The 1,153,433-nt window shown below is 36.9% G+C and overlaps 37 protein-coding genes, 2 long non-coding RNA genes and 2 pseudogenes across 86 annotated transcripts in view; 22 read left to right on the forward strand and 19 right to left on the reverse strand.

Moving 5' to 3' along the window:
- Window positions 1-643: 643 nt before the first annotated feature.
- Window positions 644-53,306, forward strand: LOC6041293. The gene is given in 13 exon segments (XM_038259492.1): window positions 644-932; window positions 1,006-1,485; window positions 6,490-8,592; window positions 8,594-9,214; window positions 37,873-37,945; window positions 38,697-38,763; window positions 42,256-42,369; window positions 42,432-42,522; window positions 42,598-42,768; window positions 42,828-42,997; window positions 43,063-43,176; window positions 43,234-43,424; window positions 52,066-53,306. Coding segments are annotated over 13 exon segments (4,344 nt in total). The 5' UTR covers window positions 644-908; the 3' UTR covers window positions 52,191-53,306.
- An 11,919-nt stretch (window positions 53,307-65,225) lies between these two features.
- Window positions 65,226-77,557, forward strand: LOC6041275 (insulin-like growth factor-binding protein complex acid labile subunit). Of its 2 annotated transcripts, none has more exons than XM_001850509.2 (3): window positions 65,226-65,577; window positions 71,154-71,958; window positions 76,713-77,557. In XM_001850509.2, exons 1-3 carry the CDS (start codon window positions 65,560-65,562, stop codon window positions 77,417-77,419), a joined length of 1,530 nt encoding a protein of 509 aa, XP_001850561.2. In that variant the 5' UTR covers window positions 65,226-65,559; the 3' UTR covers window positions 77,420-77,557. The 2 variants fall into 2 exon arrangements, with proteins under 2 accessions (XP_001850561.2, XP_038104486.1); XM_038248558.1 differs by lacking the exon at window positions 65,226-65,577 and adding an exon at window positions 70,930-71,070.
- A 3,745-nt stretch (window positions 77,558-81,302) lies between these two features.
- On the forward strand, window positions 81,303-94,311 carry LOC6041274 (splicing factor 3B subunit 1). Of its 3 annotated transcripts, XM_038255427.1 has the most exons (5): window positions 81,303-81,351; window positions 81,595-81,899; window positions 81,958-82,084; window positions 83,071-83,150; window positions 90,768-94,311. In XM_038255427.1, exons 1-5 carry the CDS (start codon window positions 81,324-81,326, stop codon window positions 94,221-94,223), a joined length of 3,996 nt encoding a protein of 1,331 aa, XP_038111355.1. In that variant the 5' UTR covers window positions 81,303-81,323; the 3' UTR covers window positions 94,224-94,311. The 3 variants fall into 3 exon arrangements, with proteins under 3 accessions (XP_038111355.1, XP_038111366.1, XP_038111360.1); XM_038255438.1 differs by lacking the exons at window positions 81,303-81,351; window positions 81,595-81,899; window positions 81,958-82,084 and adding an exon at window positions 82,091-82,850; XM_038255432.1 differs by lacking the exons at window positions 81,303-81,351; window positions 81,595-81,899; window positions 81,958-82,084 and adding an exon at window positions 82,091-82,594 and having other exon boundaries at window positions 82,658-83,150.
- A 2,850-nt stretch (window positions 94,312-97,161) lies between these two features.
- On the reverse strand, window positions 97,162-108,037 carry LOC6041276 (amidophosphoribosyltransferase). 3 transcript variants are annotated; one of them, XM_038254157.1, is made up of 4 exons: window positions 107,601-108,037; window positions 98,351-99,165; window positions 97,874-98,229; window positions 97,162-97,814 (listed from the first exon to the last, which is right to left on the reverse strand). In XM_038254157.1, exons 2-4 carry the CDS (start codon window positions 99,162-99,164, stop codon window positions 97,320-97,322), a joined length of 1,665 nt encoding a protein of 554 aa, XP_038110085.1. In that variant the 5' UTR covers window position 99,165; window positions 107,601-108,037; the 3' UTR covers window positions 97,162-97,319. The 3 variants fall into 3 exon arrangements, with proteins under 3 accessions (XP_038110085.1, XP_038110074.1, XP_038110067.1); XM_038254146.1 differs by lacking the exon at window positions 107,601-108,037 and adding an exon at window positions 106,910-107,212; XM_038254139.1 differs by lacking the exon at window positions 107,601-108,037 and adding an exon at window positions 106,899-107,212.
- A 4,920-nt stretch (window positions 108,038-112,957) lies between these two features.
- Window positions 112,958-131,752, forward strand: LOC6041277 (multifunctional protein ADE2). The gene is made up of 3 exons (XM_001850512.2): window positions 112,958-113,182; window positions 113,254-113,715; window positions 130,891-131,752. Exons 1-3 carry the CDS (start codon window positions 113,161-113,163, stop codon window positions 131,694-131,696), a joined length of 1,290 nt encoding a protein of 429 aa, XP_001850564.2. The 5' UTR covers window positions 112,958-113,160; the 3' UTR covers window positions 131,697-131,752.
- A 6,719-nt stretch (window positions 131,753-138,471) lies between these two features.
- LOC6041278 (putative sulfiredoxin) lies at window positions 138,472-144,770 on the forward strand. Of its 2 annotated transcripts, XM_038248622.1 has the most exons (4): window positions 138,507-138,623; window positions 138,731-138,737; window positions 139,347-139,505; window positions 144,439-144,770. In XM_038248622.1, exons 1-4 carry the CDS (start codon window positions 138,571-138,573, stop codon window positions 144,649-144,651), a joined length of 432 nt encoding a protein of 143 aa, XP_038104550.1. In that variant the 5' UTR covers window positions 138,507-138,570; the 3' UTR covers window positions 144,652-144,770. The 2 variants fall into 2 exon arrangements, with proteins under 2 accessions (XP_038104551.1, XP_038104550.1); XM_038248623.1 differs by lacking the exon at window positions 138,731-138,737 and having other exon boundaries at window positions 138,472-138,622; window positions 139,348-139,505.
- LOC6041279 (xaa-Pro aminopeptidase 3) lies at window positions 144,740-146,493 on the reverse strand. Its single transcript, XM_001850514.2, has 2 exons — window positions 146,341-146,493; window positions 144,740-146,284 (listed from the first exon to the last, which is right to left on the reverse strand). Exons 1-2 carry the CDS (start codon window positions 146,411-146,413, stop codon window positions 144,819-144,821), a joined length of 1,539 nt encoding a protein of 512 aa, XP_001850566.2. The 5' UTR covers window positions 146,414-146,493; the 3' UTR covers window positions 144,740-144,818.
- A 2,902-nt stretch (window positions 146,494-149,395) lies between these two features.
- Window positions 149,396-181,767, forward strand: LOC6041281 (probable ATP-dependent DNA helicase HFM1). Its single transcript, XM_038266475.1, has 8 exons — window positions 149,396-149,511; window positions 149,582-150,224; window positions 150,283-150,865; window positions 165,039-165,267; window positions 165,325-165,503; window positions 169,584-170,320; window positions 175,623-176,582; window positions 181,641-181,767. The coding sequence occupies exons 1-8, from the start codon at window positions 149,403-149,405 to the stop codon at window positions 181,765-181,767; spliced, it is 3,567 nt and encodes a 1,188-aa protein (XP_038122403.1). The 5' UTR covers window positions 149,396-149,402.
- LOC119765541 (pro-resilin-like) lies at window positions 150,871-157,287 on the reverse strand. Its single transcript, XM_038249623.1, has 3 exons — window positions 157,106-157,287; window positions 156,949-157,029; window positions 150,871-151,206 (listed from the first exon to the last, which is right to left on the reverse strand). The coding sequence occupies exons 1-3, from the start codon at window positions 157,181-157,183 to the stop codon at window positions 151,078-151,080; spliced, it is 288 nt and encodes a 95-aa protein (XP_038105551.1). The 5' UTR covers window positions 157,184-157,287; the 3' UTR covers window positions 150,871-151,077.
- Window positions 181,768-181,811: 44 nt separating the features above from the next.
- On the reverse strand, window positions 181,812-265,811 carry LOC119771200. 2 transcript variants are annotated; one of them, XM_038266871.1, is made up of 8 exons: window positions 265,611-265,811; window positions 242,459-243,137; window positions 233,947-234,141; window positions 229,397-229,494; window positions 222,344-222,715; window positions 203,150-203,800; window positions 196,366-196,990; window positions 181,812-182,627 (listed from the first exon to the last, which is right to left on the reverse strand). In XM_038266871.1, the coding sequence occupies exons 2-8, from the start codon at window positions 242,915-242,917 to the stop codon at window positions 181,920-181,922; spliced, it is 3,108 nt and encodes a 1,035-aa protein (XP_038122799.1). In that variant the 5' UTR covers window positions 242,918-243,137; window positions 265,611-265,811; the 3' UTR covers window positions 181,812-181,919. The 2 variants fall into 2 exon arrangements, with proteins under 2 accessions (XP_038122799.1, XP_038122800.1); XM_038266872.1 differs by lacking the exons at window positions 242,459-243,137; window positions 265,611-265,811 and adding an exon at window positions 234,418-234,434.
- A 142-nt stretch (window positions 265,812-265,953) lies between these two features.
- Window positions 265,954-273,311, reverse strand: LOC119771083. Its single transcript, XM_038266476.1, has 2 exons — window positions 272,589-273,311; window positions 265,954-266,019 (listed from the first exon to the last, which is right to left on the reverse strand). The coding sequence occupies exons 1-2, from the start codon at window positions 273,309-273,311 to the stop codon at window positions 265,954-265,956; spliced, it is 789 nt and encodes a 262-aa protein (XP_038122404.1).
- A 3,299-nt stretch (window positions 273,312-276,610) lies between these two features.
- Window positions 276,611-279,073, reverse strand: LOC6041282 (probable 4-coumarate--CoA ligase 1). Its single transcript, XM_001850517.2, has 2 exons — window positions 277,965-279,073; window positions 276,611-277,145 (listed from the first exon to the last, which is right to left on the reverse strand). Exons 1-2 carry the CDS (start codon window positions 279,033-279,035, stop codon window positions 276,615-276,617), a joined length of 1,602 nt encoding a protein of 533 aa, XP_001850569.2. The 5' UTR covers window positions 279,036-279,073; the 3' UTR covers window positions 276,611-276,614.
- Window positions 279,074-286,329: 7,256 nt separating this feature from the next.
- On the forward strand, window positions 286,330-295,215 carry LOC6041283 (4-coumarate--CoA ligase-like 1). Its single transcript, XM_038249056.1, has 2 exons — window positions 286,330-287,403; window positions 294,623-295,215. Exons 1-2 carry the CDS (start codon window positions 286,330-286,332, stop codon window positions 295,148-295,150), a joined length of 1,602 nt encoding a protein of 533 aa, XP_038104984.1. The 3' UTR covers window positions 295,151-295,215.
- A 9,683-nt stretch (window positions 295,216-304,898) lies between these two features.
- On the reverse strand, window positions 304,899-368,198 carry LOC6041286 (stromal interaction molecule homolog). Of its 6 annotated transcripts, none has more exons than XM_038262981.1 (10): window positions 368,118-368,198; window positions 354,838-355,653; window positions 334,273-334,430; window positions 333,860-334,208; window positions 333,629-333,801; window positions 328,202-328,772; window positions 328,083-328,130; window positions 313,442-313,841; window positions 313,173-313,322; window positions 304,899-305,492 (listed from the first exon to the last, which is right to left on the reverse strand). In XM_038262981.1, the coding sequence occupies exons 2-10, from the start codon at window positions 355,247-355,249 to the stop codon at window positions 305,042-305,044; spliced, it is 2,712 nt and encodes a 903-aa protein (XP_038118909.1). In that variant the 5' UTR covers window positions 355,250-355,653; window positions 368,118-368,198; the 3' UTR covers window positions 304,899-305,041. The 6 variants fall into 6 exon arrangements, with proteins under 6 accessions (XP_038118909.1, XP_038118761.1, XP_038118813.1 ...); XM_038262833.1 differs by having other exon boundaries at window positions 368,009-368,194; XM_038262885.1 differs by having other exon boundaries at window positions 354,838-355,759; window positions 368,009-368,194.
- LOC119769710 lies at window positions 344,140-345,021 on the reverse strand (annotated as a pseudogene).
- A 1,060-nt stretch (window positions 368,199-369,258) lies between the features above and the next one.
- Window positions 369,259-371,927, reverse strand: LOC6041289 (F-box/LRR-repeat protein 4). Of its 3 annotated transcripts, none has more exons than XM_038249062.1 (5): window positions 371,694-371,927; window positions 371,233-371,600; window positions 370,448-371,172; window positions 370,312-370,386; window positions 369,259-370,254 (listed from the first exon to the last, which is right to left on the reverse strand). In XM_038249062.1, the coding sequence occupies exons 2-5, from the start codon at window positions 371,530-371,532 to the stop codon at window positions 369,462-369,464; spliced, it is 1,893 nt and encodes a 630-aa protein (XP_038104990.1). In that variant the 5' UTR covers window positions 371,533-371,600; window positions 371,694-371,927; the 3' UTR covers window positions 369,259-369,461. The 3 variants fall into 3 exon arrangements, with proteins under 3 accessions (XP_038104990.1, XP_038104991.1, XP_001850573.2); XM_038249063.1 differs by having other exon boundaries at window positions 371,682-371,927; XM_001850521.2 differs by having other exon boundaries at window positions 371,233-371,927.
- A 3,034-nt stretch (window positions 371,928-374,961) lies between these two features.
- LOC6041290 (serine/threonine-protein kinase tousled-like 2) lies at window positions 374,962-587,559 on the reverse strand. 8 transcript variants are annotated; one of them, XM_038248569.1, is made up of 10 exons: window positions 586,396-587,559; window positions 576,544-576,737; window positions 562,028-562,113; window positions 389,050-390,695; window positions 382,647-383,064; window positions 382,407-382,585; window positions 382,129-382,321; window positions 381,861-382,066; window positions 381,447-381,666; window positions 374,962-379,067 (listed from the first exon to the last, which is right to left on the reverse strand). In XM_038248569.1, exons 2-10 carry the CDS (start codon window positions 576,710-576,712, stop codon window positions 378,762-378,764), a joined length of 3,423 nt encoding a protein of 1,140 aa, XP_038104497.1. In that variant the 5' UTR covers window positions 576,713-576,737; window positions 586,396-587,559; the 3' UTR covers window positions 374,962-378,761. The 8 variants fall into 8 exon arrangements, with proteins under 8 accessions (XP_038104497.1, XP_038104499.1, XP_038104503.1 ...); XM_038248571.1 differs by lacking the exon at window positions 576,544-576,737 and having other exon boundaries at window positions 586,396-587,558; XM_038248575.1 differs by lacking the exons at window positions 562,028-562,113; window positions 576,544-576,737; window positions 586,396-587,559 and adding an exon at window positions 528,416-528,888.
- On the reverse strand, window positions 423,742-425,695 carry LOC119765191. 2 transcript variants are annotated; one of them, XR_005276559.1, is made up of 6 exons: window positions 425,367-425,695; window positions 424,891-425,299; window positions 424,699-424,832; window positions 424,439-424,633; window positions 423,982-424,365; window positions 423,742-423,907 (listed from the first exon to the last, which is right to left on the reverse strand). It is a non-coding gene; the product is annotated as an uncharacterized LOC119765191 (long non-coding RNA). The 2 variants fall into 2 exon arrangements; XR_005276558.1 differs by having other exon boundaries at window positions 424,891-425,695.
- A 995-nt stretch (window positions 587,560-588,554) lies between the features above and the next one.
- Window positions 588,555-588,996, forward strand: LOC119765218. Its single transcript, XR_005276578.1, has 3 exons — window positions 588,555-588,660; window positions 588,726-588,799; window positions 588,895-588,996. It is a non-coding gene; the product is annotated as an uncharacterized LOC119765218 (long non-coding RNA).
- A 10,006-nt stretch (window positions 588,997-599,002) lies between these two features.
- Window positions 599,003-605,002, reverse strand: LOC6041291. Its single transcript, XM_038249261.1, has 2 exons — window positions 604,830-605,002; window positions 599,003-600,194 (listed from the first exon to the last, which is right to left on the reverse strand). The coding sequence occupies exons 1-2, from the start codon at window positions 604,891-604,893 to the stop codon at window positions 599,059-599,061; spliced, it is 1,200 nt and encodes a 399-aa protein (XP_038105189.1). The 5' UTR covers window positions 604,894-605,002; the 3' UTR covers window positions 599,003-599,058.
- A 184-nt stretch (window positions 605,003-605,186) lies between these two features.
- Window positions 605,187-606,851, forward strand: LOC6041292 (UDP-N-acetylglucosamine transporter). The gene is made up of 2 exons (XM_001850524.2): window positions 605,187-605,475; window positions 605,531-606,851. Exons 1-2 carry the CDS (start codon window positions 605,466-605,468, stop codon window positions 606,583-606,585), a joined length of 1,065 nt encoding a protein of 354 aa, XP_001850576.1. The 5' UTR covers window positions 605,187-605,465; the 3' UTR covers window positions 606,586-606,851.
- Window positions 606,852-608,813: 1,962 nt separating this feature from the next.
- LOC6036989 lies at window positions 608,814-810,747 on the forward strand. 5 transcript variants are annotated; one of them, XM_038255340.1, is made up of 9 exons: window positions 608,814-608,919; window positions 625,538-626,219; window positions 664,906-665,162; window positions 698,612-698,660; window positions 707,604-707,773; window positions 707,835-708,131; window positions 777,175-777,480; window positions 782,305-783,962; window positions 809,368-810,747. In XM_038255340.1, the coding sequence occupies exons 3-9, from the start codon at window positions 664,995-664,997 to the stop codon at window positions 810,419-810,421; spliced, it is 3,702 nt and encodes a 1,233-aa protein (XP_038111268.1). In that variant the 5' UTR covers window positions 608,814-608,919; window positions 625,538-626,219; window positions 664,906-664,994; the 3' UTR covers window positions 810,422-810,747. The 5 variants fall into 5 exon arrangements, with proteins under 5 accessions (XP_038111268.1, XP_038111273.1, XP_038111275.1 ...); XM_038255345.1 differs by lacking the exon at window positions 608,814-608,919 and adding an exon at window positions 625,315-625,466; XM_038255347.1 differs by lacking the exon at window positions 608,814-608,919 and adding an exon at window positions 625,315-625,449.
- A 9,335-nt stretch (window positions 810,748-820,082) lies between these two features.
- LOC6036962 (SUMO-conjugating enzyme UBC9-B) lies at window positions 820,083-833,174 on the reverse strand. Its single transcript, XM_038248694.1, has 5 exons — window positions 832,919-833,174; window positions 832,574-832,754; window positions 821,009-821,092; window positions 820,681-820,943; window positions 820,083-820,622 (listed from the first exon to the last, which is right to left on the reverse strand). The coding sequence occupies exons 2-5, from the start codon at window positions 832,637-832,639 to the stop codon at window positions 820,556-820,558; spliced, it is 480 nt and encodes a 159-aa protein (XP_038104622.1). The 5' UTR covers window positions 832,640-832,754; window positions 832,919-833,174; the 3' UTR covers window positions 820,083-820,555.
- A 5,223-nt stretch (window positions 833,175-838,397) lies between these two features.
- Window positions 838,398-839,743, forward strand: LOC6036963. 2 transcript variants are annotated; one of them, XM_001846878.2, is made up of 3 exons: window positions 838,398-838,585; window positions 838,699-838,841; window positions 838,900-839,743. In XM_001846878.2, the coding sequence occupies exons 1-3, from the start codon at window positions 838,526-838,528 to the stop codon at window positions 839,336-839,338; spliced, it is 642 nt and encodes a 213-aa protein (XP_001846930.2). In that variant the 5' UTR covers window positions 838,398-838,525; the 3' UTR covers window positions 839,339-839,743. The 2 variants fall into 2 exon arrangements, with proteins under 2 accessions (XP_001846930.2, XP_038105062.1); XM_038249134.1 differs by having other exon boundaries at window positions 838,398-838,582.
- A 1,115-nt stretch (window positions 839,744-840,858) lies between these two features.
- On the reverse strand, window positions 840,859-842,158 carry LOC6036964. The gene is made up of 2 exons (XM_038249135.1): window positions 841,962-842,158; window positions 840,859-841,898 (listed from the first exon to the last, which is right to left on the reverse strand). The coding sequence occupies exon 2, from the start codon at window positions 841,753-841,755 to the stop codon at window positions 841,258-841,260; it is 498 nt and encodes a 165-aa protein (XP_038105063.1). The 5' UTR covers window positions 841,756-841,898; window positions 841,962-842,158; the 3' UTR covers window positions 840,859-841,257.
- A 5,734-nt stretch (window positions 842,159-847,892) lies between these two features.
- On the forward strand, window positions 847,893-863,897 carry LOC119771176 (zinc finger protein 62 homolog). Of its 2 annotated transcripts, XM_038266671.1 has the most exons (3): window positions 847,893-848,104; window positions 848,163-848,835; window positions 862,709-863,897. In XM_038266671.1, exons 1-3 carry the CDS (start codon window positions 848,003-848,005, stop codon window positions 862,717-862,719), a joined length of 786 nt encoding a protein of 261 aa, XP_038122599.1. In that variant the 5' UTR covers window positions 847,893-848,002; the 3' UTR covers window positions 862,720-863,897. The 2 variants fall into 2 exon arrangements, with proteins under 2 accessions (XP_038122599.1, XP_038122598.1); XM_038266670.1 differs by lacking the exon at window positions 862,709-863,897 and having other exon boundaries at window positions 848,163-849,344.
- Window positions 854,362-856,566, forward strand: LOC119771174 (zinc finger protein 624-like). Its single transcript, XM_038266668.1, has 2 exons — window positions 854,362-855,324; window positions 855,383-856,566. Exons 1-2 carry the CDS (start codon window positions 855,223-855,225, stop codon window positions 856,478-856,480), a joined length of 1,200 nt encoding a protein of 399 aa, XP_038122596.1. The 5' UTR covers window positions 854,362-855,222; the 3' UTR covers window positions 856,481-856,566.
- A 1,095-nt stretch (window positions 863,898-864,992) lies between the features above and the next one.
- On the forward strand, window positions 864,993-866,461 carry LOC119771175 (zinc finger protein 675-like). Its single transcript, XM_038266669.1, has 2 exons — window positions 864,993-865,241; window positions 865,300-866,461. Exons 1-2 carry the CDS (start codon window positions 865,140-865,142, stop codon window positions 866,395-866,397), a joined length of 1,200 nt encoding a protein of 399 aa, XP_038122597.1. The 5' UTR covers window positions 864,993-865,139; the 3' UTR covers window positions 866,398-866,461.
- Window positions 866,462-882,145: 15,684 nt separating this feature from the next.
- Window positions 882,146-882,625, forward strand: LOC119765351 (annotated as a pseudogene).
- A 4,842-nt stretch (window positions 882,626-887,467) lies between these two features.
- Window positions 887,468-896,084, forward strand: LOC6036966 (probable nuclear transport factor 2). 2 transcript variants are annotated; one of them, XM_038249140.1, is made up of 6 exons: window positions 887,468-887,621; window positions 887,697-887,882; window positions 894,731-894,802; window positions 894,874-894,972; window positions 895,200-895,307; window positions 895,874-896,084. In XM_038249140.1, the coding sequence occupies exons 2-6, from the start codon at window positions 887,775-887,777 to the stop codon at window positions 895,985-895,987; spliced, it is 501 nt and encodes a 166-aa protein (XP_038105068.1). In that variant the 5' UTR covers window positions 887,468-887,621; window positions 887,697-887,774; the 3' UTR covers window positions 895,988-896,084. The 2 variants fall into 2 exon arrangements, with proteins under 2 accessions (XP_038105068.1, XP_001846935.1); XM_001846883.2 differs by lacking the exon at window positions 895,200-895,307.
- Window positions 896,085-906,959: 10,875 nt separating this feature from the next.
- Window positions 906,960-921,711, reverse strand: LOC6036967. The gene is made up of 4 exons (XM_038266665.1): window positions 921,171-921,711; window positions 920,942-921,111; window positions 920,110-920,833; window positions 906,960-908,340 (listed from the first exon to the last, which is right to left on the reverse strand). The coding sequence occupies exons 1-4, from the start codon at window positions 921,378-921,380 to the stop codon at window positions 908,002-908,004; spliced, it is 1,443 nt and encodes a 480-aa protein (XP_038122593.1). The 5' UTR covers window positions 921,381-921,711; the 3' UTR covers window positions 906,960-908,001.
- LOC119771173 lies at window positions 914,556-919,827 on the forward strand. Of its 4 annotated transcripts, none has more exons than XR_005279063.1 (2): window positions 914,556-915,019; window positions 919,162-919,827. XR_005279063.1 is itself a non-coding variant. In XM_038266667.1 (2 exons), exons 1-2 carry the CDS (start codon window positions 915,974-915,976, stop codon window positions 919,194-919,196), a joined length of 294 nt encoding a protein of 97 aa, XP_038122595.1. In that variant the 5' UTR covers window positions 915,843-915,973; the 3' UTR covers window positions 919,197-919,478. The 4 variants fall into 4 exon arrangements, 2 of the variants coding, with proteins under 2 accessions (XP_038122595.1, XP_038122594.1); XR_005279064.1 differs by lacking the exon at window positions 919,162-919,827 and adding an exon at window positions 915,121-915,359; XM_038266667.1 differs by lacking the exon at window positions 914,556-915,019 and adding an exon at window positions 915,843-916,232 and having other exon boundaries at window positions 919,162-919,478.
- A 6,989-nt stretch (window positions 921,712-928,700) lies between the features above and the next one.
- Window positions 928,701-929,671, reverse strand: LOC6036968. 2 transcript variants are annotated; one of them, XM_001846885.2, is made up of 2 exons: window positions 929,241-929,671; window positions 928,701-929,189 (listed from the first exon to the last, which is right to left on the reverse strand). In XM_001846885.2, exon 2 carries the CDS (start codon window positions 929,185-929,187, stop codon window positions 928,864-928,866), a length of 324 nt encoding a protein of 107 aa, XP_001846937.1. In that variant the 5' UTR covers window positions 929,188-929,189; window positions 929,241-929,671; the 3' UTR covers window positions 928,701-928,863. The 2 variants fall into 2 exon arrangements, with proteins under 2 accessions (XP_001846937.1, XP_038105209.1); XM_038249281.1 differs by having other exon boundaries at window positions 929,257-929,668.
- Window positions 929,672-955,631: 25,960 nt separating this feature from the next.
- LOC6053762 (vesicle transport protein SEC20) lies at window positions 955,632-957,424 on the reverse strand. Its single transcript, XM_038249188.1, has 3 exons — window positions 957,136-957,424; window positions 956,886-957,058; window positions 955,632-956,558 (listed from the first exon to the last, which is right to left on the reverse strand). The coding sequence occupies exons 1-3, from the start codon at window positions 957,214-957,216 to the stop codon at window positions 956,099-956,101; spliced, it is 714 nt and encodes a 237-aa protein (XP_038105116.1). The 5' UTR covers window positions 957,217-957,424; the 3' UTR covers window positions 955,632-956,098.
- Window positions 957,425-961,617: 4,193 nt separating this feature from the next.
- On the forward strand, window positions 961,618-982,614 carry LOC6036970 (N-acetyl-D-glucosamine kinase). Of its 10 annotated transcripts, none has more exons than XM_038249873.1 (4): window positions 961,618-961,772; window positions 962,426-962,520; window positions 974,577-975,013; window positions 981,605-982,614. In XM_038249873.1, exons 2-4 carry the CDS (start codon window positions 962,486-962,488, stop codon window positions 982,294-982,296), a joined length of 1,164 nt encoding a protein of 387 aa, XP_038105801.1. In that variant the 5' UTR covers window positions 961,618-961,772; window positions 962,426-962,485; the 3' UTR covers window positions 982,297-982,614. The 10 variants fall into 10 exon arrangements, with proteins under 10 accessions (XP_038105801.1, XP_038105805.1, XP_038105802.1 ...); XM_038249877.1 differs by having other exon boundaries at window positions 961,625-961,766; XM_038249874.1 differs by having other exon boundaries at window positions 961,632-961,772; window positions 962,374-962,520.
- Window positions 982,467-989,657, reverse strand: LOC6053764 (serine protease HTRA2, mitochondrial). Its single transcript, XM_038249870.1, has 2 exons — window positions 988,386-989,657; window positions 982,467-982,815 (listed from the first exon to the last, which is right to left on the reverse strand). Exons 1-2 carry the CDS (start codon window positions 989,504-989,506, stop codon window positions 982,641-982,643), a joined length of 1,296 nt encoding a protein of 431 aa, XP_038105798.1. The 5' UTR covers window positions 989,507-989,657; the 3' UTR covers window positions 982,467-982,640.
- On the reverse strand, window positions 982,704-1,011,982 carry LOC6036974 (BTB/POZ domain-containing protein KCTD9). Of its 2 annotated transcripts, XM_038249881.1 has the most exons (4): window positions 1,010,932-1,011,982; window positions 1,010,780-1,010,879; window positions 1,010,600-1,010,719; window positions 982,704-982,815 (listed from the first exon to the last, which is right to left on the reverse strand). In XM_038249881.1, exons 1-3 carry the CDS (start codon window positions 1,011,768-1,011,770, stop codon window positions 1,010,603-1,010,605), a joined length of 1,056 nt encoding a protein of 351 aa, XP_038105809.1. In that variant the 5' UTR covers window positions 1,011,771-1,011,982; the 3' UTR covers window positions 982,704-982,815; window positions 1,010,600-1,010,602. The 2 variants fall into 2 exon arrangements, with proteins under 2 accessions (XP_038105809.1, XP_001846942.1); XM_001846890.2 differs by lacking the exon at window positions 982,704-982,815 and having other exon boundaries at window positions 1,010,254-1,010,719.
- Window positions 990,271-1,001,510, forward strand: LOC6053763 (DNA ligase 4). The gene is made up of 2 exons (XM_038249869.1): window positions 990,271-990,605; window positions 998,837-1,001,510. The coding sequence occupies exons 1-2, from the start codon at window positions 990,435-990,437 to the stop codon at window positions 1,001,456-1,001,458; spliced, it is 2,793 nt and encodes a 930-aa protein (XP_038105797.1). The 5' UTR covers window positions 990,271-990,434; the 3' UTR covers window positions 1,001,459-1,001,510.
- Window positions 1,011,983-1,015,968: 3,986 nt separating the features above from the next.
- Window positions 1,015,969-1,031,275, forward strand: LOC6036975 (methenyltetrahydrofolate synthase domain-containing protein). 2 transcript variants are annotated; one of them, XM_038258421.1, is made up of 5 exons: window positions 1,015,969-1,016,218; window positions 1,020,721-1,020,932; window positions 1,021,277-1,021,453; window positions 1,028,381-1,028,590; window positions 1,028,666-1,031,275. In XM_038258421.1, the coding sequence occupies exons 2-5, from the start codon at window positions 1,020,836-1,020,838 to the stop codon at window positions 1,029,820-1,029,822; spliced, it is 1,641 nt and encodes a 546-aa protein (XP_038114349.1). In that variant the 5' UTR covers window positions 1,015,969-1,016,218; window positions 1,020,721-1,020,835; the 3' UTR covers window positions 1,029,823-1,031,275. The 2 variants fall into 2 exon arrangements, with proteins under 2 accessions (XP_038114349.1, XP_038114357.1); XM_038258429.1 differs by having other exon boundaries at window positions 1,015,969-1,016,167.
- Window positions 1,031,276-1,048,708: 17,433 nt separating this feature from the next.
- Window positions 1,048,709-1,092,386, forward strand: LOC119765131 (paired box protein 6 homolog). Of its 4 annotated transcripts, none has more exons than XM_038248320.1 (3): window positions 1,048,709-1,049,680; window positions 1,089,844-1,089,969; window positions 1,090,193-1,092,386. In XM_038248320.1, exon 3 carries the CDS (start codon window positions 1,090,845-1,090,847, stop codon window positions 1,091,520-1,091,522), a length of 678 nt encoding a protein of 225 aa, XP_038104248.1. In that variant the 5' UTR covers window positions 1,048,709-1,049,680; window positions 1,089,844-1,089,969; window positions 1,090,193-1,090,844; the 3' UTR covers window positions 1,091,523-1,092,386. The 4 variants fall into 4 exon arrangements, with proteins under 4 accessions (XP_038104248.1, XP_038104244.1, XP_038104239.1 ...); XM_038248323.1 differs by having other exon boundaries at window positions 1,048,710-1,049,680; window positions 1,089,844-1,090,693; window positions 1,090,905-1,092,386; XM_038248316.1 differs by having other exon boundaries at window positions 1,089,841-1,092,386.
- Window positions 1,092,387-1,092,520: 134 nt separating this feature from the next.
- Window positions 1,092,521-1,153,433, forward strand: part of LOC6036976 — a 110,904-nt gene continuing 49,991 nt past the window's right edge. The window contains exons 1-2 of the mRNA XM_038248297.1: window positions 1,092,521-1,092,723; window positions 1,094,362-1,094,800. Coding sequence (XP_038104225.1) covers window positions 1,094,417-1,094,800 — 384 coding nt within the window. The 5' untranslated portion in view covers window positions 1,092,521-1,092,723; window positions 1,094,362-1,094,416. The remainder of the gene's footprint in view (window positions 1,092,724-1,094,361; window positions 1,094,801-1,153,433) is intronic.

A 1,153,433-nucleotide genomic window follows, 5' to 3' on the forward strand; every position in this document is an offset into this window, starting at 1 on the left:
TGTGTGTCGTGCGTCCGTTCGCGATCGTTTGCGATGTTGTTGTTGTTGTCTCTAGTGATGCATGTGACAACATTCCCAGAATTCAAACAACGCCGTGTCCCGTTTTCGCAACCTTGACCCGGTTGTAACAAGTCGCGTTACGTCTTCTGGAACGGAGGCAGTTTCACGCTGCGCTGGATGTAACGGCAAATCACCATTTGAGCTAGTTGGGAGTGACTTTCGCCTCAGAGAGGGCGAGATTTCGAGAGCGCGAATGAATCCGTCAATTTTGCACGAATCGTGATTCTCACGACGAAGTCGTGATGTCTGGGGGTGTGTGTGTGCGTCCATTCTTTCAAACTTTTCATCACTGGTATTTTTAGAAGAGATTTTGTACACCACCGTACAATCGCTACCGTCGTCGTTGACCAGACTCGTGCGGATACTTCTTAGGTTAGGTTTGTGGACGGTTTTGGATCGGCGGATGTGAGTGAGAGATCGTAGTGTTTGTCTGTATCCGTGTGAGCGTGTGTCTTAATCGTGCAGAATGAAAACAAGATTGCGATGTGATTGCGCGTTCAAGACACTATAGTGAATTCGGTTTGGGATCGGCTGTTTGAAGGATCCGCGATTGGGTTTTAACTACCGTTTTTTTTTTTCTCAAATAAGAAGAAGAATGCTGCAGTGAACAAAAGAGAAGGTCGGTGGTTTGAGCGAGTGTTTTCGATTTTCGGATTTTCGTCTCGGAACGCAGCATCAGCTCATTGAGAGAGGAAGAAAAGGAAAAGTTGGTGTAGTTCAGTGTTCGCCGCAGTTCCGTGATACAACCCGCGCGGGGATTCGGGGTCAAGTACAGTGAATATCTGCGTCTCGACCCGATCGGTGCCGCCCTACCACCACTCCCGGTTCCCAGACTCCCACAGTTGAAGATGTCCGCGACCGCGGTGAAGCTTGTAAATAGTGGTTCCCCCAAGCTGGTTCGGACGTCCCGCTAAATCTGTGTCGTTTTTCTCGTTCCGTCAGCAGAATGGATCCGAGCCGTCCAAGAAGTCGGTCAAGGTTGTCGAACCGGCCAAGGACAAGGCTCCGGCGTCCGCGACCGCTCCAACCCGTAAGCAAGGCACTCCGGTACGAAAAACGGCGGCGACCAACCACGACACCAACCACGCCAAACGGTCCCGTTCGCCCGAACCCAACACCTCTTCGTCGTCGTCGTCCTCCTCCTCCGAGGAAACCGCCAGTAGTAGCACCCCCGCGAGCAGTAACTCCACTCCGGCGGTTCCGGCGACCCCTCCTACCCCAACCACCACCAACCCCAAGGAGCTGCCCACGATCAAGGGCAGCGGCCCGAACGGGGAGTTGACCTTGAAGGACATCCCCATCTCGGGGATCTCGTTCCAGGAGGTGTACAACCCGGAACACGAGGGCCCCCCCACCACCAAGGTCATCATCTACAAGCCCAAGTCCGGCAAGGGCCAACCGACGGCGAAAGTCATTGTGACCAAGGTTCTTGCGCTTGAGTGTGTGTTTGTGTCTTCTGTCCAAGTCGTGTGGTGGTTGTTAGGAGAGAGAGAGATTGAGCGATTCTCAGTGTTAGGTGTTGTTGTTGGTGTTGTTACTTGTGTTGCGCGCCGGGGTCTCTTCTAACTGCTACTCTGAAAGTGTTGTTGTTGTTGTTGTTGCTGTTGGTGTTGCCGATGATGTTGTCAATGTTACGGTTCTTCCGTGGTACATGAATCGGGTAGGAATACACGGAAAGAATGTGGTGGCATTGAGTGCTAACACTGGTGTTTGCTCCCCTTTCTACGGCATGGTTCTTTGATTATTCTGTTCGAACGAGTTCGGATGACTTGTACTAATATCTTCAACTTATCAGGGACTAACTTCTTGAACTACATCAATATTCTAGACTTTGCTTTTCTGCTGAACTTCTCTGAACTTAATTAAGCTTGTTTCGATATTATGATCTAAGTATGTTGAAGGATTTAAAGGAGTTACAACAATCGGTCTGTAAAAGTTGACAGTGCTGCCAGATTGTCAATTGTTACTAATCTCGAGATTTGGAATCGTGACTCTGTTATAATTTTTGGAATTTCATTCGGTCATATCTTATTCGATGAATCGCAAGCAGTAAAAAAAATAAGTTAGAATACTGTGAATGTTAAGAATATATTTTCAAAGTACGGTCTCGAAAATAGTTTTTTTTTTCCTAAATTTACTGAATTTACAGATAAAAACAGATATTTTTCGAAAATCTGTTTTTTATTGTTTTTTTTTGCTGTCAAAAAATGTTTTTAGCTGCGTAGTAAAAAATGGGAAATCACAAAATCTGTGTAATTTTACCTCTAGAATATGTAAATTCATCGCTTTTCCGTTGTAATGCCACTTTTTCGGTCTAAATTGAGGTAATGTTACAGCATAATAGAGGTAATATTCAACCTTACAATTTTACACCTACCAAATATACGATTTTTTAAAGCTTGTGTTGCTTATTATGTCATTATGAAACAAACATGGTTATAATTTTTCAAGTTTCAATATTTTCTCCAAATGTTAAAAATCACGATTAAATTGATCATGTTTTTGGAGGAACTTTAGTTTTCTACACCTGCTTGTCTATTATATTTCTTATATAAAATAATGTGGTCAATTTCTCTTAATTTGTTAAACGTCAGTAAAGCTGCTACACTGAAAAAAAACATGGTAATATTACATTTGGGAAGGGGTACATCTTTTATGTCAGAAAAGAGGTGTAATTTTACCTCTGGAAATGTGTAATTTTACCACTTTTCGGGTGTAATGTCACTTTTTCAGTCTAAATTGAGGTAAAATTACATCATAAAAGAGGTAATATTCAACCTTCCAAAATTACAGCTTACAAATTTACATTATTTTTTTCTGTGTAGATATGCTATCAAATTTATTGCCTCTTCAAAGCAAACCCAGATTTTTTGTTAAACAAGATTTTTTTATTTTTTAAAATTAAATTGCACACCCAATTTCTGGTGTTAAATTACATTTTTGTTTACACTGAAACATTTTGGTTCCAAACTTTAACAATTGGCAGCCATGTCTTTCATCACTTTTTTGTTCTAGATGTTTACAATAGAAGGTCATTTTAAACAACTCTTCGAACAAAACTTTTTTGTGAAGATTAAAATGCATCTTTTTACGATTGTTTACATAAATGAGTGTGTTAAAAATAAAATCATTAATTAATGTAAATTTAAACATTTTGGGAAATTCCAGAAATAGCAAGTTTCAACTTAACTTTTTATCGCACAAAGGTGTCAAAACGACTTTACATTTCCTGACCTTAAGCTATGCTACGAAGTCAAAAGTGAATTAAAGATGGTTGAAAAAATTACTTCTTTTGGATATAATTTTACATCAAATTTGGCAAAATAAATAAAATTACACATAGAAATTTGTAAATTTACATATTTTTAGAAGCATAAATACTCAAATATTTTTCTGACACAAATTCTGTCAACATTCTGCGATGTAATTTTTTTTTTGCAGCCTGTCTTTCAACGGTTTTTTGTTCAAGAAGTTTACAATAGAAGGTCATTTTGAGCACCTTTTACTCTGCGAAAAAACTACTTAACATACTTTCGAAGGTGCCTCTTTTTACTAATTTTTACATTAAATTTTGTGTTAAAAATAAAATCACACAACAATCGTGAAAAAAATCACCTATCTGATTGAATTTTAATTGTTTTTTAATGTAAATTTAAACATTTAGTGAAATTCTACCAATAGCGAGTTTAAATTTATTTATTTTTATGAAATTTCATTTTTGATCACTTGAAATTGTGTCATTCTTCTTTAAAATTATGTTTCCGATGTGAAACTACACATTTCCCGACCTTTGTTTGATAAGGTTCCATCAGCTATGTAATTTCCTAAATATTAAAAAAATGTGAATTTAATAAATTTGAAAAAAATCCTCTTTTTAGATGTAATTTTACATCAGTAAAGGCAAAATAAGTAAATTTAGACATTTTTAGAGGTTATAAATAATTTTCTTTTCTGACACTGATTCTGTCAACATTCTCGGATGAAATATGTTTAAGATTAGGAAATATTTATGCATTAATTTAAAAAAAAATCCAATTAATATTTCTCGAGAATTGATTTGATGAAGAAGCTTGATTTTGAGTCGGAGCCTATACCTTTCTTTAGAAAGAAAGGCAAAAAATCATAAAGAACAAGTTAATTAGAGAGAAATGCCAAATTTCAAATCAAAAATGTATTTAAAAATAATCTCTGATGCATAGGAACGCACAATTCGGACTAGGATAAAATAAATATAAAAAGTATACGAAAGGATTGCTGCAAAATGGTTCCTTTCCAGGAACATCATTTTATAAAAACTGATTACATGAATTGTCATCAAATTTGTTTAAAATAAATTAGAAATGAAACTTTTTTGAATAGTTTTTCTTTATTAAATGACATATTCAAATTCATTAATTTTAGTAAGACATTACTGAAACTTATATGCAATTTTACAGTTCGTTTTTTTTTACAATATAGCTCTGTTTAGAATATCAAATATCCTAACATTCTGATCAATCATGCATTATCAAAATTTATAATTGCAACTTTATTTTATTTTGCGAAGGAATTTTTTTACTGGCATTTCCAAGCAAATAATGCAAAATTTTCTTAAATTTCTTGATATTTATCAAAAGGCATCAACTAAATTAAAAAAAAAGTTTTTTTTTTCAGTGGTTATTGTGAAACATTTGTTAAAAAAAAACATTTCAGTTAAGTGTTCATGTATCCCAACAGGGTTGCGAGGTATAGACTTTTATTTTTCATAGTTTTTTTTTTAAATCATATTTTGTTTCAAAATGAAAAAAAAAGTAAAAAAACGAAACTATTGGCACTACGCCCCCCGGGGCATGGCCTTCCTCTAACGTGGGATTTCTGCTCCAGCGCCTCTGACGAGACAGGAGAAACCGGGACCGACGTTTTACTTCACCATCCGATAGAAGCTCAGTGGATAAGGTGGGAATCGAACCCGCGTCTCATAGCATCATCGGGATCGGCAGCCGAAGCCGCTACCCCTGCGCCACGAGACCCACAAAAAAAAGTAATGTTTGCTAAATTACTCAACCTAAAAATAAATGACACGACATAGAAGTGTTGCCAAATTTTGAACATTTAAAATTCACTTGAATCGTTTTTTTTTCATATTTATGTTAAAATTCAGTAGTCTATTTTCAAAAGTGAAATACACTTCGATTAAGTGCCCACATGATCTAGCAGGGCTGCCAGATTATCAATTTTCATAGCTCGTTTGATTTAATTTTATTAGCTATCAAATATCTATATTTTTGAATTTATTCTTGCATAAATAATTCTACTTCTGGGCTCTCATCATGGCAGAGTTGCCATCATTTTAAAAAACGACTGAAAAAAATATTAATTTTTTTTTTAGATTTTGACATCGAACGATAAAATATTTATTTGAAAGTAATCTCATAACAAATGCTTAGGTAATCGTGTAACATAAGACAGTGCTGCCAGATCTTCAGCTTCTTTTTGAATATTTTTTTTTTTAATTTTTAAAGAGAAATAGGGTTATATGTATTGAAATTATTCAAAGAAATTAATAAAAAAGAAAATTACAAAATTATTCTTGCATAAGTGCTCGCAAATTTAGGAATGATAGTCAAGACGGTTTGATCAAGTTCAAGAAGTTATTTTTAAATTGCCTACATAAAACAAATTTGCGTAATTCAAGAATTGGTCATTAATACTTAACTTGTTCATTCAATTCATACTGCACAGAAAAAAATAATGTAAATTTGGAAGCTTTAATTTTGGAAGGTTGAATATTACCTCTTTTATGATGTAATTTTACCTCAATTTAGACTGAAAAAGTGACATTACACCAGAAAAGTGGTAAAATTACACATTTACAGAGGTAAAATTACATCTTTTTTCTGACATAAAAGATGTACCCCTTCCCAGATGTAATATTACCATGATTTTTTTTTCTGTGTGTCATCCAGTTTACAACGCCACATTCTCTCTGTGTGTTTGATCGTTTACCTCGGGTTCATCGAGCCAAAACCTTCCTTCTTCTTTTTCCTTCACTCTTTTCTATCGCCAACGATAGCCCATCAATTTCGATGTACTTAAAATAGTACCACGGTGAATTCTTCCCACCTAGAACACAGCACAAATATTCTTAGCTCGCGCGAATTCATTTGTAAGATCATCATCATCAACAGCAACAATCGAAGATCGGTCATCAGGGTGGTCATCATCGTCTTCGTCGTCGTCGCTAATAGCCCGCGGGACGTCTGCCCAGTCTGAATGTTTCTCTTCCTGTGGTCCGTGCTCGTTTCGTACTTTTGGGAAATAGTATGTCCTAGCTAGTCTGTTCGTTGCGTTTCTCATTTTGGTTTGTGGTTCCATCACTCACGTTGTTAGTGACTAATTGCAAGAAGGTGAAGATCGGTGAAGAACTTTTTCGTGTGTGATTATTTCTAGTCCAGCGATGATTGCGAAGCGAATAGCGGTCGTGCGGTCGCGATGAACAGTGAAAGTGGTTACTACGGTTTAAAAGGGCCCACGATGGCGTCCTTCCAGCAGCAGCAGCATCAACCTCAAATAGTGGCTAGTGAAAGTAATTATCATCAGCAGCATGGAGTTGGTGGCGGTGGCTACCCGCAGCCAATAATGCCACCGATAAGAAATTACGCCGCGGCCAGCGAAGCTGGCGAGATGGTGTACACAAATCTACTCGGAGGAAGTCATGTTAATTACAATGGCAGCACTTATTACAACGGCGTCGGCGGCGGTGAGTTAATTGATTTAAGTGCATCACAGTTGCATCAGCCGCAGCAGCAGCCTCAGTATCATCAGCAGACGAATCAACCGAGTCAGCAGCAGCAGCATAATGATATGTATAATGCCGATATCGATTTCATGAACAATTATTTAAAAAGCCTGCCCGAGTACGCGGCGGTGGCCTGTCCGAGTTCCTCGATGCCGGTTGCACCGGCGCAGACCTCAACGGCTGCAGCAGCTCCTCCTCATATAAAGAGTGAAAATTACCGCCACCATTACGTCAACGACCCCTACTTTCAATATTACGACAGTGCAACGGCAATGCAAGGCTACTACCCGATTGCCAAGTCCAGCTCGTACCACGCGACGGGGGGTCATCCCGGGTACTACAATCCGTACCAGCAGCCGCAGCAGGTTCAGGCGGTTCAGCCGACTCAGCAGTCGTTTGTCCAGCTACCTCCCCACCACCATCACCATAATCAGCATCATCATCACCACCACCACCACCATCATCAGCAGCAACCCCAGGTGGAGGTTCTACCGCGAAGTACGTCGCACTCGTTGATCCCGCGAGCCTCGGTCGAGAACAAGTTCAGTAAGAGTAGGGCAACGCCCGGTGATAGCGCTGAGGCGGCCGGAGTTCCTACGGTGCCGTACGCGCCCAAGCAGTCCAGCATGAGCAAGTTCTGGCAGGAGACGACCTCGAACAAGCCGGCCAGCGGGACCAAGTTCGGCTGGAACTACGACCGGATCATGGCCAAGACGAAAAAAGACGTCCAGAACAGCATCAACGAGTACAAGAAGAACGTGACCAGCTTGCACAACCTGTACAGCAGTGCGGACGGCAGCGAGAGTCACATCCCGGAGGCTAACACTCACTTCAAGCTGCGCAAGAACTACTCGTACTCGCACCTGGACAAGCACATCCGGGACCACCTCACCGAGGAGGAGTTCCAGCGGCTCGTCAACGAGAGCGAGTCCAAGCCCAACTTCTACGCCAACCACTCGTGCAACTACGTCAATCCGCTCTGCAAGAGCTACTCCAGCGGTACGATGAGCTTCGGCCAGCCGTTCCTCCCACCTCCTCGACCCCTTCCCCCAAGCCATCCTCCTCCGACGAGCCTTGCCAAAAGCATCTCCAACACCTCCATCCAGCGGAAACCCTCAATAACCCTACCCGACGTGGCGGCCTTCATCCCGGCCCTCAACCTTGCCAAAAGCTCGTCCTCCTCCTGCATCTACACCAAGGCCCTGAACCAACCCAACAGCAAAAAATACAACCTTTTCACCCCCTACAAAAGCATCATCCCCGAACCCCCCGGCCTATCCTCCCTCCCCCCGAACGACATCAGCGCCACCAACAAAATGATCTCCAAAAACAACGCCCTCATCAAGAAGAGCGCCTCCTTCCAACCCTTCACCAACACCAACACCCCGACCCGCCGGGGCACCTCCGACAACTTCTTCGTCAAGCAACACATCCCGCCCGCGAGCAAGGTCGTCGTAGACTACCCGCCCTTCACCAAAATCTCCTCTATCCAAATCCCCATCAACGGTCACCTCCCTCCCGCCTTCCCCCGCGACCTCAACAACAACCAACAGGACTGCATCATCAACATCGAAGACAACATCGAACAAAGCATAGCGGACATCTACAACGTCGGCTACGACCAACCTCCCCTTCCCCCACAACCCCCCATCCCCCTCGGCGTCTTCAAAAGCTACTCCCACTCCCGGCTCAACCCGGACGCCAAGAACTTCACCCCCAGCCGGTCACTCCACCCCCCAACCCCCACCACCAACCAACCCCCTCACCTCCCTAGCCCGCTCCAACTCCAACAGCTGCAACGTGGCCATCAGCGCCACCGGCCAAATCGAACCCCTCCCCCCCACCACCATCACCGTCTTCAACTCCACCGTCGAGGTAACGCCCACCTACGTCCCAGCCAAAAACATCACCCTCTCCAAGTCCGCCACCCAGATCGCGTCCTACGGCGACGACCCGGACGACGAGGACGACACCGTCGTCCCGTGCGCCTCCGACGACGAAGACGACGAGGAGGACGTCGACGACGACGAGTTCGATCTCAACTACCTGGACGACGACGACGACGAAGACCCGGAAAACCAGGACGCCGAAGGCGTCCTCTACGAGCACTGCCTCGACCAGTACTTCGTCCCGTCCAAGTCCGCCTCGGACCTCGGCGAGTGCTCCGGCGCCGTACACACCACCACACCGGCAGTCGCGAAGATCCCCGAGGTGTTCACCAGCAACGCGGACATCTTCCTCGAGGGGGGGAGCGAGGAGTTCCTGCTGGATGACGTAACGGAGGCGGAACTGTACGCGGCGGCCGATTCGGCCGACTCGTGCACGCCGGAACTGGAGGGAGTGGCAGCTGCGCTGCCCGCGGCAGATGGGATGGAGGTACCGCGCGCGCGCGCTTGAGAGCTTGGCCACGCTGCTTGAAGTGTCCCGCGTCCGCGAGCCGTGCTTTTCGCGAAGATCTATTGTGTTTGAGAGGGTGTGATTTGTTGCGGTAACAGCATGTGCTAGGTTTGTGTGTGTGTGTGTTTGCTGAAGTTTGTTGAGCAAAACTTGCATGCAAAGCAAGCGGGAACTTGCACGCGAAGCGTGTTCATTGCTTCACATTCCAAAATTTCAGGAAAGCATATCTTACTACATGTTGGTTGCCAACCAATTTCACAGTCGCAAAAATGCGTATTAAAATCAAATGTCAAGATCGACTCTTTCACATTCTTTTTGTACGAAACTTGTATGCAAAGCCAGCTCTTGACCAGTTTGGCTTTGCGTGCAATATGAGCTGGAACTTGCACGTAAGGCAAGTTTTGTGGGTAGCTATGCAAAAGCCTACAGAAATCACATTTGCATCTGCTTCAATTTCCCTATGCAAAACTTGCATGCAAAGCAAATTAGATGGGTCTTGCATTGCAAGCAAAGTTGCATGCAAGCATTATTTGTTGTTAACATTCCAAGGTGGTAAAAATACCTAGTTTATTAAATATTCTGATTTTTCTTTATTTCTGCAGAAGATTTTAGAAGGTAAACTAAATTTTGCTGAACTTTCCAAAAAAAGATTTAAAAATGTTGTCTTCTATACAATATTTTGACTTTGTATCGTTTGCAATAAAACTAAACTATAAATATTGCAGTTTTTTTCCTCAAACAAGCAAATTTTCTTTCTATCTATCTTACTCTTTCACTTTGTACAAAACTGATTGAGTGATTTTTTTGTCAGAATTAAGTTAATTTTCCACAATCCGTATTTTTTTTTCATTTTTAAATTGTTTTATTATTTATTTTAGTTATTTTTAGTTTTTTTACAAACCATATCAAATTTATTAATTAAAAAAAATCACAAAAACATCGTGTTTTTTTTTATTTTATAAGGGCACATCACTTTTGTAAACAAAAGTGTAACCCTCTCACACCTTATGTAAACAGTACATAACCTGTTTACACAAGTTATGTGACCTTTTGAAATGTTAGGCTCCACATATGCAAAGAGCCCTTTCAACCTTTTCAGCCTATTTTTTCATTTTTTTTTATTAATTGTGAGAAAATTATTCTCATGAAAAAAAAATACTCTTGTTTTCGAAATTAAGGTTTTAGGGTTAATGTAGGGACCCATCAAAATAATTAAAAATGAATCGCAGAATTTTATATTTTTTTTTCGTTTTTTTGGCTTTGAACATCATAAAATAAATTTCAATAAAAAATAATACTAAAATATCCTTATTGAACATAACTTTATTCTTAAAATTAAAATTTCTGAAAAACTTACTTTCGATTCAAATTATTCCTCTATTTCGAATTATGAATTACAAAAAAATAGGAAATAAAAGTTGCTTTCAAATGTATTATTTTCTTAAGATTAACTAAATCAAACCAAATTTACAATAAAAATAATTTGTTTTTTTTTTTTCAAAATTTACTTTCGCCCTTCGAAAAAGTACAAAAAAAAAGTTAAATTTTTAATTGAAAAAAAAAATACATAAATATCTATTCTATTTCGAATAATGAATAACAGAAAAAGGTAAACTGGAGCGTTTTCACGGTGTGTCCACGCATTTTTACCCCCCTGCAAATTCTGTGAAATGTGATGCGTTACAAGAATTCTCTCTGCGGAAAACACAACGCAGTAGGGCTGGCCGCTTTCAAGATATGTACTTTCTCAAGAACTTTTCCTCCTTTTGTTCCTATCATTATAGGAAACCTTTTGAAAATGTACCCTAGAAATATTTTGTATCATATAATATTAAAATTATTACACAACGGGAAGCTCTCAGAAAATTCATGGAAGTTAAAATTTGAACTTACTGTATTTTTTTATCATTGGAATTTCGCAACGTCGTAAAATGAAAAGGTTATTCCCGATAATGTTATCGCCTTGCGATAACGATTTACTCACAATTTCACGTGCACTTATTTAGAAAAAAAAAATACATTCAGACTAATTTTTGGATAATTTAGTAAATTTGAAAGCATAAGTAAAAAAAGACTAAAAAAAAATCACGAAATATAGATTTTTTCAAGTCCTCAAATTATATAATTTCTTTGTTCAAAACTTGCATGCATAGCATGTTAACCAGATTTCATATACAAATTGCATACATAACTTGTATGTTAGGACATTTTTATAAATGTTTCATTCCATTACCAGAAAGTTTCTTTGAAAACTACATTTCTAATATTTCAATACAATATACTCGTTTTTTCGACAACCAATAAATAAAATTTCGTTGGAAAGTCCGTGAAATCGGACTTTTATTGCCTATTAAAAACTTGCATGCAAGTCAAACGACTTTGTTTCAAATTCATTTTTTTTTATGAAACTTGTACGCAAGAAATTTTCTATAGGAGCGTAGTTATTTAGGCTTTATTTAATTGTTGTAAAATATCTAATACGATTTTTTCTTAATATTTAGGCAGTCAACAAACAAACAAAAAGTACTCTGAAGTTTTGTTGAAAAGCCATTGAATTCAAACGAGTTCGCTGCTCAAAACTTGCATGCAAAGCAGGTTTATAATTCAGCTTTTTTTATACAAAACTTGCTTGCCAACATATTTCTAGAAGGGTGCGAGTCTTAGCTACTTTGTCAATTTAGTCCTGATGATGAAATATCATCTATATTCTTCAAGATCTTCAATTTCAGCTACTCTGCTCAAAACTCTTGCATGCAAAGCAACTTGCAAGTCTGAGTTAACGGGAAAGTAGCCAAGGCGGAGACTAATCGCTGCCGCGATTAGAATTGCCCAAAAAGGTTTTCCACTTTGCGCTCTTCTAATTCTGCGGCCTTTCATTACTATAATATCTCTCGGTTGGCAGCTAATTGAAAGCCCGCAACTCACCGATAATTGCGTTGAATTTGGTGAGATTTCGGAAAAGAAGCGAGTTCGTTTCAACCCGTTTCGCCTCGCTTCCTGTGTGCACTTCCAATATCTTTGCCGGTTACAGCTAATTGTTGCAATTGCTCGACCATCAATGCTGGTCGGCGGAGGCCCGTTTTGGGCCCTACATTCCGACGACCACGACCAGAAAGGGGCCACCCCAATTACTTCGTGGCTGTCAACAACCAGTTGGCCAGGTTCCGTTTTCGGAACTCTTGGGTACGGTAAGCTATTGTTAGCCGTGACGAGCATCTCTCGTCGGCGTCGTAATCTTCGTCACTCTGGTGCTTTCGGGGTTGATCGATTTTATTAGATACACTGCATTTGTACCAAACAAACAAACATTGGCAGCGGAATGACGTGCGAGCGCGCTCGTTTTGAGGCGTAATCAGCTGCGGTGACCAGAGATAAGTGGATTCGCACGAAAAATGATGACTTTCCTTAAAGAGCAATATAGGGCTGCTCCAGGGCTGACTTAGGGCTAGTTCCGTTCATGTCCCTAGCGCTTGTGATAACTTTCAAAGCACCTCTTTCAATCTTGAACATTTTTAATAGAGTCGAATCCAAAGATCTGTGGCCACCTTGCGGCGGGCAATCGCAGATTGCGCTATTGTCGGCTCTGCTCAAAGTTCGCGCGTACTCTCCCTCGAGAGTGCGCTCTCGAGGATGAACGTTTCGAAAAAGGAAGCTAATTATCGCAGGCGATGCTATATTTGAACCCTTGACTATATGGCGCGAATCTCAATCCGCCATACTAATTGATACATCAGAAAATCAACGCACCCAGAAGCATGGTGTTGAATTTCCATAAAACGCACTCGTTTATGCACAAAAAAAAGAACTCTGCAAAACTGCGATTACGTCGGCGGTGGAATTCCGCTCCAACCTCGGGGGACCAACTTGTACACAAAGGGTGCTAGGCATTCCATAACCCACCGAAGTTGGACATGACTTGCTCATTGTGCAAATTTCATGCCTCGCGATTGGTGGCGGTTTTATGGGTTACCGGATCGGTAATGTCTCTATTTGCGATCGACGAAGGGATTCTTGAGCGTTTAAAAGTGATGGTATGCGGAACGCCATCTATTGGGCGCTAGTAGAAATAGCGAGCGGCGTTTGTTTTTGTTTTGTTGGTTTTGCCTGTCAAAACATTGCGCTTGTGCAAAGAGAGAGGACCTGCCGCGAAGAATCGCGGAATGGCGCGCGGCCTGCGGAAGCGGGTCGTCGAAATTGTCAATACGTGGCGTTTTGTGGTGTTAACCCTCAAGTAGACGGGTTAGTTAAAGTTTCTAAATATTCTAGATATTATAATTTCTCGTGGTTTGCAAATCTGGTAGTTTTTGAAGAAGTTTTATATTGAAATTTATAAGATTTTTTAACTCATTTAGATTTGCTGAAGTGCACATCTAGAGAATGTTTTCAGCCAAAATTCTTCTGAAATAAGGAGTTGTTTAAAAAATCAAATTTCAAAGATTTCCACTCATACTCATATTTACTGAGCATAAATAACGGTTGAAAGTGACTATCTCTATCTGTCACTTTTCTCAGGCAATTAATTTTTGTAACATAGATTTTGAAATGTAAATATTTTATGACATTTCACGACTTTTCCGAACCATTTGTGATCATAGACAAGGTTTTGTGGTGATTTTTTTTTTAAATAAATAGCTAAATAAAAAAAAAAATGAAAATATGATTTTTTTTTTATTACAAATTTCATTTTTCCATAAAAAGAATATTTTGGATTTTTTTTTGTTTTGTAGAATAAACCAAGAAGTGTTCACAAACCACGTAGTTGTATGAAAAGGTCTCAAAATATTCGTTGTATGCCCTTTTAAATTTGTTTGAGAGGTTTATTTTTTTATATGGATAAAACAATTTTACATGCGAACTTTGGTGTTGATAATCACAACATGAACCAATTTACATAAATTTTTCCTTAAAATTGAAAATTAAAATTAAATATCATGTCGCTTGAAAATTTATTTTCAATTTTTTCGAAAAATGAATTATAGAAAAAAATAGATTTCCATGGAATTTAAAATATATAGCTTTCCTAAGAATTCAAATATTTGCGTTTTTTCTGTAATTACACAGAAAAAAAGTTGAATTTTGGAATTTTGAAAATTTGGTAGGTTGAATATTACCTCTTTATTTGTGTAATATTACATAAAAATGTGTAAAAATGTGAACCTGATGAATATTTATCAAAAATTTATCATTTATTTTGCCACAAAATCTGTCACCATTTCCTGATGAATATTACCATGCTTTTTTAAAATTGTTAAAATAAAACAAAATACTTAAATTTAAATTTTACGCATTTTAAAATGATTTTGATATTATTATTATAACGAATTTAAAAAATATTAGTAAAAACGCAATTTCACAAATATTGATTGATTCGTTAAGTTAAATTTTTATAGTTTGTAATATGGATATCAAACTACGCGAAATTTTGCAAACATTCCCATTTCACAAGAGCTTTTTTTTACAAAAATACCGTTTTTTCAACTACTCAAATTTTCATAATTTGCAATATGGGTAACAAAGGACGCAACATTTTATATTGTTTTTTTTTTCTACACTGCTATCTTAGTGTAAAATACTTTAATATTAATAAAATACCGTGTTTATAACACTTAAATTTACATATTTTGTTATTTAGGTGTTACGCGACACAAAACTTTGTTTAGACTTTCACTGAGTTGACCTTTTTCAGTGCAAAATACTTAAACTTTTACAAAAAAAAAAAATATTTATATATTTGTGATATGAACATGAAATGGCTTCTTTTTTTGTAACTCAACTTTTGCATCAAAAATTTAAGCAAGGAATTGATAATTTTAGGAGTTTAACCATTTGGGATAAATTCTTCTCAGCAGTAGCTAAAACTTTGCCAAAGAACCAAACCGATAAAAAAACGATCAGATAATTTTCGGTTGACTTATGGAAGCTTATTAAAAAATAACTTTTGAAAAATTTGGTTGGTCGATCCGGAAAGAATTCAAAATATGCTGATTTAAAAAAAAAATCGGGTCCTTTCGAGCAACTTTATCTCTTTTTTGTTTGATATTTTTTTTATTGCTAGTATTCAGTCATTATCTTTGCCTATTTGCTGTATTTTCATAATTGTCTAGTAACTTATTTTTTTGTGTTTTTTATTTTCACATTTCGATACATACTTAAACCATACTTAAATCTTTAACACCTAAATTTCCCCCTTTTTCTCGAGCTTGGGAGTTTAGGTGTTAAAGTCGTAACCAAGTGCTTATGTTGAAACATAAATAGAAAAAAAACGTTTTTTCAAGAATTTGTGAAAATAATGTTTCTTTTTCCAAAAAATACTTTTTTTAGATCGAAGCCCGTCTAGAGGCGGGGTTCGGGTTTTTTTTTCGGCTTAAGTGCATTGAAATCAAGAAGCAATTTACAAACCATGTAAACGGCTTAAAAAGATTACCATATTACACTTGGGTATCGAAAAAGTGTAGTTTTACATCTAAAAATGTGTATATTTACCACTTTTTCTATTTAAATTAAAGTGGAAGGTAATATTAAACCTTTTAAATTGACACTTTTTTACTGTGTACATAATATGAAAAGCTCGAATGTTTTTTTTGAGGTGTAAGATTTAATCTTCTTCTAGTGTGAACTCCCTGAAGTAATTTAATCCAGTTTTGTTTAGGTACAATTAAAAATTGCTGCTGACACAAACTCTTGCATGTAAATCTTGTTTAAATATAGTGTAATTTTACGTCAGAAAGGCGGTATAATTACATCAGCGAGGTGAAATTTTCATCGTTTTCGGTGTAAGGCCGTTGCAAATATTTTTCAAAGTTTATGTCAACGTTTCAACTTTTCATTACTTTCTCATATTTTTTAATTGAAAAATTCTTTCATTGGAAAATTTCTTTCCAGTTGGACTTGAAAATAGATCTCTACTGTAATTTAATCCAGTTTTCGATGTAAAATTACATTTTTTTTTCAGATGGATTTCGTGTCGCAAGAAATGTGTAATTTTGCATCAGAAACGGGGTAAACTTACATCAGTGAGATTACCTTATTTTTCCATGTATTTTTTTTTTCACAAAACATCCCGTGCTTGAGTACAACTGAACGGTAACTTTTCCTGTAAAAAAGCTTATAAATTTTCATAGAAAAATATGTAAATCTCAAGTTGCTTGAAATTTTTCAATCACAAAATCTTAAAAATTTCCGAGACAGATTTCGCATCGGAAAAGAAGTAATTTTACATTGAAAACTGGGTAAAATTACCTGCGTGGGATTACATTTTCGGTTTTTTGTCTTTTCTTTTTTTTTAATACTTGACAGAAATCGTTGGACCTTAAAAAAATTGATTCATCGTTGCTCGTTAAGATTTTCGTGAAAAAACATCGTATTTTTCAACACATCCAAAAGCTAAAAAAAAATTCAAACTAAAATAAATTCTTCAACAAAGTAAATCATTCAAGGGTTAATCGCTGATCCCTACTGGTATTCCTTCACTTTTCCATTTTTTGTTTTGTTCCTCAATTTTCTTTCCATACCACGACGCTAGACGGTCGTCGCCATCGTTGTAGTCGTGTACTCACGTAAGCTAGTGAACTCGTGAAAAACCTGAAAACAAATTTGTTTAACCAAGAGAGAGAGAGCGAGAAAATAAACTTTGCGGCGGTGGTGGTCCGTCTCTTCACCCCCACGCCACCAGATGGCACTCTACCAACTATTTTTAGAACCTTTCCCTCGACGGTGGACGATCTCAAATGTCAACGTGGTTCACGCTGAGAGATGTAGATGTCGTCGCCCGCGCAGCGGGGGCAGTTGCCTAGATTCGGGCGCACTGGCCCATCACGCCGTTTTCGCGATCTTCACTTGAACTCTGGGCACACAACGCAGCTGATCTCGGATCTACGCAGGAGTTCTGCCGGTGGGGCGCATGCGCGCGGCCTTCGTGCGCAAATCACACTCGCACCAACGTCAGTCGCCGCGACTCCCGAATGTTCCTTGGACTGACCGCGATCGCGGTTCCGTTCGCTGTAGTTGTGAGTGTGGCGCTACCAGCAAACAACAACACAAATACACGGAGCTTCATAAGCTGGGGAGGCTGGCATTTTTTGCCTGCGACTTTCAAAAATTTTCACTTCCAATTTATAAATAGTTGCGTTTCGGCATTCTCGGTTGTACGCCGCGGTCGCCCTAGTGTCGTCGGTTTCGTCGGTCCTCCTGCGTGCGACCGAATGTTCCGGACGTCCTGCTGAAGTCCCGTTTGGACACGGCTTGTGATATATACTCCCGGAGGCTCGATATCCGAAGCTGCTGCCGAAATCCCCTACTTCGTTTTTTTAAGTGTTCTTTTTGTGTGAAAACCAAAAAAAAATCAAGAAATTTCAGTTCTAGTCAAATGCTGTCAATTAGCGCTGTGATAAAGCCGTAGATTTGTAAGAAGTTGTGTGTACGTAAAAAATCCGAAGATTCGCGAAACTTCAACCGTTTTGGTTGTGTTTAACTCCGCTGAAAAAGGAAAAATAACACTTGAAGTTCGCATAGTGCAATTATTATTGTTTAGTGCCATTTCGAGTGAGTGAGTGTTCTACTTTTCCCGTCGATGACGGATGCAGTGTACCGCTGCCTAGTGTGTAGGACGATCATCGTGATCCTCTTAAGGGATCTCGTCAAGAGAAGAAATTTGCTGGATCCGACGAGTAGAGCACGTCGTACACCCCCCCTTCTAACTGTTCTGATTGACGATCGCGATCATTAATTCAGCAAAAAAAACTTCTTCAAAAATTTAATATTCTTACCTCAACGGTAAGAGCGACAAAAAAAAACACACTTTCGAACTCTCAGAGTCGTTCCACACCGGTTGGTGGCGGTGACTCTCGGGGGCTAGAATTGCGAATTAAAAATAAAACCTACGTGCGGCGTCGTGAGTGACATAACGAGTTTTTCCCTCCCAGAAGCATCATCCTCATCGCTACTAGAGGCATGGGACACCAGCGCGCGGAATCTTCCGCAAAATAGAAAAGCAAAAAACAAAAATATAATGGTTCAAAACGGCTTTGACACTCGCATTTCTGCGCCATCTGCTGTTTGATGTGTGGTTTTTTTTTTCGAAGAAGAAGAAAAGTGTCTCAAAGAAGGTTTTTTTGGGTTGGAAAATTGTAAACAACCATTTTTTCCTCAAATGAAAAGTGCTTGGAAATTGTTGAATCTTAGCAGCTCCGGTACCTCAGAACAAAATATTTCTTTGAGATTGTCAACTTAATATTTTGGGATTTTTAGTATTTGTACCTAAATTAATGTGTAACCATATAATTTACATACAATAAGATGTAAATTTTATTTTGCTGTACACAGAAAAAAAAATGATGGTAATATTCATCAGGAAATGGTGACAGATTTTGTGGCAAAATAAATGATAAATTTTACCCCAAAAAATGATGAATTTTCATCAGTTTTTGATAAATATTCATCAGGTTCACATTTTTACATATTTTTTTATGTAATATTACACAAATAAAGAGGTAATATTCAACCTACCAAATTTTCAACATTCCAAAATTCAACTTTTTTTCTGTGTAGTTTCACTCAGTTTTTTATGTAAAATTACACAATTTTGTCCAGCATAAAACTGTTCAGAAAGCTTTCATGTCGGAAGGAATGTGTTATTTTACACCAGAAACTGAGTCAAATTAAATCAGCGAGATGCAGTTTTCAACTTTTTCTACGTAATTTATGTTAGTATCTTCAAAACTACGGGAACTATCGATATCATTTTTTATTCATCCCCTAAAGTAGTGTCTTCAAAATTATTTACAACAAAGTTTGACTATTTTAACAATCAGGTTGTTACAGGATCGGGTCTGTAAGTTTGACAAATGTTTAATAAGAAGACAGCAACTTCCTTGGTTGCTGTGCACCCTTAACGGCAAATGTCATGTAAATATTACATCTTGGGATTATAACACTGTAAGAAAAAAATGTGTAAATTTACATCTTTTTGAATGTAATTTTTCTAGTTCTACATCAATTGAGTTAAAATTTCATCGTAAAGATTATATTCTAACTTTCAGATTTAATCTCTATCTTCCAATTTTTTTTAATAAAAATTTGCTCGGTGCATTTTTTAAATAAAAAATTCGAATGGTGCGGAATTTTTACTTGATTTCCTGTTAAAAAAATAATTGTTTTCTACTTGATTTACTGTTAAAAAATTTAAATGTTTTACTTGTTTACATAATATTTCCAGTTCTTAAATACCATTTAACGGCATTTTTATTGTAAATGGGGTTTTACACAGTAAAAAAAAAGATGAACACCAGAAATAATGTGTAAATTTACATCTTTTTATGTGTAATTTTTCTTTTTCTACAACAAGTGAGGTAAATTTACATCGAAAGGGTTATATGTTAACATTTTTTAAACCTTTCAAATTCAAGCTTCTTTTTGCCTTAAGAATGAGCATAGTGCAGTATTTTTGCTTGATTTGCAGTCAAAGCCCTTTTTTAATAACTGCTATCAAACAAACTAACGTTCTTAGTTTTTTTCGTTTGTTTCAGTACTGGGTTTTTATGTGTAATTATTCGTAAATCCGGTGAAAACACAGGAAAAAAAGATGAATTTGTAAGGTCGGCAATTTTATGATTGAATATTACATCTTTTTTGTGTTATTTGACCTAAATTTATTCGGGAAAAAGTGAAATTGAACAGAAAATGTTCAAAATTTAACCAGTTTTAGATGTAAGATTACACTTTATTACAAAAAAAAAATCATTTATTCTTTCTCTTGAATCTCACTTTTTTACAACATTAATAAAGTTAAAACTAATCAATAAAGGATATTACCGTCTAACCATAAAATTTCCGACCTTCCAAAATTCATCTTTTGTTTCACTGTGTAAAAAGTGAGTTTGAGGCTGTAATAAAAAAGATAGTTTTAATTTAAAATTGATTTCTTGACAGTGAGCTAGAAATCAATACCAAAAATGAAACAAGAAAAACATAACACAACAGAAGTAATCTATGTTTTTCTTGTTTCATTTTTTATAGAACAAAAGTTACTCAAAATGACCTCCTAAAATTGAAAAATTAAATTGAAGAAACGCAAATTTCACTGAAGTGATATTAATTTAGGTAGTGTTGCAAGAATTTTCACATCTTTTGCATATCTTTCTTTAAGGGGTTACATACATGTAGAAAATCACAAAATTTCATTTTACAGAAAATTCACTTAATTCACTAGAAAGATGATTTTCAATCACTCCTGAAAGTTTCATGAAGATATTTCGTGACTGAACTGAGTAAGAGACGAATTAAGTTCAAAATTTTGCCATGCGCAAAGCGAACTGTCAAACTTTGTAAACGTTTTTCACTAAACACCGAGTTGATTTACGGGTGCCACGATATCTCGAGATGGGATGGACCAAATTGGATGAAATTTGGGGTGAAGACTCACAAGACGTGTGCATGACGAAGCCCGATTTTTTTAATTTTGCCGAGTTGATTTACGGGTGCCACGATATCTCGAGATGGGATGGACCAAATTGGATGAAATTTGGGGTGAAGACTCTCAAGACGTGTGCATGACGAAGCCCGATTTTTTAATTTTGCTTTTTAAAAAATACATAAATCAAAAACTGACGATTTTTTATATGAAAAACAAAAATATTTGTGGGTAATTCTTTACCAACTCACACGAAATCCTAAGGGGTAACTTTTGACTCTGATCACGAATCGGAGGTCCGTTTTTAGATATCTCGTGACGGAGGGGCTGTACGACCCCTTCCATTTTTGAACATGTGAAAAAAGAGTTGTTTTTTCAATAATTTGCAGCCTGAAACGGTGATGGGATAAAAATTTGGTGTCAATTTGATGGCGTACTCAGAATTCCGAAAAAACGTATTTTTCATCGAAAAAAACACTAAAAAAGATTTAAAAATTCTCCCATTTTCCGTTACTCGATTGTAAAAATTTTTGGAACATGCCATTTTATGGGAAATTTAATGTACTTTTCGAATCTACATTGACCCAGAAGGATCATTTTTTCATTTAGAACAAAATTTTTCATTTTAAAATTTCGTGTTTTTTCTAACTTTTCAGGGTTATTTTTTAGAGTGTAACAATGTTCTACAAAGTTGTAGAGCAGACAATTGCAAATATTTATTTTGTTATGCTCATGCTCTGCTCAATAGATGATAATGTATAAATATAATAAATGCCCTGCAAAAAGGTTTAAAAAATAGTTTAAATGTGTGCTCATACCAACCTCGGACATTTATGACGATTTACATGTATGTAACCCCTTAAATGTACAGCACGATCAGTTTCGTAGCAAAAGCACCCCTTTTTTGATCATATCATAGTAATTTTACATAACTGTTTAACTAAATTTAAATGGAAACCGGAATATTGTTAAGGCGAATCGGGACTCTTATCACTTTTTCAATTTATCTTTTTTCAATAGAGCAATTCTCTACCAAAACCGGAAATGGATTTTATTTGTATTTTTTGATTTGGCTCAAATTTTGTGGGGGCCTTCCCTGTGACCAAATAAGCTATTTTGTGTCATTGGTTCACCCATACAAGTCTCCATACAATTTTGGCTGCTGTCCATACAAAAATGGTATGTAAATATTCAAACAGCTGTAACTTTTGAGTGAATTTTCTGAACAATTTGGTGTCTTCCGCAAAGTTGTAGGTATTGTTGAGGACAATTGAGAAAAAAATAGGTACAAGGAAAAAAAAATTGCAGATTTTTTTATCAACTTTTTTTTCACTAAAACTCAATTTCCCAAAATACGTATTTTTTGATTTTCGAGATTTTTTGATATGTTTTAGGGGACTAAAATCCGCAACTTTTGAGCTATCGAGAAACATGGTCAAAAAATCTGCCGCCAAGTTATAAATTTTTGAAAAATAGTGATTTTTGTAAAAAAAACCCAAATTTCATGCAAAAACAAATTTGAAGTTATTTTTTAATGCAAAATTGAATTTGCAATCGAAAACTACTCTACAATTTTTTTGATAAAGGGCTTCGTTTTCAAGATATAGCCACCGAAAGTTTAATTTTAGCAAAATATGTGCAGTTTTTCGATTTTTAAAAATAGTGACCATGAGCGACCATTTCTAAAAATATTTAATGGTCCGATTTTCAATGTTAATACATGAAACATTCGTAAAATTTTCCGATCTTTTCGAAAAAAATATTTTGAAAATAAATAAATCAAGACTAACATTTTAAAAGGGCCAAACAATGAATATTACGCCCATTTAAAATGTCAGTCTTGATTTAATTTTTTTCAAAATATTTTTTTCGAAAAGATCGGAAAATTTCACGAATGTTTCATATTTTAACGTTGAAAATCGGACCATTAGTTGCTAAGATATCGTCATTAGAAAATGGTGGGTTGTTTTGGTGAGACTTAGAAAACTTCAATTTTCGTGTTTCTTTTTCTTAAAGCGGCTGTATCTCAGCAACCCGAGGTCCAATCTTCAATGTCTCTTAGACAATTTTATAGCAAATTTTCTGAACTTTAAAAAAAAAAAATTTAGAAATGGTCGCTCATGGTCACTATTTTTAAAAATCAAAAAACTGTAAATATTTTGCTAAAATCAAACTTTCGGTTACTATATCTTGAAAACAAAGCCCTTTATCAAAAAAATTGTAGAGTAGTTTTCGATTGCAAATTCAATTTTGCATTAAAAAATAACTTCAAATTTGTTTTTGCATGAAATTTGGGTTTTTTTTTTACAAAAATCACTATTTTTCAAAAATTTATAACTTGGCGGCAGATTTTTTGACCATGTTTCTCGATAGCTCAAAAGTTGCGGATTTTTGTCCCCTAAAACATATCAAAAAATCTCGAAAATCAAAAAATACGTATTTTGGGAAATTGAGTTTTAGTGAAAAAAAAGTTGATAAAAAAATCTGCAATTTTTTTTTCCGTGTACCTATTTTTTTCTCAATTCGTCGCCATCGTGCTAACTTGTCGTACGTGCATTTTGGGCCAAATTAAGTTAAGAACGCCATTTTGTGCAGCTCACAATGCCTCATCTTTTGACCTTCACAGATCCCCAAAATTCGATTTCAATCCTGAGATATTCAATGAAAACCAAAAAAGCTCCGAAAATTTTTGTCACTCTACATATAAAAGAAGTTTCAATCCTGTCATGCTATCTTGTCACTCTCTGAAAATTGATGTAAGTGCGACAAAAGGCAAAGGGATTTCAGGTCAGGATGCGTTTGACGCACGTACAAGTTAGACTATCGTAAACATTTTTAATTATAACTCGGTTCTCCAGCAACCAACTTCAACCAAACTTCGGGACAATGCACAGAATGGTCAGCCAAACAAAACGTGTTTGTTATTGTTTACATTGCGTGCTTTCGTTTTTGTTTATTCAAGGTCAAACATTAAAACGCGTTTTTCTCGGAACGTCAAAATGGCGGGTGCGACAAGATAGCACGACGACGTCGAATTGTCCTTAACAATACCTACAACTTTGCGGAAGACACCAAATTGATCAGAAAATTCACTCAAAAGTTACAGCTGTTTGAATATTTACATACCATTTTTGTATGGACAGCAGCCAAAATTGTATGGAGACTTGTATGGGTGAACCAATGACACAAAATAGCTTATTTGGTCATAGGGAAGGCCCCCACAAAGTTTGAGTCAAATAAAAAAATACAAAAAATAAAAATGGTCGAAATCGGCCGATTTCGTAGAGAGTTGCTCAATAATTTTTTTCAACTTTTTAAACATCGTGAAGTGTTGCAAATCATTCGCGTACAGAAACAGGATGATTTTTGAAAAAGTTTTTCAGAAATATAATTAAGGTGAAACGGGACACCTACCACTTTACCGGTTATTAATTAGCAATTCTGGAGTTTTTTTTTTTTTTTTTGAAAAGGTCCAATAAACCAAATTTTCAGTTTTTGCTTTTTGGGTGTTTTTTAATACCCCTGACTCAAGGCGGTCTCAAAAACACCCAAAAAGCAAAAACTGAAAATTTGGTTAATTGGACCTTTTCAAAAAAAAACTCCAGAATTTATCAATGCATAATTAGTTTTTTTAAAATTTTGTAGAAAATCGCGAAGGGATTATTAGCGACCATGAAAAAGGTTGATTTTTGAAGTGTTTTTGTGGGAATTAAATTAAGGTAAAACGGTAATGTTTTTAAGGGGACACGGGACACTTAACTCGAATTGTTTTGTTAACTCATTGTAACCAAACTGAATATAGCTCAAAAGTTCTGCAACACATGAGTCACTTTCAACACTGAACGCATCACTTCCCCAGAACTATGCATCCACCTTAATGCGTGGAAGTTTTAAGTGGCATTTTACACCGCAAAATTACTCCACGCTTCTCGGACACCCCACACAAAAAGAAAAGCCAACGCAAAGAAATTTACTTTTTCGACTCCACCTAGACGCAGTCACAAGTCACTCACGTCGATTCCGGTCGTTGGAGGAAAGAAGCAAAAAAAAACTAAACTAAACCTCTGCACCAGTAATAGGTCGAGGTTGGCCCATGTCAGGAATTTCGGAAGAAGCTCGCACGAACGTTGGTTTGTTTTTTTGGGACACGACCACCACCACTACCCGATCGTCAACATTAGAGGAAGTGAGGAAGTGCATCGTCGTCGACGTCGTCGTGACACTGGCCTTGAGATATTGTGTAGTGGCTTGATGCGTTCGCATCGCACACTTGGGAATCTCAAGTATGCACTTGGGAAAAGACGACTTGACGGATCGGAGCCAAGTTACAGCGCGATCGAGTGAGAGGATGAGGCGCGTCCTTTGTTTGGCCAGCATCTCACGGTTTATATTTGAACTGGTGAAAAAGCTTGCGGAGACACATTGTAGTGGGAGACTTCTCGAAGAGATCTCCACGAGTCAATGACTGCAAATCTCGGAGCTCTTGTCCGTGGTTCGATCGTCTTCCGTATTGATCTAGTTCAAGAAGAAGACGTGGTATTTTCAGCAAGTTAATCCAGGCATGATCAGAAGGCAAAACAAAATCAAAATAGTCACTGTGGAAAGTTTCCCTTATCCCCTTAAAATAGTGGAGATGGGAGATTCTCCAATTGTTTTATCCTTAATATCTTAAAATTAATTTACCTCAACATCTTAAAAGTGACTCACCAGTGTCGTAACAGTCCTCAGACTTCCGGCAATCGCTAGGGTCACTAAATCGCCACCTAAGGCACTAATTGCCGGCTGTGTAACCCCTTGGACATGTAACAAGCCAGTCGACCACACCCGCTTTTGACCCCATACCGAGCCTCCGGCTCTAATGAGGCTCACCTTTTGAACAGGTGTGTTGAGCAGCTCACTCCGAGCTGTGAGTGCTCTCCATTAACACTTTGGGGTGTTAAAATTAGCTACTTAGCGCGCGGTGTGGCGCGCGCGCTCGCGTCGTTTGACGTATTTAAATGGACGCGGCGGAATTTTCAAAGGGAAGAGTAAACTATAAAATAAATTATCGAATTAATCGGCTTTAAAGAGGGGGAAAATTGGATTACGCGATTCCGCGTTGGTGATTTCGGAATGCGAGCTTTGGGGAAATAAAGATAAGTATTGATTTTGAAGACTTTTGAAATGACCTAACCTAAATTTGAAAGTCTATGACCAAAGCTCTACCAGAAAGATTAAGAAAGGGATTGCGTTCTGCCTCTCGACCACCATCAAGCCATTGTGGTTCAGCGGTAAAGAGATGTCCTTTCAAACAAAGAGTTCCGGTTCGAATACCGGTGGAGGCGAACTTTTTTTTTGGGTCTGTCATTTTTTTTTATGTCGATACCGAAATCGTATTGGATTTCTGAGATTTTGTAAAAGTTGTCAGAGAATTTGAATTCTTCCTTATAGTTATTGGAATGGTCAAAATCCTCTTGAAAAATAAAGGCGTAGTCCCACGTCACACGACTTAAGCCCAGCAAGCCTGTTTCGCCTCAGACTCAACTCACTGTTTGTACTTTGCGCCCAGAAGTTGAGTAATCGACGACGTTGGTCTTTTCTCCGTGTTTTCTTTAAAACAAACTCGCCTGAGCTTGACGACCTTAGGGGGTAGTGGCACGAGTAGTTTGACTTCTTTTTTTTCTTGTGGTGAACCTCCACCATTGTCACTGTCACTGTCATGAACGTCACGTTTTGCCTCGGCACATGAAGGGATTTTTGGATTGATTTTCTCTTTCTTCGAAATTGAAGAAAGAAAAACTCGCCACAATTTCATCACTTTGGAAACAGTCCTTTTTCGAATTGCATGACGTTTTAAAAAACAAGCTGTCGGTACACGGGATTCAATTTGGCTCAACATTCAAAGCCGTATAATCGCACATCTCCAAGTATGGCAATTGTACTTCGAAGCCGGTTAGACAGGCCGAACGCCACCGACTGCGTCGAGGGGTCCCCCAATTAGTAATTTTAAATTTAAAAAAATCTTTTCAAAATCAAACTTATTTTGAAAATATCTGATAAAAAATCTAAAAAATAATTTAATCGAATGTCGCACCCCTCGTGCCGAGGGGTTCACCACCAGCCTCAGATATTCGACAGGTTCGAGTTTTTTTCCCCTCCTTCTCTTCAATTAATGTTTTGCTACGCTCATAAGACCTGTCTGTCTTATGTTGGTGCGGCTAGCCGCCCCGGGGTTCAGGATGTGAGTTTTCAAGAGTTTTTCAACAGTTTCGATTCGAAGTCGGAAGTGTTTTTTTTTTGTTTTGAGATGGAGGGGGTGCTCCGACTCTGACCTCTCGTGCTCGCGGAACGCGGGGATTGATGCTTTTATTTATAGTTTTTTAAGGTTGGGGTTTTCTCATGTTTTGATTTTTTATCTGCGCTAGATGTTCTGCCAAAAGGGTTGCCCGTCTTAGCCGCTTCGTCGAGAACGTTAATTTGATAATTTGCGCGGAAGTGGCCAGGTTGTTGATCTTGCTTTGGCTCGATGACCTTAGAGGAAATTCGGATTTAAAAAAATGTTATTGTTTATCAAAGCAAAACAAAAAATATCGTTTTTTTTTTATTTAAAATGCATTCAAAATTTGGTAACAATTTTTAAATATTTTCGAAAATTTAAACATATTTTTTTCCATGGAAATGGACAAAAAAAAGTATTTATTACTTCTTAGATGTACAACATTAAATTAATTCTAACTAATACACACAGTAAAAAACATGGTAATATTTCATATGGGAATGAGTTTTCTTTTATGCTCGAAAAAAAAGTGTAATTTAACTTTTTTGTAATGACATTTTTTTCACGCTGTTTTGTGGTAATATTACATCATTAATGTGCAAATTTATGCTAGTTCCTAGACAACTTCTGTTCAACTTAAATCAATTTCTGAACTCGACAGATTTTCGGTAACATTATTTGATTTTGTAAATTACTGTTTTTAAATGTTATTTACTTGAATTTACGTTGGAGTGTAATTACACATAAAAGGATGTAAATTTACATAATTCTAAGACACAATTTTGCGGCTGATAGGTCATTTTGAGAAGGTTTAAAATTACACTTTTTTTTACGTAATTTTACATCAATTTACGTGATAATTGCAACTACACATAAAAAGATGTAATGTTATATTTTTTCGAGTTAATTTTACACATATTTTCTTGGACAACATTTTGGAGATGGAGGGTCATTTTGGCAAGGTTTAAAATTTTATCTGTTTAATGCAATTTTACTTCGGTTTTTGTGAAAAAGTGCAATTACACTTAAAAAAATGTAAATTTACATTTTTGCTTAGACAAAATTTTGCGGGTTGAAGCTCGTTTTGGAAATGTTTAAAATACATTTGTTTCGTGTAATTTTACTTCAATTTACGACAAAAGTGAAATTACACATAAACAGATGTGATTTTTTTTCAAGGTAATTTTACACGTATCATGATTTTTTAAACTCTGGATTTTAAACCTTTTTTGTTATTTCGTTTTGGCCTCCGGAAAAGCCAAAATGTATTTTAAATAAACATGTTTTTTGATAATTTTTTTCCCATTTGAACTCTATTTAGAGAGTAAGAGTTACAGAGTAGTATGTATTTTGCTTCGAAAGACAATCTTTTAGCTTTATTTAATCGTGAAAATTGGTTGCACAATTGTGTAACCTTTAGAGAAAACAAAACCTTGCAACAATGCTAAATCATCACTAAAATCAACAATCAAAATATATTAATATGTCTATGCCTGATATTTGGTGCCTTAACATCAAAATATTGCATGCTTAGAATAATGTGCATGAAAAAGTCCATGACAGTTTCTTGTTTTGAATTATCAAATTATTTAATAATATATTTTAATTATTATTTTACAAAATGTTATTGAAAGGTTCACTTTTTTATGAAAAAGATAAAAAAATGATAGCACTTATTACGTCTTAAACAAGAACAGAAAATTGTACTGAAATCGCAAAAGAACATTAGTCATATTTTCATTTTTGTGTCTGTATAAGCCTTTAGCATTCATAGCAATTGAATCTTTCAACATTGTTCACATTGTTGTCGTTGAGGAAAAGAGAGATTAAAATAAATTTAAAAAAAACCTGAAAAATAAATCTTCAAGCTTGAAACTACCGATATCTCACACAAGAGAGAAGATAGAATCGCTCTCTTTTTCGATTTTCTCTCTCAGTGAGTGCTCAGGAAATCTCTTTTGTTGACTATTCCTCCACATTAGGACACCACAGAGAGCGGCGTCTGACGGTTTAATGTATTAGTGAGATCGAGGTGGAGTTTTCATTTCATCAATATCTCGCAAAAGAGAGAAGATAATTTAGCTCCATCTCTCTCGTTTTTTCTCTACTCAGTGAGCGCCCAGTGAAACTTTTGGTGAAGATTCTTTTAGTGGGAATGAAAATTTGAAATAGACGATTACTCAAAAATTAATGAGTGTTTTATCATTCAAAAACAAACAATGATTGAAATTTCACTAAAAATCCGTCAGAATCACCAAGCACGAGTTGAGACGTAATAAAAATAAAATAAAACTTTTCACACAACAAGAAAAAAAATCAAGCAAAAATCACTCTGCCTCACGATCTGCTGATGTTTTGCTCTGTTCTGAGGGCGTATCTTTTTTTAATCGAGTAAATTTCTCCTCTCGACGTCTTCGCCGTTCAACCTTGCGCGAGAAAATTGAAACGAAACAATAATAAAACACACACTAAAAGTCGTCGGTACACTGCATCCACATCGACAACAACAAGGAAGTGGATTTTCTTGGGCTGGTGAAAAAAAGAAAAAAATGAGAAAAAGTGAGATGTTTTATTTATTTGTAGTGATGTGTAACTGAAGAAAAAGAGCATTCGAATCCGTCCAATACGCTGTAGAGAGTAAGCTAATTAAGAAGAGAGCCAACCCAGAACCTTACGCACCCAAGAAGCGAAGTTGACGACCTGCGTCGTCGTCGTGAAACTCAGCTGTTTTCCCCGCACAAAATCGCGCCGATTCCGAAAGGGAAAATCCCGATCGATCACCGCCAAGAGCTTCGTGATCGCGCGTAGATTTATGAAGTCCGTGCGGCACCGACGACGACCGCGACTTTGTGTAAACTTGTGTGATTTCGTGTAACGATCACCACCACAATGGCTACCTCAACGTCGGATCTGAGCGCGGTGCCGACTCGGCGCCGCTACGTCCGCAGCAACACGTCCAGTGTCACGCAGATCCTGTCCGACAGCTGCAACAGCATCCTGCAGCGCTTCCGGCGCAACCCCAGCGAGAAGCCCGACAAGCAGCGGTCCCAGTATCGGTAATTACGTAAGGGGGCGGGCTTCTTGGGCGCCTGATCGAGTGTCCTGATCTACGGCAGTGCGTAACGGGTTAACTAGTGCAGTTCTGAACACGTCCATTGAGTAACACCGCAGGTGAAAGTGCACGATCGAGTATTTTTAGCGCGACTAATTTGGGCCAAACTGTGTCAACCGATCGCGATCGCGATCGCCGCGAATTCCTCGCAGGTCCTCCGTGCAGTAGTGTGGACGCGACACCTGGCGGCCGCTAGCGGCGATCGTCGCAGACGACGCGGGCTTTGTTTACATCGCGATCGCGATCGCGCGTTGGTTGAGAAATAGTGCATTTTTTCTCCTTGCTCTATTCTTAGATCGCCTGCGGCGATCATCATTTGTTTATTAAAAAACCTCTTCCTGTGTTGCATTGCTGCGGAGATGCAAACATTTCTGGGCAGTGTAACGAACTTGCGCCGTTGACCCCGTTCGCACTGCAGTAGTACGGCAGTGCTTGATCAGTCCGGATCGAGCCCAAGAAGTGATCGCGAAAGTCCTCGAAAAACTCACACCCCATGTTCGTGTACAGCTTCAACGATCTAGCGCCGTCGGCGTCCAGCAGTGCGGTGTTTGGCCGCGATCGGCACGGGTCTACGACGAGTACGTCCGACTATGGCAGCCTCGGCTCGTCCAGCGATTCGGTGCACCGGACGTCGTCCTACGCCAGCTTCAACAGTACTATGAGCTCGTACTACAAGCCACTGTTTCGTACGTTCGGCAAGCGCTTCGACAGTCCACCCAAAGTAAGCTACCTCCTCCACTCAATTTCCCTAACCTTCTAGTGACTTGACGATCACCTCTTCCTGCAGCGAGAAACCGAAGACAAAGACAAGACCCCGATCGTAGCGGGATCGCAAGCGTCAAGTTCTACAGCGGAGTCGTCCAACGGGAAGTCCTCGGCCGTGTCCCGGCTAGAGTCCAAGTACAGTGACATACTCGATCGCGTACACCGGCGGAAGGAGATCAAAGACGACAAGGAGAAGACTCTGGAACCCGAGCGGACTCCCACCAACTTCGGGTCATCGCGGGGCTTCAACGCCCTGGCCAAAAGTGCCACGACCTCCCACGTACGAGACGAACCGTTCTCGTTGGCGCACAAGGAGCGAACTCCGTACCGGTTGGCCACCCAGCGCAACCGCAACAAGTTCCTCGAATCGCTGGAGATGGACTACTACAAGAAGCGGGCGGAGCTCGCCCACAAAACCAACTCCGGCTCCTCAGTCTACGAGCGGAGCCACCGCGAGCTCAGCAGTTCCTCAAAGTACGTCCTCAAGCCGCGCAGCAAGGACAGCGGATATTACGACAGCAAGTCGACGCTGTCCTTGGCCGCGAGCTCGAGCGGCAGCGCCGCCGCCACCGGCAAGGAGAACATCTTCAAGTCCAAGTACGACCCCGACGAGATGCTGTCCGAGTTCAACGGAAGCTCGATCCTCGCCGCCAGCTCCTCCGCCGTCAAGCCGCGGCGTCACACGCGACCCTACAAGCGCAGTGACACCACCGCCCTAAGCTTCCTCCAGAACACCAACCCTACCGCCGAAGCGACGGACCGCAAGCGGGAGCACCGCCGCAGCGGCAACTTCCACCAACTGCAACGCTCAACCACTCAGGGCTTCTTCGACGCGGACGACATCTGCACAAGCCCTGGCGGCGGCACCGCCGCCACCGCCACCGACGACGACGACACCCCGTCCAACGATCCCAAGCAAATCGAGCGGAACCACCGCCGCAAGGAGATCGAAACCATCCTCGCCAAGTACGCCCCCAAAGAGGACAAACCGAAGCCGGAACCGTCCCCGGACGGACTGACCCGCATCAAATCCCCAACCACCGGCAGCCGGTTCCACCACCGCGAGAGTCGACTCGCCCAGTACGGGCCCAGCACCAGCGCAGCTGGTGGTGGTCTCCAGAAATCCCTCACCATGTCGAACGTCTCGTCGCACCTCAACGGAGGTGGCGGTTTGTACAACGGTAACGGGTCGATCCTGACCATCCACACCGGGGCGTCCTCCGCCATGTACAAGCAGCAGCAGGCGCTGCAGCATCAGCTGTTGATGCGCAGCTCGCGGTCGCGCATTCCGAAGGCACTGTCCACCTTTGTAAGCGGTTCTGAACGCAGAGTTGAAGCCCCGAGTGTTTGTGTGTGTCGCCTGCTTGACTAACGCTCGTTTTAAATTGTAATTGAAAACAGTCCTCCTCCTGTGACAAAGTGTGGGGTTCGTTGACATCGGCGCGAGCGTTATTGTGGCGAACAGAACACAGTTCCATTATCGTTCATTGCGAGCAGTAATGGGTATTTCTACGAATGAACGCTGAATTGAAGTCGTAAACGTGAATCTGATTGGTGGGGCTAATTGAGGACACTTGGGGTGTTCTGGATCGGGAAACAAGGGGATTGATTTATGTCTCATGAGTATTAATTGAAGTTGTGTTCAAACACTTGCAGAAAATCTGATTGAATTGCGAGTTAAATGATTAGTCCAGGTTAGTCGGCAACTAACCAGATATTGAAATGTGTCAAAAAACTGTTTAATTCTATATGATACCACAATATTTATTAGAGTTTGATTGAAGTATAACAAAATATTATGATTTTTTTTCGATTTCAACAAAATGTTTAAAAATGTGCAATTGGGCAAAGTGATGTTTAGTGGGCAAATAACCACTTCTGAAGATTACAAAAAAAAATCTTTTTTATTATATAGCAAAATCCAATAAGTTACCTTTATCAAATTGTTACCAATATCTTCCAAGATAACACAATTGCATCTTTTGTCAAGCTTAACTCTAGAGTTTTTTTAAAGGTCCAATAAGTAATTGTGTTTCATACGTCTATAGGACATTTTCAATACAAACTATAGAACTGTTCTAAAAATGTCTAAAGAGATTTCAGACAAGAGCAAGTTATTCAAGTTAGTCGGCAACTAGCCGGATGATATTTGCGAAAGCTACTTCAAAAAAAAAACTATTTTTTATATATTATTTTACATAATTCAAGCATTCGATACCTTTACTTACGGAAGTATTAGAATACGACAAACATAAAAACTAACTTTTTGACAGAGTGGCAGTTTGCCTGCATTTGTTTGCAGAAACGTCATTTGGCTTTGTTTGCGAATTTGGCAAACTGTCAAACACAAAAAAGTGTGCGAGTTTGTTTGTTTGCCATAGTCTAATACCTACTTTATTTTATTTTGTTTAATGAAACACAAAATGTATAAAAATGATTTTAAAATAAGGGTTATCAAAAATCATCGGTGCCTGTCCAATTAAAATTCACTTCTGTTATGCTATTTTTTTTAATTTTTTAATTGTTCTAATTTCTACAATTAATAAATTTCCTTCCATCTTAAGCAAAATCAAAGCATTCAAAACAGTTTTGAATGTGATTTATAAGAATATTGGTCAAATCAAAATTAAAAAAAAATCAGTAAATCAAATAAAAAAAATTGTGAACATTTCTACTGAAGTCTGGTCAAAATATACGATACTGGGCACCATTTTGACCATTTTTTGTTGAAATGGTAATGGCTGCAATCAAGGCGTTTGTCAAATGACACCAGAAAAATTAAAGTAATTTTATTTACTTTTCAATCGAATTCGGTATAATTGAACCGGCATTCCATATGATTTAAAAGGAAATTCGTCATAATTGAACTTGAATGCAGTTAAACTATTTTATGGTAAAATTTTGATATCTTTTAAGGAAGGTAATTTATAACGGATTCTTTTTAAATTCTTCTAAGCTTTTTTTCAAAAAAAAAAAAAATCGGATCATTTGTAAACAATTCTGTAACGAATTTTTGCCAATTGTTTTTACTCATTCAATTTTGAAGATAATTACAGTCCAGACTCGATTATCCGAAGCCTCGATTATCCGAAGGTTTGTATAGGACTTCGGATAATCGAATCACGAACAAAAAAAATTGTTCGTTCTTTTCTTGTTTTAAACATCAATTTCGAGTTCTACAACCCCATTTTAGTCAAATTTGAATAATTGATTGCCTATTAAACAATAAAATACATTTTTTTTCAATATTTCAACACCGCCATATTGGCCGCCATCTTGGATTTAAAAGTTTTAAATCACTTTAACGTAATTTAGGTGTCATACTTAAGCTCGACAATAAAAATTAGGCAATGAAAAAAAAAAACTTTTTGTTCGTGCTTCGATTATCCGAAGTGAAATTATTCCGAGGACTTCGGATAATCGAGTCTGGACTGTATTGATATTTTGGCCCTTTTGTAACGTAAGTTTAATTTTGAAAAAAAAAATGTATTTTAGTCAAAAAGATCTGTAAATTTCACTTTTTTTTTAAATTCAATATTGAAAATTGTGGTTTCCAAACCTTTACAAAAAATATTTTCAGAAACGGACAGTATTTTTTTTATCGATGATTGATGATTTTTGAAAGTTAAAATCATTTTTGGAAAGAACTTTTCGATTGCAAATTTAATTTTTTTTTTCAAGGAAATTTCTCTTTTTTCTATTTTTCAAAAAAAAAACACTATTTTTCAGAAAATTGCAACCCCGCAATATTGTTGTCCGAACTTCTCTATGGCTCAAAGGTTTCAGGTTTTTGTCCCTTAAAACATAAAAAAAATAAAATAAATACAGGTTTTCGGAAATGAATTTTTATGTGAAAAAAAGTTTATTTAAACTTCAGGAATTTTTTTTCGTGTAATATTTTTCTGAATAGTCCTCATCAATACCTACAACTTTGCCGAAGACACCAAATCGATTAGAAATTTCCTTCAAAAGGTACAGATGTTAGAATATTGATAGAAATCTGCCAACATTGGATGAACCAATGATACAAAACAGCTTCTTTGGACATATTTAAAGTTCGAGCCAAATAAAAAAAAAATGCTAAGAAAATGCATTACATGTTTCAATTGGCTTTGTTAACAAATACAACTTTTTGAACTTTTTTTGCTATTTTTTTTCTCGGTTGTGTGTGTGTGTGTGTGTGTGTGTGTGTGTGTGTGCAACCATCCAAACGGGACCACGCGGCCACTTCTTACAAATTGAGTTGTTTCCTTGTATTTAGATCTACACTCTATACATGCAAATAACTCGCATAGGCATTTGGAAGGTGTTAGCTCTGCCGAGCTTCGGTGACCCATTTCTACGCTGGCTAGCCGAGCGCGAGGTATCGACAAGCCCCGCCCTGAAGAACGTTTGCATCAATCGGATTCAAACGTTATTTAGAACTTCCGAACCCTTGTCAAATGGACAAGGACCCAGCGCGTATATAGTTGATAGTAACAGTATTCCTAATTCCAGTCATAGCTCACCAAGTGGTTAGCATTTTGTTTACCAATTCAAAGGACGGGGATCGAACCCCACCTCGAGCGACTTTGATTTTTCGTTCTTATTCATTATTTCAAGTATTTCTAAGTCTTAAACTTTCTCGTTGGGAGCAGATGGGAATCGAACCAAGAACCATTCGTTTACAAAGCGATCACCGTAACCAGTCAGCCACGGCTGCTCCTTAGTAAGATAGGCGTAGTTGTCTTAATTGAATTGTATGGATGTTAGAGTATATGAAAGAGTTATTTGATCAAAATTATGGAAAGCTCTCACCAAAAACACGAAATCTTCAACAGCTTGATTCCAATCTTCTCGACACGTTCTTCTTGAATCATCAGCAGGAAGAATCATCAGTAGAATTCCCAGGAGCGGACCTGGTACCGATACACGACTTTGAAGTAATCGAACGATGATCACCACCCACACCTTCTTCCTCGATATTTCAGCAACGCTTGAATTGACTTCAACTTCGCGATTGTTGTTCCTGTCTTTTTTGCTTCCGTTGATGTGGAAGTTGAATTTTTTATGTTCTTATCGCTTACAATTGTAACAAGACCTTCAAATTTTTACTAATTTCACAAATTTTAAAGAAAATTTTAAGACGACCAGAAAGTAAAAAATGACAGCAAACAAAAAAAACGCGTCCGATCCCAAGCACAGCTTGCTTCGATCTCTCTTTTGCTATTTTTTTCTCGGTTGCTCTAAAAATATATCGATTATCTTTAGATTGAAAAATAATAACAAAATTAAAGATTTTACCGAAAAACTGTCAACAATTATTAACTCAAATCAACACAAATCAATACAATGCTAAAAAGAACAAATTCCTTTCAGTTTAATTATTAAAATGACCGAAACTGGTTAGGTCTAAAGTCGGAAAAATTTAAATCGTTTAACCTTTTTTCTCCAAATGAACAACATTTTAAGTTTGAAATGAAACATAACATAGAACACCTAAATCATGTATTACTTAAAAATTAAGTGGCCAGCCCTACCACGATGTGTTTACCGCAGAGAGGATTCTGAGCACGGATTACTTTTCACAGAATCTACAGTGGTGGAATGATACGTGGACATACCGTACCAAACGCTCCAATTATTATGATTGCATGTGTGTCTCAGAACTTTTACCGATTTTTACTGGAATCTTTTAATTTTCAGTTGATTCAGCAATCACAATACAGCAATCAACGTGTGTAGTGTTTTAAAATCTGCATACAGCTTTTTCGAACTCTTTTTTGCTTTTGTCAGATGAATACCGAGATGTCTTCAAATGTTCATTTTTCACAAACAATTAAAAGCTTTTTTCACTAACGTAACGTCACCAAATTGCAGAAAATACCGTGAGCTCTAAACAAAAACATAAATTTAACACTTATCGTCATTGAAAAGTGACAAATTAGCATGTAGTGACGTTTGACGTTTCACCTGTAAGAGTATTGGTGAGATAGCCATTTTCAACCTGCAGAGGTTCGAAAATTCATTCGTTCATCGTTTATTATCATTTATCGCTATATCTTGCAGTAAAGCGTAAAGAGAGATGAGAGAAGTGTTCTCTTGTGATACTCTCCCTTATTAAGATGCTGGATTAAAATCTTTTTTTGTTGTGAATATTGCTTCATTTTTGTTGCTGCTGCATGTCATCATGCGTTTTTTTTCTGTGACTCTGTGTGTGCGTGACACTAATCCAACCTTTACCGTTACGTTTATAGGACACCATCGCCAGGTTAACACCATTACTAAAATTTGCTCACCAAAAAAAAAACAAACATGACCTTTTTCCTTCAACAACATCCGGAACAAATATCATAAACACACGCAGTAACCTGTGCGAAGCGTCAGGTAAATGTCAACTCTCATTGTAAATTAGTCAAATTAGTTCGAATTACCTTTAGACAAAAAAGAAGAAAGGGAAACGCAAGAGAAAGATTGTGCGTGTGAAAGCTTGAATGCGCGAGCGTGCCTGTGTGAGTGTGGGCAGCAAATGTCAACAATAATCATCACGGTTAGACAACAAAAACAATTAACCCTCAACTGCATGCTAAATTTTTTTGTCAGTGTGATCGTATTTTCTCTCTTGTTGAAAAATAATTCTGAAAACAAAAAATTGTTTTAATTTGCGTGCAAAAAAATGCTCTCCGCCTGATAACCACTAAGCCAATCAACCAAAAAAAAAAAGATGAACTATATTTGTATACCAAATTTTTTCTTATATTTTTTTCGAACTAATTATCTTATCGCAAATCGATACCGTATTTTTCTCGTGTCTCTTCTTCGATATGAACAATCACAAACAAACCAACTCCACTGGTCGAATTGTGTGTGTGTGTCGCCCCCCCACGTGTGCCCCAACGAAACGTGCGTGCGCGTGTGTGTGTGTGGAAACACCAAAACGCCGCCCTCAACCCCCGGCCCCGCCCCGCCCACCTACAACGATGATGATGATGATGATGACGATGGACAACCCCCGATGACGATCCGATCCGAACCATGAAATCGATGAAACTCGACGATGTCTCGATGACGATGATGATGAACTCGATGATGAACGATGATGGCCGGAACAACCACAGAAACAACCATCCGTGAGGGATGATGCTGATGGGCATTTGATTTACCACACTGGCGACATTCTTCATAACAGATGTTCGTGAAGCATTAATTTAAATTCTTTACATTTTTTTTTTTTTTACTTTTACCTCCCCTTCCAAGTCTCTATCTTGATCGCGCGACCCCCCTCGTCGAGCTTCCGGAGCTTCCGGAAGGGGGAACGTCCTCCGGGGAGCCGAGTACTTTCCGCGGCCACGGACGACCTTCCGCCAACACCGGAGCTCCCCGAACGGAAATTTCACCTGCAAACCACAATACTACACTTTTTCATCCAAGCAACCCTGGCGAGAGGGAAACCGCCATCAGCGCTGACACGACGCCGAAACGTCAAAGTCGACTCCGATGGTAGCTTTCCGCTTGCCAGAGTTAACCCTTGGATGAACAAGCGTTTTCAAAGCTAACCTCAAAACTCTCAATACTTTTCAATCTCAACAAAATCGCGCGCCCCCCGCCTCGTTCAGTTTTTAAGTTTTTCTTTTCGCGATCAAAATCGAAATCTCTTTCCCCTGCCGCGTGCCGCCGCCCCCCTCTCTCTAACTCTTACACTGATAAAAGTTCGAAATAGTTAGTTCAATAATCAAAGCAAGACAAAAAAAAGTACACTCAGAAAAAAGCAAACAACCAAATCTCTTAGCGAATATTACACACGATCAATTGTTTTTTCCCAAACGAATGGAGGTTCGAACTAATGGTTGCCGTTTTCCTTTTTTTTTCTTCTCTTCCCTTTTTTCTCTCTCCTTTTTTTCACATATGACGTTGCTGCTCCTTGGAATGAATCGGCGAGCAGATAAAATCCTGGCCACCCTAGGCGAGGGTACCTTCGGCAGGGTGGTGAAAGTCAAGGATATGGAGATGTGAGTATAAATTCGTTGATTAAATTATCATATAAATAGGAAGAAATAATCTCTGGTTCTCATGTTGGAAAACAAACAGCTGTCAAAATCTGATTAGGATGGTCGATTTAGGCTCGATCCGGTTGAAACTGGCCTGTTGCATGATTTTCTTCTATACACAGCTAAAACAATAGTAATCCAGCTGCGTGTAAAAAGCCTGGGTGTAAAATAAATTTTGCATTGTTTTATGAAATTTCATGTAATATTACACCCTGCAATATGTAGCCCATCAGTGTGGGAAACCTACTTGATCGAAATGTCAACCCCATATCTGGAGTTTTTTTGAAAAGGACCTAAAAACCAAATTTTAAATTTTTGCTTTTTGGGTGTTTTTGAATACCCCTGACTCAAGGCGGTTCTAAAAACATTCAAAAAGCAAAAATTTAAAATTTGGTATAGGACCTTTTCAAAAAAACTCCAGATATATATGCGTTTATCCTTTCCTTTTTCCATCGGTCTGATGGCCGAGCGGGCTAAGGCGCCAGTCCTTACTGTTGATGCTGGGACTGAATCCCCTCGGATGCTATTCTTTTGTGTTTACACAGTTTTTACATGCAATTTGTAATATTAGGTATCTTTTTTCATAAAGGTGATGTGCATGCTTTTGCATGCGATTTTACCATCGGATTTTCGCTGAATTTTCTTAGAAGCATTCTTAAAAATTTGCCTTTGATTTAAATCCCAAAAATTCAAGTTCATATGTTTGAGGTAAGACGATTCGAAGAATTTAAATTGTCACATTTTTATTTTTACGAAAATGGATAAATTTGACCAAAAATTATCAAATGAATTTTTAAAAAGGCATGAATTTGGTAAAGAAATGTTTAATTTTTTAACTCTATCAGGCCTGAATTTTCAAAAAAAAGGTGAAGATGGGAAAATGATACTGAGGACCACACGAAAATTATAGACTTTTTTTAAAAAAATATTCTCAAGAACACAGTAAAAAAAATCATGGTAATATTACATCCAGGAATATGTAACAAAAATTAAGCCTGAAAAAATGTGTAATTTTCCCTCTAAGAATGTGTAAATTTAGCAATATTTCGTAGTAATGTCCATTTTTCAGTCTAAATTAAAGTAATATTACATTTACATCATCGAAGAGATAACTCTAAACCATTTAATTATACACCTTCATGGAATACACTGTAAAGTGTATTACAGTACTATACAAATTTTGTCGTGCAGATAAAAAAAAATAAAAAAGGAAGAACTAAAATTAAAAAAGAATTATTTTAACTTCAAAAAATTTATTTAAGTAATTCTCAGCGAATCTGTATTTTTTTCAATGAAACTTTTTTTTTTATTTGAATGAAAAAAAAATTATCAAAAAATGTGTGAAGTTATTTTTGATTGCAAGTTGAACTTTACATCTAAAATAATTTTGAAATTTGTTTCACAATATTTTTGATTGACCTTATTCTTACCTTTTTCTTCCTAAAATTCAGGACTTAGGAACCAGATTTTGCACCATCCTAAACTTTAGCGCAAAAGATGCCTTTTATAGACCCCTAAAAGAGATAAATAAAAAATAAAATTCATAGATACCTTTTTTGGGAGATCAACTTTTAGATCATTTTTTTTAAATAAAGTATCGAGGATTTTTCTCCGTGTACCTAAACACCTATAACTTTGCTGAAGACAATCAGGAATGCACTCATCGAGATACAGATTTTCGTATATACTATGGAAAAACTAATGATGAAAAATGGAGTCTTTTAGTATAGGGAATGCCAATTTCGAAAAAAAGTTCTAGAGAATTACCCATTTGTCAATTTATAATATTTTTATAAAGGTTTTTTTTTGTAAAGTTTTTTAAAAAATCTCACAATTATTTAAAAAAAAATGTTTTCCATGACGCGATACAACTCTCTAATTGAAATAATTAAATTAAATCAACAGTAGTAATAATTGTAATGGAGTATAATTTCGAAAATGTCGAAACAGCTTAGTTAGATTATTTCTCTCAAAGTGTAATAAATTTAAAAAAATGAGTTTAAACATGAAAATTGGTTGCATTTTTAATGCGGTGATTTTGAAAAATTCTCAGAAGAACAAGTTTTATATTAAATAATAAATATAAAAAATAATAATTTATGCTTTAGAATCGTGTTTTCTTATAATGAATTTTAAGCAAAATTGTTACGTTTTACCTCAAAAACAGCAAAATTTTGTTTAAGTGTCCCAAAATTTGTCAGGAGGTTCCTTTTCGCAAATAATTAGACATGTATTTTTTATTAGGGCATAAAAGTGGTTCTAGCCATGTTAGAAAGACTCGAAAAATTTCAATCTTCAAAAAAAAAATACAAAAAACGTTTGTTTTAAAAACTTATAACTCTTCGTCGTTTCAATTGATTTGAGCTGTCAACTAATAACCTTACATTTGCGTCCAAAGGAGCTTAACTCGGTTAAAATGACAAGGTGTTACAATTTTTTTTAAACATTTTTTTTGTATTTTTTTAATTTTAATTTTTAGAGCCACCCTAACTTGGCTATTGGGGTTCATATGTTTACAGGACCTTTAAAAAAAACTCTAGAAATAAAATATATCCATCTAATTTTGGGGACAGGGAACCTCAATTTTATAATATTTTTATATTTTTTGAGTTGCTATTAAAAGTTTTTAAATTTAGTGAAACAAAAATGTTAACGTAATAGAACCTCATGATCTCTATGATTTATTGAACGTTACGAATTAAATTTTTAAATTGTGTAAGCTGTGGGAACCAGAAGACTTTTTATACTTTTAAATAATAGAAAATATACATTAGGGTGGTTCAAGTTTGACTTTTCACCTTTTATTGCTGGGCGTAACTGTATGAATAAGAAAATCGAGCATCTCAAGCCAAATTCATTTTCCGTTTTCCGTTAAATTTTTTAATTATGATTATTTTTGTAAGTTTTTAAGCCATTTTTTCGATTAATTTCAACATAGTATAAGTGCAGTCAGTCCGACTACAGCATGCTGGATAAGTATTAGGGTTAGATTACGCCCAAGCTCTTTTCTTGTCAACATTAATAATGGCAATTCATCTGAGAACACTCGGAAATGTGCTACAAAAATAAAAAGCGGCCAGCCCCACTGCGTTGTGTTTACCGCAGAGAGGACTCTTAGAACGGATCACACTTCACAGAATCTACAGGGGAGGAGGGATCCGTGGACATACCGTAGCAAACACTCCTCATAGAAGTGCAAACCAACTTTTTGCAATAAAGTTGGATTATTCAAAGTTGAATCGCAAAAATGGCTAATATGCTAAAAAATAATCGCAACTGAAACAGTGACTTGACCCCATACAAAGTCGTATGGAAAATGAATTTGGCTTGGGATGCTTGATTTTCCGCCCTGTTCTGGAAGGCGAAATGTCTTATTTGAACCACATTCAAACATTCAAGCTCAACATTTGACTAAACTTTCCGCTTCTTTTTTCCTCTAACTTCAATCCACAGGGATCACACGATGGCGCTCAAGGTGATCAAGAACGTGGAAAAGTATCGGGAAGCGGCCAAGCTGGAAATCAACGCACTGGAGAAGATTGCCGAAAAGGACCCAACGTTCCAACAGTGAGTTTGCACCTTTGTCTGGGCTTGTAGAAATACTTAATCTTATTTCATTTTTTTTCCAGTTTATGCGTCAAAATGCTGGATTGGTTTGACTACCACGGCCACATGTGCATCGCGTTCGAAATGCTCGGGCTGAGTGTTTTCGACTTTCTAGTAAGTCTACCTACCCCGTTTTTGAAGAAGGAGGTTTGATCTTGAACTAATTTTTTAACCTCTTTCCACCAACAGAGAGAAAACAACTACGAACCGTACCCGATGGACCACGTGCGGCACATGGCCTACCAGCTGTGCTACGCGGTCAAGTTCCTGCACGACAACAAGCTCACCCACACCGACCTCAAGCCGGAGAACATCCTGTTTGTGGACTCGGAGTTTACCACGTCGTTCAACAACCGGAAGGTGCGTTCTACACCCTCTTCCCAAGATTTTAGAGTTTAATTTATTTATTTCAATTTTAGAACCGCGAAGTGCGTCGCGTCAAGTGCACCGACATCCGCCTGATTGATTTTGGCAGCGCCACGTTCGACCACGAGCATCACAGCACGATCGTGTCCACCCGTCACTACCGAGCGCCGGAAGTAATCCTGGAACTGGGCTGGTCGCAACCGTGCGACGTCTGGTCGATAGGGTGAGTCCTCTTACTGCTTCGATTTGTAAATTGAAGTCTAATCACGACCTTCGATCTCCTTGCAGTTGTATAATGTTCGAGCTGTATCTAGGCATTACGCTATTCCAAACCCACGACAACCGAGAACACCTCGCAATGATGGAGCGTATACTGGGTACAATTCCGTACCGAATGGCCAGGTAAGATCATCTTAGCATCCTCAGAGAATCCCCATTTCAACTCTAAACGTTTTGTAGAAAAACCCGCACCAAATACTTCCACCACGGCAAGCTCGACTGGGACGAGAAGTCGAGCGCGGGCCGGTACGTGCGCGACCACTGCAAGCCGCTGCACCGGTACGTGCTGGCGGAGACGCCCGACCACCTGCAGCTGTTCGACATCATCCGGCGCATGCTGGAGTACGATCCCGCCAACAGAATCACGCTGAGTGAGTATTGATGCTAAGCTTAGAACGCCCGTTACGAGTGTTTTGACGCGTCGCATGAAAAATTGGACCATTCTTGAAAATTTTAGTTTGGACCGGATATCCGGATTGTCCGGAAGTGACCAAAGTGGTCAGGAGGTTGAAACTTAGTTTTGGACATCTTCCCCAATTATAGCTCACTTTTTACAAGTGTTTTTTGAAATGTCACTTGACACATTGGATCATTTTAGAAGGGTATCCCAGTTAGGACCGGAATTCCGGATTTACCGGATTTCGGATAATGCTGGCCAGAGCACCAACACTGATATTTTAAATTATTATTTCGCTCTTTAGAACACTCATTACGAGTGTTTTGAAATGTCGGTTGACAAAATGGACCATTTTGGCAAAGTACCCAGCTCGGACCAGAATTCCGGAATGACCAAAATAGTCAAGTGCCCGGAACTGATTTTTTGATATTTTCTCTCAATTTAGAACACTCATTACGAGTGTTTTGAAATGCCGCTTGACATATTGCACCGTTCAAAATAGATTCAAATAATCTTTTGACACCTTCCAGTTGTTGGTAGGATTAATTTATGTATTTTAGTCGTGATGTTTCTCCAAGTTGCCACTTTTCGGTTAGATATAATATTAGGCTTTTTTACAAATTTTGAAATCTAAAGCGTCCACTTTGGTTTTCACTTCGCTTGAAGACGGTGATTTTAGCGGATTGCAGACTGGACTTCGCCATGTATGAGTGATGATTTTCTGAAACAAGTTGCCTAGGTATTGATTAGGGTGGTCCAAATCCGGGCTAACTCGGGGCTACCCTAAAATCAAAGATTGACCCATAACTAGGCTAATTTCCAACTTTGAGTTCATTCTGACCTTTGAATCATCCCTCGAAGCCCTTGAAGTTTGTATCGTCAAAATGTATGGAGAAAAGCAACTATTTTACTTTTTTACTTGTGGAGGGCGCCATAGTTATCCATAGTCTCTAAGAAGACCGGATTTGGACCACCCTAGTAGTGATAGTTTTGAATATATAAAAATTTTGTATAATAATTTTCGAAAACGTCAAATTTGGTTTCAATTGATTTTAGGGGGCGTCTATTATTTACTCAGCGTGAATTTTTTTAAAAGGTTTTTTTTATACTGCGTTTTTTTAAGTGTTAATTAGTTGCTTGTTTAAAACGAATTTACGAATATTTTTTGTATGAAGCGAAAAGTATCAATCATATTTTCATTCAATCAGATTCTCAAAAGTACCTTGATAAACAATAATAAATTCGAAATGAAAAAGATAGCAAATCATGTGTAAGGCTATCCTTGGTCTTGAGCTGTTTAAAAATTATGCCTTTTTTTAGATCGTAAATAAGGGGCGAATTAAAAAAAATATTTTCATTTATTTAGATTATACTTTCCAATTAATTTCTGTTGTGTTCCATTTAATGGTATCCCTTAGATCTGTTTTGAGTACTAGAGGCCATTCATAAACCACGTAAATACTTCAAGTTAAGTTCAAGCCACGGGACACATTCCATTTATTTTTTTAAATTTTAAATGTTTTTGAAATGACAACATTTTTCGTGTTCTTTTATGGAATGAAGTAACACAATACGTCGCAATTATTTTAAAACTATACTTTTGTCTAATTTTGAATCTGTTGTTGATGCTGCTGTTTGGCTTCCTATAATGCCTCAAGACAGTGAGCAAGAGAGCAACGCTCTTGTGCATTCTCTCTTTCTCTTTGAGATTCTTCCCTTTTCTTCCTCACCTCGTGGTATCCTCATCACTGTCTTATCCCGGGTTGTTTTGGCATACAGTCCAGACTCGATTATGCGAAGCCTCAATTATCCGAAACCTCGATTATCCGAAGGTTTGTATGGGCCTCCGCTTGATCGAATCTCGAACAAAACACCCAATTTTAGTCAAATGTGAATGGTTAATTGCCTTCAAATGTACCAAATGCATTTTTCTCAATATTTTATCACCGCCATTTTGGCCGCCATCTTGGATTAAAAAATTCCAAATTGCAGGCCAAGGATTGATACCTAAGAGCATGCAATGGCACTGACCTTGTTGCGTGCTCTTCGGTTGACGTCCACGTAAGGAACATCCTGGAAGGAGCGTAACTAACTACATCCGTAGTTCTGTTAGATCATCCGAATTATCTTGATCAGAACAGTATAGCTCTGGTTCCTTGCGAGTGTCCTATTTTCTTACCTCCACGTTGGCTTGGTTTTCATGATGACCTAGCTGGTGGCCTGTGGAAACGGATCGTAAACCTTTGACCACCGCGGGTCAGAGTCGAGACGGCTAAAAGAAAGGGGCGCAACAATGTGGGAAAAGGAAGTAATTTGTGATTGTAGACGGTATTGTTTTGATTCGCAGTATGTTGAGTCAACTGCTGTGGATGTACCTGAAACATCGCACAACGGGTTTCTCTTCTCTTCATTCTCAGCTACCACCTATCTCCTATTTTTATTTTGCTCTTCTGATTCCCAATTCTTCACTGATTCTTCTATTTAATATCCAACATTTGATTATAATTTTACTAACTTTTGATTCTCTTATCTCTCAAAGCTTTTCCACTCTTTTCCAGGGTTGTTACGGACGGCGCGGATCGCGCGGATGGCGCGTTTCGCGCGGATAGCGCGGATTTGGCGCGGATTTGCTGACTAATTTTGCTCAGGCGCGGATTTCGCGCGGATGGCAATTTTGATGAATAAATAGATAGAATTACTTTCATGTAATTAGGAAAAATAATATCAAGAATAACGAGAATTTGTTTTTTTCTCCATTGAGTGCAATTTCAATTTCTTATAAATAGATTTTTTTTCTGAAAATGTTTGTTTGTATTTTCTTAATACGAACCGTCGAAAAATTAAGATGAAGATTATGTAGAGATGATTTTTTAAATGTATGGTTGAGATTTTCTTAAATAAAATTATTACTACACTTTACTCATTTCTTAATATATCCGGCTCTGAATATGTAATTTCTTTTGAGTTTTGAGTAATGTTTTTTTAACCTTATTTATTTTTAATTTTATAGTGGATATGTTCAATTTGCCTTTGAATTTTAGATGGGATTTACCCGTAGAAATATTTTTCTAAATTTAAACATTCTTGGCGAAAAATAAACAGATCAGAACATTCAAAAATTAATGCTCCATCATTCAAAATTCAAATTTCAAAAATTCGAAACTTTTTTTTATCATAGTTTGAAAAAAAAAAAATTAGATTAAAAAAATTTCGAATTTCGTAATTTAAAAATTCCGAAACTCCAAAAACCTAAAAAATCAAAAATTCAAAATTTAAAGAAAAATGCAAATTAAAAAAAATCGAAATTAAAAAAATCAAGATTTGCAAACAAAAAAAAAACGGTTATCTCAAAAATCTCAAATAAAATTTAAATTCTTAAATTCTAAAATCTTAAATTCTTAAACTTTAAATTCTTAAATTTTTAGAAGAAAATATTTCAAATATTGGAAATGCAATTTGTTTCGAAATGAAATTTTAGTGAGGAATTTGGAATACAATCTGTATTAAAATTCATAGATTTTGAATTTTTAGAATTTCGAAATCTAATATTTAATCATATTAAAATTTTAGATTTTGGTTTGTTTGAGCTTATATTTTTGAAGTTAAATTTCATTTATTAGATTTTTTAATTTTGTTTATATTGGTATATAATTTTCTATTTTATTTATATTGGTCAAAATTATTGTAGTGTCCCTCTGATTTGCAAAAAGGTTTTTTTTTGGTGACACTTTTCTTGATGTCTCTTGAGGTATTTTTAAAAGGATTTTTTGCTTTCATTCCTTCAAACATAAAACGAGTTTCATATTTTTAATAAAATACTTTCTGTATTAGTTTTTTTCTTTGGAAATAACATTTCTTAAATGTTGGTCCCAGTTTTTTTTATATGTCGCGGATTTCGCGCGGATTGAGGTTTCGGTCGGCGCGGATTTGGCGCGGATTTTTTTTCGACTTTCCCGTAACAACCCTGCTTTTCTATCAATTGATACTGCTGTAACAAACTTTGTTTTAAAAATATACTTTTCCTTAATGTACTAGTAATATCAAGTCTATTTATCATTCGCCTAATCTTTTTTGATTTTATTGCGAATTTATTTATTTGAATAATTCTTTATCTGTCCTATAAATTATCATTACTATAATCTAAGCTTGTTTTGTATCTCTATTTATTAACTATTGTCTTATTTTACATCTAATACATCTAGCTTCTCATTTTTATTCTTCAAAATACGCTCATCATTCTCTTACTATTGATACTTGATTTTTATAAAATAAATTCTCTTTTACTGTCTATTGTTTTCAATCTTCACCCCTTTTTTTCAAACAAGTGAGGTTTGAGCCCTTGCTCAATTTATGGAATTGTTAAAGGATTAACACAAATATTACTATTGTATTTTTTGGTAAACTTTTATAACATGCTTAGGACCAAAAATTGTAACAAAACACCGCGACAAAAGAAATAGCAACAAATAAACAGACTCAACAATAGGGAAGATTTCAGGAGAAAACAATACACAGTGAATAACAATAAGTTTTTGAATTGAAACTAAAAATAAAACAGTTTTTGCTTTAATGAAAGTTGATAGGCACACTATAAATGGTTAGGCGCTTATACTTACATCAAACCCTACGTAATGTACCACCCCCGGCCGAGTTAAAATGCGTAACCGGAAAAGAAGGTGTGCATGCCTGGCACGAACACTCAAAGCGTGTTCTAGCGTGCTGCTCGTACTGACTCAGAGCAAGGGTGAGATGTAGGTGTAAGGGCAGTGCGTGTTCGTCGGGAACCTAGTGCATAAGATCGGTCAAGGCCCGTTCTTACACTGAAAATTGCGAATTGCGAATTGCGAATTTTATCACCGCCATTTTGGCCGCCATCTTGGATTAAAAAATTCCAAATCACTTTAGAGTAATTTAGAGGTTAATTATATACTTTGGCTCGAGATTCAAAAATAAAACAAAGAAAAAATATGTTTTCGTGATTCAATTATTTGAAGTGAAATTTTTCTGAGACCTTCGATAATCGATGGAGGCCACTCAAAAACAACGAAAAAAAATAATTATAAAAAGCTTGGAATTTCAAATACTTGTTATTTATTCAGGGTGGCCACCAGATTTCGATTTTCAATTTCCCGGTTTTTTCCCGGTTTTCTCCCGAGACCAGAAGGAATTTTCCGGAATGTTTTTAAACCAAATTACAATGTTTTCATTTTTTTCATCATACTTTTTGAACGCATACATTTGGTTCAAAGTTTGAATTCCTCAAGAAAGCTTTCAAATCTTGAGTAAAAAGTAAGTAAGTAAACGAAGCCGTTTTTATCTGTTATCAATCAAACATCTAATTTTCAACTTATTGGGTTTTTTCATCAAAAATCGTTTTTATTTTTTAAAATGAGATAAATTATTAATAGAATTTATTAATTTTGTAAAATAGATTTACAAAAATACATTGTTATCAACATTGATGTAAATGCTCGTTAATTTTCTTTGAAAAAGGTTTTGTGAATTCAAAAAGAACAATTCTTCCAAGAATTATCAATTTCTGTGATTTTTTTTTTGGTAAAATTATGTGAGTACTTTCTTTTTAACCAAAAAAGTCTTTTTGCATCATTAGTCCAAACAAAAATGTATACACTTTGGCAGCAGTGCAGGAAAAGTGTCATACAAATGTAAAAAAATCGATAACTTGAAACTTTCTTTTTAGAATAATTTTAATGACAAAAAACTTTCTAAAAAACCCAAAACACATAATGGTAAAAACAATTAAAAAATTACCGTGCTGTGATTTTTTCAACAACACATAAGGCGGGTACAAATTTCATTCAAAGTTTTTGCTGCCCCGAAAAATCGGGACAAAAAATCATTATTATTTTTTTCAAAAAACATCAAAAATTTAATGGAATTTAAGTGAATTTTAAAATGCATTCCCTTGAGTCTAGAATCATTTTTAAGCATGTTTGGGTTGATTTAATAATCTTTTGAATTTTTGAAAATTTTCGATCTTAAGTTTTTTTTTCGTTAATTTTTTTGTTTTCGTCAAATCTTACATTTTTTGAAGACTAATGATTGCAAAACAACTGAACTAGCGTAAAATGCATTTTTAACACTTTTTGCATTCAAATGTTGAGACTATGGCTTGTTCTTTGAATTTTTATATTTTTTCAGATTTAAACATACTACACATACTTTTTTGCAATTCCGTCGTGAAACTACTTACTTTTCCTGTCATTCTTGAACGACGAAATAGCCTACTTTTCTGTACCAAAAATAACAGAATCGAATAGCAACACTTTTCAAAACAAATGCTGAAAAGTTCTACTTTTCAGCACTGAAATGGGTGCTGAAAAGTTGAACTTTTCAGCACTTGTTTCAAAAAGTAACACTTTTCATTTTTTTTTTTGATTTAAACGATTTATTGACAAAATACATGAAAATTCGACTTAAAATTTTACTCAATGGGTGTTTTTCGAAATTGCAAAAAATGTTGTATGGAACTCGTTGCAAAACTTGATTTTTTCAGCACTCGTCGTATTTATCCAACTCGGTGAACCTCGTTGGATAAATTTACGACTCGTGCTGAAAAAATCCTCTTTTTGCAACGTGTTGCATAAACTACTATTTTGAAGTTGTAGCTATTTTCAATTAAAAAACAATTCTATTTTATCTCTAAAAAAACAAATGGTTGAGAAAATTCTTTACTACATTCTTTTTTGAACATTTTTGATCCATTCTTTTGTTGCTGAGATACAGGCCAAGAAAAATATTTTAAAAGAGTGTATTTTGTGTGATAATTTGAAGGAAAAGTCTTGATCTTTAAATTTAGAGAGATATTTAGTGTAATGTTGTTTTCGTACCATGAGATCCATATTTTCCACTTACAAAAAATCCTAATTTTAATTTTATGCAAAACTATTATTTTAGCAAAGATGGGGTAAATGTCCACCATTACGGGGTTTGTCTTCCGGACCCCCTGAGACAGCTCCCCAGGTTGAGAACCGCTGATAGAGCAAACATTTTGCTTTATTAAAAAAACAAATTCGCCTTGTAAAAGTATCATATATAGGATACAACAGATAAAAAATCCATAACCAAGAAGCATGAGTCTATCACACAAATTCAAACATAGATTTTCTTCATTTTGAATAACAGGAATAATATTCTTATTGAGAAAAGAACATATTGAATACTTTAAAGAGGTTTTTGTCAAATTTTAACGAAACTTAAATTTTTTTTTCCCGGTTTGTCGGTCGAATTCCCGAGTTTTTCCCGGTTTTCTCCCGGTGGATAAAAATCCCGGTTTTTTCCCGAGGTGGCCACCCTGTATTTATTATTTAAAGTTTAACAAAATATTTAAATTTAGACAGTGAGCAAAAGAGCAACTCTCTTAATCTCTTTTTAAGATTCTTCCCGATTTCTCTCCTTTTACAATCTCAATTTGAATTTAGAAGCAATAATTTTTTTAGCGATTTTCAAAGCGTGATTTAAAAAAAAATATAACAGGCATTTTAGCGAATAAACAGTTATTTTCTGTAAAATTTATTAAATAAACATCAAGAAATGACATAATGCTAGTAGAAAAGCCATCGATAAAATTAAAAAAAAAACGTGAATTTTCGGAAAAAAAAAGTCTGTGGTCTGTTTTCGAACTCCGATCCCAAAAATAAAAAAATTGTAAAAATGCTAGAATTTTTACAATTTCATCGAAGCATGACAGTGAGCAAAGCAGCATATCTCTCTCTCTCTCTCTCTCTATCTCCGAGGATTTGTTCGCTTGCTCACTGTCTTGCCCAGAGGAAATGTGCTTAAATCACGAACGAACGGACAAGACACGGGGCTTATGTCAAAATCTTCGCGCCACGCGGGTTAAAACGTAAACAAAGCCAGCTGATGATGCAAACTCATGGGCATTTTTTGATATGGTCGTATGAATTTATATTGAAAATACCATTTAAATATTTTTTTCGGCAATTTCAGTATCCGTGATAAATTACATAGAATGATAAAGACAAACTTACTGCCAAAAAAATGTTTCTAGTACCATACTATGGCTAAATGTTTTAATTAATTATTGCATAAGACATTTTGAGAAATCATGCGTAATCGCGCGATGCTACTTCGACAACATGGATGTAGATGGCGCAAGTGATGGTTTGCTTCAGAAATTTAAAGAAAATTTGTTTTTGGTGTCATGTCCGTTCGTCCGTGCTTAAATATTAAATTTGTCAAAACGAAAGAAAAACAGAGATAAATTGAGTAGTATTTAAAAAAAATATATCCATACATCTATTTTCTAATACAGTTGACTATCTCTGTGTCAATATTGAAGGGACCGTCGAGAGCGGGAGTTATCAAATTATTGAACGAAAAAATCAAAGCATTCATTTGAAGGGACTGAAAATTTTGTTGACAGATGGAACAATATTTTTATCGAGAAGATCGACAGCCAGAGCGACTCCTCCGTATTCTGCATTCTGTATACTATATTCTTAAATGGTCCACAACATTGACTCAAAAAAGCGGCCAAACAAGGCCAATTCTTGACGCTTATCCTCGGAAGGCACGTCGTCGGCGTTTCAGTCATGATTTAACATGATTTTTTTTTTCGTTTTTCTTTCCAGGTGAAGCCCTCCGGCATCCGTTCTTCGCGAAGCTTCCCGCGGCGCAGCGCCTGCACGATAAGTGTAATGAAAATTCCGTCTCGGGCAGTAGTAGCCGGGAGCGGTCCCACAGTTTATCGAGATGAAATTCAGAACGATTTGATTATTATTAATTAATAATATTACACAGTTGTACCGAACAGCAACAACAACAACAACACTACCACCACCACAACAGTCGTCCCCTACGCGGATGCGGCGGAAACAGAAACAAAACAAAAACAAACATGATGAAACCGTGTGAAATTTTACAAACAAACAAACAATTGGCGCGTTGTGAAAGTGAGGAACGGAGCAAACACACAAACACAATCACACCAACACATCTCATTCAGACTAACACAAACACACAGTCTACCGAAGTGCACAAGAGGTGTGACAGCCTCAGATCAGGAATTTTTAAGGGAGAAAGTAACCGTAAAAGTGGGTTGTGTGTGTGTGTGGGTGTGCGGACGCGTGTTGAACGAACAAGAAGAAGAAGGGTTTGTAAATTTTATTTCGTTTGTTTACTTTTCGTTTAACAAACACACACACACGCACACGCACAAATTTGCGAGAACTTTGCCGAGCGTGTTTTCCAGTTGCGGTGGGAACATTCCACACTTTTTGTGTGTGTTCATGTTCACATAGTACACACAGTCCACTTTTATAGCGGCGCTGCATGGAAGGCACGCCGGCGGCTGCTCTCCCTCTCCCTAAGTAGTAAAGACAGCGTTCAGTGTATTTGTTAAGTTGCGCAATGATTTTGCGCGCAGAGATTTTAGAATTGTACCAGGCCCCTCGCCCCCCTTCTAAATTCAAGTAATTCGAGTTTATTGTCAAATAAATACAATTAAAAAAACAAAAGCTTCTCAATTTTGATTGGTTCCCCGGGTTGCGGTTGCGGTTGTGTGTTTGTTTTGTGGTGGATGTTTTATTCATTGTTCCCCCATTGGTTCAGTTCATCGCATTAGGGAAAATCAGGAATCAAAGAAGAAAATTGAAACGATCCTTCCAGGAGTGGGCCCTGTCGGCGGAAGGAAAGAGCGAGATAGAGGTAATATTATTAATTATTCCAATAATAATCAAATCGTGCGAAAGAGAAAAGAAGAAAAACAAAAACACGTCATTGAAGCAGTTCAGTGTTGTGTTGCGAGAGCGCGAGAGAAAGAGAGAGTGTAACTAAAACAACAAAACAAAACAAGTGTAGATCGTAAACTAAGTAAAACAATAACACACACAAACAAAACAAAACAAACTTAACACAAGAAAACGGCAAACAGAAATGCAGCAAGAAAGCAAAAGTTGTGTGTAATCAGAGTGTTGCGTGCGCGATTTAGGTCAAATGTGTCTATATTTTGTGCATGGTTTCCCACTTTTTTATACATAGCTAAACAAAAAAGTCGTAGAACGTTTAACGTATGTGTGTGAGTGTGTTGGCATTGTCATGCTGTGTCTAAGTGCGTGTGTGTGGGTGAGTACTTAACTGCTTTGTCATTATGTTTTTATTCATTTTTGTAACATTTTGTTCGACAAAACAACTCCCCTTTAGCAACCGGGCTCGGATGGCATCGTCGAACTTACCAAGGTTGTTAAGCAAAAAAATATTATCGTCAACAAAAAAAATTTTTTTTGCAAACATTTTATTACAATCATTTTTTTATATTTTTTTTTCAAACACAAGAAACCTTTATTTATTTATTATGATTCTCAATCAAATTTAGAATTTTCAAAAAATTAGGAACACAAATTAACAATTTTATGAAAATTAATAAAAAATCAACCTTAAATAACTTAACCTTAAACACTGCAAATTTCTGAAATTTAAAGATTTTGAAAATAAACCGAAAATTTATAATTTTGTATATTTAAACATAAGTTTTTTTATGGAAATTTGTGTGCTAAATCATTATATTTGTTATAATCCACAAAATAATGCAATCATTTGACACCCATATCGAAAATTTCAAAAAATTTTGTGTTTACACAAATTTAAAGAATTAAAAAAAACTTCTTTCTCTAAATGTGATCAGATTTCTGTAAATCTATACAATTTGTGTTACCGTTTGAGATCCATAGAACAAGTTCCGATCATGTGAGTATTTTACTAAAAAATATTTTATTTTATGAAAATCACATTTGTGCAAACCAGAAAAAATAAGAATTTTAAGAAAATAAAAATCTTCTTTCCATAAATATGATCAGATTTATGTTAATCTACACAATTTCTGTTTTTTTTGCCATCCCTACGAAAATTTGTGTATTTTACTCAAAAAATATAGTTTTTGAAAATAAAATTTGTGAAAAATCATTTAGTATTAAAAAAAAGATTCTGTAAAAAAGTCGATTTTTTTTAGTATTTTACTGAAAACTAATACTTTGCACAAAAATTATCACATTTGTGTAGATTTATAAACAAATGTTTTCGTTTGGCCTCCATACTGTAAACTACGAAAATTTAACTATTTAAATAAAAAAGAAATGATGTTTTATAAAAATAGGAGTGCTTTGCACAATAAATATCACCTTTGTGAAAATCTACGCAAAATTGTCATTCTTTGACATCCATATTGCATTTGATTGCTTTAAAAAAATAGTTAAAAATGTTGTGTAAATTCAAAAAAAATATTTTCTTCGTTTGATAGCAACATTGCAAATTTTGAAAATTTGAGTACTTAACTGAAAAATATTTTATTTCAATCAAATATATTTTGTCTTCGTTACAGCCATGTTTCAAATTAAAAAAAAAAATGAGCAAAAATCATCAGATTTGATAAAATTATTTAAAATATCGTATTTTATATAAACTTCTATTGCAAATTCATTAAATTTGAATATTTAACAAAAAAAAAATATTTTGTGAAAAGTGATTTCTAAAATTTAAAAAAAAATTGCCTTCGTTTGAAAAATTTGAGTTTTTTACAAAACACAAAAAAGTAGAGTAGAGTATTTTTCTGAAATCTATTATTTTTTGTAATAATTGTAAAATTTGAAAATTTGTGTATTTTTCACCAATCTTTTGTCCTTGTGACATCCATGTTGCAATTTAGACCACTCAAAAAAATGTGACAAATTCACACAAAAAAGTCACAGACAAAACTCCTTAGAAAATCCGTGTGATCGATATTGTGAGTAATTTGAAAAATCTCAGATTTTTGACAATTTTGAATTTTTTGCACAACAATTTTCTGATTTTTGTAAATTTAATTAATAATCTGTAATTGGTTCAAATTAGTTTGAGCGTTTTTAACACGACGCTGGCGCCCTTCCCCATATCCTTACAGCTCGAAAGGCATGTCGGCGTTGTTTGAAAAGTCATTTGTAACTAACCCTTCTGCCTGTAATTTGTTGCCCCCTTCCACTTTTCATCTCAGGAAAGCACTTTTCGACGTCAAACTTTTCAAATAGCGCTTTGCAATACTTTTTTGAATGTTTGTAGCGCCTTTTGAAATGTTGACGTCGATTTCTCTTTTTCTCTTTCTCTTTTTCTCTCCCTCTCTCTCCCTTTTCGCAGTTTACACAAACTATCGCCTTCGGCTTACCGAGTACTAACGCTCACACTTTTTTCCCCACACACTCACGCACACAGTCAAGTACGCGGCAGCCGTGGTTATCTCGAGCGTTAGCGTTAGCGCTAGCAAAAAGAAACTTCCCGGCAAACTGGCCCGCTCACAATCGCTGGCATTCAACTGTTTTTTCAAGTGAATGCTCACGCACACTACAACAGTACAACAGCAAAAACAACAACAACAACAATGGCTTGACAGTTCTTCTCGCTGACCTTGGTGTGATTTGTTACTTACTCTTAGCACTAGCGCGCTCAATTGTTGTAATTTACTTTCTTTTTTTTAATTTTAAGTCTTTATTTAAATACTTTCCTGCTATTGTTCTCTTCTCTTGGGAGTTTGGACACGCCACCTAGCTTACCAAATTCTCTCCCGCAATCCTATTCTCTCTTCTCTCTTTTTACTCACACATGCACAAACAGACACAGTAGAATGAGCGACGCACGCTGACTCTCACGCACACGCATACAAGTGAAAACTTTTGAGTGCAGCCAGGATGTAAAATATATATCGAAATAACTATGAAGTTTGATGCTGAGAGCGAAGTGAAAGAAAGAGATGATGGTAGAACAATTGCGCGTGTACGGAGAGAATAAGAAAAGGAGCAGCAACAGCACACACACAAAAAATGGGAGAAAGTGTGTGTGTGATTCTCTGAAACGTTTTAGTTTGACAGTGCGTTCACTTTATTATTATTATTTTTTTGATCGACAGGATGAACACAAGTTAGCAGATAAATAAAATTGATGAAAAGATATTAAATTTAATGATCTGAATTGGCGGTGTTTGCGATAAGCGTGTGATGTATCACATCCCCAGATTGGTGATTTGGTTGGAGATATCCGAGTAGGCCGGTGCTAGGGAAGAAGGACCATTTCAAACAGTTTGTGTCATTACGTCAATGAACTTCAGATACTACGGACGCGTTTAATCCAAACTCTTTCAAAAACCAAGTGATTTTGTTAGGGTCCCTAAGATAAACAAGAATTGCTGGCGACATCGGTCACAAGCAGTGAGGACTCTGGACCAGACTTTTGAATTATAAGGTATGTGGAATTTCGTACTAAAATTGCTTCGCAAATGACGTAATATGGGATAAACTGTCAAAAGGGGAGGGGCATACGTCTCCATTTCAAATCAACAAAAAACGGGTGAAGGGAAATCTCTGGTACCGTAATCTGGGGTGAATCGGGACTACAGTCTGAATAGGGACAGCAGTTTTTAGACCACTTAAAACTTTTAAATTTGGAAATGGATGTACACATTTTGTTGGCCTGAGTCTGTTCTAACCGAAACCAACCAGAAAAATCAAAATATTGTGCTCCAACATGGTTAAAACTGCTGTCCCAATTCGCCCCATGTGTCCCGATTGACCCCAGTTTACGGTAATATCACCCGGAACTGTAAATAAACTGACTTTTGTCGTCCCTTTTTGTTAGATGTGGTTTAAATTGGTCGTCTTGCTCCTACTCAATAAAGAGATATTCATAAAAAGAGCTTTCTGCAAAGTTCTTTGCCATATTGGTCACGTCTGTAACATAACAGTCTGCATCTTTGTCTCAATATTTTCAATAGTCTTACAATAAGGACAAATCTTCCTGAAATTTCGCAAAGGGTTTGATTTTTGTATTTTTTCATGAAACTTTGTACAGTCCAGTCTCGATTATCCGAAGTTTGTATGAGACTTCGGATAATCAAATCACGAACAAAAAAATCTTTTTTTTTATTTTACTTAAAAACTTTTAACATTAAACACGAGTTCTGCGACCTCATTTGTTGATTGCCTTTTAGCATACCAGATATTTTTTCTCAATATGACACCACAATTTTGGCCTAAAAATCAAACCATCCACATTAACGACCCCCGGGTCTTTTGTGGTCTCTATTGCAAGTTTCTGCTCGAACCTAGGAGTCCGAAGGCTTGAATGGGGAGAGCACCCAAACCTCTTTTACTCCAAGGAACCTTACACCCCAGTGTTTGAACTGACGACCTTTGGATTGTGAGTCCAACCGCCACCAGCGATTCCACCGGAGTAGGCTTGGTTTGGTGTGTTGTTTGTACTTATGGCATGGAGACGACTCCTACACTTGGAATGACTTAACGGCCTAACAACCAAGGCCGGGACCGACATTTTACTTTCTCATCCGATGGAAGGTTGGAGCAGATGGGAATCGAACCCAGAATCATCCGCTTACAAAGCGGACAGCGTAACCATTCGGCCACGCACTGCCACAATTTTGGCCGCCATCTTTGATTTTGAAATTCCAAATTACAGCGAAGAAAAACATTTTTTTTCGTGATTCGATTATCCAAAGTGAAATTTTTCCGAGGCCTTCGGAGAATCGAGTCAGGACTGTATATCAATTCCTTAGGTCCGAATAAGTCATTTTGTATCATTGGTTTCTCCAAACAAGTCTCCATACAGCTTGGGGACTGTCCATAGAAAAGTGCTACACAGTAAAAAAAAATCATGGTAACATGGTCTGGCAAGGGGTAGATCTTTTATGTCAGAATAAATGTGTAATTTTGCCTCTTAAAATGTGTAATTTTACCACTTTTCTGGTGTAATTTCACTTTTGAGGTTAAATTAAAACCTTTCAAAATTACACCTTCCAAGTTTACACAATTTTATACGGTGTATGCAAATATTCGAAAATCTGTATCTTAAAAGAAGGAATTTTCTGATTGATATTGCGTCTTCGGCAAAGTTTTTTAGGTTATAATTAGGACTATTGGGAAAAAATAGACACATTTTTTATTATCTTTTTATCACAAAAGACTTGATTTTGACAATCTTTACCCTAAACATCCAAAAAAACATTTTGTTGATTTGAAAACAAGATTTTTGTTGAATCAACGCCAGCTATGGAAGAATCTTTATCAAAAGAAAATCTTTTGACGCTCATCAAGAGAAACAATCGGAAGGGAATACGGCTCTTCTCTCTTGCGCACGAAAAATCGGTAAAAATAAACTCAAAAAATCATCATCTGGACTACCTATTCGGCGGATCATCGATGTCACAATTACACTTGTAGGCTTAAGATAATTTTGTTAATTATATTCAACTAAATGTTTCGTTGAATCAACCCTCGTACAGGCTGATCCTACAAAAAAAAATTCTGCTTGAAGGAATGTCTAAATTTTTAAATTATTTAAAACTCTTGATTTAATAATTTTTCTGCTATTTTTGTTTATCGCTTCTCAGGAGTGTCGTAAAATCCTACAAATGTCAGCAAGACCCATCATTAACCTTCCGTAGTATCAAAGTGCTGTTCACATAGAAATCATAGAATGAATGAACTCATAAGTGGGGGGGTTTGGTTTCCCCTCAACGAGCTAATGTTAGACCGTAACTAACCTTACCTCGAGGACCCCCGAGCTAGTGACCTCTGGAAAGGGCATCCACACCGCTGCTCGTCGTCAACATTATTTTACTTTAAGATAGAAATCATACTATGCGCCTCGAGCAACTTACTTATTCTCAGAGTGAGCTCAAACACTCTAACAGTGTCCACCTCTAATATTCTTGTTCGGGATATCGGATGGTAACGCGCAAACGACCGAACCCCTGAACCAAACAGAAACAAAGTTTCGAGAGTAATTCGATCGCGTCGTCCGGTTGGTTGATTCCGAACCAAGCACTGAAATTGAGAGAAAAACGTGATCACCTTGCGACGACAAAAACAATACGCGCCGATCGCAAGTGAGAGACTTCAACAGGTCCATGGGAACTCCAACCAACCAACCGACCATCAGTCAGTGTCGGGAATGGTACAAAAGAACCACCACCCTTGTTTTGGTTTTTTGGAGTTGGCGTGATCGGAAGCCTTGTTGCGTTCTGTTGAAGAGAGGGTGCGGGTGCTCCCATATCCAACACCAGAGTGTAACAGAAGCACTTGAAGTCATTAGTCCATAAGCAACACGTTCTCTCTTTTGTTTTTGAGGTGTTCGGTATGGATTTACCGTGAAATGGAATAAACGTACACCAAAAAAATCTACTAGCCACTTTTGAGCAAATTAGCCTTTTATGCGATTTATATCAACATTATAGGCGAATAGGCTAACGTATTACGATAAATTATGAATATATCATTGATATTTTGAGTTTACATGAGTTAAGATACTTCGGAGAATATAATCATGAACAATTTTTTTGTGTGTGTTTTTTTTATATTCTCACATATAACGTTAAATTCTAGTTCTGCGACCCCACGTACCTAAATTTTAGGGTCTCTGTTAAATTACCTAATGCATTTTTTACATTGGCCACGCCCATTTCCCTATTTTCAGCTTAGTTCTTTTTTCTTCCAGCGCTCTTTTGGATCTGCTTAGTGCTGACAAAATTCATTAAATTTTAAGCGAACACTCACGAAAAGTAGCATTTATAGAGAAAGTTTCCTGGCATCACTGGCTCACTCCAACAGGCGCTGCTGGTGGTGTTGGTGGCCACCCTTTGTTCTTTATTTGCCTTCGCTTCTCGATCGGTTTTCTTCAGCCTTCGATTGGAATGGGTCGTCAAAAGTCAAACGTCAAAAAACTTGGCGCGTTTGTTTTTTTGATGGCGCTTGCAAATTAGTCACATATTTCGGGATTATTTTTCAAGTGAGTGACCAACTGATGGTCAAAAGAACATGTTGCCGGTAGTTGGAAGCAATTTTATATCTTAAGCGCTTTGAAATCGTTAGCGCAAGTGAAAAGACATTGATGGCGACTTTCGTTCAGCAGCAAAGCTCTCATCTTGCGTGTGGATGTGTGTGCCACTAAAATGATGAGAAATGGTCTCGCAAAATAGAAATTATGATCAAAAGTGCATTAAATTTGATCTTTTTGGCCAGTAAGTGGCATAAATTTGCGTGCTTACTCGAAGCGGTGCTATTGCTGGTTAGTTTATAGCCTAAATAGTTTTTTATAAAGCTTTAATCGAGCATCAAACTCATCATATGACGAAGATAGGTGTTTGATTAGAAAGGGTATATTTCCCCTATCAGAAATGAAATTTTTCAGAGAATTTCGGATAATTGAGGTCTGTAAAAAAACTATTGAAAATAAGAAATCGAGCAAAATATTTTAGCTTTCAAAATTTCAATGGGTATACATACATACTTAAAGTAATTCCAAATACATTTTTCTGCGTTGATTTTTTTTTTTGCTGAAAAAATAGAAAATAGAAAAAAATGTGCTTAGTGCCGTGAAAAATTCTGTTATCGTAAAAACTTGAGGGCTTTTGTTAATTTGATTTGGTTAACCGCGGTGGATTTTGTTGAAATAATTCGAACTGTCAAAAATCCACCAAAGCATCTACCGGTGGATACTTTTCTACCACAGATTTTTGTGCGATCAATGTGATAGATGCTTTGGTGGATTTTTGACAGTTCGAATTATTTCAATTATTTGAATTACATGTAACAAACTTTATTCCATTTGATTTTTTTTTTTCATTTTTTTATGTGTTTTAGTAGACAAAATACGTCAACTTTTGGGTATACCCCAAAGGGCAATTCACTTCTGATATTGCACCAATATGAAGCCAATATTGGAGTCGATACGATATGCAGCCAAGGAATACTGCGCGAGTATTATGCGCGTATGATATTCACGCTGATGTTTGGGTAGATATGACCTCAAATACGACGAATATGGGGTCTATATCGTCAATACGTTATGCAGACAATGAGAATATTATGTGCGTATGATACGCGTATGCAGTGTACTCGAAGTGATTGACCCCTAGGTATACCCTGTATGACGGCCTTTTTGCCAAGTTATTATTTTTTGAATAAAATGTGTTTTGCACAAAAACAGATATCACTTTTAGATGTACGATTTAATTCTAAATCAAAAAACTTTTTTAATTTCATCGCATCGTTGTTGAATTAAAGCCAGTTTAGGTTAAATTATTCAACAAAATTGTCCTTTTTTTCAATTTCTAAAAATAGTGTCCATTTTTGAAAAAAAAAATATTCGAAGAGCTGAGAAAATTCTATACAATCTGAATTTTTGGACATTGTTGATCCGATATGGCCTTGCAAAGAATGAAAATTACCAAATATGGGGTTTCACAATTGACCATCAATTTTCAATCGATGATATCTTGGAAACCATTGCTCAGATTTTTTAATGTTAACAAAAGAAACCTTTGTGATTTTTTCTCAACTCCACGAATAAATATTTTCAGATTTTTGAAATATTGCACACTTTGCACCAAATTCTCCACCCTTACAAATCATAACTGCACACAAAATATTTGCACACTGAAAATCATACCCTTCTCCCCCCGCTCGCCTAGAGTGGTGCGTGTCTCGACTGAGCTTTGTTGCTTTCGACCACTTTAGATCAGTTTCAAACTAGGGTGTGTGTCTTAGATAGTTTTTTTCTGCTGTAGTTTGAGGTGTGCACTTTGTTGGAGAGCTTTTCACAACTTGCACGATTGTCTAAAAATCTCTGAAATCCGCAATAACGACTTACATTTTAATAGGGCCATATGATATGCCCTTTTAAGAGCGAGTCCACGAACAGGGCATACCCCTTTGTATGGGACGTCGTTTGGACCTCACCAATCTGCCTGAAATTTTCAGGGGTTGTTTGTACATATAAAACTAGCATCTGGCCAAAATATGAGCACTCTAGGTCAACGGGAAGTGGGGCAAATCGGGACACAAAGTTTGAAGGTTCAAAAACGTCAAAAATCGTAAAAAGGCTGTAACTTGGGCAAAATTCAATTTAATTTAAAAATTCAAAATGCATCTGAAAGGGCTTAAAAAATGCAACAAAATGCAGGATAGAGCACCCCGATTGGTTAAATCTAAAGGGAGTTATTGACATTTTAGTGAAAAAATAGCACAATTTTCAAACTCAAATAAAAAAGTGTTCCATCCAGATATCAACTCGGTTCGACCTGCAGCTTGTAGGGGACATCTGGGACTACCATCTGAGACTGAGAACCATTTTAACCCTTTAAAAAATGAAAGTTAAAAAAATTGAGATGCTGCTTTTTTTCTGGTGTCATCTAGTATCCTTGGAAACGAACTTGAATTTCAATAAATGTGAATCGAAGATTTTTTTTAACTTTCATTTTTTAAAGGGTTAAAATGGATGAAAATAAACATTTTTATGCATGTTTCTATTGTGAAATTGTCTCAGGAACACGAATATGATAAAATTATCATCAGAAAATGGGATCTAAGGGGTCCCCCGAGCAAAAATTTACAACCAAAAAATTCACTAAAAGTAAAAGTGTCTATTTAATATGTTGAACTGCCTTACCCAAAGCGTTCTCAGTCTCAGATGGTAGTCCCAGATGTCCCCTACAAGCTGCAGGTCGAACCGAGTTGATATCTGGATGGAACACTTTTTTATTTGAGTTTGAAAATTATGCTATTTTTTCACTAAAATGTCAATAACTCCCTTTAGATTTAACCAATCGGGGTGCTCTATCCTGCATTTTGTTGCATTTTTAAGCCCTTTCAGATGCATTTTGAATTTTTAAATTAAATTGAATTTTGCCCAAGTTACAGCCTTTTACGATTTTTGACGTTTTGAACCTTCAAACTTTGTGTCCCGATTTGCCCCACTTCCCGTTGACCTAGAGAGCTCATATTTTGGCCAGATGCTAGTTATATATGTACAAACAACCCCTGAAAATTTCAGGCAGATTGGTGAGGTCGATGCGAGATGGGTATGCTTTGCTCGTGGACTCGCTCTTAAAATGAAATGAAAAATCTGAAAATATTTTTTTCATTGAGTTGAGAAAATTTCACACAGGTTTCACTTTTAATTTGTCAAAATCGTGTTAAAAAGTTGTTTAAAAAATGAATGTTTTTTAAGGGTTTTCTGAATGGTCCTAATCATGACCTACAACTTTACAGATGCCACCAAATCGATCAGAAAATCCCTTCCAGAGATACACTGCCGTTCTACGCATAATTGTCCCATGTCATTTTTGGATGATTCTGACTTTTTATCATTTGCTTATCGTAAAATTAGTAAATGGCTAAATTTTGGTACAATAGGGCAGAAAATACTTTACTTTGACCCACAAATATCGAATTGGTCCGGACCATCAGGAAGATGAACAACTTTTTTTTAAAACCACAAAATCTGGGTTTCTTTTTAAATCTATTCATTTGTTTGAAAATGCTTCGAAATGTGTTAAAAACTACTTATTCTTTGCTGTAAGACCATATTTCTGAAGTATCAATTACAAATTCTAAAATTTCTGCATTTTTCAGGTTTCTTTGACTGGTTCATTCAAAACCCACAAACAATAATTTTCATGAAAAATGAGGAAAACAATAAAACTATCGGTCTAATAACAATGTTTTGTCTTGTTTATGAATAGTCGAAACGTTTAAAAACTTTTGTTTTGATAAAAAATAAGCTCTTTCTGTAATTTAGAAAATAGTGCTCCTGAATATTTAGTTGCTCATATGCCTAGGTGGTGCTCTGGTGCACCAAATGAAAAAGGTTGAAAAACACTTAAAACCGGTTTAAACTCACAATGTTATTCACAGAGGTTCTTGTCCAAGGTTCAAATGATAGAAAAACATTTTTTGTTTCATAAAATTTTGTGTTTGGTAATTTTTACGGGCTTTCGAAAACAGGTCTTATTTATTTCCCTAAAATTGGCCCATTTTTGTTTACATTTCACACTGTAACTTTGCTTGTGCTTAACCAAATTTGATGAAATTTGGGAAGATGTTAGTATACATTCTACATGAACACCTGCAACTTAAAGCGCCATGAAAAGTTGTGTCAGTTCCGAGATATTTGAGTTCAAAGTTTTGGTGCTCTGGAGTAACCATGGGCGGGAGAGGGTTAATTTTACGTATATTTTCAGAAAAACACAAAAAATCTGGTACTATGTTGAAAAAATCATTGAAAACAACACCAAGTCTGTTTGTCCCATCGTTAAACTTCTACGCATAATTGTCCCACCAGGTATTTTCTATCACGAAATCATGAGTTTTAAGAAGCTAAAAGTTTTAAGAAAAGTAAAAAATATAAAAATTTAAATTACAAGCTTAGGTTTCATTTTACACGCGCCCAGTTGCTTTCCAATCATTAGTTTGCAAAGTATCGAGGTATCGATGAATATATTTTTTTTTTCACGAAAAAAAACTTTGCGTCGGACTGTACATTGCTATTTTATGAAAATTTAAAATGTTTTCAAAGCAGCTCAATCATGCTAAATATGATTATAAACGCAGCAAAATGCATTCTAACTGGTTTTCAATTGATTAAACAATGATTTTCATAAAATTTTTGAAGATTTTCGAAAAAAATATTTTTTTCCCCTGATTATTCAGGCCAACTTTGAAAGAGGGGAGGGGGATAAACTTTGAAAAATATTTGCAACGGCCAGAAGCAGTGCTCAAGAATCAAGCAATATTTCTAATCCTGAACATACAAATTACCTTCATGAACAATTCCACCTCACCCAACTGTATAGGCTACTCACGCTTTACCATACCGTCGCCGATGCTCTCATGCTGCTAAACCGGCTATTACTACGCTCTGTATTGCGCAGATAGCGAGGGGTGGTCCCACCTTGTACTGAACAAGGAACCTTCTCACCACCACCCCAGCACGCTCTCTCACGGGGTTCGGTTCGGTTCAGTCGGCCAGATCAGTTCTCGTCTGGCGATTCTTCGATTAACAACGCAAGCAAATGTCTTGGACCGCGTAAAGTTCGGGATTGTTATCAGGTGAATCTTGAAAAGTTGTGCAGAACAATTTTAAAGTGTACACGTGTGAAGTGCTATAGTAGTGAGATGCTGGTACGAGTTGTGTCGTTTTGTTCAAGCTGTTGAAGCAGTTAATACCTTCATTGAACCTAGATTGTTCCGTTCGAAAATGACCCTGATGATAAGACTGTTGTTTGAAGCTGCTTCCACCACATCTGCTACGCGATGACGCAAGTTGTGAAGGTTTGTGAACTGTATTTTTTCAATAACATTAGGCGGATTGGGGGGAAAATAGTTCTAAGTTATGCACCCTCCAAGTTGGTAGTACTAACTATGAGTCACCTTAAGATAAAAAAAAAGTTCGCATAAACACACGTGGCTGGTTGGTGCACACTCCACAACTTTGCTAATTGAAACAATTTCTTCTTTGTGGTAGGTATAATATCGTATCGTATCGAAACATGTGCTGACTCGCGGATGCCTTATTTGTGCTTCCTGAATAATGTGCTGCGGAAGAATGTTCCGTTGTGTTTTATTCCAACGTGCGGAGTTGGGCGCAATTGTTTGTAAATATAAAGCTTGAAGCCGACAGGCTGGCACCAAATCAAAATGACTCATCTATCCCTCTCCCCTCAGCAAGCAGCTCATAACTATTAATCGACAGCATTCACAGCATCCAGTTGGTGTTGTTGTTGTTGAAAGGAAACAAAACAGCTTGAATCTTTGGCGGCTCCTAACGAACTTCGCATGGAATCATCCTTATTATTGCATAACATGATGAAATGAGTAATCAATTATGCTACTAGGTTAGGTATTTGGTTTCATTGAGTTTCCATTATTTAAAATAGATTTTTTTACTTCAATTAAAATCAGTTTTATTGCTTTTGATTATTTGCAAATTTTATCCCGAAAAAATGAAAAAAACAATCATTTTAGTAAAGTTTGTTTGTTAATGGTTCAGGCCGCAAATATTAGCAAATATTTTTCAAAGTTAGTGGCGTCCAATGGTCAGTGCATTCCCTTTGTCAACATTTGAATGCAATAAGTGTTTCAAAATGCATTTTACACTAGTTCAGTTGTTTTGGAATCAGTTTTCAAAAAATGTAAAAATTGACGAAAACAAAAATGTTTACGAAAAAAAAACTTTTTAAAGGTCGAAAATTTTTTAAAAATTCATAACATCAACCCAAACATGATAAAAATGATTCTTAACGCAGTGGAATGCATTTTAAATTGATTTCACCTGATGGCACTTAAATTTTCATTGAAACATTGAAGTTTTTTGAAAAAAAAAATATTTTTGCTACCTGTTTTTTTTTCGGGCCAACTTAAAGGAAAATGAAATGTTCTGGGGATAATTTGAAAACCCAAAGTCATTCAAATTTAAGGTTGAAAAACTTATAATTTTTCTTTTCGTTTCTTGTACCGAACAAGCACAGAGTGAAAAATTGACAAAGAGAGCGCGTGGTCGTAAAAAATATTCGGAGTGAAAAGAGATTTTTTTATGATTTTCAAAGCCCTTCCTATATCATGTTTATCGGAAGGCACGGCGTCGGGTGGATTGTGTTTAAATTTTTCGAAAAAGATTTTATTTTTTGTGGTGAAAAAGCCATTTCTATATAATGATCGAAAGGCGCACTGACAATTTGGATCGTTGATTTAATAGTGGAGCAAAATAACTGTGTGTGAGTGATTTTGTGTGTTAACCAGAAAAACCTTCCCATAGCATCGTTGCTCGGAAGGCTCGCCGACGGGTTTGTTATGAAAGTCCTCCCCATAGCATCGTAGCTCGGGAGGCATCGAAAAGCCAATACCTTATCCTACTAACCCAAAAAAAAAAAATCACGTGATGCTTGAAGGAGATGCTGTGGATTCAACGGTCTCAAGCGGTATCAACAAGTATATAGCGAAAAACTATGTGCTTGATGAGTCTGCAACTTCAACTATCGGACTAACATTCCTCCCTTTCGTTGAACTGCAGGCTTCTTGGGAGGGCGCCGGTATTGACTAATAAAGAAGGGATCTTCAGAGGTTAAATAGTGAACGGATGGTTGGCTCCCACTGATCATTTTTGATTCATTGTTTAACTTCAGCTGATCTGTCAATAACGGAGTAGCAGCTCATTGGCAGTCAACCATGCTCATGCTCATGCTCATGCTCGTTTCTTGTACCGAACAAGCACAAACATAACATAAACAACAGTTTCACAATGTTTATAAATCTGGCACAATGCTATAAATCTGGTTTTTTGACTAAAATTATTTTAAAATTATTCTAACCTTTTTCTTTGCTCGATTGGCACCATGTTCGCATAAATGTCCCATATGCAAAAACAGCAAACTGAGAAAAACGCAAGGCAAGTTTGTCCCACACATAAAACTACGTGTTAATTTTTCGTGAAAAAACTGAATTTTCTCCAGATTTCTAGAACAAAGTACTTTTACGAAAGAGCACACGATTTTGAACCAAACTGCATCAATAACTCAAAAGTGATGAAAATGCATATGAGCAACTCTCTACGAAATCGGCCGATTTCGACCATTTTTATTTTTTGTATTTTTTTATTTGACTTAAACTTTGTGGGGGTCTTCCATATGACCAAATGAGCTATTTTGCGTCGTTGGTTCACCCATACAAGTCTCCATACAATTTTGGCTGCTGTCCATTCCAAAATGTTATAGCTGTAACTTTTGAGTGAATTTTCTGATCAATTTGGTGTCTTCGGCAAAGTTGTAGGAATTGTTGAGGACTTTTGAGAAAAAATAGGTACACGGAAAAAAAATTGCAGATTTTTTTATCAACTTTTTTTTCACTAAAACTCAATTTCCCAAAATAAGTATTTTTTTGATTTTTGAGATTTTTTGATATGTTTTAGGGGACAAAATTCCGTAACGTTTGAGCCATAGAAAAACTAGGTCAAAACATTTGCCGCCGAGTTATGAATTTTTGAAAAAAGTGATTTTTGGAAAAAATCGAAGTTTCATGCAAAAACTAGTTTGACATTTTTTTAATGCAAAATTGAATTTGCAATAGAGAATTTGCAGCAAAGCTAAAAGACACGTGTCGCCACCTATGAACAAATAGCGTAAACCAATGATTTTTTTTGAAAAAATGTGTTTTTTCCTTCATAATCAACATTTTTATAAAACTTATGCCGGATTCGGATGAGAAAAAAATATTTCCAACAATTTGGTGTGTAACTTTCCAATATTTGTTTGATTTTTCTATGAGAAAACTGTAAATTTAGGAAAAGATAGTAATTTTGACTATTTGGCAAGAAAATCTGTCAAAAATTTATAAAAATTGTTGAATATACGTTAACACATCTGTTAACAACTATATAACTGTTTATTTCATTGATATATACGGGGAAACTCATTTTTTCGTGTTCCAAAACATGTTTTTTTTTAAAGAAAAAGGTCACAAATTTTTGCACGCCCAAAAATTGATGTTCATTATTTTAAAGCAAAAAAATTTTCTCGTCTTTTGCAACCAGTTTCATTAAGATTGATGCAGGGAATCATGAGAAATAAGCGATTTTGTTCTTCAATCCAGCAGAAAGGAATACGATTTTTGGCAAGTAACCTCATTTTGGCGCCACCTACATTTGAAACACAGGCGCGCTGCAAAACCTCAATCGAAAAGTACTGTACAGTCAAACAATGACTATTACGCCCATTTAAAACGCTAGTCTTGATTTAAAAAATTTCAAAATATTTTTTTCGAAAAGATCGGAAAATTTCACGAATTTTTCATGTATTAACATTGAAAATCGGACCATTATTTGCTGAGATATGGTCATTAGAAAATGGTGGGTTGTTTTGATGTGATTAAGAAAACTTCAATTTTCATGTTTCTTTTTCTTAAAGCGGCTCTATCTCAGCAACCCGAGGTCCAAACTTAAATGTCTCTTAGACAATTTTATAGCAAATTTTCTGAACTTCTCCAAAAAATATTTTTGGAAATGGTCACTCAGGGTCACTATTTTTAAAAATTGAAAAACTGCAAATATTTCGCTACAATCAAACTTTCGGTTGCTATATCTTGTACTTTTCGATTGCAAATTCAATTTTGTCAAACTTGTTTTTGCATGAAACTTCGATTTTTTTCCAAAAATCACTATTTTTTCAAAAATTCATAACTCGGCGGCACATTTTTTGACCAATTTTTTCTATGGCTCAAAAGTTGCGGATTTTTGTCCCCTAAAACATATCAAAAAATCTCGAAAATCAAAACCTTATCAAAAATTAGGAGTGTATGAAGTTAAATTTGAAGAACATTCGGGTATTGTAAAAAAATATTAACGTTAGGAAGGCACCAACCAGAACCTTCAAACACGCCGGCCACGGCCAGTGGTAAGATGAGTTTTGAGGGGCTAGTAAGATGGATTCACCATGGTAAGTGGTGCGACCATGAGCAATTTAAAAAAAAATGTTAGGCTTCGGAAAAATATAATGTTGTTTATCTAAAAATATGTTTTAATCGAACCCGTGCCAACCGAGCAGTAATGCTATGGGAAGAACTTGAATTATTGATAACGCGAGCTTATACAAAAAATATTACATAAAAGACCAGTCCCAACCCACCCCGTTGGTTGGCTCTACATTAAATTGGAATGCATGATTAGTTAATACAAAAACTGGAATACAATATTGATTTCAGCGAATTTGGAAGCAATCAAAATAAAAAGGAACAAACACAGAAGACACGCATGTAATGAAATAACATGTTATTTTGTAACACAATAACCTCGACGAACTCAACCGATGGCGTGCCTTCCAATCTACGATGGTTAAAGAAGGACTAATATTGTCATTGCTAGCGAGAAAACGGACGGCCAAAGAACACGATCGATCCGGCGAAGCAACCGCGCGGCTCGCTGCCCACAATCGACTTCACAAACAGCGACACAAAAGCAATAAAAATAAACATGAAAAATCAGGACTTCACGTCCATACAACCGCGCGTCTTCGCCTCTCACGCAAAACTGATGAACATCAATTTCAATTAGCACAATAAGCACCAAATGCACGCGAAACCGTATCACAATTAAAACAAAAGAAACACAAAAATTCAACTACGTGTCTTCGTTTCTCACGCAGAAATCGAAGGCACCAACCATCTTTAGGTAGATTAAGTAACTATTTTTTCTAGATACTGTAGGACAAATTAAAACAAAAATCGTTCATTTTTGGTTGTTTTATGACGATATAACCTAAATCGGCTAAATCCGAAATTGATGAAATTCTATACAATCATTCTTCTATAGAAGATATAATGAATTTCAGCAGTTTATGCACTCCTCCCATTGAATATTCTTCAATAAAATAATAAAAAATGGAATGGCATTCCCTCTGCTCGCTCTCAATGGTCCACATTTTTTTTTATCAGTCCTCCTATGGGTATGATAACGTGGCAGGGGTTGCAATATTAATGGAGGTAAACGAAGCGTAGTACAGAGATTGTGGCAAAGGTTTCCCCCTTCAAACTGCAAGGCTTGTCTCGGGAGGTTCCGTTGCCTGATAACTGATAACGCCGAATTCGCGATAACAGCGAAGCACACTCACAGTTTTAAGCATGTTAGCACCACCTGGGTATGGAAGCCCCCGCCACCAAATGCAAGTTCTTTGGTCAGTATTCGCTGTGTGCTGGCCCAAGTTGCTACTGTGATTTGTGATAAAACGTAACATGAACACATTTTAGTCACACTTTTCGATGATGTTTCATGGGTTTAAGGTGAGCGACTTAACTTGGTGTGAATCATTGTGGTTCTGGTGAAATCTAATGCGTCTTCTTTTCGTGTTCCGTTTCCGTTCCAGGTCGTCCTGCTGCTCTTCCTCGCGATTAGGCTGGGCCTCGCCCGCCGCGATGGCGAAGAGTTCGAACCGGTGGAGGACATTTGCGAGCGATGCGTTTGCGTAGTCCGGAACTCTCCCGGATTCTCGCTGCTGGATTGCTCCACCAAGAACCTGCGCCACATGCTGGCGGAATGGCCAGAACAGTTCGGTACCAATCAAACCGGTCAGGAGATCGTACTCTCTCTGTCCGGCAACAGCATCAACACGCTGCAGCAACTTCCGCCGACGGAGGCCGACCTGGTGTTCAGCTGCCGGCACTGCAACCTGACGGAGCTGGCCAGCGGGGCGTTTCTGGACACTCCGAACGTGATCCGGTTGGATTTGAGCTGGAACCGGCTGACGGCGGACGTGCTGCGGCCGGATGTGTTCCGGGGGAAGTACGACGATCGGGTGTACGAGTCGTTGGCGCTGGATGAGCTGGATCTGAGTTACAACTCGATTGAATTTCTCGACGCGACTTTGTTCGAGCATTTGACGCATTTGAGGAGATTGTCGTTGGCGCGGAATCCGCTGGGGGAGATTACCGAAGACACGGCCGCGGCGCTTGGCTCGATCGCGAAACTGGAACATCTGGATTTGTCGTACACCGGGTTGAGCGAGCTGCCCGGTGAGCTGTTCCAGAAGATTGAAAATCTGCGTGAGCTGCTGCTGCAGGGAAATGACTTTGCCGCCGTTCCGAGCGCTGTGGCGTTGTTGAAGCCTTCCCTCGTGGCGCTGTACATAGGGGAGAATCCGATTCAAATGTTGGACGATGAGAGTTTCTTTGGTAAGTATAATTTTTCGTGATAGCAATTTGGTACTAAAGCCCTACGTAAATTTTTATGCACAACGGTAAAAAAACACGATTAAAAACCACTGCTGATCACTTTTTTTTTTCATTTTAATGCAAAAAAATTGACAAGACAACATTTTTTCGATGGATCAACTATGGTCCCCTTGGAACGAGCTGTCAAGTAGGAGCTTTTCTGTCAAGAAGGCCCGCGAGGTTAATTTTTCAAAATTGATTTAAAAATCCATTTTAAAATCTGTGTGGTCCTACGAAGGGTCATTGTACTCAGAACAATAAGCTTGATCGCTGTAAACAATAATATCAGCAATCTAAGCTTCATTTTAGGACCCAATTGAAGAAAAAAAATATTGTTAACCAAAGATTTCAAAAAATCATCAAAAAAAACATTTAAAAAAATTAAGCATTCACAGAGTTTGTAAATAAATTCAAAACATTCAAAAACTAAGCATAAAATAATCATTTAAAAAAACTATAATCAAAAAAATCTAAGATTAATACAAATGAAGGTATTAAAAAAAAGTAAAAAAAAAAAAACAAAAATAGTCAGAAAGTTACCAATCAAAAGGTAAAAATTAATATAAAAAACCATAAAAAACAGAAACATGCAAGTGCACAGAGAAATAAGAGTTCCCAAAATCGTGAAAATAGGAACCTCGCACAAAGTGTTCAAATCCCATGGTACGATTTCGAAAAACGTACCATGAAATTTGAACTCTTTGTTCGTGGTTCCCTGGGATGGGATAAACAAAGAGAAAAAAACCTATTGTCAAACTAAACCACTTTCAACATGGCCGCTTCTGTCAACCTAAACCAGTCCTTTCTTATGAGGAGAAAATGAGAAGTATTGTAATTTGAATTGAAAAAAAAATAAAAAAAATAAATCAATTTCACAAATAATTGTAAATTGCATGAATAGATTAATTAAAATATTTTTAATTGAAAGGCATTTATTTCTATCGTACACCGAATGTTGACTTATCAGCATTTTCATTTTAAAAAACAATACATTTCATGAACTGACTATTCTTTTGCCCATTTAAAACTAATGTTATTTTTTTTGCGCGTTATATAGAAATGTCATCTAGATTGAACAATATTAAACCTGTGCTTCCTATGAAATTAAAATGTGGCGTGAAGAAACAACACCGTAGAACTGGATTTAAAAGCAAACAAAAATAATGGCCACAGTTTAGCCTATTTGATTTTTCGCACTTTTTATTTCAACACATTGCCACAAATTGAAAAACAAACTTTTTTGCTCTTTGAAGTGAATGAATTGGTACAAATTTGAATTTTTGCCAGCCATTTCTTTCGATTCTGACACCTTAGGGCGTGCGACCTATGGAATGTTAAATATCTTTAAAGTTGAGTAAAAATTGCCGTTGAATTCGACGTGCTCCTCTTTGGGGAACTGGGAATGGTTTATTTACTTCCTTTGCGTAACGGGACAACGACAGGAGCAGATCTAAGAAAAAATCTCCCCTCCCATTTAATGACTTGCAGGCTTTTTAGGATTTTATTTAGATTGAAGTAAGAAAACGCATTTAAATCGTATTGCATTTTTCACATCCAAATGAAAATAAAAAATCTTTCATATAAAAAACACAATAAAAATAGAAGAAGTGATCATTTTTTGACTCATCTTTGATTTGCCAACCATTTCAAGTAATTTGAATCAGGCAGCTCCTTATGAACTGATCCACCGTAAAACGATGGAACATAAACTCAGGATTCTCCACCCACGTCCAACCGCAAATTTTAACAGCCAAATCAAAAAAAATCTGCGAGGAAAAACTAAACAACTTTTCAACCAAAGAAAAAGTCATCCGCATGCTTGAGCACTGAGTTGAAAACCATCATCAAGAAAATTTCAATTGTCAAGCTATCTGAATCACAAATTGCTTGATATTTGTTTTCGAACACGAATTTTCTTGCAAAAAACAGAAGAAGAATACAAACGTAAACACTCAAAAAGAAGACTCTATCCAGCCGTCCCGTCCCAGAGAGAAATAAGAGTTCCCAAAATCGTGAAAATAGGAACCTCGCACAAAGTGTTCAAATCCCATGGTACGATTTCGAAAAACGTACCATGAAATTTGAACTCTTTGTTCGTGGTTCCCATTGTCATGAACGCTTGTTTACGATTTTGGGAACTCTTTTTTCTCCGTGTGCAAAAAATCTAAAAAAAAACAAAAATGTTAAATGCCAAAACAAACTTGAACATTCAAAACATATTTAAATTTTTAAATTCTAAAAAACAAAGCATTTAAAACTTTCTAAAGCTCACAGAATTTATAAAAAATTAAACATTTAAACAAAAAATCTTTACATCAAAAAATTTCGTAATAAAAAATTTATCAAAAAAAATAATAAAAATTTTAAAAATCAAAATAAAACCAAAAAACTGAACAAAACATTAAAAAGCTTTAAAAAAAATCTGTTCAAAAAACAAAACATTAAATACCATTACAATTTTTGAACCAATTTGAAAAGTTTACTGAATTTATAAAAAATAACATTCAAAAACTAAAAAAACGATAAAAAAATTTAAAAACTTAAAATCAAAAATCTAGTAGTAAACAAATAACCCAAAAATATAAAACATTAAACAATAAAATTCATAAAAATCAAGCAATGAAAATAAAAACACAAAAATAAAAAAAAATCAAAATTAAAAAAAACCTAATATAAATTCCGTTGAAGTTGACAAAAAAATCAATGTTATCCAATAATTAAAAAATATCAAAATACAAATACAGTAGGGTAGAGGACCCAGTTTTCGCCCACCTACTGGATTTAATCTGTATTTAGCAAACTCATACCGTTTTTTGGTTGAATTTATTATGCAGGTTTACATATTCATTCACTTCTAGTACTAATTGAACTTTCCTAATGAATTTCTAATGTTTATTAAGTTTTTATAAGCTGTTCAAAAAAAAAGCCTAACTGCAGCCGCCATATTTTTGTCAATTTAGACTACAGCGGGTAATAATGTTAATGAGGGGAATTCAACTCATTTTGTCCGAAAATAATGTGAATGAATAATTCATTAGTTCACTGTATGTCTGAATTTCATGAAAATCTAGTGATTCACCTGTTTTAAACGTTTACCAAAGGTTATTTCAATAAAATAAAATAAAGTGGGCGATGAAAAAACATTCGATCCAATTTTCGACCAGGGCGAAATCTAGTATTGTGTGTTTAAGATTTTATCTAGAACCAGTTTTCGTTTACCATAAAAACATTTCTAATCGCAGCGAAATGTGGTTGAAAATATATTTGGAACATTCTAGATTATTTTTAAAGGTTAAATAAACATTTTAATTACTTTCATTCATAAGGGGTTTTTGTTCAAATGTTGTAAAAGTTTACTGGTACATAGGAGAATTTTTGTCGTGGGCGAAAACTGGTTCCAAGGGTGGGCGAAAACTGGATTTAGGGGGGCGAAAATAGGCTCTTCAGAGCACTTTATTAAAACGCAAAATTTTGTCAAAAATGAACATGTAAATGATAAAAACCTTGTGGAAACTTAAAATCAAATAGTTTTTCAACGTTCTACAACAAATAGAACCAAAAACCATAAATTGTCATCAAATTCTCATCAAATTTCTTAGATTGCCACTGTAAAGTGGGCGATTTCTGGGTCCTCTACCCTAGTTGTTGCGTAACTGGGCTGCTTTTTAACTGGGCGCTCGATAACTGCGGGCCGTAGTCCAATTAAAAAGCAGACAAACGTCAAAAAACCAAAACAAACCGAAATGACCGAGGGGTTAATGGATGCAAAAATCATGTTCAATTAATGGAAAAACTTTTTTCAAACTTTTATTTAATTTCAAGTCACAATTAAAGGAATATGAAAAGTAAGCATTGTTAATAAATGCATTAACTTTTATTTTTATATTTCATCACCCCTCGTTATTTTTCGTTCAGCCCAGTTATCGAGCAGCATTCGGTGACTGAGCTATGTTCTCAGCCTTGTTACCGAACATGTACTGTATAAATGGAAAAACCAACAACTAAAAAAAATTAAAGAATTGTTTATTAATCAGTTCAAAATAATGGGGCAAAAAAAAAATAAATCATAAACCATAGTTTCAACATTTGTATTAATGAAAAAGGTGTTTTGAAATGCATTTCACACCACTACACTGCCGTTCTACGCATAATTGTCCCATGTTCAAAAAAGTGCAACTGAGAAAAACGCGATTGAAATTTTTCGACCGATTTCTGTGTTTCTACGCATAATTGTCCCGTGGGTTCCTATTCGCCCTATGTGTCCCTAATCGCCCCAGTTAGAAGTTTATCACCCTTATTTGTGATTCACTTGCTAAACAACAGGTAAACAAGACATAATGCTTAGTAAAACTAATGATTCCGTGTAAGAAAATACTTGGTGGGACAATTATGCGTAGAAGTTTAACGATGGGACAAACAGACTTGGTGTTGTTTTTAATGAGTTTCCGAACAAAGTACCAGATTTTATGTGTTTTTCTTAAAGTACACGTCAAACTAAACTTTAAAATGTCATAAAGTCAAAATCGTCAAAAAATGACATGGGACAATTATGCGTAGAACGGCAGTACAGTTGTTTTTCAATCATCAAAATTAGAATTTAAACTCGGGACATCGTATCGTTACACTTGAAGAAAAACTTTAAAGAAATTTCTATCATAAATTTCATAATTCACTCTCAATGCAATTCTGTATTTAAAAAAATGTTTTCCCCTCAGACCTCGACCACCTGACCCACCTCAACATCAGCGGAATGAACCTGCTGCACGAGGTCGCCGCCGGAACGTTCTCCGGACTTCACTCGCTGGAGGTGCTCGTCGCCAGCAACAACCCTGCCCTCACCGAGTTCGACATGAGTGACCTGGGCGGGCTGACCCGTTTGCGCGAGTTGGACATCTCCCGCTGCGGGCTCCAACACCTCTATCTCAACGAACCCATCCCGGACGGGCACGACGACTCCTCGGACATTGCCCACTTCGACGTGTTCCCCAAGCTACGATCCGTCAAACTGGAAGGCAACCCGTGGCACTGCGACTGCGAACTCTTCGAAGCCCTCGAATCCATCAAGCACATCCTGAACGACGAGTTCCAAGCTCCGCACAGTGCCTCGGAAGCACGCTGCGAGACTCCGTACGACCTGGCAGCGCTCCCCCTCACCGACCTAGCCGGGAAATCCCTCTGCTCGTCCCCACCGAAGAAGGTCCCAAAGATCCCGATCTACGAAGCGCCAGCCTTTCTCCGACCTCGCTCGCTCCTCATCTCCATCATGTCCGTCGGAGTCGTACTCCTCATCGGCTTCATCATCGGATTCGCCATCGTCTGCATCAAGCGAAAGCTCAAACAAAGTGACTTTGGGTTTACCTCGCCCGTTCGGTACACCTCGGTGAGAAACAGTACGACCTCGACGATTGTGCCACCGGCTTGAGGTAAATAAGCGTGGTTAAGATAAAATGCCGAATTTGTTTGTTCTAGTCTTCGCGTGTTTTTTTATCGCGATAAGTTAGGGGTTATAATATTTGAGATGAGATATAAATAAAAACATTCCTGTATGTAATTATAAACGCGAAGGTGGGCGACTTTATTGTTTTATGAAAGAAAGAAAAGCCCCGGTTCAAGGAAGCATAAAGTCGTGCCATGTCATGAAACTGTGGTATTTTTGCGATTATAGAAACACTATTATATTTACTTATTAATTATGTTGTACAGCCGTAATAGCCCCATTGGGGTCAAAAAAGTTGGAAATGCAACTTCACCGGCTCTTTGAACGCTTGGAAAAAAAAAGTTGCAAATGCCTTTTTCATTGCAACTAGGGCTGGTGATTTTTCGCGATTTCGCGGAAGCCGCGTAATCCGCGAATTTTGCTCCTGGCCGTGAAATTTGGTAAATACCGTGAAATGCCGCGCAATTAGAAATATTTAATTGACAAATTACTGCTTATTTATGCTTTAGTTTTTAAATTCAAACCCTTCTCAAGGTTAGAATTATTTGTTGATAAGAATATTTATAAGAATATTCATTCTACGAAATGCATAAAGTTGATAATATATTTCCAGCAAAATGTCTTTACTCCACAAAATTACTAAAAGGTTGTTTAAAAATATTATTCAACTCTACAATAAAAGACAACGTGAAAAGTATTAACTTTGAAATTTTAAAATCATTGAAAAATTTATTAAAATAACGATGAACAAGTTGCATTTAATGTGAATTTGATATCTTTTTTTTTATAATTTGATTATGAATTATGTAATTTTGAAATAAAATTAAAAAAAAATTACTACACCTTTTTTACTGATTCTACCTAGCATTCTTCTTTTCCCGAATGTGACGTTTAGGATGTGCTTTGTTCTTGAGATATTTTAGCAAATCTAATTTCTAAAATCTCATTAAAATTAAAATAGCTGAAACATGAACTTTTTTTTTAATCTGCGCAAATCAATCTTATATAATTATTTTCACATTTTTGCCAAGAAAAAACTGAAAAGTAACATATTTATTGTTTTTTTTCTAATTTAAGTGAAAAAAGTAAACTATTCATGCTCACTAGAATGAAGATAATGACAGCACGAATCATTCTCAAGTGGCAAATTCCTGCCAGATTTGGTGAAATGAACAATTTCGTTGAATTAAGTTCGGTAGTTCTAAAATAAGTACTAGACCTTAAATAGGGACAAATACCCTATTTGGTGTCAGGGGGTTTATTTTGCATCTTGAACTACTGCAAACTTTTAAGACACTTTTCTGTTCATAATTATGCTAAAAGAACACATAGATTTTTTTTGATATGAAAGACAATAGTTTATTGGTCCTTTTTTTTTAAAAAAAAAACATAGAGTTTTCTAAGCCCAATCTCACACACTAGCGCACCATTTGTTTTGCTTGCTGGTACAAAATTTAACCTCACTTTTTTTTCGTGTACGTACACGCAATACATGCGCACGTAGATAACTCTAGAGACTCTAGATTACTTTTTAAAATAACCAATAGAGTTTTCTACGTGCGCATGTATTGCGTGTACGTACACGAAAAAAAGTGAGGTCAAATTTTGTACCGGCCAGCAAAACAAATGGTGTGCTAGTGTGCTTGAGATCCGGCTTAGATAGCTCTAAAGAGTTATCTAAGCCCGATCTCACACACACTAGCTTACCCTTGAGCTTACCATTGTTTTTGCTAGCGGGTACAAATTTTAACCTAAAAACCCTTCGTGCACGTACGCAATACATGCGCACGTAGATAACTATTAGTTATTGTAAAAAGTAATCTAGACTTCAGATATTTTTGAGTGACAATTTTCCAACAGTTTTGTTCAAAAATTCCAATGAATAAGTTGAAATTACAGTCGACTCTCTGGCTGTCGATCTTCTCGATATCAATATTGCTCCATCTATCGATGAATTCTTCAGTCCCTTCAAACTGCATACTTCGATTGGCTTTATTCCTCGATATTTTCTCTTGCATGAAGGATCTCTTCCTCGACGGTCCCTTGGATTCTGTTTGCTTTAAAAATCTCTTCCGGTTGTCAATATTGTCACTATCTCATGGCTTGCATAGACATTTTTCTTTGCGAAACGAAGCTTTGAAGGGTGTTTGACATTAGTTTGTTTTTGTTTGCTGGACGTTGCCATGATCCTCTCCCATAGCTGGGTACCAAGAAAAACATATTTTCAATCGAGTCTTCATTTTACATCGTTCTGTAAACTGATGATTCTCTTCCTCGACGGTCCCTTGGATATTGACAATCAAAGAGTCGACTGTAATTCAAAGCATAATTGCATAATCCAAAATAAAGCAAAAAATATTATTCATAAGCATGCATTAGCATTTTTTAGCATCAAACATTTAAATTTGGTTAAGCCACAGCAAATATTTTTTGTAAGAAGTTTATATAGTATATATATAGGTCAAACCCAGTCACGAAATATTCTAGCAGAGCTGGTTCTGTCAGAATCCTGCTAGAACGGTAGAACATTTCTGCTAGAGTTCTATAAGAATATCCAGCTCTGTAAGAACTCTGCTAGAATCCTGCTAGAACGTCGTGACTGGGAAGCGGTCAAAGTCTGGTGGCTGAAGACATTCTGAATTTCACAAATATAATGAAAATGAAAAAATGGATGCAATTGCATAGATTTGTGTTTTAATTAAAATTTTAAAGTTATTGTAGGGTCCTAACACGGCTAGCTCACAATTTGGTGTTTCTAATTAACACAAGTTTCCCCACATTGTCAAGCTGCGCGGGCCAACTTCAAGGCCGGCTCTCCCTTTGTACGGAGAGAATACAACGAGCAGCGGCAGAAGCCGGATGCGTGCGTGATTGTGAAAAACGGGAACGGGGGTGCTTTCTAGAGTGCTTTGAACTTTGAAAGAATAAATAAGGGGTGATTTTATTTTAAAATAAAGTCACTAAGGTTAGTAATCCGAATGTCATGAGTTCGAATCCCAAGGTAGGAGGTTTCTAACTGCAAAATATGTTTGAGGCACAGTCCATAAATAATGGTGCATCAACAAGACACCCGAGGAACAGATTGATGTGATCGCTAACTTGGCGCGGGAAAATGATCCTCTAATCCAGTTACTTTTTTTTTCTTTTATTATTTCTGTACCATTGACCCTCGGTCTCGCCCTCGGTCCTAACCGGGTCGCAGCACCTAAAAGGACCTAATAAAAATAAGCTATGAAAAAAAATAATGGTGCATCATGACTATTATGCAGTACTTATATTTTTGACATCTTTCAGTAATCTATTTGAGTCAAATTTGAACGTTTTATAACCCATTTCCATAACCGTTTGAAGAAAATTTTGAGGAGATTTACTATTTGTGATTGAAAATCAAATTTGTGTCCCACTTTTTTGACCCCCTTGGTGTTTCGCGTAAGTTTTGACCCCGTTAGTGCTACAAGTGTTAAGTACAGATTGTCAAGGGAGACAGATTGGCCGATGCAAAATAAATCGGCACTGGCAACGTATGTTTTGCGCTTGCAACACTGCCAGTTTTGCTGGGCGTAAAGGGCGGTTGGTGTCCAGCGCGTTTGGATCTGTCAAACATTGGCCAATAGAGTTATCTAAGCCCGAACTCACGCACACTAGCACGCCATTTGTTTTGCTGGCGGGAACAAAATTTAACCTCAATCTTTTTCGTGTTCGTACACGCAATACATGCGCACGTAGATAACTCTATCTGTTTGCCTTGACAATCTGTAGTGTTAAGGACCCCATGGAACTGCTGTTGCAGACATTATCACCACATTGTACAAAACTTGATACAGATTTTTGAAGCGAGTTTCTGCTGGCAACACTGCCCTTCCGTCAGCTGTCAAAGTTCAGTGTGAAAATGGAGAACATACCACGAACGCATGAAGGTATGTATTTAATTCAATAATTTGTGTTAAATAAGCTTTAGTTCAGCGTTAACATAGTTTTATTCGCAAGTTTAGTGGGCGATGTATACGTTTAAGTTAAAATTTCTCGTGAAATCATGAAATCACAACGATTACAAGCGTTTGAAAATTTCGCAACTCCGCCGCATCGATGGCGTAGCCATATTTGTTTTAATGCCTGCTTGGATGGTTCAACACTAATTTTGTTGTTTTTTCCGCTTCCAGACATTGAGGCCCAAATCCGGGACATCCAGTCCAAAAAGAAGGAAATAAGCGCTGAGGCCGCAAAGGACAAGGGCGTCGGGTTGCTCGAGAGTGGCTACTACGATGCCGATTTGTACGACGGGGCTGCCGGGAAGGGCAAGTACGAGGGCTACGTCACGTCGATTGCCCCGAACGACGATGTGGACGACGACGAGGACGACGGAATGCCGATGGGACGGGGAGGAGACGGGGGAGCTGGTGGTGGCGGGAGGAATCGAGCGCCCGGGTACACCGCGCCGGCGGCGTTGTTGAACGATGTTGCGCAGGTGAGTAATCTTTATTGTTTTGATTAAATGAAGATTGATTGAATTTGTTTCGTTTTAGCCCGATGCAGATTTTGATCCGTTCGCGGACCGGCGCCGACCTACGGTCGGTGAGAAGGAGGACGAGTATCGCCAGAAACGACGCCGACTGGTCATCTCGCCGGAGCGTGCCGATCCGTTTGCCGATGGTAGGTTTCTAGTTGTGAATTGAACTCTAATCTTGTGTAGTTGAAACTTTGTAATAGCTTAAGATAGTTGACTTATCTGGTTGCGACGCCGGTCGATCTCCAAACGTTTGTTCCGAGACTTCCGGCGCACTTCAGGCAACGTTAGATTTTGGTCTGAGTGGGATTCTGAGTGAACGAGAATCTTTCAAGATTCATGGTGCGATTGAGTATGAAATTTCCCTTCTCCTTCCCTCATTCCTAGTTTTCCCAAACCCCACACGCCTAGTCCAGTATTTTGCCACTTTTTAATAACGAAAACCACTTACCACGCAGGTTCCGGTGGACATCCGGTGTCAGAGTGAGACCGCCGAAAGAAATCTCAGGTTAATATCGAGCCTCATTTTTGCGGGCGCTGCGCGCCCCTTCCCAGAACCGGTCCTGCGCTGGAATACCTTCAGTATTCTTGAGCAAGCTGGTTCCGGAAATGGTCGCGCGCACGCTCTCAACCGAGGTCGGTTTGTTGTGAGAATGGTGAATGAGCGTGTTAATTGTACTCAGAAACAGAAAATTATTAATCACAAAGATTTGTTTTAGGAACTTCCCCCCCCAACTCAATTTCTCTCAGTAAAAGCCAAAAACAGCCGTGAACATTTTTCTGACCCGCCACAATTTAACTCGTAACTCTTGCGTATAAAGTTTTTTTCAATTGCCTTTAAAGAATTAGTGTTCAAGCATTGAAATCGTGGCAGAAAAAATGTTTCGCGCACTGAGGATCTGGCTGGAGCACGTACGTATCACTGCCGGGACGAAACTTGAAATTAATCGAAACAAAACTTTTTTTCCGTTTCCCCCCTTAATCTTCAACAGAAAGCTAAAAAAAATGAACCTAATTTCAAGTTGTGTCTCGTTTGTATAAGTTAAATCGACCAGCAAAGCAAGTCGCTAGGAAAGGTTGAAAACTAATCAGCTCTATTTTCTCGTTCTGCTTGTTTTCGGATGTATTCCAGGCGGCAAGACTCCCGATGTCGGTTCCCGCTCGTACACGGAGATCATGCGCGAGCAGATGCTCAAGGGCGAGGAGGTTGAGGTGAGTTGTTGGCGGTCATGGCAGGGTGGCTACTCAAGTTGGGAAATTGGAGAAAAGTAGGAAATTAGTGATTTTTTGTCAAAAAGTCGGGAACCCAAGGCCCAAGTTGGATAATTTTGTACAATTTTCAATTTAATCTTTTAATTCAAAAATTCAATCTATTCTTTAATGGCCTTGAAAAAATGTCATTTCGGATAATCGAATCACATTTTTTTCGTTTTTTCTTGTTTTTGATTGTCAAGTTCAAGTACGACCCCCAAACTCTTTTTAAAGTGAATAAGAATTTTTAAATCCAAGATAGCGGCCAAAATGGCGGTGATGAAATATTGAAAAAAAAGTATTTTGTAATTTAAAAGGCAATGAATTCTTCAAATTTGACTAAAATCGGATCGCATAACTCAAATTTCATGTTAAAAGCAGGAAAAAAAAATACGAGACATGTTTTTTTGGTCATGATTCGATTATCCGAAGTCCCATGCAAACCTTCGGATAATCGAACTTCAGATAATCGAAACTTCGTATAATCGAGTCTGGACTGTGCCAAAAATTAAAAAAAAAAACATAATTCAAGCATTTTAAAATCCTTATCTTGAATTCTTAAATTCTAAAAAAAAATCTTCAAATCTCAAATTCTTATTTTTTTTTTTGGAAAATTGAGATTTCTGGATTATTTAATTTCTAAATCTGAATATTTTTTTCTGCAATTCAGAATTTTGGAATTTTCGGATTTTAATTGTTTAATTCCTACAACTGTTTTTTAATAAGTGAAATTTTAGAATTTTTTATTTTCAATTCATAAATTTAAAATTTCTGATTTTTTTGTTGCTTTACCAGAAAATGTTGCAAAAGAGCAATTCTCTACCAAAACCGGAAATGGATTTTATTTGTATTTTTTGATTTGGCTCAAACTTTGTGGGGGCCTTCCCTATACCCAAATATGCTATTTTGTGTCATTGGTTCACCCATACAAGTCTCCATACAATTTTGGCAGCTGTCCATACAAAAATGGTATGTAAATATTCAAACAGCTGTAACTTTTGAGTGAATTTTCTGATCAATGTCTGGTGTCTTCGGAAAAGTTGTAGGTATTGTTGAGGACTTTTGAGAAAAAATAGGTACACGGAAAAAAAATGAGGGTTTTTTTTATCAACTTTTTGCCTTCCTCATCTCACTGAGGCAAGGCTTATAGTCACTCGAAAAATGAACTTCTTAAATATGACTCCTAGATATACCTTCACGTATACCTATCGACTCAGAATCAAATTCTGAACAAATGTCTGTGGGGATGTGTGTAGGCATGATTTTTTTCCACACGATTATCTCAGAACTTGCTGTACCGATTTTGGCCGGATCCACCTTATTCTGTTCGTTTTGTGGTTCCCTAAGACCCTATTAAATTTTATTCTGTTTAGTGAAGTACTTTTAAAGTTATGCTAAGAAAAAGTTTTTTTGTAGCTACAAAAAAGGGTGTTTTTTGCATAACCTCAAAGGCCGGGTCTTTTTGCTTTTTGACTTTTTGACCACGCGGGGGATTGGTAGCCACACCCCCTTGCATGCGTATCGCCCGGTTGCCACATCGCTTAAGCAGTGTCTGCGTCTCTTCTGGAAAAAAATCTGTATTAATTATGTTGCTGCATCATTTTGTCTCGACAAAGATTTACACGAACTTTTTACTGAAATATATAACTCACGAGACTTTTCACCTTTACTTTGAAGAGTTGGTAAAAAAAAAGAATTGAAAATTTCAAGTAAAATCAATAATTTAAAAAAAAAACATTACTTTATCCACCTTAAGGTGGTTAGTGCCTTCCTCGCAATATAAGTGAATACACTACACAGCCTCAAAAAAGTGTATAAATATCTCTTATTTTTATCAAAATATCTGAGATCCGGCCTCAAAAACTGTGTATTAAAAACACTAGAGTACTTATAACTTTTGATAAGGTTTTCAGATCTTCAATCTTTTGGGCTTGTCTGAAAGGTCTTTTGATTACCTATCTAACGATGGGTCGCATGATAGATCCGGACAACTTTTTCATCAAAATATTTGAGATCCGCCCTCGAAAAAGTGTATAAATAACACTTAAGCGCTCATAACTTTTGATGGGGTTGTCAGATCTTCAATCTTTTCAACGCGTTGGAAAGGTCTTCCAAATACCTTTCCAAAAATGTATAGCATGACGGGTTCTCTTACAAAAACCACCCTTTTTACAATCTTCCGAAATTGAGCTAAAATAGTTTTTTCAGCATAACTTTTGAAGTACTTTTCTAAACTTCATGATATTAACTAGGGTCTTGTGGGACCCCAAGACGGATCGAATGAGACCAAAACGGTCCAAATCGGTTAAGCCAGTCCGGAGATAATCGAGTGCATATTTTTCGGTGCACGGACTCACATCCAGACACACGCACAGACATTTGTTCAGAATTTGATTCTGAATCGATAGGTATACGTGAAGGTGGGTCTACGAGGTCGAATAAAGAAGTTCATTTTTCGAGTGATTTTATAGCCTTTCCTCATTGATGTGAGGAAGGCAAAACACAAATGAAAAAAAAATTAAAAAAATTAAAAAAAACTCTTAAATTAATTTAAAAATACCACCTAAAATACAACATGAATGCGAGGAAGGCACCAACCACCTTAAGGTGGATTAAGTAACGTTTTTATACTAAAACTCAATTTCCCAAAATACGTATTTTTTGATTTTCGAGATTTTTTGATATGTTTTAGGGGACAAAAATCCGCAACTTTTGAGCCATAGAGAAACATGGTCAAAAAATCTGCCGCCGAGTTATGAATTTTTGAAAAAATAGTGATTTTTGGAAAAAAAATCGAAGTTTCATGCAAAAACAAGTTTGACATTATTTTTTAATGCAAAATTGAATTTGCTATCGAAAAGTACTTTACATATTTTTTGATAAAGGGCTCCGTTTTCTAGATATAGCCACCGAAAGTTTGATTTTAGGGAAATATTTGCAGTTTTTCAATTTTTAAAAATAGTGACCATGAGTGACCATTTCTAAAAATATTTTAAGTTCAGAAAATTTGCTATAAAATTGTCTAAGAGACATTGAAGATTGGACCTCTGGTTGCTGAGATACAGCGGCTTAAAGAAAAAGAAACACGAAAATTGAAGTTTTCTAAGTCTCACCCAAACAGCCCACCATTTTCTAATGACGATATCTCAGCAATTAATGGTCCGATTTTCAATGTTAATACATGAAACAATCGTGAAATTTTCCGATCTCTTCGAAAAAAATATTTTGAAAATTTTAAAATCAAGACTAACACTTTAAAAGGGCCAAACATTGAATATTACGCCCATTTAAAATGCAAATATTTCGCTAAAATCAAATTTTCGGTGGCTATATCTAGAAAACGGAGCCCTTTATCAAAAAATCTGTAAAGTACTTTTCGATTGTAAATTCAATTTTGCATTAAAAAATAATGTCAAACTTGTTTTTGCATGAAACTTCGATTTTTTCCAAAAATCACTATTTTTTCAAAAAATCATAACTCGGCGGCAGATTTTTTGACCATGTTTCTCTATGGCTCAAAAGTTGCGGATTTTTGTCCCCTAAAAAATATCAAAAAATCTCGAAAATCAAAAAATACGTATTTTGGGAATTTGAGTTTTAGTAAAAAAAAGTTGATAAAAAAATCTGCAAGTTTTTTTTCGTGTACCTATTTTTTTCTCAAAAGTCCTCAATAATACCTACAACTTTGCCGAAGACACCAAATTGATCAGAAAATTCACTCTAAAGTTACAGCTGTTTGAATATTTACATACCATTTTTGTATGGACGGCAGCCAAAATTGTATGGAGACTTGTATGGTTGAACCAATGACGCAAAATAGCTTATTTGGTCATAGGGAAGGCCCCCACAAAGTTTGAGTCAAATAAAAAAATACAAAAAAAATGGTCGAAATCGGCCGATTTCGTAGAGAGTTGCTCATTTTAGAATTTTTGATTTTTTTTTATTCCTGCGACTTGAAGATTTTTGAATTTTTAAATCCGTAAAACTTTGAATTCTTATATATTTGTATTTTTGAATTTCTTAATTTTTCAATCTATTAAAACATCGATTGAGAAAAAATATATGAAATATCAAAAATCCAAAAACTTTGATTCAAAAATACTAAATTAAATTCCAACATTTCAAATTCCGAAAAATTAAAAATCACACATTAAGAAATTAGAAAATTCAGAAATCAGAAAATTAAAAAAAAATATGTTTACTATTTCAAAATCCGAAATTCCAAAATTCAATATATCAAAAATTTTAAAATAGAAAATTCAGGAATCTTAAAATCTTCATTTTTTAAACTTTAAGTTTCTGGATTAGCAGGCCAAGAATTGATACCTAAGAGCATGCAATGGCACTGACCTTGTTGCGTGCTCTTCGGTTGACGTCCACGTAAGGAACATCCTGGAAGGAGCGTAACTAACTACATCCGTAGTTCTGTTAGATCATCCGAATTATCTTGATCAGAACAGTATAGCTCTGGTTCCTTGCGAGTGTCCTATTTTCTTACCTCCACGTTGGCTTGGTTTTCATGATGACCTAGCTGGTGGCCTGTGGAAACGGATCGTAAACCTTTGACCACCGCGGGTCAGAGTCGAGACGGCTAAAAGAAAGGGGCGCAACAATGTTGGAAAGGGAAGTAATTTGTGATTGTAGACGGTATTGTTTGGATTCGCAGTATGTTGAGTCAACTGCTGTGGATGTACCTGAAACATCGCACAACGGGGTTTCTCTTCTTTCCGTTTTTATCTACCATTAGAGAGCCTGGAGCTTGTTAGAGAACGGACATCTCAGGCCTGAAGTGCCAATCGAGGCGCGGAGGCTGTCAAGCGGAGGTGCCTATCGAGCAAAATCCTTTGTCTTTTGCTCGATTGGTACCTCCGTTTGAAAGTTCTCGTGCTTCGATTGGTGCTTTTAGTTTGAGATGTCCGTCCTCTAATAGGCTCCAGGCTCTCTATCTACCATCTATATTCTGTTTATTTTGTTTCACTGATTCTCTAACACGCCTTCTGTTTATTATCGTCCATTTGTTTTCGATTTTATTTTCTTGATTCTCTTATTTCTCAACGCTTTTCCACTCTATTTACTAATTGATGCTGCTGTAACAAACTGTCTGTTTTCCCTTAATTTGGTAGCGATGTGAATTTTGTTTATCTTTATTTAGCTATTTGAATATTTTTTCATCTGCCCTTTAAATTGCCCTTATACAATCTAAGCTTGTTTGTTGCCTCTATTTATTAACTATTGTTTATTTCTTTATCTACTTCATTAATTACTATCTTTCTTTTACTATTGATTCTTCAATAATATATTTCTTTCACTGACCATTGTTTTCAATCTTCACCCTTTTCTTTAAAACAAGTGAGGTTTGAGCCCTTACTCAATTTTTGGAATGATCAAAGAATCAACAGAAACATTACTATTGTACTTTTGAAAAACTTTTATAAAATGCTTAGGACCAAAAATTGTAACAAAACACCGCGACAAAAGAAATAGCAACATATAAACACGACTCAACACTAGGAATGATTTCAGGAGAAAACAATACACAGTAAAATAACAACTAGTTTTTGAATTCAAACTAAATATAAAACAGTGTTTGCTTTAATGAAAGTTGTTAGGCACACTTTAAACGGTTAGGCGCTTATACTTACATCAAACCCTACGTAATGTACCACCCCCGGCCGAGTTAAAATGCGTAACCGGAAAAGAAGGTGTGCATGCCTGGCACGAACACTCAAAGCGTGTTCTAGCGTGCTGCTCGTACTGACTCAGAGCAAGGGTGAGATGTAGGTGTAAGGGCAGTGCGTGTTCGTCGGGAACCTAGTGCATAAGATCGGTCAAGGCCCGTTCTTACACTGAAAATTGCGAATTGCGAATTTAAGTTTCTGGATTAGTTAAAATTCTAATTTTTTGAGTTGTAGAATTTTGAAATTTTCAGTTTTTTTGCATTCCTGCATCTTAATATAAATAGAATTTTAAAATGTTTTAAGGGAATGTTATTGTCGCTCGACTCTAACTTTGAAAAATATTTGCAACGGCCTTCTTTTTAATTGTCTAACTTTTAAATTTCTGATCATTTTTCGATTTTTATAAGATATGCTTTATTTTAAATGTAATGCCATTATTGAATGGCCCCAAGATGTTTTTTTCATTCAAATTAATTAAGGTCAAAGGTTATTAATGTTTGTGTAAAAAATAATTAATAGGTCGTACAAAAGGAGACCAAGAATATCAAATTAATTTGGTTGTTGCTAAAATCAGGAAAAAAAAAATGTTGCCAAATTCAGGTGTTGCTACTATTGGAGGTAGACAAAATCGGGTGTTGCATCCAAAAATGGCAGCGTATTCAAAGTTTATTTTTGAACTTCTAAATTTCTTAATTATTGAATTCCTGAATCCGTGAATTTAGAATTTAGAACTTTTTTTTTATTCCTGAGCTTTTTTTTTGTATTTAGGACTTTTGAATATTGAAAGGTATGTATTTTTAAATCCTTCAATTTTTGGTTTTATCCTTAAATATTTGAATTTATTTCTAAATCTAACTTTTTAAATGTTTCGAATTCAGAAATGATCACACGAATTCCTTAATGATAGGATTTTTCTTTTAATTTAAGACTTGTTAAAGCGTGTTTGTTTAAAAATGAAAGAAATATAACAAAATTATATTTAACATTTTGGCATTCCTTTATTTTCCAAACTGATGAAAAAAAAACTTTATGCTTGAAATTAAAAAATTACCCTTATGATTGCTTTGCCTAAAATTATTTTTTAAAATCTGAAGTTTTCTCTGTTTTGAAATTGTAAGTGCTTTATTTAAAATTATTTTTCCTTAAAATCTGTTGTTAAGTTGCTATTTTTTCGTACAATTTTCAAAAGTTTGATTTATTAAAAAATATGCATACAAATTAAAAAATGTTGTTAGATTTTTAGAAACTTTGGATTTTGATTTACAATCATTCTTTGAGTAAAAAATGTCTTTTGTTTGAGAAAATGGAAAAGTCGAAAAAAAAATGACATTCGAGTGGCCACCCTGTAGAGTAGGGTGCCCAGAATATGGGACTTTTCCTCAAAACCTCGCTCCACAAGCTGAATATTGTTTTTTGGGCTATTTTAGGACTCTGGGTCAAATATGGCCAAAATCGGTCAACATTTACCCATTGATACTCGAAGGTGAAGTTTGTATGGGAAAAATCGAAAAAATGTATGGAAAACCCATTTTTCTTACAGTTTGATCTGCACGGTGCGCTATTTCCATACAAATATTTCCAAACATGAGATTCTTATTGAAAATTTAATGCTCTACAACTTTGTAGAACACACAAAAACCGTAAAACTCGATCCTGACAAGTTATTAGCGAATTAAAAAAGTCATTTTTGTATGAAATTTTTTTTTTCACCAACTTTAGGCTCGGGTATCAATGGGTTAATCTCAACCAATTTCGCTCAAAATTTGCACAGATGCTTAAAATAACCCAAAAAACCAATTTTTGCTTGAGGAGTAGGGGGTCATTTTTTCTGGGCACCCTACTGTAGAGTCAAAATCGTCAATCCGGAGTTCAAACACTAACCCAAACTTTGTTTCCACAGCTCCGCAAAAAGATCCAGGAAAAGGCAAAGGACGGTTCCCTCGTGATCAACCGCGAGTCGAGCAACGGAGACGGCAGCAGCAGCAAGGCGGCTGCGGAATCGAAGAAGCGTGGCCGCTGGGACCAAACGGTGGAGGAGTCGTTCGTGCCGCCGAAGAAGTTGTCCACCGTGCCGGCGACGCCGACGTGGGGCGATGCGGAGAAAACCCCGGCCGACCACCGCTGGGACGAAACGCCCGGCCACAAGGGCAGCGAAACGCCGGGGGCGACCCCGAGCGCACGCATCTGGGACGCTACGCCGGCCCACTCGGGAGCCACTCCGGGGCGGGAAACCCCCGCGGAGAAGTCAACGCGTCGCAATCGTTGGGACGAGACGCCGAAGACGGAGCGTGAAACACCGGGCCATTCGTGGGCTGAGACTCCCCGTGCCGATCGCGGACCGAGTGATAGTGTGATGGACAGCACAACGCCTGCTTCGAAGCGACGTTCGCGTTGGGACGAAACGCCCTCGAACGCTACCCCGTCGGCCATGACTCCGTCGATCGCGATGACCCCAACCCCGCACGCAACACCCGGACATACGACGCCCCTGCTCACCCCAGGCGGTTCCACCCCTATCGGAAACAAAGCGATGGCCATGGCCACGCCCACCCCAGGCCATCTCGCGTCGATGACCCCGGAACAGCTGCAAGCGTACCGCTGGGAGAAGGAAATCGACGAACGCAACCGACCGTTCAGCGACGAAGAACTGGACGCCATGTTCCCGCCCGGGTACAAAGTGCTCCCACCCCCAGCCGGTTACATCCCAATCCGTACGCCAGCACGCAAGCTGACCGCCACGCCAACCCCGATGGCCGGAACCCCAGCCGGTTTCTTCATCCAGCAGGAGGACCGCAGCGCCAAGTTCATCGACAACCAACCCAAGGGCAATCTGCCCTTCATGAAGCCGGAAGATGCGCAATACTTTGACAAGCTGCTGCTGGACGTGGACGAAGAAGCGCTCAGTCCGGAGGAGCAGAAGGAGCGTAAAATTATGAAACTTCTCCTGAAGATCAAGAACGGAACGCCTCCGATGAGGAAGGCCGCCCTCCGTCAGATCACCGACAAGGCGCGTGAATTCGGCGCAGGACCACTCTTCAACCAAATTCTACCCCTGCTGATGAGTCCCACCCTGGAAGACCAAGAGCGTCATCTCCTCGTCAAGGTCATCGATCGCATCCTCTACAAACTGGACGACCTCGTGCGTCCGTACGTGCACAAGATCCTGGTCGTCATCGAACCGCTCCTGATCGACGAAGATTACTACGCCCGCGTGGAAGGTCGTGAAATCATCTCCAACTTGGCCAAGGCCGCCGGCCTCGCCACCATGATCTCAACCATGCGTCCCGACATTGACAACATTGACGAGTACGTGCGAAACACGACGGCCCGTGCCTTCGCGGTGGTCGCTTCCGCGCTCGGAATCCCCTCTCTCCTACCCTTCCTGAAGGCCGTCTGCAAGAGTAAGAAGTCGTGGCAGGCTCGCCACACCGGCATCAAAATCGTCCAGCAGATTGCCATCCTGATGGGTTGCGCCATCCTGCCCCACCTCAAGTCGCTGGTCGAAATTATCGAGCACGGGTTGGTGGACGAGCAGCAGAAGGTCCGCACGATTACGGCGTTGGCGTTGGCAGCGCTGGCCGAAGCCGCCACTCCGTACGGTATCGAGTCGTTCGATTCCGTGCTGAAGCCCCTCTGGAAGGGTATCCGGACGCATCGCGGCAAAGGTCTTGCGGCGTTCCTCAAAGCCATCGGTTATCTGATCCCGCTCATGGACGCCGAGTACGCCAACTACTACACCAGGGAAGTGATGTTGATTCTGATTCGTGAGTTCCAGTCGCCGGACGAGGAGATGAAGAAGATTGTGCTGAAGGTCGTGAAGCAGTGCTGCGCGACGGACGGTGTGGAGGCGCAGTACATCAAGGAGGAAATCCTGCCGCACTTTTTCAAACACTTTTGGAACCACCGAATGGCGCTGGATCGGCGAAACTACCGCCAGCTGGTGGACACCACGGTGGAGATTGCCAACAAGGTGGGCGCGTCCGAGATCATCAACCGCGTCGTGGACGATCTCAAGGACGAAAACGAGCAGTACCGCAAGATGGTGATGGAGACCATCGAGAAGATCATGGGCAATTTGGGCGCCGCCGACATCGATTCCCGGCTGGAGGAACAGCTCATCGACGGCATTCTGTACGCGTTCCAGGAACAGACCACCGAAGACGTGGTCATGCTGAACGGCTTCGGCACGATCGTCAACCAGCTGAGCAAGCGCGTCAAACCGTATCTCCCCCAGATTTGCGGTACCATCCTCTGGCGATTGAACAACAAGTCGGCCAAGGTCCGTCAACAAGCGGCGGATCTCATCTCCCGAATCGCCATCGTCATGAAGACATGCCAGGAGGAGAAGCTGATGGGTCATTTGGGCGTCGTCCTCTACGAATATCTCGGCGAAGAGTACCCCGAAGTGCTCGGATCCATTCTGGGCGCCCTCAAAGCCATCGTCAACGTAATAGGCATGACCAAAATGACACCCCCAATCAAGGACCTCCTGCCCCGTCTCACCCCCATCCTTAAGAATCGCCACGAAAAGGTCCAGGAAAACTGCATCGACCTGGTCGGTCGCATCGCCGATCGTGGCCCCGAGTACGTGTCCGCCCGCGAGTGGATGCGCATCTGCTTCGAGCTTCTCGAACTGCTCAAAGCCCACAAAAAAGCGATCCGACGAGCCACCGTCAACACGTTCGGTTACATCGCCAAGGCCATCGGCCCGCACGACGTGCTGGCCACGCTGCTAAACAACCTCAAAGTCCAAGAGCGCCAGAACCGTGTCTGTACGACCGTCGCCATCGCCATCGTGGCCGAAACGTGTCGTCCCTTCACCGTGCTCCCCGCCCTCATGAACGAGTACCGCGTGCCCGAACTCAACGTCCAGAACGGCGTCCTCAAATCGCTCTCCTTCCTGTTCGAGTACATCGGAGAAATGGGCAAGGACTACATCTACGCCGTGTGCCCCCTCCTCGAGGACGCCCTCATGGATCGGGACCTGGTCCACCGACAGACGGCGTGCGCCGCCATCAAGCACATGGCCCTCGGAGTGTACGGCTTTGGCTGCGAGGACGCGCTCATCCATCTGCTCAACTACGTTTGGCCCAACATCTTCGAGACGAGCCCCCACTTGGTGCAAGCATTCATGGACGCCGTCGAGGGCCTTCGGGTGGCGCTCGGACCGATCAAGATCCTGCAGTACACGCTGCAGGGGCTGTTCCATCCGGCGAGGAAGGTGCGCGACGTTTACTGGAAGATTTACAACTCGCTGTACATTGGCGCCCAGGACGCGCTGATCGTGGGCTATCCGCGCATTTCCAACGATCCCAAGAATCAGTACATTCGGTACGAGCTGGACTACAACATCTAAATATCATTCAATGCTTAACCATACGTTTTTTTGTCTTGTACGATTAAGAAATAAAGGAAAACATCTTTAGTGTGTTACAAGAAGATTAGTGGGAATGCTGTTTTTGCTCTTTTCGAAATTCCCTATTCGTGATTCAACAAAAAAAACTTTGGTGTAAATTGTGCATGTCTAAAAAATGCTTTCCCAACACCTAACCTGGTCTCTGACCCAAAAAAGACTTAATAGAAAAAAGCTAGTGAAAAAAGTGATTATTAGTTGTCTTGTTTTTCTGTCGATTTCAGATCCAGCGTCACAGTTGGTGTTTCAAGAGAGGACGCACCAACCCAGCCAATGAAAACTTCGACTTTGAAGGCATCTTTTCAAAAAGTCGTTGTATGAACGATTTTGCTGCGATGAACATGGCCTGAAGTTTCTACAACAAATGAGACTGTTGTTAAAGAAGTGAGACGATCAACTGCTGCGAGATCCTTGAAGGGAACCTGTGTCTTGCAACGGACACGGAAACAATTGAGAACAACGAAACCATAAACAATCTCTTATTTTAAAAAATTGAAATGAAGGTAAAACGATCTCAAATACGATTCAAACTGGCCGGGTACAAAAGTAGCTCGGTCAAACAAATAAAATGCCTTTAAGTTTGTATACAGCAATGCACAGGAGTTCAGAAAAATATCGTTTCAAATTTAAAGATTATTACATTATGAAAACAGCGAGAATATTTGTAAAGTTTGCATTTTTATTTACACGTTGTGATGACATGTTGTAACACCCCTGTGAGTTCTAGATCTATATCTCTCAGCCTCTCATGAGTGCCTGCTCGTCCTCTGCAGCACTCTGTACTAAAACTGTTGAAATGCATTTCACGCACTCTTGTCTAGACTACCAACGCAACAAGTTTAGTTTAAATTCAACCCCGAAACCTCGTTTCATCAGTCTATAGTTGATTATTGATACGATAGTAAACCTTTTGTGAATAAAACCGTGAAGTCCGTAATCGAGAAGACGAAAAGCAACATCTAATAGGATTATTTCGGTACGAATTCTGTCAGTTGTAGAAAATATGTAATTAACTTAGGCTGGTACAAATTTTAGGTAAAGTTTTTGTCAAAAAATATATTTTTTTTAAATTTGTCAAAAAACAGCTGAAATAAATTTAAAATGTATTTCACTGCGTTTAGGATTATTTTTAGCATGTTTGGGTTGATTTAAAAATCTAAAGAATTTAAAAAAAAATGATGTTTAGTAGCGCAAAAAGTTATTTTTTGCTAAAATTATTGTTTTTGTAAAATCATACATTTTTATTTGAATACTATTGATTGCACAACAACTGAACCAGTGAAAAATGCATTTTAAAACACTTTTTGCATTAAGATGTTGAGACTATGCATTGTTATTTCAATTTCAATATTTTTTTTTTTAGAAATTTAAACAAAATCATATTTAAAATTCAATCATAAAAAATGGCAATGACGAAAAAAATAAATCAAGCTACAATAAAAATATCCCCCCCCCTTTAAATTTGGTTAAAAATATCAGGGGACAAAAAAAAAATTGTTCCTAAAAACTTCAAAATTTTAATGGCTAAAGAAGTCTAATGAACTGAAAATAATTTGAAATGAATTTTCCTGCGTTTAAAATCTTATTTGGAATATTTGAGATCGATCAACAATATTTTATTTTATTTCTGTGAAATTCCGTTGTACAATACTGCAGAAAGTATTTTTTGCGACAAAACAAAAATATTTCTCCAATACTTAGATATTTTGAAAACTAATTATTGCAAAACATCTGGGCGGGTTAAAAGGATTTTGTAAACACTTTTATATTCAAATGTTAAAACCATGGCATGTAATTAAAATTTTAATGTTTTTTTTCATTTGTTTTCAATTTAGATATTTTTTGCACCGCTCGAAATTGGCCATAGTCGAGGGACATTAACCTCAAAAAATATTTGCAACGGCCTAGATCAAAAACAAAAATAAAAAATCTAGGGAATTTAAAAAAAAATTTTCGCACTCGATTACCCAAGTTCCTCGTCAAAATTTCACTCTCAAAATCTGGGTTTCTTACTGCATAAAAACTTAGAAATTTAATACTTTCAGAATTTAAGACTTTGGGAATTGAGAAACTTAATAATTTGATAATTTGGGGGTCCCAAATTATTGCGCAACATTTCGTTTTTCTCGACCGCGTTCCTGCCAAACTCCGTACATACTCAGCTATTTTGCAACGTTGTGAGGGGAACTTGCGGGAGAATATTCGAGCGATCGAACTTCGATTCGCAGTTTCACGACAACTTCCTGATTATTCAATCCCATCGTTTTGTTGATCGCCCAGTTTTGCGCCGATTGGTTTCGAATATTGTTTACTATTATTTGATAATCCTCTCACCGAAATACCTTGACTGTGTCTTGTTGGTTTTTCAAGAGGACGCAGCAACCCAATCGTAGGAAACTTTGATTTGAGGCATCATTTCAAAACGTCATTGCGTCAACACCACGGCGGGAAAACAAAGCGGAGATTCTGTAATACATGAGACGACTGGTTTGAGAAGATGTTGGACGATCGATTGCTGCTATATCCTTGAAGGAATCTGTGCATGGCAACGGAGAGAGAAGCCATTGAGAACATGACGTCAACGCGAACATGAAAACTCCCTTTTCAGAATATAAACGATGTTACAGCGATATCCAATGGGAAGGCCAAATACTGAAAGTTAACAAATGAATCTAGAGATCGTTACATTATGGAAAAGGGGGAGACCGACTCCGTCTTTCGTATATAGTGGAATGGTCAATACATTTTGAGGTCTTCAGTGAATAATACCCTGAAGTCCGTAATTGAGGAGACCAAAAGCAAAATATAATGGATTGATTTCAGTATGAATGTCAGTTGTATAGAATTCGAGAACAAATTTTCGGAAACATAAAAAACCTTCTTTTAAAGATTACTTAAAACTTTATTAAACTAGAACTCCATATATAGGCATGTATTTATGTCATTGATCTCAGATCGCACTTTATCTTCGTATCTCTCAAAATAAGCATGAACGTCTGCTTTGCACACTTGAGCTTCACAATTTAAGCATGGAAAAAATCACCATTCCAAATCTTCCGGCAGTCCGCCAGGATAATCCCCGGTCAGACAGGCCGTACAATGCCCGGCCTTATCCTCGCTGCTCTTGTCCATGTTCAGCTGGACGGCCTTCTTGAGCCCTTCCACGCTCAGGTAGGCCAAACTGTCCGCCCCCACGTACTTGGCCAGCTCCTCCGGGTTCAGCTTGTTGCCGATGAGTTCCTCCCGCGTCGGAATGTTGATGCCCATGTAGCACGGATAGAGAAGCGGCGGGCTGGCGATACGGATGTGCACCTCAACGGCACCGGCATCGCGCAGCAGCTTGATGATCGGCCCGATCGTGTTTCCTCGCACGATCGAATCGTCGATCAGGATGAGCCGCTTGCCGGACACGTTTTCCGACAGGGCGCCAAACTTCTTCGCCACGCCCAGCTGGCGGAGCCGGGTCGAGGGCTGGATGAAGGTACGGCCGACGTAACGGTTCTTGCAGAGCACCTCAGCGAAGTGGAGACCGGTCTGGAAGGGGGAGTGTCGTTAGAAGGTTGATCGTGCAGAATTGATCGCGCCAGTCTCACCTCTCGCGCGTAGCCGTGGGCAGCCGCCGTTCCCGACTCCGGCACCGAGCTGACAATGTCCGCGTCGACGAAGGCCTCGCGCGCCAGCTGCCGGCCGCACTGCAGCCGCACCGAGTACACCATCTGGCCCTCGAAGATGGAGTCGGACCGGGCAAAGTACACGTACTCGAAGATGCAGAACGCGTGCCGCCGGTTCTCGGGACACTCGACGACGTCGATGGTTTTGATGCCGTCGCGGGTCAGCTCGACGATCTCGCCGGGGAGAACCTCGCGCACGTAGCGGGCGCCGATCGAGAGGAAGCCGCAGCTCTCGCTGGAGATGACCCAGCCGTCGGCGGCCAGCTTTTCGACCTTTTCTGTGTTGGGAGAAAAAACATTCATTTTTAAGCAAACCTGCGTTTGACAGATGGCCACCTTTAGCATTGTGTACATTGCTCCATAAGGTAAGCAACCTGTCAAACGCGATTAAAAGCTTACCTTGCCGGTACGAGCCGATGCTAAGCGGGACGATTTTTCCAATACAGAGCGGCCTATTTCCGTACGGGTCCCGTACGCCGTAGATCTTATCCTTGAGCATGATGACCAGTGAGTACGAAAGCGGTGCGAGCTGCATGAGGTGCTTAATACGGGCGGGCCAGTCCGGTCCGTTGTCCTCGCCGTCCGGAGGATTCAGGCACAGCGCCTGTGTGATCAGTTCCGAGTCACTGTGGGTGGACAGACCGACTCCACGGGACAGCACGTCCCTCCGCAGGCTGTCGCAGTTGACCAGTTCACCGTTGTGAGCCACCGCCAGCACTCCGTGCGCCGTGTGCACCACAAACGGCTGACAGTTGACCTCCTCCGAGGCGGCCGACGTCGAGTATCTCGTGTGACCAATGCCCAGATTGCCCTTCAGCTTCTTCATCGATTCGTCCGTGAAGATGTTGTTGATCATACCCATGCCCTTGTGCACGTTAAAGTTCTTTGCGCAATTTCCCTCGCTCGTGACGATTCCGGCCGACTCTTGACCCCGGTGCTGCAAGGCCACCAGCCCCAGGCAGATAACCTGCGCGACGTCGACCTGCGTGGGCCATTCGCCCGTTGCAATCGCCCCAAACACGCCGCACTCGTGTGTCAGCCCAGACTGGACCACCCCCCGTCCGGCCCGTTTCCCCTTCAGCGCAAACTTGTCCCCGTCATCCCGCGCGACACGTGGCGTCGTAAAAGCTGACGTGCTGAGCATCTCCAGCGCATCACCGACCTCCTCCACGGCATGGTCCGGCTGCTGCTGCTGCGGTGACGGTTGATCCATCCTACGGGAAGTAAACAGATCTACGTCAGCGAAAAAAACATGGTGCAATCGGCATAACTCGGTGCATCATCATCAAAAGGGAACGCTGCTCAAAGTAAACAACGTCGACAGAAGGGCTCGTGAACCCGTTATCAGCGCAGCAGGCCATGTCGGCGCGCTGATAGTGTGTGATCGTAGTAGCCTATTTCGCTGGCGATTGGAATTGATAGTTACTAATCCTTAATCGCGCGTGCTATGACTGCTCGTAGTTCCATGGCAACGAACGCGGCTCTTGGTGGAGGAGATGTTTGAAAATAAGTCTGTATTTTTGCTCGAGTTTTGCACAAACAGTGCGGAGTGGAAATATATATTTTTTGATGTAACAACATGTTTGCACAATCGGACGACCATGCTCTACAAAACGGTTGACCGCGTGCGGTGAGAAAACTGTTACAAAATAGAAAAACTTCCAGTTGCTAAAACACAAAACGGATTTAAATCACGTGTTGCAAAAATGGTCTAGAAATCGAACGTTTTTCAACGCAACTCTTTCCCGGATTCACCTTCTTATCAATTTTCGGTAGTGGGCCAAATTCTGTTGCTCTGACCCTGGCCTCTCCTTTTTTGTCAATAAAATTAGTCTGGTATGACTAGACAAAACTTGACCACCATCACTGTTTCCTAACCACTGAACTCCTTACCATGGAGATTTTTATTTGGTTCTGGTCAAGGTCAAGTAGAATTAAAAAAGGGACTAAATTTCAAGTCTAGTTTTCAAGAAAAAAATGAAGCGTCAAAAATGAATAAAACATTTTTACAGTTATGCTACTGCTAAAGATGCAAATAGTTGCCCTTAAAAAAAAAAAAAAAAAAAACTACCTAACTAAAACTAACAGTAACTGGCCTCTCCAGCTACCTTCCAACACTGTAAGTGTTAAATAGTGATCTGTTGTCTCGGAAATTGCAAAATAGTATCAGCTGTCAAAATGCTTATGCACCCTTTTCAAATAATGTTCCAGAATTACTCTATAAATGAGAGGAAGGCACCAACCATCTAAAGGTGGATTAAGTAACGTTTTTAGTTTGTACCCCGTTGGTTGGTCAAAGTCAAACTAGAACTTGACGAACTGTCACTTTTTACACGGGACTCACATTTACTATCAAACAAAACGGTTGGTAGTAAGTGTGAGTTCTGATCCCGTTCGTTTGACAATAATAATAATTGGTGTCAAACCATCGGGGTTTCAGTGTACAACAGGAAATTTATTTTTAATCCAGTCTTCATTTTGCATCGTTCTGTGAACTGATCATTCTCTTTTTCGATGGTCCCTTGAATATCGACAAGCGGAGAGTTGACTGTAATCTTACTAAATTGCGTATATTTCTGTTAAAATTAAACGAATGCTGATATTTGTTGGGGCAACATTCTGCCAACTCTTTTCTACATTCCGATTTTATCAAAGAAGTCTAGAAATGCCAAAGTTTAATCGGGCAAGAGGATTTTTCTTCAAAATCTCATGGGCGTACACTCATCCCTCATATTCGGAACAGTTTACAGATCGGCCAATGTTCAACAAATCATAGCAAATCGATAATTGAACATAATGATTAGCTTTTACCTTCATTTGAAAGCTATCCTTGCGATCTTTCGAAAGGTGTATCGAACAACTGCAAATTTTAACTTTTCTATCAAGTTTTTGAAGAAAAACATTGACCCATGAAAACCACAAATTTGGAACACTTTTTTCTTACGGATGTAAACAAACTTTGGTTCTCTCTTGGAGTTCATATTTTTTACAAAATAATGACTTCACTCACTGAAATCAATGAAACTCAAGCTTAGTGATGTTTTATTAATGGTCTGATATTTTTTTGTGAAAATATCAGTTAAATTCAGGTGTTCCACAATTGGGTCCTAAAATGAAGCTTAGATTGCTGATATTATTGTTTACAGCGATAAAGCTTATTTTTCTGAGTACAATGACCCTTTGTACGAGCACAAAGAGTTTAAAATGGATTTTTAAATCAATTTTGAAAAATTAACCTCGCGGTCCTTCTTGACAGAAAAGCTCCTACTTGACAGCTCGTTCCAAGGGGACCATAGTTGATCCATCGGATGTTGTCTTGTCAAAAAAAAATTTTGCATTAAAATGAAAAAAGTGATCAGAAATGGTTTTTTATCGTGTTTTTTACCGTTGTACATAAAAATTGACATAGGGCTTTAGTACCCAATTGTGGGAGGCACAATAACATCCCACAATTATGGAACGAGCAAATTGGAGGCAGTGTTTTGCTGCTCTGAATAAAATAGTCTCGAAATGCAGTTTTTTGTCCAAATGAACAACAAAGTCCAAATAAAGGTCCTAAAAATAGCAGGGGCGACAGAAAAAATGCATTTGGCATGCTATTGATAAATTATCACAAAAGTTTTCCGAATTTGTGAGTGTTCCGAATATGTGGGATAACTGTAGTTTTTTAGTGAAATTTTAGGCTGAGAAAGGGTATAGTTCCCCTAAGTTTGAAAACTTCAAAGTCGTGTTCAAATATTGGCAAAAATTCTATTTAGATTCTTAAAATGTGTATTGATGAGAAAGTTGCAATAGGTCCCTCAAACGAATTAGGTTTTACGCCGACTCGATTTGGAGGTTAGAAGGAGTGCACTGTTTACATGGACTTAGCACAGTTCGATGCGGTCGTCGTTTTTGTTCGGGAAAATTCGTAGACAATCGACGAAGACCATGTAAACAGTGCACATGAGCTGTCAAATGACGTCACGGTGTAAAACCTAATTATATGTCAATTAAGTACTCCAAATGTCAATGTGACGAACTGTCACTTTTTACACGGCGCTCACGCACACTGTCAAAACAAACGTTTCGTAGTGTGTGTGAACTCCGTGTAAAAGGGGGGTCAAACTAAAAAGTGACCCCGTTCGTCTAACAACAATTGGTGTCAAACCATCGGGGTTTGAGTGTAGTTGGTTATACACTCAAACCCCAATGGTTTGACACCAACTGTTGTCAAACTAACGGGGTCACTTTTTAGTTTGACACCCCTTTTACACGGAGTTCACACGCACTACCAAACGTTTGTTTTGATAGTGTGCGTGAGCGCCGTGTAAAAAGTGACAGTTCGTCACTTTTTAGTTTGACTTTGACCAACCAACGGGGTACAAACTAAAAAAGTTTCAAACGAAAAAGTGACCTACCACCGGGGGTTGAGTGTACCGAAAATCGATTGTAAGGAGAACAAAAAATATTTGTTTTATATTTGACAACTTTTTAGGCACATTTTCGTTTAATTATTTTTACAATCAAATGTCATAAAGAGAGCCTTTGTGGAGGCCATGATCTTTAATTTTTGAAGCTACTGGACTCTCATAAAACCACAGTCGACTCTCTGGCTGTCGATCTTCTCGATATCAATATTGCTCCATGTACCGATGAATTCTTTATTCCCTTCAAACTGCATACTTTGATTGTCCTTGTTCGTCGATATTTTCTCTAGCTTGAAGAATCTCTTCCTCGTCGGTCCCTTGGATTATTTTTGCTTTAAAATTCTCTTCCGGTTGTCAATAACTTTACTTTCCCATGGCTAGCATAGACATTTTTCTTTGAGAAATGAAGCTTTGAAGGGTGTTTGACGATTGTTTGTTTTTGTTTGCTGTACGTTGCCATTATTCTCTCTCATAGCTGGTCATAAAGAAGAAAATAACAAATTTCAATCGAGTGTTCATTTTGCATCGTTTTGTAAACTGACGCTTCTCTTCCTCGACGGTCCCTTTGATATTGACAACCAGAGAGTTGACTGTAATAATAAAACGTTACTTAATCCACCATTAGGTGGTTGGTGCCTCCCTCACATTCATAAAGTGAAGACACTACACATCCTCAAAAAAGTGTATAAATAACACTTTTTTTTATAAAAATATCTGAGATCCGACCTCAAAAAAGTTTGTCAAAAACACTAAAGTACTTATAACTTTTGATAGGGTTGTCAGATCTTCAATCTTTTGTGCTTGATGGAAAGGTTTTTTGAATAGGGTAGGGTAGTCATCAATGAGACACTTTTGGTTTTTAACTTTCAAAGATTTTTCTAATTTTTTCATCAGCATGTTTTAATGAGCTTTTTGTTGCATTTTCTTTCTTTCAATGTGTTCTAACATTGACCAAAATATGAGATCGATCCGACATCTACAGCCAGAGTTATTGAACTGTCTCATTGTAGACGCACTTGGCAGGAACAATGAGACAGCTGGGGAACAATGAGACACACTACGAAGATCAAGATTTTTCTAGTAAAACACCATGTTTTTGTATTGTTCCATTGCAGGTAACTTGCCTTGAACATTTTAGAGCAATTTTGCCAACATGAAACTTTAATTAACAAAAGTTATACTAAAAAGTATTTAAATTTTGTAAAATCCGTATATTTATACCAAACAACTTTGTATTTTTGGTTAAATGAAGTTAAAACTCTATAAATATGCCAAAAATCACTTTTAATTCATGTTTTGAAAGATTTCCATCGATTTTGAAAAGTTTAATGAAGAAAAATCAAAGTGTCTCATTGTTACCCATGAGCTGAAATGAGTGGGGAACAATGAGACAGCCCTGGATTCTGGGTATATTCTAAATTTTGGCCAAACCTAATGAAAGGACATTGTAGCCCAACTCAATCCCTATGGAACGACGAAAGAAATTTGAAGAAATATTAGTTTTGGTGTTAATGGCAGCCTACGAGCGAAAAAGTAATTTTTGTCCATAATTTACTTTTACACCCCAGAATCAAACTTTTATGAATAACTTTTCAAGGGAGCGTCCATAACCAAAGCCACTATAATGGCAGACGTGTATCCAGTAAACACACCTTTCCCCCAAATATGAGCCTGATTGGTTGAAACTACGACTTGTGAGAGCCATTTTATCATTGTTCCCCGTGTCTCATTGATGACTACTCTACCCTACCTATCCAACGATGAGTCGCATGATAGATCCGGACAACTTTTCCATCAAAATATTTGAGATCCGGCTTCAAAAAATCTATTAATAACACTTAAGTGCACAGACATTTGTTCAGAATTTGATTCTGAGTCGATAAGTATATTTTATAGCAGGCCAAGGATTGATACCTAAGAGCATGCAATGGCACTGACCTTGTTGCGTGCTCTTCGGTTGACGTCCACGTAAGGAACATCCTGGAAGGAGCGTAACTAACTACATCCGTAGTTCTGTTAGATCATCCGAATTATCTTGATCAGAACAGTATAGCTCTGGTTCCTTGCGAGTGTCCTATTTTCTTACCTCCACGTTGGCTTGGTTTTTATGATGACCTAGCTGGTGGCCTGTGGAAACGGATCGTAAACCTTTGACCACCGCGGGTCAGAGTCGAGACGGCTAAAAGAAAGGGGCGCAACAATGTGGGAAAGGGAAGTAATTTGTGATTGTAGACGGTATTGTTTTGATTCGCAGTATGTTGAGTCAACTGCTGTGGATGTACCTGAAACATCGCACAATGGGGTTTCTCTTCTCTTCATTCTCAGCTACCACCTATCTCCTATTTTTATTTTGCTCTTCTGATTCCCAATTCTTCACTGATTCTTCTATTTAATATCCAACATTTGATTTTAATTTTACTAACTTTTGATTCTCTTATCTCTCAAAGCTTTTTCACTCTTTTCTATCAATTGATACTGCTGTAACAAACTTTGTTTTGAAAATATACTTTTCCTTAATGTACTAGTAATATCAAGTCTATTTATCATTCGCCTAATCTTTTTTGATTTTATTGCGAATTTATTTATTTGAATAATTCTATAAATTATCATTACTATAATCTAAGCTTGTTTTGTATCTCTATTTATTAACTATTGTCTAATTTTACATCTAATACATCTAGCTTCTCATTTTTATTCTTCAAAATACGCTCATCATTCTCTTACTATTGATACTTGATTTTTATAAAATAAATTCTCTTTTACTGTCTATTGTTTTCAATCTTCACCCTTTTTTCAAACAAGTGAGGTTTGAGCCCTTACTCAATTTATGGAATGGTTAAAGGATTAACACAAATATTACTATTGTACTTTTGGTAAACTTTTGAATAACATGCTTAGGTCCAAAACATTGTAACAAAACACCGCGACAGAAGAAATAGCAACAGATTAACACGATTAAACATTAGGGAAGATTTCAGGAGAAAACTGTACACAGTAGAATAACAACTAGTTTTTGAATTCAAACTAAAAATTAAACAGTTCTTGCTTAAATGAAAATTGATAGGTACACTATAAATGGTTAGGCGCTTATACTTACATCAAACCCTACGTAATGTACCACCCCCGGCCGAGTTAAAATGCGTAACCGGAAAAGAAGGTGTGCATGCCTGGCACGAACACTCAAAGCGTGTTCTAGCGTGCTGCTCGTACTGACTCAGAGCAAGGGTGAGATGTAGGTGTAAGGGCAGTGCGTGTTCGTCGGGAACCTAGTGCATAAGATCGGTCAAGGCCCGTTCTTACACTGAAAATTGCGAAATTGCGAGTCGATAAGTATATTTTATAGCCTTTTCTCATTGAGGTGAGAATGGCAAAATGCTTATGAAAATGCTAAATCCCAATTTTAGTAAATTTGTCAGGTTTTTCAGCCTAAATTTTCTATAGCTTAAAGTGCACAAAAAAATCATTTTGACAAGTTTCTTAAATTGGAAAATCTAGCTAAAAATACTTAGCCGATTTTAAAAAAAATCAGGTAGAAAAAATATTCTGTCAGTTTTGAAGACGGTCATTTCACTCAGCCTTTTGACTGATTTTGTTTGTACTTTCGTTATTCTTGCTAGGTTTTTTGGTTAATCCAGCTGATTTTTTTTCAACTGCAACAGGTTTTTTTTTAAATTTGTATCAGAAATTCCATTGCTGCCAGAGATGCAAGTTCTATTAACCATCCATCTTTTTTGTGATTATGGATCTGTCGAGATGTAAAATAGACAACTTCAACTAAATAGAATATCAAAATTCTTTAAAAAATTAAACATCCTGAAATACTTAAGAAAAGTCCTTATGCAGTTTTTTACATTTTTAGCTATTGTAAACGTGTCTAAAATTGATCTAAATTTTAATATTTAAATTTTAAGAAAGTGGCCTTTTGAAGTTTTTATGATTTTGAATTTTGGGTTATAAAGATATGTTTTATCCGAAGGCTTCGGAAAAATTTAACTTCAGATAATCGAAAATTCCGCGAATTCATCGGATAATCGAATCAATATTTTAAAACAACTATTGCGTGATGGGTTTCCTGTATGGCTTATAATTTCATGAAGAGTTTTCTGAGTAGAATTTCACTGTTCATTTATTTTCAGTTAATCTTGAGTTTCATCACTACAATGTATTTATCGTTGCACTAAATATCGATCATTCTCGATCAAGTTATGATTTATTGCATCCTTTCTTATCATTACATTGTGAAGTAAATGCAAATTAGGCCAATTTCCATATTATTCCTTCATCAAGTCTTAAAAAAGATTTTTTTCTTCGTCACAGAAGTGACCTTGGCCTGTCGCAATATCAATCAAAACGACGTGGGCTGAGCCGTTGAACCAGTTTGCACTTCCTGCTGGATGCCCTTCTTTCCAAGTAAAACATTCTTCTTCGCTCTTGTCTGTTGAAACCCTATCCCAACACAAAATAAGCTGATGCACTTTGTCCCCGAAAAAATATCATTTCAGCAGCATAATTTATGCTGACGACCTCACTTTGTTTACCTTAAATTTACCTCCAAAACGAACGAATCGAATCCACGTTTCACCTTGGTTGCGACACCGTTTCCAACTTCAGTCTCACGTAAGTTTGTTTTTTCCTCTAACAGAGATTACGTTATGCACTTTTCGCTCGAAACGAGCCCCCAAAAAACCCTAAAACTAGTTTTTACCTGCCCCCAAAAAAACAAAAAACAAAAAAATGCTTCGTCCACACGTCTCACAGAAAAATTCTCCAAATCTCACAAGCACTAGACCACAGTGATACGATCGCGCGAACCTCGCCTCTCCGAGCTTCGACGGACAATAACTGATTGGAAGGAAATTTCTCTTTTTCATATTTAACACACCGCGATCATCCCCGTCGAAGATCGGCCAGCCTTGCTCCACTACACACGCTACATTTGGGACCCTTTCGACTAGTACCACCTTAAGGTTGACTCTCTCTCGTGAGAGAGCCTCACTCTCGATCTCTTGATCATGTTCCAATACATGTAAAGGAAGTGATCGTGGCATTGATCGCGTGCGCAACAAGGATGGCAACACAACACTTGGTGCTGATCGAAGGTTCTATCCTTAGACTAGTTCTAATAGTTATCTTATCAGTTTGCTTCAGTGAAAGGACTTTGAAATTGACGTCAACGGTGATGATCACTCTCGTCAAACGATCGCGGATTGGTGACCAACTGTGTATTGACTTATACTTACTTGTTTGTTTTAAAATTTTTTGAACGGCTTATCAACAGCGATCCAAACTAAACTAGACAAACTCGCGCACAATCTGCAAACCTCAGCAAATTCGACGAAAAGATCAAGAATATCCAAGGACAGCGATCGGCGATCGTACAGCAAGTTCACGCTCACAAACACAATTAGTCGCAAAGTGCACGTGTCTCACACACTGATTTCACCGGTGATTACCACTAATTGACTTCAAACTTGCAAAGCAACACTATTCCATTTGAGTTGCTAATTTTGACCGCTGATTAGCACCATCTTCACGATCACCACTATTTCATACAATAGAATAGATCAAAACAAACCAGAGCCAGATCGAAAGCAATATCAAACGAAGGGAGATAAATCAAAAAGTGACGCGCGCGCGCGCTGGATTCAACACCGCATGGTTTTGCGATATAAGTGATTTGTGCTATGAACAAACATTAGGACTCGCTACAAAACCATGCGTCGGTATTAGTTTCGCACGAGCCGGCGGAGATGTGATGCAATTTGCCAACTATTAAACTGGAAGAGACTCGTAAAGATATACGTAGAAGTATTGTATTATGAAAAATAGTTCTGGAGTTTTTTTTTTGAAAAAGTCCAATAAACCAAATTTTCAGTTTTTGCTTTTTGGGTGTTTTTTTAATACCCCTGACTCAAGGCGGTTTCAAAAACACCCAAAAAGCAAAAACTGTAAATTTGGTTTATTGGACCTTTTTAAAAAAACTCCAGAGTTTTTGCAGCACCTTATGTGAAACAGCTAACTTTTCCTGTCATTCACGAATGACAAAACGACTTACTTTTTTTCATTAAAAATAAAACAGAAACGTAATACTTTCGGTACAAGGGCTGAAAAGTTCTACTTTTTGCAATTCCGTCTGAAACTACTTACATTTCCTGGCATTCTAGAGCGACGAAATGACATACTTTTCTCTATAAAAAATAACAGAATGGAAAATTAACACTGAAATGGGTGCTTTAAAGTTGAACTCTTCAGCACTAGTTTCAAAAAGTAAATTCCGTTCAAAAATCGTTTTTCAGAATTGCAAAAAAAAAATTAAGCAACTTGTTGCAAAACTTCATTTTTTCAGCAATCGTCATATTTATTCAACTCGGTAAACCTCGTAAGACTGCTGAAAAAACTTCTTTTTGCTGCTTGTTGCATAAACTACTACTTTTAAATCATTTTCAGTAAGATGCTCACAAAAACACGGAAAAAAATACTTGACATCTTTTTGATTTGTGTTTATGTGCTTCAGTGGTGACACATGACAAACATTTTTTTTGTTTGGTTCAATCGCAAAACTTAAAAAAAAGATGAATAAGGCATTTTCAGCTCGTAACAATGTTTTCATCTTTCAAAAATTCCCGATTTGCGGAAAAAAAACATTTCAATAAAAAATATTTATTTTTTTCAGAATCAAGAGAAATCTTATTATCATAAATTTCACAAAAGTTTTATTTTTCAACATTGAAAATCTAATCAAAAGTTTCCGAGATATCGCGAGTTGAAATGAAAAACGAAAAATAACACCTAGAAAAACTCATTTTTCACAAATTTATAACTTTTAAAAACTGTATCTAAGCAACCAGCAATCCGCTCAATAATGTAAAAAACAATAATTCTTTTTTCTTTAAGAAAATTTTTAGTCCCGGATAACTTTTGCTCAATGATTCAAAATTATAAAATATTAACCATGCATAAAAAATATATCTTAAAATGCCATTGAAACTATGCATTAAATAAAAAAACCAAAGTCATTTAACTCAGCATCTGAAAATGGGTTTTTAAATTATAACTTATTCACGGAAAAAAATCAATTCTCAAAATCGTGAATTAAATTCACGAATGCGAGAACCACGTTGTTCTCACATTCGTGAACTTAATTCACGATTACGGGAATTGTTTTTTTTTTCTGTGTTGTGACAACATTTTCTATTTTTACAATTTAGGCAGGTACAAATATTATTTAAAGTTTTTGTCACTCCCTTCATAATTGGCCCGAAATATCAGGAGGCGATGTTTAGTAGGTGTGTATGTGTGTGTATGCAACCAACCAAACGGAACCACGCGGCCGCTTCTTACAAATTGAGTTGTTTCCACTTATTTTTAACCCGTAAAGACCCAACATTCTATACATGCAAATAACTCGCGTAGGCATTTAAAAGGTGTTAGCTTTGCCAAGCTTCGTTGACCCATTTCTATGCTGGCTAGCCGAGCGCGAGGTACTTCAGCTTTATCGACAAGCCCCGCCCTGAAGAACGTTTTCATCAATCGGTATATAGTTGGTAGAAACAGTACTCCTAATTCCAGTTTTAGCTCACCAAGTCGCGACGGCCTAGTAGTTAGCATTTTTGCTTACCGATCCAAAGGACGGGATATCAAACCCCAACTCGAGCGACTTTTCGTTCATGTTCAGAGTTTCAAGATTAATATTTCCTATACTTTCACGTTGGGAGCAGATGGAAATCGAACCCAGAACCATTCGCTTACAAAGCGAACACCGTAACCAGTCAGCCACGGCCGCTCCCCAAGAGGCGATGTTTAGTAGGTATCACAACAAGTTTTTTATCGCAAAAATGTTTGTTTTTGTCAAATCGTACATTTTTTGAAAACTAATGATTTCAAAACAACTGAACTAGTGTAAAATGCATTTCAAAACATTTTTTGCACTCAAATGTTGAGACTATGGCTTGTTATTCGTATTTTTTTTGTATGGAGCAATTATAGAGCAATTAATTATGCAAAATAGCTTCTATTGACATAGTGACAAAGTTTCATCCAAATCAAAAAATACAAAATTAAAAATCTCGAAAAAATGCGGAATTCTCAAGAATAACTCTTTAAACAATTTTAAAGCAATGCTACCATCCAAATTTTTAAAAATATTCGCAGATTCATGAAATAAAATTTTTCTTGCCTTTTCTCTGTGTTCGATTTATTCAAAAGTGAAATTAATTTCCAATTTGATTAAAAATGGAAAAAAATAACTATTAATATTAGTTGGATGATTGATGATTTTTTCAGCATAAATAAGACGAGCGCTGAAAAATCGAATTATGCACCGTTATTGCAAACAACTTCCCAAGTAACCATCAAGCACTAAAACATGGTCACTGTTCAGCACTGAAAGCGCGTTTTTGAGATCAGCCTAACAGCTACGTCAGTGCTGAACAATGACCAAGTTTGGACTTTACTCGGCCGGTTTAGTGCTGGCCCCTACTGTAAAAAAAGTAAAAAATGGGAGACTAATTAGCAATGTAATGCCGATCTGTTTTTGATTTCTGACTTTTTGCTAGTGCTGGATGGTTACTAGGATGGCTCGAGAAAGTCGATTTTTCAGAACATATTTTTTTCGGCCCCTAAACAACTCCCCGAAATTTGGGAGCGATTGGTTGCGTCCACTTTTTGCGCATTGCATTTTAATTTTGTATTGGAATTAGTATGGGAAAACCTTCTTTTTTACATTTTGATTTTTATCATTTTTATTTTCCACCGAAGTTTTCAAACCAACAGAATAGCGTTGAAATTGAGAAAATTCTCTAAAACTTTCCTGAAGAAAGTATTATGCTATCTTGCTCCTGTCAAAAGTTACAGCGAGCTCAAAACTGGTCTAAAACGTAATTTCCGAGTCAAAAACACGTTTTAGACCAGTTTTAAGGACGCTGTATCTGAGTCAGATGGTTTTAAGCTGAGTGCTGAAAAGACAGAATGCGTAACGTGATTTTCGAATGCTCCCAACTGCTACTCACTACTACAAGTGCACTACTGCTGTAAACATAAACAAAGTAGAAAGCTTTGTTCAAGCTCAAACGTGACATATTTATTGCTGCTGAAGTGACTTGTTTTATAACACTTTGGAAACATTTTGGAAAGTTTTCGCTGAAAAATTGATTGCTTTGCGCATTTTTGTTCGTAGACTTAACGATGGGCGGCCAAAAGATGGTTTTTTTTATTTTCCACGTGACAAAAAATTACGTCCGAATTGGGTGGAATTTTGTGAACGAGAAGAACAACCGAATGAAAGTTCCAAGTTTATGTATCTTTGTATCTTAAGATTTGTTGACTTCGAATACCTCAAAAGCTCGAGTCATTTTTTAATGCTGACAAAATAAATTATAGATCGATTACAATACTTGCCACTTCTTGGTATCATTTTTATAACAGTAAATTGGTTCCGCTTTGACAGTTCTAAATTGAGGCCGCTTTGCGAACCACTATTCTGCACCCAGGTTTTAAGTAGGGTGAATGAATTTGCATGCTCGCAACTTACCGTCCCTGTTTTTCTAATCAAAACAAGCTAAAGAGAGCAAAAAAACTTTTTCCATAAAAAAAATCATGCTACCGTAATCTGGGGTGAATCGGGACTACAGTTTGAATAGGGACATCAGTTTAGAGCACTTAAAGCTTTTTAATTTAGAAATAGATGTACACTTTTTGTTGGCCTGAGTCTGTTCTAACCGAAACCAACCAGAAAAATCAAAATATTGTGCTCCAACATGGTTAAAACTGCTGTCCCAATTCGCCCCATGTATCCCAATTGACCCCAGGTTACGGAACTTTATTTACCATTCCGATACTTATACATGTCTAAAATCAGCCAATAAAACATTGTTTATTGATAGATAGTTTGTGTGCCAAAACATTATTTACTTCCCTTTTTTAAAAGAAAATTTAAAGCATTTTTTTTAATAGTTTGAAGATCTGAAGTTTGACATAAAGTGTTTTAAAATCAAACCATAACAATCATAGCCAAGACAAAATGAATTTTATCGATTCTGAAAACACTTTGCACCAATACAATAAAACCCCAAAAAATCTTTTTTGTGCTCTCTTTCTTTAGCTAGATAGGAATCCCACCAAGCTTAGTACAGAAGCTTTCATTGGATTAATTTATCCCACTTCATGACATCGCTGCTCGCATGGCACCTCGTTTCAGCACACGTCTTCAACTGGCCTCGTTACATTTACTCAGACCATTTGATCTCGCCAGTTCAATGGAAATTCTAATCTACGATTAATCACAACAAAATATCACCTAATTATGAGAAAGTCATGTAATATCCGCGAATACGATTTCGCACATCAGTCTATACCAATAAAAGGACCCTCTAGCAAATTCCCATTTGCTTTACTCTTTACACACATTTCTCACGTTCGTTCGCGCTCGCAGCTATTCCTTAACTATCACGATCATCACCACTACGACAACCCTTCCAAATCTCGCGTTCTCGCGACTCTCTTTCTCAAAATTCAACTTGTCGCGGATGCGCCATGTCTCGCGACTCACCAACACCACCGTCAGCTCTGTATAAATATCCGGAGTAGCTCGCGAGTCGAACTCAAAGCCGGCTTCTACATCGTCATACATACGCTGCTAGTGTGCCACTGGAACTGACCGACTACGGACACGAATCCCTTGAAGCTCGTATCAAGAAAAACACGTTGTGTGATAAAGTGTCTGTGTTCTAAACGACTGAGTGACATTAAGAGTTGATTAGAATTTATTGCTGTATCAGTAGATCGCCTCAACGAGATCTAGAAATGGCCGCCACCATTACCGAAGGTAAGTGCTTCCCGGAACTCCGAAGGTCACCATTTCGAGTTGACTGTAATGCGCGATCTACCCCCGTCTAGTTGGAGGAATCAAGCTGGGCAAGCTGCTGATCGAGGGCAAGACCAAGCAGGTGTACGACGTGCCCTCGCTGCCCGGCCACTCGATCCTGCTGAACAAGGACCGCATCACGGCCCACAATGGCGTCCGGTCGCACGACCTCGAGGGCAAGGCGCAAATCTCGAACCAAACCAACGCCAAGGTGTTTACCCTGCTGAACCGGGCCGGCCTCAAGACCGCCTTCGTGAAGGTCGTCGACGCGAACGCGTTCCTGGCGCGCAAGTGCGACATGGTGCCGATCGAGTGGGTGACGCGCCGGCTGGCGACCGGATCGTACCTGAAGCGCAACCCCGGCGTCAAGGAGGGCTTCCGGTTTGCGCCGCCCAAGCAGGAGACGTTCTACAAGGACGACGCCAACGACGATCCCCAGTGGAGCGAGGAGCAGATCGTGTCGGCCGGGTTCAAGGTCAACGGGGTGACGATCGGTAAGTTGGTCAGTAACGGCGCCAGGCCGGGACGGGTTGTAGATACCACTATCGGAAAAAAAATTGAACGTCAACCCAGTAGTAAACAACCGCGTCAGCTCTCTGATGTGATGATCGTGGCTTTGAACTCCGCCTTAGCAAATAATAAACATGTTGTGGGCCTACACTATCAATAGTCAATACGATGCTGACCCTCGGGGTCAGGGAAAGGCTGGTGCGATGCGCTGTGGATGAAGTATTCCCATGGTAACCGAAACCGAGTAGGCTGGGAGATTTCCTAATGGCAACAGAAGGAGGAACTGATAAGGGAGAAACTATGAAAAGATTTCAATAACAAAAAATTATCGACTGGGGGTAATGAGGAAAACTACAACGAACTCACCTACTTGTTTTGATTAGAATGTTTTCGTCGATTAATGGGGTTCGAAAGCCCTACGTCGATTTTTATGTACAACGGTAAAAAACACGATTAAAACCATTCCTGATCGCTTTTTATACATTTTAATGCAAAAAAAAAAAAAATTAACAAGACAACATTTTTTCGATGGATCAACTATGGTCCCCTTGGAATGAGCTGTCAAGTAGGACCTTTTCTGTCATTTTAAATCCTTTGCGTTCGTACAAAGGGAGGAAAAATAAGCTTTATTGTTGTGAACAATAATATCACAAATTTAAGCTTAATTTTAGGACCCAATTGGCTATAATTTTTATAAAAGTTTTTGTGCTTTGTTCATATTGAGGGTCTAGCCAAAAATATCAAAATATTAAGGCATGATAACAGATTTGCTGCCAAAAAATCGCAAAGTAACGGAGAAACATGAAAAAATCTTCTAAAAGTTAACCCAACATTTATTCAGTATACAATTAATTGTAGTTTTTAATAAAACTTATAATTTTACTTCTGATTTTCTGTTTTGTGGTTACTACTTTTTTCAATTTGAGAAGGTGAAAGCAAAATGTGATGGCCTACATTTTAGTTTTATTATTTATTATAGCTTACCATAAAAAAACACTAAACTATAAAAAACAACAACAATTTTTAAAAAGGTGCGAATATAAAAAAAACTATACATAAATTTAATTTTCTTTTAAAATGCATGTAAAAGAATGAAAAACAAAAATATAAAATATTACAAAATATTTAACCATTTCAATGAAAAGTTACAAAATAATGAAATTTAAATATACATGAGAGTGCGTGAAAGCTTTGAAAAGTCATGGCAAAATTGCATCATCAAAACAATATACAAAATATGACCACCTGTTTGTGCTAGTTTTGTGTAAAAAGGAATGTCATTATGACCTCATTTCGTTGGACAACAAGCGTTGTCAAAATAACAGTGTTTTAGTGTTCAATTGTGACGCACTTTTGAAAGACTAACAAACATGTTTGTTGATTTTAATTCAACCTGTTTGTTGTTTTGGCAGATACGAATGTTGGCGTCAGCACTTTTGTTTTTCAAATGTTTGGTTTTTCGATCAACTGAAATAAATTGAAATAAGTCGTAAATATTTGTCTTTGTCATGCTAAAATTTTAAATTTTAAATGATTGTTTTTAAATATTTTTTTTTAAATCGGGACAACACATATATATTTAAATTTCAAATTCAAATTTGTAATCGAACAGTTTTTTTTTGATAAAATGTACCGTTTGCAAGTTATAGCTATTTATAAGTATCCAGATTTTTAAGCAAAGCTGACGTTACAAATGGTGCACGAACGAAATGTCAAAATCACGCAGTGGTACCAACATTACAAAAGTGATAGGAAATTTTCCCAACATTAAAATATTTTTTCGTTGGTGCTTTTTCTAAAAGAAATATTCTTAAAATGCAAAAACAAAAATCGAAAATAAATACCCAAAAGTGGCCATAACTTGAGAATGGCACAATCTATCAAAAAAAATGTAAATTTTTGATTGCAAATTCAAACGCTTTTAAAATGTTTTTTTTTTTCAATATTTTTGGTACAGAATTTCGATATTTAAAAAAAAAGATTATTTAAATAAAAACATATCTTAACCCAGATTTTGCACCATCACACACTATGGCTCAGAAGATGTCTTTTTAATTTAGTCCCTTAGGCTGGTACAAATATTTTACAAAAGTTTTTGTCACCCCCCCTTCAAAATCGGCCAGAAAAATCAGGCGGAAATTCAAGTGCCGTAAGCTGAAATCAATTTAAAATGCATTCCCCTGCGTTTAGAATAATTTTTTAGGTTTATTCAAACATATTTTGATTTTTTTACAGTGTGTGTGTGTGTGTGTGTGCAACCAACCAAACGGGACCACGCGGTCGCTTCTTACAAATTGAGTTGTTTCCATGTATTTTTAGATCTACATTCTATATACATGCAAATAACTCGCATAGGCATTTGGAAGGTGTTAGCTCTGCCGAGCTTTGGTGACCCATTTCTACGCTGGCTAGCCGAGCGCGAGGTCCCTCAGCTTTTATCGACAAGCCCCGCCCTGAAGAACGTTTGCACCAATCGGGTTCAAACGTTATTTAGAACTTCCGAACCCTTGTCAAATGGACAAGGACCCAGCGCGTATATAGTTTGATAGTAACAGTATTCCTAATTCCAGACGTCGCTCACCAAGCCGTGATGGCCTAGTGGTTAGCATTTTTGCTTACCAACCCAAAGGACGGGGGATCGAACCCCGACTCGGGCGACTTTGATTTTTCGTTCATGTTCAGAGTTTCAAGATTAATATTTCCTACACTTTCTCGTTGGGAGCAGATGGGAATCGAACCCAGGACCATTCGCTTAGAAAGCGAACACCGTAACCAGTCAGCCACGGCCGCTCCTATATTTTGATTTTTTACAGTGCCGCAAAAAGTTTTTTTTTCGATTATTTTTTTGTTTTTTTCAAATCTTACATTTTTTGAAAACTAAAATGCATGTTGAGATTATGACATGTTATTTAATTTTTTATTATTTTTTCATGGTTAAAACATTTTAACGAAAAAAACTGTTTTAAAAAGCATTGTCCAGTCGTTTTGCAATCATTAATTTTCAAAACAACTTAAGGAGGTATTAGACTACGACAAACAACAAAACAAAATCGCCCTATTTGACAGTTTGCCTGCATTTGTTTGCAGAATCGTCGGCCTGCATACATTTTGTCTTGTTTGTTTGTCATAGTCTAATACCTCCATAAGTATTATTATTTATTTCGCCATTTGAGGTTAAGTTGAAAATCGCCCTTCAAAAAATCAAACCATCCACATTAACGACCCCCGGGTCTTTTGTGGTCTCTATTGCAAGTTTCTGCTCGAACCTAGGAGTCCGAAGGCTTGAATGGGGAGAGCACCCAAACCTCTTTTTACTCCAAGGAACCTTCCACCCCAGTGTTTGAACTGACGACCTTTGGATTGCGAGTCCAACCGCCGCCAGCGATTCCACCGGAGTAGGCTTGATTTGGTGTGTTGTTTGTACTTATGGCATGGAGACAACTCCTATACCTGGAATGACTTAACGGCCTAACAACCAAGGCCGGGACCGACATTTTACTTCCTCATCCGATGGAAGATTTGGAAATGGGAATCGAACCCAGAAGCATCCACTTACAAAGCGGAGCGAAAATCGCCCTAAACAAACTCTAAATTAACCCTTTCAGCCCTGATATAACCAAAATTCATAGTTTCCAAAACATGTCTATAGTTTTTGTATGGTCATAAAACCATCATAAACTCAAAAAAAAATCAAGCATGAAAGGGTTAAGCTTTACAATTTTCAAAACCAAGCTGTGAGACTCGAAACTGGACCGAGTGGACCACATCCAGAAAAAAATTTTTCAGCCACTGCTGAGAACATCAAGTGCATATTTTTCAAAGGGCGATAATCTTGAATCTTGAAAACGATTTACTTTATCAAAAAATCTGTAAAGTATTTTTTGATTGCAAATCTGGTTTTAATTATATTTTTTTTCAATAAATCATAACTAAGCGGCAATAATTTTGCCATGCTTTTTATGGCTCAAAAGTTGTGGTTTTGTTATCCCCTAAAGCATCCAATTTCCCGTCCCGGGAATTCCCGGGATTTCCCGGAAAAACATATTTCCCGTTTCCCGGGAAATTAGTAAATTTTCCCGGGAATTGGGTCCTAAAATGAAGCTTAGATTACTGATATTATTGTTTACAGCGATAAAGCTTATTTTTCTGAGTACAATGACCCTTTGTACGACCACAAAGAGTTTAAAATTGATTTTTAAATCAATTTTGAAAAATTATCCTCGCGGTCCTTCTTGACAGAAAAGCTCCTACTTGACAGCTCGTTTCAAGGGGACCATAGTTGATCCATCGAAAAAATGTTGTCTTGACAATATTTTTTTTTTGCATTAAAATGAACAAAAGTGATCAGAAATGGTTTTTAATCGTGTTTTTTACCGTTGTACATAAAAATTGACATAGGGCTTTAGTACCCAATTCCCGAAATACAAGCGGAAATATTCATGTTTTTAAGTGAAGATGGCGTTTGAATGGTGAACGTCCGAAAAAAGTGTGCCATGGCATGACAACCACATTTGTTTTCTAATGTTGGTGCTACTGCACGATTTTGACATTTCGGATGTTCGCCATTCGAACGCCATCTTCGCTTAAAAACCTGGATACATTTTTCTACCTTTTTAGCACCAATATTTTGAAATTATACAAAAAAAAATAATTAGAGAACCTGATTTGATTTTAATCGTTTGCTTATATGTTGTACAACAAAAATTACGCTATTATGGTATTAATATTACCTTTTTTATTTTTGACAGCTTATTTTAGCGAAACTTTTTGTCATATCATTTGAAAATAAGATATTTTACTCTTCCGACCAAGATCAAAATTGAGATTTGTTTAACGTTTTTGTTTACCTTAATTAATCGAAAATTGAATTGATATAATTATTTTTTTCAAAAAGGGTTGTGCGAGAAGAATTTGTTGAAAAGTATTCGAGAAATTACAGTTTGAAATTATAAATTTATGAAGCACTTGGGCATAAAAGGGTTAAATATAAAAAAAAATATCGTTTAATATCAACCACTGAATACCATTAACAGTAGTTTATGCAACAAGTTGCAAAAAGAAGATTTTTTCAGCACGTGTCGTACATTTATCCAACGCGGTTCACCGAGTTGGATAAGTACGACAAGTGCTGAAAAAATCAAGGTTTGCAACGAGTTCCATACAACATTTTTTGCATTTCTGAAAAACACCCATTGAGTGAAATTATAAGTCGAATGTTCATGTATTTTGTCAATAAATCGTTTGAATCAAAAAACGTTGAAAAGTATTACTTTTCAAAACTAGTGCTTAAAAGTTCAACTTTTCAGCATCCATTTCAGTGCTGAAAAGTAGAACTTTTCAGCATTTGTTTTGAAATGTGTTTCTATTCGATTCTGTTATTTTTAGTAGATAAAAGTAGGCTGTTTCGTCACGCGAGAATGACAGGAAAAGTAGGAAGTTTCAAGACGAAATTGCAAAAAGTTATTTTAATCTAATTAATTTATTAGTCCTTAGAACCATATAACTGAATTCATACCATAAATGAAACCATGAAAAATCGTTAAAAAACAACTTCGTATCATATGAAATTTACTCAAAGAATGCAACCATATTTCAAAGCTCGTTTCAAATATTTGATAACATTGAGTTGTGATTTCATGAACCAGTGTCTCAAGGTAAAAAGCGCTAGAAATTAGATTATCTATTTATTCACAAGTTAAAAATACTTGTTCTAGAAAAAGTTATTTGCCATGAAAAACATTATTTCTGGATGATTTTCATTTTTCATTTCAACTTTATGGTCACTTAGACAAATTTAGAAGCAATGTTATGGTTGTGGAGCATAGATTTTCTCTGTCACAAAAAAAATTATTAAAAAAATACTTCTCAACAAAAAATACCCATAATTTTTTTTTATTTGCTGCGATTTGAAAGACAGCATACAAAAATAGAAAATATATATATTTTCTCAAAGTTGCTTGATTTTTTACAAGCAGTAGAGGTGGGCAAAATCGCTCTTTTTTAGGAGCCGCTCATCGTCGTTCGCTCTTTAAAAAGAGCCGCTCTTTTGAACGGCTCTTTCGCTCTTTTTCAAAATATAGTTAAAAAAGGATATTTTTTAAGAATGATGTAATTTTTAAAGCTATTTCACATTAAATTTATATAATTTTTTTTAAAAATATAACTAAAAATGAAAAGATGCCCTTAACCCGTATAGGCCTGGGTGAAATTGGAATCACTAAAATGACCATAACTCAGCGAAAACTCAACCAATTTGCATACTTCTTTATTAGTTGGACTCGTTAGAATGTCTATTTTCCGAAAATGACCCGCAGAACCCGGAAATGTTCCGGTGGCCGGAGATATTCCGGTGGGTCACTGGGTCAAATGGGGTCAAAAATGGCAATTTTGGGACCCGTATAGATTTTCAAACAGAAATCTTGGAAAAAATACATTTTTTCTTGTTATGATCATTGTTCTACCCACAGACAATGCTAACCATCAATTTTGAACCACCGGAATTGTTCCGGATTGGACGGGTAGGTTCCATACCGCGGGGGAACCGGTCAGGGGGCGGCCAATAATACAAATATTTTTATCATGGCAATATGGGTGTCAAAGTTCACCATTTTCAAAATCTAGCTCATCTAGGATCCCCAAAACCATTTTTGGACCGATCTGGCCACTTTGGGACCGGTTCCCGGTACTCCGGCGAATCTCGGAATACGGCAAATTGCGGAATTATTTCAGAACAATTTTGGACCCAGCAATATGGGTGTCAAAGTACACCATTTTCAGAATCTAGCTCATCTAGGATCTCCAAAACCATTTTTGGAACGATCTGGCCACTTTGGGACCGGTTCCCGGTACTCCGGCGAATCCCGGAATACGGCAAATTGCGGAATTATTTCAGAACAATATTGGACCCAGCAATATGGGTGTCAAAGTTCACCATTTTCAGAATCTAGCTCATCTAGGATCTCCAAAACCATTTTGGACCGATCTGGCCACTTTGGGACCGGTTCCCGGTACTCTGGCGAAACCCGGAATACGGCAAATTGCGGAATTATTTCAGAACAATTTTCGACCCAGCAATGTGGGTGTCAATGTTCACAATTTTCTAAATACAGCTCATCTAGGATCACCAAAACCATTTTTGGACCGATCTGGCCACTTTGGGACCGGTTCCCGGTACTCCGGCGAAACCCGGAATACGGCAAATTGCGGAATTATTTCAGAACAATTTTGGACCCAGCAATATGGGTGTCAAAGTTCACCATTTTCAAAATCTAGCTCATCTAGGATCCCCAAAACCATTTTGGACCGATCTGGCCACTTTGTGACCGGTTCCCGGTACTCCGGCGAAACCCGGAATACGGCAAATTGCGGAATTATTTCAGACCAATGTTGGACCCAGCAATATGGGTGTCAAAGTTCACCATTTTCAGAATCTAGCTCATCTAGGATCCCCAAAACCATTTTTGGACCGATCTGGCCACTTTGGGACCGGTTCCCGGTACTCCGGCGAATCCCGGAATACGGCAAATTGCGGAATTATTTCAGAACAATTTTGGACCCAGCAATATGGGTGTCAAAGTTCACCATTTTCAGAATCTAGCTCATCTAGGATCTCCAAAACCATTTTTGGACCGATCTGGCCACTTTGGGACCGGTTCCCGGTACTCCGGCGAAACCCGGAATACGGCAAATTGCGGAATTATTTCAGAACAATATTGGACCCAGCAATATGGGTGTCAAAGTTCACCATTTTCAGAATCTAGCTCATCTAGGATCCCCAAAACCATTTTGGACCGATCTGGCCACTTTGGGACCGGTTCCCGGTACTCTGGCGAAACCCGGAATACGGCAAATTGCGGAATTATTTCAGAACAATTTTCGACCCAGCAATGTGGGTGTCAATGTTCACAATTTTCTAAATACAGCTCATCTAAGATCACCAAAACCATTTTTGGACCGATCTGGCCACTTTGGGACCGGTTCCCGGTACTCCGGCGAAACCCGGAATACGGCAAATTGCGGAATTCTTTCAGAACAATGTTGGACCCAGCAATATGGGTGTCAAAGTTCACCATTTTCAAAATCTAGCTCATCTAGGATCCCCAAAACCATTTTTGGACCGATCTGGCCACTTTGGGACCGGTTCCCGGTACTCCGGCGAATCCCGGAATACGGCAAATTGCGGAATTATTTCAGAACAATTTTGGACCCAGCAATATGGGTGTCAAAGTTCACCATTTTCAGAATCTAGCTCATCTAGGATCTCCAAAACCATTTTTGGACCGATCTGGCCACTTTGGGACCGGTTCCCGGTACTCCGGCGAAACCCGGAATACGGCAAATTGCGGAATTATTTCAGAACAATATTGGACCCAGCAATATGGGTGTCAAAGTTCACCATTTTCAGAATCTAGCTCATCTAGGATCCCCAAAACCATTTTTGGACCGATCTGGCCACTTTGGGACCGGTTCCCGGTACTCCGGCGAAACCCGGAATACGGCAAATTGCGGAATTATTTCAGAACAATTTTCGACCCAGCAATGTGGGTGTCAATGTTCACAATTTTCTAAATACAGCTCATCTAAGATCACCAAAACCATTTTTGGACCGATCTGGCCACTTTGGGACCGGTTCCCGGTACTCCGGCGAAACCCGGAATACGGCAAATTGCGGAATTCTTTCAGAACAATGTTGGACCCAGCAATATGGGTGTCAAAGTTCACCATTTTCAAAATCTAGCTCATCTAGGATCCCCAAAACCATTTTTGGACCGATCTGGCCACTTTGTGACCGGTTCCCGGTACTCCGGCGATTCCCGGAATACGGCAAATTGCGGAATTATTTCAGAACAATATTGGACCCAGCAATATGGGTGTCAAAGTTCACCATTTTCAAAATCTAGCTCATCTAGGATCCCCAAAACCATTTTTGGACCGATCTGGCCACTTTGGGACCGGTTCCCGGTACTCCGGCGAATCCCGGAATACGGCAAATTGCGGAATTATTTCAGAACAATTTTGGACCCAGCAATATGGGTGTCAAAGTTCACCATTTTCAGAATCTAGCTCATCTAGGATCTCCAAAACCATTTTGGACCGATCTGGCCACTTTGGGACCGGTTCCCGGTACTCCGGCGAAACCCGGAATACGGCAAATTGCGGAATTATTTCAGAACAATTTTCGACCCAGCAATGTGGGTGTCAATGTTCACAATTTTCTAAATACAGCTCATCTAAGATCACCAAAACCATTTTTGGACCGATCTGGCCACTTTGGGACCGGTTCCCGGTACTCCGGCGAAACCCGGAATACGGCAAATTGCGGAATTCTTTCAGAACAATGTTGGACCCAGCAATATGGGTGTCAAAGTTCACCATTTTCAAAATCTAGCTCATCTAGGATCCCCAAAACCATTTTTGGACCGATCTGGCCACTTTGTGACCGGTTCCCGGTACTCCGGCGATTCCCGGAATACGGCAAATTGCGGAATTATTTCAGAACAATATTGGACCCAGCAATATGGGTGTCAAAGTTCACCATTTTCAAAATCTAGCTCATCTAGGATCTCCAAAACCATTTTTGGACCGATCTGGCCACTTTGGGACCGGTTCCCGGTACTCCGGCGAAACCCGGAATACGGCAAATTGCGGAATTATTTCAGAACAATGTTGGACCCAGCAATATGGGTGTCAAAGTTCACCATTTTCAAAATCTAGCTCATCTAGGATCTCCAAAACCATTTTTGGACCGATCTGGCCACTTTGGGACCGGTTCCCGGTACTCCGGCGAAACCCGGAATACGGCAAATTGCGGAATTATTTCAGAACAATTTTCGACCCAGCAATGTGGGTGTCAATGTTCACAATTTTCTAAATACAGCTCATCTAAGATCACCAAAACCATTTTGGACCGATCTGGCCACTTTGGGACCGGTTCCCGGTACTCCGGCGAAACCCGGAATACGGCAAATTGCGGAATTCTTTCAGAACAATGTTGGACCCAGCAATATGGGTGTCAAAGTTCACCATTTTCAAAATCTAGCTCATCTAGGATCCCCAAAACCATTTTTGGACCGATCTGGCCACTTTGTGACCGGTTCCCGGTACTCCGGCGATTCCCGGAATACGGCAAATTGCGGAATTATTTCAGAACAATTTTGGACCCAGCAATGTGGGTGTCAATGTTCACCATTTTCAAAATGAACCTGTCAGTTCAATTGTTCAAAATTTGTGTTGAACTGACTTCATTGTTTGTTTACTTTTTTTATATTTATTTCATAAGGTTTTACGCCGTGCCTTTATTTGACAGCTCGCGTGCAATGTTTACATGTTCTTCGTTGTCGGTTTCGATGTAAAATGTGGAAAACTTTGTCTAAAAATGACAACGCTATCCTCGTACAAGCCATGTAGTTGCGCGAGCAGGAAACCTAGCTTATTTGGCGCGAACCTCCAAACCCAACCCAAAGCAAAATATAAACCTCTTATATGGTGCGAAAATTCTGTTGCGTTGATTGCATCGAACAAAATTGGGTGAGTTGTCGTTAGCGTGTACATTGTGTGGCGCATCAGCTTTTGACAGGTTGCGCTCGTCGCTTCCCAACCCTGCGGACCAGTATCAGTGTTACCAGAATTAAATCGAAAAAAAAATCTGACAAAACTATCTGGGAAAATCTGGCATGCCACTTTCTCATAATTATTGAGCAAAATTGTGTTCAAAAATTGTGCAATTTTACATTTTATTCATTATCGATTACAATATGGATTTTTTAGCAAAGCCTTTATCTTTATCTGGCAACCTGGCAACTGTTCCATTGACGTCTCTTTGGTAAACGCGTGGCAAGACAGAGAGCAAGAGAAAATTTCTCCTTCTTTCCGTTTTATGCTTTAGTTCGTTCTCGCTTGCTCTCGACTTGTTCCTTGGTGATGAGGTTTCATTCTAGATTGAGTTCTTGATTGCGTCTGATCAAAGCATTTTTTTTGACCGAGTGATGGATACAGAAAGTGAGAGTGAACTTGATGATTACAATGAATCTTCTGATGCAGCGACAGTTTCCGATCTACCAAGTGAAGATGATGAATCAAATCAATCTGCAAGGTAATTTTTGACTAAAAAGTTTTAAAAATGTGTGAATGAATGTGTGTGTTTTTGTTTTTTCACAGCAGTGGCACTTCCGAGAGCGACGAAGATTTCGTCGCGAGGAACGGAGTAAGATGGCGAAAAAAACCGGATAAGAAAGCTTTTCGCGGTGAATTCGACCAGTGTAATCATGGGTTGACTGATCATTCGAAGGATTTCAAAACGGCCCAGGACGCATTCGAATTGTTTATGTCAGTCGGTATGCTTGGTATAATGGTGAAATACACCAATATGCATGCGAGATCGAAGCGCCGAAAATGGAATGATGTTACGGTACCGGAAATGCGGGCATTCATTGCTGTCCTAATCGGAGCAGGTCGTCTTCATATGAACGACGTCAACACAAACATCCTTTGGAGTTCAGATGACGTTTGGGCACCAAGGTTCTTCAAGTTGGCTATGGCACGCGATCGGTTCAAGGACATCTTCAATTTTTGGCGATTTGATGACCGAAAACTCGGAAGAGACGTTTCCGAAAATCGAAGAACAAGTTGGAGCCGGTGAGATTGATTTACGACGATTTCGTGAAACGTTGCATCCGTAACTACAATCCTGGCAGCAACCTAACGATTGATGAGCGACTGTGCGTGTTTCGGGGTAAGTAAAAATTCAAAAATTTAAAAATTCAAAAATTCAAAATTCAAAAATTCAAAAATTCAACAATTCAAAAATTCAAAATTCAAAATTCAAAATTCAAAATTCAAAATTCAAAAATTCAAAAATTCAAAATTCAAAAATTCAAAATTCAAAATTCAAAAATTCAAAATTCAAAAATTCAAAATTCAAAATTCAAAATTCAAAAATTCAAAAATTCAAAATTCAAAATTCAAAATTCAAAATTCAAAATTCAAAATTCAAAATTCAAAATTCAAAATTCAAAAATTCAAAAATTCAAAATTCAAAATTCAAAATTCAAAATTCAAAATTCAAAAATTCAAAATTCAAAATTCAAAATTTAAAATTCAAAATTCAAAATTCAAAATTCAAAATTCAAAAATTCAAAATTCAAAATTCAAAATTCAAAAATTCAAAATTCAAAAATTCAAAATTCAAAATTTAAAATTCAAAAATTCAAAATTCAAAATTCAAAATTCAAAATTCAAAAATTCAAAATTCAAAAATCAAAAATTCAAAATTCAAAATTCAAAATTCAAAATTTCAAAATTCAAAATTCAAAAATTCAAAATTCAAAATTCAAAAATTCAAAATTCAAAATTCAAAATTCAAAAATTCAAAATTCAAAATTCAAAATTCAAAATTCAAAATTCAAAATTCAAAATTCAAAATTCAAAATTCAAAATTCAAAATTCAAAATTCAAAAATTCAAAATTTAAAATTCAAAATTCAAAAATTCAAAATTCAAAATTCAAAATTCAAAAATACAAAATTCAAAAATTCAAAATTCAAGAATTCAAAATTCAAAATTCAAAATTCAAAAATTCAAAATTCAAAATTCAAAATTCAAAAATTCAAAATTCAAAAATTCTAAAATTCTAAAATTCTAAAATTCAAAAATTCAAAAATTCAAAAATTCAAAAATTCAAAAATTCAAAAATTCAAAATTCAAAATTCAAAATTCAAAAATTCAAAATTCAAAATTCAAAAATTCAAAATTCAAAATTCAAAATTCAAAATTCAAAAATTCAAAATTCAAAATTCAAAATTAAAAATTCAAAAATTCAAAAATTCAAAAATTCAAAAATTCAAAAATTCAAAAATTCAAAAATTCAAAAATTCAAAAATTCAAAAATTCAAAAATTCAAAAATTCAAAAATTCTAAAATTCTAAAATTCAAAAATTCAAAAATTCAAAAATTCAAAAATTCAAAAATTCAAAAATTCAAAAATTCAAAAATTCAAAAATTCAAAAATTCAAAAATTCAAAAATTCAAAAATTCAAAAATTCAAAAATTCAAAAATTTAAAAATTTAAAAAAATGTTTTGTAAAATAGATTGTTTTGTTTCTCCCTCCAGGTAAATGCCCTTTCAGGGTTTACATGAAATCGAAACCAGGCAAATATGGCATGAAAGTTTGGTGCTGCTCTTGTGTCCATTGTCAGTACATATGCAACTTGCAGGTGTACACAGGAAAAGTCGACAAAAACCGGAGAAGGGACAGGGCAAGAGAGTGGTACTGGATCTGATGCAGCCATTTACGGGTCTTTGGAGAGAGGTGACTACAGATAATTTCTTCAGCTCTCTCCAACTCTCCGACGACCTGTTCAAGGACAACACCCTTTTCACGGGAACGGTTCGAACGAACAAACCAGATTTGCCGGATAGCTTCGCCAAGTCGGCCAGCCGGGCACCCAACTCGGTACTGGTCGGCTATAACGGCGTAAGCACCCTGACTTCTTTTATCGACGGACACAAAAAAAAGCCGGCCATTGTACTGACATCAACCCTTACCAAAACCACAATCTGCGGCAAAAACCACCAATCGTGCTTCACTACAACGGGACGAAGGGCGCTGTTGATGCAGGCGATTTCATCACTCGCAAGACGAACTGTGTCCGAAAGACCAGGGTATGGACGAAGAAACTGGTGATGGAACTCCTGAGCGTCGCCTGCTTGAATGCGAGTTGCCTGTACCGGTTGAAGTACCCGGAGCGGTGCAAGGGCAAAAGTTGGAGATCAAATTTTCTGCAACAACTGTGCGACCAGCTCATTCAGGAGAACGTACAGGAACGTGTAAAATCTCAAAGGCTGACAAAGGAGTTACGAGGGCAGCTGAACGCGTTTTCTTCTCGCCAAATGGAAGCGGGCGCAAAACTGTGCAACTGGTGTGGCAAGGAGTCTAGGCCAATCCGTACCTGTTGTATTTGCGCGGAAGCAGTCTGTAAGCAACACTACACTGAGATGGACCTAAAGTTTTGTAGAGAGTGTAAGAAGCAAGGCCTGAAACCAAAGACGACGAACACAAAGATAAGTCGAGTTCGGTGCGAGACGTGCAAAGTGGATCGGAAAACTGAAACGAAATGTGCTCATTGTGAGACTGCCATCTGTGGCGTATGCGGAAAGTCAGCCAAAGTAATGTTGTGCGAAAAATGTTCAAAAGCTTGAGAGAGAGAGAGAGAGAGAGAGAGAGAGAGAGAGAGAGAGAGAGAGAGAGAGAGAGAGAGAGATAGAGAGAGAGAGAGATAGAAAGAGAAAGAGAGTGCGAGCAAGAAAAAGAGTGTGGAAGAAAGAAAGAGAAGGACATAAACAGTGAAAGGGCAACAGAAAAACTGAAAGAATGAAAGAGAAAGAAAAAATAACAAACGAGCGAGCGAGATAGTAAAAGAACAGAACGAATGAGAGACAAAAAAGGAAAGTGAGAGAGAGAGAGAGGCCTGAATATCTTCAAACTCAAAAAAATATAAATACATTGGACTAATCATGAACTTTTGATTTCTTAGTAAGTAATCCCATAATTTGCCGTTTTCCGGGTTTCGCCGGAGTACCGGGAACCGGTCCCAAAGTGGCCAGATCGTTCCAAACATGGTTTTGGGGATCCTAGATGAGCTAGATTTTGAAAATGGTGAACTGTGACACCCATATTGCTGGGTCCAAAATTGTTCTGAAATAATTCCGCAATTTGCCGTATTCCGGGTTTCGCCGGAGTACCGGGAACCGGTCCCAAAGTGGCCAGATCGGTCCAAAAATGGTTTTGGGGATCCTAGATGAGCTAGATTTTGAAAATGGTGAACTTTGACACCCATATTGCTGGGTCAAAAATTGATCTGAAAGAATTCCGCAATTTGCCGTATTCCGGGATTCGCCGGAGTACCGGGAACCGGTCCCAAAGTGGCCAGATCGGTCCAAAAATGGTTTTGGTGATCCTAGATGAGCTGTATTTAGAAAATTGTGAACATTGACACCCACATTGCTGGGTCGAAAATTGTTCTGAAATAATTCCGCAATTTGCCGTATTCCGGGTTTCGCCGGAGTACCGGGAACCGGTCCCAAAGTGGCCAGATCGGTCCAAAAATGGTTTTGGTGATCCTAGATGAGCTGTATTTAGAAAATTGTGAACATTGACACCCACATTGCTGGGTCGAAAATTGTTCTGAAATAATTCCGCAATTTGCCGTATTCCGGGTTTCGCCGGAGTACCGGGAACCGGTCCCAAAGTGGCCAGATCGGTCCAAAAATGGTTTTGGAGATCCTAGATGAGCTAGATTCTGAAAATGGTGTACTTTGACACCCATATTGCTGGGTCCAAAATTGTTCTGAAATAATTCCGCAATTTGCCGTATTCCGGGATTCGCCGGAGTACCGGGAACCGGTCCCAAAGTGGCCAGATCGGTCCAAAAATGGTTTTGGGGATCCTAGATGAGCTAGATTTTGAAAATGGTGAACTTTGACACCCATATTGCCATGATAAAAATATTTGTATTATTGGCCGCCCCTGACCGGTTCCCCGCGGTATGGAACCTACCCGTCCAATCCGGAACAATTCCGGTGGTTCAAAATTGATGGTTAGCATTGTCTGTGGGTAGAACAATGATCATAACAAGAAAAAATGTATTTTTCCAAGATTTCTGTTTGAAAATCTATACGGGTCCCAAAATTGCCATTTTGACCCCATTTGACCCAGTGACCCACCGGAATATCTCCGGCCACCGGAACATTTCCGGGTTCTGCGGGTCATTTTCGGAAAATAGACATTCTAACGAGTCCAACTAATAAAGAAGTATGCAAATTGGTTGAGTTTTCGCTGAGTTATGGTCATTTTAGTGATTCCAATTTCACCCAGGCCTATACGGGTTAAAAAATCATAGGTGTTGGCGATCTCTATGTCAAAATTTCTACTTGAACCTTAACGTTTGAATTATTGAATTGCATTCAAACTTAAATCTAGGACTTTGAAGAAATTGCTATTAATTTTAAAATGGCGTTTATTTCTGCGAACATTAAACTTATGCTGATATTTTATTAAAAGAAAATATTCTGTTAACTCTTTTCTACATTCTGATTTGATCGATAATGCTTATAAACGCTGAAGTTTATTCGGGCAGGAGGAATTATTTTTTCCTAAATCTCTAAGCTATTTAGTAAGTTTTTGATAATAATTTACAAGTTAAGCAAATTAAAATGCTCAAATTTGTATTCGGGTAATACTTTGATGTACGATGAATAAAATTAAAAGTTTCTTCATATACTTTTGAAATTAAAAAAAATCAGCAGCAGGAAACTGAATATATATGCTTGAAAACTTTTTAGTGGTGTTCAAAGATTGACATCAATGCTATTGAGAGTCTTTCAATATATATTGATGAGGAAGTTGCTATAGACTCCCTAATGAAATATGACGATTCAGCTCTGAAAATAGCTCCTCATTAACATGCCGTTTTAATTTTAAAGTACTAGAAAAGTACTTTTTTACAATCATTGAAATATTTGAAATTGTATTTTCAATTCTCAAAAACAACTTTTACAAATACAAATTTGTTACAAATTCAATAAATTATATTTATAACAAGTTGATTTTAAAACTTGGACCATTTTGGAACGATTCTTTCAAATGACCGGAGTTTAAAAAAGAACCGCGGTTCTTTTTTTGTGAGCCATGGTTCGTTCGCTCTTTTTAATGAACCGGCTCTTTGAGCGGCTCGCTCTTTTTTTGCCCACCTCTAACAAGCAGTCAAGCTATTAATTGATCCTCTCACTCATTTTGACCATTAAAGTTTCTGTTCTATCCAATTTTGTTGAAAAATATTAAAACAGAATTTATAAGACTGTAATAGAATAATTTTCGTTAAATTTCAAATTTCCCGTTTCCCGGGAATTTTGTAACTCCGAGAAATTGGACGCTCTAGGTCTCCTAAAAAAAAAAAAAATAAAAAATGTGGCTTTCGAGAAATTGATTTTTTATGGAAAATATAGTTAAAAAATCGGCAAATTTGTTTTTACCGTGTACCATTGTTTTCTGAATAGTCCACAATTTTGCCGAAGACACCAAGCCGATCAGAAAATTGCTCACGTTGTTTCAAAATTTCGTAAATATTCTTTTTGAATTTTTCAATTGAATTTTTCCTTTCCAGGCCAAGACGAGGTGGACATCATGCGCCAGACGACCATCCTGGTGTTCGAGATCCTGGAGCGGGCCTGGGGAACGCGCAACTGCGCCCTGATCGACATGAAGATCGAGTTCGGTGTGGACGCCGAGGGTCAGCTGCTGGTGGCGGACGTCATCGATTCGGACTCGTGGCGCCTGTGGCCATCCGGCGACAAACGCCTCATGGTGGACAAACAGGTGTACCGCAACCTGGCCTCGGTGAGCGCCTCCGACCTGGACACCGTCAAGCGGAACTTCCTCTGGGTGAGCGAACAGTTGGACAACATTGCGCCGACGAACGACCACCTAGTTGTGGTGCTGATGGGAAGTCCCTCGGACAAGGAACACTGCGAGAAGATTGCCAAGCACTGCCGCGATCTCGGGCTGAACGTGGAACTGCGCGTGACCTCGGCCCACAAGGGAACCAAAACGACGCTGCACATCGTCAACGAGTACGAAAGTGTCCTCAGCAATCTGGTCTTCATCACCGTCGCGGGACGCTCCAACGGACTTGGTCCAGTTCTGTCCGGCAATACCAACTACCCGGTGATCAACTGTCCTCCGACCCGGCCCGACAACGTCCAGCTGGATGTGTGGTCCAGTTTGAATCTGCCCTCGGGACTGGGCTGTGCCACGGTGCTGTATCCGGAAGCGGCCGCGCTGAATGCGGCGCAAATTTTGGGGCTGGGAAATTTCCTGATTTGGAGCAAGTTGCGCGTCAAGCAGTTGAACAATTACGCCAGCTTGATCTACGCCGACAAGGGATTCCGTGGGGTGAAGAAGGCGGAATGAGGGACTGATGTGTGTTGTAGTGACTAGATTAAATACGATATGATGATAATGTAATGCAAACAGGAAAATATATCTCTATAATTTTTAACAAAAACGTGTGTTTTCATTTTTGCGAGGCATGTATCGTGCTTGTCGTAGAATTTTACAAAATAATCATGGAAACCCTCTGTACCAGAGTATTTTGGAAATTATAGAATATTAAATGTTTCACCCTTTTGAAATGTTAGTCTTGATTCCAAAATTTTCAAAATATTTTTTCGAAAAGATCACAAAATTTCACCTATGTTTCATTTTTTTTACATTGAAAATTGAACCATTAGTTGGTACGATATTGGCATTAGAAATTGTGGGAATCAAGGTTGTTAATCGATAAAATTATCGTCGATAATAATGTGCTTTCCATTTCATTAGGGCACAAAACTTTTGTAAACAAGAGTGTATCCCTCTCACACCTTATGCAAACTGTCATTCGAGTAAAAGGGATACACTATTATTTACAAAAGTTATGTGCCCTTTTGAAATGTTAAGCTCCATATAATCGTCTGACGATAGCGATAATCTAAATTATAACAAAATAATTCTATTGGCGATAACCTTATCGCCGATAATGAACGATAACTCATTTTTTTAAACTTTCTAAAATCGATTAATTCAACCATTAATTGTCAATGCTCTCACTAAGAATATATTTTTTGAAAGTGTAGTGAATTTCAAAATTATCATATGTACTCAAAATTGTTCACAAATTACCGTATTTTTCGAAAATACTCTAATTTTTCATAATTGGCAATATGGGTATCAAACTATAACAAAATACTGTATTTTTACGAAAGTACTCAAATTTTCAAAATGTGCAATGTGAAAATCAACGAATTGCAATTTCGTATGCTTTTTCAATGTTACGCGAGTTTTTTTTTAAATAATGAAATTTGCACCAAATACCTTATTTTTTTGAAAATTATACATTTTTTTAGAATATGCAATATAGGTATCAAATGAAGCAAAATTTTGTATGTATGAAACATTCAAATTGTGTAAGCTTCATATCTTACAAAATTTTGCGTCGTTTGATACCCATATTGCAATTTTTTTATGTAGTTTTTCGAAAAATACGGTATTTAGTGATTTTTTTTTGTATTTTCCAAAAAACTCTATTAATGTGAATAAGCAAACCAAATTTCGCTTCATTTGATAGGGACCATTCATAAACCCCGTGGACACTTTAGGGGGGGGGGGGGAGGATATGGCGATTGTCCACGATCCATACAAAAAAGTTTTGTTTTTGTATGGACAATTGTCCACCAGGGGGGGGGGGGTAACAGATTCCCAAAAAAGTGTCCACGTGGTTTATGGATGGTCCCATACCCATGTTGCAAATTATGAAAATTTGAGTAGTCTCGAGAAAATTCGGTATTTTGTGAACAATTTGTTTCCCGATAATTTTATCGTTAAAAACCTTGCTGTGAACCAATGACACAAAATGGCTTGTTTGGTTGTAGGCAAGGACCCCCCGAAGTTTGAACCGAATCAAAAAATATAAATAAATTTCTTTTGCGGTTTTTGGTGGAGAATTGTTCAAAAATTAATGTATAAATCATATATTCTAGGGGCCACAGTTAATAAATCGAATGTTGGTTGTGTTTGCTATTTTTAAGATATTTTGCTCAAAAAATCAAGTAAACAAATATATTCACAGACGATAAACATAATTTTGGAAGGTTCAAAAAATGATTTTTTTTATATAATAACAGAAAATCGTCCACAATTTGCTGATGATTAATACCATTTTTTTCTGTGTAAATTGTCACAACATTTTTTAACAGGTGATTTCTTACATTTTTACAAATTTTACCCAAACAAAATTTCATCAAACCAAATTTTCAACCTTCAAAATTGCAATGTTTTTCTCAATAGTTTAACAGTGCCATTCCGTTTTTGGCAACACTTAACACTGTCTCCCTCATATTAGGCCGTTGCAAATATTTTTCAAAGTTTAGGGGAGTTTGGGGTAATATGGACAGTGGGGGTAATTTGGACACCCCTTTAAAAATCACGTTTTCTTCGGATATAAAGTGAAAACGGCAATTTAAGTGATAAGGCTAGTACTAGTAATGGCCTAGGAGTATGGACAAACCAAAAAAGTTGGAATAGGTTAAGTAGTTTTGGTATAATGTGTAAAAGTTTCCAAAGGCCGGTTGGTACTGCCTTAAATTCTAATATTTGAAGGTTAGGAAATAAGGTTTTGCAGGGGTTATATGGCAAAAAAGTGGACATTTTTTGTTTAAGGGGGTTGCTTGGACGATGCCTGAGATATGTACGCATAAAAATTGTGCATTTTATCCATTTTTATCATCAAAAATCGCAATTTATGATAGAATATGCTATGGGGGTAATTTGGACATGGCTTGTGGGGTAATTTGGACATACCTGAAAGTCTACCTGTCAGGCAACAAAAAGTAACTTTCATGGTTGGATGAGTTTTTAAAGGGATTTAGATAAATTTAGTGGGATTTAATGTGTCAAAACAATCAAAAATGAATGTGAGCAATGAGAACTTTCACAAAACCCCTATTTTTTAATTTAGATAAATTTATTCCAATATTCGAATTGATGAAAATCTGATTACTGTACATTTGGCGTTCAACAAGATTCTAATGTTGATTGCTTTTAATTAACTTCTTTGACATTTCTAATTTCTATGCTGGTTTACAATAATATTTAAATTTGAAGGGCTACAGAATGTAAAAATTAAAAAATGATATTTTCAGGCTAATAAATTCTATATAAAGATTGATTTATATAAACATAAATGATACCTTAATCACTAAAAACAAGTATAGTGTGCCTGATCCAGCATCAATGTTTAAATCATTTCAGTATTAATGATTAAATTATGTATACTACACTGAACTATTTGTTATCTTCCTATTGAATTATAGTTCTATCACAAAATCATTATTTAAACCAATGATGAAATATTGTGAGCAACACTTCAAAATATAAAGCAATTACAAAACCAGGTTGAAGGATAAAAAACATGCTCAAAAAATCAAATGTTAAACTTATTCTTCAACATGTGTCCAAATTACCCCACAAAAGGTGTTCATATTACCCCACAAGGTATGTCCATATTACCCCACAAGGCATGTCCAAATTACCCCATAGGGGTGTTCATATTACCCCCACACAAAAATGTGGGGGTAATTTGGACACCTTTTAACTTTTGCGATAAAAATTGGGTTTTCATCAAAATTTATCGAAATGAATGACATTTTTCCATCAAATATGGTCTCTTTTATCCTCTGTTGTCATCCACATTCCTTTAAAATATCCATACAGCCCGTAACAGAGCAATTTCCTTAGGGTGTCCAAATTACCCCACACTCCCCTAATTCAATTTAATTCAAAATTGGTCCGAAAAATCAGGGGAAAATAATTTTTTTTTTTCAAAAAAAAATATCAAAATTTCAATGGAAATTGAACTGAGAACAATCTTAAATGCCTTTTTCTCATTGATAATCATATTTAACATGTTTGGACTCGTTTAAAAATATTTTGAACTTTTATAAAATTACAATGTACAGCACGGCAAAAACTTTTTTTCTCGCAAAAATAAAATTTTCGTCAGTATTTAGAAATTTTGGAAATCAATGATTGCAAAACAACTGGACAGGTGTATGATGTATTTTAAAACACTTTTTTCATTCAAATGTTGACAACGTGACAATTTATTAGTTTTTATGTAATTCATAATGTAACGTTACACAGAAAAAATATGTGAATTTAATTGACACGGAAAAAATGAATCACATGTAAACTCAGTTGATGTAAACTTGAGATTCGACGTAAACGGTTGAATCACACGTAAAATCATGTTTTTACGTATAATTTGTTGCAAATTTACATCAAATTACATTTAAATTTAAATGTTTAATGACGTGCAAAAGTGTTACATCATAAATGATGTAGCATTCAGAAATATTTTTAGTGTGTATGAGAAACTTTATTACCATTTTTCAATGTATTTTTTTTTAAATTTCTATATTATTTGATATTTTTTAGGCTACTCAAAAAGACATTAAGGACGGTAAAAAATCTGATATTGGAAATATGAGATTTTTGATACTTTTTTATAGGGGAGCTGGGGGTAAGACGGCCAGGCGGGGTAAGACGGCCACCCCACTGTTTTACTAAGTATACTAATGAATATTACTAAAATGTTAAGCAATACTGTTCCTCATGCTATATAATGCATATGGAGTCACCTTTGCCAAACCTATTGTTTGAAATAGTATAAAAATAGCTCAAAATAAACTAATATTTTTTCTACTTGAAACTGGATGTAATTTTTATGATTTACAACTTAAGCATTTTGATTAGGTAACAATATGTAATACTTTCTTTAAATATTGTTTCATGTTAAATTGAAGTTTTCCCATGATTATGTCCCTCAAAAAAGTTTTAAAAATGCGTTGAGGTATTTGCAAAAAATATTTTATAAAATAAGTAATTTGGGGGCAAGACCACCTCCACGGGGGGTAAGACGGCCACCCGTTATTTGTAAATTTGGTTTGATAAAGGTTGCATTTTTGAAGGATTTTTGACTGTTAAGGCATATTTAAGACATATTTGACATACTTTCGATAAAACTATCAATTTTTTTATCAAAATGCTGTTAACTGCCGGTTCGTCAATATTCCTTACTGTGATATAGCCAAATTCATTGAATAGTATGAAATCCATTCAAACTTTTAATAAAAGTCGCTAATTCAATATTGTTTACATAATTTTGATTTACTAATTCTAATCGAAATACACAATCCAGTTAATTTGCATTAAATGGGGTATATTTTCGTGTAAAAATTCATAGTTTTTCATGAAATGTGGTCGCAATAATATGAAATTCACATAGCCAAAATATAAAATTTGTTGAATAACATTTTTCTTCACATTTGAAACTTGTTATTTTCAACCAAAATAGTCATGATTTTCAGAGAAGTCTGTTCAACCAATCATGTAATTGGGTGGATTTAGCAAAGTTATCAAGTTAATTTATAGCACTGACCGTCTTACCCCGCGTGTTTCATATATATCCGATTTCAATAATTTTTTTTAAAATTGCTGAAAAGTATTGAAAATTGGTTTTTAGACCAACTAATTTATGTCATTTCTATAATGGACTATTAGTAGAACAGTATGTACCTGATTTGAGATCAAAATAATCTGTAGTGTTAATTTTATGAGACTTCTCCCTTAGGGTGGCCGTCTTACCCCCATCTCCCCTAGTGCACCGTTTTCAAGTTATAGGTATTTTAAGGATTTTTATCGAAAAAATCGTTTTTTTATTTATAAAAAATGTGACGGAAAAGCAAACTATTGGTTCGATTTTCAATTAATAAAAATGAAACCATTGTGATTTTGTTATTCTCTATTAAAAATAATTAATTCAAGATTAACCTTTTGAAAGGATTAAAACCACTTATTGTAGACATTTTCGAATGTTCACTAGATTTTGCAATGTTTATTTAGAATATTGAAAAACGAACCAATAATTTCACAAAATTTAAACTTTAAGAGGCTACATCTCAGCAGTCCGAACAATAAAGTCAAAAGTTAAAATTGCAGGAAATTTTCTCAGTTTTTCAAAAATATATTTCTGTAGGGATATTTAACATGACACAATTTCAAATTGCGCAAAACTGTTTATTTTCGAACAGATCGCTAAAATTGTTGAGGTGAGCCTCGAAATACGCAATTTTATTTAATTTTTATTTGCAAAGATGTCAGAAGAACATAGCTAAATGAAAAATATTTCATATTATGCTTATGGTTATTCGAAGGAAACTGTTCATTTGAAAAACTAATATTTTTGGGTTAAGGCTGCAGAGACTACAATTAAAATATGAATCATGTGATATCCTCAAAAATATACTTGTTTATCATTTGGAAAAATATTTAAAGCTTCATTAATTATGAAGCCTGAATAGGAACATAATGTTTAACATAATGGCAGTTAACAGGAAATGGATGTACACATTTTGTGCTCTGAATCTGGTCTAGCCGAATTCACTCCCAAATATCATAATATTAGGCTATAACATTGCTAACACTTTACCGCAGACATCAACTTTCTATGATTTTTATCAATAACAAGCCTTACCCGACAAACTTCGTTCTGCATTTTTTTCGTTTGTTGACATTTTTAACTTGTTTGCTTATTCAGCCTCCTGTGATCAAAATTTGATTAACTTTTCCCATACAATCTGCAGATTTTCCGGAATCGGTTCCAGAGTGGCCAAAGTTGTATCTTTTTCGCGTAAGAACCTTCCTTGGACTTATACGAACCCAACGCAACAAAGAGCACCTCGATTCGACGTTCTGTGTTGAATTGATTCGCGTTCGAACAAAACCGTCGAAATTTTTTTTTATATATAGAAGAAGATATTTATATAGATTTAGTAAAGATAAATGTTAGAAAGCTCACAAAATTGATTTAAAATTGAATTGCAGAATTTTTTTAAGTTCCATGTAAACAATTATTTACAGCATTTATAACAAAAAAAAACAAAAAGCGAGATACCTTGACGATATTCTTTCAAGAATTTAAATTTATCCCCCCTTCCCTTATTGCCACCCTCACACTTGTGAATAGCACACCGATTAGCGAGCTTAATACACACAGAAGTCGCAATATTTGCGTTGGCCGCCGATACCAATACACCATATGGTGTGCGTCGCTACTGCGCTAAGTCAATGAAATTAATATCATCACACTTTTGCATTATACCAGTCGCAAATATTGAGGTAAATCAACAAAATAAAGCCCACTTTACTATCTTGAACTCAGTGCCGTGCCAACCGTGGTGGAACGCGAATGTTGCTGCGGAGCCTGACGCTGCTGCAGACATTCACCTGTGCTCAACGTGGTAAGACTCGAATTCAAAGTAGCTGAGTCATTCTTTGTTGAGTGATTAGTGGATAGAGGATAATTTTGGCGCCTACTTCCTGATGTAATGGTTTCGATGTATTTTGAAATTGAACATTCTTAAATTTAAAAAATCTTTTTTTTTTAAATATATTTCTGGAGTTTTTTTTAAATGGTCCAAAAACCAAATTTCCAGTTTTTGCTTTTTGGGTGTTTTTGAAACCGCCTTGAGTCAGGGGTATTTAAAAACACCCAAAAAGCAAAAACTGAAAATTTGGTTTATTGGTCCTTTAAAAAAAAAAACTCCAGATTTTCACTTTTTAATAATGTTTACGACGCAACGTTTAACGTTTCATAACTATGTAAAAAAACCGGTGTGTACACGGCCTAAACGGTGGAGTTGAGCTTGTGAAAGTTTGGTTGTTGCACTTGCACTTTGAAGTGCACCCACTTGAATGCAAATCTGTGCAGAAAGCTGTTCAGTAAGTTTTCACCAGTCTTGGCAGGAACACCCCTTCAAAATATTAGGCTGTAAGAACCCGGATTTAAAATATTTAGGCTTTCGGATATTTTTTTAAAAATAATCATATTAAATTAACAACAAATCTGTTATCAAGCATTCGTGAGGATCAAAACAACCCCGATAAATCGTACGGGGTAAATCTTTGAGTATATGATAAGAAGGAACATTTATCATTCTATTTTTAATCGTCTTTGTGTTCTTAGTCGCAGCTTTATCAACCCAACCACCCCCATCGGCGATGACGAGCGTCCATTCGGCCGGTATTGCCGAGGTGCACGAGATGCCCATGTCGGCCATTGTGCGGCCCATTCCGTCCGAGCTGGACAACGCCAAGGTGGAGTCGCTGATGGCGACGATTCAGGTGAGTAAATCTGTTTGAAAAAAATCTAGTAATTCAAAACATTCTTGATGGTATATGCAGGGTGACCACTCAAATCTCATTTTCAAATTCCCGACTTTTCTGAATCTCAAATAATTTGCATTTCATATCAAAGAAAGATTTCAAACAAAAAAATTTAATAAAAAAGTCAATATCAAAATAAAACTATTGACAATTTTCGTTAAAAACACAAATTTAACAGCAAATTCCAAAAAAAAAACTATAAAAATTGACGAACTCATTATTTTGATTCAGATTACAAACATAAACAATTAGCCTTTAAAAAAACCGTAAGTTTAAAAATATTTATTATTTCAATGTTAATTTTTAAATTGGCGAATGTATAGTTTTTGTCTGGGTGCTGAATAGTCGTTCGCAAAGCGGCCTCAATTTAGAACTGTCAAAGCGGAACCAATTTACTGTTCGCAAAATGCTCCTAAGAAATAGCAAGTATTGTAATCGACCAATAATTTATTTTGTAAGGAACTAGGTCAGGAATAAAAAAAAGTTGATGGCATCGAACTTTTGAAGCATTCAAAAGTGCCATTTGGATGCTCTTATGATTCACTAAATTCCACCCACTTCTGACGCAATTTTTCGTCACGTGGAAAACAAAAAAAGGCCTCTTTTGGCCGCCCATCGTTTAGTCTATGAACAAAACACGCGCGAAGTACTTAATTTAGTCAGCGAAAAGTCTAACATCAACAAATCCAAAACGTTTCAAAACACTTCACTTCAGCAGCAAAAAATATGTCACGTTTGAGCTTGAACAAAGCCTTCTACTTTGTTTATGTTTACAGCCGTAGTGCAGTTGTATTAGTGAGGAGTAGTGGGGAGCATTCGAAAATCACGTTACGCATTCTGTCTTTTCAGCACCCAGGTTTTTGTTACTTCGTTTCAACTGGAAATGACAAAAAATAATTTTTTTTCTTTATTTTAAAACATAATTGCTGTTATTATTCTTTCAATGAATTCAGAACTAAATTCAGAAAATATCTAGGAATACGTAATAAATGTTTTTCTTTTAAATTGTGTTAATTTTATTTAATTAATTTTTCGAATAAATGTTAATTTATCTAGTTGTCAGTATTAATCTGCTTTAATTTTTTTCAATGAAAAAAAAAACGGTTTGATAAGATTCTATGTTTTACCACCTATTTTATGTAAAATGATTGAAAGAACAAATTCTTTAGACATATTTGGAATAACTTATACCAACATTTGTTGGATTTATTTTTATTTATTTATTTTTTTCATTTAGAACGAACAACGAATAGATTTTTTTCACTATTTATGTTTTTCGATAACTGAAAATCAAGCTTAATCTAGAGTACTTTATTACCCATACTCACAAAAAAGTTCAAGAGAATCATATGGAAAACATATTTGAAAGGACTTAATGCATTAAGTTTAACAATTAAAAATATTCCACAAAAAAAAACAAGTTGTAATCTTTTTTCAAATATTCAATCAATGTGATAAAATGAAACAGTATCATACGTTTATGCTAGCCATAAGCGTTAAAATTAGGCTAAATTTTTACATTAGTTTTTCATTAACATTGTTGTTGTTTTAAGTTAGAGTAAAAACGAAATGTAAAAAAATTGATTCATAAAAAATATTACAAAAATCTGTGACTAAATACATCCACTGTTAAGTAGGATTTGTAATGTCTTAAAAAAACCTTTTCATTCTCAAATCCAGGTTTTTAAGCGAAGATGGCGTTGGAATGGTGAACGTCCGAAATGTCAAAATCGCACAATAGCACCAACATTAGAAAAAAATGTGGCTGTCATGCCATGGCACACTTTTTTCGTGATGTTGGTACCACTGCGTGATTTTGACATTTCGAGCGTTCACCTTTCGAACGCCATTTCGCTTAAAAACCTGGATAGATTGAAATAGTGGAAGGAACCCTAAATTTAAAGTAAGTTACTAAAGAAGAATCTATTCAAGTAATTTTTTTTTTGAAAATTGTACAATATATTACAAAACTATTCAAGAATTAGATTTTTTTTTCAAGCAGGTTTGCTTGAGATTCCCGACTTTCTGACAAAAAATCACAAATTCCCGACTTTTTCCCGATTTTTGGCGGATTTTGGCCAATTCCCGACTTTTTTCCGACTTTCCCGATTTCCCGACTTGAGTGGCCACTCTGTGAATGTGAATGATGTTGTAAATTCAAGATATTTTCTATACACAAAATTTTGTAAAATTCTCAACAAAAAAAAAAAATTACCAAATAAAAAAACAAGAAGGTTACTCAAATGTGAATGTCGTTTGGAATAATCAAAAAATAAGACAGAAAACAATGAATGATTTATTTCCAAGGTTGACTTTAAATTGAGATGCAACAAAAAAAATCTTTTTTTGCGGGCATTTCGGGGTTTGTTCCGGTGGCCCAAATATTAGCTTGATTGGATGTAACAGGAGATGGCACTTTGCATTTAAATTTTATCTGGGATATTTAAATCTGATTTCTCAAGAAATGCCAAATTTTGAAGACCGGTATCAAGCTCCAGAGCTCTCAAAACTTCAATATTATGTAAACCAAAACGCGCAAGGATCTGTCCTATAAGCCACTGATGTTGAAAGCAAACGCATTAGTGGCCAAAGTACCTCAAAAATTGACATTTTTGAAAAAAATGCTCATTTTGTATATTCAAGATATTTTCTGAAAACTATTTTGTTTTGTAAAATTCACAATTTTTAATTAATTTTGATATATTTATAAAAAAAGGTTACTCAAACATTATTATCGATTTGATTTATCTAAAAGTAAAATAGAAAATGTAGTTTTAGGGTATATGTCCCCAATATGTCCCTATATTGGGTCTACCAAACTTAATTTAACGAAATTGTGCATTTCACCGAATCTGGCAGGGCTGGGGCTGAACCGTACGTCAAAAAAGTTTGCCACGTGCTTCGAGATTTCAACCAATCAAAAGGTGGGTCGTAAATAGGTACATTGAGAGTCGGATCCTAGGAGCAATAGACCCAAGAACAAAAAATGTTTTGGTGTTTCGGGCTTCTACAGCAATGTAAGGTATTTTGTTTATCAAAAAAGGGATTATGTACGAGCTTGAGCATTAAAAACCAGTTTATTTATATGATATAAGCTAGGCTGCCTATAGCAGCTTTTGAGAGTAGGCCCAAAATAGGCACACATACACAACATTATTCAAAAAAATTAACTATGGATGTTAAAAGTATTTCTAAAAAAAATAATCAAGGTTTAACACCAATTTATGATTTTTCCTTCAAATTTGATGTAATAAGTTTTTGAAGATTTCCTTAGGGCTGTTTGAGATCGAGGAGTAGACCATAATAATGTTTACTAGTTTATTTCAAACTAGGATTATTTTTTTGAGATAAATAGATAGTAAATATAGGTAGTAGTAACATTTCACAATTCTTTTTAAAGAATTTAAAAATAGGTCAAAATTTAATGTACTATCATTTCAAAAACATATAGGAATTTTTTTTTTTTTGAAATGTTGCTTCAACATTTTGTCGAAATTTGTAGTGTAATCAACTTAAATCAATTTAATATGCATTCCCCTTCGTTTATAAACATTTTTAACATGTTTAAGTTCTTTTAAAAATATTTTCAATTTTAGTGTATTTTTGTTGCTGAAGCTTGTTTTTGAAAAAAATGTTTTCGTCAAAAATTAGGTTAATTAAATCCAATGATTGCAAACCAACTGGACTAGAAAAAAAAGCATTTAACAACAACTTGGATATCAGAATGTTGAAATTCTGGGTTGGAATTTCAATTTATTTTTTATTTTTATGACCCAGCATCAGCCTAAACAATTTTTTTAGGCGGGAATGCACTGTATTTAGAATGAAAACATGTTGTGTTTAGGCCGAAGCAAATATTAAAAAATATAAAAGTCAGAATTTCAAAATTTCAATGCAATTTTTTTGGATAGTTGGTTTACAAAAAAAAAATCCAAAAAATGTTTTCATTAAAAATTTTCTAACATTCAAATGATTTTTGAACAAATAAAAACATTTTAAAAATGATTTTAAACGGAGAAAAATCTATATAAATTGATTTCCGATGATTGCACTAAATATTTAATAGAAATTTTGAGGTTTTACTGGAAAAAAATGCCTCCTGATTTTGAGCCGATTTTGAACTTTAAAAAAATATTTGCAACAGCCTTATTTTGCTTTGAAATTTACCATCAATAATCAGGGCTTGTGACCACACGAAATTCTCAATGAACTAAGCGCTTTGTTCGCATTAACATACTGCTCACACACGAAGAACGAATGATCGCAACGCAAAGTCACTCATACGACCTTTTGACTCTCATCTCCTCTCGACCGACATTTCAATCACCTTCCCCATGACTGCAATCAAATAAGCACCAATCAGCACCGAACAAGCAAGAAAGAGATAAAAATACAGAAAGAAAGAGAAAAGGCATCTGCCTTCGTGTCGTGCGCGACTGCTTAATTGCCAAGTTCAGGCATTCGATCGTTTCAACTTCGCGTGCGTTCACTGGCGGTCTCTTCGAAATCACGATCACGACAAATATGTGAAAAATTGTTGTTACGTGTTTTGGTTTGAGGAAATTTGCATTTCTTGCAAAAAATTTTGTCATCATTATTTTGACAAAGTACTTCGTCTTAAAATCCCAAACTCTCAAGCTCGGGAAGAATGAGAATATGTTCGTTAGATAGTTTCAAAAAAATAGTTTGAAGATATTTTCAAATACCTAAAAAAAAATTATTCTTAATTTTTCGGTCACTTTTATGAACAGCTTTCAATTGAAATTTAGGTTGTATTTTCAACGATTAAAGGCAGAGTCGTCAAGAAAAAAAGAAGATATTTTACCTTCTTACTTTAAAACAGTCGAAAAATGTTTCTAATACTCCAATATTTCTTCCATCCCTCCCTCAGGACCCCAAACAGGCCAATAATGTCCCCCCGATCGACGTGCTCTGGATCGAGGGCACCGAGGGCGGCAACTATTTCTACAGTTTCGGGGGCTGTCATCGGTTTGAGGCCAACCGCCGGCTCGGCCGCCCAACCATCACGGCCAAGCTGGTCAAGTCGTCGCTGGCGGACCTGCAGCACTATCTGGGCGGAAGTTGCCCCAAGTCGTTGAAGTGAATTTAAATTTATATTTTTCGTTGTCAGTAATTGTTAAGGAAATCGTTGAACTTGTTGGAACGCGCTTATTTATGAGTAAAAATATAAATGTATTTTTTTGTTTCTATATTTACAAAATATTTATGCGCTCTGAATTAAATTCAAATTTTGGAAGAAAACTTACCACTTCACCTACCGCTGACGAGCGCCTCAAGCTGTCGCAGGTCTTTGACGCAACTCTCAGTCAGCACTTCGATCTGCTTGTCCGGCAGAATGAGCACGTCGTCTTCGATTCGCAACCCGAGTCCGCGAAATTCCTCCGGAACGTCGCGACGATCTTTGCCGATGTAGATTCCCGGTTCCACGGTGCAAACCATGCCCGGCGTCAGTCCGATGCTCCTGGAAATTAGTGGCGTGTCGTGGACGTCCATTCCGAGGTAGTGCGACACGTGGTGAGGGCAGAACTTGTACGCAGCCCGTCCCAGCTCAACGCCCTGTGCACTCTTCGGAATCAGCCCAACTTCTTGAAGGTATTTGCCGAGTTTGAGGCACATCGTGTCGAAGAGCTGATCCAGGGTTTCGCCACCGGCGTGCTGAAGACATCCAAGCAGTTCCTTCTGTACCTGGGCGAGGACTTCGTACAGAATTCGCTGCGGCTCGCTGAACTCTCCGTTGATTGGCCAAGTTCGGGTGATGTCGCTGGTGTAACCGCCAAACTCACACCCAGCGTCCATCAGGACCATCTCCCCGTCGCGGACAATCTGGTTGTTGTTCACGTAGTGAATGACGGTGGCATTCGCTCCCCCTGCCACAACCGGCGGGTACGCCAGATAGCTTGCTCCTCCCATCCGGCAGAAGTAATCCACCTTGGCAAACAGCTGGTGCTCGCTCTGCTGAGGTCGACTCTCCTGCATCGTCCGATTGATGGCTTTTGAAGCAACCCTACAAGTTATCCTCATCAACTCCATCTCCACCTCAGATTTGATCAGTCTCAACTTGTGAATCAACCCCGCCGGAGATCGAACCCCCTCCAATTTCCCCACATCCCCGACAATCTTTCGCACATCACCCAAGTCGCAGCACTTCTCATCAAACCAAACCATCCCCGAAGGATGGCCAAACGAGTACTTCGTCAGATATCCCTTCAACTCCCCCACATTAACCGCCTCATCAACCCCAAAAACAACCGGCGCCAACTCCACCCCCGTCCGCGGCCCGTCCCACAGCTCCGCGTGCCTATCCTTGGGCCTCACAAACATCGTACACTTCTCATTCCCGTCCCCATCAACCTCCAACGTCAGCACGCTGTCCGGCTCCAAACATCCGCTCAAATACAGAAAATCCGTATTCTGCCGGAACACGTACGGAATCTTGTCGCTCATGTACTTCTTATTCGCCGACGGAACCACAATCAGGTGCTCCTTCGTGGCCGTATGGCTGCGGACCAGCGCGAGCAGCGCCTTCCGGCGGGCTTGAAATTCCGCCAGGCGAAATCCCGGCATCAGCTCAAACTCGCCGAGCAGGTGAGGATGCGTGACCGGCATCGGTTGGCCGAACGAGATGGGTGGTCGCGGGGAGCATTTCTTCTTGTCCTGGTTCTGGGTTGCGGTGGAAGGCGCGTTCGACGAGCAGGGACGGCGCGGAATTATGCAATCTGAAATCATATAAACTTGTAAAATGAGAACAACCTAGAAATTCCGAAGCACTCACCATAAGCGGACGGAATTTGGAGTAACCTGCTTCGAACTGTTCTGATTTGATTGTAAAATTTAACCAAATTCATGTTGTTGCTGTCTGGTGGGAAGGTATTTTGATCTTGATGAGTGTTTGTTTTTGCTCTCTTATCAGTTTGTCACAAATCAAAACACGCAACAAACAGCTGTTTGGCGTCGCGACGCTGCGTCAGTTCTGAGATGACGCAACGCCACCTTGATGTGGGAATGCTAACTAAATATAGGGTAAGATGGACAGAATTGACAATCGACATCGACAAATTAATTTTTAAATTAAGAAAATTAAGACCTTAAAAGAGCTTAAAATAGAGAACTAACCATTAATTGTGAAATCCATTGACCAACACCAACATAAGTCAAAGTAGTTATGGCATAGACTTAACCGGAACGGCGTATTCCTATCGAGAAATTAAAAGTGAGAATGTGTGCGTGCAACATGGAGTGAAACTTCCGAAGCGAGTTCCGAGGTGCCATGGTAAACTTCACAGCAACTGCACAAAAGTTCTACTTCATGTTGCTGATTTAACAGCTCGATACGTATACTTAAAGTTTTGATTAGTTAAAACAATGATTTCTATCTTTGCATTACACACTGTTCTGAAATGTTACTGAAAAATGCTTGGAAAAATTATAATGCTGATCGCGATTTTTACATGTAATTGATTTGCGAAATAAGTTAATGAATGGATGATGATTTTGAAGAAGTTGTTTTTAAAATTGTACTGTGTTTTGACCGTCTTTGATCTCAAGAAGATTAATGAATAACTCTTTGAGAAACAAACTGTGGCCCTTAAAAAAGGACTAATTGGTGTTGGATGGTGACGTTGGAAGCAAGGCATCAAGCTCGAACTTTGCGCCCGTATGCAACCGGGAGGTGTTTCGCCCAGATAGATGATGTGCTGCGATAAACGCTGCAAGTTCTGGCGATGTTGGGAAGTCCTCACCCCTTCTAAGAAATTCAAAAAAATTCAACGATTCTCAAACTCTTAAATTTTAAAATTGTGAAATTAAAATATTGTAGAATTTGACATTCTAAACTGCGTGATAAATAGAGAGAATGCGTAACGTGATTTTCGATTGACTTTGTTTACATCCACAAAGTAGGAGGCTGTTCAAGCACAAGCATGATTTTTTTCTTGCTGGTGAATGAGCTGTTTTAAAATCAGTATTATGTGTCGTCATTTGTCTAGTTTTTGACATTTTTGCTGGAAAATTGTCGCGTTTCGATCGGTTAGAAGATATTTTTTCTTTTTTTACGGATGACGAAGAACTGCGGCGAGAGTGTCATTCTGCGATGTCATAGATAAATTCCCTGGCTGATTTTGGAATCTTGCAGCTCTTTCTGGTCCAGCGAAAAACATCGCTAATTCTAGCGAAGCTGATCCTACATACAGAAAAGATTTTTACTAAACCAGGTTTTCAAACGGAATCAAACAGTAAAGACAGCTTTTGGATGGATACAATCGCATCGACTCTATAAACAACTTCCATTCATAATTATAAAAAAATGACGATCTCGCCTTCAACTTTCTTAAGATTTCTTGACTTCAACTCCAGGTCTTTAAAAGCCACAGATTATTCATTTTGCAAATAAAAAAAACAATTTTTAAAGATCGATAACAATACTCTCTACTTTTGGCGAACAGTGAAGTAAATTGGTTCCACTTTGACAGTTCAAAACTGAGGCCGTTTTGCGAACCACTATTCAGCACCCAGATTCTAAAACTCACAAATTATAAAATTAAAATAATCAAAATTCAAAAATTGTAAATCGCAAAACAAAAAAAATCGGAAAATAGAAATGAATAAATTTACAAATTTAAAAAATCCTTAAAAAAAACAAATTATTCAAGAGTTTTACAAAAAAATTAAATTCGTACAAACGACTCAAAAATTATGTAATTTATTTTTATTTAATAATTTGATTTTTAAATTGAATACACCCAGAACTGGGCATCGGCAAACGAGAGGATAAAGAGCACGATTCGGTAGTAAAATGGTACTGTGTGCGGACGGAGAGGATAAATCCCGAAATTAGCGAGAGTACTTTACTCATGGTTCATTTTCCAAAAAAAATCATCTATCAAAAAAAAGTACCGGTACCGAGACTCGAACCCAAGACCTTCGGCATATTGAATCGTGCCTTTGCCGTATGGGCCACCATGGTTTGGTGACTAAGTGGCGGTCGTTTGTCTACATAAGCCACACATAGGATGAACTGTTCCAATGAACGAATGAACACGCGAGAGGACTATACTCTCGCAATATAGCACTTTCCTCACGTTTCTTTTCGTGAGGACTATCCCCTCGTTCTTTAACTTTGGGTGTACTACAAACTTACTACACTGAAAACCCAACCATGGTAGTTGCTACCATATTGTAGGGTTAAATTGAGAACACGCGAGACGTATTTTTGCTAAAAACATTCCGTGCTTGAATTAACTGTTTAACGCAGTCAGTTTTACTATGTCGAGAGCGGTATGGTGATATCAACCCTCCAATATGGAAAAAATGATAATGAATTCGTAATTGCTACCATGCAATTTTGTGGAAGCATGGTACATTCTACCATTTTTGCGTTTACTTTCACCAAAAAGCCACAGTTATTTTAATAAGCAGCATTTTTAGCAAATGTTCTTAAAAATTTCCATGGTCGGGCTTTCAGTGTATATTTGGTTTGATTTTTTTATTTTGTGTTCATAAAAAGCTTAAAATTTCAAAATTCTGAAATTTAGAAATTCTAAATCTTAAAAATTAAATAAATGATCATGGATTCTAAAATAAAAAAAATAAAATTTAAAAAAATAATGACAATCTAAAAATTATTGCAACTCAACTTCAACTTAAATTTTTTGTTGAACTTTTCCCACTGTGCGTTAATTTTAAAAGCAGCACTGCGGCGCCATCTCTGTATGAAAATTTGAACCATTCGCCACACGCGTCTAACGGAGGACCACGTGACAGCAACATAAAATTCAAAATTCAAATCTGTAAACACGTGACTTCAAAGCTTCAAATCAATCGTGGAAATTTCAAACCATGGAATCGGAACTCCAACCTTCGGCACCGGCCCGCACCTGGACCAGCCATCCCCGTCCCACTATGTACTCCGGCAGAGTCGGAGATCTCCGTTCGGTGGACGAAATTGGTTCGTTTAAAAAAAAACGAATTTCTGCAACCAAATCCGAACCGAACCTTCCTGTCCTGTTTTCTTTCAGCTCCCGCGTTCCGCCACATTTTCTCGGAATTCACCCAGTTCAACGAGATCCAATCGCTCGTCATGGACGACCTACTGTACGCGGACAAATCGCTGGTGGTGAGCGCTCCGACCGGGTCGGGCAAGACGGTCATTTTCGAGCTGGCCATGGTTCGGCTGTTGATGAACCTGGAGGACGCGAGCTACGGCGGGGACTTTAAAATGATTTACATCGCTCCGATTAAGGCACTTTGCGCGGAAAAGTTCAACGGTTGGAGGGAGAAGTTTGAGCGGATCGGGGTGAAGAGTGCCGAGGTAACGGGGGATACTGACTTGCGGGACTTTTGGGATCTGCCGGACTGTAATTTGATACTGACCACGCCGGAAAAGTGGAACTCGGTGACGCGGCGGTGGAGGCAGAATGTGCAGTTTATGAGGCTTATTAAGCTGGTCATGATCGACGAGGTGCACATCTTGAACGATCCGAACCGGGGGCCGGTGCTGGAGGCGGTCGTGTCACGGATGAGGAATATTCACCGGTTTATTGGGGGCGAGAGCGAGGGGGGGATGGAACCGATGCGGATTATTGCGTTGTCGGCGACGGCGCCGAACGTGGCGGACTTGGCGGCGTGGGTTGGGCATGGGAATACGACGTGTTTCTACAAGTGAGTACTTCTTTACGATGACTGGCCGGAGCATTCTCTGAGCTATTCTTTCCCTTAGCATCGCCGAGTCCCGCCGCCCGATCAAGATCGACAAATACGTGCAGGGATATTACTGCGACACGAACACCTCCTCGTACCGTTTCGACCTCAACCTCAACTACAAGCTGTTCGACATCATCGTCAAGTATTCCGGAAACCGCCCCACGCTCGTTTTCTGCAGCACCCGGAAGGCCACGGAAACCGCCATCAATCACCTGGTGAACAACCACCCCCTTAGGCTCACTCCAGACCGGAACAATGCGTTGATGGAAATCGCCGAAAAGGTTCAAAACGTTGAGCTGAAGCGATGCCTTCCCACGGGATACGTGTTCTACCACGCGGGGATGAGCTTCGCCGATCGGAGCCTGGTGGAGGAATCGTTCCGAGCCGGCAACATTCCGGTCATGTGCTGCACGAGCGCACTGGCCATGGGTGTCAACCTACCCGCACATTTGGTCATCATTAAATCTACGCAGATGTACACCGACTACGGCATGGAAGAATATCCAGAGAGTAGCATCTTCCAGATGATCGGACGGGCAGGCCGCCCCCAGTTCGACACGTTCGGAGTGGCCGTCATCATGACCCAGCGGGAAAATGTGGTAAGTTTAAACAAAAAGAATCTTTATATTTTCAAACTAACTACTTAAAATCTGTACAAAATGTGTTCGCCATTTGCTAATCTCCCGTGTCACTCTCTCCACCTTATTTTAAAATAATTCGCTGAAAATCGCTCAAATACCCTTGTGCAACTCTTCTCCGCCCCCTCGCAGTTTGTGTCCAGTCGTGTGTGTGGTGATGATCCTGAATGGTGTTATCCCGATAGTGGGTTGGCGTTCTCTTGGAAGTCGACGTCGGAAACGAAGCCGCTTTCCTTGTCCACCGTGTACTTGACCGTCATGAGGCGACCGTCCGGAAGCCAGACGGAGTATTTGCCGGAGACCTGAAATGAATGTTATTTTAGTTTTAAGAATTTTCAAGGCAAAAAAAACGCGGGCAGATGGCTATGTTACAGGCATGACCAGAATGACGAAGAACTTTTAAGCCTCTAACGCCCATGGTAGCATCAGACCACCAATACTTCCAGAACTATTGAAAAGGATTTATAAACATATGATACACAGTTGCTTATAGAACCTTATTAAAAAAAACTCTAGACTTTGAGATCGAATTTTTCGGAGATGTGACAATATTTTCAACTGCTTCTTTTTGCACACGATTTCATCCATATTTATGAACAGCGATCTTTTCTACCGATAGACGCGGGGGCAATTTTTTTTCAAAAGAACTTTAAAATTTGTATGGAAATAATCGTCTAACAACTGAAAGCAATTTTTGAAATTGATTGCGTTAATAATTAGCATGTTTGGGAATGATCTTTTTTTGTAAAAAGTTTCTTTTCACGATTTTTTTCCCTCAAATCTACGAAATTTTGAAAACTAATGCTTTCAAAACCACTATAAACACTTTTTACATTCAATTATTAATACTATGGCCTGCAATTTCTATGTTTATTTTACTCATATCATGTTGTTCAATGTTTTCACTAAGAATATTTTTTGTTGAAAATGTAGTAAGTTTCCAAGCATGAATACAAAAAATACCAAAAACTGATTTATTCTTACTTACTTTACTATTTCACAAAATAGTTTATTTTTAGAAATTACTCAAATTTTAAGAATTTACAATCTAAGTAACAAAGGAAGCGAAATTGTGTATGTTTATTTCTCTTTTATTAGATTTCTTTGAAAAACACTCAAATTTTCACAACGTACCGTATTTTTTTCAAATATACTAAAAATTTCATACAATTTAATTTTGCATGCATTTTCATACAAGTGAAACCTATATTGTAAATTATGAATATTTGAGAATTTTCGAAAAACAAGGTATTTTGTGAAAGTTTTAGTAATTCATAGAAAAAGCTAAAGGCGAAAAAGCATACGAAATTTCGCTTCGTTTGACACCAATATTGCAAATTATAAAAATTTCAGTATTTTCGAAAAAATACGGTATTTTGGATTTTTCATTGAGATTATAAATTCAAGTACAAAAAAATTCATTCAAAAATTTCAAAAACTTTAACATATTCGAGAAATTTTAAAAATTCTAAAGATTTTAAAGATGCCAAAAGTTTAACAAACGTCTCCCCCCTCCCCCCCTTCAAAATTGGTCCCAAAATCTGGAGGCAATTTTTTTTTTCAAAAAACGTCAAAATTTCAATGGAAATAAAAGTCTAATCAACTGAGAACAATCTAAAATGCCTTTTTCGGCTCGTTTGAAAATATTTTGAACTTTTATGAAATTACAATATACAGCACCGCAAAAACTTTTTTTCTCGCAAAAATTAATTTTTCGTCAATGCTTAGAAATTTTGGAAATGAATGCTTTGCAAAACAACTGGACAGGTGCATTTTTTTCTGGATTTTTGAAATTAACATAGGTTTGTTAAGGCCGATGCAAATATTTAAAAAAGTTTTGTCCCTCGGCCCTGGCCGAGGTTAAGGGGGGGGGGAGGGGGGCAAAAAAATATAAAAATTTAAACAACAAGCCATAATCTTCACATTAAAATGAAAAAAGTGTTTTAAAATGCATTTTACACTAGTTCAGTTGTTTTGCAATCATTAGGTTTCAAAAAACTTTAAGATCTGACAAAAACAAAAATTGTATCGAAAAAAAAGATCTTGCATCGAAAATTTTCAAAAAATCTTAAGATTTTTTAATAAACCCAAACATGCTAAAAATAATTTTAAACGCAGGAGAATTTCAGCTGGTTGCACTTGAATTTTCATTGAAATTTTGAAATTTAATGTAAAAATATTTGTTTTGCCCCCTGATTTTTCGGGCCAATTTTGAAGGGGGGGGGGGGGGGGGTGACAAAAACTTTCAAAAATATTTGTACCAGCCTAATTTGCTCTTGACTTTTTAGAGTTACTAACTTTTTATTCAATTTTATTTAGAATTCCTTTAAAAAAATTAAAATAGAAAAAAAAACTAAGTTTTTTGTACCTTTTTCAATTTTTTTAAATTAAAAAAAGTGAAGGAAATTTTTTAAATTCAATTTCGAAAAAAAATATTTTTTTGAAATTCATAAAAAATAGAATTGTTTAAAAATTTTGGAATCAAAAATATTTTAATTTTTTAGAAATTTTAGACTTTTGAAATCATTGAAATCTTTAAAAAGTTTATTTTTTTTATTTTTAAAGTTTTTGAAACTTTTGAAACTTTTGAAATTTTTAAAATTTTAAAGAAAATAATTTAGATTTATTTTTAATTTCTGTTATTTTTTCGCTTTGAAAAAAAAAGAACTTAGTTTTTTTTTAAATATTCCGTTTAACGTAGGGGAGAGTGGGGAGACTTGATCCCAAGCCTGTATCTCGTCAGCATGTGGGTAAAACAATTAGCTTTGTTCTGGAAAGTTGTGCGAAATTTGCTAAAACTCATTGTAGAAAACAAAGAAAAAAAAAATAAAAAATGTTTAGATTAAGTTACACACATTTTTCTAAGAATTGCTGCAAAACACTTCCAAGAGATCTTTTTTATTTGTTTTGATAAGTGAAGAAAACACTCAAAAATTATTTAAAAAAATATTTTAATACATGAATTGTTTGATAAACATATCAACACCAAAACCCTTACGCATTTGACGTTAAATTTATCGTCATACTATTTTTACAATTAATTGTTTAAAAAGTGCGTTTAGGGAGACTTGATCCCTGCATTTTTACAGTCACTGGAATCAGCCTCAAGATTAAATAATTGGGCTGGGTTTTTGTACATAGTTTCCTTCAGTATAGTTGTACATAACTTACTGCAGTTTGAACCATTTTTCAAATTTTTTGTGAACAAAAATTACCAGCTTTTGTAAACATGCTCAATTTTGGTCTAAAAAAGATAATTTTAAGTTTTTAAATATTTTGCATGCTAAACTTGGGGTCTAGCTCATTTCCCCGAATGCCATTTCCCCGAATATCATTTCGCCTGATTGGCCACATCCCCGAATGCCATTTCCCCTAATCGGCCATTTCCCCGAAGTGACACTTACGCCAATTGCCGTTTATATAAATTTAAATTTTCCCGAATTTTCATATGACCTTATCATTATTTTCGCCTTTTTCCATGAATGACAGATATTTTCTTTCTTAATTTTACCGAACAAACAGCTTTTTCAGGTATGCTGTTGATTAAATGTTGTCAATTGGGTAGTAAAGCCCTTTGTCAATTTTTATGAACAACGGTAAGAAACATGATTAAAAACCATTTCAGATAACGTTTTATTCATTTTTATGCAAAAAAAAAGTTATTGACAAGACAACATTTTTTCTATGGATCCACTATGGTCCCCTTGGAACGAGCTGTCAAGTAGAAACTTTTGTGCCAAGAAGGGCCGTGAAGTGAATTTTAAAAAATTGAATTAAAAATCCATTTTAAATCCTTTGCGGTCGTTCAAAGGGTCATTGTACTTAGAAAAATAAGCCATATCGTTGTGAACAATAATATCACAAATTTAAGCTTAATTTAAGGACCCAATTACAGTCCAGACTCGAATATCTGAAGCCTCGATTATCCGAAGTTTGATTATTAGAAGGTTTGTATGGGACTTCGAATAATCGAATCACGAAAAAAAAATTTTTTTTTCGTTTTTTTCTTTTTCTTGTTTTAAACATCAAATTTGAGTACTGCAACCCCATTTAAGTCAAATTTGAATAGTTGATTGCCTATTAAATAATAAAATGCATTTTTTCAATATTTCAACACCGCCATATTGGCCTTGGATTTAAAAGTTCTTAATCACTTTAACGTAGTGTAGGGGACATACGCTCGACAATAAAAAAAAATAGGCATCATAAAAAAAAATTCGTGATTCGATTATCCGAAGTTTTGATTATCCGAAGTGAAATTTTTCCGAAGCCTTCGGATAATCAAGTCTGGACTGTACTATTTTTTTTTTGTTCAATTAACATTTGTATTCAACCGCATAATTAGATGTTATTTTTGAGAAATTTGCAAGGAAATTTGTCTTTTTTCGAATTTTGTTCAAGAACCCAAAAATCGAACAAATAGGTACATAAGGCTGGTACAAATTTTATTTAAAGTTTTTGTTGATTATACTTTTCGCCAAATCCCAAACCAATGATGAGTGTGTACGGGGTTCTGTACTACGAAAATCACACGGTATGTTTTTTGAATCATAAAAAATAACAAAACTTCTATTGCATTATTATTATCATGTCTATAAGAAAAAAGTATTTGTTTTGAGAATATATGTATAAAAAAAAGTCTGTAACAATATTCATTGTATTGGAATTTGTATTGAATCCCCCCTAAAATGCGACGTCTGTTCTGAATGAAGCCAAAAAGAAAGTTGATCATTCAAGGCCATTACGAACCTTTAAATATGTAGTTTGATGTGATAAAAATTGTCATCATTTTTTTTTCTTTTAAAATGCTATTTCCCGGGGCACCGGGCATTTCCGCTTGACCGCGTTTGGGGAAATGGCATTCAGGGAAATGACTATTCAGGGATATGACTAATCGGGTAAGTGGCATTCGGGATTGTGGCCCATTCGGGAAAATGGCATTCAGGGATGTGGACGATTTGGGGAAATGGGAAATTCGGCTGAATGGAATCTGGGGAAATGACAATTAGGGGAAGTGTCTTTTCGGGGAAGTGGCATTCGGGGAAATGTCCCTTCGGTAATATGAGTTTCGGGGAAATGCCATAGATTCTAAACTTGTTATATTTTGAACACAAACGTACAGGTTTAATGTGATTTTGCTGCAACTTATAGAAAATTAAAAGTTTAGATGAATTAGAAACATTTTGCTTAAGATTTCTTCAAAATGTTGAAAAGGGGATCAAATTACCCCCAACATTTTGAAAACGCCGGTTTCAAATATTATTTTAAAACGCTTGGCATGATTCGAAGAGTTTATCTGATACCCTTATCAGCCAAACATAGTTGAATGTTTAAGCTTTCAATTCATGCAAAAAGATCATAGTTTTGTGAGAAATTGACAGAGTTATGTGCGATACAAAAAAATGGGATCAAGTCTCCCCACTCTCCCCATACGTTAATATTATACCCAGTCTCTTAAAACTGTATAAAATTAAACAGAAAACATTTAAAGCGCTAGGCATTTTTCGGTTTGTAGAATATTTTTTTTACAATTTACTCTCTAAAGACAAATTAACGCTAGTATATGCCGAATACTAACTTTAATGCTTTAAAATTCATATCGATTACTATGTATTCAACTGTTTATCTATTTCTACAACCCAATTTCAATTTTCAGACCGAAATTTGTTTTTTTTTTTTAAATTTGGGAATTCCTGGGACAGTTTATAAAAAATCCCGAGATTTGGGAATTCCCGGTTTTGAAAAAATCCCGGGAATTTTGTCCTGGGAATTCCCGGGATGAACGCACCTATTTGAACTAATTTAAATGGAAATAAACATTACACTTTGAGGGTATCAAAATTATCTGTTTTATATTTTTCTTAACGATAATAAACTGACTATTAGAACTTTTTCAAAAGATCTAGATATACTTTTCTATTGACCTAAGTTTTTGTAGTTTTCATACTGCATAGAAATCTTTACCCTATCAATGTCACCCCAGCTTGCAAAGGGAATATTCTAAAAAAATAACCGTTGAAATGGTTTTAAAATGTTCAACTTACTTTGCCTCCGGCATCTCCCGCTTCATTTTTATCGAAGAACAGCTGCTTCTCCGGATCCTTCACTTCGTACTGGTACTCGTACTGCAACCAAAGAACAAAATATTTCCGTTACTTGTTTCAACTATCCACAATAACCACATAGATTTTTCTAAATTACCGCTTCATATTTCTCTGCCTGCGGCGCCGAGTACACAAAGTACATGAATGAGATCACAAGAAACAGTTGTTTGAACATTTTTGTAAAATGCTTGTTCTATTTGCTAAGAATTATCACACACTTGTATTTTTTCCCTAAAATCACTTCTGCATAACTGCTTCCCGTGTTCGATCCGGATTGACGTCGACGACTGAGCCAACCAACCGTCCCAAGTTCTGTATTTATACGCGGGGAGGCTCGCGCGCGCAGTTTCTTCCAGAAGGGAGAGTTTTCCGAGTTCTGAGATCGCAACGAACGCGAAACCGCTTTGAACTTTAGATCCGGGGCCGTGCAGCCGAGCCTTTTTCGCCAAAGATGTCACACACATTATGGCTGTTTGGTGGCTGCTGACGACGAGCCTTTCGAGGAGAAGTTTCCCGCGCTGGGTCGTCGTGTCTAGTAGGTTCTCAACTCCAGCTGCTCATCGTGGGGACGGACCCCATGAAGTGCATATTCATAATCAATCGCCAATCGCGATACGGATTTTTTTTTTTTGTTTCGTTTGTTTTTGGTTTGGTGTGGTTGTTGGGCCCCCTCCTTCGTTGGTGGTTCAGGAATGTCGTCTCAAACCCGTGACAAGGTCCTCACGAGAGGAATCTGGGATGGTGGATCTAGGTCTAAATTGTTTTCAATTTGCATAAATGCAAAAATGAGGTCTCATGAAAATAAATAAATTGATACTAAGTTTGTTGAAACAGTCATTATATGCCTTTTAATTTATTTAAAAATGTTTTTGTTATGTAAATTATAATGCGTATTTAATAGCATGTTTAAAACAAGTATTTAATGAAAACATCATTTTCATAGATCGAACTATTTCTATCATGCTAGCGAAAAAATATGAAAAAAAGAGTAAAAAGGAAAAACAATTTCTGATCGATTTGGTGTCTTCAGCAATGTTTTAGGTGTTGGTTTTTTTTTTCAAAAAACATTCTCAGAATCCTGTTTTTCATATGTTCAAGTGTACCAAAATGGCTTAACCCTCTATCGGTCATTTTTTTTTCTATTGTTGAGGAGATAATTTTGAGCAACTTTTGTTCTACGAAAAACTTTACATTTCTTGTTTTATATTTTTCTTGTACCTATCATTTTTAGTATTTTAATTTGCATTTATCTTGTTAAGTTTATGTTTGTTTTTGGCAGCATTTGGCCTATTATACCATCATTACATTTTGCCTATTTAACAGTTTTATGTTTTTACTGTGACTTTTTTTCTATTTCTTGCTTGTTTTTTCACATTTTCTGCTCTAGAATGGCACTGTTATCATTTAAATTGTAAAAAAAAGTTGAGCAAAGAATTTTTCAAGAATTTGTTGTACAATTTGCATGCTTGAACTTTTAACATCGGAAAAATAGTCTGTAAGATACAACTATCGGTTTGATCTTCAATGTGAAATTTTCCAATCATTCGAATCTAGGTAAAATTTCAAAATCACCATTATCTCAAAAAGGCTAAAAATTCTTTTTTTACCCTTTTGAAATGTTAAGCTTGCATTTCAAAATTCTGTAATATTTTTGATTTTAGAAGGTTTAAATTAATTTAAAAAATTTGATATCTCAGCAAAAAAAAATAGAATCCCAACAATTCTTCCAAGAATGAGGACAAAATAAAATTAGAAAAAGTAAATTTCTAATTACGAGCGTAATTTTTTAATTACAAAAAGTTTCACAATGTGCTTTTTACATTTCCCAAAAAAAAAATATTTCCCGTTTCCCGGGAAATTTGTAAATTTCCCGGGAATTCCCTAAATTCAAGCCGAAGTATACATTTTCTCAACTTTTTGGATTAATATTTTTGGAAATGCTCTGAAACAAATAATGAATGAAACTCAACATGATTTTGTTCAATCTTATTTAATATTTAATTCGTTTATAATTAATCAGGTGACCAGCAATTTTGATATCAAGATTTCTTTCTGATAATGAAGCAACTGGAAATAGAAATTGCTGAATGAAAATAAACTATTACAATTTAGGTAAGCTTTTTTAAAGCTTTTTAAAGAACAATTGGTGGTATTTCATATTAAAAAAATTTAAACCCCTTTACTGCCCTTACCATGATCAAATGGGGTAAAAATAGCATTGGTATCGTTGAATATTTCAGATCGGTTTGTGCAAAAATAATTACTTCAATTCGTTTAATACCTAGTATTCAAGAAATTACAATTTGAAGTGAAAGAAATAAGGAGCACTGGTGCAACAATGAGTGTTGCAGGATTAAAAAGGAAAAATTCAAGTCTCATTGTGAAATTATGGAGCAATTCTCTCATATTTCGGTCATTCGATTTTTTTTGTATTTTTTAATCCGACTGAAACTTTTTTGGTGCCTTCGGTATGCCCAAAGAAGCCATTTTGCATCATAAGTTTGTCCTTATAATTTTCCATACAAATTTGGCAGCTGTCCATACAAAAATGATATTTGAAAATTCAAAAATCTGTATCTTTTGAAGAAATTGTTTGATCGATTTGGTGTCTTGGGCAAAGTTGTAGGTATGGATACGGACTACACTGGAAAAAATGATGCACGGTAAAGAAAAATTGGTGATTTTTTTATTTAACTTATAATCACTAAAACTTGATTTGCAAAAAAACACTATTTTTATTATTATTATTTTTTTATATGTTTAAGAGGACATAAAATGCCGACTTTTCAGAAATTTCCAAGTTGTGCAAAAAATCTTTGACCGAGTTATGAATTTTTGAATCAATACTGATTTTTAAAAAAATCGAAATATTGGTCGCAAAAATTTTTCAACTTCATTTTTCGATGTAAAATCAAATTTGCAATCAAAAAGTACTTTAGTAAAATTTTGATAAAGTTTTCAAGTTAAATCCATTTTTAGGTGACTTTTTTGAAAAAAGTCGCAGTTTTTCATTTTTTTAAATTAGTGCACATGTTTGCCCCATCAAAAAATAAAAAAAAATTAAAAATAGTGTTTTTTTCTTGCAAATCAAGTTTTAGTGACAAAAAGTTAAATAAAAAGTCACCATTTTTTTTACCGTGTAACATTTTTTTTCAGTGTAGTCCATACCCACACCTACAACTTTGCCGAAGACACAAAATCGATCAAAAAATTCCTTCAAAAGATACAGATTTTTGAATTTTCATACATCATTTTTGTAAGGACAGCAGCCAAATTTGTATGGAAAATTATATGGACAAAATAATGATGCAAAATGGCTTCTTTGGGCATACCGTAGGCACCAAAAAAGTTTCAGCCGGTTTAAGAAATACAAAAAATAAAATTAAAGAAAAAAGACCGATTCCGTAGAGAACTGCTCTATGTTAATTTATCGTAAAATTAAAATCATGTTTTTGTGCTATGAAAACCGAAATCAATTATGAACCTGAAAATCATGTGGCATAATAAAGCCATAAAAATTATTGAAAAGTGCTTTGTATTGTTTAAGAGGTGTCCAAAAAATGCAAAATATTTTTGAAATTTACTCCAAATATTTGAAAACATTGAATTTTTTTGAAGTAAACCAAACACGAGAAGTTAGATTTTTAAGGAAAAACTAAACAGCTTTGCCATTTTGTTCAATAGCTGAAATCAGTATAATTTGTTTTAGGATAGTTATTTGTCATAAAAACACAATTTCTGCATGTATTTTTGTCATTTCAAATTTATGTGTCAAACCACACTCTTTAAAACTGGTCACAGAGGCAAGCTTAAATGATTTTTTGTGGAGTATGGATTCATCTCACTCACTATCCAAACACTTTGATAAACAAATACTTCTCATCAAAAAATACCTGAGATATTTTTTTTGATTTATTTTACGATTGAGCTTATAAAATTAGAAAAATATAAACATTTTCTTGAAGTTGTATGATTTTTTACATGCAGTCAACCTGTTAATTGATCTTCACACTTATTTTATCCATTGAAGTCGCTGTCCTATACATTTTCTATGCAAAATATTAATCAGAATCAAGATCAGAACAATTTTCAATAAATTAAAAATTTCCCGTTTCCCGGGAAATTGGACGCTCTAGTTAAAACTGCTGTCCCAATTCGCCCCATGTGTCCCGATTCGCCCCAATTGACGGTACTGTAAAAAGTTTTTATTCGACAAAAAATATTTCGTCGATACTTTGATATTTTAAAAACTAAATAATGCAAAACATCTGGACAGGTGTAAAATGCGTTTTAAAACACTTTTATCATTCACATTAGAGGTGGGCGAAAAAAGAGCGAGCCGCTCAAAGAGCCGGTTCACTGAAAAGAGCGAACGAACCGTGGCTCACAAAAAAAGAACCGCGGTTCTTTTTTAAACTCCTGTCTTCTGAAAGAACCGTTTCAAGATGGGATGATTTTTGTTATAAAAATAATTAACTGAATTTCCAAAAAAATAGTATTATTTTTTTTTTGTTTTTGACAATGGAGCACTTCCATTCGAGCAGTTTTTGCTTTTTTCTACAATGTATTTCTTATGGAGCGAACTGTCAAAAACTGCTCGACTGCGGGTACTCCAATGAAAATGCAATTTCAAATAATTCAATGCTTACAAAAATCAATCCACAAAGTAAATGATTTTCCAAACACTATGAAAAAAAAAAACTTTTCATCGAACAACTGATTGTACATGAAAGTATTACCGGAACACAAATTTGAACATTTCATATTGTAAAAAATAAATCCTTTTGTTTGATAAAGCATTTATAGACTTTATCGATAAATCCAGCATGTATAAAAGAGTACACAGAATATTTTCTCCAAATAAAATATCAGCATTAGTTCAATTATTGCAGAAATAATCGCAATTTTAAAATTAAGAAGCAATTTTTCCAGCATCCTAGATATAAGTTTGGACGCCATTCAATTACTCGAATATTTAGGTTCGAGTAGAACTCTAGACAAAGAGACCACCAAGACCATGGTTTTCAAGGTTATCTTCTAGTTTTCAGCTTTAATTTTTTAATTCCGCTATATAGTTTTAATATCTTGATAGAAAGGTATTTCGTCATCAGTGTTCATCAGTGTTCTGTTCCCGACTATTAAAAATATATATCGGAATTAAAAGGAACAACTCGTCTCTTTGTATGCATAGTAATGCATTCTGCTAAAACGCTCAACCAAACCACAATATATTTTTTATCGAATAATTTATTATGTGAAATAACTTATAAAATCACACGATTCTTAAAAAAAAACCTTTTCATCTAAATTTTGAAAAAGAGCGAATGAGCCGTTCAAAAGAGTGGCTCTTTTTAATGAGCGAACGAAAATGAGCGGCTCCTAAAAAAGAGCGGTTTTGCTCACCTCTAATTCACATGTTAAACCATGGCTTGTAATTTAAAATGTTATATTTTTTATTTGAAAAAGAGCGAGTTGTGGCGCTATAACCACGGCAAATGGTGTCCAGGGCATTTGTGGAAATACAATGTCCCATCCCAGAGGATCCCGGAGCACCAAAACTTCTTAGCATGGTGCTCCCAACGATAAATTACTCTAAAAACAGGAACGTGAGCGGGGGATCCCCACGTTTCTTCCTCCCCTGTTAATGAAACTTTACAATTTTGTTATGTTATGTAAAATTTCCTGAGAAATCCGACACAAAAATCAAATATCTTCAAAAGAACTGTATTGTTGTTTGAATATTCGTGTTCAAACTCAATCCAATTCAACGAATCATCTTTGCTGTTAACTTTACGCAGTTGGCCTGGCCGCTTTAACGTTTGTGATGTTTCAAAGCAATTTATTGCATTGGGGCACTGGAATTGTTAATAATGACAAGTGGATGCTAGGCGTTAATCAACCTAAGGCATTTTCCAGGATGCCCTCGAAAGACTGGCTGCGCTAGGGTTAGATTAGATTAGATTAGATTAGTTATATTTTTTTATTTGAAAAAAAAAGAAAAAAAAGATATCCAATCGAGCCCAAAATTGTTGCGAGGGTTCCTTTGACCATTAGGGTGATCTACGCCGTGTTAGGGTGGTCCAAAAAACCTAATTTTTCAAAAAATCGTAGCTCCGCGCCATTTTATTCGATTTTTGCCCTCATGGGCGCAAATGAAAGTTTTTTTTTTTTTAATTTATATTTATTCAAATTTCTTTTCCATGTACATTCATTCAGTTAAAATATTATTGAGTGTCCAATCACAAACGATGACTTTTCACCTCAATTTTTAATACTAGCAATTTTCATTTATTCATGAAATATTGTAGCTTTCGCTATTCAGTGATTTCAAATGTAGGAGGTCCTACATGTACAAAAGGGAAAAGGGATACCTTAAAACTAACTTATAAACTACATAAAGAGCGGATCATTGCAGCTGAAGACTGCAATGATTTTTGTCGAAATGCATCAATTATCTTATTGGACATAAGCGCAAATGAAAGGTGTTCAGACAGGTTTTTAAGGAAACAATAGTTCTAGCCTAACATTTGAAAAGGTGGTTTGAAAACATGAATTTTTGTTTTGAAGATATTTGATTTTTGTGTCGAATTCCTCAGGAAATTTTACATAACATAAAAAAATGATGAAGTTTCATTAAAAGTTTACTAGAACAAAAATTGGCAAAATATCAATGAATTTATGAAAATAATTGTTTTCTTAAGCTTTTACTGATGTGTGGTCCCATAGTTTAAAAAATATTAAAAGTCTTTATTTGATTGAAAATCCATTGGTAAACAAAGTCCTTTTTGCATCGGTATTCGACCTACTTACGATAAACCAATATCAAAAATGCTTGAGATTGTTCATCTACACGGCCTTCAAGTGCTCCAAACTAAAAATAAATGAAATTTTGTTTAATTTTGGAGAAAAACGAAAATTAGTGTCAGAGGTCACGGTAGCTCTTACGGCTTTTTGATAACTCACCCTAGATATAAGCGCTATACCATGTATTCCATCGATTTTACAAGTTTTATTTTTAATGCAAATTTCAATGTCAGTCAGTAATAATTTTGTTTGTCCCCCGATTGTTTGGGGTAATTTTAAAGCGAAAGGAAACATTTTTTAAATGCCTTGTTGCTCAAAAGATGGCTTTTTATCATCTAAATCATATAAAAAACCAAGAATTCCCGAAAAAATACTTTGCGTAATAGATTTGTACACAACTGCAACTATGATATTTGAACAATTATTTGATTCAAAATATTAAAATTAAAATATGTTCAATTATAGTAAAGTTTTATGTTTCTCAAGTTTCAACGCAATTTTTTTCGCTATTAATGTTATTTTCAATGTTTAAAAAAAATTGATACTATTTCATTTATAGAAAACACGTTTTATGCTCAAATAATTAAGTCAAGGGTATGTCAAGTGATAATCTAAACTTAGATATTCTGATAACTGATCGGAGATCCGAGTCTAATTAAATCAAACCACGTGACTGTTTACTACTTTGCAATTCCGATCGATGACTTTTTGTTGAACTTAACCTGTTTTAGTAGAAACTATACGCTAAAATTATGTTTGACGGTGTTTAAATTGAAAAAAAATATTGTTATAACAATCCAATTAAAATTTACGCTGACGCGAGAAAAAGAGTACCAAATAATTGTTAAAATTAACGATCATAATCGTTACACACTAAACACTGTAGTGTAGGAGTAAGATGGGTAGAACCTCATAGCTTAGCTACACGTGGTGCAATTAAAATGCATCCTCAACAGTAGCAGAAGCATCAGCAGAAAATAGTTGTGGCAGCGGGTGTCTCGTCACGATTTGACTTCGTGAAGGACGCGATCAATGTTCTGTTTTCTGTGCTCACAATTCTTCACATTCTTCTTCTTATTCTTCTTCTCGATCTGCCTTGTACAACTTAGTCAATCCCCTTTTTTAGCCCTTCCTTTGTGTGTAATGAATGTCATTCCCATCACCAAGTTTGCACTAACTAAAACTTAAAAGCTCAAACTAATGCCAACCTCTTGCTTCACTTTCAGCAAAAGTACGAACGCCTCGCGACCGGATCGATCCCGATCGAGTCGTACCTGCACGAGCACCTGGCCGAACACCTCAACTCGGAAATCGTCCTGCAAACCATCACCGATCTGGCCAGCGCCATGGTCTGGCTGCGGTCAACGTTTCTGTACGTGCGAGCCCTCGGCGCCCCCGTCCGGTATGGGTTGCCCGCGGCCAAGGACAAGGCCCAGATCGAGCGGAACCTGGAAGGTGACGAGACGACCTGTCAGAGTTGGACCATTAAAATTTTAACCCTCTTTTTTTTAGAACTTTGCCGCACCGTGCTGAATGCCCTGGAGAAATACTCTGCAATTGCGATCGTCGCGAAAGATCAAGGAGGCGGATCCGACGGAGGTGATGACGGACTGCGGCTGAGTTCCACCCTGTACGGACGGCTGATGGCGCACTATTGTATCAGCTTCCAGACGGTGAAGCTGCTGAGGAAGGTGAGTTGTGGAACAGTTTGGTTTGGACTATCACTATTCATTTACACCTGGGTCGAACTTTGCGATGGAAAGGTGATGAATTTTATTGAAGATTTTGCCCGTCGATTTCAATCGACGCAGGAAAATATATTTCGAACTGTGGCATTAAACCAGAAAAGTGTTACAATTACACAATTTTAAAAGGTAAAATTACATATTTTTTTGTTTTTTTTTCCGTTGTGTAATAGCTCCTTAACTATGAAACATACAAAGTAAAAAATAATGTAAATTTGAAAGCTGTAATTTTGGAAGGATTAATATTACCGCTTTTATGATGTAATTTTACCTCAATTTAGACTGAAAAAGTGACATTACACCAGAAAAGTGGTAAAATTACACATTTCCAGAGGTAAAATGACACCTTTTTTTCTGACATGAAAGATGTTTCTGTGTATGTATAACGGCATTATCATGACATTTTTTCTTTTATTTGCTGTTTTAAGCAAAAATATAAAATTGTATTTTCAAAATAACTTTTTAGAACATAGTAGGTCTTTCGTCTAGATCAGACACTAGAAATTTGTCCTCTCGGACAAACTTTCATGAAACTTTTTCCTCTGCAACTTTGTCGAAGACACCAAAGCCCTAAAACGTCATCCAACACAGTTAGTTTGGTTGACACTCTGAAAGGTTGTCACCTTGTATGTCAATAATATAAATAATAATAATGTAAATAATAGGCCGTGCTTGTTAATTTTGGTAAATTTGTAAAATTGGCACTTTTTTCTCACTAAAACTAAAATATCATTGCGTTGGAGTATCGAAATTACGTTTTCTCCTCTAGAAAAATGTTCGTAGTGAAATTTCCTACATGCTACATTCATTAGTTTTACTGTTAAAATGTCCACCCAATTGTAAATAAGCATCTAACAACAAAAAAAGTAAACAAAAACAATTTTTAGACATTAAATTGCCTGGCAGAACCCAAAACCTTAAATATTGGTCAATTATTGATAGTGCATCTTGATCCTTGGATAATAAACTATAATTTAAAAAGTGAGCACCTATATTGTTTGACAAAACCTCAAATTGGGGCAAGCTAATGCAACATTTTGGGCGCCCGAAATACGAACGGAGCGCTGCGCTCCCAGAATCAAAATAAGATTAAAAAAGATAGGAGGAACATACACCTTAGATTTATTGGTCCTTTATGTGAAATCGTCTCAGCTTTCGAATGGATTTGTCAGTTTTTCGATAAAGCGGGGCGCCGGCCTTCAAAAATGACTTTTAAAAATACATTGTTGTTTTATGGCTAAAAAATGTATGGAACGGTATTTTTCTGACAAGTGCATTCGAAAGCTCTGCTCATTTCCTTTCCAAAACACCCCTAAACATCAAGGGTTCGTTGAAGTTTGGCAAAGTTATTAGCAATTTTGTAGACGCGCCTAAGTAAAAAAATTACCAATTAAAAAAAATGTTTTAGCTTCGTGGCGCCGAGGTGAGGTCAAATTCAACCAACCAAACATGGTTTCTTTCATAACTTGGTGGGGGCTATTGGAAAAGTACATTGCTTTTGATTTTTGAGCACCTTGTGTAAATAGTGGTCCACTTTCAGCGAGAATTACTCCTATACTTATTTTTACCTAAAATATAATAAATGTTAGTAAAAAACACAGCCAAAGTTGACCCCTAAAAAAAAAAACATTGGCAAAATCACATAAAACATGTTTAACCTTAAAACCTAAAATTTTCTAAAGTTTTAAGAGTTCTTCTTTCCAATGCTTTTTAAAGTTCGGAAATTAATTGAAAAATGGATTTTTGGCGATATTTTAAATCGAAGCCCGTCTAGAGGCGGGGTTAGGATGTAGAGGGTTAAATTTAAGAAATCAAAGTTTTATGGAGCCAAAAAATAAAAAAACAAGCCATAGTCTCAACATTTGAATGAAAAAAGTGTTTTGAATGCATTTTACACAAGCTCAGTTGTTTTGCAATCATTTGTCTTCAAAAAGATGTAAGGTTTGACGAAAACAAAAAATTTCAACGAAAAAAAAACTCTTTTTCAAAAGATTTTTAAATCACCTCAAACATGCTTAAAATGATTCGAAACGCAAGAGAATGCATATTAAATTGATTTCAGCTAATTGCACTTAAAAAGGCAAACATTCATTCTTTTCAACTCCACAAAAGTATTTTGTTGTTTTGGAAAAAAGTCTTTTGTTGTTTTGACAAAAAAACTTGATTTTAAAACCAACAAAACGTTTCATAGATCCAAGTATGCCTTGTTTTTCTACGAATGCTGAAACTCGTTCATATTTTTGTTGTGAAGAAAAGATTCTAGATTCAGATTTTGTTTTAGAATTTGTGTGTAAAAAAACAAAGAAAATAATTTCAAAATTACGTAGAAAAAAAAAATGAATCGAGTGTGCTTGAGATTGTTATGAGAAAATATTACAATGAAATGATAGATTTCTTGTAATAGCTGATTACAAGTATGTAATTCTGAGTTGAACTAATGTAACAAACGAAGATGTAATTAGGGATTACGTAATCTTTTATTACAAATATTTGTAACACTGAATTACAAAACAGCACCAACTATAATGTTTGAAACATTAACAAAGAAGCTTGTGATTTTTCAAACTCGCTAAGTAACCTATTTCATAGTTCTGTCCGATGGAAATTTTCTGTGCAGTCGATACGGATCGGGACGATCTTTTCTTGGTGGGGGAGCAGTTACGGAAATTGCTTTCCGCAAAATTGAGTGTTGAGTTCTTGAGTAATATTTGCACAATTTGCAACAAATTTTTAAATTCCCGGGAAAATTGTACGCGCTAGACAAGACCTTTTAAGAATGAAGTCAGTATCAGTTTAATAGATTTTTGATCTAAAAACAATATTTATAAACATTGATTAATGAAATTAGAAATTTAATTAGGGGTTGTTCAAATATTACGTCCAAGGATTTTCTGGATTTCAGCAAGACGATTCCGGGATACAATATTTATCGAAGTTCATCATATTTAGCCCTGATAAATCATATAAATTTCACTTAACTACTTATAACTTTAGAAAGCTTTATGTCCGAATTGTTTTTTTTTCTTATTATTTATATTTGTCAAGATGTTTTCTTAAAAAGTATTTTTTAAGTCTTCCTAACCCTAGACAAACTAGTTTCTAAGTAAATTTTTAAATACTTTTCTGAAATTTTAAATAGAGCCTCATATTGGAACCTTAATCCATCTTAAAGTAAAAAAAATGTGGTGTGCAAAAAGGTGTTACAAAAATGTGCATCAGACAAATGCATTTTTCCCAAGTTTTTGTCCCCTACTAAATTTTTACTTTTCATTGAAAAAAAAACTGTTAAGATAAATTGTAAATTTTTCATTATACATTACAAAACACTTTTTTTAATATTTTTATTCAAATAGAGCATTTTGAGGCTCTTCGTAAATTTAATTTTTTGACCAAAGATAAGAAAAAGAATTTAAGAATTTTAAGATTTTTGTTATAAATTCAAAAATGTATATAATGCATTTTGTGGTACTTTTTCTGTACCGTCATCTGGGGTGACATTGGGTCTGGGGTGAGATTGGGTCATACAATAACGCTAAAATTTGTATGACTCAATCTCACCCCCAGACCCAGTGTCACTCCTGTTGACGTTACCAAAAATATTTTGTGATATTTTTTGATGAACAAAATTGAAAGCAGTTTTTAAATTTATTTTTATTGCCGCTCTTTTCGTAAAGAGTTGATGAAATAAGCAAAACTTTTCATTGATATTTTCTGTATTGCGCGTATTCCCGAAAAAGACACGCGGCAAATCAGCCTCGAAACGACGCGCCGCACTTTCGGCTAATGCGCGCTGTCAAATCCCATACTACACGTTTTGTTTTTGTTGATCTTCTTCTTCGAATCGCATGGCATTGTTGCCGGGTATGTTTTTTATTGCACCAAAAGTGTAGAAAATCGCTGGCAACAATGTCTGCGGCATATTCTGAAATGCCGCGCGGCGTGTACCTTTGAAAGACGGACAATACTTGTTGTGATTACAAATTTTCTTTAAAAACTCATACCATACTTTCCATTCCTTCCCCACAGATCAAGGGCACCGAACCGCTGCTGGAGATGTTCACGCTGCTCACGTACTGCCAGGAGTTCGCCGTCTTCAAGTGCCGCAACAGCGACAAACGCGTCCTCAACGAGCTGAACCGATCCACGACGGCAAGTTCCACGATCCGTTTCCCGTTGCGAGGCCGCATCCAAAACACCACCGCCATGGTGTCCTGCCTGATGCAGGCCGTGTTCGGGAACCTGCCCATCGAGCTTCCCTCGCTCCAGCAGGAAGCCACCCGAATGATTGCGATTGGACGACGACTGGTCAAGTGTATGGTGGAGTTCATTTCGCTTGGACCACGGGGATCCGGCGAGGACGGTGGCGTTTTTAATGCGCTTTTGAGTACGTTGGTGTTGAGGCAGTGTCTGGAGACGAAACTGTGGGAGAACAGTCCGTTTCTTTCGAAGCAGTTGCGCGGGATCGGGGTGGTGTACGCCGGGCAGTTGGCAGCGAGGGGGAAAATCTCCTTCCAGGAGCTGGCTGAGACAGACCCGCGGGAGTTGGAGGTGATTCTGAAGAAGGCACCGCCGTTTGGTAACAATCTGGTTGAAACGGTTCGAAAGTTGCCGATTTTTGAGATCGAGCTAGTTTTGAAGCAGGACTACGTCGTGGAAGTGACGGTCACGCAGCAGAACAAGGGCTACGATAGGCAAGTTTCGGTTAGGCTGACAGTCCTGGTCGGAGATACGAGCAACGAGGTGCTGTATTTCAAGGATAACGTGTAAGTAAACAATTGTTTAAAAACAAACTGAACGTTGCACGAATCCGCCATCTTTTTCCTAGTAAATATTTAAGTAAATTTCTACTGAATGAAATTTTACCTGTTCAACTATTTTTAAAAAACATAAACTTTGCGCTGCGAAAGCGGTATTGAAATTTTCACTTTTTGGAGGCGCTCTTTCTTCAGTCCAACCGCCAAAGGAGCTCATCCGAGCAGGACCTGAGCATGAGCATGAGCATGAGCATGGTTGACTGCCAATGAGCTGCTACTCCGTTATTGACAGATCAGCTGAAGTTAAACAATGAATCAAAAATGATCAGTGGGAGCCAACCATCCGTTCACTGTTTAACCCCTGAAGACCCCGACTTTATTAGTCAATACCGCACCCAAAGTTAAAGAACGAGGGGATAGTCCTCACGAAAAGAAACGTGAGGAAAGTGCTATATTGCGAGAGTATAGTCCTCTCGCGTGTTCATTCGTTCATTGGAACAGTTCATCCATTGAGTGGCTTATAAGGACAAATGACCGCCATTTAGTTACTGAACCATGGTGGCCCATACGGCAAAGGCACGGTTCAATATGCCGAAGGTCTTGGGTTCGAGTCTCGGTACCGGTACTTTTCTTTTGATAGATGAACTTTTTTGGAAAATGAACCATGAGTAAAGTACTCTCGGTAATTTCGGGATTTATCCTCTCCGTCCGCACACAGTACCATTTTACTACCGAATCGTGCTCTTTATCCTCTCGTTTGCCGATGCCCAGTTCTGGGTGCGGCGCCCTCCCAAGAAGCCTGCAGTTCAACGAAAGGGAGGAATGTTAGTCCGATAGTTGAAGTTGCAGACTCATCAAGCACACAGTTTTTCGCTATATACTTGTTGATACCGCTTGAGACCGTTGAATCCACAGCATCTCCTTCAAGCATCACGTGATTATTATTGTTTTGGGTTAGTAGGATAAGGTATTGGCTTTTCGATGCCTCCCGAGCTACGATGCTATGGGGAGGACTTTCATAACAGACCCGTCGGCGAGCCTTCCGAGCAACGATGCTATGGGAAGGTCTTTTTGGTTAACACACAAAGTCACTCACACACAATAATTTCACTCCACTATTAATTAATCCAAAATGTCAGTGCGTCTTTCGATTATTATATAGAAATGGCTTTTTCACCATGAAAAATAAAACCTTATTCAAAAAACTATACACAATTTACCCGACGCCGTGCCTTCCGATCAACGATGATATAGGAAGGGCTTTGAAAATCACAAAAGAAATCACTTTTCACTCCGCATATTTTTTACGACCACGCGCTCCCTTTGCCAATTATGCATTCTGCACTCGAACAGCGACACAAAAGAGACGGAAAATAACACGAAAAAACAGGACTGCGCGTCCCACAAGCACCGCACTACTCAGGAGCTCATCCGAGCAGGACCTATAAATAAAGCGGCAAAATTAGATACTTACTTGTAGACTGTAAGTGAGCCATCATTGAGTGTTTTGATGTGCTTTAAGTGTGTTTTATTTTATTTTAGCATCTTTTTAAAGGCTAATAACCAGATAACATTCAAAAATGTTTTAGAAAAAAAAACATGACCAGCCCGGTCTGCGTTGTGTTTACCGCAAAGAGGATTCGTGGAACGGATCACAATTCACAAAATCTACAGGGAAGGAAGGATGCGTGAACAAACCGTACATTTTCATAATCATTTCATAATCATTTTTTGAATTGAATTGTTGAGACTTTGGATTGTAGTTTTTTACGCTTGGAAATCCTATTTTTTCCAATTAGGACGGTGTAAATATTTTTCAAAGTTTTTGTCTTCTCTCCCCGAAAAATCCGAAAAATCAAGGGGCAAAAAAACCTATTTTTTTCATTTTTTTTCCATATGCCAATGTCATTATAATTTAATCAGCTGAAAACAATTTAAACTCTCCTAGCCATTTTTAATATGTTTGAATTCTTTCGAAAATATTTTGAGTATAAGTAAATTGTCGTTGTACAGTATCGCAAAATCCGAGCTCCCTTTTTCGATATATCATGACTAGGGCTAGTGATTATTTACGGCAAAAAAATCGAAATTTCGCGGCTTGCCAATTACAAAACGTTGGAATTTCACTGCAGTTTCACGGTACTCTAAAAACTGCTCAAAATAAATCTTAAAATGAGCTCTTTTAGCGTAATTATGAACAGAAAATTGTTTTAAAAGTTAATAGCAGATAGAATCTTTTGACACAAGTTATTATTTTGAATAAAAAATGTATTGGATTTATTTTGAATTTTTTTTTGGAGAATTTCCGTCAGTTTTTTTGTAGATAAGAAGTAGTAAAACAGTGTTATAAAACTAACAATATATAAAACATTACAGCCATGCCCCGGTTTTGCATGCCCCGGTTTTGATTCGTACAGCTGCCTCGGTTAAGCACGGCCCAGTGCTTAACTGAAGCACAGAGCTTATGGGATTTTGGCCATATGGGAGACATTAGCTTTAAACGTATGAAAAATCATGCAAACATCAAAAAATTATAGTGTTTTGGAATCGGGATGATGTCAGCTATCCATCAAAATTATAATTTCATGAAAATTTTCACAAAAATACGAATTTTTCCTGTATTTTGAAAATGCAATGTTTCTCGAAAAACTACTCAAAATTTTAGTTTTTTAAATATGGGTATCAAATAATCAGGATTTTTATCTACATTTTGAATGTAACAACAACGTTTTTTGAAAACACTAAAAATTTTTACAAAACTACGTATGTTCGAAAAAAATACTGAAATTTTCAGTTATTTACAATATGGGTATCAAACAGTCAGGACTTTTTCATACATTTCGAATGTAATAACAACATTTTTTGAAAATTCTCAAAAATTTCACAAAACTGCGAATTTTTGAAAAAATACTCAAAATTTATGTTTTTACAATATGGGTATCAAACAATCGGGATTCTTTCAAACATTTCGAATGTAATAACAATGTATTTTGAAAACACTCAAAATTTTCACAAAACTACGTATTTTTGAAAAAAAATACTCAAAATTTCAGTTTTCTACAATATGGGTATCAAACGATCAGGATTTTTTCATACATTTCGAATGTAATAACAATATTTTTCGAAAATACTCAAAATTTTCACAAAACTACGAACTTTCGAAAAATTACTCAAAATTTTTGTTTTTTGCAATATTGGTATCAAACGATCGGGATTTTTTCATACATTTGGAATGTAATAATAACTTTTTTTGGAAATACTTATTTTTTTACAAAACTACGTATTTTCGAAAAAATGCTCAAAATTTTAGTTTTTACAATGGGGGTATCAAACGATCGGGAATTTTTCATGCATTTCGAATGCATTAACAACATTTTTTTTAAATACTCAAAATTTTCATATTTTTTTTCAAAAATACGTAGTTTTGTGAAAATTTTGAGTGTTTAAAAAAAATGTTATTACATTCGAAATGTGTGAAAAAAAACCTGATCGTTTAATACCCATATTGTAAAAACAAAAATTTTGAGTAATTTTTCGAAAGTTCGTAGTTTTGTGAAAATTTTGAGTATTTTAAAAATAAATTGTTAATAAATCCAAATGTAAAATAAAAATCCTGATCATTTGATACCCATAAAGCAATAACAATAAATTTTTGGTTTCTTTAGAGAAAAAAATCCATTTTCAAAATTCAGGAAAAATACGTATTTTTGTGAAAGTTTTCAGGAAATTATAATTTTAATGGATAGTTGACACCCGATTCCAAAACAATATAATTTTTTGATGTTTGCATGATTTTTCATACGATTATAGCCAATGTCTCTCATATAGCAAGAATCTCATAAGCTCTGTGCCTCGGTTATGCACGCCTCGGTTTTGCATCCCCCATATGCGGTGCTTAACAGAGGCATGTCTGTATTTGTTTTCCTAAGTTCAACAATAGAGGAATTTCAGTATTTTAATAAATTTTAGGCAAAACTCAAAAAAGCAGTTGATAATTGCAGAAAAATAATAATACATTGCAAATGTTCAACAAATAACTTTTTTTTCGCGTTTTCGTCATTGTAGTGTTTAATAATGTTCTTTTATAATCTTTTTAGAATTTTGAGGAATAAATAAATTTTGCTGAAATGTAAAATCAATTTGTGCGTTTCATACAATATTTCAATGAACAATATCTTTGAAAAATAGTTCTAAATCTGACAAGCAATATTTGATTATTTTGGAAACTACATCCGAAATGATCGCTTAAATTCTTGTAAAGTGTTTGAAATAAAATAAATAATGATTAAATGAACTGAGAAGATGCAATATTTAAAATTTCGCGGCATTTCACGGTGCTTCCAAATTTCACGGCCAGGAGCAAATTTCACGGATTACGCGGCTTCCGCGAAATCGCGAAAAATCACTAGTCCTACTCATGACGAAGGGCCATCCATTTTTGAACATTTGAATAAAGGCGTGTTTTTCAATAATTTGAAAAATTGTGGAGGTTTGGGCATTTGGTGTCAGAGGGACTTTTGTGTAAAATTGGACGCCCAATTTGATGGTTTACTCAGAATTCCGAAAATAATATTCTTCATTGAAATCAAATCAAAAAATGTTTAAAAAATTGTGCCATTTTTCGTTATGCAACCAAACATTTTTAAGAACCTTTTTTCATTCATGACAAAAAATTTCATTTCAAAATTTTCTGTTTTTTCTAACTTAGCAGGGTATTTTTTTAGAGTGTAACAATATTCTACAAAATTGTAGAGCAGACAATAAAAAAAAAATGATATTTATAAACATAAGGGGTTTGCTTGCGAAAAAAAAGTTTTGAAGGAGTTGGTCGTCGTTGATCATAGCCGTTCAAGGTCACCCGCAAAAGACACGAACGACGAAACAAAAAAAAAACGAAGAAAGAACCTTTTTCAAAACTTTTTTTTTCGTAAAATCGCGATTAAAAAAACTTTAAAAGATTTATAAACTGTTAAAAACTTCAAAAATATCAATGAATTCATTGTAATATTTATTTTCCATAAATTACACGTCTTTTTTCTATAGATTGTGCAGTTTTTAAACGTTTTCACACGTGTTTTCAATGAAATTTTACATTTTGTAAATATGTGTTTTCACCACTGGATTTTTGTTTGAAAATTTGGACATCAAAACATGAAATAAAACTTGCCTGGTCTTATTCAAAAATCATAAATATTAAATTTATGAATTTTAGATTTTCAAATCGGAAAATCATCTATTTTCTTCAATAACTAATAACCTATGAAAAAAGATTTCGTATATTTCTACAAACAATATAAACATCTACTTTCAGTGAAATCCCCGCCGGCACCCAGTACATCCTGCAGGACTCGTTCAAACTGCAGGACGCGACCGTCGCCACCGCCACCGGCCACGTGGTTTGCCTCAACTGGGTAGGCCTTGACTGCTCGAAAGTGCTCGTCATCAACGAAGACGCCGCAGCAGCAGCAACGGCAAAGACTTCAACGACGGAGAAGCCACGAACCCGAAAAAGCGCGACGACCAACAACGGCAAAGGAGAGAACAAGAAGATTACGGAGTATTATCGGAAGCAGGTTCCGAAGGAGACTGAGAAGGTCATTGAGAGTTCAAAGGTTGTAGAAACCTTGCAGGAACCGACTGAAAATGCGACTTGCCAGATTGATGCTGCTCCGAAGAAGCGTTCCTTGGATCTGTTCCAATTCAGCCAGAAATCCAAGCTGGGCCGAAGCACCAGCTTCAACTCAACTGCAAGCAGTGACACTACGCTACTGGAAATATCCAACAAGCTCAACCGGAACGAACCCCAGCGAGAGGTTCCGAGGACTTGCGCTGAGCAAACGATGCCCAGCAAGGAGAACCTCACCGACAACGATTCCGGCATTTGGGACGTGGTTGAAATTCTGCCCAAGGAAAAGTCCCCCGTTCAAGAGCAACGCATCAACTACTTCTACAAAGCTCCCACTCTACAAGCTGCTAGACCAGTCAAATCAGTTTCAACCGGCGGGAACATCATCGAAATGTTGCGCAAAGAACCGCTGCTGCTGTTTGGCCGGGCGGAAGATTTTGGAGCACAGCGGCACAAGGACGGCCCCAAGCGACGCGTTTGTCTTTTTGGAGTGTTTAGTGAGGTGACCCGAGAGGTTCGCCGGAGTGGTGCGGCACCGGCGAAAAGCGCCGGCGTGATCAACGGAGGTGCTCAAAAGAAGAACGATCGAGTTTGTCCGCAAACTGGTTGGGATGGTGGACAAACGAGGAAGGAGTTGGATCTTGGGTAAGTAGGGGAAATATACCCTTTCGAATCAAACACCTATTTTCGTCATATGGAGAGTTTGATGCTCGATTAAAGCTCCAAAAACACTATTTAGGCCATAAACTTACCAGCAACAGCACCGCCTCGAGTAAGCACGCAAATGTGTGCCACTTACTGGCCAAAAAGACCAAATTTAATGCACGTTTGATCATAATTTCTACTTCTGCGAGACCATTTCTCATCATTTTGGTGGCACACACATCCACACGCAAGATGAGAGCTTAACTGCTTAACAAAAGTCGCAAATATCTTTCCACTTGCGCTAACAATTTCAAAGCGCTTAAGATATAAATTTGCTTCCAAGTACCGGCAATATGTTCTTTTGCACATTAGTTAGTCACTCACTTGAAAAATAATCCCGAAACGTGTAAATAATTAGCAAGCGCCATCTAAAAAACAAACGTGCCAAGTCTTTTGACGTTTGACTTTTGACGACCCATTAAAAATCGAAGGCTGAAGAAAACAGAGCGAGAAGCGAAGGCAAATGAAGAACAAAGGGTGGCCACTAACACCACCAGCAGCGCCTGTTGGAGTGAGCCAGTGATGCCAGGAAACTTTCTCTGACCGATTCTTAGCGAAGCCACACCAAAATGTCACTTTTTTCAATTTTCAATGTGATTTTTTAAATGGAAAATTTCATTGTAATTATGATCTAATAATTGCAATGTGCTTTAAATGCGTTTTCTTATCTGAAATGCCAAAAATATTGACCAAATAAGGTCTGCAAGTCATTGAATGGGAGAGGAGTTTTTTTTCAAAAATCTGCTCCTTTCGAGAAAGGAAAAAAGAAATGGCTGGCAAAAACTCAAATCTCAGCCATATCTTTCAGTTCAAGGAGCAAAAGATTCGTTTTTCAATTTGTGATAATGTGTAGAAGAGAAACGAAACTATTGGCACTACGCCCCCCGGGGCATGGCCTTCCTCTAACGTGGGATTTCTGCTCCAGCGCCTCTGACGAGACAGGAGAAACCGGGACCGACGTTTTACTTCACCATCCGATAGAAGCTCAGTGGATAAGGCGGGAATCGAACCCGCGTCTCATAGCATCATCGGGATCGGCAGCCGAAGCCGCTACCCCTGCGCCACGAGACCCACCTGTGTAGAAGAGCAAAAGTTTTAAAAAATCAATCTGGCAAAACTGTGTCGATTTTTGGTGTGCCTTTTAAAATTCCAGTTTTAGGATGTTGTCCCGTCACGCTACATTTTCATTTCAGGAGAAGCACAGGTATAATATTGTTCATTATGCATGTCATTTCTTTGTTGGAAAATCAATTATCTTTTTAAATATGTAATAACATTGGGGGGTTTCTTCTTTAATTGTGCCACTACAGCCAAAACGCTGAAAAAAACTTGGGAATTTTTTGAAAAGGAGCCGAAGAATCGGTCCTCTATAAATGCTACTTTTCGCGAGTGTTCGCTTAAAATTTCATCTCAAATGGCAGCACTAAATAGACACAAAAGAGCGCTGGAAGAAAAAAAAACTGAGCTGACAATAGAAAAATGGACATGGCCCAACACTCAAAAAACGTTCCACCACATAGTTGCATGAAAATTCCGGTAGCAGCCAATTTTTGGTCCCAAACACCGTTTCACATGAGTCATGCAACTAACACAGTACATTCACGTCAATCCTACTTGCTTCCAACGCAGCCTACACTAACACAACTAAATTTTACGTGAAATTCTTGCCTGAAAAATTGGAGGCGTGGCTTGCAAGTCACCTGATTTTGGTTTGCATGGAATTCATGTCACATTCGCAAGCAAAGTGGTATGGAAAATATCCACTTACCATTTCATGCAACATTGTGGTGAAAAGTGACGACGACGTGCAGAGTTGCATGATTTTCCTGTCTGAAAATTTTGAGCCAGCCAGCAAGTCTGAGGACAATCAGTCTGCTGGTGATTCTCAACAGCTGAACATGGTTTCAGTCGGGCACGGAATCAAGATTTTAGTTATTTGTCTTTCTTGGTTGATTTAAGAACCGGAGCAATTCAAGATTCATTTGTAAGTATTTTCTGCACCATTGTTGATAATTTTTGCATTAATTTTCTGTGTTCTTATTTTCCAGACATCCAAGCCAGAAAATTCAGCGCGATCATCGGTTTCCCACCGTGGCCAATTTTAATTTGAGGCCGAATGTGCGCAAGGTTCATTGGGACCGGTAATCAAGGTAGCCAAGGGAATCAACGCAGACCGAGGAGATGGAGACGAAGGCGCTGGCCCCGAATGGCGGACGTGAACGAAACTGTCCCACTAGACTACTCCCAAACCGAAGCGTGCCGGAATCGTGAACTATTCACCTGTGCTTCAGAAGTGGCTGATGTCGGAGGATTTATTGCAAAGAAAAAATACTGTGATAAATGATTGAAAGTTTTTTATCTGTGTTGTGATATGTGTTCATGAAAATCGATATATTTTGAAAATAAAAAAGTTAAAACTCAACTCCATGTGTTCATTGCTCAGAAATCACCAAAAGCAACAAAAAAAAAAATGAATGAAAACCCCCTCCCCCAAAACCCCCATAATCACCTCTAAAATCATGTGATGGTCACATTCTGAGAAGGTAGGTGCTGCGTGAATTGGTTGCAACTTTGACGTGAATTCTTGTGATGTTACATATGAATGTATTGGTTCGTTTGAAAATTGAAAAAACCAAGACTCCTGAGGTTCACGTAGATTTCGCATGAAAATCCACATGGAAAAAAATCACCTATATTTTCATGCAACATTGTGGTGAACACTATTTTGAGTGAATGCAATCTCGTCAGATAATTCTTGTAAAGGGAAAGTTGCTCTACTCGTTGGTGTACTAGGCAGCGAATGACAAATATTGTTAAAGCTGCCTGAAATAAATTAACCACCACCACCGTTGGTGTACTTGGTTTTAGTAAATTTCAAGGAACACTCCAGATTATCCAGCCGCTTATTAGGCTTAAAATGAGTATATTTCCCCTAGGACAGCGATACTCAACGGGGGTACCGGGCCTACTTGATTTACACGGCAGGGGGTACCAGCCTAGAAGAAGGTTGAGAATCGCTGCCCTAAGACCTTTAGAAAAAAACTCAAGATTTTATTATTTCTTGTTACTTTTGTATTCCAAAAGTGCATGGAGAGTTTTTTTTGCTAAATTACTTTTTTATTAACACTCAAATGCTCGGGCAGTAATTTGACCCCTATTTTTTTTCTTAAAAATCTCATAACTTTCGGTAGAATTTACCAATTTGGATGCTTCCAGTTGCAAAAGATCCAGATTTGTCAATATTTTTAACTGTCAGATGGGGGACACTAAGTTATATATTTTTGAATCAATACTGATATTTTCAAAAAGGGCCAAACATTCAATATTACGTCCTTTTGAAATGTTAGTCTTAATTATAAAAAAAAATAAAAAAAATATTGTTTTCGGAATGATCGGAAAATTTCACGAATGTTTCATTTTATAACATTGAGAATCGGATCATTAGCTGCTGACATATCGACGTTAGAAAATGGTGGGATGTTTTGGTGAGACTAGGAAAACATACATTTTCTAGGATCGTATCAACCAAGTTCAAAAAAGCAAAATAAAGAGAATTTTCTCAGCTTTTCAAAAATATATATTTTTTTAAAGTGGCAAACATGAGCACATATTTAAAAAACACAACTTGAAATATTGTGCACTTTATGAAAATTTCACTAAAGCACTTTTTGATTGCAAATTTGATTTGCACCGAAAAATGAAGTTGAAAAATTTTTGCGACCAATATTTCGATTTTTTGTAGTATTATTGATCAGTATTGATTCAAAAATTCATAACTCGGTCAAAGATTTTTTTGCACAACCTGGAAATTTCTGAAAAGTTGACATTTTATGTCCCCTTAAACATATCAAAAAAGTGTTGTTTTTTTTTGAAAAATCAAGTTTTAATGACAAAAAGTTAAAAATCACCATTCTTTTACCGTGTATCCTTTTTCAGTGCAGTCCTTATCCATACCTAAAACTTTGCCGAAGACACCAAATCGGTCGAAAAATTCCTTCAAAAGATAAAGATTTTTGAATTTTCTATCATCATTTTTGTATGGACAGCTGCCAAATTTGTATGGAAAATTATTTGAACGAACCAGGGATGGAATAATCGCGAACAAATCAATTTCGCTTGCGAACTTTCTTCACCCGCGAAAGAGAGAGGAGGCAAATCACGCAAAAGAAAATCGTTCCCGAAATTCTGCAAGAAAATCAATCTGCTGATGATTTTTGTGAATTTCCTTATCAGCACCACTCAAAGATATTTATTTCACTTTGTTTACACACATTGCTCATCTACAAAATGTGCCAGGTCATTTTCCGACGTGTGACGTTACACTTGCGAGTGTAGTAGTGAAAAAGATGTTCCGCCGAATAATCAAGATGATGATTTTTTTAGATTCTTTTTACCGATCTTTCGTGCGCGAGAGAGGAGAGCCATGCTCCCTTCGGATTTATTCTCTTGATGATCATCCAAAGATTTTCTTTTGATGATGATTATTCCATCGCTGGAACGAACTAATTATGCAAAATGGCTTCTTTGGGCATACCAAAAGCACCAAAAAAGTTTCAGCCGGATTGAAAAAAAAAACAAAAATTAAAATTAAAAAAATAAACCTATTTTGTAGAGAATTGCTCAAATGTATTTTGAAGGTTCGTCAGCTGGAATTATTTTAAAATGTTTTTTTTTTCGCTAATTTTTTTGGTTTTCTTCAAATCTTACTCTTTTTTGAAAACTAATGATTGCAAAACAACTGAATTAGTGTAAAATGCAATTTAAAACACTTTTTGAATTCAAATTTTGAGACGATGACTTGTTATTTCATTTTTCCCCCCTTCCTTGACGCCGGTCAGAACGGAGGGACAAAAACTTTGAAAAATAGTTGCATCGAATAAATTTGAATTCATTCCGATATTGGCCTAGCCTGCATTTGCATCGAATTCGACGGTTTTGGTGGAGGCACATGGTATTTTCTTTGCCATCTTAGCTAAATTAAAAAAAAAATCTTTCCAGCATCGACAAATTCCTCAACTCACCACCGCCGGTGACTGCCCATCGCAACGGACTCCTCCACCTTCAGGAAAGTGTCTCCATCCAACACATCGCCCCAGGCCAAACCACCATCATCGAGATCGATTAGGAACCTCCATCTTCAAACCAGGTGAGACGATTAAAACTCCCCAATTTTATCTTAAAAAACCACTTTATTCACTTGGCTACCAGAGTAGGGACGCGCGAATTAAAAACTAAATCTAAAACAAAAGTACGTACAGACACACACGCCTACTACAACTACAACTCTATACTATTCTTGTTCTCATTGATGCTGCTCGCGCCGCCACTGCTGCTGTCGGACCGCTTCGAAAGTTGCCGCTTCAGCTCCTTGTGCAGCTTGTCGTTGTTGACTTTGTCACTTTTGCACAGCACTCCGACGCCGCCGTTGTAATGATGATGGTGCTTCTTCCGCGGGATGAAATCGTCAAACGACAGCGACTTGCGGGACTTTTTGTTCCGCCCAAAGGTGGCAAAGAGGGCGCGGCTGTCCGACGCCTTGCGCAGCCTTTCGTCCGACGCGCTCATCTTGCTGGCGGTGGTGGCGTCCGAGCAGGTCGGCGACGGTTGTTGGCCTCCGCGGTCCACCAGCACGCGCATCTTGTTCTTGATCGAGCGCCGGTGGTGGCCAAACTTTTTGCTCAGCTCGCTAAAGGTCGTCGTTTTGGCGGCCTCTTCCTCCGGCTCCGTCTCGTCGGGCTCCTCTTCTTCGACCTCTTGGGTGGTGTATCTTTGGTTCTGTTGGCTGCTGTTTGGGAGAACGGGAGAAGGTCGCGGGTCTTCTTTGGACGGGGAGTTTCGCTTGATCAGCTGGTTAATGTTCATCTTTTTGAGGTTGCGCCACAGGTTGTTCATCTGGGAAGAGCCGCCTGAGGTGGTGGTGGCGCCGGCGGCGGGTTGAGGCAGGGGTGAGGCGGATGATGTTAGCGGGGTTTCCGGGATGTTGATCTGGAGGGAAGAGAAAGGGACATGTTAGATATGTGCAGAGTTCGATTTGAAATTATATTGATTAGAATGCGAAATAATGAGGGCCCACCCGTGTGGATCAATCCGTGCACTGGACACACAATCCAGAGGTCGCCGGATCGAATCCAGTGGCGGACGCAAAACAAAAATCTAACTGTAAATACAGGTATTTGGCGCCGTTGTCATACTCTCGTACACGTAAGAGCCCAGGTTCGTTCGCTCTTTTTAGTGAACCGTACCTTTGAGTGGCTCGCTCTTTTTTTGCCCACCTCTAGTACTAACAATAGTGGCAGACAGCTTTAAAGTTAAGGCTACTAACTCTTGCTGAGCAAAAATCCGTACACTTTGCCGATATGACAGCATTATATAACAAAAACTGTCAAGGAATTATTTATATAAATTAAATTAAATAAATTTTGGGATTAAAAATTTAAACCTGTGTCGTTTTTACAGCTAACAAATTTAACAAAACGCTATCAGAGTGCTTATGACTTGCACGTTTAAAAGTATTCATAAAATAAACCGTGATTTGAATCAAAACTAAAATGTACTACTTTCTGCGTAGACGTCAGATTTGGAATAAAGAGATGTGTTCAGCTTGTTGTCCAAAAAGGAAAGAGAGCGCGATACATGTTCGCTTCTTTATTTATACCTTTCTTACATGTGTTGGTATTGGTTACATTTGATCGTACTAACTTCAAATGACATTATGCGGAAAAACCGAGGGATAGGACAATTCCTTCACCCTTTAAGAGGAAAATACAATAAGTACAGTTAATAATTTTATCAATTTAAGATATACAACAAAATCAAAAGTTAATTAGATATGTTTGGAAGAACAAAACAGTCCTGAATGTTCACTAATGATTAAGAATAAACAATTCTGAGTTCTTCGAAAGAAGGTCACCAGCAAATAAGCCGCCGTACTGCTCCTTGATCGATTTCCATTCATCGACATCGACTTGTATCGGTTCGCCGAGACCACCCGTCGAAACCGATATTCCTGGCCACATCCAGCCTGACTCGACACCGTGTTGTATCCAATGCAACCACCCGAACGTTGCACCCGACCAGCCATGGCCAGTCGCATGCCCATCGACATTCCATGATTCACCACTCCAACGGTAACGCTTTTTGGTTGCAGTGTGCTCCATTTCTGTTGTAATGATAAGAAATAAGATTTAATAATAATGATCAAAATTCCAACATTAAATAACAAACATTGGATACTGAAACAATCAGAATTACAAGTGCATAGTCTATTAACTAAGCAGTTTGACAATCCGTCATTCATCACGATATCAGTTTTAAAGGTGTTTAAATTGTAATGTTGTTTATATGTGTAGCACATACTTATATTTTGTTTCATCAAACAAGCAAAAGAAACTTTTCTAATTCCAGTCTTGGTAATCACCCTTTTCACCACCCTTCGAAAAATTTGCCTTTGCAAGGAACAAAATATTTTTACTTTCAGCAACCAATGCCAGAAAATTTTCTCAAATATCAGGTTTTCTATCAAAATTTTGTTATTAAATATTATTTTGTTATTATACATTATTAGATGCCTTTGCAATTTTTGAAAACACAGCTTCGCTTTTGATAGTCCACCATCGTAAAAGTTAAAAGTATTTACAATATTTATCAACAAAAACAAATTATGGAATTCTCCATTCGTCAATTTAATCGGCTCTATGAAGAGAATTCTAAGCAGCCATGTTGAAAATACGATGACATTTGTGTTATTGCAGCCAAACAATTTCATGTTCAACATTTGTTGTTTCTTGATATAGTACCAAACATGAGTTTTCCAAAACAGTATCATTGATCTGGCATAGATGACTTGTAAGCATTTCCTATTCCCGCTTTGAAAATCCAGCGGTTCTACAACTTTGTCATTTAACAACCAGCAATCGTCCACAAATTTTAGATCATGCCGACCACAAAAAATGTTAACAAAGCGATTGTCTAAAATTTTAGCACATCCTTTACACAAAATCAAAATAGATTGCAATTTTGCAATGCTCGTCAAAAATGTTACCATCATTTTGTACTGAAACAACATGTTTTCCATCGCTTCAAAGCCAACTCGGCATAAAATCACAAAAATCATCAATAAAAATGTTGGAATTAAATCAATGTTTGGCATAGTGTACTCGTTTTCCAAATTTTGCCTACATAGCTTAAGTTCAATTAAACTCAAATTGTTGCTGTCAAATTGTCGTTCTGAATTCTCAGGAACCTTGTCAAATAAAATGTAATCTAAACTAACACACTTTAAAATTTCATCAATTGAATCCAAATTTGGAGTTAAAATTAAATCCTCATGATTATTATCAACATTTATCTCAATTGCACAATCAAAATCATTGCCAATCAACAAGTTTTCCTTAAAACTTTCATAACTGTCAAATTGAACATGTTTCATGTTTTTATAACATTCAAAAACAAACTCTAAAACAAGATTCTCATCATTCTCGCAATCCGAGGTATTTTTAAAATTAGCTTCAATTGTATCCTGTAATTTATCTTGTACAATCGAACTCACTGTATCATTCACTGCTAAATGTTGCTCCTTTTCCAAATCATCACGAATCAAAAATAATTCACCCAAATTAAAATCAAATTTTTCTTCCCAATCCGGGGCATGCACAATTTCGCCTTCCACCTTAGTTTCACTTAAATCTCTTAAACTATCAAACAGTTTATCATCCCAATCCAGGGCACTATCACAATTTACATCAATATCACAAAAAGTTTTATCAAACAAACAGTTTAAATCAAAAAACGAATCATCCTCCCAATTTGGGGTAAATAAACAATTTAGATCAATATCAACATCATGCAAGGAAAAAGTGCTGTCATTTAACAAGCAACTATCATCAATTTCCAATTCAACCATTTGGTCCTCTATTTGTGTTTCATCCAATTTAACATAAGTTTTGTTCAAAACAGTAAAAATTTTCATGCATTGATCGTTATTATCTTGAAGGTTTTCTATTTGGTTGAACATTTCCGCATTTGCGTACTCAATTTCAACACCTTCGTTGCAAGAATAATCATCTGCAGTACTCTCACCCATGAAATTCACAAATTGTCTGTTAAAGTAATCAAGTTTGAAGCAATTTTGCTTAGAATGACCCATTTTCCCACAAAAATCACACGAAATACTAGTCTGAGGATATCTCCTATCATAGCCCTTGTCATAATAGTTTTGTTGTTGTGTTTGGTTATTGAACCTTCGGTTAGAATTAGATTTGTAGTTTAAATGAGGCTGAAATCTTGAATTGTTTTGCCTTTCCGGATAATTTTGCCGTTGCAACCCATCATTTTGTCTGTAATTTCCGTACCATGAAGACCCTTGTCTTTGTGTTGTTGTCTTTTGAATGTAATGAATTTGTTCTGGTGTAAAGTAATTGTACTGTTCCAATTGAGATCCCCCTGATTGATTGTTTAATGCTTTAACGTTTTGTTTTGATATGTTCCATGTTGTGATGAACTTGTCCATCTTGTCCAAAGTCAAACCTTCCTCCTTCAGCAAATTCTCTTTGAGATTCCCGTCAAGAAGACCCGCCAGAACTCTGTCCATGATGGCCACGTTCTTAAACGGCCCGAATCCACAGAATTCCGCCTGCAGCTTGACCGACTGCACGAAATCCTCATTGGATTCGTCAGGTTGCTGGTTCCGTTGACTAAAACGAAAGCGCTGGACTAAGTCAGGCTCCGTTTTGTCCAATTTTTGTTTCAGTTTCAACACAATGTCAGCATAAGAGGCCTTATCCAGCTCATCTTTGCTGTAGTGCAATTTTAATTGAGAAAAAAGAAACGGACCACAGATCGTCATGAAATGCGATTTCTGACGATCATCCGGCACTTGATTTGCATGAAAGGTATAGGCTAGTCGGTCGGACCAGTCCGTGAACGACGTGCCTTTTCTGAACATCTCAATGGAAGTAGCAATCCCGTTCGAACCCATGTCTTAATAAAATCAAGAATAAAATCAAAATTTCCAATGAAAGCAAAATGGAGAGAAAAAAAAATCTCAATTACTCCAAAGTAGGGATCGAACAATTAAAAAGCTTTCTACTCACCGATCTCCGTCCCGGCCTTTGCCAGCAAGCAAAACAAACCCCCAGTAGATGACTCGTCCTTCGATCAGCGCACCAGCACCGAAAATCGTCAGTTCCCGGAACAGCAGAAGAAAACCCGCCGTGGCCAATAAGCCCCACTAATTAAATAAAAAGAAAAACTCTCTTAAAAATCAAATCAAATAATGAGACCTTTTGTTCTTATAAAACAAAAGAATCATACACACACTTACTGTCACAAGGCAAAATGTTAATTATTAGTACACCAAAATGTCGGAACAAAAATTTCCTCGGTGATACTGCCTAGGAAATTTCACTTTTTTTTTAAATAAAAAAAAGGCAAAAAGAGCTTGTTTGACCCCAATCGCCCTTACCTTGCGTTTCAGCTCCTCCAACAACAAAAGAAAATCAACGCTCGCCGCGTCGCGTCGCCGACCAGTCAGCGTCCAAAATGGCGTCCGATGATGAAATTCCACCGACTACCGCAGCCCCTTTTGTTCACCAATCGACGTGACACACCCGATGCCGGTTCCTGAACCGTGCGCAGATTTTCCCCGCTAGTAGCTCGCCTCCTGCCGGTTACGCCAAAAATGCACCGCACACACCGTCAGATCAATTTAGCACACGAATTCGCCGATAACGTGCCGGTTCCACACCAAAAACCACGCCGGGAATCGCCCACCGCGACCAGCAGAACAAACGACGTCAAAATTGCTCCCAAAACCACAGCACTCCGGTTCAATCACTGGCTTAACAACCTCTGCTCACTTGGCGTCGCTGCTCGCTGCTCGACTTAACAAAATGGTTGCCGCGGAGACGCTAGCAGTCCGGACACTCGTGAATTTGCAGCTTTTGTTTTCTCAGCGATTTTTCGCTAGCACAAATGTGAACGACTTAATCCCCCGTGAGGAAGATAGAACTTTTATTACCGTCCACACCGTCACTCCAACGAAAGAAAATCACCGATTTATCGCCGCGCAGTTCTTAAATTCCTCGTCGCTAATTAATATGTACTGCCCCGTAAAAAAAATCCGACAATTCGCATAACTTAGTCGGGTCTAGTCGGGTGGTTTCGGCCGATTCGTTGGCCAACGAATCGGCTGACCGGGCAACAGACTTCTTTGTAATCTTTACATAAGCGTCTGGTGGAAAATCGGTTGTCGAAATCGGCCGACGAAATCGGTTATAAAAACAACCGATTTTTTACCGATTTAGTCTGTGAAAAAAAGGAAATCTGACTCAACCCAATTTAGTCGGTCTATTCGTAGAGCAACTAAAAATCTTACTCCTGACGCATCCCGACTAAATCGGCAACTGGTTGGTTGATTTTGATTACCCGATTTTGTAGGGTTTTTCGTCAGGTCGAGAACTGTCAAATTTTTTACGGGGTGTATCTGCGTAGACGTCAGATTTGGAATAAAGAGATGTGTTCAGCTTGTTGTCCAAAAAGGAAAGAGAGCGCGATACATGTTCGCTTCTTTATTTATACCTTTCTTACATGTGTTGGTATTGGTTACATTTGATCGTACTAACTTCAAATGACATTATGCGGAAAAACCGAGGGATAGGACAAAAACATTATGTTCTTCATTTTTTTTTTTTTTGTTAAACGTATAAAGGTTTACGAAATGTCAAGTTTGGTTTTATGAATAATATCGTTCTCAGTGTTTTCACGAACACATTTCCAAAAAAAAATCATTGAAAAGGTCCTATAACATGTGAAACACAACATTTTATAGGACCTTTAAGGTGAAGCCGTTGATCATTTTCGAAGAAAATTGATCATCACTATAAAATATTCTGTATTAAATTCAATTTAACGAATTTCTTCACCAAAAGGAATCAGCATGTGCCGGTTGTTGCCTTCTTGAAGCCACTGAAAGAATTTTTGGTCTAAATAAAATGCGTTTGAAAATTTATATAATGTTGTGGTACAATCATTGACGTCCTAGTTGGCAATCATTGATTAATGACGATTTCCATAACTTTGCAAGGAATTGGATAATCGTTACCAAAAGGAATCAGCATGTGTAGGGCACTATTCTAAACAACTTGTAGAAGGAATTTTGTCAAAATATTGAAAGCTACGCAAAATTTATATCTTTGAACGAAAAATCATGGCAATGCTGGAAGCCTTCACGTTAAAAAAAACTCTAGATTTGTTAATTCAAATGTTCAAAGGTTTTCACAAGTTTTAGAAAATCTTTGGATCTTTTAATGGATAAATACGTTTAGTATGGAATTTGTAAAAGAACAATCCGAGATTTTTTTTTAAAAGGTCCTATCAACAAATCTGGAGTTTTTTTTAAAGGTCCAATAAACCAAATTTCCAATTAATGCTTTTTGGGTGTTGTTAAATATAAAAAAAACTACCAACCGATTCCCAAAAAGCAAACACTGAAAATTTGGTTTATTGGACCTTTAAAAAAACTCCAGATATAAAAGACAATAGTTTATAGGACCTTTTTTAAAAAAAAAACGCTAGAATTATTGATAATCAAGTTAGAATTGAGGAAAACTCGGAAAACTCTTCATTTTTAAATCAAATTCACAGTTAAATAAAAATGTCTTATTACAAAAGCTTTGACCAAATAAAAAAAAAAACAATTCTATGTTTCAAAAGTTGTTAAAATTCCGTACAAATCCGTATTATGCGAAAAAATCCCTACAAAAATCCGGCCTGTTAAGATTCCGCGAAGAGGGTCGAAAATCCGTATGGTAAGGAAAAAACCCGTACAGTTGGTAGCATTATTTAAAGTTTCGAGGGCCATTTGTAATAGTAATTGTAATTTACGTAAGTTGAACAAAAATTAGTTGATACGACTTTTTAACAGTTTATTTTGATGCACAGTAGCATAGAAATGGTATAGGTAAAATTATCACTCGTTCAAGGTTGTTAAGGGGTTACATACATGTAAATCGACAGAAAAGTCAGAGGCTGGTGTGAGCACAACCTAAATTTTATTTAAAATCTGTTTTCATGGAATTAAAATATACATTTTCATCTATTATCAAAACAATTTTGAAGACATTTGGTTGTATCATTGCCAAGATGTAGCTATTTGAAGTTAGCAGTTTCAAAAAACGGGTGCCACGATCTCTCAACCCTGCCTTGACCAAATTGACCAAATCGGCTTTTGGTGAAGACTCTTTAAACCGGTCTTGTGTGCATGACGAAGGCCGATTTTCAAAAAACTTATTTAAAAAAAAGATATAAATATTTTTATGTTTTTCATATAAAAAATCGTCAGTTTTTGATTTGATTGGTGCGCTGGAAGTGGGGACGCGAAGTCGTGATTATGCAGGTTAATTTTATTGTGTGCTTTTGTGTCGCTATTCGTATGGGGTGAGTGATTGTTATAATCGAATAATAGCATCATTGGTGCGCTGGAAGTGGGGACGCGAAGTCGTGATTATGCAGGTTAATTTTATTGTGTGCTTTTGTGTCGCTGTTCGTATGGGGTGAGTGATTGTTATAATCGAATAATAGCATCATTGGTGCGCTGGAAGTGGGGACGCGAAGTCGTGATTATGCAGGTTAATTTTATTGTGTGCTTTTGTGTCGCTGTTCGTATGGGGTGAGTGATTGTTATAATCGAATAATAGCATCATTGGTGCGCTGGAAGTGGGGACGCGAAGTCGTGATTATGCAGGTTAATTTTATTGTGTGCTTTTGTGTCGCTGTTTGTATGGGGTGAGTGATTGTTATAATCGAATAATAGCATCATTGGTGCGCTGGAAGTGGGGACGCGAAATCGTGATTATGCAGGTTAATTTTATTGTGTGCTTTTGTGTCGCTGTTCGTATGGGGTGAGTGATTGTGGTAATCGAATAATAGCATCATTGGTGCGCTGGAAGTGGGGACGCGAAATCGTGATTATGCAGGTTAATTTTATTGTGTGCTTTTGTGTCGCTGTTCGTATGGGGTGAGTGATTGTGGTAATCGAATAATAGCATCATTGGTGCGCTGGAAGTGGGGACGCGAAGTCGTGATTATGCAGGTTAATTTTATTGTGTGCTTTTGTGTCGCTGTTCGTATGGGGTGAGTGATTGTTATAATCGAATAATAGCATCATTGGTGCGCTGGAAGTGGGGACGCGAAGTCGTGATTATGCAGGTTAATTTTATTGTGTGCTTTTGTGTCGCTATTCGTATGGGGTGAGTGATTGTTATAATCGAATAATAGCATCATTGGTGCGCTGGAAGTGGGGACGCGAAGTCGTGATTATGCAGGTTAATTTTATTGTGTGCTTTTGTGTCGCTGTTCGTATGGGGTGAGTGATTGTTATAATCGAATAATAGCATCATTGGTGCGCTGGAAGTGGGGACGCGAAGTCGTGATTATGCAGGTTAATTTTATTGTGTGCTTTTGTGTCGCTATTCGTATGGGGTGAGTGATTGTTATAATCGAATAATAGCATCATTGGTGCGCTGGAAGTGGGGACGCGAAATCGTGATTATGCAGGTTAATTTTATTGTGTGCTTTTGTGTCGCTGTTCGTATGGGGTGAGTGATTGTGGTAATCGAATAATAGCATCATTGGTGCGCTGGAAGTGGGGACGCGAAGTCGTGATTATGCAGGTTAATTTTATTGTGTGCTTTTGTGTCGCTGTTTGTATGGGGTGAGTGATTGTGGTAATCGAATAATAGCATCATTGGTGCGCTGGAAGTGGGGACGCGAAATCGTGATTATGCAGGTTAATTTTATAGTGTGCTTTTGTGTCGCTGTTCGTATGGGGTGAGTGATTGTTATAATCGAATAATAGCATCATTGGTGCGCTGGAAGTGGGGACGCGAAATCGTGATTATGCAGGTTAATTTTATTGTGTGCTTTTGTGTCGCTGTTTGTATGGGGTGAGTGATTGTGGTAATCGAATAATAGCATCATTGGTGCGCTGGAAGTGGGGACGCGAAATCGTGATTATGCAGGTTAATTTTATAGTGTGCTTTTGTGTCGCTGTTCGTATGGGGTGAGTGATTGTTATAATCGAATAATAGCATCATTGGTGCGCTGGAAGTGGGGACGCGAAATCGTGATTATGCAGGTTAATTTTATTGTGTGCTTTTGTGTCGCTGTTTGTATGGGGTGAGTGATTGTTATAATCGAATAATAGCATCATTGGTGCGCTGGAAGTGGGGACGCGAAATCGTGATTATGCAGGTTAATTTTATTGTGTGCTTTTGTGTCGCTATTCGTATGGGGTGAGTGATTGTTATAATCGAATAATAGCATCATTGGTGCGCTGGAAGTGGGGACGCGAAGTCGTGATTATGCAGGTTAATTTTATTGTGTGCTTTTGTGTCGCTGTTCGTATGGGGTGAGTGATTGTTATAATCGAATAATAGCATCATTGGTGCGCTGGAAGTGGGGACGCGAAGTCGTGATTATGCAGGTTAATTTTATTGTGTGCTTTTGTGTCGCTATTCGTATGGGGTGAGTGATTGTTATAATCGAATAATAGCATCATTGGTGCGCTGGAAGTGGGGACGCGAAGTCGTGATTATGCAGGTTAATTTTATTGTGTGCTTTTGTGTCGCTGTTCGTATGGGGTGAGTGATTGTTATAATCGAATAATAGCATCATTGGTGCGCTGGAAGTGGGGACGCGAAGTCGTGATTATGCAGGTTAATTTTATTGTGTGCTTTTGTGTCGCTATTCGTATGGGGTGAGTGATTGTTATAATCGAATAATAGCATCATTGGTGCGCTGGAAGTGGGGACGCGAAATCGTGATTATGCAGGTTAATTTTATTGTGTGCTTTTGTGTCGCTGTTCGTATGGGGTGAGTGATTGTGGTAATCGAATAATAGCATCATTGGTGCGCTGGAAGTGGGGACGCGAAGTCGTGATTATGCAGGTTAATTTTATTGTGTGCTTTTGTGTCGCTGTTTGTATGGGGTGAGTGATTGTGGTAATCGAATAATAGCATCATTGGTGCGCTGGAAGTGGGGACGCGAAATCGTGATTATGCAGGTTAATTTTATAGTGTGCTTTTGTGTCGCTGTTCGTATGGGGTGAGTGATTGTTATAATCGAATAATAGCATCATTGGTGCGCTGGAAGTGGGGACGCGAAATCGTGATTATGCAGGTTAATTTTATTGTGTGCTTTTGTGTCGCTGTTTGTATGGGGTGAGTGATTGTGGTAATCGAATAATAGCATCATTGGTGCGCTGGAAGTGGGGACGCGAAATCGTGATTATGCAGGTTAATTTTATAGTGTGCTTTTGTGTCGCTGTTCGTATGGGGTGAGTGATTGTTATAATCGAATAATAGCATCATTGGTGCGCTGGAAGTGGGGACGCGAAATCGTGATTATGCAGGTTAATTTTATTGTGTGCTTTTGTGTCGCTGTTTGTATGGGGTGAGTGATTGTTATAATCGAATAATAGCATCATTGGTGCGCTGGAAGTGGGGACGCGAAATCGTGATTATGCAGGTTAATTTTATTGTGTGCTTTTGTGTCGCTATTCGTATGGGGTGAGTGATTGTTATAATCGAATAATAGCATCATTGGTGCGCTGGAAGTGGGGACGCGAAGTCGTGATTATGCAGGTTAATTTTATTGTGTGCTTTTGTGTCGCTGTTCGTATGGGGTGAGTGATTGTTATAATCGAATAATAGCATCATTGGTGCGCTGGAAGTGGGGACGCGAAGTCGTGATTATGCAGGTTAATTTTATTGTGTGCTTTTGTGTCGCTATTCGTATGGGGTGAGTGATTGTTATAATCGAATAATAGCATCATTGGTGCGCTGGAAGTGGGGACGCGAAGTCGTGATTATGCAGGTTAATTTTATTGTGTGCTTTTGTGACGCTATTCGTATGGGGTGAGTGATTGTGGTAATCGAATAATAGCATCATTGGTGCGCTGGAAGTGGGGACGCGAAGTCGTGATTATTCAGGTTAATTTTTTTGTGTGATTTGTGTTACTGTTCGTTAGGGGTGAGTGATTGTGGTAATTGAATAATAGCATGACCTATGGAATTATTTGTGTCTTGAGCGTAATTTTCGTTGAGTAATTGGTGTTTTTTGTGATTTTTTTTGTGATCTTAATTGTTTTGTGGTTTTCAAAGCCCTTCCTATATCATCGTTGATCGGAAGGCACGGCGTCGGGTAAATTGTATATAATTTTTTGAATAAGGTTTTATTTTTTATGGTGAAAAAGCCATTTCTATATAATGATTGAAAGACGCACTGACATTTTGGATTAATTAATAGTGGAGTGAAAAAATTATGTGTGAGTGACTTTGTGTGTTAATCAAAAAGACCTTCCCATAGCATCGTTGCTCGGAAGGCTCGCCGACGGGTCTGTTATGAAAGTCCTCCCCATAGCGTCGTAGCTCGGGAGGCATCGAAAAGCCAATACCTTATCCTACTAACCCAAAAAAAATAATAATCACGTGATGCTTGAAGGAGATGCTGTGGATTCAACGGTCTCAAGCGGTATCAACAAGTATATAGCGAAAAACTATGTGCTTGATGAGTCTGCAACTTCAACTATCGGACTAACATTCCTCCCTTTCGTTGAACTGCAGGCTTCTTGGGAGGGCGCCGGTATTGACTAATAAAGCAGGGATCTTCAGAGGTTAAACAGTGAACGGATGGTTGGCTCCCACTGATCATTTTTGATTCATTGTTTAACTTCAGCTGATCTGTCAATAACGGAGTAGCAGCTCATTGGCAGTCAACCATGCTCATGCTCATGCTCATGCATGCTCATGCTCAAATCGTCAGTTTTTGATTTCTGTATTTTTTTTTAAAGCAAAATTTCCATATCGGGCTTCGTCATGCACACGGAATAATTCTTGAGAGTCTTCACCCCGATTTTCAGCCAATTTGGTCCATCCCATCTCGAGATATAGTGGCCCCCGTAAATCAACTCGGTGTTTCGAGAAAAACGCTCAGAAAATTTGACAGTCCGCTTTGCGCACAGCAAAATGTTGAGCTGAAAATCGTCTCTAACTCAGTTAAATCATGTAATATCTTCATGAAAGTTTCAGAAGTGATTGAAAATCATCATTTTAGTGGATTCAATAAATTTTCTGTAATATGAAATCTTGTGATTTTCTGCATGTATGTAACCCCTTAATTCATAAAATTATCGTCGATAATATTATCGTCGGGCCATAAAATACTAAACAAAATCAAAAAGTGTCGTAATTTTTCGAAAATAGTCAAATTTTTTGAATTTGCGATATGGGTATCTAACGAAGCGACATTTTGTATGCTTTTTTACTTTATTAGAGTTGTTTGGAAAATACTGAAACTTTCAACTACTCAAATTTTCTAAATTTTCAATTTGGGATTCAATCGAAGCAAAAATTTTGTATGCCTTTTTACCTCATTGATGTTTTTTTTAATACTAAATTTGCAATATGAAAACTTCACAAATTTTGCTTCGTTTGATACCCTATTGCAAATTTAAAAATGTTTAGTATTTTCGAAAAATACGGTATTTTGTGAAAACAAAACTTAAATAAACTGGAAAAGCATAAACAAACTCGCTTCGATTGATACCAATATTAGAAATTTTGAAAATAGAAGTACAGTACTTGTTCGGTAACTGGGCCGAGAACGTAGCCCAGTCACCGAATGCTGCTCGCTAACTGGGCTGAACGAAAAATAACGAGGGGACCACCGATGCATAATATTTTCTTGATGAAATAAAAAAATAAAAGTTAATCAAATTTATTTACAATGCTTGCTTTTTATATTTCTTCAATTGTGACTGGAAATCAAATAAAAGTTTGAAAAAAGTTTATTAATTTATTTAACATGATTTTTGCATCCATTAACCCCTCGGTCATTTCAGTTTGTTTTGCTTTTTGTGACGTTTGCCTTCTTTTTAACAGCCCAGTTGAACAACGCCCAGTTACCGAACAACTACTGTACCGTCAGTGGGGGTGACTTTGGATCAAAAAACGATACACCACTCGTAATTTCTTAATAATAAACAAACAAACAAAAAACTCGCACTTTTTTACACTTGGCCTACTTTGTTTGTTTGCAGAAACCTCAGCCTGCATAGTCTAATTCCTCCTTAGGACACCAAATCGATCAGAAAATTGAATCTAGAGAAACATATTTTTAGTATATTCCCAAGCTAATTTTGTATGACAAGCGTTCCTTTGCTTTCTTTTTATTTGTATGAAACTTTGTCCATGCATTTTTAATCAAAAATCTGAGAAAATTTCCCATAATTTTACTTTTTTAGACTTCTGGTAATTTTTTTGTTGGTTGCTGAAGTAAAGCCTCTTAAAGTTTAAACTTTGTGGAAATTGTGCAAGTATGTTATGTTACACATGACCAACATGACAAATAAAAATTGCACGAAGCTCTTAAAATGTATTTTATTCTATTACATTTCAATCATTTCATTTGGGATTTCCAGGTTGTGGCCACTTCTTTCGAAATCCTTTTCGAAGCCAACAAACCGATCAGAAAATTTCATCTGATCATTTGTTCTTTTGATATAGGGAATGAATAAAAAAAAAGTTTCATAAAAATAAACAATATAAATTCCGAAATTCTCTAGCAGTGCTGTGCTGTTTCCGTAAACTTTGTTGAAGACACCAAATCGATAAAAATCTAAACAACAGGATTCATCAGCACACAAATCTTCAAAATCATCCTTACCGGCTCGTAAATATTCTCGGCATCGTTCGAGTTGTCCTGATCGTCTCCAAAATTGGCGAATCCCGCCAGCGCCAGCTCGTTCAACTCTTCGTAGTCGTTGTTACCAACTGAATAGCTTCCCCCAATCGGCACCACCACCAAATTCGCACTCTTGGACTTTTCCTTGAGCCGCCCCGTCTCACTGTCCCGCACCATGTCCACCTTGATCATCTGACCGTCGGGCTCGTCCTCGCCGCCACCGTTGCGCTGGTTCAACCGGCGTGCCTTTTTCGCACTCAAATCGACGACCGCGTAAATTGGTTCGCCGCTAATGGCCACCACCGGTTCGGCGATTTCCTCATACACTCCGCCACCAGCATTGCTCCGCTTGGACGGAACGGCGCGACCTTCAACGGTGGACGCCGCCGCAGCCGCCGCCGGTGACCGGTTCAGGTTGGTCCGGCTGGTGTGGAGTTGCTGAGGCTGACTAGAGGACAGATTGTTGTGGCTGTTGCTGCGGCTGCGACCTTTCGGTGGCTTTTCCGACGCCGACGAGGCCTTCCTGTACAGTGTGTCCGTTGATCCGGCACTCAGTTTGCCGGCCCCAGCAAGGTGGAACCCATTTGCCGTCAGCTCGATGGTGATGCTGGGAAAGAGGGGAGAACAAAGAAAACACGATTGAGATTGATTAAAGTTGCATCAATATGCGAATAATGAAAATGTCGACTGAAACGGGGCAAGAATTTTGCCATTAACGGTTGACAATGTCATATGTCTAACTCCAACTTTGCCGAAGACATCTAATTGATCGATCTACGCCCGCTCATTCGAACGTATTCGAATTAAAAAGCACTCAAGCGTCAAAACCAGTTGTCAAACTGATGGTGACGTTTCAACACCATTGTTCGACAATTTCAGTCGTTCTAATTAGCGAATTTGGATTCGCTCATTCGAATGCAGTTTCATTCGAATTAGCGAATCCACTCTGTATCAAACAAAGTATAAAACAAAGCGAAATTGCGTATGCATTTTAACTTTTTTTGTAAAATACAGTAGACTCTATCTCTGTCGATATTGAAGGGACCGTCGAGAGCGGGAGGTTTCAATTGTCAAATTTTTGATTGTCGTGCTTAGGTATGACACCTAAACTACGCTAAAATGATTTAAATTTTATAAATCCAAGATGGCGGCCAAAATAGCGGTGATGCGATATTGAAAAAATGCATTTTATTTTTTATATTTTTTATTTTATATTTTTTCAAATTTGACTTAAATGAGATCGAAAAACTCAAATTTTCTGTTAAAAACAAGAGCATGAGCATGAGCATGAGAGACCACCCATGGTTGTCCTTCTCCGTTGCTGAACAGGACCGTAATATCCCATCAGCACAACTGGTCACACGCTTCAACGATCAAATGATGTTTCCCTTATCAACAGCATGCATGAATGCGCTGAAAAGATAAAACATCACGATCATCAAAACTAGAGCCGGTGCGAATAGGAAACAGTCGTTGGCCACCAACGGCGCCCGCCATGTCAGTTTGTAGATCTCGAGGGGATGGGACGGGAATGTTAGTTAGCACAGGCTGCTACCAAGGGTGGGTTCTATACGATATCCACACCCCGCGTGTGCCGGAAAACTACTTCTACTTGGGATTTTGTTAGTGGGGAAGGGTAATGGCCAGGATTCATCATAGAGGATGATGATGTGGCCCAATAATCAATGAATTTTGTTGAATAGGGTGATGTATTATGTATTCTCAAGGCAAACAATCGGATGATGCGGATGAGACCGTTCCCGGTTATTTGGTGTTGAGTTTAACATAAATGATTCAATCTTAGACAGCCGGCTGTGGAAAGATAGAATCAAAATTATGTGTGATTAAAAGGTGAAATATTAAACTCAGCGTAACATATTTACGTAGAGTTGCCCTGAGACTATTTATACTTTTAAATTATTATAAGATGAGCGACCAATTAATGACTGAAGAGTTATGATGTTATCTGAAGAACTTGAACAATCGCGTTGAAACAATATTTGTCGCCGTGATTCGCGGGAAACGAATGGTCGAATTGAATGATAATTTATATTTTGCTGACGCAATTTAAAAAGAATCTTCCCGTGAAACAATTGCAAATCATAGAACAAAGAAATCCGACTGTGATGTGTATCAAATACATGACTAACGGGAAAAACACACCGACGACGATGGACGAAAACGGAACGCGAAAAAAATGCGTCCCGACGGACAGGCACCTCGAAACGAACTGGCTCAGCTCTGCTGTCATCATGACAACCAGAGCTAGCCGCGCCTTCACACACACACGCACGAACTCATCCGAAATACACACCGACGACGATCGACGAAAACGGAACGCGAAAATAAATGCGTCCCGACGGACAGGCTCCGCGAAACGAACTCTCAAATTTTCTGTTAAAAACAAGAAAAGAAAAACTACGAAAACATTTTTTTGTTTGTGATTTGATTATCCGTAGTCCCATACCTTCAGATAATTGAACTTCGGATAATCGAGTATGTACTGTATGCAATATTGATATTGAGAAGATCGACAGCCTGTAGAAAAAATCATATTATAGGGGAAATTCTCGTATGTTTGGCAGGTTAAGCACTCGCTCCTAACTCCATCCAATTTGCTGATTTTCACTATTTAAACAACTAGTTTTGCAAAACTTTTGATAGACACTTGCTTGCTAACTTCTAATTGAGCTATTTATCACTCGATTTCAGTTGAAAACGCTTTTAATGAGCTGTAATGGAACACCCGACGGGGGTGTTTCTTCAAATTGCCGCCAGGTTCGCTTTTGTTGTACTCTATATCCCTCTTCTGGTACATTTGATGAACTAAATTTTTACCAATAGATAGCACCACTGTGAAGTAAACAGTTACCGTACGGAGTAGTAATATCGGTTTTAAATAATTTTAATAAAAAACTATTTTTTCTCGCAGTTTTCTAACTAAACTATGTAAAAGTTAGCAGAACTATACAGCAGAAGGTGGGGGAAGGAACTTGCGCGATCCATACATTTTTTTGTAATTGTCCTTGAGGAGAGGGGAGGGGTTGTAGTGGGAGGGAATGTGAGATTTCAAAAAAGTGTCCATGTGGTTTATGGATGGTCCCGAATGTGTTCTCGATCCACTGTGAAATGTCCAGCTTAACTAGGATAAGCTGATCTTCCCCGTTGAGCATTCGCAGGCACGAAGCGTTTGATCCGTTTTGTGCACCTTCCGGACGTGCTCCTGGAGGGCACCAAGGGACTCGAACGTGATCACACAGCGCTCGCAAACTTGCAACCGATTGGTCAGATTCTTCGACGATTGTGGCTTGTTGGTGGTAGATCTTCAAATGCATATCCAAGTAATTTTTCTCGGTGAAGAACTCCGCATCGCAAACGCTCCGCCGTGTAGTTGGCGGAAATCGGATCGCAAACCGCCGCCTTGTGCTGCTCGAGCCGCTTCATCGAGTCATGGCAAATAGTCGCCGCCTGCAGTGTGGACACTTGATGCTCTTCTACTCGATCGGATGCACAACAGGTGACGAAACGTTCCTGCTGAATCATCACTCGCCAACGTTGTATTAGGACTTGTAGCGGAACTAGTCGAAAAATCTACCACTTCATCGTCGTATTCGTCAGGTTTCACCTCCGACGCCATCGGTTCCGGACGTTCAGCCTTTATCTTCATGGCAGCAGTGAATGCCACCAGGTTGGAAGGACCCATCAACCTGCAAAACAAACATTCCTTTGATTATTAATTGGATCCACTGGAAAGTGGATCTGGCACAAACCCCTTTGTGCTGCTTCTTCAGGTCCAGGAAGCCTTGCCTCGATTCTGCCCTCACTGGAGTTCTCCCACACCAAACGAACACACTCGCCCTTCCAAACGGCTTGTCCGGATCGTCCTGCGCCCACCACCTTCCCCGGTCGTGGTGGCTCCACCTCCACCTATTTTTTCCGGTTGCCACATCCGGACAGTTAGATTGATCGGTTCCGTAAAAGAAAAGGGTCACAGTTGCCCGAGAAACAGAGACAATTTTTTGTTTCAAGAAAAGCGTAAACAATTTTTGGCAGTTTGCTTTGACAGATCTAGATGTCAAAAGCGGGGAGAGAAAGAGAAAAAATGATGATGGCGGCTGCTGTCACGCTGGTAGTAAGCAGTTTGAATAATGTATGGTGGAAATCAATTTAAATTAAATATTTCCCAAATTAAACATCGGTTAGGGATAAAATTTGACCTGGTGAAAGCTATTTTTTTTGTAAATCAGCAGGTAAAATTTTGTCGCCCTGAGATATGTAGTTTTTGAAATATTCACAAAAAAAGTGAATTTCGTAGAACAAATTTAAATTTCTTACTACCAAACGAACAGCGCCATCTATGAGAAATTTTGGCCCGTCCGGTAATCCATTGAATGTCAAAGTGCTGATTTGGCAACATTAGAGGCACGCTGGAATTCAAATCAAACCTTGTATATTTTATTCTTTATTAGAGGTTTTTTTTTGTTTAATACTAAAGTTTTCACGGAGTACTGTATTTTTTCAAAAATATTGAAATTTTAATGAAAAATTCGATATTATAAAAATATGAATAATATGAAAAAATAGTGCTTTCAAAAACAGATAATTAAGTATTTTACACAAAAAAAACTCTTATAAAATAAAAATGCAAACAAAATTTCACATCATTTGATACCCAAGTTGCAAATTAAGAAAACTTTCAAAAAAAAACTATATTAATGCATCTCCAGCGTTGGGGGCAAACATCGAAGCAAATCAAATTTGAAATTGAAAAAAATATTAAGAAGATGCAACAAAAAAAAATGATTAAAGCAATTAAAAACATGAAAAAGAAAAACTAAAAATAAAAAACTTGTAAAAAATTAGAGCTTAAAATAATTTATAAAATTGAAGAAAATATTAAAAAAAATTAAATCTAGGCTTTTTTATTACGTCCTATGATCAAATATAAACATTTACTATATCATTTTACTTTTTACATTTACTGTATGCTTACTCCGATAGAAAGTGACATAAGGTGTGAGAGGGACACACTCAATGTTTACATTTGTGTATAGGACCTAATCAAAAGAAGTTTAGAAATCAATAAATTAAAAAAATAAAAAAAACAAGAAAATTTTTATCAAAAGAAACGAAAAAAAAAACTAATTTAAAAGGAGTCAGCATTAAAAATTAATCTTCAACAAATTAAAACAATTGAAAAATCTCAATTTGAACAAAACTTACTTGTAATTTTTTAATTGCATATTTGAAATTTTGAAATTCTTGGATTTTTGATTTTTGAATTTGTGAATTTTTAAATTTTTGAATTTGAGCAATTTTCTCAGATTTTGGTCCTTCGTTTTTTTTTTTGTATTTTTTAATCCGCCATTTTGCATCATTAGCTTTTCCATATAAATTTCCATACAAAAATGATGTATGAAAAAAATCTGTACCTTTTGAAGGCATTTTTTGATCGATTTGGTGTCTTCGGCAAAGTTGTAGGTATGGATAAGGGACCATCCACAAACCACGTGGACACTTTTTTTTTGGAAATCCCACCCCCTGTCCATTCAAAAAAATGTTTGGAGCGTGGACAATTGCCATACCCCCTAAAGTGTCCACGTGGTTTATGGATGGTCCCTAAGGACTACACTCAGAATAAATTATTAACGTTAAAAAATTTTTGGTAATTTTTAATTCACTTTTTGTCACTAAAACTTGATTTGCAAAAAAAAACACTATTTTTATTATTTTTTCATTTTTTGATATGTTTGAGGGAACATCAAATGCCAACTTTTCAAAAATGCAAAAAATCTTCGACCGAGTTATAATTTTTGAATTAACACTGATTTTTTTTTTCAAAAAATCGAAATATTGGTTCCAAAAACATTTTGATAATGTGCATCGTTTTGAAGTTAAAGCCATTTTTAGGTAATTTTTTTTTTTTGAAAATAGCCGCAGTTTTCATTTTTTTTTAAATAAGTGCACATGTTCGCTCAACAATATTTTGGAAAAGCCCCTCCTTTTGACTTTGGTCAGAGCCGAGGGGAAAAAAATAAAGCCATAGTTTTAGCATTTGCATGGAAAAAGTGTTTTAAAATGCTTTCTACACTATTTCAGTTGTTTTGCAATAGTTAATTTTAAAACAAAAAAAACCTAAACATCCAAATTTTTCGAAAATTTAAAAGATTTATAAATCAACCCAAACATGCTCAACCTTCGGGAAGTCGCGTGTTTTCGCCTTTCTTACAAGTGCCCTTACAAACTGTGTACAAAGTACACGTACGCGACCTCCGGTGGGTTAAAATGATTCTAAACGCAGGGAAATGCATGTCAATTTGATTTCAGCTGATTTTCTTTAAATTTGCATTGAAATTTGGAAGTTTTTTGAAAAAATATTTTTTTTTGCCCCCTGATTTTTCGGGCCAACTTTAAAGGGGGGGGGGGGGTTTGGGGCAATAACTTTAAATAAAATTTGTACCAGCATTATGACATTTTAAAAGTATTTACAATATATAGGCAAGTAGAAAAATATTTACACTAAAATAATAGAAAAAGAAAATATGTAATTCGTCAACTTTCAGGTCCAGTTCTCACTATTTTTGACACACATGTGTCATAATTTCATTTCATCTCTCATTCCAATGATCTTCTCTACTCACTGCCCTTCATTACACCGAAAATTGATTTCCCGCTCGATTAAATCGCACCTTAAACCACACATTTCCAGTTCATCACACACAAGTCCACCTCGCATTGCCCCACAACACACACACACGCAACTCACCTTTCCGCGCTCCACTTGGCCAGATTGTTGTGATTGATATCGGTAAGCGGTTTCGGCTCCAGCGTCGTCATCATCGCCTTCGCCTGCTTCGTTTTGGCGCTCAATTTTCGCAGATCTGTTACACTGCCACTGCCGACGGTGATTCCGCGATTATTGTTGCCGGCCACCGCACCACCGCCACCATCTGGCCCAATGGCCGCGCCGTTGATGGACCACAAATCGCCGGTGCTTGCGGCCAGGTTGAACCCATCGTTGACGCCGTTGGTCAACCCGAGGGCCGCATTCCGGAACCGTTTGGCCGCGGACAATTTTTTCAAGCCGCCGCCAAACATACTGTTGATCCGACACACCTCACTGGACTGATGCAGTTGCTCCAGATTCGTCGGATGCAGGCGGAAGTTGCTGTTGTTGTTGTTGTCCTCAGGCTTCTTCGTCTCTCCTCCCTTGGCCACGTGTTCGCTGCCAACGGCGGGCACCGTTTTGCTTTGCTCGTTGCCGTCTGGCTCGTCGTAGTTGGCTTTGGGTTTGTCCCCTCGAATGCCGTTACTGGTGATACTGCGAGCAGCGTTGCTACGCGATGCTTCTAGCGATGTTGTTGTTGTTGTTGTTGTTGTTGGTGCTGCAACTGTTGCTGGCTTTTCATCGTTTTCCCTGGTGTGATGAAAGTGGGGAGAAAAGAGAGAGAAGAGAAGAGATGATGAACAAACCCGAGATAAATATAGAATTTTTCCAGATTGTGGCTTTTCATTCGCAGGCGATTGAGGATGGTGATGGGAAGAAAGCCGCAAGAGTGTCTCATCTCACATTTTCATTGTATTTTGTTGAAAAATAATCTGCATTATATATCATCCTTAAAAAAGTTTTTTTCATTTGCGCCCTTTTAACAATTTAATAAAAATCAGAAGGTAGCGGAACAGCATTTAATTCCAGTATGCCTCTAATGTTGCCATATCAGCACTTCGACATTCAATTAAAGCTCATTAAAAGCGTTTTGAACTGAAATCGAGTGATAATTAGCTCAATGAGTAGTGAGCAGGCAAGTTGCTATCAAAGGTTTGTAAAATTAGCTGTTTTAATAGTGAAAATCAGCTAGTTGGATGGAGTTAGGAGCGAGTGCTTAATCTGCCAAACATACGAGAATTTCCCCTAAGAACATTATTCACTAAAAAACGTCCTAAAACTTGAAATTTTGATTGAAAACATTTATTTTTGCATTTGAAAATTTATCATTTTTCTATTTTTGAATTTAAATGTTTTATTCCGTATGTGGATTTTCGAAAATCTTCAAAAAGTGTATAGTAACATTCCGTTTTTGGCAACACGACATGATTTTTTAAAACTGGGATGTTGCCAAAATCGGGAAATCTTAAAAAAATGTATTTTTGAGGAAAAACACTAGTATTTGTGTGAGAACCATCAATAAACATCGGTAACCCTTCATAATGAGGGGTGTGATTTGAACGAATATTTATAAACCACGAAAGATTTTTTTTCACTAATTAACATGTGTTTTGAAAGTATTACGAGACCAAAAATATCACATTAAATTAAGGTGTTGCCAAAATCGGGAATATTTGAAGAAATTGTTTCCAAAATCGGGTATTGCCAAAAACGGAATGGCACCGTACACGATAAGAAAAATTTCAGATTTATCATTTAACTTGTTATTACTAAAAGTTGAATTCCCAAAATACGTACCTCTTAGGGTGGTGCTAATCAAGTAGCGAAACAAGATATGATTTTTGAAAAAAAAAATCGAATTCGAAAAAAATATATAATGAATTCGATAGCAAATATGATATGTTTGTTTGCAGTAGTGTAATGTCTACTTTACACGCGTTTAATTGGACCGAAAGGCAGATTTGCTACCAAAAATGACATCACAATTTTGTTTATTGCAATTTAAAAAAACGTTATGAACGAAAAGGAATACATTTTTTTTAAAGCTGAGAAAATTCACAACAATTTTCTTTTTTTTTTCTTTGTAAATCGGACTGCTGATTGCTGAGCAATCAGCAAATAAATGATCATTCAAACGGTCCATTTTTTTAAAGTCATTTTCAATTGCATTGCATTCATTTGGCATCTAAACAGGATTTTTTTTGAAATTTAATTGACAGTATTATCCATTTTTAATATCCACCATTTTTCCAAACATATCTTTCGCGGCCAACCTTTCGGTGGCTATATCTTGAAAATGGAGACCTTTATCAAAAAATCTGTAAAGTACTTTTCCATTGGAAATTCAATTTTACATTTAAAAATTACGTCAAATTTGTTTTTGCGTGAAATTTAAATTTTCCAAAAATCAAGATTTCAACTCGGCGACAAATTTTTTGACCATGTTTCTCTATGGCACAAAAGTTGCGGGTTTTTGCCCCCTAAAACATATCAAAAAATCTCAAATATAAAAAAAATATGTATTTTGGGAAATTGGGTTTTTGTGAAAAAAAAGTTGATTAAAAAATCTGCAATATTTTTTCCCGTGCACCTAATTTTTACTCAAAAGTCCTCAACAATACCTACAACTTTGCCGAAGACACCAAATTGATCAAAAAATTCACTCAAAAGTTACAGCTGTTTAAATATTTACGTACCATTTTTGTATGGACAGCTGCCAAAATTGTATGGAGACTTGTATGGGTAAACCAATGACACAAAATAGCTTATTTGGTCATAACGAAGGCCCCCACAAAGTTTGAGTCAAAACAAAAATACAAATAAAATCCATTTCCGGTTTTGGTAGAGAATTGTTCAGCACTTAAAATATTTTTTTAAATTATTTATTTGCTCTATCTCAATACAAATTTCAAGTTTTGAAAATTTGGTAGTTTTAAACACGTTTCAAACGTAAACAACAACTTCATTTTTTGTAAACGGAATGAGTAGTTGAGTAAGAATTTAGATCGGTGAACCATTATATAATTGAAAACCGGTTGTAAGATTACCAGTGATGAATTTCGTTGCCAAACTTTGGTTTTTAACTTTACTGTACTTCAAGTTAACAAATGATATAATTAGGCTTAGTGATTTTTCACGCTCGAAAATTGCCAATTTCACGGGGACCTCAATTTCAAAACACCAAATTTCACGCAAATTTCGCGGAACTGCAAAAATGTTAAAATAACTCTGAAAATCCTATGTTTAAACCACAGAAATTACTATTTATGCTTCATTATGTATTATTATGTAAAAAAATCTTCCAATTTTCTAAAAAAAATCCTCCTGGTTATTGGATGGGCTCTATATTTATTTTGAAACAAAATGTAGGGCACACGTATTGTCATTTACTGAACTGTTCCGTTAATATTCGACTAACAAAGCTCAAATGCTTTCGCTAATTTGCTTCTGTTATATTATTTTACATTTTATTGAATTTCATATCATAGCTAGATTTGTCCAGTCAAAATGAGTAAAATAAATTGAATTTTCTGCGTCATTTAGCCCATAAAATATATTTTTAAGGGTTTTAGCTCATTTTTTAAAAACTAAATTTATAAACATTTTGCAAAAATAATATAATTTTTAACAAAATCGAAATTTATTTTCTGAATGAGAAGAGAAAACAAAAAAGTAGTATTTTTTAACTTTCACGGCAATCCACCCAAATAAACAAATATCAATTTAACAGGCCCAAAAAAAATTGTTATGTTTTTAAAATAAGATTCCAAAGATAAAAAAATACTCTTAATTTTATTTTGAATAAAACAAAGCTAGATTCTTTTAATTTCTTTCAAAACTATACCTTTCAATTAAAATAAAATTCAAATAAAATTTTTAATACAACGAATGAAAATATTACTAATTTTTTTTAGTTACTGAAAAACTAAAAAATCTCAACATTTCTTCAAATGATTCATATCAACTTTTGACACACATATATAATCAAGCTTTTTAATTGAAAACTAATGAAATATCTTTTATTTTTGGATGAAATATTTATTAAGTTGTTAGGCTGGTACAAATTTTATTAAAAGATTTTGTCTCATCCCCCCTCCCCCTCCCTTCGAAGTTGGCCCGAAAAATCGGGGGACAAAATTTTTTTTTCGAAAAACTTAAAAATTTCAATGGATCAGCTGAAATAAATTTAAAATACATTCCCCTGCGTTTTTCATTCCATTTTTAGAATGTTTGGGATCATTTTAAGAATGTTTGGGTTGATTTAAAAATCTTTCGAATTTTTGAAAATTATCGATGTTTGTTATCGCAAAATGTTTTTTTTTTTGCTAAAATTTTTGTTTTCGTCAAATCTTACATTTTTGAAAACTAATGATTGCAAAACTACTGAACTTGTGTAAAATGCATTTTAAAACACCTTTTCCATGCAAATGTTGAAACTATGGCTTGTTATTTCAATATTTATATTTTTTATTTTTTTGCTCATTTTTGCATTTAATGATTCGAGAAAATTGATAAATTTCACGAATTTCACGCCGTCTACGAAACCGTCATCAATCATTAACCCTATATTAGTAATAAAACCAGGATATTCACTCGCTTGATTCTACAATAGTGCATAACATTATTTTTATTCCCTTTTGAGTTTAAGAAGTTATTTTATGAAAAATCGTTACATTTTCACACAAACATAAAATTTCACGGGATTTCGCGGAAAAAGCCAAATTTCGCGAATTTCACGCTGTCCGCGAAATCGTGAAATTTCACTAACCCTAGATATAATCAATCCATTTTATTTTTTTAATGTTAAAAAAATGACGCACAACTTGAACTTGGGTGCAAATGGGGTGAAGTGGGGTCATTCTCTACCAACTCACATAAAATCGATATAACTTTGTCCTAAGGGGTAATTTTTGTCCCTGATCACGAATCTGAGCTCCATTTTGCGATATCTCGTGACAGTGCACAGTGGTCCAGATCTCAAAATTAAATTTGATTTTCCGAAAAATGATGAAGTTTTGGAGCTTTGGTGTCATCAGAAGAGTTGTTGCAAATGGATAGGGGCAACTTTTGGTTTGGTTGAAAATAAGGTTGATTCACGATTAGGATGATTTTGAAAATCTAACTTTTCAGGAATATTTTTGGGAAGTTTTTGTCTTTTAGAATATTCTGCCCACCATAGGGGGATGGCGTCGCTATTTTTAGACCACATTTTCCACTTTTTCTCATCGAAACCGACTACTTTATCGACTTCATTATGCTGGGCGAGATAGGACGCCGTCTATTTTTAGACGATGACTCAGCACTTTTCCACTCTTGCACTTAAAAAAAACCAGAGGGCAGCACGATGTAACGCCACGTCCCTATTGAAAAAACGGCTAATATCCACTTTTGGCAAAAACGAGATATTAGCACCAGGTGGTAGAGGATGTTCCAACGCATCTTCTGGAACTTTGATTTTACTGAAATAGTGCTTAGACTTGGCTACCGATGCAAAAAACCAAACGGTCTTTCTTATGGGAAATTGCCTTGACGGAGATTTTGTCACAAACACTAAAACGCGTTTTTCTCGGAATACTTGATTTGGCAAAATAGCCGAATTTTCAATTATGGGCAGTATTGTTGGGCTTGCCAATCCAAGCAACATTGTCGAAGACACCTACATTTTATCTCGCAATATACGCCTTCTGCCATGATCGCGTTATTTACATGCAATTTTCGTTTCAAATCTGAAGAAAAATGAATTTTGAAAAAGTTGTCCATATTACCTCAAACTACAATTTTGGAAATTACAGATTTGATTTAGTGCAGCATGACTGCGAAAAAAATAATTTCCTTGACATAAGTCACTTTTGCGATCACTGCCTCACATTCTAGACACAGCACACAGTTTACTGGTTTTGTTTGCGTTCCCTTCCGAGTTTATCATAGATTTTCCATCCGTTCTAGACCACGTATGCGTATGTGTGAGAGTGTTTTGTCCATAAGCATATTGGGGCGAACCCATTTTGAGTGACTGCTTCCCCAGACCAGACCTTATTACCAGCGAACCGAGGTGAACCTTCCGCTTGTTGGGTCTGGTTTCAAAATTATAGAAAAAAATGTGTGTCGTCCCCCCGGTCCACTGATGCAGCAAGAACGCGCGATGGGACGGATGGATTTTTCGTTTCTTCTCCCTCCTCCCCCTCATTTTTTCATCGAACAAGAGAAGCATCGGCAGCAGCAGCATAATATTCCATTTGAAGTTTATACAGAGTGTCGTGTTTACTCTAATGGAAAACCGTTTAGTTGCTCAGCCGACATATTTACGATCTAGCACAATCGAGAGTGGCGCAAGACTTTGTACTACATAGGATAGGTGTTAAGATACTAAGAACATGCGGCTGGTCGAGCTGATGGTTTGGGTTTGGGATGAACAACCTCAGTACAAACATGAAGAGGATCAAATTCTTGGTTTAGATATGATTAGATTTGGTCGAGAACGTGAACGTGGCATTTGGCCCTTTTGAAATATAAGTCGTGATTTTGAAATTATAGAGATTGTAAAAACTCGAATAGATTAGAACATTTAAAAAAATAAAAATAAATTAAACATTGTATCAGTTAACAAGATAAAGTAGTTTTTTTAATAATTGTAAGGTTATGTCTCAGCAACCATGGGTCGGATATTTTTCTTAAGGTAGGTCAAAAACATAAAAAAAATAAATCTTCAATTTTCAGTTATACCCTCCACTGAATTTTGAAATGTTTTAAAATTTCCTTGTTCATTTATGTTTAAATATTTTTGAATAATTTTTTATCCTACCGAAATGTGTTAAACTATCAAGTGCAAATCGTCATTCTTATGTAAAATTGTCTGATCTGTACGATAAAAATATTTTCAGATTTGTAAAATCTGACCTAACATTTGAAAATGGCCAAAAATGCTTTCTTAGTGGAATTGGGGTTAAATTTACCCTAGATGATTTTTGCGGTGCATGTGGTTATTTTTACTAAATTCCTGGCACATTTTCACATAAGTTAAGTGCCTTTTGGATGGCCGCTTAAAGCCTCCGCTCTAAATACAGACAGATTTTCTAGAAAAAAATGTAAAAAATGGTCAATTGGGGTAAAATGGACCCTTTGCCGTTTCGTGCGGTGGATGAAACCATCAACAATCGATTTCCCGGATTTTTTTTACATAAAAAACACTATTTTTCATACCAGGGAACCAGCCGCGTTCAATTATGTCCGATTTTGGGTTCCATTTCGCCCACTGTGTAATGGTGAAAAATTGCTGATTCAAACTGAAGGAATCGATTTTTTTTTTGAACAGCTGTACCTGGGTGCAGAATAGTTGTCCGCAAAGCGGCCTCAATTTAGAACTGTCAAAGCGGAACCAATTTACTGTTTGAAAAATGATAGTAATCGATCTATGATTTATTTTTTCAGGAATAAAAAAGTCGAGGGCGTCGAGCTTTTGAGGTATTCGAAGTCAACACATTTTTAGAAGAGGGTTGGAATCGAGATTGGCATAATTTGTCGCTAACATTTAATAAGCGCTACACAGAAAAAAATATTCCTGTAAATTTACATTATTTATCATGTACCAAAAGGTATCATGATAAATGATGTATATTTACATTAGATTCATCGGAAATTTACATGATTTTCATTGTAAATGTTTCAAATCAAAATATTGAGAAATCGTGTAAATTTCCAATGAAACTAATGTAAATTTACCAAAGCCAAAAAAAATTTTTTTGCTCCGTTGAATCTAGAATCTGATGCATTTTCATGATTCTAGATACAACGGAGCTAATGATTACACCTTACAACACAAATTTACGACAAGCTTATAAAAAAATCCAAGAAGATTTGAAGGAATCTAATGATAATTTTTTTTGTTAACAAGTTTAAGATGTATGCAGAATTAGTTTAGAAAAAAAAATATATTTACTCTTTTACTTACGGGTTTATTAAGTCATCGGTTGACCAGAGTAGACGTTTCCATCGTCGCCAAGGGCTTCTTCATCAGACGGTACTGCCATGGCCGGAATGATTCCGGTGCCGTGAACGCTGAAAAAGTGCAGAAAAAACTCAAAACAAATAATTTGTAAACGGAGCAATAAAAACTCACCTATGAAGGCTTATTTTGGCCCGTGCGGTTAGTCAGTCAACTTTAGCTTGATCTTGTACGATGAACCCACTTCCGGACTTCCGGAGCTCTTAACGGTGCAGGAAAGTATAATGTGCTACAAAACCTGAACATCAGACTCACAATTTAAAACAAAACAAAGTCACGACATTTTTTGCAACTCCAGCTTATGCTGCCGGCCACCGGTGGACCGATTCCTAACGGTAATTGTATGGGAGCTGTCAACATGCTCCCGGATTGAGTAGGACAGTCCGTCCTCCAGCCTAAAAAAACATTCAAAATTGCACAAACATACCTGAGAAGCAATCCGAAAACTGAACTGTGCACCGAACTAACTCAACGAACGAAACAAACGAGAAAATTACAATCAAAACAAAACCAGCTGTTGCACACTCTAAAAGAATCATGCATAATTTAGCCAAAACGAGACAAATTCCCTTATCCAAGACACAAACCGTACTACTGAAGTGCACGTTTATGTCAAGATACCGAATTATTCAAGGGTTTTAGTTAAGTATATTAACCAACTTCTCTATAACGTGTACTATTTTGGGATTTTGTTTTGATTCGTGCATACTGACGTCATTGACTGAGGATCAAAACTGTCAGATATTCAATTTGATTGCCTCGCAGAGTTGTGTTTTGTGTGCGATTGTGTTAAAAAATAACTAAAAATGAAAGAGACTTTCTTTTAACTTGCTAAATTAAACCTGTCTTGAAGAGCTAACTTTAAAAGATGTGATCCGGACAATCCTGAAAAGGAAACCTTTAATTTCCCCTCGGAATAGATTAGACTGGAAGTGGAAGTCATCTCACTATTGCCGCCACGGACAGCAACTCTCACACACCGGCCAAGTTCAGCGCACCAAACTGTAGGTTTGTTACGGGAGATAAATCTGGTTCAGGGTCTGAGGCAAATCACAGAAAATGCCTGTGCGGGAGCGTATAAGCTTGCCCAAGCTCTTGCTCAGCCAGTTTCGGAACCAACCAGTCGTCAAATCTGCTTCGATTTTTCTTCCGATTTCAGTGGAATGTCCTGCTGTAAGACAAACTCTTGATGAGATTTCTTGGCGATCGCTACCGCTATCGCTATCGCTCGTCACCTAATTTTCCAAAAAGTGACTGCAATTTGAAAAATTGGTTAATTAAGATACTGTTTAGTAATTTAGAAACTTACATCACAGCATTGAAGATACTACCGCTAACCGGAAACTAGTCCAACTTCTCAAGAACCTCGCCAGGTTTGTACTGACTCTGCGCAAAAATCCCGCATGTTATACCGTGATCCTTGGAGCCCTTATCCACTTCCTTCCGATTGCCGTCATCCTTTTTCGGCGGGACCAAGCGTTTGCACCGTTCAATATTCTCCAGGGTGTCGCCGTTTGAGTCATCCACCTGGGAATCAGACCGCGACTGGAGGAAGATTTCGGCTCCGGTACTTTGAAGGGACTGGTTTCCTTTACCGGGTGGCAGCAGCAATCCAGTCAAATCCATTTCCGGCTCTGCGGATACTTGAAACTGGAGAAGATGCAAAAAATAAACAATGTGAATAATCACTTGAAATAAATCAAATTTACAAACCTCCAGCTTCAGAAAATCAACACACTCCGATTGTTTTGATATGAAACATTTAAGGAGCGGGCAATATTGCATAGTTGAAGCCGCAATCAACTGAACCCGCTTAGAAACGACCGCTTCCAAACAACAAAACATTCGAAATGTTTTATTCTAATTAGCTGTCACTCGGTGAACAGCGGTCGCAATTACATGCGTTTCTCATTTACATTGAATGATTTTTACATTATTTTCAGGATTTACATGATTCAGATTCAATAATGAAAGCCAAATTCGATTCCATTTACATGCAATTTATTATTTACATGCAATTTTATTTTACATGATCACTTTTTACATCTGATTTATCGTTTTACATACGATTTAGTTTTTACATTTTCCAAATTTACATTTAAAACATGGTTTACACGACATGAAAATTTACATATTTTTTTCTGTGTATGTCTCACGCAAAACCTATGTTTATGAGGTTTTTTGAAATGTTAGCGACGAATTATCAATAGCTATGAATGGCACCAGCTAAATAATATTGAATAAACTTTCTCCGATATTATCACTGCGCTTCAATGATACAAAATCACGGAACATCCATTCGGTTGCTCTTCACATAAATAAAATTCCACCCACTTCTAACGCAATTGTTCGTCACGTGGAAAACAAAGATTGACTGTTTTGGTCGCCCATAATTTAGTCTACGAACAAAAAAAGCGCAAAGCACTTAATTTTTCAGCGAAAACTTTAAAATCAACAGATCCAATATGTTTCAAAACAAGTCACTTCAGCAGCAAAAAATATGTCACGCTTGAGCTTGAACATAGCCTTCTACTTTGTTTATGTTTACAGCTGTAGTGCAGTTGTATTAGTGAAGAGCAGTAGGGATCATTCGGAAATCACGTTACTCATTCTGTCTTTTCAGCACCCAGAGCTGTACTGCCCATGTTCGCATAAATGTCCCATATGCAATAACAGCAAGCTGAGAAAAACGCATTTGAAGTTTGTCCCATACATAAGGCTACGTGTTAAGTTTTCGCGAAAAAGATGGGTTTCTTCCAGATTTCTAGAATAAAGTACTGGATTTTATAGGCTCTTTCGAAAGAGCATACGATTTTGAACCAAACTGCATCAATAACTCGAAATCGATGAAAATGCATATGGGACATTTATGCGATAATGGGCAGTGTACTGGTGTATAATACATTTATCAACTGTTTTTTATTGAAATGATAAAACCATTCCACTTTTTCTCCATCGAAACCGACTACTTTATCGACTTCATTTTGCTGGGCGAGATAGGACGCCGTCTATTTTTAGACGATGACTTAGCACTTTTCCACTCTTGCACTTAAAAAACCAGATGGCAGCACGATGTAACGCCACGTCCCTATGGTAAATAATTTCAATCTTCTATTCTTTTTAGTTTTTTTTTGTGTTTTCAATAATATTCATTGATTTGACTATGTAACGTAAGCGCCATTACGAAAAAGCTTTTCAAATTGGCCGCCTATTTTACAATATATTTTTTTTTCTTAATTTGGATGAAAAAGCCTTTTTTATGAAAAAATATTATTAATGTTAATACATTTGGTAATTTTTGAAATAAAAAAGGGATATTCAGCATTTTTTTTTTAAATTTGTGATTTTTTTGTAATAAAGGCGGGCAATTTAAAATGCTTTTCTTCGTAATGGCGCTTACGTCACATAGTCAAATCAATGAAAATTATTGATTATGCATGTAAATTGCTGTTATAAAACAATGCAAAAGGTTTGGAAACATAAAAATGCCAGCAGTAGCTAAAACGTTGATGTAAGTGATAAAGATGAGTTTTTATGAGGAATTTTGAAAATTCTCCATTTTTATTTTGCTAAAAGGACTATTTTGGCACTGAAGTGACAAAAAACTAATTATTTAAAAAAGTGAAATTGTTCATAAAGGAGTTGGCTACAAGATGATATTATTGGTTTTGGCGGCAACATTTTTTGGTTGGTTTTTAGAAAAAAAATCGTCAAAATTTCAGACAAAAAAATAGTTTTCTAATTTTAACATGTGGCTAATGAAAAATTACGATCTCTGGATCAATATAAATACAGAACATTGTTGGCGGTACCCTTAACTATGATTTGAAGTGAAATATGAGGCAATTTGAACGCATTTTTCAATGTTTTAGAACAGAATATGATATTTTTACGAAAACAGACCATTTTGCAGGAAATCGTAAATCGCGAGTTCTAGAAGATTTTTGGGATTTTTTCGTTGTATAAAAACATTGTTCCTGAGGCAAAAACCTATCGAAATCTGAATGATCTCGAAGGTTTCCGCAACATCACCTTTTTTGGGACACACTTCTGACCAATCTATATAACGTCATATAAACCACGTGCACACTGTAGAACACGTTTTAAACTGCTACTCTCATTACCGTACAGTTTAAGCCAAGTACAAAAGAGCACCCACCTTTTCAGTTCCATCGTAGTGGAAAATTGAGGTGTTCCGAGGAAAAACGTGATAAAAGCGAGTGAAAAAGTGTGCCGTTGAATTACGGGAAAGGGCGCACCCTATGGCTCTATCCCCTCATATGAGTTTATGCACTCGCCCTCAAAAGCACGGTAGAAGAACCTTTTGCATCGAAACTGTGAAACCTATCAACATCGTCACGAACTTTTTTTTGTTATGTAGAATAGTATATGATTGGATATTTAAAACAACCAATTTCTGTGAACCGTATAGTTGCTTGAAATAGAAATTATGGTGGGTCTCGTGGCGCAGGGGTAGCGGCTTCGGCTGCCGATCCCGATGATGCTATGAGACGCGGGTTCGATTCCCGCCTTATCCACTGAGCTTCTATCGGATGGTGAAGTAAAACGTCGGTCCCGGTTTCTCCTGTCTCGTCAGAGGCGCTGGAGCAGAAATCCCACGTTAGAGGAAGGCCATGCCCCGGGGGGCGTAGTGCCAATAGTTTCGTTTCGTTTTTCGACTCCCAAATTTTGTTTGATGACAAAATTTAAATTTGAAAAACGTTAAATCCACTCACCTTGAATGTTTTGCTAACTCGATTTTAAAAACAGCATGAGTAACCACGCCAAATCCCATAATCATGACTGATGATCGATCATGATTCACGTAGACTTGTATCAAAACACAAGAAACCAGCTGTTACAAGTCAAGTTTTCGCACCCGTCATCGAATGAAGTCATCAACTTTGTGGCCTAAATAGCGCACATTTTTTTTTTTTTTGCAAAACAATAACTTATACTCTGCTCACAGTACAAAAATGTAACACCCAGCGAATTACTCTTTACGTGAAACCGATTGCATTAAATAGCAAACTAAAAGTGCAATAAATAAATGAATAACTCCAATGTTCACTGAATCGGAAAAAGGCACACCAACAACCAACCAGTTTGAGGACGTTGTGTTCGGTGGTGGTTCCAGCCGAGACTGGCCCCAAACGGGCAAACGTGTGTCGTTTAAAATCATATTATGTCATACTCTGACAACAACAACAACATTCGACAGAGAGATAGAGACCGAGGTACAACATTGGATCATTGTGTACCTTTGTCGGGTCAAGTTTATCTAAATATTTTGGGTATGCATTAGATCAAGAAATGGGCGCGCGCTTGTTTTGTGTGCCGTTAACACGATGCACGTGTTGGCTTGAGAACAGGTGAAGAACATGAAGATAGTCTTTAACAGATCTCTTCATGCTTAATTTAAGACTGAGAAAACAACGTTAACATGTTCAATTATATTTGATTATGAAAATCAAAGTTTTTGACTGCAAAGTCTTTAAATTATAAGCTAGTTGTAATCATGTTTCGCCTTAACTTAAACATTGGCATTTCTCGTCTAAAAAAAGACCAATTTCTATTACATATCACTTCTAAGCTGCAACATGTTGACCTCTTACACAAAATAAGCTTCTGTATTGGAATTCATGAACCTTTATTTTCTTACTTAGTTCATGTCTTTTTTTTAATAATTTTGAATATGGGAGTCCCCTATAGGGGGCAATCATTGTCATTTCATTCCAATCATTTTTGAAAAAAACAACGATTTTGAATGATTTCATCTTTAAAAGTGCTTAAAAAGATAAAGTTGAAAAAACTGAATGTTTAGAAATAAATATCACATAATCAAATATGATTGCGGTACACTTCACCGAAATTATTATTGAAAAATTAAAAACTTCGCGAAATGTTTGCAGAATATGGGCATTTTTTTTAAAGGACGGGTCATGAAATATTTTTCCGAGCTTTTGCATTTTTATCAAACATTAGGCCAATGCATTTTTTTAACATTTCATTACCGTCAGTGGGGGTGAAATTGGGTCAAAGTGATTTTTTTTACGGATTTTACCATTTGTCAGGTTCTTCTCAATGAAAATGAATTCTGTTGAAAGGGTTGTATAGGGGACATCTTAAGATGACTTCGCTGAAAAAATCTCGTTCCTAGAACAAATCCTGTTATTTTGGCAGCTGTCTCAAGTTGGGGTACGTTTTTGTACAAAAATGACCTCTTGAAAAATCATTTTTCTAAAATTTTTGTTGGGATTGCTCAAAAACTACCCAAATGTTTGAAAATCTCCTCTTCAAACATTGTAGCATGTCAATACGATTCTCTCTAACAAGAAACACTGTTGGATGACTTGTTTTTACCATATCGTTGTATTTGAGCATCATTTTAGTTTCATTTGACCCAATGTCACCCCCTCTAAGGGGTGAGATCGGGTCAATTTTCAAACAATTGGAATTTAAGGTAGTGTTCATCAAAATCCACCATATTTTGGGAAAATGTTTGTAAACTATCTAAGAATAAATTTACGTTGAAAGATTTTCGATGTTTTTTAAATTGTTTTTGTAATTAAGAAAATACGAGAGGCGTATCGTTTTTTGACCCATAGTCACCCCCACTGACGGTAGTTTTTGTTTGGTCTTTGGTTTTTTTTCATAAATAAACAATTTTTTTAAAGGATACTTTCATTTCTGTAATTTTTTTTAGTTTATTTATTCGTTTGAACCCGAGCAGTGGGTCTCGTGGCGCAGGGGTAGCGGCTTCGGCTGCCGATCCCGATGATGCTATGAGACGCGGGTTCGATTCCCGCCTTATCCACTGAGCTTCTATCGGATGGTGAAGTAAAACGTCGGTCCCGGTTTCTCCTGTCTCGTCAGAGGCGCTGGAGCAGAAATCCCACGTTAGAGGAAGGCCATGCCCCGGGGGGCGTAGTGCCAATAGTTTCGTTTCGTTTCGTTTCGTTTTTTTTTTGTTTGTAATTTTTTGCACTTTTCGAAAACATTGAGAATTTCTGATATGGTTTGTCTGATTGTTTTTGTCCTTGTTTAAAAAAAAGCTTTGAGTATTATCATTGTTTTAAATAGAAACAGTTCTGTTTTATTTGTTTTTTTTTTTAGTTTCATAAAATATGCTTTGTGAGATTGTTTTTTTGATTATATATATTTTTTTAGTGAATTCAATTTTTTTCTTCAGATTGTTATATTTTGTAAACTATCCTGAATCAGAACAATTTCCATTAACTTACAATTTTACCGAGAATTTCAGAGGTTTTCCGGAAAATTTGTTAAATAATTCCCATGATCCGGGATTTTTCCTACACCGGAAAATTGGACGTTCTTTTTTGATCACAGATAAAATTGCAAAGTAGAAGAACAAAATTATACAAAAAAAAAAACGCCAAAAAAATTTAAAAATGTCATGAACGTTGCCCATTATTTTTCATGGACAGCCCCCTCACTCCTTCAAAATATCTTCAACTGCCTAAGTTTGCCGCACTTCTAAAGTATCTTAGGGAGCGTTCTTTTATTACGTAATGCAAACAATCGGTTTTTTAGACACCCCCCTACTGCGTTACGTAATAAAATAACGCTCCCTTATTACATATATGCACTAGCGTGCCCAGCTCATTGTGGAAGGTGGAGCAATAATATGAACGTTTTGAAGATTACGTCATTTGTGGACACCTCCTGTTCAAATTTAGAACAAATTTCTGAAGATGGTGGGGCAGTTGCCCCATGTTGCCCCAGCAAATGACGGCAAGGCCAATTTTGCCCCAATTACCCCCTTTTTAAGTGTTTTTCTTCAATATCTTTATTTTCTTTTTTTACTTTAAGATATTGAAGAAAATTAATCAAAATAGGGGTAAATGGGGCAAAATGGGCCCTTGCCGTCATTTGCGGCAAATAAGAGTATCCAATCGATTTCTCGAGATTTTTTACGTATAATAAGAAAATTTAGAAGTGCGGCAAACTTGGACAAACTTGAAGATTTTTGTGAAAAACACCCAAAAAAAAGGCTAAATAAGTCGATAAGAGTGTCACCAATCAATTCCTCGTTATATTTGACATTAACAATTGTGGTTTTGAAAGGCGGAGAATGACGGCATCAAATGATCTGTTTTTCGCCAGTTTTTGCCTACTGCGCTTAATTTTAATCAAAAAAGTATTTTTTGGACTATTTGCACAATTTAATTTTTGGATCACATTTATCCTCAGGATATTTCATAAAATCATTTAAATTTAGAATATTTTCGGAAGTAGCATAACTATGTATAATATTGTATCAAGCATTTTGTGATACGTTTTGCCTAACTTTTTTTTAAATAAAGGCTTGTTATTTGAATTAAGTTTTTTTTTATAATCGTTTTGCTCGATTTTCAAAGTTCCAGAGAGAAAGTAATGGGACATTTTCTTGTATTATTTTTTTCATAGGTGGTTTTTTTAAATATTTGTTTTTTAAACTCAAAAAACCTTTTAAAAATCCAAAAAATGTTTATATAAAACGCTATTACTTGAAATCAGTACATTTCATCAAACAAACATTGTAATGTACTTTTAGATCCAGATTTTCGATACTATCCAAAAAACATTATTATTTCAAAAATTTATATCACCTAAGCCAGATTTTGAAACATCACGCACTATGGCTGAAAAGATATCACTTTTAGTCACCTAAATTTCCCATGTTCGCATAAACGTCCCACATGTAAAAACAGCAAACTGAGAAAAACGCAAGGCAAGTTTGTCCCACACATAAACCTACGTGTTAAGTTTTCACGAAAAAAAAACTGGATTTCCTCCTGATTTCTTGAACAAAATACTGGATATTGCAGGCTTTTCTGAAAGATCCCGCGATTTTGAACAAAATTGCATCAATAACTCAAAAACGATGGGACATTTATGCGATCAGGGACAGTTAAAAAGAATTTAAAAAATCAAAAATTACACAATACGTTTTTTGAGAGTAAAACTTTGGTCATGGATGGATTTTTATATCTAAAACATTACTTAATCCACCTTTAGGTGGTTGGTGCCTTCCTCTCATTAATAGAGTGATTACAATCCCCTAAAGTGTCCACATGATTTATGGATCTCCCTTAACGCGATCGCAGCACCTATGAGGTCCTTATAAAAATAAGTGACGAGTAAAAAAAACAGACTTCCTACAGACTTTTTGTCAAGATTATACAGACACCGCCTTTCAGGAAAATGGCATCCCTCTACAAGGCTTTTTTCTTGGCGATCAGACGTGGCTATTTGAGGTTATGTAAATTCAGACCATTTTTAAACTGCTTGTAATTTTAGATAGGTAAGTCAGACCTTGAAAATTCTCAATCCACAAGAAAGGTCTTCTCATATGCTTTCTAAAAATATATAACATGTGAGGGTTTCATGAAAAAACCACCCTTTTTACCATAATTTTAATTTAATATGAAACAGCTTTTTTAACATAACTTTTTAAATACATGATAAAACTGCATGAATTAAAATAGCAACTTAGGGGACGTTAAGACGGATCGATTAAAACCATTCCGGCCAAAATTGGTTGAGCCTGTGACAAGATATTCCAGTGACATTGATTTGGTACTCATGTCTACATACAGCCAAACACACAGACATTTGCTCAGCTGGTGATTCTGAGTCGATATGTACAAATGAAGGTAGGTCTAGGAGGTCTAACTAAAAAGTTCGTTTTTCGAGTGATTTTATAGCCTTTCCTCAGTAAAGTGAGGAAGGCAAAAAAGATACCTTATTTTGAGCCTTAGTGCGTCATGTTGCAAAATCTGGTTTATGAGATATGAATATTTGAAGATATTGTTATTTTGATCGAAAATCTGGGCAAAAAAATTAACTAATTTTCAAAGCAAAATCGAATTTGCAATCGTACATTACAATTTGTCTGATAAGATGTACGATTTTCAGTTGTTTTGATGTTTGTTTGTAAAAACAGTATCTCATTTCAACATACTAACACTATTTTAAAACATGTTTGTTTTGTTAAGTGACTAGTTTGATCAACTTCATGGAAACTATGTTGGAAAGGTCCCTTAACTCAAATGGATGCTGAAAAATACTTTTTTGCAATTCCGTTGTGAAACTACTTACTTTTCCTGTCATTCTTGAACGACGAAATATCCTACTTTTCTGTAGCAAAAATAACAGAATCGATCAGCAACACTTTTCAAAATAAATGCTGAAAAGCTCTACTTTTCAGCACTCAAATGGGTGCTGAAAAGTTGAACTTTTCAGCACTTGTTTTGAAAAGTAACACTTTTCAACATTTTTTTGATTTAAACGATTTATTGACAAAATATATGCAAATTTGACATAAAATTTCACTCAGTGTGTGTTTTTTTGGAATTGCAAAAAATGTTGTATGGAACTCGTTGCAAAACTTAATTTTTTCAGCACTCTTCGTATTTATCCAACTCGGTGAACCTCGTTGGATAAATGTACGACTCGTGCTGAAAAAAACCTCTTTTTGCAACTTGTTGCATAAACTACTATTTTGCGTCGGAAAACTACTTACTTTTCCTGTTATTCTTGAACGACGAAACAGCCTACTTTTCTGTATCAAAAATAACAAAATGAAATAATAACCCTTTTCAATACAAATGCTGAGAGGTTTCCTTTCAGCACTGGAATGGATGCTGAAAAATTGAACTTCTCAGCACTTGTTTGGAAAAGTTGTACTTTTCAACATTTTTTGGATTACACGATTAATTGACTAATTCTGTTCAAAGGGTGTTTTTCAGAATTGCAAAAAAAAAAAAGTTGTATGGACCTCGTTGCAAACGTTGATTTTTTCATCAGTCGTATTTATCCCACTCGGTGAACTTCGTTGGATAAATGTACGACTCGTGCTGAAAAAATCCTCTTGTTGCATAAACTACTATTTCAGTACTGTTATTTTGATCGATGAAAATCAGGGCCGTTGGAGAATTACAGAAAAAGTTAGTTGTTTCATAATGGAATTGCAAACAGATGTTTTTATGAAGCAAATTTCTCCAACAAAATTTCGCAGCTTACGACCCAATGTGCGCGACAATCGAAAGTCACCCGCGGTCGCCCATCGATGTACAACTTGCAAATTAACCATAAACACGATGCACTCTTCATTTTACGACCCGCGCCAGCATTCCCCAGAAACATTACGTAAAAAGTGAAATTCGCCCGTCAACTCTTGCGAACTTTCTCTCGACTCAAGATGGTGAAGAATGTCAGGTGCTGATAAGAACACATGACGATAATAGCCGACACAAATTAAGACCACTTATTAGGGTTCTACTCACCCGTCGTCCTCGACCTCGTTGATGGTCAGTATCTTGAACTTCTTATCACCTCCTCCCGCTCCTACTCCGACGGGCAGCTGGACCAGTTTGCCAATTTTGACGTTGTTGCCGTTGCTGGCAAAGCCGTAGAACAGGTTCGGTGCGGAAAGCGAGGCCAGCTGGCGGTTGTCGACGAGGGGCCGGGAGTGCAGGTTCTGATGCTGCTGCTGCTGCAGGCGCCGGATCGACGTGATGGCCATCTTGGAGGGATCGTCCGTGGCGTAACAGGAAGCGGTCGAGGAAGCGGACGAGGACGAAGACGACAGCGAGGAGAGCGATCGGTGGCTCAGCTGGTGGTGCAGGTTGCCCCCGTAAAGGCCCTTGGAGAGGTGGCTTCGGGAGGAAGGAGAGAGGGAGAAAGCAGATGAGACAATTGGTTAAAACATTGAAACATTATCGTAATTGGTTCTTCCCGGGTGTGTGGTGACAGCTAGAGAATGCAAACGATGCAATTGGCAAAAGACAACACGCTGCGTAATTAATTGTCCAGATGAAATTGAGCATCTGCTAAATTGCTTTTCAAGCATATGCCACGGCTCTTAAAATTGTTTCAAGTTGAGACATTACATTGCACCGCCACGCAAAATTTATGCGCGCCCCTAAAACAATTCTGGAGTTTTTTTTAAAAAGGTCCAATAAACCAAATTTCCAGTTTCTGCTTTTTAGGTGTTTTTGAAACCGCCTTGGGTCAGGGGTATTAAAAAACACCCAAAAAGCAAAAACTGAAAATTTGGTTTATTGGACCTTTAAAAAAAAACTCCAGAATTGAATGATTTTTTTTTACAAAAGGATTTATAAACATTTTTTTTGCTTTTGCTTTGCTTGCCCCGACTCAAGGTGGTTTAAAAAAAGGCACTCAGACCTTAACCAAATAAGCTCAAATTTTCAGGCTAGCTTCTGGGGTCATAAAACTTTAAAATTTAAAACGAAAATGAACACTTTTGTCTTTATCATATATCCGTGAACCACGCTGCTGGCCACTCAAGTAGCAGGGTGGCCACTCAAGTCGGGAAATCGGGAAAAAGTCGGGAATTTATGATTTTATGTCAAAAAGTCGGGAAAAGTCGGGAATTCTGAGCTTTTTAAACTCTTGAATAAATTTTGTAATATTTTGTACAATTTTCAAATTGAATTCACTCATTTCTGCTTTAGTAACTGAGCAGTTCTCTAGGATTTCGGTCATTCGATTTTTTTTGTATTTTTTAATCCGACTGAAACTTTTTTGGTGCCTTCGGTATGCCCAAAGAAGCCATTTTGCATCATTAGTTTGTCCATATAATTTTCCATACAAATTCGGCAGCTGTCCATACAAAAATGATGTATGAAAATTCAAAAATCTGTATCTTTTGAAGGAATTTTTTGATCGATTTGGTGTCTTCGGCAAAGTTGTAGGTATGGATACGGACTACACTGGAAAAAAATAATACACGGTAAAATAAATTTGGTGATTTTTTTATTTAACTTTTTATCACTAAAACTTGATTTACAAAAAAAAAAAACTATTTTTAATTTTTTTTATTTTTTGATATGTTTTAGAAGGCATAAAATGCCAACTTTTCAGAAATTTCCAGGTTGTGCAAAAAATCACTGACCGAGTTATGAATTTTTTAATCAATACTGATTTTTCAAAAATCGAAATTTTGGTCGTAAAATTTTCAACTTCATTTTTCGATGTAAAATCAAATTTGCAATCAAAAAGTACTTTACTGAAATTTTGATAAAGTGCACCGTTTTCAAGTTATAGCCATATTTAAGTGACTTTTTTGAAAATAGTCGCAGTTTTCATTTTTAAATTAGTGCACATGTTTGCCCAGTTTTGAAAAAATATTTTTGAAAAGCTGAGAAAATTCTCTATATTTTGCTTATTTGGACTTTGTTGATACGACCTTTAGTTGCTGAGATATTGCAATGCAAAGGTTTAAAAACAGGAAAATTGATGTTTTCTAAGTTTCACCCAAACAACCCACCATTTTCTATCGTCAATATCTCAGCAACTAATGGTCCGCCAAACATTCAATATTAGGCCCTTTTAAAATGTTTGTCTTGATTTGAAAATTCCAAAAATATTTTTTTCGAAAAGATCGGAAAATTTCACAATTGTTTCATATATTAACATTGAAAATCGGACCATTAGTTGCTGAGATATTGACGATAGAAAATGGTGGGTTGTTTGGGTGAAACTTAGAAAACATCAATTTTCCTGTTTTTAAACCTTTGCATTGCAATATCTCAGCAACTAAAGGTCGTATCAACAAAGTCCAAATAAGCAAAATATAGAGAATTTTCTCAGCTTTTCAAAATATTTTTTCAAAACTGGGCAAACATGTGCACTAATTTAAAAAATGAAAACTGCGACTATTTTCAAAAAGTCACTTAAATATGGCTATAACTTGAAAACGGTGCACTTTATCAAAATTTTAGTAAAGTACTTTTTGATTGCAAATTTGATTTTACATCGAAAAATGAAGTTGAAAATTTTACGACCAAAATTTCGATTTTTGAAAAATCAGTATTGATTAAAATTCATAACTCGGTCAGTGATTTTTGCACAACCTGAAATTTCTGAAAAGTTGGCATTTTATGTCTTCTAAAACATATCAAAAATAAAAAAATTATAAATAGTGTTTTTGTAAATCAAGTTTTAGTGATAAAAAGTTAAATAAAATCACCAAATTTTTTACCGTGTATTATTTTTCCAGTGTAGTCCGTATCCATACCTACAACTTTGCCGAAGACTTCGATCAAAAATTCCTTCAAAAGATACAGATTTTGAATTTTCATACATCATTTTTGTATGGACAGCTGCCAATTTGCATGGAAAATTATATGGACAAACTAATGATGCAAAATGGCTTCTTTGGGCATACCGAAGGCACCAAAAAAGTTTCAGCCGGATTAAAAAATACAAAAATTAAAATTGAAGAAAAAAGACCGATTTCGTAGAGAATTGCTCAACTTACTTTAAATTTAAGGTTATTTTCACTATTTCAATATATTTGAGTATGGAAAAGCTGTCTTAACCTTTGAAATCTTTATGAATATTGGAGTCTTTGACACAGATTTTCATAATATTTTTTTATGAATCAAATGATCGCTTTTAATTTTTGTTCCATGATTCTATTCCATTTTGTCACATAATTGAATATTTGAAACAGGATTCGAACTTGAGTTTGGCAATAGTTTTTTTTGGGTAAATATTTGTAATTGTTTAACTAAATTCATTAGGTAATTTAAAATGTGTTTTTTTGTTTTTCCAAATATTGCCCTTGAACTTTTTTGGGTGAGTATGGGTAAATTATCTACCATCGATAAAGCTTGATTTTCAGTTTGCGGAAAACTTAAATATCGAATAAAATCCAAAATTGAAAAAGATTTTTACGTTTTGAAGAAAATATACAAATTGCAAAAAAAAATAAATATCAAAAATTACATAATTAAAAAGGGAACTTGGCAAAAACATTTTCTTTTATGAATTCCTTGACATTTTTCTAAATACTTTGAATGAAAAATAATAGCAGTTACGTTTTAATCATTCTTTGATTTAAAATGATGATGAAGTTAAAAAAAATATCAAAAACTATACGTTTGCCAATTTAAAAAATACCATGGAAGTTATAAGTATTGTTGAACTTTCGGTTATTTTTTCAAAGACTAATTGTTTGTGTTTCTACTCTGAATCATAATAATGAAATTTCATTTTTGAAGTTTTTTTATTTTTTTTTTTTTATTTTGTTATGTTTCTGTATTTTTAAAAAATGCCTATATTTGAATTTTTTTAATTCATTGAGATTTTTTTTTACTTTTCTTATAGAAAGTTTTTTGTTTGAAATCATTCTTTAAATAAGAAATGCCTATTATTTGAGCATTCTGGAAAAGTCTGGAAAAAGTCGGGAAAAAGTCGGGAATTTGAAAATGGAATTTGAGTGGTAACCCTGTAAGTAGAGAATTCCGAGCATACTTATTTGAACATTATTCTTTAAATCTTATATAATTTGGTAATATTTTGTACAATTTTCAAATTAACGGTGCATATCAACCAGAGCTTTTGCACCAAGATATTTGTTACAGAATTTTTAGTATGTCCAGAATTACAGGTGCTATCGATATAATTTTTCATTTATCCCCTTAATTACTGGTTACAAGCTAATTAACATGAAAGTTTGACTATTGATCACTTTTCGAAATACAGTCATGCCTCGGTTTTGCACGCCTCGGTTTTGCACCGTTCAGCTGCCTCGGTTAAGCACGGCCCAGTGCTTAACTTAATCACAGAGCTTATGGGATTTTGGCTATATGGGAGACATTGGCTTTAAACGTACGAAAAATCATGCAAACATCAAAATATTATAGTGTTTTGGAATCGGGATGATGTCAGCTATCCATTGAAATTATAATTTCATGAAAATTTTCACAAGATTACGTATTTTTCCTGTATTTTGAAAATACAATGTTTCTCGAAAAAATACTCAAAATTATGGTTATTGCAATATGGGTATCAAATGATTGGATTTTTTTCATACATTTCGAATGTAAAATATTTTTTTCAAAACACTCAAAATTTTCACAAAACTACGTATTTTTGAAAAAAATATACTCACAATTTCAGTGTTTACTATATGGGTATCAAACGATCAGGATTTTTTCATACATTTAGAATGTGATAACAACATATTTTGAAAACACTCAAAATTTTCACAAAACTACGATTTTTCGAAAAAAAAATCTCCAAATTTCTGTTTTTACAATATGGGTATCAAACGATCAGTATTTTTTCATACAATTCGAATGTAATAAAAATATGTTTTGAAAATACTCAAAATTTTCATTAAACTACGTATTTTTTTAAAAATGTCTCAAAATTTCAGTTTTTACAATGTGGGTATCAAACGATCATGATTTTTTCATACATTTCGAATGTAATAACAATATTTTTTGAAAATACTCAAAATTTTCACAAAACTACGTATTTTTGTAAAACATTTCAAAATTTCAGTTTTTACAATATAGGTATCAAATAATCAAATCATTTTTTTTTCAAAAATACGTAGTTATGTGAAATTTTTTAAATTTTTTTCATTTTTTTTCATAACTTTTGAAATGTTTGAAAAAATCCCGATTGCTTGATACCCACATTGTAAAAACGGAAATTTGGAGTATTTTTTTTTTTTTGAAAATACGTAGTTTTGTGAAAATTTCGAGTATTTTCAAAAAATATTGTTATTTGAAATGTATGAAAATCTCGATCGTTTAGTACCCACTTTGTAAAAACGGAAATTCTGAGTATTTTTTTTTCGAAAATACGTAGTTTTGTGAAAATTTTGAGTATTTTTTAAAAAAGGTTGTTATTACATTCGAAATGTATGAAAAAATCCCGATCGTTTGATACCTTTATTGCAATAACAATATATTTTCGGTTTCTTTAGAGAAAAAAATGCATTTTCGAAATACAGGAAAAATACGTATTTTTGTGAAAATTTTCATGAAATTATAATTTTAATGGATAGCTGACATCATCCGAAAAATTGAAAATGGGATTTGAGTAGTCATTCTGTTATTAATGACATTTCAAAAAATTTGTTTAAAGCAATGAAATTCATTCATCTTGAAAATGTAAAAAGTTTTAATGAGATTGAATGATGTATTTTTTATATGAAAAGATCTCTTAGTTAAATTTAAGCTAAGATATGGGTATCGCTACCAACTTTTTTTTATCTTGTGATTTATATCCTCAACTAGCTATCGTGCTAACATTTTGTGCAGCTCACAAAGCCTCACGATTTGAATCCTGAGATATTCAATAAAAACCGAAAAAAATCCGTGCATTTTTGTCACTTTTCATAAGAAATAAGGTTAAATCTTGTCGTGCTATCTTGACACACCCTGAACATTGATGTTAGTGCGACAATTGGCCAAAGGGATTTCAGGTCAGAACGCGTTTGACACAAGTACGAGCTCGTCTACCGTAAACATTGATTATTATAACTCGTGACTCCAGCAACCAAACTCAACCAAACTTCGGGACAATACTACAAAAATTCACTAATTTAGAACATAGGATCGCTTAATGTAAACAGCAGCTTATAAAATTAGCTAAAAATGACCAACGACAATTTTTCAACAAATTTCACAATTATTCTCTACACTCAAACCCCCCAGGCAAAACGTTAGAAGCAAACAGAGCAGATGTCAAATTGATCTGTTTCAGCTGTTGCCTAATTGCTCCAATGACCTTCCCCAGCAGCACAAGTTCGGGATCGCGTGCTCTCCAAACAAGAGCCGCGTGGAGCCAGATGGATGCTGGCAGGTCAGACATGCAATCGACAACGAAACCGGCCGGCAAAATCCACACAACAATGAAAAATGGAAGAAGTGAAGAAGATGAAAACTACACTTTTGCACGCACCTTTACTTTTTTGGCGTTTTTTTTCTTTTCTGTAGATTAGAAGGCGTCAATTCATAATTTTCAATCATTAAGCTGAGAAACAAAACAAAACGTGAAGAATTAATCGGTGAGTTTGGGTGTGTGTTGTTTGGTATTGAGTGGATTAGCTTTTTTTGGGTTTGGTTTGGTTGCGTAACTTTCCTGAAGTCTTCGTGTGCCTTTGACGGATGGAAATAAATTGATTTTTTTCTACCTTTCTGTACGCGTGTGAGCACGATTGATTTTGGTTACGTTTTGTCCTATTTTTTAGACTTTGTATCGTTTTTGGTTGGGTGGTGTAATGTGTTACTTTCAAAGTAGGAAATAGCTCAAAGTAAAAACTTGATCAATTCTCTTCCAAAAAGAGCAGTTACTCGATCCACCACAGTTGTGATCATCAAATTTAACCTTTTAATAGATAAAAGTACTTCCACGGTAAATGTTGACAAAACGATCAAAATTATGATGCAAAAACAACACCAACATAAAACTGCACACCTCAACCCCGATCCATACCGATCGTGAGTGAAATCAGTCAGCACAAAACAGTCACCCATGCTGAAATAAAGAAGAAGGAGAGGATGAAGACACACCTGTACTTTTTATCGCCGCTGCCACCGCCGCCGTCACCTTTGAGACTGTCGAGCAATGCAGTTATCCACTCGGAACAACTTTTATGATCATCGCAGCGCTGGAAGAAGAGGAAAAATTCAAGAGACACGATGCATGTTAAATTTGACTTTGCAAAACTAGGGTTTCGTGACTAATGTGAGAAGTTCTCTGGAGTGTGATTTTTATTTTTGTTTTTTTTTGTCATTTTTGACGTTTTTATCGTTTTTGTCGCTTTTATCGTTTTTATCGTTTTTAACGTTTTTTTTTCTTTGTTTGGTATTGAGTAGATGAGCCGTTTTTGTCGGTTTGTAATTTTGGTAATTTTCGTCATTTTTGTCGTTTTTGTCATTTTTGTCGTTTTTGTCGTTCTTGTCGTTTTTGTCGTTTTTGTAGTTTTTGTCGGTTTTGCCGTTTTTGTCGTTTTTGTCGTTTTCGTCGTTTTTGTAGTTTTTTTTCGTAATTTTGGTAATTTTCGTCATTTTTGTCATTTTTGTCATTTTTGTCATTTTTGTCATTTTTGTCATTTTTGTCATTTTTGTCATTTTTGTCGTTTTTGTCGTGTTTGTCGTTTTTATCGTTTTTAACGTTTTTTTTCGTTGTTTGGTATTGAGTAGATGAGCCGTTTTTGTCGGTTTGTGATTTTGGTAATTTTGGTAATTTTGGTAATTTTTGTCATTTTTGTCATTTTTGTCATTTTTGTCACTTTTGTCATTTTTGTCGTTTTTGTCGTATTTGTCGTTTTTATCGTTTTTAACGTTTTTTTTTCGTTGTTTGGTATTGAGTAGATGAGCCGTTTTTGTCGGTTTGTGATTTTGGTAATTTTGGTAATTTTGGTAATTTTGGTAATTTTTGTCATTTTTGTCATTTTTGTCATTTTTGTCATTTTTGTCATTTTTGTCATTTTTGTCATTTTTGTCATTTTTGTCATTTTTGTCGTTTTTGTCGTATTTGTCGTTTTTATCGTTTTTAACGTTTTTTTTCGTTGTTTGGTATTGAGTAGATGAGCCGTTTTTGTCGGTTTGTAATTTTGGTAATTTTCGTCATTTTTGTCGTTTTTGTCATTTTTGTCGTTTTTGTCGTTCTTGTCGTTTTTGTCGTTTTTGTAGTTTTTGTCGGTTTTGCCGTTTTTGTCGTTTTTGTCGTTTTCGTCGTTTTTGTAGTTTTTTTTCGTAATTTTGGTAATTTTCGTCATTTTTGTCATTTTTGTCATTTTTGTCATTTTTGTCATTTTTGTCATTTTTGTCATTTTTGTCATTTTTGTCGTTTTTGTCGTGTTTGTCGTTTTTATCGTTTTTAACGTTTTTTTTCGTTGTTTGGTATTGAGTAGATGAGCCGTTTTTGTCGGTTTGTGATTTTGGTAATTTTGGTAATTTTGGTAATTTTTGTCATTTTTGTCATTTTTGTCATTTTTGTCACTTTTGTCATTTTTGTCGTTTTTGTCGTATTTGTCGTTTTTATCGTTTTTAACGTTTTTTTTCGTTGTTTGGTATTGAGTAGATGAGCCGTTTTTGTCGGTTTGTGATTTTGGTAATTTTGGTAATTTTGGTAATTTTGGTAATTTTTGTCGTTTTTGTCGTTTTTGTCGTTTTTGTCGTTTTTGTCGCTTTTATCGTTTTTATCGTTTTTAAAGTTTTTCTTCGTTGTTTGGTATTGAGCCGTTTTTGTCGGTTTGTAATTTTGATAATTTTCGTCATTTTCGTCATTTTTGTCATTTTTGTCGTTTTTGTCGTTTTTGTCGTTTTTGCCGTTTTTTGTCGTTTTTGTCGTTTTTGTCGTTTTTGTCGTATTTGTCGTTTTTATCGTTTTTAACGTTTTTTTCGTTGTTTGGTATTGAGTAGATGAGCCGTTTTTGTCGGTTTGTAATTTTGGTAATTTTCGTCATTTTTGCCATTTTTGTCATTTTTGTCATTTTTGTCATTTTTGTCGTTTTTGTCATTTTTGTCGTTTTTGTCGTTCTTGTCGTTTTTGTCGTTTTTGTAGTTTTTGTCGGTTTTGCCGTTTTTGTCGTTTTTGTCGTTTTCGTCGTTTTTGTAGTTTTTTTCGTTTTTGTCGTTTTTGTCGTTTTCGTCGTTTTTGTCGCTTTTATCGTTTTTAACGTTTTTTTTTTTCGTTGTTTGGTATTGAGTAGATGAGCCGTTTTTGTCGGTTTGTAATTTTGGTAATTTTCGTCATTTTTGTCATTTTTGTCATTTTTGTCGTTTTTGTCGTATTTGTCGTTTTTATCGTTTTTAACGTTTTTTTTCGTTGTTTGGTATTGAGTAGATGACCCGTTTTTGTCGGTTTGTGATTTTGGTAATTTTGGTAATTTTGGTAATTTTGGTAATTTTTGTCATTTTTGTCATTTTTGTCATTTTTGTCATTTTTGTCATTTTTGTCATTTTTGTCATTTTTGTCATTTTTGTCATTTTTGTCGTTTTTGTCGTATTTGTCGTTTTTATCGTTTTTAACGTTTTTTTTCGTTGTTTGGTATTGAGTAGACGAGCCGGTTTTGTCGGTTTGTGATTTTGGTAATTTTGGTAATTTTGGTAATTTTGGTAATTTTGGTAATTTTTGTCATTTTTGTCGTTTTTGTCGTTTTTGTCGCTTTTATCGTTTTTATCGTTTTTAAAGTTTTTCTTCGTTGTTTGGTATTGAGCCGTTTTTGTCGGTTTGTAATTTTGATAATTTTCGTCATTTTTGTCATTTTTGTCGTTTTTGTCGTTTTTGCCGTTTTTTGTCGTTTTTGTCGTTTTTGTCGTTTTTGTCGTATTTGTCGTTTTTATCGTTTTTAACGTTTTTTTTCGTTGTTTGGTATTGAGTAGATGAGCCGTTTTTGTCGGTTTGTGATTTTGGTAATTTTGGTAATTTTGGTAATTTTGGTAATTTTGGTAATTTTTGTCATTTTTGTCATTTTTCATTTTTGTCATTTTGTCATTTTTGTCATTTTGTCATTTTTGTCATTTTGTCATTTTTGTCATTTTTGTCATTTTTGTCATTTTGTCATTTTGTCATCATTTTGTCATTTTGTCATTTTGTCATTTTTGTCATTTTGTCATTTTTGTCATTTTTGTCATTTTTCATTTTTGTCATTTTGTCATTTTTGTCATTTTTGTCATTTTTGCCATTTTTCATTTTTGTTTTGTCATTTTTGTCATTTTTGTCATTTTGTCATTTTGTCATTTTGTCATTTTGTCATTTTTGTCATTTTGTCATTTTTGTCATTTTGTCATTTTGTCATTTTTGTCATTTTGTCATTTTGTCATTTTTGTCATTTTGTCAATTTTGTCATTTTTGTCATTTTTGTCATTTTTGTCAATTTTGTCAATTTTGTCAATTTTGTCAATTTTGTCAATTTTGTAATTTTTGTAATTTTTGTAATTTTTGTAATTTTTGTAATTTTTGTAATTTTTGTAATTTTTGTAATTTTTGTAATTTTGTAATTTTGTAATTTTTGTAATTTTGTAATTTTTGTAATTTTGCAATTTTGCAATTTTGTAATTTTGTAATTTTGTAATTTTGTAATTTTTGTAATTTTGTAATTTTTGTCATTTTTGTAATTTTGTAATTTTGTAATTTTGTAATTTTTGTAATTTTGTAATTTTGTAATTTTGTAATTCTTGTAATTTTTGTAATTTTGTAATTTTGTATTTTTGTAATTTTGTAATTTTTGTAATTTTTGTAATTTTTGAAATTTTGTAATTTTTGTAATTTTGTAATTTTTGTCATTTTGTAATTTTTGTAATTTTGTAATTTTGTAATTTTGAAATTTTGTTATTTTGTAATTTTGTAATTTTGTCATTTTGTCATTTTGTAATTTTTGTAATTTTTGTAATTTTTGTAATTTTTGTAATTTTTGTAATTTTTGTAATTTTTGTAATTTTTGTAATTTTTGTAATTTTTGTAATTTTTGTCATTTTTGACGTTTTTGTAATTTTTGTCGCTTTTGTCGTTTTTGTCGTTTTTAGTTTTTCGTTTTTAGTTTTTAGTTTTTAGTTTTTAGTTTTTAGTTTTTAGTTTTTAGTTTTTAGTTTTTAGTTTTTAGTTTTTAGTTTTTAGTTTTTAGTTTTTAGTTTTTAGTTTTTAGTTTTTAGTTTTAGTTTTTAGTTTTTAGTTTTTAGTTTTTAGTTTTTAGTTTTTAGTTTTTAGTTTTAGTTTTTAGTTTTTAGTTTTTAGTTTTTAGTTTTTAGTTTAGTTTTAGTTTTTAGTTTTTAGTTTTTAGTTTTTAGTTTTTAGTTTTTAGTTTTAGTTTTTAGTTTTTAGTTTTAGTTTTTAGTTTTTAGTTTTTAGTTTTAGTTTTTAGTTTTTAGTTTTTAGTTTTTAGTTTTTAGTTTTAGTTTTTAGTTTTTAGTTTTTAGTTTTTAGTTTTTAGTTTTTAGTTTTTAGTTTTTAGTTTTTAGTTTTTAGTTTTTAGTTTTTAGTTTTTAGTTTTTAGTTTTTAGTTTTTAGTTTTTAGTTTTTACAATATTTTTCTTCAGAGAAATGCTCACATATGAAAAGGGCGCACCCAAATAAATAAACAAGAAGCAAAAATTGATTCAAACAGTCAACTTACAAACGTGTACAGCACTTTGGAGTTGGTCTCGATGGTGAACCGGGGCCCGGTGGTCGGAATGATGACCGTCCCCGGGACCAGGTTGATGATGTCCTTGAAGGGGGCGAGCTTCTTCTCGTAGTCGTCTTTCGATGAGTAGGAGAGCAGCAGTTGGTTCTGCAGGATGAAGTACATCTTCCGCCAGCCGCCCATCTTCTGCAGGGTTGCAGCGTAACCACCGGAACGCGTTCCGAGGCCATGCAGGGAAGGAGGAGAGATGTCAATGCCAGATCGTGACGATAATCGGGTGTCGGTTTCGGTGACGTAGATGAAGAAGAAGAAGACGACGACGGCGATGATGATGATGGCATCGCATATATGGTTGGTTAATTTGCGAAGAAGAACCGTGGCAGATTACATACAAAGAAGAAGAGAAGAGAAAAAAAACAACCATGAATAAAAACATTAAGGTATGAAATCATCATTAGCTACCGTCACCGGAACTGTGCTTTTTTGTGCTCATCTCTTCCGTTTGAATGAGGAGAAGCAAATTTTTTTTACGTCAAGCCTTTTGAGTTTAGTTTTAATTGAATCAGTCATTTTGACAATAGAATTTAACACTGTAAAACACGATATATTGATAATTTAGGTTAATAAATAGTTTAGATCCGATACCTGATTTTTCTGTAACAATCTTTTTGGAATTTCAAATCAACTGTAACGGGAAGTGCAGGCTCCATGTTCAGACTGGTGCTGACGAACTTACTTTAAAAAAAAGTAACTTGCGGAATATCAGAAGACTTCAATATATTTTGGATTTTTTAACAAAAATAAATTATGATGTTTTAAAATGTATGTATTCAACCTTGATTGTAAATATAGTATTGTTAATGTATAAAAAAGAACAAGCTAATGCAGAAGAACAAATAGTTACTTAAAAATGTTTAGTTTACATCTCCCTAAAGTGATTTGGAAATCCTAAGTCCAAATAGATGTTATGAAATATTGTTTAAATGCATTGCGTAATGTAACACGCTTTCAATCTCGTATATTTGACTAAAATGGGGGTGCAGAACTTGAATATGATGTTCTGCTAAGAGACAGAAATTTAAAAAAGAAAACATTTTTTTTGTCCGAAATTCCTAAGAATTCTTCGAGTCTGGACTTTGCCATTTTTTTAAGTACCTACATTATAATTTTCTCAGACTTTCAAAGCTGCACCTTTTTTTGATAATTTCAAATGAAACCCTTTAATTGATGATTTTTTTTTACAAAATACCATAATAATTCTAATGTAGTGATTCTAAATAAAATTTCGAGTCTTATATTGCAAATAATTCAAATTTGAGTATTTCCAAACAACTACGCTATTTTGTGAAAATTAAGTGTTTTACACAGAAAATTATAATCTAGTGAAAATCAGTTCAGAAATCCGCGTCGTTTAATACCCATGTTGTAAATCATATGAATTTGAGTATTTTAAATAAATTACGATATTTTGCATTGAACATTTCAAACTTCAATTCACGTTCGCATGGAGATGGTGATCTTAGCGGGTTGCAGACTGGATCTCGTCATGTATGTGTGATAATTGTCTAGCCCGGGTTGCTTAGAAATTGATTAGAGGGAATTAAAACCAATTTCTGTTCTCCTCAGGACATGACAGGAAACACAATTTTTAAGCAAAAAAATATTTTTTCCCAAAAAAATACACTTTTTTGGGGTACTGTACATTTACATTTTACAAAATTCAAGTTATTTTTTAACTATTTCTACCATGCTCAAAGTGATAATCATTGCTGGAAAACGCCTTTCAAATTGTTTCCAGTTGATTGAACGTCTAATTTCATTGAAATTTTTAAGTTTTTGAATACATTTTTTTTGCCCCCTGATTATTCGAACCCGGGGGGGGGGGGAATATATTTGCAACGGCCTAGCTTTCATATGGAACTCCTGCATAGCAAATTATAAAGATTTAAGTATTTCCAATATTTTGTACTTTACAGTAGTTGTTCGGTAACTGGGCTGAACAAAAAATAACGAGGGGACCACCGAAGCACAATATTTTCCAGATGAAATATGGGTCATTCCACCTGAAGTGTGCAAGAAAAAATGCAAATTTGAAAATTACCATCTCCGATTCTGCTCAAATTTGGCAGAGCTGTTGAGACTGTCAAAACATGTAAAAATCCCGAATTTCATCCAAATCGGACCACCCCCTCCATTTTTGTACCCTCCCAAAAAATCGACTTTTTGGCTATTTTTGAGCGAAACCCCTATCTTCGAAAGACGATAACTCAGGAACCACAAATCTTAGAGAGTCGGTCTTAGACTCAATTTTGAAGGAAATTGGACGTAGAATCCATTTCCGTGATCAAAATTTGGATAAAAATATTTTTTCTGCCTGTATTGCGCAATTGAAAACTTTGAATGGCCGTATCTCAAAACAGCCCTATTTATTTTTTAAATTTGACCTCACCATCGTATTCCCCGTCCAATTTTACATAAGAATCACTTATCGACAGAAAGGAATATGTTTCGTTCCAGAGATATCGAATTTTAAAGTTTTGAGTATTTGAGATTACCTAAATTAGCTACACTCGCCACATATGCTAGAAGGACTCGGGCGCGCTGATCAATAACTGCTACCTGTTTATTTATTGAAATACGATTTCATCCCAATTAATCATTAGCAAATTAGGCAAAAATTGTAGGAAAATGCTGTATTAATCTTAAATTTAAAAATAGTATGGGGTGAATTTATGTGCTAGCCCACAGGACAGAGCAAGAACGACACGCAATACAGAGCAGAATGGAATTCCCGCTGTGCTAGCAGGAAATTGAAATTGATGTTGTAAGTAACACTTAAGAAAAAGTGTACAATACATTATCGTATCAAAAATTATGAATTAACATGAATAATACTCTCGTGAAGCATGATTAAGCAAGAGGATTTCTGGAAAGTATAAAGCTGAAAAAAGTAAGAAATTTTTTTTTGTCAATCATTTCGAAATCTTGGAAAACGATACAGCTGCTGTCCACATGTATCAGAAGTATATGGTTTCGTTTTTGAAATTAAATGTACCAGAATTGAAAAAAAAATCATCAATTTTTCAGATGAAACTGGTTCACAATATAAAAATCAGTTTAATATGATCATGCTCAATCTTTCAAACCGTAAGGCAGATTTTGGGGTTTATTGCTGAATGACACTATTTTGCTACCGCACATGGCAAAAGCTCTAGAACCCATGGGAATTATTTCATCTACTACATCCAGCTCTACATTTGTTCTTGCTTCAAATAAAAGAAATAATTTGATAAAGTGGGAAGAAATGAGGAATTAGGAAAAATATGAAAACAATAGATTTTTTTTAATTGTGTTGTAAAAACGTTGTAGCATTTGCAAATAAATATTGAAAGTTCAAATTTTACCTAATATGGTTCAATGACACTGACATCAGGAAAAACAGTGCATTCAAAATTACCCAATAAATATTCCTTAAACAAAAATAGATTGTTCAAGGTATTGATTATCTCAAAATCGTATAAAATTATAAAAATAATTCATCTTACAGAACACCAGGTAGTAATTATTGATCAGCGCGCCCGAGTCCTTCTAGCATATGTGGCGAGTGTAGTTAATTTAGGTAATCTCAAATACTCAAAACTTTAAAATTCGATATCTCTGGAACGAAACATATTCCTTTCTGTCGATAAGTGATTCTTATGTAAAATTGGACGGGGAATACGATGTTGAGGTCAAATTTAAAAAATAAATAGGGCTGTTTTGAGATACGGCCATTCAAAGTTTTGAATTGCGCAATACAGGTAGAAAACATATTTTAATCCAAATTTTGATCACGGAAATGAATTCTACGTCCAATTTTCTTAAAAATTGAGTCTAAGACCGACTCTCTAAGATTTATGGTTCCTGAGTTATCTTCGTTTGAAGATAGGGGTTTTGCTCAAAAATAGCCAAAAAGTCGTTTTTGGGAGGGTACATAACTGGAGGGGGAGGTCCGATTTGGATGAAATTCGGGATTTTTGCATGTTTTGATAGTCTCAACAGCTCTGCCAAATTTGAGCAGAATCGGAGATGGTAATTTTCAAATGGTGTTCCGCTTCAGATGGAATGACCCATATAATAATAAAAGTTACTCAAATTTATTAACAATGCTTACTTTTCATATTTCTTTAATTGTAACTTGAAATTAAACAAAAGTTTGAAAAAAGTTTTTTTTATTAATTGAATATGATTTTTGCATCCATTAACCCCTCGATGCTTTTTTTAATTTTACATGTGGCGAAAAATTGCGTCAGAAGTGATTGGAATTTTGTGAACCAGAAGAACAGCCGAATGGAAGTTCCGAGATTATGTATATTTGTATCTTAAGATTTGTTGACTTCGAATATTTCAAAAGCTCGAGTCATTTTTTTAATCCTGATAAAATAAATTATAGATCGATTACAATACTTGCCACTTCTTGGTATCATTTTGCAAACAGTAAATTGGTTCCGCTTTGACAGTTCTAAATTGAGGCCGCTTTGCGAACCACTATTCTGTACCCAGATAAAAACAATGCAAAATCATGCGTCGTTCAATACCCTCAATGCAATTTATGAATATTTTAGTATTAAAAATGGTACTTTGTTAAAAAAAATACTATTTGATCTGACATTTTTATGAAAACAAAATTAATATAAAACATCGCATTGTAAGATACTCATATTCCAAATAATGAAAATTTCAGTACTTCCAATTTTTTGTGGAGTATATCAAAACACTATTGTGGTAAAAATCTATTCAAAATTTCTCATCATTTGATAGCCATTTTTTTAAAAAACCGAAAATAGTGTTTTCTCAGTTAAGGTGTCGAATTTTCCCGGGTTCAAAATTTCCCGGGAAACAGGAAATATTTAGTTTTCGTTTCCCGGGAATTTCCAGAATTTCGGGATATTTTTGAAATGGCCATAAAAATCAATTTTGATTACACTTGTAAAGTATGCAAGCTTATCTGTATTTGTAAGCTGTGCTGTCCTGATTTGCTTCAGATATCATATATATTAAGATATACAGATATATTAAGTAAAAATAGTGAATAATTTTTAAAAATAGTTCGAATTAAAAAAATATTCTTATACATAAATATAATACCCAATCTGTTACAAATAATAAAATTTACATAGAACATAATTGAAGAGCTGGGCATTTTCCAGAACTGTACACTAAAATTAAAAAAAAACTTTTTTAATCTAAATTTATGCTGGATTATTGAAATAATAATGTTTATAAGGCCGTTGCAAATATTTTTTGAAGTTTATGCTCCTCGACTCTAATCAAAATCGAGGGAGGGGCAAAAACATAAAAAATAATTTCAAAAATTGAAATTATAGGCCACGGTGTCACCATTTAAATGAAAAAAAAGTGTTTTAAAATGCATTATACACCTGTCCAGTTGTTTTGCTATCATTAATTTCCAAAATCTTAAGTATTGACGAAAATTTTATTTTTGCGAGAAAAAAAAGTTTTAAAAATAATTGCAACGGCCTAAAATCATATCGATTACTAAGTGTTTAACTGATACACTATTTTTACAGCCAAATTCTAGATTTTCAGCCCCAAACATGCATTTTTTTCAATTTGGGTAAAACCGGGACAAAACATAAAAATTTCCGTTAGTCGGGAATTCCCGGTTTTATGAAAATCACGGGAATATTGTCCCGGAAAATCCCGGGATGGACCCACTAATCTCCATTAACTCTGATGTTGTAGAAATCAGTACAAAATTTAGCACAAAAGAAGTTAAATTTGTCAAAAAACATGTTTTTTGTTGAAAAAAAAACTATTATTTATTCAATAAAAACTTTAAGAAAAAGAAAATCTTTTTTTATTCGCAATTGGGTCCTAAAATGATGCTTAGATTGCTGATATTAATTTTTACAGCGATAAAGCTTATTTTTCTGAGTACATTGACCCTTTGTATGACCACAAAGAGTTTAAAATGGATTTTTAAATCATTTTTGAAAAATTAACCTCGCGGTCCTTCTTGACAGAAAAGTTCATACTTGACAGCTCGTTCCAAGGGGACCATAGTTGATCCATCGAAAAAATGTTGTCTTGTCATTTTTTTTTGCATTAAAATGAAAAAAAGTGATCAGAAATGGTTTTTGATCGTGTTTTTTACCGTTAGCATAGCATAGCATAGCATTACGGGTCTGCACCACGCTGTAGGGGGTGCCACAATGGTCAATTCAATATTCTTAGACAATTTGATTGCTGCCCGGTACAACCAAAAATATCAAAGAACGGAAATTTCCACACTGTGCTCCAAGGCTACGCCCATACAGTCCCGTGGGGATTTGGGAGGGGATGTTTTTGTTGTTCACTAGTGGCAAAAGTGCAGGGAACCCATGCGACTTTTAAAAGTGAACGGAATATTTTTGGGAGGTTTGGAATGGGGGTTAGAGGAATTTCATCGGGCCGATGAAAATGGTTGAATGCGTAATGTATTACATGATTTGGATGTTTGTAAGTGTAAATGTTAGTCTGTAGTGTATTATCTAATAAGCATATAGTTTTGTAATAATAATAATAATAATAATAAATATTATAAATATGGTAAATAAAATAAATTTAAATATAATCAAGATGATTCCAGGAAGCTGTAAAAAATAGCAGTAAATTAAAATCTAAATGCTCCAGATGGTTCCCATGCTGTTTTAGAAAGATTCGTTAATTTAAGCAATTTGATGATATATGGTATGAGGAGATGGTATGTTACAGGAAAGGTATAGGATGAGGAATAATATGAACATGTAAATAAATAATCATTTAAAATACAAATGCTCCTGATGGTTCCCTTGCTGTTTTAGTAAGTGTCGTTAGTTTATGTAATTTGATCACATATGGTATGAGGAAATGAGGATATAAAGGAAAGCAATACGAAAAAAAAATAATTTGAACATTCAAATAAATTTACATATCAGCAGCTAAATTGAAATAAATTCCAGGGAGCTGTAAAAAATAGCAATAATTTTAAAACAAATGCTCCAGATCGATCCATTGCTATTTTTTAAAGCATCGTTAGTTCATGCAATTTAAATGTATATTTTATGGGAAAATAGTATGATAGAGGATTAGAAAAATATAAATAAATCATATAGTGAATAGATACATGTTAGCAGTTAATGTAAGGAAGCTGTGAAAAATATAAATATAAACATCCCGTGGAAACAACGACGCAGGCCAAACACGATCGAAGCAGGCCTTGCCTCGCAAAGAGCAACGGCGAGACTGGCCAGCTTCTTTCAAAATCACTTTTTCTTCCTTTTTCTCCCGTGCGAAACAACGACGCCGGCCAAACACGATCGAAGCAGGCCTTGCCTCGCAAAGAGCAACGGCGAGACTGGCCAGCTTCCCTCAAATACACTTTTTTCCTCTTCCTCTACCGCGCGAAACAACAACGCAGGCCAAACACGATCGAAGCAGGCTTTGCCTCGCAAAGAGCAACGGCGAGACTGGCCAGCTTCTTTCAAAATCACTTTTTCTTCCTTTTTCTCCCGTGCGAAACAACGACGCCGCTAAACACGATCGAAGCAGGCCTTGCCTCGCAAAGAGCAACGGCGAGACTGGCCAGCTTCTTTCAAAATCACTTTTTCTTCCTTTTTCTCCCGTGCGAAACAACGACGCCGGCCAAACACGATCGAAGCAGGCCTTGCCTCGCAAAGAGCAACGGCGAGACTGGCCAGCTTCCCTCAAATACACTTTTTTCCTCTTCCTCTTCCGCGCGAAACAACAACGCAGGCCAAACACGATCGAAGCAGGCTTTGCCTCGCAAAGAGCAACGGCGAGACTGCGTTTTTGATCGTGTTTTTTACCGTTGTACATAAAAATTGACTTATGGCTTTAGTACCCAATTAAGACTGAAATAAGAATATAGTTCTTTTCTACTGAAGATGTTCCGGATTTTCCCGACTGTCAAATTTATTTTTGAAATATATTTCAAAGTTAATGCTGTTTTAATAACTTTCATCAGCCAACCCATAAAACGAGAAAGGCTTTCATTTGATAATTTATCATATATATTTTTTAAATTTAACGTATTTTAATCTCACCGTGAAAGTGCACCAAATTTAGACACATTTCACTTTACGGTCGACCTCGCCGCCCATGATAACCAAATTACGTTTGTCACATTTTTCACCGACCCCGTTTGCCGAGTTGATGATTTACCTCCTAAATCTGGCACAGCACCGCTGCAGCAGTAGCGTGGAGAAAAGCAATAAAAGATAAAATCCGTCAACCTAACCTAAACACCGCGGTTTACAAGTTACACATTTTTGCCATCTTTCCAGCTTTAGCTCTTGAAGCGTCAAGATGAAGGTCGAACTTTGTTTTTATCAAGCATTTTTTGGTTTCAAAAGAAACTCATTTCTGTATTTTACCTGAATATAAAAGTCTCCAAAAATTATTGAATGAAACAAAAATCTAAGATAATAAAAATAACAATTGAGGGTTAGCAAAAACTTACATTTCTCTTCTTTTTAAGATAACCGCACATCTTGACTTGCGCGGCCGTCGAGGTCGAGGAGCTGCCACCGATCGCAGTTGGCTTGGGCTTGCTGACGGTAATAATTCCGCCGCCATGGTGATGGTTTGGCGGTGACGTCGGCTGTGGTGACCCAGGTGGAACTTCCAACAACTTTGTCGCCGTCGTCGTCGTCGTCGTTCCGCCGGAGATGGATCCACCTCCAGCCATCAGGTGCTGCTGCTTACTGGCGGGTGAATTCAATGTCATGACTGTGACCGCCAACGACGGCGTTGATGATGATGATGCCCCAACAATGACACTGACGGAAGTTTCTTTTTCTTCTTCACCAGTTTTGGTTTCGTGTTGCACTGACTCTTCTTCTTCGGTTTGTTCTTCTTCTTGCTGTTTGACTTGGTTTTCTTCTTTGGGTCGCGATTTGGTTGTGATGAATTTTTTCATCGCACTTTTAATTCACAAATTGCTGACTTTTTTTGGCTTCGCTGTTGACTCTTTTTCGGGGGAGCTTTTCTTTGTGACTTTTGATCTATTTTTGAGGCATCTTTTCATCTCCTTCAACAAAGAGTTCACTCACTTACAAGAGATCGATTCGTACTTGGGTCGCCATCTTCAATTTTGTGTTTGTCCATGATGATCACTTTACGGTTTTGCAATTTATGTGCTAAAAATGGAATCGAATCTTTAAAAATAAAATTCATTAGGGCCAATTTTGACTTTGAAAATATTTTCAACGGCCTTAATGAGTTTTCACTTAGTGGGACAAATTTTTGCCTTATATCTAAATCATATTAGGGGAAATAAACCCATTTTAATCAGTCCAAGCCGTTCGACCAATTCTCATCACTTTTGCCGTTTTGCGCTATTAAATCAACATTTTCAGATGTATCAACAATGTAGGGTTGCTTGCTCACTTTTGTTTAAGCTATTTATTACTTTGGAACAGTCAAAAACACTTTATGAAAGCTGTAATTCATGATCAAAGTGCTGATAGGCCGGTAATAGAAATAGGCTGAGAAATGGTATATTTCCCCTATTTGGATTATTTCATAATTAATCAAATATAACCAACATAAAACGTAAATTGCTATGTTTCAACAATTTGCAATTAGGTTGTAAAAAAAGTGAAAAAGTATCATTCCGATATTTAAAAAAGAACTTTTGATCATATTTGCATATTTTTTAAGAAAATAAAGACTTAAACGATGCATCTTTAACCTATATGTAAACTGTCTGACTGAATTTCAGAAATTCTCGGAAAATTTAGAAATAGTGGAATTTGTTTTAGGGGAGAGAAATTGGAATTTCACGCATATACTTTTTTATGATATGTTATGAGATGTTTGGGTTGGAATAATTATTGATTGTATACAATTATACTTAATTTTTTCTGTTAAATGCAAGAAAATATCATGCATCATTGCATCCTCGTTACTTAACAAAATTAAGGTTGATTCATATGAAAAAAAAAACAATTAAACATCAGCTTTCAGATAAACGCAGTAAGGCCGTTGCAAATATTGTTTGAAGTTTATGTCACCCCCCCTTCAAAATCGGTCAGAAAAATCAGGGGGCTAACAAATATTTTTTTTCATACAACTGTAAAATCATACTTAGCATATTTGAAATATTTTTAATTTTTTTGTGAAACTTCGTTGTACAGTACTGCGAAAAGTATTTTTTTCGACAAAAAAAATATTTCGCCGATACTTTGATATTTTGAAAACTAAAGATTGCAAAATATCTGGGCCTTGACTTTGGCGGCCAGAGTCGAGGGACATAAACTTCAAACAAATATTTACAACAGACTAAAAACGTTTTAAAATTTGGATGAAAGGTTTTGAATAGATAAGATTAAAATTCAAACAAAAAATATTTCTTTTTTCAAATTTCTTTGAATTCATTGAATTTTACTGTGGAAAATCCGGCAAAATATTTACAATCATAAAAAAAGTGTTGCAGTTTAGAAAAATATTGAGTTTTTTTTAAAAAAAGGTCCTATAAGCTATTATTTTTTATATGATTATGAGACCTATAAAAAAAACTCTAGAAATAATATATAAAAGATTTTTTTTATTTGCTCAAAACCAACAATAAACAAAAAAACAAAATAATGTTGAAACAGTCTCAAAAATTATAATACACTACTTGTTCGGCAAACTGGGCTGAGAACGTAGCCCAGTCACAGAATGCTGCTCGCTAACTGGGCTGAACGAAAAATAACGAGGGGATTACCGGTGCGTAATATTTTCCTGATGAAATATAAAAACAAAAGTTTATTTACATATTTATTAAAATTTATTTACAAAGCTTACTTTTGATATTTGTTGAATTGTGACTTGCAATTGAATAAAAGTTTCAAAATGTTTTTTTTTATCAAGCGCACATGATTTTGGCATCCACCAATCCCACGGCCATTCCGGTGGGTCTAGCTCATTTCCCCGAATGACATTTCCCCAAATGCCATTTCCCCGAAAATCATTTCCCCTAATTGGTCACATCCCCGAATACCACTTCCCCTAATCAGCCACATCCCCGAATGCCATTTCCCCGAATATCATTTCCCCTAATCGGCTATATCCCCGAATGCCATTTCCCCGATGTAACACTTACGCTAATTGCCGTTTATTTAAATTTAAATTTTCCCGAATTTTCATATTCCCTAATCTTTATTTTCGCTAATGCCTTTTTCCATGACTAACAGTTATTTTCTCTCTCAATTTTACCGAACAAACAGCTTTTTCGGGTATTCTGTTGATTAAATGTTGTAAATTGGGTAGTAAAGCCCTTTGTCAATTTTTTTAAAGAACGGTAAGAAACACGATTAAAAACCATTTCTGATGACGTTTTTTTATCTATGCAAAAAAAAGTTATTAACAAGACAACATTTTTTCGATGGATCAACTATGGTCCCCTTGGAACGATCTGTCAAGTAGGAGCTTTTCTGCCAAGAAGGGCCGGGAAGTGAATTTGTAAAAATTGAATTAAAAATCCATGTTAAATCCTTTGCGGTCGTTAAAAGGGTCATTGTACTTTAAAAATAAGCTTAATCATTGTGAACACTAATATCAGCTTAATTTTAGGACCCAATTACAGTCCAGACTCGATTATCCGAAGCCTCGATTATCCGAAGTTTCGATTATCCGAAGTTCGATTATCCGAAGTGAAATTTTTCCGAGGCCTTCGGATAATCGAGTTGTTGTGTGTTCAAGAACCCAAAAATCGAACATATAGGTTCAGGCGGGTACAAATTTTATTTAAAGTTTTTGTTGATTATATATTTCGCCAAATCCAAAACTAGCAATGTGAATAAAATGATCAGTGTGAACGGGGTTCTGTACTACGAAAATCGCACGGTTTGTTTTCTGAATCATAAAAAATAACAAAACTTCTATTGCATTATTATTATCATGTCTATAAGTAAAAAAGTATTTGGTTTGAGAATATATAACAAAAAGTCTGTAACAATATTCATTGTATATGAATGAATAGTACCAATCCTTTCAACACTCTCTCCCCCTAAAATGCTACGTCTGTTCTGAGTGAAAGTTGATCATTCAAGGTCAATACGAATTCGGGGAAATGGCATTCAGGGAAATGACTATTCAGGGATATGACTAATCGGGTAAGTGGCATTCGGGATTGTGGCCTATTCGGGAAAATGACTTTCGGGGACGTGGACGATTAGGGGAAATGGGAAATTCGGGTAAATGGAATTCGGGGAAATGACTATTAGGGGAAGTGTCTTTTCGGGGAAGTGGCATTCGGGGAAATGTCCCTTCGGTAATATGGGTTTCGGGGAAATGTCATATATTCCATTCCGGTTTGTTTTGGTTTTTTGACGTTTGTCTGCTTTTTAACCCTCTACAACCTAAACCCGCCTTTAGACGGGCTTCGATCTAAAAAATCGCCAAAAATCCATTTTGCAACCGATTTTTGACCTGTAAACAGCATTGGAAAGAAGAACTCTTAAAATTTTAGGAAATTTATGGGTTGGAAGTTTTACTTATTTTATGTGACTGTAGTGACCCAGACTATGCCTCAAAGCATTTTTTTTTTGCAATTTAAATTATGATGGTGCCATTCTATAGCAAAAAATGTGAAAAACATGCAAAAAATTGAAAAAGTGACTGTAAAAACGTGAAAAAAATAGATAGGCAAAATGTAATTATATTAGGTGGTAGAATAGGCCAAATACTACCGAAAACAAACATAAACTAAACAAGATAAATGAAAATTAAAATACTTAAAATAAAACAAGAAAAACATAAAACAAGAGAAGTAAAGTTTTTCGTAGAACAAAAGTTGCTTAAAAAAAACCTCCTAAACACGGGAAAAATAAATATTTTCGAAAAAAAAATTGGGCAGTAGAGAGTTAACTGGGCTATGGCCCAGTTAAAAAGCAACCCAGTTAAACAACGCCCAGTTACCGAACAACTACTGTACAACAAATTATACAATCTAAAAAGAAGGACTTATCCAAGGTATTCTACCCTAAATACGCGTGTCCTCGCCCCCAATTGGGTCCTAAAATGAAGCTTAGATTGCTGATATTATTGTTCACAGCGATAAAGCTTATTTTTCTGAGTACAATGACCCTTTGTACGACCATAAAGAGCTTAAAATGGATTTTTAAATCAATTTTGAAAAAATAACCTAGCGGTCCTTCTTGACAGAAAAACTCCTACTTGACAGGTCGTTCCAAGGGGACCATAGTTGATCCATCGAAAAAATGTTGTCTTGTCAAAAAAAAATGTTGCATTAAAATCTTAAGTTGGCACAACTTTCGCCACCTGTTGCATTGCGTGATAAGTTGTGACAGTGAAACTGCAAATAATAAATAAAAGAAACACTTACACACTCTCCAGGGTGATAACCGATGGACAGTTTTTTCTTTGCACCTTTCAAAGCAAAATGACCAATAATGGTGACTTAATCGTCTAGTTGGAGGTTTAAGTGAAAAATTAGCTGTCAAAAATATTATGAAAAAAGCTTTGTGAAAAATCAAAAATAAATTTCTCAAAAAAAAACTAGACTAAACAGAAAAATGCTCGAAAACCTCTAAACAAAAAAAAACTGTTTTCAAATTTCGCAAGAAAATGACCAGTAGAGGGTTAAAAGCTGCCATCATCCTTCACCAACGAGTCGTTGGACATCTAATTGAGCTGTGAGTGTCTCCACAACAAAATTGGGAAGTTGAACACGTTAAAAATAGATCCTATCGCGTTCAATTCGATGGCAACACTGGCCAAATGCACGCGATTATCGAACACGCGAATTGCAGGTGCGGATTATTATTTTTCCAATTTCAGACTCTCAACCGAAAACATTTACATAATAATGCAACAGAAATCAAACTTTTCCGTCGCGGTCGCATGGCTTAATTGGCTCATAAAAATAAGCTAATCGCACCTTCTTTTATTCGATTTTATTCCTCATGGCGAATCTGCGACTTAGACTTAGGCAGCAGCCAATCAAAATCTAACAAAAAGCCCAACTTCCGAAAATCACCAATAAAAACCCTGCCTAATAAGTATGAACAAAATTTCTGCCCGTGGCGGTTCCAAAGACAACGTTTATGATCGGTTGATTAGTGAAGCAATGAGCGAGCCCGCGCGGTTACGAAATGAAGTTTGGCTAATATAAACCTGCTGGGGTGCAGCGCGTGTTATTATAACCAACCTGTAGCTTACACATTTATACATTGAGTGACAGATTGATTCATGACAAAATAACAACCAAAATGGGTTTGGCTTTTGTTTCTGTGACCAAGGCTGTTTATTGACTTTGTCGGGGAGCAATCGAAGTGATTTTGATTTTTCCCTTTGAAGCAAAATTTGCTTACAAAACTTTTAATTGATCATCTTTTATGACTTCCATTTCGGTAAATTTGGACATCCTTGTTCTAAAACTTTGATTGGCATTACTATCCCAAAAAAATACAGCATCACGAAATATTCTAGAATCCTGCTAGAACGGTGGAACATTTCTGCAGAATGCTGTAAGAAAAGCTAGCTCTGTAAGAACTCCGCTAGAACGTCGTGACTGAGACATTGTTAAAAGATTTTTCAATAATTAAATACAAAGTGGATTCGTTATTAATTGGAACTGCATTCGAATCAGCGAATCAAAATTCGCTATTTGGAACAACTAACAGCTGTCAGTAGCATGAAAACACGTGCTCTGAAATCGTCGTACAATAGAGCTTTATGACGTTTCGCGTACACAAACTAGCGCACCATTTGATTTTGCTGGCCGGACAAAATTTAACCTCAATATTTTTCGTGTACATACACGCAATACATGCGCAAGTAGATAACTCTATGAGGTTGAATTGTCAACATCAGTTTGACAACTGGTTTTGATGGTTCTAAAACTAAGCTTAAATTGGTGATACTATTAATCACAACGATAAAGCTTATTTGTGTGCAATAGCCATTTGTAAAACTGTAAAGGAATTAAAATGAATTTGAAAAAATATGATAAACAGTAAAAAAAAAATTGGTGATTTTTTATTTAACTTTTTGTCACTTAAAATTGATTTGCAAAAATATCACTATATTTATTTTTTTTATTTTTTAATATGTTTTAGAGGATATCAAATGCCAATTTTCAGAAATGTACAGGATGTGCAAAAAATCTTTTACCGAGTTATGAATTTTTGAATGAATACTGATTTAAAAAAAAATCGAAATATTGGTTGCAAAAAAATTTCAACTTCATTTTTCGATGTAAAATCAATTTGCAATTAAAAAGTACCACAGTGAAATTTTGATAAAGTGTACCGTTTTCAAGTTATATCCATTTTTAGGTAACTTTTTTGAAAATAGTCGAAGTTTTTAATTTTTTATTTTTTTTTGAATTAGTGCATATATTCGTGAAATTTTCCGATCTTCTCGAAAAAAAATATTTTCAAAATTTTGAAACCAAGAATGATATTTTAAAAGGGCGTAATATTGAATATTTGGATATATTGAAATTTCACGAATGTTTTATATTTTAACATTGTAAATCGGACCATTAGTTGCTGAGATATCGACGTTAGAAAATGGTGTGTTGTTTGGGTGAGACTTGGAAAATATCAATTTTCCTGTTTTTAAACCTTTGCATGGCAATATCTCAGCAACTAAGGGTCGTATCAACAAAGTTGATAAATGCAAAATATAGAGAATTTTCTCATCTCTTCGAAAATATATTTTTTAAGTGAGCAAACATGTGCACTAATTTAAAAAATGAAAAACTGCGACTGTTTTCAAAAAAGTTACCTTAAAATTGATTTTACTTGAAAACGACGCACTTTATCAAAATTTCACAAAAGTCCTTTTTTTTATTGCAAATTTGATTTTACATCGAAAAATGAAGTTGAAATTTCTTTTGCGACCAATATTTCGATTTTTTGAAAAAATCAGTTTTGGTTTAAAAATTCATAACTCGGTCAAAGATCCAACTCCAAAACAAATCAAAAAATAAAAAAAATAAAAATAGTGTTTTTTTGCAAATCAAGTTTTAGTGACAAAAAGTTAAATCAAAAATCACCCATTTTTTTTACCGTGTATCGTTTTGCTCCAGTGTAGTCCGTACCCCTACCTACAACTTTGCCGAAGACACCAAATCGACCAAAAATGTCCTTCAAAAGATACAGATTTTTGAATTTCCATACATCATTTTTGTATGGACAGCTGCTAAATTTGTATGAAAAATTATATGGACAAACTAATGATGCAAAATGCCTTCTTTGGGCATACCGAAGGCACCAAAAAGTTTCAGCCGGATTAATAAATACAAAAACTAAAATTGAAGAAAAGAGACCGATTTCGTAGAGAATTGCTTTGCTTATTATAAAATCAACATTTCAATGAAAAAAGTGTTGTAATAATAGTTTTTGCAATCCCGCTGTGAAACTGTCAACTTTTCCTGTCCTTTTGGAGAAACGAAACGGCCTACTTTTCCCTACCAAAAATAACAGAATGAAAAATTTATACCTTTCAATACCAGTGCTGAAAAGTCCTACTTTTCAGCACTTAACTAGGACTTTTCAGCACTGAAATGGGTGCAGAAAAGTTGAACTTTTAGTATCAAAAAATAACACTTATAACTAACTCGGTAAACCTTGTTGCATAAATGTACGACTCGTGCTGAAAAAATCTGTTTTTTGGAACTTGTTGCATAAACATCTATTTTATGCAAAAGTTGCAAAAAATAAAGGTTTTTCAGTAGTCCCGGGCAGACGGTAATAACAAAATTCATGCCATTTCAATAACAAATTCTGTTAAAATAACAAAAAGTGTTATGGAATCTTCCTGAAAAATCCATTTCTGCATAATGGTTTAATAACGGTTTATGTTATCATAACAAAATTTGTTATTGGTCTGGTATTGGTTCAAAGCCAAAACAACTTTGGAATAACATTTTTTGTTATGGAAGAATAACTCCAACTGTTATTGGGATGATCGGATTAGTTGTTAAAATAACAAAAATTAATAACAAAGATTTGTTCGAAGAATAACTAAAATGTTATTAGTCTGTTATTACAATAACATTCCAATAACAAAAAAATCATAACGACGAATAACAAATCTTGTTATAAATAACGTAAAATGTTATTGGCCTAGTATTTTCAAATATCAAAAAATGTTATTCCCAAGTTATTTCCGTCTGCTCGGGGTGGTCGTACATTTAACCAACGAGGTTCACCGAGTTGGATAAAGACGACGAGTGTTGAAAACATCAAGTCATGCAACGAGTTCCATACAACATTTTTTGCAATTCCGAAAAACACGCTTTGAATGGAATTATAAGTCAAAGGTCCATGCATTTTGTCAATGCATCGATTAAATCAAAACAATTCACGCGTTCTTAGATTTTAATACAATCTTTTTTTGTAATGACATAGCTCTTGATGTTCCCGGGCAGATGGTTATAACAAAATTCATGCCATTTCAATAACAAATACTGTTAAAATATCAAAAAGTGTTACGGAATTCTTGCAAAATCCATTTTTGCATAACAGTTTAATAACAGTTTATGTTATCATAACAAAATTTGTTATTGGTCTGATATTGATTGAATGCCAAAACAACTTTGGAATAAATTTTTTTGTTATGGAAGAATACCGCCACCTGTTATTGGGATGATCGGATTAGTTTTTAAAATAACAAAAAAGAATAACAAAGATTTGTTCGAAGAATAACTCAAAATGTGATTAGTCTGTTATAACAATAACAATCCAATAACAAAAAAATTATAACGGCGAATAAGAAAACTTGTTATAACTAACATAAAATGTTATTGGCCTAGTATTTTCAAATATCAAAAAATGTTATTCCCACGTTATTTCCGTCCGCTCGGGTTTACAGATTACAAAATTTCTAATATTTATTCATATTTTTCCGAACGTTACAGCTATCTGGAAAACTTTTCTTATCTAAAAATCGACATTTTTCCCGTGTTAAAAACTCACTAATTTGTTATGACCTGAATGATGCGTTTCTGTCAAGGTACCATATGGTATGCTACATTTGAAATATAATTATTTTTAATTATTGTTTAAAATATGGCATTATAATGCGATGGACCTAATTTTGTCAATCTTTTTTTCAAAAATCCGACGAATCATAAGTTTTAAGAATATTAGACAGTTGACAAAAAAGCGGTCAAAAGAAAGTTGTAGGAAATCTGGAAAACACAATGAAATTAAAATACATGCTATTTCTATTACATTTTTCGAATGTCAAATTTAAAGGAGAGCTCACAATTATTATTCGCTCAATTGTTTTGTTTAAACTGCCTAGCATCATAGTATGTCTGTGCTAGCATACTGATGATACTGGTGAGGTGATGTCAGGGGTGCCAGGTTGCCAGATAAATCTGGCATTGCCAGATTTTTTGAGTGCCAATTTGAAAAAAATAATTTTCTATTTCTTCCACACATTGTTTTGTTGATGTAATTTGTTTATTTTGTTAATATATAATGTATAAAGAGTGAAAATACACTGTTTTTGAACACAAAATTGCTGATTACTTTGAGAAAAGTGGCTTGCCAATTTTTTTCCAGATTTTTTTCCAGATTTTTTCTGTTCTGATCTGGTAACCCTGGGTGATGTACGCAAAAAAAAATGCACGCAAACAAAATCAAAAATAGATGTTTTGCCCCTGGTGTAATGTTCACCATCCCGTATGGCCACCTGATTATTCCGTCCTCCAAAAATTATGCATTTCGAAAGCAAACAGAGTCATTACCGCTGCGTATGATCCGAATCCAATGGGCGTCAATCTAAGGTACAACAACGCGCAAAAAAAAAAAATGTTTCGGTTCATTTTCACCTTTGATGACGAAATTGGTCCCATTAAATCAATCGCCTTCAATTAAGACACCAAGGCGCTGTGATCATGAGTCAGCCCCCTAAAAAAAGGAGCAACACTCTGGGAAGCAAATGACCGAAACTGATGGGTGTTGATGATGGTGATGATATGTAAAGGAAATTGTGGTTGGGGCAAAATCGCCTTTTAGGGTAGCAATGTTCAGTTATCACCTTCGATTTCTTGCTAAATGAAGCGAATTTCCATGTTTCGTTACGATTATTTTGCGCTCTTTGTGGCAAAATTGAAAGTAACAAACTGTTTAGTTATTTAATGCAAATTTTATGACGTGTTTCATATTAGCAAAAGACTAATATTCTCACATCAATTAAAAATCAACCTTTTATGACCTCTCGTACGCGAGAACAAATATTGAATCCGGTCGAAAATTCTCACATAATATTAGCCAGCAAGTATTGATATACGATCGCATGGGAAAAAAGTTTGCTGACCACAGCCCAAAAGTGGGTCTCCCTCGGTGCCTTTGACGACGGTGCCGAGCTGGGCCGGAAAACCACCATTTCCACTTTCTGGCAGCAAAAACAGCCCATGTGTTTGATTCTCAGTTATAACCACGTGATCATCGCCGTATTTGCGGTGGTGTAACTGTAGTGATGATGAAATTGTTCAACATTGACATCAACAACAGTGGGTAAGGGTTTATCTAGTTTCAAACTATTTTTGAATATTTAACCTAAATAATTGGACACTTCTAAAAAAATTTGTAAAAAAAAACTTTAGCATCTTATAAATTTATGCCGAAATGAGTGTCATTTACCCTAAAACCCCAAAGTTCCGCCAATCCACCCAAATCAAGAGGTGTAAATCAGCTGGGAACAGGGGCAGATCGTTCTAGCTTAGTCATCATCGCAAAATCAACAACAACTGGCTGCCACACGGAGAAAAAAGAGTTCCCAAAATCGTGAACAAGCGTTCATGAAAATGGGAACCACGAACAAAGTGTTCAAATTTCATGGTACGTTTTTCAAAATCGTACCATGGAATTTGAACACTTTGTTCGAGGTTCCCATTTTCATGAACGCTTGTTCACGATTTTGGGAACTTTTTTTTCTCCGTGCAGGCAACTGGCTCAAAGTAGTGGAGGAGATGCACGTGGGTACGTGTTTTGTACCATTTAAAGGGCCCCGGATGATGGTCATATTTATGCTGAGAGCCACCTTGGGACCCCTACTTGGCCAATGACGGTGGGAAAATTGAATAAAACCATAAAAACCAAGGTGAGGCGGCGCAGAGACTTGCTTCGTGAAAGAAGAAATGCTAGCGGTGAAGTTTTTGAAGCACACCATTTCGAGGGCCCACTAATAATAATAAATTAGGGGAGCTGGGGGTAAGACGGCCACCCCACTGTTTTAATACGTATACTAATGAATATAACTAAAATGTTTAGCAATACTGTTCCTCATGCTAAATAATGCATATGGAGTCACCTTTGCCAGAAATATTGTTTGAAAAAGTATAAAAATGGCTCAAAATAAACAAATATTTTTTGAACTTGAAACTGGATGTAATTTTCTTGAATTACAACTTAGGCATTTTTGTTAAATAACAATATGTTTTCCTGTCTTCAAATATTTTTTCATGTTATATTGAAGTTTTCCCTAGATTATGTCCCTCGAAAAAGTTCAAAAAATGCGATGAACTGTTTACAAAAATATTTATATGGGGGCAAGACGGCCACCTCCTCCGGGGGTAAGACGGCCACCCGTAATTTGTAGATTTTATTTGATATGGGTTATATTTTTGACGGTTTTTAACTATTAAGACATATTTGTAGATAAAGGAAAAGCACTTTCAATAAAACTATCCATTTATAATCAAAACGCTGTTAACTACCGTTTCGACAACATTCTTTACTGTGATATAGCAAAACTCATTGAATAGTATGAAATCCTATCAAACTTTTCATAAAAATCGCTGATTTAATATTGTTTACATAATTTTGATTTACTTATTCTAATCGAAATACACAAACTAATTTTTTTGTGTCAAATTGTGTTTGTTTTGTAGTAAAAATTCATAGTTTTTCATAAAATGTGGTCGCAATAATATGAAATTCACTGAGCCAAAATATGAAATTTTTTTAACAGCATTTTTCTTCACAGTTGAAACCTGATTTTTTTCAACCAAAATAGTTATGATGTTCAGAGAAGTCTGTTGAACCAACCATGTAGGTGTTTGGGTGGATTTAGCAAAGTTATTAAGTTAATTTATAGCACTGGCCGTCTTACCCCCCATTCATATATAAACGATTTAAATTTTTCTTTAAATTGCTGAAAAGTATTGAGAATTGGTTTTTAGACCAACTAATTTATGTCATTTATATAATGGACTAGTAGTAGAACAATATGTACGTAATTTGAGATCAAAATAATCGGTTGTGGATATTTTATTAGACTTCTCCCTTAGGGTGGCCGTCTTACCCCCATCTCCCCTATAGAAAAAAGTTTGTTCGCCAAGTGCGGTAGCGATAAATAGTGAAGCCTAAACGGAATGTGGTTTTAGGAGAAATTGCTAAAATTGCATTTTATGAGTTTTCACTTAGTGGTGACAAGTTTTAAGATTGATACCGTCACCGGTGACATTGGATCTGGGAGGTGAGATTGAGTCGTACAAAAATGCTTAAAATTTGTGTGGCCCAATCTCACCCCCCAGACCCAATGTCACCCCTAATGACGGTATTTAAAATGTCAAAGAAAGATTGCTGCTAAATTTGAATATATTAAGAACTGAAATATATCTGAAAACAACAAAAATGTATCATCCAATAACTAGAATATTTTCATTCGTTGGAAATCAATAAAAATCTAACAAATTTCAAAAAATCAAGGGGAAGACTACATTTTCTGCAAATAGAAATGTGTATTGAAACAAACTGATCCAATTGATCCAAACTATCAGGAAACCGTTTCAAAAAGTGATTTCTCTAGAACTTCACAATTTGTTTTGAGACTTTCAATTTTGTTCTTTTTGATTTGGATAGAAGCCCAGTAAGAAAGGTACAGCCAAATCGACTCTATTTCTAGCAAAAGTGGCTCGATTTTCTCACTGGGTCGAACACATTTGCACTGGGCGACAGCTGTTCAAGCTTTGTTGATGCACAATATTTGGATATGTTTGATGGTTTCCGATAGAACAGACAAGGACAACAAGAATAGTGTATCGTTTTCTAAATTTCAGGCTTTTAAGTTCTTTAAAAACAGCTGTCTCTATTAAATTTTAGTGGGTTGAACTCATGAATAAATAGATAGGCATTGAATTTACCTTAAAAATCTGCTTTTTTATTGAAGTTTTCAAAATGCGAAGTTTTAAAATATGTTTGCCTTTTTCGGACATCTTGCATATAATACGAAGTAGTTTTTTAATGATTCAGCCCAATAAACGACTTCGGTTAAAAGAATTCTTCTTGCACAAACCTCTTTGAGACATTTAATAAAACCAATTCAGTTTTCATTCAATTTGGTCATGGTGAAAAAACGAAACACATTTTTTTTGGAACTTAATTTTGATTTCGGCGGAAAGAGCTACCTTTTTTCAACTGATATACCAACAATTTTCGTTTTAAAAGATTATCAAAATTATGATAGTTTATTTTCATTCCATAAAATCGTGATTTGTGATCGTGATCTATTCCCAGTTGTGCATGCTTCAGAAATTAATGTAATTTGAAATAAACCTTAACATGAAGTTTTTAGACGAACTGACAAAATTCAATAAGAGCATGAGCATGAGCATGAGAGATCACCCAGGGTTGCCCCTCCGTTGCTGAACAGAACCGTAATATCCTTTCAGCACTACTGATTATATGCTTCGACGATCTAGTGGTGATTCTCTTATCAACAGCATGTATGAATGCGCTGAAAAGATAAATCACCATGATTGCTAAAGCTAGATCAGTTGCGAATAGGTAACAGTCATTGGCCACCAACGGGGCCCGCCATGTCAGTTTGTAGATCTCGATTTTAAGGGACGGGAATGTTAGTTAGCGCAGGTTGCTACTAGGGCAGCTGATTTACTCTGTGCTTACACCCCACAAGCGCCAGGAACCTGAAAATTTGTTAGTAGGATAGGGTGTTTGGTCAGGATTCATCATAGAAGATGATGATGCGACCCAAAATCATAGTGTTTGTTGAAAGGTATTATGTTTTAATCTCAAGGCAAGCAATCGGATGCTGCGGATGAGTCATTTCCCGTTTATCGGCTGTTAACTTTTAATTGAAATGGATTTATCTTAGACAGCCGGCTGTGGAAAGATAGAACCAAAATTATTTGTAATTAAAGGAAGGATTTAACAGTCTGACTTTTTAATTGAGATGTTTTTACGAGTTTTACATAATTCATGTTTAGTGGGGTACTGATTAACGAAGCGAACGACGAGTTACGATGTTTATCGAGCTGAAATGGTATGATAAGGTTTTGTTGTTATTGCACACCGACGACGAATGCGAAAAAACCCTACGACCCGACCGAAAGGCATCGCAAATCAGACTGACTCAATTGTCATCGATGACAACCAGAGCCAGCCGCACCTTTACACACATACACGCACGCGAAAAAAAACGAAAAACACACCGACGAAGAGACAAAAATTATCACAAAAAACAGGACTGCGCGTCCACCGAAGCACCGCACTTTTGATGGCATTATTCAATTATTATGCCCAATCACCTCATGCACACAAAGAGCGACACAAAAGAGACGAAAAAACAGGACTGCGCGTCCACCGAAGCACCGCACTTTTTTCAAACTGACAAAGTTCAATAAGAACAGCAAATTGAATTTAATGAAAAAAATAGAGTTCTGTCATATTTTTTTTGTAAATTAAAAAACAATACCAAAAAGTTAAAAAATAATGTACACTTCCGCTTGCATTTCGGGAATTCCCGGGAAATTTACAAATTTCCCGGGAAACGGGAAATTGGACGCTCTAAGTTGAACCAATATATTTTTGTTTAGTTTTCCTCAGTGTTGCGATCCTCACGCGCTCACGCGCTCGTGAACGCTCATTTTTCGCTCATTCGTGAGGAGGAACCCTGCGCGAGCTAGCTCACGTTTGCCCGCGCTCACGTTTGCTCCGATTTTTCAGCTCGCGTTTGCCCCAAGCTCGCGCTCGTGCTCATTTTTCGCTCACGGAGCGCTCACTTTGGAAGTATCGCGAAACGAATCGCGATTTTTTCATTTTTGAGAAAGTTTTTGTTTTTCAACCCTAGTTAGATTTTTTACTTAAGGCGCAGCATGTCAGTGATAACATCACTTAGGAACATTTTTTATATATTAATTGGAATAGCTTATTTTCATTAACTATGTTTTTGAATAATAAATGGGATTTGCAAGGGTCAACTCATATTGGAGATCTACAGTCAGAGTTAAAAATATAAATATTTTCGAATTAATCGGCCTTACCTCAACAATAGTTACGGTAAGCAGAGACAATTGCTGGGGGAAGGGTATGAGCGCGTAAACAAAAATGACTGAAAACCTTATAAAAACTTACAAAACAATGTATAAATTCAAGAAGATTTACGCTGTGGTAAGTTCGATTCAATGTTATGTGATTGGTTGATTAAAATATAACATTAAACTGTTTTATGTACCTGTTTGTTGACTACCTTTCCAGCGTGCGGGTCAGAATTAGCAACCATTATAAAAAGTCATTCCGTTTAATGAATCGTTCAGTGCTTGGAAACGGCTGATCATTTTTTTTAAAGTTAATCTTTCGCTTTCTTATTCTAGAAAATAGGGTAAATTGTTGAAACAGTTCTTTTTTCACAAAAAAGAAACTCCAAATTTCTAGTGTTTGAAATAACCCATTTGAATGAAATAATATAAATTGTCATTGTTTTGTTTTACCACATAAAGGGTGGCTCATCTTCCCCCAATTATATTAAACACTTCCGCTTTTTCCTTTTTTGTGTTTTTTTTAAACCGCTTTGAGTCCGGATTCTAAAAACTTGAAATAAATACAATTTGTCAATTAATTATTTGTACATATCAGTGCTTCGCGTCAATGAATTTTTACATTAAGAATGAGTTAGCTCTTTGTTAGCTCACTCAAGAGAGAATCATTCAGGAGCGGTCGTGGCTGAATGGTTACGATGTTCGCTTTATAAGCGAATGGTTCTGGGTTCGATACCCATCTGCTCGCAACGAGAAAGTTCTGGACTCATTGAATTTGGAATTAATGAAAAAACTACAAGCTCACGGCGGGGTTCGATCCCCTTTCCTTAGGATTGGCAAGCAAAATGCTTTCCACTTAACCGTGGAGCATTGGTAGCTTGAGGAGGAATTAGACTGGTATAGTTGAATCCAAGAATCGGACTTAGAATCACATTGAATGCAAGTTGAACATCAGAACTCAAACAAGATTGCATGCAAGATTGTGCAAGCGCAGTTGAAATTGAATCTAAAAAATACCTCGCTATAAATAGCCTGGGCGACTGATAGAATTCATCCAATAAGAGATGAGAAGAATTGAAAGCATTCCCATTAGAAATGAGAACACACGAAGAATTCGAACAACAATGCCAAAGGTCGTTACCACTCGCCTAGGGTGGCTCCTCAGACCATTCACCTTCCCAAAAACCGTCCAACTCCAAGCGAAACTTACTTGAGGATACCGTGGAGATTTTCCCTTAATACTCTTAAAAAAGTGGAGCATCAACACTTCCCGTCTTCCCATTCCTTGTCCCTGGTGCGCGGTGGAGATGGGAGCGGCCGGCAATGGACGGCTGCCATGGTGGTGAGAATCTGGTTCAGGTGGAATTGGTTCTATTCCCAATTATCGATTCCTAGGCAACTTGGGCTCAGACAATCATCACATCACATGGCGAAAATCCAGTCTGCAATCCGCTAAAATCACCGTCTCCTAGCGAAGCGAAGCGAAGCGATTAAGAATGAGTTAGCTCTTTGTTAGCTCACTCGAGAGAGAATCATTCTGTCCCTTGAATAATTCTGAATTTAAAATAGAACGTATATTTCGGTTTGTCCATTTCATTGCTTACTTTTGTTTGTTTGACCACTTTCTTGTTTGTTTTTGCTGCCAGTGCTGAGATAGTTCTAGAAACTTCGTTTCAAACAGGCAGATGCTTCAACAGGGAAAAACAACTACCTACTTTGGCTCACCAGCTCACGTGAGCGCAAAACGCTCCGGTGAGCGTGAGCGAGCACGAGCTACCTGATAAAAACTCACGCTCCAGCTGGAGCGAGCACGTTTTCCGTGAGCGCTCGCTCATTCGCAACCCTGGTTTTCCTACTAGCGCCGCGTTAGGGTGGTCAGTATAATTGATTTGTTTTGCTAAGTTTCGCAAAAAAAAAAAACGCATTTTTTCTGAAACAAACTGATGTACAGAATGTCAAAATCAAGTCTAATTTTGAAGGGTTCAGGGTTAAAAAATTGTAATTAAAGGTCTTAAACTTTAAGGTCTTCTAATAGAAGAGCGCCCTTGTGAAACTGCTTAAAGTGAATTGTTTTCAGGTTAGAACACATTTTTTTTGTTTGGTTTCAAATTTGCATTAGCTTCTTTTTTTAATATTGTGCTGATAGTTATTGTGATTTGCACGGAAGATTGCGGAATTTGATTTATTTTTTGTTATTAAATTTAATTGTATAAAAAACTACTTAAAAGAGAGTATAAGTATAATGCGTTTTTTATCTAAAATATGCAAAATTTGCAAATATTTCTCTTTTCTAAAATAAATGTGATATAGTTTTAAATTATTTTTTACTGTTGTAATCAAACAGCGTTCATGCGAAGACTTGCTGGAAATTGTCAAAATTCTGCTGTGTAAACTTTGAACTTTAATGTTATTAATGTTGTGTTGCAAATTGTTTATGTTCCAGGGTTATTGATTTTGTAGGAAACTGCAATGTATTAGTTAACTTTTTGTAATAATTCTATAAATTACAGTTTTTAATTTAAAAAAAAATACAAAAAAAATAAACTTTTTTGAAAATGTAATGAACAGTTTTGATTACTTAATCATATGAAAAAAAAACAATTTAAAGTGCAATTTTTATGTATATCAGTTTCACAATGCCCAACAATCGGACGAAAAATGCTCCAATTTTCTTCCAAATTCTCCAAAAGTGCATTAATCGTCCTTCAAACTCGTGCACGTCAAGTGCAAAATTAATGCACTCATCAGTAGTGGCAAAAAAGCACGTGTTGCAATCAGCCAGAGGAATTGAAGATGGTGCGTCCGTTTTGGGCGGGCTTCGGCCATTACCTCTCAAAAATCGGCGCGGCTTAATTTGGCAAATTTAGCCGAGGATGGGCATTCGATCGTGTGAAATTTGCCACTTATGATGGATGGACTATTTTCGGGGGCTGCGGGTTTTTTTTTGCTGGAAGTGTAATTGAAACCGTTTAAAAAACGATGAGGAAGGGGGAGGGGTATTATATAACCTGTTAATAACCTCCCCTCGCAGAAGCATCGTTATGTTTGATGATGGCTAAACCCAGCCGCACACAAACACATACACACAGGTTAGTGAGTTTGTGATGATTAAACTTTATTTCCATACCGAACGGGTCGGGACGGTGAGGGCTGTAAATGTACCGCACTGTTGAGTTCTAGTTAGGGCACTTGAATGATCAACCTCTGAATTTCTGTGTGTGGGGTCAAATATGCGGGGTTTTTTTCTATAGCGGTGGATTGTAATGGCATCGGATTCGTGAAACTGAGCTGTTGAAACTTGCATTATGCGCGAATTGTTAATTAGGAAGAGTTCAGTCACATGGCGGTTGATGCGCAATATTTCGTCGTTTGAACTCTTTGGAAGTAGCTTTTACAGCGGTGGATGCTTACTGGATACTGGATATTGGTGATTTTTTTTTATTTAACTTTTTATCACTAAAACTTGATTTACAAAAAAAACACTATATTTTTATTTTTTGATATGTTTTAGAAGACATAAAATGCCAACTTTTCAGAAATTTCCAGGTTGTGCAAAAAATCATTGACCGAGTTATGAATTTTTTAATCAATAATGATTTTTTCAAAAAATCGAAATTTTGGTCGTATAAATTTTTTCGATTCGATTTTTCGATGTGAAATCAAATTTTCAATCAAAAAGTACTTTAATGAAATTTTGATAAAGTGCACAGTTTTCAAGTTATAGCCATATTTATGTGACTTTTTTGAAAATAGTCGCAGTTTTTCATTTTTTTAAATTCGTGCACATGTTTGCCCACCTTTGAAAAAAATATTTTTGAAAAGCTGAGAAAATTCTCTATATTTTGCTTCTTCGGACTTTGTTGATACGACCTTCAGTTGTTGAGATATTGCAATGCAAAGGTTTAAAAACAGGAAAATTGATGTTTTCTAAGTCTCACCCAAACAACCCACCATTTTCTTATGTCGATATCTCAGCAATTAATGGTCCGATTTACAATGTTAAAATATGAAACATTCGTAAAATTTTCCAATCTTTTCGAAAAAAATATTTAGAAAAAATTTAAATCAAGACTAACATATCAAAAGAGCGTAATGTTGAATGTTTGGTCTTTTTGAAATGTTAGTCTTGATTTGAAAATTTTGAAAATATTTTTTTCGAAAAGATCGGAAAATTTCACAAATGTTTCATATTTTAACATTGAAAATCTGATCATTAGTTGCTGAGATATCGAAATTGAAAAATGGTAGGTTGTTTGGGTGAGACTTAGAAAACATCAATTTTCCTATTTTTAAACCTTTGCATTGCAATATCTCAGCAACATAAGGTCGTATCAACAAAGTCCGAAGAAGCAAAATATAGAGAATTTTCTCAGCTTTTCAAAAATATTTTTTTTCAAAACTGGGCAAACATGTGCACTAATTTAAAAAAAATGAAAAACTGCGACTATTTTCAAAAAAGTCACTTAAATATGGCTATAACTTGAAAACGGTGCACTTTATCAAAATTTCACTAAAGTACTTTTTGATTGCAAATTTGATTTTACATCGAAAAATGTAGTTGAAAAATTTTTACGACCAAAATTTCGATTTTTTGAAAAAATCATTATTGATTAAAAAATTGAAAAAATCAGTATTGATTAAAAAATTCATAACTCGGTCAATGATTTTTTGTACAACCTGGAAATTTCTGAAAAGTTGGCATTTTATGTCCTCTAAAACATATCAAAAAAAAAAATTAAAAATAGTGTTTTTTTGTAAATCAAGTTTTAGTGATAAAAAGTTAAATAAAAATATTTTTTTTACCGCGTATTATTTTTTTCCAGTGTAGTCCATATCCATACCTACAACTTTGCCCAAGACACCAAATCGATCAAAAAATTCCTTCAAAAGATACAGATTTTTGAATTTTCATACATCATTTTTGAATGGACATCTGCCAAATTTGTATGGAAAATTATATGGACAAACTAATGATGCAAAATGGCTTCTTTGGGTAACCGAAGGCACCAAAAAAGTTTCAGTTGGATTAAAAAATACAAAAATTAAAATTGAAGAAAAAAGACCGATTTCGTAGAGAATTGCTCAGATGTGATCACCGAATATCAGATCAAAAGATTCCAAAGTACCTTTGGCTTATTGGGAAGCACGATTTTTTTTTTATTATTTTAATTCTATTAAAGGCCACATCTTAGTAAACAAAGGAGATGTAAAAAAAACAGATAATTGTAACGATATTTCTTAGCTGTTTGACAATAATTACCAGAAATGGCCGTACATTGGTCATTTCAGCAATTTTAAAATTTATTTAGAGAAAAACGCTCACAAAGTTTGACAGTTCGCTTTGCGCGTGGCAAAATTCTTATCTTAAATCGTCTCCAACACAGTTTAACGGTACACATCAACCAGAGCTTTTGCACCAAAATTTATGTTACAGACATTTTAGTATCTTCAAAACTACGGGAATTGTCGATAGAATTTTTTATTCATCCCCTATATTACTTTCTTCAGAGTTATTTTCAAAAAAAATGCTGTTTTACAATCACATTCTTACAGGATTGGGTCCGTAAGATTAAAAAATTTGAAATAATAAGACAACAACTTCCTTGGTTGCTGTGCACCCTTAATCATGAAATATCTTCTTCCATCTACATTTTTAGTGGATTCAATAAGTTTTCTGTAATATGAATGTAAACCCTTAACATCTAAAAAGATTTTTGACAAAAATAATTTTGGATATTTTTCCGAGTGTTTTTTTTTATCAAATCCATTTTTGTGAAAATTTAAGTATTTTATTCAAAAAAATCTCTAAAACAGTTATAATACATGCAACATTTTGAATCGTTTGATACCCATCTTGCAAATTATAGAAATATTTAGAAATTACAAAAAATACGGTATTTTGTGATTTTTCTTTGAAACTTACGGTATTATCAAAAAAAAAAAATTACTAAAAGGAAGCTTGAACATTCAACATAATTTGGTTGGTCTTAGTCAATTTTAAAAATATATACAAGTTATCGTCCGTTATCGTCGACAAAATTATCGCCGATAGAATTATCGTTATCGTTATCGAACCTCGAAAATTTTATCGTTGACAACCTTGTAAAATTATAATAGTAGTTTATGCAACAAGATGCAAAAAGAGGATTTTTTCAGCACGAGTCGTACATTTATCCAACGAGGTTCACCGAGTTGGATAAATACGACGAGTGCTGAAAAAAATCAAGTTTTGCAACGAGTTCCATACAACATTTTTTGCAATTCCGAAAAACACCCATTGAGTGAAATTTTAAGTCAAATTTTCATGTATTTTGTCAATAAATCGTTTAAATAAAAAAATGCTGAAAAGTGTTACTTTTCGAAACAAGTGCTGAAAAGTTCAACTTTTCAGCACCCATTTCAGTGCTGAGAAGTAGAACTTTTCAGCATTTATTTTGAAAAGTGTTGCTATTCGATTCTGTTTTTTTTTTGGTACAGAAAAGTAGGCTATTTCGTCGTTCAAGAATGACAGGAAAAGTAAGTAGTTTAACGACGGAATTGCAAAAAGAATTATTTTATGCAAAATTTGATAGATTTTCGAATTGGAAAAAATCAAAAACTGTCGAAATCATCACTATAAAAAGTAAAATTACTATAACTCGTGAATATTGTAACCCAATCCCTTTTGTTTCTATATTAAAAGTGTGTTTACGCCTACTCTTAAACATTATGTAAAACTCTAAACAAAATATCCTTAAAAACACATGCTGTCCAAACTCGATTCTCCGAAGCCTCGAGTATCCGAAGTTCGATTATCCAAAGGTCAATTACAACTAACTCGACAATTTTGAGGTTAATGATTCATCAAGGTATGCAAGAAAATGCCTGAGTAGAACTTATTACAAAAAAAGAGGGGTAGTACCGCCCTAACGTCACGAGATATCGAAAATTGGATTTCGAATTCGTGATTATGATCTAAATTAACCCTCAATGCAATTTTCCATGAAGATCAAAGAGATGTCACTGTCCTGTTTGTCTGAAGTGATTCGAAATTAAGTTAAATTGAATACTGACTCACTATTTGCTTTTCATTTTTTTAAACATTTATATTCAGTAAAGCCTCCACAATAACTCGAATCAGGAGTTGAATTTTGTAGTTCGAACTACAATCTCACATGATTTTTATCTGAAATAGTTGATGTTGGTTTGCACAAAGTAAGTGTAACTTTACTCTTCGTTTTTTAACTCATCACACTTCTTATGTCAGGTTTCTAATTCCAGAGATTTGCATGTTTTTCACTTGAAAATCACATTTCATAACAACCCCATAAGAGGTGATGTATCCACTTTCACCATTTCGGTCACGTTCTAAGGCCATACTAACATCACATCACGTTTCCATCAAATCCACGCACAGGTGTGTGGTTGCACAACGCGCGAATGCACTTTACATGACAATCACCAGAACACCCAACCAACCGGAAGTCGGGGGACTAGTCGTCGTCGCGAACCCACTAAACAAAGCGACGAACCCCGCGCTGCGACACGCCGCGACTTCAACGACAAAAACAGCGATCTTCTCCGCTCGAACATGTGTACAAAACTGAGCCAAGCTGGCGCACAAAAACAACGCAAAACGGCGAAATTTCGAAGCGCCCAGCAATTTTGCCATATCCAACAATACACCTTTTTGTTGAGTTGCGCGCGCTCTCTCTCTCGGGGGGAACTCAGCCGCCGAGCCACGGCCCTGTCCGGTTGGCTGAGTTTTGGGCCAACCCGCTCTCTGTCTCAACCTGCAAGAGCAGAGGGCTCAAGCTCAAGTAAGCTGTTTTGGGTTGGACATTGAGAAACGATTTGGGCTACTGAGATTGATTAATTTTGATCGGTTTAAAATCTCTTGACAGTTGGGTAACATTCAATTAAGTTGGTTCAAATATAGATTTGTTTTAGTTAACGCAACGCTTCAAATAATATTTTTTAGAATTTCAAAATGTTACGGCAACGTTTACATCACGTCTGTGTTTACGTCACATTGCGAGAAAATGTCATGTTTTTTCATGAAATGTTATAAACAGATATCGTTTTTGAACGATCAAATTAAAAATATCCAAAATATATGCCTTCCCGTTTGTAATCATAGTAGCCAATGTTTTATGCTAAAAACGCTAATATAATGAGAATTTTGAAAATTCGTCACTTTTTGTTCACTTAAATTAAAATATCTCGGCTTTGCGTAGACATAAATTGAATGTTAGAAAAGCAAAGTGACCTCCTTAAAATTTCCTATAAGCTGCATGCATAAGTTTTGGCTGCAACATTTTTTTTGCTCGTTTCGGGGAGTGATTTTTGATTTTTTTTAGCTAAAAACACATTTTTTTCATCTAAAGCGCCCTGCCATACCCAAACACAAGCTTTTATGGACTATGGCTGTACAGAAATTTGTTCAGGGGACATTAAACTATAACTTGAAGCCCAAGGCGACCACATCACTTCTATATTTTTAAAAATTTAAAGGTTTTCTAAATAAAAACTAACTTAATCCACCTATGTGGTTGGAGCCTTCCTCACAACAGTGGCTGTACACAAGTTTCATCTATTTTTCAGATCCGGCTTCCAAAAAGTACATCGATATCACTTAAGTGGCCATATCTCGAGACAGGGTTGCCAGATCTTCAATGTTTTGGACTCGTTGGAAAGGTCTTTTGATAACCTAACCAACAATAGGTCGGATGGTGGAGCCGGACATAGTTTACATACATTTAAGTGAGATCCGGCTTCAAAAAAGTACATCATTATCACTTAAGTGGCCATATCTCGAGACAGGGTTGCCAGATCTTCAATGTTTTAGACTCTTCGGAAAGGTCTTTTGATAACCTAACCAACAATAGGTAATATGGTGGAGCCGGACATAGTTTACATACATTTAAGTGAGATCCGGCTTCAAAAAAGTACATCAATATCACTTAAGTGGCCATATCTCGAGACAGGGTTGCTAGATCTTCAATGTTTTGGGATCGTTGGAAAGGTATTTTGATAACCTAAACAACGTTGGGTCGGATGATGGACCCGGACATAGTTTACATGCATTTAAGTGAGATCCGGCTTCAAAAAAGTACATCAATATCACTTAAGAGGCCATATCTCGAGACAGGGTTGCCAGATCTTCAATGTTTTGAGCTCGTTGGAAAGGTCTTTTGATAACCTAACCAACAATTGGTCGGATGGTGGACCCGGACATAGTTTACATACATTTAAGTGAGATCCGGCTTCAAAAAAGTATATCAATATCACTTAAGTGGCCATATCTCGAGACAGGGTTGCCAGATCTTCAATGTTTTGGACTCGTTGGAAAGGTCTTTTGATAACCTAACCAACGATGGGTCGGATGATGGATCCGGACATAGTTTACATACAGTTAAGTGAGATCCAAATATATTTGAAAACACATTTTTATAGATAACTTTTGAACTACTTATCGAAACTTCAATCTGTATAAAACTCGATCTATGGGACCCTAAACCAAGTCGAATGCAACAAGTTCGGGTCAAATCGGTTCAGCCAGTGCCGAGAAACATGAGCTAGTTTGTTTGTCACATACATACATACACACACACATACACACACACATACACACAGACATTTGTTCAGTTTTCGATTCTGAGTCGATATGTATACATGAAGGTGGGTCTACGACATTTTTATAGGAAGTTCATTTTTCGAGCAGGATTATAGCCTTACCTCAGAGAGGAAGGCAAAACTAGACCCAGATTGTTGGAGACTTTTTGAAAAGGGTGGGAGGGGTTATCTTTAAAAATATAAATAAATACGGTACAATTTTCTATACATAGGGGAAGGTGGGGCATGACGACCATATGGGGAAGAGGAACAATCGCTTGTACGGCCGTAATTTTTACAATTTTGATTATTTCCAGTATGAGGAATTGTTGCTAGCAATGCAATTAGCTGATTCTACTACCACATAACCGCCAAAACGACGTAAACGCCACGGGGCATAAGATTTAATGAAGTTTTTTCAAAACCTTTGTTTTCTTATAATATTTGGAAAGTACAAAATAAGGCTTATGACCTATCTACAATCACTTAGCTTAGAATAGTTAAGTAAAGTAAAACTTAGAAAATGTACACAACTTACGGCCGTCATCCACAATCAACTTAGAAAATTTGCTGGGCTGATATACGTTGCTATGCAGTTGTTTGTTTACCTTTGATATGGAAACGTCAACTTACCGTAGATTTTGAAATTTTCCAAACCATACGTCAAGTTTCTAATTTTATTCCTTTTCATTGTAGAAGATCAGATTCATTTCCATTGATTCAAACTCCTAAGCTAAGTGAAATTTTCTAAGTTAAGTGATTGTAGATAGGCCATTAGGGTTCGTTTTAAGGCTCATTTTATCAAAATGCTATTTTTCCTAGATCAGTAGTGTCCCTACCAATGACATGCACCTATTACAAAGTATGATTTAACTTTTGGTTATTTTTATAGAGAGCTTTTAAAAAATGTTGTTCAGGTGGGGTAAGTTTACCATATGGATTTTTAGTATGGAAAAAATTACGAATTGCTACAACAACATATTTTATTGGGAAATAAATACATGCAAGTACTTAAAAACTAATAAACAATCGTGAAAAAAAAATTCTGTGCAAAATATTGTGATATTATGAAAATTTACTATTTATCATCAAATTAATTTTTTTTTTTCGTAAAAACGATAATTTTTTTAGTAAAATTATATTATTTAATTTAAAAATTTAAGAAACGTTTCAAATACATTCTAATCTGATGTATCTAAGTGATAACAGTTCAATTGTTATCAAATTAACATGATGTTTCATGCATTGTTTCTCTTGCCCCAACGGGTTGTTCGTCTTGCCCCACTAGTTGAGTAGAACGTACGGAAAATCAAAAATTTTAAAATCAATTTTTAGCATAAAAAAACAGGATTTTTTAAAAACTTGTTCTAACAAAGTCTTAGTCTGACCTAGAATAAGATGATTATAATAAAATCCGACAGATTTTTAAACTTTTTAATGGGTTATAATGAGCATTTCCTTAGCTTGTTACACTTGCCCCACTTTCCCCTACAGCAATATTTTGTAGTCAGATTTTTCTAAAGATCGAAAACATGCAACAATATTTAAGAAGCAAGGCTTTCTAATTTTTCGGAACTGTTTATATTTGAAAGAATGGAAAAGTCTCTAAAATATTCCAACCATTATTTTTTTTATAAATAAGGCTGGCACAAATATTTTTAAAAGTTTTTGTCACCCCCCCCCCCCCCTTCAAAATTGACCCGTAAAATTAGGGGGCAAAAAAAATTTTTTACAATAAACTTCAAAATTTCAATGAAAATTGAAGTGCAACCAGCTGAAATCTAATTAAAATACATTTCTCTGCGTTTAAAATTATTTTTAGCATGTTTGGTTTTATTAAAAAATCTTAATTTTTTTTGAAAATTTTCGATGCAAAATCTTTTTTTTCGATACAATTTTTATTTTTGTCAGATCTTTGATTTTTTGAAAACTAGAGATTGCAAAACAACTGAACTAGTGTAAAATGCATTTTAAAACACTTTTTTCATTTAAATGTGAAGACTATGGCTTGTTATTTGAATTTTTATATTTTTTTATTTTTTGCCCCCCCCCCCCCTTGACCTCGGCCAGGGCCAAGGGACAAAAACTTTTTTAAATATTTGCATCGGCCTAAAACAAAAAAATGGGAATGGAAAACTTTTCAATAAATTGTTATTATTTTTATCTGAAAAAAAAGATTATTTCTAAAAAAACGAAAATATATTTTCAAGAATATTTAAGAAGTTTATAATTATTATTATTTGTTTCATTTGTTCAAATTCAACCGTTTGTCCTTTTGACGTTTTGTCCATTCGACCTTTTGTCCATTCGACCTTTTGTCCATTCGACCTATGTCTTTCAACCGGGAAATTTGTTGAAAATTTCCCGTTTCCCGGGAATTTTCTAACTCCGGGAAATTGGACGCTCTAGTTAGTCTTGATCCCAAAATCGTTCAAATATTTTTTTCAAAAGATCAATCAAAAGAAAAAAATTCGAATAATCATTAAAAAAAACTTTTTAAAATGTAATAACTAAAAAAACAGTTGTATGCAAATTGATATGAAAGAAAAACAGTAAATCTGTCTCCCAAACGTCACAAACGTTCAAACGCGCAAAAAAAAAAAAAACAACTTACGCGCCAGCAGATGATCCTGAAGCGCATAAGCGTGTTTCACGCGCAAGACGCGTCAGCCTATTTGCAGATTCATTTCGCGTATTTCTGTTACATGTGGGTACTTTAAATATTTTTTAACTGTATCCATTCGAGGGAAATCGCTGGGGCTGGTTTTGCGCATGCGTAACGAAAAAAACAAACTAAACAAAAATGTGATTTACTGCCTTTGGGACGCGTCCAGAGCCGTAACTTGGCTGTAACTATAGCAAAACGAGGAATGCTTAAAATGTTCAAAGGTAATTTAAAGATGGTTTACTGCGAAACGCAGGGTTTGCTCGTTAATTTTTTGCGAACAGTCCTTTGATTGTGTTGGTTAGTTAAACTTTGTTTTGATTTAAGATCTTCAAATCTTAGCGCTAAACAGTTGATCTCAGTCACACTTTACCGCAGGTAAGGTGACGACGCTGATTACGACCTAATGGAATTACGCTCGGCTAGCCCCTTCACATGACCCATCATCGCTGTATAAACAAAGAATTTTTAAAGGGGGAAAGTGGGGTCAGCCTAAAGTCAGTCTAACTTTCAAACTAGATTTTTTGGTGGTGTGATCTATTTCGTTGGAAATTGCAATTCTTACTCTGTTTGATTTTTTCCAAGATGACATTTTAACCCTTCTAGCCCCCTTAAGTGCAGTAAACCGTGGTCAAAGTAACATAATTTTGTACGCGCGGCCATCAAAATACAGTGACTCACAAGAGCTCTTGAACGCCCTGCTGAAGCATCAGCATCAAAGTAACCTTTGTGCAGGCACAGGTTACTAGACCTAACAAGGCAACCGTTGACGCGAAGGAAGGCCCAAACCCTGCTGCGTCGCAGTTGCAGCAATCCGCGGTCGTCGTCGTCAAACATGCGTATCGAAAACAAAGTCAGGCTGACGGATGGGTTCTCTATTTCGTCAGCCACGTGTGTGTGCGCCTACTAAGTTTAGGAACTCACACACAACACGTGGATGATCTGCGCGAGAGAGAGCGGTGAGCGAACTTGTTGGAGAGTGAGTGAGGTTAAGATCAGCGCGCGAAGAACTCTAACCTGCGCTCTCGGAACAGCTGAAGCAACACTGAAGTGAGGGATGCGAATATCTGCGTCAAAACAATTAAGACAGATGAGCGTCAGAATGGCTTCGCATGTCAGAGGGATCTCGTTTGGGTGTACGATTTGCTCGCGAAAGTTTATACACATGGCCACCGGCTCAGCACCGGTAGGCACAATTGTAGTTGGGGCGATTTGTTGTTACATCACCGGGTGTATTAACTTAATGATGTTAGGAACAAATCGACTTTTGGTCGGCTTTGGGGATGGTTTTGTAGAAAATGAGCCAAATTGTTGAAATGTAAGCTGCAGCGATGGATCATGGTTTGCTGTGTTTCTTGTTGTACTACACGTGTTGCTCAATGTTGCAAACATCGAGCGCGAGAGAAACAACCTCGCGTTGTAAACGATTTTTAAGCTTGTCGAACAATTGAGCAACAATGTTTTAAACCGTACTGCTTGTTTCGACGAGGTCCAGCAAATTAGCTGAACCATTCAATAGTGGCGTCAGGCCATGGAGGGAAAAAAAATGGCAAAAACTCAAAAATCGCGTCAAACGGGGCGCCGAAAAGTGCCAATCATGAAAAAGGTTCAACAAACCTGTATCATTTTGCGGGCATGCCAACGTTACATACACTCCGGCAGTCGGCAAATCGAATTATGCACTCCAACTTTCCGAATCGTCTTCGGTTAAGACATACCTAAGGTTGCAAATGACTTCAAAAAATGAGGAAAATAAGTATATCATAACGATGTAATTGCTGTCAGCTTATCAAATTCGAATCGAAGCATTTCGTATGAGGTGGTCCGTCTGCTTTCGTCAAAATAAAAGTTCGTCTGCATGAAGAAAAGCTTGATTTATTTATTACATTTGTGGGGACCGATTCGGGACTCGTGAATAAAAACGAACCGTCTCGTTCGAGGTTAGAAAACAGTGTGTTTTATTCATGTGGTTTTTCTCTCTTCGCGGGTGTGAGTGTATGCGTGTGCTATTTAACGGGGGGTGCATCAATGCGATTGATTGCACCACCACATAGTCCCCCCCAGTTACACCAGAAATCTTACTCTATGCCCAGATGGTGTAACTACAGTTTTTCCGTCGCTTCTGGGATGTTCGTCAATGGCTGGGTCGCAGGTGTAGGCCGGTTTGACGCGATCGATGGAAATTCGTTGTGTTTTCCCGTTAATTTCGACGTCCATGTGCTTCTTGTCACGAGCAACCACCTTGAACGGTCCCTCGTAAGGCTGCACCAACGGTCTCTTCACTGCATCAATTCTCACGAAGACGTGAGAGCACTTCTCGAGCCGGCGGTTGACGAAAACAGCTGGCTTGGCGTGGTGATCTGGATCAACCGGTTTCAGCTTACCCATCGCATTCCGGAGCTGCTTAGCGAACTCCGTCCGGTCTTCGTTGTTGGTTTGCTGCTCAAGAAACTCGCCAGGCAATCGTAGAGTTTGTCCGTAAACCAACTCCGCCGCAGAGCATCCAAAGTCCTCTCGGAGCGCGGCCCGCAAACCAAGCATGATCAACGGGAGCTTGTCGCACCAGTGCTTGGAGTCCACCGCCATTATGGACGATTTCAGATGCCGGTGGAAGCGCTCGATGATGCCGTTCGACTGTGGGTGGTAAGCTGTCGTCCTGATGTGCTTGCAACCGATGATCCTGGAGAGCTCCCGAAAGAGTTCTGACTCAAACTGCCTGCCTTGGTCCGTAGCGATGGTTTCCGGAACTCCAAACCGACAAATCCACATTTCGCACAGCGCACGTGCCACAGTTTCCGCCGTCATGTCGGGTAACGGCATTACTTCGGGCCAACGGGTATATCGATCAATAGCTGTTAGCAGATACCGATTACCATTGCACGGCGGCAACGGTCCAACAAGATCGATGTGGATGTGGCGGAACCGGCTGTTAGGGGAGCAAACTTTTCCAGCGGGGCCTTGGTATGCCGATGGATCTTGGATCGCTGACACTGCACACAGGATTGGACGTAGTGTTTGACGTCCTTGTTGATGTGGGTCCACACGAAGCGGTCCGTAACCATCCGCCGAGTCGATCGTATACCCGGATGCGCCAGGCCATGGATGTGCTGGAGCACCAGTTGGCGGTGTTGTGGTGGTATGTAGGGCCTGACCTTACCTTGTGAAGTGTCGCAGTAGAGTGGCTTCGGCGTTAATGGTGTTTGACGGAGCTCAATTTTCAGTCCTGTCGACGAGCTCAGTAGGCGCTGCAGTTCGCTGTCGTTTGTCTGATCTGCTACGATCTGTCCGTAATCAATCGGCGATGGAGCTGCTACGGCTTCGATCCGAGACAACGCGTCCGCGACGACATTGTGTTGGCCGCTGATATGCCGGATGTCGTTGGTGAACTCCGAGATGTACCGCAAGTAGCGATCTTCGTGGGGGAGCCTACTGTTTGGACTGGATGTCAGAGCAGTGGTCAGTGGTTTGTGGTCTGTGAAGATGACGAACCGCCTCCCCTCCAGCATGTGCCGGAAATATTGCACCGCCATTTTCATCGCCGTGAGCTCCCGTCCAAACGTTGAGTACCTCTGCTGGGATGGACTGAACTTCTCGGAGTAGAACCCTAAGGGATTCCATTGGCCGTCGGCGAACTGCTGTAGGACTGCTCCAGCTGCTGTATTCGACGCATCGATCAGCAGGCTCAGAGGCTTCGTCGAATCCGGATAGTGCAGAAGAGTCGCGGTGGCCAACGACTGTTTGCACTTTTCGAATGCTTCCCTAGCATTGTCGGTCCACTCCAGCTTCCGCGAATCGTTCTTCTTGTTGCCCGGTATCAAATCTCGCAGGTGAGACTGCGTGTCTGTCGCGTGCGGCAGGAACCTTTTGTAACAGTTAACCAGGGCCAGAAATCGACGAAGCTGCTTGACGGTTGACGGCAACTTGAACTCGGTAACAGCTTTAACTCGATCGGGCAGTGGAAGGATACCGTCACCGCTGACGGTGTAGCCCAAGAATTCCACGGTGCTTTGCGCGAAGTGGCTCTTCGGAACGTTGATGACCAACCCGTACATCTGCAATCGCTCGAACACTTTGCGCACGTGCATGTAGTGCTCGTCGGGAGAAGCCGAAGCAATGCAGATATCATCTACGAAGACTACGACGTACTCCATGTCCGCGAAGACCTTGTGCATAAACCTTTGGAAGGTCTGACTGGCGTTGCACAAGCCGAACTGCATTCGGGTGAACTCGAAGAGCCCAAATGGAGTAATCACCGCCGTTTTTGGAATGTCGTCCTCCTCAACCGGGATCTGATGATAAGCCCTTTCGAGATCGAGCGTGGTGAAGATCGACTTCCCCTGGAATGCGTTCAGTAGATCGTGAATATGCGGGACAGGGTAGCGATCAGGGACGGTCACCTGGTTCAGGCCGCGGTAGTCTCCAACAAATCTCCATTGGCCGTTCTTCTTCTGCACGCAGTGGAGAGGGCTCGCCCAGCTGCTGCTGGACGGACGACAAATCCCGAGTTCACTCATGACCTGAAACTCCTTCCTAGCGGCTTCCAGCTTATCTGGTGCTAAACGTCGACATTTGCTCGACACCGGAGGACCCTTCGTTTGAATGTGGTGCGTGACGTCGTGTTGCGCAGCAGATTTCATGGTCGTCGGAAGGGTGACGTCACGGAACTCGACGAGCAGGTCTCGAAACGGATGATCCGTGGCCACGACCGTTACGCTGTGGACGCTTGCGGTTGTTAGACCGCCGGTAGACGACAGTTTGGTGAGTCCGTCGATCAGACGGCGGTGTTTCAGGTCAACGACGATTCCGAAGGCCGCTAGGAAATCCGCGCCGATTATAGCCATTCCAACGTCAGCGACCAGGAAGAGCCAGTTGAACCTGCGTCGCAGTCCCAAATCGGTAGTCAGCACGCGCTTGTCGTACACCTTGATACGAGAGCCGTTGGCCGCGTGTAGATCGAATGCCGCTGCTCCTTTCATCCGGTCTCTGTTAGTGGCCGGAATCAAGGAGACGTCCGAGCCTGTGTCAATCAGGAATCGTGTGTTGCTTGTGCGATCATACAACAAAATTCGGCGGCTTTGAGTACTTCCGTCCACCTCCGCCGACTGTGGTGAACGCGGAACTAGTTTTTTTGATTCTGGAACTTGCAGGGGTCCCGACACCTCAGAGCACGGCCGCCGTACTTCCGGTGGAACCAGCAGATTTCGTCTCCGTCTCCATACGTGCTCCGGGAACTGGATCGCGCTGCTGAACGGCTGCGGGAGAAGCTTCTGCCGCGATCAGCTTTGAGGTTACGAATTTCTTCGGTGAGAGCAGCAATTTGGCAGCGCAGATCGGGGTCTTCGGGCTTCGTCGTGGGAGCGCTGGACGCGGCGGAAACGTGACGCGTTGAGGAATCCATCATTTTGTCCGCCATTTCTGCCAGCTTGCCGACCGTCGTCCCGTCGCTGATTGTGAGAATGTTCTTGACGTCCGGCGGGAGTCGCTGAAGGAACAGCATCTTGAGCAGGTCGTCGGAGATTTTCAGACCTGCCGAAAGTTCCATCATTTTCGCGAGCAGATGGGTCGGCCGCATGTCACCCAGATCGCAGGCATTCAGAAGGCGTTCCAATCTGCCCTGAGGCGAAACTTGGAACCGAGAAATCAGGCGCTCCTTTACCGCTGCGTATTTGTTAGCTTCCGGCGGGTTCGTAATAATGTCGGCGACGTGACAAATCACCGTCTGGTCAATCTTGGCCACAATGTGATTGAACTTGGTGTGGTCCCGCACTACGTTGGCCAACTCGAACTGCGCCTCCGCCTGTGCGAACCACATGCCCGGATCGTTCTTCCAGAAATCCGGAAGTCTTACGGCCACGCTGGCGGCCACTGCTGCGTTTTCGACGACGGTAGGATCGGGGTCGGGCATTGTCGAAACTTCCGCTTTTACGCGTCGGGGTCACCAATTGTGGGGACCGATTCGGGACTCGTGAATAAAAACGAACCGTCTCGTTCGAGGTTAGAAAACAGTGTGTTTTATTCATGTGGTTTTTCTCTCTTCGCGGGTGTGAGTGTATGCGTGTGCTATTTAACGGGGGGTGCATCAATGCGATTGATTGCACCACCACACATTCAATCCCTGAGCCCCGCCAACTTTTGTGCCAGCTTCCTACATTCCCGTCGACTCGCCTTCCCGTTGGCAGTCCGTGGTATCGAGTCCACAAAGAACACCCCACCACGAAGACGCTTGTAGTCCGGAACCTTGCCGTTCACAAAACTCAAAATCTGATCCTCCGTAACCTCCGTTCCACTTTGCGTCACCACCAGCGCCGTTGCCAGATCCACGTGCGGTGGTTCCGGATCCGGCAGCCCAACGACCGTCGCCTGCAAAACAGCCGGATGTTCCGCCAGAATGCCCTCCAGCTGAGCGGGCGCAATCTGGTAGCCCCGGTAGCGCAGCATCTCCTTCTTGCGATCGGTCACGAACAGGAATCCCCTCGCGTCCATGTAACCAATGTCGCCGGACTGGATGAACCCGTCGGAGGTGAGGAGCGCGCAGGTTTCCCGCTCGTTGCCGTAATATCCGGCGAACGGGTGGACGTACCGCAGCTGGATCTCTCCCTCTTCGTGCGGGCCAAGTAGTTTACCCTGGTCGTTGGCAATCTGGAGAAAAGGAAACTCAAATTTCACATCAAACTTGATTCGCGATCTCTTCCGTAAAGATCCGACAGCAATTCTGTGTTTACAACTCCATATTTGCCCATTTTCATTGTTTTGCTTGAAATACAGACCAAAAACGGCTTTGCCTACAATAGCTGTTGCGTCCTTTTGAAAACTCTGATTGTTTACATCCAAGGTAACGTCCTTTTGAAATGTTTGCTTTGAATTTTGATGTTTGACAGTTGCACTGTGTCGCAGTCGAGCAATCCCAAAACCAAAACAATCTGAGCAAGCGGGAGCGCGGGTGCAACTGGACAGGTCAGCTGCGAAAAGACACCGAATTTGGGAGTGAATGTGTAACATTGTGAATTTACTGTGTAAATTATTGATTTTCCCAGTTTTGCACCAAGTGGATAAGTGGATAATGGCTTCTTTTTTTTCATCACTCCGCTCACAGAACCGGTGCCCAATGCACGAAGTTGTTTGTTGACATTTCGACTCCCCAAGCAAACGCCAAACCATACAAAAGTGCTGCCGGATCCGATCAATTTTTTCGGCACCCAGCAAACGTCACATCAGTACAAATTGCTGCCGGATCTTTTTCCAGATCTCTTCCGGAAAAGATCCGGCAGCAATTTTGTATGGATTGACGTATACGGGGAGAGCCTAAAAATGTTAACAAACCACTTCACCAATGGTTGTGTCAATGCTTTCAATACAAAAAAAGGGCTAAAAAACATAAACAGAGAATACCGGCCTACTGAGATAACTTAAGGACTAGGTAGAAGAAGACTGAAAATCGCCGCTCTAGTTGACACTCACCCTGGCGCTCACGTTGGCCATCAGCAGCCCAGCCGAGTTGGGGATCCCCAACAGATCTACGCTTACGATGGCCCCGACTTCGCTCATCCCGTAACCGACAAACACGCGCCCTTGGGGCGCCAACAGAGCGTTTGCGCGCGTTCGAAGCGTTTCCGGCAGGGGACTCCCGCCGCAGCCCACGATCCGCAACGAGGGTAGCCGCAGCCGCCGGGCTTCGCAGTAGTGCAGCATGTCCGCAAGCATCGACGGTGGGGTGAAGACGTGCATCACTCGGTACTTGTTGATCAGCTCGCAGGCGTATTCCGGGCTGAACGGCTTCGTGGTTGTGATTCGGGTGCCACCGTTGAACAGGACCGTCATCAGCATCTGGACGGCCGAGATCCAGTACAGCGAGCTGAAGCTGAGCGCCGTTTCGCCGAGCAGGTTGCTCACCCGCGGGTACGGAGCGATCAGCTGGGCGTGGGTCAGGCAGATGGCCTTCGGGAAGCTGGTGGTTCCGGAAGAGCAAACAATCAGTGCCACGGTCTTGTCCGAATCTCCCAGGAACGGCGGTCGGTAGGAGGCTTCGTTGTCAACCGGAGCGAAGAGTACCTCGGTAGATGGGTCATTCAACAGGATAATCCGAGCCTCAAGCGAAGCTATTTTCAGCGAGCTTTCCACCCTCTTCACATTGTGAGCATTGCAGAACACCAACTTCGGCCTAGTGATACCCATCAAGTGGACCAGGTCACTCTCTTCAAACGACGCGTCAAGAGTGTGAACCGGAGCTCCAACCAGAAAGCATCCGAACAAAACCGGTGTCACGCAGGGACTGTTGTCGGCGACCATGCACACCATGTCACCCTTCACCAGTCCGAACTTTGAACTCAGATTCAACGCTGCCCGGATCATCCTGCTGCGCAGCTCATCGCGCGTGACCGACACTTCCGTGTCGGCGCTGATCTCGAAGATCTTGTCCGGTGTTCGCTCCAGAATGTTGACGATCACCTGGCCGACACTGGCGGCCGGATTGAAGATTGGAGGCTGCCGGGGACCGCTCCATGTTCGCGTCTCTGGATCGTACTGGGACATTTTCGAGGGGAAGTTTCACGGTAGACTAGCTCTCGGGAGCATCGGCCGGTGACTTTATAAGATCTTATAGAGCGTGAAAGTAGTTCCGGAGATAGCGCGCGCGCTCGTCTAGACTGGTTATCAGCTAATTTTATGATTTGCATTGTCTTATCGAACTACTCTAACTATTTCAAACAGGTACTTGACCAACAGAACACCTGGTCCAATCGGCGCAATTATGACACATAGTCACGTGTAACGAAGATAGTAAGATTTGAATTGCAAATATTTTTTTATGAGAAAAACGCCATTTTATCAAAGATTCAAGCGGCATTCTAGAAATCCGACAAATGAGTTCCCTCGCCATCAGCTACATATTCCACCTGTTGCTGTTGAACTTTTTTTTAGCTTTTTTTCTGGTTGGCATCGTTGGAATGAATTTTCCCTTCGCGCTTCGTTGAGTTTGATGCTGCTATTTTGCTAAATACGTAGTGTAGCGCACACACCCAAACACACACATTTGCCTATTGCAGATGGCAAACAAAAAATAACATCAAAAAATAACTTTAGCTTTTCGACGTGGTTGTGCTACCTTGCCGCACGTGCGTTTTGGACCAACCGTTCTTTTTAATTCTCATTTTTAGACTGGGATGACAAAAGAAATGCATCTTTTAAGCTATGGCTATCCAAAAAATTGGACAAGTTGATCAAAATCAATGGGCAGTGCTGCCAATTTTTCGAAAACCTCTTTTTTCAGAGGACAAGTTATTAACAAAAAATCAACAAGGCCGTTGCAAATATTTTTCAAAGATTATGAAAATTAAAGTTTAATCAACTGAAAACCAGTTAAAATGCATTTTCCCGCATTTATAATCATATTAAGCATGTTTGAACTACTTTGAAAACATTTTAAATTTTCATGAAATACAAATATTTTCAAAACTAATGATTGAAAAGCAACTGTGCGCCTGTAAAATGCATTTTAAAACACTTTTTCATCCAAATGTTGAAACTTAGGCTTGTAATTTAATTTGGAATTTAAAAAAAATGATTAAAAGTATCAAGAGTTTTTTTCTATTTTTCTATTTTTATTTTTTTGTTGTAAATGTCAAGTATTTTGCTTTGTGGGTATTTTTGAAATTTAGTAAAGTCACGGATATTTGAAAACATCAAAAAAGCAAAAATATAAAATTTAAAGAACTTAAAAAAAACTCATGAACGATATCGAACTTTATGAAAGTACTTTGCGATTGAAAATAAAATTATACAACTAAAAATAAAGACAAATTTTTATTTAATTTTATCTTTTTTTACGTTTCTAAACAATCTTGATTTTTTCGCAAAATTGGCAACACTTCCAAATGATTTTTGGCCACGTTTTTGACCCATAGCTCAAACGATGGCATTTTTTATTATCTAGAACATACTGTTAAGGGACCATCCAAAGAAAACGTGGACACAATGTCACACCGATATTAAAAGTACCTTTTCTAGCGAAACTAGTTTTTAAAGCGCCATTGAACAAAATTATATATATGAAAAATGTGTAACCCAACCACCAAGCCCAGTATATGTTGTAAAAATATAAAATATTAGACAAAATCTCAACGGTTGAACAATAGTAGGAAAATTAGTTGAAATCCTATCAATGTAACCTTCGGTGTCTAAAAAAGAAAATTTCAAAAATGGCTATTTTGCGCACTTTGTTTTTTGTCTGTTGAATTAAAAAGGGTGTTTTTTAGAGTGCAACTATTTTTTCTGTAAAGTTACGAGCAACTTTCTTTTTTTAACTGTTTTTTTTCTGAAAAATGTTAAGCAATACCTACAACTTTGCCGAAGACATCAAATCGATGCAAAATGCCTTGTTGATAGAAACAAGTACACACAAAATTTCATCCAATTAAAAAAACTAAAAAAAATGCTGATTTCCCAAGTAACATTTTCAAACCAACTTAGCCACCACCTAGTTTTATTAAGGTTTTATGGTAGAATTATGATTGCTCAAAAGTTTTATTTGGGCATTCCCCGCAACCAAAAAGCAAAAGCTAATTAGTAGGTTCTAACAGGGTTTTATGCCTCGGACATAAAACCTTGTGACAATAAAAGCTAAATGGCTTTCAATAAGGTTTTATGAAAGTTTTAAGAGAGTCTTGAAAACCCAATGGCAATGTCATGCCAAACGGTTTTATCGCATGCTTCTTTAAAACCAAGGGTGTTTTAGCTGTCAAGTGTCATTTGGCACGCGAAAAGCTCATGAAAAAGCTTTTAATGCGGCCAATTAGCAGTGCATTGTTCTGATTGAATGTGATTGACCGCCATCTTGGTTGAAAAAATGGAGAACTGAGAAATTTGATTTAAATTTGATGAGATCACTCATTTATGCTGAATTTCTTATATGATTAGTATTCCGATGGATGTTTAAGAATAATTTGAACCTTTTTTTTTTCAAAGAATTGCAATAAAACATTTTTTAACATTTAAAACTATGATTGCAAAATAATGATTTCTCATGAAGCCAGTTGATTTTTTGACTTTATCTCCCCTAGATTTATCAATAAAAATTCAACCCCAACTGAATTTGAGCCACCAATTGCGAGAAGCAACGAAAAAAAGGCTTTCAAATTATTTTGATTACCTCCAATATCTTTTATTTATCATCGCCATTTTTGCAAACCTGGGTTCAGAACAGTGGTCCGCAAAGCGGCCTCAATTTAAAACTGTCAAAGCGGAACCAATTTACTGTTTGAAAAATGATACCAAGAAGTGGCAAGTATTGTAATCGATCTATAATTTATTTGTCATGCTTTTGAGGTATTCGATGTCAACAAATCTTAAGAAGATGGTTGAAATCAAAATTGGCCCAAATCGTCACTAACATTTCAATAAGCGCTATGTCTCACCTATATTTGTTACGTTTGTTGAAATGTTTGCGACGAATTATCAATAACTGTGAATGGCACCAGCCAAATAATATTGAATAAACTTACTCCGATATTATCACTGCGCTTTATAGATACAAAATCTCGTAACATCCATTCGGTTGCTCTTCAGATTCATAAAACTCCACCCACTTCTGACGCAATTGTTCGTCACGTGAAAAACAAAGATGGATTTGGTCGCCCATCATTTAGGTTACGAACAAAAAAACCGCAAGCACTAATTTTTAAGCGAAAACATTAAAATAAACTGCTCCAAAATGTTTCAAAACAAATCACTTCAGCAGCAAAAATATGTCACGCTTGAGCTTGAACATAGCCTTCTACTTTGTTTATATTTACAGCTGTAACGTAGTTGTATTAGTGGGAATCACGTTACGCGTTCTGTCTTTTCAGCACCTAGTTGCAAACCATCTCAATTTTATCATTTGGCACGATAAAGACTTATTTTTTGCCAAAATAAAACCTATTTGGCATAAAACGTTTGAAGACGTATGAAATGTCATTTTTCCTTAACTTCTGACTAGGTTTTAACAAAGGTTTTATCAAGGCTTTGAGGATGTTGTTAGGACTCAGCTGTCAGCCTAGAACTCCTATGTAGGTTTTATAAATAGGGCGTGACAACCTTCTGCGGAGGCCCTTTTGGGTTTCAAGTGAGCTTTATCGGCGTTCTGGGGAGGCTGGTTTTTGGCTGATAGGTTTTATAGCGGTTGTGACAGCATTGATAAAGCCTAAAATGTTACTTGGGTTTTGAGAGAACTGCTCGCCAAAAACTCGATTTCAATAATGAGATAATCAACAGAACTAGTAGGGGAGTTTGGGGTAATATGGACAGTGGGGGTAATTTGAACACCCCTTTAAAAATCACGTTTTCTTCGAATATAAAGTGAAAAGAGCAATTTAAGTGATAAGGCTAGTACTAGTAATGGCCTAGGAGTATGGACAAACCAAAAAAGTTGGAATAGGTTAAGTAGTTTTGTAGTATAATATGTAAAAGTTTCCAAAGGCCGGTTGGCACTGCCTTAAATTCTAATATTTGAAGGTTAGGAAATAAGGTTTTGCAGGGGTTATATGGCAAAAAAGTGGACATTTTTTGTTTAAGGGGGTTGCTTGGACGATGCCTGAGATATGTACGCATAAAAATTGTGCATTTTATCCATTTTTATCATCAAAAATCGCAATTTATGATAGAATATGCTATGGGGGTAATTTGGACATGGCTTGTGGGGTAATTTGGACATACCTGAAAGTCTACCTGTCAGGCAACAAAAAGTAACTTTCATGGTTGGAGGATTTTTAAAGGGATTTAGATAAATTTAGTGGGATTTAATATGTCAAAACAATCAAAAATGAATGTGAACAATGAGAACTTTCACAAAACCCCTATTTTTTAATTTAGATAAATTTATTCCAATATTCGAATTGATGAAAATCTGATTACTGCACATTTGGCGTTCAACAAGATTCTAATGTTGATTGCTTTTAATTAACTTCTTTGACATTTCTAATTTCTATGCTGGTTTACAATAATATTTAAATTTGAAGGGCTACAGAATGTAAAAATTAAAAAAATGATATTTTCAGGCTAATAAATTCTATATAAAGATTGATTTATATAAACATAAATGATACCTTAATCACTAAAAACAAGTATAGTGTGCCTGATCCAGCATCAATGTTTAAATCATTTCAGTATTAATGATTAAATTATGTATACTACACTGAACTATTTGTTATCTTCCTATTGAATTATAGTTCTATCACAAAATCATTATTTAGCTCATTAATAAAGATAAATAATAATAATAATAATAATAAAATCATTATTTAAACCATTGACCATCAAACCATCAAATATGGTCTCTATTATCCTCTGTTGTCATCCACATTCCTTTAAAATATCCATACAGCCCGTAACAGAGCAATTTCCTTAGGGTGTCCAAATTACCCCACACTCCCCTAAACTTTCCGGGTAATACTGCCGCTCACCGCGCTAAAAGATGTTTTGTCTGATCAGATGTGCTGTTTTGGCAAATTCTGCAATTCCGAGCAGGTGGGAATAACGGAGTTAAAACCATTTTAACAACAAATCTGCTGAACACGTTATTGTCGAGTTAGGGGAAATATACCCATTTTAATCACACTAAGCCGTTCGACCAATTCTCATCACTTTTGCCATTTCTGCTATTAAATCAACATTTTCAGATGTTTCAACAATGGAGAGTTGCTTGCTCACTTTTATTTGAGCTATTTATTACTTTGGAACAGTCAAAAACACTTGATATAAACTGTAATTCATGATCAAAGTGCTGATAGGCCGATAATAGAAATAGGTTGAGAAAGGGTATAGTTCCCCTATTTGAGTTATTTCCACCTGCTCGAAATTATGACAAATTTCTATGGAATGCCCAGTCAGATGTTGATTGACACTCTGGCATGCATGTCTACTGTTTACATTTCCGGAGTTTTTTTTTTTTTTTCAAGGTCAAATAAACCAAATTACAGTGGACTCTCTGGCTGTCGATCTTCTCGATATCAATAATTCTCCAGCTGTCAATAAATTCTTCAGTCCCTTCAAATAGATTGCTTTGATTTTTTGTTCTATAATTTGATATCTCCCGTTCTCGACGGTCCCTTCAATATTGACAACGAGAGAGTCCACTGTAACTGTTTTTGCTTTTTGGATGTTTTTTAATACCCCTGACTCCGGCAACAAAATTCAACAAAATTTCAAAACAATGCACAGATCAGTAAGTCGAACGGAACTTGTTTTTGTTTTTGTTATTGTTTACAGTGTGTGATTTAGTTGTTGTTTGTTCAATTAAAAGCGCACTTTGTCAAAACGTCAAAATGCGACCAGATAGCACGATCGCATCGTTTTGATGGGTGCTGCAAGCGAGAGGCAGCACATATTTCATTGCGTTTTTGGTGGAAGCTACTCTACCCTCTGGATGGATGGAATCGCCTTTCCAAATGGTTGTTTGCAGTTTTTTTTTAACATTTCATTATTCATTTTGGCACTGCGCAGCTCATTTGTCTTGTTCTAGGAGAATTAACGGTTAGGAGTCTGAATAGAAAATTTTATTAATGACGTTAAAACTCAGTTTATTATGTAGATAACAAGACGACTTGGTACTGCAGGTATTCAAGTCCAGTCCAGTAAGGGCTTAGATTCCACTCGACGTGGTCCAGTCACTTACTAACCCATAAACAGTAGGGTGTTTCATCCAAAACCAAAAGTTCTCAGAATCAGGCAAACCGAGGTTCCCCTAGTAGAGGATACCCATAGGGACTCTCATGCCAAATATCAGCCCATTTGGTTGAGAATTGGCCTGTCCCCAGCGGTTTAAACTTTACATGGAAAATCCTATGGGATTTTTATGCTTTTCGTTCAATCGTTCCTATAGGTCTAGGGACAACATGGATTCACTCGGAATTAAGACAGGTGTGTAGGGGATGGTCCAATGAAGAAATTCCAGAAGGAATTAGGGTTCTTCATTCTGTCCCCAAGGTGCGCATTGGATCGACGTCTGGTGTCTCCAAAACCAACGATCATCATCGTATTTCCTTAGTATGCTATGACGGCTAGGTGAAAATTACGACGCCCCATGTCAGACGGTGTACACGTGGCAGAGCATACACTCAAGTTTTGGCTCAGAAACATTCTTTAAAGTTATAAAATTATAATTATTGATGTTTATGTAACAATTTGAACTATTCTAAATAACTTAACATGATGATTTTGTAATAATAATGCAATCGAAGCCTCTCCACGTGTTCATCGTCTGACATGGGGCGTCGTAATTTTCACCTAGCCGTCATAGCATACTAAGGAAATACGATGATGATCGTTGGTTTTGGAGACACCAGACGTCGATCCAATGCGCACCTTGGGGACAGAATGAAGAACCCTAATTCCTTCTGGAATTTCTTCATTGGACCATCCCCTACACACCTGTCATTATTCCGAGTGAATCCATGTTGTCCCTAGACCTATAGGAACGATTGAACGAAAAGCATAAAAATCCCATAGGAATTTCCATGTAAACTTTAAACCGCTGGGGACAGGCCAATTCTCAACCAAATGGGCTGATATTTGGCATGAGAGTCCCTATGGGTATCCTCTACTAGGGGAACCTCGGTTTGTCTGATTCTGAGAACTTTTTTGTTTGGTTGAAACACTCTAATAAACAGTGATAGTGGGCATTTCTCAGATCCACTATGAAACAACTGTTTCATTCGATTCCAACCGATAACAAAACACTCGAGACCAAGAGTACAAAGATTACTCTTACATAAAGCTATAAATTATCAAAAGCACTCCTTTTCAAGTTCAGTGTTTTCCCGTCGTTCAAACATTGTTCTACAACCCCGAAGAAATGTCCCACTTTGACGCGCTCACAAAGTGCTGGCACGGTCTCCGCCAGCCTCCGATCCTGAATCCGGCCGCCAGCCTCGGCCAGGTGATCATCAACCTGCTGGAGCGCACCCCGGACAAGGTGTTTGAGATTTGTGCCGACAGCGGAGCGGAGTTCACCTGTCGAGAGCTACGCCTTCGGATGATCCGGGCGGCGCTCAATCTGACCAAAAGGTATGGCCTCACGAAGGGAGACGTGGTCTGCATGGCCGTCGAGAATAGCCCACGGGTGACGGCGTCCTTGCTGGGATGTTTCTTGGTGGGAGCTCCTGCGCACGCATTACACGCCCACTTCGAGGAGTCCGACCTGATGCACCTGATGGGCATCACGAAGCCCAAGTTGGTGTTCTGCAACGGGCATAACTTGGCCACGGTGAAGCGGTCGCTCGATGGTATCGGGTTAAACGCGCAGATTCTGGTGTTGGACGCGCCGGAAACTGAGGAAACCCTGTTTTCACCCGTGGACAACGAAGACAAGTACCAACCACCTTACCTGGGCGATTCGGACAAAACCGTGGCCGCGATCGTATGCTCCTCCGGAACCACCAACCTCCCAAAAGCCGTCTGCGTCAGCCACGCCCAGTTGATCGCTCCGTACGTGCGCGTTACCGGCCTCGGAGTCGAAACCTTCCTCTGCTTCAGCTCGCTCTACTGGGGATCGGCCTTCCAAATGTTGATGCTTGCCCTGTTCAACGGTGGAACGCGTATCACCACCGCGAAATCATTCAGCCCAAGCTTCGCCGGAGAGCTGATCGCCAAGTACCGCGTCACGACCATCTTCACGCCACCGCCAATGCTGGCGGACCTGGTTGACCACTGGGAGGCGAACCAGCTGCGGTTTCCTTCGTTGCGCATCGTGGGCACCGGAGGATGTGCCCTGCCGGAGGCGTTGCGGAAGCGAGCGGATGCGCTGCTCAACCCGGAAGGGCGCGTGTTTTTGGGCTATTCCATGAGTGAGTTTGGCGGGATTATTGCGCTGGACATGGTGCCCAGGGCGGGGTCCGTAGGAATGCTGGCGACGAACGTGACGGCGAGGGTGAGTTTTTATTTATTATTTTCTATTGAGATTAAGTATTCATTCATTAAAGTGATTCAAATTTCCTGTCCTTTTCAGGGCTTAATTGGGTCAATTCAGCTCTGTAATGGTTGTTGAAACGTCAAATTTGAACCACTCTAGTATGTATGCTTTAAGGGCATCTCCACTCCTGGGGCAAATACGATGGAAAAACATACTAAATTTGCCTGTCTGAGTAATTCTACCGCGGTATTTGTCCCGTTTGTTAATTTGCTCACAATTGGGTCCTAAAATGAAGCTTAGATTGCTGATATTATTGTTTATAGCGATAAAGCTTATTTTTCTGAGTACAATGACCCTTTGTACGACCACAAAGAGTTTAGAATGGATTTTTAAATCAATTTTGAAAAATTAACCTCGCGGTCCTTCTTGACAGAAAAGCTCCTACTTGACAGCTCGTTCCAAGGGGCCATGGTTGATCCATCGAAAAAATGTTGTCTTGTCAAAAAAAAAATTTGCCATAAAATGAAAAAAAAGTGATTAGAAATGGTTTTTTAATCATTTTTGCCTTTCTTACTAAAGAAAGGTATAGGTTTTACTTTATGGCTGGACGTCATTTTCATCTTCGTAAATAAGACGATACGGCATGAATATTAATCGGAAAAATCGTCAAAAAATCACACTGCATCGATTTTCTACGCTTCGTCGCCAAGTCGCCAAGTTGTCAAGTTGAGCTTCGAATACTGGCGCGAGAATGCTGGCGCATATATGTTTTGGCTCGACTAATACTCGTTTGTAGTAGCTTGTCTACCGATGTTTTTCCTTCAACATGGAAGATATCGTAGCTTTTCGATTTCTTTTGCTCTGTCCGTTTTTTGCATAACTGTCCAATGTTTATGCAAAAACTTTTGTGACTTAGGACATTCATCCCGCTACAAACAATTTGTTTCCCATGTGCTCCTAAAATCGCCTTTAAGTAGGCTTCATTTTGTCGTGATTTCGTAAGTTTATTTAACAGAGTTCATTGGATTCCAATAGGAGCTTTTGAAACTTCTAAGCTTTATATCGTTTTCAAAGTTTTCAATGCTCGCGACGCCAATGGCTATCTACCTAAGGTATTGCGATTGAGTGTGTAGTGGTGCGGTTGTAAAAATAGTATCTCTGACTCTCTCACTTTCGTAGATGCTGAATGACAAGCTTCCCACTGTGCGGTTAACTTGTTCCTCAGTTTTGCTTTGCGCCTGCTTTGTTCGGTTTTTTTGGCTCGTACAGGGTTGTTACGGACGGCGCGGATCGCGCGGATGGCGCGGATGGCGCGTATCGCGCGGATCTGGCGCGGATTTGCTGTCTAATTTTGCTCAGGCGCGGATTTCGCGCGGATAGTAATTTTGATAAACAAAATAATTGAGAACGATAGAATTTCTTTCAAATTACAAAGGAAAATATTATTGGGAATTTAATAAATTCAATCTTATTCGTTGAGTGCGAAAACATCAATTTCTAAGAAGTTGTTAATGAAGAAAATTTTCTTCTAAAAATTATTGATTTTTTTTTTCTTAATACGAAACATTATTTTTAAAAAATCTGCTTAACAATTCAAATCAATACCAATTTTATTAAAATCAAAATAACAAAATTCGAAAAAAATTACAAAATTTAAAAATTTGAAGCATTGAAACTTTTTAGATTTTCTATGTTTTTTCAATATAAAAATTTAAATTTTTAAATTTTTGGTTTATTGAAAAAATTCTGTTGCCACTCTGATTCAGGTAGAATTGATTCTACTCCCAATTATTACAACATGACGAAATCCACTTAGAAATCTGCTAAAATCTCCGTCTAAAAGCGAAATGTAATGTTAAATTAAAAAAGAAATCTGGAACTCAACAATTTGAAATTTCAGAATTAAGATATCCAAATAATAATAATAAAAAATAGAATTCATTATTTGAAATTGTCAAAACTTACAGACTCAAAAACGTAAAAAGTACGAATTATTAAATTGAAAAATTACGAAAATATTACAATTGATTTTTTTTTGTTTATTTTTAATTTTTCAATAAAGTTCTTAAGTTATCAAATTATGAAATTATTTTATTTTTAAATTATTAGATATTTAAATTATGAAATTATTTAATTTTAAAATTATTAGATAATTAAATTATGAAATTATTTAATTTTAAAATTATTAGATAATTAAATTAATAAATTATTAAATTTTGAAATATTAGATTATTAAATTATAAGATTATTAAATCATTAAATAATTAAATTATTAAATTATTAAATTATTAAATTATTAAATTATTAAATTATTAAATTATTAAATTATTAAATTATTAAATTATTAAATTATTAAATTATTAAATTATTAAATTATTAAATTATTAAATTATTAAATTATTAAATTATTAAATTATTAAATTATTAAATTATTAAATTATTAAATTATTAAATTATTAAATTATTAAATTATTAAATTATTAAATTATTAAATTATTAAATTATTAAATTATTAAATTATTAAATTATTAAATTATTAAATTATTAAATTATTAAATTATTAAATTATTAAATTATTAAATTATTAAATTATTAAATTATTAAATTATTAAATTATTAAATTATTAAATTATTAAATTATTAAATTATTAAATTATTAAATTATTAAATTATGAAATTATGAAATTATGAAATTATGAAATTATGAAATTATGAAATTATGAAATTATTAAATTTTTAAATTATTAAATTATTAAATTATTAAATTATTAAATTATTAAATTATTAAATTATTAAATTATTAAATTTTTAAATTATTAAATTATTAAATTATTAAATTATTAAATTATTAAATTATTAAATTATTAAATTATTAAATTATTAAATTATTAAATTATTAAATTATTAAATTATTAAATTATTAAATTATTAAATTATTAAATTATTAAATTATTAAATTATTAAATTATTAAATTATTAAATTATTAAATTATTAAATTATTAAATTATTAAATTATTAAATTATTAAATTATTAAATTATTAAATTATTAAATTATTAAATTATTAAATTATTAAATTATTAAATTATTAAATTATTAAATTTTTAAATTTTTAAATTTTTAAATTATTAAATTATTAAATTATTAAATTTTTAAATTATTAAATAATTAAATAATTAAATTATTAAATTTTAATAATTATTTATTTATTTATTTATTTATTTATTTATTTGATTATTTCATTATTAAATTATTAAATTATTTAATTATTAAATTATTTAATTATTTAATTATTTAATTATTTAATTATAAAATTATTGAATTATTTAATTATTTAATTAGTGAATTATTTAATTATTTTATTATTTAATTATTTTATTATTTAATTATTTATTTATTTAATTATTTAATTATTTAATTATTTAATTATTTAATTATTTAATTATTTAATTATTTAATTATTTAATTATTTAATTATTTAATTATTTAATTATTTAATTATTTAATTATTCAATTATTTAATTATTTAATTATTTAATTATTTAATTATTTAATTATTTAATTATTTAATTATTTAATTATTTAATTATTTAATTATTTAATTATTTAATTATTTAATTATTTAATTATTTAATTATTTAATTATTTAATTCTTTAATAATTTAATTATTTAATTATTTAATTATTTAATTATATAATTATTGAATTATTTAATTATTTAATTATTTAATTATTTAATTATTTAATTATTTAATTATTTAATTATTTAATTATTTAATTATTTAATTATTTAATTATTTAATTATTTAATTATTTAATTATTTAATTATTTAATTATTTAATTATTTAATTATTTAATTATTTAATTATTTAATTATTTAATTATTTAATTATTTAATTATTTAATTATTTAATTATTTAATTATTTAATTATTTAATTATTTAATTATTTAATTATTTAATTATTTAATTATTTAATTATTTAATTATTTAATTATTTAATTATTTAATTATTTAATTATTTAATTATTTAATAATTTAATTATTTAATTATTTAATTATTTAATTATTTAATTATTTAATTATTTAATTATTAAATTATTTAATTATTTAATTATTTAATTATTTAATTATTTAATTATTTAATTATTTAATTATTTAATTATTTAATTATTTAATTATTTAATTATTTAATAATTAAATTATTTATTTATTTAATTATTTAATTATTTAATTATTTAATTATTTAATTATTTAATTATTTAATTATTTAATTGTTTAATTGTTTAATTATTTAATTATTTAATTATTTAATTATTGAATTTTTAAAAATATTAAATTATTTTTTGCCATTTTATTAGTTCGGATCATTTTCGGAGTCATATTTTAGTTTACAGAAATTTAGTGAAGAAAATAATAGAAATTTCGTAATTCGATTTTCCAGAGTAAAGTTTTGGCGAGAATTATCATGTACTAAATCCCTAGATTTTATTATTTGGTGATTCATTTATGGTTTGAAATTTTTTAAATTTTCTTATTTAATTTTTTTTTCTGAATTTGTTTTTAAAGCAACGATATTTAAAGTGTTGCAAAAAATGCTAATATTGTTTCAGAAATGGCAAAAAAGGTTCCATTTGGTACAGGAGGGATCCAAATGCCTTCTGTATTATTCTTTTTTCGTTTAAAGTTTCATTCATTATGTTACTCTCTATGTTTGCGCGATTTTTTTATATGGCGCGGATTTCGCGCGGATTGGGTTTTGGGGTCGGCGCGGATCTGGCGCGGATTTTTTCTCGACTTTTCCGTAACAACCCTGTCGTACCAAAACGAAAAAACCAAAACCGCGGTGTGCGTCGTCACTGGCGCATGGGAAGCTGGCCATGCTTGAGTTTGTACGATTAAAAATATTCTTTTGGTGAAAATTGCGTTTTCAATTTCTTTTAGAAAACACATCATTAATAATACCTTGCTTTCATCATAAGATTTTTTGTATCAAGTCGATGTTCTTCTAATACAACGTTGAAGGGAGATAAGAAATGGCTTTAGGGACCTTTCTTACATAGTTTCCATGAAGTTAGACCACTTTTATAAAAATAGTCACTTACCAAAACAAACATTTTTGAAAATAGTGTTAATATGTTGTATTAAGACACTATTTTTACAAATAAGCATCAAAACAACTAAAAAATCAACTAATGTTGCATTGAACGTGATTTGTGAAGCTATCAGGAGTGAAATAATCAATTTAGCTCAAATTTCATAACTTTTGATTGTTTTTATAAGGCAGGAAAAGGGTGGTCAATTCTGCCCCCAAGTGGATTTTAATTTAACACTTCTACCACCAAGCCTCTAAATGACTTGAAGGTTCCATAGTTGATTGTTTACCTTCGTAATAGCTCCTGGTAACATTCTAAACATTGAACACACTTTTTCAAACAATCTAACTTGTCAGAAAGCTTATTTAAGAACCTCGAAATAAACAATATTTGCGTTGTTTTGTCAATAAATTTACAGTTTTGCTCATAATTCGGAAAATACAATGAGTTCAAACGTCGTTTTCGGTGTGGTGATGTTATTTGACGTCATTTATAAGAGTTGGTCAAAATCCATTCAAATGCCCAAAACCAAGAGGTGGCCCCTTCTGCCCCCCTGGTCCATTCTGCCCCCTTCGCCCCTATGTGTGCTAAACAAATATCCGCTTTTTAAATTGGAATATTCATACAAATAAAATTATTGTAAAAAAACCAATTGGCATCTATTCAGCTATGGCACAAGTTGGTTAAAATTTATTTGACAGTGTTGGCAACATTTAGAAAAAAAAAATTTTTTGAAAAGCGTGGAAGACTTTTTTTGATTTATTTTTTATGAAAAATTAATCAAGCAATCAAAAAGTGCATAACATAAAAATTGATGTCGTTCTCCGTTTTCAAGTCATTTAAAATGCATTTTTTGCAAAAAAAAAACATGATTTTTTCTACCTGTAGAAATCAGGTCTTCATTAAATCACCCGAGTTCCATAATTCACCTTGTGGTGGTTGGAGCCTTCCTCACATCTGTTGTACAGAAAAAATCCTGGGCTTCAAATATTTTGAAAACCTGAGTGCTTTAAATTTTAGAAATGAGATTATTAAGATTTTCTAAACCCTTTAATCACAGTAACGGTCTTTTTGAGCTTCCTATAACAATTTAATACGATGGGCTATTTTCTTTTAAAATTAACTTCCACCCCACCCCAACTGCGTTACGTAATAAATGAATGCTCCCTAAGCAGGTCATATTGATAGTCAAGCATAAATCAATTCCATCAACTTTTTACCAACCACAAAAAACGAAATGCAAAAAAAATCAAATTATTCGCTCTACAGCATTGCCTTGGCGTTCTCGATTGCGAGATTTCTACTCAAAACTAGGTGTCCGAAGGGTTGTTTGTTGAGGTAATTGCAAACCTCTCCGGGATTCGAACTGTCGACCTTTGTTCAACTGCCTACCAGCGACTCCACCGAGGCAGGACCCAGGAAGAAGACTTCAACACCTGGACTGAGCTAACGACCTAACCCTTTAGGTTAGACCAGGGCCAACATTTCCTTCCCCGTCCGACGGAAGGCGTGATCAGACAAATCTCGTCTCGAAAAAAGTCACCGGGATCGAACCCAGGCCGACTGGGTGAGAGGCAACCACGTTTGCCCCTACACCACGGGTCCCAGCAAAAAAAGCAACTAAACTAAAACTAAAACCCAACTGTTAAAAATTTATACTAATCGTTCGAAAAATTTACCACTCAAGGTGGTATTCTATTGCGGGAAGCTTTGCCTCGATAGTTTGAAAACTAAGTTTCTTGCGGTAGAATATCACCTACCGAGAAGCGAAACCGGTTTTTTTTTTGTGTGGAAAAAATTGAAAAACTCAGTTTTCATAAGAGAGGATAACATTGAATTTGCTCCCGGGCAGTGGAGATGCTCTAAGTGTATGTTTGTATGTAATTCAGACAAGAATGATTCAGTCCACCTCTTAGCGATACAGCACGAGTGGCACGTCGACGAGAATTGAAATTTATGTTTCCCGAGTTAATTTGAGCTTTTCATTCAGATTTTATTCAGTTTAAAATATATCAATTGATAGTACAGTTGAGAATAAATAAAATGAGAATAACATTGCAATAAACAAACCTATTCGCTGATCGGAAGGCACACCGTCGATTAATTATCATACCAAACCTGTCTTCCTCTCTTTCCCGCAGATCGTCTCCGAAGACGGCACCCGCGTCCTCGGCCCCAACGAGGAGGGTGAAATCCAAGCATCGTACCCGCACCGCTTCATCGGATACTACGCCAACCCGGAGGAAACCGCTGCCTTCTTCACGCCGGACGGCTTCATCCAAACGGGCGACATTGGGCGCTTCGATGCCGATGGCTTCCTGTACATTACGGACCGCCGCAAGTCGATGATTCGCTACCGCAACTTCCAGATCGCTCCGGCCCAGCTGGAGGCGCTGATCGTCGAGCTGGCCGGGATTAGCCAAGCGGTGGTGGTCGGGCTGCCGGATCCGAAGGTGGCCAGCAATGACTTGGCGACGGCGCTGGTTGTGGTGCGGGGGGGCTCGGTTAGCGCGGAGGAGATTGTGGCGCACGTGGACGGGCGGGTCCCGGACTACAAGCGGCTGCGGGGAGGAGTTTTTATCGTGGAGTCGCTGCCGAGGACCGGCAACGACAAGATCGATCGACGACGGGCCACGAAGCTGGCACGAGGGCTTTCACAACTTTGTTGAGGGAGGGGTTTTGGCTTTTGTTTTTAGTTTACCCTTTTTATTTTTGACTTTTTTTGTTTGTCATGTTTTACAGATTGTTTTTTTGTGTAAGATTAATCAACAGTAGATTTCCTCCGATATTGCTTGCGCAAGTTCCTCTTTTCACTGCTCACTCTTACACTTTTGCAAACATAAAAACGTTTAAAAACATAATTAGTGCGATGCCTAAATAGTAGATGTAGTGCATCCAGAGAGATTACTATGCAAAAAATAAAATAAAATAAGCAAAAATATAAATATCTATCTATTTGTTTTTCTTTTCTACTTTTCTCCTAGAAAACTATAAATATAAGTGTAGATGTGTGTGTGTTATTCAGCAAACGCAGTTGTTATCAATTCGCACTCGAGAAAGGAAATATTTACACAGAAAAAAGAGGGTTGCGAGTCGCAACTGCTTTTAGCTCACTTGCTCTACCAATTCAGTGAAAAAAAAAATCATTGAAATATTTCTCGCACTCGCTCTTCGTTTTAAAAACAGGAAATTGACATTTGCTGCGCGTTATTTTCAATTATTTCTAATATATATTTCCCCTTACTTTTGTCTTACTCTTGTCAATAATGTTCATATCGCGTGTTTTGTTTGTTTTTATTTTTTAGGATTCTGTATATAATAATACCATCATTATCGGGTTTGCCCAAAGAAGGCAAACGGTTTTCATTATTATTACTACTACTATTACATAACTAACTTTTAGTTGTTCTATTTGTTACTAACTATGCTTCAACGTTACGTTTGTACACATTTCTGACTATTTAACTTTTTTTCTCGGTTGCAACACCAGTTCAGTACGCTTCAACTGTTGTGTGGTCTAGTTCCAAAGCGGGAGCAAAGAGCAATTCTCGGAGATGTTGAACTGTATTTACGGTTTGTATTTTTGTTTATTTTGCAGAAAAAATTGAGCGAACACAGAAAAGAAATGTAAAACATTGGGCGATTTGAAAATTTGATGGTGTAAATTTACAGCTATTTCTATGTAATTTGAAGTAAATTAATGAAATGTAAAATTACACAATTTTTTGTCACGAAGTTCATCTTGCAAGATGTAATGTCAAAAAAGTAAGTTATTTTATTTCAAAGTCTGGTGAAATTTGCTTCACTTTCTGTGTGACTTTACAGATTTACACAGTCATTTATGTAAAATTACATGAACAGGAATTATTCTACACCTGCAAATTTTTAATTTGCATTTTTTACTTTTTTTGCTGTGACTCTTGCATGTAGACCAAAATAGCCATTTTACGACTTTTTTTATCCATACTTAAAAGCTTTCAACATATTTTTAAAGTGATATTTCCAAAAATCTATAACATTTGGTGGCTTTGGCAAATTTATGTGTTTTGATAAAAATTACTCAGAAAAATATTCACAGATCAAACAAAAATAAATAAAGCATATTTTACACATTTAACATAGGTGTAAGATAAAAAGATTACATGTATAAATCACCAAAAAAATATTTTGAATCGTCTCACCTTAAAAAAATAATTTCAGAATATGTTACTGTTTAGTAAAAATTACGTTTATTTTTTTATTCTGTGAAATTTGCACTACACAAAAGTTTTTAGTGTAAATGACTAAAAAATCTGTAGTAAAAAAACACGACGTTATATTTTGTTAGGACTTTCACGAAATTATAGGTTTTTTTTTTTTTTTTTTTTTGAATTAAATATACTTTATTGAATCTTTCTTATAATAATTACATTTGGTTTACATAATAAGTGGTCAGCTGTGGCTCTTCAGCTTGAGTTTGCTTTTCGTGATTTAAACACTGTTCATTTTCTTAACTTTAAAAGTATATGATTTATCATTTTTGTAACACTAGGTACAATGAGGAAAAAAATTAAGAAAACATAACCTAACCTAAAACTAACTTAATCTTACCATAAACTAAACCAATCCTTGAATCAAGGGGTATTCAGATATAGCACATTTTTCCCTGAATTTCAAACATTTTTCTTGAATCTTCTGATCCAACATTTTTACTTCTGCTAATTCATGAACCTCACTTGATCTTGTCCAGCCAGGAACATTCAAAACCATTTTGAGTACCTTGTTTTGGACACGCTGGAGCTTCAATTTATGAGTTCTAGCGCAACACTCCCAAACAGGTACTGCATACTCAATAACGGGGTAAATTATTTGTTTGTAAACTGCTAGCTTATTTTTCAAAGATAGTTTTGATTTTCTGTTAATTAAAGGATACAAACACCTGATGAGAATGCTGCACTTGTTCAATATTTTATCTACATGCTGCCGAAACAATAGTTTCGAGTCAAGTATGAGACCTAAATAGACAACTTCCTTTGACCAAGGTATAGAAACATCAACGAAATTATAGGTTCTTGTGCAAAAAACTCACATTCTGACAAAAAAAAAAAAAAAAACATTTATTTTTAATTACCTAAATTTTTTCTTAGTTTTCAATATGGGTAAAAAACGTAACTCAAATTTGTAGAGATTTTGACCACATTAGAGAGTGCAGTGTAAGAAACCTTTTAAAAAATTACAAAATATCCTTTCTTTTTCAAATAAACATATTTTACTATATTAGAGTTCTTCAGTGAAAAGTAAGACATTGAAAAAAATCTAAACGTCCAGTGAAATTTTCAGTACTTTAGAGTTTTTAATGTGAATTACTCAAAATTCGATACTTTAAAAAAAACACGTTTTTTTTTAAATTTTGTGAGTTAGGTATTTAAACCACGTAAAATTTCGTGAGGATTTTCGTAAGAATGGCAAAATATTAAAAATATCACGAAATAACATATTTTTCAAAGCAAAGTAGTCCCAACATTTGTAGAGATCTTTACCACATTAGAGATTGTTGTGTAAAAAAATTGGAAAAATTACAAAATATTCCATATTTTGAAACACACAAATTTTCTATTGTTAGTACTCAAATTTTGGTATGGTATATTGGTATCAAACAAGACACAATTTTGTAGATTTTTCTTCATAAGAGTTAAATAAAATACTCAAAACTTGTTAACCTGATTTTCCCCAAATTTAAGTGCAATTTGTTGATCTATCCGTAAGCCGGCTAAGAAATTATTTGAAAGTAAAATCTTCAACATTACTAAACATAAAAATTATCACGTCAAATTACAATTTTTTTAATAAATTGATAGCCAGATTTAGTATTTAGAAATACAGTATTTAATAAAAAAAAATCACAAAAAAAAACAAATTTTTTAAAGCAAAGCAGTCCCAACATTTGTAGAGATCTTTACCACATTAGAGATTGTTGTGTAAAAAACTTTTGAAAAATTTACAAAACATTCCAAATTTTGAAACACACAAATTTTCTATTGATAGTACTAAAATGTTGGTATGGTATATTGGTATCAAACAAGACACAATTTTGTAAATTTCTTAAATAAAATACTCAAAACTTTTTAACTAAATTTCCCCAAATTTAAGTGCAATTTTCTGATCTATACGTAAGCCGGCTAAGAAACTATGTGAAAGTAAAATCTTCAACATTACTAAACATCAAAATTATCGCGTCAAATTACAATTTTTTTATTTGATTGCTAGCCAGATTTAGTATTTAGAAATACGGTATTCTATAAAAAGAAAAAATCACGAAATAACATATTTTTTAATGCAAAGTAGTCCCAACATTTGTAGAGATCTTAACCACATTAGAGATCTTTGTGTAAAAAACTTTTGAAAAAAATACAAAATATTCCATATTTTGAAACACACAAAGTATTTTGTTGGAAAAAGTTCATATTATCGAGGATTACACATTTTTATTAACCTTATAAAATGAACCTTCTTTCAAAAGAAATCCAATAAGCCCTAATCTTTAAATCTTCCACTAAAACCACATGTTTTTAAAATAAATGTAGATTATACTTTCCACAAGTTTCTTAGCCGACCTTTGGGCAGATCAGTAAATCTGTTTCAAAGCAACGCCTTGTTTAAAATATTAAATATCAAAGTAATTAGTTATCTTCAACTGACTATTGACCGTCAATAAGGTGACTTTTGAAAACCTCATTTAAAATGCTTGTTTTTTTTAAAAGATCTTTTAATACTTTCCCAAATGGTCATGACAAAGCATTATCATGACTTCTTCAAATAAAATGTTACATTTGTTTCGAAAGAAATGAATAAAACATCAAATATTGATTGTTTTAAATCACTGAAGTTTTTCTTGATGAAAATAATTATTTTCTGAAATCGTCAACACTGCTATGTGAATTCTGACCAAAATATCCAAAAACTCTGTTCAATTTATAAAAAAAAATGTTTTGATCAATTTTGTGCAATAAAATGTTAAATTAAAAGAAATATATATATATGTAACCTTAACGAATAAAGACACCAAATCGGTACCAATTGATTGATAAATTTCATGGCATTTTTGTATGGCTTCTCTCAAATTTATATAGTTGATTCTATGGAAAAATTCATAAAGAAAAAAGGCTTTTAGTTCACAGAAACCCAACATTTTTCAACAAAATAAAAAAAAACAAAAAAAAATTAACATTCTTAAGAGAATTGCTCGAAGACCTTCATTCATATACACGGAATCGACGTAACACCTTATAATGTGGCCCTCTTAAACCTTGCGGTTTCGTCAACGGATCCACAGGCGTGTATCGTTCTTTTTGCGACAAGACTCCGCCTCCCGGGTCTCCTAAGTGTGAAGGTATGGGCACGGGGAGAGGGCACCGAATACCTATATTTTACACTTAGAATTTTTTGCGTCCGCCCCGGGATTCATATACACTCTTCCTCTCTTAATAAGCATAAGTACGAAATTAACTTTTTTTTAATCAGATTCTCAAGCAACAGGATGATTCAAAACATGACTTGCGCGATTCAAGCCCGCTAACACTACTTAGGATCAAAAGGCCGTCGGGATAACTTTATATTTTTTTCTTTTCCTCGTTTATTAAAGATCTAAAACTCACACCAGATTCTCAAACGTTCTTCTCTACCTAGTTAATTTTGGAATGATGATGACCCCTCTCCCTGCGGAGGATCGAATCCCCTTGGGAGGGGCTGTTTGTTTTCGTTACCAGCTTGTTATTCATCTTGTTCAAATTTTACAAAGGTATCAACCTCTAATCAAACCATTAAAAAATGACTCGTAAAAGAAAAAAGTCTTTAGTGAAAGTATTGCGTATGCGGACGCAGGAAATAAAATAGGAAGCAAACAAAATTTATTTGTTAGATATGTTTCAGCATGAGATCAAAAACAAAATAGGTTGAAGGTTCAAATCTACGCTGGAAGACGCAGGTTCGTCTGTAAGTACACCGCTGTACCACACTCTTGGCTTTTGTGACAGATATTTGATCGATCGACCCTAACAGAGGGTTGTGAAGCTTCAAGAATTGCACATCAAAATAGGAAGAAAACAGAAGTAGGGCTAAGTAACGCTTAATTTGTGCTTAGTTTTTATTCTTTGCCTACAGACTAACGATTTTTTGTGTATGTGTAATTTTGTCTAAGTTCCATTAGTTGCGCGTTGAAAACACTACGGTTCTACCACATAAACATACAGAACGGCCGCAGCGGCGCTTTAAAAGTACACAATGCTAAAGAAAAATGTTCAGACTTTTTTGATGATCCGTGTTTTTATTTTCTTGTTCAAACTCTTTTGCGTTTAACGATATCTCAGTACACTCTCATTCATCTCATGGCGAGGGAAGGGTCTTTTGCAAAAAAAAAACGGGATAGGAACGAAAAGGGTTAGGAAATACCAATAGGCTGAACATCGGAAGGATTTTTAGTGCTTATTAAGAAAACCAAGTTGTAAAGAAGCTTTGAAAACAAATGTAGCTTTCAGCGAATAAGGTTGGAGCCAGATTTTTTTAAATAGTTAGTTTACAAAAATCTCATCTCTCAATGCATAATAAGACTAGTATGGATGCCATTTTCATCAAAAATGACAACATCCAGTCTTGAAAAGTTCCGTCAAATCATCACAAGTCTCAGTCACTTAGACAGGGATGCCTGATCTTGAAACTAACTGTCTCATCAGAGGAGGCATTTTAATAAAAAATAAATAAATAAATAAACAAACCAACTTTCAAAACAAGAACATCTAAACCTGGATATGTTTGGCAATTCCACTAAAGTGCAGATATATCATGGCAGGGTTGCCATACCTTGGATCTTTTTGACTCTTTAAAAACTTTCAATTTGACAAGTTATTTGTTAGTTATGGGGTAAAACGTACAAAATCGCAATGTCAACCTGGGCGATAATCAACGTTTCGACCAGTTATGCGGGCTTTTCAGGTATTTGATTTTTTTCGAAATGAAAATATCAAATTCAAATAACGAATTAAATAACATTTTTTTTCAGTTCCGTTTTGACAATACTTACTGAAGCAATTCTCCCAAAATGAGCAAGTTTATTGGGAATTTAATTTTTCTAATTTTTGATTTGAATGAAGCCTTGACTGTAACTTTTGTATGCCCAAAGAAGGCATTTTTTTATGTTTAGTTCGTCCATAAAAGTCTCAACACAATTTTGGCTGATGCATAAATCAAACAAAATTATATTTTTTTTCAACTTCGACTTTTCACACAACATAAAAATTTTTGAAAATTCTCGTTGGTATATTTTAAATGACAAAAGTTACATTACTTGCGCTATGACACAAATTGGTAAAAAAAATTAAACAGTGCTGCCAATTTTATCAAATAACTATACCTTTCGAAAACTGTAGAAAAGGCATTTTTTAAATTTCATTTATAGATGTAAAAATTAATTTGCAATCGAAAAGTATTTTACAGAAATTTCGATTTCGTACAATCACATCAAAAGTTATTTAGTTGTCGTTGCTAGATGAAAAATTTTAAAAGTACATTTCGATTGCAAATTTAAAAATTGCCATTAAAAAATGAAGCCAAAAAATGTTAGATTTTTTCCCACAGTTTTCAAAAATCATGATTTTTTCGAAAGTTTGGCAACACTGCCAACAGATTTCTAACCAAATTTTGTCATTGCTCGAAAAATGATAAATTTAAAAAATGATAACTTTGCGGAATAATTTTGTTTATTGTGTATTAAGCCGAATAAAAAAATCAAAACTTTTAGGAGTGTTACTATTGTTACCAAAAAGTCCTAAGCAATACCTACAACTTTGCCGAAGACATCAATCGATCAGAACATCAGTCCTGAAGATACAGATTTTTGAATATTTTAATGACATTTTTGGGTGGACAGCTGCCAAAATTGTAGGAAAATTTGTATGGACGAACTAAAGCAGGTATTAGACTATGACTAAGGCAAGTGATTATTCACGATTTCGCGGAAGCCGCGTAATCCACACAGAAAAAATAATGTAAATTTGGAAGCTGTAATTTTGGAAGGTTGAATATTACCTCTTTTATGGTGTAATTTTACCTCAATTTAGACTGAAAAAGTGACATTACACCAGAAAAGTGGAAAAATTACACATTTCCAGAGGTAAAATTACACCTTTTTTCTGACATAAAAGATGTACCCCTTCCCAGATGTAATATTATCATGATTTTTTTTTTCTGTGCATAAAATTTTCCCCTGGCCTTGAATTTTGCTAAAAACCGTGAAATGCTCAAATATAAATTCAAATACTTCACAAGATTTTTGACAAGCATTTTCCAAATAAAAAAAAATGCATGTCAGATTAAAAATTATTTTTTCAAGATCTGGTTCGTTAGACTATTCTTAATGTTAAAAAAACTGCTATAAATGAAGTTTATCCTAAACTTTTTTGAAATACTCAAATTTCCCTGTATTTTATATTTGTGAAAATAATAAAATTTGATTACACTTATTTTACTGATTCTACTTTCGATTAATATGTCGTTTAGTTGAATGAGCTTCGGTTTGAAGATATTTTAGTCAATGTAATTTCTAAAATCTTATTAGAAACAAATAGCTGAATCATAAATTCAACTGAACAAAAATACTTCAAAATTTCCCAAAATTAATACATACAACTTTTTCTATATAAATATTTTTGGTCACAAGGGTTTATTTTCTATCTTGAACCACAGCTAAATTTTACGAAAAAAAAAACTTTTCTGTTTATAAAAATGCTTAAAGAACACATTTTTACATTTTTTATTTGGCAGTTTTCAAAGCATCGTGAAATTGCCGTGAATCCTAATATTTTGTGGTTGACATACCGCGAAAATTCTTTTTTTTTTGCCGTGAAAAATCACTAGTCAAACTGGCACTTTTTTGTGTTTGACAGTTTGCTAAACTCGCAAAATGTATGCAGATTGACGTTTCCGCAAACAAATGCTGGCAAACTAACAAACAGACAAAATGACAAACTGAAAAAAAGTGCGAGTGTGTTTGTCATAGTCTAATACCATCTTAATTATAAAAATTGTCTTCGTTGGTCGTAGAAAAAGTACATACAAGTTTCATCCAAATCAGAAATCAGAAAATTACACAATGACGGAAAGGCTTACTTATCATCACCAAAAATAGCAGTGCTAAAAAGTCATTATAGCACTCAACGTTCAGCACTTGTATCGAAAAGTAAGTATTTTTTACACTGTTTGGGATTATGAGTTGGCTAAACACACGAACGCCAAACTAAAGGGGGGGAATGATGGTAATTTTAATGCGGAATTACTAAGAAAAATAAGTAAATTTTCAGGTGATATTCCACATTTCTCTGGTTAAGGCTTGAATGCGAAACGGTCACAGGACAAAGATTGAATGTTCACACATAGCGTCACCGAACGCACAGGCCGAGCTCAACTTGAGAGCAACCCAACCACCAGAAGACGCATGCTCTTTCTTTTTTTTCTCTCTTTCTCGCTTGTGCGAGACTACGAGGTGACAGTAATCATTTGAATGAAGTCATGGCAAAGGTGATCGAAATTCCGAAGCGCCTCAGTCTCCAATTATTTGACTGCAAATATTTCTCAAAGTTTATGTTCCACGACTCTAGCTCGAAGTCAAAAATGGACTTGCAAGCTATTGTTTTAGCTTCAAAGATTTTTTTTGCGAAAATAACTTTTTACTAATGTTCAAAAAATGTTGCAGGAACAAAATTGAGTTGAACTTTCATCATTATATATCGAAATTCAGAGAGATCTACATTTTGACATGGTGGGCGCCGGTAATGGCTCCTACCAGCAGAGACTTGTTCTTGCTTGGTGATTATTTTCACTAATGTTCAGCCTTTCGATGTTCAGTTCTTGGCAGATTTGAGCTACACTTTACACAATTGGAAGAGATTGATGTTTTTTTGTGCAGCTCCAGTTTTATAAATAAGTAGGTAAAACTCACAAACAGTAACAGTAATGGGTAGCTTTCTCCTTAAATTACCATCGAACAGGAAACGATGGAATCATGTTCTCACTCACGAATGTGTTCAACTCTCTCTCTCTTTCTCTCTCGATTGTATATTTCGTTTTCGTTCATGTTTTTGCCACAATAGTTATGCAGTCCTAGATGTCTGTATGTCACACAACACTTAAACGGTCATTCGAAATCAAATACGAATTAGTTTGCTACTTAAACCGAGTCTCATAAAAGAATCAACAATATAAAATAGTATAACGAGTGTTTTTTCCGTAAACGGTAAAAAGTTCCACACCTAAAACCAACAAGCCACAACACTTACCTCCTCCTCCTTCAACCATCCGTGCGCTTCCACATTCTAAAATCACATTTTACCTTTGCCTTTCGCCGGCGCCGCACCACGTTCCGGATGCTCCCGATGGTGGCGTTCCACCGCTGTCAGATGCTCCTCCGGCGCCCACTCCGAAACAGCTGCTCGTCGTCCTTGCTGTGGCGCCGGTACTGCTCCTCGTCCTCAATCTCCTGCCCTTCCCCCTCGCCCTCTTCCTCCTCCTTCAGTTCCGCTTCCACCGCCAGCTCATTGGGTTTTCTTGCTGGAGGATTTGCTAAACTTCTTTCCGAACGGAAAGTGCAACTTTCGTCGTCGCCGCTTGACGTCCTCGTCGACGGTGGACGAGTCGGTCGAGTAGGTGTCAAGCTCCGGTGGTCCCGCCGTGGCCGCGGCCGCCCCAACTCCTCCTCCATCTCCGGCAGGGGCTGCAGCAGTGCCGGCAGCGAGGCCGCCGTCCCGCGGTGCTGGCTGGGGAACAAACTTTCCAGGCTGGTGGTGGTGCTGAAGTGGCTGAAGTTCGCGGGGAACGAGCTGGCCATCAGCGAAGTGCTGGAGCTGTAGCGTTGAGCCGGGCGTTGATGATGAAATTGGGAGCGGCGCCGGCGGTGGATGGCCCGCAGCTGCCGCTGAAACAGATACCGCTGGGGATTCCAGGGACACCAGGTCCGAGTTCGAGGACCGGACCAGGGAGAAGAGGCTGTTGAAAGAAGGAGGAGACAATAAGGATTTAGAAATTGGAAACATTGAATTCTGTAGAATTGCGCAAGTTTTGCTCAAACTGAAGCTCGAAACTAAAAGAAAACTCTCAAAATATTAACTTGGCCAAATCAAGCAGAAGGTCATCACGTTATAGCGCTGAAAAACTCCATCTGATTCACGTTAAACTTTCTCATAATTTCGTAGCCGGCCTAGAATTTTTTGTAGACCTGGAGAGAATTACCCTAATTTTCCACACTAAAAAGGTTAGTTGAAATATTGAAATGAATTTGTAAATGGAGATTTTTTTAAGAATGACCTGAAAAAGTTTTGATTTTAGGCAAAAAAACGGGCAAAATCAACTAGAAAGCAGTAAAATTCAAACGTTACCACGAATCATCTCACTCACTCGTATCAGGGACTTTGAATTGCCGTTGAGAAGACATTTCTCCTTGGATTTCCGAAGCCTACCATAGCAATATTAACTATCGCTTAAACCTAACCTCTACATAAATACAACATAAATAACTGCTCAGCTTTGCTCGGTTTTGTAACTCTAAGCAGGAATACTATCTTCAAACATTTAACGACATCCGAGTCGTCGCGGTCTTCCTCTATCGCTTCAGTTAGAGAAAGGATCGGTGATATCACTTTTACTACTGCTATTGCTACTGTTCATGTCGTGCAGCTTCTGCTGCCTGGAATGTAACGAAATACAAACGGAAAAAAATATGTTTAAACAAAACAAGAGTTGGGATGAATTGGGTGAAATATGTAAGTGAACAGAACATATGTAATGGAGTGAGATGAAAATTGTGTATTTTTTTTTTATCCCTCAAGCCCGTTTCAAATATTTTTCAAAGTTTATGTCTTATTTCAAGTTCGTGTGGGAAATTTGCTCAATACGGTTGTACTTAATTATGCTAAGTGAGTTAGAAAATATCAATTACCCTTAATTTTGATGTTTTTTTAACTACACTCTTCTGTAAAATGGTATAATCTGGTAACCCGGATAAAAAATTACCATTTGATTACCATATTAGATCATACAATGACACTTTGAGAAATGGTAACTATTTGTGAAATCGTTTTTCAATTTCCCAAAATTAAAATTTAACTATATTAAACTATGTGTGAACTGTTTGATTTAAGGTTACTTTTTGCCAAATAGTACTTAAACCATTTATTTACCATACAACAAACAGTTTTTTGACAAAAATAGTACTGAGTTTTTTAAGGTTACCATTGCTAACCACCCTTATGCCAGATGGTTAAACCATTTGTGAGATAGTAAAAATTCATGCCAACCATATAAATACCATTTCTAAAATAGTAGTCAAACATTTTTGGAAATGGTAGTAACAATATAGTTTAAAGTTCAATTACCATATGAAAAAAAGTTTTTATATGGTACTTTTTTATGCGGGAACACTGTACAAAGATATCTTATAACAGGTAAATCCAATTGAAAATTACTTTCAGAATCAATTTTTCGGTGCATTTCCAGATTGTTATCTGAATAATCTTTTTTAATTTTCTATCCGACAACACTGCCCAGAGGTTTCAAATCAAATTTCAAAAAAATTATAACAAAAAATAAATTGGAAATGTTTATGATTTGAGTTTTGAATAATTCCCAAAACAACAAACCAAAAATTTGCGTATATTTATAAACCAAGTTAACTATACTTTTAATTGTGCCTTTTTTTTGAAGATACATTACAGCTACCTTTATTTATGTCCGTTTGACTTAAATAACTCAAAACAAGATTTTCCCACCCAACTTTTTTTTTGTAAAAAAACCTTTTTAAAAAAACAAAATTTAAAAAAAAAAATATTCAAATCTGCATGAACTTTGTACATGTTTTACAAACATATTTGTTAGCTGTAACGCATAAAATATTTAAAAAATAAATTCAAATCCATATTTGTCAATCGGTGTTGTATATGAGTGATAGAAAAAAAATCATTTGATGATTCTTGAACCGAATATTCATGTGGCAACCGTCAATATAGGCTTGTAAGTTTTCTTCTTATATCTCCTTCGCTTTGCTTCGTTCAAAATCACTCGCCGGAGATTCTTTTGTTTTCTCAGAATACCACAATGAAAGAACGCAAAAGGGGGATCGGAAAAAGACCAAGCACTACGTTAAACTGCGTTGTTAAATTTTGTTTAATGGCGGCTTTTATGGCTCCGAAGGGGAATCATTCTGAATGAGAGATTGAAATTTTGTATATGAACTCAAATTTTCACAAGATACCGTTTTTAATAAAATACTCAAATTTTCTAATGGTGAAATGTAATATGCATTTTTACTTTATGGATTACTTTTTGAAGAATACTGAATTCTTCACAAGATACCGTAATACTCGAATTTTTAAAATTTTCTAATATAGGTATAAACTCTCAAACAGTAAAAATGCATACAAAACCTATCAATACTATTTATTATTCTAAATTATGAAAAATTGAGTATTTTCATAAAATACAATTTTCTTTACAAGTTCTAGTATTAAAAACCCCAAAAAGTGAAAATTTATTTTTGAAAATTGCCTCGTTTGAACCCATATTGGGACCGTCTCGGATCGAACCCAGGCCGACTGGGCGAGAAGCAATTACGCTTACCCCTTACCACGGGTCCCGACGTCATACAAAAATGGTACGTAAATATTCGAACAGCTGTAACTTTTGAGTGAATTTTCTGATCAATTTGGTATCTTGGGCAAAGTTGTAGGTATTGTTGCGGACTATTGAGGGAAAAAATAGGTACACGGAAAAAATTGCCAATTCTTTTATTAACCTTTTTTTACAAAGACTCAATTTCCTAAAATACGTAATTTTTTATTTTCGAAATTTTTTGATATGTTTTAGGGAATCTATGACATTTCCCCGAAACCCATATTACCGAAGGGACATTTCCCCGAATGCCACTTCCCCGAAAAGACACTTCCCCTAATAGTCATTTACCCGAATTCCATTTACCCGAATTTCCCATTTCCCCTAATCGTCCACATCCCCGAATGCCATTTTCCCGAATGGGCCACAATCCCGAATGCCACTTACCCGATTAGTCATATCCCTGAATAGTCATTTCCCTGAATGCCATTTCCCCGAACGCGGTCAAGCGGAAATGCCCGGTGCCCCGGAGCGCGCGCTCCTGGGCACCGGGTATTTCCGCTTGACCGCGTTCGGGGAAATGGCATTTTAGAAGAAAAAAATTATGACAATTTTTATCACATCAAACTACATATTTAAAGGTTCGTAATGACCTTGAATGATCAACTTTCTTTTTGGCTTCATTCAGAACAGACGTAGCATTTTAGGGGGGATTCAAAACAAATTCCAATACAATGAATATTGTTACAGACTTTTTTTTATACATATATTCTCAAAACAAATACTTTTTTCTTATAGACATGATAATAATAATGCAATAGAAGTTTTGTTATTTTTTATGATTCAAAAAACATACCGTGCGATTTTCGTAGTACAGAACCCCGTACACACTCATCATTTTATTCACATTGCTGGTTTGGGATTTGGGGAAAAGTATAATCAACAAAAACTTTAAATAAAATTTGTACCAGCCTTATGTACCTATTTGTTCGATTTTTGTGTTCTTGAACAAAATTCGAAAAAAGACAAATTTCCTTGCAAATTTCTCAAAAACAACATCTAATTATGCGGTTGAATACAAATGTTAATTGAACAAAAAAAAAACGAGTACAGTCCAGACTTGATTATCCGAAGGCTTCGGAAAAATTTCACTTCGGATAATTGAATCACGATTTTTTTTATGATGCCTATTTTTTATTGTCGAGCGTATGTCCCTAAACTACGTTAAAGTGATTTAGAACTTTTAAATCCAAGGCCAATATGGCGGTGTTGAAATATTGAAAAAATGCATTTTATTATTTAATGATTGCATATTCAACTATTCAAATTTTACTAAAATGGGGTTGCAGTACTCAAATTTGATGTTTAAAACAAGAAAAAGAAAAAAACGAAAAAAATTGTTCTTGATTCGATTATTCGAAGTCCCATACAAACCTTCGGATAATCAAACTTCGGATAATCGAAACTTCGGATAATCGAGGCTTCAGATAATCGAGTCTGCACTATAATTGGGTCCCAAAATTAAGCTTAAATTTGTGATATTATTGTTCACAACGATATGGCTTATTTTTCTAAGTACAATGACCCATTGAACGACCGCAAAGGATTTAAAATGGATTTTAATTCAATTTTAAAAATTCACTTCACGGCCCTTCTTGGCAGAAAAGCTTCTACTTGACAGCTCGTTCCAAGGGGACCATAGTGGATCCATAGAAAAAATGTTGTCTTGTCAATAACTTTTTTTTTGCATAAAAATGAAAAAACGTTATCAGAAATGGTTTTTAATCATGTTTCTTACCGTTGTTCATAAACATTGATAATGGGCTTTACTAAGCAATTTACAACATTTAATCAACAGCATACCCGAAAAAGCTGTTTGTTCGGTAAAATTGAGAAAGAAAATATCTGTTTTTCATGGAAAAAGGCTTTAGCGAAAATGATGATTAGGGGATATGAAAATTCGGGAAAATTTAAATTTAAATAAACGGCAATTGGCGTAAGTGTCACTTCGGGGAAATGGCATTCGGGGAACTGGCCGATTAGGGGAAATGGCATTCGGGGATATAACCGATTAGGGGAAATAATATTCGGGGAAATGGCATTCGGGAATGGGGCTGATTAGGGGAAGTGATATTCGGGGATGTGGTCAATTAGGGGAAATGATTTTCGGGGAAATGGCATTCGGGGAAATGTCATTCGGGGAAATGAGCTAGACCCGTTTTAGGGGATAGTAACTTTTGAGCCCTAGAGAAGTATGGTCAAAAAATCTGCCGCCAAGTTAAATTTTTTGAAAAAATAGAGGTTTTTGAAAAAAAATCGAAATTTCATGCCAAAATAAATTTACCTTTTTTTTATGTAAAATTGAATTTGCAATCTAAAAGTGCCAGGCAGATTTCTTTATAAACGGCTCTGTTTTTAAGATATAGCCACCGAAAGTTTGATTTTAGCGAAATATTAGCAGTTTTTCGATTTATAAAAATAATGACCATGAGTGACCATTTCAAAAAATATTTGTTTTTGAAAGGTTCAGAAAATTTGCTATGAAATTGTCTAAGAGACATTGAAGATTGGACCTCGGGTTGCTGAGATACAGCAGCTTAAAGAAAAAGAAACAGGAAAATTTAAGTCTCACCCAAACAACGCACCATTTTCTTATGACGATATCTCAGCAACTAATGTTCCAATTTTCAGTGTTAAAACATGAAACATTTGTTAAATGTTTCGATCTCTTCGAAAACAATATTATGATTTTTTTTTTAAATCCAGAGAAACATTTGAATGAGCCAAACATTCAAATTACGAGTATAGATCGACAGCCAGAGAATCGATTGTATCAATAAAGTGACCCGTATTGCAAATTATGAAAATTCGTATTTCATGAAAATACGATATTTAGTGAAAATTTGAGCATTTTACTACAAAAGCTAGAAAATGTTTATAAAATTTCACGTCATTTAATTCCCATATTAAAAACCCGATTTAATCCCACCTGGGTGAGATAGAGCCTTTCTTACTAAAGAATAAAACAATGGTAGAACTTCTTTCAATTCATAACATCGACTTTGTTTATTTATAACGTCAGCACAAAAGAAAGTCTTATGATGAAAGCAAAGTATTATAAATGATATGTTTTCCAAAAGAAATATAAAACGCAATTTTCACCAAAAGAATATGTTTAACCGTACATATTCTTAATCAAACAAGCGTTTATGACAAACGCGAGCATAGCAAGCTTTCCATGCGCCAGTGACAACGTACACCGCGGATTCGGTTTTCTAGCTTCGGTACGAGCCCTTTTCTGTGTTAGTATTTTGGTTCATCTTACCATGGTACGAGGTACAAGTGAACAGCGTGTGCCGCACACGGTGCAGGGAAGATAGCCATTCAGCTTCTACGGAAGTGACAGAGTCAGAGATAACTATTTTTACAACCTCACCACTACACACTCAATCGCGAGTATCTTAGGTAGAAAGCCATTGGCGTCGCCAGTATTGAAAACTTTGAAAACGATATAAACGATGAAAAGCTTAGAAAGCTAAACTTACGAAAACACGAAAAAATGAAGTCTACTTTAAGGCGATTTTAGGAACACACGGGGAACAAATTGATTGTAGCCGGATGAATGTCCTATGTCGCAAAAGTTTTTGCCTAAACATTGGACAGTTATGCCAAAACGGACAGGGCAAAAGAAACCGAAAAGCTACGATAGCTTACATGTTGTAGGAAACATCGGTAGACAAGCTATTACAAACGAGCATATCTCGAGCCACAAAATATATGCGCCAGCATTCTCGCGCCAGTATTCGAAGCTCAACTTGACAACTTGTCGACTTGCCGACGAAGCGTTGAAAATCGATGTAGTGTGATTTCTATTTTGCTCACGTCAGTTGATGATTACATTAGAAACGGGGAGGATAAACTCTTTATTTACACTTCGACATGGGCTAAATTGGGTCCTAAAATTATTTTTAAATATATAATATTATTGTTCACAACTATAAAGCTTATTTTTTTAGTACAATGATCCTTTGAACTACAACAAAGGATTTAAAATGGGATTTTAATTCAATTTAAAAAAAAATAACTTCACGACCCTTCTTGACAGAAAAGGTCCTACTTGACAGGTCGTTCCAAGGCGACCATAGTTGATCCATCGAAAAAATGTTTTCTTGTCAATTTATTTTTTTGCATTAAAATGAAAAAAAAGTGATCAGAAATGGTTTTTAATCGTGTTTTTACCGCTGTACAAAAAAAACTACACAGGGCTTTAGTACCCAATTACAATTATAAAAATTCGAGTATTATCATGTCATTAGGTATTTCGTGAAAATTTGAGTTTTTTATTCCAAAAACCACAAGAAAATTTTGCATCATTCAGCACTGATAATGATGTGCTTTTTTGTAAAAAAAAATATATTTTTACAAAAAAAAATCTAGTTAGGCTAGTACAAATTTTATTTCCAGTTTTTGTCTTCCTTGTCCTTGTCTTTGGGTTGACTTAAAAATCTTTAGAATTTTTGAAAATTTTCGATGTTTATTTTCGCGAAAATTTTAGTTTTCGTCAAATCTTACATTTTTAGAAAACTAATGATTGCAAAACAACTAAACTAGTGTTAAATGCATTTTAAAACACTTTTGTTGAAACCATGGCATGTTATTTCATTATTTAAATTTTTTGATATATTTTTATATTTTTTTTAGATTTAGACATAAGTGCTGAAAAGTTAATCTTTCTAGCACTCAGATGGATGGTGAAAATACTTTTCAGTTATGATATTTTTCACACAGAAAATTAGGCAGTTTCTTCATTCATAGACAAGAAAAGTTCTTGCGGAATTACAAAAACAATTTTGATGATACAGAATAAGCTTTCTTCGATTTAGATGGATTTTAATTCTGTGTAAGATTTCGAATAGATGAATTCAACATATATTTTGAAGAGGTTTAAAAGATATGAACCATAGTAAAACATAATGTTCATGCAAAAATGAGGAATGTTTACAGTTTAAATACCGCCTAGGTTGCTGATAAAAAACTTAAAAAAAAACAACAAAAACAACTTACCTCTGCGACGACATGGTCTTCCGCGGGGGCGGCATCGGTGCCTTGCCCGGCTGTGCCGTGGGCAGCTTGGCAGGTGCCTTCTTCGAGCGGGGCGGCACGAACCGCTCGTTCGACGACGAAATCAACGTTTCGTCCTGCAAACTTTGCGAACTGTGTGTGTGTATTCGTGTGCGTGTCACAAGCAAGATTTGAGGAAAAAGAGAAGAAAAATCACACTTAGAGGTACAGAAGGGGAAAGAAGAAAACCCAGCGTGCAAAAAGTCTCTCACCTGTCGTTGATGTTGGCCGCCGCCTGGCCAAACGCCATTATCGGCGACGAAAGCGGCGAGGACGGCGTGGTCGAAGACACGGAACTGGAGTGGTTCAAGCTATTGCTGCTGCTGCTTCCGTGGTGGAACTGCTGCAGCGAAGGCGCCTGGTGATGGCCGTACTGCTGCTGTTGCTGCTGCTGAAGATGGCTGTTGGAAGACACGCTGGCCAGGATGGCCGAAGCCGTTGCCGGTGACACGAGCCCCGAGTTGAGCGGGTTCAACGCAGCGAGCTGCATGCTCGACGTGGTCGGACAACCACCGAGGATGAAGGTGACCGTTTCCCGGTCACCGGTCCGGTCTCCGTCGTCACTGGCCGACGAGTCGTCCCGGCCACTTCTGCAGATGCCGTCATACAAACCTTTTAAGTGTGTTGTTTTTTTTGGTTCCGGAGGGGTTCAAGTGTAGATTCAAGTCACAATAAATGCAATTCAAAAAACATGGAAGAGAAAAGAAATGAAACGAAAATTACATTACATTAAGAACCAAGGCGAGACCATCGTGGCGAATGGTACAATGGAAATTTTTAAATGAAGGGTAAAAAATGAAATAAATATTATGAAACAAAACCGTCCCATGGTGTGTCAAACCGTTAACGAACGGTGTGACACACCATAAAACGATGACCACCAACAAATGAGTGAAACACTTAAAATTATCCTTTGCTCTAAACCAAACTAAAAGTGAAGTTAGACTTAATAATACGAATACCTAATAGCCAACTCTTTATATGACCTATATTACAAAATGTACATTTTTCTGAATATAAAGAATTAGCTACAATTTCAAAGAGGTGCCGAAATCGAATATCAGTGCCGAAACTGTACAAAACAAATTGTATGGCAAATGGAACCTAATTTAAGCAGTCTAATCTGCTGGACTAAAAATATACTAATATTGCCCAAAAAGCCGACTAAAATTTAAAATTTAAAAATGATGCACGAAAAACATCATTGGTTTTGAAACTGACCGCAAAAAATTACATTTCTAAGGAATTGGTCATAACCATGGGTGGGCGGTGCCCTCATGGTTGTTCCGCTAGGGGGACTTTTGCCTAATCATACGAATTTGGGCAATATATAACACGATTTCTGACATAGTCCCTTAACATCGACTTTTCGACTCAGTTGGTCACAATTCTGATGTGTATAATTTTCTTGGCGCACTTTCGATGTATTGCCTTACAATGTCCTTTGTCAAACTGGTCATGTCTGTAACATAACCACCTTTACCGAATGTTGTTGCCAAATAATAAAAAAATATCACGGTGTCAACATTCCACAATTTGATTGAAAATGGATATCTTCCTTTGTTATTAGGATTATTTTTTAATGTCAACAAAAATTTCGTTCTCAGATATTTTTATTGTACCGGCTAACAACTTTTTATTTTTTTCTTGATTGAGGTTTTGCAGCGCGATTGTGTTTCAAATGTAGGTGGCGCCAAAATGAGGTTACTTGCCAAAAATCGTATTGCTTTCTGCAGAATTGAAGAACAAAATCGCTTATTTCTCATGATTTCCTACATTAATCTTAATGAAAGTTGTTGCAAAAGACGAGAAAATTTTTTTGCTTTAAAATAATGAACATCAATTTTTGGGCGCGCAAAAATTTGTGAACTTTTTCTTTAAAAAACATGTTTTGGAACACGAAAAAAATAGTTTCCCCGTATATATCAATGAAATAAACATTTATATAGTTGATAACAGATGTGATAACGTTTATTCAACAATTTTTATTGATTTTTGGCAGACTTTGTTGCCAAATCGTCCAAATTACTATCTTTTTCTAAATTTACAGTTTTCTCATAGAAAAATTAAACAAATATTGGAAAGTTGTACACCAAATTGTAGGAAATAATTTTTCTCATTAGAATCCGGCATAAAAATAATGATTATGAAGGAAAAAACACATTTTTTCAAAAAATCATAGGTTTACAATATTTGTTCATAAGTGGCGACATGTGTCTTTTAGCTTTGCTGCAAATTCTCTGTTTTTTTTATTTTTTTACTTTTTATTTTTTTTTATAAATTGTCTAAGAATATTGATTTAACCACTAAGGCGTGTCGTACAGACCCGTTATGCTATGCTATGCTAGTTTTTCCTCAAAGCCTTCAAAATTTCCCCTACAAAAAAAATTTCAAGCAAGAGCGTTGGCCAAAAATTGCAGCCAAATTATATTAAAAAAATATTATTTAAAAAATCAATAAATACAAGGTGGTCACTCAAGTCGGGAAATCGGGAAAGTCGGGAATTCGTCGAAATCCATGAAAAATTGGGAAAAAGTCGGGAGCTTCGGATTTTTTGACAGGAAAAGTCGGGAATCCCAAGCATATTTCCTAATTCTCGAATTATTTAGTAAAATTTTGTACAATTTTCAAATTAATTTCACTCAATTAGCCTTCCGCAACTTTGTTTTTAAATTTAAGGTTTCTTTCACTACTTTAGTCTATTTGAGTATTTCGATTGTGAATTATAATGCATTACGTCATTTGAAATAACATTACAATTTTTAGATTTCTTTAAACTTTTTTGTTTGTATGGGTAAATTACTATTGATGAAGCTTGATTTTTACTTGTCGAAAAAATTATATATCGAATGAAATCCAAATGTTTTATGTTGAATGAAACAATGGAAAAACATTTTTACGTTTTGAATTTATTAAAAAAGCATTGAAAATACAATAAGTTAAATTCAGGAAATTTTGATTTATTACAACTATGTCTCTTCAAACATTTTGTTTGGACTGGTACAAATTTTATTAAAAGTTTTTTTCTCCACCCCTTCAAAGTTGTCCCGAAAAATCAGGGGGCAGAAAAATATTTTTTTCAAAAAACTTAAAAAAATCTATGGAAGTGCAATCAGCTGAAATCAATTAGAAATACATTCCCCTGCGTTTCGAATCATTTTTAAGCATGCTTGAGTTGATTTAAAAAATTTTGAATTTATTAAATTTTCTATTTTTTTTATCGCAATAAGTTTTTTCTCGCAAAATTTTTTGTTTCGTCATATTCTACATTTTTTTAAAACGAATGATTGCATTTTAAAACACTTTATCCATGCAAATATTGAAAGCATGGCTTGTTATTTAATTTTTTTGCCCCTTTCTCGACCCAGAGGGACAAAAACTTTGAAAAATATTTGCATCAGCCTTACAATTAGTTGTAGAATATGAGACTCCATCCATGAAACAGGGTTTTTCATAAAAAAAGAAAAAAAAAATTTAAAAACTGACAAATCGCTAAATTAACATTGATTTAAAAAAAAACTTAAAAATTTAAAAGGAACTTAGCAGAACATGTTTTAAAACGAATTCCAAGATATTTTGCAATATAAAATAAAGAACATATAAAATTTAAAATTCAGTTATCTTTAACTGTTTACAATCGCCGTTTTCTGTTTGGCCATTTTATGAGTACAATTCCATTATTTATTTTTGAATTCCAGCTTATGATTATTTCTTAAAGATGTTTTGTTTTCTCTCTGAATCATTATTTGATGAATACATTTTGAAGTTTTTTTTAGAAATTTATTCTAAAGTTGAGTTATTGTTACTAAAATTGTCAATAGTTTGATTTTATATTTACTGCTTAATTTTGTTCGATGGTTTTTCTGACTTTTTTTTACAAAAAATATTTTGTTTTAAATCATTCTTTTGATAAGAAATGGCAATTGTTTGAGTTTCTAAAAAAGTCAGGAATTTGAAAATGGGTTTTGAGTGGTCACCCAGTACATTTTTTTTTTAAATACAGTGCGATTGATTGCTCTACAATTTTATTTAAAACAAAGCACAATTTTTGAGTTATAGCCAGTTTTAAGGTCAATTTTGAAAAAAATAATCAATTTTTCGATTTTTAAAATATTGCCCACGAGTACTCATTTAAGAAAATATTTGTGATGAGTGCTTAAAAAAATGTCCTTAAAAATCGTTAAAAAATACATTGTACATTAGACATTTCGTTCCTAAATTAAGAAACAATAAAATTTAAGCTTTTTAAATGTCACATAAACAGCACTCAATTTTAAAATGCCAATACAGAGCGGATTCGTTAATTTGAATGGCCGCTAATTCGAACGTATACGAACTTAAAAGAACTCAATCGTCAGAACCAGTTGTCAAAATTTTACTGTCGAAGTGTAATAATTATTCATGAAATTTTGAGTCTTTTCAAACTGAATATTAACAAAAATTAAAATCTCTTAAATATGTTAAGAGAGCTTCAAATTTGAAAATAGGTCTATAGGACTAACATGTCTTAAATTTACAACTTTCAAAATATTTTTTCGAATAAAATCGGAAAAAATCTGAGATATTTGTTCAAAAAATCATAACGCGGCATAACGGCGGCTAATCCACTCAAACAAATATAATGACAATATAATTTCAAAAATTTAAAAATTTCGACGAAAATAAAAATGTTTTTTCGCGATAAAAAAAAAACTGGGTTGATTATGCTAAAAAATATTAACGCCGGAGCAATTCCACCTCAAATCAGGAATTTTTCTGGTACTTTCGAGCCCGACCCTCTCCGATTTCAATGAAACTTTTTAGACATGTTATATTAGGCCTATATAAGCCATTTTTGTGTATATGGAGTCAAACCGCTGTATCATTACAAGGAATGGACATAGGACAATGGTCAATATGGAGACTTTTATGTAAAATTGTCTGGGGAATCGATTCCCACTGTCGGTTTTCGAAATTAAAAAAAAAAGTTTTAGTAAATGATTTTTGTATTTTTATTATGAGAGACATACCATCCTGCAATCTTCGTGAATCTTTTTGTCACATTTTGGGCTATTCACACAAAAAATTTGAACAAAAAAAAATCGTGACATCACCTTTAAATTTAACTTTTAAACTTAAAAATTTAAAAATCCCATAAAAGTGGCGTGTATTTTTCTTCCAGTGTATTTTTTTCAGAAAGCCCGTCCAATTTCCTACAAGTTTGGGGGAGGGGGGCGTACCTTCTCAAATGACATAGTTGATTACAATTGGCTCCATATACACAAAAATGGCTTATATAGGCCTAGGATAACATGTCTAAAATGTTTCATTGAAATCGGAGAGGGTCGGGCACAAAAGTTTGAATTTGAAGTTGTGTTTAGTTAATTAAACCTTTTTTCTTTGAAAAAGTAAAAACTTTTTGAAAAAAAAATCACACTATGATTTTTTGAGCCATCATTGCAGGAGGGGCTCTCTTAACAAAAACAAAATAGGGAATGTTTCATAAACTCATATCGACGCTGTCGTGCCATCTTGTCGCACCCGCCATTTCGACGTTCCGAGGAAAATGCGTTTTAATGTTTGACTTTGAATAAACAAAAACTAGAGCACGCAATGTAAACAATAGCAAACACGTTTTGTTTGGCTGACCAATCTGTCCCGAAGTTTGGTTGAAGTTGGTTGCTGGAGCCCCGAGTTATAATTACACACGGTAGTCTAATTTATATGTGTGTCAAACACGTTCCGACCTGAAATCCCTTTGGCCAGTTGTCGTACTTACATCAATTTTCAGGGAGCGACAAAATAGTACAACCAGATTGAAACTACTTACATATTTGAAGTGTCAAAAATATACGGAGTTTTTTCGGGTTTCGTTGAATATCTCAGGATTGAAATCGAATTTTGGAGATTTGTGAGGCATTGTGAGCTGCACAAAATGGCGTTCTTAACTTAATTTGGCCCAAAAGGCACGTACGACAAGTTAGCACGACGGCGACGATATGGAATAGAATGCCCCGATTTAGATTGGAAAAAGTAAAGTTACACAGAAGAAAAGTAATATCACACATTTTATTCTCACGTTGTCTTATGTCTTTTTACTCAAAAATGGGTTCAAATCTCTAACAATAATTTAAAATTAATCGCTATAAGATTTAAAAAATTTATGTCAGAAATATTATAACCTCTAAAAGTGTGAAAATTTACATCTTTTTATGTGTAATTTTACCTATTCCATATACATTGAGGTAAAATTACTACATCGAAATTTACTTTGTTTTTGTGGAACTTTGTATCAATTTATGTGGAATTACACTACACAGAAAAAAATATGTAAATTTACACAGCACGTAATTACTGTTTCTTATGTAAACTCACTCAATGTAATGTTGAAATATGATGTAAAGAGTAAAAAGTCATGGAAATTACTCCAATGTAAATCTAAATCTAATGTAAATCATGACTCTAATGGAAACGTTGAGCATGGAAACTCAAATCTGATGAATTTCTACCCGTGTTCAGCTTCCTGTAAATTCCTATTTAATGTAAATCATATATCCAATGTATTTCTGCCAAACGTTGACTTCAAAACTACCCGAACTAAAAATAGTAATATTTGGTTCTCTTTCTATCGCTCTCATACTTCGCTGGCCCACTGCCTGAGCCTCGACCTGAACAAGTTGATGCTTTAGCCGCTCGTTTATAAAATGCGAAGATGGCTCAGTCGGCAGCGGGTAGCAGCAGTAACACCGAACATTCTACCCGTCGTTCGTTCGATTCCAGTCCGGCGTTATTCAACTTGGCCTTCTACGAGAAAGCGTCCCCTACCTGTGAAACAACTTTTTTAAAATCCGAATTTCCTTTTGCTGCCCGCTTCAATCATTTTAAAATAGAACACAGGCCACACCCTTTTCCTACTGCAATCCAAGTCGAGCTTCTCATTCCCATTGGCCAATCAGTATTAGTGGATTTGAACTAATGTAAATTCCAAAAGTAATGTAAATTCCAAAACTAATGTAAATTTTCAAAACTGATGTAAATTTCCAATGAATGTAATGTGAATTTCCTATGAACCTAATGTAAATATACATCATTTATCATGATACCTTTTGGTACATGATAAATAATGTAAATTTACAGAAATATTTTTTTCTGTGTATTTTAAATTTACCGATTTTATTTCTGACACGATATGTTAACTGTCCCAGCACATAATTGTCTGTAATGTGACATTTTATGCTATTATTTCATTCACATGAGACAATTTGGATTGATCACAAGGCTGGAGTTTTTTTTTTTTTTTTTTTGTGGGGTCTAATAAATCAAATTTTCAGTTATTACTTTTTGAGTGTTTTTAAATACGCATTTTCTCATTTGGTTTTGTGTCTGTGTCTGTCTTGGAACTTGTTGTTAGAGTCAGAGTCAGGTCTTCTTTAATGAGTTGAAATCGGAGTCTTAAGAAAATATCTGAGATAATAATACTTATTGTCGTATAGCGTTTTCGAAGCCAAGATCTCTCATCAATTGAATTGTATCTTTTTATCCGAAACCACCAGCAACTAATTTGTGCCACTTTTTTTACTACTCTACGATATTAGTGCAACAATGAATATGAGTTGTGCAAATTTTAACAAATTGTGTATGATTTTGTTAAGTTAACCAAAATGCACGTGCACACACACCTCGATTTAGTAAGGCGGTTTCCGTTCTTTTTTTTTTTTTTTTTGAATGTCACGTGGGGGGAGCAAGACATCATACGGATTAGGAAGGGGGGAAAATGTCACAGCACCAAACAAGCAATAGGCAAGCGAAATTAACACGTAATAAAAAAAGGGGAACGAGCGATTAAAAACAACATTCTGGCTCAATCAAATCTGCGCGCGCAGCTCAAGCAACATCACCTGTTAATTGGTGTAACAGCGTTCAGCGTAAAAATAAATAATTATAAAGAACTTAAGTGACAAATTCTTACCTGTTCCCACTTCTCACTGATAATTCATTCTCTCTCTCTCTCTTTTGATATTTCTCTCTTCCTTCTCTCCCTCTCTTGGACTCGCTTCCCTGGATCACACACTTGAGTCCTGAGTCGCTTTCTTCTAGATCATGTAATCTTGATTTTGGTTTGTTGATTTTGGTTTGTTCGCAATGAATTTCGAATGACATATGTTTTGGTTTGGTTTGATACGAACGAGTGGAACGAGAGGGGGGGTTGCAATTGTTAGCAGACGAGAATCGATCAATTTAGATAAGTGTTAGATTTTGCATAGCGGTTATTATTTTTAGAAAATGGTTTCCACAAATACAAAACACAAAATTAATTGAAGAATTCAATCTAAGCCAATCAATGGGAGGGGGCAACCGAATGCAAAACAAAAGGATATTCGAAAAAATATGAGGAAAGGAAACTAAAAATAAAAACAAACAAGCGGTTTCTTGAACGTAGAAAAAATCGTTACTTTACTGTCAAATAAATAATAGCGAAAATATAAAAAAACACAAAACAGTACAGGTTTATCTTACTGATTTTAAGCCTTAGAATGTAACACTCTTTCTTATTATAGCTTAATAATGATTGTATTGTTTTTTTTACTGATTTCTTATCTCTTATTAGAACTTCACTTGAAGCAAAGCGAACTGGACTACATTTAGCGCGTTATCATCAGAGTATCGGAGTCTGTTCCTCTATAGTTAATAGCTTGCGTGGGATTTATGTATTTATTAAAACCTTCAATTCTCAAGCGATGAATAAAATAGACTTGATTATCGCCGGAAAGGCAGAATGCATTGAAAAGCAAATCATTCACTTTTTAAGAATAAGAAAACCAACAGTAATAAAAAGAAAAGTTATTGCATAACTAATTGAGCGAATTTAGTAGTCACTTTTCGAAGAGCCTTGTTTGAATAGAGCTCGAATACTATTTGCATTTGAATTTAAATGATAATCAATTTTCTAAGAGCAATTCCATGTCAAATTATTATTCTAAACATTTTATCTTGTTACAATATAGTTACGAAATTAATCATTTTCAATCATTTATTATTCGCAAATTTACATAGGGTGAATGTCCCTAAATCGGGCCTTGTATTCATTTCTATCCCATGCATCAAAATTGCATCATAAGTTGAACATTCTTTTATCGATATTTTTTAAATTTTCAGAATATTTAATTCTTACATTTTTCATTTTTTAGACTTTTGAGGATTTTTTTGAATTTACAATCATTGAATTTTCGATTATCGAAACCACATTTTCAAATTTAAATTTTCAAAGTCCTTGGGATTTTAGAAATCATTTTTTTAATATATGAACTTTTACAGCTAATTTAAAAAAAATATGGTTTATTAAAAATTAAACTGCTCAAAAAGATTTTTTTTTTGTATTTTTGATGATAATTTAAATTTTGCTATTTGTGATAAAATGTTAGATTGTTTTTAATTTTGTTTTGTGTTCTTACATTTTTAAATTTTATAGACTTTTGAGGATTTTTTTTAATTTACAATTATTGAATTTTCGATCATTGAAACCACATTTTCAAATTTAAATTTTTAAAGTCCTTGGGATTTTACAGATCATTTTTTTTAATATATGAACTTTTATAGCTAATTTAAAAAAAATATGGTCTATGAGCAATTCCAGCTCAAATCAGGAATTTTTCTGGTACTTTTGTACCCGACTCTCTCCGATTTCAATGAAACTATATAGACATGTTATACTAGGCCTATATAAGCCATTTTTGTGTATATGGAGCCAATAGTACTTAAATATTTTTGTATTTTGCAATTTAAAAATTACTGTATCTCGAAGCCGTTGCATCGTATCAAAAAGTGGTCAAAGACAAACTTGTATGAAATTGAACGGGCTTTCTTAAAAAAAAGATACACTGAAACAAAAATACACGCCACTTCTATGAGATTTTTCAGTTTTTAAGTTGAAAAGTTAAATTTGGTGGTGATGTCACGATTTTTTTTTCGCTCAAAATTTTTGAGGAAATAGCCTAAAATGTTACAAAAAAACTCACGAAAAATGCAGGATGGTATGTCTCTCCTAAAAAAATAAAGAATAACATTTACCACAACTGTTTTTTTTTTTTTTTTTGAAAAGTGGTCTAAACGTCAAAATTTTTCAGAATCGATAGTGGGAATCGATTCCCCAGACAATTTTACATAAAAGTCTCCATATTGACCATTGTCCTAAGTCCAATCCTTGGGAAGAAACAGCGGTTTTAAAAATAAAAAGGTTTAAAAAAATAGGTTTTTTGATGGATTTTGGCAATTTCTATATGACAGACTTGTTTTTTCTGTCTCGTAAATATTTTTACCGCAAAAAGCTCGTCCCATTTTCGTCCATTTTAGGCTATTTCCTCAAAATTTTGAGCGAAAAAAAATCGTGACATCATCATAAAATTTAACTTTTCAACTTAAAAACTGAAAAATCTCATAGAAGTGGCGTGTATTTTTTTTTCAGTGTATCTTTTTTTTAAGAAAGCCCGTTCAATTTCATACAAGTTTGTCTTTGACCACTTTTTGATTCGATGCAACGGCTTCGAGATACAGTAAATTTTAAATTGCAAAATACAAAAATATTTAAGTACTATTGGCTCCATATACACAAAAATGGCTTATATAGGCCTAGTATAACATGTCTACAAAGTTTCATTGAAATCGGAAAGAGTCGGGTACAAAAGAAAAATTCCTGATTTGAGCTGGAATTACTCTTATTCAAAATTAAAATCCTCAAAAATTCAAAAAAATACATTTTTTGTATTCTTGATGATAATTTAAATTTTGCTATTTGTGATAAAATGTTAGATTTTTTAAAATTTTGTCATTTTTGCTATAACATTTTTTTATTGTTAAATTTAAAATTTTCAAGTTTTAAAAATGTCTTATTTTGGAATATCCTTTATTTTAATACAATATTTTTGAATTTTTGATTATTTTTTTATTCATCATCTTTTTAAAATTATCAAAAAAAAATTAAGCTTACAAAAGTTTAAATTGTAAGACCTAGTTTTGTTTTATTTTTTACATATATTTTTCAGATTCCATAATTTTTTATTTTTGTGTTTTTGTTTGGTAAATATTTTAAAGTTTTTGTTCCTCAGCTCTGATTGAAGACGCGGGAGTCTCAAGACTTTCTAAATTTCAATTCTGAGTAATGCTTTAGCATTATTACATAATTACATACAGCATTGCTACGGTAAAAAAATGATTTTGTTTTTTTCTGATTTTTTAGTCTATTTTAAATTCATTGAGTGTAAAAAAATAAATTTATTTATTTAATGTTTCACAATATATTTATTGTAAAAAGCTTACAATTGATAACATAAGTTTTTTTAAGTTTAAAATAAAAGGTTTTACCGATATTTTTTGGATAATTTTGAAGGCGAGGATAAATTCATGTGATTAAAATTTTTAATCACAATTATTTGTTTTGTTTTTTTAAATTGCATTTTTAATACTAAATATTCAACTTTTAAAAATTTTATTTCTCTTTAGTAAGCTGCCGTTCTAAGCATAATTGTCCCATGTCATTTTTTGACGATTTTGACCTTTTGACATTTTTAAGTTTATTTTGTCGTATACTTTTCGAAAAACCCATAAAATCTAGTACTTTGTTCGGAAACTCATCAAAAACAACACCAAGTCTGTTTGTCCCATCGTTACACTTCTACGCATAATTGTCCCACCAAGTATTTTCTTTCACGGAATCATTAGTTATACGAATAATTGAGTCTTGTTCACATACTGTATAGCAATAGGATCATAAATAAGAGTGATAAACTACTAACTGGGGAGATTGGGGACACATAGGACGAAAGAACCCACGGGACAATTATGCGTAGAAACACAGAAATCGATCGAAAAATTTCAATCGAGTTTTTCTCAGTTGCACTTTTTTGAACATGGGACAATTATGCGTAGAACGGCAGTAAGGCCGTTGCAAATATTTTTCAAAGTTTATGTCAAACCCAAATGTTATATTTTTGTGTTTTTGAATAATGATATCGGTAAATTTTCAAATTCTTGATTTTGGAACATACATTTTCAAAATACCTTCAATTGAAAATTGATTATATATATTTGATTTAAAAATTCAAAAAAAATATATTTCAAAACTTCTTTCAAAAAATTTATAAAAGGAAATTGAAAAATATAAAATGCAAATAAATCTAAGGATTAAATTTAAAAAAAAATCTATTCTGAATTTATTTATATATTTTAGAATTATTCAATTTTAATCCTTCAATTTATTTACATTCTGATGTCATGTTTACAATTTTTTTAATTTTTCATTCTAATTTATAAATTTTTACCCCCTTTCAGGCACGACAGATCATATTGACTTAAAATTTAAAACTTTCTAAATCAGCTTATAATTTTCGTATGGTCTTAAACCGTTTCCCATCATAACCTTGACCTGAAAAAAGTGTAAACTAGCAAGTTGTGGTATCCAATAAATCGACAAAATTACAAATAAAATGATTTCTTTTTTCAAAATCTTGGCTTGTAAGAGTTGAGTTTTAAGAATGTTAAATTTTTGTTATGTTTTTATTTTTATATTTTTTTAGATTTTAAGCTTAAAAATTCATTAATCCTCTTTTTTATTTTAAAATTTTGAAAGAATTTTATTTTTATTTTTTTCGCATTTTTCGCAATTTTTATGAGTTTATTTTTTAAACATTAAATTTTTGTAATTTCTTTTGTTTTTAAATGCTTAACTTAAATTTTGAAATTTTATTTTTTTCAGATTTTTTTAGTTTAGAATATTACGCAATTTTATTGTTTAAGAATTTCGGAACACAGCGATTCTAATGTTAATTGCCTTGATTTCTTCTTTTTTTAACCTACTAAATTGTTTTGAAAATAAAAATTCTTAAGATTTTAAACAGGAAAGGCGGCACTTTTGAGGACCCGGAGTCGGAGTATTTTTTTCGGCCTATTTTCAACAACTTTTTATGTGTGTTGTTGTTAGGAGTTGCTCAATTTTCAAAATCCGGAATCGCTTGAAAAGCTCCGCAAATTATCAAAATTTCAAAATGTCAAAAATTACCAAATTTAAAAAAAAAACTTCGTCTATCATATTACAAAATTTATAAAATATTCCGTTGAAACATAGCGTTTTGATAAATAATTATTTTTTGCCTCTGATTTTTAAAGAAAATTTGAAAGAAGTAACAGCGATAACAGTGCTGAGAACGTAGCCTAGTCACCGAACGCTGCTCGCTAACTGGGCTGAACAAAAAATTACTAGGGGATCACCAATGCGTAGTATTTTCCTAATGAAATATGAAAAATTAAAATTACTCAAATTTATTTACAACAAAGCATATTTTTCATATTTCTTTAACTGTGACTTGAAATCAAAAAATAGTTTGGAAAAAGTTTTTTTTTATTTATTGAACATGATTTTTACATCCAGTAACCCCTCGGTCATTTCGAGTTTTTGACGTTTGTCTACTTTTTAACTGGGTCACGGCTTAGTTTTAAAGCGTCCAGTTACCGAACAAGTAGGGGTATTTTTTGACAGCTAAAACCCCCGCATTACCTCATCTAAACAAAATATATTGGTAACAGGCAATACGCTGACATTAATTTCAGTAAAATTTACAATCAGTACTTGGCTATCGTACTGAATGACAAGAGTCCTTAATTTGGGTGTAACTATTAAACGCCTTAGAGTGAAATCTACGATTTTTTTTAACGTAATTCTTCAGCATAGGGCAAAAGAGTTGACCGGGTCCAATATAGGGACACTTACCCTTCCAATGACATTTGCTAATATTATCTGAAGTTTGAATAACATGTATTTCCCAGCAGAGGTATCTTTTAAAAATTCAAAAAACACAACAGAAATTTTGTAAAATCATAGAAAATAATTCAAACTGTTGTTTTCAGATGCAGAAAAAGATTAAAAGTTTGGTTAAAGACAAATAATTTTGGCATGGAATTGGCGCTCAGGAAAATGTAATTTTGATCTTTCAAGTTCCACTTGAACAAAAACATTGAATTACAAACTATCCATTAGTTTTTTTTTAACACATAGATTTGAGGATTGATTGATAACACACTGAGTCTTACTGGGGGAAAGGAAACAGTTGGTAGTCAATTAAACATTCGATGTTTGACGAACAATGCTGTTAATATGTCGCTGCCTTATGCTTGTTTGTTACTTGCTAGTATTTATACGAATTTTGTTTTGTTTTTTTGTGTCATTGTCGTTTTCCAAAATTTAAGACAATTAAATATAGAGGTTATAGGAAAAGGATGGACTTAGTTTGTTTTAAAATACAAGAGATTGCACAACGGTCTTCCAATCTTAAGCACAATGTTACGTATGTGTGGTTCCTCTGAATAAGTTCCCCTTCTGGAGTATTTTTGGGGAGGGGTGGTTAGGATAACATTTTGTCAGGTCGTCAATCCGAGCGTCGTCGTCGACGTAAATATAAACACATGGAGTAAAAGAGAGATTTTGTGTGTGGATGTGCGTGGTTGTGCACGAGAAATAAGCACTACTTTGAATAAAAGGAGGTCTGCGCACTGTCACGACACTGCTGCTAACGTCCGCGCCTGGTTTCTACTACTCTAATTGATTGTGGTGCGCTCAACTTTGTGTAATTAAACTAATCTAGCTATGCTTGCTTGCACTGAAGGGGGGGCAGGGTCGAGACCTTCCACACACTTTACGGTGAAGGTTGATGGACTGATGCTTGAGAGAGGTGATGATCTCGAATCGAATTGAACAAAAAAGGAAACGTAACGTGTAATCAATAAGGAAACAGAGGAAACCGAAAAACGGGTTCAGAGAAAGTAATAAACTAGAGAGTTACTACTCCGATGAAAACACGGAAAAGTTGTCTAGACTGAGTAGCTTACCTTGCACGGAATCGTCATCTAGATCGTCCTGGCTGCTTGATAGACGCGCTGCAAAAGAGTACAAAGAAAGGGCGTTACAATCATCACAGCGACCTCCCAGCGATCCCAAAACCACTCACATCGATAGCTTTTACTGCCCGAGCCGCCGTTTCGGTTGTACAGCAGGTTCTCCAGATGGACCAGTCCGTTGTTGTTGACGACGCTGAAGCCGAGCAGCTGCTCGATCTGCTTCCACCGGTACATGCGTTCCTGCAGGTCGTTGGTGACGTCGTTCAGCGCGTGCCGTGCCTCCACGATGCTCCGGTCCACGTCGTCGATGCTTTTGCCGTGCGTCGACACGAACGCCCCGACCAGGCTCGAGCGCTTCTTCTTGAGCTTTTCGCACGCCTCGCGGGCCGACATCAGCTGCTTCTCCGCCTGGATGCGCTTCCGGATGTGGTGTTTGTTCTCCAGCTCGAAGGTGAGCTGCAGCCAGGCCTGCAAGCCCTGCGGCGGCGTCCAGCAGTGGTCGTTGATTTCGACCTCGGCGCGGGACAGTTCCGAGCGCAGCATTTCCACCTCCTGCTTGAGCTGCTGCAGCTCCAGGTCCGAGTTGGAGGAGGACAGCGTGGGGGCCTCGCGGAGCCGGCGCTCCAGGTCCATCTTTTCCTTGCCCACGTTCTCTTGCTCCTGGCGGGCGCGTTCGAGCTCCTGAAAGGGAAGATTGCAGTTTGTTATTACGGGAACATTCCCTTGGGAGGTTGGCCATCACGATACAGACCAAGCAAAAATGCGTCACGTGACCGTCAAAATCAAAAATCGATAGCCATTAGGTTTATCATCTTCATTAAAAACTATAATATTCTTTCAAGCTGAAATGGCAACACTTCAATGCCTTTCTTGTTCTAAGCTTGCTGGTTCTCCTACCTAGTTATCATAAGATAGCACAGAGGCATCGACTTACTGCTGCTGCATTCAGGATGGAAGTGCTACCAGAAGAGCCTGAATTAAAAGTTTTTACGGCGTTATCGTGGAAAAAAGACCTCATAACTCAATCATGTGTCATTCATTGAAATTAATAACTCAAAGAGTCCAATTTAACGAATCATCTCTGCGATAAACATTACGCAGTAGGCCTGACCGCTTCGCGTTTGTTTGACACTGTAATCATGTTTTTTTCTGTTTTCTCCTTAATTTGAAGAGCAGCGAATGACCAATAGGTTAAAATTGCAATTAATACAAACCCTTTTAATTTTATCAATCAGGTTTGAGGTCATCCACAATTTTTTTTACAAAAAAACGTCAAAATTTTCTAATAAGGTTTGAGTATAAACATCAGCTGAAAACAATTTAATATCAAAATTCCTGCTTTTTTAATCATTATTTATACGCATTTTAGTTCTTTTTCGATTTCCATAGATTTCCATTTTGTTATTTTGAAAGATTTGAAACTGATTTTTATAACATTTTTAATAAGACCAAGTACATCTGCCAACTTTTTGTTATGTTGTCCTCATTACTTAAACTTAAACTTTACCGAAGACAACAAATCAATCAGACAAATGACAAATTAAAGCAGGACAGTAAGCAAGAGAGCAACTCTCTTTTTTTCAGTCTGACCCCATTTACTTTGCTTTGTTTTGTTGATCACTTTCTCTTTTTTCCTCTCGTTCTCTCTCTCTTTTTCTCTACAGTACCGTCAGTGGGGGTGACTATGGGTCAAAAAACGATACACCTCTCGTATTTTCTTAATAACAAAAACAATTTAAATAACATCGAAAATCTTTCAACGGAGATTTGTTCTTAGATAGTTTACTAACATTTTCCCGAAATATGGTGGATTTTGATGAACACTACCTTAAATGCCAATTGTTTGAAAATTGACCCAATCTTACCCCTTAGAAGGGGTGACATTGGGTCAAATGAAACATGAATGATGCTCAAATACAACGATATGGTAAAAACAAGTCATCCAACAGTGTTTCTTGTTCGAGGGAATCGTATTGACACGCTACAATGTTTGAAGTGGAGATTTTCAAACATTTGGGTAGTTTTCGAGCAATTCTAACAATAATATTAGAAAAATGATTTTTCGAGAGGTAATTTTTGGCCAAAAACGTACCTTAACTTTAGACAGCTGCCAAAATAACAGGATTTGTTCTAGGAACGAGATTTTTTCAGCGAAGCCATCTTAAGATGTTCCCTACACAACCCTTTCAACAGAATTCATTTTCATTGAGAAGAACCTGAGAAATGGTAAAATCAGTCAAACATCACTTTGACCCAATCTCACCCCCCAGACCCAATGTCACCCCTACTGACGGTATTGTAGAAATCTATCTCGTGATTGCTTGCATGCAAGCACTCTCTTTCAATCACTCTTTCACATAAAATTCGCCGAAGATTCTTTTGCTTTATCAGAAAAGCATGATAATTGTAGTCGCTGAGCACTGAAAGTTTGATATTTTACAACCCTGGCTCTGTATTTTAGAAAAATTAATAGAGAGCGTTCTTTTATAACGTAACGCTGTAGGGGGTGAGGGTTCCGTTTTACGCATCATCAAAAATTTTGAACATTTGTATGGAAATTTTGTTACGGCATGGGTTCTAAAATCATTTTATTTTCGTTACGTAATAAAATAACGCTTCCACAGTGTACGTGTTTCTGAGGATCTCAAAGTTTATGCTTCCTCTCGAGTTGAGCTAGCGCTGTAATTTTTGTATGTTTTTGTAGGATAGTGTTATTTCTCTATCTTTAATTATCTTTCCCTCCTAATCTCTTTCTCGTTATCTCTCTCTCTCTTATTTTCTCTTTCTGATTATCTCACTTTTATTATCCTTTTTCTTTTTTACTCTCTTTCATTATATCTTTCTCTATCAGATTAGCTATCTCTCTTAATTTATCCCTTACGGTATTATCTAATCAAGAGAAACAATCGGAAGGGAACATGGCTCTCCTCTCCCGCGTATGAAAAATCGTTAAAAGGTAACTGAGCAATTCCAGCCCAAAACAAGAATTTTTTAGGTACTTTTTTCTCGACCCTCTCCGATTTCAATGAAACTTTGTAGACATTTTATCCTAGGCCTATAAAAGCTTGTGAAGATACAAACTTATAGGAAATTGGACGAGCTTTCCGGTAAAAATATTTTCGAGACTGAAAAATCAAGTCTGTCATATAGAAATTGCCAAAAACCATCAAAAACCCTATTTTTTCAACATTTTTATTTTTAAAACCGCTGTAACTTCACAAGGATTGGACTTAGGACAATGGTCAATATGGAGACTTTTATATAAAATTGTCTGCAGAATCGACTCTTGTGTTCGGTTTTTGAAAATTTTGATGTTTAGAGCACTTTTGAAAAAAAAAAAACAGTTTCAGTAAATGATTTTTGTATTTTTTTAGGTAAGTTGCTCCATCCTGCATTTTTCGTGAGTCTTTTTGTAACATCTTAGGCTATTTTCACAAAAAAATTGATCGAAAAAAAATCGTGGGCTCGCCTTCAAACTTGACTTTTAATCTTAAAAATAAAAAAATCTCATAAAAGTGGAGTGCTTTTTCTTTCAGTGTATTTTATTCGAAAAGCCCGTCAAATTTCCTACCAGTTTGTCTTTGACCACTTTTTGATACGATGCCACGGCTTCGAGATACAGCAAAATTTAAATTACGAAATACAAAAATATTTAAAACACTTACGCTCTTCTCACATGTCATTATCGAGTGTAACTGGCTCCATATACACAAAAATGGCTTTTATAGGCCTAGGATAACATGTCTACAAAGTTTCATTGAAATCGGAGAGGGTCGGGTACAACCAACTCCCTATTTGATATGGAATTGCTCAACTTAAAAAATCATCATCGGGATTATTCAGCGGAACTTCGATTCCACTACTACACTCTCTCTGTTACATTTATCTGTCTTTTTCCATTTCTCTCTCTCTCTCTCTCTCTCTCTCTCTCTCTCTCTCTCTCTCTCTCTCTCTCTCTCTCTCTCTCTCTCTCTCTCTCTCTCTCTCTCTCTTATTTATCTCTCCCTCTCTCTCTTTTATTTATCTCTCCCTCTCTCTCTTTCATTTATCTATCACTCTCTCTCTCTTTTATTTATTTCTCTCTCATTTATCTCTCTCTCTCTCTCTTTCATTTCTCTCTCTCTCTTTCATTTCTCTCTCTCTTTCACTCTTACATTTCTCTCTCTCTCTTTCATTTCTCTCTCTCTCTTTCATTTCTCTCTCTCTTTCACTCTTACATTTCTCTCTCTCTCTTTCATTTCTCTCTCTCTCTCTCTTTCATTTCACTCTTTCTCTCTCTCTCTCTCTCTCTCATTTATCTCTCTCTCTCTCTTTCGTGTATCTCTCTCTCTTTCATTTATATTTCTCTCTCTCTCTTTCATTTATCTCTATCTCTCTCTCTTTCATTTATCTCTCTCTCTCTTTCATTTATCTCTAACTCTCTTTCTTTCATTTATCTCTAACTCTCTCTCTTTCATTTATCTCTCTCTCTCTTTTATTTATCTCTCTCTCTCTTTCATTTATATCTCTCTCTCTTTCATTTATATCTCTCTCTCTTTTATTTATCTGTCTCTCTCTTTTATTTATCTCTCTCTCTTTCATTTATCTCTCTCTCTCTCTTTCATTTATCTCTCTCTCTCTCTCTCTCTTTCATTTATCTCTCTCTCTCTCTCTTTCATTTATCTCTCTCTCTCTCTCTCTTTCATTTATCGCTCTCTCCCTTTCCGTTTATCTGCCATTCTCTTTTGCCGTTTTCAAAAACGTGTTTCAATGTTTGACCTGGAGCGTGGTCCCGAAATTTGGTTGATTTAGGAGTCCCAAAATATAATTAATAATGTATTCAAAAGTCGGGCATTTACATGTGACAAAACGTCCTCTGCCTAAATTCTCTTTGGCCAGTTCTCGCACTTGCAGCGTGTGGCAAGATCAGATCGCCACAGTCCAGACTCGATTATCCGAAGGTCTCGCAATGAAAATCACTTCTGATAATCGAAATAGGATTTTTTTTTCGCTGTCCTTTTTTTTATTGTCGAGCTTAAGTATGACTTACTCTAAAATGATTTCTAAAGTCTTATGAACAACATTTTTAATTTTTGCTTTTGCGCCTAGGGTCAAAATTATTCAAAAACATCAAAAAAGTTGAAAATGAAAATTTTGTTTATTGGACATTTTCAACAAAAAAAAAACTCCAGAATTAGAATTTTTGACAGTAACAATTCAAATTTGACTAAAATAGGATCGAAGAACCTATTTTAGAAGAATTCAATTCGAAGAATTCGAATTCAATGTTAAGAAAATAAATGTTCATGATTTGTTTATCCGAAGTCTCATACAAACCTTCGGATAGTCAAGGCTTTGGATAATCGAGTCTGGACTGTACGGCTGTACTTCCTTATGAAGAGTGACAAAATTTCAAGGGGTTTTTGTTGAATATCTCGGGATTGAAATCGAATCTTAGGGATCTTTAAAGGTCAAAGGTGATTCATTGAATGCTGCATTCAACAGCGTTCTTAAATCAATACGAAGTTATAACCCCATCGCAATTTTCCTTTTCCTACCTTTTGCATGTCCTGCAGCGCCACCTCCGCCTTCAGCAGTCCCTCCACGTCCTTCGCCATCCGCTTGAGGTGTATCTTGGCGTTCTTGTTCTGCTGGTAGGCGTACCAACTGCCGATGATCGCCGTCAGCAGCAGTGTCACCAGCAGCAGGTCCTTCCACCGGGTGCCCGTTTCTATTGGAAAAAGAGGTTCAGGTTGAGAATGTTACAGATTCTGAAGTGTGAACCTCACCCCTCGGTGGCCCGAACAGCACCGCGTCCATCGCCTTCAGTGCAATCTTCTGCTTGTGGATCGGATCCTTGATGCCGAGCACGTTGCTCACGTAGTGCATGTTGTTGACGGCCATCCGCGGCAGCACCTTGCCGGTGACCTTATGCAGCCGGAACAGGTGCACGTACTGGGGCAGCTGGACGCTCTGGGCGAGCCACTCGGTCGTCTGGTCGACGGTCCAGTTGTGCACCTCGGAGCGCAGCCACGCCTCCCACAGTTCCTTCACCGAGATGTGCATGTCGTCGTTGAAGTGGAACGCCTTGTGGCGCTTCTCGTAGCCCGAGTCGTACTTGAGCTCCTCGCGCAGAAACTGGAATGGGAAAGGGGGAGGAGATCAGATCAAGTCATGGCTTCAAAGGACAAGTCCTACTCACATCATCCGACTCGGACAGGTCAATGTCCCCGTTGTCGTCGTCGTCGAGCTGCCGATGCAGCGACCGGATCGCCTCCATGCCGAGCTGGTCGTGGTGCGTGATGCACTCAAAGTCGTCCGCACTGCAGCCACCGTCGGCCGAGCCGCTGCCGTAGGTGCCTGAAATTAAAAACAAGAAATCTTAGGATTTAAATCAATCGTATTCGTAATTCGTGGGGCTGGACTGGGCGCTCGTGCGCCAACGGAATACAAACACACTCGGGGAAATTCGAAAGGTCGGAATTGTTTGATATCTGGAGGATGTTGATGACGGATTTGAATGGTGGTGGCTCGGTTCAGGGAGAGCTGGTAATTGGTAACACAAATCGAAAAGAAGGAACGAAGCAACCATGATTGGATGAAGCAGCTGGGAATGATCCGCCGGACGATTTGTTGGCCACTTCTTCAACCGTGCTTCCTGGAATCTCCGAACAAAGAATGTCCTCCTCGCCGAAACAAAAAAACAATCAGAACGTTACCATATACAACAATTATCGCTATCGCATAACCAAGAGTTTCAAGCCACAGAGTGCTTCCTCAAACAGCTTTGTAGTGTGTTAGGCATTAACAAAGTGCAACGAAACGACAATTGCTTTTGCTAACAGGCGGAACGATGTCTACCTGCTGAACGACCCTCCCTCATCCCAACTTATTAAAGTTTATCGCAAATAGCTGCAACACCATGGCACGAGCTGCTCGCTTTTATTACTTTAATTACCCTTTTGTTTTCCTTTCCTTCTGGAAGGCAAATTTTAATACGTTTAATCTTCGTGGGTGCGCGCGGCCAGACTAAATGCTAAAATCAACACCGACGACGGCGTTTAATGAAATTGGAAGGCGATAAGGGGAGGCGGCTTCCAGAATATGCTTAGCAATAACTAGGGGAACAGCATCTAATTCCAGCGTGCCTCTAATGTTGGCAGGTCAGAACTTTGACATTCAATTAAAGCTCATTAAAAGCGATTTCAACAGAAGTCGAGTGATAAATAGCTCAATAAGAAGTGAGCAAGCAAGTTTCTATCAAAAGTTTTGCAAAATTAGTTGTTTAAATAGTGAAAATCAGCAAATTGGATGGAGTTAGGAGCGAGTGCTTAACCTGCCAAAGATACGAGAATTTCCCCTACTTGGCGGAATTAGAAAGATCAAAAAACGTTGTATCTTCGGTATATTTTTGAAAAATAAAATACAAATACAAATCAAAATTGTTTGTTGTCGGAGAACAAAACACAATAGTTTATGAAACTAGACTCTGCCGAGATGGATACATACAACGAGTGCTGAAAAAATCATTCTTTAACCCTCTACAACCCAACCCCGCCTTTAGACGGGCTTCAATTTAAAAAATCGCCAAAAATCCATTTTTCAACCAATTGATGATCTTTAACACTGGGACGCCCAACGCATGTCTAAATTTTAGGAAAATTTTAGTGTTGGAAGTTTGACTTGTTTTATGTGATTTTGAAAATGTTTTTAAAAATGTATTTTTTAGAGGTTAACTTTGGCTGTGTTTTAACTAAAATTTCCTATATTTTAAGTAAAAAGAAGTATGCAGTAATTTTTGTAGTGTCCCAAACTATGCATCTACGCATTTTTTACAATTTAAATGATAGTGGTGCAATTTTTTTTATATAGACATCACACCGTCTTTTCAGACTGAATTTACTAGCTAACGGGACAAACACAGAACACCCAGAGGAGATGGCGGGAATCGAACCCGGGCCCCTTAGCACACATGAGGGATCGGCAGCCGAAGCCACTAACCACCGCGCCACGGGGTCCTCGGTTTTATAGCAGAAAATGTGAAAAACAAGAAAAAAATTAAAAAGTGACCGTAAAAACATAAAAAAATTAGATAGGCAAAATGTAATGATACGAGGTGGTAGAATACACACAAAAAAATATTTCTGAATGTTACATCATTTATGATGTAACACTTTTGCACGTCATTAAACATTTATATTTAAATGAAATTTGATGTAAATTTGCAACAAATTATACGTAAAAACATGATTTTACGTGTGATTCAACCGTTTACGTCGAATCTCAAGTTTACATCAACTGAGTTTACATGTGATTCATTTTTTCCGTGTCGAGTAAATTCACATATTTTTTTTCTGTGTAGGCCAAATACTACCAAAAACAAACATGAACTAAACAAGATAAATGCAAATTAAAATATTAAAAATGAAACATGAAAAACATAAAACAAGAGAAGTAAAGTTTTTCGTAGAACAAAAGTTGCTCAAAATGACCTTCTGAACACGGGAAAAATAAAAATCTTCGAAAAAATAAAATGTGGGCAGTAGAGGGTTAACAGAATATTCCAGTCATTTTTTTCGCATTATATGAGGTCTTAGACTATGACAAACGAACTAAACTGCACTTTTTCGTGTTTGAAAGTTGTTGTGTTCGGCAAAGTTGAAGGTATTGGTTAGGAGTCCTAACTTATGACAGTAAAAAAATAGGTACACTTTCAAAAAAACCCCATTTGTTACATCAAATTTGTATTGAGCAATTCTCTGAGATTTCGGTCATTCGATTTTTTGTATTTTTTAATCCGTCTGACCCTTTTTTTGTGCCTTCACTGCCGTTCTACGCATAATTGTCCCATGTTCAAAAAAGTGCAACTGAGAAAAACGCGATTGAAAATTTTCGACCGATTTCTGCGTTTCTACGCATAATTGTCCCGTGGGTTCTATTCGCCCTATGTGGCCCTAATCGCCCCAGTTAGCAGTTTATCACACTTATTTGTGATTCTCTTGCTATAAAACAGGTAAACAAGACATAATACTTAGTAAAACTAATGATTCCGTGTAAGAAAATACTTGGTGGGACAATTATGCGTAGAAGTTTAACGATGGGACAAACAGACTTGGTGTTGCTTTTCATGAGTTTCCGAACAAAGTACCAGATTTTATGTGTTTTTCTTAAAGTACACATCAAACTAAACTTATAAATGTCATAAAGTCAAAATCGCCCAAAACTGACATGGGACAATTATGCGTAGAACGGCAGTGAAGGTTACAGTTAATTTTTTTTTAAATAGTACGCGTATTTTACCAAAAAAATCAGTTTTTCTTACATGTAAAATTGAATTTCCAATTGAAAAATACATTTGTGAAATTTCGCTTATGTACACAATTTTTTAGTCATTTTTTTTTTTTGGAAATAGTGTCGATCCTCATTCGTCTTTGATTTTCCAACAAATCCAACAAAACATTTTTTTTCGGAACTTCATAATCAAGTCTAGCATTTCCAAAAACCTGGATTATAAATTTGAGGTGTTGAAATTCTGCACGTTGAAATTCTGAAAATATTTTTGAGATGGACGAGGATGGACCTACTGATGACAAAAAAACGTTGAAAATGTCGGAAAACCCTTAGTGACTCCTCTTGGCTCGATTTACTTGGCAAAAATCGATTATGGTTTAGAAGTCGCTGTCGAGCGTTGAAGTTTGTCGAAGAGTACAAGAAGATCCGAGTTGATCCTGATGAGTTATTAAGGAATTGAATTTCCTGCAACAATCTCAATTGGACATATTGGAGTTTTTTATTTGAAAATTAGCACATTTTCATAATTTGCAATATGGATATCAATCAAAGCTAAATTTTGTATTAGTAAACTTTCACAAGATACCGTATTTTGTGAATATTTTCAAATTCAAATCTTTTCAAAGTGTATAAATGTATTTTTCTTCGTTTTTGAAATAATGAGAATTTCACAATCCAAACTCGTTAGAAAGAAAGGAACATCTTAACAAAATATCACATCTTTTGGTACCAATATTTCAAATTACGAAAATTTTAGTTTTTTGGAAAAAAGATCCTTTATGAAAAAACGTTACTTAATCCACCTTTAGGTGGTTGGTGCCTTCCTCGCATTCATACACCACACAGCCTCAAAAAAGTGTATAAATAACAATTAATTTATCAAAATATCTGAGATACGGCCTCAAAAAAAGTGAATTAAAACACTAAAGTACTTATAACTTTTGATAGGGTTGTCAGATCTTCAATCTTTTGGGCTTGTTGGAAAGGTCTTTTGATTATCTATCCAACGATGGGTCGCATGATAGATCCGGACATTTTTTTTATTAAAATATTCGAGATCCGGCCTCAAATAAGTGTATAATTAACACTTAACTGCTCATAACTTTTGATAGGGTTGTCAGATCTTCAATCTTTTGGACGCGTTGAAAAGGTCTTTCAAATACCTTTCTAACAATATATAGCATGGTGGGTTTTCTTTCTTACAAAAACCACCCTTTTAAATATTTCAAACTTAAGCCAAATCGTTTTTTTAGCATAACTTTCGAAGTACTTTTCTAAACTTCATAATATTAACTAGGGTCTTGTGGGACCCCAAGACGGATCGATTGAGACTAAAACGGTCCAAATCGGTTCAGCCAGTTCGGAGATAATCGTGTGCATATTTTTCGGTGCACGGAATCATATCCTTACACACGCACAGACATTTGTTCAGAATTTGATTCTGAGTTTCATTGTTCAAAAAGATCAAAAAACTAAACCTTAAAAATGATTAAAATAGCATCTAATATTAAGGTATAAGTAAATTAGCAAATTTTTAACCGATTTGCAATTTAAAACATTTCCGTTTTTCGAAAATTTTCTAAATGAGTGTTTTCTCAAAGCTCAAAGTTACCCTTTTTCCTATAAAAAAAATATATAAAATATTTATCATTCAAAATCACTAGATAAAAATTTAAACAAATATTTCAAATATTTTTTGATTTTTTATGTAGTATTTTTTAATGATAAAATAAAAAAAGACAAATATTCGGGGTAGGAAGTCAAATCTCATTATAGAGTAACTATCATTTATTTATAAAAATCAGGGCCTAGTTCATACCATCACATTTAGACAGTAAAAAATATCTGGTGTAATTTTAACACTGAAAATATGTAATTTTACCTCTTTTATGGTGTAATGTAACTTTTTCAGTCAAAATCGAGCTAAAATTACATCATAAAAGAGGAAATAATCAACCTGCCAAATTTACACAATTTTTTACTGTGTATCCTCTATCTATTGGATCTAAAACGAAAAATGTTTTCAAACATATTTTGCCAGTATGTTTGAGTTTAAGTCGTAAGACCAAAAAAATTTTAAAAAAGAGTTTATCAATTTAAAAAATCGCTAGTTTTTAGCGGATTTTAAAAACATTTTATTATTTTTATGCAGATCTTGTGATTTTTTCAGTATATTTTTTTTCGCACTGTCCTAATCAGAGCTCACAACTTTACCGAAGACACCAAATCAATCAGGAATTTATTTCCCCTCTGCGACTTGACATTTCGGTAACTTCAAGTCCTTGTGGGCCGATTCAGATACTATTTGCAAAAAAAATGAGATTTGTATGAAAAAAAAAAAGAAATTAAAAAAAACAAACATCCTCAGGTGCATTACATCATCTTAACGATGAACCTGTCCAATCTTAAGCAACTACAAATTAAACACAACTCAAGACTCGACTTCGTCTTCCGACCCATCAGATGAGTGGAAAGCTCTCAAAATTTATTTCCGTCACGCCGCCACCAGAAGAATGTGGAATGTGCAATGTTTGCCGATTGTGAATCATTGTTTTTTTTCGCAACACAGTGTGATGATGTTCCATGTAGCCAAAACAGGAGGATTCACGCAGAAATGTATGTTTTTGTTTTTTTTTAGCAAAACGTGCCCTTTCAATGTTACAGGATGCAGTTTTTTTGTTAGGTGGTTTGTATGACTTTGTTCGGTGCACGCAGGTAGACCAAACAAGTTGTTGAATTCCTGGGTAAAAGTGTGATAATATGTCAGTTGGAAGAAATTTAAATGTTTTGGATGCAACAGGTGTCGACTTGGAATAGTTCCTGATACTGTTGCATGTGTTAAAAATTCATTCGTATGGCAATGGCACAATGCGAGATCCAGATGATCCCAGTTTTACGATCTCCAACGGATAAATCTCTGAACGGCATTTACGTCATAGAGCGACAATTTACTTTAATTATCTTTATTATCGGAAACCGGTTACAGTATACACAGATAACTTGAGCAAGCCGGTACTTTATGGTGGCGTCTCCTTGGGAGTCTCTCTAAATTAATAATTAACAGTAAATGAAAATTTATTTAATTGTGCACACTTTTCAGAACTTGCAAAATGTAATTACTGAGTCATACCAATTCCGTTAAACATAACCTAATAAAGCAATCTCTACTTCCCTTATCATTTCCAGAGAAAACACTCATCAAGAGCAGTGAAAATAAATTTGCACCATTCCCCAAATTTTCGCACGTTCCCAAATGACGCGACTTCTTTCACCATTTGGCCCAGCAACAATTAATATGTTTAATTGCAGAAACATATGGCAACAAACCAGCGCGAGAGTCACGGTCTTTGATCTGTTTTGTTAGCCGTGGCATTGCTTGCAGCAGATTTAGTATTATCTATCCGATGTTCGTTAGGGTGGTTCCATGTCAAGAACAAACTGTTTTTCGCCCTTCAAAGTTTGTAGAACAATTTCGTTCCTAATAATTTTTAATTGAAGTGAAAATTAATTTGAGAACAAATTTTGACAAATTTAGAACCACCCTAGTAGTAGCTACTCCTGCCGGGTCGCAATTCTCAGCTGCTCTGCGTCGACTAGCTGAAACAACCCCAAACACAAATACACGACGACGATCTGGACCGGCAAAAAGTGGCCGACGACCGAGATTTGAAAATAAATTGTGTTTGCAGATTTGTGCGCGCGCGACTTGTATCTCTCTTTCTCTAGCCACTGCCACCCACGCGACCGGTTTAGTGGTATCGCGGCTGAGACGAGGGACGGTTTGTTGATAGTGTAAACAGAGAGGCGGCAAGTTGTTGTCTTTGAGGCGGAGATATGTTAGTAAACGGATTAGGCGTTAAGAGTACACGGAACAAAATCCGGTTTGCGGAATCGCAAACTTTGCTTCCGATTTACTCTAAAAATCGCAAATCTTGGTTTGCACCCGTCAGCAGGAAGCATTGCTTCCAATATCGCAAACGATGATTTTCGATATCGCAAACGTAACGCAGTAACGCCTACCCCGCCAAAAGCACGCAGCACGCAGCCACCACAATATTTACTTTTTTGAATTGACCGTTGATTCCCGATTTTTTTGGTGGAAATAAGAAGAAGAAGAAGAGGTTTATTTTTGAATTTATTTATTCATAGTACAAAACCGAATCAGAGAAATTACGTGAGTTGCTTACTACGAAATTTTGATTATATCAGTTGTGTTTTGCTTTTGCTTGGTAAAAAACACACCATGCACTTGCTAAAGTCTTTGTGACCGGAACCGTCACCGCGACGGCGATGCTTCGGTGACGATTCTTCAGGTCCTTCTCGTGCTCGGTGACGTCGGCGGCTAGCCGATCCGGATGGAGGTGCTGAGACAGGTGCAGCGTGCACGGGTGGTTGATCTGGCACGTCCCTTGAGTGGATTCGCGTAGGTTTATGGCGGAGCCCGAGTGACTCTGGAGCATGTGGCGCCACACGAGGGCAACAAAGGCGCCAAAGGCACGATCACGATTCCAATTCCTTCCTACACCTCAAGGATCGGCTTGAGCAGAGTGTCCTCCGATTGAACAAGTCCTCAGAATCTTCACCAGAAGTCGGATCTGTGAAGGCGTTTGCCAAACTCACGCTGCAGTCGCGAGCCTGTGAAATATAACACAAAAATAAATTGCAATATTATTGTCTCTCGACTCAAATAAAATAATTGTCCAAAATTCAAAAAAAATTAAAATTCCCCATTTTTTTTTTAATTCTCTACAATTCTCTAAAATTTGAGAAGTTTTTCCAAAATTCTGTTAAATATTCCAAAACTCTTTGAAATTCTAAAAAAAAAACCAAAAATCTCTAAATTTACCTAAAAATCTTTAAAAAATTTCTAAACATTTCAAAAATTCTCTAAAAACTTCTGAAATTCAGTAAAATTCTTCAAAATTCTTAAAAATTCTCTAAAATTCTCTAAAATTCTCTTAATTTTTTTAAAATTCTCTAAAATTCCCGAAAATTCTCTAAAATTCTATAAAATTCTCTAAAATTCACTAAAATTCTCTAAAATTCTGTAAAATACTATAAAAATCTCTAAATTATCTAAAATTCTCCAAAAAACTTTAAAATTCTCTAAAGCTATCAAAAATTCTCTAAATTTCTCTAAAATTTTCTAAAATTCTCTAAAATTCTCTAAAATTCCCTAAAATTTCCTAAAATTCCCTAAAATTCTCTAAAATTCTCTAAAATTCTCTAAAATTCTAAAATTTTTTTTTGTATCTAAAATTTTTTTTTGTATTGTTGTATTTTGTATTTTGTATTTTTGTATTTTTGTATTTTTGTATTTTTGTATTTTTGTATTTTTGTATTTTTGTATTTTTGTATTTTTGTATTTTTGTATTTTTGTATTTTTGTATTTTTGTATTTTTGTATTTTTGTATTTTTGTATTTTTGTATTTTTGTATTTTTGTATTTTTGTATTTTTGTATTTTGTATTTTTGTATTTTTGTATTTTTGTATTTTTGTATTTTTGTATTTTTGTATTTTTGTATTTTGTATTTTTGTATTTTTGTATTTTTGTATTTTTGTATTTTTGTATTTTTGTATTTTTGTATTTTTGTATTTTGTATTTTGTATTTTTGTATTTTTGTATTTTTGTATTTTGTATTTTGTATTTTTGTATTTTTGTATTTTGTATTTTTGTATTTTTGTATTTTTGTATTTTTGTATTTTTGTATTTTTGTATTTTTGTATTTTTGTATTTTTGTATTTTTGTATTTTTGTATTTTTGTACTTTTGTATTTTTGTATTTTTGTATTTTTGTATTTTTGTATTTTTGTATTTTTGTATTTTTGTATTTTTGTATTTTTGTATTTTTGTATTTTTGTATTTTTGTATTTTTGTATTTTTGTATTTTTGTATTTTTGTATTTTTGTATTTTTGTATTTTTGTATTTTTGTATTTTTGTATTTTTGTATTTTTGTATTTTTGTATTTTTGTATTTTTGTATTTTTGTATTTTGTATTTTTGTATTTTTGTATTTTTGTATTTTTGTATTTTTGTATTTTTGTATTTTGTATTTTTGTATTTTTGTATTTTTGTATTTTTGTATTTTTGTATTTTTGTATTTTTGTATTTTTGTATTTTTGTATTTTTGTATTTTTGTATTTTTGTATTTTTGTATTTTTGTATTTTTGTATTTTTGTATTTTTGTATTTTTGTATTTTTGTATTTTTGTATTTTTGTATTTTTGTATTTTGTATTTTGTATTTTTGTATTTTTGTATTTTTGTATTTTGTATTTTTGTATTTTTGTATTTTTGTATTTTGTATTTTTGTATTTTTGTATTTTTGTATTTTTGTATTTTTGTATTTTTGTATTTTGTATTTTTGTATTTTGTTGTATTTTTGTACTTTTTATTTTTGTATTTTTGTATTTTTGTATTTTTGTATTTTTGTATTTTGTATTTTTGTATTTTGTATTTTTGTATTTTTGTATTTTTGTATTTTTGTATTTTTGTATTTTTGTATTTTTGTGTTTTGTATTTTTGTATTTTTGTATTTTTGTATTTTGTATTTTTGTATTTTTGTATTTTTGTATTTTTGTATTTTTGTATTTTTGTATTTTTGTATTTTTGTATTTTTGTATTTTTGTATTTTTGTATTTTTGTATTTTTGTATTTTTGTATTTTTTTTTGTATTTTTGTATTTTTAAATTTTTGTACTTTTGTACTTTTGTATTTTTGTATTTTTGTATTTGTGTGATTTTTTAATTTCCTTTTTTCTTTTGTATTTATGTTGTATAATTTTTTTCGTATGTTTGTGTTGTTGTTTTCTTTCTGGTTTCATTGGTGTTTTTAAACTTGGCTTTTTTCTGGCGAGCCTCTAGTATAGGTTGTCGTCGGTGCTGTAGCGTTGTAGTTGTTGAAGTCGTATGGCTGTGGACCTACACCAACGATGTTCCGGCCAAACTCTAATCACTTAGCGAGGCACATAGATACCGGACATCCGTGTCAATTATCGTCGGAAATATAAAGATGGGGTGGCAAATTCCGCCGGCTGGAATTAGAAAGAAGCTTTTGAAATTTGTTTGAAAGCTTTGCCAAAATTGGACACTAACCTTAGTCTGATTAGTTTTATCCGGACTGAACTATTCAGTCTTGAATCACTGTCAGCGTACAATGGCGGAAGAACCGCCGAAGAGATTGGTGTAGCTGGTGACCCGGATTTCTAGTTTCGCGACTCCAACGCAATCCTCGATACCGGCCATCTGGAGCAGCTTCTTCGGGACCGGGGCCGACACAATGCGAACCGGATTGAGGTGCACCAGGACGGTACCGCACTTGCCAAAGACCTTGCAGAGCACGGTGTGGGGCTTGCCGATCTTGTTACCCTAGTAACCACGGCGAACCGGTATGACCGACAGCTTGGCCAGGATAATGGCACCGTGGATGGCGGTGGCCACTTCCTTGCTGCACTTGACGCCGAGACAGATGAGGCCGTTGGAGTCACCGATGGCGACGAGCGCCTTGAAACGGGTACGCTGACCGGCACGAGTCTGCTTTTGGACGGGCATTTGAGCGGCTCAGGATCGGGAGCGAGTACAGGTAGATCTCCTCCAGGGTGCGGATCTTGCCATCGCGCACCAGACGACCAAGCTTGGTCACTGGAACCCATTCCTTGGAGTCTTCCTTGCCGCGACCACGGCCCCGTTCGCGTCTTCCGCGGCTCGCACCTCGCACCGGCACCACCGCGAGAACCAAATCCTTGAAGATTTGTCCGTTTCGGAACTGTTTCCGACGCAGAATCGTGGTTTTTTTATCCGGGAAAAGCAGCAGCAACTGGACCTGCTGCGACACTCAAGTTGACACTCAACGAAATAAACAAAATAAAAATAGGTTATGTTTGCTGTTAGTTTACTACTTGCGAAAGATGCGAACAGCTGATCCTGACAGTGTAACGCATTGGCTGCGGCGGACTGGGCAAAAAAATGCGCCGCAAACATGGTGTTTGCGATTTTGCAAACTTTTTGCTTCAATATCGAAAACATTTTTTCCAATATCGCAAACATTCCCGATGATTTCGGAAACTTCCAATGTTTTCGAATTCGTCGCAAATATTTTTCGGATCCAACGACCAGATTTTGTTCCGTGTAGATAAGTCTCCAGAGTAAACATGATAATTGCCACTGGAAGTTAAATTGAATTTTGGCTTTTTTGATTTTTTCATGACCACCTAAATTAAATTTTTAACAACACAGCAAAAACATAACCTTTGTGTAAAAAGATACTTAATATATACATTTTTTGTAAACACAAAAAAAAAATACAGCCGACGGGATTCAAACCCAGCACCAACAGTAAGGAATGGTGCATTAGCCCGCTCGGCCAATAGACCGACGAAGAATGGAAAGGATAAACGCATAGGGGAAATAAACCCATTTTAAGCCTAATAAGCGGTCTTGTATGAATGATGCTGGATAATCTGGAGTGATCATTGAAATTCAGTAAAACCAAGTACACCAACGAGTAGAGCAACATTTTGTGAACATTTCTGTTTATTTTCACTTTTATTAAAAGTTATGCTATTCCTTTTACAAGCATTTTAAAAAAATATTTCAAAAACGCATTCTAATCAGTCATGTGCATTGGGCCACGCCCATTTTTGTATTTTCAGCTTAGTGCTTTTTTTCTTCCAGCGCTCTTTTGGGTCTACTTCGTGCTGCCAAAATTGATGAAATTTTGAGCGAACACTCACGAAAAGTAGCATTTATAGAGAAAGTTTCCTGGCAACACCACAAGCGCTTCTCGCTCGGTTTCTTCAGCCTTCGATTGGTTCTTCGGGATGGTCAAAATTGAAACGGCAAAAGACTTAGCGCGTTTGTTTTTTTTATGGCGCTTGCTAATTATTTACATGTTTTGGGATTATTTTTCAAGTGAGTGACTAAGTAACGGTCAAAAGAACATGTAGCCGGTAGTTGGAAGAAATTTTATATCTTAAGCGCTTTGAAATCGTTAGCGCAAGTGAAAAGATATTGATGGCGACTTTCGTTAAGCCGTTAACCTCTGATCTTGCGTGTGGATGTGTGTGCCACCAAAATGATGAGAAATGGTCTCGCAAAATAGAAATTATTATCAAAAGTGCATTAAATTTGATCTTTTTGGCCAGTAAGTGGCATACATTTGCGTGCTTACTTGAGGCGGTGCTGTTGCTGGTAAGTTTACAGCCTAAATAGTATTTTTGGAGCTTTAATCGAGCATCAAACTCTCCATATGACAAAGATAGGTGTTTGATTAGAAAGGGTAAAAAAAAAAAAAAAACTTCATCATCCCGGTACGAGAATCGAACTCACGACCTCTGGATTGGAAATCCAGCACGCCGCTAGTCGAAACCCATCCCCTACCGGTCAGTATTCCCAGTGAGTAGAATAACTCTTTGAAGGGATCTGACTTTGCCGAGCCAGACAGGAATCGAACCCATCACCTTCCGTTTACAAGGCGAAACCCGTACCCTCACGGCCACGGTAGCTCGGTATATTTCCCCTCTATATGAGCTTGATATCTCGGTCAAGTAGGTTTCCCATACCGATGGCCTACATTTTTCAGGGTGTAATATTACATGATATTTCATAGAATAATGCAAAATTTATATTATATTCAGGCCTGGATCACTACTTTTTTGCAGTGAATTTAATCAAATTACTGTAAAATAAATTCAAGCAAATAACCGTAAACCGGGTTGACAGTGACAGTGATTTCAATTTATTTTTCAAATATTGATCAATCCGCAAGACTTGTCTCAAGATTTATACCGTAAACTGGGGTGACTTTGATAGCCCGGGGTGACATTGATAGAAATTTGATTTGGCCACTAATTTTGATACATCCAATATAACCAATATATTTTTGCATATATGTTCGATAATAAGCTATCCCTTAAAAATCACCTCGGGCTTTTAAAGTCACCTCAGTTTACGGTACTTTTAAAACATCTACTGGGGTAGGCCACACATTGTCCATGTACGATTTTTTAAAACGAGGTGACTTTGGTAGTCAGTGTGTTTCTCATCGATTTCCGTCTACAAGTTTGAAATTGAATTTATAACGTCAAAGTTGCCCACAGTAAGATTATTTTTAATGTTCCGTTTACAAAAAAAAAATACAATTAAATGTTTGTTGAACTAATTTTTATACTTTTAATAAAATGTGTTTAAATTTGAGTTTCAATGAATAAAAAGTTCCATGTTTGATTAAAAAAATATTTTTAGATATTAATTTTCCATGACAATAAAAATTCAAAATCCAAATCAATATTGAGCAATTCCAGCCCAAAACAGGAATTTTTTAGGTGCTTTTTTCTCGACCCTCTCCGATTTCAATGAAACGTTGTAGACATGTTATCCTAGGCATATATAAGCCATTTTTGTGTATATGGAGCCAGTTACACTCGATAATGACATTTGAGAAGGGCGTACGTGTTTTCAGTATTTTTGTATTTCGTAATTTAAATATTGCTGTATCTCGAAGCCGTTGCATCGTATCAAAAAGTGGTCAAAGACAAACTTGTAGGAAATTTGACGGGCTTTCCGAAAAAAATACACTGAAAGAAAAAAACACTCCACTTTTATGAGATTTTTAGATTTTTAAGTTTAAAAGTTAAATTTGAAGGTGAGCCCACGATTTTGTTTCGCTCAAATTTTTTGTGAAAATAGCCTAAGATGTTACAAAAAAAACTCATGAAAAATGCTGGATGGAGCAACTCACCTAAAAAAATACAAAAATCATTTACTGAAACTGTTTTTTTGAAAAGTGCTCTAAACGTCAAAATTTTCAAAAACCGAGCACGAGAGTCGATTTTTCAGACAATTTTACATAAAGGTCTCCATATTGACCATTGTCCTAAGTCCAATCCTTGTGAAGTTACAGCGGTTTTAAAAATTAAAATGTTTAAAAAATAGGTTATGAGCCATGTAATTAGCTTATATCTGTAAACCAATGCACAGTGTTCGGAATGGCAAAATTAAGTGGAATAAATTGATAACTCCTTTATTTGACGTCCTAGCCAAATTGTGTCTTGGGAAGAGTTGCTGTACTTGATAAGGGCTATCTTTTAAAGTTATTGACATACAGGGTGACGACCTTCCAGGGTGTCAACCAAAAACTAACTTTCTTGGATGACGTCAAATTTAAATCGAGATATCTAAAAATAGACACGGATAGACACGGAGATATTTTCAGGGAATGTAGTTGAAAGTGTGTAATTTCAGGTGCATCGTTCGGTTTTGCGCCAAAATGCGCCATTTTGAAAACATAGCAACTTGAAAATAGGCTCAAAATCACATAAAAATGGTTATAACTCTTCAATAAAGGCTCAAAACATTTTGCTGTCTTCGGCAAAGATGTGTAATTTTATGTCATAAACAACTCTTCAGAACATAGTAGGCCGCTAAAATGCTAACATTTTGAGTTATCATCAAAAAAGTGCTTTTTTGGACCATTTTTGCAAAAATGGCGTATATCTCGAGTAGATTAAGAGCTACAAATTTGGTGCCTTCGACAAACTTTCATGAAATTTTCTCCTCTACAACTTTGCCGAAGACACCAAAGCCCTACAACGTCATCCAAGAAAGTTAGTTTTTGGTTGACACCCTGGAAGGTCGTCACCCTGTATGTCAATAACTTTAAAAGATAGTCCTTATCAAGTACAACAACTCTTCCGAAGACTAGGACTTGGCTAGGACGTCGAATAAAGGAGTTATCAATTTATTCCACTTAATTTTGCCATTCCGAACACTGTGCAATGCATCCAATTGAAATGTGGTCTAAGACAAACTTATGGGAAATTGGACGAGCTTTCCAGTAAAAATATTTTCGAGACTGAAAAATCAAGTTTGTCATATAGAAATTGCCAAAAACCTTCAAAAAACCTATTTTTTCAACATTTTTATTTTTAAAACCGCTGTAACTTCACAAGGATTGTACTAAGGACAATGGTCAATATGGAGACTTTTATGTAAAATTGTCTGAAAAATCGACTCTCGTGCTCGGTTTTTGAAAATTTTGACGTTTAGAGCACTTTTCAAAAAAAACAGTTTCAGTAAATGATTTTTGTATTTTTTAGGTTAGTTGCTCCATCCAGATTTTTCATGAGTTTTTTTCTAACATCTTAGGCTATTTTAACAAAAATTTTGAGCGAAAAAAAAATCGTGGGCTCACCTTCAAATTTGACTTTTAAACATAAAAATCAAAAAATCTCATAAAAGTGGAGTGTATTTTTCTTTCAGTGTATTTTTTTCGGAAAGCCCTTCAAATTTCCTACAAGTTTGTCTTTGACCACTTTTTGATACGATGCCACGGCTTCGAGATACAGCAATTTTTAAATTACGAAATACAAAAATATTTAAAACACTTACGCCCTTCTCAAATGTCATTGTCGAGTGTAACTGGCTCCATATACACAAAAATGGCTTATATATGCCTAGGATAACATGTCTACAAAGTTTCATTGAAATCGGAGAGGGTCGGGTACAACCGATTCCCTATTTGACACGGAATTGCTCTATTATAGCAAGATTCATAAATTTTTCAAGTATACTAAGAAACTTGTTCTACTGAAAATGTCTCTAAATCTTAAAAAAATGAACTCTTTTTAAATAACACTTAAAGCTAGTAATTTAATAATTTATTTTACCTGTTTTTGTGTAAAATTGTCCACAGAACCCGATAATTCAGTTTGTTTTCCGATTTGAATTCATTTTCATTTAGAAAAACATGACCCTTTGAGAGTATTGAAATAGTTTTATTTAGCAATGTTTTTTTTATAATTATGGTTAAGGACGTTGCAAATATTTTTCAAAGTTTTTTTTTTCAAGGCAGTTTGACTACGATTAATCAAACTTTGCTTATTTTCAAAAGAATCTACCACGTCGAAACCCATTTGGTGTTTTGATAAACGATATAAAAAAAAACTATAATCAGCATAACTTGGCACTCAAATGAGAAATTTCAGATGATTTTTTTGTTTTTCAAAGTTTATGTTTACCCAAAAATGAAATTGAGAATCATTTTCAGCTCTTTGGACTTAGTTAAAAATATTTTTAATATTGGTGAAATTTTGATGTTCGTATAACGGATTTTTTACGATTAATGAGGGTTCCGTAAGCCGTATTTTTTTTTATTACCATATCGAATGTAAGAGTTGATATGGAAAGTTCGCAAAATTACACTTCTCTCTCTCTTAATTTTTTTCACTCTATTTTGGTAATGTATAGAAAACAATGCTGTTAATCGTTGAATTCAACGGCGTTTGTATTCTCGATTTCATTGGTAAGTTTTCAAACGAGCACATACAATGAACTCACTTTCATGAGCGATGAACTCCAATGCATGTAAAAAGTCACAAACAGGAATCAGGAAGTAGGAAATAGGACGCGAATGTCAAGAAAATGAAGGAATTCGACGATAAATGGGAGAGAATTGAGCGAAAAGAGACCGGAAATGGACATTTTTCTCTCAATTCTCTCTCGTTTTGCACAAACGATGAACGTTTTGACCGAACGATGATCATTTTGCTTCGTGCGTGTTTGAAAAGATCTCAGTGCAAAAGATAATATCATCGCTGTCGTTGATCGTTGGTTTAAACGTTATCGTAATCGCAGCCATCGTTGATTTAATCGTCAACGTCAACGGAGGTGTTGATCAAGGCGTTGATTACATTTTTCTCCTTATAAAAAAATATTTTTCAAAAATTGTAATTTCGCACAACTTTTTTTTTTTTGTGAGGTTGAGAAAAAAAACTGAATTTTTTTTTTTAGACTATAACTGTTTTATTCTGAAATTTTCTCAGACTGAGCAATTCTTTACCAAAACCGGAAATGGATTTTATTTGTATTTTTTTGATTAGGCTCAAACTTTGTGGGGGCCTTCCCTATGACCAAATAAGCTATTTTGCGTCATTGGTTCACCCATACAAGTATCCATACAATTTTGGCAGCTGTCCATACAAAAATGGTATGTAAATATTCAAACAGCTGTAACTTTTGAGTGAATTTTCTGATCAATTTGGTGTCTTCGGCAAAGTTGTAGGTATTGTTGAGGACTTTTGAGAAAAAAATAGGTACACGGAAAAAAAAATTTGCAGATTTTTTTATCAACTTTTTTTTACTAAAACAAAATTTCCCAAAATACGTATTTTTTGATTTTCGAGATTTTTTGATATGTTTTAGGGGACAAAAATCCGCAACTTTTGAGTCATAGAGAAACATGGTCAAAAAATCTGCCGCCGAGTTATGAATTTTTGAAAAAATAGTTATTTTTGGAAAAAAACGAAGTTTTATGCAAAAACAAGTTTGACACCACTTTTTAATGCAAAATTGAATTTGCAATCGAAAAGTACTTTACAGATTTTTTGATAAAGGGCTCTGTTTTCAAGATATAGCCACCGAAAGTTTGATTTTAGCGAAATATTTGCAGTTTTTCAATTTTTAAAAATAGTGACCATGAGTGACCATTTCTAAAAATATTTTTTTTTTTTTAAAAGTTCAGAAAATTTGCTATAAAATTGTCTGAGAGACATTGAAGATTGGACCTCTGGTTGCTGAGATACAGCGGCTTAAAGAAAAAGAAACACGAAAATTGAAGTTTTCTAAGTCTCACCCAATCAGCCCACCATTTTCTAATGACGATATCTCAGCAATTAATGGTCCGATTTTCAATGTTAATACATGAAACATTCGTGAAATTTTCCGATCTTTTCGAAAAAAATATTTTGAAAATTTTTAAATCAAGACTAGCATTTTAAATGGGCGTAATATTCAATATTTGGCCCTTTTAAAATGTTAGTTTTGATTTAAAAATCTTAAAAATATTTTTTTCGAAAAGATCGGAAAATTTCACGAATGTTTCATATATTAACATTAAAAATTGGACCATTAATTGCTGAGATATCGTCATTATAAAAAGGTGGGTTGTTTTGGTTTTAGAAAACTTCAATTTTCGTGTTTCTTTTTCTTAAAGCGGCTCTTTCTCAGCAACCCGAGGTCCAATCTTCAATGTCTCTTAGACAATTTTATAGCAAATTTTCTGAACTTTTCAAAAAAAATTGTTTAGAGATGGTCACTCATGGTCACTATTTTTAAAAATTGAAAAACTGCAAATATTTCGCTGTAATCAAACTTTCGGTGGCTATATCTTGAAAACGGAGCCCTTTATCATAAAATCTGTTAAGTACTTTTCGATTGCAAATTCAATTTTGCATTAAAAAGTAATGTCAAACTTGTTTTTGCATGAAACTTCATTTTTTTCCAAAAATAACTATTTTTTCAAAAATTCATAACTCGGCGGTAGATTTTTTTACCATGTTTCTCTATGGCTCAAAAGTTGCGGATTTTTGTCCCCTAAAACATATCAAAAAATCTCGAAAATCAAAAAATACGTATTTTGGGAAATTGAGTTTTAGTAAAAAAAATGTTGATAAAAAAATCTGCAATTTTTTTTCCGTGTACCGTAAAACGGGGTGACTTTGATAGGTTTGCGATTTTTCCGCAAAATGAAGAGTACAATTAAAATACGTAAGGAATGGTTCAGAAACATACTGACCATGGTAGAGAAGTGTTCAAGTGCCTCAAGAAGAACTTTTCATAAATTGTTGAAAAGTTTATAAAGTTAGTTAACTATAGTTAAGAAAATGTTGATGGAAGTCATTATTTTAAACTTCTCAAAAGTGTCATGATTTTCTCAATGAACATGATTTTTTATCTGAAAACGGAATGCATTTTCGGATTCTTTGGACAATTTTCCAATAGGAGAAGGTTAAATAAATTTGTAAATAATAAATAATATGTGTTTTTGAAACACAATTAAAAAAAATCTCCAAATTTATAGGCAATTTCAGTTGAACAAATTTCATGTAAAATTTGAAAACTTGTGATTCGTGCTTCGAATTCAGTATAAAATGCAATTTAAATCGATAATTGTATAAACAAAACTAGTTTTAACAAATTTTAGGCAAAATTCCGACTTTTTAGCAATTTTACCTACAATTTATATGTATTTTGCTAAAAAGCTTATAAACTTAGTTAACTTAACATATACATTGATTTTTTTCTTACAAACTATATCAGCTACTTTAGTGATGGTACATTTAACGTACAAATAAAGTTTGAACATCTTAAATATGATTTTAACAAGAAAAACTATGACTTTGATAGTCACCCCGGAATTAAAACCAAGAATTTTTAACGTAACTATTTTTCTAAACACTATTAAAAAAACTTTTTTCCAAAATAGTGCATGGACTTTGTGTGGCCTACCCCAGTACATGTTTTAAAAATAATAATCTTGAGAAAAACATTACCTGTTGGAAAATATTCCAAAAACAAATTGAAATCCTATCAAAGTCACCCCGGTTTACGGTACCTATTTTTTTCTTAAAAGTCCTCAACAATACCTACAACTTTGCCCAAGACACCAAATTGATCAGAAAATTCACTCAAAAGTTACAGCTGTTTGAATATTTACATACCATTTTTGTATGGACAGCAGCCAAAATTGTATGGAGACTTGTATGGGTGAACCAATGACGCAAAATAGCTTATTTGGTCATAGGGAAGGCCCCCACAAAGTTTGAGCCTAATCAAAAAAATACAAAAAATAAAAATGGTCGAAATCGGCCGATTTCGTAGAGAGTTGCCCAGACTTATCTTAGCCGAGGACACCAAATTAATCCGAAAATCCTTTCGTGATGTCAGATTTCTTCTTTGGTCACAACGTTTTACCCCATTAAAAAGAATACAAAATAAATAAATATCTGCAAAACGTTTGCTCATGTGTCACTTTTTACAGATTTTGTATTATAAATCAGAAAAGACGAAAAAAATACGATTTTTTCATAAACTCTTTGATATTTTACAATGTTTTTTCAAAATATTAAAAAAATTGAAAGCTGAAAACAGTTTATTTTTGTTCCTGATTAATGACTATTGATAATGATGACTTGCATAACTTTATAAGAAATTATTCATTAAGTTTTCTTAACCCCAGGGTTAGCCACAGACCTCAAAGGCCAATCCACCCGCTGCGCTGCAGAACAAAATAAATGACTAATTGTTCTTAATCGTGAGATACCGCAAATTCCAAGCCCCCCAACCTAAGAGTGCAGCAATCATTAATTCATTCATTCCAAAACACTCAATTTTGTGCAGCAGGTGCTAGGTGCTACTTGTTTGTGCTAGAGAGGTTTCGCATTACATCGCGCGCGACAACCTTGAACAACCCAACCCAACCCAAACGGTGATAACACCACGTGCGTAGAAACAGTGGTTGGACAGTGCCGAACGGGGTATGGTGAGCGGGGGGAAAATGTTTCTGAACTGCAAGCCAAACCAACAGCAAAACAACACAACACAGTTTGACAAAAAAAAAGTTTTTCTGTCGAACGGTGTAACGAAACGCAAACTGTAAAAGTGCAGAAGGTTGCAAATGCTTGCCCCTTCCCTTGGTACATACCGAATTCGTGGTGGACGGCCTGGGACATGGCCTGGCTCAGCACGGCGTACGAGTTGCGGCTCTCCAGACCGCGGTTGGACGATCCCGAACCGGCCGTGGTGCCGGCCTGTTGCGGCGTCGCAGACGCCTTCTGACCGGTTGCTTCACCTCCACCTCCACGATCATGCTGCTGCTGGTTCTGCTGGGCCGCTTTGTGGTGTTGTTGTTGTTGTTGCTGTTGATGAAGTTGTTGTTGTTGTTGGTGTTGTTGCTGCTGCTGCTGATGCTGTTGATGGGCCTGCCTCGAGCGGGACAGTATGTCATCGTCGCCACCGCTGGTTGACACCAGCACAATCGACGCCGCAAACAGACACACTGCCAGCAGCCATGCAGTCGTTGTCGTCGTCACGAGGCGCTGCCGTGGCGTGACCATATTGCTTTGTGTCTGTGGTGAGGCGTTGAACTAGTGCGCCAAAGGCTGGAAGAACTTGGCGTAGATTCGCTCTACTTGGAAGCAACGGGATTTCACTATCATCGGAGCAGTCGCATTCTGGCCGGCGGACACGTCCCTTCCGAAACCCAAAATTATCGCAGAACGTTGACTGCGATCGATGCGGTGTTGTTTACTGCTGTGGCATTGATCTTGAACAGGTTTCGACGCACAGCTTCCGCGATCGTTTCCAGAAACTATATTTCTTCCTCCACCCGGACGGCGACCTTCACCTTCTGCGCGTACCCTCTCTCGCTCTGAGTTGCTCTGTTCAGTCGTACTTCGTAATTCACAGTTTTCACACTAGCTCTTCACAACCACTCCAACAAACACTCGTCGTGTGTCACCTTTTCGGGAAGAAATGAGTGAATATTCAAGCAGTTCCAGGGAATTTTTCCGCTGTCACTTGCAGCAGCAGCACTACTTTTTTGCCCACTTCGCAGATGTGAGCGCCTTGCGACGACGTCGTTTTAATCAGTATTAAAAATCTGTTGCTCTTTGACTCTTCCTCCCCGACGGAGCGGCGGCCGGGCAGTTCTCTAGAAAGTCGCAATTTTTGTTCGAATTTATTATTTATTTCTTAGGCCGATGCAAATATTTAAAAAAGTTTTTGTCCCTCGGCCCTGGCCGATGTCAAGGGGGGGGGGGCAAAAAAATAAAAAATATAAAAATTTAAATAACAAGCCATAGTCTTCACATTTAAATGAAAAAAGTGTTTTAAAATGCATTTTACACTAGTTCAGTTGTTTTGCAATCATTAGTATTCAAAAAATGTAAGATCTGACAAAAACAAAAATTGTAACGAAAAAAAAGATTTTGCATCGAAAATTTTAAAAAAATCTTAAGATTTTTTAATAAACCCAAACATGTTAAAAATTATTTTAAACGCAGGAGAATGTATTTTAATTTGATTTCAGCAGGTTGCACTTGAATTTTCATTAAAATTTTGAAGTTTATTGTAAAAATATTTTTTTGCCCCCTGATTTTTCGGGCCAATTTTGAAGGGGGGGGGGGGGGTGACAAAAACTTTTAAAAATACTGATGTTTTTTTGTTTTTGTTATTTTTTTATTCAAGTCTTTTTTTTATTTTTTATTCGAAAAGAAAAATCACTGCTAATCACAGCTTTTAAAGGCCCAAGATATGAGAATTTTCACTATTTTTTCCTTATCACACTTACGATTAACGTGAACTGTCGCTGGAACAAAAAGGATAGACAGTTTGTTTACATGCACGGTTACGCCCTTTTGAAAAATTACTAGAAAAATATAAATTTCGTCAAACAATCTGTTTGATTTTGAAACAAACTGTGGCCCCAACTCGATGTAAGACAGTAAGCAAGAGAGCAGCTCTCTTTCTTCCAGCTTAACATTGTCTCTCTTTCTTGTCTCGCTATCTTCTTCTCTATTGTCTCTCTCTCTCTCTCTCTTTCTGTTTTCTCTCTATTACTTTTGTCTCTGTATTTTTCTTCCGTTTTCTTATCTCTCTCTTTATCCATTTTTCTTTTTCTCTTGTCTCTCTTTTTTTCTTTTATCTATCTCTTGTCTCTGTATTTCTTTCTCTCCACACACTTTCTCTCTCTCTCTCTCTCTCTCTCTCTCTCTCTCTCTCTCTCTCTCTCTCTCTCTCTCTGTATCTCTGTTTCTCTCTCTCTCTCTCTCTCTCTCTCTCTCTCTTGTATCTCTGTTTCTCTCTCTTTTCTCTCCATCTATTTTTTTGTCTCTCTATCTCTTTCAGTAGTCTCTTGCAGCAGTCTCTTTCAGTGGTCTCATTCAGTAGTCTCGTTTAGTAATCTTCATGACATGGCTTAGCTTTCTCTTCACTCTTATCATTCTCTTTTCCCTTTACCTGTATAATTCTTTTTTCTCTTTTTCTATCTTTCTTATCTTTCTTATCTGTCTTTTGTTTCTCTCTCTCTCTCTTATTTTCCTCTCTTTCTTATTTTCCTCTCCTTCTTATCTTTCTCTCTCTCTCTCTTATTTTCCTCTCTTTCTTATGTTTCTCTCTAACTCTCTTATCTTTTTCTTCACTCTTATCTTTCTCTCTCTCTCTCTCTCTGGTATCTTTTTCTACACTCTTATCTCTCTCTCTCTCTCTCTCTCTCTCTCTCTCTCTCTCTCTCTCTCTCTCTCTCTCTCTGTCTCTATCTATCTTTTTCTGTACTCTAATCTTTCTATCTGTCTCTATCTATCTTTTTCTGTACTCTAATCTTTCTATCTCTCTCTGCTATCTTTTTCTTCACTCTTATCTTTCCCTCTCTCTCTCTCTGCTATCTTTTAGATAAGAGTTTAGCTCTCTCTCTCTCTTTCTCTCTGCTATCTTTTTCTTCACTCTTATCTCTCTCTCTCTCTCTCTCTCTCTCTCTCTCTCTCTCTCTCTCGCTCTCTCTCTCTCGCTCTCTCTCTCGCTCTCGCTCTCTCTCTCTCTCTCTCTCTCTCTGTGTGTGTTATCTTTTCCTTCCCTCTTATCTGTCTTTCTCTCTACTATCTTTTTCTTCACTCTTATCTGTCTTTCTCTCTACTATCTTTTTCTTCACTCTTATCTGACTTTCTCTCTAATATCTTTTTCTTCACTCTTATCTTTCTCTTCCCATTAACTTTCTCTTCCTCTTATCTTTCTCTTCACTCTAATCTTACTCTTCACTCTTATCTTTCTCTTCTCTCTTATCTTTATCTTCCCTCAGCTCTTTTCTCTTGATGTTTCTCTCACTGCCTCTCTGCAATTCAATTCTCCATCGCTGCAAACGAGAACAAAGCAGAAAAACTGAGAGTTGCTCACGTGTTTACTGTCATGCTCTTAGGGGCTATACAGCATTTGCGTATTTTGAAAAGGTTTTTTTTCGACTTATTTTTAAATTATTAATCAATAAAACCCATTATTTAAGGGGTTACATACATGTAAATCGACAAAACAGTCAGAGGTTGGTGTCAGCACACACTTAGTTTTATTTATAATCTGTTTTCAGAGCATTAAAACATGCATTTTCATCTATTATCAAAACAAATAGGAAGACATTTGGCTGTTTCATTTCCGAGATAAAGCTATTTGAAGTTAGCAGTTTCAAAAAACGGGTGCCACGATATCTCAACACTGCCTTGACCAAATCGGCTCAAATTTTTGGTAAAGACTCGTTAAATCGGTACTGTGTGCATGACAAAGGCCGATTTTCAAAAAGATTATTTTAAAAAAAGATAAAAATATTTTTGTGTTTTTCATATAAAAAATCGTCAATTTTTGATTTTTGTATTTAAAAAAAAAAAGCAAAATTGTAAAATCGGGCTTCGTCATGCACACGGGATGTATCTTGAGAGTCTTCACCCTGTTTTTCAGCCAATTTGGTCCATCCCATCTCGAGATATCGTGGCACCCGTAAATCAACTCGGTTTTTCGAGAAAAACGCTCAGAAAGTTTGACAGTCCCCTTTGCATACGGCAAAATCGTCTCTTACTCTGTTTAATCATGAAATATCTTATGAAACTTTCAGGAGTGATTGAAAATCATCTTTTTAGTGGCTTCAATAAATTTTCTGTAATTTGAAATTTTGCGATTTTCTACATGTATGTAACCCCTTAATTTCGTTTGAAAGATAACAAAAAACAAATTCAATTTTTTCCAACTCTTTGATCACAACTTCTGTAAAATCTTGGCTCTGAATATTTTATTGATCAACTTGAAAAACTCTGACGAAATTGTTTGCACAAAGATAAAATTTGTAATTAATATTAAGGGGTTACATACATGTAAATCGACAAAAAAGTCAGAGGTTGGTGTGGGCACACACGCAATTTTTATTTAAAATCTGTTTTTAGGGCATTAAAATATTCATTTTCATCTACTATCAAAACAAATGTGAAGACATTTGGTTGTATCATTGCCGAGATATAGCTATTTGAAGTTAGCAGTTTCAAAAAACTTGTGCCACGATATCTCAACACTGCCTTGACCAAATTGGCTCAAAATTTTGGAGAAGACTCGTTAAACCGGTTCCATGTACATGACGAAGGCCGATTTTCAAAAAACTTATTTTGAAAAAAGATAAAAATAGCTAAAAATCGCACACAAAAAAAATCATGGTAATGGTAACATCTGGAAAGGGGTACATCTTTTATGTTAGAAAAAAATGTGTAATTTTACCTCTGAAAATGTGTAATTTTACCACTGTTCTGGTGTAATGTCGAATTTTTAGTCGAATCTAGTATTACACCTTCCAAATTTACATTTTTTTTTTGCTGTGTATCTAACTCAGTTGATTCATGTAATAGCTTCATGAAACTTTCAGGAGTGATTGAAAATCATCTTTTTAGTGGATTCCATGAATTTTCTGTAATATGAACTTTTGTGATTTTTTAGATGTATGTAACTCCTTTAATATTTTCAATCATAAATCAAGACTGGCTGTTGACGCATTGTTTAATAAATATTTATTTTATTTAAATTTATTTAAATTTTTTTTATATAACAAAAACTTCAATTTTTTTGTCTTCTCAATATTATTTTAAGCAAATTTGAAAATATGGTTGCATATGGCCGGAACTCTTTCATAGTAATTTGAGTATGAATCATGACGCATACCAAAACCATACAAAATTCCATGAACCTTATTTACAAAAAAAATGTATAAAAAACCTTGTGATTTTTTTTTACGGCTAATGCCATCCATATGGTTTGGATTATTAATATGTGGTTCCCAATCGCAAATAAATTGCAATTGCAACGAGTGCGTACAATTTTTTATTTTTTTTTTTGCAAAAATATTGATTTTTTTTTAATTAGATTTTTTGTCTGGAATTTTCATTTCGAAATGCTTACTTTTCGATACAATTGCTAAAAATTTTAAATTTTCAGCACTCAAATGAGTGTTTTAATGCACTTTTTGTCCCTGTTTTTTTGGTGATGATAAGCAGGGTATTCCGTCACCAAAGAATGTCAGAAAAATATTTTTTTCCAAAATTCAATTTATTCTTTGACAAATTATCTGTTACGAACAAAACCATCTAAGAATGTAAATGTCTACACTGTGCTCCAAGGCTACGCCCATGTAATGGTACCAGTGATTATGTCACTGACATGCCCAGAAAGACAAAGAATATTGAAGTATCAACATTGAAACATCCATTCATTAGTTCGGGAAAAGCGCACGTGTTTAGTGCGCAAACTGGGATGGCAACTACAGCGCAAACTATCGCAGCTATATTGCGCCTACATTGTACAAAAAAGAAAACATTTTTTTCGAAAGTTTTGTTTTAAATCGCGACTTTCTAGAGAACACTACTCAGCACCACTCTCGGTCCCTCCAATTCAATCGCTCTCCTTCTCTCTCACACACTGCTGTCGCGCGTGAATGTCGTCGACGACGACGACGGTGATGATGCGATGATACACAATACACAATAAAGAATGAAGCAGCAGCAGCAGCAGCATCAGCAGTGGCAGCTCAGCGGAAAAAAAGTGAATCGGAAAATGACACCCTAAAAATAAGACTTTTCCATCCTGCTGAACTCGCTGCTTGCTGCTGCTGTCACTGATCGCAAGACTCAATTCTTCACACCTCTTCGGTATCGATCACGAGTTCCGCACTTGATCACTTCACCACACACCACTCTCCAGAATTCTGTTGGCCACCTGCGAAGGTAGCTCCCACCGAAGAAGATCCCAGGCTAGCTACGGCACACGTCACGTCCTCCACGATCTCCAAAAATGGGCGAAAGAAGCAGTTGGAAGTTCGTCCGCTTCCAAAAAGCACCCGCGCCGCGACGACTACGACGATCTATTAGCGCTGACCATAGAGAGTGCAAAAGCTGGTTCTACCACGTATATTATCCGTCCGTCGGACGGCGACGAGGATCACACAATAAATATTTTTTTCTCACTCGTGTGGACGACGTCGTCGTCGTCGTCGTTGCCTTCAACTAAATACCCGCTCACACCTAATGGGTAAAAGAGCAGTCGAGTCGGTTCGGTTCTCGTATTGCTGCTGGCCCGTTCTAGCAAACAGTCGTGTAGGTACCAAGTTCAGCGATTCAGCGCGCACCCCCCTCAGTAAATACGTAAATATTCGTGCAAAACTGTCAAACGATCGCGGATTTGCGGCTCGATCCTCGGGCTATATGAAGTTGCTTTGCTTCTTATTTGTTGACGCGCGGGGTTGAGGTAGCCCTTGGGGTGCGATCGGGCAGTTTTTGGGCAGGTTGTGTGGTGGTCAACACGGCCGAAGCAGGTCGTCTGGAAAGGAAGGAAAAAAAGGAGAAGACGATTCGTTAGAGTGGATCACGTAGAGGTAGCAATTTAAGCGGTTGTGTCTTATTAGGTGGTAATTGATACTAGCTGATAGCTTAATTGAATAGAGAACCCCTGTGTACGAACGGGACGAGGATACTACGACATATATTCCTGTTCAATCAAAATATTTTTGAAGGTTCAAATCCATTCAAAGAGTTGGTTTAAAAAGCGATCGTAACGACCAAAGCAGCTAAAGACAAGCGTAAAGTGCGCGAATTGCCAAAGGAATTGCAGCGCTAGCTTTCGCGATGCTCTACACATTTCCCGAATTCCGCACGGAAAGAAGGTTTATCGTGAATCTTGCTAAATTTTGGTTAAAAATCCTAAAAAAAATTTGCTGTTTTTCAACCACCATTTTTTTTAGCTGGAAACCCTAAAAAAAATCCTGGATTTGACAGCTGGATCCAGGTCCTAAAAATGATAAATCTAGCTAAATTTTTAGTAAATTTTACTAATTTACAAGCTGGAAAAATGCTGTCAGTCTCAAAAGCTGTATGTTTTGAGAAGGTCTGTTAGCTATTTTAGCTAGATTTTATGGTATTTTAGGAAGTTTTAGAGTTAGCCCAGCGAGTTTTTAGGCTGTTTCAACTAGTTTTTTTGGAATCATTCTTAAAATTTTCCATTGATGGCTGCGAAGCCAGGTATTTTCACACATCTTTTTAGCTAGTTTAGCTAACTTTGCCACTATTCTTGGTAGGTGTTTTGGTTGGAATAGCTAATTTTTCCACTATTTCTACAAGTTTTCTTTCAAAAGCCTTCGTTGCTGCCTGCAAAGCACGCATCATTCATCCAGCCTTTTGGCTGATTGAGCTCGTTTCTTTTTTGTTCTTGCTTTGTTTTTCGGTAAGTCCAGCAAATTTTTCGACTGTTTTAACTGGTAATTTCGAAATCATTTTTAAAAATCCCTTGCTGCCTGTAAAGTTGTTTTTTATTTTCAAAAATACTTTTTGCTGGTGTAGCATGATTTTCCGCTATTCTATGTACGTTTTTTGGTAGTCCAGCAAGTTTTTTGGATGTTTCAATAATTTCCAGGCTTTTTAAACTATGTTATAGTTGATCATCCTAATTGTACGGCTATGTTGCGATATTCTATTGACAAATTAAAAAAAGTAAATACAGTAATACAAAAATACAAAAGTACAAAAATACAAAAATACAAAAATACAAAAATAAAAAAAATCCAAAAATTCAAATTAAAATTAACATAATTTAACTTAATTTATCTTATTTCAACTTAATTTAACTTAATTCAACTAAATTTAATTTAATTTAACTTACTTTAACTTAATTTATTTTTTTTTTATTATAGACATTTTACCACTTTTGTGGCACTTAATTTAAATTCATTCAACTTAATTTAACTTAATTTAACTTAATTTAACTTAATTTAACTTAATTCAACTTAATTTAACTTAATTTAACTTAATTTAATTTAACTTAATTAAGCTTAATTTAACTTAATTTAACTTAATTCAACTTAATTTAACTTAATTTTACCTAATTCAGCTAAATTTTACTTAATTCAACTTAATTTTACTAAATTTTACTAAACAACTTTTAACAACAATTGAACTAAATTCTACCAAATGTAACGAAATTTCAAAAAGATATACCCACATTTGACAAAATTCATTTCTTCTTTATTATGTTCAGTTTAATTAAACTAAACTTAACTTTACTTAATTAAACTTAATTCAACTTAATTCAACTTAATTTAACTTAATTTAACTTAATTTAACTTAATTTAACTTAATTTAACTTAATTCAACTTAATTTAACTTAATTTAACTTAATTAAACTTAATTAAACTTAATTTAACTTAATTTAACTTAATTTAACTTAATTCAACGTAATTTAACTTAATTTTACCTAATTCAGCTAAATTTTACTTAATTCAACTTAATTTTACTAAATTTTACTAACCAACTTTTAACAACAATTGAACTAAATTCTACCAAATGTAACGAAATTTCAAAAAATGTATCCTAGTTTAATTAAATTTAACTTTTTTTTTTAGATATACCCACATTTGACAATTTATTTCTTCTTTATTATGTTCAGTTTAATTATACTAAACTTAACTTTACTTAATTAAACTTGATTTTTAAATAATCATAATTTAACTAAATTTAATTAAATTTATCTAAATTTTACTGATTTTAACAAAATTTAATCAATTTAACTTAATTAAACTGAATTCTACTTTTTTCTAAATTCAACCAAATGTAATTCAAATTAACTTTCACTTAATTTAAAGTAATTTAACATTATTTAACTCTATTTTTTAATGTAATTCAAAGGCATAAAGTGCCCTGCTCGTTCGGATCTGTCAAACATTGGTCCCTTGAAATTTACTAAAACCGAGTAGACCAACTTTTTGTGAACATTTATGATTATTTGGACTATTACCAATTACCATTATCTATTCCTTTTACAAGCATTTTAAAAAAATATTTCCCAAGTGTATTCTAATCTGACGAGAATGCACTGGGCCACGCCCATTTCCTTATTTTCAGCTTAGTTCTTTTTTTCTTCCAGCGCTCTGTTGGGTCTGCTTAGTGCCGCCATTTGAGACGAAATATTAAGCGAACACTCACGAAAAGTAGCATTCGAAGAGAAAGTTTCCTGGCATCACTGGCTCACTCCAACAAGCGCTGCTGGTGGTGTTGGTGGCCACCCTTTGTTTTTTATTTGCCTTCGCTCGGTTTTCTTCAGCCTTCGATTGGAATGGGTCGTCAAAAGTCAAACGTCAAAAGACTTGGCGCGTTTGTTTTTTTGAAGGCGCTTGCTAATTATTAACACTTTTCGGGATTATTTTCCTAGTGAGTGACTAACTAATGCTCGAAAGAACGTGTTGCCGGTAGTTGGAAGCAATTTTATATCTTTAGCGCTTTGAAATCGTTAGCGCAAGTGAAAAGATATTGATGGCGACTTTCGTTAAGCAGTTCAGCTCTCATCTTGCGTGTGGATGTGTGTGCCAACAAAATGATGAGAAATGGTCTCGCAGAAGTAGAAATTATGATCAAAAGTGCATTACATTTGATCTTTTTGGCCAGTAAATGGCATAAATTTGCGTGCTTGCTTGAGGCGGTGCTGTTGCTGGTAAGTTTATTGCCTAAAAAGGTATTTTTGGAGCTTTAAGCGAGCATCAAACTCTTCATATGACGAAGATAGGTGTTTGATTAGAAAGGGTATATTTCCCTAAAATACAGGAAAATGAATTTCAAATTGTTTTCAGAACTTTTGACTTCGATTTCCATAAAAAAAATTGATGTCCTGAATTTTGAAACAAATATTTTATTTAAGGATGATGGGAAAATGATTTTGAGGATAGATTTAGATTATTCTACCACCCTGATGCTCCCTCCCCGACCCCAGTTTTGATACTAACTTAAGGGTTTTTACAGAGAAGTCGCCATATAAAAAAAAATCACAACAAAAATACATAATAATTTCATATTTTATGAAAAACAAAAAGAATTTTATGATTATTTTAATGTTTTTAAATTTTTGAATAAATTTTATTTCATATTTATATTTTTGCCAAATTATTGTAATTTGGCAAAAATATAAATATGAAATAAAATTTATTCAAAAATTTAAAAACATTAAAATAATCATAAAATTCGTAAATCAAGAGATTTTACAACTAAAATACAGTTCGCACTCGATGATACTCACCAAAAAGTCACTCCGAAAAATCGAAACATTAAATGTTTATTACCTAATTTCTCTAACCTAATTTATGACGTCCAAAAATGCTCTAAAGTACTCAGATTTTTTTTTAGAATTAAGTAATTTAAGTAGAAAAAAACCGTTATCAGAGGTGACATTGGGTCTGGGGGTGAGATTGGGTTATACAAAAAAGCTTAAATTTGTATGACCCAATCTCACCCCAGACCCAATTTCACCCTGATGACGGTAATTGAATAATTTTTAAATTTGTTTTTTTAGGTTTTTGTGTTTTTTATGTTTAAGTAAAATTATTTGATTCTAGTTTTTTTTATTTTTTTATTCTTGTATTTTCTGTTTTATTTTAATTAGATTAAGATTTTGAAAATAATTAAATTCTTTTTTTTCATAAAATTATTTTTATTAGGTCCTTTTTAAGTGTTTTTAAGTTTAAAATTATCTAATTCTCTTTTTTAATTCCTTGATCTTTTTTTTTATTTACAATATTGTTTTTGATCACCGGAAGTCGATCATAATTATTTGCTTGCACTCAACAAAATTTAGTTCCTCACAACGTTTTCTTTAAAATTTGAAACCTATTTTTATATTTCTGAATTATTTTATTTATCAAAATTGCCAGCCACCCCGTCCGTGACCACCCTGGGTCTTCCACTATCCACTTCCAGTCTCCACCATTACAGCATACCGTCCACTGTCCTGATGCTCCCTCCCCGATCTTCGGCTTTGATTCAAACTACTAACAAAAAGAAAAAATCATAGTTGAGAAAAGGTCAATGCGGATGGAGAGCAAATCGAGCTCAGCACCCCCTCACAAAGACTGGTAGTAAGTGTGGAAAAACAATGTCATGTTCACAGCCGGTCCAATCTGTCTTGCTTTTCTTTTCCAATTTGGTGGGGTTGTTGGTATCCAGGAGCCCAAGGCGGCGAAGTCCTTGTAGTCAAAAGGAAGACACTAGTGGTTGGTCCTTTTCACCGTTTCTAGGACTCTCGCAACTATGTCAATGTCATCGGCATACGCAAGTACTCGAATTGCCCTGTTGCAAATCCTTCGATACCCGCTGTTCGCACAACTCCCTCGAAGCCGATGTTAAACAACGCCTTGGATAAGCCGTCACCTTGTCGTAAAACTTGTTGCAAGGTAGCCTTGTTCAGCCGAGTCAGTTTGTCCGGGAAATCGTTCTCGTTTTCCATAGCTCATCAACATTATCTGACTGTTGTACTCAATATCAGCTAGTTTTTCCTCCACAAAGATCTTTGAAATCGCCAAGTGCTCTCCTCCATATTTGAAGAGCTCACCGGTTAACCAATCTTTGCCGGCAGCACTGTTCTTCTGTCGCGTCTTCAGCGACACTGGCCATGGCCGAGCGTTTGCTGCTCAAAAGAATCGCTTCCAGCTGCTGCACGTAGTGCTGAGCTACTGTCCGTCGTTGACAGTTCTGAGTGCATGCTTGCGCCAACTAGGTAGGAGTCCGAATCCGCACCTGCTGATACTCCGTAAGTCCAAGAATAATCGGTGACTTTAGGAGTTTCTTTCCGGGGAAAGATCGTGCTCCTCACCTCGTCGTTCGTGACGGTGTTTAGGCTATTTGGCCCAATCTGGGTCGAACGGACAGAATTTTCTGTCTCATTTTACACGATATCTAACGGTTTATCCATTCTGCTCTCACAACCGCAAGCTTATGGAGGTGGCTCCGATGACGATCTTCACGTCGAATATCTGCTCCAGCTTTGCGTAGAATGCTTCCTTCTCGGCATCGAATGATTCATCGTGTGGGCTGGACAATTTACATTGAAGATGTGACAATTGAAAAAAACGGCCTTTAATCCTCAATCTACACATCCGGTCATTGATCGGCTCCCAATCTACCACACGTCTCCGCATCTTGCCGCCCAACTCTATGAAGCCGGTCCTGTTTGTGGCTCCTATGTCTTCGTTCTCTCTTGCAGTGCTACAACATCGAAGTTCCGGTAGTAAAGCTTGTTCAACAGAGCATACTCGTACCCAACAAAACGTAGCAATGTGCAGTTACATGTTCCGAGTTTCGAATTGGTGTCTTTTTCGATCCTGATCCTTATTTCCAATCGTGCTAATCCTTCTAGTTGACTTAGTTTTGTTCCAATTAAGATTTCTGCCCTTCTTTAGTTCACACTGTACCAATTTTTCTGAACCTCACCGTCAACCCCCTTTCCCACCCCTCCCAGAATGCTGGCAACACTTCACCACAAACAAACACAGCGCTAGCTGTCAAAATAAATTACCTTTCTCTTTCCGCCTGCTGGAAACCGCCCAACAGATGTGCAAGCGAGAAGGCACAGGTCGACCCAAAACATTACACACTAACACCGACACCCACACACACACAAATTGCGAACAGACGACACAAACAGGCTCGTTCCTCTTCTTATTTTTTTCCTATTCTTCCTTGACGATGTCTCTTTTTGACATTGTGGTGGCGAACCGAAAATTCTTCCCCTCTTGTGCACCCACCTGGCCAGAGGGGGAGGCGGGCTGTTCACCTGTTTTGGTCAATTTCGCACTGGACAGCTACCTTGAGACCTTCTTTTAAAACCGATAGCGGGGCCAAGTTTTGGCAGACATTCCGACGAAAAGTGGTCAACTTTCAAGGTTATGCAAAAAAAAGTGTAATGTCAAAAGCACTGACAATGAATGCGAGAGAGGGAGAGAGCGATTGGAAAAACCTGAAATTTTAACACTAGAAAATTTTCATTACTCTTAAATCTTCCACCACAATCACTAACAAATTTATATTCTAGCTAGAGTTATTCTTCCGTAGAGGGGGCTCAGGAAAAGCAGAAAGAAAAGAAAAATATTTCACACACTACGCAAAGCAGCACACGACACGAAAAACGCACAATCAACCACACGGCACGGATGCAACCGAAAGACTGACTGAAAGAAAGAAAGAGCGAAAGAAAAGCTAGCGGTTTCCACTTTGCGCAAGAGGAAAAGAGACAGTGGGATAAAAACTGACGTGTAGTCGACTTTGTCGATTTTGATGCTGTCAATGTCACTGCGCTAAGTCGACAAAAACCGAAAATAATCTACATTTTATGATGAAGTGTCTCACGTAATGAAAAATGCAAGAAAAATCTCAAAACATTGTGCAATAAATGTTTCAGAAATTCTATTTTCATACTCACCCCGTGGAGACATTCCGATTCACCTCAGATAACGGCACTCAAACAGCTAATTAGCTGAAAAGATTTCATCCTGAGCAGCTCCTGCAAATCTCTCACTCCCCTCCAGTCGACCCAATCGTCCGAACCCTTTTTCGACCACATCGCGCGTGCTGCTGTCAGAGTTGTCAACCAGCAAAAGCAACAACGATTTGTAAAGCACGCGGTCATGCGAGTTTTCCAGCTTAGTTTTAGAGTAAACGCGCGTGTTTCTTCGGGATAAATCCGGCCATACTTGTCATTCTGCTCATTACACGGCACCAGTATCAATCGCCTAACGAGAGTCGCATCAACCGGAAAAACTTCAGTCCACTTACGCTGAGAGAGATTGAAGAAGCCGTGAGGTGCATGAAGTCTGGAAAAACGCCAAGGATAGATCGGAACTCCGCAGAAATGTTGAATGCTGTCACAAGTTGTGTGAATTTCGGGAAAAACTGCTGCAAAATGATGTTGTGCAGGATCAAATCGAAAATCTCAGACGACAGCAGGTGTTCCGTGGTGTGATCAAACGCAAATCCCACTTTCTTTTCTTCTGGCTTTCGTTGATTATGAAAATGAATCGTAAACCTCAACAAAACGCAGCACGAGGTTTTCGGTTTCTGTGTCGTGCACAACTAAGTTGTGCCTGACCCAATCCGGGTGGATCATCTCAACGACCTCGACTATGCGGATGACACTATTCTTCGGCGTCCCGTCTTAAAGTCAACGTCTCCAAAACTACATATATATGGCAGTAAACACGGAACGAAACGGCGTGAGCCAGGTAAATTAAAAACAGAAGAAGTTCTATTTTGTGATGTTTAAATATTTATTTCACGTCGTATAAATATACAGTCAGGTTTAAGAACGTACACTAATTCATATCGAGATCATGAGAATTGTAAACCTGAATATCATGCTAAGATCACCACACTTCACAGAAAACTCCTAAAATTATGACAACCTTCTATCAATCTGGAATGTATCGCTTCAAAAGCTAAGCCACTGCTAAAACTCGCCCCTCGGCGGCCCAAAATCAACAAAGCTCCTCTTGATCGCCACATCGAAGCACTCGCGCCACAGCATAATCTGCATATTGTCCAAGTTATCACAAAAGCTCAAATCCAGCAGCTTCAGCTTGCGGCAGCGCGTCAACAGCCGGTAGCACATCTCCGTCGAGATTCCCATACTGCCCATCAGGTCCAGCTGCTGCAACCCTGGGCAGTGCGTGGCAATTACGTCCAGATCACGATCCGTAAGCCCTCGGATGGCCGCCAGAAAGAGTTTCTTCAGCCGCGGACAGGACCGCACCAGCGCCCGGATCGCCTCTCCGGGGGACGCTTCCTCCCGAAGACACCACCCAAAGTCGACCTCCTCCAGCTTGGGACAGTGCGCGGCGAGCGCTTCGAGCCCGACCGAGGTCAACGAGTGGGACTTCCACATGTCGACCGAAACGAGCGCGCCGCGGTTGCACTTGGCGATTTGGAGCGCCACGTCGTCCATGCTGACGTCGAGGGGGAGGAACGCTAGGTTGAGGTGACGGAGGGCGGGGTTCCGGGCGAGTATGATGAGCAGGGATTGGGTGTCGATGCTGGTGCGGTTGAGGTTGAGGCGCTCGAGGTGGTGAAGGCTGGCGAGGGCGGTGAAGTCACGCGTCTGGGGCTGGTAGTTTTGCAGAGAGAGGTCGGTCAGGTTGTCCGGGCAGTAGCGACCGATGGTCTCGAGGCAGGAGCCGGTGGTCATGAACTTGCACGAGTCCAGCCGGAGGTGGGTCAGGTGGGGGCCGCACTTGGCGATGAAGCTGGGAAAGAAGAGTTGAGTTATAACTCTAAATTTCTACTCAAGATTTATTCCTTACTCTTTAAACTCGTTTACAGATATCTTGTTGAACAGTCCACACCAGGACAGGTTCAGCTTCTTTGTAAAGGCACACCTGGAAAAGTAATTCAAAACTGTAACGCGACTCCAAATCCCGCACCCAACCCAGTTCCAACCTCTTCTTCAGCGACTGCAGCAGCGCCGACGAGGCACACGCCCAGTACGGCTTCAAGTTCAGCTCCGCGTACAGCAGCGAATCCACGGCCACAATGTGGTGCAGCGTGCGACAAACCTGCCCGCAGCGGTACAACGATCGCAGGTCCAAATGTGCCATAATGTTGAACAGCACATCGTACGGCATCTGGTCCAGCGAGAGCCCGGATTCCGTCGGAGTTGTGCTCCGACTGCTCGATTGACTCGTGCATTCCAAGTCTGGCGAGTAGTTTTGCAGAATCACCTCTTGATTGACTGTTATTTTGGGGAGGATTTTCTGCTTCTTCGAGGGCACCACGTTCGAGACGAACTTTTGTCCCAACATCAAGATCGCGTCCAGCTGCGTTGAGTACTCCAGCTTGGCGTGGTTGAACTCGAACCTAATGAAGCGAGTTGGGCTGGGTACTGGGTTTAGTGGAGGACAGAATATCCGGGCGTGGTTCCGCTCAACCGGAGGTAGATTCTCGTTGCCCGATTCCACGTCCCACAGCAGAAACCACTGCTCCGCCTGAGTGTACGCCCATATGCGGACAATCGCACCCGGGTTGTACGTCTCGAAGACCTTGATCTGTTCGGGCAGAACCGGTTCCTCGAACCGAACCAGTATGTAATCGTCAACCGCGGGTTGCTCATCACCAAACTCTTCGCAAGCGGATGGAGCCTGCTTCCACCAGGTTCCGTAAGTTCTCTACAAAAAGAAATACCGTCTTGAGAAACGGTTCAATTCGACAATCGTCAACCTACTTACAAAAGCAAACGTCTCCGGAAAGTCCCCATAGTCCGGATACTTGGACGGTTTCCCCGTCACGTTGTACGCCGTGTACGAAATACTCGTGTCACTACCATACTGCGTGCTGAAATCGACCACGTCCTGCGCGTACTGGTTGATGGACACCAATTTGCCACCGCCATCGGCGTCCGCTCCGGCTTCGCCCTGTTGGACGGCCGCGCTGAGCTGCAGGAACACGGCCTCCTCGTCGTCGGTGGTTTCCGCGTAGCTGCTCGTTTCGTCCCCGTCGGACGACAGCAGCGAGTAGTCGCTCAACATGGTTGTTCCGGTTTGAAGGTGAACCAATGACTAAGTGGTCACTAATTAGATTAATCTGGTGAAAATTACTTAAGAAATTTTCACTGTTGGAGACTCATGGTTCATTTTTGAAGAGCGAAATTCTTGTTACAAACAATAGTTTTTTATACTTTTTAAATTACTTTTCACTTTTTAACTAGTGTAGAGATTTGGAGATCCTTTCATCTACTGCTTTATCAGAAATCATTGGATTAGATTAATTTGTTACTCTAGGTGAGATTCGACAAACACACGGAACAAAACATTTACAGCGATTTTAGCCCTAATCCTGAATAATCACTTTACTCAAAAACATGGATCTTTGCTGAAAACAGTACTGAATTTTACCAATTTCAAGAGAAGACTGATGAAAGAACCCAAAACAAACCAAACAAAACACAACAAAACGATAGGCGTGATGTTAGCCCCCGTGGTGGGATTGACAGTTTGTGCACGCTCATTTAAAGTAGTTCAAATTTTGAACGATAACCAATTGGGTACTAAAGCCCTATTTGAATTGAGTCCTAAAATGAAGCTTAGATTGCTGATATTATTATATTATTTTTCTGAGTACAATGATCCTTTGTACGACCACAAAGAGTTTAAAATGGATTTTAAATCATTTTTTTAAAATTTACCTCGCGGTCCTTCTTGACAGCTCGTTCCAAGGGGACCATAGTTGATCCATCGAAAAAATGTTGTCGTGTCAAAAAAAATTTTTGCATTAAAATAAAAAAAGTGATCAGAAATGGTTTTTAATCGTGTTTTTTTTTTATGTAAAAGCCTGAATTAATTATAAAAAAATTTCGGCCTTACTTTTAAAATAACCCTCGAAGACCTAGCTGAAGGTACCCAGTGAATCTAAATAAAAAATTTCTTTGCACAATTTGTAATAACACTACCCGAAAAGCTGAAAATTTTTGATTTTTAAACTTATAGGATCGGGATAGTGCTAGCTAAGATCTCCAAAATAATATTTTTTTATATAAAAATAGGTTGAAAAAAATATTAGGGAATGCTTACAATTTCAAGGTTTATTTTTGAAATTTCAAACATCAAATTTGTGTTCATCAGTTTTATCTGAAAAATAAAGAAATGGCAAAAAGTTCAAAATAATTTAATTTTATGTAATTGTTAATTTTTTTTATCAAATTAAAAAAAATAACAAAGTAGATATTTAGGAATTCGCGGGACTTTTTTCACGTTTCCTTTCCAATTTCGTGGATTGATATATTTTATTCTACATGCCAATGTTGAATTATTCTGTTGCCAGTATTGTAATGTTTTAAATTTTATTTCAATGAAAATGCAGTTCAATGAGAGCTTATGCTTTACCGCTCATTCTGTTTTTTTTTTTTTGTAGATACAAATTATTGAAACACATTTCGGGAGCAATTTTTGTTAAGCTAAAGAACATTTTTTCATATTTTGCTTTTGGGATGTTTTTAAAACCGCCTTGAGTCAGGGTTATTCAAAAACATCCAAAAAGCGAAACTGAAAATTCAGATTATTGGACCTTTTAAAAAAAATCCAGATTTTTAATGAACTAAATTCAAAATTTCTCGAATCTACATTTTAATGTTTACAATTTTAATATTTTTCTATATTTTTTAAAAGTAACAAGGTTTCTATGTTTCCCTTTTAACGCAAAAACTATTTCATTCGATAGTTGAGTCATAGGAGTCATAGGTCAAAAGAAGTCATTTTAAATTATTAGTTTTCCAATCAAGTCTTATACAATTTTGGGGGCCGGTCATACAAAATGCGTATGCGTATTTTCATTTATGGAATTCTGTGTCTTGAGAAGAGATTTTCTGATCGATGCGGTGTCTACGGCAAATTTATAGGTTATGATTAGGACTGAAAATCTGAAATTAAAAATAAAATAAAAAATCACTTTCTAAAGCAATGTTTTGAAAAGCTGAAAAAAAATCCTAGAAATTTTTGTCTGGAACTTTGATAATGGATTGATTCGATTTTCAATGCTTAAAATTTAAACTTTTGTAAAATTTTCTAATCTTTTCCTTTAAAATAATATTGCAATTTTTTTTAATCAAGCTTAACGTTTGAAAAGGTCTTAAAATAGATAATTTATCTAATTTCATACTTTAGATCAAATGTTTTTATTGAAAAGAACAAAAAAATAACACAAAAGTTTCAATTTTAAGCATTGAAAATGTTGTACGTTGTTACCGGCTGGGTAAAATGGTACTTTTCGAAAGTTAAAATCATTGCGGAAAAAATCCTAAAAAAAATGTGTTCTCGAGAAAGTTGTTTCAAATATTAATTGTTGCTTTTCTCCATACATTTAGACGATTTTCCCCATACAAACTTCAAGGGATAACAAGGAGGGGTTCTTGTGGTCAGAATGAGCTCAAATTTGGATTTATGCCTGGTGATGGGATTTCAGGAGGACATTGGACCACCTTATTTGAAACACAATTGGCAAATTATTTAAAAAAAAAAGTATTAAAAAAGGATGGTAAAGTGTTTGAGTACTTACACTTTTTAACTAACGCATTGTCACTAAGTGGCCATGTTGTCAAGTTGAGCTTTGAATGCTGGCGACTTTTTAGTTTTAAGAATCGAAACAAACTTTTTTTTTGTTCAAGTTTCCACAGTTTAGCTGTTGAAAGAAGCTTTAATGTCTGTAAAGTACAGATTTGTACCAGCTAAAATGATATAAATAATTTCGGTTGCTTTAGAATGCGAAAAAAATAATAAAAAGGCATGTTTTAAATAATAGTTTATTTTTTATTTTAATTTTTTTTAATAATTAATATTACATATAGAAGTTTCATATCTTAAATAATTTATTATAATTATTTATCTGTGTGTGTGTGTGTGTTTTTTTTCATTAATTATTAATAGTTTTTAATAGTTATTACTTTAAATTTATTAAATGTGTTGTGTTCTGATCGACATTCACGTGCTTCTTACTTTTCCCTCACGCTCTTTCTCTCTTTCGCAAGAGTGTTTTTTTTTTTACTTCGCTCTCACGATTTTACTTGCTCTCTTGCTGTCTGCTCGTTGCGCCTGGCCCGCAGCAGTCCGCATCAATCTCCTAATGCAACAACACACTTATTTAATTTCTCAATCTCTCTCGTGCACGCTCTCTCTCACCCGATTCTCTCTCTCACACACACAATTATCGCCTTATAGTTTACTCACAAGCACGCGCGCGCACACGACGCTCATTTTTTTTTACATGTGTGTGTGTCTGTGTTTTTCGATTTCGATTCTTCTTCTCTTCTTTTGCGTGTTTTTTTTTGTTTTTCCTTTATTGATTATTTGAATGTAACCACTAAACTTGATATTTCAACTTCTAGTAATAAGCTTGGGTTTGTTTGTTTGTTTTTTAAATGTGTGTTTTTCCCTTTATTTTGAATATTTCCTTGTTTTTTAAACGTGTTTTTTTTTGCTACTACTCCGAGTTTCGATCGCGCGCTTCTTTTTCCTCTCTCTTAATCCCTCCCTTCTGACACAAGATTATTTTTTGTAATTTTCATGTTTTTCTTCTTTTTTGGAATCAAAGCGTTACACTAGGTTTTTTTATTTGCAGCAAATTACAATTTCAACTTTTTAGCATTCACATAATACACGCAAAACACAGACGCGCGTGCGCTCTCGCTCTCTCTTTCACTGTTTTCGTGTGTGTTTGTGTGACTGTGTACAGCAGTGACTTAAAAACGCTCAAATCACTGCGTTTGTGTGTGTGTGTGTTTGTGTTACTTGGTTTATCATTTCCTTTAGAAGTTAAGAAGAGATTACATCGCATTTTGCTCAACCCTACAAGTTTTTTTTTTGCTTCACTATTGTAGAGTTTTTATTTTCTTGTTTTTTTTAGAGGAAAAACAGCTCACTTTTAACTCACGCTTCACGATTAATGTTTTTTTTTCTATAATTTCACGCTCTCTCTCACTCATTCCCTCTCTTTTCTCACTCACACACTGACTACAGGTTGTATTTGGTTTCCCTACCAAGTAATGTTTAAAAAAAAGAAAAGAAAAAGAGTTCGATAAAAACACGCGCGCGCTCGCTAGCTGTTTCTCTCTTCTTCTCTTTCTTTTTTCCTAGGAGCCATATTATTGTGAATGATGATCGCGCGTCAGAATTGAAAAATTATTAGTTTTCTTCTTTTTATTTGTCGCTTCATCCCTAACCGATGAAGCTTCAAGTGTGTGGGTGTGTCTGTGTGTTGCTTCTTCTTCTTTCGTAATAATAATAATGATAATAATAATAAAACAAAACACTAATCCGGTAATATTTACAAAGTAACGAAAGAAAGATGCGGGCGAGAGAACGCCGCACGCCCACATTACAACAGTGGGCGTGGCTTGAAGTTTTGTTTTTTTTTTTTGAGTTTCGGCCTTCGGCCTTTCTAGCTCCTCCCCCCTTTATTACTCTCTTTCTCTCTCTCTTCAATGGAATTAACAAACAACAATTCATAATGTCCTGCTGACCCTAAAGTGAAAAATTTACAGCGCAATCATACATTATTTCGCACACATTTATTCTCAAGTTCACGCGCACACACTTTTCTTGTTTTCTTTGCGAATTTCCTTTTTTAATTTCACGGCATCTTCGTTTTGCCCGGCTCCTTTTTGCTTTTTCCTCAGCCTCTCTTCCGCTCTGACTCTTTCTGTTGCTCCTCCTGTTCCTTTCGTCTGCTTGATTTGACTTTTTTTTTCGATGTTCGAAACATCTTGAAAGTTGAGTTTTCTTAGTTAAAATTGAGACAAATAGTGGAAATACGCAAAAATCTGCGGTTTTTCATCATTGCCAACGGAACCTGTACCAATGTTCGCGTTGAGCTGCTATACTAGATTTCGGCGTGCATTTTAACTCGCTTTTAAGTCATTGAACTGAAACTTTGGACAGTTCATCGTGAACTCTGGTATGAGTCTTGACGTTTATCGTTACGGCAGAGAGGGCAGCAACAAGATTATATTTTGAGTTGCGGAATATTTTCACCAAAATTGTGAAAAAAAGTTCAGCCACGGACGAACGGACATGACACCAGGAACAAATTTTCTTCAAATTTCTGAAGCAAACTATCACTTGCGCCATCTACATTCAAGTTGTCGAAGTAGCATCGCGCGTATAAGCATGATTTCTCAAAATGTCTTATGCAACAATTAATTAAAACATTTAGCTTTAGTATGGTGCTAGAAACAGTTGTTTGGAATTAAGTTTGTCTTTATGATTCTACGTAATTTTTCATGAACCCGAAAATTGCCGAAAAAGATATAGAAATTGTAATTTTAATATACATTCATACGACCATTTCAAAAAATGACCATGAGTTTGCATCATCAGCTGGCTTTGTTTACGTTTTAAACCACGTGGTGCGAAGATTTTGACATAAGCGATCTCGCTTGCTCAGGTTTTCGCCAAGAAGAAGTAAAAGAAAAACTGCTTCACTTTTTGAAACCCCGTGTCATGTCCGTTCGTCCGTGGTTCAGCGTAAACAGTCACTAAAGTGAAGGCGGTATTCCATTACGGCAAACTTTGTTTTAACTTTTTCTCAGTTGGAAAATGCCGAGTTTCAACAATAAACTGTATTTTTTTGCCAATAATGCGTTGAAAATACTCATATTTGCTGAAATATTCATTTTACCTTTTAAATCTTGACGATTGGAAAATGCCGAGTTTCAACAATAAACTGTATTTTTTTGCCAATAATGCGTTAAAAATACTTATATTTGCTGAAATATTCATTTTACCTTTTAAATCTTGACGATTATCCGAGGTATTAGACTATGACAAACGAGCAAACAAAATCGCATCGCAAGAAAAGCAAGTTTATTTAATTTTGTGTCTTGGTTTAATACCTCCTTGACATTTTCTCAGAAAATCCTAGAATTTAATTCATAGAGCATTCACTGAGAGCAAGAAAACTCTTTACAATATTATAGGCAGAATTCATTTAGCTAATTTTGTTCTGTAATTATTTCACAAAAAATCCGATAAAAAATTGTTAAATATGGCCAAACAGTTAAAACTGTAAAAAATGCAATATTTTTCATCGAAAAAAAAAATAACTCACGAAATATTTTCAATTTTAGAACCGCTACGCCGAAGTCATCATAACCACAATCGCTCACACCGCTGTTCAAGATGAACTCATCACCGACGACACTCTTCAATTCACGCTGAAATGCAGTATAGTTGCTTTTTGACATCATCGCGTTTGAAAGTGACACTTTGACCGCTAAATTTTTATTTTTTTATAAGAAAAAAATATATTGACAAGCCTTTCGTTATATTCCAAGCATTGAAACAATTGAGAATTAAAACAATAAACTTAGTGTGCAAAAAAAAAAACGCAAACAAAATTTTTCCTTCGCCATGCATCGTAACCATCATCCGCGTCCGTGTGCTTCTTCTGTTTCCGACTGTTGTTCTGTGTGTGTGTGTGAGTTTGTGTTTTTTTTTGTTTTGATTTTTCTATGTACAAGAGAAATAAGAAAAAATAAGTTTTACGCTAAAACGTTGATTCGAGTTTGCGCCCCCTCGTCTTTCGTCTTACCTTACCGGCGCTGACGTGCAGTTTTTGTTTTGCTTTGTTTTTATGTAAAAGGGTGTGTGTTTGTTTACTATTTCTCTTAATCTTTTTCTCGTTTTAGCTTATGAACGTCACGTGTTTTCTTGTTTTTTTTTGTTACTTACACGACAAACATCGACTTTTAATTTTTGTGTTTGGATTCGGGTTGGTTTGCTTGTTGATTTGATTGAGGGGAACATTTTTCAATTGTTTTCTGGTTGGATGATGTGTGTGCGTGTAAGGTTCATTTTCCCTTTCGTCTTCTTACTCTTGTTTTTTTGATTTGCTAGGAAAAAAACGACTTCCATCTATTGTTTTGCTGTGTATCTCATTATTTTGTTTGTTTGTTTTGCTAAGCACATCACATTTGCTTGTTGTGGTTTGTTACTTACAGTACGACGAACGTCAGATTGACGTTCCCTCTCTCTCTCTCACCTTATTTGGATGATTTGGATGACGTTGGCGGCGAAAGATCGTTCTTGTTGTTGTTGGCGTTGATCGCATTCGTCGCGGCGGTCGTCGTCGTCGTCATAGCAATAGCGGAAGGAGCAGAAGCAGCGGCAGCTGTCAAAGTCAGAGTTGGAGTCGCGGCAGCAATCGTCGTCGTCGTCGTCGTCGCCGCCGCCACGACCTTCAAGCCGGCGCCGACAGCGAAGAATCGACACTAAGACGAGCTCGACTGGTTCATGTTGCCAAACATGCCCGTGGAAAAGGACGTCTGCTGGCCGGCCTGGTTGCCACCGCCGCCGCCCGAACCCCCCGATCCACCCCCTCCGCCACCGGCACCACTGCCGGCGCCCGCCTGGCCACTGCCGCCGACGCCACTGTTGCCGCTGCCGTGCTGGTTCTGGCTCGACGCCACCGACCGGCTGTGCTTCGACACCGGCGGCTGCAGATACTCGTGCTTGGCCAGCGCGAACACGTCCATGCGGTCCTCCTTCCGGTACGCCAGGCAGCCCCGGATGAAGCTCTGGAAAAATCGAGGGAAAAGAGCTTTTTTAGTACGGTCTAGCTTCAATGTGAACGCCTAAGCCGAGCGTAAAGTGCGCCAATTGCAAGGGTAACTAGAGCGCTAATTTAAGCGATTTTTGTTTTATATTTCCAATTTTTAAATATTTTCCGCTAAAACATTTGTTTTTAGTTTTTCGAAAATCCCTCGGAAAATTAATTTAAAATATCTGCAAAACATCTGCATTGGAATTGTTTAAAAATCTGCAAATTTGATAACTGTGCAAATCTGACATCCCTGGTTTTGCTTTATTTAAATGGTATTTATATTCGTTTGGATAACCCACAGGGCGGTTCAGAATTTGTAATTTAGCGGCAAGATAGCGCTTCCGTGTCATGAGAGAAGTTGTAGGGAACATCATTCTGAACAATTTTACTTCAAACGAGATGTTTTTAGAGCCATATTTGTGGTGTTTATGAAAAAAAAGTTTTTTTTATTTATCAACTTAGGCTTACAGCGTGGCGAGTTGTTTCAGTTCCAAAATAAATAAAAATAGGGGTTTTTTAATGAATGCTATAGCCAATGTGTGAAAGTTATTGAAATAAGAATAACTTAAAAAGTTAATGGAGTTTGACTTTGCTTTCAGAAGCAAAGTTTTTTTTTGTTTAACTCATTTTATTTTAATTTGAAAATGTGCAATTTTGAATCGTTTTTTGCCCATAACTTTCGATAAAACTGACCAAAAACTTTCGATAAAACTGACCAAAATTCGTGTTTTAAGAATAAAAAATGTCCATGTTGTCTAGATGGACACAAAAATGTACAAATAGTAGTTTATGCAACAAGTTGCAAAAAGAGGATTTTTTCAGCACGAGTCGTACATTTATCCAACGAGGTTCACCGAGTTGGATAAATACGACGAGTGCTGAAAAAAATCAAGTTTTGCAACGAGTTCCATACAACATTTTTTGCTATTTTGAAAACACCCATTGAGTGAAATTTAAAGTCGAATTTTCATGTATTTTGTCAATAAATCGTTTGAATCAAAAAAATGTTGAAAAGTGTTACTTTTCGAAACAAGTGCTGAAAAGTTCAACTTTTCAGCACCCATTTCAGTGCTGAAAAGTAGAACTTTTCAGCATTTATTTTGAAAAGTGTTGCTATTCGATTCTGTTATTTTTGGTACAGAAAAGAAGGCTATTTCGTCGTTCAAGAATGACAGGAAAAGTAAGTAGTTTCGCGACGGAATTGCAAAAAGGATATTTTAGTAATCATTATTATTAATCAAATTCATCATAAACACTCACTTTTTCATAATTTGTATTATGACGAGTATTAATTTTTAATGTATTACAATTTTTAGTGGTAATTTAAAAAAAAATCACAAAATATCTTTTTTTAAATACATGCTTATTCTTATTTTAGTTTTATTTAAACAATATAAATTAAAAAAAAAACATTTTTTGAAATTAAGATGACGTGAAATTTACTACACACTTTCACTGTTTAAGTGGTGAAATTTTCACAAAATATCATTCTCTAATACTAAAATTTTCCTCTTTTTAAAATTTGGTACCCAACCCAAATTTAAGTATTTAAAAAAAACCTCTGAAAAAATACGGTATTTTGTGAAAATTTTAGTATTTTTCAAAATAAGGCTTTTGCAAACATTTTTCAAAGTTTCTGTCGCCCCCACTTTCTAAACCTGCCTAACAGGGAGCGAAAACAATATTTTTTTCAAAAAACTTTTTGGTTTTTTTTGTGGAATGTACAAAGAGTTCCCAGTCCCGAAAAGGACCTAATAAAAATAATTTTATGAAAAAAATGTACAGGGAGCGAACCGCACTAAAAGAAGTATTAGACTATGCCAAACAAACAAGCAAACTCGCACTTTTTCGTGTTTGACAGTTTGCCAAACTCGCAAAAAAAGAAACATGACGATTCTGCAAACTGTCAAAAAGTGCATTTTTTTTGTCATAGTCTGATACCTCCTTAATTCTCCATAAAGAGTTTGGAAAAAAAATCGGCCCAGTCTAAATTTTATTTGAAAAAATCGAAGTGAACCCCAAACATCGAGCTTCCCCTCGAGTTGAGCATGAGCAGGAATTTTGTTTGTCGGCCAGAAGCGGTAACTAATATCCGGAGCATCAAAATCAAATATTTTTTTGTTATTTTGAAAATTCAAATAGTACGAAACTAACTAATCTTGAGTTTTGCTAATATTTTAGAGAGATCAAATAACACCAATGATTTATTTCTTCAATAACTTATTAAAATTTGAAACATGAAAAATATTTTCTCTCGTCTCCGTGCCACCCTAAGCTACGATACTATGGGATGGACCTAACCAGTCAAGAAAGGGTCGATTATTATTTTTTTTTGCTTCGACCTCGCACTCACCTTCGCTTCGTTCGAGACGGTCGGCTTGTTGGCAAACTGCACCTCGGTCGCCTTCAGGATCGTGTTCTCCTCGAGGATCGTCGCCTGGCTCTGGTTGTGCCCGAACGGCTTCTTCCCGTACAGACACTGGTAGAATATCACCCCGACGCTCCACACGTCCACCTTGGACGAAATCTTGGGCGGGTTCTTGCCCACGACGAAACACTCCGGCGGCAAATACCTTGAGGAGGAAGGAAGAAGAAACGAGATTGTCGAATTAGTACGGTGCACGGTCACGCGGGAAGGTTGCGCAGGCAGGTCGGGCCGGTGCGCACTCAGAAGTTCGAAACTCGTCCCAGGCCCCGCGCAAGGGTGGGTTGAGCCCCGGGACGAGGTTGGAACGAAACTCTTCAGTTTCGGTTCCGGTTTGCTCACCAATAAGTTCCAGCACCTTGTGACGTTAGATCCATACCGTGGTCCGGGTTATAGTTCTCTTCGTCCATCACCTTGGACAGACCAAAGTCGGTGATCTTGATCTCACCACAGACGTTACCCTCCGTCAGCAGGATGTTGCCCGGCTTCAGGTCGTAGTGGATGATTGGAGGCTTGATCTCGTTCAGATACTTTAACGCTGACACAACCTGGAGGAAGGGACTGTCGTTAGAACCTGGACCTAGGAGGTGATCGCGCGGGGGAATCTTACCTGCATAATGATCGATCGGGCCTCCTTCTCCGGTATCGTCTTGTGCTGCTTCAGATAAAAGTCCAGGTCATGCCCATCACAGTACTCCAGCACGGTGCAGAATGAGTTGGCATCGATCTCAAACACATCGTACAGTTTGACGACCCGCGGGTGGTCGAGCGCCTTGTGGATGTTGTACTCCCGAAGCGCGTGCCTTAAAGGACGAATGGGAACGATCATTACTTTCTGAACTGGCTCAACGCCCTCCCCCCGCAGAATAACCCCCTGTCACAACTCACTTAATATAGTTAGCTTTCTTATCTTCCTTCCAGTCTTTGTTCAGTTGGTGCACCTTGCAGGCCACGTATCGCTGCTCTTTGAGGTCGAACGCCTTGTGCACCTCGGAGAAACCGCCCTTGCCGAGCAGCATCAGCAGTAGATACCGGTCGTTCAGCACGGGATGATTGTTGAAGCGCGACTGTCAAGAATAGATCACTTAGTCAAACTCTTCAGCGAGACCCTGAACCTCCGACCCTCACCTGATCCTCGTTGTGTATCCGCTTCAGCTCGCGGATGTGCAGATTCCGCTCCCGCTCGAGCTTCTCCATCTCCAGCTGCAGGTCGGCGTCCTCCTTCTTGAGCGCGTTCTGGCGCAGCTTCAGTATCTCGTCGCACTCGTAGTACTCCTGGATCGTGAACGTCGTGTTGCTGCTCACCACCGGGTCCGGCTTTAGGAACGTGTTGTCGTTGCCGTTGTGCAGCGTAGACGCGGCCAGCGTCGTCGACGAGCCGGCGCCACCGGCACCGGTGCCGGACGCCGCAGCGGCAGCCGCCGCCGCCGACGTGCTGGAATTGTTGCGCTTCCGGCCGCTCTCGCTGTTCGTCGGTCGCTTCTTCATGAGCAATTTCTTCTGGCGGTCAATCTCCTCCCGCTCGGCAGTGATCTCCTCCTGGCGTCTGTTGGGAGAGAGAGAGAGAGAAATGTTAGACTCGCTTGGTACAGTATGTCCACGCATCCTTCATACACTATAGGGTTCTGTGAATTTTGATTTAATCACAGAATCATCTCTGTCGCTAATGCAATGCAGTAGGCTTGGCCGATTTAACGAAGGTTCAACGAAAAGCGAATATTCCATGGAGATTTTTAGATAAGTGAAAATAGACCATTTTCCGGGAAAATCTCACCTATTTTTCCTGTAAGGTTGTTGAGCATGCCAAACTAAATCGAATAATGCTTTTAGGACGATTTTTTTTTTAAATGCGGCAGAAGCGATTTCAGTACACTCTACAAAAAAATCGAATAAATTTGACTAGAAATTGATAAAAAAAAATCTTCACCTCCAAAACAGGTCCAAAACCGCCTCATATCTCAATATACATGGAGCAGGGTTGTAAAAATATCAAACCTGCAATTCTCAGCGACTACAATTATTATGCCCACCCGAACAGACGGAAATGACTTTGGAATAACATTTTTTGATATTTGAAAACACTAGGCCAATAACGTTTTATGTTATTTATAACCAGATTTGTTATTCGTCGTTATGATTATTTTGTTTTTGGATTGTTATATAAAAAAAAAACTAATAACATTTTTAGTTATTCTTGGAACAAATCTTTGTTATTATTTTTTGTTATTTTAACAACTAATCCGTTCATCCCAATAACAGTTGGAGGTATTCTTCCATAACAAAAAATGTTTTTGCTTTCAATCAATATCAGACCAATAACAAATTTTGTTATGATAACATAAACTGTTATTAAACCCTTATGCAAAAATTGATTTTTCAAGAATATTCCATAACACTTTCTGTTATTTCAACAGTATTTGTTATTGAAATGTCATGAATTTAGTTATTACCGTCTGTTCGGGCAAACTCTCAACACTGCCCTTCTTCCCTTTTCTAAATTCTCAGCAAAAAGAATTGCCGTTCTCTATCTCGCACAATCCCGAGTGACATTTTCTTTTTCTCTCTCATTCCCGCGTTCACAATCATCCTAGCGCAATTTGATGGAACGCGTTCTTTCATTGCGGTTTTCTGAGAAAACAAAAGAATCTTCGGCGAGTGTGCGTAAACGAGGAAAAAGAGAAAGAGCGATAGAAGAAGAATGTATTTGCAACGCTGACCTTGAAAATGAACTTTCTATTGTCTAAATCTACATTGACCTATAGAGCTGTCTACGTGCGTATGTGTTGCGTGTACGAAGACGAAAAAGATTGTCCGTCCGCCAAATATATGGAAAACCATCATGAAAATGAGTGTTTTGGAGAGCAAAGAGACAAAATAAATAAACATTTTTCTCCAAGTACTTTTGAAGGGCCCCATTCTATTCAAAAACTGATGCATTATGTCTAGTTCTAAATTTGAAAATCGTGCATGGTTTAAAAATTACACGTGAAACCCAGAATAATTCTGTCAAAGAATTTTCACTCAGCTTTAACTCTCAGCAAAATATCGTAAGTGAGTGATCCTGTCTTCTCTATATCTATTTGCCTCTTTCAACGTGTTTTGACTTTTCCATAGATGAATCAAAATAACCTGCAAAATTCAAAGGAGCCTTTTAGTGAAAACTTAGTTATGCTCATTTTGACTATCTTTTCTTTCCGAAAATCTCATTTCTGTGTTTATTGTCCATGTTTTTGACGGTATCGTTCGAAAACGAGCTATATTTTTTTCGAAAATTCGAAATAAAATAATAAAAAAAAGAGCTAAATACCAATTAATATAAAATCCGGAAAATGGTAAATTCTTTTAAAATTGGGAAACATTTTCATCTAAATACTATTTTTTCTGAGATGCGTAAAATTCCTAAAATTATATTTTGAGAACTAGTATTTATTGAAATTTCATGAAATTATATCAATACAAAAATTGTCAAACTGAACTGAATGGGAAATAACAATTATTAACTGTGTATGCATCGAATTAACGATAACGTTAATAAAGTTTGATAACGATAACGAAAACAATATTTTTTCGTTATCTTCGGGACTTAGCTTTTGGAAGAACTCAAAATTTCATAGTTTTCAAAATTGTGCACAGGATTGAGCGAAAACAGGTCGAAAGACATAAGGTCGAAAGGACAAAAGGTTAAAAGAAGTATTTCTGTTTTTTTCTGTGAATTTTAATTCCTTGTTGAAGGTTATTTTTCGCTTTTTGTTTTTAAAACAACCTATTCTTGACTGTCGTAATATTTTTATGTTTTCTTCTTTTTTTTCAAACCTGAGATTTTTTTACAATATTTTGACAGATTTTCGATTTTTAAAACATACTATTGTTGGTGATAGGAATATTTCAGTGACTTTTTCCATTCTTTCAAATAAAGGCAGTTAAAAAAAACTAGTCTACTTTCTTGAACATTTTTTGATGTTTTCTATCTTTTTTTACTTACTTGATACTTGATAGTTGTAAAAGTTCGTTGAAAAATTCTGACTACCTTTTTTTTAGTTTGTCCTCCCCTTCTTTCAAAAATGTCTCCATAAAACCTCTAAATCTTAATAAAAACAGAAGTGAAATTTCATAAAAATCGTTCAAAACATGTTTTCATAGCTAATTTTCAATTTTTATGCTTTTGCCAATATGACCTTATGTTTTTCGACCTTTTGTTAAACATCTCACAGCATTTGTGTTTTTAGTGGAAAAGACTAAAATTTTCACAAAATACGATCATTTTTTAAATTTTATAATTTTCTTAATTTGTAATATATTACTCTTCTCATTGAAAAGTGCCAGCGACAAAATTGGGCGAAAAGTTCATCGCCCGGAGATGGCGAGTTGGCGCGAGCGAATGAACACCGCGAAAAAAGATTCGGGGGTGCATTGGGGTTAAATGATTATTTCGTTGTTCGGTTAAATTAGAAAATAATTATTTTTTCGTAAATATCGCTCCTTTGATGCGATGTAATTAATTTTTACAGTAAATTAGGCATTGTTACATCAAATTTGACTATTCAAACGCACTAGAATGGCCAAATTTTAAAACAACAATGTTTGCCAATTTGACCTTTTTACCCCCAATTCCCCTTGTAGAACAAAAGAAAAGTTCATCCGCGGACTGTCAGCAGCGCGCTGTTTTGTTTGCTAGATCAACATTTGGAAATGTCGAACGTTGAAGGAAATCGCTCAAAAAATGGAAATTAACCGATTTCAAATGTTTTGGCCGCAAATGAAAGTTTAGGGTGGCTAATTTTTATTCCGATCTGTAAAACTTGCTCTGGCGAGGGTTCTGGGCACTGCGGCAATCGATTTTAACGGCGGGTTGCTTCCGGTTGCATTTGATTTGCGGAGAAGGTTTTTCAATCCATCAGGGGCTTATTGGGGGCAACAGTTTCGGTAATCCGGAACTTCTGGTAAGTTTAATATTTGCAGTGTTTAGCATGAAAAACAAACATAGACTAACTACTTTTTCGAAAAATCATAACTCCTCGACATTTTAACCGATTTCAATTGTCTTATACGCAAATGAAAGGTGATAAGTTAGCCTTTCAAAGAAAAATAGTAAAAAGTTTCAAAAATCTAGCCTAACATATGAAAATGGCGTATGAAACTTTAAAATGCCGTTTTGACGGTGTCTGGACCAAAGAGCCTATGTCTGGAAATATTTTTATCGGATTCCCCGGACATTTTTACATAACATACTGAAAAATGGGAGGAGTTCATTAACAGGATTCCAAGATATGATTTTTTGAAAATAAAATCCGTGTTTTTTTACGCGCCGCGCGCAAAAACCGGAGAATGACGAATTTGGCAAAAAATCATCTTTTTTCACTAAAACTGCGATAACTTTAAAATTTCAACGATGACATGTCTGGGTACCAAAAGTTACCAATTTTGATCCCCAAACAGGTCATCGCTGAAATTTTAAAGTTATCGCAGTTTTAGTGAAAAAGTTGATTTTTCTCGGTTTTTGCGCGCGGAGCGTAAAAACACGGATTTTATTTTCAAAAATCATATCTCGAATCCTGTTAGGGACCATCCATATACCACGTGGACAATTTAGGGAGGGAGATATGGCGATTGTCCATGCTCCATACAAAAAGTTTTTTTGTATAGTCAATTGTTCACGAGGGGAGGGGGTTTGGGTTTTCCAAAAAGTGTCCACGTAGTTTGTGGATGGTCCTTAATGAACTCCTCCCATTTTTTGGTTTGTTACGTAAAAATGTCCGGGAAATCCGCTAAAAATATTTCCAGACATAAGCTCTTTGGTTCAGACACCGTCAAAACGGCATTTTAAAGTTTCATACGCCCTTTTCATATGTTAGGCTAGATTTTTGAAACTTCTTACTATTTTTCTTATCACCAACTTATCACCTTTCATTTGCGTATAAGAAAATTGAAATCGGTTAAAATGGCGAGGAGTTATGATTTTTCGAAAAAAATGGTTTTTGCGAAAATCGACGAAAATTTCCATTTTCAGACCACCGGCGCAGGTCACCCCAATGGCCAAACAAAAAAATACGGGTCGAATTATTTCGGCCAGGGAACCCTCAGAAAAATTTTGAGCCCGATCCGAGCACTTTTGTTTTTTCCATGCTGTTTTCGTGGGGAATTGCTGCATATAGACCTCCATTGATCACGCATGATCTCAGGGGGTACCGGAAAACAAACCCCGTAATGGCTGACAATAGGGTCCTAAAGCCCTAAGTCAATTGTTATGTTCAACGGTAAAAAACAGATTAAAACCCATCTCTGATCACTTTTTTCATTTAAATGCAAAAAATAGGACAGGACTGTTGCCCCCGAATAAGCCCCTGGTGGATTGAAAAACCGCAGTGCCCAGAACCCTCGCCAGAACAAGTTTTACAGATCGGAATCAAAAATTAGCCACCCTTACCTTTCATTTGCGGCCAAAACATTTAAAATCGGTTAATTTCCATTTATTGAGCGATTTCCTTTAACGTTCGACATTTCCAAATGTTGATCTAGCAAACAAAACAGCGTGCTGCTGACAGTTCGCGGATGAACTTTTCTTTTGTTCTACAAGGGAATTGGGGTAAAAGGTCAAATTGGCAAACATTGTTGTTTTAAAATTTGGCCATTCTAGTGCGATTGAAAGGTCAAATTTGATATAACAATGCCTAATTTACTGTAAAAATTAATTACATCGCATCAAAGTAGCGATATGTACGAAAAAATAATTATTTTCTAATTAAACCGAATAACGAAATAATCATTTAACCCCAATGCACCCCCGAATCTTTTTTCGCGGTGTTCATTCGCTCGCGCCAACTCGCGATCTCCGGGCGATGAACTTTTCGCCCAATTTTGTCGCAGGCACTTTTCAATTAGAAGAGTAATATTTTTGAACAAAAAATCACTACATCGTTTTTTTTTCTTTGAAAAAAGCTTTCAGTAATTTGTTTAAAGTCTGTTGTTTTAATAGGTCCATTTTAAAAGGGCTATTTGAACGCGTTATCGTCAATATCCGCCGATAAAGTCATCGAGTATCGATAACGATACACTCAAAATCAGAAGTACCCCTCAAAAGGGTTCTATCTACCCTTTAACTGTCAACACAAGGTAAACAAACCCTTTTTAAGGGTTACTTCCACCATTTTTTTTTTCAAGTTTTCCGGTGGTAACCCTTTGCAAAAGAGTAACGACGGGTTTGTTTACCTTGTGTTGACAGATAAAGCGTAGATAGAACCCTTTTTGAGGGGTACTTCTGATTTTGGGTGTAACCATTTTCGCTATCGCCGGACGATAAAATTTTCGCCGCGGCATGTATTTTGGATCGAAGATCTAAAAGTTGTGCAAAATGTATACAAATAATTTTTAATTTGGATAGGGTGATTAGATTTTTAGAACAGTTTAAGGATGTTTCTAATCTAATCTAACTGAACACAGACACAATCAGTCTGAAGAATTTGGTCAGGCCTACTGCGTTGCATTAACCGCGTTGCTAATATGCTTTAAGAGTGTTTGCAAAATTAGTACTTACTTGGCCAGCTCCTGAAATGCGTAACCGTCGGTCCAGTTCTCCTGGAAGGTCGCCCCGACCCGCTGCGTCACAAACTGGCCCAGCCGGAGCCGGTTCTGCATGCACTTTTGCCGCGCCTCCTTCTTCTCGATGTTGCTCTTCTGCTTGAGCAGCTTCTTCACCACGTCGATGCACTTGTTGATGTGGCTCTTGTGCTGCTCGATCACCTTTTGGTGGGCGCTGATTTGGCATTTCTGTTCGTCCGACAGCCGCGACAGCTCGTCGGCCCGCGTCCGCGACTGCTCAAAGTCGGTGTCCCGCTCGGTAATGTCCGCGGCGGACAGGTCCGTCTGGGTCAGCTTGGACACCATGAGGGGAGCGGGGGGCGTCTGGGGTTGCTGAACCTGCTGAACCTGCTGCTGCTGGGAGGTGACTTGAGCTAACGTGGCGGCATTCGCTAGGCTGTGGCTGTTACTACTGCTGCTGGTGTTGGTGTTGGTACCGTTGTTGGCATGGTTTAACGACGCTGCTAGACTGTTGATGGCTAGTGAAGAGTTGGGCGTTCCCAGGGCAGCTTGCGTTTGTTGCGTCTGCTGCGTTTGCACTTGCTGCTGCTGCTGCTGCTGCACGACGACAGAACTTGGGGGAGGTGGAGGTGGCTGAGAATCTCGATCTCGCTGCTGTTGTTGCTGCTGGGAGTTGGGGACCGTGCCCACCCCGGACACAACAGATGAGGATGCGTTTAGTAACGACGACGTCGACGTGGCGGATACTGACGATGGAGGAACTAGTGTGGAAGAAACGGAACCGCCGCGCTGCGGTCGCCCGTAAATGTCCTGGGGCGTCGACGCGCTGGTAAGGTTACCACTGGAGGTCACCACAGGTACGAGCTGCGGTTGTGGACTAGGTGGATACATTGGGTACTGACCGTGCTGCGGTGGCGGCGGCTGCTGTTGTTGCTGTTGCTGCTGCTGCTGCTGGGGACTGGGACTCTTGGTGGAAACCTGCGGGCCTTGCCCTTGACTTCCGCCGCCCGGGGGACCAGGCTGTGCCTGCGGGCCAGAATTACTTATTGCTCCTAGGGGACCACTCGCTCCGGTACCGGCCGGATGTGGCCGATGGGGGCTGCTCACCGGATGCTTGGAAAAGTAGTCATTGATTTTCTTATCGCCTAATGGTGGTATCGACAAACGCGGACCCTTAACACTATCTCTATCACGAATATGACCTCCGGCGACGCCGCCTCCAACGCCTCCCACACCCCCTCCCCCGGGGCCCCCATTGTCGTCCGGTGCTTTCCGCTTGCGCTTCCGGTCCGACGGCGTCCGGGGAATCTTCTCCGGCGTCGGGGTATTGATTATAGTCTCTAGCTCCTTATCACTATGCGACGAGCCGGTGCTCATGTTGGAGTCCTGCTGGTCTTTGTTATTGTTGGTGTAGTGTGGCGGCGGTTGCTGCTGCAAACTAGTGAGCGCTCCCAGCGGTGGCGGAACTACCAATCCAACCGGCTGCTGGGGGTTGCTGCTGTAGTGGGCCGCCTGCTGCACCGGGTGTGGCTGCTGCTGCTGCGGCGGCTGCGGTAGATGATGCGTATGGTGATGATTTTGGCCGACTTGTTGTACTATGGTTGTCTGTGGTGCCATCTGCAGTTGCGTTCCAGCAGACATCTGGAAGAGGGAAGAAAAGTAACAATAAGTACTACTTCCAGAATGAAAACATTCTAGTATAACCTAGAAACATCCATGTTCACAACTCGAAAGGACTAACTCTCTAATGAAAACAATCAGTTCATCAAGCTCACACACTTGTAAACATTGAGTGTGTGAGGAGGACCAACTAAATGTTTCGCCTGAGCAGTATTCCTTCACCGATGTAAACAGTTCAGTTTGAGTAACAAATTTTGAGGTCTCAGCTGAAAAAAACCTTAAACAATTCTCGTCGCATCTTCCGATATTTCTTTTGAGTAACAGATTTTCAGATCTCAACCGAACCGTTTGACAGTTCACGACTCGTAGCCTTTCGCCGCCTGCTGTGCACAGTCAAACAATGAGTGATGCTGAACCCAAAGTTGGGGTCGCCCTCGGGTGGCTGTTTTGGTGCGTACGCCACCCCATGAATGACGACACACCGACAATGTCTCGCGCGTTGCTAATCAGATAAACTGCCGTCTCGCTCACTCCCCCGATGGTCCATCTCGCTCGCGCTACCTCAAACCTTCCCCGCGCGCACTATATATCATCAACATACAAACGAAATCAATATGGCTGACAGCTCACATTTTTCCTCCTGGCTACTTCGATCGGCCGAGCCGAATGAAGAATGTTGTCGCGAAAATTTTACACACTTTTTCCGGCGAAATTCGCCCAATTTTCGCGGTGAAAATTTACGAAAATTTCTTTTTTTCTCACTTTTGTGTCAATTTTGACGTTCCGCACTGTCCTGCGACCAGGATAATCACGAAGACCTCCTGTGTATGGGTTGCCATTGCGTACGCTGACACACACACATACACACGCACACCGATGGTCACACCAATGTCCTTTAATCAAGTTTGACCACGACTGTTCCGGATGTGGCCCGGGGTTCGGAACTCGCGAAACTACCTCCGACGGTCACTTTTCCGGTTCCGGTTGCCAAACGGGCGAAGAAAAGTGCCCGAAAAAATGGCCAAGATTTTCCACTTCCACTTACCCACCGAGAGGGCCCATACACACACCAGCCAGCGCCACACGCCAAAGTATGTATCACCACGACGGCGAGACCATCACACCCGTGTGTGTCGGTCGTCTCTGTCTCTTTGGATTTCCGTAGAAATTATTTAACAAAATGGCGAAAAGAAAAATATACACACACAAACCGGAGACGGCGGTGGCGGCGGTGGACGACACGGTCTCTAAAACTGTATTTTTTGTTCCGTGTGTCTTCCTCCCGATTCATATTAATACGCACACACATACATGTACGTGCGATATGCAGTCGCAGTCTTTATTTCTTGGTGCGCGCAGCAGCACGATCATCATTGCACTCACACAAACAAGCAATAGGCGCTCGATGATGGTTTTTGTTTTACATTCAAAGACAAACACACACAGTAGGCTGCGGGTGTGTGAGTGTGAATTAAAATCATGCGCGATTTTAGATTAGCGTGTTGGGTGACGGGTATTGGTGAAGCCGATCGCCTTTGCTTGTACTTGTGAGATCTGGGCGCGCACACCAATACATCGCTGTGACTGTAATTGATGTTGTGTTGCATCAATGACTGTGATGTCACTTCAAGTATGTATCATGAACTTTATGTCACAAGTGCGTAACTTTAATGACAATGTAGAACAAAATAAAACATTCAAGTCAAGACATAAAAAGTGTCACATTTTGTCAACAAATGATTTCAAACCGTTGTCACGCGACATCATCGATGCGCAACACTTTTCCCGTCACGCAACACCGAGTTCATTCATCGTGCCGGTTGTGTCGCGTTACACGTGATAAGACCGCCGTCTCTCGCACATAAACTCAACCCATCGTAGTGTGCGTGCAGTGTTTTGACGTCTAGTCTGTTTCGGTTGTGGTAGTAAGTCGCGTGCTAGCAATCACCTTTACATACATTTATGTGGTTCCGCAGTGTGCAATATGTGTGTTGCGACCACCACCAACACCAGGGGTGCCAGATTGTTGACAAAAAGAGTTATTGTTGCTACTTTTTTGTTGTGTCGATGCTAATTTTAGAACATTTCTGCAGTTTTTTTAAAAAGGTTCTATAAACCAAATTTTCAATTTTTGCTTTTTGGGTGCTTTAGAACCGCCTTGAGTCAGGGGTTATCAAAAACACCCAAAAAGCAAAAAATGAAAATTTGGTTTATAGGACCTTTTCAAAAAAAAACTCCAGAATTTTGATCAGTGATTATTGAGAAGGTATTTTTGTTGCGATAATTTGAAGTTTTTGATTTAAAAACATTTTTTTGATTTTTTATCAAAAAAAGCAACTGACATTTTAAGTTCAGAATGTTTGTTTTCTTTTTGTTTTTATCCAAGCATTTCCGTTAAAAAATCAATAAAAACAATAAATTTAGAATCAAATCACGTCAGTTCCATCGAGCAGCACTGAATAATCACTATTCAATTGTGTCGTAATTTATCTCGATAAATAATACGACGTAATTAAGCTAGCCCTGCTCAACTCCATGACCAAGGTCTTCTTTTTAGTCATGGGTGATTTATTTGTCACATTACACGGTGTACGTGTGTGTGTGTGTGAATGTATGTGACATGGCATCGTTTGATCATGAGAATGATGTGATGATAGCACTGCGATGTGTACACATCGTGAACTTTGAACTGATCGGGACAGGGTGACCAGTTCATATCAAAAATGATTATTGTTAAGAACAAAGACAACCAATTTGTTTGGAAATTTCTTTTCAAATGCGGTACGGATTAAGACCGTAATATTGATACGTTTGATCAATACCTGATAAAAAGATCAAAACAGGGTGATAAACTGAACAACTGTCAAAAATTGTTCTGTCACAAAGGTAAACATTATGATTATGATTATCTCAAAACTAAAACAGACTGCTATTTGTTAATGTTTACATTGTTTTGCTCAAAATTTGGCCGTCTTTCAGCATGCCAAGCCAAGGTCAAGGTCGAACTCAAAACAACTCGACAGCGGCGATCAAAAATCTACGAACGTCAATTGAACGCTCAACACCTCGTCGGCCATCTTTGAGCCCCAGCTCCGTCTTCAATGCGTCTAAAAATAGACAAATTTGGTAGCGTAATTCAATTTTGACCGATTCTCACCTCGCGCGACAAGCATTCGACAACGCGCTGTGTAACGTCACGTCAACCCAAGAGAGACAAACATCGAATTCCACACGTCGTAACGACGCATCCGCAACTACGAAAATCCACGATTGAAAGAAGCAACGGGCGAGCGAAAAACCTGCCTGCCTGCCAAATGCACAGAGCTGAACTCCGGGAAGCGGAGGTCGGTCGGTCGGCCGAGTCCGGCCCCGATCGCTATCTTGAAATTCGCTAATTTGTTTGAACGAACACGACAGCCTCTCAGCTCAGTCCGCCAGCCCAGCAGCAGTAGGCCACAGACACACGAAAACGAGGGGTGTTCAATCAAAACAAAAGCAGCACTGGCAAAAGGCATGCGTCATCGCGAGCGGAAGGGAAGCGGCAAGGGGTAGGTAGGAGCGAGCGAACGAAAGAAAGAACGAAAAAAAAAAACAAACGGGAAAACACCTTCCGAGCCGAATCGGCTCTCGAAGCACTGACAGAAGAGGCAGAACGAACAGTAGGCCGACAACACAACACCGGAGCGCTAGCGCTCCTCTCCGCCTGCTACGATAGTGTATGCAGAGAGCGAGCACACAGCAGTGTTGGTGTTGTTGACGCCGGCTGGGCAGTAAACAAAAGGGGCAGACACACGACCAGACCAGACCGAACCAGACGGCGGAATGCCGAGATCGGGACTTTTAATTCATAAATTTCTGAACGACGACCCCGTCGGTGGTGGTGGGGCCAGGAACTCACCAACACACGAGCACGGACCATCAACAGCTGGTCGGCGCTGAATGGAACGGCGAGAGAGTGAGAGAACTCGCGAGGCACTCGCGGATGGCACCAACACTACGAAACGAATTCGAGTGGTAGTGGTGTGGTGCGGATGGGACCAGAAGAGAGTGGAGAACCGGAGAAGTTTTTGACAGACAGCTGAATAATGTTTGAACTAGTTTTGCGCCGCTACATGATAACTTCCGATTGCGGCCATATTTAGATAATCGAGTAGTGGTTCCCAGCGGACCGTGAAGTAGTGGTTAAATATAGGCGCTCGGTTGTGGTTTTGCGGGTTGTGCAGGAGGAATTTAATCTTTTTTTTTTGTGGTTTCATGCGTTTCCCAATCACGGACGTTGACATCGAGTAGCCTTGTCTTAAGTCACTGAACTTTTTTATGAAATTTTTAATTATCATCCGATGATTTTATTATGTATTAAGGAGTCTTCTAAGCAGAATTCAATTTGAGTGCTTGAATGGTCTTTTCTTTTTGCTTAGCAGAATGAAGTTTATGCTTTATTGACTGCTATTCGAGGATTCTATTATGCCTTCAACGATCTTCTTGTGCCTTGCCAGACTTTTAAATATTTTGTGCTGTTATCCAGTGATCTTATTATGTATTCAGGAGTCTTCAAAAGAGAAGTTTTTTTTGCAGGTTACTGGATTTTTGCCATTTTTTTGCTAGTATCCGATGATCTTCAAGAGTTGGGAGCAGATGCTTCTGAGTAACAGGGCCGTAAGCTAGTGTCTTCAATAATTTTCCTTGGTGGTCGATGTTCCTTTTGAGTAACGGATCTTGAGGTCTTGGTTGAAAAACACATTTTAGCACAATTCGCTACTAACCGATGATCTTATTATGTATTCAGAAGTCTTCTAAGGAGAAGTATCTTAAGCAAAGCAGTGTTGTCAGCTAGAGTCTTGAATATCTTACTTTGGTAGACACTGATCCTTATGAGTAACAATGATTAATGTGCTATCCGATGATCTTATTATGTATTCAGGAGTCTTCTTGGGAGAACTTCCATTTGGATAGCAGTGTTGTCAGCTGGATTCTTGAACACTTTTCGTTGGTAGTCGATGATCGTTTTTGAGCAACAGGTCTGAGGTATCAACTGAAGAGTCTTGAGTAACAGATCTTGAGGTCTAAACTGAAAATTAGAGAAAATTTTGAATAATTAAGTCTGTCGATATCCCATTTGTTTTGAGTATAAGTTGGTAGCCGATGTTCACGGCCGGTTCTACCGCGCGCTGACATTTCGATTGGATCATCACTTTTACGAGTTCGATGAAAATTTCAAGATTACCATCGCGACACCACTCGCTATGACGTAAAGTTTTCGCCCCTTCTCGCCGTGTCCACACTTGTCGAGGGCAACCACAATTACGGTACGCGCGGCTTATTCAATTCCTTTTTTCGCTGACTGTACAAAACAAAACTTCTTGCCGACGACGACGACGACGAGTCCATCCTGCAGGTTCTCGAGACTCTCTCTCGTTCTCGCTCTCACGATTCTCGCCCTACGATCTTCGAGCAGAGGGACTCTCCTCGGGTATTTGCTGTGTGCGGTCGTTCCATGGGTCGAGTTTGATTACCAAGAAACAAATACACAATTTATATGTATATACTTGATATTCATTCGTATTCAGCGCGGACACGAGCGCCTCCGTGTGCCGTTTTTTTTTCGCCTTGCACATTCAACACACCGTGCACACAGAAAATCCAAATATGGCCGACGTCGATTTTTCTTCAAAGACGAGACGGAACGTGATTGCGCACCACTGTTTTGTTTTTTCGCCCTTTTTGCGGTGGAAATCTTTCCGTATCTTTTTCGGTGGAAATTTATGGTTCGTGTGAACTGGACGTAAATAAATATTTTTAAAATATATAATTACCAATACTATCACAATTCATCGCTCACTGCAGGCACACATGGGCCCGTCAGTGATCGTCGGGTTTTTTTTCGAGTAATTTGATATTTTCTGCTTTATCGTAGCAGGCACACAGCTATTTTTCCGACCGACACTGATACAACCACAGTAGAGGTCCCTCGTTGTGTGCGGCGGGGGCTTCACTGTACACTACGGCGACCACAACAAACTGTCACTTTCCGTGCGGAGGAAATTTTCCGGACCACTTGGAGCGATTGGCCCATTTCGCGCAGCACCGCACTAAATCCGAAATTCCAATATGGCGACACACCATCAACCAGTCAATAATGAATTGTACAAAACACACACACACGCGCGAACGCTCGCAGCAGGCTGTGCGAGCAACAACAAGAAAGCGCAAAGCCGAAAATCACCAAGTAGAGGCGAAGATGAGAGAGAACCGGGCACAGGCAGAAAAAAATGTGTGTGAATTAAATTTAACGTGCACGACACGACCGAGTCTGTGTGATTCAAGAACAGACGGCGCTCGGGCTTCGCCACTTGGCAGATCTGAGAGTGGTGCAGCACCCCCTCGCTTGAAGCAGGGATCCTCCGGGCAAAACACAGAGTGCACGCTCTGTTGTGTACACATACACAAGACACACAACACCGCGCGGCGGAGAAGACGACGACGAAACTCTCGACGCGACCCGACAAGAATAAAAGCTCTCGGACGACTATATGAGTGAGTGCGCACATCAACACACGAGAGTCGAATTATACCGCGAAGCGGAGAGAGAGAAAAAAACAACAACAACAACGACGACGACGACGAAAGAAGGAAAGAATCAAGCAGCCGTATTAGACGAAGAACGGAGCAGCGAGGCAACGTGGAGGAACAAAAAAAAGAAACAAGAGAAGGAGCGAGGCGAAAACTCGAAACTGACTGACAATGCACCGCAATGTTGCGTGAGCGCGGAAGAGTAGGCGAGACGCGGAGCGAGAAACACAACAGGCGAACACGAGGAAGTAAGGGAGAGAGAAAAAATGGCAAATCAAATTTACATTCCGTTGCGAACGCGGTCGTAGTCGGCGGCGGCGACGGCTCTGTTATCAGTCATGCACTCGCGTCGAACGAGCGAGAGGAGAGACAGTTCGATTGCGGGAGAGGATTGCTCTCGCGGCTGTTTCGTCTACACCCAGAGGATGTGTTTGATGCAAAAAATGTTGTTTTAGCAATTTTGACAAAATTTTCCAGAGAAAAATGCTGATTTCTTTTAAAAATCCAAAATGTAGGTAGTTGAAATTGACATTTCGAAGATTTCTGTATAATTGTCGATAAATCATAAACAAATATTCAAAATTAATACAATTTAATTACCACTTCCGACATCAAGATCGGCGTGTGAACGTGCGCGAGCGTCCGACCGTGGCCAAACTTTTTAACCGGTCCGCTTTGTGCCTTCATTCGCACCTTTCGGGGTGAAAAATATGTGTGAATTGCATGCATGTCTGCACCGCACTCACATCATCATCGCGCGCGCACGCTCTCTCCCTGCACCCCCTTCGCTCTTTCTCTTCCTCGTCTGTCACGATGTCGTCACAATTCTTTATTCGTTTCGCTCGCTCTTTCGCCGAGAGTCTCGCTCTCCTCTCTCCTACCGGACCATATGATCGCTCCGCTAGTGTTGGTGCGTGGTTATCAGTCAGTCAGCGCGTCGAATGTTTGTTTACGTTCTCGCTAATCTGTGTTTACGCTCTCTCTTTCTCTCTCTTGGGACCGCCGCCGGCGGTCGTTCCGCCGGTCATCCCCCTCTCTCCCTCTCTCTCACAGACGGGAGGCCTTTCGGTGCGTGTCGACGACGAATGTCGTCGAGTCGGCGCTCATGGCATGCTGTGGCGGTGGTTATAAATAGACTGCGGCTTGTAATGAAACCATTCTAGAATTAAACCTCGCGCACAAGAGAGAGAGAGCGAGCGACGGAGAGAGTGCGAGTGCGGAGAGGTGGCGTGGAATGCAACTTGAGTTGACTCGTCGGGAGAGAGAGCATGGCCTGCTGTGCGGCCAACAAGGCAAAGATTAATGATTGGTGGACGCGGAACGGGTGAGAGCGCGCGCCCGCGACCTTGGTGTCCCTTGTTGAGGTAGAGATTATCAGATTAGCGGGGCGGCCCCTCGGAGGGAGGGGGGAGGGGTCCATTGTTTGCGGAAAATTTTAGGTGAAAATATACGTTTCGACAGTCAAAATTCAATAATAAACTGGTGAAACATATGTGAAACGAACAAGTGAAAGATTTTGAATACCTGTATCTCGAGCTCACTTCAACCTCATTTGACGAAAGACCCCTCAAACGAAAGAGAGTTACTTTACGTATCTTCCTGTGACATATCACATTTATTAAACATTTAAAATAGTCAATACGAAACCAGATCCATTAGCGATGGTTGGGCGTTGACGCGGAAGAAAAAATCTGACCACTTGGTGTCATTTCTATCCTGAACAAGAGCGACTCTTGTTCGTCGGGTCGCCATTTTCTAATCTGCACCCCTTCTTTTCTTGTGACAAATCGCGAACGATATTTTTATAATTAATTCTACCAAAGGTATCCAATTTTATGTTCTAGCCTGACAGGTTTCTCTCGAACAAGCCCGTTGATATTAACACCCCAGAAACGGGCCGTGTTGAAGTCGTGCTGCCAAGTGGCCATTTTTTTTTTTTTTTTTTTTTTTTGTGGGATTTAAGACTACTGCGACCATTTAGTTGATCTATTGTAGTGTACCCCTAATTACTGTCGCATATTTTCAGGGTGACAAGTCACCATTTAGGGTGACCGCCACTGACTGAGGATGCGATATACCCCAGTTTGGCGTTGCTTCGAGAATGAAGTCAACAACCGAAGTGGGATTTTCTGAATAAATTTCTGAGGGAGTTAAAATCCCTTTATTGAAAAATTTAATTCTTTTTGCAATCAGTGCACCACACTCACACAGTAAGTGCCTTGAAGTTTCCACTTCACAGTCACAGAGCCTACAGATATCAGTTTGACTTCGCGTTAGCTTTTTCAAGTGATACCGTGATGGGCAATGTCCTGTAATTAATCCAATGTATATGTTTAGTGACCGTTTATTCAGACCAAGTGGCCATAAAAAGATATTTACCGATCGTTTAGTTGTCACTACAATTTGGCAGATAAACGATAATTTGCTAGATCGTTGCGAAAGCTCGATTGAGGGATTATAAAATGCGACTGCGGGGAAGCATAATAAAAATGTAAATTTAATGACAACCCCCGTGTTTTGCACTTGTAGTGGTGGTGTTGTGCATTCACCGAAAACGGCACAACACATAATTGAGTCACCGACTCTCGGGCCGGGTCACAACCAGAAGTTCCACCTCTCTTGGGTGTGTGCGGTTTGGTTTTGTTTAATGGGTTTTCTTAAAGGAAAGCACGACGACGACTAAGGTTGTGTTGGTGTGTGGTTTTTATCGTTTCCCCACTCACTTGGGCAATTAAAGCGGCAATTAATCGCCAATTTGGGTTGGACTTCATCGCTTTCTCGTATCAATTTAGTTTCTTTTGGACCACCCTAACGGAACGATAAGTTTTGTTGTTTTTGTTTTTTTTGCTGATCAACTGTCAATTACTTGACGTTGCGCGAATAATGGCGGCTAAGCTGACGTTTATCGCGCCGCGCCAATATCGGGGCTTGTGATGACGCTAATGACAATGAAAGGTAAATAAAAATGTGCGCGCAAGTGGAGTAAAAAGCGAGGAAGGAAGCCCGAGTGTGTAAAACCGGTTCTGGTGGTTGTGTCCAGCAGAGGGTCACACACACACACCGTTCAGTCATGGACGGAAAGGGGTAAAAAGAGTGGACGGTTTTATGATCTTCAAGATCTGTAAAGGCGTAGAGTGTGACAGTTGCTTGCACTGCTTGAGCAGGTCCCAGTCAACTAGGGTCACTGAGATTTGACGAACAATCTTGAGCAGTTTTAATAATGCTTCAAATACAGTCCAGACTCGATCATCGGAAGGCCTCGGAAAAAAAATCACTTAGGATAATCGAATCACGAACAATTTTTTTTCTTCGTCTCTTTTTTGATTGTCGAGCTCAAGTGTGACCCTTGAGGTGACCCCTAAACTACGCAAAAGTGGCTTAGAATTTTTAAATCCAAGATGGCGGGCAATGTGGTGGTGACGGAATATAGAAAAAATTCACTTTATTATTTAATAGACAATCAAATATTCAAATTTCACTAAAATGGGGTCGCAGAACTTTTTTTTTAACCGAACTTCGGATAATCGAAACTTTGGATAATCGAGGCATCGGATAATCGAGTGTGGACTGTATAAGGTTTTTAAGCTTTACAGAAACTTTTTAGTGCAACACGATAGTGTAATAAAAAAAAAGGAGTCATTCAAGATCATTTTTACACGTATGTGTTAGCCATTCACAAATCACGCGGACTAGCGAAGGAAGAATCTTCATCAAATGAAAATCGTTTTGACGCTCATAAAGTGAAAAAAAAACAGAAAAAGAGCATGGCTCTCCTCGTTCGCGCACGAAAGATCGGTGAAAGAAAACTCAAAAAATTATCAACATCAACGTCAAGCATCGACAAATGACTTGTGAGTTTTCGTAGATGAACAATGTTTGTAAACATTCCGAAATAAATTTATTTAAGTGGTGCTTAAAACGAGATTCATACAAAAAATTTCTTCTGATTGGTGAAGAAAGTTCGCAAGCGAAAAGATTTTTTTTACGATTTTTCCATCCCTGAGATGAGATGTAAATCGTCAAAAATGTCAGTGGTTGGTAAGAGCACAAATGTAAACTATCTTTAAATTTTTTTTGCAGGGCATTAAAATATATATTTTCATCCATTAAAAAAATAAATATGAAGACATTTGGATATACCTTTGCCGAGATATAACTATTTTATGTTAGCAGTTTCAAACAACGGGTGCCACGATATCTCAAATCTGCTTTGATCAAATTGGCTCAAAATTTTGGTGAAGACTCGTTGAACCGGTCCTGTGTGCATGACGAAGGCCGATTTTCAAAAACTTAATTCTAAAAAAAGATAAAAATATTTTTAAGTTTTTCATATAAAAAATCGTCAGTTTTTGATTTTGTATTTTTTAAAAAAGCAAAATTTCAAAATCGGTCTTCGTCATGCACACGGAATATGTCTTGAGAGTCTTCACCTCAAATTTCAACCAATTTGGTCCTCCCATCTCGAGATATCGTGGCACCCGTAAATCAACTCGGTGTTTAGAGAAAAACGTTTACAAAGTTTGACAGTTCGCTTTGCGCATGGCAAAATTATGAACTTAATTCGTCTCTTTCTCAGTTCAGTCACGAAATGTCTTCGTGAAACTTTCAGGAGTGATTGAAAATCATCTTTTTAGTGAATTAAGTGAATTTTCTGTAATATGAAATTTTGTGATTTTCTACATGTATGTAACCCCTTAAGGTGGTTAAAGCTTCATTGGCTAATGTAATTTTCACGTTGGTAATGTCGACTAGAAGTAATGCCAATTTGGATTGATTCCGACTCGGAGTAATGTCGAATTGGAGTTATGTAAATGTTGAGTCATTCTGACTAAGCCAATGCTGACTCATAATGCCGACTTGATGTAATGTACATTTAAGGTAATTCCAACTTGGATAATGCTGACTTGGAATAATATCGACTTGAGGTAATTTAGACATGAAGTAATGTCGACTTAAAGTAATGTCAATTTGGAGGGATTACAACTTGGATTATGCCGAATCCCAGTTATGTCGACTTGGACCAATGTCGACTTGAGAAAATTCAAATTTGAATGAATGTCGACTTGGAGTAACTTCAGTAACTTCGATTTGGAGTCATTCGGACTTGGCAAATTTCAAAGTTACCCGAGCAGACGGAAATAACTTGGGAATAACATTTTTTGATATTGGAAAATACTAGGCCAATAACATATTATGTTATTTATAACAAGATTTGTTATTCGTCGTTATGATTTTTTTTGTTATTGGATTGTTATTGTAATAACAGATAAATAACATCTTTAGTGATTCTACGAACAAATCTTTGTTATTATTTTTTGTTATTTTAACAACTAATCCGATCATCCCAATAACAGTTGGAGTTATTCTTCCATAACAAAAAATGTTATTCCAAAGTTGTTTTGGCTTACAACCAATACCAGACCAATAACAAATTTTGTTATGATAACATAAACCGTTATTAAATCCTTATGCAAAAATGGATTTTGCAAGAAGATTCCATAACACTTTCTGTTATTTTAACAGTATTTGTTATTGAAATGGCATGAATTTTGTAATTACCGTCTGCCCGGGTATGCCGATTTAGAGTAGTGTCAATTTGGAGATATACCGACTTATACCGACAATTTGAGATTCCGACTGGTTTTTTTTTGTCGAGCCATAATACCACTGCGACCAATTAAAGAAATATTGTGGTGATTGGGATGATTGAACTGAAGTAATGTCGACTTGAATAATGCTGACAACTGACGCATGTCGACTTGAGAAAATTCAAACTTGAAGTACCCAGAAAAAAGCGTGGTTAACTCAACGTCGAATGTCGACGGTTTATTTTCATTCGAACATGTTCCTCCCTTTTTATGTTGACAGATGTTACTAGTTTTCGGCCAGGAAGCATGTTGTGAACATCTAAGTCAACTTTAAAGTAAGTGATCACTAAACTTTCCAATTCCGGTCGCTTTTTGCAATACCACAGAATCAAACAAGAGAAGAAGCAGCCAAGGCAGTGGACGCGGAAACGGTTTGCAGGACGAAGAAATTGCCAAAAATCCCACCTTCAGATTGCCTGCCACTCAAAATCTTCGGCAAGTATCTTCTCGTGGTAAGAAATATAATAATAAAACTGTGTGTTCATAAATGCTAAATAAAACACAAAAAAAAATCAACACCAAGCTTTTATTTTAGAAAAAAAAAGTAAGAAAACAAGCCAAAATAAACCAGGGTGACAAGGGCTAAACATCCCATGCAACCATGTAGTATGATGCAGGACTACTGTAGGACGTACACTGTCAACCTTATATTGACAGTTCGAAGCTCGACTGTCTAACGAAACTGTTTCAAAACAGCGCGATAGTGGTCCTACGGTAAAGCGATGGTAGGACCACTATTTGACCGCGTCGAACAAGATGGTAGTCCTACCGTCTGTCCTACCCAGTTCTACATTTTTCACCGGGTAATGTCGACTTGGAGTAATGTCAATTTGGAGTGAATCCGACTTGGATAATGCCGACTTGAGATTGCCGTTCAAGAGCCAAACGACATGCGACACCTAGTGTTGAGTAGCAGAACAGAGCGAAGAATGTCGATTGAAATTTCCGCCGTTTGAGGTTATGTATGCGAATTCTGTTTTGTTAAATTCCAGCGTTCAAAACAACTTTTGAGCAAAAATTCGAGCTGATACTTTGTTAACTTTTGATGCTCTATCATTTTAAACAATTTTATTTTTTCAAAATTATTTTTTTTTTAATTTTTTTTATTGCTTTACTTTATAGAGGGCAAAGAGTTAACAATCATACTACTTGAATTTTTTCTCAAAAGTTGTTCTATAAGCTGTAAATTCAATTTTAAGTTTGCATTCCTATGTAACCGAACAGCGAAAATCTGAATCGTCATTCTTCGATGCTTTGCGCCATCTGTCGGAATTTTTGAGCTTTTGATCGCGAATAGTGCAGACTACGAACAGAGTGAAATTTCAATAATATCGACTTGGTGTAACTCAGTCTTGGAGTAACGTCGGATTGGGTTGATGCTGACTTGGAGTAAAGCAAACTTGTGGTAATACCAGCTTCAAAAGATTTAAACGTAGAGTAACGTAGACTTGGTGTCGACCTGGAATAAAATTCGAGCTCGAAGTTTCGTCGACCAAACCACTTCCGTTGACCCTCACAGCGCACCGCGCTGGTGATCCAACCTCGTTGTAATTATGCACCCACGAAGATGATTCAACTTTCTCCGCGTAGGTTTGCCAGCCATAATGTAGTGCAGCCGGACGTATTTTCGCGTTCGATTCCGCGTCACATTCCGCACGACACTGAACAAGAGTGTCCACCGATGATGACGGACGACGGCGACGAGTTTGAACTTTCCATTTTTTTTTTTGCTATTGGAGACCGTTGTTCGGGTGCAGCACCAAATTCGCCCATTTGGCGGCCATCTTGGAAAATGGCCGAAACTGCTGTTCGGTTGCAGTGCTTTTTTTTTGCCTTTGCTTTCTTCGATATGATAAGTGGAAGATGCTCACTCGCGGGGTGGCGATGACGAAGATGAAGAAGTTTGAAGGTAAATCAAGAAGACGAAGATGAAACGAACGGAGGAATTCACGCTGGAAGCTGGTCGGCAGCGGAAGTAAAGGTTCGAGGGCTAGGAAAAGCAGCAAAACTTCGGGGAAAGGGAGGGTGAGCGAGGAGTGTGGGAAGCTGCGGCGGAAAACGGGGAGAAAACGGGCTATATTTGTGTATTATACATATATAAAAAAGCGAGGATGAAGGCAGATTGCGGCGGCTATATCTTGCTGGTTGTACCTTCTCGCCTCTATGTATTTACAGCAGCGCGCGGCCCCGGCCAGCTCGGTGTTTGTTACACTTTAATACCCGGTACCTTTCGAGTGCTCCTCAGTCATCATCGGACCGACCGACTGGTTTAGTCAGTGCAAACGTCCGACTATCTCTTTGCTCGCTGGTTTGAGTTCTGCACCAAGCCCCGTGCCATTGCCACCAAATTCTCCTGGCCTATGAGTACTTATTTTTATATAACCCCATCATGCATAAGTACGGTACGACCCGAGAGAGAAGGCGGAAAATGCCACGAAACTCGGACAATTAGTTTCGAAAACTCACACCACTAAACTCTCTCTAAAGCCAAAACGTACCGCGTTGATGTCCAACTTTGAACGCGCTGGCTACCTTCTGCTAATGGTTCCAGCTCAATAGTAGGACCATCTACCCTAACACCCATCACCGCTGCGATGGCGCCATCTTGCTTTGACATTGGTTTCATTATCAGTTGCACGACCAGTTTGGTCGGTTCCTTTCCAAAGGCAACTATTTTTGAATTCTCGAGCTTTTCCCAACTTCCCATGAGCATGGTTCACTGCCAAACGAGTTGCTACTCCGTTATCGAAAGATCAGCTGAAGTTAAACAATTTCACTAGTCAATACCGGCGCCTTCCCAAGAAGCCTCGTGGACGAAAAATCGGTAAAAGGAATCAAAAAATCACTACCACACCTGCAAGTATAACGTCACACGTCGAAAAATGACCTGTCACTTTTTGTAGATGGGCAATGTGTGTAAACAAAATAAAATTAATGATTTTAAGTGGTGCTGATAAGGAAATTCACAAAAAAAAAATCATCTGTCGATTGATTTTCTTGGAGATTTTTTCGGGAGAGATTTTCTTTTGCGTGATTTGCCTCGTCTCTCTTTCGCGGGTGAAGAAAGTTCGCAAGCGAAATTGATTGTGTTGCGATTATTCCATCCCTGCTCCATACATTTATTATACATTTTTTTTTTCAATTTTCTCACACAAACTTCAACTTTGAATATTCCAGGGAACAACATTTAGCTTGGACCAGAATCATTCAAAGTTGAGAGTTCAAAATTAAAAAAAAAAAAATTCAAAACCTTGCTCCACAAACTAAATTTGGAACCCTGAGGTATATTAGGCCTCGGGTCCGCATATTGTTATTACATGAGAAAAAAAATCTAAAGAAATAAATGTGAAAACATTTGTTTAAGTTTCTTAGCAGGTCAAATAAAGGCCAGACCTGATACAGTCATGCCCCGGTTGTGTACGCCTCGGTTTTGCAATGCTCCGGTGCTTAACTGAAGCACATATGAGAGAGAGACATTGGCTATTGTCGTATGAAAAATCATACTAATATCAAAAAATTAAAGTGTTTTGGCATCGGGATGATGTCAGCTATCGATTGCACTTATAATTAAATGAAATTTTTAAAGAAAAATACGTATTTTTCCTGTATTTTTAAAATGCAATGTTTCTCGAAAAAATACTCAAAATTATTTTTTCAAGAATCGAGACTAACATTTCAAAAGGGCCAAACATTCAATATCACGCCCTTTTAAAATGTTAGTCTTGGTATAAAATTTTTGAAAATATTTTTTTCGAAAAATTTCGCAAATGCTTCATATTTTAACATTGTAAATCAGACCATTTAGTTGCTGAGATATCGACATTAGAAAACGGTGGGTTGTTTGGGTGAGACTTAGAAAACATAAATTTTCCTGTTTTTAAGCATTTGCATGGCAATATCTCAGCAACTAAGGGTCGTATCAACAAAGTGCAAAAAAAGAAAATATAGAAAATTCATTTTCTAAAAAAATTTTTTTTTTTCAAAGGTGGGCAAACATGTGCACTTATTTAAAAAAATGAAAAACTGCAACTATTTTCATAAAAGTTGCTTAAAAGTGGCTTTAACTTGAAAACAGTGCAATTTATCAAAATTTCACTAGAGTACTTTTTGATTGCAATATTTCGATTTTTTGAAAAATCAGTATTGATTGAAAAAATTAAAACTCGGTCAAAGATTTTTTGCACAACCTGGAAATTTCTGAAAAGTTTGCATTTAATGTCCTCTAAAACATATCAGAAAATGAAAAAATTTTTTTTTTTGCAAATCAAGTTTAAGTGACAAAAAGTTAAATAAAAATCACCTTTTTTTACCGTGTATCATTTTGGTCCAGTGTAGTCCATATCCTTACCTACAACTTTGCCGAAGACACCAAATCGACCAACAAATTCCTTCAAAAGATACAGATTTTTGAATTTTCATACAACAATTTTGTATGGACAGCTGCCAAATTTGTATGGAAAATTATAAGGACAAACTAATAATGCGAAATGGCTTCTTTGGGCATACCGAAAGGCACCAAAAACGTTTCAGCCGGATTAAAAAATATAAAAAATAAAATTGAAGAGAAAAGACAGATTTCGTAGAGAATTGCTTTATTGCAAAATGGGTATCAAATGATCGGGATTTTCTCATACTACGTATATTTGAAAAAAAAACTTATAATTTAAGTTTTTTACAATATGGGTATCAAACGATCTGGATTTTTCCATACATTTTGAAAGTTATAACCCATTTTTTTTAAATACTCAAATTTTTCTCAAAACTACATATTTTTGAAAAAATACTCAAAATTTCATTTTTCACAATATGGGTATCAAATGATAGGATTTTTTTTGATACATTTTGAATGTTATAACAATATTTTTTGAAAGTGCTTAAAAAAATCACAAAGCTACGTATTTTAGAAAAATACTCAGAGTTTCACTTCTTTCCAATATGGGTTTTTTTTTTTCAATATAGTATAATTTTTTTGAAAATACTCAAAATTTTCACGAAACTACATATTTTCGAAAAAAATCGAACACTCAAAATTTCAGTTTTTTGCAATATGGATATCGAACGATTGGGATTTTTTCATACACTTCGAATTTTCTAACACATTTTTTTGAAAATGCTTAAAATTTTAGTTTTTTACCATTTTTTTGAAAGTACTCAAAATTTTCACAAAACTACGTAGTTTCTTAAAAAAAAATCAAAATTTCAAAATGTATTACATTTGAAAAGTTTGAAAAAAATCCGATCATTCTTTACCCAACTGAGATTTTGAGTGTTTTTTTTTACGAAAATACGTAGTTTTGTGAAAATTTTGAGTATTCTCAAAAAAAATTGTTATTACATTCGAAATGTATCAAAAATTCCAATCATTTGATACCCATATTGTGAAAACCAGATATTTTGAGTATAATTTCTAAAAAAGTAGTTTTCTAAAAATTTTTAGTATTTTCAAAAAATGTTGTCATTACATTTCAGTTTTTTTAATTGTATGACATTCGAAATGTATGACAAAAAAACGATCATTTGATACCCATATTGCATTAACAAATATTTTGAGGTTTTTCAGAGTAAAAAAAAAAAAATGCATTTTCATAATACAGGAAAAATACGTATTTTTGTGAAAATTTTCATGTGACTATAATTACAATGGATAGCTGCCATCATCCCGATTCCAAAACACTATAATTTTTTGATGTTCACCCAAAGTTAAAGAACGAGGGGATAGTCCTCACGAAAAGAAACGTGAGGAAAGTGCTATTTTGCGAGAGTGTAGTCCTCTCGAGTGATCATTCGTTCATTGGAACAGTTCATCCTATTGAGTGGCTTATATAGACAAATGACCGCCACTTGGTCATCGAACCATGGTGGCCCATACGGCAAAGGCACGGTTCAATATGCCGAAGGTCTTGGGTTCGAGTCTCGGTACCGGTAATTTGAAACCGGAAGATGAACCCATGAGTAAAGTACTCTCGGTAATTTCGGGATTTATCCTCTCAGTCCACACACAGTACCATTTTACTACCGAATCGTGCTCTTTATCCTCTCGTATGCCGATGTCCAATTCTGGGTGTTTGCATGAATTTTACTCCAAAAATTCTTTGAAGTAATATGAAAATGACGAAGATGATTTTTTTTTAAAAAAATTGTAACAAGCAAATAACCACTCAAATTGAATTAACACTGGAACGTCCAACGCATGTCCAACTTACACGGACGCCCAAGCCTCCCAAAAAAGGTGGAACGGTAACTTCAACACGCCCGTTCTCGGGCATAACTCAACCAATCGGGACGATTCTTGTTCCCAGTGATTTGTAAGAATGTCTAGATGATCCTAAAATTTTGCAGAACTTGATTTGAACAAATCTGTAATTTCTGCGACCGAAAACATCGTTCCAACTTTTTTTAAACGACTGCCTCCGCGGAATTTTCGTCGAATTTTTTTTTACACGCGAAAAAAAAAAGTTGGAACGATGTTTTTGATCGCAAAAATTACAGATTTGATTAAATTAAGTTCTGCAAAGGTCTAGAATCATCTAGACATCCTAACAAATCACTGGAAAGAAGAATCATCTTGATTGGTTGAGTTATGCCCGAGAACCATTGAGTTGAAGTTACCGTTCCAACTTTTTTGGAGCCTTGGGCGTTGGAATGTTAAAATGGGTTCGCAGAACTCGTATTCGATATTCAAAGTAAGAATATGAAAATTGAGAAAAAAAACATTTTGTATATGATTCAATTATCCGAAGTTCCTATAAGAATCTTTCGGATGTTAAAACATGATTCTGTATAGTTAGCAAAGTCAATTTTGTATGAATATTTGTTTTCAGCAGCTTCAACCTCGAGTATCTTGTCTTATTCTTAAAATCTTATATTGACAGAACAGCTTTCAAACGGTGTTACGATTTGGTTTAGTTGCATCTGATATCAGAGATCTTTCATTTGGGTGTAATTTGGCTACAGACGTCGAAAACCGACAAATATAGCAACAAACTCGTTCAACTTCAACCAGTGAACTCCCGTTGCGGTGCACCGCTGTACTGATAAGGTAACAACATACGGCCAACGCCGAGCCCGAAAAAGTCACGTCTGTTCCAATTGAGTCGCGCAAATCGACGACATTGAACAAAATCCCCGTCCGTCGGATGGACGTTTACTTCAACCGGGCAATGTGTAAGTTGTATCAACTCTGTCCCAACAAAAAAGCTGACTGCGGATTGTGTAAAGACAACAAAATCGACAAAACTGACACATCAGCAAGCAAATATGTCGAGTTGAAGAAGGACGAGGTGGATATTGATTTTTCGGAAGATTTTGTTTCGAGCAGGCAGCAACGGCTAATTGCTGCTCACCGAAAAAGCAATCTGACGCTTTTCCACACGTAAACATATACGAGAGTGCGGGTATATTTACTGGCGAGGAGGGGCACAGGGTGATCCACAAAACCGACTCTCGACAACGCCGCGCTTTATTCGTTTTAAATAATGTGGCAAGGCAAGACTGACTGCTGCTGGCCAAATGGCAAACAACAGCACATCGTTCAGCCACCACTTGAATGGAAAAATTTCGTCCAGGTTTGAAACAAATATCTACTCGTCGTCGTCGTCGACCGGGGTTGGGTTGGTTCGGTCAGAGTGGAGGTACAGGGTGGTACACGCGAAAGGTACAAATACTTCTATATGGCCTCCTCCCGCTGCTGGTCGCGCACCACCGTATAAATACACTTTTTGAATTAAGCATAAGCATAAGCATAAGCATAAGCATAGGTGCCCACCCGCAGTTGCTACTCCGTTATTGACCAGGACCTCCAGAAGTTACATCCACGAGCCGTGGAAGATAAGTGGGTGCTATCTTTCCTCGCTTCGCAACTTCTCAAAGGCCCCTATCATGCTGATCAATACCGGCGCCGGCCACGACCAGTGGTAGGGTCACGGGAAGTGGATGGGAATGTTAGTCCGATACTTGAGTGATAGAGACCGCCCAATCGACTGCTTCTCCGACAAAGTATCACATGAGTTTTGAGGGGTTAGTAGATGGGTATGAGGTCAGGATTCACGAGTGGCAGTGATGTGACCATGAGCATTTTGTTTATCGGTTGAAATTTTAAATCTTAGGCAGCCGGCTGCGGAAAGATAAATAATTGATTATTTAAAAAGTTTGTTTTAATCGAACGCGTGCCAACCGAGCGGTAGTGCTATGGGCTGGACTTATCAGTATATTTTTACTGTTGGTACAATTAAGATAACGCGAGCAAATGTCAAAAATAGTAGATGAGTTAATACTAAAGCTGCCAGTTGGAATAAATTATTACGATCAACGAATATAAACGAAAAGAAAACAGGACACCACGTAACCGATTGTAATGAAATTAAAACAATAACTTAAACGAACTTAACCGGCGGCGTGCCTTCCTATCAACGATGATAAAGAAGGACTTATAAATTTAAAATATAAAAAGACTCCAAAAATACGTTGCATAGTAACCGCGAAGTCCCGCTACTCTCAATCGAATCCGAAAGATAGCTATCTAGAATTTTAAATATAGTATTAATTCGACCGCGATCCTCCAGAAATTCTTCGTCGGCGTGCCTTCCGATCAACGGTGATGTAAGAAGGGCTTTATTCATTAAAATGATTTTATATCATAAGCCTTAAAACATATTCGTCGGCGTGCCTTCCGATCATCGATGATATAGAAAGGACTTAATCCAGCAATACGACTTGCTTGTCTCGAAAAAAAAGAATTCGAATCGTTTCTATCGAAAACTATGTAAAGAGAACAAAAATAAACTCATTGGCCAACGAACGCGCGAACTAAAAATAAAGAAAAAATGAGAAGAAGAAGACCAATCACCCCATGCATACAAACAGCGACACAAAAGAGATGAAAACAACACGAATCAGAAGAAATCCAATCACCCCATGTACAAAAATAGCGACACAAAAGAGATAAAAAGAGATGAGAATAACACGAAAAAACAGGACTGCGCGTCCACACAGGCACCGCACTACTGATGCCATTATTTAATTATAATGACCAATCACCCCATGCACTCGAACGTATAAATACACTTTTTGAATTATAAATAAAAAAAAGATCATTGACGTCGACTCGGAGCACTATTAGTCGCGTGTAAACGAGCTTCTCACAGTCAGTCAGTTCAGTCGAGACGGTTGAACCCAAGCGACGATCATGATCTATGCGACGCAACGATTCAGAGGTAGCCATTTTGGGTTGGAGATCAGATTACAGGGTTTCGGAAAAGCCACTTTGTTTGACTTCATGATAACACCAACCGGCAGGGTAGGGTAATCCCGGGAGTCATTTTCAATGGAACTCCACTTATCTTGTGGCGCTAGTAGCTCACACGTAAACGCGGACTGTTGAGTCAATCGTATGCATACTTGAGTCTGATAGCTGAAAGAGGCTACTAAATAGCTTGCAAAGTGCGACTTCACAGGCAGTCCAAGTTGAGAGCAAATTGCGGAGTAATTTGCTACTGGTTGGCAATAAAAAAAGAGTGCTCATTTACGGATTAATATGGGTTTCAATCAAGTGCTACCTAATAAACATCTTGTGTGCCATTAAAATGTTTAACGCGATGTCTGGTACAAAATGGCAGGACAGATTTAGTTTATCGTTAAATCCATTTACTAATTTAATTACACATTATATACCTATTATTTAGTTACTTAGCGAAGGTTCAACACAGTAGATCAGATACGTACCTGCAATGAAAAGAAAAAGAGTAACAATTAGTTTTTGTTTATAATCATTCTGTATCATTCAGTAGTATTTAAAATTGAGGGTAAAAAAGGTGTTGAAATCGAAAATAAGTTTTGTATGATAACCAAATATTGATGAAACGGTAAAAAATCCCCCACACCCAAAATTCAGCGTCACTACCAACCAATACTACCAACCCACACCATCATATCAAATGTGTGCATTAGGGTGCCCAGAATATGGGACTTTTTCTCAAAACCTAACTCCACAAGCTGAATATTGTTCCTTGACCTATTTTAGGATTCTGGGCCAAATATGAGCAAAATCGGTCATCATTTGATACTCGGAGGTGAAGTTTGTATGGGAAAAATCGAAAAAATGTATGGAAAACCCAAGTTTCTTACGGTTTGGTCTGCACGGTACGCTACTTCCATCCAAATATTCTCAAAAGTGAGATTCTTATTGAAAATTTAATGCTCTACAACTTTGTAGAACATACCAAAGCTGTAAAACTCGATCCTGAAAAGTTATTAGTGATTTAAAAAAGTCATTTTTGCATGAAAAACATTTTTTTCGCCAACTTCGGGCTCGAGTTTCAATGGGTTAATCTCAACCAATTTCACTCAAAATTTACACAGATGCTTAAAATAACCCGAAACCCCGTTTTCCGCTTGTGGAGCAGGGGGTCATTTTTTCTGGGCACCCTAGTGTGCATTCATTAATGAAACAATAAATATCCAACAAGTTTCATACATCGACATCTGACCACTCCTTGTTCTCCAAGCTGTGGTGGCCGAGGCAGTTAAGTCATTGGCTTAGTCTGGCAAAGGTATCTGGTTCGACTCCCGTAGTCGGCACTTTTGGTTTTTTTGACGGATGATTTTTTGCTGCAAATGAACCTCGAGGGAATAATTCTCTCGCCCATCTCGAGCTGTGTCCATGAACGGTACCTGCGCTGCCCAGTTTTGGGTGCATAAATTTCAAGACAAAGTTTGACCAACTCCGATTAAATCTGATTATTGAAGTACTAGGATTGGGGGCGATTTCATCTATTCAAATTTGAATTTGTTTGGATGACAATTTTGGTTGGATCCATCATGCGACCTATTTTTTAGATAGGTAATCAAAACACATTTTAAATGAGTAAAAAGTTTGAAGCTCTGGCAACCCAAGCTAAAATTATGACCTCTTTAAGTTATATTCCTGTTTGATACCGAATCTCAGTCAATTTGATGGAAATGAAATACGATTATTTTATGCGTCCCATAATTTGATATGACCTTTAAAATGAAATTTGGTCGGATTTAAAATGCGATTTTTTTTTCGAAATTTTGAAGCATTTTCAAAAAGAAAGTATGGTTTATAAACCCAAACATGCAAAAAATGATTTTAAACGCAGGAGAATGTATTTTAATTTGATTGCAGCTGGTTGCACTTGAATTTTCATTGAAATTTTGAAGTTTATTGTAAAAATATTTTTTTTGCCACCTGATTTTTCGGGCCAATTTTGAAGGGGGGGGGTGACAAAAACTTTTAAAAATATTTGTACCAGCCTAATTGAAAAAAAACTAAAAAAATGTGCTTTTTCAAAAATACGTAGTTTTGTGGTTTGTATAATACTGAAAATAGTCTAAAGTCTAGTCCTAAAGTTTTTTTTTATCAATTTCGAAATGTATGTCAAATTTCGAACATCTTGTGCCTTTAATGCACTAATTGAAAAAAAACTTAAAAATAATATTATTTTTGCAATTCCGTCGTGAAACTATTTACTTTTCCTGTCATTCTTGAACGACGAAATAGCCTACTTTTCTGTACCAAAAATAACAGAATCGAATAGCAACACTTTTCAAAATAAATGCTGAAAAGTTCTACTTTTCAGCACTCAAATGGGTGCTGAAAAGTTGAACTTTTCAGCACTTGTTTTGGAAAGTAACACTTTTCAACATTTTTTTGATTTAAAGGATTTATTGACAAAATACATGAAAATTTGACATAAAATTTCACTCAGTGTGTGTTGCTATAGAACTCGTTGCAAAATTTGATTTTTTCAGCACTCTTCGTATTTATCCAACTCGGTGAACCTCGTTGGATAAATGTACGACTCGTGTTGAAAAAATCCTCTTTTTGCAACTTGTTGCATAAACTACTATTTTGTACTGTTGACCCTCAGTCCTAACCTGGTCGCAGCACCTAAGAGGAGCTAATAAAAATAAGTTAGACCGTTGCAAATATTTTTCAAAGTTTATATCGCCCCCACTTATATTTTCATGAAAATATAAGTTGAATTAACTGAAAACAATCTAAAATGCATTTTTCTGCATTGTTAATCACATTTAGCTTGTTTGGGCTGGATTAAAAATAATTTGAATTTTGGATAAAATTTCACCGCAAAAACTTTTTTTCGAAAAAATATTTTTTTTTTCAATACTTATGTATTTTGAAAACCTATGATTGTAAAACAAGTGGGCAGGTGTGTAATGCATTTAAAAACACATTCAAATGTTGAAACCACACCCAAAGGAAAAATATATCTCAAAATCTGCAACATTGAATTTGCTGCAGAAAATGTCACATTTTATAACATTTTTTGCAGCAAGGCCCTAGATCATTTTTGCCCGCGTGTAAAAATTTCAGCGATCTGCAGTTCTCACCAACACATATAATGCTGGCCCGTCCCCGAGCAACATTCCAAAGAGAAGCATATGTTGGTGCTCTTTCACTCACTTTTCATCAAGCGACCATGGCGCGGTGGTAGCGTGTCGGATCAATAACCAAGAAGTTGGTGGTTCAATCCTCGTTCTGTTAAGGTTTTTTTTTTGTAAAATATAACCAAAAAGCCGTCGGTAATGTCGTTATTGTCGGTAACGGGCAAAAATGTCATACTCCTATATCGCAAAAAATGCATGGGGACAGATTTCATGTCGATTCTGATATACTTTCACGCCGCCATGCATCACAATCATGCGACTGCCAGTTGTGTGCATGTCAGCCCCCCCTCGACTTTGGTCAGAGGCGAGGGACATAAACTTAAAAAAAATATTTGCAACGGCCTTATTGAAAAAATAAAAAAAAATGTACTTTTCAAAAATATATAGTGTTAAGGTTTTTGTTTTCAGTATTTCCAAAAAAAAAAAATCTTATCAATTTCGAAATGTATGTAAAATTTTTGATCATTTCATACCAATATTTTCAATTTTGTGAAATTTTGAGCATTTTTTTTAAAATAAGTAGGTTTGTAAAAAAATATACCCATATTGCAATAACATAAAAACAAGTTTTTTAAATACGTAATTTTGTAAGAAATCCAGAGTTTCATAAAAGTGTTGCGAATACAAAATAGAATCTATTAAAACACTCCTCAAAAAACAGGAAAAAAAACATATTCTTGTGAAAATTCCCATGATTTTTTTATTACAATATACACAGCTAAAATAGTTGTAATCCAGCTGCGTGTAAAAGTGCTAGGTCTAAAATAAAAATTGCATTATTTTAAACAATTTTATGTAATTGAAACCTACTTGACCGAAATGTCAAGCTGATATATGCGTTTATCCTGAAAGCTTTTCATTGGTCTGATGGCCGAGTGGGCTGAGGCGCCAGCCTTACTGTAGGTGCTGGGTTGAGTCCCGTCGGTTGCAACTTTTTTTTTTGTGTTTACAAAAATTGTACATGCAGCGTGTAATATTAAGTATTCATTTTGACGAAGGTGATGTGCATGCGATTTAACAATCGGATTTGTTCCTGTTTACAGCCACAACAACCCCGCTCTCCTGGGAACAAGAGAGCGCCAGAACACACTACCAAACTGAACCCATGAACTGTTACGAAAGTACGTGATGATGACGAGCATTTGGCTCGTCCGCCGACCATTTCTTTGACCTTCCAGCTTGACATTGCATTGTTTGGCGTTTCAACAGCAACAGCAGCAGTGTCTTAAATTGCTGTGCGCAGCTACTCTACTCGACACTACGGTTGATTACCGCAGAAATAAAAAAAACAACAACATTCGCCGAGTTCACCCTAATTTAGCCCTTTATCAGTCAGCGTGCTCGGTTATTGCTCGTCGTCGGGGAGGACTCTCGAGTGAGGTAAGGTGGGTCCGCACACATGCACAAATACAGTGCCAATTTGTGTGTCACAAACACAAACAGGGCCACTGTGTATCAGCAACGAAACTTTCGGTCGCTTTTCGAACTTTTTATACATTCTCGTGCCGTTGCCAGCCTGCCTGCCCAGTTGTTCACTTATAATTCTTCCGTGGCCCAGGCGTCAACCCTATAACCCGTCGTCGTCGTCGTCAAACCTTCCGTTCTGTGCGCGCGGTCCTCGCAAGTTCTGTTCTGAACCTCGGGGGTCGGTGGCGGTGGTGGTGGGTACACAAAATACATATTTTGCCTCTTTCTCCGCGTTGCTCCCAGCCCTGAACTGAACCACCCGGTTTATGTATACACTTTTGGATTGACGGGGAGGGTAGAGGGGAAGGGACGGTCGGAAAACACACATTACTCGTGTGGCCTTTATGTATCAACACTCACAAAAAGCGAGCAACTCTCTAAAGATACAGATATCATATCCAGCGAAACTTATGTACTTTTCAACGGCAGCACCAGCCAGCAGTTCTTTATGCACTTTTCCTCATCGCAACCTCGAACTGCCAGGCTGGTACTGTTCGCTTTCTACACATCGGTTTCTCACGACGTCGAATCCGCGCGCCCTCAAAGACTGACTAGTCACTGCTGCCTGAGTGAGCACAGCTTTGACTCTATTACTATGACCACTGCAGGTTCCGAGGCGCTGTGCCTTCTAGAGTGGCCCAGATTTAATGCACAAATGCACCAAGAGAACTATTTTGCTAAGGTATTCTGAGCCACACTGGCACTGGGTCAAGCTGGATCCAAACTGAACACTTTACCAACCTCATGGCAGGGTTGCCAGAACAACAAACTTAGCGTAAGGGTCCAAATGATGCCTATATAATGATTAGCCAAAAGGTTCTTTCAAACATACAACACTTGGTCTTAAAACGTCAACACAAATTTTATCCAAGTCACGATACCTGAAAACAGTGTTGCCAGATCCTCAGTTTTTTGTTTAGAGAAAGTTGCATGTTGCTCTAAAGCCAGTTTTTGTTGGCCCGAAAAATCAGGAGGCAAAAACACATTAAAAAAAAACTCCAAAATTTCAATGGAAATTTAAGTACATTCAGCTGAAATCAATTTAAAACGCATTTCCCTGCGTTTAGAATCACTTTTAGCATGTTTGTGTTGGTTTATTTTGAATCTTTCTAATTTTTGAAAATTTGCGATGTTTAAGTTTTATTTTCACTTAAATGTTTGTTTTCGTCAAATCTTTCATTTTTTTTAAATTAATGATTGCAAAACAGCTGAACTAGTGTAAAATGCATTTTAAAACACTTTTCCCATGCAAATGCTGAAACTATGGCTTGTTATTTCAATATTTATATTTTTTTTTGCTTTGATTTCCATGATTTTTATAGTGTGTGAAAAAAATAAAAATAAAACTTATTTTTTTTCCAATACTCTAATTTTGAAAATATTTAGCTCAAATAGCTGAGAAAATTTTCTACATATTTCGATTTCGATTTTTAAAATAGGGCAAATATTTGCTGAGATAAACCACCCAGGGAGGCTACTCAATTCGGGAAATTAGGGAAAAAGTTTAGAATTCACTAAAATCTACAAAAAAAAAAAAAAAAAAACGGAAAAACGCCGGAAATTTTAGATTTGTTGTCAAAAAGTTTGGAAATTATTTTCTATCTTTTGAATAATTTGGTGATATTTTGTTCAATTTTCATTTCAAATTCACTCAATCCGTTTTGAGCTCATAACAAAAAATCCCTTTTCACTATTTTAATCTATTATTTTCTAATTTTGTTGATTTGAATTTTGAGTTAATTGATTTGTGCGCATTTATAAACAAAACTGCATGAAACATGTAATTTTCCGTTATTTGGTATGTAAAATGTTAAAAAATACCTAAAATTAAAAAAAAAATCAGCCGGTTGAAGTATTTTTTTCAGTTTTTATGATGGAAATTCATTTTTTATGAATGAGCTTCAAATTTGGTCAGCCATTTGAAAACTTTGCGCACCCCATGCTCTTAAAGTTTTTTTTTTAGTTTGGGTTAAGATGTATAGACAGAGCTTAATTTTCATTTATCGGAAAAACCTTGAAATGAAATCCAAAATTAATAAACCTTTTTTGATTAAAAAAAAAACATCAATCAAAAATTTTAATTACAAAAAAAGAATGAATAATTTCAAGACGTATTGATTTTGCAATAGTCTTAAAAAAAAATACATACAATTAAGAGGAAAGTTATTAAACTGTATTTTTGATGCAAATAAAATTGAAAACATAAAAAAGGCAAATTCATAAATCAACATTCTCCGAGTTTTTTTTCAATTTTTCCTTCTCGTGCCAAACCTATTGCTAGAACATCCAAATACATCAATAAAAAGGAACTATGAACCATAGTTGAAAGGTACTCCAAAATTCTTTCAGTTTAAAAGAATTACGAAATTGTGAATTGATTATTTACTAATAGATAAATTGAATTGAATAATAATTCATCATGGGTGATTAGAATTTAATAACAAATACTCAACATTAAAAAGGAAACTTGATAAAACAATTAGCTCTTCGATATTGTTTTCGGAAAGATCGGAAAATTTCACGAATGTTGCATGTATTAACATTGAAAATCGGACCATTAATTGATGAGATATCGTCATTAGAAAATGGTGGGCTGATTGGGTGAGACTTAGAAAACTTCAATTTTCGTGTTTCTTTTTCTTTAAGCCGCTGTATTTCGGCAACCAGAGGTCCAATCCTCAATGTCTCTTAGACAATTTTATAGCAAATTTTCTGAACTTTTCAAAAAAAAAAAAAATTTAAGAAATGGTCACTCATGGTCACTATTTTTAAAAATTGAAAAACTGCAAATATTTCGCTAAAATCAAACTTTCGGTGGCTATATCTTGAAAACTGAGCCCTTTATCAAAAAATTCTGTAAAGTACTTTTCGATTGCAAATTCAATTTTGCATTGAAAATTAATGTCAAACTTTGCATGAAACTTCGATTTTTTCCAAAAATAACTATTTTTTCAAAAATTCATAACTCGGCGGCAGATTTTTTGACCATGTTTCTCTATGGCTCAAAAGTTGCGGATTTTAGTCCCCTAAAACATATCAAAAAATCTCGAAAATCAAAAAATACGTATTTTGGGAAATTGAGTTTTAGTAAAAAAAAAGTTGATAAAAAAATCTGCAAATTTTTTTTTCCGTGTACCATTTTTTTCTCAAAAGTCCTCAACAATACCTACAACTTTGCCGAAGACACCAAATTGATCAGAAAATTCACTCAAAAGTTACAGCTGTTTCAATATTTACATACCATTCTTGTATGGACAGCAGCCAAAATTGTATGGAGACTTGTATGGGTGAACCAATGACACAAAATAGCATATTTGGTCATAGGGAAGGCCCCCACAAAGTTTGAGCCAAATTAAAAAATACAAATAAAATCCATTTCCGTTTTTGGTAGAGAATTGCTCAAATTACCGTGTTTCTCCGAAAATACTCAACTTTTCAAAATATGCAATATGGGTATCGAACGACTTAAAATTTGAAATGCTCCTACTCCAATTTGTCAGAGTTGTTTTTTGGAAAATACTTAAATTTTGTGTATTTTCGAAAAAATACGTAATTTTGTGAAAATTTTAATATTTTTCAAAAAAATAAATATAATTAAGTGAAAAAGCATGCAAAATTTCACTTCGTTTGATACCCATATTGCATATTTTGAAAATTTTAGTAGTTTCAAAAAATCGGGTATTTTATGAAAATTATAGCAAATTAAAAAAAAAAAAAACCCTTATCAAGTGAAAAAGCATTCGAAAAATACGTTATTTGGCGAACAATTTTGAATAAATTTATACTTTGAAACTTGCTACATTTAAAAAAAAAATATATTCTGAGTGGAAGCATTCAAAATGTAACATGTAACGGTAACGATTATCGTTATCGTCAGACGATAAAATTATCGACGATAAACAAATTTGAAATGCGATTAACAACCTTGGTTTATGGATGGTCCCATTGCGAAAAATAAAAAAAAATATTATGTTTGAAATTCCGCTTCAATTTTTTTATTTTCAGCAATTGTATGGAAAAGTAGAACTTTTCCATACTGTTTTGGAGTTTGACGGCAAATAATATTAGAGCGGTTACAAAACTTGTTTTTTCAGCACTCGTCATAATTATCCATTTCGGTAAACCTCGTTGGGGAAATGAACGACTCGTGCTTAAAAAAATCCTTTTTCAACTTGTTGCATAAACTACATTTTTAAATGCCAAAATCGATTACCATTCCAAAACCGAAACCGAAATTTCAAGAGGATGAAATTGAAATCTCACAAAAAATCTCCATCATTTGTGAATGGCACCTAAAACTTCATGTGTCTTTGCTGGCCACCCTATCACTCCTTCTGTCGAGTCGCAAAATTCATCTAATTCACCACCGTGTGCGCGCCCTCCTACGAGAGCGGCAGACGTCGCCAAGTCGCGTTTCCCTGACCGACCGCGGCCCGGTGACGGAATTTTCCACTAAACTCTCCCCGTGTCTCAGACTTCAACCGCCCGACGCGAGCGGAAAAAACAGCTCGCCCAATCAATAGGGAGGTCCCCGTTTGTGTGTTCGCGAAGAAATGTGATTATTTTAGAATCAAAAGGTTGCGACCCTGGGATGAGCTGCGCCACTCGATGCCTAGCAACACACGAGTACCAGAGTGTCTTGTACTGGCGGCGGAGGAGATTTCGCCAACATCCGTTTCCCACGCACCTTCAGTCTGAAAATCCGTCAAAATGCGCGCGTGAGTGTGTGGGTGTTTGCAAAATGGCGCTTATCAAGCCCGCTGGAAGAGTCTTATTTTCTCCTTTTTTTTTGTGCTCCTCTTTGTTCCGCGCTACCAACTAAGGACCTTTTTTGCAGGGGTTGTTGCAAGGAGATTTTTGTTGCTTGCAAAACTCCTAGACCCATGCTACTTGAACACCCCCCTCCCTCCCAACTTCGGGTAGCTAGATGACCTAAATTTCGTATACATGGCTACGGCAAGACGACGGAACACACGGTTCTGGTGGCACGGTTCTTTGTGTGTTTTGGGCGTCCCGGGAATTCAGTAGCACTCGCTATGGGTGTTTATGGCTTTGGATGAGCATTTGTCATTGATTTTTTCTATTTTTTCTGGTCAAGCTGATCCGTTTTTTTTTTCTGGAGGGTTAATTTACTGCAAATTCGATTTGGGGACGACGCCCATGAGCTGAAGTCAACCTTGACTGTCAGGCAAGAAGATGTAAATGGGACCAACTCCAATTTCTCGTACTGAAATCTGCTATGGATGCGAAGTGGAACATCTAGAATGAAGCAATAGGGTCGTCTACTCGACGATTTGGAACGGAAATGAGCTGGTAAACCAGAGATGACGAAAGACGATCAAAATGGATTCCGACTGCACTCAGTTGAGTTTGTGCTGTGACTCAGAACTGTCTCAGAACAAAAGCGTTGAAGAAGTAAAAGTGCGTTTTGAACTCCACGAGTTCTGGTCGCACGATGTCGGCCCGATGTCAGCTCGGGACACTGGAAGAGCGGCACGCAGAGAACAAAGCAGCAAAAGCGAATAACCTTCAAATTATTTTTAGTTCTCCGATTGCTTCCTCAACTCGCTGCAAAAGTGTGGCCATGTTGCCACTTCTCTCTGCTCTAGCTCTGCCGCTCCATCACACAGCCAATAACTGTAAAATGAGCACACTTTTGGACCGCGCCGCGCACCAAGGTTATAATGGCCGAGAGTTCGGTGTCACTCTTCCCAGCGCGCAACTACTCCAGGCAAAATTGTTTTCGTGTGTTTTGCTACGCAAAACAAGCTGCCACCACCCAGTCTTTATTGTCTTTTCTTCCCTCAGTGCTGCCATCTTTCATTCCGCGCGATTTCCAGCGAGTCTTCTTCCTCAACCACAACCTCCTCGTCCTCCTCCAGCGGACTTTCAATCCTCTTCACAAAAACAGGGTGTTCCAGTTCCTTACATCTGCTGCGCGTTTCGGTCGGTCGTCGTCGCTATCACAACCTCTCATGTATTTCATTATACTTTTATTGAATCTTTTACCGCGTCCCCCGGACCTCTCCGCCTTCCCTCCGCCAACCCTCTTCCTCGGCAAGTTGTGATCCCAGAGAGTGAGCACACTGTGTGTGTGTGTGTTCGTTTTGTCCGGAACGGTCTTTTCTTCGCTCTCCTCGGCGCGTATCACTACTACCCTGCCTGCCCACCTCCTCCCGTTACCATCCCTCTAGGTTCGGAAGTACGGCCTGGTGAAGTCGTTCGGCGGTGAGGAAGTGTTCAGTTGGTTAGGTTTGGTGAGCGCGCGCGATGCCTTTGCCTACGTGGTGTGGCACAGAGCTGTAGATCTGTGCTCGAACCTCCACTGACTAGCTGCGAGCACCCACAAGCCCGCCCGGCCTCAAAGTAGCGCTTCCTTATATACACGCAAAACTGCCAATGTGAATTTGATGACCATTGGCATCGAAATTTTGAACATCGAATGGTCATAAACGATCATGAGAATTCGATGCTCAAAGCGCTTTGACCATTCGATGTTCAACGCGATTTTTAGACATTTTGACAGCTCTTTTGAGTGTGTGCGTGTCGTCGCGCACAGCCGACTGTTGGTAATTCTATTCGCCACTGGCGGCGCCACCGTACATCGATGAAGCGGGGCTAGTATCGCTTTTTGCCACCAGATGGCTTTATTTGAATATTCAGGACACAAACCCAAGAAAAGAAGCAGATTATTAATCAAAGCAGGTTTTTGTTGCTTTAAATTAAAAGTAAATTAAAATCAAACTGTTTTCATATTTAACTCATTAAAAATCAGTGGATTTCAAATAAACAGTTCAATTTTGATTTCCTTTTAAATTTAAGCAACAAAAAGGCCTGTTCGATCAATATCTCCACCAAACGGAAAATATTAAAAGAAAAATAACAGTTTTTATTATTTTTAAATCAACTCTTCAATACTGTTTTGACATGTACGAATGTTGAACAAATGATCTGCACCACGAGAGCCATCGCAAGAATGTTCGCTGGTCGTCAAGCTCTAACCGGAAATGTTGGTGCTTTCGGGATCGGATGGAAGTTGCTATTTCAGTTGGACTACGATAACGATTCGGCAAAACGACTGGCCACTGGTCCGTTTTTTTGCTGCTGCTGTTGGGACGCATTCTGCAAAAATAATAAATTTGTCAGCCCAAAGGGTGTTGAGCGGTGGATTATGTCAGATCATTTTAGTTACTCACCAGCATTTGGATTAGAATTAACGTTCGCTGCCCGACTGCTCAGGGTGAGCTTTTTCCTTGTTACCGTTACCCGAAGCCATAAAAGCTCGAGGTAGCCATGGACCACATCCGTGTCAAGCGAGTGTTCCACGAGCAGCCTCTCGGCGGAATTCACCGACTTCAGGCTGAAGATAGGCGTGTTGGTCGCTGTACGCTGACTAGAATTTACTTTCGGTGTCCAAGTTGAAGACGGCGTTGGTCAGCTTGGCCGCATCTAGGACAGGAAATTGGCAGTCGGCCAATCATGTTGCACACCACCAAGATGCTTTTGCTGTACAGACGTTGCAGAATGGTACAATTGTTGTCGTAGAACACAATCTTGGTGTTGGGAGCCAGCATCCATCTCTGTCAGAAGTAGTTGTAAGGTACAACATATTAGGGTTGATTTAAATTACAAATAATTAATAATAAAGCTCACTTCAGTCATCGGTAAACCTTTTTTCTGGTAACAGAGATCAAATTGATAAAACAAATCATCAACAATCTGGTCTATCTGGGTCGGATTTCATGGTAGCCTATCGGTCCTCCCGGGCGATTGGTTCCAGTGCATCCAAATGCCCTTCGAGGAACCTAACACATCGTCTGGCACATTGTTGAAACAGCTGCACATCACCTAGAAGGCCGGACCGGACTAATTTTGAGCTGCTGCTGCTACCTGACGGAACTAACTCGACCTACCACTTCCGTCGCGGCCGCCTGCCTTGATCATATGCGGTGACCCATTGTGCTGCTGGTTCCGGATCTGGTTGATCTGGCATCGCTATTCGGTTGGGGACTGTGAATCTGCATGTCCGTAGTATTCTGCTGAAGTACTGCGTGAAGAGAAGAACTGGTTTTAAATCTTTGTGAATATCCGGAACCCCAACCTACCATCGACACGCTCCTGCCTTTATGAAGAAACCGGTAATCTCCGGCAACGGACAGGTCCGTCATCGGCATGTCCGGTGGTGACGGTCCCAGACCGGCTGTAGTGGCGGTAGTTAAGGAGATTTATCACTTTCAGCGCCAGCTTTGTTTTTGCCTGCCCGCACTAGTACGGTTGTGTTGTGCTACTTGCTGTACGCCTTATGCTTCGTCAGAGTCTGAACCCATACTAGGGCCCGCCCCACGTGCTTCGAGTAATGTTTCAAGTCCTGCAGCTTACGGTTCGTGTAGAACTGCCTGACGTTGTCTATTTGGGTCACATCGACCCACCTGAGAGCGGGTAAGCTGGGAGATGCATCCGGCTTATCTCGGACTGGTCAAGTCGTTGGTGGTGTGCAAGATCGCAAACTGCACGCTGCGGAGAAAGTGCATGTTGAGATTTAGCTTAATTAAAAGATAATAATCACCGGCTTGTTGAATACTTAGACCGACGCCTTTCGTGGTGAACGCCTAGGGTAGAGGGTGTAGTAGCGAATTTCGTCAAACAGCGAGAGGATTTCGGGCGCTTTGAGAGTACGAGCCTACTCGCGAAATCCGACAGGGCCGATAGGTGCGGCATGACAATTTCCTAGAGCTGGAAAAAAAATTGATGAAAAAATATTGAGAAACAGCCAATTCGGAACTTCCGTCAACGGTGCAGTCGTTGCTGCGCAAATACAGGACACGGATCTATTGTCGCAGAGGGCTTGTGGGCGGTGGCCTTAGTCAAGTTGAGTTAGCGTTGCTGGCTAATTCGACCGCGTATCACAAGTTGAAGTGGTCGGTGAGTTTTCAGAGTCGCATGCCGGGTACACCTACACCTGTGACCACGGTGTGGAGAAAGTACTTGATTCTCTCAGAAATGTTGTCGTGCGCCTCACTGTGGGCAAGTTTAAAGGTGTTCGCAAATGTCCAGCATGACTGAGCACTCGATATGCCGACCGGGCGATCTCCCGCCCCAGGTACTAGGAATCCTCCAAGATCTGTCCCTTTTCTTCTCGGCATCAATTTTCACCGACGCGATCAAGAAGAAAGGCGGGGGGGGGGGGTGTAAGGGGGGGTCGGAAAAGGAGAAAGCGCACGAAACCCTGAAAAGTAATGATAATAACGTTACTCACGTCTCAAACTTCACCAGCAGAACCGGATTGTAAACAAGCACACATAATCCATCCTTAGAGGCCAGCAATATAATCAAATCAATTCAAATTTTGCACTGTCACGAAACGACACAAATGGGATCTTCATCAATCGTTTAGGAATCCGGAAAAACTTTTTGTTGATATTTTAATTCATGAGGAAAACCACGATTCACTTGACAACCCGAAAAAACAAACCTTCGCGAGCAAAAAAATGATCTGTCAAAAAGAATGAAAGAAGAATGTTTGCTATTCAAACAAAGTAAAAGAAGATGCGAGTGTTCGACTTGGAGTTTCACACATACATAGGAAGGTGGTTTAGTAGTGTTAGTAATGTTTACCAAAAGTGATCACTTATTTGAACATCGGATGGTCAAAGCCGGATGCGCATCCAATGTTCACCGGATTTTCTTTGCGTGTACATATCGTCCACGTCACGCCACCGCTACGACGGGGGGTTTGATAGAGCGCACTGTGCTGCTGTTTCGATTCCGACTTCGAAAATCTACCCAGTGGATGGATTGTTGGATGGGAAGCCGAATGTGCCAAGCAGTGGCTAAATTTCAATCTTTGAAACTTAAAACTTTCTATGACAATTCAAAAACAAGCACATCAACCAGATTGTTAATTATGCATTCGTTTGGACAACCCAGAAATGAACATCTCTGAAGTTCTCAATTGCAATCTTTAACTCACTGAGTTACCGGCGTATTACTCCAGTAGATACTTAGTCGATTCCACGATGTTTGAGGTGTCGCATGTCGATTTTGGGTTGTTCTATGAAATGACCTCAAGGGAACCGGTATCCGGAATATCCGGAATGATCAGACGGACATAAAAAATAGTTGTACCGGTAATTTCTGGTTGGTTCCACGAAGTTTGAGGTGTCGCATGTCGATTTTGGGTGGTTCTATGAAATGACCTCAAGGGAACCGGTATCCGGAATATCCGGAATGATCAGACGGACATAAAAAATAGTTGTACCGGTAATTTCTGGTTGGTTCCACGAAGTTTGAAGTGTCACATGATGATTTTGTGTGGTCCCATGAAATGACCACAAGAGAACCGATATCCCGAATATCCGGAGTGGCCAGGAAGATATTTAAAATTAGTTGTACAGTGATATCAGGATGGTTCCACGAAGTTTGATGGGTCGCATGATGAATTTGTGTGGTTCCATGACATGACCACAAGAGAACCGGTATCCGGAACATCCGGAGTGGCCAGAAGGACATTTAAAATTAGTTGTGCAGTGAATATCTGATTGATGACACGATGTTTGAATTATCGCATGACGATTTTGGGTGGTTCTATGACATGGCCACAAGGGAACCGGTATCTGGAACATCCGGAGTGGCCAGGAAGATATTCCGAATTAGTTGTACAGTGATATCAGGATGGTTCCACGAAGTTTGTTGTGTCGAATGATGATTTTGTGTGGTTTCATGAAATGACCACATGGGAACCGGTATCCGGAACGTCCGGAAAGGCCAGGAGGACAGATAATATTAGTTGTGCAGTGAACATCTAGCTGATGCCATGAATTTTGATGTGTCACAAGATGATTTTAAGTGGTTCCATGAAATGACCTCAAAGGAACCGGTATCCGGAACATCCGGAGTGGCCAGGAGGACTATTAAAATTAGCTGTGCAGTGAATATCTAGTCGATTTCACGATGGTAGAGGTGTCGCATAATGATTTTGGGTGGTTCCATGCAATGACCTCAAGGGAACCGGTATCCGGAATATCCGGAGTAGCCAGCAGGCCATTTGAAATTTGTTGTCTAGTAAATATCTAGATGACTCCACGAAGTTTGATACGTCGCATGATCATTTTGAGTGGTTCTAAGAAAATGGCCTCAAGGGAAAACCGGTATCCGGAACGTGGCAGTGCAGTAATGGGTGAAATGGTTGATAATCTGAAATGTTTACAATTTTTAAGATAGGTGATTGTGCCTTTAACTTTAAAAATTTCGATTTGTTTATAAACAAAGGTGACAAAACCAGCTAAAAGCTGTTACTAAATTGATTTGAGAACCTTACAAATTAATTGGTTTATATTTTATAATGTATCCGAAAACAAAAATAAAGACCAATTCGAAACCAGGAAGTGACATAAATCCCCTTATCAACAACCCTCTTATCGACCCCTCGAAACCACAACGACCAGGCACAAACTATCAAGTTGTTAAACGATTCATGTAACCTAAAATCATAATGAAAAAATAACCACAACCAACTAATCAACATCATCACCCAGTCCCAGTCAGGCAAAAGCCATCAATCGCTTAAAAGGCCAGCAACTACTGTGTTCAACTGACTCTGAATGAATCGACGCCAAACTTGTATTGGTGGTCGTAAAGCTCGTTTAACACTTCCTTGTATGGGTGTGTGCGCAGCAGTTTGCCAAAACAACAACAACACTTCTCAATTACCCCTGTGAGAAGGAGCGCAGGTGAATCCACTCAATTATTATCATTTTCACTGTGTGTTTTTCCACTTTGCACCCCTCCCTGACATTGCTTTGCGTTTTGTTCCGAATATCTTTTAATTTTTGCGCCGATCAAACACACTGTGAGCACACAACAGTTGGAAAATTGGGGAGCGGAGAGTGAATTTGCGGTTTTTGCTCGGACTCAGCCAACAAAAAGTTTGCGTACAATGAAACCATTTTTTTGTGTGGGCACTTTTTGACACCAAGATAATCGAATTACGTAGGTACACAACCAGATGATGACGTTTTGACGGTGGCGTCGATGCTTGTGTTGACGCAAGTGACACCTCTGTTGACACACGTCAAGCTAGGCCCATATGTGTTTGTAAACAAACAATGCATTCCGTTCACGTTAGGATCCACTTTTTGGTTACAAAACCATAGTGGCCCGTTTACATTGTTTTGCTTGAAATTTTCTACTGGGATGAATATCAAACAAAAAAGTCAATTACACAAATCACGAAATTTAAGCAAGTAGTACTGTTTGTTTACACTTCGTCTTAGACCCGTTTACAATGTTTAGCTAGACAGTTATACACAGAAAGAAGTGCTTTCGGCGCAATCGTAACAAAATATTTTTCAAATCTTATTTCAAGCAAAATAAAGTTTTTGGACCAATGTGAGTTTGTAAACAAAAATCTATCCTGATCATGTCAGTGGATGTTTACATTGCGAGTAAGTAAGATCCAATCTTTGTTTACAAAAGTGCATTGGCCGATAGTTTTCAAATTTGACATATTTTTAGAGAAAATCGGTCAAAACATGTAAAATGGCCGCAGTAGATTTAAACTGCGTGCATTGTTTGTGTACGAATCCCCAACAGCCCATTTCTTTTATTTTACTCATTTTTTCCGCAGACCAGCTGTTAAACTGGAAAAGACTAGTTCACGATTAGGCCTGCAGAATTTTCATGCGTGCGTCAAACGAAAATGAACCATGTTGACTCAGCCGTTTACGTAAAAAGTGCTCGATGTACAGTGAGATCCCGATTTTGTTTTAACCCATTTGCAATTATCATTTCGTTGGTATGATAAAGTCAAACAAAAAAGGTAACAACCTATCACTTTTTTATCATCGCTCGTACTGTCAAAGGTTTAAAACAATGATTAATTTACAATTCTCGAAAATTTCTTAAAATGGTATTTTTTTTATAATATATGTAGATTTTTTATAAAGTTTGGATACTTCTAAACAGATTTTTAGACTAATCATATTTTTTGATCTTCCAATGCTCAGAGTATGAAATTTTTGGATTATGAAAATCCTGTTATAATGTTAATTTTTTAACTGGACCATATTTTAAAGTTTAATTTTTTATATTTGAATTCTCAAATTTTATTGTTTAAAGATTTTTACCATTTTTTTCAGATTTCTGAATTTTCGAATTGCTAGATCTATAGATTATAAAATGTTTAGTTTTAGGTATTTTTTTTTTTTTGATTATTTGGAGAATGTGGAAATTTTTCATTATAAGATCGGTAGATTTTTACATTTAACAGATGTTGATTTGTAGATGTTTAAATCATTAAACTAAGATTTAAATTAGGATTTCTGGATCCTATTTTTAAGATTTATATTGTTTTATGCCTTATTCATTTAAGATTTTTAAATATTTTTTACTTCAAGAAATTTATTTTTTCAGATTTTTAGATCACTTGATCATTAGATTTTAGGATTTTTTGGAATCAGTTTTAGGTCTTTAAATTTTAAATTTTTAGATTTGAAATTGTTAAAATGATAAATAAAAAAAATAAGCCGTGAGATTTTTTTTATTCGATAATTTGAGATTTTTAAAGATTTTTGTACATTTTTTTACATTTTTAGTTTTAATCATTTCACACTTAGATTTTTTAACCGTATTCGGTTTTTTACAGTATACATTTGTTTTTTATTTGATGATTTTTAAATTGGATTTTCAGTTAAGTAGATGGTAAATTTTGAAATTTATGATTTTTTGGTTTGATTTTTTTAGATTTTTTATTCTTAGATCTTAAACTATTAGAGTTTTAGATTTTTGAATATAAATATGTTGAGATTTCGAGATTTTTTATTTTGTTTTTTGACTACAGATTTTTAGATTTTCTTTTTTGTTTTTTACACGCAGAAAAATAAGGCATATTTGAATCAACAAAACGTTTTGTTGATTTGAAAATCATTATTTTTGTTGAATATTGATTCAAACGTCAAACGTCAAACGCTAAACGTCAAAGCAGCATTTTCGAAACAACAAAAGACTTTTGTGGCATTGAGAAAATCAAGGTTTGTTTCAACGCAAAATCGGCGTTGATTATATTCAACAAAAAATTTGTTGATTCAAACCTCGTACAGGCTGATTCTACAAAACATTTTTCTGCGAGTAGAATTTTGAAAATCTGAGATTTAAAATTTTAAAATTCGAAGATTTCAAAATTTTGAGATCCTACGGTAAATATAATTTTTAGATTATAAGATTTTTAGTTTAATGTGTTTTTAAGATTTTAGACTTTTGGGTTTTGAAATAATATGATTTTTAAATTTTGGAGTTATTTAAATTATTTATTTTTTGTTTTTTATAAATTGATAGGTTTTGAGATTAGAAAATTTCATATAAATCTCATTTGTATTCTATTGTTTAATTTGTCCTGTGAGATATGATTATTATCAATGGCAGGCCAAACAATTTTTGGAGTAAACAATTCCCTTTTGATCAGTTTTCGATTAATTCTAGCAAACAATGTAAAACTACCAAAAGGGAGATAAGACAGTAGTGCATCTGCTTACGCCAGGTAGTGTTTACAGAAACAATGAACGATCTGACATTTTGTTTTATTCGTTTATTTTTCAAGACAAAATAGTAAAATAGACGTTTGTTTTTTTTTTATCTCAAAAACGTGTTGAGCCTTGCGAGACTCGAACCCGAACACTTTGCATGAAAGTCCATCTCTTTACCTCTGAACCACAACGGCTTGACGGTGGTAGAGAGGCAGAGCGCAATTAGACTCATCGCCAATGCACCATCTTTCTATTTCAACATTATTTGAGTAAATTATATTAAAAAAAAAACAATTTCTTGGATGTAAACAAACCAGTTCATAGCGCTCACTCTTGTGAATGTGTAAATTTGACAGAAGCGCCAACAGAATAGAAAATGACAGCCTTTGTTTTGATTTTCATTTCGATAGTGTTTGTGAGAGCCAAGAAGCTGTTTGAGCTCGACCCGCGTCTAACCAACGGGGTTCCACCGTACAATTACAGGGTGGGCACCTCCGGATGGTGTACAGTACACGCGCGCTGTTGTTGTTTGTTGTTTTGGAATTTCGCAAAGACGATGCGCGGCCGCAAACACGACACACACGGGTAAAATGTGTGTTGTTTCAGTCGAGTGAGCTAATCTCTTTACTCTCTCTCTGTTTTTAGTGTGGTCGTCGATTGGGGGTAACAACCAAGAAGACGAGCAGGAAGAAGTGGCGCGTTCACTTACGTAGATATAGTAGGAAGAGCTCAACATGATATCCAAGTTTTTCTTCTGCACTGGCTGCTGCTGCTTCTGCTTCTTCTTTGGTGCCTGCTGCTGCTGCTTGTTCTTCATTGAGCTGTGCTGTTTTTTTCTTCTTCTTCCTCTCTGGTACCGCTGCTTTTCCAACACACTCGCTTCCCGAAACTGCTTCCGTTTCTTCAGCTGAACCTGCGCCGAACTTCGGGATTCCTAGTGGTTCAGCTGCTGGCACTGCTGCTGCCGAGGTGGCGAACTACCGTGCCGAGGAGACAGTGGTTCCTCGGGCCGGTTGATCAGCAGAGTGCGGCAACGGCAGGTTGGTGGCAGGTGGCGATCCCGAAGCTGGTGCATGACTCTAAAAAAACACAACTTGAACTACACTGCGGTGACGTCGTCGAGCCTCTTGGACTGGTGTTTCCTTGCAAAATTTTGAACAAAGACACTGAGCGAGCGCAGATTTCTATTGCCTTTCCACTTTTCGGTCACCGCTACTGCTGCTGCTGCTGCTGCTGCGGGTACTGCCGACCTCCACTTCTCCGCCGAGCGCTCCGCTGTGTTTGTGGGTGTTCCGACACGACTTTGCTGTGTGTTGGTGTCTCGGTACTCACTCACTGGGAACTGTTATAAATGCGAATAACAGCAATAATAATACACTCTACACTAGCAATAACAACAACAAACAACTATGTGCATTTGATATTACTCTCTTCGTGCCTTGCACTCCGTGCTTCGCACCCTCCTTCGTTTATTCAGCACGATCTTCTTGGTTTCTTGCTTCTCCTGCTCTTCCGAACACCGTGCTCTGCTTGTTATTGTCGGTACTGCTGCTGCTGCTGCTGCTTGCTGTCGTCCCCGTCGACTTATTCTTCTTGAACACAATTTTAATTTCTGCTATGTTGCCAATACTCTACCACGAATCGAGCGCTCACACACACATTTTTTTCCTTCTTTTGCCTTCCTCTCGTTTGCTTTGCCGCACTCACACCGCTCTTCCCTCTTCTCTACCTCTTTGATTTGCTTGCTTCAGCGCGCACCCCGTACACCTAGCTATCGCCAGCAAGCTTGTGAACCCATCGATCGGGTCGTCGTGCACGATTCGTCTCGACTAAACCCCGTTTCCACCTACCCTTCACGGATTCTCACTACTAATCACGGTACGCACTGTATTCACACTCAGATCCTCTTCGGTGTTGACCGTACAGCTTCTTCCAGCGCACTGCTCGACACCTGTACACCTGACACTCTACGCTGCTGATAATCCGCAAAGTCCGCTGACTCGCTGATCCAATCGGCTCCACGCGCTGGAGCAAATTGGGTGTATCCTCCACGATTTTCCTTCTTTGTTACTGCCGACACTCTGCTGCTACTGCTACCACTTGTCTTGGTCTGGTAGTCTCCTACTCCAGCAAGTTCCGCCGACTGTCTACCCGCTTCGTCTCGTCTAGCAACCGCCGAACAGATTGTGTCACATCTGATTCTTACAAACCCACTGTGTTCTCACTCTCCGAGCTCGCGCTCTCGTTCTCTCTGCCCACTCTGTCTGTGCCGACAGCTCGCGATGTTGTGATCCGACTAAATTGAGGCAAATTCAGCGCTGCCTCTTACTTTCCCCTCGGCGAGTTCTCTCGCCGCGACCCTTTCGAACGTCGTCTAACTCACGTCGCACCTCTCTGGCGCACTGAGTTTCACCTTAACAGCGTTAACGTGCAATACCCCGAAAAAAAAAATATCGCTCCAATTATTGGCACGCCACGACGAGTAAATCAATATCCGAGAGAGCGTCGTAGTAGGCCGCCACTCGATGCACTTTCTTCCAGCTCCTTGCACGCGTGTGTCAAACCGCGACCGTGTCGGCCCGACGTCGACCTCAAACGACAACAAAACCACCCTGCGCACGAGAGGGAGTTGTAACAACACACACGGACGAGACGTTCGCCAAAGTCTAACTGAAACCCCCGGTGATGGATATTCTGAGTGCGACCGAACCAGCGGCGGCAGTAGCAGCTGTTTGGGCCGTTCCGTCTCTCCGTCCCGCAAAAGTCCGGGACCAGAGCGAGAAGGTGATTAACCGACAGAAGAAGGAGTGCGAGAAATTCGAGTGCGCGCGCGAGAGAGAGAGAGCGAGCGAAACGTCAAACTCGACCAAGAGGAAGAAGCACTCGGGGAACTCAGCGCGAAGAAAGAAGTGCAAGAGAGAGATATCCGAAAACGACGAATTGATATTGTATTATGATATTATACAATTTTCCACATTCCGGGCTTCGCACCCCTCGGAAGGAACTCGCGCTTGGCATACCCCTCGCCAGGTTTGCCTTGTTGAGGTGGGGTCACTCATTCTCTCTTTTTTTTTTCGACTGGATGATTCCACAGACGATTGCCTAAGCCTCGAGAACTCTCGAGTGAAGTGGAAAAATCCAAAACTATTTGAATAGATGGACGCGTTCGTGCGACAGAGCGTCCGGCTACTGCCACTTGTGCTTCGGAGGTCGGGGTTCAAACGATTGTTTTGGTTCTCGTCAGAAAAAGCTTTAAAAGTGACAGTTCAACAAAATCTGTTTACTACCTGTAATTCACCCTATTGAAATATTCCGCCCGAATCGGGATCGATTAGAGAAAAGGTCATAAATGTGTAATTTTCCGTTCAACAAAAGAAGCTTCCAAGAAGGATCGTGTCAAAGCGGAATTGGGACATCTGGGCTGGCCAAGATGCTGCTTGCACTAATACACCGCCCAAACGGGATCAAAACAGCTGTTTCGGGAGTTTTAGGAACAAAATAAAGCGCATTTCAGGTCAAAAGAGATCGTAAAAGTGTCATCACTCGGGGCAGGCTTGAGTGCAGTTCAAATAGAACCTTTCTAATACGTTGCCTTAGTTGGGAGATTTATGAGGTGGTAGACAGTGGAACGAGCACAATAAAAAGGGACGACGACCTTGGTGGAAAGTTTGTGGAACAACAATTTTTAATGTTTGCATTACAGAAGATTGATCAAGATCGGATATTTCATCTTGACGGTAAATAAAAGATCTTTTACACCCAAACGAGGAAAGAACTTATTGGCTAATAAATAATATGAATGTTTGAAATAATTTATTGTCTTTGCAACACCAACGTTATGACGATGACTAGATGTCTAGATTCGCCGATAAGCTCTTTTGGAAGGGATTTTTTTTCAGAGATATTCCCAAAAATACACTGGATAGCCTCAAAAATAGACTTCCAATACATCAAAATTTTCACAAGAGTCTGGCCTACACGCCTCGTGTGTCCGAATAAATCGCAAAAATGGCTTATGTACCTTAAAAGTGTCCTAAATGCATTTAAATAGTCATCAAAAATAAAATAAATTAAAATGCTCGGAAATCTATGACCGTAAACCTTCGGACGAATGATTCATCCGACATTTTGTAGTGGAATAGTCATACTTGAAGCCTATTGTATGGGTTTTTGCCCAAATTTGCCCGAGGCTTTGTATACCGAGCTCGAAAACTAGCTAAATTATCACGAAATCTTGTCTTCGACAAAGTTTGTGGAAATTTTCAGCCCTACAACTTTGCCGAAGACACCAAAGCTCTATCTCTTAACTGTCAAAAGTTAGAAATTCCATAGCCTGCTGTGATGAGTATTTTGAAAAACAAATTTCACCAAAAGTAGGCCATGACAACGCTGAACAAAGTTGTAGAACATGTCAAAGCACGAAAATGCTTACTTTTTGCTCTAAACAATTAAGTTCGTCAAAACAGCCTTTTGAACCACTGTGGCATGTCAATATCTCAGCAACTAAGCGTCGTATCAACAAAGTTCAAAAAAGCAAAATATAGAGAATTTTCTCAGCTTTTCAAAAGTGGGCAAATATGTGCACTAATTTAAAAAAAATGGAAAACTACAACTATTTTGAAAAAAGTAACCTAAAAATGGCTATAACTTGAAAATGGTGCACTTTATCAAAATTTCACTAAAGTACATTTTGAAAAATGAAGTTGAAAAATGTTTGCGATTCAAAAATTTATAACTCGTTCAAAGATTTTTTGCACAACCTGGAAATTTCTGAAAAGTTGGCATTTGATGCCCTCTAAAACATATCAGAAAATGAAAAAAAAAAAAAATAAAAATAGTGTTTTTTGCAAATCAAGTTTTAGTGACAAACTTAAAAAATCACCAAAATTTGTTTTACCGTGTATCATTTTTTCCAGTGTAGTCCGTATCCGTACCTAAAACTTTGCCGAAGACACAAATCGATCAAAAGATTCCTTCAGAAGGTAAAGATTTTTGAATTTTCATACATCATTTTTGTATGGACAGCTGCCAAATTTGTATGGAAAATTTCATCAGGATTTAATCCAAAAATTAAAATTCTAAAAAAGACCGATTTCGTAGAGAATTGCTCATTTTTCAATGACAGGTACATTTTTGAACGAATCCGTAACAATGCAATGAAAAACAATCGAGTTATAGCATATAAGAAAATAAGTTTTATTGAAAAAAGAATCATGATCAACACGGATTGTTTTGGACCCTTCGACAAAATTGTAGAGAACTGAATTTCCTACAAGAATGACCAACTCGTACAACATTTGGTGTGAAAACTCGTCAAACACACAGAAAAAAATATGTGAGTTTACATGTGCTACGGAAAAAATGATTCACATGTAAACTCAGTTGATGTAAACTTGATATTCGACGTAAACGGTTGAATCACACGTAAAATCATATTTTTACGTACCGTAAAACGGGGTGACTTTGATAGCCGGGGTGACTTTGATAGGTTTGCGATTTTTCCGCAAAATGAAGAGTACAATTAAAATACGTAAGGAATGGTTTAGAAACATACTGACCGTGGTAGAGAAGTGTTCAAAGTATCTCAAGAAGAACTTTTCATAAAATTTTAACAAGTTTAAATAGTTAGTTAACTATAGTTAAAAAAATGTTGATGTAAGTCATTATTTTAAACTTCTCAAAGTGTCATGATTTTCTCAATGAACATGATTTTTAATCGGAAAACGGAATGCATTTTCGGATTCTTTGAACAATTTTCCACTAGGAGAAGGTAAAATAAGTTTGTAAATAATAAATAATATGTGTTTTTGAAGCACCATTTAAAAAAAATCTCCAAATTTATAAGCAATTTCAGTTAAATAAATTTCATCTAAAATGTGAAAACTTGTGATTCGTGCTTCAAATTCTGTAAAAAATGCAAAATAAATCGATAATTTTATAAACAAGACCAGTTTTAACAAATTTAAGGCGAAATTTCGACTTTTTAACAATTTTACTTTAAATTTATATGTATTTTGCTTAAAAGCTTATACACTTAAATAACTAAATATAAACATTGTTTTTTTTTTTTTCTTAAAAACTATATCAGCTGCTTTAGTGATGGCACATTTAGGGTACAAATAAAGTTTGAACATCTTAAATATGATTTTAACAAGAAAAACTATGACTATCAAAGTCACCCCGGAATTAATACTAAGAATTTTTAACGTAACTTTTTTTTTAAACATTATTGAAAAAACTTTTATTCTGAAATAGTGCATGGACTTTGAGTAGTCTACCCCAGTACATGTTTTAAAAATAACAATCTTGAGAAAAACCTTACTTGTTGGAAAATATGCTAAAAACAAATTGAAATCCTATCAAAGTCACCCCGGTTTACGGTATAATTTGTTGCAAATTTAAATCAAATTGCATTTGAATTTAAATGTTTAATGACGTGCAAAAGTGTTACATGATAAATGATGTAACATTCGGAAAGATTTTTTTGTTTGCAGGTCCTGGGTGCATGATTTCAAATAAATCATTTCATTTCAAAATTGACTTTCAAATAAATCATTTTTTTTATTAATTTGCTCACACGAAAAAAAAGCCGCTCAATCATAGTTTTTGAAAAATATTTCCATCCGAAACCAAGTAAGGAAAACCTTATTAGGACAGGAACTGGGCAAAAGTTTTGCAAAAAGTTAGCTTGGAAAAGGTGATTTTAGCGGAACAGGAACAAGGAAAGGGATTTGGAAGACGGGACGTGCTATGCTCCACCGTTTTAAGAGGATAAGGGAAATTCTCCACGGTATTCCCAAATAAGTTTCGCTTGGAGTTGGACGGTTTTTGGGAAGGTATAAGGATACACTCTAAGCAAGCATTGGGACCATAGTTTTGCAAAAAGTTTGTAAAAACAGAATATTGGGTGGGAATAGACCCAAAATCTTCCAAACATGCCTGATTATTCGTAACTCTCGTGTAACTTTTCTTCGAGGGGTTCAACCTATCTTCGGCCATTTTGTACTAATGCAAAGATTGATTTTCGAGGTTGGAAAAAGCGAGAGCTCACGAAATAGCACAAAACGGGCATGAATGTGTGGGTACGGAATTTTACATTTTGCTAGCGTTGTGTAGCTACGGTTTTACGGTACCATCAGCCAGCAGCGGCAAATATCAACCCAACAAGAAAGCTTTGCCAAAGAGTTCACTATGATGATGTTGCTGCTGCTGATGATGATGGCGATGACGGTGTGGCGATGGTGTGATGAGGAAAAAGGCAAAATCGTTCGAAAGACAGGGTAACCCATAAAAACCCAACCGCCACCTCCACCCCCACCCCCTCACTTTCCTTCCCCGCAACACAATTTGAACACAGAGAGGCGACGAAAGCGCAAGAAAAAGTTGGCGAAAAAAAGAAGAAGTAAAAAAAGAGCAGCCAGTGTTATTAAAGCTCCTCCACGCGCGCATATGTAATAAATAAAAATGAGAAAATATGTTGACGTTAAGCGCAAAACAGGCATTGCTTCACACACCACCACCAACGGAAAAAACAGCAAAAATTGAAAACTAAAAGAGTAATGACAGCAGAAAAATAAAACAAGAAGAGGAAGAAAAATTTGCACACCAGAAAGTGCAAAATAAAGAAAGAAAGAAAAAAAAAGTGAAGCAGGCGAAATTTGTTCGCCTCGTGCACTTTTTAATTCGATTTTCGTAATTTTGCGCATTTTCCCTTCCACTCTCTCCGTTTTCATACAGTGTGTTCTCTTTCGGTGCAAAACTGACAGCCCAAATCATCATTTTGGTGTGGTCGTTTTTCCTTGTTTTGCTACTCGACGCAATGAGTAAGAATTTGTCCAAAACGGCAATACTGTCCCTTTGGACCAAAAAGTGACGTAAGTGCCACTTTGACATTTTAGAAACAAATTGTTGCTTACGTCACTTTGTGAATTAAAATGCTAAAAACAAGGAAATGCTGCTGCTGCTGCTGAAAACAACTGAACAAACGAAACGAACAAAATTGTTTCGAACCGGCGTAAGTGCGGCAACATTGTGGTGTGAATGAAATTGTGGACGGTGGCGGTGTCAGAGAAAAAAGCGAAAATAATAATCGCATCGCAAGTAAGAGTCCCACTAGCAGCCTTACCAACGCGAAACAAAAATGCACTTTTTGTGATTTTTTTTCCTGCTACTAACCATTTGTTTCCACTATTTCGCAACTGTTGGGCGCCATGTTGGATTTTTTCACCGTTTAAAAAATTGATTGTCTGAGAGTAGCAAATCTGACGTAATTTTAAAAACTTTCCGATTTCAGAAGATTTTTTCAGCACGACTCGACTATTTAGCCAACGAGGTTTGATTTTTTTGTATTTTTTAATCAGGCTGAAACTTTTTAGGTGCCTTCGGTATGCCCAAAAAAGGCATTTTGCATCATTAGTTTGTCCATATAATTTTCCGTACAAATTTGGCAGCTGTCCATACAAAAATGATGTATGAAAATTAAAAAATCTGTATCTTTTGAAGGAATTTTTTGATAGATTTGGTGTCTTCGGCAAAGTTGTAGGTATGGATACGGACTACACTGGAAAAAAATGATACACGGTAAAACAAATTTTGGTGATTATTAATTTCACTTTTTGTCACTAAAACTTGATTTGCAAAAAAAACACTATTTTTATTTATTTTTTATTTTTTTATATGTTTTTGGGGAACATCAAATGCCAACTTTTCAGAAATTTCCAGAATGGGCAACAAATCTCTGACCGATTCTTCAAAAAAATTAAATACAAAAAAAAATCGAAATTGCAATCAAAAAGTACTCCAGTGATTGAAAGTGCACCGTTTTCAAGTTATAGCCATTTTTAGGTAACTTAAAAAAAATAGTCTCAGTTATTCATTTTTTTTTAAATCGGTGCCCATGTTTGCCCACTTTTGAAAAAAATATTTTTGAAAAGCTGAGAAATTTCTCGATATTTTGTTTTTTGAACTTTGTTGATACGACCTTTAGTTGCTGAGATATTGCCATGCAAAGGTTTAAAAACATGAAAATTATTTTGCCTTCCTCACTGAGGTAAGGCTATAATCCTGCTCTAAAAATGAACTTTGTATAAAAACGTCGTAGACCCACCTTCATGTATACATATCGACTCAGAATCGAAAACTGAATAAATGTCTGTGTGTATGTGTGTGTATGTGTGTGTATGTGTGTGTATGTGTGTGTGTATGTATGTATGTGACCAACAAACTGGCTCATGTTTCTCGGCACTGGCTGAACCGATTTTACCCGAACCTGTTGCATTCGACTTGGTTTAGGGTCCCATAGATCGAGTTTTATACAGATTAAAGATTCGATAAGTAGTTCAAAAGTTATGCATAAAAATGTGTTTTCACATTTATCCTGATCTCACTTAAATTTATGTAAACTATGTCCGGGTCAATCATCCGACCCATCGTTGGTTAGGTTATCAAAAGACCTTTCCAACGAGCCTAAAACATTGAAGATCTGGCAACCCTGTCTCGAGATATGGTCACTTAAGTGATATTGATGTACTTTTTGGAAGCCGGATCTCACTTAAATGTATGTAAACTATGTCCGGGTCCATCATCCGACCCATCGTTGGTTAGATTATCAAAAAACCTTTCCAACGAGCCTAAAACAATGAAGATCTGGCAACCCTGTCTCGAGATATGGCCACTTAAGTGACATTTATGTACTTTTTTGAAGCCGGATCTCACTTAAATGTATGTAAACTATGTCCGGATCCACCATCCGACCCATCGTTGCTTAGGTTATCAGAAGACTTTTCAAACGACTCCAAAACAATGAAGATCTGGCAGCCCTGTCTCGAGTTATGTCCACTTAAGTTATATTGATGTACTTTTTAGAAGCCGGATCTCACTTAAATGTAAGTAAACTATGTCCGGATTCACCATCCAACTCATCGTTGGTTGGATTATCAAAAAACTTTTCCAACGAGTTCAAAACATTGAAGATCTGGCAACCCTGTCTCGAGATATGGCCACTTAAGTGATATTGATGTATATTTTTTATTCCGGATTTAAAAAATAGATGAAATTTTTGTACATATCATATCAACCATTATTGGTAATAAGTGAGGAAGGCTCCAACCACATAGGTGGATTAAGTTAGTTTTTTTCCAGGTCTCACCCAAACAACCCATCATTTTCTAATGTCGAAATCTCAGCAACAATGTTAATATATGAAACATTCGTGAAATTTTCCGATCTTTTCGTAAAAAAATATTTTCAAAATTTTCAAATCAAGACTAACATTTTAAAAGAGCGTAATATTGTATGTTTGGCCCTTTTCAAATGTTAGTCTTGATTCAAAACTGTTTTTCGTAGAATCGCGATAACTCGTTATTTTTACAAGCAAACCCCTTATGTTTATATATCAATATTTTTTTGTAATTGTCTGCTCTACAACTCTGTAGAACATTGTTACACTCTAAAAAATAACTCTGCAAAGTTCGAAAAAAACACGAAATTTTAAAATGAAAATTTTTGTTCTAAATGAAAAAATGACCCTTCTGGGTAAATATAGATTCGAAAAGTATATTAAATTTCCCATAAAATAAAATATTCCAAAATTTTTCACAGTAGAGTAACGGAAAATGGCAGAGTTTTCAAATTTTTTTGAGTGTTTTTTTCGATGAAAAATACGTTTTCTTTTCGGAATTCTGAGTACGCCATCAAATCGGGCGTCTAATTTTACATAAAAGTCCCTTTGACACAAAATGTCTCATCACCGTTACAGGCTGCAAATTATTGAAAAACACCTCTTTTTCCGCATGTTCAAAAATGGAAGGGGTCGTACCGCCCCTCCGTCACGAGGTATTTTTCAAAAGTGGGCAAACATGACATTGTGCACTAATTTAAAAAAAATGAAAAACTGCGACTATTTTCAAAAATGTAACCTAAAAATGGCTATAACTTGAAAACGGTGCAATATATGAAAATTTCATTACAGTACTTTTTGATTGCAAATTTGATTATGCATCGAAAAATGAAGTTAAAAAATTTTGGCGACCAATATTTCATTTTTTTTTAAATCTGTATTGATTCAAAAAATCATAACACGTTCAAAGATTTTTTGCACAACCTTGAATTTTCTTAAAAATTGGCATTTGATGTCGCCTAAAACATATAAAAAATAGTTTTTTTTTGCAAATCAAGTTTTAGTGATTTTAGTGAAAATTAGATCGTTTTGTCATTCGAGAATGACAACATAATGTTCGCATAAATGTCCCATATGCATCTTCATCACTTCATCAAGTTATTGATGATGTACTTTTCTTTGCATATGGGACATTTAGTTTGTAGTAGATCTCTGCCCATCTAAGTCCCAAATTGGCCCAGAATGCAAAGCGGTAGAGCTAAAAAAGAGTTGCATTTTATTCGCTACCGAGTGGAAACGAAAAAAAAAAATGTAAAATAAAATAAAACGATAGCACGGAGCAGAGCAAACGAAAAATGAAAACTAGTTTTCACTGGGTTTGGACGGGGCACTGCCGGTTTGGTTTCGCGACTCTCAATGCGATGTCGAAATACATACTTTGCAAAGTAGAGTGCTCGGTTTTAGCTCTATAGAGTTCGTCTCTCAAACCCCCTCCCCTCCCCAACTTCAAAGTGAAACTTGTTCTTGATTGTGTGTTGTTCTTCTTTTTCGGCTGCGCTGCAGTTTTTCCAGTGAGTGATACCTACCTACGCGACCAGCGAGTTGAACTATGTCTACAGGGCTATTTTATTCAATCTTCGCTATTCCTCGGCGGCCGCTGCCGGCCGCCATATTGCCGTAATGTGGCCTCCTTTCCCTTGAACCCCTCCAACCTGCAGCATTTCCCCCTCGCGAACGCAGCAGCAATAGAGCTAATCGCGGTGCGCGCAAAACTTTACAATCCCAGCCCAGACTCCCAGCCGGTTGAGTCGCGGTGAAACCTAATCTGTGACACGTTCGACATTCAGCCAAACTGAAACTACTGAATACACACACACACACGCGCGGGTCGTCGCTGGGCGGCCATCTTGGGGCTAGTTGACTGATGGTTCGGACGGTTTCGCATTCCGTCCCCCGTCCGAGTGAGTGTGTGTGTGCGTGTTTATGGCACAGCACCGAGATTATAACCTTACGAGGAGCATCTCATCTCTCGGTGGACACCGGACTGACCGACAAAGTTACGTCATTCGAACTGCTGGAGTAATGAATTCATTTAGCAGCAACATTTATCGGAAGACCATGTAGTTTGTCATACATTCAAAAGCAATTCTAAACTTTGTTTAGTACAGCTTAACAAAACCAGCTAAATTCAAATTAAGGTTTCTCCATTGGCTGGTGTTTCTTTGGTTGTCAATATCGAAGGTTCCATCGAGGAAGAGAAGTATCAATTTACAGAAAGATGCAAAATGAGTACTCGATTGAAATTTTGTTCCTGATACTCGGCGATGGGAGAAGATCATAGTAACGTCTAGCAAACAAACACAAATTAACGTTGAACTCCCGTGCCGGGACCCGTGGTGTAGGGGTAAGCGTGATTGCCTCTCACCCAGTCGGCTTGGGTTCGATCCCAGACGGTCCCGGTGGCATTTTTCGAGACGAGATTTGTCTGATCACGCCTTCCGTCGGATGGGGAAGTAAATGTTGGCCCCGGTCTAAACTGAAGGTCGTTAGTTCAATCCAGGTGTAGGAGTCGTCTCCCTGGGTCCTGCCTCGGTGGAGTCGCTGGTAGGCAGTTGGACTAACAATCCAAAGGTCGTCAGTTAGAATCCCGGGGTGGATGGAAGCTGAGGTGTAAAAAGAAGTTTGCAATTGCCTCAACAATCAAGCCTACGGACACCTAGTTTCGAGTAGGAATCTCGCAATCGAGAACGCCAAAGCTTTAAAGCGAATAACTTGACTCCCGTCAATGCCTCGTTTTGCAAAGGAAAATGTCTATTAATGCAAGCCATGAGAAAGAAAAAATATAAAATAGCAAATGAAATACACAGAAAAAAATATTTCTGTAAATTTACATTGTTTATCATGTACCAAAATGTATCATGATGAATGATGTATATTTACATTAGGTTTATTGGAAATTTACATTAGATTCATTGGAAATTTACATTAGTTTTGAAAATTTACATTAGTTTTGAATTTACATTAGTTCAAATCAACTAATTCTGATTGGCCAATGATATTTAGATAAAAATACCTAATTTTTTTTTTACAATACGGGTATCAAAAAAAAAAAATGCTCAAAATTTGTATGTATGCATGTATGAAAATGTATGTATGAAATGTGTGTATGAAAAAAATTCGGTCGTTTGATACCCATATTGTAAAAACCTAAAATTTGGAGTATGTTTTCAAAAATACGTAGTTATGTGAAAATTTTGAGTGTTTTAAAAAAATGTTGTAATTATATTCAAAATGTATGAAAAAATCCGGATCATTTGATACCCTTTTGTGAAAAACTGATTTTAGAGTATTTTTTCGAAAATACGCAGTTTTATGAAAATTTATAGTTTTTCAAAAAAGTGTTGTTATTAAATTAGAAATGTATGAAAAAATTCCTATCATTTGATACCCATATTGCAAATAAAATAATTTTGAATATTTTTTCGAGAAACACAGAATTTCCAAAATACAGGAAAAATGCGTATTTTTGTGATTTTTTTATGTAATTATAATTGCAATGGATAGCTGCCATCATCCCGATTCAAAAACACTACAATTTTGTTGTGTTTGCATTATTTTTCATACGATTATAGCCAATATAGCCCATATAGCCAAAATCCCATAAGTTCTTCACCAAGGCATGACTGTTATATGTATTTCTAAGTAGTTGAATCTGAATCTGCCCTCAAAATTGAGCCAAAATGAATAAAGAAAATCGATTTATGATCATATGTCGGGGTTTTGTGTAAAATTATCCTGTTTTTTTTTTAAATTACAACGTGCAAAAAGTTCTTTCCAAAAAAACGTCTATACTTAGATATTTTGGATACTAATGACTGCAAAAAAAAAAAAACAGGACAGGTGTATAATGCATTTTAAAATCCTTTTTTCGTTCAAATGTTGAAACCATAGCAAAGCAAAGCAATCCCGAGGTCTTTTGTGGGCTCTGTTGCAAGTTTCTGCTCATTTCTAGGCGTCCGAAGGTTATGTGTGGTGAGTCACTAAAAACCTCTTTTACGCCAATGGACCGACGTTTTACTTCCCCATCCGATAGAAGGCCAGGAGGAACCCGCGCCCCACAGCAACTTAGGGATCGGCTGCCGAAGCCGCTAACCACCGCGTCACGAGGCCCACCATAGGTCGTAATTTAATTTTTTATAACTTTATTTATGTTTTAGTGCGTCCATCCCGGGAATTCCCGAGACAAAATTCGCGGAATTTTTCCAAAACTGGGAATTCCACAATCCCGGGATTTTTTATAATTTATCCCAGGAATTCTCGAAATTTAAAAAAAAAAAAACAAATTTTGGTCTGGAAATTCAGATTTGAATGTGGAAACTGTTTAAACTATCTGCAAAATGCCTAGCGCAGTCATCATTCATTAGGGGTGACGTTGGGTCCGGGGGTGAGATTGGCTCATACAAATTTCAGCAATTCCCAATCTCACCCCCAGACCCAATGTCACCCCTGATTATTTATGATTTAAAATTTGGAAAAAAATCATTCAAATTATTTTTCATCAATCACTGGCATGTGGGGCAAATCAGGACAAATGAGACAAGTTAAGACAGATGTTAAGCCATTGCATGATGTTTTGAATGACTTTGGTTAAAACAGGATCAGAACCAAACAATTTTACAGAACACCGATTTTTAAATTTATTGCTCTAAAATCTACTAACCTATTCCGACTGTATGCCTGTTTTTTTCCTAGTTGGCGGTAGTAACTTAAAGGTAATTTTTAAATATGTTTTTTGCAAAAGTTTTTTTTTGTGTTGCATAAACTTTTATTATATAAAACATGAACTTTTAACTTATATTAAGTTTTACATTGACTGTTGTTCTTTTTAGACATTTTCAAAGCAATTTTTCAAGATGTTCTGATCATGTCATATAAAAAAGAAATATATTTGTATAAGTTTATTTAACTTGAATCACATTGTAGTTCATTTAAAATCCAAAGTGCAACAAAGAACAAAAAATGATTTTAATTTCATTTAAGCTATTTAAAAACTGTCGTCTTTGTTTAGATTGAAGTGTACATTATCACCAATTAATATGATTGAACTTATTCTTTGATTTTAAGCTTGAAAAAAAGATTGTATGACTGTTTCGAAAATTTCCCGGGATCCCGGGAATTCCCGGGATTCCAAAAATATGTTTCCCGTTTCCCGGGAAATTCAAAACCCGGGAAATCTGGACGCCCTACAAAACATCCATCAACATGTAAAATTTAATCTGTAATTAGAAGTTTTATTTGCTATTTTTTAACGAGTGCTCCGCCTTATGTACACAGAAAAAAAAATCATGGTAACATTACACCTAGGAGGGGGTACATTTTGGGTGTCAGAAAAAAATGTGTAGTTTTACTTCTGAAAATGTGTAATTTTACCACTTTTCTGGCGAAATGTCACTTTTTCAGTTAGAATTGAGGTGAAATTAAACCATAAAAGAGGTTATATTTAACCTTCCAAAATTACACTTTTCAAATTTACACAATTTTTTATTGAGTACACAGAAAAAATGGGAATTATGAATCACATGTAAATGCGGTTGATGTAATGATTTTTTGTTGCAATTTTACATCAAATCATATTAAATTTTTAATGAATAATGACTATTTTTTTGATTCAACAAAAAACTGTGTTTCAGAAAAATAGTATTATCTAAATAATACCTGGTAAGCCATCGACGCCAAGGAAAAAAAAGCTGTTTCCAATAAGAATTGTTGTATGTGTTTACACAAAAATTCTAGAGTTGTTTTTTGAATAGGTCCCATACTGCCCCTGATCGCATAAATGTCCCATATGCATTTTCATCGTTTTTGAGTTATTGATGCAGTTTTGTTCAAAATCGTGAGATCTTTCAGAAAAGCATATAATATCCAATACTTTGTTCTAGAAATCAGGAGGAAATCCAGTTTTTTCGCGAAAACTTAACACGTAGCCTTATGTGTGGGACAAAATTCAAATGCGTTTTTCTCAGCTTGCTGTTTTTGCATATGGGACATTTATGCGAACATGGGCAGCATAAACATATGACAGTCAATAATTTATAGGACCTTTAAAAAAATACTCTAGAATTCAAACCTTGTTAAACTTTTATCCGAGAAATGTTAAGGATCGACCAACTTTAAACTAATCTGTACACAAAAAAATGTTTCAGAATGTTACATAATTTGTGACGTAACACTTTTGCACGTAATTGAACATTTAAATTTTAATGCAATTTGATGTAAAGTTGCAACAAATTATATGCAAAACATGATTTTACGTGTGAATCAACCGTTTACGTCGAATCTCAAGTTTATATCAACTGAGTTTACATGTGATTATTTTTTTCGTGTCGAGTAAATTCACATATTTTTTTCTGTGTACAGGTAGAAAACAGAAGCAGTTGTTTTTCATAAACTTCTAGGATTTACAGGGAGGGGTTCCCGTGGTCAGAGCGAGCTTAAATTTAAAATTCAGCCTAGTGATGGATCAATCTTTAAATTTAGAAGGTACCCTAATGTTTAATTCTTGCGGAGAATGTGACTCTATATAATTTTTGTCGAAGAGACAAAAACGATACGACTTGATCCTGAACAGTCATCAGTGCTTAAAAGGCATTTCTGTTTAAACATGTTTGCGGTTTGCGTAAATTGATCCATCCGCATACCAAGTTTAGAGTGTGTACTTGCAAAGTGTGAAGGTGCCAGAAATGGGAGAAAAAAACATGGTTGAGCGATATGCAAAAGTGAAAATTAGTGGTGAAGCCGTAAAAAAGATTCACTGGGGAAACATCATGTAACACGCCAGTTTTCAAATAATTTAATTAGAAATAATTCATTTATTTTATTACAATTCAATACGAAAAAAATCTCTGCAAATTTGCAACAAATAAGTGCAAAATTTATTCTGATAGCCACGCAAAAAAACTCCCCAAATAACACCCGTAAAGCGTGTAATACAAAAGCGAATTAAGATAAAAGAAACCACTTAGCGTACACGGCTCAAACTCGAACGCGCTCGCTCGTATGGCTTACGTTTTCGCTCTCCTCCTCTGCCCAAATACACCATCAACACGATCTCGCTCGTTTTAGCTTGTGAGAGCGGGCGCGCGCTCGACCCTGTTCATCATCATCTTCGCAACCAAAGCCGAGCCAGAGTTCAGTGCTCTTTTTCTGATGGTGGATTTTGCCTTCACTTTTTTTTCGGGGGGGCTCACTTTGGAGCGTTTTTTTTTTGTTCGTGTGTAACCCACACGACCACATTTTAACAACACCGCTGCCGAGTTAGCGCCTCTCCGGCTTAAGCCACCAATACAGCCATTCCCCATATATTAGCATCGGCTCATTTATATTCAAGGTCATTAAATTATTCAACACCCCCTCCTGCCCCGGATTTGGGCGTCCGCGCGATCCGATCTCCAGCGAGAGCAGCGATCATCTTGGACTCTTTTGCTTCTCTCTTCGCAGCTTGTTTTGAGAGAGAAAGAGAGAGAGAGATTTTCGTTGATGAACGATCGCTGAATCAGCGCTCAGCTGCGTCAAGTGGCTCGGTTAGTCACTCAATTTGAATGGTTTGTTGTGGTTGACTCCTCTTTGACTGACTCTTTGAAGGGGGAGATCGTTGCGATCTGCATGTCTTGCTTTGGTTTGGTTTTGGTTTTGAGGAGCAGCAATTACCGAGGGGTGCGCGCGCGCGCTTGTGTGAAAATGTTATGAGCGATAAACTGCGTTAAAGAGCTGCGCGCTCCCCGAGTGGCGGAAGGTGTCAAGATGGTGATCAATTATGGCAGGTCACTAAATAATTGATTGTAGGGTGGCAATGAAATTATGCGAAAATAAAAATGTATTTTTTATACAAGTTTCTCAAAGTTATTTTTTATTTGATCTATGTGAGAATGCTTTGGAGTCGAGACTTTTTTCCTTTAAATTTGAAAATTATGCATTGACTTAAAAAATAATCTCAGTAATTTATAAAAAAGAAGCAAAGAACAATTTTGTGGAGTGCTCGCATAAAACAAGCATGTGAATTTTGGAAATTCTGTATCTTGAAAAAGAATTTTCTGATCTATAAGGTGTCTTGGACAAAGTTGTTGATAAAGATGAAGACATTTCTGTAATAAAAGATTCACGGGCTAGTTTTATCTGGCTTTTTATCACTAACAATTAATTTTCCAAAAAAGTTTCAATACTTTTAAATCAAGCCTAACACTACAGAAGGGTTCTGACACACTCAGCACAGCCTTTAACGGCATTGTACTATTTATACAATCTTTTCAAATATTGGTCTAGATTATTGAAACTCCAAACTACATATTTATCTCTAAAAGCACAATTTATCATCTGAGCAATTCTCCACCAAAATTAGAAATTTATATTTTATATATATTTTTGGATTTTATTTATATTTTTTTATTTCGTTCAAACTTTATGGCGCCCTTTCCTATGACCTGTTTATGGGCAAAGTTGTAGCTATTGATGAAAAATATTTCAATTGTTTCTAGAAATCCGTTTGTTTTTGTTGATTTTTGAGATTTTTTCAATATGTTCAAGGGTATATCGCAACTTTTGAGAAGAATGGACACAAATTTAGCCGCCGAGTCATGATTTTCTGAAAAAAAAATTGGGTTTCGGGAAAAGTCGAAATTTAAGTCAAACAAATTTTTTGACAATTGATTTGATAAATTGCACCGTTTTCAAGATATAGCCACTCAAATTTAAATTTAAGTGGAAAAATCGTTTTTCAATTTTTTTTAAATAGTGCCCATGATTTTCCACTACTAAAAATATGTTTTTAGAAAAGTTAAGAAAATTAGAATAATATTGCCTAAGAGACATTAGGTCTATTCCCATACTGCAGAATTCTGCAATTCTGCACGAAATCGGCAGCAGAGCGTTCCCGTACTTTTCTGCAGCATAAGTAACTTTTTTCCCAGGCAGAACTTCTGCAATGAGAGAGACAGAAGTTGCAGCAAAACTGTTCCCGTACTTTTCTGCAAGCTCTCTCTTCTCTTTCTTGTTGAAAAGTGACTGTAAGTTGGTGTGATGGATGTTGGGTACACGCTTACATAAAGTTTGCAATGTGGGTGAAATCAAGCATTTTATCATAAGTTGTAATATTTTTTTTTGTTTTATTATTACTAAATTGAATTAGTCTTTTGAAGAGACGTTAGTATATTTTGAATTGATGGATTTTTTGGGTAGTTAGTTTTTTTTATGTCTGGTTTTATTGAGAACGATTTTTTTGTGTTAACGATTTCATGCTTAGTTCATTAATGTAAATGAAATAGCGATATTTTTTAGTGTTAAAATGATAACTTTGTGTATAGACTAAATTGTGTGTTTAAATAATAGGTAAATTTAATTGCCAAATAATAAATTGTACCATTAACGGTGCTACCAATTTGTATTCTTATTTGAACCAAAAAATGTGATGTAATTTAGTCGAATTCTTAAATTTTAGGAAGTTTAAATTCTAAAATTCGGAAATTCTTAAATGCGCCATCTTGAATCACAAAAAGTACATTTTTTTGGAGTCGTTATAAAACCAGGTTTAAAGGATTTAGAGATTGAACATTTTGACGAGTTCTTCGGAAAATGGAGTACGAACTGTTTTTATTTTTTTTTAATATTTGAGTTTTCATTTTTTTATGTACAGAATTTTAAAATTTTACTTATTTTTGTTTTTTGAGTTTCTTTATTTTTTATTAATTTTTTTAAACTTTAACTTTTGAATTTTTGGTGTTCTGAACTTTGAAATATTCAAACTTTTGATTCATTTAATTCAAATTTAAAAATATTTGAATTTTTAAGTTTAGGAACTTTTAAGTTAGAAACCTTTATTTTTTTATTTCGAATTTTGAAAATTAAGATTTTTTTGAAATTTTCAATGTTTCATTTTTAATTATTTAAATTTTCAAGCTTTGAATTTCTGATTTATTGTTTTTTTTTTCTAAAATAAATATTTGCATTTTTAAATTTCTCTAATATCTGATTTATTTTTTTCAAGTTCCTTAATTTGAAAATAGTTCTTTTTATATTTTAAATCACGAATTTCTTAATTTTCAGATATATAAATTTATGAGTTTCAAAATTGTAGAGTTTGTGATTCATTTTTTTTATTTGTCAATTTCGCTGCGTCACCGTTATTCTTCGATGTGAAATCCAATCATAATTTATTAATGTTATCCTTCAAACATTTTGCTAATAAAACATGTATTTATGGTCTATATAAATATACCTTCTATATTAAACCTTTTTCTTTTTTTAATTATGTTTTTTTAAACGTACCTGCCATTCTCATTTCTTAAATTGTTTACCTAATGTAAAGTTTTGAGTTGTTTCTAATATAAAATGTCTACCTAAGCATTATAAATTTCTAGTTTAATAAATGGTACATGCTTGATTTTTTAGACAAAATGTTGATTTGCATAAAAAATAAGTCCCCGTTCTAGAGGTAAACTTCTTTCAATTACAATTTTTGTTAATCCATTTTTTAAATTGTTTTGAAATAATTAAAAAAAACTTCAATACCCAATTTGAGTAAATCCACTCAACTGTATACAATATTGCAGAAAAAGTACTGGAACGCGCTACCCAGGCAAATGTTTTGCGGCTTCTCTCCTTGCAGAACTTCTGCAAACGAGAGAGATGAAGAGAGCGAGCTGAAAAGTACGGGAACGTGCTGCAAAAAAGTGACTTATGCTGGCTGCAGAATTCTGCAGAAGCTGCAGAAATTCTGCAATTCTGCAAGTACGGGAATAGACCTATGAAGATTGGACCTCTGGATGCTGAAATTCAGCGAATAAAAGAAAATGAAAGACGAAAAAATATTCCCACATTTTCTAATGCCAAGTTATGGTCCAATTTTCAATGTTGATCTCTTCGAAGATTTTGGAACCAACATTTCAAAAGGGCCAAACATTCATTTGAAATGTAATTTATGTATTTTCAATCAAATGAAGACATTTTAATAATTTAACAAATTTTCAAGTTTGAGATTAGAGACGTCAAAGATTTAGTTTTTTTTAGCATGAGCATGAGAGACCACCCATGGTTGTCCTTCTCCGTTGCTGAACAGAACCGTAATATCCTTTCAGCACTACTGAACATAGGCTTCAACTATCAAGTGGTATTTCCCTTATCAACAGCATGTATGAATGCGCTGAAAAGATAAAACACCATGATTTCCAAAACAAGATCAGTTGCGAATAGGTAACAGTCATTGGCCACCAACGGCGCCCGCCATGTCAGTTTGTAGATCTCGATTTTAAGGGACGGGAATGTTAGTTAGCGCAGGTTGCTACTAGGCGTAAAAGATTTAGTTTTTTTTTATGAGTTATTTGCAATTTTGCAAATATTTGATCAAAAATTCATAAAAGTTGCAAACAGTGCACTTCATTGAAAGAAATAAAATAAAATTGTGAAGTCATTTCGATTGCAAATTTCACTTTGTCGGTGTATAGCATTATATCTCTCGGAACTACTTTTCGTATGGCGAGTGTCAAAATTGCACGAAGTTTATACGATTTGTTGAGCGTCGGATAACAAGCATCTCAGGGTTGAAATCGAGATTTAAAGATCTTTGAAGGTCAAAAGAAATGTAATTGAAAACTGCACAAAATGACGTTTTTTAGTCAATTTGCCTCAAAATGCACGTGTGACAAGATAGAAGAGCAATTCTCTACGAAATCTTTTTTTTTTAATTTTAATTTTTGTATTTTTTAATCCGTCTGAAATTTTTTGGTGCCTTCGGTATGCCCAAAAAAGTCATTCGCATCATTAGTTTGTCCATATAATTTTTGTTACAAATTTGGCAGCTGTCCATAAAAAAATGATGCATGGAAATTCAAAAATCTATATCTTATGAAGGAATTTTTTGATCGATTTGGTGTCTTCGGCAAAGTTGTAGGTATGGATAATGACTACACTGAAAAAAATGATACACGGTAAAAAATATTTGGTGATTTTTAATATAACTTTTTGTCACTTAAATTTGATTTGCAAAAAACCACTATTTTTTTTTGTATATTTTAGGGGACCAAATGTCAACTTTTCGAAAATTTCCAGGTTGTGCAAAAGATCTTTGAACGAGTTATGCATTTTTGAACCAATACTGATTTTTTCAAAAAATCGAAATATTGGTCGCAACAAATGTTCAACTTAATTTTTCGATGTAAAACCAAATTTGCAATCAAAAAGTACTTTAGTGAAATTTTGATAAAGTGCACCGTTTTCAAGTTAAAGCATCTTTAGGTAACTTTTTTGAAAAAAGTCGCAGTTATTCATTGTTTTTAATTAGTGCCCATGTTTGCCCTATTTTGAAATCCATTCCAATATGGCGTCGTCACGGTCGTGCACTTCTTGCTCGCCAAAACTGCTAGAGCGATGTATTTTTTTAAAACTTTCCGCTGGCTGCCGCTGATGCACTTTTCTTCCTCGTCTCGTTGTCTCGTAGTCATCGGTAGTCATCATCGTCAGCATCACCATCATCATCTGCTTCGACTGCTTGCCGTGCACCTCAACGAGAGAGTTTTGCGGTATTGGCGGTAACCACATGTGTGCAACTGCGACCTCCACACCATCTCTTCCCACTTGCCACCCAGCATCCCATCCCAGGGGTATATAGATGTGTACAAATTGTGTGTGATCCATGTCCTGGACGACCAGCACAGGATGCACTCGTCGATATATGCGTATAGAGAGAGAGAGAGCGGCATGCAGTTCTTGTTATTTTATAATATAACAATCGCCTTTCTCTGCGCTCGGGATCACTGGCTGGCTAGTGCTGGATGCGGGACGCTGCGTGGGTTTCAATTTTCAACCTTCTGACCTCTTCTCGAACCCGGGAAGCGCGCGATGGCAGGCGCCCATGGTTACCACCGGAAGAGCGAATCTAGAGGCCGGCCCAGCAGAATCTCCTGAACTGCGAATCTAATCGATTATAATCACATCACTGACTAAAAGCAAATATTTGCTGCGCGGAGAAGAGCGTGGGATTGGCTTGGAAGGGAAACGCCGATGGAAAGTTTTTGCAAATTGTGTCATGTTATGGCGTTGGGCATTGTTTTAGTTGAATTATCGAAAAAGGTCTTGAAGTTTGAACCGACACTACACCCACAGGAACGAATGGCTGCAGGAACTGTCATCCTGGCTTGCTACATTAAATGACAGCTTTTCTATCAAAATATGCATAAAGCATGTGTCAACTTGAAAACGTGACGTGACGTGACCACAAGGAATTGTTTAAAGGGAAGAGAGTTGATTTGGCTGGCCGGCAGCGAAATTATGGAAAAGTTCAAGTCCTGAAAAATCACGAAATACTTTAATTTTTGCGCTTTTGTGAAAGATTGTGAAACTTGTAACGCTACAACAATCGGCAAATGCAGTCCCAACTGCAGTTGCGCTTTGGTTGACAATCGCGGCCACATTCCGTCCGGGCTGAGTCACCCGTGCTTATTCTGGCACATTCACGTCGTTTTACAAGATAACAAGCTCCGAGTAACTCTACTAACAATAAGAAGTGAAGTTGAGCAATTGTCGTGCTGGTGTTGATTGGATTGAAGCGACCAATCTGCCAAAGTCACAGATCAGCAGACTTACAATGGTGAAACTTGACTTATAACCTCAAACCTTGTAAGCTAGGTCCATTTGTCTGTTTCGTCAGCCGGCATTGGCCTAGAATCTCCAAAGGAATGAAGACTCCCAGAGCTATCGGACACCATTACCACGATTTTAACAAGCAGAAACACACACACAAGTTTCGGAATTTCGTCGTGTTCGCAAATGGCCGCGTCTTCGTTGGAACCTGGCCCGGGATCCGTTAGCCCGTGCATGCCCCACAACGCCACGTGGGACGCGCGGAAAGGTAGATAAATTATCGGAATTCGTTAGGATATTATATAATCATTATCGTCGCATGTATCATTTCCGACGACGACGTCGAAACTTGGCTGGTTTGGCGGAGGTAGGTAGCTCCAAGAAGCGACCCCCGCACGGAAATCTGATTGTCGCCGGAACGTTCCGTCCCGGTGGTGACGGAGCGGGGGCGAAACAGTGTACGTACAGTTGTCTAATAGTCCTAAATCGGTGTGCTCGATACGAAATTCCAATCGCCAGCAGCCGCGTGTTTGTCTTTGTGCGTGTGTGTGTCGACGTGTAAATTCAAATTTGATTAGTTATTTATCACTGTGACAGGTTGTGTGTGTCTCTCGCTCTGCCCCCCCCCCCCCGGTCGTGCCGCTGCCCCACCGCCCAGCGTAGAAAAGTTGGAAGAAATCGATTCGGATTGCTACACGACCGTGCACCCCCCCCCCCCTCCACCCGGTCTGCTCTTGATATGGTCATTAGGCGATTGCCAGGGTTACCAGAAGACTTGAATCTGCTGACTGCTCACTGGTTTGGTCATAAATCAAACCTCGGATGATAACAAAGATACAATATTATTTTAATTACTGTAAGTCATCAAAATTGTTTAAATTTCCAGAAAAAAAATGAATAATTGTCGAATAATGACACACAAAATCGTCTTTTGAATGCCTTTTTAATATGGCTATTGACTACAGATGTAATTTTCATCAAAATGTACAGCATCCTTGAAAAGTTCCAGAAATCATATCTTAGTAACGACATCTTTTAAAAGGGTTGCCCGATCTTCAACCTGGAAATCTTATCAGTAAGGTCTACCAAAACGTTTCCAATGATTCAAATAAGTTGGTTTTTTAAGTCATTTTAGCCGACTCCCGACCTTTAATTTAAATTAAAATCATTAAATAAAAAATTGTATGGGGACTTTCAAAATTTGGCAGCTGTCCATACAAAAATGATTTATGAAAATTCAAAAATCTGTATCTTTTGAAGAAATTTTTTGATCGATTTGGTGTCTTGGGCTAAGTTGTAGTTAGGTATGAGGACTACACTGAAAAAAGAATTATATACACGGATTTTTTTTGTTGTGATTTTTAATTTCAGTTTTTGTCACTAAAACTTGATTTGCAAAAAAAAACAAGCTTTATTTTTTTTTATATGTTTTAGGGGACATATCAAATACCAACTATTCAGAAATTTCCAGAATAGGCAAAAAATCTTTGACCGAGTTATGAATTTATGAATCAATACTGATGTTTTCAAAACGAACAATTCTCTACGAAATCGGTCTTTTTTCTTAAATTTTATTTTTTGTAATTTTTAATCCGACTGAAACTTTTTTGGTGCCTTCGGTATGCCCAAAGAAGCCATTTTGCATCATTAGTTTGTCCATATAATTTTCCATACAAAAATGATGTATGCAAAATTCAAAAATCTGTATCTTTTGAAGAAATTTTTTGATCGATTTGGTGTCTTCGACAAAGTTGTAGGTATGGATATGGACCACACTGAAAAAATGATACACGGTAAAAAATTTTAGGTGATTTTTTATTTAACTTTTTGTCACTAAAACTTGATTTGCAAAAAAAACATTATTTTTAATTTATTTCATTTTTTGATGTGTTTTAGAGGACATCAAATGCCAACTTTTCAGAAATTTCTAGGTTGTGCAAAAAATCTTTGAGCGAGTTATAAATTTTTGAATCAATACTAATTTTTCAAAAAAAATCGAAAAATTGGTCGCAAAAATTTTTCAACTTCATTTTTTGACGTAAAATCAAATTAGCAATCAAAAAGTACTTTAGTGAAATTTTGATAAAGTGCACCGTTTTCAAGTTAAATCCTTTTTTAGGTGACTTTTTTGAAAATAGTCGAAGTTTTTAATTTTTTAAAATTAGTGCACATGTTTGCCCACCTATGAAAAAAATATTTTAGAAAAGCTGAGAAAATTCTCTATATTTTGCATTTTTGAACTTTGTTGATACGACCCTTAGTTGCTGAGATATTGCCATGCAAAGGTTTAAAAACGGGAAAATTGATGTTTTCTAAGTCCCACCCAAACAACACACCATTTTTTAATGTCGATATCTCAGCAACTAATGGTCCAACTTTCAATGTTAAAATATGAAACATTCGTGTAATTTTCCGATCTTTTCGAAAACAATATTTTAATTATTTTTAAATCAAGACTAACATTTCATAGGGGCGTAATATTAAATGCTTGACCCGTTTGAAATGTTAGTCTTAATTTTAGAAAAAAATATTGTTTTTGGTAAATTTCACAATCCATAAGTTGCTGAGATATCGACTTAGAAAGCATCAATTTTCCAATGACAACTTCCAATGGCAATATCTCAGCAACTAAGGATCGTATCAACAAAATCCATAAAAGCAAAACATAGAGAATTTTCGCAGCTTTTCAAAAATATTTTTTTCAAAGGTGGTCAAACATGGGCACTAATTTGAAAAAAAAAAATGAATATCTGCGACTATTTTCAAAAATGTTACCTAAAAATGGCTATAACTTGAAAACGGTGCACTTTATCAAAATATCACTGAAGTACTTTTTGATTGCCAATTCGATTTTATATCGGAAAATGAAGTTGAAATTTTTTTATGACCAGTATTTCGTTTTTTTTTTAAATTTGTATTGATTCAAAGGTTTTTTGCCCGTTCTGGATATTTCAGAAAAAATGGCATTTAATGTCCTCTAAAACATATCAGAATAGAAAAAAAATTAAATATAGTTTTTAGTTGCAAATCAAATTTAAGTGACAAAAAGTGAAATTAAAAATCACCTTTTTTTTCAATGCAGTCCTCATCCATACCTACAACTTTGCCGAAGACACCAAATCGATCAAAAAATTCCTTCAAAAGATACAGATTTTTGAATTTTCATATATATCATTTTTGTACGAACAGCTGCCAAGTTTGTATGGAAAATTATATAGACAAACTAATGGTGCAAAATGGATTCTTAGGGCATACCGAAGGCACCAAAAAAGTTTCAGTCGGATTAAAAAAAATACAAATGACCGAAATCTCAGAAAATTGCTCATTAAGTTCACAATGATTTAATGTCTGTTTGCAAATTTCCCAACAATCTAGTCTGTAAATTCACCTAAGTGCTCAAAACTTTAGACAGTGTTACCAGATCACCAGATTTTTTTTTAATGTATTTTTTTTTAAATTCGTTTCAAAAAATAAAACATGATCTGTGCATCCGTTGCCGATACGCATACGTCGAGGTGGAAAAATGTGTTCTTTTTGGGAATAAACAGGATTTCCTACTGATTTTTAAGAGCAAAACATTTTGTTTTTATTTTTCTTCTGAAAGAGAACACGATTTTGAACCAAACTGCTTAATTGTCTCAAAAGTGATGAAAAAGCATATGGGACATTTAGGCTGGTACAAATATTTTTAAAAGTTTTTGTCACCCCCCCCCCCCTTCAAAATTGGCCCGAAAAATCAGGGGGGCAAAAAAAATATTTTTACAATAAACTTCAAAATTTCAATGAAAATTCAAGTGCAACCAGCTGAAATCAAATTAAAATACATTCTCCTGCGTTTAAAATCATTTTTAGTATGTTTAGGTTTATTAAAAAATCTTAAGATTTTTTGAAAATTTTCGAAGCAAAATCTTTTTTTTTCGATACAATTTTTGTTTTTGTCAGATCTTAGATTTTTTGAAAACTAATGATTGCAAAACAACTGAACTAGTGTAAAATGCATTTTAAAACCCTTTTTTCATTTAAATGTGAAGACTATGGCTTGTTATTTAAATTTTTATATTTTTATATTTTTTTGCCCCCTCCCCCCTTGACCTTGGCCAGGGCCGAGGGACAAAAACTTTTTTAAATATTTGCATCGGCCTTATGAGAACAGGACCTGATCTACGTACAAAAATAGCAAAATATCAATGAATTTATCAAAATTTGTTAAATATTAAAAAGTCTTTTAATTGAAAACGCATAAAATAGGCGATGTAAAATGTACAACTTTAGCCAATGCAAATGTAAATTTTGGTCAACATTTTTATTGTTCCCTGTTTGATTGGGAAAATTTGGGGAGGGGAGGGGAAACCGCCTTCCCCTGAGCAACTCTCTACAAAATCGGCCGATTTCGACCATTTTTATTTTTTGTATTTTTTGATTTGACTCAAACTTTGTGGGGGCCTTCCCTATGACCAAATATGCTATTTTGTGTCATTGGTTCACCCATACAAGTCTCCATGAAATTTTGGCAGCTGTCCATACAAAAATGGTATGTAAATATTCAAACAGCTGTAACTTTTGAGTGAATTTTCTGATCAATTTGGTGTCTTCGGCAAAGTTGTAGGTATTGTTGAGGACTTTTGAGAAATAGGTACACGGAAAAAAAATTTTGAGGATTTTTTTAATCAACTTTTTTTTCACTAAAACTCAATTTCCCAAAATACATATTTTTTGATTTTCGAGATTTTTTGATATGTCTGCCGCCGAGTTATGAATTTTTGAAAAATAGTTATTTTTGGAAAAAAATCGAAGTTTCATGCAAAAACAAGTTTGACATTATTTTTTAATGCAAAATTGAATTTGCAATCGAAAAGTACTTTACATATTTTTTGATAAAGGGCTCCGTTTTCAAGATATAGCCACCGAAAGTTTGATTTTAGCGAAATATTAGCAGTTTTTCAATTTTTAAAAAAAGTGACCATGAGTGACCATTTCTAAAAATATTTTTTTTGAAAAGTTCAGAAAATTAGCTATAAAATTGTCTAAGAGACATTGAAGATTGGACCTCGGGTTGCTGAGATAGAGCCGCTTTAAGAAAAAGAAACACGAAAATTGAAGTTTTCTTAATATCACCAAAAAAACACACCATTTTCTAATGACGATATCTCAGCAACTAATGGTCCGATTTTCAATGTTAATATATGTTAAAATTTTCCGATCTTTTCGAAAAAAATATTATGAAAATTTTTAAATCATGACTAGCATTTTAAATGGGCGTAATATTCAATGTTTGGCCCTTTTAAAATGTTAGTCTTGATTTAAAAAAATTCAAAATATTTTTTTCGAAGAGATCGGAAAATTTCACGATTGTTTCATGTATTTACATTGAAAATCGGACTATTAATTGCTGAGATATCGTCATTAGAAAATGGTGGGCTGTTTGGGTGAGACTTAGAAAACTTCAATTTTCGTGTTTCTTTTTCTTTAAGCCGCTGTATCTCAGCAACCAGAGGTCCAATCTTCAATGTCTCTTAGACTATTTTATATCAAATTTTCTGAACTTTATATTTAAATATTTTTAGAAATGGTCACTCTTGGTCACTATTTTTAAAAATTGAATAACTGCAAATATTTCGCTAAAATTAAACTTTCAGTGGCTATATCTTGAAAACGGAGCCCTTTATCGAAAAATATGTAAAGTACTTTTCGATTGCAAATTCAATTTTGCATTAAAAAGTAATGTCAAACTTGTTTTTGCATGAAACTTCATTTTTTTTCCAAAAATAACATTTTTTTCAAAAATTCATAACTCGGCGGCAGATTTTGACCATGTTTCTCTATGGCTCAAAAGTTGCGGATTTTGTCCCCATATCAAAAAACTCGAAAATCAAAAATACGTATTTTGGGAAACTGAGTTTTAGTGAAAAAAGTTGATAAAAATCCTCAATTTTTTCCGTGTATTTTTTTCTCAAAAGTCCTCAACAATACCTACAACTTTGCCGAAGACACCAAATTGATCAAAAAATTCACTCAAAAGTTACAGCTGTTTGAATATTTACATACCATTTTGTATGGACAGCTGCCAAAATTGTATGGAGACTTGTATGGGTGAACCAATGACACAAAATAGCATATTTGGTCATAGGGAAGGCCCCCACAAAGTTTGAGTCAAATAAAAAAATACAAATAAAATCCATTTCCGGTTTTGGTAGAGAATTGCTCCCCTTTCAAAGTTGGCCCAAAAAATCAGAAGCCAAAAAAAAAACCTTCAAAATTTCAATGAAAATTTTGAATGCCATCAGCGGAAATCAATTTCAAATGCATTCATCTGCGTTAAGAATCATTTTAAGCATGTTTGGGTTCATCAAAAAAATCCTTTTAATTTTTGAAAATTTACGATGTTTAGTATTGTAAAAAGTTGTTTTTCCGCTAAAATTTTTGGTTTCGTTAAAACTTACACTTTTTTGAAAACTAATGATTTCAAAACAACTGAATCAGCGTAAAATGCGTTTTAAAACACTTTTTTCACTAAAACATTGAGACTATGTTTTGTTATTTCAATTTTGATATTTTTTTCCTTTTATTTCCTCCCCTCCCCTCGGCCACCCCTCGACCTCAGCCAGAGCCGAAGGACAAAAACGTAGAAAAATATTTGCATCGGCCTTAAAGGTATTCTTGAAAAAAAAAAATGTGACCTTAAGTCCATAAGCGATGCAATTATTATATTTTTTTTTTGGAAAATCCTTCATTGCAATACCAAAAAAGTGTAAAAAATTCCATTCGTAATGTGATCGATTCACTGCCTACGACGCTGTTGCCAGACGACATTTTCCACATTTCCAGCGAATGACTAAAGTGTGTGGAAGTAAATGAACATCATCTGTTTGTGTGAATGTGTGCTCCGATATGAATGGAAAAGAACGAAAGGCGTAGGCCAGCGTGGAATTTGTTTTTCTAATAATAAATTAAGCTTCCACGTACTGAGATTGCCCACCACATTTGGCAAGTTTGTTGAAATGTCTGGAAAATTTTCTGTTGAATTTGTTACGATACCTTTTTTGACTCGGAGTCGAATTTCAGTTCTAATTTTTAGAAAGAATGTTGTACATACCTGCAAAAAGAAAAGAGAAAGCTTAATTAGTTAGATATTCTACCAAAATTACGATATAGTCATATAAACAAAGGAAATCTGCTCAAAAAATCCACTTTTTTTTTTTTTGGTTCTAAACAACTTTTCTCCATTAACGTCACCCACAACTGCTCACTTGCTGTTTTTGGGCCAAATTGTCTCATGCAAGAGAAAGGAAACTCCCCAAGGAAAGGCCACCACCACCACCAACGACCCACAAAACCCGTGCTGGGAGTGAAGTGGACCGGGGTGATGTCGGTTGGGTCATGTCGTCGAATCGTGTGTGTGTGTGTGTTTGTATGTGGGCTGAAAGTCGTCGAGAAAATAGGGAAATTTATTAGAAAAAGACCAACCACCCTCCGCACCCACACCCACTCCGTACCGCCACCCCCGCACCCAAGTCGAAAGAGGAGGAGGAGAAGGAAGAAGAAGTAAAAAACCGTCCAACAAGCAACAGCAACAGCATCATCAGCAGCAAACGGGTATAGTGGGATGATAAACAGCTAATGTACACACAAGTGAAAGAGGGAAAAATGAAAATCGATTTTTCCACAGTTTTTTTTTTTTGTGTGCTGTTGTTATTCGTTGCTGCCTTCAAAACACACGCACACAGCTTTCAAAACCCACGACGGCGACGACGGAATGAAACCTCGCTCCTTGGCGGTTTTGCGAAAAAAAGGGGCCAACGGAAAATGTGTGATGTGATTCTAGCATTTGTTGAATTAATTTTGATGGAGGAGGAAACTTTGATTGTAATAACTTCAGCTAAACCCGAGCATCGGTAAATAACAAGGGAAATGCGTAATAATACCTTTCTCTGGTATCAATACCAAATTTTGGTATTCCTGGACCCTTTAAAATTTGTCTTAAGGATTATGCAAGAGCAAAATGTGGTATCATACCAATTTAAGGTATTGTTTTGATATTGCAAAATTGCAGAATTTGTCAATGGTCGAACACCACATATTGGTATTATTTTGGTATTTAAGTGTTTTATCAAATTCCTCTGAAACTATGGGAAAATTTCGACCAATTTTGACAAAATAATTAATTTTGCGCTAAAATGATGTCTCAAAGCGAATGCTTTCATTCAAAACCGGAAATTTCAAACTTGATTTTAAACATTTTTGATATACCCCCTACAGAAATGACTTGAAATTGTGGAAAATTTTCTAAGTCAGGATGGCACATTTTGGTATTATTTGAATATTGAAAGGTTTCATCAATTTTCTCTGAAACTATGGGAAATTTGCTAAAAAAACAAATTTACGAGTTAATTAATTTTGCGCTAAAATGACTTGAAACCCAAAAATGTTAAAGATGATTTTAAAAATTAGTTTGATATACCCACTAATATTTTTTTCAAAAACGTTGAAATATCTCTAAGTCGGGATAATCAAATACTTTGAAAAACGAGTCAATCGACAGATTAATGAATTTTGGCGAATTTCAATTCAGTTTCATATTAATAATACTTATTTTTCAATCTTGTTATTTTTCAGAAGCTTCAAGAACTTCAAGCACAGGCCGTTCATCAATGACAAATGCATTCGGTGTGGTGAAGAATATCACTAATAACAACATGGAATCATCAGGTGAGTAGATTTGGCTGTTGCATATGAATAATTTCCGTTTTTCACTAACTGCAACTGCTGCACTAAAATGGTATGAAAATACCAAATTTTGGTATTACTTGTTCAAATACCAGCGACCATAATGTGCTCTTGGTTGCCCAGCAATAGATGGTAAAATACCATGAAATCATACCAAAATCATGTATGTGAAAGACCACAGAAATACCAAAATATGATTTTCCAAGGGCGCGGGAATACCTAAAAATAAAACCATGGCAATACCAAGTTTTGGTATTCAAGCAATGTTCAAAAATCCAGAAGACCTCAACTTGGTATTGAAATGGTTTTATTTTGAGGTATTATTTTACCCTTGGAATAACATGGTTTGGTATTGTTGTGCCCTTACACATACAAGATTTTGGTATGATTTCATGGTATTTTACCATCTATTACTGGGCAACCAAGGGCACATTTTGGTCGCTGTTATTTGCCCAAGTAATACCAAAATTTGGTATTCCCGTGTTATTTACCCCTGCTCGGGAAGAATGAGGATTAATTCGTGCCTTCCATTTCATTAGGGCACAAAACTTGTATACACTTTTACAACAAACCATTATAAACTCTCACACCTTATGTTAACTGTCATTTGAGTTAAAGGAATACACTTTTGCTTACAAAAAAAAATATGTGCCCCTTTTGAAATGTTAGGCTCCAAATTTGGACTTCCTAGTTTTTTTTTTTTTTTTTTTGGGAGGGTGATCCAGCCGCACATCGTTGATGTCGAAACCTCTAAACTGGGCCCTCGTCCTGTCACGTCCGTCAGTAGTCTTGTCGTACATTACAACTAGAACCAGATCTGCCAATGAATTAGTACACTTCGACCAAATAAACACTGACGCTGTATGGATCTGACTCTAGAATAAATGCACAGTTGTGTGTTATTCATAAGTCCAACATGTTCAATTATTCATATAAGTCCAAATATTCATTTGCGGATAACTACCTAACTTGAATTGAATAAAATTGAGATTTTAAGTAACATATCCGAAAGCTACTCTTATCTCAAATCCCCGACATTTTAATTAATAGCCAAAAAAAATCTAGAACGTTTCTTTTAAAACCTGTCTGGCTTCTTAAAAAAAAAAATAGATTAACATTTCAAGTCGTGAATTGAAAAAGAGACGACCATTTGATCGTCAGAATTCCAGTAGATCCTCGATTCGCAACAATGGTCGATACAATCATAATCCGACAGTCGTTAGTTCAACAGATCAACGAATTTAGTCCGATATCATTTCACTATTGATTGATCGAGACTCTATGGAAATTTTGACAAATCAGAATGGTTTTTATGCTACTTGAATGAAAATCACCGATTCTGATAGAATTACTAAATTCACTGTTACTAATTTTGTCCCTAAATAACTAAAGGCAAAGTATAAAAACTTGATATTTATAGTTAAAATCCTAAATTCTACAAACACTATTTTTTTAAACCCTCATCCTAACCTGACACCCACATTAAGATAGGGAAAAATCACATATGTAGCGGTTCATTGTACAAATGTGATATTTCCACTATCGGAGAACCTCCTTGTCTCGATGACAGCTTACCGGTCATCGATTAAGCCCTGAGACTGCGTCAAAGTGGGTTCTCGTAGCATGAAGTGGTGTCCATGTGTAAAAATGGAAGCTTCAGCAATATACTAAAAACTTCGATTTTAATTCCACATCGGATCAAATCATACTCCTTGCCAAATAAGCATCAAACCTATGATACTCATTATAACAAAGCCCAGGGAGGCTCCAAATTTGGACTTCCTAGTTAAAAAAAAAAACATAATTTGAGCAACTAAAACCCTGAAAAATTTCAATGCTGAGACTATTCCTTACTGTTAAAATTAATTCAAGAAACTATGGGAAATTTTTTTTCCAGGTCAAGGATTGAGTCCTATTTCCAACAAAACTGTTAAACCACTCTAAAATCTGTTTTTATTAACACATTCACAAATATATTTTTTGTGCTAACTAAACTTGATAAATAAGCAATGCCCTATAAAATCAACCGATTCCATGCAATTTGTCAAGTTTTTTCAACACTTTTCAATAAACAAATTTTGACCCACTTGAAATCTGGAGTTTTATTTGAAAAGGTCCAATAAACCAAATTTCCAGTTTCTGCTTTTTGGGTGTTTTTGAAACTACCTTGAGTCAGGGTTATTGAAAAACACCCAAAAAGCAAAAACTGAAAATTTGGTTTATTGGACCTATTAAAAAAAACTGCAGAAATGTACTTTAAGGATTGAAAAATTTCACAAACATATCATTTTGATATTTGAAAATGGGAGCAATAGTTGCCGACTTATCTACAGTTGCAAAATAAAGGGCTAATTTGTTAATACCTTTAAAAAAAATATAACAAAAAGAGCAATCCAGCTCAAATCAGGAATTTTTCTGGTACCTTTGTACCCGACCCTCTTCGATTTCAATGAAACTTTTTAGTCATGCTATCTTAGACCTTTATAAGGCATTTTTGTGTAGGGGAATTATTTCAATCAAATATCAAATCCATTTCAATCAAACTAAGCCGTTCGACCAAATCTCATCACTTTTGCAGTTTTCCGCTATTAAATCAACATTTTCAGATGTATCAACAATGAAGAGTTGCGAGCTCACTTTGATTTGAGCTATTTATTTATTTTGGAACAGTCAAAAACACTTTATTTAAGCTGTAATTCATGATCAAAGTGCTGATAGGCCGATAATAGAAATAGGCTGAGAAAGGGTATAGTTTTCCTATATGGAACCAATTGTACTCGAAAATAACATTTGAGAAGGGCGTTAGTTATTTAAATAGCCGTTGCATTGTATCAAAAAGTGGTCAAAGACAAACTTGTAGGAAATTGGACGGGCTTTCTGAAAAAATACACTGAAAGAAAAATACAGGCCACTTCAACGACATTTTTCAGTTTTTAATTTTAAAAGTTAAATTTGAAGTTGATGTAATGATTTTTTTTCGTTCAAAATTTTTAAGGAAATAGTCTAAAATGTAACAAAAAGACTCACGAAAAATGTTGAATGGTTTGTCTCTCCTAAAAAATACAAAAATCATTTAGTTTAACTGTTTTTTTTAATGTAGTCTAAACGTCAAACTTTTCACAAACCGATAGTGGGAATCGATTTCCCAGACAATTTTACATAAAAGTCTCCATATTGACCATTGTCCTATGTCCAATCCTGGTGAAGATACAGCGATTTTAAAAATAAAAAAAGGAAAAAAAGTTGTTTTTATGGTATTTAGCAATTTCTAAATGACAGACTTAATTTTTCAGTCTGGAAAATATTTTTACCGGAAAGCTTGTCCAATTTCCTATATTAATTAGGAGAGACATACCATCCTGCATTTTTCGTCAGTCTTTTTGTAACATTTTAGGCTTTTTCCTCAAAAATTGTGAACGAAAAAAAATCATGACATCACCTTTGAATTTTACATTTAAACTTAAAATTTAGAAAATCTCATGGAAGTGGTATGAATTTTTCTTTCAGTGTATTTTTTTTCAGAGTATTTTTTTTCAGAAAGCCCGTCCAATTTCCTACAAGCTTGTCTTTGACCACTTTTTGATACACAGTAAAAAAAAATCATGGTAATATTACATCTAGGAAGGGGTACATCTTCTATGTCAGAAAAAATGTGTAATTTTACCTCTGAAAATGTGTAATTTTACCACTTTTCTGGTGTAATGTCACTTTTTTAGTCTAAATTGAGGTAAAATTACATCATAAAAGAGGTAATATTCAACCTTCCAAAATTACAGCTTCCAAATTTACACAATGTTTTTTGTGTACGATGCAACGACTCTGAGTTACAGTAATTTTTAAATTACAAAATAAAAAATATTTAAATTACTTACGCCTTTCTCAAATGTCATTTTCCATATACGCAAAACAGGCTTATATAGGCCTACACACAAAAAAATATGTGAATTTACTCGACACGGAAAAAATGAATCACATGTAAACTCAGTTGATGTAAACTTGAGATTCGACGTAAACGGTTGAATCACACGTAAAATCATGTTTTTACGTATAATTAGTTGCAAATTTACATCAAATTGCATTTAAATTTAAATGTTTAATGACGTGCAAAAGTGTTACATCATAAATGATGTAACATTCGGAAATATTTTTTGTGTGTAGGATAACATGTCTAAAAAGTTTAATTGAAATCGGAGAGGGTCAGTAACAGAAAAAATCCTGGTTTGAGCTGGAATTGCTCAAAAGAATTTTTTACAGATAATAGTACACTTTTTTACCCAAAGGTAGTTGAAATACTTAGATGTAATATTACCATGATTTTGTTTCTACAGTACAGCCAAAACTTGCTTATTCCACCTATATGGTTGCTGCCTTCCTCACTCTTTACCAAAAATGTGTCACAGAAAAAAATCATGAAAAAATTACATCTGGCATAAAACATGATTTTTGGTAACTTGAGACGACGATGCCAGATCTTCAATTTGTGGGTTTGTTTGGAAAGCCTTTTGATTACTCAATTAACGATAAGTCGGATGATTGATCCGGACAAAGTTTGCATACAGATAAGTGAGAGCCGGCTTCAAAAAGAACATAAATATAACATAATTGGCCATAACTTGAGACAGGGTTGCCAGATCTTCAATGTATTGGATTTGCCCTTTTGATTGCCTATCCAACGATAACATGGTGACATTAGTTAGTAGTTATGAACTACTTATCGAAACTTAAATTTCATTGAAACTCGATCTATTTGACCCTAAACCAAGTCAAATGCAACTGGTTTGACCAAAATCGGTTCAGCCAGTGCTGAGAAAACTGAGTGACATTATTGGTAACACACATACCGCACAGATGGACAGACATTTGTTCAGTTTTCGATTCTGAGTCGATAGGTATACATGAAGGTGGGTCTAGGAAGTTCTTATGGAAAAGTTCATTTTTGAGATTCCGTGTTTTACACAGAATTCAGAAATTGGTTAAAATACATACGGTGAAATATTAATTTTGTTTTGTTATGTGTAGGTTAGTTCAAAATACACGTTTTTAAAAAACGTACCACGGAATTTGAACAGTTTGTTCGTGGTTCCCAATTTCATGAACGCTTGGCTTGTTCACGATTTTGTGAACTCTTTTCTCTCCGTGTATGTTGTGAAATTTGTCAACATCAAAATGTTTTTAAAATCGTCAAAAAAATTTCTCGATTTATAAAATGTTTACAACGGAATCGATTTTTTTACGATGTTGGAAACATTTTGATGTTGACAAATTTGAAAACATAGGAGTCGGATTTCTATCCGTGTAGGGTTATCAAATTTTCTATGTTTTGGACTCGCTAGAAAGGACATTTAAATACCTTTCAAAAAATGTAGAGCAATACGAGTTTTCTTACAACTTTTCACAATCTTTCGGACTTTTTTCAACATGACACATCTACATGTAAACACACACACACAGACATTTGTTTAGTTTTTGATTCCAAGTTGATATGCGTACATGAAGGTGGGTCTAGGAGTTCTAAATAAGAAGTTTATTTTACGAGTGATTTTATTGGCATTCATAAGCTAAACAACATGCGACATCTAGTGTTGAGTAGCAAAACAGAGCGAAGGATGTCGATTGAAATTTTTGCCCTTTGAGGTTATGTATGCGAATTCTGTTTTGTTAAATTCCAGCGTTCAAAACAACGTTTGAGCAAAAATTCGAGCTGATACATTGTTAACTTTTGATGCTCTATCATTTTAAACAATATTTTTTAAAATTTTTTTTCAAAATCTTTTTTATTGCGTTAATTTATACAGGGCAAAAAGTTTACACTCGTACTACTTGATTTTTTTTTCTCAAAAGTTGTTCTAAGAGCTGTAAATTCAATTTTAAGTTTGCATTCATATATAACTGAACAGCGAAAATTTGAATCGTCTTTCTTCGATGCTTTGCGCCATCTGTCGGAATTATGGAGCTTTTATTCGCGAATAGCCTTTCCTCAGTAAGGTCAGGAGGGCAAAATCAGAAAATAAATTAAATTTTAACAAGATGTTTTATAACAGAATTAGAACGTTAAACTCCCACCAAATCCAGCCCAGTGACCTCTGTGCTTTGTCCGGTTTGCCAAAAGATCAGCCGTATAATCAACGATGGAGATGATTAAAATCAATATTTCGAATATCTGCTTGGGTGCCCTCTCTCTCTGTGTTTAGAGGGTGAGGGGGCTGGAAAATGGAAATGATGAAATTTTCACATGTACAATTTTCCCGACCTCCGCCTCCACCACCAGGAGCTTCTGGAGATTTGTTCCAAACCGAGAACCACCCCACCACCTCCTGTCGTCTCTGCTTTCCGTCGCTATCACCATCAACCAAAGCCGAAGGCCGAATCCTGGCCCTGGCTCTGACTCGCGCGCGCTCTCTCCCCATGTAGAACGCCCGAGAATCCTCCTCCCGGTTTATACATAACAAAAGCACACACATCCGATTCGTCCTGGCTGCATCCCCCCCCCCTTTTCTCCCCATCGCCAAAAAAGCTCCTTTGTCGGATGCTTTGCAGATGAAATATACATAAAATCGTTACACATTTTCATCCGCATTCGTCGTCGTCGTCCTCGGCGATGATGCACCTTGAGCCTTGGGCACGTCAAATGTGGACAAAATTAACCCCTTAACTGGGCAAATTTTCGTTGAAAAGTGTAGTTTGTTTCTTCAACTTTCAGAAGTTTGTATATTATTTCCTTAAAATTTCTTACTGATTAAGAGTTGTTAAGGGTTAAAAGTAGATTTCCTGAACAAAACACCCTGACTGTCTTTTTTGTCAATTATTTTCCCACCATTCTGGCTGCACTGTTCGTTGACTTGGAATATTCCGGAATGCTGATGCTTTCCACTGTTGTTGCTATAGCTTGCTTGATGTACGCACTTTTCCACTTTACCTCCGACGCCTTTCTCGCCCACTTTCTCCGGCCGCGTCCTCTTCCTTGCGTCCACCACCCACTCAGCTGCAACGAAACGACGGCGGAGTACTTTTCCCCGGGGAGTATCCGGGCGTGTGCCCAAAAATTTCCCAATCCCTTCTCCCAAAGATCACCCTACCCCGCCCCCTCTTAATCCAGAGGTTGGAGGAGGGGTCACACAATTACCGTGTTCTTGGAGAGCATGCTTCTCTTGCTGTGAAGCAAAAACACAAACACACCTGCAAATAGGTGGGTGGTGCCCCCCCCCCCCACCTTTCTACCTCCTTTTCCGCGTCCAAAAAAGGATTTCAAGTTTGTCTACCGATATTACACCAATACAATCATCGTTCGCCGTTGTCCTGATTCGAGAATCTGCAGTGGCGTTGAAGGATGTTTTTTTTGTATTTTTTTTTAAATTAAGTGTAGCTGATGAACTTCATGTCATCGATAAAGATATGAAATTATAATTGGAACTTCCAAGCTCGGAATAAGTAGTGTACAACAATTCTAGAGTTTTTTTCATTAGTCATTTTAAGTAACTTATCGTGTATTTTCAATTACAGAGGCTCAGACTTAAAAGGGAGCATCTTCAAATTACTGCCATATAAAGGGCCAAAATGACATGCCAAAATTCTTGTTTCCCACAAACTACTTCCAATCTCCGTTTTTACAGCTTACTGTCCACTGCCCCGATGCTCCCTCCCCGATCCCCGGCTTTGATTCTAACATACTAATAAAAAGAAAAATCGTAGTTGAGAAAAGGTCAATGCGGATGGAGAGCAAATTGAGCTCAGTATCTTCTCACAAAGACTGATAGTACACAGAAAAAAAAATCAATTCTCGTAATCGTTAATTAAGTTGACGAATGTGAGAACCACGAAGGAATTTATTCATGAGTATGGTGCATTTGCACTATAAACGTGAATATATTCCTTCGTGGTTCTCACATCCGTAAATTTAACTCACGATTTTGAGAATTGTTTTTTTTCGTGTATAAAAAAGAAAAAAATATAAAAAAAGATTAGAAGAAAAATAAAAAAAATATGCCAATGCGGACTGATCAATTAATCTCCTCACGAGGACATAAAAAAGGCAGATGGTAGGAAGAAGCAAAATAAGAACAGAAAATCAGGAATAAGAAATAGTCAATGCGGATAGAGAACAAATTGGAGCTGATCTAAAAAAATGCGTTTAATCTGCACCCAGAAACTTAACTCTAAAAATTTGATGATCCTAACAACACAATAAACTAAAAAGCAGCCAAAATATGGAAAAGTATAGTTTGTATCAGAGCTTTCCTCAGTCCCGATTGTTTGGTGGTGTTAGACCTCGAGCTGCGTCCAGTGACCCATTTTATAAAGGCAGGGATCCTGACAGTCTAATTCCGGGCATTGTCTGGCCCCGCCTAAACATGGGCATAGAAAACCTTGTTTTTTATGAAAGCGAATTTCAAGAAGACTTAGCTATTTGACATTGAAAGTAGGACTAAGAGCTGTCGAGACATTGCTTGTTTCAGGGTGACCACTCAAATCCCATTTTCCAATTCCCGACTTTTTCCAGACTTTTCCAGAATGCTCAAATAATACGCATTTCTTATCTAAAGAATGATTTCAAGCAAAAAAAAACTTTCTATAAGGAAAGTCAATATTAACCACCGAAAAAAAAAAATTAAATGAATTTAAAAATAATCCAAATATAGGCATTTTTTGTTAATACAGAAACTAAACAACAATTGAAAAAAAACTTCACAAACTTCATTAATATGATTCAGAGTAGAAACACAAACAATTAGTCTTTGAAAAAATTATCGAAAGTTCAACAATACTTATAACATTCATGTTATTTTTTAAATTGGCAAAAGTATAGTTTTTGATACTTCGTTTCAACTGGAAATGACAAAATGTTGAAGATAACTGAACTTAAAATTTCGTTCCTTTTTTTTAAAAACTTCATCATCATTTTAAATCAAAGAATAATTAAAACATAATTGCAGAAATTATTCATTCAAAGAATTTAGAAAAATGTCAAGAAATTCATAAAAAAAATTGCCTGGTTCCGTTTTTAATTTTGTAATTTTTGATATTGTTTTTTTAAATCAATGTTAATTTATCTAGTGGTCAGTATTTAGCTGTTTTTTTTTTCAATGAACATTCAGTTAGATATGATTTTATGTTTTACCGCTTATTTTAAGCAAAATGTTTGAAGAGACAATTTTTTTAACAGTTTTGCAATAACTCTAAATTTCTTGGTTTTTTTGCAATTTCAAAATTTTCTTTATGTTTTCAAAACGTAAAAAAGTTTTTAAATTTTGGATTTTATTCGATATTTAAGTTTTCCGAAAACTGAAAATCAAGCTTTATGTATAGTAGTAATTTAACCATACTCACGAAAAAAGTTTAACGGCAACATTAATAAAAAAAAACACATTTTAATTACTTAAAGAATTAAGTTGAACAATTAAAAATATTTACCAAAAAACCATTGCCAAACTCAAGTTGGAATCTGTTTTCAAATGATCAATCTATGTTACAAAATGAAATAGAATCATAACTCTAAGCTGGCCATTAGGCTCTATTTTTATATTAGTTTTTCATTAACTTTACCTCTTGTACGATAAACAAAAATTTATAGAGATCATATGATTCATGAAAAATATTATGAAGATCTGTGTCAAAGACTCCAATATTAATTAAGATTTTGAATGTCTTAAACAGCTTTTCCATACTCAAATATATTGAAATAGTGAAAAGAACCTTAAATTAAAAGTAAGTTATTAAAGCAGAATTGAGTGAATTCAATTTGAGAATTGTACAAAATATTACAAAATAATTCAAGAGTTAAAAAATTAATTTTCAATCAAGCATACTTATAATTCCCGACTTTTCCCGACTTTTTGACAAAAAATCATAAATTCCCAACTTTTTCCCGATTTCCCGACTTGAGTGGCCACCCTGATTGTTTGAAATGAGTTTAACAACTGGACGGGTAGTCTTTTTCTAATCGCTCAAAAAGATCTCAAATGAATTTCGAAAGATTTTTTTAAAACCAAACAATATAAAAAATCTTTTTTGTCAGGAAAATGAGTAATTTTACATCACAATTCTGTAAATTTACTTTTTTGTGCAAAACAACACATTGTAGAGCAACAAATTACAAATTGAAAAAAATATAAATAAATAAATAAATAAATAGCAGGAGAAAAGGAGCATGTTTGAACCCCTATTTAAAACATTTTAAATTTTCATGAAATACCAATGTACAGACACACGAAAATTTGCATTTTAAAACACTTTTTTCATCCAAATGTTGAAACCTAGGCTTTTAATTTAAATTTTTATATTTTTTTATTTTCCAAACCACGACACATATTTCAGTAATTTTTTTTGATCCAGAAAAATAAATGCACAGATATAACTTAATTGGTCATAACTGGAGACAGGGTTGCCAGATTATCAATGTTGTGGACTCGTTGGAAAGGGGTTTTGATTACCTAACCAACGATGGGTCGGATGGTGGATCCGGCAATCGTTTGCATATATTTAATTGAGATCCGGCTTCAAAAAAGGTACATAAATATCACTTAAGTGGTCATAACTCGAGACAGGGTTGCCAGTTCTTCAATGTTGTAGACTCGTTGGAAAGGTCTTTCAATTACCCAACCAACGATAGGTTGGATGATATATCCGGACATCACTTACATACATTTAAGTGAGATCCGGCTTCAAAAAGGTACATAAATGTCATTTAAGTGGTCATAACTCAAGACAGGGTTGCCAGATCTTCAATGTTTTGGGCTCGTTGGAAAGGTCTTTTAATTACCCAACCAACGATGGGTTGGATGATATATCAGGACATCACTTACATACATTTAAGTGAGATCCGGCTTCAAAAAGGTACATAAATGTCATTTAAGTGGTCATAACTCAAGACAGGGTTGCCAGATCTTCAATGTTTTGGACTCGTTGGAAAGGTCTTTCAATTACCCAACCAACGATGGGTTAGATGATGGATCCGGACGTCGTTTACATACATTTAAGTGAGATCCGGATATATGTGAAAATACATTTTTATAGATAACTTTTGAACTACTTATCGAAACATCAAACAATTCAATAGCGATCTATGGAACCCTAAACCAAGTCGAATGCAACTGGTTTGATCAAAATCGGTTCATCCAGTGCTGAGAAAACTTGGCAAGAATATTGAATATTGGGTCTTCGAGCTTTTAATAAAAAAAGTTCATTTTTAGAGCAGGATTATAGCCTTACCTCAGTGAGGAAGGCAAAAAATTAACTACGTCGCATAAACGTTAGGAAAGAGCCCATTATATCGTCACTCTTTCCATAAATAATTGAATGTTCTGTTTATAAGAAAACGTTCTTAACAGAATCTAAATTTCTTATTTTCTCTTGTTTCCCTTCAATCTCTTCAAGCCACGTGTTCCATGCATTCTTCCTTTTACACACACACACGCACACGTGTGTGCAGCGTCAAATTTCCAAGGACATCACCATGTCTTACCACACTTTAAACAACCCTCCAACAAAAATAGTCATTACAACTGGAACTTCTGTAGTTTCCCCTTCTAGCTTAAATTTCTCCCCTCATTGTCGCCTCACATTAAAAATTTCCCTTCAAGTTGCAGTGTGGTGACGTCTCTAGAAAATTCCTCTTCTTTCTTGAAACGGTGCCGTAAGGGGTAAGGGCACAAAATTGCGTTTCATTGTATGGTTTCCTTGTTGTAACATGTCTTACGGGAGCCAGCAAGTTATTATTGCGCATTATGTAATATTGATATTGTGTTTGCATTCTCTGAAATCATGACTGTTTAAAAGTTTTAATATTCCGAAAATTCTAATACCTGCTTTGAATACTGCCAGAACTTTCTCGATCGCTGATTTTCCACCACCCACTTATGGGGGTGGTGTGAAAATTCGGCTGTTTCGAGTCGAAAATTGAGTATCACCCTCCTTCTTCTTCCTCCCGTAACCACCAGGAAAAGTCATGCCCATCGACACAAAAGAGCGCCTAACCGAATTAAACGGTCGTGTATCGATTTTTGGCCCAGCGCAACGTGCCGCACACACACACACACACACACAACATTTTCTTTCGCCCACATTTTCCCAGAACCCACTCCCGTGCGCTGCTCGGGGAAAACTTCCATTTATTTATTCTCAGACCTTCCCCCGCACCCTCCTTGCTCTCTTCCCACTCAGCGGAAAATCGCATGCAACCTGAACCAGAAGGATGCAACCAGTGAGTCCTGAAATTCGCCAAAACAAAGCCCCTCTTCTCCCCTCACCGATTCCGGGAAAAGTGTCCTCCTCGCAAACCCTCCTCTTGTAGGGAGGAGAGTAATTTTCTCTCCCGTCAACCTTTCTCTCTCTCTCCCGAATGTCTCGTGTCCTGGAAAAGTGGCACAATTTGCCGACTCTCCCTCTCAAAATTTTGAACTCTCCTCCGACAATCCGCCTTTAAATCGTCCAGGACACGTTCCCGAAAAAATGCCGATGCACTTCTCTTAAAGTGCTGCGAATACAGTAATGTTGCTGGGTCGCGGAACTCCCAGCCAGAAGGATATTGGGAGACCAAAAAAGGACGACGCGCAGGATCCGGAAAATGTATCTCCTTTATCATCTTGAATTGGCGCGTTGAGTTACCCTTCTATGTACAAGCGTATGAGTGGCGCGAACGCATAGCACGTGCTCGGAACTCAACTCTTCCTCTTTTTTTTTGCGCTTCGCAGAGATGAGTTACTGAGTGATTGCACGCATTAAATTTGGCACAGATAAACTTGACGTCGCGTAGTCTTGTTGTTGGTCTTGAAAGTTGGGAATGGAAAGGGGTTTCTTTGTTCACGAATTTGTGTCAGAAAAAATATGAAAAGTTACCTTTAACCACGTGTAAATTTACATCAGTTTATGTGTGATTTCACAAATTCCAAAATGATAAAGATAAAGATTCGCTTTTGGAAAAATATTGTTTGAGACCATAAAACCCTTAGGCATCACAACCTTACAATTCTACACCCAGCAAAAAAAGTAGTAATCCAGCTGCGTGTAAAAGGCCTGTGTGTAAAATAAATTTTGCATTATTTTATGAAATTCTATGTAATATTACACCCTGAAATATGTAACCCATCAGTATGGGAAACCTACATTCAATTTTTCATCGGTGTGATGGCCGAGCGGGCTAAGGCGCCAGTCCTAACTGTTGGTGCTGAGTTTGATTCCCGTCGGTTTCAACTTTTTTTTTGTTTACAAAATTGTACACGCACACGGAAAGAAGGTTTATCGTGAATGTTACTAAATTTCGGTTAAAAATCCTAAAAAAATTGGTTGTTTTTTCAACCACCAATTTTTTTAGCTGGAAATCCTAAAAATAAATCCTGGATTTGACAGCTGGATCCAGGTCCTAAAAATGATAAATCCAGCTAAATTTTTAGTAAATTTTACTAATTTGCAAGCTGGAAAAATGCTGTCAGTCTCAAAAGCTGTATGTTTTGAGAAGGTTTGTTAGCTATTTTAGCTAGATTTTGTGGTATTCTAGGAAGTTTTATAGTTAGCCCAGCAAGTTTTTAGGCTGTTTCAACTAGTTTTTTTGGAATCATTCTCAAAATTTTCCATTGATGGCTGCGAAGCCAGGTATTTTCACACATCTTTTTAGCTAGTTTAGCTAACTTTGTCACTATTCTTGGTAGGTGTTTTGGTTGGAATAGCTAATTTTTCCACTATTTCTACAAGTTTTCTTTCAAAAGCCTCCGTTGCTGCCTGCAATGCACGCATTATTCACCCAGCCTTTTGGCTGATTTAGCTCGTTTCTTTTTTGTTCTTGCTTCGTTTTTCGGTAAGTCCAGCTAATTTTTCGACTGTTTTAACTGGTAATTTCGAAATCATTTTTAAAATCCCTTGCTGCCTGTAAAGTTGTTTTTTATTTTCAAAAAGACTTTTTGCTGGTGTAGCATGATTTTCCACTATTCTTGGTACGTTTTTTGGTAGTCCAGCAAGTTTTTCGGATGTTTCAATAGTTTCCAGGCTTTTTAAACTATGTTATAGTTGATCATCCTTATAGTACGGCTTTGTTATTCTATTGACAAATTAAAAATAAATAAATACAGTAATACAAAAATACAAGAATACAATTATACAAAAATACAAAAATACAAAAATGCAAAAATACAAAAATACAAAAATACAAAAATACAAAAATACAAAAATACATAAATACAAATTAAAATTAACATAATTTAAATTAATTTAACTTAATTTAAATGAATTTAACTGAATTTAACTGAATTTAACTGAATTCAACTGAATTTAACCTAATTTTACTTAATTTAACTTAATTTAACTTAATTTCACTTAATTTAACTTAATTTAACTTAATTTAACTAAATTTAACTTAATTTAACTTATTTTAACTTAATTTAGCTTAATTTAACTAAATTTAACTTAATTTAACTTAATTAAACCTAATTTAACTTAATTTAACTTAATTTAACTTAATTGACTTTAATTTAACTTAATTTAACTTAATTTGACTTAATTTAACTTATTTTAACTTAATTTTACTTAATTTAACTTAATTTAACTGAATTTATTTGAATTTAACTGAATTTAACTTAATTTAACATAATTTAACTCAATTTAACTGAATTCAACTGAATTTAACTTAATTTAAATTAATTTTACTTAATTTTACTTAATTTGACTGAATTTAACTGAATTTAACTGAATTCAACTGAATTTAACTTAATTTAACTTAATTTAACTTGATTTAACTTAATTTAACTGAATTTAACTGAATTCAACTGAATTTAACTTAATTTTACTTAATTTAACTGAATTAAACTGAATTCAACTGAATTTAACTTAATTTAACTTAATTCAACTTAATTTAACTTAATTTAACTTAATTTAAATTAATTTTACCAAACAATTTTTAACAACAATTGAACTAAATTCTACCAAATGTAACGAAATTTCAAAAAATGTATCTTAGTTTAATTAAATTTAACAAAAATTTCCAGATATAACCACACTTGACTAAATTAATTTCTTTTTTACTTTGTTCAGTTTAATTATACTGAACTTAACTTTACTTAATGAAACTTAATTTTTAATTAATCATGATTTAACTAAATTTAATTACATTTATCTAAATTTTACTGATTTTAACAAAATTTAATCAATTTAACTGAATTCTACTTTTTTCTAAATTCAACCAAATGTTATTCAAATTAACTTTCACTTAATTTAAAGTAATTTAACATTATTTAACTCTATTTTTTTATGTGCTTCAAAGGCATAAAGTGCCCTGCTCGTACGGATCTGTCAAACATTGGCCAGTCTATATCTAGACACTCTGTACCCGCAGCCTCCCCCCACGTAGACAGATGTCCATACAAAAAAAGTGGAGTGTGGACAAACGCCAGCCTCCACCTCCCCCGCCAAAAGGTTCACGACAAAAGGATGCCACCAATCGTCCAACCAAAAATTAGAGGCTCAACTTCTAACCTCTTTCCCTCAACACAAAAAAAACTTCGCACCTAATCAACTGAAGATCTCAGCCCGCAGAAAGTCTTCCTGGCTTTCAATCCATTCACTCACGCACTATCTCCACCTTTTGCACTTGCACTTTCAACTTTCAAACGCAGAATCGTCACAAAACTCCGCGAACTGAGCGGCTTAAACAGGATCAAACACGATACGAAACGTTCTCTTGCTTTGTGTTGGTCTCGAACTGATGATCTGTCAAAAAATCCATGCTGCCGGTTCCAGCTAGTTTTTAGGTAAAAAGTAGGCAAAATTGTGCTGAAACACCATTATTTTTGGTAAAATCTCTCCTGTCATTTTGATTTGGGCTGTCAGTTTTGGATAGCAAATCAGCAATCAGGGTTAGCTATTTCACCAATCCCAAGTTGGTAAATTTACCTGTAATTTTAGCTAATTTAACCAAAAAAATCACTGTTCCACCAATTTGAAGCCAGCTAATTTGAATTGTTAAATTTAAGATGGAACTCCTTTCCGTGCAGTGTGTGTTAAGTGTCTTTTTTGACTAAAGTGATGTGCATGCTTTTGCATGCGATTTTACCATCGATTTTTTTGCTGTGCAAAAAGGCCCAAAATGGCGTCCATTCTGCCAACCACTCAACCGAGGCTCGCAAGCTTTTTTGCATTGCATCTTGCAACCTTACCACGTCGACACAACCGTAGAGCAATAGAGCACCTTCACAGCCGCCCTCCAGTCAACCAACCTCCAACCCCCATCCCAAACATGGCAAACATTTTCCGCGACTCACCAACCCAACCCAAACCTCTGGCCTGGCCAGAGTCAGCAAAATGAGTGTGGATCCGATGCCTTGGTTGATGTATACCTGCTTCGTGTTTTTTTTTTTGCGTTCCGTTCAGTTCAGCCGCGAATATGAAGCGAGAAATCGAAATAACTAATAGCAAATGAAGGAGAATCTATTTACTGTTACAAGAGCGAAACGTCGTCGTCGTACCGACGACCCCCGCACGCCAACACTGACCACCACGGACCCTTTTCCATGTCTCTGACCCGTAACGTTACGAAACTGGCCAGGGCGAAAGAAAGAAAAGCCAGCAAATATGGTCGCGTTTTTTCTTCCAGATCTCGGCGGTTCCACACTGCGAGCTGATGGTCGCATAAGGTACGGAATCTGCCCGCGGTCCTCGTCGTCGTCGTCTTCAAGTGGCGCTTCTTCTTTCTCTTGTTTGCGAATAGTCAAAGGTTAGTCGGTACCCTAACAACGACAGTAACGATGACCCTCTTAAAGACCTCCCTCTTTCTACCAGTGCTGACCCCTTCCACAACCTCCGGGTCAGTCGGTTAATTAGGCTCGAAAGGTTCAAAATGCCACTCTCTTCTGAGCGGAGTGGAGAATGTTTGTCGGTTGAAGACGGCCAGTGGTTGCCAAACTAGCAACCTGTATGCTTTAAAACTCTTTATTTGTTTATGATTCGTTGGTCAATGCCGGCGCCCTCCCTAACTTGAGCTACAGTCCAGAATCGACTGTCCGAAGTCCTCAGAAAAAAATCACTTCGGATAATCGAATCACGATTTCTTTTTTGTTGTCTTATTTTTGATTGTCGAGCTTAAGCATGACCCCTTAACTTCTCTAAAATGATAAATGTTTAAATCCAAGATGGCGGCCAATATGGCAGGGACGAAACATTGAAAAAATGCATTTTTTTATTTACTAGGCAATCAACTATTCAAATTTAACTAAAATAGGACCGCCACGGGTCTCGTGGCGCAGGGGTAGCGGCTTCGGCTGCCGATCCCGATGATGCTATGAGACGCGGGTTCGATTCCCGCCTTATCCACTGAGCTTCTATCGGATGGTGAAGTAAAACGTCGGTCCCGGTTTCTCCTGTCTCGTCAGAGGCGCTGGAGCAGAAATCCCACGTTAGAGGAAGGCCATGCCCCGGGGGGCGTAGTGCCAATAGTTTCGTTTTCGGACCGCAGAACTCGAATACGATGTAAAAATCCAGAAAATTAAAAAAAAAAAACAATTTTTTGGATAATCAAGTCTGGACTGTGTTTTAGCACTGTCATTCTGGCCGCCATCTTGGATTTAAATTTTCAAAAAAAATATAATTCTCATTTTTTAAGTCAGGCAAAAAGTCTTATTTTTGATTTTTTGTCCATGTATTTATTTATTTATGGAAATATTTGAAAATAGCTAAGCAAAGTATCTACTATTCGCATATATTATTTATTAACATTAAAATCTGAAAAATATATCGTTGCAAATAAATGAAATTGAGAACAATTAAATTATGTAGATTTTTCAACTGACGATATTTTGGTAAATGGTCCAATTTTCGATGGTAAAATTCTATGTGATTTTTGAAATCTTTCAAATTGATTTCGGATTAAAATATCATTGAAATATCAAATCAAGCTTCTCATTTCAAATGAATTACAACTTGTGTTATCAGCACTTTAAAAAGCAAAGTACACTAGAGCAATTCTCTGAGATTTCGGTCATTCGATTTTTTTTGTATTTTTTAATCCGGCTGAAACTTTTTTGGTGCCTTCGGTATGTCCAAAGAAGCCATTTTGCATCATGAGTTTGTCCATATAATTTTCCATACAAATTTGGCAGCTGTCCATACAAAAATGATATGTGAAAATTCAAAAATCTGTATCTATTGAAGGAATTTTTTGATCGATTTGGTGTCTTCGGCAAAGTTGCAGGTATGGATATGGACTACACTGGAAAAAATGATACACGGTAAAAAAAAATTTGGGGATTTTAAATTTAACTTTTTGTCACTAAAACTTGATTTGCAAAAAAAAACTATTTTTATTTTTTTTTATTTTTTGATATGTTTTAGAGGACATAAAATGCCAAATTTTCAAAAATTTCCAGAATGGGCAAAATATCTTTGACCGAGTTATGACTTTGTGAATCAATACAGATTTTTTCAAAAAATTTAAATATTGGTCGCAAAAATTTTTCAACTGCATTTTTCGATGTAAAATCGAATTTGCAATCAAAAAGTACTTTAGTGAAATTTTGATAAAGTGAACCGTTTCCAAGTTATAACCATTTTTAGGTAACATTTTTGAAAATAGTTTTTAATTTTTAAAAAATAGTGCACATGTTTGCCCACTATTGAAAAAAATATTTTTGAAAAGCTGAGAAAATTCTCTATATTTTGCTTTTTCGGACTTTGTTGATACGACCCTTAGTTGCTGAGATATTGCCATGCAAAGGTTAAAAAACAGGAAAATTGATGTTTTCTAAGTCTCACCCAAACAACCCACCATTTTCTAATGTCGATATCTCAGCAACTAATGGTTCGATTTTCAATGTTAAAACATGAAACATTCGTGAAATTTTCCGGTCCTTTCGAAAACAATATTTTCAAAAAATTTAAATCAAGACTAACATTTTAAATGGGCGTAATATTGAATGTTTGGCCCGATTGAAATGTTAGTCTTGATTTTAAATTTTTGAGAATATTTTTTTCGAAAAAATGAAGTTGAAAAATTTTTGCGACCAATATTTCGATTTTTTGAAAAAAATCTGTATTGATTCAAAAAATCATAACTCGGTCAAAGATTGTTTGCCCATTCTGAAAATTTCTGAAAAGTTGGCATTTGATGTCCTCTAAAGCATATAAAAAAAAATAAAAATAGTGCTTTTTTGCAAATCAAGTTGTAGTGAAAAAAAGTTAAATTAAAAATCACCAAATTTTTTTTACCGTGTATCATTTTTTTTTTTAAGTGTAGTCCATATCCATACCTACAACTTTGCCAAAGACACCAAATCGATCAAAAAATTCCTTCAAAAGATACAGATTTTTGAATTTTCACACATCATTTTTGTATGGACAGCTGCCAAATTTGTATGGAAAATTATATGGACAAACTAATGATGCAAAATGGCTTCTTTGGGCATACCGAAGGCACCAAAAAAGTTTCAGCCGGATTAAAAAATACAAAAATTGAAATTAAAGAAAAAAGACCGATTCCGTAGAGAACTGCTCACTAATAAAATCTATTTTCCTTAAACTTTTTATGACTCAAAGTTGAATTTCTGAAATACGAAATCTATGTTTTTTTAAAAATAAGTATGTACTTCACATTTTTCTGGATTAAATTTACCGTTTACAAGTTTTTGCTACCTTTGGGTATAAATTTAGTTTGAAAAAAAAGTTTTTTTAGTTTAAAAAATAATTCTTGAAAAAACAGCCCTCAGAATAATATTTTTGAAAGACTGAGAATTTTTAAAATCGGGAAATTAGTTTCTGAGATTCAGCCGCACAAAGAATTCGAATCCAGGAAAATGAATTACTCCAAGTGTCACCTAATTAGCCTGTAATTTCCAACTGACTTTATTTCGGAAAATATTTGTCCGAATTTCAATGTTCAAAATCGAAACTTTTGCTAGATTTTCTGATCTTTTCAATAACAATATTTTTTTTTAAATCAAGCTGAACTTTTGAAAAGGTTTATAAATAGATAATTATCTGTTTTTCATATTTGAAATAAAATAATATATATTTTTAAAATATTTTATTGTAATAATCAGGAAATTTCGTTAAAGTTATAGAAAATTGTCTAAGCTTTTCAAAAATATGTGTATCAGAATTAAAAAAAAACTAAACAAATATCTGTATTTACACTTAAAAGTAGATAAAACAGGAAAACGGTACATTTGATAAAAAAAAAGTTAAAAAAAATGTTCGGATTTTCAATATTTTTCAAAAATAAAACACACTGTTTATTTCAAGAATGTATATCACCTAAAACAGATTGTGCACCATACCAACACGTACTATGGCTCGAAAAATGTCCTTTTTAGTCCCCTAAAACATATTAATTTCTTTTGAAGTAGTTAATGCATGGACAAAAATTCATCAAATTAAAAAAAATACAAAGAAAAATAATTTGCGAAATCGAAGAGAATCAATCCGATGCATTATCTCAGCAACTATTTGTTCAATTTTCAATGTAAAAAAAACATTGTAAAAAGCTTTTCATGCTATTGAATAAAAATATTTTAAGATGTGGATATAGGGAAACAGCATGTATTTCCTTCGAGCACCTAATTTTGGCATATCTGCACTTTGACGTTCGATTACACTTTCTAAAAAGCAAGTCAGTCAATAAAAAAAAATCAGTAGGCAAATTTACTTGAATTAGAACCGAATCCTTAACCTATCATACATACGAAAAATTTGCTCTGCATTAAGAAACAATTTTAAATAATCAAAAATATTCATTTTTTTTATCTGTAACTAAGATTTTTTGCTATTACTTGAAACAGCTGAGATTTATTGGATTTTTGTTATGATCATTCGATTGTTTTTTTAAGAGTACATTTTTGATTGGGAATTTAAGTTCTTGTGAAAATAAGTTCAATAAAAATATGTATTTTTTTTAAAGTTTAACTCTTTTTTTTTAGATTTAAAAAAAAACACCCAAGCGGAAAGTCCTTTCAAAAAGAAACGAGAGAAAAGTATTATTTGGCGAGAGTATAGACCTCTCGCGCTAACAACAACAAAAAATCATGTTCATTCGTTCATTGAAACAGTTCATCCCATTGAGTGCCTTATATGGACAAATGACCGCCACTTTGTCACCGAACCATGGTGGCCGATACGGCAAGGGTGCGGTTCAATATGCCGAAGGTCTACGGTTTGAGTCTCGGTATCGACACTTTTTTTTTTATGGGTGAGCTTTTTGGAAAATGAACCCAACGCGTAAAGTACTCTCGAATTTTCAATAAGTTTGAGAAGCACTGATTCGAAGCGTAGCCGGTATGCAGCACACTGCAATCAATGCTCTGGCTCGATGTAGAGGTGTGTACAGTGTTGGTCCATGCTTTGAGCGTGAATTTCGCAATGATCGTACGCTATTGGGTCACAGCCATTTGTGAACCCCTAGTAAAAATCCAAGCATGATTTTCAGAAGATCACCGCCGATTGTAGTCAATGAGATGTCAAACAGCAAACACAAACGTCCTTCTATTTTCGCACGTGTCATCAAATCGGTTCGCAAACACAAATCGAAAGAAGAAGAAAAAAACGATCACCCATATTTGCTCATCATCAACCCCGTCTTGTTGTTCCAGAGAAGCTGCTAACCGGACAGCAAGTGGTTCATCGTTAGCACCACGGTGTGAACTGCGCGGCTTTGCACCTCCTCGTGTGCCTCTGAAAGACAAAGGTCCGGATAAGCCAAGACTCTCGCCAAGGCTTCACGGTCAATCGAAATCCGCGTTGAACCGGTAATTCAGGAAATTCTTGCCTCCAGTCGCGCGCGCGCGCCCGACACAGATATCTGGAGGTGTGCTTGGAGTACTCCGCGGAGTATGGCGAATTCCAGCTGAGAAAACGAAGAAGTGGTCGTACATCTGGATGGCTTGGCCCCAACCGGAATTTTCATGGGATGGGAAACGGGGAGTTCAAGTTCAAATTAGTCATCTTTTCATACAAATACTTTCCAGTGCTGGTTGAAAGGTAAGCTTTTTAATGGTCACGTAAGTGTTTATAACTTAAGACAGGGTTGCCAGATTTTCAAATTCATATTTTTTTCATTTTTTAAAAGTTTTTTTCAAATAAATAAAATAATATTTAAATTAATTTGACTTTTTCAATCGTTCGGAACTTACTTCTTCTTGATTGCGTGGTGGTCCATTCAGTTAAGCATGCATTTTGCGTACATTAGTCGGCGTTTGCACGCAAGCTCAACCCCTACCTAAACAGACCAGCCGGTGTTTGCTGCTTCTCGGGGTGGCGAAACTTGAGCCATATTGGAGATCATAAGCCACTTGGAGACGGTGTGGGAACACACAAATGTGGCAACATTGCATCAACCGTCAACGGCGGGAGAGAGAGTCCACTTGAAGAAAACGTAGAAATTAAGGTTTATGACAGCGATACGCACCTAAGGGAAATTTACTCTTGTCGTCATTCTGCCTACTCAAATTGAATATCAATAATCAACCAGTGACTTCAGGAACTGCAAACTTAAAAAGTCACCCAAAAGTGTAACAACAAGTTGATCACGTGTCAACCTTTGTGGGCATGTGTGCGTTAGTCGAGGGCGAGGGAACAACTCAAGAACGCAGATATAAAACAGCTTCACAGTGGGACAAAATAAGTTGATTTTTGTCCAAAATTTACAAACTTTTCGGGTTGAGGATTTTTTTTTTCATTTTGAAATTCTTCAGAAACATTTATTTTTAATCCAACTTGAATCCAACCCACTGTGTTCGTCATTCAAGTTCGGCCACCCAAACGAGGGATGATTTTTCCTTTTCGGTGTCGCAGTAGGTATGTTCCGCCCCCCTTGAATATCGTGTCGTCGGTGTAAATAAATGAAACACAACATTGCTCAATTGAGACGTGGCGTACTTTCTGAGTTTGTGTGTGTCCGAGTACAGGGTGTTACTCAGCACACTTCTAATCAACAACTGGTAGCCTAACCTCGTTCGGCCTGTACAGGCGCCGACACATCGGCTATGTAGCGAAAAGGTTCTTTGTTCGATGGGATGAACCTGCTTACGGCGATGAAGGGTGTGCGCCGTGAAATGCAGCCTAATCTTTAAGGAGTAACAAACATATTAAAATCTCTTTCTTAAGGTGAAACGGGACGCCAGTTTCTGGACAACTTCTGTTCAACTTTAGTCAATGTCTGAATTCGACAGACGCTTCAACGTCTGCAAAAAGTAGAACTCCACAAGTTACAGAATTTTCCTAAAAGGTGCTTCCAAAAACTCGAGTAGTAGTTTCACCTTAAAGAGACTTTCTCTGTCCTAATAAGACTGAGTGACGTAAACGCCAAATTGAAATAATGGCATTTTTTGAGATCCCCAAGTGATGCTCTATACGGGAAAAAATGGCAACACTAGGTTGTAAAAAGTCGCTTCCGCCACTTAGTCGTGTCAGCGCATCAGGCTTTCTAAAAAGCTAGGCTTGATTTAAATTCACGTGCATGATTTACCACGTTACCAATAAAGCTTCAAAAGGCTTTGGTTAGCTTGTTGATAATATTGAGGAAAAAAAAGAGTACAAACTGCTTTCATATGGCTAATACACGTAAACGACAGAGTGGACAATTGCTAGTTTTTGTATTGAGTGGATAAACTATCAAAAATGGAACCTTTTGATCACAGAAACAATCACCAATTCTCAAAATATGGCCTCAAATTCTGTCTTTTTCAAAAAGTGACCACGTGGTTTACAGATGGTCCCCTGATATGACCACAAAATAACTGAGCAGTTCTCTCACATTTCGGTCATTCGATATTTTTTGTATTTTTTAATCCGACTGAAACTTTTTTGGTGCCTTCGGTCTGCCCAAAGAAGCCATTTTGCATCATTAGTTTGTCCATATAATTTTCCATACAAATTTGGCAGCTGGCCATACAAAAATGATGTATGAAAATTCAAAAATCTGTATCTTTCGAAGGAATTTTTTGATCGATTTGGTGTCTTCGGCAAAGTTGTAGGTATGGATATGGACTACACTGAAAAAAAAATGATACACAGTAAAAAAATTTTTGGTGATTTTTTATTTAACTTTTTGTCACTAAAACTTGATTTGCAAAAAAACACTATTTTTATTTTTTTTATTTTTTGATATGTTTTAGGAGACATCAAATGCCAACTTTTCAGAAATTTCCTGGTTGTGCAAAAAATCTCTGAGCGAGTTATGAATTTGTTAATCAATACTGATTTTTTCAAAAAATCGAAATATTGGTCGCAAAAAATTTTCAACTTTATTTTACGATGTAAAATCAAGTTTGCAATTAAAAAGTACTTCAGTGAAATTTTGATAAAGTGCACCGTTTTCAAGTTAAATCAATTTTTAGGTGACTTTTTTGAAAATAGTCGCAGTTTTTCATTTTTTAAATTAGTGCACATGTTTGCCCACCTTTGATTTTTTTTTTTTTTTGAAAAGCTGAGGAAATTATCTATATTTTGCATGTTTAAACTTTGTTGATACGACCCTTCGTTGCTGAGATATTGCCATGCAAAGGTTAAAAAACAGGAAAATTGATGTTTTCTAAGTCCCACCCAAAAAACACACCATTTTCTAATGTCGATATCTCAGCAACTAATGGTCCGATTTTCAATGTTAAACTATGAAACATTCGTAAAGTTTTCCGATCTTTTCGAAAAAAATATTTTCAAATTTTTTAAACCAAGACTAACATTTTAAAAGGGCGTAATATTGAATGTTTTGCCCTTTTGAAATGTTTGTCTAGGTTTTAAAAATTGAAAATATTTTTTATCGAAAAGATCGGAAAATTTCACGAATGTTTCATAGTTTAACATTGAAAATCGGACCATTAGTTGCTGAGATATCGACATTAGAAAATGGTGTGTTGTTTGGGTGAGACTATTAGAAAACATCAATTTTCCTGTTTTTAAACCTTTGCATGGCAATATCTCTGAAAAACTGCGACTATTTTCAAAAAAGTCACTTAAAAATGGGTTTAACTTGAAAACGGTGCACTTTATCAAAATTTCACTGGAGTACTTTTTGATTGCAAATTTGAATTTACATCGAAAAATTAAGTTAAAATTTTTTGCGACCAATTTTTCGATTTTTTGAAAAAATCAGTATTGATTAAAAAATTTATAACTCGCTCAAAGATTTTTTGCACAATCTGGAAATTTCTGAAAAATTGGCATTTGATGTCCTTTAAAACATATCAAAAAATAAAAAAATCAAAAATATTGTTTTTTTGCAAATCAAGTGTTAGTGACAAAAAGTTAAATAAAAAATCACCATTTTTTTTTACTGTGTATCATTTTTTCCAGTGTAGTCCATATTCATACCTACAACTTTGCCGAAGACACCAAATCGATCAAAAAATTCCTTCAAAAGATACAGATTTTTGAATTTTCATTCATCATTTTTGTATGGCTAGCTGCCAAATTTGTGTGGAAAATTATATGGGCATACTAATGATGCAAAATGGCTTCTTTGGGCATACCGAAGGCATCACAAAAAAATTTAGTCGGATTAAACATACAAATATTAAAATTTAAGAAAAAAGACCGATTTCGTAGAGAATTGCTCAACTTTCATTCTTACCTTTTAACGGTGCACATCAACCAGAGCCTTTTGTACCAAGATTTTTCTTCACACTCATTTCAGTATTTTGAAAACTGAACTATGGAATGAATTTGTATTCATCCCCTAAAGTACTGTATACTAAATTGTTTACAGCAAAGTTTGACTAATTTTACAATCAGATTGTTGCAGAATTGCGCCTGTAAGTTTAATTTTAGAATAAAAAAACAACAACTTCCTTGGTAACTGTGCACCTTTAAAACGATTTCGGCAGACCACTTGTGTCATTTACGTTTACAAGAACTACGCAGTTAAAAAATAGTGTAAATTTGGAAGTTTGAATATAATCACTTTTATGATGTAATTTTACCTCAATTTACACTGAAAAACTGACATTACACCAGAAAAGTGGTAAAATTACACATTTTCAGAGGAAAAAATACTCATTTTTCCTGACATAATATTACCATGTTTTTTTTACTGTGTAGGGTCCAAAGGGAAGTGGCTGTAGAGCTAAGTAATTTTGCGTATTTTTTACTGGATTCCTTTGATACTGTAACCGCAGATCTGCTTTACATTCAGTATTTATTCATTTATTTTATTTTCAAAATCAAATTGCATTGCCTTGGCGCTCTCGATTGCGAGATTCCTACTCGAAACTAGGTGTTCGAAGGCTTGATTGTTGAGGCAATTGCAAACCTCTTTTTTACACCTTAGCTTCCATCCACCCCGGGATTCGAACTGACGACCTTTGGATTGTTAGTTCAACTGCCTACCAGCGACTCCACCGAGGCAGGACCCAGGGAGACGACTCCTACACCTGGACTGAGCTAACGACCTAACCTTTTAGGTTAGACCGGGGCCAACATTTACTTCCCGTCCGACGGAAGGCGTGATCAGACAAATTTCGTCTCGAAAAATGCCACCGGGACCATCTGGAATCGAACCCAGGCCGACTGGGTGAGAGGCAATCACGAAGGTGACGATTTTTTTAAGGCTGAGAAAGGAGTTGTATAACTTTTGTTGGTACTGCAAACTCCACAGAAGATTTGATTTCCTTAACTAAGGTGTCCGTTGTGTTTTTCATTATTTGAAAGAGTTGGAGAATTGATTCAAATTAATTTTACTTTTTTACAAAAAAAATTCGAATACCAAAACCTAGTCAGTACACCCTTCCCAAAAAAAAACATTCAACTAGTGCAGTTTGACAATCTCCGCGCGCGCTGTTGCCATATTTTGTCGCGCTGATCGTGCCGAAGAAGATTTTAATGAGTTGACCTACCTAGTCACCCGGTCGCTGCCAAAACTCAATCGAAAGGTGGCATCGGCACAAGCGCGCCTCAGCTCGCTGTAAACAAAGTGAATGGCACGGCAAGGTTCACTTGCTGCGCTGCTACCAGGGCTGATCTCTCTTTCGCTTAGTTCGAAGATGATGCGCGCAATGTTTACCTTTAATTGGTCACTTTTACCAAAGTTTCGCTCGATATTAGCCCGCGGTTTCGTTTGGCGACTGGTCGATCGTGATCTCGCCCGTTTGTGACTTTGTTACGATCGTCTTTTTCACTTTCAGATCAATAGCTGTGTGTGCTGGTAATGGTGTTAGTAATGGAGGCGGTAGCGGCCATGTTTAATGAGGTACACTCAATTGCTATAATAAATATTGTGCTGCGTCACTTTGCATTATTATGGTAATCGAGTCGGGAATATTTGTAACAGGGTGCTTTAGCATGAACCTCACAATTTTGAAAAAAAAAATATCCCTAAAGAAAAACACTAAAGATCTGGCAACCCTGTTTCAAGATGCACAGCTAAAAAAGTAGTAATCCAGCTGCGTGTAAAAGGCCTGGATGTAAAATAAATATTGCACTATTTTATGCAATTTTATGTGATTTTACACCCTGAAACATGTAGCCAATCAGTATGGGAAACCTACTTGACCGAAATGTCAAGCTCATATATCCTTTCAGCTCTTCATTGGTCTGATGGCCGAGTGGGCTAAGGCGCCAATCCTTACTGTTGGTGCTGGGTTTGAATCCCGTCGGTTGCAACTTTTTTTGTGTTTTCAAAAATTGTACATGCAGTGTGTAATATTAAGTGTTTATTTTGACGAAGGTGATGTGCATGCTTTAGCATGCGATTTTACCATCGGATTTTTTGCTGTGTATGAGCACCTATCTGACATTTTCCTTGTTTTTCATGGTTGGATGATCTTTTTTAAAATGATGAATTTAATGATGATGAACTTCTCACATATATTTTCCGATTAGTAACATGTTTAGAATATCTGGCAACACTGCCATGAGATATCGGGACTTAAGTGTACTTTATTAAATCTTTCATTTACGAATGCTTTAAACTTGGTTGAAATTTTTGTAAATCCAGCCGAACAATTAACCTTCAACTAGTTGATTATCCAAAAGTTTCAAACTATTCGAAGCATTCTGGGAACACTGGTACTTTTTTTTAATTTCAAACTGAGTGTACATTTTTCTCTGCCGATTGCCACTCTATCAATGGATGGTGTTTAGCTGCTCCACTGGAAGAGAATGGACCCCGGCTAAACCCGGCGAAGGCGAGGGGGTGAGGGGGGATCAACTAACTGTGGTTTCTGATTTAGTAACAGTTTTTAAAACTCTCCGCGCAGCACTCTCGGCGCAGCACTCGGCTGCAGGCCTTGAATGAGTGCAAAGTGAAGCAAAAAAGAGAAAAAAACGAGAATCGTTGAACGTGAAATGGAATGAAAAATATCACATTCCAAACAGCGCGGACACTGTTGGACTCTTTACCCTCTGTGCAACGTCCAATAACTGGCCGCTTGAATCGCGCGCTATCACTGGGTGACTAGTGACTGACACTGACTGGTTTAGGGGAAGAGGGTGGTGTAGATGTACGTAAATAAACTCTGTAAATACATCCGATGACGTATGATGTGTGTGTGTGTGTGTGTGTGTGTGTGTGTGTGTGTGTGTGTGTGTGTGTGTGCAACTTTGCAAAACACTTTCGCACAGAGCTATCGATGCGCGCCGATTGGGGTGGCCACCAAGCTCTCGCGACCAGGAGGAAGTGAAATCCGCGCGGTGGAAAAAAAAATAGTTGCAAATCTAGTTCAAATGCGACCGGACGAGGAGGCCATTTTGAATTCGTCGATGTCGAGCTTGTTTGCGAATGACTAGCTGCACCTAAAGATGGTCTCAATGCGATCCCGGGGGTATTTGGATCAGCCTAAATGCCTTCGTCAAAAAAGACACTTAATATTACACACTGCATGTACAATTTGTGTAATCATTAAAAAGTTGCATCCGACGAGAATCAAACCTGGCACCAATAGTAAGGACTGGTGCCTTAGCCCGCTCGGTCATCAGACCGATGAAGAATGGAAAGGATAAACGCATATATGAGCTTGTCATTTCGGTCAGGTAGGTTCAGGCTGTTAATTACATCACAATTCATGAAATAATGCCAAATTTATTTTACACCATGGCCTTTTACACGCAACTGGATTATTATCTTTTACCTACCCATTTTGATGTGCATCTGGCAACTACACAGCAAAAAAAAACATGGTAATATTACATCTACATCGTTTATGTCAGAAAAAATGGGTAATTTTACCTCTGAAAATGTGTAAATTTACCAGTTTTCTGGTGTAATGTCATTTTTTCAATTTAAATTGTGGTGAAATTACAACCTTCCAAAATAACACCTTCCAAATTCACACATTTTTTTTACTGTGTATGCTAGAACAAAACTTCAGTCTGGAGTTAAAAATGCGATGATTAAAATGATTTATTTTACAATTACAGCAGCACATAGTTATCATAGCTTGATTTTATAGGAAACTACCATCTAGAACAAGCTGAGAGCTATATCAACAGTAAGGCTTTGTCAATTGCAACCAAAACAGCAAAATAAAGATCACAGTAAAAAAATTGGAGGGTGTAATTTTGGAAGGTTGATTTTTTTTTCTATTATGTAATTATTACATAAATTTAGTCTGAAGCGTTACTTAATCCACCTTTAGGTGGTTGGTGCCTTCCTGATATTCATAAAGTCAATACATTCAGAAAAAATAGCAACATGTTTAACAAATCAACTTTATTACTCATTTCTTTTGAAAGGGTTCACAGACCTCTTTCTGGCTCATCGGCAAGGTCTGATAAAAAACCTATCTAACGATAGTTCGCATGGATGATTCAGGCAATGTTTCTATCACAATATCTGAAATCCGGCCTCCAAAAAGTGTATAAAAAACACGTAAGTGCTAATAACTTTTGGTAGGGTTGTCAGATCCTCGATGTTTAAGGCTCATTTGAAAGGTATTTCAATTATCTAACTAACGACAGGTCGCATGATGGACCCGGACATCATTTTCATTGAAATTTCTGTGGATCCGGTCTCCAAAAAGTGTATAAATAACACTTAAGTGCTGATAATTTTGGATAGGGTTGTCAGATCTTCAATGTTTTGGACTCATTGGAAAGGTCTTTTTAATACCTTTCTGAAAATGTATAACATGACAGGTTTTTTCTTGCAAAAACCACCCTTTTTACAATCTTCCGAACATGCGCCAAAATCGTTTGTTTAGCATAACTTTTGAAGTGCTTAATTTAACTTGCTGATTTAAAATAGAGACCTATGGGACCCCAAGACGGATCGAATAAGACTAATACGGTCAAAATCCGTTCATCCAGTCCGGAGATAATCGAGTGACAATTTTTTGGTCCACCCACCTACACATATTTATACGTGAAGGTGGGTCTACGAGGTCAAACTAATAAGTTCATTTTTCGAGTGATTTTAAAGCCTTTCCTCAGTAAGGTGAGGAAGGCAAAAAGTGGCCAGAAAAGTGGTAAATTTACATATTTTTCTGATATCAAAGATGTACCCCTTCACAGATGTTATAGAGCAATTTTCTACGAAATCGGTCATTTTTTTAGAATTTTAATTTTTGTATTTTTTAATCCGACTGAAACTTTTTTGGTGCCTTCGGTATGCCCAAAGAAGCCATTTTGCATCATTAGTTTGTCCATAATTTTCCATACAAATTTGGCAGCTGTCCATACAAAAACGATGTATGAAAATTAAAAAATCTGTATCTTTTTATCACTAAAGCTTGATTTGCAAAAATAAAACATTATTTTTTTTTCATTTTTTAATATGTTTTGAGGACATCAAATGCAAACTTTTCAGAAATTTCCAGGTTGTGCAATAAATCTTTGACCGAGTTATGATTTTTTAATCAATACTGATTTTTTTCAAAAAATCGAAATATTGGTCGCAAAAATTTATCAACTTCATTTTTCGTTCTAAAATCAACTTAAGTGAAATTTTGATAAAGTGCACCGTTTTCAAGTTAAGGCCATTTTTAGGTATTTTTTTTTTTAAAGTTGCACTTTTTCATTTTTTTATTAGTGCACATGTTTGCCCACTTTTGAAAAAAATATTTTTGAAGAGCTGAGAAAATTCTCTATATTTTGCTTTTTAGAAATTTGTTGATTCGACCCTTAGTTGCTGAGACATTGCCATGCAAATGTTTAAAAACATGAAAATTAATGTTTTCCAAGTCTCACCCAAACAACCCACCATTTTCTAACGTCGATATCTCAGCAACTAATGGTCCGATTTACAATGTTAAAATATGAAACATTCGTGAAATTTTTCGATCTTTTCGAAAAAAATATTATCAAAATTTTTGAATCAAGAATAACATTTCATAAGGGCCAAATATTCAATATTACGCCCTATTAGAATTAGTCTTGGCTGAGCAACTCTCTACGAAATCGGCCGATTTCGACCATTTTTATTTTTTGTATTTTTTGATTTGACTCAAACTTTGTGGGGGCCTTCCCTATGACCAAATAAGCTATTTTGTGTCATTGGTTCACCCATACAAGTCTCCATACAATTTTGGCTGCTGTCCATACAAAAATGGTATGTAAATATTCAAACAGCTGTAACTTTTGAGTGAATTTTCTGATCAATTTGGTGTCTTGGGCAAAGTAGTAGGTATTGTTGAGGACAATTGAGAAAAAAATAGGTACACGGAAAAAAAAATTTCAGATTTTTTTATCAACTTTTTTTTTCACTAAAACTCAATTTCCCAAAATACGTATTTTTTGATTTTCGAGATTTTTAGGGATGTTTTAGGGGACTAAAATCCGCAACATTTGAGCTATCGAGAAACATGGTCAAAAATCTGCCGCCAAGTTATGAATTTTTGAAAAATAGTGATTTTTGTAAAAAAAAATCCAAATTTCATGCAAAAACAAATTTGAAGTTATTTTTTAATGCAAAATTGAATTTGCAATCGAAAACTACTCTACAATTTTTTTGATAAAGGGCTTCGTTTTCAAGATATAGCCACCGAAAGTTTGATTTTAGCAAAATATTTACAGTTTTTTGATTTTTAAAAATAGTGACCATGAGCTACCATTTCTAAAAATATTTTTTTTGAAAGGTTCAGAAAATTTGCTATAAAATTGTCTAAGAGACATTGAAGATTGGACCTCGGGTTGCTGAGATGCAGCCGCTTTAAGAAAAAGAAACACGAAAATTGAAGTTTTCTAAGTCTCACCAAAACAATCCACCATTTTCTAATGACGATATCTCAGCAACTAATGGTCCGATTTTCAATGTTAAAATATGAAACATTCGTAAAATTTTCCGATCTTTTCGAAAAAAATATTTTGAAAAAAATAAATAAATCAAGACTGACATTTTAAATGGGCGTAATATTCATTGTTTGGCCCTTCAATAACTTCAAATTTGTTTTTGCATGAAATTTGGATTTTTTTACAAAAATCACTATTTTTCAAAAATTCAAGTTATTGGCGCCAGATTTTTTGACCATGTTTCTCGATAGCTCAAAAGTTGCGGATTTTAGTCCCCTAAAACATATCAAAAAATCTCGAAAATCAAAAAATACGTATTTTGGGAAATTGAGTTTTAGTGAAAAAAAAGTTGATAAAAAAATCTGCAAAATTTTTTTTCCGTGTACCTATTTTTTCTCAATTGTCCTCAACAATACCTACAACTTTGCCGAAGACACCAAATTGATCAGAAAATTCACTCAAAAGTTACAGCTGTTTGAATATTTACATACCATTTTTGTATGGACAGCAGCCAAAATTGTATGGAGACTTGTATGGGCGAACCAATGACACAAAATAGCACATTTGGTCACAGGGAAGGCCCCCACAAAGTTTGAGCCAAATAAAAAAATACAAATAAAATCCATTTCCGGTTTTGGTAGAGAATTGCTCTGGCTTAAATTTTTTAAAAAATTAAAAAGTGCGACTATTTTCAAAAAAGTTACCTAAAAATGGCCTTAACTTGAAAACGGTGCACTTTATCAAAATTTCACTGAAGTACGTTTTGATTGCAAATTAGATTTTACATCGAAAAATGAAGTTGAAAATTTTTTGCGACAAATATTTCGTTCTTTTGAAAAAATCAGTATTGATTAATAAATTCATAACTCGGTCAAAGATTTTTTGCACAACCTGTAAATTTCTGAAAAGTTCGCATTTTCTGTCTCTAAAACATATAAAAATGAAAAAATCGTGATTTTTTTGCCAATCAAGTTTTAGTGACAAAAAGTTAAATAAAAACTAACTTAATCCACCTATGTGGTTGGAGCCTTCCTCACTCATTACCATCAATGGCTGTACACAAATTTCATCTATTTTTTAGATCTGGATTAAAAAAAGAACATAAATATCACTTAAGTGGCCATATCTCGAGACAGGGTTGCCAGATCTTCTATGTTTTGGACTCGATGGAAAGGTCTTTTGATAACCTAACCAACGATGGGTCGGATGGTGGATCCGGACATAGTTTACATACATTTAAGTGAGATCCGGCTTCCAAAAAGTACATAAATATCACTTAAATGGCCATATCTCGAGACAGGGTTGCCAGATCTTCAATGTTTTGGACTCGTTGGAAAGGTTTTTTGATAACCTAACCAACGATGGGTCGGAAGGTGGATCCGGACATAGTTTACATACATTTAAGTGAGATCCGGCTTCCAAAAAGTATATCAATATCACTTAAGTGGCCATATCTCGAGACAGGGTTGCCAGATCTCCTATGTTTTGGACTCGATGGAAAGGTCTTTTGATAACCTAACAAACGATGGGTCGGATGGTGGATCCGGACAAAGTTTACATACATTTAAGTGAGATCCGGCTTCCAAAAAGTACATAAATATCACTTAAATGGCCATATCTCGAGACAGGGTTGCCAGATCTTCAATGTTGTGGACTCGATGGAAAGGTCTTTTGATAACCTAACTAACGATGGGTCGGAAGGTGGATCCGGACATAGTTTACATACATTTAAGTGAGATCCGGCTTCCAAAAAGTATATCAATATCACTTAAGTGGCCATATCTCGAGACAGGGTTGCCAGATCTCCTATGTTTTGGACTCGATGGAAAGGTCTTTTGATAACCTAACCAACGATGGGTCGGATGATGGATCCGGACATAGTTTACATACATTTAAGTGAGATCCGGATATATGTGAAAACACATTTTTATACATAACTTTTGAACTACTTATCGAAACTTCAATCTGTATAAAACTCGATCTATAGGACCCTAAACCAAGTCGAATGCAACAAGTTCGGGTCAAATCGGTTCAGCCAGTGCCGAGAAACATGAGCTAGTTTGTTGGTCACATACATACATACACACACACATACACACACACATACACACACACATACACACAGACATTTGTTCAGTTTTCGATTCTGAGTCGATATGTATACATGAAGGTGGGTCTACGACGTTTTTATACGAAGTTCATTTTTAGAGCAGGATTATAGCCTTACCTCAGTGAGGAAGGCAAAAAAGTACATAAATATCACTTAAATGGCCATATCTCAAGACAGGGTTGCCAGATCTTCAATGTTTTGGACTTTTTGGAAAGGTCTTTTGATAACCTATCCAACGATGGGTCGGATGATGGATCCGGACATAGTTTACATGCATTTAAGTGAGATCCGGCTTCCAAAAAGTACATAAATATCACTTAAATGGCCACATCTTGAGACAGGGTTGCCAGATCTTCAATGTTTTGGACTCGTTGGAAAGGTCTTTTGATAACCTATCCAACGATGGGTCGGATGGTGGATCCGGACATAGTTTACATACATTTAAGTGAGATCCGGATATATGTGAAAACACATTTTTATACATAACTTTTGAACTACTTATCGAAACTTCAATCTGTATAAAACTCGATCTATGGGACCCTAAACCAAGTCGAATGCAACAGGTTCGGGTCAAATCGGTTCAGCCAGTGCTGAGAAACATGAGCTAGTTTGTTGGTCACATACATACATACACACACACATACACACACACATACACACACACATACACACACACATACACACAGACATTTGTTCAGTTTTTGATTCTGAGTCGATATGTATACATGAAGGTGGGTCTACGACGTTTTTATACGAAGTTCATTTTTAGAGCAGGATTATAGCCTTACCTCAGTGAGGAAGGCAAAAATCACCAATTTTTTTACCGTGTATCATTTTTTTCCAGTGTAGTCCATATCCATACCTACAACTTTGTCGAAGACACCTAATCGATCAAAAAATTCCTTCAAAAGATACAGATTTTTGAATTTTCATACATCGTTTTTGTATGGACAGCTGCCAAATTTGTATGGAAAATTATATGGACAAACTAACGATGCAAAATGGCTTCTTTGGGCATACCGAAGACACCAAAAAAGATTCAGTCGGATTAAACAATAGTTCTGGGACCTCGAAAGTGCACATCTGTATGCAAGGATATTTTGGAGGACCCAGAAAATCCCATAGAATGTCCAAAGAGCCCATAGTGTTGCCAAATAATCCCCGGGACATCATTGAATATGAACCTCCATCGGAATCTTGGTACAATCTTGTTGTTATGGCGGTAGACTCTATGATCTGTATTCCAGGAAACTTTCGATAGCCAAAGTTATTTACGATTTTTACCCGCAGCAATATTACAAACCAAGAACATGAAATTTTACTATGGCAAAACATGTTTTATTCACAGAGAGTTGAAAATCGATGGAAACATAAATAATTCATCATCGATGCACGGTGCATATTCTCCCTTGTTTAACCGAGCTGTAGAATATCTTTGCGCTGTAAATTTGGCCACCGCAATCGTATTTCGTCTCTAAACCGAGAGTGATACAAACGAGGTAGGTATTTGCTCAAATTTTGCTGCAATTTGTATTCGCTGCGATTTGCCACACGTGTTTCATCTAGAGTCGGACTTAATTAGTGTGTACTATTACTGCGCGTACTAGTTAACGAACCAGCAGTGGCTAAATTGAGCCGTGCACGCACAGGGTATTTCGCAAGTCGGTCACATCTTTTGCCCTAGTCGTCGTCGTCGTCGTAGTCGTCAACACACAGGGTGGTGGCTGGCAAAACTTGCACAAATCCAGAGTCCCCAGCTCTAGGCGGCGCGATAAGGTGGTACACGTGACGGTTTGGTGGGTGGTGGAAGGGCCGGGAGGAGGGGAGGTTGCTATTCCCATATTGTCGATAAATGTGTGTGATCCTCCATTTTGTATTTTTTTTTTCGTCTTGTCTGTGGCAAAATCGCTCTTTTTTTGTCTTTACTTTGTGTACCTTCGGGTACGGGGCTCGAAATCGCGGCCTCAGGACCCACGTCAGTGACATTCGAAGGTTTCGGGGTGGGTTGGGGGTAATGAAGGAGGTCATGGAGCGAGGGTTGATGGAGGAAAACTGTATTCACTGGTTGGTGATAGAGTTGTTTTTGTGTGCTGCTATTCCATTTCGCATGGCATTCCATTCAGACAGTGCCGAAGTATTGTCAGACACTGTAGCAAAAATTCGTAAAAAGAATTCTTGAAAAAAAATCTTGAAAAAAATCTTTAAAATAAATAAACAGGAAACTTTAGCAAACTCTTACGGACAGAATTCAAATTTCTTTTAATTTTCAACAGTGTTGCCAGAGTCTCTCTCTCCCACAGCGCCTGACAACAGTCACACCCGGCCAGATTCAATTAAATTGTGTGTGCATATAAATTCGCCACTGCTATGGTGTGTTCTCCCAGGCCCAAACCTCCACCTTTCGGAGTCGTCATCATCATCGTTCGCAGCAGCGACTAAAGGTTTCCACGGGTTTAGGTACCGCCACCTTTTCGGATTCGACCTGGCCGTTGCTGTTGTTGATGACGATGATGATATGGCTCCGTGGAAGCTGCTGGGTTGCTGGATCTGGGTTGTATTTCAGGCAGCGGCTCCCTTTTGTGGGTCTTTCGTTTCCTCACTTCCATAAAATCCCCATGTTTCTTGGGTTTCCTCTCCCCATGAGACTTGTCATCATCATTATGTTATAGGGTATCACTAGAGAACCACCACTAGGGAATGGAGGGGCTGTCTTTAACATGTAAAAAATATTTCTGTAATTTGATCAATAGGCAAGATGATCTTGTAAGGTCGAATCTGTCAATTCCATGAAGCTTGATATGCAACATGATGGGATTTCATCAAAGATCTCAAGTTGGCCGTAGTTCTGATTTCCAGGAACCAGGCTGACCGGAATGGCCAAATTGGTTCCATGGAGGTTATGACATTCGGTGGTATTTATTAAATTACATTCGCGTGGTGAATCGCAAAAATGAACTAACTTTTTTGGGGTTAGAAATATTAGGGGTCAGAATAAGAAGACATTCTGCTGAATGCAATCTGGGGCGATCCGATTGATCGTATTATGCCGATTACGCTGCAGGGTTGGAGTCTCAAAAAGGGGCCGTTCTAAGCCTTATTTCCAAAGTAACAAATTTGGTAAAGATCTGGGGTTTAAGCTATTCCCAAAACGATGCTCCCTCAAGGGGTCATCCATAAACAATGTGGTATTTTGAAGAAAATCTGGAGTTGGAAGTTTGGTGAAGGGCACATGGACTATACACCCAGAACTGGACATCGGCAAACGAGAGGATAAAGAGCACGATTCGGTAGTAAAATGGTACTGTGTGCGGACTGAGAGGATACATCCCGAAATTACCGAGAGTTCTTTACTCATGGGTTCATCTTCAAAAAATGTTCATCTATCAAAAAAAAAAAAAAAGCTCTGGTACCAAAACTCGAACCTAAGACCTTCGGCATATTGAACCGTGCCTTTGCCGTATGGGCCACCAAGGTTCGGTGACTAAGTGTCGGTCATGTGTCCATATCAGCCATTAAATAGGATGAACTGTTCCAATGAACGAATGAACACGCGAGAGGACTATACTCTCGCAAAATAGCACTTTCCTCACGTTTCTTTTCGAGAGGACTATCCCCTCGTTCTTTAACTTTGGGTGTACAAAAAGGTGAAATATTGTATGAAGAAAAACACTTTAATGATTCAAATTCGATGACTACGTGGTTTATGGACTGTACCCCAGACCCGCCAATGAGTATACGCCATTTCACCGATATGAAACTAATTTAAAAATAATGTAAAAAAACATGGTCTGCAGTGATTTTTAAATAACCGATTCTTCGAAAAGATTTATTGAAATTAATTTTTCGTTACATTTTTTACAATCTTTTGATACAAGGGTCCTGATTGCTCCAAAACGACTCATTCACTCGCGACCACAAATCGAAAGCGACAAAAAGCTGCTCTGACCGTTTTCTACCTTCTACACCAATCGCTACAGAATACTCTCTCTCTCTCTCTCTCTCTCTCTTTGCTCTCCCTCTCACTCCAATCGGGTAATACAGCGAATGGTTCAGAGAGACCGATTGCGTTGTGTCGCTCAGTCGCTGAGTCGGAATGGTTTGCGATCGGCTTTTGTTTAACTCAGTTATTAAACTGCTTAAAATCTGTGTTATCAAAAATGTTTTTTTTTTTTACGTGGATGTAATTGTATCCATGCATTTTTTATGTCAAAAGAAGTCTTTTTTGCATCAATAGTTTTTCAAACAAGTCTCCACACCGTTTTGCGGGCTGGTCATACAAAATGGGTATGAAAATATCCTAAAATTTGTATCTTAAGAAGGGATTTTCTGTTCGTTTTGTGTCTTCAGCAAATGTAGTTTATGATTAAGGGGTTACATACATGTAGAAAATCACCAAATTTCATATTACAGAAAATTTATTAAATCAACTTAAAACATGATTTTCAATCACTCCTGAAAGTTTCATGAAGATATTTCTTGAATAAAGTAAGTTACAGACGATTTAGGCTGAAAATTTTGCCATGCGCAAAGCGAATTGTCAAACTTTGCGAACGTTTTTCTCTGAACACCGAGTTGATTTACGGGTGCCACGATATCTCGAGAAGGAATAGACCAAATTGGCTTAAATTTTGGGTAAAGACTCGCAAGACATATCCCGTGTGCATGACGAAGCCCGATTTTGAAATTTTGCCTTTTTTCAAAAATACAAAAATCAAAAACTTTCGACTTTTTATATGAAAAACATAAAAATATTTTTATTTTTTTAAAATAAACTCTTTGAAAATTGGCTTTCGTCATGCACATAGGACCGGTTTAACGAGTCTTCACCAAAATTTTGAGCCAATTTGGTCAAGGCAGTGTTGAGATATTGTGGCACCCGTTTTTTGAAAATGCTAACTTCATATAGCTGTACCTCGGCAATGATTCAACCAAATGTCTTCAAATTTATTTTGTTAATAGTTAAAAATGTATATTTTTATGTCCTGAAAACAGATTTTAAAAAAGTTTGAGTTTGTGCTCAAACCATCCTCTGACATTTTTGCCGATTTGCATGTATGTAATCCCTTAAAAGGTACACCCAAAACTGGCAGCGCTAGTCCGAGAGAATGATGGTCTCGAGTCGAGAGAATAGTGGTACCATTCACGGACGCAGAGAACACAGCTCGAGATGGGCGATAGAACTATTCTCTCGAGGTTCATTTGCAAAAAAGTTCACCCGTCAAACAAAAAACCAAAAGTGTCGACAACGGGAATCGAACCAGAGACCTTTGACAAACCAATCCAATGACTTAGCTGCCTCGGCCACCACAGCTTGGTGACCATGGAGAAGTCAGAAGTCGATGTATGACACTTGTTGGATATTTATTGATTCAACTAACGAATGAACTCATTTGTTATGATGGTGTGAGTTGGTACCATTATTCTATCGATTTTGGCACTGAGCCCTCAATAAATTTTGAGAGAACGATTATCTCGATTCTGAATTTGGGTGTAGTTGCAAATATTTCAAAATTGGTTCGAAAATCAGGGGGCAAAATAATATTTTTTTCATAAAACTGGAAAATTTCGAAAATAGAAGTCTAATCATCTCAAAACAATCTAAAATCCCCTTTTCTGCATTGATAATCATGTTTGGCTTATTTGGGCTTATTCACAAATATTTTTAACTTTTATGAAATTACAACGTTCAGCACCGCAAAAGCTTTTTTGAAATTTTGGCCACTAATTCAATATTACGCCCTTTTGAAATGTTTGTCTTGGTTTAAAAAATTTTAAAATATTTTTTTCGAAGATATCGGAAAATTTCACTAATGTTTCATATTTTAACATTGAAAATCGGACCATTAGTTGCTGAGATATCGACATTAGAAAATAGTGGGCTGTTAGCTGTTAGACTTGGAAAACATTAATTTTCCTGTTTTAAAACACTTGCATGACAATATCTCAGCAGCTAAGGGTCGTATCAACAAAGTTCAAAAAAGCAAAATATAGAGAATTTTCTCAGCTTTTCAAAAATATTTTTTTCAAAAGTGGGCAAACATGTGCACTAATTTAAAAATATGAAAAACTGCGACTATTTTCAAAAAAGTCACATTAAAAATGGATTTAACTTGAAAACGGTGCACTTTATCAAAATTTCAGTAAAGTACTTTTTGATTGCAAATTTGGCTATCCGAATATGATCTGAGGTCAAAAACCTCCGACCTCTATCTTGTTACGGCGGTAGACACATCGGCCGTAACTCCCGGGACTCTACAGAAGGCCCAGAACATCACCACATATCGGTAGACTAGTCCCTGATCCTCCCTGAGGCTATCTGGATATGATCTGAGGTCAAAAATCTCCGACCTCTATATTGTTACGGCGGTAGACCCATTGGTCATAACTCCCGGGACTCTACAGAAGACCCAGAACATCACCACCCATCGGTAGACTAGTCCCTGAACCTCCCTGAGGCTATCCGGATATGATCTGCGGTCAAAAACCACTGACCTCTATCTTGTTACGGTGGTAGACCCATCGGTCGTAACTCCCGGGACTCTACAGAAGACCCAGAACATCACCACATAACGGTAGACTAGTCCCTGCACCTCCCTGAGGCTATCTGGATATGATCTGGGGTCAAAAACCACTGACCTCTATCTTGTTACGGTGGTAGACCCATCGGTCGTAACTCCCGGGACTCTACAGAAGACCCAGAACATCACCACATATCGGTAGACTAGTCCCTGATCCTCCCTGAGGCTATCCGAATATGATCTGAGGTCAAAAACCTCCGACCTCTATCTTGTTACGGCGGTAGACACATCGGCCGTAACTCCCGGGACTCTACAGAAGACCCAGAACATCACCACATATCGGTAGACTAGTCCCTGAACCTCCCTGAGGCTATCTGGATATGATCTGGGGTCAAAAATCTCCGACCTCTGTATTGTCACGGTGGTAGACCCATCGGTCGTAACTCCCGGGACTCTACAGAAGACCCAGAACATCACCACATATCGGTAGACTAGTCCCTGATCCTCCCTGAGGCTATCTGGATATGATCTGAGGTCAAAAATCTCCGACCTCTATATTGTTACGGCGGTAGACCCATTGGTCATAACTCCCGGGACTCTACAGAAGACCCAGAACATCACCACCCATCGGTAGACTAGTCCCTGAACCTCCCTGAGGCTATCCGGATATGATCTGCGGTCAAAAACCACTGACCTCTATATTGTTACGGTGGTAGACCCATCGGTCGTAACTCCCGGGACTCTACAGAAGACCCAGAACATCACCACATATCGGTAGACTAGTCCCTGCACCTCCTCCCTGAGGCTATCTGGATATGATCTGGGGTCAAAAACCACTGACCTCTATCTTGTTACGGTGGTAGACCCATCGGTCGTAACTCCCGGGACTCTACAGAAGACCCAGAACATCACCACATATCGGTAGACTAGTCCCTGATCCTCCCTGAGGCTATCCGAATATGATCTGAGGTCAAAAACCTCCGACCTCTATCTTGTTACGGCGGTAGACACATCGGCCGTAACTCCCGGGACTCTACAGAAGACCCAGAACATCACCACATATCGATAGACTAGTCCCTGAACCTCCCTGAGGCTATCTGGATATGATCTGGGGTCAAAAATCTCCGACCTCTATATTGTCACGGTGGTAGACCCATCGGTCGTAACTCCCGGGACTCTACAGAAGACCCAGAACATCACCACATATCGGTAGACTAGTCCCTGAACCTCCCTGAGGCTATCTGGATATGATCTGGGGTCAAAAACCACTGACCTCTATCTTGTTACGGTGGTAGACCCATCGGTCGTAACTCCCGGGACTCTACAGAAGACCCAGAACATCACCACATATCGGTAGACTAGTCCCTGAACCTCCCTGAGGCTATCTGGATATGATCTGGGGTCAAAAATCTCCGACTTCTATATTGTCACGGTGGTAGACCCATCGGTCGTAACTCCCGGGACTCTACAGAAGACCCAGAACATCACCACACATCGGTAGACTAGTCCCTGAACCTCCCTGAGGCTATCCGGATATGATCTGAGGTCAAAAACCACAGTCACAATCGCTAACTCATACTTGTACGGCGGTGAACACATAGGCCTTAACTTGAGGAAGTTTCGGATGACCTAGAACATCGTAAACCTTGTAAATTTGGTGTAGCTGTATAGCTGACTTCATAACGATTCCAAAACACTATAAATTTGCATAGTTATGATGATTTTTTATAACAATATAGGTCATGTCTCCCATATAGCCAAAATCCCATAAGCCCTGTACCTCGCATATGCAACTCTTGCGACAAAACCGAATCAGGTGGAATGACTCGTATATGCAAAGTTGCATATGCGAGGCGCTCTTATGCGAGGTTTAACTGTACATCGAAAAATGAAGCTGACAAATTTTTACGAGCATTATTTCGATTTTTTTTTAAAATCAGTATTGATTAAAAAATTCATAACTCGGTCAAAGATTTTTTGCACAACCTGGAAATTTCTGAAAAGTTGGCATTTGATGTCCTCTAAAACATATATATATAAAAAAAATAGTGTTTTTTTGCAAGTTTCAGTGACAAAAAGTTAAATAAAAAATCACCAAAAAATGTTTTACCGTGTATCATTGTTTTTCAGTGTAGTCCATATCCATACCTACACCAAAACGATCAAAAAATTCCTTCAAAAGATACAGATTTTTGAATTTTCCTACATCATTTTTGTATGGCCAGCTGCCAAATTTGTATGGAAAATTATATGGAGAATCTAATGATGCAAAATAGCTTCTTTGGGCATACCGAAGGCACCAAAAAAGTTTCAGTCGGATTAAAAAATACAAAAAAAAAATGGAATGACCGAAATCTGAGAAAACTGCTCATTGGTGAAAATTGCGTTTTCAATTTCTTTTAGAAAACACATAATTAATAATACCTTGCTTTCATCATAAGATTTTTGGTATCAAGTCGGTGTTATGAATTGAAAGAAGTTACATTCTTCAGTAAGAAAGGCTCTATCTCACCCCTGGTGGGATTAAATCGGGTTTTTTATATTAATTGGACATGTGAAAAATGTGACCGAGATTTTGCAAATAGAGTCCATCATGTCTTTTCCGAATGCTCTAAAAAGCCGTTTTTCTTAATTCCTAAAATTTAATTTTTTTTTTAAGTAGTAGAATGGGGTCGCCTTGCAAACAATTTCAACTCGGCAAAAAAAAAACAGTTTAAAACAGGTTTTCATATCATTTTTTCCTTTCATCTATTGTTCGATTTTGAGCGAAAAAAAATCCTTCTTTTTAAATGTGGTTTCCAGAAAAGTTTTTTTTTAAGAATTTTTGAAAAGTGCGTTTTTTTTTTGTTGAAATTTGAAATTGAAAAATTTCAAAAGTGTGTTATGTACTGATAAATAATGTTTACATATTCAGAATACGTTTCTTTTTCACAGGTGCCCTAACTTTCTCATGATTAAGACACCCGCAATGTCGTAGCATATGAGCAATGAAGCGCTGCTGCTACTGCCTCCTAGCGGCCTAAACGCGAAGAAAACTGATAGTGTGGTGTACGACTCGTTTGGCTCCACCTTAATGTGTCGTATTTGCGTCGTACTTGGCGTCGTATCATCTTGGAGAAAAACAATTTCTTCTTCTTATTTTTCCTCCAACCTATAGATTCAGCTCGCAAAAACGCACAGGGTGTGCCATTCTACGAATTTCCCTATTATCATTCCAAGAGTTCGCCCTGTATCAGCCCAGGTTTGTCGACAGTTTTTTGGAGTGGTGGTTCTCCGCCACCGTCTGCCATTGATTTATGGCAAATTGAGAAAACGGGCCCCGTGACCAGGCCCGAACTGAAACGGGACCACCAACTCCACCCAAAACTCGCATACTGGCCCCAAAAATAGTGCTGCTGCTGCTCTTTCTCTAACCTAGCAGCGCCAAATAGTAGAGATGGGCTTATTTGAGCGAACCGTTCTTTTGAACCGGCTCAAGCTAAAGAACGAATGAGCGACCGCTCAGAAAAAATGAGCGGCGGTTCATTTTGTGAACCGGTTCTTTTCAAAAAACCGTCAAATCAAAGAGCGAGTCGAAGAACGAACCGAACGAGAGCGAATGAGCGAGAGCGAATGAACGGAAAGAACGAACGGAGCGCTTGATTAGCGTCGCTCGCGCCGTCGTCGACGTCGTCGAACGGCGTCGTTTTCGCTCACTCTTTCGTTATTTCGCTCTCGCTCATTCGCTCTCGTTCGGTTCGTTCTTCCACGCGCTGGTGGTGACGGTGCTGTGGAGAAAAGAGGGGAAACTAGGTTCTCACCGGTCGCCTCATGTTCGAACATTATGGCGCATTTTATGCTTGTTGCTAGCCCGTGTCGGGGCGCCTGTGATTTTGAATCAGCTGACTGTAGCCCGATGTTGCATGATCTCATAATGAAAATATCGATAGATTTCTCAAATGTTATGTACATGAAGTTGTTACACGCATTCGAACATAGTTCGTATGCTAGTGGTAATTGTTCAAAAGTTTCCTTAATGCATTTTTTTCTGATCTTCTTTTTTGACGCTTGTTTTGATCATTCATTTGCTGTCATTAATAATAGTTGTTCTTATTAAACAAAAAACTGCATTTCAAGAATATTTTATCAAGTGCAGCAAAAGGCTACCTCAAATATGCCTATTACTGAACACCAACTTAAATCTATTGTTTCACAAAATAATGGAAAGATTGTTATCAAAACGATAATTCAGCTTACTTTTCATAACTTTTAACGATTGAAAGCAATCATTTGGTTGAAAATATTCACTTTTGAAGAAAACTCAAGTTTGTTAAACAAACAAACTTTGTGGATTTCAGAGATCAATGTTTTTCTCCTTTTTCATATAAAACGTTTATATTTGAAATGCTTTCCAAAAAAGGATAAAGCAAATCGACGATTTTCTATGTTTTATGGACGATCTCCAATCTGTTCAGAATAAGTGCGATGAGAACATATATTTTGAATTATCAATCAACAAAAATCATACGAAGCGTGACACTCAAAACTAAATATCTTGAGCAGATGCTTCAGTTCATTCCAGTCTACTTTCTGACTTTGAGCGAAATGAGCGGATGAGCCGTTCAAAAGAGCCGCTCATTTAAATGAGCGAGCGAAAATGAGCGGCTCACAGAAATGAGCGGTTTTGCCCACCACTACCAAATAGTGTATGGAGCAGCGGTCACTGACCTCCCGCAGGGGTCCAACGAGCCTCGAGGGGTGTTGGAGTTGGACCGCACCATCAAGCATGGAGTCAATTTTTGCTGCACTGCCTACACTGTGAGATTCTGGGAGATTTTTTTGTGTGCTGTCTCGAATTGCACTTCGTTTTTTTTTTTTGCTTCTCTCATTTTGTGTGAGTGCCACGCCGTGCCATTTCCATTCGTCGAGAAGTTTCCACGATGTAAAACCTAGCTGACTAGTGGCCGCCACTGGGAATGGTTATGGAGGCCCTCAAAAGTACACGAACAAGCAAACGCAATCGCAGTCGGCAAACACTGCGGGTTTTTAAGTAACTTTTTGAAAGCAAAACTTGTTATAAGACTGTTATTAGTTTTTATGTCAAAAATATTCAAGCTATACAATGCGAGATGAACATGATTTAAATTTCTTAAACGTTAATATAACACTGGTTTTTGTTTTTCAATTTATAATTTAAATTTCCTAGATTTAGGCCGTTGCAAATATTTTTCAAGTTTATGTCGACCCCAAAAGTCAAGAGACATAATCTTCAAAAAATATCTGCAACGGCCTTATGTCATGTAAAAAAAATTAATGGCCTACTTTTCCCTACCAAAAAAACAGATTGAAAAATTAATACCTTTCAATACCTGTGCTGAAAAGTTCTACTTTGCAGCACTGTAATGGGTGCTGAAAAGTTGAGCTTTTCAACATTGGTTAGCGAAAAGGTAACATTTTTGAAAAAAAAAATGTTTTGAACGGTAAATTTAGTAAACACTTGAATGTTTGACATAAAATTCCGTTCCAGAAGCGTTTTTCGGAATTGCAAAAAATGTTAAAACAAACCGTTGCAAAACTTGATTTTTTCAGCACTCGTCGTATTTATTGAACTCGATAAACCTCGTTGGATAAATGTACGACTCGTGCTGAAAAAATATTCTTTTTGCAACTTTTTGCATAAACTACTATTAAATTGACTTATACTTTCAACGATCATTTCGAAAATATTTAAAACAGTAAGTTTTTTTTTAAATTGTCCTATAAGCTTTTGTTTTTTGTAGGTTTAAAGCACCTTTTAAAAATTTCTAGAAATACAAAAAAAATACAAAACACCGTATTTTTTTAAAGAACTGAAATTTTCATAAATTTCGATATGGTATCGAACGAAGCGAAATTTGGTATGCTTTTTCACTGTGCTAGTATTTTTTGAATTAATTGCTCTAGAATTGACAAAAAAAGACATATTTTTTCGAAAATACTAAAATTTTTACAAAATACGTTAAATCTTCGAAAATACTTTTTGTTTTTTGTGATTTGCAAAAAAAAGAAAATAGGTATGCTTTTTCACTGGACTTAATATTCTTAAATTGAGCAATCCTCTACGAAATCGGTCTTTTTTCTTAAATTTTAATTTTTGTATTTTTTAATCCGACTGAAACTTTTTTGGTGCCTTCGGTATGCCCAAAGAAGCCATTTTGCATCATTAGTTTGTCCATATAATTTTCCATAGCTATACAAAAATGATGTATGAAAATTCAAAATCTGTATCTTTCGAAGGAATTTTTGATCGATTTGGTGTCTTCGGCAAAGTTGTAGGTATGGATATGGACTACACTGAAAAAAAATGAGACACGGTAAAAAAAAATTGGTGATATTTTATTTAACTTTTTGTCACTAAAACTTGATTTGCAAAAAAACACTATTTTTAATTTTTTTTTTAATTTTTGATATGTTTTAGAGGACATCAAATGCCAACTTTTCAGAAATTTCAAGGTTGTGCAAAAAATCTTTAAGCGAGTTATGAATTAATGAATCAATACTGATTTTTCAAAAAATCGGAAAATTGGTCACAAAAATTTGTCAACATTATTTTTCGATGTAAAATCGAATTTGCAACCAAAAAGTATTTTAGTGAATTTTTGATAAAGTGCACCGTTTTCAAGTTATAGGCATTTTTAGTTAACTTTTTTGAAAATAGTCGCAGTTTTTCATTTTTTTAAATTAGTGCACATGTTTGCCCACTTCTGAAAAAAATATTTTTGAAAAGCTGAGAAAATTCTCTATATTTTGCATTTTTGAACTTTGTTGATACGACCCTTAGTTGCTGAGATTGCCATGCAAAGGTTTAAAAACAGGAAAATTGATGTTTTCCCACCCAAACAACACACCATTTTCTAATGTCGATATCTCAGCAACTAATGGTCCGATTTTCAATGTTAAAATATGAAACATTCGTGAAATTTTGCGATCTCTTCGAAAAAAATATTATATAATTTTTTAAACCACGAAAACATTTCAAAAAGGCCAAACATTCAATATTACGCCCTTTTAAAATGTTAGTCTCAGTTTAAAAATTTTGAAAATATTTTTTTCGAAAAGTTCGAAAAATTTCACGAATGTTTCATATTTTAACATTGATAATCGGACAACTAGTTGCTGAGATATCGACATTAGATAATGGTGTGTTGTTAGGGTGGGACTTAGAAAACATCAATTTTTCTGTTTTTAAACCTTTGCATGGCAATATCTCAGCAACTAAGTGTCGTATCAACAAAGTTCAAAAATGCAAAATATAGTGAATTTTCTCAGCTTTTCAAAAATATTTTTTTTCAAAGGTGGGCAAACGTGTGCACTAATTTAAAAAAATGAAAAACTGCGACTATTTTTTTTTAAAGTCACCTATAAATGGATTTAACTTGAAAACGGTGCACTTTATCAAAATTTCACTTCAGTACTTTTTGATTGCAAATTTGATTTTAAATCGAAAAATAAAGTTGAAAATTTTTGCGATCAATTTTTCGATTTTTTGAAAAAAATAGTATTAAATCAAAAATTCATAACTCGCTCAAAGATTTTTTGCACAACCTGAAAATTTCTGAAAAGTTGGAATTTGATGTTCTCTAAAACATATCAAAAAATAAAAAAAATTAAAAATAGTGTTTTTTGCAAATCAAGTTTTAGTGACAAAAAGTTAAATATTTTTTTGAGTGTAGTCCATATCCATACCTACAACTTTGCCGAAGACACCAAATCGAACAAAAAATTCCTTCAAAAGATACTGATATTTGAACTTTCATACGTCATTTTTGTATGGCCAGCTGCCAAATTTGTATGGAAAATTATATGGACAAACTAATGATGCAAAATGGCTTCTTTAGACATACCTACCGAAGGCACCAAAAAAGTTTCATTCGGAATAAAAAATACAAAAAAAAAATCGAATGACCGAAATCCGAGAGAACTGCTCAATTATTTTAAATACTTAACAAACTATTTACAACTGTTCAACTTTTATTAGGATTGAAATCTTTTGAACATCATTTTTCTTTATTTTGAAAATTTCATTAAAAAATAAATCAAGAAAGAAAAAAAAAAATACAGCGTCAATCAGTAACTCAAAGAGGTGACGAATGCTCCTCCCTTTGTGCGTCTTATTTTCTGTCATCACAAGGTACAAGCCACTGACAAAGACTATCACGCACCGATGACGTACGCACCGAAAAGGGTCATTATTGTGGATCGATGAAAAGCAAACCAGTTTTTTTTTCTTATGCGTGCTTCCACTCTGGTGGATTCGCATCACACGCACACCATATTTGGGTGTGCGCATTTATTGCGTGTTGTGACATTTGTGGTTGATTAATTTGAGAAAGAAAAAAAAACCTTTTGGGCGTTTCCCAATTAAACTTAAGCCATCCGAGCATCTTACGCATGAGATTTTACCATCATCGTGACTTACCTGTAAATAGAAAAAAAAGAACAAAAAAGTATTGCGTTAGTATTGGTGCAAATTTAAATGCCCTCGACAGAGGAATTCAGCGCACGCAAAAAAAAAAAACAACAAAACTGGTCGGCCATCTTTTGACCGTTCACCGAGCTAAGCAAAAAAAATAAAGGCCCCGTAAAACAGTCCTCCCTCCAGCGAAAATCAGCAAGATGTAAATCAAAGAAACTGGCTCCTTTCCCCTCTTTTCCCTGCTCCCAAGCCGAGGGGTCCACCAATACCAGCAAGAAGTAGAAGAAAACGCAGCAAAATAAAAAAAATGACCTTTCCGCTTTTCGAGCTGACGACCACCATCGTCTGACCCCTCGACCCCCTTCACCCTCTCTTGTCACTTTTGACGTTTTGCACCGTGCAAGCTCGAATTGATTGAGCGGTGGTGGTTGGGGGGCTACTCAAAGGTTTGCCACGCCGCGCCAGGACGGAAGCGCAAACTACGCGCAAATAGCAGTGCTACCAACCGCAAGAGAAGAGAAGATTGAAGGAAACACACAAATCCAAAACCGAAATCTACATCGAATGAATGCAGAAAAGTTTGAAGAATAAGAAGACAAACAGACCGACTCGCGCTCTACATCATTGCCCATTTCCGCACTGTGTTGCTCTTTCTTGAGCGAAAATGAGCGAAATAATCAAGGAAAACAGAGAGCGAGAAAAAGAGCGAGACAAAACAAACAAGGGGCCGAACAACAGTCACTTGAGAGCATCACCCCTTCTGATAACCGAGGGGTCCACCAATTGCGTTTTTTTTTGCTTCGTTACAGGTTGAAGGAAGGTAGCAACAAACTTCAAAGCTTCATCATCGGCCCAACACTGCCCATATCTTCGCTCTTTCCATCTCATCTATCAGCAGAAGCAGAAGCAGCGGCACTGTTGTTGGTAATCTCCGGATGAAGAAGGGGTTATGGGAACAAAAGGGGGGAAGGTAGCGTGAAATGGTGACAAAAATATTCTCGCACGGAAACAAGTTCCATCTAAAATTAACCAATTCAAATTCGAACTTGCTAAAACAGCTAATTTTTCGGTTGAATCAGCTAAAAATCAAGTCAAATTATTCGCTCTACAGCATTGCCTAAGTATCCGAAGGCTTGATCGCTGAGGCAATTGCAAACCTCTTTTTACACCGTAGCTTCCACCCACCCCGGGATTCAAACTGACGACCTTTGGATTGTTAGTCCAACTGCCTACCAGCGAATCCACCGAGGCAGGACCCAGGGAGACGACTCCGACACCTGGACTGAGCTATCGACCTAACCCTTTAGGTTAGACCGGGGCCAACATTTACTTCCCTATGCGACGGAAGGCGTGGTCAGACAAATCTCGTCTCGAAAAATGCCAGCTAACAATCAGCTTACATTTCAGCTAAATTTACGAATTTGATGTTGGATGAAAAGCAGACCCTGATTGATTCACTAGCCAAAAAAGACAAAATGTAAACTCAGCAAAGTTTCGTATTTTTTTTTGTTTTGAGTATTTTTGTATATTTTTATAAATTTCTTCTTTTTTTTTTGTTTTCTCGATTAATGTACTTTTGCTTTTTTTGTATTTTTAATGCTATTTTGTATTATTGTGACCATTTTTTTACAAGTATGAAATCCCAAATTTTTATATTGCAGTATATTCGTTAAATCCACTCAAAGATGATAATTAATCATTTATCAAAGTTCAAGAAGATCTTTCAAGATTAAAATGAGTAAGAGACGATGTGAGCTCAAACGTTGTTGACGTTTTTCTCTAACTGGCTGAAATTTTAGGTGAAGACTCTCAAGATGTATCCCGTGTGCATGACGAAGCCTAATTTTTAAAATAAGCTTTTTTAAAAAAAAACACAAAAATCAAAAACTAACGGTTTTTTTAAACACAAAATATTTTTATCTTTTTTTTAAATAAACTTTGTGAAAATTGGGCTTCGTCATGTACACGGAATTGGTTTAACGAGTCTTCACAAAAATTTTGAGCCGATTTGGTCAAGATAGTGTTGCGATATCGTGGCACCCGTTTTTTTTTTAAACTGGCAACTTGAAATTGCTACATCTCGGCAATGATGCAACCAAATATCTTTAAATTTGAATAAATTTGTTTAGTTAGTAGGTAAAAATGTATATTCTAATGCCCTGAAACTCATATGCTCATACTAACCTCTGACTTTTTTGCCGATATACATTTTGCATATTTTTATTTGGGGTTTTATGAGTATTTTTGAGTATTTTTAAAATTGAACTTCTGTGTATTTTTAAACTGTTTTTATTTGTATTTTCGTTTTGTGAAATTTTGATAATTTGGCATTATTGTAATTTTTATCATTGTATTGTTGTAATATGTATTGTTATTATATTGATTTTTTCGCAGTTTTGTATCTTGTTTATTTTTTTGCATTTGTTTATTTGTGTTTCTTTTTGTTTTTTTTTTTGTTTTTTTGATAATTTTGTTGTACTTTTTATTAAAAAAACGAAAAAAAAAACGTTTTATTATATCAGCGTGAAATATTTTTTTTTTTTCATTTTTGTTGTGTATTTTATTTAGTTTTTTTAATTCTTAAATATATGCATTGTTACATGGTATTGTTTTGTTTTTTTTTTTTTATTGAATTATTAATATTTTTTGTTTTGTATTTTAGAATTTTAGGCTTTTTTTTGTATTCTTGTATTCATATACTTTTGTATTTTTGTAATCATAATCAACTATTTTGTATTTTTGTACAAAAAATTTATTTTTATTTTTTTTTATGTATTTTGTGTTTTTATTATTTCATACAGGTTCTGTATTTATCTTTATTTTTTATTTTCGTCTATTCGTGTGTGTTTTTTAAAATGAATTTTCGTGTATTTTATGATTTGTGTGTATTGTTTGTTTGTATTTTTTATATTTTTGTATATTTTTATGTAATTTTGTTTATTTTTCGCATTTTTTATGATTTGTGTTTTTTTGTTTTTTTTTTGTTTTTTTTTGTTTTTTTTTGTTTTTTTTTATATTTTTTAGTTTAGGCCGATGCAAATATTTAAAAAATTGTTGTTCCACGACCGAAACATATAAAAACATTAATTAACACCAGAATTTCAACATTTCACTGAGAACAAGGTTGTAAAATGAATTATAAATTCGTACAGTTGATTTGAGGTCATTAGTTAAACAAACAATTATTTTTTGAAATTTATGTCCCTCAGCTCTGACCAAAGTTGAGGGGGGGAGGGGAGGGGGTTATAAAAAATAAAAAATAAATATAAAAATTGAAATTGAAATTACAAGCCTTGGTTTCAACATTTGGATGAAAAAAGTGTTTTAAAATGCATTTTACAGGCGTACAATTGCTTTCCAATCATTAGTTTTGAAAATACAGTAGTTGTTCGGTAACTGGGCTGAGAACGTAGCCCAGTCACCGAATGTTGCTCGTTAACTGGGCTGAACAAAAAATAACGAGGGGACCACTGAGGCATAATATTTTCCAGATGAAATTTAGAAATAAAAGTTAATCAAATTTAATAACAATTCATACTTTTAATTTTTCTTTAATTGTAACTTGAAATTAAACAAAACCTTGAAAAAAGTTTTTTTTATTTATTGAATATGATTTTTGCATCCATTAACCCCTCGGTCATTTTGGTTTGTTTTGGTTTTTTGACGTTTGTCTGCTTTTTAACTGGGCTACGACCCAGTTATCGAGCGCCCAGTTAAAAAGCAGCCCAGTTAAACAATGCCCAGTTACCAAACAACTACTGTATCGAGGTATTGATGGATTTTTTTTTTTGCAAAAACAAAACTTTTCGTTGAACTGTACATTGGTATTTCATGAAAATTTAAAATGTTTACAAAGGAGTTCAAACATGCTAAATATGATTATAAACGTGGGAAAATGCATTTTAACTGGGTTTTAGTTGATTAAACCCCCCCCCCCCCTCCCGACATAAACATTGAAAAATATTTGCAACGGCCTTGTTTTAAAAAAAATATTTGCAACAACCTAATCACAAAAAAAATATTTAAAAAACGTTTGCATTAAAAAAAACCGAAACAAGCCACTTTTGAGTCATGAAGTATGAACAAAGAAAATTAAAAATATGAAGTATTAAGGATTCAAGATTTTTCTAAAATATTTAAAACGGACTCCCGATAACACAACAAAATATTTGTAAAGCTAGCATGTGATTTTTTATTCGATACCCTGATTCCACGTTATTGTAATTTTAAAATTGAAAAATGTAGATTCACCTACAAATAACTTTTTTTTGTCAAAAGGGTATTTTTTGCTTCTTCTAAAAGTCTATCTCGCCCCACGCGCCCCCTCTTCTTCTCTTTATTTCTCTGTTTTTCTACCGTGTTTCCCGATGTTTTCATCCGATACTTTATTACACACTCCGCCATGACCGTGTAGTATTATAATACCTCTAATCTCTGTCTCTTTAAATATAATTTATAACACTTTGCACGTTGGACTGCCGCTCGCTCATTCGCTCTCTGTTGCTGTTTTCGAGAGAATAAGAGAGTAAATTAACCCCTCACTCTCTCTCTCCCTCTCCGAGAAGCAGCGCATAGAGGAATCTCCCCACAAAGTGACGGCGGCAACGATACGTCATCGCGGCGGAACGCGCAACCAAGAAACCGAGCAAACGTTCGTTTTCCCACACGATGACAAGCAGACAGGCAGCAGGGCTGCCAATAAAAGTGAGTAAAATTAAACCAAGTGTGTAACCACACTCAACCCCTCGACGATCCCCCGAGAGAGTGGGAGTGGAACGAAAATAATTACACATTTTGAAGAGGGATTTGTGAGGGAGCACCTAGCAGGGTTGTGTAGGACTTTCTTTAAATAGTTTTTTTTTTAATTTATTGGTTCGGAAGTTGAACTTATTTCTGACGAAATAGATTTTTATCAAAATCACAATACTTTTCCACCTAACTAAAAGTAACTTTTCCTGTTTACATTTCTTTATCCGGGACTTCACAAACATATTTATGGCATGAATAAACGTAAAGTAGTCGTACAAAAGAGAGCGAACTCGGGAGAGAATGCGCGCACAGCCGGAAAATCGTGAGCAAAATTTCATCTGATCCAACAGCAACAAAAATCACAAGAGAGTGAGAATTCTCATCGTCGGTCGGTCGGTCGCACTGGTTCGGGTGTCATGACCGAGACAAATCGTGGCCGTCGGCGTCGAACGATTCGGTCGATTATCGCGGACGCGCGACGGAATTCCGACGACGGCGCTCTGATTGTGCGATGCTGCTGCTGGGGGATTCAATCACGATTGCACTGTCAGCTGCTGCACGGCGGCACGGAGGGAATTTGGAAGTGGAGAATGTGGGTTAGGTGACCTAGTTTTTTTTTTCTTGGATGGTGAAATTGTGAGAAAAAGAAGTTTTCTCATTTGGTTAGGATCGTGAATGAGTTTTATAATTTTTAAACAAATATTTCAATGATCGTAACGCTTGCTTAGAGCGTATCCTAGACCTTTTATCTTCCCAAAAACCGTAGATCTTTAAGCTAAAGTTCTTTGGGGATATCGGGGATAATTTCCCTTATCCCCTGAAAAAAGTGGAGCGTTAACATTGTCCGTAACTTGTTTCTCACTAACGTTCAGTTATTAACAACGAAAACGAGTACTATTGCGAATCTACAATTTTGTATTCGTTAATATGTTGAAAATAATACACGATGAACTTAAATGCACCAAAAACCAACACAAAAAATAGATTTGTGGAGAGAATTTCAAGAAAAAAGAGTCAAATCAACATTATTCTTCATTTTAGTTAAATCATGCACTTTCTCTTATGGGTCATTCCATCTCAACTGTGCACGAAAAAGTGCAAATTTGAAAATTACCCTCTCCGATCCTGCTCAAATTTGGCAGAGCTGTTGATACTATCAAAACATGTAAGAATCCCGAATTTCATCCAAATTGGACCACCCCCTCCATTTTTGTACCTCCCCAAAAAATCGACTTTTTGGCGATTTTTGACCAAACCTCCTAGTTTCAAACAGCGATAGCTCAGGAACCACAAATCTTAGAGGGTCGGTCTTAGACTCAATTTTGAAGGAAATCGGACGTAGAATCCATTTCCGTGATCAAAATTTAGATTAATTTATTTTTTCTACCTGTATTGCGCAATTGAAAACTTTAAACGGCCGTATCTCAAAACACCCCAACTTATTTTTTTATTTGACCTCACCATCGTGTTCCCGGCCAATTTTACATAAGAATCACTTATCGACAGAAATGAATATGTTTTGTTCCAGAGATATCGAATTTTAAAGTTTTGTGTTTTCGAGATTACCTACATTAGCTTCATTCGCCGCATCTGCTAGAAGCACACAGGCGGGCTGATCAATAACTGCTACCTGGTGTTCTGGGAGATAGTTAATTTAATTTATCTTTTTATAATTTTACTCAAATATTTATTCAAATGGCTAATAGGGGAAATTCTCGTATGTTTGGCAGGTTAAGTCAAAAAGCCGTAATTGCCAATGGTAAACAAAGCCTATTTTGCATCGGTATCCGACTTACTTACGAAAAAACAAATTTCAAAAATGCTTAAGATTGTTCATCAACTCTCTCTCAAGTGCCCCAAACTGAAAAAAAATTAAATCTTGTTACAATTGGGAGAAAAACAAATATTAGTGTCGGAGGTCACGGTGGCTCTTACGGCTTTTTGAAAACTCACCCGAGATTTTCACTATTTAAACAACAAATTTTGCAAAACTTTTGATAGAAACTTGCTTGTTCACTTCTTTCTTATTGAGCTATTTATCACTCGATTTCAGTTGAAAACGCTTTTAATCAGCTGTAATTGAATGCCAAAGCGCTGATATGGCAACATTAGAAGAACGCTGGAATTAGATGCTGTTCCCTACCTTGATCAATCTATTTTTGTGAAAAAAAATATTTATTGGGTTATTTTGAATGCACCGTTTATTTACGTGTTGCTAACCGTTTTAGAGAACCTCCGAGGCCATGACTAGGGCCTTTATCATGGGCGGTAGCAAAATAGTACCATTCAGCAAAAACCCCAAAACCTGCTTTATTATTATTATAGTTTATTATTGACACTTTACCATAATTTGGCAAATCTCATTTATGGGTTAAAAGATTGATCATATTAAATCAATTTTTATATTGTGAGCCAGCTCCATTTGATTAAAAGATGATTTTGGTCAAGATACATTTTATTTAAAAAAAAATCCTTATACGTGAGGACAGCAGCCGTATTGTGTTCCAAGAATCCAAGAATGATAGATGAAAAAAAAACACTGTTGTTCGGACGGTGTCGAAATCATCGCAACTAAATTTTGAGAATTAGCCGCTTTGCAGCAGATCAAACTTTGTGATTTTCTTAGATTTTTCAGTTTTATACTTTACAGAAATCCTTTTCCTACTCCTTGTGATCGTCCTTCACTAGAGTACAACAAATCAACAAATTTTATTCATTTTAATTCATATTTTTAACTCAATAATGTATCGTGCACTTATTGTTCAGTGTTACTAACAAGATTAATTGCATTTTGCATCGGAATCCAATTCTGCCCTTTACTGTGTGTCGTTATTGCTCTGTCCTGTGGGTTAGCACAGAAATTCACTTCATTCATTGTTTTTAACAGATAAACATTCGCGATTAAACTCCAGTTTCCTACAGTGTTATACAGTTAATTTTTGCCCAATTTGATAAAGATTATTTATGATGAAATATTATTTCAAAAATGACCAGGTAGCAGTTATTGATCAGCCCGCCTGTGTGCTTCTAGCAGATGCGGCGAATGAAGCTAATGTAGGTAATCTCGAAAACACAAAACTTTAAAATTCGATATCTCTGGAACAAAACATATTCATTTCTGTCGATAAGTGATTCTTATGTAAAATTGGCCGGGGAACACGATGGTGAGGTCAAATAAAAAAAATAAGTTGGGGTGTTTTGAGATACGGCCGTTTAAAGTTTTCAATTGCGCAATACAGGTAGAAAAATAAATTAATCTAAATTTTGATCACGGAAATGGATTCTACGTCCGATTTCCTTCAAAATTGAGTCTAAGACCGACCCTCTAAGATTTGTGGTTCCTGAGTTATCGTCGTTTCAAACTAGGAGGTTTGGTCAAAAATCGTCAAAAAGTCGATTTTTTGGGGAGGTACAAAAATGGAGGGGGTGGTCCGATTTGGATGAAATTCGGGATTCTTGCATGTTTTGATAGTATCAACAGCCCTGCCAAATTTGAGCAGGATCGGAGAGGGTAATTTTCAAATGCTGTTCCGCTTCAGATGGAATGACCCTTATTTAAACTTTTTTATGAAAAATTGATTAGTGAGATAAATGTTCCCCCAGAAATATTGAAAATTAATTCAAATAGAAAAATGTTAGAAATTGCTCAGATTTTAAATCGGTAAGACATTATTCATTTGTCGTACTTATTGATTTTTTTCGATTGATGGTCTATATGATCAAGATTTTTTAAATATAAAAAATATTTCAATTGGAAAACTAATTGTTAAAAGAAGATATTTAAAAAAAGGGCGGAAAGAGTTGATATTCCACTTTTTTAAGGGGATAAGGGAAAATCTCCACGGGATCCCCAAATATATTTTGCTTGGAGTTTGACGGTTTTTGCGAAAGTAAAAGGTCTAGGATACGCTCTAAGCAAGCGTTGCGACCATTGACATGATATTTTTGATTGGTTAGATTTTATTTTCAAGGCAATCAATCGTATGCTATTTGCGTGTTATAAATTTGAAAGCGAAAATAATTTCTGAAAAAAAAACAAATTTCCCACCGTGCACAACTCCTTAACCTTCCGCCATGGCTCGTAGCATGACTAGCGCCCCCTGAGGACATACCAGAAGCCGACCGAGTAAAACGGGCTCAGTCGTGTCGAGATCGACGAACGAGCTCGACCCAGACAGTGTTAAACGCTTAATAAAACATGTGACGAATAAAAATGGGAAAACGTCCTACCTCCTTCCCTCCCCTTTTGCTACAAGCGTCCCAACCAATACCAACACTCACTTTTAAGGTGTATTAGTATTTCAATTCATTTTTGTTTCGTGCTGCAATCAACAAACACTCACTTTCTTCCGTTTGGCCGACTGACGAAAGCACACTTACTTGTGTATAAAAACGTACGTAGAACGTAACAGTCTCAGCCGAGCGTAAATTGTTGAGGTAGCTTCTGGTTTCAGGAGGGTAACTCAAAAAAGATGGGGGCAAATCAACAATGTATTAGTGTGGGGGGCTCCGTCGAGAGAATGAGAGTCGGTGAGTGACGTAACTCTCTCATTCTCTAAAATATGTGTTCAAACTGATTCCCCATTCAAATTAGCCCACCGATTGAGTAGCATAATATTATCAGTAGTAGTATCGATTCACGCTCCCCAAACACGCACACAACCCCAAAACCGCGAAGAGAGAGAGCGCGCAAAAAATCGCTCGCTCTCACAAGCCGCAAATCTCTCACCGAAACCAAATCATCATCCGTCGAGACTAGACGTTGGCGTGCCTGGCAAGGTTGCGGTTGCATTTTACGATCATTTATTCTTTTGTTGTTATGCTCCCCCCCCCAACCTTCCTCTCTCTGCTGCCGCCTCTGGTGCTGGTGCGGCGCTGCCGGACCAAACTCGATTTTATTGAACCACTCTACTCTCTGTGAGTGAGGCAGCAGCGGCGCGCATTAAGACATATTTGGGCGTGCTGGGGGGCGAACACTGCAGCAGGGTTGCCAGATTTATTAATTTATTTGCTTTTAAGTTTAGTTTAATTTAAACTTTTAACTAAGATTAAATAATTAAATTTAATTGCAAATATTTTCCAATATTTTTTTTCGCAAAAAAAAAAAATGTCAGAACTTACATTATTTGAAAACTAATGAGAACTAAAACTAACCCATTCAAACTTTTTTTATTTTTTTGCCACAACAAACTCAAAGCTCGTGCCTTAAAATTTTAAAATTTTCAATACCCCTAAAATCTCATACTAGTGACCTGTATTTTTTTCATTGTATTTTTTTTTCAGAAAGCCCCCCAAACTCTAACTACTTTTTGATCTGATGCAACGGCTTCGAGATACAGCTATATTTAAATTATTCAAATTACTTACGCCCTTCTCAAATGTAAATCTCGAATGAAACTGGCTTTATATACTCAAAAATGGCTTATATAAGCCTACAAGCAAATAAAGTAGTAATCCAGCTGCGTGTAAAAGGCCTGGGTGTAAAATAAAATTTGCATTGTTTTATGAAATTTGATGTAATATTACACCCTGGAACATGTAGCCCCTCAGTATGGGAAGCCTAGTTGACCGAAGTGTCAAGCTCATATATGCGTTTTATTTCCATTATTCATCGGTCTGATGGCCGAGCGGGCTAAGGCGCCAACTAGAGCGTCCAATTTCCCGTCCCGGGAAAAGAATTCCCGGGAATTCCCGGGATTTCCCGAAAAAAAAATATTTGTAAATTTCCCGGGAATTCCCGAAATTCAAGCGGAAATATACATTTTCTTAAATTTTTAGAACTTTTATTTGAAAATGCTCTGAAAAGTAATAAATGAACAAACTCAACATGATTTTGTTCAATTAAATGTATTGTTTGGTTTATATATAATTAATTTGATTATCAAAATAGTAATATCAGAATTATTTCTGATACTATTAATTTTTGAAGCAACTGGGAATAGATATTGCTTAAGGAGTATTAAATCAAAACTCCTTACCTCCAATTTAAAATTGAGATTTTTTTTACGTTTCTGTTTACCATGATCAAATGAGATGAAAATCGAATTTGTGCAAAAAGAATTAATTCAATTGGTTGAATACCTAGTACTAAAGAAATTACAATTTAGAGTAAAAGAATTATGGAACACTGGTGCAACTAGGGTTAAATGTGAAAAAATAGAAGACTTTTTGTAGAATGATGTTAATTTATCGTATAATTTAAATCATATTGCATAATAATACAAAAAAAGTCATTGAAAAATTACTTTCTATTGTTTGTTCTAAAAAAGGGCAAAAATATATTCAAAGATATTTCAGATATTTGAAAACATTGGGTTGTTTGGAGTAAAACCAACACTAAAAAGCTTTACCATTTGTTAATGAGCTGAAACCAGTATTTGTCATGAAGAACATAATTTCTGCATGTTTTTTTTTTTTTTCATTTCAATAAACTGGTCACAGAGGCAAGTTTTAAATTTTTCATCAAAAAATACCAAAATACATTTTCTTGTATCTGAATGATTTTTTACTTGCAGTCAAGCTGTTAAGGGACCATCCATAAACCACGTGGACACTTTTTGGGAATCTCGTACCCCCTTCGTGGACAATTGTCCATACAAAAAAATCTTTTTGTATGGAGCGTGGACAATCGCCATACCCCCTAAAGTGTCCACGTGGTTTATGGATGGTCCCTAATTGATCTTCACACTTATTAAAACCATTAATGTTGATGTCGTGTACAATTTTGTAGCATAATAATAATTAAAACCAAGATCATAACAATTTTCAATAAATTTAAATTTTCCCGGGAATTCCCGGGATTTCCCGTTTTCCGGGAAATTTGAAACCCCGGGAAATTGGACGCTCTAGCGCCAGCCCTTGCAACTTCTGTTTTGTGTCTATAAAAATTCTACATGCAGTGTGTAATATTAAATGTTTTTTGACACAAAGGTGATGTGCATGCTTTTGCATGCGATTTTACTATATGATTTTTTGCTGTGTAGGATAACATCGTCGGGTACAACCATTCCATATTACCATATTTTAAAACAGTTTGAAAAAAAATTATTATTTTTTAAAGCAGATGTAGTAACAATTTTAAACTAACACACTTGAGAGATCTTGAATGTTGTAAATCACATTAAAACAAGTTAAATTTTGGATCGAATATAACCTCTTTTATAATGTAATTTTACCTCAATTTACTAGGAATATGTGAAATTACACACAAAATATGTAAATTTACATATTTGTAGACGTAATATTACATCTCAATTTTGAATGCAGAATGGTTCGCTTGGGGAAAATGCACCGAAAACATTAGAAAAACGTACAAATTTATGAATTCAGTGCAGTAGGCTTATGCTTTGGAATATTCCTTCACAATAAATTTGCCATATATTTGATCTAATCCATTCCAAAGCCCAAAACCAAGGGTAATCCAGTCGCCCCCTGCCCCCACTTTTAAAATCTGAGATTATCCTCAATTGTTTGGAATTAATTTCACTGTTTTTTTTACCAGGCTTAAAATTCCAAAATAAATGTGTACAAAATTGACAATATTGGCCACCCGGCCAAAGTGTTGGCACTTGTAGCAAACAACACGAACGAGAGAACCACGGAGGCGCAAAGAGGCACGGTATCGCGTTACTAATACGGATTTATTTTTAACAAGCCGCGCTTGACACGACAATGGCGGATTGAGTGAGTGGCTGCTGATTCGAGGGTGTGAAATTTTTTTGACAAATAGTTGAAACAAAAAGCTCCCCCGAAACTAAGTTGATTTATGATTACAAGTGGGGAGAAGTGACCATTTTTGGGATCGGAAATTTGTTTCAGGAAATCAATTTATGAATTTCCCCAAAAAATTCAAACATTAAAGAGAGACAAATTTTCCGATTTTCGGGCCAACTTTAAGAAATATGGCGGCGGCCGCTGCTGCTGTTTCTGGTGGGACGTGAAACACAAACAGACACGCACACACACTCGACATTTCTCGCTGCTGTTGGAAGAACCTTAGCAAAAGTACAAAACTCTTTGGTATAAATGACATGCGCGTGGTTTGGTTTTCGTGCGGCAGTCGACGACGACAACGACGACTCACACTCACTCCTTCTCCCTTGCAGCAGGCATATCTCTATACACACGAAACAACAACAACAACAACAAAAAAACTATTTGAACGAAAATGAAAAAAAAAAACAGCAATTGAAACGCGCGTGTATACCTACGTATATGCAGATTGTATGATTTTTTGTTTCGCTTTCCTTCGATTTTACTCAGCAGGAACAAGGGGTCGATGGATGGTGATTTATGAAACAAATATAAAAAATAACGAAATAAGGAAACTAACAAGATATCTTAGAACCAAAAAAATGATGACTCAGATGACTTAGGTTTATTTTTTCGGTACAGTGTCATCTATTATTAGGCAACACGATTTTTGTTTCATTTCTGCTTGTCAAAAATCCACGTCAATATTTTAATTGTTCACTGTTGTGTAAAGTTTAAGATTGGTTTTTGATGAAAAAATTAGAACAAAACTCGGGAGTAAGCGTGATTGCCTCTCACCCAGTCCTGGCCTGGGTTCGATCCCAGAAGGTACCGGTGGCATATTTTGAGACGAGATTTGTCTGATCACGCCTTCCGTCGGACGGGAAGTAAATGTTGGCCCCGGACTAACCTAAAAGAGGTTAGGTCGTTAGCTCAGTTCAGGTGTAGGAGACGTCTCCCTGGGTCCTGTCCTGGTGGAGTCGCTGGTAGGCAGTTGGACCAACAATCCAAAGGTCGTCAGTTCGAATCCCGGGGTGGATGGAAGCTAAGGTGTAAAAAGAGGTTTGCAATTGCCTCAACAATCAAGCCTTCGGACACTTAGTTTCGAGTAGGAATCTCGCAATCGAGAACGCCAAGGCAATGCTTCTCGCTCGGTTTTCTTCAGCCTTCGATTAGAATGGGTCGTCAAAAGTCAAACGTCAAAAGACTTGGCGCGTTTGTTTTTTTGATGGCGCTTGCCAATTATTTACATGTTTCGGGATTATTTTTCAAGTGAGTGACTAACTAATGTGCAAAGGAACATATTGCCGGTAGTTGGAAGCAATTTTATATCTGAAGCGCTTTGAAATCGTTAGCGCAAGTAAAAAGATATTGATGGCGACTTTCGTTAAGCAGTTAACCTCTCATCTTGCGTGTAAATGTGTGTGCCACCAAAATGATGAGAAATGGTCTCGCAAAATAGAAATTATGATCAAAAGTGCATTAAATTTGACCTTTTTGACCAGTAAATGGCATAAATTTGCGTGCTTACTTAAGGGGGTGCTGTTGCTGGTAAGTGTATAGCCTAAATAGTGTGTTTGGAGTTTTGATCGAGCATCAATCTATTCATATGACGAGGATAGGCGTTTGATTAGAAAGGGTATATTTCCCCTAATATTTAAAAAATAAAAAAAAAAAAAGAAAATGAAATAACAAGCCATGATCTTAACATTTGGATGAAAAAAATGTTTTAAAGTGCATTTTACACCTGCCTAGTTGTTAAGCAATCATTAGTTTTAAAAATATCCAAGTATGAAAAAGTTTTTTTTTCGCCAAAAAAAAACTTTTTGCGGTGCTGTACATTGAAATTCCACAAAAATTTAAAATACTTTTGATCGATCCCAGACATGCTAAATATGATTATAAACGCAGGAAAATGCATTTCTAATTGTTTTCAGTTGGTTAGACTTCTATTTCCTTTAGAATTTTGAAGTTCTTTGAAAAAAATATTTTTGTTGTCCCCTAACTTTAAGGACCGATTTTTAAGGGAGGGTGACATAAACGTTGAAAAATATTTGCCACGGCCTTATTTGTTTGTTCCTTATTTTTCCACCTGTGAAGGGATGTTTCATTGTAAAAATGATCTGTTCTTGGTGAAAATTAAAGATTTTAATTAAAAAAAATAGATTTTAGAAATGAAAAAAATATGAAATCGCCATCAGTTTTTAAATCTCAGGGTTGTCAGATATCCAAATAAAACATCAACTTGTGTGGTCTTCTCAGTAACTATCAAACTTCGGTACTCTAAGGCAGATCTCTAAAGACGAAACTTGACTTTTTTTTTAAAAACATGAAAAAGTCTCATAGATTCCAACAGTGTTGTCAAAATATTGGTAAGACTTGCTCGTTGAAAACAAATCCTTCAAAATATTACGGATTTTTTTTTTCGCTAATGTACACTAGCTTTTAGCATGATTCAACGACCCCTCGGTTTATGTTTGCTTTTCCAATTAATGTTGGACGCAAGAAAAATCAATCCACTTTTTTAATTTATGGACAAATTTCTACCATTTGTAATTTGCTAAATTGTGATCTAATTACCTTCAGAAAACAGTACTGATAATATTACATTGAGAAAGGTAGACGGATCTTGTGTCACAAAAATTGTACGAATTTAAATCTTTTTCTGTGTAATTGTGTAAAAGTGAGACTGAGGATATGAAAAATAAAATCATATTGTCCTTACGAGGTTCTTTATTTTTGCAATCCTTCAAAGACAAAGGATTGACCACTGAATCCTGGCCCCTAACCCCTTACTACTTCTTAACCCGCTACCCAAAGAAACACTAAAGCCTAGGTACATATTATAGCACATATTAAAAACTGTGTTTGTGTGGTTGTACGTGCTCGCTCGAAGGAGACGGAAAGCTGTCACCGCGTCTTCATCACACATACGCTTGCTCTGTTTGTGGAAAACTTACACGTCATTGATTTTTCTCCCTGCGCCTTCCGGCGGCGGTTGTCGTCGCAGATCCTGTCGAACCAGCACGGGTGGCCGGGGCCAACAGCAGCGACGAGGAGCCATTGTTCCGCGTTGAACGGGACGTCACCTCGAGACCTCGGGACAGGTAGGACATCTAACCGTTTAAGCTTGTTGTTTACAAACACTGACACTGACCACTGACACTTGGAAGCAGTTGAATACGAACGCCAACTTCCGGAATCGATCCCCCTCCACCAGATGTGACAAATTCCTCAACTTCCGGTTCACGCCAAAAAAGCCCACAACCGTCGTCGTCCTTGTAATCTTTTTGTTCTCCAGGCAACTCCCTTCAGAATTTACACCACTTTCTTCTCCTTTAACCCCCACACCTCTCAACTCGGAAAACCGCGAAATACCACACGACCACCTTCCGGAAACGCACCAGGACAGGCCCTGTGTTAGTGACACGACTGACGGCGGAGGCGGCTCGCAACTGACACTGACACTGGTGGCAGCAGGCCGTGCCGTCGTAACACCAAACTCTCTCTCTCTCCCTCTCGCGCGCGTGCAAATCTGCCTTTGCTGCGGTTCGTCCCGCGTGCGAGTTCCGTTTGTTGTTTTCTTCCTGCTTCCGCCGTCAACGGGCCAGACTTCGGCAGGGTTTCGGGCGATGACGCGTGTGACTATCTGTGGGATTCGCGCGCCCGTTACTCGAGCTGATGCTCTTCCGAAGGATAACCAACCGCAGCAGCAGCTTTGAGGAATTCTCTGGGAAAATTATGTTTGCGTTCCTACACCTGCACATGCAATGTGTCAATTTGGAAGGTTGAATATAACCTCTATTATAGTGTAATTTTACCTCAAGTTAGACTGAAAAAGTTACATTACACCAGAAACGTAGTAAAATTACACATTTCCAGAGGTAAAATTACTGAATTGAACTAATGCTGGTATTTTATCTGGAGAAAATATTCTATGAACTCTTTAATACATTCTTTTTTAATCGAAAAAGTCTATAAACGCTAAAATTTAATCGGACAAAAAGATACATTTTTCCAAAATCTCTAAACGATTCAATAGATTTTTGGTAATATTTTACAAATTATGCAATTTGGAATGCTCAAATTTGTTTTCCGCTAATACTTCAATGTGCAATTACACAGTAAAAATCCGATGGTAAAATCGCATGCAAAAGCATCACCTTCGTCAAAAAAGATACTCAATACTACACACAGCATGTACAATTTTTGTAGACACAAAAAAAAAGTTGCTACCGACGGGATTCAAATCCAGCACCAACCGTACAAACTGGCGCCTTAGCCCGCTCGGCCATAAGACCGTTGAAGAATTAATAGGATAAAGGCATATATGAGCTTGACATTTCAGTCAAGTAGGTTTTCCATATTGATTGGCTACATACTTCAGGGTGTAATATTACATAGAATTTCATAAAATAATGCAAAATTTATTTTACATCCCGGCCTTTTACACGCAGCTGGATTACTATTTTTTTGATGTGTAGTTGTACAATGAATAGTTGTTTTTTTTTTCATTTTGTTTAGAAAATCAATTACTTTTGGGATTAATTTTTATAAGAAATATTTGAAATTTTATTTTCCATTCTCAAAAACAAATTTAATTACCATTTTTTTGGAAGTTCAATAAATTATTTTTATACCAAAAATCATGCCATCTTGAAAGGGTTCTTTCAAAAGACCGGAGTTTAAAAAAGAACCGCGGTTCCTTTTTTTTTGGCCCATCAGGTTCGATCGGATCCCCAAAAATCGATTTCAATCCTGAGATATTCAACGAAATCCGAAAAAACTCCGTGCATTTTTGCCACTTCACATATAAAATTAGTTTCAATCTTGTCGTGCTATCATTTCACTCCCTGAAAATTGATGTAAATGCGACAACTGGCCAAAGGGATTTCAGGTCAGAACGCGTTTGACGCACGTACAAGTTACACAGTAAAAAATAATGTAAATTTGGAAGCTGTAACTTTGAAAGGTTGAATATTACCTCTTTTATGATGTAATTTTACCTCAATTCAGACTGAAAAAGCGACATTACAACAGAAAAGCAGTAAAATTACACATTTTCAGAGGTAAAATTACACCTTTTTTCTGACATAAAAGATGTACCCCTTCCCAGATGTTTTTTTTTCTGTGTAGACTACCGAAAACATTTGTAATTATAACTCGGGACTCCGGCAACCAACTTCAACCAAACTTCGGGACAATGCACATAATGGTCAGCCAAACAAAACGTGTTTGTTATTGTATACATTGCTTGCTTTCGTTTTTGTTTATTCATGGTCAAACACTAAAACGCGTTTTTCTCGGAACGTCGAAATGGCGGGTGCGACAAGATAGCACGACGACGTCGGCCTTCCAAATTTACACGTTTACGTTTACTGAAAAAGTGACATTACACCAGAAAAGTGGTAAAATAACACATTTCCAGAGTTAAAATTACCCCTTTTTTCTAACATAAAAGATGTACCCCTTCCCAGATGTAATATTACAATGATTTTTTTTTTTTCTGTATATATATGTAACTATGATGATAAATAATTCTTTCACAAATCGAAATTTATTTCAATGTTTGCCTTCCTCACTGAGTAAAAGCTATAAAATCACTCGAAAATTAAATTTCTAAAATCCATCCAAATCTAAGACTAAAAAATCCATCCAAATCTAAGACTGATAATGAAAATTGTATCTTTTCACATAAAAGGCAGTTTGAAAACCATCATATTACAAATTGTAACTAGCTAATGAGAGGCCATTAAAGATTACAGTAAAAAAAATTCAATAATATGAATTGAACAATTGAACATTTTTGTGTGTAAATAAATTTACCTCCTTTTGGACGTAATTTTACCTAACTTAATGTGTAATAAAATGAAATTAAGCTACAAAAATGGAAAAGTCACCAGTTTCTGATGTAACATTACACATTTCCTGCAAGAAATCTTTCAAGACAGAATTTTTGGTAGTACATTTTTCTCAATGTTACATCAGAAAATTATGAAAAAAGCATCTTTTTCAATGCAATTCATTTTTTTAACATTAACAATCACGTAAAACTGAGGTGAATTTACTTCATCAGATTATTCAACACATCGATGTTTTAACTTTTTTTCTTTGTTTTTGCCTTTCTTACTAAAGAAAGGTATAGTTTTTACTTTAAGGCTGCAGCGTCCATGGACGTCATTTTCATCTTCGTAAATAAGACGTACTGCATGAATTTTAATCGGAACAATCGCCAAAAATTCATACTGCATCGATTTTTGACGCTCTATCGATTCACCTTGACAGAACTCGTCCATCTCCAACCCTCGAATTTTGAGAAAATAAATTCCGAGGAGTTCGAGTAATATCCGTGTGTGGTAATTTTTTTTGCAAAATTTTGTGTCGCGAAGTCCTCGGCTCCCTTATTTTCGATTTTGATTGTTCCAAGTGCATTTGAAAGCTGGTGTGCTGAACAAGGGTCATTTTGAGACCGAATTTAGAAATATCCATCTGTTTTCGGATGTGGCCAGACTTTTCAACAAAATACACAGTTTTCAAATGAATATATGGTAAATTTTTTCCATTTTCATATCTTTTATTAATCTCAAAAATTGCATTTTTCGAGCTCTACAACCTCCCAAATTTTCATCCAGATCCATAATTTGGTTCTGGAGTTAGAGCCATTTGAGTAACCTACCAAGAGAAAAAAAATCCATTAAAAAGGTAATAGCCCACCTGTGTACCTATTTTTTTTTTTTTTTCAATATTCCTCAACAATACCTACAACTTTGCCGAAGACACCAAATTGATCAGAAAATTCACTCAAAATTTACAGCTGTTTGAATATTTACGTACGTAAAATTTTTGTATGGAGAGCAGCCAAAATTGTATGGAGACTTGTATGGGTGAACCAATGACAAAAAATATCTTCTTTGGTCATAGGGAAGGCCCCCACAAAGTTTGAGCCAAATAAAAAATACAAAAAATAAAAATGGTCGAAATCGGTCAATTTTGTAGAGAGTTGCTCAGTAGTAGCCTAACTATGCCAATGTTATCATTTAATCCTTTCAGGCCATAATTTTGAAAAAAAATGTTTTTTTTCTTTAATGATTGAAAAATGATTTTAAGGACCATACGAAAATTATAGGCTATTTAAAAAAAAAAAATGAATCAGATCGAAGTAAGCTACGCTCGAAGACGGACGTCAAAGATTTTCGCTGTCGTTTTTTTTCTTTGAATATTTGTTCCAAAATTGTGATTCCGGCAGATTCCGGTGATTCCGGTACTGGTGTTGGTTGCTGTGGAAGTGCCCCGGTAGTGGTTCTAGCGGAGTATTTAATAATAATATTTGAATGATCGAATTCAAAAGTGAAAGTGTAGAGAGGAACGGCTCACGGCGTTTCAGTGTCCATGCCAAGAAACTGAGCAACTGTTTTACAATTGGCAGAGGAACCACGGAACCTTTCAACGGGAAAACCTTCAAAGTCATCACTCAAGATCTGAAGAACTTGTGACAGCTTCAAAATTTGGTGTTCCTTTCTGGTTTTCATCACGGTCAGCATTCCCCAGCAGCAACAGTAACAGTATATGGACGTCGCGGTTCAATTCCAAGAAGCTGGAACTTGTCATCATTGGAAACCTGAAGTTTGAAGGCTGGATTGGATCAAGATTTGATGTTTTCTTATTTGGTGAGCCCGTTCTTTTTTAACACAAAAACTCTCACTTATTCTATCATACGCACAAAACAATCAAGACAACTACGCCAACCTTATTATATACGCGGTAGGGTGTTCTCTCGGTCGTTCGCTGTGAGTTGTGGATTGCCTGCTTCTCTAATGAAGGTTCGACTGGGGGGGCATGCTTATTAATTTCTCGTCGCTCCATACCCTCAGTGACGTGATGGGAGCAAGGGCGTCTATACGAAGTGTCCCTACACCCGCTACAAATTTCCGGCGCTTGGGGAGGGAAGCGGGAAACCATTTTGATCTATGCGCCGGTATTTGTAGCATAAAAATTCGTGCAAAAAAACTTATGCACGTGGGTGTACAGATTACGGAGTAAAAGATGATCGAATTGTTCACCTAGCGCTCACATGTGTTCCAGGACCAAGTTGCCTGCGGGTATGGGGATCATACATACATACATACATTTAAAAAAAAAAAATGAATCAATATGACCCATCAGGCCCAAAAAGGTTGAGAAGCACGATGAATAAAAAAATAAATAAATAAACCAGGTTAAAATTTCAAATTCATTTGTTTCTCGATTTCCCGGAGAACCGCTTCAGCTGGTAGGCTTTTCTTGTTGTTCGCGCGAGATGAGACTCCCCAACGACGGCGACGACGTGGACCGGGAAAAAGGTGAACTTTAACTTTTTCCACAGTTTCATTCACTTTCTCTCCTGCTCTTACTCTCAGCCTCTCTTGGCTCACAAATTTTCCGTTTCTCAATGGACCCACCAGCGCAAAGGATGCAGGAAAATCCCTTCGCCGCGTGACACCTCTACGGACGGACGACTTCCGACAGTTGAGTTGAGAGCGCCCACCAGATATTGAAAGAGCGCCACATGTTTTCTCTTGTGTTGAAAAAGGTTAAGGGGGATGAAAACGAGGGAAGAGGGTGGACTCTCCCCGGGGGGTCGGAGGATCCGATATCCCACCTAATATCCCACGGAAAACAGAACCACTGCGTTAACAGAATTAGAAGTAGATATATCCCGGTGAGATCCGGAACTCTCGAGTGGGGACTGCAGTACACATGGTTCAGGTTCATCATTGGAGGTTTTGGAAGTGAGGGATTGCTTTAAGATATTAAAAGTTAATTTAATTTAACACTATTTGTTGGGGCCAAATCTCCCAACTGGATCTTCGGGTGGAGTGTATTAGGGATTTTCTCCGGGTGATCAAAACACTTTGCGGAATTCTCTTTCCTAACAAAACCTTTATTCTGATCACTATGTACAAAACACGTCTTTACTTGAACGCGTCGCGAACTGGAGTGAAAAATCTCCACTTCTCTCTCTCTCTCCTCGGCTCGATTGCGCGCGCATCCGTTGCGCGCCAATTCCCACCTTCTCGATCGTTCCTTGCTGTCATCGCAGGCGGCGACGAGGGGTGTCGCGTTGGGTGTGTCGATCGCAGCAACCAGTGTTGCCGATCGAGCTGGGTTTTCATTTGTCATCAAGAATTCTCGGAAGACGGAAGCATAGCTGACATTCTCCCCCGCGGCTGCATTCCAGCTAATCTGAAGCACCGAAGCGCTCCAGAAGCCGGTCGTTGTCCACGGTCGGCAAGGGTGCCAGTTTGGATACCGACCGCTTGAAGACTGCTCCAGAACCGGTTTTCACGTCCACGACACGCACCAGCGCGTCCATTCCGGGGTAAGTCTCGACGATGATGCCGACCTTCCAGGTCTGCGACGGAAGGTTGTCCTCGACGAGGAGGACCAGCATTCCGGGCTGCAGATTGTGCGATTTCTTGGTCCACTTCGCACGGCTCTGCAGACTTGTCAGGTACTCTCTGGACCAGCGGCCCCAGAAGTCCTCACGAAGCTTGTCCAGGTACTCCCAGCGGTTCAGACGGTTGTCCGCGACACCGCTACGGAGGGCTTGGCGACAGGACGCAGCGGCCTGCCGAGTTGAAGATGCGCCGGAGTTATCGGAAGGGGATCTCCGGGGCTGTCCGACAAGCTGAAGAGCGGCCGAGAGTTCAAGACCGCTTCAACGTGCGTCAAGATGGTAGCAAATTCTTCGAAGGTAAGCACCGCGTTCTGCAGCGTTCGTTTCAGGTGTGTCTTGACGCTCTTCACACCCGCCTCCCACAATCCGCCGAAGTTGGGAGCCCTGGGCGGGATGAAGCTCCACTCGATGGCCTTGGGCACGAGCAAATCTTGGATTCCGCGCTTCAGAAGGTCCTGCTTGAAGAGCTCGTGCATTTCGCGCAAAGATCGTGACGCCCCGACGAAATTCGTCGCGTTGTCAGAGAAGATCTTGCGCACCATGCCTCGTCGGTTGACGAAGCGATCCAGGGCGGCCAAGAAGGCCTCGGTTGTCAAGTCTGACACCAATTCCAGGTGGATGTTCTTGGTGACCAGACAGACGAACACGGCGATGTAGGCTTTGGTAAGTTTGGGTCTGTACTTGCCTTGTTTCACCGTCACAGGTCCAGCGTAGTCCACGCCGGTGTACTCGAAGGGGGCTGCAACATTCACTCGTTCCGCCGGAAGCTGTCCCATGAACTGCTCGATCCTGCGTGGGTTGGCCTTGAAGCACTGCAGGCACTTGCGAGTTACGTCGCGCACTACGTTGCGCGCCTTCAGCGGCCAGTACTGCTGTCGAACGATGGCCAGGAGTCCGGAGGGGCCGACATGCAGGTTCTCCACATGCAGCGCTCGGATCAGCAACGTAGTCACGTGATGACGGGGCAGAATCACGGGATGCTTGGCCTCGTACGGGAGGCTCGAATGTTCCAGACGTCCACCGACTCTCAGCAGACCGTCCTCGTCGACGATTGGTGCCAGGCTCGCGAGCTGGCTGGATGTTTGTTCGGTCTTCGCAAGATAAAACTCATCTGGTAAGACTGTCATTTGGATCGACCAGATGATGGACTTTAACGCCGCTCTCGTTTCAGGAACTGTCACGTAGGCGCACGTCGTCTTTGGTTGTCCAGACTTCTTGTTCCTGCAGTTCTGGACGAATCTGCGCACGTAGCAGATCACGCGCTGGAGTTTCCGGAACTCGCCGAACCGTTTAAACACCGGCATCTCCTCGACGACGGTGACTTTGTAGACGATGGCTACCAGCCCTGGCAGCTCGTCGTCCTCGAGTTCGGGGGGTTCTTCAGGAACGTAGGCAGCGCTCGTCAGCGGTAGAAGACTCTTCCACCACTTCGGACACCGACTCAAGAGTTTGGGACTCATCCCTCGAGAGACGATGTCTGCCGGATTGTCGGCTGACCTCACGTAATTCCATCGGAACTTACCTGTGAGGTTGAAGATCTGGATGACGCGGTTACGCACGAAGGTCTCCAGGAGATTCGGATCCTTCTTCAGCCATGCGAGCACAATCTGGCTGTCCGAATACAGCTTGATAGCGGACAGCTTCAGATCCAGCGTTTCGATGACCTTCACGACGAGCCGTGCAAGCAACAGCGCTGCACACAGCTCCAGGTTCGGCACGGACAGCTTCTTTAGCGGAGCCACTCGGGATTTCGCGCACAACAGGTTGGCCTCGGCCGACCCATTCCCGCGGATGCAGCGCAGGTAGACGTTAGCCCCGTAGGCAACGGTCGACGCGTCAGCGAATCCGTGCAGCTCGTGCAGAACCGTGTTGGGCACCACGACGCATCGTGGCACACGAATGTCGTTCAGCGCTGTTAGAGACTCTCGAATCTCGAACCACTCACACAAAAGCTCTTCGTTTAGTTCGGTAGCCCAGTCCATCTTGCTGGCCCACAACTTCTGCATAAACACTTTGGCCAGCACGATGACTGGGGCTACGAAGCCCAGCGGGTCAAACACTTTCAGAATGTCCGAAAACACTTTCGCCTTCGAAACTGGTTTGTCGTCGCACTCTTCCAAACAGTTCACAAAACGAAACTCATCCTCGCGTGGGTCCCACAGGACACCCAGAGCCTTGATGGCTTCGTTCGCACTGTACTCTTCGATCGGTTTCGGCTTCTCCCGATCTTCTTCAGGCACACACTTCAGCACTTGCTCTGAGTTAGAGCACCACTTTTTCACTGGGAAACCTCCCTCTTCCAGGATCTTCTTCACTTCCAGCACAAGTTTCACTGCTTCCTTCTCGTTGCTGGCTCCGGACAGCATGTCGTCGACATACATGTCCTCGATCACGATCTTGGCGGCTGCTGGGAACCGGCCTTTCGCCGACTCCGCCTGCTCCACCAGACACCGCGTTGCGAGGAACGGGGCGCTCGCCGTTCCGTAGGTCACGGTGTTCAGCTCAAGCACTCGCAAGCGCTCGTTCGGGTCCTTCCTCCAGAAGATTCGCTGGTACGGCGTATCGCTCGGATGCACACGCACCTGCCGATACATCTTCACCACGTCGGCAGTGAATGCGACCGGATGGCGACGGAACCGCAGAACGATGGAGAACAGGTCATTCTGGACGGTCGGTCCCACCTTCAACACATCGTTCAGGAGTACTTGCCGGCCTTGGCGCTGGCGTCGAAAACCACCCGCAGCTTCGTAGACGAACTGGACGGTTTGAGCACAGCGTGGTGCGGCAGGTAGTACTTACGCACTTCTGGTGAATCTTGATGCTCAGAAATCTCCTTGCAGTGACCCAGCGCCTCGTACTCCTCGACGAACGCCGTGTACTGCTCTCGGAGTTCCGGGTTGCGCGACAGACGGCGCTCCAGCAGGTTGAATCTCCTCAACGCCTGGACTCGGTTGTCGCCCAGCTCAAGAACCTCGTCCTTGAACGGCAACTGGACGACGAAGCGACCACTTCCGTCACGGCCGTGGGTGCCACGAAAGTGCTCTTCCACTTCCTGTTCTTCGTTGGTTTGAAGTTGCTTGTCTGCTAGTTCTTCAACCAGCCAGAACTTCTCGATGGCGTTGTTCAGCTGATCCTTCAGCGTAATGTTCGAGTGGACGACTTGGCAACTCAGCTGCTGGAACGGGTCGTACACGCCGGTCACGATCCAGCCCAGATCGGTTTCACGCAGAGTCACGGTGCCGTTCGCCAGTTTAACTCGATCCGTTCGCAGCAAGTCCCACACGTAGTTCGACGCCATGACCAGGTCAATCTCGTGCGGCTCGCTGAACTTCGGGTCTGCCAGGAACACGTCACTCGGGATGTGCCAAGCAGCTGTCTCGATTCTTGCCGACGGGATCCGTCCCGTTGGCTTGTCCGAAATCAGGCACGAGATGTTGTCTTGGAACTCACAGTACCTCGACGAGAAGGTAAGGTTGACTCCCTTCTTTGCTTGCGTCTTCACTGCGTTGGCTCCAACGACCGTCACGTTGCACTTTTCGAAGGTTAGACCGAGGGTTCGTGCCATCGCCTCCGACAAAATGTGCGCCTGGGAACCGGAATCCAACAACGTTCGACACGGATGGAACCTGCCGGCCTTGTCCGCCACGTTGATGATCGCTGTCTGCAGCAGAACCTGCTGCGGTGACTTCAGCGCTCCGCTGCTGAAGCACGAGGTTGCCTGCTGCTCGTTGTCGTCGTTCACTTCCGGCGCACCCGTGTCGCTGGGACCAGCCTTCACGCTGGCGGATGACACTGCCGACGGCGCCTTCGCTGATACCGGAGCCGCTTCTGGCTTCGGCTTGGTTTGCTGCTGGTTCTTCTCCTGGTGCAACAAGCTGTGGTGCTTCTCACCGCACTTACAGGATCGATCCGACGGACACTGTCCAACTCGGTGACCCTTGCGCAAGCAGTTGTAGCACAGCCTCGCGTCACGCACCTTCGACCATCTCTCCGCAACACTCATGCCGCGAAACGAGCCACACTTGTAGTTCGCGTGAGACCCGTCACACAGATCGCACTCGGCCTCGTTGGATGTCGCGGCTGCCGAGGTGATCTTCGCCGATGGCTTCGAGGACTGCACCGCCTTGGGAACTGCCGACCGGACCGCATACGACGCAGGGGCAGCTAACTCGCACCGTTCCAGGATGGCGCACCGCTGCTTCAAGAATTCGATCGTCTGCGCATACTTCGGGAGTTCACCCTTCTTGACGGTAGCTTCCCACTGCTCGCGTGTCTCACGATCCAAGCAAGACGACAGAATGTTGACGACGAACAACTCCGATACACCCAGCAGCTCCTGCTTGTGGTACCGTAAGTTCTCAACGTGTCTCGAACATTCCTCGTACAGCTCTCGCAGCTCCTTTGATGACTTCTTCGCCATCCTTTTTAGCTGCAAGATCCCGTTGATGTGGATGTCGATGATCAGGCGTCGGTTCTCGTACCGGTCCTCGAGGATCTCCCACGCGTGCGCATAGTTGTTGTCCTGAAGCGTCTTCGTGTCGATCATGCCCGTCGCTGCACCCACCAGAGACTTGTCCAAGTAGTGCAGCTTGATGGCGTCCGAGTCTGGCGAGTTCTTCATCAGCTCCAGGAACATCGACTTGAACTTCGGCCAGTTCTCGTACTGGCCGTCAAACGTTGGAATCGGTGCACGCAAGGGCGTCTGCTGGACAATCACCTGCTGACCAGCCTGTCCGGCAGGGACGACCGCTTGGGCACGATTCGGTGGTGCTGTGAGCTCAACGATCTTCTCCAGCACCTCGTCGTAGAGCTGCTCGAAGTCCAAGAACCGTTCGGCGTTCTCGGTCCTCTGCTCTTCCGACAACCTTGCGTCCATGATATTGTTGTTAAGGCTGTTGTACTCACCGTAGTACTTTTCAGCGTTCGCCTTGCAGACTACGATCCGCGCTGCTGGGATTCCAGGCTGGCCGAGGACAGTCCTGACCCGCGTCAACTTGCCCTTCACATGTCCGCGCCTGTTCAGCAACGCCTGCACTTCTTCGTCCGCCATTTTCCGCTTGCTCTCCGTGTGCCGTTGCTTCGGAGTCAGCGGAAGTTGAACCACCACGGGCTTACGGTCTTCCGGTTCCGGTTTCTTCTGAACACTGGCTTCTTGCTCAGATTCCTCGCCTTCTTCCGGTTCTACTTTCGGCTCGGTGTTCAACCCCAGGAAACTACGCCACATCCGCCGGGATGCAGCTCACTTCACTTTTTTGGGTTCCAAGATGGCGGCGCACACTCTTTTCTCGCCGAACACTCTCTTGCTGGCGTTTTCAAGATGGCGGCCCACGCTCTTTTCACCGAACACTTTTCACTTTTTGCTCCAGTGGTTTTTTCGGACCACCTTCCACGCACTTTTCTGCTCGAGTAGCAACGCTACCGTCCACGCAATGTTCTGCTTCGGTGGCCAATCGCGACCACTGTCCACACTTCGCACTACCGGCGGCCAATCCGACCTCTTCCGGTGCACTGTTTGCGCGTTGCTGGAACCTCCACACAACCGCGTCACTTTCACGCTGTCTGGGCCACGTGAAACGCCCTCCGGGATAAGCGACTTCCGGACACTTCACTCCTCGCGACACTCCGGAATTCTCCGATTCCGACGGACTTACCGATAGGCACTGTCTATCCGGTTCGTAAGGACCAAATGTTGGGGCCAAATCTCCCAACTGGATCTTCGGGTGGACTGTATTAGGGATTTTCTCCGGGTGATCAAAACACTTTGCGGAATTCTCTTTCCTAACAAAAACTTTTATTCTGATCACTATGTACAAAACACGTCTTTACTTGAACGCGTCGCGAACTGGAGTGAAAAATCTCCACTTCTCTCTCTCTTTCTCTCCTCCTTCGGCTCGATTGCGCGCGCATCCGTTGCGCGCCAATTCCCACCTTCTCGATCGTTCCTTGCTGTCATCGCAGGCGGCGACGAGGGGTGTAGCGTTGGGTGTGTCGATCGCAGCAACCAGTGTTGCCGATCGAGCTGGGTTTTCATTTGTCATCAAGAATTCTCGGAAGACGGAAGCATAGCTGACACTATTCTTTTCAAATGTTTTACTTTTACTGAAGTGGGATTTTAAAGATGGGATTGAGAAAGTGGACGAGTTAGATTTTCTAATCCCTTTAATCCTTGACTAACTCTGTCACCCTCGCCTAGAAAATGTCGAATCTTGTTTGAAAACAAATCAAACACTGGTTGGAATCTTCAAAATTAATTTCCCAAACCCCCTTCTCTGTTGAACTACAAAACCTTCTTTTCCACCCGAATTCCTCCGTACAGAGAGGAGCATCCCTTTATGTTTTTTTCCACCCACCCTTCATAGTACACTCCCAGTCCCCACGATTTTTTTATGTACACATGCATGGAGATTGGGCCGTCGAACAAAAAAAGAAGGTAAAACAGCCAAAAGGATGCTGCCTTCTCTGATACATGAAAATGCGCTCGCAAAATCCGGTCTTCCTCGGAAGCTGGTGGAGGAGGAGGCGGAGGTGGTTTATATATTATTTATAGGAATAAATATTTTTTCTGACTCTGGCAACATTTTTGTTTGCCAACTCATCCCCCCTACCTCAACCAACTTCACCAAACTTTCACCACCCCAAGAACCATTTTCTCCCAGCGCTGTTGTCCTTACGCAGTATAGTGGGTTATGCCTCTTGACGTTATCCATTCTACGAGAGCACACCGCCACCAGGACCAACGATTGAGCGACGAAGAAGTGGTTAATTTTTCTAAATTAGTGCGTCGTCGTCTTGGTTCCCTGTCTGTGGAGTTCTCGCGACACTTTGAAAACGACCTGCTTTGCACCTGCTGCGGTGGATGGATCTACCGGCAGGGCGTTTCATCCCTTGTTTAGTTTGTCTTCGCGGGGTTGGTCTTTCTCTGTCAGTGCTTGACGATTTCTGGATTTTTGTTTTGGGGGTGGACAGATTAGACCGATTTATTGATTTTTAGTCGACAGTGGGACGAAGTTTGTGTAATTTATAAAATTATGTATTTTTATGATTTCTTTGCAAGTCCTTATTCTTCACTGAAGCTAGCGATTGTCCACGCTCCGCACAAAAAAAGAATTGTTTTGTATGGGAATTGTCCTTGGGGTCTGAGAATTCAAAAAAAATGTGTCCACTTGGTTTATGGATGGTCCCTAGGGTGCCCAGAAAAAAATGACCCCCTGCGCGGAAAATTGTTGATTGGATTATTTTAAGCATCTGTGCAAATTTTGATCGAAATTGGTTGAGATTAATCCATTGATACCCGAGTAGAGCGTTCAATTTCCCAGCCCCGAAAAAATTCCCTGGATTTCCCGAAAAATAATATTTCCCGTTTCCCGGGAAATTTGTACATTTCCCGGGAATTCCCAAAATTCAAGCGGAAGTATAGATTTTCCTTACTTTATGATTCCAACTTTTAAAAATTTATAAAAAAAAATAATGAGAGAACCTAATTTTATTTATTTTAATCTACTATACATAACTTCAGATAATATTTATTGTAAAACCTGGTAACAATGATAGGATTTCGTTCTGTTTTTTTATATTTTTTCCAACTGGCAAGATTATTATTTTGTAAAACATGTACTGGGGTAGGCCACACAAGGTCCATGCACTATTGTTGGAAAAAAAGTTTTTCAATAGTATTTGAAAAATAGTGGCGTTGAAAATATATTTAGCATTTTGGGGCGGCTTTGTACAAAGTATTTTTTGTTAAAATCAGATTTAAAGTGTTCAAATTTTACACAATCACTAAGGTTGCTGATACGTTTTTAAGAAGAAAAATAATCAATGTGTAAATTTAGTTTATAAGCTTTTTAACAATTTACATATAAATTTTAGGTTAATAAAAAGTCAAAATTTTGCCTAAAAATCGTAAAAATGAGTTTTGTTGATAAAATTACGGTCTAGAACAAGTTATTTGGCATGAAAAACATAATTTTTCCATGATTTTATTTTTTGGGTAATGAGTCAAAACCTCTTTAACGCAAATGGACTCACGTTTTACTTCCCCATCCGATAGAAGGCCAGGAGGATAAGGCGGGAATCGAACCCGCGCCCCATAGCAACTTAGGGATCGGCAGCCGAAGCCGCTAACCACCGCGCACGAGGCCTTTAATCAAGCAAAATATTGTTATAAAACGTTGTTCTGAATAAAAAAAATAGATAAAAGTTGTTTGTGGCAACCTTGCTAACATATTCGTTAACAAGAATAAATGTTTTTCATGTTCCTGAAAAATGATACAGATATTTAAATTTCTAGGCATTTTTTTTGATTAGGTCCAATAAATATATGAAACACAATAGCTTATAGGATCATGATTTAGTTTTCTAATGCACTTTTAAAACGAAAAATTTTGTTTGCTGGTGACATTTTTTTGTCAAAAAATATTTCTTTAAAATATTCATTTATAAAAGAAAAGAATCAGTTTCAAACAAATAACAATGTTTTAAAATAATTTGGAGCACAAATTTTAATATTTGGAAACGACACAAGCAAAATCGAATATAAAATTTAAATTTGATATCAAACTAAATACTAAATACTCAACTTATCTATTCAATATTTCATAAACGGTCATTAATTGAACAATTTTTGAAATCCGTTGCGGTCCGAACAAAATGGCTTCGCATGCCAAATTCGATTGAAAAAACTCAAATTTGTATTTTTTGCAATATGGGTACCGAACATTGCCAAATTTTATATAAAAATTTCACAAAATCAGATTTTTAGTATTACGTTCAAATCGGTACCAAACGACGCAAAGATTTTTAAAATTTCAGAATTTACTGTTAAGTTTTATTTTTTAGCAAAATAATGTTTTTTTTTAAATACTCATCGTTATAATTTAAATAATGGTCATGAAACAGCGCAAAGTTTTCAAAAATTTTAACAAGATACCGTTTGTTTAAAATATATACTCAGATTTTTCAAATTCGCAATATGGATAGGGGACCATCCATAATCCACGTGGATACTTTTTTTTAATAATCTCAACCCTCCCTCTCCCCCTCCCCCAAAATTAAACTATGAAAATTTACGACATTTAAAAAAAATAAGTATTTTGCACTCACATTTCAACACAGCAAAAAATCCGATGGTAAAATCGCATGCAAAAGCATGTACATGACCTTTGTGCAAAAAGACACGTCATATTACATACTGCATGTAATTTTTTTGTAAACACAAAAAAAAATACAGCCAACGGGATTCGAACCCAACAGAAACAGAAAGGACTTGTGCCTTAGCCCGCTCGGCCATCAGACCGATGAATAATGTAAAATCTTAAATTTTAATTTTTGTATTTTTTAATCCGACTGAAACTTTTTTGGTGCCTTCGGTATGCCTAAAGAAGCCATTTTGCATCATTAGTTTGTCCATATAATTTTCCATACAAATTTGGCAGCTGGCCATACAAAAATGATGTATGAAAATTCAAAAATCTGTATCTTTTGAAGGAATTTTTTGATCGATTTGGTGTATTCGGCAAAATTGTAGGTATGGATACGGACTACACTGGAAAAAAATAATACGAAGAAACGAAGTTGACTTTATAGCTGTCGGCCACCATTGCTAGTACCAACCACTAGTGTCTTCCTTTTTATCTACAAGGACTTCGCCGCCCTGGGCTCCTAAGTGTATGAAAGTATGGCACGGAGCGACGGCGCCGAATACCCATATTTACACAAAGAATTTTAGAGCGCCCGCCGCGGGATTCGAACCAGCGACCTCTGGATTGTGAGTCCAGTGCGCGGTCCGATTGATCCACACGGGCTCCGATTGATAATACACGGTAAAAAAAATTTGATGATTTTTTTACTCAACTTATTATCACTAAAACTTGATTTGCAAAAAAACACTTTTTTTAATTTTTTTATTTTTTGATTTGTTTTAGAGGTCATCAAATGCCAACTTTTCAGAAATTTCCAGGTTGTGCAAAAAATCTTTGAGCGAGTTATGAATTTTTGAATCAATACTGACTTTTTCAAAAAATCGAAAAATTGGTCGCAAAAATTTTTCAACTTCATTTTTCGATGTAAAATCAAATTTGCAATCAAAAAGTAGTCCAGTGAAATTTTGATAAAGTGCACCGTAATATTGAATGTATGGCCCTTTTTAAATGTTAGTCTTGGTTTAAAAATTTTGAAAATATTTTTTTCGAAAAGATCGGAAAATTTCACGAATGTTCCATATTTTAACATTGAAAATCGGACCATTAGTTGCTGAGATATCGACATTAGAAAATGGTGTGTTGTTTGGGTGGGACTTAGAAAACATCAATTTTCCTGTTTTTAAACCTTTGCATGGCAATATCTCAGCAACTAAGGGTCGTATCAACAAAATTCAAAAATGCAAAATATAGAGAATTTTCTCAGCTTTTCAAAAATATTTTTTTCTGCAGTGGGCAAACATGTGCACTAATTTTAAAAAATGAAAAACTGCGACTATTTTCAAAAAAGTCACCTGAAAATGGATTTAATTTGAAAACGGTGCATTTTATCAAAATTTCACTAGAGTACCTACTTTTTGATTGCAAATTTGATTTTACATCGAAAAAAATAGTTGAAAAATTTTTGCGACAAATTTTTCGATTTTTTGAAAAAATCAGTATTGATTCTAAAATTCATCACTCGCTCAAAGATTTTTTGCACAACCTGGAAATTTCTGAAAAGTTGGCATTTTATGTCCTCTAAAACATATAAAAAAATTTAAAAAAAATTAAAAATAGTGTTTTTTCGCAAATCAAGTTTCAGTGACAAAAAGTTAAATAAAAAATCACCACATTTTTTTACCGTGCATCATTTTTTTTCAGTGTAGTCCATATCCATACCTACAACTTTGCCCAAGACACCAAATCGATCAAAAAATTCCTTCAAAGGATAGAGATTTTTGAATTTTCATTCATCATTTTTGTATGGCCAGCTGCCAAATTTGCATGGAAAATTATATGGACAAACTAATGATGCAAAATGGATTTTTTGGGCATATCGAAGGCACCAAAAAAGTTTCAGTCGGATTAGAAAATACAACAAAAAAAATCGAATGACCGAAATCTGAGAGAATTGCTCAAAGTATAAACGCCCATATGAGCTTGACATTTCGGTCAAGTAGGCTTCCATTACTGATGGGCTACATATTTCAGGGTGTAAAATTACATAAAATTTCATAAAAAGTGCAAAAAAATCACACTCAGGTCTTTAAATTGCAGTTGGATTACTAATTTTTCTCTGTGGATACTTTTTCTCTGAGGATTTTTGGATACTTTTTCTCTGTGAAATACAGCTAAAAAATTCTACAAAAAATGTGTTGTTTAATACGCATTAGGGTGACAAGAAAAAATGGAAATTTTGCAAAACTAAAAAAATGTATGGGGAAAAGCTAAAATTTCCAAATTCCGTCAAAAGGTGCGTTAAATGTGTCGGATCATAGTCAACTGTGATATTCTTATGACAAATAACTTTGTCGAAGACCGCACGATCTGAGTTAACCGTGACGAGTTATTTACGATTTTAAGAAGACGTGTTTGTATGAAAAGATTTTTTTTCACAGTTACTTATTTTTGGCTAAGGAATCGAATCAGGGGGTATCCCTGATTTTGTTTTTTTTTATTGTCACCCTAATACTTATGCATGTTGCAAATCAAGAACTTTTTTTTTTTTAATAATGTATTTTGTGATAATTTGAAAAAAAACTATTATGTAGTGGAAATCTATTAAAAAATTGACGCCGAAACCCATATTTTGAAAATTTGTGTATTTTCAGCAAAATATGGCTACTGCAAATTTTATGTTAAGTTTGTTCCCAGATTTTCTTTTGCCTCTCTTATTCTTCCGTCGATGTGCCATCAGAGTTGTGATGTTATGGATAGAACAAGTTTTTTTTTTATTTGCTTCTTTCTTAGAGTAAGCCTATTCTATCCAACAACATTGAGGACCACAAACTGAAACCAAACAAAAAAAAACCTTCATCAACGACGTTCCTAATCAAATTTCACGTGGGCAAAAGAGATAAAAAAGAAGTAGAGTACGTCATCCCATCAAGGACATCATCAGGTTGGCCACAAACAATTCCGCCCGCAGAGCGTGGGACGAGCTTCCGACGCGAAGGACCTGGAATCGCATGGCAGAACGGGGAGAAAGTTTCTCCCCGTTCGATTTCGATTTCGCGACTTTTGAGCTCCTAAACCACACACACACACCATCATCATTTTCATCTCGAGGAAAACCGTCATCATCGTCAGTAATCGTCATCGATATCGTGTTGCTACTCGAGCCTTTGGGGTGTGTGTGTGTGTAGTACATGTAAATGCGAATAAATTTATAGCTTTCTGCTTTCACTGCTGGGAACGGGTGAGGGACGCAACTTGAAGCGACGCAACGAGGAGACATACGATGTGATCAGAATGCTAGAGGTCCTAGAGAGAAAGAGCAAAAGCAGAGATTCAACGGGGTTTCTGGGAGGAGGTGGGAAACGGGATTGAATTTATTTTATGTACTTTTGCGTGCTTTCTCTTTTGTCGTTCTTGTAGCAAACAGTGGTAGATGTTTTAGGATGAATGTCCCTATTTTGGATCTATTGTACCTAATTTGGGTCTAATGTACCTTTTTTGGACCTACATTATTTTTGATTATTTTGAATAGACAAACCAAAAGCAGCTGGATGGCATCAATTGCTTGTTCATATCTGCACAAAATGATCAGCAAAAGCCAGCTTTAGATGCAATAGGTCGAAAATAGGAGCAAAACTGTCAAAACGCACCATGTTTCCGTTTTTTGGGGCTACCAAAAGTGTATCCCGAGGATACTTCTCCACCATGTGTGATGTGTCTGCGTTGGTATGCCTGTTCCGTTATATGTGAACAAATGTTTATGTACCATAAACTCATTTCCCGAGCGACGATATTAAGTGTGGCGAGAAGAAAACACAGATTTGGGGAGGAGGGTTATATGCTTTAAAGGGTGGCCGGCCGCCTCCCAAAAGTTTCTCCTGACCCTCGGACACTTAACTAGAAGAAGCTTTTCCGTTTTCTGTCGCTGTAAAGTTATCAGATTAAATCGTGTTCCTTTTTCATTTTCCGCCATCGAAGCAATTTATTACACGAGGACCGGGGAACTCTGTGCCCGGAATACTAATTTGATTGGTGACACAGTTCAAAAACTTCTTTCTGTCATATGAAGAACAAAACCGATTTGAATCAAGAATTTTTCACCGTGCAACCGTTACGCCACTTTTCTGTTTCACACCGCCTTAGCACCTCGCAATGAAAAAAGAACGACGAAGCTCGGAAAAGCTGTTGGAGCTTTTTGGTCAGCCTCCTGACCCGATCCGGGGGCCCGGTGATGATACATAACCGAAAACGCAATTTCGGCAACGCCGAGTGTGACACAGTGGCGTCACAAAGTGCGCCAATTGCGAGGGTAAAATCGTAGCTAACTTAGTCAAGACCAAACTGCACGTTCCGCGCACAAAGTGCGCCAATTGCAGGGGCAAACTCACGGCTAACATTTCCCCCTTTTCGGACGCCACTGGTTGTTCGCCTGCCGGCAGTGGAAAATTGCAAGCTTTTCTCGTTTATTTTCGCATCGTCGTCGTCCCGGTTCACCCCGGCGATGCGTCGACTGGCTGAGAGTTGTACATAGAGAGACTAACGCAGTGCATTTTCACTTTTGATTTTCCTGTGAAGTTGGAGAAGGGGAGAAGGGCCCGGTTGAGACTGCAGTGGGCAAGGATGCGTTCACGCGCGTTGCAGTTCCGGAAAATGGCTCCCCAAGGAGGAGAAGGAGGAAGAAGAAGCAGCTCTGGATGCTGGATGGTAGTGATGATGGAGGATGGCCTAACAACACGCATATTTATTGGTTTGATGAGAAATTGGTGAGATGAAAGGGGTGATGGTGGGTAGAAAAGGGAAGAGAGTATGTTAGGAAAAAACTAGTTTATTGATTGGTTCTCCTTTTCGAACGTGGGAACGACTAGAAAACGTGTTTCTATGTCTGCAAAGAGTTGATAATGTTTATAACGAAACTTATCTGCATCTTTAATAGATATTTTGCATTTTTGTTTAACTAACCTATTTTAAGTAAAATTTTCAAAACATGTCATTGTTGCAAAGCGATGTAATCTCGAGGTGATTACAAGGTGATTACATTGCAATGAAGCAGTACTGCAAATGAATGATAAGATGATCTGCAACGGTGAAAAAAAGGATTGTGTTCTGTCTCTCCGCAAGCAACAAGTCCTCGTGGTACAGAGGTAAAGAGTTATAATCTCACTCAAAGTGCTTCGGTTCGAATCTCGGTGCATGCATAAAGTTTTTTTTTGAGTTTTGTGAGCATACACACACATTTTTTATGAGTTGAAAACAGAAAAAATATGTTAATATTTATCAGGGAATGGTGACACTTTTGGTATCAAAAATAATGTGTAATATTACATCAGAAACTGGTGAATTTACATCAGTTTCTGGTAAATTTTCATCAGATTTACATGTTAACACAATTTTTAAGGAAAAAATACTCAAAAAAGAGAAAATATTCCCGATTTGGCTGCTCAAGTTTGGGTGTAGTCACGAGAACGAACATTAAGGAAAAACTGCAATTCTTCTCAAACCGATTTCAAAATCCAAAATGGCGATCCCATAAGTTTCCCAACAAAGGCCACATCGTTCTCGACGTCGTCGTTTCACTAATGAGCAAATATATGTATGCGAAACCAGCGACGACGACTTCCTCAATCCTCAATTTCCCGCGGATGCATTTCCCTACCGCCAAACTCGAGACGAAACAGGTAGGGCAGGCTTTCCCCATTAAAACTAAATTAAATTAATTTTCAAACAATATGTCTCTTCTCTCTGGTTCTCTGGCGGTTCCGCGGGTTGTCGTCGGAGGGGCGTTCCGATAGTAGTTTTGCTGTTTGGCCAGAAGAGTTCCAACCTGGTCGTTCTTCTCGTCGTCACATCCCTTTTCGAAAGGTCGTATCAGCAGTTTGACGGTTGAGAATTTTCAACCTGATGTTTGTGCCCTTTTCCAATGCTACTCTCGAGAGCTTTGTGTTATTGTGTTTTTGTTGTTACTCAACCTGGTCGGCGCCCACTTCACTTCTCCACACTCTTGCAGCGATGTGGTGGAGCAAGTGAGAGAACGAACGAATCATCCCGAAAAATGAACCAAGCGCCAGAACGAGAACGAGAAGGTTATGTGTAAGGACCTCCTCTTCCCACCACCTCGTGGGAGGAATTCGCAAACTCCCGGAACAGCACTTATGATACTTTATGGTATATAATAATAAGGTGCACTCTCTCCTGAAGGACCGTACGGTGCTGCTGCTGCACCCTGCACTGGCAACAGGAAAGCTCACTTGGCGCTTCTCGCGAAGTATGTGCAGGGTGGCAACTCTTTTTATGTCCAAATATTAAACTGAAAACAATTAAAAAAAACATTTCCATAGTTTTTTTTAAAAGATGTAGGTACTCTACATAGTAAAAAATGGTGTAAATTTGGAAGGTTGAATATTACCTCTTTTATGGTGTAATTTTACCTCAATTTAGACTGTAAAAGTGACATTGCATCAGAAAAGTGGTAAAAAAATGTACCCTTTCCAATACACAAAAAAATATTTCCGAATGTTACATCATTTATGATGTAACACTTTTGCACGTCATTAAACATTTAAAATTAAATGCAATTTGATGTAAATTTGCTACAAATTATACGTAAAAACATGATTTTACGTGTGAATCAACCGTTTACGTCGTAGGGGACATCTTAAGATGACTTCGCTGAAAAAATCTCGTTCCTAGAGCAAATCCTGTTATTTTGGCAGCTGTCTAAATTTAAGGTACGTTTTTGGCCAAAAATGACCTCTCAAAAATCATTTTTCTAACATTTTTGTTGGAATTGCTCGAAAACTACACAAATGTTTGAAAATCTCCACTTCAAACATTGTAGCATGTCAATACGATTGGATGATTTGTTTAGCATCATTTTAGTTTCATTTGACCGTAGAGGGGGTGACATTGGGTCAATTTTCAAACTATTGGCATTTAAGGTAGTGTTCATCAAAACCCACCACACGGCAAAAAATCCGATGGTAAAATCGCATGCAAAAGCATGCACATCACCTTCGTCAAAATAAACACTTAATATTACACACTGCATGTACAATTTTTGCAAACAAAAAAAAAAAGTTGCAACCGACGGGATTCAAACCAAGCACCAACAGTAAGGACTGGCGCCTTAGCCCACTCGGCCATCAGACCGATGATAAGTTGTTAGGATAAACGAATATATGAACTTGACATTTCGGTCAAGTATATTTCTCATACTTATGGGCTAAATATTTCAGGGTGTAAAATCACATAACATTGCATAAAATAATGCTATATTTATTTTACACCCAGGCCTTTTACACGCAGCCGTATTACTACTATTTTAGCTGGGGACCATCCATAAACCACGTGGACACTTTGGGGGGGGGGTATGGCGATTGTCCACGTTCCATACAAAAAGATTTTTTTGTATGGGCAATTGTCCACGAGGGGGTTCGAGATCACCAAAAAGTGTCCACGTGGTTTATGGATGTTCCCCTGTGCATATTTTTGCATATTATAACTATCTAAGAACAAATCTACGTTAAAAAAATACGAGAGATGTATCGTTTTTCTACCTATATTCCAGCCCAAAACAGGAATTTTTTAGGTACTTTTTTCTCGACTCTCTCCGATTTCAATGAAACTTTGTAGACATGTTATCCTACGCTTATATAAACCAATTTTTTGTGTATATGGAGCCAGTTACACTCGAGAATAACATTTGAGAAGGGCGTAAGTGTTTTAAATATTTTTGTATTTCGTAATTTAAATATTGCTGTATCTTGAAGCCGTTGCGTCGAATCAAAAAGTGGTCAAAGACAAACTTGTAGGAAATTTGACGGGCTTTCAAAAAAAAAATACACTGAAAGGAAAAAAAACACGCCACTTTCATGAGATTTTAAGATTTTTAAGTTTAAAATTCAAATTTGAAGGGGAGCTCACGACTTTTTTTTCGCTCAAAATATTTGTGAAAATAGCCTAAGATGTTACAAAAAGACTGACGAAAAATGCAGTATGGAGCAACTCACCAAAAAACTACAAAACTCATTTACTGCAACTGTTTTTTTTTTTCAAAAGTGCTCTAAACATCAAAATTTTCAAAAACCGAACACGGGAGTCAATTCTCCAGACAGTTTACATAAAGTCTCCAAATTGACCATTGTCCAAAGTCCAATCCTTGTGAAGTTAAAGCGGTTTTAAAAATAAAAAATGTTGAAAAAATAAGTGTTTTGACGGTTTTTGGCAATTCCTATATGACAGACTTGATTTTTCAGTTTCGAAAATATTTTTACCGGAAAGCTCGTCCAATTTCCCATTAGTTTGTCTTTGACCATAATATTTTTAATATTTTTTCAGCATAGTAACCTGGATAGTAAATAAGCAACATTCGTGAAACTTTCCGATCTTTCCGAAAAAAATATTTTCATTTTTTTAAAATCAAGACTAACATTTCAAAAAGACGTAACATTGAATGTTTTGCCCTTTTGAAATGTTAGTCCTGATCTGAAAATTTTAAAAGTATTGTTTTCGGAAAGATCGGAAAATTTCAAGAATATTTCATATTTTAACATTGAAAATCGGACAGTTAGCTGCTGAGATATCGACGTAAGAAAATGCTGGGTTGTTTGGGTGAGACTTAGAAAACATAAATTTTCCTGCTTTTTAAACCTTTGCATGGTAATATCTCAACAACTAAAGGTTGTATCAACAAAGTTCAAAAAAGCAAAATATAGAGAATTTTCTCAGCTTTTCAAAAAATTTCTTTTAAAGGTGGGCAAACATGTGCACTAATTTAACATTCCAACGCCCAAGGCTCCAAAAAAGTTGGAACGGTAACTTCAACTCAATGATTCTCGGGCATAACTCAACCAATAAAGATGATTCTTCTTTCTAGTGATTTGTTAGGATGTCTAGATGATTCTAGAACTTTGCAGAACTTAATTTGATCAAATCTGTAATTTTTGCGATCAAAAACATCGTTCCAACTTTTTTTTTCGCGTGTAAAAAAAAATTCGCCAAAAATTCCGCGGAGGCAGTCGTTTTAAAAAAGGTGGAACGATGTTTTTGGTCGCAAAAATTACAGATTTGATCAAATTAGGTTCTGCAAAGTTCTAGAATCATCTAGACATCCTAACAAATCACTGGAAACAAGAATCGTCCCAATTGGTTGAGTAATGCCCGAGAACCAGCGAGTTGAAGTTACCGTTCCAACTTTTTTGGGAGGCTTGGGCGTCCGTGTAAGTTGGACATGCGTTGGGCGTTCCAGTGTTAAAAAAATGAAAAACTTCGACTATTTAAAAAAAATCAAAGATATGGCTATATCTTGAAAACGATGCACTTTATGAAAATTTCACTTCAGTACTTTTAGATTGCAAATTTGATTTTACATCGAAAAATGAAGTTGAAAAATTTTTGCGAGCAAAATTTCGAATTTTTGAAAAAAATAGTGTTGATTCGAAAATTCATAACTCGGTCAAAGATTTTTTGCACAACCTGGAAATTTCTGAAAAGTTGGCATTTTAAGTTCACATAAAAAATATCAAAAAATAAAAAAATAAAAATTGTGTTTTTTTTTTGCAAATCAAGTTTTAGTAGTGACAAAAATTTGAATTAAAAATCACCAATTTATGTTTTACCCTGTATCATTTTTTTTTTTTAGTTTAGCCTTATCCATACCTACAACTTTGTACAGATTGTTGAATTTTCATATGTCATTTTTGTATGAACAGCTGCCAAATTTGTATGGAAAATTATATGGACAAACTAATAATGCAAAATGGCTTCATTGGGCATACCGAAGGCACCAAAAAAGTTTCAGCCGAATTAAAAAATACAAAAATTAAAATTCAAAAAAAAAGAATCAATCTTTTTTTTAATTTTAATTTTTGTATTCTTTAATCCGTAAATACAGCTCTTTATTCTTAATCACTCAAAATTGTGTATTTTAAATTTTTCGATTATTTTATAGGTTTTAGTGGTCAATAAAAGACATCATTTGAGCCATAGTTGTGTAAAATTGTGTAATTTTGGAAAGTTAAATATTACCTCTTTTATGATGTAATTTTACCTCAATTTAGACTGAAAAAGCAACATTACAAAATTACACGTCTTCAGAGGTAAAATTACACATTTTTCTGACGTAAAAGATGTATCCCTTTCCAGAGGCAATATTATCATGATTTATCATGACATTATTGAAATATTTATCAAATCATTTCTTATTGCAAATTTGAAATACGTTAAACAAATAATTAAAAAAAACATCAAATTATTCGCTCTACACACAGCAAAAAAATCGATGGTAAAATCGCATGCTAAAGCATGCACATCACCTTCGTCAAAATAAACACTTAATATTACACACTGCATGTACAATTTTTGCAAACATAAAAAATAGTTGCAACCGACAGGATTCAAACCCAGCACCAACAGTAAGGACTGGCGCCTTAGCCCACTCGGCCATCAGACCGATGTAAAGATGTAAGGATAAACGCATATATGAGCTTGTTATTTCACTCAAGTAGGTTTCTCATACTGATGGGCTACATATTTCAGGGTGTAAAATCACATAAAATTGCATAAAATAATGCAATATTTATTTTACACCCAGGCATTTTACACGCAGCTGGATAACTACTTTTTTAGCTGTGCAGCATTGCCTTGGCGTTCTCGATTGCGAGATTCCTACTCGAAACTAGGTGTCCGAAGGCTTGATGGTTGAGGCAATTGCAAACCTCTTTTTACACCTTAGCTTCCATCCACCCCGAAATTCGAACTGACGACCTTTGGATTGTGAGTCCAACTGCCTACAGGCGACTCCACCGAGGCAGGACCCAAGGAGACGACTCCTACACCTGAACTGAGCTATCGACCTAACCCTTTAGGTTAGACCGGGGCCAACATTTACTTCCCCATCCGACGGAAGGCGTGGTCAGACAAATCTCGTCTCGAAAAATGCCACCTGGGTTAAACCCAAGCCGACTGGGTGATAGGCAACCACGCTTACCCCTACACCACGGTTCCCGGCAAATGATTTTTTTAATATGATAAAAAGGACACAATAAGACCGGGAATCAACACAAGAAGGACACTGAATCATTTAAATAATTAAAATAGATTAAAATACTTAAAAAATAACCTTGGGAGATGGAATGTTGAAATATGTAAATTTACCTCTTTTACAGTGTTATTCAGTTATTATTCAGTCTAAATTAAGTATTGAGTAAAAAAAGAGGCAATAATAAATTTTGATTTTTTTTATTTGAAAAATAGTCTTAATATCAAGATATATTGATTTAATAGTAAAATCTTAACGTAAAAATCAGGCAAATGTAATTTGCTCTGAGTGTGATTGTATTGTTTCAATTAAAAAATATGATCAATAGTTCGCGAAAATTCTGCTAGAACTATTCTGAAATAATTCCAAAATGGGCAATCAAATTTTTAATGCAATTTTTAAGAAAATTGAATAGTTAAACAATTTATGGAATGTTTAAAAATTTGGTAGTTGAATATTACTTCTTTTTCCATGTAATTTTACCTCGATTAATGTCACACATAAAAACAGTTAAATTAACACACTTTCAAAGCAATATTACAATTTTTTGCTGGCAACGTTCTCAGATGTAATACAGAAATGATTTTGTTTACCGTAAACATAGTAAAAAGAGATAAATTTTGGAAGCTCGAATTTTTTTTTGTCGTCCCCCCTTCACTATGTTTTTAAAATGAAGGGAAATTAATTATAGACCTTTTATTAGCATGTTGTATTGTATAAAGCAGGGTGGCCACCAGATTTCGATTTTCAATTTCCCGGTTTTTTCCCGGTTTTCTCCCGAGCCCAGAAGGAATTTTCCGAAATGTTTTTAAACCAAATTACAATGTTTTTTATGCTAACGTTAGAACCAACATACTTTTTGAACGCATACATTTGGTTAAAAGTTTGAATTCCTCAAGAAAGCTTTCAAATCTTGAATAAAAAGTAGGTAAGTTGTAAACGAAGCCGTTTTTATCTGTTTCCAATCCAAACATCTAATTTCCATAATGATTGGGATTTTTCATCATCATACATGTAGATTTTATAAACTCAAAATAAAAAATCGTTTAACTTTTTAAAATGAGATTGATTATTATTACAATTTATTAATTTTGTAGAAAAGATCTGTAAATCTGTAATCTGTAAATTTATGTAAATGCTCGTTAATTCGTAAGTTGCCCCGAAAAATCGGAGGGCAAAAAAATATTTTTCAAAAAACATTAAAATTTCAATTGAAATTTAAGTGCAATTAGCTGAAATCAAAATAAAATGCATTCCCTTGCGTTTGGAATCATCTTTAAGCATGTTTGGGTTGATTTAATAATCTTTTAATTTTTAAAATTTTACACCTTTAGTTTTTTTTTTTTGTTACTGTCAAATCTTACATTTTTTTAAGACTAATGGTTGCAAAACAAATAAACTAGTGTAAAATGCATTTTTGCAATTCCGTCGTGAAAATACTTACTTTTCCTGTCATTCTTGAACGACGAAATAGCCTACTTTTCTGTACCAAAAATAACAAAATCGAATAGCAACACTTTTCAAAATAAATGCTGAAAAGTTCTACTTTTCAGCACTGAAATGGGTGCTGAAAAGTTGAACTTTTAAGCACTTGTTTCGAAAAGTAACACTTTTCAACATTGTTTTGATTTAAACGATTTATTGACAAATACATGAAAATTTGATTTAAAATTTCACTAAATGGGTGTTTTTCGAAATTGCAAAAAATGTGGTATGGAACTCGTTGCAAAACTTGATTTTTTCAGCACTCGTCGTACTTATCCAACTCGGTGAACCTCGTTGGATAAATGTACGACTCGTGCTGAAAAAATCCTCTTTTTGCGACTTGTTGCATAAACTACTATTTTGAACACTTTTTGCATTCAAATGTTGAGACTATGGATTGTTCCCCCACTTGACCCCGGCCAGAGCCGAGGGACAAAAACTTTGAAAAATATTAGCATCGGCTTTTTTTTCAACATGATTTAAATTTTTGTGTTGATGTAGTAACCACCTAAAAGTGATTGCCTGTATTTCAAGTGACTTTTTTGTAGCAGAATTCTAAATATGTTGTATTTTTCAAATATCTGAAAGTTTTACACATAAATTTCAAACGACATTTAAAAAAATACTTTGAAAAAAAAAATCATTGCAAGTTGTCCTTAATAATTTGTCTGGCTGAGAATCTCAAATACCATCAAATAAAATAATATTTACAAACAGAAACTCCATGATATTATTATTTTTAAGTTGAAATATATTATAATTCAACGGTTCTCAACTTTTTCTAGGCTAGGTACCCTTTTTAGTGCTACTTAAGCTGCTGGTACCCCCTAGCGTTCATACATGAAATTTTTCGTTTGCATGAGATTTTTCTACATTCCAATTCACGAAGAAAGAAACTTGAATTTTGAAGTATTAAAAATGTCGTAAATCATGTTTCTAGAGTTGTTTAAAAACATACTGGATAGGCCACACAACGTCCATGTACATTTCTTCAAATCAGTTTTCTTAATAAAGCTTCAAAATAAAATGTTGTACCCTGTTTTTCTTTAAAACTATCTACTATCTGTAGAAATTCCTTTTGTTAATTAAATTTTCGCTGTCTTTTTTCATTTCTACAGACATTTCCTATATTTTTTTTAAATTTTAATTTTTGGAGATTTAAATTTTGTAAATAGTATTTTTTTGAAGTTGTAGCTATTTTCAATAGAAAAATTATCTATTAAATGGTTGAGAAAATTCTTTTCTGCTTTCTTTTTTGAATATTTTTGATCCATTCTTTTGTTGCTGAGATACAGGCCAAGAAAAATATTTTAAAATAGTGTATTTTGTGTGACAATTTGAAGGAAATGTCTGAACTTTAAATTTAGAGAGATATTTACTGTAATGTTGTTTTCGTACCATGACATCCATAATTTCCACTTACAAAAAATCCTAATTTTTATTTTATGCAAAACTAATATTTTAGCAAAAAAAAGGACGAATTGAAAATATCCAAATCATGAAACATAAGATTATTTTTACCAACATAGTAGTAAATGGTAGTTGGCACAATATACAAATTTGAAACAAATATTTGTAGAAAAAAAAAATCTTAAAAATTTCTAAACGAATGCAAATTATAGATTTATCATTCAAATATTTTTTAAACATTTTCTGATTTGGTCAAAAACAATTCGCCCGTAATTCATTGCACCTTAAGCATGGTTGTTATTTTTTTGCTTCAAAGCAATTTGTTATTTTTTTCTCTCTCAAATATTTTGCTTGGGACAAATGGCCGCCATTGCGGGGATTGTCCTCGGGACTCCCTGAGACCGCTCGTGGTACCCCCAGGTGTACATGTCCCCAGGCTGAGAATCGCTGGTAGAGGAAACATTTCGTTTTATTAAAAAAAATCGTCAAGTAAAAATACAATAGGATACAACAGAAAAAAAATTACACAAATTCAAACATAGTTTTCGCGAATTCTTCATTTAAAATAACAGGAATAATATTCTAATTGAGAAAAGAACATATTGAACTCATTAAAGAGGCTTTTGTAAAAATTTTACTAAACTTGAAATATTTTCCCGGTTTGTCAGTCGAATTCCCGAGTTTTTCCCGGTTTTCTCCCGGTGGATAAAAATCCCGGTTTTTTCCCGAGGTGGCCACCCTGGTATAAAGCCATCCTTGTTTTTTTTTTTGTGTAAAATTTCTGATTTATAGTTTTTTTTATACACAGTTTGTTTTATCGCCCCTCCTCTTTTTGTCCAGGGCCAAGGGAAATTTTAATAGAATTTGTACTAGCTATACCTCTTGTACAGTGGACGTTGTCGATATTGAAGGAATCGAGAGCGCACAGAAAAAAATGATGGTAATATTCATCAGGAAATGGTGACAGGTTTTGTGGCAAAAAAAATGATTAATTTTACCCAAGAATATGATGAATTTTCATCAGTTTTTGATAAATATTCATCAGGTTTACATTTTCACACATTTTTTATGTAGTATTACTCAAAAAAAACAGGTAATATTCAACCTACCAAATTCCAAAATTAAACTTTTTTTTCTGTGCAGGAGTTATCAAATTATAGAACGAAAAATCAAAGCAATCTATTTGAGGGGATTGAAAAATTTATTGACAGCTGGAGCAATATTGATATCGAGAAGATCGACAGCCAGAGAGTCCACTGTGCCAACATTTATGAGGAATATGTAAAATTACACGTGAAAAAATGTACACTTTTAGAGGTTTTTTTTTTACTCCACACAGAAAAAAAAAATTATGGTAATATTCATCAGGAAATGGTGACAGATTTTGTGGCAAAAAAATGATTAATTTTACCCTAAAAAATGATGAATTTTCATCAGTTTTTGATGAATATTCATCAGGTTTACATTTTTACACATTTTTTATGTAATATTACTCAAAAAAAGAGGTAATATTCAACCTACCAAATTTTCAACATTCCAAAATTCAACAATTTCTTCATTCCAAAATTCAAAATTTTGTCAACATTGCCATGATTTTTGTTTAGAGGTTAGGGTATTATTAAGATCCTCAACTTTTTTTAAATTCCGGAAAAACGGAGTAAAAATAACGGCTGAAGTCACGCTACAAAATTTTGAACATTTGCTCAACCTTTCTACGGTATAATACAGTAAAAACGTTACTTAATCCACCCTTAGGTGGTTGACGCCTTCCTCACATTTAAAGGGTGCTACCCAAAATGCAAAAAGTGCGTAAATAACACTTAAGTGCTTATAACTTTTGATAGGGTTGTCAGATCTTCAATGTTTTGGACGCATTGGAAAGGTCTTTTAAATACCTTTCTGAAAATGTATAGCATGACGGGTTTTCTTACAAAAACCACCCTTTTTACAATCTTCCGGACTTTTGTTAAAATCGTTTTTTTAGCATAACTTTTGAAGTACTTAACTAAACTGCATAATTTTTAATAGCGACTTATGGGACCCCAAGACGGATCGAATGACGCCAAAACGGACAAAATCGGTTAAGCCAATGTCGAGATAATCGAGTGACAATTTTTTGATCAACATCCCACCACACACACAGAAATTTGCTCAGAATTTGATTCTGAGTCGATAGGTATACATGAAGGTGGGTCTAGGAGGTCTAATTGAGAAGTTCATTTTTTGAGTGATTTTATAGCCTTTCCTCAGTAACGTGAGGAAGGCAAAAAGGGTGAACTCTGGAAAGATGAAAAAATATCAGGTTGAAAATTACCTCAATTTGATGTAATTTTACATGATTTCCAACAGAATCAGTAAAACAATGTCGTTTTGACTGAACTTGACAGGTACTTTGAGTATCAATATTGATGGCAGCGCCAGATGACGTACTGGTTCCGGATAGCTGGAGCGTCCGAAATGCTAATTTTTTTTTAATGTATTCCATGGTAATACAATACTATTTCAAAAAATGAAAGTTAAAATTGACCTAGAAAACTTTTTAACACAACAAACGGTGTCCAGAACCAAATTGGAAACTTATTGGCCAGTTCCGGTTAACCTGTAACCGGTCCCCGAATGTTACTAGATAGGCTAATTTGACTATTTTGATGGTACTTTTTGTTATTTATTTTTTCAGTAAATGCTGAATTCCTAAAATTAAGTTGCCACCCTAACCGCGTTGCAAAATTGCATTCAAACTCAAACCTCGATCTCGTTGCAACAGGACCCATCGCAGTAGGCCTCTCGCAGATTCATCCGATGTTGATGATGATGTGACCGGGGCCCGGTAGTGGATGCATCTGAACAAATATCACCGACGACGACCGACCGGCTCTGGGTAGATAAAAAAACAACAACTACGAGAAGAGCTTCCGGGAACAATGGCACACAAGGCGCAGCAGAAGGTTGGTTGGGTGACACGAACCCACACATACACACGCGCGCGCGAGGGAATGAATAATCATAAAATCGATATTTAACAAGAATTTGTCTATTTCTATTTGGGATCTACTTGACGAGTGTGCCTTGTTTCGGATTGCGAGGCGAAACTTGCAATTTAACCGTTTGCGTAGTCGGAAAATTGAATTTATGTTCCTTATTTGGGCCTACTCAAACACTACTCTAACTCATTTTGACTCTTTCTTGCATTAGACCAACACTAATGCGGCCAGTAAACTTGCGGTGCGTAGCAATACACAAGTTTGTCTGACAGCTGCGAGCTTTTAGTCCCAAAATACATCCAATGGATTTTGTTGTAAACAAACTTTTAAAATCATGATTTTAGCAGCTTGAAAGTTGTTTTTCGGTTAGTTTCAACGTACAAATTGCGAGATTGTAAAGCTAAGCAGCTTTTGACAGATGCTGATAGTATAAGATTCGGATCTGGGCCCTCCTGCGAGTGAAATAAAATTACGGCTAATTCAGGAACGCGCGAACTGATCAACTTGGAATAATATTTTAATCGAGGGTCCAAAATAGGTACCCAAGTCCAACGAAGAGACATTTGCCCCACAAAATCGTACTTTTTCCAACATTATGATGATGATCATCGTTTTGACGGTTGACGATGACGATGCTGCTGTACTTTTTTCTTCTCCTAGTTGGTGGTGAATCCGTGGAAAACCGACTACACTTTCCACCCTTACCACCCACTTCTTTGAGAGTAGGAGAATGGGAGAAGGGGGGGTCAAAACAGGGCGAGAAAAGGCAAAAATGGGAGCACATTTTTGCGAGTTATTTTTGTTTTCCCTTTTTTTCTACCTCGCTTCCCACGAATCTACAAACTCTACGAGGAAAGAGACGGAGAGAGAAAGGTGTCCTATTATAAAGGTTTCAGCTTCACTAGGCGAGGTGGGGTGGGCAGCAAAACTTCGATCGATAACGGCCAAGCTGCTTCAAGTTCGCCAAAACCCGGAGAAGGAAAAAAAAACACAACGATTCACATCCCATCCCACCTCGGATTGGGAATGTCCACAGCACAGAAAGTAAAAAGAGGGAACAGTTGTAAAAGCAACAAGCAAACACTTACCCTAGCGCCCAAGAATCGAGCTTCGAGCAGTTCCTGCTTCCGAGGATCGAGAGCCGCTTGGAAGTGTTCCATCTTGATTGATGCACCTGCGGGAAGGACAAAAAAAGTATATAAAAATATATTTATAAAATGTATGATGAAATATATCTGCATTCTACTTCACTTAAACATTTTAGAAGATAAAAATGCACAAGCCGATATGCACAGAACAAAAATTATGGTAATATTACATCTGGAAAGGGGTGCATCTTTTATGACAGAAAAAAGTGTAATTTTTCCCCTGAAAATGTGTAATTTTATCACTATTCTGGTGTAATGTCACTTTTTCAGTCTAAATTGAGGTAAAATTACATCATAAAAGAGGTAATATTCAACCTTATAAAATTACACCTTCCAAATTAACATAATTTTTCGCTATGTAATATTGCACAATGAAAACATGATTTTTATGCTTTTGATACAGGCTTCAAAATTGAAATTTCTCAATATTTTTTTAACTGATGGTTGATCCTAAATTTTAAGAATACATGCACATCAGTAAACAGAAATACATCTGGGAATGTTGCTAGATTTTGTGCCGAAAAAAAAGTGTAACATTGCCTCTCAAAATGTTTAAATTGGTGGCTGAATATTACATCTTTTTCGATGTAATTTGACCTCAATTTTCATTCTAACTACATAGAATCTGTCCACATTCTTATAAAAGAAATATTACCATGATTTGTTCACAGTATTCCCCAGCTCTCCAAAAACGACCCGACACCACCGACCCTGACTTCGACTTCTCAGAGTGTGTAAATTTACATCTTTTTATGTGTAATTTTACATAATACACATAAATTTTGGTAAAAACACATCGAAAAAGCATAAGCATAAGCATAGGTGCCCACCCGCAGTTGCTACTCCGTTATTGACCAGGACCTCCAGAAGTTACATCCACGAGCCGTGGAAGATGAGTGGGTGCTATCTTTCCTCGCTTCGCAACTTCTCAAAGGCCCCTATCATGCTGATCAATACCGGCGCCGGCCACGACCAGTGGTAGGGTCACGGGGAAGTGGATGGGAATGTTAGTCCGATACTTGAGTGATAGAGACCGCCCAATCGACTGCTTCTCCGACAAAGTATCACATGAGTTTTGAGGGGTTAGTAGATGGGTATGAGGTCAGGATTCACGAGTGGCAGTGATGTGACCATGAGCATTTTGTTTATCGGTTGAAATTTTAAATCTTAGGCAGCCGGCTGCGGAAAGATAAATAATTGATTATTTAAAAAGTTTGTTTTAATCGAACGCGTGCCAACCGAGCGGTAGTGCTATGGGCTGGACTTATCAGTATATTTTACTGTTTGGACAATTCAGATAACGCGAGCAAATTTAAAAAATAGTAATTAAAAGACGCTGAAGAGTAACATAATATCGATAGTTTGATGAGTTAATACTAAAACTGCCAGTTTTGAATATATTATTACGATCAAAGAATATAAACGAAAAGAAAACAGTACACCACGTTACCGATTGAAATGAAATTTAAGCAATAACTTAAACGAACTAAACCGGCGGCGTGCCTTCCAATCAACGATGATAAAAGAAGGACTTATGAAAAATAAAATATCAGATAAAAAGCTCCAAAAGACAAGTTGCAGAATAACCGCGAGGTCCCGCTACTAACAATCGAAAAAAAAAACAAAAATCAAAAGCGCGCGCTAATGGTCTATCCTAAATGTTAGCGTATCTTTCGATAAACGATTCTCATCTACTTAATCCTGAAATGTTTGCCTAGGAAGTAACAAGTTTGTGATTTACTGCATTTACCCAATTACACCGCCGAAAAGATAAAACACCATGATTGCTAAAGCTAGATCAGTTGCGAATAGGTAACAGTCATTGGTCATTGGATTTTAAGGGACGGGAATGTTAGTTAGCGCAGGTTGCTACTAGGGCAGCTGATTTACTCTGTGCTTACACCCCACGAGCGCCAGAAACCTGAAAATTGTGTTAGTAGGGTAGGGTATATGGTCAGGATTCATCATAGAAGATGATGATGCGACCCAAAATCGAATGTTTTGTTTGGAGAGATGATGTATTATTCTCAAGGCAAGCAATCGGATGCTGCGGATGAGACATTTCCCGATTATTGATTGTTGAATTTCATTTAAATGGTTCAACCTTAGACAGCCGGCTGTGGAAAGATAGAACTGAAATCATTTGTAATTAGATGATGATATATTAAGCTCGGTGTAACATTTTTACTTGAGATGATTTTAGGGGATTTAAATGGTTGATGTTTAGTGGGGTATTGTTTGGTGAAATGTAGGACGAGTTACCGAGCTGAAATTATATATTTTTCAATTTAAAACACTCGCGTTCTATGCAGATGATCGTGTTGTGATAGATAAACTAGCGTAAACAAACGTTCATCGCATTTTACTATACCGTTTTGGTAAAAACACATCGAAAAGAGGATAAATTCAAATTTTACAACCTGTAACAATTAAACTATCATTCTGCAGCTTTGCGAATAGGCCTAATACAATTGGCAACATAAAAAAATGACAAATCATTCGATGTGAAAATACTTCAAATTAAACACAAAGCACAAGAATAATTAACATTTTGGTAGAGTGAAAGTGCCTCCAAATTGTTACACAAGGGTAATTCTCCGCCAACTCACACAGCAGTAGGCAGCGAATGACAAATATTGTTAAAGCTGCCTGAAATAAATTAACCACCACCACCACACAGCAGTTGCCTCGACCCCTCACAGCTAAAAAAGTAGTAATCCAGCTGCGTGTAAAAGGCCTGGGTGTAAAATAAATATTGCATTATTTTATGCAATGTTATGTGATTTTACACCCTGAAATATGTAGCCCATCAGTATGGGAAACCTACTTGACCGAAATGTCAAGTTCATATATGTGTTTATCTGTACAACTTTTCATCGGTCTGATGGCCGAGTGGGCTAAGGCGCCAGACCTTACTGTTGGTGCTGGGTTTGAATCCCGTCGGTTGCAACTTTTTTTTTGTATTTGCAAAAAAATGTACATGCAGTGTGTAATATGAAAAATGCTTTTGCATGAGTTTTTACCATCGGATTTTTTGCTGTGCTCTTCGATTTGCGTGAAACTTTGTTCCAAGGGGTAACTTTTATCCCTGATCACGAATCCGAGGTCCGTTTTTTGATATCTCGTGACGGAGGGGCGGTACGGCCCCTTTCATTTTTGAACATGCGAAAAAAGATGTGTTTTTCAATAATTTGCAGCCTGAAAGGGTGTTGGTGACTTTTATGTTAAATTAGACGCTTGATTTGATGGCGCACTCAGAATTCCGAAAAAACGTATTTTTCATCGCAAAAAACACTAAAAACGTTTTAAAAATTCTTCCATTTTTTTTTTACTTGAATTTTGGAATGTTGAAAATTTGGTTGGTTGAATATTAATCATTTGTTGAGTAATATTACATAAAAAATGTGTAAAAATGTGAACCTGATGAATATTCATCAAAAACTGATGAAAATTCATCAATTCCTGATGTAATATTACACATATTTTTTGCCACAAAATCTGTCACCATTTCCTGATGAATATTACCATCATTTTTTTTCTGTGTACTTTTCGAATCTACATTGACTCAGAAGGGTCATATTTTCATCTAGAACAAAAATTTTCATTTTAAAATTTCGAGTTTTTTAAACTTTGCAGGGTTAATTTTTAGAGAGTAATAATATTCTACAAAGTTGTAGGAGCAGCCAGTTACAAAAAAAAAATTATATACAAGCATAAGGGATTTGCTCATAAACATCACGAGTTATCGCGATTTTACAAAACAAAATAGTTATGAAAAAAAAAATACTTTTTGTGTTTCTCTTTAATTCGTCGTCCGTGTCTGTCGCGGGTGACGATGAACGGCTATAATCGACGACGACCAACTTTTTCAAAACTTTTTTTCGTAAAATCGCGATCACTCGTGATGTTTATAAGCAAACCCCTTATGCTCGTATATCAAATTTTTTGTTACCTTCTGCTCCTACAACTTTGTAGAACATTATTACTCTCTAAAAATTAACCCTGCAAAGTTAAAAAAAAACACGAAATTTTAAATGAAAAACTTTGTTCTAAATGAAAAAATGACCCTTCTGGGTCAATGTAGATTCGAAAAGTACATTAAATTTCCCATAAAATGACATGTTCCAAAATTTTTAACAGTCGAGTAACGGAAAGTGGGAGAATTTTTAAAACTTTTTTAGTGTTTTTTCGATGAAAAATACGTTTTTTCGGAATTCTGAGTACGGCATCAAATCGGGCGTCTAATTTTACATAAATGTCCCTTTAACGCCAAATTTCTATCTCATCGCCGTTTCAGGCTGCAAATTATTGAAAAACACCTCTTTTTTCGCGTGTTCAAAATTGGAAGGGGTCGTACCGCCCTTCCGTCACGAGATATCAACAAACGGACCTCGGATTCGTGATCAGGGACAAAAGTTACCCCTTAGGACAAAGTTTCACGCAAATCGAGGTGGGGTCGGGGCAACTGCTGTGTGAGTTGGCGGGGAATTACCCAGAGTGAAAGTGACTCCAAATTGTTACACAAGCGAAAATAAAACAACAGTAACTATCAAAAAGATGCTAAAACATCATGTTACCTACACAGTGAAAAAAAACTTTTTTTTTTAAAGTGGAAATTTTGCTGGTTGAATTCACCCTATTTTGTGTAACTTTACCTAAAATAGTGTGTAAAAAAGTTAAATGTGTAAAATTTTCATCATTTTGTATTGAATTTCACTTTTTTACAGATTATTTTAGGTAAAATTACACAAAAACAGGGATTATTCAACTATTAAGTGTTAAACCCAAAATTTACAAAAAAAAATCCATGAATAAAAAAAATAAAAAAAGTATAATTGAAATTACGAGCACTGCATTATACACCTGTCCAGTTGTTCTGTCATCATTAGTTTCCAAAATATCTAAGTATTGAGAAAAAAAATATTTTTTTCGAAAAATAAAATTTTAACATTGCTGTACACACAGCTAAAAAAGTAGTAATCCAGCTGCATGTAAAAGGCCTGGGTGTAAAATAAATATTGCATTATTTTATGCAATTTTATGTAATTTTACACCCTGAAATATGTAGCCCATCAGTATAGGGACGTGGCGTTACATCGTGCTGCCATCTGGTTTTTTTAAGCGCAAGAGTGGAAAAGTGCTGAGTCATCGTCTAAAAAAAGACGGCGTCCTATCTCGCCCAGCAAAATTAAGTCGATAAAGTAGTCGGTTTCGATGAGAAAAAGTGGAAAACGTGGTCTAAAAATAGCGACGCCATCCCCCTATGGGAAACCTACTTGACCGAAATGTCAAGCTCATATATGCGTTTATCCTTACAACTTATCATCGGTCTGATGGCCGAGTGGGCTAAGGCGCCAGTCCTTACTGTTGGTACTGGGTTTGAATCCCGTCGCACAGTGGGCGAAATGGAACCCAAAATCGGACTTAATTGAACGCGGCTGGTTCCCTGGTATGAATAATAGTGTTTCTTATGTAAAAAAATCCGGGGAATCGATTGGTGATGGTTTCATCCACCGCACAAAACGGCAAAGCGTCCATTTTGCCCCAATTCCCCATTTTTTCACATTTTTTCTTGAAAATCGGTCTGTATTTAGAGCGAAGGCTTTATGCGGCCTTCCAAAATGCACTTAACTTATGTGAAAATGTCCCAGGAATCCAGTAAAAATAACCACTTGCACCGCAAAAATCATCTAGGGTTCATTTAACCCCAATTCCGCTATAAAAGCATTTTTGGCCGTTTTCAAATGTTAGGTCAGATTTTAAAAATCTGAAAATATTTTTATCGTACAGATCAGACAATTTTACATAAGAATGAAGATTTGCACTTGAAAGTTTGACACATTTATGTTGATATAGAAATTAAACTAAATAAAAAGATTGAAGAATCACTTTTGGGCCAATTTTCCCAAACGCAGAATAAACTGCCTTTCACGTACATTTTATTTTTATCAACATAAATGTGTCAAACTATCAAGTGCAAATCGTCATTCTTATGTAAAATTGTCTGATCTTTACGATAAAAATATTTTCAGATTTTTAAAATCTGACCTAACATTTGAAAACGGCCAAAAATGCTTTTATAGCGGAATTGGGGTTCAATGGACCCTAAATGATTTTTGCGGTGCAAGTGGTTATTTTTACAGGATTCCTGGGACATTTTCACATAAGTTAAGTGCATTTTGGAAGGCCGCATAAAGCCTTCGCTCTAAATACAGACCGATTTTCAAGAAAAAATGTGAAAAAATGGGGAATTGGGGCAAAATGGACGCTTTGCCGTTTTGTGCGGTGGATGAAACCATCACCAATCGATTCCCCGGATTTTTTTACATAAGAAACACTATTATTCATACCAGGGAACCAGCCGCGTTCAATTAAGTCCGATTTTGGGTTCCATTTCGCCCACTGTGCGTCGGTTGCAACTTTTTTTTGTGTTTGCAAAAATTGTACATGCAGTGTGTAATATTAAGTGTTTATTTTGACGAAGGTGATGTGCATGCTTTTGCATGCGATTTTAACATCGGATTTTTTGCTGTGCACTGTACATTTCATAAAAATTCAAAACATTTTTAAACAAGCCCAAACATGCCAAATATGATTATCAATGTAGAAAAAAAATATTTTAGATTGTTCTCAGTTGATTAGACTTCTATTAAAATGTTATAAAACCGGACAAATAGTAACTTTACACATATTCAGAGTTAAAATTACATGTTTTTTCTGACATAAAGATGTATCCATTCCCAGATGTAATATCACCATTTTTTTTACACTGTAAGGCCGTTGCAAATATTTTTCAAAGTTTATATCGCCCGCCCCCCTCCCCTTCAAAATTGGTCTGAAAAATCAGGGGGGGGGGGCAAAAACATATTTTTCCAAAAAACTTTCAATAAAAATAGAAGTCTAATCAAATTAGGATAGTTTTACATCATTGTGGAGTAATAATGTTTTACTGTGTACACAGATAAAAAAAGTAATTTTTTGTTTGATTCACATTTTCGATGTAATTTTACTTTGATATATTTTGTATTAAAAATACACATGAAAAGATGTAAATTTACCGTTTTTTAGGCACATGTTCTCTGCCACAACATTTGTCCTCATTCTCAGATGTAATATTACCATGTTTATTTACTTGGCCACTCAAATCTTACTTCAATAATTCATTATCCCGACTTAATTTCCTAACCACAAATAATATGCATTTTTTTCTTTACAAAGTAAAAAAAAGTAATGCATCTAGAGAATTACAAATTCCAGGCTGTAAGTATACCTCTTTTCCATGTAATGTTATGTAAATTTATGAGTGAAAAATAAAATAAAATGGAAAAAGTTGGAATTGCAACCTCAAATGACATTTTCTTTAAGGCAAAGGATCTGTCATGAAAGATTTAACTTTAGAAACTGGGAAAATTTCAACTCTCTTAATCTATTTTCAATTCTATCCATTAATTAAGAAGGCAAATGAGGTTAATTTACTCTTTCAATTTTTTTAAATCGAGTCTAAGACATCGGAGCTGTTATTTTTTTGTCAATGTCAGTTATTAAGTCTTCTTCATATCTGCGGTCAGATTAAAAAAATTAAAGAAAAAATAGTCAAAACATGTCTCATCTGTTTTACTATGAGAAAACAAATAATCCATGCAAAATGTGTTTAATGTTTGCTCAGTTAAAACGGTATATTTGGTAATATTATTTTAATTATAGATGAAAAATTTGAATTTCACGTAGTAACAGGTTAAAAGTACACAAATGTGAAATTTTACATATTCTGTGAGAAAAAATTACACCTGCACAGAAAAAAAAATGTAAATTTACCCGACACACAAATCGTGTTTCATACGTAAACACGCTTAATGTAAATTTGAAATCTATTGTAAACAGTCAAATTCTATTTAAAGGGTCATTATGTAAACCCAAATTCTATGTAATGGTTGAATCTTATGTAAATGCAAATTTGTTCACTGATTCCAGCAAAATTTGAATTCTTAAAAGCATGTAAAATTCAAATCTAACGCAATCTTGCTTCACTGAAATTTAAGAAAATCGTGTTAGTTTGAGTGCGACGGATGACAGCTAAAACAAAACAATTAAATTAGCTCCTCTGCATTTGGTGGCAAGTAAGCCAAGAGTTGGACGCTTAAGTTTGTTGTTATTGTTGAATATCTGAACTTCAACTATTCAAAGCAAGTGTTAGTTGTTTGTTATGTTATGGTCGGTTGTTGTTGAATGGGTGCTGTTCTAAAGCCTTCAATAATACTTTAAACAGCTTGTTTCCGCGGAGTGTCAAAAGTTGTTCACTGTTTTCTAGAGATTGCTAATTAAACCGTCGTTTCCCCCACGGAATAAGCGAATTTTCCAACCTGCACAAACCGGGAGCAGGAGTAACGGATTGATTTCGATCCCAGTTCCCTCTGTCCGTTGCGACAGGACCAAGTTCTACTGTTGTAGCCCGCCTGTCTGGTTCATATCTCCGGTCTTACCTCAACCGCCTAACGAGTCAATACCGTGAACTTCCGCCGGCTCTTCCAGCATCTCTTCCAGAACTGTTCTACGTTGCCAGGAACACCTTCGGTTGTATTAGCGTGGATCGGAACAACGTCGCTGGATGATTCGATTCGCAGCTGTAGCGAGAGTAAGGAGAAGGAGCAGGAACGGGATCACGGCTGATCCATCCGATTCGAAGAAATTCTTATCAGGATCAAATCTGAAGTTTCATTTGCTGAAACACAAAAGGTATGTAAGTGGGCATATAAAAAAAATACCTAAATTATTTAATTATCTAAATTGATGTTGTTGAAGGTATTGAAATGAAAATTTATCAATGGCCGATAGCTTTTGCCGAGCGATCCTGATTCGCATGAGAATCAAAATAGTCCAGCACTTTTCCATAATCAACAGTGTATTCAGCTGCAGCAGAAATGGTATATTCGGGATTGCGCCGTATTTTGGAAACCGCGTCCTAATTCTGGCCGGCAGTATTCGCCAATTAAGGTTCTGGATGTGTTTTGTCCAAAAGAAACCGCTCGATTATGGTTATCAGTATACTTACAGCATGATCTGTATGTTGAAGTCGATGAGAAGTTATTTTAAATTGTTTTTAAAAACTGTTTTTTTGTTTTTCACTAGTTTTAGGTGCAAATTCAAACCAAAACATCGATCTTTTTCGGTGATCCGCACAACATCTTTTCGTGATTTGACAGTTTGACTCGACAGTTGCAGTTTGATCAGGTGAGTACCCCTGTGACTGTGATTGTCGCGGTGTTGACAAATCAAAGCGGTGTTTAAGTGTGGATCACAATGATGCGTTGATCGCATCACGTTGCCCCATTTGGGGGAAAATACGAATTAAATAAAAACGGAACGCTATGGAGCCTCGCTATGGACTCATCCTGAGCTTGGTAGAGAAGTGTTCAAAAAACCTCATGAAGTAGTTTTCAACAAATTTTGAAAAGTTTGAAATGTTAGTTAACTATTATTATTAAAATAGTAAATAGTATTATTAAACACTCCCAAGGTTCATATTTCTCAATGAATATGTGTTCGAATCGGAAAACGGACTAAATCTTCAGTTTTATAGGCATTTTACTGCCGTTCTAGGCATAATTGTCCCATGTCAGTTTTGGACGAATTTAACTTTATGACATTTTTAAGTTTAGTTTGATGTGTACTTTAAGAAAAACACATAAAATCTGGTACTTTGTTCGCAAACTCATCAAAAACAACACCAAGTCTGTTTGTCCCATCGTTAAACTTCTACGCATGATTGTCCCACCAAGTATTTTCTAACACGGAATCATTAGTTTTACTAAGCATTATGTCTTGTTTACCAGTTGTATAGCAAGATAATCATAAATAAAGGTGATAAATTGCTAACTGGGGCGATTAGGGACACATAGGGCGAATAGGAACCCACGGGACAATTATGCGTAGAAACACAGAAATCGGTCGAAAAATTTCAATCGCGTTTTTCTCAGTTCCACTTTTCTGAACATGGGACAATTATGCGTAGAACGGCAGTTTAGGCATACCAAGGTTTTTAGAAAATGTGAATTTTTTTAATTATGCTGCAAAATTGGAATTGATGACAAACTTTTGATTGAATAAACTTCTAAAGAATTTTGATAAAATTTTAAACTTTTATGTACTTTTTGGTAACAATTTGACGTAACAAATTCAATTTACAAACTTTTAGGCTTAGGTTTGCAAGAAACACAGAGTCATAGTCACCTCGGTTTAAAAAAAAACTATTTAAAAAAAAACTATTTTTTAAGCACTGTTATTTGAGAAAAAAAAAATGATGAAACAAACATTGACATTGTGTGACCTACCGCAGACCCTACCCTTGGGCGTACCCCAGTACATGTTTTAAAATTTGTATTCTTGAGTCTTATCACAGAGTAACCCAGAGTTATCACTGTCACTTGTTTTTTTTTGTTTAACTTTGTGGTACGTTGCGGGTACATCGCCTGCTACCAGCAAACCTTATGGAGCCAAAGGGACCATCCACAAACCACGTGGACAATTTAAAAAAAAACTCAAACCCCCTTCGTGGACAATTGTCCATACAAAAAAACTTTTTGTATGGAGCGTGGACAATCGCCAAACCCCCTAAAGTGTCCACGTGGTTTATGGATGGTTTGACTTTTCTTCGGACTGGTCACTCTGGGTTACTCTGTGGTCCTACCATTTGATCCTATCAAAATAAATTCTGTTTGAAAAGATATTTTCTGTCACAAAAGAATGAAATGCTTCTCTCGATCAAAGATTGAAAAACTAGTAAACTTTAAGAATTTTATTGTTTCCATAAATTTTAAGATATTTTGATTTTGTTTAGCAGAAGGACATATTTTTTTAATTATTATTGATAAAACCATTTTTCAATAATATCAATACGAAAAAAAACAATATATTTAACAAAAAAAAACTTGAGCCCAGAAGTTCCCAAAGGTTTTGCTTGGCGGGCTAAATTTAAAGTTCAAAAACTAATTCTACGATTTTTCATTTCAGTGTTGTGAGCCTGAGTGTAATCGGCAAGAAAGACATTACAGACTTTTCTGGCTAATACAGACTTCCCGTAAATCAGAGTTGGCAACACTGAGATTCTCAGCCGCAGGGCCATAAACGTCAGTTGTCACAATCAAAAAATGAAATGTTTTGGTTTTTTTTTGTAGCGAGTTGTCAACTTTGATTTTTTTTTCTTTGGCTCGCCGCAGTTGGTTAACTTGGCCAACTTTGATTAAAAATGTTGAATGTTGTCAAATTTGTTTTTAAGTGCGTGCAAGAACATTGGATCGAGTTGAAATGTGGGAGTAGAATGGTAAGCTTAAGTCCCACAGGAAGACTCGTATACGCAGGAGCAATCGATCAAAGATGTGTTTCTTTTTATCCTACGCAGGACATCATTCACCCGAAGGATCTGCTGGAGAACTGCTAACTAAGCCGGACAAAGAACTAAAAGGGTAAGCAGCCGATCCGCCGGATGTGTGACCCGTTCTCGCTGAGGAAAACGGTCTTATCGTCGCGGGATTTCTTCCACTTGCTCAAGTCACACGGTTTCTTCTATTTTAGTCCGGTCCCTTGTCGAAGGAACGCTTGATTCTCGGGATTGTCGACAGTGGAACCGGTAAAAGGTGGCGGCAGCTCGGTAGAAGTCAGGTTAGCAAAATGTTCGTGCGAGTCGAGCCCATGTGTAGCAGATCTATTTGGGCCGTGTGGAGCGGAGGTTGGTCACAAGGCTGGGTAGTCGATTCTGCGAGCTGCTTGGAATACACGGGACTGCCAATTCGGAGATCTTGCTGCGGAGACAAGACTAGTTATAGTACGTATCCAGGTGAGTACATTCCGCATTGCTATAATCACACAAATCTTTTTTATCTTAGTCGCGTATGTGTTCTTTATACACACTTGTACAAAACCAAAACACGCGACTTCCGAAAAGTTATTCAGCCACGAAATGGCAATAATATTCAACTTTGAAACACTCCGTTGAATCTAAAACCCGATGAAATTATTCAAATGCTCGTACATTACTCGTACGAATCAAAACCGTTTGTACGAACGCCGAAATAGGCTAATACATTCTATGATGGAAATGCATGCTTTTATTTTAAACAAATAAGTTCATTTTACTCCGTTGAATTTGGAATTTGATGAAATTTCGTTCTTTTTATTTGTTTTTTGCAGTGCGTAATAGTTAAGTAATGTTTTTATTCAAATGAAAGTATTTTATTTGATTTGAAAGGAAACATAAGTTAACTGTTTAAAGCCATTGCAGGTCAAAAAAGCATTTGAAATTTACATCGAATTCTAAATTCAACGGAGCAAAAAAAATTTTGGGTTGGGTAAAATTACATCGATTTCATCGGAAATTTACAAGTTTCTGAGCGCCGTTTGTTCCGCACGATTACGACGGATGATACGTAAATTTACAATGAATTTGATGTAAATTAGCATCATTAATGACGTGCACTTTTGGTACATCATAAATGATGTAAATTTACCGGATTTTTTTTTCTGTGTGTGAATGAATTATCTGACACAAAAGTTCAAGAAGATGTACCCATTTCTAGATGTAAATGTTACCTCATTTATGATGTAACTCTTTGCACGTCATTAAATATTCAAATTTGCAGCAAATTATACATAAAAACATGATTCGAATCTCAAGTTTACATTGACTGAGTTTACATGTGATTCATTTTTTCCGTGTCGAGTAAATTCACATATTTTTTTCTTTGTAGTTAAAAAAAATTAAGTAATATTACATCATGAACGAGGTTTATAACACCCTTAAATTTTACACTTTCTAAATTTACATACTTTCTTACTTATTTTACAATATTTTTGCGCCTGATTTTTTAATCATTCTTATTACTGCTTTAGTCGGTTCAGAAAGGGTAGACAGCTAAAAAAGTAGTAATCCAGCTGCGTGTAAAAGTGCTGGGTGTAAAATAAATATTGCATTATTTTATGCAATTTTATGTAATTTTACGCCCTGAAATATGTAGCCCATCAGTATGGGAAACCTACTTGACCGAAATGTCAAGCTGATATATGCGTTTATCCTTCTAACTTTACATCGGCCTGATGGCCGAGTGGGCTAAGGTACCAGTCCTTACTGTTGGTGCTGGGTTTGAATCCCGTCGGTTGCAACTTTTTTTTGTGTTTGCAAAAATTGTACATGCAATGTGTAATATTAAGTGTTTATTTTGACGAAGGTGATGTGCATGCTTTTGCATGTGATTTTACCATCGGATTTTTTGCTGTGTAGGTTTGGAAGGTTGAATATATATTACCTCTTTTATGATGTAATTTTACCTCGATTTAGACTGAAAAAGTGACATTACACATTTTCAATGGTAAAATAACACTTTTTTCTGACATAAAACATGTACCCTTTCCCAGATGTAATATTACGGTATTACCATCATTTTTTTACTGAAAATAACAAGCCAGGGATCATCGACAAATTAAATGTTTGCGATAGTTTTGCCATTTTTTCAAATAACTTTTCAATAACAATTCTCTGTTTTTTTGTTTTAGTTCCGAATACTTAAACATAACAATGTATTCTGATTATTTTTTCAAATCAGAAGTTTAACGACAGATTTTGGCTCGCTAATTACAAAAAATGCTAAAATTGTGTTGAGATAACTATGAATTTCACACTATAGTACACAGCAAAAAATCCAATGGTAAAATCGCATGCACATCACCTTCGTCAAACACTGCATGTACAATTTTTGACAACACAAAAAAAAAGTTGCAACCGACGGGATTCAAACCCAGCACCAACAGTAAGGACTGACTGGCGCCTTAGCCCACTCGGCCACCAGGCCGATGTAAAGTTAGAAGGATAAACGCATATGTAAGCTTGACATTTCGGTCAAGTAGGTTTCCCATACTGATGGGCTACATATTTCAGGGTGTAAATTTACATAAAATTGCATAAAATAATGCAATATTTATTTTACACCCAGGCCTTTTACACGCAGCTGGATTACTACTTTTTTAGCTGGGTAAGAAACATTGTACTACTTGAATAAAATAATCAACATTTTAAATAGTAAGGCGGTGAGACATGTTTGCGTTTATGGTAAGTTATAATATGATATGATATCCAAAAAAATAACAATTTACTAACAAGCTTTATTAGCAGATTCAGTTATGCAAAAATCAATATTTGTTACGAGCATAAAGTTGAATCATAAATTTTGCTATTTTTTTTTTTGTTTTGAAAATAAGAACATAATAATGCGAAACAATTCTTCATTTTCCCCCAGAACAAACACTACCAGCGCAGCAATAACAGAACAGAACGAACGGAAGCCGGAACAATTTCAAACGAAATTTCGAAAAAATCGCAACCAAAAAGTGTGTGCCTAAACAGAAACCAAAAAAAAAAAAAAAGTTCGGCCACCAAGAACTCAAAAAAAAAGCTCTCTCTCTGGCCTCACCTCCTCCGCCTCCGGTCCGCACTCGACGTCTGTCACTCATTCCGGCCGAGCTGGCGGTGGTGGTGGCTCGGCGTCCGTTCGTCCTGCTGCCGGTTCTTTCGTCCGCACGACGACCTCGGCCCTCGACGGTGCTGCTCAACCCGGGTTCAGGCCATTCCGAGGCGTACATGCAAAACCCCGTCGTTTGTTTATTCCTGGAAATTTTTCGAAATTTTAACTCTCTATTGGCAGCTCAGGGTTAAGGAGGGCAAGATTTTCCCGTGGCAAATTGTGCGTTTTTCCGAACCACGCCGCGCGTTGAATCGTTAAACTATTTTTAAGCCGGGTCCGCGGTATGGGGCTAAAAATAAGCCATCGATTCATTCAGAGATTGTTGTTGTGTAGAAATTCCCCGACTCAATACTTGTGACTTGTGAGTAAGCTTTCTTTTCGCTTGCAAATTATTAGTGATGATGGCTAATGGTTTAACGATCTGATTGATGATCTCAGAAAACCATTTTAACCTTCCTACGGTATTGGGGCCCTTATCGGCCTTTTTGAAAATTAAATTTGACATAACTTTTGCTGTAGGCATTTTGACATAAGAGCAATTCTCTACGAAATCGGTCTTTTTTCTTCAATTTTAATTTTTGTATTTTTTAATCCGGCTGAAACTTTTTTGGTGCCTTCGGTATGCCCAAAGCCATTTTGCATCATTAGTTTGTCCATATAATTTTCCATACAAATTCGGCAGCTGTCCATACAAAAATGATGTATGAAAATTCAAAAATCTGTATCTTTTGAAGGAATTTTTGATCGATTTGGTGTCTTCGGCAAAGTTGTAGGTATGGATACGGACTACACTGGAAAAATAATACACGGTAAAAAAATTTGGTGATTTTTTATTTAACTTTTATCACTAAAACTTGATTTACAAAAACACTATTTTTAATTTTTTTTTTTTGATTTTTTAGAAGACATAAAATGCCAACTTTTCAGAAATTTCAGGTTGTGCAAAATTACTGACCGAGTTATGAATTTTTAATCAATACTGATTTTTCAAAAAAAAATTTTGGTCGTAAAATTTTTCAACTTCATTTTCGATGTAAAATCAAATTTGCAATCAAAAGTACTTTACTAAAATTTTGATAAAGTGCACCGTTTTCAAGTTATAGCCATATTTAAGTGACTTTTTGAAAATAGTCGCGGTTTTCATTTTTAAATTAGTGCACATGTTTGCCCAGTTTTGAAAAAATATTTTTGAAAAGCTGAGAAAATTCTCTATATTTTGCTTATTCGGACTATGTTGATACGACCTTTAGTTGCTGAGATATTGCAATGCAAAGGTTTAAAAACAGGAAAATTGATGTTTTCTAAGTTTCACCCAAACAACCCACCATTTTCTATCGTCAATATCTCAGCAACTAATGGTCCGATTTTCAATGTTAATATATGAAACAATTGTGAAATTTTCCGATCTTTTCGAAAAAATATTTTGGAATTTTCAAATCAAGACAAACATTTTAAAAGGGCGTAATATTGAATGTTTGGCCTTTGTGAAATGTTAGTCTTGATTTGAAAATTCCAAAAATATTTTTTCGAAGAGATCGGAAAATTTCACAAATGTTTCATATATTAACATTGAAAATCGGACCATTAGTTGCTGAGATATTGACGATAGAAAATGGTGGGTTGTTTGGGTGAAACTTAGAAAACATCAATTTTCCTGTTTTTAAACCTTTGCATTGCAATATCTCAGCAACTAAAGGTCGTATCAACAAAGTCCAAATAAGCAAAATATAGAGAATTTTCTCAGCTTTTCAAAAATATTTTTTCAAAACTGGGCAAACATGTGCACTAATTTAAAAATGAAAACTGCGACTATTTTCAAAAAGTCACTTAAATATGGCTATAACTTGAAAACGGTGCACTTTATCAAAATTTCAGTAAAGTACTTTTGATTGCAAATTTGATTTTACATCGAAAATGAAGTTGAAAATTTTACGACAAAATTTCGATTTTTGAAAAATCAGTATTGATTAAAAATTCATAACTCGGTCAGTGATTTTTGCACAACCTGGAAATTTCTGAAAAGTTGGCATTTTATGCCTTCTAAAACATATCAAAAATAAAAAAATTAAAAATAGTGTTTTTGTAAATCAAGTTTTAGTGATAAAAGTTAAATAAAAAATCACCAAATTTTACCGTGTATTATTTTTCCAGTGTAGTCCGTATCCATACCTACAACTTTGCCGAAGACACCAAATCGATCAAAAATTCCTTCAAAAGATACAGATTTTTGAATTTTCATACATCATTTTTGTATGGACAGCTGCCGAATTTGTATGGAAAATTATATGGACAAACTAATGATGCAAAATGGCTTCTTTGGGCATACCGAAGGCACCAAAAAAGTTTCAGTCGGATTAAAAAATACAAAAAAAATCGAATGACCGAAATCCTAGAGAACTGCTCATAAATTTATAGTATAAATAATAATTTCACAAAACAAATAATCCTCGGACGACCCCTAGGGGAGCGTCCAAAACTAAAATTACTTTAACTTTAAAGGTATTGGGGTTCTTTTCGACCCAAAACTTTAAAAAATCTTCAAAAATCCAGTTTTTTACCGATTCCGGTTCTTTTGGTCACATCATATCTTTCAATTTAATGAAGTTTGATATGTCGCATGATAGGATTTATTTCATATTCCGGAAGAGTCCCCAAGGGACCACCGGTAACCGGTTCCAGATTGACCAGAATGTATCAACGAACAACGGCATGACTGTATATTGACATATCTTTCAATTCCATGAAGTTTGATATGTCGGATGATAGGGTTTATCTCATGTTCCGGAAGTGTCCCAAGGAGACCACCGATAACCGGTTCCAGATTGGTCAGAATGCGTGAGCAAACAACGGAATAACCGTAGATTGACATATCTTTCAATTTGATGAAGTTTGATATGTCGGATGATAGGATTAATTTCATATTCCGGAAGTGTCTCCAAGGGACCACTGGTAACCGGTTCCAGAATGACCAGGATGGGTCAGCGAACAACGGCATGACTGTCGATTGACATATCTTTCAATTTCATGAAGTTTGATATGTCGGATGATAGAGTTTATCTCATATTCCGGAAGTGTCCCCAAGGGGCCACCGGTAACCGGTTCCAGATTGGTCAGAATGCGTGAGCAAACAACGGCATAACCGTAGATTGACATAACTTTCAATTTCATGAAGTTTGATATGTCGGATGATAGAGTTTATCTCATGTTCCGGAAGTGTCCCCAAGGGACCACCGGAAACCGGTTCCAGATTGGTCAGATTGCGTGAGCAAACAACGGAATAACCGTAGATTGACATATCTTTCAATTTGATGAAGTTTGATATGTCGGATGATAGGATTAATTTCATATTCCGGAAGTGTCCCCCAGGGACCACCAGTAACCGTTTCCTGTTTGGCCAGAATGGATCAGCAAACAACGGCATGACCGTAGATTGACATATCTATCAATTTCATGAAGTTTGATATGTCGGATGATAGGGTTTATCTCATTTTCCGGAAGTGTCCCCAAGGGGCCACCGGTAACCGGTTCCAGATTGGTCAGAATGCGTGAGCAAACAACGGCATAACCGTAGATTGACATAACTTTCAATTTCATGAAGTTTGATATGTCGGATGATAGAGTTTATCTCATGTTCCGGAAGTGTCCCCAAGGGACCACCGGAAACCGGTTCCAGATTGGTCAGATTGCGTGAGCAAACAACGGAATAACTGTAGATTGACATATCTTTCAATTTGATGAAGTTTGATATGTCGGATGATAGGATTAATTTCATATTCCGGAAGTGTCCCCCAGGGACCACCAGTAACCGTTTCCTGTTTGGCCAGAATGGATCAGCAAACAACGGCATGACCGTAGATTGACATATCTATCAATTTCATGAAGTTTGATATGTCGGATGATAGGGTTTATCTCATTTTCCGGAAGTGTCCCCAAAGGGTCACCGGTAACCGGTTTCAGATTGGCCAGAATGGATCAACAAACAACGGCATGACTGTCGATTGACATATCTTTCAATTCCATGAAGTTTGATATGTCGGATGATAGGGTTTATCTCATATTCCGGAAGTGTCCCCAAGGGGCCACTGGTAACCGGTTCCAGAATGACCAGGAGGGTCAGCGAACAACGGCATAACTGTCGATTGACATATCTTTCAATTCCATGAAGTTTGATGTATCGGATGATAGGGTTTATCTCATGTTCCGGAAGTGTCCCAAGGGGTCACCGGAAACCGGTTCCAGATTGGCCAGAATGTATCAGCGAACAACGGCATGACCGTCGATTGACATATCTTTCAATTCCATGAAGTTTGATATGTCGGATGATAGGATTTATTTCATATTCCCGAAGTGTCCCCAAGGGGCCACTGGTAACCGGTTCCAGAATGACCAGGATGGGTCAGCGAACAACGGCATGACTGTCGATTGACATATCTTTCAATTCCATGAAGTTTGATGTGTCGGATGATAGGGTTTATCTCATGTTCCGGAAGTGTCCCCAAGGGGTCACCGGAAACCGGTTCCAGATTGGCCAGAATGTATCAGCGAACAACGGCATGACCGTCGATTGACATATCTTTCAATTCCATGAAGTTTGATATGTCGGATGATAGGATTTATTTCATATTCCCGAAGTGTCCCCAAGGGGCCACTGGTAACCGGTTCCAGAATGACCAGGATGGGTCACCGATCAACGGCATGACTGTCGATTGACATATCTTTCAATTCCATGAAGTTTGATGTATCGGATGATAGGGTTTATCTCATGTTCCGGAAGTGTCCCAAGGGGTCACCGGAAACCGGTTCCAGATTGGTCAGAATGCGTGAGCAAACAACGGCATAACCGTAGATTGACATAACTTTCAATTTCATGAAGTTTGATAAGTCGGATGATAGGGTTTATCTCATGTTCCGGAAGTGTCCCCAAGGGACCACCGGAAACCGGTTCCAGATTGGTCAGATTGCGTGAGCAAACAACGGAATAACCGTAGATTGACATATCTTTCAATTTGATGAAGTTTGATATGTCGGATGATAGGATTAATTTCATATTCCGGAAGTGTCCCCCAGGGACCACCAGTAACCGTTTCCTGTTTGGCCAGAATGGATCAGCAAACAACGGCATGACCGTAGATTGACATATCTATCAATTTCATGAAGTTTGATATGTCGGATGATAGGGTTTATCTCATTTTCCGGAAGTGTCCCCAAGGGGCCACCGGTAACCGGTTCCAGATTGGTCAGAATGCGTGAGCAAACAACGGCATAACCGTAGATTGACATAACTTTCAATTTCATGAAGTTTGATATGTCGGATGATAGAGTTTATCTCATGTTCCGGAAGTGTCCCCAAGGGACCACCGGAAACCGGTTCCAGATTGGTCAGATTGCGTGAGCAAACAACGGAATAACTGTAGATTGACATATCTTTCAATTTGATGAAGTTTGATATGTCGGATGATAGGATTAATTTCATATTCCGGAAGTGTCCCCCAGGGACCACCAGTAACCGTTTCCTGTTTGGCCAGAATGGATCAGCAAACAACGGCATGACCGTAGATTGACATATCTATCAATTTCATGAAGTTTGATATGTCGGATGATAGGGTTTATCTCATTTTCCGGAAGTGTCCCCAAAGGGTCACCGGTAACCGGTTTCAGATTGGCCAGAATGGATCAACAAACAACGGCATGACTGTCGATTGACATATCTTTCAATTCCATGAAGTTTGATATGTCGGATGATAGGGTTTATCTCATATTCCGGAAGTGTCCCCAAGGGGCCACTGGTAACCGGTTCCAGAATGACCAGGAGGGTCAGCGAACAACGGCATAACTGTCGATTGACATATCTTTCAATTCCATGAAGTTTGATGTATCGGATGATAGGGTTTATCTCATGTTCCGGAAGTGTCCCCAAGGGGTCACCGGAAACCGGTTCCAGATTGGCCAGAATGTATCAGCGAACAACGGCATGACCGTCGATTGACATATCTTTCAATTCCATGAAGTTTGATATGTCGGATGATAGGATTTATTTCATATTCCCGAAGTGTCCCCAAGGGGCCACTGGTAACCGGTTCCAGAATGACCAGGATGGGTCAGCGAACAACGGCATGACTGTCGATTGACATATCTTTCAATTCCATGAAGTTTGATGTGTCGGATGATAGGGTTTATCTCATGTTCCGGAAGTGTCCCCAAGGGGTCACCGGAAACCGGTTCCAGATTGGCCAGAATGTATCAGCGAACAACGGCATGACCGTCGATTGACATATCTTTCAATTCCATGAAGTTTGATATGTCGGATGATAGGATTTATTTCATATTCCCGAAGTGTCCCCAAGGGGCCACTGGTAACCGGTTCCAGAATGACCAGGATGGGTCAGCGAACAACGGCATAACTGTCGATTGACATATCTTTCAATTCCATGAAGTTTGATGTATCGGATGATAGGGTTTATCTCATGTTCCGGAAGTGTCCCCAAGGGGTCACCGGAAACCGGTTCCAGATTGGCCAGAATGTATCAGCGAACAACGGCATGACCGTCGATTGACATATCTTTCAATTCCATGAAGTTTGATATGTCGGATGATAGGATTTATTTCATATTCCCGAAGTGTCCCCAAGGGGCCACTGGTAACCGGTTCCAGAATGACCAGGATGGGTCAGCGAACAACGGCATGACTGTCGATTGACATATCTTTCAATTCCATGAAGTTTGATGTATCGGATGATAGGGTTTATCTCATGTTCCGGAAGTGTCCCAAGGGGTCACCGGAAACCGGTTCCAGATTGGCCAGAATGTATCAGCGAACAACGGCATGACCGTCGATTGACATATCTTTCAATTCCATGAAGTTTGATATGTCGGATGATAGGATTTATTTCATATTCCCGAAGTGTCCCCAAGGGGCCACTGGTAACCGGTTCCAGAATGACCAGGATGGGTCACCGATCAACGGCATGACTGTCGATTGACATATCTTTCAATTCCATGAAGTTTGATGTATCGGATGATAGGGTTTATCTCATGTTCCGGAAGTGTCCCAAGGGGTCACCGGAAACCGGTTCCAGATTGGTCAGAATGCGTGAGCAAACAACGGCATAACCGTAGATTGACATAACTTTCAATTTCATGAAGTTTGATAAGTCGGATGATAGGGTTTATCTCATGTTTCGGAAGTGTCCCCAAGGGGTCACCGGAAACCGGTTCCAGATTGGTCAGAATGCGTGAGCAAACAACGGCATTATCGAAGATGGACATATCTTTCAATTTCATAAAGTTTGATATGCAACATGATGGGTTTTCAACAAAAAAAATCAAGTTGGCCGTTCATAGGGTACCCGGGAACCGATTCCAGGTTACCCGGAAGTGGTCACTAACACTCCAGAGTGGTTGTGGCAATCGTATATTGTGTTTTTAAGTTTAATGGATAAATTTTAACTATTGAAACATGAACACCTGGGCCTGATATTAATATTTGTGGTCAAAGTATCCTGATTAGTCAAACCATCCTGATTGGTTGAAATTTGCCGGAGATACAGGTCGTCAAAGTTGGGGTCTCGAAAAGGGTCTTTTTCGGTTGTAGTCGATTCCCGGTGACCACAGTGACCAAATCCGGTTTTCCAAATCGGTTTCGGAAAGGGGACGACCTAACGACCTTTCAATTGAGACAAAAAGAACAGGAATCGGTCAAAACTGGATTTTTGACGATTTTTCAAAGTTTGGGGTCGAAAAGGAGCCCAATGGAACATTTTTTTCTCAATAGTCCTCAACAATATTTACAACTTTGCCGAAGACACTAAATTGATCACAAAATTCACTCAAAAGTTACAGCTATTGAAATATGAACGTACCATTTTTGTATGGACAGCTGCCAAAATTGTATGGAGGCTTGGATGAGAAGGCCCCCACAAAGTTTAAGCTAAATAAAAAAATACAAAAAATAAAAATGGTCGAAATCGGCCGATTTCGTAGAGAATTACTCACGTGCATTTTTTTTTTTTTTTTTTTTTCAAAAAGATTATCGGATTTTCCGCAATAATCTTAAATTTTCGACTCCCCCGATTTTTTTCTGCGGATTTCCACGAATTTCTGGAATTATTCCCCCCTATTAAAAAGTTTTGTAATCCATTTCAACCCCAAAATTTGAAGGAAAAAAAATCACAAAAAATCCACTTTCTGACAAAATTTTCACCAAATTTTGAACCCAACCGAAAAAATCAGATTAGTCACTGTGGCAACCTGCTGGAACCTGCTACGACCGAAAAAGAGACTCTTTGTGTGACCCCAAACTTTGACGACTTGTGTCTCCGCAAAATGTGAACCGATCAGGTTGCTTCTTCGACAGGTATTTGGCTATAATTTGTCTAAAAAATTTAATATTAGGGTCAGTAACGTCATGATTCGAAATCCGGACACTTAGTACCATATTATTTTTGTTATAGCTGACAAAAAATCATGTAATGAGTTGGAAATGTAGAAATATCATCAGGATTTAGTATAAACAGTCAGTTTTAAGAGAATGCATGCAAAATATGTCTTTTCTAACAATTTTTCATCAGAATTTGAAAATTTCAAATGACTTGTTGTGCTTCGAATCCCGGACACTGTTAAAAGCTGATTCGAAATCCGGACACTTTTGCTTCGAATTCCGGACACTCGATTTTGTTTATGAATCTCACAAATTTGGACTGAAATGTTAGTGAATGGCATTCTTTAGGTCACAAATAAGCTGTTAACATCAAAACAATCGATAGTTTATTTAAAAATTTGCTAGAATTTAAGGAAATCAAAAACATAAATTTCTGCTTTGCCTTCCCAGTGCTTCGGACGCCTATGAAATATTTCCGTTGAAATGTTTCGCATTTTTGGTAAACTTATAATTTTATTTTATTTAATTGTTTTGGCATTAACTACAGCGTTCAAACAAACTTTAAATGAAAGTTGATGTTAGAATTCATCAAATAACACAGTTTTGACATTCATAATGCGAACTTATATCCAAATAATTGATAAAACAAGTTGAAGTGTCCGGGTTTCGAAGCGTCCGGGAATTCGAATCATGACGTTACCAGGAGACCTTCCGGTTCCGAAAATCCGGAACGCTCGTAAAGTTTCTTTTTTAAGAGTTTTTCATGTTAAACGATACTTTTATTGAAATTGTGGGACAAAATTCAATTTAAAAAACACATCATGATAGCTGAGATCACTTCGAAATTTAATTGGCCAGTTCCGGTTAACTCGGAACTGGTTCCCGAATACCCGGAGAACTGCCAACTTGACTAATTTGACGAAACCCCATCATGTGACATATCAAACTTCCTGAAATTGAAAGGTATGACAATCTGCGGTCATGTCGTTGTTTTGTGGCCCATCTTGGCCACTCCGGAACCGGTTACCGGTGGCCCCTAAGGAAACAATTCCGGAATATGCAAGAAACCCTATCGTCCGACATGTCAAACTTCATGAAATTGAAAGATTTGTCAATCAACAATATATGTAATGTTGTAATGTTCCATGCTTGATGTTCTGGGTCGTTCAAAAGCTCCTAAAAAGAAATCTTGGAGTCTACCGCCACAACAACACGATTCTACAAAGATTTCGATCGTGGTTTATATTCAGTGATGTTACTTGGACCCTTTAGAAACACCATGGAATGTTTGGACCATTTTTGAGATGTTCTGGGACCTTCAAAGTGTCCTGGAATACAGAACATGAAGTCTACCACCGTAACAACATGATTCTACGAAGATTTCAGCGGAGGTTCGCATTCAGCAATATCCCTAAATTCACTCACCTCGCCCCGCATGAAGTACCAATGTTTCACGATTCCTAAAAGATTGACCTTCCGCAACGGCACCGCATTCACCACAATCTTCCGCGGCACCACTTTTCAACACAAAACACTCCGGTTATCGTTTTCCTTCAAGATTCCCAACCTTTGCTGGGGACTCTCTAACCTCTTCCTTATCACCTTTTCAGCACTGTTTTTTTCTGTTGTTCAACTTTATGTTCACACACAAATTACCAACTTCTCCTCGTTTCTTTTTGTTTCGTCTTTGAAGGATGCGCAAACTTTTCGCCGTAAATATGGCTGCCAATTATCTTACGCGCAGTGAACACGGCGACTACACTAATCAGCCCCCGATTGATTGCAGATTAATCCGTCCGATGGCCATCTTGCGGATCTCCCGGGCGGGGGGTTCCGGCTTTTTCGCTGGGTTGCGCGACTTGGTCTCGCCGCTCGTCCGGGTTGAACCCTCCGTACCTCCGCGCGAAGCGATTCTGGCTCTACAAAGTGGCCATTTGGTGTAAATCAGAGTGCGCGATTTGCACTGAATTTAGTCTGATGATGGTACTCAATTGAAATTAATTCCCCGTTTAGTGGCAGCGATTATTTACACACACTTGACACTTGCCCCGATCCGAATCGGTCCAAATCCCGCGGGGTAAACAAACCGATTTTCCGCGTAATTCCAGGGGAATTTTCCACCGCACTATTTTCCACGCACAAATTTGCGAAACAATCTTCCAAATCACCAATCAACTCGCAAAAAAAAAAATCTAATCTTTTCCACCGCAGACACAGTGCCAAAGGCGCAGTCAGTGTGAAATGTTGTGTTTTCTTGTTTCGGAATTATTCGCTTCCTCTTCCTTCCTTCGTGCGCTCTGTTGTTGATGTTTTTGACAGTTCTCCCTTCGGTTCGCGCGCTCTCACCAACACACACACACAGGCACCAAAAAAAATCCTTGCCAATTTCACCGGAAACCGTTGCGAACCGTGCCGGTTCGGTCGGAAACGCGAACCACCGCACCGGGGGACACTTCCGGCGCGTAGACGGCAGTGCTCCGACGTGGTTTGAAGCGGAAAAGTGCACTTTTCGTACGATTTTTTTTTGTCGCAAAAACGTTCGACAGAAGAATCCGAACCGCGAACACCTTCGTGACAGGCACACGCACACTGCTGGTACGTTCGTTTGATGGCTAGTTCCGCACCGGGTGCCGCACTCAGAGCTGTCAAAGTGTTTCTTTGAAGAGACTCGCGCTAGTTCCGCACGAGTTTCGCCGCCTTCTTCACTGTAAAGGCTAGTAAGCTGATCGTAAGGAAAAGGGTCAAGAAATGGCTTTACGAACAGCAGAACAAAGGAGAAGGAGCGATTTCTTGGGGCTTTTCTTCACCCTCTCTGGCTTTCTCTAGCTGCCGCTGCTGCCCATTTGATTTTTTTCTTGACCGGTTCCTTCCGAATTGGAATAACCGCCAAAACGCCACGGGGCATATGATTGAATGAAGTTTTTGTCAAAACCTTAGTTTTCTTATATTTTTTGGAAAGTACAAAATAAGGCTTAGGGTTCGTTTTAAGGCTCATTTTATCAAAATGCTATTTTTCCTAGATCAGTAGTGTCCCTATCAATGACTTGCATCTATTATACAGTATGATTTAATTTATGGCTATTTTTGTTGAGAGCTTTTAAAACATTTTGTTCAGGTGGGGCAAGTGTACCATTAGGGTATGGTTGTATCGAAAAAAATTAAATTGTCCAAATTTAGTGAGCACAGCACTTTTTCAGTTTCTTTTGGGGCCCTAAACAACTTCTCAAAGTTTGGGACCGATTGGTTTAGTCCTTACTTTGCGCAAAGCGATTCAATTTTCCATACAAATTTGTATGGGGAAAACCATTTTTTTGGATTTTGATATTTATCAAATCCACGTTTCATGCTATATCAAACCCGTACTCATATTCGGATGCTCTGGAATGTCCTCTTCAACTTTCCCGAAGAGAGTATGGTGCTAGCTTACCCCTAAAAAAGATACAGCGTGTTCAAAACTCGTCTAAAACGTGTTTTTTGCTCGAAAATCACGTTTTAGACGAGTTTTGAGGACACTATATCTTCTTTCAGGAGCAAGTTAGCACCATACTCTCTTCGGCAAAGTTGTAGAGCACATTCTAGAACATCCGAAACGTGGATTTGATAAATATCAAAATAAAAAAAAAGGTTTTCCCCATACAAATTTATATGGATTGGATTTTTTCGTGCTGATTTGCCGGATTCGGCCAGTCCGTAAGTATTTATTAAGTTTTGTATCGGATCTAAGTATAATGTATTTATCTTTCCATACCAATCAGGGACGGTCGCGAATCAATCTAGGAAAAAAAAGGTCCAGATCCGGGAAACGTTCCGGCTTTTCTGGTAGTTTCAGGTAAAAATGAATTCTTTGCTTTTTCATTTTTTTTAGGAACAACCGAATAAATAAGTTGATTGACAAGTGATAAATATTTTAAATTTTATTTTCAGTATATTCCCAAAATGATCCCACGGTGACGACAGCCAAGGATTTTCCAGGGTTCCCCAGGGAGCTGCTAGAAAATAGGGTTTAATACGAGGATAAAGCAAGGGGTTGGAAACTCTTAGATCTATAATTATTTTGTTAACCAGTATATCAAAATATATGTTAGTATACTTATTATTTCCTTCCAATCGCCAGTATACTTACCAATATACTGAGAGTATCTTAATATACTAACAGTGTATTGCTGTTCGGTAAGTATACTAACAAGTATACTGGAATATCGTTAGTATACTCAGTATTCTTAAGTAATATTAGAGTTTCCAGCCCAAAGTAGTGATTGACCGAGTCGAATTTCATGATTGTAAGTTTGAGTAGTATCTCGTAATAAATGAAAAATATACAAACTAAGAAACAATTTTGCGTTTTAATAAAAGAAAAAAGAAGAAGAAAACAAAAAAAATACCAGAAAAGCAATTTGATAAAATGGATTCTTCTTTTGATAAACACGTTTGTTGAACCACCACTCATGATTGTTGTTAGAGTAAAAATGTCACGTTCGGGCATTGACAAACATGATTATTAGAACCACCAAATTTTTTAGGTTGAATTTGACAAACATGTTTACTGGCCCTTAGATGACAATCTTGTTTGTGGGATGCACCCAACATTTTGCTAGGTTTACAATCGGATTTTTCTGCGTGTTTAGGGCCCCAAAAGGAACTGAAAAAGTGCTGTGCTGGAAAATCGATTTTGATATTACACCCTAGTGTAGGATATGGATTTTTAGTATGGAAAAATTACGAATTGCTGTAACAACATATTTTAGGCTGGTACAAATATTTTTAAAAGTTTTTGTCACCCCCCCCCCCCCCTTCAAAATTGGCCCGAAAAATCAGGGGGCAAAAAAAATATTTTTACAATAAACTTAAAAATTTCAATGAAAATTCAAGTGCAACCAGCTGAAATTAAATTAAAATACATTCTTCTGCGTTTTAAATCATTTTTAGCATGTTTGGGTTTATTAAAAAATCTTAAGATTTTTGAAAATTTTCGATGCAAAATCTTTTTTTTCGATACAATTTTTGTTTTTGTCAGATCTTAGATTTTTTGAAAACTAATGATTGCAAATCAACTGAACTAGTGTAAAATGCATTTTAAAACACTTTTTTTCATTTAAATGTTAAGACTATGGCTTGTTATTTAAATTTTTATATTTTTTTATTTTTTTTGCCCCCCCCCCCCTTGACCTCGGCTAGGGCCGAGGGACAAAAACTTTTTTAAATATTTGCATCGGCCTTATTGAAAAAAAAAATACATAAAAGTACTGAAACTTAAACTTAACTGATAAGGCTGATACAAATATTTTTAAAAGTTTTTGTCACCCCCCCCCCCTTCAAAATTGGCCCGAAAAATCAGGGGGCAAAAAAAATATTTTTACAATAAACTTCAAAATTTCAATGAAAATTCAAGTGCAACCAGCTGAAATCAAATTTAAATACATTCTTCTGCGTTTATAATCATTTTTAGCATGTTTGGGTTTATTAAAAAATGTTAAGATTTTTTGAAAATTTCCGATGTAAAATCTCTTTTTTCGATACAATTTTTGTTTTTGTCAGATCTTAGATTTTTTGAAAACTAATGATTGCAAAACAACTGAACTAGTGTAAAATGCATATTAAAACACTTTTTTCATTTAAATGTGAAGACTATGGCTTGTTATTTAAATTTTTATATTTTTTTATTTTTTTGCCCCCCCCCCTTGACCTTGTCCCTTGGCCAGGGCCAAGGGACAAAAACTTTTTTAAATATTTGCATCGGCCTAAACAGTTAATAAAAAAAATTTTCCACACAAAATAAAGTGATATTATGAAAATTTACTCTTTATCATCTAAGTAATTATTTTTTTCCTAAAAACGATCAAATTTATAGTAAAATATTATTATTTAATCTAAAAACGAAAGAAACGTTTCAAATACATTCTAATCTGATGCATCTTAGTGATAACAGTTCAATTGTTAGCAAATTAACATGTTGTTTATTACATTGTTTATCTTGCTCCAACGGGTTGTTCGTCTTATCCCACTAGTTGAGTAGAACGTACGGAAAATCAATAATTTCAAAATCAATTTTTTATAGTACAAAACAGGATTTTTTAGAAATATTTTATTGAAAAAAAAATACATTAAAGTACTTAAAAACTGATAAGGCTGGTACAAATATTTTTAAAAGTGATTCCCTGCATCAATCTTAATGAAACTGGTTGCAAAAGACAAGAAAATTTTTTTGCTTTAAAATAATGAACATAAATTTTTGGGCGCGCAAAAATTTGTGAACTTTTTCTTTAAAAAACATGTTTTGGAACACGAAAAAAATAATTTCCCTGTATATATCAAGGAAATAAACAGTTATATAGTTGACAACAGATGTGTTAACGTATATTCAACAATTTTTATTGATTTTTGACAGACTTTCTTGCCAAATGGTCCAAATTACTTTCTTTTTCTAAATTTACAGTTTTCTCATAGAAAAATCAAACAAATATTGGAAAGTTATACACCAAATTGTTGGAAATCATTTTTCTCATCCGAATCCGGCATAAGTTTTATCAAAATGTTGATAATGAAGGAAAAAACATATTTTTTCAAAAAATCATAGATTTACGTTATTTGTTTATAGGTGGCGACACGTGTCTTTTAGCTTTGCTGCAAATTCTCTATACAATTTTTGTTTTTGTCAGATCTTAGATTTTTTGAAAACTAATGATTGCAAAACAACTGAACTAGTGTAAAATGCATATTAAAACACTTTTTTCATTTAAATGTGAAGACTTTGGCTTGTTATTTAAATTTTTATATTTTTTTATTCCCCCTTGACCTTGTCCCTTGGCCAGGGCCGAGGGACAAAAACTTTTTTAAATATTTGCATCGGCCTTAACAGTTAATAAAAAAATTTGTCCACACAAAATAAAGTGATATTATGAAAATTTACTCTTTATCATCTAAGTAATTATTTTTTTCCTAAAAACGATCAAACTTATAGTAAAATATTATTATTTAATCTAAAAATGAAAGAAACGTTTCAAATACATTCTAATCTGATGCATCTTAGTGATAACAGTTCAATTGTTAGCAAATTAACATGTTGTTTATTACATTGTTTATCTTGCTCCAACGGGTTGTTCGTCTTATCCCACTAGTTGAGTAGAACGTACGGAAAATCAGTAATTTCAAAATCAATTTTTTATAATACAAAACAGGATTTTTTAGAAACTTGTTCTATCAAAGCCTTAGTCAAGACCTGGAATAAGATGATTATAAAAAAATCCGACAGATTTTTTAACGTTTATAAGGCTGGTACAAATATTTTTAAAAGTTTTTGTTCCCCCCCCCCCTTCCTCAATATTGGCCCGAAAAATCAGGGGGCAAAAAAAATATTTTTACAATAAACTTAAAAATTTCAATGAAAATTCAAGTGCAACCAGCTGAAATCAAATTTAAATACATTCTTCTGCGTTTAAAACACGGTTTAAAATCATTTAAGCATGTTTGGGTTTATTAAAAAATCTTAAGATTTTTTGAAAATTTCCGATGTAAAATCTCTTTTTTCGATACAATTTTTGTTTTTGTCAGATCTTAGATTTTTTGAAAACTAATGAATGCAAAACAACTGAACTAGTGTAAAATGCATTTTAAAACACTTTTTTCATTTAAGCGGTATACGCACTTCGGAAGGAACCGGTCAAGAAAAAATTCAAATGGGCAGCAGCGGCAGCGCAAGCAAGTCAGAGAGGGTGAAGAAAAGCCCCAAGAAATCGCACCCTCTCCTTTGTTCTGCTGTTCGTAAAGCTGTTTCTTGACCCCTTTCCTTCCGATCTGCATACTAGCCTTTAAATGTGAAGACTATGGCTTGTTATTTAAATTTTTAAAAGGGACAAAAACTTTTTTAAATATTTGCATCGGCCTAATGGGTCACAACGAGCATTTCCTTAGCTTGTTACACTTGCCTCACTTTCCCCTACACTTTTTTGTGTAATCGCAGTCGAACTGAAAAAATCGTATGAAAAAGTGCGAAATCGAACTCAGCAAAGTGCAATTTTCCGTTACAGGTACAAAATTTAACCTCAATCTTTTTCGAGTACGTACACGCAACACATGCGCACGCAGATAACTTTAGTGCCGCACTCGATAAATATTTTGTCAGTTTCATGCACACTGACAAATCAAGCAAAACATTGTAAAAGGCACGTTGTCGATTTTCAAAACATTGAGAAAAATCAATTTTAAGTTTGGGAAAAGTTTTTCAAATCCTATTTTAATAGAACTGTGAGAATTTGAAGGATTATTCCCTTAAAAGAGGGAAAACTATTACGTATACATTGCCTAATGTTCAAATTTACCAACAAATGATTTTTATTCGAGAAAATTCATAAAAAAGCAACATAGACCCTGCAATAAAATTTGTGTTCCAAGCGATATGTGTTGGCCCTTTGCGTTTTAATACCTTTGTAAACCTTGTAAACAGTGGCAGTTTCACTTTCCGTGTTGGCCCCAGGCCAAACACGATTCTGTTTTGTTTATGTTTATGCTTTGTTTGTTCGGCCAGTGGCCAAAACAGAATTAACCAAAACAAACTTCACTTTTCTTTTTGGCCTTTTGCAGCAAATTTAGTTTTTCGGTGTTTTAATTTGATTTTTGAGCAAGTTTTTGAGGTCTTTGAATGATTTTTGTGATATTTTTTGCAAAAAAAGAGATCGTCTGACACCTAAAGCTGTAGGCAAAGTGGTAGGTGCAATAAAGTAGGGATTTTTATCCCTCAAGAATTGATTCTGAAGAATCAGAAAGAAGTTCCCGTTACTTCACGATAGTTCTCACCACTCCCCAAGGATCAAAATAAACGCAGGTAAGTCTGATAGCATTGTAAAGTGTAGTTGAATGCCCTGTTAAAATATCAATGTTTCAGTAGGAGCTGTGAAAAATCACGAAGTCAAAGTGACCAAGCTGTCAGGAACTTGTTGCTGCCGAAGCAGGGCGGTGGAAGACGCCCGCTTGGTGATGTACGATTTGCGCTTGGCTCTAGGCTTGGCCGTAAAACTATTTCCGCATAAGTTGTCTGGACTTTCCTGCGGGCTGTGCAACTGTTCGTCGTTCCCGTGTTCAAGTGGGCCAGGTTGATGATCGTCCTTTCCGACGCAACCGTAAGTGAAAATGTGCTTCGTGGCAGGCTTTGCACGGCATAGCTACTTCGTTGCATCACGGTTGCTGGTTGTTTTAGCAAAGGGCCATACTTTGTTTTGATTTTTGTTTTGAAACGGCTTTGTGTTTGTCTCTAGCACTAACACAATTTCAAAACAAAACAAACCAGTTTCCGTATTGACCCTTTGGTACAAGGGGTCTATGTGGAGGATGAAAACAAACAAGATTTCATAAACTTAGGTCTTTTGCAAAACTGTATTTTTTTCAACTAACAATCTACTTTTTATACTTTTCTCGATATGTAGTGATAGTTAACGACTGAAAGCATCGTTTGCAGTAAAAATCCCGTTTGTTTACATTTTGACTTTGGACCTTTTACAATGTTTTGCTTGAAATGACGTTCGTTTGAAACAAAGTGGCACCGACGAGTCAAACGAACGTACCATACGCGATGCAGCACGCGCAGTGTTGGCGTAAATTTGCGTGAGCGGGAATCTGCAGAGGGTTGGAGGAAAGTCTGTAGAAAATGGTGTCGGTAAAGTAGATTGCGAAAGAGTAATTTTGTACACGGTTGATTGGAAGAGCTCAAATTTAGGAGTTAATTTCACTCAGTTGAACAAAATGATTTTTGATTTTTTGTTTTTGGATGTAAAAAAGTTTGTATGCGAACTCAACAGAGATATCCACGGTTTCTGACACGCACACTATGATTCTGTGTTTATGCTATTTTTACGCAGACATAGGCATATCGAGTAGACAATTAGTATGTAGATTAGTAAGGTAAGGCGGATTTTCCAGCTGTCAAAATAGTTTGTTAGCACGAAACCCGTATTTTATATGACGATTTTCAGAAAAGTGAAGAATTGACCATTTTACGGGCAAATTTCACCGGATTTTTTTTTCTGTAGGGTTGATAAGCATGCCAAACTGAACCGAAATTCGCTTTTAAACCACAAATATTTTTTCAAAAAAAATAAATTTAACTAAGCGCGGACTGCCCATTAAATACGCAACTCACTTTTCTGAAAATTTCCACATAAAATCCGGGTTTCGTGCTAACTATTTTGACAGCTGGGAATTCCCGCCTTACCTTATCTTATCTACATACCTTAGACGAAGCCCACTGGCCATCTGTCGGTGAATACGCGCAACTCACGAAAGCTGTCATCTTAGGGTCCGGCTGTCATCAAGCGGTAGGCTTTAAAAAAACATTGTGTTGTGTTTTTATGTTGTGTTTTAAATGCTTTTGTTTTAAAATTTTTATGTTTTTTTTATTTTAAAAGTTTGTCATTTTAAAATTTCAAATAAGAAAATTCAAATATTAGGTAATTTTAAAACCGAACAGTTTTAAAATTTCAGAATGTAAAAATTTATGAATTTAAAATTTAAACTATTATGAGTACAAGAATTGAAAAATTTACGAATTTCAGAATTCAGGAATTGGTTCCTGAAATTAAGCTTATATTTGTGATATTATTGTTCAAAACGATAAGGCTTATTTTTCTGAATGCAATGACCCTTTGCACGACCGTAAAGGAATTAAAATGGATTTTTGCATCATTAAAAAAAAACTTCGCGGCCCTTCCTGACAAAGAAGACAGCTCGTTCCAAGGGGACTATACACTGTAACTGAAAATCGCACTTTGCTGAGTTCGTTTTCGCACTTTTTCATACGATTTTTTCAGTTCGACTGCAATTACACAAAAAAGTGTAATCGTAGTCGAACTGAAAAATTCATATGAAAAAGTGCGAAAACGGACTCAGCAAAGTGCGATTTTCAGTTACAGTGTAGTTGATCCACCGAGAAAAATTATGTCTTGTCAATTTATTTTTATGCATTAAAATGAGAAAAAAAGTTATCAGAAATTTACCGTTGTACATAAAAATGCACTTAGAGCTTTAGGACCTCGTTTAGGACCCCATTAAAAAAAATCTCTGAATTTTCAGAATTCAAGAATTTTCAGAATTTAAAAATTTAAGAATTTTCGGAATTTTTGAACTTAAGAAATTTTCAGAATTTCAGAATTTTCAGAATTTAGGAATTTAAGAATTTAATAATTTTTGGAATTTAAGAATATAAGAATTTAAGAATTCCTTAATTTAAGAATTTAAGACTTTAAGAATTTAAGAATTTGAGAATTTAAGAATTTAAGAATTTAAGAATTTAAGAATTTCAGAATTTAAGAATTTAAGAATTTAAGAATTTAAGAGTTGAGGAATTTAAGAATTTAAGAATTTAGGAATTCAAGAATTTAAGAATTTATGAATTCAAAAATTTATAAATTCAAGAATTTAAGAAATTCTAAAATTTAAAAATTCAATGGTTTATGAATTTTAATATAAAAGAATTTAAGAACTTTCAGAATTGAAAAATTTAGCAATTTCCAGAATTAAACAATTGAAAAAAGAACTAAAAATTAAAAACATTAAGTATTTTTAGAATTAAATAAAACTTTTCAGAATTCAAGAACTAAAGAGAATTTTTCAGAATTTGAGGATTTAAGAATTTAAACATTTAAGAATTTGAGAATTCAAGAATTTAAGAATAAGAGAATTTAAGAATTCAAGAATTTAAGAATTTAAGAATTTAAGAATTTAAGAATTTAAGGATTTAAGAATTTAAGAATTTAAGAATTTAAGAATTTAAGAATTTAAGAATTTAAGAATTTAAGAATTTAAGAATTTAAGAATTTAGGAATTTTAGAATTTATTCAATTCAATTCAATTCAATTAGTTTTTATTAGTAAATAATCAATTCACAATTTCGTAATTCTTATAACCTAATAGAGTTTTGGAGTACCTTTCAACTATGATTTGTTCTATAGTTCATTTTGATGTAATTGGATATTCTAACAATGGATTTGCCAACAGAAGGAAAAATTATTTAAAAAAAACCTTCTAAATAATTTTAGAATTTAAAAATTTAGGAATTCAAGAATTTAAGAATTTAAGAAATTCTAAAATTTAAAAATTTAAGGGTTTATGAATTTTAATATAAAAGAATTTAAGAACTTTCAGAATTGAAAAAATTAGCAATTTCCAGAATTAAACAATTGAAAAAAGAACTAAAAATTAAAAACATTAAGTATTTTTAGAATTTAATAAAACTTTTCAGAATTCAAGAACTTAAGAGAATTTTTCAGAATTTGAGGATTTAAGAATTTAAAAATTTAAGAATCTGAGAATTCAAGAATTTAAGAATAAGAGACTTTAAGAATTCAAGAATTTAAGAGTTTAAGAATTGAGAACTTAAGAATTTAACAAATTAATAATTTAAGAATAAAAGAATTAAAGAATTAAAGGATTTAAGAATTTAAGAATTTAGGAATTCAAGAATTTAAGAATTTGAAAATTTAAGTTTAAGAATTCAAGAATTTATGAATTTAACAATTTAAGAAATTTTAAAATTTAAGAATTAAAGGATTTATAAATTTTAATATTAAAGAACTTAAAAAATTTCCGAATTAAAAAATTAAGCAATTTCCACAATTTATCAATTTAAAAAATATATTTTTTTGGAATTTACAGAACTTAGAAATTTTTGCATTTTAAGAATTTAACAATTTAAGAATTTAACGATTTAAGAAGTAAGAATTCAAGAATTTAAAATTTTAACAATATAAAAATTTGAGAATTTAAAAATTTAAGAATTTTAAAATTTTAGAAATTTAAGAATTTTAAAATTTTAGAAATTAAGAAATGTAAGAATTGAGCAATTTTGAGAATTTCCAGATTTTTTTTTAGAATTTAAAAAATTAGTAATTGAACAATGTTTTTTTCTTTTAATTTAGATTTTCGATGTTTAATTTATTTTTAAACGGAGCTGAGAAAAATATATAATTGTTGACATGATATTTTCAACTATTTCGGATGAACAAATAACACCAACTCTTTTTTTTTTTTTTTTTTTTTGGGAGGGTGGTCCAGCCGCACATCGTTGATGTTGAAACCTCTAAACTGGGCCCTCGTCCTGTCACGTCCGTCAGTAGTCTTGTCGTACATTACAACTAGAATCAGATCTGCCAATGAATTAGTACACTTCGACCAAATAAACACTGACGCTGTATGGATCTGACTCTAGAATAAATGTACAGTTGTGTGTTATTCATAAGTCCAACTTATTCAATTATTCATTTAAGTCCAAATATTCATTTGCTAACTACTTTGGATTGAAAATCTAAATTTTAATCTAAAATCCTCTAAACTTAATGTTCAAAACTAAACGTTCCTTTAACTGTTGTAATAGTACTTCTATCAAAAAACAATAAAAATTATGAACTGATATACAAATAGGATAGAAATCGCGATTTGAAAAAGAAATGACCATTTACGTCAAAAGATCCGTAGTTCCTCGATCCGCAACAATGGTCGATACAACCATAATCCGAAAACCGTTAGTTCAACAGATCAACGAATTTTGTCCGATATCATTACATTATTGATTGATCGAGACTCTGTGGACAATTTGACATAAACGAATGCCTAGTATTCTACATCAATCAAAGTTTAATGACAGCATTACTCTAACTTAACAATTGCAACTAAATTTATCATCAAATAGATTTGGAAAGGATACAGATTTATTTTAAATACTAATGCTAAGCAACAAATCAATTGTGCTATCCTGAAGTCCCACCTAAATCCCACATTGTGATAGTGAAAAAGTCACAGAAGCAGCGATGTCTTGTGCAATTGTGATATTTTCACTATCGGAGAACTACCTAGTTCACGAAGACAGCTTATCGGTCAACGCTTAAGCCCTGGGGCTGCGACAAAGCGAGTTCTCGTAGCATGAAGTGGTGTCCATAGTGCTTATAAAAAAGAATGTATACCCAAATTTTAACTAATGCACTAGGATCAAATCATGCCCCTTGACTTTACAAGGCCCAGGGTATTTCGGATGAACAAATAACACCAACTCTTTCAACGAATAAGCATTATATTCAATTCAAATTTCCCTCCCCTTTTCCAACGTTCCTACTTGCGCCTCACGAACCGCCTCTTAGCCATAAACGTCCCGGAGGCGGCATCCGCGCTTCCCCCAAGCCGCAGCACCAAGCAGTTTTTGGTCGAGTTGTACGACCCACCGATGAACGCCGCAAACTTGAGCAACTCCACCTTGCTGATGGCGAGCCCGTTGTGGATCTGCTCCACGTCGATGGTTCCGTTCTCGAGGATGAACGCCAACGCGAGGTAGTACGTAAGGGCTTTGTGTTCGGTGTAACGGGTTTTGGTGAGTTCGTGAGAGTTAATTTGGGAGAAGCTTTGCTTGATTTCCTTGTCGAGCTGCTTGGAGAAGGGGGAGAGTTCCTGCTTGCGCAGAAGGCGAGTTTTGGACGAGAGGAGACGAACGAGTGCGTCCATGAAGAGGGAAATCTGGAGCGTTTCGATGCCCTGCTTGGAGTCGGGTTCCTTGCACTGGAGCACCGCTTTGACCTTGTTGGTGAGGTAGACGTTCGCCAGCTCCAGCGTGTCGGGTTCCTTCTCCAAAAAGCCCAGTCCAACCTGCTTGAGATGGACGAGGAGTGACTTCGGAATCAGCTGGTCCAGCACGTACAAATCGGCGGCGGTTTTCGCATCCGGATTCCTCGGCGGCTTCATACTGGCCAGAATGAGCTCGCCCTCAACGCGACTCTTGGTGAACTCACTATCGTCCAAGAACTGCGACTCGTCGTACTTCTCCATCATACTTTGAATGCTCTCATTCGCCACATCAATGTTCGCATCGGCCCGCTCGATCCGCTCCAGCGCCTGCATCGCGACCTTCCCGCCAAACTTCCTCATCGCCGTCTTCGAGTGGTCCTCCTCCTGGAACTTGTTCTTATTATCATCATAGCACGCATTCAACATCGTGCACTCTTCCAGCTGAATCAGCCGCATCTTGCCACTCTTCCGGTTCCGGATCGCCACGTAACTGCGCATCAACTCCGTCGGCAGGCCCTCGCCCACGTAACCCCGGTACACCTGCTGATCGCAGCCCACCACCACCATCCGGGAGGGTTTTTCCGAGTCGTCACCGGATTTGGCGGCCGCCTCGCGGTTGACGTCCACCGCGCGGAAGCTCTGGATGCGGCGGTCCTTCTTGAAGCTCATCTCCGCATTTTGGAAGTTTACTGCGTAAAGAGAGAGGGAAGAAAAAGAGGCTATTGAAACCAAATTTGCATGACAATTAAAATGTTATTATTGAATCATCTTTGCGGTTATCTTTACACAGTTACTGCCGTTTTACGGCGATATGATGTATACGCCATTTTGGACATTTTCAATTTTATTGTACAGTCTGATAAAGAATCTTAAAAGCAACCTCCTGACGAAAGAATTTTTCAAAAAACTGCTCTGGGGCCCATTTTATTAAGCAAACAAACAATGATGTATACGCCAATTTTACTCATCATGATGTATGTATACATTGAGAATTGATAGAAGTCAAATTCAGTACTGTTGAATGTTGATTTGAGGTTTTGGGACCAAATCAAGATTGGGCAATATTTTATTACATTATTTCGATTTAATTCTTAAGCGGACGTCCATTAGGCATCATCCATAAAGTACGTCACGCTCTGAGGGAAGAGGGGGGTTTTGAGAAAGCGTGAAATTGCGTGTTAAAAGCATAGGGAAATCGTGACAAGGGGGGGGGGGGGGTGGAGTAAATTTTGGCTGATTTTAATGTGACGTACTTAATGGATGACACCTTATCCACATCCACGTAGACACTTTTTTGAAAATTCTAGACCCACCCACCTCCCTTGCTGACAATTGTTGAAAATGTTTTTATGGAACATAGACAATCGCTAAGGGAGCGTTATTTTATTACGTAACGCAAAAAATCGGATTTTTAGACCCCCCCTCGTAACAAAATTTCCATACAAATTTTAAAATTTTTATATGGAGCGTAACACGGCCTCCGACCCCTCCCCCCAACTGCGTTACGTAATAAAAGAACGCTCCCTAATACCTCCCCCCCCCCTTAAAGTATCCACGTGGACAATGCATTACGGGATCCACTCAGCTATCAAAATAGCTGGCACAAAAAATAAAGCCAGCTTTGATCGAGCAATGTATACATACATCATTGGGCAGGAAAAGTAGTGATTTTTATTGCTATTTTTACGGCCAAATGATGTTTGTGGTTTAAAATCGTAGAGAATAGGAAAAACAAGAAATTTTGTAGGGGCCACATTTTTATTGTACTTTTTAACAGTTTCTACAGAGCAGACCTCAAATTAGTCATTTTAAATTGAAAAAATGAACAAAAACAGAAAATCGTGTCTACAGCAAAATCACCTCAATGGCGTATACATCATATCGCCGTAAAACGGCAGAGTAGGCCTGGCCGCTATAACGTTTGTGCTGTTTCATTGAAGTTCGAGCAGTTTTTTTTTTACTTTTCCTTATTAGGTTTTACGCCGACTCGGTTTTTAGGTTAGAAATTTGACAGCTTGGCTGCACTGTTTACATTTTTTGCGCGTGTGTCTCAGTAAAAATGTGTGTGCGTGTGCGCTCGTGACGTCGCGCTGTAAAACCTAATGGGAGAACTGTCATTTCTACCACTTGAATTCAGTGCTGATGTTTTTTTTGCAAGCAGTAAAATTAACAATAATAACATAACCAAACTTCTCGGCACCCACAGCAAACGTCAAACTCGAGGTCAAACTAGGGTATTTGTCCCTATTTTGGGCCTGGTACCTATTTTGGGTCTACCAAACTTATCGCACGAAATTGAGCATTTCACCAAATCTGGCAGGAAACTGCCAGTTGATAATGATACGTGCAGTCATTATCTTCATTTTGGTGGGCAAGAAAAATTTACTTTTTCCTTCAAAATTAGAAATAAAGCAATAAAAACAGCACTCATCACTTTTTTCTTGGCAAATCGCTAATTGCCCATTAGGGCGAAAATTTTCACCACTTTTGCTTACCGCTTGTTGACACTCAGCGCCCGGCTTTCATCGCTCAGCACACGAATGAGAGCCTTTCCCCGAATCTCCAACCACCCGCAATGTGTTTTTTTTTTATGGTTTGCACAATCCCGTTCAAAAAACAATCACCAAACTGCCACCAAATCAATAAAATATCTGATTAATAACTTCGTCCATTTCGGAGAGAATCTGTTTATTTATTTATGTATAAAGAAAAAAACAACTCTCCCACTGAGAAATTTAACGCCCCGATCGGCCCTTCTACCATCAGGCTGTTCGGGGCGTTACGTTTCACAGAGGGTTCAATATTTTTGAATCAAGCTCACAGTTTTTCTTATTCATAATACTCATAAAAAAAACGTCCAAAAACAGAGAAGAGTGTATTTTTCAAGTATGTTTTTTGGATTTTCCGGGTATTTTTTTAAAATTAAAGTTAAGTTATCAGAGTTGCATTGTTAATTTGATTTGGCTAACCGCGGTGGATTTTCTTGAAAGAATTCGAACTGTCAAAAATCCACCAAAGCATCTACCGGTGGATACTTTTCTACCACAGTTTTTTGTGTGATCAATGTGGTAAATGCGTTGGTGGATTTTAGACAGTTCGAATTATTTCGAGAAAATCCACCGCGGTTAACCAAAATTAATTTAACAATACAACTCACCTGTAGGAATCACTGCAGTCACATGTTTTGAACACTTCAAAGATTTTTTCCAATGAAAAAATAAATTCTTTTTAAATATATAAAAAAAATGTTGATGCCGGTAAATTCGGACAAATCGAATTCAATTTAAAAAAAAGTGTATTTTCGTGCAAGCTTAAAACACTTATTTTCGACCGAATGTATGACAGAAGGTCGAAAAACATAAGGTCGAATGGACAAAAGGTCGTTTTTTTAAAAAAAAGAACTGCTCTTTTTGAAAGAATGGGAAAACTCATTTTTTTTTTTACGACAATCAAGAAAATGTTGTTTTTATAATTGAGCATGAGCATGAGCATGAGAGATCACCCATGGTTGCCCCTCCGTTGCTGAACAGAACCGTAATATCCTTTCAGCACTACTGATTATAGGCTTCGACGATCTAGTGGTGTTTCCCTTATCAACAGCATGTATGAATGCGCTGAAAAGATAAAACACCATGATTGCCAAAACAAGATCAGTTGCGAATAGGTAGCAGTCATTGGCCACCAACGGCGCCCGCCATGTCAGTTTGTAGATCTCGATTTTTAGGGACGGGAATGTTAGTTAGCGCAGGTTGCTACTAGGGCAGCTGATTTACTCTGTGCTTACACCCCACAAGCGCCAGGAACCTGAAAATTGGTTAGTAGGATAGGGTGTTTGGTCAGGATTCATCATAGAAGATGATGATGCGACCCAAAATCATAGTGTTTGTTGAAAGGTATTATATTTTATTCTCAAGGCAAACAATCGGTTGCTGCGGATGAGACATTTCCCGTTTAACTGTTGTTAAATTTTAAATGAAATATTTTAATCTTAGACAGCCGGCTGTGGAAAGATAAAACCAAATAATATTTATTTATAAAATGAGGTGTTAAACGCAATGCTGCAATGATAGCGTAGTCTGATTTTTAATTATATAATCATTTAGTTCATGAATTTGCAACGGAATAGACGCGACGAACTCAATCATCAAGTGCCTTCCGATCTTCTTTCTGTTAGCTAGATAAGGTGTTATTTTCGTTGCCTCTCGAGCTACGATGCTATGGAGAGGGCTTAACACACAAACAACCGACGTCGAGCCCTCCGAGCTACGGAGCTATGGGAAGGTCTTTTCAACACAAAAAGACTCGCGCACCACACGACGTTCTTAATGAATCAAAATAATTTTGCTGCGCGATAAACCTAACGAACTTAGATCGTTTTTATCGAAAACTATATCACAATTCACGACAAAATGCGAAACAAAAGGCACACACAAAAAAATCACTTTTCACTCCGAATATTTTTACGACCACGCGCTCCTTTGCCAATTATGCTCTGATGACGCTGCATTTTCGGAGGGTAATTTTCTCGCAGCGCACAATTCACGACAAAAATGCGAAACAAAAGGCACACACAAAACAAATCACTTTTCACTCCGAATATTTTTTACGACCACGCGCTCCCTTTGCCAATTATGTACTCAGAAAATGTTGTTTTTATAATTAGTTAAAATCAGGACTTTTTTTTTGAAAAGGTCCGATAAACCAAATTTCCAGTTTTTGCTTTTTGGTTGTTTTTGAAACCACCTTGAGTCAGGGGTATTAAAAAACACCCGAAAAGCAAAAACTGAAAATTTGGTTTATCGGACCCTTAAAAAAATCCAGACATAACTTATAAAATATTTGAGAAGTCAGACTTTTTGCTTTTAAGAACTGCTCATGTTTGTCAGAATGGGAAAACTCACAAAAATATGACAACCATCAAATTGTTTGTATTAAAGAATGGAAAATTTCTTGAAATATTTTCATTGATATCGTTGATTGCACTTTAAATTTAATTGCAATTTTCAAGTTCTTTGAAAAAAAAATTAACCCCTGATTTTTCGGCTCTGTCTTGGGGGAGAGAGGGGGTTGGGTCACAAAAACTAGCCTTAATTTCTAAACAAAAAAAAAAAAATATAAAAAAAAATCTAAAAGAAAAATGCGTTTAAAGTTACACATTTTGGATAAACCACAAAATACGTCTTAATACGTTATTCAACGCCATTCCGGTTACGTGTACGGCGAAATTGCTTTGACTTTTTCGAATTAGCGCATCTTTACTGTTAATTCATTTATACGCTTTCAACCAAATGTGACATAGCAAAAGAACCGTAATTCTAACTCACACAAAATCGGATTGTCCCGCCCGGGCTCCAAGTGCACGATGTCGGAAATCTGAGACGCTTGCATTGCTGGTAAACTTGCGTTTTTCCTTTAATTTCACAAACTTAAAATGAAACCGAATCCAGAAAATCGTGCCCCGACCGCACTCACAACACCACGCGCGTTTTGTTTTTGTTTTGATTGCGATTTGACAGTTGCCGCTAGGGATGCTCAAGTTTTTTATTCGTCCGGCGGGCTAACATCACGCTTCGGTACTGCATTACCGACGACCGAGGAGAAACGTCAAACGGAGACGCAATCAAAACAAAACAAAATCAACGATTACTTTGCGTCTCACTCTTTCTGCGGGATCTTTGCGGAGCGGTGAAGCGAGATAGCTAGCCGGAGATGCAATTCTGTCAACGTAATCAAAAAATTCTGAAGATGGTTTTTAAACAATTTTGAACGAGACGAATTTCGATTTATTTTTAAGTGGTTTAAGCACGGTTTGATGGTTAAAGTAGTTAGTTTCAACGATTGTGACACGCAAGATAGAGATGAAACAGTTTAGATATTGAGCAACCTTCAGTTTAACTTGAAATTGGAACGATTCCAAGCAGGGAGCTAAGAAAACTGGTTTTGACCAAATTCGCACCGCGATGGCACCGAGTAAGAATTTGCTAATTTTGTAAGTTAAGTGACTAATCGGGACACTTGTTCACAGAGCCCAACAACAGCAACCTGAAATATCTGAGCCTGGTGACGCTCACCCTGCAGAATGCCATCCTCGGCCTTAGCATGCGTTACGCCCGGACCCGGCCCGGCGACATGTTTCTCAGCTCGACGGCCGTCGTAATGGCCGAGGTGGTCAAACTGGCCACCAGCCTGGTGCTGGTTTTCCTGGAGGAGGGCAAAAGCATGCTGCGGCTCAAGGCGACCCTTCACAACACGATCGTGAAGCAACCGATGGACACGCTCAAGATCTGCGTTCCGTCCTTCCTGTACATCCTGCAGAACAACCTGCTGTACGTGTCCGCTTCCCACCTGGACGCGGCCACCTACCAGGTCACGTACCAGCTGAAAATCCTGACGACGGCCGTCTTCGCCGTGATCATCCTCCGCAAGCGACTCCTCCCAACGCAGTGGGCCGCCCTCGTGGCCCTGGTCATCGGCGTGGCCAGCGTCCAACTGGCGCAAACCGACTCCAGCGGAACCGCCGCTTCCCGCCAACAACAAATGCCCGGTGAACCCGAGCAAAACCGTCTTCTCGGCTTCAGCGCCGCCCTCGGCGCCTGCTTCCTGTCTGGCTTCGCCGGAATCTACTTCGAGAAGATGCTCAAAGGCGCCGACATCTCCATCTGGATGCGCAACATCCAACTCTCGCTGCTCTCCCTCCCCTTCGGCCTGCTCACCTGCATCGTCAACGACGGCTCCAAACTCTCCGCCAACGGGTTCTTCTTCGGCTACGACGGCTTCATCACCTACCTAATCATCCTGCAGGCCGGCGGTGGCCTCATCGTCGCCGTCGTCGTCAAGTACGCCGACAACATCCTGAAAGGATTCGCCACCTCGCTCGCCATCATCATCTCCTGCGTCGCCTCGATGTATCTGTTCGACTTTACGCTCACGATGCAGTTCACCGTCGGCGCGGCGCTCGTCATCGGGTCGATCTTCCTGTACGGGTACGATCCGAGCGCGGCCACTGGCAAGCACAAAGTGATCAAGCTCAGCCCGGATGGCGGCCAGGACCAGGTGCGGCTGCTGGCGGAGAAGGTGTGAACACGAGAGTATTATTTGATGGCGAATTGCGCGCACTTTATTGAAAACACAAACACACACAACACGTAATTTTAAGGTGATACAATTCTAATGTTGGTTTAGAAGCAAAAACATAATGCAATCTGAGAGAGTAAGATCCCCCGTAACGTTACTTAAGGTAAGGCAGAGAGACAGAAAGGGAAGGTTTGGGGAAGGTGTCGTTTTAGTTCTATTGTGACGTCGACGAGTTTATCGAGTTCGAATAAAGAAGAATCATAAATTTTAAAGTTGTCTTTTATTTATTTTTCTATTTAACTTGCTAATTTGTCAATTTTGTCCATTTTGTCCATTTTTCCATTTTTTCCAAGATTTTTTCAATTTTGATCCTTTTGTCCGTTGACTTGACTTGACTTGACTTGACTTGACTTGACTTGACTTGACTTGACTTGACCAAAATGACCAAAATGACCAAAATGACCAAAATGACCAAAATGACCAAAATGACCAAAATGACCAAAATGATTAAAATGACCAAAATGACCAAAATGACCAAAATGACCAAAATGACCAAAATGACCAAAATGACCAAAATGACCAAAATGATAAAATGACCAAAATGACCAAAATGACCAAAATGACCAAATGACCAAAATGACCAAAATGACCAAAATGATAAATGATAAAATGACCAAAATGACCAAATGATTAAAATGATTAAAATGACCAAAATGACCAAAATGACCAAAATGATAAATGATAAAATGACCAAAATGACCAAATGATAAAATGACCAAGATGATAAAATGACCAAATGACCAAATGATAAAATGACCAATGATAAAATGACCAAATGATAAAATGATAAATGATAAAATGATAAATGATAAAATGACCAAATGATAAAATGATAAAATGATAGAATGACCAAAATGACCAAAATGATAAAATGATAAAATGACCAAAATGACCAAAATGACCAAAATGACCAAAATGACCAAAATGACCAAAATGACCAAAATGACCAAAATGACCAAAATGACCAAAATGACCAAAATGACCAAAATGACCAAAATGACCAAAATGACCAAAATGACCAAAATGATTAAAATTGTTCGTTTTTAGTTTTTAGTTTTTAGTTTTTAGTTTTTAGTTTTTAGTTTTTAGTTTTTAGTTTTTAGTTTTTAGTTTTTAGTTTTTAGTTTTTAGTTTTTAGTTTTTAGTTTTTAGTTTTTAGTTTTTAGTTTTTAGTTTTTAGTTTTTAGTTTTTAGTTTTTAGTTTTTAGTTTTTAGTTTTTAGTTTTTAGTTTTTAGTTTTTAGTTTTTAGTTTTTAGTTTTTAGTTTTTAGTTTTTAGTTTTTAGTTTTTAGTTTTTAGTTTTTAGTTTTTAGTTTTTAGTTTTTAGTTTTTAGTTTTTAGTTTTTAGTTTTTAGTTAGATACTTGAAAATAACCAGCCAAGAGTGCTTCTACCTACACAACTGATCACCGTTTCCATTCAAATCAGCTGAACTTGGATCACGCACTCGCTGAGCTGCATTATTCATCCAATCAGTTCAAATGACGATGTACTTATCCGTTTGTCCATTAGATGAAGCCAGAATGACACCGTACATATACCATCATCAATGGAGACCGTTAAAATCGGAGGGGCGGGGGTTCGTCGCTTACACCTATTCAACTGATTCAACTCTCGCACTTAACCCAGAGAGGCGGAACAAATACCTAAAAGTTGTAGCAAAACTTGGTCATCGTCGCATCGCACCTCGAGCTACAAAATGTGTGTTACTACGGACTATTTGCGCGATCGCACGTCACATTCCACGTCCGGTAACTACACCTCAACAGCTGTTAGTAGGAGGGGAACCCGGCGGTGGTGGCTCTTCTATAGTGATGTATCCATGAACTTAGGGTGCACTGAGAAATGGATATTAAAAATTTTCTAAAATATGACATTCTTTTAATAACTTGTGTCGCCATCTCTTTTTTTGAGCAAGAATTAATCCATGATACAAAAGATCATTTGGACTGCCACCTAGTTTTCAAAACCAGAACTTTTCTGACAGTTTGGAGCTAACATTTGCCTCATTTTTTCCGTGTAGTCATGACAAGAACCACTTGAACTCCACGCGGAGCTCGTATCACCCGGCGTGTTTCTGATTGCAAGAGAGTCCACCACACTGGTACCGCTTGTACGACCTACACTGTTCGTGCAAGGTCCAACTCACGCTGGCTGGTCGTCCGATATCGGCCAGCCAGTTTCGACGCGACTTTTGAGCGATTAACATGTGTGATTAGGTTATTAGAGCCTCTGGGGTTCTTGCGTGAGAGAGATAACTTTAAACACGCTGTTGAGTGGGGTACGTATCGTTGAACATCGACATGTTGGGAGATTGTCTTAAAAGAGTGCGTTTGGTCAGTGTGTAAACAAATCATGCGGGTGAAGATTGTTGAGTTGAGGTGGTTTGAAGAACTTCAGGACAACAACATTTGCCGCGCGCGCGGTTGTGCAAGGGCGGGAAGTTCCGATAAGTCATACACACGGTTGGGATACTTGAGTCGTAGACAAGCGGACATGATTCTAAGAACATTTTGTGAAGTGTTTAATCGATTATTTAAATTTGAATTTAAGCTAGCGCCATCTATTGTCGAGTAGCTAAACTAGCCAAGCCGTATAGAGCTCAAATGACGTAAGATGATTATGCCCGTGAAGGTTATTGGCGACTATTTGGTCAAATTCTCACCAGATTGCGCTAGCATAATACTTGGTTTATTTACTATTTATACGAAAAGAATCTTCTGTTTGTCTTTGGTTAAACGATGAATTTGTGGAATGGATTTCTATCTGAACTATGATTTAAAAAGCATGTATAAAAAGTCATTTATGAGGGATATCATAGTTGGGAGTGTCTAAATTATCACGAAAACACTTTGGCCATTTACAAAATGTACAAAACGTTTTCACAAAAAAAGTGATAATTGTGTACTGCCCCTGATCGCATAAATGTTTCATATACATTTACATCGCTTTTGAGTTATTGATGCAGTTTGGTTCAAAATCGTGTGATCTTTCAGAAAAGCCTACAACATTTAGTGCTTTGTGCTAGGAATCAGGAGGAAATTCAGTTTTTCCGTGAAAACTTAACACGTAGCCTTATGTGTGGGACAAAATTCAAATGCGTTTTTCTCATCTTATTGTTTTTGCATATGGGACATTTCGAGCCAAACATTTCATTAGGGCACAAAACCAAAAACCGCGATTCGAGAAAATCGCTTGCAAAAAGTGCACAACTTGTTTCAATTCCTATTTAAAAAAGAAGCTTGACTGATGGTATTTTTACTTATGATACGATAAAACACATCATTTTCCTCAGCTCTGCTTGAATGCTTTTTAATTTATGTTGATTTTCGCTATAAAACTCATTATTTAAAAAAATCTCGTTATTAGGCCCTTTTAGCTTTCCAACTGCTGTGCATAATGGGCCCTTTCTAAATGCAATTTCGAAGAGAATTGAAAGGGCACTAAAGTGCTGTCATCCGATTGTTGTGTTGAATGATGTTTATGGGACCTTTTGTTCAGTTAGAAATAATGAGGAATTCAGCGAACATTATGTTAATTGGTGAAGTTTTGTGATCGAATGGTGAGAATAAGGCATGTGAAACATAAAAATTCTTCAAATGTGTACTGAACAGCATCCGCGGGACCGTATTAAATATTGTGTTTCGGCGAAGTTTTTTTCTGCAGAAATCTTTGGTGAGACGTAAACCAAACGTTGTTTTGAAGTGAATTAGTGTTAAGAATGATGAAAAGTTCACTTTTTAACGTAGAAAGTTCCTCAACTACGAAAAACTAACGAAAAAGAAAAGGGCACAATTGAACTTTTTTCTGGTTCGGAGTGAACATTCTTATGGGCCCTTTTGAGTTTTTGATTTTTTCAATAGGAAATTGTTTGTTATCAATCTGATTCTTGGAGGGCATGTAGGGAGTGTACTAATGAATGGAATAGTGGAATAATCCCGAATGTTTACGTTTTGGTTTTGTGCCCTAATGAAATGTTTGGCTCGATTTATGGAACATGGGCAGTACAGATCTTTTCAAAAGTTATACTTTTACACTATAAACCAAATTTTCATTTTTTGCTTTTTGGGTGTTTTTGAATACCCCTGACTCAAGGCGGTTCTAAAAACACCAAAAAAGCAAAAATTGAAAATTTGGTTTATAGGACCTTTTCAAAAAAAAAACTCTAGAAATGGGCCATAGACTAAATGTAAACAAGCAGTCTTGTAATTAACAGTACATGGTGTACTTTTCAACAAAAAGGGATGAATCCTGCATAGTTCGGTTTTTATATGTGAGAAACTTATTTCGGATTTGAATTCATAGGACAGAGTGCAGGGCAAAATCAAACTTTTTTTCAGTAAAATCCCTGTATCTCGCCAATAGTTCATTTTAGTTTGAGGTTTACAATGATTATTATGTAAAATTATCCGGGGAACATGATGGTGATTAAATAAAACAAATAAAAATATAAGGAATTGGTCAAAACTGAATTTTAATAGAAAAATCGTTAAAATATAATATATGTGGGCATTTAAGGGTTAAAATTTTATTTTTATCGAATTCCTTGGACATTTTCTATGAAATGCAACCTGTAGAAAGTCTTTTGCTCAAATAGTTGCAAAGTAATGATTAAAAGAAAAAAAAGTTTCCTAGAAAATCGTCAAAAATAGCACCAAAGCACCAAACTTGGGATTCTGTTAACTATCAATAGATGAACGTTCTCTCCAAGTTTGGTCCAAATCGGTGAAGGTCGAGTCCAAAAGTGTACTCAGTTGACCTGGAATGACTCATATTGCATTTTCCAATGGTAGTATTCATTGAAATGTTGAAATTCTGGCTTGTGATTTCATTTTTTTTTCCTTCCACCCTTAAACGTCGAGTTACAATAACTTTGAAAAATATTTGCATTGGCCAATTGAAAAATGTTTAAATGTATTGGAAATTATCAAATTTTGATAAACAATGAGAGTTTTTTAGAACAATTTAAAAAGGGGGAAAGTTGTCAGGAATTTTACTTTTATAAATCAGAAAATATTTTTTTTCCACATGAAAACAAACGTAAATCTTTTCCAAATCCATAAATCAGATTTTGATTTTGTAATTTTAAAAATACTTTACTAATGAAAAGAACCCCTGCAAAAATATTTTGAAAATCTGAGGAAATTTCCAACAATTTTCCTTTATTGACTCTGTTGATCGGACTGCTAGCTGCTGGTGAGATACAGCCTCTTAAACTTAAAATTTTGTGAAAAATTAGTTTTTCATTTGTCATTTTATTGAACCCTTTTTTTTAATTCGCGATATTTCGGAAACTGTTGGTTAGATTTTGAATGTTAAAAAGTAAAATTGTGAAAAGAGCAAAAATTCAATAAAAATAATTTCGAAGTTCTATAATCAAGGATAACTTTCTAAATGGGCTTAAAAATGCTGGGATTTAGACATCTCCAAATTTCTTATTCTTTATTGAAAAGAGCAGAAAATTTAGCAAAATTTTCCCTTTTTAGTATTGAAAAACATTAGATGCCAATAAGAAAGCTAAACTTTTCACAAAATTTAAACTTTAAGAGGTTGTATCTCAGCCGCAGCCAGCAGTCCGATCAACAGAGTCAAAAAAGGAAAAATGTAGGATTTTTTTTCCAGATTTTCGGAAATATTTTTTGTAGTGGTACTTTTCCTTTCTGGAGTATATTTCCATTCCAGAACATTTTTTTTTCAAATATACCACTTTGTGTTCAACACTTGAAAATGGTGCACTTTATCAAAAAAATATGTTTTGCAAAGTTGAAATTTAGTTTGACAATATTTTAGATAATTTCCCATTATCACTTGTTTTCAAAAAATCATAATTCCGGTACCAAATTTTACACCATTCTAAACTCTAGCGCAAATGATGCCTTTGTGAGTCCCCTGAAAATATAAAATCGAAAATATATAAGGAAATTGCTCTGCCACGGGCTGTATGGATATTTTATGGAAAAATTTCATTTATTTCGATAAATTTTGATGAAAAACCCACTTTAATCGCAAAAATTAAAAGGTGTCCAAATTACCCCCACATTTTTGTGTGAGGGTAATATGAACATCCCTATGGGGTAATTTGGACATGCCTTGTGGGGTAATATGGACACCTTTTTTGGGGGTAATTTGGACACATGTTGAAGAATAAGTTTAACATTTGATTTTTTGAGCATGTTTTATATCCTTCAACCTGGTTTTGTAATTGCTTTTTATGTTTTAAGTGTTTTTTGCTCACAATATATCATAAAAGGTTTAAATAATGATGTTGTGATAGAATTATAATTCAATAGGAAGATAACAAATAGTTCAGTGTAGTATACATAATTTAATCATTCATTGTGAAAATGATTTAAACATTGATTCTGGATTAGGCACAAGTAAAGTTTATAGTGATTAAGGTATCGTTTAGATTTATCGAAACCAATCTTTATATTGAACTTATTAACCTGAAACTATCATTTTGCCTTCCTCACTGAGGTAAGGCTATAATCCTGCTCTAAAAATGAACTTTTTATTAAAAGCTCAGACCCACCTTCATATATACATATCGACTCAGAATAGAAAACTGAACAAATGTCTGTGTGTGTGTATGTGTGTGTGTGTGTATGTATGTATGTGTTCAAAAATCTTGCCAAGTTTTCTCAGCACTGGCTGAACCGATTTTGATCGAACCAATTGCATTCGACTTGGTTTAGGGTCCCATACATCGCTATTGAATTGTTTGAAGTTTCGATAAGTAGTTCAAAAGTTATGTATAAAAATGTGTTTTCACATATATCCGGATCTCAATTATATGCATGTAAACGATGTTCGGATCCAATATCCAATCCATCGTTGGTTAGGTAATCAAAATACCTTTCCAACGAGTCCACAATATCGAAGATCTGGCAACCCTGTCTCGAGTTATGACCACTTAAGTGATATTTATGTACTTTTTTGAAGCCGGATCTCACTTAAATGTATGTAAACGATGTCCGGATCCATCATTGGACCCATCATTGGTTAGATAATTGAGAGACCCTTCCAACGAGTCCACATAATTGAAGATCTGGCAACCCTGTCTCGAGTTATAACCACTTAAGTGATATTTATGTACTTTTTTGAAGCCGGATCTTACTTAAATGTATGTAAACTATGTCCGGATCCATCATTGGACCCATCATTGGTTAGATAATTGAGAGACCCTTCCAACGAGTCCACATAATTGAAGATCTGGCAACCCTGTCTCGAGTTATGACCACTTAAGTGATATTTATGTACTTTTTTGAAGCCGGATCTTACTTAAATGTATGTAAACTATGTCCGGATCCATCATCCGACCCATCGTTGGTTAGGTTATCAAATGACCTTTCCAACGAGTTCAAAACATTGAAGATCTGGCAACCCTGTCTCGAGATATCCCGACTTAAGTAATATTGATGTACTTTTTTGAAGCCGGATCTCACTTAAATGTATGTAAACGATGTCCGGAACCATCATCCAAATCATCGTTGGTTAGGTAATCAAGAGACCTTTCCAATGAGTCTACATACAGTATGTAAAAAAAGTATTTACACCCCTTGGGCACTATGCACATTTTGTGATGAAACATGTAAAAAAATTAAAGTTTGACAGGAACCTAGTACTACGTTTTGTTCAGAAACTCATGCCAAACATTTTGCTACAAAAAGCTCATGAATAGATGATTTCTATAAAAAGTAATATAACAAATACTATTACAAAAATAAAAAAGGTGCAAAAAAGTTTGTGCACCTTTCGAAAAATTAACATAAATAATTTTATTTGTTGACAATTCACCAACAATCCAGTCTCCCAACTCCAAATAGGCATCCTTGACTGATTAAAAAAATAATTTGGATTGAATATAAAATTGATTAACTACTTAGTATATAAGTTTATATAACTCTGGAAATTCTATATAAAACTTATCTAAACTTAATTTTGCAAACTTTTAATTCAACTAAATGTCAATATATTACCATAGAATTGCTAAATAAACATTTTGGAGTGGGTATTACACCGTTTTGGGGGTATATGTATCGATAGAATGGATTTTTCGTTGGAATTTCGTACCAACCCGGAATTACGTCGTAGGAAAATCCGCCGGGATCCGAACCGGTCCACGATTCACAAGTCAACCTATGTGGAATCGGAAAGGGCATAAAATTTCCGATCTTTTGATACCCATACATCTAGGTTTTCTTTAAAACCTACGTTTTTAAATACCTGGGCAAAAAGTAAGTTTGATCCACGAGAACAAAAATTACGAAATTCCATACATTTTTGGCAGGTTGCTCAAACGAAACCATAACAACGTTTTTGCTTAGGTATTTAAAAACGTGGGTTTTATAGAAAACCTGGATGTATGGGTATCAAAAGATCGGAAATTTTATGCCCTTTCCGATTCCACATAGGTTGACTTGTGAATCGTGGACCGGTTCGGATCCCGGCGGATTTTCCTACGACGTAATTCCGGGTTGGTACGAAATTCCAACGAAAAATCCATTCTATCGATACATATACCCCCAAAACGGTGTAATACCCACTCCAAAATGTTTATTTAGCAATTCTATGGTAATATATTGACATTTAGTTGAATTAAAAGTTTGCAAAATTAAGTTTAGATAAGTTTTATATAGAATTTCCAGAGTTATATAAACTTATATACTAAGTAGTTAGTAAACTTTATATTCAATCCAAATTATTTTTTTAATCAGTCAAGGATGCCTATTTGGAGTTGGGAGACTGGATTGTTGGTGATTTGTCAACAAATAACATTATTTATGTTAAATTTTCGAAAGGTGTACAAACTTTTTTTGCACCTTTTTTATTTTCGTAATAGTATTTGTTATATAACTTTTTATAGAAATCATCTTTTCATGAGCTTTTTGTAGCAAAATGTTTGGCATGAGTTTCTGAACAAAACGTAGTACTAGGTTCCTGTCGAACTTTAAATTTTTTACATGTTTCATCACAAAATGTGCATAGTGCCCAAGGGGTGTAAATACTTTTTTTACATACTGTAATTGAAAATCTAGCAACCCTGTCTCGAGTTATGACAACTTAAGTTATATTTGTGTACTTATTTTTCTGGACCTAAAAAAAAATAGCTGAAATATGTGTCCAAACCACTCATATTACCCATTGTTGGTAAAAAGTGAGGAAGGCATCAACCACATAGGTGGATTTAGTTAGTTTTTTCAATTTAAGATTCCGTAGTCCTTTAAAGTTGAATATTATTGTAAACCAGCATAAAGAAATTAGAAATGCCAAAGAAATTAATTTAAAAAAATCATCATTAGATTTTATATGAACTCCAAATGTGCAGTAATCAGATTTGCATCAATTCGAATATTGAAATAAATTTATCTAAATTAAAAAAATAGGGGTTTTGTGAAAGTTCTCATTGCTCACATTCCTTTTTGTGTGTATTAACATTTTAAATCCCCCTAAATTTATCTTAATCGTTTTAAAAACTCGATCAACCATGAAAGTTACTTTTTTGTTGCCTGACAGGTAGACTTCCAGGTTTGTCCAAATTACCCCCACTGTCCATATTACCCCAAACTCCCCTACCTAATTAATAAAAAGCAATTACTTTTAATTGAAAATCATAGTTATAACATATTAATAAGGAATAAGTTTTGTTAATATTTAGGGGAGAGTGGGGAGACTTGATCCCCGGGGACACTTGATCCCAAGCCTGTATCTCGTCAGCATGTGGGTAAAACAATTAGCTTTGTTCTAGAAAGTTGTGCGAAATTAACTAAAACTCATTGTAGAAAACAAAGAAAAAAATAAAAAATGTTTAGATTCAGTTACACACATTTTTCTAAAACGAGCTGCAAAAAACTTCCAAGAGATCTTTTTTCTTTGTTTTGATAAGTATAGAAAACACTCAAAAATTATTCAAAAAAATATTTTTTATACATGAATTGTTTGATAAACTTATCTACTCCAAAACCCTTACGCATTTGATGTTAAATTTATCGTCATATTATTTTTACAATCAATTGTTTAAAAAAGTGCGTTTAGGGAGACTTGATCCCTGCATTTTTACAGTCACTGGAATCAGCCTCAAGATTAATTAATTGAGCTGGGTTTTCATACATAGTTTCCTTTAGTACATAACTTACTGCAGTTTGAACCATTTTTCAAAAGTTTCGTAAACAAAAATTTCCTGCTTTTGTAAACATGCTAAATTTTGGTCTAAAAAATAATATTTTGAGTTTTTAAATATTTAACATAATAAACTTGTTATATTTTGAACACAAACGTACAGGTTTTATGTGAAATTGCTGTAACTTATAGAAAATTAAAAGTTTGGATGAATAAGAATCATTTTGCTTGAGATTTCTTCAAAATGTTGAAAGGGGGATCAAGTTACCCCTAACATTTTTAAAATACCGGTTTAATAGTAGTTTAAACAACAAGTTGCAAAAAGAAGATTTTTTCAGCACGAGTTGTACATTTATCCAACGAGGTTTACCGAGTTGGATAAATACGACGAGTGCTGAAAAAATAAAGTTTTGCATTGAGTTGCTTATAACATTTTTTGCAATTCCGAAAACGCTTATTTAATGGAATTTTATGTCAAACATTCATGTGTTTAGTAAATTCATCGTTCAAAACAAAACAATATTGAAAAATGTTACTTTTCGACACTAGTGCTGAAAAGTTCAACTTTTCAGCACCCATTTCAGTGCTGAAAAGTAGAACTTTTCAGCATTTATTTTGAAAAGTGTTGCTATTCGATTCTGTTATTTTTGGTACAGAAAAGTAGGCTATTTCGTCGTTCAAGAATGACAGGAAAAGTAACTAGTTTCACGACGGAATTGCAAAAAATATTTTTTTAAAACGCTTGGCATGATTCGAAGAGTTCATCTGATGAAATATCCTTATTAGCCAAACATAGATGAATGTTTAAGCTTTCAATTCATGCAAAAAGTTTATAGTTTTGTGAGAAATTGACAGAGTTATGTGCGATACAAAAAAAAGGGATCAAGTCTCCCCACTCTCCCCTACTAATATTCAAAATATTAGTGGTCCAATTGCCCACGACGACTCACAAATTTTGAACACGTCTTACGATTGTGATCCCAAGGTGCAACCTTGGTGACAAATTTGTGTATTGTAAAGCTTTTACCCGCCGCGGACAACACTCTTCTACAGAAGAGAGAGATGACTCAAACCAAGCAAATAGGCGACCTCCCCGATACTGACTCGGTTGGCTGGAATGGTTGGCTGGTGACAAACAACGTGCCAAGCCAAGATCAAGGTCCAACGCCCATCCAATGTTGGTGGACTCTATGGGATGGGCGTTTTGTCTCGTTTTTCTTCACTTTACACCACCGCTGCTGTGACCTTTCTCTCTCTGTCTCAGCACAAAGTGAGGTGTCACATTGAGGCACGAGGTGTCCCACCTGGAATACCTAATGAATTACGCGTTTCGAGGAAAATTTGGCATCGCTTAGTTGTACGGGTTTTTTTTTTGTTGAGAGCGCGGTCAACTTTTTTTTGGGGTATCGAAAGACGATTATGGCCAATCCGCCCGACGTTAACATGCTAATTTAAACTGGCTCATGGTCCATTGAATTGCACACTAAAGTGCAAGTTTTACGGCAGGCTCAATGACAGAGGTTGTTCAAATTTTCAGCTCTTGTATCGAAAAGTATTATTTTTCGTCACTGTTGTTGTTTTTGAGCTTATTCAACATTCGTTGCAAAACACGTTTTTCCAGCAAACGTGAATTAATTTTATTGTCTTCTCAATAATCTTTAAAACGAACAACAGCTTATTCTTCTACACACATGGTAAAATGACACAGATTTTTATTATAATTAGTGTGCTCCCTCCAATCCAGCTTGCTTAATTCAATTTAAGTAACATTTAATCGCTATTTTAATGCAATCATCGCTCCTTTTGTTGCATCTCGATTGTTCTGCTGTACTGCAACCCCTCTCCTTAATTTTAGTGACTTTACAAATGGTCCCTACAACACTTTTTTTTTGCGTTTTGCACTTTGATGAACAAACGAACGGTGTTATAATTTTGCGCCTCAACGGCGACCAATCCCCAACGCACGTAGAAGTCAAGTGTGTGTGGGCAGTGCCTTTAATCTGAGTTGAAAAGCGCGGGTTTTCTGGCGACGACGACGACGACTAACCGACCAAGTCAGCCAAACACACTCTTCGCACAAATACAGTGCTGGCTGGAAGGAAGGAAGTAAAAATTTCTGTATTTTAAAGCAATCAAATTTTTGAAAAATTAGCAAAATAACGAAATAAAATCAATCCAACTAGTTGGTTAGAATTACTTCATTATTCATTCGATTTTTTCAAAACTCATCCATATCTAAATTCATTTTAGTAAAGAATCTCAAGGCTGCAAGTTGTAAACACAAATTCATGTGTTTTTAATAATTTGAAATTTTTAAATTGAACATTTTCAGTAGCTCAGTAAGCAATTTCATTTAAACACTGAAATAATGGTGTTTAGGGAGTTTATCTGCATTATTATTATGTTACACTCTATACAAAAAAACCTTTTTTTGATTAACTCTTTTCACAAAAAGTAGAATTCCCAACAACAGTATTTTTAACATTTTATATGTTTTATTGTTTTTGGGATCAAAACAGGCGAAAACTAGATTTCTCAAAACTTGTTGAAAATGAACACAACACATTTTTTTTTAATGTAAAACCTAAATTTGCAATTGAAAAATACTAGTAAAAAGCACCTATTTTTTCTCGATTGCGAGATTCCTACTCGAAACTAAGTGTCAGAAGGTTTGATTGTTGAGGAATTGCAAACCTCTTTTTACACCTTAGCTTCCATCCACCCCGGGATTCGAACTGACGACCTTTGGATTGTGAGTCCAACTGCCTACCAGCGACTCCACCGAGGCAGGACCCAGGGAGACGACTCTTACACCTGGATTGAGCTAACGACCTAACCCTCTATAGGTTAGACCGGGGCCAAGATTTACTTCCCCGTCCGACGGAAGGCGTGATCAGACAAATCTCGTCTCGAAAAATGCCACCGGGACCCTCTGAGATCGAACCCAGGCCGACTGAGTGAAAGGCAACAACGCTTACCCTCACACCACGGTCCCGGATACAGCTTTTTTTTAGTTTTAGCCAATTGAAAGTTAATTTTAAGCCAAAAAAATATTTTTAGAATTTTTCAAACAGTGCCCATAGTTCTGAAAATAAAATCAACTGGTTGAGAATTATTTTTCTTTTATTTTTGGATTTTGAGATTTTGAGAATTAAATGAAGAAAAATTAGTTTTTTACAAACAGCCTTAATTATTTAACTGATAACAGGTTGGCAACGATAGGTCTTATTTGCATGTTAATTAAAATTTGAAAATGTGAACTTTTCTTTTATATATTTTTCCAAGATTTAATTACAAACTTGTTGCACTATTTACAAAAATCCAAAATATATTGTTTTCCCTGAATTTAACCTCCAAAAGCGAAACATAAACCTTGAAAAAAAAAAAAACATTAAAAAAAAACAAAATAAGCAATTTCGTGTTTAAATTATAAGTAATTTTTGAAAATTGTAAGAATACGTTTTTCAAATTTAAACAAACTCGAATTTTTCAAAAAAACATATCTTTGAGGAAAATTGTTTTGTCTATACTTCTCAATGGCCCAAAACATGTTTTTTTTTATCACCTCAAAAACATATTGAGAAAAAAAAGAAACGAGATTTTCAGTATTGAGTATTTCTGTCAGGGTAAACCATGTGGACACTTGGAAGGGGGGTTTAGGAACATGCTCCATACAAAAGATTTTTTTGTTTGGACAATTATACACGAGAGGGGGAGGGGAGGGGGGGGGGTTTGAGAATACCAAAAAAGTTTGTGGATGGTCCCCAGACTGTATCTTTTTTAATTATTGCTAACTTTGCTTGAAAATAATAATACAAATGACTCCTTTTCTGGTCTTCACGGAGAATTGCTTAAAAGCCAGAAAAATTTATTGAAAAAATCTTTCGACATTTTTTTTATTATATGTATCATTTCTAGGGTTAGCGAATTTTGAGGATTTCGCAAACAGCGTGAAATTCGTGAAATTTGTAAATTTCCGTGACATCCCGTGAAGTTTAACAATTTCCTGAATCATTTTTTATAAATAAGGGACCATCCATAAACCACGTGGACACTTTTTTGAAATCTCAATCCCTCCCTCCCTCCTCGTGGCCAATTTCCAAACATTTTTTTTAATGAAGTGGGACAATCCCTGTCTCCCCCCACCCCCCCCCTAAAGTGTCCTCGTGGTTTATGGGTGGTAAATAACAACACTCAACAGTTATGGCATACATAAAGCAATTCTGTGTAAATTATATATATATTTTTCAATTGGAAAGCGTAATATTAACTATTCCAATAATTTGTGTTTTTTTAAGATTCAATTAATTCTGCTTTATAAAATTGTTTTTGACCTCCCAAATGAGGCCTGCATGGCAATTTAAGATTGATTGACAATTTAATTTTTTTTTGAGATTTTTAACAAAGATTTTTTATAAGAGTCACGCTTAAATTTTAGAAGAAAATTTATAATTGACAAAAAAATAATTGAAAAAAAAAATTATAAATGGTTATTTCTGTAGTTTTAACATTAGATTTTCACGGTTTAATTTTTGTTCATGATCCATGAAATTTCTTTGCAATGTGATGTTTTGAAATTATGGTCCCCGTAAAAAATGTAATTTTTGAGCGTGAAAAATCACTAAGTCTTCATTTCCAATTTAATGCAACTAAAGCGTATTTTAACATAGCAAAAAGACTTATGATTATTTTGGAATCAATTTGATTTTTTTTAATCAGATCATCAAATTTTCCACAATTTTTTGTCAAATATTGAAGAAAGGTGAACAGTAAAAAACAATTTTCTGTATCATGAAAAATTTCATTCTCAATTGAAAAAATCAGTTGCTATTAATATTATTTTTAAAAAGAAAACTTTTGATAAATTTTGGAGAGCATGAGCATGAGTATAAGCATGTTTGACTGTCAATGAGCTGCTACATCGTTATTGACAGATCAGCTGAAGTTAAACAATGAATCAAAAATGATCAGTGAGAGCCAACCATCCATTCACTGTTTAACCTCTGAAGATCCCTACTTTATTAGTCAATACCGGCGCCCTCCCAAGAAGCCTGCAGTTCAACGAAAGGGAGGAATGTTAGTCCGATAGTTGAAGCACATTATTTTTTCGCTATATACAGTATGTAAAAAAAGTAAAAAAGGCACTATGAACATTTTGTGATGAAACATTAGCATTAGCATTAGCATTTGGAGGACGCCCCACCACCGGAAGGCTCCACAACGCTTATCCCTCTGTTTGGTCTGGTTGTGTTAGACCCTCATCCGGAACAATAATCCAACACGGGAGATACCATGTCTTCATCTTTTGGTGAGTGTGTAATACAGCCCAGGGCATAAGGGGGTCCAGGCCGGGTCCAAGCTATCCTCAGGGATATGAAGGATCGTTAGTAAACACCTATCTAAAGTGCGCAAGGACCCCTACGTCACCTTAGTGGTATAGATGTTTGTAGGGAGGTTTTGGACTCAATGTTAGTAGGAGAGGTAGAACCCTAGGATACACCTCGAAAGGCGTTGCGGGTTGGTTGTAACAGTATTCCTAATTCCAGTCTATGCTCACCAAGTCGCCATGGCCTAGTGGTTAGCATTTTGCTTACCAATCCAAAGGACGGGGGTTCGAACCCCGCCTTCGGCGACTTTGATTTTTCGTTTATATTCAGCATTTCAAGTATTTCTATGTCCTTAACTTTCTCGATGGGAGCAGATGGGAATCGAACCCAGAACCATTCGCTTACAAAGCAAACACTGTAACCATTCAGCCACAGCTGCTCCCATGAACATTTTGTGATGAAACATGTACACAATTTAAAGTTTGACAGAAACTTAGTACTACAGTATGTAAAAAAAGTATTTACACCGCTTGGGCACTATGCACATATTGTGATGAAACATCTAAACAATTTAATGTTGACAGAAACCTAGTACTACGTTTTGTTCAGAAACTTATGCCAGACATTTTGCTACAAAAAGCTCATGAAAAGATGATTTCTATAAAAAGTTATATAACAAATACAATTACGAAAATAAAAAAGGTACATAAAAGATGTGTACACCTTTCGAAAAATTAACATAAATAATGATATTTGTTGATAAATCACCATAAATCCAGTCTCCCATCTCCAAATAGGCATCCTCGACAGATAAAAAAAATAATTTGGATTGAATATAAAGTTTACTAACTACACCCAACTGGCAGTCGCATGATTGTGATGCATGGCGGCATGAAAGTATATCAAAATCTGCATGAAATCTGTCCTCATGCATTTTTTGCGATATAGGAGTATGACATTTTTGCCCGTTACCGACAATTATCGACATTACCGACGGCTTTTTGGTTGTATTTCACAAAAAAAACACTTAGCAGAACGAGGATTGAACCACCAACTTCTTGGTTATTGATCCGATACGCTACCACCGCGCCATGGACGCTTGATGAAAAGTGAGTGAAAGAGCACCAACATATGCTTCTCTTTGGAATGTTGCTCGGGGACGGGCCAGCTTTATATGTGTTGGTGAGAACTGCAGATCGCTGAAATTTTTACACGCGGGCAAAAATGATCTACGGGCTTGCTGCAAAAAATGTTATAAAATATGACATTTTCTGCAGCAAATCTAATGTTGCAGATTTTGAGATATATTTTTCCTTTGGGTGTACTTAGTATAAAAGTTTATATAACTCTGGAAATTCTATATAAAACTTATGTAAACTTAATTTTGCAAACTTTTAATTTAACTAAATGTCAATATATTACCATAGAAATGCTAAATAAACATTTTGGAGTGGGTATAACACCGTTTTGGGGGTATCTGTATCGATAGAATAGATTTTTCGTTGGAATTGGGTACCAACCCGGAATTACGTCATCGTGAAATCCGCCGGCATCTGAACCGGTCCACAATTCACAAGTCAACCTATGTGGCATCGGAAAGGGCATAAAATTTCCGATCTTTTGATACCCAAACATCTAAGTTTTATATAGAATTTTCAGAGTTATATAAACTTTTATACTAAATAGTTAGTAAACTTTATATTCAATCCAAATTATTTTTTTAATCAGTCAAGGATGCCTATTTGGAGTTGGGAGACTGGATTTATGGTGATTTGTCAACAAATAACATGATTTATGTTAATTTTTCGACAGGTGTACAAACTTTTTTTGCACCTTTTTTATTTTCGTAATAGTATTTGTTATAAAACTTTTTATAGAAATCATCTTTTCATGAGCTTTTTGTAGCAAAATGTTTGGCATGTGTTTCTGAACAGAACGTAGTACTAGGTTCCTGTCAAAATTTTTTACATGTTTCATCACAAAGTGTGCATAGTGCCCAATGGGTGTAAATACTGTTTTTACATACTGTAAATACTTTTTTAACATACAGTTTTTGTTGATACCGCTTGAGGCCGTTGAATCCACAGCATCTCCTCCAAGCAACACGTGATTATTATTTTTTTTTGTTAGTAGGATAAGGTATTGGCTTTTCGATGCCTCCCGATCACGATGCTATGGAGGGACTTTCATAACAGACCCGTCGGCGAGCCTTCTGAGCAACGAAGCTATGGGAAGGTCTTTCTGGTTAACATGCAACATCTCTCACATACAATTATTTTGCTCCACTATAAACTCGAAGATCCAAAATGTCAAGAAAGCACGTTTCCCTACCGCCCGCAAGCGACACACACAATTCGCGACAAAAGGCACACACAAAAAATCACTTTTCACTCCGAATATTTTTACGACCACGCGTTCCCTTTACAAATTATGCACTCACCCCATACAAACAGCAACACAAAAGCACACAAAACAATTAACCTGAATAATCACGACTTCGCGTCTCACTTCCAGCGCACCAATCTAAAAAAGGATACTTTTGATAAATTTTGGATACATAAAATAAAAAAATAAATCAATGTTTTTGTATTTTATTAGCTATGATGGATTTGTCAGCTGCGTTGTAATGAAATAAAAACAAATATTTAAAAATACAAACTGAAACAATTTTTTGGGTCCAATTTTACAAGCTTTACAATCCCACCGAAAAAATCTAGGGAAAAGAGTAGTTTATGCAACAGGTCGCAAGAAGAAGAGACTGATATCAGTTACAAGACCATAACAACCTGCCCATAGCATTGTTGCTTGGAAGGCATAGCCAAATTTAATTTCGCTTGATTATGGCATTCCTGATATCTACTCATAATCGTTCTGATTTGGTATTTTGACAGCAATAGCATGGTGCATGGTTTGGCGATGTCACCGAATTTCAGCTTGATCAAAAAAAGTTAATTAATATTTAAGACCTTTTTGAAAGATTCAAGAAAGATACTTCTAGAACTCTCCCAACTTTTAACACAAACTCCAACCTCAAAGAAGTGACTCTTTCAGCCGGAAGTGTACAACCACACGCTTCAACCCAATCGAGCGGGCGCTCAATGATGGCGAACGCGTAAATATGCCCATATTTGTCCACTTGCTCACTCATACATCGAGCTGCTCGTCACATCACAGCGCCATCACCACTGACTGTGCGCGCGCGCGCAGAGACAGGAAGGTCCAGTTCCCATATTCTGCATCAAGCCCGCGACTTGAACGCGCGAATACGGCCGACTAGGCGACGAACCGAGCTGTGTTTACTCGCGTGATTCCGTCACCGTCCGTCACCCTGTTCAAGTCGCGTTCGAAACGAAAAAAAAGTGCGGGTTTGAGATTTTTGAAGGTTTCTTTTTTTTCGGGATTTCGGGAGGAAGTTAATGCGATTGATCGAAATTTTCCTAACCTCTTTCGCAGATGTAACACCGCGTTTGGCCGTGACCAAAGGCGCGAAGGAGGAGTTTGCTGACAGTTCGGACAACGAACCTGGATTAGAATCGATCGATCCGTATGGAGTGACCGCAAAAGGATTGACACGTTCCGGACGATTTTGGATAAGAATTCCGGGGGCCAGTGAAGAATGAGAGTGGGTGCAGATCAATCATACTTAGTGTTGGCTAGAATCACGGTGTGTAACGATCGTGTGGAAAATAAAAATAATAATAAAGAATAAATAATTGTAGGAAAAAAAATCTACACCCCAGAAGTTGGTCATTGGTCAGTGGGAAGTTCTAGAAGAGAGAGAAAAAAAAACATCGAAGATCAATCGTCAACTCGCGATGGCTTGAAGAATCCAGTTCTGGTCGAGAACTGGAGCCGTGAATACGTGTGACAAAGTGACACGGAAGCCGAGGTGCTCCGCGATAGTTGTGAAACGTGAAATAGTGAAAAACGACGAAGACGACGACGAACCCCGCACACTCCTCTGGATTTATGCACGTGTGCACGTGCGTCGAACGAGTGACCGTGCGTGAATCGAGAAGTTGAGTGACAGAGAGAGAGAGAGGGAGAGCAAGAAAAGCTTCAAGGAATAGTGAAATAGTGAAAAGGTGTGCGAAGAAAAGGGTGCGACGGAGATACGCTGGTTTTAGAACGAACGGTGAGTAGATTGAGGCGGTTTATTACAGGATGAATAATGAGTTTGGCACACAAAGCTTGACAGGGATTTACATTAATCGTCGTTTGATTATATTATTTTTGTAAATTGTTTAATTAAGCTTTTGAAAATTAAGTTAAAGCCCATAAAAATATGTTTTATTTAGCCCAGTCGCAGAAAATGTATTTTATTTTATTCATTTTGACCGTAGAAGATGGTTGAATCTTGCTTTGATATTAAATTCAATAAAATGTAAAATGATACAACAGAAGCAAATTAGCGAAAACATTCTAGCTTTATTAGTCGATTATTAAAAGAGCAGTTCAGTAAATGAGAATACGCGTGCCCTACATTTTGTTTCAAAAAATGTATAGAGCCCATCCATGATCCAGGAGGATTTTTTTTGAAAATTAGGAGATTTTTTTTTGTGTCGCATTCAAATTAAGTGAAGATTTTTTTAGTTTTAATGAAGCATAAAAAGTAGTTTTTGTGATTTATACATAGGATTTTCAGAGTTATTTATACAGTTTTAAAGTTCCGCGAAATTTGCGTGAAATTTAGTGTTTTGAAATCCGCGAAATTTGCAATTTTCGAGCGTGAAAAATCACTAAGCCTAATGATCAGGTTTAAAAATGCGATAATATTTACAATTCGTTCAAGTCTATGTCATGACATATTCGTACATGTTTGAAGAAATTTTATTTAAAACTTTGTTTTATTGATCAATTCGACTTTTCTAAACGTCCTAATTTAAACATTGCGGTAAAATTAATGAACTTTGTAGAGTTTTTCAAAAACCTGAAAATTCTCTCACAGTAAACTATTTTTGAAATTCATCAGTAGACAATCAATTTGAATTTTGAACTCATCTCAGTTCAGCGTCTGCTGAAAACATTTGCTAGTAAAATTTTATTTACACTGAAAAAATATCCTGGTGCCTTCGGTTAGTAAAATAAATTATCTTATATCAAGCCAATACGTCCGACTGAAATGCGGTTGAAGGCAATCTTATGAGATAGGTATATGGAGGGCTTTCCGATGAAACTGTTCGAGACGGAACAATCAAGTGCTACATAAAAAAATAGCCAAAAACCATTTCAAAATGGTCAAAAAACCAAGATTTTTCATTTTTTTTTAAACTGCAGTGTTTTCAAAAGGACAAGACTTAGGAACACGGTCAATATTAACATTTTTATATACAATTGTCTGCAACACCAATTATCGCAGTGATTTTGACGTTTAGACCACTTTTTCAAATCAAATTTTGGTAAATAATTGTGGTTTTTTTTCCTTAAAGAGAGTTGCTTCATCCTGCATTTTTTGTGGTGCTTTTTTTTAAATGTTAGTCTATCTACAAAATAAATTGAACGGAAAAAAATCGTAAGCTAACTTTAAATTCATTTCACAAACCATAAATTTGAAAAATAAAACCCGTAGAAATGGCGTGTATTTTTCTTTCAGTGTATTTTTCAGAAAACCAAAAAAACCTACAAGATTTTCTTTGACCTCGTTTTGATACAAACGTTGTAACGGCTTCGAGATACAGCAATATATAAATAACTTGCGCCCTTTTCGAATGTCAAATGCACGATGAGTATCAAACTTACATTTAAACTTACTACACTATCAAAAAATGTGTTTCTGAGTTGAGAGGATTTAATTTCAATAATGGAGCAATTCTAGTCCAACACATGAATTTAGTAAATACTTTTACGCGACCCTCTTCAATTTCAAATAAAATTTGTAGAGTTATTAAATTGTTATCCAAGGCTTACATAAGGAATTTTTGGTATATGGAGCCAGTTGCACTCGAGATAGCGTTTTAGATTGGCTTAGGTTATTTAAATAAGTTAGTACTCCGTAGTTAAAATATTGATGCAAAAGCGGTCAAATTGTGTTGAACATTTAATGAGCTTTCAAAAAAAAATACACTGAAAAAAACCCTATTTCTACAACATGTTTTTGATTTTTAGTAAATTTTTAAGGTGATCTAACGATTTCTGTTCACTCTATTTGTTTGAAACATTTGCTTAAGATGTTGCAAAAAACCTCGCGCAAAAATACAGGGTGGTATAAATGACTCGAAAGGTGATCTATTAGAAAGTTTTATTTCAAAATGTTCTTAATGTGCGAAATTCGAAAACTCGAGGAAATCGAAAAATTATGAAAAATGGGGTTTGGCCATTTTTGACAATTCCTATAAATAAAGGCAATTTTCATCAAAATCTTGATAAAAAGTGATTTTGTTGAACTAAAGGCGGTTAATTTAAAATGAATTTCTTCCTTATGGCGCTTACGTCACATAGTCAAATCAATGAAAACTTTGTTAGGGTCCTTAAAGCCCTGAGTAAATTTTTATGTGCATCGGTAAAAAACAAGCTTAAAACCATTTCTGACTTTTGGTTATTTTAAAGCAAAAAAAAATAAAAAATGACAAGGCAACCTTTTTTCGATGGAGAAACTATGGTCCACTTGGAATGAGCTGCCAAGTAGGAACTTTTCTGTCAAAAGGTCCGCGAGGTTAATTTATCAAAATGAATTTAAAAATCAATTTTAAACTCTTTGTTATCGTAAAAAATGTGATTTTACTCAGAAAATAGGCTTTATCGCTGTGAAAAATAATAGCAGCAATCTTAGCTTAATTTTAGGACCCAATTGCCATAATAAAAAATGCAAAAGATTTTAAAACATACAAAATGCTGTCAATATAGCTGAAACAGCGGGGTATGTGAAAAAATTGAGTTTTATAGGGAATTTAAAAAAAATCGTCATTTTCCATTTTTTTGGCACTGAAATGACAAAACTAATTGATAAAAAATCTAAAAATTTCAGATTTAAGTTACTTATAAGATAATGGTATTGGTGCCAAAATTTTCTAAGATGGCTTTTGAGAGAAATTCGTAAAAACATCAGGCAAAAACAGTAATTTTCTCAACTTTAACATGCTGCAAATAGAAAATAACGACTTCCTGGATCAATATGAATACAGAACATTATTGGTAGGACTCCTATGATTTTGTAGTGAAAAACGGGGCCATCTTAGCACATTTTTAATGGTTTCAGAACCAAATATGATATTTTCTTTGAAAACAGTTAGTCGCAAATCACGAGCTCTAAACGATGTTTAGGAATTTTTCGTTGTATGGAAACATTTTTCCTGAGGCAAAAACCTGGGTGATGAATAGAGAGAATGCGTAACGTGATTTTTGAATGATCCCACTTTGTTTACATCTTCAAAGTAAGAGGCTGTTCAAGCACAAGCATGACTTTTATTCTTACTGGCAAATGAGCTGTTTTATCATCAGTAGTATGTGATTTATTTTGTCTAGTATTTGACATTTTTGCTGGAAAATTGTCGCAATTCGATCGGTTAGAAGAGATTTTTCTTTTTTACGATAAACAGATAAATTCCCTGGCTGATTTTGGAATCCTGCAGCTCTTCCTGGTCCAGCAAAAAAAACATCGATAATTGTAGCAAAGCTGATCCAACAAACAGAGAAGATTTTCACTAAACCAGGTTTTCAAACAGAATCAAACAATAAAGACAGCTTCTGGATGGATACAACCGCATCAACTCCATAAACAACTTCCATTCATAATTATAAAAAATTCTCGCCTTCAACTTTCTTAAGATTTCTTGACTTCAACTCCAGGTCCTCAAAAGCCACACATTTTTTATTCTTGCAAAACAAGACCATTTTAATGATCGATAACAATACTCTCTACTTTCGGCGAACAGCAAATTGGTTCCACTTTGACAGTTCAAAATTGAGGCCGTTTTGCGAACCACTTTTCAGCACCCAGGCAAAAACCTATAGAAATCCGGGGGAAAAAAAAGAAGCCAACTAAACGTAACTTACCACAATTTAAAGAAGGAACAATACTATGTTAATTAACGACACACGTCTTCATTGCATTTCAATTAAAAAAATCAGTTACAAAATCGTGCAACATTCTTCTGCTGCAAGTACGCATGATTTTCATGTAACACGTTAACGATTACACGCCGGTACTATTCGCAAACGCACATAATTAAGGTCCTCCTGCCTTACTAACCTGCAGCGTGTTGACTAATGAATACGATCGGTTTGATTTATGAAACCCTCCAACCCGCCAATCTAACAGGCAATAAGGCCGCCGGCCACCGGCAAGTGCGTGTCCGTTATTGAGTAATCACGGTTTATGATACCCTTTTTTTCCTATAGTGCTGTCAGCAGAATGTCGATATAACAGCGTGGTTCAAAGCGAGAATGTTCAAAAAGTCACACCTCCGAACCTGCGTATGATAACCAACGCAAGCAAGCCTTGAAATCGCGGTGTCGTTGACGGGTCAGAATTTTTGCTTTCGAAATTGCGGAAAAAAAACAACGTTCCGGTGTTGCTCATTTGTACTTAGGGGGGAGACACGTGGTCGTTCACCGGTTCAATCGGTTCGGCGACGACGTTTTGTTATTTACCTTGCTGCGGTCGTAAATTTAAACGAGATTCGGTAGTTTGAACTACCTTTTTTTTGTTGCTGTCGGTTCCATTTTGAGTATACGCATTGATTTATTTTTTTTTTTCGAACAAACCAGATACAATTTAACGCCACCTGATTTGGTCGAATTCCACGGTAGCAGCACCATAAAATCTTTGCTGTCCGGTATGCTGTGGTGCTAAGGAAGGTTAGGCGTTTTCTCAGGTAGAATATTTTTTTAAATCAGCGATTCTCAACCCTGCCATGTTAATCAAGTAGGCCGGTAGTTTATTTTATATTTTTATAAAAAAAACCTAAATGCATAAATTGTAATTTGCAAATAAACCTGCAGTTGCCATAACTCCTCTGTACTAGTTAGGGCTGCAGGGTCGGGTACCTCCAAGCGACTTTGAATCCATACTTTGATGGCAACTCCGACTCTGGATGCAGGATATGACGTCGACGACGACTTCAGCTCTCCAAAAATACCCGACTTCACAGATTCCGACTCCAAGTGAAAGTTGCTGAAAATTAGCTGAATCCGATGCCGTCTCCGAGGTCTCACTCCAGCTCGAACTTCAACGTCAGCTCCGACTTCCTCGCTCTGTGAAAATAATAACAGTTTTTGTTATTCACATTTCAAAAATTCTCAATGAATAAATCATTTCCCTTAGAGGATATAACAAACTAAAAAAACAACTTTCAAAAGTTAATTTTATCAGATTATTTTAAGCTTTAGGACCCCATTACATGGTCAAATAAATGGCCACGATTAAATTGGTCAAAATTATTCCATAGTTCTAGCCAATTTTAGTAAAGTCCCTTAGGGGGTATATCAAAAAATAAAAAAACAGCTTTCAAATTTTCAACTTTTTAGAATAATTTTAGCTTAAGGACCCCATTTCATGACCAAAATAATGACCCCGACGAAATTTGACAAAATTATACCAAAAATCTAATCATATTAAGCAAAAAAATAACAGATTGTGTTATGGACACTTCAAAACTTTTTCATTTGTGCGATTTATGGTAATTTAATTTCTAAGTCAGAATAGCAAACGAATAACAAATCTTGTTATTAGGAGAGTTTTTGAAATGTATAACATTTCCTCTTATTATCGTGTTAATAAACATTTTCAGTATAATATCACTTCAATACCAAATCTTGTTCTTTTATCAGAAACTGTTATTATTTTTTCTTCTTGAAGTTGAAGTTAAGAATAAAATAATAACACTTTTTGGTATTTTAACAGGATTTGTTATTGAAATATTATTAATTTTGTTATTACCGTCTGCCCGGGATAACTAGGGTTAGTGATTTTCACGATTTCGCGGATAGCTAATAAAATTTACCAAATATTTTATCCAGAAAGGTTTGAATTGTAAACTTTGTGTTCAAATAAAAATCTGATAATAACTTTCTGAACTCTTGAGTTGAATGCCGGCCCGGATAATCTTCAAGGGCATTCTCTTGAGGGGAACTGGGAAAGATTTACTTTACTTTTACTATTATATCCATCAAATGATCACAACATACGAAAAGTAAGATAGTTGTTAGGCAAATGCAATTTTTTAATGTTTTCGTCTCCCTCCCTTTCAAATAAAGCAGAAAAATTAACAACAGAAAACAAATATGCATTTTTCTGCATCACTTTCAGAACGATTGGGCTCGTTTTAAATGATTTTGAAAATCAATGTAATTTCCAATGTGTAAAGAGTATTTTCGGGGTCAAAAATATAAAAAAAAAAGTTTGAAAATTGAATTTACGAGTCAACGTTTCGTATTTTTGATCCAGCCCAAACATGCTAAATATGATTATCAATGCAGAAACTGCATTACAGATTGTTTTCAGTTTGACTTCTATTTTGATTAAAATTTTGAAGTTTTTTGAAAAAAAATATTTTTGACTAGTTTCGGATGAAAGTGCATCGATTTAATTTCAAATTCCAAGCTTCCAAGTGCTTTAAAACCACGGCTACGTCACGACTGTCATCCACATATAATGCGAGTGAAGTCAAAATCGAACCAAGATCGAACCAAGTTTTAAGCGCGTTGCTTTTGAAAATGTCGTATGCGCATCGAACATAAATCACAAAACTAAAAACCTTATTTAAGTTTAATATAAGTTTTTTTATATGTAATTAATCTCAGGGGACAACTAGGAGAACTACATTTACTTCCGTCAAGCACCTAATGTTGACAGCTAGTTTAAAGTTTGTTTGACTGAAATTTAATAAGTATTCCATTCATTTCAATCCAACGGTCAGGAAGAATGGCACTAATTTTATTTTATTTCAAGGTAACTGAAGATATTAAGATTTTTAGTTTAGTTTACTGAGTTTGGTTGTATTGTATCGTCAAGTAGAACTTTGTTTTATTGATCTAATAAATGTAAAATGTAGAAAAAATTACGCAATAATTGAAATTATCTCGCAAATATATGCAAAAGATAAAAAAAAATCTGGCAAAAAATAATTTGAGAACAAAATTTATATATTTATTTCATACGACCTTTTCAAAAACCACGCGTAAACAATATTGACAGCGCCTCTGGCGGGGACTTCAGGAAACTGCATGTGTGTCAGATCCTTGTTTAAAACCTGATGTCAACATTCAGACTGAAATCCTGATTCGCCCGTGATAACGGTATTGCACATTTCTATTCAATTAGTTGAGTATTTTGTTCAAAATTTTTTCAAAAGGAGATACATTTTAATGTTATTCATCATTTCAATTAGATTATTAGATTATTCATGTCGTGGCAAGCTTTTAAAGTTACCGTTAAATTCTTGTTTAATAAATTAAAAAAGCTTAATGACTTGGTAGAAGTAAAAAATAAGATTAACATTCGTTTTGTGCTCAGAATTTTTTTTGTGACATTGATTTCTTGAGATTGGAGTGATCAAATCTACTTAGAAGGTTCAATATTCGGACATTTGTCCTACATCAAAGACATAGTTTCTGCTTTTACGCATCAACATATATTTCAGGGGTGCGGTGTAAACAAATTGAACAAATTGAACGGCGGGCAAACAAACAAAACGATGATGTCACTGCCAGCATAGCCATAAATTACACGCTTCTGAATGGTTGCAGCAGCTCATTATTATTCAATGGATCTGGATGGCATCATCATAGCAAGCCAAGATAGCAACGGAGTCAGCATCATTTTTCATCGCGATGTCAACGCCATCCAAGTGTGCGGCGATGCATTCGATTCGACCCATCTGCGCCGAAAAACCGGTTCCTTTGCTCAAGTTTACAACTCCTCTCCTGTCACAGTTTATTGCTCTTTCGGGCACAATCTGCAGATTTTACGATGACGGCGGCCAGTGATCATGACTGGGTGCTTTTTTTTATTTATGTTGGATTTGCTCGGTTGTACTGTGGGGTTGGGAAGCATGTTTCGAGAAATAAACACAACTCACTAAGATCTTTCAAGTCTCCTGAACCTGGGTTGAGGACGTGAAACACGACTTGAGAAGCCATCGCCGCCGCCGCCGCCACAACAACTTTCCATATCGGGATGTAGGACAATGAACGACAAAGGACGTCCGGTTGATGAGGGAGGGTTTAATGTACCCTTTGCAGTTTGCTGTCCGGTATTGGGCTTATTCCGGGGGTAGAATGCAGACTGGATTTCGCCATGTTAAGTGATGATTGTCTAAGCCCAATTTGCCAAGGAATTGATCATTTGGAATAGAACCAACTAAACCTGAACAAGATTCTCACCACCATGACCATGCAACCATCAATGCGGCCGCTCTCATCTTTGTCGCGCACTTAGGACCACTTTTTAAGGGGATAAGGGAAAATCTCCACTGTATTCCCAAATAATTTTCGCTTGGAGTTGGACGGTTTTTGGGAAGGTCTAGGATATGCGTAAGTACAAGGTAGAATTGTTTTATACAAATCATTCATTTTGATTCTTAAATGTTTAATGTTGTTTATTGCAAGTTTGTCGCTGACATGTTAAGCCACAGTTTTAAAACTATTCAGGTATTCAACGGACATTTGATGCATTCCATAAAACAACTATGACAACAGCCTAGAACTTTGCGGAAAGAAACGAACAATTACATCTCGTTGTAATTCGAGTCCCTCAACCTGCTCCCTGTCAGCCAGCCCCCGCCAATCAAGCTCAATCAAAATACCAGCTGTCCAGTGCGCTGTGTCTAAGAACAATTATCGCTCAATGAAAAATCACTTTCGTTCAGCACGATAAACTTTTCCTCCTGACCACACACAGCCAGAGTCGGCGATTAACCGTATATATTGGCAGTTTCCATAAATTTTGAACTTCACTTCCCCGTTGTCACTCAGCAAGTGTGCCTTGATAGAAGAACGATTACGGGCGAATCGCGCCCGATTCAATTCGCACAAATCCATAATGGATGATTCCTGCGGCGCGGGAGGGGAATTAATGCTCTGTGAAAAATAAGACTGTCCGAGTGCGCGCGGTCTCTCTAATCGCGGGTTTAATCGCGATCGCAAACCATTAAGCAAACACTCGGGGAGGGCGAAAGAGCGCGGAAAGAATGATGTGTCGCGGGGAAGCAGTTAATTGTTGGATTGGATTAAATTATTAGTGGAGTACCTACCTACCTGTGATGCTTCTTGGTATGAAGTGAGAATCTGGTGAGGTAAGGTGTACTTGACGACAGAGGTTCTCTTATCATGGTGTCTATATATTATTTTGGCCATTGCAAATTTTATGTCAGGTATTTTTCCCCACCCAGGAATAATAAATAATAATAATCGCAAACAAATCTTTTTCGCTTGCGAGCTTTCTTTATCCGCAATTTCGTTTGATGATGATTCATCCATCGCTGCCCCCACATATTCCTTCAAAATTATTTTAATAAATCAGGGAAATAAAAAAATATAAAAAAAATGTTTTGGACCACAAATCGGAAATAGACGTCAAAATAAAAAAAATGTAAATTTTTGATAGTAACAGATCTGCACCCAACTGGCAGTCGCATCATTGTGATGCATGGCGGCATGAAAGTATATCAGAATCTGCATGAAATCTGTCCTCATGCATTTTTTGCGATATAGGAGTATGACATTTTTGCCCGTTACCGACAATTATCGACATTACCGACGGCTTTTTGGTTGTATTTCACAAAAAAACACTTAGTAGAACGAGGATTGAACCACCAACTTCTTGGTTATTGATCCGACACGCTACCACCGCGCCATGGACGCCTGATGAAAAGTGAGTGAAAGAGCACCAACATATGCTTCTCTTTGGAGTGTTGCTCGGGGACGGGCCAGCTTTATATGTGTTGGTGAGAACTGCAGATCGCTGAAATTTTTACACGCGGGCAAAAATGATCTAATGTTATAAAATATGACATTTTTTGCAGCAAATCCAATGTTGCAGATTTTGAGATATATTTTTCCTTTGGGTGTGTGATAATGTTTAAAGATTTAAATTTCACTTGAAATTCATTATTTGCCCTTCCGTCGACCTCAATCAAAACCGAGTGACAAAAACAAAAAAAAACATTTATCCTGTTTTCAGTTTTTGTGACATCTAGGGGAAATTTACCCATTTTCGTCACACTAAGCCTTTCGAATTATTATCATCATTTTTGCAGTTCCGCTATTCAAACAACATTTCCAGATACATATTTAAAAAAAACTTTTTGAAGGCTGTAACTCATGTTCATACCTGACAATTTAAGTGGATTTACCATGATTTACACTACCTATTTAATTCAAATTTTAGTTAACCTCCAAAATCAAATGGCATTTTTTCGATCGTTTTTCAAAGTTTTTAAATATCATGATTAAAAAAGCAACACTGCTAAATATTAATTGCTCTTGCTCTGTCATTGCTCAAAAGCTGTATTTTCAGATCCTCTAAAACAAACAAAACATAAATGTTTTCAAAAATAATGTGTGTTTTAGTACGAAAAAATGAGACACGGTTCAGGATTAACAATGACTTCACTTTATTCAGACACGTCCTTTCAGGTTCGTACTCGCGACAAGAATGAATGTATAGAAAGAGAGAAAAAAAAAACGAAACTATTGGCACTACGCCCCCCGGGGCATGGCCTTCCTCTAACGTGGGATTTCTGCTCCAGCGCCTCTGACGAGACAGGAGAAACCGGGACCGACGTTTTACTTCACCATCCGATAGAAGCTCAGTGGATAAGGCGGGAATCGAACCCGCGTCTCATAGGCCCCCAAAACCAAAGCTAAAAACTCGATTCGCCACCTACATTCGAGTAGGAGAACTATGGTGCAAGGTTACGTTTACGTTTTTGCGTGATAAGTGCAAAGGGAAGTGAAAACAATTTTAAGGTTTTTTAAAAGAAAATTGATCTTTTCGAATATAATAAAGTTAACAGGAGGTAAGAAATTAAAAGTTCTATCGATTGACTTTTTGATTTTTTTTCTAAGTTGCCATTTTCATTGAAAATTCTGAGATCCGGATTGAAAACTCGAGAATGAGGTTAGATTGCTAATTTTGAAAATCATTCCAATTACCATTTTTCAAGCAGAGCTTTGCTTCTATGATAGAAGTGACTTTAAAAAATATTTGTCCGCTTGAATAATCTACATTCTCAATTGATTAGTTAGGTTTAGGTTGATTAAAACATTCCCTTATTTTGAATCAGATAATGAACAGGTTAAATAGGCCATCACAAAAATATTTGTGTTTATATCAATTAACCTACTTATTTCTTACCTGAAAATGGTATAATTGGCTATTAATGTCGACTTTATGATCAAATAAAACAATTTCAAATTTCAAACCAATTTACTCGCTGTAGTTTTTAATGAAAACATCACCCCAAGTTTCAGCGCCCTCTAGTGGGGGGTAATTCTGACGTTTGATTGCCTATAGCATCATCGGGATCGGCAGCCGAAGCCGCTACCCCTGCGCCACGAGACCCACCCAGAACCCCAGACCCAGAAAGAGAGAGGAAAGATGAATGACAGTTGGAGAAGGGAAGCGTCCACGAAAGGCGTGACGTGGGATGTACATGAAAACCGTAACATAATATAACAATGTGTTTGAGCAAATCGTTTTTTTGTGTTAAAATGTGAAATTTAAAAATTAGTTATCTTTTTGCCGAAGACTTGTCAAAATCTTTTTAATGTAATTTTACCTGAAGCAAGGCCGTTGCAAATATTTTTTGAAGTTTATGTCCCTCGACTTTGATCGAAGTCGAGGGGGGCAAAAATAAAATAAAAAAGCTAAAATTGAAATTACAGGCCACGGGGTCAACATGTTTCGTTTTTTTTCGTTTCGTTTCGGGGTCAACATGTGAATAAAAAAGGTGTTTTAAAATGCATTATACACCTGTCCAGTTGTTTTGCAATCATTTGATTTCCAAAATTTCTAAATACTGACGAAAATTTTATTTTTGCATAAAAAAAAAAGTTTTTGCGGTGCTGTACATTGAAATTTCATAAAAGTTCAAAATATTTTTAAACGAGTCCAAACATATTAAATATGATTATCAAAGCAGAAAAAGGCATTTAAGACTGTTCTCAGTTGATAAGACTTCAATTTCCATTGAAACTTTGATATTTTTTTGAAAAAATATTTTTTTGCCCCCTGATTTTTCGGACCAATTTTGAAGGGTGGCGACATACACTTTGAAAAATATTTGTATAAAAAATAATTACATACAAACTGACGAAAACTTCACCTCATTGATGTCATTTTAAATAGTTTCTGATATCAAATTTCACTATTTTGCAACAAATTTTGTCAGGCAGATTTGTGGCACAAAGTCTTACGGAAAAAAGTGAGATTTTACAAACGAAACTTGCAAATTTGCATTTATTATGTAACTGAAATTATCACACATTAACATAGACAAAATTATCTAGAAAAGGTTATTATCTGACAGATGCTACACAAGGCTGTATTATCAAAATCGATTTTCTAGCACAGCACTTTTTCATTTCCTTTTGGGGTCCTAAACAACTCCTCAAAGTTTGGGAACGATTGGTTTAGTTCTTACTTTGCGCAAAGCGATTCAATTTTCCGTATAGATTTGTATGGGAAACCCCATTTTTTTGGATTTTGATATTTATAAAATCTACGCCTCATGCTGTACTAAAACCGGATTCATATTCGGATGCTCTGGAAGATGCTCTACAACTTTCTCGAAGAGAGTATGGTGCTAGCTTGCCCCTGAAAGAAGATACATATAAATCTCAAGCATCCTTTAATCTTAGCTCGCAAAAAAAATGAGTTCAAATCCCTATTGAAAAGTTCCAGTATCAAGTCAATTGTCACCAGATTTATAAGAAATAATAATTAAAATAATTATTTAAGTTTTCGAAAGACATATTTCTTATTTAAAATTCTCAGAAATGATTTTCCAGTTGAAGAATAATAATAATACAAATATTAATAATTGATATTTAATTAAATATACTTTTTGTCGAACCATTCCACGGTTTGTTTCGTAGAACAAACTTGAGATAAAAAATTCGGCAAGTCCGATATTTGGCACCACGAAAGAAGAGCTCTTTCTTTGGGGGGACTAAGGCACCTTGCTTATTTTTTTCGATTTTCTGCATATGGTAAAAAAAAAGACCTTTCCAACGAGTTCAAAAGATTGAAGATCTGACAACCTTATCAAAAGTTATGCGCACTTAAGTGTTATTTATGAACTTTTTAGAGACCGGATCTTATATATTTCGATGAAAACGTTGTCCGGATCAATCATGCAACCTAATGTTGGATAGGTAATCAAAAGACCTTTCCAAGTTCAATAGATTGCAGATCTGACAACCCTATCAAAAGTTATAAGCACATAAGTGCCCTGAATTATGAAGATCTGACTACCCAATCTGATGGTATGAATAATGAATCAAGTTGATAGAACACTGAAGGGTCCGCCCTTTTGTATCTATTTTGGATAGCATTACCCTCTGAATGTGAGGAAGGCACCAAACACCTAAGGGTGGATTAAGTAACGTTTTAAATTATAAATTTGTTACAAAAATATCACAAGTACCTTAACGGCTTTTGCAATTGTGAACACACTTTGCTAGAAATTTAGTCAAAATAAAACCTTTACAAAAAACTAACTTAATCCACCTATGTGGTTGATGCCTTCCTCACTTTTTACCAACAATGGGTAATATGAGTGGTTTGGACACATATTTCAGCTATTTTTTAGATCCAGAAAAATAAGTACACAGATATAACTTAAGTTGTCATAACTTGAGACAGGGTTGCCAGATTTTCTATTATGTGGAATCGTTGGAAAGGTCTCTTGATTACCTAACCAATGATGGGTCGGATGATGGTTCCGGACATCGTTTACATACATTTAAGTGAGATCCGGCTTCAAAAAAGTACATAATCATCACTTAAGTGGTCATAACTCGAGACAGGGTTGCCAGATTTTCAATTATGTGAACTCGTTGGAAAGGTCTCTTGATTACCTAACCAATGATGGGTCGGATGATGGATCCGGACATCGTTTACATACATTTAAGTGAGATCCGGCTTCCAAAAAGTACATAAATATCACTTAAGTGGTCATAACTCGAGACAGGGTTGCCAGATCTTCAATTTTGTGGACTCGTTGGAAAGGTCTCTTGATAACCTAACCAATGATGGGTCGGATGATGGTTCCGGACATCGTTTACATACATTTAAGTGAGATCCGGCTTCAAAAAAGTACATAAATATCACTTAAGTGGTCATAACTCGAGACAGGGTTGCCAGATCTTCGATGTTGTGGACTCGTTGGAAAGGTCTTTCGATTATCTAACCAACGATGCGTCGGATGATGGTTCCGGACATCGTTTACATACATTTAAGTGAGATCCGGCTTCAAAAAAGTACATATATATCACTTAAGTGGTCATAACTCGAGACAGATTTGCCAGATCTTCAATGTTGTGGACTCGTTGGAAAGGCCTCTTGATTACCTAACCACCGATGGGTTGGATGATGGATCCGGACATCGTTTACATGCATTTAAGTGAGATCCGGCTTCAAAAAAGTACATAATCATCACTTAAGTGGTCATAACTCGAGACAGGGTTGCCAGATTTTCAATTATGTGGAATCGTTGGAAAGGTCTCTTGATTACCTAACCAATGATGGGTCGGATGATGGATCCGGACATCGTTTACATACATTTAAGTGAGATCCGGCTTCAAAAAAGTACATAAATATTACTTAAGTGGTCATAACTCGAGACAGGGTTGCCAGATCTTCGATGTTGAGGACTCGTTGGAAAGGTCTCTTGATTACCTAACCAATGATGGGTCGGATGATGGTTCCGGACATCGTTTACATACATTTAAGTGAGATCCGGCTTCAAAAAAGTACATAATCATCACTTAAGTGGTCATAACTCGAGACAGGGTTGCCAGATTTTCAATTATGTGAACTCGTTGGAAAGGTCTCTTGATTACCTAACCAATGATGGGTCGGATGATGGATCCGGACATCGTTTACATACATTTAAGTGAGATCCGGCTTCCAAAAAGTACATAAATATCACTTAAGTGGTCATAACTCGAGACAGGGTTGCCAGATCTTCAATTTTGTGGACTCGTTGGAAAGGTCTCTTGATAACCTAACCAATGATGGGTCGGATGATGGTTCCGGACATCGTTTACATACATTTAAGTGAGATCCGGCTTAAAAAAAGTACATAAATATCACTTAAGTGGTCATAACTCGAGACAGGGTTGCCAGATCTTCGATGTTGTGGACTCGTTGGAAAGGTCTTTCGATTATCTAACCAACGATGCGTCGGATGATGGTTCCGGACATCGTTTACATACATTTAAGTGAGATCCGGCTTCAAAAAAGTACATATATATCACTTAAGTGGTCATAACTCGAGACAGATTTGCCAGATCTTCAATGTTGTGGACTCGTTGGAAAGGCCTCTTGATTACCTAACCACCGATGGGTTGGATGATGGATCCGGACATCGTTTACATGCATTTAAGTGAGATCCGGCTTCAAAAAAGTACATAAATATCACTTAAGTGGTCATAACTCGAGACAGGGTTGCCAGATTTTCAATTATGTGGACTCGTTGGAAAGGTCTCTTGATTACCTAACCAATGATGGGTCGGATGATGGATCCGGACATCGTTTACATACATTTAAGTGAGATCCGGCTTCAAAAAAGTACATAAATATTACTTAAGTGGTCATAACTCGAGACAGGGTTGCCAGATCTTCGATGTTGAGGACTCGTTGGAAAGGTCTCTTGATTACCTAACCAACGATAGGTCGGATGATGGTTCCGGACATCGTTTACATACATTTAAGTGAGATTCGGCTTCAAAAAAGTACATAATCATCACTTAAGTGGTCATAACTCGAGACAGGGTTGCCAGATTTTCAATTATGTGAACTCGTTGGAAAGGTCTCTTGATTACCTAACCAATGATGGGTCGGATGATGGATCCGGACATCGTTTACATACATTTAAGTGAGATCCGGCTTCCAAAAGTACATAAATATCACTTAAGTGGTCATAACTCGAGACAGGGTTGCCAGATTTTCTATTATGTGGACTCGTTGGAAAGGTCTCTTGATAACCTAACCAATGATGGGTCGGATGATGGTTCCGGACATCGTTTACATACATTTAAGTGAGATCCGGCTTAAAAAAAGTACATAAATATCACTTAAGTGGTCATAACTCGAGACAGGGTTGCCAGATCTTCGATGTTGTGGACTCGTTGGAAAGGTCTTTCGATTATCTAACCAACGATGCGTCGGATGATGGTTCCGGACATCGTTTACATACATTTAAGTGAGATCCGGCTTCAAAAAAGTACATATATATCACTTAAGTGGTCATAACTCGAGACAGGGTTGCCAGATTTTCAATTATGTGAACTCGTTGGAAAGGTCTCTTGATTACCTAACCAATGATGGGTTGGATGATGGATCCGGACATCGTTTACATACATTTAAGTGAGATCCGGCTTCAAAAAAGTACATAAATATCACTTAAGTGGTCATAACTCGAGACAGGATTGCCAGATCTTCGATGTTGAGGACTCGTTGGAAAGGCCTCTTGATTACCTAACCACCGATGGTTTGGATGATGGATCCGGACATCGTTTACATGCATTTAAGTGAGATCCGGCTTCAAAAAAGTACATAAATATCACTTAAGTGGTCATAACTCGAGACAGGGTTGCCAGATTTTCAATTATGTGGACTCGTTGGAAAGGTCTCTTGATTACCTAACCAACGATGGGTCGGATGATGGTTCCGGACATCGTTTACATGCATTTAAGTGAGATCCGGCTTCAAAAAAGTACATAAATATCACTTAAGTGGTCATAACTCGAGACAGGGTTGCCAGATCTTCGATGTTGTGGACTCGTTGGAAAGGTCTTTTGATTATCTAACCAACGATGAGTCAGATGATGGTTCCGGACATCGTTTACATGCATTTAAGTGAGATCCGGCTTCAAAAAAGTACAAAAATATCACTTAAGTGGTCATAACTCGAGACAGGGTTGCCAGATCTTCAATGTTGAGGACTCGTTGGAAAGGTCTCTTGATTACCTAACCAACGATGGGTCGGATGATGGTTCCGGACATCGTTTACATGCATTTAAGTGAGATCCGGCTTCAAAAAAGTACATAAATATCACTTAAGTGGTCATAACTCGAGACAGGGTTGCCAGATCTTCGATGTTGTGGACTCGTTGGAAAGGTCTTTTGATTATCTAACCAACGATGAGTCAGATGATGGTTCCGGACATCGTTTACATGCATTTAAGTGAGATCCGGCTTCAAAAAAGTACAAAAATATCACTTAAGTGGTCATAACTCGAGACAGGGTTGCCAGATCTTCAATGTTGAGGACTCGTTGGAAAGGTCTCTTGATTACCTAACCAACGATGGGTCGGATGATGGTTCCGGACATCGTTTACATGCATATAATTGAGATCCGGATATATGTGAAAACACATTTTTATACATAACTTTTGAACTACTTATCGAAACTTCAAACAATTCAATAGCGATGTATGGGACCCTAAACCAAGTCGAATGCAACTGGTTCGATCAAAATCAGTTCAGCCAGTGCTGAGAAAACTTGGCAAGATTTTGAACACATACATACACACACACACATACACACACACACATACACACACACACACAGACATTTGTTCAGTTTTCGATTCTGAGTCGATATGTATATATGAAGGTGGGTCTTCGAGCTTTTAATAAAAAGTTCATTTTTAGAGCAGGATTATAGCCTTACCTCAGTGAGGAAGGCAAAAATAAATTAAGTTCAAAAATATAAAAACAAATCAGTCTTCTTGTGATGGAACCCCTGCCCATCAAACCCAACACAACTCTTTCTGAGAAGGGAAGGGTGGTGTCGTCGGCAACTAGTAGTGATCACGACATTTATTGACTTTTATTAGCAATTGCCCTCTCCTCAACGACGATGACGACGACGATGATCCTCCAAAAGAGCGGGAAATATTTACTCCATGAATCATATGGTTAATTGCGGCAGCAAAAAGCGGACAATTTTCCCACACCAAGTAAGTCGACTCGACTCAGACGCCGTGATTTCCCCTGTTCGTGGTGCGATTTGCACTTAAATGGAAATTTGCGCCGATTGAGAGTGTGTCCGATCGGGAAGGACGTCTGGAGGCTATGAAGGTAAATCATTTGAGGAGACAGTGCTTTGTCCGTTCTGAGTCGAGCTAGATTTTCAAGTTCTGGATCTGAACGAGACGAGTTTTAAAGAAAAAAACTAACTTAATCCACCTGTGTGGTTGATGCCTTCCTCACTTTTTACCAACAATGGGTAATATGAGTGGTTTGGACACATATTTCAGCTATTTTTTTAGGTCCAGAAAAATAAGTACACAGATATAACTTAAGTTGTCATAACTCGAGACAGGGTTGCCAGATTTTCTATTATGTGGACTCGTTGGAAAGGTCTCTTGATTACCAAACCAACGATGGGTCGGATGATGGTTCCGACATCGTTTACATGCATTTAAGTGAGATCCGGCTTCAAAAAGTACATAAATATCACTTAAGTGGTCATAACTCGAGACAGGGTTGCCAGATCTTCAATGTTGTGGACTCGTTGGAAAGATCTCTCGATTACCTAACCAATGATGGGTCGGATGATGGATCAAACATCGTTTACATGCATTTAAGTGAGATCCGGCTTCAAAAGTACATAAATATCACTTAAGTGGTCATAACTCGAGACAGGGTTGCCAGATCTTCAATATTGTGGACTCGTTGAAAGGTCTCTTGATAACCTAACCAACGATAGGTCGGATGATGGATCCGGACATCGTTTACATACATTTAAGTGAGATCCGGCTTCAAAAGTACATAAATATCACTAAAGTGGTCATAACTCGAGACAGGGTTGCCAGATCTTGAATGTTGTGGACTCGTTGGAAAGGTCTCTTGATTATTTAATCAATGATGGGTCGGATGATGGATCGGACATCGTTTACATGCATTTAAGTGAGACCCGGCTTCAAAAAAGTACATAAATATCACTAAAGTGGTCATAACTCGAGACAGGGTTGCCAGATCTTCAATGTTGTGGACTCGTTGGAAAGATCTCTCGATAATCTAACCAATGATGGGTCGGATGATGGATCCGGACATCGTTTACATGCATTTAAGTGAGATCCGGCTTCAAAAAAGTACATAAATATCACTAAAGTGGTCATAACTCGAGAACAGGGTTGCCAGATCTTGAATGTTGTGGACTCGTTGGAAAGGTCTCTTGATTATTTAATCAACGATGGGTCGGATGATGGATCCGGACATCGTTTACATGCATTAAGTGAGACCCGGCTTCAAAAAAGTACATAAATATCACTAAAGTGGTCATAACTCGAGACAGGGTTGCCAGATCTTCAATGTTGTGGACTCGTTGGAAAGATCTCTCGATAATCTAACCAATGATGGGTCGGATGATGGATCCGGACATCGTTTACATGTGAGATCCGGCTTCAAAAAGTACATAAATATCACTAAAGTGGTCATAACTCGAGACAGGGTTGCCAGATCTTCGATGTTGTGGACTCGTTGGAAAGGTCTCTTGATAATCTAACCAATGATGGGTCCGATGATAAATCCGGATATCGTTTACATGCATTTAAGTGAGATCCGGCTTCAAAAAAGTACATAAATATCACTAAAGTGGTCATAACTCGAGACAGGGTTGCCAGATCTTCGATGTTGTGGACTCGTTGGAAAGGTCTTTTGATAACCTAACCAACGATGGGTTGGATGATGGATCCGGACATCGTTTACATACATTTAAGTGAGATCCGGCTTCAAGTACATAAATATCACTAAAGTGGTCATAACTCGAGACAGGGTTGCCAGATCTTCAATGTTGTGGTCTCTTGATTATCTAATCAACAATGGGTCGGATGATGGATCCGGACATCGTTTACATGCATTTAAGTGAGATCCGGCTTCAAAAGTACATAAATATCACTTAAGTGGTCATAACTCGAGACAGGGTTGCCAGATCTTCAATGTTGTGGACTCGTTGGAAAGATCTCTCGATTACCTAACCAATGATGGGTCGGATGATGGATCCAAACATCGTTTACATGCATTTAAGTGAGATCCGGCTTCAAAAAAGTACATAAATATCACTAAAGTGGTCATAACTCGAGACAGGGTTGCCAGATCTTCAATATTGTGGACTCGTTGAAAAGGTCTCTTGATAACCTAACCAACGATAGGTCGGATGATGGATCCGGACATCGTTTACATACATTTAAGTGAGATCCGGCTTCAAAAAGTACATAAATATCACTAAAGTGGTCATAACTCAGACAGGGTTGCCAGATCTTGAATGTTGTGGACTCGTTGGAAAGGTCTCTTGATTATTTAATCAATGATGGGTCGGATGATGGATCCGGACATCGTTTACATGCATTTAAGTGAGACCCGGCTTCAAAAAACACACATAAATATCACTAAAGTGGTCATAACTCTCGAGAGACCAGATCTTCAATGTTGTGGACTCGTTGGAAAGATCTCTCGATAATCTAACCAATGATGGGTCGGATGATGGATCCGGACATCGTTTACATGCATTTAAGTGAGATCCGGCTTCAAAAAAGTACATAAATATCACTAAAGTGGTCATAACTCGAGACAGGGTTGCCAGATCTTCGATGTTGTGGACTCGTTGGAAAGGTCTTTGATAACCTAACCAACGATGGGTTGGATGATGGATCGGACATCGTTTACATACATTTAAGTGAGATCCGGCTTCAAAAAAGTACATAAATATCACTAAAGTGGTCATAACTCGAGACAGGGTTGCCAGATCTTCAATGTTGTGGTTCTTGCGATTATCTAATCAACAATGGGTCGGATGATGGATCCGGACATCGTTTACATGCATTTAAGTGAGATCCGGCTTCAAAAAGTACATAAATATCACTTAAGTGGTCATAACTCGAGACAGGGTTGCCAGATCTTCAATGTTGTGGACTCGTTGGAAAGATCTCTCGATTACTAACCAATGATGGGTCGGATGATGGATCAAACATCGTTTACATGCATTTAAGTGAGATCCGGCTTCAAAAGTACATAAATATCACAAGTGGTCATAACTCGAGACAGGGTGGCCAGATCTTCAATGTTGTGGACTCGTTGGAAAGATCTCTCGATTACCTAACCAATGATGGGTCGGATGATGGATCAAACATCGTTTACATGCATTTAAGTGAGATCCGGCTTCAAAAAAGTACATAAATATCACTAAAGTGGTCATAACTCGAGACAGGGTTGCCAGATCTTCAATATTGTGGACTCGTTGAAAAGGTCTCTTAACCTAACCAACGATAGGTCGGATGATGGATCCGGACATCGTTTACATACATTTAAGTGAGATCCGGCTTCAAAAGTACATAAATATCACTAAAGTGGTCATAACTCGAGACAGGGTTGCCAGATCTTGAATGTTGTGGACTCGTTGGAAAGGTCTTTGATTATTTAATCAATGATGGGTCGGATGATGGATCCGGACATCGTTTACATGCATTTAAGTGAGACCCGGCTTCAAAAAAGTACATAAATATCACTAAAGTGGTCATAACTCGAGACAGGGTTGCCAGATCTTCAATGTTGTGGACTCGTTGGAAAGATCTCTCGATAATCTAACCAATGATGGGTCGGATGATGGATCCGGACATCGTTTACATGCATTTAAGTGAGATCCGGCTTCAAAAAAGTACATAAATATCACTAAAGTGGTCATAACTCGAGACAGGGTTGCCAGATCTTGAATGTTGTGGACTCGTTGGAAAGGTCTCTTGATTATTTAATCAATGATGGGTCGGATGATGGATCCGGACATCGTTTACATGCATTTAAGTGAGACCCGGCTTCAAAAAAGTACATAAATATCACTAAAGTGGTCATAACTCGAGACAGGGTTGCCAGATCTTCAATGTTGTGGACTCGTTGGAAAGATCTCTCGATAATCTAACCAATGATGGGTCGGATGATGGATCCGGACATCGTTTACATGCATTTAAGTGAGATCCGGCTTCAAAAAAGTACATAAATATCACTAAAGTGGTCATAACTCGAGACAGGGTTGCCAGATCTTGAATGTTGTGGACTCGTTGGAAAGGTCTCTTGATTATTTAATCAACGATGGGTCGGATGATGGATCCGGACATCGTTTACATGCATTTAAGTGAGACCCGGCTTCAAAAAAGTACATAAATATCACTAAAGTGGTCATAACTCGAGACAGGGTTGCCAGATCTTCAATGTTGTGGACTCGTTGGAAAGATCTCTCGATAATCTAACCAATGATGGGTCGGATGATGGATCGGACATCGTTTACATGCATTTAAGTGAGATCCGGCTTCAAAAAAGTACATAAATATCACTAAAGTGGTCATAACTCGAGACAGGGTTGCCAGATCTTCGATGTTGTGGACTCGTTGGAAAGGTCTCTTGATAATCTAACCAATGATGGGTCCGATGATAAATCCGGATATCGTTTACATGCATTTAAGTGAGATCCGGCTTCAAAAAAGTACATAAATATCACTAAAGTGGTCATAACTCGAGACAGGGTTGCCAGATCTTCGATGTTGTGACTCGTTGGAAAGGTCTTTTGATAACCTAACCAACGATGGGTTGGATGATGGATCCGGACATCGTTTACATACATTTAAGTGAGATCCGGCTTCAAAAAGTACATAAATATCACTAAAGTGGTCATAACTCGAGACAGGGTTGCCAGATCTTCAATGTTGTGGTCTCGATTATCTAATCAACAATGGGTCGGATGATGGATCCGGACATCGTTTACATGCATTTAAGTGAGATCCGGCTTCAAAAAGTACATAAATATCACTTAAGTGGTCATAACTCGAGACAGGGTTGCCAGATCTTCAATGTTGTGGACTCGTTGGAAAGATCTCTCGATTACCTAACCAATGATGGGTCGGATGATGGATCCAAACATCGTTTACATGCATTTAAGTGAGATCCGGCTTCAAAAAAGTACATAAATATCACTTAAGTGGTCATAACTCGAGACAGGGTTGCCAGATCTTCAATATTGTGGACTCGTTGAAAAGGTCTCTTGATAACCTAACCAACGATAGGTCGGATGATGGATCCGGACATCGTTTACATACATTTAAGTGAGATCCGGCTTCAAAAAGTACATAAATATCACTAAAGTGGTCATAACTCGAGACAGGGTTGCCAGATCTTGAATGTTGTGGACTCGTTGGAAAGGTCTCTTGATTATTTAATCAATGATGGGTCGGATGATGGATCCGGACATCGTTTACATGCATTTAAGTGAGATCCGGCTTCAAAAAAGTACATAAATATCACTAAAGTGGTCATAACTCGAGACAGGGTTGCCAGATCTTCAATGTTGTGGACTCGTTGGAAAGATCTCTCGATAATCTAACCAATGATGGGTCGGATGATGGATCCGGACATCGTTTACATGCATTTAAGTGAGATCCGGCTTCAAAAAAGTACATAAATATCACTAAAGTGGTCATAACTCGAGACAGGGTTGCCAGATCTTCGATGTTGTGGACTCGTTGGAAAGGTCTTTTGATAACCTAACCAACGATGGGTTGGATGATGGATCCGGACATCGTTTACATACATTTAAGTGAGATCCGGCTTCAAAAAAGTACATAAATATCACTAAAGTGGTCATAACTCGAGACAGGGTTGCCAGATCTTCGATGTTGTGGACTCGTTGGAAAGGTCTTTGATAACCTAACCAACGATGGGTTGGATGATGGATCCGGACATCGTTTACATACATTTAAGTGAGATCCGGCTTCAAAAAAGTACATAAATATCACTAAAGTGGTCATAACTCGAGACAGGGTTGCCAGATCTTCGATGTTGTGGACTCGTTGGAAAGGTCTTTTGATAACCTAACCAACGATGGGTTGGATGATGGATCCGGACATCGTTTACATACATTTAAGTGAGATCCGGCTTCAAAAAAGTACATAAATATCACTAAAGTGGTCATAACTCGAGACAGGGTTGCCAGATCTTCGATGTTGTGGACTCGTTGGAAAGGTCTTTTGATAACCTAACCAACGATGGGTTGGATGATGGATCCGGACATCGTTTACATACATTTAAGTGAGATCCGGCTTCAAAAGTACATAAATATCACTAAAGTGGTCATAACTCGAGACAGGGTTGCCAGATCTTGAATGTGGACTCGTTGGAAAGGTCTCTTGATTATTTAATCAATGATGGGTCGGATGATGGATCCGGACATCGTTTACATGCATTTAAGTGAGATCCGGCTTCAAAAAAGTACATAAATATCACTAAAGTGGTCATAACTCGAGACAGGGTTGCCAGATCTTCAATGTTGTGGACTCGTTGGAAGGTCTCTTGATTATTTAATCAATGATGGGTCGGATGATGGATCCGGACATCGTTTACATGCATTTAAGTGAGACCCGGCTTCAAAAAGTACATAAATATCACTAAAGTGGTCATAACTCGAGACAGGGTTGCCAGATCTTCAATGTTGTGGACTCGTTGGAAAGATCTCTCGATAATCTGATGATGGGTCGGATGATGGATCCGGACATCGTTTACATGCATTTAAGTGAGATCCGGCTTCAAAAAAGTACATAAATATCACTAAAGTGGTCATAACTCGAGACAGGGTTGCCAGATCTTCGATGTTGTGGACTCGTTGGAAAGGTCTTTTGATAACCTAACCAACGATGGGTTGGATGATGGATCCGGACATCGTTTACATACATTTAAGTGAGATCCGGCTTCAAAAAAGTACATAAATATCACTAAAGTGGTCATAACTCGAGACAGGGTTGCCAGATCTTCGATGTTGTGGACTCGTTGGAAAGGTCTTTTGATAACCTAACCAACGATGGGTTGGATGATGGATCCGGACATCGTTTACATACATTTAAGTGAGATCCGGCTTCAAAAAAGTACATAAATATCACTAAAGTGGTCATAACTCGAGACAGGGTTGCCAGATCTTGAATGTTGTGGACTCGTTGGAAAGGTCTCTTGATTATTTAATCAATGATGGGTCGGATGATGGATCCGGACATCGTTTACATGCATTTAAGTGAGATCCGGCTTCAAAAAAGTACATAAATATCACTAAAGTGGTCATAACTCGAGACAGGGTTGCCAGATCTTCGATGTTGTGGACTCGTTGGAAAGGTCTTTTGATAACCTAACCAACGATGGGTTGGATGATGGATCCGGACATCGTTTACATACATTTAAGTGAGATCCGGCTTCAAAAAAGTACATAAATATCACTAAAGTGGTCATAACTCGAGACAGGGTTGCCAGATCTTGAATGTTGTGGACTCGTTGGAAAGGTCTCTTGATTATTTAATCAATGATGGGTCGGATGATGGATCCGGACATCGTTTACATGCATTTAAGTGAGATCCGGCTTCAAAAAAGTACATAAATATCACTAAAGTGGTCATAACTCGAGACAGGGTTGCCAGATCTTCAATGTTGTGGACTCGTTGGAAAGGTCTCTTGATTATTTAATCAATGATGGGTCGGATGATGGATCCGGACATCGTTTACATGCATTTAAGTGAGACCCGGCTTCAAAAAAGTACATAAATATCACTAAAGTGGTCATAACTCGAGACAGGGTTGCCAGATCTTCAATGTTGTGGACTCGTTGGAAAGATCTCTCGATAATCTAACCAATGATGGGTCGGATGATGGATCCGGACATCGTTTACATGCATTTAAGTGAGATCCGGCTTCAAAAAAGTACATAAATATCACTAAAGTGGTCATAACTCGAGACAGGGTTGCCAGATCTTCGATGTTGTGGACTCGTTGGAAAGGTCTTTTGATAACCTAACCAACGATGGGTTGGATGATGGATCCGGACATCGTTTACATACATTTAAGTGAGATCCGGCTTCAAAAAAGTACATAAATATCACTAAAGTGGTCATAACTCGAGACAGGGTTGCCAGATCTTCAATGTTGTGGACTCGTTGGAAAGATCTCTCGATAATCTAACCAATGATGGGTCGGATGATGGATCCGGACATCGTTTACATGCATTTAAGTGAGATCCGGCTTCAAAAAAGTACATAAATATCACTAAAGTGGTCATAACTCGAGACAGGGTTGCCAGATCTTGAATGTTGTGGACTCGTTGGAAAGGTCTCTTGATTATTTAATCAACGATGGGTCGGATGATGGATCCGGACATCGTTTACATGCATTAAAGTGAGACCCGGCTTCAAAAAGTACATAAATATCACTAAGTGGTCATAACTCGAGACAGGGTTGCCAGATCTTCAATGTTGTGGACTCGTTGGAAAGATCTCTCGATAATCTAACCAATGATGGGTCGGATGATGGATCCGGACATCGTTTACATGCATTTAAGTGAGATCCGGCTTCAAAAAGTACATAAATATCACTAAAGTGGTCATAACTCGAGACAGGGTTGCCAGATCTTCGATGTTGTGGACTCGTTGGAAAGGTCTCTTGATAATCTAACCAATGATGGGTCGATGATAAATCCGGATATCGTTTACATGCATTTAAGTGAGATCCGGCTTCAAAAAGTACATAAATATCACTAAAGTGGTCATAACTCGAGACAGGGTTGCCAGATCTTCGATGTTGTGGACTCGTTGGAAAGGTCTTTGATAACCTAACCAACGATGGGTTGGATGATGGATCCGGACATCGTTTACATACATTTAAGTGAGATCCGGCTTCAAAAAAGTACATAAATATCACTAAAGTGGTCATAACTCGAGACAGGGTTGCCAGATCTTCAATGTTGTGGTCTCTTGATTATCTAATCAACAATGGGTCGGATGATGGATCCGGACATCGTTTACATGCATTTAAGTGAGATCCGGCTTCAAAAAGTACATAAATATCACTAAAGTGGTCATAACTCGAGACAGGGTTGCCAGATCTTCAATGTTGTGGACTCGTTGGAAAGATCTCTCGATTACCTAACCAATGATGGGTCGGATGATGGATCCGGACATCGTTTACATACATTTAAGTGAGATCCGGCTTCAAAAAGTACATAAATATCACTAAAGTGGTCATAACTCGAGACAGGGTTGCCAGATCTTGAATGTTGTGGACTCGTTGGAAAGGTCTCTTGATTATTTAATCAATGATGGGTCGGATGATGGATCCGGACATCGTTTACATGCATTTAAGTGAGACCGGCTTCAAAAAGTACATAAATATCACTAAAGTGGTCATAACTCGAGACAGGGTTGCCAGATCTTCAATGTTGTGGACTCGTTGGAAAGATCTCTCGATAATCTAACCAATGATGGGTCGGATGATGGATCCGGACATCGTTTACATGCATTTAAGTGAGATCCGGCTTCAAAAAAGTACATAAATATCACTAAAGTGGTCATAACTCGAGACAGGGTTGCCAGATCTTGAATGTTGTGGACTCGTTGGAAAGGTCTCTTGATTATTTAATCAACGATGGGTCGGATGATGGATCCGGACATCGTTTACATGCATTTAAGTGAGACCCGGCTTCAAAAAAGTACATAAATATCACTAAAGTGGTCATAACTCGAGACAGGGTTGCCAGATCTTGAATGTTGTGGACTCGTTGGAAAGGTCTCTTGATTATTTAATCAATGATGGGTCGGATGATGGATCCGGACATCGTTTACATGCATTTAAGTGAGACCCGGCTTCAAAAAAGTACATAAATATCACTAAAGTGGTCATAACTCGAGACAGGGTTGCCAGATCTTCAATGTTGTGGACTCGTTGGAAAGATCTCTCGATAATCTAACCAATGATGGGTCGGATGATGGATCCGGACATCGTTTACATGCATTTAAGTGAGATCCGGCTTCAAAAAAGTACATAAATATCACTAAAGTGGTCATAACTCGAGACAGGGTTGCCAGATCTTGAATGTTGTGGACTCGTTGGAAAGGTCTCTTGATTATTTAATCAACGATGGGTCGGATGATGGATCCGGACATCGTTTACATGCATTTAAGTGAGACCCGGCTTCAAAAAAGTACATAAATATCACTAAAGTGGTCATAACTCGAGACAGGGTTGCCAGATCTTCAATGTTGTGGACTCGTTGGAAAGATCTCTCGATAATCTAACCAATGATGGGTCGGATGATGGATCCGGACATCGTTTACATGCATTTAAGTGAGATCCGGCTTCAAAAAAGTACATAAATATCACTAAAGTGGTCATAACTCGAGACAGGGTTGCCAGATCTTCGATGTTGTGGACTCGTTGGAAAGGTCTCTTGATAATCTAACCAATGATGGGTCCGATGATAAATCCGGATATCGTTTACATGCATTTAAGTGAGATCCGGCTTCAAAAAAGTACATAAATATCACTAAAGTGGTCATAACTCGAGACAGGGTTGCCAGATCTTCGATGTTGTGGACTCGTTGGAAAGGTCTTTTGATAACCTAACCAACGATGGGTTGGATGATGGATCCGGACATCGTTTACATACATTTAAGTGAGATCCGGCTTCAAAAAAGTACATAAATATCACTAAAGTGGTCATAACTCGAGACAGGGTTGCCAGATCTTCAATGTTGTGGTCTCTTGATTATCTAATCAACAATGGGTCGGATGATGGATCCGGACATCGTTTACATGCATTTAAGTGAGATCCGGCTTCAAAAAAGTACATAAATATCACTTAAGTGGTCATAACTCGAGACAGGGTTGCCAGATCTTCAATGTTGTGGACTCGTTGGAAAGATCTCTCGATTACCTAACCAATGATGGGTCGGATGATGGATCCAAACATCGTTTACATGCATTTAAGTGAGATCCGGCTTCAAAAAAGTACATAAATATCACTTAAGTGGTCATAACTCGAGACAGGGTTGCCAGATCTTCAATATTGTGGACTCGTTGAAAAGGTCTCTTGATAACCTAACCAACGATAGGTCGGATGATGGATCCGGACATCGTTTACATACATTTAAGTGAGATCCGGCTTCAAAAAGTACATAAATATCACTAAAGTGGTCATAACTCGAGACAGGGTTGCCAGATCTTGAATGTTGTGGACTCGTTGGAAAGGTCTCTTGATTATTTAATCAATGATGGGTCGGATGATGGATCCGGACATCGTTTACATGCATTTAAGTGAGATCCGGCTTCAAAAAAGTACATAAATATCACTAAAGTGGTCATAACTCGAGACAGGGTTGCCAGATCTTCAATGTTGTGGACTCGTTGGAAAGATCTCTCGATTACCTAACCAATGATGGGTCGGATGATGGATCCGGACATCGTTTACATGCATTTAAGTGAGATCCGGCTTCAAAAAAGTACATAAATATCACTAAAGTGGTCATAACTCGAGACAGGGTTGCCAGATCTTGAATGTTGTGGACTCGTTGGAAAGGTCTCTTGATTATTTAATCAACGATGGGTCGGATGATGGATCCGGACATCGTTTACATATTTAAGTGAGATCCGGCTTCAAAAAAGTACATAAATATCACTTAAGTGGTCATAACTCGAGACAGGGTTGCCAGATCTTCAATGTTGTGGACTCGTTGGAAAGATCTCTCGATTACCTAACCAATGATGGGTCGGATGATGGATCCGGACATCGTTTACATGCATTTAAGTGAGATCCGGCTTCAAAAAAGTACATAAATATCACTAAAGTGGTCATAACTCGAGACAGGGTTCCCAGATCTTCGATGTTGTGGACTCGTTGGAAAGGTCTTTGATAACCTAACCAACGATGGGTTGGATGATGGATCCGGACATCGTTTACATACATTTAAGTGAGATCCGGCTTCAAAAAAGTACATAAATATCACTAAAGTGGTCATAACTCGAGACAGGGTTGCCAGATCTTCAATGTTGTGGTCTCTTGATTATCTAATCAACAATGGGTCGGATGATGGATCCGGACATCGTTTACATGCATTTAAGTGAGACCCGGCTTCAAAAAAGTACATAAATATCACTTAAGTGGTCATAACTCGAGACAGGGTTGCCAGATCTTCAATGTTGTTGACTCGTTGGAAAGGTCTCTTGATTATCTAATCAACGATGGGTCGGATGATGGATCCGGACATCGTTTACATGCATTTAAGTGAGACCCGGCTTCAATAAAGTACATAAATATCACTTAAGTGGTCATAACTCGAGACAGGGTTGCCAGATCTTGAATGTTGTGGACTCGTTGGAAAGGTCTCTTGATTATCTAATCAACGATGGGTCGGATGATGGATCCGGACATCGTTTACATGCATTTAAGTGAGACCCGGCTTCAATAAAGTACATAAATATCACTTAAGTGGTTATATCTCGAGACAGGATTGCCAGATCTTCAATGTTGTGGACTCGTTGGAAAGGTCTCTCGATTACCTAACCAACGATGGGTCGGATGATGGATCCGGACATCGTTTACATGCATATAATTGAGATCCGGATTTATGCGAAAACACATTTTTATACATAACTTTTGAACTACTTATCGAAACTTCAAACAATTCAATAGCGATGTATGGGACCCTAAACCAAGTCGAATGCAACTGGTTCGATCAAAATCGGTTCAGCCAGTGCTGAGAAAACTTGGCAAGATTTTTGAACACATACATACATACACACACACACACATACACACACACAGACATTTGTTCAGTTTTCGATTCTGAGTCGATATGTATACATGAAGGTGGGTCTTCGAGCTTTTAATAAAAAGTTCATTTTTAGAGCAGGATTATAGCCTTACCTCAGTGAGGAAGGCAAAAAGCTTTTCAACTCATTTTACGAGTTATTAAAGCAATAAAATCGGAACACAGCGTTCACGATTGTTACAGTCGTCGTAAAATTTCGATGCTAAGTATCATTCAAGGCTGCATTTTACGACCGGCTTTTGTGCCCGAGAAAAAGTTGTTTGAATTTCAATCATTTAGCTCATCCAAGGTTTGTTGGACACGGTTTATCTACTGGTTAGCACTTTCTCGAATGGCCACAACAGAAAAAGCTATAAATTGTAAAATAAAAACTCATGGTATTATTATTTACATCTGGTTGTAATTTTAGTTCTGAAAAAGTGTAATTTTACCGCTTTTCTGGTGTCTAAATTGAGATTAAAGAGGTCATATTCAACCTTTCATTTAACACAATTTTTTACTGAGTTTGGTAATCAAATCCATTTTTTTTTTAATTTTCCATGCAACATTCTGAATTATGATAAAAAATTAAAAACATTGGACCGCAAAGAGTCAGCAACACGTTTCCACTGACTTGCGTTGCTTGAACTAAACTACTAAATCAATGACGTGACGTGACATCATTGATCATTTGAACGTTTGTTGCCATCATTGTCCAGGCCCACTAACTGACGACTGTTGTGTTTAGTGCGCTTGGCAATGCGACAAATTTCCATAAATTTGCATTTATTCATTCATTGATCGAACATGATATTGACCTTGTCAGGGTCTCTTTCTATTATTTTTTTCTGTTATCTCGTTCAAACCTGTTTTGCCCATAAGCAAAACAAAACTGACAATGCGATGGGCGTAACGTGCAATCCAACTACCAACAATGAAGTTTACTAACGCTTTGGAAACCCCCACGCAAAGTTTGTTAGTCGGAATGTCATTAGCGGGAATTTGCGATGATAGTCATGTAAGCGGCTTTAATTGTAACATTGGCTGAAAACGGCATTTGCGGTGTTCCGCATATGATAACCCATCCATTGATGGAAGTGCACGTGCAGAGAAATATTGTGTGGAGGCGTGAAATTTTAATGACTGAACGCTTCCTCTATTTGTAAGAGATGCATTCCACAGATGTGTGATGTAATACATTATTTTTAAATGCTGTGTTAGATAACTCCCTACTTGTGTTTTTTCTTCATCTTAAATTACTTTAAACGTTAAAGTCTCCTGTCGATTCTGTGAAATCTGATCTGTCCAAAGATTCCTCTCTGTAGTAAACACAACACAGTAGGGCTGGCTGATACTTGTTGGGTCTAGTTAACCATTGTGTAGAAAACATTCCTTCTCCTCAAATCAGTTCAAGTTCAACGTTGTCTTCGTCTGTAAATTTAAATGAAGTCGCTGAACAATAAATCACGAAACGAAACAAAACGTGGGTAGGAGGTGCGAGCCAAAATAAACAAAAAGCTCATCCATGATTTGGAAGCAACTCTGTGTTAAAGCTACAGCAGTAAGCAAAGCAAAGCTGCGTGAGCTGCTCTCCGTGCATTTCGTGTGGGGGAGTGGCTGAAGAAGCTTAAGGTCAAGTTGAAACGACACAGAACAGAAAGAGCCGCGCGATAAACGAGTCGGGTTGGGGGAGGTTTGAAGCTTTGAGTTGGTTGATGGAATACCCCTGAAGGTAGGCTACTCGGTGAAGTTTCTTTATTCAGGGTGCTCTCTTGTTTTGTTTGGTTCTTGTTTCATTTTCAAAAAAAAAAAAAAAAATACTTGCTTTATCTGGTTTAGTTTAAGTTTGTTTATGATTGTATTTGGCCTTTTAACCTTGAAATTCTAAAATGAAAACTACAGATATATAGTCAAACAAAATTATATCAGTTAAAACAAGTCAAACCTCCAACCATATTTTTTTCAAATTTCATTTTTTAGATCGAATCCCGCGCACAGGTGGGGTTGAGCTATATAGAGTTTAGGCCGAATTCAATGATTAACGGTGCACATCAACCATCACTTTATGCCTCAAGATTTGTGTTACACACATTTTAGTACCTTCAAACCTATGGGAACTATCGATATGATTTTTGATTAATTCCTTAAAGTAAGTTTGATTAATTTCACAATCAGATTGTTTCAGAAAACAACATCTTCATTGGCTGCTTTGTACCCTTAAATTATTTCAACACTTTGAAGCCCATAGTATCAGCAAATTTAATCTTCCAATTGAAATTTCTCGAAAACTACGAAACAAAAGCTAACTTCTTTTTTCACAACGTTGTACAAATTTTTGTTAGCTGATATCTATTATTTTTATCATCCATTCAAGGAAAAACGCTGAAATATTTTTTTAAGCAACAACAATTCGATATTTCTCGAGGGGAAAAAAAAAAAGAAAAAAGTAACTAATTTTTGAAATGCCATCAGTGGGGGTGACATTGGGTCTGGGGGGTGAGATTGGGTCAAAGTGATTTTTTACGGATTTTACCATTTCTCAGGTTCTTCTCAATGAAATTGAATTCTGTTAAAAGGGTTGTGTAGGGGACATCTTTAGATGACTTCGCTGAAACAATCTCGTTCCTAGAACAAATCCTGTAATTTTGGCAGCTTTCTAAAGTTGAGGTACGTTTCTGGCCAAAAATAACCTCTTGAAAAATCATTTTTCTAATATTTTTGTTGGAATTGCTCGAAAACTACCCAAATGTTTGTAAATGTCTACTTCAAACATTGTAGCATGTCAATACGATTCCCTCGAACAAGAAACACTGTAGGATGACTTGTTTTTACCATATCGTTGTATTTGAGCATCATTTTAGTTTTATTTGACCCAATGTCACCCCCTCTAAGGGGTGAGATTGGGTCAATTTTCAAACTTTTGGCATTTAAGGTAGTGATCATCAAAATCCACCATATTTTGGGAAAATGTTAGTTAACTATCTAAGAACAAATCTACGTTGAAAGATTTTCGATGTTATTTAAATTGTTTTTGTTATTAAGAAATTACGAGAGGTGTATCGTTTTTTGACCCATAGTCATCCCCACTGACGGTACATAATAAAAGAACGCTTCCGAAACAATATAAAAAAAAAATAATTCGGTTAATCGAACCATAATTTATGGTTGGGTGTAAAATTTGGAGTCGTTTAACATTAATATGACCCTTAAACTGGGGTCGTTTATCTAGAATTTAATTATTTAATCAAATATTTTCATTTATTATTAAATATAGCAATCCAGACCAAATTTGTTAACATATTTTACTAAACAGAGAATTTTCAGTAAAAAACTTGTTTTTTTGGTCCATATTTTTAGGAGTAAATAAGATATGAGTTTTAAAAAACTTTTTTGCCTTCCTCACTGAGGTAAGGCTATAATCCTGCTCTAAAAATGAACTTTGTATAAAAACGTCGTAGACCCACCTTCATGTGTACATATCGACTCAGAATCGAAAACTGAACAAATGTCTGTGTGTATGTGTGTGTGTATGTGTGTGTGTATGTGCGTGTGTATGTGTGTGTGTATGTGTGTGTGTATGTATGTATGTGACCAACAAACTAGCTCATGTTTCTCGGCACTGGCTGAACCGATTTGACCCGAACTTGTTGCATTCGACTTGGTTTAGGGTCCCATAGATCGAGTTTTATACAGATTGAAGTTTCGATAAGTAGTTCAAAAGTTATGTATAAAAATGTGTTTTCACATATATCCAAATCTCACTTAAATGTATGTAAACTATGTCCGAGTCTATCATCCGACCCATCGTTGGTTAGGTTATAAAAAGATCTTTCCAACGAGCCTAAAACATTGAAGATCTGGCAACCCTGTCTCGAGTTATGACCACTTAAGTGATATTTATGTACTTTTTGAAGCCGGATCTCACTTAAATGTAAGTAAACTATGTCCGGATCCATCATCCGACCCATCATTGGTTAGGCAATTGAAAGGTCTTTCCAAAGAGTCCAAAACATTGAAGATCTGGCAACCCTGTCTCGAGTTATGGCCACTTAAGTGAAATTGATGTACTTTTTGGATGCCGGATCTCACTTAAAAGTATGTAAACTATGTCCGGATCCACCATCCGACCCATCGTTGGTTAGGTTATCAAAAGACCTTTCCAAAGAGTCCAAAACATTGAAGATCTGGCAACCCTGTCTCGAGTTATGACCACTTAAGTGATATTAATGTACTTTTTGGATGCCGGATCTCACTTAAATGTATGTAAACTATGTCCGGATCCACCATCCGACCCATCGTTGGTTAGGTTATCAAAAGACCTTTCCAACGAGCCTAAAATATTGAAGATCTGGCAACCCTGTCTCGAGTTATGACCACTTAAGTGATATTGATGTACTTTTTGGATGCCGGATCTCTCTTAAAAGTATGTAAACTATGTCCGGATCAACCATCCGACCCATCGTTGATTAGGCAACTGAAAGGCCTTTCCAAAGAGTCCAAAACATTGAAGATCTGGCAACCCTGTCTCGAGTTATGACCACTTAAGTGATATTGATGTACTTTTTTGAAGCCGGATCTCACTTAAAAGTATGTCCGGATCCACCATCCGACCCATCGTTGGTTAGGCAACTGAAAGGCCTTTCCAAAGAGTCCAAAACATTGAAGATCTGGCAACCCTTTCTCGATTTATGGCCACTTAAGTGATATTGATGTACTTTTTGGAAGCCGGATCTCACTTAAATGTATGTAGACTATGTCCGGATCCACCATCCGACCCATCGTTAGTTAGGTTATAAAAAGACCTTTCCAACGAGTCCAAAACATTGATGATCTGGCAACCCTTTCTCGAGGTATGGTCACTTAAGTGATATTTAAGTACTTTTTTATTCCGGATCTAAAAAAATAGATAAAATTTTTGTACAATTATATCATATCAGCCATTGTTGGCAATAAGTGAGGAAGGCTCCAACCACATAGGTGGATTAAGTTAGTTTTTTGGTTAAAGATTAAAAATGTGGGTGTGGAATTGAGAAAATAATACATTTACAAAATTGTTCGAAATTATAAACAACATAAAAATTATGTTTATTTAAAAATAAAACAAAAAAATTTAACTTAATTTTTTATATTATTGAAATATCACCAAAAAGTGCCATCTACACTTTTGTAAGTGAGCAATTCTCTATGAAATCGGTCTTTTTTCTTCAATTTTAATTTTTGTATTTTTTAATCCGACTGAAATTTTTTTGGTGCCTTCGGTATGCCCAAAGAAGCCATTTTGCATCATTAGTTTGTTCATATAATTTTCCATACAAATTTGGCAGCTGTCCATACCAAAAATGATGTATGAAAATTCAAAAATCTGTATCTTTTGAAGGAATTTTTTGATCGATTTGGTGTCTTCGGCAAAGTTGTAGGTATGGATACGGACTACACTGGAAAAAAATGATACACGGTAAAAAAATTTAATGATTTTTTTATTTAGCTTTTTATCACTAAAACTTGATTTGCAAAAAAACACTATTTTTATTTTTTATTTTTTTGATATGTTTTTGAGGACATAAAATGCCAACTTTTCTGAAAATTCCAGGTTGTGCAAAAAATCATTGACCGAGTTATGAAAAAAGTTACCTAAATATGGATTTAACTTGAAAACAGTGCACTTTATCAAAATTTCAGTATAGTACTTTTTGATTGCAAATTTGATTTTACATCAAAAAATGAAGTTGAAAAATTTTTGCGACCAAAATTTCGATTTTTTGAAAAAATCCGTATTGATAAAAAAATTCATAACTCGGTCAATGATTTTTTGCACAACCTGGAATTTTCAGAAAAGTTGGCATTTTATGTCCTCAAAAACATTTCAAAAAATAAAAAAATTAAAAATAGTGTTTTTTTTTGCAAATCAAGTTTAAGTGATAAAAAGTTAAATAAAAATCACCAAATTTTTTTTTACCGTGTATCATTTTTTTCCTGTAGTCCGTATCTATACCTACAACTTTGCCGAAGACACCAAATCGATCAAAAAATTCCTTCAAAAGATACAGATTTTTGAATATTCATACATCATTTTTGTATGGACAGCTGCCAAATTTGTACGAAAAATCATATGGACAAACTAATGATGCAAAATGGCTTCTTTGGGCATACCGAAGACATCAAAAAAGTTTCAGTCGGATTAAAAAAAATAAAAAAAAATCGAATGACCGAAATCCTAGAGAACTGCTCAAGTGCTACTGCCTAAAAATTGCAAAATATCTTGGAATTCATGGAAACTTGAATTCTCGAGTGTTTTTTTTAAAAGGTCCAATAAACGAGTACCCCTGACTTAAGGGGTTTAGAAAAAAAAACACCCAAACGCAAAATTTGAAAATTTTGTTTGTTTGACCTTTATAAAAAAAAACTCTAGAATTTTCCTTTAAAAAATAAATCCGAAGATCTGAAATTTTTGTAATTCTTCTAAGAAGGAGCAAATGTTTTGCAAACTTACTTTCTTGTATTTTTTTATTTCAATTTGTACCTTTTCTATGACCAAAAAGACTTTTTGCATCATTAGTTCGTCCCTGGGTGATAAAAAGAGAGCATGTGTAACGTGAATGTACCCACTTTGTTTACATCGACCAAGTAGGGGGCTGTTCAAGCATGACTTTACTCTTGCGGTAAATGAGATGTTTTATTTTTGGATATGATGTAGATGACAACTAATGACAGTTTTTAAGCTGTGGTAAAACAGTGTTGCCAATTTTTCTTTAAAAAAAACATATAATTTGAAAATGGTTGAATTTGATTTCGAAATTTCGAAAGTATATTTTTTCGGATGAAAACGATATTTTACGATAGTTTCATTTTCTGATACTGATAGCTGATATAGTTTTTAAGAAAAAAAAACAATGATTATATTTAGTTAACTAAGTTTATATGCTTTTCAACAAAATATACATATATAAATTTAAGGTAAAATTGTTAAAAAGACGGGATTTTGCGTGAAATTTGTTAAAACTGGTTTTGTTTATAAAATTACTGATTTATATTGTATTTTATACTGAATTCGTAACACGAATCAAAAGTTTTTATCTTTTACATGACATTTGTTCAACTGAAATTGCCTATAAATTTGGAGTTTTTTTTTAATTGTGTTTCAAAAACACATATTATTTATTATTTAAAAATTTATTTACCCTTCTCTTAGTGAAAAATTGTCCAAAGAATCCGAAAATGAATTCCGTTTTCCGATTCAAAATCATGTTCAATCATCAGAAATCAGAGAAAATCTTGACACTTTGAGAAGTTTAAAATAATGACTTTCATCAACATTTTCTTAACTATAGTTAACTAACTTTTTGAACTTTTCTTCTTGAGGTACTTTGAACACTTTTCTACTATGGTCAGTATGATTCTATACAATTCCGCACGTATTTTAATTGAACTCTTCATTTTGCGGAAAAAGCACAAACCTATCAAAGCTATCTAAGTCACCCCGTTTTACGGTACCTATTGAAAACCGGGCCATTATCGTCACTACTTTGGTGAACTTGAAACAAAAAAAAAAAACAATTCAATTTCTTCTGCTTAAAATTAACTCCTCAAGAACGGTATCTCACTTTGACGGTCAACAGGGATTCACACCGTAATTGAATGGGTCATTTTGTTGGCCATTTGTTTGCCATCACCACCGAAGTAGCGAAAGGGGGTTGAGGAATTGCAAATGGGCCACTACTTTTATGGTCCATTTCCTCCTGACATCTTTGGACTGTGCCTTCTGTGTCTTCTGCAAAAAAACAACAACAACACAGAATTGGAGGCGCCATTGCAAATTTGACCACGCGACGGAAGTGACGAGTTAATTAGTTTTGGTGGTTCTTTAACAAATCATTTATTCCAAAACAAGATTTTGAAACATTGAAGATTAAATCAGTGATTGATCATTTCAATAAATATCAGAAATTAAAAAAAATTGATTCTACAGAGAATTTCTCAATTAGCATTTATATGACATAATACCAACAGATTCATTTTATGTATTTTTCTTTTCCTCTCCTCATTCACAGATTACTATATATGGTTCTATTCTAAACAAACCTTAATTCGCACACACACACACCCAACCCAAACCCCAGACGTCGGGACGCACCCCACCATGAGCGAGTTCAGACTGGCCAGCCCCGTCGGAACTCCCGGCACCGTGCGAAGGGCCAAACGGGGGGCCGCCGATGGCGTCGTGATGACTTCCACGACGACGCCCAAGACGATTGTCGCCGAGGCAAAGTTTGAAGGACTCACGCTCGAGGGCGTCAACCAGAATTTGGTAAGTCACGACTTGAGCTCGAATCGTGTGTGTTGTTTGCTTTTAATTTTTCTTAGGGATTGTGCGGAATTTTTAAGGTTGCTTTCGATTTCGATATGTGAATTTTATGTTTTGTTTTGCCCCGCAGGTTCGACTGTTTGCAGAGCTGGTTGTTTTTGTTGTTCGTTGAGCTTACTAAATTAAACTTTATTTTCAGGATTTGGTATAAGTATAAGTGAGCTAAATTGTAATAATATCATCAATTACAATTGTGAGAGTGCATTAATTTCAGAAAAATATTACCGTTTGAAAAAAAAAAGAAATATCAAAAATTTATATTCTTTTAATTATAAAATAAAATTATATAGCTCACATTGGCGTTAATATTTTTCCACTTCTCATCGGCCTGATATCTCTGCTGGCTAAGGTACTTTGCTCTCCTTGTGTGCTTGGTTTGGATCAAGCAGGTTAGAAATATTTTTGTGAAAGCAGTGCATTCAGTATGTATTTCTCTTTAATTATTTAATCCGCTTTTAGAAGTAATTTTGTCATGACTTGTTTGTAAGTAGTTGGTGAATGCAGCTGAATGAAACTTAAAACCTATTTTATCCTTGTAAGTTTTATAAATGTTTCCCAAGTTATCTGAATGATTGGAAAAATCATGTTTTCCTTATTATGTTATAATACTATTTAAAAAAACTAATTGTGAGGCTGTATCTCAGAAACCGATTGCCCGATTTTCAAAGCTCAAAAGATTTTTTTTTAATATCTTTGAAGGGTGCTTTTCTTTTTTATATGATTGTTAAACTAAAAAATCTAAAAAAGGAAATTTAAACCTAAAGGTAGTAGCTATAACTTGAAAACGGTACATTTTATTAATAAAAATTGCAAAGTGCTTTTCGGTCACAAATTCAAATGTAAATAAAGCAATAATTTTTAATATTTTTTCCCAAATATTAGATATTTTCAAAAAAATTAAGGCTAGTTTTGGAAATTTTGATTTTTGAGCCTGAAAAAGTCCCCTAAAATATATAAAAAAATAAAAAATGTGTATTTTACAAATTAAACTATAAGTAATTTAAAGTTAACTTAGAATTCTAAATTTTATTACATGTACCTACTTTTTCTGAAAAGTCGTAATCAATGCCTTCAACTTTGTCTAAGACACCAAATAGATACGAAAATACCTTTTCAAGCTACATAATTCCACACATTTAAACTGGAAAAAAACATAGTAATATTACATCTGGGAAGGGGTATATTTTTTTCTCTATGTCTACCTCTCTGAAAATGTGTAATTTTACCACTTTTCTGGTGTAATGTCACTTTGTCCGTCTAAATTGAGGTGAAATTACATTATAAAAGAAGTTATATTCAACCTTTCAAAATTACAACTTCAAAATTTACACATTTTTTATGTACATTTTGCATGACCAGCCCGCAAAATTGTATGGAGACTTATAAGGAATAAACTAGTGATGCAACATGTTTTCTTTTGACATAGGAAATGTACAGACAAAGTTTCATCCCTATAAAAAAATACAATGAAAAGTCGATTTGCGAAATCCTAGATTACCACCCATAACATAATTTGATTGACATATTACATAGTAAAAATTATCATGGTAATATTACATTTGGGAATGAGTACATTTTTTACGTCCGAAAAATGTGCAATTTTCCTTCTAAAAATGAGTAAATTATCCATTTTTTCGTTGAAATGCAATTTTTCAGCCTAAATTTAAGAAATACAGTCCAGACTCGATTATCCGATGTTCAATTATCCGAAGGTTCGTTTGGGACAAATCGAATTACGAAGAAAAAAAAATATTAATTTTTTATTTTCTTACTTTTAACATCAAATTAAAAAATGTTGTTTTAAAGTATTTTATCACCGCCATTTTGACCGCCATCTTGGATTTAAAAATTCTTAATCACTTTAGAGTAGTTTAGGGGTTATACTAAAGCTTAACAATCAAAAATATGACCACGTAAAATGATTTTTTCCGTGATTCGATTATCCAAAGTGAAATTTTGCCAAGGCCTTCGGATAATCAAATCAGGACTGTATTACATCAAAAAAAGAAGTAAAATTAAACCTTCCAAATTTACAACAAAAATATTACTGGGTAGATAAGTTCGATCAGTTTCAAACAAATCTTTTGTATGGAGACTTGAAGGGGAAAGCCGATAATGTTTAAATGCAATCCAATAAAAAAAAACTTATTTTCAAATTGCAAGCCTTGGTTTTCAAATTTGGGTGCATTTAGTATCACAAAAAATAGTAATGTTCATCAGGGAATGATGACAGATTTTGTGTAAAAAAATGTGTAATATAACATCAAAAACTGGCAAATTTTTCATCCGAATTTTCCAAAAATCCAAAATTTAAGTTTTGAAAAAGTTACTTTTTGCGTTTTTCTTTGTTTTGTCGTCCGTGTCTGTCGCGGGTGACCATGAATGGCCGTGATCAACGACGACCAACATTTTCAAAACTTGTTTTTTGGTAAAATCGCGATACAGTCATCCCACATATTCGGAACACCCACAAATTCGGAACACTTTTATGATAATTTGTCAATAGCATGCCAAAAGAAGCTTTTCTATCGACCTTACTATTTTTAGAACCTTCATTTGGACATTACCTTGCTATTTCACTAGTAAAAGTAGGATTTTTTGAACAAAAAACTTCATTCCAAGACTATTTTGTCCAGAGCAGCAAAACACTGCCTCCAAATGGCATGTTTCATAATTGTGGGATGTTATTGTACCTCCCACAATTGTGGAACACCAAATTTAACTGATATTTTCACAAAAAAAAGTTATCAAACCATGTATGAAACATCACTAAGCTTGAGTTTCATTGGTTTCAGTGTGTGAAGTCATTATTTGGTAATAAATATGTACTCCTAGAGAGATCCAAAGTTTGTTTACATTCGTAAGAAAAAAGTGTTCCGAATTTGTGGATTTCAAGGGTCAAAGTAATTCTTCAAAAACTTCATATAAAAGTTAAAATTTGCAGATGTTCGATACAGCATTCGAAAGATCGCAAGAAAAGCTTTCAAATGAAGGTAAAAACGAAACATTAAGTTCAATTATCGATTTGCTATGATTTTTTGAACATTGGCCGATCTGGAAACCGTTCCGAATATGTGGGATGACTGTAACTCGTAATGTTTGTATGCAAACCCCTTACACTGAAAAAAACAATTCTCGAAATCGTGAATTGAATTCACGAATGCGAGAACCACGAATGAATATATTCACGTTTATGGTGCAAATGCACCATACTCATGAATAAATGCCTTCGTGGTTCTCACATTCGTGAACTTAATTCACGATTACGAGAATGGATTTTTTTCTGTGTATGTTTATATATCAAAATTTCTGTAATTGTCTGCTCTACAACTTTGTAGAACATTGTTACACTCTAAAAAATTACCCTGCAAAGTTAGAAAAAAACACGAAATTTTAAAATGAAAAATTTTGTTGTAAATGAAAAAATGACCCTTCCGAGTCAATGTAGATTCAAAAAGTACATTAAATTTCCCTTAAAATGACATGTTCCAAAACTTTTTACAATCGAGTAACGGAAAATAGCAGAGTTTTTAAAACTTTTTGAGTGTTTTTTTTTTCGATGAAAAATACGTTTTTTCGGAATTCTGAGTACGCCATCAAATCGGGCGTCTAATTTTACATAAAAGTCCCTTTGACACCAAATTTCTATCTAATCATCGTTTCAGGCTGCAAATTATTGAATCTTTTTTCGCATGTTCAAAAATGGAAGGGGTCGTACCGCCCCTCCGTCACGAGATATCAAAAACGGACCTCGGATTCGTGATCAGGGACAAAAGTTACCCCTTATGACAAAGTTTCACGCAAATCGAAGAGGGGTCGGGGCAACTGCTGTGTGAGTTGGCGGAGAATTACCCTAATGTTCATTTCAGTGAGGGTGGCAAAATAGTCCAAATATGTTGAAAATCTTTTTGTAGCCAATACTTTTAACCTAAAAAATTCACGCAAAACGCAGCATTCGTACCTTTGTTTCACCCTTCATTGATTCATTCATACGCTCAATTGATACGGGCCCATTCAACGGCCACTTGGATAAACTTGAGTGCAATAAACATTCATCATCATTGCAACGATAATGCTGTCTGTTGTTACAAACACGCACACACACATGCACTCGATGAACTGAGTTGTGTACTAAAGCTAACTAACTGTACCTGTACCTGACATTGGAGAGTTATGCCGATTGATTGAGTATTTGCTTGGATGCTGAACGTAGATAAGAGAAGGGGAAAAACAACATATTTTAGCAGGTTTGAGTAAACTTGGAGTAATCTTAACATTTATCCTCTCTCTTTCGATGCAGGGCACTAACACTAATTGATTGTGTGTTGGATTGTAAAGTGATGTTTGTTTAAGAACAGTTAATTTTATTTCATTTTTTTACATTCACTTCAAGTTTAAAAGAGTTCTAAAATAATAAGTTTAAAAGAAGTTTCAATCATGATCCACAATAGTAACCTCTACCCTAATCGATCGCGCTACACGCTATAATCACTCACGAGCAGTGCCTGTTCATGCAGTTATAAGGTCAACTCAATATTCACACGATGTGCGGAATGAGGCACTTTTGCCGGCACCGAGATTCGTTCAGCCAATAGTGGGGCGAAATCCATTTTGCATGGTCAATCGATTTATGACAAAAATTAGCTCGAGCTCGGCGTGTGTGAGGAAAAATTAGGAAACCGAACAGAAATTCGCACACTCTCGTGGAGCCCGAATAAACCGGGTTAAGCATCCATTTAGCAAAGTGATTATTGTTTTGTGCCGCCAAAGATGACTCGCTGTCGGCATGTTGCTTTGAGCTTAATTAGCAGTTAGACCTAACTTTGCAATGACTGGACCAAGGATGCAAACGTGGTCATTTTTGTTTAGCTAAGTATGCTTCCTCATTGTAACATGTGGTTCAATGTTTGAAAAAATCCCATGTTTAAGTTTGAACATGAAGTTTATGATTTGTTCAAACTTAGTCATTGCACCTTCATAAATCGAATCAATTAAGCTTACGGATTGCAAACTTTTATCGATTCTTCAAGCTTCTTGCCAAGACCTCCAACTCATCCCACTCAGATCGAAAACCGAAGAAGCTTCTCTCATGCATGTTGAAACCTCACCATCATCGTCACTCACCGGCACAGATTGGTCAGCTTTTAAGCCTTAAATCATGAGTGCTTGCTCTGTTCGCTACTCCCTAGTAGTATGTACCTACCACCGCCTGAGCTCCCCGATGCCAATTGCGCAACAGTTCGTGGCTAGTTTTGTTTAGCGGCAGCATTCGGATGGCTCATTAAAAGTACGTGCCTCCGATGCTTCTAAGCTTCAGAGTCTGTTTGTTGAACTCCCCCAAAGCCACCCCATAGGGTGGTGCCCCCAACCCCACCCCCCCGCTTAATCCAAGATTTGGTTGTTCCAAGTGCATTTCTGTGTCTACATGTGTTGAGTTGTGTTGCACATACCCAAGTTGTGTTAGAATGCAAAGCGGACACTCAGCTGGCCCTTAAGCAACCTGACTCAACGACTTTGGAGCTTGGAACTTGGTACTTGGCAGTCGGTGGGAGAGACCCAATTGATGCCACGCCATGGGCCATCTCGGCCACTAGATTTATACCGACAGATATCGTTACAACTGAGAACATGCCACCGTTGTTGCTGTTGCTGTGGGGTGCCTTACAAGATTGGATGCACGCGAGAGGGTGGTATTGGGAAATTAAGGTGCCCTTTGCGTGTGGAAAGATAGAATTTTGAGTTTTTATTTGTCTAACAAGAGCATAACGAGCTCAATTCCTCAACGCACTGGACTTGATAGACAGGGATCGTCTGTTTGAATTAAAATGCTCAAATCTAAAAAATGCTTGAAATAGGGGAAATATACCTTATCTCGGCTCATTTCTATTATCGGCTTTGATCATGAATTACAGCTTTCATTAAGTGTTCTTTGTGGTTTCTATTGCAAGTTTCTGCTTGAACCTTGGATTCACCCAGACCTCTTTCTACCCTAAGGAACCTTCCACCCCATGGTTCGAACTGACGATCTTTGGATTGTGAGTACAACCGCCGCCAGCGGTTCCACCGGAGCAGGCTTGGTTTGGTGGCAGTGCGTGGCCGAATGGTTACGCTGTCCGCTTTGTAAGCGGATGATTCTGGGTTCGATTCCCATCTGCTCCAACCTTCCATCGGATGAGGAAGTAAAATGTCGGTCCCGGCCTTGGTTGTTAGGCCGTTAAGTCATTCCAGGTGTAGGAGTTGTCTCCATGCCATAAGTACAAACAACACACCAAACCAAGCCTACTCCGGTGGAATACTAAAAGTTATTCTATTCCTTTTACAAGCATTTGAAAAAAATATTTCCAAAATGTATTTTAATCAAACGAGTGCAGGGGGCCACGCCCATTTTCCTATTTTCAGCTTAGTTCTTTATTTCTTCCAGCGCTCGTTTGGGTCTGCCTTGTGCTGCCAAAATTCATGAAATTTTAAGCTAACACTCACGAAAAGTAGCATTTATAGAGAAAATTTCCTGGCATCACTGGTTCACACTAACAGGCACTGCTTGTGGTGTTGGTGGCCACCCTTTGTTTTTTTCAGCCTTCGATTGGAATGGGTCGTCAAAATTGAAATGTCAAAAGACTTGGCACGTTTGTTTTTTGATGGCGCTTGCAAATTATTTACATGTTTCGGGACTAATTTTTACGTGAGTGATCAACTAATGTGCAAAAGGACATGTTGCCGAAAGTTGGAGGCAGTTTTGTATCGAAAGCGCCATTGATTTTGGCGATATTTATTAAGCGTTTGAGGGTTTCTCGCCTGTGTCACTGCGTGTGTCTCGCAAAATAGAAATTATTATCAAAAGCCGGGACCGTGGTGTAGGGGTAAGCGTGATTGCCTCTCACCCAGTTGGCCTGGGTTCGATCCCAGAAGGTCCCGGTGGCAAATTTTGAGACGAGATTTGTCTGATCACGCCTTCCGTCGGACGGGAAGTAAATGTTGGCCCCGGACTAACCTAAAAAAGGTTAGGTCGTTAGCTCACTCCAGGTGTAGGAGTCGTCTCCCTGGGTCCTGCCTCGGTGGAGTCACTGGTAGGCAGTTGGACTAATAATCCAAAAGGTCGTCAGTTCGAATCCCGGGGTGGATGGAAGCTAAGGTGTAAAAAGAGGTTTGCAATTGCCTCAACATTCAAGCCTTCGGACACTTAGTTTCGAGTAGGAATCTCGTAATCGAGAACGCCAAGGCAATGCTGTAGAGCGAATAATTTGATTTTTTTATCAAAAGTGCATTAAATTTGATCTTTTTGGCCAGTAAGTACAGAACATTTGCGTGCTTGCTTGAGGCGGTGCTGTTGCTGGTAAGTTTATAGCCTAAATAGTATTTTTTTTTTAATCGAGCATCAAACTCTTCAAATGACGAAGGTAAGGGTATATTTCCCCTAATGCCATTACCACCGTTTTTCTATCATTTCGTTTCGTTGCTATCCTCATCATTAGCACAAATTCCTTATTCTTCAGCCTTTTCTGGAAATACAATCCGAAATATTATAAAAATCAAGTGTAGATTAGCATATTGATTACAATCATCGTTTAGGGTTTAATTCAGAAGTTTTTTTTTGTTAAAAAAGTCACATAAATAATATTTTTATTTTTTGATTGTTTTTGAAACAGCTTTGATGCAGGGTATTCAATCTCAAGGCGGTTACAAAAACACAAGTAAAACACAAAATGAAAATTTTGGTTATTTGACCTTCTTCAGGTTTTCAAGAAACTTTGTCTTTGTTAAAAATAGCTGGTCATACAAAATGGACATGGGATTATTCGAAAATCTAAGTCCGTTTCATGGATCTTCTGATCGATTTGGAGTCTTCGACAAAGTAGTTGGTAGTAGTTGGATGCTTCAGAAAAATTGAGGCATTGATTTTTTTTTGACAAATTATCATAAATATTGAAGTTTTTTTCTTAATTTTAGAATTTTACAAAATATGTTTTAGGGGAATTGCAAAGGCATCTTCTGTGCTAGAGTTGAGGATGGTACAAAACCTGGTACCGGAGTTATAAAAAAAACATTTTTTTTCAAAAAAATCCAATATATTGTCGAAAACTTTAAAAAAATATTCGCAGATGCAAATCTCAATTTGCATTCCAAATTGGCTTGGTTTGTTACATCTCTGATAATGTGCTGCTTTTTGAAATCAAATGCTTTTTAGGCTAAATTTTCGAATATAATGTTAAAATAAAACTTTTTTCTAAATTCTCTGCTCTTTTCCATGATTCTAATTTTGAAATTTTAGAATCTAGATCAGATTTCCAGATTTCTCCAGCCACACATAAAAAGGGCGCAGAAACATTTCGGAAGCTATTTTGAAGCCGAGGGGGGGGGGGGGTGCAGCTGAGATTTCCACAAAAAGTTCAAGCTGTCAAAATGCTGATACACCCTTTTCAAATGTTGATCCAGGTTTTTAAATTTCATATTTTTATTTATATTAAAGAGTAGAAAATTTCACAACATATTCATTTTAAGCATTTAAAATCGAACCAATAGCTTCCACGATATCGCTAGCTGAAAAATGACTGTTTTCATGTGGAAGGCATTTTTTGTTTTTTATTTAGACTTCAAATTATGTTAGAAATTTGAAATAAAACATTGAGTATTATTTTTTACCCTCCTTGACATCGACCAAGGCCGAGGGACCAAAGGTTTAAAACAAATTTTAATAACTTATGTAAAAACCTTAAAAATGTGAATCTGCCCAACCATTTCGGCTAAATTTTCACATTTTTGATCGTCAAAATTACAATTGTCCATTTTTTCATGGTTTAAAATGAACAATTGTAATTTTGACGATCAAAAATGTGAAAATTTAGACGAAAAGGTTGGGCAGGCCTGATCTAGAAGGTGAAAGTTTTTTTTCTTGTTGTAATAATGTGTCAATTCATGCGGAAAAAGTGGAAATATACAAAAAAGAAGTATAAATATCTTTATTATCAGTTTAATAATCAATCTTTGAGAAAATATGATTACTATTCAAAATACACAACTTGGCCTAAATGAAACTAAACTACATAGGAAGGAAGCTGGCTTTTTTGTCCAATAAAACTTTTAAAAAATATAATATTATTGAAAGTTGGTAAAAATCGATTTTTGTGATAGTTTACCTAATACAAATTGATTAGGAAATATTATGTTCAGATAATTCTTTTCAAATATTTTCATTAAAAAAATATGTAAAGACAATTTTTAAATTTGTAATTTTATCTTTTGATTTCTCGTAACGTTTTTAAGAATTGATTTCTATGAAAAGGCTCCAAACAAAAGTGTTAAACTGAGGTTTATTTCCGGGCAGTAGTAAACATAACAAGCTTTGGGTAGAAATTATGATGGTTCAAATTTGATTTTTTACCTTCCATGGCAGGGCTGAATTGTAAGAGTGTTCAAATCTCAAATATGAGCTCGGATGCGAACTTTCAACCATTAGAAGGGTAACGCTTTTCCCTGGACCTTCATACCTTTGAATTCATCAATATATACTGCATTCCAATAAAGACCACGCCGATACCCGAGCACCTCATCAAAACAGTACTCCCCGTAAGAAATAAGTGCGCGCGCAACCATTTCTCGTCTCGATACCCGTGAGAACCAGCGTGCTGGCGCATATCTCGTTCTGATCTACTCCTCCCTCCCCTAGCTGGGGACCTTCCCCAACCCTGGTTGATATTTCCCATACCCGAGCGAGAAGAGAAAGAGCATGAGTTGCTAACGACTACTAAGCTGTGCTCTGGTGTTTTTTTAGTACACAATCAGCCGCAATAGGTCAACACCGTCGCGTCGTCATCGTGCTGTTTAGTACACCCCACTAAATTGCAGTGCCGGTAGCGTAGTTTAGTCTGTGTTTTGGCCCAGTGACTTGGACTAACTTGGCGAGAACGGGGCAGCAAAACGGAACCGCAAAGTGCGAGAGACGGTGGGTTCGTCACTTGTTTGCAAGTCTCCCGCACGGCTGGGTGGCGACGAACCTTTAAGAACAATATTTTTTTTTTGTTTTTAGTGATAGATAACGAGTTGTGAGTTCTGTTTTTGGGCTAACGTTTTCTAGTTATAGTGATTATAGTGATTAACGTGTAGCAGTAACGGAAGAGGCAAATCGAAAGTCTGGAGAGTTGGGACTAACGCCTGGCGACCATTTGTTGGTGTAGTATTCGGAAAATTCAGTGTCACAGTGAATAGAATACCCGACCATCAGATCGTAAGATCGTTTGGGCAGTAGTCCCTTCGAAATAAGTGCCGAAATCGAGATGAAAAGAGGAAGATAATTGTAGTTCAAATTTACAACCTAGAAGTCATCGTAAAAAGTGCAACAAACGACGATAGTTAGTAAGTGAAGCTCAACCAAGTGTTTGTATATGTGTTCAGCTTTTAGTACGAGGAGAGGAAGTAAGTACACACAGCTGTGAGTTGAGTTGTGAAGAGCGCATCACACAGGGGCAAGGTTTTTGATGCCGGCTTGGTGAAACTTTAGAGGAAGGGGGGGGGGGGCAAAATAATGCAGTCATCGCACCTGTCCGATTTGGACGGAACCAAATACACATTCGTTATCGGCGCCATTGACGTAGAGTGGAAGCGGCTCTAGTAGTTGAAGGTGTAGAGATCTTGATCATTGTTTAGTAATTAGTACAAACCGTTGCGGAAGTGGGTGCGCGCCTTCGGGTTTGATTGACGGTCACTGCAAAGAAGAGAGAGAGGATTGATTGATGACACTACTCGACAAAACAAAACTTGTGTCAAGGGATTAACGATATCTCATCCGTTCCTGAGAGAAAAGGCATCCCCGAATCCGATGCAATCGACAGAATTTGATTTTATGTCCACGCGGACTGACGAGAAGTTGGTACTTTTTTTAACATAAAAACTAACTTAATCCACCTATGTGGTTGATGCCTTCCTCACTTTATACCAACAATGGGTAATATTGGTTTGGACACATATTCCAGCTATTTTTTTAGGTCCAGAAAAATAAGTACACAGATATAACTTAAGTTGTCATAACTCGAGACAGGGTTGCCAGATTTTCAATTATGTGGACTCGTTGGAAAGGTCTCTCGATTACCTAACCAATGATGGGTCGGATGATGGATCCTGACATCGTTTACATGCATTTAAGTGAGATCCGGTTCAAAAAAGTACATAAATATCACTTAAGTGGTCATAACTCGAGACAGGGTTGCCAGATCTTCAATTATGTGGACTTTTTGGAAAGGTCTCTCGATTACCTAACCAATGATGGGTCGGATGATGGATCCGGACATCGTTTACATGCATTTAAGTGAGATCCGGCTTCAAAAAAGTACATAAATATCACTTAAGTGATCATAACTCGAGACAGGGTTGCCAGATCTTCAATGTTGTGGACTCGTTGGAAAGGTCTCTCGATTACCTAACCAACGATGGGTCGGATGATGGTTCCGGACATCGTTTACATACATTTAAGTGAGATCCGGCTTCAAAAAAGTACATAAATATCACTTAAGTGGTCATAACTCGAGACAGGGTTGCCAGATCTTGAATTATGTGGACTCTTTGGAAAGGTCTCTCGATTACCTAATCAACGATGGGTCGGATGATGGATCCGGACATCGTTTACATGCATTTAAGTGAGATCCGGCTTCAAAAAAGTACATAAATATCACTTAAGTGGTCATAACTCAAGACAGGGTTGCCAGATCTTCAATGTTGTAGACTCGTTAGAAAGGTCTTTCGATTACCTAACCAATGCTGGGTTGGATGATGGATCCGAACATCGTTTACATACATTTAAGTGAGATCCGGCTTCAAAAGAGTACATAAATATCACTTAAGTGGTCATAACTCGAGACAGGGTTGCCAGATTTTCAATTATGAGGACTCGTTGGAAAAGTCTCTTGATTACCTAACCAACGATGGGTCGGATGATGGACCCGGACATCGTTTACATGCATTTAAGTGAGATCATGTTTCAAAAAAGTACATAAATATCGCTTAAGTGGTCATAACTCGAGACAGGGTTACCAGATCTTCGATGTTGTGGACTTGTTGGAAAGGTCTCTTGATTACCTAACCAACGATGGGTTGGATGATGGATCCGGACATCGTTTACATGCATATAATTGAGATCCGGATTTATGTGAAAACACATTTTTATACATAACTTTTGAACTACTTATCGAAACTTCAAACAATTCAATAGCGATGTATGGGACCCTAAACCAAGTCAAATGCAACTGGTTCGATCAAAATCGGTTCAGCCAGTGCTGAGAAAACTTGGCAAGATTTTTGAACACATACATACATACACACACACACACATACACACACACACACATACACACACACACACATACACACACACACACATACACACACACAGACATTTGTTCAGTTTTCGATTCTGATTCGATATGTATATATGAAGGTGGGTCTTCGAGCTTTTAAAAAAAATTTCATTTTTAGAGCAGGATTATAGCCTTACCTCAGTGAGGAAGGCAAAAATCGAACAATTTAAAAAAAAACATGCGTCTCCTCCCAATTATATGAGCCATCTACAAGAATATGGAAGCGCCTGGTGCATAGCCATTTCCTTTAAGCACAACGGAAACAACCAATACAAATGTATAAAAAGTTGTCAAGTTCTCGAGGGTCCACAGCTAGCATTTTTGTACGATTATAAAAAATAAATATTAAAAGTTTAAAATTAATTTATTTAAAAAACATATTTTTTGATTCATTTGTTTACTAAAATTTTATGTATCTCAAAGGTCTATGGGTACTTCGGGATGTCCATGGTCATCCAAGGACTGCCTGGAGTTAAGATCTACGAGTCTATCGCCGTAGCAAGCAAGAGGTCGTCGGATTTTGACCCCGGATCATGTGCGTATAGCATCAGTGCATATGGTAGACTACTATATGAATGTGTTGGGATGTTCATGGTCATCCAAGGACTCCCTGGAGTTAAGATCTACGAGTCTACCGCCGTAACAAGCAAGAGGTCGTCGGATTTTGACCCCGGATCATGTGCGTATAGCATCAGTGGATATGGTAGACTACTGTATGAATGTGTTGGGATGTTCATGGTCATCCGAGGACTCCCTGGAGTTAAGATCTACGAGTCTACCGCCGTAACAAGCAAGAGGTCGTCGGATTTTGACCCCGGATCATGTGCGTATAGCATCAGTGCATATGATAGACTACTATATGAATGTGTTGGGATGTTCATGGTCATCCGAGGACTCTCTGGAGTTAAGATCTACAAGTCTACCACCGTGGCAAGCAAGAGGTCGTCGGATTTTGACCCCGGATCATGTGCGTATAGCATCAGTGCATATGATAGACTACTATATGAATGTGTTGGGATGTTCATGGTCATCCAAGGACTCTCTGGAGTTAAGATCTACAAGTCTACCGCCGTTGCAAGCAAGAGGTCGTCGGATTTTGACCCCGGATCATGTGCGTATAGCATCAGTGGATATGGTAGACTACTGTATGAATGTGTTGGGATGTTCATGGTCATCCAAGGACTCTCTGGAGTTAAGATCTACAAGTCTACCGCCGTTGCAAGCAAGAGGTCGTCGGATTTTGACCCCGGATCATGTGCGTATAGCATCAGTGCATATGATAGACTACTATATGAATGTGTTGGGATGTTCATGGTCATCCAAGGACTCTCTGGAGTTAAGATCTACAAGTCTACCGCCGTTGCAAGCAAGAGGTCGTCGGATTTTGACCCCGGATCATGTGCGTATAGCATCAGTGCATATGGTAGACTACTGTATGAATGTGTTGGGATGTTCATGGTCATCCGAGGACTCCCTGGAGTTAAGATCTACGAGTCTACCACCGTAACAAGCAAGAGGTCGTCGGATTTTGACCCCGGATCATGTGCGTATAGCATCAGTGCATATGATAGACTACTATATGAATGTGTTGGGATGTTCATGGTCATCCAAGGACTCTCTGGAGTTAAGATCTACAAGTCTACCGCCGTTGCAAGCAAGAGGTCGTCGGATTTTGACCCCGGATCATGTGCGTATAGCATCAGTGGATATGGTAGACTACTGTATGAATGTGTTGGGATGTTCATGGTCATCCGAGGACTCCCTGGAGTTAAGATCTACGAGTCTACCGCCGTAACAAGCAAGAGGTCGTCGGATTTTGACCCCGGATCATGTGCGTATAGCATCAGTGGATATGGTAGACTACTGTATGAATGTGTTGGGATGTTCATGGTCATCCGAGGACTGCCTGGAGTTAAGATCTACGAGTCTACCACCGTAACAAGCAAGAGGTCGTCGGATTTTGACCCCGGATCATGTGCGTATAGCATCAGTGGATATATTAGACTACTGTATGAATGTGTTGGGATGTTCATGGTCATCCGAGGACTCCCTGGAGTTAAGATCTACGAGTCTACCGCCGTAACAAGCAAGAGGTCGTCGGATTTTGACCCCGGATCATGTGCGTATAGCATCAGTGGATATGGTAGACTACTGTATGAATGTGTTGGGATGTTCATGGTCATCCGAGGACTCCCTGGAGTTAAGATCTACGAGTCTACCACCGTCGTATCCCCGGATCATGTGCGTATAGCATCAGTGCATATGATAGACTACTATATGAATGTGTTGGGATGTTCATGGTCATCCAAGGACTCTCTGGAGTTAAGATCTACAAGTCTACCGCCGTTGCAAGCAAGAGGTCGTCGGATTTTGACCCCGGATCATGTGCGTATAGCATCAGTGGATATATTAGACTACTGTATGAATGTGTTGGGATGTCCATGGTCATCCGAGGACTCCCTGATGTTAAGATCTACGAGTCTACCGCCGTAACAAGCAAGAGGTCGTCGGATTTTGACCCCGGATCATGTGCGTATAGCATCAGTGGATATGGTAGACTACTATATGAATGTGTTGGGATGTTCATGGTCATCCAAGGACTCCCTGGAGTTAAGAACTATGAGTCTACCGCCGTAACAAGCAAGAGGTCGTCGGATTTTGACCCCGGATCATGTGCGTATAGCATCAGTGGATATGGTAGACTACTGTATCAATGTGTTGGGATGTCCATGGTCATCCGAGGACTCCCTGGTTTTAAGATCTATGAGTCTACCGCCGTAACAAGCAAGAGGTCGTCGGATTTTGACCCGGAATCTTGTGTGTATAGCATCAGTGCATATGGTAGACTACTGTATGAATGTGTTGTGATGTTCATGGTCACCCAAGGACTCTCTGGAGTTAAGATCTACGAGTCTACCGCCGTAACAAGCAAGAGGTCGTTGGATTTTGACCCTGGATCATGTGCTTCATTCATTCACATTCATATAGTAGTCTACCATATGCACTAATGCTATACGCACATGATCCGGGGTCAAAATCCGACGACCTCTTGCTTGCTACGGCGGTAGACTCGTAGATCTTAACTCCAGGGAGTCCTTGGATGACCATGAATATCCCAACACATTCATATAGTAGTCTACCATATGCACTGATGCTATACGCACATGATCCGGGGTCAAAATCCGACGACCTCTTGCTTGTTACGGCGGTAGACTCGTAGATCTTAACACCAGGGAGTCCTCGGATGACCATGAACATCCCAACACATTCATACAGTAGTCTACCATATCCACTGATGCTATACGCACATGATCCGGGGTCAAAATCCGACGACCTCTTGCTTGTTACGGCGGTAGACTTGTAGATCTTAACTCCAGAGAGTCCTCGGATGACCATGAACATCCCAACACATTCATATAGTAGTCTATCATATGCACTGATGCTATACGCACATGATCCGGGGTCAAAATCCGACGACCTCTTGCTTGTTACGGCGGTAGACTCGTAGATCTTAACTTCAGGGAGTCCTCGGATGACCATGAACATCCCAACACATTCATACAGTAGTCTAATATATCCACTGATGCTATACGCACATGATCCGGGGTCAAAATCCGACGACCTCTTGCTTGCAACGGCGGTAGACTTGTAGATCTTAACTCCAGAGAGTCCTCGGATGACCATGAACATCCCAACACATTCAAACAGTAGTCTATCATATGCACTGATGCTATACGCACATGATCCGGGGTCAAAATCCGACGACCTCTTGCTTGTTACGGCGGTAGACTCGTAGATCTTAACTCCAGGGAGTCCTCGGATGACCATGAACATCCCAACAAATTCATACAGTAGTCTACTATATCCACTGATGCTATACGCACATGATCCGGGGTCAAAATCCGACGACCTCTTGCTTGTTACGGCGGTAGACTCGTAGATCTTAACTCCAGGGAGTCCTTGGATGACCATGAACATCCCAACACATTCATACAGTAGTCTACCATATGCACTGATGCTATACGCACATGATCCGGGGTCAAAATCCGACGACCTCTTACTTGTTACGGCGGTAGACTCGTAGATCTTAACTCCAGGAGTCCTTGATGACCATGAACATCCCAACACATTCATATAGTAGTCTACCATATGCACTGATGCTATACGCACATGATCCGGGGTCAAAATCCGACGACCTCTTGCTTGCTACGGCGGTAGACTCGTAGATCTTAACTCCAGGCAGTCCTTGGATGACCATGGACATCTCGAAGTACCCATAGACCTTTGAGATACATAAAATTTTAGTAAACAAATGAATCAAAAAATATGTTTTTTAAATAAATTAATTTTAAACTTTTAATATTTATTTTTTATAATCGTACAAAAAATGCTAGCTGTGGACCCCTCGAGAACTTGACAACTTTTTTATACATTTGTATTGGTTGTTTCCGTTGTGCTTAAAGGAAATGGCTATGCACCAGGCGCTTCCATATTCTTGTAGATGGCTCATATAATTGGGAGGAGACGCATGTTTTTTTTTAAATTGTTCGATTTTTTATGTTAAAAAAAGTACCAACTTCTCGTCAGTCCGCGTGGACATAAAATCAAATTCTGTCGATTGCATCGGATTCGGGGATGCCTTTTCTCTCAGGAACGGATGAGATATCGTTAATCCCTTGACACAAGTTTTGTTTTGTCGAGTAGTGTGATTGATGGATGTGTTAATTGCTAGAAATAACGGAAGAATTGTTGTTGATTAAAAATATGAAATTTTCCTTGGAATTTTCATTTTTATTAACATATTTTTTTGAACCATTTTTATTGACATCAATAACATTGTTGATCGATTTGATAATAAATTTTAATAGTTAATCACAATTTTTTAAAAGAAATTTTCCTCAGAAAAGTATATTATTAACCAACAAAAATGAAAGATGGATGTTTTTGAATCCGATTTTGCGTTTTTTAGAAAAAAAAACTCGTTTCTGGAAAGAAAATCTGATATTTTGAAAAAAAATCTTACACTTTATAATTATTTATTATGTTCTTAAAACGAGCTGCCCTGTTTGCATATACAGTATGTAAAAAAAAGTATTTACACCCCTTGGGCACTATGCACATTTTGTGATGAAACATGTAAACAATTTAATGTTGACATAAACCTAGTACTACGTTTTGTTCAGAAACTCATGCCGAACATTTTGCTGCAAAAACTCATGAAAAGATGTTTTCTATAAAAAGTTATATAACAAATACTATTACAAAAATAAAAAAGGTGCAAAAAAAGTTTGTACACCTTTCCAAAAATTAACATAAATAAAGTTATTTGTTGACAAATCTTCATATATCCAGTCTCCCAACTCCAAATAGGCATCCTTGACTGATTAAAAAAATAATTTGGATTGAATATAAAGTTTAGTATTTACTTAGTATAAAAGTTTATATAACTCTGGAAATTCTATATAAAACTTATCTAAACTTAATTTTGCAAACTTTCAATTTAACTAAATGTCAATATATTACCATAGAATTGCTGAATACACATTCTGGAGTGGGTATAACACCGTTTTGGGGGTCTTTGTATCGATAGAATAGATTTTTCGTTGGAATTTCGTACCAACCCGGAATTACGTCGTCGGAAAATCCGCCGGCATCCGAACGGGTCCACAAATCACAAGTTAACCTATGTGGCATCGGAAAGGGCATACAATTTCCGATCTTTTGATACCCATACATCTAGGTTTTCTATAAAACCCACGTTTTTAAATACCTCGGCAAAAAGTAAGTTTGATCCACGAGAACAAAAATTACGAAATTCCATACATTTTTGGCAGATTGCTCAAACGAAACCATAACAACGATTTTACCTAGGTATTTAAAAACGTGGGTTTTATAGAAAACCTAGATGTATAGGTATCAAAAGATCGGAAATTTTATGCCCTTTCCGATTCCACATAAGTTGACTTGTTAATTGTGGACCGGTTCGGATGCCGGCGGATTTTCCGTCGACGTAATTCCGGGTTGGTACGAAATTCCAACGAAAAATCTATTCTATCGATACAAAGACCCCCAAAACGGTGTTATACCCACTCCAGAATGTGTATTCAGCAATTCTATGGTAATATATTGACATTTAGTTAAATTGAAAGTTTGCAAAATTAAGTTTAGATAAGTTTTATATAGAATTTCCTGAGTTATATTAACTTTTATACTAAGTAATTAGTAAACTTTATATTCAATCCAAATTATTTTTTTAATCAGTCAAGGATGCCTATTTGGAGTTGGGAGACTGGATTTATGGTGATTTGTCAACAAATAACTTTATTCATGTTAATTTTTCGAAAGGTGTACAAACTTTTTTTGCACCTTTTTTGATTTTTGTAACAGTATTTGTTATATAACTTTTTATAGAAAACATCTTTTCGTGAGCTTTTTGCAGCAAAATGTTTGGCATGAGTTTCTGAACAAAACGTAGTACTAGGTTTATGTCAACATTAAATTGTTTACATGTTTCATCACAAAATGTGCATAGTGCCCAAGGGGTGTAAATACTTTTTTTACATACTGTATGTCCCATACAAATTTTTAACTTTGAATTTTTGGTACAAATTGGTTCAAATTCGTGTGTTCTTTCAGAAAACCATATTTAGCATAGCATATTTTTTCCATTTTGGCATTTTTTTTTTCAAAATTGTAGGCGGTCCGAAAAATCATTATACAAAAAACATATTTTTTTATAACTAAAATTTAAAAAATGACTTTTCGCAAAAAATAGAGGTTAGAGATAGAATTTTTAAAACTAATGATTTTCCATGCCATGTAAAGTCGTATCGCAGAGACATGATTCGTTTGAAGTGGGTCCAAGCTCACCAAGTCGTAATGGCCTAGTGATTAGCATTTTTGCTTACCAATCTAATGGACGGGGGATCGAGCGACTTTTGATTTTTCGTTTATATTCATAATTTCAAATTTCTATGTTCTTAACTTCCTCGTTGGGAGCAGATGGGAATCGAACCCAGAACCATTCGCTTACAAAGCGCATACTGTAACCAGTCGGCTTCGGCCGCTTCCCCTCTCGATCATGATCAGAGCAGAAGGACAAAAACTGTGTCCCACCCGGCCCGGCATTTGAATTTGAATGACAAATGGGATTATTTTACTCGTATGGAACGGTTTTGCTTGATCATTTCAAAAATTTAATTCTGAATTTTAGTTTTTTTTCGAATCTTTATGAAGTATAGTATTTTCCCTAGAACAAGATTACTTGAAAAAATAAAATAAAAATTATGTTCCGAACTTTAACATAATTTTTAATGTATCATTGATTGGTTAGGATCATCATAAATCACAAAATTTAAAAATCTGTATCTTTTAATGCATTTTTTTATCGATTTGCAGGAATAAATTAGAACTACACCGAAAAAAAATCAAGAAAACTTTTTTTGTTGCACACACACACAAGAAAAACATTTTTTTGCTGTTTTTTTGAAAAAAAAAATTTCTAAATACAGTCCAGACTCGATTATCAGAAGGCCTCGGAAAAATTTCACTTCGGATGATCGAATCACGAAAAAAAAATGTTTTTGCTGTCTGATTTTTTATTGTCGAGCTTAAATATGACCCCTAAACTACGTTAAAGTGATTAAGAATTTTTAAATCCAAGATGGCGGTCAAGATGGTGGTGACGAAATATTGAAATAATGCATTTTATTATTTAATAGGCAATCAACTTTTCAAATTTGACTAAAATGGGGTCGCAGAACTGAAATTTGATGTTTAAAGCAAGAAAATGAAAAAAAAATTGTTCATGATTCGATTATCCGAAGTCCAATACAAACCTTCGGATAGTCGAACTTCGGATAATCGAGTCTGGGCTGAATAACAATTTTAATTTTGCCGTCATTCCAATGAATTTCCGAATAGAAAAAAAAATCTATTTTTTTCAAATTTGCATTTTTTACAAAAAAAAAATATAGAACATTTTGATTTTATTTTTTAATTTAAGGACGATGCAAAGTTTTTTTTTCAAAATTTTTGTCCCTTGGTTTTGGGCAGTGTCGAGGGAGGGAGGAGGGGGCGATTGCCAAAAAAAAAAAAAAATATATAAAAATTGTAATAACAAGCCATAGTGTCAACATTTGAATGAAAATAAATGTTTTAAAATAAAGTTTAAACTAGTTCGGTTGCTTTGCAATCATTTACAAAAAAGTGAGATTTGACGAAAACAAAATTTTACCATCAATTTTTTTAAATTCAATAGATTTTAGAATCAACCCAAATATGCTTAAATCGATTCTTTACACAGGGGAATGCAATTTAAATTTATTTCAGCACTTTCCATTAAAATTATGAAGTTTTTTGAAAAAATATTTCTTAAGCTCTCTGATTTTTTGGGTCGATTTTTAAGGGGGTGACAAAAACTTTTACAAACATGTGTACTAATGTAGTGAAATTTTGAGATAATTTGCACCGTTTTTAAGTTCATGCCATTTCTTGGTATCTTTTTTAAAAAAAAACGTATCTTTTCATTTTTACAATAGTGAAGTAAAAAAAGTTTTTAAAAGAGCCCATTTTAGAAATATAGTATTTTCAAAAAGCTAGGAAAATTTCCTACATTTAGCTTTTTTTTAACTTTGTTGAAATGGCCTTAGGTTGCTAAGATATGGCCATTAGCCTGTCCCATTTTGAGATCATGTCGAGGAATTTCAGGTGCTCACTGCTTAAATGATAGATTATGATGTGAGGAACAACGTTTTCTTAGACAAGAAAAAATAATAAAATACTTTCTCGCACTTTCTAATCGATTTACTGAAAAAAGTCACTTTTTTAAACAAATTTTCTAAAATCGCTGGGAATCAATGCAAAAACTGATTCGATCTGGTGAGTATTATCTTCAAACGATAGGTTTTTGTCCATAGATTAAGATGCACTATCAATATTGGACCAAAACCCAAGTTTTTGGAGTCTCCCAGGCGGATTTATGTCGAAAAAATCACACTTTTTCAAAAAAAAAAAAAATCAGAAATACTCGCCAAATTCAGAAATGTTCGCCATGAAATTTCGTACAAGCTGCATTTATTGGTTTTACTGGGAAAAATAGACTACCCTAAATTAAATGAGCATTTCTGATTTTTTTTTTTTTTTTGAAAAAATGCGATTTTTTCGACATAAATCCGCCTGGGAGACTCCAAAAACTTGGGTTTTGGTCCAATATTGATAGTGCATCTTAATCTATGGACAAAAACCTATCGTTTGAAGATAATACTCACCAGATCGAATCAGTTTTTGCATTGATTCCCAGCGATTTTACAAAATTTGTTCAAAAATTGCTTTTTTCAGTAAATCGATTAGGGGGTGCGAGGAAGTATTTTATTATTTTTTCTTGTTTAAGAAAACATTGTTTCTCACATCATAATCTATCATTTAAGAAGTGAGCTCCTGAAATGCCTCGACATGACCTGGGACAGGCTAATGGCCATGCAAAGATGAAAAATACAGGAAAAAATAAATTTTCTCAGTGTTGCTCAAATAGCCCTCGTTTTTTGATCACTGATATCTCGGGGATTGACGATCCGATTTTCAACGCTAAAAAACATGTTTTTTGTTGAATTTTCTGATGTTGGCAGTATTGAGGATTTTGCTGATAGTTGGAATTTCTAGCATCTTCTCACAGTCGTTGGAAACGATAGTAGATATGCCTAGGGATGCCCAGTTGGTGTGAAAATGTTCAATTCAAATGAAAATTATGTATGATTTTTTTTATTTTTAATCACATCTCCAACACAAAAAAAAACATTTAGCAACATTTCTATCGTATTGGAAAATATATTTTTTCTTGAAAAAAGTTTCGTTTTTAATCAAAATGATCATACCTAGTTCTGGTTCGATGCCACCATCATGCGACCACGTGCTCTGTTTTTTTGTCAACAAAGCAGCAGCTGGATCGTGTAATCCCGCATCTGACCCGCCGCCTATTTTGATGTTCGTTTCTACGACCGAGTCCAGTAAGGAACTGACAGTACTATAAAAATAATTTCGAAATTTTGTTATCAAACATGTTTTTTTTTCAAAACATTGTGCGTATTGCTCAAAAATACACGCGGCACACCGGGCTCGGAACGACGCGCAAATGCAAATGCGCGCTGTCAAATCCCATACTACGCGTTTTGTTTTTGTTGATCTTTCTTCGAATCGCTTGGTATTGTTGCCAGGTATGTTTTTTATTGCACAAAAAGTGCAGAAAATCACTGGCAACAATGCCACGTGGCGTGTACCTTAGAAAGAAATGGTCAATATTAAAGATATCTAAAGCCAAGGTAAAGCATTGAAATATGTAAAAAATGGCTTTCTTAGATCTTTTTCTCAAAATTCAATTTTAAATTTTGAAATTTACGTTTTAATTTTTTTTGTTGCGCATCACTCAATTTAAAAACTCTTCAAAAATAATTTAAAAACATTTAAAAAAGATAGAGTAAACGGTTCTGTCATTCATCGTCCATTTTGCTGCACTGCCAAGTAAAGGTACTTAACAAACAACAAACATTAAGCACATAATTTCGGTGCTGATGGTCACTGGTTTGCGCAGTTTGGGCACTGTCCCAAAAGAAGATGAAGAAACTCAACAAAGGGTGTATACTGTGTGGAGTACATTTACACAACGCAATTAAACATCAATTTTAGCAGCACTCTCCATACTTTGGCTGCTCGTCAGGACCAAACATTGTACTCGGGGCAACACCAAATCGTTGCAGCAATAATTGGCCACCCGCCGCCGCCCGGAGTTCGATACTCCTTCGCACCTTTGGGCTAGTAGTTAGCTCTGGGCTCAAGCTGCCACGGCTAGACCATTTATGGGCCTCCCCAAATACAAGTGCCAAAAGTGGCCGTTATTGCCGGGAGGTCTGTGGACGCCCGGCCCAGTCAGTGTGCAGGTGGATGAACATTAGGTTTGAATTGTTCAAAAGTTTGGTGAGCAAACTCATCCAAAATGCGCTTCAAGGTTGACAAACTTGAAGAAGGCAGGGTGTGTACATTTTGGAGGTGCTGTTCGACGACAATATTGAATTTGATGCTTAGATCGAATGAGGGGCTTATTTGGGTGGTTGATTGACACGTTTTGGGCTTTGTTTGCTCCATCACTGAGAAAAAAAAGTATGAAAGAATTTTCGTCAGAAGAGGAGCATTTAAAAAGAATCGCAAGATAATGATCCTCTCTTCATATTTATTACACGGAGAGAAATCTGTTCCCCAAATCGTGAACAAGCGTTCATGATATTCGGAACCATGAACAAAGTGTTTAAATTCGTTTTTGAAAAACGCACATGGAATTTGAACAGTTTGTTCATGGTTCCGAATTTCATGAACGCTTGTTTACGATTTCGGGAACTTATTTTTCTCCGTGTAGGAAGTTTATTTTTTGAGTGATTTTTTTTAAAGTTAGTCCTTATTTCTTAGTAGCTTGATATCAAAAGAATCCTACAAGCAAAAATTTTACGTTTAAAATATGAAAAGTTTTATTTTTTTTTTACCTTAGCCAACTCTGGCAACCCTGCCACACCGTTGCGCACTCCATTTTCGTCACACAGGAACAATTTCGTTTGCCAAATTGCCCGACTCTGGTCAGGTCCGTCCACTTATGCTCCAGCGGTGTGTGTACACTACATAGTACACTTTACCCGCGCAGAGACGACCTGACATGACCACCAGCCTGCTTTGTGTTTGTTTTCAATTGTGAGACGGTGTGTACGAACAAACACAATATTCTTTAGCTTGCAGGGCCTACTACCATTACCAACACCACTAACAAGCTCGCTTTAGCCGTGCCAAGTGTTTTCCACGGCACTCTTAGATTTTCCGCTCTCTCTCTCTCTCTCGCCCCACCACCCAATCAAACACTCATACGAAGCGGTACGGCACCGGTCTCTGGGGGCCACGCGGTGAGTGCAGCTGTCAGAAGTAATTCTACCACCCGGCCGTCGTCGCGGGCGTCTTTTGGTCTCTCTCGAGAATCGTGCGTCGCGTTCTAGCCGTTTTTGTTTTTGCGCGTGAGAAAACTCAACCTAACCTGCAAACTAGGTCGCGAACTTTGGTGGTGGCGGAGGTGTGGCGACGAACCCTAGAATTTCGCGCGGTTTTGTTGTGATTTGAAGGTTGTCAGTTGTTGAAAGTTGGGTTCTACTGTTGAATTGAGTGTTTTGAACAAATTGTTTGGGGTTAGGAAGATTACTTGGGGTGCAAACTTTCAAAAAAGAGCAACAGCGTGAAAAGATTTGGTGCGGCAAGTGACGACGAACCTCCAAATTTGAGTGTGGTTTAAAGTTTGTAAATAGTGAACGTTGGGTTATAAAGTTAAATTTGGGCTTGTGAACTGGGTTAGGACTAATTCAACAAATCAATTATCCAAAAGATCATGAGACATGATGCAGCAAGTAGTTATGAACCCAAATATTTATGCTTTTGGTTTAATTTAGATTTTTTAGATTATATTTTAAACTGTTTTCTCTAGAAGTCCAGGTCAATATGGTCTCAATATCTGGCGTAAAAAGTGGTGAACAATCCTAAAATTTTGCTCATAAAGGTTTGATTGAATCCTTCTACAATATTTTGTTTAAAATTGATCAAAGTGGTCAGGAGACTTGGTACAGCAGGTAGCAACGAACCTTAATATTTAACACCTAAACAATTTGTGTGGAATTTAGAACTTTCTGGCACATTTTTGGGATTTTAGATGTTGTTGAACCACAAAGATTCAGAAAAAAAATCTAACAGCTTTCCTTTTAGAATTCAGATCAATATGGTCACTAGATGTGGAGCAGCAAACAGCAACGAACTCTCACATTTTTTGCATTTTTACTTATTGAGGGCAGAGAGATTTTTTCAGGAGCTCACTTAGAACATTGGTAAACAACTCCGTTGTATTTTGAAAAATGCTTTGAAGACTTAGATCAAAATAGTCTCGGGACTTGGGACAGCAAGTAGCGACGAACCCTAATATTTAGGCTTTTTGATTTTTTAAGGATTGAAAGATGGTTTTTAGACAAAACATTTGTAAATATATTAGCAAAGTAGCTCTGATATTTCATCTAGCAAGAACTATTTGAATTATTAGGGTTGTTCAGTGTTTTAATTGTGAAATTAAGGTAAATATAGTCTCGTGATTTAATTTAGTTGGCAATAAACGCTAATTTTTTATCCGATTATGATTGAGATGAAGAAGATTAAGCTTACTCAATTAGCAACTAATTCAAAAAAATTGTAACTTTGAGGTTAGGAAAACACTTTTGAAGCAGGCTGTATATTGAAATGATCACAGGACTTGGTGCAGCAAACAGTGACGAACCCTCAAATTTTTGTTTTGGTTTTTGATTATTTTATTCTGGAAACTATGTCGTCGATTTTGATAAAATGTACAACGAAATCGAACAAAAATTTCTATCCGTATAATATTTGAAATTCACTTCAACATTTTAGTGTTGTAGTTCATTGAGAATTTTTAGTAGCTCAAGCTCAAAATTAGATCAAGCAGAGTCGAAAGGTTTGTTGACCCAAAAAGCGACGAACCCCAATATTTCAAGAGTTTTATTTGAAAACATAGAAAATCAAACAGCTTACAAAAAAAAAGTACAGATTTGTACTTTTTTGCAATATTTAGGTTAGAGAGATTCTTTTTGAAGCCATCTTCCTTAAATTTGAGATAAATAGGTCGTGGGTCTCGTGGCGCAGGGGTAGCGGCTTCGGCTGCCGATCCCGATGATGCTATGAGACGCGGGTTCGATTCCCGCCTTATCCACTGAGCTTCTATCGGATGGTGAAGTAAAACGTCGGTCCCGGTTTCTCCTGTCTCGTCAGAGGCGCTGGAGCAGAAATCCCACGTTAGAGGAAGGCCATGCCCCGGGGGGCGTAGTGCCAATAGTTTCGTTTAGGTCGAAAAATTTCATGTGGCAACAGACGACGAACCCTAATATTTTGCACTTTTCGACCCAAAGAGGTCAATTTCCTAGCTTAAACTGTTAGTTCAACAATTGCCACGCTACCCTACGGGTATCCTGCGGTTATTTTAACACAACTGTGCGAACTTCTGCGGGCAAAGTGAGTGTGTTACAGTTCTTTTTTTGTGTTTTGTTTGGCCTAACTGACTGGCTGTGAAACCTCTGAGGAATTACGGAGCCGACGACTTAAGCGCCACTCACGATCTCACGACTTGCACCGTTATTGCTACGAATGTCATAAGGGTAGAGAGGGGCGTTCGAAAATTTGGTGCAAATGTCGCATTTCGTTACACGATGTTAAACCCGAAAGGTGTCGATTAGATTTGCTGTTAGAACGGTGAAATAAGCTTTTCTAGAACTGAGTGAAAAAAAAACTTTCAAAAGTTCCCAGCAATTTAGGTGCTTAAAGTGACATCCAGTGCTTAAGGTGACATCAACTAAAAGTGCTCGAAAATGGTGGGAAAACTCTTACCCTGAAGATGGCCAAGTTCGCGACGACCCCGCTGTTGTTGTGCTGGTGCAAAACTGTGTGAAAAGAACGTAAATTAGTGCGCTGCAGTGACAGTGGTTTGGGGTTGATAAATGACAAGTGTGACATTTTTAGTGGAAGAGCCTTGGGACATTGTTAAGGCGACATGCTGATGAGAAGAATTGTTCAAGTTGGGTGATTAATTGGTGCCGTGTTTACTGCCTTTGGAAGGTTGAAACGTCTTGATTTATGGTTCAGAGCTACAGAATAGAACAATCGAATCGAAGCCATTGAATCAGCAAATCGAAAGGAACTTCTGAAAGCAATCAATGCCAATCGATTGAACCAGTTAAGTAGGCATAAACCGTGTATTTACTACCCAATTATGATTTTTTTGCTCTCTCACAAAAAGGTTAACCATATGTTTCGGTTCACTTTCCAACCGTTTGAGAATAGTTTCAATAAACAAAATTAGCCGAAACACACACAAAAAAAACCCTCCACTTTCATCAGTTCCGCCACTTTTAAAATCGACCGCAGAACATTCCAACTCCATTCCATTCAAGCTGCGAATTGTAACCTTCGCCACTTGTGTGTTTTGCGCTGGGCCTTAGAGCTCTGTAAGTAATGGCGCCCCAACTGTGGCTGCGGACGCGTGCTGGTGCACTCCGCGTCCAGAGCATGGTGTAAAAACGAGAAGAAAATTGCCCTTCATTCATTGGTGCAGAGTTGGAGCGCCTCGGACCTCCCGGTGCGATTGCGACGGTTTTTTGATTCATTACTTGTGTACTTATCTATCCTAGAAATCGGACATTATTTCTTCCATTTTTATAGAGCGATTTTTATTGATTTTCTTGCTCTAAATCTACATTAAAGCGGGTTATGAACTAAAATTAGTGAAGATATTTTAAGAAAAAATAAACAAAAATTAACAATCAAATTGAATGAACTTAAAAATTAATTTTCAATTCCTGATGATATTTAGAACTGTAACTTGGATTTTATCCGCACTTTATTCTCGCAGTTATGACAACTAGAGTTATAAAATCTAGGCAGCCACGTTTTGTTTATTTACATTTACAGTTACAGTTTCCAACAAACCAAACTTGACTTTTAGCACTTAAAAAGTGCGATTAACAGCTGAAAACGAGTGAGCAACCTCGGCTCGCAATGATCATTTTAAAGAAAAGTTTGAATTTCCTAAGCCAGTTTGACAAGTCGCAATGGAGCGATCGATAGCAATTATCTAGTGCGAAGTCCAAGTTAGCTGGAATTGCGCAATAATTTATTGAATTTTCATAAAATTGTAGTATTTAATTTGTTTAAAAAAAATTGAAAATGCAATTTTAAATGTTTCAATCCCAACAGTAAATGATTTCCCGAGCAGACGGAAATAACTTGGGAATAACATTTTTTGATATTTGATAATTCTAGGCCAATAACATATTATGTTATTTATAACAAGATTTGTTATTCGTCGTTTTCGTTCGGTTTTCTGAAAAAAAAATACACTGAAACAAAAATACACGCCACTTCTATGAGATTTTTAAGTTTTTAAGTTTAAAAGTTAAATTTGATGGTGATGTCACGATTTTTTTTCGCTCAAAATTTTTGAGGAAATAGCCTAAAATGGTATAAAAAGACTCACGAAAAATGCAGGATGGTACGTTTCTCCTAAATAAATACAAAAATCATTTATTACAACTGTTTTTTTGAAAAGTGGTCTAAACGTCAAAATTCTTCAGAATCGATAGTGGGAATCGATTCTCCAGACAATTTTACATAAAAATCTTCATATTGACCATTGCCTTAAGTCCAATCCTTGGGAAGATACAGCGGTTTTAAAAATCAAAATGTTGAAAAAATAGGTTTTTTGTGGTTTTTGGCAATTTCTATATGAAAGACTTGATTTTTCAGTCTCACAAATATTTTTACCGGAAAGCTCGTCCCATTTCCCATAAGTTTGTCCCATTTCCCATTGTTTGGCATTTGAATTAAATGTATGGGCTTACAGATATAAGTTTAATTACATTGAGCATAACTGAAAACAGAATATTTTTTTCAGTGTGGTAGAAATCTGGATAGTAAATCATCTTACGTAAGTCAAATTGAAAAGTTGTCAAAGGCAAACTTATGGGAAATGGGACGAGCTTTCCGGTAAAATATTTGTGAGACTGAAAAATCAAGTCTGTCACATAAAAAATGCCAAAAACCACCAAAAAAGCTGTTTTTTCGACATTTGCATTTTTAAAACCGCTGTAACTTCGCAAATTTGGACGTTCAGACCACTTTTCAAAAAACAGTTGTAGTAAATGATTTTTGTATTTTTTTAGGAGAGACATACCATCCTGCATTTTTCGTGAGTCTTTTTGTAACATTTTAGGCTATTTCCCTTGCTATTTCCTCAAAAACTTTGAACGAAAAAAATCGTGACATCACCATCAAATTTAACTTTTAAACTTAAAAACTGAAAAATCTCATAGAAGTGGCGTGTATTATTGTTTCAGTGTATTTTTTTTTCAGAAAACCCGTTCAATTTCCTACAAGTTTGTCTTTGACCACTTTTTGATACGATGCAACGGCTTCGAGATACAGTAATTTTTAAATTGCAAAAAAAATAAATATTTAAATACCTTACGCCCTTCTTAAATGTTATTTTCGTGTACTATTGGCTCCATATACACAAAAATGGCTGATATAGGCCTAGTATAACATGTCTACAAAGTTTCATTGAAATCGGAGAGGGTCGGATACAAAAGTACCAGAAAAATTCCTGATTTGAGCTGGAATTGCTCATTCGAAAGGGCAAACGCTGACAAAAAATAGGGTTTTTTTCTCTTCATTTGAAAATTTCCAATTTCCAAGCGAAAAGTGTATCGAACCACCCTAACAAAATTCGAAAATCGTCCAACTTTATGTATGTTGATTCCCTTAGAATTGAGCTAAAGTGTCAACATTAGGATGTAACAAAACGGGTCAATTTTGCGGGCATTTCAGGGCATGATCCCCTAGGTGTACAGAGCCCGAATCCCAAATATGAGCTTGATTGGCCGATGCACGTCTGGCGACAGGACCTGGCGCTTTGACTTTGAATTTTAAATTGGATTTAACACGCAAAATCCGTACGTTTTGGTTTTGGCCTGTTTTGAGCCCCTTAACGATTTTGACATTTTTCAAAAAACTATAAGCTCAGTCCGTGTTCCAGGGAACAACTTTGCCGAAGAGTGCGAAAAGATGCGTCCACTTTCTAAAATGTTAAAAAAATTATAACATCGCCGCTGAAAACATAAGCTTTTTCTCTCTCTTCTGGCAGCACTTGCGGCTCCTGCAGAAAAGGTTGAGGCAGGCGTCGTGACGCTCATGCAACCAAGCAAGCTGATGGTGCTGCCAGGAGAGCTTGAGAAAAAGTGGATGTTTTCGGCGGCGGTGTTATACATTCTGCTTCTGAAGACACAAAATCTCCAAAACTTCTCCATTTTTCCAGAAAAAAAAATCAATTTTTCAATTAATTTTGCGATCTGGCCTATTTTTTTTTAAATGTGGTATTTTTTTTTCTTCAAATTTATTTTGCTCTCGTTTTGTAATTAAGTTTGAATTCTTTTAAAGTCTTTTTTCTTGAGTTTTGCTCAGTTTGGAAACAAATGAATATCTTGTGAAATTTTTTGTAAAAAAATAAGTTTCACCAAAAACTCTTAATAAATTTATATTCACGCAAGATTTCACGTTCTTTTGCAATTATTGCAAGATTTTTGGTATTTTGCAATTATTGCTTAAACTATCAAAAAAATATTAGATGATCGACACTTTTGTTTTACGAAAACACTTACTTCTCTTGTTTTACGTTTTTAATTTTTTATTTTTGAAATATGCATTTATCTTGATTTTTTGTATTATTAGGCCTGTTATAAATCCTCCAAGATCCAATCATTTTCTTTTGCCTATTTGACGTTATTTTAAAATATTTTTCTTGTCTCTGTCATTTTTTTGCTTCTTTTTCACATTCTTACCATAAATTAAAATCATTAGCTTAAAGAGGTAAAGTTTTTTGTGCGGATTTTGCGTATTTTTTTACGAATTTCAAAATTGGTAAAAATAATTCATGATGATATTTTTTTCGAAATTGTTAAAATATCAAACAAATTTGAGTTAATTTTAAAAAGCACGTTATTTTAACTAAGACTTTGAACTGCTAAATCTCATAAAATCAAATCGTCGATATCGAGCTGTCTTGTCACACGTCGTTTTTTTGACATTCAGAGAAAAAAATGTTTTAAGACATTGATTGGACCAAAACAAGAGCACGTAAATAATGTAAATAAAAAACAAACACGTTTTGCATGACAGACCATTATGTGCACAATCCATAATGTCGTCGTCGTGCATTTACGTGTGACAAAACGTCCTCTGACCAAAATCTCTTTGACCGATTGTCGCACTCTTTGGGGTTTTTTGACTTTTGAGGATCTGTGAAGGTAAAGCATTGAAAGCTGCACAAAATGGCGTTCTTAACTCAATTTTACCCTAAAACGACATGCGACAAGATAGCACGATCACGACGAAATGCTTTAAATTCAAAAGATTTGTAATTCACCCTTCAAGTGATGTATTCTGCGAAATGTCATAAATCATAAATCAGCACCCTTTTCTAAGCTCTATTCCTTTTCCCACCACATCAGAATAGGGTCACCCCGCACGGGTCCAAATTACTCATCACACCGCCGTCACAAAGCCTACTGCGCTGTGTGGCACGCTCATAAATTTCCACCACAATCTGCACTTGTCAGCAAAACAATGCGCGACTGGCGCTGTCAACTCTCGCGGCCAACCGCAACAACAACAGCCTGCTGCGAGTCCTAATCCTAGTTCCTAACCCCAAGCTCATAATAATAGTGTAAAACTGGCGCGCGATGCACTTGCCGGGGCCACTCCCTCGCACTTGCTGTGGCTTTTCCCAGGCTGCTCCGAAAGGCCGGGAAGGAAAATTATAGTTCTTGCAGGTTTGGTTGTGTACGCGACATGCCGGTTGTTAGACCAACAAAGAGCAACGGTTGGTGACAGGAAGGTAGCGTGGGGGGAGGGTCTCTTTTCTGTGCCCTCACGACTTTGCCACTTTTTGTTCTGGTATGTGGGCTAGTGGATTAGGAGGGATTTTTTTTGTCTGTTCAGTGTAGAATGTACTTGGTTCAACATGTTTACCGCTGAGGTTCTTGATTAATCGTTTATGACAACATCTGGTGGTACGGTAATAAAATAATAAATCGCTTACCATCAAACCGATCTGGTTCATTGCTGTACTAATTTTGTTTAATTTTGTATTGAAAATGGAGTTGAAATACTCGGACGCTACTGTGTACAAAGTGTTCCAGTTGAAATTGGGTGTGGCGAATCTTGGCGTTGGCAGTCTTACAAAAGTTCAACGATCTCTGATTGACCTACTAGAAAGGCTTAGGTTTGGTACTTACTGCAGTTATACAGAGAAAATGAAGGCACTTTTGCTGCACCGCGCCTTCCCGGGGGCACCCTAATTGAGCCCTTAATATCTATTCGTTGCAATCGCGAGAAAAGGCAGAGTTCATTTGTAAGAGCTGTCAAGTTAGAGTTAATTGGGGTAAAGTGTCGTGAGAAGGTTTTGGTTTCATTATTATAATTATTGATTTAGTTTCAACAAATCATTTTGATCCAAAATCATCTGAAAAGAAAAAAAATGCTTGAATTTTGAATTTTTGCACCCCTCTTAATCGATGAATCGATCTTTCAATGTATCACCAATTTAACCCACGATTTGGCAGTTCGCCAAAACAACCGCAAAGAGTGGCGCTATTTTGGTTCGGGGAATTTTAATTGCAGTTTGATGGCCAATTTTTATTGCCAGGTCGTGAATTCGAACCAACCAGTATTTTCGGTTTGGGATGTACTTTACAGTACGTTCCAAGTGTTCCGGATAATTGCAATAAAACTTCAATACGGTTCCTCGAGGTTTCACAGCCGGCAAACAAAATCGAAACATAACCAATAAATCATTAAGCGACCTCCCCCCTCTGAACAGGTTTACACTATTTATCAACTCAAAACTGCCAAAAGCCGAAGTGTAAGCAAAGTGGCCACCTTGGCGTGCTCGTGTCCATTCGAATGGTGGTGATAGTGATCGTTCTACCGCCGCTGTCCTCGTCTTCGTATCAGTCTCAGCCAACCCGTCAAAATGTGCCGAACCAGCCGAATTCGGCAAAACCTGCCGAATCTGCCGCCTTCGAACCCATCCGAACTCATCGAATCATCAGCGCGGCAACGGCCGCTTCCTGCCACTCACCGTACCGACGCTCGGACGACGGTGCCGTGTCCTACGTCCGGCTAAAATTCAACCAAAGTCAACACCAAAGCCCACCCGCCTACCAGCCGTGGACGCCCCGCAGTAGGCGCTGGAGGCGGCAGCACCACCCCACCGACGCCAATAACAATAACATAACCTTAAAAAGCTCAACGAATAACAAAAACAACAACAGAAGCAACAGTCGAACGGAGCAGGCGCCGCTGAAAAGTCCCGCCAACCTGCGGTACACCTCGAGAGTAATCATTTCCGATGACTTTTCACAGGTCGATATCCGGGCGGACGAAGGAGAGGTCGAGGCCGTCAGCCGGGAAGGTGAGTTTTGTTCTGTTTTTGTAATTTTCTAACTTTTTTAACGAGCGCAAACGCAACCGCTTGCTTGCTAAGTGGACGGCTGCAATAACTGCATAATGTGCTTGTCATAAATGTTTATTAAATTGAAGGTAGCGCGGCAGTGCACCCTTGATGAAATGCAAATCTGCGCTGGAAGTATGTATCAAACTAATCCATCAATCAATTAGAATCTTTCATTTTGTATTGAAAAAAAATACCACCAAATTATCCACGCTCTTGAAAAATTAAACATGAATTTTACACCAATCTCAAACCAACAATTGGCAATTTACCCTAGCAAAACATGCGGTTGATGATCTGTTGGACTGCGTTGAGTTTTGCCTACATGCAGGAGTTTTATTGTGATACATTGAACTTGTTGCGCGACAAAAACCGGTGCAACCGGTGCGGACTGAAAATTTGAACAAAGGTAAAAAGACAATAAACATAATCAACGAAAATATTATTTAGAACATATTTTATTTTGAATAAAAATATTTGAAAAACAACATATTTTAAATTTTTTAACCAAGCAAATTGTACGTTTTTGCATAACTAAACATAAACATTTTTATTTAAACTACTTTAAAAACTTTTTTGCCGGAGGCTTAATTTTTAAAACCTAATACCCCGTTCGCACGGGCGAGTTATAGCCGGTTTTAAAGAAATGGTTATAAGTTATAACCAAGTTAAAACCAAACCGTTCGCACGGGCCCGAAAGGTTTTAACGGTTTTAACTATTTTGACAGATCACAGCAAGCTGTGATTATTTAGTGTTGTCATTTATTTCCAATTTTTTACGGTGATACGGAATGATCTTGAGAATCGTGGCCACTCTTGCGGTAAGAGCCGATTTTTGTGTTTTTTATCGGTTCCGGGTTTGAGCAGGATTCTAACTATGTGCTTTTACAGAACTTGTTTCCGTTTGGGCTGAAGCTGGTCCGCTGATTCTGGATTCGAACTTTTTCACCCAGGGAATCGCTTTGCGTTGAAGCAGGACGATCTGGAAAAACTGCTGTGTTGTGTTCTCCACGACCCAATTGAAGCCCCCTAGACCGTCCTGATTTTCGCGATTCGCTCAGGTTTACTGTAAATCCGGAAGGTGGCCCGTGGACTGCTAACGGCAAAGAAGGACAAGACAGGCAAGACTTCCTGCTCTACTCTGCTGCGGAGTGTTGAACGTGTCCTGTATTACGTGCTTGGCCTCAAGATCGACAGCTTTCTGGAAGGTCGCCTGAAGATCCGAATGTTTAAGTTGGAATTACGCCCGCTACAAGCTCGGGGTTGGCCGACCGGGTCGCCTCAAGAGAAATACCATAAAAGGGCGGCTCTGAAGCCAATTAAACATGTCATCACCCTACTCCCCCCCATCCCCCCATTCCCCCTCCCTCCCGTTTGTTGTTTCAATTATTAATGACGAAAAAAGGTTTTTGTTAAACAACAGACTGCGCGTCTTAGATGCCGACTCACGTGCATCGAGACATCTCCGACACATCTAAGATGGAATTTTCTTTTTCAAATTTCTCCTGGCCCAACGAGGCACCCGGCGTGCGCTTGTGTTCTCTCTATCGCTTTGTTGAGTTTGGTCTTGAGAGACAAAACACACATCTGAACGACAAGTACTAGCTAGTACGCGTCCACATTCCCGAATCGACGACCATCACAGGTACTAACGTGGAGATACTTGTAACCGTTTGGATTGAGATAAACTTAACTTGAATAACTTGCCCGCCTTCCCTCGTACCCTGTAGATCGAGCCTGGGGCCGGCTCTGCCTTTTTCTTAAAAAATAATTTGATGACGTGTACCAATAATTATTGGCCACGATCAAGTGCTTCGCGTTTTCCCCATTTATCGCCATCCGTTGCAAGACCGTGAAGAGATCGATCACGAAGCGTTTGGAGGACGCTTTGGTATCGGCATCGATTCGCGTGTGGAATAGCGAATCGTACGCTACACCTGTGCACTGCCAGCCGAGTTGCACGCCTACCGACCGCTGTAGAGCGAAAAGCGATCCATCTACTGACTGGGGACCACCAGCGCACGCGACCACCTGTGTATCATGCCCAGCGACGGCGACTCCGCACACCACACCAATCCTCGATCGGTGCCGCCTATTCAAAACCGGGATAGAACGCATCGCGCTCGTCGAGCCAGCGCAGAAGGATTGCCAAAAAAAGCTGTTGGCACACGGCACGGTACCACCTAGTAAGGAACCTCTCACCTCTCCTCGTGCCTCTTAACCCCTTCCCGCCCAGAGCGAAATCTAGATTTTTTACGTTTTTCTCCATTACTCGTAACTGGATCGACCGAATTGGATGAAATTTTAATTATTATAAGTTAACATTCTATATAAACTAATGTAGGTTGAACCAGGTAGAAAAATTGGTTGGTTGCAGAGAAATTTAGTTTTGAAGACAAAAATTAGTGGTGCTCTGGAGTAACCATGGGCGTTAGAGGGTTAAGTACGACCTGAACCACCACACGTGATGGCACTACGTACACGCACTGAACGCACCGCACTGTACACATGGATCAGTCCGTAGGAGACGACAAGCCAAAAGTCTCCGTGTCTTTTGACGCTACCGTAGCGGCACACTAACCGTGGGGGTAACCCTGAGAAAGTCGAGTCGATTTGCCGCAAAACCAAGGAGTTGCACACATGGGAAAAATCATGTATCGGCGGCCATCGAGCCGGCTGAAAACGTCGTCCTCTTGCCACAAACCTTCAGCAGCACACCCAAGGATAGCCTGAAGGGCGGTGTTCAAGTTGCTCACCAGCGGCGCCCAGACTGCTGGCACCGAGATCATCTGTTCCAGCCTGCGGAAGGACGACTGACATTCACCGAGCAGAAATTAGGGTCAAATAGCCAAACACGCATGATCTCCCCCACCCCACAGTGTTGAGGTAGGTGGTCCAGAAGAGGGTAGAGTACAAGAGCAGCAGGTCGAGAGAAGAGCAACCCGTGGTCGCGGATCGAGAGAAGTGTCCCGCCCCGGCCGACCGAGTCCCGGAGACTAGACGCATGTAGCCATTGTTCCAAGAACGCGATATCGTACACGTAAGCTTCCAGGACAGCCATATTTGCTTGTTGCGATGGAGGATGTGCATGCCGCTTTTGCAGGTTCTCAGGAAGGTGCCTTCGATTCGGTGATCCCCATCACGTTGATTAGCATCCGGGTTTGGATGGAAGGGGATCTTTTCGCGCGTCAAATTGATCTGAAAGACAAAAGGGCGAATGGGAAGTTCTAACAAGACTTCAAATCGCAATTAACTCCGGAATCGCCAGGTTCAACGGAAAATGCTCGCATAAACCAATGCTCCAGCGTTCGAGCCAATCTTCCGTTGAGGGAATCTGCAGTCAGAGTAGTTTCGCCATCACAAATATGCTTTCGGGGGCTCTTTTGTTTTGTTTCCCGCGGTGATCCGTCCGTTCCGTGGATTTGGCCAGTTCATTGAACGCTTTCAGCAAAAAAAACTGAAACAGTCGTCGCAAAAAATGTTATTTGTTTCTGTCAATGTCGGACGTTTGCAAATTTTTCCAAAGGCTACTATGAGTTTTCAAGTAGTCGAGTTCGCTTTTCGAGCAGTTTTAACTTGGTTATAACTCTTAAAACCAGTTTTAATCTGACAGCTCGTTGTATGGGCAAAACCAGAGTTATAGCCGGTTTTAAGAGTTATAACCACTTTTGGTCTTATAACCGGCTATAACTCGCCCGTGCGAACGGGGTATAAGGCTTACAATTTTATTACAAAAATAAAAGTGCAAAAGAGTTAATTTTCACCAAACTTGCCTATTTTATTAAAAAAATACTTTGATAATCAAGTGTTAGTCATTTCTAGCATGCTTTCAAATTTTTTTTTTCACCTTCCAAATGCCTATGCGAGTTATTTGCATGTATAGAATGTAGATCTAAAAATACATGGAAACAACTCAATTTGTAAGAAGCGACCGCGTGGTCCCGTTTGGTTGGTTGCACACACACACACACATGCTTTCAAAATTTTGACAACAGGATTTTTTTTTATTTTTACTTATAAATTTATTGAAATTTTAACCACTGGCTGTAAAAAGACAACAAATTAGCAATAATACTATTATCATGAATTCTGAGTACTTTTTCTAAATGTAAAAAAAACAAATTGGCAAGTTTTTTTTTCAATTTTCGTTGTCTGTTAATTTATTCAAGTGATCAATCTTTCTATTGCAAATTTATTTAAAACTTAACTTTTAGGAAATTTTGTGACCTTTCCAGGAGATATTTTAAAGGATTTGTAACATTCAAGGGCGAAAAAATTTAAAAAATCTGAAAAAATACTTTTCTATTGAAATTCAATTAAGGTATCCAAAAAAATTAAAGAAATAATAAAGATCAAAAAAGATATAAGAATCAGGGATGGAAAAATTGCAAAAAAAAATCAATGTCGCTTGCGAAGTTTCTTCATCCGCTCCCGAAATTCTCCAAAAAAATCAATCTGCTGATGATTTTTTTGTGAATTTCCTTGTCAACACAACGTTATAATATTTATTTCAATTTGTTTACACACATTTCCCATCTAAATACAAAATGTGACAGGTAATTTTTCGATGTTATTTTTCGATTCTTTTTACCGATCTTTCGTGCGCGAGAGAGGAGAGCCATGCTCCCACGCCCAGAGATTTTCTTTTGATGATGATAGTGCCATCGCTGATAATAATAATAAATATTTTGAAAATTGAAAAATTGCTAAATATTTAATGTTTTTGAAAGGTCAAAAATTGAACCAATACGTGAAAAGGGTGGATAAGCATTTTGACTTCTGGAGTTATTTTGCAAATTCCGAGAAATCTCGAACAATTGCCGGCTTTCTTAGCAACCATCAAACACAAACCAATATACTAGTTGTCTGGGAATTTGAGAAAAAGTTCCAAAAATGCTTGTGTGCCTTTTTCAAATGTTTTTGGTTTTCCAGAAATACAAATAAAAAATGCAAGACTATTTTAAAATTTGTTAAAAACAAAGAGAGAACCTTTTTATTTATTTATTTCATAGAAAATGTTTATTGAATAAATCGTTCACCAGATTATTCATTAATTTTTCATTAATTTTTTTTAAACAGCTTTAAATATTTTTCTAAGTTTAAAACAAATGTCCATAGTAAAAATTTCCGTAAACTCATAATATAAGCAACACTACTTAAAAAACTTTTTTTACGTATTTCAAAAGTCATATTTTTTTAAAAATTATTACGCTGAAAGATGAATTAAGACCAGGCCTGCCCAAACTACGGCCCGTGAAGCCATTTTATCCGACCCGCGATCCTTTTTGGGAATTGTTCAATGACTGGCCCGTCATGAAAAATTTGCTTATTTTATTTTTTGCATTATTGCTCAAAAACAACGTTGTTCACCTCTGAAAAATAGTCAAGAAATTTTTTTATTCCTTATGTTTCTCATCGCCGAAACATTTTAGGCTGGTACAAATATTTTTAAAAGTTTTTGTCACCCCCCCCCCCTTCCCCCCTTCAAAATTGGCCCGAAAAATCAGGGGACAAAAAAAATATTTTTTCAATAAACTTCAAAATTTCAATGAAAATTCAAGTGCAACAAGCTGAAATCAAATTAAAATACATTCTTCTGCGTTTTAAATCATTTTTAGCATGTTTGGGTTTATTAAAAAATCTTAAGATTTTTTGAAAATTTTCGATGCAAAATCTTTTTTTTCGATACAATTTTTGTTTTTGTCAGATCTTAGATTTTTTGAAAACTAATGATTGCAAAACAACTGAGCTAGTGAAAAATGCATTTTAAAACTCTTTTTTCATTTAAATGTGAAGACTATGGCTTGTTATTTAATTTTTATATTTTTTTATTTTTTTGCCCCGGCCTTATTATTTTTGCATCGGCCTTATTATTTTTCTTAGTTCAATTTTTATTTCATTTAGCATTTCCAATTAATCAATATTTGTTGAAATATGTTTTTCAAAGAGTTGACATTCAGTTCGATTAGCTTTTTGAATAAATTTTCTGATTCTTTGTTGTCACAAAAAAAGCAAAATCATTTATAAGATAATTTTTTTTTCATAGTATAATGAATAAGATTCTTTGACTTTTTTAGTCAATAAAGATGTAATAGTTTCAAAATGTGTGTGAATTATTTTTCAATTTAATCCTTTTCTCTTCTTTACATTTTTTTATCAGATTCGATTATCAGCTGTTTTTTATCGGTTCTTGATCATTTTACGAACTATCAAATTTAAAAATGCTTCAATAGTTTACCTGCACGTTCTTTTAATACTTTTACTGAAAAACAATGAAAATTTGATTCAACTTAGATAGACTGAAATTGAGTTAAAACTTTTGAATTCAATTTTATTTATTTTATATTGCGATTAATCAATTTATAAAATGGAATTTTTTGTTGGTCAAAAATGCAATTTTGCGCAAATCATTTTTTGTTGTAAAAAATCCCATTTAAAATCAGGTATTCAGAGTGTGGTTTTTTATTTTCCAAAAATCATAAAAATACCTACAACTTTGCCGTTTGTTGATCAGAAAATTTTATTTTTTGATTTTTAAATATTTGAATAGTCTTTCTGCATGGAAGTTTGTTAAAATTGTATGGACGAATCAATGATGCCAAATTACTCTTTTGGTCATAAAAACGTGTACTTGTGTAAATTTTATCCAAATTAAAATATCAAAAAAAATTGTTCTTTGTTGAGAGCATTGCAGAGTGCAATCAACTTTAAAAATATATTTGATAATTGTGACAATTTACTATATTAAAAAAAAAGAAATTACGTGTCGCAATTATTTTTTGTTCAAAATATATTTTACTACCGTCATTAAAGATGACATTGCACAGTGGTCCAGATCGCAAAATTAAGTGGAAAATGGATTTTCCGAAAAATGGTGACGTTTTGGAGCTTTGGTGTCTTCAGAAGAGTTGTTGCAAATGGAAAGGGGCAACTTTTGGTTTGGTTCAAAATTAGGGTGGTTCACGATTAGGGTGATTTTGAAAATCTAACTTTTCAGGAATATTTTTTTTTTGTCTTCTAAAAGTTGATGGGCTTGCCAATCCAAGCAACTTTGTCGAAGACACCAAAATTTTATCTCGTAATCTACGCCTTCTATGACCAAATTTATAAAAGCATCTGAGCAAACCTTCAAAAATCAGTTTTTGAACGTGGCAGGGTTAACTTTTAGAGTGATATTCGGAGCACTTTTATAGCTCTACAAAACAAACATTTTCATTTTTGACATGTCAATTTGGACTTAAGGGTCAAAAGTTACAGCCATTTTAAGGTAAAAAAGATGCAAATTTAAAACTTAAATATCTCAAAATGACGCAAGCCAAATTTTAAGCACTAGGTTGCATTTGAAAGAAGAGATCTAGCACTACAAACGCTGAAAAAATCTCAGGGTGTTTTTCTTTAAACTTGAGATATCTTCATTTGAAAAGTCTAATTTTCAAGGGAAAACCATATGGGACCACCAACGAAATTCGAAAATTGTCCAAATATATGTTTTTCCATGTAATTTTGCCCGCTGAATCTGAATCTGCCCTCAGAATTGAGCCAAAATCGATTTTGGTCATATTTTGGGTTTCCATGTAAAATTATCATTTAAACCCAAAATATGACCAAAATCGATTTGTTGACATTTTGGCTCAATTCTGAGGGCAGATTCAGATTTAGCGGGCAAAATTACATGGAAAACATATATTTGGACAATTTTCGAATTTCGTTAGGTGGTCCCATATGGGTTTCCTTGAAAATTAGACTTTTTCAAATGAAGATATCTCAAGTTTAAAGAAAAACACCCTGAGATTTTTCAGCGTTTGTAGTGCTAGATCTCTTCTTTCAAATGCAACCTAGTGCTCAAAATTTGGCTTGCGCCATTTTGAGATATTTAAGTTTTAAATTTGCATCTTTTTTACCTTAAAATGGCTGTAACTTTTGACCCTTAAGTCCAAATTGACATGTCAAAAAATGAAAATGTTTGTTTTGTAGAGCTATAAAAGTGCTCCGAATATCACTTTTCTCTAAAAGTTAACCCTGAATTGCCACGTTCAAAAACTGATTTTGAAGGTTTGCTCAGATGCTTTTATAAATTTGGTCATAGAAGGCGTAGATTACGAGATAAAATTTGGTGTCTTCGACAAAGTTGCTTGATTGGCAAGCCCATCAACTTTCTAGAAGACAAAAATTCCCAAAAATATTCCTGAAAAGTTAGATTTTCAAAATCACCCTAATCGTGAACCACCCTAATTTTGAACCAAACCAAAAGTTGCCCCTTTCCATTTGCAACAACTCTTCTGAAGACACCAAAGCTCCAAAACGTCACCATTTTTCGGAAAATCCATTTTCCACTTAATTTTGCGATCTGGACCACTGTGCATTGGGTCTGGGGTGAGATTAGGTCATAAAAAAATGCCAAATTTTGTATAACCGAATCTCACCACCAAACCCAATGTCACCGCTGATGAAAGTACCTTTATTTCATAGACAAAATAGAAATAAATCTTGCTCCTGGCAAAAGATACAGGATGCTAAAACTGGTCTAAATCACGTTTTAGACCAGTTTAAAAAAAACTATATCTTTTACCAGAGGTAAGATATTATCATATTTTGTTCGAGCAAGTTATAACAAATTTTCTCAATACCGTTCAATATTTTATTAGTTTTTTTTATTGGCAGAAAAATTATTACAAATTTATTACAAAATCAATCAGAACATAGTTACACTGATTGAATTATTATTTTTTTGATTATTTTTTCTTTTCCATACAAACGTCAAGCCACCGTTGTGCGTATAGCACCTATTTATTGCATTTTCGCTTCACTTAAATTTTCTACGAAGAAATAAACAAATCGCTTTTCTAAACAAAAATTTCTTGAAAATACTAATATTTTTCTTTCTTTATTCCCAACTCCCTCCAGAGGAAATCATCAAAAAGCGCAAAACCGAGCTGACGACCACGCGCCAGATCGAAACGCGCATCAAGCGCCAGCTCCTGCTCGAGGATGGCAAGGTCATCGAGGACTCGGGCCCGATCGTGTCCACCAACACGACGGAGGACACGGACCGCCAGGAGACGGTGCAAACCGAGGTGCGTTCCAAAGTTAGTTTGAATTTGAGGTTATGTTTACTGATTGATGTGTCCGTTTCAGCACCGAACCCTCGGAGACCCAACGGAGGAGGAAGTTACCAAAAGTGCGCTCGATGCTGCTGGCAATCCGGTAGCCCTCGAGGACGGTGGCACACAGAAACTAGTCAGTGATGGTGGTGGAGGAGGGGGAGGAGCAGTTGCGGAAGGTAGCGGAAAACCAAAGACGATCAGCGCCATCGTGGCCCGGCCCGATGGACTGCTGAGAAACACCAAGGAGGAGGTCGAAGTGTCCCGGGAGGAAACCAAGGAGTGCACCGTGATGGCCGAGCGGAAACACTACGGAGACTTCACCGACGATGTAAGTGACGAAACTGCTTATTTTTGTATCAAATTTAGAACAATATTGCCCTTTAAAATTGAGTTGTCATTCTGTAAAATGGTTCAAATTGAAGATGAAAGTCGATCGTGACGGGCCGCTAATCGTCGTGTCGGGCAGAAAAGAGCTTGACATTTAATCAACGTACATGAAGTACGTGTGACTCGATGCCGCGGATGATTTTCTGTTTTGCCTTCCTCACTGAGGTAAGGCTATAATCCTGCTCTAAAAATGAACTTCGTATAAAAACGTCGTAGACCCACCTTCATGTATACATATCGACTCAGAATCGAAAACTGAACAAATGTCTGTGTGTATGTGTGTGTGTATGTGTGTGTGTATGTATGTATGTGACCAACAAACTAGCTCATGTTTCTCGGCACTGGCTGAACCGATTTGACCCGAACTTGTTGCATTCGACTTGGTTTAGAGTCCCATAGATCGAGTTTTATACAGATTGAAGTTTCGATAAGTAGTTCAAAAGTTATGTATAAAAATGTGTTTTCACATATATCCGGATCTCACTTAAATGTATGTAAACTATGTCCGGGTCCATCATCCGACCCATCGTTGGTTAGGTTATCAAAAGACCTTTCCAACGAGTCCAAAACATTGAAGATCTGGCAACCCTGTCTCGAGATATGGCCACTTAAGTGATATTGATGTGCTTTTTTGAAGCCGGATCTCACTTAAATGTATGTAAACTATGTCCGGATCCACTATCCGACCTATTGTTGGTTAGGTTATCAAAAGACCTTTCCAACGAGTCCAAAACATTGAAGATCTGGCTACCCTGTCTCGAGATATGGCCACTTAAGTGATATTGATGTGCTTTTTTGAAGCCGGATCTCACTTAAATGTATGTAAACTATGTCCGGATCCATCATCCAACCTATTGTTGGTTAGGTTATCAAAAAAACTTTCCAACGAGTCCAAAACATTGAAGATCTGGCAACCCAGTCTCGAGATATGGCCTCTTAAGTGATATTAATGTACTTTTTTGAAGTCGGATCTCACTTAAATGTATGTAAACTATGTTCGGATCCACCATCCGACCTGTTGTTGGTTAGGTTATCAAAAGACCTTTCCAACGAGTCCAAAACATTGAAGATCTGGCAACCCTGTCTCGAGATATGGCCTCTTAAGTGATATTAATGTACTTTTTTGAAGCCGGATCTCACTTAAATGTATGTAAACTATGTCCGGATCCACCATCCGACCTATTGTTGGTTAGGTTATCAAAAAACCTTTCCAACGAGTCCAAAACATTGAAGATCTGGCAACCCAGTCTCGAGATATGGCCTCTTAAGTGATATTAATGTACTTTTTTGAAGCCGGATCTCACTTAAATGTATGTAAACTATGTCCGGATCCACCATCCAACCTATTGTTGGTTAGGTTATCAAAAAACCTTTCCAACGAGTCCAAAACATTGAAGATCTGGCAACCCAGTCTCGAGATATGGCCTCTTAAGTGATATTAATGTACTTTTTTGAAGCCGGATCTCACTTAAATGTATGTAAACTATGTCCGGATCCACCATCCGACCTATTGTTGGTTAGGTTATCAAAAGACCTTTCCAACGAGTCCAAAACATTGAAGATCTGGCTACCCTGTCTCGAGATATGGCCACTTAAGTGATATTGATGTGCTTTTTTGAAGCCGGATCTCACTTAAATGTATGTAAACTATGTCCGGATCCATCATCCAACCTATTGTTGGTTAGGTTATCAAAAAACCTTTCCAACGAGTCCAAAACATTGAAGATCTGGCAACCCAGTCTCGAGATATGGCCTCTTAAGTGATATTAATGTACTTTTTTGAAGCTGGATCTCACTTAAATGTATGTAAACTATGTCCGGATCCACCATCCGACCTGTTGTTGGTTAGGTTATCAAAAGACCTTTCCAACGAGTCCAAAACATTGAAGATCTGGCAACCCTGTCTCGAGATATGGCCTCTTAAGTGATATTAATGTACTTTTTTGAAGCCGGATCTCACTTAAATGTATGTAAACTATGTCCGGATCCATCATCCAACCTATTGTTGGTTAGGTTATCAAAAAACCTTTCCAACGAGTCCAAAACATTGAAGATCTGGCAACCCAGTCTCGAGATATGGCCTCTTAAGTGATATTAATGTACTTTTTTGAAGCCGGATCTCACTTAAATGTATGTAAACTATGTCCGGATCCACCATCCGACCTATTGTTGGTTAGGTTATCAAAAGACCTTTCCAACGAGTCCAAAACATTGAAGATCTGGCTACCCTGTCTCGAGATATGGCCACTTAAGTGATATTGATGTGCTTTTTTGAAGCCGGATCTCACTTAAATGTATGTAAACTATGTCCGGATCCACCATCCAACCTATTGTTGGTTAGGTTATCAAAAAACCTTTCCAACGAGTCCAAAACATTGAAGATCTGGCAACCCAGTCTCGAGATATGGCCTCTTAAGTGATATTAATGTACTTTTTTGAAGCCGGATCTCACTTAAATGTATGTAAACTATGTCCGGATCCACCATCCGACCTATTGTTGGTTAGGTTATCAAAAGACCTTTCCAACGAGTCCAAAACATTGAAGATCTGGCAACGCTGTCTCGAGATATGGCCACTTAAGTGATATCGATGTACTTTTTGGAAGCCGGATCTAAAAAATAGATAAAACTTGTTTACAGCCATTCTTGTGAGGAAGGCTCCAACCACATAGGTGGATTAAGTTTGTTTTTAATTCGGTCATGCGCGGGGGGAGATTGCAGATCATCGCAGTCTCCGACAGCAAAAGATTCGCAACCTTCTCGTTTTTGTTACTCTCTGGATGCGCTGCACATCGTTGGTGATCTTTTGCGATTTGCAATGTGATTAGGTGATGGTAAAAGGGTAAACAGGGTTGAAAACCCCATTTTATAAAATGTGCTTCGAGTTATCAAACTCTTTTTTTTGTTTCCAAAAGTTATGCAATTTTTTATTTGCTTTAAGAAATTTAACATTTATATTTTTATTAAGGGCATATTGCAGAGTATACGTAATATACAAATACTCCAAAAATTTGATTTTGTATGGCATATTGAGCATTGAAAATTTTTACTATTTAGCGCTGGTTCCAAAAGTAAAATTTTCGACACTGTTTAGGTGATATGACTTGACCAAACAAACGAATGTCAAACTTCACCTATAATTTTATTCAAAAATGTTTTTGTTCAAAATTGCAAAAAAAAACTGCAAAACTCGATTTTTTTTTCAGCATTTGTCGAATTTATTCTACTCGGTAGAGCCTCGTTGGGTTGTAGATTGTTAAATATTCAGGAACACCAAAATAAAATAACCTGCTACAACCGAAGAAAGTCCTTTTTGAGGCCCCTATTTTGAGTACCTTTATCTCCGAAACGGTTGCACCTAGCAGGTCGCTTCTGGTCTCATTTGACAGGTAATAACTAGGCCAGTGATTTTTCGCGATTTCACGGTAGCCGTGTAATCCGTGATATTCGACCCTGGCCGTGAAAATTGGGAAATACCGTGAAATGCCGCGAAATTTCATATATTCAATTGATAAATTGCTTCTCAGTGCATTTAACGGTGCACATCAACTAGAGCTTTTGCACCCAGATTTTTGCTACAGACATTTTAGTATCTTCAAAATTACGGGTACTTCCGAAAAACTTTTTTATTCATCCTCTAAAGTACTGTTCACAAAGTAACTTCCAACAAAGTTTGATTAATTTTATAATCCCGTTATTGCAGGATTGGGTCTGTCAGTTTGACAATTTTGGAATAAGAAGACAACAACTTCCTTCATTGCTGTGCACCCTTAAGTTTTATTTTTTTAAATTAAAGCATTTTACAAGTTTTCTAACAAGCATTTTAATGCAGTTTACAAATAAAAAAAATGCATTGCAAATTACATTTAAATATTTTGAATATAAACTATGTGTTTTAATCAAATTGATTGCTAAAATCTATATATATAAAAAATTTCAACGGTTTTGTTCGAACGCGAATCAATTCAACACGGAACATCTGCAGATTGTGTGGGAAATGTTGCGTAAAATCAAATTTTGATCACAGGAGGCTGAATAAGCAAACAAGCTATACGTCAACAAACAAAAAGGACAAGACGAAGTTTGTCGGGTAAGACTTGTAATACATATATTTGTAAACCATTTGGCAATGTGTTAAATTTATTCTTGCATGTAAAAACAGCTTTCAATGAGGTTTTACTTGAATTTCATTGAAATGCTGAATTTTTTCTATTGTTGAAATTAAAGATAGCAAATAAACCCTTTCTTGAATTAGAGGTTCAGGATATGCTTCGTTTTGGGGGTATTTAAGCCAATTGATTTTATAAATTCTCAATAAAAATAAAACAGCTGAATCATTAATTTTTGACTTTTTTATTAGGTTCTCTAAACAAATGTTAACGATGAGTGTATCCCTTTCACATCTTATGCCAATGTTTATTGGAGTAAGCGGGATACACTTAATGTTTACATTTGTTTGCAAGATTTAATGAAAAATCGGAAATTCAACTGACGGTAATTCTTCAAAATTTCGTAAGAATAATCAAAAACTCCTTTTTTCAATTGAATAATTTGTGTCAGGGGATTTTATTTTGTATCTAGAATACTGCTAACTTTTAAGACACTTTTCTGTTTATAATTATGCTAAAAGAATACATTTTTACGTTTATTTTGAGCAGTTCTTGGAGTACCGTGAAATTGCCGTGAAATTTCAATGTTTTGTAATTGGCATGCCGCGTAATTTCGATTTTTTTTGCCGTGAAAAATCACTAGCCCTAGTAATAACCTGAAATTTAAGCTCCAGAAAAAATAATTGGTCCATGGTGGCCACCAGTTCCGGTAACATGGAACTTCCGGCAAACTTGATTTTTGCAATTTTTGACATAAAACCGTCACACGGATCAGTCTTTTGAGACGGATTATTTTGCAAATCATTGCAGAAGGACACTACATACTACCCCTTGACTTTGTGGTATCGGTTCTGGCCAATCCGGAACCGGTTCCAGTGTACCGCCAAAACGGTTCAAGTCATTGTCACGCTAGAATCCCATCATGTTGCATATCAAACTTCATGAAATTGCAAGTTTTGACCATCAGAGACCATACCGCTGTTCCTGACCCAACCTGATCCCTCCGGAACCGGTTACCGGTGGCCACTTGGTGACATAAGCTTGAACATATTTGAAATGGCCTAACATAAAGATCAAATTGCCTAAAGATGCAAATCTTGATTTTTTTGCCTTTGTGAATTTTACAAAGTCTTCAGGCTGGAAAAGAATTCATTTAAAATTTGTATCCCTCAACTACCACCATGGACGGAAAAGAGAGTAAAACATATCTTGGGCCTAATTTTCAAAATATCAATGATCTTGATCTTTGAAAATATTTTCTTCCTTAAATTTCAAGTCTTTTTCGTCCCCTGGTTTTTTTTTGGAATAAAAAATCTCTGTAAATCTAATTTGCAATCGAAAAGCGCCAAACAAAAATTAAAAAAAGTGCACCGTTTTCAACTTTAAGTCACTTTAAGATAAAATTAAAATTGTTATCAAGCTTTCAATAGTTACAATTCTTAAACACTCATTAAAATATTTTTTTCGTGACGATCACATATTGGTTTAAAAGCTCAAGATTTCAACCATAACAATGTAAATGGGCCAATGTGAGTTTGAATACCCGAGCAGACGGAAATAACATGGGAAGGTCAGTTTTTGATATTGTGAGAAGATCGAAATATGTTATTGGGATGATCGGATTAGTTGTTAAAATCACAAAAATCAATAACAAAGATTTGTTCGAAGAATAACTTAAACTGTAATTATGTTGTTATTGCAATAACAAACCAATAACACAGAAGGAATCATGAAGGAATAACAAGATTTGTTATTTTGTGCGGAGAGGTGGAGCAGCATAATAACAAAAAATGTTATTGAACTGGTATGTCTCCATAATAAAAAAAAGTTATTGTTTTGGTTTATTTGTAATTTGCAAATAAACCTGCAGTTGCCATAACTCCTCTGTACTAGTCAGGGCTGCAGAGTCGGGTTCCTTCAAGCGACTTTGAATCCATACTTTGAAGACAACTCCGACTCTGGATGCAGGACGTCAACGCCGACTTCTGCTCTCCAAAAATACCCGACTTCACAGATTCCGACTCCAAGTGAAAGTTGCTGAAAATTAGCTGAATCCGATGCCGTCTCCGAGGTATCACTCCAGCTCGAACTTCAACGTCAGCTCCGACTTCCTGGCTCTGTGAAAATAATAACAGTTTTTGTTATTCACACTACAAAAATTCTCAATAAATAAATCAATTCCGTAAGGGAATATAACAAAATTAAAAAAAAATGAACTCTCAAAAATTAATTTTATCGGATTAATTTTAGCTTAAGGACCCCATTTCATGGCTAAAATAATGACCCCGACGAAATTGGTCAAAATTATCCCATAGTTCTAGCCTATTTTAGCAAAGTCCCTTAGGGGGTAAATCAAATAATTAAATAAATCAACTTCAAAAATTTCAACTTTTCAGAATAATTTTAGCTTAAGGACCCCATTTCATGGCTAAAATAATGACTCCGACGAAATTGGTCAAAATTATCTCATAGTTCTAGCCTATTTTAGCAAAGTCCCTTAGGGGGTATATCAAATAATTTAAAAAAAATCAACTTCAAAAATTTCAACTTTTCAGAATAATTTTAGCTTAAGGACCCCATTTCATGGCTAAAATAATGACTCCGACGAAATTGGTCAAAATTATCTCATAGTTCTAGCCTATTTTAGCAAAGTCCCTTAGGGGGTATATCAAATAATTTAAAAAAAATCAACTTTCAAAATTTCAACTTTTCAGAATAATTTTAGCTTAAGGACCCCATTTCATGGCCAAAATAATGACCCCGACGAAATTGGTCAAAATTATCCCATAGTTCTAGCCTATTTTAGCAAAGTCCCTTAGGGGGTATATCAAATAATTTTAAAAAAATCAACTTTCAAAATTTCAACTTTTCAGAATAATTTTAGCTTAAGGACCCCATTTCATGGCCAAAATAATGACCCCGACGAAATTGGTCAAAATTATCCCATAGTTCTAGCCTATTTTAGCAAAGTCCCTTAGGGGGTAAATCAAATAATTAAATAAATCAACTTCAAAAATTTCAACTTTTCAGAATAATTTTAGCTTAAGGACCCCATTTCATGGCTAAAATAATGACTCCGACGAAATTGGTCAAAATTATCTCATAGTTCTAGCCTATTTTAGCAAAGTCCCTTAGGGGGTATATCAAATAATTTAAAAAAAATCAACTTCAAAAATTTCAACTTTTCAGAATAATTTTAGCTTAAGGACCCCATTTCATGGCTAAAATAATGACTCCGACGAAATTGGTCAAAATTATCTCATAGTTCTAGCCTATTTTAGCAAAGTCCCTTAGGGGGTATATCAAATAATTTAAAAAAATCAACTTTCAAAATTTCAACTTTTCAGAATAATTTTAGCTTAAGGACCCCATTTCATGGCCAAAATAATGACCCCGACGAAATTGGTCAAAATTATCCCATAGTTCTAGCCTATTTTAGCAAAGTCCCTTAGGGGGTATATCAAATAATTTAAAAAAATCAACTTTCAAAATTTCAACTTTTCAGAATAATTTTAGCTTAAGGACCCCATTTCATGGCCAAAATAATGACCCCGACGAAATTGGTCAAAATTATCCCATAGTTCTAGCCTATTTTAGCAAAGTCCCTTAGGGGGTATATCAAATAATTTTAAAAAAATCAACTTTCAAAATTTCAACTTTTCAGAATAATTTTAGCTTAAGGACCCCATTTCATGGCTAAAATAATGACCCCGACGAAATTGGACAAAAATATACCAAAAATCTAAACTTATTTAACAAAAGAAAAAATAATAACAGATTGTGTTATGGACACTTAATTTTTTTTTCGATTTGTGCGATTTATGGTAATTTTATTTCTAAGTCAGAATACCAAACGAATAACAAATCTTGTTATTAGGAGAGTTTTTGAAATGTATAACATTTCCTCTTATTAGCGTGTTATTAAACTTTTTCAGTATAATATCACTTCAATACCAAATCTTGTTATTTTATTAGAAACTGTTATTATTTTTTCTTCTTGGAGTTAAAGTTCAGAATAAAATAATAACACTTTTTGTTATTTTAACAGGATTTGTTATTGAAATATTATTAATTTTGTTATTACCGTCTGCCCGGGTAACGAAAAGTGTATCCTGCTCATTGCCAATGTAAACATCGACTGTTGTGAGCAGATTTATCCCTTTGTTTACAAACTGATTGGCTGAGAAAAAGCCTTTTGGAATTCAAAAACAATTCCAGCAGAAAAGAAAGATTACACGTGATTACTTGCTTACTTGCCTTTAAATTTCCCTGTTTATGTTATTAAAATTAATTCTTAGCATTAAAATAATGCCCCAAGGTCACAACAAAATAATACATAAATCCTTCCCCCTTCAATCCCCAACTCACCAAACACCATTACAAATCAATCAATTGGAGCGTTTGGTACGGTATGTCCACGCATTCTTTCTCCCCTGTTGATTCTGTGGACTGTGTGAACCGTTCACAAAATCTGTCTCTGCGGTTGATGCAACGCAGTAGGCCTGGCCCCTATAATGGAGATTCTCGGATGTACATCTACCACAAGTCCTTCCAGGATGCATTTCGGACTGGCAGCGCTTGTTTTAGATAAGAAATTATGTTTAAAGTTTGAACAAAAATCCTTTTTCCAACCCTGGAGGGGGCTTCACAGGGTGGTCACGGTGGTCACTTTATGGTTATCACAAACACCTTACATTTTATTGATACATCATTTCAAATGCAATCAAACATATAAAACGAACTTTATTACCCCTGCATGACATCTGCCGCTTCCCAGACCCCGTGAAGAAAGTTCAACTCCACTCAATCGCATACAGTCGAACGAGAACCTCAAAAGATGCTGCGCAGCTCCCAGTTCGCCTCAAGTATGGGGGAGTTCTGTTACGTCACGTGTCGCCGGTACACGTTCGATTGGATGGACCCGCTCGCTCTGCGTCGAGTTGGACGTGACGTCTTTCTAAGTGCACCCCAGTTGACGATGTGGTTATGCAAGCGAAATGGGTCCCCGCCAGATATTAACCCCAGCACCACTCTATAGCTAAGAGAGCAAGATGTTCGCGGGGACGTCGTGCACGAAAAATGCTAAATTGGGTCTTTTGAATTTGGCGTGCCCCTTTTTTGCATCTGTTTTTGTTGGTCGGGTTGGGGTTTGCTACCTCCAGGCGGGAAAAGGTTCCAACAGCAAGCAAACAAGCCCCACAATTGACCCAAATTGGGGTTAAGGAGGTTCACTGAACTGTGCTTCTTGAGGGGGTGGGATTGGCTGATAATTGGATGAAATTGTATTATTTGATAGGGAGCGATTACTCAATTTTTCAGTATTCATAGTAGAGCTTGTAAACTATATTTGGCTAAACAAATTTGAAAAGATTTTAGATTTGACAGTTTTGTCAATTTTGTCAATTTTGTCAATTTTGTCAATTTTGTCAATTTTGTCAATTTTGTCAATTTTGTCAATTTTGTCAATTTTGTCAATTTTGTCAATTTTGTCAATTTTGTCAATTTTGTCAATTTTAAAAATTTTGTCAATTTTGACAATTTTGACAATTTTGACAATTTTGAAAATTTTGACAACTTTGACAATTTTGACAATTTTGACATTTTTTCCAATTTTGACAATTTTGTCAATTTTGACAATTTTGACAATTTTGACAGTTTTGACAATTTTGACAATTTTGACAATTTAGTCAATTTTGTCAATTTTGTCAATTTTGTCAATTTTGTCAATTTTGTCAATTTTGTCAATTTTGTCAATTTTGTCAATTTTGTCAATTTTGTCAATTTTGTCAATTTTGTCAATTTTGTCAATTTTGTCAATTTTAAAATTTTTGTCAATTTTGACAATTTTGACAATTTTGACAATTTTGATAATTTTGACAATTTTGACAATTTTGAAAATTTTGACAACTTTGACAATTTTGACAATTTTGACATTTTTTTCTAATTTTGACAATTTTGTCAATTTTTGACAATTTTGACAATTTTGACAATTTTGACAATTTTGACAATTTTGACAATTTTGACAATTTTGACAATTTTGACAATTTTGACAATTTTGACAATTTTGACAATTTTGACAATTTTGACAATTTTGTCAATTTTGTCAATTTTGAAAATTTTGACAACTTTGACAACTTTGACAATTTTGACAATTTTGACAATTTTGACAATTTTGACAATTTTGACAATTTTGACAATTTTGACAATTTTGACAATTTTGACAATTTTGACAATTTTGACAATTTTGACAATTTTGACAATTTTGACAATTTTGACAATTTTGACAATTTTGACAATTTTGACAATTTTGACAATTTTGACAATTTTGACAATTTTGACAATTTTGACAATTTTGACAATTTTGACAATTTTGACAATTTTGACAATTTTGACAATTTTGACAATTTTGACAATTTTGACAATTTTGACAATTTTGACAATTTTGACAATTTTGACAATTTTGACAATTTTGACAATTTTGACAATTTTAACAATTTTGACAATTTTGACAATTTTGACCATTTAGACAATTTTGCCAATTTTGACAATTTTGACAATTTTGACAATTTTGACAATTTTGACAATTTTGACAATTTTGACAATTTTGACAATTTTGACAATTTTGACAATTTTGACAATTTTGACAATTTTGACAATTTTGACAATTTTGACAATTTTGACAATTTTGACAATTTTGACAATTTTGACAATTTTGACAATTTTGACAATTTTGACAATTTTGACAATTTTGACAATTTTGACAATTTTGACAATTTTGACAATTTTGACAATTTTGACAATATTGACAATTTTGACAATTTTGACAATTTTGACAATTTTGACAATTTTGAAAATTTTGACAATTTTGAAAATTTTGAAAATTTTGACAATTTTGACAGCTTTGACAATTTTGACAATTTTGACAATTTTGACAATTTTGACAATTTTGACAATTTTGACAATTTTGACAATTTTGACAATTTTGACAATTTTGACAATTTTGACAATTTTGACAATTTTGACAGCTTTGACAATTTTGACAATTTTGACAATTTTGACAATTTTGACAATTTTGACAATTTTGACAATTTTGACAATTTTGACAATTTTGACAATTTTGACAATTTTGACAATTTTGACAATTTTGACAATTTTGACAATTTTGACAATTTTGACAATTTTGACAATTTTGACAATTTTGACAATTTTGACAATTTTGACAATTTTGACAATTTTGACAATTTTGACAATTTTGACAATTTTGACAATTTTGACAATTTTGACAATTTTGACAATTTTGACAATTTTGACAATTTTGACAATTTTGACAATTTTGACAATTTTGACAATTTTGACAATTTTGACAATTTTGACAATTTTGACAATTTTGACAATTTTGACAATTTTGACAATTTTTCACAATTTTTGGCAATTTTAACATATGAGATTTGAATTCACAGTATGCAAACTAAATAACTCGAAATAATTTCAGTTTTCAATATCCACAAGAACTTGTAAATCTAGCTTAGTTGCACACGCCCAATCTAGTTTAATCCTCTTAAGGTTCTTGCTTCACGTGATGTGATCCGATGGCATGCGATCAATCCGTTCCAATGAATGTCTGCATGGGTCAATCCCAACTCCAGTCCTCGCAGACTACTCCAATGAACTGTAAGAATTTCAGTTCAGGTATTGAGCTGTGGTTACACCTTCCGAAGCATTGAACTCCATCTACTGACTTTTAGCTGCTGGTTATTGTGTTTTTTTTTAAGTTGTAGGGCTTCCCAGACAACCTTCACAACAAATTCCACAGCAAATAACTTAAAGAGTTGAAAACACGTGGAATGTGACAGCAAGTCGACGCTGTCGTGCTATTTTGTCGCACGTGCATTTTGGGCAATTGAGTCAAAACGCCATTTTGTGCAGCTCTCAATACTTCACAATCCTGAGATGGCGTAAGTGCGACAGCTGGCCAAAGGGATTTCTGGTCAGAACGCGTTTGACACACGTATATGCCCGACTATTGTGAACATTTGTAATTATAACTAGGGACTCCAGCAACCAAATTCAACCAAACTTCAGGACAATGTTCATAATGGTAAACCAAACAAAACGTGTTTGTTATTGTTTGCATTACGTGTTCAAGGCCAAACATAAAAACGCATTTTTGTCGAAACGTCAAAAATCGACGTACGGCAAGATAGCACGGCATCGTCAAAGTGAGGCTCGTCAAACTACCACTTGTTTGCGTCCAGAATGCTGGAGATATTCTTGAAAATGTTTGAAACCGCTTGACTTATTTCCTAGCTTTCAAATTTAGTTTAGCCCCTTTTAAATTATTCGTTCAGAATAGTTAAGGCGAACCCCTCCCACAGTCACGAGTTCGAATCAACACTTTTAAACTGTCATTTTCGCCTGTTCTGCTTCGCCGTGCAATTCATAACGCAAAACACGACGCTAAACGAATTGAATCATTTGAAACTTCTCGCGACGGCCTGCTACGATGGGTGCGATCAACACGCAACTTCGGCACGAACGGCGAGCGTCGCGACGTCTCCCTGACACTTTGTGGTGGCTGCGTGTGCTGCATCTGAAAGTGATGATCCTGGGAACAACCTGACAGGTGTTTTTAACGCCGACAACGTTATGTTTATAACTCAAACGAAGGTGTTGTTGTTTTTTCATCTTCCAGACATCTTTTTCATGTTGGTTTGCAGCGAATTTTCTTTGCTTAGATGATCAGATTATCAGCTTGACAGATAAGATGACAACGAATGACAGTAGCTTGTTCGTAGCAAAATGTCATAGAGTTTTATTTGGGTGTATGAACGTCAGTCACAATTAAGTAATTTTAAGCAAACAATTCAAGCTATTTTAAAATTTATTAAACTTATTGATATTATTAAAATTATTAACGGATGTTCATATTATTCTCTTGAATTTGAAATTGTTACTTGTAAACATTTAAAAATGCACTATTTCCTACCAGTAAAAAGTGACTTTCCCCGACCATTTATCTACTTCAAGTCTGTTCAAATGAACCGGAATGTGTCGCAGTGCCGAGTTTTTCCCTCCAACACATTTCCCTATCCAAACTAGTTTCGTTCAGTTTGATCGAAAGCATAAAATAAAATCAATTTGCCGCTGCCGCTGCACGTAGCATTAAAAAACCCCATCGCCAACATTCATTATCAGTAGCTGGCAGAAGGTAGCAGCAGCAAGCAAAAAAATCAGAACAATCCGCATAAAGTCGTAATTAGTGATAATAACCATTACACCCCTTCAGGGCAAATATAAAGTAATAACCGATTTCCAACCTGCACCCCTCCCTGCTATGTGGGAAAAGAGCAAAGTGTGGAAACGTTTGATTCGCGACCCGCAGCCCCAGCATACCATTTCTTACAACCCTGCCATGTCTACTCTCTGTGGTGGTGGTTTCGCATATCTTCTGGCTTAAATCTTCACGGGGCGGCGGCGTTCCCCTTCTTTTTTGCCCTGCGGGCAGAGTCTCTCTAACACAAATTCTTGGCCGTCATCGCGGCAAACATCCATTGCTTGGAAAGCGTTATAAATAGCAGCAGGTTACATAGTTACACTTTGATCTCTTCCCAGGTGAACGAAAAAACGAAGCTTGTTGTGCTTGCTGGGTTAAAATTTACTCAAACGTTGAAAATTTATTTTTTTGATTTGAAATAAATTATGTTATACCCGAGCAGACGGAAATAACTTCGAAATATGTTATTGGGATGATCTAATTGATTGTTAAAATAACAAAGATTTGTTCGAAGAATAACTTAAACTGTTATTATGTTGTAATAACAAACCAATAACACAGAAGGAATCATGCAGGAATAACAAGATTTGTTATTTTGTGCGGAGAGGTGGAGCCGCATAATAACAAAAATTGTTATTGAACTTGTATGTCTCCATAGCAAAAAAAGTTATAGTTTTGGTTTATTTGCCATTTACAAATAAACCTGCAGTTGCCATCACTTTTCTGTACTAGTCAGGGCTGCAGAGTCGGGTTCCTTCAAGCGACTTTGAAGACAACTCCGACTCTGGATGCAGGATATGACGTCAACGCCAACTTCTGCTCTCCAAAAATACCCGACTTGACAGATTCCGACTCCAAGTGAAAGTTGCTGAAAATTAGCTGAATCCGATGCCGTCTCCGCGGTCTCACTCCAGCTCGAACTCAACTCCGACAGCTCCGACTTCCTCGCTCTGTGGAAATCATAACAGATTTTGTTATTCACATTTCAAAAATTCTCAATAAATAAGTCAATTCCCTTAGAGGATATAACAAACTTAAAAAAACAGCTTTAAAAGTTAATTTTATCAAATTAATTTAAGCTTAAGGACCCCATTTCATGGTCAAAATTATTCTATAGTTCTAGTCAATTTTAGTAAAGACACTTAGGGTGTATATCAAATAATTAAAAAAAAACAACTTACAAACTTTCAACTTTTTAGAATAATTTTAGCTTAAGGACCCCATTTCATGGTCAAATAAATTACCACGATTAAGTTGGTCAAAATTATTCCATAGTTCCAGCTAATTTTAGTAAAGTCACTTAGGTTGTATATCAAATAATTAAACAAAACAACTTTCTAATTTTCAACATTTTAGAATTATTTTAGCTTAAGGACCCCATTTCATGGCCAAAACAATGACCACGACGAAAATAGTCAAAATTATCCCATAGTTCAATTTTAGCAAAGTCCTTTAGGGGATATATCAAATAATTTAAAAAAATCAACTTGCAAATTTTCAACTTTTTAGAATAATTTTAGCTTAAGGACCCCATTTCATGGCTAAAATAATGACCCCGATGAAATTGGACAAAAATATACCAAAAATCTTAACTTATTTAAAAAAAGAAAAAATAATAACAGATTGTGTTATGGACACTTAAAAACTTTTTCATTTGTGCGATTTATGGTAATTTTATTTCTTAGTCAGAATACCAAACGAATAACAAATCTTGTTATTAGGAGAGTTTTTGAAATGTATAACATTTCCTCTTATTAGCGTGTTATTAAGCATTTTCAGTATAATATCACTTCAATACCAAATCTTGTTATTTTATCAGAAACTGTTATTATTTTTTCTTCTTGGAGCTAAAGTTTAGGATAAAATAATAACACTTTTTGTTATTTTAACAGGATTTGTTATTGAAATATTATTAATTTTGTTATTACCGTCTGCCCGGGTTATATTTAGCGAGTTTTTCACCAGTGTGTAACAGGTCGTATCGAGGTGCCCCGATTTGGATGAAACTTTCAGCGCTTGTTTGTTTATACATGAGATGAACTCATGCCAAATATGAGCCCTCTATGACAAAGGGAAGTGGGGTAAAACAGGCTTTGAAGTTTGAGGTCGAAAAAACATGAAAAATCTTAAAATTGCTCCCATTTGCGTAAAACTTCATCAATTCCAACTCTCTTAGATGCATTCGAAAGGTCTTTTGAAGCACTTTAAAATGTGCTATAGATGTAAGATTGGTTTGACTTTTTTCATAGCTTTTGCAAATTGCTGTTAAAAATTGATTTTTTTGAAAAACCTCAATATCTTTTTGCAATAGCCTCCAACACCCATACTCCTATGCGTCAAAAGATAGGTAATTATATGGACTATAAGCCTACGGTATTAACTTTTTTGGCCAATCGAAGTTTTTCTCACAGATTTACGATTTTTCTAAAACAAACTTTTTACAGCGTTAATTTTTGCCCTGTAGCCCAAGAAGACGGCACTTTTTGGGCTCAATTTTTACACATTCGGAATCCTCGAGAAATTTCACGTATGTTTGAAGTATTTGAGTCGTAAATTTGATTGACCAGTTATTTTAAAATGTGTATGTAGCACATTTTAAAGTCCTTCAAAACACCTTTCGAATGCATCTAAGAGAGTTGGAATTGATCAATTTTTACGCAAATGGGAGCAATTATAAGATTTTTCATGTTTTTTGGGCCTCAAACTTCAAAGCTTGTTTTACCCCACTTCCCTTTGTCATAGAGGGCTCATATTTGGCATGAGTTCATCTCATGTATAGACAAACAAGCGCTGAATGTTTCATCCAAATCGGAGCACCTCGATACGACCTCTAGAACAAACCGAGCAAAATCTAGAAATACTGCCTCTTAAGTATTCCCCTTTGAAGTAAATTGTAACTTAAACTCAATAATGCAATAAATTTCATGAACTAACAAACAATTTCCAACACTCAAACTGATTTCCTTCTCTCCGAATCGAATCAAATCGGCGGGAAGCACTTTTCGCTGCACACATAAATAAATCAAGGAAAGAGCCGTGCATGCATGCACTGAAGATTGCATGAAACAAGTTTGAAAAAGCTGTTGTGCCCACCTTCTCCCGCCTTGTCACCAACAGCATCAACGCAGGGCCAGAATCAAGTTTTCAACCTTCTTGCACTTGGAGGGTGTGGTGTTGGTGGTGGTGGTGTGGAAGAGTACCGTTCCTCATCACCCTGCTCAAAGAGTACAGTCTCAGTAGGCAGTTCCGTTGGTCGTCACCGACTCGAGTGTGTGTGTGTAGATTTATGTTGTGCTCTGGTGAGCGGATTGTGTCAACCTAACCAGAGGCTACTGAGATCACGTCCACTTTTAGAAGGGAGAGGCAGCCTCCCTTGAAGGACTCTCTGTGGTGTGGTGTCAACTGAGATTGTGCTTTTGTGGTGGGACCGGAGAATGGCTTTGTTGTTGGTCCTTATCTCATTTTTCAGTAATTATAAAACTAGTTTTTACGGGGAAATTTTTTCCAATGCAGCAAAATGATGCCAAGATTGGTTTGGTTTAGTAATGTCAACAAAAAAAGAATTAAAATTAAGTAATAAGTGATAAGTTACTGATAATTCTGAACCCCTCAATTTTGTCAAAATGAAGACCGACAAAAACACAACATAAGTCTGTGCATGGCTCAAATGAAGAGAGTGAGAGAGCAAGTTTTCCAATTCACTTTATGCTACCCAAGCCAAGGGGCTTGATCGACAAAAATATGAAAAGCTTGAAAAACTACCGCAAACTTGTTTTGAAGTTTTCTCTCCATCTCACTTGCCGGTGGCTCTCAGAAGAGAAGTTTGGAGAAATACAGAATTATTTTCTTGTTTGCTGATTTTTTATTTCGTTGTCATGTAAAATTTAGATTCAAATTATTAAAGTAAGTCATAAAAAACATTTCCGGGATTTAAAAATGCACTCTTACCGTGTTAAAAAAATGCTTATGAATAATTTATTTTAAATAAAAAAATCGATATGCGAAATAAAATAAAATATTTTTTTTGGCCACAGTTTTTGGGTAAGTCAACAACCTATCTTGCTAAATTCCACTAAATTTGAAATTTATTCATTGTTTCAATGAAATAACGTCATCAAATGTTGATAAAATTTTAATATTTCAATAAATTATGATCATACAGCAATTCCTTACGAAAACAGAATGATTCAAAAAAAGTTACATAATATGACCCGTATTTCTTTGTTTGGCCATTAGGGTGACCTACGCCATGTTAGTGTGGTACGAAATTGGCCATTTTCGTCGATTTTCGCAAAAACCACATTTTTCAAACAATCATGACTCCGCACCATTTCAACCAATTTTAGCTGTCTTGCACGCAAACGAAAGGGTATTAAAAACGTTACTTAATCTACCCTAATGTGGTTGTTGCCTTTCTCACATTTTTAACGGTAATGCTACCCAAAATAGACACAATAGGGCGGAACTTTCAGTGTTCTATCAATTTGACTCATTATTCATACCGTAAGATTGGGTAGTCCAATCTTCATATTTCAGGGCATTTATGTGCTTATAACTTTTTATAGGGTTGACAGATCTCCAATCTTTTGAACTCGTTTGAAAGGTCTTTTGATAACCTATCCAACGATAGGTCGTCAGATCTTCAATATTTTGAACTCGTATGAAAGGTCTTTTCAATACCTTTCTAAAAATGTAACGCCACGGGAGATAAAAGTGCTCTCGCGCAAGACAACAGTCACAGGTACGCACATTCTGTACCTGTTGTACTTCGACCGAGGCACCGTCAAAATCCAAGACCTGCGACGGACTAAGGCGTTTGATGGTTTTTGGGTAAACTGGCGGTTTTACTCCAAAAACCCAATGGACGTAGCGCAATGCCACCGTTGCCAGAAGTTCGCGGAACTGCAACCTCCCGCCCCGCTGCGTGAAGTGCGATGCAAGGCGGACTTGGGGGACAAGGCAGAGCAAACCAAGGCGCGCATCAAGTGCGCTTACTGTGACGGCAACCATACCAGTAACTACCGTGAATGCAGTGCACGGAAAAACTACCTCGAGGAGCAGGAAAAGAGGAAGAAGAAAGCAGCAGCATCCCACCTCAGCAGAATACGAGCTCTACCGTTCCTGCAGCTGGACAGCGTACGGTTGCCGTAGACAAATCAGCGTTCCCTCGATGGCGATCGTTCGCCAGCGTGGTCGCTTCCGGTAGCGGCGATGCGGCCCAGCAAGAAGTAACCGGGGAAGATCTCTTTACCCTGCCGGAGTTTTTTGCTCTAGCGGGTGAGATGATGACGCGGTTTCGGACCTGCCGTAACAAGGCGGAGCAATTTCTGGCCCTCGGGGAGCTTATGATTAAGCACATCTACAATAGATAAAAAAAACTGTGATCTAGTTTAAGTTTTTTCTTTTTCTATCCCCTTTCCCTTGCAATTTCAGTAAGTTTTTTACCATTTTTTTTTTATTATTCTTGGTAATCTCTTAGTGAAAAGCAATAATCGTTCCAAAATGGATTGAGATTTAACACACAGCTGAAAGGAACTCCAAAGCTCTGTTATGTACTGCGAATGAACAAATTGTAACATGATTATTCACAAATAAAACCGAATTGAATTGAATTGAGTGATTTTATAGCCTTTTCTCAGTGAGGTGAGGAAGGCAAAAATGGTGAAGTTATGTTTTCAATATTCCGAGAAACGATTTTTTGAAAATAAAAACCGTGCATTTCGACGGGCCGCGCGCAAAAACGGTAAAAATTTTCGAGGAATCCGATAAAAATATTGTCAGACATAGGCTTTTGGACCTTCAAAACAGCATTTTAAGTATTCATTCGCTCTTATCAAACGTTAGGCTAGATATTTGAAACGTTTAACTATTTTTCCTTCCTCACAGAGGTAAGGCTATAATCCTGCTCTGAAAATGAACTTTTTATTAAAAGCTCCTAGACCCACCTTCATGTATACATATCGACTCAGAATCGAAAACTGAACAAATGTCTGTGTGTGTGTGTGTGTGTGTGTGTGTGTGTGTGTGTGTGTGTGTGTGTGTGTGTGTGTGTGTGTGTGTGTGTGTGTGTGTGTGTGTGTGTGTGTGTGTGTATGTGTGTGTGTGTGTGTGTGTATGTGTGTGTGTGTATGTATGTATGTGACCAAAATTCTCACTGAGTTTTCTCAGCACTGGCTGAACCGATTTTGATCGAACCAGTTGCATTCGACTTGGTTTAAGGTCCCATACATCGCTATTGAATTGTTTGAAGTTTCGATAAGTAGTTCAATAGTTATGTATAAAAATAAATATGTTATGATATTTATGTACTTTTTTGAAGCCGAATCTCACTTAAATGTATGTAAACTATGTCCGGATCCATCATCCGACCCATCGTTGATTAGGTAATTGAAAGGCCTTTTCAATGAGTCCAAAGATTGAAGATCTGGCAACCCTGTCTCGAGTTATGATCACTGAAGTGATATTTATGTACTTTTTTGAAGCCGGATCTCACAGAAATGTATGTAAACTATGTCCGGATCCATCATCCGACCCATCGTTGATTAAGCAATTGAAAAGCATTTTCAATGAGTCCAAAACATTGGAGATTTGGCAACCCTGTCTCGAGTTATGACCAATTAAGTGATATTTATGTACTTTTTGAAGCCGGATCTCACAGAAATGTATGTAAACTATGTCTGGATCCATCATCCGACCCATCGTTGGTTAGGTAATTGAAAAGCCTTTCCAATGAGTCCAAAACATTGAAGATCTGGTAACCCTGTCTCGAGTTATGATCACTGAAGTGATATTTATGTACTTTTTTGAAGCCGAATCTCACTTAAATGTATGTAAACTATGTCCGGATCCATCATCCGACCCATCGTTGATTAGGTAATTGAAAGGCCTTTTCAATGAGTCCAAAACATTTAAGATCTGGTAACCCTGTCTCGAGTTATGATCACTGAAGTGATATTTATGTACTTTTTTGAAGCCGGATCTCACTTAAATGTATGTAAACTATGTCCGGATCCATCATCCGACCCATCGTTGATTAAGCAATTGAAAGGCCTTTTCAATGAGTCCAAAAATTGAAGATCTGGCAACCCTGTCTTTGATTATTACCACATAAGTTATATCTGTGTTTTTTTCTGGATCTAAAAAAAGCTGAAATGTGTGTCCAAACCACTCATATTACCCATTTTTGGTAAAAAGTGAGGAAGGCATCAACCACATAAGTGGATTAGGTTAGTTTTTCCTTAAAAGACTGTCTAATACCCTTTCGTTTGCTCCTCTAGACAGCTAAAATTGGTTAAAATGGTGTGGAGTTACGATTTTTTGAAATTTTTGTGGACCACCCTAACACGGCGTAGGTCACCCTAATGGCCAAACAAAAAAATACGGGTCTAATTATTTCGGCCAAGGAACCCCCAGAAAAATTCGGATCGGAGAACTTTTTTTCGTATCATGCTGTTTTCGTGGGGAATTGCTGTCGGGAAAGAGCCCTTCTTTCACGGTGCAAAATATCAGAACTTGTTTTTCGGAAAAATAAACCGTGAGCAGATTTTAATTTATTTTTTGATTAAAATGAAATGTTTTGAGTTATAAATGAAAATAAAGATTTAATTTCAGTTAGTCAATACTTCACCATCTACATATAACCTTGTAAAGGTTTCAGTTTCTCTAAAAATTATAGATTTCCGGTAATTATGCACATTAACTGAAGGTGCTTCAAATTTCAAAACCCTGAATCTTTCACTTCACGTTCAAACCAGACAATCAATATTGATGTACCTACGAACCATACACGCTGCCCTTCGCGCCCTCAACATACCGGGCCCAAAAAAGTCCGGGAATGTCTGGAACCTGTTCTTTCGCTTTTGTTTTATGCTTTCCACGAATTTCTCTCATTTTCCTCCGACTCTCCCTCTGACTTACACACACTAGCTCACAATCCGCTCAAAACCCCAAACGACCTCCAACATTCTCTTGTCTCTCGCGTTCGAAGTTGCTTGTTTATCATACTCTCTCTCCTCACCAACTTGAAGCCCCATTCTCTTTTTCATTTTGCTAGGTTTGTGGGTTTTGGGCTTCTTGCCGGCTTCGCTCTCTCTCTCTCTCCCCCCTAGATGGTCATATTTTTCCTCTCTCACGTTTTTTTTTCTTTCTGTGGAGCACTTGGCGTTGGTGCAGCAGGCTGTGACTTGACGACGAACCCGCGCTTGGAGCCTCGTCAGTCTGGCAGTTTGCTTTCCGTCGGAACGTTCTACGGCGGTTTTGGGAGTTCGGCGCGGTTTCGGGGTGTGAGAGCTAGGAGAGAGGGAGAGAGGGCAACTTGGAAAAAGTCAACAAACGACACGCGACGGCCAAGAATTCCGCCGGGATTGATTAGATCATCGATCAAGCGTTTCAAGCGATGCTTGACTGATCCTCCTGGTCCCCAGAAGAGAATGTTGACCTTTTTCGGGCGAGTAGATTCCGGCAAGTGTGTGTGCAGTGAAGACAGCTGATCCCGTTGAAATCTCCGCTCTGCAGCATCCAGCGCCTTGGGGTGTGGTGTGGTGCAAGTTCAATGTGTGTTTAGGATGAGGTGAAGTCATAGTTCGCCACAGTTCTTCGCGAGTCCAACAACGTCGGAGGACATGGACGAAATTTAAATTAACGTGAAGACTTTCATCATTGTCATGATTTTTCGTTCAAAGATATAAGTTTTGCGTCGCTTTCAATATTTTGACAAAATTCTTTTAACAAGTTGTTCAGAATAGTGCCTTACACATGCTGATTCCTTTTGGTAACGATTATCCCATTCCATGTAAAGTTATGGAAATCGTCATTAATCAATGATTGCCAACTAGGACGTCAATGACTGTGCCACAAAATTATATAAATTTTGAAGCACATTTGTTTTAGATCAAAAATTCTTTCAGTGGCTACAAGAATGCAACAACCGGCACATGCTGATTCCTTTTGTGTGTGTGTGTGTGTGTGCAACCAACCAAACGGGACCACGCGGTCGCTTCTTACAAATTGAGTTGTTTCCATGTATTTTATTTTTAGATCTACATTCTATACATGTAAATAACTCGCATAGGCATTTGGATGGTGTTAGCTCTGCCGAGCTTCGGTGACCCATTTCTACGCTGGCTAGCCGAGCGCGAGGTCCCTCAGCTTGAGTCGACAAGCCCCGCCCTGAAGAACGTTTGCATCAATCGGATTCAAACGTTATTTAGAACTTCCGAACCCTTGTCAAATGGACAAGGACCCAGCGCGTATATAGTAACAGTAACAGTATTCCTAATTCCAGTCATAGCCTACTAAGTCGCGATGGCCTAGTGATTAGCATTTTTGCTTACCAATCCAAAGGACGGGGGATCGAACCCCGACTGGAGCGACTTTGATTTTTCGTTCATGTTCAGAGTTTAAAGATTTATATTTCCTATACTTTCTCGTTGGGAGCAGATGGGAATCGAACCCAGGACCATTCGCTTACAAAGCGAACACCGTAACCAGTCAGCCACGGCCGCTCCTTCGGCACATGCTGATTCCTTTTGGTGCTGAAATTCGTAAAATTGTTTAATACAGAATATTTTATAGTGATGATCAATTTTCTTCAAAAATGATCAACGGCTTCACCTTAAGGGGAGTCCGTAAACGTTGAGTTGAGTCTGCACAGAAAAGGGAAAAAAGGTTTCTTGTGAGAAGAATTTTAAAGTTTGTGCTGGGTGAACCGAGTGAAGTTGAAGGCTTCAAAGAGAAATAAGCATTAGAAGTGATTGGAAAGGAGGGATTTCACCTCCTGCTGGTGTTGCAACAGGTTGTGGTTTTGAGGTTGGCGACGAGGGAGCGCTGAAAAAAAATTAGGACGTGATTGGAGTTGCTAAACACAAGGGTCCGGCATTGTGACGCGAATTTGAAGGTAACGTCTTGGAAGCATAATATCAAATATGAATGGGTTTTGAAATGCTTGTTTTTTGTTGAATGGAATTGATATTCAATACGAATCGAATCACTCTTTATATGCAACAATTCTATATGTTCAATATCCTGGTCGAAATATTTAAAAATAGTTTCCTGTTTTCTCGACTCTAACAAAACATTAGTCATTGAATTTCGTTGAGTGTAGCTAGTTAATGTTTAAAAAAAATACAAATTTTGAAAAAAGATTTTTTGGATTATTCAACTCAAGCATGAATATCTGAAGAATTGTCATAAACTAACTAAACACTTGATGTTTAATTTCGTCCCTAATTAGCCTATCTCTGTTTACCACTTTTTGCGGTAATCAAAATCCCCCATAAACTGGCCAAATCGCATTACCCAAAACCTACCTCCCCACTGCCCCAACTATAACCACACAATTTAAAGCCTCCCCCTGGTCGGAGAACCCACCAAAATATGCCATTCTTCTTTTTAGTCGTATTTTTTGTGACCCAATCAAAACGTCGTTAGGCTCAACCAACCAACCCACTCAGAGTGCCTCTTGGTTCAAGTATCCTCCTCACACACGAGCGCAAAGGCCAATGGACCGCGCGGTCAGCCTGCGTAGCTTCTTGGGGTCCTCAGGTTGTTGGTCAGTTAATAAAGAGAGAAAAAATGCTCATGCCCTGACCAAGCAGCACTCACTTCTAATCGCACACACATGTTGTTGTTGTGGTTGCTTGACGCATTTGAGGTTGAATTTTTGACTTTTTTGATGTTTGACTTCCAATTTATTTTGTGATTATTTTTTGAAGATTTTTTTAATGTTTAAATCATTTCTTAAACACAAAATTAAAAACTAAATTTTATTAAAGACCAAAAAAATACTGGTGTTCTAGCAACCCTGTCAAAAATTTTAAACACTTCACTCAAGTTTGCATATTCTTTTGAGGTGTCGTAAATCACGATGAAAATGACTTCCGAAACCACTTTTCTGGCATTGGAAAGGTATTTGAAAGTCCTTTCCGAAGAATTATTATCTGTAGATTTCTGGCAACACTGGCTTATGACATCGTGACTTAAGCGAAAACCAAATAACTTTGAGATGTTGTTGATTTGGTTGAAAAATACTGGCTGAAACAAATTTCTGTACATCATTGGATAGTAGCGTGGTTCACGTTTCTATGAAAAAGACAAAAGTTGTTATTTTGTCTTGCATCAACCGGAATTTCGTTCTTTTATGTCCCCAGAAGCACTCCTGAAAATTTGAGCCCATTTGGTAAGGTCTAGGAGCTCCAGTTTTAATTTGAAATTTATATGGGATTTTGATTTATTTTCCATGGGAAACTATCTTTTTTAACATTGTATTAGGATTTTTTTTTATAAATCGATGGGTCACTTCCTAGCATGTTGGTATGTTCTACAAAGTTGTTCCCCAGTTCAAAACCTATCTCCTACTATAAGAATCAAGTCATTTCATCGATTTATAAAAAAAAAATCCTAATACAATGTAAAAAAAGATAGTTTCCCATGGAAAATAAATCAAAATTCCATATAAATTTCAAATTAAAACTGGAGCTCCTAGACCTTACCAAATGGGCTCAAATTTTCAGGAGTGCTTCTGGGGACATAAAAGAACGAAATTCCGGTTGATGCAAGACAAAATAACAACTTTTGTCTTTTTCATAGAAACGTGAACCACGCTATTGGATAGGTTGAAAAAACCATTATTTTTTATTCTCGCTGTTTAATGAACTGGCAGCACTGGAAATGGGAGGTGAAGTCTTAAATAAATTTATAAAATTTGTAAAGGTCAGATTTCAGAGTTCTTGAAAGCTAGACATTGAAGATCTGGCAACCCTTTCTAAAGTATTAAGCATTTCAAAGTTAGGTGTTAATCTCGATGCAAATAACTTCCGTAACCTATACATTTCGAACATGCTTCTGAAAACCTTTTTTTTAGAATTATAATTGCAAAGTTTTGGAAACACTAACACTAAGAATTACTAAACTTTGCAATTCTGAATTTTTTAATGAAGATCACTCTTTTGGATGTATTTCTGTACGTCATTGGATAGGCAAATGGCAGACAATCTCTTAAAATTATTCAGCTTGATGATTTGGCAGCACTGGCCTGGTAAATAAAGACTTAAGTTAAATTTATTACATGTTTAATTGTATGAAAACGACTCCCGGATCAAAATCTCTGATTCAACATTCGATTGACTAACAAGAACAGTGATTGTTTTTGATGATTTGGCAGCACTGCCATTGGATTAAAAGACCTAATTCATTTTATTTGAATGAAAATAACACCTGGAATCACATGTCTGGATTGATACTTGACAGACCTTCCTTTCTAGTGATTATAATGTTTGGCAACACTGCCATGAGTTACTGAGACTTAAGAGGTTACATACATGTAAAAAATCACAAAATTTCATACTACAGAAAATTTATTAAATCAACTTAAAAGATGATTTTCAATGACTCCTGAAAGTTTAATGAAGTTATTTCATGATTAAAGTAAGTTACAGACGATTTAGGCTGAACATTTTGCCATGCGCAAAGCGAACTGTCAAACTTTGCGAGCATTTTTCTCTGAACACCGAGTTGATTTACGGGTGCCACGATATCTCGAGATTGGATAGACCAAATTGGCTGAAATTTTGGATGTAGACTCGCAAAACATATCCCGTGTGCATGACGAAGCCTAATTTTAAAATTTTGCATTGTTTTAAAATACAAAAAAATACTTTCGTTTTTTTATATGAAAAACATAAAAATATTTTTATCTGTTTTTAAAATATTTTTTTTTGAAAATCAGCCTTCGTCATGCACACAGGACCGGTTTCACAAGTCTTTATCAAAATTTTGAGCCGATTTGGTCTAGGCAGTGTTAAGATATCGTGGCACCCGTTTTTTGAAAATGCTTACTTCATATAGCTGTATCTCGGCAATGGGACAACCAAATGTCTTCAAATTAATTATGTTAATAGTTGAAAATGTGTATTTTAATGTCCTGAAAACAGATTTTAAAAAAGTTTAAGTTTGTGCTCAATCCAACTTCTGACATTTTTGCCGATATACATGTATGTAACCCCTTAAGTTGTTGGTGCCAAAAACGTTATGGATTTGGATGAAAATTACTTATCTGTTTTGATATTTCAAATCCTTAATTTTCAGTGATTTTTTTTATTTGGCAACACTGCCATGCAATTTAGAGGATTGGTTAAGTTTATAATGTGTCAAAAATAAAAACATTAGAGATTTGGACGAAAATGACTCCCGGAATCACATTTTTGTATAGATATTTTTTAAATGAAAGGTCCATTAAACAAAATTATATTTGAAAGACCTTCCTTTCTAGTTATAAATTTGAGAATATGGCAACACTGGCCGAACTTTAGTTGAATTTTTAAATTTTCAAGGGACAAATATAAGGGATTTGGATGAAAATTCTAAATCGATGTTTGACGGACTTAAAATGAAATAATTCTAAAATGATAAAGTTTGATGATTTGGCAGCACTGCGAAGAAATATAATGAATTTATTCAATTTACATAATGTTCAAGGTATATTTGCCTTGTCATGGATTTGGAAGATATTGACACCTGAAACCTTCCTCTCTAGTGAAGATTTTGTTATTGCTTGGCAACACTGACAAGAGATTTCGAGACTCAAGTTGAAATAATAATAATAGTTCAATCGTTTTGAATTCGTACCAAAATGTTTCCCGACTTCATTTGCAACTATAATATGTTCAAGTTACAAATGTTATGAATTTGATAGATGTTAGTATAGATAATTTGGCAACACTGGCATGAGATTAAAAAAATAGGTTAAAATGACTCCCAGAAAGTCCTTTTCTTGCTTAGTTTAATAAAAAATTGAAATAATTGGCAACATCTTTGGATTTTCGGCCATTTTTAGTTTTGTTTCATTCGTCAAGATAGCACAATCGCAATGACACGGGGAGCTATTTTGAGCCTCAGTAGGATAGGGCAAATGGCTGCTGCCCGTCCGTGGTCAAACTGAAAGCCATATAATTTTGGCTGTTTTCTGAGACCTCAATCTAAGCACATGGTTTGAGATACTTTGACGATGCTTTTAGGGGAACTTGACCAATTGTTGACATCTAGTTTACAACTTTTTTAGCAGGGTCTTTTATCATTTAAAGTTTGCAATAAACGTCAAAATTTCCTTACGATTATCACCAGTTAAGATTAAGCTCCCCCTCAATTTAAGAAGGGGGGTCACAAAGCTTGAAACCTTGGACCGCTCGTTAGGTTCAATTAATTTCCACGGCGCAGGCAAATTTTAGTGTGTGAGCATTTTTTGTGGTTCACGCGTGTAATTATCTTGCATTGCTTCAACTTTTTGTGTGTGTTGTTTTCGATGGTGCAAATTCAGCTCTAGTCGACCAAAGAGATAGTACGAACAGTGGCCGGCCCGTATTGGCCCGCGTGTAGTTAAAATCTGGGGCGGTCAAATCAACCGATAATGATGGACAACCGTCGGGCCCCGGGCCATGGCAGCAGTGAGGTTATGTGCCAAAAGAAAAGTGCTCTGATTCGAGTCACTTCGCACGGTGAGGCTGGAGGAAAGTTCAACCCCAAAAATTTGAAGTTGGAGGCTTGGTTTAACACCTCCTCGGAGGTTGAAATCAGAGGCGTTTTATGGCATTTCATTTTGTTTGAAGAGTTTTAATGAAATCTATTTTTAACAAACCACTTCTTCAAACCATTTAAGAATGTGGTGTAAATTACCCGCACACCAAAAAGACAAAACAGCCATCCATCATCTCGGCACCAGATCCTTGAGATCATTCTGAGTTGAAAGATGGCCTCGAGCAACCGGAAACGAAGAGGGTTTCTGTGCAAATTACCGCATCATGACACACCATTCCCGGTGGTGTGCTGATTAGATCAGCAGAATTGGTTTCGCTGGGTGGTGTTAGAATTGAGTGAAGGAAAAAAATGTACAGAAATTTGAGTAGTTTGTTATAAAAAAGAAGAAGAAAGAAAATCTTTCCGTAAAAAACATTTTAAAAATAAAACCAACCAAAATGTAGAAATGTAAAATTTTTAGACATTATTTGTTCCAGACACAGTAAAAACGGCATTTCAAAGTTTCATACGACCTTTTCAAATGTATGGCTAGATTAATCAGTTATGAAATTATGTTCCACTAAAATTCCAACTATAAACCTATTATTTTTTTAAACAGAAATTGCATTCATTTTATTTATTTTTCAACCACTATAACTTGTCTAGGACCACCCTAATGGCCGATTAAACTAATATTTGTATCCAATCATTAAGGCCTTAAGGAACAATTAACAAAGGCCATTTTAAAATTTCGAGTTTTAATTTTCATATGGCTTTGCCGTTAAGATATATATCAGCATCCAATGTGAAGGCTCCAAGAAAATAAAATCTCTGAAAATTTTTGACAATTCTAATTGAAAAATTCCCCTTCATTAATCAATCAATCAGGTTAAGAATTTAAGATATTATAAAAAAATATGTATCATATTTATCAAATTTTTTTATAAAAAACATAGTTTTATTTAAAGTATTTTTTGTTATTCTTTTGAAAAGTTCTTTTCAATAACCGTCAATATTCAAAAACATGTTTGTAGGCTTGTTTGGGTTAAATCATGATCGAATTTTAGGTCATATTGAAGGCCCTAACATGATTCTAGCAAAATCAATACTTAAAAAAAATAAAAAAATAGAAATGATTTACAAAATTATTGTTCTTCGATGATTCCATACAGATTTGTATCCAAATTTCAAACTTATTGTATGGTTGTAAATTATAGTTTGAATGTCTTATATTGAAAACACCAATGCAAATTTCATTTGAAGTTTTTGTCTCCCTCTTCCCCTTAAAATATCTCCAAAAAATCTCAGAGCAAACAAATATTAATCATTGCTTAGCAGAGAACTTTCCGAGACTTACGTTGTGAACATTTTTGTATCGCAAAAACTGAAGTAGTCTCAATTCATCTCCAAAACCTATGTCCACAAGAGAATTTACAACTTAATTGAACAGTTTTTATAATCAAATTGTTGCAAGAATGGGTCCGTTGCTGCGTTGAGATTTAAATTTTCATTGAAAATACAGTACATTTTTGAATTTATAATCAAATAAGGAGCTCAAATCTGCTTACAAATTTTGAATTTTTGAACCACAAATCGGAAAAACGATGTTTTTTGCAAGAAAACATATTTTCATAAATATTCTGATATTTTTAAATCTTAACAATACCATAACTGTTATAATAAAAAAGCATTTTGTTATACTTTTTGCTTGAAAATTTAGAAAATCCGGCTATAAATCTTAAATATTGTTTTTTATTCAAATGTTGCCTGAATTTAAAAATACTTCTGCAAAAAAATCACTCTTGTGAAGAGGTTTTGAACAATTCTCTACGAAATCGGTCTTTTTTAAATTTTAATTTTTGTATTTTTTAATCTGGCTGAAACTTTTTTGGTGACTTCGGTATACCTAAAGAAGCCATTTTGCATCATTAGTTTGTCCATATAATTTTCCATACAAATTTGGCAGCTGTCCATACAAAAATGATGTACCGTAAACTGGGGTGACTTTGATAGCCCGGGGTGACTTTGATAGGTTTTTCAAATGCCCGTCAAATTAATATTTAAACATTTTTGAGAATTTTGAGTATGTAAGCATTAAGGGAAAGCTTATTATCGAACATATATGCAAAAATGTGACTGTTACATTGGATGTATCATAAATAGTGGCCAAATCAAATTTCTATCAATGTCACCCCGGGCTATCAAAGTCACCCCAGTTTACGGTATGAAAATTCAAAAATCTGTATCTGTTGAAGGAATTTTTTGATCGATTTGGTGTCTTCGGCAAAGTTGTAGGTATGGATATGGACTACACTGGAAAAAATTATACAAGGTAAAAAAAATTGGTGATTTTTTATTTATCTTTTTGTCACTAACACTTGATTTGCAAAAATCACTATTTTTTATATGTTTTAGGGGACATCAAATGCCAACTTTTCTGAAATATCCAGATTGTGCAAAAAATCTTTGACCGAGTTATGAATTTTTGAATCAATACTATTTTTTGCAAAAAATCGAAATATTGGCGCAAAAAATTTTCAACTTCATTTTGCCTTCCTCACTGAGGTAAGGCTATAATCCTGCTCTAAAAATGAACTTCGTATAAAAACGTCGTAGACCCACCTTCATGTATACATATCGACTCAGAATCGAAAACTGAACAAATGTCTGTGTGTATGTGTGTGTGTATGTGTGTGTGTATGTGTGTGTATGTATGTGACCAACAAACTAGCTCATGTTTCTCGGCACTGGCTGAACCGATTTGACCCGAACTTGTTGCATTCGACTTGGTTTAGGGTCCCATAGATCGAGTTTTATACAGATTGAAGTTTCGATAAGTAGTTCAAAAGTTATGTATAAAAATGTGTTTTCACATATATTTGGATCTCACTTAACTGTATGTAAACTATGTCCGGGTGCATCATCCGACCCATCGTTGGTTAAGTTATCAAAAGACCTTTCCAACGAGTCTAAAACATTGAAGATCTGGCAACCCTGTCTGGAGATATGGCCCCTTAAGTGATATTGATGTACTTTTTTGAAGCCGGATCTCACTTAAATGTATGTAAACTATGTCCGGCTCCACTATCCGACCCGACGTTGGTTAGGTTATCAAAAGACCTTTCCAACAAGTGCAAAACATTGAAGATCTGGCAAACCTGTCTCGAGATATGGCCACTTATGTGATATCGATGTACTTTTTGGAAGCCGGATCTAAAAAATAGATGAAACTTGTGTACAGCCACTGTTGTGAGGAAGGCTCCAACCACCTATGTGGATTAAGTTAGTTTTTCAATGTAAAATCGAATTTGCAATCAAAACGTACTTTAGTGAAATTTTGATAAAGTGCACTGTTTTCAGGTTATAGCCATTTTTAGGTAACTAAAATAGAAGTGTTTCCCACTCTTAAAAAAATGTTTTTGAAAAGCTGAGAAAATTTTCTATATTTTGCTGTTTTGAACTTTGTTGATACGACCGTTACTTGCTGAGATATTGCCATGCAAAGGTTTAAATACAGGAAAATTGATGTTTTCTAAATCTCACCCAAAAAACGCAGCATTTTCTAATGTCGATATCTCAGCAACTAATGGTCCGATTTTCAATGTTAAAATATGAAACATTCGTGAAATTTTCCGATCTTTTCGAAAGCAATATTTAGAAAAAAATTGTTTCAAGACTAACATGTCAAAAGGGCATAATATTGAATGTTTATCTGAAATTTTCTAAAAAGTTGGCAATCCATGTCCCCTCAAACATATCAAAAAATAAAAAAAAGAAAATAGTGTTTTTTCCAAATCAAGTTTTAGTGACAAAAAGTTAAATTAAAAAATTACCAAATTTTTTTTAACGTTTATCATTTTTTTTTCAGTGTAGTCCTTATCCAAACCTACGATTTTGCCGAAGACACCAAAACGATCAAAAAATTCCTTCAAAAGATACAGATTTTTGAATTTTCATGCATCATGCATTTCATGAAAATTATATGGACAAACTAATGATGCAAAATGGCTTTTGAAAATTGAAACAACAAAATATGAAGTTTAGGGAAATCCTCCATAATTTTTAAGTATTTTATAAGTAGGATATTTCAAGCGTTGTGTAAATGTTTTCAGCTTTAAAAAAAAAGCTGTACATGGAAATTTAGTTGTCTCTACACCCAACTGGCAGTCGCATGATTGTGATGCATGGCGGCATGAAAGTATATCAGAATCTGCATGAAATCTGTCCTCATGCATTTTTTGCGATATAGGAGTATGACATTTTTGCCCGTTACCGACAATTATCGACATTACCGACGGCTTTTTGGTTGTGTTTCACAAAAAAAACACTTAGCAGAACGAGGATTGAACCACCAACTTCTTGGTTATTGATCCGACACGCTACCACCGCGCCAGGGACACTTGATGAAAAGTGAGTGAAAGAGCACCAACATATGCTTCTCTTTGGAGTGTTGCTCGGGACGGGCCAGCTTTATATGTGTTGGTGAGAACTGCAGATCGCTGAAATTTTTACACGCGGGCAAAAATGATCTACGGGCTTGCTGCAAAAAATGTTATAAAATATGACATTTTCTGCAGCAAATCCAATGTTGCAGATTTTGAGATATATTTTTCCTTTAAGTGTATATATTTTCACAGACCATCCGATGGGAACCTCTCATACAATTGAACTTTAATTTTGCAACCTCATTCAGGAAACTAAGCTTTCGAAGATCTCTTTGTAATCGTCCCCTGTCCGCAAATAAAAAAGGATTTTTGATTAAAAGTCGTGCAGATCCTATCAAAGATGGCAACACCATGACCATAGCTGAACAAGAACATGATCGATACCTAATTGGAAGATCAGGAGAGTTTCGCGATATTTGAAGGGGCGTGCACATATTAGGTCAAACATTATACATTGTTACAAGGAAAGGTTCCCCGACAATTGTGCGTATAAAAACCGAGAAACCGTTACTGGAAATGGAGAGAGTGCGCGCGAGTTAAAACTCAAATATTGGCACGCGCTGCTGGATACATGCGTCTTTGAACTGCAGCTCTTCTCAGCTATCCCCTCGAGGTGTTTGATCGTTAAAGATCGACCATGAAAAAAACCCTTCGTTTTCCATTCGCCATGCCCGCAGCCGAGTGGCGTTCATTAGAGACTCTTTTTCGGGGCCGTTTATTGTTGATGTCCATATCGTAAAAGGAAAATAGGTGGATCTGAGCCGAAACGCCCCTGTCGTAAAATGATTATTAGGTCATCCCGGGCAGACGGTAATAACAAAATTAATAATATTTCAATAACAAATCCTGTTAAAATAACAAAAAGTGTTATTATTTTATCCTGAAGTTCAACTTCAAGAAGAAAAAATAATAACAGTTTCTGATAAAATAACATAATTTGGTATTGAAGTGATGTTATATTGAAAATGTTTAATAACACGCTAATAAGAGGAAATGTTATACATTTCAAAAACTCTCCTAATAACAAAATTTGTTATTTGTTCGGTATACTGACTTAGAAATAAAATTACCATAAATCGCACAAATGGAAAAGTTTCTAAGTGTCCATAACACAATTTGTTATTATTTTTTCTTTTGTTAAATATGTTTAGATCTTTGGGATAATTTTGTCTAATTTCGTCGGGGTCATTATTTTGGCCATGAAATGGGGTCCTTAAGCTAAAATTATTCTAAAAAGTTGAAATTTTGAAAGTTGATTTTTTTATTATTTGATATACCCCCTAAGGGACTTAGCTAAAATTGGCTAGAACTATGGGATAATTTTGACCAATTTCGTCGGGGTCGTTATTTTGGCCATGAAATGGGGTCCTTAAGCTTAAATTATTCTAAAAAGTTTAAATTTTGAAAGTTGATTTTTTTTTTATTATTTGATGTACCCCTTAAAGGACTTTGTTAAAAATGGTTAGAACTATGGGATAATTTTGACCAATTTTGTCGGGATCATTATTTTGGCCATAAAATGGGGTCCTTAAGCTAAAATTATTCTAAAAAGTTGAAATTTTGAAAGTTGATTTTTTTTAATTATTTGATATACCCCCTAAAGGACTTTGTTTAAAATGGTTAGAACTATGGGATAATTTTGTCTAATTTCGTCAGGGTCATTATTTTGGCCATGAAATGGGGTCCTTAAGCTAAAATTATTCTAAAAAGTTGAAATTTTGAATGTTGATTTTTTTAATTATTTAATATACCCTCAAAAGGACTTTGTTTAAAATGGTTAGAACTATGGGATGATGATGGTTAGAACTATGGGATTCAGCAAATTTTCAGCAACTTTTACTTGGAGTCGGAATCTGTGAAGTCGGGTATTTTTTGAGAGCTGAAGTCAGCGTTGACGTCATATCCTGCATCCAGAGTTCGAGTTGTCTTCAAAGTCGCTTGGAAGTACCCGACTCTGCAGCTCTGACTAGTACAAAGGAGTTATGATAACTGCAGGTTTATTTGCAAATTACAAATAAACCAAAACAATAACTTTTTTTGTTATGGAGACATACCAGTTCAATAACATTTTTTGTTATTATGCTGCTTCACCTCTCCGCACAAAATAACAAATCTTGTTATTCCTTCATGATTCCTTCTGTGTTATTGGTTTGTTATTGCAATAACAACATAATAACAGTTTAAGTTATTTTTCGAACAAATCTTTGTTATTGATTTTTGTTATTTTAACAACTAATCCGATCATCCCAATAACATATTTCGATCTTCTCACAATATCAAAAACTGACCTTCCCAAGTTATTTCCGTCTGCTCGGGATTGTAAATTAATAAGTTGATGAGGGCTGGTCTTTTTCTTCTTTTTTTTTTCCAAAATGTGTCAGATTTAGTCGCGGCGTGCGCTGCAGGTTAGAAATTGGTTTTATGTCAGGCGTTTCGCTTTTTTAAACGATACTGGAGCATGGTGATTTTCCCATTTTAAAAATCCAAAGCGCCCTTAATCTGGCATTTGTGTTGAGTTGACATGGAAAAAGGCTGTACAGCGGGGGAGGGTCTGTCACCGTAGAGCTACCGAGGTGTGGCAAACAGCTTTATTTCAAGCTACGACAAGCGTGACACGGAATAATTAAGCAACATGTTTGATGCATGTATCGACTCCGAAGCGGTTTGGTAATTTGTGGAAAATTATTGTTTCTAAAATAAGGCACACTTTTGGGAGATCATAAGAGTACGTATATAAACCTAATTTAATCAACTCTAGTTTTCACAGCGATTTAAACATTGAACATTCGCTTGTCGCTTATAATTCGATTAGTCTTTTTATCCAAGTTTATGTAAGAGTAATTCCAGCTCAAATCAGGAGTTTTTCTGGTACTTTTGTACCCGACCCTCTCCGATTTTAATGAAACATTGTAGACATGTTATCCTAGGCCTATATAAGTAATTTTTGTGTATATGGAGCCAATAGTACTCGAAAATAACATTTGAGAAGGGCGTAAGGTATTTAAATATTTTTGTATTTTGCAATTTAAAAATTACTGTATCTCAAAGCCGTTGCATCGTATCAAAAAGTGGTCAAAGACAAACTTGTAGGAAATTGGACGGGCTTTCTGAAAAAAAAATACACTGAAATAAAAATACACGCCACTTCTATGAGATTTTCCCATAAGTTTGTCTTTGACAGCATTTCAATTAAATGTATGGGCTTTCAGATATAAGTTTAATTACATTGCTCATAACTGTAGATAGAATATTTTTTTCAGAGTGGTAGAAATCTGGATAGTAAATAAGCTTACGTAAATAAAAAACAAGCCTTACCCGACAAACTTCGTTCTGCCTTTTTTTTTGTTTGTTGACGTTTTTTTTATTTTTTGCTTATTCAGCCTCCCATGATCAGAATATGATTTTTCGTAACTTTTTCTATACAATTTTCCGATGCTCCGGAAAACAGATGTAGTGAATGCTTTTTGTATTTTTTTTTAGGAGAGACATAACATCCTGCATTTTTCGTGAGTCTTTTTGTAACATTTAAGGCTATTTCCTCAAAAATTTTGAGCGAAAAAAATCGTAACATCACCATCAAATTTAACTTTTAAACTTGAAAACTGAAAAATCTCATAGAAGTGGCGTGTATTTTTGTTTCAGTATATTTTTTTTCAGAAAGCCCATCCAATTTCCTACAAGTTTGTCTTGGACCACTTTTTGATACGATGCAATGGCTTCGACATACAGTAATTTTTAAATTACAAAATTCAAAAATATTTAAATACCTTACGCCCTTCTCAAATGATATTTTCGAGTACAGTTGGCTCCATGTTAACAAAAATGGCTTATATAGGTCTAGGATAACATGTCTACAAAGTTTAATTGAAATCGGAGAGAGTCGGGTACAAAAGTACCAGAAAAATTCCTGATTTGAGTTGGAATTGCTCGTAACTAAAATATTTTTTGGAAATGACACTTTTAACAAACAACAAAGCAGACAAAGCAATGTTAATGAGCCCATAAGAAAGTGTAAACAAAAAGTGCTTGTTCCTAATGCTACTATTAACTTTGGTGAGCAGGATAGCCTGCTTGTTTACACTTTGTCTTTGGCCCATTTACGTTGTTTTGGTTGAAGTGGTTATTTTAAAAAGATAACAATAACTTATTTCAAAAATGTGCATTTTAAAAATAAAAACAGGTCTGGCTGCTGCTGCTCTCCACCCTAACCTATCCCAACGCCCAGTTCTGCCCCCGAGGTTAATTGTCGTTCGTCGTCATTCACAAGATCCATCATCGCTTAATAGAGCTCACTTAGGTTAGTTTGAATTTCGTCGCCCCTTTCTGTGTGTACCGTACCATGGATAGAGGTAGAAGCCACACTGCACACAATAATTCCACACATTGTGCATTCTGGTTTGGCCATAAATTGCCGGCACGACGAGGCGTTTGAGAGGTGGTGGCCTCGAAGGGTGCCAGGTGGGAATAACGGACCTTTGCCACATCGCTCACAAGTCTCAATTGACGAAGTACTCGAACGGTGGCTAACGGCATAAATGGGGTAACACCGCGAGATGCGTGCCTTCTTGGTATGGGCATAATTCGATGGAATTTATGGCGATTTTGGTCATAAAGTTATGTGATTTTTTTTTCACAGATTTTGAACATAATGACGTGGTTTTTATTGTAAATACAAAATATTCTATGATTAATTATCAATATAATAGTAGTTTATGCAACAAGTTGCAAAAAGAGGATTTTTTCAGCACGAGTCGTACATTTATCCAACGAGGTTCACCGAGTTGGATAAATACGAAGAGTGCTGAAAAAATCAAGTTTTGCAACGAGTTCCATACAACATTTTTTGCAATTCCAAAAAACACACACTGAGTGAAATTTTATGTCAAATTTTCATGTATTTTGTCAATAAATCGTTTAAATAAAAAAATGTTGAAAAGTGTAACTTTTCGAAACAAGTGCTGAAAAGTTCAATTTTTCAGCACCCATTTGAGTGCTGAAAAGTAGAACTTTTCAGCGTTTATTTTGAAAAGTGTTGCTATTCGATTCTGTTATTTTTGGTACAGAAAAGTAGGCTATTTCGTCGTTCAAGAACGACAGGAAAAGTAGGGGGAGAGGGGGTAATATGCACCCCCGGGGCAAAATGCACCCCCTGCTTTTCTCGGAATTTGGAAGAATTGTTCGGGAAAAATTCATAGAAATTGGAAGCTTATTATTGCTAAACCATGCTGGAAAAATTTGAGCTTCGTAGTATAAAATCAGCTTAAGTTATTTGCAAAAAATTAAAATGTTGTGTTTTCATCTAATTTTCATTGAACTTTCATTATGATTTTTGGGCAAAATAGAAAGCATTTATTGATATTGTAAGTTTTGAGGTAGATAGTTTTAGCCATAATCTTCATTATTCTATAGACAGATGAGTCCAACAACATCAAAAATGCATTTTTAAGTAAATTTTCTACAAAAAGCGTAGTCGGGGCAAAATGCACCGCTGTGAAGCTCCTTGGTAAAAACAGAGGTGTCATCTAGTGGTGACTAGTGAAAACTACTTTTACCCCGTGCATTTTGCCCCATGTTTTGGTGCATTTTGCCCCGTTGTTGTAGTGCATTTTGCCCCAATGTTGCGGTGCATATTGCCCCGCATGGTTGTTTGAAATGAATCAGAAATGTTTTTAGAAATTTTATGTTTTCGAACAATTTTGAGGTTTTTAAAGACTTTTTTCACCTAGATGACGAAGAATAATAGTTGGTTTAGAAAATCGAACAAAATTCTTCCACAGTAATGCTGTAATGGCTGAGAAATCACAGTTTTCCCTTAGGGGGTGCATATTACCCCCTCTCCCCCTAAGTAGTTTCACGACGGAATTGCAAAAATCAAATTTAAAATTTTCAAATTTAAACTATTTAAGCTAAGTTTAAAAAAAAATCTTAAGATGATAAAATTAAAATTTTCTAAAATTTCAATTCTAAAACTATTTTACAAAAAAAAAAATAAACAAAAACGGCCTGTGCTAATCGAAGAAGCTTCAATAATTTCTCCCAATTTAGGCCAGTTTAAGCCAACACTTGACTGCTTGCTAGCCTTTTTTTAGCTACACTGTGAAAATAAATAATTTCTATAAATATTTAACACTTCCCATTGGATGAGTCATGCCTTCATTTTCGCAAAGAGAAAACCACAAACTGCGCGAGAGTGCGAGATAACAAAAAAGAAAAGCCAAAAGCCAACCACACGGGGAGGAAAAAGCAATAACAAAAACAAACTTGAAAAATCGAAAAACCAGCCGCAGCAGAAGCAAAAGCAACAAAGTGCAATAAACAAACAAAAAAAAAGTGTAACAAAAAACAATCAATCGGCCACAACCACCGCGGTCGCGGTCAGCTTTCGGTCAGGTGCCACCGCCGCCGCTCTCGAATGATTGAGAGTGAAATTTAATTATTCATCGCATAATTAAGGCATCTGCTGCTGGTCACTGGGCTTTGATATGGCTCGTCAGACTGAGCCGGGCTGACTTATCTGCGAGAGTTTCAAATTGCGACGACGATGACGATCATGATGATCAGTGTAACTCGGCACTACATTGGAATCAGGTTAATGTTTTATGCAACTTGATATGGTTAATTGCTGGGGCTAGTTGTTACATATACATATCTTTGATATGCGTGTCATTTGATTTCTGCCTGTCTGGGTACTTTTGGCACGATGCGTTGATATCTGTTAATCTTATTTGATGTAATGGTAGTCGTTTGTAATTTTCTCAATTTATCCAAAATCGAAATTCAGAGTTGTGCCATTTTTAAAGGTTTTAAATTGGTTTCTAATTTCAGATTAGAGTGGTTTAAACTATGGTTATTTTTTCTTCCATAACAGGCATAACCTTGATGGCATACAGAGTTCCAATATCAAAGCATACCAAGCCAGATCAATTTTTAGTGGGATTCAGCCCGTAAAATGGGTGTTTTGACATTGGTCATTTTTAATTACCTTTACGATTTTTTAGATTTTCGAAATATTTTTGGGCTTCAAGTTCGTGTTTCAAAGAATTATTTTTCCAAAGAGTGCGAAACAGAATCACCAAAGTGATTCATGCATCCCTGACACTTCTCATGCCACCATACATCTTGTTTAATTTTAGATGCCTAAATACGATGGCGTTGGGATTGGGTTTCAATTAACAATAAAGAAGAAAAACAATGTTTATTACATTCATCACTTATGACAATAGAGAAAAAGTAAAAAAAAACGGGATGGCACTGTAATTTGAAACCAATTTCACGTTTTGAATCAGTTGAGCAATTCTCTCAGATTTCGGTAGTTCGATTTTTTTGTATTTTTTAATCAGGCTGATACTTTTTTGGTGCCTTCGGTATGCCCAAAGAAGCCATTTTGCATCGTTAGTTTGTCCATATAATTTTCTATACAAATTTGGCAGCTGTCCATACAAAAATGATGTATGAAAATTCAAAAATCTGTATCTTTTGAAGGAATTTTTTGATCAATTTGGTGTTTTCAGCAAAGTTGTAGGTAAAAAAATGCAAATTTTTAATTTAACTTTTTGTTCAAAAAATCAAAAATCAAACCATCCACATTAACGACCCCCGGGTCTTTTGTGGTCTCTATTGCAAGTTTCTGCTCGAACCTAGGAGTCCGAAGGCTTGAATGGGGAGAGCACCCAAACCTCTTTTTACTCCAAGGAACCTTCCACCCCAGTGTTTGAACTGACGACCTTTGGATTGCGAGTCCAACCGCCGCCAGCGATTCCACCGGAGTAGGCTTGGTTTGGTGTGTTGTTTGTACTTACGGCATGGAGACGACTCCTACACCTGGAATGACTAAACGGCCTAACAACCAAGGCCGGGACCGACATTTTACTTCCTCATCCGATGGAAGGAACCTTTTGTTACTAGAGCTTAATTTTAGTTATATATGTTTTAGGGGACATAAATGCCAAATTTTCAGAAATTTCTAGGTTGTGCAAAAAATCTTTGACCAAGTTATGAATTTTTCAAAAAAAAAAATCAAAAAAAAATTTTCAATCAATACTGATTTTTTCAAAAAATGGAAATATTGGTCGCAAAAAATTTTCAACTTCATTTTTCGATGTAAAATCAAATTTGAAATCAAAAAGTACTTTAGTGAAATTTTGATAAAGTGCTCCGCCATTTTTTTTTAAATTAGAACACATGTTTGCCCACTCTTGATAATATATTTTGCTTTTTTGAGCTTTGTTGATACGACCCTTATTTGTTGAGATATTGCCATGTAAAGATTGAAAAATAGGAAAATTGATGTTTTCGAAGTCTAACCCAAACAACCCACCATTTTCCAATGTCGATGTCTCAGCAACTAATGGTCGGATTTTTAATGTTAAATTATGAAACACTCGTGAAATTTTCTGATCTCTTCGAAAAAAAAAATATTTTCATTTTTTTTTGAATCGGAACAAACATTTCAAAATGCCCAAACATTCAATATTATGCCCTTTTGAAATGTTTGTCTTGATTTGAAAATTTGAACATATTGTTTTCGAAAAGATCGGAAAATTTCACGAATTTTTCATAATTTAACATTGTAAATTGGACCTTCAGTTGCTGAGATATCGACGTTAGAAAATGGTGGGTTGTATGGGTGAGACTTCGAAAACATCAATTTTCCTGTTCTTCTATCTTTACATGGCAATATCTCAACAACTAAGGGTGGTACCAACAAAGTTCAAAAAACAAAATATGGAGAATTTTCTCAGCTTTTCAAAAATATTTTTATCAAAAGTGGGCAAACATGTGCAGTTATTTAAAGAAATTAAAAACTGCGACTATTTTCAAAAAAGTTACATGAAAATGGCTATAACTTGAAAACGGTGCACTTTATCAATATTTCACTAAAGTACTTTTTGATTGCAAATTTGATTTTACATCAAAAAATGAAGTTGAAATTTTTTGCGACCAGCATTCCGTTTTTTTTTTTAAATCAGTTCAAAAAATCATAACATGGTCAAAGATTTTTTGCCCATTCTGAAAATTTCTGAAACGTTGGCATTTGATGTCCCCTAAAACATATCAGAAAATGTAAAAAATTAAAGATAGTGTTTTTTGCAAATCAAGTTTTAGTGACAAAAAGTTAAATTAAAAATCATCAAAACAAATTTTTCCGTGTATCATTTTTTCAGGGTAGTCCATATCCATACCTACAACTTTGCCAAAGACACCAAATGGATCAAAAAATGCCTTCAAAAGATACATATTTTTAAATTTTCATATATCATTTTCGTATGGCCAAATTTTATGGAAAATTATATGGACAAACTAATAATGCAAAATGGCTTCTTTGGGCATACCGAAGGCACCAAAAAAGTTTCAGCCGGATTAAAATATACAAACAATTAAAATTAAGAAAAAGACCGATTTCTTAGAGAATTGCTCAAATACGTTTGAGTTATACAAATTTCAGTAAAAACTCATGTTTGAAAAGCACCCATTTCAGTGCTGAAAAGTAGAACTTTTCAGCATTTATTTTGAAAATTGTTGCTATTCGATTCTATTATTTTTGGTACAGAAAAGTAGACTATTTCGTCGTTCAAGAATGACAGGAAAAGTAAAGAGTTTTACGAATTGCAAAAAAATACTTTTAGGTGTCACATTAGATTTGGGTTAAAACCAGGATTCTCACATCTTTTGATAATATTAACAGACTCGCCAAATTTAACCTTGAAGAGAAAGGGTGGATCTACCATTTTACACAATAATTTGACATTCAAGTCAAATTCTGTATTCATCAACTAATGGAGTTTTTCTACTTTTTTTTTCATTGCAGGTACGTCTTTAAAAAAAGGATAGCCAGTTGCTAAGTATACTAACTAAATTTTATAGTATAGGTTGAAACTTTATGGTTGGCGATTAAGTTTGATATTTTCTTCATTAATTCCAATGAATTTAATATCAAATAACAGAGTTGCATACATTTGCAATATTTTTTCATAATGTTGATTTTTTAATCTTAATTTAGTTGATTGTTTAAAAAAAACTTCATTGAGTATTATACTTAAGTATACTTGAGCATGCCAAACCACGATGAAGGAAATTACTGCGCAGTTTGAAACCAAATTTACAAAAAGCACTGCTGGTTCTCTATCAATCTCAACATCTTGTACTACCCCCTAAAGTGCCCATTCATGTCCGTGCTGGTTTATTGCCCCCTCTTGGCTTGTCTATATTGGAGCAATTCTCCCAAGCTCCGAGCAGCCCAATCCACGGTTAGACAAACCTCGAACCAACCAACGCAACGCAAGGTCCTTCACCGTCTTCGGCAACGACCTCGGCCACGTTACCCCACAAAGACCTGGGACCTCTATCTCTCTCTACAAACTACTTTATAAATTTTATTTAGCATATCAAACCATTAGAATTTGTCTGGCAGCGGCGGCCAGTTGTTGCGCTGGTTGGCCCCCGTCCCGATCGGAACCCGTCCAGGCGGAAAACCTGTTCTGACGCCTTACGCAAAAACCCAAACCGTGGCCAGGAGGAAAACGACGACGGCCAAAGATCTTTGCACTCGGCTTGAACACAAGCACACGTATATGAGCGAAACCAGATTTGCAACAGATCTTTTTTTTTCCTTTTTCTTGGTTGTTTTCATGCTTTGTCGCCTTTCCACGGCGAAGAAAGATTGACGCAATGCTGGCCGGGCGGTTTCCTTCCGAGAAACAGCTGAAAAGTGCATATTGCAACAGAACAACTCGACCTACAACGCGCACGGTCGACCTCGCAACGCCCATGGGGTCGAGTCTTAACTGTTCGCGGGGTGGACACTTGGACAAGAGTTATTGCGCTACCAGATAGAACAAGGAGGCTCAGGTGGGCTAAAATGTTCAAGCTTGGAGGAGATCATGATTTTTTTATTTGAATTTTATTTTATTTGAAAATTAAAGAACAAACCATTCTAGAATGTTAATTGACTTTTTCAAGAAAAAAGTGTCCAAAAATCTTTAAAATAAAACCCTTCCAGATGAAGTTACAAGAATCGAGATTCGTTTTTTTATAAATCTGGCATCTTGGAAGTAAAACTCGACGGAAAACTTATTTTTCAAAAAAAAAATCTTGGAGAGGCTGCTAGCAACAAAGAAAAATTGTTGGAAATTTTTACAGGTTTAAAGACACATTTCTTGCCGAAAAGTGCTTATTGTCCATGAAATATTTTAAAATTTCAAAAAAATATCAGTATTTTATACAAAAAAAAAGTCTAAAGATGTGAAAATTTTGCTTTGCCCATATTGGCTTCGTTTGACACCCATATTATAAATTACAAAATATTGAGCAAGTTTGTGCACTTTCGAAAAAATACTTTATTATGTGAAAATTCGAGTATTTTATTTTTAAAAATAAGTCTGATAATGTAAAAATGCATAGCAAATTTCACTTCGTTTGACACAAATTATGGAAATGTTATTAAAAATTATTGTCTGCCTGTGTGGATCAATCGGACCGCGCACTGGACTCACAATCCAGAGGTCGCCGGTTCAAATCCCGAGGCGGACGCAAAAATGCTAAGTGTAAATTTAGGTATTCGGTGCCCTCTCCCCGTGCCCATACCTTCACACTTAGCAGACCCGGGAGGCGGAGTCTTGTCGCGAAAAGAACGATACACGCCTGTGGATCCGATGACGAAACCGCAAGGTTTAAGAGGGCCACATTATAAGGTGTTTCGTCGATTCCGTTTTTTATTACAAATTATGGAAATGTTAGTACTTTCGAAAATTACGGTGTTTTGTGAATGTTCTAGATTTTTACAAAAAAAAACTATAATGAAGTTAAAATGCATCACAATTTCGCTTTGTTTGATACCCAATATTTTTTTTTGAAAATCTGAGTATTTTCGAAAAAATACGGTACTTTGTGAAAGTAGTAGTATTGTCTAAAATAAAACTCTAATAAAGTGTTCGATATCCACATTGCAAATTATGAAAATTTGAGTACTTGCGGAAAATACGTTTTTTTGTGAAAAAGCATAACAAATTTCGCTTCGATTGAAATCCATATTGCAAATTACAAAATATTGAGCATTTTTAAAAAAATGCGGTAATTTGTAAAAATTTTAGATGTTTACATAAGATCTCTAATAAAGTGAAAATTCATACAGAATTCCGCTTCGTTTGGGTATTTTGAGTATTTTTGAAAAAATACTATATTTTGTAAAAAAAATATATTTTTTAAGTCTAATAAAGTAAAAAATCAAACAAATTTTCGCTTCAAATGAAAATCTGTGTACTTTCGAAAAAAATTGGTATTTCTGAAAATTCGAGTGTTCTATTATAAAAATAAAGTCTGGTAATGTTATAATTCAAGACAAATTTTGCTTCGTTTGACAATCCATATTGCGAATTATGAAATATTGAGCATTTTTGAAAAAAAATACGATATTTTGTGAATATTTAAGATTTGAAAAAACTCCAATGAAGTGAAAATGCAAACAAAATTTCGCATCCCATGTTCCAATATTTTTAAATTTGATTTTCAAAAAAAATTCTACATTTTGTTATTATGTTATTCATGACAAATTTCGCTTCGTTTGATTGAACCCAAACCCACCCAGTATTTTTGAAAAAAATAGTATTTAGTGAATATTTTAGATTTCTACAAAAAACATACAAAATTTCACTTCTTTTGATACTCAATATTGCAAATTTTATAAATTTGAGTATTTTCAAAAAAATACTGTACTTTGTGGAATTTGTAGTATTGTCAAAAATAAAACTCAAATAATTTGCAAAAGCATATAAAATTTCCATGAGTTGGAATTGATACCCATGTTGCAAATAATGAAAATTTTAGTACATTATAAATTACGGCATTTTGTGAAAAAAAATTGAGTATTGATACTTTGCAACCTTTTCAACAAAAAAAAAATATTTTCTTGATGAATGAATTGAAAATTTAACATGATATGGTTGAATTAAGTCGATTTTAGGAAGATTTAAATAAGTTAGTTATTTTTTTACTATTTTTAATTCAATGTTACTGTCTTCGGCTAAAATCACTCAATCTCAAAAGTCCTCCACAAGAACTTGGCCCGACCTTCCAAAGCCACCTCAAACTCAACTGCACACGACCACTTTTCATCATCTCTCAACATTGTGCGGGGGAGTTCTATCAGACGCTGCATTCTTGTGGGTCACATTCCAGCGGAGTCCTCCCACCGTCTGCCAGGTTTGGCTGCACTCTTGCTGCGAAGCAACAAATCGAGTCTGTTTCCCAACTCCAAACTTCACGGGGATTCTTGGTTGGTTTGCTGTCTGCGTCTTTGAGAGGTTTTTTTTTCGCTGAGAAGATAGTTCAGAAGTTGTTATTGTTTTCTGCTGCTGTCGATGTACAAATGCAAATTACCCCCATAATGATGCCGACCACTTAAAGCGGACTCGAATCCTGGGGTGGAAATTTCTGCAGCTGCTGGCGCCCCCGGGGTGCGAAAAACTGCGACCACTCTCGTGACCGACCACGGCCATTGGCTGGTCAATGAACAATTTCGCCATTTTACGAGATGGGGGTGGGAAAAAACTATCGATTCATTTGTTTCATTGATTGCTAGTTTTTCTTTTTGATTAGAGCGTGTGCACGTGCATTTGAAAATGTTTAATTTCCAATTTGCTATTTTTTTTTAAATTTGCGAAAAACAGGTTCGTCGCTTCGGTCGTTGACGTCCAACAAAAGGCAATAGAATGCTCACAAGTGTTTGAAATTCTGACTCTCATATCTTAATTGAAAATGATTTGGTGTTAAACAAGAAGACCTTCAACAAATCTACACTTTCATATCTTCTGAGAAAATTGCCAGGACACTTTGATTACTCGCTGGAAAAAAAAATCAGGTCAATTTTCACAGCAAGTGTTCCGTTGTTCAAATCTTCCTGGAACAATCTTCGCTCCTCCTTCTTCTTGCAGAGTGCCTTAAATGACTGTTTTTAGCGTTAACCCAATTAGGCCTTTATCATTTCATCTCTACAGCAGCAGCAGTTAGTAGTTTAGTGGGAGGGTGGCCCTGGCTGTGCAGATGAACCTTTGTACCTGTGGCACTCTTTCTACAGATTATTATGGCCTTCCTTCCCGCTAGAAATGGGGCATTTCTCGCTCGTCTATCGTGCCCTAAACATCATGTTTTGTTCTCTCCCCCTCACGACCCACTCACGACGCGCGACCGACCTCCCAGCCGCTGGACGGGGTCTCTCTTCGTCTCCGCCGTGGGACAGGAGAATGTGCAAGGGTTGGTCCGCTAGGGCCTAAGATAGGTTAGGTGGCCATTTGGCACCTTTCAGCAGCAGTCGAGGCAACGACGGGCGTTGTTCTCCTTCCATCATACAAGATTCAAGCCAAGTGAGGTTTGGTTCGGTGTCCTCCTTTTTCGGACCCTTGTGGTGAGGGGCAGGTGCACTCAGGCGCTAATCGAAATTTGTAATATTTGTGTAACAAAAAAGAAATGGGGGAAAACAGTTCTTGAATTTCCCTAAAAAATGTCCACTGGATGGCAACTCACTGAAATAAGCAAAACCCTTTCTTAAAATATCCGTTAGGTCGAGGGCGGAGGATCTATACAAGTCTGGGCAATATGGTTATCAAACTTACTGGTTTTTCATTCTGGACATGACAATTGTCATAAGGTTAGAGCCACAAACTATAAATCTCGGTTAAGTTTCAATTTCAAGAGCTTAGTGCAAAGTTCTTTTTCATATTGGTCATGCGTAACATACCACCTGCACCTTTTAATTAATGTTATGATATGTTTCAGATGACAAAATTACAATTTTTAGGTCATTTTTTGAACAAACTATAATTACAATTTTAAATGTTTTAAAAAATATCACAATTATGGTGAAACAATCTAAATTCCTCCGTTTTTAAGGTAAATTTGTATTACCTTTTAGTGTAAAAAAATCTTAGGATTATTCCACCTTAAACGTACACATCATGCTCAAATTGGGTGGGACTGTTGATACATATCTCGGATTAGTTTTCAAAAGGTCGCAAGCCCTAATTAAAAACAAAGCCGTTATCGATCCTTTCTCTTTCAATTAACAAATTATCAGTTTCAAACATACTTCAAATTGTTCATCTGCACGTCCTAGATGTTCTTTTACTGAGAAACAATGAAAATATGATTTGTTTCTGAGCAAAAATCAATTTAGTGTCGGAGGTCGTGATGGCAGTTTTTGTCACTTTTTGTGAAAAAGGCAAGAAGGAAGAAAAGATCCGATTCGAAGAAAAATTGAGATTAGTTATATTTTTGGAAATTTTGATTTCAATTTCGTTTTGAAAGATTGAGATTGAATGACCGCAATACTTATATAACTTAAAATACTAAAATTACAAAAATAGTTAAAATACTAAGAAAAAATCTAAAAATACTTAAAAAACTTTAAATATATAAATTCAAGTATTTTGAATATTTAATGTGCTTGAAATATTGCAAAAATTAAAATATTTAAAACAATTCAAAACATTAAATTGTTAAAATACTCATAATACTTAAAATACTTAAAATACTTAAAATACTTAAAATACTTAAAATACTTAAAATACTTCAAATACTTAAAAAACTTAAAATACTTAAAATACTTAAAATACTTAAAATACTTAAAATACTTAAAATACTTAAAATACTTAAAATACTTAAAATACTTAAAATACTTAAAATACTTAAAATACTTAAAATACTTAAAATACTTAAAATACTTAAAATACTTAAAATACTTTCAAATTCAAATTCGGTTTTATTGGTGAATAATCAGATACAATAAGTTCTTTTAAGGTACAAAACAGAGTTTTGGAGTTCCTTTCAGCTGTGTGTTACATCATAATCCATATTGGAACAATTGTTGCTTGTAGTTAAGGGGTTACCGAAAGTAAGAAAAGTTAAGAAAAAACTTACTAAAATTGCAAGGGAAAGGGGATAGAAATAGAAAAAGCTTAAAACTAGATCACAGTTTTTATCCTTTATAGATGTGCTTAATCATCAGCTCCCCGAGGGCCAGAAATTGCTCCGCCTTGTTACGGCAGGTCCGAAACCGCGTCATCATCTCCCGCGAGAGCAAAGAACTCCGGCAGGGTAAAGAGATCTTCCCGGTGACTCCTTGCTGGGCCGCATCGCCGCTACCGGCAGCGACCACGCTTGCAAACGACCGCCCCCATCCAGGAGGGAACGCTGGGTTGTCCGTTGGAACCGTACACTGGCCAGCTGCAGGAACGGCTGCGCTCGTACTTCGTTGAGAAGGGTGGGATGCTGCTGCTTTCTTCTTCCTCTTTTCCTGCTCCTCGAGGTAGGACTTTCGCGCGACGCATCCGCGGTAATTACCGGTATGGTTACCGCCACAGTTCGCGCACTTTACGCGCGGCTTGGTTTGTTCTGCGTTTTCCCCAAGTCCGCCTTACGTGGCAGTGCGCACACCTCCGAGAGGTGTGACTCACCGCACTTCACGCAGCGGGGCCGGAGGTTGCAGTTCCGCGAGCCGTGGCCGAATTTCTGGCAACGGTGACATTGCGCTGCGTCCGTCGGATTTTGGAGTAAAACCGCCAGTTTACCCAAAAACCGTCCAACGCCTTAGTCCGCCGCAGGTCTTGAATTTTGACGGTGCCGCGGTCGAAGTACAACAGGTACAGTGTGTGTGTACCTGTGACGGTTGTCTTCCGCGAGAGGACTTTTATGTCTCGCGGCGTTATTCCGACACCCGAGAGGTGCTCCTTGAGGACGGAGATCGGGCGGTCTTGATACCCCTGCAAGACGATCTTAACAGCGGTCTTCTGCACGGGGTCGAATGTGTAGAACTTGAAGTTTTGACGCTTCAATTTCTCCACAACCAGGTCGAAGTTCTTTTGGTCAAATGTGAACACTTGCACTGACGATTTACCTATTTTGAGGCAGTACACGAGGCCTTCCAGCTGCTCGTCAACATCGTCCGCCAACGTGTCCAAAACGAAAATTGGTGGTGGTCGTCGTTCCTTCGGAGTAATTACTTTTTTTGGCGAAATAACTTTCTTCCGTGCACGACCATCGTCGTCGTCGTCGGTAGTGCTACCGTCGGTGTTGTTGTTGTTGCTTTCCTCGTCACTCAGTCTCGCGAACTTGTTACTGGTGGGAATGTTGGCGGATGTTGAAGCGCCATCGGTCGACGGATTGCCGAAAGTAGCTGAACGGAGCCTTATTGGGCTGCGGCCCTGGACACGGTAATTAGGGTGTAATAACTTGGGGTCGAATCCTTTGGCGCACACACTCCCCGGCGCGATGGCGGTCGACGCGGCGTTGGTTTGTTTACCTTTTTGCACACGGCCGGTAGACGAACTTCGCGGGTTTTTCGAGGCCGCACTAGAACTGCCACGGCCACGGCCGGCCCTTGGCATGCTGTTGGAGCAAACTCGCGGCTAATCACGGTAAATTACGGCGAAAAATTTCGAAAAAAACGATAGAGCACTGAGCACTTGACTGCTGCTTGCACTCGTGCGTACACGGAGAGCGACTTAAAATACTTAAAATACTTAAAATACTTAAAATACTTAAAATACTTAAAATACTTAAAATACTCCAAATACTTAAAATACTTAAAATACTTAAAATACTTAAAATACTTAAAATACTTAAAATACTTAAAATACTTAAAATACTTAAAATACTTAAAATACTTAAAATACTTAAAATACTTAAAATACTTGAAATACTTAAAATACTTATAATACTTCAAATACTTTAAATACTTTAAATACTTTAAATACTTTAAATACTTTAAATACTTTAAATACTTTAAATACTTTAAATACTTTAAATACTTTAAATACTTTAAATACTTTAAATACTTTAAATACTTTAAATACTTTAAATACTTTAAATACTTAAAATACTTAAAATACTTAAAATACTTAAAATACTTAAAATACTTAAAATACTTAAAATACTTAAAATACTTAAAACACTTAAAATACTTAAAATACTTATAATACTTCAAATACTTTAAATACTTTAAATACTTTAAATACTTTAAATACTTTAAATACTTTAAATACTTTAAATACTTTAAATACTTTAAATACTTTAAATACTTTAAATACTTTAAATACTTTAAATACTTTAAATACTTAAAATACTTAAAATACTTAAAATACTTAAAATACTTAAAATACTTAAAATACTTAAAATACTTAAAATACTTAAAATACTTAAAATACTTAAAATACTTAAAATACTTAAAATACTTAAAATACTTAAAATATTTTAAATACTTTAAATACTTTAAATACTTTAAATACTTTAAATACTTTAAATACTTTAAATACTTTAAATACTTTAAATACTTTAAATACTTTAAATACTTTAAATACTTTAAATACTTTAAATACTTTAAATACTTTAAATACTTTAAATACTTAAAATACTTAAAATACTTAAAATACTTAAAATACTTAAAATACTTAAAATACTTAAAATACTTAAAACACTTAAAATACTTAAAATATTTTAAATACTTTAAATACTTTAAATACTTTAAATACTTTAAATACTTTAAATACTTTAAATACTTTAAATACTTTAAATACTTTAAATACTTTAAATACTTTAAATACTTTAAATACTTGAAATACTTAAAATACTTATAATACTTCAAATACTTAAAATACTTAAAATACTTAAAATACTTAAAATACTTAAAATACTTAAAATACTTAAAATACTTAAAATACTTAAAATACTTAAAATATTTTAAATACTTTAAATACTTTAAATACTTTAAATACTTTAAATACTTTAAATACTTTAAATACTTTAAATACTTTAAATACTTTAAATACTTAAAATACTTAAAATATTTTAAATACTTTAAATACTTTCAATACTTTAAATACTCTAAATACTGAAGCAAAAGAAAAGAAAATTAATTAAAAGGAGAGTTCTTATATTACGTAACGCAGTAGGGGGAGTCGAAGGCTGTATTACGCTTCATTATTTTATTTTTCAAATATGTATAGAAAATTTGTTACGAGGCGGTCAAAAGCCATTCTTTCCCGTTGCGTAATTAATGAACGCTTCGGGGTCAAGGATGTGTAACGCTCCATTCATTTTTTTTTTTAATTTGTACAAAATTTGTTACGAGGGGGTCAAAAAATACAAATTTGCGTAACGTAATAAAATAACGCTCCCTTTGCTCCTTACACTTTTAAAGCTAGAATACCCTGATATAACCCTCTAATATTCTGCGCCCTTTTTGTTTCTATCAATTTTGAACTGGAATGTTTGAAAAATGATTTTTGAGTTACTTTGAAATTGAGCATCTTTTGTACAGCAATTTCGAATCATTTTATCACACAACTGAGTGCATTCGCTAATCCCACGAATGTGTACCCCATTTACCCCATCCAACTTTAGAGCGTTGCTACTCAAATAACACATCTTTCGCCGCGCCGGGGTCGTCCACGGTGTTCTTTTGTTGACTCCCCAAAGGGGGGAGGAGGGGGCTTCATAACTCTCTTGGGAACATGAAGATGGGGGAAAATACAGCGAAAAAAAAGTATGAGCAACTGATACAGCATCCTCGCTGCTGATGATGTTGGCCTGGTCCCGGCACTGCTGGTGATGACCTTATAACCTGTTTAGTCGAAAGAGATACTTTTGCAGCTGACGTGTTTGTCTTCACAGAGTATCGTTTTGCAAGAGGTGGGGAGGCATGTTTACAGTTATGATGGAGAATCTGTTTTATGGTTTGTTGAAAGTGGGATTGATACTTTATTGATCAAGTTTACAATTAGTAAATAAACTGCGAAATAATTATCTTTCCTTTCAAATATTTTTATCACGTAATTCTATAGACTTATTTTTTGATAAAATGATAATAAATTGATAAATTAATAAATTGATAAATTGATAAATTGATAAATTGATAAATTGATAAATTGATAAATTGATAAATTGATAAATTGATAAATTGATAAATTGATAAATTGATAAATTGATAAATTGATAAATTGATAAATTGATAAATTGATAAATGATAAATTAATTATTTGAAAATTGATAAATTGATAAATTGATAGATAGTATATCGATCTATCAGTTTAAAATTTTCAAATTACAAAAACTGTTGAATTCCTCATCGTAAACAAATTTGCCTATTTAAGCCATGCAACAAAAATACCATGAAGTGTTAGCATGCACGTGAGAAGTGTGAGAATTCTTTAGAAAAGGCAACATCCAAGTGAAAAAAAAACTCAAGAAGCTGTTCATGTATCATCACAGAAGACGTTGGAGGTAGGTGTTGCATAGAAGCATGACTCTATTTTTTGCTTCTTGAATCTAGTGAAACCTACTCGATGCCCCCAAGAAGAAGTAGTGTACACAATCGGTATTGAAGCAGCAAAAAACCGTAGATAAACAATGGAAGAATGCAGGTTTGTGCAACCCAACACGGCATAGAACATCTCTGCATGTGGAAACCACCAATTGAATCGTAAGAGACCATCAATTGAGGGTTATAGTAGCGGTTGCATTTGGTTGGAGTCATGACTTGAATTTGAATGAAATTGAATCGAAGCCATTGAAAACTGTCTGAGTTGAAATGCCCAAAAACGTCGTCCCAAATTGCAACAATCCTTTCGAATATTTTTTTTTTTTTTTTTTCACTTTTTTGAATATCTGTGTTACCTCCCAAAAGGCTCACCTTTCCCTAAACGTTTCGACAATCAACCAAGCCGATCCCTCATAAAGATATCATCCCAGCAGACCCCTGCTGGTGACAAAGAACTTGAACCGCCCACAAGCGACGAACCGGCTCGAATCTCATCACTGTGATTTGTTTTATGATTGTCGTTTTTTTTCGCTTCTTGGAAGTCACCCAACCTGGAAGTTACTCGAAACACGCTTAATAAATTGTGAGCATGATCACAAAGAAAGAAAGACCGGGTGAGGAAGTCATCCTCAAGTTCGGACCATTTTCGCACCACAGTTTTAATTGAAGAAAAAAAAAACGCAAAATTAATGCCTTTTATGTGCCAGAAACGATGATGATCCCGCCGTGGTGGTGTTGAGAGATGCGCGAAAAATCAACAGACCAGCCGCCGCCGACGGCGGCCGTGACATTATACCTTAAGTGAGGAGTTTTGTGAACGAACAAAAATCAACATTTTACAAACAAAGCTTATCCGGATCGGGAAGCGGTGCAGTACAAATATGACCGGAAGTTTTGGTCGTCGTCGCTAAATATGAAATGAGATGCTTGACTTTTGACTCTGATGAGTGCTGTGCGTGCGATTTTCCCATGGCAAATCGGTTGTCTTGAATCATTATGTTTTTTGGCATTTAACTGGCTATAATAAGCACTGAATAGCTGGTATTATTGTGTCGTTACAAGTTTGATGACGCCTTTTAGAGCAAAAAAGTGAAATTAGTGTTATAACTATGTTGACGTGTATTCAATTTTAAACTCTGACAACACTGTAATTCGATGTTACACTTTGGTTTAATTATTGGAAATTTCAAAGATATATATTGTAAAATTTATTGAAAGCAAAATACTGGTCTAAGTTTTTCAAATAAATTTCATCGTTCGTGAAAACATTGCCACGTGATATTGATATTCAGTTAACCACAGACAAACAGACGTAAATCATTGAATATTTTACAGAAGTTTGAAGCAAGGCTAAAAGACGCATGTCGCCTAGGATTCCCAGAAAAAATGGCCCCCTTCTCCACAAGCGGAAAACGGGTTATTGGGTTATCTGTGCAAATTTTGAGCGAAATTGGTTAAGATTAACCCATTGATACCCGAGCCTAAATGAAAAATGATTTTCATACAAAAATGTTTTTTTAAAATCGCTAATAACTTTTCAGGATTGAGTTTTACAGTTTTGGTATTTTCTACAAAGTTGTAGCGAAAACCTTAAGAAAATTGTATTTCCCATACATTTTTTTATTTTTCCCTGACAAACTTCACCTTCGAGTATCAATGGGTAAATTTTGACCAATTTTGCTCATAATTGGCCCAGCTTGTGGAGCGAGGTTTTGAGAAAAAGTCCCATATTGTGGGCACCCTAATGTCGCCACATATGACTGATAACGCAAAGCTATGATTTTTTGAAAAATGTGTTTTTGCCTTCAAAATAATCATTTTTATAAAAGTTATGCCGGATTTGGTAAAAAAAATATTTACAACATTTTGGTGTACTACTTTCCAATATTTGTTTGATTTTTCTATGAGAAAACTATAAATTTAGAAAAAGAATGTAATTTGGACTATTTGGCAAGAAAACCTTTCAAAAATCAATAAAATTTGTTGATTGTACTTAAACACATCTGTTATCAACTAAATATCTGATTATTTCATTGATTTATACGGGGAAACTATTTTTTTAGAGTTCTAAAACATGTTTTTAAAAGAAAAAGTTCACAAATTTTTGCGCGCTCAAAATTTGATGTTCATTATTTTAAAGTAGAAAAGTTTTCCCGTCTTTTGCAATCAGTTTCATTAAGATTGATGCAGGGAATCATGAGAAATAATCGATTGATGAAGCACAAACCCGGCAAAAAGGCATTCGATTTTTGGTATGTAACCTCACTAGTGACGCCACCTACATCAATTACCCCTCACTAGAGCCATCAAGTTTTGAGCGCAGGCACTACACGAAAGGAATGGTAGGGTGCGCGTCAATACAGTTCCAACCAACTGTCAAACGCGTGAAAATGAGCTGTGGTGAATTAAACTTTGCCGTGGTGAGTTTCAGGTTATTCGAATTGGCCGTTAAATTGATGAATGAGAGATTTGAAAAGAGATTTATTTCTGTTTGTATGTGGATTACTTTGACCAGTTCGTTAGCTTTTCAACCAGAGTCTGATGCACCATAATTTTTGTTACAAACTATTTGTATTTTTGAATCAAAACTAAAAAAATCCAAAATTTTACTAGAAAAAAAATGCAAAAAATAAAAAAAATAAGACAGACATCTGTTTATTTTTATTTTAAAATTAGTTTAAGAATAATGTATTTTGAAAGAATAGAAATATCCACAGAAATATTGAAGGATTTTTTTTTGTTTTTTTTTTATTTCAACCTTTTGTTCTTTCGACCAGTTGATGTTTACATTAGGAACGAGCAGTGTAGACCCTATGTTTATACTTGTACATTGGACCAATAACATTGTTTTAATTTTGTTTACCATTTCGATGGCCATGTGCTCTTTTGCACTATCTAGTTAGAAATCCCAACAAGATTCGTTCAAGAGAGCATACCAGCATCGATTTCTCAAATAACTCTGGAGACAAAAAAAATGCTGCAATAAAGAAAAAAATAATTATTTGAGCAGGATTGTAGCCTGTTCTTAGGCAAAACTTGAACAATGTATCACAGACAAACAGACGTTAATCGATGAAAATTTTCACCAAAAATTCATCAGTCACTCCTCACTAAATCCACATAGTTGTGAGCGCACGCAGCACACGAAAAGTATGGTAGGGGAGCGTTATTTTATTACGTAACGCGAAAAATTGGATTTTGAACTCCCTATCCCACCCTCGTAACAAAATTTCCATACAAATTTAAAAAAAAAGTATGGTGCGTAACACGGTATTCGACCCCCTCCCCCCAACTTCGTTACGTAATAACAGAACGCTCTCTAGCGTGCGTGCACTCAGTTTCAAGAAACTGCCAAACGCACCGCATAAGCCGTGGTGAGTTGAAATTTCAGTGGTGAATTTCTGATCATTCAAATTGACCATTAAATTCATAATTTATGCATTTCAAAAGAGATTTACGTCTTTTTGTCTGGGAATGCATTGATATTTTTTACTGATTAGTTTTTAAGACATTTTAAAACTTTTTCAAAAATAAACATGTAGTCTAGGAACCAATGTAAAAAAATCTTAATTTAAAAATTCAGATTTTAAGTTTATACTTCCTCTCCATCGCTGGTAACAATCTAGAATCCAGGCAAAAAGTTATTTGTACCAGTGTACCAACTTGTCCATAATGATTTTCTAGGACTTTCTGTTGAATTTGTTAGCCAATTCTGGATCTTAAAAATGTTTCGTTTTTTTTCTGCATTGCAGCTACTACACCAAATTTTTCCCACGGTATTCGAAACGCAACACGAAAACCCCAACCTCAAATCAATTCACGCAGTCGGTCATTTGTTTCAAATATGCATCAACAGCTGCTGTTGAAGCTGCCTTAAACTAGTAGCCTGGCAAATAAATAAAAACTAGTTTCCGCCCAATATCACGCGAGCGGAGTGTGTGAACCATTTCTGCTGGAACCACGTTAAAGTGGGACATGCGGCCAAGTCGCGTTTTCTTCTGGCCAGACAGCTGTGCGCCACCCAATCGTGAATGCTATGTTAGCTGTTGGGGTCAGAGAATGTAGTACCTTTATCGCAGCTAAAATTAATTGATATATCCAAAACTGGCATGCCCTACCCCAAAATTCTCCGCACTCATAATAATTACATGTCAACAAAACAATAATCACAGTATAATAGCTGCCACTGTAGTGACCGACAAAGTTAATTCATTTCAAAATCTTCAAGGACGGCTCTGTCTTAATTTATGGCAGTGCCGCAAGCATTCACCCTCAAAAATTTGACAAAGTCCAATGAAAGTTAAAAAAAGGTTTTGTTCGCATCATCGTAGACCACAGACAACAGAGTTTTATCTAAATCAAAATAAGCCTGAATTTAGGCTACTGCGCTTTACTTTTTTTTTATAAAAGTATTACGTAATTTTTTAAATGTGAAAAATTAGAAATATTTAATCAATCTCACCAAAAAACTTTTTTCGAAATTTGTGTCAAAGCACGGTGACTAATCATAACTCAGTTCAAGAAAATCTTACCCTAATGATTCAACTCGTCAAACAGTTCCAGTTGCGAAACTCGAGAGCAAAAAAAAACTGATCTTTCCTGCCACTATCCCGCGATAAGATGAAACATGATCTGACTACAAACAATCTTGACACTCGGCCGCGCGCTCTGTCGATCAGCCAATTCAGCCACAGCTTAGAGAGCCAAAGCCGCCACCATCGGCCAGTGAAAACAAACCGTAAAATCAAAGACAACAAACTGAAAACTAATGTGTGTAGGCGAAACAAATATTTTTATCCCCTAGCTTCGAGTTTAAAAAAAATCAATAATTTGCATATATTCATTGAGCCATTGGTGGACCAGCGGAGTGCGGACTGGAGTTTGCTGCTGCTGCTGCTGCTAATACACGTCGTTTCAATTGGCTTTGCGTGGGCACAACTCAACTGTCCCGTGAACTTGTGCGAGTTAATCCGTGATAGGGTGGTTTCAGCTTCAAAAGAAACACAGACAACGGACTCCAGAGTGTGGTATTTAAGCACCCGCAGTAATAAGCCTGAATGTAGACTGTACAACAACGTACAAACAAATCACTTTTTTTTTTTTAATTCCGTCGTGAAACTATTTACTTTTCCTGTCATTTTTGAACGACGAAATAGCCTACTTTTCTGTACCAAAAATAACAGAATCGAATAGCAAAACTTTTCAGCACTTGTTTCTAAAAGTAACACTTTTTGCAATTCCGTCGTGAAACAATTTACTTTTCCTGTCATTCTTGAACGACAAAATAGCCTACTTTTCTGTACCAAAAATAACAGAATCGAATAGCAACACTTTTCAAAATAAATGCTGAAAAGTTCTACTTTTCAGCACTGAAATGGGTGCTGAAAAGTTGAACTTTTCAGCACTTGTTTCGAAAAGTAACACTTTTCAACATTTTTTTATTTAAACGATTTATTGACAAAATACATGAAAATTCGACTTAAAATTTCACTCAATGGGTGTTTTTCGAAATTGCAAAAAATGTTGTATGGAACTCGTTGCAAAACTTGATTTTTTCAGCACTCGTCGTATTTATCCAACTCGGTGAACCTCGTTGGATAAATGTACGACTCGTGCTGAAAAAATCCTCTTTTCGCAACTTGTTGCATAAACTACTATTTCAACATTTTTTTTTTTTTTATTTAAACGATTTATTGACAAAATACATGCAAATTTGACATAAAATTTCACTCAGTGTGTGTTTTTTGGAATTGCAAAAAATGTTGTATGGAACTCGTTGCAAAACTTGATTTTTTCAGCACTCTTCGTTTTTATCCAACTCGGTAAACCTCGTTGGATAAATGTACGACTCGTGCTGAAAAAATCCTCTTTTTGCAACTTGTTGCATAAACTACTATTATTCTATCCATCACCCAATGATTTAATGACCAATTTGAGTGATATAATAGAGAATTTGCAGCAAAGCTAAAAGACGCGTGTCGCCACCTATGAACAAATAGCGTAAACCTATGATTTTTAGAAAAAATGTGTTTTTTTCCTTCCTAATCAACATTTTTATAAAACTTATGCCGGATTCGGATGAGAAAAATTATTTCCAACAATTTGGTGTACAACTTTCCAATATTTGTTTGATTTTTTTATGAGAAAACTGTAGATTTAGAAAAAGATAGTAATTTGGACTATTTGGCAAGAAAGTCTGTCAAAAATCAATACAAATTGTTGAATATACGTTAACACATCTGTTATCAACTATATAACTGTTTATTTCATTGATATATACGGGGAAACTCATTTTTTCGTGTTCCAAAACATGTTTTTTAAAGAAAAAGGTCACAAATTTTTGCGCGCCCAAAAGTTGATGTTCATTATTTTAAAGCAAAAAATTTTTCTCGTCTTTTGCAACCAGTTTCATGAAGATTGATGCAGGGAATCATGAGAAATAAGCGATTTTGATCTTTAATCGACAGAAAGGCATACGACTTTAGGCAAGTAACCTCATTTTGGCGCCACCTACATTTGAAACGCAGTCGCGCTGCAAAACCTCAATTCTCAACAAAAATTGTAAATTCACCACAGTTAATTTTGCACGCGTTTGAAAGTTACTTTCAAGGTTGCTTCATATTGAATGCACGACACATTTTCTGCGTCGTATGAATTCACAACTAGATGGCTCTGAGATAAAGTGATTGATGGTTTTTTTTTATTTAAAAAAATCAATGATTTACATTCGTTTGTCTGTGGTTTGGCGGTACATTAACATGGTTGTGTTATCAAATTCAATTGTATTTTTCAGCTTGGTTTTTCTTTTTTTCATGAATTTGAGATCATTTAAATGGTTCTTTGAATATTATAGACACATAGAGAATCAAAACATAAAGACTGAATTGAAAATCATGTATTGGAATGTAAGTTTTGTATTTGACCCAAAAATACATGGAGCAAATAAAACCGATGCAAATATTTTTCAAATTTTTGTCTGTCGGCTCTGACCGAGGTTGAGGGGGGAGCAATAAATTAAATTAGGTTATAGTTATCGCTGGTTCGAATCCCGAGGCGGAGTAAGTAAATATAGGTATTCGGTGCCCTCTCCCCGTGCCCATACCTTCACACTTAGCAGACCCGGGAGGCGGAGTCTTGTCGCAAAAAGAACGATACACGCCTGTGGATCCGTTGACGAAACCACAAGGTTTAAGAGGGCCACCACTAGTAACTAAGAAACAAGTTTAATTTATTGTTTGTGAAAAATCCTCAAAAAATTTAAAAAATGCTTTCGGATTTGAACCCATTTTTATGAAAATCATTGCATTATTCAAATCGAGTCCGTTTCGAGGTGCCTGTCCGTCGGGACGCATTTTTTTTTTTCGCGTTCCGTTTTCGTCGATTGTCGTCGGTGTGTATTTCGGATGAGTGCGTGCGTGTGTGTGAAGGTGCGGCTAGCTCTGGTTGTCACGATGACAGCAGAGCTGAGCCAGTCCGTTTCGCGTTCCGTTTTCGTCGATCGTCGTCAGTGTGTTTTTCTCGTTAGTCATGTATTTGATACACATCACAGCCGGGTTTCTTTGTTCTATGATTTGTAATTGTTTCACGGGAAGATTCGTTTTAAATTGCGTTAGCCAAATATACATTATCATTCAGTTCGACTATTCGTTTCCCGCGAATCGCGGCGACAAATATTGTTTCAACGCGATTGTTCAAGTCCTTCAGATAACATCATAACTCATAAGTCATTTATTGGTCGCTCATATTATAATAATTTAAAAGTATAAATAGTCTCAGGTCAACTCTACGTAAATATGTAACGCTGAGTTTAATATTTCACCTTTTAAACACACATACTTTTGATTCTATCTTTCCACAGTCGGCTGTCTAAGATTGAATAATTTATGCTAAACTCAACACCAAATAACCGGGAATGGTCTCATCCGCATTGTTTGCCTTGAGAATGCATAATACATCACCTTATTTAACGAAATTCATTGATTATTGGGCCACATCATCATCCTCTATGATGAATCCTGGCCATTACCCTTCCCCACTAACAAAATCCCAAGTAGAAGTAGTTTTCCGGCACACGCGGGGGTGTGGATATCGTATAGAACCCACCCTTGGTAGCAGCCTGTGCTAACTAACATTCCCGTCCCATCCCCTCGAGATCTACAAACTGACATGGCGGGCGCCGTTGGTGGCCAACGACTGTTTCCTATTCGCACCGGCTCTAGTTTTGATGATCGTGATGTTTTATCTTTTCAGCGCATTCATGCATGCTGTTGATAAGGGAAACATCATTTGATCGTTGAAGCGTGTGACCGGTTGTGCTGATGGGATATTACGGTCCTGTTCAGCAACGGAGAAGGACAACCATGGGTGGTCTCTCATGCTCATGCTCATGCTCAAATCATTGCATTATTCAAATCTTACTTTACTTACTTAACTTACTTAACTTACTTAATTTACTTAACTTACTTAACTTACTTAAGAGCACATTCAGTTGGGAACCCGCGCCGAAAAACGGCTAAGTCCTCCTTGCGCGAAACAAGTGGGAGAAGTGGAGCGAAAACATCAACAAAGAAAAAAAATAATTTTAGATCTGCCACTGCACACTTGTAAAACCATTTTTTGAGTTAGATTCAAAGCTCCGTATTCGGTTATTTTTATTTAATTTCTAAGTATAATGAAGTCATTTATGATCCCCAGAACCGTTTTGTGTCAATATGACCACATTGGAACCGGTTCCAGGTACGGCGGTGGATTCCGGATTACGGTCAATTTCGAAAATATTACAGAGTTATTTTTTACCAGGCAAAATAGGTGTCAACGTACATGGTTTTTCAAATCAAGCTCTCGCATGATCTACAGAACCATTTTTTGATCGAAATGGCCAATTTGGGACCGGTTCCAGGTACCGCGGTAGATGTTGGAGCACGGTCAATTTCGTAAAAAAAATCTAGATTTATTTTTGATCGTGCTATATGCGTTTCAAAGTACATGATTTTCCAAATAAAGCTCACTCATGATCCACAAAACCATTTTTTAGACCCAATTGACCACGTTAGAACCGGTTCCAGGTACTTCGGTAAATTCCTGAGCAATACCGTAAAACCAAAGAATTATGTTTGATCAAACAATACGGGTATCGTAGTACATGATTTTCCAAATCGAGCTCATTCAAGATCCCCGAAACATTTTTTTATGCCAATTGGCCACATTGGGACAAGTTCCAGATACCGCGATGGATCCCGGAATACGGTCAATTTCGAAAATATTACAATTATTTTGATTACAGTTATTTTTGACCGGGCAATATAGGAGTCAAAGTACATGATTTTCCAAATCAAGTTCATTCTTGATCCTCAGAACCATTTTTGGATCAATCTTGCCGCTTTGGAACCGGCTTTGAGTACCTCGAAATTCCAAAGTATGGTAAATTTTGTAAAATAATACAAAAATATTTTTAAAACCAAACAAAATGTGTATCACAGTTTATTGATACAAATAAAGCTCAGTAACATTTTTGAACCGGTTTTACCACTTTAGAGTTTCCAAAATTAACCGTGAAAAAAATATAATTGATTGATGAATAATATAAAATTAAGTAAACAAATCTCCCTGTTATATTTACAGTACATTTTCTAGTTTATTTTATGTTAAATTCCGTAAAATTTGGTGTTTTGGAATTGGTCCCTGTGAAAATTGCAATTTTTGAACTAGAAAAGTTAAATTTTGAGCATGATTTTGAAAATCTTAAACTTTGACACCCATATTGCCATACTATATTGCCACCCTCTGACTACTAGAAATTGCTCGTATGTGGCCACCCTCTGATAAAAGCTGGTTCCTTCAATAAGGCTTTTGGAACCTACCAAACATACTTTGGTCATTTTTAAAAGTGTAGGAAAAATTCAATTAAAATTGGTTACGTAATAATATCAAAACAAAAAAAAAAACTTTTGTGTAACTTACAGAGATGATGCATTTTCGTAATTTTAACTTTGGTCAAATTTTTAATCCTTGGTGCCTTTGGTAAAAAACAATCAAGTTTACAAAAATATATATGAAAATTCAAAATCAGTTTAAAAGGAAGTGATCGAGTTTTTGGTGATAAAACTAGTCACAATTATTCATTTTTTAAATAAGTGCAAACATAACAATTTTTTTAAAGCTGAGAAAATTCTCTATATTTTGCTTTATTGAACTTTGTTGATAGGACCTTTAGTTGCTGAGTAAAAGTAAAGTAAGTAAATCTTTTTTTGTCATTGGTTCACCCGTACAAGTCTCCATACAATTTTGGCAGCTTTCCATACAAAAATTGTACGTAAATATTTGAAAACCTGAAGAAAATTCTCTATATCGGCTGGGACCGGAATTCCGGATTCACCGGAACTGGCCAAAGTGGCCAGATGACCAGCTGCTGAGTTTATGACATTTTCATTGAATTTATAAAACCATTTCCAAGCGTTTTGACATGCCGCTTGACATAAATGAACATTTAAAAAAAATCCTCGGGTGGGACCGAAATTCCGGATACACCGGAACTGGCCAAAATGATCAGATGACCAGCTGCTGAGTTTCTGACATTTTTATTGAATTTATAAAACCGTTTCCAAGCGTTTTGACATGCCGCTTGACATATATGAACATTTGGAAAAAAATCCTCGGCTGGGACCGGAACTCCGAATTCACCGGAACTGGCCAAAGTGGCCAGATGACCAGCTACTGAGTTATTGGCATTTTCATTGAATTTATAAAACCATTTCCAAGCTTTTTGACATACCGCATGACATATTTGAACATTTGGAAAAAATCTTCGACTTGGACCGGAATTCCGGATCCACTGGAACTGGCCAAAGTGGCCAAATGACCAGCTGCTGAGTTTCTGACATTTTCATTGAATTTATAAAACCATTTCCAAGCGTTTTGACATGCCGCTTGACATATTTGACGATTGCACCCATGTACCAACATTGGGTCATCCGATGGCCACTTGGAACCGGTCCCAGGGTTCCCGGAGGCCTTGGCCATAAGTAATTGCATAAGTAATATAAGGCATGTTGTATAAGAAAATGATAAAGTTAGGCGTTGTTCCATGTCAAAAAATACTTACAATTATACATTAGTCTATATTGGCATTAAAATAGTCCTATGTCGATAAACCATTATTTATTTCTCTCAATTAGATGAACACATATCGATAAAACATACCCGTGGTCGAAATAGTCACTAGGTCTATAAAACCTCATGTCATTTTTCATCTTTATAAAACTCTTTATCAATATTGCTTGCTAATCTGCGAAAAAAAAAACATTGCTGGCTCATCTGCTTTATGGCATCACGACCGATTCAAATATTGTCCTCATATCGAAATACCCGAACCACATTGATCACCAAAATCAATCAGGATAACATACTATTTAGTGAAAACACCGCCCGCTTGTTTGCCGCCTGCAAATTCACCAAATTAGTTAAATATGTCTTTATTGAACTTTCTTATAATAATTACATTTCATTTACATTCTAAGTGGTATGGCTAAATGCTCTTCATCTTTGTTGTATTTTTCGTTTTATTATTACTGTTCACATTCATTCATTTATTTCAAATTGTTTTACATTTTTGCATTTAATCGAATACATTTGGGTAAAAAAAAGAAAAAATCACTTTAACAACTAATCCTAACTTAAAACTAAAATAAAAATTCTTTGAATTATTCAAAATCATTAGAACGAGTAAACTACGAACTGTATTTCAAGATAAATCCTCCAAGCGTTCTTACTTGTTCCGCACGAGTTTTGCAACCACGCAGTGTTGTTGTCATCTCGATGAAAATGTTCATAAGTTCTTGTGGTGAAAACAGGTCACTGCTGCCTTCATCCGTTGATGCTGATTGGTTTTCCTCGGTTGCTGACTGAAGCCTGGAGGTGTTGTATTCTCTGCAACTTTTTGCTGATTCAACGGCAATGGCTGCAGATTTGGAACCACTCGAACAGATCCCACTCCAGGTGACGCCAAAGCAGGAAAATCCACGTCCGTGAAAGTTGGTGGTGTTTTGCGACGATTTGGTTGGTGCCTCGTCGTCGCTTGCTGCCGAATTTTTACAAACTCAGCACGTTTTGGGCAGCTCCGATTCTTGGTAGAATGGTCGCCGCCGCAATTGAAGCATTTCGCTCCGATGTTCTCGTTGATTGTTTCGCAAGCTTGCGTTTTGTGCTCACCTCCGCAGGTTGCACAACGACTCTTGATGAAACAGTTCCTTCCACCATGTCCAAACTGCAAGCAGTTCGAACACTGCGTCACGTCACGGTGCACTGGACGATAACGTTCCCAAGTCACGATGATGTTGAAAATTGCCCGAACTGCTTTCAGCTCAGACGGCGTTGTCGATCCTTTCTCGAGATGAACCAGGTACAGTTGATCACGATACTTGATGTCCTTGTTGTGTCTCGTCATCTTGAAGACTTCGATCACGTTCAACTTAAGAGTTTTGAGCTCTTCTTTCAGCACACTCACATCCATGTCGTACAGGCCTCGGAGGACCTGTTTCATGGGGCGTTTACCTGGATCGTCATGGCTGTAGTATTCAATCTTTGTGTTGTTCAGGAAATCCCGAACGTAGTTGTAATCCTTTCTGGTAGGTAGCAGAATTTTGAGTCCATCAGCACACAAGCGAATGGAAGCTCGTAAAGCTCCAGATTTGATAAATCCGGTCAGCCACTTTCGCACCGAGTCCGATGACGATGTTTTCACAAAAATGGGTGGCAACTTTTCCCGTCGTTCAAATTCTTCCTTCTCGCTCACGTCCACAGGGAGGGTAGCAAACTGGTTTCCAGACGAATTTTGAGCGTCCTTGCTCAAACTGCCTGGCTTTGCAGGTAGCGCTTCGGCATTCTTTAGCTTCTTCAAATCTGCCGATCCTGCTGGTGAGGACCGCCTCTTTTTCTTGCCCTGAGGCATTTTTGCACTTTTCAGCACTTTTTTTGGTGTGTGAGGGACGCACGTCTGACTCGCTGCTCTGTCAACCACAGACTATGAATTCACCAAATTCTCACACGTTATCAAGGCAATTCTGATTGAACGGAGTTTTACCAATTCTTGCACTTTCTCCTTCCTTTCGTGCATGCGATGGCCAGCAGAGATGCTTGGTGCTGCGTCGCGGCACGTGGAAACCAACCAAATTTTCAAAACTTTCAGCTTGTCTGAGGTCCAACTTTCAAAATTTACAAGAAAAGTATCAATGTTATTACATCATCGTTTTCCTCAGAATGTCAGCTACAAGCTAAATGTAATCTTACTAGGCTTTTATCGAAAAATAACGGAGATATGACGAGCGAAAGCAAAAAACATAGATTTTCAGTTTTTCGGACTTTTTCACGGAAATTAGTCCAGTTTTCACAAAAAGGCACCAAATCACTCCAAATTTCACCACAACGTAGATTGGAATGTGCACAACAGCGTGAATGTATTTATTTTGCCAAAATTTTTGTTCCTGATTTTTTGGCGACGCAAACGCAAAAAAAGAAATTTTCCCCATGGGGCTCCAACTTGGTGTGTCGTTAACTTACTTAACTTACTTAACTTACTTAACTTACTTAACTTACTTAACTTACTTAACTTACTTAACTTACTTAACTTACTTAACTTACTTAACTTACTTAACTTACTTAACTTACTTAACTTACTAACTTACTTAACTTACTTAACTTACTTAACTTACTTAACTTACTTAACTTACTTAACTTACTTAACTTACTTAACTTACTTAACTTACTTAACTTACTTAACTTACTTAACTTACTTAACTTACTAACTTACTTAACTTACTTAACTTACTTAACTTACTTAACTTACTTAACTTACTTAACTTACTTAACTTACTTAACTTACTTAACTTACTTAACTTACTTAACTTACTTAACTTACTTAATTTACTTAATTTACTTAACTTACTGGAGAAAAGATTGAGCAATCGAACATTTTACAAGAAACTGTTTGGGAAATTGATTACCGTTCTGTAACTAGACAAGCTTAATAATAATCCAAAAAAACTCACTCAACTTTCTTATTTTCTTTACTTAACTCAATATTATCAAAAAAATACCAAGTTGAAAGGCTGAATGAAATAATGTTAATTCTAAACAATCATGTTTGGCAGCTTTTTTTGTTTTTGCAAATTTTGTATGTTCATTTAAACATACAAGTTTGTATTCAAATTTAGGAGCTATCCTTACAGGTTGTTTGAATGCTTTGATTTTTTGTAAATAGTTAATTCTGAAGATTTTCAATATTTTTTAAAATTTCAAAATGTTAAAGTGTTTGTTAAATGTTAAATGTTTTCAAATGATATTTATTTTCAATTATTTATTTTTATTTAAAAAATATATCAACCATTTTTATCTAGGGACACAAAGTTGAGCGCATTCAATAAAATTTTCTTTTATGAATCTAATTAATCGAATCTTTGTTGTAAATGCCAATTTCCAAGATATCAACAATTAAAAAACACTAAGACAAATGTGTCTCGTAATTTCATCTCTTTTTGCCATACCTTGTCTTAAACAACGAATGCACACCTCTTGTGTATGGACAGTAGGGTGGTTCAAATTGGCTCGTCGGCTTCCAGCCAGATCTACACAGTTATCTTTTAGTTTTAATTTTATATTTGAATTGAATAAAAATGGAAAATCGATTCATAATACCATAGAAATAAGAATCATGGTAATATTACAAATCATCTTTTATGTCAGAAAATGGATTGTTTGATCTTTTAAAATATGTAAACATGTACATCTTTTCCAGTGTAATTTTCAGATTCACAATATTTTTTACTGTGTAGATGTTGTGTTTAAAAGTCTTGGTCTTTCCTCTCCAACTTCAAAAATGTTTCGAACGTTTCAGAAAAGTCTGGAATAGTTGAGTTAATTTTAAAATATTTTGAAATAAGTAAAGCTAATATGTATTGTAAATAAGTTGTTTTATTTAATTACGATTTATTTAAAACAAACACTAAAACGCTCGGGTAGTCATTTGACCCAATTTTTCCTATTTTTGCCTTCCTCACCTTACTGAGGAAAAGCTATAAAATCACTCGAAAAATGAACATATTAATTTGACCTCGTTGACAGCCGGGCCCGTGGTGTAGGGGTAAGCGTGATTGCCTCCCACCCAGTCGGCCTGGGTTCGATCCCAGAAGGTCCCGGTGGCAAATTTTGAGACGAGATTTGTCTGATCACGCCTTCCGTCGGACGGGAAGTAAATGTTGGCCCCGGACTAACCTAAACAGGTTACGTCGTTAGCTCAGTCCAGGTGTAGGAGTCGTCTCCCTGGATCCTGTCCTGGTGGAGTCGCTGGTAGGCAGTTGGACTCACAATCCAAAGGTCGTCAGTTCGAATCCCGGGGTGGATGGAAGCTAAGGTGTAAAAAGCGGTTTGCTATTGCCTCAACAATCAAGCCTTCGGACACCTAGTTTCGAGTAGGAATCTCGCAATCGAGAACGCCAAGGCAATGCTGTAGAGCGAATAATTTGATTGAATTTGACCTCGTAGACCCACCTTCATGTATACATATCGACTCAGAATCATGTTCTGAGCAAATGCAAGAAATCCAATCATGTTATACATTTTCAGAAGACCTTTACAATGAGCCCAAAACACTGAAGATCTGACAATCCTATCAAAAGTTATTAGCACTTAAGTGTTATTTATACACTTTTTGGAGGCCGGATCTCAAATATTTCAATATGATGTGTGATGGGGGATTCCGGACTCCGTTGGGATACCTCGGCCCTCCTATGTGGGTTTTTGGTCAATTTAACAAAACAAAATCCACAGAACAATGCCGGAAATTATGCAAAAATGCATGGCATTCTCCTACTGCATTATCCTGCAAAAATAACAGACATGGTTAAGTCGACGACGTTAAGTCCTACGGGGCATCAGAACCAAAAAAATAGTAAAAATAATGACAAATCTGGATTTTTTGCAACCGGAAGCATCCAATTTGGTCAATTCTACCAAAAGTTATAAGATTTTGAAAAATTAGTTGTCAATTGAATTCCTAATGATTGCGAGAAAACTCTAGTCGTGTACAATACATTTTTGAAAACATTATCCTTAATAATATTTCTATATAATATTTCAAAATGAAACAGTTTTATGAACTATGTAATTTGTTAAGTTTTTACTCTCCTTTGTTAAAAAACACTTTACTTAAAAGGCATGCGGGTCCTGATAGTTTATTTTAAATATGCTAGCAAATATATTTATTATAGGCAATTTTGTATTTTTTTTTTATTACAATAGAAATGGCTTTTCAAATTAAAAAAAAAAACTAAAACGCCTCTCTCCCCCTCCCAGGCTTACCTGCGCGCCATCAACAGTGGCGTGGACGACATCCGCGAGCTGCTGCTGACGGAGGAGGCCCGCCTGGAGCTGGCCCCGTCCGGCCCCCAGCTGGTCAGCCACAGCACCAAGTCGCGCAAGGTCGTCGACAGCGAGGACACCGACATCCAGCTGTCGGCCAAACCGGACGGCACACTCGTCACGGAGAAGACGCAAACGCGCCAGCACGAGGTCCTGTTCGACGACGACCTGCCCGGGGACGAACGGCTGAGCACCGGCATCGATCAGGTGGACAGCGCCGAGCGGATCATCGATCAAAAGGTGACCTTGGCGGAGAACACGTTTTTTTTTTCTTTCTTAACGCGAAACTAACGGGTTGATTGTGTTGTGGGGAACGGGAAATCCAAATTTGGTCATGGGGGCAGGTTTTTGGACAACTATTTATTGTTTATTTATTGGCATTGGCCTTCAGATAAATGTGCAAATTAGCGAGTGATGTGTCTATTTTGAGTATTCATCAACACAGTTTTGCAAACAATCCTACAGTGATGAATTTACACAACGCCTGAATCCAATTATTTCAATTTAATTTTTGTATTCTTTTGTAGTCAATTTCGAAAATTCAGGATGGGTTTGTAAATGCTTTAGAAAATCATTATTTTAATAAGGAATTGATAATTAATAACATATGTATCACATATTCCTAACTATTGTAATAGCTAAAAAATAATATTTTTCTTATATCCAATTTTAGACCAAATTTAAAAAATTGTAAAATCATTTTTGTTGAAAAGGCCTGAAAATTTCACTAAACATTAACATTAAAAACTGAACCAATAGTTTGTGAGATATCGTCAGTTGAAAATTACAATACAGATAACACTTAAAAAACTAATTTTCATCGATTTGAATTCTTAGTTAAACTGTTAATTAAGATTGCTGATGAAGATGCTGATTTTTTAAAACGCATTTTGTACTTCTGTCGTGGTGAAACTACCTACTTTTCCTGTCATTCTCGTGCGACGAAACGGCCTACTTTTCTTTATCAAAAATAGCAGAATGAAGCTTTTCAATACCAGTGCCGAGTAGTTCAACTCTTCAGCACTGAAACGGGTGCTAAAAAGTTTAACTTTTCAGCACTAGTATTGAAAAGTAACATTTTTAATATTTTTTGTTTTGATTGGTGAATTTACTTAGCACATGGACGTTTGGCATAAAATCTCAACCAAAAAGCTTTTTTTTTAATTGCAAAAAAATGTTGTAAGCATAATCTATTATGTCACTAAACATTATTGAGCAGTTCTCTCAGATTGCGGTCATTCGATTTTTTTTGTATTTTTTAATCCGGCTGAAACTTTTTTGGTGCCTTCGGTATGTCCAAAAAAGCCATTTTGCATCATTAGTTTGTCCATATAATTTTCCATACTAATTTGGTTGCTGGCCATACAAAAATGATGTATGAAAATTCAAAAATCTGTATCTTTTGAAGGATTTTTTTCATCGATTTGGTGTCTTCGGCAAAGTTGTAGGTATGGATATGGAGTACACTGGAAAAAAATGATACACGGTAAAAAACAATTTTGTGATTTTTTATTTAACTTTTTGTCACCAAAACTTGATTTGCAAAAACAGTATTTTTATTTTTTTGTATTTTTTGATATGTTTTAGAGGACATCAAATGCCAACTTTTCAGAAATTTCCAGGTTGTGCAAAAAATCTTTGGGCGAGTTATGAATTTTTGAATCAATACTGATTTTTTCAAAAAAATCGAAAAATTGGTCGCAAAAATTTTTCAATTTCATTTTTCGATGTAAAATCAAATTTGCAATCAAAAAGTACTTTAGTGAAATTTTGATTAAGTGCACCGTTTTTAAGTTAAATCCATTTTTAGGTGACTTTTTTGAAAATAGTCGAATTTTTCATTTTTTTAAAAATAGTGCACATGTTAACCCCGTTTTGAAAAAAATATTTTTTTAAAGCTGAGAAAATTCTCTACACTTTGCACTATTGAACTTTATTGATACGATCCTTAGTTGCTGAGATATTGCCATGCAAAGGTTTAAAAACAGGAAAATTGAATGTCTCAGTCCCACCCAAACAACACACCATTTTCTAATGTCGATATCTCAGCAACTAATGGTCCGATTTTCATTGTTAAAATATGAAACATTCGTGAAATTTTCAGATCTTTTCGAAAAAAATATTTTCAAATTTTTTAAACCGAGACTAATATTTCAAAAGGGCCAATCATCCAATATTACGCTCTTTTAAAATGTTAGTCTTGGTTTAAACAAATTGAAAATATTTTTTTCGAAAAGATCGGAAAATTTCACGAATGTTTCATATGCACTAATTTAAAAACTAATTTACTAAAAATTTAAAAAAATGAAAAACTGCGACTATTTTCAAAAAAGGTGCACTTCATGAAAATTTCACTAAAGTACTTTTTGATTGCAAATTTGATTTTACATCGTAAAATGAAGTTGGGAAATTTTTGCGACCAATTTTTCGATTTTTTGAAAAAATCAGTATTGATTCCAAAATTCATAACTCGCTCTAAGATTTTTTGCACAACCTAGAAATTTCTGAAAAGTTGGCATTTGATGTCCTCAAAAACATATCAAAAAATAAAAAAAAAGTGTTTTTTTAGCATATCAAGTTTTAGTGACAAAAAGTTAAATAAAAAATCACCAAATTTTTTTTTACCGTGTACTCCATATCCATACCTACAACTTTGCCGAAGACACCAAATCGATCAAAAAATTCCTTCAAAAGATACAGATTTTTGAATTTTCATACATCATTTTTGTATGGCCAGCTGCCAAATTTGTATGAAAAATTATATGGACAAACTAATGATGCAAAATGGCTTCTTTGGGCATACCCAAGGCACCAAAAAAGTTTCAGTCGGATTAAAAAATACAAAAATTAAAATTGAAGAAAAAAGACCGATTTCGTAGAGAATTGCTCTATTTCCAAAAACCCACTATTTTAATTTTATTTTCGGACATAACATGTCATCTTTTATTAAAATACTAGAAAGGGCAAAAAGTCTCCACCAAATAATAAATGTTAGGAAAAAAAAAATTTCCAAAAAAATTCAAAAAAAGTCAGCCAAATTTTTGGACGTAATTTTTAATGCAAAATGTTGTAGTCAATAAGTAGTTTCACATAAGTAATTTTGATAAAGTGCAAAAGTGCCCTCATTTGCCCAAAAAAAGAGCTAAGAAAACATTTTGAAAAAAAAAAAACTTATTTTTACATTTTTTTAATGTTTGCTTAATTTTAAAATTTAGAAAAAAACATTTATTGAAAAAAAGCTGAAAATTTCACAAAAATTGAACTAATAATTTCTGAGAAATCGCAAGCAAAAACTACTAAATGTAGAAAAAAAATATTAAAAGTTAAGTCTAGAAACGAAGCAAAATTTTATGCAATAAATGTTACAACAATTATTGAAAATTATGCAAAAATTGAGAAACTGAGTTTTTTTTTTTTTTTTTTCAAATTACAAATATAATACAGCCCAGATTCGATTATCCTAAGTTTCGATTATCCGAATGGAACATTGGCTAATCGAATCATGAGCAAAACATTTTTTTATTCTGTCGTGAAACTACTCACTTTTCCTGTTTTTCTCGAGTGACGAAATGGCCTACTTTTCTCTACCAAAATCGCAGAATGGAAAATTAATAGCAGTGCCGAAAAGTTCTACTTCTCCGCACTGAAATGGGTGTTGAAAAATTGTACTTTTTAGCACTAGTATTGAAAAGTAAGATTTTTCAATATTTTTTTGTTTTGATAGGTGAATTTACTTAGCACTTGTTTGGTATAAAATTTCATTGAAAAAGCGTTTTTCGAAATTGCGAAAAAAAATGTTGTATGGAACTCGTTTTTTCGATTTTTTCATCACTCTTCGTATTTATCCAACTCGGTAAACCTCGTTGGGTAATTGTACGACTCGTGCTGAAAGAATCTTCTTTTTGCAACTTGTTGCATAAACTGCTACACTCAAACCCCGATGGTTTGACACCAACTGGGGTCACTTTTTAATTTGACACCCCTTTTACACGGAGTTCACACACACTAACAAACGTTTGTTTTGATAGTGTGCGTGAGCGCCGTATAAAAAATGACAGTTCGGCACTTTTTAGTTCGGCTTTGTACCCCATTGCAAACTAAAAAAGTGTCAAACGAAAAAGTGACCAACCACCGGAGGTTGAGTGTACAGTCATCCCTCATATTCGGAACAGTTTACAGATCGGCCAATGTTCAAAAAATCATATAAATTCGATAATTGAACATAATGATTCGCTTTTACCTTCATTTGAAAGCTTTTCTTGCGATCTTTCGAATGCTGCATCAAACAACTGCAAATTTTAACATTTATATCATGTTTTTGAAGTAAAACCTTGAACCATGAAATTCACAAATTCGGAACACTTTTTTCTTATGGATGTAAACAAACTTTGGATCATACATATTTGTAACAAAATAATGACTTCATAAACTGCAACCAGTGGAACTTAAGCTAAGTTAAGTTTTTATACATGGTCTGATAACTTTTTGTGTGAGAATATCAGCTAAATTCAGGTGTTCCACAATTGTGGGAGGCGCAATAACATCCCACAATCATGGAACAGGCAATTTGGAGGCAGTGTTTTGCTGCTCAGGATAAAATAGTCTTGAAATGAAGTTTTTTGTTGAAAAAATACTACTTTTACTAGTGAAATAGCAAGAAAATTTCCAAATAAAGGTCCCGAATTTGTGGATGTTCCGAATATGTGAGATGACTGTATCTTATGTTTTATTATATTTTCTTACAATTAACATCAAATTAGAGTTCTGTGACCCGATTTTAGTCAAATTTTATTGGTTGATTGCCTATTAAGTTACCAAATGCATTTTCTCAATATTTCATCACAGCCATTTTGGCCGCCATCTTGGATTTAAAAATTCTAAATCACTTTCTTTAGAGTATTCTAGGCTGACTTTTATTAATCGAGTCTGGACTGTCCTACAAACGATAAAAATAAGAGAAATTCAAATTAGGCTTTTGATCACCTACACAACTACACTAAATTATGAATGATACTTTTACTAATTTACAATAAATTAATTAACTCTCTCTTCCTCTTCCCACAGGCCTCCTCCGCGCGATACTTCAAGCAGCGCGATGAGCAGCACGTGGATCTAATCGACTCCGCCGGACAGGTCGTGGGCCACGAGATGCGCTACTCGGCGGAAAACACCCAAATGGAAAAGGACGCCACCGGACGTCCGGAGAACCTGCTCTCCGAGTGGGACTCGCTCTCGGATCGTCTGCGGAAGGCCCGCCGGTTGGGGCGCCACTCGACGCCCAAGGAGGTCGCTGGAGTGGTCACGGGACTGCCGCAGCCGTTGATCGATCGGACGGATGCGTTGACGAAGCGGCCGCTGGACTTTGACCGGGAGGACGAGACGCGGAAGCACGAGACGAGCAAGTGGTTGGAGAGTCACTTTGGGAGTGAGTCGAGGTCGTCGCGGGGATCGCGGGACGATCTGGATGAGCTGGTGGAGCCGACGAAGAAGACATACTTCAATGTGACGATCAAGAGTAATGAGGATGGTCATGGGTTGAGTTCGGTGGGGAAGGTTGTGTTGCCGGAGCGGGAGGAACCTGTGGGGCGGAAGTACTTCCAGGGGGTGAGTGAGTGGAACGAGAGGAATCGGTACCGGGGGTCGCGGGAGAATTTGGTGGATGGTGATGAGTACGGTGGGTACAGGTCGTCGGGGAAATTGAAGGACTCCTCGTACAAGGAGGACTCGGCGTACGTTTCTTCGTCGACTTATTTTACGACGCCGCGATCGCCGAAGCACTTGAAGGATAGTAACTTCAACGCCAGGTATGGAAGGGAGGCACGATCGGTGTCGCCTGATCGTATTGAGTACGTTGTTCAGGAGGATCGCCCGGCGGTTCCACAGCGGAAGAAGGCGTTGGAGCGGAAGCTGACCAACGGCAGTGGCATGATGCAGAAGCAGCACGTCGTTGAGGTGGCCCCGCCGCAGGTCATCGAGTACGCACCGCGCAGTCGATCGATTTCACCGATACAGATTCCCCCGGCGGCGACGACCTTGCGCAAGCCCTACCAGAAGACGCGCTTCAGCAGCATCCAGGATCTTAGTCACACGTCGTCCCGCAACGGGACCGCCAACGGCAACTCCCGCGCCCAGAGCACGCCGCCCAAGAGCAAGGTCGGTTCGGCGATCGGGAACAGCATCCGCAAGCTGGTCGGCAAGATCCGGTCGGCCAGCGCCGAACGCAAACTACGTCTCAAATCAGCCGTCAAGCAAAGTCGAAGATCACCCTCCCCGACCTCCTCGTCCGCCGCCGCCGCCGCCAAACGCAACAGCTCGTCCAGTGCAACCTACCAGCAGTACAACGTCATCGACGGTCACATTGGACGAGGATACTCACCACCACCACCACCAACTCAACCTCCATCGGCAGCTGCTTTGCAAAACCAGTCAGCCCAACGCACAGTCAGTCACAAACAGAACGGCAACCCGGCCAGACGTTCAGAAGTACGCGATCGTGAACCAGCAAGCTACGACCGGCGCGGATCGTCCGACATCGTGTCCGACATGACGACCAACAGTGCGGGCATTCCGATCCCCAAGCAAAAGTACTACCTCGGCGAGAATCCGTACGGCGGGAGCATCTTTGGCAAGGAGAACAAGTACGGGGAAGGGGCGGCAGGTCGTGCAGGTCAACAGCAGCGGATGACCGAGGAGAGGATCGTGACGTCGTCGTCGCATGCGAGGTAAGAGGGGGGGAACGCGCCCACACGTGCACGCGGGGTAGGACTAATTGAAAAAGTGCGCGCCGAAATTATTGAAAGGGGTGAAGAAGTGTGTGTGTGTTTGTGTGTGCGAGTGCAGAGCAGGTTTCTATTTCGTCGTAGCGCGAATTTGAATGAAGAGTGGGACCTTGTTCAGTAATTGTGATTAATTGTCGCGTTGCGGATTTTTGGTGACAATAGATGGGGCTGATTGTTGGGAAAGTTGCTGGGCTGCTGACGATAGGATTATAAATTATTTGGAAAGGGATCGGATTTCAGCATGTTGCAAAGAGATAATAACGATGTAGTCTTGCCTTATTTTACATATTTTTTGAGGGATAAATATCCGATCACTAAAAGCAAGAGCTTGAAAAAAATACTCAATGCCTACATAAAAACATTTTCCTTAATAAATTTGAATTTATAAGTTTATATTTTTAAATTAAAAAATTATTCATTTCTTCAAAATGGGTAATTCTCCGCCAACTCACACAGCAGTTGCCCCGACCCCTCTTCGATTTGCGTGAAACTTTGTCCTAAGGGGTAAGTTTTGTCCCTGATCACGAATCCGAGGTCCGTTTTTGATATCTCGTGACGGAGGGCGGTACGACCCTTCCAAACATGCGAAAAAGAGGTGTTTTCCAATAATTTACAGCCTGAAACGGTGATGAGATAGAAATTTGGTGTCAAAGGGACTTTTATGTAAAATTAGACGCCCGATTTGATGGCGTACTCAGAATTCCGAAAAACGTATTTTCATCGAAAAACACTAAAAGTTTAAAAATTCTCCCATTTTCCGTTACTCGACTGTAAAAATTTTGGAACATGTCATTTTATGGGAAATTTAATGTACTTTTCGAATCTACATTGTCCCAGAAGGGTCATTTTTTTTAGAACAAAATTTTTCATTTTAAAATTTCGTGTTTTTTCTAACTTTGCAGGGTTATTTTTTAGAGTGTAACAATGTTCTACAAAATTGTAGAGCAGACAATTACAAAAATTTTGATATGTAAACATAAGGGGTTTGCTTATAAACATCACGAGTTATCGCGATTTTACGAAAAAAAGTTTTGAAAAAGTTGGTCGTCATCGATCATGGCCGTTCATGGTCACCCGCGACAGACACGGACGACGAAACAAAGAGAAACGCAAAAAGTAACTTTTTCAAAACTTTTTTTCGTAAAATCGCGATAACTTGTGATGTTTATAAGCAACCCCCATATGTCTATATATCAAAATTTTTGTAATTGTCTGCTCTACAACTTTGTAGAACATTGTTACACTCTAAAAATAACCCTGCAAAGTTAGAAAAACACGAAATTTTAAAATGAAAAATTTTGTTCTAAATGAAAAAATGACCCTTCTGGGACAATGTAGATTCGAAAAGTACATTAAATTTCCCATAAAATGACATGTTCCAAAATTTTTTACAGTCGAGTAACGGAAAATGGGAGAATTTTTTAAACTTTTTTAGTGTTTTTTTCGATGAAAAATACGTTTTTTCGGAATTCTGAGTACGCCATCAAATCGGGCGTCTAATTTTACATAAAAGTCCCTTTGACACCAAATTTCTATCTCATCACCGTTTCAGGCTGCAAATTATTTAAAAACAGCTCTTTTTTCGCATGTTCAAAAATGGAAGGGGTCGTACCGCCCCTCCGTCACGAGATATCAAAAAACGGACCTCGGATTCGTGATCAGGGACAAAAGTTACCCCTTAGGACAAAGTTTCACGCAAATCGAAGAGGGGTCGGGGCAACTTTTCCCGATTTCGTGTGAGTTGGTAGAGAATTACCCATATGATAAATTTAGGAAATTGAGGAAATTTAAGAAATTAAAGAAATTGAAGAAATTAAAAAAAATTGAGAAATTTTAGTAATTATAGAAACTGAAAAAGTTATAGAAATTTTCGAAATTTTCGAAATTTTCAAAATTTTCGAAATTTTAGAAATATTCGAAATTTTCGAAATTTTAGAAATTTTAGAAATTTTAGAAATTTTAGAAATTTTAGAAATTTTAGAAATTTTAGAAATTTTAGAAATTTTAGAAATTTTAGAAATTTTAGAAATTTTAGAAATTTTAGAAATTTTAGAAATTTTAGAAATTTTAGAAATTTTAGAAATTTTAGAAATTTAAGAAATTTAAGAAATTTAAGATATTCAGGAAATTATAAATATTAAGAAATTAAAGGAATTGAAGAAACTAAAAAAAGTAAAGACATTTAATATTTATTTTATTTAAAAAATTATAAAAAATTTAGAAATTTTTGAAATTTTAGAAAACTTTGAAATTTATTCATCATCCCGGTACGAGAATCGAACTCACGACCTCTGGATTAGAAACCCAGCACGCCGCTAGTCGAAACCCATCCCCTACCGGTCAGTATTCCCAGTGAGCATATTTACTCTTTTAAGGGATCTGACTTGCCGAGCCAGACAGGAATCGAACCCATCACCTTCCGCTTACAAGGCGAAACCCGTAACCTCACGGCTACGGAAGCTCGGCTTATTAAATTTATAAGTTTATGAAAATTATAAGTTTTTTGAATTTTTAAAATTTTTTGAAATTTTGGAATTTAAGAAATTTAAGCAAAATCTAGGCAAGCAATCCGTCCAACGGTGCACGGAATCCTCCTGCAAAACAATGCCCAGGCGATCCGTCCACCGGTGGACGGATTCCTCCTGCAAAACAATGCCCTGAAATCCATCTACCGGTGGACAAGTTCCTCTTGTCAACTTGGCCAGGCAATCCGTCCACCGGTGAACGGATTCCTCCTGCAGAACAATGCCCTAAAATCCGGCCACCGGTGGACGGATTCCTCCTGCAGAACAATGCCCTAAAATCCGGCCACCGGTGAACGGATTCCTCCTGCAGAACAATGCCCTAAAATCCGGCCACCGGTGGACGGATTCCTCCTGCAAAACAATGTCCAGGAATCCGGCCACCGGTGGACCGATTCCTTCTGCAAAACAATGCCCTGAAATCCATCTACCGGTGGACAAGTTCCTCTTGTCAACTTGGCCAGGCAATCCGTCCACCGGTGAACGTATTCCTCCTGCAGAACAATGCCCTAAAATCCGGCCACCGGTGAACGGATTCCTCCTGCAGAACAATGCCCTAAAATCCGGCCACCGGTGGACGGATTCCTCCTGCAAAACAATGTCCAGGAATCCGGCCACCGGTGGACCGATTCCTTCTGCAAAACAATGCCCTGAAATCCATCTACCGGTGGACAAGTTCCTCTTGTCAACTTGGCAACCAGGCACCAGGCAATCCGTCCACCGGTGAACGGATTCCTCCTGCAGAACAATGCCCTAAAATCCGGCCACCGGTGGACGGATTCCTCCTGCAGAACAATGCCCTAAAATCCGGCCACCGGTGAACGGATTCCTCCTGCAAAACAATGTCCAGGAATCCGGCCACCGGTGGACCGATTCCTTCTGCAAAACAATGCCCTGAAATCCATCTACCGGTGGACAAGTTCCTCTTGTCAACTTGGCCAGGCAATCCGTCCACCGGTGAACGGATTCCTCCTGCAGAACAATGCCCTAAAATCCGGCCACCGGTGGACGGATTCCTCCTGCAGAACAATGCCCTAAAATCCGGCCACCGGTGAACGGATTCCTCCTGCAGAACAATGCCCTAAAATCCGGCCACCGGTGGACGGATTCCTCCTGCAAAACAATGCCCTGAAATCCGTCCACCGGTGGACCGATTCCTCCTGCCAGAACAATGTCCAGAAATCCGGCCACCGGTGGACGGATTCCTCCTGCAAAACTATGTCCAGAAACTCGGCCACCGGTGGACGGATTCTTCCTGCAAAACTATGTCCAGAAATCCGGCCACCGGTGGACCGATTCCTTCTGCAAAACAATGCCCTGAAATCCATCTACCGGTGGACAAGTTCCTCTTGTCAACTTGGCAACCAGGCACCAGGCAATCCGTCCACCGGTGAACGGATTCCTCCTGCAGAACAATGCCCTAAAATCCGGCCACCGGTGGACGGAAACCTCCTGCAAAACAATGTTCAGAAATCCGGCCACCGGTGGATCAGTTCCTCTTGCTAACCTTGGCAAGCAATCAGTCCACCGGTGGACGGATTCCGCCTGCAAAACAATGGCCAGAAGATTACCACCATTTCACCATGCAAAATCAGCTGTTTTGATTTTTGACAAGGTCTGGTTTGACAGATAGAATTTGTTTCGTCAAGTTTCATTCCCATCCCGTACCAAGCGTTTCAAAGCGTTATTTAGGTTTGTGTCTAGGGTGCCGCTGAGGTAGCAAAAAGGCACTGGACGAGCATCGAGTTTCAATGCATGGACATTTTAGCAAAGCATGGTCGTGAGTATGCTTTCGATGTCCGTCGTCTGAAGATGCTCGTGCATCGAAAATGAAAAGTCGGAAAATCGCATTTTCGCAACTTTCCGGCGATGGGTATGTGTTTGTTTTTGCTTATACTACCATAAAATATCAATCCAAACCATTTTGCGATTTAACCTGATTGATAAAAATGAGTTTTCGGCAAAATATGACCACGAGCATCGAAAGCCGCTTTCGATGTCGGTCATCGAAAAATCCATGAAAATCCACCCTTAGACAATTTTATAGCAAATTTTCTGAACTTTTCAAAAAAAAATATTTTAAGAGACGGTCACTCATGGTCACTATTTTTAAAAATTTAAAAACTGCAAATATTTCGCTAAAATCAAACTTTCGGTGGCTATATCTTGAAAACGGAGCCCTTTATCAAAAATCTGTAAAGTACTTTTCGATTGCAAATTTAATTTTGACTTAAAAAATAATGTCAAACTTTTTTTTCCGTGTACCAAATTAACAATACAAATACGGTCATTAACACTCGCCTAGAATGGCTTCCTAGACCTCCCATCTTCCCAAAAACGATCCAACACCAAGCAATATTAACCGTGGAGAATTTCCCTTATCCTCTTAAAATAGTGGAGTGTAAAAAAATTGCAAAACCCTGTTCGTTTCCCTGGTGTGCGGTTTAGATGGAAGCGGCCGACAATACGCGAAAAAGGTTACCGTCAACTGGAGCGAAGCGGGACTGCAGTCTGCATAGAGACTTCCGATTTTAAAGCACTTGTTCTGTGTCTGTTCTATCCGAAACCAGTCAAAAATTTCTAAATATTGTGCAATAACATCGCCCCATTTATTAAAATTTTGAAGTCATTTTAAGTATTTATAAGGCGAAAAACTAAAATTTATGTCATTTTTTTTAATGTTTATAAAGGTGATTAGTGAAACATGGAAACATGATATTAAAATAACAAAAATCATTTACAACACATTTTCCTGCTTAATTTTCGAATAATTAGTTTGTAGTGCATTTGAGATCAATTTAAATAGTTTGAATTGAATTTCTTTTTGAATTGTATTTCTTTTCGTTTGATAACCATATCTAGCATGTTTGAGTATGTTTAGACATATTTAATATTTTTGTTTACAATACAATGTACCATGTACACTTCAAAAAGATTTTTTCGCGCAGAAATATATATTTTCGTCAATATTTTGACATTTCTAAAACTAATGATTACAAAAAACTGGATTGGTGTGAAACACATTTTAAAACATTTGTTTCTTTCAAATGTTGATAACAGGACTAATAATTTAAATTTTCATATTTTTATTTTCATTGCTTTATTTTGAAGATTCAAAATTGGTCTTTTTTAGCGTCTTTCACAGATGCGTCATCTTTTTTTGTTTTTTGATAATTTATTGTATTGTACTGTTGGTAGAGTTATCCTTTCGGCATTATAATGTGGAATTGGTACTATTGTTGGAAATTTCATTAAATTTGGTTGAATTTAGTGAGTTTTAAAACCAATGTTTCATCAAATTGGTTTTTTAAGATTATACCTAATCTTTAAAATTAGACAGACATGAACTGTGACCTGGGACAGATTTTGATGGATACGGAGTAATAGGGGAGTTTGGGGTAATATGGACAGGGGGGGGGGGGGTAATTTGGACACCCCTTTTAAAAATCACGTTTTCTTCGGATATAAAGTGAAAACGGCAATTTAAGTGATAAGGCTAGTACTAGTAATGGCCTAGGAGTATGGACAAACCAAAAAAGTTGGAATAGGTTAAGTAGTTTTGGTGTAATATGTAAAAGTTTCCAAAAGCCGGTTGGCACTGTCTTAAATTCTAATATTTGAAGGTTAGGAAATAAGGTTTTGCAGGGGTTATATGGCAAAAAAGTGGACATTTTACAGTATGTAAAAAAAGTATTTACACCCCTTGGGCACTATGCACATTTTGAGATGAAACATGTAAAAAAATTAAAGTTTGACAGGAACCTAATACTACGTTTTGTTCAGAAACTCATGCCAAACATTTTGCTTTTTGTAGCATGCTCATGAAATAATGATTTCTATAAAAAGTTATATAACAAATACTATTACGAAAATAAAAAAGGTGCAAAAAAACTTTGTACACCTTTCGAAAAATTAACATAAATAATGTTATTTGTTGACAAATTACCATAAATCCAGTCTCCCAACTCCAAATAGGCATCCTTGACTGATTAAAAAAATAATTTGGATTGAATATAAAGTTTACTAACTACTTAGTATAAAAGTTTATATAACTCTGGAAATTCTATATAAAACTGTGCGACCAACATGGTTGTTCTGTACCACCCTAATATTCTTTCTCTATGGTGTTCTTCGTTTCTACTTTCTTCCCTGTACCGTACTGTTGTAAATAAACGTTGAGTATCACCGCGACCACCGCCTAGATCGGTCGGCCTGAACAAAGCCTTTTGTTTTATTTGTGCACCGAAATCTGTCTGCTGCTCGAGTTTGCTGGGGCAATCCGCGGGTCGGGGTCATTCTGCGTCGGCCGCCTGGCCGAACAAACTTATCTAAACTTAATTTTGCAAACTTTTAATTCAAATAAATGTCAATATATTACCATAGAATTGCTAAATAAACATTTTGGGGTGGGTATAACACCGTTTTGGGGGTCTTTGTATCGATAGAATAGATTTTGCGTTGGAATTTTGTACCAACCCGGAATTACGTCGTCAGATAATCCGCCGGCATCCGAACCGGTCCACGATTCACAAGTCAACCTATATGCCATCGGAAAGGGCATAAAATTACCGATCTTTTGATACCCATACATCCAGGTTTTCTATAAAACCCACGTAAAAAAAGTAACTTTCATGGTTGGATGAGTTTTTAAGAGGCAGTATTTGTAGATTCTGCTCGGTTTGTTCTAGAGGTCGTATCGAGGTGCTCCGATTTGGATGAAACTTTCAGGGTTTGTTTGTCTATACATGAGATGAACTCATGCCAAATATGAGCCCTCTACGACAAAGGGAAGTGGGGTAAAACGGGCATTGAAGTTTGAGGTCCAAAAAACATGAAAAATCTTAAAATTGCTCGCATTTCCGTAAAACTTCATCAATTCCAACTCTCTTAGATGCATTCGAATGGTCTTTTGAAGCCCTTCAAAATGTGCTATAGACATCCAGGATTGTTTTTACTTTTTCTCATAGCTTTTGCAAATTACTGTTAAAAATGGATTTTTTTAAAACCTTAATAACTTTTCCCAACAGCCTCCAACACCCATACTCCTATAGGTCAAAAGTTAGGGAATTTCATGGACTATAAGCCTACGGTATTAACTTTTTGGCCAATCGCAGTTTTTCTCATAGTTTTACGGTTTTTCTAGAGCAAACATTTTACAACGTTAGTTTTTGCCCTGTAGACCGAGAAGACGGCACTTTTTGGTCTCAATTTTGTCATATTCGGAATCCTCGGATAATTTCACGTTAGTTAGAAGTATTGGAGTTGTTATATTTCTTTTAAAAACAATTAAATAAAACATTTTTGAAAAAAGAAAAAGATCTTATTAACCCTATGACCAATACGTCAAATGCTGTATCAAGTAGGCGAAAACCTGTTTTACCCCCAATCCAACAAATTGTTAAAAAATATTTTAATTCGTTCTAAACGGCAATTTTTCTGATCAAATTTACAACTCCAATACTTCTAACTTACATGAAATTGTCCGAGGATTCCGAATATGACAAAATTGAGACCAAAAAATGCCGCTATGGCGGCCTACAGGGCAAAAACTAACGTTGTAAAATGTTTGTTCTAGAAAAATCGTCAAACAATGAGAAAAACTGCGATTGGCCAAAAAGTTAATACCGTAGGCTTATAGTCCATGAAATTCCCTAACTTTTGACCTATAGGAGTATGGGTGTTGGAGGCTGTTGGGAAAAGTTATTAAGGTTTTAAAAAAATCCATTTTTAACAGTAATTGGCAAAAGCTATGAGAAAAAGTCAAACCAATCCTGGATGTCTATAGCACATTTTAAAGGGCTTCAAAAGACCATTCGAATGCATCTAAGAGAGTTGGAATTGATGAAGTTTTACGGAAATGCGAGCAATTTTAAGATTTTTCATGTTTTTTGGACCTCAAACTTCAATGCCCGTTTTACCCCACTTCCCTTTGTCGTAGAGGGCTCATATTTGGCATGAGTTCATCTCATGTATAGACAAACAAACCCTGAAAGTTTCATCCAAATCGGAGCACCTCGATACGACCTGTTTCACATCGGTGAAAAACTCGCTCTTAAAGCTATTTAGATACAGTATGTCAAAAAAGTATTTACACCCCTTGGGCACTATGCACATTTTGTGATGAAACATGTAAAAAAATTATAGTTTGACAGGAACCTAGTACTACGTTTTGTTCAGAAACTCATGCCAAACGTTTTGCTACAAAAAGCTCATGAAAAGATGATTTCTATAAAAAGTTATATAAAAAATACTATTACGAAAATAAAACAGGTGCAAAAAAAGTTTGTACACCTTTCGAAAAATTAACATAAATAATGTTATTTGTTGACAAATCACCATAAATCCTGTCTCCCAACTCCAAATAGGCATCCTTGACTGATTAAAAAAATAATTTGGATTGAATATAAAGTTTACTAACTATTTAGTATAAAAGTTTATATAACTCTGGAAATTCTATATAAAACTTATCTAAACTTAATTTTGCCAACTTTTAATTCAAATAAATGTCAATATATTACCATAGACTTGCTAAATAAACATTTTGGAGTGGGTATAACATCGTTTTGGGGGTATTTGTATCGACAGAATAGATTTTTCGTTGGAATTTCGTACAAACCCGGAATTACGTCGTCGGAAAATCTGCCGGCATCTGAACCGGTCCACAATTCACAAGTCAACCTATGTGGCATCAGAAAGGGCATAAAATTTCCGATCATTTGATACCCATACATCCAGGTTTTCTATAAAACCCACGTTTTTAAATACCTAAGCAAAAACGTTGTTATGGTTTCGTTTGAGCAACCTTCCAAAAATGTATGGAATTTCGTAATTTTTGTTCTCGTGGATCAAACTTACTTTTTGCCCAGGTATTTAAAAACGTGGGTTTTATAGAAAACCTGGATGTATGGGTATCAAAAGATTGGAAATTGTATGCCCTTTCCGATTCCACATAGGTTGACTTGTGAACCTTGGACCGGTTCGGATGCCGGCGGATTTTCCTACGACGTAATTCCGGGTTGGTACGAAATTCCAACGAAAAATCTATTCTGTCGATACAAATACCCCCAAAACGATGTTATACCCACTCCAAAATGTTTATTTAGCAAGTCTATGGTAATATATTGACATTTAGTTGAATTAAAAGTTTGCAAAATCAAGTTTAGATAAGTTTTATATAGAATTTCCAGAGTTATATAAACTTTTATACTAAGTAGTAAGTAAACTTTATATTCAATCCAAATTATTTTTAATCAGTCAAGGATGCCTATTTGGAGTTGGGAGACTGGATTTATGGTGATTTGTCAACAAATAACATTATTTATGTTAATTTTTCGAAAGGTGTACAAACTTTTTTTGCACCTTTTTATTTTCGTAATAGTATTTGTTATATAACTTTTTATAGAAATCATCTTTTCATGAGCTTTTTGTAGCAAAATGTTTGGCATGAGTTTCTGAACAAAACGTAGTACTAGGTTCTTGTCAAACTTTAAATTTTTTACATGTTTCATCACAAAATGTGCATAGTGCCCAAGGGGTGTAAATACTTTTTTGACATACTGTAAATTAAGAGGGATTTAAAATCTCAAAAAAACTCAAAAAGGAATGTGAGCAATGAGAACTTTCGCAAACCCCCTATTTTTTTAAATTTAGATAAATTTATTCCAAAATTCGAATGGATGAAAATCTGATTACTGCACATTCAACTAGACTCTAATGTTGAATCTAATGTCTAATGTTTTCATTAATTTGACATTTCTAATTTCTATGCTGGTTTACAATAATATTTAAATTTGAAGGGCTACAGAACGTAAAATTAAAAAAAAATGGATAGTTTTACCTTAATTAGTTCTATATAAAGATTGATTTATATAAACCTAAACGATATTCTAATCACTAAAAACTATACTTGTGCCTAATCCAGAATCAATGATTAAATTATGTATACTACACTGAACTATTTGTTATCTTCCTATTATATTATAGTTCTATCACAAAATCATTATTTAAACCTTTGATGAAATATTGTGAGCAAAACAAATACTTCAAATATAAAGCAATTACAAAACCAGGTTGAAGTATGAAAAACATGCCCAAAAAATCAAATGCTAAACTTATTCTTCAACATGTTTCCAAATTACCCCATATTACCCCTACACAAAAATGTGGGGGTAATTTGGACACCTTTTAATTTTTGCGATAAAAATGGGGTTTCCTTCAAAATTTATCGAAATGAATGACATTTTTCCATCAAATATGGTCTCTATTATCCTCTAGTGTCATCCACATTCCTTTAAAATATCTATACAGCCCGTGGCAGAGCAATTTCCTTAGGGTGTCCAAATTACCCCACACTCTCCTAGAACTGTAATTTTATTTTAACCATTTAATAGTAGCCAGGCAAATAAAATTGCATCGCAGAATAAACTTTTCACCGATCATCTCGTTTCAAAACAGCTTTCACGCTTTTTGCCCCAATCAATGTCGTATGATCTTGATTTTCCACATTGATCTTGATTTCATGCCCTCCACTCACAACAAACCACAACTTAAATCAAGCCAAATCTCCACCGATTCGCAACGCGATTTTCTCGCTCGACCAGACTCGCCTGGCGTGGTCCACAGCATTGGAATTTAAATATCTTGTACCGTTTCAAGTGGAAAGCATTTAAATAACAACGGTGTGTGACAACAGACGTGCAATCACTTATTTTTGTCAAGGCTTACACAGGTGTTAACCAATCATCCCAAGGTCCGTGCTAGAAGGTAGAATTGAGTGGACAAGGTTGCGAAAAAGTGGAGGTTTTGGCTGATAAGTGTTAAGTCGTTCAATTTGAAATTATTTAGAATAAATGCAAACAAGATTTGTTCAGAGATCTAAAGACAATAAAATCAAATATTAACAAACAGGTTTTCGATTGCACATTTCGATTTGGAGCGTGGGAATGGTTTCAGTAGTTTACAAGTGTCTTTGTCCAGAGGCTGCCCTGGTCTACACTTGTGACCACTCCAGGACCAAACGACCAAACTCTCTTGAGTCAACTGTGAGACACACCAACGCCAAACTGGCTGGTACAAAGTTCGCCTCATGTTTTTTTTGCGATGTGGGCAACTCTCCTCCCTATAAATAGCCAGCAGACAGATCGGAAAATTGATTTCTGAATTATACGCACGTCAACCGCTGCAGCCATTTGTACAAAGAGTCCCCTCCTTTTACAGATATCGTCTGTTTTGGGGAACCTGCCAAAATGGTCATTCATCATAATGCCTCAAACCAAAAAGTCTCAATTTATGTTTGGAAACTTTTTTTATTATATTGCCATCGACGTTTTAATGATTGAGTTGAAAGTGAAGCGACTTTTCGATTGGTTGTGTCACCCCACAGGGCATATACAGAGCCCCCCCCCCCCAGGTCAGCTTCGTGATCCAATGCAAAACACTTAGCTGATGCATCCTTTCGACTGTTGCAACGCTTTGGTGAGATAATGCACCGCACTGACTGGTCGTCATCGTCATTCAAGTTTACCCCAACTTGATTGAAACGAGTTTTTGTTTATATTTAAATAACAATCATGTCCACCAGCCAGCGTCGTGCATTATAATAAACCGCGTAATTGAATCAACACGAGGTGCAGGTGCCACCCACCCCCAGCATGGAAAGCGGTTTCCTTTGAACTTTATAATCTCTAATTTAATATCTAAACACAAGCATGAAGCAATATCAGAGTTGTTTTTTTCCTAACGATATTCCAATGGGAAAATTCTGATACATCGTGTATTTCAAATATAATTCCAAGCTCTTGAATATTGGAATTTATCCGTAAAATTCCTAATTTATAACATGAAACAGTACACCTACAGCGAAGAAAAGCTGCAGAAATTGACGTCCATGTCATGATTCATTAATTGGTATAGCCTTACGGTCAAATACTCCTCATCAGTATAAAATTGTGTAAATTTGTACGGCGGAAAACTTGTATGTAATATAACCTCAATTATTTTTTTAATCAGTCAAGGATGCCTATTTGGAGTTGAGAGACTGGATTTATGGTGATTTGTCAACAAATAACATTATTTATGATAATTTTTCGAAAGGTGTACAAACTTTTTTTGCACCTTTTTTATTTTCGTAATAGTATTTGTTACATAACTTTTCTATAGAAATCATCTTTTCATGAGCTGTTTGTAGCAAAATGTTTGGCATGAGTTTCTGAACAAAACGTAGTACTAGGTTCCTGTCAAACTTTAAATTTTTTACATGTTTCATCACAAAATGTGCATAGTGCTCAAGGGGTGTAAATACTTTTTTTACATACTGTAAGATTGAAAAAGTTGTAATTAACCGTAAAACTGGTAAATTTACAAAAAAAATGGTAGGGGGGAGAGGGGGTAATAAACACCCCCTAAGGGAAAACTGTGATTTCTCAACCATTACAGCATTACTGTGGAAGAATTTTGTTCGATGTTCTGAAACAACTATTATATTTCGTCATCCATGTGAAAAAAAGTCTTAACAAATCTCAAAATTGTTCGAAAATATCAAATTTCTAAAAAAAAAATGATTCTTTTCAAACAATCATGCGGGGCAAAATGCACCACAACATGGGGCAAAATGCACCGGGTAAAAGTAGTTTTCACTAGTCACCACTAGATGACACCGCTGTTTTCACATAGGAGTTTCACAGCGGTGCATTTTGCCCCGACCACGCTTTTTGCAGAAAATTTAATTAAAAATGCATTTATTGATGTTTTTGGACTCATCTATCTACAGAATAATGAAGATTATGGCAAAACAAATATACCTCAACACTTACAATAACAATACATGCTTTTTATATTGTTCAACAATTATAATGAATGTTCAATGAAAATTAGATGAAAACACAACAATTTAAAGTTAAATTTAAAGCTGTTTTTATACCACGATGCTTCAATTTTTCCTGCATGGTTTAGCAGTTTTAAGCTTCCATTTTCTATGATTTTCTGCCCGGGAAATTCTTCTAAATACCAAGAAAAGCAGGGGGTGCGTTTTGCCCCGGGGGTGCATATTACCCCTCTACCCCTACAGCTTTGCTTTTGCTAAAAAAAAAAAAAAAAAAAAAAATAAAAAAAAAAAAAACAAAAACTAATTTCAATTTTCAAGCCTGATTTTGAAAACATGTTAGCAAAAAGTATCAAAAAGTAAAAGTACATTATTACAGTTAATACTACTGTATTTTAAAAAAACGCAAAATTCAATGATTTCATGAAAATATGTTTTTTTATGGCCAAAAAGGGCATTTTGTGTCTTTGGTTCGCCCAAAAACGGCTCCATATAACTTTGGCAGCTATTTATGAAATCTTGGACGTAAACAGTCTATCCCACTTGCTCTAGTGACAGTTCACGTGGCTGCTTGTTTGCATCCAAGGTTTTGCCACAGACAAACAGACGTGAATCTTAACTGATTTTTTTCAAAAAATCCATCGTCCCCACAAGAAAATTCAAAATTGGGCTGCACACTAGCGCGATCTGCAGTCCTGTTGCGGAAACCTCATCGTTTCAATAAACCACTATAAGAGTGTACCCTATTCCCCTTATCCGATTAATCGTGTACAAAAGAAAAATGACGTTTGTATGTTGTTTATGTAATGAAACATTGTTATGTTCAAGGGTAAGTTTTTTTTGAATCAGACAAATTATCGGGAAAAATGCTGCCAAAGTTCTACGCGATGGCGTCAAAGAATGCAAATTAAACAGTTGCTGCACCAGAAACATTGCATTGTGGTATCCTCTTTCGTACGGCGTTCCGCAGCAGATTCCACTCCGCGGTCCGGAACAGACATGAACCATCATTTGTACAGGGTGACAAAGGCAGGTCAAAAGGTCTTGGCTAAAGTGAACAAGGAGGAGCTAGGAAAGAATACTTTTGTGTTTATTTTAAACGGAGCGGCGAAATTAACGGGAATCTCAATAGGAATATTTTGCTTTCGCAGTTGATGATGCAAAAAACAACAACGTGGATTCAAAAATCTCCCAAAATAACAGTTCTTTTAGTTTATCAAAAACTCCTGTATCATTTCATAGCAAATTTGAATCAAATTTGATCAAAACGATGTTCTTATGCAATTTTTCCTTTGATTTTCACAAAACCCGCGCTCACACACACAACCAATCAATTCAAGAAACGTCAAAGTGTACGGTGGCGACATCATTCTTGATCGTGTCTCGTTGCGGTACTATGGCATCCATGTTTTTTGCTTGTTTAAATTTGAATTGACCGTTTTGGATGGCGATGGAATAGAAAAGAGTTTCACGTCTGTTTGTCTGTGGTTTTGCCCTATTGAGCAATACTCTACGAAATCGGTATTTTTTTAGAATTTTTATTTTTGTATTTTTGAATCCGACTGAAACTTTTTTGGTGCATTCGGTATGCTTAAACAAGCCATGTTGCTAATGATTAGTTTGTCCATATAATTTTCCATACAAATTTGGCAACTGGCCAAATATTCAATATTACTCCCTTTTAAAATATTAGTCTTGATTTAAAAATATTTTTTCCGAAAAGATCGGAAAATATCACGCATTTTTCATATTTTAACATTGTAAATCGGACCATTAGTTGCTGAAATATCGACATTAGAAAACGGTGGGTTGTTTGGATGAGACTTAGAAAGTATCAATTTTCCTGTTTTTAAACACTTGCATGGCAATATCTCAGCAACTAAAGGTCGTATCAACAAAGTTCAAAAAAGCAAAATATAGAGAATTTTCTCAGCTTTTCAAAAATATTTTTTTCACATGTGCAGCAATTTAAACAAATGAAAATCTGCGACTATTTTCAAAAAAATTACCTAAAAATGGATTTAACTTGAAAACGGTGCACTTTATCAAAATTTCACTTGAGTACTTTTTGATTGCAAATTCACTTTAAAAAATTTTGCGACCAATATTTCGATTTTTGAAAAATACAGTATTGGTTATAAAATTCATAACTCAGTCAAAGATTTTTTGCACAACCTGGAAATTTATGAAAAGTTTGCATTTTGATGTCCTCTAAAACACATAAAAAAATACAAATTGTGTTTTTTTGCAAATTAAGTTTTAGTGACAAAAAGTTAAACAAAAATCACCACAAATTTTTTACCGTGTATAATTTTTTTTCAGTGTAGTCCATATCCATACCTACAACTTTGCCGAAGACACCAAATCGGCCAAAAAAATCCTTCAAAAGATACAGATTTTTTAAATGTTCATGCATTATTTTGTATGGACAGCTGCCAAATTTGTATGGAAAATTATATGGACAGACTAATGATGCAAAATGGCTTCTTTGGGCATACCGAAGGCACCAAAAAAGTTTCAGTCGGATTAAAAAATACAAAGATTAAAATTCAAGAAAAAAAACCGATTCCGTGGAAAACTGCTCTTTTGTCAATTTTGTCAATTTTGTCAAATTGGTCAATGTTTTTAATTATGCGAATTTTGCAAATTTTATCTTTTTGATTAGTTTTATCAAATTTCTCTATTTTGTCAGTTTTAAAATTTTATCAATTTGGTTAATTTTGTAAATTTTATCAGTTTGGCTAACTATGTAAATTTTGACATTTTTTATTATTTTCAATTTGATCAATTTTGCATATTTTGTAAATTTTGAGAATTTTGTCAATTTTAGGAATTTTGACAGCTTTGTAAATTTAATCAAGTTTGTTTGTTTGTTCGTCGTAAATAAATAACACCTGTAGGAGAAACTGCTGACATTTGTTTATTGAAACTATAAATTTTGATTGATTTAAGCTACAATCGTAAACACAAAAAAAAAACAAATAAAATGTTTAAAGTACACTTTCCCAATCAACCTCTTCTCAAGAGGCAGTAGATTTTTCTCGGTTTGTTCTAGAGGTCGTATCGAGGTGCTCCGATTTGGATGAAACTTTCAGCGTTTGTTTGTCTATACATGAAATGAACTCATGCCAAATATGAGCCCTCTACGACAAAGGGAAGTGGAGTAAAACAAGCATTGAAGTTTGAGGTCCAAAAAAACCTTAAAAATCTTAAAATTGCTCGCATTTCCGTAAAACTTCATCAATTACAACTCTCTTAGATGCATTCGAAAGGTCTTTTGAAGCACTTCAAAATGTGCCATAGACATCCAGAATTGGTTCGACTTTTTTTCTTAGCTTTTGCAAATTACTGTCAAAAATGGATTTTTTTTAAACCTTAATATCTTTTTGCAACAGCCTCCAACACCCATACTCTTGTAGGTCAAAAGATAGGGAATTGCATGGACTGCCTATGGTATTAACTTTTTGGCCAATCGCAGTTTTTCTCATAGTTTTTCGATTTTTCTATAACAAACATTTTACAACGTTAGGTTTTGCCCTGTATGCCGAGAAGACGGCACTTTTTGGTCTCAATTTTGTCATATTCGGATTCTTTGGAAACTTCACGTAAGTTAGAGGTATTTAAATTGTAAATTTGATTTAAAAAGTATTTAAATAAATATTCTTCAAAAAAGAAATAGATCTTATCTACCCTGTGATCAATACGTCAAACGCTGTATCAAGTTGGCGAATACCAGCCCGGGAGCATGTTGACAGCTCCCATACAAACTGAGCTTACCTCATTTTGTGGGCCCAGTGGGCCTAAGATGGCGGCCTTCAAAATTATCTAGCCAAATTTTTGAAAATGACGAATAGTTTAAATAAATATAGCTTTTGCCTTGTTTTGGTTAAAAACGACAAAATAAGCATTCAGGAATCATTTTCTTTAAAAACCTGTTTAGAGATACGCCACGTTCAAATATTAGTCTAGAACAGTTGAAAGGAGCGTGCCGCAAAAGCCGTCACGAAAAAAAAGTTTCCTATGCAAATTTTGAGTGGCGTATTTGATGGGCGGACTCCGACGAGGCCCACTTGCCATCTGTCGGTGAATACGCGCAACTCACGAAAACTGTCATCTTATGGTCCGGTTGGCGAATACCCGTTTCACCCCTAATCCAACCAATTTAAAAAAAAATATTTTAATTCATTCTAAATGGCATTTTTTCCAATCAAATTTACAACTTCAGTACTTCTAACTAACGTGAAATTGTCCGAGGATTCCGAATATGTCAAAATTGAGACCAAAAAGTGTCGCTATGGAAGCCTACAGGGCAAAACCTAACGTTGTAAATTGAAAAATCAAAAAACTATGAGAAAAACTGCGATTGGCCAAAAAGTTAATACCCGAGGCTTATAGTCCATGAAATTCCCTAACTTTTGACCTACAGGAGTATGGGTGTTGGAGGCTGTTGCAAAAAAATATGAAGGTTTAAAAAAATCAATTTTTAACAGTAATTTTCAAAAGCTATGAGAAAAAGTCAAACCGATCCTGGATGTCTATGGCACATTTTGAAGTGCTTCAAAAGACCTTCCGAATGCTACTAAGAGAGTTGGAGTTGATGAAGTTTCACGGAAATGCGAGTAATTTTAAGATTTTTAAGGTTTTTGGACCTCAAACTTCAAAGCCCGTTTTACCCCACTTCCCTTTGTCGTAGAGGGCTCATATTTGGCATGAGTTCATCTCATGTATAGACAAACAATCGCTGAAAGTTTCATCCAATTCGGAGCACCTGTTACACATTGGCGAAAACTCGCTCTTAAACGTCCAAAAGTAATACAGCGTAAGATCTTTCTTTTCGGGCAACAGTTCCAATGATGTTTCCATAAAAAGAACTCGAAGCCGATGATAATGCGACGACAACAACTTCGATCGACGCTGAGAACCAGTCGTCGTCGTCGTCGATTCGCGTGGGCGATCTCTCGGATGAATTTATGTGACTGACGCGCTTATAACTAGTTGTATGTACACAAAATCGATCGAGAATCGCCATATTTAAATCCCCATAAGAGATCTGCTGAGACTATATTGATTAGCTATTAAGTCTGTCTGTGTGCCGTTGACATGAATGGACCGTGTTCAAGATGACACCGTCCTCTCCTCGCTGATGAGGTTGTTGGCGCCTCTTTCAGCTCATTTTTAAATCTTGTAACAATTCTTAACTCGGATGAAGTCCGGAAGCGACGCCGATAAGGTCAAGTTCAGCGTTGAACTTTTCCCACTATCATAGTGCAAGGACCCTTTGCCGGATGAATAGCGGTACCGACCTTAATTGATTGTCGTACGCATTAACCGTAACGTTAGCGTCAGCTCATTTCCCCTTTTGAGGAGAGACGACGTCGTGATTGTTTAACCCACCTTGCCTTATTTGGATTGGCGGGCGGCGTCGGGCATTCTTCCGTAAGTGGCACCAACAAAGAGAGATCCGTTCTATAGCTCCCCACCAGCTGATGTCGCGCGATCGCCGCTAATCGCGATTCGCGACTGCTTTGATGGTTCTGGACAGCTGTGAACTGTAGAGGGGCTTGTATTCTGGTTTTATTAATAATTTCGAGAAAAATTAGAATCCTGCGCTCCAATTAATCGCCGCAGAAAGATATCGTCGCAATGAAGAAAGCCTTGAAAACCTAGAGAAGGCAGGAAAGTAGGCTTAGACATTTTTTAAAAATAATTGTTGATTGTCAATCTGAGATGTTTGTAGGAACTTTGTCTGCTGGCTGACGTTTTTGGCTTGTTGGTTTTGGCTGCGGTTGTCTGGTTTCCGGTGGCGGAATCTACGGTTCTGAGACTTTCGCGATCGGTTTTATGGAACCATCCGACCCGGTATGCACGGGGGGTATGGATATCGGGCATGGTTGGCTTCCCAATCGGTGCAGATCGTGGTGCCCAGCCATACGCTAATCCGGGCATGCTTAAAGAGGACACTTCCTGACCGTTAAGGTCAGCAGCCTGAGAGATGTCGGCCTTGGTTTTGATTACGCTAAATGGCGCTTGTCGATGGGTAAATGTGGGAAAATGACCAAAAATTGACCGAAACATGGTTCCACCAAAGAGTACTTCTCTCTAGTTCCACGTAAACCATCAATAGCTATGTTTAAGTATCAGAAAATAGAATCTGACGGAAAATCAACGCACAGACCGGTGGCCGGGATACGATCCACCTAAGATCCAGATTTGTCAAGAATTTTGACTCCATTTTGATTCCATTTCTTTAAACATGAAATCTCATGCAAAACAATCCTAGAACAGCAAAAAAAAATCCATGAGACTGGAATATCGGAACCGGTTTCACGATCTTCGGTGGCCAAATCCAGAACCGTATTTAAGAAACTGCGTTAACTCGTCGGTTAACTGGCCATGCGACGTATAAAACTTGTTTATTTTGTATCAAGAGTGTCTTTAGTGTCTCCTGGCCGGTTCCCATATTCCCCGGTGGTCACATCCGGAATCCGTTTTTGGCAAACAAAAATGTAACAAAGTCTCAACCACATCCCCTTAACTGCGTTTAATAATAAAAGAACGCAGTTGCGGCCTCTGGATGATATACAATTTCATATGATCCCTGCAATAAAAGGAAGAAGTTATATTTTAAATATAAAATATTATTTCCATTAAAACCGCTCACCATCTGAAAAAAACCATCAAAACGAAAAATAGCATAAACAATTGAGTTGAACTGACAGTGATGTAAAGTGAAAATCAAAACGATTGCTGCGATTAATTGAAAAACTCCTTGCGCTCCTATATTTCAGACCCCCTCAAGATAATCACCAAAATTGATTATTTCTCAATACGCGCAATATCTCTAACAAAGCTGAGAATTGACGCACTGACAGTGTGTCCAACAAGCACGTGGTTGAGCGGGTCTTTGTGGGAAGCCGATCACGTTTCCATATTGGAAATAGTTGATTCGAGAGAAGGCTTTTGTTTTGGCTTTTTTTCTAATCTAATGCAACAGCTCGGGATTGTTAATTGGCTTTCTTGTGACGCTGATTACGTTTTAGAATCAGTAATTTGATCGATTGACAGATCAGCTGAAGTTAAACAATGAATCAAAAATGATTAGTAAGAGACAATCATCCGTTCACTGTTTAATCCCTGAAGATCCCCAATTTATATGTCAATACCGGCGCCTTCCCAAGAAGCCTGTAGTTCAACAAAGGTAGCTAGGAATTTTATTCCGATTCATGAACTTGCTGACTCATCAGACATGGAGTTTGTAGCTCTATTTCTGAGAACAACCTCGCGAGCTGCGATGCTATGGGGAGGACTTAACACATATACCCCCGACGTCGAGCCTTCTGAGCTACGAGGCAAAAAGGCAATGTCCTCAATAAAAAAAATCACAAAAATACAAGTAATTGTTAAACAACCACGCGCTCTTGTTGCTGGTAAGGCACAAATATGACTTCGCGTCCCCACTACCCGCGTGCTGCTCCCACACCACACACAAAGAATAATGAAACAAAAGAAGAAGAAAAAACACGATTTATCGCACGAAATAACAAGACTGCGCGTCCCCACTGCACTTTGATTTTTTTTTTTTTTATAAATTTGGACAATTTTGTATATATTGAAAATTTGGTCAATTTTGTAAATTTTTCAATTTTGTAAATTTTCAGAAATTTTCAGAAATTTGTAAATTTTGTCAGTTTTTTTTTCTTAAATCCCCATTTTGTTATATTTTTAGAAATTCGAAAAATTTTACAGCATGGTCAATTTAGCCAATTTTGAGAATTTGATCAATTTTGAGAATTTTGTCAATTTTGGGAATATGGTCATTTTTTTTTCTTTTCTGAAAATTTTGAGTATTTTCAAAATTTTGAGAACTTTGTCAATTTTAACAATTTTGTTATTTTTGAGAATTTTGAGAATTTTGTATATGTGGTCAATTTGACCATTCTGTTAATTTAGTTAGTTTGGTCAATTTCGTAAATTTTAAGAATTTTGTCAAAATTGTCAATTTTATCAATGGTCAATTTTGTAAATTTTGAAAATTTGGTCAATTTTGAAAATTTTGTCAAATTTGTAAATTTTTAAATTTGGTCAACTTTAAGAATGTGGCAAAATTTGTCAATTTTGACATTTTGCCAATTTTGAGAATTTGTCAATCTGTAATATCAATTTTATCAATTTTGTAAAATTTGATTTTTTATTAAATTTTGTCAATTGTGACAACTTTGATAATTTTACCAATTTGGCATTAATGAGAATTTTGTCATTTTGTCAATTTGGTAATTTTTGTCAATTCGGAAAATTTGATAAATTTCGTCGGTTTGATAAATTTTGTTAACACCTAAACGTCCAAGCTCGAGAAAAATGGGGAATTTTTATGGATATATGGATAAATTTCCCCTTTTTCTCGAGCTTGGGAGTTTAGGTGTTAATTTAGTCAATATTGTCAATTTTATCAATTTAACTATTTAATCAATTTTGTAACATTTGTATTTATTTTTAAATTTTGTCAATTTTATTAATTTTGTCTAGTGCGTCCATCCCGGGAATTCCCGGGACAAAATTCCCGGGATTTTTCCAAAACCGGGAATTCCCGAATCCCGGGATTTTTTGTATTTTGTCCCGGGAATTCCCGAAATTGGGAAAAATATAAAAAAAAATCTCTGGAAATTTAGGTTTTGTTGTTGAAATAGATGAACAACGATAATAAAATATATATTAAGCATATATCCAGGGTTTTTTTAAAGGTCCTACAAGCTTTTACGTTTTCATATGTTTATAGGACCTATCCAAAAAAGGTATCAGCATTAATTTGACTTATGAAGCAAACTTGTAAAACAAAATACCGATCCGTAAATTGCCTAGCGATCTAAATATTTTTTTATCAAATTTTATATATTTTTGGAAAGACTAGTTATAATTATGATTTTAAATTTAATAAATAATATCATTTTAAATTATTTTTCATGAAACATTTTTGGCAACTCAAGACAAATGTATCGAATTAAGACAGCTGTTTTAGTCATTGTTTTTGCATAATGTTTCAATTATTTTGATTGATTTCGGTTATAACAGGAACAGAGCAAAACAATTAGTACACCGATCTCCAAATGAACTGCTCTAAAATCTCCTGTACCTAATTAGACTGTAGTCCCGATTTTCCCCTAGTTGGCGGTAATGACTTTAAGACAACTTGATTAATAGTGTTTATATACAACATGCATGTCTAAACTTATTCAAAATTTAACTGTTATAATTTTATTTGTTGTCTTTTTATTTGTTATTTTAGACATTTAAAAGAGGCTTTTCTAGTCATGACAAGTAAAAAATGTATTTATAAGAGACTTATTAAATTTGAATCAGATTGGATAAGATACAAAATAACAAACCAAAGCTCAACAAAGAACAAAAATAATCTTTCAAGCTATCTAAAAACTGCTATCCTTTTTAGGTTGAAGTGTAGATTACCACCAATGAATAGTATTGAGCTAATTCTATGAATTTAAGCTTGAAAAACATGCACATATAATGAAAACATAGATTTTAATACTGTTTTAAAAATTTCCCGGGATCCCGGGAATTCCCGGGATTTCGAAAATATTTTTCCCGTTTCCCGGGAAATTCAAAACCCGGGAAAATTGGACGCCCTAATTTTGTCATTTTTGAGAATTTTCTCAATTGTATCAATTCTGTTTTGTTGATTTCGTCAATATTGTCAATTTTGTAAAATTTGTATTTTTTAAATTTTGTCAATTCTGACAACTTTGTCAATTTTATCCATTTTGTCATTTTTGAGAATTTTGTCAATTTTGTAAATTTTGAAAATTTTGTCAATTTTATCAATTTAGTCAATTGTGTAGTTTTGTCAAATTTTTAATTCGTCAATTTGGTCAATTTGGTAAATTTTATAAATTTGGCATATTTGGTTATTTTTTATGTTTTGTATTTCTTCAATTTTATCAACCCTGTTAATTTTGTAAATTTTGAAAATTTTGTCAATTTGGTAATTTTTGTTGATATGTAAAATTTTTAAATTTTGTAACTTGTATTTATTTTGTCAATTTTGACAGCTTTGTCAATTTTATCAATTTGGTCAATTTTGTCAATTTGGTATATTTGAATTATTTTATAAATTTTGAGAATTTTGTCAATTTTGCCAATTTTGTCAACTTGGTGATTTTTTTCATTTTTGAGAATTTTAAATTCTATCAATTTTGTCAATTGGGTCCTAAAATGAAGCTTAGATAGCTGATATTTAAAATGGATTTTTAAATCAATTTTGAAAAATTAACCTCGCGGTCCTTCTTGACAGAAAAGCTCCTACTTGACAGCTCGTTCCAAGGGGACCATAGTTGATCCATTGGAAAAATGTTGTCTTGTCAAAAAAAAATTTTGCATTTAAATGAAAAGAAGTGATCAGAAATGGGTTTTTATCGTGTTTTTTACCGTTGTACATAAAAATTGACATAGGGCTTTAGTACCCAATTGTAAATTCTATCAATTTTGTCAATTTGGTACAGTCATCCCACATATTCGGAACGGTTTCCAGATCGGCCAATGTTCAAAAAATCATAGCAAATCGATAATTGAACTTAATGATTCGCTTTTACCTTCATTTGAAAGCTTTTCTTGCGATCTTTCGAATGCTGTATCGAACATCTGCAAATATGAAGTTTTTGAAGAATTACTTTGACCCTTGAAATCCACAAATGCGGAACACTTTTTTCTTACGAATGTAAACAAACTTTGGATCTCTCCAGGAGTACATATTTATTACCAAATAATGACTTCACACACTGAAACCAATGAAACTCAAGCTTAGTGATGTTTTATACATGGTTTGATAACTTTTTTGTGAAAATATCAGTTAAACTCAGGTGTTCCACAATTGTGGGAGGCACAATAACATCCCACAATTATGAAACAGGCCATTTGGAGGCAGTGTTTTGCTGCTCTGGACAAAATAGTCTTGGAATGAAGTTTTTTGTTCAAAAAGTTCAACTTTTACTAGTGAAATAGCAAGATAATGTCCTAATGAAGGTTCTAAAAATAGTAAGGTCGACAGAAAAGCTACTTTAGGTATGCTATTGACAAATTATCATAAAAGTGTTCCCAATTTGTGGGTGTTCCGAATATGTGGGATGACTGTATATTCGATAAATTTCGTAAATTTTGAAGATTTTGTCAATTTTGAGAATTTTATCAATTTTGTCTTTTTTGTCAGTTTGGTAATTTTTTTGAATTTTAAAAAAAAATGTCAACATTGAGAATTTTTACAGCTTTGTCAATTTCAATAATTTGGTCCATTTTGTCATTTCTGTCAATTTTTAAATTTCATCAATTTAGTCCATTTGGTAAATTTTGTCAATTTGGTTAATTTAGCATTTTTTGCAATTTAATCAATTTTGTTGATTTTGTATTTGTATGAAATTTTGAGAATTTTGTCAATTTTGACAGCTTTGTCAATTTTAATAATTTGTTCAATTTTGTTATTTTCGTATTTTTTTATATTTCGTCAATGTGGTTAATTTGGTAAATTTTGTCAATTCGGTTAATTTTGTTTTTTTTTCGATTCCATTTATTTTTGAAAATTTTGTATTTTTATGAAATTTTTAGATCTTTGTCAATTTTGACAGCTTTGTCAGTTTGGTAAATTTGATAAATTTTGTCAGTTAGATATCTTTTGTTAATTTCGTCAATATTGTCAATTTTATCAATTTTGTAAATTTTATCAATTTTATTAATCTTGTCAATTTTGTAAAATTTGTATTTTTTTTTATAAAATTAAGTTTTTGTTTTGTTTTCTGACAACTTTGTCAATTTTATAAATTTTGTAAATTTTGTGAATTTTGAAAATTTTGTAAATTTTGTTAATTTCGTCAATTTTGCATTATTTTTTAAAATGTTGTCATCTTTTTCAATCTTGTCTATTTTGTATTTTTTTTTATTTAAGTAATTTGATTGATTGATTGAAGGACAAAAACTTAAAGCAAACCTTTTTCTACCTCAATTCCAGGAGCTACAGTCAACCACCCCCTCCGACCGGAAGCACACTGGGCCGATTCAGCAAGAGTACCAATCGGCTAACCTCCAACGGACACGACCGCAACGGATCGTCCTCGTACGTGCAGCAGCAACAGCAGCACTACCAAACCAGCTCCCAAACCCTGCCCCGAAAGCTGTACGAGCAAAAGGCCAAAAGCAAACCGCTCCACTCGTCCACGATCAACGTTTCGATCGTCAACAACGTATCCCCTTCGCCGCAACCGCCGCTGACCAACACGGGCCCGGTGAAACCCGCCCGCACCTACAAGGCCCTCAACCGCAGCAAGTCGTTCAACGTGCACGGCCTCAACGGAACCAACGACCCTAGTCCCATCTACCTGGAGAAGCTCAACCGCAACAACTACAACTCGTTCTACCGGTCCAACTCCCACCTGGACGACCTGCAGCGGACGCCGTCCCGCCACCAGAACGAGTCCATGCAGCTCAAGAGTCCCTCGATCGTGAACCTGATCAGCCGAAGTACGCGCGACCTCACCCAAAGCCCGCTGTACGAGGACGAGCGCGTCCACGAGTACTCCACCAACAAGAAAACGGTCTTCCTCAAGAACCTGCAGAACCGCGCCCCCGAACTGTACCGAACGCTGCACGGCGAACACGCTCCCAGTCCGTCCCGCGAGTACCTCAACACCTACATCAACCGCGAGCAGGAATCGTCCCTCGGTTCCCGCTCACCCCTCACCATCAACAAGGACACCGCCAGCATCGTGCGCCGCGGCAGCTCCAGCACCGAAGACTACTCCGAGTCGTACAAAATCACCCAGAAGAACGAGGATCCGGCCCGGCCCGGCATGACCAACACGGTGCGCAACTTTAGCAAAAAGACCGTCCCCACCAAGGACGGCCGTGGCCTGCAGACGATCGAAACGAGCGAGGTGCGCACCACGTCCAGCAGTCGCTACCGCAGCGATCCGGCCGCCTCGGGGCTCAAGTACCAGGAGTTTCGCAACGGCGGCGGCGCCGGATCCACCGGAGGAGTCGTGATCGAACTGAGAGGGAACTCGTAGAGTGTGTGCGGGTCGATGATTTTAATTTGGTAACCCCACTTTTTTTTCTGTGTGTTTGTGTTTTCTTCAAACTGTTTTTAAACAAAAAAATCTCTTTTTAAACCTCCTAATCGAAGTGAAGCAAAAATGTCAAGAATTTCTAGTTGTGCCAGAACCGTTGAGTGGACACACCCACACACATCTCTTGATTTGGTTTTAATTCGTTTCGTGTATCGTGTACTCTAGGAAACTAATCGAAGATTTTTTCTAATAATCACAAAAAAAGTGTATTAAATACCTATTTGCTCCACGAAAACTGAAAATAAACGTGAAATAAAGTAACAAAAGTGGGTGTGTTTGAATATAACGAGAAAGAAAAAGCCTAAATAAGAATTTTGATGAATCTCCTCTCAATTACGGACTTCACGGACAAGCTATGCAGAGCAATTTTCAAGAAAATTGTTTAGTTTCTGTGTGCTCCGTGATTCCCTAACCAGTAAATTAATGTTAGAGAACTCTTACATTAGTCTCCCACAGTCTCGTCTTGATTGCTAGAACTATTGTTGATGCTTTCAACCAATGGTAGGGGGAGAGGGGGTAATATGCACCCCCGGGGCAAAATGCACCCCCTGCTTTTCTCGGTATTTGGAAGAATTTTCCGGGGAAAAAATCATAGAAATTGGAAGCTTAATACTGCTAAACTACACAGAAAAAAATATTTCTGTAAATTTACATTATTTATCATGTAACAAAAGGTATCATGATAAATGATGTATATTTACATTACGTTCATCGGAAATTTACATTAGATTCATTGGAAATTTACATTAGTTTTGAAAATTTACATTAGTTTTGGAATTTACATTAGTTTGAAATTTACATTAGTTCAAATCAACTAATTCTGATTGGCCAATGGGAATGAGAAGCTCGACTTGGATTGCAGTAGGAAAAGGGTGTGGCCTATGTTTATTTTAAAATGAGTGAAGCGGGCAGCAAAAAGAAATTCGGGTTTTAAAAAGTTGTTTCACAGGTAGGGAACGCTTTCTCGTCGACGGCCAAGTGGAATAACGCTGGACTGGAATCGAACGGACGACGGGTAGAATGTTCGGTGTTGCTGCTGCTACCCGCTGCCGACTGAGCCATCTTCGCATTTTATAAACGAGCGGCTAAAGCATCAACTTATTCAGGGCGAGGCTCAGGCAGTGGGCCAGCGAAGTATGAGAGCGATAGAAAGAGAACCAAATATTACTATTTTTAGTTCGGGTAGTTTTGAAGTCAACGTTTGGCAGAAATACATTGGATATATGATTTACATTAAATAAGAATTTACAGGAAGCCGAACACGGGTAGAAATTCATCAGATTTGAGTTTCCATGCTCAACGTTTCCATTAGATTCATGATTTACATTAGATTTAGATTTACATTGGAGTAATTTCCATGACTTTTTACTCTTTACATCATATTTCAACATTACATTGAGTGAGTTTACATAAGAAACAGTAATTACGTGCTGTGTAAATTTACATATTTTTTTCTGTGTATGCTGGAAAAATTTGAGCGTCGTAGTGTAAAAACAGCTTAAGTTATTTGCAAAACTTTAAAATGTTGTGTTTTCATCTAATTTTCATTGAAGTTTCTTTATGATTTTTGGACAATATAAAAAACATTTATTGTTATTGTAAATGTTGAGGTGTATAGTTTTTGCCATAAGCTTCACTATTCTGTAGATATATGAGTCCAAAAACATCAAAAACGCATTTTTAATTAAATTTTCTGCAAAAGCGTGGTCGGGGCAAAATGCACCGCTGTGAAGCTCCTTTGTAAAAACAGCGGTGTCATCTAGTGGTGACTAGTGAAAACTGCTTTTACCCGGTGCATTTTGCCCCATGTTGTGGTGCATTTTGCCCCGTTGTTGTAGTGCATTTTGCCCCAATGTTGCGGTGCGTATTGCCCCGCATGGTTGTTTGAAATGAATCAGAAATGTTTTTAAAAATTTGATATTTTCGAACAATTTTGAGGTTTTTTAAGACTTTTTTCACATGGATGACGAAGAATAATAGTTGTTTTAGAACATCGAACAAAATTCTTCCACAGTAATGCTGTAATGGTTGAGAAATCACAGTTTTCCCTTAGGGGGTGCTTATTACCCCCTCTCCCCCTATATGTTACTGACGCCACGGACGAACTGACGCATATTTTGTCTTTCGTCGTATCGCCTTCCCGCAAATGCCGGTTTGCTATAGCGGTTTGTCCCCTCTGCAATTTCGATTTTCTTCAAATATCTGCACTCGCTGCAACTAGATGATACTTCTTTGAGGTTTTTTGCTTCCTTTTGTGTCGGACTGAAAACCGCCCGGACTGAAAAACATACACAATCGGGGGGAAAACAAAGACGGAAACGGCAACGAAAATCCTGCGTGTTGACCGCGACGCACACCGTTCAAATTATTTTCATTTTTTTTTATATATTTTATACAGTTTTCGGATTGATTTTACTCAATAAGGCTAGTACAAATTTTATTTAAAGTTTTTGAGTAAAGTTATGATTCTGTATCATTTCTTCATATTGATTGATTATTCGAAAAAGATTCCAACAATGATTTATTTTTGTGGTTCATTATGTTATTTCAATTTTGTTTCCAAATTATTATAGATAAATCTAGATTTTCAGTCATCGGAAACTTTTTTTGCCTTTCTAACAAAAGAAAGGTTTTTTTTTCATAAATACAAAAGAAAGGTTTAAAGTGTGCTTTTGGAAAAACGCGTTTTTTCAGAAATCTAAAAAAATCGTGCCCGGCGAGGAATCGTCTCAGAAAAAAATCCAATTACTAAATTGAAGGTTTTGATGCGCTCTTTCGATTGAATTTTGGCCCGAAACCCGGAACTCAAAGCCTGATTTTTGGGAGCACTTTTTCTGAAATACTTGAGCGATGCCTGTATCCGCTCTTAAAAATTTGTGTCTTCCATCATTGGTAAACCGCTCGTAAAACCCACAATTTTTATATTCCAGATTTGTAGCCGTAGGGTCGAAGACGAACATTTTATTTTTCGATTCACAATTTTCGACCAGTAAATGTGATCAAAGCCATTTTTAGAGGTATTTTTTGGACTATTTTACAGATAACACTATCAAATTAAATGAATTCAGTTTCGAACAAAAAGCCATTCGAAAACATTCGCCATAAACTGCTTGGACCCAAAATTTGAAGCTCTTCCAAAATTTATTTCCAGAGATATAGCCATATTAGTGTTTTACGTCTTATTTTAACCCTATTTTTTCCTATTATAGTTTTATACAGAATCATATACTGAACATCAAATTCGAAGTCCCGGCTCGTTTTCGCTCGTAAGATCGACAAGTCGTCAAGTCGAAGTATGAACGCAAGCTCATTTACGCTTGCGCTTTTTTCGCTGCGCGTGTTTCTTTCTGGCTTCTCATAATAGATCGACAAGTGCAATATCGATACATATTTTTTTAAGTTAATCATAGACTAACATTAAAGACTGAGTACCTACCCTTTATTTTTTGTAATAATGTCAATCCAATATGTTTTTCTTAATTAAATTTAAATATCTTGCGACCCATAATGTACCTCTGAAATTTAAAAAATGGCATTCGAGGATTAGCCTAAAAATACTCGAAGCTTTAGGTCAAATTCTCACTGGGTGGTATCATTATGTTTTTGATAAATTATATTTGTCGGAGTTTCATCATTTTATAAGAATGGCTCTATTTCACCTCTGGTGATATTAAATCGGGGTTTTATTTTAAAATATCGAATAAAATTCAAGCGTTGTAAATTCTGAATGAAAAAAAAGAAAAAAAAACTGTTTACGTTTTGTAAACTTGAAAAAAATATTGCAATTTCAAAAAAATAAATCAAGGAAATTTCGATTTTAGTTATTGCAAATATGTTTAAATAATTTGCCTCTTCAAACATTTTAAATAAAAAGTGGTAAAAAATAAAATCTTAACAAACTGATATTTTCATTTAGCAAAAATAAATACAGTTAAATACTGACAACGAGACAAATGAACATTGATTCAGAAATTCAATATCAAAATTTACAAAATTAAAACGTGAACTTGGTAAAAACATATTTAAAACAATTTCTTGGATATTTATCTAAATTCTTTGATAGAATAATAACAGTAATCATGATTTAACCGTTGTTTGATTTAAAATAAAATTTTAAATTAAGTTTTTGCCATTTCGAGTTGAAACGATTACCAATTTTAAAAATAAACATTGAAATTATAAGTATTGTTATGCATCTAGTTATTTTCAAATAAAAAAAAAACATAGTATAGAACAAAAAAGAAACATAAACAATTAGTTGTGTTTCTGCTCAGAATTAAAATTGAAGTTTTTTTTTAATTTGTTGTTGTTTCTGTAATTTTCGAAAATTGTCACCAGTTTGATTTTTGTTTGGAATCATTTTTTTAAGATAAGAAATGGCTCTTATTTCAGTTTCTGGAAAAGTCGGGAATTTGAAAATGGGGTTTGAGGGGTCACTCTGTAGCTGTGATTGAATCTTACGAATAGAAATGCTTAAATAGGAGTTTTTTTTTAATTAAATCTCCTCTCAATTACGGACTTCAAGGACAAGTTCTACAAAGCATATTGTGACTTTAGTTTCATGAATCACTAACATGGTGTCGATTTCTGGAAAAGTCAGGGAAAACCTGGAATTGTCAGGGAATTTTATTTGACCTGGAAAAGTCAGGGAAAGTCAGGGAATTTTAAGCTGGGTCAGGGAATTTCGATGATCTTAAAAATATTACTACAAAATTTCATTTCTTTTTGAAAATTCGCTCTTGATGATGTATTTGAATGTATTCCCGGCCAAACTTTGCCACATTGTGTGTAGGCCAGATCCTTGCGCATCTTTTGGTATATGTAACACCGAAGTTTGGAGCATCCTGGAGTTCGGTACAGACCTTCAAAGTTTGGCAATTTTTCGAAAAATCGTCCCCGGCTAAAAAGATATGCGTCGCACCTCGCGACGCCCGAGACGCCATTTGATTTTGCTGGGACCAATTTTTCAAAAAAATGCTAAACTTTGAAGGTCTGTACCGAGCTCCAGGATGCTCCAAACTTCAATATTATATATACCAAAAGATGCGCAAGGATCTGGCCTACACGCCAGTGATGTTGAAAATAAACACTTTAGTGGTCAAAATGTCTCAAAAAGTGACATATTTGAAAAAATCATGTTTTATGGGTTAAATCCCATTTAAAATTGAAGGGCGGAGCGCCAGCTCCTGTTACGTCCAATCAAGCTCATATTTGGGATTTGGGCTCAGTATGCCCACCGGAACAAACGCCTGAATGCCCGCCAAAAAGTCATTTTTGTTAAACTCTAATAAAGATTCTAAATTTTGAAAATTCTGAATTTCTGATATTTTGGAATTGTTCATTTCTTATTTTTTCAAATTCTTAAATTCTTAAATTCTAAAATTCTAAAATTCTAAAATTCTAAAATTCTAAAATTCTAAAATTCTAAAATTCTAAAATTCTAAAATTCTAAAATTCTAAAATTCTAAAATTCTAAAATTCTAAAATTCTTAAATTCTTAAATTCTTAAATTCTAAAATTCTAAAATTCTAAAATTCTAAAATTCTAAAATTCTAAAATTCTAAAATTCTAAAATTCTAAAATTCTAAAATTCTAAAATTCTTAAATTCTTAAATTCTTAAATTCTTAAATTCTTAAATTCTTAAATTCTTAAATTTAAATTCTTAAATTCTTAAATTCTTAAATTTAAATTCTTAAATTCTTAAATTCTTAAATTTAAATTCTTAAATTCTTAAATTCTTAAATTCTTAAATTCTTAAATTCTTAAATTCTTAAATTCTTAAATTCTTAAATTCTTAAATTCTTAAATTCTTAAATTCTTAAATTCTTAAATTCTTAAATTCTTAAATTCTTAAATTCTTAAATTCTTAAATTCTTAAATTCTTAAATTCTTAAATTTAAATTCTTAAATTCTTAAATTCTTAAATTCTTAAATTCTTAAATTCTTAAATTCTTAAATTCTTAAATTCTTAAATTCTTAAATTCTTAAATTCTTAAATTCTTAAATTCTTAAATTTTAAATTCTTAAATTCTTAAATTCTTAAATTCTTAAATTCTTAAATTCTTAAATTCTTAAATTCTTAAATTCTTAAATTCTTAAATTTAAATTCTTAAATTCTTAAATTCTTAAATTCTTAAATTCTTAAATTCTTAAATTTAAATTCTTAAATTCTTAAATTCTTAAATTCTTAAATTCTTAAATTCTTAAATTCTTAAATTCTTAAATTCTTAAATTCTTAAATTTAAATTCTTAAATTCTTAAATTCTTAAATTCTTAAATTCTTAAATTCTTAAATTCTTAAATTCTTAAATTCTTAAATTTTAAATTCTTAAATTCTTAAATTCTTAAATTCTTAAATTCTTAAATTCTTAAATTCTTAAATTCTTAAATTCTTAAATTCTTAAATTCTTAAATTCTTAAATTCTTAAATTCTTAAATTCTTAAATTCTTAAATTCTTAAATTCTTAAATTCTTAAATTCTTAAATTCTTAAATTCTTAAATTCTTAAATTCTTAAATTCTTAAATTCTTAAATTCTTAAATTCTTAAATTTTAAATTTTAAATTTTTAAATTTTAAATTCTTAAATTCTTAAATTCTTAAATTCTTAAATTCTTAAATTCTTAAATTCTTAAATTCTTAAATTCTTAAATTCTTAAATTCTTAAATTCTTAAATTCTTAAATTCTTAAATTCTTAAATTCTTAAATTCTTAAATTCTTAAATTCTTAAATTCTTAAATTTAAATTCTTAAATTCTTAAATTCTTAAATTCTTGAATTCTTAAATTTAAATTCTTAAATTCTTAAATTCTTAAATTCTTAAATTCTTAAATTCTTAAATTCTTAAATTCTTAAATTCTTAAATTCTTAAATTCTTAAATTCTTAAATTCTTAAATTCTTAAATTCTTAAATTCTTAAATTCTTAAATTTTAAATTCTTAAATTCTTAAATTCTTAAATTCTTAAATTCTTAAATTCTTAAATTCTTAAATTCTTAAATTCTTAAATTCTTAAATTCTTAAATTCTTAAATTCTTAAATTCTTAAATTCTTAAATTCTTAAATTCTTAAATTCTTAAATTCTTAAATTCTTAAATTCTTAAATTCTTAAATTCTTAAATTCTTAAATTCTTAAATTCTTAAATTCTTAAATTCTTAAATTCTTAAATTCTTAAATTCTTTAATTCTTTAATTCTTTAATTCTTAAATTCTTAAATTCTTAAATTCTCAAATTCTTAAATTCTTAAATTCTTAAATTATTAAATTTTAAATTCTTAAATTCTTAAATTCTTAAATTTTTAAATTCTTAAATTCTTAAATTCCTAGGTTCTTGAATGCTGCCATTCTTGTTACCATCTTAGAAAACTTGATAAAATTTGAAGTATTTTTGGAGTTATTTTTTCGGTTAAAATTTTATTATTTTTCTTTATTTAGATTTGATTCAGTTTTTAGATCTTAATTTCTAAATGTTGAAATTTTTTATTTTATTTTTTGCCAAAATGTTTGTTTTGCCTTTCCCTCTAGTTATATTTTGGTATTTTCAGCGTTTCTTGATTCTGCCTTCTGAGATTACAAAATTGAATTTATTATGAAACTCTTTTGTATGTTTGTCGCAAAATAATTTTTCTTAAAATGACGCGGATTTTGCGCGGATTGGGGTGGCGCGGATTTTTTTTTTCGCTTTCTCCGTAACAACCCTGAATGGAGGAATTTGAGAGTTCAAGAATTTATAAATTATGGTCTCTTCGGAAAGTTGTTTCAACTTAAGATCCTCTTAAGATCCAGCATCTAAGATTTCATAGGGATTGAACAACTACATTTTGCATATTTTTCCTAAACAACATTCAAGGGCTTACAAAAAGGAGTTCCCGTGGTCAGATCGAGCTTAAATTTGTTATCTATTCCAAAACACCCAAATGTCTAAGTTTGATAAACAATGACTTTTTGAAAAGCTCGAGCTTTTATTTGTTTTTATTTTTATAAAATGTATTGATCGTGTGAATGATCGTCTGTAGGCTCTGGTCAAGGCAGAAAACTTTTTTTTTAATTTTATAGCAAAAATATTATTTTGTATAATTATCTAAGAAGATGTTATCTTCAAATAACCAGAAAACCGTTTACTTTAAATACAAACATTGCTGAAAAAGACCTAGATGTTTTTTTAAAACCGTAAACATGAACTTGTTTTTCAGTTTTTTTAAGGTTCTGCAAAATTACATATTTATTTCAAGTTTTTGTCTCCAAAACCATTAGTTTTTTTATAGACACACAATCAAAAAAGCATCGGCCTAATTCGTTTAAAAATTCGGCAAAAGGCAACAATTTTAAAATTAAACATAACTTCTTACTTTAATTAAAATTTTTAATTGATTTTTTTTAACTTTAAATTTCCTTTGGGAAATGAAGTGAAATCAAGTAATCGCAATTTGAAATTTGCAACAATTATAATTATTAATTATTTCTAGAGTTTTTTAAAAAGGTCCTATAAGCTATTGTGTTTTCTATTTTTATAAGACCTATTAAAAAAACTCTAGATTTTTGGTAAAGGGCAACATTTAAAATGACATCACCAAATAATAAAACATAGGAAATTTTTATGGTTGCTCATTTTGGATGTTCGATAAGAAAAAAATAATTGACAAAATAAAAAAAAAAAGTTTTTAAGTTTTTGCAGAATCCATTGTTAGAAAAAAAAATAGTCATTGAAGTTTTTAAATATCATGAATTTCCAATATTCAAAAAGAAAAATGCATGAAACCATAAAAACGCTCCAAACAATATGTTAGTAAAAAATAGAAAATAAAAAAAAATTGGTGGTCTGGAGAGGTCAGGGAAAAGTCAGGGAATTTTATTTTGGGATTTGGATCGACACCATGACTAACTAAAAGCTAAATTCAAACTAGGGACCACTTGCAACCGTCCACAGTCTTGTTTATTTTTGATAGAACTTCATTGATCCTGTCACTTGCAATAATCCACAGCCTCATTAAAACTTAGACAGGATCAAACATCGTATCGCGTTCGCGCAAAGGCCGGTTTGCTTCAGCGGTGCTCTCATCAGGATGATACTTCTGCGTCCTTTTGTGCCTTGTTAGAGTGTTTGCTTTTTTCTCATTTCGTGGATATCCAGCAGAAAGGTGAAAAACGGTAATTGACTTCTCTTTGTAACAAGCATCTGTAACTGACACTGTTGCACACTTTAGGCCGTGTTGAGTTTTCTGCAGTCGTTCCTCGCTGGAAGTAGAAGATGCATCGGCGTCGGTCTTTTTCCCCTGTCGAAACGAACAGTTAACAGGGTTTAACAGCTTCGTATGTTCTGTTTGACACTCCTTTCCCTTAAGTTTGATGACATCGGTAGGAATTCATTGAGGGCGTTGACGCACTTGTAAGCGGTTACTGTGAGAGTTATTGAAAGATGAATCCATATGAATTCTGAACTGCGCTGTAATTGTCGTGTTTCGGTACGTCCTAGTCGGCATCTGTAAAGGAAGGGTTTGAATAGTCAAAATAAATAGTATGAATCATCACAATGTTGGACAAGAGGTAAGACAACTCTTCCAATAGGGACTTTCTCAAATCAACAATAGGAAACACCTTCACAACTCCACATGTAGGCTTTAAGGTATGGAAATGAATTTATCCGTACAGCATGCGTTTTGCTCTTATCATTTTGTTTTTCTCTCAAGTCTAAATAATTAAAAAAGTAGCCTTACAACTATGCATGATTCAATTTATCTGCTTTGTTTTTTTGTTTTGTTTTCTTCTGAAAAGTGGAAAGATTATAATATTTAATGTTGGTTGTATTTTCTTATGTTTAGGACAAACGCTTCGCTATCTCTGCTCAGCAATCTGCCTGTCACTATCTCGTAGTTAAAGTTTCCCTCTCTTGTTCTGTCTGTCTTTCCCCTTTTCCTCTTCACTACCCCAATCAGTAATTAATAGTCTGTCCGATTTTAGTGAGTTAGATTTTGTTACTGCTGCTGCTGCTGCGCTGCTGGTTGCGGCTATCAAAACTGCGAGTGTCTCCAATCTCTCTGCTAATTGTAGTAGTTGTTGTTGGTTGGTTGGTTGTCAATCTATTCCGTGGCTGCCATGGCTCTGGCCTGTGCTCGGACGCGCTTCTCGTACTCGAGACGGTTTTGACTAGAAAGAGAGCTCATGAAGGCAACTTTAACTCAAACAGACTCTCCACAAGACTTACCAGTAGATAGTGTAAGCCTCCGCCTGGGCCGGGTCCTTGATGTTGGGCTCGTTCAGCAGGTCCTGGATGCCGAGCAGGATCTGCTTGATGGTGATGGCCGGGCGCCAGTCCTTCTCCTCGTCCAGCAGCGACAGACAGACCGTCCCGGACGGATACACGTTCGGGTGGAACAGCGGCGGCTCGAACTTGCACTTGGGCGGGCTGGTCGGGTAGTCGTCCTTGAAGATCATCCGGAGCTTGTACAGGCCACCCTCCCACGGAGTCTGGAGAACGAGACGGTTGAGATTAGTAGCGGATCCAGGGCGCAAGCTTGACGGTAGGTACTTACTCCCTTCTTTCCAGGAATGGCGCATTCCCACGTCATAAGGTTCAAAGTTCCGTCGGCGTTCTTGACTGGACGAGCAACAAATCCCTGAAAATTGACAGAAAGAAAAATAAATATCATAAAACCAAGAATTTCCATGCATTGCTATCGAATGAGATTGCCAGGGGCAAAAAAAAAGTTAACGGTTTCAACATTTGAATGAAAAAGTGTTGTAGAATGCATCTTGCACTTCTCCAATTTACTTTTTTTTTACATCTCCAATTGTTTTGCAATCTTGAGTTTCCAAAATTTCGAAGTACTGACGAAAATTTTGTTTTTGTGAGAAAAAAAAGCTTTTGCGGTGCTGAACATTGTAATTTCACAAATGTTCAAAATATTTTTTTAAACGAGCCCAAACAAACTAAATTTGATTATCAATGCAGAAAAAGGCACATTAGATTGTTTTGAGTTGATAAAACTTCTATTTCTATTGGAATTTTATGACTATCATTGATGTATATTTCGGTGCGTTCCTCGTCTCTTGAAATTTCTCTTCTCTTTCGCAGCCGAGTGATGGTCGGCTTGCTATCGCGAATATCGAAAGCCCATCACATCGACGAGAAATACCCTCTCGCTGGCTCCGATGGAACTATCGTTCCAACCGGAGAGGCACGCACAAGAAATTGCTGTATACATACACTGGAGCTCACGCACACAAATGAACTCATTTCTACAAGGCTTACGGGCGAGAGAATTTCACGATTGCTCTTTCTCTTGCTTTTTGAGCGAGGGGACTGGCTGTGTGAGAGATTTTTTTCCGTCTTACGCATCGGTTTGTTCGTTGCTCGCTATTTCATCGGCGTCGTTTTCGCTTCGCTCTCTTGATGCAGTTTTGGGAGAACGCCAAAAATTTGATGATTTAAGCGAGGGACGATGTCTAAAAGCCCTCGCCATCGGCGAGGAAACGAGTAAATACCATCCCTGGCGTTGAGCTTTTGAGGTATTTGAAGTCAACACATCTTAAGATAAGAAGAAGACTCATAATTTCGAAACTTTCATTCGGTTGCTATTTTTTATTCACAATATTCCACCCACTTCTGACGCAAATTTTCGTCACTTGGAAAACCAAAAAGGCTCCTTTAGTCTACGAGTAGGAAACGCGCGATAGATCTAAAATAATTCAAAACAGGTCACTTCAGGCGCAAAAAGCTGTAGTGCAGTTGTATTAGTGAGGAGCAGTGGGAAGCATTCGAAGATCACGTTACGCATTCTGTCTATTCAGCACCCAGGCCAAATGTGCAGGTTTTTTTCTTCTATTTTTTTTAATTTTTACATGATTTTTACAACATTACAAAAAAGTGTGACATGACATGACAGCCACACTTTTTTTGAGATTGCCGAAAAAAGTGTCCACGTAGTTAATGGATGGTCCCTCAGAGGCTAACGGACTCCATAAATTTCAGACAGTCCCATCCCCCTCGTGGACGATTGTTCATAATACTCATACATTTTTTTCTATGGAGCGTGGCCATTGTCAAGCCCTACCCCCTCCTCACTTGGCGTATGGACGGCCCCTTATCCGCAAGCTCAAAACAAAATTAAATTCAAAGAAGTTCCAATATTTAAAAAATTCAAAAAAAATCCAACGATTTCAAAAACTTTAAATTCCTCAAATTTCAATAAAATAAAAAAAAAAACAAAAATATTTTATTGATCACAAAATTTAAATTTCAAAAAAAATATATTTTTTAACTAAAAAATCTTAAAATTTTCTAAATAATTAAAACTCTGAAATATTTTTTTGATTTTTTAAAAAAAATTCTAGAATTTTTTTTAAATGAACGATTTTAAATAATCATGGTGTCGATCCAAATCCCAAAATAAAATTCCCTGACTTTTCCCTGACCTCTCCAGACCACCATTTTTTTTTATTTTCAATTTTTTACTAACATAATGTTTGGAGCGTTTTTATGGTTTCATGCATTTTCCTTTTTGAATATTGGAAATTTTAGATATTGAAAAAATTCTATGCCTTTTTTTATTTTTTTCTAATCGAAAATCCAAAATGAGCAACCATAAACTTGTACTATGTTTTTTTTTATCTGGTGATGCCATTTTAAATGTTGCCCTTCACCAAAAATTCTAGAGTGCTTTTTTTTTTTTTTTTTTGAATGGGTCCTATAAACATAAGAAACACACTAGCTTACAGGACCTTTAAAAAACTCTAAAAATAGTTAATAATCACAACTGTTGCAAATTTCAAATTGCGATTTGTTAGTTTCATTTCATTTCCAAACAAAAAATTAAAGTTAAATGTTTAAAAAAAAAAACAATTGAAAATTTTAATTAAGTAAGAAGTCATGTTTAATTTTAAAATTGTTGCCTTTTGCGGAATTTTCAAACGAATTAGGCCGATGCCATTTTTGATTGCGTCTTTATAAAAAAAAACTAAAGGTTTTGGGACAAAAACTTGAAAAAAATATGTAATTTTGTAGAATCTTAAGAAAGATTAAAACAAAACTGAAAAACTAAGAAAAATATACAATTAAATATAAATTATTCAAGTACATGTTTACGGTTTTAAAAAAGATCTAGGTATTTTTCAACAATGATTGTATTTAAAGTAAACGGTTTTCTGGATATTTGAAGAAAACATCTTGTTATAAAATTTTACAAAGAAAAAATATTTTTGCTATAAAATTTAAAAAAATGGTTTCTAGGTACCTTGACCAGAGCCTACAGACGATCATTCACATTTGTTTTCATTTTATAAAAATAAAAACAAAATACAACCTGCTCGAGCATTTTAAATAGTCATTATTTATCAAACTTAGATATTTGGGTGAATCTTGAAACGCTGAAAATGTATTGTTTCTATGATTAGGTAAACTAGAGGAAAAAGCCAAAACAAACATTTTCATTTTCAACATTTAGAAATTTAGATCTAAAAACTAAATGAAATCTTTAAAAAAAAATAAAACTTGTAATAAATTCGCGAGCTTGATGTTTTAAATTTAAGATACAGTTCATAATCGATGATCTTACCAAAGCGTCACTTAGAAAAATCGAAGAGAATTTTGCTACATCTTCTTCTCAAAATTTTTCTAACCGAAAAAAAAACTCCAAAATAACTTCAAATTTTATCAGGTTTTCTGTAATCTCAGATGGTAACAAAAATGGCAGCATTCAAGAACCTAGGAATTTAAGAATTTAAGAATTTAAGAATTTAAAAATATTTTTTTTGTTCTCTTGATTGTTTTTATTTGATTTTTTATTTCTGAATATTGATATCTTTGATTTTTGTTTTTAGATTTTTTTAATTTTGATTTATTCAATTCAATTCAATTCGGTTTTATTGGTGAATAATCAAGATACAATGAGTTATTTTGAAGTGCATAACAGAGTTTTGGAGTTCCTTACAGCTGTGTGTTGCATCATAATCCATTTAGGAACAATTATTTCTTTAACTAAGGCACTAGCAAGAGTAAGAAAAAACTATAAAAAAAACTTACAGAAATTGCAAAGGAAAGGGGATAGAGAAAGAGAAAGCTTATATCTAGATCACAGGTCATTTATCCTTTGTAGATATGTTTGATCATCAGTTCCCCAAGGGCCAGGAATTGTTCTGCCTTGTTGCGGCAGCTCCGAAACCGCGTCATCATCTCCCCCGCGAGAGCAAAGAACTCCGGCAGGGTGAAGAGATCTTCCCCGGTGACTTCTTGCTGGGCCGTACTGCCGCTACCGGCAGCGACCACGCTGGCGAACGAACGCCCCCAACCAGGAGGGAACGCTGAGTTTTCCGCAGGAACCGTACGCTGTCCAGCTGCAGGAACGGCTGCGTTCGTACTTCGCTGAGGAGGGTGGGACGCTTTCTCCTTCCTCTTTTCCTGCTCCTCGAGGTAGGCCTTGCGCGCGACGCATCCACGGTAATTGCCGGTATGGTTGCCGTCACAGTTCGCGCACTTCACGCGCGGCTTGGTTTGTTCTGCCTTGTCCCCCAAGTCCGCCTTTCGTGGCAGTGCGCACGCCTCCGAGAGGTGTGACTCTCCGCACTTCACGCAGCGGGGCCGGAGGTTGCAGTTCCGCGAGCCGTGGCCGAATTTCTGGCAACGGTGGCATTGCGCTACGTCCGTCGGGTTCTTGGTGTAAAACCGCCAGTTTACCCAAAAACCGTCCAACGTTTTAGTCCGCCGCAGGTCTTGGATCTTGACGGTGCCGCGGTCGAAGTACAACAGGTACAGTGTGTGTGTACCTGTCACCGTTGTCTTGCGCGAGAGCACTTTAATCTCCCGCGGTTTTATTCCGGCGTCCGAAAGGTGACCCTTCAGGTCGGAGATCGGACGGTCTTGATAACCCTGCAAGACGACCTTAACAGGGGGCTTCTCGGGGTTGAATGTGTAGAAGTTGAAGTTGCTACGCTTCAATTCTTCAAACACCAGGTCGAAATTCTTTTGGTCAGTGTGATCACTTGCACTGCCGACTTACCGATTTTCAGACAATATCCGAGGCCTTCCAGCAACTCGTCAACATCGTCCGCTAACGTGTCCAAAACAAAAATTGGAGGTGGTCTACGTTCCGTTGGAGAATTGTTCTTTTTTGACGTCGGCACTTTTTTCCGTGCACGACCATCATCGTCGTCGTCGTCGTCGGTAGTGCTGCTACCGTCAGAGTTGTTATTTTCTTCGTCGTCGCTCAGCATCAGGTACTCGTTCCTGATGGGGATGTTGGCGGATGTTGATGTGCCACTGGTCGTGGCACCGGAAGTACCGGAACGGGTTCGCACTGGTGATCTCGGAACGTATCCGGGATGTAGTAACTTTTTGTCGATGCCTTCAGCGCTGACGCTCCCCTGCGCGATGGCGGCCGACACGGCGTTGGTTTGTTTACCTTTTTGCACACGGCCGGTAGACGAACTTCGCGGGTTTTTCGAGGCCGCACTCGAACTGCCACGGCCACGGCCGGCCTTTGGCATGCTGGAGAAGCAAACTCGCGGGTAACCACAATCAATTACGGCGAAAAAACTCGAAAAAACGATGGAGCACTGAGCACTAGCTGCATGCTCTCGTGCGTACCTAATTTTGATTTAAAAATTTCCGATCTTTTAATTTCTTTTTTATTATGAATTAATTTTTTTTTTTGGGTTTTTTAATACTATTTTTCCTAATTTTATTTCCTAATTTCTGAATAATCCAGTTTTGAATGTTGGAGCTGTAATTTTTGAATGTTTTGATTTTTTTTTCTTCAAGAATGTTCAAAGTTAAAAAAAATATTTTTACTGGTTGAATCCCATCTAAAATTCAAAGGCGGAGAAGCTTCTGTTACGTCCAATCAAGCTCATATTTGGGTCATTCCATCTGAAGCGGAACAGCATTTGAAAATTACCCTCTCCGATCCTGCTCAAATTTGGCAGGGCTGTTGATACTATCAAAACATGCAAGAATTCCGAATTTCATCCAAATCGGACCACCCCCTCAATTTTTGTACCTCCCCAAAAAATCGACTTTTTGGCGATTTTTGACCAAACCTCCTAGTTCCAAACGGCGATAGCTCAGGAACCACAAATCTTAGAGGGTCGGTCTTAGACTCAATTTTGAAGGAAATTGGACGTAGAATCCATTTCCTTGATTGAAATGTTGATTAATTTATTTTTTCTACCTGTATTGCGCAATTGAAAACTTTAAACGGCCGTATCTCAAAACACCCCAACTTATTTTTTTGATTTGACCTCACCATCGTGTTACCCGGCCAATTTTACATAAGAATCACTTATCGACAGAAATGAATATGTTTCGTTCCAGAATTATCGAATTTTAAAGTTTAGTGTTTTCGAGATTATCTACATCAGCTTCATTTGCCGCATCTGCTAGAAGCACACAAGCGGGCTGATCAATAACTGCTACCTGGACCGAGCCACGTAGCCCAGTGGTAACGCTTCCGCCTCGTAAGCGGTAGATCGGGGTTCAAATCCCGGCTCGGACCAACACAACTGGTGATCTTTTCCCTTCTGGAATCGATTGCTTAGTAAAGGGAAGGTAGTGTATCGTCACAAACTGGACCTTATCACGACACCTTAGGGAGGCGACCTATGGAAAGTTAACATTAACCTTAACATGTTAACATTAAGTTGAGAATGAAACTGCCACTGAATCCGCTTTGTAAATGCCGGCCCCGATACTCTTCAAGGGTGTTCCCCTCAGGAACTGGGAAAGATTTACTTTTTTTATTGGTCATTTATTGAAATAATATTTCATCATAAATAATCTTTATCAAATTGGGCAAAAAATAACTGTATAACACTGTAGGAAACTGGAGTTTAATCGCGAATGTTTATTTGCTCAAAAAAATTAATTAAGTGAATTTCTGTGCTAACCCACAGGACAGAGCAATAACGACACACAGTAAAGGGCAGAATTGGATTCTGACGAAGCGAGCCGGAAAATGCAATTAATCTTGTTAGTAACACTGAACAATAAGTGCACGATACATTATTGAGTAAAAGATATGAATTAAAATGAATAAAATTTGTTGATACGTTGTACTCTAGTGAAGGACGATCACAAGGAGTAGGAAAAGGATTTCTGGAAATTATAAAACTGAAAAATGTAAGAAAATCACAAAGTTTGATCTGCTGCAATGCGGCTTATAGTTGCGATGATTTCGACACCGTCCGAACAACTGTTTTTTTTTCTTCTTTCATTCTTGGATTCCTGGAACACAATACGGTTGCTGTCCTCACGTATAAGGATTTTTTTTTACAGCTGATTAAAAGCGTTTTCAACTGAAATCGAGAGATAAATAGCTCAATAAGAAGTTAACAAGCAAGTTTCTATCAAAAGTTTTGCAAAATTTGTTGTTTGAATAGTGAAAATGAGCAAATTGGACGAAACTAGGAGCGAGGACTAAATCTGCCAAACATACGAGAATTTCCCTTATTAGCCATTTGAATAAATATTTGCGTAAAATTATAAAAATACAAATTAAATTAATCATCTCCCAGAACACCAGGTAGCAGTTATTGATCAGCCCTCCTGTGATGCGGCGAATGAAGCTGATGTAGGTAATCTCGAAAACACAAAACTTTAAAATTCGATATCTCTGGAACGAAACATATTCATTTCTGTCGATAGGTGATTCTTATGTAAAATTGGCCGGGGAACACGATGGTGAGGTCAAATAAAAAAAATAAGGTGGGGTGTTTTGAGATACGGCCGTTTAAAGTTTTCAATTGCGCAATACAGGTAGAAAAAATAAATTAATCAACATTTTGATCACGGAAATGGATTCTACGTCCAATTTCCTTCAAAGTTGAGTCTAAGACCGACCCTCTAAGATTTGTGGTTCCTGAGCTATCGCCGTTTGGAACTAGGAGGTTTGGTCAAAAATCGCCAAAAAGTCGATTTTTTGGGGAGGTACAAAAATTGAGGGGGTGGTCCGATTTGGATGAAATTCGGAATTCTTGCATGTTTTGTTAGTATCAACAGCCCTGCCAAATTTGAGCAGGATCGGAGAGGGTAATTTTCAAATTTGCATTTTTTCGTGCACAGTTGAGATGGAATGACCCATTTGGGATAGAAGCACAGTAAACCCACTGGAACATGCCCAATAATAATTTTTGTTACATCCAAATGTCGGTATCTTCAAGAATAGTTTGAAATATGATAAAGATTCACAAGATTAAAATTGAATGTATTCAGTATAAAAGAACAATAAATAAGGATAAAAAACATTGCTCAAAACTTCAAAGAAATTAAATATTCAGAGTCAGTATGTTTAAAAATGAGTTGAGTGTAGTACGTAACAACCCTGTTTATTCCATGAATTGTTGCTTTATTTCTTTAATTCTTGAATTTAGTTCTTAAATTTTTAATTCCATTTCACCATCACTATTTTGCTTACATTTTAAATTACATAAAATTAGGGAGCGTTCTTTTATTACGTAACGCGAAAAATCGGACTTTTAGACCCCCTCCCCCCCCCCCCTCGTAACAAAATTTCCATACAAATTTTAAAAATTTTGTATGGAGCGTAACACGGCCTCCGACCCCCTCCCCTACTGCGTTACGTAATAAAAGAACGCTCCCTTAGACTACTTTGGATCATTTCTAAATCATAATTCAGTTTGATTTTGAGAAAAATAAAAATTTAGATAACGAATACTAAAGTGAAATTTTGGAAAATTTTCTAACCTCACATTTTTTTAGAATTTTAGAATAAGAATTTTAAAAATTAGGAAATCAACAATTCCAAAATATCAGAATTTCAAAATTTTTAAAAAATTAGAAGCTTTATGTTTTAGAATTTTAGATTTTTTTTTTTAATTTTCAATTGTTCAAATTTTCTAACTTTTGATTTTTTAAATCTTTCAATTTTTCCAACAAAATGTATGATTTTCTCTATGGTCCCTATATGCTAAGCAAACGACCAATTTTAGAACAAATCTCTGAGGATGGTGGGGCAACTGATTCATATTGCCCCATCCTGTGTGCGCTAGTAATTTGTAATTTTCAGTTGAACGGAAATCTAATTTATTTGATTTTTAAACCTAAACATATTGCAAACAACCTACGCGCTTTTCATCGTGACCCTTTTCTTAAGCATTTTTTATATGGAGTTTTGCGTTCCTTCCGGACTGACAAAAAATTAAACATTATCAATGTTGCAAAGTTTGGCCTGGAAGACATTCAAATACATCATCAAGGGCGAAATAAAATTTTGTAGTAATATTTTTAAGATCATCAAAATTCCCTGATCCAGCTTGAAATTCCCTGACTTTCCCTGACTTTTCCAGGTCAAATAAAATTCCCTGACAATTCCTGGTTTTCCCTGACTTTTCCAGAAATCGACACCATGAATAATCTAAACTAACAAAAAAAGAGATTTATTTTAGCTAGTAATTATGATTGTTATTTAAATTTTCAATTGAGTTTTTATTTTTGAATAAATAGGTTACAATAAGTTCTATTTGTGTACAAAACAAAGTTTTGGAGCTCCTTTCAGCTATGTGTTACCCTAATCCATGTTGGAGAAATTATTGTTTTGACTGTGGGCTATAAAAAAAAGTGATTAAAATTCACAAAAAAAAAATTTCTAGAGTTACTAAGGAAAAGGGATAGGGGAAAAAAGCTTACAACTAGATCACAGTATTTTTTTTAAATTGGAATTATTACATTTTTTGAAACCTTCGATATACAGTCCAGACTCGATTATCCAAAGGCCTCGGAAAAATTTCACTTCGGATCATCGCTACTACGGTAAAGTGATTTACATTTTTTTAAACCCAAGATGGCGGCCAATATCGGGGTGGCGAAATATTGAAAAAATGCATTTTATTATTTAATAAGCAACAACTATTCAAATTTGACTAAAATGGGGTCGCAGAACTCGAATTTGATGTTTAAGAGCGAGTCCCTTTGTATGGGACGTCGTTTGGACCTCACCAATCTGCCTGAAATTTTCAGGGGTTGTTTGTACATATAAAACTAGCATCTGGCCAAAATATGAGCACTCTAGGTCAACGGGAAGTGGGGCAAACAAAGTTTGAAGGTTCAAAATCGTCAAAAATCTTGAAAAGGCTAGAACTTAGGCAAAATTCAATTTATTTTCATAATTCAAAATGCATCTTAAAGGGTATACAAAATGCAACAAAATGCAGGGAGAAGCAGCCCAATTGAATAAATCTAACGGGAGTTATTGGCATTTCAGTGAAAAAATAGCATAATTTTCAAACTCAAATAAAAAAGTGTTCCATTCAGATATCAACTCGGTTCGACCTGCAGCTTGTAGGGGACATCTGGGACTACCATCTGAGACTGGCAGTTTAACATATTAAATAAACACTTTTACTTTTAGTGAATTTTTGGTTTGTAAATTTTGGCTCGGGGGACCCCTTAGATCCCATATTCTGGTGATAATTTTATCATATTCGTGTTCCTAAGACAATGTCACAATAGAAACATGCATAAAAATGTTTATTTTAATCCATTTGAGCCCTTTAAAAAATGAAAGTTTAAAAAAATAAGAAGCCGGTTTTTTTAGAAACGAACTTCATTTTTAATAAATGTGAATCGAAGATTTTTTTTTTACTTTTTTTTTAAAGGGCTAAAATGGATGAAAATATACATTTTTATGCTAGTTTCTCGATTTATTTATATTTATTCAATTGGGCTGCTTCTCCCTGATTTTTGTTGCATTTTGTATGCTCTTTAAGATGCATTTTGAATTTTGAAAATAAATTGAATTTTGCCTAAGTTATAGCTTTTTACGATTTTTGACGGTTTTGAACCATCAAACTTTGTGTCCCGATTTGCCCCACTTTCCGTTGACCTAGAGTGCTCATATTTTGGCCAGATGCTAGTTTTATATGTTCAAACAACCCCTGAAAATTTCAGGCAGATTGGTGAGGTCGATGCGAGATGGGCGTGCTTTGCTCGTGGACTCGCTCTTAAAACAAGAAAAAGAAAAAACCAAAAAAAAATTTTTTTGCTGGTGATTCGATTATCCGAAGTTCCATACAAACCTTCGGATAATCGAACTTCGGATAATCGAAACTTCGGTTAATCAAGGCTTCGGATAATCGAGTCTGGACTGTATTGGAAAATAAGCTTCAAACACATGTCGAGGATTTTTCGCCCGTCAGTCTTAATTTCTCGATGGTAGATCGAGAAATTAAAATCGAATGATCTCAATCTACTATCGACAAATTACGATTATTCGAGAAATTACTGATGGCTAAAACTTTAGCAAAGTTTGACAGCTGAATATACATTTTTAGTGAAATTCAGCGAATACTAAAAATTCAATTCCGTCATCGCGGGTGACATCGGTTTCATACAAATTTTAGCTTTTTTGTATGGCCCGTTTTCACCTCTGGTGACGGTAGTGAAGTTTTTAGTAGATGGCTGGTGTATACAATACATTAAATTGGCCACCAAGTACCTATAATGCGTACAAATTTCAAGCGTTTACCAAACCCACAATTGAATTTGTAGTACCTCTCAATGATCTAAACTAAAGTGAAATACGACATTTAACGGTATTCCTGTTATGTCACGGCTCAACTACCTTGATTTTTTTTAAATCTATGTTAGAACTAAGACAGCTGAACGCCCTTTTTTAATTATTAAAAGAATGCTGGGTCATTTGTGCATGACATGATACCTACCTACTTAGTTTTGAACCACGACTTAAAAAAAATATTTTTGCAATTCCGTCGTGAAACTAGGTTACTTTTCCTGTCATTCTTGAACGACGAAATAGCCTACTTTTCTGTACCAAACATAACAGAATCGAATAGCAACAGTTTTCAAAATAAATGCTGAAAAGTTCTACTTTTCAGCACTGAAATGCTCTCGTCGTATTTATCAAAAATCCTCTTTTTGCAACTTGTTGCATAAACTACTATTAAAACAATTGCTATTTCACTTTCCGAGTCGACTCTGAACTGACTGAAGTTAGAAACTGATTTTTCCCGCCTTGAGCATCCCTACCCCAAGCACAACCCCCGTTTCAAAAGGCCAGGAAAGAACAAGAAAACAGAAAAAACAACGAAAAAGAAGTCACCAGCAGCAGCAGCCGATTCGTAATACTCACAAAGGGATGATCTTTACGCCATGCTTTTCGCTCCTCGCCGAGACGCGCTATAGCGATTCCGGACATTTCCGCCGAGTTCCGAGGACGACTTTCGTTCCGGGTGTAAAGTGGGCGCTAGCTTCAGGAGAGGGCTCGTGTGGATTGGTGTCCGCGGTGGGGCGGAAGCAGCTGCAACTACTTCCTGTGGCGACGCCGGAAGAACCCGGAGGAGGAAAAACAGGAGAAAATGTCTCATTAAGTCCATGGTGTCCTTTGATGATGGCGAAGCTTCTCGACTTTTTTTTTTGCTCTCTTCTTCTCTTCCGGACCCGCTTGCTTCGATTTCGTGGCCAGAGGCGCGCTTACCTGGGGGTGGGTGGCGGACGCGAATGTGGCCAATCTAGCGACTGCAACCGGTTCTGGCGGAACGGAGCCTGTTGTGTTGACACTCGCGCGCGTTTATTTGCTGCCAATTTTCGGCTCAGTCTCAGTCTGTTGGTGTGGTTTGGATGGCTGGCGGCCGCTGCTGCTGCTTTTTCGCTTTTTCCTGCCAAAACGCTTCTTCGAAAAGCTGCTGCTGCTTGCGGTGCGGCTGGGCTGGCGAGCGAGACGGACGAACACACGCACACGAGCGAAAGGGATACACGGTTTGGTTGGGTGTGTTGGTGCAGGCGGTGTCCAAAACATCGCAAAGAGGGCAGTGTTGCTAGGGAGATTTGTGCAAGGGTTTTATAGAGCTATCTAAGCGCGATCTCACACACACTAGCACACCATTTGTTTTGCTGGCTGGTACAAAATTTAACCTCACTTTTTTTCGTGTACGTACACGCAATACATGCGCACGTAGATAACTCTATTTTTTAATAATCAGCCAAATCCGGTAAAAAATCGCTGAAAACATTTTGAAAGGGGAAATATACTAGGTTCATTCTTGGGCTCATTACAAAATATTTTTTAAGTCTTATTGTTAAACAAATAGGTAAATACCACAAAATCATCAAGATTATTTAAATTTTAAATTTAAATTACTGACTTTTCAAATACGGTACCATCTGGCAACATTGTTTTAGAACAAAGCCAGCCAATCAAATTTGACAGCGGCATTTTAACTTGCGATGATTTGTAAAACTTGTATAAAACTAAAACAACAGGGCTGTGTTCAATGCCCTGCCGGAATTCTGTTAGAACCCAGTCAATTTTGTAGCACCCAGTCACGACGTTCTAGCAGGATTCTAGCCATCGGTGTTTCAGTGTACACACAAACCTACTGTTGGGGCAAACGTTTCGTTGATTGAGATAAAAGTACGTACATATGGTAAATTTCAGCAAAAGTTCAAATTTTTGATAAAAAGTGGACCTACTTTTAGTGCCACAGTCTCGACCCCAGTACTTTTTCGTTGGAAAACTACCGGTAGACACATGCCGTCCACTTTGTCAAAAACTGGCATAAGAATCCCGAGCGCCACCGACGGACTTCACACGAACTATCGAGCTGTCAAGCAGAGAACAGAAGAAAAATTAAGAGCTGTCACAAACTCGTGTGAAACGGACGTGTTCGACAAGTTCGAAGCAAGTTTCTTTTCAAAAATTACAAATTGAATGGAATTAGAATCGAGTCCTTAACCTGCCAAACATCCGATAATTTCCACCTCATGAAAAGCTACCCTGTCGATGTTGATCTCGGTGATGCCCTCGAGAGCTCTTGTCGAGTGTCAGTTTTTCCAACAGCTTGCTTGCATGTTGATTCCTTAAGTTCTATAAAGTTAAATAAATTTAAAATCCATAAGTTCCATACCCCCCCCCCCTCTCCCCCCTACTGCATTACGGTAATAAAAGAACGCTCCCTAAAGGTTAGTACGCTGATCGGAAGGAAAGGGGTCAAGAAATGGCTTTACGAACAGCAGAACAAAAGAGAGGGAGTGATTTCTTGGGGCTTTTCTTCACCCTCTCTGGCTTGCTTTAGCTGCCGCTGCTGCCCATTTGATTTTTTTCTTGACCGGTTTCTTCCGAAGTGCGTATACCGCTTAATGTAAGGTATGCACTTCGGAAGAAACCGGTCAAGAAAAATTTCAAATGGGAAGCAGCGGCAGCGCAAGCAAGTCAGAGAGGGTGAAGAAAAGCCCCAAGAAATCGCTCCCTCTCCTTTGTTCTGCTGTTCGTAAAGCTGTTTCTTGACCCCTTTTCTTCCGATCTGCAGACTAGCCTTAAACAATGAAATTGTAGCAAATTTAGGCAGGATAACAATAAGAAATCGGCATAACAAAACTTCTAAAATTTCAAAAAATTAAAAAAAGTTTTTTTTATTAATTTAAAAAAATATTGTTTTTTTTATTTAAAAAATGGAGGAGGGGCAAAAATAAAATTGAAAAATTCTAAAATTTTATGAAAATTAAAGTTTAATCAACTAAAAACCAGTTAAAATGCATTTTTCTGCGTTTATAATCATATTTAGTATGTTTGCAAACAAATATTACTGCTATGGCAAAAGTAACTTACTCTTGAAATAAAAGGTGGTCAAAATTTGCTACATTGAAAGTTTTTATTTCATGTTTTGAAAATAAAAACTTTTACTGCTACAGTTTTTGAAAATCTCATTGCTAATTAAACTGTATAATTTCATTCATTTTGTCGTTCTCGTGTAAACGTGTACGCCTAAGTTCAAAATGTAAACAAATGTTTAGGTGATTCCGGTGGTTAGTGAGTGGTGGTCCACGGTCGCAGCCAAGACTTGGACGAGGAAACATCGAAGGAGGATGGTTCGAGTGCGGAACAAGGTTGGGAGATTAGGGGAAAGTTGGTTTTCAAAAGGATAAGGCCAGCTTCCTGCAGAGCCTGCAGCTCTCGCTGCAGCTGTTTCACGACCGGAAAGGGTAAGAAGAGAACTTGGGTTGTCGAAAATCGGAGGTCGAGATGTGGTATTGCACTAGTTGGATCCGACGGAAGAGGAGGACGACGAGAAGCGGCATAATCGGAGATGGTCAGCTCAGATGTCCCACTCGGTGCCGGCCGGCCGTTCCAACCATCAGCAGCCGGAAGTGATGGGGAACAGTGTGGGATGTCCTGCGAGTTGTATAAGTTTTCTGAGTATGATAAGTTGATTTGGTCGCTTTTGTCACCGTTACTTCTCGATCACCGTTTGCACCCGAATGTTCAACAAGAGCAAACACCCGCTGAAGGTGGATCGATGCTCATTACGGTTGTGTTGGCACACGCCGGAGTTTTCACTGAAGGACATGTTCGAAACATCCCGAAGAACAGTTTGCAGCGTTTGAAGGTTAGGCGAAATTTGACTTTCGAAAAATACAAGAACAGGCCAGCTTCCTGCAGGACCTGCAGCTATTTCACGAACGGAATGGGTAAGAAGGAAACTTAAGTGTTTTGCGAGGTTTGTGATTGACTTTATTTCTTTCTGTAGGACGCCGTTTATGCGGTTGCCAAAGATCCGGTACGTGGATTTGCACCAGTTGTATTCGGTTGTGGTGGCCTGGGGTGGGTGGTTGAAGGTCAATTCCCGCAAGGACTGAGACGAGAGCATCGAAGAGATAGCGCTGCCGAAGCGTTGCGTGAACAACAAGATTGCGATGAAGCAGATTTACACTCGGTTTTTGGACAAGAACGAACAAGTTAAGGGGTTATAAACATGTAAATTGAGGAAAAAATCAGAGATTGGTATGAGCACACATTTAAACTTTTTTAAATCTGTTTTCAGGGTATTAAAATATACATTTTTATCTGTTTACAAAACAAATTTGAGGACATTTGGTTGTATCATTGCCGAGATATAGCTAATTGAAGTTAGCAGTTTCGAAAAACGGGTGCCACGATATCTCAACCATATGACCATATCGGCTCAAAATTTTGGTGAAGACTCGTTAATCGTGTGCATGACGAAGGCGGATTTTCAAAAAGTTTATTTGAAAAAAAGATAAAAATATTTTTGTGTTTTTCATATAAAAAATTGTCAGTTTTTGATTTTTGTATTTTTTTTAAACCAAAATTTCAAAATCGGGCTTCGTCATGCACACGGGATATGTCTTAAGAGTCTTCACCTCAAATTTCAGTCAATTTGGTCCATCCCATCTCGAGATATCGTGGCACCCGTAAATCAACTAGGTGCTTAGAGAAAAAAGCTCGCAAAGTTTGACAGTCCGCTTTGCGCATGGCAAAATTTTGAGTTTAAATCGGCTCTAACTCAGTTTATTCAAGAAATATCTTCATGAAACTTTCAGGAGTGATTGAAAATCATCTTTTCAGAATATTCAATAAATTTTCTGAATTATGAAATTTTACGATTTCTTACATGTATGTAACCCCTTAATTTTCACGGTGATGAGAAGAATCCAACGGAAAAGGAGGACGACAAGAAGCGGTATAATCGAAGATGGTCTGTCTGTACGAAATGCCGTTGGTCCTGGATCTGTCATACCCGTATTTCTTCCAGAAGTAGGAACGAAAACCGACGCATCTGGAAAACCGAAGAAGTTACTACACCCTTACCAAAAATCATGATTTTTTGAGTTCCAAATCCCACTATTCATACGATTTTTTGAGTTCAGGTACTACAACCATAAAAATGGTTATATGGGTTAAACTGAAAAAATCGTATGAAAAGTGGGATTTGGAACTCAAAAAGTCATGATTTTTGGTAAGGGTGTAGTGAGTATTGAGAATGCGTTCAATGTCAAGCCGACTTTGGGAACTACTTGTTCTGGTACTTCATTTAGCAGCCGGGTAACGCCGACTACCCTTCCCGAATCAACGGCCAACTCATCCATTGCTGTCGTGCTCCAAAATGAAGGCCGCGATGTTGCTGCCTAACGAAACGCCCATCTGTAACCTGCTCAGCCTGGGGTCTTCGGACGTGACCGGTGGCGTACCGTAAGAATCGGTACAGCTTGGACACGGAAGTCAAATTTTGCGAAAATCATCACTGTCATGTTGAATGTTTTTGTTCCAGAAATGCATGGTAGTATCAAAAACTTTCTAACTTTTAAATTAAAAAGTTTGAACGTCGTCGGTTTGAACTTTCTACAAACATTCACCAACGCTAACTTTTAATCCAGCGAACGATCTTTTCAAATTGGGTCCTAAAATGAAGCTTAGATTTCTAATATTATTGTTTACAGTGATAAAGCTTATTTTTCTGAGTACAATGACCCTTTGTACGACCACAAAGAGTTTAAAATGGATTTTTAAATCAATTTTGAAAAATTAACCTCGCGGTCCTTCTTGACAGAAAAGCTCTTACTTGACAGCTCGTTTCAAGGGGACCATAGTTGATCCATCTGCCTGTGTGGATCAATCGGACCGCGCACAGGACTCACAATCCAGAGGTCGCTGGTTCGAATCCCGAGGCGGACGCAAAAAATTCTAAGTGTAAATATAGGTATTCGGTGCCCTCTCCCCGTGCCATACCTTCACACTTAGGAGACCCGGGAGGCGGAGTCTTGTCGCAAAAAGAACGATACACACCTGTGGAACCGTTGACGAAACCGCAAGGTTTAAGAGGGCCACATTATAAGGTGTTACGTCGATTCCGTTTTCATAGTTGATCCATCGAAAAAATGTTGTCTTGTCATTATTTTTTTTTTTTTGCATTAAAATGAAAAAAAGTGATCAGAAATGGTTTTTGATCGTGTTTTTTACCGTTGTACATAAAAATTTACATAGGGCTTTTTCTTTGAGTGTGTTTAACAGTTTTGAAGATATTCATGTAATGAGATAATATTATTTAGTTGTCATTCTAAATTTAGCGTGTTGATTTTCGATGACTTTTTCAAATTATACCAGTTTAGTACAATCTTGCGCTCGAGTCCAGCCCTGCGCCTGCCACCGTGACATTTAGTACAGCAAGTTGGACAGTTCAGTTTAGGCGCAATTTTCCCGGCTGTCGGTGGGACGCTGACTACAAAAATAAAAACAGAAAAAAATAATAATCAGCAAAAGTAGTTGCAAAAAAAATATCGCCCCGAAATGTCCGCACAAAGTGTTAAAATCGTCATCCCGGTGGAATCCAGTGCAGAGCAGGAGGTAGTGAGTAGATTCCTGGGAGGGGAGACGGGAGCTTCCTAGGTTAGGTCGTTTTGTTTTTCATTGTTAACGTCTCTTCGGTGGTGGCCATCGCGAATTTGTCTTCTTCCTTTCAGGAGCACCAACGAAACTCGCGCAAGATGCTAAAGGAGGTTCAGAACAGTTCCGCCATGAACAAGGAAAATGTCATCAAGTCGGTGTTGGGCTCGAAGCTGCCGGCCTTCATGGCCCACAAGGAGCTGGCCAAAAAGACACTGTTGTAAGTCGTTGATTCCGTTTGTGAGTTCTGGGAAGTAGCAAAAATCTCTTACTTTCAGTGTCGACCCGGCGGAGGCCGCCATCGAGCTGAAGCGCAAAAAGATGGTCCAGTCCCAGTCGAGCCAGACGTCGCCGGAGAAGGCGTCCGGCTCGAAGCCGACCATCACCGAGGAGGACCTGACCTCAGTCGAAGGTCCCAGCCAGCAGTACTGGGAGGTGCTGGCCGAGAAGCGACGCGCCGCCCTCGAGGAGTCCCTCTCGGAGAACATGGACCTGTACGAGAAGCTTTCGTCGCTCGAGGAGGAACTCAGCACGTCCAAGCAGATGCTGCAGGAGTCGCGCAATCTCGTCGAAGTGCTGACCGAGCTGCTGCAGGAGGGCGAAGCCGAGAAGGAGGAAGCCGCTGCGGTTGGGAAGCACGGCGGCGGAGCCAGCTTGGAGGACGACAGTGGCGTCGTGCCGGAAGTTCCGAGCGACGACGACGACGATTCGCTGTGAGTTGGAAACTCTATCTTTATTTTTTTGTAAATAGTTGAATTTGAACGATTCTCAGGATTGTTAAAAGCTGCTCACTGCCAGACCTTCATTCATTCAAACATTAATAACTATTACCATCACCTTTTCATCTCATCATCTCATTTTTTACGAATATTTTGTGTTTTGAACAGAAGAATGTTTTCACGTTTACTTTTTTTCCTCCAAAAAGGATCGTTGTTAGGTTTAGTTTTGCGTGACGAATACAATACAAGGCGTTGTAGTTCTTACTTTCACAATTTTAAGCAAAGCCATTCAAAAAAAAGGGCAAAGATTAATAATGAACATGCAGTTAATGCCTTCATGGATGGACTGTTTGTCTACACTTTTTTCTTTGGTTCATAAAAATTTGTTTTGCTTGAATTGAAATCTATGCATTTAAATATATTTTTTGTGAGTGTAAATTGCACGATGTCTATATTGATTTACAGAAAAATGTTGAGAACTATCCTGAATGAAACAAAAAGCACTTTTCGTGTTTGTTTGTGTTTGCCAAACCAGCAAACAAGACAAAATCTTGGGCAAAATGTATGCAGACTGACGTTTCTTTAAACAAATCCAGGCAAACCGTCAAAAAACTAAAAACTTTAATTCTTTGTCATATTGGTCATGTGTAACATAACTACCACCACTTTTTTTTTCTAAGAGCACCCAGTCAGTTCCATTCGAATTTTGAAACGGAATTCGATCCAAATCAGATACGAATTCCAAAGGTCTGTATGGGACTTCGGAAATCCCGTATTTTTTTTTTTCATTTTCTTGTTTTAAACATAAAATTCGAGTTCTACGACCCCATTTTAGTTAAATTTGAATTGTTGGTTGCCTGTTAAAAAATAAGATGCATTTTTTCAACATTACATCACCGCCATTATGGCCGCCATCTTGGATTTAAAAATTAGAATTTTTTTTTCGATTATTCAAAGTTTCGATTATTCGAAGTGCATTTTTTCTGAGGCCTTCGGATAATCGAGTCTGGACTGTACATATATTGCAGCAAATTAGGGGAAATATACTCATTTTAAGCCTAAGTGCATCTCCAGCGCTGGTAGAAGCAAATCAAATTTGCACCAGAAGTCAACCCCACCCCGGATTTCACTTTGCTACCCACTCAGCGCGTTCCGTTTGAATTCCGTTTAGAATTCCACTTGAGCGAAAAAAGTTCGATTCGAATTCTAAACAGTGTTCGTTTTAGATTCTAAACCGCATTCCGTTTCAAACGCAACAACCGGTTCCGTTTGAGTTTTCGCCGCAAATCGGTTCAAGTGGAGTTGAAACGGAATCGAAGCGGAATTGACGGGTTGGTTTTGACAGCTTCTTCTTCTTCTTCTTCTTGTTTTTACTTGTTGGTTTTCTTTTTTTGTTTCGGTTGAATCCAAAGTTAATTGGAATTCAACCAGAGAGGTTGATTAATGTTTTTTGCACGATTCAATGATTTTTTCATAAATTTTATTTAAATTCCTTGTTTAATAAACGACCCACCCGAACCCAGACCCCCAGTCCTCAATTTTTTTATTAGCCATTTAAAATAAACAAAGCACTGACAGTTTGTATTCCCCGTGGCAATCCAAAACGTCGTGATTCTTGATGGCCCCGGTCAATCCTTCGGATCTCTTACCACTGCCATCGCCCTGCAGCTCCATCAGCTTGACCAGATCGAAGCGGCTTGTTGGCAACCTGGGCCGGATTTAGCGAAACAAACTGGATGTTGGAATCTGCCTTCTGGAAACATTGTGGACCGGCGGTGGCACCACCCGGTTGTACGTCTGGTACGGCGCCTGCGTCACAAACACGGCCGACCGCCCTGGGTGGCGTCCTGCGGGGGCAGCAAAACTCCCGGTGAATTTCCCAAAACGTGTAGCTGGGTAGAGGTAGACCGCTGCTTTCTACGACGAAGATGACGAATTTCCTCCCGCAACGCAGGTTGGCGTGTTCTTGGCGTGAGCGTGAGGCGGGGCGTCTACTTCGGTTGCTTCCGACTTGCTGCCGCTACTTTCCATCATGCTCATGTCTGCTGCGGACGCGAATGATGCCGGACGATTCCTGCTTATGGCCACTGCAGCGGTGAGAGGACGATCCTGAGGATCGTACTTTACAGCATGATGCTTCGGCGTATCGTTATCCCCGTCGCTTTCACCCTCCGTCACACAGGCCATCGACGTCGACGTGAACGCCATCTGTCTCAATCTGGACGACAACGGAGAGGGCTTGATGGCGGTGGAATAGCTTGATCCTCCTTCCGTCGGTACTGGTTCCTCAAGGACATTCCACGGCTGCTGCCGCACGTGCACGTTGACATTTGACCCGTGTCCCCACTTCCGGATCCGACTGCGGCAGGTTTGCGCTCCTTTACCTTCGGTCCCTTGCAAGTGGGACCAGAGCATCCACGGGGTTCAAATTCTTCGTCGTTTTGCTCTTGGCCGATGGTGCCGCAGTTTTTCAAAACTACCGGATTTTCTGCGGCCTGAGCTCTATCCTCCAACCGTCGTAGCAGCTCCCGGCCTGAACAGCCTCTCAGCTTCCGTCTCTGTCGGAAGACAAAAAAAAGTGTTATTCAATAACGAAAAAAGTGGAACATTTTTTCACCTACCTGTCTAGCTATTCACAAAATTTACGACTGCCACGCAAATTTCAATCAAAAAGGCCTACCGCGATTGCACGTGTACGCAAGAACGAAAAAAAAAATAAACAGGATCTAACATGTCATAATCCATTTCCATTAAGCAGGGCCCCGGCGATGGCCTGATATGAGCTACCGAACAACATGGGCAATATGGCGTCGTTTGTTTACAAACATGAGAATGTTTGTGGACGAACCGAAAAATTTACTTTTTTGTAAAAAATTCTATAACCATTGTGCAATAACATTAAGTCTTACAAAACAGACACAATTTCGTTAAATTCTAGACCACAATTTGTTTTATTATTATTTTCAGGGTGGCCACTCAAGTCGGGAAATCGGGAAAGTCGGGAAAAAGTCGGGAATTCGCCAAAATCCACCAAAAATCGGGAAAAAGTCGGGAATTTATGATTTTTTGTCAAAAAGTCGGGAAAAGTCGGGAATACTGAGCATACTTGATTGAAAATTATTTTTTAACTCTTGAATAACTTTGTAATATTTTGTAAAATTTTCAAATTGAATTCACTCATTTCTGCTTTAGTAACCTACTTTAAATTTAAGGTTCTTTTCACTATTTCAATATATTTGAGTATAGAAAAGCTGTTAAAGGCATTCAAAATCTTAATGAATATTGGAGTCTTAGACAATTTTTTTTATAATATTTTTTATGAATCAAATAATCGCTTTATTTTTTGTTGATCAAAAAAGAGGTGAAGTTAATGAAAAACTAAAATAAAAATAGAACATAATGGCCAGCTTAGAATTATGATTCTATTTCATTTTGTCACTTAATTGGATATTTGGTAACAGATTCCAACTTGAGTTTGGCAATGGTTTTTTTGGTGAATATTTTTAATTGTTTAACTAAATTCATTTAGTAATTTAAAATATTTTTTTTTTCAAATGTTGCCCTTGACCTTTTTTTGTGAGTATGGCTAAATTACCTACCATAGATAAAGCTTGATTTTCAGTTTTCGGAAAACCTAAATATCGAATAAAATCCAAAATTGAAAAACTTTTTTACGTTTTGGAAACATAAAGAAAAAATTTAAATTGCAAAAAAAAATCCAAGAAATTTTTTGTTATTGCTAAATTGTTTAAAAAAATTGTTTCTTCAATTATTTTGCTTAAAATAAGTGGGAAAACATAAAATCATATCAAACTTAATTTTCATGGGAAAAACAGTTAAATACTGACCACTAGATAAATTGAAATTGATTAGAAAATTTAATATAAAAAAATACAAAATTAAAATTTTAAATTTTATGAATTTCTTGACATTTTTCTAAATCCTTTGAATGAATAATAACAGCAATTATGTTTCAATCATTCTTTGATTTAAAATGATGATGAAGTTTTGAAAAATTGGAACGCTATTTTATGTTCAGTTATCTTTAACTTTTTGTCATTTTCAGTTGAAACTATACGTTTGCCAATTTAAAAAATAATATGGAAGTTATAAGTATTGTTGAACTTTCGATTATTTTTTCAAAGACTAATTGTTTGTGTTTCTACTCTGAATCATAATAATGAAATTACATTTTTGAAGTGTTTTTAATTTATTGTTTAGTTTTTTCTACAAAAAATGCCTATATTTGGATTTTTTTAAATCATTGTGATTTTTTTTTCGCTGGTTAATATTGACTGTTCTTATAGAAAGTTTTTTGTTTGAAATCATTCTTTAGATAAGAAATGCCCAATAATTTGAGCATTCTGGAAAAGTCTGGAAAAAGTCGGGAAAAAGTCGGGAATTTGAAAATGGAATTTGAGTGGTCACCCTGTATTTTTCAATTTAAACCGCTTTATCGCGATTCTGATCAAGATTGCACATCAAATCATCGTGCCTTAAGTGTATCTTTAGTTTTCACATCGATTCGCTGTAGATTCGTGTTTAAATTTTGAAATTTAGCATAATTTAAAATTAGTTGCAAAATTCTCTACTTCAGCCATGTGCAACAATTTCCACATCACCCATGCGGGAAACCGATAATGGGGTAATTCATGCGTTCCAAACTGTCAAAATTCCAAAACGTCATTGCCAATCTTCGGTTCGCTGCTTTTGTTCGCGTTTGAAGTTTCGGGCCGAGACTCTGCCATTAAGCAAAATCATGACGTTTGGTTAAACAGACAACAACAAAACCGATTCGACCAGAGTCTCGGCCCGAAACTTCAAACGCGAACAAAAGCAGCGAACCGAAGATTGGCAATGACGTTTTGGTCTAGAATTTAACGAAATTGTGTCTGTTTTGTAAGACTTAATGTTATTGCACAATGGTTATAGAATTTTTTACAAAAAAGTAAATTTTTCGGTTCGTCCACAAACATTCTCATGTTTGTAAACAAACGACGCCATATTGCCCATGTTGTTCGGTAGCTCATATCAGGCCATCGCCGGGGCCCTGGATTCGACGAAACGCGGCGAAATGTCATCGAGGCTCCGCTGTACACCGCCAGGTGTCGCCCTAGTGCAAAAACGGTTAAACGGAATCGAAACGGAGTCCAACCGGAGATTCCGCTTAGAAAATTTCGAAGCAATTTTCGAAACGGAATTCGAAGCGGAATGAACCCGTCATGCGGAAAACGATTTGATTGGGATTGAGGTTTTGCAGCGCGACTGCGTTTCAAATGTAGGTGGCGCCAAAATGAGGTTACTTGCCTAAAGTCGTATGCCTTTCTGTCGATTAAAGAACAAAATCGCTTATTTCTCATGATTCCCTGCATCAATCTTCATGAAACTAGTTGCAAAAGACGAGAAAAATTTTTTGCTTTCAAATAATGAACATCAACTTTTGGGCGCGCAACAATTTGTGACCTTTTTCTTTAAAAAACATGTTTTGGAACACGAAAAATGAGTTTCCCCGTATATATCAATGAAATAAACCGTTATATAATTGATAACAGATGTGTTAACGTATATTCAACAATTTGTATTGATTTTTGACAGACTTTCTTGCCAAATAGTCCAAATTACTATCTTTTTCTAAATCTACAGTTTTCTCATAGAAAAATCAAACAAATATTGGAAAGTTATACACCAAATTGTTGGAAATAATTTTTCTCATCCGAATCCGGCATAAGTTTTATAAAAATGTTGATTAGGAAGGAAAAAACACATTTTTTCTAAAAATCATAGGTTTACGCTATTTGTTCATAGGTGGCGACATGTGTCTTTTAGCTTTGCTGCAAATTCTCTATACCTGGTATTCAGCCTGTTTGCTGCCGCATCATTATGCACGGAAAAATCGACTTAAGTATTAAAAAAATAGAATCAGAAAAAAATAAATGTTAAAAGTTAAAAAATTAAAAAAATACAAATTAGTGAATTTAAAAAAATTAAAAAGTTAGAAAACTTAGAAAATTATAAAAATTTAGCAAATCTAAAAAATTATAAAATTAAAAAAAAAATTAACAAAATTTAATAAAGATTTAAAAAAATAAAAAGATTGAAAAAAAAAAATTACAATCTTAAAAATGGTAATAAACTAAAAAACAAATTAAAAAATTATTATTCTCAACTTTATTTTTTATGTTATTTTTTTTAAATTGTTAATTCTATTTTTTTAAACTTCAAGAAGTTTGAAAATTAAAAAAAAAATAAAAATATAATGTAAAAAAAAAATTTAAAATATTTAAGAAAATAAAAAAAAACAGTGATTATCAAAAAGAAACAAAAAATTAAATAAAAAATTAAAATTAAAAAAAAAAAACAAATAATTAAAAAAATAAATGAAATAAAAACCTCAAAATTCTAAAAAAAAAAAAAAAATAGAAACAATAAAAAAATATTTAAAACTAAAAAAAACTAAAATTAATTAAGACATAAAAACAGAAGGCCGATGCAAATACAGCAGTTGTTCGGTAACTGGGCTGAGAACGTAGCCCAGTCACCGAATATTGCTCGTTAACTGGGCTGAACAAAACATAACGAGGGGACCACCGATGCATAATATTTTCCAGATGAATTATAAAAATAAAAGTTACTCAAATTTATTTACAATGCTTACTTTTCATATTTCTTAAATTGTAACTTGAAATTAAACAAATGTTTGAAAAAAGTTTTTTTATTTATTGAATATGATTTTTGCATCCATTAACCCCTCGGTCATTTTGGTTTGTTTTGGTTTTTTTTAAGTTTGGCTGCTTTTTAACTGGGCTACGGCCCAGTTATCGAACGCCCAGTTAAAAAGCAGCCCAGTTAAACAACGCCCAGTTACCGAACAACTACTGTATTTTTCAAAGTTTTTGACCTTCGACTTTGGCCTGAGTTGAGACAAAAAAAAATATAAATATTGTAATAACAAGCTATTGTTTCAACATTTACATGGAAAAAGTGTTTTAAAATGCATTTTACATAAAATTTAAATAAAATTTGTATCAGCCTAGAAAACTCGTAAAAAATAGGAGCTTGAAAAAAATTATAAAATTGACGAAAATATAAATTTAAAAACTAAAATCTAGGCTTTTTTGAAAACGTCCTATAATCAAATGTTAACATTTAGTGTATCCCGCTTAATCCGATGGAGGTGTGAGACGGACATACTCAATGTTTGCATTTGTTTACAGGGCATAATCAAAAGAAGGCTAAACATCAATAAATAAATAAAGGATTTTTTTTTCAAAAATAGGACGAAAAAAAAACAAATTTAAAATGATTCTTCTAAGTCTTTAACAAATTAAAACAGATAAAAAAACCAATCAATTTGATAAACCTAATTTTGAATTTTTGATTATTTTTAAATTTTACAATTGGGTACTAAAGCCCTATGCCAATTTTTATGTACAACGGTAAATAACACGATTAAAAACAATTTCTGATCACTTTTTTTATTTTAATGCAAAACATTTTTTTGACTAGACAACATTTTTTCGATGGATCAACTATGGTCCCCTTGGAACGAGCTGTCAAGTAGGAGCTTTTCTGTCAAGAAGGACCGCGAGGTTAATTTTTCAAAATTGATTTAAAAATCCATTTTAAACTCTTTGTGGTCGTACAAAGGGTCATTGTACTCAGAAAAATAAGCTTTATCGCTGTGAACAATAATATCAGCAATCTAAGCTTCATTTTAGGACCCAATTGTGGTACTTTTTGATTTTTCTAAATTTTGGAATTTTTGTCCATGTTTGCTCTCCCCAACCCCCCCAACCAGAGCAGACATCCAAAAATCTCCAAAACACGCATTCAAAACTTTGCTCCCGGCTTGCCGGTACTTGTCGGGTATCAGAAAATGAATACCCGACGTTGATTTTTCGCAGAAATCTTTGACAGAGCAAGGAGTCAGACTTTTCGTGTCAGGCAAGAAAAAGAGGCGGTCCTCACCAGTAGGATCGGTAAATTTGAAGAAGTTATAGCGTGACAATGTGTTACGTGCAAAGCCAGGCAGTTTGTGCAAGTACGCTCAAACCAGAACGACGGGAAAAGATAGCACGACGCCGTCGAACTGTACCTTTTCTTCTCGCGAGAAAGGGGAACGTTATCGTCCAGTGCACCGTGACGTGACGCAATGTTCGAACTGCTTGCAGTTTGGGCACGGTAGAAGGAACGGCTTTATCAAGAGTCGTTGTGCAACCTGCGGAGGTGAGCACAAAACTCAAGCTTGCCAACGCAATCAACGAGAACATCGAAAGCGAAATGCTTCAACTGTGGTGGCAATCATTCGACGAAGAATCGGAGCTGAGTTTGTAGGAATTCGACAGCAAAACACCACCAGCATTCACGGACGTGAATTTTCCTGCTTCGGCGTCTATAGGAGCGGGGTCTGTTCGGGTGGTTCCAAATCTGCATCCGTTGCCGTTGAAACGCATGTGTGAAATCATACCCTAAATTGGGTAGCTCCGAAAGATATAATTCAATGACATCAAATGGGCTTGCTATGAACGTGTAAACATTGTTTACATCTCCCGTAAAATTTCAAAACAAAAAAAGCGTCGTCGTAAATAAAACTTAAAAGAAGTCACATTTTTCTTTAAAATAAATATTACTTTATGACGAACAAGCTTTTAAGTTGCCAAAAATGACAGAACTGAAATCAGATAATTCTGTAGTGAAAGTGGAAAATATCGGTCCGGAGGAGAATACAGAAATCTACAAAACGATATTCATAACGGAAGAATCCGTAAGATGGAGTAAACAATCGTTGTTACACCTTGATGACTCAAATTCGTTTCTTTTAGGAGCCAATAAATGGTGATCTTTTAGCAGACGAAGATATTAAGCAAGAAATCATAGAGTTGGGAGAGTACGAACTGAATGTTCCCGCCGTTGAACCAGCGCAAGAGGCCACCGTGTCAAATGAATCTTCAGTGTCCAAGGAACCCGTAATAATGTTGGAAAAACGGCTGAGACATCCTAGGAATATGCCGTACCCAAGGAAGGAATGCGAGCATTGTGGCAAAACGTTCGCCTTCCAATACAATCTAGCCGTGCACCGGGTCAAGGAACACGGAAGTACGGAAACGCCTACGAAAATTTGTTTACCACCCAAGACATCGTTGCCGCCAAACCTCCGCTGCGACCAGTGTGGTAAATTGTACCGTCATAAGGCTAATCTCGCGACTCACAAGGCTAAAGTTCACGGCATTGGAGAAGCCCCACCAAAAAGCTCTGTTCACACCTGCAAGCACTGTAAAAAGCAGGTAACATCGTGGAAATCTTTGGTCGAACACCTGAAGTTCATTCACGGAGAAATCATCGACCCGACGCAGATTGCTCTATGTCCATTGTGCCTCAAGAGATTTACTACGGCCGAGGAATTGTCGGGGCATTCCTGCAGCAGGAGAAATCAAGGGGAAATGGATCTTCCTTTCAAGTGCGACTTGTGCGGTAAAGCTTATTCCGGCCAAACAGGTTTGTATGCCCATTATTCCGTTCATCCGGAATACCACAACTTTAAATGCGATCAATGCCCGAGCGGATTCTTCAACAAAGTGCGACTTACCATTCACAAAAAGGCATTACACGTATCAAAAGACGATTACCTTGAGTGTAACATCTGTAACGTGCGCTACAAAAGCCAACGTGTCTTGAGACGACACCAGAAACTTCACGCCATTCGTGCATACTGTTGTGAATTTTGTGGGAAAAGCTACGAGACTCGTGAAAGACTCGGAGCGCATCAATACAATAAACACGCGATTCAGGACGCGCTGCCATACAAATGCTCCTTTCCTCAGTGTGATAAAAGCTTCCTCTACAACAGCCAGCTGAAATCGCACGAGCAATGCCACATGAATAAGAAGAGTCCGTTGTACGCACAGCGGGATCCTGAATGACTATAATGCGTCATGGCTTTTTATGATTTTGAATAAAATTTCACTTGATTTGGAATAAATAAATTATTAAATAACTGCGATTTATAAGCAAGGGTCCTGATTTTCGGTTCAATGAACAGAAACCACTCACTCATCGCCTATCCATTCGTCGCATATTCCAACCCGCTAGCATTCATGAGCGAATGAGTCTCGCAAGCAGCTAACGAGTGGCCCGAACTGTTCACTCAGCGAACAAATACATCGTGAAAATATTTGCCTACTGCGTCGCTCGACGACACTCACACACTACCATGCTCAGCGAAGAGCCATTCTCACAAAATGCCAGAGCGGCAGTCTTTTTGTCTTCACGCCCTCAGTTTGCCATCAATTTGATTTTTTCTTGGTGGAAATTTCTTTGAATGGTCTATAATGTTATGAAATCAAAATAAATGCAAAATTTAATTGATAACATTGATTTTAAGCAACCCAAATCAAATCAACCCAGCGCGAGTGCTTTTCATCTCGCGAAGCAATTTTCTGTTGATCTTTTCTGAGTGTATCTCAAATGTCACACGCAAAACCAAAACAAAATTTCGCCGCGGCACCAAACTGAAATGTCGCCAGTTGAGCTGCGAAAAGACTCGCGCCGCGACTTACACGGAGCACCGAATCGATCACGAAGATCTACTGGAAAGCGTTCTGTGAGCGTGGATTCGATCAACCAGATGGACCATTTTATGATATCTAACTTGGAGAGGACAATTACGGCGCTTTTGATTTTCAAATTGGTGGCTAGGTCTTCCCATTTTGATTCTAGAGCTTACTCAATCGGCTCCCGCAACAACCCGCATCAGCAAAAGTTTCCCGATGGTCCCGAACGGACCGGATTGAGGCCCTCGACAATTATGGCCACTCGTTTTTGTTTTATTCAGACGGAATCCATCCGCAATCAGCAACTTAACCAAGACTTTTTCCATTCTGCGTCTTTTTCTGAAGCTGAAAACCGACTGACCTTCAAAGATTACCTCAATTGAAACAGTTCTAGTGGTACCAGAACTAAAAACCAAGATTTTAAACAATAATTTAATCTAAAGCGTTCCATTTCCTCTGCAAATCAGAAAAAAATCAGCCGCGTTTTTCTCAACATCCGAAGCCGTCAAAACAAAAAAAGCAAACACACTGATTCAAAATCACCTAAACATGCTTGACAGATATTTCACGACAGAAAATCGTCGCGAGAGTTAAACCTGCTCAATTCGGTTTAGTGCCGCGACGACATATATATTGTCGCTATAGCACTAAACCACGGGATTGAAACTCGTCTGAAAAATCTGTATCATTTTCTCATTCGGAACAGTGGCGCCACGTGGTGGTAGCTGCCCTGTTTATTACACTGTGAAATTATCCATGGCCAATCCAAGGAACCAGAAGGTGACAACAGAAATGTCCGTCCAAAATGGGTGCTGCAAAAAAAACTTATTATTTTTAACAAATTTTCGAACAGATCAGCAACGAATTACAAGTTTGACAGTCGAACTACACTTAAAAGTTGGTTTTGTTATTTGTTTTTGCAAAACCGCATATTTTTAACGAAAGTGTCAAAAATATTCGTAATCACCTTTTGTCTCTTGGTGGCGCTTTGTGTTAGTATGTGTGTGGTCTATGTTTGCGGACGTGCACTCAGAACAGTGAGAACTATAGCTATCGAGAAATTAAAAATGAGAGTGTGTGCAACATGGAGTTAAACTTTCTGTGCAGTTGCTGTGAAGCTTTCCATGGCACTTCGAAAAGTTTAACTCCATGTTGCACGCACACACTCTCACTTTTAATTTCTCGATAGCGCTATAGCGAAAATGCTTCACTTTCTTCTGATACAAGTCGCCATATTGAAATTGCTTGAAGATTCATACCTGTGACTAAACCGAATCGAGTGATGTCCACTCTCGCCGCACTTTTTCTCTCTGCCTTTTTCTGTCAAGCTTAATTTACTATTACTCGATCAGTGTGTAAGCCAAGTTTGTTCCATCTTGTTTTGATTGATAAAAAAATATGTCGGTGGATGAACCAACTTTTTTGTTTATTTAATAAAATAAATAAATAAAATATGTACTACACTCAACCCCCGCTGGTTGGTCACTTTTTCGTTTGACACTTTTTTAGTTTGTACCCAGTTGGTTGGTCAAAGTCAAACTAAAAAGTGACGAACTGTCACTTTTTACACGGCGCTCACGCACACTATCAAAACAAACGTTTGGTAGTGTGTGTGAACTCCGTGTAAAAGGGGTGTCAAACTAAAAAGTGAACCCGTTCGTTTGACAGCAGTTGGTGTCAAACCATCGGGGTTTGAGTGTACAAGCTTTTCCCGGCAAACTTCGTCCTGCTCTGTTTTTGGTTTTCTGACGTTTCTTGCTTGTTTGCTTATTCAGCAAACCTGTGATCAAAATTTGAATTTACGCAGCTTTTCCCATACAATCTGCAGATTTTCCGGAATCGGTTCCAGGGTGGCCAAAGTTGTCACTTGTTGGCGTAAGAACCTTCCTTGGACTTTTACGAACCCAACGCAACAAAGAGACAAAAAACTTTGAAAAATATTTGCAACGGCCTTACTGGCTTTGCGTATTTTTAATATCTTTTGAGTTTTTAGTAATGTTCTTTTTAACCTTATGTAGTGTTTATTTTATAAAGGATCCATTCAAATTTTAATCCTGTGAATCATATGTCAAACATTTCTCGAAGTTATACATTAGGATGTAACAAAAATGATTATTGGGGCTTGTTTCGGTGGCCGTACTGTGCTCAAATCACAAATATGAGCTTGATTCGACGTAAATGATGCTGGTTCTTCGTTCTTCGAATTTTAGTTAAAATCTACCCCGTAGAAAGATTTTTTTTCCAGTATTAAAAAAAAATAAAAGATCAAAATAGTCAAAAAATAAAGCTACAAAATTCGAAGTTTCAGAAATTCTTAAATTCAAAACATTTCTGTTTTTATAGTTCTTTTTATATGAAAATTTAAAAATTCAAGTATTTTAATATTCAAAAATTCAAATATAAGAAATTTCCTGAATTTATGATTTTAAAAATTTAAACTACAAAACAAAAAAAAGGAATTCAAAAATAAAAAAAAATATTCTAATTTTTATTTAAGAATTTAAAAATTTAAAGAGACAAAATTGAAAAATTATATTTTTTATACATTCTCAAATGCTGCAAACTCTTCAATTCTTGCTTGAACTCTTCAATTCTTAATTAAATTCTTTAATTCCTGAATTCTCAAATTATTGAATTTTTAAATTATTAAACTCTTAAATTCCAATTTTTTTTAAATTATTGATTTTTTAAACCATTGATTATGTAAATTATTCAAATGTTAAACTCTTAAATTATTAACCTCTTATTTTTTTTCTTTTTTTTTTTTTTAATGCAGGCCAAAGGTGCATGATACTGATGATACTCGTCGGTTGACACACCTAGGCGAGGAACATCCCGAAAGGAGCCCAACTACATCCGTAGTGCTGTTTGGACAAAACAGCATGGCTCTGGTTCCTTGCAAGTGTCCTATTTTCTTACCTCCACGTTGGCTTGGTTTAGTCATCATGATGACAAGGTGTAACCTAGCTGGTGGCCTGTGGAAACGACTCGTGAACCTTTGACCAGCGAGGGTCAGAGTAGAGACGGCTAGAAGAAAGGGGCGCGACAATGTGGGAAAGGAAAGTAATTTGTGATTGTAGACGGTATTGTTTTGATTCGCAGTATGTTGAGTCAACTGCTGTGAATGTACCTGAAACATCGCACAACGGGGTTTCTCTTCTCTTCATTATCAGCTACCACCTATCTTCTGTTTATTTTGTTTCACTGATTTTCTAAAACGGCTTCTGTTTACTATCCTCCATTTGATTTCGATTTTACTTATTTGATTCTCTTATTTCTCAACGCTTTTCCACTCTATTTTACCAATTGATGCTGCTGTAACAAACTGTCTGCTTTCCCTTAACAGCGATGTCAATTTTGTTTATCATGTGCCTTTTCTTTATTTATCTCTTTGAATAATTTCTCATCTTCCCTATAAATTGCCCTCAATACAATCTAAGCTTGTTTGTTACCTCTATATTTATTAACTATTGTTAATTTCTACTTCATCAATTACTATCTTTCTTCTACTATTGATTTTTTACAATATTTGTGTTAACACAAATTACTATTACTATTCTGCCCATGTTCGCATAAATGTCCCATATGCAAAAACAGCAAACTGAGAAAAACGCATTTGAAGTTTGTCCCACACATAAGGCTACGTGTTAAGTTTACACGAAATAACTGGATTTCCTCCCGATTTCTTGAACAAAGTACTGGATGTTATAGGCTCTTTAGAAAGAGCACACGATTTTGAACCAAACTGCAACAATAACTCAAAAGTGATGAAAATGCATATGGGACATTTTTGCGATCATGGGCAGTATTGTACTTTTGAAAAACTTTTCTAAAATGCTTAGGACTTAAATATTGTAACAAAACACCGCGATAAAAGAAATAGCAACAGATAAACACAACTCAACAATAGGGAAGATTTCAGGAGAAAACAATACACAGTAAATAACAATTAGTTTTTGAATTTAAACTAAAAATATAACAGTTTCTGCTTTAATGAAAGTTGATAGACACATTTTAAATGGCCATACGCTTATACTTACATCAAACCCTACGCAATGTACCACCCCCGGCGTAACCGGAAAAGTAGGTGTGCATGCCTGGCACGAACACTCAAAGCGTGTTCTAGCGTGTTGCTCGTACTGACTCAGAGCAAGGGTGAGATGTAGGTGTAAGGGCAGTGCGTGTTCGTCGGGAACCTAGTGCATAAGATCGGTCAAGGCCCGTTCTTACACTGAAAATTGCGAATTGCAAATTTTTGATTTTATTTAGCATTTTTCGATTTTTGCGGTACACTCAAACCCCGATGGTTTGACACCAATTGTTGTCAAACGAACGGGGTCACTTTTTAGTTTGACACCCTTTTTACACGGAGTTCACACACACTACCAAACGTTTGTTTTGATAGTGTGCGTGAGCGCCGTGTAAAAAGTGACAGTTCGTCACTTTTTAGTTTGACTTTGACCAACCAACGGGGTACAAACTAAAAAAGTGTCAAACGAAAAAGTGACCAACCACCGGGGGTTGAGTGTACATTTTTTTTCTTGATATTGTGTTTTTAAAGAAGTCTTTGGCAGAGCAAGGAGTCAGACGTGACGTGTCAGGCAAGAAAAAGATGCGGTCTTCATCGGTAGGATCGTTATCGTCTAATGCACCGTGACGTGACGCAATGTTCGAACTGCTTGCAGTTTGGGCATGGTGGAAAAAACCGTTTCATGAAGAGTCGTTGTGCAACCTGCGAGGGTGAGCACAAAACTCAATCTTCCAACACAATCAACGAAAACATCTAAAGCAAAATGCTTCAACTGTGGTGGCGACCATTCGACCAAGAATCGGAGCTGAGTTTGTGAAAATTCGGCAGCAAGCGACGACGAGGCATCGCCCAAATCGTCTGCTTTGGCGTCAATCGCCAAACCGTTTTATAGAGCTTTATGACGTTTCCCGTACGCACACTAGCGCACCATCTGATTTTGCTGGCCGGACAAAATTTAACCTCAATCTTTTTCGTGTACGTACACGCAATACATGCGCACGTAGAAACCTCTATTGTATCTAAAAAAATTGCTATGTTTTCTTAAAACTTGCGTAAAATCGGACAGCATAGTGCTCGACTGCTTTAGTACTAGCCATACCCTAAATTGGGTAGTTCCGTGCGATATAATTCAATGACTTCTAGTGGATTTGCTATGAACGTGTATGCATTGTTTACATCTCGCGTTAAATGTCAAAACAAACGTCGTCGTAAATAACACTTAAAAGAATTTACATTTTTCTTTAAAATAAATATTAATTTCATGATTTTTGACTATTTGAAGAACGTTTTAAGTTACCAAAAATGGCAGAACTGAAAACAGATGATTCCGAAGTGAAAGAGGGAAATATCGGTCCGGAGGAGAGTACAGTGATCTACAAAACGATATTCATACAGGAAGAATCCGTAAGATGGAGTAAACAATCGTTGTTACACCTTGATGACTCAAATTCGTATCTTTTAGGAGCTAATAAATGGTGATCTTTTAGCAGACGAAGATATTAAGCAAGAAATCATAGAGTTGGAAGAGTACGAACTGAATGTTCCCGCCGTTGAACCAGCGCAAGAGGCCACCGTGTCAAATGAATCTTCAGTGTCCAAGGAACCCGTAATAATGTTGGAAAAACGGCTGAGACATCCTAGGAATATGCCGTACCCAAGGAAGGAATGCGAGCATTGTGGTAAAACGTTCGCCTTCCAATACAATCTGGCCGTGCACCGGGTCAAGGAACACGGAAGTACGGAAACACCTACGAAAATTTGTTTACCACCAAAGACTTCGTTGCCGCCAAACCTCCGCTGCGACCAGTGTGGTAAATTGTACCATCATAAGGCTAATCTCGCGAAACACAAAGCTAAAGTTCACGGCATTGGAGAAGCCCCACCAAAAAGTTTTGTTCACACCTGCAAGCACTGTAAAAAGCAGCTAACATCGTGGAAATCTTTGGTCGAACACCTGAAGTTCATTCACGGAGAAATCATCGACCCGACGCAGATTGCTCTATGTCCATTGTGCCTCAAGAGATTTACTACGGCCGAGGAATTGTCGGGGCATTCTTGCAGCAGGAGAAATCAAGGGGAAATGGATCTTCCATTCAAGTGCGACTTGTGCGATAAAGCTTATTCCGGCCAAACAAGTTTGTATGCCCATTATTCCGTTCATCCGGAATACCACAACTTTAAATGCGATCAATGCCCGAGCGGATTCTTCAACAAAACGCGACTCAACATCCACAAAAAGGCATTACACGTATCAAAAGACGATTACCTTGAGTGTAACATCTGTAACATGCGCTACAAAAACCAACAAGTATTGAGATATCACCAGAAACTTCACGCCATTCGTGCATACTGTTGTGAATTTTGTGGCAAAAGCTTCGAGACTCGTGAAAGACTCCGAGCGCATCAATACAATAAACACGCGATTCAGGACGCGCTGCCATACAAATGCTCCTTTCCTAAGTGTGATAAAAGCTTCCTCTACAACTGCCAGCTGAAATCGCACGAGCAATGCCACAAGAATAAGAAGAGTCCGCTGTATGTACAGCGGGATCCTGAATGATTATAATGCGTCATGGCTTTTTATGATTTTGAATAAAATTTCACTTGATTTGGAATGAATAAAAGCAGTTTAAACTATTAAATAACTACGTTTTATGAGTGTTATACCCTCATTGTCATTGTTTTTATATTGTTAAAAAAAAATCTATGCTCAGAACGATTTGTACGGGTCGCATAATCATCGTCTAAAGATTAAACCAGACCAATTTCCTTATTCTGACAATATTTCCGATTTTTGGCACTTGTGGCGGTAACCTAATCCAACATCTACAAACTGACATGACGGGCGTCGTTGGTGACAAAAAGCTGTTAACCTTCCTATTTGCGGCGTGTTCTAGCGTGCTGCTCGTACTGACTCAGAGCAAGGGTGGATGTAGGTGTAAGGGCAGTGCGTGTTCATCGGGAACCTGGTGCATAAGATCGGTCAAGGCCCGTTCTTACACTGAAAATTGCGAATTGCGAATTAACAAGAGAAGGGAAAATTCTTATATAAAATCCCATTACTTTGATGAAAGATCGCGTATTTTTAAAGATGAGAAAACCTCAAAAAAGTACACATTTTACATTGAATTTCTGAAAAGCTTTTTATTTTCTTAAGGTTTGCCCTACTTTGAATACCTACTAAAAATTGGTAGAATTTATTCACAAAAGTCAACTGACTAACAAAAGAAGGAAAAGTTATTAAGTAACAACACATTGAAAGAATGTTAAAAAGATCTAATAACTATCGCTCTACATTGTTACATCTCGTGGTGGTTGATAAAGTATTGTTTCAATAGTCAACGCTAACATCTAATGTTAGTGTCCGAAAATTTTACTTTCTTTTTATCATTCATGTATTTATATTCATATCTAGAGTTTTTTTAATAGGTCCTATAAACATATGGAAGACAATAGTTTATAGTGCTACGACCTTAATCTAGACACGTGGTTGTAAGACTCTTTCGGATATTAAATAACACGTCGTTCTTGTTTCGAGTTCAAGCTTAGACTGCCCACACGGAAAATAATCTGGTAAATTTGAGTGTCTGGCGCAGGCGGATGTTTGTCGTGCAGTTCAGACACACTTGGCACACTTATTCTAGCCAAGTTTTGCGTAACGCCAGATGAATCTGGCGAAAATCGGGCGAAAGTTCTGCCAGGTGTCTGGCACAAAAATCAACCGGTTCAATCGGTTGAACCATAGACTAATAAAAGACTAAACAGTCACCTCTGAACCATGACTCAACCTTTTTATGACCCCTCGGCAGGGCCGGTTCACTTTCAAAAATGACAGATCAAAATGTCAAGGACTGGCTCCACTGTCGATTTTCTGACGTTTCTTTTTTTTTTTTGTTTTGATTCTTGAATTTAAACAAACACACACATTCGTTTTATGGGGTGTGATTGTGCCATCCCAGAAGAATCGGAGAACCGGAACGACCGACAGCTTAGCCAAGGTTATGGCCATGAAGTTTGTTTTGAAATACAAATTTCTTTTCGGTCCCGTTCGAATAATGGTACGATTGTTCGCTTACGGCATCGGTTTCGGTCGTGTATCGTGTCCCAGGACTTCCGACTACCGGTCGCAAAAGGAATGAATCCGGTTAGAGCAACTTTTGCGTAAGAAAAAGTGTGCTTTCCTGACAGACCGCGATGGCGGTAAGCGTGATAACTTTCGGTACATGGAACACAGGGGGATTCCCCCCGTCTTCAAGACGCAATTGACTTGTCGGTGAAATTGAAAGTAAATGAACCTAAGTCGCGGGCCGCATAAACCCTATCCGACTTGGGCAGGTCTAGATAGGCTGGCGGAATAAGCGCCGAAAGGGCCAAAATTGGAATTGGAATTAAACAAGGCGCAGCTAAATACTACCCGGTGGTCGGCGGCTGCGGGCACCGGATCGCTTAGCTTGCTTCGATGAGTAGGACAGCCGCAGGCGAAGCAGATCATCAGTCAAATATTGCTTATTGATGTTTAATTTTAATAACTGTTTTTCAAATTGTATGTGCTAAAGTGAAAGTGTTCACGTCAAACGATCCTGACAAGAACCTGTAACCTGACGATCGGGATACCACCTCGCGGCGTCTTTTGAAGATTTGAGCTTTATGTTAAAGATTTGCTGTTTCTTGGTGAGAGCTGTCCATCATAAGTTGTTAAATTATTATATTCCCCTATATTATGATATTATATATTAAATAACCCTTCTATCCCTTACCCATTATCCTTTTCCCAATTCCCATTTTTCCCAATTCCCATTTTCCCCAACTTCAATTGCCCAATTCCACTTCCCTCCTTAAAATATAATTATTTGCCAATTTACACTTACACACCACACCTAACTGATTCGGAGCGTTTGGTACGGTATGTCCACGCATCCTTCCTCCCCTGTTGATTCTGTGAAATGTGATCCGTTCACCGAATCTGTCTTTGCGGTTAATGCAACGCAGTAGGCCTGGCCGCTTTAATTTTTGCTGTACATTTTTGGGGTTACTCGGATGTACTGCAATTATTAATATACACTGATAATCAACATTACACACTGTTCAGTTCACTTTTACACACTTGTATGGGATTTTTCAGTTCAAGTATGATTACACGAAAGTGTGTAATCATACTTGAACTGAAAAATCCCATACAAGTGTGTAAAAGTGAACTGAAAAAAGTGTAATGTTGTTTACCAGTGTAGACAAGAAAGGACTTGAGGCGTAATCTAACCGCAAGTTCTTCCAGGATGCTTTCTTCGGACTGGCTGCGCTTGTGTTCGATTAGATTAGATTAGATAACTGTTTTTCAAATTGTATGTGTTCGCTTTTCAAATAAAATAACTGAATCTAATCTAATAATCTAATCTAATCTAATCGAACACAAGCGCAGCCAGTCCGAAGAAAGCATCCGGGAAGAACTTATGGTTAGATTACGCCTCAAGTTCCTTCTTGTCATTATTAATGATTGCAGTACTTTCGAGAACCCCCGAAATGTATTACACTCACTAAAGCGGCCCGGCCTACTGCGTTGCATCACAGACAACAGACGTAGCGGCTAGAACAAAATAATTTGAAAATCGTGTGTAAAAACATGGCTGCCGCATCCTGCTAATCTACTAGCCCCATCTGTTAGCCTATTGCCACTCTCTAAAGCAGCCATGATGGTTTTCTGAGAACGTGTGCTTGAAAATGCATCACCCAAAAATGTTTAAAAAATATTTTATTTCAATTTTTCAAAAAAAAAAATAAAAAGGTTAAGATTATGTTTTTATGATATAGTAAATCTATTTTAATTATTAATTAACACGATTTACGAGCACATGGAAGTTTTTTTTTTCATTTAATTATCAATATTTAAAAAATAGTCTAATCTTATGCTTTTTTAAACACAGCAACCAAGGCCGCGCTTGAGGCTGTCAAATTCTTGCTGGTTGTGTTTATAAACAAAACCAACAGAGGTGAGCGAAAAGAAGGAGGAGACCCGGTGGAAATCGGGAGCATGGGCAAGCGTTTCTTGGAGGATAAAAGATTCGGAACTGTGGGGACGCTGCTTTCTTGCCGACGTCCTCGCAGCCACGACGATCAACTCGACCCCTTGACGGCTGTCCGATGAAAGAGCCAGGCACTGCTCGCTGCTTTGACAGCTCGCGGATGCGAGCGTAACATTGTGAAGGGGAACATAATCAACTAGCACAGTACGCTCCCACACATCTTCCCCCTTCTCCTTAAAAAAATGCAAAACCAACAGTATTGAACTGTGTTGCAATAGGGGGATGGCGTCGCTATTTTTAGACCACGTTTTCCACTCTTTCTCATCGAAACCGACTACTTTATCGACTTAATTTTGCTGGGCGAGATAGGACGCTGTCTATTTTAAGACGTTGACTCAGCACTTAAAAAAACCAGATGGCAGCACGATGTAACGCCACGTCCCTATGAGTGATAGCAGTAGATATCATTTGATGATCTCTGTACAGCGACCGACATTATTTGGACACTGTAGCTTGTGAAATCTCTTCTTCTTTTTTATCACTCCTCCCATTTTTCAGACTATGCGTTCTCAACGCTGAGTCATTCAATCTCTCTGAAAACAGCAATGATAGAACGCGAGACGGCGATTAAAAGCCACCTTTCAGTGAGATCACAAGCCAGAAGGGCCTTTCAGTGAGAGATCACAAGCCGTTGATGTCTTCTGCGAGCTCACAAGCCAGACAGGCCTTTCAGTGAGTGTCCGTCAGTCGTTGCACCCTTTCAGTGAGATCACAAGCCAGAAGGGCCTTTCAGTGAGAGATCACAAGCCGTTAATGTCTTCCGCGAGCTCACAAGCCAGACAGGCCTTTCAGTGAGTGTCCGTCAGTCGTTGCGGCCTTTCAGTGAGATCACAAGCCAGAAGGGCCTTTCAGTGAGTGTGCGCCAGTCGTTGCGGCCTTCCAGTGAGATCACAAGCCAGAAGGGCCTTTCAGTGAGAGATCACAAGCCGTTGATGTCTTCTGCGAGCTCACAAGCCAGACAGGCCTTTCAGTGAGTGTCCGTCAGTCGTTGCACCCTTTCAGTGAGATCACAAGCCAGAAGGGCCTTTCAGTGAGAGATCACAAGCCGTTGATGTCTTCTGCGAGCTCACAAGCCAGACAGGCCTTTCAGTGAGTGTTCGCCAGTCGTTGCGGCCTTTCAGTGAGATCACAAGCCAGAAGGGCCTTTCAGTGAGAGATCACAAGCCGTTGATGTCTTCCGCGAGCTCACAAGCTAGACAGGCCTTTCAGTGAGTTTCCACCAGTCGTTGCGGCCTTTCAGTGAGATCACAAGCCAGAAGGGCCTTTCAGTGAGAGATCACAAGCCGTTGATGTCTTCTGCGAGCTCACAAGCCAGACAGGCCTTTCAGTGAGTGTTCGCCAGTCGTTGCGGCCTTTCAGTGAGATCACAAGCCAGAAGGGCCTTTCAGTGAGAGATCACAAGCCGTTGATGTCTTCCGCGAGCTCACAAGCCAGACAGGCCTTTCAGTGAGTGTTCGCCAGTCGTTGCGGCCTTTCAGTGAGATCACAAGCCAGAAGGGCCTTTCAGTGAGAGATCACAAGCCGTTGATGTCTTCCGCGAGCTCACAAGCCAGACAGGCCTTTCAGTGAGTTTCCGCCAGTCGTTGCGGCCTTTCAGTGAGATCACAAGCCAGAAGGGCCTTTCAGTGAGAGATCACAAGCCGTTGATGTCTTCTGCGAGCTCACAAGCCAGACAGGCCTTTCAGTGAGTGTTCGCCAGTCGTTGCGGCCTTTCAGTGAGATCACAAGCCAGAAGGGCCTTTCAGTGAGAGATCACAAGCCGTTGATGTCTTCCGCGAGCTCACAAGCCAGACAGGCCTTTCAGTGAGTTTCCGCCAGTCGTTGCGGCCTTTCAGTGAGATCACAAGCCAGAAGGGCCTTTCAGTGAGAGATCACAAGCCGTTGATGTCTTCTGCGAGCTCACAAGCCAGACAGGCCTTTCAGTGAGTGTTCGCCAGTCGTTGCGGCCTTTCAATGAGATCACAAGCCAGAAGGGCCTTTCAGTGAGAGATCACAAGCCGTTGATGTCTTCCGCTGAGCTCACAAGCCTTAAGCGGTATACGCACTTCGGAAGGAACCGGTCAAGAAAAAAATCAAATGGGCAGCAGCGGCAGCGCAAGCAAGTCAGAGAGGGTGAAGAAAAGCCCCAAGAAATCGGACCCTCTCCTTTGTTCTGCTGTTCGTAAAGCTGTTTCTTGACCCCTTTCCTTCCGATCTGCATACTAGCCTTTACAGTGGATATTCACAAGCCATCTCCTCCTCTTCCCCGAAGAAGAAATTAAAAAAAAGAAGTTCGACCGCTTTTTACACAGTCCACCTTTTAATCTTCTGTATTTATTAATCGAAAGCTTTAATAGCAAAGCAGAAGTAAAAACTTGTTCTTAAATTTTCTGATACACCATGCGTAAACAAAACTTTTTTTTCAAATAACACAAAAGTTCGAAATCATAATTAGTTCTGCAGACAAAATAACAAGTATTGCACAGACATTGGAAAATCTGGCATTACTTCCAAAAAATGTCAACATAAAATTTTCTTTCTCCTTCTCGCAGTTCAGCTTTTTTCAGTCTCCCGCTTCCTTGTTTCTTTCCCATTCTTCAACCACTTCAAATCAGCAAAACAATCCATGCAAATGACGCTAAAAACAAATCAAAACTTCAGCCGAAAATCCGCACTCTCCGCGCGACAGCCCCTCCCCATTTTTTTTTTTTTTTTTTTTTTTTTTTTTGCAGCAATCGGTTGATCCTCTGCACAGCCGAAAATCTGCTCACAACTCTCCTTTTTTCACTCACCTGTCATGCACCGCGCTGGGGCTACACCAAAATCACCGGACCCAAGCGAGAATTGAAAAAAAAAATACCTCTTCTGGTAGGATTCGCCATTTGTGGGGACGCTGCTTTCTTGCCGACGTCCTCGCAGCCACGACGATCAACTCGACCCCTTGACGGCTGTCCGATGAAAGAGCCAGGCACTGCTCGCTGCTTTGACAGCTCGCGGATGCGAGCGTAACATTGTGAAGGGGAACATAATCAACTAGCACAGTACGCTCCCACACAGGAACAAGAAACGAAACAATCCGGAACTGTCGAAGAAGGAAAAACAGCAAGGTTTGACTAGAGACCCTAAATAGGGAGACTGGTCTAAGCTGGCTAAATCGATCTGGCAACGTATGTTTTGAGCTTGGCAACACTGATAAGTTTTGCTGGGCGTAAAGGCAAATGCTTGTTTGGATACGTCAAACTCGTGTCTGTTTGGGTACATCAAATTCACTTCGACCAGTCTCCCTATTAAGGATCTCTAGGTTTGACACGGTAAAGTCTGGATGTCATCGGCGCCGTCAGCCGAGTTCACGTTCGAATGGTCACTTATCGTGATCTCCGGCACGACGACCGGTTGTCGTGTGGCCAGCGTGGTCCCGGTTATAGGACAATTTTATAATTTGTTTATGAGATTGTGTTTATTCCGCGAACATGAGCCCGCTCAAAAATGGCGCCACGACCGGATTTTGTCGTTTAAAATGACCTGCGGCAGTATCCACATGTGATTGGAATCTGGCCGCAGTCTGAGATGTTCACTTCCGGCGAACCCTCGTCGCCATACCAAAGGCCTGAATCTTGAATGTTCTCCCCGGCGCGTCAGATTCCTTCACCAGATTTCTAGTGCAAACGATCCTCAAACACCAGAACCAGAACAAACGATTACAAACGTTGAAAACCAACAAAATGAAAGTAGGCGGAAAGCGATATTTTGACAGCGGGCAATGTGTCAGGGCAAAGCGACTGCAGCGCCACAAACGGATTGCCACAACTAAAAAATCTGTAGCAATGATTTACACAAGGGAAGAATCGAGCCCACAAGGGAAGAATTGATCCATCGAAAAAATGTTGTCTTGTCAAAAAAAAAAATTGCATTAAAATGAAAAAAAGTGATTTAGAAATGGTTTTTAATCGTGTTTTTTTACCGTTATACATAAAAACTGACATAGGGCTTTAGTACCCAATTCTGAGATTTTGAACGAAATCCGAAAAAACTCCGTGCATATTTGCCTCTTTTCATATGAAAGTAGTTTCAATCTTGTCGTGCTATCTTGTCACTCCCTGAAAATTGATGTAAGTGCGACAACTGGTCAAAGGGATTTCAGGTCAGAACGCGTTTGACGCACGTACTAGTTAGACTACCGTAAACATTGGAATTATAACTCGGGACTCCAGGAACCAACTTCAACCAAACTTCGGGACAATTGTTATTGTTTACATTGCGTGCATTCGTTTTTGTTTATTTAAGGTCAACCATTAAGACGCGTTTTTCTCGGAACGTCGAAATGGCGGGTGCGGCAAGATAGCACGACGACGTTGAACTGTACCTTTTCTTATCGAGAAAGGGGAATGTTATCGTCCAGTGCACCGTGACGTGACGCAATGTTCGAACTGCTTGCAGTTTGGGCATAGTGGAAGAAACTGTTTCATCAAGAGTCGTTGCGCAACCTGCGGAGGTGAGTATAAAACTTAAGCTTGCAACACAATCAACGAAAACATCGAAAGCGAAATGCTTCAACTGTGGCGGCAATCATTCGACGAAGAATCGGAGCTGAGTTTGTGAAAATCGTCGCAGGAATCACCAACATTCAAAAATTACAAACGTGGATTTCCCTGCTTTGGCGTCAATCGCACAAACCGTTATATTGTGCAAGCAGACAAAAATCAAAATACGAGCGCAACCTGTCAAAGCTGTTGCGCCACAGACTGATGTACACGCTAACGAAAAACCACTACATTTTTGTTCGGCGGAACAGATTTTTGCGCACTTCGGTTTGGTGCTGCGCGAATAATATTGTATCTAAAAAACTGCTAGGTTTTCTTAAATCTTGCGTAAAATCCGACAGCATCGTGCTCGACATGCGACCTGAATTGACGACTGGGTATTAGACTGCTTTTGTACTAGCCATACCCTAAATTGGGTAGTTCCGTGCGATATAATTCAATAACTTCTAGTGGATTTGCTATGAACGTGTACGCATTGTTTACATCTCGCGTTAAATGTCAAAACAAACGTCGTCGTAACTAAACCTAAAACAATTTACAATTTTCTTTACAATAAATCTTAATTTAATGATTTTTGAGCATTTGAAGGACGTGTGACGAACGAGCTTCTAAGTTACCAAAAATGGCAGAACTGAAAACAGATGATTCCGAAGTGAAAGAGGGAAATATCGGTCCGGAGGAGAGTACTGTGATCTACAAAACGATATTCATTAAGGAAGAATCCGTAAGATTTAGTAAACAGTCGTTGTTACACCTTGATGACTCAAATTCGTATCTTTTAGGAGCTAATAAATAGTGATCTTTTAGCAGACCAAGATATTAAGCAAGAAATCATAGAGTTGGGAGAGTACGAACTGAACGTTCCCGCCGTTGAACCAGCGCAAGAGGCCACCGTGTCAAATGAATCTTCAGTGTCCAAGGAACCCGTAATAATGTTGGAAAAACGGCTGAGACATCCTAGGAATATGCCGTACCCCAGGAAGGAATGCGAGCATTGTGGTAAAACGTTCGCCTTCCAATACAATCTAGCCGTGCACCGGGTCAAGGAACACGGAAGTACGGAAACACCTACGAAAATTTGTTTACCACCAAAGACTTCGTTGCCGCCAAACCTCCGCTGCGACCAGTGTGGTAAATTGTACCATCATAAGGCTAATCTCGCGACTCACAAAGCTAAAGTTCACGGCATTGGAGAAGCCCCACCAAAAAGTTTTGTTCACATCTGCAAGCACTGTAAAAAACAGGTAACATCGTGGAAATCTTTGGTCGAACACCTGAAGTTCATTCACGGAGAAATCATCGACCCGACGCAGATTGCTCTATGTCCATTGTGCCTCAAGAGATTTACTACGGCCGAGGAATTGTCGGGGCATTCCTGCAGCAGGAGAAATCAAAGGAAAACGGATCTTCCTTTCAAGTGCGACTTGTGCGATAAAGCTTATTCCTTCCAAAAAGGTTTGTATGCCCATTATTCCGTTCATCCGGAATACCACAACTTTAAATGCGATCAATGCTCGAGCGGATTCTTCAACAAAACGCGACTTAACATCCACAAAAAGGCATTACACGTATCAAAGGACAATTACCTTGAGTGTAACATCTGTAACGTGCGCTACAAAAGCCAACGTGTCTTGAGACGACACCAGAAACTTCACGCCATTCGTGCATACTGTTGTGAATTTTGTGGGAAAAGCTACGAGACTCGTGAAAGACTCGGAGCGCATCAATACAATAAACACGCGATTCAGGACGCGCTGCCATACAAATGCTCCTTTCCTCAGTGTGATAAAAGCTTCCTCTACAACAGCCAGCTGAAATCGCACGAGCAATGCCACATGAATAAGAAGAGTCCGTTGTACGCACAGCGGGATCCTGAATGATTATAATGCGTCATGGCTTTTTATGATTTTGAATAAAATTTCACTTGATTTGGAATGAATAAAATCAGTTTAAACTATTAAATAACTACGTTTTATGAGTGTTATACCCTCATTGTCATTGTTTTTATATTGTTGAAAAAAAAATCTATGTTCAGAACGATTTGTACGGGTCGCATAATCATCGTCTAAAGATTTTAAACCAGACCAATTTCCTTATTCTGACAATATTTCCGATTTTTGGCACTTGTGGCGGTAACCTAATCCAACATCTACAAACTGACATGGCGGGCGTCGTTGGTGACCAAAAGCTGTTAAACTTCCTACCGGTTCAGTTCACGTTTTGACGACCTTCGCTTTTTTATCTGTTCCATATTGCACGTATTCCCCAAAAAGACACGCGGCAAACCAGCCTCCAAAAATCGACGCGCCGCACTTTCGGCAAACGCGCGCTGTCAAATCCCGTACTGTGCGTTTTGTTTTTGTTGAGCTGCTTCTTCGAATCGCATCAAGGCTGTATACCATGGAATCGCATGGCATCTGATGCCAAGTAGGTATGTGTTTTTATTGCACTAAAAGTGTAGAAAATCGCAGGCATGAAATGCCTCTGAAAGAAACGGACAATACATCCTGTTGATAAGGACAACACCACTAGACCGCTGAAACGTGAAACATAAAATGAAAAACAAAATTTTTCGAATCAAATTTAACACAGATCTGTGTTTACTGGATTTTGCGTGTATATAACTCCTAAAATGTCTGATTTTCTGGCGACATTTACAGGGTTGTTACGGATGGCGCGAATAGCGCGGATTTGGCGCGGATTAGCTGATGGCTAATTTTGCTTAGGTGCGGATTTCGCGCGGATGTGAAATTTGATTAATATAGAGTTATCTAAGCCCGATCTCACGCACACTAGCTTACCATTTTTTTTTGCTGGCGACCACAAATTTTAACCTAAAAATCCATCGTGTACGTACACGCAATACATGCGCACGTAGATAACTCTATTGTCGCTATGGCACTAAACCGAATCGAGCAATTTCCACTCGCGCCGCGGCCCATTTTCTCTCTGCCTTTTTCTGTCAAGCTTAATTTAGTATTACTCGATCAGTGTGTAAGCCAAGTTTGTTGTGATTCTTCCATCTTGCTTTGATTGACAAAAAATTATGTCGGTGGATGAACCAATTTTTTTTTGTTTATTTTATTAAATAAATAAAATATGTACTAGAATATTTTCCCGGCAAACTTCGTCCTGCTCTTTTCCCAAAATTTTGCGTTAGGTAATAAAAGAACGCTCCCTTGTTTCGGTGGCCGTTCTGTGCTCAAATCACAAATATGAGCTTGATTGAACGTAACGGATGCTGGTTCTTCACCTTTGAATTTTAATAAAATCTACCCCGCAGAATGTTTTTTTTTGTTTTCTAAATTTCAGCATTCTTGGGGAAATAAATAAAAGATCAAAACATTCAAAAATGAAAGCTCCAATATTCAAAGTTTCAGAAATACAAAACATTTTTGTTTTTATAGTTCTTTTTATCTGAAATTTTAAAAAATCAATATTTAAAATATTCAAAAATAAATATTCCAAAATTAAAATATACGAAATTTCATGAATTTATAATTTAAAAATCTAAACTTTAAAACTAAACAAAAATAGGAATCCAAAAATAAAAATATTATTCAAATTTAACTTAAGAATTTAAAAATTTAAAGAGTCAAAATTGAAAAATTATTTTTTTATATACATTCTCAAATGCTGTAAATGCAAATTTAATAATTTGAGAGTTCAGGAATTAAAGAATTTAATTAAGAATTAAAGAGTTCAAAATTCTTAATTAAATTCTTTAATTCCTGAACTCTCAAATTATCAAATGTTTAAATTGGGTACTATAGCCCTATGTAAATTTTTATGTACAACGGTAAAAAACACAATTAAAAATCATTTCTGATCACTTTTTTTCATTTTGAAGCCAAAAAAAAATATTGACAAGACAACATTTTTTCGATGGATCAACTATGGTCCCCTTGGAACGAGCTGTCAAGTAAGAACTTTTCTGTCAAGAAGGACCGTGAAGGTAATTTTTATAAATTGAATTAAAAATCCATTTTAAATCCTTTGCGGTCGTTCAAAGGGTCATTGTACTCAGAAAAATAAGCTTTATCGATGTGAACAATAATATTACAAATTTATGATTAATTTTAGGATCCAATTATTAAACTCTTAAATTCATTTTTTTTTTAATTATTGATTTTTTGATCCATTGATTATTTAAAATTTTCAATTATTAAACTTCCAAATTATTACTTTCTTAAATTTTTAAATTCCTCAATTCTTAAATTCTTAAATTTTTTAACTCTTAGAGTCTGAAATTCTTAAATTATTCTTAAACTCTTAAATTTTCAAGCTCTTAAATTCATAAATTCTTAAATTCCTTAATTTTTAAATTCTCGGATAAGTTTTCAAAAATCCATAAGAGCCATCGACAAACAAAGCCCTTTTTGCATCGGTTTTCCACCCACTTACGTTAAATCAATTTCAAAAGTGCTTGAGATTGTTCATCTACACGTCCATCAAGTGCCCCAAACCAAACATAAATTATATTTGGTGTCAATTTGGAGAAAAACGGAAATTAATGTCAGTGGTCACGGTGGCTCATACGGCTTTTTGAAAACTCACCCGAGAATTCTTAAATTCTCAAAAAGTTCTCAGAAAATTCTTAAATTCTCAGATTCTTAAATTCTTAAACTCTTAAATTCTTAAATTTCTAAATCAGAAGATCCCTAAATTTCCAAACTCTAAATTATTAAATTCAGAACCTTTTGGAAAAAAAGAACTGCAGAATTCTTAAATGATATTATTTTTGTCCCCATCATAGATTACAGAAAACCTGATATTATTGGAGTATTTTTGGAGACATGAATTAAGGTTCGACAAATTTTGAGAAGAAAAGAATACAAATTTTGTGCTTCGATTTTTCTGCGTAACTCGTTAAGTACGAACTGTATTAAAATTTTCAAATCCCTAGATTTATATTTTTTTAAGATTTTCAAAATTATATTTTTTTTATTGTTTAAATTTTTGAATTTAAACTTTATTTATTTTTTCACATCCAAATTTCTAGATGTTTTAATTTCTATTTTGAATTTCTTTTTTTGCCAAAATGTTTGTTATGGCTTTTCCCTCTGGTTTACTTCATCCTAGCAAAAATAAATTTGTCCGTAAAATTTTTGGCGTTCCAAGATTCTGCGTTCTGAGATTCGGCCTCATGCGGCTATTCTGGATCAGGAATTGTATTTATTCAATTCAACTTTATTTAATGGTTTGTCATTTTTGTGTTCCTTCTGATGGAGCAGCGCGGCAGCGCAAGCAAGTCAGAGAGGGTGAAGAAAAGCCCCAAGAAATCGCTCCCTCTCCTTTGTTCCGCTGTTCGTTAAGCTGTTTCTTAACCCCTTTCCTTCCGATCTGCATACTAGCCTTAATATTCTAAATTTTTAAATTTTAGAGTTTTTGGATTTATAAATTTAAAAAAATTTGGCTTTCGGATTTTTTTGTCTTTACCAACAAATCTTAAATCTTCAGTGCTCTCCACCAGAGGGAATTTCCCTAACAACCCAAAATCTGTTCAACTTTTCAAAATCAACCCGCGCGCGCCCTCAAGCATTCAAAAAATGGTCCGCCAGTGCGCCGTCCGGGGCTGCCCGAGCAACGACCAGGTGACGCTGTGCCATCGGTTCCCGAAGCGGAAGGAATTTATGGAAAAGTGGCGCCGCTCGCTCGCCCTCGACGGCAGCGACCCGTCGGAACTGTTCAACCGGTTCGTGGTTTGCACGTTGCACTTCCAGCCGAATGATTATCGGAACGCGGCCTCGCGGATGCTGAATCTGGTGGCGGTTCCGACGGTGAATGTGATCCCGAAGGGGGAATTTTACGACGCGCCGAGTTTGGTGGCAAAGCAGGAAAAGAAGGAATCGGGGCGGGTTTCGGAGGGGACCTTGATTGAAGTGTTGGAGGTGCAAGAGGCGGAGCTGGAGGGCAGAACCACCGTTGAAAGCGTTGAACCCGTGGACGACACGTTTGAGGTGCTATACATCGAGGAGGAGGTCAAGACGGGTGAAGGTGATCCGGAGTCGGAATCTATTGAGGTGGAAGTTCTTGAGGAATGTCCAGTTGAGGCGATGGAGCCGCCGGCTAAACGGCAATGTGTCCAGGAAGAACCACAATTGGAGCCAAGCCAGTGTGAGGTCACCCGTCAAGATGTGCAAGTTCAAACGGAAGAGGACGACGCTGAGCAACGTTTGATGGCCGAGCGGTACCCAGAATATGCCGACCTCGGCCGGTTGGAGTTGGCAAAAGAATTGCGCGAGGCCACTGAGCAGTTGGCGGAGGTGAAGAAGAAACTGGCCCACATTGAGGCCGCCCACGCCGTGGTGCGGGAGGCGTTCAAGTCGATTATGAGCTAGTTTTAATGTTTAATTTAGCAATTTAAATTAGTTTAGATTCACAAACGTGACTTTATTCAATACTAACCTGTATAATAATTAAGTACAACAAACAAAATTCAAGCTGTAATAATAATTCTTACTTTGGGAATGCAAGCAGTAATTCATCAGTCTTTTCACTGGCAGAATTTCTATCTATCTTTGGTTGAATAGCTTCTCAATAGCTCCGAGTACAAATCTAATTTGCATACTGACAATGATGAAATCGAGCACACTGACCGTGTTAATATCCACAAAACCGTGACGAACCCCTCACTGGTCCAGCTTGTTGGTCGATCGGTAGCAATCGTGGTACACCTGAATGCCCTTCCCGTCCCGATAGCGGTGGCACTTCCCCCCACAGTAAAGACACGCGCTGTAAAACTGCGGATGCGGAGCATCCGCGTAGTGTCGAATAACCTCCGCAATCGTCTCCTTAGTGAAGGTGTCCCCACACGACAGGCACTGGGCCTGCTCCGGCTCCAGACGTTCGAGGAAGCGCTGGTTGACGGCGTCGTGTTCGGTCGTCCCGGGCGATGGAGGTTGAGGTGGTGGTGGCCGCTGCACCGGGGGTGGAGGCGGGGGCGGTCGGTTCCTGGTGGCTGGTGCCTGGGCGCGGTGACCGTTTTGGGACGAGACTTGGTACGGGAAGTTGCTCATGCTTTTTGGGCTTGGCGGCGGCGACGGCGATAGTCAATTTAATTTGCAGCGAAACGAATGTTTGACAGTTCTCGTGAGGTTTGTTTTGAAAAGATTGATGGGTAAGCTATAAATAACGTAGCGTTCGGTTAAATTGGGTAGGACTGTCTTTTGATATAAACGCTCTTTTGCCATATTTTTGTTTAGATTATGGCATTGGGTTCTTAAAAATCATTGAAATTTTTTTTTTAATGATTTTAGCTAGGGAAATTCTTGTATGTTTGGCAGGTTTAAGACTCGGTCATAATTCCATCCAATTTGCAATTTTTCATTATTCAAACAAATTCTTTTGCAAATGTTTTGAATCTTTGCAAAACTTTTGATTAAACTTATAATTAATGAAACTTTTGCAGATCACACCAACCAACAAAATTTCGGCGCAGGCTCAACTCAAGGGGAAGCATGGAGTTTGGCGTCCCCAGAAACACGTGCTTTTTGAATTTTTCAAAAATATTTAGACAGGGCCGAATGGTTTTTGCCTTCCTCACCTTACTGAGTAAAGGCTATAAAATCACTCGGAAAATGAACTTTTTAATCAGACCTTCTAGGCCTACCTTCATTTGTACATATCGACTCAGAATCACCAGCTGAGCAAATGTCTGCACGCAAAACGGACATTAGGTATAAATTCCTAATTTTTAGTATTTTTTGAACTTATGTTCTAGCTTGTCAAATTATACCTAAAAATTAGTATTTTTTTCTTCCTAAAATTTAGGATTTTTTTAGAACACTGAAGTTCTTCTTAAAAATTCCTAAATTTTAGTATTTTTTTTAGTTCAAAAATTGCGATTCACGTTTTGACAAGTCAAAACAAAATAATTTCGTGGCTGTGAGTTGGTGTTCCGCGGTGCTGCTGAAAACTTCGGAACTTTGGCAAGGTAAGTGTACAGAAGAAAAGTGGTTCTCCGGTTCTGCACGGAGAACGGAACCCGGAGCATCCTTATTAGAGGAAGTGTGGCTCGCGTGCTTGTGGTAGAGGAGGAGGAGGAGGACGGAACCTTCAACTCCCGGCGGAATTAAAATAACCGCCTCTTCCATCTCGTGCTCTGGAGGACGGATCTCGGTACGGATATTTGCGGAAGAGCTGGAAAGGGGAAGTATAAACGGACCCCAACCGTGGGGATTGTGCGACCGTGGCGATTGTGGGAATGAAATCTATCTTTTTGTGATTTGGTTGGACGTTGCGGGTGTGTGTATGTATGCGTTTGTGAAAGTGTTCGTGTGTGTGTGTGTGTGTGTGTGTGTGTGTGTGTGTGTGTGTGTGTGTGTGTGTGTGTGTGTGTGTGTGTGTGTGTGTGTGTGTGTGTGTGTGTGTGTGTGTGTGTGTGTGTGTGTGTGTGTGTGTGTGTGTGTGTGTGTGTGTGTGTGTGTGTGTGTGTGTGTGTGTGTGTGTGTGTGTGTGTGTGTGTGTGTGTGTGTGTGTGTGTGTGTGTGTGTGTGTGTGTGTGAGAGATTGAAAGTGAGAGGGTGGGGTAGAGGAAGAGAAAGAGAGAAAGAAAGAGAAAGTGGGTGAGAGAAGAAGACAGGGAGAGAAAAAGTGGGAGAGAAGAGGGAGTGAAAGAGAGCGAAAATGGGAAAGGGAGAGAGAAAGTAGAAAAGGGAGAGAAAGGGGGAGTTTGTGAGAGAATGCTGGAGGGGAAGAGCGAAAGAAAATGTGGGAGAGAGATAGGGTGAGGGTAGAAGGAGAGATAGAAAGTAAGAGAGAGAGAAAGTGGGAGTGAGAGGGGCAAAGATGAAGAAAGAGAGAGATAAGAGATAAATTTGGAGAGAGAGTAGGAGATGGAGAGATAGTAGGAGAGGGAGAGATAGTAGGAAAGGGAGAGAGATAGGGAGAGAGAGAGTAAGAGAGGTAGAGAGAAAGTGAGAAAGAGAGAGGTTAGAAAATATGGGAGAGAAAGAAAGGGAGAGAGGATAGGAGAGAAAGAGAAAAAGTTGAATTGAGAGGAAGAGAAGAGAGAGATAGCAGGGAACAGGAAGAGCGAGAAAATAGAAAGAGAGGGGAGAGAGAGAAAATTTTAAAAATCTCTAATTCCAAACATTATAAAACTCCAAAAAATCCAATCTTATATTCTACAATTCCAAATATTTAAAGATTAAAATGTTGAAGTTGTAAAAATATTAAAATATTAAAATAATAACTGATATTTAAAATAAATAAATATTAAAATATTAAAGAACTAACATATTATAAAATATTATACAAAATTATAATGTTAAAATATTCAAATCATTAAATATTTATTTTAGGTAAGTACATTTATGAAAAAGTTGTGTTTTATGTAAATAAAAAAATTTATATAATTTAAAAAAAAATTATTCTTCCTGCATAGCTCTTGGAAAATACCTAATTTAAAAGTTAAAATCTGGAGTTTTTTTTGAAAAGGACCAATAAACCAAATTTTCAGTTTTTGCTTTTTGGGTGGTTTTCAATACCCCTGACTCAAAGCAGTTCTAAAAACATCCAAAAAGCAAAAACTGGAAATTTGGTTTATTGGACCTGTTAAAAAAAAACTCCAGAAATATTGAAATTAAAAAATATTAAAATATTAAAATATTAAAATCTTAAAATATTATAATATTAAAATATTAAAATATTAAAATATTAAAATATTAAAATATTAAAATATTAAAATATTAAAATATTAAAATATTAAAATATTAAAATATTAAAATATTAAAATATTAAAATATTAAAATATTAAAATATTAAAATATTAAAATATTAAAATATTAAAATATTAAAATATTAAAATATTAAAATATTAAAATATTAAAATATTAAAATATTAAAATATTAAAATATTAAAATATTAAAATATTAAAATATTAAAATATTAAAATATTAAAATATTAAAATATTAAAATATTAAAATATTAAAATATTAAAATAATAAAATATTAAAATATTAATATATTAAAATATTAAAATATTAAAATATTAAAATATTAAAATATTAAAATATTAAAATATTAAAATATTAAAATATTAAAATATTAAAATATTAAAATATTAAAATATTAAAATATTAAAATATTAAAATATTAAAATATTAAAATATTAAAATATTAAAATATTAAAATATTAAAATATTAAAATATTAAAATATTAAAATATTAAAATATTAAAATATTAAAATATTAAAATATTAAAATATTAAAATATTAAAATATTAAAATATTAAAATATTAAAATATTAAAATATTAAAATATTAAAATATTAAAATAATAAAATATTAAAAATTTAAAATATTAAAATAATGAAATATTTAAATATTAAAATACTAAAATATTTAACTATAAAAAATTAAAACATAAAAAAAACAAAATATAAAAAAAATTATAAATTTAATATTAAAAATTTAGATACATTTAAAAATTAAAATTTAATTTAAATTTTAATATTTATTTTTAGGTGTGAACATTTATGAAATAGTTGTGTTTGATGTAAATAAAAATATTAATATCATATAAACCATTGTTTTCTTCTGCCTGCATATATCTTGGATAATACTTAATACCTAATTTGATCTTTGATTATTCTTAAGTATAAGTAATTTTGGATCCCTCACTTTTTCTGTAAATACCTCAAATTTAGGTATTTATTCCTAGAAATAAGGAATAATCATGGTCCGCCATCTTGGATTATACCTAAATATTAGTAATTGTGGATCCCTCACTTTTTTCTAAAAAAAACTCAAATTTAGGTATTTATGCCTAAAAATTAGGAATAATCATGGTCCGCCATCTTGGATTATACCTGAATATAAGTAATTTTGGATCTCTCACTTTTCCAGAAAATACCTCAAATTTAGGTATATATACCTAGAAATAAGGAATAATCATGGTCCGCCATCTTGGATTATACCTAAATATTAGTCATTTTGGATCCCTCACTTTTTCTGAAAATACCTCAAATTTTGGTATTTATTCCTAGAAATAAGGAATAATCATGGTCTGCCATCTTGGATTATACCTGAATATAAGTAATTTTGGATCCCGCACTTTTACATAAAATACCTCAAATTTAGGTATTTTTACCTAGAAATAAGGAATAATCATGGTCCGCCATCTTGGATTATACCTAAATATTAGTAATTTTGGATCCCTCACTTTTTCTGAAAATACCTCAAATTTAGGTATTAATTCCTAAAAATTAGGAATAATCATGGTGCGCCATCTTGGATTATACCTGAATGTCAGTAATTTTGGATCCCGCACTTTTCCAGAAAATACCTCAAATTTAGGTATTTATACCTAGAAATAAGGAATAATCATGGTCCACCATCTTGGATTATACCTAAATATTAGTAATTTTGGATCCCTCACTTTTCCAGAAAATACCTCAAATTTAGGTATTTATACCTAGAAATAAAGAATAATCATGGTCCGCCATCTTGGATTATACCTAAATATTAGTAATTTTGGATCCCTCACTTTTCCAGAAAATACCTCAAATTTAGGTATTTATACCTAGAAATAAGGAATAATAATGGTCCGCCATCTTGGATTATACCTAAATATTAGTTATTTTGGTTGCCTCACTTTTCAGAAAATACCTAAAATTTAGGTATTTTGGTTCTACAATTATACCTAAAATATAGGAATTCTCGTACTAAAACGCTATTAGTAATTTTATTACTAATAGCCGATTAGTAATAAAATACCTTATTGCAGTCAGGTTCGATTATACCTAAAAATTAGGAATTTATACCTAATGTCCGTTTTGCGTGTGTGTGTTTGGCTGTATGTAGACATGTGTACCAAATCAATGTCACTGGAATATCTCGTCACAACACAGCTAAAAAAGTAGTAATCCAGCTGCGTGTAAAAGGCCTGGGTGTAAAATAAATATTGCATTATTTTATGCAATTTTATGTGATTTTACACCCTGAAATATTTAACCCATCAGTATGGGAAACCTACTTGACCGAAATGTCAAGCTCATATATGCGTTTATCCTACCAGATTTTCATCGGTCTGATGGCCAAGTGGGCTAAGGCGCCAGTCCTTACTGTTGGTGCTGGGTTTGAATCCCGTCGGTTTCAACTTTTTTTGTGTTTGCAAAAAATGTACATGCAGTGTGTAATATTAAGTGTTTATTTTGACGAAGGTGATGTGCATGCTTTTGCATGCGATTTTACCATCGGATTTTTTGCTGTGAAGCTCAACCGATTTTGGCCGGAATGGTTTTAATCGATCCGTCTTAACGTCCCCTAAGTTGCTATTTAAATTCATGCAGTTTTATCATGTATTAAAAAAATTATATTAAAAAAACTGTTTCATTTTAAATTGGGTCCTAAAATGAAGCTTAGATTGCTGATATTCTTGTTTACAGTGATAGAGCTTATTTTTCTGAGTACAATGACCCTTTGTACGACCATAAAGAGCTTAAAATGGATTTTTAAATCAATTTTGAAAAATTAACCTCGCGGTCCTTCTTGACAGAAAAGCTCCTACTTGACAGCTCGTTCAAAGGGGACCATAGTTGATCCATCGAAAAAATGTTGTCTTGTCAAAAAAAAAATTTTGCATTAAAATGAAAAAAAGTGATCAGAAATGGTTTTAAATCGTGTTTTTTACCGTTGTACATAAAAATTGAGATAGGGCTTTAGTACCCAATTAAAATTATGATAAAAAGGGTGGTTTTTTCATGAAACCCTCACATGTTATATATTTTTAGAAAGCATATAAAAAGACCTTTTAGGTGGAGTAAAAATTTTCAAAATTTGACTTACCTATCTTAAATTACAAGCGTTTTAAAAAATGGTCTGAATTCACATAACCTCAACTGGTCGGGTCTGATCGCCACGAAAAAGCCGTGTAGAGGGATGCCATTTTCCTCAAAGGCCGTGTCTGTATAATCTTGACAAAAAGTCTGTAGGTAGTCTGTTTTTTTACTCATCACTTATTTTTATTAGGACCTCTTAGGTGCTGCGAACGTTAGGGGAGATTCATAAACATGTGGGCACTTTAGGGGGGTTGTAATCACTTTAAATGAGAGGAAGGCATCAACCACCTGAAGGTGGATTAAGTAACGTTTTTGCCTTCCTCACGTTACTGAGGAAAGGCTATAAAATCACTCGAAAAATGAACTTCTCATTTAGACCTCCTAGACCCACCTTCATGTATACCTATCGACTCAGAATCAAATTCTGAGCAAATGTCTGTGTGTGTGGTGGGATGTTGATCAAAAAATTGTCACTCGATTATCTCTACATTGGCTGAACCGATTTTGTTCGTTTTGGCGTCATTCGATCAGTCTTGGGGTCCCATAAGTCGCTATTAAAAATGATAAAGTTAAGTTAAGTACTTCAAAAGTTATGCTAAAAAAACGAGTTTAACAAAAGTCCGGAAGATTGTAAAAAGGGTGGTTTTTGTAAGAAAACCCGTCATGCTATACATTTTTAGAAAGGTATTCAAAAGACCTTTCCAACGCGTCCAAGACATTGAAGATCTGACAAATCTATCAAAAGTTATAAGCACTTAAGTGTTATTTATACGCTTTTTGGAGGCCGGATCTCAGATATGTTAATGAAAACGTTGTCCGGAACTCTCATGCGACCTATTGTTGGATAGGTATTCAAAAGAGCTTTCCAATGCGTCTAAAACATTGAAGATCTGACAACCCTATCAAAAGTTATGAGCACTTAAGTGTTATTTACGCACTTTTTGCATTTTGGATAGCACCTTTTAAATGTGAGGAAGGCGCCAACCACCTAAATGTGGATTAAGTAACGTTTTTTTTTCAAAAGTTTGCATGTATAATTCGTTTGCTACTCCCGCATATTGCATGCAACTTTTGCTTTTATGCAACAGCGACGATCTCGAGGACGATCCGCCCTAATTATCCATACAAATTTTGGAGAAAAACCATTCGGCCAAGTCTAAATATTTTTGAAAAATTCAAAGTGCACGTCCCAAGTAACCAATCAGCACAAAAACAGGAAATTATTCAGCACTAAAAGCGCATTTAGTGTTACGCATAACAGCTAAGGAGTTTTTAAAATTGCACCAAAAGCGCATTGACAGCCGATTTGCAGCTGATTTTGGACTATATATTTCTGTTTTACAGCTGGGCCCCTACTCACTATGGGCTATTTCCATATAAGCGAGCGGCCAAAAATTATTTTTTTGCTTTTTTGTGACTTTTTTGTGTTGTTTGTACTTAGTATAATGATAACAAATGAAATTTGATATTTTTCCAAAAAAAAAGTTTAATTTTCGATTTTTTCATATATATATTTGAGGCCACATGCATTAAAGTGGTGAATTTTAATATTCTTGCTCTGTCTATTTGATGCACGGAATGGCGGTTTATGCTATGTTAAAGTTTCTGATTTACGTTCAATCTCCCTCCCCATTTTCTTGAGTTAAAATCCACCTCTCTTTGAAGACACCCCCCCCCTTCCCCTCCAATTAAAATTTGATTTTTGCGGTGTTTTAGAATTTTAGACGGTTTATTTTATGGAACATTGTATGGATTCTCGTCCACGTTTTTGGTTGTGGTTTTTCCCTGAGTTGATCATGTGATGGTTCTGCAATGTTGTAATTCTTACAAATATACTCGAAAGCAGTTCTCGCGTTTTCAGTATAGTGCTTCGTTATATCGTACAGGGACAGTATGGTATTATTATCCATACTTTCAAAAGAACACAACAACGAACTGATACGAATATTCGACGAATCGTTTCTGTAAAATACTTAGAACAGGAATTTTTAATTTTATTAAACGTACCTAAGTACCAACAAAGTCATGAATATCAAATCAATTTCAAAACATACATAGCAGGTACGTCATTTCTGCCTCCGCAGGTAAATAATGTGATTTTAACCAAGCGTATACGCGAAATCATTAATTTCCTTGCATGAATCAAAATGTTCAAAATGGCATAACTCAAAAGTGCACATAAGTGCACTTTGAAATTTGGAGACAAGTTAGGACATGGTTCAAATTTTAAGCTGCAAAATTTTCAGATCGCACAAATGCACACAAAAAAAGTACTCCATTAACAAAGTTAAAAAAACTAAATTTTGAATAAAAATCCATCTTTTTTGATTTTTATTATTTTTTTAGCATGTAAAAGTATGTTTTATAAAATATTATTGAAAAGTTGAATCAATTACCTTTCTGAATATATATAATGATGCAGGAAAAAATACATAAACAGCTATACAGTACAACTATGAAAAATAATCATTTTTTTTTTGTCAAAAAACATGTTTTTTCTTACCATTTTCGCCTTTGAAGGTCTGCAATTCAGTGAATTTTGAACCTACAACTTTCAAACTCCGGATTTTTCTTAGTTAGAATGTTTATTTTCGAAAAAAAATACCAAAAAATTAATTAGAGTATGTCAGTTTTTCGATTTATGGCCGCCTGAAACCCCATAGTGCTACTGTTGTCGATCCAACCCTGTAAGTGTCAAAAAATGTGGGAGGAACAAAAATATGTTCTCTCTCTCCCTTTCCTCGCTCTGTCCGTTCTATTTCGGGTTTGTTTACTATTCTATACAACATTACCGACTCTCAGCTGACCGAAGGGGAACCCGATTTATTTGATTGATAATGCGTTGTTGGGGATTTGATGTTGGGATGTCGGAAGTGATCGTCGATGTTTACTGGTGGTTCCTGTGCCTTTATCGTCACGCCTGTTTGGGAAATGGTTTTTTGACGGGATTGAGCAGCTTCAAATACTGTTACATTTTCTAATATAACATTCGAAATAAAATCTTTTAGTAAATTGCCTCCCTCGGAGTCAAGAGCCAGATACAGCTATAAATTTAAGAGAAAAACATGCTAACACTTAGATTGGGCTTAAATACATTTTATTGCACTTCATAGATCATTTGTTAACTGAAATTTCATCAATATACCTAATCCGAACTAAACAAAACTTTGGAGCGCTAGAACTACACTTTAACGAATTTGCGAGTGTGTCCTTCCAAACCCGAATCTGCAGCAGGAGCACCGCAAGCCTTTAATGTCTGTTGATTCCTGGCGTCTCCTATTCCGGTCAATCCTACAGAATTGAAATCGGGAATTTAGCTGCCAAATTGCGATACTGGAGGTCTCCGGGACAGCCACTGTTTTCTGGAATAAGTCCCACGGTGGAAAATACTTTGTTCCATGCATCCTGAAAGATATTTGTTCATTATAGGATAATTCTTAAGTGACAATCTTGTCTTATACTTACAAAAGTAGATTAAAAACAGGCTCCAGTTTCAATTTTTGCCAATAGAAATTTTCACGGCCATGCCATGTTTTGATTTGGTTCTTCTACGAGTAAGCGAGAGTTTGTTTTCTTTCTCGGTCGCTCTCTTTCACTCTCAGTCAAAACGTCAGACGTGTTGCCTGTTTGTTGAAAAAATATAACAGTGTTGCTAGTGACAGTTAGTAATCGCACTAAAACGGCTTTTATCAGAGCAGTTATTTTAGAGCTGATTTGTATTAATCTTTGCCGTTTTACGACTGATTAGCTGGTGAATGCTGTTTAGCAACTGATTTATGATTTTTTTTAAAGGCTGGATGGTTACTTGGGTTGTTTGTGGAGACCTCAAACCACGGACGAACGGACATGACACTGGGTTTCAAAAAGCGAAGCAGGCTTTCTTTTACTTTTTCTTGGCGAAAACCTGCGCAAGCGAGATCGCTTACGTCAAAATCTTCGCGCCACGTGGTTTGAAACGTAAACAAAGCCAGCAGATGCTGCAAACTCATGGGCATTTTATAAAATGGTCGTATGAATTTATATTTAAAATACCATTTCTATAAAATTTCCGACAATTCTAGTATCCATGATAAATTACCTAGAATCATAAAGGCAAACTAAATACCAAAACACTGTTTCTAGCACCATACTAAAGGACCATCCATAAACCACGTGGACACTTTTTTGGGAATCTGTTACCCCCCCCCCCCCTCTCGTGGACAATTGGGTACTAAAATGAAGCTTAGATTGCTGATATTATTGTTTACAGCGACAAAGCTTATTTTTCTGAGTACACTCAAACCCCGATGGGTTGACACCAACTGTTGTCAAACGAACGGGGTCTCGTTTTAGTTTGACACCCCTTTTACACGGAGTTCACACACACTACCAAACGTTTGTTTTGATAGTGTGCGTGAGTGCCATGTAAAAAGTGACAGTTCGTCACTTTTTAGTTTGACTTTGACCAACCAACGGGGTACAAACGAGGGGTGGTTCACTTCTGCCTTGGTCGAGCGTTGACATTCCTTTTTAAAAAAAATTCGGCGTTCGCTCCTCTTTATTTCACCTTATCCAACCCTATCTGACCTTTTTTGCTTTAACGCGCCTTAGCTCGCCTTTTCTGTTGCCTTTTCTTGCGTTCGCACCTCAGACTGCTCGATTTTTTTGACAACGAGAACTGTCAAGAGCAAATGACAGATCTCGTTGTCAAATCAGTCGAGCAGTTTGTTTTGATCTTTTCATTTTTCACGTTCACATTTGTTGGCCAAAGGAACCTGTGCCGCGGAGTAAATGGTATTACGCGGCTACCGGTGGCCAAGCCGGAGGAGCATCTGATAATAAGCTAGTCAGTGGCAGGGAGAAATCATGGTCAATTCTAGGTGATCACGCTTGATTTTTACTGTCGGCAACTGGGCGGAAGAAGATGACCGTCCATGAAAATCGTGCAAAATGGTCGCCACTAGAAAGGACATCGAAAAGGCCGCGACCCTTCACCAGAACCGCGTCACGCTGACCTTGCGCAATGTCCGCAGCCTGGAGAAGGTGTGCGCTGACCTGCGGTGATGGTTCCAAAAAGATCGCTACCAGATGCGCCTGCACAAGCGTATCATCGATCTGCACTCGCCGTCCGAGATCGTCAAGCAGATAACCTCGATCAACATCAAGCCAAGTGTAGAGGTCAAGGTCACCATCGCCGATCCTTAAGCTGGATAGTTCCACCACAATCCGGAATGTGAAGCAGATTTCCGGCGATGGCCGGCGGTAGAGAGCGTAAAAGGTCCAACGCGGATATTTGAGGCCTTTGCTGCTCCGGCTGGGCGTTTGCAAACACCAACACGCAAATAAACTTTTGTATTAAAAACTTTCACAAAACAAAACACAAAATGAATTCCTTCAGTGAAACCCACAAAGTACAAATCGCTCAAAAGGCCGGTCACATCTTCAGATTAGATTACTTCATCGGCATTGCTATTCAACTTCCCCATGTGAGTCCACCACGTGCATAGAAAGAAAAGTGTTGCATGTCGATGATTTTATATTGCATGACTTTATTTTCTAATTTTTCTGAATAAAAACGTGCAGAAAAGTGTAAGAGGTTTTTCCATACAATTATTAGTATTATTAGTATCGTTTTTTTTGTAAACCCTATTAAATCCTATTAAAATATCGCCGTGTCGAGTTCGTTGATGTACTTTTGAAACTGATGTCATATGCGGATCTGAGTTGAGTTGAGTCGTTCAGTGCAGATCAGGTTCCCGTACTCTGCGCCTTGTAGTTAATGAACCTTTTCGAATATTTACTCAGCTCCAACCTTTTTTTCGTTCAGCTGCTTTCTTGGCTCAAACTGCCAGACAATACTGGCACACGTTATGCACGTTCTTCAACGGCTCCGCTTCAACCTGGACTAAAATATGTATCCTGGTGGCAATCTGTGATGCTCTCCTAGTCTGGCGGTCATCAAATCATCGAAGGTCGACGACCGCAATCCAAATTCTACGCAGGTACCTGCATCTCAGCACCCTGAAGGTTCTTGTGCTTTCGTGCAAGCTGAAGGTGCCGCGGTGGTAACAGGCCACGCAACCAGAATTCTACCGGAAGTCCGCCGTAGAGAGGACGGCCCTCCTGAACACGGTCGAGTTGCGGAAACGCGGGCTGCTGCTGGGACGCGCACAAAAAACTGCCAGGAGGACGACTCTTCGGAACGCGGGCCACTGCTGGGAGGATGACCTTCCGGAACGCAGACGAGTTGCCGAAACACGGGCTGGCTAGAAAGCACAAAAACCACTGCCGGGAGAACGAGCTGGAAACGGTTGAAAAAAAAAAACAGATACCAAAATAAACATCGTTTGGCGGAGGAGCACCGGGGGCGCTTGAACCTACGGCATATCCGGTCGACATGATTGGAAGAATGTGGGCAGCGATGGAGATCGGAGCATTAGCTGTTGGACTTGGAGAAGAGGTTTGTCCTGGAGTCGGTGTGTAGGTCGGCGCTCCGTTGGTTTTTATTGGACGATATCGAGGCACTGGTCGAGATCGACGTGGTCGGAGGTCCGTGCGGTTGGCTTAGCGTGGGATATCCCGAACCTGGATTTTTTTGCTGGGTTTGCTCCGCATCGACCGCGAACCCTTTTCGCCACCACCCGCGGCGGACGCTTCGTCTGTAGGATCGTCGTGTTTGTCGCGTTTGTCATCGGATCGTCCGCGCCTCCTTCGGCGGCCTTGCATGCCCAGTTGACTACTTGGCCTGCTCCTCGTTCAGATACAGGCCGGAGGCGGTCACCTCGACGGTGCCCTTACCGATCCGGACCACGTACAATACTTCGTTGATGGTTTCGTTCCGCTTGACCTCGTCGACGAAACCGACCTCGTAGGTGTCGCCTCCGGTGAACGCGTGTACGGCGTGGCCGACGATCGGGAGCGTGTCCTTGTCGCCGATCACGATGACGTCCTTGGAGAGGGCCTTCGAGGCACCGTCCTCGAACAGCATCATGAACTTGTTGTCTCCCTTGTGACCTTGCCTGCATTGTACTTTGGGTCGGACCACCGCGCCATACAGCACAACCAATCGTCCTGGTTCACTTGCGGTTCCGGCTCGGCAGGTACGGGTGTGTCCGGTTTCTGCTTCTTGGCGCTCTTCGAGGAGGCTTGCTTCGACTTCGGACTCGGTGCGGGGTCGCTTCATTCCTCGACCACATTTCGGTGGTTGTTTTGGGCGTCTTTGCGTTGGAACTGCTTTGGTCCAGTTCCGCGTCCGATAGCTCATCATCCTTGCTGAGCGCCCGCTTGATCTTGGTGAATTCCTCGATCATCAACTTGGCCCCTCGGACGGTGTGCTTAACCTTGAATAGTGGTGCCTTCGACTGGCTGGAGATTGTCCCCGAACTGTCCGTTGCGCTTGAGTGTGAATCGGCGGCCGGTCTCGCCGAAGGCAGCTGGAACGGGCCAAGACTTCCCACGCTACCATTGGAGGATTGCTTTGACGAGTCAATTCCTGTTAGATATTGGGTGGACTCGGCCAAACCGGGCGCTGCCAGCTTGTTCTCGATCACCTTCTCCACCGACAAGAACTGCAACTCCGTTCCGTCGAACCATACGCTGACCTCGTACAGCGCATCCTCGGAAGTCAGTGCCTGGGTGAGGTCAAGCTTGTTGGCGGCGGTGGTTGTCGTTGTGGTCGAGGCTGCAGTGGTCGTCACATTTGCTGGCGTCTGCACGGCAGATTTATCGTCTAGCTCGGATCCTGACGTGGAGGAGATTCCGTTGAATTTGGGCGTTGCTGGCGTACAGGTTGGTCTCCTCTGCGAGAGAATAATATTCATTAAATAACACTTCCCTGCAATCCAATCTCCCACCCGGTGCAACAAACCTGTACACGAATCGACCTCCGACGATTTCAGACTGCTTTCTTCTTTCACCGACGAGGCAACAGATTCCTTGCTTGTTTCGGGAGCATCCTTCTTGAGCTCCGGCTCCTTCGCTGCAACAGCCGGCCGTTGAATTGTCCGCCACGATGGCGCCGTGCTCCTTCTCGTCCTCCTGGTGGCTGTTGTCTACCGAGGGTCGCGTAATCTTGCTCACGCTCTCCGAGCTGATTTCGAACTGCTTCTGGATCGGCCGCGTTTGGTGTGCTGCTTCCGTTCGAGATCAAATCCAACCGCTGCTTTAACCGGTCGGTCATTCTGTCCGAGCTGGGCAGCGAACACTCGATGCTGTCGTCCAGCACCTTGGACTCATCGGCGGCCGGCGCCGGCGGCACTTCCTCAGCGTCCGTATACAGAAACACGCCAAAATCACCGAGTTTCTTGTTGCTTTTTATTTTGACAATCAAACTGCTAGAAAAAAATCAAAACAAAACACCGAGTTGCCAAACTTGGGGAAAAACTGCTCGATCTGTTTTGGCAGGGTTGCAAGATCGATTTCTTGTAGCTTTTCGTTCGAGCAGAAACAAGCCGCCCTACGAGCGCTAACGCGCGTTAGCTTGCCTTTTCATGCCTTCTCGTGGCGTTGTGAAAAAATCGTCGCCTTGTGAAGCGTTCTCAAATTTCGAGCTACTTTTTGTGCGTTTTGTTGTTCTAACGCGAAGTGAGCTACCCCTCGGGTACAAACTAAAAAAGTGTCAAACGAAAAAGTGACCAACCACCGGGGGTTGAGTGTACAATGACCCTTTGTACAACCACAAAGAGTTTAAAATAGATTTTTAAATCAATTTTGAAAAATTAACCTCGCGGTTCTTCTTGACAGAAAAGCTCCTACTTGACAGCTCGTTCCAAGGGGACCATAGTTGATCCATCTAAAAAATGTTGTCTTGTCAAAAAAAAATTTGCATTAAAATGACATTCGCCATACCCCCCCTCGAAAGTGTCCACGTGGTTTATGGATGGTCCATAATGCTAAATGTTTTAATTAATTATTGCATAAGACATTTTGAGAAATCATGCGTAATCGCGCGATGCTACTTCGACAACTTGAATGTAGATGGCGCAAGTGATAGTTTGCTTCAGAAATTTGAAGAAAATTTGCTCCTGGTGTCATGTCCGTTCGTCCGTGCTCAAACTTCATGCTTCCTCTCGAATTGAACCTGCGCAGTAACTTAAAAAATACTTTTCCGGGACAGTACGCTGTTCCAAAAGAAAAGAGGTAAAAAAATCGAGTGTTTAAATTTCATAAAGAACAAATCTTGTGGTTTTGCTGCCATTTAATCCCTTTCTCGTTTAAATAATTTTTCATGCGGATGGCAAAGAAAATACTTCATTTGTTTCCTATGTCATGGCTAAAACATTGCATTCAGTATTTATAAACACATCAGATTTGGATTATTTTTATTTATAAGACTTGAATAAAGAACGCAAGAAAGAATGAAAAAAAGCTACAATAATAACCTTCCGTCGGACGGGAAGTAAATGTTGGCCCCGGTCTAACCTAAAAGGTTAGGTCGTTAGCTCAGTCCAGGTGTAGGAGTCGTCTCCCTGGGTCCTGCCTCGGTGGAGTCGCTGGTAGGCAGTTGGACTCACAATCCAAAGGTCGTCAGTTCGAATCCCGGGGTGGATGGAAGCTAAGGTGTAAAAAGAGGTTTGCAATTGCCTCAACAATCAAGCCTTCGAACACCTAGTTTCGAGTAGGAATCTCGCAATCGAGAACGCCAAGGCAATGCTGTAGAGCGAATAATTTGATTTGATTTTTTGAATAACACAAATTGTCAATGACGATGAGAGAGTAAGTCACCCGCATAGTCAAAACTATATAAATACTTTATGACAAATAGTTACTCAAATATTTATCAAATGGTCTTTACTATTCAATAAATTGTAACCCAACTATATATGTGCAGTATATCAAACTTTTAATTCCATTCCTCAATAGTTTTGGTCGATTTTACTATATGGGAAACTATATGAGATTTTCATACATATGTAAATATTTTTATAATGTTGGGTTTTATGTCAAATAGGCATTGCCCAAAAAAATTACTATTACCTATATAGTATCTGAAAAACTACTTTACCGACACTACTTTGCCGAATTTGATAATATAGGAATTGTTTTTAAAATATTTTAATCGTATCATTTTACAACCAAGCTTGTTTCCAATTATAGCACCATTTTTTTTATATATCAACCCGGCCGACACCCCTCCTCAAAATCAATTTTACCGAACGCACCAGCTGGTGAACGGCCGATGCGCGGAAAAGGCGGGCGGTGAAAACGGATTTTGACAGTTCTGTTTCGGCTTTTTTTTTCTCGGTTCTGCTGTGTCTGTTGCACATTCACATTCGTTCCACTCGCCATTCAATCCAAAAGTCCCGTCAAATAAGCTCGCTCAGAAACGATCCGCGTCGGGTAATAAAACTTCCTACCTCCGTGGATGCTTCCGGAGCAGATATCTAACCCCCAGTTCCGTTTTGTCCCTTCCAGCGTGAGTGTGCGTGTGTGTGTGTTTGGTGATCCGGACCCTGAGAATCTGATAGGACCACCAACCAACCGAGATCGAAGATGGCTCTGAATCCGCAGTACGAAGAGATTGGCAAAGGATTTGTCACCCAGTACTACGCCATGTTCGACGATCCGATGCAGCGGCCAAACCTGGTCAACCTGTACAACGTAAGTGGGGGTGCCCCGCCCCGGTCGGGTTTCGGCTGGAACCGGGGCTGGGAATCCTGTGGAATTAGGGTCCTCCTTTCCGCTGTCGGACAAGTGGTCCTAACCTCAACTTTTCTTCCTTTTTTTTTTGCTGCGGTGCTGGGTGGAACAACAAGAGGGAAAAGAGGAATTTTCTGCATTGCCTTATTTACTTCTTTCGTACATTCGCGAAAACGACGTCAGAGTGACCTTAGCTCTGAATCATTTTTCCTTTGCTCACTCACTTTTTGTTAAATTATTTTTGGCCAGTTTTGGACGTTCGATTAGTTGACGTGAAGACATTTTACGCTTTGGTATCTTTCACAAGGTCATAATGACAAAATGTAAACAAACAAGCGTTATCTCTCACGTAAAATGCTTGATAAAATCAGGAGTTTTTTTTTTAAAAAAAAAAGGTCCAATAAACCAAATTTTCAGTTTTTGCTTTTTGGGTGTTTTTTAATACCCCTGACCGAGCCCCTGACTCAAGACGGTTTCAAAAACACCCAAAAAGCAAAAACAGGAAATTTGGTTTATTGGAGCTTTTAAAAAAACTCCACAATTCAACTGTCATGCTTTGTTAATTAAAAAAAAAACATGATTTCCAAAATTCAATTTAATTTAAAAGAATTTAAATACATTAATTTTCGATCCCTTTTTGAATTTACGAAAATATTTTTTTTCCTTAACTTTTACGTTTTGTACCGATCTGTGGTCTATAATTCAAAATTTGTTAAAAGATTAAAAATGCATAAACAACTGTCACTATTTTTAAAAATCGAAAAACTGCAAATATTTCGCTAAAATCAAACTTTCGGTGGCTGTATCTTGAAAACGGAGCCCTTTAACAAAAAATCTGTAAAGTAGTTTTCGATTGCAAATACAATTTTGCATTAAATAATAACGTCAAATTTGTTTTTGCATAAAACTTCATTTTTTTTTCCAAAAATCACTATTTTTTCAAAAAATCATAACTCGGCGGCAGATTGTTAGACCATATTTCTCTAAAAGTTGCGGATTTTTGTCCCCGTGTACCTATTTGTTCTCAATAGTCCTCAACAATACCTGCAACTTTGCCGAAGACACCAAATTGATCAGAAAATTCACTCAAAAGTTACAGCTGTTTGAATATTTACATACCATTTTTGTATGGACAGCAGCCAAAATTGTATGGAGCCTTGTATGGGTGAACCAATGACGCAAAATAGCTTATTTGGTCATAGGGAAGGCCCCCACAAAGTTTGAGCCAAATAAAAAAATACAAAAAAATGGTCGAAATCGGACGATTTCGTAGAGAGTTGCTCGATTAAGTTGATTGGTCGAAATTGAGTTAAAAAAAAAAAAGAAGTTGTCTTTATAGCTGTCGGCCATCGTGTCGCCAACTATTTATTGCTAGTACCAACCAGCGACCTCTGGATTATGAGTCCCCTGCGCTGCCCGATTGATCCATACTGGCGGGACCGAAATGAAGTACACCAGAGTGAAAATAAACTTGCCAATATTAAAAAAAAAATCTCCCCTAAAAGAGCACCCAGCTAGCCAATCTGGGAGTAGAAATATGTACCCTCCCTGCAAAGGTTTATGAATTGATCTCAGTTGAAAGGTTCTCAAAATCTTTAAATTGGAAATGTGACATCCTGGAACAGAACTGTAAAATCCTAATAAAAACATAAATTTTTTTTTTTTAGAAATTACATGTCGAAATTTCAAAAGTGCTAAAAATCTGAAATATAGAAATTCGAAAATACTAACTTACAAAAACTACGAAATTGTAACATTCAAAAATTCTATTTTTACCTAAATTCAAAAAAAAAATTCTAGAATAAAATATTAAGAATTTAGGAATTAAAAAAAATGAATTAGAAATTCATTAATTATAAAACTAGAAATACTAAAATTTTAAAATTATAAAAATGCTAAATTATGGAATTATGAACATATGAAATTATGAAGTTATGAAATTATGAAATTGTAAAATTATGAAGTTATGAAATTCGAATATTATAAAATTATAAAATAAGGCTGGTACAAATTTATTGATTTTTTTTCTTTAATCTTTAAATTCAATCATTTTAAATTTCCTAAATAAAAAAAAACTGGAAATTAGAAGTGCTTAAATTATAAAACTAGGAATATTAAAATTTTAAAATTATAAAAATACAAAATTATGGAATCATGAAAATATGAGATTATGAAATAATAAAATTATAAAATTATAAAATTATGAAATGATTAAGTTATGAAATTTGAATGTTAGAAAGTTATAAAATAAGGTTGGTACAAATTTATTGATTTCTTTTTTGCTTAAATTCAAAATTTTATTTTTTTTTTATTCTTTAATTTTTAATTTCTTAAATTTTGAGCATTTAAATTTTTGAATTTTAAAGTTATTTAAATTTTAAATATTAAAACTTGTAAATTTGTAATTCTCAAATTCTTAGGCTGGTACAAATATTTTTAAAAGTTTTTGTCACCCCTTCAAAATTGGCCCGAAAAATCAGGGGGCAAAAAAAATATTTTTACAATAAACTTCAAAATTTCAATGAAAATTCATGTGCAACCAGCTGAAATCAAATTAAAATACATTCTTCTGCGTTTAAAATCATTTTTAGCATGTTTGGGTTTATTAAAAAATTTTTTTTTTCGATACAAGTTTTGTTTTTGTCAGATCTTAGATTTTTTGAAAACTAATGATTGCAAAACAACTGAACTAGTGTAAAATGCATTTTAAAACACTTTTTTCATTTAAATGTGAAGACTATGGCTTGTTATTTACATTTTTATATTTTTTTATTTTTTTGCCCCCCCCCCTTGACCTCGGCCAGGGCCGAGGGACAAAAACCTTTTTTAAATATTTGCATCGGCCTTAAGAAAAAAAAATAACTAAATTTGAAAAACTTAAAAATTAAAAATTCAAAAATTTAAATAGTTAAAATTTTGGAATTAATAAATCAAAGAATAAAAAAAATAAAAATTTTGAATTTAAGATAAAAAAAAAAATCAATAAATTTGTACCAGTCTTATTTTATAATTTTCTAACATTCGAATTTCATAACTTCATCATTTCATAATTTTACAATTTCATTATTTCACAATTTCATATTTTCATAATTCCATAATTTTGTATTTTTATAATTTAAAAATTTTAGTATTCCTAGTTTTATAATTAAAAAATTTCTAATTTTCAGTTTTATTTTATTTAGGAAATTTGAAATGATTGATTTCTTATTTTTGTTGATGATAAATTATTGTTGTTGAACGTTTTTGAATAAACGTTTTCAATCTATTTAATTTCAACTTTCTGCATATTAAGCTTAAACTTTTAAAAGTTTACGAAATAACAAGTTTGCTTCTTCGAAAAAGTATCGCGTGTTTTCACGAAAACCATTGTTTATTCAGAATTTTACTAGCTTTAGATAGCTTTGGATAAATATGTTTTGTATTTAAGAAATTTGAATAGAACAATTAGGCCGATGCTTATATTTTTGGCGACAAAAACTTTAAATAAAATTTGTTACTCAGAGCTGTGAATGTGTTTTTCAATTCTCGACCAGAAAGCCTTATGCAATGTTTTCTAAAAATAATTAAATTGATTTATTACTGCACATTTAAATTTTTGTCAATAAATATTTTTTTGGTTACAAAAACTTGAAATAAAATTTTTTATATCCGTGTTCTAGCGTGTTGCTCGTACTGACTCAGAGCAAGGGCGAGATGTAGGTGTAAGAGCAGTGCGTGTTCATCGGGAACCTGGTGCATAAGATCGGTCAAGACCCGTTCTTACACTGAAAATTGCGAAAAACTTGAAATAAAATTATTGTTTTAAGCCCTTTCAAACAGCTATTCTTGATTATAAAACATTGAAATATTTATTTATTTGGTTTTTTTTTGTTTTGGGAAAATCGTCGAAAACCGACGAAAACCATATAAACAGTGTACGCGAGCTGTCAAATGACGTCACCGCGTAAAACCTAATTGCAATGACGGATTCACTACTGTTGTGAAGAAAGGCAAATCTAAGGGCATCTCCAGCGCTGGGGTGCAAATCAAATTTGCACCCGGCTCATGAATACCGAGACCAAATTTGCCACCTTGAGAAAACTCCGTCAACCCCACCGCTAGGGTAGCAAATTTGCCACCGAAACAAGCCCACCGCGGGGGGCAAATATGGGTTTTTTTTTATCATTTTTTGCTCTCGTTTACCTTCAAAATCAATAATTATGTGTTGATTCATGCTTAGAAATGCTAAAAATTTATTAAACTATTTAATCCTATTGGAAATTTCAAAGAATTTCATTTTTCGAAAATGTCGAAAGTTAAACCATTTGCTACCCCGTTTGATTTCCACCAAATTTGCTCTCGAGTTTGCCCCCGAGACTCCCACCGCGCGAAGCAAAATTAAAAAAATTAACCATTCAAAAATTAAAAAATTAAAAAAATTAACAATTCAAAAATTAAAAAATTAAAAAAAATTACAATTCAAAAATTAAAAAAATTAGAAATTAAAAAACTAAAAAATTGAAAATTCAAAATTTTAAAATTGAAAAATACAAAAATTTAAAAATGCGCTTAACTAGCTTATTTTTTTTCAAAAATTTAAAATTGCAAAAATTCAAAAAGTCAAAAATTTGAAAATTTTAAAATTTAAAAATAAAAAATCAAAAATGCGATTAAGGGGTTACATACATGTAGAAAATCACAAAATTTTATATTACAGAATATGTGATAAATCCACTCAGAAGATGATTATTAATCACTCCTGAAAGTTTCATGAAGATATTTCATGATTAAACTGAGTTAGAGACGATTTAAGTTCAAAATTTTGCCATGCGCAAAGCGGACTGTCATACTTAGTTGGCGTTTTTCTCTAAACCCCGAGTTGATTTACGGGTGCCACGATATCTCGAGATGGGATGGACCAAATTGGCTGAAATTTGAGGCGAAGACTCTCAAGATGTATTACGTGTGCATGACGAAGCCCAATTTTTAAAATAAGCTTTTTTTAAAAATACAAAAATCAAAAGCTAATGGTTTTTTATATGAATAACACAAAAATATTTTTTTTCTTTTTTTTAAATAAACTTTTTGAAAATCGGGCTTCGTCATGCACACGGAATCGGTTTAACGAGTCTTCACCAAAATTTTAAGCCAATTTGGTCAAGACAATGTTGAGATATCATGTCATCCGTTTTTTGAAACTGCTCACTTGATATTGCTATATCTCGGCAACGATGCAACCAAATATCTTCAAATTTGTTTTGAAAGTAGGTGAAAATGTATATTTTAATGCCATGAAAAAAGAATTAAAAATTAGTTGATGTGTGTGCTCATACTAACCTCTGACTTTTTTGCCGATATACATGTATATAACGCCTTAAATAGCTTAATTTTTGTTTTTTTTTTATTGAAATAGCTATTTTTTTTATTTTTTTCAATTTCTGTTTATTTTTTTTCAATCTTTTAATTTTTCTTATTTTTCCAAATTTTTCTATTTTTGGATTTTTTTTTAAATTTTTTTTTTTTTAATTTCCTTCAAATTTGTTATTTTTTTAAATTTTATTTTTTTTTTTAATTTTTTCTTGGATTTAAAAAAAATATGTTTTTTAACTTCAGATTTTTTTTTCAACTTTTTAATTTTTAATTTTTTTTTATTTTTCCAATTTTGTTTAATATTTTTAATTTTTTTGATTTATTTTTTAATTTTTTTTATTTTGATTGAATTTTTTTTAATTTTCTATTTTTTTATGTTTTGTAATTTTTTTAAGTTTTTTGATTTTTTTTTATATTTTTAATTTTTTTGGATTTTTTTTCACTTTTTAATTTTTTTTGAATTTTTTTAAATTTGTTTAAATCTTAAATTTTTTTATTTTTTTAATTTTTTTTATATTTTTTTATTTTGTTTAAATTTTTTTTAATTTAATTTTTTTTTATTTTATTTTTTTTAATTTTATTTTTTTTTTTAAATTTTGTCCTTTTTTTATTTTTTTTTAAATTTTGTCCCTTTTTTTTAATTTTGCAATTTTTTTTTGTTTTTTTTTAAATTTTGTCCTTTTTTAATTTTCATTTTTTTTGTACTTAAAAAAAACAATTTAATTTTTTTCCGTGCAAGATTCAGTTTTCCGTGCATAATTCCATTTGCCGCAGTAGCAAACCAGCAGAATAGCGGGTTGCAAAGTGAAATCCCGAAGAATTGAGAGCAAATTTGCTACCGCGACAGGTACCGCGGTGGGGTTGACGTCGGGTGCAAATTTGATTTGCTTCGACGTTTGCTACCCGCGCTGGAGATGCACTAAAGAGGCAATTAGAGGAAAAAAGTGCCCGAAAAGAAAAGCCATCTACATCCGATGGGCGAAGGTTGGATGACAATGGACAAGCGGTGAAACAACCAATAGTAGCTCCAAAGAGAAGACTGTGGAAGCCTACAGTTTGACAATTTAATCTAATTTTGTGAAATTGTAAAACAAAAGTTGAACTTAGCCGAATTATGGAAACAAAAGGCCAGTTTGTTAAATAAAAAAAACCCTGTCGAATTTCTTTGCTCTCGCGAGGGAGATGATGACGCGGTTTCCGACCTGCCGTAACAAGGCGGAACAATTTCTGGCACTCGGGGAGCTGACGATTAGGTACATCTACAAAGAGGTTCGGTGGTGTAGAGGTTAGGTCGTTAGCTCAGTCCAGGTGCAGTCCAGGCCTTCGGACACCTAGTTTCGAGTAGCAATTTGTTTTGATTTCATTCAATCCGTTTCGGGGTTCTATAATTGACTATTAAACATTTCGAATTTTAGGAAAGCACTTTAAAAGTTAAGACCTGTTTTCTTCTACCTTTTTAGGCGGAACTCTCCTTCATGTCGTTCGAGGGCCAGCAAATCCAGGGAGCGGCCAAGATTCTGGAAAAACTGCAAGTAAGTATTGACTGAATGGTATTCTATTCTATATGAAGAAACTAACACTGTCTTTCTTTTCAATTCTCCAGAGCCTAACCTTCCAAAAGATCAACCGAGCCCTGACGGCGGTCGACTCGCAGCCCATGTTCGACGGTGGCGTCCTCATCAACGTCCTCGGCAGACTACAGGTGAGAATAAGAACCCCCCCTTTTTACCTTGATTTTAGATTAGAGCTCGCGCGCGCGTTTTTTTGCCAGCAGGACATTCCAACTAATGTCGATCTTTTTTCGTGTCTCTCTCTCTCTTTCGATTCCCTCTTTTTTTCGATTTGGTTTCGTTTCGCACTTTGTCCTGAAAATAATAAAAAAAAAAACACTCCGAAAAATAAACAAACAATTCCTTCGGGTTCCGGTAGACCGACGAAGACCAGCCCCACGCGTACACGCAAACGTTCGTGCTGAAACCGATCGGAACGAGCTTCTTCGTGCAGCACGACGTCTTCAGATTAGCGCTGCACGACATGGCGTAGCGCGGCGCATGATTACTTCTACCTACTGGTCTGCTATTTGATGCTGCTGCTACTACTAAAATTGTTACAGAGAAGAAGAGGAAGGATGATGCTTATGCTAGGATTCTATCGAATTTTATAAACACAGCAATTTAAAGAAAAGGGGGGAATTATTAGTAAACTTAAATCTGTCTGTCCTCTTGTTTGCTTTCGCAAGCTCTCTCTATCTCTCAACTCAAAGAAGGAATCGCGACGATATTTCTGTTCTGTTCTGTTTTTTTTTTTGTAATCCACGCGACGATAAGTGAAGAACTATAAATAATAAATTATTTAAACTTAACCTCACTCGAGAAGCGATTATTTGCGGGGCTTTTTTTTTTGGTGGGACCGATCAGACTCGAAAACGGTGAAGGTACGTTTATCCTTTTGCTTTCGTTCGTTTTGCGTTCTGTTTGCACCTTAACACAAATCTTACCCAGAGAGTGTTCTCTTCTTAAGTTGTGCCTCACATTTAATTCTCTAATCTTCCCCACCATAAAAATCTAAATCCCATCAAACTAATTTCCCGCTTAATCTTCCAGTGCGACGACGATCCACCGCACGCGTACGCCCAGGTGTTTGTGCTGAAACCGCTCGGGACGTCCTTCTTCTGCGCCCACGACATTTTCCGCCTGTGCATCCACAACTCGGCGTAATCGACGGAAACATTAAACATAACCAGGAATGTGAAAACGAAATGTTGGGTAAATGATAATAAAAAAATCACGTTAATTTAAGATAAATTAATCGCAACGGGGTGTGTTTCGAATTTTGGTGAAGAATGTTCCCTAACTATACATATTTTAAAAGCTGTGGGGTCCCCGGAGCATCATACATGGTGTCGATTTCTGGAAAAGTCAGGGAAAACCTGGAATTGTCAGGGAATTTTATTTGACCTGGAAAAGTCAGGGAAAGTCAGGGAATTCAAAGCTGGGTCAGGGAATTTTGATGATCTTGTTGTTGTTTATATTACTACAAAATTTCATTTCTTTTTGTAAATTCGCCCTTGATGATGTATTTGAATGTCTTCCAGGCCAAACTTTGCAATATTGATAATATTTATTTTTTTATATTGGTCAGTCCGGAAGGAACGTGAAACTCCATATAAAAAAGGTTATGAAAAGGGTCACGAAAAAAAGGAACAGCAACGAAAAATTGCATTTGGCATTAATTTGTGCGTTGCTTGTTTGTAATATGTTTAGGTTTAAAAATCAAATAATTAATATTTGCTTTGGATTTGCGTTCAACTGAAAATTAAATATTACTAGCGCACACAGGGTGGGACAATATGAGGCAGTTGCCCCACCATCCTCAGAGATTTGTTCTAAAATTGGTCGTTTGTTCAACATATAGAGATCATAGAGAAAATCATACATTTTGTCAGAAAAATTGAATGATTAAAAAAATCAAAAGTAAAAAAATCGAACATTTGAAAATTTAAAAAAAAAATATAGAATTCTAAAGCTCAATGATTCTAATTTTTTTAAATTCTGAATTTCTGATATTTTTTTGATTGTTGATCTCTTAAATTTTTAAATTTTTATTCTAAAATTCTAAAAAAAATGGTAAGGTTAGAAATTTTTTCAAAATTTCACATTAGTATTCGTTACCTAAATTCTTATTTTTCTCAAAATTAAACTGAACTATGATTTAAAAATGATCAAAAGTTATCTAATTTTGTGCAATCTAAAATGTAAGCAAAATAGTGGTGGTGAAATGGAATAAAAAATTAAAGAATTAAATTCAAGAATTAAAGAAATTAAACAAAAAATTATGGAATTAACAGGGTTGTTACGGACGGCGCGAATTTGGCACGGATTTCGCGCAGTAGCAAATTTGATTAAAAAATTATAGAGAGATAAAATTACTTTCAACTTATAAAGAAAAATGTTATCAAGAATCAGGGTAATGTTTTTTTCGTTGAGTGTAAAAACTTCGATTTCCTATTAATTGAATTTTCTTCCGAAAATTTTTGTTTGTATTTTCTCAATAAGAAACGTCGAAAGATGAAGATGAAGATTATGAAGAATTTTTTTTAAATGTGTTGTTAAGGATTTCCTAAATAAATGTATTAGTACACTCAACTCATTTTTAAACATACTGACTCTGAATATTTAATTTCTTTTAAGTTTTGAGTAATGTTTTTTTACCCTTATTTAGTTAGTTTAGTTAAATATGTCTTTATTGAACTTTCTTATAATAATTACATTTCATTTACATTCTAAGTGGTATGGCTAAATGCTCTTCATCTTTGTTGTATTTTTCGTTTTATTATTACTGTTCACATTCATTCATTTATTTCAAATTGTTTTACATTTTTGCATTTAATCGAATACATTTGGGTAAAAAAAAGAAAAAATCACTTTAACAACTAATCCTAACTTAAAACTAAAATAAAAATTCTTTGAATTATTCAAAATCATTAGAACGAGTAAACTACGAACTGTATTTCAAGATAAATCCTCCAAGCGTTCTTACTTGTTCCGCACGAGTTTTGCAACCACGCAGTGTTGTTGTCATCTCGATGAAAATGTTCATAAGTTCTTGTGGTGAAAACAGGTCACTGCTGCCTTCATCCGTTGATGCTGATTGGTTTTCCCTCGGTTGCTGACTGAAGCCTGGAGGTGTTGTATTCTCTGCAACTTTTTGCCGCTGATTCAACGGCAATGGCTGCAGATTTGGAACCACTCGAACAGATCCCACTCCAGGTGACGCCAAAGCAGGAAAATCCACGTCCGTGAAAGTTGGTGGTGTTTTGCGACGATTTGGTTGGTGCCTCGTCGTCGCTTGCTGCCGAATTTTTACAAACTCAGCACGTTTTGGGCAGCTCCGATTCTTGGTAGAATGGTCGCCGCCGCAATTGAAGCATTTCGCTCCGATGTTCTCGTTGATTGTTTCGCAAGCTTGCGTTTTGTGCTCACCTCCGCAGGTTGCACAACGACTCTTGATGAAACAGTTCCTTCCACCATGTCCAAACTGCAAGCAGTTCGAACACTGCGTCACGTCACGGTGCACTGGACGATAACGTTCCCAAGTCACGATGATGTTGAAAATTGCCCGAACTGCTTTCAGCTCAGACGGCGTTGTCGATCCTTTCTCGAGATGAACCAGGTACAGTTGATCACGATACTTGATGTCCTTGTTGTGTCTCGTCATCTTGAAGACTTCGATCACGTTCAACTTAAGAGTTTTGAGCTCTTCTTTCAGCACACTCACATCCATGTCGTACAGGCCTCGGAGGACCTGTTTCATGGGGCGTTTACCTGGATCGTCATGGCTGTAGTATTCAATCTTTGTGTTGTTCAGGAAATCCCGAACGTAGTTGTAATCCTTTCTGGTAGGTAGCAGAATTTTGAGTCCATCAGCACACAAGCGAATGGAAGCTCGTAAAGCTCCAGATTTGATAAATCCGGTCAGCCACTTTCGCACCGAGTCCGATGACGATGTTTTCACAAAAATGGGTGGCAACTTTTCCCGTCGTTCAAATTCTTCCTTCTCGCTCACGTCCACAGGAGGGTAGCAAACTGGTTTCCAGACGAATTTTGAGCGTCCTTGCTCAAACTGCCTGGCTTTGCAGGTAGCGCTTCGGCATTCTTTAGCTTCTTCAAATCTGCCGATCCTGCTGGTGAGGACCGCCTCTTTTTCTTGCCCTGAGGCATTTTTGCACTTTTCAGCACTTTTTTTGGTGTGTGAGGGACGCACGTCTGACTCGCTGCTCTGTCAACCACAGACTATTATTATTTAGTATTCTTTTATACTGGATACATTCAATTTTAATCTTGTGAATCTTAATCATAATTTAAACTTTTCCTGAAGATACAGATATTAAGATGCAACAAAAATTATTATTGGAGCATGTTCCAGTAGGTGTACTGTATTATATCCCAAATATGAGCTTCATTGGACGTAACAGAAGCTGGCCTCCGCCTTTGACTTTTAGATGGGATTCAACCAGTAGAAATATTTTTTTAATTTAAACATTCTTGAAAAAAAAAACAAGACATTAAAAAATACAGCTCCAAGATTCAGAATTAAATTATTCAGATTTTAGGAAATAAAATTAGGAAAAATAGTATTAAAAAACAAAAAAAAATCATATTTAAAGATATAAAAGATCCGAAATTTTCAAATTGAAAACTAAAAAATCAGAAAAAACCAAAATTATCAATATTTAAAATAATTCAAGAGAACAAAAAACTTATTTTCTTAAATTCTTAAATTCTTAAATTCTTAAATTCTTAAATTCTTAAATTCTTAAATTCTTAAATTCTTAAATTCTTAAATGCTTAAATTCTTAAATGCTTAAATTCTTAAATTCTTAAATTCTTAAGTTCTTAAATTCCTAGGTTCTTGAATGCTGCCATTTTTGTTACCATCTCAAATTACAGAAAACCTGATAAAATTTGAAGTATTTTTGGAGTTATTTATTCGGTTAGATAAATTTTGAGAAGAAGATGTAGGAAAATTTGCTTCGATTTTTCTAAGTGACGCTTTGGTAAGATCATCGAGTATGAACTGTATCTTAAATTTAAAATCTCAATATTGAGGATTTATGACAATTTTAAAATTTTATTATTTTTCTTTATTTAGTTTTTGATTTTTTTTGCCAAAAGGTTTTTTTGGCTTTTCCCTCTAGTTTACCTAATCCTAGCAAAAATATATTATAAGCTTTTCAAGATTCTGCGTTCTGAGATTACAAAATTGAATTTATTATGAAACTCTTTTATATGCTTGTCGCAAAAATATTTTTCTTAACGTGAAGACTTCTATCATTGTCATGATTTTTCGTTCAAAGATATAAATTTTGCGTCGCTTTCAGTATTTTGACCAAATTCCTTCAACAAGTTATTTAGAATAGTGCCCTACACATGCTGATTCCTTTTGGTAACGATTATCCCATTCCTTGTAAAGTTATGGAAATCGTCATTAATCGATGATTGCCAACTAGGACGTTGATGATTGTACCGTAAAACGGGGTGACTTTGATAGCCGGGGTGACTTTGATAGGTTTGCGATTTTTACGCAAAATGAAGAGTACAGTTAAAATACGTAAGGAATGGTTTAGAAACATACTGACCGTGGTAAAGAAGTGTTCGAAGTACCTCAACAAGAACTTTTCATAAAATTTTGACAAGTTTAAAAAGTTAGTTAAGTATAGTTAAGAAAATGTTGATGAAAGTCATTATTTTAAACTTCTCAAAGTGTCATGATTTTCTCAATGAACATGATTTTTAATCGGAAAACGGAATGCATTTTCGGATTCTTTGGACAATTTTTCACTAGGAGAAGGTTAAAAAAATTGTAAATAATATATAATATTTTGTTTTTGAAACACAATTTAAAACAATCACCAACTTTATAGGCAATTTCAGTTGAACAAATTTCATGTAAAATGTGAAAATCTGTGATTCGTGCTTGAAATTCAGTATAAAATGCAATATAAATCGATAATTTTATAAACAAAACAAGTTTTAACAAATTTCAGGCAAAATTCCGACTTTTTAACAATTTTACCTAAAATTTATATGTATTTTACTAAAAAGCTTATACACTTAGTTAACTAAACATAAACATTGATTTTTTTTCTTAAAACTATATCAGCTACTTTAGTGATGGTACATTTAGCGTACAAATAAAGTTTGAACATCTTAATTATGATTTTAACAAGAAAAACTATGACTATCAAAGTCACCCCGGAATTTAAACTAAGAATTTTTAACGTAACTATTTTTCTAAACACTATTGAAACAACTTTTTTTTTCCAAAATAGTGCATGGACTTTGTGTGGCCTACCCCAGTACATGTTTTAAAAATAATAATCTTGAGAAAAACCTTACCTGTTCGAAAATATTCCAAAAACAAATTGAAATCCTATCAAAGTCACCCCGGTTTACGGTACCACAAAATTATATAAATTTTGAAACACAATTGCTTTAGTTCAAAAATTCCTTCAGTGACTTCAAGAAGGCAACAACCGGCACATGCTGATTCATTTTGGTGCAGAAAATCGTTAAATTGAATTTAATACAGAATATTTAATAGTGATGATCAATTTTCTTCGAAAATGATCAACGGCTTCACCTTAAAATGACGCGGATTTTGCGCGGATTGGGTTTTGGGATGGCGCGGATATTTTTTTCGATTTCTCCGTAACAACCCTTTATAAAGGAATTTGAGAGTTCAAGAATCTATAAAATATGGTCTCTTCGGGAAAGTTGTTTCAACTTTTATTAAGATCCAGCATCCGAGATTTAAGGGATTGTACAACTACATTTTACATATTTTTCCCAAACAACATTCAAGGGCTTACAAGGTGGAGTTTCCGTGGTCAGATTGAGCTTAGATTTGGAATCTATTCCAAAACACCCAAATATCCAAGTTTGATAAATAATGACTTTTCGAAAAGCTCGAGCAGGTTGTATTTTGTTTTTATTTTTATAAAATGTATTGATCGTGTGATTGATCGTCTGTAGGCTCTGGTCAAGGAAGAAAACTTTTTTTTTTAATTTTATAGCAAAAATATTTTTTTGTAAAATAATTTAAGAAGATGTTTTCTTCAAATATCCAGAAAACTGTTTACTTTAAATACAAACATTGTTGAAAAAACCTCGATCTTTTTAAAAACCGTAAACATGTGCTTGAATAATGCACACTTAATTGTATATTTTTCTTTTTTTTTTCTGAATCTTTCTCAAGGTTCTGCAAAATTACATTTTTTTTCAAGTTTTTGTCTCCAAAACCTTTAGTTTTTTTTATATAAAAATACAATCAAAAATGGCATTGGCCTAAATTCGTTTGAAATCTGCCAAAATCAACCATTTTGAAATTTATGGTTTTTATCGTCGATAAGAAAAAAATGGTTGACAAAATAAAAAAAAATGTTTTTAAGTTTTTGCAGAATCCATCGTTAAAAAAATAAAATAAAAAAATCATTGAAGTTTTTCAATATCTTAAATTTTTAATATTCAAAAAGAAAAATGCATGAAACCATAAAAACGCGCTAAACAATATGTTAGTAAAAAATAGAAAATAAAAAAAAAATGGTGGTCTGGAGAGGTCAGGGAAAAGTCAGGGAATTTTATTTTGGGATTTGGATCGACACCATTATCAAAACGTTCCACGGGGACTCCCAAGTTTCTTTCTCTGCCCTAAATCAATCCACTTCAACGAATCATCCCTGCGTTAAACTTTTCGCAGTAGGCCTGGTCGCTCGCATGTTTTGTTTTGCATATAAAAATGGTTTCAGTTTGAAATTTAAAGCTTCGTTTCAGATCAGAAAAAAATAGAAATTAAAAATTTTTTACGGAGCTTGATTCTTTAAATCAAAGAGATTGTGTCACTAGGGTGGAATCTAGTTTTATGGAAAATTTAAAATGACAAAAATCCAATCAGCAACACATTTTTTGGGTCCCTTTTAGGGTCCCAAACAACCTCCCAAAATTTGGGAGCGATTGGTTAAGCCCACGATTGGCGCAAAGCGAATAAAATTTGTATGGAAATTACTATGGGGAAACTTGAATTTTCACATTTTTAAATTTACAAAAATCATGTTTTATTATTTTATGAAACTAACACCGTAGAAGTATAGCCCTGGATATCCTGAACAACTCTCTGCTAAAGTGCGTCACAAAAAAGATACAGAGTTTTCAAGTAGTGTATTGAAATAATCAGTGAAACTCACATCTTCTGCCAACATTGCCGAAGGAACCATGAAATACAAAATAAATACAATTGTTCTTATATTTTGATGAGCCTTACGTAAAATCGATATGAAGATATGTTCAGAAGAAATTATTTAGTTAAAATGCACCCCAATTCCTCAAAAGTTTACGAAAGTTTCCACTTGACTTGGCAGTGTTGGCAAAAAGTATGATTTTTACCGAGTATTCCGAAATGACGCTCTTTAACGCTCTTTAACTTTTGTTAGAAGCAAATTAGCACAATACTGTCTTCGAGAGAGTTGTTAAGGACATTGAGGGCTATACTTCTACGGTGTTAGTTTCATAAAATAATAAAACATGAATTTTGTAATTTCTTTCTCGAAAAATATTAGGAATTGATGCAGTAATTTCAAAGATTAGATTTTTTTGAATTTCTTAGAAAATATAAAAATTGAACAAAGTAATTTTAACCATGCCAAGAAGTTTTCCTTCTGTTTTTGACAAAAAAAATCTTAATTCGGCCTACAACTCTTTTTATTATTCTAAGAAATTTTACCTTCTTTTTGTAAAAAATGCTATACAAATGCCGAATAAATTGCAATTTAATTTTTTATTTTTTTTCCGTGAATGCTATTTTTTTTTGGCAAAGAAGAAAAATGATTGTTAAAATTAAAATTGGATTTCGGGTGTTATTAGGTATAATTCCATTTGACATATTGGACCTTTGGCATATTGCTAATTTTGTATGATGATTTAAATTTTCAACAAAAATATTATTAGAATCGCTTTAAAGAAGAAGGTGACAAAAATTGAATTTTCTTTTTTTGGAGAGGAAAACTCTCTTGACTTACAATAACTGCTGACTTACAATAAATGATTATTTTTTTCCTTCCTCTCCTTCTGACACGAGTTGAATTTTACCTTCTTTAAAGAAGGAAAACCTCCCTTGACTAGTAATAACAAATTTAAAAAGTTGTGTAAGTGGTCAAGATTTTGTTCTCTTAAGGAAAAAATAAACTCGTGTCAGCAGGCTATAATTTTTTCCCTTCCTTAAAGGAGGGAAAACTCTCCTCCTCCCTTTTGAAGTTAAAATTCAACTCGTGTCAGTCAACAGAGTTTATTAATCACGCTCGAGTGATTATTGCACTCGGACGTAATATTTCAATCCTTATTTGACGCATCACGATCGTAATTTGTAAATGGTTAGTCAAAAAAATCTGTCTTAAATTAAAAACATTTTTAAAATTCTTAAAAAAAATCAGAATTAAAAAAAAACTAAAAAATCGAAATTGTAAAATCATAATTAATAAGCATCAAAATTATTGAAATTCATATTTTTATTAGTACTTTGAAAATTTGAAATTTTAGTCACTTTGGAAATTTTTCGAAATTAAAAAAAATAATTTTTTTGAAAATTTTTGTAAATTTTAACAATTTGTAAATTTTAGAAATTTTGAAAATTTTAAAAATTATGAAAATTTAAAAAAAAGGAAATTTTTGAAAATAAAAAAGAAAGTTTTTTTGAAAATTTTGGAAATTATGGAAATTTTTAAAATTTTGTAAATTTTTAAAATTTTGTAAATTATGAAAATTTTGGAAATTTAACAAAAAAAAAATAAAATTTTTGGAAATTTTGGATTCATTTCTGGAAATTATAAAAATTTTGGAAATTTAAAAAAAAAATAAAAATTTTGGAAATTTTGGATTTACTTATTTCTGAAAATTTTGGAAATCATGAAAATTTTGTAAATTTTTAAAATTTTGAAAATTATAGAAATTATGAAAATTTTGGAAATAAAAAAAAATTAAAAATTTTGGATTTATTTCTGAAAATTATGGAAATTTTGTAAGTTTTAAAATTTCTGAAAATTATTAAAATTTTGGAAATTTTGGAAATTCTGAAAACTTTAAAAATCTCGGAAATTTTAAAAATTTAAAAAAATGGCTCCTCAAATAGAGCTAAGATTGCTGATATTATTGTTTGCAGCGATAAAACTTATTTTTCTGAGTACCAATGACCCTTTGTACGAACACAAAGAGTTTAACATGAATTTTTAAATCAATTTTGAAAAATTAACTTCGCGGTCCTTCTTGACAGAAAAGGTCCTATCGCTGTAAACAATAATATAAGCAATCTAAGCTTCATTTTAACCCCCAATTAAACAAATAAGTTTCTGATTTTTTTCCGTTTTGTGAATTGCAAACTTTTTGAATATTTTTTGAGCTTCAGATTTTTTTTTGCTTTTGAATTCTTTTTAGTTTAAAAACAAGTTTAATTCCAAAAATGTTTGTTTGTCGTTTTGTTTATTTTTAAATTTTTCATTTTTAATATCTTAATTTTCAAATTTTGGGATATGAATGACTGAATTTTATCTTCAGTATTTTTAAATTTACGGAAAAAAAATTAAATATTAGATTCAAAAATTTAAAAATTTAAAGATTGTAAAATTTTTACATAAAAAAATTAATTTAATTAAAAAAAATATGGAAATTAAAAACTGGGTCCAAAAAAAATATCAAAAATTCATACGTTCTAACATTTTAGAATTGAAAAAAATCTTTAAATGATTAAAAAATCTTTAAATGATCCGAAAAATACTACATAAAAAAATCTGAAGCACAATGTCAAATTTATAGACAATGAGTTGTTCCTGCTAACGTTAGTGTTAGTGGATGTTTACATTTAAGAGTGAGTAGGATAAACTCTTTAGTTACAAACTGACATTGGCCCAATTACATTGTTTTGCTGGAAGTTTTAAATTCAAAAATTTAAAGATTAAAAAAATATCAGACATAAAAATAAAAAAAATAGATGAAATACAAAAAATATAGTGAATAAAAAATACAAATATTAAAAAAATTAAAATTCTGAAATTAGAAAAAATAACAATTTAAAATTTAACAGATTCTATTAAGTTTTTCGATTTTAATTCTTGAATTTAAATATTCAATGTTTAAAATTTCAAAAAATCGAAAAAATAAAAATATTATACAACTAACTCAAAATCTGACTGAATTTAGACATAAGAAAATAGAAAATCACAATTAATTCAATAATTTCAAATTTTATGATTCTGTTTTGTTTTAAAATTTTAATAGAAATTTTAACTTGTAATAATTTTGTTTGTAAATCTTTTAAATTAAAAATTTCTGAATTTCGATTTTTTAGTTTTTTTTTGAATTTTAATTTTGAATTATTGTCTTTTTTTTATTTCTAAATTACTGAAATTTATAGGATACTAAAATTCAAGCAAGACTATGTATGTATGACTAATTGGACCAAAGTCAGTTTGTCAAAGAGTGTACCCTACTCTCTTCTAATGGAAACATTTACTGGTGTGAGCAGAACATACTCTTTGTTTACAAACTCGCATTGACCCATTTACAATGTTTTGCTTAAATTTTCATTGTTTTCTTATTTTTGAATGTCTGAATTTTGGAATTTTTGAAATAGAATTTTGGAATTCATTTTTTTTTATATTTTGTATTTTAAAATTTATTTAACAATTGATTTTTTTATGTTTTTGAATTAACATAAAATTGAACTCTTGATTTGAATTCTTTTGTGTTTAATTTTTTAATCTTGTTTTTTTTTCAAATTTTGAATTTTTCACTGTCCAAATTTATGATTTTTTTTAATTTTAATTTTTTTCCAGATTTTGTATTTTTTTAAGTTTAATTTTTTTAGAAATATTGTTTGCCGTTTGATTTTTTGGATAAATTATAAAGGGGCGACGGGCAAGATAAACCTCAATAAATTTTTGCAACGGATTTAATTAATCTAGAAGTGTACAAATTGTTTTTTTTTTGAGATTCGTGAAATTTTCTGATTTTATTTTACACCCGTGCCCCCATCCACCCCGGGATTCGAACTGATGACCTTTGGATTGTGAGTCCCATATTAAGACTATGCTTTCGGATTACTTTGGTGTCAGATGAGCGACTAAATAACAAGGCCCACACATCGTCCGATAAAACTTCAATTATATTTCAGTAAATTCATTTCTGATTTTTTTTATTTCTCATTTTTTTGCTGCATCAATTGCGCGCGCTCAATTGGTTAAGTAACTACACACACACTGTTGCGGTTGCGTATTTTGTGTTTTTGTTTTAATTTATTTCTTTACTTAAGCTTAAAACGAAACGTACTGCTTTAGTTGCTGCTGCTTGCTGCTTTACGCTTGTCACACACATTTCGTGCTTCCTTTGAATAGTTTATTCTTTTTACGCTTCTTTAAATATACGACATAACCTCGAAATTTTGCGCGTTACTCTACTACACTCTAAAATTAAAATAGCTTGGTTTTTTTTTAAAGTACACCGAGGATGAGATTTTAAAACAAATCGCTTTTAAAAACAACCAATCGCATCGCGGATTTTTCTTTTTTTTGGATTAAATTAAAATGAAAATATATATCACATTCGATTAACAACAGGAGCAGAAGTTATTTTTTTTTAATTTCCAAATTCGGGTTTCGGGGTGTCTACACGATGATTTTCACACAACCTACGACATTTGTTTTCTTTTTCGAGGTTAGGGTTTTGCGAATAAATTTAAATTTAAAATAAAAACTGTTGATTCTAAAGTACTTTTTGTGCCTCTTCTTTCTGTTGGTGATATTTATTTTTTTTTCGGAAGGAACTTTGCGCTCGAACGCAGTCTAATCGTTAAGGGTTTTAAAATCCTACTACAAAATTATAAAAATAATAATTAAAAAAAAGAGTATTCTGAGTGTGACTTGTTGATTTGAAAATCAAATTATTGTGTAAAAGTAGAACAACTGCACGCGCCTTTTCCTTTCTTTTACTCACTCCTTCTTTTGTGTGTGTGTTTTTCAGCTTGATAAGGATTATTATTTTGTTCGGTACGATAGTAAATAATAAATAGTTAGTTGTTTGCTGCTGTTGCAATTATTTTGTTCTTTCTAGTGCTTCTTTTTTGTCCTCTCTATTAGCAAGTGTTGTGTGAATCTTCAAATAAGCGCCTTCTCTCGAAAGCCACACACGCCCTACTTCCGGTACCGGAACGGGCGGAACGACCGGAAGGCGACACTCCGCAGCGAGCGCATCGCCTGGGCCCGGTTAAAGTGCTTCGCCGGCCGGAAGTTGGCCAGCGAGAAGCTGTTGATGATGGGCCCCAGCCCGTTGTTGTTGTTGTTGTTATTGTTGTTGTTGTTGGTGTCACTTCCGTCGTCTCCGCCGCCGCCACCGAGGCCACCGTCCGGATATCCACCGGCGTTGCTGATGTTGGTGATGCTGATGGCGGCCGAACTGCCCCCGCCGCAGTGGCTGTGGCCCGAGGCGCGCGTTCGCAGCATGACCGTCACCATCAGCATGACGAACAGGGACTGCAAAAATTGCAAAAAATAACCTTAAAAATAAATCAAAATAATCCATCCCTTAGCATCGTAGCTTGGAAGGCACGTAGGGAGCCAAGACTTTTCAGTTACTCTGTAAAAATTACCTTTTTTTTAGTTCGACTGTCCCTACAAAAAAAATTACTGCGCAAAACAAACATTAGGGTGATCCAAATCCAGGCTTCCTTAGGGCTAAATTCCAAATTTAAGCTCATTCTGACCACGGGAACCCCTCCCTCTAAGCCCTTGAAGTTTGTATGGAAAAATAGTCAAAATGTATGAAGCAAAGTAACTGTTCCAGTTTTTTCACTATAAAAAAAAAACGGAATCGACGTAACACCTTATAATGTGGCCCTCTTAAACCTTGCGGTTTCGTCAACGGATCCACAGGCGTGTATCGTTCTTTTCGCGACAAGACTCCGCCTCCCGGGTCTGCTAAGTGTGAAGGTATGGGCACGGGGAGAGGGCACCGAATACCTATATTTACACTTAGCATTTTTGCGTCCGCCTCGGGATTCGAACCGGCGACCTCTGGATTGTGAGTCCAGTGCGCGGTCCGATTGATCCACACAGGCAGACGTTTTTTCACTATAGAAGGTGCAATTTTTACCAATTCTCGGAACTAAGATATTCATTAAAATTAGAAAACTTTCCCGAAGATACCATATTTTTTTGGATTTTTTGCTAAAAAGTTATTAGCTTTCCGCAAACTACCATATTTGCGCGGCCGGTTCAAAGGGGCAACAGACTGGGTTCATTGTCAGGCACATTTTTAAAAAATCTCATTTATGGCACAAGTCAAAAATCAATTGGAAGTGTTTATTATTTCTTTAATTATGATTTCTGGAACGTGAAATAAACCTAGAATTATTCTTTTTATCGTCTGAAATAACAAAGTTCCGCTTTCAAAAAAATGCTGAATTTTTTTTCAATATCATACAGACATCACCTCTGAAGAAAATGGCAACCCTCTACACGGCTCTTTTGTTGCGATCAGACCCGGCCATTTGAGGTTATGTTGAAAATCATCATTTTTTGTTGTCATCTAAATAGTTTTTTCTATCATAACTTTAAACAACTAAACGAAACTGTACGATTTTCAATGCCAAGCTGTAGGAACCGAAACTGGACCGAGTAGACCACAGCCGGATATAATTCGTTCAGCCAAAGCCGAGAAAATCAAATACATATTTTTGATCAACATCCCCACACAGACATAAGTTTGCTCAGAATTGGATTCTGAATCTTAGTATAAATTAAGGTGGGTAAATTTCTCGACTAGCCAAAGTGAGGAAGGCGAAACTGGTTAAAGTCAATTTTTAACCACATTAAACATATTGAAAACCAAAGTTGAAAATAGAGGTTAATTTAAACAATTATAAACAGCGTTAAGTGTTTACTCTGTGTCTGAATCGATTTTCAAAAAGAACTTTTTTTACTTTTTACACCATAAATAAAAATAAAAATCCTTGGGCATTACAAATATGTTTATAGAATTTGCCTCTTCAAAAAAAATGTAGAATTAGAGGTAAAGTAAGTATTCTTATTTTGTTGGCTGTTGCATTTAAAAAGCATTTCAATATTTTCTGACCATATGATAAATCAATTTTAAAAGCAAACTTGATAAAAAATATACTTTCATACAGATTCTTAGGTCACAGATTTGTGTTCGGCAAAGTTGTGATGGAAGAATCTTCATTAAAAAAATCTCTCGACGCTCATCAAGAGAAAAAAATCGGAAGAAAACTTGGTTCTCCTCTCTCGCGCACGAAAGATCGGTTTAAAAGAAACTCAAAAAATTATCATCTGGATTATTCGGCGGAACATCAATTTCACTATTACACTTGTAGGTGTGAAACGTAACACGTCGAAAAAAGACCTGTCACTTTTCATCTAACAATAAGATTCACAAAAATCATCAACTGATTTATTTTCTTCGAAAAGGTCGGGAGCGATTTTCTTTTGCGTTTTTCGCCTCCTCTCTCTTTCGCGGGCAAACAAGATTTTTTTGCAATTATTCCATCCATTCCATACTACTTTAAAAAATTCGAAACACGGGATTTTTTAGTTAACATTAAACTTTAAGTGGCTATATCTTGAAAACAGTGCCCTATATAAAAAAAATCAGTAATGTTCTTTTCGATTGCAAGTTTTATTTAGCAATAAAAACCAAAGCCAAAAAATAAATTTGGCTTGAATTTTTTTTTTCTAAAAAAATCTCGGTGACAAATTCTTTCTCTATTCTTCTGTATGGCCCAAAAGTTGCGTAAAACGTATCTAAAAATTTCAAAAATTAAAACATTAATCGGATTTTGGAGAATAGATTTTTTGTTTTCGACATTAACTTTGAAATATTTGCAACAACCTTACTTAGGTGCCTTACTTAGGTGTAACAAATAAATACACTCTTTAAAAAAATCACATTTTTTTATTTTCATACAACAAATTTGATTTTTTTTTATGAAGGCAAAAAAAACCATCTTTTGGGCTATGGCGAAAGTTGGTCAAACTGCATTTGGCAGTATTGCCAATTTAAAAAATAAACATGAATTTCGAAAATAGAAAAAAAAGTGCAGGGGTTTATGTTACACATGACCACTATGACAAAGAACATTGCCAAAAGGTCTTGAAATAAATTCTTTTTTTTTTTTGTCGAATATGACTCAAATACAAGTGAGATTTAATTGGATAATGAACGCTTAATCCAGGGGTGACCAAAGTATGGCCCGCGGGCCAAACGTGGCCCGCAAGGTGATATTTTGTGGCCCGCGGACCCATTTTGAATGTGTAACCGATGGGTTCCAATTCGATCATTATCTGCCCAAATATGAAATATTTTGTTTTTTTTTTATAGACTAAGTACATTACATCTCTTTTCGCTATAAAATTTGATTTGCTTGCGTACCGAAATCGCAGCCCACTTCACTATGATAAAGGTTCATTTCAATGCATGAGAGTGAGTTGAGCAACAGATCTTAGATTTAAAAGGGCAGTTCATTATTACCAATAATCACTAATTGGTTGGTAAATCATGATTCGACTAGAAAATCATGTATTAAACTAACATTAGAATTAAGGCCTCTTAGCTAATGGTTAGGATTACTAACAAAGACGCGCTGCTCTCATGCACAACCACTAGGTGTAGGGAGTTAGGTTGTTGCGGCGTTCCAGTATGGCGAGATTGGGAAATTCAAACTTTGCGTTTGGACTTCGCAACGCATAAGATGACCAGCAGAATCTATGGGAGAGAGAAGTGGACCCGCTGGGACAGACTACCTCGGAGAGCGGAGGATATAAAAGGGCCCCGAAGCCCTAGACTCGTCCTCTTTTGCTATCTAATAGCCGACACTAGTACGATCCAGATTGTGGTTCCTCGAACGAGTTAATTAGCCGCGTGTGCGAGTTGAATTAACAAAAAGTTAAAATCAGGCGTTAAGTTGAACGGTAGTCACGAAATCCACCCGAGTGGATAGTGTGTTGGGAAGGTCAGCGGGGAGTGTCCGAGTACACGTAAAGCGCGCGTTTCGACCCGGATGATCATCTGGTGAGAGTTAGAGGGACGATCCTGTCGCGTATGCCTGATTTAAAACAAGTTTAAGCGGCTTTCCCACACCAAATAATTGGATCATTTGGATCCACCCCGAAGAACTAAAGTGCGCGAGTGATACCGAAAATCTAGTGTCACCGTTCGAGGCCGTCAAGACCATCCATCAACATATGGTCCCACAATCCTGGAAACCCTTGTTCTCACTAGTGAGAATGCCCCGCCGACCATAGCCACGGTCGTCGACGAAAACCCAGGCCCGGCAGGCGTGGACGCCGCCGTTATCCGCCATCTTGCGACGGACGAGTCGCTGATCGAGGTATGTCTGTTCCCCTTGACTTGCTTGCTCTCTACAATACCCTCATCCCGGCCTTCAGCTATCCGGTCGTGTATCGCGACCTGCAGAAGGGCCCCAACCGCGGGACGGCCCCAACGTGCATGCCATCGTGGGATTGTTCGCGCTCCGTTTTGTTCCAGCTAAAATAAACCCCTAAAACCCATCCCAAACGTGTTAAATTCTCTTTTTTGAATCTTTAATTTAAATTAGTTTTAGTTTTAAGTGCAAAACCGTCGAAAAATCACTTTCGAAAAATCAGGTTTCTGCTTAAAAGTAAAGTAAAGTGCGTTGAATAAACCGTGCGTGTGCGATCGTTAATTTTGCCTTTTATATTTGCTGCACACGAGAGAGAAGACGATTGTGAGGTTGATAATGATCGGGTAAGTGCCAAATTATCGTTCGTTCCCCAAGAATTGCCCTGAGAAGTAGCTAGCCGTGCAAATTAGCTCCTGTTGCTCATAATTAGAACCATTTTCCCCAAAAACTCTATTTTCTACAAAGTACCAGCTAGTCTGTCGTTACAAATGATCATGTTAAATGGCCCGTTGAACTTATGATTTATCAATATTTTGATTGTTACACAAATAATTTGTTCAAAATATTTTATAATTGGAACAATATCACGCTTCAATGAGAGTGAAACTAGTAAATATCGTCAATACTTTTATCAAACATTTTTAGAAATATTAAAAAAAAAACGTTCAAGTCAACTTAGGTAGAATTTTGTATAATGACCCTTTTATGAACTGACTCTCAAACTAACATTGCACTTCCTTCGGGATTCGTACTCATTACATTTAGATAACAAATCTGATTGATTACCAACTGATTCAGGCAGACAAATTGTGGAAATCGGAGGATCAAGTTTGTTGCAAATAATTTACAAATCTTTCGTCGATCAACCCACCCCTCCATCATTTTAAAAAATTGACAAGGAGCAAAACTATATTTTCAAAAAACTTCAACACTTCCCCAAATAAAATTAAGTGCAATCAGCAGAAATTAATTGAATATGCATTCCTTTGCATTTAGAATCATTTGAGCATGTTTGGGTTTATTGAACATAATTTGAATGTTAGTTAATTATCGTTGAAATAAATAAAATTTTTTATCGATTTTTTTTTTGAAATTAGTGATTGCAGTTTAACTATACGGAAGCTTAAAATATTTTCTAACATTTTTTTTTCATTGAAATGTTGAAAATCTGGCTCTCGACGATTTTTCAGCCACGCTCAACTTATAGATAAAATTACGCCTTTAGATGAATTGTTCAACATGTAATGTCACCATTTTCGAATTATAAAAACAAAACATTTTTTTTAAAGCACGAGTACATTCAGCTATTTTTTTTTTTTCAAATACCAAATATCAAATTTTATTAATTAACAATAACGATAGAAAACCGTTATTTTGTAGTTTCTATAATTTGAAATTGATTTTTTTTAATAACAAAAAATAAATCTTTTATATTAAAATAACGTATTTTTTTTAAACCCTTTTTTTGTAAATTTGACCCGCAAGCTCATTTGAGTCTCATATTTGGCCCGGCCTCCAAAAACTTTGAGCACCCCTGGCTTAATCTGTTAGAAAAAAGAAATCTCAAATCAAAAGTACCAATAGACCCACAAGAACTCCCAAACGCAGATACCAATTTAGCAAAAGACAATAGCTCGATTGGCCTTTGTTGCATACGGGCCTTGGGCCAAACAACTGTACTAAAAATGTAACACTAATACACTCACAAAGAAATGAATAAAACATCAACGCGACGGTTGTCGCGCTCTCTTTCGCTGTTCACCAGTGCAACATACAAGACGTGCGTTATTCTTCTTACTCGACTTGCTGTCCGATCTCTCCCCACCCAGCGTACGTTTTAGTGGCGACGGGGATCAAGGATTTTTTTTCTCTCCGGTGAAAAAGTAGTGATTTTGGTAATTTTTCATCGCGTTTCGCGGTACGCGTTTTGCGTTTTTATAACTCCAAATCATCTACGGCTTTGCCGAGGTAAAGAAGTTCTTTTGTGAGAGTACGGGGTGAATTTCGCGGCAGTGTGCTTCAGAGGTGATCGGCTCGAGTCTACCAAGCAGGCGGCCATTTTGAAGCTTCTTTGGAGAGCGTCGGTGGAGCGAATTCCGTACGAGAAATCCGGCTGATCACGGTTCCGGAGTGGACGCAGTAGGCTGTGGCTGTTGGAATCTGGGAGGAGAATCGTTAGCGGCAAGTAGCAGAAGCGGAGGTCGGCAATTTTGGCTAAATCTGTCGGCGTTGGTTGGCGTCGGCGTGGATAGGACAAAGACTGCCACGCGGTACGTTTCTTTTGTTTGAGCTGTTTCTTAAGGTAGGGGCGATTGGGGCCAAATAAGTTCCTTTTGCTTTTTTTTCTTTATTTTAAAATCATGTTCCACTGATCGTATCACAGTTGGAACAAGTTCGTGATTTTGGTTGTCCTAACATTTTAACATTTTAGAAAATTGAGTGTGCGTGTGTGTGAGCTCTTTTTGTTCTGGGTAGAACAAAGGAGGATAGAAAATTTTCATCCCATTTTAAGAGTGTTCTTCTTTTTATTTATTCAGTGCGGTGAATTTGCCGAAGGTTTGTGAAGGTGCTTATTGACGGCGTAGGACGTTCACGTTCTGTCTGCTGAACTTCCGGGTGAAATCCTCGGTGCTTTTCAACAAGGTCGGAGTTCTGGTATAGGAGAGCCGGAATTCTGGTGAAGTGCGTCGGCTTTTTCTGCTGTCAGAACGACGGTGCTTCAGCCCAGGAGCAAAGGTTTGGTAACCTTGGTGGTGAGTTTTTAAGCAGATTTTTTTTGGAAAACTATTAGAGCCTAATTTGGCCATTTTTGGTGTTTTCTTTTCTTTTATTTTTGATCTTTTGTTTAAAAAAGTGGTTCTAAATAGAACAAGATGAGCATTGCTTCCACAATTGAGCAGTACCGGAAGGGTTCGTCCTTCGGTGACTGGGCTGAAAGATTAGAGTACAATTTTAAAGCCAACAAGTATACCGACGACTTGATGAAAACTCACTTTATGAATTTATGTGGTTCATACTTATACTCTGAACTGAAAACTATTTACAAAAAATCTGATCTCGATAAAGCAACCTATACAGAATTAGTTGAAAAACTCAAACAAAAACTGGTTAAGACTGAACCGGACCTGGTTCAGCGGTTCCGTTTCAGCAAGAGGATTCAGCATCCTGACGAAACCGCTGAAGAGTTTGTCCAGGCGGTCAAACTCCAGGCCGAGTTTTGCAATTTTGGGGAGTTTCGCGATAATGCAATTTTAGATCGGGTTTTAGTGGGTTTAACTGACGATGACTTAAAAGAGCAACTTTTGAAAGAGGAGAAATTGACGATTGCTAAAATGGACAAATATATTACAACATGGAATATTGCTAAATCAAATGTACACGCAATCAACGCACGAACACACACACCACCAGGGAACATCAATCAAATTAGAAGGCCAGTTCGGGAGCGACTTGGCTTTAACCCATACAATTATAGGCAGAACTCGCAATATCGAAATAATTACAATAGAACAAATAACTACAATAGACAGGAACATTTTAACAATCAGCAACGTGCACACATTTCACCACGAGCTCACAATTCTCAGCGTACTGTTCGATTTCAACACAGCAACAGAAATTTTAATCGAAATGCAAATTACAACAACAATAACAATGGTTACAATGGGGGAAACAATAACTTCAGATACAGGACGGACTATTCCCGCATGACGTGTGATCACTGTGGTCAGTTGGGTCACATCAAGCGGAAGTGCTTCAGGCTGAGGAACCAGAGAAGGGAAGCGGTAAACTTTGTTACTGAGGACAGAGCGGGACCTTCAGGTAGACCGTCAGCTGGACCTTCAGGTGGATCGTCTGCTGAGACTGGTGCGGAGAGACAGCTGTCTAGCATGATGGGGCGGCTGAGCACTGGTGGGAATGTTGATCTCGACACATCTGATACTGACTGTGAGGAGTGGAATGCAGGTGATTTACAGTGTATGTGTGTTGCGTCCTTGAATAAGATTAGTGAGCCTTGTTTGATCAACGTTTTGTTGGATAATATTTTTGTTGAAATGGAAGTGGACTGTGGTTCAACTGTGACTGTGATGGGAAAATTACAATTTGACAATCTTTTTAATAAGCGTTTGCTGAAGAGTAACAAGCAACTTTTAGTTGTGAATGGGAACAAGTTAAAGATCTGGGGAGAAACTGATGTTTTAGTGCAACTTAATGGTTTGAAACGCAATTTGAAAATTATTGTTTTAGATACGGACTTCAAATTTATTCCTTTGTTTGGTCGAAACTGGATGGATGTTTTCTTTCCACAGTGGAGACAGTTCTTCTCTAACAATACAGCAATTAATGAGCAGGTAAACAGAGTAACAGCGCCAAATGGTGACAAGTTGATTGAGCAAATTAAGAGAGATTTTCCAGAGGTTTTTGTCAAGGATTTTTCTACACCTATCAAAGGTTTTGAAGCCGAATTGGTTTTAAAAAATAATGTCCCGATTTTTAAGAAAGCATATGATGTGCCTTACCGTTTAAGGGAGCAAGTTTTGGAATACTTGGACAGATTTGAAAAAGAAAACGTTATTACTCCAGTGAAATCTAGTGAATGGGCTTCACCAGTAATAATCGTAATGAAGAAGGATAATAAGATAAGACTGGTTATTGACTGCAAAGTTTCAATTAACAAGGTCTTAGTTCCAAATACTTACCCTTTGCCAATTGCGAGTGACTTATTTGCTAAACTGGCAAATTGTAAGGTTTTCTGTGCTCTTGATTTGGAGGGAGCTTACACGCAGTTGGCATTGTCGGAAAGGTCCAGGAAATTCATGGTGATAAATACAATTAAAGGTTTATATACATACAATCGCCTTCCACAAGGTGCTTCCCCAAGTGCATCGATATTTCAACAAATGATGGATCAAGTCTTGGGAGGAATTGAAAATGTTTATTGCTATCTTGATGATGTTTTGATTGCGGGAGAAACCCTGCATAACTGTCATAACAAGTTGATAATTGTATTGAATCGTTTGGCAATGGCTAATATTAAAGTCAACTGGGAAAAGTGCAAGTTTTTTGTTTCTGATTTGAAATATTTAGGGCACATTATCAGTGAGAAAGGTCTCATGCCCAGTCCGGACAAAATTTCGACAATTCAAAAGGCAAAAGTTCCTAAAAATGAGAATGAACTGAAATCTTACTTAGGTTTGATTAATTATTACAATCGTTTTATACCTAACATGTCTTCAAAGCTGTTTTATTTGTACAATTTGTTAAGAAAGAATGTGAAGTTTAATTGGGATCATAATTGTGATAAAGCTTTTCATGACAGGCTTTGGTTGAAGCAAATATTTTGGAGTTTTATGATCCAAAGAAAGACATTATTGTGGTTTCTGACGCATCGGGCTATGGCCTTGGAGGAGTGATTGCTCATGTTATTGATGGTGTTGAAAAACCGATTAGTTTTACTTCTTTTACTTTAGATGACGCGCAGAAGAAATATCCTATTCTTCACTTGGAGGCATTGGCTTTGGTTTGTACAATTAAGAAATTTCATAAATATTTATTCGGACAAGAATTCATTGCTTACACTGATCATAAACCATTGCTAGTTATTTTCGGCAAAGAAGGTAAAAATTCAATTTTTGTAACGAGACCGTTGGAACATTTTGGAACTTTCCATTTATAAATTTGAACTTCGGTATAGGCCTTCTGCGAAAATGGGAAATGCGGATTTTTGTTCGAGATTTCCATTGGAGCAGTCGGTTCCTGCTGAATTGGATCAAGATATTGTACGGAGCAACTTTAGTAGGGAGTTCCCTTTAGATTCTGTTTCGATTGCTAAGGCAACAGTTGACGACGTTTATTTACAGCAAATTATGAACTATCTGCGTGTTGGATGGCCGCAATAGATTGACAAACGCTTACTGGACGTTTACGCAAATCAAAGTGATTTGGAAGAAGTCGATGGGTGCTTATTGTACCAAGACAGGGTGGTTATACCACGTAAAATGCAAAGCGGGATTTTGAAGCTTTTGCATGCCAACCACGCAGGGATGGTTAAGATGAAACAACTGGCAAGGAAGCAGGTTTATTGGTTTGGGATTAACAAAGACATTGAAAAATATGTTTCTACGTGCGACGTCTGTGCAAGTATGGCTGTCGTACTAAAAACTAAGATTGAGTCTCAATGGACACCTACGACTAGGCCTTTTAGTAGGATTCACATTGATTTCTTCTACTTTTCCAATCATACTTTTTTGTTGATTGTTGATTCTTTTTCGAAGTGGTTGGAAGTAGAATGGATGAAGAGGGGCACGGATTGTGCAAAAGTTGTGAAGAAATTGGTATCGTATTTTGCGAGATTTGGATTACCGGATGTTCTGGTATCGGACGGGGGTCCTCCTTTCAACTCTTATTCTTTCACTTCTTTCCTTGAGAGGCAAGGAATAAAGGTGATGAAAAGTCCACCTTATAATCCACAAAGCAATGGACAAGCCGAAAGGCTAGTGAGAACAACTAAGGATGTTTTGAAAAAGTTTTTGTTGGATCCGGATTTGGATAGCGTTGATTTGGAGGATCAGATTAACTTATTTTTAATGAATTATCGTAATAACATTGTGACGAGTAGTGGGGAATTTCCCTCGGATAGAGTATTTTTATATAAACCAAAAACAGCTTTGGACTTGCTGAATCCCAAAAAGCATTATAAACAAATTTAACTGTGCCACCAACCCCAAATGATGAAGTGGTAGATGTACCAAAAGCAATCAGGAAGACGTCAAAGGACGAATTAGATGAGCTGATAGCTGGGGATTTGGTGTGGTACAAGAATAACAATAATAGCATACCAAATAGATGGATTAAAGCAAGCTTTATTAAGAAATTTTCTCCAAACGTTTTCCAGGTGTTGGCTGGAAGCGGGGAAATCCTCGCTCATAGAGATCAGCTGCGACCATACCGGGCTCGTGAGGAAGCGAGGACAAATATCCTAATTCCGACGGCATCCGGTGCAAACATGAACCTGGAGCAACCAGCGACGCTGAGAGCGTCCGGAAGCGCAGACGAGGATGGAGATTTCCGTGGATACTCGAACGCCGAGCTGGCTAGGGCCAGAAAAAGAAAAGTCGATGCGGCTCAATTGCCGGAAGTGTGCTTAAGACGTTCAAAACGTTTGCGTAAACCTAAACAGGATTTCGAATTTAAATATGTTTAATTTTGTTTTTTTTTATGTCGTTAAATTGCGATTTCGGATATATAGAGAAATGTATTTTGATCAGAATTAAAATGAATTGATTTTGTTAGCATTAGAAGTGAATTCTTTTACTTTGGAAACAGTGAATTGTAAAATATTTTTAGTTTAATCTTAGACTATAGAAACAACTTCCGAAAGGGGAAGGAGTTGTTGCATACGGGCCTTGGGCCAAACAACTGTACTAAAAATGTAACACTAATACACTCACAAAGAAATGAATAAAACATCAACGCGACGGTTGTCGCGCTCTCTTTCGCTGTTCACCAGTGCAACATACAAGACGTGCGTTATTCTTCTTACTCGACTTGCTGTCCGATCTCTCCCCACCCAGCGTACGTTTTAGCCTTAAGGTTGCATGAGATGTTTACTAACAGATGTCCAACGAAATTACTGAACTGATAGAGTCGGGTTTAATATAGACTCAGAATGGAGACGTATGCCCCGCCTCTTTGCGCAGTTTATCCCATTTTACGTAATTTGCTTTTTATTGCACTTTCTGTTGTGTTGTTCCCAACATTATCACGTAACGCGCAACACTTTTCGTTTATCTGAATTGACACCGCATCAGAAATAGAGCCCTTTCTTTGTCAAAATACTCACCAGCACCGCGATGATCAGCCCCGTGTAGAACTGCATCCGCGTCGTGTTGGACGCAAACTCGATCTTCTCCGCCTCGGCAATCAACCGCCGGATCGGTTCGTAGTGCGGATGTAGCGCCAACGCTTGTTTTAAATGTAGTATCGCGTCCGAAAGCTGGCCGTACGCCTTGAAGATCTCCCCAAGCGTAAAGTACTGCCGCCAGGCGCTCCGATCCGGCGGGTGCACCTCCAGCGAACGCTTGGTCAAACTGATGGCGTCGTCCAGATACTGCAGGTTGAACAGTACCCGGGCCAGGTTGAGCAGCGTATCCGCGTTGGTGGGCGCCACCGAGAGGGCCCGCCGAAAGCACTCGATCGCGTGGCCGGCGTTGCCCTTGATGCGCCAAAAGTTCCCGATCTGGTTCCAGAGGGCGATCGTGTGCGGTTGTTCCTTCTTGGCGCGCCGCAGCCGCCGCTCGAGCGCGTCAATGTTGAAGTGCTCCAGGGATTGACCGGTTTTGCGCTTGAGGAAGAGGTAGGCCACTTCCGGCTCGGGGGCTGGGTTGTGCTCGTACCGTTGGGCCACCCCGACCAGGTCGTCGTAGTGGGTAAAATTGACCGGTTTGCCGCAGGTCAGCAGATCCAGCGAGGGATCGCCCGGTTTTGACGGGCCGGATCGTGACGGTTGTGGTGCAACGGGACTCGCAGCGGTTGCGTTGAACGAATTCGCGCCGAATGACGAGGGACTGTGGGAAAAGAGAGCAAAGTTAGTAGACCCTTGTCGTCAAACATCTGCTCGACAGATGGTCACAATTTCAAAACAGAATGAGAAAGAGAAGACAAAAATTGCTTACTTTTCTCCTTCCGCGAGCCTCCGCAGCAGCTCCTCGGTCGTGCCCTCGCCCCGGTTCCACGTGTTGTGCCGGTAGTTGGCAGCCGTCGCCGTGATGATCGAGAACGTCGATTCTTCGTCCTCGTCCGGCTCCCCAAGCCTTTCGGTCAGCTCGTCCAGCGTAAAGTCGTCCTGAAAAAATGTTAAATTCGCTAATTTTAATCCCTCAACAGACCGCAAGAAACACTGACCCTTCCGGAACCGCCACCACCCCCCGTCGGCACGCTCACGATCTTGCCCTGCTCGGCGTTCAGCTTCCACAGCGTCGAGGACATCCGATCGTTGGTGGTAGCGACGATTTGCAGACAAAACACGTAAACAAACACGTAGTGGATGGCCAGCTTGCGCTCGCCACGGGCGCCCCGGCACCGGAAACCGGTGCCCGCCGCCGCGTTGGGCATTGTTTCCCCACTCGATTCTTGGAGTTTTGAGTTTTTTTTGTTGTTTTTATTTTTGCACAATTTTTTTCTTCTACTCCATTAAACAGAACGCGATTTACGGATTTTCATCGCGCATCGCAGTGGAAAGCATACTTCGCGTTTTGCACTTGTTGTTAGCACCTTCGACAAGAGAAACTCACTAAATCCGATACTTTTAACACTAAAAAACACCAAAACTAATAATTTAGTATTATGGTTTTTCTGCTCTCCCTTGGCGAAAATCACTTTTTTACACAGGACCGACGATGCAAAAAATTCTGGGTTCTTTTGCTTCTGACAGTTTGGCAGAGCTCTCGCACGCTAACTGGAAAAGATGTAATTTTGGTTTTGAGTTTAGCCCTCGCACAATGTTTTGTGGGAGAAACCCAAGTGGTGAATTTTTGCATAGATTAAATCCAGAGCAACATTTGAAAGGGGCGGTACGACATTGCTCTTACGGCCTTTCATTACACGCGTTTAAATGGGACGAAAGGCCGTAAGAGCAATGTCGTACCGCCCCTTTCAAATGTTGCTCCAGAAATACCGTTAAATATCGAGATGTGTAAAGTGCAACTTGTATGATTTAGTTTTTAAGTAAAAAAAACAATAATTCTAAAGATATTGTTTGAAAAGGTCCTATAAACTATTAACTTTTCTATGTTTATAGGACCTATTCAAAAAAAAAAACAAACTCTAGAGTTAAAAGTGAACCAAGTAAACGTTTAGCGCGGAAGTGTGAGTTTGATTGAGTTGTCCTGGAACCGGTTGGTTGAATCTGGAACAGGACACGATGGTGCTGCTCCCGGAATGTCGTGTCTCGTGGAGTCTCGATGGCGCCTTTACAGTTTGACAGATAACTTTTTCGATTATGATACCGAAACCTGATTTTTCTTCAAATCATATCTCAGAATCTAATTCTGATCCAGTTTCTGATTAACAGTCTGGACCCGAAGCCTGATTTTTCTGTTACATTCTTATTGGAATTCCATATAAACTGTAACGGGGATTGCAGGCACCGGGTCCTGACTATTAATATTATACAACAGAATTAAAAAGAACAGCAACTCTAATGGTCCAAATGAGTGTGAGGATCTATTAATGGCTTGACTGCTTGAAAAAAAATTATGCAACTTTGAGAAAATATGTAAATATTCTTATTTTGCATGCTTTCTTTCATTCTTTCAAATCAGAAAAAAAATTTGTCTCAGTGACCATAAAGCTGAAATAAAAAAGAGAATCATGAACATGAATCATGAAATATTCCAGAACAAGTATTATCAACTTATAAATAGCTAGATAATCACTGAATTTGCCTTGAACACATAATTTCTAGCGCTATTTAACCGATTTAACGTCGATTTAACCCTATTTCATGAAATCACAACTCAAAACTTTAAAATATTTGAAGCGAGTTTTTGAAACATTCTTTGGGTAAATTTCATATGATACGATGTTGTAATTTAATGATTTTACACGATTCCGTGGTTTTGCCTTCCTCACCTTACTGAGGAAAGGCTATAAAATCACTCGAAAAATGAACTTCCTAATTCGAACTCGTAGACCTACCTTCACGTATACCTATCCACTCAGAATCAAATTCTGAGCAAATGTCTGTAAGTCCGTGCACCGAAAAAAATGCACTCGATTATCTCCGGACTGGCTGAACCGATTTGGGCCGTTCTGGACTCATTCGATCCGCCTTAGGGTCCCACAAGTCTTATATTAACTATTATGAAGTTTTGTTAAGTATTTTAAAAGTTATGCTAAAATAACGATTCTGGCTAAAGTTTGAAAGATTGTAAAAAGGGGGGTTTTTGTCAGAAAAGCCGTCTGATCACACATTTTTAGAAAGGTATATGAAAGACCTTTCTAATGAGCCCAAAACATTGAAGATCTGAATACCCCATCAAAAGTAATGAGCACTTTAGTGTTATTTGTACACATTTTAGAGGCCGGATCTCAAATATGTTGATGAAAAAGTTGTCCGGATCTATCATGCGACCCATCGTTGGATAGGTAATCAAAAGACCTTTCCAACAAGCCCAAAAGATTGAGGATCTGATAACCCTATCAAAAGTTATGAGCACCTAAGTGTCATTTGTACACATTTCAGAGGCCGGATCTCAAATATTTTGATGAAAAAGTTGTTCGGATCTATCCGAGATCTGGCTCCCGGGATTTTGTTGATTTGAAACTCCCGGAAAAATGAACAGATATATTTTTTACTGCCTTAAGGCTTAAAAAACTTTAAAGTAATATAACTATTGAAAGTGAACAATTTTCATGAAACAGCCCCGTAGGTGTTGTTCTAATATTAGGTCCAATGATTTTTGGGATTCTAGACCCCATAAGATATGTTGTAAGAAGTAAAATTTAGATAAAATTTGTAGGTTTGACATTCTTACTACGGAATCGACGTAACACCTTATAATGTGGCCCTCTTAAACCTTGCGGTTTCGTCAACGGTTCCACAGGTGTGTATCGTTCTTTTTGCGACAAGACTCCGCCTCCCGGGTCTCCTAAGTGGGAAAGTATGGCACGGGGAGAGGGCACCGAATACCTATATTTACACTTAGAATTTTTGCGTCCGCCTCGGGATTCGAACCAGCGACCTCTGGATTGTGAGTCCAGTGCGCGGTCCGATTGATCCACACAGGCAGACACATTCTTACTACAGAAACAAATTTGTACATAATTGTGAGGAAGGCACCAACCACCATCGGTAGATTAAGTAACGTTTTTATGGTATAATAACTGACATAGAAAATATTTGCACACCAAAAATCATACCCTAAATATTTTTTTCCGAGAATTCCCGAGAAACATATAAGCAAACAATATTTCTAGTTGTGAATATTTCAGAAATAAATATTATCTGAATTAAACCTTGACATGGAATTTACAGACTAGCTGATTATTGTCCATGTTTGCATAAATGTCTCATATGCAACAGCAAGCTGAGAAAAATGCATTTGAAGTTTGTCCTATACATAAGGCTACGTGTTAAGTTTTCGCGAAAAAACTGGATTTCCTCCTGATTTCAAGAACAAAGTACTGGATGTTATAGACATTTTTGAAAGAGCACATGATTTTGAACCAAACTGCATCAATAACCCAAAAGCGATGAAAATGCATATGTGACATTTATGCGATCAGGGGCAGTTTAGTTCAATATGAACAGTAGATTGAAATGAATTAAATCAAATCAGGTTCTCTAATAATTATTTTTTGTATAATTTTTTAAACATTGGTGCCAAAAAGGTAGAAAAATGTACACATTCGCTTGTATTTTGAGAATTCCCGGGAAGTTTACAAATTTCCCGGAATTTTTTTTCGGGAATTCCCGGGAATTTCCGGGATTTTTTCCACGGACGGGAAATTGGGTACTAAAGCTCTATGCCAATTTTTATGTACAACGGTAAAAAACACGATTAAAAACCATTTCTGATCACTTTTTTTCATTTTAATGCAAAAATTTTTTTTGACAAGACAACATTTTTTCGATGGATCAACTATGGTCCCCTTGGAACGAGCTGTCAAGTAGGAGCTTTTCTGTCAAGAAGGACCGCGAGGTTAATTTTTCAAAATTGATTTAAAAATCCATTTTAAGCTCTTTATGGTCGTACAAAGGGTCATTGTACTCAGAAAAATAAGCTTTATCGCTTTGAACAATAATATCAGCAATCTAAGCTTCATTTTAGGACCCAATTGGACACTCCCAGTCACGAAATATTCTAGCAGAGCTGGGTCTGTCAGAATCCTGCTAGAACGGTGGAACATTTCTGCTAGAATGCTGTAAGAATATCCAGCTCTGTAAGAAATCTGCTAGAATCCTGCTAGAACAGCGATTCTCAACGGGGGTACCGAGCCTACTTGATTTACACGGTAGGGGGTACCAGCCTAGAAGAAGATTGAGAATGGCTGTGCTAGAACGTCGTGACTGAGCTCAAGTTGACTGGGTTTGATCTAGATCCTGGTGGTTTGACGTCAAATCGCTGTTTAAAGGTTTTAGGCTAGTCTGCAGATCGGAAGGAAAGGGGTCAAGAAACAGCTTTACGAACAGCAGTACAAAGGAGAGGAGCAATTCTCTACGAAATCGGTCTTTTTTCTTCAATTTTAATTTTTGTATTTTTTAATCCGGCTGAAACTTTTTTGGTGCCTTCGGTATGCCCAAAGAAGCCATTTTGCATCATTAGTTTGTCCATATAATTTTCCATACAAATTCGGCAGCTGTCCATACAAAAATGATGTATGAAAATTCAAAAATCTGTATCTTTTGAAGGAATTTTTGATCGATTTGGTGTCTTCGGCAAAGTTGTAGGTATGGATACGGACTACACTGGAAAAATAATACACGGTAAAAAAATTTGGTGATTTTTTATTTAACTTTTATCACTAAAACTTGATTTACAAAAAACACTATTTTTATTTTTTTATTTTTTGATATGTTTTAGAAGACATAAAATGCCAACTTTTCAGAAATTTCAGGTTGTGCAAAAATCACTGACCGAGTTATGAATTTTTAATCAATACTGATTTTTCAAAATCGAAATTTTGGTCGTAAAATTTTCAACTTCATTTTTCGATGTAAAATCAAATTTGCAATCAAAAACTTTACTAAAATTTTGATAAAGTGCACCGTTTTCAAGTTATAGCCATATTTAAGTGACTTTTTTGAAAATAGTCGCAGTTTTTCATTTTTTTAAATTAGTGCACATGTTTGCCCAGTTTTGAAAAAAATATTTTTGAAAAGCTCAGAAAATTCTCTATATTTTGCTTATTCGGACTATGTTGATACGACCTTTAGTTGCTGAGATATTGCAATGCAAAGGTTTAAAAACAGGAAAATTGATGTTTTCTAAGTTTCACCCAAACAACCCACCATTTTCTATCGTCAATATCTCAGCAACTAATGGTCCGATTTTCAATGTTAATATATGAAACAATTGTGAAATTTTCCGATCTTTTCGAAAAAATATTTTGGAATTTTCAAATCAAGACAAACATTTTAAAAGGGCGTAATATTGAATGTTTGGCCTTTGTGAAATGTTAGTCTTGATTTGAAAATTCCAAAATATTTTTTCGAAGAGATCGGAAAATTTCACGAATGTTTCATATATTAACATTGAAAATCGGACCATTAGTTGCTGAGATATTGACGATAGAAAATGGTGGGTTGTTTGGGTGAAACTTAGAAAACATCAATTTTCCTGTTTTTAAACCTTGCATTGCAATATCTCAGCAACTAAAGGTCGTATCAACAAAGTCCAAATAAGCAAAATATAGAGAATTTTCTCAGCTTTTCAAAAATATTTTTTCAAAACTGGGCAAACATGTGCACTAATTTAAAAATGAAAACTGCGACTATTTTCAAAAAGTCACTTAAATATGGCTATAACTTGAAAACGGTGCACTTTATCAAAATTTCAGTAAAGTACTTTTGATTGCAAATTTGATTTTACATCGAAAATGAAGTTGAAAATTTACGACCAAAATTTCGATTTTTGAAAAATCAGTATTGATTAAAAATTCATAACTCGGTCAGTGATTTTTGCACAACCTGAAATTTCTGAAAAGTTGGCATTTTATGCCTTCTAAAACATATCAAAAAATAAAAAAAATTAAAAATAGTGTTTTTTTGTAAATCAAGTTTTAGTGATAAAAGTTAAATAAAAAAATCACCAAATTTTTTTTACCGTGTATTATTTTTTCCAGTGTAGTCCGTATCCATACCTACAACTTTGCCGAAGACACCAAATCGATCAAAAAATTCCTTCAAAAGATACAGATTTTTGAATTTTCATACATCATTTTTGTATGGACAGCTGCCGAATTTGTATGGAAAATTATATGGACAAACTAATGATGCAAAATGGCTTCTTTGGGCATACCGAAGGCACCAAAAAAGTTTCAGTCGGATTAAAAAATACAAAAAAAATCGAATGACCGAAATCCTAGAGAACTGCTCAGAGGGAGCGATTTCTTGGGGCCTTTCTTCACACTCTCTGACTTGCTTACGCTACCGCTGCTGCCCATTTGATTTTTTTCTTGACCGGTTCCTTCCGAAGTGCATATATCGCTTTTATTGAAATTGTGAAAACTATTTAAGTAAAAAAGCGTCCCTTCTTTTCCCAAAAAAATACAATGGGTCGGGTATGCAAAGCTTTTTTCACAGCCGAATTTTTATCATTTGCATTTTAGTAGCGATTGAGAATTTTAAACGAGATTATAATTCTCAATTATTCTGTGGACCATTAGATCATTGAGTTTGAAGGAGTAAGGAGAAAATACTCTAGATTTTGGTCAAGAAGTCAACTGTTGGTTTTATGAATATGAAAACAAACCTTCGATTTTTTAAATGAAATTATAAAATTGATTGTGTCTTTCTTTTGACCAAATTTTGAGGCTTTATAGAGCTAGGCGAAATATACCCATTATTTTCATACCTCCGTAATCGTTCGATTGTTCATTAGGGTCAATACACGTTTGTTTGGCAGGTTAGGGATTCCGTTCCATTTCCATCCAATTCGCTGATTTGCGCTAGTTAAACATCTACTTTCAAAGAAACTTGCGTGCTTACTTCCTGCTGGACTTTCACCGTCTTATTAATTTAAAGATTTATGCTCAAAAAAGAAAAAAAATGGTTTTTAGTTTTTTCCATACAAGTCTCTATAAAAATTTGACGGCTGGTCATACAAATTGGGCACTAGACAATCTGTATTTTGTGATCGTTTTGGTGTCTTCGGCAAAGTTGTAGGTAATTTCAGTTGTAGGACATTTCAGAAAAAAAAATCACGGAAAAAACCTTTTGTGCTAAAGTTTAGGATGTTAAAAAGCAGGTACCAATGTTATGATTTTAGGAAGAAAGAAAAATCTAAATTTCCAGAAATATGAAAAATTTAATTTGCAATCTGCTGTGATTGCGAAAAAAACTACGATTTCTTCTTGGTTTTCATTAACTAAAAATCCCTAGGCCAATAGGTTTCTCTGTATGGGTTTTGCTTAAATTTCGGGCACCGACCATTTTTGCATGTACGCTCGAGTGTACGCTAGTATTGACCACCAAATGTTCAGATCGATCCGTGATAGTTTTTACTGTCCAATAAGATTGTATTGAGCCCATAAAGTTGGAATATTTGTTGTACACTTCAAGTTCAAGTCCAAGGTTTTTCATTGAATCGAATTTTCGATTATTTCCTAGTTCACACAACTTTTATGTTATTTAGTTTTTGTTCAAAAGTTATTAGGATAATTCCATATTTCTTGTGTAATTTTCTTTCATCCTAAATGAAACGAAGAATGCTAAATTTAAGTTAAGCTCTAGTTTATTTGCACTTTTTCCTTATCACTAAAATGCACCTTAACATTACACATAATCGTACTCACTAGACACTGCCACTCGCACAAAGGAACATACACAACTGATGAAGAGAGAATCGCTCATTGCTACCCCTTAATCTACACTTTAGTACGGACAAAAGGGCGCCCCGGCCGCGGGTATACTTCCGGGCAGCGCGTACGGCGTCGGATTCAGCACGCGGCAGATCTCCTTGTACGAGCGTCCCTTGGGTCGGGGTTTCGCCGTCCTACTGACCGCTCCACCCCCACCGCCGTAGTATCCGTACTGGTTTCCACCGTAACCGCCACCACCACCTCCACCGGAATACGACGGTTGATACGCCGCAAAGCCAAACAGCTTGTCCAGCAGAACCGGCGTCGCGTGGACCATCGCGGTCACCAGCAGCAGCACGGCGGCCAGGGCTGCCAGCAACGAGTGGAGCGACCTCATGTCTAAGAGGGGAGTTATTTTTAGATCAAGAGAGAGAGGCTGGTTTTGCGCACCTTAAGAAGGTCTCACTTGTTTATGCGGGGTCTTAGACGGTTTGTTGGTTGCCTTTAAAAGGTCTGGCCAAGATCACTTCGGGCTGCTGCAACGCGATCTTCAACGACAGCTATCAATTAGCAACTACGCTGTGGCTCGCGAGGTTTAATCAAATCAATTATCTCGACGCGATTATTTTCACACCACCGAGTTCAGGGCGATCCTTAGATGTGGAGTATTTGGAATGATCACTTGGCACGCGCGCGGCGGTAACAAGTTGCTACTTTTTGTACGTTCTTAAATACGAGTCTACGCGCTTCAAGAGAACAGGTCTCGGGCGAGATCTGATGTGGCAAACGGTTGAGGTTCTATTGGATGGAGTGACGCCGAACCGGCTTGCTTTTATAAGGGCTCCCTATTTTTTGTTGTTGTTGCGGCCGAAGTCTAGTGGCGCGCTCGATCGGGATCCTGCCGGTTCTTCGGTTTGTTTTGAGCTCGGGATGGTGGCGGTTGTGAATGAAATGTTGCGATGTGGGATTACACGGGAGAGGTGGGGAATTTTCTGTGAATAAAAACATAAAAATGCATTTTGAATTTTTAACACTTTTCCTGATCAAAGTACAGTTCATTTTGCGATCTAGGGACCATCCATATACCATGTGGGCACTTTTTTCGAAATCCCCCGAACATGTTCCTAAGTGATAAAGAATTTTTAATTTCGAGATGGCGGCCAAAAATGGCGGGGTTGAAATACTGAAAAAATGTATTTTGTATGTTAAATGGCAATCAACAACTCATTTTTTTTCTAAAATGGGATCACAGAACTCGAATTTAATTGAGTAAATTGAAAAATAAAAAATAATGATTTTTTTGTTCATGATTTGAATATCCGAAGTCCCATACAAAATTTCTGATAATCGAAATTGCTTGTAAAAGAGGCTTCGGATAATCGAGTCTGGACTGTACTAGTTTTTAAAACTAATAAGGACGTTGCAAATAAACTTTGGAAAATATTTGCATCGGCCTAACTTCAAGCTTCAAACAAAAGTTCTTTTAACTTTTAACTTTTAACTTTTAACTTTTAACTTTTAACTTTTAACTTTTAACTTTTAACTTTTAACTTTTAACTTTTAACTTTTAACTTTTAACTTTTAACTTTTAACTTTTAACTTTTAACTTTTAACTTTTAACTTTTAACTTTTAACTTTTAACTTTTAACTTTTAACTTTTAACTTTTAACTTTTAACTTTTAACTTTTAACTTTTAACTTTTAACTTTTAACTTTTAACTTTTAACTTTTAACTTTTAACTTTTAACTTTTAACTTTTAACTTTTAACTTTTAACTTTTAACTTTTAACTTTTAACTTTTAACTTACTTCTTACTTCTTACTTCTTACATCTTACATCTTACATCTTACATCTTACATCTTACATCTTACTTCTTACATCTTACTTCTTACTTCTTACTTCCTACTTCCTACTTCTTACTTCTTACTTCTTACTTCTTACTTCTTACTTCTTACTTCTTACTTACTTCTTACTTCTTACTTCTTACTTACTTCTTACTTCTTACTTACTTCTTACTTCTTACTTACTTCTTACTTCTTACTTCTTACTTACTTCTTACTTCTTACTTCTTACTTTACTTCTTACTTCTTACTTCTTACTTCTTACTTCTTACTTCTTACTTCTTACTTCTTACTTCTTACTTCTTACTTCTTACTTCTTACTTCTTACTTCTTACTTCTTACTTCTTACTTCTTACTTCTTACTTCTTACTTCTTACTTCTTACTTCTTACTTCTTACTTCTTACTTCTTACTTCTTACTTCACGCAGAAAAATAAGGCATATTTGAATCAACAAAACGTTTTGTTGATTTGAAAATCAAGATTTTCGTAGAATCAACGCTAAACGTCAAAGCAAGAATTGAGAAAATCAAGGTTTGTTTCAACGCAAAATCGGCGTTGATTATATTCAACAAAAAATTTGTTGAATCAAACCTCGTACAGGCTGATTCTACAAAATATTTTTCTGCGTGTTCTTACTTCTTACTTATGTGTATCACGGACGAACGGACATAACACCAGGAACAAATTTTCTTCAAATTTTTGAAGCAAACTATCACTTGCGCCATCTACATTCAAGTTGTCGAAGTAGCACGGCACGAATAAGCATGATTTCTCAAAATGTCTTATGCAATAATTAATTAAAACATTTAGCATTAGTATGTTGCTAGAACCCGTTTTTTGGCATTAAGTTTGTCTGTATGATTCTATGTAATTTTTCATGGACCCTAAAATTGCCGAAAATTTTATAAAAATGGTATTTTAAATATAAATTCTTACGACCATTTCAAAAAATGCCCATGAGTCTGTATCACCAGCTGGTTTTGTTTACGTTTTAAACCACGTGGCACGAAGATTTTGACAGAAACGATCTCGCTTGCGCAGATTTTCGCCAAGAAGAAGTAGAAGAAAACCTGCTTCACTTTTTGAAACCTCGTGTCATGTCCGTTCGTCCGTGCTTATATCCGATATTTATCTTCCAACTTGTAACAGTGTTGTAACTTCACAACCAGCCCCCTGGCACCACTGTAAATGTCTAGAACGTTTGACAGTCACCAAAACCTCGAAGAGCCCACGCATTAGTATGTGTGAAGAGCCCACCATAAACAAAGCATCGGATAGAGAATGTGCATAAGTATGTGTGAAGAGCCCACCATCAACAAAGCTTTGGTTGAATTAGTATTGGTGTTTTCTGATTGTTTACATCAAAATAGGGAAATGGCGAACACGAAAGAGGTTAACCAAAAATAATATTTGGTGTAAATTTATTATAAAATTCACGCGAGTGGCCTTTTTATCTTGGGCAAATTTCCGGGCATATAATGTGTGTGTATGAGGCCGGAGTCGAAGGAGCTCTTGAATCGGATGGCGGGATGAGCAACCGGAGAAGCAGGAGTAGTTTTAACCAATTTAGAGGAAAAATCCGAATCAACCGGGAAAATCTGGGACTTGGGAACAAAAATTTCTTGGAATCGACTCGGTTGGAACATTCTTTAAAGAGTTCTGGACATGCAGCAAGTGTTACATGAGAAAAAGTACATTTTTTAAGAAACGTCTGTGCACTTTGTTTATTTTTCAAAATCTGACAGTAGACACCTTCGTTTTCTTCTTTGTTTTCTTGATGTTCGTCATCGAATATTTTGGTTTCATAAACAGGACAGTTGAGCCAGTCAGATTTGCGATTCCTTTCCGTAGGGTCGTAAGAATTTTCGAGTTCGCCGTCGGTGTGTTTTGCGTTTTTTTTTCGCGTGCGTGTGTGCGTGTGAAGGTGCGGCTGGCTTTGGCTGTCTCGATGACAGTTGAGCCAGTCAGATTTGCGATTCCTTTCCGTAGGGTCGTAAGAATTTTCGAGTTCGCCGTCGGTGTGTTTTTCGTTTTTTTTTCCGCGTGCGTGTGTGCGTGTGAAGGTGCGGCTGGCTTTGGCTGTCCCGATGACAGCTAGCCAGTTTGATTTGACCCTATCAACACCCTATCATACCATTTCAGCTCGATACACATCGAAACTCGTCGTTCGCACCGTTAATCAGTACCTCACTAAACATCAATCATTTAAAACTCGTAAAATCATCTCAAGTTAAAAGTTACATTGTTTAATCCTTCATTCTTTAATTACAAATGATTTTGGTTCTATCTTTCCACAGCCGGCTGTCTAAGACTAGACCATTGTATTTAAAATTTAACAACCGATAAACGGGAAATGTCTCATCCGCAGCATCCGATTGTTTGCCTTGAGAATAATATATAACATCTTTCAACAAACACTATGATTTTGGGTCGCATCATCATCTTCTATGATGAATCCTGACCAAAAACCCTATCCTACTAACAAGTTTTCAGGTTCCTGGCGCTCGTGGGGTGTAAGCACAGAGTAAATCAGCTGCCCTAGTAGCAACCTGCGCTAACTAACATTCCCGTCCCTTAAAATCGAGGTCTACAAACTGACATGGCGGGCGCCGTTGGTGGCCAATGACTGTTACCTATTCGCAACTGATCTAGCTTTAGCAATCATGGTGTTTTATCTTTTCAGCGCATTCATACATGCTGTTGATAAGGGAAACACCACTAGATCGTCGAAGCCTATGATCAGTAGTGCTGAAAGGATATTACGGTTCTGTTCAGCAACGGAGGGGCAACCATGGGTGATCTCTCATGCTCATGCTCATGCTCATGAATATTTTGGTTTCATAAACATGGCGGCAGTGACAGAGGGCTGTTCACAACGGAATTTCACAAAACTAAAATATTTTTAAGGGATCATTCATAAACCACGCGTGGACATTATTTTAATCTTAGACCACCCCTCCCCCTCCATCCCGTCCTCCTCTCGTGGGCAATTTCCATGCAAAACATTTTTTTTTGAAAAATATTTGTTAAGCCCCTTGGTTTTTCGGGATGATTTTGTTGGGGAGAGGGGAGGGAAGAGGGGGGAGTCAGTTTAGTTCCAAAGAGTAACACTAATATCACTTTTGCTGTCATAACTTGAGATAGGTTTCCCAAAAATTTCGATTACTGAGCCCTCCACAGGTAATGAACTGAAACAGTTGCTTTTCTCCATACATTTCGACGATTTTTCCCATACAAACCTTAAGCGATTAGAGAGTCAGAATGAGCTCAAATTTGGAATTTAACCTAGTGATGGGTCAATCTATGATTTCAGGGGGTAGCCCCTAGAATGCTCGGATTTGGAGCACCCTAGTGTCCAGATGGTTTATGGATGGTCCCCTAACTAAAAAAGTACATTTATATCATAACTTGAGAAAAGATGGCAAGATCTTCAAAAATAATCAATAGCGAGATGGGGAGACTCCAAACCAGATCGAATGAACCTTCCCGAGCTCAAATAGGGCTACCCAGTGCTGATAAAACTTGGCAAGATTTTGAGTTCAATTAAAAATCACACGCATTTTTCGATTCACACACATTTGTACAGTTTTCGATTCTGAGTCGATAGGTTCACATGAAGAAAAGTCACACTATGTGTTTTAAAAAAGTTTATTTTTTGTGTGCTCAAAGATGAATCACCAGTTTCATCCGTCTCAACGAAGATCAATTGAACAGATAAGCATGTGGATTCATTTTCTATCCTACAAAAAAAAGAGATAAAATCATGGAAAGACCTGAGTCCATCAACCATCGAAGAACTTGGAGAGAATCCCCATGAGTCAAGAATAAGATCCTCGATTTATGTATTCTCTTCATAACTGCCCTGAACCATTAATTCCCAAGATGTACCTGTGATCATACAAGGGAATCCCCCTCCCTCTTCGAAAGAGATTGGCAGTGCACACTTTCTTCAGGTTGCAAACAATAATAGCATTCCTCGCCAGTGGACGCCACATCCATCGCTCTTCATTAGCGTCATGTCGAGCTCAACAACACGACAGAACGGACCTGCAGTACAGGTAACGCAAAACAAACAAAACCAGAAAAACAAACAAACTTTAAACGTTTCGTCGACTTCCGAAGACCAATTAACGAACAAAGTCGGAGGTAAGTCGGCATGTTTTGCACGCGAACGAGAGCGAGTCATGTGCGCGATCATGTTCTGCTGGCACAACGTTGACGCGTGATCCGATGAAAGATCACGTCGACGACCATTAATAAGCGTTTTATGTTCCAGTTTGTGTGCTGTAATACTTTCCTATTCTACCTGGTTTGATCGTTTTGGTGGTCTGGACTGTAAGCTTTTTTTAGAAGATTTGAGCGGTGAATACCAAGTGCTCATTGAGTCGTATGAAAAAATCCTTTCTATTTGAAAGCAATTATGAGAGGACCAGTTTTTAAATCTAGATAAATGCCGACAAAACTTTGTAAGCACGTAGTGCGCAAAGATGACGCATTATAATCGTCCACACCATATCATGAAGTCCACGGAGTCTTTAGCTCGGTCTAACGATTTTTTGGAAAAAAAAATAGATGCCCAAAACTAGTTTTTTAACCACAAATTTAAATGAAAAAACGAATTCAAAGTCAAAAGTCGTTCACAGAAATAGATGAAATGCACCGTTATCAAGATATGGCCACTAAAAGTTTGCATTTAACCGAGCATTTTTTAACAAAAAAATTGCGGTTTTTTGATTTTTCAAAATAGTGCTCATCATATTTCCCTGTGGCAGATGATTTGTGAAAAAAAAAGTTTATAAAAAATTCGGCAATTAATTAGCCGATTTTGCAGAATATTCCTCATCAATACCTACAACTTTGTTGAAGACAGGGCTACGGAGTCGGGTCATATTTCAAGCGACTCCGACTTCGACTCCAGCTTTCCAAAATTTGTTGACTCCGGCTCCGACTCCGACACCTAATCTGTATTTTGAATATTAAAAAAACGCATTTTCAGGACAACAATTTTCTGAGTAAATTTGAATTTTGTTGTTTGAAAAATTGGAACTTTTTTATTTAACTAGGTACTTTAAATATACATTCATTTTTGCCTTCCTCACCTTACTGAGGAAAGGCTATAAAATCACTCGAAAACTGAACTTCTCAATTAGACCTCCTAGACCCACCTTCATGTATACCTATCGACTCAGAATCGAATTCTGAGCAAATGTCTGTGTGTGTGTGTGTGTGTGTGTGTGTGTGTGTGTGTGTGTGTGTGTGTGTGTGTGTGTGTGTGTGTGTGTGTTTTTTTTTTTTTACAAGGTCGGAATCTGCTACCAGACATCTGAGAATTCATTCCTCAGGTAGTGTGGGGTTGGGAAAACAAAAAAAGAGTTTTCCCGACCCACTAAACCAGTCCTTGAACGCCGTGCCCTTGTCCCCCCGGGACCACCTTTCGGTATAACTTCGGGGGGAGGCGTTGCATTTTCTGCACTAGTCTACTTACAGGATCCATGCCGGGTGCTAGAACCATTTCCTGTCCTACATACATATGAGTCCATGCGAGGGTTTAACCGCGCCCAAGAATCGCGTTGCTTTTGATCGGCTAGTCATATGCAGCCCTCTCCTTGGACCATCGAGACGTGTACCGATTTGGTAGAGCCAACCGTCATAACGTGCTCTCCTTCACAGCCACACTCGTGGGTTCTCGACTCCTGTGACCATCGAGACGTGTACCGATTTGGTAGAGCCGACCATCATAACGTGCTCTCCTTCACAGCCACACTCGTGGGTTTTCGACTAGGCTCCTAGTCGTTCCTCCTCTGATCGTCTCTCCATTTCCGCTGGAGAGCCGAAGTGATCTGCGTCACCGCTCCGACGACCGCATTCCACTTGGCGATGTCGCTGCACATTCTTCGCACCACATTATCCGGGCTGGTGTCCGCTCCGATAATGGCCAGCATTTCGCTTCGCGCTGCCTCGAAGCGAGGGCAGGCGAACACCACGTGCTCCGGTGTTTCCTCGCAATCGACGCAGTCCGGACAGAGAGGAGACTCTGCATGTCCAAACCTGTGCAGGTACTTCCTGAAGCAGCCATGGCCCGACAGGAACTGTGTGAGGTGGAAGGTGACCTCTCCATGCCTTCTGCTCACCCACGTGGATACGGACGGGATAAGCCGATGCGTCCATCTGCCTTTCTCCGTGGTGTCCCACTCACGTTGCCACCTTGCCAGCGATTCGGCTCTCGCAGCTTCCCGGATACCTCTCGTGCCTCTCCGGGTGTAGCGCACGGTGTCCTCCTCCAGTGTGATGCCGATGGGGATCATTCCGGCTATGACGCCAACTGCTTCCGACGAAATGGTCCTGTACGCGCTTGCAACCCGCATGGCCATCAGTCTCTGCGTTCTGTCGAGCAGCGCTCGATTTCGCTTCGTCCCCAGCGCCGTCCACCATACCGGTCCGCCGTACCTAAGTATGGACGTCGCGACACTTGCCAAGAGGCGGCGCCTACTGCTCCTGGGTCCAGCGTTGTTCGGCATCATCCTCGACAGTGCCATGATCGCCTTAGCCGCCTTCTCGCAGGCGTAATCGACGTGGCTGTTGAAGTTCAGCCGGTCATCCACCATCACCCCGAGGTACTTGAGCGCTCTCTTCGAGTGCACGACGTGTTCTCCAACGTGAATTTGGGCCTGCTGCACCTTCTTGTGGTTACTAACCAGCACCATCTCCGTCTTGTGGTGAGCGATCCGCAGCTTCACCTCGAGCATCCAGTTCTCGATCATTGCGATTGCCTCCATAGCCAGCACTTCGACCTCCTCGACATTTTCGCCGGTTACCGTCAGCACTATGTCGTCTGCAAAGCCCACAATCTCTACGCCGTTGGGTAGTCCCAGTGTCAACACTCCGTCATACATTCCATTCCACAGTGCTGAACCCAGAATGGATCCCTGTGGAACTCCTGCGGTAACAACAACGGTTTTTTGTCCATCGGCAGTGTCGTAGACCAGCACGCGGTTCTCGAAGTAGCTCTTCAAGATCATGCACAAATAGTCAGGCACCTTCATTTTGTGCAGCGCTGCTGCTATGGCCGCCCAGCTCGCACTGTTGAACGCGTTCTTGACGTCAATCGTGACTATTGCGCAGCAACGGTTCCCCTGCGTTTTTCCTCCGCGCTTCGTCGGCTTTCTCGACCACTTTCCGGATGGCGTCCACCGTGGATCTCCCTTTACGGAAGCCGAACTGCCTCGCTGCTAAGCCATGCTCGCTCTCCGTGTACTTGGTCAGCCGGTTAAGGATGATCCGTTCCAGAAGCTTTCCGAGGGTGTCCAGCAAACATATAGGCCTATACGATGATGGGTCCCCCGGTGGTTTGCCTGGCTTCGGCAGCAACACGAGCTTTTGAATCTTCCACGGGTCGGGGAAGTGTCCTTCGTCCAGGCATTCCTGCAGGACTGTTCGAAACCTGTCCGGGAATGCTAGAACCGCCGATTTCAGGGCGAAATTCGGGATTCCATCCGGACCGGGAGCTTTCTTCACCTTCAATCTCTTCGCTACTGCCACAAGTTCCTCGTTGGTGATCAGATGACCTTCGGCGTTGCTACCCCTTCGTCGTTGTACGGTGTAGGAGGCCATGTCGTTGGGTCATGTCTTGGGAAGAGCCCTTCCACAATGACCTTCAGCTTGTCGGGACACGTTTCAGCCACCATCGATGGGCCTCTGATCTTCGCCATCGCTACACGATATGCGCTCCCCAAGGGTTTGCATCAGCGTCTTGGCATAACTCCTTGAAGCAGTTTGTCTTGCTGCATTTGATCGCTTTCTTGAGCGCGGCCTTTGCAGACCGGTACTCCTCTCTGCACTCCTCTCTAGTTGCTTCGGATCTTGCTCTCTGGACTCGTCTTCTGGCGCTGAGGCAACTTGCCCGAAGGGTACCGAGTTCTTCATTCCACCAGTAGGCTGGACGACGACAGTTCCTTGGCTCCAGTCTCCGCGGCATGGTTGTGTCGCATGCTGTCACCAGTTGTGCTGTTAGCACGTCGGCACTCAAGTCTTGGGGACCATCACACCAATGGAGCGCTTCCACGAAGAGACCCTCGTCGAAGTACTGCAGCTTCCATTTCCTTCCGTAGGACCGGCTGCTCCTATCTGGTACAGGGGCTCGTCTCCCGATGCTGTACCGGATCGCTTGGTGATCGCTATGGGTATAGTCCTCACTCACCCTCCAGTTCATGTCGGCCGCCAGTCGCGGGCTACAGAACGTAACGTCGATAATGGACTCACGACCGTCTTTGCGGAAGGTACTGCTGGTTCCGCGATTCGCCAGCCTAACGTCTAGCTTTGCCAGAGCTTCCATTAGGCTATGCCCCTAGCATTGGTGCATCTGCTACCCCACTCGACCGCCCACGCGTTGAAGTCACCTCCGATAACGATCGGGCTTCGTCCGATCAGTTCATCGGTCAGACTATCCAGCATCTGCTGAAACTGCTCCAAGGTCCATCTTGGGGAGCATAGCAGCTACAGAAGAAGGTTCCGTTTACTTTGGCGATCACGAATCCTTCAAACGCCCTCGAGACCACTTCCTGTATGGGGTACCGCCCCATCACGTGTATCGCCGCCATTCTTGCTGTATCCGCGGCCCAGTTTCCGTTGTCGTGTGGAACTCGGTACGGTTCTGCAATAATTGCCACGTCACACCCCGTCTCCGCGGTCGACTGCCACAACAGTTGCTGTGCAGTGTCGCAGTGATTGAGGTTCACCTGGGACACCTCCATTACTTTTTGCCCGAGGCCAGCTTCTTGTACACCGGGCAATTAAAGCCACCCGTCGCATGGCTATTGCCGTCGCCTTCTTTACAGAGCACGCACTTCGGCTGATTTTTGCAGTCTCTTGCCATGTGGCCTTCTCTACCACACCTTCTGCAACTGTTGGTTCGATCGGGACCGTCGCAATTTCTCGCCTGGTGGCCGAAGCCCATACAGCGGAAACACCTCGTCATCTGCTGGGTCACTCGAGGAACAGGCCTCAGTGGGCACACCGACCACCCTACTTTGACCTTGCCGGTTTCCAGCAGCTTAGACGCCGAAGGCGTCGATAGTCGGATCGACGCAATTTGCGTGCCGCCGTAGGCTTTCCTCAACCGGATTGCCATCGGTGTCGTACGGTCATCCAGAAGAACGATCAGCGCATCTTCTAGCTCTTCCTCCGTCGTGATCTCGTCCAAGTTCCTGCACTCGATCGTTGTCTCCGGTGATAGCGCTCTTACCTTCGACTCGTAGCCTACGGCTTTCTCGACGAGGGACTTAAAAGCTGAGCTCTTGACCGCGGGATCCTTCTTCAGCTCAAAAGCATCGCTCCGGTTTGGGTGCGCCTGGTTTTAACCACGTTCTCGCCAAGCTCCTTGAGTTCCGGATCGGTTCGTACTTTCCGGAGGAGGTCTGCGTACGAAACACCTTCCTTCACCTCGACCACCAAAGCCTCGCCTTTGTTACGCTCCCTGCGAAACTTGGGTTTTTGGGTGTCCTCGTTCTGCTTCCCTTTTTCTTCCGCTTCTTCTTCTTGACCTTCTCCCATTCCTTCTCCTTCCCTGGGGTTGGTTCTGGTTCCTTCGCCGGGTCCGGACTGTCTCCATTCCCCTGCTTCTGCTTCTTTGCGTCCTCCTCCTCTCCAGGCGTTTCCCTGTCCCTTTTAGAGCTTGGGCCGGGCGGCGTTTTCGGTTCTTTCTCCCGTAGCGCTTCCTCCTCCAGTTTTGCATTCAGCGTTTCTTCGGCTCTTTCAGCTCTGAGCTTCAGTGAATTCCGCGTCACCACCAGCGAGTTGTTTTCGCGCTCTGCGGCATTCATGGCTGCCTTGACTCCATTCACCATCTGCTTGATTCTGGTGTGGACGTTGTTTTTGTCCTTGATGAAATCAAAGAGTTCGTTGACCCTCCTCCTGACCTCCTGTAACGCGGTCCTTCCAAGCAGGACTCCGTCCTGAGGGGTACTGCCGGCGAAGTTCAACAAGGATGACTTGGGAGTCTCCTCTCCAATTACTCCTATCTGCTGACTCGAAGCAGCCGCCTGGTTCAACACTGGGGATCTCAACACCTTCCCGCTTCCACGGAACGCGCTCGCCACTCCGCCTGCTGTGTCGCCGCCGTTTGACTCGCCTCCTGCCATTTCGACGTTTGCGTCCTCTTCTACCTCCGTGTTTTCCGATGCTTGGGGCGCATCGGGACCCTTTTGTTGGTTTGTTTCACTTGTCTTCATTTTGAATCCCACGAGTCGCTAGGGAAATACGGTCCGCTGCGCCAGTGCCCTGCCGTGACGCAGTAAGGGCAAATTACGTGTGGGTTCGCCCTGTGCCCCACAGGCTCCGTTATCGACTGGGAATTTGTTGAACCCCCAGCCATGCATCCCTCGACACGGGTCGCATCACATCTTGGATTCGGGGTTTGGTGAGGTTTTGGGCTAAAACACTTATAGCGGCGTTCGATCGCTTGATAGAGGTGTTTACGAACCCATGTGGTTTTTTCGAAGAAATTAAACAGTGCCCTTGTTCAATTCCGCCACGTCCTAGACATCCTCCCGCTGCTGGTCCGGGGGCGATGCAATGAATGTATGCAATCGCCGACAGCTATCCGCCTACTGCAACCCGCCCGGTAGCTGGCAGCTAAGCTCCGCAGGGACCCTCACCTGTCCCCACGGTTCACGGGTGTGTGTGTGTGTGTGTGTGTGTGTGTGTGTGTGTGTGTGTGTGTGTGTGTGTGTGTGTGTGTGTGTGTGTGTGTGTGTGTGTGTGTGTGTGTGTGTGTGTGTGTGTGTGTGTGTGTGTGTGTGTGTGTGTGTGTGTGTGTGTGTGTGTGTGTGTGTGTGTGTGTGTGTGTGTGTGTGTGTGTGTGTGTGTGTGTGTGTGTGTGTGTGTGTGTGTGTGTGTGTGTGTGTGTGTGTGTGTGTGTGTGTGTGTGTGTGTGTGTGTGTGTGTGTGTGTGTGTGTGTGTGTGTGTGTGTGTGTGTGTGTGTGTGTGTGTGAGTGTGAGTGTGTGTGTGTGTGTGTGTGTGTGTGTGTGTGTGTGTGTGTGTGTGTGTGTGTGTGTGTGTGTGTGTGTGTGTGTGTGTGTGTGTGTGTGTGTGGATGTGGGTCTGTGCACCAAAAAATATGCACTCGATTATCTCAGCACTGGCTCAACCGATTTGGACCGTTTTGGTCTCATTCGATTCGTCTTGGGGTCCCATAAGTCCCTATTGAAAATTATGAAGTTTAGTAAAGTACTTCAAAAGTTATGCTAAAAAAAACGATTTTGACTAAAGTCCGGAAGATTGTAAAAAGGGTGGTTTTTGTAAGAAACCCCAGCATGTTATACATTTTTACAAAGGTATTTAAAAGACCTTTCCAACGCGACCAATACATTGAAGATCTGACAATCCTATCAAAAGTTATTAGCAATTAAGTGTTATTTATGTACTTTTTGGAAGCCGGATCTCAGATATCACGATGAAAACGTTGTCCGGATCTATAATGCAACCCTTCGTTGAACAGGTAATCAAAAGACCTTTCCAACGCGTCCAAAACATTGAAGATCTGACAACCCTATCAAAAGTTATAAACACTTAAGAGTTATTTATACACTTTTTGGAGGCTAGTTCTCAGATATTTAGATGAAAACGTATTCCAAATATATCATGCGACCTATCTTTGGATAGGTAATTTAAAGACCTTCCCACGAGCGTGTCTATTTTGGATAGCATTACCCTTTGAATGAGAGGAAGGCACCAACCACCTAAGGGTGGATTAAGTAACGTTTTTAAGTTAATAAGCTAGCTACACTTATTTTTTAATTTTTTTTTTTCAGCAAGTTTTCATTTACTGAAAATTTCAGTAGTGAGCAGTTCTCTAGGATTTCAGTCATTCGATTTTTTTTGTATTTTTTAATCCGACTGAAATTTTTTTGGTGCCTTCGGTATGCCCAAAGAAGTCTTTTTGCATCATTAGTTTGTCCATATAATTTTACATACAAATTTGGCAGCTGGCCATACAAAAATGATGCATGAAAATTCAAAAATCTGTATCTTTTGAAGGAATTTTTTGATCGATTTGATGTCTTCGGCAAAGTTTTAGGTATGGATATGGACTACACTGGAAAAAATGATACACAGTAAAAAAAATTTGGTGATTTTTTATTTAACTTTTTATCACTAAAACTTGATATGCAAAAAAACACTATTTTTAATTTTTTTTATTTTTTGATATGTTTTAGAGGACATAAAATGCCAACTTTTCAGAAATTTCCAGGTTGTGCAAAAAATCATTGAGCGAGTTATGAATTTTTGAATCAATACTATTTTTTTCAAAAAATCGAAATATTGGTCGCAAAAATTTTTCAACTTCATTTTTCGATGTAAAATCAAATTTGCAATCAAAAAGTACTTTAGTGAAATTTTGATAAAGTGATAAAGTGAGTACAAAAATTAAAATTGAAAAAAAGACCGATTTCGTAGCAAATTACTCAATACAGGTTTTCGAATATATAAGTTGGTATCATTTGCATGGACCGCTGTTAAAATTGTATACTCAAGGTAACGGAAATAGCTCTGTCACAGGCTACAGAGACATTTTAAAGTAATGTGGATGGCACAAGGGTTCATCTCTTGCACGTTCAATGTAAAAATATCGTTCATTTCGATACATTTGGTAAAAAACACGTATTTAACGCAAAAATGTAATTTGAACAAAATTACCGCCAAATGTTTACGTTGGGGTATAATGACCACCCCTGTGGGGTGATTTGGACGCCTTATGAAATAAACTATAATATTGAATAAAATAAAATATTAAATATACAAACTTAGATTTTTTTATCGAATTCGGTAAAGATTACAGAATTTTCAACTGCTGAACAGTTCGGTAAACTGAAAATTACCGAATTCGGCAAAAACTTACCGGAATTCGGTAATGAAGTCATTATTGTTCATCGTATAACTGAAGTTCGGTAAAATTTTGTTAAATTTAACTAAACTTAACTGATTTTTCAACTACCGGATTTGGTTAAAATAAATCTAATAGTGTAATAATGAATAAATAAAATATTTGAAGTTTTTATTTTATCTTTAAAACAAGTTTTATATATTTTTTTGTATAAAAACGATTCTGTACACATGTTTAGTTTAAATTTTAATGTTTTAACTTGGGTATACCTGAAACAATCAATAAAAGTAATCCAAGTTGTCTATTTTTTCCTTAGTACTTCAAATTAAAATTTTATTTCTGGATCTGGATTTATTAGCTAAGCCAAAATTGGAGTTTATTACTAGAATTAGAATTTAAGGAAGTTCTGACAGGAATTCTAAAACATTTACAGATTGTGCTAAAACTACCTGAATTATATTTTTTTGAGTTTTCCGTACTTTTAAATCTTCACAAGTACTGTTCATGTCATATATATTTTCAAATTCTTCTCAAATCTGAAAAAAAAGATTTTTAAGAACTTGTCCAAATTACCCCCACTGTCCATATAACCTTAAACTCTCTATCTGATAAGGTAAGGCGGGTTTTGAAGCTGTCAAAAATAGTTAGTTTCAGAAAAGTGGAAATTTGGCCATTTTCTTGGATTTAAAAAAAGCAGAAGGTGTAGCGACTTCAATGTAATCATCATTGATTTCAAATTTAGCCTATCCCAACGAGTTAACCAAATTCAATAAATTACAGCTGGAATGCCGTTTCACCAGCGCAAACATTCACTATCAATATCAATTGGTATATGTACCGTAAAACGGGGTGACTTTGATAGGTTTTAGATTTTCCGCAAAATGAAGAGTACAAATTAAATTCGTACGGAATGGTTTGGAATCATATTGAACGTGGTAGAGAAGTGTACAATGTACCCTGATAAGAACTTTTTATATAGTTTTGAAAAGTTTAAAAAGTTAGTTAACTTTAATTAACCTGGCCATGATCTTCATTTTCAACATACACGAATGGTATGAGACCCAGACCCAGAAATGTTTTCGGTTGCCAACATTCGAGATTGTAACCGATTTTGGATGTGTTGGCCGCAAATGAAAGGCTAGGATGTCTGCTTTCTGAACCCGACCGGCAGTACCGGTTTTGGACACCGTGGCCACCGGGAACCTGCTAAACCGAAAAAAGTCATTTTTGAGGCCCCTACTTTGAGGACCTGCACACACGGAGAAAAAAGAGTTCCCAAAATCGTGAACAAGTGTTCATGAAAATGGGAACCTCGAACAAAGTGTTCAAATCCCATGGTACGATTTGGACGATTCGTGCTTCGAATTACGTTTGAAATACAATATTATTCGATAATTTTATAAACCAAACTGGTTTTAAACGAATTTAAGACAAAATTTCGACTTTTAAACAATTTTACCTTTTTTTATATTTTGTTAAACAGTTTATAAACTTAGTTAACTAAAGGTAAACATTGAGAACACCACATTTGACGTAAAAATAAAGTTAGAACACCTTAAATCTGTTTTAAAAAGAAAAACTATGACTATCAAAGTCACCCCGAAATTCAAACTAAGAATTTTTAACGTAACTGTTTTTAAAACACTACTGAAAAAACTTGTTTTCAAAAATAGTGCATGGACTTTGGACTACCCCAGTACATGTTTTATAAATAACAATCTTGAGAAAAACCTTATCAGTTGAAAAATATTCCAAAAATAAATTTAAATCCTATCAATGTCACCGTGGTTTAAGGTAACACAAACACCTGACGAACGGTCGCGATTCTTGCGGTGGAATCCACCAAGAAGCGATCATCGCGACTATCCGTTGGATTGCAGTTTCCGACCTGGACGACCTTGGCGTGGCGTGCCAGTAGATTACGCCTGCTCGCTTATACGTCCCCTCATCTGGTCGTTCTTCGTCACCCATGCAGAGAGTACGAGAAACCGAACGTCAAGATTACGGTACACATGCGTTGCAGATTGGGCTGCGCGAAGATCTTGAACTTCAACTTGTGTAGAGTGGCCGTTTGTGCGTTGAACCTGCTGCTCTTGAGGCACGGCTACAAGAAGGCACAAATCCCGTTTTCTGTGCAGCGTTGCGATGACGTAAAGTGGCCGTCAGTGCGTGACTCACTGATTATGGCGTTAAATTGTTTTGGAGGAAAGCAATCGGGACGGCCTTCACATGCCGAGAGGAAGACGATCGCGTGTGAAAGTTCTTGGCTCTCTGTACGGCGCTTCCCGGAATCACCCTCGATCATCGACCGCGTCCACTATCAGTTGTGTTGTTGTTTTGTTTACAATTCCACTCTTAATCACATTTTTGTTTTCCTTTTTGCACAGAACAACATCACTCACCCCCAAAATGTCGAGTACAAATGCGTGACCTTTCCCGCTCGAAATTTGCGCGCCAACTGTTCAAGTCGCGGTTTTTCCTGCTGTTGTTCTCCCGTCTCCAAATTCAAATCCGCAAAAGTGCAGTGCAGTGAACTGCAACGACTTTTGTTCGAGCACAGCTGGTTGGATACAGTTACGCGAGGGACATTTACCGCGGAAAACCAGTTGCCCGCGGAGTGCAGTGTGGGCTTGCCCACGTGAAGGTTTCGGGAGGTTCGGACTAAAGAAGGGCAATGAGGGGTGAAATCGCCATTTGTTTATCGTCACGGAAAAGAGTTGTATTGGGTTGTATAGTAAAAGTTACAGAATATTGGCTAAGATAAAAAAGGTTGTTTGAGCAACCTGATTTTTATTAAGTGAAAATCCCCAGAAAAATCGTAGATTTGACACATAAAATATTTAATATATTTTGATTTTTCTGGTTGGTTTTGGATGGAACAGAATCAGACCAACAAAATGTGTACATTCATTTCCAAATTTAAATCCTTTAAGTGCTCTAAACACTGCTGTTCCTATTCAGACTGTAGTCCCAATTCACCCCAGATGACGGTAAGGTTTTCCAGGCCCAGCAAAATAAAAAAAAAAACACCCACAAATGACGGACTCTTTGTCACAGATGCAAACAATGATCCAGCTCGAGCTGTCAAAGTCCCTGCGAAATATGTTGGCTGAAATATCGGGCGGTTGGTTAAAAAACAGCTTGAAGTCGTATGACAATAAACTTTTGCTAGAAAGTGATAGCAGATCTGATGCAAACAAACCTGCAGCTACCATGTTAACTTACTTTGAATGTGTTGGTTAATTACTAAAAATACTTTTTAAAAATATTAAAATTTTAAATAACTAAAAATAAAAATACAACAACAAAAACTAAAAAAAATACTAAAAAACTAGAAAAAACTAAAACTAAATATTACAAAAACTAAAAAAACTTAAAATACTTAAAACACCTTAACCCTGAATTTTCAAAAAATATTTTTTTAGTTAATGATGGGAAAATGATCCTTAAGACCATACGAAAATGGTAGGCAAGTTTAGAAAATTTTGATTTTTGGGTCAAATATGATCGATCAGGCCTGAAAGGGTTGAATGCTTAAAATAATAAAAAAAACTTAAAATATTTCAAATATTCAAAATACTTGAAATACTTAAAAAACTTAAAATGCTCAAAATAGTTAAAATATTTTAAATACTTAAAATACTCAAAATACTCAAAATACTCAAAATACTAAAAATACTAAAAATACTCAAAATACTCAAAATACTTAAAAAACTTAAATCACTTAAAATACTTAAAATACTTAAAAAACTAAAAATACTTATAATACTTAAAATACTTAAAATACTAAAAATACTAAAAATACTAAAAATACTAAAAATACTAAAAATACTAAAAATACTAAAAATACTAAAAATAATAAAAATACTAAAAATACTAAAAATACTTAAAATACTTAAAATACTCAAATTACTTAAAATACATAAAATACTTAAAATACTTAAAATACTAAAAAAAACTTAAAATACTTAAAATACTTAAAATACTTAAAATACTTAAAATACTTAAAATACTTAAAATACTTAAAATACTTAAAATACTTAAAATACTTAAAATACTTAAAATACTTAAAATACTTAAAATACTTAAAATGCATAAAATGCTCAAAATACATAAAATACTTAAAAAAAATCGTTTTTCGTATGTAAAAACTAAATATTGTGTTTGATGATTTGAAAAATTCTCCAAATTTAGAGAGATTTTCAGTTGAACATATTTCATAAAAAAATGTAAAAATTTTAGATTTGTGCTTCGAATTCAGTTTAAAATGCAATATAAATCGATAATAAAAAAAAACTATTGTTCGGCCAGGCGGCCGACGCAGAAGGACCCCGACCCGCGGATTGCCCCAGCAAACTCGAGCAGCAGACAGATTTCGGTGCACAAATAAAACAAAAGGCTTTGTTCAGGCCGACCGATCTAGGCGGTGGTTGCGGTGATACTCAACGTTTATTTACAACAGTACGGTACAGGGAAGAAAGTAGAAACGAAGAACACAAGAGAGAAAGAATATTAGGGTGGTACAGAACAACCATGTTGGTCGCAACATACTCCCCACCAAAAACGATTGTTTTTAATTAAAATGGAGTACACTTGAAGGAAGCACTTTCATCTACTGCTACCGCTGAATGATGCTCGGCACATCTCCTCGGATGGTAGCGCGAACCTGAGAGCCTCGTCCGTATTCCAGAACATCGTCGACACTTCGCTGGGATTTCGACAAACTTTCGAACCCTGCCATCGGCTGCAGATAGGACTGCCCTACCGGATGGTCTGCTACGCGGCTGCGTGTAGGTTGCCAGACCGCGGTAGCTGGGAAGCGACAAAGAAAGCCACTTGCGCGCAACATGGTCCAAAGTTTGCCTCACCAAATTCTACAGGACTGCTGGTTGGCCTGGTCGTTGTAGCTGGAAGTTCTAGATGTCCGAACCTTAAGCGATGGCGGCTGGTATCGATCCCGATGAAGAAGATGGCGGTCATCAAATGAAACGGTCCAGGAGGCAGGTTTCTGGCGACGAATCCGTGGGCTACGTTGTGTTTTTGATCCTGGTCACGGCACCAATGTTCGGCCAGGCGGCCGACGCAGAAGGACCCCGACCCGCGGATTGCCCCAGCAAACTCGAGCAGCAGACAGATTTCGGTGCACAAATAAAACAAAAGGCTTTGTTCAGGCCGACCGATCTAGGCGGTGGTTGCGGTGATACTCAACGTTTATTTACAACAGTACGGTACAGGGAAGAAAGTAGAAACGAAGAACACAAGAGAGAAAGAATATTAGGGTGGTACAGAACAACCATGTTGGTCGCAACAACTATATTATTTTTAACGAATTTCAGGCAAAATTCTGACATTTTAGCAATTTAACTTAAAATTTATATGTATTTTATTAAAAACCTTATAAACTTATTTAACTAAATATAAAAAATGAAATTTTTATCTTAAAACTATATAAGTAACCTTAGTGATGATACATTTCACGTAGAAATAAAGTTTGAATATTTTAAATCTGATTTAAACAAGAAAAACTATGACTATCGAAGTCAACCCGGAATTCAAACGAAGATTTTTTAACGTATTTTTTTTGAGCACCATTGAAAAAAGTTTTTTTTTCAAAAATAGAATATGGACTTTGTGTGGCCTGTTCCACTACATGTTTAAAAAATAATAATCTTGAGAAAAACCTTACCAGTTTGAAAATATTCCAAAATTAAATTGGAATCCTATCAATGTCACCCCGGTTTACGGTACTTCATCAAAAAAAAAAAATAGTCATGTCTGTTTTCAGCCTGCACACTTAGATTTTTTACCGAATTTTCAACTGCTGATCGGTTTGGTAAACTGAAAATTACCGAATTCGGTAAAAACTTACCGAAATTCGGTAATGCAGTTCATTATTGTTCGTCATACAGACGAAATTCGGTAGATTTAGTTGGTTTATCGATCTAAACTTTACCAATTTTTCAACTACCGAATTCGGTAAAAAAAATCTTAGTGTGAGTGACCTTTGAAAAGGTAAACATTATCTGAGTTTGACAGACTTCGGCAAATGTTTTCGAGAAAATTTGTGCAGATAGAAGCTTCCTTCCAAATTCAACGCGATGTCATTATTTGCATTTGTATAAAAAATATAAATAATCAAAAAAATTATTTAATATTTTTATAAATCAGGTTTTATCAAAATAAATTATTACAAACCATGAAAACACAAAATTAAACATAAGCAAATGAACAAAAGAAAGAAAAAAGACAAAAGCACCAAACAAAAGAAGTATACTGTATTCAGAAAAAAAATCAATAATAAAAGAAGTAATATGCAAAAACATATCAATCCATTTTACCCCATCTACCTAGTTTTTCGGCAGTAAAATAAGTCAAAAGTCGTGCAGCCATAAGCTTGGAAAATGTCTAAAAAACCACAGCAAGCCTTGCTCCTATCGCAGATGTTAAGTGCCTATATTCCATTGGCAAAGTACACAAACCGTTACGGGTGTGGCGTTCCGAAACAAAATTTGAACCTTTGTATTTAGGTTTGGGCTAGCAAAGGGCAGACAAGAAAGGCCAAAAACAAACAAAACGGCCAGAAAACTTAAGATAATCAAGTCAGATCAAATCAAGTTGATGGGCGTTTGTCTTTTGTTAAGAAAAGATGCTCAATATGATTAATTTCAATTGTTTATTAATTTTATTTTAATTTTAAATTTAATTATGAAAGACCACTAGTCTAAAAGAAGGCTCGTTCGTTCGATGAACTATGGCTCCAATCCATGCTGATCAGCCCGCTCTGGTGCGTGTGCGTGTAGGAGGTCATAAATCACTGGCACTAATTAACCCGTACTTCGGAGGATGGTGACGATTAAAAAGAGGAAACAGCTGACCATGCACCAGCAGTGTTCGGTGGTCTAGTTTTGTACCTTTATGGGCGGCTGTTAAAACATGACTTTGCAAGCCACTTTGGTCGTTTATCATCAGAAGGTATTGAGATCGACGAGACGAGAAGCACTGATGCAGTTTGTTCTCGACGGTGTTTAACTTGTTTCGTTCTGATTAACGACAGGTCGTAATTATGATCAAGTTTTTTAGCTACCCCCACGTCAGCGCGCCCCCAAGATTTGATCTGATTAGTTAGCTCAAAGTGTAAGAAGTGTTATTCAAGAGATTGTGTCCAAACCAATCATGCCATTAGGTGTGTGGAATCTCTCGGTGTTTACAATGGAGCATTACGCGGGCCCAGATCGTCGTTTGTCTTCCTCTGACACAAACCGTGCATTAAAATGTCCATTTAGACAACACCCAGCTGAAGCATACTAATGCGGCATGGATCTGATGCTCCTCCCATCCAAGGGATTGTTCTGTAACTCAGTTGTTGGTCAGTATATCACCGGGGGCCGACAGAAGAATGGGACACAGCACGTGCTGCGCGTGGTTAGAATTAGGAATGCAAAATGTTACTTCAGATCGTCTCCTGGTGAAATTTTGCGTTCTTGAAAACCCTGGGTAAAAAGTCCCCGGTGGGGGTCTGGAAACACGTAAAAAAAATTAACATGAGGTGTGGAGTTTCCGTTTAGTGTTAATTCGTTGAATTTGAATTAACGGCTGCTTTCTAGGAATAAAATCACCAGGAATTTATCATTATATCAGAAAACTTTAGATATAATCATTAATGGATTAGTACAAGTTCAAAGTTTTGAAAATTTTGTCCGCGTGGTTTATGGGTGGCCCTTAAAGATTTACCGAGCCACGTAGCCTAGTCGAATTTTCATGTATTTTGTCTATAAATCGTTAAAATCAAAAAAAATGTTGAAAAGTGTTACTTTTCAAAACAAGTGCTGAAAAGTAGAACTTTTCAGCATTTATTTTGAAAAGTGTTTCTATTCGATTCTGTTATTTTTGGTACAGAAAAGTAGGCTATTTCGTCGTTCAAGAATGACAGGAAAAGTAAGTAGTTTCACGACGGAATTGCAAAAAAGCGTTTTTCGGAATTTCAAAAAATGTTGTGAGCAACTCGTTGCAAAACTTGTTTTTTCAGCACTCGTTGTATTTATCCAACTCGGTAAACCTCGTTAGATAAATGTACGACTCGTGCTGAAAAAAAAACAACTTATTGCAACTTGTTTCATAAACTTATATTCAGAACTGAAATCAAAATCACACCAATATAATGTATGACAGATTTTTTGGAAGAAAAAAAAAATATCATTTTTTTTAAGTTCTACGGATTTCAAGTTATAGCCATTTAAAATTCAATTTCGAGAAATGAATTAATTAATTTTACGGTTGGTAAACAGTGCCCATGACAGATTTTTTGCTAAAACATTTAATTTTCAAAAAGAAAATTTTCCTTTGCTTGAAATTTTAAAAAACCGTTATTTGAGTGATTCTCTACGATTTTGCAAATCTACTTTTCTTTGTAATAGTATATAGTATTAGCGTGTCCCAAAAAAACACGAAGTCGAGGAATTCAATGTGCTCAGTTCTCAAATGATAGAAAATCATGTTAGAAACAACTCTCTCATACATGAAAACTTTCGGAAAAATCGTTTACCACGTTCCCTGGGCATTTTTTTGAAAAAGTCAGTTTTTCGACAATTTCACAAAATCTGCTTAGAAAAATGGAAAATTTTAAAATTTCAAATAGCCTATACCATTAAATGATGGTCTGTGGTCCAATAAACAAGTTAATGTATCGATTTGGCCTTTTAAAACCTTGTTTTTACTTTCCGGTAGCTTTTATGTCGAAAAATACGAGTTTTTGCTTTACTTTTTCAATCTTTTCCTCGGTATTGAACACAAAAATTTCCTCATATGTGAGAATACATGCATCTTGTAGGAAATTTTCCGCCGAAGATTTTCGTCTAAGCAACTTTGAAGTTTCATCAACTCTGAGCTGAGATATTCCAGTTTTTGTGAAGAAAGAATATTGAATATTTGAAAATGTTGATTTTAATCATCATTGGCATACAATATTAAGGATAATTTAAGCCTAATTTGAAGTGCGGCTGTATCGCATCTGTTTTTAAACATGATTGATTCATCCTTCAATACTAAGGGCCACCTGGTTTTGTTTTCTCATGGCACACTACGTGCTAAATCAATGAATTACTTTTAGCAAATAACTCATATTTAGAGCATTTTGCATTTAAACCAATCGATGCACGTTTGCTGTGTTTCCATGGATACAAATAAACAAATAACAAATTGATGCATCTGTGCTCTCTTATGCTATCTAGATAGGAAAACCAGTAAGCTTAGTACAAGAGCACAGAGGCATCGAAATATATGGTTCGATTGTACGGGGTTGACAATTGTCCACGCTCCATCCAAAAAAGTTTTTTTTATGGACAATTGACCATGAGAAGGGGAGGGAGCTGAGATTTAAAAAAAATGTCTACGTGATTAATGAATGGATCCCTATAGAATAAATTCCAAATATTTTAATTTACCTGAACATCGGATTTATCAACAGGAGTTATAAGAAGGGAGTGTAAACGTTACGTTGTGGTTCAGATCACGGAAATGCGTACAATTGAACCTTATATTTGTTATTTGTTTATTTGTATCCATGGAAACACAGCAAACGTGCATCGATTGGTTTAAATGCAAAATGCTCTAAATATGAGTTATTTGCTAAAAGCAATTCATTGATTTAGCACGTAGTGTGCCATGAGAAAACAAAACCAGGTGGCCCTTAGTATTGAAGGATGAATCAATCATGTTTAAAAACAGATGCGATACAGCCGCACTTCAAATTAGGCTTAAATTATCCTTAATATTGTATGCCAATGATGATTAAAATCAACATTTTCAAATATTCAATATTCTTTCTTCACAAAAACTGGAATATCTCAGCTCAGAGTTGATGAAACTTCAAAGTTGCTTAGACGAAAATCTTCGGCGGAAAATTTCCTACAAGATGCATGTATTCTCACATATGAGGAAATTTTTGTGTTCAATACCGAGGGAAAAGATTGAAAAAAAGTAAAGCAAAAACTCGTATTTTTCGACATAAAAGCTACCGGGAAAGTAAAAACAAGGTTTTAGAAGGCCAAATCGATACATTAACTTGTTTATTGGACGACAGACCATCATTTAATGGTATAGGTTATTTGAAATTTTAAAATTTTCCATTTTTTCTAAGCAGATTTTGTGAAATTGTCGAAAAAACTGACTTTTTTCAAAAAAATGCCCAGGGAACGTGGTAAACGATTTTTCCGACAGTTTTCATGTATGAGAAAGTTGTTTCTAACATGATTTTCTATCATTTGAGAACTGAGCACATTGAATTCCTCGACTTCGTGTTTTTTTGGGACACGCTAATATAGTATGTATGAAACTCTGTCTGATCGATTTGGTGTTCTCGGCAAAGTTGTAGGTTATGGTTACGATTAGGTACACGGAATAAAAGAATCCGGATTTTTTATTTATTTTTTTATCACTAAAAATTAAACTCCTAAAATAAGTATTTAGGGGACCTTAAAAAGACATCTTCTGATCAGTTCGTGATGGTGAAAAATATGGTTCAGGAGATATGATTTTTTGAAAAAATCGTGTTTGTTTTGGAAAATATCGAGAACCAGAACAACAAAAACTATAAAAAAAATGTCAAGGCAAAATCGAATTCGCAATCGAACAGAACTTAACATTTTTTCGTTCGCTGAGAAAATTTCCTACAATTTTCTCTCTGGTAGTTTGAAAATTGAGCAAATCGTTTCTGAAATACAACCTCACAAAGAATTCGAATCGATTAAAATGTTTTTTTTTTAGGTGACACTTAAACACTGGAATTTTAAACTGACGATGTCTCAGAAAGTATTGGTCGGATTTCCACTGTTAAAAAAAAAATGAAATGTTCTGATCATTTCAATCTTTACATGGCGAAAATATTTGAAATTCGCTTCTGGAGACGGTGATTTTAGCGGATTGCATTCTGGATTTCGTCATTTTTATGCGATGATTATTAGGGTGGTCAAAATTCGGGTACCCCCCGGTGCTACGCCTGAAATCAAAGATAGCTATCACTAGGCCCATCACAAGGCTAAATTCCAAATTTCAGCTCATTCTGACCAGGGAAACCCCTTTCTGTAACCCTTGAAGTTTGTATGAAAAAATCGTCAAAATGTGTTTATGGAGAAAAGCAACTGATTCACTTTTTTACTTGTCGAGGGCGCAATAGTTATCCAACACTTACCATTTCTAAGATGTAGGACCTTCATTAAATCTGGAATTACTTTCCCGAAGACACAATTTTTAATGATTTTTATTTAGCGTTATTAGCTTTCACAATTGAACATTTTTGCGCGGGAAGGTCTACGAGAAAAAGTAAGAATTGATAATCAGGAGTAGAACCTATTCAGCTACGACAGCCGTCCATTGCCGGCCGCTTCCATCTTCAGCCCCCATCAGGGACAAGGATAGGAGATTTGGAAGACGGGAATTGTTGGTGCTCCACTTTTTCAACAGGGAAAAATTTCCACTGTATCCTCAAGTAAGATTCACTGAACTGAACATATGAACTGAACCATTTTTCATTTTTAAATTTTATATATGTTTAATACTGAGCAGGTGTCGGAGTCAGCTAGAGTTGGTATGTCGGAGTCGGAGTCGGTTGCAGCTGAAACCCGGAGCCGGAGTAGACTAAATTCAGAAAGCCGGAGTTGGAGTCGTTTGAAATATGACCCAACTCCGCAGACCACAAAATACAAAACGCGATTGACAGAACCACTTTCGAGTGTTTTTGATGTTCCGGTTAACTTGGAACCGGTTCCCGGATACCCGAAGACCGGCCAACACGACAATTTTGATGAAACCCCATCATGTTGCATATCAAAATTTATTAAATTTAAAAGTATGCCAATCGACAGTCAAACCGAAGTTTTCGGAACTATTGGAATTAACTGAGTAAAGAAGAAATAACCGGAATGGAAAAATACAAGACAATTTTGTCCAACTTGTTAGATTTAAAATCTGAAGCTTAAGTCAATGGAGCACCCGCATTCGAGCAGTATTTGACAGTTCGCTCCATAAGAAATACATTGTAGGAAAAAGCAAAAAACTGCTCGAATGGAAATGCTCCATTTGCTATAACTATAACCATTAAGAATAAAGAAAAACAAACTCGAAACTAATTTGAAGATCCATTTATTTGCTCCATAATAAATAGTTTTGTTTAGTTGTGTACGTAGCTTAGATATTAAATGCAAGTATGTAGTAGGTAATATTTATATACTTTCACATTAAAAAACGGATCCTAAACGCAATGAGCCCGCTCCTCTGGCATCACAAACGACTCGTCATACCACATACCATAGTGTAGGATGTTGTTGTTGTTTTTCTAACTTGTTCACAAAGTTACAGAGTTTAAACATTTACAGACTTGCTTTCTTCCCTCTTTTTCCGTGTGTGTGAATTATAGAGTTTCTTTAAGGGAATAATCAACCGGATGGTTTGTCTTTTCTGTTGCCTCAATAAAACACAAAAATACTTGGAGAAATGCGGACTATGCTAACGGTACAAAACAAACATTGAGTCCTACCATATTGTTTCTCACAACACACACACACACTCGACCAGTTAACAGAACAAGTTGGCTTAAAACAGTCGCTTCTGCACGATGTAGAACACGCAAGCCAGAAAGAACGCAAACGCGAAAAAGAGCAGAATTTTGTCGGTGCACTCGCGCCGGCCGTACTTTTTCAGCAGCTTGCCGGACTGCGAGATGGTGCCGGCCGTGTTGAGCAGCTCGTCCCGCGTGCCCTCGACGGCCGTGCTGGACGTGATGAGCGTATCGAGCGTGGCCGCACTCTTCTGGGTGGTTTCCGACAGCTGCTGCGATATCGACCGCATCCGGTCGGTGACGCTTTCCTGCTGCGAGAGCAACGTCGAGCGGTTCGATTTGGTGGCACCGCCGGAGGAGGTCGATGAGGAGCCGCCGCCGGGATGTCGCTGGCGCAGTTCGCTGTCCGGGCTGAGCGCAAACAGTTCGTCCTTTTGCTGCTTCTCGATCTCGAGCATGGTTGATATGTTGGCCTTGCGGAATGCTTGAAGGGTTCTGGAATGGGTGGGAGATGTGTAGAGCTGCAGAACTGGCAACTGCCGAACGGCAAAATTCTAAGGCAGAAATTGTCGAATGGCATTTGACATTTTCTGCCTCTTGAAATTCTTCCGATGAGGCAGTGGCAGCATAGTTTAACTATTGAAACAAAGCAATGTTTTACACTGTTTGCAAACTACATTGACTTCATGCGCTTCCCAAACACAGACGTGAATTTCAAGTACCCAGAAACCATTATTTTAAACAGCTTTTCTTGCGCTTCCCAAACACTGACTTCAATTTCAAGTATCTAGCACTTAGAAGCAAATTGCGTGGCTCAATTACTTGGAAAACTGCTCCCGGTGCTGGTCCACCTCCTTGTACACGTTCGGGTCGCCCTCGTCCCGGGCCCAGTCGTCGAGTCGTTCGATGCACTTCCTGAGCGCGGCCAGCTTCCCTCGGCCGGCCTCGTTCAGCGTGTCCAGTTCGGCAATCGATCCGCGGAACGCGAGAATGTCCTGTCCAAGCATCAAATCAAACAGGTTAGTGTGAATTTAGGCTAAAAAAAAACCCCCAGAATCAGATCCGCTCAAACCTGTATGATGGCTTTGACGTGCAGATTGTTGTCGACAATGTCCTGCCGGATCGAGGACAGCGTGTACTTGTGGGACTCCATCACGGTATCACTGGCGCAAGTGCCCACACGGAAAAACACGGAGTTCCTGCGGGGAAATCCGACCGCTTTTCACATCGGCCTGTGGAAAGCGATGGCGAAGAGAAAAATCTTTTTTCCACCGTTGTGGACGATACAATGACACATCACCGACTTTGTGGCTCTGTGTGTGAGGAGCTGCAGGTGTTTTTGTTTACGTTCTCGCGAAGGAACCTCGGTTTGAGAGCTTCTGTCACGAAACGTCAAAACAAGGGGGGGCACTCGCGGCACTCGGGAGAGGTTCGGGAGAGTGAGTGTATGATTGAGAGATTGTCATAGAGTAGAATTGAGGACAAAGGAAGATCTTTTCGAAGAAAAACGAACTATTTGAAAAAATGTATCTCATAAAAAACAATCGAAACAGTGAATCCAGAGCAACATTGTTAGCAAATATTTCCGTTAAGCTATGTATATTCATACCACGTGCTCGAAAAACGACGAACAAAGGGGTCAAAATGTAAACATCAGTTGGGCAACTTGGCTAACTCGCTAAAATTCGAATTAGCTGACATTCGAAGTAGCGCATTCGAATTAACGAATCCGCTATGTAGTTCACAATCGATTTTACTGGTTTTTCCTATAAAATTTCTATTGTTAGCAATAGAGCTATAATTCTCTACAAAATCGTCACAATGAAGCATGGACAAAAATGTTTCACAAAGACAGGCGTATTTTTAAAAAATCACGATTTCTAAAAATATTGAAAATGGTCTCTAGAAAAATCACTAATCGTTTTAATAAGCAAAATCTAATTTGTAAAAAAAAAAACAAGTAAAATACAGATCGTGAAGTAACAGCCATTAGAGGGTTCATTTTTGACAAAAAAAAAAGAATGAAGTACATTTTTCATTTTTGAAATAGTGACACATCACTCAAAATTAACTTTCTCTGATCAAGCTCAAATATTGATACTATAAAAAAAGGCAAGAACTTCAAATTTTGAAATTTTCAACCAATTTGGATCACCCTTTCTTTTTTGGCACCGCTCCAAAGTATTTCGATATTCGTCTTTTTTAAAAAAAAAACCTGTTTTAAAATGGCCATATTTTGGAAACAAAAAATGAAAGAGCATGCAATGAATCGAATGGCGTCATCAGATTTTCGATTGGAATCAAACCTTGATGCATTTTGCGCAATTAAGGGAGCGTTCTTTTATTACGTAACGCGAAAAATCGGACTTTTAGACCCCCTCCCCCCCCCCCTCGTAACAAAATTTCCATACAAATTTTAAAAATTTTGTATGGAGCGTAACACGGCCTCCGACCCCCTCCCCCTACTGCGTTACGTAATAAAAGAACGCTCCCTAAGTCCTAAAATTAAGCTTTAATTTGTGATATTATTGTTCACAACAATTAAGCTTATTTTGCAAAGTATACTTGTATGCAATGACTCTTTGTACGACCGCAAAGGATTTGAAATGGATTTTTAAATCAATTTAAAAAAAACTAACTTCGCGGTCCTTCTTGACAGAAAAGGTCCTCACAGCATGTTTTCTAGAACAAACTTTTCAGCAAAAATAGTCAATGTATTTTATAGGAAATTTTCTCAGCTTTCCAATGCTTCAAAGAACGAAATGTTTCATCTAGTAATTTCAAAGATATCTATTTTTTAATTTTTTTGTTTCAAATTCCTCCATTATTTATTTGAAACTTCTAAATAACAATTCAGGAAACTTGTCAAATGATGTGTTTTATGTATCTTTTACTCATCAAAAAGTGAAAAATAAGACAAGAAACAACTTTGTAGAGTTTTTGAATATGTCAAATTTATTCAGAAATTTAAATCATAAAACTGTATTTAAACAGATTATTACATATTTTTTTGTACAAATATCGCCTGTCTGCTCTAGTTTAGCTGATACAACCAACATTTTTGCAGGTTTGAGATTGTTGAGGGTATAACTGGATTTTTATGAATAAATATGATATTTCCTAAAGCAAACATTAACTAGGAACTGTATATGTCATAGTTTCATGAGTATAAATAAAGATAACATTTTATAAAATGTTTTACTGTTGAAATGCATTTTATAGTAGCAATAAAATTCGTGTGTTTCAACTCAGAATGTTGCAAAATGCAAACACCGCCACAATCATTTTTTAACGTTTGAACAAACATGACTTATTATTTCAACAAAAAATCAAACAAAAACTCCCATTCCGATCTATTTGAACAGAAATCAAGGTATTTGTTAAAAGGTGTGATGAAATTTATAAAACTTCTATAATATTGCAGATTACTTGGTCATTTCACACTAAAAAAAATCTTTTCATACTCATAAAAAAAATCCTGAAGCTTGAAACAGTTACTTGTTATTTCGAGTATAAAACATGTTTTATATTCATGCAACTGTTTAATGTTCGGTGAAGGAAATATCATATTTCTCGGATTAGTTTTCAAAAAGCCGTAAGAGCCATCGTGACCTCCGACACTTTTTTTCGTTTTTCTTCAAATTGAAACAATATTTCATTTGTTTTAAGTGCAGGGCACTCGAAGGACGTGTCGATGAATAATCTCAAGCATTTTTGAAATTGTTTTTTCGTAAGCAGGTCGAATGCCGATGCAAATAAGGCTTTGTTTACCAATGGCTCTTTCGTCTTTTTGAAAACTAATCCGAGATTAATTCATAAAAATCCAGTAAGACACATAACGTTCTCAAACCTGCAACAATTTCGATTGTTTCAGCTAAATCCAAGCAGACTGGTGATGTTAAATTTTGTTAACCAAAATGGTGTAATAATCTGTTTATTATTAGAGCGGATGCATGTCTGATTAAAACTGCAAAAAAAAACTTGTTTTGCAATTCCGTCGTGAAACATGCTTTTCCATTCATTCTCGAACGACGGGCCTACTTTTCTCTACCAAAAAGTGTTCAGCAATAGAGCTTTTTACGTGCGCATGTATTGCGTGTACGTACACGATGGATTTTTAGGTTAAAATTTGTGGTCGCCAGCAAAAACAAATGGTAAGTTAGTGTGCGTGAGATCGGGCTTAGATAGCTCTATAGTATCGAAAATTAACATTTTTCAATATTTTTGTTTTGATCGGTACATTTACTTAACACATGGATGTTCGTATTTATCGTATTTATCCAACTCGGTAAATCGCGTTGGATAAATGTACGACCCGTGCTGAAAAAATCTTCTTTTTGCAACTTGTTTCATTAACTACTATTTCGTAATACTTCCTTTACATTTCTTTTTATAAACGGCAAAATGTAGGAAACCATCAGCCTAGCTTAGTTTGTTTTGTTTGAAATTATGGTATTTAATATTTAAAGTAAGATAAATAATATCAAATAAGATCACAGACAACCACCCTGCGTTCAACTCACCACACCTAAATGAACAATTTAAGACACTTAACCAATCCAAGTTTGATATCCATGCAAAACGGACAAATTGGCTCTAATATAAGAATATTATCCATGTATCTCTCTCTCACCACTAAGCGACTTGGCATCGCGTGAAAGTAAACGGCCTTGCTCTTTCTTGGCTCAGTATTATGATCTTAAGCGTGAGAGAGAGAATGAGAAAGAGAGTATTTCCTTCTAGGTTTTCTGAGAGATTGCAAATTTTGACTAATTCACTTGTTTCTTTTAGAATACTATCCTGAACAAAATAAAAAAAAGTTGAAATTTATACAACTACATGTTTTTTTTTCATTTTTTCAATAAACAATGAAAACCAATTTCGTTATCAAATCATAGCACACACGGGCTTCTCAGTTGTATGAAAATCATATTTTTTCGTTCATTTTTAAATTTTAAATATTAGATATTATATCTAAACTACAATACCAAACCCCCCTTCGCACCACCAAAGGTAAGAAAATTCGCAAGAGATTTCTTTGCAAAACGAGTAAGGAGGAGAGAGAGCACGTGGCATTTGCGCGCACTCACGGAGAGAGCGCCGGCGACGCGTCGTACGCGTGGCGCGTCACGCGCGTGTTTGTGCCACTCACGAGAGGATTTTGACAGAGTTGGGAATCGACATTTTTTCGGATTTTGGAAATGGTACTTTTTCAAAATGGCAAAAAAGTTACAGAGTTGTTGCTCAATTTTTTTTGAACTAAATAAAAAGAATTAGAACATTGTTGTTGCATCTTCGGTAAAACAATTTTGCAACCAAAGTTGTGTTAAAGATTTGAAAGTTGCACAGCTGTTACCACGAGCGTTTTCTAATTGTTGCAGCAACCATGGTGGAACCTATTTTAGTCAGTTGAACAACAGTTTCAACCATTTTTTTCCAAGATATCATTCCCAACTCTACTCTCCCGCGAAGCTCTCTAATCGAGAGCTTAGTATACTAGCCACTTCTTGGTGTGTATTGCATACAGTAGTGTAAGAGACAATCGAGTAAATACTCCACTCGAAACGTGGATACTTAGCCGTCACAACCGCTCGGGAAACGGACAGTGTCGGACGTGTTTTCTGCTGAGCTCTCTCTCTTTATTTCCATACTGGTTGAGGCAGTCGCAAGAGTGTTCCTGTTGGTGGCCAACAATTCGCCAAAGTGAGAGTGAGTGCAAGTTTTTTAGAAATGTGTTGTTGGTATACATAACAACAGCAAGTGACTAGATGGTGAAGTCTGGAACTAAAACAGGGAATACAGCTAGTTTGCAGTGATTTTATTTGCAAATTACGTCTAATCAGGGAAGTTGTAGTCAGAGTTCGTTCATTGCGGGAATTTATGGAACTCTTCAAACAAGTCGGAACAGGCTAGCTGGCTGAACGCAATCTCGATGACTTCAAGTGCACTGTGCGCTGCAAATCCCTTCTCCCCCAGTGTTTGTTTAGTTTTCAAAGTTGGCACCGAATGGACAAGGAATTGAATTTCTGTTTGTTTTCGTCTAGTCTGTAGTCTCTCTCGCATGATATTGACGTAGAAATTACGTGAAGATGATGCGGTGGAAGTTGCCAATTGCGCGTGTGTCACCACTTGTTTGCTGATAAGATTTTGAAAGGCTTCCACCGAAAACACTCGGTCTTGAGATATGCAAAAACTAAATTGTATTTTTTCAAAAATGTTCAAGCTGTTCGTTGAACAACTTGTTTCTTGACTTGTTCACTGAACATGTTTCGAAATTCTTGAAAAAAAATCAAAAAAGGATATAATTTAGCTCCAGGAGATAAACCAAGTGCCCAAGTGTTAAGGTCAACCTCTCCCTGCAGATCTTCCTAAAGCCCAGTTGTACGAGCATCTACGCGCAAGGAACCACCCGACGGAGAGCAATGACGGAGACCGTGTACATCGGAGGTGTTGAGGGGTGAGTTACAATTACCTACAATTAAGTCACGATTCAAATTTCAACCTGTGGAATTCTGGCGCGTGGTAAAGGTCTCCGCGTTGCAGACACAGTCAATATAAGCCATGCATTATTCTTCTGGTTTGGCTTTCGGTCGATCGGTCGAAAATGTTGGCGTTCTTGAAACTGGTCCACGGGTGGAGCAAACTTGTTTGAGAGTTGCCGACGCCGTCGTTGTCTATGTTGTTCGATATTTCTTGTTTCTTGGCTGGGGTTGATCATTTGCTTATGGCAATCACGAAAACGGTGGTTGGATCGATCTCTCCAATATCTCGGAAGTGAAACAGTGGATTATGATGCTGCAATGGTGGTGTAATGAAATGCAGGTTTTGGATCTGGTGCAATGTTGTGTAAACGAGGAAGTTGTTTTTTTCTTTGGTTGAACTCAAAATTCATATTAAAAACAAGAAAAAAAAAAACTCGATAGGTTTACTTTTTCAAGTTCCTTTAAAACCCTTCAAATAGTTGAAGTTCGAATACATAAGGGGTCGTGCATAAACCACGTGGCCTTTTTTTGGAGAATTTTTGACCCCCCCCTCCCCCTCATGGTTTTTCGTGGTTTCACGCCAACCCCCCCCCCCCCACCCCCTATATGGCCACGTGGCTTTTTTCTCCCAGGTGAAAAATCTTAAAAAAAAAAACAAAATAAGTATAGATGATGTATCGTCAGTGGTGGTGACTTTTGGTCAAAAAACGATATTACTGTTGTTATTTTAACACAATAAAAACATTTCAAATAACATCGAAATAAATATTGTTGGGGAATGCTCCTGAATTTACCAACATTTTCCCAGAATATGGCTAGTATAATCACATCGTTCATAAATGCCAATCGTTTTAAAATTAACTCAAACTCACCACATTGGGTCAAACAGAAAACATTTTAATTTGTGTAGGTGCTGTAACACCATTAAAACCAATTTAATAATATATAAAAAAAACAGAAATTCACTTTAAAGTGTGAAAAAAGTATGATATCACAAAGTTTAAGGTAAATAATAACAGTATAACAATTTATTGAAATGGTACAGAAAGTAAAAAATACTCTCAACAAAACAAGCAACTTAGTAAAACATATGTATTCAAAACTATGGAATTGCAGTGAAATTAATTGCATCCAGAATAAATATGTTTTAAGAATTAAAGCTATTTTGATTTATAAACAGCATTCATGATTGAATTTAAATGCGATTTAAAATATTTTCTTAAAATCGAAATTAATTAAATAGAAAAGTTTTGTTTCAGGAAAAAACTATTTTCATTTTTTTAAGGAAAATTTCTAGTTATGAAAGCTCCTAGTTAATATTTATTTCATTCTGAACATTCATAAAAATCGAAACTAAATCAACTTTTCTTTTTAATTAAGCATGATTGATTCCAATTATTCAGTGTGTCCAAAAAAGTCGAGCTGTTTAATTTTTTTCTCCATACAAGAATCAGAGACAGGGACAAACATTCAATATAATGACCTTTTGAAATGTTAGTCTTAATTTTTTTTTTTGAAAATATTGATTTCGAAAAGATCGGAAAATTTCACGAAAGTTTTATTTATAAACATTAATAATCGCACTATTAGTTGCTGAGATATCGACATAAGAAAATTATGGGTTGTTTGGGTAGTAAACATCCATTTTTCTATTTTAAAATCTTTGCATGGCAATATCTTAGCAACAAAGCAACAAAAAAAAATTTCTGCATTTCAAAAATATTTTTTTTTCAAAATTAGGCAAACATGGGCACTAAATTTTTTAAATTAATAACTGCAACTAATTAAAAAAAAAAGTTACCTAAAAATAGCTATAACTTGAAAACGGTGCACTTTATGAAAATTTCACTAATGTCATTTGTTTTCACTAATGATTGCAAATTCGATTTTACATCGAAAAATAAAATTGAAATTAAGTTGCGGTCAATATTTCAATATTTTTTTTAATCAGTATTGAAAAATTCATAACTCAAACAATAATTTTTTGCCCGTTCTGAAAATTTCTGAAAAGTTGGCAATTTGAAAAAATAGTGTTTTTTTTTTGCAAATCATGTTTTAGTGACAAAAAGTGAAATTAAAAATCAGCAAAGTAAATTACCATTTATCATTTTTTCCAGTGTAGTCCTTATCCATACCTACAACTTTGCCGAAGACACCAAATCGACCAAAAAATTTTTCAAAAGATACAGATTTTTTTAATTTTCATTGCTGCCAAATTTGTATGAAAACTATATAGACAAACTAATGATGCAAAATGGCTTGGGCACCAAAAAAGGTTTCAGACGGATTAAAAAAAATCGAAAAATTAAAATTTAAGAATAAAGACCGATTTTGTATAGAATTGCTCGAAAATCGATTTCGTGTCTTTGGAAAAGTTGTAGACAACGCGCTAAAAATCATTCTTTTAGTCATGGACATCCAAATTGTTTAAGTCATACTCTTACTTTAAATTGATTTTGCTAGTGACTACGTGTTTTGATCAATTTAAAAAAGATTGAGCTAAAATTTGGAATTTATTTAACATTTTTTTCAGTTGTTTAAATAGGCAATTATCTACGATTTAAGATTTTTGATCCAACTTTTGGTTGGAGATATTACCTCAAAATAAATACAAAAAAAATATTACATAAGTTAATTTTTCAATCTTTTCAATATCTTTGAAATTATTAACACTGGGACGCCCAACGCATGTCCAATATACACGGATGCCAAAGCCTCCCTAAAACGTTGGAACGGTAACTTCAACTCACATTTTTTTGGACTTGTCTCCGCTGATTTTCGGGCGATTTTTTTTACTAGAGCAAACAAAAGTTGGATCGACGTTTTTGATCGCATAAATTACAGATTTGATCATATCTAGTTCTGCAAAGTTTAAGGATCATCAAGACATCCTTATAATTCACTCAAAAAAAAAAATGTCCCGGTTGGTTGAGTTATGCCCGAGAACCAGCGAGTTGAAAGTACCGTTCCATCTTTTTTAATGAATTTTATTTATGTTGATCTTGACGGCATTGCATTGAAATTTATTTCACAAATTGATGTAGGCATTTGAAAATTAAGTGACTCTTTAAAACTTAAATTATTTTAATGTGTCTATATATTTGAGTGGTTTTATCTCAAATATGAAGTTGAGGGTATAGTATATTTTCTCAGCTTAAAAAAAACTAATATTTTCAGGAAAAGGCACCTTTGGCCCCTAATTTTTTAATCTTTAAATTAATTGAGAAACAAAAACAATGTTTGCTTGAAGCTCGTTTTTTTTTCTCTAAAAATCTAAAATGTTTGCCCATGTTTCTCTTTGGCTCAAGAGATGGTCCCTATTAACATAAAAAAAAAAACTAAAAAAAATACCTACAACTTTGACGATGGAAAGTAAACGTGTATTTTATGAAATGTTATGCAATATAACAATTCGAATTGTGTAACCCATGAAATAAGGAATATATTTTAGACCAAAATATTCATCCAATTTTTTGGTGAATCTTAAAGTATGTATCGTTCGTTTTTTCGTTACTGGTTATTTTTTAATGTTAGACGTTTCTCTTGCAAATGAGGTAACGAAAAAACGAAACTATTGGCACTACGCCCCCCGGGGCATGGCCTTCCTCTAACGTGGGATTTCTGCTCCAGCGCCTCTGACGAGACAGGAGAAACCGGGACCGACGTTTTACTTCACCATCCGATAGAAGCTCAGTGGATAAGGCGGGAATCGAACCCGCGTCTCATAGCATCATCGGGATCGGCAGCCGAAGCCGCTACCCCTGCGCCACGAGACCCAAATGCAAATGAGGTAGTGAAACTGAAATTTTGCGCGATAATCCTGAAATTGGGGTTTTTAGTTTCTTTGTACTTAAAAAAATATTGCATGAGAGAGGAGATACAAGATACCATGAGTTTGTTTTAAGTGTCAAAAGGAAATCTTTCGATTAAGATTCTTCGATCACTTATAGGACCAGCTACGGTAATTAGCTAAGATCTGAGATTTTGAAAAAAAAAAAAATTCGTAGAGAATCATTTTTAGACACTTCATTTATAATACATATTTAGTTTTTTGCCTTGTTACGAAAATCTTATAAAATTGTCAGCAATATTTATTTTTTAAGTTGTTCCAAAATAGAACTATCGAAGACTACATCTACCTTTTTTGAAATTGTGTTTGCATTTTGGTACGCATTTTTAGGGTATATTAACTTTGGATACTGTCACTTAATTTTTTAACAGCTTTTAAACTTTTGCAAAACGTAGTTACATGAGTATTAAAAAGTGTACATTCAATTATAGGCTCAAAGTATTGATATGAATCTGCTGAAATATATAATTCAATATTGAATTGGAAAATATTATGACATTGAAATATATGTAATAATTTTAAACACAATAATTGTATGTACTTCAAGTGTAACAAAAAATGTATGCATATAAGTAAATTCAAAGCGCGTATTTTTTGTTTTTTTTTTTTTTTTAAGAAAAGATTTTTTTTAAAGGCCACGTGGTCAGCCGTCGACCCCCCCCCTCCCCCCCCATGTCTTTTCATGGTTTTTTTCGGTCGGATTTCGGACCCCCTCCCCCCTCCTAAGGAGACCACGTGGTTTATGCACGACCCCTAATTGAGTCTTAACTGTATCTAACTTCAAATAAGACATTATTACCTCAAAAAACCGCCTTGAGTCAGGGGTATTAAAAAACACCCAAAAAGCAAAAACTGAAAATTTGGTTTATTGGACCTTTTAAAAAAAACTCCAGATATGAATATGAATTTTTGAACTTAAAGAAAATCAATCGTCTGTTGATGTTTACATTAGAAACGAGCAGGATAGACTCTTTCAGGGAAAAGTCGTAAATAGGGTCCTAGAGCTCTGTGTAAATTTTTATGTACAACGGCAAAAAACCATTTCTGATGTTTTCCTTTTACATTTTAGTGCAAAAAAAAAATTGACAGGACAACATTTTTTCGATGGATCAACTATGGTCCCCTTGGAACGAGTTGTGAAGTAAGACATTTTCTGTCAAGAAGGGTCGCTAAGTAAATTTTCTAAAATTGAATTAAAAATCCATTTGAAATCTTTTGCTGTCGTACAAAAGTTCATTGCACTCAGGAAAATAAGCTTTATCGTTGTGAATAATAATATTACACATTTAAGCTTAACTTAAGTACCCAATTCCGAGCATACTTGATTGAAAAATATTTTCTAACTCTTTGATATTTTTGTATTTATTTTAACAATATTCAAATCAATTGCACTTAAAATGTTGTGAGCTTTTGACTGAAGATTTAAAGTTCATTTCACTTTCGCTATAAATGCTACTTTTCGTGAGTGTTCGCTTAAAATTTCATCAATTTTGGCAGCACTAAGCAGACCCAAAAGAGCGCTGGAAGAAAAAAAGAACTAAGCTGAAAATAGAAAAATGGGCGTGGCCCAATGCACTCGACTGATTAAAATGCATTTTTTAAATATTTTTGTCAAATGCTTGTAAAAGGAATAGCATAACTTTTAATAAAAGTGAAAATAAACAGAAATGTCCACAAAAAGTTGCTCTACTCGTTGGTGTACTTGGTTTTAGCGAATTTCAAGGAACAATCCAGATTATCCAGCATCATTCAAACACGACCGCTTATTAGGCTTAAAATGGGCATATTTCCTCTACTTTTAAGTTTGAATTTTTCTAGCTAAATGCTCTTTTCAAAAAAAAGGGAAAAAATCATACAATATTTTTTATACTAATTGTTAAGGTTTTTTTTCTAAATCGAAAATATATTTTAATGTGTTGTTGAGTTTGGTTGAGATTCTTTTTTCACTGTAATTTAAAATCTTAAAATCCATTTTTTTGCGTTACGTAATAACAGAACGCTACCTTATTGTCAAGCTCGGTAAAATCGTATTTTTGTTATAAAAAGTAAATCTATGTTTTTAATTACTAATTTTGTTACATCCTAATGAGCCATACAAAAACAAAGTGATAGTATTAAGTTGATCCAATATGAACTGGTTCGTGCTTTGCTTACACTTATGATAAAATAATCACAATAAACCGGTGTTTAGAAATTGAATAAAACCATAAAAGGGCGCCAAGCACGTCTAAAACCGCTAACGTCATCGGTTAAAAACGGTTTGGCTTTGTAACGTTTTGCTGTAACACACACTTGAGTTTCGCGTAGATAAGGCTGTAAACACCTGTAAAAGCTCGTAATTGGTGCCGGTAATAGCGTTTGCAAGTGCAAAATCCAATAAAAGCTTATCAGAGCGGGTTTGGATTTACTCTCTTGATAACAGCTGCTTTTATGCAATTGGGGGAAAAATACTTTTTATGGGTAGCATAAGCGACCATCTAATCTAATCACATTTGAAATTTTTCCATTGTGTAAACAACTTTCTATCGAAAAAAGAAAAAAAAAATAACAAAGAGACAACATTTTTCAACAAAAGGTCTAAAAACCTTTTTTTTGCCTTTTGGGCGATTTTGAAACTGCCTATTATATATCAGGAGCATCACGAGAAAAAGTCGGATAAGCATTTTGACAGTTTGAACTATTTTGCTAATTCTCAAACTTCAGGAAACTTCATCACAAAACTTGAAGTGTAAAACAATAACTGGCCTCCCCATCTACCACTAAACACTTCAGGGTTTGCTAAATACACTCAAATCCCGACTGTTGTCAAACGAACGGGGTAACTTTTTATTTTGACACCCCTTTCACACGGAGTTCACACACACTACCAAACGTTTGTTTTGATAGTTTGTGTGAGCGCCGTGTAAAAAGTGACAGTTCGTCGGGGTAAAAACTAAAAAAGTGTCAAACGAAAAAGCGACCAACGACCGGGGGTTGAGTGTAGTTACTCATTGTCTTGGAATTTGCAAAATAGTTGCAGCTGTCAAAATGCTTATGTGCCCTTTTCACATGTTGCTCCAGTAATATAGTAGGAAGTATTCAAAGTGTTATAAAAATAGGCTTTTTCTACCATGAAATTACTCAGAATTACCAAAAAACAAAAAAAAAATCCAGCAACTTCTTCACTTTCATGACATTTCCACAGAACGAACGCTGGGTGTCCGTTCCACTTGACTGACTTGCCCAATTTATTGTCGGCCGGGTGGCGACTTTCGCGATCGCAAATCCAATTTTGCCGACCAATTTTCCACTCAAACAGTATTGACTGCAACACACTTATTTGTGTGCATGGAGTAACCGTTACATTTCGTGTCCAAAAGTGTTTTTTTTTTCGCGGGTGCACTTTTTTGCATAATCCATTTGAAGAGTGCATTCGCGGTGATGCACGGTGAAAAATGTTTGAGAATTTTGGGGAAATATGTGCAAATGAAATGTAAAATCATGAAAATTGACAATTCAAAATATGAAGCAAGAATTTCAATTTTCTATCAAAGGTACATTTCTGAGCAGTTTTAAATAGTGCCTACTTTACTCACACTTTTGTACCAATGTTGAGTTCAACGGCTCTAATCGTTGCGAGTTTACAAGAAGTTGTCGACGCAAGGTTGGGGGCCGGTCTGCCTCTCACTCTTGTAGGACTGTTTGTGTGAGTGTATGGGCTTCTTCTTGGGCTGAATCGCTATCGTTTTGATTATTCTCGCGATTTTACTTCTTTGCTCTAGAATTAAACTGAAAGTGAATCGACTGGAATGAGGAAGTGATTGTCTTTTGTACAAATATGTATCTAATTTTTTTTTGTCGTTACTCAGGTGTAAAGTGTTATCTGTTAATTGTCTGTGGTGCTTTTGTTATGTTAAAGTAGGGGGCCTTAGCTCTTTTGCTAACAAAGATAACACAAACAAGTGCCAATCCAGCAAACTTTCCGATAGAAAGCGTATACGATAAGAATGATTTAGGTAAACTAATAATCGCAAAACCTATTAGCGCCGATAACACCGCGTTTGATTATGTCCAATATCAATTTCCGTCAAACTATGCCCGTAGCTATCACCAGCTTTCAAAGTTTACTGCCAAACAGATGCTAAACACGGTCCGAAGGCGAGATAACGGCCGTTTTTCACTGTCACGACCACACCAGATCGACAGCCGATCGGCGTTATCTATCTGGAGTACGCCGACGACGATGCGTCATTTCAAGTGCAAAAGCCAGGAACCGCACTTGAACCAGATTAGAAGAAAGTTTAACCCCGGTGGCCTAGGACAAACCTCGGCATAATGGGGAAGAAGCCGGAACTGAAAGCTCTTCAAAACTTCAAACAATTTAAACAGAGATACGAATTTAAACCAAATTTTAGTTGTTTCCAGCAAACGTGTTGTGTTGACATATTTTCAAAACAACCGTTGACATTTCGACGCAAATTAGATACTGAAGTTTCTTGTCCGATAGTCTATGGCATCGGTGTCTAAGCTCACTTGGAAGGAGTTGATAACACAAACAGCACTAATAAACAGCAATTGCGGCCAATTTCTGCAACGCAAAAACGAAATAACGATCTTTCGGTCGTCGAATGACTTGTACTTTCAGACTAGACTCAGCGTGTTAGTTGTGTTGGATTACTGTGTATCGCATGTTGTGTGTACTAACTTGGCTAGTACATCTACTAGCCAGTAAAGGTTCTCCATTAGCGTGGCTCACGGATATATGAAAAAGACAAAAGTGTTCAATTTCGAACGCCTCGACCGGAATTTTGTAGCAATATGGCCCCAGAACATAACCTGAAATTTTGAGCGTATTTGGTTAAGGTTTAGTACTTCCACCATTGACCTGAAGTTAGTATGGAACTTCTAAAAATTTACTATGGGAAATTTTCACTTTTAACCTCTTCATAAAGAAAGTTTCCCAAAACCCAATCAAAATTTCCTATTCTCAGGTTTCTTATAGTTTTGATCTGGGAACAACTTTGTAGAACATCGCAAAGCGCTAGTAATTGATCCCGAAAAGATACAGGATATTTTTGGAGTACGGAAACAAAATTCAACGTTCTCTAAAAATTTGTCTGTATCTTTCCGGGATTAATTCCTAGCGCTTTGCGATGTTCTACAAAGTTGTTCCCCGGATCAAAACCTATGAGAAACCTCTATTCTGAAAAAAAAAAAAAAAAAAAACGTAGGGTACGTTATCCATTAGTGGACCCCTTTCCTATAGTGGACCCTCTGAAGGGTTTTTGATGAAAAATTCAATAAAATCACAATTTCAAGCGTGTTATTGTCTACAAATCTTTTATTTGGCATGTTCAGCATCATTTAAACCAATGTTGACTGATATTTAATTGTCCTTTTCACCAAAATAAGTGTTTTGAGTTCGACATCATCCATCATCATCCTACGGCATAGGAAAACTTTCTCGAAGAAGAGTTAAAAAGTTGAAAATAAATAAATTAAATTTATTGAAATTTCTTTATAACTTCAGATTAAGAGTGGAACAACTAAACATTAACAAAATGCGCTCAAAATTTCAGGCTAGCTTCTGCGGTTATAATGCCACAAAATTTCGGTCGAGGCGTTCGAAATTGAACACTTTTGTCTTTTTCATATATCCGTGAGCCACGCTATTCTCCATATAGACAGTCGATTATTTATTGGTTGGAAAATGCACCACCCACCAAAGCACGTGCCAAAGTGCGCTACCGAGAAATTTTTCCGACAAGTAGATTGACTTGCGATGGCATCCAGCTTAAGGTTCAAGTTCATATAGTAGAATAGGCTTTCCAGTTTGAAATATTGCCACTCATTTGTCTTTGGGCTGAGCGTGATAACGAACATCTGCTGATGTGACGGCTGATGACATGCTAATCTTTGAATAAACAATCAGCCCACATTTGTCTAGACAGACACAGAGAAAGCTAGCGTTGACTGTCTCAAGGAGAGAGGGAAGCCTTGGTAGTGAAAGCAATTAACATTTGGAGGGCTGCACGGCGAATAAAGCTATATAGTTTCTTACTTCTATCAATACCAAGAGACCTTCGAAAAAGAGAACAATCAATTTATAGAACGCCCACCAAACAAAAACAAACAAATGTCAAATTCCCTGTCAAAGATCCGTTTTGCAAAGAAAAATGTCTATGCAAGCCGCGAATAAGAGAATATATTGACAAACGGAATGCATATTTGGAGAAAATGAAGTCCAAGCAACCATTGAGAAAGGGATTCTTCGAGATAGAGAGTGTAGAAGAGCATCGAATCATGCAGTTCTCCATCGACGAATGACTTTGATTTTATCACTGCAAACAACTGTTATCGTGAAATGAGTGTTACAAAACAATGGAGAACCCGCCGTCGAGCAGTTTTAGTTTTTTTTTCTATAACATCGTCATTCCCCCCAAAGAATGGCCAAATTCCCTCTCACGGGTTGAGAAATACTACTGTAGAGCGAATAATTTGATGTTTTGATTTGAAAATTTAACAAATGGAAGACTTTATGACTCTAAAATTCTTTGTGTAAATATGGGTATTCGGCGCCGTCGCTCCGTGCCATACTTTCATACACTTAGGAGCCCAGGGCGGCGAAGTCCTTGTAGATAAAAGGAAGACACTAGTGGTTGGTACTAGCAATGGTGGCTGACAGCTATAAAGTCAACTTCGTTTTTAGACTTTATGACTCTCTATTAGGCCGTCCCAAAAAAAATGAAAAGTTGTCAAATCTTTGGTGCTCACTCCTAGAATGATAGATTAGGATGTCAGGAACAATGTTTTACAATGTCATACAACAAAAAATTCCCGAAAATGGTTTACAACTCGCGCGCGGAGCTTGAATGAAAAAAGTGCATTTATCGAGTATTTTTCAGAAATGCGAGTAACAATCATACTAAAATCATTCAAATATGGTCGCCTTGGGCTTCAAGTTATAGTTTAATGTCCCCTGAACAAATTCCTGTACAGACATAGTCCATAAAAGCATGTGTTTGGGCATGGCAGGGTGTTTTAGGGAGAAAAAATTGTATTTTTTAGCTAAAAAATTTCAAAAATTGCTCCCCAAAACGAGCCAACAAATTTTGCAGCCAAAACTAAACCATTCAGCTAATAGGAAATTTTACGGAGATCATTTTGCTTATTTTAACATTCAATTTATGTCCACGCAAAGAAAAGATAGCGAATAAAAAGTGTCGAATTGGTATTTAAGCGTTTTTAGCATAAAACATTGGCTACTATGATTACAAACGGGAAGTCATATATTTTGGAAATTTTTATTTTGCTCGCTCAAAAACGATATTTGTTAATAATATTTCATGAAAAAAATATGAGATTTTCTCACAATGTGACGTAAACGACAAAAAAATCATAAATCAAAATGTCTTTTCCATGTTCACAAATCGACGTCGTCGTGCTATCTTGTCGCACCCGCCATTTCAACGTTCCGAGAAAAACGCGTTTTAATGTTTGACCTTGAATAAACAAAAACGAATGCACGCAATGTAAACAATAACAAATACGTTTTGTTTGGCTGACCATTCTGTGCATTGTCCCGAAGTTTGGTTAAAGTTTGTTGCTGGAGTCCCGAGTTATAATTACAAATGTTTACGGTAGTCCAACTTGTACGTGCGTCAAACGCGTTCTGACCTGAAATCCCTTTGCCCTTTGTCGCACTTACATCAATTTTCAGAGAGTGACAAGATAGCACGACAAGATTGAAACTACTTTTAATATACGTAAAGTGACAAAATTGCATGGAGTTTTTTCGGATTTTGTAGAATATCTCAGGATTAAAATCTAATTTTGGGGATCTGTGAAGGTCAAAAGTTGAGGCATTGTGAGCTGCACAAAATGGCGTTCTTAACTCAATTTGGCCCAAAAAGCACGTACGACAAGTTAGCACGACGGCGACGAAATGCCATATATCTCACAACTTGATATCACACCACCTTTTCTCCGAGGTCAACAAATTGAGCCATATCATTCAACTCTTACTCAAAAAAATAACCTAATCCACGATTCCATTTCGTTCAATTACGGTTAATTGAATAATGTGTCGACCGTTGCCACACAACTAATGTGTGTCTTGGGGGCTTCGCGTTTGAATTCGACCTGACTGATGAAATTCTCCAAGATTTCCGGGTTTTATCATCTCCCCTCTTCTTCTTCCAGTGGCGCAACACACTCCAAGCTGGTGATCTGCGACCGCGACGGAAATGTAGTCGCATCGGCCAAGGGCCCCGGCACCAACCACTGGATGGTCGGCATTCCCGAGGTGGCCAAACGGATCGACACGATGACGCGGGACGCCAAGGCACAAGCGCTGATTCCGGAGACGCACCGGCTGAGCGCGATGGGCCTCTGCCTGAGTGGGGCCGAACAGGACGCCACCAACCGGGAGCTGGAGAACTACCTGAAGACGCACTACCCGGACGTAGCGGAACGGTACATGGTGGGCAGCGATACGGTGGGCAGCATCGCGACGGCCTCGAACGTGGGTGGGATGGTCATCATATCGGGAACCGGCTCGAACACACTGCTCCGGAATCCGGACGGGAGCACGTACGGGTGTGGCGGCTGGGGACACATGATTGGCGACGAGGGAGGAGGTGAGAATGTAGTTCTTTCTTTTTCATTTATTCTACATGGTTAAAATTATCAAGGCTCGATAACGATGAAGATAGTTCTATTGTTATCATCGGGACAATAATCTATCGTTATCGTTGTTCGATAATTCTATCGGCGATAATCTTATTTTTTAAATCTTTCAAAAATCGTTTAATTTTACCATATCATGTTAAATCTGCAATGCTTTCACTAAGATTATATTTTTTGAAAATGTAGTAAGTTTCAAAATATGTACACAACATTTTAAAACAAAATACCTTTTCCGTTTATTTTAGATTTTTTTTTTTTGGTTAAATTGAAAAAAAGTGCGAAAAACCATATTTTGCGAAAATACTTATACTATTATCATTTACAATATGGATATCAAACGAAGTGAAATTTTGTTTGCTTTTCACTTTATTAGTGTTTTTTTTTTTGTAAAATGCAAAAAAATTCATAAAATACCGTATTTTTCGAAAATGCAACGCAAAATTTGAAATTTGATATGAAATTTGAGTATTTTCGAAAAAATACGGTATTTTGTGAGAATTTTAGTGTTTTCCAAAAACAAACTCTATTAAAGTGAAAAAGCATACAAAATTTCGCTTCGTTCGATACCCCTATTGCATATTTTGAAAATTTGAGTATTTTCGAAAATATACGGTAATTTGCGAAAATATTATTACTTTAAAAAAAATCTAATAAATTGAAAAAGTATACGAAATTTTAATTCTTTTGGCCATGTTGCAAATTTTGACAATTTGAATATTTTCGAAAAATACTATAATTTGTGGAAATTTTAGTATTTTCCGAAAAAAAAAACAAACTCAAACAAATTGAAAAAGCACAAAATTTCAATTCGTTTGATACCCATATTGCAAATTAGTATTAATGCAAAAAATAAATCATTAAATACCGTATTTTTCGAAAATATTAAAAAAAAATTTGATTTGCAGTATGAGTACCGTAAACTGGGGTGACTTTGATAGCCCGGGGTGACATTGATAGAAATTTGATTTGGCCACTAATTTTGATACATCCAATGTAACAGTCACATTTTTGCATATATGTTTGATAATAAGCTATCTCTTAATGCTTACATACTCAAAATTCTCAAAAATGTTTAGATATTAATTTGACGGGCATTTGAAAAACCTATCAAAGTCACCCCAGTTTACGGTATCTAACAACGTAAAATTTTGTAGGAAACCCCATATTGTATATTTTGAAAATTTGAGCATTTTCGAAAATATACGGTAATTTGTATGGGTCTCGTGGCGCAGGGGTAGCGGCTTCGGCTGCCGTCCCGATGATGCTATGAGACGCGGGTTCGATTCCCGCCTTATCCACTGAGCTTCTATCGGATGGTGAAGTAAAACGTCGGTCCCGGTTTCTCCTGTCTCGTCAGAGGCGCTGGAGCAGAAATCCCACGTTAGAGGAAGGCCATGCCCCGGGGGGCGTAGTGCCAATAGTTTCGTTACGGTAATTTGTGAAAATTTCAGTATTTAAAAAAAACTGATAAATTGAAAAAGCATACGAAATTTTAATTCGCTTGATACCCATGTTGCAAATTTTGACAATTTGAGTATTTTCGAAAAATACCTACATTTGCGAAAATTTTAGTATTTTCCAAATAAGCAAACTCAAACAAATTGAAAAAGTACAAAATTTCAATTCATTTGCGAATTTTCACAAATTGAGTATTTTCGAAAAATACTGTAATTTGTGAAAATTTTAGTATTTTCCGAAAAAACTAACTCAAACAGATTGAAAAAACACAAAATTTCAATTCGTTTGATACCCATTTGGCAAAATTAGAGTACTTTCGAAAAAAACGGTATTTTGTGAAAAATTTAGTACACTCAACTGGTTGGTCACTAGGGTGGAATCGAAAAAGGTTTCAGCAACACATTTTTTGGGTCCCTTTTAGGGTCCCAAACAACCTCCCAAAATGTGGAAGCGATTAGTTAAGCCCACGATTGGCGCAAAGCGAATGAAATTTGTATGGAAATTTACAAAATTCATGTTTTATTATTTCATGAAACTTACACCGTAGAAGTATAGCCCTGAATGTCTTGAACAACTCTCCCGAAGACAGTATGGTGCCAAATTGGTTCTAACAAAAGTTACAGAGCGTTCAAGATAGACATTTCGAAATACTCGGTAAAAATCATACTTTTTGCCAACACTGCCAAGTCAAGCGGAATCTTTCGGAAACTATAATATATTTGAAGATTTGGAGTGCAACTTCACTTAATAATGTCTTCTGAACACTTCTTACGTCGATTTTAGGTAAGGTTCATCAAAATATAAGAACAGTCATGTCTATTTTGTATTTCATGGTTCCTTATGCAATGTTGGCAGAAAATTTGAGTTTTACTGATTATTTCAATACACTACTTTTGAAAACTATATCTTTTCTATGACGCACTTTAGCACCAAACTTTCTTCGGGAGAGTTGTTAAGGACATCCAGGGCTACACTGCTAAGGTATTAGTTTCATAAAATATAAAAACATGAATTTTGTAAATTAAAAAATGTGAAAATGCTAGTTTCCCCATAGTAATTTCCATAAAAATTTCATTCGCTTTGCGCCAATTCGCTACCAAATTTTGAGGAGTTGTTTGGGACCCTAAAAGAGACCCAAAAAATGTGTTTTTAGTTTGTACCCCGTTGGTTGATCAAAGTCAAATTAAAAAGTGACGAGCTGTTACTTTCTACACGGCGCTTACACAAACTATCAAAACGAACGTTTGGTAGTGTGTGTGAACTCCGTGTGAAAGGGGGGTCAAAATAAAAAGTGACCCCGCTCGTTTGACAACAGTTGGTGTCAAACCATCGGGGTTTGAGTGTATTTTACGAAAAAAAACTTTTATAAAGTGAAAAAGCATACACAATCTTGCTTCGTTTGATACCCATATTGCAAATTTTGACAATTTGAGTATTTTCGAAAAATACTATAATTTGTGAAAATTTTAGTATTTTCCGAAAAAAAAATTCATTGAAAAAGCATACAAAATTTCAATTCAACTAATACCCATATTGCGAATTAATAAAATTAGAGTGCTTTCGAAAAATACGGCATTTTGTGAAATTTGTTATATTTTACAAAAATACTTTTATAAAGTGAAAAAACATACAAAATTTCGCTTCGTGGGTATCAAATATTGCAAATTATGAAAATGTGAGTATTTTTGAAAAAGTACGATATAAAAATGACTTTTTGGTGGGCAGTCAGGGGTATGTTCCGGTGGGCATACTGAGCCCAAATCCCAAATATGAGCTTGATTGGCTGTGACAGGAGTTGGGGCTTTGCATTTGAATTTTAAAAGAAATTTAACCCGTAAAAAAAGATATCTCAATCAAATCTCAATTTTTGAGGCAGTTGCAAAGTAACCGCCGACCTTACAAGTCGCATTCTCAACGCCAGTCCGCAGTTTGTGTGCGCGTCGCCGCTTTTTTTAAAATGTGCACCGTAGACAAAAACAGTGTGGTTCTGGATTTTTGTCAACTCCAAAACCAACCAAGCCCAAAGCTTGTAAAAAAATTTCTCGCAGACCTTCAAGTAAACCAAGAAAACTTGCGAGCATTGCAATTATGCAATAGAAGAAAAATAGCCGTGTTGCAGTTCGCCGACTCAGCAATGGCCTCGTCCATCATCGACAAACCTCTGGTATATCAGGGTTGCAAAATCCCGATTTACCTGGACAACAACGCTACGGAAGTTCGTGTGCTTGACCTACCTCTAGGCATAAGCAATGATGACGTAGTCAAAGTGATGAGTAAATACGGCGAAATTTTAACCATCACCAACGACCGCTGGATTAACTTCTTCCCAGGGATCCCAAATGGAGTTCGGACCCTGCGGATGTTGCTGAAACAGCCAACGCCGAAATCAATTACTGTAAACAATGCTGCTGCAACAGTGACGATTATAGGCAAAAATCGCTTTGCAAACTCAAAGCAAAGAACAAAAAATGTGCGGATTCGAGTAAAAGGTGGACCAAAAAGCAGTACACAACCGATTGAACCCGAGCCAAGCAGCAGCAGCAGTAAAAGCAACAACAGTAAACCAGAACAAAATGCAATGGAAACAAGTGAAATTGACGAAGAAGACAACGATGGATTCGAGACCGTGCTTTCTAAGCACACCCGCCGCCGAAAGCGCTTACAGGCATATTTGGACGCGGATGACGAATTGACAACAAAACGAAGAGAGATGGCTGCAGAAGAAACAACAGATGAAGAAGATGAAGATGTCATAAAAGCAAAATATTATAAGAAAAAGTGTTGTGAGATAACTTATAAATCCCTGGAAGAAGAGGACGAAGAAAAACTTGAAGAACTTGATAATTCATTCTCTAAATATTCCGCTAAATATTTGAAACATAGACAGAAATCGTTAGAAAAAAGGCATGGTAATAATTATTGAAGTGATTTTAAACTCTGTAATCTTTCCTCTTTCACTATCCACCTTGAAGAGATGAATGCACAATGGTGTAAAGTCTCTATAATAATAATAAAAAAAAAAAAATTTTTTTTTGAGGCACTTTGGCCACTAAAGCGTTTATTTTCAACGTCACTGGCGTGTAGGCCAAATCCTTACGCATCTTTTAATATATATAACATTGAAATTTGGAGCACCCTGGAGCTCGGTACAGACCTTAAAAAACAGCCAACAAAGATTGAGCTCGAGCTGTCACTGTCCCTGCGAAACATGATAACTGTCATCGGGCGGTAGGCCTCTAAAATCCAGCAGTCCCATGATAAAAAAAAACTTTAGCTAGAAAGACAATGCAGATCTGATGCAAACAAACCAACCCTTGTGTCACTCAGAGATGTGAATGTGTTTGAATATTTTCGACTAGAAAGCCTTATTGAGTTTTTATTGTCAAAAAATAGCTGGGCTGAAGTCCAGTTAAAAAGCAGTCAAACGTCAACAAGACCGAGCCACGTAGCCACGTGGTAACGCTTCCGCCTCGTAAGCGGTAGAACGGGGTTCAAATCCCGGCTCGGACCAACACAACTGGTGATCTTTTCCCTTCTGGAATCGATTGCTTAGTAAAGGGAAGGTAGTGTATCGTCACAAACTGGACCTTGTCACGACACCTTAGGGAGGCGACCTATGGAATGTTAACATTAACCATATAACATGTTAACATTAAGTTGAGAATGAAACTGCCACTGAATCCGCTTTGTAAATGCCGGCCCCGATACTCTTCAAGGGTGTTCCCCTCAGGAACTGGGAAAGATTTACTTTTTTTTACAAACGTCAACAAACAATAACAAAACAAAAAAATCGAGGGGTCAGTGGATGCAAAAATCAATTTAATAAAATTAAAATTCCTTTTCATGATTTTTTTTCACAATTAAAGCTAATTTAAAGGGTACGCCTCGGGGTACGCTCTAGAAATAGTTTTAAAAGCTATGATTTTTCAATTTAAATTTAAAAATCTTGAGCATCCCCTCGTAAATTTTCGAACATCCCAGTTAGCGAGCAGCATTCGATAACTGGTCCAGGATCCTGCTAGAACGGTGGAGCATTTCTGGAGTTTTTTTTTTTTTTTGAAAAGGTCCAATAAACCAAATTTTCAGTTTTTGCTTTTTGGGTGTTTTTTGATACCCCTGACTCAAGGCGTTTTCAAAAACACCCAAAAAGCAAAAACTGGAAATTTGGTTTATTGGACCTTTTAAAAAAAAACTCTTGATTTCTGCTAGAATTAGAATGCTGTAAGAATATCCAGCTCTGCTAGAACGTCGTGACTGGGATGGTCATGGTCATGGTACTGATTTCGGTAAAAAAAACTTAATGTGTTTAACTATACAAAATGCAACATTCGGCTTCGTTACTCAAAGAATATAAAAAAATATGAAATTGTGGTACATTTTTAAAATGAATTAAAATAGTGTTAACAAGTTAAAGAATTTCAATTTTATTTTTTGTGAGTATAAATTTGAATTACGAAAACAATCCCATTTCATGTAAATAAATACAAAATTTCCTCTAATCTCACCTAATTCCTAACGTTTGGATAACTTGCAAAGCCTCCCAGTGGATTCTGGGCCGATACTCCCATCATAGGAAGACTGGCCACACTTTGATAAATCGATCTGACAACCAGGCTTGCCACAAATACAGATTTTTCAGCACAGGCCCGAAACACAAACGAATTTTTTTTACAGTTAAAATAAATTTGAGCAGTTTTTGTTAAATTGGCCAAAAAGATAAACATTGTTAGCATCTTTTGGCATGTTCAGTTTTTGGTAAGAATATTATTCTTTAAAGTTATACTCGATTGAGTGTTTGGTATGTGCCAAAAAAATCTGTATTTGTGGCAAGCCTGCTGACAACCTTTGTTTTGAACTTGCCAACACTGCCGAATTTTGCTGGGCACAAAGGCAAATGCTTGTTTGAATAGGTACGTCAAACTCGTGCCTGTTTGGACACGTCGAATTCACATCGACCAGTCTCCCCAACATGCTTCTTTTCAATGGTCAGGCCTACTGCGTAAAGTTCACCGCAGAGACAATTCGTTGATTCGATTAATCTAGTTTGAATAAAACCTAAATCTCCTACACGCTTCTCATTTCAGCCTGGTGGATCTCGAAGAAAGCCATCAAGACCGTGTTCGACCACCAGGACAACTTTGCGCGCAGCAAGCTGTGCGTGGAGCGCGTCTGGGAGCTGATCCAGGCCCACTTTGGCATCAAGACCCGGCTCGACCTGCTCGACCACTGCTACGCCAAGTTCTGCAAGCCGACGTACTCGGGCCTGTGCTCGAAGCTGGCCAAATGCGCGCTGGAGGAGAACGAACCGCTGTGCCGCAAGTTCTTCGAGGAGGCGGGCCAGATGTTGGCCCGGTCGGTTTGTGCGCTGTCGCCGCGGATCAGCCCGGCGCTGATTAGCCAGTGCGGCGAGGTGGACATTGTGTGCGTCGGGTCGGTTTGGCTGAGCTGGGAGCTGCTGGAGCCGGGCTTTACGCGGGAGCTGGAGAACGCCAAGTTCAAGTACGATCTGAAGCTGCTGAAGCTGACGAACACGATGGCGCTGGGGGCGGCCTATTTGGCGGCGGACACGTTTGATTTGGAGCTGCCGAGGGATTACTCGAAGAACTATGAGGTGTTTTACGGGCATCGAGCGGTGCTGAACGGGAATGGAGCGAATGGAAGTGCCAACGGAGGATCGAACGGAACGGCCAAAACCAACGGAGCGACGAACGGGTCCAGCAATGGAAGCTCGAACGGAACCAACGGCACGTCCACAAACGGAACCAATGGAAAATGAATTATCTGTTCGTTTTCTGCTCTCATTTTGCTGGCAAAGCCACCTTCTCCTCCCATAATCATACCAAGTGTGTACGCTGAGAACTGAGATTTTTATATCTATAGGCACCAATTTTTATTGTTAGATGTTTTACTAAAAGGAAAAAACAAGCACAAAAAAAAAATCACAAGTATTGATGTAAAAATTTATTCTAGAGGCAGTTTTCGTGCGATCGCGTGTGTGTTTCGTGTCTGTTGCGTTGTAAAACTATACAAACCGTAAATGTATTTACAGGATGGTTAAAAATAAATTAAATAAATGTAAATGTCTGTGAAAGTATTCGTCCGATTTTCATTTCTTTTTCCTTAAATTGCATCCGCGTCCTCCGGCGTGACCTTCACCGTCATGCGATCCACGCCCCGGTAGATGGTGATGTTCAGTTCGCGTTCCTTTGCCGACAGCAGTTCGTACACGTCGCCGGAGTTCTTGACCTCGTGCCCATTGATGCTGGTGATGATGTCGCCTGGGTAGAGGCCGCCACTGGAAATTTTGAAGGATGGGAAATAAATTATTGGTTTTCTCATGATTTTAGTGGATTTCGTCTGATGTGTGCTATCTTGTGACATAGATCATTTTGGTCGAAAATAAGTAAATGATGACGTTTTGCTATACTTAACAAACACTACAAGATGCGAAATATTCAATGTTTGGCCCTTTTAAAATGTTAGCCTTGATTTGAAAATTTTCAAAATATTTTTTTGAAAAGATCTGAAAATTTCACGAATGTTTCATGTATTAACATTGATAATCGGACCATTAGTTGCTGAGATATCGTCATTAGAAAATGGTGGGTTATTTTGGTGAGATTAAGCAAACTTCAATTTTCGTGTTTCTTTTTCTTAAAGTGACCCTATCTTAGCAACCCGAGGTCCAATCTTCAATGTCTTTTAGACAATTTTATAGCTAATTTTCTGAACCTCTAAAAAAAATGTTTTTAGAAATGGTCACTCATGGTCACTATTTTTAAAAATTGAAAAACTGCAAATATTTCGCTAAAATCAAACTTTTGTGGCTATATCTTGAAAACGGATCCCTTTATCAAAAAATCTGTAAAGTAATTTTCGATGGCAAATTCAATTTTGCATAAAAAATAATGTCAAACTTGTTTTAGCATGAAACTTCGATTTTTTCCAAAAATCACTGTTTTTAAAAAATTCATAACTCGACGGCAGATTTTTTGACCATGTTTCTCTATGGCTCAAAAGTTGCGGATTTGTGTCCCCTATACTGCCGTTCTACGCATAATTGTCCCATGTCAGTTTTTGACGATTTTGACTTTATGCCATTTTTAAGTTAAGTCTGATGTGTACTTTAAGAAAAACAAATAAAATCTGGTACTTTGTTCGAAAACTCATCAAAAACAACACCAAGTCTGTTTGTCCCATCGTTGAACTTCTACGCATAATTGTCCCACCAAGTATTTTCTTACACGGAATCATTAGTTTTACGAAGCATTATGTCTTGTTTGCCTGTTGTATAGTAAGAGAATCACAAATAAGGGTGATAAACTGCTAACTGGGGCGATTAGGGACACATAGGGTGAATAGGAACCCACGGGACAATTATGCGTAGAAACACAGAAATCGGTCGAAAAATTTCAATCGCGTTTTTCTCAGTTGCACTTTTTTGAACATGGGACAATTATGCGTAGAACGGCAGTATAACATATCAAAAAATCTCGAAAATAAAAAAAATACGTATTTTGGAAAATTGAGCCTTTGTGAAAAAAAAAGTTGATAAAAAAATCTGCTAATTTTTTTTTTTCGTGTGCCTATTTTTTTCTCAAAAGTCCTCAACAATACCTACAACTTTGCCGAAGACACCAAATTGATCAGAAAATTCACTCAAAAGTTACAGCTGTTTGAATGTGTACATACCATTTTTGTATGGACAGCAGCCAAAATTGTATGGAGACTTGTATGGGTGAACCAATGACGCAAAATAGCTTATTTGGTCATAGGGAAGGCCCCACACAGTTTAAGTCAAATAAAAAAATACAAAAAATAAAAATGGTCGAAATCGGCCGATTTCGTAGAGAGTTGCTCAGCTGTCATACAAAAATTATATACGAAAATTCAAATATCTGTATCTTTTGAAAAAAAAATTGATCGATTTGGTGTCTTCGGTAAAGTTGAAGGAATGGATAAGGACTACACTAAAAAAAACACGGTTTAAAAAAATGGTGATTTTTTATTTCACTTTTTGTCACTAAAACTTGATTTACAAAAAAAACACTATTTTTATTTTTTTCATTTTCTGATATGTTTTAGGGGACATCAAATGAAAACTTTTCAGAAATTTCGAGAATGTTCAAAAAATCATTGACTGATTTATAAAAAAAAATCGAAGTATTGGTCGCCAAATTTTTTCAACTTCATTTTTCGATGTAAAATCGAATTTGCAATCAAAAAGTACTTTAGTGAAATTCTGATATAAAGCACCTTTTTAAATTTATAGCCATTTTTAACTAACATTTTTGAAAATAGTCGCAGTTGTGCATTTAAAAAAAAATAGTGTCCGCGTGTGTGAAAAAAAAAAATTGTTTTTGAATAGCTGACAAAATTCTTCATATTTTGCTTTTCTGAACATTGTTGATTTCCAATGTTAAAGAATGAAACATTCGTGAAATTTGTTGATCTATTCGAAAACAATACAGTACCTAGTTGTTTGGTAACTGGGCTGAGAACGTAGCCCAGTCACCGAATGTTGCTAACTGGGCTGAACAAAAAATAACGAGGGAACAACCGATGCATAATATTTTCCAGATGAAATAAAAAAAAAGTTACTCAAATTTATTTACAATGCTTACTTTTCAAATTTCTTTAATTGTAACTTGAAATCAAACAAAAGTTTGAAAAAAGTTTTTTTATTTATTGAACATGATTTTTGCATCCATTAACCCCTCGGTCATTTTGGTTTGTTTTGGTTTTTGACGTTTGTCTGCTTTTTAACTGGGCTACGGCCCAGTTATCGAGCGCCCAGTTAAAAAGCAGCCCAGTTACCGAACAACTACTGCATTTTGAATTATTTTTAATCAAGACAACATTTCAAAAGGACGTAATATTCAATCGAAAATTGCCTCATAAGGCCGAATCACAAAATTCTGCGTTTTTTTCTGAAATGCCTAAAAATTTAAGAACGGATCTAGTTTTTTGCTCAGAATTATTAGAACAGAGGGAAAAAAGCACAACAATAGTGGAAAAAAGAATATTAAAATTAAAAAAAAAAATAATAAAATTTTAAGATCAAGCAAAATGCAAAAAAATAATAAATTTGTAAATTTCGAACTTTATAGGTTTAAAATTTAGAATAAAATATTCAATGATTAAAAAAAATTATCTAAGCTCACAAAAAATAAATTTCAGGCTAAAAAATTAAATATAAACTTGAAAGGTTTTAAATTCTAAAATTTGATAAAAACTGAAATTTCCAAAAAATTAAAAATCCTCAATTTTAAAATTCTAAGAAATTCTGATTTGAAGCATTTAAACATAGTTCGTAATCGATTATCCTAAGTCCTCACCAAAATTTAACTTCGGATAATCGAATAACGAAACTTTGCTTTCTTAAAATTTGTGTCTCCAGCCTACAATACAATTCCAACAATGTTCCAGAGATATCAGATTTTGTGATCTGAAATAATGGCAAAAATGGCGCATTTATGAATCTTAGATTTTTTTTTATTTTCAAATGTTTAAAGCTGATGTTTTTAATTTTTTTTAATTGCCCTATTTTTATTATTTAATTTTATAAATTAAAGAATTTTAGAATGAAATAATCAAAGAACTAAAGGGGTTACATACATGTAGAAAATCATACAATTTTATATTAAAGAATATTTGTACATCCACTCAAACGGTGATTTTCAATCACTCCTGAAAGTTTCACGAAGATATTTCATGATTAAACTGAGTAACAGACGATTAAAGCTCAAAATTTTGCCATGCGCAAAGCGGGCTGTCAAACTTTGTTGGCGTTTTTCTCTAAACCCCGAGTTGATTTACGGGTGCCACTATATCTTGAGATGGGATGCACCAAATTGGCTGAAATTTTAGGTGAAGACTCTCAAGACATATCCCGTGTGCATGACGAAGCCCGATTTTTAAATTTTGCTTTTAAAAAAATTACAAAATTCAAAAACTGACTTTTTTAATATGAAAAACACAAAAATATTTTTATCTTTTTTTCAAATATATTTTTTTGAAAATAGGGCTTCGTCATGCACACGGAATCGGTTTAACGAGTCTACACCTAAATTTTGAGCCGATTTGGTCAAGACAGTGGTGAGATATCGTGGCACCCGTTTTTTGAAACTACTAACTTAAAATAGCTATATCTCGACAACGATACAACCAAATATCTTTATATTTGTTTTGTTAGTAGGAGAAAATGTATATTTTAATACCCTGAAATCAGAATTTAAAAAAAGTGTGTGTCATACCAACCTCTGACTTTTTTACTGATTTACATGTATGTAACCCCCCTTAAGAACTAAAGAATTTAAAAACTGAAAAATTTAAAAATGAAAAAAAAAAACTTTATTTTGAAATTAAAAAAAAAACATTTGAATTTTCAAATTTTGAAAATTTGTATCTTCAATTTTTAGTTTTAACATTTTAATTTTTTAAATATTTTTATCTTTTTATGGGTAGGAAAACCAAACAAGTATGACTACAAAAATTGATAAGAAATATTTTTTCTATAGCAAATAAACTTTTTTTTTGCAATAAATCAAGCAACTAGTGATTCTTTTCAAAGATTTTTAATTTTGTACCACTTTTAATATCGATATGAGACTCTGTCCATGCATTGTCTGATGTCTGATCGAGTTGGTGTCTTCTGCAAAGTTGTAGGCACTGATTAGGGTTGTTTAGAAAAATATTGATAAGCGGAAAAAACAATCCCGATTTTTTATGTTTTTCATGAAAATGATTTTTTTTTGATAACGTCGAAAATATGATCTTTAAAAATTAAATACCTATAAATATTTGGATGAAAATCCGATTTGTCATCGCAAATAACACTTAAATTATTTAAAAAAAATCACATTGTTTTAAGTAAAGTCAAGTGAAAAATACGAATTAAAAAAAAAACAAAATGGTAAGGAATCACACTAAACTTGACAGAGAAGTGTTCAAAGTACCTAAAGAAGTAGTTTACGGACAAACTTTGAAAAGTTCCAAAAGATAGCTAACTATTAATCCTATAATTATGAAAACATTGATAACTGGGAATTTTTAAATACTCTCAATGTGTCATGTTTTTCTCAGTGCAAATGAGTTCGAATTGAGAAACGAACTGCATTATCGTATTCTTTGGACAATATGAACAGCTAGAATTAGATTTTAGGTTAAAAGTTTTAAGTGTTATTGAAACAGTAGTAAAAAATTATCTGCATATTTATTAATAGGCATTTTCAATAGAACAACTTCCTATGTTAATTTGTATTTTTTTTATCATTCCACTAAATTGGGTTTGATGGCAAAAAAGCATATTTTTATCAAAAAAATCAATGTCTAATAAATTTTGATTAATCTTGAAACGTGTAATTCACTTAACTTCCAATTTATATAAAATTTATAAAAAGGTAATAAACTTAGTTAAACAAACATTTAATTGTTCATTTTTCAAATGAAGCATTAAAAGAAACCCTCATAATTAACGATTTGAAATAATTCATTCAATTTTCTCTCTTTTAGAGTGAAATTTGTAGGAAACACAGTGACTATCACAGACACCCCAGTTTTTAAAATAACAATTTTCGACGGCTATATTTTTTAAAGCACTATTAATTGTTGTTATGAACAAGCAGACTTTTTTGCTCATGTCGTCACCTGGGGCGAATTGGGACAGCTGTTGTAGTCTTGTTTCGGATAGGACAGCTTTAAAACAACAACAAAAGTGCATCGTTTTCCAAATTTAAAGCTTTCAAGCACTCTTAAAACTGTTGCACCTATTCAGACTGTAGTCCCGATTCACCCTAGTTTACGGTTACCATTCATTGACGTTATTCAAAATTAAAATTATTTGAAACTGACGATAATACTCACACATGCGCCGGCGATCCCTGTATCACCTTCCACACCAGAATCCCGTTCCTCACGCTATCCGGCACGTTGTGACTCCGCTGCCTCAACTCACGCAAAATCTCCGCCGTCAGCGTTAGCATCGTAATTCCCATGTACCTCCGCACCGGTATCTTCTCGGTGCTAAATCCCTTCGCCTTCCTCCGATCGGCCCCCTTCAGCAAAAACTCCCTCGCGTGATCAATCGGGATCGCAAAACTTATTCCGGGCGTCACCTTCATGCTGTTGATTCCGATGGCCTCTCCGTCCAGGTTGACCAGCGGACCTCCGGAATTTCCAAACGTGATCGCCGCGTCCGTTTGAATGTAGTTGATGTCCTTGCCGCGCAGTCCGAGCTCCTGCGAAGCACGTTGCGTGGAACTTACGACACCGGCGGTGACCGTGTTGTTCAGCGCCAGGGGACTCCCCAGGGCGACCACCCACTCTCCCGAGCGTAGGTCCGACGATTTGCCGAGCTTCATGACGGGGAGGCTTTTGCACTTGATGCGTACGGTGGCGAGGTCCGAGTTGGGGTCGACGTCCTCGACGGTTCCGGGGAACGTTCGCCCATCGAGCAGCTTGACCGTCACCATCGCGTTCGGTTTGCTGATGACGACGTGGGCGTTTGTCAGGATGAGGCCGTCCTCCTCGACGATGAAGCCGGACCCGTTGGAGATCGTAACCGGTTGGCCGGAGAAGAAGTCGTAGTGGCGGGTGTCTTTGATTTCGATGTAGACCACAGCGGGGGCCGACACGTCTACGACGTCCGCTATGAAATTGTGCATCGCTCGGCGCCCTTTGAGGTCCTTGAAGGTGGTCGCGGCGGATACGCTGGGGAAGAGCGAGAACTTGCGGCGATCTTGACGGTCATGATCTTCTTCGGCTGTACGTAGAAAGAGGCCACTGATCAAACCGGACAGGGCAGCTGTACCGAGCACCGAACCGGTGCTGTGTTGCCGTTGACGATGGTCCTGACCTTGTCCTCTTCGGTTCCAGCTGATGTAACTAGCACTTGCGCTTGTTTTGATACTTCTGTCAGCTACTGCAAATCGGTTGATAGTTCTGGCTGGACGGAGATTAATTACGGCACGGCTTATCGCTTGCATTGCACTTGCACTTGATCCGATTTTACGGACCCCGGATTACAAAACAGAGAAGAATGTTTTGAACGATGCTTGTTTACAACTCTACTGAGTTGGCCGGTCGCAGCTATCCACGTCACCCACCGGCACTCACTTTCACTTCTGTCTCCAAAAGGGTCGCAACTCACAGGGTGCTGAGATGGTGGTTTCTTTTTAAGTTCAATTCATGTCATTTTATTAGTAAATAAATAATTAATTTTTATTCCAAAAAAGCTGAAAATTTTACTGTTTGCTGTTTCAACAAAAAACAGGCAATCCAATTTGCAATTTATCACTTTTTCAACAAATTATTTTGCAAACTTTTTGATGGAAACTTGCTTGCTCACTTCCCAATAAGCTATTTATTACTCGATTTCAGTTGAAAACGCACTTTAGAAGCAGTAATGGAACGTCACATTGCTGATATACCAACATCAGGCGCCCAATGGGTGACATGATAACACCTACTCTGTGGCAACATGCTGTTCCCCAACCGAAAACCAACGATTTCAAACAAAAATTGATTTCAGAAGACATCACACTTAGATTTTTTTACCGAACTCGGTAAAATTTTTACCGAAATCTCAACAGCCGAGCGCTCGGTAGCCAGCCCGGTAAAAATTAGTGCACCAATGTTCAATGTGTTCTAGAGCTGCTTGAGTTACCGTAAGCAACTGTCAAATTGCAATCAGCTGTTTTGAGTTCCCTCTCTCGCTCACGAACCGCTACTCTAGACGTTCTCTAGGGTCCCCCATACAGATAAGATGAATAACGTAATCAAAACAAACCCGAGCAGTCACGAGCCGTCCCCACAAAACAGGACCGAACATGACCAGATCTTTAAACACTGGTTTTAGAGGGCCCGCGCATCCCAGTAACCATTTGTAATCGCGGCAACGACACGGCATCAACAATGTCAAAGGTGGACTGCATTTCGCAGCGGGTTAAATTCAGCGAAATTAGCTCGATTCTGGAAAAGGTCAAAGCTGCCTCCGGCGCCAAGCGGGACGAGCTGCTGCGGAGATACTTTGCTTCGTTTGAGCAGTTCCGGCGCGAGTTTCAACGGGAAAATCCTGGACAAGTAGTAAGTTTGTGGGAAAGGTTAATTTAAGTTAAAGCCTGATCTACAATGGCAAATCGCAGAATGTTGCGTCTGTCACTTTTGTCCCTGTTTACTTTGTTAGTTAGATATCAGACAGGGATCGCAGCAACCGATGGTCGATACTCGACTGACATCTGAATCAAGTTGATGATTGTTTTCGCAAGAGTTTGCGTAAGATTGATTCTAGAGTATTTTTTTTTTCAAAAGGTTTTAAAATTCAAAATTTAGCTATTATGCCAAATCAAGTATTCTGAGAAAACCACGTTAAGTGTTTGTCACCAAATCTCCGTTAAGGCAATTTACCATAAGAGTGGCATATTAGCCGTTATTACCTCATTCTATGAACAACGTGAATGGCGAATATGTTTTCGTTTGACACCCATATTGCAAATTAAGAAGATTTAAGTATTTTAAACACAGTCAAATTTAACCTCGTTTGACTCAAATTTAAAAAAAAAAATTTTTTTGTATTTTCTTTCAAATTCATAGGTGTTAAAAATCTTAAGTGCTGAAGTATAAGGTCTAAATTAAAAAAATCTAATTCTATAACCCTAAATCTAAAATTCTAAAATTTTTAAACCATGAATTTGAAATTTTGAAAGTTTTAAAAAAAATATTCTTAACTTCAATATTTAAAAAAAATTAAAATAAAATAAAATTTCAAAACCAAAAATTTATAATACCAAAATTCCAAGTTCGAAATTATTAAATTGTATAAATTACATTGATTAAAACAATACTAATGAGTTTGTTGACAGCTCTTGCTCAATCAACATCGTAGCAAAGTTGCTCTTGGGTTCTAATCCTTATCGTTTCGCTATCAAGTTATTCGCGGGACGGTTAACTCGCGCGGTTCCCACTCCGTAAATGGGAAAGAAAAAGCCCGTGGTGCCGGTTGACGGCCCTCCGGGAATAAAAAGATACACGTTGGAGCGCTTTGACTACAACAAGGAGAAGCTGAAAGCTAACCTCACTTTGAACAAAAGTGCGAATGGTTCCCTCGCTGGGATCAGCAAAAACACTTCCCTTCGCCGCGGAGTTTCGCTATCTGACCTGCGGAAGGCAGGTAACCAAGCTAATTCCTCTGCCAGCCAGGGGTTTACCCAGCCCGCGGTTCCAGTTTCCAACGAGTTTGGAATTCTTCCCATGGACGACTTTGATGACAACATTGGTGACGTGAGCGTTGTGGCTGGGTCACCAAAACCGAAGAAGACAAGTGTCAAAAAATCTCGCTGTCCTCCGATTACAGTGCGGAACAAGTCCGTCATGGAAATCAACAGACTTGTTTCCCGCCTCGGTGATGCCGATAAGTTCCGCCTTCGGAACCTCACGAACGCTGTCCAGATCAAGATCTCGTGCTCTGAGCTTTACAACCTCGTCACCAAAGAGCTGAAAAACATCAACGCAGAGTTCTTCTCGCACTCCACTCCCGATGAGACGGCGCTGAAAATCGTTTTGTCGGGACTGCCAGCATTGGAACTGGATGAGCTGGAAGCTGAGCTGGGAATGTGCGGTGTGCACCCCCGAGAGCTGAAGATCCTCTCCAAATCCAAAGACAGAGACAGCGCCTTGTACCTGCTGAACTTCACGAAGGGTTCCGTAAAGCTGACCGAGCTTCGCGAGATCAAGGCTATCTTCAACGTCGTGGTGTGGTGGCGATACTACACTCGCAAGAAGACGGATGTCATCCAGTGCTTTCGATGCCAAAAGTTTGGCCACGGAAGTCGTCACTGCAACATGCCGGTAAGATGTGTGAAGTGTGGAGAAAGTCACGGCTCGAACGAGTGTCAGCTGCCAACGAAAGCTGAGCTGGAGAAAGCTCCGGAAGCGGTGCGTCAAATGGTGAAATGTGCAAACTGCAATCAGAACCACACTGCCAACTTCAAGGACTGCACTGCTCGCCAGACGTTTCTTAAGAACCAGGAGAAGAAAGCTGCTCGAACCTCCGAGAAAAGGCCTACGCCACGCACGCAGCTGCGCACGTTTACTTCTACACTTGTCAACCCGAACGTGTCGTTCGCCGGGGCAACCGCAGGCGCTGCTCTCGGTGCTGCCGCTAGTGCTGCTACTGGTGTTGCCTCCGGTTCAACCGCCGGCAATCCCCAGATCACAGCTGAAGACGACCTCTTTACCATGTCAGAATTCCTTTCCCTAGCGAGGGAAATGTACAGCGATCTTAAAAAGTGTACAACAAGAGAAGAGCAGTTCTTTGCTTTGCATGAACTGATGGTTAAGTACATTTTCGTTCGCTAATTCACGTAAGCTCAAACTGCTAAACTGGAACGCACGATCCGTTCGAAATAAAACGATGGAACTAGCCGAGTTCATCGTGGAGGAGAAAATTGATGTTGCGGTAATAACCGAAACGTGGCTCGAACAAAAAATCTCCCTATTTGTTGATGGGTATTCCGTGGAGAGGTTTGATCGACCGGCAGAAGCAGCGGAAAGGGGTGGTGGGGTTGCGATCCTCGTCAAGCACGGAATCAACTTCAAACCGATGGGCGACCTGAAAACGAAAGTGATTGAAGTAGTTGGAGTTCGAGTGCAAGCTGGCGGCGTTTCGTTGAACATCATAGCGGCGTACTTCCCCGGAGGTCGCACGAAAGAGGACAGGGTCAACTTCAAGAGGGACATTAGGGAACTCACCAAGACGAACGAGGCCTACTTCATAGTAGGCGACCTAAACTCAAGGCACAGATCCTGGCACTGCCTACGGGCAAATCAAACTGGAAATATCCTCGCAAACATGCTCCCAACATCCACTTTCTACGTACATGCTCCTGAAGCCCCGACGTACGTCCCCAGAGGATCTGCACGGCCTTCGACGATCGACTTGGTCATATCCAACAACCAGGTCGAAATGTCGATCCCAGTCGTACACCAGGAGCTGTCCTCTGACCACCTTCCAGTAACGTTTGAGATAGACTGTGAGTTGGCCCCGAGTACTCCTACACAACGGTTTCGTTGCTACGACCGGGCCGATTGGACACGGTTCCGACAGGAAATCGACAGAAGGCTTGACCCAACATCCGATGAGTTCAACAACCTCTCATCAACATCTGAAGTAGACGCAGCAATCCAGATGTATACAGCAGCACTGCTCGAAGCTGAAGATGTGGCTGTCCCGTGGTTCGAACGAGACCCCCAAAAAGTGAAACTCCCACAGAACATCAAGCTGCTGATCACGTTAAGAAACACAAGAAGGCGCCAGTTCATCCGGACTCGCGACCCCCTCTTGGGAATGATCGTCCAGTCGCTCAACCTAAGGATCCAGAATGAATGCAGCAAGTTGAGATTCAAAAACTTTGGGAACACAATTCAAGAGCTTTCTAACGGCCACAAGCAGTTCTGGAGAATCTCTAAGCTGGTTAGGAACACGGTGAAACACAACCCGCCGTTCAGAGTTGGCGACACTCTTGCGATCTCTCCGGCAGAAAAGGCTAAGGTCTTGGGCGAAAGCTTTGCTAAAGCCCATCTCAACCCACTCCCTGCTGATCCTGAAATCAACGCTGCTGTGAATAGGTCGCTGGAGTTAACAGCTGCGGCGAGAGGAACGAACGACGACTGGTCAACGTACACCAAGCCGAATGAGATCAAGACCATCGTGCGCCGTCTGAAGAACAAAAAAGCTCCCGGTTTTGATGGATTGCGGAACATAGTGATCAAACAGCTGCCACGGAAAGGACTCGTCGTTCTCACGAAGATCATCAATGCCTGCCTGAAGCTGCACTACTTCCCCGACGTCTGGAAGCAAGCACTAGTAGTAGGAGTACCCAAACCAAACAAGGACATCACCCAACCAGGAAGCTACCGGCCGATCAGTTTACTGAGCACATTGAGTAAGGTTTTAGAACGAGTCATTTTGGCCCGTCTTAATCGACACCTGGACAACAACCTGATCATCCCGGATGAGCAATTCGGCTTTCGCAAAGGGCACTCTACAAACCACCAGCTCGTGAGGATCACGCAGGCGATTAAAAAAGGATTTTTAACGAAAAAGTCCACTGGAATGGTCATGCTAGATGTTGAGAAAGCATATGATTCGGTATGGCAAGATGCCATTATCCACAAGCTCATCGTCGCTAGATTTCCGATGTATCTGGTCAAACTCATTCAATCGTTTCTCAGAGAAAGAAGCTTCCAGGTCACCGTGAATGGCTCTTTGTCACCAATTCATGGAATCCCATTCGGAGTGCCTCAAGGATCTGTGCTCAGTCCAACCCTGTACAATGTCTTCTCAGCCGACGTTCTAATGGTTGATGGTGTTTCGTACGCTTTCTTCGCCGACGACACAGGATACTTTGTATCTGACTCGGACCCGAAAGTCATCAAGACCAAGCTGCAGGCGGCCCAAAACCATCTGCAGGAGTTCCAGCGACAGTGGAGGATCAAAATCAACCCCACGAAGACCCAAGCAGTGTTCTTCTCGAGACGCAGGTCGCCGAGATATCTTCCGAGTTCCAAAGTGAAAGTTTGCGGTTTGGAGGTGGACTGGTCAAACGAAGCTAAGTATCTAGGAGTTCTCCTAGACAAGATGCTTCTTTTCGACAAGCACACTGACCAGACTCTCAAAAAGTGTAAATCCTTGATCCGTTCGCTGTACTCTTTGGTGAATCGCCGGTCACGTCTTCAGCTGCATAACAAGCTCCTGCTTTACAAGTGTGTTTTTCGAGCTGTGCTTACCTACGGGTTTCCAGCTTGGAAGAACTGCGCTGCTACCCATCGGAAAAAACTACAACGAATGCAGAACAAGCTTCTCAAGATGATCTACAACCTCGATCCGTGGTATCCAACCGATGATCTTCACCAGCTGGCCGAACTGGACACGATCGACGAATTCATCGACCGAATGTTCCTGAAGTTCCGGACAAGCTGCCAGATGTCGGACAACCCACTGATTTCTGCCATCGACGACTACTAACGTTAAGGAACTCAACAAACCCCGATCCCCTTCCCCCTTCTTCCCCAACTGTGATATTAGATTAAGCAAACATAACAGTTATGGATTTCGCTAGGTTTTTTACCACCCTTTTCCTAGATTTGAAGATCTGAAACAAACAATTTCTATGCTACCAAGTCAGTATCTGAAACATTCATAGTTGTAAGGAAAATCCAAATCTCTATACAAGCACAAAAGAAACAAAATTGTAACATGCTATCTCGAAAAATAAAATTGAATTGAATTGAAAACAATACTAATTTGACAAAATAAGTATCAAAACATGTAAAAGTGCGGTAAATAATTCAAAAAAAAGCGAAAAATAACAAATAACAAATTCTAAAATTTGTAAAAAAAAAAATAACAAAAATCATCAAATTTAGAAATTCTAAACGAAATTAAAAGTTGTAAAATTCTTAACAAGGAAATTCTTTATTTTTTCGATATAAAATTGACTCCTTAATTTCAATTTGAAATAAATTTCAAAAATGTTAAAATTATCTAAAATTTTTATTTCCAAAATCGCAATTAAAACTTTTTTTCTAATTCTTCAAAATAAACAAATTAAATATTTAAACATTTGTTGAGAGCGTTTATTAAAAAATGCTAAAATCCTAAAAAAACTAAAATGAAAAAAAAAACAAAATTAAAAAATAATAATAATAATAGTTAAGTTATAAAAAAATGTAAATTTAGAAGGTCTTAAATTTATAAATTCTGAAATTTAAAAATTTTAGAATTCAATACTCTTTGATTTTACTAATTTAGTATGAAGTTAAGTTTTTAGTATCCTAGTATTTTTGTTTTAAATTATTTAAGTATTTTATAATATTATTATTCTAGTATTTACGTTTTTTTTATATTTAAGAACTCTATTTGTTTATTATTTTACTATTTCAGTATTTAAGAATTTTATTATTTTAGTACTTTACTATAATAGTGTTTGTGAATGCTTTATTATTGTAGTATAATTTTGCTTTTTTTAAATATTAATGTATTTTAAATATTTTGCATTTGAAAAATGCATTTCTTTGTTATTAGGGTTTCTTACTATTATAGAATTTTATTATTTTAGTACTTAAGTTTATCACTACTGAGAAACCTCTTATTACGCGGAGGCGTTACGATTTTTGTTTCGTAGATTTCATTTAAACCATACAATATTTTTTCAAGCTTTAAAAAGCGTTTTGTAGATCTTAACAATACCTACAAATTGCTTTTAAAAGATTGCAAAAATGTTGCGTCGTTCCAGAGAAATCTACAAATAAGAAAAACGTAATGCACCACGTAAAAAGAGGTTTCACTGTATTTACTATTTGTGAATATTATTATTTCAGCATTTCAGTAAAATGGTTCTACTCGATTTCAAAAATCGACTTTTCTTTGTGATTTTTTATTTCGATAAAACATGGCATAGCATGGCATTGCCTATGTCAAATCAAGTCATTTTGCATCATTAGTTGTTCCATTACAATGTTGGGATCTAGTCACACATAATGGGTGTGTAAATTTTTAAAGTTCTGTTTCTGGAGAATGGATTTTCTGATCGATTCAGTGTCTGCGGCATAGATATAAGTTAGGATTACAACTTTTCCCCCTGGTACCTACCAGGGGAATTTTTTCTTCATTTTTCTTCAACTTTTTATGATTATAAGTTAAATTTTGGATTTTTCAAAGATATCTTTTGGGCCATAGTTTGTGATGGTGCAAAATCTGGTTCAGGAGATATGGTTTTTGAAAAACAGTGTTTTTTGGGAAGTATCGAAAATGTACACCAAAAATATTTAAAACCATTTTTCAATTACAAAATTGGATTTTGCAAACGTATTTTTTTTTTTGAAAAAATTTACCGATTTACGTAACAGCTACTTTTAGGTTAAATATTCCATTTTTTCTAGGTTTGTGGAGTTTAAAAAATATTCATACCCTTGAAAAAAAAATTTTTTTATGTGCAGAAAAATTCTCCTAAACTATTCTCTCTGGGCCTTTGAAGATCAGGCAATTAGTTTCTGAGACGCAGCTTTACAAAGAATTTTAATCAATGAAAATAAATGTTGCACTCAATTAGACTGTAATTCTCAACTGAAATCTTGAAAACTACTCTATTGGTCCGATTTTCAAATTTAAAAATTTAAACTTCTGCAAAAAATCTGATTGATTCAATAAGAATATAACAAATTATTATAATTTAGCCGAAAATATGAAATATAAGGAAAATATATTTTTTAAACCTTTTGAAATGTTACGCTTGATTTAAAATAATTTTCATTAAAAAGCTCAGATAATTTCACAAAAGTTTCAATTTTTAATATTGAAATTCGGACCAATGGTTCTCGAGACATCAGTTGAAAATTACAGTTTTTTTTGAAAATGTCTTGCTTTCAATAGTTCAAAAGAAGTATTTTGCAAAAAAAAAAGCGAATAGAAATATTCAAAAATGGCTTCAAAACGGTACATTTTATATAAAAAGTGTACTTTTCGATTTAAAATTCAATTTAGATTAAAAAAAGTTTTTGATATTTTTCTGTCCAGATTTTCGATTTTTTTTTCCAAAATAAAACACTTGATAAATCTTATCTCCTACAATATTTTACACATCCTCGCACTATGGCTCCAAAAATTTTTTTAAGTGACATAACACGTATATTTTAGGATTCAAAATTTTTAGTGATCAAAAATGTGTTTTTCCGTGAAGACACCAAATCGATAAGAAAATCCCTTTTCAAAATACAAAATGACTCAGTTTTCGTCAAAACCGAACCTACTCAGAAATGAGTAAAGGGGTCATGTGTCAAATTTGATTGAACATCACTCAAGGAGCTATGACACTACAGCAAACAAACTGACAAACACAGGGATGCCACATTTGAAGATTTTCGAGCACAGGCTCACTGTTCAAACGTATTGTTTTGCCATGTTATTCGATGATTTTTAATTAAATGAATTACTCATGAAAAAGATAACAATGTTTTGCTTCTTTTGCCAAAAACAGATTTGTAAAATATTATTTTGCCATCAAGTTAAACTCATTTGCGTTTTTGTGATGTGCCCGAAAATCTTCAAAATCTGGCATGCCTGGACAAACAAACAAACTCGCAGTTTTTGACAGTTTGCATGCTTTGTTTTGTTTGCCTGGATTTGTTTGTACAATCGTCAGCCTGCATACATTTTGCCTTGTTTGCGAGTTTGGTGAAATTCACCTCACCTTTAGTCGAAAAACTAGCTGGCCTAACCAAACTTCTAGCTAGATGATGCAAACAAATTTTTTTTTCAGCGTTCCAGCATCTTCCCGGTGCTGCGTCTCCTCCTGCCGGGCGCGGACCGCGAGCGGGACTCGTACGGCGTGCGGGTTAAATCGCTACGGGACCTGTACATCAAGGTGCTCGGCATCAGCGAGTCCAGTACGGAGGCGCGCAAGCTGTCCGGCTATGACGAGGAGACGGGGGGTGGCGGCGCTTCGTCGTCGGAGGACTTTGCCGATCGGGTGTTCCGGCTGATGCAGGGCCGGTGTCCGCCGGAGGGCAGTTTGACGGTGTGGGAGGTTAACGAGCGGTTGGACGCGATTGGGGGGCATTATGTGAATGGGGAGAGGAGACGGATTGGGGAGGAGTTGGAGCGGTTGGTTGGGGGGATGAGTCAGGTTGACCAGAAGTGGTTGATACGGATATTGCTGAAGAATTTGAGGCTGGGGATGAGTCTGGGGAAGATTTTGGGGGTTTATCATGCGAAGGCGGGTCAGCTGTACGATAGGTTTAGTAATTTGAGTAAGGTTTGCGAGGTGGTTGAGAGTGGCGAGGGGTTGGAGGAGTTGGGCGAGGGTGGTGGGAGTGTGGAGTTGTTTCATCCGGTAAAGCCGATGCTTTGTCAGCGGGTGGATTTGAAGCTGGTGGACGGGATGCTGAAGCGGGACGAGTATTGGTTGGAGACTAAGATGGATGGGGAGCGGTTCCAGATCCACAAGGATGGGGTGGTGTTTAAGTACTTTTCCCGGAACAGTTACGAATACAGTGAGGTGTTTGGTGTGAACCGGAACCAGGTTGGGTCGACGTTGACCCCTTTTTTGGCGGATTTGTTGGCTTCGAATGTGCAGAGCGTGATTCTGGACGGGGAGATGATGGTCTTTGACAAGGTTGCTTTGATCTACCGGGATAAGAGTGAAAACACAGATGTGAAGGCTGTCAAGTCGGACAATCCGACGTTGAGACCTTGCTTCTGCGTGTACGACGTGTTGTTTCTGAACGGGAAGAGCCTGATCGCCGTTCCGTACGCGGAACGGATCCGTCTGCTTGGGACGTTGATTAAGCCCAAGGTCGGCGTTTTGACGACCTGCAAGCGAATCAAGGTGGAGAGTAGCGAACACCTGGTGGAACTCCTGAACCAGGCTATCGACACCCACCAGGAAGGAGTGGTCATCAAGAAGCAGGACTCGACCTACTCTCCGAACGAACGCAACGCCGGATGGTACAAGATCAAGCCGGACTACATCGACAACCTGGTGTCGGACTTTGACCTGCTGATCATGGGCGGCTTCTACAACGCGAAGCGAAGCTTCGTCAACACGTATCTCGTCGGAGTTCTTGACAAGTCCACAGAAGACACCTTTCTGGCCGTCACCAAGGTCGGCATCGGCCTCTCCGTGGACCAGTGGCGAACCCTGAACACCTCGCTGCGACCTCACTGGCGCGAGGTCACCTTCCGCCGGGAAGGTCGCTCCAAGATCTCCGAGGAACCCCCGGGACTTCGCTGGGGCCAAACCGCTCCGGACGTGTGGATCCCTCCGAACCACTCCATCGTACTCCAGCTGAAAGGTTCCGAACTCGTTCGCAGCTCGTCCTTCGCGACCTCCTACACGATCCGCTTCCCCCGGATAACCGCGATCCGCAGCGACAAGGACTTCAAGGACGTCTGCACCAGCGACGAGTTTGCCCGACTCTGCTCCGCAAACACAACCGTGGCCAAGCTGGCCAAACGGCACGTCACGGCGGCGGACCTGCTCCCCACATCCGGAACAACCTCTCGCAAGCGAAAGCAAATCTCCCCCCTAAAATCGCGACAAAGATCCGCGCCACCCCTCCCACAACCGGAAGAAGACGCCCCTCCCCCCCTCGACGACATCTGCTCCGGGCTGGACTTTTGCGTGCTCAGCACCGCCAAAGGCGCCCCCTCAATCCGCGAACTCGAGACAGTCATCCGCCGCCACGGCGGTCGCACCGTCAAGAACCCGGGCCCCAAAACGTACGCCGTAATTGCCGGTGAGCGCACCTTCCTCGTGTCCCGCATCATCGAAACGCGCCGCCACAACGTGGCCACCGTAGAGTGGGTGCTCCGTACCCTCGGCGGCCCCCAACCCCGCACCAACCTTCCCGACTTTACCCCGAACGACCTGCTGGCGGCGACGGACGAGTTGCGCGAGCAACTGGCGGAACGATTCGATCGCATTGGGGACTCGCTGACGGAGCCGATCACCGGTCCGGACGAGATGCGCGCCCTGCTGAAGCAGATGAACGTGGCGGAGAGTTTGAGTGCGCGCGAGTTGCGAACCGGGCAGCGGGAGATTTTGGGCGTGGGGTCGTCGCTTCGGATGTTCCGGGGGCTTGTGGCGAGACTGTACGAGGGCAATCTGAAGGGGGAGGACGGCGACGTGGCGCGGTACAGGGCCCGGTTTGGGATGTTGAAGTTTGTGAGGAATGGTGGCAGGTGGGTTGTGGAGGAAGAGGAGGACGCTGGAGGGACGCACGTGTTTGTGGTGGAGAATGGCGCGTTGGATAGGGAGCGGTTGAGGGAGTGGGTTGATGGTCGTGGGTTTGGCCAGGCCAAAGTGGTGCGGTTAGAGTGGATACAGGCAAGCTTAAGTGGGAAACGGTTGTGTGAAGAACAATTGTATAGTATTATTTGAATGTATTGAGTGGCGTTTTTTGATAGTTTACAAATAAATTGTGTGTTAATTAGATCTATAAATAACTTGGAGCATTTGGTACGGTATGTCCACGCCTCCTTCCTCCCCTGATGATTCTATGAAAAATGGTACTTGTTAAATCTAAGTACGGAGCTCGGACCCAGTCTCAAAATATTCTAGCAGAGCTGATTCTGTCAGAATCCGGCTAGAACAGTGGAACACTTTTGCTAGAATGTTGTAAGAATATCCTGCTCTGTTAGAACTCTGCAAGAATCCTGCTAGAATACTGTCGTGACTGGGAAGGCTTTCTAGTCTACACTCAAAGTAAAAAGTATCCTTTTTTCAAGTTCACCCGTCGTCACCCTTTAAAAGGGTATCGAAAATGTACTGAATTTGACATACCCTTTTAAAAGGGTGACGCCAGGTGAACTTTAAAAAAGGATAGAAAGTATCCTTTTTGAGGATTTAAAGTACCCTTTTGAGGGATACTTCTGACTTTGAGTGTAATCGTCCATGCTGCAGCTTTGTTGACAAACAAACGGAGCACGCGGTCGAGTGATGGCGACATCGGGCCAGAATTAGGGGTAATCATGTGGTTAAAAATGAAACTTTTTTCAAGAAAAATATTTTTTTCCGGCTGAATAAAAAAATTGCGAAACTTTTCAAACAATCATTCCTAATGTCGGAGAAGTGATTAAAAATCAAAAATTTTATCCATATTTTTTCTATAACTTGAACTTTTTCACTCCAACGCAGGCCAAGGATTGATACCTAAGAGCATGCAATGGCACTGACCTTGTTGCGTGCTCTTGGGTTGACGTCCACGTAAGGAACATCCTGGAAGGAGCGTAACTAACTACATCCGTAGTTCTGTTAGATCATCCGAACTGTCTTGATCAGAACAGTATAGCTCTGGTTCCTTGCGAGTGTCCTATTTTCTTACCTCCACGTTGGCTTGGTTTTCATGATGACCTAGCTGGTGGCCTGTGGAAACGGATCGTAAACCTTTGACCACCGCGGGTCAGAGTCGAGACGGCTAAAAGAAAAGGGCGCGACAATGTGGGAAAGGAAGTAATTTGTGATTGTAGACGGTATTGTTTTGATTCGCTGTATGTTGAGTCAACTGCTGTGGATGTACCTGAAACATCGCACAACGGGGTTTCTCTTCTCTTCATTCTCAGCTACCACCTATCTCCTATTTTTGTTTTGCTCTTCTGATTCCCAATTCTTCACCGATTCTTCTATTTAATTTCCAACATTTGATTTTAATGTTACTAACTTTTGATTCTCTTATCTCTCAAAGCTTTTCCACTCTTTTCTATCAATTGATACTGCTGTAAAAACTTTGTGTTTTTCATTAAATATATACTTTTCCTTAATGTACTAGTAATATCAAGTCTATTGTTCATTTGCCTAATCTTTTTTGATTTTATTGCGAATTTATTTATTTGAATAATTCTTTATCTGTCCTATAAATTATCATTACTATAATCTAAGCTTGTTTTGCATCTCTATTTATTAACTATTGTCTAATTTTACATCTAATACATCTAGCTTCTCATTTTTATTCTTCAAAATACGCTCATCATTCTCTTACTATTGATACTTGATTTTTATAAAATAAATTCTCTTTTACTGTCTATTGTTTTCAATCTTCACCCTTTTTCAAACAAGTGAGGTTTGAGCCCTTACTCAATTTATGGAATGGTTAAAGGATTAACACAAATATTACTATTGTATTTTTGATAAACTTTTATAACATGCTTAGGACCAAAAATTGTAACAAAACACCGCGACAAAAGAAATAGCTACATATAAACACGATTCAGCACTAGGAAAGATTTCAGGCGAAAACAATACACAGTAAATAACAATTAGTTTTTGAATTCAAACTAAAAATATAACAGTTTTTGCTTTAATGAAAGTTGATAGGCACACTATAAATGGTTAGGCGCTTATACTTACATCAAACCCTACGTAATGTACCACCCCCGGCCGAGTTAATATGCGTAACCGGAAAAGAAGGTGCATGCCTGGCACGAACACTCAAAGCGTGTTCTAGCGTGCTGCTCGTACTGACTCAGAGCAAGGGTGAGATGTAGGTGTAAGGGCAGTGCGAGTTCGTCGGGAACCTGGTGCATAAGATCGGTCAAGGCCCGTTCTTACACTGAAAATTGCGAATTGCGAATTGCGAACTTGAACTTTTTCACTCCAATTGAGAACCCCTAGGTCTATCCACAACCGTGTCCCATATGTCCCATAATGGGATGGACCACCGTGAGAACACGCAGACAAATATTTTGTAGAATCAGCCTGTACGAGGTTTGATTTAATAAATTTTTTGTTGAATATAATCAACGTCGATTTTGCGTTGAAACAAACCCTGATTTTGTCAATTCCACAAAAATCTTTTGTTGTTTTGAAAAAGTTGCTTTGACGTTTAGCGTTGATTCAACAAAAATCTAGATTTTCTAATCAACAAAACGTTTTGTTGATTCAAATATGCCTTACAGTCATCCTACATAATCGGAACACCCACAAATTAGGAACACTTTTATGATAATTTGTCAATAGCATGCCAAAAGTAGCTTTTCTGTCGACCTTACTATTTTTAGAACCTTCATTTGGACATTATCTTGCTATTTCACAAGTAAAAGTAGTACTTTTTGAACAAAAAATGTATTCCAAGACTATTTTGTCCAGAACAGCAAAACACTGCCTTCAAATGGCCTGTTTCATAATTGTGGGATGTTATTGTGCCTCCCACAATTGTGGAACACCTGAATTTAACTGATATTTTCACAAAAAAAAGTTATCAAACTAAGCTTGAGTTTCATTGGTTTCAGTGTGAGAAGTCATTATTTGGTAATAAATATGTACTCCTTGAGAGAGATCCAAAGTTTGTTTACATTCGTAAGAAAAAAGTGTTCCGAATTTGTGGATTTCAAGGGTCAAAGTAATTCTTCAAAAACTTCATATAAATGTTAAAATTTGCAGATGTTCGATACAGCATTCGAAAGATCGCAAGAAAAGCTTTCAAATGAAGGTAAAAGCGAATCATTAAGTTCAATTATCGATTTGCTATGATTTTATGAACATTGGCCGATCTGGAAACCGTTCCGAATATGTGGGATGACTGTATTTTTCTACGTGAAGATGCCAGAAAATCCAGCTACCAACTCAATAAAAAAAATGAAAATATGAACAAAATTGTAGATAGTAGAATCCCGATTTTTTTAAATCTATTTTTTCGTAATTATTGAATTTTTAGAATTGTGTGCTTTTGATTAAAGCTCGGAATTAAAAAAATACCGCAACAGAATTTTTTTCCATATTTAATATTTTTATTTTATTTACTTTTTAAGTGTTGGTATTCTGCAAATATTTTATTATTATATTGAATTAAAAAAAAGTCAGGTCGCTGAATTTTAGAATTTTTAAATTCTTTTTCTTTTTTCTTGTTTTTAATCATGAATTTATGAATTTTGAAATTTTGGAATTTTTGTCCTTAAAGAATTTGAGATTTTGAATTTTGGAATGCTAGAATTTAGAAAGTTAGATTAGTTTTGATTTTTAAATCTATATTGCATTTTGAAATTTATTATTTTATAGGTTTGAATTTTTGAATTTTTGAGCTCAAAAAATTAAATTTTTAATTTCTTGGAAATTTGTAATGCAAGAATTAAGAAATATTTTAAACTCTTTAAATTGAATTTTTGAGTTGTTTTTAACTTTCAATTTTTAATTTTTTTTGTTGTAATTTTTATGTTTTTATTTTAAATTGAATTAAATAAACTTTTGAATTACTTTCGTTTTGTGACATTTTTTTTTAAATTTCAATACTTTTAATTTTCTAGATTTGAAATGTTGGTATTATGCAAAATTATTTTGTTTATTACTGAATCACGGCGTGTTTTCTGGGCAACCTTAAGGAGAAAAAATAGTCATCACTACTTTCAAAAGTGTCGTATAGGAAATTTTCTCAGCTTTCCAATGCTTCTAAGAGCGAAATGTTTCATCGGGAAATTTCTGAGATATCTTTTTTTTAAGTTTTCTCTTTTAAAATCCTTAATCATTTATTGGACACTTTTAAATAACAGTCCAGGAAACTTGTCAAATGATGTGTTTCATGTGTCTTTTACTCATCAAAATGTGCAAAATGAGACAAGAATCAACTTTGTAGAAGGTTGCAAACCGCTAAACATTTTGAAAATTAAGTTTAGCCGAATTTTTGAATATGTGGGATTTATTTAAATATTAAAATAATAAAACCGTATTGAAATATTATTTTTGCAATTCCGTCGTGAAACTACTTACTTTTCCTGTCATTCTTGAACGACGAAATAGCCTACTTTTCTGTACCAAAAAAAAACAGAATCGAATAGCAACACTTTTCAAAATAAATGCTGAAAAGTAACACTTTTCAGCACTCAAATGGGTGCTGAAAAGTTGAACTTTTCAGCACTTGTTTCGAAAAGTAACACTTTTCAACATTTTTTTGATTGAAACGATTTATTGACAAAATACATGAAAATTTGACATAAAATTTCACTCAGTGTGTGTTTTTTGGAATTGCAAAAAATGTTGTATGGAACTCGTTGCAAAACTTGATTTTTTCAGCACTCTTCGTATTTATCCAACTCGGTGAACCTCGTTGGATAAATGTACGACTCGTGCTGAAAAAATCCTCTTTTTGCAACTTGTTGCATAAACTACTATTTAACAAGAACAAATAGAGTATTACATTACTGTTGTGTACAAATAACACCGGTCTGCTCTGATTCAGCTTGCAATTAGCTGATACAAGCAAAATTTCTACAGGTTTGAGATTGATAGGGTATTACAAGATTTTTATGAATAAATAGCATATTTCTTTAATCAAACACTAACTAGTTGCATGGAAACAAAACATGTTCAATACTCGAAATTAAACTGCAAATTACTGTTGCTAGCTTTAGGAGAAATGCTTTTTATTAGTATGAAATGATTGTTTTAGTTTTTTTTGTATTAAATGGTCAAGGATTTAGCAAAATTTTAGAAGTTAATATTAAAGACTCTCATCTTCAATCTCATCTTTAAAAAAATATATATGTTTGTTTTTTTTTAGTAAAAATACTATTTAATTTTTGTTCAAACAAAAAAAAAATGTTTGTGATGGTGTTTTCAGCATTCTGAATTGAAAAACTCGAGTATTATTGCTACTTTTAAGTGCATTTTCAACAGAAAACATTTTATAAAATTTTATCTTTATTCTATACTCATGAAAATATGACTTTTGAAGCTTGCTACAGTAATATGTAGTACATTTTCGATTTGAAATCATATTTGTATCTATGTTCCTGGTTAATGTTTGCTTAAGAAAATATCAAATTTATTCATTAAAATTCAATAATACCATTAACAATCACAAACCTGCCAACGTTTCGGTTGAACAAGCTAAATCAGAGTAGACACGTGATATTTGTACACAAAAAATATGTAATCATCAAATAATTCTTGTAAAAAATATATTTTTACACTGTTTTATGATTTTAATTTCTGAATAAATCCCAAATATTCAAAAACTTAAACAAAACATAATTTTCGAAATGTTTAGCGGTTTGCAACCTCCTAAAAATTGTTTCTTGTCTTACTCATCAAAATGTGCAAATATTTTGATGAGTAAATGACTTATGAAACACATTTGATAGTTTTCTGAATTGTTAGTATAAAGTTTCCAATAAACAATAAAGGAATTTAAAACCAAAAAACTTAAAATAGAGATATCTCAGAAATTTCCCGATGAAACATTTCGCTCTTAGAAGCATTGGAAAGCTGAGAAAATTTCCTATAATACACATTTTAAAGTAGCGATGACTATTTTTTCCTGATAAGGTTGTTCTAGAAAACACGCCGTGTGAATTAAATCAAGTCGTTGAACTTTAGAATTTTTAAATTCCAATGTTTTTTATTTTATTTTAGATTTTTTTTTGTTGATTTTATTTTTTTGATTACAAATTTTTGAATTTATTTTTTTTGTCCTTGAAAAAAAATTTAAACCAATTTAGTTATTTATCTTGTGATTTTGAGTGCTAGATTTTTGAAATGTTTTGAATTTCTGATGTTTTTCGGAAATGAAATTTTTTGTTTTTCATATTTTTAATATTTTTATTGTTTGAGATTTGAAATGTTGGTGTTCTACAATGTATTCTACTGAATTTTTTAATTTTCATGTTTTGAAATTTTGTTTTTTTTTGGTTAAATTTTAGTTTTTTTTATTTCAAAAAATATTTGCAACGGCCTAATATTATTTTATTATAAATGTGTGAATTTTGATTTTTTTAACCTTAAAACAATTTTAAATTTTGTAATGTAAAAATTTTGACAATTTTGCATTTTTAAATTTTGGAATTTTTGAGATTTTGTTTTTTTTTATTTAAAATGAACCTGGAATTTCTGAATTTAACAGATTTTTTTTACCTAAAACAAATTTGTTGTTATTTTGAGTTTTTGAGTGTTTGTTTTTTTTATTTTTTTATTATTTATTGGAAAGAAAATTTTAATTTTAAAATTTATTATATTTTTGTTCTCAATTTTGAATATTTTCAACTTAACAATTTTAGTTTTGATTTTTGTAGAAATTTGGAATGCTAGAATAAGGATTTTTTGAATTATAAAAAAAAGTTTTTTTTTTATTTTTGCAATTTCTGATTCTTTATCTCAACTATTTTTTTTAATCTAGATATCAAAATCCGAACTTTGATTTTTTAAGAGCGAGTTTTTCACCGATGTGAAACAGGTCGTATCGAGGTGCTCCGATTTGGATGAAACTTTCAGAGTTTGTTTGTCTATACATGAGATGAACTCATGCCAAATATGAGCCCTCTACGACAAAGGGAAGTGGGGTAAAACGGGCATTGAAATTTGAGGTCCAAAAAACATGAAAAATCTTAAAATTGCTCGCATTTCCGTAAAACTTCATCAATTCCAACTCTCTTAGATGCATTCGAATGGTCTTTTGAAGCCCTTCAAAATGTGCTATGGACATCCAGGATTGGTTTGACTTTTTCTCATAGCTTTTGCAAATTACTGTTAAAAATGGATTTTTTTAAAACCTTAATAACTTTTCCCAACAGCCTCCACACCCATACTCCCATAGGTCAAAAGTTAGGAATTTCATGGACTATAAGCCTACGGTACTAACTTTTGGCCAATCGCAGTTTTTCTCATAGTTTGACGATTTTTCTAGAACAAACATTTTACAACGTTAGTTTTTGCCCTGTAGGCCGCCATAGCGGCATTTTTTGGTCTCAATTTTGTCATATTCGGAATCCTCGGACAATTTCACGTAAGTTAGAAGTATTGGAGTTGTAAATTTGATTGGAAAAATTGCCGTTTAGAATGAATTAAAATATTTTTTAACAATTTGTTGGATTGGGGGTAAAACAGGTTTTCGCCTGCTTTATACAGCATTTGACGTATTGGTCGTAGGGTTAATAAGATCTTTTTCTTTTTTTCAAAAATGTTTTATTTAATTAATTTTTAAAGAAATATTACAACTCCAATACTTCTAACTTACGTGAAATTGTCCGAGGATTCCGAATATGACAAAATTGAGACCAAAAAGTGCCGTCTTCTCGGTCTACAGGGTAAAAACCAACGTTATAAAATGTTTGTTCTAGAAAAACCGTAAAACTATGAGAAAAACTGCGATTGGCCAAAAAGTTAGTACCGTAGGCTTATAGTCCATGAAATTCCCTAACTTTTGACCTATGGGAGTATGGGTGTTGGAGGCTGTTGGGAAAAGTTATTAAGGTTTTAAAAAAAACCATTTTTAACAGTAATTTGCAAAAGCTATGAGAAAAATTAAAACCAATCCTGGATGTCTATAGCACATTTTGAAGGGCTTCAAAAGACCATTCGAATGCATCTAAGAGAGTTGGAATTGATGAAGTTTTACGGAAATGCGAGCAATTTTAAGATTTTTCATGTTTTTTGGACCTCAAACTTCAATGCCCGTTTTACCCCACTTCCCTTTGTCGTAGAGGGCTCATATTTGGCATGAGTTCATCTCATGTATAGACAAACAAACCCTGAAAGTTTCATCCAAATCGGAGCACCTCGATACGACCTCTAGAACAAACCGAGCAGAATCTACAAATACTGCCTCTTAAGTATTTAGTTTTTTAATTTTAAAATTTTTATATGCTATTTTTTGTGCTTTAAAATTTGGAAATCTTTGATTTTCCGAATTTAGGTATTTTATATTTTTTTAATTTTTATGCCTTATTTTTTTCAACTTTATGAGTTTTAATTCACACCAGAAAAAAAAAAACAGATTTATCTTTAGACTTTTCCCCCTGGTTTACTTCATTCTGAGTAAAACAACAAAATCCGGCCGTTTTGATTTTTGCCATTCCAGATGCTATCTTCCGACTGGCTGCGCCAAGTGCCGCAAAAACATGAGATCAAATTTCTCTATATGAGCAGTAGGAGGACAACAATTCTTGAAAATTCTTCTTCTCAACGCGCGGTAAATCAGTACTTTAGGGGCAAATAAGTTTGGAATAGTCAAAACTAATCAAAAAGGTGCAGTGACAATGTTACATGTCTAACCAATATGACGAAGAACGGGTTAGAAATTATATTGCTCCTGATTTTCACCCCAAAATTTAAATATGGGAAAGGTTAGAACTGTGAGCCTTCAAATAAAATAAATACATTTTTAAAAATGGTCGCAAATTGTATCACAAAATCCGATGCTAACGATCTAGTGAAATGGCTTTCGAAGAAATGATTAATAAAACCGCGACAAGTTATCAATTAATAGAGTAATCAATTTTTCGTCTTGCAATTATTCCTACGCGCTCTTTTCGACCTGTGGCCAGCTATCGTCGTCTGACCGCGGCACCTCGAGTTATGAAAGTACATACTTTTTGTATTATTTTTATAATATATGAAGTGTAATTTATTGCAGTCACGCCGTGTTTTTCAAACCTGCCTCGAGCATTGCACTTTCAAAGTGCCCATTTCGCGCAGCACAATTTGTTACTTAACCTCGCTAAATCCCCTATAAAGTGTGCTAGTTGTTTTTTTCAGTATATATATTAAGGTTGCGACTTTTCGTATATAATTAATAATATTGAGTAGAAATATATTTACCACCTAGCGGATCGCTTGCGACATGTGCAGCGGAGTCAGCATCAGCTCTAGCTGGGCGTCCTTGAAGTTGGCTCCGCGCAGGTTGGCCTCCTGCAGGTCACTTCCGGACAGATTGCAGCGCTGAAAGCGGACCAATTGGTTTAGTTTGGTGTTTAATGGAAAAAACGAGGATTGTTTTACCTCCAAATCTGCCCCAGCCAGCACGGCCGCTCTCAGGTTGCAATTCATCAGATTGGCATTCCTAAGGTTGGCTACCCGCAGATTCACTCCGGCCATGTTACTGAGGGATAAAACGTTAGTTTGACGGAATCGAGATCTTTAGTAACTCTCACCTATTCTCCAAGCAAGCTCCCTTCAAATTCACGCCCTCCAGATTACTCCGCACTCCGGTTGGGTCCTCAAAGTTACAGCCCTGCAGGTTGGCGCCCTCCATGTTCGCGCACAGTCCTTTCACGGACAGTAGCTGCGCCCCCTCTAAATTGGCAAAACTCAAATCCGCCCGCTCCAGACAGCAATAGTTAAGGTTCGCCAGCGAAAGATTACACCGCGTAAGACATGCGTACTTGAAGTTGATGTGGCGCAGGTCCAGCTTGCGCAAATCAGCTCCCGCAAGGTTCACCCCCTGAAACCTTAGCTCCGTCATCTGGGAAGTCTTGATCAACGCACTAATCACGTCCCTTCTCGTCAACGGAAGATCCTCCGCAGGCTGCTGCTGCCGGACCAACTCCTCAAGCTGCGGAATCAGCCCCTCAATCCCGAAGAACTTGGCCTCCTCCAGAATCCCTTCCGGACTAAGGTGCCCGTCGAATATCAGCTGCCCGTGCCGTAGATAATTCAGAATCGGCTCGAAATACTGCGACGAACGGTCTATCAGGTAAGCCCCCTCGGCATCCTTATCACTCGGGCACATCGCGTCCTCCTGGGCAAACATCCGGGCCAACATACTGCCCGGTTCCTTGTTCAGCAGGGTGCTCAGGGTCGTCGTAAAAACCTTCCCGCCGACGTTCAAGCTAACCCACTTGTATGGAGTGGGAACCCGCGGAGCGGGCGGGCCACTGCTGCTCGCGGACACATCCTTCGACGGACTGCCCGGTGTGGGCTTGGATGACGAGCTGCTGCTGTAACCGGAAGTGGACGGTGGACAGTCGGACGTGGACACTTTCTTACTCATCACACACACAGTTTTGGAAGTGAGCTGAAGCTAACGCTGTTTGGTTCAATTTCACTTAAAATAGTTACAAAATAGCACCACTATCGATGAGCAATGAAACCTGAAATTTTAACTTCAATTTCACAATCTATTTAAAACAATTTTCTGGAAAAACTGTCGCGAAAAATTCGTGCAACTTTTTGCTTACTTTTGTTGTTTTTTTTTTCTCTGCTGATGACTGACAGCGTTTTGTTGTTGTGTGAAGAGTTTGGTAGCGCACAAAACGTCAGACGCGATTGGTAGCGCGCGGGTCGTCCACAAATGGTGCAATATTTTTGTTAGTTTAAAAAAAAGTTTTTGCACTCAACCCCCGATGGTTTGACACCAACTGTTGTCAAAGGAACGGGGTCACTTATTAGTCACTTACACGGAGTTCACACCTACTACCTAACGTTGGTTTTGGTAGTGTGCGTGAGCGCCGTGTAAAAAGTGACAGTTCGTTGAAGCTTGGGACAACGGCGATCAGAAAGCGCGGGCCACGATCGGGTTGCTGATGGGGGACACGCAGTTGACTACGGCCAAGCTCTACTAGAATGCCCTTGAGGACCACTTTGAGCTGGTCAAGGTGAAACTGGCGGACGTGATGGCCAAGAGGGAAACTCGCAGATCCGACGAATCAGTTCTCGAGATCGATCACCAGTAGCGCAAGAACGTGCCGATCTGGTACTTCGGCTAGAAGCCGGACCTGCCCTCAGCGAAGAAGAGTGGCCGTTACGTGTAGGTCATCCCACAAGAACGTCAATCCTGATTAAATTTTCGTGTCGATGGATCGGAGCGAAGCAGGACGTTTACCTTGCGGACGGCAATAAGACGGCTTCTGAAGTGTGCCTCATGCATCCATGACTGATCTAGAAGTCTCCTTTTTTCAAGTTACGGGTATCGAAAATGTACTGATTTTGACATACCCTTCTAAAAGGGTGACGCCGGGTGAACTTGAAAAAAGGATAGAAAGTATCCTGTACTAAAAACGCAGATCGCATGTTTTATAAATATAGCCGAATCAGAGAAAAATGTCCGCACTTTGCTAAGAAATCATTGGAAACCATTGGAACCGGAACTGATCCACCGTCAATTTTAACCCAGTAGTTTTGTACTTTTTTACAGTTCGCAGTTCTAGGCGCAGTTGCTTTGTTTTGGTTCCGTAATGAACAGCTGTTCTTTTGTTCTGGCTTTGTTTTGGTGCCGTAAATGACAGCTCTCTTTTGTTCTGGTGCCGTAATTGTCAGCTGATGATGGCTGCGGTTGAGCTGCCTGTTGTGAGATATAGATGTCGCCTCCCTGATCGCGGACGGCCACGGACGAACGGATATCACACACGCAATACGCAAATCGATGATTCCAGATATCAAGCAAACTGTCAAATTTAGTTTTGACATTTGCGCTCGCGTTCTGAAGGCAAGCCGAGAAAAATAATAATTTCCGTTCGTCCGTATACATGTACTGTCACTTTTAACGCGGCGTTCACGCACACTATCAAAACAAACGTTTGGTAGTGTATGTGAACTCCGTGTAAAAGGAGTGTCAAACTAAAACGTGACCTCGTTCGTTTGACAACAGTTGGTGCCAAACCATCGGGGTTTGAGCACAGGTAAACAGACGGGACACTCGAGTGCCGAACCATCGTCCTCCAAAAACGGTTATTTCAAAGGCAATTTTGTTTCGGCATCCATTCACCCGGCGCTGCTGTCGTGACAGCTCACCCGTCTTTACTCAGTGTGTGTGATGCGTGTTTTAGTTTTTATGTTGAGCGTGAGCACGTGCGAGGCAACAAATGAAAACACCAAAATTTCTGGGATTCGGGAATTCTAACGGTGAATCACAATCCAGGCTTTGCAGAACAAGATTGGGGCAGTCTCGGCCATGGCCTTTTGTCCCACTATTAATCCGGTAGGCCTGCTCAATTGCCTGCCGATGTCGAGGCTGCTGCTGAGGCGCCCGCTACTGCGGAGGAAGCCGCATCCTGTGGTGGAGTCATCTTCTTCGGAGCAACCTGCTTATCCTTCGTGGACTGCTGCTCAGATTGCTGCTGCTGGTCGTCCTCTTGGCCTTTTGGCGATGTTGCACCACTCAATCTTTCGATGTAAATTTTGCGGCAGCGTTTTTGGAATCTCTGCGTTTTTGTTGTTTGGAGCAAGTTAACTGCGCCGTTGACATGTTCCACACAGATGTTTCCAAACGCCCATCGTGGATCAATTCCGGTAGATTTGAATTGGATTTTTCTATTTCGGCGGCCACTACTGGTGTTTTCGTGACCAGGGGTATCTTGTTGATGATGGTGTCAGGTGTTAGAGGTTTTGGAGGAGGAGGAATTTCGACAGAACTTGAAAGCAACGGGGATGACCAGTGGTTTGGTCTCTGTCGTTGCGGTTGTGGTGCGTCGTTGCTGGTGCTACCGCATGATTTGGCTCATGAGGTTCTGCCATTGGAAATGGAACTGATCCACCGTCATCTTCGGCCGTCGACATTGTTTTTAATTTTTTGCATCGGATACTGACGATCAGCAACACCAAAATTATTTCGATCAGCTTTTGATGTTTACAATCGTTAAGGCTTGATTGTCTCACACATACACTGACATGACACATAACAGTAATGGGTTTGTATTGGTGTGTTTGGGCTGCGCTTCGGCATAAGCTCACCAGGCAGCGCTGGCGTCGCCGTGATTTGGTAGTTTGATGAAGGACGATGGATTTCAAAAATAATTTGTATGGAGAGTCACGTCTGTTTGTCTGTGTGCGTGCCATGATTGTTTTTCTTTTTTTTTTAAATTCAATTTCAATTTATTTTAAATGAATCTTGCAGGAACAAGCGTACTTTTTTATTAGCTTCGTCGTTGATTGAAATTCTAATAAGAAACGTTTGTTTACATGTAAGTTAGTCGACAGTTAGATAGCTGTTTTCAATCTAACTTTCCTTTCCAGTGTGCGCTTTGATTTGACAGCACAGCCGTAAACCACGCCCCATTTTTTTTAGTTCAATAGAGTTATCTACGTGCGCATGTATTGCGTGTACGTACACGAAAAAGATTGAGGTTAAATTTTGTACCCGCCAGCAAAACAAATGGGGTGCTAGTGTGCGTGAGCTCGGGCTTAGATAACTCTATAACAAGAGATGGCACAGTGTTGTCAAATACATTTGTACAACTTACTCTGATAACTTGCATCTTTTTCTGGCAAGTTATACAACCAAAAAAAGTGCGCTTTTTCCAGTTCACAGGAGTTGTAGAACAAGTTGTGGTAACGAGGCGGATTGGTTATAGAACCAGTTAGGAAATAAGTTTATCTGACAAAGTGTGTTGCTTGGGCATACAAATTATTTTTGAAATCCGTCGACCTTCATCAAACCACCAAATCACGGCGACGCCAGCGCTGTCTGGTGAGCTGATGCCGAAGGGCAGCACAAACATGCCCGAGCTATAAACCAAATTTCCAGTTATTTGCTTTTTGGGTGTTTTTGAAAGCGCCTTGAGTCAAGGGTAAAGAAAAATACACTCAAACCCCGAACCATAGACTAATAGACTAATTATTAGTCTATGCCCGAACTGTTGCCAAACGAATAGAGTTATCTACGTGCGCATGTATTGCGTATACGTACACGATGGATTTTTAGGTTAAAATTTGTGGAAGCCAGCAAAAACAAATGGTAAGCTAGTGTGCGTGAGATCGGGCTTAGATAACTCTATGGGGCCACTTTTTAGTTTGTCACCCCTTTTACACGGAGTTCACCCGCACTACCAAACGTTTGTTTTGGTAGTGTGCGTGAGCGTCGTGTAAAAAGTGACAGTTCTAAAAAAGTGTCAAACGAAAAAGTGACCAATCACCGGGGGTTGAGTGTAGCTGCAAAAATAATATTTAGTAAATTTTGACCACTTGGTAAATTTCAAGATTGCAAGGTTTCACTGTGCATCTCTTTGCCTTTGGTAACCGTTTTCCAACAACAACAAAAAGCGTCGCGTCACGTTTGCAAACAAGGTGCGCTCATCACCTATTTTGGCCTATTTTCCATCTCTCTTTCCCCCGCGCTCTTCGCCAGCAAATCACGCCATCTCTCTCACTCGCTTGCTGAGCGTACCTCATCGCGATTCAGCCCTTCAAAACCGGAAGTGACGCAGTATGTGTGTGTGTTCGTTTCGATTGTTGTTTTTCCGTTCGCCCTCTCCCCTTTTTTGCATTCGTTGTTGAGTCGCAGAGCGGAGAACAAACCAAACATCGTCGGCAAAAGCCGCTGCAGTTGAGTGGAAAAAGTTTACTAATTTTGATCGAAGCAGTCGAGAGGAAGTTAAATTTCGGTTCGTAAAGGAAGTGACTTTGTTTGGAGATTTGAAAATTGATAAAATTGAGTGATTTTCCGGTGGAAAAGTGAGTAAAATTGTAGATTTACGTCGAAGGAAAACTTCGCTTCTTGAAAAGGTAAGTTTGACGTTTTGTGTGATTCGTGTTCAATGTGTTGGTGTTAGTGCGGGGAGGGTCATCCAAAGATAACGTATGTTTTGACGAGGCCGTTGACCTTTGTCGGTCGATGCGATTCGTAGTTTGCCTTTAGGAAATTTAATTTGCTGCTTGAATAAATTTGAGACTAGTTTAGTCTATTTTGTAAAATGTTATTGTTTTTCGACGACCCCTTTTTGGAGTTCGTCGTAGTAATCTGTAAAAAATAAAAGAGGCTTGTGTGTGTGGTGGGTTGCGGTGTTGTGTTGAGTAGGAAAGAGAGCAAAATAAAATTATGAATGAAATGCACGTACTCCAGCGCTCCCTCTCTCTCCACTCTCCCGAAGAGAGTTCTCTGGGCAGGGATGCCAGGCCTGCTGGGATGACTAATGTTTTTTTTGCAACCCAGTTGCGGAGCAACTTTTCCTGTTTTTCTTCATAAAAAATAGTGCTGTAGGTTGAACTTACTGTTTTGTTTTTCGACATGACCATGACACATATAAATAAATGCTTTGATTTATTTGTATAAATTATGCTTAAAAACTATTCACTGATCACTTTTTATACTTAAATGCCAAATTTCCAAGACTACATTTTACTACGGATTGACAGGTGTTGCCTTGCCAAATAAGCTACTTACTGTCAAGATAGGCTGTGAAGCTAATCATTCAAAATTGATTAAAATTGCATTTTAAACTCTTTGTGGTCGTACAAATTGTCGTTGTGCTAAAAACAATCAGCTTTAGAGTTGTAAACAATAAATCGGAAATAGCGTCCTAAAGCCCTATAACAGTGTTTCTCAACCTTTTGCGATCCATTCCCCCCTTGACTGATTTGCAAGAATTTCATAAAAATGTAAAGAATTCAAACAAACTTAAATAATATTTGAAAAACTTTTTGTCAACTGCCAATTATTTAATAAAACATTCTTGTTAAAAAGTGTACAAAAATCTCACAGAAACCAGCAAATCTGTCACAAAAAAATCTGCTTGAGTCCAAAAAACACAAATACCTCAGAAATATTTAAAAAAATCATTTTATTGTTTCAAGAAATGTCAAAATTCACAGAAATTGAAACTTTAATAACTATTTTTTGGGAAAAAACAAATGTTGTTATTGCTAATCAAAGAAACTGAAAGTTGCAAAGAATGATTCAAATAATGATTCAAGACATTGAATTTCTATTGAACCCTCATTCCCCTCCCTAAAATGGCCAAATTTCCCCCCAGGGGGGAATTCCTCACCGGTTGAGAAACACTGCCCTATAACAACGGTAACAAACACGCTTAACAACTATTTTTGATAGCTTTTTTTCATCTTAATGCAACAAAAAATATTGACAAGACAACATTTTTGTTTGATGGATCAACTATGGTCCCCTTGGAACGAACTGTCAAGCAGGACCCTTTCTTTCAAGAAGAGACGCGAAGTAATTTCTTCAACTAATTTAAAAATAAATTTTAAGTCTTTTGCGGTTGTACAAAGGGCAATTTTACTGAGAAAAATAAGGTTTATTTATGCTTAATTGGGTCCTAAAATTAAGCTTAGATTGCTGATATTATTGTTTACAGCGATAATGCTTGTTTTTTTAGTACAATGACCCTTTGTACAACAACAAAGAGTTTAAAATTGATTTTTAAATCAATTTTGAGAAAAAAAAACCTAGCGGTCCTTCCTTACAGAAAGGTCCTACCTGACAACTCTTTCCAAGGGGACCATGGTTGATCCATCGAAAAAATGTTGTCTTGTCAACTTTTTTGCATTAAAATAAAAAAAATGATAAGAAATGATTTTAAAGCGTGTTTTTAATCGTTGTACATCAAAATTGACTTAGGGCTTTAGGACCCTATTTTAGTACCCAATTTAAACTAAATATTAGGACCTAATTTCAAAAAATGTTGTTTTAAACTCGATGCATAACTCTATTTTTTTAGCACTCGTCTTATTCATCAAACTCGGCAGCGGCTTGTTGAATACATGTTCACCTCGTGTTGGAAAATCGTCTTTTTGAAATTTATTTCATGAACTGCTATTGTCGTTCAATTAACAGAATAAAAAAAATATAAAATATTAATATTTATTCCCTAACTTCGAGATCAACACATAATGGCCTATCTACAATCACTTTACTTAGAAAATTGCACTTAGCTTACAATCGAAACTGGACCAACACTTACTACAAAGTGTATGTTTAAGAACATACCTCTTAACTCTTCTTCGCTGCATTCCCTTTGCAAAAATTGAAATTGCAAATTTGCATTTGCGAAACTGCGCTTAAAAATTAAAAGTTCATAGGATTGTTTAGAGTTAAATAAATGCTGTCCTGTACATTATATTAGACCGACAATTTTTTTCTAAATAAAAAATCATAGGTAAGGAAGTTTAAGGCTATCCCACCGGAATCTGTAACAAATCCGCACCTTGAGTAGAATATGAACCTGTCGTGGATACAAGCGTTTCCCCAAATATGATTCAATTAAAAGTACTTAATTTTAAAACAACCTACGTAACGTACACACTGTGTACTACACTACACTGCACTCGGAATCAACCGTTTCTGACCATGCTCAAATTTGGAGAAGCTGTCGATAACAGTTAAATTTTCGTTTGAATCTCATTTTTCCAGACTCATTTTAAAAACCATAAACAACGTATAAGAATGGCACTGCGACGTTATCTTCCTGCAACGATTAATTAATTAGGCTGCAGAATTCTATTTGTTTTTCAAAATTACTCATATTTTAACCCCCTACAATTCTATGTCGCCTCTAGGCGGTTTTGGACTTTAAAATTCGTTAAAAAAACATTTTTCAACATATTTTTGATCTTTAGTAAGCATTGAATAGAAGAACTCTTAAAATTTAAGCAAATGGAAGTTTAGCTTTTTTGTGACTAAATTTTAATAACAAAAGTATCATTATATAGTAAAAAATGTGAAAAACATGTAAAACCTTGAAAAAATTATTTTAAAAACATTAAAAAACTAGAAAAGCAAAAGATAATGGTAGGAAGTGTTAGAATAAGCAAAATACTTCACATAACACATTGATTAGTTAAAACCAAAATAAAATAATAAAAATGAAACGAAAAAAAAAAACATAAAACAAGAACAGTAAAGTTTTTTGTAAAACAATTGTTGTTCGAAATGACCTCGCAAACCCGGAAAAAATAAAAATCCCCGGGAAAGATTAAGGGTTATTTAAAGTTTTGACCTAACCGTTGTGTTCCTATGAAAATTTTACACACGTTATCCAATTTTGTTCATTGTCTTATTCTCAGTTTACGAGATATTGAATGTCAGAGATTCAGATTAGTAACACCGACCAAAAAAATTTCTGCGCAAGCTCAACTCGAAGGGAAGCATAATTTTTAGGGTGCTCAGAAACACGTCTGAAGTTTTTTTTTTTTTTTTTTTGAAAAGGTCCAATAAACCAAATTTCCAATTTTTGCTTTTTGAGTGTTTTTGAAATCGCCTTGAGTCAGGGGTTTTTAAAAACACCCAAAAAGCAAAAAACTGAAATTTTGGTTTATGTCCAAAAAAAGAAAACTCTAGACGTGCACTTTGAATTTTTTGAAAATATTTTGACAGGGTCGAATGGTTTTTTTTTCAGAATTAGTGCTGTTCGGATTTTCTACATATCTAGCAAAAAAATGCAATGAGGCCGAAGCCGAAGTGCAAACAAAGAGTCTGTCCTGCTCGTTTCTAATGTAAACATCAATTGACGTGAGCAGGATAGACTCTTTGTTTACACTTGGACATTGGCCCATTTACATTATTTTGCTCGATATTGTAAGCAATTTTAAGTTGTATGCAAGAGCGATGATTAGATTAAAAACTCTAGAATTGTTCATAAGGGAAATATACCAAAAATATACCCTTTCTCGGCCCATTTTTATTATCAGTTTATCAGAACTTAGATCATATCTGGAGTTTTTTTTGAAAAGGACCAATAAACCAAATTTTCAGTTTTTGCTTTTTGGGTGTTTTTCAATACCCCTGACTCAAGGCGGTTCTAAAAACACCCAAAAAGCAAAAACTGGAAATTTGGTTTATTGGACCTTTTCAAAAAAAACTCCAGATATATTACAGTTTCGTTTTACTGAGGTAACTAATTTTTTGACTATTTCAAAGTAATCGAAGGTCAGAAAAGGTTTTTAATCGTGTTTTTACCGTTGACATAGGGCTTTAGGACCAATTCATAAAATTAGAATTTTTATCGGAAAAATCAAAATTCCTGGCATCCCTGCCCTCTTTGAGTACCGCGGTCTTCTCCCTCTCTCGCCTCTCCGCATCTCACTCTTCTGCACGACCAAAGTTTCGCCGTGAAGAGGAGGGCAGGCGAGTACGAGTCAGAAAGATCGTAGCAAGCCATCACAGCGGAGCTAGGGCCAGCCAGAATCGCACTTTTCTAGAGCAACCATCCTGCTGCAGTCGGTGTAATTCTTCTTCTTTTTCCATCCTTCTTGATTTCGTCGTCGGTCAGCCCACATCCCGAACCAGGTTCCTGCGGAGCAGATTCTAAAGATTTGAACAACCTTTTTGCGAGTGACACACCCGAGCGACCAGCAGAAGGAACAGAGGACACGCACGCAGGCAGAATGGCGGAAGACCAGAGTGAGACGGTGGCGGCGGCGGCGACGGCCACGGCCCCAGCAGCAGCCCCAGAATCTCCGCTTCCACCGGTGGAGGACAAACGTGAGTGTTGTGAAGTCATTGGGTTATTTCCGGACGCGCGCCGAGCGCGTCTTTTCCCCTTTTTTGGGTCAAATTTGGAAGTTTGCTGTGTTTATTTGGCTTGCTGCGATGATGACTGGCTTGAAAAGTCAAACTTTTTTTTTTCGCTTCTCAAGCCATGAACACAGATCGTGGTCATCGCGCGCGGCTTGCTGCGATGATGTCACACACTGCAGAGAGCGCGTGAATTTCGTAATGTTGAAAGAATTTCCGCTGCCGCGATCTGTCAGAAGTTTGATTTTTCCAGTTCACCAAGCAATCGACGAAAAAATCCGCGAACCTAACCTCAAACCTTCTCTCGGCAGCGAAAGAGATCACCAAGCGCTCCTTCCGGCTCGAGACATGGCAGAAGATCAAGGAGCAGAAGCTGTCGCCGGTGCGGCGGTTCAACTCGTTTGGCATGTTCAACAAGATCCCGTACCTGGTCGGCGTGGACAAGGCGGCCGAGCTGCTCGCCGAGACGGACGAGTTTAAGAAAGCAAGTGAGTAACTGGCCGAATTTGGACGCGCGGGTTCCGTTAGGTTGTCCCCTTCGGGGTGTCCTCTCCCCATGACGGGAGTGGAATATCAAGTGGCAAGTGTGATTACGGGGTTGCGACGAAACTTTTGGTTCTTGGTCGTTATGAAGAGGTGGGTAAGATACGACAAAGTCATTGTGTTAGACGACGCTTATCACTTCGTCTCTTTGGAATTGAATTGAACAGACAAACACACCTACGGGCTGTTGCAATGGTGATAAGAGATTTAGGTTAGGAGTCGAAATTTACTCAAGAAGCGTCCCTTGGTATTGTATTCTTGTGTTGTTGTTACAAGATCAACTTCTATCGACCTCCAACAAAAAATGTTGCAGCTTGAATCTTTCTTGAAAGCATCACAGGACTGCACAACACATCTAATTTGGATTTATTTCACGTTACAAAACTCCTTTTTGTTTTGTGTTAGTACAAAAATACAAATAATTCACAAGATCACAATACTCACAAAACTTGAGTGTTTTACACAGTTGGGTCAATCGTACACAACAATTGAACGAATACAACGATCTTCACCAGCAGCGTCCGATGTTCGCGCAGAGCAGACGACCTGGGTTGAATTTCCGTTCGGTCCCATCGCCATCGATGGCAACCGGATCTTCAGGTTTTTATCTGAAAGCAAAACACATCAGACCCACGGCAGTTACGTGTTTCCCTCCCTCAGCTAGTGAAAATCTAAAAGTGTTGCGCGGTACGTGGCGATTCCCACTTAGGTACTTGAAGTTCCCGTCCGTGTTCGGGAAGTGGTCTGCAATGCAATCACTGTCGCATGGATGTTTCAACACTACGAGCAACAAATACGAATAGCTGTGGGCAGGGATGGAATAATCGCGAAAAAATCAATTTCGCTTGCGAACTTTTTTCACCCGCGAAAGAGAGAGGAGGCAAATCACGCAAAAGAAAATCGCTCCCGAAATTCTCCAAGAAAATCAATCTGGTGATCAGGGGCGCCGACTAGTCCAAAATGTTGGGGAGGGCACGGTTGTTTTCCGAAATAGATAGGTAAGAGTGGCGATTAGATGTTAAAGTGTCTTGTATATCACGAATTTAAAAAAAATTATTACGATGTGATACGATTTTTTTTTATCCGGAATCCATTTTTTTTTTAGAAATAGATTTCTAAATTATCGTGATTGAGAATGTTAATTGGGGGGAAATTTTTATATGTTTGGAAGGCAAATTCCTTCTCATTGGCATATTCTCACTTATTTTCTAGAAGTAACAGTCAATAATAAAAATAATCAGATAATTAAAAATTCAACAATACAAATATTCAAAAAATAAAAACAAAAGTAAAAAGCAAAAAAATAAAACATCATAAATTTAAAAGTACAAATACACATTATAAAAACATCCATTTTTATAAATCTGCAATTTATAAAAAAATAACAGATACACAAAATTCAATATTCCAAAAAAAAAAAAAAAATTCTAAGGTAAAAAAAAACTCATGGCTTGAAAATGTTAAGAAATCAAAAGCAAAAATTCAGAAATTTAATCTAATCTAATCTAATCTATCTAATCTAACACAAACGTAGCCAGTCCGATGAAAGCATGCTGGAAAGTCTTGTGATTAGATTACGCCCCAAGCACTTTTCTTGTCAATATTAATAATTGCAGTACATCCGAGAACACCCGAAAATGTAAAACAAAAATTAAAGCGGCCAGCCCTACTACGTTGTGTTTACCGCAGAGAGGATTCTGTGAACGGATCACATTTCACAGAATCTACAGGGAGGAGGGATGCGTGGACATACCGTACCAAACGCTCCGATTTATAGTTGCATTGGCGTTGTGTAGGGTGTGTTTAGTGTAATGTTATATAGTAAATATAATCAATGAATATAATCAATAGCATTATTTTATATAGCGAATTACCTTCATTATTAGCTGAAAAATAATACGTTATTAATTGAAATAAGGTAGAGCGTACAGCACAGCATTTTTTTTATCATAAGAAATGAAGAGATTGCAAGAAATAATAGTAAGAAAAACTGAGATAAGAGATTTAAAGTGAAGTATGATAGTTTCAGAAGAAATAACTATAAAGAAGAGAAGAATAAATGGAAATAAGAAACGTGGTAAAAAAAACGAAAGATGAAACATATTTTTGAATTCTCTGAAAAGGATACAATCTGGAAGCACGTTTAGGGTTTGTTCACAAATTACGTACATGAATAAAGGGAGGGAAGGGGGTTTGCAGATTGTAAAGCCAATAGAGTTATCTAAGCCCGATCACACACACACTAGCACACCATTTGTTTTGTTGGCTGGTACAAAATTTAACCTCAATCTTTTTCGTGTACGTACACGCAATACATGCGCGCGTAGATAACTCTATGTTGACGATAGGAAAAGTGCGTGACAGGAGGGAGGGTGGTTCAGAAATCCCGAAAATCTCTGAATGTAATATTTGAATAACCCCTAAGGCAAGTTTTCAGGATGATGAAAAGTCAGGCATCGTTGAGAGATTGAGCTTCTTGAGCTATTCCCTCGCACGACAAACAGTACTGGTCTTCGGTTTCCTGCGCTCCTCTGGCAGCAGTTCCTTCTTCAAACTTCCCTTAGCAGCAGGTGGAACAGCTTGGGCTCTGCTCTCGCCAGTTGCACTCTCCAGCCTGCGTCGTTGACTCTCGCTCCCCGAGCCGATCGCGTCCAAAGAAGTTCACTCCTTGCGTCCGCCAGGCAACTAACGAAAACACCCTCACTCTCTTCCTCCAACACAACAACTCTGGAGTACGGTGGTAAGGAGGAGTCATCGACTGACCAACACCATCTCACTCAACCGGAGCTGTCAACGCACTAGTAACCTTGCAAAACACTTGCATGCAAGTGGAACACCTCGATGTTTAGCTCAGGTCACACTAACATAACGCTTTCGCTCTCACTAACGACGGCGCAAGCAAGAAAGAAAATAAAAAAATGGCCAGAAACGCCACCACCGACCGCAAAATAAACCGCTCTAAACACAACAATAATCCAGAAAACGCGTAAACTCCATCACTCTCGCGACAAACTTTTCACGGCTGACCGAATGCCGCCAAGAAATTCGAACCAATCCTTTAAATTCACACTTAAAACCACAATCGAAACTAAGCCGCCCGACACACGACATTTCTCAAACACGCCCGTACTGCCCGATTTCGCAAAAATTCAGAAATTTAAACAATCAGGAACTCAGAAATAACAATAAAATTCAATGTTTAAAAAATCGATAATTTCAAAATTGTGATACATCAGAATTTAAGAATTTAAGAATTTAAGAATTTAAGAATTTAAGAATTTAAGAATTTCAGAATTTAAGAATTTAAGAATTTAAGAATTTAAGAATTTAAGAATTTAAGAATTTAGTAATTTAAGAATTTAAGAATTTAAGAATTTAAGAATTTAAGAATTTAAGAATTTAAGAATTTAAGAATTTAAGAATTTAAGAATTTAAGAATTTAAGAATTTAAGAATTTAAGAATTTAAGAATTTAAGAATTTAAGAATTTAAGAATTTAAGAATTTAAGAATTTAAGAATTTAAGAATTTAAGAATTTAAGAATTTAAGAATTTAAGAATTTAAGAATCAAGAATTTAAGAATTTAAGAATTTAAGAATTAAAATTTAAGAATTTAAGAATTTAAGAATTTAAGAATTAAGAATTTAAGAATTTAAGAATTTAAGAATTTAAGAATTAAGAATTTAAGAATTTAAGAATTTAAGAATTTAAGAATTTAAGAATTTAAGAATTTAAGAATTTAAGAATTTAAGAATTTAAGAATTTAAGAATTTAAGAATTTAAGAATTTAAGAATTTAAGAATTTAAGAATTTAAGAATTTAAGAATTTAAGAATTTAAGAATTTAAGAATTTAAGAATTTAAGAATTTAAGAATTAAGAATTTAAGAATTTAAGAATTTAAGAATTTAAGAATTTAAGAATTTAAGAGTTTAAGAATTTAAGAATTTAAGAATTTAAGAATTTAAGAATTTAAGAATTTAAGAATTTAAGAATTTATGAATTTATGAATTTATGAATTTATGAATTTAAGAATTTAAGAATTTAAGAATAATTTATACACTTCTTGGAGGCCGGATCTCAGATATTTCAGTAAAAATTATGTCCGGGTCCATCATAAGCGACCCATCGTTAGTTAGATAATTAAAAGACCTTTCTAATGAGCCTAAAACATCAAGGATCTGACAACCCTATCAAAAGTTATTAGCACTTAAGTGTTATTTATACACTTTTTGGAGGCCGGATCTCACATATTTCAGTAAAAATTATGTCCGGGTCCATCATGCGACCCATCGTTAGTTAGATAATTGAAAGACCTTTCAAATGAGCCTAAACATCAAGGATCTGACAACCCTATCAAAAGTTATTAGCACTTAAGTGTTATTTATACACTTTTTGGAGGCCGGATCTGAGATATTGTGATAACAATATTGTCTGAATCTTCCATGTGAACTTTCGTTGGATAGGTTTTTTTTATCAGACCTTGCCGATGAGCCAAAAAATTGAAGGTCTGCGAACCCTATCAAAAGAAATCAGTAATAAATTGATTTGTTAAAAATGTTAAGGGAATGTTGCTATTTTTACTGAATGTATTGACTTTATGAATGTGAGGAAGGCACCAACCACCTAAAGGTGGATTAAGTATCGTTTTTCATGAAACCTTCACATGTTATATATTTTTAGAAAGCATATGAGAAAACCTTTCTTGTGGATTAAGAATTTTCAAGATCTGACTTGCCTATCTAAAATTACAAGCAGTTTAAAAAATGGTCTGAATTAACATAACCTCAAATGGTCCCGTCTGATTGCCACGAAAAAGCCTTGTAGAGGGATGCCATTTTCCTGAAAGGCAGTGTCTGTATAATCTTGACAAAAATTCTGTAGGAAGTCAATTTTTTTTACTCGTCACTTATTTAACACTTTTAAGTAACGTTTTTTACAAAAAAATAAATATTTCACACTCTGAAACCAATAAAACTCAAGCTTAGTGATGTTTTTTTGTGAAAATATCAATTAAATTCAGGTGTTCCACAATTGTGGGAGGCACAATAACTGGGTACCCAAGCCGGGTGAAGGCAATGCAGCAATGGCAAAACAACTGGGACAAAGGCAGGTTCTGCCACGTAGTCCTACTAAGAGTGTCCGTAACACCTTGGTTCTATTGGGACCGAGTTTTCTTGGAGGGATATACAGCAATTCCATTTGAAAAGAGCCTAAACCGAAAAGCCTGATCGCTCGGTCGGGGGCTTGGCCATTAGACCCGTATTTGTTTCAGCAGCTCGGAAAAATTTCGTCATTTTCGCAAACCACTTTTTCGAAAATATCTGTTTATCCGAGACGCAAAGATGAGTTTGGCTATTTGAAGTTCCAAAATCCAGCGTCGTATGAAAACTTAAAATGACGTCTGACCAGCCTATGTTCGAAAATATTTTTATCGGATTCCTCGAAAATTTCACATAACATATCAAAATTGGCGATGTCGAACCGTACGTTTCAAGATATGATTTTTGAAAATAAAAACTACGTTTGACCGCGCGCAAAAACAGGAAAATGACGAAATTGGCAAAAATCTTTTTCACTAAAACTGCGATAACTTAAAATTTCAGCGATGACTATACATGTCTGGGTACCAAAAGTTGCGTCTTTCAATAACGAAAATTTTGATACCCAGACATGTATAGGTCATCGCTAATTTTTTTAAGTTATCACAGTTTTAGTGAAAAAAGTTGTTTTTTTGCCGATTTCGTCATTTTCCTGTTTTTGCGCGCGGTGCGTCAAAAAACGTAGTTTTTATTTTCAAAAAATCATATCTCCGAAACGTACGGTTCGACATCGACAATTTTTTGATATGTTATGTGAAATTTTCCGAGGAATCTGATAAAAATATTTTCAGACATAGGCTCTTTGGTCCAGACACGGTCAAAACGCCATTTTAAGTTTTCATACGACTTTTTTAAATGTTAAGCTAGATTTTTGAACTTTACTATTTTTCTCAAATAGCCAAACTAATCACCTTTCTTTGCGTCTAAGACAGCTAAAATCGGATGAAATGGCGCGGAGATATGATTTTTCGAAAAAGTGATTTTTGCGAAAATGACGAAAATTGCAATTTTTCGAACCACCCTAGCACGATGTAGGTCACCCTAATGGCCAAACAAAAAAATACGGGTCTAATTATTTTGGCCAAGGAACCCCCAGAAAAATTTTGAGCCCGATCGGTGAACCTTTTTTTCGGTTTAGGCTCTTTTCAAATGGAATTGCTGTATAGATATCTGCTTAAAATGTATCAGAGACCTTCCCAGAATCGCTGCATACCTGAGACAGACAAATCGGCGTGCGCACTGTCACGAAAGGCGGACTTGGGGAAAAAAGGCAGAACATACTAAGCCGCGCGTAAAGTGCGCGAACTGTGACGGCAACCAAACCGGTAATTACGGGGCGGTCGTTTGCAAGCGTGGTCGCTGCCGGTAGCGGCGATGCGACACAGCAAGGAGTCACCGGGGAAGATCTCTTTACCCTGCCGGAGTTTTTTTTTGCTCTCGCGGGGGAGATGATGACGCGGTTTCGGAGCTGCCGTAACAAGGCGGAGCAATTTCTGGCCCTTGGGGAGCTGATGATTAAGCACATCTACACTGTCTACTTATCTACTTCTATCCCATATTCTTTGCAATTTTTGTAAGTTCTTTTTTTTTTAATTTTTCTTACTCTTGTTAGTGCCTTAGTTAAAGAAATAATTTGAATTGAATTGAAGCGTTTTTGTATGCTTTGATCAATTTCTCTCCAGGTTTAAATTACACTATAGATTGAATCTTCAATTAACGTAAATATTTTACCATCGAGAAAGTGAACTAAATTTCAACATTTCTTCTCACCAGACTCGATCAAGGTGAACATCGACCTCGCCCAGGAGCAGGTCAAGCTCGAGGTGATCAAGGCGGGCAAAACGCTGCTGGTGCCGCCCTCGCACAAGTCCGCCAACGTGTACGCCAAGATCAAGGCGCCGGCCGACACGGCCGAGCTGGACCTGGCCGCGCAGAAGAAGCTGATCAAGCTGCAGGCGGCGGAGGACACGTTCGACGAGATTGGTGAGTGTTGTGTTTGAGTTTTTGCGCGATAAGCGAGGTCACAGGTTGATAATGTTTTGTTTTGGTTTTTTGTAGACATCAACAGCACCGAGAAGATTGACATGGTTGTCGTTGGGTCGTACGCGGTGGATCGGCAGGGTCGTCGCATCGGCAAGGGCAATGGCTACGTGGATTTGGACGTGGGGATTTTGACGCACCTGGGGTGTTTGACGAAGGACACGCTGATTGTGACGACGGTGCACGATGTGCAGGTTTACGACGCGCTGCCGGAGAATCTGTTCCAGAGCTATGACTTGCCGCTGGATTTGATTGTGACGCCGACGGAGGTGATTCGGGTTGGGAAGCGGTTGGCGCGGCCGGCGGGGATCGAGTGGAACCTGCTGTCGTCGCGTCGGCTGGAGATTGTGCCTGTGCTGAAGAGCATCAAGGAGAAGCTGGAGGGGGAGGGAAAGGTGGTGGAGCTGAAGTCGGAGGATACGGATGTGGAGAGTTATCGGCAGAAGGCTCGGCGCCGGTCGTTCCGGGGTGGAAAGGAGCCGGGTCAGCGACGCCGCAGGCGGTCGGATCGTCGTACGAGCGAGAAGCAGCAGAATGGAGGCGGTGGGGAGAGCCACGATGAGGGTGGTGAGCGGACGGACGGGGAGGCGGGTGAGGGTGGCAAGCAGCGCCGTAGACCACGTCGTCCGAACCGTCGGCTGCGGCGATCGGGCAAGGGTGAGGGAGAGAGTGGAGCGGAGAAGTCGGAGGCCGAGGGTGGAGATGGTGGGGATGGTGATGGCAAGAAGGTTGGAGGACGGGGAGAGCGACGCCGCCGGGAGCCGAAGCCGCGCAGTGAGCGGAAGGGCAAGTCGGACTGGGATCTGTGCATTCGCGTGTCGAACATCAACCGGTCGATGCGGATCAAGGAGTTGAAGCAGGTGCTGCGCGTGCGTGACCTGAACCCGATGTTCATCAAGTGGAACGGATTCCACGGCAAGTGTTACCTGCACTTCCCGAAGAAGCCGGACATGAATGACGACGATGCGGGGGCGGAACTGCTGAAGCAGCTGGAGAACCTGACCGTGACGGTGACGCCCCGTGAAAAGGACGGCGGTGGCGAGCCGAAGGAGGTGACACTCACCTGCGAGCTGATGAAGCGCAAGGAAGGCGGCGGCGCCGCGGACACCCCGGCCACCAACGGAACCGTGCTCGAGGGTAGCCGGATCGAAACGACCGACGTGACGGCCGTCTAAAGTGCTGACCGCGTGCCGTTTCCGGGTCTTTGCGTCGTGACCCCCCAGGCGGCTCTCTGTGTCGTGGACCCACACACACACACGCACGTGTTTCGAGATGTTATTTTAAGGAAGGAGAAACCCCCCGCCGCCACAGCCGCTACTACTAATGAACAAGAGAAAGAGATAGAGAGAGAGTGTGAGAGCGAGATCGCTTGCCGCGTCGTACACAAATTTTCGAAAGCGATTTCCCGCCGCCCCACACCAGTCAGAGTTACAAACGCGTTCTTCTTAAATGTCAAAATATGAATTTCGAACGAGCCAGAACAAACGAAGCAACAACAAAATCAAGTGATGGCGCTCGTGCGAGCTACTTCCGGACCGGAAGTAGCGAGAAACGTCGCCACTGCGCGCGCTCGCGCACTCCTTGGACGTTTTTCCGGGGGATTTGGGACACCCCTCTGCCGGAGGTGTCGTCGTCGTCCCCCCCCGGGACTCTGTGCCCCCTCTGCGAGGAGGCAGACTTAGCGAGAGAGAGAGATATTGTTATTTTTTTCTTTTCTTTTTGTTACTAACAGATTAGGACGAGATGATATTGCAGGAGAGAGAGATTATTTATTATTACTATGTTGTACCTTTTCCACCCCCGACCGACCTTCCAATATCTCAAACACAAACACGCGCGCGCGAAAATCTTACAAATAATTTAATTTTTCTTCTCCAATTGGTACAAATCAAACCGACAGTGTTTGAGCATCGAGAAAGCCGCCAACGAGTGCGTCCAGATTCGACAACTTTTTGAATTATTACTACTTTTTCCTGCTATAGAGAGACAGCGAGAGAGGGACAATTTCACCGCGAGAATTATTGTGAAGTTAGCTTGTTTTTTTTTTGGAATCCGCGAGATCGAGAAAGATAGTTGAAGCAATTTAAATCAACATTTCGACACCGAATTTGACGCCCTGAAACTGATTTTGCACATTAAACAAAAAACGCAAGCAAGATTAAAAGCCAATTGTGGTTGCGAACTGTGATGGTATTCATTTACGACGATGACGAAAAAAAAATCCGTGCGCCGCCCACCCCCACATCAAATTTGTTCAGTTCAGTCCAGCAGCAATCCGTATTGATTTCAGAACAAAGCTGTGTGTTAAAAGAGAAAGTTCTCGCGTTCGCGAAGATGTATCTCGGTGAACCACGTTCCGCGATGCTACGACGAAGTAATACAAGTAAAAAACTATGTGAAATTACGAGAGAAAAGAGGGTGATTTAAACAGGAATTTGCCACAGCAAACCGGTTGCGCGCAATTCCACCGTAGAAGCTCTGATTTAAGAGGAAAAAAACATTTGAAAGTTCTTGAATCAGTCGAGAGAAATACACAATTTAAAACAAGGACGACGAAACGCTTACCGTTTTCCCCCCAGTGACAAAAGAGAGGAGAAAGTGAAGGCTTGTCTGTCGCGAAAGCGAAAAGAAGAAAAAAAGAAGCGAAATTACATTGAAATAAAATAAAACACACACAAAACACAACAAAAATCTAACAATTAGTTTATGGTTGGTAATACACGTAAGGAAATCGTGGCTGATCGTGGGTTGGGGCGCTTTGCCTGATATTGAATAAACATAAAGGGGGAAATCATTTGAGTGAATTTGAGACTTTTGAAACCACCAGAATAACTTTGGTTATGGACATGACCAGAATGGCAAAGAACAGAAAAAAGGAAATTTTGAAGTTGTGGTCCGTTTCAAAAAGGTTTTTCCTTCCATCGAAATTCGTGCAAAATTTGGCTTCATTTGACCCCCAAATTGCAAATTGAACTTAATTATTTTTTTTGGGACAAAAATGTTTTCATCTATCAAAAATAAATTTTACTTTGTTTAAAAATTATGAAAACATTTTATTTTTTTTCCATTTTGTTACATTTTTTTCAAGTTGAGAGGAACATTGGGTTTCGAATTTGTTTTCGTTTGACACCCATAATGCAAATTTATAAGATTTAAGTGTTTTAAACACAGTACGGTAAAATCTGAAATTTTCTCTGTTTCTCAAATTTGAAAAATCATGTACAATTTAGCTTTGTTTGACTCAAATTGAAAATTATGGATTTTTTGTATTTTCTTTCAAATTCATAGGTGTTCAAAATCTTGTGTGCTGAAATATAATGTTTAAATACAAAGTTTTCTAATTTTAAAATCCTAAATCTAAAATTCTAAAATTTTCAAATCATATTTAAAATTTCAATATTCTGAAAAAAAATATTCTTAACTTCAATGTAAAAAAAAAATAAAACTAAATTTCAAAATCAAAAATTTGAAATTACAATTTTTTAAATTTAATTTTCTCAAAAAAAAAATAAATTGTATAAATTACATTGACTAAAACAACACAAATTTAACAAAATAAATATCAAAACATGTAAAAAGTTCGGTACAAAAAAAAAAAAAAAAAGAATGCTAAAAATTCAAAATTATAAATTGTAAAATTTGTAAAATACAGATATTAAAAAAAAGTAAAATTCAACAAACATTAAAATTTTAAACAAAATTAAAACTTGTAAAATTTTGCAAACAAAAAAATTCTTCATTATTTCGATATGAAATTGAAAAAAAATTGATTTGAAGACTCCTGCATTGAATAATTCATTTTTTTTTTCATTCGAAAATGTTTAAATTATAAAATTTTAATTTCGAAAATCGCAATTGAAAAAAAATAATAGTTTTTTAATAGTTTTTAATAACTATTTTTTTTCTATTTTTTAAAAATAAACAAATTTAATTCAATATTTAAGCATTTGTTAAGAGCGTTTGTTTAAAAATGTTAAAATCTTTTTAAGAAATCTAAAATGAAAAAAAAACAGAATTAAAAAATTCTGGATTTTTTACCGCCGACAGAATCAAAAAATGAAATATTTCAAACATCAATAGTTGTTAAGTTAAAAACATTAATAAATTTAGAAGGTTTTAAATTTATAAATTCAGAAATTTCAAAATTTCAGAATTCAAAATGTTCCAAAACTTGCAAGTTTATTAATCATTAAAAAAAATAACATAAATGGTACTAAATTTATGAATTCTAAAATTGCAAATTTTAGAATTTTGAATTTTATAGCTTGATTTTTTTTTAATTGAAAACTCTTGAATTTATGAATCTTAAAATTAAAAAAATAATAATCCAAAAATAAAAAAATGTCTGAATTACAAAAATGAAGATGAAGTGAAGGCCCTAAATTTATGAATCCTAAAATAAATAAAAACAAATTCAACATGAAAATTTCCCAAAATTTTACAACTTTTAAATGAATTGTATCTAAAAATGTACAGCCTCTGAATTAAAAAAAAATATTTTAAATTCATAGACGCCAATATGCAAAAAGTTCAAAATTAAGCAAAATGTCGAAGCTTTTTTTTTAAGTTGTTCGAAAATTTCTATAGCTTGAAAAAGTACCAAATTTAATGTTTTATAAATTGAAAAAGGCGGTATTTGAAAAAATAATAATTGAAAAACTCGAAATTCTATATGAAACATAATCATAAATTCGAAAATTTTAAAATTCAAAAATTGTTCAAAAATCTTCAATTTATGAAGTATAAGATTTTTATATACACACATTTGATTGTTTAATTTAATTTTTTTTTCAAATGTAATAAAATTCTTAAATTTATAATATTAATTACATGTCAATTCCTCCATTCAAAAATCCTAAAAAATAAAAAATGCTATTTTTTTTATTTTTCAAGCTTTGATTTAGTTAATTTGTTTTAAATGTTGAAGCCAATGATTGAAAAGGGATCTATAATTTAACGGGACTGCTCAGCGATCATTTCCCAAAACGAAATTTGAGCATGACTGTCGTTGCTTGGCGACGGTCGGTGAACGTAAACACAAAGTCGAAATAAACGAAAAATGTGCACCACTCAAGCAGCTGCCCGAATGAGACAACGTGCTCTTTCTCTCGTTTTCGTCTCTCTCTCTCTCTCCCTGTCTTCCTTGTTTTTGCTGCGTGGTGACAGAAGTCATTTGAATGCGATCACGGGAGAGATGATCGGAATCTCGGTAGAATGTCAAACGACCGTTCTCTGAGGAAGTCAATGACTGTGTGAGTGAGTTTGCGTAGCACTCGACGATTGGAGTGTTCTGTCACTTATCAGAAACAAAGTCGAATATGCGTGAGCTCTGGTTGAAACCCTGAATGTAATTTTGTTGATACTTTCTTCAGAATTTTAAAGAATTTTGAAGAGGAAAAAAACTTCAAGTGAAATTTGCATTGACTTTAAAAAAAAATAATTGTTCTTGAGTTTTTAACTGCAAACTGCAAAATTTCCCCCTTAAAACAAGGTTCTTTGCCGGCAAACTGTAACAAACATGGTGACGACTCAAGTGATTTCCCCGCCGAAACCCGATCAAGCCGGTAGATTCTAAGATATTAAAATGATGTCGCCGACTCTTCCCTGCGCGTCAATGAAACCAATTTTGGGTTAGAGTCGCACGCGCGTCAGGAGTAAAGAGCCGATTTATCCCATACTAATTATATAGTTCACCCTTAATATCACACCAACACACTAATTCACCACACTCTCTGTAAAAGGCGATTGTTTTTGTCCCCGGTTTTTCCTTCCTACAAAAAAAGAAAAAAAAATAATGTTTGTAGTAGCTTGAACACGAACCCTTTCGGGATCGATTTAGAAATAAGCAATATAATGAAACGACGACGACTAAGAATTTAACATTGCTTGCTAAATAAGAGAAAAATCCAGAAAACAAGCGAAAGGCGTTTGGTTCCTGAACAAGGAACACGAAAAAGAAGCTAAAGAATAAATATTTAAATAATCCCTTTAAACACACACTCACACTCACACGAAAAACTTTTGAGACATTAACAAAAACAAGTAAAACGCTAACAAATGGTTTTCTTCGCGAAAAAAAGCTAGAAAGAGAGCGAGCGATAGGGCAAGAGAGAAACAACACTAAAACACAAACACTAGGCTAAGTGTAAGAGTGAAAAGGGTAAGCAGAAAGAGAAAGAAGAGAGAGAGATGCAAACTCTTCAAATCAACAAATGTTTAATCAGAGTGTAAGTTTATAGAATTGCGCTAAGTACTCACACCGAACACTAGAGAAAGAATCAAGAGAAACAAAAATGATGAGCAAATATGATGTTTAGCAAGTGGAAATCACACATACACCCTTACTCACACACATACACGTACACGTAAACGCTCACTCTCTCTCCGAGAAGAAGATTAAAGTGAGAGAGAGTGAGCAAGCAAATAAAACGTAGGTTTAAAAGAGTCTTACAAAATACATCTTAAATGCTAGAGAAAAGGATAGTTAAGAGTTGAGGAAGCAGAAAGGGACGACCGCAAAAGGGAAAGGGAAGTTTTCCGAAAAAATAAACAAAGTAGGCTGGTGACTAAAGAGATTTAAAGCGCCCCACCTTCGGAAAGCTTTCCTTCCGGCGTTTCCCGCGCTTAAAAATACTAAGGTTTTGCTGAATGTTGACGTTTTCTTTTAACAAAAAAAAGTAACACAAATTTCATTCCCCTCTTAAAAATTAATCGCGCCAAAGGGCTCCCCTTTTCAGGCCATCTAGAAACAAATAAATCGTTTTGTAGTGCAGAAAAAGTAAGCTTATTTTAATCGTCACTCATAACTTTACTAAAAACATCAAAAAACGCATGCAAACCCAGATTCAAAAACAAAAAAGAGAGTATATTCAAAACCCGTTTAGTCTTTTTAGCAAGTACAGTTTTGGTGCAAACAAGCGCGCAGCAAGCAAAATGAATAAAGAAACAGCAAACGAAAAAAAAACTTAGGCCGTAAATTGGTTCAGAAAAGAGATTGTGTGCAAAATCCGCGAAAAAAAACAAATGTTGGACAAAATTGCAAACGTTCGAACGTCAACTTCTTTCCGTTTATTCCACGAAAGCGTGACACGATAGAAAAAAAGGGGAAATAACAACAGTAAGAAACAAAATGGACGCAAAATCCGTCCACGACGAACACTCGGTTCACGCGGAAATCTGGCGCTTGAGACACGAACAAAAACGAGAACGAGAAGCCGTTGCAGATATTGGAAGCTCTTGAGTGATCAAGAGGGTAAACTCAATAAGAACAAACAAAACAAAACACAAAACAATACAACAAAAAACAACAACGCCCAGGGATTAAACATAAACGAAAGAAGAAGCAACCAAACACTTAGAAACAAACCTCTTTACCACTAAAAATGCAATGGGAGAAAGAAGGGTAACATACTGGAGCAAAAACACACACACAAACTAAACACTAACTAGAGAATACTAACTTGTTGACAAAATTGACAGAAACCAAAATAATGAGACAGAAAAAAAACCCAAACAGGAAATCATCATCATTTGTAAGAAAGTGAACAATAAAACTTTTTTGAATAAAATATTTTACGCCTAAAAATGTTGCGTTTTCTTTCACACTTATTTCACACAATCCCAGAAAAGCTGCTACAGAAGCTTTCGCATTCGCATTGCGCTGCGAAGTGTTTTTGATCTCCGACGAAGAGACGGACCACCTGAAGGTGGAAGTGAAGCCAACGGTACTGGACACCATAAACAGTGCACGCAGGAGCATCAAGTTCACTTACGAAATGGAAGTCGAAGGAAAGTTACCTTTCTTAGACATCCTGATCCTAAGAGAACCAGGTTGCCCATCTTCGTTTTCTTTCGAGATCTACAGGAAGCCAACAAACACCAGAAGAACAATCCCAGCCACGTCAAACGATTCATTCCAACATAAGATGGCAGCATATCATTATTTCATACATAGGATGACAACTAATTCGGAACAGCGGAAATCAACGGTTACAGCAGAACAACTATCCAAGCAATCATCGATAAGAAGGAAAGAAAACTCCACAGAACTTCAATCACAACCCTTACGCCACCAGTAGAGCCACTACGAAGAGCAGCAGTAGAATTCGACTGCAGGATAGCACGCCCATTACGACAAAAACTGGCTAAACTTGGCATCGATTTAGTGTTCAGCAGTAGAAACAGCCAGTTGGAATCCATCTTAGGTTCAACGAAAGACCCCATACCGACTTTAGGCAAACCCGGCATCTACGAGGTATCCTGCGGCCACTGTGATATGAGCTACATTGGACAAACTAAGAGATTGCTGCAAACCAGGTTGGATGAGCATATAAACACATATGTCAAAATTGCCATGGAGGAAAAACGGAAAGGATTTGTCCCCCATTTCAAGTCAGCAGTAACCGAACACATCATCGAGGAAAAACATAACATCACAACTGGCGACGCGGTCATCTTATAGCGGATTACGCACTTCGGAAGGAACCGGTCAAGAAAAAAATCAAATGGGCAGCAGCGGCAGCGCAAGCAAGTCAGAGAGGGTGTAGAAAAGCCCCAAGAAATTGCTCCCTCTCCTTTGTTCTGCTGTTCGTAAAGCTGTTTCTTGACCCCTTTCCTTCCGATCTGCATACTAGCCTTATGACACATCACAAACCCATCGAAGCTGGCTGTCGCCGAAAGTTTGGAAATCTTCAAGGCAGGCAACAAACGTTTACTCAACAAGGATTCAGGTAACGGCTCAACGTGGCTGTTTAAGCTGTTACCTATACAAGCACAAAAGAAGAACGAGGAGGTAGTACCTACAGTAACTACAAATATGGATACTTGATGAACCTTCAGTCGAGAACAGAACACTGATGAAGTCTGCAAGTAGTAGACGAAATACGTATCTGTCAAGATATTAAAAATATATAGCGGAATTAAAAGGAACAACTCGTCTTTTTGTATTCACAGTAATGCATTCTGCTAAAACGCTCAACCAAACCACAATCCATCCCTTAAATTTTCTACAATTTTAAGAGAATGATTTGATTTTTAAAGATCAAAAATTTGGTTGAATATTTGATTTTTGCGATTTTTTTTATATTGAAGCCCGTCTAGAGGCAAACATTTTGAGAGTTTTTCTCGAAACACCGAATTGATTTACGGGTGCTACGATATCTCGGAATTTTCTGGATCAACTGGATGAAATTTTATATCCTTTTTAACGAAGGACGATTTTGAAAACGTGTGAAAAAAATACAAAAAATCAAAAACAGACGGATTTTTAATATGAAAAACACAAAAATATTTTTTTCTTTTTTTTAATGATTTTTTTTTAAATCAGCCTTTGTCATGCACATGGGATCGGTAAATGTAAAATAGATTTAAAAAATAATGTGTGGTAATACAAACTCTTAACTTTTTGCCGTTTTTTATGTATGTAACCCCTTAACCTGCCAAACATACGAGAAATCCCCCTAATACGATTTTTGGGTATTTCACCTTTTTTGCCTTTCTTACTAAAGAAAGGTATAGGTTTACATTTTCATCTTCGTAAATAAGACGATACAGCATGAATTTTAATCGGAAAAATCGCCAAAAATTCACACTGCATCGATTTTCGACGCTCTATCGATTCACTTTGACAGAACTCGTCCATCTCAAACCCTCGAATTTTAAGAAAATAAATTCCGTGGAATTCGAGTGATGTCCGTGTGTGGTAATTTTTTTGCAAAATTTTGTGTCGCGTAGTCCTCGGCTTCCCTATTTGCGATTTTGATTGTTCCAAGTGCATTTGAAAGCTGGTGTGCTGAACAAGGGTCATTTTGAGACAGAATTTAGAAATATCCATCTGTTTTCGGATTTGGCCAGACTTTTCAACAAAATACACAGTTTTCAAATGAAAATATGGTCAAATTTTTCATTTTCATATCTTTTATTTATCTCAAAAATTGCATTTTTCGAGCTCTACAACCTCCCCAATTTTCATCCAGATTCATAATTTGGTTCTGGAGTTAGAGCCGTTTGATAAACCTACCATAAGAAAAAAAATCCCTAAAAAAAGGTTAAAGCCCACCTGGTGACCTTCACCAACATTTTTCATTTTTGATTTTATCCGAAATTTCTTTCCACATTCATAGTACAGACCATGAGTGAGCATCTGAAACAAATTTGACATCTATCGGCAATCCCGATCAATTTTTAGAACGATTTTCTTTTTGCCTTTCTTACTAAAGAAAGGTATAGGGTATTTTAACCATTAGTGGACCCCCTAGTAGAGCCGAAGCACATTTTTCACAAATTTTCAATATTTTAAGCACTTTTTCATAACCCTTTGTACAAAACAAAGAAATCTGAAGTCTTTTGAACAATTTTGACTATTTGTTTCATCAGTTATTTGTTTTTGAGCAGAAAAATAGCCAATTGAAAAAAAAGTTTTTTTTGCCTGTTATGGACCCCTTTTCCTATAGTGGACCCGGGTCCACTATAGGCAAACTGTTATTTTTATACCAAATTTTACCGATATTTGATGTTTTGATGCATGGTGTAGGTCTTTTAATAGATATAATGAATAAAAGATGGATTTTGCTCACTTTTCATCATAAACAAATATTTTTTGTTAACCAATTTGGCTTTAAACAACAAAAAACCTAACAGACATTTAAACACATTTATTTCCGAAAAAGATCAGAGAAAACGTTTAAAAAACCACTGTAAACATAAAAATAATTTGAAAAAAGTAATCTTGATGCAAATTTTTCCATATTAATTACATAAATGGTTGACCGAAACTAAACAATAGAATTGTTTACAGTTGCTGATAAAACCACGCATGTTTATTGTGAAAAAATGTTTTGTTATTGATTTATTATTACAAAATATCATTTCAAACTGCAATTATGATTCTTCAGTTAAGTACAATTAACTATAGTTTTGATTAATTATAAATTCTTACGGCTTCAGCATTTTTGGTACTTTTAACATGAAAACAGCTATATTTATACTCGTAATTGGAAAAATATGCGTTTAGGTTGATAACAACAAGCATTTATTGCATGTTTTAGAGAAACTCTTGCTTGAATACACAGTTTTCATCATTTTTGAAGGTTTTATTAACAGGGGTCCACTTTTGGAAAAGTTTGGATTTTCGTTATCCTATATTGGACCCCCCTAATTTTTGCTCAAAAATTGCATTTCTTCGCTTTATTTTAGTAAAGATCCTTAAACTTACATTACTTCGACTTGCTAAAGTTAAATAATCAGTCAAAAAATGATTGGATGGTTAATTTAATCATAAAATATAAATGCAGTTTTGTTGCGAAAATGCTAGTGGCCATGGCTGATTTCAGATGTCGAACTCAAAACACTTATTTTGGTGAAAAGGACAATTCAATGTCAGTCAACATTGTTATAAATGATGCTGAATATTCCAAATAAAAGATTTGTAGACAACAACACGCTTAAAATTTTGATATTATTGAATTTTTCATCAAAAACCCTTCAGAGGGTCCACTATAGGAAAGGGGTCCACTAATGGATAACGTACCCTAGGTTTTACATTAAGGCTGGACGTCATTTTCATCTTCGTAAATAAGACGATACAGCATGAATTTTAATCGAAAAAATCGCCAAGTTGAGCTTCGAATACTGGCGCATATATGTTTTGGCTCGACTTATACTCGTTTGTAGTAGCTTGTCTACCGATGTTTCCTTCAACATGTAAGATATCGTTGCTTTTCGGTTTCTTTTGCCCTGTCCGTTTTGCATATCTGTCCAATGTTTAGGCAAAAAAATTTGTGACATAAGACATTCATCCGGCTACAATCAATTTGTTTCCCGTTTGCTCCTAAAATCGCCTAAAAGTAGATTCCATTTTTTCGTGATTTCGTAAGTTTATTGAACAGGGGGCAATTTGGCGCCCTCAGCAGGGCCCAAGAGAAACAATGTATTGCTCTATAACGTGTTCCGTTTTGATGATTCTTTCCTCTTTCTAGATGTTGCTACGTTGCTGGGTCGCTGTTCGTTTTATGCATCGCTAGCATATCAGGGTCTGGTCTGAGTTAGAATTAAATATTTTTTGTTTGCTGCGATAATTAAATTTATTGCGGCTGGAGTGGCTATTTATTGCCAAATCATTAAAAAATTAACCTTCAGTAGGGGTGAAATTAGTTCAAAATGATTTTCAAAAAAATATTTTTTTAGTTGATGCTGCGAACATGATTCTGAGGCCCATACAAAAATTATAGGCTACTTTAGAAAATCTTGATTTTTGGGTCATATATGACCCATCAGGCCCGAAAGGATTAAAAGGTTTTGTAGGAGACAACTCAAAAAACGTTTTCTGAAAATGTCACATTCTTAGAATAAAACCTGTGTTGTTGGCAATTATATATATTTGGTGTACGTTGTTAACCATAAATATTTTTTTAATAAATTAACTTCTTTCAATATACTTTTTGGAATGGGTCGAAAGTACCTCAAAGTTTAAAAATATCTACTTCCAATATTGTAGCATGTCAATACGATTCCTTTTAAAAAGAAACACTGCTGAGTGACTTGTTTTGATCCTTTCTTTATATTTGAGCATTATTTTAGTTTCAATTTTCAAACGATTCATCAAATTCCAACATATTTTTGGAAAATGTTGCTCAACCATCTAAGAACAATCCTTCGTTAAAAGTTTTTCGCAACCATTTAAATGGTTTTGTTCTTAAGAAGTTATGAGAAGTCTATCATTTTTTGACCCACAGTGACACAAACTGATGGTACATTAATTTAAGCTTGATACAATTTTCAATGTTGTTTAAAAAATGCTAGATTTTTATTTTAGTAAGATTTCATTATGGCAAGATAATTGTAATGCGTTCTATCATTGTTATATTCCTTAGAAAGAAAGCCTCTATCTCACCCCAGGTGGGATTAAATCGGATTTTTGATGAATTATGAATTTTACAAAAAGTTGCTGGTAAATAACAAATTCAAATGAAACCTGTTTTCGGTTTTCGTAGAGCATTGCTCTCAGGTATTTTACGCTGAGCTTTCTGAAGCATCTTACATCAGGGATACATTCTTTTTTATCACGATTTCTTCAGCCAATTGACAGAACTCATTAAATTTTTCAGAGAATAAGCAAATCCTATACTTTTCGTTCGTAAGAAATGCGAAAATGGTGCCGAAATAAGGACGATCGTTTTCTAACCTTCCCATAATTCATGCCACGTGACCGTGCGGCCCGTCATAAATATTCTTCTCACTATTAGGGTGATGACGTATCTTGCGCAACCCCTCCGAAGTACAGCAAAATAATCGTTTGATGTAGGACGCACACGCGCCAGCCTGATTTCTTCATTATACGAGACCCTATATCAGATGCATTTTTATCCTAGGCTCTGAACTAGAAAGGGGAGGGGGTTTATCTGTAATTGAAGATCTAGCTGTTATTAATCGCTTTTTGTTAGGTTTTGTTGTTATAATTAAAATATTGTGATGGTGGTGATGGTAATTGGGTACCGTTAACAAACAGTCATTTAGATGACACCAAACGCCATTTGATAAGCTTGGAATTATGTGCGCCCGATGAGTATGCAACACCCTGTACACAAACCCCTTCGCAGTAAGGACACCCACCAGTAGGTTAATTTGACATTCCAGATACACGAACCTTCTTCGTCCGACGAATGATTTGGCAAATTACAGTCCTCGCTTCGCCAATAACAACAAACAGTTTTATGCCCACAATAATTTCGCGCTTTTTACGATGATTGTGATCAAGCCAATTGACGGTTCCCCGCGAAGTCATTGATAATGCCAATCATTTGCTGACCTCCTCGCGGAGCAGCATCCTTAAGCTTAATGTAAATTCCACAGTAAAGTGGCAATCTTGTGCAGCAGCACATGTGACTGTGACTATTTTTTCTCTACTTCTTCTCCTATTGAGCACACAAGTTGCATTAATCAAAGTGATATGATGAATAAAAATGATGCCTGATTAGATGCAGCATCCGTTGGGCACTTTTTTGTTTTGTTCTGCTGTGCAGGTGTGTAGTGGGGAAATTTATTATCATTGCTCAACAATGATTTGCACGAGATCGCTGTGTGGAATGTTCGCAGCATTGACATCGATAAAATAAATTGATTGGAATTCTTTGAATTTGATTGATCCAAATAGCAAAATAGTTTCCATTTCTTAAATAAATCTTCTTCAAATTGTTATTGCGTTCTAGCATCTAGTTACATGAAATTTCTAACCAAGTTTAGCTTAGCTTCAAACCTCAACAAAGTTGCCAACCAATTACGGTGACATTCCTTATACGCTTGCAAAGGTTCATTGGCTCTGGTTTTTCAAAGTGTCGCGCTAGGTTGTCACTGCTACTAGCTAACTAGAAATTCTCTCTTTTCTGCCATGTGTTGCCACAGCAGCAGCAGCAGCAGCAGCAGCAGCCATTATCACAGTCATTATCATAGCTCTGGCTTTGACGACAACCCGCTATGATCACCGCTCGAAACATTGGACTGGAAAAAGGAAAAAGATTCGATCGCTGAGCACGCGCAACCGACGCAGGCTTTCTACTTCTAGTTGTAAAAACGTTACCGAACAGTTCTACCTTTTTTGCTGTACAAAATTGGACCTGAAATACACGAAAGATTCTGCTACTGACTTGATTTGTGTCACTGCAACGTTAAACTAAGCAGTTGGTTGGTGTCCTTGCTAAATACGCTGAAGCATTGATTTTTCTCCTGATTTCAATGTTCTTAAAAGGATATTAGTGAAATTAATTTACAGCTTTTCTACTTTCTGTGGTTTTAGAAACCTGACTTATTCATACCTCCCTGTAGTCATACAGGCTTACCTTTTTGGCATTGACTCAACTGGTGTTTTTCGATGGTTTTGCTTCCCTCAAATCAACAACTCACCCACCCACATACAAGCTCATCCAATCACTGCCGTTTGTTTATCACCCACAAACATCAGCAGCAGTAGCAGAACTCACACACATGCGCGCGTTCTCTTTTTCCCCAAAAAAACAAAACTCATCAAAAACATTAAAAACTTTGCTGGAAAGCGCGCCGCCTTCACACTCACCACAAGCTTGAATGTTTTTGATTCTCCTCTCTCACTCATAATTGTGTGTTGTGGGTTTTGGACTCTCTTTCAATAACTTGCGCGGTAAGGGAAAACGTTTTTTTGAAATTAAGTTTTCTAGTACGGACGTCAGTTGGGAAGAGTACTCTTGCTACTTCACAGATTTATAAACTTCTTCTGAAAAACTTTCAATATATACTATTATAATCAAGTACTGTTGTGTGAAGTTTTTATAAGCCTCAAGTTTCTCATAATTAAATAATTTTTTTTAAATAGTAATGGTAACTTGTTAATATTTTTTTTGTATTTTGCACCGAGGCTTCGATTTTTTAAATGAGCACTGCGCATCCGGGAGCTTATGTTCATATGCAGTTGGGAGCCAACTTTTGTTGATCTCATACGCCTGAACACTAAACAGACTTCTTCCAAAGAACACATTTTCCAACAATAACTAGAAAAAATCATACACAACTGGTTTCGAAACAGTTTAGAAACATGTCTTGGTTGTGCCAGAACTAGAATTTCCCCTCATTTTGCAACTCCGAGGTTAGTTGAAAATTGCGAAAGTCTTCAATAAACGATTTGCCATCCGTTTTCTCCACTTTCCACGTATATCATAGCAGTATTCCCAGAAAGGAAAAAAAGTGTACTGTCAGCTTTAATATTAGTGTAAATTAAATGCTTTCAAGGTACCTACATCTGTGATTGGGAAGTGCTCTTGAGTTACTTAAAGTTCACGTCCGCATTTGAAAAGGGCACACTTGACTTTGAATTTGCATGAATTATAATAATATTGTAAACACTTTCATCGTTTCAATAGTTAAACTAAACTGCCTCTGCTTAAATTTTAAATGATTTTTTTTGAAAAAAATGGTGCAAAAAATCTCGTTTTGATGTTTTTGAACGTTCAATTTAATTCTATTAAGGTGGAACTGGAGCCGATTCTGAAAAAAACTTAAATGCGACTTGAATCAAATTTGAAACTCGACAGGTTGTTTGCGTTAGAATTATTTATTTTCTGGAAAACAAAGAAATTTATAAGTTACGGCGTTTTCCTTTGAACTGCAATTGAAAACTCGAGTTGTGGAATCAATATGGCGGACTTTCCCGTGTTTAATGTAAGCTAGAACAAGACTTTTTCGTTAAATTTAAACATTTTAACATTTACAATCAAGGGTTCTGATTTTCGGTTCAAAGATCAAAAATCACTCACTCATCGCCGTACGAATCGTTGTCGCCTAGAAATCGCAACCAGTCGCAAACGAACACGACAATCAAGCTGTCAGCGACTTGCTCAATCGTTTCTCCCAGCGACACATAGGTACTTCGTGAATTTCTTTGCCTACTCCGTCCGTCGACCCGAGTCACTGAGATCTTTTCAAACACGCACGAAGCAAAATGATCATCGTTCGGTCAAAACGTTCATCGTTTGTGCAAAACGAGAGAGAATTCAGAAAAAAATCTGGAGTTTTTTTTGAAAAGGTCCAATAAACCAAATTTTCAGTTTTTGCTTTTTGGGTGTTTTTTAATACCCCTGACTCAAGGCGGTTTTAAAAACACCCAAAAAGCAAAAACTGGAAATTTGGTTTATTGGACCTTTTCAAAAAAAAACTCCAGAAATGTTCATTTCGTCGCGTCGAATTCCTTCATTTTCTTGACATTCGCGTCCCACTTCCTGCTCCTGTTTGTGACTTTTTACACGCATTGGAGTTCATCGCTCATGAAAGTGAGTTCATTGTAAGTGCTCGTTTGAAAACTTACCAATGAAATCGAGAATACTACCCGAATGGAGTGAGAGTGAGAGCAAAGAGAGAGTATTCAGGAGCGAACGGTGCGGAAGTGACCAACGGTAGGAAACGGTCAGAGCAGTTTTTAATTCGTGTTAGATTTGTGGTCGTGAGTGAATGAGTCTTTTTGGAGCAATCAGGACCCTTGTTTATAATTTGGTTGTTATTGCGAAATAAATTCAAGTTTCTTCTTTGCTTCAACGGACAGGACGTTGAAGCGTTAGGTGGGTACCGCGGTGAAAACATCAGCAAGTTGAGCAGAAATTCAGCGGCGTTCTAAAAAGACGATTTTATATATTCAGAATAATTTATATATATTTTTCCATTTAAAAAAAAACAGGACATTCAAAACACCTATATTACTAATGATCTTCAAAACAAAGTTTCCAAAAGATTTCAGTTTGTATTTGATTGCGCCTGAATGCACACAAAAAGCAAACAAAAAAAAAGCTTCATTAAAGTTCGTTTCCAAATCAAGCAAAACATTGTAATAGGGCCGAATCCGAAGTGTATCTTTACAATAGGTTGATGTTTACTGGACTACAGGAGCAGGATAGACTCTTTGTTTACACTTCGGCTATGGCCCTATTACAATGTTTTGCTAGAAATATATCCACTAGAGGTCGAACGTTTTTTGTGATGTTATAGCCTCAGTGAGGAAGGCAATAAGAATTTTAAATTAAAACTTTTAGATGTTTTGGAAATCTCGGCATTCTGACCATGACCGACCTGGCTCGAGGGACTAATTTTTTGAAAATTTAATACTTAAAATTTCATAAAGTTTTTCATGTGTTTGGATATATTTTGACAAACAATTGTTTCCCAAAGCCCATCTTATTGTTATTGCCCATTTTTTGTTTGTTAAAAGGCAGACCAAAAACTGTTTCCTATCACATTTTTAATTTGGTAAACGGTAAAATCAAGATTTTATCGATGGTTCAACTTAATGAGAGACTTTTCGTCAATGAAATTTTCAATTATCAAAAATAAATTTTTAAGTACAGTCCAGACTCGATTATCCGAAGTTTCGATTATCCGAAGGTTTGCATGGGACTTTGGACAATCGAATCACGAACATTTTTTTTCGTTTTTTTAATTTTTCTTGTTTTTAACATCAAATTCGAGTTTTTCTACCCTATTTTAGTCAAATTTGAATAGTTGATTGTCTGTTAAATAATAAAATTTATTTTTTCAATATTTCGTCACCGCCATATTGGATTAAATATTAAATGTAAATCACTTTAGCGTAGTATATATATACCGTAAACTGGGGTCAATCGGAACACATGGGGCGAATGGGGACAGCAGTTTTAACCATGTTGGAGCACAATATTTTGATTTTTCTGGTTGGTTTTGGTTAGAACATACTCAGGCCAACAAAATGTGTACATCCATTTCCAAATTTAAATGCTTTAAGTGCTCTAAAAACTGCTGTCCCTATTCAGACAGTAGTCCCGGTTCACCCCAGATTACGGTAGGTGTAATTCTTAAACTCAAAAATTAAGAACTCCTCGCCATAGTGTCCAGACAATGACAAGCTGTCAGAGTCCCTGCGAACTATGTTGGCTGAAATATCGGGTGGTCAGTCAAAAAACAGCTCAAAGTCGCATGACAAAAAAACTTGTGCTGGAAAGAGATAGCAAATCTGATGCAAACAAACACGCAGCTGTTATGAAAACATACTTTAAACGTGTTGGTTAATTTCCGAAAGCTTTATATTTGAGCTTTTGAATATACTTGGAGATGCTCCATGCTCCGTTCAATTTGCAAGTTTTCACTAATAAAACTAATTGTTTTGCAAAAGTTTTGATGGAAACATGCTTTCTCACTTCCCATTAAACTATTTTTGTTTGATATAGACGAATCCAGTTTGAAATGGCCGCTAGGTGGTCAGTGGTCTTAGAAATGACAGCTTCCTTGTATTTGAATATGGGAGCTCAGGAAAACTAAATTTTTAAGCAATAAAATGATTATTTATGATAAAAGTATTGATTGATTAGGTGTACAAAATGTGTCTAAAATGTTATTAAAATAAAAACTGTTCGAAAAATTTGCAATCGAGATAAGAAACCATTCGATTCAGCAGGAATTTTGTGCACGAAAAATATATAGTTTTCATATGTTAAGTATTTTTTTTTAAAAGAAAATTTACAAAGAGAATGAAAATCGAAACAGTGGCAGTGCGTGGCCGAATGGTTACGCTGTCCGCTTTGTAAGCGGATGATTCTGGGTTCGATTCCCATCTGCTGCAACCTTCCATCGGATGAGGAAGTAAAATGTCGGTCCCGGCCTTGGTTGTTAGGCCGTTAAGTCATTCCAGGTGTAGGAGTTGTCTCCATGCCATAAGTACAAACAACACACCAAACCAAGCCTACTCCGGTGGAATCGCTGGCGGCGGTTGGACTCGCAATCCAAAGGTCGTCAGTTCAAACACTGGGGTGGAAGGTTCCTTGGAGTAAAAAGAGGTTTGGGTGCTCTCCCCATTCAAGCCTTCGGACTCCTAGGTTCGAGCAGAAACTTGCAATAGAGACCACAAAAGACCCGGGGGTCGTTAATGTGGATGGTTTGATTTTGATTTGATGAAAATCGAGACATTTAGTATGGGAGCTATCAAATCTCTCACCATCAAAAAGCAGCTTTGAGCTTTCGTTGGATTTGTCTATAGGTTGAAAACGCTTTTTAGAAGCTGTAATCGAACGTAAAGGGAATTAAAAATGATGCTTATTATTTCAAATTGTTTTTCTCAAAACAAATGGTTTGTACATTTTTGTTTTAAATGTCCCTAAATTTTTAAGCAGCCTTCTTTAAATGGTTATTTTCAATTTGAGAAACTGCTGAACACAGTCTAACTCAATTCAGCATTTTAAGATCTAGCCCCCATAGAAACGCAACTCGTAAGGCACGTCGACGGTGTAGGTCATTTACAAAGAAATTGTGCTGAAACGCTCTTCTGTCGTGTTTCTTTCGAGCGTTCGCCTTGGTGGTCGTCCAGCAGTTCGGTGTGTAGAGGTATTTTTCTTTTGCTACAAACGATCCATTGAAGGCAAAAAGGAACACCAGAAAACGGGTTTCGCACTGCCGGCCAACGTTTCTTCGTCAAGCTCACGCGCAAGTTCTCTCTCCTCTCTCTCTCTCTCTCACGTCAAAGTTAGATCTCAGTTAACTCCGTATGTTGTTGGTTGGTTGGTTGGTTGCCTGCGCTGACTCCACCGTTTCTGTTGCTCATCATTTCTCGCTGGTGCCTTTGCGAGTCACGTTGCAGGTCGCGGGGTCCGTGGTTGAAGTTCGGTTTCTTTGCGCGAGTTGGTTCCGTGTGCGGGAGAGAGTTCGTCGCGCCGTATTCGTTCAAGTTGTTTCCTAGCAAAAAGGGATTCGCTGCACCTGAAGGTATCGTGTCGTCGTCGAGAGACCGGCCGGGAAGCTTTTTCCAGTTGGAACTTGATTCTCCAGCATCTACTTTTTAGTTTGTGTTGGTGAGCGATCAAGGTGCTGATCAAGTGAAGAAATCTCTGCGCGTTGATGAAGAGGCTGCTGCACGGAAACTTGAGCTGAGATGAGGTGAAGAAGAAGAAGAAGCAGCGTCTCTGTGGGGTGGTCATTACGTGGTAACCTCGGCGTGTAACACCCGCTAGAGGAATCTACGTCGAGTTGAGTTGGTTGATGAAGATGCACTTGGTGAAAGAGGAGAAGTGAATCCAAAGAGACAACACACCACAACAAAAGTAGCGTTTAATTGCTCACCGAGAAAAAGTTGAATTTTGAAAGTTTTTTTTTTCTCGAAGACCTGGGCGACCTGTGTGTGTTATTCAAGCAAAATTTGGGTGTAATTTTGGTGGCTGAAAATTGGTGGAGAAAACAGCAGCAGCAGCAGCAGCAGTGAATGAGCGAATGATGATCCAATGTGATTTGAGATTGAGAGTGTAGGTGGAGAAAAATTGTCGATGCCGCCGTCGAGATATCCAATGTGTGTTTGCGGTGATAACTGCTGAATGTTGAATGTTATTTTGGATGGTGGACGTGTGATTTTTGAAGGAAGATTGGAGCTGTACTAAGTTTGGAAAGCTGATTTGGGGAGTTGGTTTCGAGAGCGAATTGTTTGGACAACAACAACTTTAATCGGAGTCATCGGAATCAGGCAGCATCTAGATTGGCAAGAGCAGATTTGCAGAAAGATTATTTGATGTAAGTATTCGTCGAAGTTTAAATATTTGAATGATGAAGTACAAGCCAAAGTTATATTTTTAAATCTTTCCAGCACAATGATGATTCATGTTTTATCTAATGAAAAGATTTCTAACAAATATGGCATATTTATCATATTAAATAATAGATCACTTAATTCTTGTCTCGAAAAATATTAATTTCAACAATTTTTCAACCTATTCAATGATGTTAATTTAATTGGTTATCAACTAGAGGTGGGCAAAGCCGTTCTTTTTAAGGAGCCGCTCATTTTCGTTCGCTCATTAAAAAGAGCCTCTCATTTGAACGGCTCTTTCGCTCTTTTCCAAAATATGAATTAAAAGGTTATTTTTAAGAATTATTTGATTTTCTAAGCTACTTCACATTGAAATTAAAATGATTTTTTTTTGTTTTGTTTAGGAAATCATTTAGCGCGGTTCTTTTTTTGTGAGCCATGGTTCGTTCGTTCTTTTCAATGAACCGGCTCTTTGAGCGGCTCGCTCTTTTTTGCCCACCTCTGCAATCAACCGTTCAATTTTGACTAAAATTGGGTAGCTGAAATAAAATTTTATGCTAAAAATACAAAAAGTAAAAAAAAAACAAATATTTAAGTCCCACACAATTTTTTTGGTTTATCGAACTAAGGATAATGAAAACTTCGGATAACCAAGTCTGGACTGTAATTGATAATTTTCTCGATTTATATGAAAATCTATACCTGAAAATTTATTTGAAAATCTTCAATAGATGTTGAACTAAACTAACTAAATCCTTGACCTGGTGCACAGTTTATGCTAACAGGCTATCGTAATCAATAAAAAAAAAACAAATCACTAATAACAACTCTAGACTTGTATTTAGATAGGGCAACTCCTCGTTTGTTTGGCAGGTTAAGAACTCGATCCTAATATCTTTGCAAATATTTTTCAAAGTTTATTGGCTTGAAAAATCAGGGGGCAATTTTTTTTAAACTTCAAAGTTTCAATGAAATAAGACGTGCAATCAACTAAAATCAATTTAAGGGGTTACATACATGTAAATCGGCAAAAATTTCAGAGGTTAGTTTGAGCACACACTTAAACTTTTTTTTAAATCTGTTTTAAGGGCATTAAAATAAATATTTTCAACTATTATCAAAATAATTTTGAAGACATTTGGTTGTATAATTGCCGAGATATAGATATTTGAAGTTAGCAGTTTCAAAAAACGGGTGCCACGATATCTCAACACTGCTTTGACCAAATCGGCTCAAAATTTTGGTGAAGCCTCGTTAAACCGGTCCTGTGTGCACGACGAAGCCCGATTTTCAAAAAAAAAAATATATATTTGAAAAAAAGATAAAAATATTTCTGTGTTTTTCATATCAAAAATCGTCAGTTTTTAATTTTTTATTTTTTTAAAATGCAATATTTCCAAATCGGGCTTCGTCATGCACACGAAATATGTCTTGCAAGTCTTCACCTCAAATTTCAGCCAGTTTGGTCCATCCCATCTCGAGATATCATGGCACCCGTAAATCAACTCGGCGTTTAGAGAAAAACGCTCACAAAGTTTGACAGTTCGCTTTGCGCATGGCAAAATTTTGAGCGTAAATCATCTCTTACTCAGTTTAATCATCGAATATCTTCACCCAAAACTGGCAGCGCTAGTCCGAGAGAATGATGGTCTCGAGTCGAGAGAATAGTGGTACCATTCACGGACGCAGAGAACACAGCTCGAGATGGGCGATAGAACTATTCTCTCGAGGTTCATTTGCAAAAAAAGTTCATCCGTCAAACAAAAAACCAAAAGTGTCGACAACGGGAATCGAACCAGAGACCTTTGACAAACCAATTCAATGACTAAGCTGCCTCGGCCACCACAACTTGGTGACCAAGGAGAAGTCAGGAGTCGATGTATGACACTTGTTGGAGATTTATTGATTCAACTAACGAATGAACTCATTTGTTATGATGGTGTGAGTTGGTACCATTATTCTATCGATTTTGGCACTGAGCCCTCAATAAATTTTGAGAGAACGATTATCTCGACTCTGAATTTTGGGTGTTCATGAAACTTTCAGGATTGATTGAAAATCATATTTTAAGTGGATTGAATAAATTTTCTGAAACATGAAATTTTATGATTTTCTACATGTATGTAACACCTTAAGCAGGGGTGCCAGGTTGCCAGATAAATCTGGCATTGCCAGATTTTTTGAGCGTCAATTAGAAAAAAAATCTATTTCTTACTCACATTGTTTTATTGACGTATTTTGTTTATTTTGTGAAGCTATAATGTATAAAAAATGAAAATACACAGTTTTTGAACAAAAAATTACTTATTACTTTGAGAAAAGTGGCTTGCCAGATTTTTCCCAGATTTTTTACTCTTCAGACCTGGTAACCCTGCCCTTAAGCATGATTGATGCTGTTAAAACATAATTTGAAGTTCGCAAAACAATTTTTTTGCAAATTTTTTTTAAATGAATGATTGTAAAACAATTGTACTGGTGAATAATTTATAACACTTTTTTTTCATTGGAATTTTGAAACCATGACAAGTAATTCCAAATTTTCATTTTCGAATTACGTTAGGGTGGTCCCACACACATTTCTCTTGGACATAGATATTTTCAAAAGAAAATATCTCGAGCTTAAAATAAAATTAATTTTTTAGAAGTTTGAGTTTTAAGTTTGCATCTTTGTTACCTTAAAATTGCTGTAACTTGACCCTTAAGGGTGCACAGCAACCAAGGAAATTGTCAAACTTACGGTCCCAATCCTGCAACAATCTGATTGTAAAAATAGTCAAACTTTGAAATAAATTATTTTGTAGACAGTGAGTGACAGTACATTAGGGGATTGGAAAAAAATATATCGATAGTTCCCGTAGTTATGAAGATACTAAAATGTCTGTAATAAAAATGTAGGTGAAAGAGCTCTGGTTGATGTGCACCTTTAAGGCCAAAATCAATTTAAAAAAAACGAAAATGGTTGTTTTTAGCACTCCAAAAGTTCACCAAGCCTAAGGTTTTCCCTTTTCATTTGCAACAATAACTTTCCAGAAGATGACAATGCTTCAAAACTTCACTTTTTCTTTCAAAAATCAAATTTTCACTACATTTTAATCCTTTTCTTATATCCCACATTGTAATTTAACATTGTTTCTAGTTATGACCGATACATATCAGGAAATGATTACATCTTAAGGTTGCCAATGTGTTGAGTTACCTTCTTTAGGGGTTACATTGGGTCTGAGAGTGAGATTGAATCATACAAATCAATACAACAATTTTGTTTTTGTTTGTGTCTGGTTGGTGCCTTTCTGACATTTAGTCAAAATAGCATAATTCCTTTTTTACATGTTTTTAAACAATCGATCTTCATTACTAATTTCTATGTGGCAGCGTTGTTAGATCTTAAATTGTGTGGGCTCATTGCAAACATCTTTTGAGTGTCCATCCAAAAATTGGTCGCATGATAGTGTATAAATTACACTTAAGTGCTTATAATTATTGATAGGGTGGTCAGATCATCAATTTTCTGGACTCGTTGGAAAGGTCAAAATCGTTTTTAGCATAACTTTTGAAGTACCTACTTAACTAAACTTTATTTTTTTAATGGCTACTTATGGAACCCCAAGGCGGATCGAATGATTCCCAAACGGACAAAATCGGTTCAGCCAGTGACGAGAAATCCAGTGACCATGTTTTTATCAACATCACACACACACACACACACACACACACACACACAGACATTTGCTCGAAATTGATTTTGAGTCGATATGTATACGTGAAGGTGAGTCTACAAGATCACATTACGAAGTTCAATTTGTGAGTGATTTTTTAGCCTTTCCTCAGTAAGGTGGGGAAGGCCAAAAAATCAAAATACTGTGCTAAAGCATGGCTAAAACACAGGAGGCGACATCTATATCTCACTACAGGCAGCTCGCCCGTAGCCAACACAAGCTGTCAACTTCGGCACCAGAACAAAAGGGAAATGTCAACTTCGGCTCCAGCACAAAAGAACAGCTGTTCGTTACGGAACCAAAACAAAGCAACTGCGCACTGTAAAAAATGTACAAAAACTGCAGGCATAAAATGGAAATAAAGTAATCATTGTTTTTATGTAAAATTTTACAGCAATGAACGTTTAAAAGTAAGTGTATGTTTGTGTTGTGATTTTTATCAATTTATTTGCAAAATAAACTACCAAAGTTGGGTTTATTAAGCACACATCGGGCCGATGAACTCATTTAAATTTGTACTTTTATCACATGAAACGTTTAACTTAACTACTGTGTAATTTGACTTTTACTTCAGTAATTCTTAAGTTACGGAAATTGCTTTCCGTATAATTGATCGACGCCACCAACATCGTCAGCATACCCGACAACAGTAACCCAAACTGCGAACAAAGCTAAACTTCGTTTACCTCGCCGCGTTTCAAGCAAGTAACTCGATTAATGCTCACTAAGCAAAACCGCAGTACCTCATGTGTGAGGTTCTGGGGGACTTTTCGACGACAATAAAATCAGAACGTTTCGGACCGTCAAACTCAACACTTTGGAGTAATTAATTTAGAGAAAATCACCCTTGCATAATGGGACCTTTATAACTGGCGCAGTCGAGTCTTCGCCGGAAGGTGGCTGTGCCCAGTGATTGAAGTGGTCGTTCGCGAAAATCTCGGTAATGAGACCGAAAGTGCAAGTTAATGCGAAAAACACGGCAGTTGTTCATTCAGCAGAAATTCGTCACCAACGGCTCTGGAGATCAGGAGTGAAGCAGCCAAGGAAATTACCTGGTGAAGCAGCCACCGACCGAAGAAGATGAACCAACGTTATCCGCTGGATACTTCGGCAAGAGGCGTGATACCATCGTGTGCACATCGCGAAAAACTCAGATCCGAGTTCAGGAGCGCAGCACGACATGGATTTCAACACCTTCGACGAGGAGGACAAAGGAACAGCGTTACCCGGATTTTCAACAAACAACAAAATTTAAAGCGAAAAAAAATCTAAATTCAAAATTCAAAAATACTTTTCCAAATTTGTTAAGTTAAGTGAGTGTTTGTGAATGAAAACAAAATCAGCATTTCGAAAATCATTTAAGTAATTATGCATGACAAAATTAACTAATTTGACAGAAAGAAGAAAAAGCAAAATTCAAAATTTATTTTTTTGGTAGGTGTGTGAGTGAAAAAAAAAATCAAAGAAATCTATTTCAAAATTATGTAGCAAAAAAAAATTCAGTTAATCGAGTGTGTTTGAAATTGTTATGAGGAAACATTACAATGAAATGATAGTTTGTTTGTAATAGCTAATTACAGGTCTCAATTTGTAATTCAGAGTTACAGAAATGTAACAAACGAAGATGTAATTAAGGATTACGTAATCTTTGATTACAAATATTTGTAACACTTAATTACAAAACAGCAACAACTATAATGTTTCAAACATCACCAAAGAAGCTTCTGATATTTCAAACTCGCTGAGTGACCTGTTTGGTAGTTCTTTCCGATGGAAAATTTCTGTGCAGTCGATACGGATCGAGACGATCCTTTCTTGGTGAGGGAGCAGTTACGGAAATTGCTTTCCGTATAATTGATCGACGCCACCAACATCGTCAGCATACCCGACAACAGTAACCCAAACTGCGAACAAAGCTAAACTTCGTTTACCTCGCCGCGTTTCAAGCAAGTAACCCGATTAATGCTCACTAAGCAAAACCGCAGTACCTCATGTGTGAGGTTCTGGGGGACTTTTCGACGACAATAAAATCAGAACGTTTCGGACCGTCAAACTCAACACTTTGGAGTAATTAATTTAGAGAAAATCACCCTTGCATAATGGGACCTTTATAACTCTTATAACAAAAATTGAATTATTAAAAAAAATATTTTTGTTTTCACTGTGCGCAGTTTGCGCGCGTTATCAATCTCAATCACCCAAGATGGCGGTCTTTAGAATCCCCCTGCTAAAACAGGTTCGCTCAAATGACAGTACCCTTTTTTTTTTAAAAAAATAGTAGTTTATGCAACAAGTTGCAAAAAAAGGATTTTTCAGCACGAGTCGTACATTTATCCAACGAGGTTCACCGAGTGGGATAAATACGAAGAGTGCTGAAAAAATCAAGTTTTGCAATTCCAAAAAACACACACTGAGTGAAATTTTATGTCAAATTTTCATGTATTTTGTCAATAAATCGTTTAAATAAAAAAAATTGAAAAGTGTTATTTTTTGAAACAAGTGCTGAAAAGTTCAACTTTTCAGCACCCATTTGAGTGCTCAAAAGTAGAACTTTTCAGCATTTATTTTGAAAAGTGTTGCTATTCGATTCTGTTATTTTTGGTACAGAAAAGTAGGCTATTTCGTCGTTCAAGAATGACAGGAAAAGTAAGTAGTTTCATGACGGAATTTCAAAAAATTATTTAAATATTGGATTCTTTAGCTTTTCGCAGTTTTTTTATTTTCCATTGAGCGGACATTCCCATAGGTCTTTTTCTGGTTTTCCAAACATGAAATGCAAAACACCTCTTTCTCTCCTCCAGCAACTCGTTTTCACACCAATTTCCCAATTTGGGATGTCAATCTATATACGTTTCCCACAATTAGCCTCACACACCAAATCACGACTTTCTGCGCGCACGCCCAATTTGAGAACAATTTTCTCGTACAGTTCTTGAAAATCGTCTCGGTTGTCCCCCGAGGGCCTCCAATCTCACCCAGAAAAAAAAAGATTCAAGTTTGGTTCAAGTCAAGGGCGCGAACCCCGAACCACTCGACGCACGCATTTCTAAGGCAGTGAGAAACGACGTCGCAGCGCCAGATAAAGTTCTTTACTTTTTCGGTGTGTGATGTTGGATCGGTTTTTCCCATGCCGACGTTCTTGGACGGTGGCGCTGGCCCGAAAGACCAACCGAACCAACAATGGACCTCTTTCAGTTGGGTCCCAAACTCTTCAACGTCGCGTCGTCCAAGCTGTGCGCAGAGATTTTCCTGACCCTCGGCGACAGCCACAAGATGGAGGGGAAAATTAATTGGTGATAAAATTTTACTGCGATTTCGAGAATAATGATTGTGATTGTTTGTTTTTTTTTTCCTTTTCAAAGACGTGTGACGACTTCTTGTGTGCAGCTACCAGATTGGTGGAACGACTTGATTTTCGCTAGCTAGATAGGTGCTGCTAGTCACTTGGTCTTCGTGAGTAGTTGTAGGTCTTATTTTTGGGAATTTAAATCCATGCTTTTGCGCTGTTTTACATGAATTGATTTTTCCCCATTTAAGAATGTATGAAATTTTTGCTATTAGGTTGCTTCTTTTCTTGGGATTTGAAGTCATTTTTTTTTATTGTGGGCAATTCTCTAAAATTTCGACCTTCGATTATTTATTCAATATGTTTACCTCTTTTACATCTTAATTGGGTCCTAAAAATAAGCTTAGATTTGTGATATTATTGTTCACAACGATAAAGCTTATTTTTCTGAGCACAGTGCCCCATTGTACGACCGCAAAAGAATTAAAATGGAATTTTAAATCAATTTTGAAAAAAAAAAATCGCGGCCCTTATTTACAGATACGGTCTTAGGGTATTTGTCCCTATTTTCTGCAAATGATTTTAAATTGATTTATATTCAATTTATTTTCACAAATGAACTTCGTGGCACTTCTTGACAGAAAGCATCCTACTTGACAGCTCGTTCCAAAAGGACCATAGTTGATTCATCGTAAAATGTTGTTTCACAGTAAGCAAAATCATGGTAATATTACATCTGGGAAGGGGTATAACTTTTATGTCAGAAAGAATGTGTAATTTTACCTCTGTTTCGACCTTGGACTGGGCCGACGGAACGCGAGAGATCCCGGAGGAAATAAAGACCGCGTTTACAAACTAAACTTAACTATTTGTTTATTTGTGTCCGTTCCGTTTGAGACGTGAAACAATAATACACGTGATTTGCCTACTGCGCGCAAACTGTCAACATGCGCAGGGTTGCCAGACCGCCAGACGGGAGAGTGGCTTTAAATCACCGGAACAACCTCTGAAAATGTTTAGTTTCCAAATTTACACAATTGATTTTACTGTGTAATCGTGTTTTAACCGTTGTAGGTACATACAAATTGAAATAGGGCCTGACTCTGAAAATGTTTCGAAAATCGGATCGATAATTGGGTACTAAAGCCCTATGTCAATTTTTATGTACAACGGTAAAAACACGATTAAAAACCATTTCTGATCACTGTTTTTTTTCATTTTAATGCAAATTTTTTTTTTGACAAGACAACATTTTTTCGATGGATCAACTATGGTCCCCTTGGAACGAGCTGTCAAGTAGGAGCTTTTCTGTCAAGAAGGATCGCGAGGTTAATTTTTCAAAATTGATTTTAAAATCCATTTTAAACTCTTTGTGTTCGTACAAAAGGTCATTGTACTCAGAAAAAGAATCTTTATCGCTGTAAACAATAATATCACCAATCTAAGCTTCATTTTAGGACCCAATTGCTGATGCATCGGCATTTGAAATATTTATTTGGGTGATAAACAAAAGACACAATGTTTACTTTTTCGTTTTCTTTTCGTGGCTAAATTTCAGCAACTAGAGGTTCAATCCAAAAGTTTCTAGAACAAAAAAAAAACACCAAAAGTTGATCAATTTTGAAAGTACTGTCGATTTCAAATCCGATTTTTTCACTTTTTGAAAAAAATTTCGTCCGTTTTTTAGTTTTCAATAAAATATATTTTTTAAAATAAATTAGCAACATTGCCAACCTTTTTGTGTTTGATCGTAGGCAGGGCTTCTAGGTTGCCAGATAAATCTGACAATGTCAGAGTTTTTGAGTGACAATTTGAAAACAAATCGTTCTATATTTCTGGCCGTAGGTCAAAAGTAGAGGGTGACGATTCTCGAGATTTTCAATTTCCCGGGAATCGAGAGTTGAATTCGGCAATTTCCCGGGAATTCCCGGGACCCGGGAGTTTTTTTTTAATATGCCAATAGTGTCAATAATGTATATTAAAAAAGTTATAAATGTGTTTCTTTTCAATGCATTCAGTTAAAATTCATTCATACTTATTCAATGAAACGACTCATTTTTTTTGTTTTGGAACAATGATCTACCATTCTATTTTTTTGTGAATCTGCAAACACAAGATCGTTTCTTGAGCTTTTTGAGAATCAAAATTGTATTTTAAAATGATTACGAATCTTAATTCGCACTGAATGATTTTTCAAAAGTTGTCAAGTTAAAATTAGCTAATGTATAATTTCCCAGTATCGGGACTTTTGCCATATGATAAATAACCACTCAAAACAACAATTTAAAGTTGTTTTTTTTTCCTTTTCAAGGTCAACTGTTAATATTCATTGAAGAAATAGTAATCAGGAAAACCCCATTGTTCATATTTGGCAGACCTCAGCTTTATAAAGATTGCCATAAGATTTTTCTTCCAAAATATAATTTTATATTGAGGTTGAAGCGAAACACATAATGACTTGTTGACATCAAAAAATGAAATTACCTTACTAAGAATTTAAATAACTAGATTATGTGGATTGCTATGCTTGAAGAAGATATGGAAATTATACTTATCTTGAAAAGGCTTTTTCCCTCTTAAAAATAATAAATAAATAAATAAACAATACATTAAATGTAAAACTGCTAAGTATGCTTTAAGGTATGTTTTGGGGTCCACATTATTTTGGGTTCTCTCAACTATAGTTATTGGAGTTTTTGATTAAGTTAAAATTAAGAGATGCATATGGTTTATTCGAACTTGGACATCTTACGTTGAACATGCAATGTTCTAAATAATTTCGAATTTTACAAACATTTTCTGATTAGTTTATATAATTTTGTTTCAATATTTATAAAATTAAAATTTCCCGGGAGTCTCGACCAAATTTCCCGGGAATCGAGAAGTTCAAAAATGGTCGATTTCCCGGGAAATTTTTCCCGGGAATTCCCGCTCGTCACCCTCTAGTCAAAAGCTTTTTTTTTGTCCTTTCAAACTTAACTTATCAAACAAATATATTTTAAAGATGATGATTTGGTGGAAATTCGCAAATATATGTTAATTAAAAGGAGAGTAATTTGTTTCAAACTGTTTTCCCGAATTGTTATCTCCTAAATCCTAAAAAACTTTGCCGAACACACCAAGAAATTCCATGCTCAAGCTCAAGATATGAATTTTGGAATATTTAGATACCATTTTTGTCTGGGCAGCTGTCAAATTTGTAGCAAAATATGGTTGCTTTGATCATAGAAGACGGTACCCTTACCAAGTTTAAGGAAAAAAAATATTAAAAAGGCTGATTTCTGGGAGAGTTGCTCTTGTTGAAAAGGTTGATAATTTGCTTAATGCTCTTTATATCTACATATCAAAAGGGTTGCAAAAGAAAAAACCAAATCAAAATTTTTGACTAAAATAATGAAGTCACAAATTTTGTCATGAAATCAAAATCGGAAAAATGGCGGGTACCTTAAATTTTGTGATGTTTCACAAACAAAATGTGAAAAGTGCATAATTCCATAATATCCTAAACAAACTTGAATGAATGCTCCTTAACCAGATCTCGGGTTGGTTTTCAAATTGTAAAAGGTTTTGAGTGTTCATGAGCTCTTAACTCAAAGCATTTTTTGTATTTAAGAGGAACATGGAACATAATTACGGATAAATCTACATGTGATTTTTTTTCAGAATACTTTTTTCCAACGTGACGTTACCGACCATTTGAAAACAATGTTCGATTTTTCTCAAATAACAAAAAATACCGCACACGAAACGAAAATCAAACCAAAATCTAATTGCCGAAAACAATTAACATTCCAGTGAAGACTGGGATCTTCATCCCAACAAAAAAACGCAACGTCGTCGACCGCGATAGCGACGAACATTGACGTACCGTTCAAAAGACTTGTGATGGTGTGACAAACGCACACGCACCCCAAGACAAAAGCAACGCAAACCAAAGCAAAGCCCTCGACGGAATGTTAATTGAAGTTCGACAACTCGCCGTACGAGAACAATCGATCGCGTTGTTCCGAGCGCGCACGCGTTGATTGATTTGACGTTTGCAGGATCGATTGTCAACGAGCGCGTCACGCGAGTTTGTAAACAATCGCGTCCGACAATGTCTGACAAAGAGGAAGGCGTTTGGCGCATTGTTCGCCGGCACAACAATGACAAACGCCTCAAGTGATTTGGAGCATTTCTTTCCGCCAGAGATCGCGTGACACATTGTAAAGAAGACCGAGTAGGCGTGAGGTGCGTTGCACCTTTTGTTCGTATGTCATGCTGACAGTATTTAGTACTCATTTAGTACCATTTTTTTGCTACGACGCTACAAATTTGTGCGTTACACGCTGCCAACACGCAGTCAAATTTTGATTTCTCGCCAAAAGCGTTGCTGCATGGGCCATCAAATGTCAAATTTGACAAAGTAAACCAAGATAACCACACTAATCGCCCCCTTTCGAAACCGTTTTCACTAACGTAGTATGCAAATCGGTCGTAGTAGGCGAAACTGTTCCGAACTCATCGCGCCATAAACGCAGAAACGCGCGCGTTTCCGTTCCCCGTGCGTTTCATGCGTGCCGCCGCGAAGCGGCGTGTAAACATCGCTAATATAACATACACCACGCGGCGGCGGGGAAAAGTGTTCAATCTCGGACCGATATGAACGCCGTTTCCTAGCCATTTTTGCGTGTTATGAATTGGTGCGCGGAGTTTTTTTTTCTATTTTGAGGTTATGTCACCCCCGCGAAGCTGAGTCGCGAAGTGCCGCCGCCGCCGGTTGAGTGGTCAAAATTTGGACATTGGATCATTAAAAGTGGCCTTATCGAGGTGCGGTAGGTGGGCCGGACTGTGCGCGTATTTATTAGTTACTTTTCGAAGTTATTTTTGGGGGCAAACACTCCTACGGTTGGATGATGGACGGTTTGGAGCGAGAAGAGTCTAGTTGAATGAATTTTATGACCTAAGATAACTGTGAGGTAGCCATATTGGAAAAGGTCTTAGAAATGACATTTAATAACAATATGTTATGAACGTGCTCTTTGTTTTGTTTACAAATGACACGCACGAAGCAAAACGGGGTTGCAAAATATTTCGCATCGTTTCTCACGTTCCGAGAATTAATTCAAAGGGAACTGACAACTATTGTTGATTTTGTTCCATATTTTTTTAGCTTTTTTTTTTCAAACGTGACTTATGAAACGAAAATTGATTTTTTTAATTTTTTGCTTTAGTTTTGTTTTATTTGTTATAACTTAGAGCAGTTCTATACCTTCGCAGATCGATATTAAGTTAAGTTGTTCGATTTTTAGGACACTTCTGGAGTTTTTTTTGAAAAGGTCCAATAAACCAAATTTTTAGTATTTGCTTTTTGGGTGTTTTTTAATACCCCTGACTTAAGGCGGTTTCAAAAACACCTAAAAAGCAAAAGCTGAAAATTTGGTTTTTTGGACCTTTTCAAAAAAAACTCCAGACTTTATCCATCCATTTTTATGCCCAAATGTGTCCTAAATTTTATATACAGTCCAGACTCGATTATCTGATGCCTTGATTAAGAGAAGTTTAGGTTAGCTGAAAGTGGCTGTGGCATTTCGGATAATCGACTCATAAATAAAAAAAATATTCTTATTTTTTATTTCCTTACTTTTGACATCAAATTCGAGTTCAGTGTCCCGATTTTGGTAAAATTTAAGTACCGTCATATGGGGTGAATCGGCACACATGGGGCGAATTTAGACAACTGTTTTAACCTTGTTACTGCACAGAAATAAATGAATTAACAACAACAACAACAACTGCACAATATTTGGATGTTTTTGATTGGTTTCAAATAAAACAGACACATAACAACCAAAATAGTGCATCTTTTCTCAAATTTCAACCTTTCAAAGTCATGTTTTGCAATTCCGGAAAACACCGTTTGAAGTTGATTTTTTCAGTAAAACGTTTGATTTCCTTGCTAGAATGGTTTCTGCCGTCACGATTAGTGTCAAACTTCAACACAGTATCGAAAAAGTGAACTCTCCAGCACTGAAATGGATGCTGAAAAGTTCTTTTCCAAACAGTTATTTTTGGCGATATAATGTAGACCGGTTCTTCGTTCGATTGCGTTTTTTGATAAACAAACAATTTGCAATCTATTTTGGTTTCACTTTAAACAAAACAATGAAATCCGTAAAAGTAAATTTTGCCATCCAGATTTTTAAGCGAAGATGACGTTACGAATGGTGCACGCCCGAAATGTCAAAATAACGTAGTGGTACCAACTTAACCAACAAAAATGTGTCATGGCCAAAGGGGTTGGTGCCAGCACAAAGTGACAGTAGACTCGTCCTTCACCAAAACTTTACTAGCCCACGCAGTTGTACTCGTGAGTAGCCCCTGTCTGAAACTAGCCCATGCGTTAGTATTTGTGAGTAGCCCCTGTCGAAATTTTCTGGTGTTTAGCTGGGTGATATAGGGTTAGTGAAATTTCACGATTCCGCGGACAACGTGAAATCCACGAAATTTGTCTTTTCCGCGAAATCCCGTGAAATTTTATGTTTGTGTGAAACTGTAACGATTTGTCTTAAATATTTTTTCAAACTCAAACAGGAATAAAAATAATTCAAAGATCTACTATAGAATTAAGCGAGTGAAAATACCCTTGTTCAATTACTAATATAAAATTAGTGAAATTTGATGACCGTCGGCAGTGTTGCGATTTTGAGCGCTCATCCGCTCATGAGCGAGCATTTTTCGCTCATTCGTGAGGAGGAGCGCGACGCGAGCTAGCTCACGTTTGCTCGTGCTCGTGTTTGCTCATTTATTTTATGAGCGAAAATGCTCATTGCTCGCGCTCGTTTTTGCCCATTGAGCAAAATGAGCGGTATATTTTTACCTGTAACGGGTAAACGATAATAATTTTTTTTTTCAGCAGAGCTTCGAGGTTATTTTTTTTTAATGGAGGCTTGAATAGGCTAATCTTAATAATATTGGATGAAGTTATTTGTCATATTTTTTGTTTTGAAACTTGTTTTGGAGTCAGAGTTAAGGAGTTAAAGTGTTACATTAAGATCTGTATACAGTAAAAAAAAACCATAGAAATATTACATCTGGGAAGTACGCCTTTTATGTTAGAAAAATGCGTAATTTTACTTCTGAATATGTGTAATTTTGCCACTTTTCTGGTGTAATGCAACTTTTTCAGTCTATTAGTCTATTAGTCTATTAGTAAATTATAACATTCAAGAGGTAATATTCAACCTTACAAAATTACAACTTCCAAATGAACACTTTTTACTGTGTCGAAATAATTCGATTAATAAAAAAAAAGTTGTTAATAGAGTGACACGTGAAAGTGAACCAAAATTAAATTACCAATGCAACTTTGATGAGTTCATGACCCTTTTTCGCGATGAAATTATCCTCAAAAGTGGCAATCCAATTGGCCTGTGCCAGATTCATAAACAATACTAAAAATCTACCTGATTTGCTTATGAGCGCGAGTGCATGCGTTGAGCATGAGCGAGCACGAGCTACCTGTTAAGTCCTCATGCTCATGAATGAGCGAGCACGGATTCTGGCTCGCTCGCTCATTCGCAACCCTGAGTCCGCGAACAGTGTGAAATTCTTGATATTTATAAATTTTCTCAGATCATTTTTTTCTTCAAACAACTTCAATATTTCAACTATAAAGACTTTTTAAGTAAATTTTATAAGTTTTCAATTGAAATATGAACCATTTGAAGAATTGTTTAAATTTATCAGATTTTGCGAACTAACAAAATTTTGTAATATTTTTTCACTTAAGTAAAAAATTTACTACTATTTAGTTTGAAAATTAAAATTTCAAAAAAGAAACAAGCTTTGTTTTATCCAAAATTAAGTGAAGAGTATTTATTATCTTCGAAATCTCATTTTGAAAATACGTCAGATTTTTCTATAAGTTCTGTTTAATTTTAACGTTATTTGATTATTTGGATGGATGATTCCCCTTTTTTTGTTTGCTGTTCTCATTTTAAATATAAATTTTGATTTTGTTATAAATTATATTATTTTTGCCTATTGATTTAAAATTTTGTTTTTGAAGAGATGAAATCATTATAAAATATTTTGAATGGTCTAAATGTTGCAAAAAATTCAAACTATTTCACTCATTTTGGGTGGACAAGATTGTTGAATCTTGCTTTGATATGAAATTCAATAAAATTTAAACTGCTAAGGCAGGAGCAAATCGACGAAAACGTTTTTGCTTTATTAGTTGAATATCAAAAATGTAGATCAATAAATGATTATACGCATGCCCTACATTTAGTTTTAAAATATAAAAAGAGCTCATCCATAAACTAGGTGGAAACTTTTTTGAAAATTATGAGATTTTTTTTTTGTTTCACGTTCACAATTTAGTGAAGATTTTTTTAGTTTATTGAAGAATAATATATAATGAAGCATAAAAAGTAGTTTCAGTGATTTAAGCAAAAGATTTTCAGAGTTATTTTAACATTTTTCACGTTCCGCGAAATTTGCGTGAAATTTTGTGTTTTGAAATTGAGGTCCCCGTGAAATTTGCTCTTTTCGAGCGTGAAAAATCACTAAGCCTAGTGATGAATAAAGCGAATGCGTAACGTGATTTTCGAATGATCCCACTTTGTTTACATCTACAAAGTAGAACGCTGTTCAAGCACAAGCATGACTTTTTTTTCATACTGGTAAATGAGCAGTTTTATAATCAGTTGTTTGTATTTCATTATGGCTAGTTTTTGGTATTTTTTGCTAAAAAATTGTGTGAGTTTTCAAGTTTGAATCGGTTAGAAGATGTTTTTCTTTTTTACAAATGACAAAAACTGCGGCGAGAGTGTCATTCTGCGATGTTCCCTGGTTGATTTTGAAATCCTACAGCTCTTCCAGGTCTAGCGAAAAAACATCGTTAGTTCTAGCGTAGCTTATCCAACAAACAGATTTTCACTAAACCAGTAGGATTTCAAACGGAATCAAATTAAGATTAAGACAGCTTCTGGATGGATACAGCTGCATCGACTCTATAAACAACTTCAATTCATAAATAAAGAAAATGTGAACTTTTTAAAGATTTCTAGACTTCAACTCCAGGTGCTCAAAAGCCACAAATGTTTTATTCTTGAAAAAAAAAAACATGTTTTTAATGATCGATGACAATACTCTCTACTTTTGGCGAACAATAAATTGGTTCCACTTTGACAGTTCAAAATTGAGGCCGTTTTGCGAACCAATATTCAGCACCCAGGTGTTTAGTAGTGTTGGTAATGTTTTGGTTTCATTAAGATGGCAGTCTTAGCAGGGACCTGGCCATGGCATGACAGCCACATTTTTTTTCTAATGCTGGTAACACTGCGCGATTTTGACATTTCGGGCGTGCACGTCATCGTCATTCGCTTAAAAATCTGGATAGGATTTTGGTCATGCATTGTAAATAATCGATTTTTTCAAATTTGCTGGCAACACTTCCACATGTCACGTGGAATCTGAAAGGATTTTTAAATATTTTAAGAACGTATCAAATCAGTAACTTTCAAATTTTGTTGCGTTTATTGGCCATGTATAATGCCCATAATATCCTCCACTCAACCCAATAGAAAGTAGCCCAAATCAACCATTTCCCGCATATAGTTCCTAAGCCAAGCCACTTTTTCATTAGAAATTGCCTTCACGTCTCCAAACCCCGAGCTATGACGATAATGCGTTTGTTTACAACAATAAAAACATTCCTCGGTGCGCGACAGCGCGGTCACCGAGTCGCGTATTTTTGATAAACAATTGCCCAACTCGCTCAGCGCTCAGCGAATGGTATGAAATTGGATCCACTCCGTTAGCGCTCCCTCCCCGAACTCCGAAGCTCAACCACAAACTTCAACAAGCGCCTTGACTTGGCCGGACTTGGGGTGGCGACCGTGGCGCGGTTCGAGGAACGTCAGGAATTTTGCCCATTTGCATTTTTAGGTTGCCCGACCGGGCAGGGCAACGCATGAATGAACCCAACACTTGACTCTCGATCTCGTCGTCTCGGCACAACTTGTGGTTGTCCAAGCGGGTCTTACGGCGGTCTAGGCGCAGCCCGGGCTAAGGTCCAGCTTTCCACGGCGAACATAAAATATTAATTGATTCCGATTGGAAATCAATTTCGTCCCGCAGCCGCCGACGGAGACCACAAGAGCTCTGGTTGGGCGGCCAGCTGAACTACCCTCGAATTCCGGTCGGACGGTGGATTTGGTTCCGGAGAGACCCACAGACAACGCGGTGCGCAGTGTTGCTAAATTTGTCTTTTTTAACATCAAAACATAACAAATTTTTTGGTCGAATTTGAACAAACAGGTAATTTAGTTTTAGGATGTAATTGTTAAGCAACTTTTTAACCATTAAAGGAGGTATTACACTACACAACATTGGTTTTAAAAACAAACTTTTTTTTTGGTTTGTCAGTTGCATACCCCTTTGTTTTGATTTAGAGTTTGCCATTCAGGCAAACTGTCAAAAAGTGTTTCTGCAAATTTGTATGACCCAATCTCACCCTTCAGATCCAACATCACCCCTGATGACCACCAAAATTTGATCAAATTCAAATCATCGGAACCACCGTGCAACGCAGCATCCGATCGATGGCGAAGGTGAAACCACATCCACCAAGTCGCGTCGTCGTCGGCAAGAAACAAGTGGTTTTTCAAGTTTTCAACGAGATGGTCCGTCCTCTCTTGGCCGCTTCGCCCAGGTGAGGTCCACTTGGCGAAACTATGGGACCCGCGACCGCGGTGCCGAAAATCTCGGCCCAAACATGGACCTGCTATTCGAAAAGGTTTTTATTTTGGAAATAAAAGAGAAGAATTCAGGTCATAGTAATATATATTTTTTTCGAGGGGGGAATGTCCACCGGCTTTCGATTTTTTTTTCTACCTCTCTCGTACTCTTTACCATCGGGAGATGGTCCGTAAAACCAGTTTTTTGGTCGATCGTGTGACGACGACAACCGCGAGGGATTTAAATGTGCGAATAGAAATCATGGTGGCTGTTGAGTTGAGTTCGTGTACCTGCTGAAGGAGATTGATTGCGTACCGGGGTGACATCAAGGTTGCCACTCGGCCATCAAGAGAGCGGTTCTGGGCAACTGAATGGAGTTCCCTAGGAGCTAGACAAGTGGATGTGGGTAACAAATTGGCAAGGTTGACGGCGACGACCTTAGCTAGATCGGGTCGCTCAGATCAACAGTTGGGCTGTGTTGGGAAGAAATAATAACCCAAACGCTTTTTGCTGTTCAAAGTGATAAAACGAAACTAAGGAAATAGAATCAAAGCTATTTTTCGATCAATACATGCTAGAAACGACGTCTTGTATACTCAAACCCCGATGGTTTGACACCAACTGTTGTCAAACGAACGGGGTCACTTTTTAGTTTGACACCCCTTTCACACGGAGTTCACACACTACTAAACTGGGTGATGAATAGAGAGAATGCGTAACATGATTTTTGAATGATCCCACTTTGTTTACATCTACAAAGTAAGAGGCTGTTCAAGCATAAGCATGACTTTTTTCTTACTAGTAAGAGTGCTGTTTTATAATCAGTAGTATGTGGTTTATTTTGTCTAGTTTTTGACATTTTTTGCTGGAAAGTTGTCGCAATTCGATCGGTTAGAAGAGATTTTTCTTTTTTACGGGTGACGAAGAACTGCGGCGAGAGTGCAATTCTGCGATGTCGCAGATAAATTCCCTGACTGATTTTGGAATCCTGCAGCTCTTTCTGGTACAGTGAAAAAAACATCGCTAATACTAGCGATGCAGATCCAACAAACAGAGAAGATTTTCACTTAAACCAGGTTTTCAAACAAAATCAAATAATAAAGACAGCTTCTGGATGGATACAACCGCAACAACTCCATAAACAACTTACATTCATGATTTTAAAAAATGACGATCTTGCCTTCCACTCTCTTAAGATTTCTTGACTTCCTAAAAAGCCACACATTTTTTAAACCTGCAAAAAAAAAAAAACAATTTTTAATGATCGATCACAAAACTTTCTACTTTTGGCGAACAACAAATTGGTTCCACTTTGACGGTCCAAAAATGAGCACCCAGCTACACGCAGAAAAATATTTTGTAGAATCAGCCTGTACGAGGTTTGATTCAACAAAATTTGTGTTGAATATAATCAACGCCGATTTTGCGTTGAAACAAACCTTGATTTTCTTAATTCCACAAAAATCTTTTGTTGTTTTGAAAAAGTCGCTTTGACGTTTAGCGTTGATTCAACAAAAATCTTGACGTTTTGTTGATTCAAATATGCCTTATTTTTCTGCGTGTACTAAACGTTTGTTTTGATAGTGTGCGTGAGCGCCGTGTAAAAAGTGACAGTTCGTCACTTTTTAGTTTGACTTTGACCAACCAATGGGGTACAAGCTAAAAAAAAAAACCGACCACCAAATGCACATGAAAAATCGATTTTTTATTTTTTTTTTTTGTAATATGTTGGTTTTTGGATACAAGAACTCGTTAGTTTACACTGTTTATCAGGTCAAGGAAGTCACTTTAGGTAATTTTGAAAAATTACAAAGGATCCAAAATAAAGGGTAACAAAGTACTCTATCAGCTAAAGAAGACTAATCGTGAAATGTTCTCTTAAAAGCACTTATATTTGATTACAAATTACTCTTGAATTTGACAACATTCATTGTTGTGGAAGAAAAATTACAAAAAGGGATTATAACAAGAAAACAAATAACAAAATAATTCATAAAACAAAAGTAATACTCTGCAATGAGACACCAACTAAAAATTGGCATGTCGTGCTGTATGAACACGAAAATGGAAAAATAAGGGGTGACCAGACCATCACCAGCAGTGCCAGTGCATCGCTAATAAATTGCGTCTTTGTGCTAAACGCTTCCTGCAATGTACACTTCCGCAGCTCGTTAAATTGCTCAGCCAACGCACCAAATAAAAATTGGGGTTGTAGGGCCTATTATGACACTTGAATTTTGTTAATTATTGCTAATTAAACTAGGTTTTAAAGTTTTTAATTTAATTTTAATTTTAAAGTTAATTTCCTTTTTTCATCTATAAATTTAAGATAATTTTGGGAAATTTCCGAAATAAAATTCTACGTAGTTTATGAAGGGTCCCTTATCAATGTGCAACGGAGCACTTCCATTCGAGCAGATTTTGCTTTTTTCTACAATGTTTTTGTTATGGAGCGAACTGTCAAAAACTGCTCGACTGCGGGTGCTCCATTACGTGGAGTGGAGTGAGTCTACGGGTTTGTGACAATCCATCAGGTCTTTTGAGATTACATCTTCCAAGGTCCACAATCGACCCGGCAACCCTACCCGAATTCATCACCCATCCAAACCGGCGGCGGCCTCACAATTTAGGTACGACTCTATTTGTATTCTCCCGTACCGTTCCGATACGCTGAAATGAATTTCTCGCATGAACGAGATCTCATTTCCCTTCTTGAGAGGGGGCGCGCGCGACCTACGACCAACGATGGGCAGAACCTTGCGTCAGGGTTTTCGCCAACCAGCTCAACGGTCAGCAGGTCCCGAGGGGGGCGACCTTGGGCGGTGTGGTTGGGCCGTCATTAGTCAACAACTCCCAAACGGGATTTGCGAAATCCTGGACAGGTCATCATCGTTAATGGTTCGCGTTTCGAAAGTTGGAAAATCTCAATTCCGGAACATCTACACAGCTATAGCTTAAGTACGGAGCAGATTCTGCCGCCGTGGCACTCGAGAGGAAAAATCGATACCGACATCCTGGCCCCGGAGAGAAGATGACGGTGCGACGATTTTCCTGGATTAGTTCCATGTCAGTGGGCACCGGTGGCAGTGCGCAGCCGCGAGTGAGACGCAGCCAGGCGTGCTGAAATCGTATCGATTTTCTTCATCCGTGCTGCTGCTGCTGCAACCGGGGCCAGTGGTTCCCCGTTCGGCCAGGTTCGGGCGCTGGGTCCACCCGTAACTCCGGGCCCGGGATCACCCTGTGCTGTGGATGGAGCGCGCACACGAACCTGCGATTACTTCCAGCTGAAGGAGCTTAACTTTTGCGAAATGTCCCGGCGTCCAGGGTTGGGCTGGGCCCCGGGTTGCTGGCTTTGCTTGGTTGCCATGGCAGCCGGCAGCACCCGTCACGCATCAATGGCGGCCAAATTTGCTATTTGAGTTAAATTTTGTTTTTTTTTTTTTGTGGAAATTAGGCAGTCAAGTGTGCAGTTGGACATTTTTAACATTCCCTCCTGGGTAAAGTTGGTTCCGCACTTGGAGTAGATGATCTAGAAATGTCTAGACTGTAGGCGAACGATGGATGATGGCTTTAAATATTTAATATCAGGACGATCAGTTTGGCTTGAGCTTACTCGTTATTTATAATTCATATAAATTATCTTCCAATCTTTTATGCCAATTTTTTTTTGTTGCACTTACATGCCTTGCCATTCTCAAATTACGGAAGGTCGGTGTTGCACCTTGATTCTTTGAGAAACCTTTTCTGAAGGCTTTCGAAAATTACAAACTACTACTCAAAATATATTTTTTTCTAGGTCATTTAAGGCTCAACAGGCTTTAAAGGGTTAATACATTTATTGCTCTTTTTTGCCTAAATTTCTATCTTGTCGCATCCGCCATTTCGACGTTCCGAGAAAAACGCGTTTTAATGTTTGACCTTGAATAAACAAAAACGAAAGCATGCAATGTAGACAATAACAAACACGTTTTGTTTGGCTGACCATTAGGTGCATTGTCCCGAAGTTTGGTTGAAATTGGTTGCTGGAGTCCCGAGTTATAATTACAAATGTTTACGGTAGTCTAACTTGTACGTGCGTCATACGCGTTCTGACCTGAAATCCCTTTGGCCAGTTGTCGCACTTACATCAATTTTCAGGGAGTGACAAGATAGCACGACAAGATTCAAACTACTTTCATATGCAACGTGACAAAAATGCACGGAGGGATCTGTGAAGGTCAAAAGGTGAGGCATTGTGAGCTGCACAAAATAGCGTTCTCAACTCAATTTGGCCCAAAATAAACATACGACAAGTTAACACGACGGCGACGATATGATTGACAAAGTTGAATATTTGATAAATTTTAACTAGGTTGGGCTTTTTGACGTTATATATTTTCTTTACGAGAATATCGTCAAATTTAGATTTTGACTATTTCTGTATCATGTTCGTATTTTTTCACTACTCTGATTACAGGGTGGACACTCAAGTCGGGAAATTGGAAAATGTCGGAGTTTTGCCGAAATACGTAAAAAATCGAGATAAAGTCGAGAATTTGTGATTTTTTGTCAAAAGATCTATTATAGTCGGGAATCCCAAGCATCGCTTGAATTTTTTTTCCAGTCATTAAATAATATTGAAATATTTTGTAAAAATTTCCATTCATTCCATTCTCCATTCGATTCGAGCACTCAACTTAATGTTTAAGGTTCACATCTGAGTTTGGAAAGTTTAAAAAATTTAAATTAAAAAATAGTAGTAACATTGTAGTAAAATTTTCAAAATCGCCCAAATTCAGTTTGGCAACTTATTTTTTTCAGTGAATATTTGAAAATGCTTGATTCATTATGGTATTGCAAATATGTTTTTGCAATGTTATGAAGTAAATGAAGGTTGATTTTCATTTATCGAGGAAAAAAACTATCAAACAAATTCAAAAAAATCTTAAACTTCATCACCCCGGTACAAGAATCGAACTCACGACCTTTGGATTGGAAACCCAGCACGCCGCTAGTCGAAACCCATCCCCTACCGGTCAGTATTCCCAGTGAGCATATTTACTCTTTTAAGGGATCTGACTTTGCCGAGCCAGACAGGAATCGAACCCATCACCTTCCGCTTACAAGGCGAAACCCGTAACCTCACCGCCACGGAAGCTCGGCACCTTGTTAAATGGGAAACTTTTTTAGCTTTTTCAAAATTTGAATAAAATTTGAAATTGTTAAATTTACAAAATAAATTCAAGACGTTTCAATTATAGACCACTTCAAATATCTAAATAGCTTATAGGGCTTATAGGAGAATACAGCTGTCTTCATTTTTTTGTATTTCTTTTTAATAATGAAATTAGAATACAATTTTTAATTTAGTTATTTTTAGTTTCTTTTCTTTCCCCATTAAAACCAAGGAACAATAACTTAATTTTTGAGCTTTTAAATTAGATGTTTTTCAAAGTTTTTAACTATCTTTTTAATTTATTTTTTTTTATGGTTACAGTTTCTTTTCAGACTCAAAATTATGAGTGATTTAATTTTTGAGGTTTTTTTTCTGTTTCTTGTTTTTACTAAAAATGGCAGTACTTTGTTTTTTTCGTTAATTTAAAATTTTGTTCGTTGCTTCAATTTTCAATATTTGTTTTGGTATGAAATGATGAGAAAATGTAGTTAAAACTCAGCTTGGACATTTTTGTTTTAATGAACAGTTATGTGTTACCAAAAAAAGCATTTCAAATTTCTAGTTTTGTTTTTAAAACAATATTCAAAAAGTATCCCAAAATGCTTTAGATAAGATATTAGTCATTTTCTGTCGATTTTTTTTTAATTTGGAGAAAATACATGTATTTTTTATCAGGAATTTGACGTTGACTTATCAGCTAATTGTGATCAAAACCTAAAAAGCGTTTTTAACTGAAATAAAGTTAACTTGCAAGTTTCTATCAGAAGTTTGAAAAATCGGATATTTTCAAGCACACAGAAAAAAATGATGTTAATATTCATCAGGAAATGGTGACAGATTTTGTATAAAAAAAATTGTTATATAACATCAGGAATTGATGAAGTTTCATCAGTGAATACTCTTCGGGTTCACATTTTTTAAGTAATATTACTCAAAAATAAGTTATATTCAACCAACCAAATTTTCAACATTCATAAGTTCATCTTTTTTTTTGCTGTTCAAAGTTACATCCCGTTAAAAAATTACCTCAGATATGGTGAAAAACAACAATTGGCTGATGCAACGTATGTAGATTAGTAAGGTAAGGCGGGTTTTTAATCTGTTAAAATGGTAAGTTAGCATGAAACCCGGATTTTATATGGAGATTTTCATTTTTTGACCATTTTCCGGGCAAATTTCACCGGATTTTTTTTCTGTTGGGTTGTTAATAGAGAGCCTATATGGAGAGGCGAAATGTCACTCTCAGGGTTCCAATCGAACTGTCAAATCGGGGTTCCAATCGAGCATCAAGATCATGCAAGAACAAGGTTGGAATCAATATTAAATAATGTTGGCCATAAGCAATATTTATATCAATCAAAAGCATTGTAAAACTGGTAATTATTATAATTTGGTAGTTTTTGTTATGTTTGCGCTTGTTCGGTATAAGAAAAGTGCCAGCACCAAAGAAAAACTACAAGTTTTTCAACCTTAAATTTGAATGACTTTTGGTGTGTGAAATTTCTCCCAGAACATTTCATTTCCCTATGTAATCCCTAGTTGTTAAGCATGCCAAACTGAACCTGAATTTATTTTTTCAAAAAAATAAATTCAACTGAACGCGTTTTTCGATTTAGTTTGGTATGCTTAACAACCCCACAGAAAACAAATCGGTGGAATTTGCCCGGAAAATGGTAAAATTTTCACTTTTCTGAAAATCGTCATATAAAATCCGGCGTTCGTGTTAACTATTTTGACAGCTGGGAATTCCCGCCTTACCTTATCTAATCTACATACATTGTGGCCGGGGGGATGGCAACCCTATTCCGACCAAAGCAAACTGACAACAGTCGACATTAGCACGGTTGTCAAATGAGAGCCCACAACAAAAGCACTAGCTGTCAAATGGCAGCCCATAACAAATCATTGTTTGGGTTTTTTATTTTCAAATTTTCCGCAATTTAAACGATAAATTCCTGAAAAAAAAACACGTGAATTGTGTTGCGAATGGCAAATTCTATCATATTCTTGTAGATTCCATCCCAATATTGGCTGAAAATTCATATCGAAAAAAGTGATTTTTCTGTTTACCTTTTTTTGCTTTTTTTCATTTGGTCGACAAAACAGTGCGCCCGTACACTCAGAATCGGCATTACACATTTTCCAGTTTGCTTTTACACATTTGCATGGGACTTTTGAGTTCAACCAGGATAACATACTTCGTGTAACCATAGTAATATGTATAAAATTGATTGTCATTGTTTGTTTTCTGAACTTCCAAGATGGCGTCTTCTTAGCTACCCCCTGATTGTGGCTGATGCATGAAGTGATTTGTTTACATTTTATCGACTCTCCTCGCAAACGTCAAATCATACAAATTTGCGGCCGGATCTGCCGGAAGAGATCTGACAGCACTTTGTACTGATTTGAAATTTACTGAGGGTGCCGAAAAGTTTGGTTGTCACTGCTTGCAAAAAACGATATAAATATAAAAATAAATGCATAACCTGTCTAATATTTGTGTTTTTTGATAAAACAAAAAAAAATTAAAACATCAAGTTTCATTTCGAATTTAAAATTTTACCAGCTCGTGTAAAATATCAATTTTAATAATAAATACATGCAAAAAGTTTATAAAATGAGATTTACTCAATAAAGCATTTGCAAATTGATTTCAAGTTTTTGTCCCCTCTTCCCACGGAGAAAAAAGAGTTCCCAAAATCGTGAACACCCGGTCATGAAATTGCGAACCACGAACAAAGTGATCAAATGCCATGGTACGATTTTCATGCCCCTTCCACATTTCTTCAAAAAAAATCAGGGTCAGACAAATAATATTGCTAAAATTTTTAAATAAACTAAAATTTTGCTTCATAGCAAGATACAGATCAGCATGAGCAAAACACAGCTGTCAAAAGCCACAATTTCGCATTGTTTGGCAGTTTGGCCAAAAGAAAAGCATCGTGAAATAAAAAAAAACATGCCGTAATAATAATTACGGTGATAAAACAACAATACAACAATCGAGCAAAAGGGGGCGACAATACATCCTATCCTTCCGTACAGAGAAGCAACAAAAAAAGAAGCAAAAGGGAAAATTTTCAAACAAAACCGAAGGGGAAACACCCCCTCTTCATCTGCTGAACCTGATAGTTTTATCGCCTGTTCAGAGATATGAAAAATCGTCGTTTTCTCTCGCAAAAAAAAAAGAGAGGGAGCGGGAGAATCTTTGTTCTGCACTCGAAGGGGAACAAATCGGTTGTCCTTCGGGGAAAAAGGGGAAAATCCGACTCCGAGATCTCGGCCACGTGTTTCACAGGTTCCAAACTTGGCAGGGGAGTCGGGACGAAGCGGACACGTTTCGCACCAGTGAGTTTGTATACAGTTTTTGAGTCATCGCGTAATTGAAAATGTTCCGAGGGAACTCCGGGGGTTTGGCAGGAAACGGAGGGAGAACGCCACTTGACACATATTCTTCCTCCGAGAGGGGGTGGAATCTGTAATTGAGATGACTGAATCTGTCGGTAATAAAAACGCCCTAATAGCTGCGCCCTTGGACGGGAAAAGCGATTTGAGAGGGGGAGATTTCGAGGGAAAAACGCAACAGTAATTGCCAGTTTCGGAAGGGAGTTGCTTGTAGAATTTCACTCCGGAATGGAATGCGGTAGTGGCAAAATTTGACCGCGTGCTGACGCCCCCGGGGGAGCGATCTGACGGGAATTCCCTTTCGACACCTCTGGGTAACAGGTGGAACGTGTGGGGGAGGAGGTTTGATTGAGTTTTGATGAAGAATTGAGGTTTTATTGTAAGCAGCAGGTTCAGGGATCAAATCCCGATACCTTTATCCTTTCAATGGTTTTACAACCAGCCTGAAGACTATCTTCAGGCGATTCAATTCAAGAAATTGCACCTCAATAAAGGTTAAATGAATTCTGTCGAAGTTTCATCGCTAATGATGTCTTAAATTGAAGCCCGAAAGCTTTTTTTTGCATTAAATGTCCTCTTAAAGTGTATAATACACCCAATTAGGAGAAGACCCTTGTAACAAGCCCTCATCCGAACAGCTTAAGCCCGATGTCCACCAATTTAGAGCATTTAATGCCCCAGCTGATGGCTTAATTCTGCTCTCTTGCTCTTGAGGTGAACATTGCGGCTAATTACGGCAAGGTTGCAATTGAAGAAACAAGGTACCCAACAACGACGACGATCGGTGCTTCTGTTTGGAGTCTGTTGATGAACATCGCTACTCCGACTCTAATGCCACCCTCACCAACAACGCCCCCAGTGGCACAGTTTTGCGCATTTGGACCACCAACAACCATCATCATCATCATCATCTCTTGAGAGCTCGAGCTTGATTACGCCAAGCCTCTTGCCCGCGCTTTAATTGCCGGGCCAGGTACGTTGGATTAGATAAGAGGCTTGCGCTTAAGCTTAACGCTCGAAGCGACTCAGCGGCGTATATCGGAGATTTAATTGTAAGAAATTAGATTATTTGCGCGGGGGATGAAATTATCGGCCACTCCCTACTTTGCTTAAGGCGCATAAACACGAGACAGTTTAACGGTCTTTGGAAAAGGATTAGCTGGAATAAAGGTTAATGACTTGTTGATCGCAGCAAGCCAAGCCCCGTTTGCTGCCAGGAACTAGATTGAGTGGCACGCGCAGAGCGCAGCTTTTACGCATCTATCAACGTCACCCTCCAGGGTGTGATCTGAAATTTCTTTAGCGAATATCATGTTTGACATATTTCAAGTACCTACCTCCTTCGAGGTGGAAAAGGTTGGCACTATTTCAAAGTCAGGCCACCCCCTCTCGATTGGGATCGACATTCAAGAAGATGACAAATATGGGTGAATCTCACCATTCAAATAGAGGACGCACCTTCGTTTTTTCCCTGCCATCAGTTTGCTCGAGTTTACAGTCATCCCTCATATTCGGAACAGTTTACAGATCGGCCAATGTTCAAAAAATCATAACAAATCGGCAATTAAACTTAATGATTCGCTTTTACCTTCATATGAAAGCTTTTCATGCGATCTTTCGAATGCTGTATCGAACAACTGCAAATTTTTACTTTTATATCAAGTTTTTGAAGGAAAACTTTGACCCTTGAAATCCACAAATTCGGAACACTTTTTTCTTACGGATGTAAACAAACTTTGGATCTCTCCAGGAGAAATATTTGTAACATAATAATGACATCACACACTGCAACCAGTGAAACTCAAGCTTAGTGATGTTTTATCCATGGTCTGATAACTTTTTTTTGTGAAAATATCAGTTTAATTCATGTGTTCCACAATTGTGGGAGGCACAATAACATCCCACAATCATGGAACAGGCTATTTGGAGGCAGTGTTTTGCTGCTCTGGATAAAATAGTCTTTAAGTGGAGTTTTTTGTTCAAAAAGTACTACTTTTACTGGTGAAATAGCAAGAAAATGTCCAAATAAAGGTCCTAAAAATAGTAGGGTCGAGAGAAAAGCTGCATTTGGCAAGCTATTGACAAATTATCACAAAAGTGTTCCGAATTTGTGGGTGTTCCGAATATGTGGGATGACTGTACCTCATTTCTATTCCAAGAATAAATCATGGCATCAACCATGTTGACATTTAATATCTCAATTTGGTTTACCCTCGAATGCTTTCTTTTTATAGTTTTTTTTCTTCAAAAAAGTCATTTTAACAACTGAGACTTTTTAAAGAATTGGTACACAAAAAAAATATGGTAATATTACATGTGGGAAGGGGTACATCTCTTATGTCAGAAAAAAGGTGTAATTTTACCTCTGGAAATGTGTAATTTTACCACTTTTCTGGTGTAATGTCATTTTTTCAGTCTAAATTGAGGTAAAATTACATCATAAAAGAAGTAATATTCAACCATCCAAAATTACAGCTTCCAAATTTACATTATTTTTTACTGTGTAGTCATACAAAATGGGCATGTGAATATTCTAAAATCTACATTTTGAGCAAGGATTTTCTTATTGATTTGGTGAACTCGGCAAAGTTGGGACTTTTCATTAGAAAATCCCGATTCCTCGATCAAAATTCTCGATTAAATGTTCAAAAGGTCCTATCTGCATAGGAAACCCATGACTCATAGGTTGTTTTGAAAATTTACTCTAGATTTATTTTTTTTATTGTTAACCAAAATGATATTGAAAACCAAATTTGTATTTGCAATTCATTTCCTCAAAGAGGAAATTTTTAACTTGACCCGAGCAGACGGAAATAACTTGGGAAGGTCAGTTTTTAATGTTGTGAGAAGATCGAAATATGTTATTGGGATGATCGGATTAGTTGTTAAAATAACAAAAATCAATAACAAAGATTTGTTCGAAGAATAACTTAAACTGTTATTATGTTGTGATTGCAATAACAAACCAATAACACAGAAGGAATAACAAGATTTGTTATTTTGTGCGGAGAGGTGAAGCAGCATAATAACTCTGGATGCAGAATATGATGTCAACGCCGACTTCTGCTCTCTAAAAATACCCGACTTCACAGATTCCGACTCCAAGTTAAAAGTTGCTGAAAATTAGCTGAATCCGATGCCGTCTTCGAGGTCTCACTCCAGCTCGAACTTCAACGTCAGCTCCGACTTCCTGGCTCTGCAAAAAATAATAACAGTTTTTGTTATTCACATTTCAAAAATTGTCTACAAATCAATCAATTCTATTAGAGAATATAACAAAATTTAAAAAAAAAATAACTTTCAAAAGTTAATTTTATCGGATTAATTTTAGCTTAAGGACCCCATTTCATGGTCAAATAAATGACCACGATGAAATTGGTCAGCATTATTCCATGGTTCTAGCCAATCTTAGTAAAGTCCCTTGGGGGGTATATCAATTAAAAAAAAAACAGCTATCAAAATTTCAACTTTTTAGAATAATTTTAGCTTAAGGACCCCATTTCATGGCCAAAATAATGAACCCGACGAAAATAGTGAAAATTATCCCAAAGTTCTAGCCAATTTTAGCAAAGTCCCTTAGGAGGCATACCAAATTATAAAAAAAAACAACTATCAAAATTTCAACTTTTCAGAATAATTTCAGCTTAAAAGGGTGCACAGCAACGAAGGAAGTTGTTGTCTTCTTATTTCAAAATTGTCAAATTTACGGACCCAATCCTCCAACAACGGAATTGTAGAATTAGTCAAACTTTGTTGTAAATTACTTTGTGGACAGTTCTTTAGGGAATGAATAAGAAAATATTTCGATAGTACCCGTAGTTTTGAAGATACTAAAATGTCTGTAACAAAAATCTGGGTGCAAAAGCTCTGGTTGATGCGCACCGTTAAGGACCCCATTTCATGGTCAAATAAATGACCAAGATGAAATTGGTGAAATTTATTCCATAGTTCTAGCCAATCTTAGTAAAGTCCCTTAGGGGGTATATCAAATAAAAAAAATCAGCTTTCATGATTACAACTTTTTAGAATAATGTTAGCTTAAGGACCCCATTTCATGGCCAAAATAATAACCCCGACGAAATTGGACAAAATTATCCCAAAGATCTAAAAATATAAAACAAAAAAAAATAATAATAATAATAACAGATTGTGTTATGGACACTTAGAAAGTTTTCCATTTGTGCGATTTATGGTAATTTTATGCCTAAGTCAAAATACCAAACGAATAACAAATCTTGTTATTAGGAGAGTTTCCTCTCATTAACGTGTTATTAAACATTTTCAATATAATATCACTTCAATACCAAATCTTGTTATTTTATCAGAAACTGTTATTATTTTTCTTCTTGAAGTTGAAATTCAGGATAAAATAATAACACTTTTTGTTATTTTAACAGGATTTGTTATTGAAATATTATTGATTTTGTTATTATCGTCTGCCCGGGCGATGACTTCAAAACCATAGATAAAATTGCTTTTATTTTTATATTTCGTTTACCTTTTCCTGTATTTTATTACATATTTGTATTTCAACTATCGTCTTGTCCTCAACCAAAATAACAAAGCCAATTACTGAGAAACAGTCTCTTAATGTTTAATTTTTGTGAGAAATGAGATTTTTCTCAGTGTCAACTAAAAAAGCCCTAATTTTTTCACTCTCGTTATCTGGACTTTTGGTTCGATTTTTAGTGTTAAAAAAATACATTAACATTTAACATTTTTAAAAAGCTTCAAAATGTTGTGCTCTATATTCAAATTTGGACATTATTTTTATGGAAAAGAGAAGAATAACAGGTTTCATTTTTTAACATTGAAATCGAACCAATAGATTCCAAGATAACGCGAGTTGAAAAATGAGGACTAATAAGAAGTCACTTAGAAAAACTAATTTCTTACAAAATTTAAACTAAAAGATGCTGTAGAATCGCAGCAATCAGCAGTCTAATCAACAAAGATAAAAAGAGAAAATGGTTGAAAAATTCAGCTTTTCGCAAATACGTTTTTTATGGATGCTTTTCCTTAATAAAATTATTGTAGATTACAAGAATCTGAAATTCTTTCGAAAATTTTAATGGGAGTGTCTATAACATAGAACGGTACACTTTATCAAAAAATGTGTAAAGACATTTTTCGAATGAAAATGTGATTTTGTATCTAACACTGATTTTTCATGATTTGTTTGACAATATTACAGATTATTTTCGAAACATCGTATTTCAAAAACACATGTTTCCGATTCCAGATTTGGAACCACCCTATGAAACATATTGAAACATACTAAAATAAAAAAAATACGTTTTTGTGAATTTTGAGAGAAAATCAAATAAAAATATTAAAGCAATCAATTTAAACTATTTCAAATAAAAAGATGGCGTAGCATTTTTTTATTTTTTTGTTTCCAAATATCTAAATAACACTTAACACTTAGATTTTTTTAACGAATTCGGTAGTTGAAAATCGGTAATGTTTAGATCGGTAAATCATCTGTCCAAGTGAACAAATTTCTAACAAAAATCAGTTGTACGATGACCAATAAGGCTGGTACAAATTTTATTTAATGTTTTAGTCTACTCACCCTTCAAAGTTGGCTCGAAAAATCAGGGAGTAAAATTTTTTTTTCAAAAAACTTCAAAATTTCAATGGAAATTTAAGTACAATCAGCTGAAATCTATTTAAAACGCGTTTCCTGCGCTTAGAATCACTTTTAGCATGTTTGACTTGATTTAAAAATCTTTGGCTTTTTGAAAATTTTCGATGTTAAAGCTTTTTTCGTGTTACATGTAACTTTGTCAAAGCTTTGAAAACAAATATTTAAGACTTTGATGCTAATGATTAAAAAAAAATTACACAAAAAGTAGTAATCCAGCTGCGTGCAAATGGCCTAAGTGTAAATTAAAATTTTGCATAATTTTATGAAATTCTATGTAATATTACAACCTGTAAATGTCAAGCTCATATATGCGTTTATCCTTTCCATTCTCCATCGTTCTGATGGCCGAGCGGGCTAAGGCGCCAGTCCATACTGTTGGTGCTGGGTTTAAATCCCGTCGGTTGCAACTTTTTTTTTGTGATTATAAAATTGTGCATGCAGTGTGTAATATTTAGTGTATTATTTGCCGAAGGTGATGTACACGATTTTGCATGCGATTTTGCGGTTTTTTCGCTGTGTAAACAAGTGTAAAAAACAAGTGTAATAAAATATGAAGCTTTAGATAGACAAAAGATAATCATTGGAGGCATACCAAATTGTGTTATGGACACTTAGAAAGTTTTCCATTTGTGCGATTTATGGTAATTTTATGCCTAAGTCAAAATACCAAACGAATAACAAATCTTGTTATTAGGAGAGTTTCCTCTCATTAACGTGTTATTAAACATTTTCAATATAATATCACTTCAATACCAAATCTTGTTATTTTATCAGAAACTGTTATTATTTTTCTTCTTGAAGTTGAAATTCAGGATAAAATAATAACACTTTTTGTTATTTTAACAGGATTTGTTATTGAAATATTATTGATTTTGTTATTATCGTCTGCCCGGGCGATGACTTCAAAACCATAGATAAAATTGCTTTTATTTTTATATTTCGTTTACCTTTTCCTGTATTTTATTACATATTTGTATTTCAACTATCGTCTTGTCCTCAACCAAAATAACAAAGCCAATTACTGAGAAACAGTCTCTTAATGTTTAATTTTTGTGAGAAATGAGATTTTTCTCAGTGTCAACTAAAAAGCCCTAATTTTTTCACTCTCGTTATCTGGACTTTTGGTTCGATTTTTAGTGTTAAAAAATACATTAACATTTAACATTTTTAAAAAGCTTCAAAATGTTGTGCTCTATATTCAAATTTGGACATTATTTTTATGGAAAAGAGAAGAATAACAGGTTTCATTTTTTAACATTGAAATCGAACCAATAGATTCCAAGATAACGCGAGTTGAAAAATGAGGACTAATAAGAAGTCACTTAGAAAAACTAATTTCTTACAAAATTTAAACTAAAAGATGCTGTAGAATCGCAGCAATCAGCAGTCTAATCAACAAAGATAAAAAGAGAAAATGGTTGAAAAATTCAGCTTTTCGCAAATACGTTTTTTATGGATGCTTTTCCTTAATAAAATTATTGTAGATTACAAGAATCTGAAATTCTTTCGAAAATTTTAATGGGAGTGTCTATAACATAGAACGGTACACTTTATCAAAAAATGTGTAAAGACATTTTTCGAATGAAAATGTGATTTTGTATCTAACACTGATTTTTCATGATTTGTTTGACAATATTACAGATTATTTTCGAAACATCGTATTTCAAAAACACATGTTTCCGATTCCAGATTTGGAACCACCCTATGAAACATATTGAAACATACTAAAATAAAAAAAATACGTTTTTGTGAATTTTGAGAGAAAATCAAATAAAAAATATTAAAGCAATCAATTCTAAACTATTTCAAATAAAAAGATGGCGTAGCATTTTTTTATTTTTTTGTTTCCAAATATCTAAATAACACTTAACACTTAGATTTTTTTAACGAATTCGGTAGTTGAAAATCGGTAATGTTTAGATCGGTAAATCATCTGTCCAAGTGAACAAATTTCTAACAAAAATCAGTTGTACGATGACCAATAAGGCTGGTACAAATTTTATTTAATGTTTTAGTCTACTCACCCTTCAAAGTTGGCTCGAAAAATCAGGGAGTAAAATTTTTTTTTCAAAAAACTTCAAAATTTCAATGGAAATTTAAGTACAATCAGCTGAAATCTATTTAAAACGCGTTTCCCTGCGCTTAGAATCACTTTTAGCATGTTTGACTTGATTTAAAAATCTTTTGGCTTTTTGAAAATTTTCGATGTTAAAGCTTTTTTTTCGTGTTACATGTAACTTTGTCAAAGCTTTGAAAACAAATATTTAAGACTTTGATGCTAATGATTAAAAAAAAATTACACAAAAAGTAGTAATCCAGCTGCGTGCAAATGGCCTAAGTGTAAATTAAAATTTTGCATAATTTTATGAAATTCTATGTAATATTACAACCTGTAAATGTCAAGCTCATATATGCGTTTATCCTTTCCATTCTCCATCGTTCTGATGGCCGAGCGGGCTAAGGCGCCAGTCCATACTGTTGGTGCTGGGTTTAAATCCCGTCGGTTGCAACTTTTTTTTTGTGATTATAAAATTGTGCATGCAGTGTGTAATATTTAGTGTATTATTTGCCGAAGGTGATGTACACGATTTTGCATGCGATTTTGCGGTTTTTTCGCTGTGTAAACAAGTGTAAAAAACAAGTGTAATAAAATATGAAGCTTTAGATAGACAAAAGATAATCATTGGAGGTTCTTTGCAATGAAAAATAAAATGAAAAATGAAATGAAAAATGAAATGAAAAATGAAATGAAAAATGAATTGAAAAATGAAATGAAAAATGAAATGAAAAATGAAATGAAAAATGAAATGAAAAATGAAATGAAAATGAAATGAAAATGAAATGAAAAATGAAATGAAAAATGAAATGAAAAATGAAATGAAAATGAAATGAAAAATGAAATGAAAAATGAAATGAAAAATGAAATGAAAAATGAAATGAAAAATGAAATGAAAAATGAAATGAAAAATGAAATGAAAAATGAAATGAAAAATGAAATGAAAAATGAAATGAAAAATGAAATGAAAAATGAAATGAAAAATGAAATGAAAAATGAAATGAAAAATGAAATGAAAAATGAAATGAAAAATGAAATGAAAAATGAAATGAAAAATGAAATAAAAAATGAAATGAAAAATGAAAAATGAAATGAAAAATGTAATGAAAAATCAAATTAAATATGAAATGAAAAATGAAATTAAAAATAAAATGGCAAATGAAAAATGAAATGAAACTTAGGTTTTAAAGATTTTCACTAAATTATTAAAGTTTTTTTGATCTTGATAATTTTTGACTAATCCGTTGAGAGTCAGACTGATTTCCCGCAAACACAAATTATGCAAACCCAATAAAACAACGCTCCAATTAAAATATTCTTCACCTCGATCAACAACTTCATTGGCGTCATCATTCTAGCATTTTAGTATGTCGCCCCCCCTTTAATCGGCAACTTCTCGATCGCATATCCCGATCCAAATCCGATCCATTAGCTGCTCGCGCGTCCCAACCGATTAATTATTAATTTGACAGTTGAATGGACCCACAAACGAGGAACTCCAACCTGTTTCCGACGAGATCAAGATCGGGTTAGCCCGGACTTAATCTGGTCCAGAACTGGATTACCGAACCCAATTAGCGCGAAAACTAGGTTCCACGCGCGAAACTGGTTCAGGTGGACGGGTCCTCCCGATATGCTAATCATTAAAATTCCAGAATAATCTGCGCGATGTTGCGTGTTTGTCGAACGCGTTTCGTGTTTCCAATTTGACAGTGTTGCTGCGATGCCATAATGGCGACCCGCAACGAGAAACGTCAAATTGACAAACGTCAACGTGCGCCGCCATTATGGCGAGTTGCCATAAACGTTGTTTTGGCATTGTTTACCCTGCACGCTAAATTGAATAATCACGGTGCTTAAGGTTAAAGTGCCTCTCGGATGCCCCTTCACATCCGACGTATTGTTGGCAAGGTTGTCATTTTGTTGCGAATAAAAGTACACACCGTGGCAGGTCTAATTACTAACTGGAGCAAATGCAGCAAATTACTAACTTTTGGGTGATGGCTGGGCGTGGCCGCTGCATTCCGGGACCGCCGGCTCTTATCTTCTGCGCGGATTGTGCTCTCTTCTGATGCTGTCCCTTACGCTGCACGAAAGAAATCTCATTACCTTCAGCGGCAGCGGCATTTTTCCTCGCTGACCAAATTACACACGTGTATCTCCACTAAACTCAGGAAGGGAATGCTGAAAATTACAGGTGTTCTTCCCCGCAAGACAGCTCACGCATTCCGTGGTCATCGTGGACGGAGATTTTCCCGCTCCGGGTTTGCTTCCTTCCGCGAAACAAATCACGACGGTGGCACGCGGCCTGGATTGTCCACGGTTGGGGGGTAATTGTTTTCCAGATAATCTCCACCACGTGGGTCGTGGGCCGCAATTACTTTGGATTGTTTGCTTGCGGACAGGTGGTATTTTTGGAGGTTAGGTCGGTGACCCTAAATAGACTGACGTGCTGCAAGTAAAATGCGTGAACTGCGAGGGTTGAATAACAGCGCACTTTCGCAAGCTTCAAAATATCAATTTGGAATTCAGTTTAGTTCGACAACCTTGAATAGAAGTTCAAAGCAGCTCAATACCGCGCAATACCGCGAGTAAAGTGTGCAAACTGCAGGGGCAGCGCAACAGCGCAGTCCCGAGAGTTCAAATTGGCTTTGAAAGACCCAATCCGCCACTAATCGGCGTTGATTACATTGCGACAATTGACGGCAATGACCAATTGAGTAAAAGTCCAAGTGTTCCGCCAAACCGGAGCAGTTCCCAGCATTAGCACTCACTTTTAAGTGCCGCCGAGGCCATCAAGGTCCATAAAGTTACGAAAATCTGCATCTACTGCAGCAATAGCGAGGTTGGTCACATCCGTCGCCACCGGATAGCTTTGGCGAAACGCCGCCACACCACTCAGGGTAAGTGATCCACAACACTGGATCTTTAACCCCCAAACCTTCCGAGTACAAGCTAATTGCCGTATTATTACTTTATTGGCAGCAGACGGTTCAAAGAAGCGTGACGATCAAAAGGCCAGAAGGTACTATCTTCTTCGCTTACAAGAGGTACAATCAACGGTCGTGTTCATCTGTCACCGGATGGTCTTTTTTGCTGCAGATCCAGAGGCCGCATTGACTTTTACTTTAATTTTGGGTGTTGGGCAGATGCCGCGAACGCGTTTGGGTCAATTCTTCGTGAAGTCGCGAATTGTAGACGTTGAGCTATGATGTCACATAGCATTTGTGGGAAAATTCTAATAAGAAACATTCAATGTATGTTTGCTCTACATTTTTAGTTCGTGTCGGCCCTACAAGCAGACAAACTAGCCAATTTCTCATGGGGTAAAAGTAAACAAACAAGCAGCTGTCACTTGAAAAAAAAAACTCCTTGTTTACAACATTAAATTTTAGTTTACTTGCAAATGTTGTATTGGGTACATTGTCTAATACCCAATTTTGAGTGCTTTGTTGCTATTTTTGTTTCAAAAACTGCCATTTGTGGCAAGACAGCATAACGTGGCGTGATGCGGTAATCAAGCTTCAACCATATGAACGCCATCAATAGAGACTGTGGCCAATAGGCCGAAAGAAAGCCCACCTCCGAAGATGGATGGGGTCTCGCGATGGATGAATGATGATGTGCAATACCCGGGGTAAACCTCAATTACCGTGTGAGGTACGCTTTCGCGCGCTCGCACACACGTTTGGGGCGAAAAAACAATTGGGGACACAATCGCAGGCGTGAATGGGCAATAATCGGTAGCGAAAGTGAGCCTGAATAGGCCCTTTTTCGAGCTTGATTTTAGTTGTGAAATGTTGGTGTATTTTGTCAGAATTTGATTCGATAGAGGTTTGCTTTGATCCCACTGAAAATGCTATGATGAGAGTGAATTTAACTCAAAAAGAGTAGCTTCTCCTAAGAGTGTTGGCATGTAAACAAACAGCTGTCATATTTCAATGAACACACTCATTTTAAATCACTCAGTTTTCGTAAAAACTGAACCTTTTCAGAAATGAGTAAATGCAGCATCTGTTAGATTTGAGTAGCTTTCACAATCTGGGTTAATTTCACTGATTTGTTGGATGAGTTTTGAGTGATATTCACTCAAATCTGACACATCTCATTTATTTCTTTAAGAGTAGATTCGGTGTTGACGAAACCTGAGTGAGTTCGATCAGAGAGAAGGTTCGATGCTGCATTTGAGCGAATTCAACTCAGAAGGGTAGACCCACTCAATTTTCGTTGAATTCTGAGTTACATTCACTAAAAATCTGCACAGAAAAAAATAATGTAAATTTGGAAGCTCTAATTTTGTAAGATGGAATATTACCTCTTTTATGATGTAATTTTACCTCAATTTAGACTGAAAAAGTGACATTACAACAGAAAAGTGGTAAAATTACACATTTCCAGAGGTAAAATTACACCTTTTTTCTGACATAAAAGATGTACCCCTTCCCAGATGTAATATTACCATGATTTTTTTTTTCTGTGTGGAAGATGCCGCCTGTACCAAAATTCACTCAGAATCCAAATAAATTGGAGTGAAATTTGCCCATATCTGAGTGATATTCTCTCAAATTTGACAGATGTCCCATTTAAACATTTTTGAATAGGTTCGGTGGTTTTGAATGTGTGTGTAACATTCCCGTGGTGTTTTGTTTTGTTTATGTTTTGATTTTCCTGGTACATTTTTTTGTTATTGTTTAGGTTTTCCTCACATTAATGCAAAACAAAATCATGTTTACCTATGATATTCTGCCTTGGTTCCACACTCTGACAGTTTTCAATCGTGACAACGCTTTGTTATTGCCGTTACACTCAGACTTTAAGATATTCACATTGAGTTTAACAAACTTCCACAATACTTTTTTCAGTGGGGTAGTTCGCTGAAAACACTGGAATTTCGTGATTATCCCCGTTAGACATGTCAGACAAGCGTGTCAAGTTCATAAATTCAGCGATTGTCTATCGCCTGATAGAGCTGTGCCAATAAATCAGCCACCGCCAGCCTTTCGACAGGAGTCACAGCTGAGCAACTTTAGTATTATGGAACGGCTTGTAGTAACGACTCAACAACAGCAACATTGCTTCCAAGGTGGTCAACGAGGAAGTCTCGTTGTGGAATGCGGTCCACGGCTCTTGATACAAGCCTCACGCTTAGTAGAAAGAGCTGCTACTACTACAGGGTGGTAGTCGGGTGAGGAGGGGTGCAAGAAGACAAATGATTGTAATTCAAGGACGCGAACGCCATGATGAGGTCTGTTTGTTTACAAGTTGAGCACCTTAAACGCTCCGGTAGTTGGCAAGCCATTTGGCACCGGTCTCTCGATCGTTAATATTAAGCGACCCGCTAAACGGTCATAAATTTTGAACGAGACCGGCGCGGGTCGGCGAAGACTCCTTGCCGTTTCAAGCTTGACGGATCATTTGTGACCCAATGGTCAGCAAGGGTTTGACTAGTCACAACGTGACAATCTGAGAGAAAATTTGCCTCCGAGGATGACACACTTTGCAGGGGAACGATCGCGAAGAGATGGCACTTGACGTCTTGACGAGAACCGGTTCGTGTCCGGTGGAACAAGTGGCTTTTTTGTAGTAGCCGCCGCCGCCGCAGAGAAGAAAGTAGCGAAATGGCAACACGTGGCATTTTCATTCAGGGATCGCGAAAGGCCCTAGGGAAGAAACTGTGGATGAACGGGTTGCTGTGGACGCGATCGTAACTCGATCGACGGGTTCTGGTTCCTATGGAGTCGAAAAAGTAAACAAACTAATTGAAATCAACTCTGCTTTGACAGGACGCTACCTTTTGCATGTTTTGTCTTGGTTGCGTTCTATGCACCAATGTAAACATTGCTGAAGGTAAGGTAGCTGTCAAAGCAGTAAAAGTGATAAACTCTAATGAAATTTACACATTTATCATAACTTACCCTAATGTCCCCGCAATCATACCGCTAATGAAGCCATATCGGCCACATGAAATGGAGCCAAATTGAATAACTGTATACACCCTTGCGAGATAATTGTCTCCGCCGAAGTGATCACATCCTGGAGGGGCCGCACCTCCCAAGAAACTATATCTTATTTACCACTTCATCATTTTTCAATTTACCAAATTGTCCTTCATTATGACCGTTTTCTCTCCCATTGGACGCTGCCACAGCAGACCTCGATGCGCCGGAACCGTTCGATTACGCCACACCCAGGTCATCCCGTGGACCGTGGACATCTCAGCCGTCACCCAGATGCGGAGTGGCACGCGATCGAGCGCGCGAAAAAAAAGTGCCTAACTGTAAATTTGTGTGTAGCTTTCTTCGTCTTCTTCTTCGCTGGGTGGAGATCGCTTGACCGTTTGGTGTGTCAAAAAAAAGAAGCAAAATAACAAACAAAAATAAACTCGCGGAGACGTTACTTGAAGGCGAAGAAAATATTAACGAGATGATTTATTCGTTTCTTTTCTCTCTTTTCTTGACTCTTTCTTCCATTTTTTTCTATGCTGCGGTTGGACCTGCGAGGAGTGTTCCGTACCATAGACCGATATTCCTTTTTGCGTTACCTTTAGCATTGTAAACATTGAGTGAATGACATTCACGCAGCAAGATGATCGAATCTAAAGGTGATTCTGTCAAACGAAGCGGTTTTTGTCTGGAATATCCGTCTATGTCGGAGCATTTTCAGAGGAGTCGCGACGCGACGTCGTCAACGAAATCCGAAAGTTGAATATTAAGTTTTTTTTTCTTGCGTTATTATGCCTGTTATTTGGTTGTATACTTTTGTTTGATTGTTTTCGAGGGTGGGGGCCATTTCGCGAATTTGTGGAACCACTTTCTCGGATCTCTTTTATTTGGCTTCTGTTTCTGTTTCTGTCCATTTTCGGCTCGGTTGTTTCCTGAAGAGGCAATACGGCGATCGTTTATGTCATTTAGTGTTAATTGTTTTGACATTCGTTGATTTTGATTTTGTGTTCCGTCTGGGGGTGGATGATCGCAGTGGTGATGCAGGACGTTCCGGACGAGGTAATTGCTGGATGGAACGTGCTAATTACTTTGTTCTCGTTTTCTTGCAGCTGACCTTTGGCCGATCTAACCTTTGCTTTCAGCTATTGTTTACTAAAATGTGCCAGTTTGCCCCAGTCCATATTGAAATTTGCCCATAGATGTGCTCTTCATGGCGGTGCTAATTCTTGGTTTCGTTTTTTTTTCCACACCGGGCCTGCGGGACTCTCAGGTTTGGTTCTCGAACAGGCGCGCAAAATGGCGCCGCGAGGAGAAGTTGCGTTCGCAGAAGCGGCTGATCAACCAGGTCGGCTCGAACGGGTCCCAGCCGGGAATGGCCTCTACTATATGTTCGCCGTCAGCAACGAAGATCTACAACTCGGAGTACGACAACCCGTACGCGGCGGCCGCAGCCGCTGCCCAGCCTACGTCGGACTGCTACAGTTCTATATCGAATTCGGTCGGGCTGATGTCCGGCCAGCCGCCACGTGACAACTACCAGTACTTGCTGTCCGACTCGCTTCATTCGCTGAGCATGCCTTACTCGTTCCATCACCGGCTACCCTGCAGTTCGCCCTCCAGCGTGCAACCCATGGATCTGAACACCCACTCGGCGGCGTCGGCAGCTGCGGCCGCTGCAGCCGCCTCGGCGTACAGCCAGTCGATCAGCATGACGGACCTTTCCCAGATGACGCCGTCGAGTGCGGCGGCGGTGGCTGCCGCAGGACTGCCACCGCCGCCACGCCATCTACCGATCATAACCAGCTCGATCGCCGCCAATCCGTCGGCCGGCAACAGCGATCTGGACTCCGGAAGCGGCGCCGGGCACTACATTACGAGGCTTGAATAGTCATTAAGTCAGCCGCTGCCGTTGACCCATCCACATCATCCCCATCACCACCTTCACCAGCACCAACTCCAGCAACAGCAGCAGCAGCAGATGACCCCACCCAACTCTATCTCGGGCCCGCCGGCCGCCCATCAATCGCTAGCTCCGATAGAGTTGACAGCCCACCAGCCGCCACCGAGCGATATGGAAGGATGATGATGAGACTGAGACGCAGATGGCTCTAGTTCGGCCGTAGACGCGAGTATTCAGCTGTCAAACCGCCGCAGCGTTAGCAGTCTAGAATATCGGTCTATGCGCTAACGCTCTAGTTCAGCAACATAAAAACCCTCTCGACTGACGGTTGTTTCGTGAATTGTGATATTGTAATACGTTAATTAGCACACATTTTAATAAATAAAAGAATAAAAGCAACAATATACCGAAGACATAACGATAGAAGGCAGATGTTGAACCGTGAATAAAAGGGCGGATTGTAAATCCGCCCGATGTCCCTACACACACACAGTCACACATAGTGTAGCAGTAGCACCATAAAAATGTATGGTTTTAAGGCGCGAGTTATAGATAGACCCCAGAGTTACGAGGTTTGCAAACGGAATCACACGAACATAGTTGTAGACTTTATTATAATTGATGGAATACGATTGATTTAAAAGAATACAGCTGCATGCTCGCCTATGCAAGAAAATAAACAAAAAACAAGATGAAATAATAATCAAACTCTATGTATATGTACTAGCAAACAAACAAAACAAGTTAATTCAACAAACTGTGTAAGAAACTACTCTTGTAAAACGGAGAAAACCGGAAACGAATTTTGACAAATAAAGAAATATGCCAACGCGCGAAAGCGCGAAAAAGAAATATGTGATTTGTGGCAAAAGAAGGAAGCAAACACACAAACAAAAAAAAAAAGATCGGAAATCGTCTTTTCATTCAGTATTGTTTTGCGGTTTGCACCTTTTGTTTACCCCTCCTTGACGCGACTGCGTCGCGGCTTTTGACAGATGCGCGCTCGCTTATCTTTTCCGCAATGTCACTTGGAGCGCTGCGCGCGCCCCGCCTACTCGATCGCCATCTGTCAAGCTCTGCGTGCGTGTGTTCTTTTTGCCGCACTAATCTCGCTTTATTAAATAAATAATTTTGATATTTTTTCCCCTTTTTTCAACGCGCTCGCGATAAAGCGTCGAACTTGGATTGAGTAAGTTAAAAAGACATTAAAACGTCAAAATTTTTCATTTCTGTGGAGCAGTCGCGCTGCGCGCGATTCGTTCCCATAACTCTTTGTGTTGCGTGTGTTTGTCTGTGTGTTCGTTCGTTATTATATTTTATGTTTTTACGGCACATTCCGACGCGTTAAGACTCTTTTTCGGTAATTTATGGCTTAATTGTAGTGCTTTGACACGATCGTAAAATCTGATTTGGTTTATTTTTTTTGGCCCTGTCAGACCTCGCTTTCGTAGGTACAATATTTTCGGGCCTTTTTTAATTGTGTTTCTTTTCAAAAGATAAGTGCATTGTTTATTTATCTGTTTTTGCACGATATGACACATTCATTGCCATGCGCGCTTTGATCGTTAAATGTGATTGTTTCCTTTGTTTCAAGCTTGTAATTCTTAGCATGTTGTCATATTTTAGTTGCAAAACTGACCACACGCGGCGTGTGTTGGTAGTTTAATTTGTCGACAGATCATTCTTTGTTTTTATTGCACTTAAATCAAAACCGTCTACCAAAGGTGCGTTGACAACTAGATGGTTCTTGTAAAGAGTGACAGATGGATTTTTACTTAAAAATGCTCAATGATTAACATCTATTTGTCTGTGTTTATATTTAGATTACACTCAACCCCCGGTGGTTGGTCACTTTTTCGTTTGACACTTATTTAGTTTGTACCCCGTTGGTTGGTTAAAGTCAAACTAAAAAGTGGCGAACTGTCACTTTTTACACGGCGCACATGCAAACTATCAAAACAAACGTTTGGAAGTGTGTGTGAACTCCGTGTAAAAGGGGTGTCAAACTAAAAAGTGACTCCGTTCGTTTGACAACAGTTGGTGTCAAACCATCGGGGTTTGAGTGTATTTCAAAACAAAACGTCACAGTAGTACCCAGTCACGGCGTTCTGAGAGGATTCTAGCAGAGTTCTAGCAGAGGAGGATATTCTAGCAGTATTCTAACAGAAATGTTCCACCATTCTAGCATTATTATACCAGCTCTGCCAGAATATTTCGTCACTGGGTACTGCCGTGAAATTTCCACGTGTCCAGAATGTCAGTCTATGGTTCATACAAGAAAGGTTTCAGCTCTAAATTAAGTAGTTCTGCAGTAATTTTTCAATAGGGCATAATCTAGGATGTAAACAAGCCGCATATCTCACTCACACTCAAATTTCACTATAGAGCAAGTGCGATGGACTGTTTGTTTACAACATAGGTTGCGATATTTCTAAATGAGCCAAAGACGAAGTGTAAACAAACAATGTATACTGCTCATTTATAATTCAGCAAACACTAACTTGAGTAGGATGCACCGTTTGTCGGCCAGGTCATCGAATATGCCAAATCAGTGGATTCACTGGAGTGCGTTCAAAAAATTGTTTTGCAGATGATCATCGGATCAACGCATCCGTTAACGTGCTCCAGTATCAAATTGTTTTGTCGCATAATGTATGTTGTTTCGATTGGATATCTTTTTTGTAGAAAATTTGATTTTGGTCATTTTAGTAAATTTTTGGTTTCTGTTTTTTAGAACGCACCCCGCTTTTTACGAGTAGCTTTGTTCAAATCACAGAACGAACCCCATATTTCTAAAAATCTAAACTTTGCCTTCTCCTCATTTCAGATCGACCTCCCCCCTTGTAACATGACCCAACTGAGTTAGAATCAACCCAAACACAATGTCGAGCTCCTCCAGTGGCTACTCCGGATCTCCCGGACCCGCGGGTCTTGGAGCGCCAGGCCACATGTCAACTCTGGGTCGCCAGCAGCAGCAGCATCACCAACAACAACAGCAGTCCCACATCCTACCCGGTTCGCTGAACGTGGTGGCCGTAGCCGGACTGGGAAATCCGCACCCTTCGGGAACGAATGCGTTCCTGCCATCGACGATGGTACTTCCTTCGGAAGTCAGCAACAACAATAACAGTGCTAGTGGATTAACCGGTGGCTGCGGGGCATCCCGCAACATCATCTCCAGCCCGATCCAGGTCGGAAGTGGGCCCTCGAAGGGACTGCTGAACGGGCCCGGACAGAACAATTGCTTCCTGAACTGTGCCGTGCAGGTGAGTCCGACATGCATTAATTGATGGGGTTGGAAGGGCCCGTATTCATTTCCGTTCTTCTCACGCGGAAGCACCAATCGTGGCGCTCGGAAAGGGGTAGTTAAAGGTCCACTTGAAGGAGGAAGGGTTGCCGGTATTGGATTTGCACGTTTGCTGCGCTACCTTCTCTTACGAGAAGGAGGAAGCAACGTGAGCGTGTGTGTTGAGTCTTCAGGTATTGTGTTACAAGTGCGGAGTGCGACTCTTGGAAAGCATTGAAATCTGTTTTGCATGCGATTTCGTGCAGTGTTCCCGCCTTTATTCATCAATCTTGATCAGTTTGACAGCTTAATTCTGAATTTGGCGCTGCAGTTATCGGACAGTCACCATATTAACAAGATCACGATAACCAGGGTGACCCTAGGACTTCCTACCTTTTTCAACTCGATCGTGCTTCTTGTTTTATAACCGAACGTCACCCAGACGGCAAGGGACTCACGTGTGAAGACGGGGGAGGATCCGAGACCGCAAGTCCAAGACACCCCTCTCCGTCCAAAGAAGCCGAACCAACGAGGGCATATCAAGCAACTGATTCCCACGGTTGGTAATTAAATAATAATGCATTCAGCACCAGCAGCCACCGCTCATGTGAATATTTTCGCTTCCCCTCTTCGAGTTTGCTGGCAAAGGTGATGTTTTTACATGCAGTTTGAGCCTAAGCCCCGGCGCACACTACTATAAATAAGATCATGCCGTCAGATGGCAGCACCAGCAACAACAAAAGGCGCACCTGATCCTCCGCGAAAAGAACTCCAGAAACGTCAACCAAGCGTGACGCGCCGCCGCCGGTCTTGGGCGTCCCGCTCCGGTGACTCCGAAGTTCTCAGATTAATATTCATAAATTTCACGAATAAAAAGAAAGTTGAAAGAACTTTTCCAAGATTCTCACCGACAAGTCTTGCTTTTTAAGCGGATTTTATTTATGGCGAGTTGTAAATTAGAATTCAGAACACTTTGCAGCACAGCACCTGAGGTTAACTCTCACGATCGGGTGGATTTCGGTTAGCGTGTAGCGTGCTGTCAATCAGATCGTGCAACGTTAACGTTTTGCCGTGGTTCGAAATCTCGCCACCAACTTGGCGATCGTAGATAACGAATCAAGCAAAACGTAATCGTTTCCAATGAAAACGATTTGCGCTCGAGAATCGCAGCATGCTTTGTTTATCGAGCCAACATATGGCCCAAACGTGACCACGTTTAAGGTAAACATGCTGAAGTGCCTTTTGTCTTGCCGGCACGGCCCTTTCGAACCATAATTGAGTGACAGCTAATTGCCGGAGCAGTAGCAGAAGCATATCACAAAAGTGGTTCGGAACAGATGGTGGTGGCGCTACGGCGAATTTGACCGGTCACGCGAGGCGAAATTGTTAGAAAGGGTCAAGATTGTGGAGATTTGGTGCTGGAAAGGGACGTTGCTGTCAGATTTCAGGTTGTTGTAAAAAGGTGGGACGTAGATTTAAGTCCAAATCATATCGATTTTTTTTTTGAGAACCACCCTAGTTCACAGCGAAATCAATGTTTATGTTTACTCACGCACTTCTGGAACCATGCGCCGCGTTGGACACGATCCAGTTGGAGTAATCAGAAAAAAACAGGAATTTGTACAAACAGAACATCTGGCCCCGAGTTAGAACAGGCATAACAATTCCAACAAGACTGGGATAGGACGTGTGTGTCCGAGGGGAATAACAAGAAAATACCAAACGTAAACATGACCAGCGGTAACGGTAGGAACAACAACAACAACAACAACAACAACAACAATAAAGGTACAGGGATAGAACGTAATGAACAACAAGTTGTTAAACGCCACGACCGAAGCAATTGTTTTCCGTATGGAAAGCAAATAATGCAGACATGATTGGAAAAAGTAATCAGCGTTGGCAGTTGAAGATGTAAACGGCGTTATGGTGGACGTCAATTTGACAGCAGTTTTGCCGGGTCTGGTTTGTTAGCTGAGTCGAACATCGTTGATGCGTCTACAATACCAGTCTATGGTCCTTCTCTGCATTTACTCTCAAACATCCTCAGTTTTAGTCAATGTAAACTTACTCAAGAATGAGTAGCACAAATCTTTGAAATCTGACATTTGTTTCACTTACTCATTCCAAAGTGGATTTCGACTCTAAGTTGAGTAGTTCCAAAGCAAGAATTTTAATCATAACAAAAACAAGTCGTCAATCTCTCTTGATCCAATCATTTTTAATTGGAAGCTTCAAATCAGGACCCCGAAGCGCGTGAGAACCCCCAATTAGAGGATCGATTGTTCGCTGTCCAATTTGCATCGTTACTCTTCTAGTCAAAACTGATTAGATCCTAGCGACTTCCATCCACGGGGTGGGTAAATTTATGTTCCTACCGGACCATTACACAATTAGACACACCTTTTGTTCTTGAAAACGACGACGACAACGCATTAGGGTTCACCATTTTCCCATGTTTTCTTGGAAGACGAAGAAAAGAAGCAGTCTAGTTTTTTTTTTGCAGAAAACCCGAGCCTTTTATTTCGCCATCAGGCCATAAACTCTTCATTTTCACATGTTGTTTTATTCATTTACTGCATCACTTAATTTTCCGCGTTTTGTTCCGAGTTGGCGATCTTCTGCCACGTCAGGAATTAATCTCCAGCAATCTTGAAAGCGAAATTAGCCATTTTCGAGCACGAAAGACTCTGGAGAACGTAAGCCGAAAGCGCAGCGGGCGAAAATTAAGCTCGTATAAAATTTTTCGAATAAATCATCCGATGCTTAAAAGCTGCTGCTGCCTCAGCAGCAGTAAATAATTATTCATTCTTGCTCGAATTAAGGTTCTACAACCTCCGTGCAGCTTGAGATACGTATGCACCTGCAGCCTTAACGTACCGTGCCGGTGGCAGATTATGCGATTACATCGTTAATTTATCAGTCTAATAAGGACTGGCTTTGCGAGGGGTCTCAACTCTTAACTTTGAGACTTTTGATAATGAAACAGATGTTAGTTTCTTTCAAATGAGTTAGTTTTAGGGTTTTAACCCAAAATTAGGTCTTATTACGTCAGCGTGCAAGGTTTTTGTTTGGTAAACAAACAGCTGTCACTTTTGTAAATCTACACGCACAACCCAAATGACTTAATTGTGACCAAACAGTACCTACTCAAGAATGAGTAAGTGAGGCAAATGTCAATTTTGAGTAAATTCTCTCAGAATTCAACGAAAACATAAACAATTGAGGTTTTGCAGCGTGACTGTGTTTCAAATGTAGGTGGCGCCAAAATGAGGTTACTTGCCAAAAATCCTATTCCTTTCTGCTGGATTGTAGAACAAAATCGCTTATTTCTCATTATATCCTGCATCAATCTTAATGAAACTGGTTGCAAAAGACGAGAAAAATTTTTTGCTTTAAAATAATGAACATCAATTTTTGGGCGCGCAAAAATTTGTGAACTTTTTCTTTAAAAAACATGTTTCGGAACACGAAAAAATGAGTTTTCCGGTATATATCAACGAAATAAGCATTTATATAGTTGATAACAGATGTGTTAATGTATATTCAACAATTTTTATTGATTTTTGACAAACTTTCTTGCCAAATAGTCCAAATTACTATCTTTTTCTAAATTTACAGTTTTCTCATAGAAAAATCAAACAAATATTGGAAAGTTGTACACCAAATTGTTGGAAATAATTTTTCTCATCCGAATCCGGCATAAGATTTATAAAAATGTTGATTATGAAGTAAAAAACTCATTTTTTCAAAAAAAATCATAGGTTTACGATATTTGTTCATAGGTGGCGACATGTGTCTTTTAGCTTTGCTGCAAATTCTCTATGAGAAAATTACCAAATCTTACGAATCTCCCACCAACTTATTTCTGACTAGGTTAGGACATGATGAAAACTGGGTGGTTTTAAATTAGGGTTTATCATTTATAAGCGACAAATTTTCATTTCAAGCTTATCAACTTAAAAGGATCGAAGTGTAAACAAACAATCAATACTGTTTGTTTACAATTCTATCTTGCATTAGCTTTAATTCTCTTACATCGACTAACTTCTAGATGATGTTTTCATTTCTCATTTTGGCAGGCTTCCAACTTGCACGCTCATCGATATTTAGTCATTTTCGTGTTTAAAGTCCTTAAAAATGCTAATTTCGCTCAAAACAAATTTCCCAAAAAAAACCGGGCACGTGTGCCCTGTCGAAAATGGCCCTCTTCCACCTGAACGGGGCAGGTGCGTCCGGGCTTGCACAGGTTATCATTTTCTGCGCCGGGCGTGCTGCCGGGTTGCCATTTTTCCAATTACTGTGTGTGTTTCAACCACATTTTGGGCGCACGTTTTCGGGGTGTCAATGAATCCGCAGCTAATTTGCTGTTTTGATGGCGAGAGCAGGTTTTTTGGAGGAAAAAACGCACCTTTATAGTTGTTGTTTATCTTTATGAGAACTCATTAATCGGTAAATTGGGGGCAGCTGACTTGTCAAATTGAGGTGAATATGGTGCATTTTGAAGGTAAAGTACAGCATTTGAACCACGTGAGGCAATCAATATTCATAATGCAACTTCAGTTTGAAGCAATTTGTCATAAACGAAAATGTTGCAATTTGCAATATTGTTGTACATAATTATGATTACTACTATCAAACTGGTAGAGCAATTTTTCAGCTCTTCCAAATAATAAAATGTTAGTTCCAACACTAGCCGCAACTGACAATGATGGCGCCACCAAGAAGCCATCGAAATTTCTACACTCTAATTCCCGTTCCATTGAATTTTTGTTCGACTTATCTAGTTACGAAGTAGGACAACAGATTGTGCTAGTGAACAACCAAATTGTCAAAGGTTTTCGACAAATTTCTAGTTTATTTGTCTGTGCAAAACCGCACATCTCCTGAATGGAATTTCTTCAACCTTGAAACCGCTAACAGGCACAACAGCAGCAACAAGTTAACAACAGCAACACATAAAAGGGTACAAAAAGTCCGACTTAATTAAGTGAGCGCTCTTCGCCGCCGCAACTGCAATTGATGTCGGCGGCTTGTCGGACGGCTTGCACACATCCAGGTGGGGGAACTGTACCGGCTCATGGCGCGCGGCTCAGCTTGGCGTTAATTAACCGGCGTGGAACCTGACAACAGGGAAGATGGATTTAAAGAAAAAAAGAGCTTGCTGAATCCCGGTTTCTGGAATTTGGAACACATTCAAAGATCTCAAATGTTTTTGTTTTTGAAAAATGATTATTTTCTTGTCAGTGTGTAGAAATGACAACAAACTGCTGTCAAATTCGGTCCCGATATGATTGAAATACACTCTTGCGTAAGTTTACGTCAAATTCGAGCAAATTCAATGATCTCAAAAGTTTTTTTTTAAATATGACTATTTTCTTGTCAGTGTGTAGGAATGACAACAAACTGCTGTCAAATTCGTTCCCGATATGATTGAAATACACTCTTGCGTAAGTTTACGTCAAATTCGAGCAAATTCAAAGCTCTCAAAAGTTTTTTTTTAAATATGACCATTTTTTTGTCAGTGTGTAGGAATGACAACAAACTGCTGTCAAATTCGGTCCCGATACGATTGTTCTATACTCTTGCGCAAGCTTTCGTCTATTTGTCTATGGTTTATGCTGCACAATCTCAGAAGATCTGACGCTACCGACCGTAGCGTTCATCTTTTCTACAAATTGAGTCGTGAGTACGTGCGAGAACCTTCATGGTGTGAAAATCTCGAAAATGGTTTCTCAACGCAATTTTATTTTCAACTAGCATCAATTCATTCCACCGCGGTGCCACCGTCATCTTATTTTTTCAGATTACGTTAGTTTTCAGCAAAATTTGAATGATCAAAACTCAAATGTCCAGCTGTCTGTGGCTTAAAGTCAACCCCGACGTTCATCCTGACGAACCGGCAGCTGCAGGAAATTAGGGATTGAAATCGGGGAAGGTTGAAGAAAACAAAAACTTCCGAAAGCGACGCTCAAGGTTGAATTAGCGGGTCGGACTAATCGCTTCTTGGAACGAGCGGCTAAATCGGGATTGGTTTTTTTGCTGTGTGTGTTGAATCAGTGGTTCGATAATAACAGGTGGTAGCAGTTTTCGAGGGGGGAAATGATTTCTTCGAAGCGAATTTGAGCAAATTCACTTAAACAGATATTTTTTCATGAATTTTTGTTTTCATTATAATTCGACGTCAAATCAGACTTTCTCAGAAATAAGTAATATTTACCCAGATTTCAACGAAAATAATCCTAATCTGCAAATGTTTCATTCTGAATACACTCTTATTAAAAATCACTCAGTTAACTCAAAAATCTCAAATGAGTAATTGAGGCATCTGTCAGATTTGATTGAATTTTACTCAAATTTGGGTTAATTTTACGAATGTTTTATAAAATCCTGAGCTAAATTCTGAGTAGACTCATTTTTGACGAAAACTGAGTGATTTTGAATGTGCGTGTACGATAGAAATTTGAGTAAATTTTACTTTTTTTGTTTTCGTTGAATTTTGAGTAAAATTCACTCAAATCTGAAAGTTGCCCTATTTACTCATTTCTGAGTAGATTTCCAAGGCTGACGATTGGCCTTCTAACTCTTTAGCAAACGTCAAACCATACCAATTTGTTGTTTGGTTTTCTTCCCGAAAAGTTCCAGCAACATATTTCTATGGTTTGACGTTTGCTGAGGAAGACGAAAAAGTGACGTAAACTAGAAACTACAAGCTTTTTCAAAATAACTCAGTTTTCGTCTAAATCGAAGCTTCTCAGAAATGAGTAAATGGGACATCTGTCAGATTTGAGTGAATTTCACTCAGAATGCAACAAAAACTGAGTGATGATCACCCAGATCTGATTGAAATTCGGAAATAGTTAGGGTTGAAAACATCATCTTCTATTTCGAATTCGATCATAATATTTATCCTTATCACTACTGTCACTGCTGTCAAAAAAGTAAATATTATGATCGGGTTACTAGACGAATACAATCAAATAAGCGAAATTCGAGTTAGCGAAAAATTGTCTTTTCATAACGGAGTCAAAAGTTATGCCAAATGTTACGAAATGAAATTTACTTTCTCGCGCTGTCAAATATTTTGACGACGCGTTAAATTTCACCAAAATCTTATCAATCGCAATCTAACGCAACCTGTCAAAAGATGCGATAAGCGTCGCGCTCCGTCAAACAGTTTGATTACGCGTGCTTTAATGGCATTTACGTCCAATTTGATTTACTATCTTCGAATCTTACGGCTTGTCTACGAAAAAAATATCGCTTTTCAACCCTGAGCGGTACGCAGCTCGTTAAGCCGTGGCTCGTTTTCCGGACGTGACTTTAACACATGACTTCTTCAAAGTTTGAAACTCGAAGTAAGGCTGATCATCCAAGCTACGTGCAACAACTTCTTCTTTTTTCCATCTCGCTCGATTGTTCTACAATGCTCAACACAGAAAACCTTAAAAAACACAATCTACCGCTAATTACCAAAACATGTTCCTCGGGTCGTCCGTTGATTTTGACAGATTACATTATATTCACGGCGCGAACCCCCTTAATGGCGGCTGTTTCCCCCTTTTCCCTTAAGGTTCGTGGTTCTCACGACACTCTCCAAAATTATTATTGTTGCTATTAATAACCCTTTCCCCACCCGACTTCATCCGAGTCTCCGTCACGGAGTTCTAACGACTTAACGGGTTCTACAGATAAAGCTCACCCTTGCACCTTAAGCCTTAAGATTGTACGGCTATTGACCATCCGAAATTGAGCCGGACTCGCAACGAAACAAATGGATCTTTAATTACAAATTTCCCATGGGGTACACGCCACTGACGCAGTGACACCTGGTGGCAAAAAGCACGAACCAAAGCATTGACAGCTTGGCCGCCAACTTCGATTGGATTAAGATCGCTACTCGTTAATGAGATTCTAGGAGGGCCTTTCATCGCGCAGATCGAAGAGTTTCCGCTTTCCCTGTACAACAAGTGGTCGTCCGGTCCGGTCCGTACAAGCAAATCTTGACGAACGACTTTACCAAATGACCACATCACCGACCGGAATAAATTGTCTACGGTTGAGGTGATTTTCCCAAGTGTGGCACACAGCGGTAATCAGCACCCGAGAGGGTTCTTCAGCAGGTGCCAGCAGGAGACACGCTGACAGCTACACGTCACTCGCGGTGGAAACAAAGATGGCGCTGCGCGTGATAGCGTGCATTGTTACCTATGGGTCCGGTGACCCCTTTGGGTCGGGTTCGTCGCTCGACTTCTTCGCTGGCGATTATATTTATGTAGTTAATCCAATTTTCCTTCTTTTTCAGGGAAAAATCTTTATTTCATTAGGGCGAGATGGGAAGAGGCTTCCTGCCTCGTGTCCGGCAGACGTGCCGGGTTTGGGATCAGGGAGAAACAAAAGCATGGCACTCTGTGATTACTGCTGGAAGAGTTGGGTTCGTCGCTTGAAAGAGGGGTCTTTTGTTTCCGGTTGAAGTGGACGTTCTTGCCGGGAGATTACACGTTTTGAAAATGGAACTTAATTCGATGTTCTAGCCGGTGATTTCAAATTAGGTTATCATGTAAAGGTTATTTGATTACTGTTTGTGGGAAAACTTGAAGAAGTTCCCAACTTTTTCAAAACGGTTGATCAAGTGACCATTCCATACAAAATGTCCTTGTCTCCAACCTATTTGCATGGCAAGAGCATTACCGTAAATGCCATAAATGGTTTTAAATAAACACTTTGACTTAATCATAAGAACCCGCAGCGCGCACGACAGCCGCCCAATGCAAATCGACCCTGTCGCAAGCCTAGCAATTAACATAATAATTCTGTGCCGTGGGATAGGAGCCTGCAAATTGCATAATCAATAATTTCCGTTTTTTGCTGCCTCCTTGCCCCCCTTAACGCCAACAAACACATCAGGCAGGTTTCATTACTTGGGGACCGCATTTTTTTCCCCTTCTACAGCGAGCTGGGACTGTAATTGAGCCCGGCTGTGTTGGGTTTCTTGGGTTTAGATCAGCACCGCGGCGCGTCATGACTCCTTAAAGTCAGCAGCCATAGAGTGGGGTTTAAGACACAACAACAACAAATAATAATTTAAAAAAAGTAAAAGGTTCTCAAAATCAAATGGCGTCAAATCCAGAGTTTTCACAAAAAAAAAAAAAACAATTAAAAAAATACCTTCAAACTTGAACTAAGTTTATCATTCATCCACACAGCATAAAACCCGATCGCATGCAAAAGCATGCACATCACCTTTGTGAGAAAACGCATGTAATATTGTATGAGAAAACGTGTACACAAAAAGCATGTACCGAAGAAAAAAAATCAGGTCTGCTCACCCCAAGTCCCAACCTGATTATTTTCTTCGGTACATGCTTTTTGTGTACACGTTTTCTCATACAATATTACATGCTTTTTTCACAAAGGTGATGTGCATGCTTTTGCATGCGATTTTACATAGAAATTTTTTGCTGTGCAAACTTGTTCAAATCATAGACCAAAAAGGGCATTAAAAGAGTCAAATGGTAAGCAAAATTGATGCTATTGAAATCATTTTTAGAAAAATAACATTTATTTGATCATCCTTAATGTTATTGTTAACGAAATACGATAATTCTTTCGGCGTTTACCACCAATAACTTCAAAAAGAATGTATTTACTTAAAGCATTTTTTCAAAAAAGTTTAAGTACCATCATCTGGGGCGAATCGGGACTACAGTCTGTTAGGGACAACAGTGTTTAGAGCATTTAATGGTTTTAAATTTGAAAATGCATGTAGGGGAGATGGGGGTAAGACGGCCACCCTAAGGGAGAAGTCTAATAAAATTTACACAACAGATTATTTTGATCTCAAATCACGTTCATATTGTTCTACTACTAGTCCATTATAGAAATGCATAAATTAGTTGATCTAAAAACCAATTTTAAATACTTTTCAGCAATTTTTAAAAAATAATTGAAATCGTATATATATGAAATACGCGGGGTAAGACGGCCACCCATGCGGGGTAAGACGGCCAATGCTATAAATTAACTTAATAACTTTTCTAAATCCACCCAAACACCTACATGGTTGGTTTAACAGACTTCTCTGAACATCATAACTATTTTGGTTGAAAAAAATCAGGTTTCAAATGTGAAGAAAAATGCTGTTTAAAAAATTTCATATTTTGGCTCAGTGGATTTCATATTATTGCGACCATTGACATTTTATGAAAAACTATGAATTTTTACTACAAAACAAACACAATTTGATACAAAAAAAATAGTTTGTGTATTTCGATTAGAATAAGTAAATCAAAATTATGTAAACATTATTAAATTAGCGATTTTTATGAAAAGATTGATAGGATTTCATACTATTCAATGAGTTTTGCTATATCACAGTAAAGAATGTTGTCGAAACGGTAGTTAACAGCATTTTGATTAAAAATGGACAGTTTTATTGAAAATGCTTTTTTTTATCTACAAATATGTCTTAATAGTCAAAAACCGTCAAAAATATAACCTTTATCAAATAAAATCTACAAATTACGGGTGGCCGTCTTACCCCCGGAGGAGGTGGCCGTCTTGCCCCCAATTAAATTATTTTTTTAAACATTTTTTGTAAACAGTTCATCGCATTTTTTGAACTTTTTCGAGGGACATAATCTACGGAAAACTTCAATTTAACATGAAAAAATATTTGAAGACAGAAAAACATATTGTTATTTAACAAAAATGCCTAAGTTGTAATTCATGAAAATTAGATCCAGTTTCAAATTATTTGTTTATTTTGAGCTATTTTTATACTATTTCAAACAATATTTCTGGCAAAGGTGACTCCATATGCATTATTTAGCATGAGGAACAGTATTGCTGAACATTTTAGTAATATTCATAAGTATACTTATTAAAACAGTGGGGTGGCCGTCTTACCCCCAGCTCCCCTACACATTGTGTTGGTCTGAGTCTGTTCTAACCGAAATCAATCAGAAAAATCAAAATATTGTGCTCCTACATGGTTAAAACTGCTGTACCAATTCGCCCCATGAGACCCGATTCGCCCCAGTTGACGGTACTCAACTTAAGCAAAATACTGTATTTTTTGAAACATTTTGAGTTAGAAGCGAGTGCTTAATATACCAACAAATTTTTTTTGTTGTAAATTTTCAGATTTTTAGAATTTGTATTATGGGAATCAAACGACGCAACATTTAAATAAATTTTCACTAGATTACAATTTTTCGGTAAAATAATCTCAAATTTTCGCAAAATACCGTATTTTTTTAATACTCGAATTTTCAATACAAGTTTCAAAAGAAGCAAAATTTTAGATTTTTTCTACATGTGTTTTTCGAGTATAATACTCAAATTTCAATTTCAATGATTCAGAACAACAAAACCACTTATCAACTGATTTTTTTCAAAAGTTGGCTTTGTTTGATATCCATATTTCAAATTATGAAAATTAGAGTTTTTTTTAAATAACGGTACCATATACTTTTTTCTGAACTTGGTGCTTTAAATTTTCCACAGAAGTGAAAATGAAAATCCGCAATAAAAACTATACAAATTTCAGCATTTTAAAAATTACGGTTTATTGTGTAAATAAGTGTATTTTACAAATAAAACTGATTTAGTGAAAATGTAATCAACTTATTGCGTTGTTAAATGCGCATAATTCAAATTATAAAAAAATACGGTATTCTATGAAAAATAAAGTGATAATAGTAAAAACTTTTATCTTTTGAAAATATTAACATATTGATAAAAATAATGATGATTTGAATTTATAAAAGAACGACATTTTATGAAAATTTGAGTATTTTATGGTTCAAATTTAATTATTTTATAGTAAACCAAACTAAGCTACTGAAAATCAATACAAAAATCAGGTTGTTTGATGTTGTTATTGAGCAATTCTCTGAGATTTCGGTCATTCAATTTTTTCTGTATTTTTTTAATCCAGCTGAAACTGTTTTGGTGTCTTCGGTATGCCCAAAAAGCCATTAGTTTGTCCATAAAATTTTCCATACAAATTTGGCAGCTGTTCATACAAAAATGATATGTGAAAATTCAAAAATCTGTATCTTTTGAAGGAATTTTTTGATCGATTTGGTGTCTTCGGCAAAGTTGTAGGTATGGATACGGACTACACTGAAAAAAAAATGATACAAGGTTAAAATTTTTTTGGTGATTTTTAATTTCACTGTTTGTCACTTAAACTTCATTTGCAAAAAAACACTATTTTTATTTTTTTTTATTTTTTGATATGTTTTAGAGGACATCAAATGCCATTTTTTCAGAAATTTCCAGGTTGTGCAAAAAATCTTTGACCGAGTCATGAATTTTTAAATCAATACTGTTTTTTTCAAAAAACCGAAATATTGGTCGCAATTTTTTTTCAATTTCATTTTTCGATGTAAAATTGAATTTGCAATCAAAAAGTACTTCAGTGAAATTTTGATAAAGTTAAAGCACCGTTTTCAAGTTATAGCCATTTTTATGTAACTTTTTGCAAAATAGTCGCAGTTGTTGATTTTTTTTTAAAAAAGTGCCCATGTTTGCCCAGCTTTGAAAAAAATATTTTTGAAAAGCTGAGAAAATTCTCTATATTTTGCTTATTCGGACTTTGTTGATACGACCCTTAGTTGCTGAGATACAAGAAAATTGATGTTTTCGAAGTCTCACCCAAACAAACCACCATTTTCTAATGTCGATATCTCAGCAACTAATGGTCCGATTTACAATGTTAAAATTCGTGAAATTTTCCGATCTCTTCGAAAAAAATATTTTCATAAATTTTAAATCAAGACTAACGTTTCAAAAAGACCAAACATTCAATATTATTATTATTATTCATTTATTACATTTTTCGGAGAGCAATGCTTTCTTGTTACATACCTGACACTATGAATTTTATTATAACTGGGTTGTTTTTATAGCATAAAGGTGACTTTTGCGATTCTTTTTTCAACACAAATAAAAAATAAGGGTGAAATAAAAAAAATATGAGGCAAATCATCAAACTGGTTAGTTGACTAACCACAAAAAAATTGAAAATTTTGGAAAATCTTAAGAGATACCTCTTGGCTCGATTCTTAAGGTAAACATAAGTAACTGTGCCAATTTTGAGTCAGATCGGTTAAAGTTTAAGGGTCGCTGTTGGTCCTTGAAGTTTGCATTAGAAAATTTGCTAAAATGTATGGGGAAACGGAAAAAAATCAAATGGGAGATTCTTAAGTAATTTTGTTTGACAAACAACTATGTCGAAACCCGCAAAACGATCCGAGTTAACCCTGACGAGTTATTAGCAATTTGAAGAAGATATTTTTGTATGAAAAGATTTATTTTTAACAGCTTTAACGATTTCGCTCAAAATTTTCACAGTTACCTATTTTTGCCTAATTATTATATTATTCAACTTTTAACAGCAAAAAAATGCATCCGAAATGTTGCACAAAGTGTAGTACTCCATCGTGCTAACTGCTCTATGGTCCCCCTTCTTCGATGCCGTGACTTGATCGATGTCGTGGAATGTTTTCATTCATAAGTTCTTGCCTCATGGCGAGTGTGTGTGTGTGTGTCGACGGTGGTGCTGATTATAATTAATGCTGTAGCGCGCGTATAACTCTTGCAAGATAACAACTCGTTTGCTACACCCAGCTGAATAATCAAATCGGTGATAATGGAAGCCGGGCACGATCCGACATACCGTTGAAAGGAATTTCATTCATAAAGTTGGCTGTTCGATTGCGATCACGATCTTCGCTCAAATTGGCTAAATCGGGTGTGATTCATGCAACTCACTTGTTCTGGGAACGGATCTTCAAGAACGAGCCCGCCAGCCAACCTCCGGAAGGAAGGACGGAAGTGACCGTTTTGTTCTCGTCTCTTCTCTGCTCTCGGTGTACAGGGTTGAATGCAAAGTGCTCGTGGACGCAGGATGCTGTGTGAAGATCGTTCCGGAACGGAAGAGCTAAAGAAACTGGAACTAAAGGGTCGTTCTCGTGGTGGGACCGAACGGAGGATTACCGAAAGCCGGTGTGGAAGTTTGTAATTACGTCGCACTTTGGGAGCTTTAATTACGTTAAGATTGACCGTGGGTGGTTAGAACGTCGCCGTAGATCGAGTGATCTTGGCGCGACTTAAAAATGAAAGTTTCATTCAAGAAGTCGGTTGGTCAGATCAACGCGACCTGGTTTAGCCAGGAAGACCAGGTGATCTGGGCCGAACAATTTGCATCTATTTGCCTCCGATCCCCTCCGGTTTCAACGGAAGTGATCACCCTGCGTTGTCCGGTAATCAGAGTGCTGACAATCGGCATAAATTAGCTGGAAGTGATTATGGCAAGCCCTTCTTCACTTCCAAGCTGCAGGTCCGATGATCTTGATCTTTCATCGTCGCGCGTCACGCGCGCGGTCATTTGCTCAACGTTCTGGTCTGCAATTCGCACACTTCGTAACCACTTCCGTTGAAGTGATAATAGCAGACGCGATCGCGCACCGTTAGAAGGTCGTATCAATCTATGCTAGGCCCCAGATATCAACAGGAAGATGGTAATTATCGGTGGCACTTGAGTCTGTCTTTTTTGTTTGCTCGCGTAAATCTACGGTAGACGAGACCTACTTCCACCCCACAGGGGGAAGGTAATTTGCGCGACTTCTCCGGATAACGATGAGTATTCATCGCTGCGCTCATCAACCTTCTCCCCAAGAGAGAGAGAGATGTAAATTAGTTGTCAATAAGTGAAGCAGAAGAAAGACCCCCTCTTCCTTAGTTGCGCTGAAAACGGGGCATGTTATATGGTAAATAAGTTTTGTTTTGTTGTTTATGTTGGTTTTTCACAATTATAGACCTCTGGGAAAAGCTGGGGAACACTTGTTACCAAATCGGTTGCTGCGAAGACGGCTTGTAATTACGTGTAAGGTTGTTGTTTTTTTCTTCTGCAGCGCTTGAAGAACATGTACGTGACTTGGACAACTTTGTTACATGGTGATTGGAGAACAGCAACGTTTCTTGTTACTGGAATAATATTGTTTTGCTGGAATATAATAACGTCATGATTCGAAATCCGGACACTTAGTAGCATATCATTTTTGTTATAGCTGGCAATAAATCATGTAATAGGTTGGAAATGTAGAAATATCATCAGGACGTAGTATAAACAGTCAGTTCCAAGAAAATGCATGCAAAATATGTCTTTTCTAACAATTTTTCATCAGAATTTTAAAATTAAAATCACTTGTTGTGCTTGAATCCCGGATACTGATAAAAGCTGATTCAAAATCCGGACACTTTTGCTTCGAATTCCGGACACTCGATTTTACTTATGAATCGCACAAATTTGGACTGAAATGTTAGTGAATGGCATTCTTTAGGTCTAAAATAAGCTGTTAACAATAAAACAATCGATAGTTTATATGAAAAATTGCTAGAATTTAAGGAAATCGAAAACATAAAATTCTGCTTTGCCTTCCCGGTGCTTCGAACGCCTATGAAATATTTCAAGTGAAATGTTTCGCATTTTTGGTAAACTTATAATTTTATTGTATTTAATTGTTTTGGCATTAACTACAGCGTTCTAGCAAACTTTAATTGAAAGTTGATGTTGGAATTCATGAAATAACACAGTTTTGACGTTCATTATGCGAACTCATATCCAAATAATTGATAAAACAAGATGAAGTGTCCGGGTTTCGAAGCGTCCGGGAATTCGAATCATGACGTTAACTTATTCAACTTGTAGGTTAAGTAAAGTTTACTTAACTAAATCAATTCAAAGTGTCCACATACAATTTTGGCAGCGATCGATTCTGTGTCTTTTTGTAAATATTGGTAAGGTGTCCTCGCAAGATTTTTTTTTGTATAAACACAGTTTAGACATCTTTCGGATTTTTTTAATTAGGGACACAAATAAATTTTGACCAATGCTGACCTTGAAATCTTATTTATTTTAAAAAGTAAGGTTTTAGAAATTTAATTTTGCAGTGTTTTTTTTCCATCCCAATCTAATGTTTTTCATATTTGTTTTTATTTTTTAGAATATTTGGACCACAGATTGATACAGCAAATAATTAAAACAACATGGGTGCACACTTAGATTTTTTTGCCGAATTCGGTAATTGAAATATCGGTAAAGTTTAAATCGGTAAACCAGCTGCCAAAATGAACATAAATTTTACCGAATTTCAGTTATACGATGAACAATACCTGGGTGCTGAATAGTGGTTCGCAAAACGGCCTCAATTTCAAACTGTCAAAGTGGAACCAATTTACTGTTTACCAAAAGTAGAAAGTATTGTTATCGATCATTAAAAAATGTTTTTATTTTTGCAATAATGAAAAATGTTTGGCTTTTGAGGACCTGGAGTTAAAGTCAATAAAACTTAAGAAAGTTGAAGGCGAGATCGTCATTTTGTTATAATTATAAATGGAAGTTGCTTATGGAGTCGATGCGGTTGTATCCATCCAAGAGCTGTTTTAATGGTTAGATTCCGTTTGAAAACCTACTGATTTAGTGAAAATCTTCGCTGCTTGTTGGATCAGCTTCGCTAGAATTTTCGATGTTTTTTTGCTGGACAGAAAGAGCTGCAGGATTCCAGAATCAGCCAGGGAATTTATCTGCGACATCGCAGAATGACACTCTTGCCGCAGTTCTTCGTCACCCGTAAAAAAACCTCTTATAACCGACGAAACATGAAAACACACACAATTTTCCATCAAAAAATGTCAAAAACTAGACAAAATAATACACACACTACTGATTATAAAACAGCTCATTTAACAATAAGAAGAAGTCATGCTTGTGCTTGAACAGTCTGCTACTTTGTAGATGTAAACAATGTGGGATCATTCGAAAATCACGTTACGCATTCTCTCTATTCTCTATTCTAGGTCATTACCAAATTTCGGTATGTTTTTACCGAATTCGATGATTTTCAGTTTACCGAACTATTCAGCAGTTGAAAGTTCGGTAAACTTTACCAAATTCGGTGAAAATCTAAGATTATCCGAAGTCCTCGGAAAAAAAAAACTCTCCGAAGTTCGGTAATGAAGTTCATTATTTTTCATCGAAAAATCGAAATTCGGTAAAATTTTGTTCATTTTGACAGATAGTTTACCGATCTAAACTTTACCTATTTTGCAACAACCGAATTCGGTAAAAATAATCTCTGTTTGTACATTATTTATGTTCAAAAATGTTATCCATGATTGAAAAAAATAGGCCAAGCTTGAAATTGCTTAAAGTAGCTTCTAAAAAAGATATTTTGAACTTTTTACTGCAAAAAGCCGGTTCATATTACGGAAAACATTTCGCAGAATAGAAATTTAGCCAAAGGTCATTTTGCTGAATAGGTCGTCTCACCGAATAGACAAAATGCATTTGAATAGTTTTGTGTGTAATGAGGCAAGAATTGGAAAAAAATGTTTACAAATATAATTAGTAGCAGAAAAAGGTAAGCAATTTACAGTTTTGAATAATTTTGTATACTTCAAGTTATCATATAGAATAAATTTAAAATACTTCTCTGAATGAAGTTTCATGCATGTATTCAATATGAAAAAATAAAGTGCTTGTTCGGTAACTGGGCTGCTTCTTAACTGGGTGCTCGATAATTGGGCTGCATCCCAGCAAAAAAGCAGTCAAACGTCAAAAAACAATAACAATGCGAAATTGTCGAGGGGCTAGCGGATGCAAAAAAATGTTCCGAGAGATAAATTTTCTTTTTTGAATTTTTTAAATTGTTGTTTAAAGAAAATATAAAGAGGTTGCTCTTAAATTATTTTTGAGATATTTTTACTTTCGAACCACATTCAAAAGCATTTTCCATTGACGAGCCCCTCGTCATTTTTCGGCCAGCCCAGTTGGCGAGCATCATTCAACTTAAACATAGCCCAGTTACCAAACGAGTACTGTACGCAGGAAACACTTTTTTTTGCTCTTTACAAAAATTTATCATGTCTGAAAGAAGAAAGAAACGGTGTTGGAGTCAGTTCAAATCAAAATTAAGGGACCTGATTAGCAATTCCAGCTCAAATCAGGAATTTTTCTGGTACTTTTGTACCCGACCCTCTCCGGTTTCAATGAAACTTTGTAGACATGTTATCAGAGGCCTATATAAGCCATTTTTGTGTATATGGAGCCAATTGTACTCGAAAATGACATTTGAGAAGGGCGTAAGTTATTTAGATATTTTTGTATTCTGTAATTAAAAAATGACTGTATCTCGAAGCCGTTGCATCGTACCAAAAAGTGGTCAAAGACAAACTTGAGGAAATTGGACGGGCTTTCTGAAAAAAATACACTGAAAGAAAAATACACGTCACTTCAGTGGGATTTTTCAATTTTTATGTTTTAAAGTTAAATTTTAAGGTGAAGTCACGATTTTTTTCGTCCAAATTTTTTGAGGAAATAGTTTAAAATGTTGCAAAAAGACTCACAAAAAATGCAGGATGGTATGTTTCTTCTAAAAAAATACAAAAATCATTTACTAAAACTGTTTTTTTGAAAAGTGGTCTAAACGTCAAAATTTTCAAAAAGCGATAGTGGGAATCGATTCTCCAGACAATTTTACACAAAAGTCTCCATATTGACCATTGTCCTAAGTCCAATCCTTGCGAAGTTACAGCGGTTTTAAAAATAAAAATGTTGAAAAAACAGCATTTTTGGTGGTTTTTGGCATTTCCTATATGACAGACTAGATTTTTCAGTCTCGAAAATATTTTTACCGGAAAGCTCGTTCAATTTCCCATAAGTTTGTCTTTGACCACATTTCAATGGGATGCATGGGCTTACAGATATAAGCTTAATTACATTGCTCATAACTTAAAACAGAATATTTTTTTCAGTGTGGTAGAAATCTTGATAGTAAATCATCTTACGTAAATATTAAAACGAGTAAAATTGAAAAGGTGTCAAAGGCAAACTTATGGGAAATTGGACGAGCTTTCCGGTAAAAATATTTTCGAGACTGAAAAATCAAGGCTGTCATATAGGAAATGCCAAAAACCACCAAAAAAGCTGTTTTTTCAACATTTTTATTTTTAAAACCGCTGTAACTTCGCAAGGATTGGACTTAGGACAATGGTCAATATGGAGACTTTTGTGTAAAATTGTCTTGAGAATCGATTCCCATTATCGGTTTTTGAAAATTTTGACGTTTAGACCACTTTTCAAAAAAAAAAACAGTTTTAGTAAATGATTTTTGTATTTTTTTAGGAGAGACATACCATCCTGCATTTTTTGTGAGTCTTTTTGCAACATTTTAGGCTATTTCCTCAAAAATTTTGAACGAAAAAAAATCGTGACTTCACCTTAAAATTTAACTTTAAAACATAAAAATTGAAAAATCCCATAGAAGTGACGTGTATTTTTCTTTCAGTGCATTTTTTTTTCAGAAAGCCCGTCCAATTTCCTACAAGTTTGTCTTTGACCACTTTTTGATACGATGCAATGGCTTCGAGATACATCAATATTTAAATAACAAAATACAAAAATATTTAAAACACTTACGCCCTTCTCAAATGTCATTATCGAGTGTAACTGGCTCCTTATACACAAAAATGGCTTTTATAGGCCTAGGATAACATGGCTACAAAGTTTCATTGAAATCGGAGAGGGTCGGGTACAACCGATTCCCTATTTGACATGGAATTGCTCAAAAAAGACATTTTACCTAATTTTGTTTTGTAATATTAAATTTGCAATCAAATGTAATTTAGTAAAATTGTCATAAAGTGCACCGTTTTCAACTTATAGCAAATTTAAGGCAACTTTTTAATATAAAAGTCACAGTTTTTCAATTTTTGAAGTAGTGCCCATGTTTGCCCGTTTTAGAAAAAGCCGAAAAATGCCAACACAGGACTTTTTTGCTACGGCCATTCAAACATGAAAAAACAGGAAAAATGAGATCTTTTCATTGATGTCCAATTGTCCTTTGTTGATCACCAATATCTCGAAAGTAATTGTCCGATTTTCAATGTTAGAAAAAGAAATTTTGTGATTTTTTTTTTGCTTTTTTTGATAAAAAATATTTTGCAATTTTATAATCCAGAATTACTTTTTGACTTTGATTTTGTAATTTTTTTGGACCTGCTATGTAGGGTCGTTGAGCTTGAATATGCCCTTTAAATGTGATAAACAAATGACATACAACAATAACTGATTGCATTTTTTTCTTTTTCTCTATTTTTCCCATTTCAGGTGAGTTTCTCATTTTCCACTTCAACAATCAGCACAGCAAAAAAGGACATCATCGATGGCCACAGCCAAACCACAAGTGCGCGATGACGATGATGACAACGCACTTTGCTCTCCGTCCCTCTGCGATGGGTCAGCCGCAGATCTTGATAAATGATCCATTAGCAGAACAAACAATGCAATTACGCCTGCGCTGGACGCGTAAGAGGAGGTACTCTTTGTGCGACCAGCACTGTGTCTGAGGTCGCTCTGAGGTTTCTGAGGTACAATACGAGGGCCCATTAGGACTCCTTCTGGAGTTGTTCCAAGCCAGTTTGCCGAAGCTTCGCTTCGAAGAATAGTGCGCTCCACCAGGACAATACCCGTGGGCAAAACCCTTTTCTTTTCCTGATAAAACCCTCCAACTCCTCATTTCGCACTGTGTTCCAAACCAGTTCTAAAGGGTTCGACCATAAGCTGAAACGGTGACCAGCACTTAAAATCGTGATCGCAAAAGGCTCTTCCACAGCATATGTGTTTGTTCTGTTTTTTTTTAAACACAAACCAGACTTCAGACAGTCAGCATAAAAAAGAGGAAAATCATCTCACTTAATTTTCTAAAGCAGAAGAAGCCCCCGTGTTTTCTTGGTCATTTGAGAGGATTTTGTGGAGCGTTTAAACCCACCACGTCGGAGAAGGAATCGAGCAGATCACGAAACTTGATTTTACTTTCATGGTTAATGGGATTTGCTGGTTTATTTTTCGCTCCAGCTCTCTCTCCCTCGAAAAGACCATTTATTTTGGGATGCTGTGATGCTAAGGCAGCAGTAGCTTCTGTAGAAATGACACATCACGACTTTTCATCTTTCTGGTCTGGATTTTTTTTTTCTAACTCCAACTCCAGAGTGATGGCCGTGTCGTGATGGTACCCTACCAATGGTGACCTTAAATTGTTGAGGTTTGTGGGATGTCACCCGCTAGGCGATTTGAAGAAACGTTTGGCTGATCTTGATGAACGATAAGACACTAAACACGACATGTTCGGATGATTAGACTAAAAGCTTGTTTTTGTTGTGTTTTTTGTGCGTTTGACGTTGTATTCTTGAAGTTAATTCTTCGTAGTTGCGGACAAATAAGAGTTCTCAGAAACTTCAAATGATTTGATTCCAGATCCTAACCATATTGCGTACTTATGTTCAGCCCGTGTCAGACAATCAAGGCCCATACCACAGACAAACAAACGTAAATTTTTGCATCAAAAATTCATCAAACGCTCCTCACTAGAGCCATCTAGATGTGAAGGCTCGCACTAAACTATATTTGTGTAAGTGTGCATGACTACAGTTTCAGGAAGCTGTCAAACTCGTATAAAATAGCTGTGGTGAATTCAAAATTACTGTGTTGAGTTGCTGAACAATCAAATAGACCGTTCAATGAGGTCCTAAAATTAAGCTTATATTGTTGATATTATTATTCACAACGATAAAGCTAGTTTTTATCAGCAAAATGACAATTTGTACGTCCACAAAGAGTTTTAAATGGCTTTTTAAATCATAGTTCACCCATAGTCAAATGTTTTGCATTTGAATAATGCGTTTTCTGATCTGTTCATTAAAAATATTATTGAAATTTGAAATTCGATATCAACATTTGGAAAGAGCTTAAGAAGTTAAATTGTATGAACTCTTCCAAAAAAATATTTTCTTTTTCTTTGGTAAGAAGTTGGCAACATTGTCAAATATTTTTATCCCTTGCTGGGTCGTAGTTCAAAAGTTGTATTTTTTGATTCTGATTTTTAATTGTGCTCAAAAATACGTTTACACACTAAATCAGGAACACTGGTTTTTTCTACCGAGATTCCTCTGTAAAATTAAAATTTTACTGAGCGGTCAGTTGTTTTTATCAAAAATACTGAACTATGGTAAAATAAGTACCAAATTTCAGGAAAATCAATGAAAAATTACCGTGAGCCACTATAAATACTTTTACTTATCAACTCAGTAAACACAAGTTATCGGTAAACTTTAAAGCTCGGAAATTAATAAACCGATTGATCATTAAATGCCATTGTATTTTACCGTAAGTTCAGTTCAATTTTACCGTGAGCTCAGCAAATATTTCTGAGCTAAACAGTAGTAACTTAAAAGTAGAAACTCAACTTAAAAAAAAAACATTTTCTTCTTTTTTGTCAAAAAATTGGCAACACTACCAAATTTTTTTATACCTTGCTTGGTCATAGTTCAAAAGTTGTCTTTTTTGATCCTGATTTAGACCTGAATTGTATTTTTAAATGTATCATTTTTTTTAAGTTGTCTTCACCTATACCTACAATTTTGTCAAAGACAAAGACGAATTCATCAAAAACGAATGTTATAGAGTTACGTGTTCAGGAATATTTAGATACCATTTTTGTACGGACAGCTATAAAACTTGTACAAAGTTTAACTCAAATCAAAACATACAAAAATAATTCGATGGTCGACCCAAAAAAAAAATCGCAGCTTTTCAAAAAACTTTTTTTAATTTTCCTTTTCCTTCATATAATTAAAAAAAAATAACATTTTTCGAAAACTTCAACCTATGTTTTGCTACTCAGCTAATTCTGATGTTCTTTTTCAGATAAAAACTCAAACTCTGAATAAACTTTTAGCAATAAAAAATAATAATTTTTCATTTTATTTTCAAATAGCAAATATTTTTACTGGTCAATGAAAAAAATGTTAATTTGTATTATGTACTAATAATGTGCTTTGTAATAGTGGTCATGTCTGCAACATAACCTCCCACACTTTTAAAAAATAATGTGTTCCTTTCGCAGGCTAAACAAACCAAGTAAGTTTTTTGCTGAAAATTAGTAAAAATTTGAATGAAGCTGTCAAAGTTTGCTGAACCTTCAACAAGTTTAATTTTCATCCAGCATTGCAGATTTTCGTAAATTTTACTTAATTCAGTAATGTGAGAAAGGTGTTGATAACTTGCAAACTGATTTTTTTTTAAGTTTAGGAGGTTATGTGGCAAACATTACCACTACGAAATATCACATTGACAGCAATTCCATTTGAAAAGAGCCTAAATCAAGAAAAAAAAGTTTTCCTATCGAACTCAAAACATTTTTGTTGGTTCCTTGGTCAAAATACTTAGACCCGTATTTTTTTGTTTGGCCATTGAGGTGACCTACAACGTGCTAGGGTGGTTCGAAAAATGTCAATTTTCGTAATTTTCGCAAAAACCATATCTCCGTGTCATATCATCCGATTTTAGCTGTCTTAGACGAAAAGTAAAGGTGATTAGTTAGGCTATTTGAGAAAAAAGGCAAGAAGTTTCAAAAATCTAACTAAACATTTGAAAAAACTCGAAAAGAGCCTATGTCTGAAATTATTTTTATCGGATTCCTCGAAAAATTTCACATAAATTGTCAATAAATTGGAGATGTCGAACCGTACGTTTTCGAGATAAAAAAAAGCAAAATGAAGAAATCGGCAAAAAATCCGGAGCGGAGTTATGATTTTTTTTGGAAAATGTGGTTTTTGCTAAAAATGACGAAAATGGGCATTTTTGTGATCACCCTAGTACGGTGTTGGTCACCCTAATGGCCAAAGAAAAAAATACGGGTCTAATTATTTTGGCCAAGGAACCCCCAGAACAATTTTGAGCTCAATCGGAGAACTTTTTTTTCGTTTTAGTCTCTTTTCAAATGGAAAAAAAATTAAAAAAATGTCATGTACTTGTATGTTTTAAGGAGGTATTAGACTATGGCAAACAAACAAACAACCTGAAAACTCTCAGACAAAGCTATGTAGGCTGACGTTTCTGCAAACAAATGCAGGCAAACAAACCAAGCAGGCAAACTGTCAAAAAGTTTGTTTGTTTGTTTGTCATAGTCTAATACCTCCTTTAGAGAACTAAAGAAGACCACTTTTAAGCTATGTTCCAGCATTGTTTTTGAAACGAGTCTACCGAGGTTTGACTTCAATTTTTCTGTATTTTACCATTGTGCTTAAAAATTCGTTTTATGTATTATGGATTCGTCTAAGAAACGCTAGCTACCTTGAAACTATTGGATATGAAAATGAATTCAAGTTTTCTTGAAGCCTTTTCTCAGGATGTAAGGACTCAAGATTTTTCTGTCCTTTTGGGTCAGCTTCCATCAATCTGGTTTATTGATCTATTATACATTTGAGATCTCTATTGATACTTTCCCAAAACCGTACCACACCACTCAAAACTTTCAAATTAATCAATCACGCGCGATTCGATCCAATTCATAAATAAGTTATCGTCCCAGCACTCATTCACTCATTGTGTCGCGCACGTTCATACATTATTCAGCCCGCGCTCTATCACCTCAGGCCAAACAATATTAAAAAGTGTGGGGTGTGTTTCGAAACGAAAATATAATAAAATTCGCGCCTCAACCAGGTTGTTCATAAACCAGAGCAAACGTTCAAGGCGCGTGCCACCACAAGTCGAAGGTGTGTGCTCGAGATATTAATCTGCGGGACTTTATGGGTTCGTGTATGAGGCTCTAGGAGGTAAAGTCGGTCTCGGCCCCGCCCAAGCAAAAGTGACGTGACGCGCGCGGCCAGACTTCCCAGGGTCAACAACGCGCGATCGGCGTAGCTTCAAGCAGAACGAAATTAATTAGATTTCGGTGCGCAACGCGCAAATTGAATTTTCGCTACTTGGTTTTTACAATTTCGCACAGCAGCTCTGCGTTAAGCCCGCTTCCCGAAAGAATCAATTTTTGCTTGATTGAAAAACGCCACGACGCGTAGTCGTGTCGAGCCAAGAAGCATGATTTATGAGAGACTCCCAAGACTTGATTGATTCTTTTCACCTGATGGGAACGCACCGCGCGGTCAAACGTGTTAAAATCATTATTACCGCACCGAGAACAGCTTGGCCTTAAGACAGAGATTTGATGTCCAGAAGTCCAAAACACACCGTGCGATTTTTTTCCCCAGCAGTGTCGATCAATCACCCCGTCCCCGAGATGATCTTCGTTGCGTTCTCAGCCTAAATAAAAAATAAGGAAAAAGGGTGGTTTGAGGTGTTGAAATGAATCCAAATTCATGCTGGGCTGGGAGCCCATAAATCACGAACCGGGAGTGCGATGGCCGCGCGATTGACCACCTTGCCGGTAGTCGACGTTCTATGGACGTGAGATCGCCTGGGAGATGATGTTTTTCGAGGATCAGATTACAATCGCGTGCAACGCAAACGCTTCTTTTTGTTGGCACTAATTTTTGTAAGGTTTTTGGAGTTCTGACAGCGGGTAGCTGTTCTTTTTATTGTGGAAAGTTGAGCTGGCCGATGATTTGGCGGGCCCCCCAAAATTTGATGGAAAATAAGATATCGGTTGCGATAAACAAGCTGTAGAATTCTTGAAAAAGGCACTAAACAAATTCTTCGGCCAGCATGACTTTTGCCGACATTGCCGACATTACAGGAAGTAATGTCTAAGGGAGAACACGATTGAGATTTGACCAAAAAATCAAAATGTTCTTTCGGTGATGATCCAAATACCGTGAAAATTCTAGTTATTGTTAATTTCCCGACAGTCGGATGTCTCACAAATCTAGAACAATTCAAAGAAATTCCTCAATCTTTAGGATAGTTCATTCCATCTGACTATTGACAACTTTCCCCCAAAACCCGGAATCGCCTTCAATTCCAAACCGTTCGATTGCCGTAACGAATGTTCCTCCCAGATTGATTTGAGGGCACACCCTCTCCTAACCGCGAGATGTCATCAGTCATTTCTTCTATTCCCCCTCTTAAAAAGGCATCACAACAAAGTAGTAGAACTTTTCCCCGTTGTCCAACTGCGCTCCAATTGGCCCTTTTTATTCCCCTTTCCAATAATAGAGATTGGCCCCCGTCAATTACTGCCATTAGCACAGCCGAGTGAAGTGAGGTGTGATTTGAAACACTTCAAATCAATGGCAACGCCACTTCGCTGGTCGGCGAACAATCCCCAGCCGTGTGTTGTTGCTCCACTTTGGTTGATCGTGTCCAGCTGGGGCCCTGCCCCCTCCGGTGTCCGGGACATATCTACGACGGCGGTGGTGCAGGAAAAGCGTGATAATAAATTGAACACTTTCGAACGCGGAGTTCGAGGGGGGATTTCTTCTGGTTGACCATACTCACGGGGTCTCGCTAATGTTGTGGGGCCATTTGCGGGAGGACACTGTTGTAAAAACGATCTTAATTTGATTTTAAAAATTCTTGTATGCAACAAGCTTACAAGTAAGCAGTGCCATCTATTGGCAAATTTGGAAATAATGCCTGAAGGTATGCAATGTTAGTTTTTACAGTGCACCCTGCAGAATGAGAGCATTTGATCATTATATGGGCCCAGCAAAACATGCTCTCGCTAAAAGCCAACCCTGAGTGCCGTAATAAACTTGGATTCAAAATGAACGAAATCACTTTGAAACGGTAGCGACTTTGTTGTCCGAGATACAAAACCGCTCGGTTGTCGTCGATATCTGTATCGCACCAATCGGCATGTTCCCAACATAATCGTCAACCTCAAATCGATCCACTTCCGCACCCTATGGTTTCTCACAATGCGTGGCGGCTCGCCGGAAACCGGGCCATCAAGACGCATTAGAAAGCAATCAGTGCTCGCGATAGCAATTAATAAGCCATCAAAGTGACCCTTGCCGGGCAGGGCCAGCTGGGAAAATTGGGGCTGAGGTTAGGGAGATCACGCAACGACGGGATGACCCTTTTGAACGGTCTTGTTGAGGTTATGAGGGGTTTTTGAAGACCTAGAGATCAGATTTTCAACGTTTAAACGATTATTTAGTTCACTAACTCAACTCAACTCAACTCAATTTTATAAACGTTTACCCTAAATCGTTTTGTTTACAAACACGACAATTTCCGTCATCCAACTTCAATGCCAGCTCAATCCTCGCCCCTTGACCCTTCTCTTTTTTTTCCCTGTGATCGCCATAATGCACTACGGTCGTCGTCTGTTTCGCTATGAGTCATTCACATCCAGCTCGTTACCACTCACTTTGAGACCCGCGAAGAGCCCTAGTTCAAAGTTTGTGTTGGTCCTCCGTGGGTCTTGCATCTCATTGTGTCGTACTCGGGCAGTAAATCACCCTCTTAGCGGAGCTTGAAAGCTTTTACGCTGCACGCGAGCACTAATACCGGGTTGGGGTCTGAACTAATACATAGATTTTAGGGGTAAGACACGGAGTACGTAGCAAACGAAACACTGACGAATTTCTTACAAGAGTCACGGTTTGAAGTAAATCTAGTCATCAAACGAACGCATCATTGAACTAGCTGTCAAAAACACGTTTTTAAAAACCTACTCATTTTGGTGCTATTTTGACAGCTTGCAGTTCAAAACTTCTCCGCTTCGCGGCGCCACTCTAACCTTCTACGTACTTTTCGTCAGACCGTCTAAACAACGTAGATACAATACTCTCGTAAATTTTCCGAGTTTCGTGACTCGAGCGTAAGCGTAAATTGGCGTTGTTTACGATTTCTTACATGGGATGCAATTTCAAACTGGAAAAAAAATCGCTATGATGCTATTGAATGGCCGCCGTTGACCATGATTCTACTTGGAATAAGATTCTGAAATGAGGATGTGATGGCATCACTGGATCTAATTAGAGGTCAAAGTGCTGCACGTCATCCCAGCCAAGCAATTACTCCAAAACGATACAAATTCCCCTTCTTCGTCGCCATGTTGGCGCGAGCTCCTCGCCAAATAAACAACTTTGGCTCGTGCCCTTTTGCGACGGCTTACGCGGGTCGTTGCCTTTCGCGAACGAATCCGGATCTGGAGTGACCAACCGGGGCTTCTGTGCGACGACTTTGCGAAAAGGTTGCGCAGAATTGGACGAAACATAGAGTAAAAGGTTGACATTTCTTTGCAAGAAAATGACAAATGTCACGTTTGACGTTTGTCAATCGTCAGTTCATTTGTCATTTTTGACAGCTTGAAAAATATTGAGTCACGTCTTCAACATCCGTCTATGAGCAGACGGTCAGCGTGTTCAAGATTGGCAACGTCTTCGGCGCACAGATTCCAACTGGAAGTCAACGTCAGCGCGAGTGGGATGCAAGAGCAACATCAACCAACTAATGTTGGTAAACAAAAGAACACGATGAACCGTTGCACGATGTCAAGCCCTTCGCGGCTTGTTGTTCTTTGTGTGTCTACACGGTGACCCGCTTGACGTCTACCGTGTGTCATACACAGGAGGCCTTGCTTTTCTCCTAGCACCCTTTTTTTCGCTCTTCTGTTTTGACGGCCGCTTCTCTGTTGTGTGTGGATGACGCGCGCTGGAATGACTTTTGTTATTGGCCGCGGCATGACAACCGGGAGTTGGCGCGATGATGATGATGCTTCCTATTGTCACCACTGGGAGTTTGAATAGATGGTGACCCAATTTTCCTATTGAAAAGGGAATCAGGCTAGGAATTTCTATCAGATTTGCAGGGGAACATTAATTGCATTGCAACTTTGTTTTGATATCTGCCGACTTGACATAATTTTGGCGAAACAGAGTCTTCTTCTGTGAGCGCGTCAGTGACAAAAACGTCACTTTTGACAACTGGAGCATCGACCTAAATTCAACGGGGTTCGTCGCTTTCGACGTTTTTCGTTTGGAGTGACCCCCAACGGCGAGGTTCGTCGCTTCTGGCTCACGTGCTCCAAATTTTCAAAACTTTGGCCATCATTCACCGAGATCACGTTTTGAGAAGCCCTTCCCAAAGGGCACAAGTTCAATCATCTCTTACGAATGACCATTCCTACGTTCTTTGCGCTTCTTCAAGCGCGATTGGATAAGAGACCCTCATCTTTTCGGTGTAATCAATCATCAACACGAGTTTCAATAACCCTTCACGAGTCTGTCCGCGTTCGTTAGTTCGTTTGCTGAAGAAGATCCAATTTCAGTCCGTCCAAGGCCACATTCAAATTTTGACCGTTTTTTCCTCTCTTTCTCATTGTTTTTCGAGATTTGAGATAAATCTCGCTGCTTCCAGAAACGACGAACCCGCTCGCGCAAACCTTAAGGGTAGCAATCAGTGCTTCGTACGTGAATGTTTCAAGAAAATTTTGAATAATAACAGCTTTGGGTCCGGTCTGCCCAGATGGGTCGAAATTTGGGGGCAGGCGAAACAATGGCACGCGTTCGTGTGTGTTTGATGAGTAGCTAAGGTAAAGAGCACCGCAGATCATACGGTAGAATTCTGTGGAGTTGAGCAACGGACAAACCATCGAACAACGTCTTGAACATCGCTCTGGAGAAGGTGATCACTCTTAATGAGATGATGCTTCGATCTCTCGCTGTTGCGTTCGTAATAGCACTTGGGAGTGTTGGGGGATCGTTGATTGGTGATGATTTATTGATTTGGAAGAAATTTGGTTAATTATGTTTTATGCTTAATTAGGGGACGCTGTGATTTGAACGTACTTTGCTTTGTGTATTGGGAATTGGTGATGTTGACAATCTCTTGAATCTGTATTGTAATTTTGATATTGAAAAAGTCTATCCACAATTTTCGAGATTTTTACCGTCAAAATTGAATTAAATTCTTTGTGTTAAAGTTTTAAGAAGAAATGGCAATCTGACTCTAAAACAAATAAAAACGACAAAAACTACACAGTAAAAAATTGTGTTAATTTGGAAGATTGAATATTACCTCTTTTATGATGTAATTTTACCTCAATTTTGACTGAAAAAGTGACATTATACCAGAATAGTGTTAAAATTACACATTTTAAGAGGTAAAATTACACATTTTTTCTGACATAAAAGATGTACCCCTTTCCAGATGTAATATTACCATGATTTTTTTTTCTGTGTGTCAAGTTAGGTAAATTGTATGTTTAAATTAAACCTTTTCAATTATTATGCTAATTTGTTTACACCTTGGAAGCCCACCAACTTGTGTTAATTTGAAAGTTTTATACAAAATCAAAATGGCTAACTAAGACATGTTTTATGTTTCATCCAAATCCAACATGACAAACACGTATTAACGTGAAGACTTCCATCATTGTCATGATTTTTCGTTCAAAGATATAATTTTTGCGTTGTTTTCAATATTTTGACAAAATTCTTTCAACAAGTTATTTAGAATAGTGCCCTACACATGCTGATTCCTTTTGGTAACGATTATCCCATTCCTTGTAAAGTTATGGAAATCGTCATTAATCAATTATTGCCAACTAGGACGTCAATGACTGTGCCACAACATTATATAAATTTTGAAGCACATTTGATTTAGATCAAAAATTCTTTCAGTGGCTTCAAGAAGGCAACAACCGGCACATGCGGATTCATTATGGTGCTGAAATTCGTTAAATTGAATTTAATACAGAATATTTTATAGTGATGATCAATTTTCTTCGAAAATGATCAACGGCTTCACCTTAAAGAGTGGCCACTCAAAATTTATTCTCGAATCCTCGACTTTTCCAGAACCATAAATAAACGGCAATTCTTACTCAAAAAACTAACTTAACCCACCTATGTGGTTGATGCCTTCCTCTTTTTTTACCAACAATGGGTAATATGAGTGGTTTGGACACATATTTCAGCTATTTTTTTTAGGTTCAGAAAAATAAGCACACAGATATAACTTAAGTTGTCATAACTCGAAACAGGGTTGCCAGATTTTCAATTATATGGACTCGTTGGAAAGGTCTCTTGATTACCTAACCAACGATGGGTCGGATGTTGGTTCCGGACATCGTTTACCTACATTTAAGTGAGATCCGGCTTCAAAAAAGTACATAAATATCACTTAAGTGGTCATAACTCGAGACAGGGTTGCCAGAGCTTCGATGTTGTGGACTTGTTGGAAAGGTCTTTTGATTACCTAACCAACGATGGGTTGGATGATGGATCCGGACATCGTTTACATACATTTAAGTGAGATCCGGCTTCAAAAAAGTACATAAATATCACTTAAGTGGTCATAACTCGAGACAAGGTTGCCAGATCTTCAATTATGTGGACTCGTTGGAAAGGTCTCTTAATTACCTAACCAACGATGGGTCGGATGATGGATCCGAACATCGTTTACATGCATTTAAGTGAGATCCAGCTTCAAAAAAGTACATAAATATCATTTAAGTGGTCATAACTCGAGGCAGGGTTGCCAGATCTTCAATGGTGTGGACTCGTTGGAAACGTCTCTCGATTACCTAACCAATGATGGGTCGGATGATGGATCCGGACATCGTTTACATGCATTTAAATGAGATACGACTTCAAAAAAGTACATAAGTATCACTTAAGTGGTCATAACTTGAGACAGGGTTGCCAGATTTTCAATTATGTGGACTCGTTGGAAAGGTCTCTTGATTACCTAACCAACGTTGGGTCGGATGTTGGTTCCGGACATCGTTTACATGCATTCAAGGGAGATCCGGCTTCAAAAAAGTACATAAATATCACTTAAGTGGTCATAACTCGAGACAGGGTTGCCAGATCTTCGATGTTGTGGACTTGTTGGAAAGGTCTCTTAATTACCTAACCAACGATGGGTCGGATGATGGATCCGGACATCGTTTACATGCATTTAAGTGAGATACGGCTTCAAAAAAGTACATAAATATCACTTAAGTGGTCATAACTTGAGACAGGGTTGCCAGATTTTCAATTATGTGGACTTGTTGGAAAGGTCTTTTGATCACCTAACCAACGATGGGTTGGATGATGGATCCGGACATCGTTTACGTGCACATAATCGAGATCCGGATATATATGAAAACACATTTTTATACATAACTTTTGAACTACTTATCGAAACTTCAAACAATTCAATAGCGATGTATGGGACCCTAAACCAAGTCGAATGCATTTGGTTCGATCAAAACCGGTTCAGCCAGTGCTGAGAAAACTTGGCAAGATTTTTGAACACATACATACATACACACACACACACATACACACACACACACACATACACACACACAGACATTTGTTCAGTTTTCGATTCCGAGTCGATATGTATATATGAAGGTGGGTCTTCGAGCTTTTAATAAAAAGTTCATTTTTAGAGCAGGATTATAGCCTTACCTCAGTGAGGAAGGCAAAAAGATTGCAAATTGAAAACTGTTTATAAAGGGAGCGTTCTTTTATTACGTAACGCAGTAGTGGGGGGGGGGAGGTCGAGGGCCGCGTTACGCTCCACACAATTTTTTTTTAAATTGTATGGATATGTTGTTACGATGGGGGAGAGGGTGTCTAAAAATACGATTTTTTGCGTTACGTAATCAAAGAACGCTCCCAAAGCAGTCAATATTAACCATCGAACAATTGTGTTACTAAATTTAAGAAATATCAAACTTTTTTTTTATTATCAAAAAGTAAAAAGTTCTTTTTTCTTATTTAAAACGAAAATTAATTGGATTCGATTTGATAGTAAAGTTTTCATGATAATGTAATTTAACCTTTATCCTATCCTTTATCTAATTTGTTTATCTATCATTATAGAAAAGTATACGATAATCGAAAATTTAGAGACAAATATTGCAATAACTCAATTAATTTAGTGTTAGATTCAAAGAAATAATCGCAAAAAACGACTAAGAATACAAATTATCAAATATTTTCGCAATATATGACAAAATGAAGCAGAATTAATGACATTAGGCTTGTCATAATTTTTAAAATCCAGCTCTATTTCTGAATCAGTTTTTCAACAAAAAAAATAAAAAAAAATAAATATTGAAACAACAAGCCATAGTTTCAACATTTGCATGGAAATTGTTTTTGAAATGCATTTTACACTAGTCCAGTTATTTTGCAGTTATAAGTTTTCAAAAAATGTAAGATTTGACGAAAACACAAATTTGAGCGAAAAAAGCAAATTTGCGATAAGAGCAATTCTCTACGAAATCGGTCTTTTTTCTTCAATTTTAATTTTTGTATTTTTTAATCTGGCTGAAACTTTTTTTAATGCCTTCGGTATGCCCAAAGAAGCCATTTTGCATCATTAGTTTGTCCATATAACTTTCCATACAAATTAAGCAGCTGTCCATACAAAAATGATGCATGAAAATTCAAAAATCTGTATCTTTTGAAGGAATTTTTTGATCGATTTGGTGTCTTCGGCAAAGTTGTAGGAATGGATACGGACTACACTAGAAAAAAATGGTACACGGTAGAAAAATTTGATGATTTTTTATTTAACTTTTTATCACTAAAACTTGATTTGCAAAAAAACACTATTTTTATTTTTTTTTATTTTTTGATATGTTTTAGAGAACATAAAAAGCCAACTTTTCAGAAATTTCCAGGTTGTGCAAAAAATCATTGACCGAGTTATGATTTTTTTAATTAATACTGACTTTTTCAAAAAAACGAAATTTTGGTCGCAAAAATTTTTCAAATTCTTTTTTCGATGTAAAATTGAATTTGCAATCAAAAAGTACTTTTGACGGACCAAATTTTGATAAAAGCACCGTTTTCAAGTTATAGCCATTTTTATGTAACTTTTTTCAAAATATTCGCAGTTTTTCATTTTTTCAAACTAGTGCACATGTTTGCCCACCTCTGAAAAAAATATTTTTGAAAAGCTGAGAAAATTTTCTATATTTTGCTTCATCGGACTTTGTTGATACGACCTTAAGTTGCTGAGATATTGCAATGCAAAGGTTTAAAAACAGGAAAATTCATGTTTTCTAAGTCTCACACAAACAGCCCACCATTTTTCAATGTCGATATCTCAGCAACTAATAGTCCGATTTTCAAAGTTAAAATATGAAACATTTGTGAAATTTTCCGATCTTTTCGAAAACAATATTTTCAAAAAATTTAAACCAAGACTAACATTTTAAAAGGGCGAAATATTGAATGTTTGGCCTTTTTGAAATGTTAGTCTTGATTTGAAAATTTTGAAAATATTGTTTTCGAAAAGATCGGAAAATTTCACAAATGTTCATATTTTAACTTTGAAATTCGGACTATTAGTTGCTGAGATATCGACATTGAAAAATTGTGGGCTGTTTGTGTGAGACTTAGAAAACATGAATTTTCCTGTTCCTGCACACACAGAAAAATTTAAGAAAAAATGATAAAAAATGTGCGTCAGAGGGTTAAAACTTGGAGGTGCCTTAATCCATGCATAGATTGATTTTTGTCCACCAATTTAAAAAAATATAAAAATTGAAATAAAAAACATTTTCAAAGTTTACAAATTTGTTTCTATTATTATTTTATTGCAACATTTACAGTAAATTGCAATTTATTTTTACCAGTTTTTTTTTTCAAAAAAAAAAAACAATTCCAAATCAAGTGCAAAACACTGCCGTTTCCTTTCAAAACAACGCATCTTGGTTCCAGAACGGCAATATCGTACACAAACACCGGAAAAACAAGAATTCTTGGCGCGCTTTTTGTCTGCACTTCTCAAGCTGCAACTCCATCTCCCGGTGCATCATGCACATGTGCCACACATCTTCTGCTCCAGCAGTTTCAGCCGATCAAACGTCCCATCGGTTCAACTTCTCAATTTATTTCCGAACGATGAACCATTAATTGCACCCCCTCCAACCTATCCTCCCAGCATCCCTCTCCAGGGCAGTTTTGCAATAAACTGTGGACCGCTTTTCACGGCTTCAAGAAAAGCTGCTGCTCTGTTTTTTTTTTCGTTGTAACCGTCTTTTACCCCTGGGGAAAGACACGTGCGCAAGATGCAACGCGAAACAGCTTTCGGGATCGGAACATAATTGAGAAAAGTTGATCTTGAGGTGGTCCTGCTGGACCGGAATTGGAGAACGAAACGGACGGGGAAGGGGGGGGGGAATGTTGTTGTTTACGAGTGGATTGCATGCTGTCTGGCGACAGAAGGTCCCACTTCAACAGGAGAGAAATACTGTTATATGTTGGGTGATCAACATATATTCAGTAGTGAGTTGCTCATTTTTTTTAAGCTGAAAAGAGTCTGCTAACTGTACAAATGCAGCCTGTGGCTCGGCAGTTATGTTGTGGAAGCTTGTTTTTTTGGCCCACGAGGTATGAATAGTTGAGATGCATATCTTGGGGGCGCTTAGAGAACGGTATTGTGTTTGGATTGAATCTATCAGATATGTAGATCAGGAAACTATCGAAGAACCAGTTTTGAAGGTAGTTTTATTGAATGCAAACTGAAAAGTCCAACCGATTAACAGTTGAGTCCTCAAATTTAGTTTAGATTGCTGATTTTATTACACTCCAATTTTTTTCATTAACTGAAGTTTCAGTAAATGATTCAGTAATTTAGATTTTGCTAAATTCTCAATTTACTGACATTTGCCACTTTGACAGATAGTTTACTGAAATTTCAGTAAAATGGCTGTCGAATCAACTGAAATTTCAGCAAATGAAACGTCTAATTTTTTTGCTAAAAATTCAGTAATTTTCATTCATTTATTTCATCAATCCACCAAACCTAAAAAAACAGGTGGTTTTCACGAGGCATTTGTTGTTCAGATTTATCTTACCTTTGATTCTAAAGATCACAATACAAAATAAAAAAAAAAAACACAACACATTTGAAAGAGAATTTTATCTCGGCAACATCCAAACAATGTGTCAAAAGTGACATTTCAGTTTGACAGATATGCAGTTACTGATTTTTCAGCAAGGTTTTTGTTCATTGCCGAATTTCAGCAAAAGTGATTATTAACAAATCGCATTCAGTTATTTATTTTACTGAAATTGGCAATCCAAAATTTCCTGTATAGAAGTTCAAGATCTGGCAACCCTGTCTCAAGTGGCCACTACACCAGGAGTAGCAAGGCAACAATCATATAGATGGATTCACAGCAAAAAATCCGATGGGAAAATCGCATGCAAAAGCATGCACATCACCTTCGTCAAAATGAACACTTAATATCACACACTGCATGTACAATTTTTGCAAAAACAAAAAAAAAAGTTGCAACCGACGGGATTCAAACCCAGCACCAACAGTACGGACTGGCGCCTTAGCCCACTCGGCCATCAGACCGAAGAAAAGCTGTTAAGATAAACGCATATATGAGCTTGACATTTCGGTCAAGTTGGTTTCCCATAGTGATGGGCTACAAATTTCAGGGTGTAAAATCACATAAAATTGCATAAAATAATGCAATATTTATTTTACACCCAGGTCTTTTACACGCAGCTAGATTACTACATTTTTAGCTGTGTTTAGCTAGTTTTTCTTTAAAAAAAATTCATTAGGTTAAATTCAGATCTAACCGATTTTTATAACTTTGAACAAAATTAAAAGGCAAGTTTAGCTTGCAAGAAATCGCATCTGTAAATTTATTTTAAAATAATTGTAATACAAAATGTCTTTTATTTACAACCCTTAAAAAAATATTCGTAGCTCGTGCCAATTTTCCGTATGCACAAACTGAAGGCTCCTCAGCATCCCAACATTCCGGATCCGATCCATCAGCACCATAAAAAAAACAACTCCTTTCTGTTTGTGTCCATCGGAGGACCACCATAAAAAGCTCGAATAAGAAGCGGGAAATCGAAAAGCACAACCAAACAACATCACACAAGCCTTTTTCTCGTTTTTTTTTATTTTCAACTTTTATTCAGCCTTTTTCATTCTTTTTTCTCGTTGCTCCACGTCCAGCGAAAGAAACCGGTTATTAAATCGAAAAGGTTCCAGCATCAGCTCCAGCATCCAACTCCCGATCTTCCCTTGTTTCAAAGAAAACGAGAGAAAAAAAACAAGCTCGATCGGGGAGTTTTGAGTTTGGCGGGCGTTTTTTTTAAACTCAAGAGAGCAACACTTCTCAAGTTTCTTTTATCATTTGCTATCATGCTAAAGGTTTGATGTTTGGCTTTGGGGGGACACCCTCTTGAGCTAGATTCTAGGTCTTCTAGGAGTAGCCCCCCGAGGAGGTAGCGTTCTGAGGATAATTACATGTTCCATGGTGGCTTTCGAAGGAGGGTTCTTTTATGAGGCAGCTTCGGGGTTATTGAAAGTTTCTTCTTAGTTGCAGAATTGTGAAGAAGCTTGATCGATTTTCAATGAGATTGAGATCAGATCGGATTTTTTTTGTGTTGTCCTCGGGCGTGAATAGGACACGTGCTGTTTGATTTAATGACGGAGAAGGGGGAAAGGTCCGGGAAGACGAAGACATGAAGTGATGTTGCGTGCTAGGAGTCGTTATCTGCTTGAAATTGGATCTTTGCTGAATCATGGTGTTGGTTCTGATGGTCCATCATGCAAATTTTGGTTAGTGACAGGGCTATGAAATTTGAACTTTTTGCATGATTATCATTTTTACGTATTCTTTTCAGATATATTTTTTTCTCTTTGAAATCAATGATTAGGTACACAAAAGGGTCCACAAATTTTTATGTTTGTGAGTTTGCATTAGTTTCACGATTTCTTTAAAAATATAATTTTGAAAGATTTCGTCAAAATAAACACTAAATGTTACACACTGCATGTACAATTTTTGCAAAAACAAAAAAAAAGTTGCAACCGACGGGATTCAAACCCATCACCAACAGTAAGGACTGGCGCCTTAGCCCACTCCGCCAACAGATCGATGAAACGCTGTAAGGATAAACGCATAAATGAGCTTGACATTTCGGTCAAGTAGGTTTCCCATACTGGCTACATATTTTTGGGTGTAAAATTACATAGCATTGCATAAAATAATGCATTATACACGCACTTTTTTAGCTGCACACTTCTGGAAGTAATATTAAATGTATTTCTACTGACGCATTATTTGTCAACAATCCCTGATTTATTATTACCATGTTTTCTTCTACTGTGTTAATAGGACTTGAATAAGACGTTGCCTTTCACTTGCGAACTTTTAGTAAATTATTATAAATTGTGGAAGATTAATTTTCTTATCTTCTGAAGAAAAACAGTACAGTAAAAGGTCTTGATTTTTTTTATCTAGGGTCAATTGTTTTCTCTTGAACCATTTCCAATAAAATTGATAACATAGTACAAAAATTCCTGGTTAAATTTCCTAATCTACCCCTGATCGCATGAATGTCCCTTATGCATTTTCATCACTTTTGTGTTATTTACGCAGTTTAGTTCTAAATCGAGCGCCCTTTCAGAAAAGCTTACAACATCCAGTACTTTGTTCTAGAGATTAGGAGGAAATCCAGTTTTTCGCGAAAACTTACCACGTAGCCTTATGTATGGGACAAACTTTAAATGCGTTTTTCTCAGCTTGCTGTTTTTGCATATGGGACATTTATGCGAACATGGGTAGTAATGTTTCGTTGAAAATGACCTCTTTATTGATGTAATTTTACCACATAAGTTGAAGTAAAGTTACATAGCTAAATAGGTAATTTTCATTTATATTTTTTTTCAACATTCCAAAATTTAACTATATTTTACCTTTGGTTTATTGAATATGAGAAATTAAACATACAAATATTCAAATTACACATTTTCAGAAGTAACGTATTTGATGTAATATAACCGAGATTTTTAACTGTGCGGTTGACTGTTTTGAGGAGTGTTTTGTGTTAAGTTATTCCCAAATTTGCATCATTCCACCGAAATCCTTGCCTTCTTATGGCGCACAAAATTTCAAATAAAGCCATCCCAAGCAAAACTCTGGAAAAAGGCTCTCCGCTTCACGTGGGACATAAAAGCCGAAATTAACACGACATAAAGTTTTACTACGCTAATCCGCTTATACCGTGACTTAAATGCGCCTCTCTTCTGTCTTTTTTTTATAATCCTCCCTGTCGTAACATTTTAAAGTTTTGTTTGTGACACATTTTCTTTTAAAACGAATTTTTGAAATAATCAAGTTTTTGGTAAAAATCAAATATTGTTAAAATGTTCAAAAATGAAGATTTTACGCAAAATTTGACCATTTGATATTTTTGGAACCATACTTCCCCAACTTCCCCTAAACTACCAAAGGATCGCCAAATTTAGCAAAAATCTCGCCCATCTTTCACTCTCAAGCTGGAGGGGTGGTTGATACTGAACGGTGGCAGTAGCCCCCCTTTTTATGGTACTAACACCAAACCGAGACCGCGAACAAGCCATTAGTGGCGGATTTGCAGAGATCGAATCTCGAAACCACAAAAAAGAAGCAAACCCAAACGAACCGATCAGATCGATGAGACAGACATCGCACCATAACACCGTGACTAATGGGCCCCACAATTTAGTGGTTTGAACGCCCCTTTGAAAAGCTGGGACCAGCAAAAACAAAAATAAACGACGATGCGTCTGATTTTAATCATCTTAAAAGGTAAACAAATAGGTTGGAGGGGTTTTTAAATGGGTAAGTGTTGCTCATTTTCCACCCATTTGTCTTTGATTTAGGTGTTGGCGGAGGAGGAGGAGCTCGGAGAAAATCATTAATATTTTCTGCTGTCATAAAATTGAGAGGCTTTTATTGTTTGATAGAATGATAAAGCGTTTGACATTAAAAAGAACCTAAATGCACTTCGGGAGAATTAACTGAGATTTATTGCCATTCTAATAGGTTTTTCCTGATGTGTCATTTGCCAAAATTTGAAAACATTACACTCTCAAACGTGTTCACTCAATCTTGAATTCAAGCGACTTTTGCTGCATGGGCCGAATCTTCCAATTTGACAGCTCGCGTAATAAAACTTGCGCTCAAAATTATTCGCCAACAATTTACATTAACATAAGTGGATCTTTCCGATGCCATTTTTAAAATCCTCTTTTGTTTTAATCGCCACATTAGTCGAGTCAACAGTCATGTCTGATAAGCTGCTCGGTTTTTTTTTTTGTTGATGATGGTCTCATTTGCATTAATGTTCGAATTATGCTAAAATCCTTCGCCCGCGAGCACACAAACAGATACCTACCTACACTCATACAAACACGCACAATTAGTTGACCAGTCGAGCAGTATACTTTTATGGAGCTCGGTCATTTCTTTGATGTCGCGTTTTTATGGCACCGTTCTTGGATGGTAATTTGGTTACTTTCGCTGAGTTTGTGCGTAAAATTTGAGCAGTTCTTGCCGAAACCTATTGAATTCTACGAATATTAACAAAAACATACTTTTTCGCTGGCATTCAGGGGCTTGTTTGTGTGAAATTTTTACGTAAACAACATTATCGAATATTGCAAAACGATCCCAGTTTATCCTAAAAAGTTATTAACGATTCAAAGAAAAAGTTTTTTAACCGAGTTTTTGAACAACAAAATACGCTGAAAACATCTTAGAAGATTTTTTTAAGCATGAAATTGCCTAAAAAAATGTGTTTCGTTCTGAACTCAAAACTGTCATCAAACTGTCGAAATACAATATAGGCTTGTTCCCGACATGTGCAGACAGGATTGTTTCCTTTCGATTTTTTCCCCCAGTGCTCCTAGTGAGTACACCCACAGCAGACAGTTGAGAGTTAAAAGGCCTCGAATTCGATTGAGAGGAAAATCGATAACGATCTTGGCTTAGTTAGGCTCAATCGTTCAATAGTATCCTAGGCGGTGCGAGCTGTCAGTTGTGGCCAACGTTACTCGAAAATCTTGGTATGCTGGATTTTTAGTATCATTGTACGGTCAGTTCCTTACTGGACTCGGTCGAAATATGCGGCGGGTCAGACGCGGGATTACAAAAGTCAAAACCTCCCCCCCCCCTCACTTCGTCTCACCATGCAGCTGCAGCTTTGTTGACAAACAAACGGAGCACTTGGTCGTATCTTAGCGGCATCAAACAAGAACTAGGGATGATCATAACATAAAAATCGAAACATTTTTCAAGAATAATAATACTTTACCAACATGATACAATTTAGCAAGAATGTATTGTCGATGTTGGAGAAGTGATTAAAGATAAAAATTGCCAGCCATAATTTTTCTTTGAATTGAACTTTTGCACACAGTGAGAAGATGCTAGAAAATCCAGCTATCAGCTAAATCCACAATATATTGCTAAAAATACTTCAATATTATTTTCATACAAAACATCAAACTGAGCAGAATCAACTCATTTTATGTATGATTATTCTCGAGTTTCAATTGTTTCCGCGTTTTGACACATTTACAACTCATCAAAATTGGAATATTGCGCGTATTCCCGAAAAAGACACGCGGCACACCAGCCTCGAAACGACGCGCCGCACTTTCGGCAAATGCGCGCTGTCAAATCCCATACTGCGCGTTGTGTTTTTGGTGATCTTCTTGCATGACATTGTTGCCGGGTATGTTTTTTATTGCACCAAAAGTGCAGAAAATCGCTGGCAACAGAAATAAATTTACACCTTTTTCAATGTGAAGTTTTGTGGAATTAAAAATGAGAGTAAAATGCTCTTCCCGAGCAGACGGAAATGACTAAGGAAGGTCAGTTTTTGATGTTGTGAGAAGATCGGAATATGTTATTGGGATGATCGGATTAGTTGTTAAAATAACAAAAATCAATAACAAAGATTTGTTCGAAGAATAACTTAAACTGTTATTGCAATAACAAACCAATAACACAGAAGGAATCATGAAGGAATAACAAGATTTGTTATTTTGTGCGGAGAGGTGGAGCAACATAATAACAAAAATTGTTATTGAACTGGTTTGTCTCCATAACAAAAAAAGTTATTGTTTTGGTTTATTTGTAATTTGCAAATAAACCTGCAGTTGTCATAACTTCGACTACAGAGTCGGGTACCTTCAAACGACTTTGAATCCATACTTTGAAGACAACTCGGACTCTGGATGCAGGATATGACGTCAACGCCGACTTCAGCTCTCCAAAAATACCCGACTTCACAGATTCCGACTCCAAGTAAAAGTTGCTGAAAACTAGCTAAATCCGATGCCGTCTCCGAGGTCTCACTCCAGCTCGAACTTCAACGTCAGCTCCAAATTCCTGGCTCTGTGAAAATAATAACAGTTTTTTTTATTCACAACATTTCAAAAATTCTCAATAAATAAATCATTTCCCTTAGGGAATATAACAAAATAAAAAAAAAATCAGCTTTCAAAAGTTATTTTTATCGGATTAATTTTAGCTTAAGGACCCCATTTCATGGCCAAACGAATGACCCCGACGAAATTGGTCAAAATTATCCCATAGTTCAAGCCAATTTTAGCAAAGTTCCTTAGGGGGTATATCAAATAATTTTTTAAAAAATCAACTTTCAAAATTTCAACTTTTTAGAATAATTTCAGTTTAAAGACCCCATTTTATGGCCAAAATAATGACCCCGATGAAATTGGTCAACATTATCCCATAGTTCTAGCCAATTTTTGCAAAGTCCCTTAGGGGGTATATCAAATAATTTAAAAAAAAATCAACTTTCAAAATTTCATCCTTTTAGAATAATTTCAGCTTATGGACCCCATTTCATGGCCAAAATAATGACCCCGACGAAATTGGTCAATAATATTCCAAAGATTTAAACATATTTAACAAAAGAAAAAATAATAATAGATTGTGTTATGGACAATTAGAAACATTTCCATTTCCGCGATTTATGGTAATTTTATTTCTAAGTCAAAATACCAAACGAATAACAAATCTTGTTATTAGGAGAGTTTTTGAAATGTATAAGATTTCCTCTTATTAGCGTGTTATTAAACATTTTCAATATAATATCACTTCAATACCAAATCTTGTTATTTTATCAGAAACTGTTATTATTTTTTCTTCTTGAAGTTGAAGTTCAGGATGAAATAATAACACTTTTTGTTATTTTAACAGGATTTGCTATTTAAATATTATTAATTTTGTTATTAACGTCTGCCCGGGTTACATATTTCTCTCAGTGCGTACACTGTACCTTTTTACTCCCATACTGAGAGCTTCCTCCTCCTGAGCCGAATGCGAATTGTTACTTTCAGGACTCCGATCAAGCTGTCAAAACAAGGTTCCAAACGAGCGAATGTCAAGAATTAGGTTTAAATCACTTTCAATTATTTTCAATCAATAAACTTCATTTTTTGGGAAATATTATGAACAAAAATTATTGCTATTAACATAGTTTCACACAAAGTTTGTGATGTCCAAAAAAATGTTTAATGATTAAACATAATTGGAAGGGATTTCAACCTAATTCTTGCATGGCCTTGTCACTAGATTGGGACCCTGTTTTGACAGTACGATTGGAACCCCGCTTCTCCATTTAGGCTCTCTATCCCTGATGGGTGCTTCGGGTGTTGGCTGATTACTAAGATTTAGTCAATAGGGTCGTAAAGCCTTGTGTCAATTTCCATTTATAGCGGTAAAAAACACGATTAAAAACCATTTCTGATATTTTTTTTTCATTTTAATGCAAAAATAAATAAATTGACTAGACAACATTTTTTCCATAGATCAACTATGGCCACCTTGTACCGAGCTGTCAAGTAGGACCTTTTCTGCCAAGAAAGGTCGTAAAGTAAATTTAAAAAAATCTATTTAAATTATTTACGGTCGTACAGGAAAACAAGCTGTATCGCTGTTAACAAAAATATCCAAAATTTAGGCTTAATATTAGGACCCAATTGATGTTTGAAATAATTTGAATATTTCCTTTGTTTTACAAATTCATCATATCTTCTAAAAATTGATTCGCGAAATTTCTCAAAATTTAAAACCTCACTACACTACGGCCCTCAAATCTCCACTACGTGTCGCCTGTCGCCAAGCGTAATAAAAAAAAGCTAAATTTGGCGACGTCCGAAAAAAACATCGCCCAAAGCTTCATCGAGCTTTCAGGGGGGGGACGTTTTCTCCCCTAACCTCGAGAAAGTTTGCCACATACGACCGAGGGACCACAACAAACAAAAAAAAAACAGACATTAAAATTCCGTAGTAAATATTTTCACGCGTGCTGCTGCTGTTGATGAATTATTCTGTACACAGCTTTCAACGAACGCGCGGTTCGTCGCTTGGTCGCGTTCAAGTCTCTCGGTCGATTGCGGCGGCGGCGGGTGGTGGTGATGTGCCCACCTTCTTTATCATCTTGTGTCGAGAGGAAATATTAATGACATCGCATAATTTGCTCCTGGCGAGATAAATTATGTTGAAATTAAAGAAAGATAGATTTTGATAGCATGCAGGGCGAAGCCATCGAAGATGGCGATGAGTTGAAAGGGTGTGTGCTCACCTTCAGAAGTGTGTCTTTCCTGGGTCGAAGTCCTTTCTTCTCTTTGTAGTAGGCAAGACAGGAAAATTAGCTCCGGTGGCGGCATGATTTGTAGTTTTTACGCGGCTCGTAAATTATATCGCGTGGTTGCGGACTCGATCTGTTCTAGTTTTAATTGGACTCTGCAGGAGATCTGGGATGAACTCACCGTGGGTGGATGAGGGTGCAGGTCAACTAGCTATGCATTTGCAATTACCTCTCCCGGATTGAGTTTCATGCGGCGATTGTATGAGATTTAAGAGATATTTTCGGACAACTGTGTATTTGCGATTTATGAGCTCAGTTAAATCTGGGATCTTTTTACTCTCAGCTGTCTGCTGTGGTAGTACCAGTTTGAAAGCCTTCTTGGTTGGGAGCTGCGCCGCTCAAGTCGCTTGGAGACGGTGATTTCAGCGGATTGCAGACTGGATTTCGCCATGTAGATATGATGATTGGAAGACGAAAAGTGTTAATGCTCCACTTTTTTAAGAGGACACGGAAAAATCCCCGCGCTTTACCCAAATAAGTTTTGCTTGAAGTTGGACGGTTTTTCAGAAGGTATAAGGTCTTGGAAACGCTCCTTCCTAGAACCTGCCAATTTTTATTCCACCAACCTTGCGCAGACCGTGAGAACCTGTCGCAAATTTTCCCAAAAACCTGCGTCGAACCTTACCTCGTGGGAAATTGCCAAAAAGTCACGCATGTGCAAAACAGTTCCCCAGCGAGCAGGTCTACGCAAGTCTGGCGGGGGTTCAATTTGGCTGTAAATTCATCTCCTGCTCAGTTATGGGTCCAACTCGGAAGTAGGAAAAACCAAGTTTGGACCTCCGACAGAGTCGGAAACTGTCGAGGTGGGCTCCATAAAGCAATAAAGTCATCACCACCAAGAACGGGGGATCAGACTGTGTCAGAAAGAAGCGACAAGTTGGTAAGGTTCTCGCGCATAAATTATTCAGATTTGGCTCGAACTTTCCCAGCATAAAAACGATCGACGAAATGTTAATTCAGGTGGCCTCCCGAAGGAGATGGGCATGATTTTTCCCAGGCTCGATCCGGTGTGTGGGAAAACATGTGTTGCTGGCGCAATTTGGCTCGAACAATAAAATTTTAGGCCCTTTTTTTGTTCGATTCTTTGCTGATTGCAGATCTGTTCAGCTGCGCGCGCAGCAGCACCAGAAGCATCGATCAATAGTGCACAGCAGAATGGAATGGCTGCTCAAAAGAAGAGAGTTTTCTGTACCTGGTGCGTGACCTTTTTTGGGATCTTCGGGATTCCTCGAGGATAGCTTGAATGAGAGAAAGTGCGTGTACAAGGAGTTAATCCTTGCGTTGCCGGAATGCCTTCTGGAGATTTGTTTCGTGGGAAGAAGGAAGCAGGACGGGAATTATGGGTTCATGGTTGATTGTGTGATTCACGCCCCGAATTTTCAAAAACTTTAAACACAAGTTTGTGATTCACGTTGAAGAATGTCTCGGTTTTGATCGCTCACTTAATCCAGTCATGAACTAGAATCGCGATTGATTTATTGGAATATTATTCAAAATCTCGAAAGCCTCAGTGCCTCATCGGAATAATTGAACTTCATAACGCTGCGTTGATGCGGGATCCCAAAAGTCCCAACTTCGACCATATCTGAAAGATTGAGGGGTGCGGGACACTTTTTGTGTCAAATGGAATGCATTAAAAGAATCTTCGCTTTTGGGTGTTGTGCGTGACATAAAGCATTAAAAAACCTAGAAGAAGGTGGAAAGTCAAAATAGATTAAATTTCATAGTTTATGCTTCTTTGGACCGGCTCTGGAATGCGGGGCTAAGAATAGGTGCGTTGCTGGGTCTAAGATTGCTTGCTACGGTATTTTTGTGTTTCTGGAACAGGGTGAATCATCTTCTGCGGAGAACAAATATGAACCACACGAAACAGAAGCTGTTCCGGGATGACCGGGGACAAGATATTCCTTTGGTGTAGGATTCCATTTGGAACATCGCTTAAATCATGTTGGAACTGGACTAAGGGATTGGAACTGGATTCCGTTGGGATCGGTGGATTCATAAAGACAGCAAAGGGTCATGTTACATCTTTCAGCGTTGCAAGTGTTTGAGTTTAGGAGAAGAGATTAAACCAGCCCGGGAGCATGTTGACAGCTCCCATACAAACTGAGCGTATCCCGTTTTGTGGGCCCAGTGGGCCTAAGATGGCGGCTTTCGATATTATCTAGCTAAACATTTGAAAATGGTAAATAGTTAAAATTAATGTAGTTTTTGCCTTGTTTCGGTTTAAATAAGACAAAATAAGCATTCTGGAATCATTTTCTTGAAAAACTTCTTGAGAGATACGCCAAGTTAAAATATTAGTCTCGAACAGTTGAAGGGAGTGTGCCGCGAAAGCCGTCACGAAAAAAAAGTTTCCCATGCAAATTTTGAGTTGCGTATTAAATGGGCGGACTCCGAAGAGGCCCACTTGCCATCTGTCGGTGGATATGCGCAACTCACGAAAACTGTCATATTAGGGGACGGCTGGATTAAACGAAAAATGGTTGAGGACCATCCATAAACAACGTGGGGACACATTTTTGGGAATCTGTTACCCGTCGCATTCGTGCTAATCGTTGCACGTGCATTTTGGGCAAAATTGTGTCCTCCACAGATCCCCAAAATTCGATTTTAATCCTGACACATCCTTCAATCAACGGAAAATGCATTGCCCTCATTTTCATATGAAAAGTGTTTTAATCTTGTCGTGCTATCTTGACACACACTGAAAATTGACATAGCTACGACAAGTGGCCAGAGGGATTTAAGGTTAGAACGGGTTTGACACACGTATAAGCTCGACTACTGTAAACATTTTCAATCATAACTCGTGGCAATGTGTTTGTTATTGTTTACATTGCGTGCTCTTGTTTTGGTTATTCACTTTGTAACGCGTTTTTCTCGGAACGTCAAAAAGCGACGTGCGACAAGATAGCACGACAACGTCGAATTGTCATCAAAAATGCCAGAAGTTTTTATTGCATCAATTGGCATAATTTTAATTTTAGAAATTTGTAGCTCAGAATGCAAAATTCATACTTGTATTGAAATACCAAGAGTTGGCCTCTTTCGTTTTGTGCAAATTAAAACTATTTTTTTCTGTAAAGTCAGATCATTGCTTGAACCGATAAAAAACACGAAAAAACTCTTTCCAAACCTTCTTCCTTCACCTGTCATCCCATATGGTAGTCGGTCGCGCTGTACCACCACCTGGATCTGGACGATGATGAAGTGTTACGGCAGGTGTTTGCTTTTCGATGACTCTTGTTTGTTTCAGCCAAAAAGTGCTCACGTTGAAAAAAATCTCTTAGTTTGAGGAGTCTTATTTATTTTCCTGGGTGTGTATTTGGGTAGCAAAAACAGAATAATTATTTTTTTTAAATATTAAAAAAAGTTTGCGTAACAAACAGATTTTGATTTCAATGTCTTAAAAAAAGTGCAAATCAACTTTTTGCACTAGTGCCCTAAATCGAGCATTTTCCTTCATCTGATTTGGTCACGGAATGAACTACTTTACGCCTTTCGCGTTTTTTGATTTTCAAAACTGGCGCGCGAGAACTTTTTTCTTTCATGACGATTGTTTTTTTCCTTTTATTTCCCTCGAAAAACCTCCGCGCGGAGACACGCGTGAAGCCGGCAATTGTTTATGCAAATTTTTCGCTTTTTTCCAGTTTTTATTTCCTTTCTCTCCGCCAAGTTCTTCACCGAGCTTAGGCGAGAGAGTGCCGCACCAACCCTATAATAAGCAAAAGCAACAGGGGAAAGAAGAAAAGCTCTCAAGCAGGTGGAAAAATATGATCGCGAGCGCAGGTGAGATGCAACGGCGATGGTTGATGGCGATGATGAAAGGGGGGGAATCCATCCACGTGCTCTCGCAGAAGTGACGTGTACGCAAACGAAAATGAAATAATACAATAAAACAACAACTCCAGATACTGTTATTTTGACTACGGCGTATCCCACATCAAGTTTGAGCACGGAGGGAAAATTTGTGAAGATCTGAAGCAATTCGTTCAAGTTAATTAAAATTTAGTTCGAATTTGGCAACACTGAATTTTAGGGAACATTTTTGCTTAAAAAGCAATGTTTCATTTAACTGATTTCTTGCATATTTGACAATTACATTTTTCTCTCCGTGCACTCTGTTATTTTTGATGTTACATGTGTTTTGTAATGTTGTTATTTTGGATACAAGACTGATTTGTTTTGTTATCTTACGGGGTTGTCTGAGAATTGTGCACCGAGAGTAAGGTAAAGGATTTGGAAAATGTTTACTTTTTTTAACCCGTATAGGCCTGGGTGAAATTGGAATCACTAAAATGGCCATAACTCAGCGAAAACTCAACCAATTTACATACTTCTTTATTAGTTGGACTCGTTAGAATGTCTATTTTCCGAAAATGACCCGCAGAACCCGGAAATGTTCCGGTGGCCGGAGATATTCCGGTGGGTCACTGGGTCAAACAGGGTCAAAAATGGCCATTTTGGGTCCCGCACTATTTTGTTGATAGAAATCTTGGAAAAACACATTTTTTCATGTTACGATCTTTGTTCTGCCAACAGACAATACTGACCAATGATTTTGCACCACCGGGGATGTTCCGGATTGAGCGGGCAGGTTCCCTACCCCGGGGGAACCGGTCAAGGGACGGTCAGAAATAAAACTATTTCTATCATGGCAATATGGGTGTCAAAGTTCATCATTTTCAAAATCAAGCTCATCTTTGATCCCCAAAACCACTTTTGGACCGATCTGGCCACTTTGGGACCGGTTCCCGGTACTCCAGTGAAATCCGGAATAAGGCAAATTACGGGAATATTTCTGAACAATTTTTGACTGGGCAATATGGGAGTCAAAGTTCATCATTTTCAAAACAAAGCTCATCTTTGATCCCCAAAACCACTTTTGGATCGATCTGGCCACTTTGGGACCGGTTCCCGGTACTCCGGTGGAACCCTGAATATGGCAAATTACGGGATTATTTCTGTATAATTTTTGACTGGGCAATATGGGTGTCAAAGTTCATCATTTTCAAAACAAAGCTCATCCATGATCACCAAAACCACTTTTGGACCGATCTGGCCACTTCAGGACCGGTTCCCGGTACTCCGGTGGAACTCGGAATATGGCAAATTACGGGATTATTTCTGTATCATTTTGGCATGGCAATATGGATGTCAAAGTTCATCATTTTCAAAATCAGGCTCATCTATGATCCCCAAAACCACTTTTGGACCGATCTGGCCACTTTGGGACCGGTTCCCGGTACTCCAGTGAAATCCGGAATATGGCAAATTACGGGATTATTTCTGAACAATTTTGACTGGGCAATATGGGTGTCAAAGTTCATCATTTTCAAAATTTAGCTCATCCATGATCCCCAGAACCACTTTTGGATCGATCTGGCCACTTTGGGACCGGTTCCCGGTACTCCGGTGGAACTCGGAATATGGCAAATTACGGGATTATTCTTGAATAATTTTTGACAGGGATATATGGATGTCAATGTTCATCATTTTCAAAATCAAGCTCATTTATGATCCCCAAAACCACTTTTGGACCGATCTGGCCACTTTGGGACCGGTTCCCGGTACTCCGGTGGAACTCGGAATATGGCAAATTACGGGATTATTCCTGAATAATTTTTGACAGGGCAATATGGATGTCAATGTTCATCATTTTCAAAATCAAGCTCATTTATGATCCCCAAAACCACTTTTGGACCGATCTGGCCACTTTGGGACCGGTTCCCGGTACTCCGTGGAACTCGGAATATGGCAAATTACGGGATTATTCCTGAATAATTTTGACAGGGCAATATGGATGTCAATGTTCATCATTTTCAAAATCAAGCTCATTTATGATCCCCAAAACCACTTTTGACCGATCTGGCCACTTTGGGACCGGTTCCCGGTACTCGGTGGAACTCGGAATATGGCAAATTACGGGATTATTCCTGAATAATTTTTGACAGGGCAATATGGATGTCAAAGTTGATAATTTTCAAAACCAAGCTCATACATAATTTCCAAAACCACTTTTGGATCGATCTGGCCACATTGGGACCGGTTCCCGGTACTCCGGTGGATCTCGGAATATGGCAAATTACGGGATTATTTCTGAATAATTTTTGACAGGGCAATATGGATGTCAATGTTCATCATTTTCAAAATCAAGCTCATTTATGATCCCCAAAACCACTTTTGGACCGATCTGGCCACTTTGAGGCCGGTTCCCGGTACTCCGGTGGAACCCGGAATATGGCAAATTAGGGGATTATTCCTGAATAATTTTTGACAGGGCAATATGGATGTCAATGTTCATCATTTTCAAAATCAAGCTCATTTATGATCCCCAAAACCACTTTTGGACCGATCTGGCCACTTTGGGACCGGTTCCCGGTACTCCGGTGGAACTCGGAATATGGCAAATTACGGGATTATTCCTGAATAATTTTTGACAGGGCAATATGGATGTCAATGTTCATTATTTTCATAATTTAGCTCATCTATGATCCCCAAAACCACTTTTGGACCGATCTGGCCACTTTGAGGCCGGTTCCCGGTACTCCGGTGGAACCCGGAATATGGCAAATTAGGGGATTATTTCTGAATAATGATGAACTTTGACATCCATATTGCCATGCCATAAATTATACAGAAAAATCCCGTAATTTGCCTTATTCCGGTTCCACCGGAGTACCGGGAACCGGTCCCAAAGTGGCCAGATCTGTCCAAAAGTGGTTTTGGGATCATGGATGAGCTTGATTTTGAAAATGATGAACTTTGACATCCATATTGCCCAGACAAAAATATTCAGAAATCATCCGTAATTTGCCATATTCCGATTTCACTGGATGGAGTACCGGGAACCGGTCCCAAAGTGGCCAGATCGGTCTAAAAGTGGTTTTGGTGATCATGGATGAGCTTTGTTTTGAAAATGATGAACTTTGACTTCCATATTGCCCAGTCAAAATTGTTCAGAAATAATCCCATAATTTGCCTTGTTCCGGTTCCACCGGAGTACCGGGAACCGGTCCCAAAGTGGCCAGATCGGTCCAAAAGTGGTTTTGGGATCATAGATGAGCTTGATTTCGAAAATGATGTACTTTGACATCCATATTGCCCTGTCAAAAATTATTCAGAAATAATCCCGTAATTTGCCATATTCCGAGATCCACCGGAGTACCGGGAACCGGTCCCAATGTGGCCAGATCGGTCAAAAAGTGGTTTTGGGGATCATAAATGAGCTTTGTTTTGAAAATGATGAACTTTGACATCCATATTGCCCTGTCAAAAATTATTCAGAAATAATCCCGTAATTTGCCATATTCCGAGTTCCACTGGAGTACCGGGAACCGGACCCAAAGTGGCCAGATCGGTCCAAAAGTGGTTTTGGGGATCATAGATGAGCTAAATTATGAAAATGATGAACATTGACATCCATATTGCCCTGACAAAAATTATTCAGGAATAATCCCGTAATTTGCCATATTCCGAGTTCCACCGAGTACCGGGAACCGGTCCCAAAGTGGCCAGATCGGTCCAAAAGTAGTTTTGGGGATCATAAATGAGCTTGATTTTGAAAATGATGAACATTGACATCCATATTGCCCTGTCAAAATTATTCAGGAATAATCCCGTAATTTGCCATATTCCGAGTTCCACCGGAGTACCGGGAACCGGTCCCAAAGTGGCCAGATCGTTTCAAAAGTGGTTTTGGGGATCATAAATGAGCTTGATTTTGAAAATGATGAACTTTGACATCCATATTGCCCTGTCAAAATTATTCAGGAATAATCCCGTAATTTGCCATATTCCGGATTTCACTGGAGTACCGGGAACCGGTCCCAAAGTGGCCAGATCGGTCCAAAATGGTTTTGGGGATCATAAATGAGCTTGATTTTGAAAATGATGAACTTTGACATCCATATTGCCCTGTCAAAATTATTCAGAAATAATCCCGTAATTTGCCATATTCCGATTTCACTGGGTACCGGGAACCGGTCCCAAAGTGGCCAGATCGGTCTAAAAGTGGTTTTGGGGATCATAAATGAGCTTTGTTTTGAAAATGATGAACTTTGGCTTCCATATTGCCCTGTCAAAATTATTCAGGAATAATCCCGTAATTTGCCATATTTCGGGTTCCACCGGAGTACCGGGAACCGGTCCCAAAGTGGCCAGATCGGTCCAAAAGTGGTTTTGGGGATCATAAATGAGCTAAATTATGAAAATGATGAACATTGACATCCATATTGCCCTGTCAAAAATTATTCAGGAATAATCCCGTAATTTTCCATAATCCGGGTTCCACCGGAGTACCGGGAACCGGTCCCAAAGTGGCCAGATCGATCCAAAAGTGGTTCTGGGGATCATGGACGAGCTAAATTTTGAAAATGATGAACTTTGACACCCATATTGCCCAGTCAAAAATTGTTCAGAAATAATCCCGTAATTTGCCATATTCCGGATTTCACTGGAGTACCGGGAACCGGTCCCAAAGTGGCCAGATCGATCCAAAAGTGGTTTTGGGGATCATAGATGAGCTTGATTTTGAAAATAATGAACTTTGACATCCATATTGCCATGCCAAAAATTATACAGAAATAATCCCGTAATTTGCCATATTCCGAGTTCCACCGGAGTACCGGGAACCGGTCACGAAGTGGCCAGATCGGTCCAAAAGTGGTTTTGGTGATCATGGATGAGCTTTGTTTTGAAAATGATGAACTTTGACACCCATATTGCCCAGTCAAAATTATACAGAAATAATCCCCTAATTTGCCATATTCCGGGTTCCACCGGAGTACCGGGAACCGGTCCCAAAGTGGCCAGATCGATCCAAAAGTGGTTCTGGGGATCATTGATGAGCTTTGTTTTGAAAATGATGAACTTTGACTCCCATATTGCCCAGTCAAAAATTGTTCAGAAATATTCCCGTAATTTGCCTTATTCCGGATTTCACTGGAGTACCGGGAACCGGTCCCAAAGTGGCCAGATCGGTCCAAAAGTGGTTTTGGGGATCAAAGATGAGCTTGATTTTGAAAATGATGAACTTTGACACCCATATTGCCATGATAGAAATAGTTTTATTTCTGACCGTCCCTTGACCGGTTCCCCCGGGGTAGGGAACCTGCCCGTTCAATCCGGAACATCCCCGGAGGTGCAAAATCATTGGTCAGTATTGTCTGTTGGTAGAACAAAGATCGTAACATGAAAAAATGTGTTTTTTCCAAGATTTCTATCAACAAAATAGTGCGGGACCCAAAATGGCCATTTTTGACCCTGTTTGACCCAGTGACCCACCGGAATATCTCCGGCCACCGGAACATTTCCGGGTTCTGCGGGTCATTTTCGGAAAATAGACATTCTAACGAGTCCAACTAATAAAGAAGTATGCAAATTGGTTGAGTTTTCGCTGAGTTATGGCCATTTTAGTGATTCCAATTTCACCCAGGCCTATACGGGTTAAGGGATAAGGTAAATTCTCCGTGGTATCCCTGAATATACATCACTTGGAAATTAAATAAAAAAAACTTAATGTACATAAATTTTTGACTTTCTGATACCACAATTTCTCATAAAATCAATCATTTTTCATGCCAGCTTTAAACTGGCAATACTTTATTGAAATTTTCTGCACTAACTTTTAAAACTGGCAACACTAGATTGCTTCCAAATATCGTTCTAAAACACACACTTTCACTCAAATATTATCTTTTCTGAGTTCTCACAATATCACAAACTTCCCTCCGTGCAGCCGTCACTTTTCGGCGGTGGAAAGAACGCCTCATCTTGTGTCATGTCACGCCACTCGGTGTCTCAAACCCAAGATAAGGGCACCACGAAAATCATAAATTTAATTGCAAGACGACGAGTGAGATGCACCTAATCTGGGCGTGCGAGATGTTGACTCTGCCGAATCAGGCACCACAACACGAGAGAGTGATTATTTGCTGACCCAATTTCACACGAACTTCAAGTCGACTTTTCTGGTGAGGCGGGTTGAGGTTAGGGTTTGGATTAAAATTTCAATCTAAGAAGCACTGCCATGCGAAATAACTCTTTTTGGAAAGGGAAAATTATCACAAAATAGTAATCACTTTCGCGGCACATGAGCCCATGAGAAGTCATATTTGGAGGTCGGCCCAAAAGTCAGGTTTGTGTGTCATGCAAAAGCCAAATTACGCGGCAGGGTTCCCAGCAGTGGCAGTGTGTAATCGATTGTTGGTTGAGTTGATGTGAAGATGGTGCGAGACTTTTTCGATTCGAGATTCGTGCTTGTTGGACTGTGTTAAGAAATTTGTGGAGATTCATCGCAAAGGTCTATGCGCGTGCAGGTTGCTGAAGAGGAGTAGAGTCCCACGGACATGGGGCGTTAAGGAGGGCGAGCTTGCGCGGGAAAATTACACTTTAACGATGTTCCGCGGATTGTGTACATCTGGACGGAGCTTGTGTGACACTTTAAATGACACATGTTTTTTTTATTTGCGCTTCGTTTTGGTGGAGATTCACACACTTTGTACTTTGGATAAAAGAGCGAGCAGCTGTGGATTTGCAGAGGAGGAATTACTTAACGAGACTTTGATTGACGGTTACAAAATTAAGTAATGTTTTGGTTAAATGACCCTTGAAAGCTGTAATACGATTATCTCTGCCCCCCCCACCCCCTCCCCCTCTGGTCGAATTAAAATATTTTGAAGTCCAGCAAAAAGAAAAAGAAATAACCCGAAAATGACGAACTTCATGTCACAGTGTCATGATGCAAACAATGATCGGGTTCGAGCTGTCATAGCCCTGCGAAAAATGTTGGCTGACATATCGGGCGGTCAGTAAAAAAAACAAGCCAGAAGTTGGCTGACAAAAAACTTTTGTAAGAAAAAGATAGCTATTCTGCTGCAAACAAACTCCCACCTTAACATACTTTCAATGCGTCGGTTAATTTCTGAAGCTTTTTAAATCTTAACTACACGGAAAAATAATTTGCGAGAATTCATGAATTTCTATTCATGAATTCGTGATAATTGTATTCATGATTTCGTAATACCTTTCATGATTTCATGAATTTTATTCGTGAAATCGTGCATAAAAATGCATGAATTCATGAATTTTATTCACGGCTAAAATAATTTTACGAATATTCATGTATTTTCATCCATGCAAATTTATGCATAACTTACTGAAATTGATTCATGATTTCAGGAAGTTTGTTTACGCCTACCAAAATAAATCATAAAAAATATTTCAGAACTTATGAATTTTGGGCACGAATTCATGCAAAAAATTCATAATTTCATGAATTTTACGCATGAAATAATAATTTTCATTCACGATTTACATTTTTAGATCGTAATCATGCATTTCCATTTATAAAATCATGAATATTTTTCACAACTTCATGCACCCATTTTATTAAATCATGAATATTATTCACGTTTACAAGTGAAATCTGTCCTGGAAAGTCATGAATATTTATTCACAATTGCTGAATAATTCGTGCTCAATTTAATTTTTTTCCGTGTAGTTGATTTCAATATGTGAACTTGATACAATTTTTGAGAAAACGAAAAAGTTAACATAAGTTTACACGGAGAAAAAAGAGTTTCAAAAATCGTGAACAAGCGTTCATGAAATTGGGAACCACGAACAAAATGTTCAAATTCCATGGTACTTTATTCAAAAACGTACCATGAGATTTGAACACTTTGTTCGTGGTTCCCAATTTCATGAACGCTTGTTCTAGATTTTGAGAACTCTTATTACTCCGTGTAATAAGAGATGAAAACGTGTAAAAATGTTCCTTAAAAAATTGTTAAATTATTCTAAATAAAAATTCATCCAGCTACAATAATATTTTGTGTGTTTTTGAAGTCTCCATTTAAAATAATATTGTTAAATTTCCCACATCATTTAAATCCCATCACATGCACCTCTGCCCTGAAGTTCCGACAATTCCGGTGGCATCAAAACCGGCCACCACCGGCGTCGATCTCGTTTTGTGGAAGCCCAAACCGCAAATCACCTCATCCACACAAGGGAGAGAAAAGAGAGTGTTGTGGTGCCCTTTAAACGCCACCACCGTCCCTGGGCCTGTAAACTTCACACTGTCATAGCTCATTAGCTGCAGGCTTTCTTCAGTTCCCGGGTTATTTCCTGGTGGGACAATGTTTCACCCAAATGATGGCCATTTTTCACGCAACGAGTTTCGGAGGGACCACCATTGCAGAACCGGTACTTCAGAGGAGCTTCAAGATCTGCCATAGACTAGTATTCTAGATGGGTCACAACATTAAAGCTGAACAAGAGAAGTCCGTGTAATGTCTTGAACTTCTCTCTTTACGGTTGTACTACAGAACAAACAAAGTGTTCTGCGCCAAGTCCATGTGCAGTCTTCCCTTCTCAACTCGTTGTATTTACCCCCTTTTTACTCTACTGTACTCCATCGCACGTTCAAGACTTGCACGCGGTTTTGTGTACATGTTTTCTTTCCTGTTTTACTTCCAGAAAACCTAACTTCTTCCCCCGCTGGTAGTAGTTTTGGTGTTTTCTGTTTTTACCATTTTCTTCGCTGCACGAAGAAGGCATGAAAGCATATGCATCCTCGTGCTGGAAAAGGCTTAAACGCCAAGCGCGCGCTTTTCAAACCTTCCAACTCCACACCACAACATCAACTCCATCAGCTCCAAACATGACCGAAAACCGGTTTCCGTACGGGCTTCTTATTCTTCGGGCTCTTACTGTGCAGTGTCCGAGAGGCCAGCAGCACGTTCGGGTTTCTTCGGGGCCTTTGGTCAACTCCAACTCTGCGAAGTTTGCACCTCGAAAAGCCTCGATTATTTAAACGAGCTGAAACATTAAGGATCACAAAAACAATGTCTCAAAAAGCTTCAATCGCACATTCGAGCGTTTAGAAGATGATCCGTGAATTGATGATGCAGAACGCGACCTGTTCCAAAGTTCTCTCTGTAAGGCGATTACAGCCCGAAAAATGGAACTAAAGTGCTGTTGTGTGGCTGGGGGAAGGGAATAAACTTCAATTTCCATAACGAACCAAAGACGACGACCACCGGAGCTTATAGGATTCAGCAGCAGAAGCGGAACGAATTGCGGACACGATCGTGGAGTGTTACATGAACGGATGTTGGATGGTCCAGAGGGAAGCTGTGCGCGCGCGAGTTGGTCACGATCGAGGAAGAGAAGAGGATCGAATGCGCTCGTGGAACTGACAGCATTTTGGTGGGGGCGAGATGCTGTCAGGTTGGATTGTGGAAAAAAATGTTGGATTGGGGTGGAAATTCAGTGCATTATTGTATACTGATGCATTTATGAATGCTATCTAATATAATCTAATCTACACAGAAAAAAAAAAACAAATCCCGTAATCGTGAATTGTGTTCATGAATTTGAGAACCACGAAGTAATTTTGTTCATGTATATAGTACATTTGCACTATAAACGTGAATATATTCCTTGGTGGTTCCCAAATTCAGGAACACAATTTACGATATCGAGAATTGATTTTTTTCCGTGCAATAAAACACAATTTCTGGATGTTGTTCTAATTAGATCAGGGGTGACCAAAGTATGGCCCGCGGGCCATACGTGGCCCGCAAGGTGATATTTTGTGGCCCGCGGACCCATTTTGAATGATCATGTAAAATGGCCCGTTGACACTTATAAAGTGATTTTATACTTTTTCAAAATTAAGGTTTATTTAAAACTTTTATATGCTATTCTTTTTTATTTTTTGTTAATAAAAAAACTTATGATTTATCAATATTTTGATCCCCACTTTAGGATACAAATAATTTGTTCAAAATATTTTATAATTAAAAAAATTTCACACGTTTCAATGATAGTGAAACTAGTAAATATCGTTAAAATTTTCATCAAATATTTTTAATTATTATATTTTTAATTCTGTAATAGTCGCAAAAATGAAAGTTTTCTTTATTAATTTGCAAGTCATAATGACACTTTTATGAACTGGACCTCAAACATACACTGCACTTCCTTCGAGATTCGAACTCATTACAGTTAGATAACGAATCTGATTGACTACCAACTGATTCAGGCAGACAAAATGTGGAAATCGGAGGATCAAGTTTGTTACAAATATTTTACAAAGCTTTCGTCGATCAACCCACCCCTCCACCATTTTTGAAAAATTGGCTAAAAAACCAGGAGCAAAGATATATTTTCAAAAAACTTCAAAAAAATTAAATCTAAATGCAATCAGCTGAAATTTATTAAATATGCATTCCTTTACATTTAGAATCATTTGAGCATGTTTGGGTTCATTAAAAAAATAATGTTAGTGAATTTTCGATGAAATAAATAAATATTTTTTCGCTAAAATGTTTTTTTTTGTC

The sequence above is a fragment of the Culex quinquefasciatus genome, chromosome 1, assembly GCF_015732765.1.
Source record: "Culex quinquefasciatus strain JHB chromosome 1, VPISU_Cqui_1.0_pri_paternal, whole genome shotgun sequence".
In the NCBI taxonomy this organism is placed as follows: Eukaryota; Metazoa; Arthropoda; class Insecta; order Diptera; family Culicidae; genus Culex; species Culex quinquefasciatus.

What these genes read in the sequence shown, in the direction of transcription:
- LOC6053763 (XM_038249869.1), top strand. Translation starts at nt 990,435, where the DNA reads ATGTCAAAGGTGGACTGCATTTCGCAGCGGGTTAAATTCAGCGAAATT. An exon ending in GGGAAAATCCTGGACAAGTA is followed by an intron (nt 990,606 to 998,836) that starts GTAAGTTTGTGG and finishes TTTTTTTTTCAG; the next exon opens with CGTTCCAGCATCTTCCCGGT.
- LOC119771176 (XM_038266670.1), top strand. Translation starts at nt 848,003, where the DNA reads ATGACAGAACTGAAATCAGATAATTCTGTAGTGAAAGTGGAAAATATC. An exon ending in TATTCATAACGGAAGAATCC is followed by an intron (nt 848,105 to 848,162) that starts GTAAGATGGAGT and finishes CGTTTCTTTTAG; the next exon opens with GAGCCAATAAATGGTGATCT.
- LOC6041291 (XM_038249261.1), bottom strand. Translation starts at nt 604,893, where the DNA reads ATGCAAGCGTCTCAGATTTCCGACATCGTGCACTTGGAGCCCGGGCGG. An exon ending in GCGGGACAATCCGATTTTGT is followed by an intron (nt 600,195 to 604,829) that starts GTGAGTTAGAAT and finishes CTCTTTACGCAG; the next exon opens with TAAACTTCCAAAATGCGGAG.
- LOC6041283 (XM_038249056.1), top strand. Translation starts at nt 286,330, where the DNA reads ATGTCCCACTTTGACGCGCTCACAAAGTGCTGGCACGGTCTCCGCCAG. An exon ending in CGACGAACGTGACGGCGAGG is followed by an intron (nt 287,404 to 294,622) that starts GTGAGTTTTTAT and finishes TCTTTCCCGCAG; the next exon opens with ATCGTCTCCGAAGACGGCAC.
- LOC6041279 (XM_001850514.2), bottom strand. Translation starts at nt 146,413, where the DNA reads ATGAATTTGGTTAAATTTTACAATCAAATCAGAACAGTTCGAAGCAGG. An exon ending in CCAAATTCCGTCCGCTTATG is followed by an intron (nt 146,285 to 146,340) that starts GTGAGTGCTTCG and finishes ATATGATTTCAG; the next exon opens with ATTGCATAATTCCGCGCCGT.
- LOC119771175 (XM_038266669.1), top strand. Translation starts at nt 865,140, where the DNA reads ATGGCAGAACTGAAAACAGATGATTCCGAAGTGAAAGAGGGAAATATC. An exon ending in TATTCATTAAGGAAGAATCC is followed by an intron (nt 865,242 to 865,299) that starts GTAAGATTTAGT and finishes CGTATCTTTTAG; the next exon opens with GAGCTAATAAATAGTGATCT.
- LOC6053762 (XM_038249188.1), bottom strand. Translation starts at nt 957,216, where the DNA reads ATGGAGTCCCACAAGTACACGCTGTCCTCGATCCGGCAGGACATTGTC. An exon ending in ACGTCAAAGCCATCATACAG is followed by an intron (nt 957,059 to 957,135) that starts GTTTGAGCGGAT and finishes ATGCTTGGACAG; the next exon opens with GACATTCTCGCGTTCCGCGG. An exon ending in CACCGGGAGCAGTTTTCCAA is followed by an intron (nt 956,559 to 956,885) that starts GTAATTGAGCCA and finishes CACCCATTCCAG; the next exon opens with AACCCTTCAAGCATTCCGCA.
- LOC6036974 (XM_038249881.1), bottom strand. Translation starts at nt 1,011,770, where the DNA reads ATGAGTAAGAAAGTGTCCACGTCCGACTGTCCACCGTCCACTTCCGGT. An exon ending in GGAGCTTGCTTGGAGAATAG is followed by an intron (nt 1,010,880 to 1,010,931) that starts GTGAGAGTTACT and finishes TTTATCCCTCAG; the next exon opens with TAACATGGCCGGAGTGAATC. An exon ending in TGGCTGGGGCAGATTTGGAG is followed by an intron (nt 1,010,720 to 1,010,779) that starts GTAAAACAATCC and finishes GTCCGCTTTCAG; the next exon opens with CGCTGCAATCTGTCCGGAAG.
- LOC6041290 (XM_038248569.1), bottom strand. Translation starts at nt 576,712, where the DNA reads ATGTACGCCTCGGAATGGCCTGAACCCGGGTTGAGCAGCACCGTCGAG. An exon ending in CTCGATTCTTGGGCGCTAGG is followed by an intron (nt 390,696 to 562,027) that starts GTAAGTGTTTGC and finishes TCCCTCTTCCAG; the next exon opens with ATGTCTGCTGGAACGCAACT. An exon ending in GCATTTCAGGAGCTGGCCAA is followed by an intron (nt 383,065 to 389,049) that starts GTAAGTACTAAT and finishes CTCTCCCAACAG; the next exon opens with ACGCCAGGAGGAGATCACTG.
- LOC6041286 (XM_038262981.1), bottom strand. Translation starts at nt 355,249, where the DNA reads ATGGTCACGCCACGGCAGCGCCTCGTGACGACGACAACGACTGCATGG. An exon ending in AGATGACGATTCCGTGCAAG is followed by an intron (nt 313,842 to 328,082) that starts GTAAGCTACTCA and finishes CACACTTAAAAG; the next exon opens with GTTTGTATGACGGCATCTGC. An exon ending in GCGGCCAACATCAACGACAG is followed by an intron (nt 313,323 to 313,441) that starts GTGAGAGACTTT and finishes ACACACACACAG; the next exon opens with TTCGCAAAGTTTGCAGGACG.
- LOC6036963 (XM_001846878.2), top strand. Translation starts at nt 838,526, where the DNA reads ATGTCCGCACAAAGTGTTAAAATCGTCATCCCGGTGGAATCCAGTGCA. An exon ending in CCAGTGCAGAGCAGGAGGTA is followed by an intron (nt 838,586 to 838,698) that starts GTGAGTAGATTC and finishes TCTTCCTTTCAG; the next exon opens with GAGCACCAACGAAACTCGCG. An exon ending in CTGGCCAAAAAGACACTGTT is followed by an intron (nt 838,842 to 838,899) that starts GTAAGTCGTTGA and finishes TCTTACTTTCAG; the next exon opens with TGTCGACCCGGCGGAGGCCG.
- LOC119771174 (XM_038266668.1), top strand. Translation starts at nt 855,223, where the DNA reads ATGGCAGAACTGAAAACAGATGATTCCGAAGTGAAAGAGGGAAATATC. An exon ending in TATTCATACAGGAAGAATCC is followed by an intron (nt 855,325 to 855,382) that starts GTAAGATGGAGT and finishes CGTATCTTTTAG; the next exon opens with GAGCTAATAAATGGTGATCT.
- LOC6041277 (XM_001850512.2), top strand. Translation starts at nt 113,161, where the DNA reads ATGGCCGCCACCATTACCGAAG. An exon ending in GGCCGCCACCATTACCGAAG is followed by an intron (nt 113,183 to 113,253) that starts GTAAGTGCTTCC and finishes ACCCCCGTCTAG; the next exon opens with TTGGAGGAATCAAGCTGGGC. An exon ending in GGTCAACGGGGTGACGATCG is followed by an intron (nt 113,716 to 130,890) that starts GTAAGTTGGTCA and finishes TTTCCTTTCCAG; the next exon opens with GCCAAGACGAGGTGGACATC.
- LOC6041275 (XM_038248558.1), top strand. Translation starts at nt 71,050, where the DNA reads ATGATGTTTCATGGGTTTAAG. An exon ending in TGATGTTTCATGGGTTTAAG is followed by an intron (nt 71,071 to 71,153) that starts GTGAGCGACTTA and finishes TTTCCGTTCCAG; the next exon opens with GTCGTCCTGCTGCTCTTCCT. An exon ending in GGACGATGAGAGTTTCTTTG is followed by an intron (nt 71,959 to 76,712) that starts GTAAGTATAATT and finishes TTTTCCCCTCAG; the next exon opens with ACCTCGACCACCTGACCCAC.
- LOC6036968 (XM_001846885.2), bottom strand. Translation starts at nt 929,187, where the DNA reads ATGAGGTCGCTCCACTCGTTGCTGGCAGCCCTGGCCGCCGTGCTGCTG.
- LOC119771200 (XM_038266871.1), bottom strand. Translation starts at nt 242,917, where the DNA reads ATGAAAAAATTCATCACAACCAAATCGCGACCCAAAGAAGAAAACCAA. An exon ending in GCCAAGTGGAGCGCGGAAAG is followed by an intron (nt 196,991 to 203,149) that starts GTGAGTTGCGTG and finishes CCTCTTTCCCAG; the next exon opens with CATCACCATCGAGCTGACGG. An exon ending in CCGAGAATATTTACGAGCCG is followed by an intron (nt 182,628 to 196,365) that starts GTAAGGATGATT and finishes TCTTCCCTCCAG; the next exon opens with ATCAACATCCCGGAAACCCC.
- LOC6036975 (XM_038258421.1), top strand. Translation starts at nt 1,020,836, where the DNA reads ATGGCGGAAGACCAGAGTGAGACGGTGGCGGCGGCGGCGACGGCCACG. An exon ending in GGACGAGTTTAAGAAAGCAA is followed by an intron (nt 1,021,454 to 1,028,380) that starts GTGAGTAACTGG and finishes TCTTCTCACCAG; the next exon opens with ACTCGATCAAGGTGAACATC. An exon ending in GGACACGTTCGACGAGATTG is followed by an intron (nt 1,028,591 to 1,028,665) that starts GTGAGTGTTGTG and finishes GGTTTTTTGTAG; the next exon opens with ACATCAACAGCACCGAGAAG.
- LOC6036964 (XM_038249135.1), bottom strand. Translation starts at nt 841,755, where the DNA reads ATGCTCTGGTCCCACTTGCAAGGGACCGAAGGTAAAGGAGCGCAAACC.
- LOC6036970 (XM_038249871.1), top strand. Translation starts at nt 961,996, where the DNA reads ATGACTTCAAGTGCACTGTGCGCTGCAAATCCCTTCTCCCCCAGT. An exon ending in CAAATCCCTTCTCCCCCAGT is followed by an intron (nt 962,041 to 962,425) that starts GTTTGTTTAGTT and finishes CTCTCCCTGCAG; the next exon opens with ATCTTCCTAAAGCCCAGTTG. An exon ending in GATTGGCGACGAGGGAGGAG is followed by an intron (nt 975,014 to 981,604) that starts GTGAGAATGTAG and finishes TTCTCATTTCAG; the next exon opens with CCTGGTGGATCTCGAAGAAA.
- LOC6041281 (XM_038266475.1), top strand. Translation starts at nt 149,403, where the DNA reads ATGGAATCGGAACTCCAACCTTCGGCACCGGCCCGCACCTGGACCAGC. An exon ending in CGGTGAAGCTGCTGAGGAAG is followed by an intron (nt 165,504 to 169,583) that starts GTGAGTTGTGGA and finishes CCTTCCCCACAG; the next exon opens with ATCAAGGGCACCGAACCGCT. An exon ending in CTGTATTTCAAGGATAACGT is followed by an intron (nt 170,321 to 175,622) that starts GTAAGTAAACAA and finishes ATCTACTTTCAG; the next exon opens with TGAAATCCCCGCCGGCACCC.
- LOC119771083 (XM_038266476.1), bottom strand. Translation starts at nt 273,311, where the DNA reads ATGACGGCGGAAACTGTGGCACGTGCGCTGTGCGAAATGTGGATTTGT. An exon ending in TTACACCATCTGGGCATAGA is followed by an intron (nt 266,020 to 272,588) that starts GTAAGATTTCTG and finishes CTGCTCTTGCAG; the next exon opens with GTTGAGACAGAGAGCGGGTT.
- LOC119771173 (XM_038266666.1), top strand. Translation starts at nt 916,185, where the DNA reads ATGTTGATCTCGACACATCTGATACTGACTGTGAGGAGTGGAATGCAG. An exon ending in GAATGCAGGTGATTTACAGT is followed by an intron (nt 916,245 to 919,161) that starts GTATGTGTGTTG and finishes AACGTTTTCCAG; the next exon opens with GTGTTGGCTGGAAGCGGGGA.
- LOC6041289 (XM_038249062.1), bottom strand. Translation starts at nt 371,532, where the DNA reads ATGTTGAGCGACTACTCGCTGCTGTCGTCCGACGGGGACGAAACGAGC. An exon ending in TTCCGGAGACGTTTGCTTTT is followed by an intron (nt 371,173 to 371,232) that starts GTAAGTAGGTTG and finishes TTCTTTTTGTAG; the next exon opens with AGAACTTACGGAACCTGGTG. An exon ending in CTGCAGTCGCTGAAGAAGAG is followed by an intron (nt 370,387 to 370,447) that starts GTTGGAACTGGG and finishes TTACTTTTCCAG; the next exon opens with GTGTGCCTTTACAAAGAAGC.
- LOC6053764 (XM_038249870.1), bottom strand. Translation starts at nt 989,506, where the DNA reads ATGCAAGCGATAAGCCGTGCCGTAATTAATCTCCGTCCAGCCAGAACT. An exon ending in CAGGGATCGCCGGCGCATGT is followed by an intron (nt 982,816 to 988,385) that starts GTGAGTATTATC and finishes CAAAATTTCCAG; the next exon opens with TGGCGGCCTCTACCCAGGCG.
- LOC6036967 (XM_038266665.1), bottom strand. Translation starts at nt 921,380, where the DNA reads ATGCCCAACGCGGCGGCGGGCACCGGTTTCCGGTGCCGGGGCGCCCGT. An exon ending in GTGGTGGCGGTTCCGGAAGG is followed by an intron (nt 921,112 to 921,170) that starts GTCAGTGTTTCT and finishes ACATTTTTTCAG; the next exon opens with GACGACTTTACGCTGGACGA. An exon ending in GGCTGATCATCGCGGTGCTG is followed by an intron (nt 908,341 to 920,109) that starts GTGAGTATTTTG and finishes CAATTTTTGCAG; the next exon opens with TCCCTGTTCGTCATGCTGAT.
- LOC6041274 (XM_038255427.1), top strand. Translation starts at nt 81,324, where the DNA reads ATGGAGAACATACCACGAACGCATGAAG. An exon ending in CATACCACGAACGCATGAAG is followed by an intron (nt 81,352 to 81,594) that starts GTATGTATTTAA and finishes TTCCGCTTCCAG; the next exon opens with ACATTGAGGCCCAAATCCGG. An exon ending in TGTTGAACGATGTTGCGCAG is followed by an intron (nt 81,900 to 81,957) that starts GTGAGTAATCTT and finishes GTTTCGTTTTAG; the next exon opens with CCCGATGCAGATTTTGATCC.
- LOC6036966 (XM_038249140.1), top strand. Translation starts at nt 887,775, where the DNA reads ATGGCTCTGAATCCGCAGTACGAAGAGATTGGCAAAGGATTTGTCACC. An exon ending in AGATTCTGGAAAAACTGCAA is followed by an intron (nt 894,803 to 894,873) that starts GTAAGTATTGAC and finishes TCAATTCTCCAG; the next exon opens with AGCCTAACCTTCCAAAAGAT. An exon ending in GATTAGCGCTGCACGACATG is followed by an intron (nt 895,308 to 895,873) that starts GCGTAGCGCGGC and finishes TTAATCTTCCAG; the next exon opens with TGCGACGACGATCCACCGCA.
- LOC6041282 (XM_001850517.2), bottom strand. Translation starts at nt 279,035, where the DNA reads ATGTCCCAGTACGATCCAGAGACGCGAACATGGAGCGGTCCCCGGCAG. An exon ending in TGGCCAACGTGAGCGCCAGG is followed by an intron (nt 277,146 to 277,964) that starts GTGAGTGTCAAC and finishes CCTTTTCTCCAG; the next exon opens with ATTGCCAACGACCAGGGTAA.
- LOC6036962 (XM_038248694.1), bottom strand. Translation starts at nt 832,639, where the DNA reads ATGTCCGGAATCGCTATAGCGCGTCTCGGCGAGGAGCGAAAAGCATGG. An exon ending in GGCGTAAAGATCATCCCTTT is followed by an intron (nt 821,093 to 832,573) that starts GTGAGTATTACG and finishes GTCAATTTTCAG; the next exon opens with GGATTTGTTGCTCGTCCAGT. An exon ending in GAGGCTTACACTATCTACTG is followed by an intron (nt 820,623 to 820,680) that starts GTAAGTCTTGTG and finishes CTCTCTTTCTAG; the next exon opens with TCAAAACCGTCTCGAGTACG.
- LOC6036989 (XM_038255336.1), top strand. Translation starts at nt 675,599, where the DNA reads ATGTGTTCAGCTTTTAGTACGAGGAGAGGAA. An exon ending in CGAGGCCGTCAGCCGGGAAG is followed by an intron (nt 698,661 to 707,603) that starts GTGAGTTTTGTT and finishes AACTCCCTCCAG; the next exon opens with AGGAAATCATCAAAAAGCGC. An exon ending in ACGTCGTCGTCGCATGCGAG is followed by an intron (nt 783,963 to 809,367) that starts GTAAGAGGGGGG and finishes CCTCAATTCCAG; the next exon opens with GAGCTACAGTCAACCACCCC.
- LOC6041278 (XM_038248622.1), top strand. Translation starts at nt 138,571, where the DNA reads ATGTTGCTGCGGAGCCTGACGCTGCTGCAGACATTCACCTGTGCTCAA. An exon ending in CGCTGATGGCGACGATTCAG is followed by an intron (nt 139,506 to 144,438) that starts GTGAGTAAATCT and finishes TCCCTCCCTCAG; the next exon opens with GACCCCAAACAGGCCAATAA.
- LOC119765541 (XM_038249623.1), bottom strand. Translation starts at nt 157,183, where the DNA reads ATGTTCAAACAACTGTTTCTTGTGATCTCATTCATGTACTTTGTGTAC. An exon ending in AGGCAGAGAAATATGAAGCG is followed by an intron (nt 157,030 to 157,105) that starts GTAATTTAGAAA and finishes CTTTGGTTGCAG; the next exon opens with TACGAGTACCAGTACGAAGT. An exon ending in CGGGAGATGCCGGAGGCAAA is followed by an intron (nt 151,207 to 156,948) that starts GTAAGTTGAACA and finishes CATTCATTTCAG; the next exon opens with GTCTCCGGCAAATACTCCGT.
- LOC6041276 (XM_038254157.1), bottom strand. Translation starts at nt 99,164, where the DNA reads ATGGATCAACCGTCACCGCAGCAGCAGCAGCCGGACCATGCCGTGGAG. An exon ending in CATCGGCTCGTACCGGCAAG is followed by an intron (nt 98,230 to 98,350) that starts GTAAGCTTTTAA and finishes CTCCCAACACAG; the next exon opens with AAAAGGTCGAAAAGCTGGCC. An exon ending in CCCACGGCTACGCGCGAGAG is followed by an intron (nt 97,815 to 97,873) that starts GTGAGACTGGCG and finishes TCCCCCTTCCAG; the next exon opens with ACCGGTCTCCACTTCGCTGA.
- LOC119765131 (XM_038248316.1), top strand. Translation starts at nt 1,090,845, where the DNA reads ATGGCGGTGCTAATTCTTGGTTTCGTTTTTTTTTCCACACCGGGCCTG.